The following is a 1153433-nucleotide window of genomic DNA, read 5'->3' as shown; positions in this document are numbered from 1 at the left end:
ATAGCTTTTAGTAACATAGCAAGCAAATACAGCTGAGAAATTTACAGAGAGGAGGGAATGGGTAGTGAACCCTTCCCGATGTTAATTACTTATCAAGGAAAAAGAAATATTGAAGACAAGAATAATATCCCCCCTTGGAATCTAGAAAAAGTAAACTGGAAACTCTTTAGACACAAAAGTGAGGACTATGTTGGTGAGCAGTGTATAAGTGAGGATATTAAGCAATTTTTTTAGTAATGTTACTATAAAGACAGCCTGCCTAACTATTCCAAGGAATCAACCATAATTAAAATACGAAAAGTGTACCATGGTAATTAAGGAAAAGAACAAGGCAGACAAGAAAGCAAAATCCACACTAAACTGTGAGGACTGCATGACATAGAAAAAAAACTAAGACAGTTGGACAAAGGTCTATAAAAAGGGCAAAAATAAAAAAAGAAGCTGGAGGAAATACTGTGAGAGAGTAAATAAAGATCTCAATACATCAGAGGAATACAAGGACTGTCAGAAAATTGATGGACTAAAGAGTAAGAGTAATACAATACCTGGCCTTCTAGTTGAGGGCCATGGAGTAATAAGCTCCAACAAAGGAAAAGAGGAAATTCTGGCAGCCAGGTTTCAAAAAGTCACTAATAATGAGGATCAGAGGATAGAAATTAGGGAAAGGAAAAGAATGTTCCTTAGTAATGATTATGAGATGAGGAGGTAGGAAGAGGATGTAGATCTTATTTTAAATGAAAACTTCAGTATGAGGGAAGTCCAAAAAAGGCATTATAAGGCACAAAAACACCACACCAGGCAAGCACAAAATAAGCTTTGAAATGCCCGCATACCTAGGTGATGAAGGCCTGAGGGTAATATTGAAATTATACAATACCTTATGGGGAAAAGGGGAAATATCTAGGGAGGAGAAATATGCAAGTATTGTCCCAGTTAGGAAATGAGGCAAGATGTGCTCTAGGCCTGAGAAAATATACACTAACTGCCCTTACAACGTGTTTAGGTAAAACTATGGAAAAACTGGTGATACAAAGATTAGTAGAACACTTAAAAATAGGCTCATAGATGGATCACAAAGTGGGATCAGAAGAGGTAGGAGTCTGATTATATGTACAATGTGGTCAGACAAGCACAAAAAAGCTTGAGAACCAAAAAATCTTGATAGTATCTTTCATGGGCATAAAAAAAAGCCGATAATGTGTTATAGAGAGAAAAACTATTATATAAAATTGTCAACCATAGGTATTAAAGGCAGAATGTACAGATGGATAAGGGATTTCCTAAGCAAAAGAACCATACAACGCTACATAGGGAAAGCCTTTTTTCATCATATATTATGTTACAGAAGGAACTCCACAGAGAGTGTCATTAGCCCCACTTTTTTTCAGATCACGATAAATGACCTTTCAAAATAGATGAGTACAGGCACAGTCACCAACTTTCCTTGGTGCCGGTGAGTGCTCATGCCTCCTGCCCTCAGCCCCGCCCCTGGCCCTACCCTACTCTGCCCCCTCCCTGCCCCTATTGGACCCCTCCCCAAATCCCCGCCCCAGCCTCACCTCTTCCCTGAGTATGCCACGTTCCTCCTCCCCCCCCACAGCTCAGGGGAGGAGGTGGAGGTGAGCTGGGACAGGGCAGGGAGTTGCTGGTGGGTGCAGAGCACCCACCAATTTTTCCCCGTGGGTGCTTCAGCCCCGGCGCACCCACGGAGTCAGTGCCTATGAATGCAGGAATAAGGAATAAGCATCACATTATTTGCTGATGACTGTGCCATAGGGACCAAATGCAGAAACCTTGAAAGTGATTCCATATGGTGGCAATGATGAACTACAGAGGAGTACAGAATGAGGAAACAGGAGAGGCTTCAAGTTCTCCATTGACAAAACAATGGAAGTGAGGACCTTCACAACACAGACAATTCAAAAAGAGGTAAAATTTCATATAAAAGACCAGCAAATAAGCATAGTGGAAAAAGTACAAATTCTTAGGTCTGATATTTGATAACAAGCTCACCTGGGGAGATCACACTGAAAATATTGTAAGTGCAAGGGCAGAATCAACGTACTTAAAAGTATATCTGGACCCTCCTGCGGAGTGGACAAGAAAATGGTGCTAATGCTGTACAGAGCACTAATCAGACCTATTGAGTATGGCTTTAGGTCAGCATCAAAAACAACTCTGAAAAAACTAGACTGTATCCAGGCAGAGGGATTGCATATAGCATGTGGTTCCTTCATTACTATGTCTCTCTGTGTGTGATGCCAATAGCAGATGGAGAAATGCCTATCACTCTTAGAATGAAGCTCCTGTACTTAACCTTTTCAGCCAAAGTACTAGGTAATAGTGAAGATAAGACTAAGCTAATATATACTGACTATTGGGAATTAAGTGGAGACTGGGTAGGACAAAAACTCAAAAATTCCTCATGTATGTAGGATAAAGAATCTCATTGACAAAAGCAGCTTAAAAGAGGCCAAAATCTATAGCTATGGGAAAATACTCTAACACTGGAAAACCATCGCCACTGAAAGACATGGTACTATATAATAAAATAAACAGCAGGATCATGATAAATATACAAGATATAGCAAATCAATAGATCTGTGATAAGTGGGGACACTAGTGTCAAATAGTGATGGCTCCAGAGAGTAAGGAAGCAGTAGAAGGAAGGAAGCCAGAGAGTAAGGAAGCCATGGCCATCCTGTCTGATTCCTTATAATGCTGCAGGCACTATACAATGGCAAGTCTGACAACATAATGATGTGCTTAATGAAATATTACTGCTAACTGAATTGGTGCAATTGGATGTGACCGTAGTAATAGCATGGGTCTCAGCACATGTAGGAATAACTGACAACAAATTGGCAGACAATGAGGAAAAAAAAAAGAAGCTATTGAGCATGAACAAGACCTTCCTGAAACTGTGTGTGGTGCTTGTACTAACAATCAAGCACCAGGATAATCAATTTAGGAAAGCCATATCTGTGGAGAAGTGGGTTTCTATTGCTTGTGTAAGCTGGGTACCCCAGACAGCTATAGGTCTGTGGCAACCCAATTTGGGGTTAGAAAGTTCACCGTAAGGTTTGTGGTTATGGAGGTTTATGAGGCAATTGGAGCTATGGGGTTTACCCATGGGTGGTTGGCATAAGAACCATAACAGAAACAATGGCTGGTTTTGGAAGGGATTTCCAAACTTCACTGGGGCAATCATTGAACTCATACCCCAATAGTTTGCTCACCACAAGGGGACAGTGAGTATGTGAATGGAAGAGGATACTAGTCTACCATTCTGCAAGGCCTTGTGGACCACTGGGGCATATTCATGGACATTAATGTGGAGTGCACTGGAAAGGTTCATGATGTCAGGTTGCTGAGGAGATTAGGGTTGTATACAATGGTGGAAGCAGAGACTTTATTCCCCAGGTATAAAATTGTTCTATATGGTATATTTCTAACAACTGTTTTGGGGAACACTGCATATCCACTCATGACTTGGCTAATGAACCTTTAGTATTAGGATTTCAATTTGAAATGCAGTAGCTGCAGAATTGTTATGGAATGTGTGTTTGGTAGGCTGAACGCTCATTGGAGATATTGACACACGTCTCTATACCAGTGTGAAAAGTGCTGTTAGAATATTGTTGTGCTGCATACTCCACAACATTTTTGAGCATAAGGAGAACATTTCCATCCTGAGTGGGCTAAGGCCAGATCTGGTTTGAGAACTGTTTACAGGCAGCTGGATCCAACCTACATGCACACAGGTCCTAGTGGGCTAAGGAAATGGGGGATGTTATATGTGCACACATCACAGCACAGCAGGAAGAGAACATCCTTTTCTTTTACCAGCTGTACATGTAAATGACGGAAAATAAATAGATACTTAAGGACCTACATAGCTTTGTAACTCTGTTTCATTTTGAATTGCTATTAATGATGCTCTGTTATCTGTTCTCAGGTGTCAGTGCGCACATTAGGTAAGGCAGTTATTGCAGGGAAACCACAGTGTGCTATTGGCTTGATGTTGGTTAACTGCTGTTGATGGTGGTGGTCGTATTGTTATGCGCTCACTGCTGCTGCTGTTGTCATTATTGACATCTGTATGTAAGGCAATTCATCAGTTTACATTCTTATTAGAATCATTAATGAGGTAGGAGTGCTGATGGAAATACTCTTGGCCATTGTTACTTGTGTTTTTTTTGCAGGCCGGGAACATATGAAACTCCATTTACGAGTATAATGGTAACCCCTCTTTAATGCAATGATTTCAGGTTTCTCTTTACACGGGTGAAGGATGCATTAGCACTTACTTTGCCACATTTAGTGGTCTGAAGTACTTTACAAAATAAAACATTTCAATGCTTAATTAAAACCCTTTTTTCATAAATGTGCTACCTGTGGAATTGATCCTGGGACTGCAATACACTTTATTTGTGTGCCTGCATTTCTTTTCTTTATTTCTGAGGTGCCCCATCATTAGAGACCATTGCTCATGGGAGTGCTTGAACATGTGCAAAGTGCTTATGAGGGAGGTTGGAGGGGAATAACTTAATCACTATGGTCAGTGGTAATGTGGAAATGTAGCCCTTGCAAGGTGCAATTAATACCTGTTGGGACTCCCTTAATTTGTTAGTTACATCGCTTGAGGTGGGGGAATGGGTTTTGTAACATAGAACTGGTAGACACCTTGTGATTACCATTATATTGTGGGATTGTCTGTTTGGTTTTTTGTCTACATGCTCAACGAACACATTAACAAAGATATTGGATTAATCTACAGTGTACGCTTCTTTGGGTGGCATCCATGTAGTGTACATACCTGTGTAGCTTCCCTCTCTCCTTCCTCACCTTGCACAGGTATAAATAGCAGTGCAGACGGTGAGGCAAGGCTCAGGTGAGTAAAGACACACCTGAAGGGTGTGAGTATGTATTCAAATACATACCATACATGTCTCTTTACTCACTCAAGCAGTGCCCTCCCATCTAAACTGCTGTTTGAGCCCTTCCCTGCCACAGAGACAGGGTCTGGCAGGGGAAGACAGCAGAAAAAGGCTCAGCCATGACAGGCCCAGGGGCACAATTTATTTCTAATTTTCAAAGTGTTCACAAAAACTTGCTTTTGAAGCAGAAATGCAGACCCTGTGCTTGTGGTTCAGTGATTGATTTATAACTGTATTTCTTGAATGATAAGGTGGGTGAGGTAATATCTTATTGGACCAAGATCTGCTAGTGAGAGAGAAGCTTTCAAGCTTACACAGAGCTCTTCTTCAGGTCTGGGAAACTTATTCAGAATGTCACAGCTAAAAGAAGTTGGTCCAATAAAAGATATTGCCGCCCCCATATTGTCTTTCTAATATCCTGGGACCAACAGGGCTACAACACTCCATACAACATTTCTCTTGAGCAACATTTCAGCAGATGGAGAATGGCCGGGGGGGGATGGGACTTGGTGTTTGGTAAGGGGATGTGGTGGGACAGTGCCACTGTTTCAACGAGGAATGTCCCAACACACAGACACACCATATGAATTTATGAATTTGCACCATAAAAGTGAATATTTCTTCTGCTCTGGCTGAAATCGTGGAGTATTTTGCCCAGATATTGTTGAGCATCTGGGTATGGTTGGCACAAAACCATGTGTTGACATGTTTACAGTGGCTAGTGAACTCTAAGGGTTTCATGTTAATTGGGCATTGCATTAATGCTTCTATTTAAGCAGGCAACAAAATATTTAAATTGATTTTTTGTTTCAATCAGAAATTAATTTGGATAACTGAAAATCGGAAAGGTAATTTTAGTTATATATATTCTGGAGCTTCCTCACAATATGGGAATAGTTTATAATGTTAGAATATGATATTAATCTGAAAATATTTTAAAAATAAAGACTTACAATGTGTAAGATAATTATTTGCCTTTATCACAGCAATTTATTATTGTTTCGATTAGAACTAATAGTGAGCCTTGAGGAAATGAAAACAGATGTTATCTCCAGTCTTCCATTATTTCCCCAAGGCAAATTTCTCCTCTGAACTGCACTTTATACTGCTTATCTGCAGTGCAGGTTCCTATTACATATTCTACACTTGTTCCATGTTCAGAACTCCAGGAGATCTGCTGTGCTGATCACAGAGTCAGTTTTGCCTTGAATGCTGTTAATGTTGTCATGTTTTAAGAAAGAAATTGTTACTGCTAAACTTATAAAATAGAAAGTTAATTTTAATTATTAGTAGGGCAGACTAAATAGGCCATCTGATCTCCTACCACTGCTCATCTAATACTATGATGATATGAGGCACTACCATTGCTGAACCATATTCAATTGAAACATAAGTATAAGATCTTAACATAATTCAGATCTCTGAGAACTTTACTACAGATATGGCACAGTAAAATAAAAGATGGGTTTATACTTATATATATGTGTTCTCTAGAGCTTCATTGCATGTTTAATTTTAGGATTCAGCAGAGCAGTGAGTAACTGGAAATGATACTTTGAAGCTCAATAAGATACCCAGTAGTATAAATTATACTATCCCATGTATTAATGCAGAACAAAGTAGTAATTAAAACCAGTAGGCTATTTGCATTTCAACCCATTAGGTGTCATGGAATAGCATTTTATGCTATTCAAAAATCTGCAGGTATACAGAGAGCAAAGGCAGAGATGGTCCATCCATTATCCTAATAGCAATATCTCTTTTGAAGAACTAATTTGATGCTCTCGGTCATTTTAGTTATGAGGGACTCCTCACTATGAGAGATGGCGGCCGAAATGTTACAGGCATAACAGCAGTGATTAGTCCTCTTACAACACCAGAAGTATTGGTGGCCTGAAATGTATTAGAGTTACTGAAGAGAAATGTGTATTGTTCAGCCCTTCACTGGAATCACTTTGTACATAAAGTAATCCAATGTTTTATGTCATCTTGAACATATTGATATCTTTGACACTTGCACATTCACTATATTTTGAATAGGTTTATTACTATTAAAATGATGTTTTGAAGAACGTCTTTAGATAGCATTTGTTGTCTGTTTGAATTGTGAATAGTAAAGAGGACAAAAATATCAAGCAATACATGAAGATGGATTGTCCACAACACAACAGTAGTTATGAATGATAATGTATACTGCTGCATCGTTTCCCTCCAAAATTGTCTGTCTGAGTTGCCCACAGCACTCATGCAGTCAGTCAGGGCCACATTTTTAACAGATGCCTAAAAATAGAGAGAGATGTTGAGGCACTTTTGAAAATCCCCCTTGTGTGTCTACCTCCCACTGACTTCAAATTCCTTGGGACTTTAAAATCAATAGGGGTTAGGCACCAGGTGGGATTTTCAAAGGCGCCTAGGCACCTATCTGTCTACATTTAAAAATCTGGTGATCTGTGCCTATACCTGCTCTGCAAATGCAGTGCACTCAGTTCTTTTTCATCTCTACCTCCACCAAAAATGTAATATTTAAAAATCTAAATTCATGTGCCTACAGCAGATAGGCAGTGGTATCAAAAAAATGCCCTATTGCCAATGATCCAGTGTTCTAAATTGCTGGGAGGCATGTAGTGTAGGTCCAGATTTGCTGAATAAATTGGGGTTCTCATGAAGCCACGTAACCTCTGCTGAGCAGCCCCTCATCCTCCTCCCAGACTCCAGATAATATCCAGAGACTCATTTCCCTTGTACCATCCAAAGTGGCTGCCTCTGTAGGCTTGAGTTTGGAGAAAACAACCTCTTCTGCCACCAACAATAGGAGCACTATGGGAGGTGAGGGAAGGAAGAGACACCCCTACTAATGGAGCCCAGCCATCTATATAGCCTCTTCCTCTTTCCACTTGCGGGGCTTGGTTTTCTGGGGCAGCAGGCACTCTGAGAGAGAGGGGAGAAGAGGTCTGCTGGAGGGATTGTTGCCTTGCTCTCTGGAGCAGGTAAGGGCCCCAGCATAACTGAAAGGCCATCTGGCACACTGATCTGTCCTGCTTCCTTCTGAGAGCAGAAGAGAGGGGAGAGTTGCACACTGGAGAAAAATGGGACTGCACAATAAAAGCAAACAAAACGCCCAAGATATGCTGGTGGCTACCTGGGCAAGTAATTTATGTGTACTGGGTCAGTGCTCCTATTTATTCCTGTCTTAGTGCATCTCACCACTGATTCTTAACATTTCTCAGCAAAATGTCATTTAAAAACTTATTTTAAAATAACATTTGTAACAATTAGCACTAGCTGTAGAGATTTTTTCATCCGTCAAACACTTTACATAAGTTAACTTCACAGCACTACATGAGGTAGGTAATCAAATTGTTTTTCAGGTTGCTTTGAACTTGAAACTAAAATGGCTCAAAGGATGGAAAAACTCACAGAAAATGAATCCCATGATTCCATACAAAGAGTGTCACTCCTCATTCAGGAGACCTTGTTTAAGTGTTTTATTATGCTCTCCAAATTTAATTGTACAGGAAGAATCAGGGACTTAATACTTAAGTTCCCTGTATATTTCTACAAACAATGCATAATGGCAGTTTAAATTATTGTAAATATAAAAGTAAAATGTTCTATTTATCTACGCTAACACTAATGTTCCATAGATTTAGCTGTTAGTATGGGTGAAATAATGGTAATGCTTTTTTCCTTAACATATACAAATATATGAAATTTTCCACTGCTGCAATGTGGATCGTTAGCTTTTAAAACTGTTCCGATGAATACAAGTGATGAGTTAAGAAATATGGAAATCAGAGTCACTTACTGCTGTCCACATCTACGGCACATGAAAGAAAATATCTTTCAAAACTTAAAGGAAAAACCTTACACAGATACGTCTTTGATCCTAGGAGGCTTATTTCAGGATTCAAATATATTAAAAGAATAACGACTTGCTGTGATTCCTGACAAATGGGAAGAATAATAAAACTTTACATGAATGCAGCATATAATCTTTTCATCCCAGCATTTTATAAGATTGCCATCAAAAGAGAGTTTTAGTACATAATACAGCTGTTTGAGAATATGAATAAATAAAGATTAATATTAAAAGTACATATGGATTGTATAATTAGTGGACCAGGGAAATAGCAATTTAAATAATTCATACTAGGAAATGTTTAAATAGGAAAGCATCAGTTTTGTCAAGGTTGTTTTATTACTGGCAGTTGTAACTATTTCCCAATCATTAATAAGACTGTCATGATGTATATTTAACAGCTGACCATAGCTTGATCTTAAAAATACAAAGAGAAAAAATTACCAAAGAAAAACTCTTTAAATTATGTTAATAAGCATGTTTTCCTTTTCCAGTTTAATGAGGACAAGCATCATAACCTGCTCAATGAACAAAGTGACAAAGTGGAACATGTGCAGCTAATATTAGATTTATTTGATTAACACTTTGATACTTAAAAAGGTAAAAAAAATTGGCTTCTTTTTCTGCAGGCATTTATTAGCTACAAGAATTATGGAGAACAGGGATAAGAGGAAGTGGAAATGCTAAATATCAGCAAGAGCCTGTGTGGAGTAGATAGTAATTGAATGGGTTTTCAAACATTCTTAGTGTTCTGTCCAAGTTCACAATCTCTTGAATCAACTCCCTGCCTTTTTTGTAATTACCCACACCATCTTTCTTCCTCTTTAAGATGATGCAGGTCATCTGCCTTCCTATTTGCCATAAGCAAAAAGTCAGCACCATGTGACCAGCTAGCTCTCTGTAGCTTGCCAACAAGTGCTGCATAGACTACCATTGGTTCTTGGACTGCAGTTTGAGAACCACTGGAGTAAACTAAGCCAAGATTTTTACTTACAATAGTTTTTTTTACATATACATGTGCAAAGACAGAGATTACGTTGGAAGTGGGATTTTTGTGCAATTAAAATCTAATCTTCAGTGTTACATTAATTTAGGATCAGATTCTTACATTTAGAATCATAGAATATCAGGGTTGGAAGGGACCTCAGGAGGTCATCTAGTCCAACCCTTGCTCAAAGGACCAATCCCCATTTTTTTTTGCCCCAGATCTTTAAATGGCCCTCTCAAGGATTGAACTCACAACCCTGGATTTAGCAGGCCAATGCTCAAACCACTGAGCGATCCCTCCCCCCAGTAACAATATTTACATAGTAACATAAAAGTAGAAAAAGGTAACTCTTATGTCTATAACGTATCCTATTCTTAAACTTGATCATTAGAGCTAGATGAGATTTTTGGCTTCTTTTCTGCTAAATTTTTGTGGCAAAACCAAAATTATTTGTGCTGTTTTATTATTTCCCAGGGCACAAAACTAGGCAAACCGTGTTGTAGCATAACACACTGCTTACCTGCAAGACTCAGTTGACCTTTATCAAGATGTCCTATGCTGGAGGAGGAGACTCATGAGGGCAAATAAAATACTCAGATATATTTAATGCTAGTTTTTAAAATTTAGTCATGGAAAACAATGTTTATGATGGCAACAGTAGTGGAGGCCTGTTCATCTGCACCTTGTGACCTACACAGGCCTTGTAAGGGTGAATATGGGCCTGAGAGGCCAATTAGCATACCAGGCTGCACCTGGAGGAATAGCCAGGCTTAATTGATCATGAAGCCCAGTTGGACAGAAGCAGGCTTGATAGTATAGTATAAAGAGAGTCTGAAGCAGAGTGGGGCTGTATGGAGAGATTTTGTAGTTCCCCTTGGGAATTAAATGGGGAGCAAGGAGGAACCCCAGAGAGAGTTGGCCTGGAACCTGAGTAGAGAAGTCTGGCAAGGAATGATGGAGCCAACCCTGGAAGTGGAGCAGGCTCCAGTTAGTAAGCCCTGACAAAAGGGCAGGATTTGTGCATTGGTTTGAGTTTATCATTTTAGTTCAGGATTTTTGTTCGGGGATTCCAGAACAGGGCCCTGAAAGTCCCAGCACTGAGAAAAGGGTGATCCTAGAGAAGTTGTGGGGGGAAGGCCTGAGACAGACCCTAGTAGGAAGACACTCGGGAAGCAACAGCAAGTAGTTGAAAGGAGCAGACTTTCAGTGCTGGTTATAGGGTCCCTTGGTTGGAACCCAATTTAGCAGGAGGGCCTTGGTTCCCATACCAGCCACTGGTATGGTAGTGTGAGGCTGGAGAAGGGGACAGAGGGCCTTGAGAAAGAGGGACAAGGACCTCAGGGCCCAGAGCTTGGGCTGAAAGCCCATTGTAAGGGACTGTTTATTCTATGGACTTTGTTACTTGGGAAAGAGAGACTTTAAAGTGACCTTGCTAGAGGGCCAAGTCCTAAGAAGAAAGACGGTCACAGAGATGGAGCAGCCATTGGCACAGGGTTGCCAGTTGGGAGGAGAGTTACTATGTTTGGTCACAAGGAGGTGGTCTAGGGGTGAGTGAATTCCTTCACACACTTAGAACACTTGTATTAAAAAAGAAGCAAAATGTGTACTTTATCTCTGTATGTTACTTTTTTTGGCAAAATTCTAGATTCTCCCATTTATGAGTCAGTTACACTTTCACATAACTTTAAGAATTACTTTGATTCTAAAGTAATTCTAAATTTGTTTCTATCAATCAATAGCAATTTGGCAAAATGAAGGACCGACTTGCTTGTGCTTGACACCTGGAGAAGACAAAGTACCTCTGCACCTGCGTGCAATGGGAACATTCCTGCAGCTAATGGATCTATCTTGTCAGGAGACAATATCTCTTTACATTTCACATATTTTGGATATAGAACCATGAACTAGAGACTAATTCTGCTCCCACTAAAATCAATCGGTAAATTACATTGATTTCACTAGGGGTAGTTTTTAGTAAAGAATGCAACTTTATTTAGTGCAGCTGACCCATTATGTTTCATCAAAAGTCTTTAGTCGTTTTCAGAGATTCATATTCCTCCCCAGTAAGTGAGTGTTTTTCAGTTATCTTTATGTAGAAATAGGTATTATCTAATTTGCTGGCAGCACATTTTCAGATTACAGTTAAAAACAAATCTAAAAATCAAAACTTTTTTATGGGATTAAAAATCAAATCAGAATGCTGAAATCCTTAAAATATATCTTCACCTTTTTAGGTCAGTTTGCCTATAGGAATTGCTGACGATTAGCTCTTACCTATGTAAATAGCACTAATTAAATAACTGCAGGCATCTATTTCATTATTTAAATGGAACATGTATTAAAAACCAGTGACCACAAAACTCTGTTTCTATGGTTACCATTATGAGACTGAGAGCATTCTGTCAATGATAAATTTACTGTGATCATGGCTGGAGTATCGTTTTCTTTTCTTTATTTTTTTTTTAAATCTGAATCTGTGACATCTGTTTAAAAAAGACTATATTCTATAGTGCACCCATAACAGAAGTGTAAGGGAATTGAAGATCATGGTTGACAACAATATGTACGTTGTACAGACTATCCAAACTAGAGTTTTCTGAGCTGCCTCACCATTCTGACTAATCAGCTAAACCACGCAGGGCCAGACTCAGCCAACACTGTCCACAGTGGTAGCTACAAATGGTATTCTAAAATGAAAGTTAAGCTACTTTAGGGCCCACTCCCACTCTTATTAAGGTCAGTGCTAGTTTAAAACCTGGTTGTAAACAGAGCTGGTCAGGGAATGGAATTTCTGTCTCCATGGAAGTGCTGACCACTCGCCTTCTAAAAACCAGATCCCTTTAAAATGTCTCAGGGTAGGTAGCCAATTCCAAAATACTCAGAATTACTAGTCATTTCGGAAATTTTTCCCTTGGTTTTATCACTCTCATCTTTATAGAAACCAGACAAAGTAGCCCCCTTTTCCCAATACTCATCCTGATGAAGACATTGGTCATCTGCATTTGAAATGGCTGATGCTTATAAACCTCCCTCTGCTCTGCATAATGTAGATGACCCTAGGGAAAAAAAAATCACTTTTTTTTTAAATTCAAACGGTCAACAACAGTACTGTGTATTTAAAATTCTACAAGCATAAAAAAGGAGTGTTTATAGTTTCTGGACCTTCTTGACACTGTCTAAATTAAAAGCACTAAAAAGACTGAAAGCAGGCAAGCAATTAGTGCAAACCATGTAATACAGTCACTTGTGGTATTTTGAAATAGTTGCAGTACAAACGTAAATTTCCCTCTCAAGTCTGACCTGAAATCAACAAGTTCTTTATGTGAGGAATGCCTTATGGTGGTGTGTGTTTTCATCATTAAATAATGCAGTATGTTTTTAATATCATTTTTGCCCAGTTGGGAATTCTCTTTGATCCTCATTCTTTTCAAAACTGTTTACTCTGTTGTAAGGGCATTTGAATGAGCAATACCATCTGCTCATGTTAGTTTTTGAGTCAGATGTTTTAGCTTTTGTTTCCATCCTCTACATCAGTGGTTCCCAAACTTGTTCCACCGTTTGTGCAGGGAAAGCCCCTGGCGGGCCAGGTTGGTTTGTTTACCTGCCGCATCAGCAGGTTTGGCCGATTGCGGCTCCCAGTGGCCGCGGTTCGCTGCTCCAGGCCAGTGGGAGCTGCTGGAAGTGGCGCGGGCTGAGGGACATACTGGCCGCTGCTTCCAGCAGCTCCCATGGGTCTGGAGCAGCGAACCGCGGCGACTGGGAGCCGCAATTGGCCGAACCTGCTGATGCGACAGGTAAACAAACCGGCCTGGCCCGCCAGGGGCTTTCCCTGCACAAGCAGTGGACCGGCTTTGAGAACCACTACCTTAAGTGATGTGACCAACATATTTTTTTCTCTCATTCTCTTCCCAGAAGGAGAGCTGTATGTCCAGTGGACTGTGGTGTTCTGGTAGCTTTTTTTCTCAGCTATTTGGGGTGAAGAGGCACAGGGTTTCTGTACCTGTTGCTGTGCATTTATGTTAGATAAGCAGGTCAAAGAACTGCACTTTGGACTTGGAGCAGAAGGTAGTGAGGTTTGTGATGGCCCTTCGTTCCTATGGAGTTCATTTCAGTTTCAGACTGGCTCCTGAAAAAGCTCTCTCTCCTGCACAGATGACCTTTACTCTTAAAGTTCCACTGTGCCAGACAAGTGCAGTTGGCCACCATGGTCTTACGAGTTTTTTTCCAATCTAGTCAGATATACTACAAAAATAAGCCTTCTTTGATACCTCTGATTCATAGTTCATCTAAATTCAGGAAGCAAAGAGGCATACAAGTATGTTTTAAATAAACAAATAGAACATTTTTGAATATCAGAAAGAATTAGGTTTATGTTCAATAGAGACAGAGGCGGATTATGATTTATTGGGGCCCTGGCCACAAAGAACTTTAGGGACCCCCATACTGCCCTCACCATAGGGCCCTGCTCCTCCTCTTCCCTGTGACGTTCTGCCCCCTGGCCAGGCTAGAAGCCAGAGCTGGGCCATGTTAAGAACCACCCAGGGCCAGACTTAGGAAAAATGATGCCCTGGGCAAACTTGTATTTTGGCGCCACTGGCCTCCATGGGCTCAACATCATCTGTGGCCCCTCAGGTCTCCCCACTCCCCCAGAGCCCCTCTGCCTTCCTCCAGTGGGGCTGCTCTCAGGCTCCCCCAGCCCAGCCCCTGCCCCTGCCCTGGGCAGGAGGAAGGTCAGGGGATCCATACAGTGACCTGAGCTCCCAGGGCAGCTCTTACTATGGCCTGGCTCCAGCTTCTGGCCTGGCCAGAGGGTGGGGCCCTGGGGAAAGAGGAGGAGCAGGGGTTGGGGCCAGAGTTCCAGCACTGGTGGCCCCCCACTTCTACCGAGGTTCCAGGACTTCTGCGAGGGCCCCCAAATTGGCCAGGGCCCATGGGCCCCTGCATTAATCCACCACTGAATAGAGATGTGAAATGTCTGTACCAAATCTCAGAATGGTCAGAAGGTAGACATTTTTGCATATTGTTGGACATTCTAAATAGCTCCAGTGTAAGCAAAGTTTGACAAGAAATTTTTTCAGCAAAGTTAGGTGCGTGTGCTCAAGTATCCTGCTGAATCAGGGCCCTACAGGAAAAATGAAATTGTGGAAAATTTCAGAAAACATTATCCAGAGTTTTGCATAGCTTCATTTCATGGTTTGGAAAACTTTTCATGTAATGCTTCATTCAAATAGTAGTCCAGATCCTGAGCTGGTGTAATTCAGAGTAGTTCTGTTGAACATACTGACTGATGCTAACTGAAGATGTGGTCTGGTGTTCGCTGTTTCATAAATTTTATCCAGAATACATTGTGTACTTAGAGTCAAACAGTTTCGGTTTTCAGGAGAAGTTTCTAAAGAGCAGAAGTCCTGAGCCATGCGTGAAACTTCATGTGCAATTTTGAGCTCAGTTTGCATGCACAGTTCCTGCAAATATGTGACAATCAGATAGCTGTGTGCACAAACACTGAGTAATTAGCATATTTAGTGTAGATTATTGGCCTAACGGGCATGTGTGTATTCTATTTGGACCCAGCAGAGAAGGAGACACACAGAGATTGTTGATAGAAATACATCCCTCTGCTGTGCTGGCTTTATTGTTCTTCTGGTAGCAAAACTGAAACTAACCTAAAAAATGAGGCTTTGCACTGTGGAGGAGGGAGTGCTCAAACATTTAAAGGGACAGGGCTTCACACTGTGTGTGCTAGTATCCCAGCTGCATGTACAACTGTGGAAACTGTCAGCACAAACTAGTTGTGCAATTGTGTACGCTTTTGTACACTGCCCTTTGCTCCTCAGGTTTTGAAGTCCTTGTTTAGTAAACTACGTATCTGTATGGTTTAATCACCTCTCAAATGTCATAGATTACTTCAGCTTCAGGTTTTCCTCCCTCCATTATGAGTAATGGCAGGGGGGATATCCATTTTACACTGTAAATTTAAAAAATACAAATAAGTGGTAGACACTGAAATGTTTCCATTAGCCGTTTTCTTCTGTTATATCTGGATCTATCACTTTTTTAGCAGATATGGAGCCTGATTTATTCAACTATACTTTGAGTTTAACCAGTTTTAGGTACCCACTGTGCTCGTGTCAGATTGAAAGAGCTCAACATCTGAATCATTTTTATTTTTTGTGGTTGTGACCTTCAGTAACAGACATAGTGAGCAAATCTAAAGATAAATGATTCAGTGATGCATAATGTAGAGTCACTGAAGGGTCATACAAAAAGCCGAATTGCCATGTCTTCACTGCTGATTCGACTTGAGTTAAGAACACACCTGTTATTTGCAGTGTAGGCATACCTTGAGTTGCCATCTGTCATTCCTGAACCTTATTATATTTTTAATTAAGATGTCATTACATTTCCATCAGTTTTTTTTTATGATAGAATAAAAATAAGACTAAAAAGTGAGAAATGTTTCAATACATTTTTGAGCATCCTGGCTCTCATTTTAATCTAGGCTTGTTACTTCCAGGATGGTCTGTGATATCTGTGTTCCAAGCCTCTGTACATCTCACCTGAAGCAACTGGTAGAATAAATCTGAGGAATTTATGCTGGCAAAAAGGGATGTAATTTGCACACCCACCTCAGTGTGACAGGTTTCAGTGTGGTAGCCCCAGTGTGAGTAGCTGTTCCTGAGGTGGGAGAACCCCCAAGAGATCGGTTGAGTGGAGAGCTTCCTTTTAAGCATAGTTAAGGCTGCCTGGGAAGATGCCATGATTCGATCGATCTGCAAGGTGTCCTGGTCATACTCCCCCTGGAGCCAGTGCCACCGACTTCTTAGACTATACTGATTAGCTCAGGGCACCTCACTAGAGAAGGTGTTGCACTTGGCACAACCCTCTTGTAGGTAGATTATATCTAAGGGTGTTCTCCATATTCATTCATCCAAACTGGTCCCAGCAGAAAGCTGGCAGAAAATCACTTATTTCTCACCTTGTTCTTCAAATGCACTGTCAAGGTTCCTTTCCCACTCTGAACTCTAGGGTACAGATGTGGGGACTGCATGAAAACTTCCTAAGCTTACTTTTACCAGCTTAGGTTAAAACTTCCCCAAGGTACAAATTAATTTTACCCTTTGCCCTTGGATTTCCACTGCCACCGTCAAACTTTATCTGGGTTCCTGAAAAAATGGAGTTTGGACACGTCTGTCCCCCCAAAATCCTCCCAACCCTTGCACCCCACTTCCTGGGGAAGGTTTGGTAAAAATCCTCACCAATTTGCATAGGTGACCACAGACCCAAACCCTTGGATCTTAGAACAATGAAAAAGCATTCAGTTTCCTTACAAGAAGACTTTTAATAGCAGTAAAAAGAAAAGAATCACCTCTGTAAAATCAGGATGGTAGGTACCTTACAGAGTAATTAGATTCAAAACATAGAGAATCCCTCTAGGCAAAACCTTAAGTTACAAAAAAGACACACAGACAGGAATATTCATTCTATTCAGCACAGCTATTTTCTCAGCCATTTAAAGAAATCATAATCTAACACATACCTAGCTAGATTACTTACTAAGTTCTGGACTCCATTCCTGTTCTGTCTCTGGCAAAAGCATCACACAGACAGACACAGACCCTTTGTTTCTCTCCCTCCTCCCAGCTTTTGAAAGTATCTTGTCTCCTCATTGATCATTTTGGTCAGGTGCCAGCAAGGTTACCTTTAGCTTCTTAACCCTTTACAGGTGAGAGGATTTTTCCTCTGGCCAGGAGGGATTTTAAAGGGGTTTACCCTTCCCTTTATATTTATGACATGCAATGATTGGAGATCAGACATACATGAGGATCTAGCCTGTTGTGGTGTTTGGAAGGATACATCAGAACTGAGGGAGGAGAGATTGAATACATAATGGAGGAAGTCAATATCATCATGAAACTCTGAGGCACATACTGGTGGTGTTCCAAGGTTGGGGATTAATGAGACAGATTCTGTGGTGGAAGAGGGGCAAAGGAGTCTAGGAAGGCTGATGGGGGGAGTGGAAGGATTTGACAAGATGTGTTATATAATGCCATTGTGATTTGTTCCATGGGACAGATATGTGCACCATTGATATGTGCACCCTCCACATCAGCCTCTGCCCACGGCTACATAGATGGGGTATCAGTCATCTCTACAGAACTGTGGATCCACTTAGCACAATCACTGGGTTTCAGGGATGCTTATGTGAAGAGGACTGGAAACATATCTTTCAATAGCCTGTCAACTAATGCAGCATAGAGTTGTATTAACATTTCTGTGGTGCTTCCTCCTTGCTGGAGAACCCCACTGAAGTCTGTGTGTTGAGGGGAGACATTGCAGGTGCTGCCACATGTGAGAATCCCTGGCATCACAACTCCAATGCAGCTGGGATACCAGGGAGCAAAGAGCTATGGACTCGGTAAGGACACACAGGGCCTCGGCTTTCATGACCCTGCTTTTTACTGGATACTTAAAAGTTGAGGAGATCAGTTCAGAGAATAAATAGGGCTTGGAGGCTGGACTCTCAGTTTCCCTCACAACTGTGGACCTCAGAGATCTTTTTCCTCCTGGCTTCCTCCCAAGAGTTTTCCTGCAGGAGAGCATTATTTAAGCCCATATTATTCTCTTCTTAATGATCCAGTTTAGACCATTGCTATGCATCATGCATCTTCCTTGATCTCTCCACAATGCTTCCTTGATCTTTTTCATTAAAGGTTATAGGTTGTTTAGACCCCTCACTGTGTCTTTGAAAAGGAAAAATATTTTTTCCAATGGGCAGTATGTTTCCCATATCTAAATTAAATTTGTGAACATGTTGCCTAGTTTTCATTTAATTGAATTAGATACTTCTGGAGTTTCTCATAATTCTGTGATGGTTTTTCTATCTGAATAATTGTGTGTTATTGGCAGATTTATCATCTTTTATGCACATCTTCTATATCATTACTAAATATCTTGAACCATATAACTACATGACTTAATCTCTTGGGCACCCCACTAATTTTTTTCTCCACACTGTCACTTATAATATCTTTTTACTAGTGTTTGATCTATGGTACAACCTTACATCTTGTTTCTCATCCAGTGCCTATTAAATTTATTTTAAAGTCTTTTGCAAAGGACCATGCCAAAAGATCTGTGGAGGTCCCAATAAATTATATATATTTGTTCCCTTTTGCCCATTATTTTATTAACCTTTTCCCACAATTGTGGCATGTTTGACAGGAATGACATATCTTTGCAGAAATCATGCTAATTTATTGCTACCAGTTGAGTTTCATGCAAGTGGTATTTTCATCTGCTTGTAATATTGCTTTTAACCACTTTCCCCTATACTGAACTTAATTACAATTTCAACCACTGCTACTCTTTAAAAGATAAATCCCATGTTGACCACTTACCAAGTCTCAGAGAAAGGTGATGTTTGAAGGATATATTCTATGTTTGGAATTCAGTAGTTTCATATTTTACTTATTTTGGAATTTTGATAAATTTCATCTGGCTCTCAGGGTTTACTGTTATGAAGTTTCTGAATTTGCATGTACCTCTCTTCCAGAGAGACCTCTCTCACTTAATATCTCTGGTTAGTCTCTTTATTTCTATAGCCACCAAATGTGTGCAGCTCCATATGTGATATTTTATGCACATTATTTAATATGATAATCTAATGTTTGCAAATAATTTGCATATAACATAAACTTAATCTTAAAAATTAACAGTTGGTGAAAGGGATAGGATTGGCAGCCCTAGTAAATTAAGTCTTCCAGGGCAGTAGTGGGCAAATTTCCCGCTTACAGCTGTCCTGCCAACTTGCTTCAACTCTGAATGGGGATTTTGGGCTAGGAGAAACAGTCTTAATGACCCATGCAGTTCTTGGCCTCTCTGCTGAGTCTGCCAATTAGCACAAAGCATGGTGGGGAGAAGGGAGCTGTAAATAGGACTCAACAAAATATTTAGCAGTTACATGACATGTGACATCTCTGAATTTCCTGTTTACACCTTGTCTACCTTAGTTTATTTTCTGTTCTGGGCCTGATCCTATTCTCATTAAGTTAAATGGATTCACTGAGGTATCCATTAAATATACCTTTTTGTGGTCTGTCATCCTAATTTTAAAAAAACACCAGAAAATTTTACACCATTTCACAGGGTTGGTATTCTTCAGTCTAGACAACACAAGGAGAGCAATAGCAGGTGTGGGAGTTGCATATCGTGATGTTTTGGCAAAGCTCTGTGGCAGATACTATCAGTCTGTTGCTTATACTTGGCTAGAGGTAAAGTCTTCAATTTCACTATTATTAAATTAAATCAAATCAAATCAGTTATAGACAGGAAGAAATGATAATTTCCCTAAACATAGTGGATTTTGTCTTTCATATAAACTAAAGGATTTACCCAGAGCCCATTGAAATCAACTGACAAACACCCATTGACTTTGGTGGAAAATTACATTAGCTGACAGTGTATCCTTCAGTCTCTTAGAGTTAACATAATTACACTTAACTGTAAGTAACACAATTAAAATAAATATCACAAGAATTGAAAAGTTAAATGAAGCAGGCAAGGGATACATGATATATATTTAGATGAAATTTGAACATGAACATAGAATCAGTGAGCTACAGCAATACCATTTCAGATGGCAGAAGTTGTAGAGGAGAAGATTTTTATACTACCAGTAACTAGACTGTGTACACAGTTTGCTTTTATGAAGCAGTACATGCAAACAAAGTGAGGACTTCCCCAATACTCCTTTCCAATTAAAACAAATCTTTTGATTGTGGTACTGGTAGACCATGGAATATTAGCCCTTAAAACTAAGACACAATTATGTTTGGAAATTTTATTTTACATAATCTTTAAAGATTTCATAGAATCATAGAATATTAGGGTTGGAAGAGATCTCAGGAGGTCATCTAGTCCAACCCCCTGCTCAAAGCAGACCAATACCAATTAAATCATCCAAGCCAGGGCTTTGTCAAACCTTAAAAACCTCTAAGGATGGAGATTCCACTACCTCCCTAGGTAACCCATTCCAGTGCTTCACCACCCTCCTAGTGAAATAGTGTTTCCTAATATCCAACCTAGACCTCCCTCACTGCAACTTGAGACCATTGCTTCTTGTTCTGTCATCCGTCACTACTGAGAACAGCCTAGCTCCATCCTCTTTGGAACCCCCCTTCAGGTAGTTGAAGGCTGCTATCAAATTCTCCCTCACTCTTCTCTTCTGCAGACTAAATAACCCCAGTTCCGTCTGCGTCTCCTCGTAAATCATGTGCCCCTTAACCAATGTTATATATTGTTATAGCAGATTATTGTGACAATTCATGAACCTTTACCCACTTTTCACCAGTCAGGCTAACAATTTTAAGTAGGCCTGCTATGCCCCAATTATTAAAACAGCTATTGTCTCTGAAACTGACTGTTACTTACAGATACATTCAGGGCTTTGAATACAATAGTGATAGGGTGTGACTCTGTATAATGATTTGTGAAAAGCCCTAATAGGATAGACTGTGGTCTATACTTCTCAAAGAGATGGGCTGAAGTGCAGGAAAGGGAAGTGAAATTGTGTTGTACATAACTTACCTCCTGCATCAATTTCAATACTACATGTAAATTCTTTTAGTATTATTGGGATTTATCTATGTAAATATCTTTAGCAGCAATGGGAGATTAAACTATGCAGTTTAAAGGAATTTTGGTAGATACCGATCCCAAACCCACTGAAGTCAATAAGTATCTTTCTATTGACTACAATAAACTTGGGTCCCATTCTGTTCCCATTTTTCTCCTTATCTACTGTTTAAGCAGAAGTGCCCTGAGATTGTCTCTATGTGAGGCTGTTATGAAGAAAATTATCACTCTCTATAGTTCAATCTTAAAGAAAATATTCATACAATCTTGTAAGAAGTCTTGAAAAAATTCTGTTACAAATGTTTGAATGTCTTAGTGGAAAATGTTATTATTTGCTCATTAGTTTCTTCATAAACAGAAACAAATATTTGGTGCACTCACACTGTAAGAACTGAATAGCATTATCATTCCATGTTAAGTGATGAATAGTTGTAGTCTTCAGATTATGTGGCTTTTCAAGGACATGATACTTACTTTTCCTCAGACAATTTAATCAAAAGAGAACATAATTCTGCTTTGGCAGGAGATGGCAAATAAGTTCTCTTTCTAACGGAGAATAGATTCTTTCCTTGATATATACAAAAGGAAAACATGATTTTTTTTCCTTCATTTGTTTTGGTGTCAAATATACTCATCAATATTATATTACTGCTACTCACCAAAACTGAATCTGTTATTTTCAGTCTTATTAAAAGTTATGCAAGATAACTTTGTGTACATACAAAGGATTGCACAATTTTATGGTATTTGCAGAGGTATTGTTTGCTGTATAAGCTTAGTGTCGTATGGTGGCTGTTATGATGACTACACACTGTGGACCACATTTTCAGTTGGTGACATGCAATGTGATTCCACAAAACTTACATCCACAGTTTTAAGGTGTAAGTAGTTGTGCACTAAGTAGTTTCATCTGTAAGTGCTCAGATTTGCATCTGTAATTCATTTGCAGGTACAAGTTTTGTGGACTAATTACAGCAGCAAAAGAAATCAGGCCACAGTTCATCTATCATAATTCATATATCCCCACATGTCCAAACAGTGTGCAGGGATTTTAAAAAAACCCAACAGATTGTTGACAATAAAAGTACAGATGCTTATAAACAGACATGACAGCTATAACATTTGATATGACAACTAAGACAGAAGGTGTCCCTCTGAGGATTAGCTGCTGAAAAGCAGCTCAAATTTACTAGCATGAAGTCCTTTGGCAAAAGTGCTACTGTCAGGGAAAGATCTCACATCACTTGTTATCTGGGTCATGTAATAATTATCCAAGGTAGAGAAGAGGGTTAGGATTAAAAACGCTGAAATATAAATTATAAAAGGGGGAACAATAATAAGAGGCAGGTTATTAAATAAAGAACTACTATTTCTTTGTGCTGCTATTATTGTATTGCGGTAGTGCTAAAAGGCCACACTAAGGATCAGCCCCACTGTAAGGCCCCACATGTCTAGAACCCAGGCCTTCAGAGCTATCAGGAAACTAATATCTCCAGGCTGCTACACAGCAGCTGTTGTAACTAGTTTGTGCTCCACTTTCCATGACCCTTTATGAACATAGACCACGGAAAATTCCACCTCAAGGGTTTGACAGATAGAAGCCCCATGGCTCCTGATTGGCTCCATGCCCTATATAAACCCAAGAAGTAGATGGATAACAGTATAGCTCTTCTGTAGCTACTATGACTGTTTCTGTGCCTTACTCTTGAATTCCTTGCTTGACCTTGGCTCGATTTTGACTCCTGACTCAGAACCTGAAACCTGACTTGGACTCTGACCCTTGGTATCGACCCTGGCCTAGATCTGATGATGAACTTCTTGGCTATTCCCGGCCTCAGGTTTGCCCCTGCTCTGACCCTTGGCTATGACTGCCCTTGTTGGGATTCTGACACCCTCATTCTGCTGGCTCTGCAAAAAAATAAAGGAAGACATTGAGCTACCCAAAGTGCTCAGGGCCAGATTTCCAATTAGGCAGAGTAGACACGTGTCTAGGGGCACCGGCATTCTAGGGGTGCCTTACACCTCTAAAACTGTGTGCAACACAAAGGCCAGTTGTGGGGGTGGGGAGGGTTGAAGATGCTGTGCCTAGGGGTGTGTAAGGTGGAAATCCAGCCCTGAAAGTGCTTACTATCTAAGGGCTCAGTCCTGCACTGAGAACCTCATGGTTGGATCTGTTTCAGAGTAACAGCCGTGTTAGTCTGTATTCGCAAAAAGAAAAGGAGTACTTGTGGCACCTTAGAGACTAACCAATTTATTTGAGCATGAGCTTTCATGAGCTACAGCTCACCCCCACTGAAGTCATAGGGCTCCATTCATGTCCAGGCGTCCACTTGCATAGTTCTCAGCACAGCATTGGAACCTAATATAATACAAGATGCAACAAGTGAAAGTAACAAAGGGGCAAGAAGATGAGGCTAATAGTAATAAGATCACATGGGTACATATGCACTTACCTAGCCTAACTTGATGGTCCTGAATTAGTTTATTTGATTAATATAAACATCCATAATCCCCGCTGGCTCTCCACCTTGGCACTGTCAACTGGTAATTATTGAGGGCATCATTGCAAAAGCTGGAAGGATTGGAGAGAGGACAGTTTAGAAACCTTACAGGCTAGCTCTAAGAGTTTATTTCATGCATAAAGAGCTGTGCAGAAGAAAGCAAGAATTTACTTTATATCATGACCTTTTACAGATTCTTTAGAATTCTTTGGATGCATCTGGTCCTGCATGAGTGTAATGGACATTAACACTGACCATTAAAAAGCACAGCTGTTTGTATTAGCCTAAGATTTCTGTTAATACTTTTCATGGTAAAGAATGTATTGAGAATAATAAATAGTATTAAATGATGTTCTTGGTTTTAAAACTGTAGTGATTTACCTTGTGAAAGGAATTTGGCTTGCTGGTAGCGAACATGCGTGTTGCTGAGGTGATCAAGGGAGCACGAACTGAATTTAATGAGAAATGCAATTTGTTAACAGTATAAAGATGTTAAGGATAAATGTGACCTTATTGTGACCCCTAAGTGAAGGGCCTCAAAACATCTGTGAGGGAAAACCAGGGTAACAAAACCATGGGTAATAAGCAGCTTCTGCTGCTGCTGCTGATAAAGAATAAATCTTGCCAAACTAGATTTTTTTGATACACTAACAAAATTAGTTGCAGGGAAAGCAGTGGATGAGATATACCTATATTAAGAGCACATCTTCACTGTTCCATTTCTCTTTCTCCCTCACCCTTTGGAGACACCTTCTCAGAAACCCAGACTTTTGTCTCCAAATAGGAGTCCTTCTCCTCTCGTATAAAGTGCCTTGTTATCTCCCCTCTCTGCCTCCTTGGAGTCTTCCCCAGTTATACATTTGAGATCATTTTGAACAGCCCCCTGGGATCACTCTCTCTTCCACAGATGTCTCTCTTCTGAGGAATATATAACAGACTTTTATGAAATGACTGTTTATATTTCCCATAACAGTCCATTGTTGCATATGCTGCATTGGACAAAGTTTGTAGTTAACATTTTTTCTGGACTCCTTTTACAAAGTTATTTTTCAGGTATCAATGTACTGGTAATAGTTTTATCTCTTACATTGCCCTATTCCAAGGGCCATCAGTTCTTTGTTCTAGTTTAAGGTCTATGTTTTACTAATTTTTATGATTTGTAAGATTATCATGTAGAGCAGTGGTTTCCAAACTAGCGGTGCTGCTTGTTCAGAGAAAGCCCCTGGGCAGGCCGGGCCGGGCTGGTTTGTTTACCTGCCGCGTCCACAGGTTTGGCCGATCGCAGCTCCCAGTGGCCGCGGTTTGCCACTCCAGGCCAATGAGGGCTGTGGAAAGCGGTGGCCAGCACGTCCCTTGGCCCGCACCGCTTCCTGCAGCTCCCATTGGCCAAGAGCAGGGAACCATGGCCACTGGGAGCTGCGATCGGCCAAATCTGTGGAAACGGGCAGGTAAACAAACCAGCCCGGCCCGCCAGGGGCTTTCCTTGAACAAGTGGTGCCCCTAGTTTGGGAACCACTGATATAGATGCCCTTGGTAGCATCCTATTAGTATGAGATAAGCCCTAAAAGATTACAATGAATTTAACACAAGATACAACAAGGGTGTGTATCAAATGGAAGGGAAGGAGACTCAGGTAAGTGATTGAAAAGATTAGCTGATGGTTTTCTCAGCTCATCTGGTTTGTCAATGGATATGCTGGCTTGCTTGCAGGTGCCAAATGTTTGATATTGTAGAGGTTCTCAACCTTTTCTTTCTGAGGCCCCCCCACAACATGCTCTTAAAACTCCATGGCCCACCTGTGCTACAACAACTGGTTTTCTGCATAGAAAAGCCAGGGTCAGCGTAAGGGGGTAGCAAGTTGGGCAATTGCCTGTGGCCCAATGCCACAGGGGACTCTGCAAAGCTACATTAGTCAGGCTTCAGCTTCAGCCCCAGGTGGTGGGGCTCAGGGCCCTTGGCTTCAGCCTCATGCAGTGGGGCTTTGGCTTTCTACCTCGGGTCCCAGAGAGTCTAATGCTGGCCCTGCTTGGAGGCCCCCCTGAAACCTGCTCATGGCCCCTCAAGGGGCCCCCAGACCCCTGGTTGAGAATCACTGTGATATTGCACACTGTTGAATTCCTATCCCTTGGTAGCCAGCCAGGAGAGTGAAAACACAGGACTCTTTGTCAGGCATGGTAGGTTTGCATGGGTAGAGGCTAGTGACCAATAGGACCAGCAAGCAGCCATGGCAATGGGAGACATAGCCAAAGCAGTGTGTTCTTTATCTTCAGCTCTTGCAAATTGTGGCCTGGCAGGGTTTCCTCTCCCCCCACTCTTGTGACTCCTGAGGAGTTCCTTGGCAAAAAAGAATGGGAAACTCACCAGTAACTTCAGAAGCAACAAGTGGGCTCCTGTTATGCAAATAGGATTATGCGAATTGGGGTTATATTTTACAAAACCTTATGCAAACAAAAAGTCACTCCATTCCAGGAACTTCTGGATCAGTAAATCCAGTAAATGGGGGGAGGGATAGCTCAGTGGTTTGAGCATTGGCCTGTTAAACCCAGGGTTGTGAGTTCAATCCTTGAGGGGGCCATTTAGGGATCTGGGGCAAAAATTGGGGATTGGTCCTGCTTTGAGCAAGGGGTTGGACTAGATGACCTCCTGAGGTTCCTTCCAACCCTGATATTCTATGATTCTATGAAATCTGTGGATTCAAAAAGACATCCAGTCAGTTAGCAGATCTGTAAGTGTTTTCTTGATCATGAGTCAGTCCACGGATATTATCTGAACCATCCTACAAGAATCCAGAAACAAAATTTTTTTTAAAATGCCAGACTACCAAATAATTGAAACTGAAATAATAGGAAAACACCAATCCCACTCAATCATTCATGCACACACAGGAGCAGTCCTTTATTCTGCAGACAGATGCTTACCTTCCCTTTTTATATTTTGGCATTGTGGCTGAACTCTGAACAACATTTGACACACAATATTTGGATGAAAGGTTAGACTTAAAGTCTGTCTTAAAAATCCCAATTCAGGCACTCTGTTTTTACTTACAGGCCTCCCTTTGCCTCACAAAGGTGCTTAAGGACATGTATAGTACTTAGGTTAGACACATTCGTAAGAATCTAAATGAATGAAGGCCTTACAGATTTGTTGTATGGGATATTGCATGCATAAACAATATGGAGCTGCAATCAAATGTAATCATTATGAATTTGATGGAAATACAGAACTCCACTGCAGTTTAGGGCAGTATACATTGAAGTAATGTCATATAGCTAAGTAATAGCCTCTCTCTCTATAGCTCTAGAAGAAAAACCTTGAAATACTGCATTTAGCTCTGGGCACCTCACCACTGGAAATATATTAACAAGTGGAAAGGTGCTCAGAGAAGAGAAAAAAAATCAAATCAAATCATTGCTTCAGAGACTGACTTAAAAAGAAAAGGCATGTATTGCTTGACTTTCAAACGTGTTAACGTCCAGAGCTCCCACCGAAGTCAAAAGGGGTTGCTATTGCTCAGAAACTCTGGAAACCACATTAATAAAATATCATCTTACTAAGAGGAAAATACTGGGGGAGACATGATAGTATTTTACAAATATTTGATGCATATGAACACTGAAGATGGAGAGGGACTATTTACAAGGGGGTACAACTAACACCAAAGGGACGAAATTAAGAATGGAAAAAAATTGGAAAGAATAGCAAAGATACATCCTTAGAGTCAAATATATTTGACTGTGGCATAGTCTCCCAATAAAAGTGGTGGGGGTCCCACTTTTTGGAACACTTAAAATCAGTGTGGACAAGACACTAGCAAATGTATAAGAGGGAACAGTTGTTTCTTGACAGAAGAATAGAGTAAATGACCTCAAATGTTTCTAACTTTTATGATTCTTCTAAAAAACAAATTTAAAAAACAAATTTAAAAAAAACAAACACAAGGTGGGGACAAGGGTAGTAATGTTACCTGAGCTTGAAAAGTGTTCTAGAGGATCCTTCAGACAAACTGTTAAATCATGTTTCTTTCTGGCATTGTGACATAGTTTGTCAAAAAGTGTGATTTCTATCATTTATGGAGCACCACATAATCTGGAGAATTGCATGATTCTAGGTAAGGTGACAACTGAAAATGTTCTTTTTTCACTGAGCAATACCTGAGAACTTTCTAAACTCAGAATGAGTTTGAGAAATTCAGATTCACTTAAACACTGTTTATATAGCACCACATAATCAGATAAGATATTTAATTCCAGTTTCTACTTTCTAAGTAATATAAATCACCATTTGTCTTCATCAGATAAATAAGGGAAGGGAAGTCCTGAGAATTCTTATATGATTAACATTGCTAGAGACCTAGTTCCTATTATTAAAACCCACTTATGGTCTGATCCAACTCAGAGTGAAGTCTATAGAGAGACTGCATTGACTTCCATTGTCTCTGGGTCTCTGAGCCTAAAGGCTTGAATAGTATTGGGTAAAATTGCATTTGTCCATTATTTGAGGGCAATATCTGGTAGATTAAAATAGTATACAAGAGCTAAGTGTAATAGTTCATTATTTCTACTTCTCATGCCAAATGAAACTCAGAAGTCTAGAAATGAGCAAAAATATGAATAAATAGTGATGGCACCCACATTGGCAAAGGGAGAAATGTAATGAGGGCCTGCAGACACAACTGGCCCCACTGCTATGCCTACAGCAGATCTCAAGTGTGGAGAGGGAAGTTAAAAGAAGGCCTCGCTAAGTTTGGGACTGACTAGGGTGGGTGGAAAGCAGAGCTTGGCTTCTCCCTTGTGAGGGAAGTTTGGTTTTGGCCAAGAGTCAGGGATAGCTTGCTGCCTGGAGTAGCCTGCTGGTGGATGAGACGGTCTGGACCCATGGAGACTGACCACAGGATTGACTTCATGAAGACAAGCCCTGAGTAGGACGGGGTCCGGCTGAGGACTTCTTGGGTGGCCCTGTTTTGAGTTCTTAGCATTCTTCTTATTTTGGTGCTTTAATACCCCAGAAGGGGTGGGTCTCAAGTGTGTCTTAGTCAGAGGGCTAAAGCCCTCTGTACTGAACCCCATGAGAGGCAATAACTAATTGTCAAAGATCCTGTCACAGGATGAGCAGTGCCCCATTTGGTTACATGGGGGCTCCACCAAGACAGACTCTGTCACAAGAAAGTTTTGAAAAGGTTTATAAACTTCTTTCAATCTCAGAAATGATGGGAAATATAAACTTTAATTATATGGCAAAGGACTCTGTACATCACCATAAAATAATTCCATTGTTCAAGTGGTACCTTGCCCATCTTCAGCCTTATAAAACTTCATAAGGACACCTTATCTTTGCTGGAGGAAGTGACCAAATGATTGGCACCATTCCCCATATTTTGAGGGACTGCCTTAAAGTTCAAGAATAGTGGACCACAGTTACATCAGTACCCTTTGAAAACGGAAGGAGTCAAGCTGCCTCATGACAACTCATGTCTCATGGAGTAGGATCAGATGCTAAAATAGGAAAAGAACATATTAAAAATTATTTAGATTAAATATCTTAAAGACTGCACAGCCTGATGAAATAGTTCCCAGAATACTTAAGGAACTATCTGAAGAGATCTCTGGGCCATTAGCAAGTATCTTTGAGAACTCATGGAGGATGGGAAAGATCCTAGAGGACTAGAAAAGAATATAAGGATATAGTACCTAAGGACAACCTAGGGAATTATAGACGAAACTGAATATGATTCAACAATGTAATACTATTGTGAAAAAAGCTAAAATCATTCTGGGAAGTGTTACCAGAAGTGTTGTAAGCAAGACATGAGAAGTAATTCTTCCACTCCACTCAGCCCTGATAAGGCCTCAGCTGGTTTATTGTGTCCAGTTCTGGGAATCACACTTTGGAGAAGATGTGGACAAATTGGAGAAATTCCAGAGGAGAAACAAAAGTGATGAAAACATGACCTCTGAGGAAAGATTTTAAAAAATTGAGTTGGTTGTTCTGAAGAAAAGAAGCCTGAGGGAGGATGTAAGTCTTCAAATACATAAAAATTGTGATAGAGAGGAGTGTGAAAAATTGTTCTCCTTAATCACTGAGGACAGGACAAATGGTAATGGGCTTAAATTACAGCAAGGGAGATTTAGATTAGATGTGTTGGGGGGAGGACAGAGGGGATAGTTAAGCACTGGAACTAATTACCTAGGGAGGCTGTAGAATCTCTGTCATTTGAAGGTTTTTAAAAACAGGTTGACAAACAGTGTCGGGGTGGGCTAGATAATACTTAGTCCTGCCTCAGTGCAGGGCACTGGACTAGATGGCCTATCGAGTTCCTTCCAGTCCTACATTTCTGTGATCCCTTGAAGACTTTACTGGGGTTATCACTTGGGGATATACTCACTATGAAGCTGACCAAACAACATGTTTACTGGTGGCAGCTAGATATGCAGTTTGAACACTTCTGGAAAAGAGAAGAGCCCCGTGATTGTACTGGGTGGTATAGAAAATCTGTGACATATTCTCAATGGAAAAAATTGATAGATGACCTCAAAGAGAGAGTTGGTACCTTTTAATCAAGTGTGGCTGCCCCTTCCAGAATTTGATGAAAAGATCATTCAAATGTAACCAGAGAATAAAAGGTTTCTCTGTATAAGAAAATCAGAACTTCTCACTACATACTGAAGATTAAAGATGTATTTTTAAGCATGTTGAATGTGTTGCATTTATTAGATCTTTCTTTGAGATCACATTGAACAGTCAAAATGAAAATGTTTCTTTATGTTGTATCTTTTTGTGCATGGATTTTCTTCAAGCATAAAATAAAATGGTCTTTTGAAAATGATTGTGTTTCAATCTTAGTTGAAGGATTGAGTAAAAGCTGGGGACAGTCTTTATTCTGGCCAAACTGTTTGCTTTTCTTATGTGGGGCTAATGTGGAAGAAATAATAATCTATCTTTAAAAAAAAGAAAAGGAGTACTTGTGGCACCTTAGAGACTAACCAATTTATTTGAGCATAAGCTTTCGTGAGCTACAGCTCACTTCATCGGATGCATACTGTGGAAAATACAGAAGATGTTTTTATACACACAAACCATGAAAAAATGGGTGATTATCACTACAAAAGGTTTTCTCTCTCTCCACCCCACTCTCCTGCTGGTAATAGCTTATGTAAAGTGATCACTCTCCTTACAATGTATATGATAATCAAGGTGGGCCATTTCCAGCACAAATCCAGGGTTTAACAAGAACGTCTGAGGAAGGGGGGAGGGGTAGGAAAAAACAAGGGGAAATAGGTTACCTTGCATAATGACTTAGCCACTCCCAGTTCCACTGAGAGTTACCAAAAGAAACTACAGCATTTGCTCAAGAAACTCCCTGAAAAAGCACAAGATCAAATCCGCACAGACACACCCCTGGAACCCCGACCTGGGATATTCTATCTACTACCCAAGATCCATAAACCTGGAAATCCTGGGTGCCCCATCATCTCAGGCATTGGCACCCTGACAGCAGGATTGTCTGGGAGTAGACTCCCTCCTCAGGCCCTACGCTACCAGCACTCCCAGCTACCTTCGAGACACCACTGACTTCCTGAGGAAACTACAATCCATCGGTGATCTTCCTGATAACACCATCCTGGCCACTATGGATGTAGAAGCCCTCTACACCAACATTCCACACAAAGATGGACTACAAGCCGTCAAGAACACTATCCCCAATAATGTCACAGCTAACCTGGTGGCTGAACTTTGTCCCCAAATGTAAAATAGTTATGGGTAAGGACAAAGTCACAATGTATACCTTCAAATCAGCGGCACTGCTATGGGTACCCGCATGGCCCCACAGTATCCCAACATTTTTATGGCTGACTTAGAACAATGCTTCCTCAGCTCTCATCCCCTAATGCCCGTACTCTACTTGCGCTATATTGATGACATCTTCATCATCTGGACCCATGGAAAAGAAGCCCTTGAGGAATTCCACCATGATTTCAACAATTTCCATCCCCCCATCAACCTCAGCCTGGTCCAGTCCACACAAGAGATCCACTTCCTGGACACTACAGTGCTAATAAATGATGGTGACATAAACACCACTCTCTACCGGAAACCTACTGACCGCTATTCCTACCTACATGCCTCCAGCTTTCTCCCTGACCACACCACACGATCCATTGTCTACAGCCAAGCTCTGCGATACAACCACATTTGCTCCAACCCCTCAGACAGAGACAAACACCTACAAGATCTCTATCAAGCATTCTTACAACTATAATACCCACCTGCAGAAGTGAAGAAACAGATTGATAGAGCCAGAAGAGTTCCCAGAAGTCACCTACTACAGGACAGGCCTAACAAATTAAATAACAGAACGCCAGTAGCCTTCACCTTCAGCCCCCAACTAAAACCCCTCCAACGCATTATCAAGGATCTACAACCTATCCTGAAGGATGACCCAACACTCTCACAAATCTTGGGAGACAGGCCAGTCCTTGCCTACAGACAGCCTCCCAACCTGAAGCGAATACTCACCAGCAACCACATACCACACAACAGAACCACTAACCCAGGAACCTATCCTTGCAACAAAGCCCGTTGCCAACTGTGCCCACATATTTATTCAGGGGACACCATCACAGGGCCTAATAACATCAGGCACGCTATCAGAGGCTCGTTCACCTGCACATCTACCAATGTGATATATGCCATCATGTGCCAGCAATGCCCCTCTGCCATGTACATTGGTCAAACTGGACAGTCTCTACGTAAAAGAATAAATGGACACAAATCAGATGTCAAGAATTATAACATTCATAAACCAGTCGGAGAACACTTCAATCTCTCTGGCCACGCGATTACAGACATGAAAGTTGCGATATTACAACAAAAAAACTTCAAAACCAGACTCCAGCGAGAGACTGCTGAATTGGAATTCATTTGCAAATTGGATACAATTAACTTAGGTTACCTTACATAATGACTTAGCCACTCCCAGTCTCTATTCAAGCCTATTTCCCCTTGTTTTTTCCTAACCCCCTCCCCTTCCTCAGACGTTCTTGTTAAACCCTGGATTTGTGCTGGAAATGGCCCACCTTGATTATCATACACAGTGTAAGGAGAGTGATCACTTTACATAAGCTATTACCAGCAGGAGAGTGGGGTGGGGGGAGAGAAAACCTTTTGTAGTGATAATCACCCATTTTTTCATGGTTTGTGTGTATAAAAACATCTTCTGTATTTTCCACAGTATGCATCCGATGAAGTGAGCTGTAGCTCACGAAAGCTTATGCTCAAATAAATTGGTTAGTCTCTAAGGTGCCACAAGTATTCCTCTTCTTTTTGCGAATACAGACTAACACGGCTGTTACTCTGAAACCACTCTATCTTTAAAGTACTAAGAACATATCCAATTCCTTAAACTAATTGTTTTTAATTTTTAAAAGGGGATAATAAAAATATTCAGGATGTGTGAATGCCTGTGTATATTTCCCATACACCTTACCTTGGGCTTGCTGAACTTTATGGGCAAGAGAGGGACTATATCTCATTCAAAAACATCTCCTCCTTTAGTTGTACTCTGAAGAAATTGCAAATCGCAGCAAATTGCAGCATGAGCTAATGTCAACTCCCTTTTGTAATGCAATTTTGGAAGTGCTGTGGAGTCTGTTCTTTCAGGGATGGTGAAAAATAAGACCTATGAGCCATAAGTTCTGCTGTACGTCAGGTATGGGGAAAAAAAGGGCTGCTAGCAGCCTGGATAATATCTAACTGCTCAACTTACATGTTTGACTCCCGCCCCATGTTGCCCTATTTTTAAAATAATCCTTTTCTTCCCCTTGATGAGGCAAGTGACAAAATTTCATACAAACTCTCAATCCTTTTTAGACTTTGTTCTCTTGTTTCATGCTCTCATAGCATATCACACAATACTGCCCAGCTGTCTGCAGTCATGAGGCAGTAAAAAAACATTTTCAGAACTAATTCATTTGCATACATGCAGCAACTTTTGACTTCCCTTTACTGTACAGCTTCCGTCAGCGTGGTGCCAGCACACTCAACTGTGTCCTCCCAGGCAGACTTTCCAAATATTGTTCTGCTGCTATGTCTATTAATCTCTACTGGTCCTGGACTTGCATCACCAGTCTGTCAAGTACTAGTGAAGATGTATGGCTTGCTCCCTGGAGGAACAGGATTCCCTAGGCTGGTTCCTTTCCCTTCAACTCTCCCCCCCGCCCAATCTATCCAAAAAGAGCAGTCTTCACAGCTCCATATTCTGCAATAGTACTCTTATCTAGGGGTCTATGACGGGGTGTATGAACCCCACAGTGGTGAAGTGAGAGTTAAGGAGTTGCTCTGGACACAGGAAGCCCCACCTCACTGGGTACATGCGCTGTGGAGGCAGAGTCCAAAAGGGAGCGGCTCAGTTCAGTCTGGGCAGATAGAGGAGGAGAGCAGTTGGGTGTTGCAGCCTCCTGCAGAGGAGCTGCTGAGGCTCCAACAGGCCAGCACCAGGCCCTTACGGTCAAGCTGCTGCAGACCCTTCAGCTGTGGGGCCCGAGAATGACAAGTTGTCAAGGTTCCTCCCCCACCCTGAACTCTAGGGTACAGATGTGGGGACCTGCATGAAAAACTCCTAAGCTTACTTTTACCAGCTTAGGTTAAAACTTCCCCAAGGTACAAATTAATTTTATCCTTTGTCTTGGAATAACCACTGCCACCACCAAACTCTAACTGGGTTTACTGGAAAACGTAGTTTGGACACATCTTTCCCCCCAAAATCCTCCCCCCCCTTGCACCCCACTTCCTGGGAAAGGTTTGGTGAAAATCCTCACCAATTTGCATAGGTGACCACAGACCCAAACCCTTGGATCTGAGAACAATGAAAAAGCATTCAGTTTTCTTACAAGAAGACTTTTAATAGCAGTAAAATCAGGATGGTAGATACCTTACAGAGTAATTAGATTCAAAACATAGAGAATCCCTCTAGGCAAAACCTTAAGTTACAAAAAAGACACACAGACAGAAATAGTCATTCTATTCAGCACAATTCTTTTCTCAGCCATTTAAAGAACTCATAATCTAACGCATACCTAGCTAGATTACTTACTAAAAGTTCTAACACTCCATTCCTGTTCTATCCCCGGCAAAACAGCATACCAACAGACACAGACCCTTTGTTTCTCTTCCTCCTCCCAGCTTTTGAAAGTATCTTGTCTCCTCATTGGTCATTTTGGTCAGGTGCCAGCGAGGTTACCTTTAGCTTCTTAACCCTTTACAGGTGAGAGGATTTTTCCTCTGGCCAGGAGGGATTTTAAAGGGGTTTACCCTTCCCTTTACATTTATGACACAAGTCACCACAGATAGAGGGAGACCCTCTACAAAGTAACCAGAGAGAGCTCCAAGAGGGACCCTAAGACAGACTAGTGGCACCAACAGAGGAACCAAAGCTGGGGTAGGAAGTGGCCCAGGGAACAGATGTAGGGGCACCTGCCCCCTCACCCACATATTTTGAATTGTTTTTGAGCCCTTGGCTGAAACCTGGTGGAGTATGTCTGGGTTCCCCTACCCCAGCCACTTACTCTCTTGCTACTGGGCTATATGACTGTGGACTCTCACCATTGGGCAACACAGCCATTGAATCCAATGGAAGATAGGTGCCTAGCAGGAGTTTCAAAGGCACCTAGTGTCTATCTGTATCTTCAGTTGCCTAAATACCCTTAAAAATCTAGCCCTAAATTGTGCCTATCTTTCACAGGCACAATCATGTCTACAGGAGTCTACTTTGGGTTTACACCTCCTTCTACTCTCCTGTTTTAGTATGACTACCCTAATGGAAGCTTTGATTTGGTCCAAAAAATCAGATTTTTTAAAAGATACATCCTTTTCCAAAACAGGTTTACTGAATCCCTGACTAAAACTTCTATAAAATAAAAAGCTCACAATGAGTTACAAAGTACTAACACTTCTTACCAGTTAAAATTTTCAGTATTTGTTCCTTGATGTTACCATCCAGTGACCTCTGTTAAATTAAACTGCTAACACGGCTCTAGGGTGCTATGGCAACGGGTCGATTTGATTTGCATGCTATCTGGGTAACTATCTGCTGAAATGCTGCATAGATGTAACCCAATTATTGGTCGCCACCATCTTTTTTTTTTTTTTTTAAAAACTGTGTGTAGCTACTGTATTATACCAGCAGATTTCTAATTGCTTCTAACAGGGTTTATTCTCCTTAGCCCTGATATCCATTTCATGTGCTATGGGAAGAGGGGAGAGAAACTCCTGGGATAGCAAACCAAAATAAGCAAACACCCTGATGATTTTAGATGTTAAATACAAACATTAATTATACAGAAGATTTCTCAATCCAAGTACTACACTGTGCCCCGGTATTGCACAAACATTTTTCCATAGTACAGCACTTTGAATGTGTACTGTAAAGTGATATGTATATGCTAAATCATGGTGATTTCCCTTTTTATTAAGGATCATTGAAAACATTTTAATCTGACTAGCATACTTTGAAGAATAATAGCAATGCAGTAAAAGTGCTCTTGTGGCACACAAGCATTACAGAGCTGGAGATGCTGGCACTACGGAAAAACTATCTAGAGAAAAGGTCTGCCTGCCACAAAAGAGTTAACCCCCCCCCCCCAAACCTCCTGCTCTGTGGCTGTCAATGCTGGCACTGATTAGCTAGGAGGTCTCCCTCCAGGTGTGTCCCACCCTTTCTACCCCCCCTTTTTGCTGTTGTTGTAACACTCAGAGCAGACAGGATTGGACCACAGGCTCAGCCTGAAGACCAAGGATCAAGCCCCAAATTTGTGTGCATCTTAACATGTTATATAAACCAAGCAACATAATGGATGAGAAACTCACCTGGCATAAATCAATGCAGCTCCATTGAAATCACTGTGATTTACACTGGCCGAGGATCTGCAAAAATAATTTTGCATCATTTAACATACATTGCAATAAACTGCATTTTTATCTTCCTTGCTTCTATTGTCTTCTACTTTATTTTCATTTTCTTTCCAACTACTCTGTATTTTGTTGTAGCAGTTCTCACATCTCTTGCAGTGCCTCTTTTCACAACCCTCTGCTATGGTTAGGAGCATCTGTGTTATAACGTGTGTTTTAATTGGCCTTTGGGAGATTAAAAAAAAAGGCCCAATAGCTGTTAGCCTAGGTATTTTAGCCTTACATCCTTTCTTACTCAAGACAGTTTTTTTGTATATATTTGAACATATAGACTACATGCAGTTTATGCATGGAGCGTTCAGGACACTAAAACTTCCATTGATGATGATGATATAATCAGAGTGATACCACTAGATGTGAAATAATGAATATTCTGAACTGCTTGTGGGCACCAAAATAATTGCTGCTTTGTCAATATGTACAATGAGTGGTCCACAAAAATACGTGTCGGATGTGCTGTGTTCCTCTGCCTAATTAAAGAGACACAGTGAAGAGCTGTCAGCAGCAAGAAATGACCACACTTGAGAACTATGCCTTTTTATACCAGATGGTAGCTGTTATAGATGAAGAATCAGAAATGAAGCTGATCAACCTGGTGTTTAACTAGAGTCTGCATCTGTGGACACTGAACATGTCTCATTTCCTTTAAGTCTACCACTTAAGATATTCTATAGTCTACAGATGCACACACTAATACACTATTTTAACTGTTTTACTAAAGAAAAACTACACAAATTGTTAGAATAAAGACCTCTAACATAGCCTTCTAATTATATATGTATGTATTCATTAGTAGTGGCTAAGTTGTCAGAGCTATATTTAGGTAGGTGATATTTACTTAAGATCTCTTTGGGGTCTAGGTCTTCACAGAACCAGTTTCTTCTTCAAGGAAAGGTCTTTCTTTCTCTCTTTCTTGCAATATTGGTTTGGTTTCTTGAGATTATGTGACTCTGATGATGTTTCCTGATTTGTATTCCAAAGATCAACACAGACTTCATAAAATTAATACTGTTCTGCGATCCTCAGAATACAGACTAGCTTTAGCTGGTGGACAATATTTTACAAAGACTAGCTCTTTCCCTGGTGAGGAAGCTAAATATAAAACCATCTCGGATGAGAATGGTTATCAATATTGAATGGTTGATTTTTATTGATTAAAGGATCATAACCCTTCCTCTCATGGTGAGATGAGGCAGAACTAATTTGACTAAACTATCTTTTTAGAATTTATGGAACCCTTTATCCACTCAGAAGGTCTCTTCAATTACAGCCACATCCACCATCTGCTTTTTAAAATAGCTTAATTTATTCTCCTATATAAGTGTGGTGCACGAGGAAGAAATCTTACTTTGAACACGAATCTCATGCAGCTATTCTGCTATTAATAGTGGAATGGGTAATTCCCGGTAAACTGTACTTGATCCCAGAGCTCATTTGCCATACACAAAAAGAGGTCCCCATAATACCAGAACACCAATACATTTTCTTCAAAAACATTATTCCAGAAACAAACACAATAACCCTAATCTGATAGTTAATTGCTGTGTTCAGACCAGTTGCCAGATTACCATAAGTACTTTGGGTTTAGTACCAGAACAGCTGGGAAACAGAGTTAGAATAGTGGGACTCAGGATTGCTTCCTTTTTCATGTGTTAAAAGCTGTCACAAGAAACATTGATTATTTTTACTTAAGTGTTCAGAAAAAGGAACCGGGGTCTATAGTTCTATAGGTTGAAGTTTTCTGTCATGCACAGGCAGAATAATGATAGCCCTGATGCTAGTATATGCACAATAGCTACAGGGCCACTGCACAACCTGGACTGTTAGAGCTGGATCCTTAAATGCATAGGTGCTAGGGCCGCCAGTGTGCACAGCTGTCCAAAGTTTGACATGCAATTCTGTGTCTAAGTTCATGCTTTGGCAAATGTTTATATTCCTTGCTTTGAAGACAGGTCTATGTCTGATTGATTGAAATCACTGGAAACAGGGCTGAGTTGTACCTAAAAGGCTGCAAAATAAGCAGTGTCATAAGCTCAACAACATTTCTGCTACATGTGTTACTGATTCAAAGTGACTCAGATTTCTAAATATAAAATCACATCTGAATAATGAGTAATTATTCTCACTAAAATAACTGGCACTTGTGATGCATATTTTTAAACTCTTGATGTTATATATATATATATATATATATATATATATATATATATATATATTAGTTAAACATTTTTATAAACAAAAAAGTTTAGCCGACGCAACACATAATAAGTGAGGAATAATTTATTTTTTATTTAGAGGATTCTGGACTAGAATCCAACAACATTAATCGTTCTCAAGACTTTTTAAATAACCACAATATAATTTTATTGAAATCTGTCACTGGTAGGAAAAAAGGATTGACAAATGACTTATTTAAATCATCTCTTCCTAGTAAATCTCCAAGCATTTTAAAATGATGGGAAAGTAACTGTTTTATATGTATTTTAATATAACAAGTACTTTCGTCCATCTCTCCAAAATAATTGCAATTTGCCAGGTCACTAACTCCTCTCAGGACCCCTTAATGAAGTACAGTATCAAAGAAACATTTTAAAATAGAGACATTCCACAAAGCTGATTTCATTCCAGCTAGCACTCTTGGCTAGGCTAAAGCTGGAGCAGTACATTTGGGAAAGCAGAGAAAACAGGTTGAAAACACTTTGTGCTTTTACAAGCTCTAAAACAGTGTGGTGACTTGTTTTGATATTTAAAGCACTGCCACGGTATCAGAAAGACAGAGGAAGGTGATCTGAAGCTCAAAAGTCTGATACAGTAGTATATGTATATTGAAGATGTAGCAAATAAGGGTAGTAGCATTTAGTGTGCTCGTAACAGACTAAAACTCAGTTACGTGTCACGAGGGGATTGGACCTTCCAAGAGGGAGTGGGCCCAGTTTACCTGCACCATCCTTCTAATGGGACTGGAGAGAAGAACCACTTCAGACAGCAGTAGGGAGCTGGAGAAAGGAAGGGGCAGCTGGGATTGAGTGGAAGATAGTGCCAGAGAGCACTGCTAGAATTTCTAAAGAGCAAAGATTAAGTTTATGATAGGAAAATGAGGACAGGGTGCCTGCAGGACCACCTCAAGACATGAGGGGTTGCTCCAAGAGGACCTGCCTTGCTACATTATGCAGAAAAAGTTACCTGGAGAATAAACCCTTATTGTACATTGCTAAATTTGTTTTTTTTTTAATCTTTAGTGATTAAAAGCCTTTCTTCCCCTCCTTCCGGCCCCTCAAAAATCCTTAGCATTCCCTGGCCTAGGATTTGTTATGAGGAACTACATACAGGCATCATGTAAATTATCCTACTTGGTTGATCCCATTGTACTTGGTCTGTTCATAGAGGGAAGTTCTAGCAGAATTCTAAAGACAGTTTCAAAATAGGTGTAACAGAAGGGGCCATCTTAAAGTGAGAGGGGTAGATATGATCTGAGGAATGGTTGAAGGGATAACAAAAAGTCAACAGAGTGAGAGGAAGAAGCTATCCAAAAAGGAAAAATTGACTTTTATTTTTCAAATAAAGAGCTTTTCTGGCAAGATGGTGAAAACTGTGGATGGCAATTTCCTCATGAAGATATGTTGTGGGTCTGTACCTCTGACAAAAAGAGAAACAGAGAATAAAGAAACACTACCAAGAACCACAAGTTCAAAAGTGCCAGAGGGCTGCCAGTTTGGAACTGATCCAGCTTCCAGTGTAAATTAGAACAACCTGATTTATCCTTGGTAGTGATGGCCAACAGGAGGCCACTGCAGCAGCATATAATAACTGAAGCACAAAGTTGCTTCTGCCACATCCAATTCTCCCTGACACAAACCGTACTCCATATTTTGTAGGGAAGCTTTCATGTGAAATCTATCTTATCTGTGTTTGTGGTACCTCATACTCTGGTTTGCTGATAATAAAGACTGGATAAACTATTATGTTAGACATACAAAAATTCTGTTAAGATTATATATTAATGCCCAGTAGTACTATATCAAGAAACTTCTGATAAAACGTAAATATATTCCAGAAACAGCCAAGTTCTATAACAGTCAATCTTATGTTTCTAGAAAGATATAAAGGAAATGTGCCAACTCTTAAAAAAACCCACAACAGGTTAGAAGTGAATTAACCATACAGGGCCTGACCTCCCAACCCTGAATCAGAGTCAAAGGGACTACTCACATAAATATCAATGGGATTAGCCCTTAAACAGTAAATTCTGTCAAGAAGCAAACTGGTTAACACTGTCCCCGGTGCTGCTCTGTGTGGCCACTGGAAACCTACAAGAGAAGCGATATAGCCCCATAGTGCAGTGATTTACAGAGCTAACTCAGATTAACTTTCTGCTGGTTTTGAAGATACCACATCTGTAGGCAGCTGACTCTTTCTTTAATTAATGTGGGTGTGTTCAGTTAAATTATTTGTTCCCTTGTTTGTATAAGAAAAATGATTGATTAGGGCTGCACTCATCCATCTCTCTCTCTCTCACACACACAGACACAAAACAAAGATATTTGTAAATTTTTTGGGGTGGTGTGGTGATTAATGAAAACACAGAGTAAATATACTTTGAACCCTCATGTTTCTCCGTCAAAGTCAGGAACATCCCCAACTCAGCCACAGAGATCCATCTAATAGAACAAATCCAAATGCTTTCCTGTAAAGAAGACACTAGAGGGAGCTCACATAAATGTAAAAGCTTCTAAGATGTGATAGAAATGTGTTGCCATTGGCTAAAAGGTTAATTAATTGCTTTACAGATGCCAAATATATAAGGTGCACCCAATGGCCCTGTATCTCTCATGCTGCTGAACAACTTTGGCAGATACTGGTGCTCCTTTCATTTCAGTGGAATGCCCATTTAAAGTATTTATAATGCTTTTCAATTCTCTACCAAATAGGAAACAAGTTTACTCATAAGTTTTACTGAAATGATGGGATATGGAACACAACTGGTTAGCATCCAAGAGTTTATACACAATAAAAAATTATATTCTTATTCTTATACACACACACACACATTAAAAACATCCACACATTTTTGTTAACCAGAAATTAATTGTTCTTTATGTATTGTAAGACTAAGCAGAAGTCTCACCCCCATCCCTTTTTACAGGTACTTATTTACAACTTGGTAGTCATGTGAGTTCTTCTCACTGAAGAATACCCATGTGAGGAAGGACTGCTCATGCGAGTAAAGGTTTGATCCTTTGTGTGATCTTAGATAATAAACTCCAAAGAATGACATTCCAGTGTTTCAATACCACAGATTCTTCATGGAGTTCAAGTTTGTATTTATGATCGGCAAAGCTTTTTTCCTCGACTTACATTCAGCTTTCACTATTTAACAACATTTTGCTTTTATAGAACACTCTCCATCCCTATATCTCAAAGCACTTTACAATTGAGGATAAATATTGAGACAGATGTGTTAGAGAGCTTATTCCTTCACTCTCCCACTTCCCTGGTCCTTCTCGCATGAACAGAGAGCAACAATACCCGAAGTCCGAAGGTGCAAACAATTCGATGTTTATTGGGGTGAACTTCCAGCAAGCTTAAATCCAAGTTCCTTTTTCCTTATTTTCGAATCCCAGCTTACTTCCTGTTTGCCCCTAATTTATATAGTAATATTCTGAGCTATACCTTAACCAATCATTCTACTGAAATTTAACTAACCAATCCTAACATATTGTAACATGATTAGCTAACCAATTATATCCCACCACCTTAATTAGTTTACACCCAGCAAAATTAATTATACAGCAGACAGGAACAATCATAGAACCAGACAGAGATTATACAGACAAACAATAGCAAAGTGGGAACTATAATGACAAAACAATACAGAAGTGAGGATTTCACAACTACATCTATAAAGACATAAGAGTTTCCCAGCTGTGTCTATTGATAAGTGAGTTCTTACCAGACAGAAAACTATCAACCTCAAATTCCTTTTACATCTTCTAGGCACTTCCCTTTCTCTAGAGGTGATAGGCACTATCAGGACAGGATTGTATTCCTAACAGCCCAATAGCACCTTCTTTCAATGTGACTAGTTTGGAATGTGAGGATGTGACCGGTCGCTTCCCAACTTATGGCTGCCTCTGTCGCTTAGCCAAAGGCCTTAGCCTAAGAACAGGGCCTCAGGCTGTCACAGTAAGAGAAAGACCTTACACTGGCAGACAGTGATTTTGATTCTTTCTTTTATACCTCTAACTAGTCAAGTGATAAGAATACACCTAAATTCTTAAAGTACAGGCCTTTACAGACAGGCCTGAATATCTATATCCTAACAAGATGGAGAAATTAAGACAAGAGAGGTTGAATGACTTAGCCTAGGCCACACAGCTGGCCACTGGCAGATCCAAGAATACAACCCAGGTATCCTAAATCCCAGTCTCCTTCACAGTTCATTGGCTTCCATGAGGTGCATCAACAGGGCACTCTCTTGCTTTTTTATTCTCCACCAGGATACTCTTTTTTATGCATTTTTAGTATTTCATTTCTTCTTCTCTCCCTTCAGCTACTACCAGCACCTGATGATGACTATTTACAGCTTTACCATTGTCATTATTTACTATCTTACATTTTTGTTACAGAATAAGATATAAAGTTATGTATAAACAAATGTCTGCAGCAGTGCTAGAGGATGTTCTGCCATATAATTTAAGAAAAGAGTCACACAACTTTAAAGTTCTTCAGTTCTTTTTGAAAAGAATAGATCAGATTCTCTAGCTTGCGTTCGTCCCTTTGTGTTGTTTTGGATGCCCAAAGGGGAATTCCTCTGATGTATATTGGTTGTGAGCAAGCATAGACTTTTCCTAACAGCCATGCCCAGTAAAAGAGAATGTCCACTATCACATAAATAGAAAAGTAACAGTCATTTTATACTTGCCATATTAAAATGTCTTTAAGCAAATGAAATATTAATTCTGCATTACTAAACCAACAGACTGCTGATCAGTCCTCTTACGATAACTAAGGAAATATCCATACATGTAATCCAATCAACTATGTAATATACTGGATTAGTGACACTCATTAATCTAATATAAATTAGCCTTTCTGATTTTATATACTTACGTTTTTTTCTGTTATTTTGGGCTACCCTACAAGGCCAGCAAATCTAGATACTGCCACATGCATTTTAAACTACCATGCATTGTAAAAAGAAAAGGAGTACTTGTGGTACCTTAGAGACTAACAAATTTATTTGAGCATAAGCTTTTGTTAGTCTCTAAGGTGCCGCAAGTACTCCTTTTCTTTTTGTGAATACAGACTAACACTGCTGCTACTCTGAAACCATGCACACTTTGTAATAGGTGTTTTGATTTGGATAATACTGACAGTTTAATGAGTCATTCTTCCAAATAAATAGTAAGGCAATATGCTCCAGTCACTCATGTTAACAATAATTCATACAAGAAAAGGACAACAACTTAATTTTGACATTGTTTCCCAATCCTGGCAACATTTACTCTCAAATCTAAAGGCTGAGATTGTAAGCCTCTGGGGCATAGACTTTTTGTTCTGTTCATATAGCACAATGACGCTCTGATCCAAGACTAGGGTTCCTAGGCACTATGGTAATACACATAATAAATCAAATTAATAATAACAATAAATGTAGTATTCAATTATTTTCAATTAAAATCTGCCAGTGGAAGCCAAACTAAGGAAACACTGGTCTATTCATCAGTTTTTCAAGGCTTGTGTAGACTTGCTTTACTTGACCAGCACTATAAGTATAGCCTTGCTGAGCATCTTCCTGAGCAGTCTTCTAGATTCATCTTTATAGCAACTTACATATATGTGCTTATTTCTTTTATAACGTTGGCTTCCTGAATCTCCTCTATCCTGTTTGTTCACTTGTCACATTTCTTTATATTGTAGAGAAAGAATTGCTACTCTTATTTGTTGTACAGTGCCTAGTGCTGTAGGATATCTGATTCATGTTTGGGGTCCTTAGGCACTAAAGCAATAGAAATAAATGAAACAATAATCAACTACCTGAAAGGTGGTTCCAAAGAGGATGGATCTAGACTATTCTCAGTGGTAGCGGATGACAGGACAAGGAGTAATGGTCTCAAGTTGCAGTGGGGGAGATTTAGGTTGGATATTAGGAAAAACGTTTTCACTAGGAGGGTGGTGAAACACTAGAATGCGTTACCTAGGGAGGTGGTGGAATCTCCTTCCTTAGAAGTTTTTAAGGTCAGGCTTGACAAAGCCCTGGCAGGGATGATTTAATTGGGCATCGGTCCTGCTTTGAGCAAGGGGTTGGGCTAGATGACCTCCTGAGGTCCCTTCCAACCCTGATATTCTATGAAAGGCACATAAGGGAATTAGATGCACCACTCCAAGTGACCCGCAGTGGGAGTTGGGTACCTAATTTCCTTAGGTAGCTAAGGTAGCTACCCACCCTATTTAATGGTATTTAAGCTATCCGACAAAGATACTCATTATAGTTGAATTTTATGGACAAAATTCTGGCCTCAGATTTACAACTCCTATTTACTTCAAGGGTGTGGACATACATATTTTAGGGCAAAATCTATCCCCATAATCCCTGTCTGAGTCAGATGTATTTTCTGTATCATATTATGATCATACAAATGAGTAAGTAACTTTTCTCTGTTAAATACTGTTAATCTCCAGGGCAGGTATACTGCCTAAATGTTTTATTTTTTTTTCCAGTCAGTTGTTTCTGATCTCTTGACAATAAAATTCTCCAAATTTTTCAAAGAATTTACAGGACACAACCACATAGTTCTCTCTATTAAATTTATGAAGGGTGTGTGTGTAAATGTATAAACTGAAGGTAAAAATAGGTCAATAACAGCTGCACTCTAGCAAATCCTTTATATAATTCTGCTTGGGTCTTCACAGCAGTGATAATATATTTCTCGCTTTGCATTCATATTTGCTTTAATAAGAGCCTCTTACTATCATCTGGAGCTAGAATATGAAACAAAGAATAAAGAAATGAGTGAGGGAAAGACTGCATCTTAATAAGTGGTTCCCACAATTATTCTTCAAGCTGTTCATAAAATTCAGTACATAGTTCACCAGGCTCCTGGGTTCCAATTTTGGAAGACTAACTCTCAGATTATTGAATAAAGAGAACAAATATGTTCAATTTTGTTTCTGGCTCAGTCATACTAAAAATCTAACAGAAAAATAAATATAGTACTTTGATTATTTTGCTTAACTACATCAATGTATACATTTTTATTTATTTATTTTAAAGATACGACTGACATATCAGAGCACATTCACAAAGGCAGCATTTCTTAGCTCTAGCAGGAATGACTGACTACAAGGATTCCTCATCACATAAGGAAAAAATAATCACACTGATCTTTATATTTACAAATTTCCTTTCACTTGCAGTTTCTTTCCATTATGTAATCCATATGATAAATTCTGCAGACCTAAAGAGGTTTACCAAGTCTGATGAGCCTGAAGAGTTTATCAGCTCTGCAGATCTGAGATACTATTAGCCTTGGTATCTCTGTATGGTCTTAAGGAATTTATGAGCTTCACAGGTTGACAAGTGAGGCCCAACCTTGAAATTGGACTTTGGGGTTTTGGCCAGAAAAACATGTTGATTATCTCCCAAATCCATGAAGTGAAGATCTGTGTCCCTACAGAATTTCTCTCCGTATATGACATGCAGATAGAGACACTATGGTGTTCATAAACTCTGTGGGGGCCGTCTTCCAGAATAGTCTTTATAGACTCCTCAAAATTTTAATGTCAGGGAAAACACAACATATTGAATAATTTCAGAATTAATCTACGATATCACACTTTCAAAAAATCAGTCAAAAGCACCACTCATCATTTAGAAGGACAGAATAAACTAATTTTAAGAGTTTCTAGGAAAAGATATGAGTTATAATGTTCCTAAAAAGAAAAATCAGGAAATGTTTGCATAAGAACTACCTCTAATGTTTTAAATATTCATATTTGATTAATGTCTCTGACCAATCATCTTCAAGTTTTAAGGGGGAAAGTGTGCAAATCTATTTACCAGCAGGGATTCAGGTTTAACAGACTTAAAGTTGATTGGTTAAATTTTTGAGAAATTAGAAGGGGTGGGTAGAAATGTCCAAATCAGGATTATAACCAAAAATAGTCAGTCTTACTATGGAGACTCCACTGTCTCTTTATAATATGCCCTGAGTTGCACCCTTGAAAGCCTCCCCTGCCATTGCAAGATTAGAAATGGCAGGTTTGTTAAAACCAAGAGAGCCAACTGCTTAGCGATGAGTTTAACACATTCATTTATAATAAACAGAAGGTATGGATTTAGTTCCTATAGCTTAGGGTTAACATTATGTGTGGGGAAAACAAACATTTGATATGAACTATCAAGGTTCTTTCTCCACTCTGAACTCTAGGGTACAGATGTGGGGACCTGCATGAAAACCCCCTAAGCTTATTTTTACCAGTTTAGGTTAAAACTTCCCCAAGGTACAAACTATGTTACCTTTTGCCCTTGGACTTTATTGCTGCCACCACCAAGCCTCTAACACATATATAACAGGGAAAGAGCCCGCTTGGAAAAGTCTTTCCTCCCAAAATCCTCCCAAACCCTATCCCCCCTTTCCTGTGGAAGGCTTGATAAAAATCCTCACCAATTTGCATAGGTGAACACAGACCCAAACCCTTGGATCTTAAGAACAAGGAAAAAGCAATCAGGTTCTTAAAAGAAGAATTTTAATTGAAGAAAAAGTAAAAGAATCACCTCTGTAAAATCAGGATGGTAAATACCTTACAAGGTAATCAGATTCAAAACATAGAGAATCCCTCTAGGCAAAACCTTAAGTTACAAAAAGGACACAAAAACAGGAATATACATTCCATTCAGCACAGTTTATTTTATCAGCCATTTAAACAAAACAGAATCTAACGCATATCTAGCTAGATTACTTACTAAATTCTAAGACTCTATTCCTTTTCTGTTCCCGGCAAAAGCCTCACACAGACAGAGAAAACCTTGTTTCTCCCCCCGCTCCAGCTTTTAAAGTATCTTGTCTCCTCATTGGTCATTTTGGTCAGGTGCCAGCGAGGTTATCCTAGCTTCTTAACCCTGTACAGGTGAAAGGGTTTTTCCTCTGGCCAGGAGGGATTTTAAAGGTGTTTACCCTTCCCTTTATATTTATGACATGAGCATAAAATTATACTGGTAAAAAAGGGAATAGCATAGATCAAAACAGTGATGGCATCCCACTGTCTCTGTTTATATTCCAAATGCCAAGTATTTTAATTGGAAGATTTAGGCTTGGATTATCAGAAGCTTTAGCCTGCTGCTTTACTGAAATCATCCCCTGATAAACAATGAGGTCACTACTAAGCAGGTCTAAATTAAGCACATGAAGAGGCCTTTTCTAGGTTGTTTTTTTCAATATGAAAATCCCATGCTCTGCCATGCTTGTTCCATGTCATCTAAAGTATTTGTATGATACTTGGTTTTCTGCTATTATCATTGCAAGAAGAGCAACACATTGATTAAATATCAGTTTATTATTCAGAGGATTTTCTATTGATTTTTTTTAAGGGTTACAGAAATGTATCTTTGGTTACATAGATGTGAATTTGTTAATAATAATCCAGCAATGTTCTTTTCCATGGAAGCCTCCTAATCTGGTACTCACATTTTCTGCTTTTACTGAGTTATAGTAACAGTGTAACAGGTATTATTTTTAACTCCTATTTCTGAGATAGCTCAATATTCCTTTTCACCCTTGGTTTGATAGATCTTGAAATGGTAGACTTGGCAGACAAGACTTTCAGAAGTACCATAAGTAGTGATTTTGCTGCTTCAGCTGGGTGCCCAAATTGAGGCAATTTTAAAAGGCATTGAAAATCAGGCCCCTTTCAATTGTTGTTAGTTGGGCACCCAATAACTGGGACATACAAAATCACTACTTTAAAATCTTGTGCTATTGTAAACAACAACAGCGGCCCAGATCCTTCCCTCCAAACAAGGACCAGGGCCCCATTGTGCTAGCATCTGTAGTAGAAGAGGAAGAGGATGTCATAACAGTAAAATGAACATGCCATGCATTATCACTCATCTCAACCTTTAGAAACAACTCTCATGTTTGTCTGAAACTATAGATTATTTGAATATAAAGCACTTACACAGATTTCTATGTATATAAAACATTTCAGAGGCTAGAGTATCAAAGACTGGCTACAAATAATGTCAGGTTGCAAGAGAGTCCGAGAGCATGGGATAGTCCTTCCTGAAGCAGTGCTATTTGTTGGGGGGACACAGGAGCGGGAACCAGTTGTGCATGAGGAGAAAAAGGGTCAGATTGGCAGACAAGAGGAAGAACTGGTTTAGGCGAGGGGTTCCCGCAGGCACTGAGTTTGTGGGTCCAGGGATCCCGGAGTAGACAACTTTTGGGAAATGAGGTGAGCCTTCATGGGCAGAACTTCCCAGAATGACTTCCAGAGGTGGTGAGCAGCAAGGTCTGGAGTCATATGTCAACAACAGGAACTAATAACTCTGATTACAGATGCAGCCAGACAGTTTTAGATCCTGGAAATTTAATCTTCATCAATTTCATGATTAAGTCAAGTGTTGTTTACTCCAATCACAGGAAGTTTGTTCTCGTAAACATTTGATTGCAGTTTGGTTGTTTCATTTCTGTAGTTATGATTTTTTCATCTGTACAAAAACAAACAAAATTATAATTCTGTACTACAATAAAGCCCTTATCTTATACACGAATGTATGTTATAGTCCAGTTGAAGGTTAAACATCCAAAGCATCAACCAGCAAGATACAACAGAAAGCTGACTTTTGAAAATAATGTCTGTTAAAAAATCAGTTGCCTTTGGTACATTAAGCCCATTAGTCTGACTGCCATTAGGAGAGAAAACTTTTGCACTGAATGCCAAATAAGTAATTTTAGCTCTAAGAGGAGCAGAACTGTTGATGCAGTAGAATATCTTGCTTTTCAGGACTAGTATTTTGCATGCTTCTACAAGAAAATAAATTTTAAAAAATTAAACAGTTGGGGTATGGAAGGAAAGAAAGCCATCTTCATGAAGCCTGCAGGCTTTTCTAATTGTTATGCACTCTAATAATGAATGCAAAAGTAATTAATATAGCTGCAGGCACCACAATTTCTGAATGCATAACAAAGCACTGAGATTCCATAATGAATTATAAATGGGGTATATTTTTTTCTCTTCTGAAGTTAGATTTTTATTCTTGCTGTTGAGAATTTACTTTATTAACAGTTCCAGCAGAATGTACATTATAGGCATCATGTGCCCATCAAATATACAACCCTTCTGTTTTGGCCTGGTATTTATTGTTTTAAAAAGATGTTGCTGAGTACAAAGGATGGAATAGTTCGATCATTAAACACCACACAACTTATTGCAGAGGATCTGTATGGCATTTTTCAGCCACTGCTTTGTCGGAGTTGTAAAAGTAGATGATCATAATATGTAAAAATCTGTTTACATGTGTCATTTGCTGTGCTCATTGAAGTCCAGAGAACAACATACAGTACATACCTCACTCCATACCCAAAGGAGTGCTCTGAGATCCCCCGGAAGCACCAAGTATAACCTCATTATTCTCTTCAGTATTCTTCCTCCTTTGCTCCCAAAGGCACTCCATTGAATTTTCCTTGTCTTGAAGTGGAGGAGGCATCTTTTAATTAACTCACCTGTATGTGAGGCAACACATTCTTTCCCTTCAATGTGCCGAACTTTTATAACACGTGTGTTGACATTGTTGGCCTAGGCTATTATGGGCTATAAACAAAGGCAAAAAGTGATGCTATGAACTGTAGGAATAAGACACTTAAATGTCCTGCAGTTGAATTGTAAATGTTCCACTCTGTTACTTTTTATTCCTTTTTTCATCACACACTATTGTTTTTCAAGGAAATTTATTTTTGCAGTTTGCTGAAGTATTTAGTGTATGCATGTGTTTGGTTTGGTTTGGCTTGTTTACGAAACTATGAGTCTGCTGGTTGTTAGGTTTGAAGAATTAAAATGATACATGCAAACTTTGCAAGGAGATTTTCAGTGACACCATAGACTTATTATTTCCCCCAATATATTTATATTTATATTTATAATTAGGGCTGTCAAGGGATAAAAAAATTAATTGCGATTAATCGCACAATTAATTTTTTTAATTGCGCAATTAATCACACTGTTAAATAATAATAGAATACCATTTATTTAAATATTTTTGAGGTTTTCTACTTTTTCAACTTGATTTAAATTACAACACAGAATAAAAAGTGTACAGGGCTCACTTTATATTTATTTTTTATGACAAATATTTACACTGTAAAAAACCAAAATAGTATTTTTCAATTCACTTAATACAAGAACTATAGTGCAATCTCTTTATCATGAAAGTTAAAATTACAAATATAGAATTATTTACAAAAAATAATTGCTTTATTCAAAAATAAAACAATGTAAAACATTAGAGCCTACACATCTGCTCAATCCTACTTCACCAAATCACTCAGACAAACAAGTTTGGTTACAATTTGCAGGAGATAATGCTGCCTGCTTCTTGTTTACATCACCTGAAAATGAGAACAGGCATTTGAATGGCACTGTTGCAGCTGACGTCACAAGATATTTACGTGCCAGATGCGCTAAAGATTCATATGTCCCTTTTATGGTTCAACCACCATTCCAGAGGACATGCGTCAATGCTGATGACGGGTTCTGCTCAATAATGATCCAAAGCAGAGTGGACTGACACATGCTCATTTTCATCATTTGAGTCAGATGCCACCAGCAGAAGGTTGATTTTATTTTTTGGTGGTTTGGGTTTTGTAGTTTCCACATTGAGTGTTGCTCTTTTAAGACTTCTGAAAGCGTGCTCCACTCCCCGTCCCTCTCAGATTTTGGACAGCACTTCAGATTCTTAAACCTTGAGTCGAGTGCTGTAGCTATTTTTAGAAATCTCACATTGGTACCTTCTTTGCATTTTGTCAAATCTTCTGTGAAAGTATTCTTAAAATGAACAACATGTGGTGCAGTCTTGGATGATGACCTATAACAAATAATATATGGCAGAATGTGGGTAAAACAGAACAGGAGACATAGAATTCTGTCCCAAGGAGTTAAGTCACAAATTTAATTAACACATTTTTGTAAATCAGCACATCAGCATGGAAGCATGTCCTCTGGAATGGTGCCAAAGCATGAAGGGGCATACAAATGTTTAACATATCTGGTATGTAAATACCTTGCAACGCTGGCTACAAAAGTGCCATGCAAATACCTGTTCTCACTTTCAGATGGCATTGTAAATAAGAAGCAGGCAGCATTATCTCCCGTAAATGTAAACAAACTTGTTTGTCTTAGTGATTGGCTAAAGAAGAAGTAGGACTGAGTGGACTTGTAGGTGCTAAAGTTTTACATTGTTTTGTTTTTGTGTGCAGCTATGTAACAAAAAAATCTACATTTGTAAGTTACACTTTCACAATAAAGAGATTGCTTTTGAGGTGAATTGAAAAATACTTCTTTTATCATTTTTACAGTGAAAATATTTGTAATCAATAATAATAATATAAAGTCAGCACTGTACATGTTGTATTCTGTGTTGTAATAGAAATCAATATATTTGAAAATGTAGAATACATCCAAAATATTTAATACATTTTAACTGATATTGTATTGTTTAACAGTGCGATTTATCGCAATTAATTTTTTTGAGTTAACTGCAATTAATCGACAGCCCTATTTATAATATGTTGAATGCAGAGCTGTTCATCATGAAGGGTCACTAAGCACTTTACAGAATTAATAAAATATGTTGTGCTATCTCTACAGTGTAAGTGCTCAGCTTGGAATTTGGCTAGGACAGTAATGTACCTACTCTTACAAAATGTACTGAAAAGGGGTTTAATGAATATAAACTGTCACTGTGTTATGGTACAAATCAGGGAGTCTCAAAACTATAGCTATGCTGTACTTTTGTGGGTGTGGATGAAAGTCCCAAATCTTATATAGAATATGCATTTTAAACTCCTCAAAAATATTATACCATCAATAAGTCCCTTTGCCAGGGAAAAAAAGAATGCCTTTCCTGACAAAAACCCTACAGGGGAAATCATGCTCCTGGGAAATTCAGGCTCTATCTACTGTGGAGCCTTTACAATTGCAAGCAGAACCAATATAGCCCAGAGGTGAACTAAGCCTGAGGATGTGGAGAACTAAACTGAGGATGTGGAAAAAGCTAATGTACTCAATGCTTTTTTTGCCTCTGTCTTCATGAACTAGGTCAGCTCCCAGACTACTGCACTGGGCAGCACAGTATGGGGAGGAGATGACCAGCCCTCTGTGGAGAAAGAAGTGGTTAGGGACTATTTTGAAAAGCTGGATGAGCACAAGTCCATGGGGCCAGATGAGCTGCATCCAAGAGTGCTAAAGGAGTTGGCGGATGTGATTGCTGAGCCATTGGCCATTATCTTTGAAAACTCATGGCAATCAGGAGAAGTCCTGGACGACTGGAAAAAGGCTAATGTAGTGCCCATCTTTAAAAAAGGGAAGGAGGAGGATCCTGGGAACTACAGGCCAGTCAGCCTCACCTGGGTCCCTGGAAAAATCATGGAGCAGGTCCTCAAGGAATCAATTCTGAAGCACTTAGAGGAAAGGAAAGTGATCAGGAACAGTCAGCATGGATTCACCAAGGGCAAGTTATGCCTCACTAATCTAATTGCCTTCTATGATGAGATAACTGGCTCTGTGGATGAGAGGAAAGCAGTGGACGTGTTGTTCCTTGACTTTAGCAAAGCTTTTGACACGGTCTCCCGCAGTATTCTTGCCAGCAAGTTAAAGAAGTATGGGCTAGATGAATGGACTATAAGGTGGATAGAAAGTTGGCTAGGTTGTCGGGCTCAACGGGTAGTGATCAATGGCTCCATGTCTAGTTGGCAGCCGGTGTCAAGTGGAGTGCCCCAAGGGTCAGTCCTCGGGTCGGTTTTGTTCAATATCTTCATAAATGATCTGGAGGATGGTGTGGATTGCACCCTCAGCAAGTTTGCAGATGACACTAAACTGGGAGGAGAGGTAGATACGCTGGGGGGTAGGGATAGGATACAGAGGGCCCTAGACAAATTAGAGGATTGGGCCAAAAGAAATCTGATGAGGTTCAACAAGGACAAGTGCAGAGTCCTGCACTTAGGACGGAAGGATCCCATGCACCGCTTCAGACTAAGGACCGAATGGCTCAGCAGCAGTTCTGCAGAAAAGGACCTAGGGGTTACAGTGGACGAGAAGCTGGATATGAGTCAACAGTGTGCCCTTGTTGCCAAGAAGGCCAATGGCATTTTGGGATGTATATGTGGGGCATTGCCAGCAGATTGAGGGACGTGATCGTTCCCCTCTATTCGACACTGGTGAGGCCTCATCTGGAGTACTGTGTCCAGTTTTGGGCCCCACACTACAAGAAGGATGTGGAAAAATTGGAAAGCATCCAGCGGAGGGCAACAAAAATGTTTAGGGGACTGGAACACATGACTTATGAGGAGAGGCTGAGGGAACTGGGATTGTTTAGTCTGCAGAAGAGAAGAATGAGGGGGGATTTGATAGCTGCTTTCAACTACCTGAAAGGGGGTTCCAAAGAGGATGGATCTAGACTGTTCTCAGTAGTAGCTGATGACTGAACAAGGAGTAATGGTCTCAAGTTGCAGTGGGGGAGGTTTAGGTTGGATATTAGGAAAAACGTTTTCACTAGGAGGGTGGTGAAACACTGGAATGCGTTACCTAGGGAGGTGCTGGAATCTCCTTCCTTAGATATTTTTAAGGCTTGACAAAGCCCTGGCTGGGATGATTTAGTTGGGGATTGGTCCTGCTTTGAGCAGGGGGTTGGACTAGACGACATCCTGAGGTCCCTTCCAACCCTGATATTCTATGATTCTATGATTCTAAGCCATCCTGTTACATCAGCCCCAGTTAGGCACTGCAAGATCCATTATAAAATTGGACCCAGCTGCCCTTTAACCTCCTTTAATTCCTGTGTGGCTCTGTCACAATCCTGGCCTCAGCTTTACACTGCATCCCAAATATGATATCTCCAGTGTGATATTCCACAAAAACCCAGTGCTGGAGCACTGATTTAATACTGACAAAGAAGAGAGAGTGCTGCCGACTGAAACACTAAAGCTGCTTCCTACACCACTCAGGTGTTTCTTGGAGGTTTCCCATCCAACTAGTGACCTGGTCTAACAATATTTACTGTGTCAATTCTCCCATATCTATACATATTTTGGTGATATTATGTTTATTATGGAAGGTTTTTCAGATGATGTACTTAATAGTCATTGGGCCAGAGAAACAGAAAGGATGAATCAACAGCCCAATTATGGTTTCTCACCTGAACTGTGAGAAATAAAGTTCAAGTCCCTGTTCCAATGGCTATTTAGTTTTACCAAGTGGAACAACTTCAGTAGGAGAGATTGAGAACAAGCCACTCAGAATAGCTAAAAAGAAAAGGAGTACTTGTGGCTCCTTAGAGACTAACAAATAGCCAATAACCCAGTGGTTAGGATACTCACCTGAAAGGTAAGAGACAAGTTTTCTAATCCCTCCTCCACATTAGGCAGAGGGGAGATTTGAATCTGAGCTTCCTCTATCCTTTGTGAATGCTCTAGCCTTTGGGATCCTGCGTAACAGGGGGAGGGCACTTCTCCTTCCATTTTTTCCAAGATTAGGCTTTAGTGCCTAATTCCAGGAAAGGGTCTTGGCTGTAAATCCTGAGCAGAGGGAGGTCCACCCCACCCGTAAAGGGGTGGAAACTAGGGCACCTCTGTCTTTGGCACTTCCTAGTTTAGGTGACTCCCTGTTGAACTTGCTGGCTTTAGTGTATGCTATTCTGAAGCACTAACTGTCTCCATGTTTTGCACAGGGAGCCTGGGTGCCTAGCTAGATGATCACAGTAGTCTCTTCTGGCCTTGGACCTACGAACTCAGGTCTTTGGATTCCACTAGGTGGCAGGATGTCTAAACATTGTCATACACATTGTAAAGAGAGTGGTCACTTTGGATGGGCTATTACCAGCAGGACAGTGAGTTTGTGTGTGTGGGGGCAGAGGGTGAGAAAACCTGGATTTGTGCTGGAAATGGCCCAACTTGATTATCATACACATTGTAAGGAGAGTGATCACTTTAGATAAGCTATTACCAGCAGGAGAGTGGGGTGGGAGGAGGTATTGTTTCATGGTCTCTGTGTATATAATGTCTTCTGCAGTTTCCACAGTATGCATCTGATGAAGTGAGCTGTAGCTCATGAAAGCTTATGCTCAAATAAATTGGTTAGTCTCTAAGGTGCCACAAGTACTCCTTTTATTTTTGCGAATACAGACTAACACGGCTGTTACTCTGAAACCTAAACATTAAATGCTGCAACACTGAGCCTAGCCCCAAGTTTAAATGTGTTATGGGCCCATTCATTTTAATTAGGATTTACACAATATCTAATGTGCTATCAGCCATCAGTAACGCATGAGTACAAATAATTTGTTTTATTTTATAGAAGAGGCTAGCAAGCGCTGCTGATAGCTTAGTTTATAATCAGGGTCTGGCTTTTCATTTCTGAACTAAATGGATAGATTCAAATTTGACTTCCTCTGTTAACTAGTGGGTAGTAATCTGTAATTCAACACACAGTATTTTGGTGTGCTAGTTTGTGAGAGTAGAAATTAAATTATCTCCTTTCTCTCCATTGAAATGCCAGCCCCTCAGTGCATTCCACATGCGGCAGCTCTCCCACCAGTAGAAGTATATTCTTTTCAATTTGCTCATAAAATTTCTTCATAAACTTATGTTGTTTGAAAATGACCATCATGAGATATGGATGTAATAATTATATTGTCTTGTAACACACTACTGAACAAGTCAGCATATCTGTAAAAGTTAATTGGATATGGGGGAATAGTATATTTTGTAGCATATTTATTAATTTGATGTAAAAATCTACCTATTATCTCTTCTCTAAATATTTTCTACTTGATTTATTTTGTCTAACTTTTAGATAACACTGCTGTTTAGTCTGAGAAAGCCATCTGGGAACAACAACCCGATTGCCACAAAAGCATTCGTTTAGCAGATGTATCTCTTTAATGAAAACTAAAAATGATCTAGTTTGGGTGTGTAGGACTACTGATATATGCTGTTGATAAGTTCATGGGCTGTAGTTTAAAACTAGTACTTGATGTTTTTGAGATTCCTTATTTCCCAATCAGAAAAACACTGATTCTTGTTCTTCATTTGTTTTATATAATTAAATGAGACTTCACATTTTGGCATAAGCAGATGCTCATATGCATTTTTCCTGCCTGCATGTTGCCAGAATGTTTTTTTAGGATACCTGCCACAGTTGAGCAACTCCCGTAACGTAATGTATCTGGCACAGTTTAAAAATTTAAAAATGCCAGGCTAACTTAGTGAAATGTAAATTTAAAGTAAAGGACTTAATTAATCATTATCTATTCTTGTGTTAAAGGGAGGATACAGGTTAGCAACAGATTTTTTTCTTAGTATATTTCTTGACCTAATAATGAAGAGTTTATAACAAATCAGAAAGATGATGTTTTCTTTTGTGGAGTGAACAGTTGTCAGTCTTTAAATGTAATACAATAGCTTTCAGTTTTCCTACATTTGTCTTCATCTTTACTAATGAAAAAAAACAAAGCAAATTCAGATAATCAAGTTTCACAAAAAGACCTTCAAATGCATTTAATTTGAGTTATGAAAGGGGAGATGAAAAAATGTGAGACACTTATTTGTAGGTGAAATTCCAGCCGACTGCATGCTGCACTTACTCTAGGCTGTGTACAATAGCTTGTGTAATCCATGTTTGTGTTTGCATTTTAAAGACCTAACACTCTTCTAGAGATCCTCTTCAGATCTGAATGAAACTAGCGGGTTTCACCAGCTTGATATACAGTTAAGAATTCAAGTGTTTTCATTAAATCATGTATTAATTAGTATGTGTTCTGCATCTCAATCCTGCCTCTGTTAAACTGTCTTCAAATCTTCCTTCTTTCTCAGAAGTTCAGATAGAATCAGGCCTTATGAGCTTTTTCTGATCTCACACTCAGCAATAAGAATAAAGCTAGTCTGCAGGAGACAGAACTTTCCCCAAAGGGAGTCTGAGATGGTGGAAAGAACACCCTCAGGAGCATCACAAATCTTCCAACTTTCTGCTCCAAGTGCAAGGCATATTTCTTTGCCCTTGTCTTCTCTATCTTTAACATACAGCATCAGGTATATTTATATGGAATGGGAAAACCCCAAAACTAAACTATCCAAACAAGACACTCCACTGCACATGCGTCTCCTTTTGGAGAGAGGATTAAAGAACGAACAACACATGCCAGATGTGTAGTCATGTTGCTTAAAGAGGGCCAGTTCCAGGCACCAGCGTTCCAAGCAGGTGCTTGGGGCTGCAGTTAGAAAGGGGCAGCAGTGTTTCCGCGGCGGTGGCAATTTGGCGGCAGGTCCTCTGTTCCGCCGGCTGCAGCGGCAAATCGGCAGCAGCTTCTCCCTTTTGCTGTCCGCGGTGGCAGTTTTTTTTCACTGCTTGGGGTGGCAAAAACTGTAGAGCCGGCCCTGTGCTTAAAGCACTACTGAAAGGAGCTTAATATTATGGTGCTGGCATGATATGGGGACCTAGAATAGAACCCTGGTTTTATTGCATTGACTTCAGTGGCATTCCTCCTGATTTATACCACTGTCAGATCAGAATTAGGAACATGCTGTCTCACTTCTCTCAGAATTTTAGGTAACTTTCCAGAATTTGTCAAATTTAGCATCACTTAAAGGCCATACAACACTCAGTCCTGCTCTTCAGTGATGTCAACGTTTTTGAAAGCTTGTTGATGGAAAACAATCTGAGTGCATTCTATCTGCCGATTCAAACAGCCTTAACACATGAAGCCACTAAATAATGAATTATATTCTGTGTTATCTTCAGAATTTTCACAGACACAAAAGAGCCACAATGAGTAAATTAAGATACTTTCTTTTGTTGCAGTGGCAAATGAACTGCTTGGTTTGGTTCTGAGAAGCTGTTATTGACTCAGTGGTGCAGAATTACCGTGCCCCTCCCACAGCTGTCCTGCAGACAAACTGAAAATATAAGACCAACAATATTCAGTATTCTTTCTATTTTGTTTATGTATTTGTCTGTACATATATTGAAACCCACAAAAGCATAGGCAAACCCATACCACATCAGACCAGCAAAAGTTCAAACATCAAGACAAAATAGCAAATAAAGTAATCATTACACATAGGCTGCTGACCTATATGGGAACTGTTCAGTTTTAGAGAGTAGAGGAAGACGACGTACTGTACCTGAACAATGAATTCATGCCATTGCTTCTGATACTGCCAGCTCTCCTGCTTAGAGCAGCTGCTAGGGTACTTCAGATACCTCTGTGGTTGGTGCCACTTCATACTGTCTCACAGCAGGCTCCTGGATCTTCAGAAGCCAAAGTGAGGAAAATCAATCTCACCTCCCAGTAGTCAGAATTACTGGAGCAGAAAGTGATTAAGTTCCATCTGCTGCTTTGTGATGTGACTGGCATCTTCAAGGGACACTGGGGTAAGAAAACAGACATACATTTTCTACATAACTCTCTCGTGCTGCATCATTGATTCAGTTTATATTGGCTCCAATATAGACAATGGAATTTAATCATGTGCCTAAGTTCTTTCTTTAATCGGTATGGGCTGATGAATCAGGGCTTCAGTAAGGGAATGGAGATATTGGTGGAGGAAGAGGGGAGTTATTTTGTATAGACATCATCCAATATTTGTTTCTGTACACCTGCTGAAGCTTTACTTAAAAGAAAGAAACAAAACTATGAATCACACATTCAGTGTGTGTTGTGTTAGTGATTTCCCTTTCCTCTCTTCCATCCTTTCGGATTTTCACTCTTTCTGTTTCTCAAATAATGGAGTAGAGACCAAAAGCATGGTGGAATACTTCAAGTGATATATACACCCACACACACATACACACATAAAGGTTCTGATTTTCCACTTAGTTTTGTCGCTGGTACCAGTGAATTCTTACACTGGTGTAGTTCCACTGAAATCAGAGAGTCACACTCGTATATAATGGATATAGTGCAGTGCAGTGCAGTGGGGAATCAGGTAGAACATGTGTTTTAACTATTTACCTGAGACTTCTCAAAATAGATTACAGGGAATATCATGAAATACCAGTCTTAATATTTATAGATTCATAGATTGCAAGCCTGAAGGAACCATTGTGATCATGTAGTCTTGTAGCGAGGTGGAGTGTCTTCCCTCTGATGTAGACAGGGATGACCCACTCCCAATCCCCTGGTGGGCAGATGGACTGGTGGAGTAGGGTGGGCACGGTCCCCCTTCCCCCTGCTGCCAACCCCACCCCTGGGGTGGCAGCCTACTCACCGTGGTCCACACGGCCTGCGTTTGTTTGCTGTCTGCCCCAGCCAGGGAGCTGGGCCACAGATTTCTTTTGCTCTGCCCTGCCCAGAGGGCTGAGCCTGACTGTTCTAATTCCTTGTTGATCAGCTTTCAGTGATTAGGTGGTGTACTAAGGCCTCCCTCTGATGCAAACAGAGAGGAACCACCCCAAGCCACTAATAATATGATTTCCTGTATAACACAGGCCATAGAACTTCCCCAATAATTCCTAGAATATCATTTAGATTTAGAAAAACACCAATCTTGATTTAAAATTGTCACTGATGGAGAATCCACCATTTCTCTTTGTAAATTGTTTCAGTGGTTAATTACACTCACCATTATAAGTTTACTTCTCAATTCCAATCTGAATTTGTCTAGCCTCAATTTCCAGCCACTGTTATATCTTTCTCTGCTAGACTGAAGAGTCCATTATTAAATATTTGTTCCCTATGTAGATACTTAGACACATCCTTTTCTTTGTTAGACTCAAGGTGCTCAATCTATTGAGTTTATCACTCTAAGGCATGTTTTCTACCACTTCCTCTTTCCATCTTTAATATTTTATAATCAGTAAATGGTTGATAACATAGTCCCTGAACCTGCAACTGTTATGAATTAAGATTGGATGGAAAAGAATTCTGTTTCACAAAAAATAAGAGGTTTTGAACTTTGTTTAGTTCTTGATTAGAACAAAAATGAGACTTTCAAAATTTAGGCAAAAAAATATGAGACACTCTCCATAATAGTTAATAGTCCAGTGATTAGGAATAGTCCAGTGATTAGGACATTCAGTACCTGATTCAGAAACACTGATTCAGAGTAGGGAGCTGACCCTGAGTTTCTCACATTTCAGATCAATGCCCTGAACAGCAGTCATTGGCTGTTCCAAGATGGTGTGTGTGTGTGAGCGTGCGCACGCATCTCCCAGCCCCCACTCCAGGAAACATTCCCAATTAAATTTTCATCAAAACCAATATATTTATACATATGAAAAATCACACTGACTTCAGTGAAACTTCTCATAGATTCAGAGGCCAGAAGGGACCATTGTGGTCACATAGTCTTTAGAATGTGGTCACCTTCTGTATAATACAAACCATAGAACTTTCCTAAAATAATTCCTTTTGAAATAGATCTATATGTCTTAGAAAAAAATCCAATCTTGATTTTAAATTGTCAGTTATGGGAAATCCACAACAAACCTTGGTAAATTGTTTCCATGGTTAGTTACACTCACCGTTAAAAATTTACACCTTATTTCCATTCTGAATTTGTCTATCTTCAACTTCTAGCCACTGGAACTTATATCTTTGTCTGCTAGATTGAAGAGTCAATATCAAATATTTGTTCCCCAAATAGGTACTGATAGACTGTGGCCATGCCACTCCTTAACTTTCTCTTTATTAAGTTAGATAGACTCAACGATCACAATTACTGTAAAGCATGTTTTCTAATCCTTTAATTATACTTGTCTCTTCTCTAAGCCCTCTCCAATTTATCAACATCATTCTGAATTGTAGGCATGAGAACTGGACACAGTACTTAAGCAGCAGTTGCACCAGTTCCAAATATAGAAGTAAAATAACCTCTCTACTCCTATTCAAGTTTCCCCTGTTTATGCATGCCAGGATTGTATTAGCCCTTATTCAAATACAAAAAGTTAACCAAGTGGGTAAGCATTTCCTGTATCAGTGCTACAGTTTGTAGCCTTGTATATCTGCACACAAGATTTACTTGAGAAATACTGGAATCTTCTACTAAAGGTCATATTTGAATATTTGACCATAAGGGTCCTAATCACTACCTATGCAGCTGAGAATATGCCGAGATTTCTTTCAGGCCTTTAGATATTACCCAGGAAAAGGTTTGGAGGACATAGTTTAGCACTATCAGATTGTAAATATGATATTCTTGGGTTAAGTGGCATATGTAGTGTGTGGAGATTTACAGAAACAGCTCTTGTTAACTGTATTGTATGCTGAAGAGATGGAGGGGGAAACAAAGACCCATACAAAGAAAGAGGAGTGTATTATTTTTCTGGCATCCTTGTAAGAGTGAGTGACTGAGTCAAGCTTTACATTTTCGTTCTGTGAAAATCTCAGATTGATATGTGAAGTAATAGGGGGGTTGTAGGGGGCTGACTTTTATCTCAGTGTCTAACTATAATTTTTTTTTCATTCTACTGCACCTTAGAGAACAAGTTACAAAATAAAAGATGAATGCATCTATAAAAGTTCCAGAAACCAACATGTTTAGTGTGAACCTCTTCACCCAGTACATTACTCATCATTAAAAAAATTCTCAAACAGTAAGATCCTGTGACAATAAGGTGATGTACTATTGAAATGAAACAGAATTCAGTACCCCAAACAATATTTTACTCTTAAGTCTGTACACTTCTTATAAATGTATCCAAACTTTATTAGAAGGATATGCGTAAAAAGAATAAGGCCGAACAGATAGAATAGATTCTGTGCATTGTATGTGGTAGGATCCATGGGAGCAGAGACACAAATTGAGATAGCTAGGTTCAGGGAGACATCTACAAAGGTGGGTAACTCACCTTTGAAAGAAGAACTGCAGGTCAGAAACAAACTCCTTTTTATTATGTTCCTCCAAAGAACACAATAATAAAGATGGCTGCTCCCACTGATCATTTTAAAAAGTGTATTAATAAAGGAGACCAGTATGCTGCAACCTCTGGGGGTCAGGTAGGGGGAGAGAAGGCGCATAAAAGGCAATCAGGGATCCACAGGGATTCAAATACTTTACTACAAGCTAAATCAAAGAAAATCTCTCTCTCCGCCCATCCTTCCCTTCAAGGTTAAATATTCTGTCAGCCTTTTGAAACACACACAAATAATATAGACTTATCATTGTTATAATGATATTTTTTTCTCTTAATTTTATAGTAAATGTAATAGATTTGCTAAAATTTTTTATTTTGAACAAGAGGTCACCAACATGAGAAGGCTGAGAAACACTGATGTAGACTGGTAGCAATTCCCATTATAAAACTTTGTTTGCAGTGCTTATAACTTTGCAAAACTTTAACTATTAGGGATGAAATTTTCCATGCCAGGTGTTTGTCAGAGGCTGAATATTGTTGGAAAAATTCAGCCAAAACAGTCCTGATCAGTGGCCTGCCAGGTTAATCCACTGGCAAGCCGCAAGACAATTTGTTTACATTGACCGTCTGCAGGCATGGCTGCCTGCAGCTCTCAGTGGCAGCAGTTTGCTGTTCCCAGCCAATGGGAGCTGCGGGAAGCAGTGGAGACTGGTTATAGTCTTTGAAAAATCACAATTTGCACATGGTCTGAAGAAGCTTGATAGACCTTTAAAGCTAAAATCTCTGAAGACTCTGTCATCAGAACGATCTTACTGGGTCAGACCAAAGGTCCATCGGGTCCGCTATCCTGTCTTGTGACAGTGGCCAATGCCAGGTGCCCCAGAGGGAATGAACAGAACAGCTAATCATCAAGTGATCCATCCCCAGTCACCCATTCCCAGCTTCTGGCAAACAGAGGCTAGGGACGCCATCCCTTTTTTGAAACCTAAACTCTGTACACAGTGGACATGCTAAAATACAGGTCTGATCAGGGCTTTCCCTGCAATTACTGCCTTGGACTGCTGCAGATTATGCCAGGTCTGACTACTGGAACTGAAAGCAGAAGACTGTTTCTCATGTATTCTCAATTACCACTCTGCTGGGCTTGAGGAGGAAGCTGCCTGATTCCAACACAGAGGGAACAAGAGCTGGACTGGAAGGGAAACTGGGTAAAGGAGTCTGGGTAAAGGGAACTCAAACTGGAGGCTTGTGGATGAGTAGAGGGAAAGTAGCACTTGAGGGGGAAGAGAGGAAGTGACTATTTGCACAAGGAGTCTGGGATGGGATGTGGCCTCACCAGTGCCGAATAGAGGGGAATAATCACTTCCCTTGATCTGCTGGCAATGCTCCTACTAATGCAGCCCAATATACCATTAGCTTTCTAGGCAAAAAGGGCACACTGACGACTCTTATCCAACTTCTTGTCCACTGTAATCCCCAGGTCCTTTTCTGCAGAACTGCCGCTTAGCCAATGAATCCCCACCCTATAGCAGTGCATTGGATTCTTCCATCCTAAGTGCAGTACTCTACACTTGTCCTTGCTGAATCTCATCAGATTTCTTTTGGCCCAATCCTCCAATTTGTCTAGGTCACTCTGGACCCTATCCCTATGCTCCAGTATATCTACCTCTCCCCCCAGCTTAGTGTCATTCACAAACTTGCTGAGCATGCAATCCATCCCATCATCGAGATCATTAATGAAGATGTTGAACAAAACCAACCCCAGGACCGATGCCTCGGGCACTCCGCTTGATACCAACTGCCAACTAAATATTGAGCCACTGATCAATACCTATTGAGCCTGACAATCTAGCCAGATTTCTATCCACTTTATAGTCCACTCATCCAATCCATACTTTTTTAACTTGATGGCAAGAATATTGTGGGAGACCGTATCAAAAGCTTTGCTAAAGTCAAGATATATCACGTCCACCACTTTCCCCATATCCACAGAGCCAATTATCTCATCATAGAAGGGAATCTGGGTGGTCAGGCATGATTTGCCCTTGGTGAATCCATGTTGCCTGTTCCTGATCACCTTCCTCTCCTCTTCAAAATGGATTCCTTGAGGACCTGCTCCATGATTTTTCAGGGGACTGAGGTGAGGCTGACTGGTCTATAGTTTCCCAGATTCTTCTTCTTCCCTTTTTAAAAATATGGACACTATATTTGCCTTTTTCTAATCATCCCAATCGCCATGAGTTTTCAAAGATAATGGCCAATGGCTTTTCATTCACATCAGCCAACTGCCTCAGCCACCTCGGATACATTGCATCCAGCCCCACGGACTTGTGCATGTCCAGGTTTTCTAAATAGTCCTTAACCTGTTCTTTCACCACTGATCTTTCTTCTCCTGTTCTTTCACCTCCTCCCCATACTGTACTGTCCAGTGCAGAAGTCTGGGAGCTGACCTGGTCTGTGAAGACCGAGGCAAAAAAAGCATTGAGTACTTCAGCTTTTTCCATATCATCTGTCATTCATTGCCTCCCCCATTCAGTAAGGATCCCACACTTTCCCTGACCTTCTTCTTGTTGCTAACAAACCTGTAGAAACCCTTCTTCTTACCCTTCATATCCCTTGCTAGCTGCAATTCCAATTGTGCTTTGGCCTTCCTGATTACATCCTGGCATGCTCAAGCAATATTTTTATACTCCTCCCTAGTCATCTGTCCAAGTTTCCACTTCTTGTAAGCTTCCTTTTCCTGTTTAAGCTTACATAATAAGACATAAATCCAGTGTCTTTATTAAGTCCATGATTTTCAGTGTCTAGGAAAGTTATGAATTTAAATTCCCAGGCTTGGGTTTTGAAGGAATTATACATTTCCTTTGGGGATGAAGATTCAGAGATCAGGGAGTTATTGTTTTGTGAAACAGTTTTGCCCACAAATGATAGGGTATTTTCTGTCCTTTATCATTTTTTCTGTGTAAATTCATTTGAGAGCATGGTGATTGTTTGGTTTCACCCATATAGTTGTTAGGGGGGCATTTATACCATATGCTGTGATAGGCATGCTCAAGCCTGTGACTGTGTGGACTAGGCCCAGAAGCCCCTTGCTGGAGGCTTCAGGGTACTACCACACTCCATCCCAGACCGGAGCAGAAGAGCAGTCCTCAAAACAGTCTGGAGTAGTTACTGCCAATGAGGAAGGCTGTGGGGAAGCAGCCAATGGGGGAGGCTGGAGGGAGCAGCCAATCAGGGCATAGCAGACTCATATAAAAGGAGCTGCAGATGAAAGTCAGTCAGTTGATGCCTGGAGCTGGAGGAGAGAGTCTTGTGTTCCTGGGTGGATGAAAGAGCAGCAGGACCATGGACAGCTCAGTGCTGGCAGGGTCTGAGGGAGCAAGAGAGACAGATTTCCTGGGTGGCTGATGGGACAGAGAAAGGAGTGAGCCCAGGAAGGGCTGCAGGAAGACAGTGTCTCCAGGGAGGAAGCCCTGGTGGTATGGCCTCATTCCAGGGACAGGATACATTAAAGAAAGGGGTTATTGTCTGTATGTGAAGAAACATGTGTATGACTCAGCTGGAGGGCTGAATCATTGAAAACATATTTGTGGAACTACCAAGAGAGGTCACCACAAACTGAGAGACTGAAGGCATGCACTCAGTGAAGGAGTGCTCATGAGAGAGCCTATTACAAAGACCCATGGATCTTGACAGGTGAGTTGTGGGGGGTATTGATCATTGTAGCAGTGAAGATACATCTATAGGTTTTGCATCTGTTCTGCCAGGGTCTAGTGCCATTTTGAGTTCATATGCCCTGATCTGTGGGAGCTTACTTCTGATGAAAAGTTTAGCAAGGTTGGGAGACTATCTGAAGGCCAGAATTGGAGGGTTGGAAAAGATTTCAGGATGTGGTGCCCATGATATATGGGTTGTAGATGTTTAATGATACCCCGTATGGGTCACAGTGTGGAGTGGTAGGGGACAACTATGGGTATGCAGTCAGAAGGTATATTTTCCTGTATTGAAGCAGGTTTCATGATGCAACTTATTTCTCTGGTGGAGTGTCCTTGTTTGGTGAAGGCAGCTGAGTGAGTGGGATTGCAACCTGATGCATAAGGTCATGGAACTGGGGCAGCTGAGCCAAACCTGAGTGGAATGGGGTGGGTGATGGGAGTGAGCAGAGCTGGGATTGGGACAAGAGCAGACCCCTGAGCTGGCAGATTGGGGTGGGGGGGGTTGTGTTGAATGGCCAGGAAGATCCTGGAGCCAATGGGTGAGGAACTGGGGGCAGGCTGTTGGTGGACTATAAAGTGAGTGAGTGTTGGGGCGGGGCAGGGGGGAGCTGCAGGGTTGAGGTGAATGGGGGTGTTGAGGGTTGTGGTTAGTGGGCTGAGGTATTGAGGCTGTGGTGAGTAGGATGTAATTCCAGACTACTGGGATGTGTAGGGGTGCTGTCAGGATAAGTTGGGGCTGGAGGGGCATTCTGGGGTCTGTATCTGGGATGTGGGCACCTTATATAAGGTATGAGGGTCCAATTTGCATAATGCATAGGCCCCCCAAATTTTTTAATCTGAGGCCTACTGCCACATTGCAGAAGTCCCTTCTTAAATTAATCATTTGTTGCAACTCACTGCAGTAGATCCTGGAAAAGGCAGAGGAAGAATGTGGAGAAACAAAACTAAACTCCTGCTAGTTTTTTTGGCTAGATTGAATCCAAAGGATTGATCTGGATATAGCATTTTAGATACAAAGAGGGCTTCAGACCTGAAAACTGGCTTCAGGCCTGTATCTAATATTAGCAGCATCGCTTCTAAATACTGTAGGATGTTTTCCAGGAAGGATCAGTTATACTTTTTATTTTTACATAATCAGATAAGCAAAAAATAAAGAAATGACCAAAGAGAACAGTCAACTCCTTCAAGAATGTAATCATAATGGAGTCTCCCAGTGAACATATTGTAATAAAGGAAACAGAAAAAGATGTAATCTCCACATTTTTTCAATTTCTAAGATCCCAAGCCTACCCAGCAGGTGCTTCTTCAGTTTAAGACAATCATCAGTGTATATAGATTGTGGCAAGATCGCTGATAGTATGGTGGGTCCTGCACTTTTCTTGGTGGGGGGCTAAGACACCAACCCTTGCCCCTGCTCTTGGGGCACCAAGGTCCTCACTAGTGGCCCAGGAAGGTGGTAGAGGAGGGAAGCAGGGGAGGGGTATGGGTTTGCACCTCCCTCTGAGCCCCAGCCCCTCTCAACCCCTGCTGGTTCTTCCCCCGGGGTGGGGTACCTTCAGTCCTTAGATACTGAGGGGGCAGGGGAAGTATCCCTCCCGTGCTGGAGCATGGTCTCCCTTACTTCAGTTCTCTGGTCTTTCAAATCTCACAACACACCTCCAAGCTCCAGTCCTCTCTTCTTCTTCCTCTTCACTGACTGCCTGAAGCAGGGGGTTTTATTAGGTTCCTGGCAGGGCCTTAATTAACTACAGGTGCTCCAATTAACCTGTAGCAACCCTCCCTAGTCTACAGGGAACCACTCCTTAATTAGCCCAGTGCTCGTGGGCCTCCCACTGCTCAAAAGGACCACTCTCCCAATGCTCCCTGGCCCTCCTATATCACGAGATTTATTTTTCTTTTTAAAGTTTTGAAGAAAAGAGAGAATCCAATTATCTGCCTTTCTATAACAAAATGTGTATTTAACTTTCAAAGAAAGCTATTGCACAACAAAACTTTAGCACTCATGTGAGCCTACTGGTTCCCTTGTCACAACTATGTTGTATGCTATTAAGAAATAAGTAATCCCCGTCCTCACAGAGCCATAAACTACAATATACTAACTTTTGAAGTATGTCTCAATAAAATGCCATATAACAATGGATGAGGGAATAGGTGTTAGGAGAAGTTTTCTCTTATCTCCTAGGGAAATTGCTATATGAATGCTTCCTTAAACTCATTGTACTAAGAATTAATAAACACCTCAGGCATATCTTTCATGTTAATCTAACTCTACCTCTTGCAAATGTTATAAGTACTGGCATTTGACTATTCAGTTTCATGCAGATCAAGAGGGTATTATAGTTCAAGCAAATGCCCTCATAAGGATTAAGGCAGAAAGACAATGAGTCCTATAAATGTCAATTAGCATTCTTCTTTTACTGGCCACATATTGAAAGAAGTCATTGAAAGAACAAGTCCTTTAAAGGTCAAATAATCTGATGCTGAAACTGTCTTTGGAAACTCTGCATGTATTCAGGTTGTTTAAAAATAACTCTGTACTGTATAAGATATATTTCTGGCTTCATAAAATATTGAAAGATTCCAGATCTCAGTCTTTCCTGCCAAAAGTCTGCCTCAGGCGTCTACCTAATGTTAGTGCTATTTTTCCTACTACTACATTTTAATAATCCTTTAGTTTTCCAGATACATATATTCTGACACTCTGTACTTCAAAGTAGCACCCTGGAACCCCATATTTACCACGGATATGGCTGAGATGTTTTGAACAAAGTATGCCTTGTGTCGTATCATTCTAAAAGTTCTGATCTGTTGAACATTAATATCTGGTTGGATTGTACATACTATCATAGCAGTACTTCATATGTTGTGAAGTCCCCTCATATCAAAAAAGATAGTGGCATTAGAAAAGGTTCAGAAAAGGGCAACTAAAAGGGGTTTGGAATGTGTCCCATATGTGGAGAGATTAAAGAGGCTAGGACTCTTCAGCTTGGAAAAGAGGAGACTAAGGGGGATATGATAGAGGTATATAAAATCATGATTGGTGTGGAGAAAGTGAATAAGGAAAAGTTACTTACATGTTCCCATAATATAGGAACTAGGGGCCACCATATGAAATTAATGGGCAGCAGGTTTAAAACCAATAAAAGGAAGTTTTTCTTCACTCAGTGCACAGTCAACCTATGGAACTCTTTGCCTGAGAAGGTTGTGAAGGCTAGGACTATAACACGGTTTAAAAGGGAACTGGATAAATTCATGGAGGTTAAGTCCATTAATGGTTATTAGACAGGATGGGTAAGGAATAGTGTCCCTAGTCTGTTTGTCAGATGGTGAAGACTGATGGCAGGAGAGATCACTTGATCATTACCTGTTAGGTTCACTCCCTCTGTGGTACCTGGCATTGGCCACTATCGGAAGACAGCATACTGGGCTGGACGGACCTCTGGTCTAACCCAGTATGGCCATTCTTATATTCTAGGGAACACCCACAGCCAGCCTTTCAGTTGAAACAAAGGAGGGCCCAGAGAGCATTGATAGCCCATATAGGAAAGATTCCTCTATCCCAGAGACTCCTTAGAGAAGGCATGTATGCAATGGAGACTGCTTGACCCATGGGGACTGCCTAACCCCAACATCACAGCAAGGATCTTTCCCGCTTTTTATAACTTTCTTCCAGCTGCTAGAGAGTAAGATAATCACTGAGCCTCTCTTCCCCCTTCACCCTCCCTACCCCCCATTTCAACACCTGGAAGAAGGTTTACAAGATTTTTTTTTTAACTGGGGAAGTTTAGTCCCAGGCTGGAAGGTAGTCTCAGCCTGTGTACTGAGGAACTGTAACCTGCTTGTACCACCTGTCAGGGTAACACTCTGCTTGATTCAAATCCTGATTCATTTGCAGAATTTAGACTTAATTTATTTTTTTCTTAAGGAACTTTGATCCCTATGCCTGCTACTTATAATCACTTAATCTATCTTTTACCTGAAACAGTGTATTTTGGTTGAAGTGCTTGGTGCGGGGGGGGGGGGGGGGAGAGAATGTCAACTCAAGTTTCAAAGGCTGCTGCATGCCCCCTTTCCTTTGAAGTGGTGAACTAGGTAATGAGGTAATGAAGTCAGTACAGTTCTGAGGTGCAAGACTGGGGAGCTGGGGAAAATTGGCTGAAGCCTCCCTATTGACGGCTCATGAGTGACTGAGAGAATTCATATAACTCAATTGGGTGTGTCCCTGCCTGTGGAGGCTTTGTAAGTGTAACGGCTGTCAGACTTGTAGCTTGACATCCACATTACAGTGTGAGAGGCAGCCCAGGTTGGCAGGTTTGGAGGGCTCAGTGGTCCCGCAGTCCAGGTTGCACACCGGGCACATGTGTGCACACACTCTCACTCTTACTCTAATTTATCCCAGTACACATCTGGCGTTCAAGCGTTACTAATCAGAAGATTCACTAAGCATACTGAAATCTATTTAAGCACTAGGTTAATATGAAGACTTGTCTGAGTATTAACATATCCAAATCACTTTAGGTTAGCTAGTAAGATAACCATAAGCCATTACAAAAGTTACATTTTCATTAAACCAAAGCAAACAACTTTGCATCACCGTGTAGTGATGTTGAGAAGCACCAATTAGTCACACTTCCAGAACTTTCACAGTGAATTGGTTATAATTTAATAAATATATATGGTGCTGTCCATACAGTATGTAACAAACTAACACATCTAAATTCACATGCTTTTGTTAACACCTCCACAGATGACTTGGTCTCCCTGGCTACAGCAATGACCTCAGATTCAAAGGGAATCTTGTTCCTCCATGGTGACTGCATAGCACCTATAATATGAGCCAATCCTGCCCAGTATCCAGCAACACTGATAATGCATGTTAATTTAAAAAAAAAAAATCATGTGCCCTAAGTGCACCAGAACATAGGTTGTGTCCCCCTGTGGCTCTCCCAATTTGGCCCCAACCTCCACATGGAGTGTTGGTGTCAGGGGGTCCCTCCCATCCCTGAGAGGCAGGAGCAGTTCATGGGACTCCTTCCTCTTTTCAGAAATGTAAACAGTTGCCTCTTCCCACTGGGAGTTGGAGGGGTGACAGCAAAGGTTTCCTTTCCCCCACAGAGGAACACTGGTGGCAACTAGAAGGGCCCTGCCCTACTTCCCTCAACAGCCAGAGAACAACTGCTTGGGTGCTTGGTGGGGAGCTGAAAATCTTCTCTTGACACACACACACACACACAGCGGTCCTCCACTAACACAACCTCCATACAGCAGAGGTTGGGGTCTGAGCTAACCTTTGAGATGGATAGCATCACCCCTTTCAAACCTATTGTTTTCAGTCGGTCTCTGCAGACTCAGGCAGATATCACAGGATTGGTTATGCTTGGATCACATTTTCAAGCTTTTTGTCTCACCCATGAAGGTTAAGAATTTACACTCTAGTTTTAATGAAAACATACATTCTGGCATAATCTTGACTCCAGGAGTAGGTTTCCTCAGCACAGGTATATAATGCCTATTGAAAAGGAGTACTTGTGGCACCTTAGAGACCAACCAATTTATTTGAGCATAAGCTTTCGTGAGCTACAGCTCACTTCATCTTATGTTCAAATAAATTGGTTAGTCTCTAAGGTGCCACAAGTACTCCTTTTCTTTTTGTGAATACAGACTAACACGGCTGTTACTCTAAAACCTGTCATAATGCCTATTGTTTGTTCCAGCCCTGCCCTGACTGCTATATAAGGTTGTATAGAGAATCATAGAAAAATAGGGCTGGAAGGTGCCTTGTGAGGTCATCAAGCCCAGGCCCCTATACTGTGGCAGGACCAAGTAAACCTAGACCATCCCTGACTGATGTTTATCTAACCTGTTATTAAAAATCACCAATAATGGGGATTCTGCAATTTCCCTCGGAAGTCTATTCCAGAGCTTAACTATCCTTATATTGGAAAGTTTTTCCAAATATCTAATCTAAACCTCCCTTGGTACAGATTAAGCTCATTACTACTTGTCCTATCTTCAGCAGAAATGGAAAACAATTGCTCACCATTCTCTTTAGAATAGCACTTAACATATTTTAAGACTGTTATCATGTCCCTGATCCATTTTTTATTAAGACTAAACATGTCCAGTTTTTCAAACCTTTTTTTAACCTTTAACCTGTAGGTCAGGTTTTCTAAACATTTTTACTTTTATGGGATTCTTCTAGACTGACTCCAATTTGGTCACCTCTTTCCTAAAGTGTGCAGTCCAGAATTGGAGATTTAATGGTCTATAGTAGACCCCCTACCATGATGTCACCTGTATTTTTCCCCTTTTTATCTTTATCTAGAGAATTTCGACTGGTCTGCCTCTCGCTCCCTCTGGATCTCAGAACAACTGTGTATATTCTTGATGTATCATGTAACACCTTCTATTGCTCCCCACTTATCTTCCTGAACAAGCTATACACCTCTATATCAATATTCCAGGCATGAGATTTATCCCACTAAATGTATGTGATGCTAATTAGGTCATACTTTAGTTTATGTACTAATACTTCCAGTTCTTCCTGTTTATTTCCCATACTTCTAACATTTGTGTCTAGACATCTAAAATATTGAGCAGATTTCCCCTACTGTTACATAAGCAGTGCCTACTTGTGATGGAGTATACCTGGCTTTTGCCATTCCCTGCTGGAGTCCCTACTACTCTGATACACCCTGCCCCAGGAAAAAGCTCTTTGAGAAGAAAAGAGCATCAAGTAGTAGACCTCCAGGCTTACTTAAAGAAGTGTTTGAAGCAGCCATTTTGGGAACGACTGAGATCTGGCCCTTAAGTAGCTAGAAGGGCTGGGAACCACCAATAGCCAATAAAAGCCCAACAGGCCAAAATAAAAGGAGCTACCTACTGCTAGCAGAGGGGGAGCTTAAAGAAGTGAGTGCAACTTACCACTCTACTTACTATCCCTGCCAAGAGGGATGGAGACAATTTCTGATGGACAACCAGGGAATTGGAATAGGCCAATATCATTCATTTGCTACAGTGCTGGGGAAAACTATATACACAACACTAACAAAGGAAATAGAGAAGAGGGAGGATATCCAACATAGCAGCTAGCTGACATCAAACCCAGGGATGAGAGAACTCTGTGACCAGTACAATATCTCTGCAAACAGCTATAATAAACATGAACTCATATAATTCATAAACCCTACAGCAATTCTGTATCTATCTCACTGCTTTCTCAATGCTCAGTGAAGAGCAATTGGCTTAAGCTTAACCCAAGTAAGTCAAGACAACATTGAAAAGAAGAGTGAAGTGTTTTGAAGAACATATCTCTTCTATAACAATCTCCACTATCAAGGACACCTACCTACAGATGGATAAGTTGGACTCTGCCTTAGGGTCTCTTCTGACTCCTCCATACTACTGGATGTCTAATCAAAAATGGCAGCAACAAACCATCCACTTCAAAGTGTGTCTGGCCAGAATATTATGCTCCACCTATCAGGGTGACCTAGCTACTATGATTCATGTATTTAGGCCTCTAAGCTTGCTTACTGCAACTAATTTTATATAGGAAAGACACTTCATGCCTCAAACTAGTACAAAACACAGAACGGGGTTCAAAAGGGAGCTAGATAAATTCATGGAACATAGGTCCATCAATGGCTATTAGCCAGGATGGGCAGGAATGGTGTCCCTAGCCTCTGTTTGCCAGAAGCTGGGATTGGGTGACAGGGCATGGATCACTTGATGATGATCTGTCTGTCCATTCCCTTTGGGGCACCTGCCATTGGCCACTGTCAGAGGACAGGATACTGGGCTTGATGGATCTTTGGGCTTGATGGACCTGACTCAGTATGGCCATTCTTATGTCTTTATGCCTACCATTACATGTCACTGTGAACATATCACTCTGGTGGTCTGATCTTTGAACTGGAAATTCAGAGTCCATTTTTATGTCTTCATTTTTGAAAACCATCACTGCCCATGACAATTAAAACACTGAAAAAAAATTAAATGATCTGTATGCTAGGCCAGACTGCAGAAGGCAGAACTCTTATGGGAGCTAGATCTGGACTATAGTACCAATAACAGAAGAGAAAGAACAACCATTAACCTAACCAAATTCAGAGCTAAGTGTAAACCTGAACTCACTCAATAAGGTCTACACACACACACACACACACACACACACAAGCAAAGAAGAATAACCTTATCAAGCTCTTCTTCCTACAGGTTAGGAGAGAAAGAGATTATCTTAAATATATACAAGGCAAGGTGATTCTAAATACCTGATCTACAGGCAGGTAACATTAATTGGTGTTCTGCATGTTTTCATCAGGCTTTTAGGATGAATAATTTTACCTTGGTTAATCTTGTGCCATGTACAGTAGCCACTATTTTATTAAAATCTAGTTTACTTTTTTTTTTAAATCTTGCTCGCAGCTCTCCTGTTATTGGGTGAATAACAGAGAGAAAGGGAGAAGGAGCATTTTGATGGTAAATGTTGTGTAGTCGACTCACAGCTAGTCAGAGCAAACTAGCAGAACTGCCAGTACAGGGTGGCTGCCTTGTTGTAATTTAAATATAGGAGGAGCAGTGGTGACAACAGTGGCAACTTCTGAAAAAAAATTGCATCAAAATGTAAAACACGATTATGTACAAGGAAATCAAACTTAGCATCTGCCTCAGAAAGATGATGCAGAATGGCAAATTTGCTTGTTTAATAGAAGAATGTTTAAAATTCTAGTGACCTTAATGGGGAGTATTTTCATTGCCAATACAGAGAACTGTACAAACTGCTAATCAGAATTAGATCTTGTATCTAATTAGCTGCATGCCATACTAGAAATATATCTAGGACTGAAAATCACAAATCCATGTTCAGTGAAACAAAGCTACTCATTTCTTTTCAGTAGACTATGGAATGCAGGGCACTTATTGGGTGGCATTGGCATGATTTTCAGAGGCACATATGTGCCATTGTGTATTATCCAGCTGAATTTCAAGTCCATGTGGAGGAAGGAAGATAAATACTTGGTCTGAATGTTCTTCGAGCTGTTTTAGGGAAACAATGAAAGAGAAGCAACTCTGTTAAGAATTTTCTGCAAAAACAATTTGGAAAAACCTGTCACAAATAGCACAGACATAAACATGCACATAGTATGCTCCCACAACTGTACTTGTCCTTCAAAAAGCACATACCATCTCTCAGTCAAAGGCAAATTTATCATAGAAAGCATTTAAAAATACAACATTGGACTCAAGAAGGCTGGGGGAGGACAGACTGGAAAGACAAATATTCAGAATGCAGCTTCTAGTTATGTGGATTGTGTCCAAAATTGAATCCTATTTATATGGAACTGTTTGCCACTCTAGCAGCTTATTCAGATTTGTGGGCACAGTTCTCCTGTGTGCATATGCAAATTCTATTCTCTGTGTGTGTTCAATTAGCGCATGCACAAATTATTGTGCCATTAAAAATGCAGACACAATGTTGGAGGCCTTATTGGAGTTCCTTTGAAGCTATGATGCAGAGAGGTGGATACAGTGTCTGCATTCCTTTTTTTAATTCGTAATTGAAAGTTGGATAAGGAACTGATTGAAGGGGAGACTGCAACAGGTCATGCTGAAAGATGAATTGTCAGTCTGGAGGGAGGTTGCTAGTGAAGTTCCTCAGGGATCAGTCTTGGGACCAATCTTAACATTTTTATTACTGACCTTGGCACAAAAAGTGGGACTATGCTAATAAAATCTGTTTAATAAAAACATTATTCTGATTTGATAGTGAATGTTAGCACCAAGGTGTGTCTGAAGTGTCACCCTCTACAGCGATGAAGTTTTTGGGAACATGTCTTTTGACAAAGTGGTCTTGGGACCAATGTCTTTCCTGGCTGGTGAAGGCAAGTGGCAAAGAACTGGAGACTGTGAATGCCTTATTGATGGATGGCATGTTGTTGGCTTCTCTTAGCACATGTGTGCAACTGCTGCTCAAAAACTACATCTGCATGCTGACAATCTAGATCAGTGGTTCTCAACTGTGATCCACTGCTTGTTCAGGAAAAGCCCCTGGCGCACCAGGCAGGTTTTGTTTACCTGCCGGGTCTGCAGGTTCAGCCGATCGCTGCTCCCACTGGGTGCGGTTCACCGCTCCAGGCCAAAGGAGGCTACGGCAAGCAGCATGGACCGAGGTATGTGCTGGTCACTGCTTCTCAAAGCCCCCATTGGCCTGGAACAGCAAACCATGGCCAGTGGGAGCCGCAATCAGCCAAACCTGTGGACGCGGCAGGTAAACAAACCAGCCCAGTGAGCCAGGGGCTTTCCCTGAACAAGCGGAGACATTTGAGAGACATTGATCTAGATAATTCTTGCCATGTAACTAGTCTTCCAGTTATGGTTAAGTTTTATTGAACAAGTCATGGTGAGAACAGATCTATTTGTCTGTTGGCAGTTTGGGTGCTAGCCTGAGTTTGGCATGGAGACTGCATTCCATGCGTCAGCAGTTGATTTTCTCCTAATAATTGGCTGGAGACCAGATGATTATGTTGATAGTCCGATCCATCAACTTCTGGTAGTACTTTTCTTCATGAGGTGGTGTTGACTAATCTGTGGTTCACAGGTGCTGCTCTTGGGTGGGAATCTTTCTGACTGTACTCAAAGGAAGGAAATGGGCAATCACTTCTCCACCCCCCCCCCAAGAGTTTTAAGGGAGATTACTTTTTTGTTCTTGTTTCATGTGGGTGTGGAGCCATTACGATGGTTAGTAATGAGACCTAGATTGTAGTGGTCAATATATCTGACATCAATATTTCCATCTCATCTGACCCAAACTGAATAGTCAATGTCTTTACTAATTATCTGAATGAGATTGTGGAATGGGTGAGAGCTAACTGGTTGAGATTATATTGATCAGTTGGAGGAAGCAATAGGAAGAGAGCTCTTTGTTAGAACTTGAGACACAAGGCGGGAGAGGTAATACCTTTCACTGGACCAACTTCTGTTGGTGAAAGAGGCAAGCTTTTGAGTTTACAGAGTTCTTCTTCAGGTCTGGGAAAGGTATTCAGTACCATAGCTACATATGGGGTAGAACAGAACAAGCGCAGTGTGACTGTGCCACTCAGTTTTTGTTTTTTTTCTCAGTGGTCAGGGGCACTCCTGAGAAGGTTGCAAGTGCATTGAGTGCACATTGGTTAATCTGAGCCTGGTGAACTTGTCCCTTCCATAAGACCTCTGTCAATAGCCACATTAGCACTTAAATTCTAGAATCCCATGAACAATTGCTAAGAATTCAGACTGAAAGACGACAATGGTGAGAAGAAGCTCTAGAATATGGAGAATTTTAGTCAGGCCCGCCAACAGAAATTCCGGGCACCAGGGCCATCCCTTGTGGGGGGGGCGAGGTGGAAGTGACAAATCTGTCATGTCAGGACCACCCATGCTGGCTTGTGGGGGGCCCCCCCACAGTTTAGGGCCTGGAGTGGTCTCACACCTAGGCATCCTGTGCCCCACCCAGGCAATTTAAAAGGGCCATAGGCTCCTGGCCATCACCACTATCGCAGCAGCTGGGTGTCCCCAGGCCCTTTTAAATTGCCCAGGCCCCTGGGCAATTGCCACCTTTGCCACCCCATCCCCCTGTCGGTGGGTCTGATGTTAACAGTCAGAGTACAGAGTATTGAAATGAAGCCGAAATACTATTTTGTTTCGGGTTTGGAATCTAGACTATTGTCAAGATATTGTCTTTTTTTCTTCTCAAATACCCTATTGATGTAAACATTGAGGAGATAGTGGGTCTGGGTCTCTTTTCTCTTATATGAGTTTTACAGTGGTGTAACTTCAGGGAACTGCTGTTCTCTCTCATAGGTGAGAGAGGAGAATCAGGCCAGTGTGGCTATTATAGGCTTGACTTTAATGGGAATTGAATCAGTCTAGTAGAGAAGTGAAAATGTGACACCACAGCATAATCCTTAGCACTTTGTCTCAGGACCTAGACACCTCCAAAAACTCTTGACCTGACATGATCAGTGGTTGATCTCTTCTCCATCTACTTTCCCAACACTACCTGATATCCAGAGATAGTCTTCTAGTACTGAAGCTTGGTCTACACTACAGAGTTAAGTTGGCATAAAGCCACTTATGTCGACTTAACTCTGTAAGTGGCTACACTAAAATGTAGCTCCCACCGATGTAACTAGCCCTGTACACTGACTTAGGTTTAGCATGGAGGTGTAGCACTTAAATTGATGTAGTTGGGTTGATCCAGTGTCAGTGTAGACACAGCATTGCTTACATTGACTGTTGCCTTTTAGAAGCTGTCCCCCAGTGCCCCACATTGGCAGTTTAATTGGTCCAGGCGCTCTTGGTGAGGATACACAGTGCCAACGAAAGGAGGGTAGTGTGAACATGGAAAATGGATTCAATTACTCCAGTGGCTGTAAGTTGATGTAACTTAATTTTGTAGTGTAGACTTGCCCCAAGTAACTTCTGCTTCAGGAGGGATGGAGACACATTGATCTTAGGTTTCATTTATCCCAGCTGAGAAATCTTGCTGTCCCCAGCAAAAAATAAATATGTACAGATACTCACTGTGTGAAACTTAATGTTTGTAAAGCTCTGTGTAAAAGTTACATTATTTACTTAAGAGGGCCTGTTATGAAATTACCTTCAGCTTGGAATCAGTCCATTGCAAATCATTGTTCTATTAACAATTTTTCTTTTTGGATGGTCCATGGACCTTTATTGTGGTGGGTGAGCTTGAAAAAGTGAGAACCTGCAGGCTCAGCTACAGCAACTCCACAGCAGAAGGCCTTTGCATTCATATTTAGGTACAGTCTTGTTGGAGAGAGGGTATGTGATGGGGTGAGTGGACTACACAGGCCCTGAAGGAGTTAATGTGGGCTGCCAATTGACATACTTGGCAGCACTTTCCAAAGTGACAGCCAGGCTTCAATGATGAAGAAGCCCAGCTGGGGTGGCACTGGTTGGTGATTATAAAGCAAGGAATTTTGTGGAAAGAAAAGGCTGCAGGAAGAGAGGCTGCAGTCACTCTCTGGTGGATAAGAGGTAGGAAGTGGTCCAGAGAGGCAGCAAGGAGCCTGAGGGAGTAGACTAGACTACCCCCTGCCAGTTACAGGGACACTGGCTGGAGCTGAGAGTAGAGGAAGAGCCTAGGGCCCCTACCAGACACTGAGAAAGGTGGAGAGAAAGTCCCTGAGGTAGGGGGTGTAAGGATCATGGAGCTCAGAGACAGAAGACCTTCTGTAAGGTCATTGGACTACAGCTTGGTTGGACTCTATTACCTTGGAAGGGCAGGACAAAAGCATGACCTGGCCAAAGGGCCAAGTTACAGGAAGAGAGACCACCATAGCAATATTGTGACTTTTGGCAGGGGCCACCATACAGGGAGAGAGCCACCCACCTTGCCACAAGGAGGTGCTCTTGTGGTAAGAGAACTCCTTAACAGCCTGCATTAGTGTTCCCTATATTTCATGGAGTATGTGGGGGAACACAGGTCTTGTATACCCTGTATTTCTCTTTTTCCAAAACAGGGGATGAGGAATGGGGAAGCCTGGCTCCATCCATCTATCCAAGGCTCCAGACAGTGGAGCTAAACTGGTGTCAGAGGTAAAGACACCTGTACCTGGGAAAGGGCTTGAGCAAGTTGCTTCTCCTCAGGAGCAAATGAGAAGCAGAAAAGAAATTGCAAATGACTACATCACAATCCCTTTTTGGAGCTTTTCCTGGGGTATAGCAGCCATGCAGTGCCCTCATTCAGAGCTTTGAGCACGTTTGTCTAGATTGCTGAATAATTCTCAATCTGCATTATTTTCACAATAAATTCACCGCACATGTTCAAAATGCAAGCGTTTTTTATTGTATGCATAGGTAATATATATTTCTGGTGTGGACAGAAGTAATATTTAAAATCATGTTTCCAGCGTGAAAGCTTATGATTACAAATTTCTGCAAATATTCTGCTCTATTTGGTTAAAACTTGCTTTTACTGTCAGCAAACTCCTTCAATAGAGTATTCATAAAAAGGTAAGGGTTGTGGGCACAATCAAAGCAGATTTTAAAAAAATCACAATTGATGGAAATATTTGGACAGTATTTCCCCTGATTTAGGTAGGATCCATACTACAAAGTTATAATTTGCATGGGTTTGATTTTTTTTCTCTAAAGCATCCTTTGGTTATGAATTTGTGGGTCCCCCCCAAAATACTTGGTAATATAAAATGCTCTTCTAAAGCCTGATTCTCCTCTTACTTTCCACTACTTTTGCATTACTGTTACACCAGTGGAAGTCTGGAGCAATAGAGAAGATTCAGACTCCTAGTTCAGAGTGCTGGTAAAATTCAGATTTCCTAGACAGTAAAGCACAATAAATAGCACTTACATTTTCTTAGCATAGCTCAGCCAGTTGAAGTGAGATGAAAACAGTGGTTGCTAGGCAATGTAGATTGAATAGGTTGTGTGTGGAAACAGTGTAAGTCATTTAGACACATTCACTACAGTACCAAAAAGTCTGAAGTATAATAATCTGAGATGCAGTATTTTTTGCCTTCTTTCTATTTAGAGTTATCTGCTCTGGATTGCTGTGTGGGTGAACATTTAACACAAAGGCAAAAAGGAAGATTAAACAAAATCCACAGATCATCATGCTCTTCACAGAATAACACATCTGTCTTTCTGGATTGAATATTTTTTACATCCTTAAAGTACTTGTCCCTATAATATCAAACTCTCCCCTCCTCCCACTACAAATTATCTCTGGAAGGGTGTCATAGGTAATTTCATTTCTAGAGGACATTTTTATTTTTATTTGTAGTAAATTTAATAAAGTAAAATTAGAGCCCTACATGGATACAAAATTAGTATCCACATCCGATCTGCAATCCGCAAACATGGTCCATGGATATCTGTGGATTTGCAAGGCTCTAGATATAAAATTTGGATCCACACCCATCTGGGTTCCTCAAACATGGTCCATGGATATTGGATATCCACAGATATAAAGGGGATATCTGCAGATTTTCAGGGATCTAAAAATTAGGCTTTGGATAGAAACTCTGCCTTTCCCTATTGAAATGTCCCTGCAAGTTCTTATGGCACTGTAATATTACTTAATAACATCCATTAAACTTCTCATGGAGATAGTGATAGTCACAAACTTTCAGGAAGCTTTGTCTTTCATAATGTTGACATCTAACAAGTCCGAAATACTTTTTAGAACTCTAATAAAAAGGGCCCAAATGCTCCTAAATTGGGCCCTAATTGAACTCCCTTAGAAATCAAAGAAAAGATTCCCATTGACCACAAAGGGAGCTGTATCAGGTCCTGAATGAAAACCAAACTTTTGAAATAAAAAATCTTGACCTAAAATTTTTCAAAGTTTTGTTTTGAGATTCTATGGCAAGAAAACATCAGAAGTTTCAAAATGAGTTGTTTTTCAGTTATGGGACTGAAAAAAAAAAAATTTGCCTGATTACATTCAAATTCCCACTCTTTCCCCTCCATCCCCCACCCCCAGCTTCTCTCCTCTCCTAAGAGTAGGCAAGAAACACTTCAGGAAAAAAAGTAAATGTTTCAGAGATGTGTGGTATCAAAATTAGACTTAGTTTATTGTTATATCTCACAACTTTATAGTCATCACTACTGTGGTTTCATAATTCCGTATTCTCAAAGCCAGATACCTCCGCAATAGCTAAGGGGGCTCATACACACTTACTTTATTGGAGAAACATAGCAGTGCGCTTTGCGGGATGGGTCTAAGGCTTTGTTCTGATCTCACTTACAGTGGTATAAATTTGGAGCAATGTCTCTGAAGTAAACAGCTACCCAGAAATGAAACTGTGACCTAAGTGAAATCGGAATCAGTCTGTTGGGTTCAAATTCTGATTTCGTTTATTCATTCTAAGCAGTACCTAACTCCACAAGTGATTCCATTGATTTTTTTTTTTGTGGGAACACTTGTGCAATAAAGTAATATTAAATCTGAGTAAGGGTTTCAGAATATAGGCCAGCATTTTTAATGTGGTTCTGTTTTATTCATATCATAATACTTGTCCATACTTAATCATTCCAGATCCATAAAATAAAGCCTGTCACAAATTGACTTTCACACTACTTTCTATTGTACAAGTCTCCAAAAGCTATCGTGCTTCCAAAAGATATTTTTCCATCAAAAACGAGTTAGAATCTTCAATAAAGCAAAGGCACACACTAAAGACAAGGCAAACCAGAGTGCACAAAATATGTCATGATGTGCCAGTTTCTCAAGGTGACTAGCATTAAGAACTTTCAACTAACAATTCCCTTTCTTTAACAGATTCTCATTAATCACAAAGTGTAGTCTCTTGTCTCTAGAGACACTGGAGACTGAATCCAACTGCAAAACATTTCTAGAACTGTACAGAGAAAACGATTACACTCTAACCTTTAAAGCTTATGAGAGGATATGAAAACAATGAAATCTGTGGATGCTTCAAGGTTTCAGTTCAGGGTATTAATTTTATGCAAATTAAATATTCCAGGGAATTCTAAACAGATCACAGTTGATATTCCAATAGCCAGGCAAACATACAGTAGATCACCTTATCTGTATTTTATCTAGACTGTGCAATCATTAGTTTCTATAATGCCACAAGTTTGAAATAATTCATTTCCATTGTTCTTCTGTCACATAAAAATTACATTAAAAGAATGTTAATGTTGCATAGTCAAGCACCCAAATTAGAAAATGCCTGTATGGGTGCTGGTGAAGGTGCAGGCTGGAGCCTGGCAAGAGCTTGTCACACTAAAATAATGTTAAGGGAACCCAGGCTGGTGGGTCGGGGGCCTCAGAGATACCCCGGTTCCAGGTGGCACCCTCAGGGGAACCTTTCACAGGGCATTTAGTAAGGTGTTCTTAATCGATTCCCAGTTATTTGCATATTTCCAATTAAATTCTTCCTCCCAGGAAAATGCCTTTTTTGACTTAGTGCCATGCCCCATCCCCTTTTGCCTACTCAATCTTTCCTAAGTAGGTTATAACAATTGGCTGAATCATCTCACCATGTTTCAGTAATACCCCCTAGATCATATTTTTGCTTATAAATGAGCAATTTCAATTCCTCCTGTTTTGTTACCCAGGCTCTGAGCACTAGTAAATATGCAATTCAAGAATTTCTTCTTTTCATGTCTTTTGACTCCCTGATTAATTTTGTTCTCAATATTTCAATTTTGTACTTAGTGCTAATATCTTCCCTCTTTTTATCCTGCACTTTTGCTAGTAGTTTAACTCCGTCCTGACTACTTGAAGCAGCCTGTCCCTGAGGAGTTTGGTCCTCCTTCCAATGAAGTGGAGGCCATCCAAACGATATACCTAATTTCCCCCTAAGAATTCGACCCCAATGCACCACAACCAAAACCCCCTTCCATATACCACTTACCTAGCCAGTATTTCACTTCCAAAATCTTTGACCTTCTGTCTTCCTTCACGCATGGAACAAGACTCTACTATATAGTGCTGTTTTGGCAACTTTAACTGGAGACAGGACAATGACTCTTACTTTTGGCAAAATGCATCCTTCCTCCAATATCTTTATTATATTTCAGAGTAACAGCAGTCCCACTGTCTAATTTTTAATAGATTTTAAATGCTTTATAGCAGGTTCATTAGCTTTGTAAAATGGGATTTCTGTGATTGTTCTTATCCAGGCCTCTGCATTTAATAGTTTAAATATCTGAGGCCTTTGTGGGGCCATGTTGCTTCCTTAAAGTGGAGGAAAAAGTCTAATGCCATTAAGTAGGTCATTCAGTTGACCTCTGCCACACAGAAGGAACAAACTTCAGGAGATGCTCCTCTAATTCCCTGCAGCAAGAAATGTCTTCAAGAGGAGGTTCAGTAGGAAGCGTAGAGAGGATTTGAACTCAATGGTCTTCCCAGCAACGGAACTATAAAGAAGCATTTGTAGTTTGTTTTGTTTGTTTTTTGTGTTTTTTCCCCCAGGAAGAGGATACCTGTGAGCAGCATGAGACACCAATCTGTACTATAACCCACTGGTAGAGTCCAGTATTCCCTTTACCAACTCCACTGCTGTTTAAGTGAAACTTACCATACTGCACTGTCAATAGTACTTGTGCTCCATTGCATATAGCATGCTTTGGAGGCTACAAAGTACATAGGGTTTGATTTGAGATTTCAGAGCCATTATGGAAACTGGGGCATCACAAATGGGGAAACCCCTCAGGTAAGAGCACTAGCAGCATCCAACAAGATACTTCTCTCTCACACAGCTTTGGAAGTTACAGTAATTGATTCTGAACCTCAGTAAAGGTTTGGCTTTGGCTGGAAGAATATTTGAGCTGGTTCTTATTTTGCCCAAGCCATTCACAGCACCCACCCTGTGGAATTAATTTAGACAGCGTTTCATAGTTTAATCTCTGTTGCCCACCGAGTTGATTTACATTGTTCTGGAGGTAAGGATACCTTCTCCTCTTTTTTTGTAACAAAAACAAAAGGAACATGAGCACAAAATGGTAAAACAAAGCATGGCACATATTAAGCACATTGTTTCAAGGCTTGACAGCGCTGAGGCTTGGCCGTTCATAGCCCTGGCACCTCTAGCCTTGCTGAATCAGTTATGAATGTAAAAAAACAATTGCTTAAGTCCCAACACCTTTCACTACAAATTAAGCATAGTGTAGGCATAATGAAACCAGCTAAAACACTCCTTTGGACTGCATGTTGACACTGACTAATCAGGTCTCTAAAGAAGACAATGACATACAGTACAACATTCTATAACCAATAACAAAACAGACCTTTTTATTATATTTTAACAGTATTACATCAGTAAATATATTGATTGATCCTGACAAACCAGGGTAGCGAAAACAATCTGTTAAAATTGCACAATAGACAGGTTTCATCAATAAAAAGCACCCGGGTACATGCTGACAATGATGGAGGCTACAATTTTTTTTGTTCTCTTGTGTTAACCTCAGAATTACTCACAGTTGTACCTGTGTGAGGCTGTACCTCTCCCCACCCACTCTCCACCTTTCCCACCCTCTTGCTTACAAGCATGGAGTGATGGTATTGGGCATGCAGCCCCTATTCTCCTCCATTGCTTGCAGCTGCAATCCAGACAGCCTTAACACAACTGAGTGAATGGTCCCTATTTCACCATGTGGCTGCATTACTATTAGGGCCATTCTAGGCCATTGTGATTAAGAGAACACCATAGGGGTGATAAATAGCTGAGCAAAGGAGGTCTTAGAGGGGAGATAAACAGTGCAGCACAAAATCCAATAATAAAATATTGTATAACACTTTTACAAGCAATATAATAGTTTTTAAAATACCAGCTCTAGCACGCAAAGAATAACACCCTCCTTCCCCGCCCGCCCCCCAAAAAAACATTAGTTTCATAAGAGTTCTCTTTTTTATTTCAGGGTTTTAATTTATTTTGGTGATCATTTAAATTGATCCATGATAATATTACTCAAGTAGGAATATACGGTCAAAAATAGCTTCAGCATCTGAACCATTTAGATTAACATCTCACACATCAATAACTCCTTCCCCGCCCCCCCGCCCCAAAAGTGCTCCTTATATGATGTTTTAGCATGCTCATATAAAAAAGGATTTCTTTTGTTCTCAACAATAATCACACATAATTCTCAACAAAAACACATAGCTTGAATAATTGGTCCCTGGGTCTCAAGTCTAGCTGAATTCTATCTGCCACAGGACAAAATGTGTTTGGGGCAAAGTTGGTTTTACACCATCACTGAGCTTCTCTGATCCTGAAGATAGTCTGGGCTCGGGTACAACTCAGAGTTACAACTGACTGACTGCAGCAATTCTCAAAGGGCTGATGTGGCAGCCAGGAGTTGCTCCCAGCCACAACTTCAATATGCTCCCTGTGATAGGATGGATAAATGCTTCAATGAAGAGACAGGGCACAGGAGGAACTCTGGGCCGGGGAGTCCCCGCCCCGGCAAGCCTGCTGAGCATGCTCCAGTTTGAGTAGGGACTTGAAAGGGTGCCTCTTTAGCAAGTAAGGCGGTGGTCAGAGAGAGACAGATCTGCACTCACTGCTACAGAGGGACTATGCCAGAAGGGTATCCCCAAGGAGGAGTACTGCTGCCCAAAGCGAGGACTCCTAGCCTGAAGGGGTCCGTGGGTTGGGATGCAAGGGACTACTACAAGCCACAGTGCACCCCACGGAGGGACAGAGCCCATGGGGAGGGTGTCAGCTGGACTGCAGGTAGCAGATGCTGTATTTACGGTGCTCCAGAGGGCCCTTGAGTTGAAACCTGGTGGAGTGGAAGGGCCCTGGTACCCCTATCCCTTATTGCTGGGCAGGGGCTTCTGCCAGAGACTGTAACCTTTGCATGGGTACTCACCTGCTCACTCACCAGAAGCTGGGGTTGAAGCAGGTGAGAAGTGATATAGACCTAGTGTATGAAGCTGTATGTCACAGCAGAGTTTTTCCAAGTTGTAGGATTCTTCAGCTGGCTGTTTACAGTCCCTGTGTGCCACCAAAGCAGCACAGAGAGAGAGAAAGTGGGATCTCCCCATTCCAATCTTTAGCATTTATACATCTTAAAAAGAATAGATTTCTATTTTCTTACGCTGTGATCATGGCGTCTCTTTTCCTTGTCAATTTCTGTCTTGTGACTGGGTAAAAAAATCACAGAAAAAGTTGCTTTCTTTTATCTGAACAAGGAACTTCATTAGAATAAGGAAACAGTATTATCATAAAAGCCATGTTATCTTTTTCTGCTCCACTGTTGATCTCCCAGCTCTGCACTCCATGCCTGCCACTCAAAACTCCCCCATAACATACACACATGTGTGCACACCACACACATGCATACTCTATGACCCAAGAACCCTGTGATGTCAACTGGCAAGAGGCTACAGGAATATCTAGATTCTGGTATGTAGATTCTGGTTCACTAAAGAATGTCATGTGAAGTCTTAAACGTAAGCCATGCTCATGCTGGTCATTAATATAAATGTTAAATGTATGTACAGATAGTATGTATGGAATTTTGTATATATACTGAAAATGTGGTGTTGTTTTTTTTTTTTTTTAAATCTGTATCAACATATTAAGTCACCAGCAAAAGTGAAAACCGGGTTTGCCTCCAGACAGGAAGTAAGAAATGTATATCTCTCTGTCAGGGATGTAAAGTATTCATTGTAAGTTAACACAATGGATGCCCATTTATATACAAAGTATAATGTTAACAAGGAGATATGAAGTCAACAGGACAGTAGCACACAGGAAAAACAAGCCACAGGTGTTTATCCTGTCTCTACGTACAGGCAATGAACTTTGGAGGTATACGTAGAAAGCAAAGAGGACATCCCCTCATACAGCACCTATGAAGTAAATAGACAGCATGTTTACCTTCATGAAAATGGGATCTCAACCAACCTTGGTTGAAAACACTGCAGAAGGCTTTGGGTGAGAGAAACTTGTTTAGATAGGAGGTTAACCTGTTAGTTGAGTCTCTAGAAGGCATATTATGATTTTTATTTTATATGTAACCTTAAGCTTCCAGTAGCCTTAGTATCTCCTGAATCTCTAGTCTTTGATTAGTGAAAAGAAGAATAAGCTTTTTTTATAAATATGTCTCAGGGCTGAGGTGTTAAGCAAAGTGCTCGGCCTGAGCTGGTACGTACACTGTTCCATTAGCAGACATGGTATTTCTGTGAGTGGCCAGTGTCAGGAGCTGGATAGCACAGAGGAATGCTTCAAAGGGACGTGTGGACTGGGATTCATCTCTTGTTAGTCTGCAAGATGAAGATAGGGCTGGTATTGCCCAGGGAAGAGTGCTTGAGTGACTGACAGGCTGGTGGTGTCAGAGAGCTGACCCCAGCTAAACACAAGCAAGACTCCCTCTCACTGGAGATAGGGGGTAACAAAGTGAATCCAGTCCTGGATACCCCAAGAACTGTCTTTCTCACACATACACTCCACATACATTCAGTCCACCAACTATTCATTTCTTTATCTTGGAGCAGATTGGTAAGGCACTGGGGCAAAAAGAAAAAATACAGTAATAGCTATACTGGTGGTAGCTATAATATGACCAGGTCTTTATGTGTAATAAGTGTCTGTGAGGACATGCAGAACAAACAGGAGCCCAGTTCAGATCTTCTCAGACAGCATCCAGCTGATCACAGGAGCAGCCCATGCTAGAGACTGGCTTACTAGGCAACCCAGTCAAACTGGAGAAGCTTCCCCATTTGCTGTATCAAGGTGTGTCCTTTCATTCAATCTGTGCTCTGTGACCTTCCAAATACTGTGTTCCACAATGTGGCTGGCTGTTCAAGACAGTGTCTGAATCCTCAATCTGTAATTTGATCATTTCTACCAGATTAATATTTTGACCAGTTCAGCCTTTATTCACCTGTACTTACCTGAGAGGTTGATTTCCTCTTCACTAGCGTCTAGTTGATTTACATTTTGAAACACACACACACACACACACACACACACACACACACACACACACACACATATATATAATTCATTTTCATGTTCAAATCTTGTGTTGTAATGAATTAATGAATTGGACAAGAATTATTGCAGATATTGCTAAGGGACATGCATTTGATTTCATGTCAGTCAACTTCATGATGATTTCATTCCATTGCCTTTGAATCACTGGAAAAGATATTTTGAATCTTTTATATTTTCAGTAGCATTAAGCTATTAAAATAATTCTGTCTGCAAGATTGAATATATGAAACCCTAAGCAACAGTGTAAAAATGAATAATAGAGTATAAAGTGACTTATATATTTAATTTAAGCTAAACAGTGAAATATTTTCATCAAAATTGCAGGTTTCAATATAGCTGCTCAGTAACCCTGCAGAGTAAAAAGTCAGACTGTCTTATGGTGTCATACAATACACTGGGTACATGGCTTTTACATCTTTAATGATAGCCTCTTTAACTGTTTATATGCTAACCAGTAGATTTAGATCATTGCCTTAATCTCTTGAAGAGAACATTTTTTCTAAAATACATATGTTTGATTTATTTTGACCCTGTCCATATCTTTTCACTTAGGGTGTACCAGTGAGATAGCTCACAAAATAGGTTTGATTCAGTTCCTGGCATACATGCTATAACTAAAGAAATGCAACTTTACATGTGAATTAAACAGAATGCAGTTTGAGTGTATGCACTGATTCCATAATGTAAAATAAGATGGATGCAGTATTGGTGCATCCAACTGTGGGTGGGGCCTGATTGGCATAATGCGCCTACACAGCAAAAGAGCACCCAGGGACAATTAATCAGTGGGAGCCAATGAATGTTATGGAGATGTATAAAACAGTGTCATTTAATGATCCAATGGTGGGACAAAAGAGAGTTTATGCATCCAGAGGACACATAATTGTACTGCTGGCTGCCTCAGTGAGACAGCTGGCACTCTGCTGGTGTCATTTCTGTACCTATTGCAGACTCATTGAGTGTCCTGTCAACCAACTTTGAGTATTTTTTATTTACATTGTGTCATGCCTCACTCATGGCTGCCATGAGACTTTTCTGCATGAGGAGCAAGCAACACAAGTGTTTGTAAAAACTCATAGCTGATAATTCTCTAGGCTCTTGGTGAATAGAAAGGTAATTTTTGAGCTACAAAATACTAAATGGTTGCTCTGCCAGCATTCATATGATAAGGTAAACAAATGTGGCTGCTCCCTGCTGTACACAACTAGTTGCCTTAGAGACCATGGCATAGTTCAGCTGAAGTATCTATCTGCAGAACGGCTAATACCTCTCTTAGAGGGCCTGTAGCAAGCAGAGGGGCTGTGATCACCATTGGCTGGATCAATTAGATTAGAAGATAGTGAGTCACTGAAAATAATAACTGCAATTACTGCAAGTCTCAATTTGCAAACGAACAAATGGAACAATATTTTAAGTGTGCCCACTCAATATGTTGTAATTCTATTTAGGCAGGATTATATGTTTGGCTGTAGCAGTCTCTGTGTTTGGGATAAATGCCTCCTTTTAAGAAGGCAAACTAGGTGGCATCACTTCATGTCCAATATTTTCTCTGTGGCATTATAACCAGTCAATAATCAGCTGGCCTCAAAGGAGGCTTAATACCAAAGGTACAGTCAATCTATATTAAATAAGAGCTGCACCTTTTAGGCAAGTCACAGCTCGTAAGTTTTTGAAAAGGATGAAAGAACTCTTTCATTAGAAACTAACAACAGCACAATGTCCTTACTATACAAACAGGTGCAGAGAAAAGAGCTGAGACTTGAAGCTTTGATAGTTTTAGAATATGCAAGCTGTTCTCCAAACAAAAGATGCTGTACCGTGAGGCTGATAAAACCTGTCAGAGAATAGAGACCAGGGAAATGAGGGTAAAGAAAGCAAGTTAAATAAATAATGGGTCTGATTCTCTTTGTGATGTGGACAGTTTTATACTGGTGTAATTTCATTATCAATTGATATACTCCTGATTTGCACCACAGTAAATGAGAGGAAAATCAGGGCCAATATTTCTACTCTTTAATTTTTCAGAACACATTCTCCTTTAATTTACCAGTAGCAGGTTGGAAATTTGACAATCATGACAGTGTTCAAATTTCTTACAAGATTTGAAACACAAAAAGGCCATTATATCCAGATTAAATACTAGTACAGTACAGCACTCATATACTGTACAGGGCTTATAGAGGGCAACATTCTTCTCTCAGATCCATAGGACAGTGCTTAACTCCAATATTCTGCTCCCTTCAAATGCACAGATGTACTGAGGTTAATAGGAATTATAAGCACGCTAGAAGAGCAAATTTGAGATCTTTTGAGTAGATCTGAGAGGAAATTTTTACAATTTGTGTTAATCTGGATGTTTCACAATCGTGCTTCAAACACCACATGGAAACCACCACAGTAGCAATAATGGATGACATCTTAGTAGCAATGGGTGAAAGCCACATCTCACTGCTAAGAATACTTGAGCTTTTCTCCAGCTTTTGGCATGGTCTGCCACGATGAACAAAGTAAGGGGTAACTGCTCATCTTCCTCCAAATTCCTCTTCTGCAGAGTCCCCCAGGAATCTATTCTGTTCCCACTCCTCTTCCATATTTACATAAGACCACCTGGAGAGGTACACCACAGTATCTGCTGTCACAATAAACTGATTACACTCTTGTATTTCTGAATTTTTTCACACAAGTGCAAGTGCAATTTTTTCACAGTAACAAGACAAAATGCCTGTGAAAAGCTGTCTCAAGCTCATCCCAGCATGACTAAAGTGATGCTGGTGAGAAGGAGAAAATACTCAAATGAACTAAATGGATCACTGATCACTGTCCTCCCTTGGATCGAAGGTGTCTGCAATACAAGCTAGCAAGGGCACATCAAAACTCCTCTGCTCTCCATTAGCTTCCTATGGCATTTTAATTCATGTTCTAGATCTCAGTCCTTATCTCCAAAGTGCTCCATGACCCGGATTCAAGATACCTAAAAGACTGCCTAAATTTCTAAGGGAAAGAGTGTGGTCAACAGTTATGCTTCTTTGGCACAATGGAACTCTCAACAATAAAAGTAAAGCTTGTCTGTGCAGGAGACAAAACTTTCTTAGGAGCAGTCCAAGACTGTGGAATGAACTCTCCCAAGATCTAGGGACCATCATAAAACTCATCACATTCCATAAAAAGTGCAAGTTGCATTTCTTTGACCTGCCGTTTCAAACACCTAGTAACAGGCATACTTAGTTAAAACAAACAAACAAACAAAAAACGCCTACCAAAGATACTTCACTGCATACATTTTTCTCCCTGGGAAGAGGATGAGGGAACAAACAGCAAGTGACAGATGTGTAGTCATGTTGCTTAATGCACTACTGGAAGTGCTAAGTGGGATGTAAGAATATATACAATAGAATAGGATAAACAGAATTTGTCAAAGTGGTGCAAAATCTCAGATCTTAGCATAGACACTCGTTAGTATCCATGATAAAAATGTCGTCTTCCACCTACAACTTGCTTGGAGACATTGCCTTTTCCTCTCGCAGGAGGGTATGCTCACAGTGATCTATGCTCTCACCATCTCTGTTATGATCCCTGTATAGGCTGCCCCTTCTGAGAACCTTTTACAGTTTCTCAGGTGCATCTCTGTTAAGTGGAAGCCCATGCCTCCACTTCTCTTTGGGGGGCACCCTGCTTTCTAACCACTCTGAATGGATTTCTGGGTTACAACTGTGATTCCTGGTTTCCAACTGTGATACAGAGCAGGTTCAGTGAGCTTGGTGCCTGCAAGAGTGTGCCTTCAAGACCCTGTGGATAGTAACAGCATGCAATGTTCCAGAAAAACCTGCTTCAAAACAAAGTGTGATTTATTTGCCAAAAGATACACAGCAATCAGAGAAATGGATTTAAAACTAGAGCCCTGTAGCCATACTGTTTTACCTAGGTTTGGCTTTCTGCTCCATGCCCTAGATAGACCTGACTTATCCTTGGTGCCTCTGTTCTCTTGGGGACCAAGTTATAGGATTTCTAGTGTGGACCCTGACTCTCAATCAGCTTGCTGCAGCTGACAACTTAACCCTTCACTTTCTACGGGGCAGATCTTCTGAATGATCAATTCTTTTGATTTCCAGATTTTCAGCCTTGGCAAAACAGCTATGTGACTAGGGTTGTGGCTGAGGTGTCGCTTCTTCACAGCTGGTTATTGTGTAGAGGGTTTGTTGGGATGCTCCTTTTGTAGCCCATTGTGTTGCCTTTCCTGCTTTGTGCCCCAGGCTTTCCCGTTTTGATCATGCTCCTTAGTATAAATAACCAGTGGTATGCACCACAGCCATAAAAAATAATACAGATATGTCCCAGTTCTCCACAGTCTCCACATTGGATTATTGTAATTCACTCTATGTGGGTCTGAAGTTGGCAGTAATTAAGGGTTAGCATACAAAGTGTCATCAAAGAATTACAAGCTATATCTGATGGAGACCACATCCTGAACTCTTCTTCTGGCCTTGAAACAAGCCCCTCCCCCCACCTGGCCAAACACATTAGAAGCAAGCTCCTCATAGACTAGACACACCAAATCAAAGCAGCACCAAACCCTGCCAGATCAACATATGCAAAATTTCCAGACATATCTCCACTGCTACAATGATCAGCACCATTCACTATTCAAGATCCATTGGTCTTCCACCAGCCTACCACAATACATGATGTACCTCACACAGTGCATCAAATTCCCAACAACTATTTGGCTGAAACCAGACGCTCTCGAATGGACTCATGCAGCGAAATGATAAGACGAAAAACACTATATCACCTGTGTTTGAACACTTTTCACTTTTCTCAGTACTCGTCCTGAAAGGAAACGAGCACAACCCCTTCAAAAGACAAGCCTGGGAACTTAAATTCAGAAGGCTGCTAGACACTAAAAACCATGGACTCAACAGACACACTGGCTTTATGGACAACAATTTGTAACATCCTACTGCTTTCTAACCCTTAATTGCCCAGTTCATTTTAAGTTGTCTCCTACAGCATATGCAAACCCCTTATACTTAACAATCTGTCCCAACGCGTGTTTAGCTTAGGTACTCTGGTTTCCTTCCCCAGAGCTGAAGAAAATCTCCGTGAAGCTCAAAAGCTTGTACATTTCACCAACTGAAGTTGGTCCAGGAAAATATATTACCTCACCCAGCTTGTCTCTCTAATGTACATACTATTATTTAAAATAATGTGTTGCCCATGCACCATGGCTGTTCTCACACAGGATTGGATTTTACATCAGACATAGATGGGAAACCCCCCAGAAATTGGAAGTATCAAGACTAAATCCTAGTCTCACTCAAGTTAATGTAAATGTTATCTTACTCTTTATTAGGATAAAGATTTACAAATAGATTTTGTTAAATTAATCTGTTAGCACTGCCAGTTCAGTCCTTTTAATTTGCAGGTTACATGACATAGGGACCCAGAGTGTGGTACAGAGAAACACTTAAAGAATATATTAAAAACTTTAAAGAACCATGTTGAATTAAAAAGTCATTAGCTGAGACTTGAAGCTGAACAACAGTCAGATTGTTGAAATGCTTTCAAGCAAGAGTTTCAAAACCGCTATTTAAGTGGGTTCCCTTGAGCTCAGCTGTGTGAAGAACAGTTTCCTGCACCTGTATTGAGCCATTAATTTTGTTATGGAAATATTCTTCTGCAGATAGAAGCAGAAATGAATTTGCCTGAATAGAGCTGTCCCATTTTGGTTACTGACTAAAGGACAAAGTTATCATCATCAAGGTCAAATTGATTTTAGAGTAAGGGCAGCAATCATTTTTGTTATTACTATTGCTGCTGTGTGACTAGCTGTGGCTATTATTTCCTGAGTCCCTTTTATTTTTGGACTCTGGTTGTGAATACATTAGAGCCTGTCCATATAAACTGTGCTAATGGAGGTAGTGGCTGTTGTCAGGGTGGGCTACAAAAATTTGAGATGGCACCCTCCTCAAATTATCCAGATCTGAATCACTAAGAAGCTAGCTTTCACCCACAAAGAATTTGGAGCCAATTACCACTGTAGTCAAAAACAGTTTTTCAATTGACCTCAGTGGATATTGGATAGGAGCCAAGTAGAGCTATCTTTACAGTAAGTGCCAATGTAGACATGGATTCCACTGCTTGATTATTGTTTCCTGTTTATGTTTTGATGTTAACAAGATTCTGATAGCTACAAGGAGTCAATAGTCCTCATGGAAAAAATAGCAGAAAATCTATGTTTCAAGGAAGTAGTGAAATTGAGCAATTATGCCACCCAGAGATGTGCTATAATGTGGTTAAAAAGGAGAAAAATACAAAGGAGAGCATCGAGCTACTCATAACATTCTAGCATATATTCATTTACTGGTATATGTTTCAGGAAGACAAAAGAAGCAAGTCTGTCAAATTAGTCTTCGTCAAAGAAGAGCCAAAAAGCAGCCAAGCTAGTGAATATTTCTTGTTAAAGAATTCCAATTCCAAAACATACCAGTGTAGTGGAAACAATTTACAAACTGGATGTCAAATCCTTCTGCTTGGTCCTAAGGATAAACAAAATATTCTCAAGTGCACTATCCATGATGAAGTATAAAATATTCCATATCCAAAAGAACTCTGTACATTAAAGAACAGTACTGAAGTTGTAAAGTCAAGCACTCAAAAAAAGGAAACTCCAGTATTAAAGCTGCCCATGTAACTTAGTCAGTAAACAGTAGTTTTTCCACAGGACTCCTGTTTCTTTCCTTACTTATTTTCTCATGATGATTCCTGAAACTGATTTCTTCTTCCCTGCACATGTTAATTTTCTACTTTTCAATATAATTTATTGTGAGAGGGAAGAGTCAATACCCCAATTTGCTTCCTCACCCCAGTTTGTAGCCAATTCCATTTGCAAGAGTTGGAAAGGATAGTTTTATGTACTACAGTTCATTTTCCAGTTCTACCTGTGTGTTCTTAGGAAGTTTCATAGATTTTAAGGCTACAAAGATTATCTTCTCTGACCTCCTGCATGTAAGGATCTGTAGACTAGAACCAGGGTCTGTAAAGCCGGAGGTAGCTGAGGTTCTCACAAGGCCACCAGGAGCCTCTACAGTACTACAGCCAGGAAGCAGTGTGAAGTGTGGGCGCCACAGGAAGTACCAGCTGAGATATCCAGAGTGACAGTACTCTGAGGCTCTCTAATTGGCCAAGCCCCCTAATTAACCCTGGAAGATCTCATCTTGTCTCCTGATCTCCAATCCCAGTCTGACCCTGTGCCTCCTGATTCTAGCCTTTTGCTACTTCTGGTCTCTGACTCTGGTTTCATTCTGATCTTGATTCAAGCCTGATACTATCTCTGGACTCTGGCCTGACTTTGACCCTAACTCCTGCATATAGAGTCTGGCACTAGCAATTTCTCAGTCCCCTGCTCACTGACTACTCCTTGATGTGTGGACCACAGCCCAGCTGTGATTGCTAGGCCAGACTGTCCTGGTCCCATACACTGCAATTGATTCCTGCATCAAACCAATAATTTTTGGTTGAGCTGGAATTTATCTTTTATAAAGACATCCAGTCCCTTCAAATGACAGGGATGTAATGATGGCCAGCTCATGCCAAGGTTCTTAGGCCCCAAGTGAACACTGATGAATGCATAGCTGAGAACCAGTTTAGCTCACCTGTATGTTAGTATTAGAATAGGTATTAGATCTGAAAAAAATATATGTTTACTGTTTCGACTTTATGAAATGCTTGTAGGATGCTGCATGTATTAATCTCATTTAACATCTGTATCCTGTGATATAAGGTTATATTAAATGTTTGCCATGTCAACCTCTCTAACTGTGTAACTCGCCAAACCGGACAGAAGCACTAACTAATGTAAAGGCTAGCTTCCTATATAAGGTGTTAGATTCTGCACACAAGAAGGCCCATTGAAACCAAATGAGCCTTTGTGAAATTTCAAAGGACAAAGACTCTATTGATTATTCCCCTCCACACCCCTGAAGAGGAGATGTGTACAAAGGCTTGTCCCATCAGCTTGAACTCTGGGGGAAGGGAATAAAAATCTGTGACAGGAAGAACTTGGATCTCTATGCTTCTTGGACTTTGGGAGGGGAAGATTTCTAAGCACTAGCAAGCTGCTTAGCCTGGGTTAGTCCTAGAGGACATGTAGAGCTTGTATATTGCAGCAGCTTCTATTACCTTATAGAACCTAAGACTGTAACTCATTTGTGTGTAGGTTTACTTGCTTTAACCTTGTAAATAACTCTCATTTCTTTTTCTTAATAAATTAACTAAATATTTATTTACTGTAGGATAGGCTACAGGAATTCTCTTTTGTGTAGGATCTAAGGTGCAACTGATGTGGGTAAGTGACTTGTCCTTTGGGACTGGGACTCCCAGTTTAGGAGAAACCTGAATATTGTTGTGAGTTTTGCTGTAAGGAACCATTTACCACAAAGGCAAGCTTACTGGTGTGGTAAAATAGCTTGGAGTACCCAGGGGGATTGTCTGTGATGCCATGTTAAGGCTGTTGTAGTGCCTGAAAAGTTCACGCTTGATGCTTGGTTAGTGAAATCAAAGCACAGAATTCACAGGAAGTTTGGGGTTTGTGCCCAGCTTCTTAACAGTCTGCCCTGAGGATGGTACTTGTACTCCTGAGCCACTCGAGACAGCTTGAAAAGGGAAACCACCATGTCCTTAATTAACTTATTCCAACCAATTTATTCTTATCCCCCAACCCCACTACAAAAATGTACATCTTATTTCCAGTCTGAATTTGTCTAACTTCAGTTTCCAGCCATTGGATTTTGTTATGCCTAGACTTCGATGAATAACGAGGGTTTTTTTTAGTTCTCTCTCAATTCCCCCCCAAAAGTGGGGAATTTTTTTAAATTGGTTAAATCAAACAAAAATGAATCTTTTTGAATTTTTTAGTGAATAAAAAGAGGTTGAAGAAAAAATTATGTTTTGATTTCAAGTATTTTTAATTTTTTTTTAAATTTAAAAATAAATAAAACTAAAAGCTCAGATAATGTTGAAACAATGTTTTGATTATTTTTAGCTGTTTGTCAGCCAAAATAATAGGGCAACACTGACACAAATTTGCAAATGTTTTGGTGTCACTGAATTTGCTCTTTTATTTAAAAAGTTTTAGTCAAAAAATTTCACTCAGGTCTGCTTAAATGTCATTTTGAGGTATTCAGTTGCCCCTTTGTGACTTTACAAACATTTATCTTACTACCGCTCCTCCAAGGCATGTGATTAAAACACAAATGGATATATTAGAGGAGCTTACAAAGCATTTCTCCCACATTTTCATTAAAATCACTCCATGGGTTCAGAAACTCTTGAGAGGTATCATATTGTAGGTTTTATGATTAAATACAGTAATCAGAATTATTTATAATCAGCAATATATTTTTCACAAAGTATTTCTAAACTGATTTTATATTATGCAGGTTATAATGTTATTACCCAATGATTCAATGTCACTCTATTAAAACCTGAATTGCAATTACAATAATATAAGCATTAAACCCTAGGCATGTGAGCACTTCTATCTTAGCTTCTATAGCAACATTATATAGGTGTCTTTGGATAACTCTACAGTTCTTATTACAATAACTATCTGCTGGCAAAAATGAATCAACTGGAGGCTCTTTGCATAAACTATTCCTTTAGAACACTTTAAAGTTTATTTAAAAAGCCATGTGTAATTTGGCGAATGAAACATTTTATCTGTAGTCTGGTGTTCAAAGTTATAGTGGCAATAAATATTTTTATCTTACTGATAATGTGCTGTGACAAGTTTAGATTGAGTGCTGCTTTGATTCACAGCACTGCTATTTAAGTCAGGCCACATAGAGTGGGGTAAGTTAATAAAGATGAAGTGGACATGTGTTTACAATATATTTCAAGTCCTTAAAAAAAAAAATGAAATGCTCAGTCTTGTTCAGCTACAGACATTCTCCCACAGAGAATGAGGATCATTCCCAGTGTTTATCTATTTTTGCCTTATTTAGTGAAAAACAGTTATTAAGAACAGCCAAGAGTGAGATGGTTAAAATACATACTATATAAACATTAATAGTTTGGTCTTTATTCTGAAATTGCAAGAATCGCAGGACTCATTAGGCATTTAAGTCTCGAGATGCCCACTCACACCATATGCTTGAAGACTAGTAGCTCGGCAGAGGTGCTCAAATCTGAGCTGGAAGGGCAAGAAGACTTCATGCCTTACTGCAGTGCATGAGAACTTGAATGTAAGGACTGCTCAGAGCTACTGTTGACAATGGCACAATAAATTGTGTTTCTGCAGCAGGGCTTTTGGAAGTATTGTGTCTGTCTGCCTGAGGCACAATGCTTGTAGGAGCTCCTGAGAGGATGGCACATTTATGTTTCACTTCAACCAATGGCTTAAAGTAATAATCTGGCTTTATAAAAGTTGAAAAACAAATTTGCAGTTACATATTTTAAGAGGCAGAAGCTTTAAACAAGCATAAAGGAGAACTGCACACAACACACAACACACAGTCAACCTGGGGAACTCATTGCCAAGGGGTGAGGTGAAGGCCAAAAGTATAACTGGGTTCAAAAAGGAATGAGATAATTTCATAGCGGATAGGTCCATTGTGGATCGGCCTGGAAGACAGGGGATGGATCACTCAATAATTGATCTGTTCTGTTCATTCCCACTGAAGCATCTGGCAGTAGCCCCTGTCAGAAGACAGGATACTGGGCTAGATGGACCATTGCTATGACCCGATATGGCCATTCTTATGTTCCTGTGTTACTATAAGATTGAAAATTAAAATGCATATAGTAAAAATAATCTAGCAGCCTCCAAGGATCTCAATTTGCTTTACAAGATTTATGAATCACTCCATTCCAGTTCCCTGTATCATAGGTTTTATGTCCATTTTGAAGATGAGGAAACTGAGGAACAGACTGCCATACCAATTTTAATTAGACTGACAGAAGCAGGCTGAATTCAAAGGGAAGCCCAGATGCCAAGCTGCTGCATGTGTGATCTCCTAAGTTAGGTAGAGCTCCTGCTAAAGTTTCACAATATAATATGTGAGTTTGTTTCGAATACTGTCCTTGACTGTTTCACATAGGATACAGTGCAGGACTCTGATAATACGCCTTCTAGAGTTGTAGAGAGAAAATATCACCTTTTACTTGCACAATGCAATCAAATGGACTTCTGGCAAAGCTAGGGGAGAGAAGGCCCTGAGGACTGAGGGGTCAAGACTCCGAGACCTCAGTCGGGGGAGACCCAGAGGCCTTTGACTAACCCAAAGAACTATCCCTTGCTGGACTTTTTATATACTCAGAAAGGGGCAGACAGAAAACACATGATCTGGCTGGAGGGCCAAGTCACGGAAGAAACAGACCCTGCTGACTCAAAGCGCCTTCAACAGGGGGACCAGGAAAGAAGAGGATCTGCTATGCCCTGCCTGACCAGTGGGTTGTGCCTGTGGTGAGTGAGCTAGTTAACATCTTAAGAAGTGCAAGAAAAAACGGCTCATTTAAAAATCTTAGTGTATTCTGTGCACTGAGCTGTCACAATACCATATATCCTTTGAGCTGTGTTTGTTTCTTCTAGGACGCCTTTTAAAGCTGATCGGCAAAGGAGGGGAAAAAAAAACTTTGTGCAATTTTTTGCTTATTTACGATGGACAAAGTCTGAAAACTGTTTATCAAACTTGCTTCTTTTTAAATTCAGGTCTTGTCTGTAAGGGAAGACTCTGGTAACTGCAGAACCAATAAAATAATGGCATCAGAAGAAACTTGTAACCAAACTGTTTGATTTTTTTTTTCTTTGTTTTTGTTAATATTTATTTGATTCCAATGGCTAACGAACATTTGGAAGAAGGGAGCCCTTTGTCCTCTTCAGTTACGTTGTGGGAGTTCAAGCTAAATATTTAGGAGACCTTAAGATGTCCTTCTAGAAATCCAGGTAAAGCCAGACTTCACATTATTGATGAACGAGAAAAGCAGAAAAAATAGTTACTAAAAACACCACCACAAATTTCAGGTCTTGTATATGTATCGTAAAATAGCAAAAATGGCACAAACTGAAATTAAAAAAAAAATCCTTCACAAGTCTCTTTAATCCTCCATCCCTATTCAGCTTTGATCTCTTTGGATGGGAGAATACACGTTTGAATGACCTTTTGTTTAGTCCTCCTTTCGATACATTTTAGAATCTTTTGAGATTTCCACTTTTATTTTTCTCAATGTTCCAGGCTAAAATGTCATATGGTGTAAATTCAGTAACTCCTACACTATGCATCTGCTTTACACAGCCATCAAAAAGGGCATCTTTCTTCACTGACATATTTGGAAACTGTAGTTTTTTGAACAAACACAAAAAGGCTCTTCAATAAAACAATATAAAGCTGTCACCTTCCACCCAAGCATAATACAAAATACTCAGAGTACGTATTTCAGCCACTAGAAACATGCACAAAACATAAAGCTATCAACACAAGAGACTGGAAAAGAGCCCTTTATTGGGCATAGAACTACATTCCAGATCCTCAAATGTGTTTAGGCACCTAATTCCCATTGACTTCAATGGACTTGGACACCTAAATACCTTTGATGACCTGGGCCTAAGTGACTTGGTTAACTTTTCCTATGTCAAATGCTCATTACAGAATTGAGTGTGCAGGGATTGGAGGAGAGAAGAGGTATGATAGTCCTTGTTTAAGAAGAGAGGATCAAAATAACATCAATGAACAGCAGCTGGGAAGCCAGGGTGCAGAAGAAGCACCTTTGAACCTAAGCATCTTGAGCAAAGATACAGTCCATTGAAAAAATTGGAAATTCCCTTAATAATACAGGGCATCTAGTTCACTAAGTGTCAAGGTTCCTCCCCCACTCTGAACTCTAGGGTACAGATGTGGGGACCTGCATGAAAAACCTCCTAAGCTTATCTTTACCAGCTTAGGTCAAAACTTCCCCAAGGTACAAAATATTCCACCCGTTGTCCTTGGACTGGCCACTACCACCACCAAACTAATACTGGTTACTGGGGAAGAGCTGTTTGGACGCATCCTTCCCCCCAAAATACTTCCCAAAACCTTGCACCCCACTTCCTGGACAAGGTTTGGTAAAAGCCTCACCAATTTGCCTAGGTGACTACAGACCCATACCCTTGGATCTTAAGAACAATGAACAATCCTCCCAACACTTGCACCCCCCCTTTCCTGGGAAATGTTGGATAAAAAGCCTCACCAATTTGCATAGGTGACCACAGACCCAAACCCTTGGATCTGAGAACAATGAAAAAGCATTCAGTTTTCTTACAAGAAGACTTTTAATAAAAATAGAAGTAAATAGAAATAAAGAAATCCCCCCTGTAAAATCAGGATGGTAGATATCTTACAGGGTAATTAGATTCAAAAAACATAGAGAACCCCTCTAGGCAAAACCTTAAGTTACAAAAAAGATACACAGACAGAAATAGTTATTCTATTCAGACAATTCTTTTCTCAGCCATTTAGAGAAATCATAATCTAACACATACCTAGCTAGATTACTTACTAAAAGTTCTAAGACTCCATTCCTGGTCTATCCCCGACAAAGACCAGCATATAGACAGACACAGACCCTTTTGTTTCTCTCCCTCCTCCCAGCTTTTGAAAGTATCTTGTCTCCTCATTGGTTATTTTGGTCAGGTGCCAGCGAGGTTACCTTTAGCTTCTTAACCCTTTACAGGTGAGAGGAGCTTTCCCCTGGCCAGGAGGGATTTCAAAGGGGTTTACCCTTCCCTTTATATTTATGACACTAAGTCTCTCTGAAATGAATTCATCTAAATGGCAATAAATGGCAATAAGAAAAATGAGTTCACACTGCTTAATGCATTTCCATTAACGCACTATTCATTTCCCCCCCTCAAAAGAGACCGGGGCTAATAGCAGCACTGTGTCTAAAGATGTACTGTACAAACCTTGGTTGAGGTCACTGAGGGTTCATTGCAGTTAAACACTGTGACAAAGTGGGAATGTTCTTAATGTTTTCTCTGAATACTGTGTGGGTACCTCAGTTTCCCCAATGCAGTTCTTAAGTATCTAGGTAGCGGGATAAGGGTGTGTGATTGTTGCAGAGCCCTAGAGAGCCAGTGTGATGGTGTCTACACAGAGAATGGCTGACACCTTGTCTCCTGGCAACTGATGGCCTGGGCCCTTCCTCTGCAAGGGTGCCAACTGAAGGTGTTGGAGAACAAAAAGATCAGGTGGCCTCCTGGCCTGGGAAAGAGACAAAGGCAAGAGGAGGGGCGGGAGAGTTCCAGTTTGGAGCTGGCTGGGGAAATGGAGGGAGGCCCAGATGGGGCTCTGGCCTCCCTGCCTTCCAAGATGGACCTGACTGAGGGGTCCTGTTCTCAGTACATACAAGCTCTGTTTTATGTTCCTGTTGTCTAATAAATCTTCTGTTTTACTGGCTGGCTGAGAGTCACGTCTGACTGCGGAATTGGGGTGCAGGGCCCTCTGGCTTCCCCAGGAGCCCCGCCCGGGTGGACTTGCTGTGGGAAGCACACTGTGTGGAAGGGGATGCTGAATGCTCCGAGGTCAGATTCAGGAAGGTCGAAGCTGTCTAAGCTTCTTGCCCTGGAGACAGTATGCTCACAGAGAGGAGACTCCCCCAGAGTCCTGACTGGCTTCGTATGGAGTAGTTCCAGAGCATCGCCTGGTGACTCTGTGACAAATACCCATCACTGTCCATATCAGCTGACTCAGGCTTACTGGTCTCAGGCTCCAGGGCTGTTAAATTGTGGTGTAGACGTTCAGACTCAGGCAGGATCCTGGACTCTAAGAGCCTCACGGGGCCAATGGAGTCTAAAAATATGAAAGATTCCCAGGCCAAGATGTAATGTTTTATGAACAAATTATCAGATCTCTGTGAAACTTGGTTTCAGTGCACAGGTTTTTGATCTTTTGGGGTTTATTGGTATCTTCCTCTATGGGCCAAATTCTGTATTGTACCTTTTGCTCTCCTTTAAAGTCAATGGGGTTGCATGGGATTTAAAGCCCTACAGTAACTGGTCTCTGGAATTTCACTCGGATTTATTGGTTCAAGCAAACTCCTCAAATCAAATCAAACCTCAGATGAAACTTCCATGTCCACCTGATTTAATGATGACAAGATTTCAGCATGAAAGCATACCTCACCCAAGATTTTCAGGAACTTGGATCACCTGCAACTGGGCCAAGGTTCCCTTAAGTAGTCTGCAAGCCTTTTTATGAAACTGGGCTGAATTACATGTTTGTGATACAACAGTAGTTCAGGTGACAGCTTTTTGTGATTTTTGGGTTCCACATGAAAGTTTTGCTCAGCTTTGTCATTCATCTGTATAACAGTTTTATTCTGGGATCTCAAATGATTTAATAATGGAGCTAAGAATAAATATTTATTTAATGTTGATCATTAGATTTTAAATGTGCTCCTCCTTTCCTCTGGAAAACGACATTGCCATTGCCAACCAGCCAGGAAGCTGATCACCTAGGAAGCCAGGCAGCTGGAAAGCCAGGCAACTGGCTAGAAGCAAGCAGAGCAGCTGGAAAGTTGGCGAAGCAGCCAGGAGCCCGACAACGGGGAAATTGGATAGCTTGCCCGCCAGCTGGGGAGACAGGCAACTGGCCAGTCCACCCACACCATCCAGGCATCTGTCCAGGCAACCCAGGAGCCAGGCAGCAGGCAAGCTGATCAGCAGGCAAGCTGGTAGCCTTCTTGTGCATCACATAGCAGCTATTTTTCATCTTTTAGGTATTTTTATCAGAAAATAAAGGAGAACTTGATCCATCAAACAATACGTTAATATTTATGGTAAAATTGGATTCCCTTAATGATATTTCATCTTTTTATATTATTAAATCCAAGGAATTCAAATTACTACCTATAAGGTGCTTTGTTGGTGGACCTGACAATAGAAACGGGTGACATTTTTTAGATGAAACATTTTTTCACCAAAAATACATATTCAGGTAGACTGCAATGTTTTGCAAATTCATGTCAAATTTGCCTGAGGATTTTGGCTGGAAGAAAAAAGTGTTTTAATTATTTTGGGGTTGTTTTGACATTTTCAAAATGAAATATGTTTTTTCGATTGTGTGAAACAAAACATTTAATTTAACCTAATTTTTTTTAGCTTTTTCATTTTGTCAAAAGATTAGAAAAAATTATATTAGGTTGATCCAAAATTATTCATTTATTTATTTATTAAAGTTCGTCCCCTGAAGTGTGAAATAGGTAGAGCTGTGCATATAATCAAACAAATTCAAATAGGTGTTTTATGACAATAAATAGAATAAACCTATAATCCTTCAACTGTTAATTGTATGCCTGGAGTGTATGGATTTTGTTTCACATGTATTTTGAGTTTTAATTTTAGATAAGACATGATGATATTTTACTAGTTTTAGTCATCACTAATATAACATCCTCCCTAATTGGGTGAAAGGTGACCCTGATTGTGCATCACATAGATTGGATTCCCTGCTGTCCGATTAGGGCTTTTATTGTATTGTGAATGTAGAGGTCTCCTGATAGCACAATTATATTTTGTAGTTCTTTCCCTTAAAATAATCCCTAACTGCTACTCACCTGTTCACAGACAGACGAACATTAACCCTTTTGCCACAACATCACGCTGGGTTTGGCTGTAATTTTTATGCCATCATAAAATCCATCATTCAGAATATTTTTAAAAAGTCCTATGCAAGTCTGCTGGGATAATACTTTTAAATTGGATTTGGTATTGTAGGAATGGATTGGGGAAAAAAAGTGAAATGAAATTAAAACATTTTTCTTTGAAAATGACTGAATTCCATTATTTTTGGTGGATCCAATTGCCATTTCTTCCCTGGAATGTCTATTTACCTTGTCCTAAATGTTATCTCCTACTTCTCAAGCTGAAGAAGAAATATTTACTATGTGAAGTTAATGGAACGGCTATCCACTGAGCAGTCTTAACAATGGATGCACTATTTCTACTTCTTGGCCTATTATGCCTATTGACCTCTGTTACTTTGTCTCTCAAAATGCAGGAAGCAGCAACCACTAATTTCCAGCACAGTGATACTCAGACTGAGGCTCATCAGCCACAAGTGTCTCTTTAATGTGTTTCCTGCAGCTCTTTGCAGCACGTGATATTAAAACACAATGTGATTTAATTATTAACCAATCAGGATGCTTTTACTATGTTATTAACCAATTGTAGTTGATAAAATAATAATATTTGGTCAGTCATTTTGCTGTGAGAATACTATATATTTCCCCTGTCATACTGTTTTAATATGAACATATAGTACTATAGTAAATGAAACAGTGAATTCACACTTCTGTGACTCTTTTGGGTAATGATTGCTAATTTGGCTCCTGAACCACTGAGATCTGAGTATCACTGGTCTAGCATGATCCTTGTAAGCCAAAGAGTTTTAATTTTAAAAATTATATTACTCTATGGCAGAGTACTGATTCCATCCTACGGTTGCATTTATTTATTTGTATCCATACGCTCACATTTAACTCCCATCTGTTTTGTTCTTCATCTATATGCCAGCAGCTTTCAGAAATTTTCAGCTGGAGGCAATTTACTATTATCTGAGGAAGAATAAAGAGTTTAAGTTATGCTTAAAAAGAAACTAAGCAAACAAAAAAAATCATGAGGATGCGAAAAGCATTTTCTGGCTGGGTTGATCGAAAAAAAAAAAAGAAAGGGAAAAAAGGCAGGCATTGTGTGAAATAACTGAAATGAGTCATCAAGAAAGCCTCAATATATTTTGCAGCAGCCAAAGCCACTTCAGTTATTTTTCAGGGAAATAATTAACATGAAAGCCAGCACTGCTTTTCAAAGATCAAATTGTAATTGTTTCCAAAAAGGCATTATTAATCTTTTATTGGTCAGAAGTCTGTGACTTTTCCTATTTGATGCACATCTTGCTACAATCATTCCTGCCTTTCCTTAAGACTAGACTGAAACTGAGTGCCTAAAGTCAGATTTCCAACTTCATATTTAAGCATCTAAATTAGTGGCCCACTTTTAGAAATACTGATTGCTCAGCAGCTCCCAATGAAGGCTAAATGTGGACTTTGGAGCCTTACGCTTTCGAGCCTAAGCCTAGATTTTTATAACAAGCTGCCCATTTGTTGAACAACGTGTCATGCAGAGAACATAAAAGGCCAATATTCTGTGAATGATACTGCCTTTATATAAGTTTCTGTGAGGAGGTCAGTGAATTGGTGTTATGCTATAAAGCTGCAAATGCTCTGGGACCCAGTTACCTAAGAGCCCCCTTCTTTCCAGTGTCATATTGCTATAGTAGAGTTCAGTGGAAACATGGCAGTAGGAGCTCTCTCTACAAATGAGACTGTCAGCTGGACACTGTTCAGGATATGAAGAATCCAAGACTAAAAGATTTGCTTTGCTCCTGGGTTCACCAGAGTCTGAATATGTTGAAGATTCAGTATGCTGTAAAGACCACACTTTCCGATAGGCATTTAGGTAGGCTGGTATTTCCTAGAGGTAGAGATTGGAGGATGACTGATTTATGGTGGAATTTTATGGTATGATTGGGTTGAGTGTTTATTGCTTTAGTGGGAGACACTGTTAAGTGAAAATTGATATATATGTGACTTAGGGACCCCTTGGTGTCAACTGGCAGAGGGCATAAAGTATGCATGATGGATTCCCTGATCAGATGTCTACATAACCATGTACAAGAGGGTAGCATGAGATACTACCAACAGCCAGTAATGCCCTTGTCATCCTAATCGTTGTGAGATGTATATATGGATAATATTAAAGGAGTTATGCATTTATACTGAAAACTGTGTTCTTAAGGTATGTGATTTAAGACAGGTCACCAAAGGTGGTGATAAGGTTCTATTCAGGCAGGAGGGAACAGACACTTATCTCTCTGGCTGTACTGTGTGTTACAAAGTGTAAGTCTAGTTGCATTACTGTGCCTGAAGCTAATGAAGAGATTGTAAATTCACATGAGAGAAGATCTGCAGAAACCTCCCCAAAAAAACATCAGAGTCTGTTCGGTTTATGACTAAGGTCAATGGATTTGGGGGGGAATAACTTGGGGGTATTAAAGTACACCTGGAATTCTTCACTGAAGACACAAATGCTCAGTGTGTTCTGCCTTATGTAAGGAGGGTCACAGCCAATCTAGCTGGAAAACACTGCAAAGATTTTGGGTGAGCAAAACTTTATTAGAAGAGCATCTTAGTAATTAAATCTAGGCTTCAGAATACACATTATGATATTATTTTATATGTAACCATTTGTTTCCAGTACTCTGACTTGCTACTTCTTACATAGCTATACTTTGTTAAATAAACGTTTGCTTGTTTTCACTATAAACCTGTGTGTTAAATGCAGCAGTAATCTAAAGGGAAACTGGCAAACTGGTGTGTACTGCTTCTTTGGGAGCAGCTAATCTGTAAAGACAATGGGTGTGCAGTGGATCAGGGGCTAGACAGTCCAGAGGGATGCATGGCAGGCTCGGGTGTTGGAGCATGCTTATTGCTAACCTGAGTAGGCTGAAGAAGCAGTGCTTGTATTGTCCATGGCTGGTGGAGTTGGGGAACTGACCCACAGCAGGCACAGCCAAAGCTTTCTCACGCTAAGGGCAGGTGGTTGTGAGGTGCCTGGGATGTGTCACAGTATCAAAGTGCAGTACTGAAAAATATTTAGATTTTCTAATGGTGTGTTTTTAAATTGGAAATAGATAAGCAACACACTTTAAACATGGTTTGGGTTAAAAAAAAAAAGCTAATACATTAGTGTCCATTTGTGAGTCCAGTTAAATGTACATATTTTTAGTAACAGTATCAGATAAGGAAGTATTAGTTAGCATTATTGGTCTAATTCATTAACTTCCAGCATACCATGCCAGATCTCTAATGTTCCAGTAAGCTCACAGGTGGCTGTCTAGTGTGCACTCTTTCTAACTCTGTCTAGGACATTGTAAAGCTCATTTACAGGCTCATACCAGAAAGCGGTTTTCATGGTCCTATGTAGCAGACAATATCCAAAACTCATGCGTGAGCTTTCTGACCCCCTCTCTTTGTTTCATATCAACACAAAGCTAGAGATATTAATGTCATTCATTCTGTTCCTGCAAAGTGAGAGAGCCTGTTTTGCACTATTATCAAGAGCAGTGGGGGCTGTATTTTCTCCTTCTCCTAAGCTTGAACCAGAAATCAGAGTTTGCACATAAAATGTCTTTGTGAAATAGACAGCGATCTGATTCGGTATGTGCTTTTCCTGCCGATACTGCGATGTGCATACTCTAGTATATTTTGCAGACAGATACTCCACTGCTGTTGTTTCGTTGTTGAGTTTCTTCCACAGCAAAGGGTTGGGTTGATGGTTAAGGTGGTGTGGGTTAAGTATCCACTATATATGTTTCCAATAACTGCCAATCTGCGCAAAAGTGATCTCAACACCATCCCAGTGACCCATTTCCTTTGCTGTGCATGGCTTTCCCTGAGCAATGATAATGTGTCTCTGTAAATGACCAAACTGCTGTCACCTTGCAGAATTTGCAAACTTCTTTCTCAACCCATCACAGCTTTGATTATCTTTTTCCTGTGCTCAGAGCAGAGTTTTGGCATAAAACACAGCCAAACCCAGTGTGATGCTGTGCAAAAGGGCTAATGTGATCTTTGGATACATGAACAGGAGTGTAGTGATTAGGGGTAAGGAGGTGATTTTACCGCTGTATACAGTATGGGTGAGACTGATACTGGAATATTGTGTACAGCTTGGGTGTCCACATTTAAAAGGGATGTGAAAAAATTGGAGAGGGTGAAGAAAAGAACCACAAGAATAATTTGAGGGCTGGAGAAAATGCCTTTAACAGTGAGAGACTTAAACTAAACAGATTGAGCTCTTTATCTAAAGTACTGGATTACAATTTATAAGTACCATCACAGGGAGAAAATACTGAGAACTAAAAGACTCTTTAATCAAGTGGTGAAGGGCATAACAAGAACTAATGGCTTGAAGATGAAGCCAGACAAATTTAAATTAGAAATTAGGCACAAATGCTTAACAATGAGGTGATTAACCAGTGGAACAATCTATCACAGGCTGCAATGAATTCTCCATCTCTTGATATCTTCAGATCAAGACTGGGTCTTTCTGGAAGCTATGCTTTAGCCAAATACAAGTTATTGGCCTCAATACAGAGGTAATTGTGTGAAAAGTAGTGGCCTCTGATATACAAGAGATCAGACTGGATGATCAAATGGTCCCCTCTGGCCATAAAGTTTATGAACTTGTGAATCTATCTTATTCTTTCCTCATGTTGCTTGCCTGCAAATATCAAGTAAGCTAAGTATTAATGACCTTTATTGTATATGCAATCAGCTAAAGCTGCTAAGCATACTCAGAAAACACAGCTGTGTCTCCTATCCATATTCTTGGGTAATATATCATATACGGATCTTTGCCATCAAGTTACAGTACAATTTTTCATTCAGGGTATCAATAATAAAATAATGCATTTGCATATGAGCTTTTAAAGCTTGAAAATTAAATTTGTAGTCATAAAATATTTTAAAATGGGCATTGTGTTAACAAACAATTATACTTGGTATTACTGTATAAATAGCAGGATTTTTTAATCTTGGACCTACTGCTATATAAGACTATTTTCATACTTGTCTTTGGAGACCAACTTGTTATTCCAAGAAGGAGGAGATTAAATGTGAATAAGACTGAATAAACCTTCTTTACATTAAGAACATTCACATCAGTAGAACTATATCAATTTAAGAAAAGGAGTACTTGTGGCACCTTAGAGACTAACACATTTATTTGAGCATAAGCTTTCGTGAGCTACAGCTCACTTCATCGGAGAGCTTATGCACAAATAAATGTGTTAGTCTCTAAGCTGCCACAAGTACTCCTTTTCTTTTTGAGAATACAGACTAACACGGCTGCTACTCTGAAATATATCAATTTAGTTAAACTGCACAATCCACTAATGCAGAGGTTCTCAAACTGTGCCCTCACGGACCACCAGTGGTTCGCAAGCTCCATTCAGGTGGTCTGCAGATAGTTCCCTCTAAGGTGCACACCTGGATGGCCACACAGGAGAGAATGAAGGATCATCCACCTAATTAGTGGAGCCGTGCAGGTGTGGCTCCACTAATTAGGTGCCTGGACCATGGTGCACATGTATGGTGAGAGGGTGGTCTTGGGGGGGAATAAGGGGTACATGGGAAAGGGCAGTGAGAAGAGGGAATGGGGGGAATTTGGGACGTGCAGGACTACAGCGGCCAGAGAAAGAGGCGACTTTCCCCAGCTCGGCAGCTGCTGCGGTGCGGGAGAAACCCCCATCCTTCCCAGCCCCAGCTCGAGGGCTACCATGGTGGGGGAGAGAGGGCACATCTATCTCATTAGAAACGTAAGACTACTGATATTAAAATATGAGTTGTGTGCTTTTATTTGTAGAACAAAAAATGTTTATTATTATTAGGGTTTTTTTTATATAGCGCTTTTATCCAAAGTGCTTTACAATAGTTAGCTAACGGTACAAACAACATTTGGAATGATCATTAAGTGGTCTGCTGAGACCCTCAGCAATTTTCAAGTGGTCCGTGAAAAAAAAAAGTTTGAGAACCACTGCACTAATGAAAATGGGTTACAGTGGTGCAAAGTGGGGCTTCTAATGGTAGAATAGGCTATAAGACCACATTTTTGTTGGTGCAATCTGTTTATGTGAGTGATGAAAGCCTGACCCCACTGAAATCAATAGAAGTTTTGCCATTGACTTTAATGGAGCCAGGGTTTCACCTTTGGGTTTTACTGTGGGGGTAACTAAATCAATATAGTTACTCTGTTGTACATTTTTTTCAGTGTAGACAGGACTAATTCCTAAAAAAGGATAGAGAATGATGGCTAAGCAGTTTCATTTTCACTGGACATTGCAGACATGCAGTGTCTTGCATTGCGAGCATGCATCACCTTGAACAGAAAATGAATGATCTTATAATGTGGGGGAAGCGTTGTCACTTAGGCGGAGACTTTCAAAGGGAGCTAAGGCAGTTAGGAGCCCAAGTCTTGGACTTTCTATGAGAGTTGGGTTCCTATATACTTTAGGCCCCTTTGAAAATCCCAGACCAAATGCCTCTCAATTGCAGATGAAGGTTGTTAAGCAGACAAAAGTATGAGACAGCCTAGGGGTTTGATAGAAAGTAAAAAACCAAAAATAAACAAATGAAAAAAACCCTGAAGGTGCTCTAGGAAATCAGGAAAAGAAGGAAGTGAGACAACCAGGAAGGGGGAATAAAACAATAAAGAAGGTATTAAGGGTGAAGGAGGCACTTGCTGAAGAATGATAAAATAGGAAAGTTCAAATGTGCAGGCTGGAACAAGTAACTGCTTGCAAAATCAGGGCTGGAACTAACAATCATGGAATTAAATGCCACAGCCAAGTCACAAGTGAAATGTGTATCTATCAAATGGGGGAAAAAAGAAAACTACCCCAACACTGCCTCTTACCTCATGGTAATCCAGAAAACTAGGCATAAACTACCTGGGACACAGTCCAGATTGTCAAAACAATGCTAATCAAGATTTAATGAAGTCACACCAGGAAAGATGAGACAGGATTATACAGAATAATAAATGAACACATCATTAGGCTCAGGTGCAGCATTCAGTGGAATTGTTCTGCAGCAGAATATGGAGTTGGGGATAGGCATGCAGCATTACATTATGTAAAGAGAGTGTTACAGGGTGTCAGGGTTCCTTCCCCACTCTGAACTCTAGGGTACAGCTGTGGGGACCCGCATGAAAGACCCCCTAAGCTTATTCTTACCAGCTTAGGTTAAAAACTTCCCCAAGGTACAAACTTTGCCTTGTCCTTGAACAGTATGCTGCCACCACCAAGTGTTTTAAACAAAGAACAGGGAAAGAGACCACTTGGAGACGTCTTTCCCCAAAATATCCCCCCAAGCCCTACACCCCCTTTCCTTGGGAAGGCTTGATAATAATCCTTACCAATTTGTACAGGTGAACACAGACCCAAACCCTTGGATCTTAAGAACAATGAAAAATAAATCAGGTTATTAAAAGAAGAATTTTAATTAAAGAAAAGGTAAAAGAATCACCTCTGCAAAATCAGAATGGAAAATACTTTACAGGGTATTCAGATTCAAAACACAGAGGATCCCCCTCTGGGCAAAACCTTAAAGTTACAGAAAACAGGAATAAACCTCCCTCTTAACACAGGGAAAATTCACATAAAACAAAAGATAAACTAATCCACCTTGCCTGGTTTACCTATACTGGTTGCAATATTGGAGACTTGGATTAAGGATGGGTGGGAGAAGATGGATTTCTGTCTGGCCTCTCTCACTCCCAAGAGAGAACCACCATGCAAAACAAAGAGCACAACAAAAGCCTTTCCCACCCCCCAAGATTTGAAAGTATCTTGTTCCCTTATTGGTCCTTTGGGTCAGGTGCCAGCCAGGTTAGCTGAGCTTCTTAATCCTTTACAGGTAACAGGATGTTGTCTCTGGCCAGGAGGGATTTTATATCACTGCATACAGAAAGGTGGTTACCCTTCCCTTTATATTTATGACACAGGGCAAACAACGTATTACAGATGCATACCATTGGGACAGAAATTGTCCAGGGGGAAATGAAAGTCATGATATCCAGAATTAGCTAAAACTGGAAACAAGAAGAATAGAAGGGCCAACTACTAGCATGTCAAAGGGCCATGAAATTAAAACCCAGTGGTCTCAGATGTAAATGGTGTTTACATCTGGTGATGTACTCTGTTCAATTTACTCAGTAAGTTTGAAATTAGTCCTGACTATAATCATTAGTAAAAGGCAGAGTGTAGGAAGACTACAAATTCACAAGGGCTATTTATTTATTTATTTATTTTCTAGTACTGCCGCAAGACCCCATTCAGGATCAGGGCCACATTGTGCTAGGCACTATATAGACAAAATGAAAGACAGCGGCTGCCCCAGTGAGTTTACAATCTAATTAGACAAGATGGATAAACAAGCAACATGCATGCAATATCATTCTTTTATGTTTAAAAAGTCTACAAAGAAACCTAAATCAATGCATTATATTCCAAAGAGGAAATCAGTTGAATAGATGTTTTTACAACAGTTGTTAAAACACTAATTTTAATTATGTTAACTCTGTGTTGTAGTGCTTTAATATATCCCTTCACAGAAGCTGTCAGTTTCATGCCTGTCCTCCATCTTGGGGGTTGGAGAGGGGAAGAAATGTACATGAAGAGATTCCTGTACCATGTTACAGATGGTCAGTACTTGGAATGATTTCTTCTCTTTGGAAAATTCTGAATATTTGAAATTTCCTGTCATCCCAGACTGGAATGAAAAGTCAACATTTCCAAGAAATTCCCACAGTATCTCAATTTCATCAGATCAGCATTTTTTGACTAAATACAGTTCCATCAAAACATTTTCACTAGCTCAATAAAATTTATTTATTTACATTAATTTGAAATATTAATAAAAATATGCCTGTACAAGGGTCTATTACCTGAACAGTCTAACAAACCCGCAGCAGCATTAAAATAATCATTTTGAAAGGACCTCTACCAGCCTGCCACTTACAAAAAAGGTCCTTTCAACCCCTTAATCATTCTGGGAAGCAAACTGCTCTCTCTAAATAACATATTAAACAGATGTACAATATGGCAACTGCCTGTCTGAACAGGTGTGCAATTGTTCTTCTATGCACTTTCAATTACATGGGCGTTTAGGTGATGCTTAAGGCACTCATTCAGCGAAACATGTTCTTGAACTTCTCTCTTATTCAGAAAAGCACTTATACATATGTTTAAATCTAAATGAAGTGCTCTGTTGAATCAAGGCAAAGAAACAATTTTGTGACTATATAAGCGAGCAGGAACACTGAGGCAGGATATTCTGTTCAAGTATTTAATTGTATTTTCAGCATAATTAGTCATGTAATGTGCATCCATATTTAGTCAGTGAATTTGCAAATATACAACAACCATGATTTACTAAAAAGCACTTTTTTTGTAATGCTGTCTTCTGGAAGTTACCAAATAATAATTTAATGGTTAATATCTGTTTTTTATCCAAAATTAGCCATTGAATCTCCCTCATGGTGAAAAATCTTAGTTACAGTGCTTGTAACTAATATAATTGGCTGGGTCTAACAATCAGAGATTAATAATGTCATCACTTTATGCAAAGATACCTTTGAGCATAATTGTTTAGATTTCACTTCCACCAGGAAGCTTTTGTGCTCTAGTAATTCAAAACTGTCTGAAACTAGAAATATCAAACTTCATTTGTTTGGTAGATCTAATTAAGACCTAACTTTTAAACCATATTTAAATAATTCCAATTAGTGGCTGAGAACTTGGTGACAATACTGCAAAATATTCGTTTGAATTTTTAATTTCACTTCAACGATGATTGCATTCACTTGTCTTTATTTCTGCATACATTCATGCAGTTGAGTTGTAATGGCAGAAACATTTGCAGAAAGGGAGGTTCATGGTTGGATGAAAGATTAAATGTACACAGGGAATGAATTTTAAATTGTCATGCATGAGTGTTTATGCCAGAAGTGCCAATGAAAGAATAAAAAGTATATAATTGATAAGATACATGGTATTATTTTTACTCTTTGATTGGTACATCTAGAAGGAGAAAAAGGTGGAAAAGGTAGTTATCAAAAATATGTATTTTAAATGCATAAAACTAGAGTTGAGTGAATAATTCACAACTATTAAGTTATCTGTTATTTTTCTATGAATTTTCATGATTTATTTCTAAGGGATATCCCAATTCATCACACATTTGTAAAGGACATACTGAATTTAAGCAGTTACAGTTTTAATACTACCAAACCATTTTTCTTCCAATGTGGTTAGATTTTAAATTTTAAAGTAGATCTGCAAAACAAGCTTACTTTGAAGGCAATTTGGTTATGAATATTTAGTATTGACAAATCACCATGAACTAATACAAGCTTAACAAATGAATCATAAAAATGCCCTTTAAAAACAGGTGGAAGACATCTAATATGTACATGCTGAGAAAAGACACATTACTGTCTACTCCTATACTATTTTGGCTATACAGGAAGCTTGATTGCTGTATAGCTGTATGCTCCTCTATATGAAATTTAGCAATTTCACGGGCTGGATTATTACTTTGCAGCTCTCACTACAGCAGCATGCTTTGGCATCAATCCTGGTGCAGAGTTGTGCCTTAAAGGCCTAATTGAGTCAACAAGGACTCATGAATGTGAAAGATCTGAGAATACACAAACTTTCTGATTTAAATAAAACTTTATCTTTTAACTCCTTGTGATGGGATCTACAAATCGCACCTTGCTGGGATAGGGTTAATGATCTGCTGTGGGTTTAATCTGCCCTGCTGTGCTATACCTGCAGTAGGGGTCAGGCTTGGAGGGAGAAGTTGAAGAGGGAAGAGCACAGGTGGTTTCAGGGATGATTGGAAAAGATAGCAGATGATTAGCTTGGTGAGAGAAGCTTGTCTGGGAACCCCTCCCTCTGTGGCTATTTCCTGTCAGCCTTGCTGAGGGAAGGTAGACCTGATGTGGAACTACAGTTAGCATCTACCTCAGACTTGCTGTCTGATAGAGCGTCCCTGAAGGAAGGTAGGCAGGCCAGATATGAAACTATGGTTTGATATCTGTGCCTTGCTTGTGGCTAGGTAAGACTGCAGTTGGTGTCTTGCTTGAAGGTGATGACAGCTAAATAAAACCCTTTCTTGTTGTTTTACACCTAACCATTGGTCTTGGTAGTGACTTGACCTGAACTTAAGAGTGCTCTGGCTACTACTCCCCTATGTGGTAAAAGGTCCTCTTGATCAAAAGAAGAGGGGGTGGGAGGAATTGTATTTCAATGTAACTCACCATAAGCATTACTAGACTGAGATAACTTAGTTTAAATGTAGCTGAAATATTGTCTTTTCCTGGTACATGCCACTGGTAGTCAATGTTTGCTTTCACTATTAGTCCTGGATAAAATGCTGGTTCACACCTATTCAAATTCAGATATGACTACTGAGCAGAAACAACATGATTTCAGATTCTAACTGCCTTGAACAGGCTTTCTGTAGAGGGATAGAAACCTGGGCAATCTGATGTAACGGAGGTCTGAAGCTGGCCTATTATCCGCAGAGTGATTTGTCTGTTTCTGTACAAGGAGTAGCCTTCAGCTCAGCTCAGTCTCTCAAATGATATTACAAAGCTTGTTTTCCCTCAACAAAGGCTATTCTGACAGGAATAATAACTGTTAACCTTTGAAAGTGCTTCAGTAAAAGGAAACAAGTTAGTCTAGTGTGCATTTATATTAAGTGGATTTTAGTGCTCAGACAGGCACAGAGCTGGAGAGTGAAGATCTCTAGCTATCTACAGAACTGATAAAGCACAGAGAATGGCACTGCATATTTCTTCTATGCTGGTCTCCTCAATCTCCCAAAAAATAGCTATGTCTTGGGACCATCTCTATCTGTCTAGCTGAAGCTTTTCTACAGTGCCTTTTGCCACAACATCCTAAGCCCTGAATATGTAATTTAAATAAATTGTCCATACAGTCCTGTGGAGGTTTGAGAGTAATTACTATGAAGAAACAATAATTAGGGTTATCTTTATGGGATTAAAAATGGCCTGCCATCATTCCTTGCTTGCCTATTTGTTAATATTTCACTAATTAAGGTTTAGTGTTCACACATCTGTCTAGAAGGAGAAAAAAGATGCTTTCAAGTACTGTAAGTACGTCAAGATACAGGTACATGTTGTGAGCACAACATCTAATACCAATATTTTGGAACATATCATTTCATAAAGTATAATTTTTTCATGTCATTGAGCATGAAGACAGACTCAATCTGACCTGTTTCAAGGACAATTGCTTACAAGAGAAATTTAGATTTTCATTGTTCATTGTGACACCCATATAATGGCATGCCTCTTTTTGCCCCCCCCCCATCTCCCCAAAAAACCCAAAGATTGAACAGAGAGTTACCCCTCCCAGGCACTCGCTTCTATATACAATACGAAACAAAGTAAGCTTTAGAATGGTTACAATCTGCTTCTAAAATGTAGTAATTAAGCACAGTAAGTTCCATAGCATTAATAGTTCTCTACCTAAACCCATTGCATTGCTTTTCATGCTTTGGTTTTTTTGTTTTAAGCAGGCCCCTGTCAAGCTAGATCAACACAATGACACAGGGAAGTCTATATAACTATATAGTAACTTTACCTTACTGATCAAGTCCATATACACTATTCACAGAATTGTTACATAGCAGCTCCACATCTTACAGTACTTACATGTTACAGTATTTACATAATTTCCCTCAGCAATATGACAAAGCCCATTGCTTCAGGGAAATGGCTCAAGGCACTGAGCTACAGCTGCTCTGTTTCCCCTTCAGCTGTGCGGCAAGTGCTTCCAGCAGTCACCCGCTGTCCCACAATTGGTGAAGTTGGGAGGGTTAGAAAAAGAGGCACTCTGGAAGGTCCCAGGTCTGTTTGCCAGACACCAGAGAGATCCTAAGGCTGTAGGGGAAGCAAGATGGGTGCTCACCTGCCTCCACCTGAGCCAAGGAAGGTAGGTGCTAAGTACAGGATAGCTCCCTTCCTACCTCTCACATACCAGAGTTAAGGAATACAGTTATAAAGAAGAGAGAAGGAGCCACTAGGAACCTCACAAAGGCATGCACAGAGCCCTGGAGATAACTGAGTGGGGAGGCTGGTATGCAGAGATCCTATTTGCAGGGAAATAGGCAGACCCTCCTCACCACTCCCACCCCAAACTAAAATTCTTTTTCTCTCCCCATAGCTCTCTGCAGCATCCCTGCTATGTTTGCCTAGCCACAGGGCTGGACAAACGTCATGGCTATTGGCACAAAACAGCTCTGCCATCCAGAGATATGAATCTCTTAGCCAAGCACCATAAGCTTTATCAAACAGCTTGGTAAGCGCAGCTTGAAAAGGTTTTCATTCTGCTCACTCCCAGTGAGACGACCAAAAATAGCTTGCTGCTATGCATTGTAAAGCCGGCAATGTCAGATCTAAATTGCTGATTCTCCCCCTGCCCCTCCTGCCCCCTGTAGATTCAGTCCTCCTAAGAATCTTCAAATTGTTTGTGCCTAGCTGGAGGCTTCTCTCTACATTCTACCAGATTGTAGAAGGTATGAGATACACTTCCCATTACAAATAGTGTAAAGACCAATATGTGGAACTAATTACTTTGAATAGTATCTCACATCAGGCAGAGCCCCTTACTTACAAAGTGGAGACATTACCTTTATTCACAGGGAGTATCTCACAATCTGGTCCTGAGCTCTCGGCTACTTTTCTTAAATGTTTCTAAACATAATTTTTTGAATATTTTCAAATACTGTCCTATGTCTGTTCGTGTATATAACTTCCTAAATTCTGTTCAGAGCCCACACTAGGGTCATAGGCGGAGGTCCAGGCAAATCTTCCTTTTCTTATGTCACAGTTCAGGGCAACAGCATTTGTATTCCTTCTTAATGGTCCAGGAAGGGCACCCACTCTCAGGCTTCTAGTTCCTCAACTGTTGCCTTTCATGGGTGGAGACCCACATTTCTCTTCCTTTTTACTGGGGTATTCCCAGGTTGCATAGTTTCCCTGCTTACACTGTTGTTCCCAGTACAAATGATGATATCTGCTTGCAGTCTCTGAGGTGAAAGATAACAGTGTTTGTCAACAGTTCTTGCTTAGAAAGAACATCTCACTCTTAAGGTAAAAGAATTACAGAAAACCTACTTAAAAGAACACAAGAATCTAGGCACATGCTAATAACTTACCTGAGTTAACACTAACCCTAATATGGATTCTGGTAAGAACAAGCCAACCCCCCATGCCAGGGAGTTCTTGTGGTTTCAAGTTCATCATAGTTCAGCTGAAAGCAAGCACCCAGACTTATGGGGCCTTAATAGGCCCAGTCCTTCCAATTCTTCCCAAAGGACCGGGGACCTCCATGGACCGGAGGTCTTGTCAGTTTGCTAAATCAGGAAGAAGGCCCTGAGTCAGTTCAAAACCAGGCTATTCATCCAAAAATCCTTTCTTCGTTAGTCCTTGGAGAATCTAGTTTGAACTAGTATATTCAAACATTTTAGGGCGGGGTGGCTTCAAAGGTAAAACCAGAGCAATTACGTCAACACATACACCCTCCTCCTATGGGAACCCAGTTAATCTTAAAATTTCACACTGTCATAGGATCTTGTGAAACAATCTTCACAATCCATTCCAGGGATTGCATTAGTCTTTTCTTCCTGCTAAAGAAATTCCATACAGTCTCACAATAATACATAAACATTTGCATTTTGAAAACAACAAACCCCAAAGATGTTAAAACTAATTCAATAAGGTTTAAGTTAAATTGTTAGTCTGTCACAATGTTCAGGGTCTCTACTAGGACCATATATTAAAAAGAGACTTTTTTTATCTGAACCTCCTAAGGGGTTCTTATCTGTTATAATGAACTATATCTAAGTCTAAAGCTACAGAAAGCAAGACACTTGCAATGGAAGCCTTGTTAACAGTTCTACCATGGCTCATCACTCATGCTACCATCTTTATTGTCCTCATTTCCAAAAGCACCAACCCCAAATATGGTGCCTTAAAATCAAAAATTCCTTGGGGCTTCTGCAATTCCTGGAAATTTAGCCATAGGTAGTAGATCTAAATAGTGTGTTTAAAATAGACTTTGGTTAGGAATTCTTTGACTACAGTGCGTTTTGTTTTTACCAATGGAGACAAAACAAAATAAAAGTTTGCAACACAGGGTCTGGTTTGAATAATTTCCAGATTCAAAAGACTTAACGCTTTTGATGCTTTTGACCCCCCCCCACCCCCAATCCAGTTTTCTGGTTCAAAAGACTCTTTTTGAAATGTCAGTTAATTAGTCTGAAAAGCTATATTAAAGTTCAGAATCCAAACCTCTTAATTGACCACAACAGCTTTTTCATAGGTATGTGAAATATCAGTCCTGAGAAGGGAAGATTTATTGCATGATGCTAAATATATGTTTATTTGTAAGTACTAGGAAGAAGCAATTTGATACATTGAGTTGTAAATCCACACAGCAGGTTAAGACAGGAAAACTAATTTTCCATGCAAAGGCTTTGAATAAAATCTTAGCCATTTGCAATATTGGCTCTTAGTTATGGTAGATAACTCTAAAGGAAAAGGCTTTGTTAAAAACTGACTTCCCAGGAAGCAAAGACATTTGCAAAAAAACTGAAAATGGACCATGTTCAGGTATACTTTTCTGAGAATTGGCACTATACTGAAATATCTGTAAAAGCAAACTGGTTGAGAGGTCAATGACAAGCATGTAGCCAGACCAGATTGTAGGATACACTGAAAAATATGCCGATTGCTATGTGATCTAGGCATGCAGCAGCTGAATTCACAGCTATGGAATACAAAAACAGTTGTTGAAGTCTCATTATATCAGATGATTTGCCTCATCAGCCACAGGGTGAAATGATTATTTGGTGCTTCTGCTTCACTTCTGCTTTCAAAGAAAAGATGGTCATTTTCCCTGTCGGTCATGAATGCTAGAAAGGTAGGCCAAAAAGAGAGAATATCCCCAGATAGGTAGAAACTTTGTTTTTAATTGTTGTCTCAGTGATGACAAGTATCCACTTTTTATACCTGGCCGCAAGGTTAGGCTGCTATATTAGTCTAACTGCTCCCACCTTTTTACATTTTTTTTCTTTCTTAAAATTGTAAACACATCTGAAGTCAGCTAGGCCTTGGCTGAACTTCAGGGTCAAAGTTAGGACAAAATTCTACTGGATGGCCTACAAATTAGCTTGGAAGGATTAGATTTTTATCAGTAAATGTCAATATCACTGTGTATGCACAAACTGACAAAAATGCCTATTTGTATATTTTGATTATAAATGGAAATAAAGTAAGAAAAATACTGCTTGAGAACTTATTAGAGTTTGACATAAGGATATTTACTCTGCATATTTTGACATGTGATGACAATTTGTTTTAACAGTTATAAAGCTTTAACTTTTGAATCTGTCTGTCACTAAACTGTCTGATTCCCCCATAATTTTGCACAACTGAAAATTTAAATCAATAAAAACTAAAATCTGTCAAAATTGAATAAATATAAATTCTACCAAGTCTACCTATAAGATTGGCATTTCAGTCCTTCCTTTATGGCACGCATATCAATTTTAAGTAGTCTTCTTTTGAAGAACGGGCTGTCATAAATATAAAGGGAAGTGTAAACCCCTTTAAAATCCCTCCTGGCCAGAGGAAAAATCCTCTCACCTGTAAAGGGTTAAGAAGTTAAAGGTAACCTCGTTGGCACCTGACCAAAATGACCAATGAGAAGACAAGATACTTCAAAAGCTGGGAGGAGGGAGAAAAACAAAGGGTCTGTGTCTGTATGATGCTTTTGCCGGGGACAGAACAGGAATGGAGTCTTAGAACTTAGTAAGTAATCTAGCTAGGTATGTGTTAGATTATGATTTCTTTAAATGGCTGAGAAAATAGCTGTGCTGAATAGAATAAATATTCCTGTCTGTGTGTCTTTTTTGTAACTTAAGGTTTTGCCTAGAGGGATTCTCTATGTTTTGAATCTAATTACTCTGTAAGGTATCTACCATCCTGATTTTACAGAGGTGATTCTTTTTTTACCTCTATTAAAAGTCTTCTTGTAAGGAAACTGAATGCTTTTTCATTGTTCTAAGATCCAAGGGTTTGGGTCTGTGGTCACCTATGCAAATTGGTGAGGATTTTTACCAAACCTTCCCCAGGAAGTGGGGTGCAAGGGTTGGGAGGATTTTTGGGGGAAAGACGTTTCCAAACTACGTTTTTTCAGGAACCCAGATAAAGTTTGGTGGTGGCAGTGGAAGTCCAAGGGCAAAGGGTAAAATAGTTTGTACCTTGGGGAAGTTTTAATCTAAGCTGGTAAAAGTAAGCTTGGGAGGTTTTCATGCAGGTCCCCCTATCTGTACCCTAGAGTTCAGAGTGGGGAAGGAACTTTGACACAGGCTGAGGCTAAAACTCACAAAGTTAGGTACATAAATCCACAGAATGACTTATTGACCTTCAGTTCTACATAAAGAGATGTGGGTGCCCAATACCCTTGAAAAGGAGGCCACCTATTTAGGTGCCTAACTTTAGGTACTGCATTTGAAAATTTTGGCCTTATGGAGGCCAATGTCTGACTTCCTGAATAAGGATGGAGTAGTGATTTCAAGACTGGGCCCAACAGGAAACTCTAAGTGGTAGTATTGTCAGACTCTACATTTAGAGAAGGGAATTGGGGAGAGAATCTGGCTCCTTATAGAGCAATTGGCAATTTCTTTTTCAGATTCTCATGCACATTAGCAAAACTGCAGGGATTGTTGTCCAACACATGTTGATTAATTGTATATTATCTTTTAATTCATGAAAACATATCCCTTCCTATTAGCTTTTGAATAGCTCATTTACTGAAGCCGAAATATTGGCCTTAATCATATAACAGAGCACTAGACTGTTTCTTTGAGTACTGATGCTTTAAACAAATAGGATAGTAACAAAACAATCACATTAGAATGTAAATAGTCCAAATGTGCTTAGTGTAGCTGAATAATACACAAGGAAAGTTAGAGGAATGAGATTAGTGTTGTCAAAGATACTTAGCCCTTTGGATATGAAATAAAACTTACTGGCATGTAGTACAAATTTTGAAACCTGATTAGTAATTTATTATCCACATGAAAACAAAGAACTGCAGGGCTTAAGCCAAATTTTCACTTAAGACTAAGACGGTTGAAAATTAAACAAATGTAACTGAAATCAATTAAGATTTGATACTGAGATACCGAGAAGGTTGTAACAGCTATGTTTTTGAACAATTGTTTTTTTTTAAATAGAGAATTCCAATTCTTTCCTCTTTCATGAACTGTTTGTCTCCAGGCACAGGTTTATCAGTAAGTGACCAGGAAAACTGTATGTTTCCTTCCGAAATGTAGGCTAGAAGTTTCTCATCTTATTCTGGAAGTCAAATTATAATCATCCAAAACTTCAACAAATTAAACCTAGAAAAAATATTTTAAGGAAATACAAACAGGTATCAGTTGTTCACTATTCCAGACTTATTAATCAGCAGAAATAACTTTGGTTCAACTTTTCATCTATTCAGTGTCTTTATTTTACAGTGACATTCCTGAGTGCCATCTTCTCTTTTAATTTCAGTCATTCATAGAGGAATTTGTACTGGTAAAATAATATAAATATGGGAAAATTCTCACTCATATTCCAGGTCGTTAAAGAAAAGAGTAGTGGTGATGACTGTAGTGGAGGCCTCCTCACTTCTCCCTATTAAAGCTTCATTGTATTCTAGATAGGTTCTTATATCACACTCATCACCATAGTATTGAGCATCTTCCAGTAGTGCGTGAAGCAGCGTGATTAATATCTGTTATGAGGTGGTGGTTCTCTGATCCTCCCTTCAGAGAGTAGAAATGTGTACAGTGGAGCATCTTGGTTGTATAGAGTTTTTTAAATAAACCTGTTGCATTGTATTTGTTAGAAAGGCCAAAGTCAAAAATAGGCCTCGTGCTTAGAGAAGGTGGTGAGATGTGCGAAGGTCCTTAATTCATTCCACAGTCTCAGTATGCCCCCTTAATTACAGAATTTATGGAATATATACTATGAAGTCAAACAATGCTACAAATTTGTAGTTGGCAGTATCTAGAAATACTAAAGGGAAAGGACCAAAGACAAAGTTTGCAGGAGTAACAGAAGGGTAACACCACCAGAGACGTGGGGGAATGTGAGGAGGGGGTTAGAATCCTAAGGGTCTGGGGTGGAGATTTGAGAAGATGGTGGTCTGTGCTACAATGGACACTTTGGTTTGGTCAGTAAGAGAGTAGGAAGTAGGACAACTTCAATATTGTATATTGCATTTCCTCTTTGAAAACTGGGCCCTCATCCAAATGTGATGCTTTTATTGTAATATTACATCTGCCACCAAGACAAAATCTTTAATTAGTTAAAGAATTCCTTTATTTAGGGTACAGATGTCTCAGTTCAGGTTCTTCACCACAGAGTCACTGGCTAGAAATATAATTTTGGAATGAGGGAGGTAATATTTTCTATTTCCTAGCTGACTGACATCAGGAAACATCTCCTTGTGTTGTGATGCCAAGGGATGAAAAAGGTGAGGTTCTAAGGGTATTCTACACTTCATGCTCCTTATGATGGTGTGTTGAGTACTTACACAGCACAAACCCCAAAATGGGTATACATTGATGGTTAGATGGTGAAGCATTACTTAGGCAAGTAGAGTGGAGACCCACTTGAATGCTTATGGTACATACCCTACACAGCACTCTCTGCACCCAAACAGTGCCTCTCCCATCTACACTATTTTTACTAGCGTAGTGTCCTCCTGCTGGGAGCTGCCACAGCCTGTCCCCACTGTGGAGAGCCATGCATCATACTGTGGATGGAGCATGTAGCTACACATACTCCATTAATGAGTATGGGATGAGGTGGATGAGGCTTTCTTCTGGCAACTAAAAGAAGTTACTAGATCACAGGCCCTGGTTCTCATGGGAGACTTCAATCCCTGATATCGGCTGGGAGAGCAATACAGCAGTGCATAGACAATCCAGGAAGTTTTGGAAAGCATAGGGGACAATTTCCTGATGCAAGTGCTGGAGAAGCCAACTGGGGGCAAAGCTCTTCTTGACCTGCTGCTCACAAACCGAGAAGAATTAGTAGGTGAAGCAAAAGTGGATGGGAACCTGGGAGGCAGTGACCATGAGATGTTCGAGTTCAGGATCCTGACACAAGGAAGAAAGGAGAGCAGCAGAATACGGACCCTGGACTTCAGAAAAGCAGACTTTGACTCCCTCAGGGAACTGATGGGCAGGACCCCCTGGGAGAATAACATGAGGGGGAAAGGAGTTCAGGAGTGCTGGCTGTATTTTAAAGAATCCTTATTGAGGTTGCAGGAACAAACCATCCCAATGTGTAGAAAGAATAGTAAATATGGCAGGCGACCAGCTTGGCTTAACAGTGAAATCCTTGCTGATCTTAAACACAAAAAAGAAGCTTACAAGAAGTGGAAGACTGGACAAATGACCAGGGAGGAGTATAAAAATATTGCTCAGACATGCAGGAGTGAAATCAGGAAGGCCAAATCACACCTGGAGTTGCAGCTAGCAAGAGATGTTAAGAGTAACAAGAAGGGTTTCTTCAGGTATGTTATCAACAAGAAGGAAGTCAAAGAAAGTGTGGGCCCCTTACTGAACGAGGGAGGCAACCTAGTGACAGAGGATGTGGAAAAAGCTAATGTACTCAATGCTTTTTTTGCCTCTGTCTTCACGAACAAGGTCAGCTCCCAGACTGCTGCACTGGACAGTACAACATGTGAAGGAGGTGACCAGCCCTTTGTGGAGAAAGAAGTGGTTCGGGACTATTTAGAAATTCTCCCTTGGTGAATCCATGCTGACTGTTCCTGATCACTTTCCTCTCCTCGAAATGCTTCAGAATTGATTCCTTGAGGACCTGCTCCATGATTTTTCCAGGGACTGAGGTGAGGCTGACTGGCCTGTAGTTCCCCAGATCCTCCTCCTTCCCTTTTTTAAAGATGGGCACTACATTAGCCCTTTTCCTGTCTTCTGGGACCTACCCCAATCACCATGAGTTTTCAAAGATAATGGCCGAGGGTTCTGCAATCACATCCATCTACTCCTTTAGCACCCTCGGATGCAGTGCATCCGGTCCCATGGACTTGAGCAGGATGTGATCGGGAATCCTCAGAGTTTCTCACAACCAGAAGTAAGTACCTTTTTTACTAACCACCTCTAGTGCACACCTTGGTTTGGGACTCCCTGAGACACCCCCTTTTTAATACAAACCACAATAGGATGCACAGGCAAGAGGACTGAATGGGAGTGTTTGTAGCCAAGATTGTTGGGGTGCAGGGATCGCTGGAGGCGAAGGCTGCACTGCCATGTACTGAGCAACGGGGTGTGTGCTGCAGTGATTGTTGGGGTGCAGGGATCACTGGAGGCGAGCAAAATTGGTGAACAAAACTGGACCCAGTACTCTAGCTGAGGCTTAACCAGTGCCAAGTAGAGTGGTACTATCACATCCTGTGACTTGCATACTAGATCTGTTAATGAAACCAAAAACTGCATTTGCAATTTTTGCAAGAGTGGTATTGCTGACTCATGTTGAGGTTGTGATCCACCACAACACCCAGATACATCTCAGTAGTGTTGTTGCCAAGCCAATTCCCCTCACCTCCCATTCCTCATTTGTGCATTTGGTTATTCTTTAAGTGAAGCACCTTACATTGTCTTTGAATTTCATTTTGTTGTCCATAGCCCAGTTCTCCAGAATATCAAGATCCCTCTGAATTTTATCTCTATCCTCCAAAGTGTTAGCAACCTCCCACACTTTTGTGTCATCTGCAAACTTAATCAGTATGTGTTCTATATCCACATCCACATCATTTAATAAAGATATTGAACAACACCAGACCCAGAATAGATCCCTGTGGAACCCCACTTGAGGCCTCCCTCCAATCTGATGTCATTCAATTAATAGTTACTCTTTTTGTTTGCGGATGTTTTAACCAATTATATAATCATTAATGGTAGTTCTGTCCAGACTGCATTTCTCCAGCTTTCTTATCAGAATGTCATGTGGGATTCTGTCAAAGCCTTGCTGAAGTCCGGGTATATTATGTCTACCAAATTGCATCTTCATTTTCCTCTTCATTCATGAAATTGCATCTTCTTTCTTATTATAAATATCATGTATCAAAGTAAATAACCATGCTATCATAATGACTTATAAGTAGAGTACAGAATCAAGAAAATTTTAATGATTTTTTCCAGTTATCTTTAGGAACAACTTGACAGTGTATGAATTCAAACCTTAACATTAGTTGATTTATCGTATTGCTAACAATTTTTTTAAACTTTGTACTTCAGAATAACTGATATTTCTTTACTCTTTATCCCCTTTGGCAGACTCAGGTGATGTATTTAAATTGTATTTGGAATAGAGATTTGACATATATTGACAATTCCAGATCCAGACTAACATGGCTACCCCTCTGATTCTTGACATATATTGAGACAGTTATGATGCCTTTAATTAATCTATAAACAAGTGACCAGAGAGACAATATTAAAAAGCAGTGGAATAGGAAGCATAGCTTCATTTTAATTGGGTTCAAGGCAGCTCTCATAGCTATAGAGATATCTAGATGCAGAAATTATGTGTGGCTCTTCTCTGAAGATCACTGTCAGTTATTTCCATAGGATGAGCAATAACAAAACAAAGGGACTAAATAGATTTCATTTGTTATTTAAGACAATATGAAGAATAGGTTTCAATGTTTTAGTAATTTTCTAGTTGCCCACTATGCATCTCCATGGCTGAAAATCAATACAATTGGGAAAAGAAAATGTTGATTCTGGAGAAATAGGTAATGCCTGTCTTATCCTAGGTAATAAGATTAAGATATTACATCACTTAGATTATTCCTTCAAAAACAGGTGATGAAATTACTCATTTCTGTCAGTTTTCCCAATGGGAACTTCAATTTTGCTGAAACCCTATTTTCTGGTGGGGGGAAGAGAACATTCCATCTTAAATTTTTTTGACTAGCGCCACAAATGATGCAGACTGGCAGGAAGCATGACAAAATTCCATCTGAATGGAACTACCTAATGTGATAGAATATGAACCATTAACAAAGATGGCATAGTTAGCAAAAATAGAGGCATGACTGCCACATAAACTGATTAGTAGCCAAACGCCATTATCTGGCTATAATCAATTACCTCACTTAATGCTATTAATTAGTTCTTTGTATTACGGTAGTGTGCAGAATCCCCAGGTATAGACACCATGGCTCTAGGTGCTGAACAAAAACAGTCCATGACCGAGTTTGATCTTGCTAAGATGAACCATAAAGAGCTTATCATAGCATGTTGTCACCCTGTGACAAAAGGGTGGCTCTTGTTTTGGACACTTAACTGGCTATGACAACAGTGCAGGTTTTTGGCAGATAGCTAGGGTTGGTCTAAATGTAAGACTAAAATAAATGCTTTTTTTTTTTTATTTAAGAAAATTCTCTCCAGGATTACTTGAGGATTCACTGAGGGATTTTGACTGACTTGTTCTAATTCCAACTGTAGACTTTTGGAACAGCTTTTAAACATGTCATTGAGACAGATCTGTAGCTCATCAGTTACATCAATTAGATGTAACTCCATTAAAGTCAATGAAGCTACACTGTTTTAGCTGAGGATCTGGTACAACAGGACCAGATGAAGCAATAACTCTTATATAATTTTGTGAAGTTCTTCTCACAGTTTTTCAAGCAGTTCCCAGCCCATACCTGCACTCCTCTCTCAAAAGTGAACATTTATTTTGATGTGTCTAACCTTAAGTGTTACCATGATTCTTGGGTATTTTAGTCGTACATTAAGATGCTTTCTCTCTAATAGGACATCTGATACTATTGTCTTCATATTTGAAAAAATATCAGAAGCATGATTTATTTCAAGTACATAGTTTAGACAGCAAGCTATCATGTCTTCCAGCATCTAATTTAAATGGGAAAAAGTCCCAAAAGGTACATCATAAATTCACAGTAATTCTGGATAAAGTTTTTTCATTATCTCATTTCATACTGTAACATTAAAAATGAAAAGCAATCAGCTTCAAATGCCCAAGGGACTATTCCAATTACTACTTTTTTTTTTTTATTTTAAAGAGTGCGTCACTCAAGTCTGAGTGGCACAAAGGAAATGGTTGGCTGTAGTAGAAATGCAAATAGGGTCTTTTAAAGTATGTCCTTCAAAACACAATTTCAAGTGTGATTTTTTTTTAAATATATAAACTGATAGAAGACATTTGTGGGAATAGTCTACTGCATGTATTTTAAGACATATGGAGGCCTGATCCTCTTCCCTTGAAATCAGTGGAGAAATCTCTCATTAGCTTCACTGGTCCAAGATTAGACCTTGAGTGCACAAATGTTCTTATATTTGGAGCCAAAGCTCTGCCTGCTTTCTTGATCCAATCCTATTCCCACTAAAATCAATGGTAATCAGCCCACTGAGTTCAGCAAGGGCAGGAACAGGTCTCGTTTCAGTCTTTACTCTAGAAAACTTATCAATTGACTTATTGACATCAGGTGATGAAGATTTGCTGGAGTACGATTTGTAGGATTTAGCTCTGAATGTAGTACTATTAGTGCTTTTGTCCATTCTTCTGCGAAAGTATTTACCTCTAGCTCTTCATGGGAGCCATTCATGTGTGCTCAGGGACAGAACTTAATCCTTATTTACCATTAAAGGCCTACTCCTATTGAAGTCAATGAGTCTTGCCATTGATGTCAACAGGCCCCTGAGTGTGTGAGCGCTTCTGAGCCCTGGTCCCTGTCTCCTGTATAAAGCATCTATGCAGTGTTGGTGCTATGTCAAAAATATTACTAAATTAAAATAAACTATGTTAATAGTACTGTAAGTTTCTTTTGCTTGGGTTTATTTAATCAAAGTAGAAATCACCTATGCTGGAAATAGGAAAATATGAAAGGACAACAAAGTGTTTTAAAAATAAACAACCCAACCCTACTCTCCCCCTGCCTCCTCAGTAATCTGTGGACATATTTTATTCAGTACAATTATCATAAACTGACCTTTTGGTCCAGATGTTAGATGAGGCTGATCTGCACCAAACATAATTCTGGGGTAAGCATGCAAAAGTAAGTTAAAGCTTTAACTTAATGCTCCCCTGACTCTTCTGCAGGCTCAGTCCAGGGCTGTGCAAGAGGAACCTGCAAACAGCCAGTAGGATGGACTGAAACTGCACACTGGTGTGGCTTAGGGGCATGCTGGTCAATCTGTTTTTTCCACCCATGTCCTCTTTCTCCTCCTACATTCCCAGTAGAGGTGAGGGAGTGGTATAAGAGCCTCTGTCAGTTCTAGGCCACCGAAGGATAAACCTTATCCTAAACTGATCCTCCCTGGGCCAACTGAGCCAACTTTAATGTTTGTTTGTTTTTTGTTTTTGTTCTGACAAAGTGGCACAAAGCAGACATACTAGACTGGAGAGTCTATTTCTACTTGTTTACACATCAGTACAGCTACTCCCATGCTAGTTGTATCTTAATTCCCCTTACCATTACAGATACTTTTATCGCTCTAAATTAGAATACAGGAATTAAGTTGCATTTTCAAGTTAATTTAAATTTAGACTTTTCCATTGCCAGAGCAAAGACTCACATCATTTGAATCTAAATACATTTTCAATTTTTATTTTCATGGTGTGCAAGAATATTCCACACAAAAATAACCCTTGATCCCTTTGCTTTATTAATCCTCTTATTGGATGCAGTTATACAAATCATTTCTCAGGAGAAACAAAAGTTGCAAACACACTAAATATAAAAGTTGATCAAAATTGAAATTTAGCTTCTATGTCACATAGTCTTGATCGGAATCTCTTCAATAAGTGGCACTTACTGTCAGTTTGGAAGGCATGGCGGTAAATGACTAAAATTGATAGTACAACTATTTGGAGGCAGAATATATAGAAAGTGTCAAAATTGCTATCACAGTTTCCCAATCTGATGTTATCATTCAGGAGTGTTAGAAAAAACGAGGAATCCCTGTGGCACCTTGGAGACTAACAATTTTTTTGGGGTATAATACATCCTGAATGGTACACCCACTTTTTTGGGTAGAAGTGAGGGCCTGTATGTGCCCTGTCGATATTAGGGACACTTTTGACAAATTTCCCAGCATTGGTTCAGCTCCATGTAGTTAGGAACAGGAGCTGCTCCTTACGGAAGTCTGTGGCCAAACATTCACTGGTGCAGGATTGAACCAGAACCTAGATCAATCAAAGCAAAGAACTAAGTGCAAGCGCAGGCTGATATCTGGATGCGATTTATGCTGAAAAACACTGAATTTCTAAACAATGGGAAACTTTTCAATTGCCTTTATTTGTGCTCCAGCATATGCATGGTTATTTCAGTGACAGAAAAAATAGCATGTGTGTATATCCTGCAACTAATCTGAGTATCTCAATGTACTTTAGAACGTTAAGGGTCAGATTGAAATGTTAAGCATCCATCTATAGAAGGGCCCTATGACTTCAGCTTTCAGACATTTCCCACCATTCCAAGTGGGGGGGGGGCTTCCTTCATCCAGTTAAATGAACATGGGGGTTTCTACTAGATGGGATGAGGGGAGGACTCAGGACTTCAGCATGGATGGCCTAGTCTTCAGTATATTTCACTACAGCTTTCCAGGATGTGTTCATTGATAGCTAAGTGAACACTCTCAGAGGGAGGTAATGACCCATGCCTCCTTCAGAGTTTTGTGTGTTTGGTTTTTTTTTCCTCACATGATTCTACTTGTGATAAACCCATTAGGCAACCATAAATGAGGTTGATCCAAAGTCCATTGATGTCACTGGAAAGACTCTCTTAATATGAGCTGATGCAATTAAAGATTGTATTAGAAAGCATGTATACAAATGGACAATTAAAATTGTGCATATAGTCTTACCTTGCCAGTTCCTTCCTTTTGACTGCTTCACTGTATGTCAATGTTTTCTTAATGTAGCTTGTAAAACTAATCTCATTTTAAACAACCTTTTGTAAAAAATTGGAGGGCTCATTGACTTGTTCATCGTGTATCGTTCTTAATCTTGTACATTGGAAGAAAACATAAGCCGCAAAACATCTGCTAGTAGGGTCTATTGTTTATCCCTTACTCGGAGGTATCCAAATCTTTGCTGGAGATACTATAATATTTCTAAAGAAAATGCCTTATCCTCTGAACTAGTTCAGGTTAACCCTTCTTGTACCACATTTACCTTAGCTTGTTTCTATGCTTATCTCCTTGTTGCCAACTTCCATGGCAGAGAGCACCGCTTGTACTTATTTGTCTGTTCTATATCTGCAAGCTTTTCTTTCCAAACCACCTGTTCTCTCTAAGGCCTAATTTCCTCTAGCCAAGTTCACTAACTGGGTCCTCTATGTACTGGGTAGAGCACACGATTGAAGCTTGACCAACCTGTCAACTATTAACATAATTTGGGAGTTTTACCTGGGAAAGAACTGCAAGTTCCTAAAGACAATTCTTGCTCTGATTCAAACCTCTATCAAGTCCCATTGAGTTTAATGCTGAAAATTCTGCATCATTTACAGGGGGGGCAGCTCCCATTTTCTTCAGTGGCAAATGTACCCTTTTGCTAGGGAAGAATAAACCCCTTAAGCCCTGATCCCACAAAGACTTAGGCACATGCTTAATTTCATGCACAGGAGGAGTACAACCTTGTTATAGGTTGGGCATAACCAATGACTTTAGATCATCCTGAACTGAATAAGTGACTGAAATAACAGTAGGCTCCAACCCCAAAACTCAGACACATGCCAAAAAGGAAGGCAAATGTAAGGCTGCCCAGAAACTTGAACTACATGACCTGGATGGAGAGGGTTTGCGGTATGTGACTGAAGTGTAGGGTTGTGTTAGAGACAAGCTGGACAGGCATAATGTGAGAGACTGAGAGGAGGCTTCTGGTACTGGCAAGACTCAGGGCTGTAAGCAAAAACTCTTTAGTTCCTTCTGTATTTGGGGAAAAAAATGACTTTGTGTAGTTTTGTAAATAAACAGAACTGCATCAACGAAAATACCTGACTCTCTCTTACCAGTTTCTCCTAATTGGAACAACCCACAACACCCCAAATATAGCTAACTGCTTGGGTCAAAAAAGTGTAATGACACTATCAATCCCTCACTTTCATGTGTATTATTCACACATTAAATTTTTAAAAAAATCTTCTGAAGCCGCAGGCTAAATATTTTTCAGATGATACATGTTGGAGCCTGGCTAGTGACACTGAGGGGTTACACACTGGCTCTACTAAGGAACGTGGCACGCAAACACACAATATTATTATGGACATGTCACCACAGGGTGGTTTGGCACTTGCTGGTATATTTTGCTACCCTTTTGTATCCTGGAGGAAGCTGTAGCTCAGTAGCAAAGGGGTGATCTCTGCGTAGGCCACCTGTAATGTACTTTTGGTGTTATGCTGGAGGAAAGGTATAGAGTAAGTACAAATTATCAGAAGTTGATGCTCATAGTACCGCCTCTTTTTCTTACTCATTCCTGGTTTCATTCTTTTGTCCAGGAACAGCAGCAGAATCTTCTTTACAGTCAGATCACATGCTTGGCCAGTGAGCTCTCCCAAAAGAAACCACTCATCACTTGTTCAGTACTAGTTTTAATTAGAACCCTCATGATCCATGTGCTTGTGTGTGCTCTGTCTGCTCTTCATAAGAGATGATGATGATTTGGGCAGCACAGCTTTAATAGGACATCTTCAATGTAATTATGCAAATCACCATTCGGCTAGCTTTTCTGGATGTATCTCATCCTCCACCTGCTAAATGGCAACAGAGCAGAAAACAGCAGCAGAATAGAGTTCTTCCTGCTTTGCATCATCACACTTCAGTAGCCTTTACTATGCTTTTATTATCAGGCATCAGATGTACACCAACACCTGGATGAAAAAGCTTGCCATGGGCTGATAAAAGAGAATTTAATTTGATAATTTTAAAGCCCAGTGTTGAAGAAATCTCGGACTCACATTGTCCATATCTCAAAGAGATTGTCCTTGACTTACAGCTATGTGCTAATAAAGACAGAACAACAAAGTAATATCTGGCATATATTTCCAAAGAATCCTCCATGGACTTCTCCTGTAATGGTACCAGACATATTCCAAACTCTAACCCATCTGCAGTAAATTACCCACTTTCCTCACGAGCAGGCATATGCCCAGTGTCATAAGGTAACTGAATTTGTCTAGGCCCCAAGCCAGGAAAACACTTCAACTTCAGTGGGACTACATATGTGCTTAAAATGAAACACGTTTAAATGCTTTGATAGAATCCTAAATAGTGGTCTCCTCTGGTACTCCAATTAGACCCTGGGTTTTTGAGCCTGCTGGCTTTCATAGCTACCTGTATGACTTCTCTTGTTTCTACACTTTTACAATAGGGCAAATTGGTAATGGCCAGGTCCACTTTTGATGCTTTTGTTATTGGCCAGCAGCCTTCTACTATTTCTATCAGTACCCTTCAGGGAAAATGATTGCCTTTTGTTAATCATGTATCTCAATGTTTGATATTATATAATCGCTATAGATTAGAAACTGCCAGTTGATGATTAGGCTCCCTGTGTATTTTCATAGGAAATGTGCTTCATCATTTTAAAGTAGTCCTAAATACAGCTCATTGGGAATTTTTCAACTAATACCTACCTCTTCATCAGGTCTTCAAGTCTCCCTTTGTAAAGCACAAGTATTATCCCTTGTACATATGGGGAAACTGAGTGGAGGGGTTGCCCAGCTGGTCAGTGGCTGAGCTGGGATTAGAACCGAGGTCCTCTGAATGCCATACCAGTGCTTTATCCACTTTTCATCAAATGTTAATTCTTTGAACCAAAACTTCACAAAACTGTGTGGTTTGGGAATCAGGAGATTTGTCAAGTATTTTTGTTTTGATCAGACACAATTTCATTTTGGACATTTTGGCAAAAGTAAATGATTGGATATGCAAAATGGCCTGGGGGTGGGGGTGGGAGAGGGGTGAAGAGGACATTTCAAAATATACAAAGTAAATATCCTTAAACTCCAAATTCTCAAGCAACATTTTTCTCTTTCGTTGTTTATCTGTAATGGAAATATTTTTTTTTCTGGTTTATGGGTGTATGGTGGAATCAATGTTTACTGCCTTTACCAATGAAAACCCATATGTACCCACCAATATAGGATCCAGTACTATAGTGGGATCTCAACTTAGTCTTTTCACAGTTAAGGAAGTCTCCTGGAGATTCTCTGTTACACCTATTAAAATGGCATTCCTCAAATTATAACATCAGCTTGGCCAATGACTGAACATCGCCTATGACATTGCACTCCATATGATTTTATGCAAATATGCTAATGAATGTGCATATAATGTAACTGGAATATGCTTCATGCAAAAGGTCTCTTGTGAGGCATCAAAGCTTATCTATTGAGTGTGGTCATCCTATTTGTATAAATGCATCATTCTTGTATCTGAAACTAGAAATATGAAATATAACTGATGTCCTATTGTAATTATGCAAAGTGTGGGCCATTAATGATGGTTTGGAATCTTGATGGCTCCCATCAACTAGGACAACTGGTTATAAATGGCTCTATTTACTTGCAAGCCATCCTGTGAGACCCCAAGCCTTCATTCTTCCTGGCCTGACACACACAAAATGTGACCATGTCACCTGGTACTGGAATCCATCTTACACCTGGTGCTTTTCCATTTAGAAGGAGGGGTGGGGACCCAGAGAGACAAGATCCCCGCCTTGTGCCAAAGCTATATAAGGGGATGGAACAGAACAAAGGAGGTTCCAGTAATGAGAAATCCCCTAGTTACCACCTGAACTGGAGTTAACAAGAATTGTACCAGGGAAAGGATTGGGCCAAGACTAGGAAGGAGTCCAGTCTGTGAAAGAATCTTATTGGAACATCTCTGAGGGTGAGATTTTTATCTGTAATCAGTTTCTTAATGTATTAGGCTTAGACTTGTGTGTGTTGTTTTGTTTTGCTTGGGAACTTATTTTGTTGTCTGTTACTTAATATCACTTTTTTGCTTATTAACCCAGAGTAGGTGATTAATACTTGGGGCAGCAAACAGCTGTGCATATCTCTCTCTGTGTTATAGAGGGCAGACAATTTGAGTTTACCCTGTATAAGCTTTATAAAGAGTAAAATGATTAATTTGGGGTTTGGATCCCATTGGGAGTTGGGTGTCTGGGCGTTAGAGACTGGAGCACTTGCTAAGCCATTTTCAGTTAAGTCTGCAGCTTTGGGAGCATGGTTCAGATCCTGGGTCTGTGTTGCAGCAGATTAGCATATCTGGCTCACCAAGACAGGGTTCTGGAGGCCCAAACTGGCAGAGCAAACAGGCTCAGAGGTAGTCTCAGCACATCAGGTGACGGTTCCAAGAGGGTCTCTGTGACCGAACCCAGGACACCACCATTCACTATCTTTCACAAAGATAAAGTGCTTCATCCTAATCCTCCATAGGGGTAGCTGACTCTCACCTTTTAATCAAATGATTAATTTGCCAGTATTTTTTCCTCTAGATCGTCTGTAGGTGAGTCAAAGCTGCACATGTTAGCATCTAGAAGAGCTTTGGTTTATCTTAACATAACCAAAGAAAGTCTCCTAATCACTTCATTTTATATGCACACGACAACCACTAGGGACACAGTTTCTTCAGACATTACATAGATATGCTAGGGCTAGCCTACATTTCTACTCAGTCTGGAGCTGAACTCTGCATTGTCAGACTTTTATAACAGTGAAGACTTTGTGGATCAATGTTGTGTTGCATAAATATTGACTGATTATGCTATAGGAAGAACACCACATTGTTAGGATAATGCAACTAATCTAACTGAAGTATAGTAACACTAGTCCCAGTCTAACTTTTTTTTCAGGTTCTTTAGTTATTTACACTTCTTGCAGACATGAATGGCTGTGCAGTAATGTGAAAACATTGTGCACCAGGAATCATTCATTATCATGCAAATATCCAAAATATTACAAGGTTTAAGGAAACAAACAGTACATTTGTGATGATAGCATTCCCATGCCTATAATTAGTGGAAGTGAAATGAGACTTGAATATTTTTTTTAAAAAATCTTCAATTAGAGACAAGATAGAAAGATTTGGGAAAAATGTGGAGGCCTAATACTGGGGTAACTATGATGCTGCTCAACCACTGCCCTATATGCATGTTCCCTGTCATAATGTTAGAAACATTGAACCAACTGTTTAGTTACACCAATTCAGTCATCTTGAAGTCAGTGAATTTGTATCGGTATAAGTGCAGAATGTAGACCATTTAATTGCCTCTATCTTCACAGATAAGGTCAGCTCCCAGACTGCTGCACTGGGCAACACAGTATGGGGAAGAGATGAGCAGCCTTTAGTGGTGAAAGAATAGGTTAAGGACTATTTAGAAAAGCTGGACATGCACAAGTCCATGGGTCCAGATCTAATTAGGGTGACCAGATGTCCTGTTTTTATAGGGACAGTCCTGTTTTTTGGGACTTTTTCTTACATAAGAGCCTATTATTTCCCCCTCCCCACCCGCTGTCCCGTTTTTTTCACAGTTGCTATCTGGTCACCCTAGATCTAATGCCTCCAAGGGTGCTGAGGGAGTTGGCTGATGTGATTGCAGAGCCATTGCCCATTATCCCTGAAAATTCATGGCGATCGGGAGAGGTCCCGAACGATTGGAAAAAGGCAAATATAGTGCTCATATTTAAAAAAGGGAAGAAAGAGAACTTGGGGAATGACAAACTGGTCAGACTCACTTCAGGACCCAGCAAAATCATGGAGCAGGTCCTCAAGGAATCCATTTTGAAGCACTTGGAGAAGAGGAAAGTGATCAGGAGCAGTCAACATGTATTCATCAAGGGCAAGTCATGCCGGACCAACCTGATTGCCTTCTATGATGAGATAACTGGCACTGTGTATATGAGGAAAGTGGTGGGTGTGATATATCTTTACTTTAGCAAAGCTTTTGATACCGTCTCCCACAGTATTCTTGCCAGCAAGTTAAAAAAGTATGGATTGGATGAATGGTCCATAAGGTGGATAGAAAGCTGGCTATTTTGTCGGGCTCAAAGGGTAGTGATCAATGGCTCGATGTCTAGTTGGCAGACGGTATCAAGCAGAGTGCTCTAGGGATCAGTCCTGGGGCTGTTTTTGTTCAACATCTTTATTAATGATCTGGATGATGGGATGAATTGCACCCTCAGCAAGTTCGCAGGTGATACGAAGATGGGGTGAGAGGTAGGTATGCTGGAGGGTAGGGATAGGGTCCAGAGTGACCAAGACAAATTGGAGGACTGGGCCAAAAGAAATCTGATGAGGTTCAACAAGGACAAGTGTAGAGTCCTGCATTTAGGAAGGAAGAATCCCATGCACTGCTACAGGCTGGGGACCAACTGGCTAAGCAGCAGTTCTGCAGAAAAGGACCTGGGGATTACAGTGGATGAAAAATGGGATATGAATCAGCAGTGTGCCCTTCTTGCCAAGAAGGCCAACAGCATATTGGGCTGTTTTAGTAGGACCATTGCCAGCGGATCGAGGGAAGTGACTGTTCCCCTCCACTTGGCACTGGACTATTGCATCCAGTTTTGGTCCCCACACTGTAGAACGGATGTGGATAAATTAGAGAGAGTCAAGCGAAGGGCAACGAAAATGATTAGGGGGCTGGGGTACATGACTTACGAGGAGAGGCTGAGGGAACTGGGGTTATTTAGTTTACAGAAGAGAAGAGTGAGGGGGGATTTGATAGCAGCCTTCAACTACCTGAAGGGGGGTTCCATTGATGATGGCTCTCAGCTGTTCTCAGTGGTGGCAGATGACTGAACAAGGAGCAATGGTCTCAACTTGCAGTGGGGAAGGTCTAGGTTAGATATTAGGAAACACTATTTCACTAGGGGGGTGTTGAAGCACTGGAATGGGTTATCTAGGGAGTTGGTGGAATCTCAATCCTTAGAGGTTTTTAAGGCCCATCTTGAGACACCCCTGGCTGGGATTATTTAATGGGTGTTGGTCCTGCTTTGAGCAGGGGGTTGGACTAGATGACTTCCTGAGGTCTCTTCCAACCCTAATCTTCTATTTTTCTAAATAGCTAGTGTCAAGGTTCCTTCCCCACTCTGAACTCTAGGGTACAGATGTGGGGACCTGCATGAAAGACCCCCTGAGGTTATTCTTACCAGCTTAGGTTAAAAACTTCCTCAAGGTACAAACTTTGCCTTGTCCTTGAACCCTATGCTGCCACCACCAAGCGTGTTAAACAAAGAACAGGGAAAGAGCCCCCTTGGAGACATCTTCCCCCCCAAAAAATATCCCCCCAAGCCCTACACCCCCTTTTCTGGGGAAGGCTTGATAAAAATCCTCACCAATTTGCATAGGTGAACACAGACCCAAACCCTTGGATCTTAAGAAGAATGAAAAAGCAATCAGGTTCTTAAAAGAAGAATTTTAATAGAAGAAAAACTAAAAGAATCACCTCTGTAAAATCAGGATGGTAAATACAGGGTAATCAGATTCAAAACATAGAGAATCCCACTAGGCAAAACCTTAAGTTACAAAAAGACACAAAAACAGAAATATACATTCCATTCAGTACAGCTATTTTACCAGCCATTAAACAAAAGAAAATCGAATGCATTTCTAGCTAGATTGCTTACTAACTTTTACAGGAGATCTGAAGAGCATTCCTGATCTGTTCCCGGCATCACACACACAGACAGACCCTTTGTTCACCCCCCATCCAGTTTTGAAAGTATCTTGTCTCCTCATTGGTCATTTTGGTCAGGTGCCACGAGGTTCTCTTAGCTTCTTAACCCTTTACAGGTGAAAGGGTTTTGCCTCTGGCCAGGAGGGATTTTATAGTTCTGTATACAGAAAGATGGTTACCCTTCCCTTTATATTTATGACAGCTAGTATTTTAATATTACCAAAAACGAAAGAGAAGCAGCAAAACTTGGAGATTGTGGTGGGGAACAGGAGACTTGCCACCTACCAAACTCCATGGAGAAGCAAACATGAGATTACATTTTAAATTCTTCAATTATTTACTAAGACGGTATTGCATTTTAAAAAAATGCAGATATGTTCTAGTGGTAGCTCTTACCAAAAATAGTTGAATTAGAAATCAGCTTAAATCAGATGAAAAGGGGGTGAGGTGGGGCAGGGCAGAGAATGGATGTCGCAGGAGACATAAATTTAGCAAAATTCTTCTCATGAAATTGAAATGGTTAGCTCCTATGAGTCCTATTTGGACTCTCTTCCATCTTTCAAAGCAAAAGTAACAAGGTGAGCATGCAGCAGTGCTCTCTTCTGACTACACACTACTGTAATAATATTTGTACAAAATATGCCTTGTAAGGTGTTAATGAAAAGCTCATGACTCATTGGCTATTAATATTGCACAATGTAGGTGCAAGCAACTGATGCAAAGTTATGGACATAAACTAAAATTAGAATTCTTAAACTGTTTGCCATCCGAGCAAGAATAACCTCACCCAGACAAATGTAGCTTTTCCACAAGGGAGTTACTAAAAAAGTACTTCTGAAAGACAATGAGAATGTATTTATATATTACATAAACAGATTCATCAAACTAAGAAGATCTGGAGGAAAACCTCACACTATCATGGTGCAGGAGAATATTGACAATAACATGTTCAATGTTCGTTCAGTTACACTGGAGAGGGCAGGAATTAAATAACTAGCATTTTAGCAGACACCACTCCAGCAGTGGGGGAAGCAGCAGGGAGCTTCCTTCAAGAGCCTCATGTTGTCCACAGCTGGAAATAGTTTTATCTGGGGGTCTCCTTGTGAAGAATCCATTTCAATGATTCATTGGACAATTACGGTTTCTTGGCCCCCCTCTTATCAACCATTTGACGCTGGGGGATAGTTCCCACATCTTGTTAGGAACGTGTGGTGGGGATTTTACCTTGAACCAAGTCTAGCTTGTTTATTTTGGTTACTAGAAAGCATGCTTTTTTTTTCCAGAAACCATTTGACTTTAATCCTTACATTTGTACTTACTTAAAATCTATGTAATTAAATACACTGGTTTTATTTTTAATTTAAAGCAATCCAGTTCTTCATTTGAACTTAACTGTTTAATAACTCCAATTAAAATAAGGAACTGTTGAATAACTGCTCCTTAAAGAAGCAACAAACATTAACATCCCTCTGATTGTTCCACACAGGACTGGAGACTTCAGAACCCACATTTTGGGGGAAATATGGGGGTGGGTAGAGTGTGGTGTCATCTTACCAGTTGTTAACCAAGGGTGGTGGAGCTAGTTTGGAAGTCTGTAGTATTGCAGGCAGGCTCCAGGATCCAAACATTGGACCTGGGCTTTCCAATATATAGACAGAGCACGCTTGTTGCTGACTGTGGGTATCCCAGTCAGCAAGCTACAGAAGCAATGCATTGTGAGGCACTCGGGGTTACAGGGTAAGAGGTGATAACTCTTCATAGGTCTGTATTGCACCCCAAAATATGACCACCATTAATGCAATTCTGAAATGATCTAATTTCATAGTAATTACTGTTGTGTATAGGTGATCAAAAGTGAACTCTACTTTTTTTTTTTGTCTGAATCTTTCTCCTTGTCATTCACTGACATGCTCATGGGGGAGGGACATTGATCTTTTCACTTAAAGATAGGGCATTCTGCTTTTTTTGTTCATGGTGTAGAGTTAAGAGAGCTCAGTTACCCATGTTCTTTGACATGCAGAGAATGTTCAGAGATTTATGGGGGTAGCATCTTGTCACTGGTGTTTAGCTGAGGGTTATTATTTATCTGTCAGTCAACATGAGATGAGTGTGTCTTGGCAAGCACAGCGTGAGCTAATGCCATTTTAATTTAACACAGAAGAACTCGCTGCCACCCAGTTTTTTTCAGAAACTGTGACAGCTTGCATTTTTGGAGACTGGAATCTTGCTGGCTTCTTTCAGAGTAGCAGTCGTGTTAGTCTGTATCCACAAAAAGAAAAAGAAGGACTTGTGGCACCTTATGCTCAAATAAATTTGTTAGTCTCCAAGGCTGCCACAGGTACTCCTTTTCTTTTTGCTGGCTTCTCTGTATCTTTCACAAAAATGGCAAAGATCCAGATCAGAACAGATTAATTTAAACATAACAGATCACCATCTGAGATGTTTCCTTTCACCTATCAAGATTGCTCAATCTAGTCAGTGGCTGTGAGGTTGCCAGCCTGTCACAATTCTAAGAAAATGCCAGATTACAATAGGAGTGTGAAGTGCTTTTCTGTCATCAGATGTGTGCACCTTATGGGTCCTCCCATAGTCGGAAAATTAACTTTTCCTTATAAAAAAATCTTTCAGCATTCTGGCAAAAACCCCTTTTCCAGTCTTCATTTTATTTATTTATTTTTGTATGACTGAAAATTAGTCATTACAAACAAAAGTGTGAATTTTTAAATCAATCATTGCATTGAAGTCAATAGAAGTTAAGGACACCTTGCAGGATCAAACACCTCACAGGACCAGCACTAACTTAGTGCCAGAATTAGCCCTTTTTGATTCCATGAGCATGCAGATTTCAGACTAGTTGTGTTAATTTCTATATGCCAGGATTGTTCTTTTTAATTTCTTTTCTCAAGGACAACATTCTTGTGTGTGGATTTTTTGTTTTTTTTTAGCAACAGGCTTGTTTTTTTCTTCTTCTTTCTTCCTCTGACAAGGTAAGACAACTCCACACACAACAGTCAGAAACATCAGCTGCAAGTATCCAGGCTGTCTTAATCCGCCCCCCCCCATCATTCACTTCTCTTTCATATTTTCTGTAGAATGCTTTTTTTTTTTCAGTCAAGAGTAGCAGATAAATAAGGCAGCTCCATATGGCAAGACTTAAGTGTTTGAACTCCCTTTGCTTTTAACCAGTGGTGAGCTGGAGCTGGTTCGCTAGAACCAGTTGTTAAATTTAGAAGCCCTTTTAGAACCGGTTGTTCTATAAGGGACAACCAGTTCTAAAAGGGCTTCTAAATTTAACTGGCCAAAAGTGGTGCCTTAGGCACCGACTCCACGGGTGCTCCAGCCCTGGAGCACCCAAGGGGAAAATTTGGTGGGTGCAGAGCACCCACCAGCAGCTCCCCACCCCCTGCTCCAGCTCACTTCACCTCCGCTCTGCCGCCTCCCCCTCCCCTGAACACACCGTCCCGCTCTGCTTCTCCACCCCTCCCCAGGCTTCCTGCGAATCAGCTGAATCAGGCCGAGGGAGGCAGAGCGGAGGTGAGCTCGGGCGGGAGGAATGCGCAAAAAGGGCCACCCACGCCGCAGGAGGTAACCCGGAGGGGGTGTGCAGGGGAACCACTCCCCGCCCCAGCTCACCTGCACCACCCTCGCCCTGAGCGGGAAGCCGCAACCTGCTTCTCAGCCCTCCCAGGCTTCCTGCCAAACAGCTGATTCGCGTGAAGCCGGCGGGAGGGGGGGCGCGGAGAAGCAGAGCAGGGCGGTGCATTCAGGGGAGGAGGCAGAGCGGAGGTGAGGTGAGCTGGGGCTGGGTGGGGAGCTGCTGGTGGGTTTTTTCCCCGTGCGTGCTCCAGCCCCGGAGCACCCAGGGAGTCGGCACCTAAGGAGCCACTTTTGATCAGTGGGGGGGAGCGGCCGCTCCCCTGCTCCCCCCCAGCTATGCTCCCCTGCCCCTAGGAGCCAGAGGGACCTGCCGGATGCTTCCTGGGAGCTGCCGCAGGTAAACACCACTGGGACTCCCCACCTTGCCCCCCAGCAGGTGCATCTGGCTCTGAGGGGTGGGTTGGGCACCCACTATGGTGGCCCACGAGACCCTCCTGCCCAGTTCTGGGGGCAGTCAGGGGAGGGGGGTGGATGGGGCAGGAGTCCTGTGGGGAGGCCTCAAGGAATGTGGGGGGGTTGGATAGGGCAGGAGTCCCGGGGGGTGGGGGTAGGCAATGACGTCCTCGTGGGGTGAGGAGGGAACCCGTTAAGATTTTGGCAGCTCATCACTGCTTTTAACTATAGCTGGCATCTCACTAGCTGAAACTAATCAGTGACACTTTATTTCTGCAAATCTGAAAACATTAAGCAAAATAAGAAATTCTGAAAGTTACAACATTCAATAACTTATTCATGTATTTTTTATCTGTTTAATATTCAGAAACAATGCAGTGAACAAGTGCACTGTGAGCATAATTCATTGATATCGGATTAAGAGGAAAGCTCCATTTCCACCTCATTGACTTTAATGGGTATTGGATCAAGTACATAGGCCCTGATTGAACAAAGCACTTAGCCTATGCTTACCTTTAAGCTTGTGAGCAGTCCGATATTTTAAAAACACGCTTATTTTCTTTGTTATCTTCAAGCAGCAAACAAAACATTCAATGAGCCTATATGCATGCTCTAAGCTAAGCACATATTTAAGTGCTTTCCTGGATCATGGCCCCAGAGAAGAGCCTGACTTCAGGTTTTGAGCCTGGTGGGGTTTTTTTGTTCCCAGATTTGGGTATACTGAAGAGGAAGGCCTAAAGGGTAGGGAGTACCTTAATCACTTTTGAGATACACCTCTCTTCAAACCTGATAGTCCAGTAAGTCTACATGGAACTTAACATCAGTGATAAATAAAAACAAGCAGCCATTTTGAGCATGGAATGTTCAGAAGATGTCAGGTCTAGTCTTCCACAGTGAGTAAGGCCAAGTGGCATGCAGTCTTTAGAGGAGTAACTAAGAAGGAAAATATAGCTTCCCAGTGAAACTCCCTAACCTACGAGCACTCTTGAGTTACACAATTAGCCGAAACAACTTCTGGAAACTCTCCAATAAGGACAAAACAGATTCCAGGATTTTAGACTTCTTGCAAAAAGGACGCAAAGAAAAGCAAGACAATCCAGTGAACAATTGCCTTAAAGAGGTGATTTTTGAACTGGTCAGTCTTTCGGTTTAAAACCATTTTTCATCAAGCAATTATGGGGGTGTAGAATCAAATTGCTTACAATCTAGGTCTTAGCTTTCACCATTTAATGACTTTAACACCCAAAATAAAGGTTTAAAGCTCTGGCTAAACTGAAATCTGTAACACAACTTTACTGTAGAGTCTCTACCGCTCCATAAGAGTAACAGTATAGCTAGCCTTATTACAATGAAAGGCAATATAACATGGAGGTAACTTAGCTGTGTATTCCATCATAGATTTGTCTCTATGTTTAGTTCATGTACTTTAACCTCATGAATAAAGTCTTCCTCAACTGTGAATTCACAAAAGTTGGAGTACTATTTAATTTTTTTTAAAGTTTTAAGTTCTAGAGCATCATTCTTTCATTAAAGTGACTGACTTCTGCTGTCTAAACCATTCTTCAGATTTTTAAAAATCAGACATATCTGACTTCATTGCATGTTTGATCTTCAGTTGTTGTGCCACGGCTACTCTGGCCTCATTTATTGCACTATTTTTCTTCCAAAAAGGTAGGACCTTTTTTTGGGGTCCATGCTATGTTTCATAGATCTGTCTAAACCTTAGATTTTACTTTAACAGGGTATGTATCTATATTGTTAGTTCCTTTCCCTTCCCTCATTCATGTCCTCACACTTTTGCACAGGAATGGCCGTCTTTTCATCTGACCTGGCCTTTGTAGTATGTTTTAATCTTCTTGTATGCATCAAAGTCAACATCTGGAATGTTCAGCCATCAAACTGGTGTATCATTGAGGGTTGGAAGGTGTACTGCAACACCTTGTTGTTTTCTAATGAGACTCCACCACGTGTTTTGCCATTTGCATCACTTTCTCACAGTCACACTGAAGATAGGGATAAGCAAACTTCTGCATTGTGGCAGCCACTCTGGCCATTCCAATCAGCAGCCTGTTAAGCCTAGTTCAGGATCTGCATCCCAGACTGCCAAGAGATGGATGTAAGTTATGCATGCTGACAAATTTCAGAAGCCCTGTCTCTCTATGCCAGAGTTGCTGCCACTCTGCAAGGATATAGCTATCAGCCCTGATGTGTGGTGGTTCAGCCAAGACTGGCAGTGGGCTGGCAGCACTGCACATGAGAGCATGAACAGTGGCTACAAAAGGATATTGCAAAGTAAATAGTGGCAAATCAGCAGGAACTACTGGGGTAAGTGTGTTCTTGAAGCAGGCAAATCTTATAGGAAGTGTGCGCTTATTTACACCCATTAGAACCACTGTTCTTATACTTATAAGAAGCACACGGGATCTTTATAGGGAAGAAGGCAGCATGCCACATTTATTGAGAATACAACAGTTAGCATATGCTTTTCAGTCTCTCTCTCTCTCTCCTGCCAGTTGATGTTTATAGTTACCAGTCCAGAGTCCGGATCAATCTAGTGGCCAGCCAGATTGGTCGCAGAGAGGAGCAGAGCTCTGTCAGTCACCATCTGATGTCCCTGGAGTGTGGCAAGACTAACCCAAAGTCCCATGGCCAAGCACCCTGTTCTTAGTCTTTTACTCTGTTGAAGTCTATGGATTTTGCTGTGTCAGTTTGTGACTGGTTACTTCTTAATTGGTAAACAGAACAGGAGTACTTGTGGCACCTTAGAGACTAACACATTTATTAGAGCATAAGCTTTCATGGGCTACTTGAGCCCACTTCATTGGATCCATTAATTGGTGCATCTTTTGATGTAAACATTCCAGTACACCTCCGAGAGGGTCATCCTGTCCTGGTTCCGATTTAATTAATTGTCCTCTCTTTAGGGGTGCTAGCCTTCACCTCAGGGTCGTCAATTTGTCGTTCCTTCATTATGGATGTGTGTTGATGATTCTCTGGTGTCTTTAAGTCTCTTTACTCCTCCTTCCTTGACCATCTGGCTATAACAATGGCCTTCACACCTTATCTTTTCCTGATGCATACATTCCTCATTCACACAAACAGTCTTTTTTACAGAGACCTTTGAGAATACAAACAGTGTCAGTATCTCCTTCACATAGACACAATACAAGATCCTGTCTTTTACTTACTAAACCTTAAAACAAAGAAATATATATTTAACTAGAGTGCCTAATTTGTAATACATATAGGAAACCATAGTAAACATTATAACTTATCCTAAACAAAAGGGTGACCATAATTAGTCATAAGGATTGTTCTGGTCTGTCCCTGCCTTATCAATACAGACACTGGCAGTCCGTCAGATGCATTTCTACCAATGTGCCAGAGGGTTATTCCTTTCTGCTATTCAAAAAGGGTGGCTGGTAAAATGAAATCAAGACATACATTAGTACCTCTATTCTTATAGTACAGTTATAAAATCCTGCTCCTACATTGTGAGCCTTGTGTGCAGCAGGTTGCTTTCATTGATCATAGCCCTCCTCTCAACTCTATGGCTAATGGCATCTTGTCAAAATTTTGAAGGAAGTATAAGAGCCAACACTGATTAAATTAGATGTTCATATGTGGCTAAGAACAATAATTCTGTGGTTGTGTTCACGATGTGCATGCTGACTTCTGCCCCAAACTACTACACAAAAATGTTACACTGGAGCAAATACTTTGCCTCTGCTTCCCTGGAAGTTCCTGCTAGCTTCCAGAACAAGGCAGTGTGGGAGATAATCTGTTTGTTTAAGCATTCTAGACAGGACCAGTATGTTAGACTGCAGTCCAGTTTGACTCCTAAGTAAGTGACAACTGGCTGGAAAGGGAGTGGGCAATCCTCAACAGGGACTGTAAGGGTTGATTGGCCAGGTGATCAGATGAAAGATTGTGACTGTCATCTTAGACTCATTTAATGTAAGTATCCACTGAGTCAGATAAGTGGCCAGAGTATTCATGTCCTGACTGACACACTATATAATGCAGAGCACCATTCACATCAACAAGACAGATGTCATCCATATATACATACTTATCAGTCTCCGTGTTGATCTTAAATATATATCTTGCAAAGGAAAGGAGCTAGATTGGATCCTTGCAGGAGTGAATTATGGAGATGCCTAAGCCAGCTAGCTGACTTTGTCTCTCCTGCTTGAGACAAAGCTCCAGTTGGTTATAATTGGGGCCCTACCAAATTCAGGGCCATGAAAAATGAGTCATGGACCGTGAAATCTGGTCTTATGTTTTTGTACCCTATACTATACAGATTTCATGGGGGAGACCAGCATTTCTCAAATTGGGGGTCCTGACCCAAAAGGTATTTGCGGGGATGTGTATCGCAGTCTTGCCACCCTTACTTCTGCACTGACTTCAGAGCTGGGTGGCCAGAGAGCAGTGGTGTTGGCCGGGTGCCCAACTCTGAAGGCAGCGCCACCACCAGCCACAGCGCAGCTCCTTTTTGGGGTCAGGACCCCTACAGCTACAACTCCGCAAAATCTCAGATTTAAATAGCTGAAATCATGACATTTACGATTTTTAAAATCCTAAAACCGTAAAATTGACCAAAATGGACTGTGAATTTGGTAGGGCCCTAGTTATAATTTCCATGATAAACTGCATCATGATCTTACAGGGAATAGTGTTCAGCAACTTGGCAGAGGCAGCTCCACATGCCAGACAGTATCGTCTGCAGCTGACAGAACCACCAGAATGGCACCAATTTCTCAAAGGCATCTTCAATGTCTTATGCTTAGATAAATGATTTGATCTTGGGTGCACGGTTCTCAACTGAAGCCAGCCTGAACACAGGACAGCTTTGGTTCAATAGCCTTGTTGATGTGCAGCAGAATCAGTCTCTCCATAAGCTTGTCCATAGATCTTGGGGATCTTCCAGAAGTATTCCTGGTTTTGGAATGGCTGAGCTTTGCCCTGCACCAGTTTTTTGGGATTCAGTTGATGTCCCAAAAGCTGGCAGCTTTGGTTTTACGTGAAATAAGAGTTCCATCTGGATATAATCCAGGCCTGAAGAGCCTTTTCTGTTTTTCATAAGCTTTGTGGCTTGGTCCAGCTCTCTGAGAAAGGACCCGTCAAGTCTGAATCCACACTAGGGCCTGTCACCTCTCTAACTTCAATATTGACTGCATGGCTGAAAGACTTATCCAAGTTCTGTGCATGGCTATTAGCCTCGGAGTAGAATGAGAGAGTAGTTGTGGTGACTGAAAATCATTTTTGCTGAGGCTGGAAACTCCAGAATTTTTTTTACTTATTCTGGCAGACCATGGAAAGTCCATCTTTGTGACTGTCTCCAGCAATTGTGCCTGGCTTGATCCAGCAGTTGAATGAGGTCCTTGCTCTTATTAATGGTGGTCTGTTTATTATCAGCAGATTTGAATTCCTAGTAGAGTTTAATTGCCTGTGACTTTTACCCAGGGATATGCTGTCGGCGATAGCCTCTGGAGATCAATTTATTTGAAGCTGCCTGAACTAATTAATGTAATGTTTGGTTGGAGGAGTTTACATTGCCTGGACATGTCAAGTTCTAGCATGCTGACAGATGTCTGTCTTCTGCATACCCCTCATATCAAGCTTTCCAAAAATTCCACTTGGCCTTCTGCAAACTTTCCACCATGGGCCTGTCCATATCAAACAGACAACCAATGCTGAGACTTCAGGAAAGCTTCAAGCTCCTGCTACTCTGACAACTGACAGCAGTTGCTTGGAAAATGAAAAGGCTATGTTGGGTGAAAAATCAATTGTCCATCTGCTACTGTGAGCTTGGCGTTTGTTTTGGGTCCTAGCATTGGGTCCATAGTATGTTAGCAACTGATGCCCATTCCATTACCCTCTCCATCTGCATTGTTGTCAATACAGCTTGACTTTTCAAGAATTAAAGTTGCCACCATAGAGTGGGTAAAGTTAACTGATGGGGGCTTGTAGATATTAATCAGCACAAGCTCTTATCTCTGCCTGCCATTATATGTCATTTAGACCAGATGTGGATTTAGTGACAGACAGTCCTTCTGTAATGTAAAAGGCTATTCTATACTGCATATGATAGTGATGAGCCATGGCAGCATAGCATGGAACTGAAAGCTGCATGTCAGTGATAGAGTATATCTCCTGAAGGAAGATTGTGTGTGATTTGAGGTTTGTAAGGAAGTGTGAGGTTTAATGACATCTGTTCATTAGCACATTTATAAGGTCTTAATTCTGAGCCCATCTCTCTCCCCATGATGCTCTGACATGCATGTGATCAGGGTAGGTGTTGCTGCTAGTTCCCCCTGGTTATAACAGAGGGAATGGCTGGCAGGGCATTCTCTGTAAGTATCCCAGGAATCTGGAACATCTTACTACCATGGTCCAAATTTTGTCAACTTTCAGGGTATCTTGCAAGGCCCATTTGTTTCATCCAGTTTCTAAAGAGCAGTAAGGTGACAGAAGCATAGGATAATATTTTGAGGTGTTCATATTTGACTGTGAGCTGATGGAATGGTATCTTTAGTTTTTTGGTTGAAAAATGCCAGTTCACAGAAAGCAAAATGTTTCATGGAAACAGGACAATTTCAATGCGGGGTGGGGTGGGGGAATCCAACACAAAATAATCTGATAATTTGAAAATTTCCTCTGACTAGCTTAATTAAACACCTGTACAGTAGGGTTATCTATACTCACTGTGTGGAACACCTTGCCTTAAGGGTTTGGGGGATCAAATGTTCATTGTGACCTACAGAACCACCAGCACATCTCCTAAATTCTGAATATAAATAAGCAAGCTCACAAAGAAGGTCAGGATTTGTTCAGACCGCAGCATAGGAAGTCTCGTATGGAAAGTAATTCTGGCAAAAACACTATCAACCCCCCAAAAAGCACAGCAGCGCTCTAGAAGTTGTCTTGTGGTAACAACCTTAATGTTCACTATTTCAGTCCCATAACACACTTATGGCATCTTAGACGATAAAAATAATAAACAAACAACCTTTTGGTAACAAATGCCATCCACATAACAAAAGGCCTATAAGTACCTCAGCTTTTTTTTAGGCCATGTCACCCATTCACTTCCTATACTTGGGCATGTGTGTGTTGGGGGAGGGGGGGGAGGAGGGGAAGGAATCATGAAATACTATATGCAAAGATCATAACATCTGATCTAACAATAAATAGGTCTTACTAATCATCCTTCGCTACTTTCAGTTCAAAGTAAGTCCGTGTCAAGCTGTCTGGCATGACTCACGAATGCAGGTGCCAACCTCAGGGCAGACTGTTACAAACCAGGGCACAAACTCCAAACTGATGTTGGTTCTATAATTAGAATTCACCAGCCATGTAACAAGTATGAGCCTCAAACACTAACATCCTTAACGTGGAGTCACAGACTGTCTCCTTGGGCACTCCAGTTGATCTTGCCACTCAGGCAAATTTGCCTTTGTGATAGATGGTCTCTTACACCAAAAATCACAATAATATTCAGGTTATTTCCAGTCCCAAAGGACCACTCACTTATCCCAGGTCAACTGCACCTTAGGTCCTACACCAAAGACCATGTTTGAGTCAAACCTATAATAAACTAAAGATTTATTAACAAATGTTATTTACAAGGTTAAAACAAGTAAACATACACATAAACAAGTTAGTCTTAGGTTCCAAAAGGTAATAGAAGCTCCTATATTATTCAAACTCTATATGTCCTCTAGGGCTGTCAAGGTTCCTCCCCCGCTCTGAACTCTAGGGTACAGATGTGGGGACCTGCATGAAAAACCTCCTAAGCTTATCTTTACCAGCTTAGGTCAAAAACTTCCCCAAGGTACAAAATATTCTCCCCCGTTGTCCTTGGACTGGCCGCTACCACCACCAAACTAATACTGGTTACTGGGGAAGAGCTGTTTGGACGCGTCTTTCCCCCCAAAATACTTCCCAAAACCCTGCACCCCACTTCCTGGACAAGGTTTGGTAAAAAGCCTCTCCAATTTGCCTAGGTGACTACAGACCCAGACCCTTGGATCTTAAGAACAATGAACAATCCTCCCAACACTTGCACCCCCCCTTTCCTGGGAAATGTTGGATAAAAAGCCTCACCAACTTGCATAGGTGACCACAGACCCAAACCCTTGGATCTGAGAACAATGAAAAAGCATTCAGTTTCTTACAAGAAGACTTTTAATAAAAAATAGAAGTAAATAGAAATAAAGAAATCCCCCCTGTAAAATCAGGATGGTAGATATCTTACAGGGTAATTAGATTCAAAAACATAGAGAACCCCTCTAGGCAAAACCTTAAGTTACAAAAAAGATACACAGACAGAAATAGTTATTCTATTCAGCACAATTCTTTTCTCAGCCATTTAAAGAAATCATAATCTAACGCATACCTAGCTAGATTACTTACTAAAAGTTCCAAGACTCCATTCCTGGTCTATCCCCGGCCAAGACCCAGCATACAGACAGACACAGACCCTTTGTTTCTCTCCCTCCTCCCAGCTTTTGAAAGTATCTTGTCTCCTCATTGGTCATTTTGGTCAGGTGCCAGCGAGGTTACCTTTAGCTTCTTAACCCTTTACAGGTGAGAGGAGCTTTCCCCTGGCCAAGAGGGATTTCAAAGGGGTTTACCCTTCCCTTTATATTTATGACAAGGGCATCCCAGGCTAAGCAGTTGGGGATCCCAACTTATGCTTAAAAATCCTGCCCTCCCAAAGTCCACTCTGCATAGAGATCTAGTTTCTTCCTCTTGGGGATTTTTTATTCCCTTCTCCCAAAGTTCAAGCTGTGAATAAACTAACATTTTTGCATGTCCCTTCTTCATGGGTCAAGGGAAAATAATCAACAAATTCTTCTGTCTACTGATGTTCCACAGTGGTTTGTCTTCTGTTCATAGGTCATCTTTTGTTGGGCAGGAGATAACACCTCCTGTGGTAAACAAGTATTTCACACTCGGTAATACTTTTTTCTTTTGACTGTGGGAGAAGATGGCTTCCAAGTTGACAAAAAACATTACTGGAATGACAGAGCAAACACTTAAATATTTACTTTTATAATACAGAATACAGATATTAAGTGAGATTAATGCATGCAGAAACTCACAAGCATTTTATAAAGTTCAAATACTAAAACCATCTCTATGTCTAATACATATTTTACCAACACTAACACACAGATGAGTCAGACTGGTTTCCAGCTATGCATTTGTCAGTATTCACTGAGGCCTAGGGCCCTTGGAATGAGCTGGCACCTGGTCTGCCAGCATCAGTCATTATAGTAGTTTAATTTATCCTACTTTTCTAACTGCTGCTTGGTATCTATGGTTTATCTCGGTCTATAGTTTACCATGTGTCCATCTACCTCCTCCAGATGCATTTATTAAAGCTTGCACAGACTTAGAGGTGCTTTAATTCACTACTCTTTCATTTTCCTCTTTTCAGTGTAGCTTCCCTTTCAAAGTTTTAAAAGTAAACTTTCCAGGCTTTAAATTATATACCAAACTATGCTTGCATATAGACTATTGTTATGTGGTCTAGATTCTGTAGTATTAACACGATGGCCGAGATTCAGCACCCTACTCAAACTCCATTGGAGGCAGAAGCTGCAGGGAGCCCTGAACCTTTGCCACTCAGCCTGTGGCATAAATCACAGCTGCCAAGAAGCTGCTCTGTCCTGCCTCACTCCCCTGCCTGACACTGTCACTCCTAAATTGGAGAAGAGGGTGCAGCTAACACACAAGATGTCTATACCGCTTCCACCAGCTTTCCTTTATTTGAGAGTGCAGCTGCATAATAGGGATTTTCCATTGAGCAGCAGTGATTGTTTCAGTGAGAACTTTACATGGGTGAAGACAAACACATGTTTGTGGGATTGAGGACCTGCTGTCATTATGGGACCTAAAAACTTAATTTTAAGCTCAATTGTAGAAATTGTGTAAAAGTTCATAAAATGTCACAAACCTACAACAAATGTTAATAGAAAAGTACAAAAGGGAGAGAAACTAAATTAGTCTAAACAAGCCTATTAATATAATTTAAGTACTAACATTAAACTAATGCTTAGTAAAAACACATAGAATGGAAAACTAGTAAACCAAAATTGGTGTCAAATATTAACCCTAACTGACCTACAGAATGATGGGATCAATTATTCCACCCACCACTCCCTTTTTATGTCCTTAAAGGAAGACATCCTTTTTATGTCCTTTGGAAGGGGTGAGAACAGGAAGGATGAACGGATGGAGGCTACTAGAGTGAGCTTCACCATAGTGGCTGACACCTTGGGCCTTCATCTCCCCAATCCTCAGATCTGGTTGGACCAGAGAAAGGGACCCAATTAACACTGACAACTCTACTGGCTCCAGTTGAATCCCAAATACCACCTGAAATGAAACTGGATCAGTCTTTAACAGCTCCAGCTCCTCTCAATTTTTTTTTACCAGAAGGACATTTATTACCATCATTAGCACCGTTTAAGAGGCTCATACAAGGTTTTTCCCCCTACTGAAACGCTCTCCAGGTAAAGGGGAGGGGGAATAAAAGCATTACTTAATACTTTACATTTCATCCATTTTTCCTTTTTTGTATTGTTCATAAGAAGTTAAAGAATGTCATACTACCTAGGCTAAATACCAAATCTTATTTAACATTAAACAAGATGTTGTATTAATGACTTTGGCCCATTTATTCAGTCTAAATTAATATAACATTTTTTTTAGCAGCCCAACATAGTGCCCAATGTGTAATATATACTCAGAAGCTGGCACCTTAGTAAACAGGCAATTGTTTTCAAAGTTAGCAGCTTGTTTTAAAATTCTTTACTATATTAAACTATTTAAAATAAGCATGCAAAGCAAATATTTTTCCTATTTAAAAAAAACCCCTGAAACTGGTTGAGTGATTATAAAAAAGAAAATTAATTAGACCCTCTCAAAGTCTCTCTCCTTTTGAAATTAAAATATCAGTCACTTATTTGTTAACTTTTCTTTGATGAAAAGGAAAGTATTCATTTTACTCTGTTTTGATATGTGAAGGGCATTCATTTTATCCTGTTTTTGACAGATAAGGTGGAAGAGAGAAGGATAGAAAAAGCTGTATTTAAACCATTTGTTGGTGGTTTTGGAACATTGGACCACTGGTTAGTTATAAGTGGATGCTTTGGCTGGCGAGCTGAATAGAACACCTGCTGCTTCAACTCTGGTTCACATTTTGGTCAGGGATGTCATTTGATTGGTTTGTTTCTTTTTAGACAAGGCAGCCTTGGATGAATTCAGTGCAGCTGATCTCAGGAGTTGATGAAAAGCTGAGAGAATGAGAGGATAGAAGAAAAGCTGTGTGGGGGCGGGAGGAGGAAGAGGAAGAGGCAGAAAGCAGCACAGCAATGGGAAGAGGTAAAACAATACAGGATTTTACATGCCTCTGCCCACTGATGGGCTGAGGACTGGATATCATGATAACTTTCAGTTGAGTCTGAGGAAGCTGAGATGGGTTGCAATGCTTGGAGACTGGGGAAAAGAGGAATTTCTTGTTTTCAAATCTCTTCAGAAATTACTGCACCCACCTTGTGTGTGTCATGCTGGGGCCAACACAGCTACAATAATGCAAACAAAAATTTAAAATAGATGGCTTCTCACTGTTTAGACTTAGTAAGTTACTGATGTACATTTTTGTCAAGAAAATGTTTGGTCATGTACATATGTTCATTTGCTCACTGCATCTCCTGCTGTTTGTGTATACTCTGTGTGGGCGTAATGTAATTGGAGAATTGAGTTTTTTCCTTAATCAACCACCACCTTAGTAAAATGTAATGTAAAACAAGCAATCTCAACCTGAGAACTGTCAGTATAGCTTAAGTGCAATTCAAAAGATAAATCTGGCATTTTCACAGCATCCACACCTTGTTGCTGGTTCAATGAAAGTACATCCTCTTGAAACTGTGACATGATCCATACCCCTCTCATGGCTTCCATTATGCTGAATATGCTCTCAAAACTTTCCTTATTTTGAAAGAAAGCAGGCATACATCAGCTTTCCTTTTTCACTTGGTACTACAGACCTTTATTTCAAAGTGGTAATCACTGAATGCTACAATGGTACTTTTGGAGTGGGCTTTTTTTTCATTTCTAGTGATCTTAGATGGTTTGACATTGCCCCTTTAATATGTTCTTGAACAGAACAGTACTATCTCCACACTATTTGCCTCTGTTTACTTAGAATATTAAAATGTTTGTGCTGGTAGAAGTAGTTTTAGGTTACAGGGAGAAAAAAAAAATCTTGCCTGAATTCCTTAACTCTTACTCCAAGATGAATCTGGAGTAACTCCAGGATTTAAGGCAAGTTACTGTGGATTTGCACTAATATAATTGAGCAGACTTTGAACTTTCATATACACTTACTTTTATTAGGCCATAATGCAGCAAAGTTAAAATTGCATAACATTTCTTCTTTAGCATAATATTGTTCACACAGACATATTCAAGCATATTACATGTTTGTTCCCTCTGGCAAGATAAACCCTTTGGCAATAAAAATGAGACAGAAGAAATTAAAAAGAATAAATGCAAAGACGACTTGCTACCCACAGTGTAGCATTTGTCACGTTAATTTAACAGTCTCTTTTTTCCCCCCTCCAGATCCTATAAATGAAGAAATCAAAACCTTTTATAAATTAAATATAACCAGAGTCTGATCATAGATGCGTGTTCTTACAGCTTTGGGTAGTTGAAATGATCACACATTAAGAAAAAAGAATGACATACCATCAATTTCTAATGTGTTAAGTAAACAAGAATTTAAATATACTTCAAATATTCTTCATGCTTTTGCTAAGCCATGTTTTGTGTCTATCTGGTTATGTTTACTATTAACATCTGGATGGAGATGGGTCACAACCTGTTGGGTATTCCTGGGGAAAAATACCAAAACACACATTGATCTCTTGATAATGGGAGATTAAAGATGAAAATGATTAAGTCCATGGACTTTCTATAGTATTTAAGAGCCTTCTTAAAGAAAGATCACCTGCTTAAACCCGTCAAGACTTTTTAAAATTCAAGATGCAATGCTAATCCTAATTCATAAAAGCCCTTTAACCTGTTACCCTCCACAAAAATCCTGTAACATGATTTTTAGAATCAAATTTTTAAAAGGTGTAAACTTTAGTACACACACAATACATGGATTTAGCCATGCAGCTGCATGAACAAGTGCACCATAAATTGCATACATCAGTTTTGAAATCTGAGTGTTAGGCACCTAAATAGCTATTCTGCACAAGTAGTTAACTTACATACACAAATATAGAAATGGAGGGCCCAATTCTCATTTTCAGTAAAGCCTGTTTACACTGCTCTGGCAGTGTAAAAGGGCCTTAAAATGGATGTAAATGTTCAGTGTTTTTGAAATAAGAGATCAAATTCTCCAATTAACAAGAGGAGGGAGGATTAACTCAACCAGATCCATGAGAGACTGACACTTCCAGCTTCCTTAGTAAACTCAAGTTATCATTCCTACTAGCTCGCTTTGCACAAAGCGATATACAATTACTGCTCAATGAATGGTAAACATGTAGCAAGAGTGGGTCCCCATTCTCTGGGGACATACACAGACTCAGATTTAGCAGCATTGTCTGAAGTGACTCTGCCCCATAGTGCTATGTTGTACTGAATTACCAAAACATGACATCTAACCTGCTCTATTTATTTAAACAAATATTTGATAGAAATAATATGAATTTAACTTTGAAAATTAATGGCCTAAGTTATGCTTCTCCGATAGCATGAGTACAAAGGCACGAGGAGTCTTATTCCTTTTTGGTGCACTTGCATGGAGGACAGGTACAACCTGCTGGCCACATGGGAGATTTCTGGCCAAGGCCAGGACAAGAACTTGGGCCTATGGTCTGAGATGACAGCACTGCAGCTAACTCTGTAAAAGGTGTAGGGAGGGAATCCATTCCCCATACTTCTCCAAGCTACTACTGAGTTAGTGTGTGTGGTTCAAAGGCAGTATCCTCCTTTGCCCCAGCATGGCTCAGGCTTATATGAACAGCAAGTTTAAAGTTGTGGGAAGACTAACAAATCACTAGTTTATTTTAAACTGTGCCTTCCCCCACTTTAAGCTGTTAAATACATATGGAGATCCCCTATATTTATATTGGACAGATTTTATCCTTGTTTAAATATATTGAAACTATGAAGAAATGAGTCTTTGAATTCAAATAAAATATCTTTTCTATAAAACGTGAAAGCAACTAGATAAAGCACTTTTATAAAGGAAAGTGATCCGTCCAAAGACAGACTCATCTGGAAAACAAGTTGTGTTAAGTAGGCAAGTAAACAGACCTTTAACACACCATTTTTATTTAAAAGGCAGCGCTACTGGCATCAAACCAGCGATAGAAAAATTAATGTAGATAGTGACTCAACTAGGGCTAGGTCTACACTTGGAGTTGGGTAGACATGCACTAGCTCTGAGCTTATTGTCCAAAGTATAGCCAATTACTTGACTACACTTGTGGTTCAACATTAAAAATGTTGCAGACCAAATAGCCAATTTATTGTCTAAAGACAACAGTACAATATCTATCCTTCTGGGAAGTGGTTCTCATGCCCTACATGGCAGGTTTGCTCCCAAATATGCATGCAAAACCAGTCATATTTATAATATAGTAGTTTGAGTTAAAAACAATTAGTACATGAACATAATACCTATTTGTGTGTGAGTATATAAGACATGTATAACTAGCTAAGAATAATGCAACTGTGGTGGCAACAGCTTGGGATAGACACCAAGTAGAAACCCACCCGGACCCTCTGGGTATGTACTCAGGGCACCTAGTCTATGTTGCCATTTGCTGCTACCATGGGTTAGATTACTAGTTTGAGCTAGTGCATTTAAAAAAAAATCAGAGCTAGCATTTGTCTACTTGGAGGGGGAGGGGAAGAGGGAGGGATAGCTCACGGAGGGGGAGGGATAGCTCAGTGGTTTGAGCATTGGCCTGCTAAACCCAGGGTTGTGAGTTCAATCCTTGAGGGGCCCATTTAGGGATGGGGCAAACATTGGGGATTGGTCCTGCTTTGAGCAGGGGGTTGGAGTAGATGACCTCCTGAGGTTCCTTCCAACCCTGATATTCTATGATCTACTTGAGCTGGGAATCTCACCCCCAAATCCAAGTGTAGAAATGTGGGTCCTCAGTACAAAGAACTTAAAGTGTTTTTCAGCATTGATGCAGCTGTACTAGGGATACCAAAGGTATAAGATATCATACGGTTCAGGCACAGGTTCTCTTTCCCATGTGGTATCAAATCCTAGGCTAAGAATATCTGGTGCTGCTTTTATAGTCTTTTAACATAGTTAATTGTAACTTTTTCCCCACCCTCTAAAGTTGAATGTTTCAAGCTATTTTCTTTCTTAGTGCAAATATGAGAGCGAAGCAGGCTCTGAGACCAGCAAAGGATAACCTTTGTCTACCCTCTTGAACCACATGGTCAAAGCACGTTCCTCGGAGAATAAAGACTCCCTGTGATCGCTGGAGGAGTGGATTAGGGCACAGAGCTTTTGCATTTTAATTTCTGAACCTGAACTCTTGATCCTGCTTATGCTGAAGTCAATTGGACTTTGGCCATTTATTTTCAAAGGAAACAGGATGAGGCTCTGACTGTTCAGGTTTTTTTATCTGCTTGATATAAGGACAGACAGTTTGGCATATATAAGACTTTCTGCAGCTTTATGAATACATATTTCTAAATGTTCTACCTTTTCTCTTGATACCTAACTTCACTCGGATTTGAAGTCAACAGGTTAACAGTAACCAATAAAAATATAAAGTATCGGCGGAGTAGCCGTGTTATTCTGTATCCACAAATCCTCCCTTCTCTTCATGTGCCAGTATATGTATTTATGCCTGTATCTGTGATTTTTCACTCCATGCATCTGAAGTGGGTTTTTTACCCACAAAAGCTTATGCCCAAATAAATCTGTTGGTCTTTATGGTGCCACTAGACTCCTCGTTGTAAAAACAGAAAGATACTACACTTGTATTTCTATTTTTATTTCAGATTCTCTCCTAACATGGAAATAATTGACTACTTGAGTTTTAATATTCCTGGTTCTTGGAATCCTGTTAAGACAAGAGATCACTACTCAGGAATTCTGATCTGAAGAAGAGTTTGCTAGAGTGCCTAATCAGTCCTTTCTATAATACAATTCCAAATATTTTGGAACACCCAGTTTCAGCACAATTGTGAGCTGTTATAACATGATTGCTTTTGTGCAGATGAAGCAAAACTGTAAAACCATAAGGGAAATATGCTACAGCCTTAACATTTAGTCCAGTTCTCATTTGATCATTTCTGTACAGATAGGCCAGACTTATATATTAACATGTTTAGGGAACAGTTATGTTAAAATTCAGTGTCTTGCCCCCAGTACCATTATAATACAAAAATATTTGTAGTGTAGACATGTACTAGATCAAACAAAACAGTAGAATTCAATAAAATGCTCATTTCATTATCTGCATGACAATGAATAACTTAAATACTTGGTTTATATGCCACACAACCTGTTACAAGGTTGCCTCTGCCTTGCTTAAAAGAGTATTAGTGGCTTTATGCAGGCTGAACAAAAAACAGACAAGTTTACTGAAAAATCTCAAATATATTTACAATTACACTTATGCTCACAAAATAGTAATGTTCATTGATAGTCCGTCCCAGAGCATGAAGTCTTCATTTGAGCCACTGAGCATAAGGAGCAGCGGTGCAATCTTTCTTACAGTGCTCTTCTAGAATACCTATACCCTGACCTGGAAGCTGGGAACCTACATTGTTTTCCAACACAGTTAGTCTTTGGCTTCTGACTGTTACTAAGAGTGCTAATTAGTTCTTTTATTGTGGATTTTGTGACATGGACACATGCCTACCAAGAACCAGAGTGAGACTACCAAATTTATTTCCTGTATGACTCCAAACAAGGCAACAGATGGGAAAAGCTTTGACATTCCTAATCTGGTCTCCATTTGAGTCTGCATCTGGGTGAATTGTTCCCTATCTTATTTGGAACATATCCACCATCTAGTCCCCAGACCAGAATAAGAGTAGATGTGGTCCTAAAAGCAAACGTTCTCGTTACTGTGCACTGAAAGCTATCCTATATTTTCAGTGTGAAGGACTTTGACTTAATCTAAAACAGTTTTTTGCCCCCAAGAGAAAAAATCTCCCCCCAAACCAACATAGTTGTGAGAGCAAAACCCCCTCCGTAGACCCCTTATATCAGCGAGTCACCCGCGTAGACATAGGTTATAGTAGCAAAAAAGTCTTTTGTCAGCATAGCTTGAAACTTTTGCCAGTATAGTAATGGCAGTTTGGGTTATGTTAAATTTTTTTTACGGACACTTGTAGCAGCAAAACTAGTTTCCTAGTGTAGATGCACTTATACCTCAAAAAAGTGCTTGTGATGGTATAACTCACTTCATCTGGAGAACTGGTGTAGCTATATCAGCCAAACATTAACTTGCTGCTATAAAATCATGTCCCCTAGAAGGGATTGCCAGTATAGCTATACATACCAACCCTTTCTTATGTAGACCAGGTCTAAGTCTCCTTGAGAGTTTCTCTTCTGTCACATACTGCATATGTGCTGAAAACATAATGAGCATATATCTTGGCACAAATGCATAGTACTTAATTTTTTAAAAAAATGCAGGACACAGAAAACAAAGCTCCAAACTCCACACACAACACCTCTTCCATAACAAGTTCTATTTCAGGAAAAAAACCAGTACATTTCAGAAAAAAAGCAGTATGATACATCCATAAGTAATCCTGAAGTATCTTTGTTTAGCTTATCACTTTTTGTGAATAAACCTTATTTGCTCAATAAGGAACAACTTGAGAACAGCACACATCTAGCTACATATCTGACAGTTTCTAGACTGCAAGCTATCAGCGATTCTTAACAGAAATGTACCAGATTTGCAAGTACAAGACTGCACTGGCTGCTTTATCAGAGCATGATATGCCAGATGTATAAAATATTACAGTACAATGATTTCATAGTTTGAGCTATTGGTTACCAGACTAGCTCTAAGCAGGATACCATGACTGGAATAGATTAGTCATTTGAAACCTCTACAGAAAGTATTTACATGTTATAAGACTCGTGGCCCACTGCATTATCACCGGTTTTACACAAATGCCGCAGAAAAAGCGCATACAATGGTCGTTTAAAACCAGCTTTTCAGTTTGCCTTAAGTTCTCCTGAGGTTTCCTCGGCTGGAGGAACAGAGCATGCTGGCTGTATTCTTGTCATTACCCTGACTTTACAGCTGGGGATGAGTTGAATGGGGTTTGGGAGAGTGAAAATAATGGGGGCGTGGGGGAATGGAGAGAATTTGTTAGAGGAGAAGGGTGGTCACTCTGTTCCCCAAGATCACATCTGCTGAGAGGAGGTCGTAACTCACTGCAGGGAGACAGAAAACTCCCAAACTCTGCCCAATCAGGGTGTGTGTGTCTGTGTCTCTCTATCTTGAAACTGCTCTTTCCCTTCAGCTATATTGAGGCAATCTACCACTATATTTCAGAAACTAATATATTACTCCTGGGTAATATTTCACCACTGCTGGAATCTGAGCCAGCCCATATTTGTGAGGAATGAAATGACAAATTGGTATCTCTGCTACATACATACAAAGATACAATTCATGATGTTAAATTGTGTGTTCTGGTTTGGTTTACATTACATAAGTTTATTTTTTACTTTTTACAACTGAGTAATATTACACCTTTGCTATTCTTTGCAACAGATTATGATCACATAATTTGAAGCTGATGTTTTTTTCTTTTAAATGTTGACTCTCATAGCCAGCACTCATTAGTAGGAATACCTCCTACGGTACAAGAGTGTCATCTAGTGAGTGGTTTGGGTGAGAAATATAGCTGAATGGCAATATGACATCAGATCCTCAAAGTATGTAGTACGTTGGTAACTGCATCATCCATACATTTTTAAAATTTGGGTGTTTTCTTTTACCGTCATCACTTTGCTCTAAAATAAAACACAACTCTTTGACAAATCTGCCATTAAAGAGGAAAAAACAGAAGGTGAACTTTAATAAGTGATTCAGATTTTCAAGGGTGGTAGAAGAAGCTTACTTAATTTTTAAGGCAATATGATTTATTTCAACTATAATTCAGAGTTTCCAAACTCTGATGGGGTCCTACTCACCAAAGTGGCACCTCCTGCTGGGAGTCTGAGATTAGCTCTTTCAGCTAGAGCAGCCTCTTCTGGTGGCACCTCTGCTGCTGACCCATCTCGGCCCAAGCACTCCAGCATCTTTTTCATGACTTGGCCCTCCAGCTGTGCCACCATCTCTGTTTCTGTCTCTGTCTGAATCCTGCCATTTCCTCAGTGGTGAGTGGAGGGGACCCAGGCCTGGCCACGACTTCAGGTCCCAGCCCAGGGACCCTGTGGATAGCAGTCGTCTTCTACCCTCCTTAACTTTCATCTCTGCTTCTTCTGTTCCCTGGGCCACTTCCCCATGGCCCCAGTATCTTCTTTGCCCTCTTCTCTGGGCCTCCAGACAGAATATCCCGAGAAGGAGCTCCCCCAGCCCTGGTCTACACTAGGAGTTGAGGTCGAATTTAGCAGCATTAAATCAATTTAACCCTGTACCCGTCCACATGACGAAGCCCTTTTTTCCGACTTAAAAGGGCTCTTAAAATCGATTTCCTTACTCCACCCCCGACAAGGAGATTAGCACTGAAATCGGCTTTGCTGGGTCGAATTTGGGGTACTGTGGACGCAATTAGACGGTATTGGCCTCCGGGAGCTATCCCAGAGTGCTCTATTGTGACCGCTCTGGACAGCACTCTCAACTCAGATGCACTGGCCAGGTAGACAGGAAAAGGCCCGCAAACTTTTGAATTTCAATTTCCTGTTTGGCCAGCATGGCAAGCTGCAGGTGACCATGCAGAGCTCATCAGCAGAGGTGACCATGGTGGAGTCCCAGAATCGCAAAAGAGCTCCAGCATGGACCGAACGGGAGGTACGGGATCTGTACGCTGTATGGGGAGAGGAATCCATGCTATCAGAACTCCGTTCCAGTTTTCGAAATGCCAAAACATTTGTCAAAATCTCCCAGGGCATGAAGGACAGAGGCCATAACAGGGACCCGAAGCAGTGCCGTGTGAAACTTAAGGAGCTGAGGCAACCCTACCAGAAAACCAGAGAGGCGAACGGCCGCTCTGGGTCTGAGCCCCAAACATGCTGCTTCTATGATGAGCTGCATGCCATTTTAGGGGGTTCAGCCACCACTACCCCAGCCGTGTTGTTTGACTCCTTCAATGGAGATGGAGGCAACACGGAAGCAGGTTTTGGGGATGAAGAAGATGATGATGATGATGAGGTTGTAGATAGCTCACAGCAAGCAAGCGGAGAAACCGGTTTTCCCAACAGCCAGGAACTGTTTCTCACTGTGGACCTGGAGCCAGTACCCCCCGAACCCACCCAAGGCTGCCTCCAGGACCCGCCAGGCGGAGAAAGGACCTCTGATGAGTGTACCTTTTAAAATACTATACATGGTTTAAAAGCAAGCATGTTTAATGATTAATTTGCCCTGGCATTCGTGGCTCTCCTGGATATACTTCCAAAGCCTTTGCAAAAGGTTTCTGGGGAGGGCAGTCTTATTCCATCCACCATGGTAGGACACTTTACCACTCCAGGCCAGTAGCACGTACTTGGGAATCATTGTAGAACAAAGCATTGCAGTGTATGTTTGCTGGCATTCAAACAACATCCGTTCTTTATCTCTTTGTGTTATTCTCAGGAGAGTGATATCATTCATGGTTACCTGATTGAAATAGGGTGCTTTTCTTAAGGGGACATTCAGAGGTGCCCGTTCCTGCTGGGCTGTTTGCCTGTGGCTGAACAGAAATGTTCCCCGCTGTTAGCCATGGGGTGGGGGGAGCGGCTAGCCACACGCTGGGGGGAGGCAAAATGCGACCTTGGAATGAAAGCACACGTGCTATGTATGTAATGTTAACAGCAAGGTTTACCGTGAAAGAGTGTACCCATTGTTCTATAAAATGTCTTTTTAAATACCACTGTCGCTTTTTTCTCCACCAACTGCATGTGTTTCAAGGATCACAAGATCTTCTCCTTCCCAGAGGCTAGCGAAGATTAGAAGGCGAAAAAAACGCACTCGTGATGAAATGTTCTCTGAGCTCATGCTGTCCTCCCACACTGACAGAGCACAGACAAATGAATCATAGAATCATAGAATATCAGGGTTGGAAGGGACCTCAGGAGGTCATCTACTCCAACCCCCTGATCAAAGCAGGACCAATCCCCAATTAAATCATCCCAGCCAGAGCTTTGTCAAGCCTGACCTTAAAAACTTCTAAGGTAGGAGATTCTACCACCTCCCTAGGTAACGCATTCCAGTGTTTCACCACCCTCCTAGTGAAAAAGTTTTTCCTAATATCCAACCTAAACCTCCCCCACTGCAACTTGAGACCATTACTCCTTGTCCTGTCCTCTTCTACCACTGAGAATAGTCTAGAACCATCCTCTTTGGAACCACCTCTCAGGTAGTTGAAAGCAGCTATCAAATCCCCCCTCATTCTTTCCTTCTGCAGACTAAACAATCCCAGTTCCCTCAGCCTCTCCTCATAAGTCATGTGTTCCAGACCCCTAATCATTTTTGTTGCTCTTCGCTGGACTCTCTCCAATTTATCCACATCCTTCTTGTAGTGCGGGGCCCAAAACTGGACACAGTACTCCAGATGAGGCCTCACCAATGTCGAATAGAGGGGAACGATCACATCCCTCGATCTGCTCGCTATGCCCCTACTTATACATCTCAAAATGCCATTGGCCTTCTTGGCAACAAGGGCACACTGTTAACTCATATCCAGCTTCTTGTCCACTGTCACCCCTAGGTCCTTTCCCGCATTCGGTCCCTAGTCTGTAGCGGTGCATTGGGTTCTTCTGTCCTAAGTGCAGAACCCTGCACTTATCCTTACTGAACCTCATCAGATTTCTTTTGGCCCAATCCTCCAATTTGTCTAGGGCCCTCTGTATCCTATCCCTACCCTCCAGCGTATCTACCACTCCTTCTAGTTTAGTATCATCCGCAAATTTGCTGAGAGTGCAATCCACACCATCCTCCAGATCATTTATGAAGATATTGAACAAAACCGGCCCCAGGACCGACCCTTGGGGAACTCCACTTGATACTGGCTGCCAACTAGACATGGAGCCATTGATCACTACCCTTTGAGCCCGACAATCTAGCCAACTTTCTACCCACCTTATAGTGCATTCATCCAGCCCATACTTCTTTAACTTGCTGGCAAGAATACTGTGGGATACCGTGTCAAAAGCTTTGCTAAAGTCAAGAAACAATACATCCACTGCTTTCCCTTCATCCACAGAACCAGTAATCTCATCATAGAAGGCGATTAGATTAGTCAGGCATGACCTTCCCTTGGTGAATCCATGCTGACTGTTCCTGATCACTTTCCTCTCGTGTAAGTGCTTCAGGATTGATTCCTTGAGGACTTGCTCCATGATTTTTCCGGGGACTGAGGTGAGGCTGACTGGCCTGTAGTTCCCAGGATCCTCCTTCTTCCCTTTTTTAAAGATTGGCACTACATTAGCCTTTTTCCAGTCATCCGGGACTTCCCCCGTTTGCCACGAGTTTTCAAAGATAACGGCCAATGGCTCTGCAATCACAGCCGCCAATTCCTTTAGCACTCTCGGATGCAACGCGTCCGGCCCCATGGACTTGTGCACATCCAGCTTTTCTAAATAGTCCCTAACCACCTCTTTCTTCACAGAGGGCTGGCCACCTACTCCCCATGCTGTGATGCCCAGTGCAGCAGTCTGGGAGCGACCTTGTTTGTGAAGACAGAGGCAAAAAAAGCATTGAGTAAATTAGCTTTTTCCACATCCTCTGTCACTAGGTTGCCTCCCTCATTCAGTAAGGGGCCCACACTTTCCTTGGCTTTCTTCTTTTTGCCAACATACCTGAAGAAACCCTTCTTGTTACTCTTAACATCTCTTGCTAGCTGCAGCTCCAGGTGCGATTTGGCCCTCCTGATTTCATTCCTACATGCCCGAGCAATATTTTTATACTCTTCCCTGGTCATTTGTCCAATCTTCCACTTCTTGTAAGCTTCTTTTTTATGTTTAAAATCCGCAAGGATTTCACCGTTAAGCCAAGCTGGTCGCCTGCCATATTTACTATTCTTTCTACACATCGGGATGGTTTGTCCCTGTAACCTCCATAGGGATTCCTTGAAATACAGCCAGCTCTCCTGGACTCCTTTCCCCTTCATGTTATTCCCCCAGGGGATCCTACCCATCAGTTCCCTGAGGGAGTCGAAGTCTGCTTTTCTGAAGTCCAGGGTCCGTATTCTGCTGCTCTCCTTTCTTCCCTGTGTCAGGATCCTGAACTCAACCAACTCATGGTCACTGCCTCCCAGATTCCCATCCACTTTTGCTTCCCCTACTAATTCTTCCCGGTTTGTGAGCAGCAGGTCAAGAAAAGCTCCCCCCCCTAGTTGGCTCCTCTAGCACTTGCACCAGGAAATTGTCCCCTACATTTTCCAAAAACTTCCTGGATTGTCTATGCACCGCTGTAGTGCTCTCCCAGCAGATATCAGGAAGATTAAAGTTGCCCAGGAGAACTAGGGTGTGCGATCTAGTAGCTTCTGCGAGCTGCCGGAAGAAAGCCTCATCCACCTCATTCCCCTGGTCCGGTGGTCTATAGCAGACTCCCACCACTACATCACTCTTGTTGCTCACACTTCTAAACTTAATCCAGAGACACTCAGGTTTTTCTGCAGTATCGTACCGGAGCTCTGAACAGTCATACTGCTCCCTTACATACAGTGCTACTCCCCCACCTTTTCTGCCCTGCCTGTCCTTCCTGAACAGTTTATAACCATCCATGACAGTACTCCAGTCATGTGAGTTATCCCACCAAGTCTCTGTTATTCCAATCACGTCATAATTCCTTGACATCACCAGGACCTCTAGTTCTCCCTGCTTGTTTCCAAGGCTTTGTGCATTCGTATATAAGCACTTGAGATAACCTGCTGATCGCCCCTCATTCTCAGTATGAGGTAGGAGCCCTCCCCTCACAGACGTTCCTGCCTGTGCTTCCTCCCAGTATCCCGCTTTCCCACTTACCTCAGGGCTTTGGTCTCCTTCCCCCGGTGAACCTAGTTTAAAGCTCTCCTGCTTGTTTCCAAGGCTTTGTGCATTTGTATATAGGCACTTGAGATAACCTGCTGATCGCATGGAGGCAGACAATGTCAGAATGCAGGAAAGCACAAAATGACTGGGAGGAGAGGTGGCGGGCTGAAGAGAGTAAGTGGCGGGCTGAAGAGAGGGCTGAAGCTGAAAGGTGGTGGCAGCGTGATGAGAGGAGGCAGGATTCAATGCTGAGGCTGCTGGAGGATCAAACTCGTATGCTCCAGTGTATGGTTGAGCTGCAGGAAAGGCAGGAGGAGCACAGACTGCCGCTACAGCCCCTGTGTAACCAACCGCCTTCCTCCCCAAGTTCCATAGCCTCCTCACCCAGATGCCCAAGAACGTGGTGGGGGGGCCTCCAGCCACGCAGCCACTCCACCCCAGAGGATTGCCCAAGCAACAAAAGGCTGGCATTCAATAAGTTTTAAACTTTTAAAGTGCTATGAGGCCTTGTCCTTCCCTCCTCCACCACCCCTCCTGGTGCTTCTCTCCTCCACCACCCATCCTGGGCTACCTTGGTAGTTATCCCCCTATTTGTGTGATGAATTAATAAAGAATGCATGAATGTGAAGCAACAATGACTTTATCTGCAAGCGGTGATCGAAGGGAGGAGGGTAGGGTGGTTAGCTTACCGGGAAGTAGAGTGAACCAAGGGGCGGGGGGTTTCATCAAGGAGAAACAAACAGAACTTTCACACCGTAGCCTGGCCAGTCATGAAACTGGTTTTCAAAGCTTCTCTGATGCACATCGTGCCCTCCTGTGCTCTTCTAACCGCCCTGGTGTCTGGCTGTGCATAACCAGCAGCCAGGCGATTTGCCTCAACCTCCCACCCTGCCATAAATGTGTCCCCCTTACTCTCACAGATATTGTGGAGCGCACAGCAAAGAGAAATAACTGTGGGAATATTGGTTTCGCTGAGGTCTAACCGAGTCAGTAAACTGCGCCAGCATGCTTTTAAATGCCCAAATGCACATTCTACCACCATTCTGCACTTGCTCAGCCTGTAGTTGAACAACTCCTGACTACTGTCCAGGCTGCCTGTGTTTGGCTTCATGATCCTTGGGAGCAAGGGATAGGCTGGGTCCCCAAGGATAACTATAGGCATTTCAACATCCCCAATGGTTATTTTCCGGTCTGGGAATAAAGTCCTTTTCTGCAGCTTTTGAAACAGACCAGAGTTCCTGAAGATGCGAGTGTCATGTACCTTTCCCAGCCATCCCACGTTGATGTTGGTGAAATGTCCCTTGTGATCCACCAGTGCTTGCAGCACTATTGAAAAGTACCCCTTGAGGTTTATGTACTCACCGGCTTGGTGCTCCGGTGCCAAGATAGGGATATGGGTTCCGTCTATGGCCCCACCACAGTTAGGGAATCCCATTGCAGCAAAGCCATCCACTATGACCTGCACATTTCCCAGGGTCACTGCCCTTGATATCAGCAGATCTTTGATTGCTTTGGCTACTTGCATCACAGCAGCCCCCACAGTAGATTTGCCCACTCCAAACTGATTCCCAACTGACCGGTAGCTGTCTGGCATTGCAAGCTTCCACAGGGCTATCGCCACTCGCTTCTCAACTGTGAGGGCTGCTCTCATCTTTGTATTCTTGAGCCTCAGGGCAGGGGAAAGCAAGTCACAAAGTTCCATGAAAGTGCCTTTATGCATGTGAAAGTTTTGCAGCCACTGGGAATTGTCCCAGACCTGCAACACTATGTGGTCCCACCAGTCTGTGCTTGTTTCCCGAGCCCAGAATCGGCGGTCCACCGCATGAACCTGCCCCATTAGCACCATGATGCCCACATTTCCAGGGCCCCTGCTTTGAGAGAAGTCTGTGTCCATGTCCTCATCACTCACGTTATCACGCTGACATCACCTACTCACCCGGTATCGCTTTGCCAGGTTCTGGTGCTGCATATACTGCTGGATAATGTGTGTGGTGTTTAATGTGCTCCTAATTGCCAAAGTGATCTGAGGGGGCTCCATGCTTGCCGTGGTATGGCGTCTGCACAGAAAAAAGGTGCAGAACGATTGTCTGCTGTTGCCCTGACAGAGGGAGGGGAGACTGACGACATGGCTTACAGGGTTGGCTTACAGGGAATTAAAATCAACAAAGTTTTGCAACAAACTGAATGGCACCCCTCAAAGATAGAACTCAAAACTGGGTTTAGCAGGCCGTTGATTTCACAGAGGGAGGGAGGAAGGAGAAAATTAATACAAAACAAATCTGGTCTATTTCTTGTTTTGAGCCACTTCATCTATCTTTATACATCTTGCTGGCAGCAGACTGTGCAGTACAACTGCTAGCCATCGTCATCTCCAGAGTGCTCGGCAGAAGACGGTTCAGTATGACTACTGGCCATCGTCTTCTGCTACCTGCAGATTAAAAGACAGTGCACTGCTGGTAGGACTGAATCGCCATGAGACGAAACAAGGGAAATGACCTGGCTGAGTCACTCCCATGTTTGCCCAGGTGCCTGATTAAAAGAGCACCCAGGACTACGTCGATGACAGCTACCAGTCATACTGCACTGTCTGCTGCCAAAAGGCAATAAACTGCTGCTATGTAGCAATGCAGTACCACGTCTGCCAACACCTAGGAGACATACAGTGATGGTTAGCTGAGCGGGCTCCATGCTTGCCATGGTATGGTGTCTGCACAGGTAACTCAAGAAAAAAGGCACAAAACGATTGTCTGCCCTTGCTTTCATGGAGGGAGGGAGGGAACGGGGGCCTGACGATATGTACCCAGAACCACCCGCGACAATGTTTTAGCCCCATCATGCATTGGGATTTCGGCCCAGAATTCAAATGGGCCGCAGAGACTGCGGGAACTGTGGGATAGCCACCCACAGTGCAACGCTCCGGAAGTTGATGGTTGCCTCGGTACTGTGGACACACTCCGCCGACTACATGCACTTAGAGCATTTGTGTGGGGACACACACAATCAATTGTATAAAAACGCTTTCTACAAAACTGACTTCTATAAATTTGACCTAATTTCCGTAGGGTAAACATACCCTCAGTCCCTACCAGCAACTGCCCTCTCCAAGGTGCTACCTTCCTGCAGCCTGCAAGGAACACAGTCCTCTCTTTTTGGGCTCCCTGTAGCAGCTGCCTCGGCTCTTCCCTATAGCTCCCTTTATGTGAGCCCACTGGGCTCTGAATGGTTGTTCCCTGCAGCCTTCCTCCAATTGGCTGCTTTCTGCTCAGCCTCTCTAGGCTGCTTGGAGGACTCACCTCCACTGCTCCTTTCTGAGACAGTGTGCAGGCCCACAAGGCCTCCATTAACCCCTCTTCTTCAGTATGGGGTTAACACCCCATCACACGAACCTAGGTGCCTATATCTATATTTAGGTGCCTGTTTTAGAGAAACATTTTAATCTTTATTTAGAAGCTGAATTTTAAGCACCCAGGCTTAAATTTTGGCCAGGAAAAATATGGACCTGATCCAAAGCTGACTGAATTAATGGGATTGGGCCTTGCAAGAAGGGGGCAAAAAGGTAAACTAGCGAGAGATATAAGTAATATGTGAAAATGTTATCATTTATAGAGCACCTTATATTGGAGGATCTGCTACCTACGTACAAGTATTAATTAGCTGAACTTCACAACACTCTTGAAGTAAAACATAATTATACCTATTTTGCATATATGGAATATTTTGCCCTTGGAAGTGGGTATAAATGTAAACTATATCCACTTAGTCTCATTTACAGTACTGAAGCAGTGTGAAGAGGCCTTAGTGTAAGTGGGAGTCAGTAGCCAAATATCTTGCCCTTTGCCACACTGTGCATCAGCAATAAATCTGGGAACCGAATCCTGGAGTCCTTGTAGGTTCTAACTCCAAGACATAACTCTTTGTAAAACTGTTTAAAATGAAAACACTAGGAGAAATACTAAGGCCCTCCCCAATTTTAGGGAGGCCCAAGTATTCTTAGAACTGCCCATGCACCAAAATGAACAAGAAAAATGGAAATATGAAGCCCTTAGAGAATTAAGGAAGGTATTAGAATTAAAAAAACATTGAATAAGTCCTGTAGATTTTAAAAAAGGATTGAAGATGCTTTAATTGCCTTAAATAAGCATTTAATTTTGATTTTATAAGATACTAAATGTATATTTAATGTTATATTTTTAAAAGAACACTTAAGCTTTATTAGACTTCTAATCTGTACAACTAAGTAAAATTTAATTATAGTGAAATTAAATTCTTAGTTGAGCCATTTAAAGTGATACCCACTCCTGTTATTATCTAGATTGTGAAACTATTTCATCTGCTTCACTTCAGCTGTTCTTTTATGTTCTTGTTATTTGTAATCATTCCCTGGCCCTATTTCTAACTTCCTTTCAATTACAAACTCCTCTTCCAAATGCTGTCATATTTTCTATTTCTGCTTATCTTGTCTAGCTGTTCTAAGCTGTTCCTCCTTTTCTGACACATCTGTTATCATTCCCCTTCCTTTTAGCCAATTATGCATTTTGCTTTCTTTTTCTTTCAGTTCTGTGGAAATACATGGCACACAAACAAAGCAGCCGATAAATAACAGAAACAGGATTCAGGGAGAGATTCAGCCATGACTATCCTTTTAACTTGCCTAATCAATAACAGGAGAAGATTCAATAAAAATTATGATCTTTTGAAGCATGTGGAGTTCTGTATTCTGCAAGTCTAGAGGTTTGTGATACAGACCTGGCAAATTATTCAGTATAAAACTTTTTTTCTGGTAATCTGGAATGGATCAGATATTTCAGTGTTGACCATAGTCACTTAAATATTAGGACAAAGTGGCAATTATTCCCCAAGTGAGGACCTGTTATCATTGGTTCTTAGAAGTTTTCTACACTATTGTTTTGATTCACATCAAAACTCCTTTTCTGAGTCATATGCTTTTCCTTGGCTATAAATTTTCCTATCATTTTGTTGCTTTAATGATCACATTTCTGTTATCTTTAGGTTGTACTTTAGCTCCTTTATGTGTGACTTTTTTTCCTCTAGGAGAGCTGTCAAAATCCTCTAATCATTAAGCATGCTAGTCAGTATTTTGGTAGCATAATAAAAATCATATTCTACTTTTCACTTAATAGATGGCTCCCAATCTGCCAACATTTGAAGTCAGAATTATTCTACGTTAGGTCAAGCAATTATGACTCTTCATTCTTTATTCATTAAGGGGATTTCTATATATACACTGCAAGGACATCCTTTTGAAAATCCTACTTTCCATACATGGGATCCTAGATGGGGGAATGCAGATATCAGGTATTTCATGCAGACTCCCCCCCCCCCCCCCCGTTTTATCCCTGGGAATAATACAAAGACATCATGCTCTCATCACTGTTCTACTATGGGAATTCAGTTACGTCAGTCAATAATATGAAGATAATCCTAGCCCTGGATGTGGAAGTGCCCAGACTGCCTTGGTATAAACTTAAAAGGAAAAACTACTGAATTATATTTTGCCCTGGTAGAATGAACATTTGTGGACATGGGGAATGTTATGTTTTTGTCTGTGGAGAGTAAAAAAAAAACCTATAAATTAGAAGGCAAGGTTTTTAACCTATGTAACCATGCCAGGGAACCAAATAAAACACTCTCAAATAGTTTATATATAACTAAATTGATAAGAGATTGGTTCCCTTGATAACTGCTGAGCTCACAGAAAGAAAAAGAGGGAGGGATAAGTCTGAGTTCAGGAATTTCCTAATCTAGTTGTGTGGTCTGGGATGCAGTTGTCAGGGTAATGTTCTAGAATTAGAGCAGTGAACACCCTGCAGGGTATCACCGTGCCAGCAAAGAACCATGGGCCACTCAGAGGCGTACAGTCTCAGACCACCCTGAAGATATCTGGAGGGAGGAAGCATGCCACTAGGTCCGAAGACAGGCCACTACCATAAGAAATGCAGAGCTCAGAAGATTTAAGAGCATGTTTGGACTTTTACATCTCCCTCAAGAAGATTCCAGTGGTCCCTTCGCGCCTTACAATCTATGGATCTGAAATTTGACTCAGGTTTTGTTCAAAGGATCTGTACAAATTCCAAGTACATTTTGTTTAAATTGAACAATTTACTTGTCCAGTTTTCTTCACTGGGTTTATTTTGAGCCTTAGTGGACCCTCTTCTTTTTTCACTCCCTGTGATTTCAAGGCCAGATGTTACAGTGACTATTTGTCTGACGGAGGAGGTTTGGATTTGGCTATAACTCAACTGTTTCTATGGCTAATCCAAGAACATCTTAATGCTGGACAACAATGTAAACTGCTCATGCAAGGTTGAATTCGTTGCCTCCACACCATCGTGAGTTTGCACCAGCAAATGGTCAATCTTAATCTTAAAATCTGATTGTCTGTATGTTCGCATAGAGCACTAAGGTTAGATCATGAGACCAGCCACCATGTTATCAGTGAGCTCCCCTTTATTGTCATTAAACCCTATGTAGTAATAACACTAATACATATATTTTCATTTAATCACACTTGATTGTTCAAATTTAACTGCATGAAGTGAAGTTCATGTGCAATTAAATCTTCACATCTTTTTAGAGCTAATTCAGATCTCTAGTTTTTGATTTCTGATCAAATCAAGTTAAATTTATACCAAAGAGGATTTCCGCACCACTGCCCCCATTGTTCCTGAGGAGGGAGAAAAAATACATACATTCATCCCCGCTTTGGAAGCCAAGAGTTCCTATAGTAATGCAAACATGCATTAGAACTAATTGAGGAAAAAGTCCACAAACTGATACAAAGGAGTATAAAAACAATAAGCCAGGCACAGAAATTAAGTGAATAGAAGTATTCACTGCATTAAATACAAAAACAATCCACTCTTTCAAAATGTCGAATCTAAAGGAGTTCTTGCCCAGAGTTGACAGCCATGTAACAGTATTTTGTGTAAGAACTTTGCAGTCTGATTTGCATACATAGTAACCTGCACTGCAGTTAACTTTCAGGATCTGAGAGGACTGTTCCTGTCATTCCTCTAGGAGGCCATCAGAGCACTCTCTCAACTCTTGGAAACTTCATTTTGTCTATAGCAAAGAGAAACAGAGAAAAAATGTTTCCAATTGTAGCAGGGGATTTAGAGCCAAAGTCTGCTGTCTTTGTTTAATCACAACAGTGCTATGGAGAGTCTGATCTGTTGCCTCAAAGAGAGCATAACAGAAATATAAATGACTGTAACCTAAGTTAGCAAGTTAATCTGATCTGAATTCTGGTAACTTCCAGTTTTTTAAACAAAAGCCAGAAAGGCTATGTTTATCAAGTGCAACTTGGTTTTCTTACAGCAGGAAAAGATACCCAGGCTTGAATAGCAGTGGAATTCCTTTTAAACTACATAACTCATCCAATCAACCACAGTGCTTGTGAAAAATGAGTGCATGCATTTAAAAAATAGCTGGTTCCAGCTCAATTCATGTAAAACAGAGATGATAGTATTAGGAAGAGGGAAGCACTCCAAGGAAGTATCTAGGAAGACACTGACCTCTTCCTCTAACAAGGATGTCTAACCTCTGATCATCAGATTATTACTTACTAATGTATAGTTTTATGATTTTACTGGACTCCTCACTGCTTGTAGACACAGATAGCAACACTTACTCAAAATGTGTATTTCCACTTTCAGCAGATTATGCTTATTCCTCCTGGATGAAGCTTCATTAACCACCGTGAATCGTATTTTTGTCTCAGCCAAGTACTGCAGCTCACTCTGCCGAGGGATAAAGATATGGAAACTCCATCCTGTATGCCACACAGCAACTAGAGATAGTTAGAAAGTGGGAATATTTTTCCCCACAAAAATTCATGAAAAATTTGTTTTTTTGATTGAAAGTTTTCTAATTGAAATGTTTTGATATTGAATATAGCAGCACCAGCCTGTTGCACATAGATAATATAGTGAACATCACCCCAGTGCCCTGAATGGTCTGTGAATTCTATATTTGATTCTGGAAACTCTTTGAGGTCTAGTTTTAATCTTTAAGGTCCTCAGCTGGTCTCTCACCCATTATCTTAATTACCACCCCATCATCCTGCTTTACATTAAGGCAAAGAATTCTTCACCATTCATTACTATTGAATTTACAAGGGTTCTCTGTGGAAATGCTCCTGTTAACAGCTCAAAGATGCACCAAGACCGTATTTACTAGTTATGCTGTTCAACTAACAATTTATTAATCTTTTAATTCTCCCAACATGTGTACACACACCAAATCAACAGTAAGTTAACTAAGTTCATCTTCATTTCGTAGTTCATCTTAAGGATTTACATTCTAGTAATATTGTAAATTGACTCTGCCTGACTGAGCCAAGAAAGCACTTACTTCACAGAAATAAGTGATTCAAAAGTCCTTGAGCATCACTTCTATTCAAAGCACACTTTGTGCTGCTGGTCCTTAAACAAGCATTGAAAGAAGGAACTTGTGTGCCAATTTCACACTTTTATACTGAATACCACATAACACACTGGCACTTTGGAGTCTTCGTTTTTTATTTCTTCTAAGTTGGGTGACCAGTTCCTCTAGAAAATTGAACCAGATAATTACTTTGGACTCCACTTAAGAGAGTAATGTGCATAGCTGGACAATCAGACAATCAGTACAAAAATTGGTTATCTAACCCAAACCAACTGTTGAATGCTTTTGTGAGTAAAACAAACTCAGCCCTTTTAAAAAACTATAACCTTTATTCATCATATCTTTTAAAAAAAAGAAAATGAGATATGAGAAACCAATTGTAATCAGAGTGGGAAACTGACTAACAGACTGAGACACACATTTGTTGGTTACTACAAAGTGCATGAAATTTCTCTCCCCATGAGAAATGTTGGCTTACTTAAGTTATAAACTGTGAAGTAACAGAAAGATGTTGTTAGATCTAAATAACCAATTAATAAAACTTAGACTGAAAAGATCTATATATAACCATAAGAACATAAGAATGGCCATACTGGGTCAGAGCAATGGTCCATCTAGCCCAGTACACTGTCTTTTGACAGTGGTGCCAGATGGTTCAGAGGGAATGAACAGACTAGGGCGATTATTGAATGATCCATCACCTATCATCCAGTCCCAGCTTCTGGCAGTCAGAGATTTATAAACACCCAGAATATGGGGTTGTGTCCTGACCATCATGGCTAAAAGACATTGATTGACCTATCCTCCTTGAATTTATCAAATTCTTTTTTGAACCCAGTTATGCTCTTGACCTTCTCAACATCTCCTGGCAATAAATTCCGCAGATTGATTGTGCATTATGTGAGGAAGTCTTTCCTTACGTTTTGTTTTTTAAACCTGCTGCCTATTAATTCCATTGGGTGAGAAACCCAACATATTCCATTAAAAAATTTGACGATTATTATTTTATTTATTTATTTATTTATTTATTTATTTTGAAGAAAAGAAAATATATTTTCCAACCAATTCTTCCCCTTGAAGCCTTCATCCAAAATACAAATTTGATCTAAAATGAACCTTTTGTCTCAAGCTTGACATTTTTATTTAGGTGTTTAGAAATTTCACTAGATGGATTTTATTCTAAAAGATCTACAAGCTAAAAATAGAGGAAATTATCAAGTCATATTAATTAATAATGCTCCTTGTAGCTTTCTGTTATGTGGAAAGCAAGAGTAGTTTTCCAAGCATCTACAGATCTGTGAAGATTTTATGGAACAATGGTTTCATATTAAACTAGACTTTCATTTGCTGCATATGAAATTAGACTTCTCTAAGTGTCTAACATCCTAGCATATATTATAATTTATCTCCTCTACTGTTATAGAGTTGTGTAATGTCTGGGAATTGTGACTGATGAACTGTTCCCACTGTCACTGCTTCAGTGAATTACTCCATAGTCCTTTGTGCCAGTTTAAAACCTCTGAGCCATGTTTAGCTGTCAGAGTGCAATGATTTTACAGCTTGGATGTTATATAAGGTATTTTAGTTTGGCTTAGCTTTGTTTTAATATGTTCTAGTTCAGAATAGTACTGTGAATAAAATGTTAAAACAGACGTTTTAGGTGTGCAATTGGTCACCATCAAACTGACCCAAGCAAGAATTGTAATTGACGTTATTTGCTAAGAAAATTACAATCTGACATTCATTATTGCATCTGAGAATACAGATGGAGTACTACTCTATGAATTCTCGATCAGTTTCTAAAGCGGTAGAAAAACAAATGCATATAAACTGTAGATTGATTTATGCATGCTGGTGGTGCTGAGATCTATAATAAGTTCCTTTCATATGGAAAATGTTTAAGATGTCAGCGGCTAGAATTTAAGAAATCAGTGATTGTACCAAACAAATCACATTGTCTCGGGACTTTGAAGACTGACAAACTGCATTCTTCAGGACTGCTAGGCAACTCAGTGCTTCCTGTTTATTAAGAGCAAAAGTTCTACAATTTTTAAAATGGTTTTGTCTGTTTGAAATATATTACTCAAATTTCTTCTTTGAAAGGATTATAATGTGCAATTGGACTTTATTATCTTTCTAAACAGATGATAAAATGTGGTTCTTTAATTAAGTTAGCATTCCAATTTCTTTCACAGGAGAATAAACAAAAGTAAAGACATGTACGTCTGTCGGCATTAAAAAGATGTCTTTGTTCTTCATGTTAAAGTTTTGTTAAACATCGTTAAAAACAAGTGCATTCTAGGTAAAATAAGTTTTTTGCTAGGCTGGCCTGGAATGAAAAAGGTAATAAATACAGATATGTTTTGTTAATTAAGTTCTGTGTAGGCACAGAAGAAAAACTGGTCAGTTTTTGTCCATTCTATGATAAGACAAGATTTGTTCCAATATCCATCTTTAGCTGTTTCTGGGGCACTCGGGGGGCGGGGGGTAGGGAGAGGGTGGAAGGAGAGAGAGAGAGCACACTAAGGAGCTAAGACAGAGAAGGTCCTGGAGGGAAATGCTGGTGATATCTCAGTGTCCTGTCCAAGCTTGGCTTTTGATTTATATTGTGGTGTTTGAAATGCCCAAGAAGGTAGAATTAAAAATTGCAAAGGCAGCCTTAATTGTAGCATAAGAGGTTTTCTTTGCAAGTATAATGTATTTTAATAGAGGGTTTATTTTTGTATGGCATAAATTAGATTGGGATATCCCTAAACATAGGGATAATGGAGGAAATTTTCAGAAGTGTGCACATACATTTAAACATGCACAACGTATGTGGGAAAATGACTTTTTGCTTGCACATCAGGATTTGTGCATGTCTACTTTGGGCATATGCAAATGTGTACAAGCACTTCTCAAGGTCTGACCCATAATAAATAAACACACAAGATGTGGAGTGAGGAAGCCAGCACAGGGAGCACTGAGAAGAGAAAGCCGTAACTATATGCTCAGAAAGTCCACAAATAGCGTTTGGTAGTCAGCATTGAGCTGAAGAGGAAACCTTTCATGATCCTGGCAGCCTAGTTTACATGTAACATGTCAGCTGGCATGAGAGACCAATAGTAACAGCAGTCAAATATGTGATTGTGATTCCAGATGCGTGTTCCTGCCAGTAGTGGTATAGCTATGTGGGTCCCAGGATATTAGAGATACAGGTGGGACAGAAGTTTGTCCAGTAAAAGATATTACCTCACCCACCTTTTTGTTCCAAATGAATGATTCTTGGCAGATATGTACATGGTAAGATCCACAGGCAATAATGCACAGATTCTCTATGGTCAAGCAGCAAGATAATGGTGATGACGAAAGAATGTCGCTTTTAGGCCTCTGGGAGCTGAAACGTTCTTTCGGAGGAGCAGAATTATGAATTCTACTCCAGGAATCAGTCTTCTCGCTCTTTGTTGGATTAAATTTTTACTGTCGCATCCTTTGATTGCAAACATAATTTCAGCTACTGTTAGGAACATTGGGCATGCACCAGTTTCCATGATTTATAATGGAGTATGGCACTCAAAAGAAACATGCATATGGAATTAGTTCTACTCTGAATAATCATCTCTCAGGACAATGTTTTACCTACATGCCCACAATTCTGCCATTAGACAGTGATTGGATGGTATTACAGGAAACTTTACATCTTATGTTAGTCAGAATTATCAACAGCATCCTTCTTATCAGAAAAAAGACCATATCCAACAACTGAGTCACTGGGGTCTGATCCTAAGGTCACTGAAGCAAATGTCATACTTTCCAGTGTGAAGTCAATGGACTAGTTAAGTGAGCTCTGGATCAGGCACTTGGAGAAGACATCTTCATAGGGGAGAAATCACCTTTAGCTGAACATAAAATCTGTCTCTCCCTCATCTCAACCAAATTACAGCTCTAACCTTTCAAGGTGCTTACTGCTTCCTACAAAACCCTCATCTCTTAATGAGATCCTGTATGCTTGTAAGATTTGATTCAGAAAAGCAATTTCATGTGGACTTAAATCCCAATAACTGTCTTATTGAATGGGTACTGTTTTTTTAACTTGTGCACACACACAAATGGTTTAGACAACATTAATATTTAAAGAGTAAATAACCTGTGAATTTCATGTAATACCACAATGAAAAAATTCAAGAAGCTACTCAATGAATATTTTTGAAAAGCAACCATTTTGTTATGAACTATAATAATGTTAACAAGAGTACTTTTTGCACAACAATAAATCAGAAAAATGCTTTTTTCTCTTTTAGAAGGTCCACTCAACTAGACTTCGATATATTATCAAAAGGAAAGAAGGAACTTTGTACATCTACAAAGGGAAATGTAATTTATTTTAATTATTTCAAATTTCTAGTGCCAGTACACATTTTTACCCACAGCATTTTGTTGGTATTTCCAATGTGTCATTTCAGTAGGAGTTAGTATTTTTATAAATGCTATACAAACCATAAAATGTACTGCGCTTATCTCAATGAGTTGAACCCTACCTACATATGTATATATACTAAAGATAAAGAAGCGCATGCATGCTTGCATTTGTATGACTCAGAATATTGATATAAAGTTGGAATACATAGAAAGGTTGCATACTTCTAAACTTTCCAAACTGCATTAATAAAGACACTTTGGAAACATTTTGAGTACCATCTCTATGTTGATATATAGCTGAAACTGGCTTATAATGAAAATTCCTCAACTGTAAGCACAGCTTTGCCCCCTCGACACTGATATTGTATACAATCAAGTATAGCATTTCTCTTGTGACAAATTGTTCATTATAAATAGAACTAATACTACCTGAAAAACCCTTACACATGTCAATTCACTTAGCTACTGAAGAGAATGCTGCTTAATAATTACAAGCTTGCCTTTAGTAGTTGTTTTCAGTTTGTAAGTAAAGTCCCAACAAGTAGACTATTGCTTTTAAAGGCATCAGTTAAAAAGTAGTTCTCTACAAAACGTTCATAAACCTGACAGTAGTATTGGCTTAATGTCAGTCATAACATTGCTGGCATATAATACCATTGTGTTAACTGAGTGCATATGCATTAATTTTTTAGGCATATTTGACCAGGTCCTATATATCATGGCTAAATAATAACAGTCCAAGGCCTGTATTATCTTCTCCACTGGATGAAATACAGGAGATGACAATAACAAATAATGTCCAAATAGGTCCAGGAAGCATTTAGGAAGTATCTTCCTCCCACTGAGGATGCAGAAACCCCTTCCTCAGACTGACACACAACTGGGACTGTCCAGTTTCTGGAAGGAAAGCAGCCCATCTGGAGTGGTGGCAAACTGGCAATGACTGATCTGCAGTATTCTCCCCCAGACATAGAAAGTGAGTATGGAGTGTCCCAAGGGAGTTAATGTTGTTGATAGCAGCATTGACGTAAGCTGAATACCACTGCATGGTTCCCTCCCCTTGATGAGAAGAGGAGAAGGGCATGGGGTGACAGTTAATGATTTTTTTTTTCAAAATAACATGGCACATTTTTTATATAGGTCTGTAATATCATGATCAATGGCCTCATCTAGTGTCTAGCTTCAGTGTTCCTGAAATTTTTGAATAACTGTCAAAAGTTTGCAGTTCCTTTCTTTTGCCCACTGGAATTTATTGTACCTCTTCAGTGCTTCTAGGCATCTCACAGCAGGGTGAAGATTTCACCCTCTTTGACTCCTCTGAATTATCACTGACATCATGGCAAATTGAGGAGTGCTACAATCATCTTCTCCAGTTCTCTGCTAGCTCTCCTTTCTGAGGGATTTAAATGGCTTTCTTTGCTCCATTTTTGCAAAATATCTTTTTTCTGGGCCTAGTCATCACCAGGGGCTGATGCAGTAGGAGGAAGTCATAGCCCCAACTTCACCCTGACCCCAGTGGACCCTGTAGGGGCAAGGTTGCGGAAGATTGGCGAGGAGCTAAGTGGTGGACTGAGTATGTGACTGGAGGTAAGTGGAGGATGCAGGCAGTTTCAATGAACTTTGTCTGACAGCCCCTGCCAAAAGATATTGTCACATAGCACAGCATATTTTTGCCTGTAAACAAGTCCGTTTATGTAATAAGCATAAATTATACATGTAAGAATGTAACCGGCTGTTGATCCCATGTAACCCCAAGATAAGCGTAGAGAATATAGCACCGCAGAGGACTCCCCCCACAGTGGAGTCCTGCCTGGTCAGCTGTTCCGAATGGCCAGAGTCCCCTGCAGCCCCTCTGCGCGTCCTAGGGGCTCCCCGCGCAGATTGGAGCGTAAGTTCTTCCTTCCTTCAATAAAGCATAGTTTACTATTCTTAGGCCTGAGTGTCCTCCTTTCGCTGGTATCTTCCCTCCCAGCCCTTGCAGGCACAGACCCAGTTTTTATGGGGTGATAAGAAAGCATAGGGATTATGCTCCTGCTATTGATTCTTGCTGGCCTTGCATTGAGGTGCAAGGGAGTGGGTAGGTACTGACACATTCCTCCACTCTGAAACTTTTCAGAGACTAGGCAAAATCTTAGCTATAATGCCACATGAGCCAGCACAACTCAGGCTGCTCTCCTGCTATTACTCCAAAATATAGCTCAGGCTCCAAGAGCCTTCAAGAATGCTGTTGCCTCCAGTTGTTTTATATAACTGATGAAATCACTTCCAGCATTTCTTGTCAGAAAAAGACTTACATGGTTTTGTTTAATTGTTGTAGCAGGCTCATCACACATGCAGGCATTGTTTTGGTGTTTCTGTACAAAGTCATTCCTGATGCTACATATCATCAATAGCTCATTTGATACCCACTTGCAAGTGTCCTCATTTGTCCCTACAGACAATGGAGGATCATATTACTCACAAACATAAACTCACTCAACTTCTAGGTAATTCTAGTACCAACATTAATATAATTCTAATAGACAATTTATTTAAAAGAAATATGACCCATTGCACCTAGGCAAAGTGCAGGAAGAATTGGGCCCCAAATTAGTAAAACTTGATACAACACCACCGTTATATTCCAAATGAGAATAAACCTCTTTCTGTAGAGTAGGACTTCAGAATTTATCAGTCACCTAAGTTAGTTTTGATCTAATATCTTGTGCACTTTACTAAGTTTCAAAGATTTAGGGCATAGCAAGAGGACTCTTAGTTATCAACGGTTTTTATCCTGAGGCATAGACCTGGGTTACTTAAATGATCTGATAGGAGATATGACAATAAATGATTCTGACCAATCAGAAAAATGAGGTGCTGTAATGGCATCCGATGCTTAAATGCCCCAAAGACGAATTGCACGGAAGTGCTAAATGTCCGAGAAATAGAGTTTTGTGGAGAGCTGGGAAGATCCGATCAATATGTTTGAGCTTGTCAGTAGTCAGGTCATGGCATTTTGTACATGTTACAATTACAGAATATGAGCATGAGGAAGGCCAATAAAGAATTAGAGATTTCCAGTCAAGTCTGGAGGATGAGTGCACGTATCACTTAATATCAGATGCTAAAAGCTCTCAAGAGGCCACCAATATCTCTAAGGCAGAGGAGGAAAACCTGTGATTAAAGCAAGACTCAAGGAAGTCTCTCGTAAAAACTTCATACCACATATTTGAAAAGCGATGGTAATACTATCAAAGTTCGGAAAGATGGTATTGGGCAATAGCATTGATGGCCAGAAAGGAATAATTTTGTGTAAGTGAACCAACTGGCACAAAGTGTAGCTCCACCAGACCAAAGAATCTGGGCCTGCATTTTATTTGGTGATCAGGGAAGACGTTGCATTTAGAGAGAGACACACAAATTCAAATTAGAATAAACAATTATGCATTTGCGTGCAGAAAGGTCTACTAGCTACCACCAAAAGGCAGATGTGATCAGTGACGCATTAGAAATGTTTCAGAAAGCATTGCAGGTTTTCTTTGTGCAAGAATGTTCGTGCCAGATATGGCTTATTCAAGCCCATGCCCTGTTGCTAAACCTTACAGTTCTCTAAACAAGGAAAAGAAACAATTCCACGTCACTAATCACCTAGTACAAATAAGGAATTACGAAAGCCAAAAATCCAAAGCAATAGTTATCCCGAGTAGTTTGTAAGAAAGACAGAGAAGCATTGTTTTAACTGAAGGATTTTGAAGAGTGAACAAATTAATAAAAACCTAAGTCATTTAATCAAGAATTCTTCAGGGGCTAAATGAATTGAACAACTTGTTTATACAGAGAGTGTGTCTAATTCTAATACAGTAATGTTCTTGCCATCAGAATTTTTTCCCAGTTGGCATTTTGCTTGTGAAAAGACCAGGTAAAAACTAAATAACTATTTAAAGGATTTGGACCAATATTAATCGGGTTTTCTTCAGATCTGAACAATTAAACCAATGGCAATGGCCAACTGTTTATTAAAAGGAAACTAGACAGTGAAAAATTCTTAAAACAATATTTATATAACTACTGTAGCAATTTAGGCCCCAATCCTGTGATATCTGTAAGGTTAGACTCTTGCATACACGCAAAATCCCATTGGCTCCTTATGACCGCAGACACATAAATTACCATGGAGTTGATTTTTGGAATCAGAGTGTTTTGTTTTGTGAATTTTTCTCTTTATTTGCCTATTGTTGATGTTTGTGTTTGAACAGGAGCTATCTCCTTCTGATGGATCTTGTAATGAAATTATAGTCCTGTATTTATAATTGTTTGCCAAGCAAATGACAGCAAAGTCATATGTTCTACGTTATAACTTTGCTTCATATTACATGAGCAGGAAAGGATGGAAACAAAAAGGACATGAAAAGCTGTGAAAAATGTAGGTAGTTGCATATGGCAGATGTATAGTATAATTAAAGGAAATGTACATTTTTTCCCCCAACTGTGAAAATCTCCCTTTTATGCAAGCATAAGGACCCTAAAGGAGTTAGAGATCTGAATTCTACTGAAATTCAATATGATTTCTGGTTTCAGAGTAGCAGCTATGTTAGTCTGTATTCGCAAAAAGAAAAGGAGTACTTGTGGCACCTTAGAGACTAACCAATTTTGAGCATAAGCTTTCGTGAGCTACAGCTCACTTCATTGGATGCAGATGTCACAAGTACTCCTTCTCTTAATATGATTTCTAACTCCCTTAGTATCCATTACTTTCCAGAACCTCAAAGGTTGTTCTAGTTTCTCCTTTGATGTTACTTGGAACTTGTGCTGGGTAATTGCCAGAGTGTAGACAAATTTTCCATTCTTTTACCATGTAATTCCTGTTTCATTTCTCAAGTCTATAAGACATTCTTTTGTTTTTTTGGAGGAGCTGGATGGAACAGGGTAGAGCAGTCCCATACCATAATTGGGTTCCACTGCTATCCATGTTGTAACTACTCTAGTGCATCTGAGTTATGGTGGACTGTGCCTTTAAGGGCTAAGCTTCCCAAAGAGAGTCTGGGTAGGCTCTGTGAAGCTCTTGTTGTGATTGGCCAGTTGAAACCAGACAGAATACAGCGGAGCTCTTGCAAGCACCTTAAGCTCTGAATGATCATATAATATCACATCTGCTAATTTGGCATCTCTCTTTGCTTCCCTTTTCTGTTCGATACATACAAATTGGACCTCAAAACTGGAGATGGTCACTGTGAAGAGACTAGTAAAATAAGCAAGAGAATTCCTGGTTATATTTTGAAAGGTTACCTGAAGGGGCATAGAAGCCAGTCCAGGGAAGGCCACATCTTCCCATTTGAAGTCCATTATGAATCACAGCTGATCAATACCTCATGGAAAATGCTTGGCTTTCCATGAGTTAGAAAGGTGCGATATAGTAAAACAGTAAGGCAAAATCTAAATCAAAACTCAAACTAACAGAGAGACTGCAGCCCTTCTGGCCATGTTCGAAATGCCCTCACAGCCTCTTGGATTATTTTTTTTTTAAATGTGCACAATAATCATACATAAATAATTCAGAAAAAAATAGCACAAGAAAATTTGAACGATACTAAGAAAGTTCTCTTCTAAACAATAGTTTTGTTTTATCTTTTTCAGTTTGCCAAAGCTGCTGTGCATCCTTTGGATATTGCTACGACTTCCACTTCAATTTGCTTTTCAATTGCTAGCAATGCAGCAAATTAAGTTGTCACTCTCTATTATAAAATCTAAATTAGGTGGTTTATAATCACCTTTACAATAAAAAAAGAGGAAGTTGTCAGTCATTTGGTACAGAACCGCATAAAATGATTGAAAGGAGCTTTATTCAGATGCTTCCTAAAGTGCTGTGTGTGAGCTTTTTGTTTATATATTACTGCTGTTGCGCTCTGTCCAGATCTTTTGTCGTACAGAAACAAATGTAATTGTCCCATTCGAACGGAGTAAGATCCTCAAGGGATTATACAGAAACTTTCATTTCTGCATCGTCGTTATGAAAGTAGCCCAGATCAAAAGTGACCCAAAAATATTTTAACTGTTAGTGGCTTATGTAAAATGTGTTGATGATTTCCTAATATGCTGTGTGATTTGACAACTCTGGTTGTTTTTCTGGTTTGGGGGAGATTGGTGGGTTTATATAATAAATACATAAAAGATGCCTAGAACCCAGGATATGCACTGTGTCAATTCCAGGATATTCCAGGAGACACAAGGTAGGTGAGGTAATATCTTTTATTATGAGGTAATATCATTTGGTCCAATAAGAGATATTACCTCTTTCACCTTGTCTCTCTAGAACCCAGGATAGGCACTTTTTTGCCATATATGTCTGAATCAATGTGTAAATATGAGGAGAGACTGAAAACACTGGGGTAACATTGCATCCTGGGTCTCTAACAGGCTTTAAGTCACTTTTGTGCCCCCTCATCCAGAGCTGCTCAGAGGGCTAGAATGGCACCTGCTGTAAGGAAGACAACCCTGAAGTCCTGTCTAAGTTACGGCCGACTCCCCAAGCTACCTTATGGGCTGTAGCAGTGCTTGGATTCTCCAGTGATGTATGTTGTAGCCTTGCCCCCAGAACGTCCCTTCCATTCCCAGGTCTGCCCCAGAACGGTCCTACACCTGGGCTTGCCAAGGGTATACTCAGAGGGCAGCCTCATGACTATTTCCTACAATGCCTGCACATGGGTTTTTAGGTCTCTGCATGCCGCTTTGGCCCTTTCATCCTCCATAAATAGGCCAGATCGAAGGTCAAGATCTCACCCTAGGACTGTTAATCTACAAAGGAGACTACAAAAAATTAGTTATACAAAATAATCAATGGGGAAGAGAAGGTAAATTAGACACTCCTATTTACCCTTTCTCATAATGCAAAATTGAGGGGACACTGAGTGAAATTGAAAGGCAGCAATTTAAAACTGATAAAAATATTTTATTTAAATAGGACATAATTAATCTGTGTAACTGATTAGCATGAAATATCAAGGTTAAGAGCATAGCAGGACCCAAGAAATGATTTATGTGACTAATGAGAACATAGAGGTACATGAGATAAGATTCAACAAAGAATTAGCGAAGTATACCCACATGCTCTGGACATAAGACAACATCTAAATTTCCACTTTGGGCCAGTTCTTCCATAACTGTCTACTGTGCAGTTTCTTGCACCTTTCTCTGAAGCATCTGGAACTGGCCACTCTGAGAGGTAGGATACTGGACGAGAGAGATGATTAATAATTTCTGTGCTCATACATGGAGTCACAAAGTAAACATTTAGCATGAGAGCAGCAGCTATGGAAACAGTACTTAATTGCCTTATTTGTGCCAACTCTAAAGGGATTTTTCATTTAGATTACATCAGTCTGAGATTAAGTATCCCTTTTAATCTTTTAATGTTGACGCTAAAAGTTTTAGTTGTCATTTGGTTTAAATTGGGAGGATTAAAATTGTTCTATGGTTCCACTCCAGCAGCAGTAACACAATCAAACTGAGACTAAGGATGCTCCAGTTGGTAAGGTGATCATTTTTTAAATGTGAAAGATGCCTCCTTGCACATGTTAATGCATGCCTGACTAGTTCACTCATTTTTGACAAAATTCATGCTCAAGGGGAGACTTAAAGAAACACTTCCTGCTGTGCTTGACTGAGTGGGGAATGCTGTTTATTTTCTCTGCATGGATTTAGGCAGAACCATCCATCATAGCACTGCACACTGGAGTATTTGACACTATTAGGCAACTCAGGCAGTACTAAAAAAATTGGTCCAATGGTTTAGAAGAACTGGGCTTTCCCATGGGATGGTCAGAGATTAAGCTGGTTTTTCTCCCGCCCCCACACTTCCACTTTAGGAGAAGCCAGAGAGAAAAAGAAAAGCTCCTCCTTTAGTCACAAGCAGGTGATATGGGGGAAATTTTGACAGCACACAAACTATCTTCTGCTCTTGATCTGAAAGCCTATTATGTTGATGGCAATGAGAGTTGCATGTATGAATCAAAGGTAGTATATGGCCTGAATACATCTAATGGCTAAAAAAAAAGAGGAGGAGAAAATTACACAGAAAAAATCATTAGGGGAAATATTGGTTGGCAACCTGTACTCCATGTTAGCCATTTATTTAGAATAGCAGGGATATTGCTGATCAGCACAAAGGACTGTTATTTGCAGAGACACATAAATCACCTGCAGACCTGCCACAATATGCCACTCTTCAGTGCCCCAGAGAACTTCCTTGGGTGCTATTTTTCATTATTTTTTTCCTCCATTATTTCAACAAAATATCTTGAGGAATCATTTAATTCTGCCAAGCAGTCGAACAGCTCTGACAAATTGGCCAGTTCTAATCACTTTGGATAAAACGGGTAAGTTGTAGAATAAATGCAGCGGCATTATATTTAATATGTAAAGGCACAGTAACTCTGACGTAATGTGGAGATTTAAAAGGATGAATCAAAAGGTCAAGTATTTAGGAACCAATAGTTATTCTCAGGGATTGTCTTCACTACAGAGCTAAATTGGCACTGCTGCAGTGGATGTGGAGGCATTGATTTAGCAGGTCTAGTGAAGACACATTCAATCGATGGGGGAGAGTTGTCCCATCGATTTCTGTACTCTATCTCAATGAGAGGCAGACACAATGTCGGCAGGAGAGTGTCTCTCATCAACATAGCAGAGTGTGGACCCCGAGGTAAATAGAGCTAAGCTACATCAACTGGAGTTACTCCACTAACGTAACTCAAATTGCATAGCTGAGCTCAACCAGCAGCTGTGGTGTAGACCAGGCCCTAGTGTCTGTAAAGATATAGCCGATGTTTTATTTATTTCCTTATTGCCAGAATGAAACACTAGATCAAGTTTTTGATCAGTGTCCATAAAGTTACAAATATATTAAATAAATAAAAGCTTCAGTGTGTGGGTAAAATTAATCATGTATCTATCATTCTTTAGTATACAAAATGATCTCATGTTAAAGAAAAATGAAAGCCTATTTGCAATGCTGAGCACAACACATACAGGTCAACTAGAGGAGAAGAGCAGCATGGGCAAACCTATTTTTCAGTGGGCCAGTGCCACTTTGTACATTTGTAGTATTTTTTCATTTCATAACATCATTTCATAATGTGTTAAAGAATTCCATAAAATATAAAGGAAATGTGATGGTACTGAGTTTAAGTTGCCAGAGCAAATATGACTCTTGGAATTTCTTCGGCTGAATGCTTGTTTTCACATCCTTACTATTGCGTGAGTCCTAGCTATAAAACTTAATTATAATAAAATTTCAATATATTTCATTACATCATTCATGGAATTATCTCAGTGCTTTACAGTCAGTTAATTAATTGACACAAACCCCTGAGAGCTACAGAAGTTTTTATGAGTACTTTTTTTGCTGATACAGACTAATATGGCTACCACTGTGAAATAAGTTTTTATTGCATTCATTTTTCTGATGCAGAAGCTGAGGCTAAATGTTTAAAAGTGGCACTGTTAGAGACAGAACCAAAATTCCTTGTCTCCCTGTCCCATGTTGTAAGCATGACACCTGATGCTCTTGCCTCCAATTCTCTAGAGGCCAGTGAAATGAATATAGAGGTGATAGAGGTAGAAATGACCAGTACAAACTACTATCCTTATATTTGTGTAGGTGAATAGAAAGGAGGAGACATCTGTAAAAATATTACCAGTGATTCATTACAGTAGTTAATTAGCTTATTTGACTTAGAGACAGTGCTGAGCCATGAGATCTGCTCACTGCTTAATCTTCTGCTGATCATTTTGGGTTTTCAGTGTGTGTTAAATCTGTTCATATAATCTGCTTAGTTTTCTTGGATGGAGATGCAGACACTAGTTTAGCTGGGTGCCAACCAATTAATAGCATTGAGGAACAGGACAGAGACCTTGTCTGGTAAATGTAACATACCAGGAGCCAGTGGAGGTATTGGAGTACAAGGATGATGTGTTGTGGTGGCAGGCTGATGCATTCTGTATGAGCTGGAGTCTGCATTGCTGTCACTTTCAGTCCCAGCTACACTTTAATTACAGTAATCTAGTTTGGAGGTGACAAAGGAGTGGATCGCTGTGGCCAAATCCTCATCCAAGAGAAACAGGTAACATTTCTTAGCAAGATAACATTGAAGGAAGCCACCTTTCACCACTGACACTACCTGGTCATCTAGTCTTAGAAATGACTCTAGTAGAACTCTTTAGCTATGCATCACTTGCATGAATGGGACACATTTTAGGAAGAGGAAGACCATGTCACAGCTAGTTCTTCAGGTGTTTTTGCTGGAGAATCAGCTTTTTCAGTTTGTGGTCCTGCTGGAAAACTCTTGATTTTTTTCAGTGGTATTATTACTCCATACACGAAATACATGACATGGTGTCAGGAATAATTCTAGTGCCAGAAGACAGTAGAAACAGAAGGAACAAACTACAAAGGTTGCAAGTTCTCATCAACATGCCACTCTTCAATGCCCCAGAGAACTTCAGCTTTGACAAACCTTCATAATGGACAGACAGGAAGCAGTATTTTGAAAGATTTCAAATTGCTACAAAACTCTGTAAGGAAACTGAAGATATTCAGGTAGGCTTTTTAATTTATGCTATGGGGAAGCAGGCAGAGCATATCATTAAATCATTTGACTTTATTGAAAATAGTCACAAATATGACTTTGAAAAAGTTCCAGCTATGTTTGATGTATATTTTATAACACAGAGAAATGTGGTTTATAAAAGAGCATGTTTTCACCAGAGAATTCAAGGACCAGGAGAAAATGTTGTGTTTTATAAGAGCTCTGGATGCATTAGCTAAAAATTGAGATTTTGGGGGAATTGCAAAACATGAAAATACCAGAAACAGGCAGGTTAACAGATAAAATTCTTTCACAGCAACTGCAATTAAAAACAGACTAACCTTACCCACAGCTATATAGATGCAAGGCAGTCTGAACTAATCAAGCAGCAGAACAAAAGGCAACTTGGAAAAACCTGAAATTACCTTAGAAGCTGTAAACAGCATGAAGACTAAAAATCACTATTGATGAGGTTAATGTGATTTAAACCAATTGCTGAATATGTTCCTGGGAAAAATCTGGTAGTAGCAAACATTCTGTGATGGAGCACAGCATCAAACTCCGCTATCCATGAGCTCAGAGATGACATAGTCATACGCGGATGCTGTGGACCTATACAGAACAGTGTCAGAAAAGACTACACCATCTACAAAAAAAGCAACCTTGACAGACATTAACTTCAAGAAGTTCTATGGTGCATGTGAATAACATATCTTATTTAAGCTAACCTCATTTATATCTGGTAGGTCATTTAAATCTTATGGAAGACACATCTCTGGTGTATCTCTGCGAGAAGGAAGTTCTGTAGTCTGTCCATATATGATACAGAAGCCCTGCAACCTATGGTATACACAAAAGACATAACACTCTCCTAAGTCACTTAAGTTATTTTAAAATTTTCATTGTGTCCTTTACACCCTCCGTGAGCTCACAAAGTCCTTCCCCAGTGGTGGAAAAGCTGCTTGGCTGACCTTGCTGAATTTTCTGCATTTTGTTTCATTCAACTGTAGGTTTTATTGTGAGACTGATATCGGTCAAAGTGTTTCCCTAGAGTCCTAGATTCCAAGCCCAAAAGGCACATTGTGATCGTCTAGTCTGACCTCCTGTGTAGCACAGGCCATAGAGTTTCCCCAAAACAATTCCTAGAGCAGATCTTTTAGAAAAAAAATCCAATCTCAATTTTAAAATTGTCTGTGATAGAATCACCACAACCCTTGTCAGATTGTTCCAATGGTTAATTACTCTGACTGTCCCCTTTCACCCCCCAAAAGTAATTTATTTCCATACTGAATTTGTTTGGCTTGAACATTCAGCCATTGGATTGTGTTATACCTTTCTCTTCTAGATTGAAGAGCCCATTACATATTTCCATGTTGATACTTACAGACTGTAATCAAGTCACCCCTTAACCTTTTCTTTGTTATGCTAAATAATATGAGCTCTGAGAGCCTATCACTATAAGGCATGTTTTCTAATCCTCTAATTACTCTCATGGCTCTTCTTTGAACCCTTTTCAGTTTATCAACATCATTCTTGAATTGTGGCCACCAGAACTGGACGAGTATTCCAGCAGCAGTCAAATCAGTGTCAGATCCAGAGATAAAATAACCTTTCAACTCCTACTCAAGATTTCCCCTGTTTTTGCATTTCATTCGCCCTTTTGGGAAGGGACATAGAGGATAGCCTAACATGAGACTACTTCATTATTAAGGCAGGCTGAGAGGCTATTTGAATACAACTGTAGAGTGCAAAACTGTAAATACTAATTGAAGCCATTGTACTAGCAAGTGAATTAGAACAGATACATGAGCTGGAAAAGTATGAAGGAGCAGCCGTGAGGATCTGGGGCCACAGAGCTCAGGGACGGAACAATGAGGGCAAAAGGATCAACAATATAATTGTCTGCAAGAAGCAATGAAAATACTGACCAAGGAAGTCTGAAGAGGGAAAGGCAGCCTGTAACTGCACAGCAACAAAAGGTACCGGGAGAGAGAGATGTAGATTTTCAGTCAAGAGACACAAGATAACTCCCTGACCAGGGCTCGAAAGGACACTGGAGTATATTACTGAATGCCACAGAGGATTGGACCTGCTGGAAATGTGGAAAGACTGGACATTTTAAATGGGATTACCCATTCATTATAACTGATGTTGGTCAGACTGGTGCAAGGAATAGCGCCACAAGCTGTCAGTTAATTCTAGGCCACTGAGCTATCTGAGTGCTATTTTAGAGAGTGATATCTATCTGCCTGAGGAGGTTGGAGGAACCTCAGGTGAAATCCTAATTGCTTTTAAGAATATAACCAGGGTCTTATTGGGTCAGATCAATGGTCTATAGAGACTGGTAGCCTGTCTTCCTATGGTGGCCATGCCAGATGCGAGAGAGGGAATTAACAGAACAGGGCAATTAGTGTGTGATCCATCCTCTGTCGTCAACTCCCAGCATCTGGCAGTCAGATCCTTAGAGACACCCAGAGCATTGGGGTGCATCCCTGACCCTCTTTGCTCATTTTGTATGTATAGTTGGTAATATGTTTTTTCAAATGTGCATTACTTTGCATTTGCCATTTTGTTGTCCAGTCACTCAGTTTTGTGAGACCCAGATCCCTTTGTAACTCTTTGCAGTCTGCTTTTGGTTTTAATTACCTTGAGTAATTTGTATCATCTGCCAACTTTGCCACCTTACTGTTTACCCCTTTTTCCAGATCACTTATGAATATGTTGAACAGCAATGATTCCAGTACAGCTCCTTGGGGGACCTTGCTATTTACCTCTCTCCAGTTTGAAAACTGATAATTTATTCCTACCCTTTGTTTCTACCTTTTTACTGATCTCTAAGAACATTTTTCGTCTTATCACATGACTGCTTACTTTGCTTAAGAGCTGCTGGTGAGGGACCTATCAAAGGCTTTCTGAAAGTCCAAGTATACTCTATTCACTGGATCACTCTTGTTCACATTTGTTGTCCCCCTCAAAGAATTCTAATAGATTGAGGCATGATTTCCCTTTACAAAAGCTGTGTTGACTCTTCCCCAATGAATCATGTTCATCTGTGTGTCTGATAATGCTGTTCTTTACTATGCTTTCAACCGGTATGCATAGTATTGAAGGCAGGCTTGCTGGCCTGTAGTTTCCAGGATCACTTCTGGAGCCTTTCTTTTAAAAAATTGGCATTACATTAGCTATCATCTGGTACAGAGGCTGATTTAAGTGATAGTTTACATATCACAGTTTAGTGACTTATTACAGTTAAATTTATCAATTTGTTCCAAAACCAACTTTATCAACACCTCAAGTCTGGGACACTTCCTCAGATTTGTCAGGTAAAAGAATGGCTCTCTCACATCTTCTGCAGAGAAGACTGATGCAAAGAATTCATTTAGCTTCTCTGCAGCATCCTTGTCTTCCCTGAGGGCTCCTTTAGCAACTTGATTGTCCGGTGACTCCACTGATTTTTGGCAGGCTTCCTCCTTCTGATGTACTTTAACAAAAAATTGCTGTTTTTTGTGTCCTTAGCTAGTTACCCCTTTCTTTCTTTCTTTCTTTCTTTCTTTCTTTCTTTCTTTCTTTCTTTCTTTCTTTCTTTCTTTCTTTCTTTCTTTCTTTCTTTCTCGGCCTGCCTAATTACACCTGACTTGCCAGAGTTTGTGCTCCCTTTCCACTTTCTTCAGTAGGATTTGACTTCCAATTTTTAAAAGATTCCTTTTTGCCTCTAACTTCCTCTTTTACTCCATTGGATAGCCATGGAAGCAATTTTTGTTTGTCCTCTTACAATTTTTATTTGGGATATGTGTGACGGGTTGGGTCTCAGAAACCCCCTTGGGACTGCCACCTGATGTTCTGAGACTACCTCTGAGCCCAATTCCCCTGCCTGCTTGGGACTTCAGTACCCTGTCTTGTTGAGCCAGACATGCTAGCCTGCTGCAAACACCAACCCAGGTCTGAACCACATCCCCCAAAAGCTGCAGACATAACTGAAAACCGCTTAAGAAGTGCTCCTGTGTTTAGTACCCAGACATCCAGCTCCCAATGGGATCCAAACCCCAGATAAATCAGTTTTACTCTGTATAAAGCTTATGCAGGGTAAACTCATAAATTGTTTGCCCTCTATAACACTGATAGAGAGATATGCAAAGCTGTTTGCTCCCCCAGGTATTAATTGCTTACTCTGGGTTAATTAATAAACAAAAGTGATTTTATTAAGTATAACATGTGGGATTTAAGTGGTTCCAAGTAACAGACAGAACAAAGTAAGTTACCAAGCAAAATAAAATGAAACATGCAAGTCTAAGCCTAATACAATAGGAAACTGAATACAGATAAAATCTCACCCTCAGAGATGTTCCAATAAGCTTCTTTCACAGACTGGCCTCCTTCCTAGTCTTGGCCCAATCTTTTCCCTTGGTACAGTTCTTGTTACCTCCAGCTCAGGTGGTAACTAGGGGACTTCTCATTACTGGAACCTCCTTTGTTCTGTTCCATCCCCTTATATAGCTTTGGCACAAGGCGGGAATCTTTTGTCTCTCTGGGTCCCCATCCGTCCTTCTAAATGGAAAAGCACCACATTAACGATGGATTCCAGTACCAGGTGACATGGTCACATGTCCTTGGAGACCCCGAGCCTTCATTCTTCCTGGCCTGACTCACAGGAAGGCTTGCAAGTAAACAGAGCTATTTACAACCAATTGTCCTAGTTGACGGGAGCCATCGAGATTCCAAACCACCATTAGTGGCCAACACTTTGCATAATTACAATAGGACCTCAGAGTTATATTTCATATTTCTAGTTTCAGATACAAGGATGATACATTTACACAAATTGGATGACCACACTCAGTAGATTATAAGCTTTGTAGTGATACCTTACAAGACACCTTCCACATGAAGCACACTTCAATCACACTACATTCACACTCACCAGCACGCCCTCACAAAATCATATGGAATGCAATGTCACAGTATGCATTTACTATTAGCCTCTATTGTGTGTTTAAAATGTTTCCATGCAGCGTGAAGGCATTTAATTCTTGACTGTTCCTTTTAATTTCCTTTTAACTAGAGTTCTCACTTCTGTGTAGTTCCTCTTTTTGAAGTTAAATGCTTCTGTACTGGGTTTCTTTGGTATTCTTTGCCCCCTCCCCAGAATGTTAAATTTAATTACATTATGGTCACTGTTCTTGGAGCAAAATCTGTGTGTCACTTACGGCTAAATCAAGAATTGCCTCTTCCCTGTGTGTTTCAGGACTAGCTGCTGCAAGAAGCAGCCATTTTGGGCCCCAAGTTTCTGTTTTACTTGAAAAAGCTATGGAAAGAAGCTTTCCGCTAGCCAGCACGGAAATTAACATCCTACTCTGTGGTGGTCAGAGGGGAAAATGGCCAAAGACTGAATGTAATGGGCCATTGGCAAACCACCATAGAAACTGATAACCTTAAACTGGTATGGGATTTTAACGTAGCAGAGGACTGTGATCAAGGGGCATTGGTTGGGGCTGATTTTCTAATGATGTACAGTATTAACCTTAGTATGGGGGGTTAAACATGCACTATAATTGGAAAATACATACCTGTACTTTGCCAGAATGATGTCACTGGTGTATTCAGTGTAACTATGGCAGAGGATGTAATAATTCTCTTAAGGGTGAAAGGAGTAGTTCCACCCCAAGTGATAAGTATAGCAAATAATTGAGACTAGACAGCATTATGGAGCCATGTGGTGTCATTGAGCAGGTATGATTTCGTGATAATATACTCTCTTTGCTAATTTGCATAGTTAATTTATCAACAGAGCCTCAGAGCTTAAGATTCTAGTGTGGTTCACTAATTAGGGAAGTTTTTTCCCCCTCCAATTCCCTTTCCAGCTTTGGAATCCTGTTATGGCCAACATGAAATTAGACACTCTATGGTTCTGGAGTTTTCTGAGCACGCAAGCTCACCACCCAGCACAAGGATTCACGTGAGCTGGTGGAGTCTATAGATTGGTCACTCCTTTCGTCTGGACCAGTCACATACCAGATGGCTTCCATAGAGGTAACTGTCCTTCAGGGCAACTGAGAAATCCTCTAGTTTGGGCTACTTTGTGCACATTCAGTTGTCCTTGGCATCCCCTGGCTTATCACCCCTGACACAAGAAGTGAAGTTTCTCTTGCCTTCTAACTAAAAGGTATATTTCATTCATTCAGGCCTATATGAGTTTTATTTTGTGGATCTGTTTTGTAATCATCAAAAGGATTTGCTTATGCAATGTAGATTGACTACTAAATTTTCATTATATTGACCTGAAATCACCTTTTCCAAATATGTATGTAAAAGGCACTGTGGTGGATTTTTTAAAAAAATGATAGACAACAGAGTACTGCTATTTAATTCATAAAAAATTATGCCACCAGTCTGATGCAAATAAATTCTAAGTCCCCCCTCCCTTCATCATTTGGTATGGAAAGTGGATTGAGTAAATACTGAAATGAAATACACTAGCTGCCATGAAACATTTCTTTTCTCATTCACTGAAAGTGGACCTCTCCCATTCAATCATGCAATGAGAAACTGAGAGGAAATGTAGTGACAGTTTAATTTGAAAAAGCTGTCAGGCTTCTCCTGGTAACACAATTGGACACTATTTCAGCTGAGGAGCTTTAGGAAGCTTAAGCCTGACAGCTATGTAAATTGACTAAAACCAAAAGGCTTTAGCATCATGGATTTCATGTCTGTAAGGATTTTCTTCAACCATGTCAGCTTTTGCAATTATGCTTTTTTTTTTTTTTTTTAAAAGTTATAATTACAACCTATATATCATACTGAGCTTCAGTAAAGAGACAGAATGAAAGATGCTTTTTGAGTTGGGTGAATTTTCAGTTGCTATAAGCGCTAATTGTTATTCAATAGGAAGGTCACACTTCATCTACAAAATTGCACAGAAAGGTTAGATAATTTTAATAACTGAAAAAACCTCAGTGTTTCAAATCCTTGTCTTTGACAGCAAAAATCCTACCACATTTCATGATGCAGTTGTTGAATTCCACAGCTCCATGTCTGTAAACACAGGAACACAGAGCAGGAACAGTAATTTATTTAAATAGATCTTTTCCGTATCTGTGCTATTTTAAGATGTCTGTGCAAAATAGACTAACAATGTTTAATGTTTTTTTTTCTTTATAAACTGGAAGGGTGCTGTGCAAATTTTTGAACGGAGGATATAAAGAACAAATGGGAAAATAAAATCTTCACCATTCAAATATTACATTACTAAGGCAGAACTGACTCCAGGGCTTCAGCAGTATCCCTGTTTAATGGTGGAAGTATACCTTATTTTTTTATGAGGCAACATTAGCTAAATACAGTATTATGAGATCAGAATTGTCATTGTCTTTCTAGCTCCATGGCGATTAATCTTTTAGAAAACAGTTAAGGTGGGGTTTAAGATATGGCAAATCTGAGAAAAGTAGATTTGTCACATCTCTGTTCCAGTCAGAAGACTGATTGTGGTCACATGCATGATTGCAATCAGCGGACAATACATCTTAGCAATTATTCCTACTCCCACCTATAGGGCAGGAAGGATGTGCGTTTTAGGGATCATACAGCTAAGATAGAACCAAAAGAACCTACCCTGAATGGATCCAGAATGACTGAGGGTTGGTCTGAGAACAGACTAAACCCTTTGGGTCAATTTGCATTTCAGTTTTGTTTTTCCAAACCCCATTTTCCCAAACCCTCACTTCCTTATCTCCACCAAAAAGATCCATCTGCATTCAGAAAGTGTCCATGTTGGGATATGGTGTAGTTTTGTTATTTTAGTTTACATTTTCAAGAAACATCAGGAATTTAACACTTGTCTGATGAATAACAGTCTTCATTAAATTATATTGCAGTACCATAATATTGCACTTTGCATTTAGTTCTGTACTGTGCTGCTCAGATTGCTGATCAGTCTTGATTTACTGAACTTTTGTCATTTACTTTGAAAAATGGGAGATATGCATGTGCTTATGGCATTCTTTGACTTGTTTAGAGCCTTTTTATTTCTAATTAATTTTTTTTATTTTTTATAAATAGGGCTCACAACATTTTTAATCTTCAAGCTGGTTTATATAGTTAAACTGTCAATTAAAGTTGTGATTTTTTTCCAATATAGTTATACTGGTAAAAGCCATAGTGTAAGCACAACCATATTGGTATAAAGGTACCTAATACTGTTACAGCTTATTTAGGTTCCTGAACCAGAATAAGCTAAGCTGGTATAAACAATGATATAACCAGCAATGCTTTAGTTAAATACAAGTTATTGGGCTCAATACCAATTCACTTTCCATGCTAAAGGAATATTAGGTTTCAGAATTTCCCACTACCGTAAAACAATTCTGCTGAAATATATTTCATATTCAGCCAAACATTAAGCATGTTTTTGGATTGGAAACTAGGTCAAGAACCTTCTCATCTCCATTCTCTTTAAGATGTGGACAGATGATTTCTTTGGGACAGAATCTCCTGGACCTTTTTGCAGGTTTGTGGTCTTGTGGGAAGGAATCTCCTTCAGTCCATGCTTGGACTGCCTGAGGGCCAGGGAGATTGCAGTCCCTGTTCTTGCCCAAGCAAGATTCTACATATGTAAAGTAACTAGGACAATGATATTGTTTCTATCCTGAAACATAAGGATCATGCAAAATTGTTCATCCAAAATCAGAGACTAGAGTTGAAGTCACTTAAAGTAACAGGGTCAAATTAGTCTGTGATGTAACTCCACTGACTTCACCAATTCAGTGTTAAGGCCAGGGCCCTTCTCAATCCCAGTGTGCCTCCAATGTAAGGGCGAGGCATGACTGCAGTCCCTGACATTCCCAAAGCACAAGGGATGATTCCCCTATCACTTGTGCGGAGTACCTGCCATTGTTGTGTGGGGATGAGTGTGGCTGCAGAGACTGAGGGTAATCCTCCACTGTGGAAGATGAGGTTCTGGGTTCCAGGAGGCAGAAGAGACTGCAGCTGGCTGAAGCCTACCGGAAGCTTTCAGCTATATTATGTTTAAACAAAAGTAATTTGACTGTTAAATACTAGATCCCCATTCCTTAATAAGAACCTATCACCTTCTGGATCACAAACTGCCAAAATGAGAAGGGAGAGCCACTGACTGTTTCCCAACCAGCTATGTGCTTTGAGGAGAGGCTATGCTAGGTGAAGAGATGGTGCAATGTGAGCACTTCAACTGCATTCCATAGAGCTCTGGGTAAATTTACCTCCTTGAAGCACAATGCCTCTAGACAGAGGGCCTATCCCCAGGGTGGCATGAGAGGGACCATCTGGGAGGGGTTAGCTCAGGCCAGCTCCTTCAAAGCACAAAATAATGAAAATATTCTATTGTCATCTTGGCTACCCAGCCCTCTCTTCCTTTGTATGTCTCAGTTCCTTGTTCTTATCTTTAGTCTGTAAACTCTTTGGGCAGGAATTGTCATTTATTATCTATCGGTCCAGTGCCTACCACAGGGAAGCACTTATAGGATTGAGACTTCTGGATATTCTTGTCACGAGCATAGAACAGAGAGAAATTTTTTGATTGCATCTATTTGTTATCCAGTTTTTATTCAGATAACTTCTTCTATACACCCAGAGTCCTAGGTGAATGTGGGAATGAAATTCAGGTCCTTTTTGTATTTTCTCCCTCCATAAAGAATATAGACAGCCTACCTTTCTGTAACTTGTATAGGCTGCTTCAAGATATGGGGTTGGGGAGGGTTGTCTTTTTTGTGTGTTGTGCTTGAGACAGATTCCTGCACCTTTTCTATGATTATTTCAAACAGATATAAATTGAAGATACGTATTATGATACAAATAATCTCCTGTCTAAAGCAAATATATCTACATTGAATACCACTAAGCTAAAATATTGATAGAGTATTTGCCGGGGCAGCACCAGCCTCTTTTGGGGGGGGTGGGGGGGGCTGGCTGGCTGGCTAAGGTGTGCCAGACAGAAAATGGGGGGGGGCTATAAATCCTGTGGGCACACATACTTATTTTAACAATACGCACTTAAACTTATGGGGGTTTTTTCTGCTATCCACATGGGGCTGCCCCCCAAATGTTCCCCTGTGCCCCCTTAGGGGGGCATACCACACAGTTTGAAAACCTCTGTTCTAAGGTCCCTTGCTAGTGTGCTCAGAGGCAAAATTTTGTTTCTTATTTCAAATCTGGCAATCGGTTTAATCCTGTCCATGTGAGAAAAAACTACTGTAGAAATCAAATTCCACTTACACCCTGAGATATCTATGGTGTCCAGTCCCCCCTCCTCCTTTTTCATATAAAGATTTGATATAAAGTTAGATTTCAGTTGTCCCAACCATTCAACAGACTGTAGTTAAGTTTACAGCAGCATTTATTTGTTTTAACACAAGTATTGATATGCAGGATGATTAGTTCAGTCAGCATATAGTTTGAGGGCCGCAATGCCTATCAGTGATTCTTGGATGATTTGGGGGTACTAATAAGAATCTACACCCATGGCAACACCCCCCACCCCAACTTCACCAAAAGAAAAAATGTTGCGCAGTGCAAGGCTCAAGCCAAGGAGACCAGGTGGGTGATTAAAGTCTTTCTTCGCATCAGTGGCATTTTGGCAACTTTAAATATAGGGGTGCAAAACAAAAGCCGGTCAAATTAGGTTATATACATTACATGTATTATCATTATCAGACTTATTTAAATGAAACTAGCTCATTTTGTTCTCTAGTGCAATAAGGCAGCCCCTGAATCTTTCTTTAATCTGCTTATTGGGCCTCATTATTAAAATCACGCTTTTAAGCTGTGATCACTAAACCAAATAATACACAATGCTTGTGGAAATCTGCATAAGCTATTTTTGTTCATCTTAACCAAAAGATGAACTGGGCTTCAAACAATGAGCCTTTCTGTGACTACCAAGAAATCCCCTTGTGATTATTCTTAATGCTATTGCATCTACCACTTGTGTTCTAGATGTGCTCTTTTGTTTACCGTGTCTCAGTGTGTGTGTGTGTGGGGGGGACCTATTCATGTTTTATGCAGAAGTAATCTTGATTTTGATGCAACTACAAAATGAATTAATTTTGATCACACTTCTTCTGCTGTGATGTTGGCTGGTTCAGAGACTAACGCTGGAAAAGCAATTTGGGTTCCATACTTTCAGTGAATTCATCTACTACAGCCCAGGTGGGCTGCTTCTAGATGCTTTTCTATCTTAGCTCCTCCTCCAAAAATGGGAACATAGAAGGAAAGAAAGATATTGATATAGTCTGTGGGAGACAACTGTATGTATTTCTCAATGAGATTTAGTTGCTGAGAAGTGATCGATCAAACAAAGAGAAGTTTCTACCTTAGGTTTGATACCAAGGGGATCAGTACTTTAGAAATATAATAGATGAATTAGATAGGCATGATAAGCACTGGAACTTTTGAATGCTTATCTGAAGATTATCAGAACCTCTTTGATCTGGAATCTGGGCTGTGAATCTCATAACTTGTACTGGTCAAAACTCAAAATTTCCATTCCAAGGGAAATTTCAACAGTTTCAAATTTTGTTTAATTCCAATTGGAACAAAAGAAAAAAAATCAATGTTTTGGATATCAATTTTTGAAATCTTGTTTTGGGTCAAATGCGTAGAAATTCATAAAAAGCCTTGACAATCTCAGATTACAGGTTACTAATACTAGCGTTAATGACAGGTCTAAACTATAAAATTCAAATCTGGATTTCAAATGTCCCAAACCTCAGAATATTTGGATCTTGTAATCTGGTACAGCCTGTGATATGAAATTCAGATTTGGGCCTGGAGTTGAATTCTTATCCTCATCCATCACCTAGAGGTTTTAGGAGCTGGATTTTGGGTTCAGGCTCACCTGAAACTTGAACAATATTTGAGACAGTGCTTGGAGAGGTGGAAAGCTGCCTCATACTAGTTTGTCGGTCTGTCTTATCAGTAGGATTCAGCCTGCAGGCTGAACATTGCAGCTGGTTCTGAATGTTCAGGAAAAAGCCCTGCTGATTTGCTGCTGAAGGTAAATATAACATAAACCTATTTGCCCAATCCTAACAATTAGGAATGGGTCTGGGAGAATTTTCAGTAGTCATCAAATAAGTTGTATATGAAAACTGGGCACTAAACTTTTTCTACGGGAAGAGAGGGCTGTGTTTCTAACTCATGTAGAAGTATCCTACATATATTTTCAAATGCATTGAAGTGTGAGGTTCAAGATTTTGTAGACGTATATACCAGTGCTGAGTGCTCTTACATTTAAACCTCTGTTAAATGGAGCATGTGTTGGCATTACTGAGTCTCTGGCTAAGCAAACAGGAGGGCTGCTCAGTCAGGTAAGGATCAATGGTTACCTTCTTATATTAAAATATTACTTAACTGTACTTTCATTAGCAAGCATGTGTGCATTTTTTTGTCCATTTTCAAAATATTTTACTTGCAAATTTAAGTCTACAGACACTATGCACCCTTTGTGAAATGAGCCAGTTTGCACAGAGACAATGGAATGGAATGCAATCACACAGGGCAAAATCCATTCCACCTGCTTAAACCTTGACTACTTGGGATCTATGTGGTTGGACTTCAGAGCAGCCAGGTCCTGAAATCCCATGCCCAGCTCTTGGGCTGGAGTAGAAATGGCGTCCGGTAGCGTGGGCTACCAGCTCTGTATAAAAGTCCAACTGTGAAGTCGAGCCTTGCTGAGCCCCAACCTGCCCCCACTGTTACCTACCACACTGGGCTATAATTTAGCTCCTATCCCTAGTTCACATTCACATAGTGGTGCATGATGTTGAGGGCACTGATTCAGGAGTGTGTGAAAGTGTTTGGGGCTGGGGGACGCATAAGCCACTCTTCTCTGAAGGCAGAGCTGCCTTCACAGCTGGGCAGCCAGAGCATGGCGGCTGTTGATCAGGCACCCAGCTCTGAAGGCAGAGCCGCAGCAAAGAAGTAAGAATAGCATGGAATGGCATTGCCACCCTTACTTCTGCACTGCTGCTGGCAGCAGTCGCCGCTCTCTGGCTGCCTAGCTGTGAAGGCAGGGCCATACCATGCCACCCTTACTTCTGTATAACATTTGACCTTTGCACTAGGAGGGGCGGCTACAGGAGGCTAAGGCAAATTTTGGGCTGGCTATTGCCTCCCATGTCTTCCCTCGCACTGCCCTGAGTGTTTCTGGGGTGTTTTAAATATAAAATTACTTTTTAAAAGCTGGTGCAAAAATCTTATTTCTCTCCTGTCCATCCTTCCCAACCGCCAATTCTTGCCATCCTGTAGCAACTGTGCAAAAATGGAGTCAAACACAATATGCTTAAAATATATATTTACAGTATGCAGTAATTATACTTTTTGTTACTGTGTTTTCAGCAAATCGTTTTTTTGATCACAATACACCTTTTTTTTATTTTTCACATCCACACCTTGCAATTACCTGTCTTTGTTCACTACAAAGTCAAAGTATTGTGTTTCTTTTTTAAATGCGAACTGGGAGTTGTTTCTTTGTGCTCAGTCCAAAGGATCAGTGTGTGTTGGTCACATACTGGACTTCATGTGGAGCATAAAATAACACAGTTCCCTTTGATGCTGAGGGTGACAAACAGTGATTATGTTCGGTATTATTGATTTAAATGAGCAGACTAAGAATAGAGTGATGTCAACACAAGAGCACCCTCTCAAAGGTATGCTGACAACACTGCCCCGGCAGTCTTTCCCAATAAAGAGGAAAAGCATGCTTCTTGTTTTCTTGATAGCTGCTGGCACTCTGTTGAAAACATATTCCAGCCTTCCACTTACTAGGACCCCAAATGTACAAACTGGTCCATGTGAAGACCCAGTGAAATCAACAAGGCTTTACAAGGGCACAATAGTCACCCATGTGGATCAATTTCCAGGATCAGGATCTATGGTCACAATCTGGTCTATAGAACTACTTCAGTCTATAGAACTACTTCTTCGTCTTCAGTGTAGGAGAAGATGCATCCTCTGTGATCATAATTTCACTGACTGGGTAGTGCTAGCAGAAAATGAGGAGAAAAATCAGATTGGAAAAAGTATTGGGAGTGTGCATGATTTTAGTAGTTATAAAAAGACTATAGTTTTTAAACAGCTCTTGTTGGCCACGCACCTGTATTACATTGTTTGCTTGCAAGTGGCTGCAACTAAACAGCAATAATTAGTAATCAGTGCAGTTTGACATTACTACAGTGTCCCCTTGCCTTTTCTACTGGCCCAATAGGGAATAAAAGCACAGTAAGACACTAATATTGAAATGCTAGCGGCTTGATAGAGTGAAACTGATGACAGTGTAATAAATGCAGGCTTTTTTAATGGCATCCACACTTGTCTAATGATGCCGACTGGCTAAATTCTTAACTAGTATTAAGCAGTGCAATTCCATTGAAGTTTACACCATTTCTGAATCTGGCTCTTTGATGTGAGACTTTACTCTGGAAAAGTGATTTTGTAAAACAATAGCTTCATAGGGTTCCATTTTTATTGTTATTCAGTGATTTCTCTGAGTTCTCTTCAGTTTATAAGTATATTTTTTTCCCATCTGCCATCCCTGCATGGGATGTGAGATTCAAGCTATGTTCTTTCTACTTTCTCATATAATTAGTAATAAAAATTCTGCAACAAACTTAGTAAACAGTTCATTCAGCTCCTTCTCCCATTACTTTTATCTCAGCAGTGCTGAGAAAGGGAGCTAATGGGTTAAAAGCATTAAAACCTTACTTTTGTAGATAGATTAGGAGATTGCTCATAGGTTAGACAGTGAAATGTCTGTTCGTAAGTGGACTTTAAAGTGACACAAGTATATAATGTGAGTTCAACAAAGTAGCACCTAGAAGACTAAATAAATCAACAAAATATGAAACTCCAGCTTAGATGCTGACTCAACTCTTTAGAGAATTAAAGTCAAAAGCCAAAAATGTCAAGCGTGGACCAAAAATATCCTAATGTTAGGCTCTCACGTTCATATTTAGACACCTGACTAAGTAGCCTGAAGTTGTTTTTTTTCCCTGTCCTCCTCCCCACCCCCTGACGTTCTGAATGCACACACACAGCTCTCTTTTGTCTTCAGTGGTTTTACACTGGTGAGAATTTGACCTCTGGTGGTTTGGATTATGAATCTCTGGCTACCCATCAGTGTCACTGGATAATTACACTGAGTGTCATCAGCTTCACTCTATCAAGCTTCCAGCACTGTAATATTTCCAAAGTACGTGTCTTAGGCGTTTTCTAGCACACTTTTTGGAACAAAAGGCTAATTAGAGAGAGCTGGTAAGATTGGCTGGTATCCACTTCAGTCTCTCAAAGGTTCTGGACCCATGTTGCTTATGGACAGGAATGTGACTCCATATCCTTTTATAAATTTTATTAAACTTAAAAATAAAATCAAGAAAATATATCCAAGTTAAACTATTAATAGCATTAAACTAAAAATAAAGCAATATAACAAATCAACAGGTTAGTCTAAATATTGGATTAAAATTGAATAATCAAACTAAATACTCAAATATTAAAAATAATCAAGCCTCATACAAATTCTAAGAAGGATTCTAAGGAGATGGTTGTCTATTTGGTTATAAACCCGAACAATTTTTTTGCCAAAGCCAACTCTATAACTTGGAGCTGATTAAATATCTTAATACTGAAGCCAAATTCTTATCAAAAGGTCTAAACCATAGCCTCAGAGCCAATTATAAAACTTCCTTCTTAAAATCCAGCACTTATGTGGTGGCTAGCCCTTGCCCACCCAAAAGAGAGAGATTGTAATATAGACTTTAACAGATCTCTCTTGATAAACTGAAGTTTGATGAATCTTGCAGATAACTATCTTAAGTCTTTTAGGACTTGTAAACATAAAGCACAGAACATACTTTTTGTGAATAGTTTAATGAAACAATATTTAAGGCTGTTTAAACCTGGGGAATTTTTTTTTCTGGAACCTTCCCCATATGCTCTGTGTGGGGGCACACAGACACATGCATTCAAACAGCCACATTTCACTTCCACATCTTTTGAATAAAAAGGCTAAATAGGCTGAGACATGTGCCAGCTAAAAAAACAAAAATACTAAAACAGAAAAGCAAAACAAGATATTTAAGCTAACGGGGGCTGCACACTCTTCAGCTCTTGCAGTTTCTGGGTTCTTGTAGAGTCGGAGCTGGATCTGAAGACAAGAAGCCAGCGGTGGTGATCTATTGACCCAGTGCTTCCCACTAGTGGGCCTCCTTTGGGTGTAGGGAGAGATTGGTCAAAGGCTGGAATGGTGGATGTTGTGACTTCCTTCCCTCAAGGTGACTAATCTTAGGGATTCTGGAATGTCACTCTTCTCTCACTTGGCTTGTTGATTCAAAAGGCAAAGCCTTCTTGGTCTTACTCTTCAGTCTGTTGGTTTGCAAAGAACTCAACCTTATATAATCTCCTTCCAAGTCCTTCAGACAAATCAGGTACAATGGAGCAATGCAAATTGGTTCAACTGGGTTCAACTTAGGTCATGCTTAGCTAGCATCAGTACCACTTAACTCAGCAAAATTTTAAAATATTTGAAGTTATTCATACTATGGAGACTGTTAGTCTGTGCATCCTCCCCCCCCCCCAAATATCAAAACTCTAGACATGTGAGACCACTTTTGAGGAAGCTCACATGGCTTTATCTGGGTTAAAATGTTTTCAAATGACATTGTGTCACCAGGTTATGGAAATTTTGACACACAACTCTATAAAAATAGCTGATTAGAAAAACCAATCGCTCAATGTTCATTCATAAGCAAAATTAAAAACAAGTTCAAAATTATGACCTGATTCATCACTACCATTTCTTTTTCTTGGAGGTTACCGTAACCTTTCTAATTTGAATCAGAGCTAAAGGTAAAACAGCTATACTTCTGGAATCTACAGAATCTATTAACATGAAAACTTGTAAACTTTAAAAAAAATGCTTAGTCTATAATCTCATATATGCAATTTTTCATACACTGTGCACCTCTTGCAAGGTGGTTTAACTATGGTTAAAGTGATGTTTACTAGTTAACCTTTTCTCATGTGGATCCAGACTAAGTGTATTTAATGCCCAAGGAAAAATATTGATAATATGTGATAAGACTCAGAAATGACCCATCTCCAGTATACAGAAGAACACCATCAACTGTATGGTGGGTTGTTGGTTTTTTTAGTTAGTTAAACTGGTCCTCCTTGGTGTTTTATTAAGTATTGTCTGAAGTTGCTGTTAAAAATTATATGCAGCAGTACCACTTATGTTGGTGAGATGCAATAATGAGGGTAAGATGCCAACAGCCGTTTGGGTGGGCATGCTAATATAACAACATCCCCTCTGGTGAGACCAAGCATTGCAGTCTGCTTGATCTGTTGGGATGGTCAGTCAGCTCCTCTTGCCTGTGTCCTTCTGGTAGTCACATTCTGGGCCATCATAAATATAAAGGGAAGGGTAACCACCTTTCTGTATACAGAACTATAAAATCCCTCCTGGCCAGAGGCAAAACCCCTTCACCTGTAAAGGGTTAAGAAGATACGATAACCTCGCTGGCACCTGACCAAAATGACCAATGAGGAAACAAGATACTTTCAAAACTGGGGTGGAGGGTGACAACAAAAGGTCTGTCTGTCTGTATGATGCTTTTGCCGGGAACAGATCAGGAATGCTCTTCAGAACTGTAAAAAGTTAGTAAGCAATCTAGCTAGAAATTCATTAGATTTCCTTTTGTTTAAATGGCTGGTAAATAAGCTGTGCTGAATGGAATGTATATTTCTGTTTTTGTGTCTTTTTGTAACTTAAGGTTTTGCCTAGTGGGATTCTCTATGTTTTGAATCTGATTACCCTGTAAGGTATTTACCATCCTGATTTTACAGAAGTGACTCTTTTACTTTTTCTTTAATTAAAATTCTTCTTTTAAGATCCTGATTGCTTTTTCATTGTTCTTAAGATCCAAGGGTTTGAGGCTGTGTTCACCTATGCAAATTGGTGAGGATTTTTATCAAGCCTTCCCCAGGAAAGGGGGTGTAGGGGTTGGGGGGATATTTTGGGGGGAAGATGTCTCCAAGGGAGCTCTTTCCCTGTTCTTTGTTTAACACGCTTGGTGGTGGCAGCATAGGGTTCAAGGACAAGGCAAAGTTTGTACCTTGGGAAGTTTTTCACCTAAGCTGGTAAGAATAAGCTTAGGGGGGTCTTTCATGCAGGTCCCCGCGTCTGTACCCTCGAGTTCAAAGTGGGGAAGGAACCTTGACATGGGCTATGAAGGGCTATGCAGAAATTGGGCTTGTTTTTGGCTTAACTGGCTTGTGAGTTGCTTTTTGGCTTGTTGCTTGTTTTTGTTTGGTTGTGTTTGTTTGTTTTTAAAATTGTGTCCCAGCCAGCAGGGGCAAGGAGGGAGAGAAAGTCAGGGGTGCACATCAGGCCCCCCACAGTACCAGACTGCTTGCCAGGGGGATCTAATCACATAGTGTTGGGGTTCTTAGGCATTGGCTTGTTTTGGCCTTGTTTTGAAATGGGATTAGCTTGATTTTTGGCTTATTTTGAAAGTTGGGTGCTTATTTACTGCATGAACGTTGGCAACTGTGGTGCTGAGTCATCCTCTCTAGTCAGGTCATATCACTCAGAAGATTTCTAAGAATGCGGCATTCCTCTTTACAAAGAAAGCTTTTGAACCAGATGAAGCAACCACATTGCTGATATGCACCATGGTAAGATTCAGAAATAAATGACCAATTGCAGGATCCTGAAAGGTTACAAAAGATGTACAAAATAGGTACTTGCTTGACACTCTAATAGATCAAAGGTTCCAAGCTTTACAGATGACACATGATTTGGCATAAGATGAACTGTGCCAGGATAATTAAGAAAACTTCAGCTTGTTAGAAGGATAAAAGTGTAAGTACTAGTGTAGGAGCCTTTGCTCAGTTGGGTGCACAACTTAGCTGTTCCAAACTCACTAGTTTGCCTCTGTAGAGAAATGCTGAGTGGAGGAGTGGTTCTGTGACTCAAGATTTCAGACACTAGCCTTAAAAAATCTGCCATAGGCTGTGTCAGTGCTAATTTAGCAAAATGTTAGCAACAGTTCTCATGAATGTCAATGGGACTTGGGATCCTGTGTAATTTAGACACTACTGAAAATATTGCCCAATACCTTGTTCATCCATCTTGACTTACTATCACTAGTGAATCTAGTGAATAGCACATGACTGGTGGAGAGATACTGCTGATCTGTCCCCTTTTTTGCTAAGCTGATAGAGAGGGACACAAGACATTGCCATTGAATTGATATTTTAATAATTGATGTGGACATAGTGGCAAAATGAGGACAGACATGAATGGAATTAAGTGATTGGCCTCAGCTTATATTAAACTTTAACAGAAGGGTGGGGCACCACGAGGGGGACAGAGGGTGAAGCAGGGTGGGGCCCTTAGCCTGCAAGGGCCACGGGGTCTCCCTCAATCACATGAGCCTATGACCTATCACCAAAACGCCAGGTCTTTTACCTCTGGGAACAGTTCACTTTATTCTCTTACCTGCACTGGAAACTGGCTGCAAATTGCAATAAATAAACACCACCCCAGTACCTCAGTGAGGTACTGACCACATTCCTACTTAACCCACTGTGGCTTGAAGCGCTGCAAGGAAGGCAAAAACTCCCTGGTCCTCAGCCAAGTGGCCATGGGAAAGAAAATTCTTTTCTGATCCCCCTAAACAGACTATCAGCTAGACCCGCAGCATCTGTGAGGCCAGGTTCTCATTCCTGGGCAGTGTAGGCTACTGGAATTGGACCAAGAGAGACTCTACATAGCCCCTGCACTGGGCTAAATCCTGGCAACAGGGAAATGCTGGCCAATCAGCACCCCTCTCTCCCAGGCGGCCAATGGGTACCAGAGACTCCCAGGAACAGATCCTAACTATTGCCCCTTGGCAAGTGTCTTCCTTCCTTGTATTGGGACTTTCCTCCTTTCGCCACTAGCCCCATCAATTTCCTCCACTCACTGATGCAGGCAGGTGGCATTAGGTCAGGTGGGTGGAGTATTGGGTACACCTTTGCACTGTATAATATATATGGCCAAGATTTTCAAAAAATGGCTATCTAAAGTTGAAATCATCTGAAGATGCTAGATGTTCAAGTAATTCTGGAAATGAGGCTAGTTCTTTAGATGCCTAAACCTGGACTTTGGACCTTAACTTTATGCACCCATTCTTGAAAAATCTATATTAAATTTTGAGAATCTTTCAAAATGCTTTAGGAAGAAAAGAAAGTCTGTGATGTTTATCAGACTCTATAAAGTTCATGATGTTTATGTGAAAAGCAAAGGCAACACTGCAATGCCTTTTATTGTAGTCCCTATGTTAACAGGCTGCATGTAAAGAACGATCACTGTCATCAGTAAAAGTGTGAAGGCATAATTTAAAAGGGCAAACATTTCCTAAATCTGTCTCTGTAATCAACTGAAATCTCCCCCCGCACACACACACATAGTTTTTATAGTGGCAATAAATTTCATTTCACTAGGGATCTAGATATAGTACTGTGGATAAAATAGAATTCCATAAGCCTAACTTGACAGAATGGGGACTTCTGTTTTAAAAAAAATCACATACCTCTTCTTTTCGAATGAACGTGAATGTTTCCATGTAACAACATTGCAATGCTTGCCTACTGGAACATTTGCTATTTGTTATCAGACTGGCTGTTGTTTTTCATATTTATAACACTGAAAGCTGTTATTGGGAACATCTCTTCCCACCAATGTCCAAGGTTAATATTTTAAAGCATTACTGAACATGTGGTTAATATCTTCCTAACAGATGACAGGCTGCATAAGATCATAAAGGATAAAAACCTGCTGCCAACTTTAGACCATGCCCTTAATTGTTCATTGTTTATCATCATAAACAATGTTTTCAAGGTTGGTATTTTTTATGTTTTATACATGAACAATGAGATAGAAAAAAAATTAATTTGTTGCCAATACAGTATCTCTCTCTGACTCTGTTTTTACATTTCTGCATGCCCAAGCGTTCTTTATGTATTCTTCTGCTTGCCACAGTCTTACTGCTTTACCAAAGTGAGATCCGTATCTTCCAAGAGTCTTTCTTTGCGGCTTTGGATCTCTGATCTGAATTATAATTTGACCCATTATAATTAAATCTGTTAACTGTCCATATTTGCAGGTTTGGCTTATTAGCTTGAATTCTGCAAAGGACTCTCCTTCCTTTTGTCTTCAAAGGTGAAGCTTATACCTTTCAAATATTTCAGTGTTTTTAGATATACTATATTCTTCTAATTTCTGTTAAATTGTTTTATAACTTGCTCTCTCTGCCTGACATAGCTGCATGCTATTAAAGACATCGACTGCCTCAAGTCTTGCAATGGTTAAACAGACTGCTATTTTCTGCTGGTTGTCTTTCTCATCAAAGGCAACTGCATGAATATGTATTTGTCCTTGTCCACATGTTTGCTGACTTCCTCAAAAAATTCTATTAGATTGGTGAGGCGTGATTTCTCTGTACAAAAGCCATGTTGACTCTTTTCCAACAAATCCTATTCATCTATGTGTCTGATAATTCTGTTCTTCACTATAGTTTCAACCAATTTGCCTGGTATTGAAGTTAGGCTTACTGGACTGTAATTGTCAGGATTGCCCCTGGAGCATCTTTTAAAAAAATTGGTGCACATTACCTGTCCTCCAGTCATCTGGTACAGAAGCTGATTTAAGTGACACAAAAAGTAAGATTTTAAAAAATGATTGATTTCATTTCAGAACACTGTTATTGATAAATTCATCTTTTTAAAGATGGATAGAAACTTTCCACTAATCTTCTTTTTTTACCTTTATTTTTTCTTTATTTCTTTATTTCATCCACCCAGAAAACCTGTCACATCGTGTCATGCTAGATACCGATTAGGAAAAACCAAATATCAGCCTTGAAGAAATGGAGGACAATATAGCATTGCTGAAACTTAGCTATTGTTGGAACTTTCAAAAATGCTGTATCGGCTAACATAAAATAAATCTCTTTTGCACTCTTTTAAGTTGGCAATAGGCCATTTAAATGATTAAAGAACATTTAATACTGTTTTGTCAGCAATCTAATGCTCCAGTTCCAGAAAGTATCCCTATTCGGGGAAGCATTTAAACACATTATGTTTAAATGTGTTCTTTAGTGCTTTCCTAAATAGGGGCCTGAATAAGCAATCCTTTCTTCTCACCGTAGGAAATAATCTTGACCTACTTGTACCAATGAGTTGAAAAGGCATTTTTTGATTATGAGAAAAAAGAAAAATTTAACAAGAACTACAATTAAATTATTTAATGATTCCAACAGAAATTGGTGTAGCATTAACTGAGTGATGCAATCAATACCTTTATCCTAATAAAAAAGCAAAATGTTTAGTAAAATTTGTTTTCAAAATATTTGTAGGAGAAGTGTGCCACTTAAAGCTTCTTCAGTTTAATTATTTTGTTCTTGTACTCAGAGAACTTTAAAGAAAACAGAACTTTAAAAACTTTGTTACAACTGAGCTAAAGAATTTTGAACTTGCCAGCAGTTTTAGAAAACTTAAATGTAATACAGATATGGCACTTAATTCTGAGAAAAGCCTTCACTACCAAATTTAATATGAAGTACCAATTGAAATCTACACTGGCTAATATTCTTTTTTGTTGCTACAGCATGTATTGTACATGTCTACGTAAATATTAGTATAATTAAAATGCATTACAATGTGGTAGAGGTTAAGACCTCTCCAGTGAAATCTAACTTTTGATTACTTCTTTAATGTGCCTGTTTTTTAATTTGTTTTTCAACATTTCTATTTGTTGTTTATGCTTATTTAGCATGGCCCATAATACCTTTTCTCCCAAGTTCTGTATGGATTAGCAGTGCAACTGTCTGTACACAAAAGACATAGTTACATAATCACAAAGGGAAAAAAAAATGCCTGAACAGCTGGCTGAAAGTATATCTCTTAATGGATTTCCAGACAACATTTTTCTAACCAGATATCACATTTGAGGATCAAATTACACTTGCCCAACAGCCTTCAAAATTCTGTGAGAGCACTATAAATAAGAAGTGCAAAAGTGCTAAAATTACATTTGAATTCTATGATTTTGAAAAAAAACTATATTCACTGTTTAATAGTTTGAATAAATTCAATTATATTGAAACAGAACACAATTTGCCAGTATAATATGGTGATATGTTAACTTAATGCAAATGTATCCTTATTACATTGAGTACCACTAAAGTACTATCAATTCCATATACAAGTAAGAGCATAGGAGAGCAGAAAAAGAAGGGAGAAATCATGATTAATATGCTGTTTCCAAATATTTTTTGTAATTTGTGGAGGAGGTAAACAGAATTATGAATAATTTTATGAGCAGCATGAATAATATATTGAGATCTACTAAAAATAATTTTGCTGCATATACTGGGCCTTTTCTTTTGCTATGACAGACTATAGTAACACACATTTTGGCCAGCCAGGGCTTGTCACATTTGCACACAAGGGGCTACACCCTCCTGCATCTGTAGGAGGGAAAATAGTCCTGTTAAACTTCCATGAGGCTCTTGAAGTTACTCCCAAGATTTCCCCTTTGGGTGGAGTTAGTAGCTGTGTGGCTTCTGAGGAATGACAGGTGGCCTTCAAATGATGCTGAGGAAACATAGGAAGATCTGATGCTCACACTGGATTTTGGGCACACAGACAGAGAGAGAGAGAGAGAGAGACTCTCTATGCTTCTCTTGAGTTGCTGTGGAGTGAGCGTTACTTCTGGTAGGACAGGAAGAATGGTTTCATGGTTAAAGTACACACTCTCTGCATCAATTTCCTCATCAGCCAAATGGGCAAAATGATACTTGCTATCTTCCATCCTTTGTCTGACTTGTTTGTTTGGACCCTGATTCAGCAGAGCATTTAAACATGTACTTATCCTTAAGCATGCAAGTAGTGCATTAGAGTCAATCTGACTGTTCACATACTTAAAGTTTTTAAGCACGTTGTCACAGGCGGGGGGGGGGGGGGGGTTGGGGCTCATGCTCACCTGTTCCAAGTTTAGCTGTCTCCACAGGTGGCTGGAGGGAAAGAGTATCGGGCTTATGATAAGTTTATGGGGTAGATGGGCTGCGAAGAATTCTCAGCCCAATTTTCAAGGTTCTAGGGCTTGAAACCCACAGTAGAGGGTAGTTAACTTGAGGTGTGGTATGGCCATCCTTGTCAATAATAAGAAAGAGGAATTGATTAGAGCCCAGGCAAGTAGGAAGCTGAGCCCAAGAAATGGGCTAAAGACAAGTGAAAGAGAACATAGCCTGAGAGGAAGGGTTGTGATCAGCAAGAATCTGGAGCAGAATATCTGGTTTTGGTTGACTTACCTAGAAGACTAAGGCAGCTCAGTGACCTAACCATGCTGGTTCCCCACCTGAGAGTGGAAACTGAGGCAGCAAATGGGCCAGAAGCCAGACTGGGTAAGTCCCTGATACATGTGTGCTTAACTGTTCTGATGAATTGAAGCATTAAAGTGTACAGTTTTTGTTTTTGCTTTTGCAGTAGGGAGTGTCTTTTTTCATCTATATGTATAGCAACTAGCACACTAATAAAAATAATAGTTTCATTCATGTTTTCAAAATACTTTGATACCCTTTTGTGGAATGTGCAGTAGAAGTCTAAAACATTATTTATTATTTATTTTATTATTAGCAGCATTAACTTCTGGCTTTTGTGACAGTTTCTATTCTATTCTTGAAATGCTACTAATATTGTTTTAAAGGGCAATACTTTCTCACCTTTTGTTTTGTCTTTTCAAATCTTACAGAAACTAATTTTAACTATATTATGTTCTTAAAGTTTTTATTGTAAGATCTTAATAATTATTGGAATTAAACATGCTTTTCCATCTTTACTTTAACTTCTCTCACTTAATTCATTTTATTTTTATTAGCACCATAATGAAAGAAGATGGATTTAGAATTTCTGAGAATTATACACTTTATTACTGAGATCATTTACATTTTTCCCATCTGGCTGTAATAATTTCATATAGGTCACCCTGTCCACTTGTCACATTACGCACCAGTTTTCCATCCCGCTAATACCATTTACCTTCTGCCATCTTTATAATCTTATTAAGCGTTGGTGTTTAACTCAACCTGTTTTTAAAATCTTTCCTGTGAGGGGAGAGAGAATATATGACCCATTCTTTAATCTGTCGTTAACCTCACTGGGAGCTTTACCTGATTACTGACTGCATAACACACCCTTCTTTGTGGTCACATTTTGATACCCTTACTTGTACTGTGTAGTAGTTTACTCCATTGAGTTGTATCAGTTGAATTATTTGTAGAATAAGCAACTACACAACTGACACTGGGACAGAGGCAGACACTGGGACACAGGCTATGTCTACATTACCACTTATGTTGTAATAACTTATGTCGCTCACAGATGTGAATACGCCACCCGCCTGAGTGACATAAGTTACACAGACCTAAGTGCAGTGTAGACAGCATTATGTCAGCAGGAGAGCTTCTCCTGCCCACTGGTTGGGGGTGGATTAATTGAGTCGACAGGAGAGCTCTCTCCGTTCATTTTAGAGCAGCTACACTAGAGAGTTTACAGTGGAGCAGCTGCATCAGTGCAGCTGCGCCACTGTACGCTCTCTACTGTAGCCATAGCCTTAGTAAGTAACTCAAGTTTGTTTGTCCTTTAACGCTATATGTAACTTTACAAGATTAAACCTTTAATTGCATATATATAGCTATAGAGTCAGAAAAAGTTAGAAGAGGTGGTTTTACAGCATCTGAGAGATGGTAATCATATATGCAGATTGGTATTATGGGACTTTAGAAAGGCTTTACACTCCTTATGTGTTTGTTCCAAAAATGAATTGCACTCATGTTCCTCTCATATCTGAACGAGTAGCTGAAAGCCCATGCTGTCACATGAGTGAAATTTGTAAAGTCATGTATATTAAAAAAAAAATCTGAAAATGGCTGAGAACGTAAAAATTGGATGGTAACAGACCACAAATCCCTGTAATGATTGAACCCAGTGATGTTCTAACAAAAAGTGCTCTTAGCCATGCTTCTAGCTGTTCCCAGCATTTCATACTGTACAGACATTCTAGGTTTCAGAGTGACATTCCTGGAATCTTATTAGATAGTACAAATAAGAGAGAACCTCTACCTCAATGGTCACAAAAAGTCTCCATAGGAGAGTTGCAACAATTATCCTAACATCACCACTAAAATTATGGAAAAGGTATGGAAAAAGAGAGAGAGAGAGAGAGAGAGAGAGAGGAAATATTATACAGAAAGTTTGTAATCAAAAATTTCAAGGCAGAAAATTGTATTAGAGATGTGAGCATCTGGCATCGTTAGAAATGGAATAACAAATCAAGTAATGGTGAGATGCATCCATAACAACTTATCTATCAACATGGACAAAAGGGGAGAGAATAATCTGATTTCCCACATGACCTGATGTGTGTACTTTGTAGCAATTCCAGTGAATGCTGTTCAGGGCTCCAGTTTTGGAAGTGTACATTAACAAAATGTAATTGCTCACAATGTTCTCAGCTGCAAGAGAACTATCTGTCTGAAGTATTTGGCTAAGAAGCACAATATAGGAGGTCATTGTTAATAAAATTATACAGCTTGGAACAGTTTAACCAGACTCTTCTTGTGAACATGCTTCTAGTGACACTCGGCTCTGCCAGTTATATTCCTGTCCTCCTTGAAAGCCACTCACTTGAATACACTTGGAAAAAAAATGTTTTGAACAGTTGTTCACTTGATAGATCCCAAGTGTGTATTTAACCATTACAGTATTATTAAACTCCACCCCTAATCAGTTATTCCAAAAAGCTTCAACGCCACTGAAAAGCCACACGTAGGTTGAGATGGCAGTGCTATGGAGAAGGTAGCATCCTGGTCTGAATCCCTCTGTGTTCTTTTAGTTTTATATCTTGGCAGTAAGGTTTTCTTTTTGTATAAAAGAAAGTAGCAACAATGTTCATAGTGTATGGAAGTCAGCTGCCTCAGCAACATCATGCCATATTGCTCTTAGATCCTTCAGAGGACTCACTGAGATGAGAACCTAAATGTCATGTAGGGAGGGGATGTATAATGAGGAGCATGGTGAATGCTAGGGCCAGAATATTTTGCTCTCTCTTCTACGGAAAACAGCTGGAAAGCCTTGAAAGTTTAATACAACCTGATCTTATATTAATAATTGTGTGGTCTTTTCTCAGGTAGAGCATGTTTGGATGCTATTTAGCCACTTTGGGGTTGCGGAAGGGAATGTCCCCCATGTTTTCTGGAGCTCAACAAGATTTTGACCCAGGTTGAGGCTTTACAACCAGTTAATTGGACCATAATGCTTTTTGGGTACCTGGAATTCTGCTCCATTACCCTTCACAATGTGATGTTTGGAACGACTCTTGTGAGTCGTTGAATGCCAAATTTCTTTAACTCCCAGTATTTTCCAGGATCTCTTAGAGGTCAAAGTGTGTGTTATATAAGCATTACTTTAGTGAAATGTTTTTGTCATTGTCAAGGTTCCTCCCCCACTCTGAACTCTAGGGTACAGATGTGGGGACCTGCATGAAAAACCTCCTAAGCTTATCTTTACCAGCTTAGGTCAAAAACTTCCCCAAGGTACAAAATATTCCCCCCCGTTGTCCTTGGACTGGCCGCTACCACCACCAAACTAATACTGGTTACTGGGGAAGAGCTGTTTGGACGCATCTTTCCCCCCAAAATACTTCCCAAAACCCTGCACCCCACTTCCTGGACAAGGTTGGGTAAAAAGCCTCACCAATTTGCCTAGGTGACTACAGACCCAGACCCTTGGATCTTAAGAACAATGAACAATCCTCCCAACACTTGCACCCCCCCTTTCCTGGGAAATGTTGGATAAAAAGCCTCACCAATTTGCATAGGTGACCACAGACCCAAACCCTTGGATCTGAGAACAATGAAAAAGCATTCAGTTTTTTACAAGAAGACTTTTAATAGAAAATAGAAGTAAATAGAAATAAAGAAATCCCCCCTGTAAAATCAGGATGGTAGATATCTTACAGGGTAATTAGATTAAAAAACATAGAGAACCCCTCTAGGCAAAACCTTAAGTTACAAAAAAGATACACAGACAGAAATAGTTATTCTATTCAGCACAATTCTTTTCTCAGCCATTTAAAGAAATCATAATCTAACACATACCTAGCTAGATTACTTACTAAAAGTTCTAAGACTCCATTCCTGGTCTATCCCTGGCAAAGACCAGCATACAGACAGACACAGACCCTTTTGTTTCTCTCCCTCCTCCCAGCTTTTGAAAGTATCTTGTCTCCTCATTGGTCATTTTGGTCAGGTGCCAGCGAGGTTACCTTTAGCTTCTTAACCCTTTACAGGTGAGAGGAGCTTTCCCCTGGCCAGGAGGGATTTCAAAGGGGTTTACCCTTCCCTTTATATTTATGACAGTCATTATTGTGAAATTCACAGGAACTTAAGATGCAAGTGAGATTTTGCAGCACCTTGCTGCTGAAGATAACGGTAAAGAAAAGTTTTTCACATAGATTAACTATCTCGGTGTTCATCTCTAATGTAAACTTTCCTGTCCCTTTTGTGCACAAAATATGAGCAAGAATATAGGTAAAACCATGGAATGTTGTGATCTCTGTGAAATCATTGAGAATGTTTTTTTTGCTAAGGCTTCAATATTTCACAGCTCTGCCTACTGTGCAGCTTAGTTTGGAAAGTCACAGGAGAGAGTGAAGAGCTGGAACAGTCATGACTCTTTGGTGTTGTCTTATTTTAGATAAAAAAAACTCAAGACTCTTGAACGAGGAGTGACAAAGTGTAGCAAATTGATACAAATTCAATATCAGAAGCCTGTCCAAAATCTTTCTTGGAATATAGCATACCAAAACTTAATAATACAGCAGAAAATTAGTACCATACAGAACATCTGATGCTCAACAAACAGCAAATAGTGTGGGTCTGCAAAATGTGGAAAAAGGAAGAGGCAGGCTTATGTACTACAGTACCTACCTATGGAAACAAAATCTAACTTCCTTAAGAATGCACATTGAAGCTACTGTTGCTTATGGCAACAGTCATTTGTAAAAGGTAAGAATTTGATCAGTGGCCATGAGCCTCACCATCTTCAGCAAAAACTTTAAAACCCTCCTCTTGGCTAGACCTAGCCACCACTCAGTAACATCATCAAAATCAAATATTATGAAATACATGCATAGAAGAAATATTGCAAAAGATGGAGGAAAGATCTCATGTGCAATTTAATATGTTTCAGATTCACCCAGTTACTTCAGTAATGGATACAGTGTAATAACCGCTACAGATAGGTAAATAAATGAATATCTTATGACATTAAAAATTATCAGAAATCTGAGAACACGGAGGCCTTTGAACCCTGCATCTACTATTTTTTCTCCTGGACACCTGCTAGTTATTCCCCCCAGATGGATGACTTTCTCTTTAAGATTGACATTTGTGATCCATATCTGCAGGCCGTACCACTAACTTCATTAACCTGCACTGGTCTGGAGAGGGTCTTATACAACCCATCACACTGGCTGCATGGGGTTTGTTTCAGACATCATTAGAAGTGCAGGACTTCACTGATGAGTTTTCATAGTCAAATCTCCTGTAACTTACAACATTATGGATTCATATGTCATCTTTTGTTTTGTAGATTTTGGGGTCTTGTACATTTTTTTTTCCAGGAAATGAGAATATTTAGTCCAAAGAATAAGAAGTCTGCATTATATTTCTGGTGTCCTCAAGTATTTAGGTGTAAAATAGTATGATTGGAAGCCACTGGGATCTTCATGAAACAGATATGTATTTCCAGAGTATCTTGGTATGCACATTTATCTAAGTAAATAAAATAGGGTTCTACTGAAAGGAAACCAGCTGACCCAGTAATGGAACTGAAACTTGCTTTCATACAATTTGTAACTGTAATAAAGAAAGAGATAGGAGTGCATGAATAAAAAGAACTAGATTAAATTTAAATCCTTTCTGCACCAATGGACAATCTTAGAGCCATATTCAGAGGTGAGTGTAAGTAGGTATAAATGGAGTCTAGGCTAGTGTATTACACACCACCTCCCAGTCTTCCCAATGCATGTTTCTCTCTCTGACATTCACTTATTGGTACATTGGCATATTCTAAAATGGTGTAAGTGAGCTTGATCCAAAGCCCAATTTAGTCAATGGCTTTGGATCAGTCCTCTGAGGCTAAGGGAGCATAACTTACAGCATCTTAAACATAATGTTTGAATTCTACCTTAAATGTTTAAATATTGGGGAAGGAAAATATTCATTTAGATTATGTTCTTAAAAGGAGTGTCAAAAATGGGTGGCAAATGGAGATAACAAAATCTGGGACAGTCAAGGGACAAGGTGGAATATGTCTTGTACGCTGATGTACAGTACTGCATGTTCTAAGCCTGTAGACACTTTAGACAAAGGTTAAACTGTAGACCATTCTGTGTGGGTTTGTTTTGTTTTGTTTTGTTTTCCTCCTCCCCCAGACAAAGTTGAGTTCTCAGACCATAGGAAGTGAACATGCCCTGTGCCTATACTTTCATAATGGAAGTGATACGAATCACTGTACAGGGACCATATATAGATATGATTTTCAGATCAAATTTAATAGCTTGATAAATGGAACTAAAACTGGGTACTAGAAAAGGCATCTTTAATGGTGATTCATCAGAAAGATAAGCTGGGAAGTGACCCATTTTAAATTTTACTTTTCCCTTAATTTTACCATATTATGCTTGATTATATAACATATGCATCCATGTTATGACTGTAGCTTACAAAAAACATTATTCATATAAGAATGGTACAGTTAATTATATTCATGTGATCTAAATCACAAAGATGCACTGGAAATGGCCCACCTTGATTATCATACACATTGTAAGGAGAGTGATCACTTTACATAAGCTATTACCAGCAGGAGAGTGGGGTGGGGGGAGAGAAAACCTTTTGTAGTGATAAACACCCATTTGTTCATGATTTGTGTGTATAAAAACAAACATCTTCTGTATTTTCCACAGTATGCATCTGATGAAGTGAGCTGTAGCTCACGAAAGCTTATGCTCAAATAAATTGGTTAGTCTCTAAGGTGCCACAAGTACTCCTTTTCTTTTTGCGAATACAGACTAACATGGCTGTTACTCTGAAAGATGCACTTAGTCACTTTTAGCTATCCAAATCTCTAGTATATGTCTAAATATCATCATTATTATTGTTTCTAAAAATTATGAATAAAAAAAGCCTAAAAAGCATGAAGTACCAAAGATTGGATACTACAAATTAGAAAGAAATAGAATCAGCTATAGGTACTCTGACTAGTAGCATTTATGCTATACGATGTAAATCTCCAATTATTCCCAAGAATAGAAAGAGGGTACAAGATAATTTAACTTCACTTCAAGTCTGCACCCCATTATTCAAATGAATTTGAGATTTGGAAAAGTTCAATTAACCTTTTAAAATTGTTGCCCACCTCTGCGCTTCCTGGTTTCAGTTAGGACTGGACGTGGACATACCAAAATACCACTGAAGGCTCTTCTGATGCTATTTTTAAAGAGGGGAGTGTTTGAGCAGTCACAGTGCACTAACACTTACGAATGCTCATACACCAAAACAGTCTCCTTTATAGTGCAGGTAACCCAGCATGGAGTGTGCTGGCACATGCCTTCCTCTTCCATCTCTGAGGGCTCCAATATAACTGGTAGCTCTTTTATCTCCTCCCAGAGAGGTTTTCTCTGAGCAGCGTCCCTAAAGTTGGGCTCCTGAGTCCATATTCAGGCACCTAAGTGAAGTAGCTTGATTTTCAAAGACTATAACTCTAGCTCTCATTGGCTTCTAAGGGAGTAATAAATGCCCAGAAACTTTTAAAAATCAAGCTACTTCTGCTTAAATGCCTGAAAACAGGAATTGTCAGACTGTAGCGAATTAGTTCATTTTATCATTCATTTATTGTGTGTTGTGTGATGTCATGATAACGTTGTATGTCATATATAATCACTGTATGCCGAATAGATTTAAATTATAGGATTATAAAAGTATAAGATTGTTTAGTAGTCAGAAGGGATAAGTATGTATTAGGTATCTCAGTAAATAGGGTTGAAACACAAGGCCTACAGCCTGAGGCCTGTAGGATTTTAGCTTAGCCATACTAGGCCATAGTCTTAAGAAATGCTTGACATAAGTAAGTGACCAAAAATGACCCTGTGTGAAAGATTACAAGAAAAGATGTGCCAATGGGTAGTATTGCAAAAAATTAACAGAGTAATTTTTGACTACAAGATACCTGGTAGTCACATTTTCTAACACATGCCCTAACAGCAGAGTGCACTGTGTGTAAAAGTTTAATGAGTTATAGTCAGAATCACATTATAAAAAGATAGTGCCCAGACTGGGAAAAATGAATTCGCTCTGGGAAACCTGCAGCAGGAACCATCCTTCTACTGATGATCAATTGGCAAGGCATCCATCAGATCTTAAGAATATCATTAAGGATGAGAGTATAACTATATTTGTAACTTGTGCATAAGTCTTTATAGGATTTCTATATGCTTGGGTAATCATTACTTTAATTGTAACTTTAATAAACCTTGTACAACAGACTAAACCTTGTTCTTATAAATGTATGTGTGGTCACTATCCTTGGTCTTCGTGTTCCTAGACACTCTAAATCTGAAGCAAGTAGCAGAGGTGACTTTCACTCTATTGAGCTTGAGTCTGTAGCCACCTGAGATGAATTTACAGTGGTGTAACACCACATTAGAAAATTCACGTTAAATAAAACAAAAGGCTATAATACAGAATCAGACCATTGGTCCATCTAGTCAATTGAAGGCTCTTCTTATGCTATTTTTAAGGTCCCTGACGTTTGCCAGCATCAGATTCTTCAGAGAAAAGCACAATCCTCCCCCCAGTAGGCACATATGAGATAATCTGGCTCCATGAAACTCTCATCCTAATCTTTAATAGTTAAAGACTAGTTTAAGACTTGAAACATGAGACTTCATCTCTTTTCTAAAATTCTTTTTGTTAGCATTAACTATTATATAAACATTCAATTCTTATTTGAGTCTTGGGATTGATGACATCATGTGGAAATGAATTCCACAGTCTAAGTGAATGTATGGAAACGTTTCCTTAATTTTGAATTTGAATTAGAAACTTTGTTTTAATGTCTGTTCCCTTGTTCTTGTGATGACATAGGGAGAACACAGGCTCAAAATCTCAATAGGGATTTAAACACCTTGGTTTGAAAATTTTATCCTTAATATATGTCTAATAAAATTTTTGTCATTCTCTGCTTTTTCTCTGAGAAACTTCAAGCAAACGTATAGGCTCTACGAAAATGTATATTCATTTTGTATAATATATATCTTTCAGAAGCAGATACCTCTGTAGTGGCAGAAAAATTCAGGTAATTAGTATATTTTATTGCCCATTTTTTCCCTTTCAACAGCATCAAGTTTCCATTTCCTCTAGAGTAATTCCAGATGTTGTTGTTTTCTAGAGTAACGCTGCCTAAACTGAAGCTATTTGCATTAGAGCCACAGGTTGAGGAATGCATCTCTAGCATCCCTGCCAGGCCTTCACATTTTGTCCCTCTGATCAATGGAATTTATACCTGTTGTCTTACAAAAATCTTCTTTCCTAAATATACTGATCAAAAGACAGACTGGACTAGTATGAGTTGACACATTATTGTAGAGAATACCTGTGTTACCTCATGACTGAAGAACAATAGTATTACATATTATTGACTGCACTAATAGTCTCTGAAAATTATCCATAAATTCATCTTTAAACCAATTTAATAAAAACTACTTGGAAGAATATATACTATTGTACAACCACACTGCAGTCTACCAATTTTTTTTAATCTGTTCTAAATGTGACCCATCAAGTTCACAGAAATCTTTACAAGTGAAAATAGGTTCATGTCACGTTCACTTACCATTCTGAAATTATATGAAGAACTATAAAGCCTATGCAATTTGGCAAAGACAATTCTGAGAAGTTTTAGAGTTAAAATGATTGATGTATATTCAATAGCTTTGGCTGCAAGAGTGCCAGGTCACATGCCTGGCATACTTCTGGGCCAATGATATTCTAACACCTGCTATTCCAACTGTCATCTTGGATTCACCATTTGCACCAAATGCTGTAAAAGTTTTGACAAATAATTTATCAGCGAATCCATGTTTCTTCAAGAAAGTGAACAGATGTTCTGCAATGTCCTCATATTACACCTGCTAATTTAAATGTATATTAATGACTCAGACTCTATTGCTAGACAAAAAAGAAAAATCGTTTCATAGTGGTTAGTAGATTAATCGATGAAAATGGATTAGTCATTTGGACAATTTTGGCCACTGATTTTATCCATAATGTTACATATTTATGTGCCTATTTAAGACTACCAAGGGTGCTCCCCTGACTGATGGCAAAAAAGACAATGTGGCTTGAGTCTTTCATTTTAAAATTCTGTTTCTTTGTTTGAGATTGACACTGCCTTTTGTCTAATCACTTAAATGCATACAAAAATCACTCTTCCCCCCCCTCCAATGAGTAAAGGGGAAAAAACAGTTATCAGTCACTTATTATAATTACCCAGAGAGGAAAGCTGACTGTAGAGTGTAGCTTTCAAGCTCTCTGTTTTTCTCTTTCATAAAGAGAGAGTACTCCTTTATGCTAGTACTAATTGACTCTAATTTCCCTTGGCCCTTGCCTTATGCATGGTATAGAATCTGAATAGGATTAGGAAATGTACTTTAAATGGGTACTGGTAAGTGGGAGTAGAGAAAAAAACAGCAAATCAGGCATAAGAGACTCAGAAATAACATTTAAGAATCATAAAAAACACAACACTTCAGTACCTATGAATTAAGTCAACAGTGTTCCTATAAGGTACTACCTCTATTTTGCAGATAGGGAAAGTGTGGTACAAAGAGATTAAGTAAATTGCCTGAAACCACACAAGAAGTTTTTGGCAGAACTAGAATTAAATTGCAATCAGATCTCCAGATTTCTAGTCCCACAACTTGACAATAATATTCCTTTCTTCCGTCCCCAAGTTCTCCCCCCGAACTGAAGAACAGTAAATCACCCTGTCTTCCTCTATAGAGACAGTTACTGCCATCCATCTAGGAAAATAAAACTGCTTCATCTCCTGTGATGGGGTGCACGTGGCCTTTGCAGCTTTCTACAGGAGGCCCCACCGTCCACCTACACCCTGCCCCTGGAAGAATCAATGTGGGCGGAATGGAGCAGTGAAGATGGGTCTTCTACACCTACCAAGACAAGTATCTGTGGAGCAGTCATCTTGGAAACTACAGACACCTGGTCCTGAAAGGGCTGGTGACAGCCAATCATAACCCAGCAGGCTCAGCTAAAAGTTGCTGCAGCTCAGTTGCTGGCTGGGACCACAAGAGTAGGTAAATTTGCTTTTTTCTGGTAGCAGGAGCCTGAGGACTAGCTAGGATTTCTCTCTGGCTGCACTGCATAGCTGGGTTTGCAGGGAGAAAGGTGTAAGCCTAACTTGACATGAGTAAGATCTCATTTCTCTGTGAGCGTAATTAAGCTGTAAATAAGGGTGTAACAAGTCACTCTAACTAAGATAAGCATGAAACCCCTGGTACTAGGGACAGTGGACAAGATAAACCTGGAATGTAGAGAGCAGGTGATATATCGACAGAGCATGCTGTACAGGGATTGGTTTCTGCAATGTAACTAAGTGACTCATGAAGTGTGTGATGCAATGTATAGTCAGGAAAGCAGGTGTTAGTAAACCTATATATAAGGAAAGGTTTTGCTATGTAACTTTGGATTTGTGATGTACCCTGCGTCCATCTCCTGTGTTTGAGCCTGGCCAGCTCAGGAATAGTGTTGCTATATGCCAAATAAAGGTACTTGACTGACACATTCTGGAATCAAACTGAGTTTTTGGGAACCAAGTGGACAAGGCCGATCCCAGCAAAAGGGACTTGAGAACTTTTGACTCTGAGATAAGGCTGAAGATAAGGGGGCCAGGTAGGAAGAGGTCCATGAAAGTAGTAACAACAAATTGAATTGAATACTACAGGCTTTTGTTTATAGGTTCCCTGGGTTGGAACCCAGAGTAGTGGGTGGGCCCATGTTCCCCTGCTGTCCACCAGCAAAATGGTGTAAACTCTGAGAAGCGGGGGCGGGCCTAATCTAAAACCTGAGGGATTGGGCTGAATTTAGAGAGCTGGGAGTGAAGACCTTGGGGAGGAGAGATACAATGTTTATTTGTTGGGCCCTTTGCTACCCCACAATGAGTTCGTTTTGATTGTGTGACCTCGCCAGAGAGTTGCGCCACTGAAAACCTGCCAAGTGAGGTCAACAACCTACAGGAGTTCCAGGAGTGGGGAAAAGTCTGAAATACCGCACCCAGCTGCAAGAAGGCACTCAAGAGGTGTGTCCCTCCTGACAATTCCCTTTAAAAACAAAACAAAACAAAAAATTCCATATCAGCCTTGATGAACATGGAACAGTGTCTGAGAGTATCCTTAACCAACGATAATGGCAATAAGAGAGAAGTAAACAGAATAAATATTTGATTCTGAATTGCAGAGAGGGTTGAATCCAGTCTCTCTTTATATGCACATTACAAGGCTGTGTTAATCATACCGTCAGATTTCTTTCTGCTGAAAGGGTCCAGATTTTATACACTTTAAACAGAAGCTTTTTACAGAAGATGAGGTAATGGGGTTAGGAGAAGAAAATTCCCAAAGCATCTGCTTTTCCCACATTCCTGCAGCTGTACCACCTCTCAGCTCTTGCATAGCAAGAACACACATCCAAAATGCCATATTTAGACAGCGGTTTGGAAAAGATTTCTGAATCCTTAACAAAGATTATCTTTGTTTTACATTAATTGTAGCTTAATTGATGCAACTTCCACAGTCAGTCTCTCTTTTTTATTTGCAGATTAGTCTGAATTTTTAGTTAAATAAATGCACCAGGATGACCAGACACTGATAAATACACAAAATTTCAACCAGCTCTACATTTATTAATTAAATAATGCTGCATGGTCCAAGTCACATTAATGTCAATCGAATCAAAAATAAGGTTTAAGCTCAGTCTTGAAATTCGAATAAGGTACCACCTAAAATGATTAATAGCGATGCATACAAATGGTTTATAGCAGAGAGACTACAATAACTTAAAGTTTTATTGACAGGCCTGGTTAGAGGTGTCATGCATGTAGCATAATAATGCTTTTAATTAACACAGATTACAGTTAAACCCCAAATGAAGTCAGAAGGAGCTTAACACTGTGTTATTCGCAGCAGAGACATGACATCTGCTTACCTTCAATTCAGACATAGTTGACAGGTGTAATTGCTACAGTTTTATAAGGTACCACACTACACTTCCTATGCAAGCCTGCTTTTTTCTTGAGGTAAAAAGCATTACAAAAATATTAAAATAGCATAAGTGCATGCTAATAAGCTTACCAGATATCATCCCAACTCTAATGTGGGCTCTGGCCAGATCAATCTTTCAAGACCCCACCACTGGGGTTTCCTTTGTGGTCACAAGTTCCTCACAGCCTCAGCACCCAGTCCTTCCACCCCCTACCCTAAGGATTGGACCAGCAATCTTGTCTATTTGTGGATCAGCAAAAAGGCTCTGAGGCTGTTTAAAACCAGGCTGTTTATTCAAAACCCCTTTCTTTGTTAGTCCCTGGAGAATCCAGTTTGAACTAGTATTTGAAGCCACTAGGGGAGTGGCTTCAAAGAGCTGATAATGAAGGCAATACATTAGCATCCATGTCCCTACTAGTGAAGGTACATTCAATGCCACAATAACATGCGCACACACTTGCATTTGAATACAAAGTATTTCAAAGGTATCAACCCTAATTCAATAAGGTTTAACTTAATACAGTAAGGATTATCTTAATTTTATAAAGTTTGTTCAGGATATTATCAGTCTGTCACAAAACCTAACCTGTTTTGCCATTGCCATATAATAGCAAACTAGTCTGAGATTACTGGGGATTGTTTTCTTCCCCAAATAATCTTTTAATATAGAAGGGGATAATCTGCCAGCAATGCAGGTTTTAGTACTGTATTATGCATCACTCCTTAAAATAGCTCAAACACTTTCCCTGGTTTTAGCCCCTTTATCCCCAGTGTTTCTCTGCCCCATTCCCTTACGTTTGTGCACGTTTGAACAGTTTTTTGAAGCTGGCCTTTCAGTGCAGACTGAGGCATTTTCTCTTCTTGTTCCAACAATGTGCCAGGATATGGCTAGAGTACAAAATCAATTTAGAGATGCAATTCAGAGAAACATTGTTAGATATTGTAAGAAGTATCTATTAGTAAGTCTTTGAAATCCCTAGTCCACACAATGCTAGACAAATATATTGCCTCTGATTGATTACTATCAGCACACAGTATATTATATTGGTTTGTATTAAAGTCTTGTTTTTTTTTTTTTTCAGAAATAGCAGGTATACACATTTAAACGGGTGCACTGTACCAAAAATATAAATCCTTAAAAGCATTTTACTATTGGTGGTTTTTCTGTATATATCACCTTATGTGCCACACAGAGCACTGCATGCAAGATAGAAAAATTCACAATACTTGTGAATTCATAATTCAACAAATAGTAAAAGGAAAGCAGTTGGCCTCCTATAGCCAAAATATAACCTGCTTCAATATTTTTTTCAGTTTGTTTCTCTTCTCCTGAGAAAGCATCAGTTTGACACATTGCAATAAAGACTACATTGTTCTGATTTTGCCTTTACCCCTCAACCACTGCAATATTTAAAGTGTCATGCACTTATATTTTCTTTACTTTCACCAAGTGATGTTTCCAGAGATGCTGTGCTATGTTACCTTGAGAAAGTCCACTCTGGTTGTAATTAACTGGCAAGGCTATATTTGGGCATTGCACTATTCAACTGACGCGCAAAGGAATTGTAATGTAGAACTTTATATTCTAATTTTATAACTTCAGAGAAAAAATTGTCCTTTGAAATATTATTGCACTGCATATTTCATCAATGTTCAGTTAACTCATATAAGGTGAAAAGAAAAGGAGTACTTGTGGCACCTTAGAGACTAACCAATTTATTTGAGCATAAGCTTTCGTGAGCTACAGCTCACTTCATTGGTTAGTCTCTAAGGTGCCACAAGTACTCCTTTTCTTTTTGCGAATACAGACTAACACGGCTGCTACTCTGAAACCTGTCATATAAGGTGAAGGACCTAGTGAAGGTCCCCCTTGTGATCACACACCAGACTGTTGTATTGGACCCAACCTCTGGATCCCATGTGCTTCCAAGCCTACTGGGTCTGAGTAACCATCTCTTCGTCTGGCCTCTCGAGCAGTCTCCTAGAGTACAGACTTCCTGTCTGGTATCCCTTCTTGGGATGTAGGATCCCATGGTCCAACTGACTTAGGCCCCCACATATCCCCAGATGCTTAAACTCTCCTTCCCCAGAGTTTCACCCTCATCGGTACTCTGGTTACAATTTAACTCAGGACTATGTGAGAGTTAAACATGTAATACACAAACTTTTGCAAAGGCACTTATTAACCATGCACAGTTTACTCATAACAAAGTTCACAAGTTACTCATCTAGGGAAAAATAACAGAGCTGCGCTCACAACCCTCCCTCCATTTTCTTTCCCCTCCTAGGAGCCTTTTGGGTATTAGGCAGTGGCCTTCAAGTGATTCAGAACACTCCTAACTCCACCCTTCCATCTCAAAAAGAAAAGGAGTACTTGTGGCAGCGTAGAGACTAACAAATTTATTTGAGCATAAGCTTTTGTGACCTACAGCTCACGATGAAGAGAGCTGTAGCTCACGAAAGCTTATGCTCAAATAAATTTGTTAGTCTCTAAGATGCCACAAGTACTCCTTTTCTTTTTGCAGATACAGACTAACATGGCTGCTACTCTGAAACCTTCCATGTCAGTCTTCTCAGAAGCCTTCCTGTTTATAGGTGGTCTTGGACATGTGTCCCAATGTGAGAACCCATGCCACAGCCATGCTGAATTCCTGTGCACAAACCCCCTTAATTTTAGGATGGGGCTGAGGGGTAGAGCTGGTAAGAGTCATTAGCAAGTCACTAATCTTTGTGAGCTGGCTGGAGAACTTTCTGTGCTATCTCTCCCCCAGGTAAGAAGCACCCACTCCTTTTTCAGTCTTGTTATGCATTACAAGCAAGCAATGCATATACTAGTTTAAGCTAGCTTTCAACACAGAGTACAAAGTAGTCATGTACAAAATGGAAGTTCTAATGCACAATGCAGAATACAAAACAAAATAACTTTTGCAATGTGACACAGACTGGTTCCTTGAACAGTCGCACAAAGTAAATAATAAATAACAGATTCATAGATCTTTTGAGGCTGGAAAGGACCATTTGTGATTGAGTCTGATCTCTTGCATAACACAGGCCATAGGTCTTCCCTGAGTGAATTCCTGCTTCAACTCCAATAGCTGTAATTGAACTAGAGTATGTCTCTTTTAGAAAAAAAAACATTTAATCTGGATTTTAAAAATTTCACCACAACCCTTGGTAAGTTGCTCCAATGGTTAATTGCCCTTGCTGTTATATAAAAAAAGGGGGGGGGGGAGCACATTTATTTCTAGTCTGAATTTGTCTAGCTTCAACTTTCAGCCATCAGATCTTACCTTTTGTGCTAGATGGAAGAGCCCTCTACTAGCAAATAGATTTTCCCATGTAAATTCTGTTTCCTATTTACTTATAGGCTGTGATCAAGTTGCCCTTAACCTTCTCTTTGATAAGCTGAATAGAAGCACAGAATCACAGAAATGTAGGGATGGAAGGAACCTCAAGAGGTCACCTAGTCCTACCCCCTGTGCTGAGGCAAGACCAAATATATCTAAACCATCTCTGATGCGAGTTTGTCTAACCTGTTCTTAAAAACATCCAATAACAAGGAGTCCACAACCTTTCTTGAAAGACTGTTCCAGTGTTTAACTATCTTTAAAGTTAGAAAGCTTTCCCTTATATTTAACCTAAATCTCTCTTGCTTCAGATTAAGCCAATTACTTTTTGTTCTACCTTCAGTAGACATTTTAAAGTTTATCAGGTCCTCTGTCGTCTTTTCTCAAGACTAAACATACCTAGTGTTTTTTAATCTTTCTTCATTGGTCAGGTTTTCTGTTTTGTTTGTTGTTTGCTCTCTTCTAGATTCTCCAATTTGTCCACATCTTTCTTAAAGTGTGATGATCAAAACTTAACACAATACTACATCTGAAGCCTCACCAATGCTGTGAGACAGTGGGACAATTACCTCCTGTGACTTACATATGACATTTTTGTTAATACATCCCAGAATACTAGCTTTTTCACAACTGCATCCTATTGTTGGTGTATATTCAGTTTATGATCCATTATAAGCCCCAGATCCTTTTCTGCAGAGCTACTGCCTAGGCAGTTATTCCCCATTTTGTATTTGTGCATTTTCCCGCTTCGTATGTCTAGTATTTTGCGCTTGTCCTTATTGAATTTGAGCTCTTCAGTGCATTCACGGGCACGTTTTCCAATCCTCTAATCATCCTTATGTCTTTTATCTGAATGCTCTCCAATTTTTCAACATCCATTTTGAAGTGTGGACACCAGAACTATTCCAGTAGTGGCCACAAGAGTGCCAAATACAGAGGTAATATAACCTCTCTACTCCCTACTCCATATTTCCCCATTTAGTCATACCAGGATCTCATTAGCCCTTTTGACCACAGGCAAACACTGTTAGCTCATGTTCAGCTGATTGTCCACTGTGAGCCCCAGTCTGTTTCAGAGTTAGTACTTCCCAGGATAGTCCCACATCCTGTAAATATGACCTATGTTCTTTGTTCCTTACATTTGGCCATATTATTTGTTTGTGCTTAATTACCAAGTGATCCAGATCTCTTTGTCTCAATGACCTGTCCCCTTCAATATTTATACTCCCCCAATCTTGGTCATCTGCAAACTTTATCAGTGATGTTTTTTATATTTTCTTCCATGTCATTAATAAAAATATAGCATAGGTCAAGAAATGATCCTGGTAGAACCCCAATAGAAACATGCCAACTCAATGATGTTTCTCTCAAAATATATTTTGAACCTATCAGCCAGTTTTAAATCTATTTAATATGTGCTATGTTGATCTTGTATGATTCTGGTTTCTTAATCAAAATGTTGTGTGGTACCAAGTCAAATGCCTTATGGAAGTCTGTTACATCAAAACCTTCACTAACCAGTCTAAGAAGTGATTCAAAATGAGGAGCCTCATTTAGCATATGAGGTAAAATTAGAAGTTCTGTCATGGCATGGCATGCAATTATCTACAGTTGTGATCACTTAAATGTGTTACTGGCCTGGATGAGGAATTACTTACTTCATATGTTTCTCGGGAAATAAAACTATGCATACCCCCCAGCAACAACTTTAGAGTAGGTAATCCTGACTGTATAGACTTAGATGTTGAATCAGGATTAACAAAACGAACAATTTTACTCGTTCAGCCAGTAGAATAACGAGGTCTTGATGCAAAGCCTATTCAAGTCAGTGGAAATCTGCCCACTTTAGTGGGCTTTAGATCTGATCCCAAATAATGTAAATATATGTCTGACATTCTGTCCAGTAGCTTGCTGGTGCATGTGCACATACACATCATCGTCAGCATATTAAAGATTGGCCCTATATGCAAAAGTAACTTTAAATAATGAGATTCTGCATCTTCTTCTTTCATTGATCTCCTTCCAACTTCAGAAGTTCTGCACTGTGGTGCAGTTTGCTAGTGGTGTCTTCAGTTGGGCCAGACAAGTCAGCAGGGAACTATTTGATGCATTTCCTCACTCAGAGCCCTCCTAAAGAACAGGGTCAGCATAACTGTGTACTTATTTCGTATTAAGCTTTAGGGGACATGCACTCTAGCAACACATTATGTTTCTGTAAAGTAGCTCATTTAAAGCATTCATTATTTTAAACCACTGTGAATGTCTGTGGGGTGTTGGTTTTCTTTTCCCTCTGGCAAAGAACATCTGCTGCTGACAGAGGTGTATTTTCAAATATGCTGATATATTTTTTTCAGGATGTTTTATTGTGTTGTTTCAATTTGAATATCGTAATGCTATATTTAAGGTACAATTGCTTTATACTGGATACATGTCTCCCTATAAAGGAATATTTACATAATTCCTATAATTTTATATTGTATTAGTAGAGGACTCACAATCTATTTCCAGTCCTTGTAATGGCTGGAGTGCACTACACAGAATGTATTCTGTTAGCAGACAGGTTTTCCTTCTCTAGTGACACAAACACAGGATTTTAGTTCTTGTATGTTACTACCAAGAATATTTAATATGGAATAGAGCAAGGACATAACATACCAAGAAGAAGTCTGCTATACTTTCTAAGCAGCAATATTTGTCCATATTTTGGAAGCCTGTAAATGAAATTCATTGACAGCAGTCTTCACATTGGACTGCATATTCCTGCCTTTAACAACTGCACAAAAGACCTATGCAATTTCTCCTCAAAGCACTAAGAAATGTGAATATTCAAATAGATAAGTTGAATCTATTGATGGCATTTTCATTTAGAAAAACATACTCAGGTACACATATTGATTTTCAAGAGACACTGTTGCCAGTGTGCACCATGTACCTAGAATGTCATAGTCATTCATCTTTTTTAGAAGAAAACTACTAACTAAAATAGGTACTCAGTAGTAAACATTCTTGCTCTTAATTTCCTCTCCAAAAACAGATAGAAGGAACAATCCCAATAGTAGAAAAATTCTGATAATGCTTGAAAAGATCTAGAAATGCCAGAATAACATTCAAAAAGTTGAACGTGCTGAACTTCTTTATTATTGGTTGAAATTAAAATTGACTGAAAGCAAGCCATCAGCATGATATCAGGTCTTAGTTTAACCAACTTCCATTGTTTTATTTTTAATGAAATATTTTTTCTTCAGATGACCTGACTTTGTTTTCCCTATTCCGCATAGCTAAATGTTTGCCATGAGATATGAGAGACCACTGCATACATATATGAAATATTTAAACACCAACTAGGAAGAGGAAGCTTTGAGTGCACTGAAACAAAGTGAAACTGGGAGTAATGGTTGCCTAAAATACTTAAAAATAGACTGAAAAAGCACTGTTAAATGAACAATAGGCAATAATTCAGTGATGGCACAGAGATGGACTAGATGACTGTTCCTATGCACAATGTCAGTATGACTAAACAAGAGACACTTCTCCAGAAAAAAACTAATTCAGGTGAAAGGTCACTGACACCTGCATTCCCGAAAGTGTGGGACGTATAGCATACTGTTATAATTATGGATGGATTATGTTAAAATGATGGAGAGGAGGGCATAGTTTAATATAACAGGCTTCCCAATTTGAAATGGGAGCAATATGAGGCACCATTTCCCAATCTATCCCCATTACACAATCAAACACTTGCAGGAAAGGGTAAGGTTGAAGAAAAATGGTATATATTCACTATCAGCCCTTCACTGTTCTCTCGTAATCCCAACTTTCCCTTCCTTTTCCTCCCCTTTGTGGAGATCAAGGAAGAAGGAGGCACGGCTCGGGGCCCTATTTCCCCCCCCCGGTGTGTTGGCTACTACCCACCACCTAACACAGATGTAATGAGGTTAAGTGGTGTCCGTATAAAATAAGAAAGAACTACTGATTAAAAGCCTTCCTCAAGGAAGGCTTTTAATGATTTCCGACTATAATAGCATAAACAAAATAAGAAAAGGAAAACCAAAGACCAGCACTGAATAAGAATTACTCTACATATGCTGGTCCTGGCAAGTCATAATAAAAGCCCAGAAAACAAGCATAAGTAAGGCTATTATTCACCAGCTTTATATTTCTGGTGACAAACTATTTCAAAGGCAACATAAAGCTGATGAACAACAGCACCACATGCATCCACTTGGACTACTTAAAAGACAAGCACAAATACATGCAAAGCTATTATGCATCAGCTACCTACTATCGACTTTATACTATGGTATCGATATGAGTATGATCAATTTGGCTTGAGCAACTAGATTACTTTACTCCATAGACTTACCCTGCATTCGTCCGAAAAATACATTACCCTTCAGTCGACCACTTTCCACACTGGCCAGGTACAAACAGTCGCAAAGTGCACGTCCCTTCAGTTCAGGGGGTGTGGGTCAGGTATGACCGAAAACACACACGCACACTCAACACCCCTCCTCCCGCCCCGTGCCTTTGTCCTTTTCGTCTGGTCTGATGGCCGTGTTTTAGAACAGACCAATCAGGGTGGGCCACATTGTTTATGTGGTTGCCCTAATTGTATAATTGATTCGTATTTAATTTTTATGTCCAATTGTTAGTTGTTTGTATAATTGAGGCCTATTTATTTTCTGTAGCCAATTAGATATTGATTGTGTGTAATTTGGGGTTGATAAGTACATAGGAGTCAGCAGAAATTGCTATCTGGTAGCAGCGAGTCCTGGCCACAAGCTTAAGCTTTATTTTTGCAAGGCTTACATTTTGCAGTATACGGAAGTTTGACGCCTAACATTTGCAATGCTTTTATTTCGTTCAAGCTTGACAAAACAGTTGTTCAATTTATTCACACCCTTCAATCTTAATCTTACCCTACAATATATACACCCATCACTCTCACATGCACAATCAATTATCCCACAACCTCATGCAACCAATTAGCTACATTCAACCCTACCAGACCTGACTTACCTCTCTACAGACTCAGTTCACCCTCCATCCTGAACTGCCTGTGCAAAAACACTATCTCACATTCTCACATACATCCCTGGGCCAAGAGAGCTCCTCTGTAACCCCCACCCCATCCCAGGGTAGACACACTCCTCCAGGTCAGAGGATCAGACCTTTTCCTCCTCACCAAAACCACACTGAGAAGCTACTCTTCAAGCTTAGAACCCCCATACCTATATCAGAAACAGTCCCCACCCCCAGTTACAACTGAGCAACTGTGGCTGGTGAGTGCTGAGCGCCCCCACTATTTTTTTTCCCCATGGGTGCTTCTGCCCCGGCGCACCCATGGGATCAGTGCCTATGAGTAGATCAGCCACACGACAGTGCCTACATTGCATTTTGCTGTTATTGGTGAAGTTTAGTCGCATTAGCATCTAGTGACCAGCAACTCTTGAGGCTGATCTGAATTAAACTAGGAATCCTACAAACTATGTGAGAAGGCTAGAGCTGAATTTTATCTTAATTACTTTAATAAAAGAGATCCCCAGTGAGGAGGTGAAGTTTTGTCTCTACACTCTCTATTTTAGGACTACTTGGGAAAAGCACCTATTCACAATCTGGTTTTTTTCTGCTTCTTGAACCATCGCACTATTGCCCTCTTTGGTTGGCAGAAATCTTTAGGGGGAAACAGAAATAAACACAGGTGCAGAGGTGCCCTCTGAAAAAGAAAATCTATTTTTGACAGATGTTATGGACACATGTAATATATATATATATATATGACTATAGTATTAACTTAATACATGTTATCTGTATATCTGTAAGCCGGGGACTGTATGACGGCACCATGGGGGAGGCTTACCAAGCTCCTTTCGGGAATTAAAACCAAGGGGGTAATTAGTGCAGCCTGTAGTATATAAGACCAGCCTACACTGGCTTAGAATCCCCACTTTTGAACTTGCCAACTGACAGGACACTTTAAGAAAGGCACCTCTGGAAGTCTTTGAAGGCCTTTGAAGTCTACCTAATTACTCATGTGTAAGATGGGTGACTCCTGGTAAGACACAACGGGCATGTACACCTTTTATAGTTTTGTTATGTTTTCTGTGCAATGATTTTGTCCTAAAAAATATATATGTATTTTTTTATAAAGGGTGACTGGTCACCGGTATACACTGGCATAGTCCCTGGCAGTGAGAAATTAAAACCGCAGGTATTAAACTAAGGGCAGATCTGCTGGTATGAACACTGTGAATTGCAGGGAAATGGCACATGTAATTCCACAGTCAAGGGGGTGAAGGATGTGGGCTTCTGGCCATAGAAAGAAAGGGGCCTGAGACTTGAGTAGGTGCCATGAAGGGGGTCAGAGGTGAAGTTAAGCCCAAAACTGTGACACTAATCTCTATCCATCTCTCTCTTTCTTTTTTCCTCGTCTGACTTTTTTCAAAGTAAAAAATGTAGAACTAGAAGGGAGCTCAATAGGTCATCTAGTCCAGTGGTTCTCAACCAAAGGTATGTGTACCCTCGGGGAATGCAGAGATCTTCCAGGGGTACATCAACTCATCTAGCTATTTGCCCAGTTTTACAACGGGCTACGTAAAATTCACTAGTGAAGTCAGTACAAACTAGAATTTCATACAGATAATGACTTGCTTATACTGCTCTATATACTATACACTGAAATGTAAGTACAATATTAATATTCCAATTGATTTATTTTATAATTAGATAGTAAAAATAAGAAATAAGCATTTTTTCAGTAACAGAGTTCGGTGACACTTTTGTATGTTTGTCTGATTTTGTAAGCAAATAGATTTTAAGTGAGGTGAAACTTGGTGGTACGCAAGACAAATCAGACTCCTGAAAGGGGTACAGTAGTCTGGAAAGGTTGAGAGTCACTGATCTAATCCAGTCCCCTGCACTGAGGCAGGACTACGTATTATCTAGACCATCCCTGTAAGGTGTTTGTATAATCTGTTCTTAAAAACCTCCAAAGGAGGGAGATTCCACAACCTACCTAGGTAATTCGTTCCAGTGCTTAGCTATCCTTACAATTAGGAAGTTTTTCCTAATGTGTAACCTAAATCTCCATTGCTGCTATTTAAACCATTACTATTTGTCCTGTCCTCAGTGGAGAACAATGCATCACCCTCCTCTTTATGATAACTTTACATATTTTAAGACTTGTCATGCCCCCCTCAGTCTTCTCTTCTCTAGACTAAACACATCTAATTGTTTCAATTTTTCCTCATAGGTCATGTTTTCTACACCCATCATCATGTTTGTGCTGGAAATGGCCCAACTTGATTATCATACACATTGTAAGGAGAGTGATCACTTTAGATAAGCTATTAACAGCAGGAGAGTGGGGTGGGAGGAGGTATTGTTTCATGGTCTCTGTGTATATAATGTCTTCTGCAGTTTCCACAGTATGCATCCGATGAAGTGAGCTGTAGCTCACGAAAGCTTATGCTCAAATAAATTGGTTAGCCTCTAAGGTGCCACAAGTACTCCTTTTCTTTTTGCGAATACAGACTAACACGGCTGTTACTCTGAAACCTAGTATTAACTTTGTTGACTCAGATTTAGTTTGTGATCCTCTGTAACCACTAGATCCTTTTCTGCAGTACTCCTTGCTTGGCAGTCATTTCCTACTATGTATTCGTGCGATTGATTGTTCCTTCCTATGTACAGTACTTTGCATTTGTCCTTAATGAATTTCATCCTATTTATTTCAGACCATTTCTCCAGTTTGATAAAATCGCTTTGAATTCTAATCCTGTCATCCAAAGATCTTACACCCCTTCCAATCTGGAATGTCTGCAGACATTAGAAGTGTACTCTCTATGCCATTATCCAAATCTATAACTAGCCTGAAATATGAATGTGTAGCCAAAAGGCAAACACTGGTTAATTATAAGTAAGTTCCAACCATGTAACTTACTCATGAGTCAGCTCATTTATAGCAATGAATAAGGACTGCCGTATTGGATCTTCTAACTCAAATTTTTTGACAAGCAATTATAAAGGAGTGAGTTGGATATGCTACAATATGGATTAAATTTAATGCCATAAGTATTATATGAACAATGAATCAGAGATTATAGCAAAATATATATCTTAAATGAGTTAATTATATACTGCCAATTTTGTTTTATTAGGTAACATCAGTGCTAAATTCATATTTTAGTTATGCAAGACCAAACTATCTCTAACTGCTGCTGTTCATCATCAGTCTATGTACTGAAGTATTTATGGTTTGTGCAAAAATGGATGCAAAGTTTAAATAGAGCTATATATCCATAAATGGACAATTAACTTGACATATCTGCATTAAATGGATAATTATCTCTGCAAAAGGATACACATAAAGTCCTGGTAGGGTCGGAAGGAGGGCAGAGGGGAATGGAAAATGCTTAAAGAATATAAATTAAGTCACACAGGCAACGAGTATTCTGCACCAGTTGTAGTCCCTTACTATTATGGTAACTTAGGATACAGTCCTAGCCATACCATAATGAACATTTTAAGCTATGCAGAAGCAGCCAGAACATACATTCCAGCATCAGTCTGAAGGACAAAAGGTTTTCAGCCAGCAGTATAAAACACTTGGAAGTCTCCAGAGTTTTGCTGTAAAATAATGAAAATTTAGTGAATGACTGTATAGTCTGAGTTCCCAGATAACAAAAGTTTTAAGGCTAATGTCTTATTTACATCAGCTGGCAAATCTTTGACAGCCACTATGATGGAGCATATGTTTTTTTTCAGAATTCTAAACGTATTTATACAGAAGCATTATACAGAGCTAAAGCCAACACTTTTGCTCCATAAGAGAGTAACCTGTCTCCCTTACTCTCAAGACTGGTTAATGATAACGGACCTCTGCCTGTTTCTTGTCATCTTGGATTATAACTGTGTCTTCCTACAGGTGTGGACAAGTGCCTAGGACACTGCAAGTGCTGTCATAACAAATAATTATATCAATTCATTTGTCACAGGACTCCGAGCAGCCAAGGGACAGTAACAACTTTTGATCATTATTATGAAGCTGAGTTATGTTTGCATGATTATTGTTTGTTCTCTCTCTCACAACAGAGTGGCGGAAAACCAGTAACAGAATCCCATTATGTAAGAGATGGTTTCTCCCCCAAAAGAGCTCACAATTTAAAGAGAGAAGACAAAGGGTGGGAAAAAGGAGCAGCGGCGAACCAGCTGAGCAGCGGGGGACAGCAGAGCAGCACACAGCAGGAGTTTGCCTGGGAGTTCGCCTGGAGTGAGCCCAGTGAGGCTTACATCTTGCCAACTTCTCTGAGGAAGCTCATAGTAAGAAGGTGATATGGAAGAGAGGGGTTCAGCTATTGTGACCTGCACTGGATGTGCCATGTTTGTCTTTCTTCCACAGGACAGAAGCGACTTTATGTGTACAAAGTGCAAGCTGGTCTCCATACTGGAAGAGAAGATTGTAGGTCTGGAGCAACAGATAACGACCCTGCGTTGCATATGAGAAACGGAGGATTTTCTGGACAAAAGTCAGGATATGCTTCTATGGGCACAAAGCTCTAAAGATTTAGAGCAGGTTGCACAGAGGAGCCAAGAGGCCAGTGAAGAAGCTTGGCAACATGTGACCTCCAGAAGAAGAAGGGGGAATATCCGGGTTCTAGCAACGCGGACACAGGTAACTAACTGCTTTCATGTTCTCTCCACAGGTACCGTTGCAGAGAGTGGACCAGATGATATGTCTGGGGGGAGAAAGCAGAAGGAGACTCCACTGGTTGGAAGGCATGAGATGCACTGTCCTGAGATGGGGGGTTCCACGACCACCACTCCCAAAAGAAGGAGGCGGGTGGTGGTGGTCGGGGACTCTCTACTCCGGGGGACTGAGTCATCTATCTGCCGCCCTGACCGGGAAAACCGAGAAGTCTGCTGCTTGCCGGGGGCTAAGATTCGCGATGTGACGGAGAGACTGCCGAGACTCATCAAGCCCTCGGATCGCTACCCCTTTCTGCTTCTCTACGTGGGCACCAATGTTACTGCCAAGAATGACCTTGAACAGATCACTGCGGACTACGTGGCTCTGGGAAGAAGGATAAAGGAGTTTGAGGCGCAGGTGGTGTTCTGGTCCATCCTCCCCGTGGAAGGAAAAGGCCTGGGTAGGGACCGTTGAATAGTGGAAGTCAACGAATGGCTACGTAGGTGGTGTCGGAGAGAAGGCTTTGGATTCTTTGACCATGGGATGGTGTTCCATGAAGGAGGAGTGCTGGGCAGAGACGGGCTCCACCTTACAAAGAGAGGGAAGAGCATCTTTACGAGCAGGCTGGCTAACCTAGTGAGGAGGGCTTTAAACTAGGTTCACCAGGGGAAGGAGACCAAAGCCCTGAGGTAAGTGGGAAAGCGGGATACCGGGAGGAAGCACAGGCAGGAATGTCTGTGAGGGGAGGGCTCCTGCCTCATACTGAGAATGAGGGGCGATCAGCAGGTTATCTCAAGTGCTTATATACGAATGCACAAAGCCTTGGAAACAAGCAGGGAGAACTGGAGGTCCTGGTGATGTCAAGGAATTATGACGTGATTGGAATAACAGAGACTTGGTGGGATAACTCACATGACTGGAGTACTGTCATGGATGGTTATAAACTGTTCAGGAAGGACAGGCAGGGCAGAAAAGGTGGGGGAGTAGCACTGTATGTAAGGGAGCAGTATGACTGCTCAGAGCTCCGGTACGATACTGCAGAAAAACCTGAGTGTCTCTGGATTAAGTTTAGAAGTGTGAGCAACAGGAGTGATGTAGTGATGGGAGTCTGCTATAGACCACCGGACCAGGGGGATGAGGTGGATGAGGCTTTCTTCCGGCAGCTCGCGGAAGCTACTAGATCGCATGCCCTGGTTCTCATGGGTGACTTTAATTTTCCTGATATCTGCTGGGAGAGCAGTACAGCGGTGCATAGACAATCCAGAAAGTTTTTGGAAAGCGTAGGGGACAATTTCCTGGTGCAAGTGCTGGAGGAGCCAACTAGGGGGGGAGCTTTTCTTGACCTGCTGCTCACAAACCGGGAAGAATCAGTAGGGGAAGCAAAAGTGGATGGGAATCTGGGAGGCAGTGACCATGAGTTGGTTGAGTTCAGGATCCTGACACAGGGAAGAAAGGTAAGCAGCAGGATACAGACCCTGGACTTCAGGAAAGCAGACTTCGACTCCCTCAGGGAACGGATGGGTAGGATCCCCTGGGGGACTAACATGAAGGGGAAAGGAGTCCAGGAGAGCTGGCTGTATTTCAAGGAATCCCTGTTGAGGTTACAGGGACAAACCATCCCGATGTGTCGAAAGAATAGTAAGTATGGCAGGCGACCAGCTTGGCTTAACGGTGAAATCCTAGCAGATCTTAAGCATAAAAAAGAAGCTTACAAGAAGTGGAAGGTTAGACATATGACCAGGGAAGAGTATAAAAATATTGCTCGGGCATGTAGGAATGAAATTAGGAGGGCCAAATCGCACCTGGAGCTGCAGCTAGCGAGAGATGTTAAGAGTAACAAGAAGGGTTTCTTCAGGTATGTTGGCAACAAGAAGAAAGCCAAGGAAAGTGTGGGCCCCTTAATGAATGAGGGAGGCAACCTAGTGATGGAGGATGTGGAAAAAGCTAATGTACTCAATGCTTTTTTTGCCTCTGTCTTCACGAACAAGGTCAGCTCCCAGACTGCTGTGCTGGGCATCACAACATGGGGAATAGATGGCCAGCCCTCTGTGGAGAAAGAGGTGGTTCGGGACTATTTAGAAAAACTGGACGTGCACAAGTCCATGGGGCCGGATGAGTTGCATCCGAGAGTGCTAAAGGAACTGGCGTCTGTGATTGCAGAGCCATTGGCCGTTATCTTTGAAAACTCGTGGCGAACGGGGGAAGTCCCGGATGACTGGAAAAAGGCTAATGTAGTGCCAATCTTTAAAAAAGGGAAGAAGGAGGATCCTGGGAACTACAGGCCAGTAAGCCTCACTTCAGTCCCCGGAAAAATCATGGAGCAGGTCCTCAAAGAATCAATCCTGAAGCACTTACATGAGAGGAAAGTGATCAGGAACAGTCAGCATGGATTCACCAAGGGAAGGTCATGCCTGACTAATCTAATCGCCTTCTATGATGAGATTACTGGTTCTGTGGATGAAGGGAAAGCAGTGGATGTATTGTATCTTGACTTTAGCAAAGCTTTTGACACGGTCTCCCACAGTATTCTTGTCAGCAAGTTAAGGAAGTATGGGCTGGATGAATGCACTATAAGGTGGGTAGAAAGTTGGCTAGATTGTCGGGCTCAACGGGTAGTGATCAATGGCTCCATGTCTAGTTGGCAGCCGGTGTCAAGTGGAGTGCCCCAGGGGTCGGTCCTGGGGCCGGTTTTGTTCAATATCTTCATAAATGATCTGGAGGATGGTGTGGATTGCACTCTCAGCAAATTTGCGGATGATACTAAACTGGGAGGAGTGGTAGATACGCTGGAGGGCAGGGATAGGATACAGAGGGACCTAGACAAATTGGAGGATTGGGCCAAAAGAAATCTGATGAGGTTCAATAAGGATAAGTGCAGGGTCCTGCACTTAGGACAGAAGAACCCAATGCACAGCTGCAGACTAGGGACCGAATGGCTAGGCAGCAGTTCTGCGGAAAAGGACCAAGGAGTGACAGTGGACGAGAAGCTGGATATGAGCCAGCAGTGTGCCCTTGTTGCCAAGAAGGCCAATGGCATTTTGGGATGTATAAGTAGGGGCATAGCGAGCAGATTGAGGGATGTGATCGTCCCCCTCTATTCGACATTGGTGAGGCCTCATCTGGAGTACTGTGTCCAGTTTTGGGCCCCACACTACAAGAAGGATGTGGATAAATTGGAGAGAGTCCAGCGAAGGGCAACAAAAATGATTAGGGGTCTGGAACCCATGAGTTATGAGGAGAGGCTGAGGGAACTGGGATTGTTTAGTCTGCAGAAGAGAAGAATGAGGGGGGATTTGATAGCTGCTTTCAACTACCTGAGAGGTAGTTCCAGAGAGGATGGTTCTAGACTATTCTCAGTGGTGGAAGAGGACAGGACAAGGAGTAATGGTCTCAAGTTGCAGTGGGGGAGGTTTAGGTTGGATATTAGGAAAAACTTTTTCACTAGGAGGGTGGTGAAACACTGGAATGCGTTGCCTAGGGAGGTGGTGGAATCTCTTTCCTTAGAAGTTTTTAAGGTCAGGCTTGACAAAGCCCTGGCTGGGATGATTTAATTGGGTATGGGTCCTGCTTTTGAGCAGGGGGTTGGACTAGATGACCTCCTGAGGTCCCTTCCAACCCTGATATTCTATGATTCTATGATTCTATGAAAAAGAAATGCATCATACAAGCAGATATAAGTACCATTTGTGGGAAGCTGGAAAGGTGTGTCTGTCCGGAGGTAGGGGAGTGTGTGTATGCTTGTTATAGATGTGCTGCTAAGGTTATCTGACACTCCCTGTTATAAGACTGTGTTTTCGGTTGTTTATAATTTTGTCAAACTTTAACCATTTGGGCTGAAAGTTTCCATGCCAGCTATCTGCCTGAGGCTGACTTCTTTTAAAATTTCAGCCAGAACAGTTCAGCTGTTTCTCAGAATGAGGCAAGGAAAATGTTTAAAAAAAAAAATCCGGCCACTTTTTTACAGCCCTAATGCCCACAATCCTTGAACAGGGACTTACATTTTATAAGAGGGGTGGTCTTTATGTAAGGGTTTGGGGGGTTTTTTGATCATCCTCCTGAAAATCCACCAAATTTGGCCAACTTGTAAGTCTTTGAAAAACCTCAGTTTCCACATGATCAATAGAGACTTCATAGATTTTAGCAGCTAAATTCCTTGAATATTCCATCTACACCAGGCATGCTCAAGCTGAGCATTCCTTTCAATTTCAGCTGTGGTCTGATGCAGGGTGTGCTGTGCTGTCAGTAATGACCCCTCTGCTGGATCCAGGCAGCTTGGAGGAGAAAGCTGCCTGATTCAAATGCAAAGAGAACAAGAGCCAGATCTGCCAGATTGAGCAGTGGGGAGGGGCAATATTGGGATAAAGGACCTGGGAGGGAGGAGACTGGACCTGAAGGCAGGCAGGAGGAAGCAGGAAATTGCAACTAGGAGCTGCAGTGGACAAGAGTGGGACTGGCCAGTCAAGGAGACTGGAAGCTTGGGACAGGGACTGTGATTCGCTGGGCAAGGAGCAATCTGTGGGACTGAGATCAGATGGGGAGGCTGTGGGGAAACCTGAGCAAGAAGACTGGGCATGTGAGCCTGTGAGCCATGGCAAGGAGGTAAATAGAAAGAGGAACTGATGAGAAACTGGGGTAGCAGGAGAACTGGCAAAGAGACTAGGCAAAGGAGCTGGTGCAGGAAGATGGATTGGGATTGGGAGCCAAAGGGGCTAGAAAACATGGGTGAAGAAGAGAAGGGGGAAAGATAGATTGGATAAGAAGACAGAAGGGGGGAACTAAGACTAGCTAAGCAAGGAGACTGAGGCTGGTATGGCAAATTAAGGTTGGACAGTCTGCTTTAACTCTGGCATTTCATAACTTTTTCAAGTGCTTGACATTGCAGTTTTAATAAAATTCTTTTAACATGGTGTTTTGTGTGTAATTATGTAACACACACAGCTGACTTAGAGTTGGAACGATTTGTATCCCAGTACTAATCTCCTATGCCATTCAGTCTTCCTTAGAGCATAGGATGAACTTGAGATGTCTGATAAAATATTACAGAATTCAGCACTCCTTTGAACATGTTTCTAATACAGAATGTAGTTTAAGCTGCAGAATCAATAATAATTATACAAGCTGTTATTAAATTGAATTCATTGTAATAAAATTTATATATCTCAAACATCCACATATAACTTTGAAGAAAATCAGGAAAGCATTTATTGTGGAAAATTCTGCAATTAGTTTTAAAAAGCCTTAATTTCACAAAGACATGAAAAAACAAAAGAATTCCCCTTTTCTGGTGTTAGAGATAAGAATTTGGTAATGGTTCTAATACAATATTCAGTTCTGTTACTTATCAGCATATTCTCTCCAAGGTTTAAGAATTCTCAAAAGTGAAATAGGAGAAAAAAAGTTTAACAACATCCTATGCTGTCTGCCAGTCCCTCTCATTCTTATAAACTCAATATTTGCAATGAATTAAAGATATGAAATAGAACTAATTTCACTTTACTCTATGTGTTCAGCAATATGTGTCTCTCTTGATTAACAGAAAGCTCATTTTCTTAACTGATCCCAAAGAAATTAGAGAGAGGGTCTTCTTGCCAGTGAAAAATTTTCTAGTGATTTTACCAATCTAGTTTTAAACAGCTCCAAGGATGGGGATTTTAATTTAAATGAGAATTTTTTTTAAACACTGCAATAATACTGTACACTCAAGAGAAATATTGGCCTCTGGCTATCCTAAACAGTGAAAAATAAATACAACAGTAAACTGTAAAGGAAAAGTTCATGATGCAGTCACCACTGGTGTGTTTATAGCAATAGTTACTACAAGTCCAAAGAAATAACCTGCATTTACTAAGAGCTTAACTAAATTATATGCAGCAAACAGCTTTCATAACATCTTCAAAACTTCATCTCTAAACTCTAGACTGGGATAATATTAATACATGGCCACCAGGACAGAAGCATTAAATCAACAAAGATCTCTTTGGTTGCTCATACCATGAAGCCTTGCATCTAGCAGCATCTAAGAGCTGATATTTTTGGCAAATTAACCCTTTCATGAATGTCACATACACCACAAACTCACTTAATTCTGAATGTATATCTTTACCCCAGCCCTGTGCATGCTAGTACTTCCTTTAGGTTTTTCACTGTGGGTGAAGTTTGTCCTTGGACAGAAGGCTTGTGAAAGACTCTCCATACCATGGAAGCGCTGTGATACTTCCATAAGGGTTGGGGAGGTTCTCTGCGCACCCAAAAGCTTATAGAAAAATATAGAATTCAATAGACGGCTACAGTGTATCACTGGGCTAGTTCAAAAAAACCTATAGAAAGGTTAGCAATTTCAGTTAAAGGTTTCTTAGAGACATTGCTATACAATGCTATTAAATTTCTATAGGACCATGTATGTTTGATCCCTATTAAATTCCATAGGACTTTCCATATTGGGTATACCAGTTCTGAATACAAAATCCATAGGTAATTTGTATATGTTGTACTAAAATATGAAAGCATGCCATCTTTTCTTATACTGTTGGTAATAGCTGGCCTCCAATCATATAAAACTGCAAATACCCAAATGGTTTCGTGTGCCCTTTTCTCAGGGAATGACAGGAATTCTTTCTCCTAAATATACAGTAGACTTAATTGTGAAGCATTTCTTTACTGAGAACAAGAACATCTACATTTCATATAAAACCTTGGTATCTTATACTGTTCTACAGTCTTTGTTCAGAAGAGCAGAAACTCTGTGGAGATTCAGATCCTTACCACTAAACAATGGCAATTTCATGATGAAACTGTGATAAATCAAAAATGCTACCTTGCTTACAGAGCTTGGTCCTCCTAATATTTCTTTTCCCCTCAGAGTTCTGTCCTGTTCAAATTGTAGAAGTAGGTGAGTTGATGACAAGAACAATAGCTTGGTCTTTAAGAAGCTTAAAAGTAACTTGAATCTTGTATCCAAAGGAACAGCTAACCATCTTGCCTGAGGATTTACTGAAGTCCTCTACTATCCAATATGTCTCTTCAACACATTATTGCAGAAGATAGATACTTTTTATTCCAGAATCATTTTTTTCTTCGTATAAAGCAAAGAGGGGATAAAATCTATCCCGTTTTTTGTTTGGTTTGGTTGGCTTTTTTTTTTTTTTTTGACTTTGTTACAAAATAATTTTTCAGGTAAATGTTTAGTATCAAGCTAAAAGGCTGATTACCCTTGTTATAGAAATGAATTTAGTAACAGGTCATAACTTTTAATCATTTCACTCCTTTTCTTGTCCTGGGATAGGCCATTCTCTACACACCTTTGTTTCATTCCCCAAAAACAACAAGGGGGCAGAATTAATGTTGCTCATGCAAACATAATTTTGTCATTTGCTAACCTTTGAGTGCTGTGCTTGACTTTGCAACCTTAATACCATTTTAAAAAAATAGGGATTTTTAATGCAACTGTGCATAGGTTTAGGAATTATATGAACCTCTTTGAAAATCATCAAGCTTTTTATTCATTGTAAACACACTTAGCATAGAATCATATACAATAGATATAGGAAAGCATACTAAACCATCCAATCTATTCTCCTGACAATCTATATTGTTTCCTACCATATGTTTTCTACTGTCTTGTCTGTACACCTTTTTAAATTATGCAATCAAAGAAATTCAACTTTCTCATAAGATTCATTCTTTATATTCAGCCTAATTTACCTTTGCTGATTTTCACACCATTACTTTTAATTGTCTTCCTTAGAAGACCCTAAGTAGTTCTATTTGGTATTTACATTCCTCAGATAATTAAATGTAACACACACATTTGGATAAATATCCTCTAAGGAGCGTGTGTGTGTATTTTTATATTTATATATGTGTCACTTTTTTAGTCTTTCCTTATAATCCCTTCAGAGTTTTAATCAATTTTTTTGCCCTTCTCTGAATTTCTTCAATATACTTTTGGCACTGAGCTGCTCAGATAAGAACATAATAATTTAGGTGTCATTTCACTAGTGCTGGCAAGAGGCCTATTGCTTCCCTAGTCCATTATAGTTCTATGCCTATATGTATAAACCTCATGTAGCTTACCCCTACATCATTGAGATCACAACTCCATGTTATCTAATTATTAAACTGAAATTATTAATTTAAAACAGTTTAAATAAAATATATGGTAAACCCATTAATAAAAATTAACAATGATGACTACAATGGGGACTGTTGAACACATCATTAGCATAGGGTGCAAAGTAGAAAAATGTAAAAGTAAAAAGGTATCAGAAAATAAAACCAGAATTTTAGAGACTGTCTGAACAGATTTTGAACATAATCAAGATTATAAAATGCTTTGGTTTTGCAGCTCAGGAAGGAAAACCAGGTGTACAGTATGCTACATAATAAGATCTAGTTTAATATTCAGTACATGGCTCAACATGGCAACAGAAGTTCTGCAAATTAAAATAACACTTTTAATAGATGACACATTGCCATTGTGCCAATAATTTTGGGGTCTTGCAGGTTGATGCTGTTAGGAGGAGAAGCGGCTGATGGAGTCAGGTACCTTTGATGCAGTCCTGTTTATTTATAAGGAACGTAGAAGCCCTGTTTCTATGAATACATGAGGAACCAAAAAACAGGAGATGGACTCTTTGCTTACAGCACCAAGCCTCCTTTCGGCAATTTGCCCAGGCTGTGTGTATTCTACCCCTGCTAAGTCCCTTCTTGTCAGGACTTCTGCTGGGAGAAAATGTCTTAAAATCAAGTACTGTTTCCAAAAGAGAGATTGCAACATGATACCTGTATACTGAAACAATTTCAACACCACCCAGAGAAATCAAAATTTGCTGCAGGTGCGCAACCCATCTCATGATCAGGGCACTCATTTATGTGTTAAAATATGGGTTTATGGGCCTGACTTCATGCACCTAATTTGAAAACTTTGACTATAGAGAGCACAATAAAGGCCAGAGATATAAGAAAACCTGCAAAATCGGGAGAACGTTAAGAAATATCTTCCCTCCTATTTACTTCATGGCATTTGAAGAAGGTGAGGGTCTTTTGTGTGTTTGTTGTTTTTTCAGGAAGTGTAGAAACAATGAAAGCATCAATCATTTATCTATTAAAGTTCATTTTTATTCCTTGCATTAAAGAAATAGCATTAAAATTCCTATTGAAATTGTGTTGAGGCAGAGAAATGGAAGAGATTAAGCAGAGCCTTTGGGCTCAGCTAGCCCTGCCCCACTATACCTGCAGCCAATGCCAGGGGAGAGAGAAGAGAGAACCCTGGCTCAGTTTGGGGCTGTCTGATGAAGAGGGAGGAACTAGCTTCCTCCCTATATGAGGGGAAGGATCACTAGCCTGCCAGACAAGTCAGCCAACATGTGACAAGCACTTTCTCCCTGACCAGAAAAGACTGAGGATAAAGGGAGTACCTGGTCTAGGACAGAACTGGGTGACTGAAGTACTGAGACCTTGTGGGGTTTTAGTCCTGTTATGGGAGAATTAAACTTGACATTACTGCAGTCAGCCATTTTGTTTGTCTAATCACTGCAAGCTGAAAACCAAATACCACATATTTAGGAATCATTTTTAGGATTCTAAGAGACAAGGCCAAACAGCTGTATGATTCTCCCATCCTTCCGTTCTGATTAGTAAAACTGCAGAGTTAATGTACCGTGAGAATGGAAGGAATGTTTGGACAGCAGACATTGGTTTTAAGTGCCCCTAAGATAAGTTTTATTGTTCAGTATTATCAGAAATACTAGAAATGCTTTGATGATAAGAGACAATTAGTAATTTTGCTGAAGCTAGGAAAATTGGTGACCCATTAGGGGTTACTATGGTGACCTACAAATCAATTTGTAACCTGCGAGGAGTCACCATGTATTATGTGCTTTGTTTAAGTTATCTATGAAAGATTAATTTAAAAAAATACACTTTGGAGCAATCTGAAGGAGCTTTTCTTTGACCAAGGAGATGACATCTAAACTCCCCAGCAGCTGGATGGAAGGAGGGCCTCTGGAAGCCTGGCTCTTGATCACTCAAAACCATCTCAGACTTTGGGTAACTATAATTTGGGGGTGCTCTGAACCTATTGCTATTGCATATGTGTGTGTGTGTGCACTTGAGATCTAATAAAAAGGTAGTTTTGAGTGAAAGCATTGTTGTTTGTACCAATCATTTATCATACAGAGGAGCTGAATCTCCGTTGATTTATACCTGACACTGTCTGGAGAAAACAGGTTGTTACTATAGTTTTGGGGTTCTGAAAACACCGGCTAACAACCTTACCAAACTTACAACTTCCCCAAACTGGAGCAACCTGGGGCCACAACAGGACACTACCCAGGATCCATGCGGGGCCACTCCTAGAAAAAAGCCACCACTACAACTTGGAGTGTAGGGCTCATGCCCCAAACTAAAGGGACCACAGTAGGAAATAGCCCACAGTAGTGGACGTAGACTCCCTGCTGGGATCTCCCCTACTTGGGATGGACTTACTGAGGGCTCTGGGCTGGAACCCCGAGGATTGCAAGATCCTGAGTCCCCCTACCTTTCTCTATCCTTAAAGACTGAGGCACCTTGACCAAGCAGACAACTGGAAATCAAGCATTCCAACCACTAGTCTGCCTGACCCTCCAAGCCCCCTGTTACAGAAATTGATAGGAACAGTGAGTTTCTAAGGTTTATGATCAAAATATAGATAGTCCAAACCTTAGAAATGCAGTGTTACCATACCACAGCTTTGAAACTTTACTATGAGGAAGAAAAATGCTGCTTTTAAACATCTTAATTTAAATGAAACAAGCACAGAAACAGTTTTCTTACCTTGTCAAATCTTTTTTTTTAAAACTTTCCCTTTATGTTTCACACAGTGCTGTAATTTGCTTTTTTCCCTTTCTGTTCCAGCCTGATTGTGTATTTCCACGTCCAAATGAGGTGTATGCTTGACCGGTCAGTTCATAACTCTGAGGCTGTACTGTATTACTTTTTATGGTACAACATGCACTTTTTATAGGTGCCTATATTCTGTAGTTTCTGGTCATAACATTCTAGTCAAAATTTATGTAATAGTAAGTATGGAAAAATAAAATGCAGCTCTTAGAAAAATAAATCTGTATAATATTGCAGCACTAAAACAAGAATGTTGGTGAATTAATATTCAACAACCCACCCAAAAGTTCTAAGGAAAAAATAGTATATGCATTTTAATCTTTATAAAGGCAGCAAGAACAATAGGAGTTTTATTTGCATATTGCTGTTTGAATCAACAATCCACAGTGATAAAACATCAAAAAATACCGTCAAGAAATATGCATTTTCCTAAAGTTTCACAAGATGAGGGTTTCAAGACTTCCATCTCAAATGTTGAAGAACGTAGTAAAGACACTCATCTGGTGTAAATCAATTTAGCTACAGTGAAGTTAGAGGAGTTAGGCTGAATTATTTGGGGGTATGGTCCACGGTCTCTTTACAGGCTCTTTTTACTCATTGATTGTGGTAAGCAGAGGGAGGTCAGTGTACTGAAAGAAGTAGGGTTTCTTTATGGAATAGTCCAGTAGGATTCCAAAGATTTTTGAACCATCTTATAGAATTTACTAAAGAATTATACCCGTGCAACAGCATTCTAAAGCATCACTCAAAAATCTTCTAGAAATGATTACATTATCTATTATGTTCTATAGCTTTTCAGCGTAAGCCCTTTATAACTCCATTGGTTTAATCCTGTTCAGTTCTAGAGGACTTTCTCATAAGGGTTACTGTAAGATCATGGTGATGCTTGCTCATCTTGTTGGTAAAGACAAGGTTAAGGGAGTATCCTTTGTGGTGGGTATAGAAGTAGATACAGGACAATAAGCCTAACAGATAGAAACAGTGAAATATAAAAAGGCAGCAGTCATCACTATGGAGAGCTAACACATTTCATCAGGGATGCAAAACCTCTGACTTCAGATTTGAAGGCCATCTTTAATTATTAGGGATCAGAAAGAGACCTTTGTAGGGGGATGAACCATGCAGCTAATCCAGAATGGCAATTCCTATGTTCCTTTGAAATCCTCAGAGTGATTGGGAGGGAAAGGGGAGACAGAGTTAGGATTTAAAATCAAACATAAAAATAGGTGGATGAGCTGGGAGGGTGACATATCCAGTATAAAAGGAAGCAGGAGAGAAAAGCTGGAAGGAACTAAGATGTACTATGAAGGGAAAAAATGGGAGTGGTGAGGAGGAGGAGTTTGGAAGGAAGTGATATGAAACCTGAGGCCAATACCACTGCTGAAAGGGTGAGAGGAAATAAAGGAAAGGCTGCCATATAGGAGTGGTCACATGGACACAGCGAGGTATTTGTCAATTTTAGGTGTAGAAGGAGCAGGTTCTGAAGAGAAAGGAGGTACAGGAACTGATCTGGAGAGAAGGAGGAGTAGCTGGAGAGAGGAAGATGAAACAGGAAAGGAGGTTTGAGGAGGCCAGTTGCTCAAAAATGGGTTGAGGAAACCAAAGGAGGGTTAGCAGATGGTGGGATGAAGGAATGGGAAAGATGAGGGTGAAAGCAGGGAGTGATGTAACCAGGTGCTGGCAAAGTACAGTTTAGTCAGTGAAATACAGACCACAATTAAAGTGCTGTAATAATTGGCACAGGGCAGAAATTAGATGATATAAACATAAGGAAAGTTAATATAATTAAATGAGGCAGATAAAGGATAAAGCAGGAGATGGAAGTGAGGTGCTGGGGTGATTTCAAGGGTAAAATAAAGGGGAAATATCATGCTGCCAGTGTGCTGTGGAAGGTCCCTGGGGGAAGTTCTTACAACAGCAATAGGCTCAGGATCTACTAGTTGCATGGAGCCCGTGACAGCTAACTGTGTTTATACTTACTGCAGAAGTCCAGTGGCCTCCCCTTTGTTCTAGTCTCTCATACCCAGCATTCCTTTCTGGCCTTAAATTTTCCACTTTCACTGTTGCTGCTTACTCTAGTTTCCCAAAGCCTCTTTCTACCACTATCCAGTCCATTCGCTTGCCAATGCAACTGTCCTGTAACTTTCAAAGTCAGGACATCATGACCAGCCAGTTACTTTGAGGATTTAGTTGATCAGTGAAACAGAAATTATGGTTCAGAAGTCTGGAAGCATTTGACAGATCATTTGCACTATCCTGTTTATCTTGAAAGCATCACATTTTGAAGTCGTGAAATGTCTTGTGGAAGTAAATCAGCACATATGCTTTTATTGGTAGAGCTGCACCAGTTTGATCAATACTTCAGCAGTTTGTGCACAGTTATAAACTCTAGCATTGCTGACATTCTCACTTTACAATATTGTATACCAGGATCTCTGGTGAGAATTTTCAGACCTGAATGCCTGAAATTAGGCTCCTAAATTCATACTTAGGCAAATAAATAAAAATTTGGCCTGTTTTTTAAAGGTGCTCAACACCCACAGTTCCCATTGACTTCAGTGGTATTTGTAGGTGCTTAGTATTCCTTATCAATCTTACCACTTTTATTAATGTGTCTAAATATGGATTTAGGAGCTTAATTTCAGGCACCAGGTTTGAAAATGTTAGTCTTTGTTTTTCTTTTCTAATGTTTGCTTTACAGTTCAACATCAAATATGTTCCGACACTATGAAACCAAACACCTTTGATCACTCCGTTCTCATTAACTCTGATATATGTGTTTGTTTCATTGCCAGCAGAATATATATATACTGCTGACAGAGAAACAAACAAAGTACCAGTTCTAATAAATAGCACTGTGATGGACTTAATTCCATCATCTACAAGGCAAGGGAAAAATTCAATTAGTCATGCTCTGCACCTGGTGGGAGGGGAGTGATTAAATTGCCTCCTGGCCAGAGGAGGTGGAGCTAGATCTTGTAACTAGACTGGGGGAGAGACCACATAGGGATAGATCTCTTTGGCGGAGAGAAGCCCTCGGCTAGAGTTTAACAGACAGTAAGCAATGTGGGAAGAACACTATGGAAGCAGGTTAGGACCGTGTAGGGAGAGTTCCTGAGATATGGCCAGCAGGAGAACTGCATTGGCGTCTGAGAGGGGTGGAAGTGGTATTAGTTTGAAGGTTTGTTTGTGCTTTCACTTGGACATGTTTGTGTTTATGCTAGAAGGGGTTTAGACTTTCATTTGATGTGGCTGGAGGGCCAAGCCACAGAACAGCCACAAGGGGAGCTGGGGAAAAAACAAAAGCTGTGAAAGGCCATTGTAGGGCTGAGGAAAAGCATAGTAAGGGATGCTAGAGATAAGGATCCTCTGTAGTTCTGTGACTAGAGATGAGGGGGTGACCATGAGGTAAGAATGTGTAACTACAAGCAGTTGTCTTGGCGGTTATGAACAGAGAACAAAATCCAACTTCAAGAGGATTTAATCAGTGAAAAACATGTAGCTACAATGTGTATAATTAGTATCAGGTTACAGACATAAACAGCCCTTGAATAAATTGCTGCAAGTTCTTTGTGTGCAAATCCAAGCCATAGTGACCGAAAATTGTTATCACCTGCTGGCTTTTCATTGACCTATATAAAATGAGTTTAGCAGGCTCATCAATCTAGTTCCCAGTTGTCCTCATTACAGAAACTACTTAAACTGGCAGTAATTGTCACCCTTCTAAAAGTTTGTCAAATACTGACTAAAAAGGTGACTGTTATTTATGCAAAAAAAAAAGATAGAGTTCAGTTCCTTTTAATTGTGGTATCATATTATTAATGAATATTCAGGCAATGGCTGGATGTTTGTGAAATGCTTGTGAATCCCCAAAGTCTCCAAATTAATACGTGTCGAAAACTTGTATCAGAAGAGCTTAATTTGTCATTCTTAGGGGAAAGGAAGAATCCTGGCCCTTCTGACGTCATGTTCAAATTCCCATTGAGCTGAATGAAGCCAGGATTTCTTACCTCCACTTCAGAATGCTATAATTGTGAGGCAGATAGCTCTGCATGTAAAAAAAAATCAAAACACAACATTTTGTGTAGGTGTGGGGTGGGGCATTGTTTTACTCTGACCAAGAGAAAGTCTAACCTTTCTCACAGATTTTTTGTCAAGAAAGCTGCTCAAAGTTGAGATGCTGAATTCTAAAATATAAAGAGGAAGTTATAGGCATTCATCTGTTTATCAGGAATTGCCCTCTGTGGGCATGTAAGCACAACTGGTTTATTGCTATGATTACAATTCCAACATTTTTCCTAGCTTTGCATGTTTGAAATTGTTTTTTGAGTCAGGGCTTTTTAGGACAGTTGACATAATACATGTGGACTGACCTATGTCTTTGAATGGCTTAGAATATCTATGACCATTCTGAGTGACTGGATCTGTTTTTAGAGATGTGGACTTTCTGAGCCAAAGTTGAGTTCATTTCCATAATGGTGACCTAATTGGACCCCATTTGGTGATACCAGTTACCTCATTCTGATTTGCCAAGAAGCTCCTGAGAAGACTTAAAAGGAGGATGAGCCAGCCAGGTCACCATTTTCAAAACTGAATGAAAGGAAGAGGCAAGCAGTTGGCTGGTTTGCTTGCCTCTGTTTTTTTTTGTTTTTTTTGTTTTTGTTGTCTGCAATGGCTGCTGCTACAACCATTGTTTACTGCCTCTGGTCATGCAATGCCCCCATTGCTGACAAAGTGGCCTGTGCTTCCTCTATCTTGGCATCTGACAACCAAGGAGTAGCAGTCCAACAATCTGTGACTTCTAAGATTTGACATCTACAAGAAAATAACTTCTAGCCAGACAGCAATTCGGTGAACATAAATCATCAAAGCCAATAAAGACCACCCACTTAACTTTTCTATCAGATTTCCTGAAGTTGAATGAAACCACAAAAAAGTCACTACAGTAATTGGGCGTAAGTATCAACTCTTTTAGTTATTTTCCAATCTTTATTAGTAGAGGGATGCCTCTATCTCAGCCTTCTTGCGCTTGTGTTTTAAAACTCCAGTTGATGGCTGGTGCGGGGGAGAGTGTAAAACATACAGAATTTATTTGAGAAAGTTAGCTATGTAATAGTTAGTCAGATACCTAAAACAATCTTGATGTCATCTGTTACATTTACTATTCAATCTGCTATTATGAATTGTGTTTCCATGTAACCCGGTGTTGGAGCGGGGTGGGGAAGACAAGATAATTTGGGCAGGCTGCTTTAAATGGTTTCAGAGTTATAATTTCAACATTAGCTTCAACCTGGAACTGATTTGATCCTCTCTGTATCAGCTGTTTGGCTAGAATATAAATATATCAGTTGACATTGAGACTGATAATGCCTTCTTACTTTGGGGGCTGACTGCTAAACAAGACTGCTGCCTTCCCGAATTATTATATAGAATTTCTAAGGAATTGTTGATTTACTTTATACTGTTAATCAGCATAACTAGATTAATCTGCTAGTAACCTACTTTCCTTACGTCTGATTTAGTTTTACATATGTATTTTATTTAATGCTTTTGCTGAGTTATTTAGCCTGTTAATAATGTATATAAAATCAGAATCCTATTGATTTGGATGTTTCATCCTTTGACATAAGATCTCTGGACCTGAGTCATCACTTGAATAAACCAAAAGCAATTCTCTGACCAACTTAGTGGTAGTCCGTAGACCTGCCCCTATAGGCCTTGAAGAACTTGTCACTGAAGTGGTCAACTGTTCCTTTTTGAATGAAAGTTGACTCATGTAGTGATCATTTCTTTTCATAAGCTATGTGGGTTCCAGAACCTTTGAGGGCCTAGTGAGCTGGTCAGAAGAACATCCATACTGGGTCAGACAAAAGGTCCATCCTGTCTTCTGACAGTGGCCAATGCCTGGTGTCCCAGGGGAATGAACAGGTAGTAATCAAGTGATCCATTCCCAGTTCCTCATTCCCAGCTTCTGGCAAACAAAGGCTAGGGAAACCATCCCTACCCATCCTGGCTAATAGCCATTGATGGACCTATCTTCCATGAATTTCTTTTTTGAACCCTGTTATAGTCTTGGTCTTCACAACATCTTCTGGCAGAGTTCCACAGGTTGACTGTGCATTGTGTGAAGAAATACTTCCTTTTGTTTGTTTTAAACCTACTGCCTCTTAATTTCATTTGGTGACCCCTAGTTCTTGTATTATGAGAAGGAGTAAATAACACTTCCTTATTTACTTTCTCTACCCCAGTCATGATTTTATAGACCTCAATCATATTCCCGCTTAGTCGTCTCTTTTCCAAGCTGAAAAGTCCCAGTCTTATTAATCTCTCCTCATATGGAATCCATTCCATACACCTAATAATTTTTGTTGCTCTTTTCTGAACCTTTTCCAATTCCAATATATCTTTTGAGATGGGGCAACCACATCTGTATGCAGTTTTGAAGATGTGGATTTACCATGGATTTATAGAGGCAATATGATATTTTCTGTCTTATTATCTATCCCTTTCTTAATGATTTCCCAACATTCTGTTCACTTTTTTGACTGCCGCTGCACATTGAGTGTATGTTTTCAGAGAACTATCCACAATGACTCCAAGTTCTCTTTCTTGAGTGACAACTAATTTAGACCCCATCATTTTATATGTATAGTTGGGATTATGTTTTCCAATGTACGTTGCTTTGCATTTATCAACATTGAATTTCATCTGCCATTTTGTTGCCCAGTCAGCCAGTTTTGAGAGATCCTTTGTAGCTCTTCGCAGTCTGAGTGGGACTTAACTATCTTGAGTAGTTTTGTATCAGAACTACTTGTAGATCAATTTATACGCTGGCCAGTTCCCCATAATAAGTCTATATTCCACACACTGTCATCAATTAATGGAAAGGATTGTTTACCTCAGTCAATTACACACCACAAATTAGAGCTGGGAAAATACTGAATTTTTCATTTGCAACTATTGTTAATAAAGAGTAATAGTGAAATGTATTGATTAAAGTATTGACTAAATACTTTTCAAACAATCCTACCATAAAAAATAACTAATGAATAGTTGTGATGAAGAGGTTCTGAACAAACCACAGGTGGAAAACTATTTGTTCAAACTAGTTCCAATCTAGGAAGCCTTACAAATATTGCATATATTCTTAGAAATTTGAACTGGTTTGTAAGAAACAACTCAACCAACTCTATTGTCTGGACAATGTAGGGACACTTGCTTTCTACCTGTTATGCGGATGCATAAATGGGAAGTTCTTCTCTATGCTAAATTCCTATAACTAAAAACTAAGTGCTGCAACTAGTTAGATATTTGAGTGACTAATACAAATATATGAATCAATTAGACAATTCATATACATGATATGTCATGGATATTTGACTTGGTTTTGAAGAGAAAATTAAAATGTTCTGCCCTGCTGGGTGACCAGTTGAGCAGGATGTATTTTTATGTAGACAACTCAACATACTTGGCAAAAATATTCTGTGGAAAGAGCAAAGTCCTAAAGCATAAGCCTTTTCCTCTATAGGTGACTAGCTCTGCAGACCAACCTTTACTCTCTCTGGTATTTTTGATTTATTTTTGACAACTACAAATACCATCTGTGGCCAAACATGAGTGGGTTTAATAGATTAGTAGTGTCTGCCATCTGGTGGCTGGATTTGCCATGAGACCATCTCGCTCATAGTGATGCTGAGATGTCAAGAAAAAAGAAAGAGGTGTACTTGTGGCACCTTAGAGACTAAAAATTTATTTGGGCATAAGCTTTTGTGGGCTAAAACCTGCTTCATCGGATGCATGCGGTGGAAAATACAGTAGGAAGATATATATACACAGAACGTGAAAAAATGGGTGTTGCCATACCAACTATAACAAGACTAATCAATTAAGGTGAGCTATTATCCTCATTGCCTGTAAGCAACAATTCTCAGGTGAGGGGGAAAAATAGAGCCTGAGCAATCCTTTGAAAGTTTGCCGAAATGAGAAAGGGCTTACTGGTATAGCTATACTGGCAGACTCTAGATTTATAGAGTGCAAGGACAGAAGTCACCATTATGATCATTCTGTGTGGGCCATAAAACGTCTCTAAAATAATTCCTAGAGAAGATCTCTTAGGAAAACATCCAATCATGATTTGAAAATGGTCAGACTCCATTACAACCCTTGGTAAATTGTTCCAGCGGTTAGTTACTCACCATTTAAAAATTACACCTTATTTTCAGTCTGAATGTGTCTAGCTTCAACTTCCAGCCATTGGTTTGTGTTGTCCTTTCACTGCTAGACTGGAGACCACATTAGTAAAGATTTGTTCTCCATCCAAGTATTCACAGACTGTAACAAAGAGACGGTTAAGGGGTGACTTGATTAAGCTAAATAGTGTGAGCTCCTTGAGTCTCACTATAAGACATATTTTCTAATCCTTTAATCATTCTTGTGGCTCTTCTCTCGACATGGTCTAATTTATCAACATCTTTTTTGAATTGTGGACACCTGGAATACTGTGTCAAGTTCTGAAGTGGTAACACCAGTACCAAATACAGAGGTAATATAACCTCGCTACTCCTACTCAAGATTCCCCTGGTTATGCATCTCAGGGTGGCATTACCTCTTTTGGCTACAGTGTCACACTGGAAGCTCATGCTCAGCTGATTATGCACCACAACCCCCACACTTTTTTCACAGTCACTTCTTTCCAGGATAGCCTCCCATCCTGTAAATATGGCCTACATTCTTTGTTTGTTTATATTTACGTTTAACTGACCGTATTAAAATGCATATTGTTTGCTTCCCCTCAGCTTTCCAAGCAATCTCGATCACTCAATCAGTGACCTGTCTTCTTCATTATTTACCACTTCCCCCAACTATTATCTGAAAACGTTATCAGTGAGGATTTTGTTTTTTTCCAGGTTATTGATAAAAATGATAAATAGTGTAGGGACAAGAACTGATCCCGCAGGACCCCACTAAAAACACGTCTATTCAATGGTCCACTGCTTCCAGTTACATTTTGATACCTATCAGTTAGCCAGTTTTTAATCCAGGTAAATTTTATATTCTAGTTTTCGTTACTCAAAATGTCACGATGTATCCGGTCAGACACCTTATAGAACTCTAAATATATTATGTCAACATTCTTACATTTATCAGCCAAACTTGTAATCTCATTTAAAAAAAATATATCAATTTAGTTTGTCAGGATTTATTTTCTATAAATCCAACTTGATTGATATTATATTGCCCTCTTTTAATGTTTTATTGAGTCCCATAACATCTGCTCCATTAACTTGCTTGGGATTGATCTCAGACTGATAGGCCTATAATTACCCAGGTAACTGCAAAAAGAGTACTTTGGCTACTAGAGCTGATACCAGCAAAATAAGCTATACCAGCAAAAGCTTTTTCTTCTTCCCTAGTGTTTTGGTGCAACTGTATCTATAGTAGGGCTTTTTCTGGTATAGAATTGTCAGAAGAAAAATCATACCCCTAAATGCCATTGCTGTACTGGCAAAAACTTCTAATACAGACCTGACTTAAGTCACTATTTACTTCTGAATTATTTTTGAAGCCTCAAGAGCTAATCACCTACACACAGGAGGGTTGTAATGAATGCAGGCAGATGCTGTCTTCACATAGATAGACCTATCCAGTGCAAAGAGGTATAGATATCATTACACCCTTTCTGCATTAGAAATATGTTTATGAATGGATATTAACACTTCAGTCATGAGGTGTTTAAACAAAATGGGAAATCTCTATTAACATAATTTTGAATACAGTAGACCAAACTCAGCAGTGATGCTAATTTGTATTTTCTTTCCCCCAGGAAGTTTTTCACCAATTCACTTCTGACTTAAATTTACACCCACTTACCTATGTGTAACTTATGCATAAAGACACTTTATACATCTCTGAGCTTGACCTACTGAGTCTTGGGCATAAGGGACTCTTAGCTGGTGTAATAAGTATGCTGAGCAGCTAGAATAGAGGAGTTTGCGAGGAAAACAACTTGCAGGAGGGTATATGTAGGTATGTTAAATTGCCCGCACGGCTTTAACTTAAACTTTCTTCTGGCCATTCAGTGTGTAACTTACTCCAACTTAAATTCCCTTGCTTTCATATATGGTTAAGTCTAGGGGAGTCTGGACAAGTCCGTACATTGCACCATGAGAGTGAGGGCTTCTACTTTTACTGTTGACCTTATCGTCCTACAATTGTTGTGAATTGTAAGGGGGGGGGGGTTGGTCTCTTTTTTGTTTGTGTTGATTTTATGTGTGTGTGTGTGTGTGTGTGTCTATATCTATATCTGTGTCCTTTTATCCTTTGCTGCCTCCCTGTGGCTGGTTGTAGTACTATCAACCACTCTTTATTATTGCTAATAAAACTGTTTAGTGAAAGTTTTTTAAACAGTGATTCTCATAAAGGGATAGAGATTCAGCCATGTGGAAAGGACCCAAGAAGGCTCTATGCTGCACTTCAGCCCTTCTGAGCTTTTAACACCAATGTCTTGGTGGAGCATAGGGCCTTGTATATGCCTTCACCGTTAAGGTGGTATGCAGTGTAGTAGTAGCCGTGTCACTCCCAGGATATTGGAGAGACAAAGTGTGTGAGGTAATATCTCCCATAAAATATATTACCTCATCCACCTTGTCTTTTTTCTTCACTAAGAAGAAATTTCACCTTAAAAACTTCACCTTCATTTCACCTTAAAAACTGCTCTGACTTCCTTAGCATAGAAGCCAAATCCTGAAAAAAAAATGCTCTACTTGCTGGTGCAAAGACAAAGGGTCTGCTTTTGCTCTTATTAAAAGTCTCAGTTCAGAGAAGCACCTTATCATGTGTCCCTTGAAGAATGGGCTGCTGAAAGCTTCAGGATTCTAATATCTGACAGATGAAAGGAAGCAGAAATGATGGACCCCATATTTAAGATTGATCTATTTAGTTCTGATATGGCCGGTGCCCAGTGATGAGCTGCCAAAATCTTAACAACAGGTTCCCTCCTCACCCCACGAGGGGGTCGCTGCCCACCCCCGTCCCCCAGGATCCCTGCCCCATCCACCCGCCCTGTCCCCTGACTGTCCCCAGAACTAGGCAGGAGAGTCTTGTGGGCCACCGTAGTGGGTGCCCACCCCACCCCTAAGAGCCAGAGACACCTGCCAGGGGGCGAGGTGGGGAGTCCCGGCGGTGCTTACCTGGGGCAGCTCCCAGGAAGCATCCGGCAGGTTCCTCTGGCTTCTAGTGGTGGGGGAGCATAGCTGGGGGGGAGCAGCCGCTCCCCCACTGATCACATCAAAAGTGGCACCTTAGACACCAACTCCCTGGGTGCTCCGGGGCTGGAGCACTCATGGGGAAAATTTGGTGGGTGCAGAGCACCCACTGGCAGCTCCCAACCCCATGCCCGACCCCAGATCACCTCATCTCCACTCCACCTCCTCCCCTGAACCCACTGCCCCGCTCTGCTTCTCCGCGCCCCCTTCCAGCTTTCCACGAATCAGCTGTTCGGTGGGAAGCCGGGGAGGGCAGAGAAGCAGGCCGCAGCTTCCCGCTCAGGCCGAGGGTGGCGGAGGTGAGCTGGGGCTGGAAGCGGTTCCCCTGCACGCCCCCCCGGGTTACTTGCTATGGCGTGGGCAGCCCTCTTCGTGCCCCCCCACCCCAGCTCACCTCCACCTCCCTGGGCCTGAGCGGGAAGCCACCTTCTGCTTCTCAGCCTGCCCTGGCTTCCCGCGCGAACAGCTGATTCGTGGGAAGCCAGGGTGGGGGGCCGAGAAGCAGAGCAGGGCGGCGTCTTCAGGGGAGGAGGCGGAGGCAGAGCAGAGGTGAGCTGGGGCCAGGGGTGGGGCGGGGAGCTGCCGGTGGGTGCTCTGCACCCACCAAATTTTCCCCTCGGGTGCTCCAGGGCTGAAGCACCCATGGAGTCGGCGCCTAAGGCACCACTTTTGGCCGGTTAAATTTAGAAGCCCTTTTAGAACCGGTTGTCCCTCATGGAACAACCGGTTCTAAAAGGGCTTCTAAATTTGACAACCATTCTGGCGAACTAGTGCGAACCGACTCCAGCGCACCACTGCCTGTGCCACTGTGAAAGATATCAGCCTGAAAATGCGAGGAATAATTTACAGATGAGCAAGGACAGGAAATCTGAAGTAGAAATGGGGTTAGGGAAATGGATATCAAACCTATAAAGAAATCCAGATTGGCTATAAGTGTGAGGAGTTGCTGGAAGTATTTCTTTATCTAGGGCCTCTATTTGCACTTAACTAGATCTGGTATGAAACTTTCTGGAAAAAAAATAACAACTAACTTTTGTTGGAAAAAAACAGTTTAGCAAACTTGAAATCTCTTGTGAAAGTGAGTCAACTCAAATCAGGGCTTTCAGAACTTCCAGGATGTCTCCCACAGAGAAGGGAGCCTAGAAGCCCTGACTCTACCTGGAGCTCAGCTCAATGTTCTGGAGCAGGGAGACTGGAAATCCAAGGGGATCTCAGGGCTTCTAGGCTCAATGCTGCAGAGGTGGGAGTCTGTTGGTCCTGGGATGGGCTTCCCTGGTGCACAATTCTAGGGCAGCCCCTTAATGCATACTGCCCTAGGACTGGCACTCTGGGCTTCCAGACTTTTGGTCAGCTGGCTCACTAGGCTGTCTTCTTGGGAGTCAGGTCACCCAAGTAGAAGCAGTGAAACTGACAAGAATCTCAACTTCAGTCAGCAGTTGCAGGTTCAGGGAGCAGATTTCATTTCATAAATGATTTTGTCAGTCTTTATTTGACAGATTTAATTTGTCAGTCTTTCCAAAAAGATATTATTTCAGCATTTCCAGTACATGAGAAATTAAAAAAAAAAAAAAAAAAGATATAACGCTGAGTCAGGACAAAACCAAATTTTAACATGCCAAAATTTCTTGCAAACCAGAAATCCTGCATTTCAACCAGATCCATGTTCAAGTTTGTTCCACTGCTTTGATAGGGATACTGCTTTGGCAAGCATCAGGTCTGTGTCTCAGACTTGGCCTTTCACTTTTTTGCTGCATCATAAACTAGGGCCTTTGGCCTTTCATAAGGAAGTCATCCAAATTCATGATGGGCTTAATTTTAAGAAGTCAACAACAAAGTACTGTAACATTTACCTTTCTTTCTGGGCCCTTCTTTCCTATAAAAAATCTATTGTCTGAACACTCTCATGACATAATTATTCTCAATCTTTTCACTAATACCTCAAAGCATTCTTTCCCTTCCTCATCATCTGTTTCCTTAGACATGCATGGTGCAAGTATTTCAGCACCAGTAAGCATTAAAGCAGTGCAACATTTCTGGCTCATCTTCCATTTCACTAGCCCTTTTTTTTTTAACTGCAGTTCAAATTTCTACCTGAATTTTTTCCAGGGTTCGTCAGCATTCCTCATAATTTTTAGGGCTAGAAGGTAATTTACATGACCTAGTTGCATAGACTTTACAGACATTATTTTTATTTTACCATTCACCTTGTAGCCAGCTGTTACAGTTCAGGGTAACTGCACCTGCATTTCCACTCTGTGCTCTAGAAAGGCACCCACTCTGTGCTTCAGGCTCCCTTGGCCATCACCTCACTTGAGCAGAAGCCTGCATCTTGCTGTCTTCTGACCAGGCCGCATGGCTGCCTTGCTATACGGTGATATTCCAGTGAGAGACTCTGCCTAAGGAGGCCGGATTACTTTCTCTTCAGAGACTAGTAACAGAGTAATTGCCAACTATTATAATGTACCACAGCACTTCCTATGCAAGCCTATTTTATTCTTAAGGTAAAAGCACTACAAAGAAAGCTTTAAAAACAATAAAAGAACCAACACACAAGCTAATAAGTTTGCTAGAGATCACCCCAATCCTACATAGGCTCTGGCAGGACTGGTCCTTCCAACCTCCCCCCAAGGGATTTCCTTGTGGTTTCAAGTTCATTACCTCTTCATCTCAGAACAAGAACTTAGGGAACCTCAGTAGTTCCAGTCCTTCCAACGCTTCCCTAAGGACTGGAGGCTCCATGGAGCAGGGGTCCTGTCTGTTTCCTGGATCAGGAAGAACCCCTTAAGCATATTTTAAAATAAGGCTATTTATTAAAAAAAAAAAATCCATTCTTTGTGAATCCAGTCAGAACTAGTTTATGTGAGACTCTCAAGGGGATGGTTGTAAAGGGCTGATAATCAGAGGAATTACATTAGCACACCCAAATTTACATACAATCTCACAATTACCTTGGTGTCCCTTGTATTAAAAATACATTAAACCTAATCCAATAACATCTATCTTAATTGTCCAGGATATTGTCAGTCTGTCACACCAGCACCACTTTTGTGTCATCCAATTTTTGCATAATGCGGCTTTTTAGTCAAGATTGTAGTAGCTGTTAGGATAACTTATTTAGGGCCAGATGCTGCCACTCATACACAAGCTGAGGAGTATTGTTCTCATTGAGCATTGAATCCCATTGAAATCAACATCTAGACCTTGATTAAAAACAAGATATAATTTATCAAACAAATGTAATTTTGTTAGTGCTGGCTGCATTCACTGTGTCTGTATCTGCAACTGTTCCGGCCTCTGTAGCATTGTTTATAGTAGTGATTTTTTTTTTTACATCAGTGTAACATTGAAAACCATGGTGTGAAGGGCTCTCTGGCAGCCATTTTCAATACTAAGATGATTAGTCTTATTTTGAGCAGATTTAATTGAACTGTACTGAATACAATTTCTGGGACCAGAGAGCTGTCTATGTAGGAGTCCTGAGATTGTTAATGCCAGCGAATCTGAAACTATGTTAGCAAAAGTAACAAAATTCCTTCATGTAGGCAAGGAAGACTGAACAGGTCATGTGAACTTTGATAGCAGCCTGCAGGTTTTGTAGCAACTTTAAATTTCTTGAAGAAGATTAAGACTTTATAGTATATACAAGGGCTATTTGAAAAATGTTTGCTTTCCTCTAATTTTCAATTTTTCATCAGAAAATTAAAAACCTGGAAACTCTTTTTCTCTGAATTTTTTTTGACTATTGACCAAAAAGCTGAGTTCCACACAAACACATAAAATTTTCAAACCAACTCTGGCACATACACCAGCTTTGTGTGTCAGATTACAGCAGCCGCATGACTGCTGTGATTTACACTAGCTTTACCTAAAAAAAGGAGCCCTTGTAGCACCTTAGAGACTAACAAATTTGGGCATAAGCTTTTGTGGGCTAGAACCCACTACATCAGATGCATGGAGTGGAAAATACAGAAGCAGGTATAAATACATGAAAAGATGTGAGTTGCCTTACCAAGTGTGAGGTCAGTCTAACGAGACAATTCAATTGACAGCAAGATACCAAGGGAGGAAAAATAACTTTTGAAGAGGTAATGAGCGTGGACCATTTCAGACAATTGACAAGAAGGTGTGAGTAACAGTAGGGAAAAATAAGTATTGGGGAAATTAGGTTTAGGTTTTGTAATGACCCAACCACTCCCAGTCTTTATTCAGGCCTAATCTGATGGTGTCCAGTTTGCAAATTAATTCCGGTTCTGCAGTTTCACTTTGGAGTCTGTTTTTGAAGTTTTTTTTGTTGAAGAATTGCCACTTTTAGGTCTGTTATTGAGTGACCAGGGAGATTGAAGTGTTCTCCTACTGGTTTTTGAATGTTATGATTCCTGATGTCAGATTTGTGTCCATTTATTCTTTTGTGTAGAGACTGTCCGGTTTGGCCAATGTACATGGCAGAGGGGCACTGCTGGCACATGATGGCATATATCACATTGGTAGATGTGCAGGTGAACGAGCTCCTGATGTTGTGGCTGATGTGGTTAGGTCCTGTGATGGTGTCCTTTGAATCGATATGTGGACAGAGTTGGCACCGGGGTTTGTTGCAAGGTTTGGTTCCTGGGTTGGTGTTTTTGTTGTGTGGTGTGTAGTTGTTGGTGAGTATTTGCTTCAGGTTGGGGGGCTGTCTGTAAGCAAGGACTGGCCTGTTCCCCAAGGTCTGTGAGAGTGAGAGATTGTCCTTCAGGATAGGTTGTAGATCCTTGATGATGCGGCTGGAGAGGTTTTAGTTGGGGGCTCTAGGTGATGGCTAGTGGCATTCTGTTACTTTTTGTTGGGCCTGCCTTGTAGTAGGTGACTTCTGGGTACCCTTCTGGCTCTGTTAATCTGTTTCTTCACTTCACCAGGTGGGTATCAATGTAATTTTTTGGTAACTAGGCTCCTTTTTGGCTCCATTACACCTCTTTTGGAGTTTGCCATTTGGGTAAGGACTAGACAGAATACCTACAACTACTATCCTCAAACGTCCTCAAAAGTGCAGAGTACAGTACAGTTCACTAGTGGTAAGTTGCATGTCTATCCTATTCCAACTCTATACAGACACAACTACCCAGGAGAATAGAAGCCACAGAACCCAGGTACAAAAGAGAAACAGGATAAATATTGCTCCTAGATGAAACATGTATATCTGAAATTTTTAATGATACAGAGCAGTGATCCAGATGTTAAAATTTAGTCACAGTTATTGTAATAAGGTTATTCTTGTGTAAAATTAACTCAGTCTTTTACTAAAAGGTTAATGTATGCAATATGTCAAGAATTTACATAGTTCTATTATGAATGCTGAATAAATGGGATACTGCTTTTGTTCTACGACTGGGGGGTAGGGGGAGTTAGTTTTTATTTTTAAACTTGTGCATGATTTTGGTGCTCGTTAATAGCATTGGTAAGTGTCAAGTTCTGTTCTCTTCCATCTGTGGGCTTAACTTTACTAAAGTTAGTAATGAATCCAACATGCACCGTTCAGTCTTCATTCGTTTGAACGAGTACAACTCATTATACATCTTTAATGAATAAAGCCACTGCATTACATATTAACTCTATTTGCTCTTGACTAATAAGGTACATCTACACTGCCTGCTTTCAATGGCGTGCAGAGTACATAACCAATTATTTCACACACACACACCCTGCGCAGGTATAAATAGTGGTGTAGACAGCGAGGCACAGCTTAGACGTGTAGAGTAAGAATGTCGGAAGGGTGTGGGTGTGTATGCAAGTGCGTATTCTATGTGGCTCTTTACTCGGCCAAGCCATGCCTGCACATCTACGCTGCTACATTTAGCCCTGGAGTGTCCTGCTGCAAGAGCCTTTCCCTCCAGCAGGGAAAGGCTCTGGCAGCAGGGACCTGCTGAAGCCTTTCTCTGGTGCCTCCCCACTACCAGATCCTTTCACAGATGTGTAGCTACACACTGCACTGTAGGGTCGCCAGGTTTTTGACCGGAACGCGTGGTAGAAAAGAGACCTTGGCGGCTCCGGTCAGCACTGTTGATTTGGGCCATTAAAAGTCCCGTCAGCAGTGCTGCAGGGCTAAGGCAGGCTCCTTGCCAACCCTGACTCCGCACAGCTCCCGGAAGTGGCTGGTATGTCTGGCTCCTAGGAGCAAAGGCAGTCATGGGGGCTCTGTGTGATGCCCACACACACAGGTACTGCCCCCGCAGCTCCCATTGGCCGCAAAAGCCAGGACAGGCAGTTAAGCACCACCTGGCCAGAGCCTGCACCCCAAACACCTACCCCAGGTCAGAACCCCCTCCTGTACCCAAACTCCCTCCTGTACCCAACCCCCCTGCCCCAGCCCTGCATCCCCTCCTGTGCCCCAAATCCCTCATCTCCAGTCCCATCCCAGAGCCTGCACCTCCAGCCAGAGCCCCCTCTGGCACTCTGACCCCCTGACGCAGCCTGGAACCCCATTCCACACCCATAACCACTCATGTCTGGCCCCACCCCATAGCCCTCACCCCCAGCTCAAGCCCTTATCCCTTCCTGGACCCCAACCCCCTGCCCCAGCCCAGTGAAAGTGAGTGTGGGTTCGGGAGAGCAAGCGATGGAGGGAGGGGGGATGGAGTGAGCCAGGGCAGGGCCTCAGAGAAGGGGCAGGGCAGGGGCTGGGCAAGGATGTTTGGTTTTGTGCTATTAGAACATTGGCAACCCTACTGTACTGTGCAGTCAGCCTGGTTTTCATTGTGGCATTTAGCAATGCATACCAAATATGCTGCCAAAAGTGGTGTGGTGTTAGAGTCCTCTGGTTGGTGGGGAAATCCACCAGCAGTATGGGATGAATGAGCCTCTTTTTTTGGCACAAGGTCCCAGGTTATGCTGTATGGGTTGGAGGATGGGCATCAGCACCTCCTGGAGTGGGCCATCTGGAAACAACAGAGCTGCACCAGACTTCCTTCTCAGCCCTAGGGTTTTTGTGAAGATTCTGCTTAATTTGAACAGTGGATTTTCTGATATTGGGATGCAGACATTTGTATACACCAACTTGGAAAGCAGATATGGAAGCATGAGGACACTCTAAGACAACTGCCCCTACGGGCATCCTGGCTTTAGATGGGAGGAGGATGTACACAGAAAGAGGAGGCTGATCAGTAGTCTTACAGTCTCTGACATTGACTTCAGAGAGGTTTGGATCAGGTCCTTAGTGCATTAACACTACACTAATAGAAACTCTATTTAAAAATCCATAAATAGCCTAAATAAAAAAACAGCCAACAGAGTGCAAGATGAACTCATTGGGATGTGTTCAGATACTATATGGTGAAGTCCAGGTTTTTGTCTTCATGAGTTTTTTGTATGGAAATGTAAGTCAGCTGTATATTGATTGTGTGTGTGTTTATTTTTAAACACCTCATCAAAACAAAAATCAAGTCCTAGAAGCTGACTGAGAGAGTCTATGACAGAAGTGTACTAAACAAGTTTCACTGGAGGACAGATGTTATGGAAGCTGAACATCAGATTATCTGCATAAATACTGTCAAATTTACAAATGAAGTTGTCAAGTGACTGAAGGATGGCTATGGACTCCTTACAAACTGGAAAATGGAGCTATGAAACTGTCAGTAAGCCATTTATCCATAGAAGTTATCAAGTACAAGTAGAAATTTTATACAGAGATTTAAAACTAATTGTTACTGTGAGGGTTTTTTTTTGTAATGGTAATTATTTAGTTTTCTACATTTATAAATAGATGGCATTGCAGTAACTAATAGCTTAAGGAAGACATTACAATGACCATTACTTTTAGCACAATTTTTCTACAGGTGACAAGGGTCCAATACACTCAGGAAATTGAAATGAATTATTGTCTTCTGTTTTTGAAAAATACTAGCTTTGTCCTCACAGTTATTCTGAATAGTGAACTTGTCAGGCTGCGTAGCCCAGACAGACTGCAGAAACTCTTAGAGATGAATGGTATTTGGCCACTCCTTGTCCTGATGCATTAGTTAGCCAAGAATATGCTACAAGACCAGTTGAGACAGATTCAATAACTATATTTGGAGATTAAACTATATTCTTGATAATGGAGGGTAAATAGCATAAATGGTAAGGGAAGGCAAATGCTCTAAAAAGAACCTCTTTGGTTCTATCAGTCCACTCCCTTTCTTAACACTGTTTAACCCATTTTCTCTCAATGTACATAGGATAAAAAGTGCGTATTGTTACAAAGTAAGACTTGAAGGGCATCCTTCTGTTCTGATAAATATAATCCAATATCTGGTTAGTATTCTACAGTATCCTGGTCTGGATGATAACAATGATGAATAACTATAACCAACTGTGATTCTAGGGGCTTCTCTTCCCCTCCTCCCCCTCACAGTGTCTGACAGTCTATGGACTAAACTTTAAACATCTCAAGACCATTTTTTCCTTTTGGATATAAATATATATGGGTGGAAATGACACATTCAAGAAGTCAGGAATAATTATATGTATATATATTGTGACAGGGTCAGGCCAGATGGCTATAGGAGAGTAATTTTTTTTTGAAGCAAAAGATGTTTTTTTATTTGCATAACACACTTACAAAGTAAAAACAGCAGCATATGCAATGTGTAACACAGCAACCAATCACAATTGTTTTCTCATTAGCTTCAGGGGAGGGAAGTGTTCAAGCTTGCCTGGGCCCAGAGCAGGGGGCTTCCTCGACTCTCGTGGTCTTCCACCCTTCCGAGTTACCTGGTGGCCCAGAGCGAGGGGGCTTCATTGACTCTTGTGGTCTTCCACCCCTTCAAGTTACCTGGCGCCACAGCCGAGTGTCACCAACAATTCCCTCCTCTGAAAGCACCCAACAAGAGGGGCAGGCTGTGGGGTGGACAATCGGGGGGGGGCACGTGCACCCATGTATGAAAGGACCCCTCTAAGGTGGTGGTGTCTGCAGCAGCAATGACTGGGGCCCCTTACTCACTCCCCCAATCAAAGGGTCAGACAAAGGGACCCGGACGGGGACACCGAGCAGAGAACCTCGGACAGCGCCCACTGCTCCTCAAAAGCATCAAGGGAGTCGGTGGACGCTGCTCAGAGGAACTCTGCCCGGATATGTGAACGGACCGAGGATCTGAGGACCGAGGAAAACGGCCCCACAGTCACAGGAAACTCCATCGGCCAACCTCCTCTCTCTGGTTTTATAGATGTCCATTTTAGCCAGGGCCAGGAGGAGGTTAACTAGGAGATCCCACGACTTTGTGAGGCTACGGATGGGGCGTGCATAAATAAAAAGGTGAGGGGAAAAATGCAACCAAAAACGTAATAGGAGATTTGTGAGGAGCTGAAACAGGGGCTGCAGCCTGGTGCACTCCAAATATACGTGCGCCAGGGTTTCCCTCACACCACAAAAGGGACAAGTATCTGGGACGGGGGTGAACAGTGCCAAGTACGTGCCCGGTCGTAGTCCAGGAGGTCTCCAACTCTCGTGACTTGTGCCAGGATCAAGCTGTGGCGCACCGAGCAGGACTCCGCCACCTACACATGGAGCTGGGCATTGTGTAGCAGGGGCTCCGCGAGGAGATCTACCCCCTCGGTGGCCGCCATGGACCTGGTCATTAAAAACAGTTTCCAAGTCTGGAGGAGGTCCTGGTAGAAGACCGGCAGCCCTAAGAGGTCTCGCGGAAGACCTCCTGGACGGAGATAAAAGAGCTGCCGGTCATATCGGAGCCCTCGGATGTGGCGCAGGATGGTGTGCGCCAGTGTGCTCCACGCTGAACTGCCTGCACCATAGAGGAGCCTCTGTAGGGCCTGGAGGCGGAAGACACGGACCTGAACGTGTAGACACTTCAGGCCCTGTCCTCCTTCCTTCAGGGGTAGATGAAGAACCCCTACAGGGGCCCAGTCCATTCCTGACCAAAAGAACCCCAGAATCGATGTCCGGAGGTTGGTCAGGAAACCCGGGGCTGGGACCAGGGTGTTGAGCCAGGACCAGAGCATGGACAGGACTAGTTGATTAAGCACCAGTGCTCTCCCTCGGAGGGAGAGACATTGGAGTAGTCCCGTCCATTTCCGGAGCCACTCTATCACCCCGCCCTCTAAATTTTCCCAGTTCTTTGGCGGAGAGGGATGCGTGGCAGAAAGGTGAATGCCAAGGTAGAGCAGCGGACCCGCGCTCCACCGGATGGTCTGAAGCACGGGTGGGAGGGAGCTCGCCTGCCGCCAGTCTCCTACCGCCAAGCCAGAGCTCTTGACCTAGTTGACCTGGGCGGAGGAGGCTGCTGAATAGATGGCCTGGCAAGCCTCCACCCGAGCCAAGTCGCTGGGGTCCTGGATCACAAGGAGCACGTCGTCAGCGTACGCCAACAGGACAAGCTGCAGCTGTGGCTCCCGCCGCACCAACCCTATCAACCTCCTGCGGAGAGGGGGCACCCCTGCAGCACTCCTCCCTGAAGCTGACCGGTTCGGTCACGGTCCAGTTGAGCTTAACCAGACACTTTGCGGAAGCATACAGCACCCGGAGAAAACCCACAAACTGGGGTCCGAAGCCAAACGCCTGCAGAGTGCTCAGGAGGTACCCGTGGTCCACTCTATCGAACACCTTCTCCTGATCTAGGGACATGAGGGCAAATGACAGACTGTCTCTATGCCCGAGTTCCAAAAGGTCCCGAACCATAAATAGGTTATCAAAGATACTGCGGTCCGGGACGGTGTAGGTCTGGTCTGGGTAGATCACGTCCGCCAGCACAGACCCTAGCCGCAGCGAGATTGCTTTCGCTACGATTTTGTAGTCAGTGCTGAGGAGCGAGATGGGACGCCAATTTCATAAATCGCGGAGGTCCCCCTTCTTCAGCAATAAGGCGAGCACGGCTCACCTGCACGAAAGAGGGAGGACCCCGCTCTGCAGAGACTCGGCCCAGACAGTGAATAGGTCTGGGCCGAGGACATCCCAAAACAGGCGATAGAACTCCACGGTCAGCACGTCCATGCCTGGAGACTTATTAGTGGCCATACGATGGAGGGCTTCCGAGAACTCGACCAGATTGAGAGACAATTCTAGCCAGTCTCGGTCACTCGCGCTGACCGTAGGGAGCTCCTCCCAAAGCACTCTGCAAGTGCAAGTGTCGGTCGGATCTGGGGAGAAAAGACTTGTGTAGAAGGCTCGGGCCCTCCCGCACATCTCCGCCGGTTCCGTGAGGGGGGTGCTATCTTCTGCCAGGAGGCAACTGGTGTGTTTCTTAGCCCCCCTCGTTTTCTCCAGGGCATAGAAGAAGCGGGAGCCGCGATCCATCTCCCGAAGGAGGCGGATGCGGGATCGAACAAAGGCGCCCAGGGGCCGATGGTCCTCAAGAGCCCGGAGCTCCTCCCGCTTCTCCCAGCACGCTCCTCAGAGGAGCGGGTCCTTGGGACTGGCAGCCAGATGTCTCTCCAGCTCTAAGACCTCCCGTTATGCTCTATCGCCGCATTTCTCCGTCAGCTGGTGCCCCGGGTGTAGTCGTGGCAGAAAAGCTGGGTGTGCACCTTCCCCAGGTCCCACCATCGCCATGCCGAGGGAAAGGCACGCCGCTGCCCTCACCAGGCCAGCCAGAATTCCCGGCAGGACATCACGAAGCCTTCATCCTCCAACAGGCTGTTGTTAAAATGCCAGTAGGCCAGCCCCGGCCTCTCCACACAGAGGGAGGCTGTCACGGTGGCTAGGTGATAGTCAGAAAATGGGGCCAGCCGAATACTGGAGGAGTGGGCTCGTGAGAGATGGAAGCATGATAAATAAATGCGGTCCAACCGGGAGTGGCTCGACCGATAGGCTTCCACCTGGACAAAGATGAACTTGGAAGTGTCATCCGGGTGGTGGTCACGCCAGATGTCCACTAGGGAGTGATGTTCGACTATCTCCCGGAGGGTGTCTGTGGCAGCCAGGCTCTGCTCGGTCCCCGAGTGGTCTCACTCCTCGAGGGTGGTATTAAAATCCCCTCCCAGGACCAGGCACTCGTGAGAATCTAAGGCGCTGAGGAAGGCGGACACCTGCTGATAAAATTGCAGCCGCTCTGGGCCCGATGTCGGGGCATAGACGTTAACGAGGTTAACCACAAGCCCCTCCATATGGACCCGGAGATGCAGCAGGCGACCCGGCATGGCCTCGGTGACCCCTAGCACCTCGGGCCATAGGTCGGGGGAGAACGGGGTCGCCACTCTAGCCTGCCAAATCGTGGAATAGCTGAAGTAGACCCTGTCCCCCCACTCCAGCCGCCAACTGTCTTCGGCGGTCGGATCCGTATGGGTCTCCTGCAGGAAAATCACAGAGTACCCGCCCTCCCGAAGGAAGGAGAGCACCTGGACCCTGCGGAGAGCCATCCTACAACCCCGGGTGTTCAACGTTGCGATGGTGAGAGGTGTCATGGGGGGGACCGGGGGCAGGTCCTCACCGGTAGGGACGCTCGCATCCCCCAGCGGGCCGCGCAGCAGTCCTTGACCCCATCTCATAGGTGAGAAATTGGTCACGGAAGACGCGGACCTGCCAGTAGGCCACTGCATCCTGCTTCCCCGTCCCTTTACCTTCCCCCATGAGGGCCCTTGAGGCTTGGAGGATTTGAAAAAAATCCCCCCATTGCTGGAGAGCAAGCTGTACCTTGTTGAGAGAGCCAAGGACATCCTCTAAAAACTTCCGCAGCTCTCCGCGCAGCTCATGGGGGGGGTGGGGTTACGGTTTCCCGGTTGTTCCCCAGCGGGGCCCTTGGTGCAGCCCCATGGTCCACTAAAATGGACAAGCAGGGTGCGGATCCCTGACGGGGTGCCTGATGGGCTGGACCTTCTAGGCCCGCCTCGAGCTCTGGGGTGATAGGGGGCGGTGGAGGGAAGATAGCAGCTCCTAATGGGTCGGGGCAGGAGAACACAAAGGCCGCTCCCTGGGGGTCATCATTTGGGAAAGGGAAGGAGACAGCCCTGGTGGTGGCAATAACATTACAGGAGGTAAATTGGATAGGGGTAGGGGCAGGGGCAGAGGTGAGGTTCTGGGTTTCAGGAGGCAAGCAGCTGGATGGTGGCACCTCCCGATCAGGTTCGAGGGTTAAGGGGATGGGGAGGGAGATCTCAGTGATACCGGGCGTGGGCTCTATGGTGGATTTAGCAGCCACAGCATCAGGAGGTGGATTATCTTCGGTTGGGCCCCCGCCTGGGAAGGAAATAGATTGCTCCGCACTAACGGGGGGTGCCCCTGGCAACTCATGTCCCGGCTGCATGGCGCTGGCTGTCACCTGAGCAGGCTCAGTGGTCGTCAGCGGGGTGCCATCAGCAGCCGGGTCGATGGAGGAGTCCAGGGCTCCTCGGAGGTGGGAGCAGAAGCAGCAGTTAGGGGGAGGGAGCATGGGGAAAAGAGGGGTGGAGTGAGGTCGCCCAAATTGAGGTTTGCTGGCAAAAGGTCGTCCTCCCCCTGGGCGACTGGGGTCAGATCTAGGGCCTCGATCTCCTCGAACATGGAGGAGAGGACACTTTCCGTCACCCCAGGGTTCTCCCCGCTGGCACCCACCACGACGGTTGCCTCGGGGTTCATGGGGGCTTCGGGTAGTTTCAGGACAGAAGGGGCTTCCTCGAGGGTCTCGGAGGGGAGGGTCTCCCATGGAGGGGAGACACTACCTTCCGGTGCTACCACGTCTTTCTCGGCTGACGCCGGTGGATGGGACGCACTCGTGGGCAAAGCGGAAGTTTCAGCATCGGTGCCCCCCTTCCTGGTCTTCCGGGGGGCCTCTGCCTCAGGTAGATAAGGTGGAGCTCGAGCCTTCCGCTTGCCTCACTTCCCCTGGACTAGGGCTCAGCCCTCCATGGCATCATCTGGGGGCTGGTTAGCAGGGGTCGTGTCAGGGGGTAAAGGCGATGGCTCAGGGACTTGGGGGTGCGGGGGACAGTGGGGCGGCATAAGGGAGGGAGGATTCTCCCTGGGGCAGGCTCTCTCCCATGCCTGGTGGTATCTCTGCCACACCCTCCTCCATAGGCCCCGCCAGACTGTCAGCAGCGAGGGCGGGGCTCTCCTGCTCGTCTGGGCATTGTAGGGGAGGTGCCCCTTGGGCCTGAGCGAGAGAAGTGGTGGTCTGAAGAGGATGGGGGGCGGGTTCGGGTATCGGGCAGCCAGGGGCATCGTCAATGACGGAGCTGACGTCCTGGTGGGTCTCGTGGATCTTAGATGCCCTTCCTTGCCGGGCTAAGGGGCAGTCCCTCCAGACATGCCCTGACGCCCGGCAGAGGTGGCACCGGGCTTCCCCCATGGAGAAATACACCCGGTAACGGGCCCCCTGGTGGGGGACTAGGAAGGACCCCTCGAGCGCCTCTCCATCACACACCGCTGACGGCAGTAGAAGCTGCACTTGCCGGCGGAAGGAAAATATATGATGGAGGGTGGGGTCCTTGCAGCCCAACGGAAGAGGGCTGATGATAGAAACAGGTTTCCCCAGGGTGGAAAGGGTGGGTAACAGGGCAGCACTGGGGAGAAAAGGAGGGACAGAGGTCAGGACCAGGCGGACGCCCAGGTCCTCTAGCGGCTCTAGGGGGACAAACACCCCCCACCACCACCACCAGGCCCCTCTCCACCGCCTCCTGGGCAGCAGCCTCCGATGCTAAGAAGACGACGACCTTCCCATACATTTTGGAGGCCACCACAATGGCTGAGGGCCCCACCACCCTCGCCAACGCCCGCACGTATGTCTCTACGTGGGATGAGGCAGACACCAGGAGGCATCGGACACCGTGCTTCCTTGTCATGGTGGGGAGGGGGCCCCGGCTGCTGTTGATGGTGGCGGAGGCGGTGGGTGGGAGAGATGACGAGGCGGGAGGGCTGCCACCATCTGGGCATACATCTTGGGGGCTGAGGGAGGGACACCTGCAGAGCTGGTGAAGGGGGCAGTGGGGAAGGATGCTGTGGTCAGTGGTGGGGCTGCAGCAGTGGGGGTAGCCCCTGCCACGGAGGGCCTGGTGGTTTTAGCGGGGCCCTTCCCCTTCTTCTTGCCCTGGCCTTTCCTGCCGGCTGGGGGGCTCTCCTAGAGTCTGGGGAGGTGATGGGCATGGCAGCGGCGGAGGTCACCCCGGTGCCCTCCATTGCCGATGCCCCAGCGGGGGTGGTGGCAGGTGGTTAACAGGAGTTGGGGTAAGGTAAAAAGGGACAGGCTGGGGGATGGGCAGTTCAGGGGGGCGGGGGCACATGAACCACCGTACGCTTGTCTAGAGAGTCCTGTTTGGTTGGCTGGTGCTTCTGGCCCACACGGTGGAATCAGGGCGAGCAGCTAAGTCCAGAGGCAGATGTTAAACAGCCAGCAATGATGGTGGAGGAGGCAGTTGTGAAGATGGTAGTGTGGGGGTTGGGAGGACACAGATGGATCGGGGGGGGGCAGCTCCATGCCACACCCCCTGTGTCCCTACAAACACAGTCATGACACAGTCAAGGCCTCCCCCAACAAGAGAGCACAGTTCAAAAGTTACTCAGTCTTGGGCTCCCTCCACGGTGATTTGTAAGTTCCTTGGGCGGTGTTCCTCTGGTAGACGGCTGTTTCTCTGTCTGTTCCAGGTTTTCTTTTTTGCATTCCAGAAATGTCGGAGCAAGTGATAAGATTCCTCTCAACCGGAGATGGGTCCGCAGACAAACAGCAAGCGGCTGGGTCTGGGGGCTGGGTCCTTCCACTCCCCCCTCTGGGGAAGCGGGCCGGCATGCCCCCCCCCTCAGGGCGTGGGTTTCAGCTGGAGTGGCAGCAGCGTCCGAGTGTGGGCTGCGGGGGCCTAACAGCCGGCCGGCAGCTGGCCAGCACTCTAGCAACAGAGGAGAAAGAAAAAAAACAACAAAAGGAAAAGAAAGGGGGGAGAGTGTCTGGCCCAGTCGGGGTGGGGGGGGGAGCTGAAAGCAGGGGCAAAAAGCAAGGAAAGCCCAGGCCAGAGGGCAGCAGTAGGAGAGCCGGCTAAGTAGATCCCTTTTCCCTGGGTAAGGTAACAGGGAAGATTCCAGATCAATCAGGAACCTTCTGGAGACAATTAAGGCAGGCCAATTAGAACACCAGCAGCCGATCAAGAAGCTTGCTAGAATCAATTAAGGCAGGCTAATGAGGGCACCTGGGTTTAAAAAGGAGCTCACTTCACTTTGTGGTGTGCGTGTGAGGAGCTGGGAGCAAGAGGCACTAGGAGTTGAGAGTGAGAACACGGACTGTTGGAGGACTGAGGAGTACAAGCATTATCAGACACCAGGAGGAAGGTCCTGTGGTGAGGATAAAGAAGGTGTTGGGAGGAGGCCATGGGGAAGTAGCCCAGGGAGTTGTAGCTGTCGCACAGCTGTTCCAGGAGGCACTCTAGACAGCTGCATTCCACAGGGCCCTGGGCTGGAACCCGGAGTAGAGGGCAGGCCCGGGTTCCTCCCAAATCCTCCCAATTCCTGGTCAGACACAGGAGGAGTTGACCTGGACTGTGGGTTCAGAAAAATGGCCAAGCTGAGGGCGCCGTGAAGCTCCAAGGTCAGCAAATCCGCCAATAAGCGCAAGACCCACCAAGGTAGAGGAGGAACTTTGTCACAATATATAAAATACGCACACACACAAACACTGTGTGACAGTTGTTGGAAAAGGATAGGTTTTTACTCAGAGAAAACACCTTTAGATTTGATTTTTTTCAGCCGCTTGACAAGAGTGCTATACATTTCTGACCTAAAGGAGTTCAGTTTCAGCTTTCTCTACTCGCTGTTTAGAAAAAATAGAAAAGCACCAAAAGATGTTATTTTTAAAGGCTTCATTACAATACTCCTATTTCTGATTTACTACCTAAACATGGCATTTTTTAATCATTGGTAGTTTACAAATATTTTTTTCTGGTATTTTGTGATCTTATTTAATCTCATCTAGATCAAGAAGTTCTTTTCTATTTCGGTTGACTGATATACCCTTTATGTTTTTCAGTGTGGGTCCTTTCCTTTTAAAATGTTTTCTTCCTTGGTTGACTTGGTTCTTTCCTCCAAGAAGGTCTACTTTAGGGCAGGCCTTTCACTAGAACAACTTCACCTTATCCCATATTAGATTCTTGGTTTCTCCTTCCAAATATTATTACAACTTGACTTGTCTGTATTAAGCTATATTATTTCTGTACAATGCTGTAGTTAAGTATTTGCAATCCATAAGACTCTTCTCCATTATATAGAAGATGCTGTAAGGAAATAGACAGCAAAGCATTTGTTGAATGAGGTCCTTCGAAAAAGTCAGTACTCCTTTGTAAAAGAACACTGAGGAGGCAGTGTTCTTACTATCAAAAGTCTAAAAACGCTTTGATCAGATGGCCTATTTATAACCAATTTTCCTCATGATTGTTCAGTATTAGTAAGTCACATTTTGCATCTACAGTAATTTATGTTGCTTCCCTGATTTAGTGAGCTTCAAGCACAGTAGGATTCAATATCCACTGCAAAGGGTTATTGGATTGGATAGTCTAGAAGGAAGAAATGATTTTATGCTGGGAAAATGCAAACAACAATTCACTCTCTATGCCATGGCACATCATGTAACTGTTATTAGTTTCATTGTTGTGGTAAAATTGAAGTCTGCAATGTTTGTATGTGAAACCTTTAATTAAGAAATTGAGCTGTTACCACTGACAATCAAAAAAGTATTCTTTTAAATATGCAAATCTGATCATAATTCAGCAATACTTGATGAAGGAAGTCAATGTTTAAAAATGAACTCTTCCAGACAGGCTGTTTCAATAATGGGAACTAATAGATGTCAGAGAGTACAGATCAGTGTTAATCCAGGCAATTTCCTTCATGGTATACTGTCATAAAGTAAACAGGCCTTCAATCTGTCTAAAAATATTTACTTAACACAACTAGAATCATTTATGAACATCAACAAGGCACCAACAGATGACTTTATGAAGTTCCCTGCAAGTGTAAAAAAGCCATCAAGGGAAGCAACCTATCAATTACATCCCTTAAGATTCAGCCTCCAATAATTCCTTTCTGATGACTTTTCATTTGAATTCCTACCTGATGGTATAATGTTAGTAACAGATGTATTTAAAATCAACCTATCATCATCAATCCAGCTTGCCTGTATTTCTGTCTGTTTTTAGTAAGGAAAGGAAATTCATTCATTAACTGTTCTCCTTGAGGAAAAAGAACAGCATTTGAAAACAAGCCATTATGTAATGCTGCAGGGTTATTAAATAAGAAAACCAATCCCACTTACGAAAGAGTGCCTTCCTGTCATCTTCTCAGAACGGGGTATGAGATCAGAATATTGTACGGCCGATGAACGAGCAAACCTGCCAGTGAATATAACAGGTAAAGTGACATGTTAGGACTAGATTTATCCAATGATCTCTGCAAAGGCACTAAACCTCCCCTTCTTAACTGGCTGTTTCTAGTGGGCCACTAGAGTGGCATGTTGAGAACGGGTCAGAGACTCAGCACTCCAACTATACTCAGCACGCACTGCATCCCCCACTGCATGGTGTACCGCAAATCCTCCTCCCCTCCACACCATCACTTCACTAGCTAACTTGTCATACTTCACTGCATATGGGCTGTGTGTAGCTACAGTACTTTCACCAGTCAGTTGTTCCTCAGATTCCCCCAATACCTGACATACAACTGTTGCTGCACTCCAAGCCACCTGCCTGGCTCACTCTCTTAAAGGGTGGCCTGAAATCACTGCCCTATCTGCCTGGACCTATTTATTGATACAGTCCTGTGAACAGTGTTCCTCAAAGTATGACTAGGCACAGTCAAAAAGCATGTGTGTTACAATATCTACAGTATTACATGCCAGTAGGATACCTTAGCCACTAATTAACAATGTTTCAGGTCCAGTAGGTGAAGGAGACTTACCAAGACTTTCATACAAAATACCTACCACTTTGATGTAACTCTCAGCAGAATGACATACAAAATAATTTTATTACATTTATATTGACTTTGCCTAAGGAAGGGACACAAATAAAAGGGGGTCTTCCCCAGTCATGAAACTAGCTTACCAAAGATTAAAAACACAAACAACAAAAAACGTCACCACATAAATCATTTCAGGACAACTATTACATGTCTTCAGTTCAAGAGAAAGGGGTGGGGACATTAAAAGAACTTCCTTAATGCTCTGGATGATGGGATGCATTGCACCCCCAACAAGTTCACAGATGACACTAAGCTGGTAGGGGAGAGGTAAATATGCTGGAGGGTAGGGATAGGGTCCAGAGTGACCTAGACAAATTGAAGGTTTGGGCCAAAAGAAATCTGATGAAGTTCAACAAGGACAACTGCACTTAGGAGGGAAGAATCCCACGCACCGCTACAGGCTAGGAACCAAATGGCTAAGCAGCAGTTCTGCAGAAAAGGACCCAGGGATTACAGTGGATAAGAAGCTGGATATGAGTCAACAGTGTGCCCTTGTTGCCAAGGAGGTTAACGGCATATTGGTCTGCATTAGTGAGAGCACTGCCAGCAGATCGAGGGAAGTGATTATTCCCCTCTATTTGGCACTGGTGAGGCCACATCTGGAGTATTGCATCCAGTTTTTGCCTCCCCCCCACCCACTACAGAAAGGATTTGGACAAATTGGAGTCCAGAAGAGGGCAATGGAAATGATTAGGGGCTGGGGTACATGACTTATGAGGAGAGGCTGAGGGAACTGGGCTTATTTAGTCTGCAGAAGAGAAGAGTGAGGGGGGATTTGATAGCAGCCTTCAACTACCTGAAGGGAGCTTCCAAAGAGGAGGGAGCTAGGCTGTTCTCAGTGGTGGCAGATGACAGAACAAGAAACAATGGTCTCAAGTTTCAGTGGGGGAGGTCTAGGTTGGATATTAGGAAAAACTATTTCACTAGGAGGGTGGTGAATCTCTGGAATGGGTTACCTAGGGAGGTGGTGGACTCTCCATCCTTAGAGGTTTTTAAGGTCCGGCTTGACAAAGTCCTGGCTGGGATGATTTAGTTGGGGTTTGTCCTGCTTTGAGCAAGGGGTTGGACTAGATGACCTCCTGAGGTCTCTTCCAACCCTAGTGTTCTATGATTCCATGAACTAACTTCCCAACAAAGGAGAGAACAAAACATAATCACATAGTGATAATATTGGCCCAGAACATCCCCTCCTGCAGAAATACCGGTGGATTTAAAACTACTTACAGAAGAGCCCCTCAAGGAGTTCTTGAAGGTCATTCTGAGGGCAGCCTCTCCTTGCTATGTCTGCCTCAAAGACCTTCCTTACAGGCTCAGAGATGGTCAATAGAAAAGCAAACAGCAGACCAGATTTTTTTCCCCCCAGGTAATTCATAGGAGATATTAAAACTGAAGTGCTAGTAAGAGACTGACTTTTTATTATAGTGACCATACTGTCAAGCCAGTTGCATGTTGTCTGTATTCAATCAATAATAACTAATTATGCCATTTGGTCAAGATCATCTTTTTCTTACTCTTGCTGCTAGGAGGACTTCATGTTGTGCATGTATTTTTGGCAGCATACGTGTGTGAGTATAATGTATTGCATTCTCACTGAATTTGTTCATGGAGCACCTCATCATATCATTTAAGAATATATGCCGTGACCTCTTCAGAAGACAAGTTATATACCTGTTTGATCACATGCATTTGCAGACATCTGTTTAACCCAAGTGCAAATGGATGTATGTTCTTATGCTGATTTCCAGCATGCCTTTCACTTGGCAGCTAATTTCTTGTAAAGAAAAGGCAACTGACTTTCCCACTTGACAATTTTATCTGGATCAAATTATTGAATGAGTTTATCTAGCAGTGTGCAGCCTCATTCATGTTCCCAATGCAATGTATTGTATTGTAGATGTCAAATGCCTTGTGGTCTGCCACGTGAAACACCCTTCTGTTTTTTTTTTTTCTATATGATTGAGTGCTGGTCAACAGCAGCTGTGCCAGCACTCTGATCACTAGATTACCAATTAAATTGCCCTGGAGTAAACCTGAGAGGCAAAACTGTGGGGATGGGGGTGGGAGAGCTACAACTCTAATTAACCCATTAATTTAGAAAGTAGAAAAGTCACAAGAAGGAAGTGCCTGGGGGCTGGAGGTGTGAGAGTGATTGATTGGCTTTTGAGGGATCTCTCAGGGTGAAGATACCTTCCATCTTCCCTCTCCTTTGCTGAGTGAGCTAAGGAGAGTATGTTTGTAATTACTGAGCTGCACAAGTCTGTAAAAGTGATGGGGAAATAAATATTTTGTAAATAAATTTTTTGACCAAAAAGAAGGTCTCCAAGCGGTTTGTGGCTAGAAAAGAAACAGGAGCAGGATGATGCCATGCCATATTCTGCCATATTGCTTCTTTCAAACAAATTTTAGAAACAGTGCAGCCTACTTTTCCAACTCTTCCCTTCCAGACTGAGGGATCTGCCCCATTTTTGTAAAAAATGTCGCTTCTTTCTGATAACATGTATACAAGGACTGAGACCCAGATGTTCATTTTCTAGTGGCTAATTCTACATCCATTCCTTGGTGAGTTACTTGAGGCCTGCAAATGGAGTGGAACCTCTATGCTCATGGATCTCAGACCATGATCTCGAATTTCACTTATTTATTTATGCATTGTCAGAAGGCCTAATGGAGACTTACAGATAAAATGGTTAGGTCTCTACCCCAGCAGTTAACAATCTAAACAAGACAATACATAGTCACACCAGGCACTAGGTAAAGGAAGCAGAAGGGCTGATGTGGGCTAATTACTAACAAAGGAAATTTAATGTCAAATGTTGTAGCTTGATTAAATATAAGTTGGGCCATTTTACCTATGCTGTACATTTTAAGTTACTAACAATCATATATATGTTACGGGGTATGCAAACCTGTACACTGGATTAATGAGGTTTTGGTGAGCTCTTCCCTGTAGCCCTTGGCAGAAATATCAAGTTTGGAGGCAGGCCCCTCAAGCTAAATGGAATAAACAGGCTAAAAGGAGGAAGAAGGGTTCAAGGAGTTGGTAATCCTGGTAGAGGAGAAAGAGCTCTTCTGTGGAAGAAAATGAATCCCAGGTCCTGAGAAATACAAAATATCTGGAAGTAGGGTAATCACCCATTCCTTATTTTAAGATGTATTGAAATGTATTAAAAGTAATAAGTAGTACCATTTTAAGCATTAAATTGAAGCGTAGGACAATTGCATTGTATACTTGAGGGCAACTTGAGAGAAAAATAAAAATACATGATATGCTATGAGAAATGTTGTTTCTCTAAGATGTCCCTTAAAATAAAGCATTGTCCCTTTATTTCCATCCAACTAACATGGCTACACTACTTGGAAGAGAGAAGGCCCCTTCAGGAAAGGAAAACTCAGGCTACAGACTGTTCATCCATTTGGTAAATGGGAAGACTGAGCCAGGTTTCTTCATCGTAATGAAAAGCTGGGTTGACAGTTATATGTGGGTTTCCCGCACCCCTCGGACTGGAGTACACAAACAATTGGAAATGTGAGAGACTTTCCAGGATGACTTGAGGAAAAGAGAAGACCCAGAAGTATGGAGGGATTTTTGGTTCCATGGAGGAAAGGATGTGGTCGGATCTGGTATGACAAACCTTGGTCTGGTCTGGTAAGACAAGCCCTATATTCCTAATCCGCGCTGACTGTAAACAATTTGCCTTCACAGAAAACAGATGTGTAGCTATTAAACAACTTGCTAAAATCAGTTATATCAGACTACAAAACCTGTATTCTCTCATGGTTCTCTTGTTAAATATAACAATTAGTTTAGAAAGTCCAATCATTTTAGCACTACACTGTAATCTTTAAAAATGGATTTTATTGAAAATGTATGTGAATATAACTATTAAGACTTGATTTTTAGTTAGTTCATTACAATAGTTAACCCTACTTCATTCTTTCTATTTTAAAATACATCAAACTGAGGCGGGTGGGGGAAGACTCTTCATAAATAAGGCAACCCAGACAATGGAAGACTAACACTTACTGTGCTAGGAATCTTCTAAAGTTGGGCTATAAAAGTATTTCTGTTATCTGAGAGTTGTACACAACATAAGCAGTGGTGTAAAGCATAAGCTGAGGGTGCAGAAAAATGTGACATGCCATAGGGAATCAGAAAAAAAAAAAGGTTGAAGGTTGCAGTGACTCTAATGTACAACAAATGCATTTCTTCTGGTAAACATTTTACATTATATATTTAGGTACAGTATGTGTCTCTATCTCGTTCCCCAAAAATATGTTAGGGGCTGTGAAATGGTATGAGAAGGGTAAGAAAGTGTATTCATGACCAAATGAAATTATGAGCATTTTAAGAAATGTTCTGGAGCCATCATCTTGCTTTGTAAGCTATTTAATTACACTCAGCATGGGAATGATGAGCAAATATCTAACAGAGCTAGCATAAAGTATAACTCAAAGGCAGGACGTCTGAGAGTCACAGAAGTTTTACGAAAGGGAACTTTGTCTTTCAAACTACCCCTAGATGGCAGTACTGACTTTGAAACAGGGTAGACATAAGCAGCATCACAGTCCATTTTCCTATTATTGTAGAGCAACACAGACAGCTGCAGCATTTCAGATTTTTGATTGCAAATTAAATACATGATATCCATCCAAGCACTATGTAAAATGCTGTGGGAAAAGGGAAAGAGTAGGGAAAGAGTAACATCTTTAATATTAAAAATCAAATTACACTCACGTTTTAGAACCATTTGAGCAAACATCATTAAGAATGCATTTCCTTCCTTGCTTCCCCATTCCTACCTTATACTGTTACATCTTTAGAATGCTTCTTGTCTGCAGCATGTGCATTAGTAAAGATGAAAACAGCACATACCTCCCATTTTATAGTCCAGGAGTATAAAGGATGACACTAGTCTTCCCTGGATCATCTTAGCAGGCTGCAAAACAGTTTTCAGGGAAATAATTTATGCAATAGTTCTCTTCAAGAACATGTTATTACACATTTCCTGGCATATCAGAAATATTGTGTAATGAATCCTGGGCCACAGATTAAAATCAGAGCATTCAGCACCTGGGAGGGGATGCACCTTCATGATATGTCATTTATTTTAGGTAGCTTTTTGGTGCTTCAATTCAGCAAAGCACTTGAATATACAATTAACTTTAAGCCTGTGGTTAAGTGCTTTGCTGAATTGGAGTCCCCAAAAGCTAAGCGCACGATCAAGTGCTTTTCCTGAATCAGGCCCTAATTTGATGTCCTTCTTCAAGTATCTTTCAATAAGTTATCCCACCTCCACTTCCTTACATTTATGAAGTAAAATCTTAGCTCCATTGCAATCAATGGCAAAACTCCCATTGACTTCAACAGAGACAGGATTTCACCCATAGAGTTTAAACTTCTCCCTGTCATGAAAAATATGTCCTGTTATGCAAGGTGAAGTCCACTGAATAACATCAACTTACTGTTTAAAAAATAAAACACTTCTCTTCTGCGGGACAAGTGGAACTTTGTATGTATTCATGGTGAAATTTTACAAGAATTGTATACTTATACTAATCTTTAGAAAGTGGAATAATTTATGCTATTAGCAGCTTCCGTTCTAAACTGATAAACTGCATTGTTGCCTTTTTCCAGACAGCATATTAGATAAAATGTACATATCGGCCTTTGACAGAAGATTCTCCAAAGTGGCATAGTTTATTGTAAATTGGGGACTTTTAGCAATATGCGTAAGTTATTTATATTCCACCATCTAAACAGAAGTAACTGAGATGGCATTTCCATCTGTGATGGATTTCATTCTACTTAGTTGAAGTAAACTGTTCCAATTTTTCCCAGTTTAGCAGATTGCTCTGCTGCCATTTCCAGAACCAGTGAATTCAAAGTGAAATTCTGCCAAAGCCGCTGAGAGATAGGGTGACCATATTTTTCCAGCCTGTGTGTCTCCCAGCCCTCCCTGCCTCCTGCCCGTGGGTCCGGGCCAAGACCCTCCTTTCTCCCCCATGCGTGAGGCTGGCATGAGCCCCACCCGCCTGAGCAGGGCTGGTGTTGCTGCTTGTCCCCCTCCCCCCCCGCCACGTTTCTCTGTGCCCTGCTAGGGATCGCGTCTCCCCACCCCCTTTTTTCTTTGGCAAAACTGTGCATGTGTCCAGTTTGCTCTTTGCAACTAACAAATGGGAAAATGCCCAGTTTTGCCAAAAATATCGGGACAGCTGGGACGGAGCTTAAAAAAAGGGACTGTCCCGACCAAAACCTTACTGAGGGGAAACCATAAGTCAGCTCAAGTTTGCTCAGACATCAGTTCCCATCTAACTACAAGTTAAAAAATGAAGCAAAAATGGTCCAAGGTTTGGAATTGTAACCAAAGATTTACACAGCACTATGCACCAGTCATTTCTTTGTGACAGCCTTGCAGGCAAAACATTTCAAACTTGAGCGCCCAAAGTTAACTTTGTGCGAGTTAGATGTACCCGGTTTGCCCAACATAGATGAACACCAGTGTGCCCATTCACGGGCAAATCTTGTTTCCATTGATTTCAATGTGTAACTTTAGTGCCCTAGTGGCCATAATGAAGTCTGCTCTGCAGACAGCTCCAGCCAAAAAAAGGTGCACACAGGAACACAGCAGAGACAATGCTCCTTCTGGGTCCTGTCCCCAGTCGGCCACTCTGTCCCTCCCAGGCTTCGGGCAGGTTCTCGGCCGCTTCGCTATGTGAGGGCCTGCTTGTTGTAGCCCTTCAGTCTGGAGCTCCAGGCACACATACCCTCTCACTTTCCCTGTCTCCATACTTCCCTTCCCAGAAAACAACCCTTCCTTTTCATGAAACAATCAGCACTTCCTCTCCTCAGGACAAAGATTTAAAGGAGCTCACACTGGAAGACCCAACTAAAACCAAGTTACAGGCTTCTATAAAGTGTTGCCTAATGGGGAGAAGCTGGAAGGTTAAGTATTAAGAATTCAGTAATTAGAATTTTGGGGTTTAGAGAGAAGCTGGAAGTTTCTCCCTAAACCCCCAAATTACAATTACTTAATTCTGTGTCCTTCCTGAAGGAAGAAAAGAGAGCTCTATTTGACTCCTACAGCAGCTCTGATTGGCTGGTCTTCCTCAGAAAGCGAGGGAGTGAGGAGGGCAGGCAGTCAGAGGGAGTTTTCCCCTTGGAGAGGCTGAAAATCATGTGAAGGCTGGATCTTTTAGTGTCATTCCAAACTGGCTCCAGCTGGGGCTAAAACTGAGTTCCTAGCTATTAAATTGCAAGAGTTGGCAACACTGTGCATCAAAATTAAGTAAAGAACAATACCTGAAAAGAAGCTTACACAGCTTATTCGCTGTGAGATGTGTTTCTAACCTGAACATCTATCAGGCTGGTTGCCTGAGCGCAATGAATATTTCTTGTTTCTGATCACCACAGAACTGAAAGTGCTGATCCAACCAAATGATGCAGTATAGTATCACCTCATCTTTGTAGCCTATATGATTTTTTTAACCTCGGGAATAAAAGTATCTGTAATGAAGATTGTGTAGGACAATCCAAGTGCTTATCAAACTAATGCGTCTAAACTGATAGACTGCATTGATGTCTTTTTCCTAACAGCATATTAGACAAAATGTACATATCTGCCTTTGACAGAAGATTCTCCAAAGTGGCATAGTTTATTGTAAATTGGGGACTTTTAGTAATATGCATAAGTTATTTATATTCCACCATCTAAACAGAAGTAACTGAGATGGCATTTCATCTGTGATGGATATCATTTTGCTCAGTTGAAGAAAACTGTTCCAATTTTTCCCAGTTTAGCAGATTGCTCTGCTGCCATTTCCAGAACCAGTGAATTCAAAGTGAAATTCTGTCAAAGCCACTGAGAGATAGGGTGACCATATTTTTCCAGCCTGTGTGTCCCCCCAGCCCTCCTCATCTTGGTAGCCTATATGATATTTTTAACCTCAGGAATAAAGGTATCTGTAATGAGAATTGTGTAGGACAATCCAAGTGCTTATCAAATCCCTTGATATTTCCAAAGACTATAAAAGTCAAACAAGGTCACACTGTCTGGTAGGGGGAAGGAGGTCTTGGGAAAAGAGAGGCTGCCCCAGAACTTTTTATTAAAAACATTGCAAAGTGGTCAGGAGCATCAGCTGATTTTCACTTTGACTAAAGCCACAACTACCATGAATTTTAAAGGCTGCATAATTTGAACTGTGTCCCATGAATGATCTTGACAATGCAAGTAGAAGCAAAATGTTTTGCATAGTTCTATATTTAGTCTCTAGGGTTTGATATTTTTAAAGGTGCAGAGTCCATGAAACTCTAGTTGAAGCTCAATGGAAACTGCAGGTGCTCAATGCTACTGACAATTAGGAATTTAGGGCTAGATCCTCAAAGATCCTTAAACTTCCTGCCTACCCTATTTTTTGGGGGTGGAAGGAGTTGGAGTGGGAGAGAAAGGACTTCAGTGCCTAACTCCAGGAGAGGGTTCATGGCTGTGAATCCAAAGCTTCTGGAGGGGAGGAGCATAAGATCGACCTCTTTTCTTCACATTTTCCGTCGGCTAATTTAGGTGCTGAGTCTAAGTCTCCCCTTTGTGGATCTAGCCCTTAATGGCTAAAAACATATTTTGTGCATTAATAAGTCTCATAATAAATCTGTAGTCAATGTTTTCAAACAGTTAGGTGCTGTAACTATACTGTCAGTTGTATAAAATTATAAATGCCATTAAAGAGGAGAAGGTGTCCCACAAAGCTGACCTTCCTCCCTGTCTCAGGTGTGTGTTCTGTAATAAGTAATTATTCTGAGTGCAGAGTAATGAAATCAGCTTGGAAAAGCCCAGATTTCAATCAACATGCAAAAACTTGTCTTTTTTGTAAGTGCCATTTCTTACAATTGGCTGAGTAAAGAATTATTATTTTTTGTTATTGCTTTGTGAGGAAACCGCTACTGTAACAAGTTTGTCAGGATTGCTGACCTGCTGGAAAATAGCACTCAGTATAAAAAAAACCCTAATCTAAGATAGTGCTTTAGGAAATTGTTCACAAACCATGAGACTCCACATGATTTGTACCAAAAATAGTCTTATTTCCACTTTAATTATGTTTCATGCCTGGCACTGCTGCAACTGGAGAGAGAGCCCAAGTCAATTTTTCATTTTGCCAGCTGAAGGAATAGATGACTTTGCACCCTCTAATTGGCATTTTAGCTTTTGACATAATATTTCTGTAGTACTTGAGCTGGCTAAACAAATGCAATGATTGTATTACTTGGTCCCTGGAAGATATCTCCTGAAAGTCTGAAAAGAGTTTTAAGATTCCACTGCCAAATCCATACTTTATTTGTAATTGCTTGTGGATTCCATTTCTACTCTGTTCTATACCTCTCACTTTGGAGGTGTTAACATCAATGCAAGCATTCTTCATGTGTCTTCCAAAAGTGCTCTAAAATTTGTGCTCAAAGGGTGAAATTCCCCAAGGTGCAAAGGGCCAGTACAAGGCTCAGTGCTTAAACCCTGAGTTGGTATTGCACGGCAGAGCAGCTACGCAGTGGGGCTTCTCTACCCATGTACCATGGAGGAGGTCTATGTGCTGGTCTGACACAGGACAGTATTCAGAGCAGCTTTGGGAAGGGTGGGAGATGAGCTAGGGGATTTATACTGACATAGATTGTGTCCCTGACACACTGCAGGTGAGGCACAAGGGCAGCAGGTATTACTTAGACTTAATGCTGGGGAAATTCGCCATATGGACCGTGTAATTGGTACTTTCAGCAGGCCTTCTGGATTGAATGAACTTCACCCAATAACAGTAAAATACTTTATTAACTCTACTGCTTATAAAGATTGAGAACTGGGGTTATTTACTTTTGTACTAAGGGAAGAATGTAGAGACTTTGGTAATAGATTATGTAAGTCATTAATAGGCAAAGACAGGTTTCCCATGTTTTTTTTTTTAAACACTTCTTTTGTGAACTTCTAAGTAGAGTTCACGTCTCTCATTACTTCTCTTATTCATTATTTAAGAGATATCAGTAAGAGAGAGGAGCGATCTTTTCAGATGAGACCGGAAAGAGATGGAGAGTTGAAGTGGCAGAGGGGAATTGGAGGCCTATTACCAGAAGGCAGGAGTTCCAGACGAGAACGTTTCAGACCGGTGCTGAATACGTGAGAAGTAGTGTTGTATTTGTAGTATTGCCAAGCATTCAAAACGTCATGAGATTTTACAGTAATAAATGTAGGATCTTTTTTTATTCACCTTCTGATTTATGAGCTGTCAGGGCCCATGGTTTAAAACTGTTTTCTGAAACCGTGAGTGATAGAAACGTCATTATTTTAAATGGAAAGTTGCGATCACCTGGCTCAAGGAGCTGGGGCTTTAACAAATTCTAACTATCACCATAGCCATAGCAGTTCTGTTTTATTGTATTTATCTTTTTATCTCAACACAAATAAATATTAATTGCTTTGCCTAAGCATCAGTGTATATGTTTGCCTCTTACATACCATTTTACTTCATCATTTTTCAGAACAAATCACACCTTAATGTAAAAATCAATTGATTTGCATACTTATTTTTCAATGTGGAGTTTCAGTGTAAGTTCTTACACATGCTTGGCCTACCCAGAATTCAGATGTATACCTGTTAACCTCTTTTTATCCTACATATTATTTCCATACTACATTCCAAGTTTCAGGTGGAAGTAATATTCCCAACCAAAACAACTTCGGGTATAAACTGGAGCAGCCTGGGCTTCCTATGGGAGGCAGAACAGCCTAGAGTCTGTAACTTAATATGGTCCTTCTAGGGATAGACGAGCCACATGAATTTCCAAGGTATTATGGTAGTTTGTGGGTTCAGTTTTCACAAAATGAATTGGAATTTGTGAATCTTTTTTCTCTATTAAACCCATTGGTTCTGAGCCTGGGTTGACCAAGTGAAGTCAGCAGTGTGTCTGCACTTCCAATAGAGATATTCAAGTCAGTTGCATGTCTCTGATTCTTCAGAATTTCCACACCCCGGATCTACTGACAGAGTCTGGAGTACAGCTGGGTGAAGGGCAGTGCCAAAGGCACAGGGAAGTTGAACACAACTTCTCCCTCCTTTGTATGTTTCTTTGCCTGTCTAGCAGTAATTCACAGAGAGCATAGAGCGACAGCATATGCTATAGAAATGCACTCATCATCAAGAGCTTAATCCAAATGGAAGGACTTCCAGTACCTTCAATGTTTTGGAATTTTTTTTGGGGGGGGAGGGTGAGGGGAGGATGAGAGCTCAATGAATCTAAATCACAGGGTCTCCTGCTTATGGAAAGGTGCATTATATTTGCACATTGGCATTCTAGCTTGGAACTTCAGTGCTTATCTTTGGTAACCTGCCCTGTGGTTGTTTATGGTCCAGGCAGCCAGTAAGAGCAATTTCAGATCTACAGACTATCATTCAGCTTTTTACATTGTTCTGTACAATGTTTGCGTATACTGTAAAACGTCTCTTATTCACAAGAAAAATTCTACAAACCACTAGTTTGGCATATAAAACTATGTATCAAGGTTTTTATTAGTGGTAGAGTATATTTTCCTTCTGGATCTCTTTTTCTAGAAAGAATTTACCTTTGAGGATGTGAGACGGTATCAAAATAGGCATACTGGATTACTGCACAGACTGCAAAGAAAAATAGAAGAAATACTAATGTGATGGATGTTACAAATTAGGATGCCATAATACCCAACATGTTGAAACCTGCTTTATGCCTTATATTTGCATAGGAATATAGAAGTGACTGATGGCTGCTATTATATGCAGACTGCTTATGACACCTTTACCCAGATATTGGGTGAGAATCAGAGCAATGTAACTTATGCCCAATCACATCCTGTTTTGGTCCAGACATGCCCATTTTGCAGCTTGAATAGGGTGATGCCACCCAGGTCACTGAGGGCATGTCTACACTGCAATAAACACCCACGGCTGGCCCATGTCAGCTGACATGGGCTTGGGCTATGGAGATACGAAGGGTTTTGAGCTGCTCTATTTTGTTTCTTAACCACAGCACTGAGAACATTGCTTGTACTGAAAACATTGCTTTGTCACCATTAACGGAAAATAGCGCGGAAAAACAGAATAAAATTAACCTAATTGATAAGGAATGGGGTGGCAGCAGTAGACCATATCATTAAAGTGCACAAGTTAACAGTTAAGCATATACTAAAGAAATAAGGTGATGGTTTATACTTCCAAACTTTGGTAATTTAACTGAGTGTACAATGTTGGCACACGGCCAAGGATAGTGAGATGGCTGTTTTAAGTAGTTAAACTATGGTCAATGTGTTAGTACAGTGGCCTCCAAACTTTTTGGATCGCGGACCCCCAGGGCCAGCTCTAGGGAAGCAAAAAAAAAAAAACCAGAGCTGCATGCTGCCGAAGACGGAGCGGGGAGAGCCGAGCTGCTGCTGTGCCGGCGGCACTCCTTCGGCGGTGCTCCTGCTATCGTGCAACCCCAGGGATGGTCTTGCACACCCCACTTTGGAGACCACTCTGTTAGTAGGCAGAGTGTGGCGTGAGATTAGGTAAAGATCACTCCAAAACTGAAGGGAGGGGCCAGTCAGGCATGCTCAGTCCAAAATTATGTGAAGGTCACCATCCCATAATACAAAAACTTGCTGTGTAATAACTTTGAATGACAATTAGATTTAGCTGTTGTAATTGGTCTATGAGTATGGACCAATCAGAAAGGGTCTGAAAGTGATTGGAGGACAGGTATGCTAATACTAGCATTTAGAATAAGCCGGTCAGAACAGGCCCAAAACTGTATATAAGGCAGAGAGCAAGCAGGCAAAAGTCAGTCAAGATAGGAGCGGGAGAAGAAGGGAGAACCAGAAGAGATCAGAAGAAACCTAAAAGAGCAAAGAAATCAGAAGCAGCAGCAGAAGCAACCGCAGGGTGACAGCAGCAGCAGCAGTTCCTTCCAAAACGGAGGAAGAGAAGCCTACAGAGAGTAAGCATGCCCGCAATAGTATATAGAATAGAAATAGGGTTAATGAATGTGTATGCTTGGGACAATAAAGATGAGTGTTTGTGGAGTGTATCTTTGTTACTATATATAAATTTTAGGGTTTATTAAAACTGCTGTCAGTGTCCTGCATGTGACTGATCATCATGTGCAGAAATCACTTAAGTCATTCCAAATGTATGATGGTCTTGGGTACTTTAACGTGTATACCTGTGCTAAGGGATTTATGTTTAGTGCTTTAAATTAGGTTTAGATTAATTGTATTAGGAAAAGTTGGTTACACTAAATACAGAAAATACTTTGTTTTGGAAAAGTACTGCCTGAGTGTAAATCCTTTGAGCGGAGGGTTGTATCCATGTCCTCCCAGGGATGAAAAGATCTAGTCTGTTCTGAGTTTCCTGAAGGGCACAGAGAGATCTTGGCACTTCTACTAGGGCAGGCCACCTCCTTTCACCTTGCAGGAACAGATTAATAGGTCAACATTTTGGGAATCTGGAAGAAAGCAATAGGAGGGCTTTCCTGGCATTCCTGGATCTGTTCTTGGAGTAACAGTGGGACTATAAAATTACAGTGTAGACATTTGGGCTCTGGGTTGAGGCCAGATGTCTGCACTGCAATTTTACAGCTCTGAAGTCCAAGCCCCCTAAGCCCACATCAACTGACACAGGCCAACCATAGGTGTTTTATTGCACTGTAGACATACCCTGTATCTCCATATGCATGAACTTTACACAAGTGAAGATACCTAACTGGTGTATTTTGGACCTTATCTCTGATTCTGATTGGTGGTGTCATGCTCACTTTGCATCTGTGTAAATGCCTATGTAAAACAGTGATGAATCGGGCCCATAGGATTTCCTTGTTCTGACACAATCTCACTAAGTGGGGGCTCATAAGAGCTGCTGGAAGAGAGCCAGATCCTGCAGACTGTTGGTAGTAGGATGTGGAATCCACAGCAAGACCTAAGAGGCTCATCTGGCCCCCTTCATGAGCCTTAGGAGGTTCACCAGGGAACTCCTTAACCCTTCTATCCCAATGACTCTTAGTAGTCAGGCTCGTCATGATCATGTTAGAGTTCATCAGAGGCCAATCTGAGCCAGCTAAGGACTGTGAGGGCTGGCAGCCCTAATGCTCATGAGATGTGGAGGCCATGAGCTTCCTAAGGCCAAGAAGAGGCAGAGAATAGAAGCTGTCAGGTAGCTTAAGTTCCTAACATGTGATGGGATCAGGGAAAATCCCCAAAGGAATTTTGGGTGGGACCCAGACATCAGCAGAAGGCCACAGGGGAAGCAAGGAAGGGGTTCATAACCCATTTGGTTCCCTCTGTGTCAGCTGAGAGCAACAGGAAGCCTTCTGTCCTTCCCGCCTGCATCCATGCACATCCCTAAAATCTGCAGATTTCTCAAGCCTATTGACAGCCACATTTCCTCATGCTTTCCCTTTCTGTGTACCGTAAGATGTTCTTTCAACTTTAGGAAGTCAAGAAGAGGGGACACTTTCATATACTTTCTGTATGATAGTGCTCTCCATTTTAAATATAGGGAATTGTTCTCAAGGAAAAAAAATATTAATCATGACCACCGTAAGCATTCTCTAAGCTCTGCAGAAGGAGCCCTAATCCTGAGCACTTACAGATCTTCAGAATTGGGACTAACTCCCTCCCTAGGGTAAGGACAGTGATTGACAGGAGACTTAGGCCTTATCTATATACCTTTAAATATGCTGGTACAGTTAAGGTGGCATTATTCAATCCAGTGTGGGTGCAGTTATATTTTATATATATATATGCGTAGACTAGTATATTTTATTCCTCCAAGGGAAGGGGAATACACCCACACCTTGGCACATGGCTGGGGATGCCTGACCCTCACCACTGCACCAGGGAGGACCTCAACTTGATACCTATGAGATCTAGCTCTGTCTTCCCCTCCCTCATGTCCCTCTTCATCCCCCACTATCTTTCTACTGTCCCATCTATTTCTTGGATTTCTATCTGATCCTGAGATCAACCACACCACATGGCACCAGTACAGCTACATGAGATGGCCCGTCCAGCTTTGTCCAGCCTGAGAAGGACCATGAAGGAAAGGATGTGACCAAACCACTCAGGTGACATCCCTGCTCAGGAAGGTGAGCTGGAATCCAGAATAGCAGCTCTTGCGGCCAACCTGCTGTCCCAAACGCAAAGCATCCATCCAAGACTGACTAGCTGACCTGGGGCCTGAGATCATCAACAAAAAGCCATATTTTCCCCATCTTTACCAATCTATCCTCTGTGTGTCTGTTTTGCCAAAAGCAGGAAAGCGCTTATCATTCATGAACGTATTGAACAGCACCAACCCTTTCTTCCCCACCAAGAAGGACTGCTTGACAGAATAAGAAGCTAATCCCTGGTGTCTGAAAAAGGGCCTTAGACAGTTGATTGCTTTTGCATAACCCCTCAAGTTCAGATTCAATGCTTTTTTTGCTTTCTTTTGATTCTTTTTCTTTTGTGTATGCCAAGCAATACATTTCTGAACTTTGGCATGAATTTTCTAGCACGTTTGTGATGATACAAAGCAGACTGTGGTTTCTGTACTTGAAACACAATTTCCTGGTGCAAATGCTGTAGGAACCAAGTAGGGGCAGAGCTCTTCTTGACCTGCTGCTCACAAACCGGGAAGAATTAGTAGGGGAAGCAAAAGTGGATGGGAACCTGGGAGGCAGTGACCATGAAATGGTTGAGTTCAGGATCCTAACACAAGGAAGAAAGGAGAGCAGCAGAATACAGACACCGGACTTCAGAAAAGCAGACTTTGACTCCCTCAGGGAACTGATGGGCAAGATCCCCTGGGAGAATAGCATGAGGGGGAAAGGAGTTCAGGAGTGCTGGCTGTATTTTAAAGAATCCTTATTGAGATTACAGGGACAAACCATCCCGATGTGTAGAAAGAATAGTAAATATGGCAGGCAACCAGCTTGGCTTAACAGTGAAATCCTTGCTGCTCTTAAATACAAAAAAGAAGCTTACAAGAAGTGGAAAATTGGACAAATGACCAGGGATGAGTATAAAAATATTGCTCGGGCTTGCAGGAGTGAAATCAGGAAGGCCAAATCACACCTGGAGTTGCAGCTATCAAGAGATGTTAAGAGTAAAAAGAAGGGTTTCTTCAGGTATGTTAGCAACAAGAAGGAAGTCAAGGAAAGTGTGGGCCCCTTACTGAATGAAGGAGGCAACCTCGTGACAGAGGATGTGGAAAAAGCTAATGTACTCAGTGCTTTTTTTGCCTCTGTCTTCACGAACAAGGTCAGCTCCCAGACTACTGCACTGGACAGCACAGCATGGGGAGGAGGTGACCAGCCCTCTGTGGAGGAAGAAGTGGTTTGGGACTATTTAGAAAAGCTGGACAAGCACAAGTCCATGGGGCCGGCTGCGTTGCATCCGAGAGTGCTAAAGGAGTTGGCGGATGTGATTGCAGAGCCATTGGCCATTATCTTTGAAAACTCATGGCGATCGGGGGAGGTCCCAGATGACTGGAAAAAGGCTAATGTAGTGCCCATCTTTAAAAAAGGGAAGAAGGAGGATCCTGGGAACTACAGGCCTGTCAGCCTCACCTCAGTCCCTGGAAAAATCATGGAGCAGGTCCTCAAGGAATCAATTCTGAAGCACTTAGAGGAGAGGAAAGTGATCAGGAACAGTCAGCATGGATTCACCAAGGGCAAGTCATGCCTGACTAATCTAATTGCCTTCTATGATGAGATAACTGGCTCTGTGGATGAAGACAAAGCAGTGGACGTGTTGTTCCTTGACTTTAGCAAAGCTTTTGACACAGTCTCCCACAGTATTCTTGCCAGCAAGTTAAAGAAGTATGGGCTGGATGAATGGACTATAAGGTGGATAGAAAGCTGGCTAGATTGTCGGGCTCAACGGGTAGTGATCAATGGCTCCATGTCTTGTTGGCAGCCGGTATCAAGTGGAGTGCCCCAGGGGTCGGTCCTGGGGCCGGTTTTGTTCAATATCTTCATAAATGATCTGGAGGATGGTGTGGATTGCACCCTCAGCAAGTTTGCAGATGACACTAAACTGGGAGGCGAGGTAGATACGCTGGAGGGTAGGGATAGGCTACAGAGAGCCCTAGACAAATTAGAGGATTGGGCCAAAATAAATCTGATGAGGTTCAACAAGGACAAGTGCAGAGTCCTGCACTTAGGACGGAAGAATCCCATGCACCGCTACAGACTAGGGACCGAATGGCAGTTCTGCAGAAAAGGACCTAGAGGTGACAGTGGACGAGAAGTTGGATATGAGTCAACAGTGTGCCCTTGTTGCCAAGAAGGCCAATGGCATTTTGGGATGTATAAGTAGGGGCATTGCCAGCAGATCGAGGGACGTGATCGTTCCCCTCTATTCAACATTGGTGAGGCTTCATCTGGAGTACTGTGTCCAGTTTTGGGCCCCACACTACAAGAAGGATGTGGAAAAATTGGAAAGAGTCCAGCGGAGGGCAACAAAAATGATTGAGGGACTGGAACACATGACTTATGAGGAGAGGCTGAGGGAACTGGGGATGTTTAGTCTGCGGAAGAGAAGAATGAGGGGGGATTTGATAGCTGCTTTCAACTACCTGAAAGGGGGTTCCAAAGAGGATGGCTCTAGACTGTTCTCAGTGGTAGCAGATGACAGAACAAGTTGCAGTGGGGGAGATTTAGGTTGGATATTAGGAAAAACTTTTTCACTACGAGGGTGGTGAAACACTGGAATGCGTTACCTAGGGAAGTGGTGGAATCTCCTTCCCTGAAAGTTTTTAAGGTCAGGCTTGACGAAGCCCTGGCTGGGATGATTTAGTCGGGGATCGGTCCTGCTTTGAGCAGGGGGTTGGACTAGATGACCTCCTGAGGTCCCTTCCAACTGATATTCTATGATTCTATGAACACTGAACCTGGTTTAAAACTTTTTAATGTTGTGATGGCAGTCATATTAACACCTATGATTCTCTGTGTTCATTTACTCCATTCAAATTAACACAGAAAAGCTTTGTTTGAGATGTACATTTGCCAGGTTACTAGCATTTTTATCTGTAATATTTTTGAGTGGTAACATGCTTTCAAACAGCCTGCAACCTTAACTTCAGAATAATAAAGACTTTTGTGGGAAAAAACATTATGTACATATTATTTTCCTTAGAATTTTATCTTACCTCTCTGTGCCTTTTTTCACACGCTCTCAGTATTTATATTTAATTCTGCCTGATGTATGATCCATTTACACCATATTTTATCACTGGAATATTTTTTCTCTTTCTGCCCACTCTCTGTCCCCTCCTTTCCCCCACAGTTTCTCTTAAATAGAGCAGGAACCTAATGATATTAAAGTTGAATCTTTACTCCTATGATATATGAATATGTAACAAATTAGACAAAATAAATTTGCTTATGTCCTACTTGTACTAAAGGCTCATGTGACTGAATACTGTAATGCAGTCTTACATTAAAAACTATGGCATGTAATTATGATCTATATTTGCATACCTTATTCTCTCTGTTGTTTCCTTTTGAAGACTCGGGGCCTGATTAAGGTTAACAGAAAGGCTTCTGGTAACATCAAACAGTATTAGATCTAAATCTATTAGATTGCCCTAAAACAATCAGGCCTGATTCTCCTCTCCCTTACACCCTGTGTAATTATTTACACGTGGGTGTAAAATACACCAAAACTGAATGCAAATTTGCCCAAGTGTAAATTATTACACAGGATGCATGTCAGTGGAGAATCAGGTCCCACATTTCTTTCTAGGTGTATCTGGTTTGTTTGTTCTCTCTGTTGTTAATGCTGATTTCTAATTTCAGCAAAGCTTAAAAAAATTGAAATGGTCTTTATGTTCACTACCCCCCCCTAGATTCACTTGAATACTTTCAGAACTGTAGGTCCTTGATTTGTAGTTGTTTATCATAAACACAAAGGGTCCACTTCTATAAATAGTCTGGCCTTCTAAATTGGCTTAGAGGATCACTGTAAAACATGAATTGATTGAATCAAACTATAAAATTGCTATTAAAAGTGCGAAAGCTAGTAAGCATTCTGGCCTTCAAATCACCTTTCTCTCTTTTGTATCACAGCTTTCTTGTTACAGAAGTCTATTCCTACTTATCTCTATTCAGGCTATACTGAGGTTCATGGCACTTACTCATTGACTAGAAAGCTTTTTTGGGGAAGAAGAAATCGAAGGCCAACTATTAAGTGTTAGAAGACCACAATTACTATGATTAGTTAATTTCTGTCACTTCCTTTTTTCTTATTTATATAAAAAAGCCAGAATTATTTCTCTTTGCAGCTGTAGAGTGAGTCCTTCCTCTGGTTATTTTGGTTTAATCCCATCTATCTTGTATGCAGGCAGATTTACATATTCATCTTTTGATATGTAGTATAAATACGTATTGTTCCTTCTATAGTTAAAATTATATTAATTTAGTTTGTTAATATCCATAGGTCCTCTTGTTTTTGTGCCATGAATAAGATATTTTCAAACGTCAGATTTTTCTATATGTTATAGAACAAAAACCAAAGCTTTGGAAACAGCCTGAATATGTAGGGAGGAGGAGAGGGAGAAGTCAAAGTGGGGTCTATGTGCTGCGTTCTCGTCACCAGTGAAACAGTTACTTGCTGTGATATCTGTGCCCCCCCGAAAAGCAAACACATTGCAAGATTGTGGTCAGTCATGTTTATTCACTCCACCATCATTTCAAAGGCTTTTATGCAGTTTGGAATTCAGACAGTGAAATATATTCTGTGGATAAAGTTGAGGATGAAGGTGACATTAGTACCATTGCAACATCTTTTTTTCTATTAGCACGTCTGCAACCAACACAGTCTGTCACTTGTAAAGATTTCTATAACCAACAGGCTTAAGCAGAGCTCATTAGAGCTCTCACTCAGAAAATACCTAGATAGCTATAAAACTTCTGCAATTTTCTCCTGGGGAAAATACCAGGTTTGGGCCCTTCCTTCTGTACATAGATCCGTGGTACTCTTAAATTTCTTTGAGGTGTTATTTCTCTTCTTTCAAAATTCACAAGGTATAGTGAGTTGTCTGAATCTTGGTCAGGCAGTAATTACTCAGGGAAGCCAAAGGAAAAGTTGTGGCATGTACAAAAAAGCAGGCAGTGTGTCTCACTACTCATTAACTTTCTTCTTCATCATCTATAGAAAGCACTTGCCAACAAAATCTCAGGGAGAATGGCATTGCTGTCTAAAAGCCATTAAAAAGCCTCATAAAGCTACTTGAGACCAAAATAAACGTGACTTTTCTTCACCAGAACTGAGAACAGGATGTATTGTCACTGACATTGAGAGCAGCATTTCTGGAGAAGTTCATGAGGAATATTTCACTCAATCTTCGTAGTCATTTTCTCAAAGTTGTGAATATTCTCTTTAATATACAAGCCAAACCAAAGTAAACTGTAAAGAAACTGATGCAAAATATCACTCTCAGTAGATTTTTACCTTGCATATGTTGCTATATTTTCACGAACAGGAAAAAGCTGTGCATGAGTACTGTGTGGACTAAGTAATCCCGACCTGCCTTTGGTCTGAAATAGCCCTGTTTGTTTATTGGGTTTTTTTTAAATCCTCAGGGCGCATTATAAGGTGCATCTATTTGCACAGACTGCTGCAAAAGGGTAGAATTTGATGGGGATTTGCTATGCAATGGAAAAGGATGTTTTGTGTTTTTTAGCAGTTTGAGTTCTGCTGGCTGTTGGAGGAAAGTATGCTGCCTTTCAATTTTCTTAAGTTCTTGGATCAAAATCGCTTGTGCCAAGGATGCCTAGAGCTTTGCATAGGTGCCCATTTTTACAAATCTAAATAAATAATATCACTCGTCAATGGATAGTTTGATGCAGGAGTTTTGTCTGAGTTCATTTTAGGCTGCTACTTGTTTGCTTTGCATATTGGTACCTTTATCTGCTTTGCCACTTTAGTGTGGGGTTGAGAGTAACAAACTTTCAGTAAGTCCACTGAATGCCAATGGTGAGTCATAGGAATTACTAGTATTCGCTCATGCCTACACATACGTTACTCAAGGCCATGAGCAGCAATGACTGGTTTATATCTGCATCAAAGGGCTGTAAAGAATTATATTTATATGGGCTTGGAATGAGATGGGAGCTTCTTCGCTTACAAGGGGAAATCCTTAGACTGCAAGTGAGCTTTCTTGTAATCTGGTTCATTTTGCCAAAGATTCCCAAACTACCTTAATTTGGGATAGTTTGTGGTTGTAGGTTCATAATTTGTAATTTGGGATTAGTTAGCCCTGAAAGTTGTAGATACCCTTAAATAAATTCTGATTCCTTCCTATCCATAGCGATGTTTTCTTACTTTACACTAGTGCATGTGATAGTCTGTTCTGGACACAGTAACCATTCTGGCCTGATAGCATGCTGCCTATGTGGTGTCCTCAGGAAGAAGCCCATACCTCTTCTGCCACAAGAGTGGTTCTTCCAGGACCAGAAGGGTTAAACAAATGGGACCTTTGTTAACTTTCTATGGATTCTGCGGATTTCTCTGAGCTTTCTGTCCAGGGCCATTCAGGCAAAAAGATAAGTAGCTACATTATGGCTCTGGTTGGCCACAGTCTTACGAAAATTGCCAGTGTTCACTTGATCCAGATGATGGTTTTATCTCATCTTCCCATGCTAAAATTGGCTTTTCCTTATACATGTCATCCTTCTTGAGTGCACTTAGAAAAATGAGAGTGCAGGCTTTTGGCTGCCTGATAATTCTGGGTGAAAAATAAAAATGTTTGTTTGAACTTCAGCAAGTTATTGTAGCCTAGAGCAGTGTTTCTCAAATGCAACCACCATGACTGCCCGCGGACACCAGGGGCTTTTCTTTCAGCCTCAGCCTCCTGGGCAGTGATTGTGGGGGCCAAAGCAGCTGCCCCTCCCACGCCCCATTGGACCTGGATGTGCCACATTGGTGTTGGTTCTGCCAGCAGGGGTTGGGCCCTGCCCTCCCTCTGGAGACACCTGGGGCACAACACTGGAGGAGCAGGCAGCCTGTGAGTTTCCCACCTTCCCAGGGGTGGTGGGGCTTGGGCTTCAGCCCTGGGGTGGCAGTCACCAGCTGCAGGGCTTCAGGCTTCAGGCCCTGTCCTTGGGCCCTGGCTGTGGGGCTTTGGGCTCCAGCCCTGTCCCCAGGCCCTGGTTGTGGGGCTTTGGGCTCTGGCCCTGTCCCCTGGCTGCAGGGCCCCATCCCCTGGCCACGGGGCTTTGGGCTATGGCCCCAGGGCTTCAAGCGCCTTCCTGGGGCACCGTGCCCCAGGCTTCAGGCTCTGGCTCTGGCTCCTCCCCCACCCCTCATTGCTCCTGACCCCGCTGCCTATGCATCCACCTCCCTGTCCAGGGCTTAATTTGTCCCCAGGCTTGCCAGGGCTGAGTCAGTCTGCTGTGAAAAGTGAAACTTGTATGTTTGGTAATATCTCTTTTCACAGCAGACTTAGTAGCTGGGAGGCTGTGAAAAATATTAACAGACATACAAATGTCACTTTTCACAGACTTACTAGCTAGCAATAAATAAATTACAATGATTTTGATGTGCATATTTCTTTTCTTTTCCTAAAGTTAATTAAGTATTTTAGGAAAAATTGTCAGAGTGGCCTCCAGCAAGAGTTGGTGGCCTCACTCTGAGGCCACCAAGAAATTTGTCATGAGAACCCCTGTCCTTGGGCCTCTTTGCACCCTGGTTTTAAATGTATTTGCCATCTCCTGGTTAGTCTGAAAGCAAGTGTTCAGTTCATTGTCTGTGATTAGGAACAATGATTCAGACTGTCTTTTCAAGCAATTTGTATGTTGTTAAGATCTCCCCACTTTGCTTTTCAGATAGATTGGAATGAGGATGATAGAGTCATCTGTGGCACCCTGTGCATCCTCATGGGGTTTATGAAGTCCATCAATAAGTAATTCAGAGGTTCATTTCAGTTTTCTCTCTGAACTGACTTTTAATAGCATACCACTCTACATCACACATTTCACTAGCCTTGCATTTTAAGAACTTGGCATAATGAATGCATGGTCAATGTAATTATGTTTTTTATTAGGCATGAATGATCTCTGCATGGTCCTGTAATACTGATGTTTTTCACTATGCATACTTTTGCCAGTATGGGTAGTAAATTAATTCTTGTAAAGAGCCTTGAGATCCTCAAATTAAAGATGTTATAGAAATGAAAAGCAAATAGTGAACCTGACAATGATACCAGATCCCATAGCTCTACAGAAACCCAAAAGCAAACACTTTGTGCTTTTAACTCCTTTGTGTCAAGCAGTAGAAGATAAGGTTCTGTTTCGCTGCCAGCAGGTATACAAGAACCAGAAGTGGGCCACTTTAAAAAAATTCTATTTGCAGAGACAATTTGTTCTGGTCTAACCAGTTGGTTGCAGGGGATGGAAGCACTGCTTTGTTCATCCAAGAATACATAGTTTCAATGCCAGTAGCTGAACATCACAGAATACCCCACCTTGTGCACCCAAGATGAGCTATTTCTGCTGTCTTACTAGACCAGGAGTATATAAGGGAGAATAAATAAAAAAAAATTAAAAAAAAAATCCTGGCCAGCACTGAGAGGAATTTTAGTCTTTGTTCTACTGATTCTATTGATACTGATGGAACAAGGCTAGTAAAGTAACACACAAACATATACCTTGTGTGGGATGGCAACTAGTGCTCCCTCCCTGTCTCAACTATTTCTAAACTGTCTTTGATAATTCTCTAGCAAGCAAACCAAAAGAAATGCAACTAATCATCACAGCATTGTTAGAATCCAGAACAGTCTCTCAGAAGTGTGTATTTAAAATACTACAATATAGTTTGTAGGCCAGATCCAGAAGTTTTCCCTAAAACCTTAGAATGTCTGAATCTGCTTTTCGGTTGTTTCCCCACCACCACCACCACCACCACCACCCCCAAGACTATAGACACTGGTCAAGTACAGAATTGAGTGAAAGAATCTGATTTCAATCTGAATGGAGTTGTTTTTTGTTTTGCTTGTTATTCCTTATTGTCACTACTGTAAACATAGTTACAGAGTAGAAGTCCTAGGGGGACAGGTTAACAATGGCGTTGAATCTCTTGTCGACTGCAGGTTAAAAAAGCAAATGGATGAGATCCTGGAGTTCTCTGTCAGCTGCCTATCACAGGCATGTGACTTCAGGATCATCCTAGAGGCAATGGCAGAGCAGTCCAAAATGCTGTGTCAGTTGAAAAGCATCAACACATTAATCTATAACCAGAAAAATCTGAAAACAAAGATTCTTTTTAATGATGTAACTGTAGAGTAGGCTAAGTACACTTGAGACTAAAGAAGCCTCTTGTGTCATGCCTGTTGTGACTCAGTGTTTGTTGCTATGATACTGAAGGGCTAGCTCTAGAGTAGATGAGCTCTGAGCTAGGGAATGTAAATGCTGCTTCAGCTTTGGGGTCTCATTTACTGGCCCTGTACACTAGCTGGAACTGCACAAAATACAGCCAGTTTTTGTTGGTGTTGCTTATTAAAGTAGAGACAAGATTCTGACTCAATAGGTGCTACAGCAATGACCCAGGGTACTGATGACAGAATAAAACCCTATTCAATCTTTACTAAATAAGGAATTCAGAGAATGGTGAATGTCTGGAAATAAAAAAAAAAAAAATGTAGATTCTAAGGCCAGAAGGGACCACTGTGGTCATCTAGCCTTACCTCCTGTATAACACAGGCCCTAGGACTTCTCTGAATTAATTCCTTTTTTCATTCTAGAGCATATCTTCTAGAAAAGTATTAAATCTTGACTTAAATCTTTCCAATGATGGAGAATCCACCACTCTTGGTAAGTTGTACCAATGGTTAATTACCCTCACTGTTTTTTTTTTAAAAAAAGGTGTGTCTTGGTTGCAGCCTGAATTTGTCTAGCTCTTGCTTTGAGGGATTATACATTTTGTCTGCTAGATTGAAGGGTCTGGGTTGGGACTGGTGGAGTGGGAGGGCCTGGATTCCCCTACCTTGTTTCCCCTCCTCCCTGTCATGAGAGAACCCAGAACGGGGGGATGAAGGGTCATGCAGTAGAGACTAACGCCCGCTACATATGACCTGGCAGCGCCCCCTCCAGGACAAGCAGATTGAAATGAACTCTGAAGCCATTGCCTAACCACTAGGTCAGCTGGCTATTGGATTGACCTGCTACACCCATATAGATACTTATAGACTGATCAAGTCTCCCCTTACCCTTCTCTCTGTTAAACTAAACATATTGAGCTCCTTTTCCAGTCCTTTAGTCATTCTTGTGTCTTTTCTCTGAACCCTCTCCAATTTATCAACATCCTTCTTGACTTGTGAGCCCCAGAATTGGACACAGTATTGCAGTAGCAGCCACACTAGTGCCAATACAGAGGTAGAATAACCTCCTTGATATTCCCCAAGGATTGCATTAGCCCTTTTGGCCACAACATTGCACTGGGAGCTCATGTTCAGCTGATTATGCAGCATGATTCCAAGTTTTTTTCAACCTGCGTCCCAGGTTGCAGCCTCCCATTCTGTAAGTAAGACCTTCATTCTTTGCTTTTAGATTTGAGTTTATATTTTACCATTTTAAAACACACACATTTTACCAAGTAATCCAGACCCAGTTGTAGATTCATACCACTCAGTAAATAAAATAAATAAATAAAAAGTGTGACCTCTAAAATTTTCAATTCTAGTGAAGGTGAGAAACTAGTCTGCAAATCTGAAGATGAGAGATCCTTTCAGTTCTCATCCTTGTGTGTACTTTGGACCTGTAAGTGAAGAGGAGCTGGAAGATGGCCTCAGTGGAACTCTTCAGTAACCTGAACAACTATTTTAAGAAGTTGCCCCTTTTCTTCAGAGCTTGGGCTTAGTGATCCATCCTCACGATGGTGACCCTCAACAGGTGACGGTGAAAACAGCTGAGTATCCATCTGCTTGCTTGCAGCATATCTCTTCTTTTTCACACAGCACTGAGGTACCACATGGTCCTGTCTAATCAATTAAGCCCTGCCTTGTAATATAGTAACACTTGCAGTCCTGCCTTTTTAACAGCTCAGGCACTGCATCTGAGGCCTAGTCCTAATCTCCAAGCCTGGCAGTTGTAGTCATTCCACCCCATCAACTCTTTCAATCCCATTAAACAGAACAGTTCTCCCTAGGATTCAAGATTCTCACCTTCTTTTAGATGTGAAGCATGACCTTGTAGAAAATAGTACCTATCCTCAGATTCAAACCACTCTGCCCGTATCTTAATACTCATCTGTATGAGAAGGCCATGGTTGAATCCTGAGGTTTTATCAGTAAACTTTTCAGGCTATTGGTAAGTATATTCTGTAGCTTGCAACTTGCAGAACAGGCATTTATGGAAGAGGAGGAGGGATGGAGGGTGATGTAAGCAAAAGTATGTTAAAGAATTTCTGATTTTCTAGAAAGCTAATTTAAAGTACCCAGATTCTCCCATGCCTTCCATGTTGCACCATCCCTACTCAGTTTCTCTATAAGCTGATTTGTATCCAAACCAAGATCTTTTCTTAGCCATGAATCTGAAAGCATATACATGGGATGTGTCCCCTCAGTGCCCTGTACATCTCTGTGTAAACATAGAGGATTCAGCTCATTGGTTCTGCTTTATTCACAATCTCCCTTTCATCATTTGAGTAATAGTTGCTGTCCTTTGTTCTCCATGTTGATATGTCTGTCTCTCCTCCTCTGTCTTTTTTCTTCTAAGTGGAGGAGTCTTTTTGTATCCTTAGTCCTGGACAGAGTTTCTAAGGATTTCCTACTTATATTTTCCTTACACAACTCCTCTACCATTCAATGAAGGCTGACTTCACCAACCAATATCTACTCCAGGATTACTTGATTCCTGGAAGAGCCCAATAGTACATTTCCCTGAACTAGATAGCACTTCAGAGAGTCTGTAGGTTTTAATTATAGAAGCTAACACTTCTAATTACCTGCTTAGTAGATGCAACATGGGAAGGTTCAATCATATTAGTATTTAGAGGCAGATAAAGCGAGTATTTGTAATAACTCGTACCCAGGTTTTTCTCTAAGTCCAGGAACAAATGGGCAAACTAGACAAGAAGTCATGGATGGTGACTGCTAATGACTCTCACCTTGTAGTTACATAGAGGGTCTGAATTCTTTCCTTTCTATAGAACTATCCATTCCTTTCCAATGAAATGCTAGTTGTACTAATAGTGTTGAATAGTGCACACCAGTGCATGTGCACACATAGTCATGCAGGCATTCAAACATTCACACAGAAAACATGCTTTCAGATACCTTGTTTTAAAAAGATTTTCTCTACCCCTGTATCCTGCTAATGGATTGAACCATGAACAATTGCTTGCATTATTTTGAAAGTATTTTATTTCATCTGTAAACACCTGTCTCTGACAATTCATTCTGACTGAGAACCCTTGAATTTACACAAACCTTCTATCCCTAATATTGTGTGTTTTATGGATGCTGTTAGTAGCTGATGCTCATGAAAGTAATTGAACCCAATGAATACATACCATAGGGGTATCCCAGCTCAGGAGCCAGTCCAAGGATGTAATGAGTTTCTTTCTTTACTTTCGTTGAGCAAAAGATACATAAGTTCTGGCAGTCATATTTCCAAGGAGATGAGGTTTAGAAGTTCAGCCCATTGTGACAGCCCAACAAAGTGGTCATTTTTCCATTTACTTCCGCTCTCGTAATTTTTTGTTTTGCCTTTCCTTTAAGTATCATAGCTTTATTTTCCAGGGGCTGTATTCTGTCATAAAAATGAGCTCTGTACAGTACTCCATGTTTGTAATCCTTTCACTGAAGCAATCTCATTGTGGTGTTATTTTATCTATTGAGTACTGCTGCAGAGTGATAGTCCTGTCCTTTATTGCTGTGATATTTTAGGTGACTTTCTGGACACTCTGCCAATGTTTCTGTCTAGTGAATAGCATTGCTGCCCTGGACTTCTCAGCTTTATCAATTGCGCTGTGGATTCATCTTATTGTGAAGATGGTGGCAGTGGACATGATTTGAAGGCTAGAAATGGTGAGTGTGAATGTTTTTTGTTTCCACCCTTATAAGTGTTTGAAAGGAGCAGATGCTCAGAGAGCTTTCTAGTTTTGTCCATATGACTTACTTTCTCTCTCCTATCCTGTATTTTGTTGCCAGGAATGTGCTACTGGTTAGGAAGTTTCATCTCCTGCTCTTAAAGGGATAATGACTTGGGTATCTTTTTCGTAAACTATAACTAAGGCCCTTGGATTTAGTTTTTATGATATTTTTACTTAATTTCCCAGTTTTCCCAAAAGCTATTATTTGCTTTTTACTGATGTGTATTTTTACTTGAATTTTGGACCACTCAAATATATGAAAATACTAATTATGTTAAGAAAACACAGAACAGTAGGTAGATGTCTATTATAAATCAGAGAAAGTATAAATATGAGGCTGTCTGTTAAAGTAAGACAGTGTAGTTGAAGATACATATATGCATGGGGGGGTGTGTGTGTATTGTTAATGTACAGTTCATTAAATAAACCAAAACATTAAACTATTTTTGCTTTCAATACTCTTACTTTTCTCTATTTGTTGCTTTTTTTCTTGTTTCCCTCTCCCCCAATCTTAACCCCAATATTTACCCAGAAAACTATTAAATTATTTTTTTGCACTGCTTTTCACCGGTTTTTAAACTTTTGCAGCGAACACTGAAATTCCTAGGGCATTTGAAACAAAATAAAAGCCAATATCAAAGGGCCTTGACTATAACTCCCTTTCTGAAACTTGTTCCAGTTTCACTGAAAAGCCTGATCTACATTTACTGATGTGGTACTTGTTCCAAAGTGCCACACTAAAGAATGTTCCATGTCTTGGTTTCCCTCTCGGGAGCTGGGGAGCAGCTTCAACCGGTCCCATAGAAATAATGTATCCTTTGTAACATAGCTTTGGGCTCTCCCTTGAGAGTCATGCTCTTTTACAGAGATCCCAGTGCAAAATCATCTCTCATATTTAGGCCCCAATCCTTATGTCTAAGTGATCTTTTCCTGGCACAGAATTTGAGGGGTGCAGGGGGGAAAGGTGGCTTTCTGAATCTGGATATGTCTCTGATGTGGTTGTATGAATGAAAAATGTTAGTTCTGGCTTTGGATAGGATATTGTAAAGCAAATTGTAACAATTTTAACTGACCTTGCAGCATACAACATTGTAACAATTGCCTGTGTTTATATTTGGGTATATCAGTGCAGCAGCAATTACCAATGAACTGTGTATTCTTAGGTTGCCATACTAGAGTTACCGGCATTGCTTACTGTTATGCCAAAAGACTGTTCACATACAGGCAAGACTCCCATGAAGCTTTGTGAAGTAGTGCTAAGAGGGCCAAAGAATTACTTGTAGGTAGCTTTTACTTGATTATAGAGCAAAAATATCTATCTAAAGATTACAGGCCAAAGGTCAAAATTGATAATCCCCATTTCTTTTTCTTAACTGAACCATTGTATGAAGTTGAAATGCTGGGGCTAAGGGTTATTATACTGTAGATTAGAATCTCTTGCAATTTTCACAATCTATAAACCAGACCAATAAACCGTGTGTATCACCCTTAAATGAGAAACTATCAAACTATGGATAAATGATGAATAACTGTCCTGTCAGTCTTAACTAAGCTGCTGGATACAAATATAGGTCTGTTCTCAGGGCAATTAACATGGCAGTTGGGAATACAAAAAAGTTTTTAATTCACAGTAAAGCCTTATAATATAGAGGAGAGAATGAACTGTGTTGAATATAACAATTCACAATTTCAGATAAATTTACAGACTAGATTTTACACTTTTGAAGAATAAAAAAATGGGGACATATATGCATCTGAGCAAGGGGAAATATTTCTCCCTAGCCTGCTGAACAATGGCTGCATATCTACAATTATTCCTGCAAAGGTGCAGAGAAATCAACTTTATTCCTGATAATGTAACTAGAACTTCAGGTGCAGTGGTCATTGTGTTTAGAAACTGATTCCAGAGATATACAAATCTCATCCACTGTCAAGCCCCCACTTTCTTTTTATGTGCATGAGACAAACTTGGACAGGTCACATAGGAGAATATTATAACGTTCACAGGTTGTATGCTGACAATTAAATACCTTTGGTAGTTTCTGACACACCTGGTGTGATGCACAAAGAGATACGTAGAATCCTGTACTGACCTAGGGAGGTGGTGGAATCTCCTTCCTTAGAAGTTTTTAAGGTAAGGCTTGACAAAGCCCTGACTAGGATGATTTAGTTGGGGATTAGTCCTGCTTTGAGTAGGGGGTTGGACTAGATGACCTCCTGAGGTCCCTTCCAACTCTGATATTCTATGATTCTATGACCTATCTGTCAAATATGGCACATCTAATCCAACCACTATTTTATCTAGGCGTGGATAGCATTTGTGACTTATTCTGACTTCTTGGGTTTTTTAAATTAGCATGCATGTAACATATTTTCAGCCACAGTATAGGTCTTCTGTATGGTTAGGTGACTTATATGGTACATAAACCTTAAACTTTAGGTTTTCTGTTTAAATCCAGCCCAGCTCATTATCAAAAGTCCTTTTCTGCTGAATGCCTTTTAGTAACCTGTATGAAATGAGTTGTTGATCTCATTTCATTTCGTGCTAGTCTCATATCCATATCACATTTTAGCATTAGTCTCAGCTGAGAGACCAAAGAGTGAATGGTCATAAAGACTGAACTACCCGTTAACCTCTAAAGTTAGTCCTTCTAGCTGAGGACTAAGACATTTTCTGGGTGGTTTGGGGAAGCTTTCACTGCCACTTACCATCCTACACTTGCTCTCTGAAGACACAGTTCTGCAGATGTTATTGTGAGTAGTGTTTATTCACCTGAATAATTCCTTTGAAATCATGAGAAAGTACTTCTCAGTATGAGACTGGGCTGCAAAATCTGACCTTGAATAAACCGAGGATTTCATACATCAGTGCTGTCAATCTGGTACTTTTAGCTGGCACTAAATACACTTGAAATAGAAGAGAAAAAAAATCTTTGACTTTCGGTGAATACTGTGGGAGTGCAGGATTCTATATTTGTATATTGAAAGTATACATTTGAGTACTAAGGAACCTATGTGGAATTTCTTATCCCTTACTGATGTAAATCTCATTAGTTTGGTATTCTGTGACTGATGTGACTTTTAATCTCTGACCTTGAAACTTTTGAGCTACAAAAATCTGCACTGCAATTACAAAGTAGAAAGACAATGCATTATAGTAAAATCTCCTTTAACTACTATTTAAATAAACAACAAAAGTGCAGAGTTCATTATAGGGGAGAGCCTAGAATGAGCAACAGATCAAATAGTCTGTGCAATTTCTGAACAAACTCGTCATCAAAGTTAATGGGAAGGCTTAATGTATCACTGATCTAGTGGTGGTAATTAGCTCTATAATTAAATTATAGATTTTAAATAAATTAAATTAAAAAAATATAATTATGGTTAAAGGTCAATCGTAAAAAGTCTGATCTCTATTTCCTGGCCCTAGTCACATCATCTGGGGCTGAGTTACAAAAAGGTTGCTAGACCTATCACTGGTTCTAGTGGCTGCTATTACGAAGTTCATAAAATGCCATAGAGCAGATGGTCAATTCAGTAGGTAGAATGATGGAATAACTTCTGGATGGATGGGTTGCCAAGACACCTAGGAGAAGAAACAGATAACGCTCTCCAGCTTGCCTGAAAGAGACAGCACTGCTCTATTGCCGTACACAGCCGGCTCTTCCATATTAGGCTACAGAAGCTACTAAGTATACTGGAGTAATCAGATTTAATACCTTGGCCAGGATTACTTGTAAAATCACACATTTAGTCTTAATTGATTAAAACCTAAGGTAACAAGGTGAGATGCCTTTTAGGTTTTATCTTGTTTGGGAGAATGGCTTTTAGTTTAACTTTTTTTAATTGAAGATAAACAGAATTGTTAACAGTACAAATCATTTCTTTTCCACAAGCTCTAAAAGAGAGGGTGACAAATCTGAGAGGTAAAAGAACACAGCAGAGTTGAGTCAGTGTAGTTTGAGCTGTAGTTTTGGGTTGGTTAATTTACAAGGGTTAAGATTACAGTTTTAAAACCTTCAGTATTTATTATACCATTCAATAAAAATATTCCACGCTTAACCATTTTTCAATGGCAAGGGTTGCAGAGTAGGAAAAAAACTTAATTATGCCAATAGCTCCCTTATTTACAATATTATATGTATAATCTTATTACAGTAATTTATTAGCTATTATATGTGAGGATACTAGTGCATATATTTTCTCTTTATATCTTGTTGAAAGATATCTCTACAGAAGAGAGATGGTAAAATAATTGGACCCTGAAATTATTACAGTTGACTACAGAGCTACAACATCAACAGTTGTGAAAGCTGCTGTCATGGCCAGACTTACCTTCATTGTAACTCCCACACACTGCTTTGAAAATGTCCTCCTCTTTGTCTATCATTGCATAGAGCTGTTTCTCGCTTCTTTAACTTATAAAAATAGTGTAATTAATAGAAAAGTGAGTCAGTCAGTATGGGGCTTCTTAACATAATTAGTTCTCATAAAGGTGCAAGCCTAGTGGTATTCTAATTAGCTCTTTGAAATCTGATGTTTGGATCTTTTGTTGTTGTTTTTTAATCTTTCCAATTCTAGAGTCAGGCTAAGGATTGTACTATCCTAGCACTTCTATACAATCATGAAACTTCCACCCCCATTGTACCTAAAGTACAACAACCCCACATTAGGATGGGTTTGTTCTGAATGTATTTCTTTTAAATGTGGATGCTGCATTTTTGCAGAAACCACAAATAAGTCTCCTCACACACTGAAAGATTCCAGGGCTAAATCAAGATGACTGGGTATATATATATTCCTACAAATAAAAGAAGATCAAGTAGGTCATAAACTGCCCAGAGATTTCACCTGGCTCATTCTGAATTCACAGATCCACTGACCAGTCCCCTCCCCGACAAAAAGAATACCCGGTCATCATTGAAATAACACTTTTGAAAGGCCAGTCAAATCTTACCACACTTCTAGTTCAACAGCTGCAACCCTTTCCCTGCCTTCTCTCTTTTGGAGACTGCGTTCACCATTTCCACATGTGGGGAGGCAGATCATGACAGACTGGTGGGTCACAGAGGTCATAACATTGGGCTACACCAGCCACTTTGTATCACTCCCTCCTTTCCAGCCCCCTCGCCATCCTTCTTAAAGGGTGGGAGGGATAGCTCAATGGTTTGAGCATTGGCCTGCTAAACCCAGGGTTGTGAGCTCAATCCCTGAGGGGGCCGTTTAGGGATCTGGGGCAACAATTGGGGATTGGTCCTGCTTTCAGCAGGGAGTTGGACTAGATGACCTCCTGAGATCCCTTCCAACCCTGGTATTCTATGACTTCTCTATTAGTTTTTAATGAGACAAGAAATAGACTCTCTCCTTCGATTAGTAGCTATAGAGCTGGTCCCAGCTCCTCACAAAGGAAGGGGGTTCTATTCAAGGTATTTCCTTGTGCCAAAGAAGGGCGGATGCTGAAGACTGATTTGGATCAAAAACTACTAAACATATTTGTAATGTCTCAGAAGTTCAGGATGTCGTCCCTGGAAGCTATAATCCCTTCACTAGAGGCAGGAGATTGGTTTTCAGCCCTCAATTTTCAAGACTCCTTTTTCCACATAATGATACACCCATCTCACAGAAAATACCTATGATTTACTATAGTCCAGGAACATTTTCAATAGAGTATTTCCCTTTTGGCCTTTCCTTGGCCAAACGGTGTTACCAACAGCTCTAGTGGTAATGACCACTTGCCTTCATCGGGAGGTGATTTTAGTCTTCCTGGATCTTGAAAACTGGCTGCTCAAGGATAGATCTTCTGAAGCATCCACTAAGATGGCACTCTCTTTTTTCCAGAAACTGGGTCTTCAGCTCAACATAAGAAAATCCATTTGAACCCCGTACAGAGAATACAGTTCATAGGAGTGTACTTGCATCCGTTGACAGACAGGGCATACCTTCCCACAGACAGATTGTTAACTCTATCAGATCTAGTCAGGACCATTCAAGGGAGTCTTCGAATCACAGAAAGAACACCCTACAACTCCTGGACCATATGGCAGTTTACACCTTTGTGAACAATCAGGGAAGATTAAGCCTCTGATTCTTCCAGAACTGGCTCAGAATGATACATTCACTTACCAAAGACAGTTTGGACAAGCAGCTCACAGTCCCTTTTCATGTGAAGAACTCCCTAGACTGGTGAAAAGATCAACTCATTGTCAGCACATTCCTTTTGTTCTTCCAACTCCAACGATAACCATGCAAGTGATGCATCTTAACACCCTCACTGCTCAAGGCAGATGGTCACCTCTGTAAACAAGTCCCAACATTAACCTGTTGGAACTCAGGGCAGTCAGGAATACTTGCCTTCATTTCCTAGCTGTCATGAGTGCATACCCATCAGGATCATGACAATGTGGCTTGCATGTTCTATATCAACAGACGAGGGGGGCAAGATTCCTCCCTCCCCATGTGCCAAAGCAAAAAAGCTGTTGAACTGATTTATAGCCCATCAGATCCAAATTTCAGCCTAACTTCCTGAGGTTCAGAACACCACAGCAGATCCTGTCAGCAGGCATTTCTCCCAGGAATACAAATGGGAACTGGACTCTAAAATTCTCCACAATACATTCCAAAATTGGGGACTTCCAGAGATGGACCTCTTCACTACCTCTGGGAACACGAAGTGTCACCTGTTTTGCTCAAGAGGTGGTCTAGGCCATCACGGTCTGGGAGATGGCTTTCTTGGATGAAAGGGCTAGTCTATGGTTTCCTCCAACACCCATAATACTGAGAGTGACAAACATGATCAGACAGGACAAGGCCAAGGTTATTCTTACAATACTGATCTATCCAAGACCAGTTTGGTATCCTTCCTACTTCACCTGTGTGTCCACTCAGCAATCAGACTTCTGATTATTCCTCATCACCTCTCTCAAGACACAGGTCAGTTTCTCCATTCCAACCTAGGGATCCTTTGCTTCAGGCATGATTCCTTGGTGTTTCATGGGGTTAGAATCTACCTGCTCTGTGGAAGTACGACCAATGGTACTGGATAGTACAAAGGAGGCAACCCAGTTTACTTACCTGCAGGAGTGGAAGAGATTCAATCACTGGTATCAATGCCTCCAGCCCTCTGCTATCCCGGATTACCTGTTAGCCCTAAAGATACTGGAGTTATCGGTTAGAAGGATGAAGGTTCATTTGACTGCAGTATCAGCTTTCATTCTCTGGTAGAAGGATTTTATATATTTGTTCATCCTATGATTTTAGGATTTATTAAGGTTTTTGGCAACCTCTCTCAAAGCCTCCATTCAAACCAATGATAAGTTCTTTGCTTAACTTCACTTCTAAAAAGGCCACCTTCATGGATATCACATCGGCCCATAGAGTCAGAGAAACAGGGCCTTGTTGGCAGACCATCCTCTTGTGGTGTTCTTCAAGGACAAGGTTTTTTTTTCACCCACACCCTAAAATCTTACCTAAGGTACTATTGGATTTTCATCTTAACCTGCCAATTCATCTGCTGGTGTTATTTTTCAAAACCACATATGTATAAACCCCCTTTCATACCTTTAGATGTTAGACAGGCCTAACATCTAGATAGGACCAAGCAATTTCAGAAGTCACCTAGACTGTTTCCATCACAGACAGATCCAAGGGGGTCCATGATTTCTGCCCACAGACTGTCAGGTGGATCTCTGAGTGCATTGCCTCTTGTTATGATGCAGCTGGTGTTCAATGCCCACAGACGATGACAGCACATTCTATCAGATCACAAACAGCATCCATCCACAGCATTACTCAAAAACATTTCACTATCTGAGATATACAAGGCTGCTAGCTGGGCTTCAATACACGTGTTTTCTAAACACTATGCCTTGATCCACGCCATCATTTCAGATGCGGCACTTGGTAATGTGGTCCTATCTTTATGCTTACAGCACATATCTGTCTGTGTAACCAGGTTATCTTATTCCAGTTACCATTTGTCCACCCTTTCATCTTTCCCTCCTACAATTTGTTACACTCGTTGCATCTCGCTTCACTTTAGATCATAAGCTCTTTGAGACGGGATCCTATTTACATATATGAAATATTGTGTATCATGAAGAGTTTAACACAATGGCATGCTGATTTTGATTTGGATCTTCAGTGTGCATCTGAAATATAAATAATAATAGTCCAGATTCTCAATTTGATGTAAATTGGTGTAGCTCCATTCAAGTCTATGGACCTATGCTGTATATACCAGCTGAGCATCTGGTTCAATAATTTTATTGGATTATTTGAAAAATACCTGATGTTAAACTATTGAGAGGTTTGAAAATGCATTCATTCCAGGGACCCTTCCAAATGATAATAACTTAGAGCTCATGAACAGTAACTAAAGAGCAAATAGGTGAGAACCATTCATTTATCTAGAAGCTGAGACTTGTGTAAGAGGGAGAAATGTACCTGTTTACTGTGCCAATTTAAATCTGTGGCAGCAGCAGTTTTTTCATCAGGCAGCATTGCAGTATTTTGCAGAGAATGATTACACTTGCAGTAAATTCTCCTGTAACTATTACAATCAGAACTGTCATTCCCTTAAAATTATTTTCTTCTGTGATCAAGGACCAGTGCACTCAGACATGAGAGAGTGATGTTAGCTTGTTTTTATTGCAAGTCTGCTTTTTCTCCCAGAGGCATTAAAAAGCCAGTAAACCCCCCACAAATTCACATTCAACACAAATACTTGCAGCACAACTTTGACCCACTACATTTTTAACTGCGTTTTTAGTGCTTATGAAAGTTACAGTTATGATATCCCTAGAATTCTGAAGTGTTCTGTTTAACTATAGCACGGTAAAACAGAGATGGTAGCAGCCCCACTTCCCCATTGCTATTTTTTTTTTTAACCTTGACATGGAGGGGAAAATTTTAATAGTTTAGAATTTAGCTTTGAAAAAAATGTTCATTTTTAAAATCCTTAAATTATGTCCTAAATTTTGTAGTGAAAGCAAACAGTTTTCCTTAAGTAGGTTTAGAAACAGATGCAGCACAAGGCATAGGAAGTGTAATATTACAAGCAAAGACTAATTCTGATGAGAACTGATTTACTGTCAGGTTATTCTTTCTCTATGGTAACAGAAATTAAGGTCAGAATGGAACAATAGTAATTTTAAATTACAGGAAAAAAACATACTATGGCAATTCATATTTAGCTGATATATCATAGAATGAGATTTGAAAACGGGAACTGTGTAGGCAACTTAGCATACACTGAAATAACTATGGCAACCATCTTCAGTGCTATAAGCAGAGTTTTGCAAAACTGATTTTTGAAATTACTCAAGATGCACAGCAGAGTCTCAAGAATCCAACAAAATGGAATTAGACTGGGTTTGTGCTCAAATTTGGAAACCTTGTATTATTCAGAGCAGTGCATATGTATGTAACTCTGCAGCTCTCACTAATGATAAGGAGACTTGTATGGCTATACACATTGCCACTTTTAGAACATGTAAGTCTCATGACCAAGATTTTTAAAAGTGACTTTGTCATTTTGGTTGCTTCACCCTTTTAGGTACCCAACCTGAGATGTCTTAAGTGTCCATCTTCTAAAAATCAGCCCTCTTCAAGGCATCTCAAATTGGGCAAACAAAATCGCTGGTCACTTCTTAAATATCTTGACCCAACTCTTTATTTAACCTCTCTGTTAACTGTAGTAGTTTGGAATCCTTTTGTATGTTTATTTCCTGAGTGGAATGCCTTTACTATTAGCCATAATAGAGAAGATGGTTTGGTCACTGTAGTGGAAAAGAATATATAATCTCTACTTTGGAGAAAATGTATTCACTTGATGTTAGTTACGTAGATAGCACCTAGTTATCACTGTCAATGCTGAATTATTGGTGTGTGTGCATATGTGCACGTGTACTAACCATAGGAGGGAAACTTTAGAATGATGTACAGCTGGGTATTTGGTGGTTTACATTAACATAAATATTTTGAAGAAATAAAGGAGTATTAACATGTGAAATAAAACCTGGAGGGCCAGTCCTCGTCAAATGAGGAACAAAGGGCTTAACAAAAATTGGAGGGATAGGCTATCAAGCAGCTTATGTAATTTAATGTGGAAAAAATGTTGATTAAGACTGAGTCAAAAATTCTGAAAGGGATTGTGACCTAAATGTATGCCATGTTCTCCTTTACTTACTACAGTAAAGTGACAGATATGGTAAGTTCCTGCAATATCTTGGACAAACCTTTCTGAATTAAGTTTCCATATTTAGGAATTCATTGTATTAAAAATGCAAATGTGTATGTATTATTGTGGAATTATAGGTGATGTCCCTGTGGAGGAGACCTGGCTAATGTAAACATTGGGAAGCGTTATGAGTTACAAAGGGCTCTTTGAAACAATGTGCTTGACAAACGAAGTTAAGTGTCATTTCCAGGAAATACTTTGGAGGAGGAGTAGGCTACTTCTCACTTCCAGGCCCAACCTTTTGAAGCTTCCTCCTGAGGAGAACCCCACTGTCTGCTGATCACCCATTACACAACAGCATGTTTTTTTATCCAAACTGTATAAAAGAGTGTCTCACAGATTCATGGGTTTGCTTGTTCTGATCTAACAGCTGTTATGAACTTGTCTCCACAGATAAGTCTGTTGATGGGGTTTGCAGGACTATTCACTTGCCAGAGCCTTTGCTGGAGCTGGGGTGATCTCTGCTAAATTTATTAACATGAATAGGCTTGTTTATTATTTGCAATGTTTTATTTGCAATGCTTTTACCTTAAGAATAAATGTGCTTCCTTTGAAAGAGCTGCATGGTAACTTAACTGTGGCTAATTAGGCTGCTTATACCTTCTGAGGGAGGAAATACAGGTGCAATTGCCCTGAATTGTGAGAAGTATAACTTTTGTTGCTGTATTTACTAGAATAGTTGCTCTAGTACTTTCAAAATAATTGATATTCATGCAATTATATTTATATCTGAGGACTGTCAGATACTGGTTTATTTGCTATGATTATTTGGTCCCCTAAACAGATTCATATTCTGCATCATGTACAATTTCATTTCATGAAATTTACGTTTCTAGTACTTATTGTTGGGAACCTTCTGCATATGAAATGATGTAGAACTATGTTAGATAACTCTGTGATGTGTGAGCTGCCCCCAGTCATTCCAATGGGATGTTCACTGTAAAAATTGATGATGGTATTTTGACAGACAGATTTTCAAATAACGTAGGGCAGAATTGTACAGCTAATGCAATAATGCTAGTATTTTTATTGTCTATTCAAATGCATCCATAGATAAACAAAGGATAGAAATAAAGATGATCCTAAAAGTGTCCTGCATCATTTCTCCTTCCCCCCTCCCTCCACGGAGTGATGCTGAATGCAACACTAAATTCACTAGATGAAAAATTAGGCCCCAACCCTACAAACACTTGTGCAGTATTGACGATCTCAGGAATTTAAAAATCATGAGTCCACTCCAAAATATCATGAAATTGACATAAGTCGTGATTTAAAAAAAATAAATGTTGGGTGCTTCATAATTGCCTCCTATTTTTAGGGCCTTTATTGTATACTCAGATCACATTTTCAAGCTTTGTTCCTCAGCTGAGGGATTGATTTTTACAATCATGTGAATCCATGAGCTGAGGCTTTAAGAGAAACACCGAATAGGGGAAATTCATGATACAACCATGAGAGTTGGCACCCATGCGTATGGTTTTGTTTAACTTCATTCATGTGAGTAGTCTACTTAACGTCAATGAATTCCTGATCCAAAGGCCATTGACGTTAATAGGAATCTTTCCATTAATGTCAGTAGGCTCTGGCTTGGGCCCCAAGGGCCAGATTTTTAAATATATGTAGGTACCTAAAGGTGCAAGTAGGGGCCTAATGGGATTTTCAAAAGCCTCTCTCTTGATCACTAGGTGCCTACATACCTTTTAAAAATCTCTTCCTTAGGTATTTTCTAGATAAGCAGTTAGAGCACAGCAAGCTGGGTGAAAATCCACAGCTCACTAGTGTATCACACACTAAACGTCCCTGTGGACCCCACTACCGTGCACTAAAAGTTCCCTAGTATTGATTGATGTACTCCTGTTTCAAAGCTGTGTAGATTAAAGTTCCCGAGGGAACGTTTAGTGTGCAGTAGCAGGATCCACAAAGGCAACTAGTCCCCAGTGCACAATCACATTGTAGATTTCACCCAGCTTGCCACATACTAACTGTTTATCCAGACAAGCCCTTAGTTACTAATAAAGGACCATATTCTACCTTCAGTCTTTTTACAACATTCTATCCTCCCATTATCATCTGTGGGAGGCCTTCAGTGGAACGAGGGTAGCACATCAACATAGCCCTTCCCCAGAAATCATAATTAAAAGTGTTATCTGGTCCTTTGTGCAGAATGAGTTTTAACTTGCCCGCTGAAGTAAACAGTTTCTACCTATATAGTTAAAAGAACATGCATAAGCTATTTAAAGATCACAGAAGGGGAGGTGGGCCAGCTTTGAGTCTCTCATATTGCAAGCAGATGCACTGCCAACAAGCCACAGGTGTATACTAAATAAACAAGAAAATATGAATGTGATGGTGTGATTATTATTCATCTCAAATATCTTCTTTTTCTGACTCTTCTAATTTGGTAGTTTCTGGCTGTTGAAGTCTTGCTGCTGAAATCTGCCATCAGAGAATCGCATCCAAAACAAAACAGCTTTACCATTTTGAAAATTACTTCCTTCTCCAAAGGAATTTGAAATTCTCTAGACAGACAACTAAGTGAAGCCAAACATGCAAAAATAAATGAATACAAAAAATTGCAATAGAGGCTGTAGGAAAAAAATAAAGTGGAAAGTAGGTGATGCAAAAAGCAGAGCAAAAAGTGTACACATGAAAGGGCTGGAAAACAGAATTGCTATTGCCAAATAGCTCTTCCATTAAAACTTTACATTAATAATATCTATGTAAATAGATTTATATATATTTTTAAAAGTGGCACCTGTCATGGTTTCAGAGTTAGCTGAACCTCAGACCTCTTCTCTGGTCTAGTACACCCTTTGGATCTCAGGCCCTGAGCCTTTACCTCTTCTGGGATTGAATCCTGCAATTCTCTCACTCTTAGACCAGGTCCCAGGCTACAGCACCCATTGTATCAACCATGCTTACCCCAGGTCAGTACAATGGGTGCCAGATCAAGGCTGGTGCAGACATTGCGGAGAGCCATCAGAAAGCCCAGCAGGCCCGACTGGGGTCAGTATCTGCAATTCCTCCCTTTGGGAGGTTGTGACCAGCAGCCAGCCAGCCTTAACACCAAAGTATTGTTTAATAGTAAAAGCAGGAAGAAAGCGTAGCATAGGAGAAAAAGGAGTTTGAAAACAACCAAAGGTGCATACAGGTCTATCTTACCTAAACTCTTCAATGGTGTAAGATAATACTGGACAGCACATGGATCATTCTCACAGAAATGTTGGGCTAAGGTAAGTTGTATCCTGACAAGCAGAGGACACTAATAAGTGTCCCAAAACTCACCACTTTGCCTTTTTCATCATGATTCACTGCATTACTGTCCACACCTAGCTAACTGCAATACTTCCTGAGAATAGGGGTGCCTACTGTTGTTTGCCTGCTAGATCATACCTCATTAGGTGATAGCTTGAGATAAGACTCAAGCCCAGATTTCCTGTCACGTACACCAGCTTTAAACTGGTGTAGTGCCAATGACCTCGATGCAGTTAGTCCTAATTGGTAGAAGCAGCACCAGGAAGATCACATGAGGGCACCCCCACTCAAGACCTTGGCATCAGCTTGACCTCCTCTTGATCTGTCACAGAAACATTTGTGAAGTACTGCATGCTCGATCAATGCAGTGCTGATTGTGACACTGACCAGGCCCTTGTCCGGGTCAAGCTCCAATTACACTCTAAAAAGATCCATCGTGCAAAACTCAAAGGCAAACCTTGTATCAACATCACTAATCTGAAGGACTCTGACACCTGTGAAAAGTTTCAATGTGCACTTTATCTTGTTTCTGAAAAATGATTCCCCTGATTCTGACACCTTGTGGGAAAATTACAAGAATAAGACACTGGCTACTGCCAAAGATGTCTTTGGAACAACAAAGGAAAAACAACCTGACTGATTCACAGCCTTTGAACATCTGCTGCTCCCACTCATAGAAAAGAAAAAGCAAGCTCACCCAACTTTACTTCAACAACCAGCTGAGTCCTGAACTCTTAAGTTCAAAGAGGCTAAGGCTGCAGTCCAGAAAGACACCAGAGAATGTGCCCAAAAGTACTGGCTTGACTTGTGCAGAAAGATTCAGACCTGCTTGGAAAGAGGGGATCTTCGTGGTACCTGTGAAGGAATCAAAGATGCACTTGGTTCAATTTGTAAAAAGACTGCAAACATGAAGGCAAAGGATGTTACCATCTTGATTGACAGGCAAGAACAACTTGACTGATTGAATGAACATTACAAAGAACTCTACTCAAAGGATGCCATTATCTGTGATACTGCCTTAGCTGCTGTCAAGGTTCCTTCCCCACTCTGAACTCTATGGCACAGATGTGGGGACCTGCATGAAAGACCCCCTAAGCTTATTCTTACCAGCTTAGGTTAAAAACTTCCCCAAGGTACAAACTTTGCCTTGTCCTTGAACCGTATGCTGCCACCACCAAGTGTTTTAAACAAAGAACAGGGAAAAAGCCCACTTGGAGACGTCTTCCCCCAAAATATCCCCCCAAGACCTACACCCCTTTCTTGGGGAAGGCTTGATAAGAATCCTCACCAATTTGGTACAGGTGAACACAGACCCAAACCCTTGGATCTTAAGAACAATGAAAAATCAGGTTCTTAAAAGAATTTTAATTAAAGAAAAGGTAAAAGAATCATCTCTGTAAAATCAGGATGGTAAATACCTTACAGGGTAATCAGATTCAAAACATAGAGAATCCTTCTAGGCAAAACCTTAAGTTACAAAAAGACACAAAAACAGGAATATCCATTCCATGCAGCACAGCTTATTTTACCAGCCATTAAACAAAAGGAAATCTAAAGCATTTCTAGCTAGCTTACTTACTAACTTAACAGGAGTTGTAAGGCTGCATTCCTGATCTGTTCCTGCCAAAAGCATCACACAGACAGCCCAAACCCTTTGTGTTCCCCCTCCTCCCCCCCATCTCCAGATTTGAAAGTATCTTGTCCCCTCATTGGTCATTTTGGGTCAGGTGCCAGTGAGGTTGTCTCAGCTTCTTAACCCTTTACAGGTGAAAGGGTTTTGCCTCTGGCCAGGAGGGATTTTATAGCACTGTATACAGAAAGGTGATTACCCTTCCCTTCATATTTATGACAGCTGCCATTTCCCAGCTTTCAGTGATGCAGGAGCTGGAACAAATACTGACTCTTGAAGATGTAGAGAATGCTATCAAAGAGATTGTTCCTTGGAAGGCAACAATCAGATACCTCTGGAGCTCCTAAAGTCAGAAGAGGGAAAGCTTGCTAGTGACATCTCTGTGCTTGCTGGGAAGAAAGCTACAAACCCCAGGATCTGAAAGATGCAAATATAATTACTTTATACAAAAATAAAGGGGACAGAGCAGACTCCAAAAACTACTGGGGGATAACTCTGCTCACCATGCTTGGCAAGGTGCTTGAAAGGGTCCTGCTGAAAAGACTCCAAGTCCTTGCTGAGAGAGTTTACCCTGAGAGCCAGTGTGGGTTCATAGCTGGATGCACCATAACTGACGTGTACTTCACAATACACTTGTTGCAAGAAAAAACCCGTGAACCACAGGCACCTCTCTATGTAGCATTAGTTGATCTTCAAAATGCCTCCGACATGGTTAGCAGGAATGGCATATACAAGATACTGTCAAAAATTGTCTGTCTGCAAAAAATGCTCTCCCTGTTTAAGGAGTTCCATGAGGGAATGAAGGCAACTACCCAGTATGAAAATGAAACATTGTCTGAGTTTAGCATTGATACTGGCATGAAGTAAGGCTATGTCTTAGCGCCTACTGGCTTTGGCATCTTCTGCTCTATTCTTGTTAAGTACGCTTTTGGAAACAATCAATCTGGTGGACTAATTAAATCAAAGATGGACAGCAACTTGTTCAAAATCAGACAATTCTAGAGCAGAAGTCAGGCCATTCAGCTCACTATTCAGGATCTGCTCTTCGCAGATGACACTGCATTCCTCTCTAAATTATCTGACGAACTTCAGGTCATGATGAATAAGTTCTATGTATCAAGTTCAGCATGGCAATCAGTATCAAGAAAACAGTTGTCATGTCACAGGATACCAACATTCTACCTAAAATCTACATCAATAATGAAGCTCTGAACAACATGGATCACTTCTGCTATCTTGGCTCAACTCTAACTAGCTCACTTAGCCTTGATAGGGGACTAGATGTGAGAATCAGCAAAGCTTCTGTCACCTTTGGGAAACTTGTCTGGAACAACAAGTTGCTAACCCTGAACACAAAGGGGTCTGTTTATCATGCTTGTGTCCTCAGTACCCTCTTTTACAGTTATGAAAGCTAGGTCATGTACTCCAAGCAGGAGCAGAGGTTGAATAGCTTCCACCTTTGCTGCCTCAGAAAAATCCTTGCAGTCACTTGGGACCAACAGATCACTAACTATGAGAGAACCGGCCTACAGTCTATGCAGACTATGCTGGTTGCTCACAGGCTTCAATGGCTGGGACATGTGGATTGTATGTCTCAAGATTGCCTGCCGAAGGTTGTACTCTATGGCCAACTTAAGAACCACCCACGATGCAGAGTAAGGCCAAAGCTCAGATACAGCAACAAGGTAAAGCAAGGTCTCAAGGAATTCAGCATCCCACTGACATCTGGGAGAACTCTGCCCACAATCTCTCAGTCTGGAGAAGCCAGGTCAAGGCTGATGCAGTCATTGCAGAGAGCCATCAGAGAGCCCAGGCTGAGGCCTGCAGACGAGCCAGGAAGCAGAGAGTGCTTCAACCTCCATCTGACGAGTGGACTCATAGCCACTGTGGTAAGGTTTGCCTCTTGCGCATTGCGTCCTTCTCCCACACTACTGTCAAGCACCATTGACTGACTGACTTTGTTGTGTTTCCTTTCATGTCAAGTTGTTGGATGGCCATATATTCCCTTTATCTGGCCTACAAAGTCATCTTACACCGCAAAACGTGAAATGGTTTGATGTCCGCTCATGCAGGAGGCAGTTAAGTTCAGAAATAGTGAAATTTTAAAGAAATCATCATATTTTATTATTAGGATTTGTTATACAAATGTTGGTTCTTGTTTGATTGGCTGATTTTATTTTGTCCAAGGTGACCAATTGCAGCTGAGCCTAGTTAGGCTCAGAGTCTTGAAAAGGGACTGGACTCCTATTTTCATGTTGAGGAAGGTTGTTGATGAGATACTAGGAGAGGTTTTATAGTGTTATGGAGTTTGTTGATTGAGGGACTGGTGCTAGATGTTTTGTTGGGTGGTTATTTTGGCCGCATCAGGAAAAAAAAATAACCTTTCACTAGAAACTCTTCATCCTGTTCACCCACAGCTGTCCTGGGAGCTCCCATGCCCCCCTACATTTAAAGACTCTAAATTTTGGGGGGTTAAAGTGGCCAGTTCTCTCCTCTGGTGGCTTCTAAGGAGAAATGCCATATAATAAATATAATGGGGGTCTGTCTGTACCTGTCAGGCACATATCACTGGCAGATTTCTATGCCCTGTTGGCCTAAATGTGTGTGTATGAGAGACAGGGTTGTGCACATTCATACACAGAGCAATCAAATGGCAGATTGGGTAGACTGAAAGAAGATCAGCTGTACTTTATTAACTCTACAATTACTCAGCTCAGTCTGAGTCTTCTTAGGATCTTGAAACCATTAGTACACACTATTCATTCTCAGATTCATAACACAGGTGTATCCATAATCACTATCAAACTTGTAACCTCATACCTAGCCTGTAGGCCTCTCTTGCTCTCCCTCAAGAGAAATCAATTACATCCCCTTCACACAATACACTGTCTAAAGACCTCAGCATTCACCTAAAGAATCAACATTACCTTCCCAAAGATGTTTTTCTTCAAAGCTTTTTTGAGCTGCATTATTTCTAACTGTGAAGCAGAATTGTGCTCTTCCTGTCAAACCTAGATGCAGTTATTTGTTTATATATCCTTATTTTAAAAATGGTTTTATAAACATTTTTTTAAGTTTTTTGGGACACATTGGTAACTCTTCAACTACATAACTGAGTAAAGTAATTCAAACAATAAGATATTTAACTGTTTTCTGTAATCAGATGAAAAAGCTACTACAGACAGGTTTTGGGTTTTTTTAAAATTCTTTTTAAAGTCTGTTAGAGAAAGGTTTAAAGCTTTATAGTTAATGAACAGGGACAGAGAAACAAATCTTTACTTAAAACAAACAAACAAACAGAACTTTCAAAGGAAAAGATTAAAGCAGTTGCTTTTGCTTGGAAGATGTTTTTACACTTTGGAATGGTTTGACATCTAGTATTTTTAGCTTTGTTAACATTGTTTTTATCTTAATTAACAGTAATAGTTTTATTAGTTTATTGTATTCTCTCAAATGTTCTCATTAATAATGAAAGAATATGAAAGTGACACAGTATTTAGTTACCTTACTGTTTTGTATGGGGGCTTATTATTAATTATTATTATTATTTTATTCTGTTTACTAACTTCATGAACTTCCTATTTTCAGATCTTATTTCTTTAGGTAAATGGACTTTTAGATACAAAATTAGGTATATTAACTATGAAAAGAGCATCTCTTCTCAAATAAAAATATACTACAACTCAGCTTGATGAAGAAAAAATAAAACCTTTTCCTCCAGAAGAAATGAATGAGTCTGGAAGTCTAGGGGAAATAGTCTTTTGAAATTTGTTCCTTTCCCCCACCCCATCATTTGAAATGTCATGAAAAATTTTGACTGGCTCTACAACTGGTTAAAATATTGTGGGGGGGAGGTAGAGGGGACATTGTGAATATTTGTTCAAAATGTTCCTGTTTATTTTTGAAATTTCTGAAATGCAAACATTTTAAAGTTTTCAACCAGCTGTAAGAATGGCAGTGAAACAACAAATCTCTTATAATTACAGGATGTTGGAATACCTATATCTACAACATATATTAAAAGTAGAGATAGGCTCCCTAAGTTAAAACATGGCAAAATATGGATCCAGCTCCACCCTCTCTCACCCTGAAAATTCCTCTGGCACAGGGTTTTTGTTTGGGCCTAATTAATATTAAAAAATATTCTTCCTGATCCTCCCCATCTTGACCCATGCAGCCAGACATGCTGTCTGTCTCCAGTGATTCCAGCTAAAAGAGCAATTACATTCCTTGTTACCAGTGTCCGAGGGCTATGCCATTCAGTATGTTAATATACACAAGAAGGGCATGGCCAAACCTGTGGGCATTGCTATCTCTAGGAAATTAGTAGTTTTAATGAATTCTAATGTATTCCCCAGTACAGTATTTAGGAGGAGTTTAAAAAGATGGAGAAGAAAGAAACAGAAGATGCATCACTTTCTTAACAAAACAGCAGCAAGTGAGCTTGATTTGGAGTGCTATGTATTCATACTCAAGGCCATTCAGGACCCTGGGGTCCAGTCTCAAGCATCATCACATCAGAAGATAGGTATATCAGAAATGAGGACATGCACTAGTTAAGGCACAGAGATTGAAGTGCACATACTGAAAGGGAGATGAAAAGGAGAATTGAAAAAGGGAAAGAAAATGGGGAGCAATGAATGCTAGTGAAGGTCAAGAAATTTTAATTAAAGCATATTGAGTAAAATCTATGTCTGATTCACTTCATTTAGTGGTAACTATGTTAGCAGCAAAGGCAGTCTTTGAAGCAGAGTAGAATAAGGGAACAGAACTATGGAAATGCAGAAGCTCTGAAGTTTAGAAAGCATTATTACAGTGACCTTAAAGTGAGAAGAGGCTATTTTTATAAAGATTTGCTTGCTTGACTGTTTCATTTTCTTGTTTTTCATAGTTTCCATAATAGGCACTATTACTTGATCTGCCTGGCACAGAGTGACCACACATTTTAATCATGTGTTGGGAAGTGGCGATCTGCGGTCAATTTAGGCTAGTAAAGTAGCACAGAAATGGATGGGGCTTAGCTATTGTAACTAATATGTGATTCTCTGAGGCATTAGCCATTGTGTGCTATTGTGATCCATCTGAACTCAGGAACGTTAAACAGGACTTTGCAGGAGCTTAGATATAAATTGGTCTCTGATGTCAAAGCTATTATTTATTTGTCTAGGGCCATCAAACAGTCCAGCAAGGAACTCTAGAAACCAAGCTGACTATCCACACTTGCAAAACAACAAGCAAAGCATATACATTTGTAACTCAGGTGATAAAGAACAGCATAATGAGATACATTTAATGGATGGTTTAGGACAAGATATTCAGTTCAGAGCTCAGACTGCCACAGAACTGGTAAAATGGCTTTCTGGGCTGGATATGGACAGATTAAATAAAATGTTAATCTGTCTAGTCACAAAAGGTCATGAAACTCCAAAGCCTTTAACTGTTCCACTCTTGTAAGTTGCATTTGCATTAGTTAATTTGTCTTGTGAAATGCATAGGTGAGTGGAAACAGGCTCTTAAGATTACTTGACCATGTTTTGATAGCTAATGCAACTGAAAAAATAAACACACCTGTTTTGCCTAAGCCAGTTGAATTAATGACAGGTTTCAGAGTAACAGCCGTGTTAGTCTGTATTCGCAAAAAGAAAAGGAGTACTTGTGGCACCTTAGAGACTAACCAATTTATTTGAGCATAAGCTTTCGTGAGCTACAGCTCACTTCATCGGATGAAGTGAATCTCTAAGGTGCCACAAGTACTCCTTTTCTTTTAGTTGAATTAATGTTAGTGAAAACTTTGCTAAGATTCAGGCTAGCATATCTAAAGGTATGTGAACTGCTTGCTTTGCAGCTTACGCTCCCCTTTTATGCCCATTGAGACAAGACATAAATATGTAAAGGTTTAGACAGATGCGTATGGTTGATATTTTCTGTATGTGATTTCCTGTCACTCTTTTTTGTTTTGTTTTGCCTGTACTGAGTACTATAAGAGGTCCCACTGTCAATTAAGAAACTGGGGTACAATTCCTGGCCCTATGAGAGTCAGTGGGAGTTTTGTCATTGACTTCAGTAGAGCTAGGATTTCACCCCTGGTTGTTCCCATTTTTTTCATTGGCTCAATGTGTAACTTTTGGCAGGTCACTTAACCACTCTGTGCCCTCACTTTCTCCATCTGTAAGACAGAGATTGTAATGCTGTATCCTAGCCCTGTCAGTCGATGATAAGGATTGGAATACAGGAACAGCATTTAGGGCACAGGTGTGGCCCCAACAGATGCTGGTGGCCAAAAGATTCAGAACGCAAGATCCCGGGTAAATATGTGCCAAGAGTGGAATACACATGGACAATCATTCAAAAAAGAACTAAACCTTTTATGACACACTGAAACATTCTGACATTTGACTGGATCTAGAAGTGGGTATAATATAAACAGAGAGAAGTGGATGTATTTCTGGATAGAAATAAGAAGCCTGTTCTTATTAAATTTGCAGGCCCATTTTTTCATACTGAAGGGATTTGATTAGTTTGAATAAGCACCAAAACTTTTGAATTTGGACTCTGAATATTTTGACTTGTGCCAATTCCCAGGTGTTTGCAAGCTGCAGCTTTGCTTAGGGGAAAATGGAGGTAGTTGGGAGAATTAAGGGGAATTGAAAGGTTGCATCTGAATGCAAAGAAAATTGTAGTGACTAGAAAAGAGCACTATTGACAACTAATTAATGTGACTACATTATATTATATTTCTTATGCCTGCCATTTTGGTATGGAAGACAAGAGGCACTTACCATTATTTTAGGGGGGAAATATATGTTTCAAACTATACTACTAGATAGAATGTCATATATACCATGCTACAAAAATATTCTGAAACAATGTGTTCCCCTACAGAACCTCAACAAATGGTTTTAAGATGGAAAAGCAAAATTGAAACCAAACAAAATAGATTTAAACATTTTGCTATATCATGTTTCATATAGAAATTAATTTCATAAAAACATTGGTGTCACTGTACCTCAGTGGGTCACAACTGAGAATATCAAATTCAGGACAAACTGCTGAGACATAGGGTAGACTCACACCAAAATGGAGGATATTCTATCATTAGATTATACCAAGCCCATAACAAAAGTAAGCTTCTGTTTCACCACATTGGTTAACAAGAAGTCAAAAATGCAGTCTCTTTAGGCATTTCAGACTTTGTTTCACCACCCAGACACTGGACTCTGATAAGTGGTTATTGAAAACCAATTTAATCAAATATAGGGCTCTTCTAGTCCCAAGAGATCAGCCACATAGCCAGGTCAATATATAACCCAGATTTTACCCAATAATCATGCTGGTGCTAATCCTTTAGTAACTAAAAGCTAAAAGGTTTAATAATAAAAGAAGGAATAAGAGAGTTAATAAAGATTAATAGATTCTACACATAAAAATAATGGCAAAGTCCTTATATCAGGTGTGTGGTAGTGATGGAATAACTGCTGACTTATAAAGTCTCCACTAACTTCTGAAAGATTAGAAGGTCCTCAGTGCATAGTTCAATATGCTTCTTTTAGTCCAGAGAATCAGAGCAGGACAAAGGCAAAATGCAGACATCTCAGGGGTCTTTTATATCCTTGGACATGAGCCTGGAAATTTACTGTCTCAAACAAAGCTCTCAGCCCAATTTGTGGAAAATTACTGGCACAAGATGGAGTCTAGGGTCATATGATCATATCATAAGTCCTTATATGGCTTGATGACTCACAGGGAGTAGCCATTGGCCTCTTGGAGCCTGAAGCTTCAGCAGAGAGGGCTATCTAGGTGGAATGTATTTCTTCCATGGCCCATTGAGAGCGCTAAGTGCCTTTGATGAGCCATCAACATGTAGCTGTCTGGCCTCAATATACATTTTATCTGGTGGGTGTTATCCAGAAATACAATCACATGTATAGAATACAAATCCATATGCACCTATAAACATTATAATCATCCTTAGCAAATAATAACTTTCCACTGACACCCTATATGACAGACTTTGTACAAGATATGTTGCAATTGTATAACAGTGGCAATATCAATGAGATAAATAGCTGTGTTCAATCATACATCATTAATCCCTCAATGTAAAATTGATGCAAGAAGGGGTGTCCCAGACACTGCTGAATACATCCTAGGAACTTGCCATTCTTGGTCTTATATTATTACAGCTTCTAACCCAACATTATAAGTATCAGTGTATAACAGAAATGATTAATCAAAATCAGGACTGAATAATGCAGGCCTTTTCTTTGTAAGGTCCATTATGGAAATAACAGTGTTACTGAATCCCTTTACAAACTCCTGATAATATCTGGTTAGACCAATAGTGGATTGTATCTGCTCTTGCAACATAATCCCTGCATGTTTCGTATGAACTGACTAGGAGCTACTGAAAATAGCTAATTTAACCATACAGGCTCTGGCAAATGTTTGGAACCCCTTTAGCATTAACTCAATGTAAATATTAACGTTTTCTGTAGCGTATGCATTTTGGCATTTAGCCATGAAAGGCATGGATATCTTTATTTTGATACCATATAAATTGTTTACAATGATAGGGGATGAGAGTATAGATGTTTACCATCTCAAATATTATTTATAGTGAAGTAAATGTTTTGTCCCTAAATGTACAATATATTTGATCTTTTTAGCTACTCATACAACTATTTATGGAAAAGTTCTATGCAAATAGATAGTTATTTTGCTTAATCAATCTGAAATGTTTATTCTAGTCAGTGCTGGAATACTTTAAATGCTCTCATGATCAATTCTCTTGCTTTTTATGTGCCTTTCTAGTCTGCATTTATTTCCTCGACTAGTTTTTGTCATCTGGCTAAATAAGTCTGTTAGCGGTTTCTGATGTCTGATGAGCTCCATAGTAAGGTGTTTACAAATTGTTCATTTTACCATGCTCAGGGACATTCTTTAAAGTTCATAATCTAGTTCATTAAGGACTGTGAACATTCAATGAGATTTTATATACATAAAGGTACATGAACCTTTAAAAAGTATCTAGGAATTTCTAATGAATTCTTATTCATTAACTGTGAAGAATAAGTTCATGAATGGAACAATATGATAAATGTACTTGAACTTTTCTGCAGAGTTCCTGACCATTTCATTGATCATGAATAATTTAATAGCCTTTTAATTAAATTTTCATGTACTGTTCGTGAGCAAGTTCATCTTAGCCCTAACATGTACCTACAATTAAAAAAATGCTGTGAGATTTATTGCAGTATTCAAGCATTAATTCCAATGCAAGAAATATCATTAAAATTAAAATAGGACCGATAATATATCTGAAATATTTTTATTGGTTTAAATGGCAACACACCAGAGAGTCTGAATACCAACTATAATAAACTTATCTAGGACCTTTATATGTCACCCATGCTCCAAGGTGATTTATAATGTGATATTATGAATAATTTTCTGTCATAACAACCAAGCTTTTACAAGAACTAATAGTTTTTTCTATAGTTTAAGGTGCTAAAATGGGTAGTCTTGTTCATTCTTGTTAAATCTTGCAAACAACTTTCAGCACATTATTTTTGATGTTACTAACTTCACAATGAACTAAGAAAATTATATCTGTATATACATATATTATAAAAGCACGCAAACTAGATCTTCATCTCCCATCCATCTTCAATATTATTATGCAGTCTGACAGTAATTTGGCTTTCCCATATAATTAAAATGGGATAATTTGAATTTTTTTTTCTAATTTCATGTGGATTTTAAATGGTGCTTGCTTTAATTAAGCTAATTAAAAGGGAAAACTACAGATCCCTCCTTTCATGTTTGTCCATTCAAACTTTCTTAAAGGATCTCTGAAACTTTTGCCGGTTCCATAAAGCAGTTCTTATTTTAAAAAAATTGTCTTTTTCTTTCAAACTCTGCTTCATCACTGCAAGGTTATATGGGGCAGAAGGGTCATGCTGTTTTTTCATACTTATGTTCACCTGTCTCTTCTGATAACACAGATAAGATAAGTAGTTGAGAAAAGTCTCAATGTCAGAATTTTTCTAATAATTTTATAAGGCTAATGGCTGAAGGTGAATGAATTTCTGCATCAAATTACAAAATGTCACTTCTTTCATCTTGTTCTCTCACATCAAGTGCCAATAATTCTAATTGTACAGCATCCTGGGGGAATGGTTCTGGGGGCTAAGTACATTTATATAAATTGTTGTGTAATAAAAGCCCAATAATAGATTTTAAGAGCATAATTCCTTAACTGTGACCTTCTTATTCCACGTACACATGTAGTATATACTTAGAGGTGTAAATAACAACTCAGCAATGTCATTATCAGGTGGGCTTGACTGAATACGCCATGTGAGTGCTCTGACATTCAGTGCTAACAAAACTGCAAATGATGCAGTTAGTCAAATCTGCAACTTTTATAAAGTAGTTTGGAATATGACTTTCATAAAAATTAATGTTTGCTAAAATAAAGCAGGCATAGTTTGCCCAAGAACACTTACAGGTGCTTCCTAAAATGTGGGACTGAACTTGATGTTTAAAAATGATTTATGCAACTAGACAGTGTAATCAGACTGTCAGTGAAATGAAACACTGGCCACAGTCATCACAGTACAGATCTTGTATGGAAGATTCAGGATGTGTGTGAGAGATGAGGTAGCTGGATGATACACAGGAGATTGCAATTTCAACAGCAATTTACCAGAAAGCTAAAAATAAAGAACCTTCCTTTCCTAGAAAAAATGTAGACGTGGTTTTGCTGAAGAAAATCATAGTTTTATTTACCTAAAAGATTAGAAAATTTGCTTCTAATTCTCAAAGAAATGCAGGGACTGGAATGTAAGTTATCCCCAAGGGCATTTCAAAAGATATCTGCAGCAATTTGATAGAATCCTTACATATTTTTTAAAGTGTAGCAATTCTTGTCAAGTTAAATTCCTGTATATTTCTTTTCATTAAAATCTTTCTGCCCATAGAAAGGATGCTTTATAAGGTAATCAGTACACAAGTCACATCCATCATGCTGAGTGGGAAAAATGGGGGATGGTCAGGAGCACAAAGACTGAGTGAAAAAAGTGTTATGAAAAAAATCAGACCACAAAAATATGTGTTAAAATAGTGTAATTTTTGTGTTCTTCTGATAGTGTCCGTGTCTTAACTCCTATGTAAAAAACATGTCAGTAACCATTTAGACCAGTAAAATATTGACTTTCATATAGGGATATAACTGGAAATACTCCTTTTGCTTCTAAATTATCTTTTGGGTTTTGAGAGCGGACAGCATGTTGCAGATTTTCTGCCAAGTTCAGCTTGCTGCAACAACAGGGCAGTTTCCAATGAAATTCATTATCATACTTATAAAAAGATGCAGAGTCATTAATGAACATCATCTAATACACAGAAAGAAGGAAATGTGATTTGGCCAGCAAGCTCTGCAGATGCCTTTCATAGCCCAGTAATTACAACACTGGCAGCTAAGAGAGAAGTGCAAGCCAAGCAGGAAGTGGAGACACTACTTAAGGAATTAACAGCAAATTCAAATGTTACTGCTTGAATGATATTTCCTGGAGCCTGACACTTGCCATTAAATGTTTCCTTGAAAGCTTAGGGAAGTACTGAAAGAAGATGGAAGGGCACAGCATGAAGTGCCATTACTATTAAGGAAAGGAGCAATTGGGAGGATTATCATTTCAATAGTGCTGCAAATGTATACATACATCATCTAGATTTCTTACAGACTAACATTAAATCTACCTTTATTCAAACCCATTAACAAGCACTAAAGATGACTAAAGACAAAAAAATGAAGTAGTGTGTTTGGTCACAGGATTACTGTGATAGCAGATTTTGACAGCAATGACTATGTACTACAGTGTATGCTCAGTCGGTAAGTTTAACTTAAATATTTGCATACAAATGGCTAAATAGATGCCAAACTACAGTAAAAGCTTTGTTATCCGGCATGTTGGGGGAATGGTGGGTTCCAATAAGTAAAAAATTCCAGTTAACTAAGAGAGAGAGAGTTTGGGTGCGGGATGGGACTGAGGGCTGGGGATCGGGGTGGAAGAGGAGGTCTGGAGCAAGGATTCTGGGAGGGAGTTTGGGTGCGGGAGGGGGCTCATGGCAGGGGGTTGGGGTGTGAGAGGAGGTATGGGGTTCTGTATCCAGCGGCGCTTACCTTGTGCAACTCCCCATAAGTGGTGACATATCCCTGCTGCTTCTAGATGGAGGTGCAGCTAGGTGACCTCACTCCCTGGAAAAATCATGGAGCAGATCCTCAAGGAATCAATTCAGAAGCACTTAGAGGAGAGGAAATTGATGAGGTACAGTCAGCATGGATTCACCAAGGGCAACTCATGGCTTACTAACCTAATTGCCTTCCATGACAACATAACTGGCTCTGTGGATGAGGGGAAAACAGTGGACGTGTTATTCCTTGATTTTAGCAAAGTTTTTGATATGGTCTCCCACAGTATTCTTGCCAGCAAGTTACAGAAGTATGGGCTGGATGAATGGACTACAAGGTGGATAGAAAGCTGCCTCTCTATCCAACAGGCTCAACGGGTAGTGATCAATTTTCTCCATGTCTAGTTGGCAGCCGGTATCAAGTGGAGTGCCCCGAGGGTCGGTCCTGGGGCCGGTTTTGTTCAATATCTTCATTAATGATCTGGAGGATGGTGTGGATTGCACCCTCAGCAAGTTTTCAGATTACACGAAACTGGGAGGAGTGTTAGATGCATTGGAAGGTAGGGATAGGATACAGAGGAACCTAGACAAATTAGAGGATTGGGCAAAAAGAAATCTGATGAGGTTCAACAAGGACAAGTGCAGAGTCCTGCACTTAGGATGGAAGAATCCCATGCACTGCTACAGACTAGGGACCGAGCGGCGTGGCAGCAGTTCTGCAGAAAAGGACCTAGGAGTTACAGTGGACGAGAAGCTGGATATGAGTCAATAGTGTGCCCTTGTTGCCAAGATGTCTAATGGCATTTTGGGCTGTATAAGTAGGGGCATTGCCAGCAGATCAAGGTGATTGTTCCCCTCTATTCAACATTGGTGAGGCCTCAACTGGAGTACTGTGTCCAGTTTTGGGCCCCACACTACAAGAAGGATGTGGAAAAATTGGAAAGCGTCCAGTGGAGGGCAACAAAAATGATTAGGGAACTGGAACACATGACTTATGAGGAGAGGCTGAGAGAACTGGGATTGTTTAGTCTGCAGAAGAGAAGAATGAGGGGGGGATTTGATAGCTACTTGCAACTACCTGAAAGGGGGTTGCAAAGAAAATGGATCTAGACTTTTCTCAGTGGTAGCAGATGACAGAACACGGAGTAATGGTCTCAAGTTGCAGTTTCACTAGGACGGTGGTGAAGCACTCGAATGGGTTACTAGGGAGGTGGTGGAATCTCCTTCCTTAGAGGTTTTAAAGGCCTGGCTGGGATGGTTTAGTTGGGGATTGGTCCTGCTTTGAGCAGGGGGTTGGACTAGATGACCTCCTGAGGTCCCTTCCAACCCTGATATTCTATGATTCTATGACTCTGCCTACGGCCCCTGCCCCACCCCAAGTGCTGGCTCCATAGCTCCCATTGGCAGGGAACCCCGCAGGTGCCACCCTCACAGCAGCAGGGACATGTTGCTGCTTGTGGGTGCTGCCCATTTCCAGCACCCTGCACCCCCTCCCATGCCTCAACCCCTGGCCCAAGCCCCCCGCTCGCACCCAAACTGCATCCCAGAGCCCATGCCGCATACCTCCTTCTGCACTCCTAACCCCTTGTGGTCATTCCTCTGCCTAGGAGTAGCAGGGACAAGTCTGGGGAGCCACAGTGTAGGGAGCCTGCCAGCCCCATGCCAACCAAACTATAAACTGGACTTTCAACGAAGATCAGAAATGCCAGTTTATAGAGTTTTCCGGTTAGTAAATTGCCAGATAACATCTGATGAAAGTGCCAGATAACATCCAATGAAGTGAGCTGTAGCTCACGAAAGCTTATGCTCAAATAAATTTGTTAGTCTCTAAGGTGCCACAAGTACTCCTTTTCTTTTTGTGAATACAGACTAACACGGCTGCTACTCTGAAACCATAGATTTTACTGTATTTTCCCATTTAAAAGTTTCCAACTAATGAATAAAACCAGTAGCAACTGTAATTTGATTGCATACAAAATGTTCAACTTTGCATTCATCACCAAGAATTGGATCAGTGACTGTGGAGTGAGCTGTGCTGACACTGACCAGCAATTTCCTAATTTATGTGCAGGGTATCTATATAACATGATAAGAGAAAGATGAGAAATGCATCAACAGTTTGGTAGATTAGATTGGTTGATTTGCTTGGTTGGAAATGTATTAATGCTTCTGACTCCCGCATTGAAAACTCAAAGTTAAGTTCTTTTAGAGAATGCCAGTGGACATGTTAAATAGAAGGTAATTATTGGAAATTATTGGGGGGTTTCAGTCGTCCCTAGTGAGGTCAAATATGTTTTACTGTTTCTCTCTACTGGATTCAGATGATACTGGAGGTACTTATCAATTCAGTGGTCTGTGGTAATTGTTCTATGCACTCTTAGAGCACTGAGAAATTGTAACTATTTTTTTTTAAAAAGTAATAAAGACACGAATCACTGAATGTTCATAAGAAACTTCATTATCCCTGTGCATGAGTAGATCTACAGGAGGGAAGATCTTTGGTCCTTGGGTGAAGACTTTAAAATCTCCAGTTATTTGTATTTTAAAAAAATTGTCTGTACTGTGACACATTTCAGACAGCTGATCAACACAGTTGGTGATATTTTCATATTCTGTCTCTAAAATAAACCATTTTACTTAATGAGACAATTCTCCCCTTTGATAGACACTGTGGATGTTGTCTAGGCCTATATGGCAACTGAGGCATTTAGTTCACAAACAGAACCTCACCGTTCTATTTGCTTGGGTCAGCAGAGACCCATCATCATCCAGGTTGGCTTAGAGAGTTGTGAGGAAGATAACTAAATCCTGCCTGAGTGCAGGGGACTGGACAAGATGACCTACTGATGTCCTTTCCAGTCCCACATTTTTATGATTCTATCGCTACTTCCCCATGGGGGCTCAGGTTTGTTGAACCCAAACCTCTATCTACAGATATCTCCACACCCCATTCTATCAACCTTACTGTTTATGTGTTTGGATTATGGAAGGTGGCTAGTATTTAGGCCTTCTGATATTTTTGGAGCCAGTTGACCTCTCCCACATTTCACTTAGGTGGTCAGGGACTGACGGATTGTCATTCTTTCCAGGGGACTCTAGTAAGGAACACTGCCTTCTCCAGAGTTTAGACTTCCAAAAACAGAGTAATTGTCCCTTCCCTCCATAACCAGTGCAGCTAGAACAGAGAAAATACAGATATGCCATATTTTTCATCTATGTCCTACACTCGTGGCACCTGGAAGTCTTCATTTTCAAATGCACAGGCCTCTATCACTTTAGCTAAAGAAGAACTACAGCACCTAGTAATAGGATTAATAGAGAAGATATGCTCTAGTATACCTTCAGTAAGCCAGAAAATGCATGAGCAAGTTTAATGTTCTATCTAATATTGGGTAATACATTATACCCCAGTTAGGCAAAGCAGAAAATTTCAGTTAATCTAATATAGTTGAAGCCAGATAACAGATAAATTTGAGTGACTCACTTCAACACTCATTGTTGAAGTCAATTAGAATTGTGCCTGAGATCTGCTGGACTGGACTCTTAATATTCTAGGGTGGCTAACTACGTAGCACTTGAACATTTACTGTGTTTCTTCATTGCCAATAAATAAACCCTAAGGTTTAATACTGATAAGTATGGCAAACTTTTTAAAGCAATCATATTATTTTTCTTGGACAAGGAGCATTTCTAGCTCTATGTAGACATCTTACAAATTTTCTGTTCTTGATTAGGAGAATGGTATCAGGGGCATAAAGTATTCTTCAACAGCAGAAATAAGACAAAAATGTTCTTTACATTACAAGCACGCATATACCTTACATTATTTATTGTGGTAACCAAAGCATTCCATTATCTAAGATCAAATATTTGTATATGCTCCTGCCTATCTTGGCAGATCAAGAGTGTCACCTTTAGTACAATTAAGGTGAAAGAACCACTGAGCAAAGCTGAATGTTGTAACTGTACAACTGTAAGGATATGGGAGGTGACACTCAATCTTCAATTGATATAGAGAAGTGTATATTAATATTTCATAAATCTTTGTGGTTGTAAAATTTTGGATACATTTCAATAATTTTTTTCTCATTAATTTTTTCCAGTGCACACCACAGAAAGACCCTGATTAGTCTAGCTAGAATGATTCATAAGCAATTTAAGAAAGTTTATTAAACGTCTCTGATTTTTCACATAAAGACATAATGCAAACTAAAAAATATAGTGTAATTTACTGGACAATGTTTTTTCCAGGAAAATGTTGACGGTGATATTTAAAGGTGCCATACCAAATTATTATTATTTACGCTATAGTATAAAATTCCCATCAAGCATGCAAATAAAAGATAAGCAGCACAATAAATCACAATACTTAGGATATATTTTCTTCTGAGCTCTTTAGCAGTAGCTATCATATTGTTAATATTAAGGATTTCCTGTCTACTTCCAGCCATTATTGTAGCTAAACTAGCTTATACTGTTGACAATTTAGCACATTCTAGGGATAAGATAAATGAATATAGGTGTGCTGAGTTTATAAAGCAGAGAAAGCAATATTCATCTGACAGATATTTCATTTGCCCAGACAGAATTATGCCTGGTTGGTGCTTCTTGGGTGCATTCATCCTGTAAACCATGTTAGGAAGTTAGGAGAAGTGAGGTGTCCCAGTGTTGGACTTATGGAAATCTTCTGATGCCAGAAACTGATTCTCGTTAGGCTCAGTGTGTCCTGGGCTTTCTCACTCCCAGTATGTTAATGAGTCAATTAAGAAGAGAGGAACATTTCTTTGTCCACTTGTAAGCCAGGTAGAATGGGCTGTTGGAAAGGCTCCTGACCCTGTTGTTACCAGGAGGCAGATCTTCAGCTGGTGTAAATTGTAAATAGCTCCATTGACTTCAATGGTCTTTCTTTCCTAGTTTAATTTTCAGAGTAAGGTAGTTTATTTCTATGGAACTGTAACAGTTTACATCAGCTGAATTCCTGGCTCCTGGATTTTTGATGAGCAAAGCAGCTAGCCACACAAAAACCTCAGGGATTAGAGCATTAGTAAAAATATAGATTGCTGTCCTGTCACTTCTGAGTAAATGAGGAAACCAGGTTAATTGGATAAAGGTTTACATGGGGAAGGACTGATATTCTATTGGGAATGGAGTGGGGGGAGCACTGAGAGTTGGGAATCCTTAATATGAGTATAATATGAATATAATACAACTGCAGTAGTCAGCCCAGTTGACCATCCCTAGCTCCTTATTGTTTCATATAACAATTTCCATACCTTCTGAAGCTAATGTGGAGTCTACAATAAAAGCTCACATTCTCATATCTTGGACCTATAAAACAAGAGGCTGCCATACTACAACTCTCCTCTGTTTTTCACCATCTTACTATGAAAATTAAACTTTGAAAGACAAATAGACTAGTTGAGAGAGACATGTAAAGAAATATAAAATCCAGGAACATGATCTATTTTTTCTAAAGTATTTCCTTTCATAAAGTTAAACCACTTAAAATAAGGCTGTAGTTTGCATAAAATAAGCTTTAATTTCTAGAAATTGTCCTCCCCCCCTCCTTTACTCACTTAAACTACTTTAAAAGCCAAACATACAATTTGAGGGACAGGTAAAAGGGACAGGAATAATTTTAATGTGATGCTCTAATAACTATTGTGTCTTCCTTTTCCATACTGAAGTATTCCCATTAAGTATGGGAGTTCGGAACATCTGTTGAAAGGACTGAGGAGTGAAGGAAAGGAAGCAAGAGACAGAGTGAAGTTACAGAGCCTCCACAAGGAGACCTTGGCCCCCTTCTCTCAGAGGAACCCAGTTTTGAAGACAAATGTACAACAAACTAGTGTTTAGGCCCTGATTCAACAAAGCACTCAAGTACATTTATCTTCAAGAGCATGAGAAAATGGATCCCAATTAAGCAAAGCACTTAAGCACTGCATAAATCCCATTGAGTTCAATGAGACTTCAATAGATGATAAAAGTTAAGCACATACTTGAGTGCTTTGCTGAATTAGGGCATAAATCTGTTGGTTGTTCTACATGTGACAAATCTCAAATTTTTAAATACAGAAAAAAATAGTCTGTCAAAATTATCTCCATGGGTGCCAGTTTTCTGCACATACAGCACAGCCAGTGGGTAATTATCACTAGAAGCATATTTTTTTAAGTTCAGGAATCGATATGTAACAAATAGGAATGCCATTTACCATTAAAATTTCACAAAAGAAAAATAGCTGTCCATTATTCCAAAAACTAATCTACTCCAATGTCTTCATCTGTTTCATAAAATATAGAAGTAATATTTACATTTCCCTTAAGATTAATGCTACAATTTAAAATATTTTATAATGATATGAATAGGAGAAACATTTTTAGCGGAAGGAACTGTAAACTGTCAGATTATAGCTCAACAATGGTATTATTAAAATGATTAATGAATCAATCAAAATAGTGTGTAATCAATTTTGACACCTGTTTTTGATATGAATTAGATTATAAGAGTCTCAGAACAAAAACTGTGCACTCTGTATGTTGTTATCAGACATTTCCACGTCTTGTTATCTGCACATAATTGCTTTTCAAAGATAATTTCTCTCTTTGGATAGTGCTGAAAGATGGGAAAAGATTAACCCTTTCCTTTTCCTTTACCTCCTTTTATAAAAATTAAATAATAATGAAAACAGAGCTCAACATAACACTAAAATCTTACATCTCTTTAATCCCCTGTGGATATACTGTAAAACAAATGGTCTCCCAGACAGCCCTTTGTAACTTGTTCATTAGAAAGCGGCTGCTGCACATCAAAGAGAAAATGAAATTTTAAAAACTCTAGACATGCTTAAAATGAACTGCTAATGTAGTTTTTATAGACCACATCTGGAGTACCCCACATTAGATGAATAAGTATATTTATTATTCAAATTTTAGCACAAATGTAGCCCTTTATTTTCTGTTCTGATAGTATTCACAGAGAGATCAAAATGTTCAGGAATATGTTCATTAAACCTATGTAAAACTATGTGCAGTTTATAAACTGTTCTGAGAGTACTAGTTCAAATATTCAGTATCTACAGTTCAAAAATCAAGATGCTTATCAGCTATAAAAATCCATGAAAAGTTTGTGTTCTCAGATTACTGTAACTCTGGATGAGTGTAAAATCAGATTTCCAATGCAAACAGATTTCTAATGCAAATCATTATGATTTCAAAATTAGCTGTCCACCAGAATTCACTAATATTCCTGCCAGTAAATTTTTCTGATAGCATATTGTGGAAACAACAACTACTCCAACCCAACAAAAAGCGAGATGAGAAGACTTGTCTTGAAAGCTTGTCTCTCTCGGGAACAGAATTTGGGCCAATAAAAGATATTACTTCACCCATCTTGTCTCTCTAATGAGAGGACTTGAACATAAGTGTAATTTACTTCAAAAATATAAATGAATGTTCAGAAATAATGGTATTGTGATGGGGCATGCACCTCCACACAGGGTACGTCTACACTGCAATTAAAACCCCACACTGGCCCATGCCAGCTGACTCAGATAGGCAGGGCTCAGGCTAATGGGCTGTTTAATTGCAGTGTAGATGGTTGGGCTCAGGCTGGGAGCTGGGCTCTAGGAACCCACAGGTTGGGAGGGTCCCGGAGCTTGGGCTACAGCCTGGGTCTGAACAGCTACACCACAGTTAAATAACCTGTTAGTCACTGAGCCCTGGGAGTCCAAGTCAGTTGGTATGGGTCAGCCATGTGTATCTAACTGCAGGATAGACGTACCCTGAAAGAGTTAACATGGGCTTCTTAGGCCAGTTATGCTACCCAGCTTCACCTGATAGTTAATGATGAAGTCAAGCTGGAGAATTAGTTAGGTGAGTGGTATAAACACAGGAAGCTGAGGGCAAAGGGGCCCAGAGGAGAATTTTTCAGGCCCTCTCTGGGTGTAGAGTGTCAAAGACTGGTATGTTAGAGAGGAATCCTAGGAGGAGAGAAAGCCTCTGGATCCCCTCCTGCCTAGAGAAGTCTGGCTAGGCACACAGAGAAGCTATAGGAGTAGAGCAGTAAGATCTGCTGGGAAGCCCTGACCAAAGGGCAGGGAGTAGAGTTCTAGGGAGCTATCCCTGAGTTGCATTCAAACAGGGAATAGATCCCACAGAAAGCTGGGTCTGTAAGGTGAAGCTCAAGGAGGGTAGAAATAGGCTTTTGGGTTTTCTAGTTTGGGTGTTTGTTAGGGGATTTCAGAGAAGTGTGCTGGCCCTGTTTAGAAGGGTCAGGCTAGAGAAGTCGTGGGGAAGGTAGCCTGAGAAAGGCTGGGTAGGAAGAAGTCTAGAAATGCAGCAGCTAGGAGTTATGCAAAGCAGATCTTGGCTGCTGATTATGGGGTCCCTATGTTAGAACCTGGTATAGTGGAAGGCCCTGGGTTCCCTTTCCAGATATTGGGGAAGTTGGTATGGAGCCCCCCACAATGTAGGGGGGAAGGACCTTCAAAGTCCTGGACTAAGAAGGTGCAAGGGCCAAGGGGCTCAGTTGGGGGTGCAGATTTTCCTTTTGTCAGAACATTGGACTGTTTTCTGTTGCTCTGGAAGGGGTGGACAAAATCATGACCTGGCTGAGTCATAAGAAGAGGAGAGCCACCACAGGACCCTGGGGTGCCAGAGGGGGAGAGAACTGCTGTGCCCAGCCACACGCAGACTCTAGTGGTGAGGATACACTTTCACTGGTACGTAGTCCTCTATCTAGCTGTAGCGAATCACTTTTAAGATGCTAATTATTTTTGATATTCTAACTAGCTGCTGCACTGTGTCTTTAAGTTGGTTTGTTTTTTTCCTGTTGGGCTAATACTTCTCAAAATAATTCTAAAATCATATATAGTAAATGCATGAGGCATGCTACAATTACTGCCCATAATAGTTTCCTGTCTCTTGGCAATACTTGCAAAGGAGACATAAGTGTGAATAGCCTAATGCTTATCTATCTCTGAAAGGACAAATCTGAAAAACACTGTAAATTGTCATGTCTGTTTTGATTACATATAGTTACATTCCATTGTAACTTTTTAAAATAAACCCTCATTACTTGTAATCACCCAAGTGGAATCTACATGTTTATAATCAGAATAATTTGACCATCACCTGTGTCAAGAAGGTCTTGTTTATTTTACCCTGTTCTTTGATGTGTTAGCCACCCTTTCCTAAGAGGCTTTGTTAAAGGTTTTGGGGACATAACCTTTACTCGAGTACTTGAACAGTGTCAAACTGTAGACTACTCAATTGAATTTTTCATTTTATTATGGTCTACCTTATGAATGTTGGACAACATTTTTCTTGCCAAAGGAGTACCTGCATACGGTTTGTTAGCTTTTATTTTGCATTGATGAAAGCAGACATGGACAGAATTAGAATTTTCAAATTGTAGCAAAGAGGTTATTGTATGTCAGAACTCCATTATCTTCATGTTATATTAGTTGATACTTACAAAAATGTTTGTCTTCAAAACTTCTGAAAAATACCCTTCTGATCTCCATTCATCCTACTCATTTGTTTATCCATCTATTTTATTTAGAGACTATGGATAGGGGAAAAAAGAATGGAAGTGATCTTGCTCTAAGTTTATCCTAATTACTTGGATGATATTTCTTAGATATTTTGAATGTAATGGTGGTTATTTCTTTGTGAATATACTGAAGTCTAATTACTAGTTGGAATTAAAATACGAAATGCAGCCTATGGAAGGCCCCATCATCTCAGGCATTGGCACCCTGACAGCAGGATTGTCTGGCTATGTAGACTCCCTCCTCAGGCCCTACGCTACCAGCACTCCCAGCTACCTTCAAGACACCACTGACTTCCTGAGGAAACTACAATCCATCAGTGATCTTCCTGATAACACCATCTTGGCCACTATGGATGTAGAAGCCCTCTACACCAACATTCCATACAAAGATGGACTACAAGCCATCAAGGACATTATCGGGGATAGTGTTACGGCTAACCTGGTGGCTGAACTTTGTGACTTTGTCCTTACCCATAACTATTTTACATTTAGGGACAATGTATACCTTCAGATCAGTGGCACTGCTATGGGTACCTGCATGGCCCCACAGTATGCCAACATTTTTATGACTGACTTAGAACAATGCTTCCTCAGCTCTCATCCCCTAATGCCCCTACTTGCGCTATATTGATGACATCTTCATCATCTGGACCCATGGAAAAGAAACCCTTGAGGAATTCCACCATGATTTCAACAATTTCCATCCCCCCATCAACCTCAGCCTGGTCCAGTCCACACAAGAGATCCACTTCCTGGACACTACAGTGCTAATAAACAATGGTCACATAAACACCACCCTATACCGGAAACCTACTGACCGCTATTCCTACCTACATGCCTCCAGCTTTCATCCTGACCACACCACATGATCCATCGTCTACAGCCAAGCTCTGCGATACAACCGCATTTGCTCCAACCGCTCAGACAGAGACAAACACCTACAAGATCTCTATCAAGAATTCTTACAACTACAATACCCACCTGCGGAAGTGAAGGAACAGATTGATCGAGCCAGAAGAGTTCCCAGAAGTCACCTACTACAGGACAGGCCTAACAAAGAAAATATCAGAACGCCACTAGCCGTCACCTTCAGCCCCCAACTAAAACCCCTCCAACGCATTATTAAGGATCTACAACCTATCCTGAAGGATGACCCAACACTCTCACAAATCTTGGGAGACAGGCCAGTCCTTGCCTACAGACAGCCCCCCAACCTGAAGCAAATACTCACCAACAACCACATACCACACAACAGAACCACTAACCCAGGAACCTATCCTTGCAACAAAGCCCGTTGCCAACTGTGCCCACATATCTATTCAGGGGACACCATCAAAGGGCCTAATAACATCAGCCACACCATCAGAGGCTCGTTCACCTGCACATCCACCAATGTGATATATGCCATCATGTGCCAGCAATGCCCCTCTGCCATGTACATTGGTCAAACTGGACAATCTCTATGTAAAAGAATAAATGGACACAAATCAGATGTCAAGAATTATAACATACATAAACCAGTCGGAGAACACTTCAATCTCTCTGGTCACGCAATCACAGACATGAAGGTCGCTATCTTACAACAAAAAAACTTCAAATCCAGACTCCAGCAAGAAACTACTGAATTGGAATTCATTTGCAAATTGGATACTATTAATTTAGGATTAAATAGAGACTGGGAGTGGCTATTTCCCCTTGTTTTTTGTCTTACCTCCCCCTCCCCCCCCCCCGACGTTCTGGTTAAACTTGGATTTATGCTGGAAATGGCCCACCTTGATTATCATGCACATTGTAAGGAGAGTGGTCAGTTTGGATGAGCTATTACCATCAGAAGAGTGAGTTTTTGTGTGTGTTTTTTTTTTTTTTTTAAAAAGGGGGTGGGGGGGGTGAGAACCTGTATTTGTGCTGGAAATGGCCCAACTTGATGATCACTTCAGATAAGCTATTACCAGCAGGAGAGTGGGGTGGGAGGAGGTATTGTTTCATGGTCTCTGTGTATATAATGTCTTCTGCAGTTTCCATGGTATGCATCCGATGAAGTGAGCTGTAGCTCACGAAAGCTCATGCTCAAATAAATTGGTTAGTCTCTAAGGTGCCACAAGTACTCCTTTTCTTCTTGGAACTGGTGTGGTTCTACCATGCAGGGAGGTGACAGGATGCAGGGCTTCCACAGGGCCACAACTTCAAGTGTTCTGGTGTTCACTTCTTCAGGAGCTCCCTGTCTCTCTCAGCACAGAGGCATGTTCAGGGTTTAGGCAGATAGCTTCATAACTACACATAGGGTATGTCTATACTTACACCCATACTTGAGTACTGTATCTTGTAATGCTCCTGAGTGCTTCCCAGATCAATGCCAAAGAGCTCACATGTGCAGTGGTGGATATGGGTGTAATACTGTGTAGACACACATACACATGTCCACACTGCCGCTGTAGGTGTGTGACACTGGAGCTACCATTTCAGGGGTGGTATCCCAGGGTTCTGTGTACTACAGGGAGACACTCTCTAGGACCTGCTTTGCTGTGTGTTGTGGTACTGTCTCCCACCTTCACACTCTTGATGATGGTAATTCCTGATCATGTTGTTCCACCTAGTTTTTTGCAAGGAATACCAGGAGGAAGACATGGAACAAGTAGATTATCTGATTCTGCTCCTGCCATTATTGTGTGACAAATGGCTATACAGTGGAGTAGGTGATTGGTGAGATGATGGACGGAAGTTGGGTATCTTCTGACACATTGACCCTCTAGGTCAGATCTCGTCAATGACTATTCATTCAGTTCACATTATATGCATGCATGAATGCCAATATTGCCACACTTTATCCTTTTGCTGGCTGTTTCTGGTGCTGTTAGAACCAGAATGTCATGGTGGGATCATGTTTTGGAAACCTGGGATGGTCAACAGTGGCTTCAGACCTTCAGAATGAGGAAACAGACCTTCATGGCAGTGTATAGGTAGCTTTACCAAGACTACAATGCCATGAAAACCTGAATCGGTATCGCTTTCCTGAATCAAGTGGGTCGCTATTGCCCCACAGACGCTGGCTACACCAGAGAGGTATAGGTCTGTTGCAAACCCCTTTGTGGTTGAAAAGCTATCTATCGGGGTCATGGGTTTGCTGGTTTGTGGCAGTTAATGCTGTGGTTTAACCACTGGTGGTTGCTATAAGAAAAGTTCTAAAAATAGCAGCTGGATTTCAGAGGATGGGGTTTCCAAAGGGCAATGACATTTTGAGTTAATTTGAAAATGACACTTCATTATCAAACTTAGCTTTATTTTTTTTTAAATAAAACATCCAACAATGAAAACACAAAACCAATTTTAAGGTCAAACAAAACACTTCATTTGACTCCAGATGACCTCTTTTTTTTGTTTTTTTTTCTTGGTTCATACTGATTGTGCAGTTTTTGATTCAGCATGTGTACACACTAATTTGCTCCACTCTAGAAAGGAATTGACTAGAAGTGGACACAAAATTCCACTGAGCTGGATTGGTGTGACATTAGATTTAAGGGATTTTGTTAAACTGGGTCAGTTGGCATACTCAGAAATGGTCCACTGATTGGACATACATTCCTGGAATTCTTTGCCATTTTGGTGGCAGTGACTGTTTGAGGACAAGCATTTACAAATAAGTGTGTAATTCTAGAGGGACAACTTGGTGGTACATTTATTCGCTAGCCAGTCCTCCATCCTGAGAGATCTGAAGGCATTTGTCATGACGTAGTTAACATAACGTGTGTTACTGCTAAATATATACCTAGGATTAAAGATGGACAGATTTTGTGACTTGGTGCCAGCAGTCAATAAGGAGCCCAAACAAATGCTGGTGGCCTTATGGAACCATGGCTCATGACTGCTCTTGGACTAGTGCAGTAATCAGGAGTGAAGAGATCAGTAGAAATATCTAGGATTATGTTGGGGGTGGGGAGGAATTAAGGTATTTAATGCCGTTTCAGATGAGGCTGGGTCTGCCTAGGATTTGGCCTATCTCTGAAGAGCAGGTATTTCAGTATCTGGTGTCATTGCACCATAAGCTAGCATCAACCACCATTCCTGGTCACTTATCCCACTGTAAAATGTGATGCCTGATAAGTTACCTAGATCCTTTTGGTGGGATTTTTAGATTGGAGACTGCTGGATGAGTGGCTTCTAGCCAAAGGCCCTGAGGAAGGTCCCCAACAACCTATGACTATTAAGATTCTTAAGGATCTGGTGCAAGTTCTTGGCCTGATACGCCAATGTGACCAGCAGGTAGCCTCTTTAAAGGCTACGTTCCTGGTGGCTTTATTTGGGGTGGGGGAAGGGAGCATTTAGAGTTGGTGAACTGATGCCTGGGTTAGCAAGGGATACTTCAGGGAGGCCTATAGGATTAAGGGGTTTACACTGCGGTGAATGATTAGTCATCTTGAGCCTGTGGTTGACAAAGCAGATTGGGGAGTGCAAGGTGAGTCCCTAGAGCTACAAGAGGGTAGCAAGGCAGATTTCCCAGGCAGGTCATTAAGGCTTTATATAGTAGCAAGGCTGGTTGGAGATGAGTCCCATCACAAAACCCCAGATTGTGGCAGTTTTAAGAGGGATTTATTGACTTCAATGGTGTGAGTGACTGTGCTATTGATCCAATTTCATGACTGACCAAACTGGTAAGCGGACATGTGGATCTGTAGACAGTGTTGTCCACTGGGCCTGCAGGCAGCCACTTGCCCCAGGGGTTTGGAGCTCGGCCTCAATAGTAAGACCAACCTGAGTTGGCCTGGAAGGAGAAATTTGCTGTGAGACCAGCTGATGTTTCTTGCACTCTATGGCAACTGCTGCCACTCTATTTGCTTGAATGAAATCAAATTGGGATTTTGTGACTGAGTTGATTTTAATCATTGGGCAAAGAGATCTTGGACAGGTACATGACTTTCCAAGAGGGGGATCGGAGGAGTAGAACCCAGGTCTGCAGGGTATTGGATGACTGATGCTTCTAGGCCACAACCTGGTAGCTATGGTAGAGCCAAGATCAATATACTAGAAGACCAAGCACTGTAGGAAATGCTGCCTCTGGTCCAGGCACACTATTTAAGCATGTAGGGAGTTCCAGGAAGTTGTGTGGTACCTGGCCTGCTACTACAACAGACTCTACTCAGTTTTTCAGCTCTTATCTTTTCTTGATTCCTGATCCCTGAGTCCAACTATATGACTAGACTCCTGGATCATGACTTTGGTTCAGAGCTTTGGCTTGGCTCCAGGTTTCTGTCTCTGACCCATGTCTCCTTACTCCTGCTCTGACCACTAGTGCTTACTCCTGGTCCTACCATTAGCTCAGACTGCCCACATCCCAGTGGTGACAGGTGACTATAAACTGTTCTAAAATGCTGTAGTAAAGTGTGTGGGAAGGAGTTAAGTTTCCTTGATTTGACAAGGCCAGACTCCTGAGTTGGGAGGTGTGAAGGTTCCTTCCACACTCTGAGCTCTAGGGTACAGATGTGGGGACCTGTAGGAAAGATCCCCTAAGCTTATTCTTACCAGCTTAGGTTAAAAACTTCCTCAAGGTACAGACTTTGCCTTGTTCTTGAACAGTGTGCTGTCACCACCAAGTGTGTTAAACAAAGACCAGGGAAAGAGCCCACTTGGAGACGTCTTCCCCCCAAGCCCTACACCCCTTTCCTGGGGAAGGCTTGATGATGATCCTCACCAATTGGTACAGGTGAACACAGACCCAAACCCTGGGACCTTAAGAACAATGAAAAATCAATAAGGTTCTTAGAAGAAGAATTTCAATTAAAGAAAAGGTAAAAGAATCATCTCTGTAAAATCAGGATGGTAAATACTTTACAGGGTAATCAGATTCAAAACATAGAGAATCCCTCTAGGCAAAACCTTAAGTTACAAAAAGACACAAAAACAGGAATATACATTCCCTAAAGCACAGATTTTACAAGCCATTAAATGAAAGGAAATCTAACGCATTTCTAGCTAGATTACTTACTAACTTTACAGGAGTTGTAAGGCTTGCATTCCTGATCTGTTCCTGGCAAAAGCATCACACAGACAGCCCAAACCCTTTGTTTCCTCTTATCCCCTCCCCCCCCCCCCCCCCCAATTTGAAAGCATCTTGCTCCCTTGGCCATTTTGAGTCAGGTGCCAGTGGGGTTACCTTAGCTTCTTAACCCTTTACAGGTTAAAGGATTTTGCCTCTGGCCAGGAGGGATTTTATAGTACTGTATACAGAAAGGTGGTTACTCTTCCCTTTATATTTATGACAGGAGGTCACTAAATCTGCACACAAACAGGGAGGATTGCTAAATTACCCAAGTTAAGGGTATATTTCAACTGGGGAGCAGATGTTGGTTAACACTTCCCTCCCTGTCAGGGAACCTGGCTGGGAGCCTTCTGGAGTAGGAGGCAGTCAAGCTAACTGCTATCTCCTTCTTGTGGTAGGTGTCCAGTGTAGGTACTCATTTCATATGTAAGTGGGAGAACAGTCCTGCTATTGTGGGGAACTTTCCTGGCTTCTGCACTACCCCAGTGAAGTGGGCTAGCGAAAGGATCTGAGTCCTCGCTCCCACTTCCTTTACCCAGAAGCCTCCCTGCCATTGAGGACTCCCCTTCCACTCTCCTGTCTGGCAGAGTCCTCAAAACCCCAACAAGGCTGGGCCCAGGATTCCTGGGAGCTTGACCCCCAACCCTGCTGTGGTCACCAAGACAGGGGCTAGGGTGTCCCCACTCTGGGGTACTCTCTCTACACTGGGTACTTCTCTGACCCACTGATCATTACATACAATTTAAAGCAAATGCAAATTATTTAATCAACAATTTTAAAAAAGAATAAGGAAAAACAGGAAAGGTTAAAGGAAACACATCACCCCACTCTGTGGCAGGGAACAATACAAACAGTGTTTCTGGAATGTCAGGGCAGTTCAGTCCCAGGCCTCCTTCTCCAGCCCTGGCTGTGCTGCAGGGATGCTGTGGGTTGGACACTTGCTCTGGTGGTGGCCACACTGTCAGGCTCTAGGTGGCAGGGTCTTTCTTCCCAGCATTGCCCCCGCCCTGTCCGGGTTACCAATCCCCCTCCGAGTCTGGCCTGCAGAGCCTCCTGGCTGAGGTGTCTCCCTGTGCTGGGCCCACTTACCAGGGTCCCCCCTAGCTCTCCCCAGTTGCTCACGACACCCAGCCCCAGACTGCTCCTGCCCCAGCCCCAGCTCCAGCTCTACTCTGCCTCAGCACTGCTGCTGCTCTGCCTCCAGCTCCCTGGGCTGCTTCTCTGGCTCTGGTTGCTGCAGCTCTGCTCCCAGGACAGGTCTGCTCTGCAGGCTGCTTCTGTGACTCTGCTTCCAGCACTGACCTGCTTCCTGGGCTGCTTTTCTGGCTCCTCTGGCTCTGGTTGCTGCAGCTCTCCTCCCAGGGCAAGTGCTCTCTCTGGGCTGTGCCTCTGGCTTTGGGGCTGCAGCTCTGCTCCCAGGACAGGGTCCGCTCTCTCTGGGCTGCTCTTCTGGTCCCTCTGGATCTGGCACAACTTTGGGCTCCTGCTTTCTCCTTAGCTCAGCCCCACTCTGTCTGACCCAGGCAATTCCAGCTCACATAGAGGACAGGACCTCCCTGGCCTCCTGACTCCCTGATTAGCCTGCCCACCGTGTCATTCAGGCTGACCTGGAGCATTGGCCTCTCCCCATTGCTCCTAGGTACTGGCAGTCTCAGGGTCCCGATTCCCCATCGACCCTTTCCCCTTTTAGTACTGGGAGCTAGCAACTAAAACACCCCCACTGAATGTTAGTAAGGGGGCAACAGTCCCCTTACACATAGGACGTCTGGTTCCCTGATAAAGTGTTGGATGTGGACTTGGGGGATGCCTTCTCCTGAGGATGGTGGAGTTGGGGCTTCTAATGTCTACTACAGCAAGGAGGCTGCCCCCGTCCCCCTTAACCCTCATATGGGTGGAGTGTATGGGGAAGGCTGTAGGGGCTGATGACAGCCCTTCAATAAAAAATGGAAGCAATAACCTGCACTGTACAAGTCAATGCCAGATCATTCCTAGATAATTTATTAAATGTGTAGCCCAATTAAACCACATCCTTATCTCATTATTCTGTCTGTTTGGGACAGTAATACTTGAAATGGCATAGTAGAGGCAACTGAACATTGTCTGTGGCTTGTCAGGGGAAGGAAGAAAAGGTTTTAATCACAGAAGTTAGTGCTAACCTAAAATGCTTAGAACAGTAAATGTTTTATCCTAACAGTATTTAGAGGAAGAGTAGAAACATTGAGTGGTGGTGACTGATTACTCTAAAATTGACTTAAAGTTCCAAAAATAATAAATGACTAGGGACAACTAGGAAAGACACACCTATTGATATTGGGAATCTGGAACCTGTACTAACAATGACACAGCTTTCAAAGGTAATTGCAAGTAATTGAGAACTGCAGAAGTACAGGCATACTGCAGAAAAGCAAGTGTGGCTGCAGCTTCCAGAAAAAAGATACAAGAGTGATTGTGGCAATTAATGCTCTGTGTGTGTGAAGCTTTTTTACTTGGGATTTAAATGATGGAACACATCAATAGACTTAAAAAAACAAACGCAAACCCTCTGCATCTAAGATAATGGAGCCATGGGCAATACATGTATATAGGGCAAGTCTGGAAGACAAGTTGATTAGCTTTGCCTTTGTTTTTTGACACAGTTCTGTTCAGCCAATAACACAGCAAGTGTGATAATTTAGGATAATGTCTGAGTGTCCTTGAAGTCTTATTTGTAAAATTAATTGCAACTGGTTTGGATATGATCATCATGTAGGCTGAACTCTTATACAAATGATCGTGATTACCACTGGGTGAACTGTATTAGATGCCTGAAGTAGACACCCAGACTTTTAAATATTTTTTATATCTTTATAAATACTTATTCAGTTAATGGTTCTAATTACTTTTTGTTCTGCTATATATTAAAATAGTTGGTAAATGTTCCATTTATTAACTAAGATCTTGAATTTCTTTTTAAAACTTTTATAGTTGTTACACCCTAGAAAACAGGTTTGTACTAAAAATAGAACTGATTATCTTACTGACAATTTTTGTAGTAAAGCAAGGGAATTGCTTGCTGACTTTTCAGAAGATAGCATAAGAATATTTCTAATGTCCTATATTTGTTTTAAATTAAGTACATGAGCAAATTATACAATAGCCTGCTGAGACTTAAATTGGTGTGAGAATGAGAAGACCAGAAATTTGTCACTGACTAGTGGTATGCAATGAAAGAAATAAGAGTTGTGTGGCCTTGCATTTGAGTTTGTTTCAAGGGAAGTGTAAATCTTCATGTTATCTAAACATAGCTAGAATATTAATCTCTTTCAAAATGGGAAAGTGTTTACTACACTGGATTAGAAACCTAAGAAGAAAATACAGTAAAATCAGTTGTCATTAGGCATGTGCACAAATAGATAAGAAAATTGGTAACAGACTTACTGACAGATAATTAACTCAGTAATTTTGAAATGTCATCTTCTATAATATAGATGCAAAAGATTGAGACAACCTCATAGGTATTTCTCTGATAAAGAGTTCTCTATTCCTTAGATGTACAAAGTAGGTTGGGTAACATTTGTATGGGATAAGAATAATCTGCTTACTACATCAGATTTTTCCACTGTTTCCATTAATTTGTGCTATCTTTTTGATGGATATATACATTAATGACTTGTTAAGTGTGAAAGTTAGTTGTGCCCCAAATGTCCACACCAACCTCTTTATGGAAGAATTTTTAAAGATATGAATTAGCAGGTACTACACTATACACAAGCAGGTAGCTGCTTACTAAGCAGCCACTTGTGGCCAGGGGTTGCCTTTGCAGGTAATTTAAGAATTCCACATCACCTCTCTTGGTTCTAATAGCCCCTCTACCCATGGCTAGCTTAATAATAAAAAGGTTCAAACAGTGCTCAGGGTCCCCAAAATAAAGTCCATGACCATAAAACAAGATCATACTTGACCCTGGTTCTTCTGACACCCTGAGATCTTCCTCTAGCCTCGTCTGCTCAGCTCTCTGGCCCTAACTTCCTTCTCCTGTCACCCATGCTCTCTGTAACTTCCTGCTGCTTTTAATGAGGAGTCCTTTGATCCATCCCAGGTGTCTTTAGTAATCAGGGTTGGCTAGCCTCCCCCCTTTTGAAGGGGGGAGCAAACCACTCAGTTACACAGCCCTGCTGTGAATTGGGAAGGATCTGTGCCCATTTAGTTAGTTAACTTTAGTGGCCATTGGGTCAAGGTTTGATCCAGCTCACGTTGAAGAGGAGAGGCAGGCCTGAACTGACCAATGCAATAACTCTGCATAATGCCACACAAGTAGTATTTTCCCCCATGTATTGTGACAATTCAGTTTTAATGAATATCTTGTGATATTTCATAATTTTCAAAGGTGCTGAGCATCTACAGCTCCCATTAATTTCACTTGGATTTCCGCTTGCTTGCCACTCCTAAAAATCAAACCATTTCTTATGAGTGCCCAAACCATATTTAGGTACATCCTTATGCCCAGTCTAAAGATTTCAATTCATTTGGAGGCTTGGACTTAAAAAAACATATGTGAGGGGGGAGAAGAAGGGAGGGGTCATTGTAGGCAGCTCAAAACCTGGGCCCAACTGTCCTTTTCTGCCACAACTCAATGTCTTCCCCCTCTTCAATCCACGGTTGCCTCCATGCCTCTCCTCTGTGTTCCACTTTCTCCAGTTCTTTGCTGCGTTCTTGTTTCCTTTGCATGCACAGCCCCTCTGCTCCATTCATGAGGCACCGTTTGGCTGTGACAAAAATGAACAAAGCACTCGGCCCTGCCAAACACCTCTTTATGTGCAAGAAGCAAGTGAGGAACTTTGAACAGCTGGGGTTTTGTTTAGGTATTCTTTAAGATCCCTTACTATTGTGTACACTCAAGTACCAGTAACACAGAACAAAATTTGGAGCCTTTTATTGACTTAGTTTAATTTGTTTGCTTTAAAAAATGATTTTTTCTGCACAAGGGGATAAATTGTGGAAGTTTTTATTTTTATAGTGTGGTTTTGTGTGGTTTTTTGGTGTATCAACACCTCCACAAGATCATAAGTTTTTTACCACAGACAATACAACCATAATCCCACAGCATTTGGAAGGAACAGGTAGAGAGGTAGCTCTTCCCCCTCCCACCCTGGATTCTATAGAATTGAATAGATTGGTTTAAAAATTCTAAAGAAATGTCATAACATTCTGAAGTACCCATCAAAGTTTTCAGTTTTTTAGCAGTGGGCTTAGTTCACTAGCCCTTGATATTTTTGCAGTAAAAATTAAAATTAACCTATTTTTTTAAAAATATATTTCTTTAAACAAATTATTCAGGTAGCCATTTTATATTCTGAGGATCAGTTGTAATTTATATGGGAGATTTAAGAATGTCAGGCAATTAAGCAGACAAATTGATGTACAGCTCTGTAACATGACACCTACTGCAGTTGAATCATTATTTACCCAGTGTGCTAATTTTAGTCCTGGTCTCATTGAAGTCAGTGGCAAAACTGTCACTTACTTTAATAGGACCAGGATTTAGCTCTCAGGCTTTACAATTCATTTGAATCAGTCTCATGACACAAATTTTAGTGAGCATAGAGTAGTATTAAATCCATCCTGTTTATCCAAGATTGAGTAACGGAAATGTTAACAAGTTCTCATCACAGATTTAAGAAATGCACATTCTCCTTTTTTCAGTTGATATTTATCTTTAGTCATAATTCCCCATAACTTGCTATAATACTAGTAAACAGTGGCAATAACGAAGAGAAGTAAGATAAGTAATAAATAAAAGGTACATAAGGTACAGTGAAGTGCTCCTAAGAACACCTGAATATATGCTCTTGATCAAAGTTGGATGCCTTTGTAACCCTTCTGCCTGTCAGAGTTGGCAGCAACAAGGGCCGGGTTCAGTATCTAAGGGTTCCATTCCAATAACACAATGCAAAACTGGCTCAAGCCCCCACCCAGTGACCTGGGACAAATATATACCACCCCTGCTGGGCACCTCCAAGAGGCAATACTTCCCCTCTCACAAGCACAGTCTGAGTGTAGCAAAAAGCCTTTTAATAACAGAGAGAAACAATGTGGCATTATGTTGCGGAAACACCACCAACAGGATTCATAACACAACCCATGAGCAAAAAACCCACCACAAGCAAATTGGGGCGTGTCCTTTCCCTTGGTTCTTGAGTCCAGCAACCCAAAATCACCCAAAGTCCAAGGACCCAAAAGTCTCTGTTCCTGGTCAGGGCAGCTGCAGAGTTCAAAAGTTTATCTGCAGAGTTTTACCTCCCTACCTGGGTGGAGATGGGGGGGAGGGGGTGTAGGTTAAGGGGCACCTTACATGGTCCAAAGCTGATTGCCCCACCTCTCCATGGGGCTCCGCTCTGCCAGCTGCCCCATGAGCTGCTCCAGGCATCTGACAAGCTGCTCTACTCGCAAACTGCTCCACCATATATCTTCAGGCTCCCACACTACTTAACACAATACTCAGTGATTTCACCTCTAGTAAGTTTAGCTCTTTTGTGATTTCAGCTTGTAGTAGGGGAGCCTCAGTGCTGGTGCACCATTAGCCCAAAGTGAATTCAGCTCAGCAGCCTCTAACTAGACTCCTAATGGAATCAAAATTAGTTCTGATATTCCACAGTGGAGAGAGAAGGAAGTGTAACTAGCATGTAAAGCCCTCACCAGGGGCCCATGCCACCAAGTATGAATACCTCTCCCCAGCCTCTCTCCATTCATAGAATATCAGGGTTGGAAGGGACCTCAGGAGGTCATCTAGTCCAACCCCCTGCTCAAAAGCAGGACCAATCCCCAATTAAATCATCCCAGCCAGGGCTTTATCAAACCTGACCTTAAACTTCATTCACTGGGTTTTGGAATGCATGACCCTTGCCCAGTGAGTGCTGCTTAGTTGATGGTGAGTCCCTCCATCATAACAAAAGGCCGAGTACAATTCCACTGTCCTTGATTCACATAATCAGGATAATAGTTTATTCCTGCCCCAATAACAGAAACTGGGGCTCCTACAGCAGTCAAAGTGACCACCTGGGCAGGGTGGGTGTGCCTATGCAAATGAGATCAGCCCCTGAAGTTCTTTTCCTCAACCCACCATGACTCGCCACCAGATGTCAGGGTAGAGCTCATCCTGACTCTGCTTACACCTACAACCCAGGCTGCACTGTAGCTTGTGTGTGCTGTACTGCTAGTGCAAAGAGGCTCTAAAGCTGATGTACCTGGCCACAGCAGAATTATCCTAGTGTTCAGAGATCCTTTGGTGGCATAGAACTGATGTAGTATTGGCTCCTGTGCTTATCCTCCCCTCCCTTGTGGGTTGTGTAGGGAACATGGCTAGGGAAATAAGGCATGGCCCTACAACCCACTGATCCCTGGCTGCCTCTATGGTGCTCTGGTACTGTTGGAAGCTGGCACAAGCTGGACAGCCTTCAGGCTGCTCTGTCATATGCCAGTGGACCAGCCAGGATGAGGAGAGCTCAAAGCTGGTTTAAGGCCATTTTTTAATACCCCTTCCTGAATTGCACTCAGGCCTCCAGAGCCACAAATGTAGTCCAAAATATTTGCTGCCTTCTACAAGTATGAAGGTAGTTTAATGCTGAAGTGAGAGGCAAGGTGTTGCATTCAGTCCTAGTACTGTCAATTGTCCCCCAATAAGCTTAAAGTGGTCAAGGCAGTTTCATGTCCTTGGGAATTGGGATCTAGAACTTACTGATATGTTAATTTTCACATTCATGGAAGATAATATTGACATGCAATATCACAAGTTGAAGTGGTCACCAAATCATGCCTTCTCAAATTAGTCACTAATTAATCAGAACAACAAAACCACATACTCAAAAGATAAAGGAATCAATGAGTGGAGTGAGTGGATGCTTACATCTTCATGTGCAGTTTTTTATGCTGAAACTATTGTTTATGCCTTACTTCAGTAACAGTACAGTCTTGTGAGTAGAGGACATGCATGCACAGTGTCAGGTGGTCAACATTTGCACAAGAGTCCTCCAGATCTTGATGGTCATCCCTAGCTTATCCTTGGTAGCTAATGGGTCAGGGGAAAGAGATGAAAGAACTTGTGTTTTGTTGGCCAATTATTACTTTCTTCAAGCAGAAGTCTTTTCTTGCTCTAGGATTTCAAGTCCTTTCTCATCATTTTGATTCATGCTGCTGCCATCATTGTTTTTTGCAATTCATTTTATGTACGTAATATTGCTAAACTCCACACATTGAACAACCCTGCCAGGCCACCAAAAAACATAAGATTGGCTTAAAAGCCATGAGATTTTAAAAAATACCTGTTTGTCTGGGTTTCAAGTGTTAACAGAAAGCACAATGTAGGGCTGGAAGGGACCTCTTGGAGTCCTCTAATCCATTATTCCCCTGTGCTGAGGCAGGATTAGCTATACCTAGATCATCTCTAACAGGTGCTTGTGTAACCTATTTTTAAAAATATCCAAGGACAGGATTCCACAATCTCCATAAGTAACCTATTCTAATCTTTGCTATCCTTATGTAGAAAGTTTTATTTTTTTTCCCCCTATTATCCAACCTAAAGGTCCCTTGCTGGAAAACTAAGCTGACTACTTCCTGTCCTACCCTGCTGGACATAGAGAACAACTGATCACTGTCCTCTTTATAACAATCTTTTATGTATTTTGAAGACTTCTGTTCCCTCTCAGCCTTCTCTAAACTAAACATACCAACTTCTTTCAACCTTTTCTCACAGGTCCTGTTTTCTAAATCTAATTTTTGTTTCTCTCCTCTAGACTCTCTCCACTTTATTCAGACCTTTCTCATAGTACGGTCCCCCAGTCTGGAGACCATTCAGCAGAGGCATCACCAGTGTCCAGTAGAATGCAACATTTACCTCCTGTGTCTTATGACACTCCTGCTAATGTATCCCAGAATGACATTTCCCTTTTTTTCACAACAGCATTGTGCTGTTGGTTCATAATAAATTTGACTCATTATAATCCCCAGGTCCTTTTCAGCAGTACTACTGCCTAGTCATTTATTCATTTTGTCTCTGTGTGCATTTAACTCTGCCCCCTTTCTTAAGGACTGAGGGTTTGTCTATACTGCAATGTAAACCTGGGCTCAGACTTGGCCTTGAGCCCACCCCGCCCCATGCATCTACACAGATCTCTCAGGCTTGGTCCTAGGACCCCGTGAGGCTGGAATGTTCAAGCCCAAGTCAAGCTGAGACCCAGGCCCTATTTCTTTGTGGTGTAGATGAAGCCCTCCCCCAACTTGGGTCCTGGCTACTTTTGGCAACTCCCAACCCAACAATGCCATCGGTTAAATGCCTTTGTCCTCTCTCTAGCCCAAGAATCTGCAGTCAACAACAGGGAAACAGAAGAACTCCCCCACCCCCTGTCTCTTGGTGCAGTGAAGCAGTTTAGTGAGTGAGCATTAACCCTTCCCTTGTCTTCTAATTGGCAAACTGCAAATGCACCATCCGAGAGCCTTCTGTGTTTACAGTGGAAAATGAGCAGAGGAAGTCTTTTGCGAAGTGCACAGCTTCATGGTCATGGGAGCACACAGACAATAGTAAATAATTGCGGTGTAGACACACACTAGATAAACACCTGTGGCTGGCCCAAGTCAGTTGACTTGGACTTGCAGGGCTCAGGCTACAGGGCTGTTTAATAGTGGTATAGATGTTCACACTCAATCTGGAGACTGGGCTCTGGGAGCCTGTGAGGGGAGGCAGATCCCAGAGCCCAGGCTCCAGCCTGACCCCAAGTATCTATCTCAATTAAGCATCCCCTGAGCCAGTTGACATGGGCCAACTGTGAGTGGGTATTTGCAGTGTAGACATATAGAGTTCAGTTTCAAGCCTCTTTCCTCTCTCCATTAGGGCTGAGGTTCTCATGTAATTTTATTCTAGGAGCTGGAACTTTAAGAAAAACAATTGCAAGACTTTTGACAATCATAGAAGTCGGCAACCCTGCAAATGGGGGTGGGGAGGTTTCCCTTTTTTTTTCTGACTGTATTTGGAATTGAATCTGAGACTTGAACCCATTTCTCACTTCCCATCATGTACAGTGGTAATCTGTGCTAAAATTAGCTATGTAAGACTAAAGATGTGGTTGTTCTGACAGTACTGAAAAATTAATTTGTTTGCAATTGGAAGGAAAGGCAAATGTCTCTCATCTTAGAAAGAACCCTGACTTTTTACCAACATATTTGGTGGTGTTCAGCAGGTGGTGCTGTTACACATACTCTTTCAAGTTTCTTTTTCTTAGCATGCCAGCAAATATTCACTCTTGGGAAGAAATTCTTATGTTCACTTAATTATGCAAATATAAGGGGACTGCTGCCCCCTTAGTAACATTCAGTGGGGGTGTTTTGGTTTTCTAGCACCCAATACTAAAAAGGGGGAAGGGTCGATGGGCAATCAGGACCCTGAGACTGACAGCCCCCAGGAAGAATGGGGAGAGGCCAATACTCCTGGTCAGCCTGAATGCCAGGGTGAGCAGGCTAATCAGGGAGTCAGGAGGCCAGGGAGGTCCCATCCTCCCTGTGAGCTGGATTTGTCTGGGTCAGACAGAGTGGGGCTGAGCTAAGGAGAAAGCAGACGCCCGAGCTGAGCCAGATCCAGTGAGAGCAGACCCTGTCCTCGGAGCAGAGCTGCAGCCCCAAAGCCAAAGGCGCAGCCCAGAGGGAGCGGACTTGCCCTGGGAGGAGAGCTGCAGCAACCAGAGCCAGAGGGCCCAGAAAAGCAGCCCAGGAAGCAGGTCAGTGCTGGGAGCAGAGTCACAGAAGCAGCCTGCAGAGCAGACCTGTCCTGGGAGCAGAGCTGTAGCAATCAGAAGCAGAGGGGCCAAAGAAGCAGCCCAGGGAGCTGGAGGCAGAGCAGCAGAGGCAGAGTGGTACAGCTGGGGCTGGAGCAGTCCGGCGCTGGGTGTCGTGAGCAGCTGGGAAGAGCAAGGGGGACCCTGGGCAGCAGGCCCAGCACAGGGAGACGCCTCTGCCAAGAGGCTCTGCAGGCCAGGCTTGGATCGTAACCCCAACAGGGCGAGGGTGACACTGGGAGGAAGGGCCCTACCACTTAGAACCTGAGATCATGTGGCCACCACCAGAGCAAGTGTCCAACCCACACCATCCCTACAGCACAGCTAGGGCCTGAGAAGAAGGCCTGGGACTTACAAGGAACAGACTGTGAACTGCCCTGACATTCCAGAGGCACTGTTTGTGATGTTCCCTGCCACAGAACGGGTTGATGTGTTTCCTTTAACCTTTCCCATTTTTCCTTATTCTTTTTAAAATTAATTGTTGATTAAATAACTTGCATTTGCTTTAACTTGTATGTAATGGTCAGTGGGTCGGAGAAGTACCCAGTGCAGAGAGAGTACCCCGGAGTGGGGACGCCCTAGCCCCTGTCCTCGGTGACCACAGCAGAGTTGGGGGCAAGCCCCTCAGGAATCCTGGGCCAAGCCTTGTTGGGGTTACGAGGACTCTGCCAGACAGAGTGGAAGGGGAGTCCTCAAGGGCAGGGAGGCTTCTGGGTAAAGGAAGTGGGAGTGAGGACTCAGATCCTTTCGCTAGCCCACTTCACCAGCGTAGTGCAGAAGCCAGGAAAGTTCCCCACAAGAGCGGGACTATTCCCCTGCTTACCTAATGGGTTTTAGGAGAGGGAGTTGTGGCCTTTGATTAGCCAATTCTTGAGGTAGAACATGGTACCTGATTACTATGAGGTTTCTGAAGGGCCAACTGTAGGGGCAACAGTAAAAGGGATAACTTATTCAGGCTGCTGGACATAGACTCAGCTGTTCTTGCTGACTAGCTCATGTACAGACAAACTAAGCTGTGACTCGTAATGTCACCATATGCAGTTTCCATTAGTTCTCACCTGAACTAAGTATTTACAGGAGAATGAAGGTGTAAATTTTTTGTCTTTACATTCACCTGCCACAGCAACTAATCTAAAAATTATATTTTGACCTTATTCAGTAAGGGCCACTCTTTCAAACTTGACTGACTAAAATCAGGCACCTGAATTTATATTTAGGTACCTAAAAACGTGGTATTACTTTTTGGAAGTGCTGATCACCTATATGTCTACTGAATGCAATGGAAGTTGTAGGTGCTCAGCATCTCTGAAAATAAAGCCCTTTTTGTTTCTTTAGATTCCTCAATATTAATTTAAGATTTAGGTGCATAACTTTGGATCTCCAATTAGGAAATCTTTGCATCAATAACACATCTAACACAGACCATCTTTCTGCCTTGCTTTCAGTTTTTTATAATGTGGTACATTGTAAATATGGCCCTCTGACGCTAATCCCATTGCAAGTTCATAAACTGACTAAAAAGGCACTAAAAATCCAAATCACATGACTGACCTGTGTATAATTTGGTGTGATTTTTGTATTCTGCTCTTAATTACTGTGCTGCAAGTCAGGCATTAAGGAATAAATGTGTGAAATGAGTAGCTTTTCTTGTGAAAGTCAGGGTATAACTTTTTCACCTCTAATTAGAGAAAGGAAAGGTTGTTAAAATGTTAACAGTATGCCATTTCTGTTTCTCAGTATCTGTCACAAGTTTATTTTAGTTTGTAGTCCTTGGAGTTGAATGCTTCCTAGCTGTAACAGTTCAAGTAAGACTAAGAACTATTCATAAATGTCATTCTTAAATTAATAACTTAATTTTATGTGTTGTTTAGGAATTTAAGATTTAATGTGCATTTCAGTAGAATCCTTGTAACATCCCCACCAAAAAAAAAACTCAATCCCAAAACACTTTATTTAAAAATATTCACTGATTAAACAAAATAAAATATTGGAAAATAAACATAAAGACATTCCTTGTGAATGGCAAACCGAGTTTTGGCCAGCTCTGATCTGCTGCTCCATCTTTTGGAAGCCCCAGAAACTCCCCAACTTGAGCCCCTTGAGCTAGGGTTCTCAGGACTTTTGGGCTCCCTGTTGTGAATCCAGGAGCCAAGCTACTGCTTGAGCTGGAGCACCCAGAACCTTCAGGCTCCTGTCTCCATGCAGGGAGCCTAGAAACCTGACACAGCGAGGCTGCTGCAGAGCCCCAGAGGGAGCCTGGGATCTGAATTCTAAGCTCCCTGATGTGTGGGGTTGGGGAACCTAGCTGCCCCAAGAGCCCTGGCTTCAGGGGCTGGCAGGCTCCCAACTATGGAGATGTGGACCCTGGAACATGGGCTCCTGGGACAGTTTCCAAGGGAAACCCTGCCTGTGTTTCATTGAAAGTTTTGGTGACTAAACATTATGCTTTCTTTGAATGGGTAGTTTCTGACTAAACTAAGTTTCATTGCAAAAGTTCCAACCAGCTCTTCTACAGCCAGTGTACCTGACAGGATTACAGCTGGGGACCATGACCTATAAACCATATGCTCCTCAATACCCCAAAAAGTTCACTGTTGATAACTATAACTGCTACCATGCCTGACAAACACACTACACAACTGTCATAATAATATTTATCTAAAGTGTATCTTGTAAGGTGTATTTGGTGGTCTTTTTAATAAAACTGACACTCTGGTCATTAATATTCTTGCATAATGTATAGTTAGCATGTGAAGAGTTATGCAGGTGTTCTAGAAGTATGTTTGTTTTGACAAAGCAATCGAAGTAGAGCTGATAAACAGGTTTGTCTTGGCGTATTTCTACACTCAAAACTTTAAATTATATGAGGTTGACTTGTACCACTGCAGTAATTACTGAGGTGGCTGTATGTCCACTCTAACCTCCTTGGGCTGGTATGCATCCTCACCAGGAGTGCTCTCACAAACCTAAGAGGGGCAGTGTTGGGAGCTGACAGCCTGGTCTCTCAGCACCTCTTGACTCCCTGTTTCCTGCCAGGAGCTGAGGGGAAGCTGCCCAGGGGCTTCTTGCCTCCCTGGTCCCTGCCAGTAGCTGGGCAGCCTTGTGAATTTCACAACTCCAGCATGGAGCCCTGAAATGGACAAGACAGCCAAGGTTCCCATCCAGGAGCAGAGGCAGGGGGAGCCTACAGGAACTTCTCTCCTCCCCATTCCCTGCTGGCAGCAGGGTCCAGCCACTAGGGCTTCTCATCCCTGGGGAACAGGGTCCAGCTACTGGGCTTCTAGCCACTGCTCCTAGCTGGAAGCATGGCCCAACTTTCAAGGGGGTGGGGCAGCTGAATTCAAGGGCTTTTGGCTAGAGTTTTGAAATTGACAAGATAGCGAACAGCCAATGTAAGTAACAATGTCTAAACAGACACTATGTTGCCCTAACTATATCGATATAAGCCCTCAGCCTTTGTGGAGGTGGAGTTATGTTGGTGTAGTAGAGCACTTACACTGGCAGGACGATGCTGTAGTGTAGACACTGACATAATTAGGTCAACATAAACTGCCTTAAATTGACCTAACTGTTTAGTGCCTGGTCTACACTACCCAAAGAATGTAAATTTTCCCAGTCCACTGGGGTCAAGCTTTGTAAGCCAGAGACAATGGATAATATATTTGCTGATATATATTAAACAGCATGAGTAAACAGCATGGCTTGATTACAAGCAAAACTCAATGAAAGTACATTTGCATTGAAGGTAAACAATGATCAAACTAGCAAGAAGAGGGTCCCAGCTTGCTGGAAAGCAAATAGCATGACCAGAGCCTGAACCCCAGGGGGTCATCCTGGTTCTGGGGACAAAACCAATGAGTTTTATGAAATAAAGAGAAGCCATTTTCACATCCATTGTTTTGGAGACAAGGGGGTCAGTACCCTCTGATTCTGTGAATGGTGGCTCCTTCTTCCTGAGGGGCTGGAGATGCTGATAGTTTCATTAGTCAAAGATTGTAGCTTGCTAAAGTTATGTTTTAGTCACTAAAATGCATGTTTTTGCTTTGTTTGTAACATACCTGTTTCTTTTCTCTTGCTTAATATCGCTTATCAGAGTGTCTATGGTCTTTGCTAATAACTTGTACTGAGCTTTGAGATAGTGTGTCCTCAACTGAGGACACAAACAGATTCTGTATATACTGTCTCTTTGGAGACAGTGGACTAAATAATTTCTGTGACTGTCCAGTGACAGGGAACTTGGGTTCACTGGATGTTACATGCAAGGCAAGGCTGAGACTGATAGAATCTGGAGGAGTTTACTGGTAAGGTTGTCTGACTGGTATATCAGATCCCTGATGCAGCTTAAGTTCTGCCAAAGTTCTCTGTTGCAGAGGCTAATGGTGACTTATGGTTCTGATTGTCCCAAGAAAATATCACAGCAACCTCTACTTTCTGTGGAGATGATGAAGGAAAAACAATAGATTCCACTGCTGGTGAGTTTCTTCCATCCTCTGATGTGTGAGGAAGAGGAGGAAAATTTTGCCACTTCCCCTACACAGATTCCAGGGATTACAGAATGGTCCTCACAGATCCATGTCCCCATTTGCATTCCATTGGGCTGGTCTATTTCACCACTTTAAGTTGCTGTAATTTACATTGCTCAGGGGTGTGAAAGACACCCCTCTGAGCAATATCAGTTACATCAACCTAAGAGCTGTCCATACAGGTGCTAAGTCAGTGGAAGATGCTCTCCCTCAGCCATAGCTTCCACCACTTGTAGAGGAGGAATACATATCCCAATGGGAGAGCACTCTCTTATCAGCATACCGTGTCTTCACCAGATGTGCTACAGTGGTATAGCTGTGCCCATATAATGCAGTAATGTAGACTTGCCCATAGTGGGGAGGGGGTGGAATGGAATTAGGAGAAGACAGCAGGGTGTGAAGAAGAGCGAATAGGATAAAAAGGAAAAGGAACATCAGCGTTTAGGAGAACTTTAGATGAAAAGTCAAGAAAAATTAGAGAATCAAGAGGCAGCAATGGGCGGGGGGGTGAATTATTGAAAGGAAGAGGAAGAACAGAACTTGAGACATAATGGGCCTGACTGATCTCTATTATATCAGTTATGCACCAGGATAACTCTAGTGAAAAGTCAGAAGCAAGCTTACATAGACAAAATGTTGTCTGTCTGTTGCTACACCGTTACACTGAACAATTTGTTTGGTTTGCACAGAACTGTGTAAAACAAGGTTTGAGAGAGCTGACTGAATAGGAGAGCCACACAAGAGGCCAATATTCTGTTGTATAGGGGAGGGGATAACTTGGGGTTTTGTATTTTATTTTGCATCAGTTTGCTGGCCCTTGGACTGCTTTAACATGTGTTAATGTGTCTTTAACATGTGTTAATGTGAAGTATGAGAGTGAGCTCGAGGCACGGTGGCTTTGGCTGTTTTGTTTTGACTCTGTAAGAGAATCTGTCCAAGCATTAGTATAGGAAATCTCCTCCACCAGTGTGTGGTTTAAGAAAACAATTACCCTACTATTTTCTGGCTTTATTTCAATACGGCTATTCTGTTCATTTCTAAAATCCTTGATTTGTGGGAGAGGAAATTCCACAAGCTGTTGATCACAGAAAAATAGCATCTTCTGTTTAGCGTTTTCCTTCTCTTGAATGCAGATCTTGGGAGCATCTAAGGGCATGGCTACACTTGCAGGTGTAGAGCGCTTGGAGTTAAACTAGCCTTCACAGAACGCAGTAGGGAAAGTGCTACAGTTTGTCCACACTGGCAGCTGCAAGCGCACTGGCATGGCCACATTAGCAGCTCTTGCAATGGCCACAGAGAGCAGTTCATTGTGGTAGCTATCCCAGCATGCAAGGGGCTGCAACATGCTTTTCAAATGGGGGTGGGGTGGAGTGTGACAGGGAGTGTGTTGTGTGTATATGTGGGGGGGAGAGTGGGTTTTTGGGGGGCTGATAGTATGTCAGCATGCTGTCTTGTAAGTTCAGAGAGCGGCAGACCCTCCCTCCCCCCACTTCTCTCTCACACAACATTCCACAGAAATGATTTGCTTTGTCTCGGAGCAGATAAGCATGCCAGCTGTCAGAAACAGAGCTTTCAAAGGGCATATCTGCATTCCTGCAGCGATTCCAAAACAATTAGAAGAGTGGCCACTTGACTTAAGGGGATTATGGGACGTTTCCAGAGGCTGATCAGAGTGCAGTAATGCAACACCTCATTCACACTGATGCCCGGGCATTTCAGCCAAGGCGCACAAAGTGTTAATCTTCTTGCCAAGGTAGAGTACCAGGAGCGCTCTAGCCACAGAGTCAGAGTGCTCTACGTGCCTTGCCAGTGTGGACGGGTATTGAGCTAGGGTGCCCAGGGCTGCTTTAATGCACTCTCACTCACAAGTGTAGCCAAGCCCTAAGCCAAAATGAAAAGTAGTGTTCTTCAGGTACCTGTTTCACACTATTTTTATCTTTGCTCAATACTGCCTGAAGCCTGGGGGGAAAGCTAATTCACATATCCAGTGGTGAGCTGGAGCCAGTTAGCACTGGTTCGCTGGAACTGGTTGTCAAATTTAGAAGCCCTTTTAGAACCGGTTGTCTAAAAGGGCTTCTAAATTTGACAACCAGCCAAAAGTGGCACCTTAGGCGCCACCTCCGTGGCACCTACAGGGAAAATTTGGTGGGTGCAGAGCACCCACTGGCAGCTCCTCGCCTGGCCCCAGCTCACCTCATCTCTGCCTCCTCCCCTGAACCACCCCGCTCTTCTTCTCTCTTGCCTGCCTCCCCTTCCCCCTCTCCCCCCACCCCCCGGCTTCCCACAAATCAGCCAGGGCGGGCTGAGAAGCAGGCGGCGACTTTGCACTCAGGCCCAGGGAGGCAGAGGTGAGCCGGGGCTGGGGGGCGTGAGGAGGGCACCACACACCGCAGCAGGTAACCCGGGGGGGGGGGGGGCGCACAGGGAAACCGCTCCCTGCCCCAGCTCAACTTGGCCTCCCTGGGCCTGAGCACGAAGCTGCTGCCGCTTCTCAGCCCTCCCAGGCTTCCTGCACGAACAGCTGATTCGCGGGAAGCCACAGGGGGTGGGGGTGGGGGTAGAGAAGTAGAGCGGGACGGCACGTTCAGGGGCAGAGCAGAGGTGAGCTGGGGCTGGGCGCGGGGAGCTGCCGGTGGGGGCTCTGCACCCACAAAATTCTCCCTGTGGGTGCTCCAGCCCCAGAGCACCCAGGGAGTCAGTGCCTAAGGTGCCACTTTGATGTGATCAGTGCGGGGAGCAGCTGTTCCCCCTGTTCCCCTCCCCCAGCTACGCTACCCCACCTCTAGAAGCCAGAGGGAACTGCTGGATGCTTCCTGGGAACTGATGGATGCTTCCCAGGACTCCCCATCTCACCCTCCGACAGGTCCCTCTGGCTCTTAGGGGCAGGGCACGGTGGGCACCCACTACAGTGGCCCACGAGACCCTCCTACCCAGTTCTGGGGGGCAGTCAGGGGACCAGGGAGGGGGGTGGATGGGGCAGGGTTCCTGGAAGGGTGGGGGAGCAGGCCAAGACCCCTTCATGGGTTGAGGAGGGAACTGGTTGTTAATGTTGGCAGCTCATCACTGTGGAGACTATTTATAGGCACAAACAAAAAGGTCAAAATAAAAAGGTCCTGTGGGACTTAGAAGCCATTTTGGCAAGTGAAAACATGGGCTCTGAAATTATACACTTTAGTTGGCTGAGTAAAAGGAGTCAAACCAAGAAAGCTCTGAAAATGCCAGTATGAGCATTTGTTAACATCAATGAGAGCTTAAGTGATCAACAATGTAAAACATTCAAAAAGAGTGAAAGGAAACAATGAAGGAGCAAAACCCCATTCAACACAGGTACAGTATGCAGTTTACTTCAAGTATAATCCTGTTTGAAAGGAATAAACAGGAAAGCCAATATGAAATGTCACTTTAAGACCCTAAATACTAAGATGGGTGAACTTGAGTGCCTAAATGAGGATATTGGCATCTATGCACCAGAGAAACTTGGTAGAATTCTGCCAATCAATGGAATGCTGTAATACCAGGCTACAACTATATTGGAATGATCGAGTGAGTCTTGCTGGTGAGGCAGTGGCACTTTGTGAAAGAAATCATAGACTCAAATATACTAAAAATCTTAAATAAATCAAACTGTACCATAGAATCTCTATGGATAGAAATTCCATGCTTGAATAGTGAGTATAGTTGTACACATATATTGCTGATCTGACCTGACCTGGATGGTAATGGTGATTGTGAAATGCTCAGGGAGGTTAGAGAGGCTATAAAAATAGAAAACTCTAATAATGGGGGATTTCAACTATCCTCATTTACTGCATAGGTCACCTCAGGATGGGATGCTGAGGTAAAGTTTCTAGTCACCATTAATTACTACTTCTTGGAGCAGCTAATTCTGGAACCCACGAAGGGGAGAGGCTATTCTTGATTTAGTCAAAAGTGGAGCACAAGATCTGGTTCAACAGGTGAATATAGATGAACCATGCAGCAATAGCAACCATAAGTTAATTTAAACATCCTTTGGGGGGAGAGGGGAATACCAAAAAAGCCCACCACAGTAGCATTTAACTACAAAACGAGGAACTTCGTAAATGGAAATTAAAAAAGTCACAAGTGAAATACCTGCAAGCTTCATGGAAAATTTTTAAACTCCATAATAGAGGCTCAAATTAAATATACTCCCAAATTTAAAAAAAGAATAGAGGACAAAAATGGCTAAACAGAGTAAAAGATGTGGTTTGAGGCAAGAAGGAATTCTTTAAAAATTGGAAATCACATTCTACTGAGGAAAATAGAAAGGAGCATAAGCTCTGGGAAGTCAAGTGTAAAAGTATAATTAGACAGACCAAAAGAATTTTGAAGAGCAACTAGCAAAAGACTCAAAAAGAAACAGCAAAAAATGTAATAACATCAGAAGTAGTGGGGCCACTGGATGATCAAGGCCACAATCATTGGGGCCGCTGGACAATTGAGGTACTAAAGAAACACTCAAGGAAGACCAGGCCATTGCAGAGAAGCTAAATGAATTTTTTGCCTTCGTCTTCACCACAGAGAATGTGGGTGGGGGGAATCCCACACCTCAACCATTATTTTTAGGTGACCAATTTGAAGAAGTGTCCCAAAATGAGATGTCAATAAGGGAGGTTTTGGAACAAATTGATAAATTGAACAGTAAGTCACCAGGACCAGATGTTCCAAAGGAACTCAAATATAAAATTGCAGATCTACTAATTGTCATATCTAACTTATTTAAGTCAGATGACCTTGAGGATAGCTATTTTTCAAAAAGGCTGCAGAGGCAATCATGACAATTACTGGCCAGTAAGCCTAACTTCATTACTGGGCAAATTGGTTGAAACTATAGCAAAGAACAGAATTCAGACTGTTAGTACCTGTTCTTACGATCTACTTAGCTTTATTTTTTTTTCTGTATATTTGATTCCTTTATTATATAGGCGTTCTTTAGAATCTTCAACAAAGAGAGCGTCTGTCTGAAATCTAAGGCCCAGAACACTGGTCTTGACCAATAAGTAACCCTATTCAGGAATTTATTCATTATGCTGTATTTAATAACTCTAGGGCATCTTCGTGTCTATAAAACTCCAGATACTCTTGGAAACTAACAAACATATATAGACTAGGGAAAGTAAAGAGATTATTGTTATAGCAGATATTTTCTGTTGGGAGTGAGGGGGGAAATCAACATGGAAGAATGATTGTGGGGTAAGAGACCCACTGAGAGATATTAACTTGAATCTATTGTTAGTCCTCTGAACTGTAAATCATGCCTTCATACATGAGTAAGGTAAACTGAGACTGTATAGAAATGACATCACAACATATCATTATGGGAGAATATTCTTGGCAACTAGGTTTCCTTTGTCTGAAACCCTATATAAGGATAGTGAATGAAGACTCTGCATCCCTACCAGATGCGGGAAAGACTCACATCCAGCTCTTAGTCTGACAACAAAGGGTGGTAATATCTATGTATTTCTGTATCATGCTGTACTAATTTCTGATTAATAATCTTAGATTAAATTTCAATGGAGCCTGTTATTTCTACCATCTTGAGTTATTAACTCAGACATGCAACAAGACACACAGATGAACATGATTTGTTGGGGAAGAGTAACACAGCTTTTGTAAAGGAAGTAGTATCTCGCCACTCTACTAGAATTTTTTTTTTTGGGTGCGGGCAGAGGGGGATCAGCCATGTGGACAATGGTGATTCAGTGGATATAGTGTACAGTGGACTTTCAGAAAGCCTTTAACAAGGTCCTTCACCAAAAGCTCTTAAGCAAAGTAAGCATTCATGGAATAAAAGGGAAGGTTCTATTGTGGATCAGTAACTCATTAAAAGACAGGAAACAACGGGTAGGAATAAATAGTCAGTTTTCAGCATGGAGAGATATAAACAGCAATGTCCAACAAGGATCTGTACTGGGAACAGTCCTATTCAGTATTGCGTGACAGACCCAGACCAGTAAGATACAGGAGTCTGGTCTATTGGGATCCAGGAAGTGGGCGGGCGGAGCTCATCCACTACGAAAGGAGCCCCCCCCAGCCTAAGGGGGAGATCCACAGGGCCTGGAGAGCCAACTAATTACGGGGGACAACTAATGAAAAACAGGGACGGGAGTGCGGTCAAAGGGTCAAACGAAGGGAACCGGACGGGGACACCAAGCAGAGAACCCCGGACAGCGCCCACCGCTCCTCAAAGGCGTCAAGGGAGTCAGTGGACGCCGCCCAGAGGAACTCCGCTCGGAGGCGTGAACGGACAGAGGATCGGAAATAGGCCCCGCAGTCGCAGGAGGCTCCATCGGCCAACCTCCTCACCCTGGTTTTATAGATGGCCGCTTTAGCCAGGGCCAGGAGGAGGTTGACCAGGAGGTCCCGCGACTTAGTGGGGCCACGGACAGGGAGTGCGTAGATAAGAAGGTGAGGAGAAAAGTGCAACCAAAACCGTAACAAAAGATTGGTGAGGAGCCGGAATAGGGGCTGCAACCTGGCGCACTCCAGATAGACGTGCACCAGGGTTTCCCTCACGCCGCAAAAGGGGCAGGTGTCCGGAATCGGGGTAAACCGCGCCAAATACACGCCCGTGCTCACGGCCCCGTGAAGGAGCCGCCAACTGATATCCCCGGCGGGCCGCGGCACTAAGGTGGAATAGAGGCTGGCCCACCGGGGCTCCTCACCCTCTAGAGGTGGCAGGAGGTCCCGCCACTTTGTGTCAGGGCGGGACGCGAGGGTGAGGACATGAAGGGTGTGGAGCACGAGCATGTAGAGATGTCGTTTTGGCGCGGTCTGAAACCGGACCGGCTGCAGCTCGCGCAGCCGGCTCACGGTAAAGGGGCGGGGGGGTCGGTCAGGTCCACGGGGCAGGGGCCCGATGAAAAGGTCCGGAGGGCCTGGGGTGGAGGGTGGGTGGGGCACGCCCTCTCGCAGGACCCGGTCGAGGTAAACCCGAGCAGCGGGCGGCAAAGCGGCCCTCACCTCCTGAAGTACGCGCAGGGCAGTACGAGGTCTGGAGAGCCCCATGCGCTGAGCGAGCGTCAGGGGATCCAGCCAGTCACCCCGGGCGTAGTCCAGGAGGTCTCCGACTCTGGTGACTTCTGCCAGGACCAACCTCTGGCGCACCGAGGGGGACTCCGCCGCCTGCACACGGAGCTGGGGGTTGTGTAGCAGGGGCTCCGCGAGGAGGTCTTCCCCCACAGAGGCCGCCACGGACCTGGTCGCTGCGAACAGTTTCCAGGTCCGGAGGAGGTCCCGGTAGAAGACCGGCAGCCCGGAGAGGTCTCACGGAAGACCCCTCGGGTGGAGATAAAGGAGCTGCCGGTCATATCGGAGCCCTCTGAGGCGGCGCAGGAAGGCGTGCGCCAATGCACTCCACGCCGGACTACCTGCACCATAAAGGAGCCTCTGCAGGGCCTGGAGGCGGAAGACATGGACCTGAGTGCGGAGACACTTCAGGCCCTGCCCTCCCTCCTCCAGGGGCAGATGGAGAACCCCTGCAGAGACCCAGTGCAGTCCTGACCAGAAGAACTCCAGAATCAATTTCTGGAGGTTGGCCAGGAAATCCGGGGCTGGAACCAGGGTGTTGAGCCGGTACCAGAGCATGGACAGGACCAGCTGGTTGAGCACCAGTGCCCGCCCTCGAAAGGACAGACACCGGAGCAGTCCTGTCCATCTCCGGAGCCGCTCTACCACCCTGCCCTCTAAACCGTGCCAGTTCTCCGGCGGAGACGGATGCGTGGCAGAAAGGTAGACTCCGAGATAGAGCAGCGGACCCGCGCTCCACCGGATGGCTTGAAGCGCGGGTGGGAGGGAGCTCGCCTGCCACCAGTCCCCTACCACCAAGCCAGAGCTCTTGACCCAGTTGACCTGGGCGGAGGAGGCTGCCGAGTACACAGCCTGGCAAGCCTCCACCCACGCCAAGTCGCCCGGGTCCTGGACCACGAGGAGTACATCGTCGGCGTATGCCGACAGGACCAGCCGCAGCTCCGGCTCCCGTAGCGCCAACACCGTCAACCTCCTGCGGAGGAGACAGAGGAAGGGCTCGATCGCCAGAGCATACAGCTGGCCCGAGAGGGGGCACCCCTGCCGTACTCCCCGCCCGAAGCTGACCGGTTCGGTCAGGGTCCAGTTGAGCCTGACCAAACACTCCGCGGAGGCGTACAGCACCTGGAGAAAGCCCACAAACTGGGGCCCCAAGCCGAACGCCCGCAGAGTGCCCAGGAGATACCTGTGATCCACCCTGTCGAACGCCTTCTCCTGATCCAGGGACAGGAGGGCGAACGACAGACCGTCCCTACACCCGAGTTCCAAAAGGTCCCGGACCAGATAGAGGTTGTCGAAGATGGTGCGGCCCGGGACGGTGTAGGTCTGGTCTGGGTGGATCACGTCCGCCAGCACGGACCCCAGCCGCAGCGAGATGGCTTTCGCTACGACCTTATAGTCCGTGCTGAGGAGCAAGACGGGACGCCAATTCCGTAAATCGTGGAGGTCCCCCCTCTTTGGCAATAAGGCGAGCACGGCTCGCCTGCACGAAAGAGGGAGGGCCCCGCCCTGCAAAGACTCAGCCCAGACGGTAACTAAGTCTGGGCCGAGGACGTCCCAGAACACGCGGTAGAACTCCACGGTCAGCCCGTCCATGCCCGGAGATGTATTGGTGGGCATGCGGCGGAGGGCTTCCGAGAACTCGGCCAGAGTGAGAGGCAGCTCTAGCCGGTCTCGGTCGCCCGCGCTGACCGTCGGTGCAGGGTGCCACTCACGGCCAGGCAGATGGAAGAGCCCTGGGGACCCTCGGAGGCGGGAGCAAAGGTGACAGGTAGGGGAAGGGGGCACGGGACAGGCGGGGCCGGGGTGAGGTCGCTCAGATCGAGGCCCGCTAGCAGTGGGTCGTCCTCCCCCTGGGTGACTGGGGTCAGACCCAGGGCCTCGATCTCCTCGTATATGGAGGGGAGCTCTCCGTCCGCCACCCCGGAGGTCTCCCTGCTAGTGCCCGGAGCGACACTCGCCCCGAGGCTCACCGGGGTTGTGGGTGGTGAGGGGGCAGGTGGGGCTCCGTCGGGGTCCTTCGAAGGAAGGGACTCGAGGGGAGGGACAGCACTGCCCTCCCGTGCTGCCATGTTGTCCCCAGCCGGCACCAGGGGATGGTGTGCACCCGCGGGCAAGACAGAGGGCTCGGCATCGGCGCCCCCCTTTCTGGTCTTCCGGGGGGCTTCCGCATCGGTGGAAGGAGGCGGAGCTCGAGCCTTCCACTTGCCCCGCTTCCCCTGGACTAGGGCCCAGCCCTCCATGGCATCATCGGGGGGCTGGCTACTAGGGGTCGGGTCAGGGGGCAAGGATGATGGCTCAGGGACCATGGGAGGCAGCGGTGGGACGGAATACGGGAGGAAAGAGTCCCCCTGGGGCGGGCCCCCTCCCACGCTCGGCGGCATCCCTGCCGCACCCTCCTCTGGGGGCCCCGCCAAATCGCAGGTAGCAGAGGCGGGGCTCTCCCGCTCGTCTGGGCGCGCTGGGGGGAGCGCCCCTCGGGCCCGAGCTGGAGCAGTGGTGGGCTGAGTGAGAGGAGGAGCGGCTTCGGGCGTCGGGCAGCCAGGGGCGCCGGCGATGACGGGGCCAGCGCCCTGCCGGGGCTCGGGGGTCCCGGATGCCCCTCCGTGCCGGGCCAAGGGGCAATCCCTCCGGACGTGCCCCATCGCCCGGCAGAGGTAGCACCGGGCCTCCCCCATAGAATAATGCACCCGGTAGTGGGCCCCCTGGTAGGGGATCAAAAAGGACCCCTCAAAGGCCTCTCCGTCGCGTGCCGACGGCGGCAGTTGCAGCTGCACTTGCCGGCGGAACGAGAGGACGTGACGGAGGGCGGGGTCCTTACAGCCCAAGGGGAGAGGGCTCAGGACGGAGATGGGCTTCCCCAGGGTAGAGAGGGCAGGTGGGAGGGCGGCATTAGGAAGGAAGGGAGGGACGGAGGTCAGGACCAGGCGGACGCCCAGGTCGTCCAGCAGCTCGAGGGGGACGAACACGCCCCCCACCGCCAGGCCCTTCTCCACCGCCTCCTGGGTGGCGGCCTCCGACGCCAGGAAGAAGACCACCTTCCCGTACATCTTGGAGGCCGCCACAATGGCCGTGGGCCCCACCACCCTCGCCAACGCCCGCACGTACGTCTCCACGTGGGGAGAGGCGGGCACCAGGAGGCAACGGACGCCGTGCTTCCTGGTCATGTTGGGAAAGGGGCCCCGGCCGCTATAGCTGGTAGCGGAGGCGGCGGGCGAGAGAGATGACGTAGCAGCAGGCGGGGGGGCTGTCGCCACCTGGGCGTACGCCCTTGGGGTCGGGGGAGGGGCACCCGCAGAGCCGGTGGAAGGAGCAGCGGGATGGGAGGCCGCGGCCGGTGGCGGGGCCGCGGCAGTGAGGGCAGTCCCTGCCATGGAGGGCCTGGGCTTTTTCGCAGGGTCCTTCCCCTTCTTCCTACCCCGGCCCTTCCCGCCGGCTGGGGGGGCTCCCCCAGAATCTAAGGGGGGGAGGAACGTGGCAGCAATGGAGGTCACCCCGGTGCCTGCCGCTGCCGGCGCCCCGGCGGGGGCGGTAACAGATGGTTCGGCAGCGGCGGCTGAGGTAGAGGCTCGGGGGGGTGACGGAGGGGCAGGCGGGGGAGGGGTAACGAGGGCTGTTGGAGGGCCCCCCCCGTCATATCCCCCGCCATAATGAGCAGGGAGGGAGAGAAGGACACCGGAAGGAGAAGGGGAAGGGTGAGGCAGGTCAACCACTCCTCTCCGCTAGGCTGCAGGCGGGGGAGGAGGGCGCCAAAGGGGATGGGCTGGACAGGGGGGCTTGGGAGGGCTTGCGGGGGACAGTCACCGACTCAGAGCAAAACAAAAAACCGGCTCCTCTAGTTGCACCGGGGGAGGGAGGGGGGTCAGAACAACAGTCGGGGGGTGCGGTGAGGTCGGGGCAAACTCAAACAGGGGAAGGGCACAAGCACATGGGAGGGGGCATGGGCGCACTGAAGAAAGGCCAAGCGGGGCAGGGCTATCACATGGGGAGGGGGGAGAACCAGGCTGGAGGCAGGACAGGGAACCTAGGGGCTGGCTTCAGAGGCAAGGGCGGGGCAGGCAAACACACTGAAGCCAGCGAGGTGCTGGGGTAGAGGGGAGGGCAGAAAGGCTGCAAGGGGAAAATGGGGCAGGGAGCCAGGGACAAAGCTGGGGGCCGGTAAGGGGGGTCAGTCCAGGATGGGGTGGGGGGCACGTGCGCCCACGTGCGCTTGTGAAAGAAAGTCAATGCGGGCTGGCTGCTGCTGCAGGCCCCAAAGGTGGTGAAAGGGGCAGCAGGCCCAGCAGGTAGTGGAATCCCAGAAGCAGGAGCTTGAGGCAGATGGTGAGTGTCCGCTGGGGGTGGTGAAGGGGGCAGCGCCGACGGTGGTGGTGGTGGGGGGAGGTTGGGGGGGGGACACACTGGTGGACTAGGGGGCAGGCTCCACGCCACACCCCCCGTGTCCCCGCAAACACAGTCAAAACCCCCACCACAAGAGCACAGTCCGAGAGTTACTCAGCGTCCTGGCCCCCTCCACAGTGGTCTACAGAGTCCGTGTGCGCTCCCCCAGCAGCAAATGGCCTCGTCCCCTCCTCCTTCGGGGTCCAGCAGCACTCAGGCGGCAGCAGCGGCAGCTCCAGGCAGCAACCCGGTGGCCAGGCAGGCAGAGAGGACCCCTCACAGGTGGTGTTGATGGTGGTGGTGGTATTATCCACAGCAGCGGTAGCGCCAACGGCTGGGGTAGGGGTCCCTCACTCCCCTCCCTCTGGGGAGCGGGCCAGCAGCCCCCCCCAAGGGGCTGCAGTTGGAAAGTAGCGGCAGCACCCAAGGGTGGGCGGGTCCAGTAGCTGGCCAGCAACCAGGTAGGGGAGATGGCGTCCGGCCCGGCCAGGGGGGCAGCTGGAGCAGGAGCAGTGGCGGCAGCGGCAGCAGCAAGGGCCAAGGCCCCGCAGCAGCAGCAGCCTCCCTCCCCCTTCCAGACTAGGGGGGCACAGGAGTCTGGTCGAAGGCAAATGTCCTGGTCACTCAGGGAACAGAAAACTGTTCATCCAGTGGCCAGAGCAGGGGCTGCACTAGAGCAATCAGGAACCTGCCAGAACCAGTTAAGACAGGCAAGTTAATCAAGACACCTGCAGCCAGTTAAGAACTTTCTCTATTCAATTATGGCAGGCAGGATAATCAGGACACCTGGTTTAAAAAGGACCTCCCACCAGTTAGTAGGAGGGCACCCCAGGAGCAGGGAGTGAGAAGGTAGTGATCAGGCTTCAGGAGGAAGATCCTGCAGTGAGGATAAAGAAGGTGCTGGGGGGGGAGGCCATGGGGAAGTAGCCAGTGAGTTGTAGCTGTCATGCAGCTGATACAGGGAACATTGTGGACAGTTGCTATCCTCAGGGCCCTGGGCTGGAACCTGGTGTAGAGGGTGGGCCTGGGTTCTCCCTCCCCAATCCCCCCACAACACCTGATCGGACACAGGAGGAGTTGACCTGGTCTGTGAGAAACACCAGAAGGGAAGGCCTAAATTAGAAAGGGATCTGCCCTGTCCCCGACCCACTAGGTGGGACACAGACTGTGGGGAATTGTTCTGTTTCCCCCATGCTGGCTAGTGATGAGGTTAGTTGAGTGGACGGCAGGTTTGAGCCACTAGCAAGAGTGGCCAAACTGAGGGCTGCCCTGAATCTCTGAGGCAAGCAAATCCACTAATAAGTGCAGGACCCACCAAGGAAGAGGAGGAACTTTGTCACAGTTGATAAATGCAAAGTAATGCATATTGGAAAACATAAACAAATTAAACATGATAATGATAAATTAGCTGCTACTGCTCAAGAAAGAGATTTAGGAGCCTTGTGGCTAGGTCTCTGAAAATATCCACTCAATGTGTAGTAAGTCAAAAAAGCTAATGGAATGTTAGGAACAATTAGGAAAGGGATAGATAATAAGACATATCATAATGACATGACCTAAATCCATGGATACCCACACCTTGAATACTGGATTCAGTTCTGATCACCCCATCTTAAAGATGTATTTTAACTGGAAAAGGTATAGAGAAGGGCAACAGCAATGATTAGGGGTACAGAACAGCATCCATATGAGGAGAGGTTAAAAAGACTAGTGGTGTTCAGATCGGAAAAGAGATGATCAACAGGGGATATGAGAGAGGTCTATAAAATCATGAGTGATGTGGAGAATGTGAATAAGGAAGTGTTTACCCCTTCACATAATGCAAGAACTAAGGTCACCTAATGAAATTAATAGGCAGCAGGTTTAAAACAAAAGGAAGTACTTCTTCCTACAATGCATAGTCAACCTGTGGAACTCATTGCCAAAGAATGTTGTGAAGGCCAGAAGTATAACTGGGTTCACAAAAAAATTTGGAAGTATTCATGGAGGATAGGTCCATCAATGGCTAGTGACCAAAATGGTCATGGATGCAATCCGATGCTCTGGGTGTTGCAGTCAGAGACTTAGACAGATGCTGGAAGTGGAGGATCCCTTGATGATGGATCCCTTGATTGCTCTGTTCTGCTCATTTCTTTTAAGCATCTGTCATTGCCCACTTGTCAAAAGACATGGTACTGGCTAAATTATCATTGGTCTGACCCAGTGTGGCCATTCTTATGTAACAAAGCATGGGTGAAATTCTGTCCCCATTGAAGTCATTGAGGATTTTTCCATTTATTTCAATTTTTACCAAAAACTCAGGACTCAATTTTTACCAAAAATCCCATGTCATAGGCAAAGCTACAGTGCTCTTTCCTGGAGAATAGAGTGAAATCTTAACACTGATGCTACTGTAGGTTCTGTTGCACTGATGGGAATCTGAGAGTAGTCAAGGCTTTACACTAACTCTCAAAGGAGTTAACAAGATTAGAGGATTAAGAGGTGGGTGACTAATTTAAAAAAAAAAACACCAAATTGTTTAGTGTAGAGAGGAGGGGAATAAGAGGATACATGGAAGAAATGTACAGAATGATGATTAGGAGAAAAGGTAAATCAGGAGCTCCCATTTACCCTTTGTCATAAAAGGAAGGGCAAGGGAACACTCAATGAAACTGATAGACAATAATTATTTTTTACAAAATGAATAATTAAGTCGTGGAACTCACTGAAAGGATACTGTGGCCAAGAGGTTAGGAGGATTCAAAAAGTTATTAAACATTTATTTGGCCAATGAGAACATCCATAGCTATACGATAGGAAATAAAAAATGGAAGGGTTAACCCTCATTTTCACGGCACAAGACAGCCTGTCACTGACCGAGATTAGGAAGAAACTTTCCCCATAACCTTGTTGTTTTATGCCTCCCGAGTAGGAGATTTTTTGCATCTTCCTGTGAAGCATGTACAAAATTAAAATGTTCCATTTCTTTCTCAAATTAGTTCCCCTGGTAGCTACACAACAAACCAAGAAGATTTAAAAAGCAAACAAACCTTTTCAATCAACCTGACACAAATGAAGGTTCACATTTCATAAAGAAGCATTAGTAAATAAAGCCTGTGATTCAGGCTGCTACCGTCTGACTCCTGAGACCTCCACAACTGAGGTCTGATATTACAGGCAAGGTTAGGGTTGGAAAGAGACTAACAAAGCTCTCACTGAAGGATAAACATATGTCTTGGCTAAGATTTTACTGTTTGAATCCTATGCAAGTTAGTTCAGTCTCCTTATCTAGATTCATTGCCTTTCTTACAGGGATTTGTAGCGCTGTCCCATTTCTCTTAGAGAAGACCCATCCCACCCCAATCCCCTTTCTTTCCAGTGCTGCTACCAGGTAGGGTTGCCAACAATCCCTTATTACAGGGCACAGCCTTTGTTTTTTTTTTTCATCTCTGTACAAGATCAGGAGTTGCTGAGTGCTGCAAAAAGCTGTGAGAAATATTCCTGGCAAATGTAGGAGTATACTGCTGCTTATTATTTATTTATTCATTATTAATAATGGCAATGATATCAGGAGGAGGGGTGGAGTGGGGGGTGCTAAGAAAACAATCCCTTATTTTTGTAACACTACCAGGAGAACTATTTTGAGGAAAGAAATAGATTACTTCTACTTGTTAGTCTTTCTTAGCCATGAAGCATATTTATGTGACTGTCAAGGTTCCTTCCCCACTCTGAACTCTAAGATACAGATGTGGGGACCTGCATGAAAAACTCCCCAAGCTTATTTTTACCAGCTTAGGTTAAAACTTCCCCAAGGTACAAACTATTTTACCTTTTTTACCTCTTTTACCTTGGACTTTATTGCTGCCACCACCAAGCATCTAACAAATATATAACAGGGAAAAAGCCCGCTTGGAAATGTCTTCCCCCCCGAATCTTCCCAAACCCCCTTTCCTGGGGAAGGCTTGATAAAAATCCTCACCAATTTGCATAGGTGAACACATACCCAAACCCTTGGATCTTAAGAACAATGAAAAAGCAATCAGGTTCTTAAAAGAAGAATTTTAATAGAAGAAAAAGTAAAAGAATCACCTCTGTAAAATCAGGATGGTAAATACCTTACAGGGTAATCAGATTCAAAACATAGAGAATCCCTCTAGGCAAAACCTTAAGTTACAAAAAGACACAAAAACAGGAATATACATTCCATTCAGCACAGCTTATTTTATCAGCCATTTAAACAAAACAGAATCTAAGGCATATCTAGCTAGATTACTTACTAAGTTCTAAGACTCCATTCCTTTTCTTTTCCTGGCAAAAACAACACACAGACAGAGAACCCTTTTTTCTCCCCCCTTCCAGCTTTGAAAGTATCTTGTCTCCTCATTGGTCATTTTGGTCAGGTGCCAGTGAGGTTATCCTAGCTTCTTAACCCTTTACAGGTGAAAGGGTTTTTCCTCTGGCCAGGAGGGATTTTAAAGGTGTTTACCCTTCCCTTTATATTTATGACACTGGCAGTGTAAGAACCTTCAGGACTAGAACCTGGGATTAGCTAAACTGCTGATGCATCTATATTACCAGTAGAAGCTGAGCCGGTGGAACGAGGCTGTTTAGAGATGCCCAGAAGGACCTAAACGGAGGCCCATCACAGCCCCCTGATGCTAGTATTTTTAAACCAGGAAGCCATCATGAGGAGCTTTTTGAGCAACAATGCAGACTTCCTATCAGACCTTGCTTGCTGTGTATGCTAGACTCAGGCTGTTGACTCTGGTTCATCCTTGACGTTTCTATTTGCTTGCTGTCTATAACCTGGTGCCTGACCCTGATGTCTTGACCCAGCTTGACTCTGACTCACCTGCCATCTGCAACTAGGAGTCTGACCCTGACTTCCTGGCATTCAGACCCAGCTAGCTCAAGGCCCCATTACTCATCTCCTGACTGCAGTTTAGCAGTTGACTGGTGCACACAGGCTTCCCATGACCCAGCTCTGAGAGGCAGTGTACTGTACTTCAACCCTACAACTGTTTACTTTATCAAAAAACAACTCACAACTGCACATCTTGGGGTATTTTAAATTAGACACATTGTACAGTAGTGGCACATTACCTTCCCAACCACTGTGCTGGGATGTGTGAACACGTACACCATGGAGCATATTCTCCTTTTTAATGCATGCACAGACCCCTATCCCCCCACTATTAACATCAGCAGGAGTTAAATATGCCACAAGAGAAGTGAAGGTGTAGCTGCTGTATTACTGTTCCATGATAGTTGCTAGACATTCTTTGTTTTGCAGAGACTTTGCATGTAAGGATTCTTACAATGATCCAGAAAGTTTTATCTTCTTCTATACAATAACAGGATGTTATGTTATATAATGTGGAATAGAACAGCAAATACAATTTAGAGTATATCTAATCCATAAGTAAGAGGTGAGAATGAGTTACTGTTGTAAATTTAGGGCTATTCTGTTTTATAGACCTATGTAACGATATCAAGAAATAGATGTGTAAAATACTGACCCAAGAGCTCAGTGCCCATCCAGACCCCACTCACTCAATACAACCAAAGAATGGGTCTTTCAGGCACTCTTTTGCAGGATTTAGGGTGACTGCCAGAGACTAACAATGAGGGGGCTAAGCTGCCTCCATCAGATGCACCAGTGCTAATTGATAGCTGCAGGCAGGAACTTTCAGCCAGGCTTCTTGGGGAGGAAGGGTCCCCACCCCCTGCCAAGTCACTGAACATGGAGGGAAAGCAGCAGGAGATGCTGTGATTCTCAGTTTCTGTGAGACTCGGAATATGCCCTGAGGTTCCTATGTTTACTCTCAGCCTGTAGATAGTTCCATGGAGGCTATGTAGCAGGGCACTAGTAGCGTCTACCTTTCTGTACCAAGAAAAGAGGGGCAGGATCCAATAAGGGGGCAAAGGAGTTAATTTGCATGAGCTCCCTGTCCCCTTTCTTAGATCCAGGCCTGTAGCCACTAGGCAGTTTATACTATCCACCACCCTTCCCACTGTGCCCGTCAAAGTATCCTCAGAATCCGTTAGGATGGTATGGTTCTCTGCCACACCCCCTGGTACAGTTGTGTCTCAGTAGCTGGTCCTTAGAGCTGCTACTCTTCCTTATTCCCCCCGGCCCAAAATGCATCTCATAAGCAGACTTCAATTATCCCTCCTGGCAGTAGGGATATTTGAAAACCCTAAAATGGCTGCTACTCATCCAATGACTGAAAAATTACATTACATGTAAGAACGTACACGCTGGCCACCCAATATCCCTGCTCATCCCCATTCAAGTCCATGTCCCTAGTTAGACTCATCCATGCTTTGAGTGCCAGTGGTTTACACTGCTGAGCACTGTACACGTTTATCTGTCCTATGTGGCTGGTCCTCAGCATTCATCAGTACTTGTGCAGAGTGCTGTGAGCTAACATTCTGGTTCTCAACATTTCTTCTTTCAGCAGCAAGCAGGATCAAATCCCAACTGACTGTTCACATCAAAATCCCCAGGGAAATACACTGGTAAGCCTCCCATTGATTTCTGTGGGAGCAGGACTGGGCTGAGTGATAAATCAAACCATATTCTGGTCCAATAAATATTCCTGTCAAGCAGTCCAAACAACTTCACTGCAACCAATAATCCTTATGTCTCTTCCTCCCCTGTCCCCCTTTGCATACACCTTGAAGGCTGATCTATCTGTCTGTAAGATTAGTACTGCAACTTGATGCTTTCACTTTGATCCTGATGCATTCTTCAGTTTTTCTAGAATTTAGTAAATCAGCAGCAATAGATTAAAAATGTCATCCTTTACAGGCAGTTCAGTTGTATCATTTGCTTTTGATCTTAACAATAAAACCTACTGAGATAATGTGAAAACCTTCTAATTCTTAGTAAACAGCAGCCTCAGAATACTATCCTTCTAGTCTGTTTTCCAGTGAACAATGGATTGCCACCTCTTGCCAATTTAAATGGTACACAAATCATTGTGCATTTTACCCTCTTCTTTAAGTACTATCTTGCAATATTTTACCGGTCATGTTTTTCACTGCTATATTTGAACCAAAAAAAATCTGTTACTCATATAGCAGTTTCTATTCCACTTCTCATCTACACCCTTCCACCTGTGTGTGTTTGTTTATTTTTATTTTTATTTATATATATATATATAAAACATAAAAAAAGTTTAGATAAACTGGACTCTGGTGAGTGTAATTTATTTCTGGTGTAATTCTTTTTTGAAATGAATGGAATTACATCAGGTATTAACTAGATTGAAAGTTTATGAGAAAATACAAATGAAATAAAATAGCAGCTTTTTATTGTAAAAGTACAATAGCTACGGTCATGGTGTCTCAACATCTTATATGCATTCAAGCCAGCTGCTTTTCAACATAGGTCTCCCTTTCAGTACCAGTGTGGTTAAAAAAAACAAGTGTCACAAAAAAAAATTTTTTAAACTACTCTACTTATATAATAATCTGTATTTGATGTATTTTTACTAGAAAATTCATGTATAGCATTGCACGCTAATATGATTGCAAACATCTGAGTTATTAAACCTTTGAAAAATGAACTTCATAGTATAAATGTTAAATGACTCCATAGCTACTGAGAGTAAAATGGGTACTACCATAATTCAGTTATTAAGCAATGCATAATGATGCCATTTTAATTGATAGTACATGTATATAATTTACAAATACATAGTATTTGAGACCTCCGTTTTCCATATGAAAATCTATCTTTTTAATTTTAAGGAAAACACTCAGAATTTAAACTATTCCAGCAATAAATCTGGAGGAAATTTTATAAATCCTATATTTTTAAGCATGGAAACAGACTTCTGTCACTAATACACTCGTAGTTTGGGATTTGTACTTTGGGGCACATGTGGAGGGAAAAACCCTTTGAAATCCCTTATAACTCATTTATTTTATGTTACTAAATATTTATCCAGAGATTAAAGTAGGACAGAATGGTGGGGAGCCCATTGCCCTCCCCTGGCTGGAAGCCAGGGTGAGCTTCCCCTTCACCACCACCCTGCTTGGGTGAGCAGCACTCTCCACAAAAGTTCACCTTTCTCCTGGGCTGGTGCAGCGACATCTCTTCCTCCCATTTCAATTTCTTCCAGCCATCTTTACTGGTTTTACAAAGTGGGAATGATTGTGTCATGTGGTCCTCCGTTAATAGGTGGAACTTGTCTGCTGACATATGTTTGAATATTTACCTCTCCGGTTAATAACTTCATTTCATGGGGGGAGAAAACCCATGTTGCTATCCTTTGATGGAGGGTGCTAGAGAAATATCTAATTCTACGTAGGATGCATAGGAAAGAAATTGCTAATGCAAGAATGACATTAAACCCCAATCATTAATATGTCTATACTATGAAATTAAGTCGATTTTATAGCAGTCGATTTTTAGAAATTGGTTTTATACAGTTGATTGTGTATGTCCCCACTAAGCGCATTAAGTCGGCAGAGTGTGTCCTCAATACTGAGGCTAGCATCGACTTACGGAGCGGTGCGTAGTGGTAGCTATCCCACAGTTCCCACATCTCCATTGCCCATTGGGATTCTGGGTTAAGCTCCCAATGCCTGATGGGGCAAAAACATTGTTGAGGGTAGTTTTGGGTACATGTCGTCAGTCGCCCCTCCTTCCCTCCGTGAAAGCAACGGCAGACAATCATTTTGTACTTTTTTTTCGTGGGTACCCATGGAGACGCCATGCCACGACAAGCATGGAGGCCGTTCAGCTCACCGCTGCTGTTGTAAGCATTGTAAACACCTCGCACATTATCCTGGAGTATGCACAGAACCAGGCTAAGAGGACGACTGTGATGAGGACATGGACAACAGACATTCCTGAAAGCACAGGCTGTGGCAATTGGTACATCATGGTGGCAGTGGGGCTGGTTGATCAGTGGAACGCTGATTCTGGGCCCAGCAAACAAGCACAGATTGTGGGACTGCATAGTGTTGCAGGTATGGAATGATTCACAGTGGTTGCGAAACTTTCGCATGCATAAGGCCGCTTTCCTTGACCGTTGTGAGTTGCTTTCCCCTACTCTGAAGCGCAGGAATACCAAGTTGAGAGCTGCCCTGACAGTTGAGAAGCGAGTGGCAATAGTCCTGTGGAAGCTTTCAACACCCGACTGTTACTGGTCAGTCGGGAATCAATTTGGAGTGGGCAAGTCTACTGTGGGGACTGCTGTGATCCAAGTAGCCAATGCAATCACTGACATTCTGCTATCAAAGGTAGTGACTCTGGGAAATGTGCAGGTCATACTGAATGGCTGCAATGGGGTTCCCTAACTGTGGTGGGGTGATGGATGGAACACATATTCCTATTTTGGCACCGGATCACCTTGCCAAACCATATATAAGGTGGGTAGAAAGCTAGCTAGATTGTCGGGCTCAACGGGTAATGATCAATGGCTCCATGTCTAGTTGGCAGCCGGTGTCAAGTGGAGTGCCCCAGGGGTCGGTCCTGGGGCCGGTTTTGTTCAATATCTTCATAAATGATCTGGAGGATGGTGTAGATTGCACTCTCAGCAAATTTGCGGATGATACTAAACTGGGAGGAGTGGTAGATACGCTGGAGGGGAGGGATAGGATACAGAAGGACCTAGACAAATTGGAGGATTGGGCCAAAAGAAATCTGATGAGGTTCAATAAGGATAAGTGCAGGGTCCTGCACTTAGGACGGAAGAATCCAATGTACCGCTACAGACTAGGGGCCGAATGGCTAGGCAGCAGTTCTGCGGAAAAGGACCTAGGGGTGACAGTGGATGAGAAGCTGGATATGAGTCAGCAGTGTGCCCTTGTTGCCAAGAAGGCCAATGGCATTTTGGGATGTATAAGTAGGGGCATAGCGAGCAGATCGAGGGACGTGATCGTTCCCCTCTATTCGACATTGGTGAGGCCTCATCTGGAATACTGTGTCCAGTTTTGGGCCCCACACTACAAGAAGGATGTGGATAAATTGGAGAGAGTCCAGCGAAGGGCAACAAAAATGATTAGGGGTCTGGAACACATGACTTATGAGGAGAGGCTGAGGGAGCTGGGATTGTTTAGTCTGCAGAAGAGAAGAATGAGGGGGGATTTGATAGCTGCTTTCAACTACCTGAAAGGGGGTTCCAAAGAGGATGGCTCTAGACTGTTCTCAATGGTAGCAGATGACAGAACGAGGAGTAATGGTCTCAAGTTGCAGTGGGGGAGGTTTAGATTGGATATTAGGAAAAACTTTTTCACTATGAGGGTGGTGAAACACTGGAATGCGTTACCTAGGGAGGTGGTAGAATCTCCTTCCTTAGAGGTTTTTAAGGTCAGGCTTGACAAAGCCCTGGCTGGGATGATTTAACTGGGAATTGGTCCTGCTTCGAGCAGGGGGTTGGACTAGATGACCTTCTGGGGTCCCTTCCAACCCTGATATTCTATGATTCTATGATATAAACCGCAAGGGGTATTTCTCAATGGTGCTGTGCAAGTACTGGTGGACCACAAGGGACGTTTCACCGACATCAACATGGGATGGCTAGGAAAGGTGCATGACGCTCGCATCTTTAAGAACTCGGGGCTGTTCTAGCAGTTGCAAGAAGGGGCTTACTTCCCACACCAGAAAATTACTGATGGGGATGTTGAAATGCCAATAGTTATCCTTGGGGACCCAGCCTACCCCTTGCTCCCATGGTTCATGAAGACGTACGCAGGCAGCCTGGACAGTGGTAAGGAGCAGTTCAACTATAGGCTGAGCAAGTGCAGAATGGTGGTAGAACATGCCTTTGGATGTTTAAAAGCTCGCTGGCGCTGTTTGCTGACTAGGTTAGACCTCAGTGCAACCAACATTCTCATTGCTGTGTGCTCCATAATATCTGTGAGAGTAAGGGGGAGACATTTATGGCGGGGTGGGAGGTTGAGAAAAATCGTCTGGTGGTCAATTTTGAGCAGCCAAACACCAGGGCGATTAGAAGAGCGCAGCTAGGTGCGCTGCGCATCAGAGAGGCTTTGAAAATCAGTTTCATGACTGGCCAGGCTACGGTGTGACAGCTGTGTGTGTTTCTCCTTGCTGCAAACCCGCCCCCTTTGTTGATTTTAATTCTCTGTAAGCCAACCACCCTCCCCCCTTTGATCACTGCTAGCAAAGGAAATAAAGTAACTGTTGTTTTGAAACTATGTATTTCTTTCTTTCTTAATTAAAACAAAAAGACATGAGACCCAACAAGGTAGCCCGGGTGGGATGGGGTGCAGGAGAAGGGAAGGACAAGGCCCCATTGCTTATTGTAGCCACACTACAAATCAAAACTGTTTGAATGACAGCCTTCTGTTGCTTGGGCCATCCTCTGGAGTGGCTGGGTGCCCAGAGCCTCCCCCACCGTGTTCTTGGGAGTCTGGGTGAGGAGGATATGGAACTTGGGGAAGAGGGCAGGTGGTTATACAATGGATGCAGTGGGAGTCTGTGCTCTTGTTGGCTTTTCTACAGCTCCAACAGATGCTTCATCATGTCTGTTTGCTCCCCCATTAGCCTCGGTATCACCCCTTCCCTCTGCTCTTTGCGCTCACTTAGTGCTTTCCTGGCCTCTGCCATTGAATGCCTCCATGCAGTAAGCTGTGCCCTATCAATGTGGGAGAACTGCATGTGCTCGGAAAACATGTCATTGCGAGTGCATGGTGGTTTTGCTTTGTTTGGCCTTCTAATCTGTGATAACTTCAGGGAAGGAGATGATAGGGGGAGCATAGAAACATTTGCACCTAGGGGGAGATAAAAAGGGAGAGTAAAAGATAAGATACATTTCTGAGAACAAAAGGGAGAGTCTTTCACAGTGAATCAAGCAATTCACAGCAGACAGCACATGTGCTTTAGGTAAAAGGTCGCATTTTGCCTTTTATATTGAGCGCCTGCCGGTATGGTGACACATCACACACAGCTGGGCAACAGAATTTGGTTTCCAGGCAGCCATGGTAAGCCTTTTGGTATGTGGGCTCTGCTTCTTCCGCCTTTATAACATGTGGGAATGGTTTCAAACTGCAGCACCATCCTTTCCCAAAGTGAGCAATGCTGGTTGGGTTTCACATTTAAAAGGAAGGGCTGCAGTTTTTGGGTAGATGTGCAGCACACACCTCTCCCGCACCCCACCGCATGGCTATTCTCTGGGATGATCCCTTCACCCCTCCCCGCCACATGGCTATTCTCCGGGATGATCCCTTTTAGTCAAGTGCAAACAACCCAGCACGAATGGGGTCCTTTTACTGTTCCCTTACAAAAATTCCCCTATTTCAACCAGGTGACCATGAATTATATCACTCTCCTGAGGCTAACACAGAAAGATATAGACCGAACGTTGCTTGAATGCGACCAAAACCCAGGCCCATTTGCTGCCATGCTCCATGCTGCAATAATTCCAGAATACTGGCTTGGTGTGGTAAAGTGTCCTTCCGTGGAGGACGAAATAAGGCAGCCCTCCCCAGAAACCTTCTGCAAAGGCTTTCAGAGTACCTCCAGGAGAGCTTCATGGAGATGTCCCTGGAGGATTCCTGCTCCATCCCCAGACATGTTAACAGACTTTTCCAGTAGCTGTACTGGCTGCGAATGCATCCTAATTCTTTAGGGCAAATCAAACATTAAACACTATTGCTTTTAAACTCTGTACTGTAGTTACAAATGTGCACTCACCAGAGCTGCCTTCTCCAGCTTCAGGGTCAGGGATCCCGCCTTGGGAGGGTATTGGCTCCAAGGTGATGAAAAGGTCCTGGCTGCCGGGGAGAACAGAGTCACCACTTGCCTGCAGAATGTTCTCCTTCTGCTCATCCACAAAATCCTCCTCCCTGTTGCGTGAGATTCCCCCCGGCAGGTGTCCACAGACAGTGGTGGGGCAGTGGTAGGGTGTCCCCCCCCCCCAGAATGCCATGCAGCTGATCATAGAAGCAGCATGTATGGGGCTCTGACCCAAAACAACCGTTTGCCTCCTTTGTCTTTTGGTAGGCTTGCCTGAGCTCCTTAACTTTCATGTGGCACTGCTGTGTGTCCCTGTTGTAGCCTCTCTCCACCATGCCCTGTGCAATTTTTTTTGGCATATATATTAGCATTTCTTCTTTTTGATCGGAGTTTGGCCTGCACAGATTCTTCTCCCCATACAGCAATCAGATCCAGTGTCTCCCGTTCGCTCCATGCTGGAGCTCGTTTGCGATTCTGGGACTGCATGGTCACCTGTACTGCTGAGCTCGCCACACTGACCAAACAGGAAATGAAATTCAAAATTTCCCGGGGCTTTTACTGTGTACCTGGCTAGTGCATCCGAGTTGAAAGTGCTGACCAGAGCCGTCACATTGGAGCACTCTGGGATAGCTCCTGGAGGCCAATACTGTCGAATTGCATCTGCATTACCCTAAATTCGACCCAGCAAGGTCGATTTTTAGCGCTACTCCCCTCGCCGGGGAGGAGTACAGAAGTTGATTTTAAGAGCCCTTTAGGTCGACAGAATGGGGTTGGTTGTGTAGACGCATTTGTTTTAAAATTGACCTAATGCGGCTAAATTTGACTTAACCCTGTAGTGTAGATCAGGGATAAGTTAAGCATAATGGACATTCTATATGTAGACTTAAAACGTATTCTCTTCAGGTTTGTTACTGGCCAAAACAAGGAGTACCTTTCCATTGATGAAGGAAAAATACTTTATCAATCCTGACCTGGATTATGACCCAAATATGAAGTCTAGCCTCAGAAGAAGTAATCTGTATTAAAGGAACAAAATATAAGAAAATACTATGTAATATGGGACTGTCAGGCTTTCCTCCCCGCTCTGAACTCTAGGGTACAGATGTGGGGACCCACATGAAAGACCCCCTAAGCTTATTTCTACCAGGTTAGGTTAAAAACTTCCCCAAGGCACAAATTCTTCCTTGTCCTTGGAACGGTATCGCTGCCACCACCAAGTGAGTTAGACAAAGATTTAGGAAAAGGACCACTTGGTGTTCCTGTTTCCCCCAAAATATCCCTCAAGCCCTTTCACCCCTTTCCTGGGGAGGCTTGAGAGTAAACAAGGTGAGCACAGACCAGACCCTTGGGTTTTTAGGACACTAAAAACCCCAATCAGATTCTTAAAAACAGAACTTCTATTATAAAGAGGAAAAAAAGTAAAAGAAACACCTCTGTAAAATAAGGATGGAAGATAATTTTACAGGGTAATAAGATTTAAAACGCAGAGGATTCCCCTCTAGGCAAAACTTTAAAGTTACAAAAAAATAGGAATAAATCTTCCTCTTAGCATAGGGAAAATTCACAAGCTAAAACAAAAGATACTCAAACGCATTTCCTTGCTATTACTTACTATTTCTGTAATTTTAGATGTATAATTCAGTAGGAGCTGGATTACTTGCTTGGTCTCTCTCTTTGGGCTTTTGTTGTTTTCTCCGGAGACAAACAAAAACCTTCCCCCGCCCCAGATTTGAAAGTATCTTCTCTCCCCATTGGTCTTTCTGGTTAGGTGCCAACTAGATTAAGAGAACTGATTAACCCTTTACAGGTAAAGGAGGGATTTTATGCTACCCTAGCTGTATGTTTGAGAGGGACCAATTCATATAATACCTAGAAGTGGATGACTTAGCACATTGAGCTCAATCTAACTCTCATTAAAGTTAAGACTTCCATTGACTTCAGTGGGAGGTGAAATAGATCCTTTATGCAGGAAGTCAGTTTACAGTAATATCATTTAGATTGTGTGCACATGGTGCCAAATCTTGTCATCAATCAAACTCTTATTGGTTTTAGTGGGAATCCTACATATGGAACGATGGCAAGGTCAAGCCAAAGTGTGTGTGTGTGGGTATGTTTTTTTGGTTGTTTTTTTATTTAAATCTTTGTTAGCATTTGAATTTGTGTTAGAGGACTATATATGTATAACTTTTATAATCCTTCACATAGCAAACTATTTACTGTAATCCAAAATATAGGACCATATATATAAAACTAAAATGAAAATAAAACACACTTTATAAATGTTTTAAGTTAACGGACAAGAAAAGCCTCCTATTCAAAGTGGGGGAGGGCGGAGGAGGAGGACCATGAGACAGAAGGGAAATCAAGTTTCCTGAGGAACAGGGATGAATGATAGTTTTGTTTTCAAATTCTGAATAAATATTTGTGAATGTTGCAGACTTTGGAGACAGCTAGCCTTATGCAGCTACTAGTTTACAGGGCTTGTGAAAGATGAAATCCATGTTATCTGCACACCTGTCCACAAGTGAACCAGCAGTTGATGAAATCTGATCCTGCCATTCCTTAGTACCACAAGTCTGAAGCCAATCAATGCTTTGGTGAAAGTCTAGAAGACAGGCTAAAACAGAGCATCTTAGGTCTGGTCTACACATATATTTGCACTGGTTAAATTAAGGTCAGGTCTATTCTTGGAAGTCTTTCCCAGGAGATCTGTACTAGTATACTATATCAGCAACGCGTCCCTAATATAGACACAACTTATAATGACAAAGCTGCCCTTTTGTCAATATAGCTTATTATAGCACCCACCTCCAAGCAAAATAAGCTATATTGGCAAAATCATTTTTTGTTGATCAGGGAGACCAACATAACTAAGTTGACAGAAGTTTGTAGAGCAGACCTGGGATAATTGTATGATTTTATACTGATTTAGTTAAACTAGTGCTGTAGCTCACGAAAGTTTTTGCTCAAATAAATTTGTTAGTCTCTAAGGTGCCACAAGTCCTCCTTTTCTTTTTGCAGATACAGACTAACACAGCTGCTATTCTGAAACAACTCCTATTTTAGTTAAGTTTAATCCATTTACATGTCTCAATTCAGTTTTGTTTTTTTTTGTTTTGTTTTAAACAAGACCTTAGTATGGATATTAATGTTTACCTATACACACAGGAGCATCTGCTTTATGTTTCAATTTGAAAATATCCCTGAAAAGATGATCTCACATGAGTAGTGAACAATAAAGCCACCTCCTCTAGACCTCATACTTATTAAGTATGCTTCCCATCAACAATATTCTGCATCTATCAGAAAGATGAGAAAAGACAGTCACTTTCCAGAGATAAACAAATGGTAATGTGAGGAGTAGGCGCAGTGCAGGAGCACAGGGAACGATAGCTTGACTGCAGACTTCTTGGAGGGTTTTGTTAGAAGGATTTTAAGGTCAGGATTAGGACTTTGAGGAGGAGATTTGTTTGTCTGTACTTGTACATTTTTAATATTTTAATGTCTAGTTGTAATGAGTTGCTGTGTCTAGATATTAGCAATGAAAAAAACAGACACCGTTGTGGTGGTGGGGAAGCACTTTGAGAGAAACCTGTCCTCATTTGCATTCCTCCTCAAGGCTTACTGCTACTGTGACACATATGAGAAATGGTCCATGCACAATGGTTAGGTAGATGGTATCAGAAATCCCTACTGGCCTATTTCAGTTATTCTATTTCTCATGATTTATTAAAAATGAACGGGCTCAAAAACATCTATCACATAGCTAGTGTTTGTAGCCACATCTTCCTCATTATTTACATTTGTACTCCCTCCCTTGTCCAATTGTTTACATCTGCTTATTACATCTTGCCTTAAATTTGACTGCAAGCTTTTCATGGGCAGGCCTCTAGGCTCAGTGCTATAAAAACACTTAGACATGTTGTCATGGACTCACTGGTCGTGCCCACTCTTGGCCCCATGCGGGGGTGCCCCTTTCAGTGAGCCAGCCCTTCTCGCTTGGGTCCACTCTTGGGGTTAAGCCCCTCCACCTCCTGGAGCCGCATCTCACTGAGCCTTAGCACACCTGTTTCTCACTGTGGGCCCCCTCAGGGAGTCCACTTGCTCTGGACCCCCAAGGCCTCCACCCCCCAGAGGGGATGATGCAACCCTGTTCTCTAGACTGGAGTGACTCTCAGCCAGCGTAAAACAGGAGGGTTTATTGAGTGTTGAACACAGCACAGGAAACTCTCAGGGCCTCAGGCCTGGCCTCCCTCAGCACAGCACATCCAAGTCTCCCCTGCATCCAGGTGGGCTCTGCCTGCTCCCTCTCTCCAGCCCAGAGCCTTCCCACTGGCCAGAATCGGCTGTGATTCCTGAGCTGGGCCTCCAGGTCACCAGTCACTGGGGTTTCCATTCTCCAGGCCAGCGGTTGGGGTCTCAAGTTCCCTCGCCGGTCCTCTGTAACAACAAACTCCCTCTCCCTCACCTTGTTAAACCTGTAGCACCTAGGAAAACTGAGTCCCACCCCCTCTGCATGCAAACCATAGGAAAAACAAGAAAATCCCCCATAGGAAACAAGGAAGAGCAAGAAACTCCCCCACTTCGTCACACGTGTTTCTTGCCCTGAAAAAGCTACTTTGTTGATCAGTGGTAGCAAGGATCTTCATTTAGTTTGATAGGTTCTAACACTTAAACCTAAAAGGGCATAGTGCGAGTGACTTCTGCCAGTTTAACAGCTGCAAGGTTCCAGCACAAATTAAAGATGCCTCCCTCCAGATGCAAACCCAGAGGGACATGGATATTATAACACAGCACACTCACAGTTGGGGTGACGGTAGTTTAGTTAGATTAGACAGGTTTAATCTACACCCCGTGTAATTGTAGCTAAATCTAATACTTTTTGTTCTAAATGGGATTAGATATTAAAGTTTGCTGATTATTGCTCTTAAGTACAGTATTAAACCAAACACCAGCGTTAGGTGAAGGAAATAGCTAGGGCATGTTGACGAGGACTGTTTCTTTTTTGTTTTTACTTTTACTGTGGAATATTGGAGGAGGAGTGGATTAGAATTAGGTGACCGTGTGCCACATAGTCTATTTCTTCCTGAGATAGCAATGGGGCAGAAAAGCAAACATTAATTGACCTTTGTATTTTCTTTGTCTGGATTCAATTGATGTGTGTCATGTTAATTTTAATTAAAAAAATTGTATGCCTGGAGGCTATAAGACAAATCACTGTCAGCTGTAGGTCAATCATATAGACATTACTCAGGCAAAACCTCAAAAGAAGTCATGCATATTGCACCAAAATCAATGGGAGCTCAGCCTGAATAAAGACTGCAGGATTTGGACCTAAAGCTTTTACCAGATCCAGATAGTATGTATTTTTTTGTGATGTGTAATGTTGGGGGGGATTTTTTTTTAAATAGAAGAGGACTAATAAACTAAGACAATCTATTTCAATAGTTTTGAAAATACATTGCCTTGAATTTTAGTGAGTTCATTAAAGCTTCAGTTATTTAATGATTATTGCCAAGAGACCATCAAAGTTAATAGTGCTTTGCTTTTTGGTTTTTTCTTTTTCTTTTTTTCTTTAACATCATTGTTGTAACATTGCTGATAGACAAACTGAATTAAACATGACTTGCTTAATTCTTTATATAACTATTGCACAAAAAGTTCAAAAAAAATTAAATAACTCATTCTCCAAAAAGCACTTGTGGTAGTTGATTTGTTTATAAATGCATTTCAATCTAATTTTATAAAAAAGGAAATAATTGTGGGCCTGTAGTGTACTAATGAATGAATAAAATCAAAAGGTCCATATATCTCAGGAGGATATTTGCTCTTCTAGCAATCCAGATTTTAATTGCACAATGATTTGCTACAATTCCAGGAAGGATACTGTTTGCATGCTTCTCGTATTTTGAGTTATGTCACAGTGAACTCCCACAATATAGTATAATGAATATTTTGCAGATTGCTCAATTAGTTAATTTTTTTAAATAGAACACTGAATTCCTACATTTCATTTTTGTTGGTCATTGACTGTGACAGATTTATTACAGCACAGTCTTAGTTTCCCCCTATTTCATATTTGGTGTGAAATTTATAGAGGGTAGTGGGAAAACTCAAACAAAAAAGCACAAATACTAATAGCTTAAAATTCTGAGGTACAAAGGAACAACCGCAACACAAAATTGAGAAGGAAGAAGTGTTCCAAGCTGCAACAAAACATCCATATAGAGAGGTTTCTAATTTATTTAACTAAACAAAACAAAAACACTGCTGGGAGATCCAAACCAGTGCAGACATGAGGCGATCACCAATTTTTTCAAATCTGAGTGACTAAAATTAGGCTTCTAAATCTATGATTAGAACCCCAAATTTGTGGGCTGTTGCTCTTAATGACGTAATTGAGAATATCGGTCCCTAAATATGAATTTGGGTGCTTAGTGTAAGACACCAATGTTACAAAACATTGTCCACTGTGCTCAAGTGCCTCAAAAGAGGAAATAAATTAAGGTAGAGATGGTCTAACGTCACTACTCCAAGATAAATTAGCTTTAGGAAAAACATGGCTGACATACCAAATAGAGCAAGCTTCAGGTGATATCTATTCTAGTTGTTGCCAGATGCGTATTTTGCCATTTTCTGTGCCATCATCCCCAGGAAATACTAATGGTATATATCAAACCTAGCCATTTACTTATGATTGATAAGGATGAGAAGGAATCATAGTCTCTTACAGAGTTTTAACCTATTCAAAACAATAATACTCCCAAGTAAGAGAGCAGCAGTAAAATGGTCATGTACCAATAAGCTGTAGAAAGGAAAGGAAATTCAACTGTTATAATAAGGCAGGGTAGCTTGCATGGGAATGAAGCTTGTTAAGAAATTAGGGTACAATGCAATGTGTTTTCCTTACTTTTAACACACAGAAAGATGAGCTATGCTATCCTTTTCATTTCTAAAAACAATACTCTGTTTATGATATACAATTCATGTCATTTCAGTACTTTGCAATGGGAAACTAGATTTGTTATGGTAACCATAGTATGCCATGATAATAGTTTAAATCTACTGACAAATATTTTGAAGATGTGAAAAATTCCTACAAGAGAATACAAAACAATGTTAGGGTGATATATTGTAAGTGATTTTCATGGTGCCTTATATTAAAATCAAAAAGAAAATCAATATGGCTCAGCTGTAAGCTAAATTGAAAGGAGAACCTTTGCCCTTACTCTTAAAATCACTTAGAGTGGGTCCTTCCATGAAAGGCACTACCAGATTAGTGCAGGAACATTGTGTGAATAAAGCTCACTCAAAGAGAAAAGTTTAGTTGCTAAAGGAAAGTCCCAACCAGAAGAATGTAAAGATTTGAACAGGGTACACAGTTCAGTCAGAAGGATGGTGCTAGACCATGTAGAACAATATTCAGTACTTGACAGATGAAATTTAAAAGATTAATGTGCTGACATGAAAAGACCTAAAGTGACCCAAACACAGGAGTAATATGATCAGAAAATTCAACTTATGTGGAAAGCTTTGCTGATGTATCATAGAAACAGAGAATGTCTGTATAACAGCAGAAAGAAGTGCACTAATCAAATGTACATAGAATAAAATCTTGAAGACTGTCAGCACAGAATGTGTATGAGTTATCCTCACTGTATTTTTTTCAAATGGAGACAACTGAGTTTAAGAGGGTAGTCATGTTCAGATAACAAGTCTGTAATTCCAAATGACCCAAGGCTGTTAACAAAATCAGCGGCTAGATCTATCTTAAAGTACAAGCTAAGGAAGCTCAGCTTTATTGTCCAGCTATGTCGAAAGAATGATAGGAGGCATTAGATATGAGGTTAATCCGGTTGCAACTTTATTATTAGATGTCTGGGACTAACCTGGCAGATACATTTTGCACCTGCACTGCACATTTTATGTCCCTCCAGCAGATCCACTACTGGGACCCTCCAATTCCAGCCAATTTTTTGTGGGAGGGGGCTTCCACAGCTTCCCCCCCTATTTATCCAGGTCCCTTCAGCAATTCCTTTGCCTGGACTTTACTGACCACCCCCACTTATAGGAGGGGTTAAGGTGGACTATAATGATGGGGAGGTTGGGTCTCTGCTGTACCAATCAGAGGAGTCCCCAGCTGCCCCAGGCTTGCTCAGTTACCAAACACCTCTCCTTAATTCTTTTCCAAGCCATTTTTCAGTTCTTTTGTGCCTTAATTTATGGAGTACCTGCACTGAACATCTGCTATACTCTTAAATAAAGAGTTGCCACGTATGGCCTACCACCTGTCATGCTATCATGAACAGAGCCCACCTGAATCTGCTGCGAGGAAGGTGACACCCCCCCCCTGCACCTGGTCAACATGGTAGTAAGGGAAAAATTCCTTCCCAGCCCCACTTAGCAGGGCGGCTAGCATAATGCCCACAGCAGATATAGCTAAACACCTGGCATATTTGTGACCTACATAGGGAGGGAGGGAGGGTGGGTGCTGACAGGCCTGTTCTGAGTGAATGAAGGGAGTGGCCAGGCCCAGGCTGACCTTTTTAAACCCTCATTCTTATGTGGTGAGTCATCTGCCATGCTGACTGCTCTTCCAGCAGTTTTACATCTCCCCTCCTCCCCCAAGCCAGAAAGTTAAATGCTTAAAGAGCAGGGCGGTGATTCTCCAGTGTCTGCTATCAATCAATTGCAATTCACTTGTGTCTGTATTAAGGTAACGTCAGCCGACCATCTAAGAGCAAAACTCAGTCAAGCAACTTCACAAGAAACGCTTACCAGGCCAAGGATACCCTTGTTAATGCATAGGACTATAAATCAGGATATCTGGGTTCTATTCCCAGCTCTGTCATGATCTTTTTGGGTGTCCTTGGAAAAGTAACTTTAATTTCTCACTCGGTTTCCCGTTTCCTATGTGTAAAATGGATGATAACCATTCCAGTTCTCTACTTTTCTTCTGAGATTCTTTATTCATTAATGATTGTGAGGTGTTCAAATACTATAGAACTAACTCCAAATCATCAGTCAGAAATTGAGCTAAATATTACTATCATGAGTACTATAAAAAGGCCTCTAAATAAATGAAAGTGTCTCTTTCAGTACAGATAAGCTTATGATCTGCATGACTGAGAGAACAACTTTGACTGTCTAAGGACTTGTCGACATAGAGAGTTACTGCAGAATAGCTGTTCCTGATTAACTTCATGAGCGGATACTCTTGTTCCAGAATGAGCGCGCTAGTGAATTAAGCTAATTCAGAATAAAATACTCATTCTGCAGTAAGAGCATCCACTCATGGAGTTAGAGTGCTGTATTCTGAATTAGCTTAATTCACTGGCGCTCTCGTTCTGGAACAAGAGTATCCGCTCATGGAGTTAATCTATCATGAATAGTTAATCCATGTTAAATCCTTGCCCCCACTTTATTCTGGATTATCTTTCTTGTGTAGACAGGCCCCAATCATGCAATCCAGAAAATGGCCAATTTTTGAACCAGCTCCAGAAGAGAAACTAGATGACACAAGGGGCAGTATTTTCAAAAGCATTTAGCATTGTTTTAACTCTCTTTCTACTGGAGTCAATTCCACTGACCTCAATGGTAGCTGGGTGAGGTCAATGCTGAATGCTTTTGAAAATCCCATCCCATATGTACTTTTCTCACTATCTCAAATGTATCATAGTCTTATTTATGAGAACTGTAGGGAATGTTCTAAGTTTATAATGGAGATTTATGCTCCATTGGGCATGTTTTGAGATAATCAAACCAAAATATTTAGATGTTCCAGTAAAAGTGTGTGGATCACAGTGACAGTCTGCTGAAATATGTAACTAAACTGGTAAAGTCTAAAGATGTGATATCGAGATAATGTGCTGATCGTAGTTTCTGACTAAAACAGTCTATGTACTGTGACCCGATTTTTAAAACTGAATAATACCAAACACATGTGCCTAAGGCTGGATTATCATGGCCTTTCTGCCTATACAAAAATAGTCAAATTATAAATCTCATAAAATACCTGCAGGCAATAGAATAAAATAGAAGTCAATTTCTGAAAAGAAGAAATGGGCCCACTGCCAAAGCATCAGTCACAAACTGATTCAAGCACAAAAATACACTTTGTGAAGGAGCCATTATGATCATGTAATTAGAACTCTAGAGAAGAGACCATCTGAAAAGTTGTCTTAGCCACAGGAGAAGAGGGTTTAAGTCAGACACAAGGAAAGTGTTAGGCCCACTTTTAATATAAAATAATTAATGGAGGTGGTGGAAATTCAGAGTTCTGACATTTCAAAATGTAACTGTTTCAAATCTGAACAAAACCAAACAATAAAAAATGAAATTTCCTGTGAAATGAAATTTAAAAAAAAAATAGTTATGGGTCAATTGAAATGTTTGTGTTTCTAGGAAATAGAAGTCAAAATAAAAACATTTCCATTAACTTATATAAAATACAATCTATTTGAAATGAGAAATCAAAATGTTCCATTCCAATAATGTGTGACTGGAATATTGTGACCTTATCAGAATGCTTTTTTTCTATTTTATATGACAAAATGTTGTCAATTGACCTGTGCCCAGAAAAACTTTTGATTTCAACAAAATAGCATTTTCCACTGGAAAATTTTCGAGCAGCTCTAATAAATGGCCTGGGGTTCTGCAGGTCAACCACTATGACCTGAAAAACTGGCAAGCAATTGTCCGGAAAATTATCTCTGTTTTCAAAGGTTCAGGTTCAAGAATCTTCTTGAGGCTGAGAAAATGTTAAGTGTCTGGAAAAGGATTGCTATCTTGTCTTTTTATCTTAGCATGAAAGAGCTCAGCTAGCCATAGTTTATCTCAGGGGTGGGCAAACTACGGGCAGCGTCTGGCCTGTCAGACGTTTTAATCTGTCCCTCAAGCTCCCGCTGGGGAGTGGGGTCAGGGGCTTGCCCCACTCCGTGCAACTTCTGGAAGCTGTGGCATATCGTTCCCCCTCACTCCAGCTCCTATGCATAGGGGCAGCCAGGGGGCTTCTCACACTGCCTCCACCCCAAGTGCTGCCCCCGCCCCTCCCATTGGCTGGGAACCATGGCCAATGGGAGCTGCAGGGGTGGCACCTGAGGATGGGGCAGTACACAGAGCTGCCTGGCCATGCCTCTGCATAGGAGCCAGAGTGGGGACATGCTACTGCTTCTGGGAGCTACTTGAGGAAAGTACCTCCCAGAGCCTGCACCCCTGAGTGCCTCAGCCTCTGCTGTGTCCCCCCTCCCACCTTCTGAACCCCTCAGTCCCAGCCCAGAGCACCCTCCTATACCTCAACCCCTTATCCCCAGAGCCCACACCCCCAGCCGGAGCCATCACCCCCTCCCGCACCCCATCCCCGATTTTGTGAGCATTCATGGCTCTCCATATAATTTGCATACCCAGATGTGGCCCTTGGGCCAAAATGTTTTCCCACCCCTGGTTTATCTGGTGGGGTCAAAGCACAGATAATCCACTTATTTAGCTCCCAAATCAGGAATTTATCCCTATTTAGGAAAACAAATACTCATATGCTAACTTTAAATGTGTGCATACATCTCACTGAAGTAAAGTACTTTCGAATAGTGATTGGGCTTAAGCCTGTGAGTCACTCCTGGGCTATCAGCAACTTTTGAACCGTCTCAGTCATCCCCTCCGGGTGATAGCCTTCTGGCCTTCACCTCCCTGGGGTGGAATCTTGTGATTCTCCCACTCTCTCACATTGAAATACTAGGGTACAGTCCCCTGTGTACCACCTGTCATTGCTCAGCAGGCCTGACTAGATTCAGCTGCCCTGCAAGACTTCCCTTCAGGAACTGTGTCCAGTGTGAAGACAGTGACAAAACAAAGGATTGTTTAATATCAACAGAAGGATCACAGCATGACAAAGGATATTAACACAATGAAGTGTCCGTGCCTCCTGCCCTCTTCCCAGCTTTTCATGGGTGATCGGTCCCTTTTGTCCCCCTCAAAGTTTCCTGAACCTGGCCAAAGCAGTTTATGCACTCCATCAAGCAGCGTCTCGGATAAACTTCACAATAGTTGTTCTCTGTATGCTGTCTACTTTCCTGATGGAATTAAACCCTTGTAACCAGTAGTGAGCTGGAGCCGGTTCGCACGAACCGGTTGTTAAATTTTGAAGCAGTTTTAGAACCGGTTGTTAACCTGCTTCCCTGCCGGGGGCACTGAGGCTTTCATGGGCTCCGGCCGAGAAGTGATGTAATTCCTCCTCCGGCCGCTGGGGGCACTGCGCTGCAGGAGCCATGTGGGCTGCCACCTGGCCCTGCACACGAACCCTGTTGCTGCTGCTGTTCCCCCGACCCCTGGCCCTGGGGCTCCCACTGCTGCCTGGTGGGTCCCCGGCTGCTCTGCTAGGTGTGGGCTGTGTCCTGCTGCTCGGGCTGTTCCGAGCCGCTCTCCCAGAGGACCCACCACTCTGCCCTCAGCCAGCCCCTGTCTCTAGCCAGCTCCGCACCCCCGCCCTGCCTGCAGCCAGCCCCGCACCCCCTGCCTCCAGCTAGCCTTGCCTCATGCCCCTGTTTGCAGCTGGCCCTACGTCCACTGGTGCCCTGCAGTTCCCAGGGCAGTAGCCCTGCACACCTGCTTCAATGAGGGGGGCAGGGAGCAGCTGGGACCCACACATGTGCACACCCTAGGGTGACCAGACAGCAAGTGTGAAAAATCAGGACGGGGTGTGTGTGTGTGTGTGTGTGTGTGTGTGTGTAATAGGAGCCTATATAAGAAAAAGACCCCAAAATCGGGACTGTCCCTATAAAATCGGGACATCTGGTCACCCTAGCACACCCCCAGGAAGTGGCGGGGACCCACATATGAAACGGAGCTTATTTCTAGTTCAGGCCCATCTTTTTAAAAAAGAACTTTAGGTAGGGTTAACATACTCCTGTATTTTCCCTGACATGTCAGGCTTTTTGGTTCTTAAATTGCCGTCCGGGAGGAATTTTTAAATTTTAAAAATTTTAATTACATCTCAGACAATACAAGGAAATTTGAATAGTGGCTTGATAATAGAATAACTGGGGATAGTTAAAAAATTAAAGGCTGATCAATAACTAATGTTAGTTTCCAATGAAAATATCAGAGGTCAACTGAAGAAATTCCCTTTCATTAAGTGAGGGAGGTATCTTGTGCTTTTTTAAAATATGTCCATAAAGTAAAGCATTTGTCCAAAAAGTTAAATCTGATGCAGTTAGAACTGTGCTGCTAACTGACACTGAGAAATGAATAGTTGTATGTGACAGAAAATTCTTGTGGAAGCCAGATATTCTATAAAACCTGTGTGCAGCCCGGAAAGGAGTCAGATCAGATCAGCATAATATTAAGAGCTAGATTTCCCCCACACCCCACCCCACCCAGATTGCACTCCTGCTTGCGGGGGGGGGGGTAAGGGGAGTCAGACATATGGATCTCTCAGATCTGTGGTGCAGGCGTTGGAAACACTGCATGTGTGCTAATTCTTCCCACTAGCACAGTTGAATGGGAAGGGAGAAGCCAGGAATAGGTGGGGGCATCCTCCTTCAAGTGTCAGGGGGGAGGGATAGCTCAGTGGTTTGAGCACTGGCCTGCTAAACCCAGGGTTGTGAGTTCAATCCTTGAGGGGGCCATTTAGGGATTAGGGCAAAAATTGGGGATTGGTCCTGCTTTGAGCAGGGGGTTGGACTAGATGACCTTCTGAGGTCCCTTCCAACCCTGATATTCTATGATTCTATTCTATTCCATTCAGCAGAGCTGAGCCAGCAAAGGGAGTGGTAGTAATGTAAGGCTAATATAGTCCAGCAACAATTATTACCTCCTTCAGCCCCAGTTCCTTCCTTGGGATACTCCTGGAGGTAGCTGCGTCCGTGGAAGTACCAGCGAACAAAATGGACATAAACACCCCCAAAACATGGAGATCTACAGTGTTAAATAAGCCAAATTCTAGAGCTCATCAGATTATTCATTGTGAATAATATTAGTTGCCCATTAAACATCTATTTCTCATTGGAAATCATTCACACACTAATTTAGATTTCTATGAATGTACTGATTCATAGGCAAGTATTCACTCGCTAGCTTGTATCCACAAAATAATTAGTCCTATAGGTTGTTTATGAACAGTTCTCTTCAACCATTCACTGCTTGTTATTTAAGGTGTGTGACAGAATTATATATGCTCTCTAGTGGGATACTGAAACTTTTTGAAACTAGTGAGCAATGGCTGAAAAAATTGTAGATGATAAATAGTTAACAACAAATATAATAACTGTCCGTATGATATTTTTAGCTGAATACTGAAACTTTTAGGATTCGTGAATATTTTCACAAATACCCAGTAGATGTTCATATACTCATGAATGACACACATGAGCTCAGCAATCTCAGTGCTTAAACATGATGATATTCTTGAAAGACAATATGGGGAGCAGTTGAATTGTTCTATAGGGGAAAATGAAAAAATCACTACAAGGTGTCACTGAAAAGAAAACAATAGTAATATTTAAAATTCAGTATATGTCCCTCAGATAAAATAATCTGAGCATGAGAACCAGTCCAGGTCTCTGTAATGCAAGCCATATTAACAATATAATCATAAATGAATAAGGTGGGACTTATTTCATAGAGAGCTACCATTTAATGAAGCAGTTGCTGAAATGGCAAATAGATGAGGAGAAATATTTTCAAGATGTTCAATGGCAAATTGACATAAATGACTAGGAAAAAAAGTAAATATTTTAACAATATTTAAAAGGGTAAATAGGATATCCCAGGGAACTATAGGGCAGTTACACTGACCTCAATTCTGGGCAAAAACATGGAAAGGCTTAAAATTAAAAGATGGTAGCATAATTAATGGCAATAAACATGGCTTCATGGAAAATAGGTCTTCTCAAACTCAAGTATAGTTTTTTTGATGAGATAACACCTTTTTCAACCAAACTTAACGTTTGATATAATATTCTAAATAGAACTGCCCAGGAAACAATTTTTGTTACATGGGAAATGCTGATATTTTGAACATTTTCATTTGACTGGGAACAAAACAAACTTTTGAAATTTCCAGCAAAATAATCTTCAAAAAATATTATATTTGGTCAATTGAAATGTTTCCTTTTGTGGCATTTTAATTTTTTACATTGCATTTTTATTTTATTTTATATTTCTATATTATAACTTATATGATAAAACTTTGAAACAAGAAGTCATTTTAAAATCAAAACTTTGCATTCTGATAAGGTCAGAATGTTTCAACCTTATCAAAGCACTTAGGATTTTTTTTCTGAAACAAAAGTTTGTTGAAATTGACATTCCCATGGAATGTCAATTTGAATGAACTCACTGCCCCCACCCCGAGTGCCGCCCCCGCAGCACCAATTGGCTGGGAACTGCAGCCAGTGGGAACTGTAGGCGTGGCGCCTGGGGATGGGGCAGTGCGCAGAGCTGCCTGGCCGTACCTCTGCGTAGGAGCTGGAGGGCGGGCATGCCACTGCTTCCAGGAGCTGCTTGAGTTAAGCGCTGCCTGGAGCCTGCACCCCTGACCCAGTCCTGTGCCCCAACCCCCCGCCCTAGCCCTGATCCCCCTCTTGCCCTCTGAGCCCCTCGGTCTCAGCCCACAGCACCCTCCTGCACCCCCAACCCCTCATCCCCAGCCCCATCCCAGAGCCCGCACTGCTAGTTGGAGCCCTCACCCCCCCCGCACCCCGACCCCCCTGCCCCAGTCCGGAGCCTCCTCCCACACCCTGAACTCCTCATTTCTGGCCCCACCCCTAATTTTGTGAGCATTCATGGCCCACCATACAATTTCCATACCCATATGTGGCCCTTGGGCCAAAAAGTTTGCCCATCCCTGATCTATTGTCAAGCCATTACCCCCAAGAATACCTACACTCATTGTGTCTGACGACTCAACTTCAACCAGACTTGAATCCATGTCTACACGAGACAGAGGGACCACGGACCACGGACAATGTGTACTCAATGCCGGTCAGAGACATCCCCCTGCAGGGGAGAACTATCTTTAGCTCTATTAAATTTAGTGGTTTGAGCATTGGCCTGTTAACCCAGGGTTGTGAGTTCAATCCTTGAGGGGGCCATTTAGGGATCTGGGGCAAAAATTGGGGTTTGGTCCTGCTTTGAGCAGGGGGTTGGACTAGATGACCTCCTGAGGTCCCTTCCAACCCTAATATTCTATGATTCTATGATTCTATGAATGTCTCAGTTAATTGGCATTTTCCAATGGAAAAACACTTAGTTGGAAATTTTCTGACCAGCTGTAACACTTAGAATTCTGCAAGGCATTGTACTTACACCTGCTTGATATTCTAAACTTAAAAAGTCTATTGTGAAAATAAATTGATTAAAAACTCACTAAAAGTAATTGTAAATGTGTGTATTTCTAGTAGGGCCCCACAGAGTTCTTGTTCCAATGCTATTCAATATCTTTGAGTGATCCAAAAAAAAATTTATGGTGAAGTTTGCACATGACACCACAATTCATAGAATCATAGAACCTCAGGGTTGGAATGGACCTCAGGAGGTCATCTAGTCCAACCCCTACTCAAAGCAGGACCCCAACTAAATCATCCCAGCCAGGACTTTGTCAAGCCTGACCTTAAAACCTTCAAAGGAAGGAGATTCCACCACCTGTCTAGGTAACACATTCCAGTGCTTCACCACCCTCCTAGCGAAAAAGTTTTTCCTAATATCCAACCTAAACCTCCCCCACTGCAACTTGAGACCATTACTCCTTGTTCTGTCATCTGCCACCACTGAGAACAGTCTAGATCCATCCTCTTTGGAATCCCCCTTTCAGGTAGTTGAAAGCAGCTATCAAATCCCCCCTCATTCTTCTCTTCCGCAGACTAAACAATCCCAGTTTCCTCAGCCTCTCCTCATAAGTCATGTGTTCCAGTCCCCTAATCATTTTTGTTGCCCTCTGATGGATGTTTTCCAACTTTTTCACATCCTTCTTGTAGTGTGGAATGCAAGTCCCCCACCTTTTCTGTCCTGCCTGTCCTTCCTGAACAGTTTATATCCATCCATGACAGTACTCCAGTCATGTGAGTTATCCCACCAAGTCTCTGTTATTCCAATTTATAACTTTACCAATTCCAGTTGATAAAGTTATAAATACTTAGATGGCTTGGTAAAGTAGACTCATTTGAACAATAAGTTTTTAAGACTGACACACGTAGGGTAATACACCTAAGAATAAAGAAAGTGGTCACATTTACAAGATGGGGGACTGTATCTTAGAAAGCAGAGATTCTCAAAATAATTAATATTCATGATACAAAACTAATTGAATATGATCTCCCAGTGTGACACTGCAGCTTAGATGGTGCAGTCAATGGCAAAACTCCTACTGAATTTTTAAAAATTTTATGAAGACTATTGCCAGTAGAAGAAAGTATTAATGTAAAAACAAATCACTAACACCAAAATGTTAAAACTTTAGGTTGCGAATATCAGTGGGATCTAAGGGTGTTAAGTATTCTTGAACAATCATGTATTTTATTTCAGTGCCCAAATATGTCTTTAGGCATTGCAAGGAACCTATATAGCATCTGGAAATTTAGGACTAGCATTGTAGGCAAACACTAACATGTGTAGCTTTCATCAGGAAATCGAACTAACTCTTTCTTCTCCTCATGGCGATGATGATCAATTACTTCACCAAAACCCACCCTTCTAGAGATTTCTTTGCATGGAATTGCTAAATAAATGGAGATGTAACAATATTTAGGAAATATACGTTTACAAATATTCACTTGACTCTTATGTTCTATATATCAGATTTAGTAATGGAGTCAATGGAGTAATGGAGCTACTGATACCCTAGAGTGAAGGGAAATGTGTTGTATCTGATAAAATGATTTAAGGCAGTATGGATTTAAGGCCCAATCCTGGTAATCTAATTAATGCAAAATTTTAGACTGAAAATAGGGCATTCAAACTGGAAATAAGTATATTGTTAATTGAGAGTAATCACTGGAACAGTTTACCAAGGATGTTGTAGATGGCACTCTGGCAACTTTTAAATCAGGATTTGATATTTTTTCTAAAAGATATGCTCTGGGAATTACTTTGGGGAAATTCTATGGCCTGTGTTATACAGAAGGTCAGACTAGATGATCACAATGGTCCTTTCTGGCCTTGGAGTCTAGGAATCTCTGAAAATTCCAGCTGGGAGTTTTTGTTAGTAGTTTGAGCAGGATTTGATTCCTAGTGGGCTAGGCAGTACAACTAGTAGTGGAGCTGGCTGAAACATATGCTTTCTGGTTTGTGAGAAATGTTAGCATTTCAAAATGTGGTTTTGTTCCAAATTGATTTTGTTCCAATGTTTTCAAAACTTTTCATAAACCAGAAACTCTGGGGAAAAATTAATTTTGGAAACACTGACATATTTCCAAAACAAAATTTGCTCCCTGGGACTGACAGCTGCTGAGTGACATTTACATTCATGTTGCTATTGCAGTGGGGAAGCTGGCAATATCAATTTCACTCTGCAGCTACTGTGGCTGGCAGTGTTTGCAACTCTGGGGAGAACCCTACCCTGAAGTCTGCCCCAGAGCTGCAGACCCTGGGATTCATCCCAGGACTTCGAGGCTCCCAGCTCTACAGCAGTGAACCTGGGAGCCCTGAGAGACCCAAGGATTTCCAGACTCCTTGCTGCTTAGCCAGGAGCTGAGCTTCAGTTAGTTGGGTCTCCTAGAGCTTCATGGTTCCACGGGAAGGAGTCTGGAAACCCTTGCATGGAGGAGCTGTCCCAGAGCCATGAACCCTAACACCTGGAGTCCAATCAGTCCACCAGGCCAGCTCTCAGGATTCCATCAAACCCTGTCTGGGATTCAGTGAAAGTTCACCAAACCTGACTTGGTTTTGTGAGAAATTTCAGGTTAATCGCTGGAAAACTATTTAGGGCTGAATCATGTTCCAACAATCAGTCTTAGTCTAAATGTTTTCTGCAGGCTGACTGAGTGGAGCAGACACGCTTTGAGGAAAAATTGTGTACCTCTGCAATGAATGAGCTGAAGTATTCCGGACACCTCCTGCTCTGTTTTTAGTATTGATTAACTGTTAAAATAACAATGAAACAAGGGAGCTGCAACTATTAATTGAACACCAGGATAGGATTATAGAGAAGCAGAGGTGAGTGAACTGCTGCAGGATGTGTAATGGTTAATTCAAGCCTATCATTGAGATGCTAGCCTGTGAAATGTTGCCTGATGAGCTGTTGACTGGGTGTAGAAATGAGATCCATGCATCTAAATTACTATAAGTTGTTTTCTCTGCTTTCCTTTTATACGGTAATACAATCTTCTTTTTCATTTAGGGCCTAATTCTGCAACCTTTACTCACACAAATAGTCCTATTGACTGCAGGTACATGCCTTTATTTATTTGTTCTAATATTGTTTTAATGTTTGAACAGTAAATGTAGTAAATGAGTTCCGTTAATCTCATTTTAAGACTGATCTTTTCTGTTCTGTCTCTGCCTCCTCTTAAGTCCTTTTTTTAAATTGACTTTGAGTGAATGTTTTAATTTATTCACAACACAATGTGCTAGAGTCTGCCCTCGGATATGTTGGTTTAAATCCAGAGAAGTTTTATTGACTAGAAAAGTGATTCCTGATTTACCCCTGTGAGCGCACAGTCTGGCCTCATGTCTCTATAACAGGGTTGTCTGTAACATGAACCATGTACTCTCTTCTAGAAAAGATTTTGAAATACAGTTCTAAAGAAAAGCATTGTGTAAAATAAAGCTGAATTGTTATGGTTATTTAGAGTTCAAAATCCTGTTGTTAGGTATCTTGTGTGTCAGAAGTTAGGTACAACACTTAGTCCATGGTTTCTGTTTCCCAGAACTTGGTTTGTTACTACTGTGGGTTTGTGCTAGATAGGGAGATTACTCTCTTTACTTTTGGTAAAGTGTGGATGTGTCACCTCGGGGAGTAGCCCTGGAATGGAATTGTCAGTCACATTTCCTACCCTGCTGCCCAATTGCTTTAGGGAGAAAGTAATTAAGTGCAGCCTTGGAAAGGGTGAATCTTACTTCCCCTATCATGTCAGATGAGCTCTACTGGCTAGTGGGGTGTGGGGGGGGAGGGATTGAGGACAAAACCAAGTTTAGTTATACCTCCCTCCACTGTCTTCTCTCTATCCACTTGCTCATGGGTGGAGTTAGCTTCTGCATGGAGCTTGCTGTCTGGTACAAACAGATTTGATTTGTGACTTTGGTTTTACGTGTGTTTATCTGCATAATTGTTTACACTGTCAAACAATATCATGGCTGACCCCAACAGAAGAATACCTATGTCTAGCAGAATCTGTGTGCTGGTACTTAATAGTGTAGTGTGATTTAATCAATGTTGTCTAATATTATTTTCCTTTCTTTTTGAAGGGATAGCTCAGAACTGAGAAAACAATTCGCAATGAATAATTCATTAATCGTGCACCCTTCCCCCCGCTCAGTTAGCCAAATTTTCTATTCAATCGTTCTTAAATTAATTCATTATTCAAATGTACATGTGAATTTCTTCAGTAAAAACATCTTAAACTTCAGATAATTTGCAGTTTATTATGAATATTCACAAAATTATTGTTGCATCTGTTCCTTGATTGGATGACTAATGGAAATAGTAGCATGTGACTTGCAAATTGTTGCTATTGAAATCTAATAGAGCTGGTCAAATAGACTACAGTCTAATAGATGGGCAAATAACCTAACTAGTCTGAAAATTGAGCTAGATATGTTTATGAATGTGGATTATATACTGCAGTGCTTGCAATAACATGGGACTGGACTTGATGACCAAAGAGATTTCCTCCAGTCCTATGTCCCCATGTAAATACTGAAAACCAAATTTTCACAGTTTTGGGATGCGGAGGTAAAGTTGTTTTTGTGCCTTAATTCACACTTCCATATCTTAGCATGTTTGGATTTCTTTAGTGTAACCATAACTACTTACAGTCTATCTATTCTTGATTTTGGGATAATTTAAACTTCCCCCTAATGTATCTTACCCAAAACTACTGATATGCACTGTCCATCTTAACTTCATCTTAACAATTTTTTTCTCTGGGAAGGTAGAAAACAATAGCTAACAGCATTAATATAGCATATTGGATAGGAGATGGATATTGGCAGATAGTCTTCTGATCCTTCTTTGTGGTGCTATAATGGGGGATAAACAGAACAAGCATCAACACTGAATTGTGATGAAGCTTCAGAAATGTCAACTGCTGTATTGGGTGTGTCTTTTAGATATGTCCCATGGGATACTTGTTTGCTTCCTCTTTTGAGTATATAGCTTGACTGAAATAGTCTTGTGGCCAGTCTGGAGCTCCTATTTACCCTCTCCCAACAGAAGGGGCAACATTTGATGAAACTGAAAGGCAGCAAGTTGAAAATAACAACACATATTTTTGCACAATGCATAACTAAAGTGGAACTTACTGCCACAAAATATCATTGAGGTCAAGAGCTGAGTAGGGATCAAATAGCTACTAGGCACTTACGTTTATCATAAAAACTCCCTCAGTTACATTTAATAGAATAAAACGTATAAGGGATGCACACTCTTATGCTTCAGGAAATAAGTCATCTAGTTGTATGTGGTGAAAAGGCAGCTGGCAATGTGGGCATGGGATTCAATTAAGTTGGAGGAGGAGAAGAAATCTTTCCTAGAGGTGGGTTATTCCTTAATTGAATACAACATCAGGACAAGTCCTGCAGCAATATCTGAAACAATTGAGACCTCCCCAAACTCACAGGGAATGGTAAGGCTTAGGGAAGATAGTCCTGTATAAAGACTAGTAATTCTTTTAAGGCCTATTTTTTCTGAAATGCTTTGATTCTAAATAAACAATATTTTGCCATAAGATGCCTGTGTGGACAATGGATGCTGTTGGTCATAGCTGCTAAGGAGCAGAACTGCAGGTACTGAACCCAAGTTGGGCCTACTGCGGTAATCACAGTTAGCCCCAGGTAACTGCAGCCCAAGACCCTGTCTGAGGGGGTCAGAGATGCAGTTAGCCTGATATTTGTGACAATCTCTCCATGCTTTGCTCCCCGCCTGCCTTAACTCTTTTGCTCCTCTGTCCCATCACAAGGTCAGCCCTGCCAACTTCCACCTTTGGCTCACCCCAGCCTCCTTTTCCTCTGCTCCTGTCCTCAGGCTGCAGAGTCTCTCTGGTGGAAATACTGTGACCAGGCTGACTTCCACCACTACAAATTTATTCTCTTCTCCTAGGTTCTGCCATCTTTGTAGCTAAACACTCCCATTTAATTGAATCCCATGCCTGAAAACCCAGGTGCCTTTGGACTACCTTTAATTCACTCCTGAAACTCCTCCCCTCCATCTGCCTTCACTATTCTCTCTACACATGATCTCAGACTTCTTGCAAGAGAAAATTGACAAAATAGTACATGATCTTTCCTCTCCCGTTGACTCACTTTCCCTACCCCTTCCTCTCCTACAACTCCCTCCTCCTCCCTAGTCAGACACTGAAGTTTCTTGTCTGCTGTCCTCCTCTAACTGCTTCAGTAAGTATAGCCACCATTTTGAAATCTGTATACTGATCTGGAAGGAAGGATTGCCTTGTAGTTAACATAGTTGAATAGGAATCAGAAAATCTGGGTTTCTAGCTCCACCCCAGATTTCCTGTATGATCTTGCACAAATCCACTTATGAGAAATGGAGATAATATTTCCATACTCAGAGCTGCTTCAGGGATATATCCATAAATATTTGAAAAATGCCCAGATATGTGGTGATGGGAGCCACATAAGTACCATAAATAGATTTGACACTTGTGAATATGAACTACTAATCTAGCACTTCGCTTAAAAAGTGGTGAATTTGTTTCCTTGTATTTCTTTACTACTAGTTCCTCTGAAAATAGTGATTGTGATTTGATCTTAATCCCATGACAAAGGATTTTTTTTCTAAATTTCTTTCCTAAAACATAGAAAGAATAAGCAGTATGAATCCACTCAGCCTCTTTCCTGACTTTCAGACTGAATGGAAAGAATATATGATTTTCCCACATGATATTTTGCACAAGCTGATCTTTTGAGTATTTGAATAGACTGGAGTGTACTTTTCTTGTCATCTTTTATAGATATTTGAGGAATTTTTTTTGAATGAAAATTAGACTTTCCTGACAAATCTCATAATTCTCTAAATAATAAAGGATGGTGCTGATAAAAAAGAGACTTTAGCACTTGACTAGTATGTCATATTTAATTCAGAGTCCCTAATTTTAAATTAGCTGAATTTTGGAAAAGCATTAATTAAATCCTGGAACAGATTTGTTATTAAAATGTACAGGCACTAAAGAAGCTGCACTTTCAGCTCACTAACAAGTAACAAGTACCTTTTACTTCCCACTTATCTGCGAAATGTCAAAGTGGGCCTTTTATAAAACAGATGTCTCTTTTCAATTAAAATGTTGAACAACATTTGGTTACAATATTTATAAAATATTTGTAATGGTGTTTAGTACTCTTCAGCCCTTCCTCTCCATTTTCACAATGTATATTAGGATTAGTTAACTCAAAATCAGTTTCTAGCCTTATATTATGTTAGCATGTTAATGATCAATTGCCCTACAATGTAGAGTCCTATACAGCTCAAGTATCATGGCCCTGTTATTTGTTAAGAAGGTATGTGGTTACTGACTCCATAGTTAGCTGCTGTAATCACAAAAAGGGTTGATTTGCAGATGGCAAAAAGTGTGGGGTGCGGGTAGAGGGGCAGAAATCCTGTGTATCCTGGATTTGTGGACTGGGCTGAGAAGAGGAAAGGGAAGAGAAAATCATGCACATTGGAAGCCTGGAGGCCTATTTTCTCCCCCACCTTCAGGATACTGGAAGTTACTTGTATCCTGCAGGGGAGGGAAAGGGTAGGATGTGGGCCTCCCCTTTTGTTACACAGCTCTGTACCATTTAGGCATTGTCATTTTATTTGACACTGGAACTAAGGCATGCTAACTCCTCTGTAGTCCTGAAAGGGAGAGGGACAAAGTAAGAAGTGGTTTAAAAAAAATATCTGCAAAAGAGATAAGGGAGTTTCACCTAAGAAATTCTCTTCATCCACCAGATGAGGCAGTAACACTAGTACTTGCCTTGAAAATAGGTGATTGTAAAGTGTTCCAGGACCTTTTGTCCCAAAATGCAGAGACCCTGGACATTGCAACTAGAAAAGATTTGCAAGCTTTTTGATGGCCTGTGTGTAATGACACTGGCCAGAATTGGCATCCCTATTAATTAAGGGTTCCTGGAATCAGCTAAAGGGCTGTGGCAGACTCCAGACACTCTTCACCCTCCACCTCCAAGTACATGGAGAAAAGTTGCAGGTGCCCAAGACATCTTCGAGCAGTGCTTTTTTCAAAAGACTGCCCACACTCATGGTCTTTGGTCATCTTAGTTCAAGAAAAATCAAAGTCCACTAAAGGCACTTCTCAGGAGAAAGATTCCAAGAAACTAGGCATGTCTGGGTGAAAGGCATATTCATCAGCTTCTGGTTGCAAGCTACCAGGCATTGTTTGCCAAGTAGAAATATCGTCCATGGGAAATAAATATCTCTCTTCCTTTGAAAAATCCTGCAGAATGGCAGAGATGAAATGAAAGATGAAGTAGAGGCAGTTAATAGCTAGAATATCACTGCAGGTGGCCATGAACACCTCTGGTACAGCTGTAAGGTCCATGGCCACAGATGTCACTATGAGACAAGTTACCTGGCTCAAGTTATTTGGCCTACCACATGTAATACAGACTACAATTCTTTCAAGGAAATGGATTCTTCAACCAGAGGACAGAGAGAGAACTCCATTCCCTTCATGACCACTCTGTGATACCTGAGAATTTTCACCCTGGCTCCCTACAGAAAGTCCTACAAGTATCAACCCCAACAAAGAGGACACCTTCCTACTTTCAAGGTTCTCAATATAGTCTTTCTGAGACTGATGGAGAATCCATTTGAACCTCTCTCAGAATGTTCCTCACTCTGAAGACTTTCTTCTTGCTATCACTGTGGCCAGCAGGCTACATGAGCTTCACGTGCTTATGGACAAACTTCTCTATATGATATTCCATAGGCACACGGTGAAGCTGCAGCCTCACCTAAAGTTTATTTCTAAAGTGGCCTCAGATTTTCATCTAAATAGGTCAGTCAACCTCCCTGTCTTCTTCCCGAAGTAATACTCTTCACTGGGAGAAAAGAAATTGCATATGTTAGATTGACAGGATCAAACCTTTCAGACTGTTGCCCCATCAATTGATAGCCATAGGTAGGTGTGCTAAATGTTTATCTCCTTAAAGGATATAAAAATGACCACCACATTATATTTCATGAAATTACCGCTTAACATACAGGCTCACTCCACCAGAGCTAAAGCAACATCCTCCACCTTCTTCAGGAATGTGCCAATATCACATTGGTAGATGTGCAGGTGAACGAGCTTCTGATAGTGTGGCTGATGTGTTTAGGCCCTATGATGGTGTCCCCTGAATAGATATGTGGACACAGCTGGCAACGGGCTTTGTTGCAAGGATAGGTTCCTGGATTAGTGTTTTTGTTGTGTGGTTGCTGGTGAGTATTTGCTTTAGGTTAGGGGGCTGTCTGTAAGCAAGGACTGGCCTGTCTCGCAAGTGATGGGTCGTCCTTCAGGATAGGTTGTAGATCCTTGATGATTCGCTGGAGGTTTTAGTTGGGGGCTGAAGGTGACGGCAGAGGCTCGTTCACCTGCACATCTACCAGTGTGATATATGCCATCATGTGCCAGCAATGCCTCTCTGCCATGTACATTGGCCAAGCTGGACAGTCTGTATGTAAAAGAATAAATGGACACAAATCAGACGTCAAGAATTATAACATTCGAAAACCAGTCGGAGAACACTTCAATCTCTCTGGTCACTCGATTACAGACCTAAAAGTCGCAATATTACAACAAAAAAGTCAAAAAACAGACTCCAAGGAGAGACTGCTGAATTGGAATTAATTTGCAAACTGAACACCATTAAATTAGGCTTGAATAAAGACTGGGAGTTGATGTGTCGTTACACAAAGTAAAACTATTTCCCCATGTTTATTTTTTTCCCCTACTGTTCCTCACATGTTCTTGTCAACCGCTGGAAATGGCCCATCTTGATCATCACTACAAAAGGGTCCCCCTCCCCACCTCCTGCTGGTAATAGCTCACCTTAACTGATCACTCTAATTATAGTGTGTATGGTAACACCCATTGTTTCATGTTCTCTGTGTATATAAAATCATCCTACTGTATTTTCCACTGCATGCATCCGATGAAGTGGGCTGTAGCCCACGAAAGCTTATGCTCAAATAAATTTGTTAGTCTCTAAGGTGCCACAAGTACTTTGTTCTTTTTTGAGATGTTGTAGTCAGTGTATATTCCCTGATCCAACTTAGTTGCTAAGGGCTTTGAATTGTGAGGGAACTGGGGGAGGGTCATGATCACTCCACCTTTTATGCCCTCTGAGGGGAGCACAAGCAGGCACAGGTTCCATGTGTGGTCCTGACAGATACTGGGTTTTTTTAACAGCAATCTTACATGCATGAGGCAGTGACCTGCACTGACAAAATCTTGAAGAATTAGAGTTTCTGTGGGGCAAATAACCCTTCTCTGTTTTACCATTTGAGAGATTAAGGTTTAATTCCCAAGCCAGGCACCTTTCTCTTTAGGTCTTCAAAACAATTCCTCAGCCATATATCAGCTCAGGAAGGGGCTATCCTCTGTTGGGAAGGACAGAAATAAAGCTTAGCACTAGGAGGCCAAGCCTAATGAGTCTGTTATGGTTTTCAGTCTGAAGAATAAAGAGTTTGGTATTACTCTACTGGAGCAATGTGGAAAGAACATTAAGATAAAGATGAAAATTTAAACCAAAGATTATGGCAATCCCAGTTAATGAATACACAAGTATAATCCTAAACCCCTTTTTAGTGATACTTTGTTTAGGTATTGTGGCAAATTGCTGGCACTACTTTGATGAGTCTCACGCTTTCTCTTCTTGGGGAGGGTTCAGGGCACCGTTTCTCACCCCTGAACTGGGGTATTAACTGCCCCACTAGTGTCCTAGAGGAGGGGAATGGAGAGGGAGGGACTCGGGCCCACCCTCTACTCCGGGTCCCAGCCCAGGGGCCCTAGGATAGCGGTAAACTGTTTGAACTAGCGGTTCCTTCCCTCTCCTGCCCTTCAGTTTGTGGGGCTTCCTGCCCTCCCTCTGCACAAACCAGGTGTCCCTTTACCTAGGGTCTTGGTCTTCTTAGCCCACCACAGCACTTCTCCAAGCTCTCCTCTGCTTCCCTCCAAACTGCTCTCTACTCCAACACCAAACCACTCTGCTTCAACTCCTTCCCTTGTCTGATTGAAGGGGGGGGGGGGGGGTTAATCAGGTGACTGGCTTCAGGTGCTTTAATTGGCTTCAGGTGCTTTAATTAATTTATAGCAAACTTTCTTCCCTCTACAGCGAATAAGGCTCCCTTCTCACGCTCTCCTGCTGGCCCCTGGTCTGGGCTTTCCTTGCTTTTTGCCCCTGCTTTCAGCTTCCCCCCCCAACTGCGCCAGACGTTCTCCCCCCTGCTCCCCACTATTTTTTTTGTTTGTTTTTCTGCTGTTGCTTGAGCGCTGGTCAGCTGCCGGCAGGCTGTCGCCCCGCTCGCCGTCGGACGTTGCTGCCGCTCCAGGTGAGGCCCCCTGAGAGTGGGGGGTCTGCTGGCCCGCTCCCCGGAGGGAGGGCGTGGAGGGACCCAGCCCCTAGACCCAGCCGCTTGCTGTTTTTTCATGGACCCGTATCTGGCCGAGAGAGACTCTTATAATCTATTCCGGCATCCCTGGAATGCTACAGCTACAAAGAAAGCCTGGGAAAGAAAGGGAAAAAGCCATCTACCGGAGGAACACCGCCCGGGGAATTTACAAATCGCCGTGGAGGGGGCCTTAAGACTGAGTAACCTTCGAACTGTGCTCTCGTGTGGGGGGAGGCCTTGACTGTGTCTTGACTGTGTTTGTAGGGAACAGGGGGTGTGTCATGGAGCTGCCCCTTGATCCATCTGTGTCCTCCCAACCCCCACACTACTATCTTCACCACTGCCCCCCTCTACCGTCTTTGCTGGCTGTTTAACATCTGCCTCTGGACTCAGCTGCTCGCCCTGATTCCACCGTGTGGGCCAGAAGCACCGGCCAACCAAACAGGACTCTCTGTACAAGCGTACGGTGGTTCATGTGCCCCCCCACCCTGAATGGTCCACCTCACAGCTTGTCCCTTTTTACCTGACCCCAACTCCTGTTAACCACCTGCCACCGCCCCTGCTGGGGCATCGGCAATGTAGGGCACTGGGATGACCTCCGCCGCTGCCATGCCCATCGCCTCCCCAGACTCTAGGGAAGCCCCCCAGGCCGACGGGAAAGGCCAGGGCAAAAAGAAGGGGAAGGGCCCTGCTAAAACCACCAGGCTCTCCATGCCAGGGGCTACCCCCACTGCTGCGGCCCCGCCACCGACCTCGGCGTCCTTCCCTGCTGCCTCCTCCACCAGCTCTGCAGGTGTCCCTCCCTCAGCCTCCATGATGTATGCCCGGGCGGTGGCAGCCCCCCCGTCTCCCGCCTCGTCATCTCTCCCGCCCACCGCCTCCACCACCATCAATAGCGGCCGGGGCCCCTTTCCCACCATGACAAGGAAGCACGGTGTCCAATGCCTCCTGGTGCCTGCCTTGCCCCACATGGAGACCTACGTGGGGGCGTTGGCAAGGATGATGGGGCCCTCGACCATTGTGGTGGCCTCCAAAATGTATGGGAAGGTTGTCTTCTTCTTAGCATCAGACGCTGCCTCCCAGAAAGCAGTGGAGAGGGGCCTGGCGGGGGTGGGGGGGTTTGTCCCCCTAGAGCCGCTAGAGGACCTGGGCGTCCACCTGGTCCTGACCTCTGTCCCTCCTTTTCTCCCCAATGCTGCCCTGTTACCTGCCCTTTCCACCCTGGGGAAACCTGTTTCTGTTATCAGCCCTCTCCCGTTGGGCTGCAAGGACCCCACCCTCCTTCACATCTTTTCTTTCCACCGGCAAGTGCAGCTTCTACTGCCATCGGCGGCAAGTGACAGAGAGGCGCTCGAGAGGTCCTTCCTAGTCCCCCACCGGGGGCCCGTTACCGGGTGTACTTCTCCACGGGGGAACTGCCCCTTAGCCCGGCAAGGAGGGGCACCTGGGATCCCCGAGACCAGGCAGGACATCGGCCCTGTCATTGCCAATGCCCTTGGCCACCCGGTACCTGAACCTGCCCCCCCCCCCCCTTCGGACCACCACTTCTCCCACTCAGGCCCAAGGGGCACCTCCTGAGAACCCCGCCCTCGCTGCTGAGAATCTGGCAGGGCCTATGGAGGAGGGTGTGGCAGAGATACCACCAGGCATGGGAGAGAGCCTGCCCCAGGGAGAATCCTCGCTCCCTTATGCTGCCCCACTGTTCCCCCCCAAGTCCCTGAGCCACCGCCTCTACCCCCTGACATGAGCCCTGCTAACCAGCCCCCAGATGATGCCATGGAGGACTGGGCCCTAGTCCAGGGGAAGCGAGGCAAGCGGAAGGCTCGAGCTCCGCCTCATCCACGCGAAGCAGAGGTCCCCCAGAAGACCAGGCAGGGGGGCACCGATGCTGAGCCTTCTGCCTTGCCCACGAGTGCGTCCCATCCACCGGTGTCAGCCGGGAAAGACGTGGTAGCACCGGAAGGTAGTGTCTCCCCTCCATGAGAGACCCTCCCCTCCGAGACCCTCGAGGAAGCCCCTTCTGTCCTGACACTACCTGAAGCCCCCGTGAACCCCGAGGCAATCGTCATGGCGGGTGCCAGCGGGGAAAACCCCGGGGCGACGGAAAGTGTCCTCTCCTCCATGTTCGAGGAGATCGAGGCCCTAGATCTGACCCCAGTCGCCCAGAGGGAGGACGACCTTTTGCCAGCAAACCTCAATTTGGGCGACCTCACTCCACTCCTCTTTTCCCCATGCTCCCTCCCCCTAACTGCTGCTTCTGCTCCCACCTCCGAGGAGCCCTGGACTCCTCCATCGACCCGGCTGCTGATGGCACCCCGCTGACAACCACTGAGCCTGCTCAGGTGACAGCCAGCGCCATGCGGCCGGGACATGAGTCGCCAGGGGCAACCCCGTTGGTGCGGAGCAATCTATTTCCTTCCCAGGCGGGGGCCCAACAGAAGATAATCCACCTCCTGATGCTGTGGCCGCTAAATCCACCATAGAGCCCGCGCCCGGTATCACTGAGAGCTCCCTCTCCACCCCCTTAACCCTCGAACCTGATCGGGAGGCGCCACCATCCAGCTGCTTGCCTCCTGAAACCCAGAACCTCACCTCTGCCCCTGCCCCTACCCCTATCCAATTTACCTCCTGCAATGTTATTGCCGCCACCAGGGCTGTCTCCTTCCCTTTCCCAACTGATGACCCCCAGGGAGCGGCCTTTGTGTTCTCCTGCCCCGACCCATTAGGAGCTGCTATCTTCCCTCCACCGCCCCCTATCACCCCAGAGCTCGAGGCGGGCCTAGAAGGTCCAGCCCATCAGGCACCCCGTCAGGGATCCGCACCCTGCTTGTCCATTTTAGTGGACCACGGGGCTGCACCAAGGGTCCCGCTGGGGAACAACCGGGAAACCGTAACCCCCCCCCATGAGCTGCGCGGAGAGCTGCGGAAGTTTTTAGAGGATGTCCTTGGCTCCCGCAACAAGGTACAGCTTGCTCTCCAGCAATGGGGGGATTTTTTTCAAATCCTCCGAGCCTCAAGGGCCCTCATGGGGGAAGGTAAAGGGACGGGGAAGCAGGATGCAGCGGCCTACTGGCAGGTCCGTGTCTTCCGTGACCAATTACTCACCTATGGGATGGGGTCAAGGACTGCTGCGCGGCCCACTGGGGGATGCGAGCGTCCCTACCAGTGAGGACCTGCCCCCGGTTACCCCCATGACACCTCTCACCATCGCAACGTTGAACACCCGGGGTTGTAGGATGGCTCTCCGCAGGGTCCAGGTGCTCTCCTTTCTTCGGGAGGGAGGGTACTCTGTGATTTTCCTGCAGGAGACCTATACGGATCCGACCGCCGAAGACAGTTGGCGGCTGGAGTGGGGGGACAGGGTCTACTTCAGCCATTCCACGATTCGGCAGGCTAGAGTGGCGACCCCGTTCTCCCCCGACCTACGGCCCGAGGTGCTAGGGGTCACCGAGGCCATGCCGGGTCGCCTGCTGCATCTCCGGGTCCATATGGAGGGGCTTGTGGTTAACCTCGTTAACGTCTATGCCCCGACATCGGGCCTGGAGCGGCTGCAATTTTATCAGCAGGTGTCCGCCTTCCTCAGCACCTTAGATTCTCATGAGTGCCTGGTCCTGGGAGGGGATTTTAATACCACCCTCGAGGAGTGAGACCACTCGGGGACCGAGCAGAGCCTGGCCGCCGCGGACACCCTCCGGGAGATAGTCGAACATCACTCTCTAGTGGACATCTGGCGTGACCACCACCCGGATGACACTTCCAAGTTCACCTTTGTCCAGGTGGAAGCCTATCGGTCGAGCCACTCCCGGTTGGACCGCATTTATTTATCATGCTTCCATCTCTCACGAGCCCACTCCTTCAGTATTCGGCTGGCCCCATTTTCTGACTATCACCTAGCCACCATGACAGCCTCCCTCTGTGTGGAGAGGCCGGGGCTGGCCTATTGGCATTTTAACAACAGCCTGTTGGAGGATGAAGGCTTCGTGACGTCCTTCCGGGAATTCTGGCTGGCCTGGCGAGGGTAGCAGCGTGCCTTTCCCTCGGCATGGTGATGGTGGGACCTGGGGAAGGTGCACGCCCGGCTTTTCTGCCACGACTACACCCGGGGCACCAGCTGACGGAGAAATGCGGCGATAGAGCATAACGGGAGGTCTTAGAGCTGGAGAGGCGTCTGGCTGCCAGTCCCGAGGACCCGCTCCTCTGCGGAGCGTGCTGGGAGAAGCGGGAGGAGCTCCGGGCTCTTGAGGACCATCGGGCCCTGGGCGCCTTTGTTTGATCCCGCATCCGTCTCCTTCGGGAGATGGATCGCGGCTCCCGCTTCTTCTATGCCCTGGAGAAAACGAGGGGGGCTAAGAAACACACCACTTGCCTCCTGGCAGAAGATAGCACCCCCCTCACGGAACCGGTGGAGATGTGCGGGAGGGCCCGAGCCTTCTACACAAGTCTTTTCTCCCCAGATCCGACCGACACTTGCACTTGCAGAGTGCTTTGGGAGGAGCTCCCTACGGTCAGCGCGAGTGACCGAGACCGGCTAGAATTGTCTCTCAATCTGGTCGAGTTCTCGGAAGCCCTCCATCGTATGCCCACTAATAAGTCTCCAAGCATGGACGTGCTGACCGTGGAGTTCTATCGCCTGTTTTGGGATGTCCTCAGCCCAGACCTAGTCACTGTCTGGGCCGAGTCTCCTCAGAGCGGGGTCCTCCCTCTTTCGTGCAGGCGAGCTGTGCTCGCCTTATTGCTGAAGAAGGGGGACCTCCGCAATTTATGAAATTGGCGTCCCATCTCGCTCCTCAGCCCTGACTACAAAATCGTAGCGAAAGCAATCTCGCTGCGGCTAGGGTCTGTGCTGGCGGACGTGATCCACCCAGACTAGACCTACACCATCCCGGACCGCAGTATCTTTGATAACCTATTTCTGGTTCGGGACCTTTTGGAACTCGGGTGTAGAGACGGTCTGTCGTTTGCCCTCATGTCCCTAGATCAGGAGAAGGCGTTCGATAGGGTGGACCACGGGTATCTCCTGAGCACTCTGCAGGCGTTTGGCTTCGGACCCCAGTTTGTGGGTTTTCTCCGGGTGCTGTACACTTCCGCAGAGTGTCTGGTTAAGCTCAACTGGACCCAGACCGAACCGGTCAGCTTCGGGTGAGGAGTATGGCAAGGGTGCCCCCTCTCGGGCCAGCTGTACACTCTGGCGATCAAGCCCTTCCTCTATCTCCTCCGCAGGAGGTTGACAGGGTTGGTGCTGCGGGAGCTGGAACTGCGGCTGGTCCTGTCGGCGTACGCTGATGACATGCTCCTCATGGTCCAGGACCTGGGCCACTTGGCAAGGGTGGAGGCTTGCCAGGCCATCTATTCGGCAGCCTCCTCTGCCCGGGTCAACTGGGTCAAGAGCTCTGGCTTGGTGGTAGGAGACTGGCGGCAGGCGAGCTCCCTCCCACCCGTGCTTCAGACCATCTGGTGGAGCGCGGGTCTGCTGCTCTACCTCGGCGTTTACCTTTGTGCCACGCATCCCTCTCTGCCGAGGGGGCAGATCTCCTCGCGGAGCCCCTGCTACACAACCCCCAGCTCCGTGTGCAGGTGGCGGAGTCCCGCTCTGTGCGCCAGAGCTTGATCCTGGCAGAAGTCACGAGAGTTGGAGACCTCCTGGACTACGACCGGGGAGACTGGCTGGATCCCCTGACGCTCGCTCGGCGCATGGGGCTCTCCAGTCCTCGTACCCCCCGGCGCGTACTTCAGGAGGTGAAGGCCACTTTGCCACCCGCTGCTCGAGCTTACCTCGACCGGGTCCTATTCGAGGGCACACCCTGCCCATCCTCTACCCCAGGCCTGCCGGACCTTTTAATTGGACCCCTGCCTCATAGACCCAATCGACCCCCTCACCCCTTTACTGCGAGCCAGCTGCATGAACTGCAGTCGGTAGGCTTCCAAATCATGCCAAGGAAACATCTATACACGCTCGTGCTCCACACCCTTCATGCCCTCACCCTAGTGTCCCGCCCTGACACAAAGTGGCGAGACCTTTTGCCACCTTTGGAGGGTGAGCAGCCCCGGTGGGCCAGCCTATATTCCACCTTGGTTCCAAGGCCCGTCGGGGACATCAGTTGGCGGCTCCTTCACGGAGCTGTGAGCAGGGGCACGTACTTAACGCGACTCACCCCCATCTCAGATACTTGTCCCTTTTGCGGTGTGAGGGAAACCCTGGCACACGTATATTTGGAGTGCGCCAGGCTGCAGCCCCTGTTCCGGCTCCTCACAAATCTTCTATTACGTTTTTGGTTGCATTTTTCCCCTCACCTTTTTATTTATGCACTCCCCATCCGTGTGTCGCAAAGTCGCAGGATCTCCTAGTTAACCTCCTCCTGGCCCTGGCTAAAACGGCCATCTATAAAACCAGAGAGAGGAGGTTGGCCAATGGAGTTTCCTGTGACTGTGGGGCCGTTTTCCGATTCTCGGTCCGTTCACATATCCGGGCGGAGTTCCTCTGGGCGGCATTCACCGACTCCCTTGATGCTTTTGAGGAGTGGTGGGCGCTGTCCGAGGTTCTCTGCTCAGTGTCCCCATCCGGTTCCCTTTGTCTGACCCTTTGATTCGGGGAGAGAGTAAGGGACCCCAGTCCCAGCCATTGCTACTGCGGACACCACCACATTAGAGGGTCCTTTCATACGTGGGTGCACGTGCCCCCCCCCCCCGGATTGTCCACCCCACAGCCTGTCCCTCTTGTTGGGTGCCTTCAAAGGAGGGAATTGTTGGTGACACTGGGTTTGGCACCAGGTAACTCGGGGGGGTGGCAGACCTTGAGAGTCGATGAAGCCCCCTCGCTCTGGGCCACCAGGTAACTCGGAAGGGTGGAAGACCACGAGAGTTGAGGAAGCCCCCCACCCTGGGCCCAGGTGAGCTTGAACACTTCCCTCCCCTGAAGCTAATGAGAAAACAATTGTGATTGGTTGCTGTGTTACACATTGCATAAGCTGTTGTTTTTGCTTTGTAAGTGTGTTATGCAAATAAAAACACCTTTTTTGCTTCAAAAAAAACAACAACAACAACACTTTCCTGCTGCCCTCTGGCCATGCTGTATCACAGTATCAAATGTTTAGTCCTTAACTGTGAATTTCATCTTTATATTGGATTATTGGTGTTTTTTATGTAAAATAAATATTATTTCAGTTTATCTAAACATGAACGGCACACTATGTAAAAATCAGTGACAGTGCATTGTTCTGAACATATTTAAGTGCTCAAGATTAGGTTATCTTGTAAATTATAAAATGGAAAATATTCACTTTTATTGCCATCACTTTGTATATAGTAACAGAATTGCAAGATCAGTACTAATACACTATTTGCTTGCCTTTCTTAAATCCCACAATCAACCTGACCAATTTTATCCACATAGTCCCCACTAAAATGTACATTTATTATTAGTTTGTGGAAAATATGGAATAAGAGTTAATTATTAGGTCCTGATTAATTCCAAAGGCCCTTTTCTTTCACATGCAGTACTAAGGTTCTCCAATAGATGCCCTAAGAGATCTCTTGTAAACATGACCACTTACTAGTGATTATCATCAGTATTGTGTTTATATACCTATAAAATTTGCTTCTCTCTACATATCAAGTGCTTTCAGATTTCAAAGATATGTTGAATAATTAGCTTGAAGATCTACTACTAGTCCAAAAAGACTGGATGTTAAGAAATAAAATATTTAGCACCATTTTTTAAGATTGGCTTTAAGTAGTAATTTTAAATGTCATCTAGATTTTAAGTGTATTTTACATTTTGTTCTATTTGTAGAAATAGCAGATAGATGTAGTGTTACCTCATTATGCATTATTACCATTGCAAAGTTACTACAAACGTGAGTAAAAGAATAACATTTATTTTATTAGAAATAATGGAGAAAGCTACAAGTCTAACATCACTTCAAGGTCTCCTTAATGAATTTACTTTGGTTATTTTGTTTTATGCATTGGCATTATTATTTATTATCACTAACTTCTTATTGTGGATGTGCTCTCTACCCTAAATGCATCTTTTAAGCATATTTCCACCTTGCTTTTTTGAGGATTTGAGTCCGATGTTGGGAAGTTGTCTTGATGAAGTATGGTATCCTAATGTCCTACATTGCTATCATTCTTTGGTCAATAGGGAATTCTCTGATTCCAGATGGTTGGTACACCCTCTCTCCAGGCTCCCATCTGAATAATTATCTTCTATACCATTGTCAGTGTCTACCATCCTTGTGCTCAGGATGTCCTGCTGTTAAGCCAGATCATGGCAAATATAAAGTCTCATTGCATTGTGCTTACTCTGTAAATATGCTCACAGTCTATAATTTTATGCAACAACATTTTATAGATTCAAATTTATTAAAACAGACAGCAAGTGAATGTGTCCACTGGATGATGTGGGGAAGAAAGTCAGGCTTCCAAGCTTCATTTTGTGAGAGATTAGTTGTATTTGGAACACAATTCATTCTGTCTCATGTTGGATACAGAGGAAGCTAGCTAACCTCTCCTGCAGCTATTTACTTCTAGCTAACCAATGTGCTCTACTAGCATCAGCTGCTTTAGAGAGGCCACTACCCTCTAATCAGTTTTTCCTTCCTTCATTGGAATGAAAGTAATGATTTGGAGGGAAAAGGAAAATAAACATTAGAGGAAGGAGATCATTTGTTTTAAAAGAAAATTTGTTAGGGCCAGAATCTATCAAGTAGAAACCTTAGTATGGCAAGCACTCATTGATTTCAATGATACTCATCATAGAATCAGATATTACTCAATGGGCCAGTTTCTCATCTGTGTCTCAGCTCTACTCAGATACAGTGATGGGAGGGAGAGGAGACTTCTAGAAGCCAGCTGTAGCTCTGATCTGGCATCACTTGGCCTAGGTGCAAGAGCAGCTCTTAATCAGTGGTTCTCAACCAGGGATCCCGGGGCCCATTCAGGGGCTGCGAGCAGGTTTCGGGGGTCTGCCAAGCAGGGCTGGGATTAGACCTGCTGGGGCCCAAGGAAGAAAGCCCAAGCCCCACCACCAGGGGCTGAAACCAAAGCCTGAGCAACTTAGTTTTGCAGGGACCCCTGTGGCAATTACCCTGCTTGCTACCCCATAATGCTGGCCCTGGCTTTTATATGCAGAAAAACAGTTGCTTTGGCACAGGTGGGCTGTGGAGTTTGTATATCATGGGGGGGGGGAAGGGCACCTCCAGCAGCTTTATACTAGCAAAATTCCCCTGTGCAGGCAATTTGAGTCTGGTTCCCATTACTTTCTGCCACTTCAGCAGCACAGGGTGGATGTAGCAGAATGGAAGGGGAGAATGATATAATTTGGCCCTGAAAGATATCTCCTTAACATTAGTTCCTGAGACAATACTTAATAAGAGAAATCAATGTGTAAAATTGATTGGAAATTAGAGTATAATAACTGGTGTGTGTTTAAATCATTGTACTGGCTTGAGTTAAAGAACATTTGTTTGTATTTGTCTTGTAAGTATAATTCAATTCAAGTTTGTTCAGACTTGTATGTTACAAACTAGCAAATAACAGGAAATAAACTTTATTGATACTGGGAAATATTCAGATGCAAAATTCTCTAATTCTAAGGTGACTATTTTTAGTAGTATTATAACGGTATACGGTAGATTAAAAATGGTATGCTTCAGTGGAAGAACTTTCTTTACTAGACCATAAAAGAAGTAAAGATAAAACATTGCCAATATTAAACATTTTAGTTCATTCAGGTCTTGAACCACACACAGAAGTTACTGCAAGTCTTTCCATTGACTTTTATGAGCTTTGGATAAGGCCCTCAATTCTGCCGAAGAAAGATGAAGTGACCATTCAGAACCATATTATGTCACCTTTCAGAGTAGCAGCCGTGTTAGTCTGTGTTCGCAAAAAAGAAAAGGAGTCCTTGTGGCACCTTAGAGACCAACCAATTTATCTGAGCATAAGCTTTCGTGAGCTACAGCTCACTTCATCGGATGCCACAGTATGCATCCGATGAAGTGAGCTGTAGCTCACGAAAGCTTATGCTCAAATAAATTGGTTAGTCTCTAAGGTGCCACAAGTACTCCTTTTCATATTATTCCTGTTGTAGTAGTACTTTGCCCCACTGAAGTCATTGGGATGACTTGTGGAGTAAAGTGCAACTCCACATGAGCAAGGGTGGCAAAACCTGTCCCTCTGAAACTCTTTTGTGCCAGCATGCTGATATACTGTCGCAACAAGCCCCAAGTATAGAAAACTGAATAAAGAGGACATGAAGTACTAAAAATGGAAAAGACAATAGAAGCAAAAGAGAGAAAAAAACCTACCAAGTGTTCTTGCACTTTCACGTCCTAATTCTGCATTCCTTTTGCATCCAAAACTTCCAATGCAAAGAATTTAGGAGAGGGCCCTTATACGTTTGTAGAAGAAAAAACAGTCCCAAATCTGTCAGACTAAAAATGGGCCAGTTGTTCAACATACTGTAAGTGTGCCATACATAATAAATGAGAGAGATGTTGGACAAATAGTCTCTGGTGTTTGAACAACTTTAATCAGGACTTATCTTGTATTTTCCTCTTAATCTTTGTTCTGTTGTCCATCCAACATGTGGTATACTGCTGCACTGAAGCCTGCCGTTTTGTTTTGTTTTGTTTTAAATCATAAAATGTTAAAACAAAGAGCAACACTGCCTCTCAAGTAGACTTAAATTAGTAAGGCAACATTCACTGCAATTTATCACAATCTTCTAAGAAAGTCAGCAGGTATGCAGCTATTGTACAGCAGAAAGAAACTGTAAATGCTTTGATTATAACAGCTAAGGTTACCAAAAGGAAGCAAAACAAACATTAACAGGTAAAAATCATGCATTTGGGATTGTGAACTATAACTAATTATAAAGAATATTGTAGTGTGTGGCATATTACACTGCATCTGGCAAGATGTCAAATACCATCCAAATTAAACAGCCCTGGAAAGCAGAAACATGAAACTAAGCACCAGCAATTCCTGCTACTTAACAAATAATTGCTAAATACAGACCACATTCTCCATAATGTGGTGTGTATATATGTGTGTGTTAGAGCAAGGTACAAGTAATCAAGTGAATGTTCATGCTGTAATACAGCTGAGACTCAGTGGACTTAAGCTTTTCAGCAGTAAGTAGTGATGGTGCAATCTATTGCTTGCTTAAAATAGTTAAGAAGAAGTCTGGGTTAATTTACTCACAAAACATTTTGCTTTATGGCCTACTTTTCTGGAGTACACAAAATGAAAAATGGTAAACATCATCTGTCCAGTGGAAGATGCAAAGCTCAGGTTTTCAAAACAAGTGTTTTTAATTAGCAACAAATATTGCCATGATAACTGATGCAAGAAGGGGAAAAATAACATAGTATATGTATTACAAATACAAAAAAGAATTATAATTAAATGGAAGTTTGCAAAATTAGATGTCACAGCAGGTGTCCAGAAAAGAGAAGACAACAGGAACATGATTAGAGAAATGTAATTCATTATACATACAGAAGAAATGCAGAATGATCTTTCTAATTCATGTGTGTCATTCTCATGTGTACACATTTAGTATGCAAATTAAAAGGCTTAAATGGACATGAGATTTGCAGATTAGAAGATTTTTCTACTGCCTTCAGTGACTACTTTTGATAGTCTTTTAAATCAAAAGCCCTACCAACTCAAACAGTATAAATAAGGAATATGATGTTGTCTTTGTCAGAACTTACATGATCTAGCAGACTTTGGTTTGTTTTGTTTTCTCTTCATATTATACATGCTAGTGTTGATGGTTTATTCCTAACTATCTATATAGTCTCTATATGTGTTATGTGGGGTCCTGATTTTGCTGTCATGTACATGAGTTCAACTTTTCCTGACTTTAGAGCAGAAGTTGTGTTTGGGTTAGATCTTCACCTGTGCCAGAGCAGCTCCAGGGTAGCTAAGTAGTTAGGAGTCAAAGCTGTGTGGACATTTCAATGCAGCTCTACACTGTGCTCCAGAAAGAAGATTCAACCATACAATGGTGCTTAACAATCTCCCATATACCTATTCTGTAAATCACAACAGGGCTGGAGTAGAGCCAGCTTTGCTGGCCCTCTGCGGATGATCCAGAATCCTCTGGAAGTAAGGTAAGCTTGCTTTCATGACCCTATTGCACAATCAGAATACAAGTGGAATGTACGAGGCTCAGGATATGGCCCTTTGCATGTGCTACATATATAGCCAAAGGGACTAGTCTCATGAGTAAAGATGCATATTTACGGTATTATGCCTAACTCTGTGTGTGTGTGTGTGTGTGTGTGTGTGTGTGTGTGTGTGTGTGTGTAACAGCCCCACCACCACAATAACAAATGCAATCATAATGTGACATTACATTTTTTCTGTTTTAAATTGTTGAGTTCTTAAAGCTAAATGTTGTGTTTACCTAGGTCAATGCCATATCAGATATATCGAAAAATTAACCATTTAGAATGATCAAATATTTGTTCATGTTTGCTGCTATGTGTGTTGATTCTACATATAGCAGCAAGGATAATTCAGTAATTTGGCATGCTACCATAGATCACTGCAGCTGACCTGAGTCTGTCTCACCGTAGTCATGGATGATGTAAAGATAGTTTAATACTTTAATCTGGAACATGTATTAACCCCAAAGGCCAGAACTATGTAACCTGTAATTTCAACACCAGTAACCCTTTCAAGAGAAGAGGTTCATATTTATTAATTTTCTACCAGTAAATTTAAAAATACCTCAGATTGTTCTACGGGGGAGAGAAGAAATTTAACACCTCCCAGTGGATCTCTCCATGGGGTATATTTATTTTTGCACAAGTCTCCGATCTCTATGAAAATATTGCTAATGTTTTAGGTATTCTATTGCTGTCAATTTCTTTGTTTCTGCCCTTTACAAAGGGACCAACTTTCTTTTACAAGAGCTGAGTATCATAATGGTGTTGGTCCTGCTCTTCAGCCACATTTTTCCTTATGTGTACTAACTAAAAAAATTACCCCAGTGTGAATTCTGCCTGAGCAACCACTATCCTGATTCTAGTGAAAAGCTCCATCTCAGAACTGGGCCACTAAAACATGATATAGAGAGTAGAGATTACTGCTACAGGCTGTGCAATGCTTCTAGCATACTTGATCTTTCAGTTAGCCAGTTGACCTATGCGATCTAATAAATATTGCATAACAACCATTCCGCCTTTAGAATGGAAGCAGACTTTGGGTTCAAGATGGGAACTATTTGCTATTTTGGGGGTGACTGCACTCTTCCCCCAACCAGACATTGGACAGACTCTCTCACACACACACACATCAGTGCAGACGATCAGGGCCAGGGCTGGCTGTCTTTAAGTCCCAGTGTTTACGGGGGGGGGTCTGCATCAGTGCAGTCAGAGGTGCTAGTTCGTTACTAGGGGTCCAAAATAAGAGGGGGGGGGTTAAATTCCTGTTTCTCATCCCCTTCAAGAAACCCAACAAGTTCTCAGCACGTGCCCACGCCGGAGGCAACGAGACGTGCTTAGCAAACAGGGCTCCTGCAGCTCTGTGCGGCGGCTGATCCCCGGGTCCTGGGCGTTCAAAGACTAGCATCCGACTGGGAAGAGAAAGAGCTGCCTGCTCAGCGGCGGCAGCTCGTGGGCTGGGAGCGTTGCAGCCGGAGGGCTGCGGCTGGGCCGTGAGCCCCTGGCCGTCCCCGCTACCCGCTACGGCCGGCTGCTCCTGCTGGCTGCCGAGCTGCCCGCGGCTGCCCCCTCTTCGGCTTCCATGCAAATGAGGGAAGAGCCGGGGCTGACGTGCGGGCTGGGGAGGGGGAGGCGGGACACGCCGGGCTGAGTGGCAGCGCCGGGGAGAGAGGAGGCGGGAGAGCCAGGCGGGTTCAGTGACTGAGACAAACTGGAGGCGAGCGGAGCTGGTGCTGTCCACGGCGCTGCTGGTGCTGAACCCGGGACCGCGCGCCCGCTCCCCTCCTCGCCCGCCCCAAAGGCCAAACCGCCCCCACCCCCTTCCACTCCACCCCCCACCCGCCTAGGAGCAACTTGGCAAAGGAGCCGTTCGCCCCTGGAAGAGATTCCCCCGGCTCTGCTGCTCCTGGGCGCCCGGCTAGACGAGTTCCTGGGGATTGCTTCAGAGTTTTACCCAAACTGTTGGCTCCCTTTTCTCTCCATTGCGTGATCCCAGTTTGGACGTGTGGTGAAAAGAAATATTTCTGTATCCACCATTCTTGCCAAAGGACACACAACCTTTTCTTCTGGGGGACTTTTGTGACTGTTAGACCAGGTAAGGAGGAAGCTCGGTTTGAATGGAAATGCATGTCTAATTGTTGGAGAGGAGCATTGACCAAAAGAAAAAAAAAGTGCAAAGTTGTGAGCTTGTTAGCCCTGAGGTCAGTGCAAAGGAAACACTTGGGAAAGATTTCAGCAGCTTTCAGCGTCAAAATGGGCTCTGCAAACAAGAAATGAATGCAGAATGGGAAGTTGGAGGGTTATTTTTGTTGCTAAGTTTCTGTAGTCCTGTCGGTTGGGTTTATCATAAACAAATAAATGAACAGTTTGTAAAGCTGGGTATTATATTTTTGACGGATTTTAATTAACCTGCATTGAAAAAGATACTCCACATAACTTCCAGGTTTGGGGGCGAGTAAATCTCTAATCGATTTCGCTGGGGGCGAGTGGTATGTAAGGTCAGGCTGGGAACTAGTGAGCAAAGTAGGAATTAGAGAGGATTTGCAAAAGAAATGCCTGATGTTTGCCCTGGCGGCTGTATGTGTGGCTGAGAAGAGGAGTGATGCCTTAGGGTAACTGATAAGAACAACAAGAACAACAAACTTGTGAAATTGAAATCTCGCTGAGGGCTCGTCCTCGCCTCTTCCCCAAGGTGGATAGGGGTGCGTGTTTTGCAAGTTATGGGTTGTTTGTTCCGGTATTGACTGGTGAATGTCAGGCCTTCCTCTGGGCTAGAAGTAGATGTAAATGTGGAGCTCTGATTTAATAGTACAGTATTATATTGTATTATAGGGCCGCTGCTGTTTGGTAATTGAATGGAACTGGGAAGCGTGGGCAGATGAAACGTCGCTGTTTCAGCAGCGTTTAACCTTCGGCGTGCTGAGCAGAGTGCTCTGCTCCATTTAAAGGGTTTACTATTGAAGATGCGTTGCTTGCTTCTGTGAATTCTCAGCGTCCTGGGTATGCAACGAGAGGAGCAGGGATTTGTGTGTGTTGAGAGCTAAACGCTGACTCCAAAATGAATGGACTGGTGCTGCTTGTAGCCAGCGCCAGTGAGGTGACTGAGCGGAATAGGGAGACAAATTAAATCCCCATCCTGCATTTTGTGACGTTATTTATTACTTTGGCCAACACAATGAATTTTCCTTAGACTCCAAATCTAAAACTCATGTGCTGCATCACATATTTGTAATGTACAAGTAGCCTTAATAGGTATAAGCATGAGATAATCTCCATTTATCTGTTTGATTCCAGAAGCAGAAAAGTTATGTGCCACGTTATTACAGCAACATTTTTTCTGTACAATTTATTTAAAGTTGAAGTGTGATGTTAGTGAATATTTATCAGCTACAGAATAAGTTAGGCTACTTGGCAGCAGTGCAGGCATACTGAAATGTAAAGTTAAAAACTGATCAATTCAGGCAAAAGTAAATGTTCTATTACATTTAAGTAGTATTGAACCCTGTTACTGAGTTTTAAGAAATGCCTTTTTTCCCTCACTAATTATAAAGCAGCTCTCCCCTCTTCCTACCCCAAAGAAAAGGGGTGGGAGTTTATATACAGCATTCAAAATAGACTGCTAACCTTCATAAGCCTACAGTTAGAAAAGATCTATATCTCTTTGAATGCATGTGAATATTTGTTTATAAATATGTTCAGATTTTTCATAAACTAAAACATGTTCATCCTTGATTTTTGTCCCTGCCTCTTTTTTTTTTTAGAAGTGTGCAATTTCAGGAAGTTTGCTTTCAAAGACTGATTACATTATTGTTTTGAAAACTATATTCTAAAATAACTTACATGAACAATTCGGTGAAAATTTTAAAAAATAAAGTACACGACCACATTTTGTAACGTTGATATATACATAGAAAGGGCCTGAGCCTTGTTCATTGGAGTAGTCCCTACTCATACATAGGTAGTCATGTTAACACCAGTGTCACTGCTTGCAAGATTAAGGACTCCCATGAGGAAGAGTGAGCAGAATTGAGCTCTCTGCCATCAATTGTGTTACTAGGGTTAATCATATGATAAATTATGTACTTAGAATTTACAACATATAAATTCTTATTGTACCTCTTGTAAATCTTTATATGTGTCTGTGAGGTTTACACTATGCTGCATTCTTTTAGAGCTATGAATCACAGGTTTAAAAATAACAGATTTTTACCTATTGGGCAGAGAGACTTTCCAAGTAGTAAAATTATTATCTTGTTATTAATATCTTGGTATTGTTATCTTCAAACAGACATTTTAAACATATAATCTAAGAGTAATTCAGACATTGTAGCCCATGAATATTTCTTTTGTTCAGTTTGTGTGATTAGGCAACAGTCATTTTTCATCCTTGCAATATATATATACTTATAACAATGGGATTTGTTAGTGTAAAGTTCCAAAAACTCTAAATTACAAAATTATCTCTTGATAGCTGATGAAAACTATACTTATACAGTCAAATCACTGGTATATTGAATTCTCAAACTAACACAGCTTCACACAACATTATTGCCTATTTTAGGTCTTTACAAAAATCATTATTCAGTCAAACCCACCTATTTACTAAGGGCCGCAGTGTGAGCCTTGCCAACACTGACCAAGTACGTGAATGTATTTGCAAATGCATGTACAAGGATTTTATCAATGTCAGTAAAAAGCTTTCCAGTAGTTCTTAGCATACTTTTGTTTGTGGACCATTCAGTTATTTTGCTGAGTTATACAATGGCAACTAAAAGTTATTGATTGGGTTTCAAGTGAATGGTGTCTGTGTTACTCTGAAAGATTTTCTCGGTTGTGATCTAATTATACTGAACTGTCATTCTGCACTTTTCTTTGTGGTTGTCTAGCCTTCAATATTTCTTTAAAAGATAAATATTTTACCCATCTAGGTTAAGACTCATAAACAAATACAAAAAATCACAGACTTCCATCTGCAATAAGCAGTATTCTAAATTCCTATACAAAGTAAAAGATGTAAATTTTCCATTAATTTCCCTAGCTTCTACTGACAGCAATGCTACACTTCAAGTCCTGTCATTGTTTCCATGATAACACCCATCCTTAAAAAAATTCTACCTGAAACACAGGAGGACAACTCCATTATGTTCAGTTGCACCCAGTTACAGCAATTCTGAGTTTAGCCTAAAGGGCCTAAATTAAAGGGTTCAAAGCCTAGATGTAAAAATTGGCTTTGAGAAAAAAATTCAGTTTTCAGTTCACAATATTACACTATTATTGCCAGATGTGGCAGTGATCTCAGAAAAGAATATGATGTAGCTCTCAAAGGGTGACTTATGGGTCATGTCTTAAGTTTAATATTTTTATTTTTTTAGATTAAATTAGGCAATCTTTTTTATTTACTATAACTTGTTCCATTACATTATGTAATTCTAAAGCAAAATGGATGGCTTAGTGAATTCATTTGCTCTTCTAATTTGCAGCCATTTCAAAGCATTGATGGTGCCTGACAACAAATCAAAAGGTAGGGAATTGTTGTCAGGATATTATAGTTTGATGCAATAGGGTTGTTGTTTTTTCTTCCTCGTAGGCAGAAAAGACAGTTAGCGCTCTTGTGTATTTTGGTAAAAGGGCCATAAGTTGCAACTTTCATTACACACATTATACTGGGTAATAAAAAACACGTTTCAGAGGTGCAGGGCATCCAGAGCAACCTTTGATTTCAGTGAGAGTTGTGGGTGTCCAACAACTCTGAAAACTGTGCTGAGCACAAAGCTAACCCCTTTGGTAATGTCTAACAACTATTAAGGCCAAAGTTACTATCATTGCCCAGTCTTCAGGGAAAACAATCCTTTCCACCACTCCCTGATTTCACTCTCTGCCCACAGGAAGAATAAGCCCACTCGCAATGGTTCTTCATATCTCTTCACCATAATCTAGGGTGACCATATTTCCCAAAGGGAAAATGGGATACCCTATGCGGCTAGCCTGAGTCACCCCAGTTGCTTGCCCAAACCCCACAACCCACCACCCAGAGCTGAAGTTGCTGCTCACCCAAGCACTGCCTGCCCCCTACACTAAGCTGGGGCTGGCATCATTGCTCGCCTGAGCCCTGCTTTCCCCGCCCCTCCCCCGGCCTGAGGCTGGCATCACCACTTACCCCCCCACACGTTCCTCTACATCCCACTTTTTTGACAAATTCCCACTTTTGCCGGAAAAGTTGGGACAGCCTGGACAGGGCTTAAAAAAGGGATTGTCCCTACCAAAATGGGAGATATGGTCACCCTACCATAATCAGACTTTCCTCTGTGGCTACTTTGTGGTGTTCACTTTCCAAATTCAATACCCAGGTTTTGTGTTAGTGACACCCTCTCTAATGTCTCCTGCTTGAAGGCACTTCTTGCTGACAGATACTGTAGTTATGAGTTTGAAATAAAAATATCAGTAGTAAAAATGCATTGAATGAAGTAACAGACATGTTATCATTAACTCTGTCCCACCTTTGCCTGAACAATAAAGGGTGGGAAATCTGGATAGGGGTAATTCTTCACTCTCTGTGTGGGAGAGAAGCTGAAGAGCTGTTTCCCATTGACAGCATCTTCCATTCCCCATAATCATCCATGTGAACAGGTGAGTAGATTGGTGTTCTTCAAATCAACTAGTCCTATTGGGACCCAGAAATTTGTGATTCCCAGGTGAGTGGGAGTGACAATTTGAGTGAACATTGAATTATACATTTATTATTCTGTGTGATACAGAGATATATTTATTTATTTGGCAGCTAATTTTCACTGAGATATTTCCCTTTACTGTTTTAGAAATAAACCATGAAATAAGCATGACTGCTTGATTTAATTAACTACCGTTCTGACACATTTAAAGTGAAATTAGTGGCATTTTATTTGGATTGTATCACTAGGTTATCCAAACCACAAGGTGCTAAAAGAGTATGAAGAGTTAAATCTGAGGACTAGTTGGCAGTACTGTCACTGATTACTTGAAGTAGGTTGAAGTTCAGGGTTTATTTGCATTTGAATTAATTGAGATTGGTGTCCAGCTGAGCTTTATAGAACAGGGTTCCGGAAAAAACTCTAGTATAATAAAGTACTTGATGAATTCTTGTATATGTTAGAGGGAAGATGGTGAAAGATATTTTCAAGATATTTTTCTCTGTCTGACAGTTTTTGGTACTTAAATATGTTTTATCTAAGCAAACTTTATAGTAACTTTCAAATACTTATACCACTAAGTATGCATTCTTGTGTTAATAAGGGCCAGCATTTTCAAACCTGGGTATCTAAAGTTAAGCTTTTATAAAGGCATGTTTAGGTGCCTAAATAAAAATGGCTTATTTTCAGTGGTGTTGAGCACCTGCGTTGACAATTAAACTATGTATGGTTTGTCTTTTAATATTAGTCATATGCACTACAGTCTATCACTATAAGACAGTTTAATAAATGAGAGAAACTTCCAGTTTATTAGTATTGATCATTTGGATTAAAAAAGGCACCACAAAATGCTAGATGCTTTCTATAGTGTAACTCTTTTGAAAATATCTAAAATTTTGAGGTAATCCTAATACATAAATTATCTGGACAAAGCTCTCAGTTGCACTAAAACAAACCTAGTAATGAGGGAATTCAAGAGTAAACAGGAGGGAAAATTGGTGATCTTAATTTATAAGGAAATAAACAGGAAATAATTTGCCTTTCAAATATCTTGAGTACTGTATCATGTTTCAAGGTAGAATATTTTGTATTGTATTATATTATAAATTTGATTTAGCACAATGTTGTATAGCCTGGTACAGTGTGTCACTTATAGGACTTACTGGGTTTAAATTAACAGTTACCACTCAGGAAAAAAAGATTTGGCATCACTGTGGATAGCTCAGTGGAAAACTCTGATCAGTGTGAAACAGCAGCCAAAAAAGTAAGCAAAATGTTAGGATGTATAAAGAATGAGATAGACAATAACAGCTAATATAATTCCATTCCTTCTTACCTTGAATATTATGTTCAGTGATGGTCACATTATCTCAGGAAGGCGCTAGGAGAGCAGAGATATGCAAGGTTCAGAGATGGGCCACAAAAATATTGGATGTGGGTGTAAACTTCCATAATTGATAAGACTGAAATGATTGGAGAACAGATGAAAAAGACAGGACATGATAAAATAATACAAAATAATGAAATATATAGAGACAGTAATTCAGGGTAATCCAATTACTCTTTCTCATAGCACAAGAACAAAGGGACATTCAATAAAATTGAATGGAAACAAATGTAAAACTGATTAAAGGATTATTTTTTTGCACAGTACATAATTGGTCTTTGGAACTTATTGCCACAAGTTATCACTGAAGCCAAGTGATTATCAGGGTAAAAAAAGAAGTAGATACATATAGATAATGAGAATTTCTACAAATACATTACATAAAAATGAAAGACTTTATAAGAGATATAAAAACTCATCTTCAAGTCATAAACTCACCACTAATTTAGGTTAGGAAGAAATTTCTCCTGTGGATTATGTATACCTTGATTTTTCCACTATGGTATTTCTTGTTCCTTCCTCTAAAGTATCTTATATTGACCACTATCAGACATAGGATACTGGATAAGATGGATCTTTGGTTTGATCTAGAATGGCAGTTCTTATGTTGTTTAAGAAAACATGCTTACCTACTTGCTTGCTATATTTTATTATTTAATTATATATAATTAAAATAAAAGTATGGTTGCCTTTTCCAAAATAGTTCTCAGAAAGCGTTTGTTCAGAAATTGAAATATCGCCATGAAAATGCACCAAATGTAAATATGACATCATTCGAACAATACCATGTTGTTTTTCTGTTTATTTAAGTAGAGTAATCACATTGTGAAAAAAACAAACAAACACAAATATTCTGCAGATGTAGTTCATTTTTTGGAACAGATAGGCCAGATTCTTCTCTCTCTTCTTTTGTGTGTCTGTGCCACCAATGCCATATGTATGGTCTATACAGTTGAACTTTTAAAATAAAAGTTAATACACAAACTCAAATACCAGCATCTGCTCTTTTAATGCTGGAGTGCTGAATGCCAGAGAACGTTATTAAGAGTTAAATATGCACATGAACAAGAAAATAAACCCTTTAATGATTACCTCCCCTCCCCCAGATATAGGAGTCTACTCTCTCTTATTGATGTGATAGAGCGGGTTTTATGCAAATAACTCCCATATGTACCAGTATGAAAACAGTTCCTTAATACTCATTTTGAGAGAGACCATATTTTCCTTTCACAAGCAAGGAATCTCTCTTTTAGGTTTGATTTTTTTTTATTGCCTTTTCGACTTCTGTATGCCACAGTTTTGTTCTTCTTTCCATTTTCTCAGCAATGACTATTTTTTTTTCTTGTCCCCCATTCTAAGGTTCTGCTCCAAAGCACATCTAAGTCAATAAAATGTCTCTTATTGTCCTTCCTGGACTTTTAATCAGAACCTAAGTGATTATTCATTTTTTATAAAAGGTGATGAATAGTCAGCCTTGGAGAGTGAAGTCATCAAACCAAGTACCTCATGGGAAAGTGCAGGCTTTCTGAATATTGTCTCCAGTGGTCTTTCCAGTCCTGACTGGGAGGGATCAGACAGTAACTCAGAGAGTAATATAGTCACTATACATTCACTGTCTAAGCTCTGTCTTGTCCACAGAGGTCCAGTGGCTAACCGATCTACGAGAATGGTGGTGCAGCTTGTTCCTCACAATGTGTCCTCAATCTGCTCTGCAGACTGATACAGGGGTATAGCTCCTGGAAGTATATAGAGAAACAGCAGTCCTTGTGTGCAATTTTGTCTAGCCCTTATCGGTGCTATGTATGAGTAGGGAAAAGCTCCTTACCCACTTGTCACACTATGTAAAGGCTAATCATGACATCATCCTCAGTGACAAGCCAGGGCTGTTGTGGAAAGTATACTGGCTTTCAGTCACTACTGCCATCAACCAAATTGCGATAAATAATCTGTAAATGACAGACACTATAACATTACTAATCTCCTAAAACATTTTGTTCCTAAACAGATATAATATCTGATCTTATAACAAACCATACGACATTTTCCACTACATTATCATGATTTGAAGATAGGTAATATTGTCAGTTGAACACACTGTATATTTAAGAAGAAAGAACCTCAGCTACTGCACTGGAGATCTAAAAGATTAATCCTAAAACAGTTGCCTCCAATGCACCTGCTGTGCTTCTCTCATCCATTTATATTCCATTATTTTCCTTAGACCATTCAGAAACAGACCAACTGTCTACTGGTTATACATAAAAGGAAAGATATTCCTATTTTATTTTTTATGGTTTTGCTCTGAGTAGTTTTTGATCAATAGTAAATTTTAGTAAAAGGTATTCTGCTTATTAATGCATGGGCAGTTTAGTTATTTGCTTGGGACACTAGAAACTGAACAATGTTTTTCCTGAGGTTTAGTTTTGGTGTTATGCTAAGTAAAAGCCCTGAAGTGGTGACAGAATATCAGATGACTTTAGATGGGGTTCTTTGGCTATGTTACATTTTTGTCTATTGTCACCTACTAGACTGATTTTGTTCCTTCATACCTAGAGAATTATTGCAACAAACATACTGGAATAACTTGCATTTTCATGTTCTTGTTGCATTCAACAGGGAGGGTAGGATACCCCTGAGGGTTTTCCTCTGAAGCATAAACAGAATGCTGTAGGCCTCAGAAATTAAAAGAAGATGCCCCTGTAGGCCAAGAATCTAATATTTTAATATATTTATCGTATTTACATATTTTCATTGTGAATGTCTCATTCATGTACTGATCCAGCCTCTCAGTTAGTAAATTTTCTCTCCTATAGTTAAATTTTTCAAATGGTATGTGTGCATTTGTCTTTGTATATACTATCTGTATTTTCATTCACAAAAATGCTAAAACAATAGTAAGGTCTTGTTTATATCCACACAAGTGTGGAAATTCAGTATGAAAACTGATAGCCTCTCTTCCAGTTATCCAAATATTCCTGGTTATTGCAGCTCATATGATACATTGTGGTATGTATGATTAAATGTACCCTATCATCCACAACACATGGATACAAAGACATGAGTTCAAATTTCATATGCAATTTGGAATATCCTGGCTATTGTGAGTCAATCTGTTTTATTCAAGTTCATATGCCACACTCATCACCATAGTACCTAAGCATCTTCCAGAACTGTGCAAAGGAACATGACTAACATCAAGGATGTGTGTATCCTTCTTCATTCATCTCTCTGGGGAGAAGAGAAGGAGCCAAAGTTGCATCCACCAGACTTGTATTTGAGTGATAAAATAGGTATTTGTTCATGAAATGAGTATAAATGTTGAACATAACTTGAAATATTTGAAAGTGCAGCTCTTAATGTGATTTAAATGTGAGTGGGGACTGTGTCTGCAATTATGTTTCTTTTTAAAGCAGAAAAAGAACAATAGATTGTACTCATGGAAGCTCAGAGTTTTTTTTAAAAAATGCAATTATTTACATAATAGATTCTTTTTTGAAAATACTGCAGTTTGAATACTTATATAAGGACTTGAAAAAAAACCAGCCTGATCTTAATGGCTCAAAAGCAAGGTTCACATAAAGCTTCAAATTTATCTGAAAACATAGTGGTTCTGGGTTTCCATTATGATTTTGATCATCAGATTAGTTTAATCAACATTTGGCAGACCTAGACCTCTGCTGTGTGGAGAGACCCTCTAGCAATTCCATTCCTGGTAAAGCACCCTGTTAAACCCTGGGATCACTCTGTTTATTGGAATTTTCTTCAGAAGAGGGAGATAGCAGAGGCAAGATTTCATAATCTCCTAGCCTGGTGGTGCCTTAACTAGTGTGTAGGGGGCACCACTTGGCCAGCCTCACTGGAGCTGGGTCTTTGAGGAGACCACCAGAGAAGGGCCACTGCCCCACAAACTACTGAGTCTTTGTGGGAGCAAGAAACACACCTCCGTTTGACAAGACACAGTGCAGTACAGTCTGTCATGTCACTGAGTATTCAGTACTGAGTATTTAGTTCCTCAGGTTATTTGTCTGCCTTGCATGCAGACTAAGCCTATGTACTAACAATCCATATGAAATTTTCATTGCTTTTGACAAGTATCTGAGGGATCAGCTCTGTCACAATCTTGTACCTACTCTACCTCAACTGCATGTCTTGGCTGGATATAATATCTGTCCCAGGCATCACTTTCCTCACACTTGGCACTTATCGTGTCCGCCAGCTTCTATGTTGCTATTTTTTTCCATTTTTTCAATGCATTTTTTATCTTCTTGTGAGTCATTTTTTTTCTCAATTCCTTTCTTTGTTGTATAAGTCAGAGAATATTTGGATACACCCAAACATAAATTTACTACCTCTTCAGTTTATAAAATATGGAAATCATAATCTATGTGGGTATAGAGTACATCAGCTTTAAAATCACAAGTCATAGCATAACTAAACTGAGGAAAAAGTCATTTCAAAGATATTCAAAGAGCCACATAAGAAAGTCACACCTCTTCAAGTCAACCCCTAATGCAAAAGTCTGAACAGACAGTCCTGGCAATGTGCAGTGAAAATTAACAAACTTAGGCTCCATCAGATCAATGAGGGAAGTGAGCTCTGCAGTTGGAGATTCTCAGCTGAAAATGATGTCTCTTGACAGAAGCATTCTAATATGGTAAGACCAAACAGACTTTTTTTTTTTTTTAAAATCGTCTTCACAGATTTATCTTCAGAATTCTACATTGTTCTATATAGGCCCCGAAACAGCACTTACTGGTGTTTATCACTCTATATAATATATTTTGAAAGTTATTCAACAATCCATTTGTCTGAACAAGCCACTTAAAAGACAAGGTAAGTGGTATTGCAGTACACTTCTGGGCTAATTTCTGCTCTCAACACACATGAACTGCACTAAGTCAATGAGATATGAGACATTTAAGCTTGTCCTACACTTTGTTTTTAAGTGTCATAAATTATAATGCTAACATGAATGTGAGGGACAGAGGGCCATGTCCCTCAATCCATACAGGGACACATTGCCATTTTTCTATTCAGGAGGAAATAGTTAAGCACTGCAAGAGGTTATCTAGGGAGGTTGTGGAATCCCTGTCATTGGAAGTTTTTAAGAACTGGTTAGACCAGTAGTTCTTACCAGGGTTCTGGGGCCCCTAGGGGGCCTCAAGCAGGTTTCACGGGGGCCTCCAAGCAGGGACAACATTAGACCTAGGGCAGAAAGCTGAAGCCCCATCACATGGGGCTGAAGCCCAGGTCCCTGAGCCCTGCCACCCAAGGCTGAAGCTGAAGCCTGAGCAATGTAGCTTCATGGGGGCCCCTGTGGCTTGGGGCCCCAGGCAATTGCCCTGCTTGCTACCCCCAATGCCAGACCTGGCTTTTATTTGCAGAAAACCAGTTATTGTGGCACAGGTGTGCCATGGAGTTTTTATAGCATGGGGGGGGGGGGGAGCTCAGAAAGAAAAAGTTTGAGAACCTCTGGGTTAGACAAACAGCTGTCAGACATTCATAGATTCCTAAATTTCAAGGCCAGAAGGGACTATTGTGATCATCTAGTCTGACCTCCTGTATAACACAGGGCAGAGAACTTCCCCAAAGTCATTTTTAGAATGGATCTTTTAGAAAAAAACATCCAGTTTTGATTTTAAAATGGTCAGTGATGGAGAATCCACCACAACCCTTGGAAAATTATTCCAATGGTTAATTATTCTCACCATTAAAAACTGACGCCTTTTCTCCAGTATGAATTTGTTTAGCTTCAACCTCCAGCCATTGGACAGCATTATACTTTTCTCTGCCAGATTGAAGAGCCCATTATTTAACATTTGTTCCCCATGTCAATACTTATAGACTAACCAAGTTACCCCTTACTCATCTCTCAGTTAGACTCAAGCAGCTCACTCTATTTAATTTATTGCTATAAGGCATGTTTTCCAATCCTCTAATCATTCTTGTGGCTCTTCTCTGAATCCTCTCCAATTTATGAACATCTTTCTTGAATTGTGGGCACCAAAACTGGATGCAGTATTTCATCAGCAGTCACACCAGTGCCAATTACAATGGAAAATAACCTCTCTACTCCTACTTGAGTTTCCCCTGTTTATGCATCACATGATCACTTCAGCTCTTTTGGCCACAGCATCACACTGGGAGCTCATGTTCAGCTGATTATCCACTAGGCTCCCCAAATCTTTTCCAGAGTCACTGCTTTCTGGGATAGAGCCCCGTCCTGTAAACATAGCCTACATTCTTTGTTCATATACATTTACCGGTATTAAAACAGTATTTGCTTAAGCCCAATTTACCAAGCAATCCAGATCACTCTGTATCCGTGACCTGCCCTCTTCATTTATTTACCACTTCCACTGTATCATCTGCAAATTTTATCAGCAATGATTTTATGTTTTGTTCCAGGTCATTGATAACCATGTTAAATAGGACAGGGACAAGAACCAATGACTTAGGTATACCTAATCCTGTTTCAGCACAGGGAGTGGTAAGGGATGGACAAGGTGGTTTCTTGAGGTTCCTTCTATATTTCCATTTCTGATATACTTCACTGGCAAAAATCTTCTTGACCACTTGATAGATTTTCTCCCAGCAAAGTCAGTGGGTAGCTGTTACTATAACCCTACAATAAGAGAACACAGCTCTAGAACTTAAAAGGAAATAAATATGGCTGAAGAGTTAATATGTTGAGAAATACCAATTTGACACACTTTTCCCTCCTCACAACTTGTTAGAAAATTTACAGATTCCAGAGCAGTCTCCAATTTCTAAACTAAATTAAAATTTTGACATTACTGGTCACATTGCTGATTCCAGGTTTCCAGTGGAAATTTTGAAACAAAACAATGATCCTGTTTTCCTTTCATACTAATTTTAAACTGATGTTGTTTGTGAGGAGGTATGTACCCCACACAGATAAGGAAAGGATTAACTGCAGCTGGAGAGCTCAATTATGGCACCTGGTTGTACCTGGAGAGTGGGTCAGGCACAATGAAAGATAGATCTCAGCTGAGGTGGAGGTGAGTGGTTATAAAGAAAGGAAGGGAAGGAACTGAACTATGCAATCCTTCTTTTGGCATTAAATGGAGTGACTGGCAAGGTCAAGGAGGAAGCCCAGGAAAAGAGTTGCCCCTGGGATCTCCTGAGAAGAGAAGGGTGACAAGAGGCCAGGAGAAATATGAAGCAAGCTTACTTCCTTATAGATATTCAACTGAGGAAGAGAGCAGAGGAAACTTAAGAGGGAGGAAAGGTCAACCCTGAGGGGGGCAAATGTTTGTTTAGGTTTATACTTCATTTGGAATATGTTGGGGAACTCAAGGGGGGAAGCCTTGTGAGACCCACCCTTGGAAAAAAAAATGAACCTAGAGAATCTGTGAGAAAGGCTTTGCTGATAGCCTGAGGTAGGAAGAAACCCACAAGGGTAGCCGGGGGTGGGTCTGAATAGACAGACCTTGTGTTGTCATTAACTGGTACCTGGGCTGGAACTCAGAGGAGTGGGAGGGCCTGGGTTCCCTTACGAACTACTGGGGAAGGTGGCATAAAGCGCCATTTGATATACTCAGATGAGGACATTTGAAAACCCTGAGATGAGACCACAGGGCCCAGAGTTGGAGCTGAAGACCTTTAATAAGAACATTGAAATTTTGTTATCCTGAAGGGAGTGGGACTAATGATGACCTGGCTAGAGGGCTGAGTCACAAGAAGAGGCAAACTCCCACAAGGCTGGAGTGGTTGATTGTCAGTAGGGGGCACTAGATGAGAGCTGGCTATGCCACACCCCGCCATGAGGGGGCATGCCAGTGGTGAGACCACTCTTACACATAACTTTATTGACATTAATAGGATCTTACCAAATGTACATCAGTTAAAAGGAGAGGAGAATCAGGCCCAGCATATTCCCATTGCAGATATAACTACTGAAGGGATATTATAGTAATTGGAATAATAAACATTATGCCACCTCACCACCAGAAATGTGTCACTTCCTCAGTTTCCATGTATGCATATTAGCTTTTGGCTGTCTGCATGATATATTATCAAATCCAAGACAGTGTTTTACTACAGCAATGAAAGCACATTCATGGTGATGGATATGTGGTATCAAGAAAAACTACATTAATTTGACTTGTGTAAAGGTAGCTCTGGCCAGCAATGCTAAAAATTGTTTTTTCTGTATCTGAACAAAATTTCCCAAAGTGGAATAACGTATGCATTACAAATGCTGTTTACATCTTCAGTGCTAAATGAATGATTTGCTAGTGTTCTGCTCTTCTCCAGAAAGCATGTGTAAAGGGGTAGTGGGACGCTGAGGAAATATGTATAACTCTACTGCATGCCCTTCTTCCTGCATCTCAGATTAACTCTGGCCATGTCTAAATGATTAGTTAGTGTGCTGCAAGTTGGGGTGTATATCTACTGCACTCCAGTGTGCTCCACGCTAACTGTCCATGTGGACCCTGCTGCCACATACTAAAAGTTGCCTATTATGCTTTGCATTGTTCATTGTGCACTAGCGAGCAGCAGCAGGATCCACGTGGACACTGGAGCACAGTAGATTCAGACTCCAGCTTGCTCCAGACTAATTCATTGTTTAGACAAGCTCTCTTTCCTGAAGCACAGGCCAGAGTTGTGTCTATTTCCGGACTTCTCAGAAAGTATTACACAGAGATAAACCTCAGGGTTATTGTATGTAATACCCTGAGTAGTAGGTGGTAATAGTCCTCAGTCAACTTCAAAGAGTTAACTATACAGTTTCTTTGTAGACAAACATTTAGTGCATACAGAAAACATTATAAATAGTACATAGAAGACGATGAATAACTTTTAAACAAAAGCTATCAAATAGTAAATCTACTGGTGTTCCTCATATAGACTTCCCTTCTCCCCCTCCCCCCCCCTCTTTTTTTTGTTTTTGTTTTTTTGTATTTAAATGCAATGTTTCAACTTAACATTTACACTTCTATACTTTAACGCATATCAATGAACTCACTTCTTTCTGATCTTTTTATAGAGATGATTTATTAGTCTCTGTAATGTGACTGTAATATGTAGTATGGGTCACCTGGATTCTTCAGAACTTGGGAAGAGTGGCAGCACCTCAGTCCTTTCAAATTCTTCAGAACCCTGACAGCAAATTGTCTGGGAATCTGTACAGCTAGCAGCATTCGAGCCCTTGGGCTAACAGTTGATTGGTCTTCTCAGTTGCTGGTAAAACAGAAATCTCTGGTCTGCATCCAGAGTGGTACAGGTAGTGGGATCAGCATATAACATATCCATTCCCTGGATTTCTACAAAGGTTTCACTATATAGGTCACTATCGTTTTTCCATAAACTCGGGTCATTCAGGCAAGAATTTATAAACCTTTACCTCCCTCAGCCTAGCCCCTGAAAGAGTCCCAGTTAGTTAATAGCTGTGTAGCCTCTAGGGGTAATAGATGTTCCCCTACCAGCTCTTCCTCTAGGTCCATATACTGGGGTGGACCAAACATGTTAATGGAGAGCTTTCCTAATAAGTAAAGCTGGAATAGCGCTGACCTGTATCCAGAGTGCTTCTGGTATTGGAACCCACCTTCGCAGCAGACACATTCCTCAGTCCTATATCAGTCTTTAACCCATATGTTTATATCCTTTCCTTTATCTTCCCAGCCCCTATATGCTGAGTGGCTCAGCTCTCAGATTAGTGAATAGAGTGTGACCTACAACAGGGTTCATCCAACACAAAAAATACCTATACAGCAACAGAAACAGCTAGTGAGCATGTTTAGTTAACCATCATATCCTATTTCTGGATGTTTCTGTGCCCTTCTAGCTGAGTTGACCTGCACAGCATTCTGCAAGTGTATAAAGACAGAATATTCCAGCTGAAATCCTTATGTCCTCTCCACTGCTTATCTCCCTTTCTTTAGGCCAAACAAAGTCAAATGCTTCAGTCAAGAACATGTGAGTTATACATGCATCTCTGGAAACAAATCTTCCATATTAATGTAGGGAGGCTTGGCGAGCATAGACATAAAAACAGAAATTGATAGAGCCACCAGTTAGTGCAAGAAAAACCTGCAGGTGATCCTTGTTTAAGAAAAAGTATATATTTCAGTGTCACCTGTTGTTAATGGAGAACTGTAAATAATTCTTGCTAATGTATCTAATGGGAAAAAATATTATTAATACTACTATTTAGCTTCATTATTTAATGTCTTAATATTTTATAAATATGATTTTATATTAGACTTGCTATTTAGGCTAGCTTTTGGATAAATGTAATAATATTAAAAATAGTCATCAGCTTCCAAAGCAATATTAAGGAGGTGAGGATTTTAATGTAAATTAAGTTGTAATACAGGTGTAGTTCTCATGCTGGCTCTGCTGTAACCTAAAAGATTTGGAGTGTTCAAACACAGAATGAAACCACATAGCTCTGTGTCTATCATGCTTGAGGAATGTTGAGTAGTAGTTTTGAGCCATGTAGTTGTGGTTCTACAGATCCACTTTTACAGTGTATTTTTGACTTTATTTTTTATATTTAAAAAAACCTTCAAGAGATTACTTCCCTTGAATTCCATAAAGAGTTCACAGAGGCAGCTGAGCTGTTTTCTGTTACCTGGTCTTTATTAACATTCTACAAATACTGATGAAACCAAAAACCTGGCAAATGAAATTAGTGGCCAACTAATGGAAAAAAATAAAATTAACCGGGACAAATATGTATGGAACACATAAAGACCATATCAAAGCCACATAAAATGAATTGAAGGATGGGAGAAAAGCAGCCAGGTATACCTAACCAAATATTATGAAATATAGAAAGGTAAATAAAAACCTGCTACAAAAGCATGATCAAATAAACTGAGCAACATGAAAACATGAATGTTGTCACAAAATAATCATGGCTGGAAGTAAAACTTAGGAAAAAATTCTACAAAATGATTGAAGAAACAGCTCATAAGATTAACAAATTTAAAGAAGAAACAAATCAAGGACTAATTTTTGTTCAAAAGGAATGCAGACCATTTTAGACCATCACACACTGAGCTAGAAAGTCTGTGGAAAGAATCTGTCTGAATTACAACCTACAGTTCCTTCTTCAGGAATTCAGGGAAGTCCTACAGAGGAAAGTTACACTTTTATGCTATGGAATCCAGAAACAAGTTTACAGCCACAAAAAACTGTGACAAGTGCTTATGTAGACAGCTTGGTTAATCAATCAATTCAGAAACCAGTCAGCTTTGAAGTAAAATAATATTTTGAAGCTTATTATGCTCATTTTGAGATAATAGGGCAAATGAACCAATGGACCAGAGAACAAAAAGTTATATTTCTTGCTCTTAGTCTAAAGGAATATGCCCTTATTATTCTAAGTTATTTATCAGAAAAAAACAGGAACAAGTTTCAGACTACATTAACCCATGTTTTGGAAGTTGGATGCCAGACAGCATTGGCCAGAATCATTCAAGAACTGTATTAGACAGGCTGACATAAAGATTCTTTACCAGAACTGTCTGACGATATTGAGAAAGTAAGGCACAGAACTATCCAAATAACCTGAGGAACTACAAGTTGTCTTAGACCACGTCCAATATAAAGATAGTTTTCTTGTAATTAACCGGAAACTGAAGGTAAAACAAAATTACATTAAAATACTAAGAGAAACTTTGGAATATGCTCTGGAAGTACAAACTCACTATCTCGCAAATCTTTCATAAAGAATGAATGAAAGACATGATGGTTGACAGTAAATCAAAATCTAACAAATGAGCCTTCACCAGATGTACACAAAAGTCACTTAAACAAAGTGTGAGCATTAGGATAGCTGTGGCCTCCTATGCTCCCTCCCCTGTCATGTCTCTGACATGCACAGTACAATAGGACGGGCTAGAAGGATGTTATGTAGTGCTGGCTGGTGCTAGCTCTGATACCCCCATGCAGGGGGAATGCTTAGATGCCCTCCTAGGGCAAGTTTTCAGCCTTTTTGTGCCACTAGAACATGGGCCAGCATCTGATGCATATCCTTAAGGATGATGATTAAAGAAAACAGAATTCTGATTTGAGAGACTGCTAGGTTCTTTTAATAGTAGTTCTATAAACATTGTATACTATGTTTTTTCCTTGAAAACTGAGGAATAAGGTCATTGTGTTGCACATATTTTTAACTAGAGGTAATTTTGTTGCTCACTAAGGAACAGTTGCCACCATTGAAATGGTGAGTGTTCTACATCCCTTAACATTAAGAATTAATCTTCCTTGATCCCCTCTTTCAACTTACTACAAGAGTTAGCATTTGGAGGTTGATGCGTGAAATTAAACTACAGTAGTGAGGATTAAGAAATAGCTGATTTATACTCTTCAAGAATGGGTGGGCATGCCAAAGACAGTTGCATTGCATTTCATGGATACCAACAGTGTGTTCTGTGTTTGGAGGCCAGTTTCTTTGTATAATGAATCTGGCAATATCATAGGGATTTACAATCTGCCCACAGTAAGGAGAAACATGTAGTTGCACCATCGCTGGAGGAGCAGTCTAAGTCATCAGTGTGTATGTGTGTGTGTATATATATATTATGTATATAATATGACCATTGTCAATTCCAGTAGTTTTTAATTATTTACATATATTTACATATATTACCACTAAACTATTAAAACTCTTTTGAATCAAATAAAATTAGTTTGAGCATAATAGTACATTGCATGCTATGAAGTTCCTGATTATAATAGATGGGATTCAGAGGAGACAGTAAATAAATTCTTATATCGTCAATGGCCTTGCAATAGAAACGCTGAAATGAGATTATATTAGTGCAGTTAAATGAAAATATTTTATGCATTGATAGACTAGAGGTCTATCAATAGTAGAATGTATATGCTAGAGACAACTCCTACAATTATGGTATATATGTTTCATTGAACATGATAGTCTGTGGGTTAGAATGTTTGCTGCTGCTACTTCTTTATTTGTTGTTCTTTAAATGCTTGAAAATACATAATTCACTTTATATTCCCCACAGTTCTATTTAATCTTCAACAAACTGTCCAAGTGAAGCCCCTAGGCTAGCAGGCATGATGGATCCACTTCTAACTGGGGCCAACGATGTCTCTCCAAACTGTTCCCAAAGACTGAAGCTCTGATAGATTCTGGAAGCTTCCTCAATTGACAGATCTAAGAAAGATGTTGAATACATTACATTACCCTAGCAACTCAAGCTTCTTTCCTGACTGACAGAACAAGTGCAATTTTCTGCACTTATTTCTGACTATGATATATTCAGCCTCATCAAGAAAGTTGACCTTGATAGCTTTAACTTAGAACCAAAGCTAGCTCCCTCCCAAGCAGAGAGGAAAAAACCCAGAGCAATGAAACAGGGAAGAAAAAATATTTTCCACAAATGTATATTTACCTTAAGCATAGAACATGGTCAATTATTTTGTATTATTTAAGGACCTGTTGTTATGATTTTATAAAGTATTCTTTTAGAAACTTAAGATTTGTTTTCATAATTTTTTAAACTGATTATTGGAGAGCGAGAAGGAAGAATGGCAGATTTCATATCAAAGATCTTTTTTGCTCCATTCTTTCTCTGTGCACCAGCATCATCAATGATATCAGCACAGTTCTAGAAACAGGGTGACATCCTGGTCCCATTGAAGTCAATGGAAGTTTTGCCATTGATTTTTAGCAAGGATAGGATTTCATCCATAGTCTGTTGGAGAATTAGTCTGAGATGGTCAATGGGGAAAATATAATTTGGGTCCAGCCGTGACAGTTGCTGAATGGTCTTAACTCCCATGGTAGTCAGTGACTCTGAAGGGTGCTCAAAACCTCATGGTATACACAGCTGGCTCCAAAATCTGGAGATCTTTCTAGGGACTTCAGTTGGCTTTGGCACAGACCCACTATCTAACTAATTTCTAGCTGAAGTGCAGACTCTGAGGTTTCCCTAGATTGTCAAAGATTAAAGGGGATGTTAAAATAAATAGTGCATACTATCTAAGGCTGGACAGTCCGATATCCTTCAACCCGTTATCTTAACTGATTGGACAAACATCCATTAACTTTAGTGGGCACTGTTCTTGCTACAGGATAAGCAAGAATAAGTTTATCAGTGAGAATAATAATTAACAACAATTAATTGTTAGAATAAGCCTAACAGTGAGTTGACATAGTAGCAACTGCTGTTTTTTCTTCTCATTATTTTAGTTGTTCAAACTTAGTATTTTCCATAGCCAGAAAACAAAACAAAAACAATCAATACCTTTTAAAAGAGTGGGTTTTTAAAATTATTTCAAGGTTATATTGAAAAATTACATGACAAAAATCTATCTCGTGCACAGAGAATGTAGAAAATACAATGCTGAGAAGTTAAACCCTTCATGTTAGAAGAAACATACACCTGCACTTTTTCAAACCAATTCTGCACCTCTCTTGATAACTGTCCTAAGCCTATGCAATGAAAAAAAAAATACTCGCCAAAATATTAATATTATTGAAAACACAGAACATAGTGTTTACATGAGTTTTAAGCTGACAGACATAATACTCATGATTTCATAATATACAACAGTTGTAATTCCCACCAGTTCGGCAGCTGACATGATCATGTACATGAATCCCCTAGGATATTAAGGAAGCAGTAATAACAAGCCCAGTTAACAAGAGAAGAAAGGGACTGCTTAGCTGACTATATATGTTCTGTATACTAGCACTGAGTACAAATAGCGATGGTGGTAAACACAGTAGTTCCATGAGACTGAGCTTTGAAGCTTTATGGGAAAATAAGATCAACAGGCACAGCTCAATTCTATTAAAAAGGCTCCTCTGAGGCCTGTGAAGGATAATACCTTTATCATGTTTCTTTCCTTACAGCATTCAGGAGAGACTCTGAGATTACAATCTCAAGGATGTAATGAGAAGGGGTTAAATTTGCAGTGTTTCCCATTTCATTATATTCCATTTAGATCTGTGTCACAGGAACTAAGGAATCTGGTATTATTATGGGTATATCTAATTTTATTTATTGCAAAAAAGTTAATATTAAATTCAAGTTAAAAATAAGTGTAAATTTACTAAGGCTTCTCTTTTTTCTCACACAGCATACTATTCCAATAATCTTACTCATGTTGGGTAATAACCTATTCTGCTAATTTCTGACTTCCATTGACTCTGCTGGGACTTCTCAGAATAAGGTACTATCTAGCATGCATAAGGAAATTTCCCCAAATCTACTTACTTAACATTTTTCCCATAAGAGATTTTCTTTTCTTTTTTAAATCTATATATTGAATGTGAACAATTCAATCCATTATTCTGTATTAGAAAATTTAATTATGTTAGTTGTGATTAGTCATGGAAGGACATTGTTTCTGTTCTTTGAGAGAAAGAGACATATAAGGACAACTTGAGGAAGACGCTGGGAATAAGAATCTTTCAGACAGTGAGCAGTTTAGGGAGAAGCTGTAGATAAGACAGCATTGTAGACATTTATAAAATGTTAAACCTTTTCTGGGCGTTATTTCTAGAAAATTTGGCTACTCCAACAATTATTGGTTCAGGTGATTGTTCACTGCCATAGCTCCTTGGGACTGTGGCAGATAGACAGAAAACTGTTCTAGTTTATGCTATCTGTAGAGCCCCAAGATTTCAGTCACTTAATGGTGATCAATGGCTACAACTATATCTCTCTTGATCTGTGGTTCATGCACCTCAGTCTCAGGATCTAGCTCCAAATATGTAAAAATGTACATAAAATCCATATAGTGGATTTCATTGTTCAGCTCTACCACTAAGGGTAAATATGACTGGTTTTCTTGTATATCATACATGGTTCGTAGCAGCAGTTCTAGACACTCTTAACAAAGTTTATTTTTGAACAATCTATAATTGACGTCACTGAACATTCTCCATCATTCCTATAAAAGTAAACTTGTTTGTTCATCATGCTATGAAAAAAAGGAGTGTGTATAGCAAAACCATATTTAGGAAAGGGTAGCAAGTATACTCTTCACTGACAGGAATTTATTTGCATCAGCATATACAATGATGTGTTCAAATCATAGGCAGTGAAGCATAGTTTATATTTACCACTGTAGCTATACTATAAACCTATTAATAACACAAAATATGGTGATTGAACTCATAGCCAATGCCTGGTCTATAGTAAATAATTAATTATTCTCTTTTCCAGATTAGCAATTTGAGTAAAACAACTGTCAAATCCTGAAAGTATATAGAAACACTCCTTGATATTTTTAATATAACCTTTCTGATAGGGTCAAATGAGATATCAGTTTAATATCTGATATGTTCTCTGTCTTAGAGATGGTCTCAGGAGAATGAATTCAATAATCCAACCAGTATTTAAATTCCGTTATTACTTTTTACTAAATGTATTGTTGATTAACATCAATGTCTTTGGATAGGACAGTTTTCATATTTTCAAATGAATTATATGAAGGTTTCTAATGACAATATCCTGGCTAGCTTCCCTCAAGTAATAAAGCATAATAGTAAAATATGTGAAAAATTTCCTGTAGCAGTTTCTTTGAAACTTGAAAACTGGATAATTAAGGTATAAATACATTCATATTCAAATAGGATATTCCCCTCTTTAGACACAATTTCTTTCGTATAATTTAAGATGTGTTTCAAAAGTCAATGAACTTTAATTCATTTGGAACTTTGGTATATCCAACTATACATATATAGGTTCAACTTTTTAATGTAACTGATTGGTAAGGGTTGCCCAAAACATATACTTTTATTTTTCTTATCTGATATATTTCTTAATACATCAGGGAACTTAAAAGTATTGTTTAGCATATGCCTAGCATATGGCGTCATATGCAATAATTGCGGCAAAATTAATCATGATGTCAAAGCTTGCAGCAAAAGAAAAATGTCATCCTCATATTGAGGAAAGACGCAGCGACTCAGAGGATGATATTTTGCATGTATATGACATTAATATCAGCAAAATAGCCAAAATAAATGGTTTATGAAGCTCAGACTAACACCGGATGCAAACGCAAGGCAGCAACACAAAAACAAAGAGGAAATGGAATGCCAAATAGACAGTGAGACACCAGTAAATATGCTAAGCTACAAAGATTTCTCTCAGCATTATTCAAGAGAAGAAAGTGAAATTACAACCAAGCAAAGTCAAATTAAAAATTATACCAACTGAATGATCATAATACCATTAGGAAAATGTAAATTATGAGCAGCATACCAAGGAAACCTACACAAGCTGAAATTTCAGGTAGTTCGCAGAAGCCACTTTTTTCAGCTAAAACAAATGAAAGCATGAACCTAGTGACATTAAGCCAGTGACACATTATTCGTACAATAGACAAGCAAGCAGAACAAAAAAAAACAAAGAACTGTGGCATCCCTGCTGAAAAGCTGAGAAAGATTACCAGGATATTTCTGTAGGACTGAGATGTCCTCCAGGAATGTTATATCTAGAAATAGATAAAATGATTCAGCCAGTACAGTGCCTGAGCTTTATAAACCATTTATTTTGGCTATTTTGCCTGTATTAATGTCAAATTTCAGCCTGTGTAGGCTTCCTTGGTATTCTGTTCATCATTTACGTTTTCCTAATGGTGCCCATTGCATTAAGAGAAAAAAAATTAGGTGCAATAAATTAAATAGCAATGATTCCTTCATATTCTAAAGTCACAGCTCCCACATGTTGGATAAGTGGTATGATATCTATTGAGAAGCTTGGCAAATTGTGCATTTGCATAGATCCAAGCAGCTTATACAAAGCAATTAAAAAACCTCATTATCAAATGCTTGCAACTGAAGAAATAGTACCTACTTCACGAAACACAAACTATTCTCAGTACTTGATGTCAAAGGCAGATGTTGGCAAATGCAACAGAGTAAGGAAGGCAGCTACCTCATCACATTTTGGATTCCACAGGTAGGTAGAGATGGTTGATAATGTGATTTGGGATCAGAGATGCAGTGGAAGAATATGAACATTACCAGCAAGATATGCTGACAGGACTCACATGTATGACGGTCATAGCTGACGACATTCTGATGAATGAATGCAAAGACAACATGGTGAAAGTTGTGACAGATCACAAGCACAACCTCATCTGTCTGCCAGAAAGAGCCAGGCAAATAAATCTAAAATTGAATATAAACAAGATTAAATTGTGATTGACTATAATACCATACATAGGACAATTGCTGACCTCTGAAAGGCTGCAACCTGACCCTGAAAAGGTAAAAGGAATACAACAGATGCCTACAACTAAAGATATTAAATCAGTTCAGAAACTATCTGACAAAATATTTTCCAAACCTGTCAGATGTGTCTGAACCCCTAAGGTGACAATTGGACAAAGGTGCAGAATGGACATGGTTACCTCAATCTGATGTACCTGTGTTGTGTATCAAGGAGCTGGTGACCAACTATCCTATCCTGAAATATTACGATGTGAGTGATGAACAACCATACAACATAATGCCAGTAAGATAGGGCTTGGAGCATCACTAAGGCTGTGATTGTCTCATGGAGGTTGCAGAAGTCACAAATTCTGTGACTTTCTGCAACCGCCGTGACTTCCACAGCAGCTGGTGTGTCTGAGTCTGCTGGAGCGACCCAGGGCCAGCTGCTTGGGTGGTCCCCAGGGCCAGCTGCACCAGCAGCTGCTTGGGAGGCCCCTGGTAGCTGGCTTTGGGGACCATCCAAGCAGCGGCTGGTCCCGTGGACCACCCAAGCAGTGGTCCTGGGGCCGGCCCTGGGGAGTGCCCAGTCAACGGTCTCGGGTGGTCCCTGGAGCCAGCCACACTGGCCACTGCTTAGGCAGCCCCGGGCAGCTGGTTCCAGAGACTGACAAAGCAGCAGCGGGTGCAGCTGGCTCTGGGGAGTTCCTAAACAGAGGTCCTGGTGACCACCCGAGCAGCAGCAGTCCTGGGAGGGCTAGATCAGTGGCCTCAGGGGCACCCGGAGGCTGTCCGGAGAGTAGTCCTTGGGGAGCAGTGGCCAGGGGCAGTCAACCCCCAGCACTGGAGCAGGGGCCCCTGGAGCAGCAGGGCTTCAGAAGTAGAGGTTTCGTCAGGGGTGTTTTTGGTAAAAGTCATGGACAGGTCATGGTCCATGAATTTTTATTTATTGCCTGTGACCTGTCCATGACTTTTCCCAAAACTACCTGTGACTAAATCTTAGCGTTAAGCATCACTGCTACAAAAGTAGTCTTCATAAAAAGGGTACTACTGTCAAAGGAACAAAAATATGCTGAGAGTGAACAGGACTGTCTTCCACAGTGTTAGAGAGACAAGGTGGCTGAGGTAATATCTTTTATTGGACCAACTTCTGCTGGTGAGAGACAAGCTTTTGAGCTACACTGATCTCTTGCTCTGGCCTGGGAGAGGGACTCAGAGTGTCACCACTCTCCAGTATCCTGGGATGGACATAGCTACAACAACATTGCATAGTTTTCACATGTGAAAAGTTCAACCAGTATGTTTAAGAGTGGGAAATTATTCAATAGAAAGTGATCATAAATCAGAAGCATCAGCTTTTTATAAATGACAGCTAGTGGCCCAAAAACAACTTCAGTGCATGCTGTTGAAACACAAGTGCTGCAAATGAGATATATATTACAAGAAAGGGACAGACATGAGCATAACTGACTTCTTATCCAGAGCAGCCTTGCAGCATGAAAATAAGGCAGCTGGACAAGAATATGATACCCACAACCTGGTAGAAATATAGAAAATACAGAAAGACACAAAAAAATCAGCTAAATCAATTATTTGTCAGTTTCAAGGCAGCAGCTAGAAAGAATCTGAGAACAAACTATACAAGCTATATATTTCAGTGCTAAAATTCATCATTCTGTCAGGATGGCCAGACACCAGTGGAGAAGCCCCACTTGCTTCCCAAGAATACTGGAACTATCCTGAGAATATGAACATCTAAGATAGCTTCATCTACAAAGGCTGTCAAATCATAATGTCCAGACTATTGAGAACAAATTCTCTCAAGAATATATCAGAACCGTTATGGAATAGAAGCATGTATCTTGAAAGCCAGAGACATAGTATACTGGTCAAACATGACCCCGGATATCTGAAACCTGGGGAGCAGTTGTGATACGCACGGGGAAATGCAGGCCAAGCAGCAGAAAGAGACAATAAAAATGGACAGAATCACTATCAGACCTTGGAGCAAAGTAGGAACAGACCTTTTCACTGCAAACCACACTCAATAACTACCTCATTATTGCAGGCTACTATTCAGACTTCTGGGAACTAGGCCAACTGTCAGACACTATGGCAGTGACCATCACAGACAAAGCAGTGAAGCATTTCATCACGCATGGTATCCCAAACTGTGCAGTTTCAGATAATGGACCCTTACAGTGAATTTGAACAATTTGCCTGGGCATGGGAATTCATTTATAACATATCATCACCACATCAGAGACAGTAATATGGTAAAGCCAAATTGGTAGCTTAAAATTTCTAAAGCTCTATTAAAGAAAGCTGTAAAAAACAACACAAATATATGGCTGGATCCTTGAACACTCCCACCCAAGGCATTAATAGCAGCCCAGAACAATACTTAATGTTATGCTGCATGTGTACCTATGTGCCTATAGCCTCAGCATACTGGCAGTGGTGGAAGAAGTAATAGACTAAAAGGAAAAAAAGATCTGAAAGGCCAAAATCTACCACATCCGACAAACAAAAAACTTCCCAGAGCTACATATGGGAGATCGTCAAACTATTTTCTCAGGATAAGTCATGCACTTGGAAGCAAGCTATATGTATTGAGCAGATAAAACCTTCTTATAAGTTACATAACAGTGAATGGTGTATAATCACCAAAATTAAGAATGCATTCAACCACAAGAACACAGGAAAGAACCAAAAGAATGTGAAAGATGACAAAATGTGCATTTTGCTGATACTTGATAAGCAGGACAAAGAAGGAACAGACTCTCAAAAATACCCCACCAACAAAACCAAGTGCAAGGTAGTCTCCCATTGCCATAAGAGAGACTCACGTTCTCTCCAACATCAAACCACCTGCAAGGTTTATACAAGACTCTGGACAATCTTAATACTTTAAAGAACAATCCTCTCAAACTCAGAGGAAAATATCTTAATTGCCAAGCAAGTAAGGCCTTGATTAGCTTAAAAAAGTTGGTGCTAAGTTTTATATGTATGATGCTGTGACCTTTATGTAGGTATAATAGAATGTTAAGTTTGCAAGTACATTATGGTATTTAGGGTTAATTTTGTTATTTCAAATAACTATGACCAAAAGGAGCTTAGGATAAATAGCTTCTTTCTATAAAGTGCTATAGCATGACTGCATGTAGGAACTTAGAGAACTTTACTTTCAGGAAGTGCTTGACGAGAAAGAAAAGCTTATGTGGGGAAAAGAATAAAACATGAATATTGCACTATTTTGCTCTATTTCTTTTTATGCTGGAACATGGAAAAAGAATTATATCAGTTCTATTGTTGTGATATTTACAATGGTGCAGTAATTTCAGACGATATGTGCTGAGTGGTAGAGTATCCCTAATCTCTCTTTTGTTGCATAGAATTCTGTTGTTTCATGCTTTAACTATAACCCAGGTGTGTGTGTGTGTACTGGGCAAAAGTATGAGAGGCACTGACTCATACAACTTCTTGGGATTTAAATAGGAGTTGTAAATGCTTAACACCTCTTAGGAATTATTTCACTGTTTAGAGGAAGTTTTGCTGAAGTTTAAATTACTGAGGTGATAGTCAAACTTCAAAATATTTGCAGGTTCAGTTCATATAATCTTAGCCAGCTCAAAAATTCAGATACTTATAGGATTGTTATCCAAATTATCCTGACCTCTTGGGCCTTGAATATACTTCAAGGGTAAAATACATTAATTATAAAATAATATTGGGCAATAAGAATCCATCAGCAGGAAAGAGAAACAGGTTCTCTGGATTAATCTCATGCCTTTGGTATGGGTAATGCATGGGTTTCCCTCATTTTGTCCACTTCAGCAGAGAGGAGCAGCTTAACTAACTAAATGATTTGCGGCATTGACCACTCCAGTGACAATCAGAGGGTGTCAGGATTCAAAAGATGTGTTCCAGTACGGTCGTCGGGCCAGACTAAAGACTCATCCTGACTGAGATCATTCTGACCAATGTATTTATGTGTGGCACTTTCCAGTAAAGATTGCATGTGATCATATGCTAGGTTGAATTCTAATTGTTGAAGTGGGAGGTTTTACACTTAATGAACTGCAATTATGTAGTTTTTGCTGCTGTTTAAGATTATTGAGGACAGTGGTTATATATGTATCTCGTAGAGGTAGATAATATAAATGTGATATTTGGAAGTGCAAATGATATTCTGTGATGGCTGCTGAATGACAATCCCTGTTGGTGTGAGTGAAGACAGAATACAACTAAGACATATTTTAAAGGTAATGGGCCCAGAATGCTTTTAGCAGTATAATGGTGAACAATATACTGTAGGTGAAGTAAGGAAGAGTTACTTCTTGTGTCTTGTTTACCACACTCCTGCTAATACATGATACTAATATTGAGGATAGAGTTAGAGAATGTGTGTTTTGACTTATTCCAAAATGGCTACAAATGTGTAGTAGAAGACATATTGTAATATATAGGCTTTGGGTATATGTTGCCTGACTATGCCAGAAGAAGGACAGGAGGCACTGAATGTGGTTTAATTAGGCTGCAATATTATTCTACCCGGTAGTTAAAAGTGTACAGTGCAGGTAACTCCATGATCATTTTCATATATCCATAAATATTCCATCAACCCTCCCCCATATACCCATCCTGGGCCCCAGCCAACTTGCTGGGATCTCACCATCCCTCCCCACCCCTCAAATGAGGGTTGGGGGGCTATAAAGGAGGAGGGATTGGCTTCCTAATATGCTAGTCATAGGAGCCCCAAACCTGGCTTTTTTAGCACTTTAATGAATACTGGCTTTTAAATTCTTTATCAGTCCATTTTATCTGATCACTGTATCCCTTCCCTATGGAGTACCTGCACTGGACATCCACCACATGCTTACATAATGAGTTGTGACATCATAGCTTAGCTTCTATTCTATGTTTGCCCCAACTAAGCCCCTCCCAACCCCAAAAGCTGCTGTGGGAAAAGTGACAAACCCCCTACTTTGCCTTGGCCAATCTGGTGGTGAGGGGGGAGATTTCTTCCCAGCCCCTCAAGAAAGAAGTGACTTGTGCAATGCCAACAGCAGATCCTTACAGCCTGCTATTTCACCACTTCCATGGGAGAGGGGATGCTGCTTTGCCTGGGTCAGGTAAAAGTGGGCTTCTCCTGTCTGGCATGGACCTATATAATACCCCTTGCTTCTGGTCACCTGCAGGGAGGGATGGGTCAACAGCCACAAACTGTTGACAAAGCTGACAAAGCTGTTAAAGGTTACACAGGACTGAATATCTGACAATCTGATCAAACTACTTTCACAATATGAGCAAATGATTTATTCATTGGCTCTGAACCACCCCTTCCTATATGCTGTGCTTCACTGGCATAATCCAGCCCTAAGCAATGGTGAAGAGAAGCAACCAACAATTCAATAGGGAGCATAGGCCAGTATTATAGCCCTTGCCAAATTCTCTGGTTGTTCCCTCAAGGCCAACATCTCCTCTGTCTTGTCTGGTTAGAGCTCCAGCCAGCAAATCCAGACCCTAGTCTTCATAACAATGGGACCATAAAGACCATGTTGCCCTTGGGGGGATACAGTGAGGCAGATGCCCTAGTTGCCCTTTGTTAGGTGAGGAACACAACACACTCGGGGCTGATACACTCAGATTTATTAATTCATACCTTTATTTGGACTAAAAGCATACCTTATGATTTCAATTACTATTAAAACAACAAATGACAGATATACGGGAAAAGATATTAGTCAATTGACTTATTCTGGGGCATAGGATGGGTTTCTCTTATGAGTTTCTAACTATCCCCTTACACTCTAGCATAAGTATTTCCCTGTTCTGTCCCAACTCAATCATTCTGCATGACTGATGCTTATGACATTTCTAACACCTTTGACTGTCAAACGGAGTCAATCTTAGTGGGCACTCAGTTTTTATGTTCCGGAGATTCAAAAAATTAAAGTCAAGCCCTCTTTCCGCACTGTTCCAAATATCATCTCCCTTTGCAGTGATGGAAGTAAAATGCAAAGGATGCATGATTTGTGTACTTGCTGGGTGCAAAAAAACCCTACTTTTGTTGAGAAAGTTTATTTCCTGAAAACATTTTTTTCCTTCTACATATTAGAATTTTTGGTAAAGTAAGGGGACAGTATGAATTGTGGATGAAGTTTTAGTGTCTCCTCTTATATAATATGGTAAGTTTCCCTCCTTGTTTAATCCTCAAAATTGAATAGTATTAATATGTAAATCATGTTACTCTTATAATGAAGATGTAATAAAAAGTATTCATTGATTTAAGGAAGAGTAGTACCCCTTGCAATGACTTTTTAAGGTAGAAATGATCATTGTATCAATCACATTATTCAATAAGTTCAAGAGAAATTTTGTCTGACTTTGACAAAAGTTAAATGAGCCGCAAATAAGAACTGCAGACATCATACCTCTGGGATTTTAGGCAGAGCCTGTCCTAAAAGCTGCATTTCTTTTTTAATTTATATTTTAAGTGCTCATCAAGTTAAGAGGCAATGAAGTCAGAAGACTGAACGTGTAATAATTTTCTCTTCTTTTGAACCAGAACAAAGAAAAAACCCTTCAAGGTCAGATAATTTTTAAAATTGTAAGGGGTCTATTCTTTCACACCACACGTGGCCACAATTTATGCAGTTTAGATGGAAGAGTGGTGGAATGTCACTCTCCTCTCTGTCTTATGTGAAATTACTATTCTGTAGCCTACATTTACATTGTACAATGTCAGGTTTCAGAGTAACAGCCGTGTTAGTCTGTATTCGCAAAAAGAAAAGGAGTACTTTGTGGCACCTTAGAGACTAACCAATTTATTTGACCATAAGCTTTCGTGAGCTACAGCTCACTTCATCGGATGCATACTGTGGAAAATACAGAAGATGTTTGTTTTTATACACACAAATCATGAAAAAATGGGTGTTTATCACTACAAAAGGTTTTCTCTCCCCCACCCCACTCTCCTGCTGGTAATAGCTTACCTAAAGTGATCACTCTCCTTACAACGTGTATAATATTGTACAAGGTGGGCCATTTCCAGCACAAATCCAGGTTTTCTACCCACCCTCCCCAACAAACCCACTCTCCTGTTGGTAATAGCTTATCTAAAGTGATCACTCTCCTTACAATGTGTGTGATAATCAAGGTGGGCCATTTCCAGCACAAATCCAGGGTTTAACAAGAACGTCTGAGGAAGGGGACCTACTACAGGACAGGCCTAACAAAGAAAATACCAGAACGCCACTAACCATCACTTTCAGCCCCCAACTAAAACCCCTCCAACACATTATCAAGGATCTACAACCTATCCTGAAGGATGACCCAACAGTCTCACAAATCTTGGGAGATAGGCCAGTCCTTGTCTAGTTTTAGTATGTATAACTGTTAACTTCTAGGTCAGTGTCATCTAGAGGTTAACAAATAACTACTTTCAAACATTTTCACCAATATACTAGATACAAATAAGCTTTACCCCGACATTAGAAGTCAAATTTCCTTGTTTCTACATATTTTTTTTCTAAATCATTGTTACTGGAGACAATAAAAGAAAAATACCATTCTTTGTGTATACCTGAATTCCAAAATTCCAATGAAATATATGCCAATATTCCATACTGCAGAGCCATTTCAACTCTTCAGTGCCAAAGATCTGCTGGGAATATTTGGTTTTCCTCTGTGTTAGCCTGGTATTAGTAGCATCTATATCTGACTTTGAATTACCACCAGAGTGTTTTAGTTACAGAACATACAGAGTCAGAGACTTTTGTGCATCAGTTTACTTATGCAAAAGCATCCCTCTTTAATAGAGCATACTGGCCCTTTAAGAGCAGGCATGGGCCAGAACATCTGTTAAAGGGCATCAGCCCTGTGAAGGCCAGGAATTTTTGAAGCTGTAGACTCCAAACTGGTCACATTACTGCAGACTGGAATCATGGACTGCTGAAACAAGGAATGATGTAGTATATAAGGGGCAACTTTACCCTCAGGAGGAAGAGGACTAGGGAGGATTACATGGTGGGAAACCTGGAAGGAGCAATAGTAGTGGCTTGCTGGTGGGAACTCTCCAGGGAGCTAGGTTTTGAACTGAGACAGGTGTGGGGGTCTGTGCTAAGAGAGAATGAAAGCTGGGTCGGGCTTGGCAAATGCCATAAATAAAGACAGAAACAGGCAGAAATAGTAAGTAGCACTTATAAAGAGGAACAGCTTGAACACTGGGGAAAGCAGCTGTTTCACTACATATGGTCCCAGGACTGGAGCCTGGAGTAGAGGGAGGACTTGAGCTCCCTGCAAATCATGGTGGTCAACACCTCTAGAGAAAATAGCCTTGCTTTCAGGTGAGTTGAAGGACTGCAGTTGTATGTTGTATAATATACTCACAAGCTGTCAAGGTTCCTTCCCCACTCTGAACTCTAGGGTACAGATGTGGGGACCTGCATGAAAACCTCCTAAGCTTACTTTTACCAGCTTAGGTTAAAACTTCCCCAAGATACAAATTAATTTTACCCTTTGCCCTTGGAATTTCCACTGCCACCACCAAACTTAACTGGGTTTACTGGGAAATGTAGTTTGGACACATCTTTCCACCCAAAATCCTCCCAATCCTTGCACCCCACTTCCTGGGGAAGGTTTGGTAAAAATCCTCACCAATTTACATAGGTGACCACAGACCCAAACCCTTGGATCTTAGAACAATGAAAAAGCATTCAGTTTTCTTACAAGAAGACTTTTAATAGAAGTAAAGAAATCACCTCTGTAAAATCAGGATGGTAGATACAGGGTAATTAGATTCAAAACATAGAGAATCCCTCTAGGCAAAACCTTAAGTTACAAAAAAGACACACAAACAGGGATAGTCATTCTATTCAGGACAGCTCTTTTCTGAGCCATTTAAAGAAATCATAATCTAACACATACCTAACTAGATTACTTACTAAAAGTTCTAAGACTCCATTCCTGTTCTGTCCCCGGCAAAAGCAGCAGCAGACAGATACAGACCCTTTGTTTTTTTCTCTCCTCCCAGCTTTTGAAAGTATCTTGTCTCCTCATTGGTCATTTTGGTCAGGTGCCAGCGAGGTTACCTTTAGCTTCTTAACCCTTTACAGATGAGAGGATTTTTCCTCTGGCCAGGAGGGATTTTAAAGGGGTTTACCCTTCCCTTTATATTTATGACACAAGCATAGAGGAGTAGCAGTAGTTCCAGGAGTGTGGACATAAGTATGTAGGATCACCACTGTTCCTCAACTTGTTCACATTTTCAGTTCAGCTGAGTTCCCATAAAATGAGTAAAAAGTAAATTATAGTCCAGACTTTAACATTCTAATCACAGTCATGTTCTTGGACTCCTAGGGCGCTCTTCTGCCTCTGTGTAATTACTCGTGTATCTTTTTGTTCTTACCAAAAATCTACAAATTGGCAGCAGAGGGATACTAGCTGCAAGATGCTAAGGGAAAAAGTAAATAGTAAGTCATCTTGCATAGAGAGATCAATCTGATCTCTTATTTCAAGACTGAATAAACAGAATGACTTGCATAGATCTCAGCCCCCATCTTTTTACTGTGTTGTCTGTGGAGATGCTAATTTCAGTATATAGCATATCTCTGAAATTCATGGTCCTATAAGACATATAAACAGGAGACTCAGACATTTTGTATAAGACTGTAAGTGTGATTCTTATAGGTCCTTCCTGGATAGATCTTATCTGGTCCTTACTAAGTTCCTTGTAATTAAACTGTGCTTGTTTTTAAGTAGTTTGATTTTTCTCTCCCTATATACCATCATTAATATCATTGGGAGTTATGCATGTGTAGGTGGAGGAGCAGGGGATTCCAGTACATTCCAGATGACAAATAGCAATCCACCTAAATGATAAAAGTATCTGCTGCACAAATGCTTTCCCCCACTGTCCATGCCAGTTAGCTGGGCTGGGAGTTGAGGAGTTCATGTGGTGAAGGGGAGAAGAAACCATTATGAGTGCCCCTCAGCAGATGCAGTAGTCTCTCCAGACTGATCTGCTCCTCACTCATCTCCCTTGTATAAGAAGCCAGAGATCAGTGAAGCTTAACTTCACAGGGGAGAGGAGTAGCACTATCATCATGGCAAACAAATTCTGTCCCACCCTTTGTGCAGTGAAACAATCCCTGTTCCTATGCCATTTTGCAAAGGTTAGGTTAGGATTTGCTTTGGAAGAAACAATCATTAATGTAGGACTGATACGTCTGATAGAGGGAAGGTATTTATAATGCAGAAGAGTTTGCAAGCAGGTGTAATTTTGGTACCTCAATGGATGATTTTATAGTATCTTATAGAAGAATGTATGGAGCGTCCATAGACACTTACAAACTCTACGGACTCCTCTATAGAAGCTGAATAGCCAGAAAACTTTTATTTATAAAATATAGTATATGATATGGGCTCCCAGTACCAATGGAAGATACAAGAACCCTAAAAGGAAAAATGCACCAATTTCAATAACAGATGTATTGATTTTCTCTTGCTCTTTATAGAATATAATGTTAAGGGATAAGGTTGGTCTTGTGTATGTGAGGTGCTCAGATAATACAGGTTGAACATATGTAAGTACCTAAATAGAATTTTCTGGAAAGCTTATATAAATTACCTTCCCAGCTGTATTTCTGCTTCTCTAGGTGTCAGCAGAAAGTGAGGAGATCTGAACTAGCAGAGAATGTTAACAATTTGTTTTAAGAAAAGACTTCACCTTTCCTCAGAAGCAACTGTGACATGAACTTTCTATGACTTTTCAGTAGTTCCTGGCAGCCTCTTTTGTGTGTCATAATTTTAAAGTCTGATATCTAAGGACCTGCCAGAGCTAGAAGCCAGTGCATTAGCTTGGATTCTCCCCTTTTCACTAACATACATTTCCTATTTTAATCCTAATAAATCAGACCGTAAACCTGTCACTTGCCTGGGACTGAATAATGTATGTCCAGCACCTCCAGAACAGTGCAATTTTGGTAGGGAAATTCCATATTGGGTTGAGGTCCTGAAGCAAACATTTATGTGCTATGTTGATTTAAAAAAAATAAAGACTTTGGAGCTGCTCAGAGATTTGGAATGTTAGAAAGAGTCAAGGATAATGGAGTAATGGGTAGAGTGCAGGTAAGGCCGTCAAAGGTGCATGATGTATGAAATTTAGCATATTGATATCACCATCCCATGTATTTATAATTATTTTTAAATTTAATAGTCTGATTTGTATGTGTAAAGAGCAAACTTGGCCTGCCTGTACATGGGTATGAACAGCCTGAAATTGAGTAACTGATGTGTTCCATCAGCCAACGTCCCCTGCACCCAGAATAGGAGATTGCAGCAGCAACAAAGGATGCTCTGGATCTAAACAAGAGGATTCTGTCCCTTTTTGATTCCTGCATAATCCAAAGCAATGTCCAATAACTGGGCTTTGAACAGAGAAGATCTGGATTTAAACTTTATCTCTTTCAAGTTTCAGTGTATCATAAAAAGTTACATTGGGTTTATCACATGATTTTCAGCATTCCCACTGAGCTGTCAACAAATTGACCATTACCTATGCAAATAAGAATAGCTATTGAGGTGTTTCAGCACCTGAAGTTAGAGATGCTACTTCAAAATATTGTGAAATAAATTATCCCTGTGTTCTTAACTGTCTTTCAAAGTGTCCTCTGTGGTGTTCACAATATAAAATGTTATTTACAATTCAAAATGGCTGAATATAAAGTTAAAAAGAAATCTCGACCTTTTAAAATTATTTCTAAAGGTGAAATACGTTAACTAAATACCACTAGCTTTAATACAATTGTATTAAGTATGAATCCTGGAAGATCATGTTGTGACTCATGAAATCCACCTTACTAAATTTCAATTGCCTTTTTGGATTTGATTCTAAAGAGGCTCAGGATTGAGAGGCTATTTTAAATCTTTAGAAACTTTGATCTTGGATCAACCCTTTTGAGGTAATTAGCATTCAGTATTTAGATGGCAGCAGTTCTCAAAATGTTGAGTGCTTTCTAAACACAAAGCAAGATACTCTGTTTCAATTGCAGAAATAGCCCAGAATGGAAGCTGCAGTTTTCTGAGTTATGTGGAATACTTTTGAACTCTATGGTTTTACCAGTGGGCTTTCCAACCTTTTCAGCAGATCATGCTGTATGCTTTATAATAATTTCTATAGTGTCATAAATGTGCATAGTGCATGATATATCTTTTATAGGTCACTGGTAATAGAGGTTTACCTTGCGCCTGTACCAAGCCCAGGTAATTAGGCTTGGCAAAGGAGAGTTCCTCAAAGGCTGAAATTGCTTAAATCTGTCTCCCCAACAAATGTTATGGACTGTTAAACTTTTGAACCCACAATGACTCCTACTATTCCTGCTCCTCCATTCTCTGAGGGGTGTATGCAATGGTTGGTGAATCCATAAACTGTTGGATTTACTCGCCCTTCCCCTCACTCTACCTTTATCTTTTCTCCTTCATCATCCCCACCAAATTTAGGTGAATGGAAGTAGTCATTATTATTTATTATTGTACTACAATGTCAGGCCAAGATCCTGGTCCCATTGTGCTAGATTCTGTATAAACATATAGTAAGAAAGAGTCCTTGCCCCAAAGATTTTACAGTAGGAGGAGAGAAGACCAGAGCTGAGCAAATAATTGATATTTCAGCTCAGTGGCCAAACAGGAAATCTGGTGGGGTTGGGGGAGGGAAAGGAGAGGAGGAGTTTTTTTTTTTTTAATGAAACTGCTTTTTTTCCCCTCACAAAATTGAAAGACAGAAAAAAAAATGTGTTTGAGTCACAGAACACATTTGGAATGTTGACTTGAAATATCATTTTCTAAATGAAATGTCATCTTGGATCACTATTTTGCTGTTTGTTTCAAATTGAAATGGTTTGTTTTTGTTTTGTTTGTTTGTTTTCAGTTCTTATTGCCAAAACTATTCACTATATTCCATCCAAATTTGCTAAGGGACCTCTAGACAAGACAAACAAAGGAAATAAGAAAGGAAGTATTATCTTAATTTTACCAATGGGGAACTGAGGCACAAAGAGATGAAGTGCCTTGCCCACGTTCATACAGCAATTCTGCAGCAGAACCCCAAACTGAATCAGAGTCTCTTGAGCCCCTGTCATAATCACAGGATCATCCTTCATCCACACACCTTGAGTGTGTTCCAAAAAACTCTTTCTCACTCCACAAACGTACACAAAGTAACAGCACTGCATATGTGAACAAAACAACTGTCGAAAACATCAACTGTTGAAAAGTCAAGTTATTTTGTTGTTTTTCTGACATATATCTCACCTTAGGCTCATGGATTTCCATGGGTGGGTCTGGGCTGAATAGCGGGGGGTGAGGGGAATATGTTAAATTCTGAGTTTACTGATGTTAACAGGATATAAACCAGCATAACGAAGATCAAGTTTCCCAATGTATGCTTATAGATACAGCACCTAGAATATAGTAAAACAAAACAAAGGTACAAACAATACCTCCTTTAATTCTGGGTGATGGCTAGAGAAGTACCAATTCACAGGATATTTATTTTATATATTTAAAGTTATATTTTCCCTGTCTCATACTTTAGGGGATACACACATATAAAAGGAAAAGTTGTAAGGAAATTCACTAAACAAATAATTAAACAAACATATAAAACCTTCCTAATCCCTAATCCTCCTGTGAGTGATGTCTTGAGGATAGACTATCCAGGTTCCTGATTGAGGCCTTACTTCTGGGTTTCATTATGGCTTCTTCATTATGCCACCTCTGCTGGGCTACAAAGTCAGCAGAATTAGCCATTAGTGAATACCAGACTAGAGAATTCTTCTGGTGTCCTACTGCTGATGGAATAATAGTCTTGTAACACAACGCGTACAGCGCTAAGGGACATGTTGTGTTGGGTAATGGAAGGTGTATGGTGGGACTGTGCTACGTTCAGTCCAGGGCCCGGATTAGATGACCTCTCGAGATCCCTTCCAGTCCTATGATTCTATGAGTTTATCTACTCTTGGCTGTCATTGCAGATAATCACAGTTTTATAACAGCTCCTGGGGCTGGTCTACTTTATGCCAATAATCAGAGTAGTCCCTGACAGGTTTTAGAATCTTTGTTCCCTCACAACCTTCCTAAGCTATGCTAACTGAGCTCAGCCACAGCTCAGCTGGGGGTTTTGAAACAATCAAAGAAGAGTTTTCTCCCAAAGAATCCAATGCATTTTTTACGCATTCCATCACATATTGGACCAGGACTTCGGGATTTTAGTCACTGGAATATAAATACACATAGAGTGCAGACATCATTAATGAAGCTCATAAAATGTGTGCCCCCAGTACCTTGATTTAAGAAGTTCTCCCTCATATTGGGACATAATAGGGTATGTGTTCACATGTACAATGCATTGCATATAGTTTATGTTTGCAAATCCTGTACGATAACTAGAATAGTGAATATATATGGGAGATGGCATCATACATAGACAGTGAAATGCTGGAGAATATGCTTATAAACAAAAAACACTGGGCCATGTCATTGGTGTTCTCCTTCTTTTCTGTTCTTCAGTTTAAAAAATATTTTTGTTTTCTTCAATGCTTTTCTTTTATGTACTGTCCTTCACATATTTTTTTCCTCCACAGTCAAACTATGGTATAGGTGCTGAATGCTGATTAGAAATATTTAGTCCAATACAACCTAGTCATTTTTTGATTCCTAAACACCAGCCCATCATTATTTTTGGGCTATCAGACAGCTTATGCTAGATAATTTTAATAGCATCTATTCTAGTCTACAAATGGAATTTAAATATTTTTAGTTTTTATTAGATTATTTGTGGCAAAATTATTTTAATGGTCTGTCATTAATCTTTTACTATTTTTTTATTTTGACAGGAGGAAACCAGTAAGGATGTTTATGTGGTGGTCAGCTGTTTTATTTCTTGGATGCATTTTGTTGGGAGCAGAAGGGTGGCCAGCCAAGGAAGGATATGACTTTAAGCCCTATCAGCCTCTAGTAAGATTACGCCACAAGGTACTGATTATTTTCTAGCATTCTTTGCTTTTCCACAAATAAGGAATAATTTACTCAGTAAACTTTTATTTTATCAGAGTAACCATTTAGGAAGAAACTCTTTCCAATAATAAAATCTTCGGAATATTGCTCTAATTAATCAGTATAATGGAGATGCTTTGCAACTTTCCAGGGATCAAAACAGCCTTAAATCCAGTTTCCATAGCCACCAGATAACTCCCCTTGCATACAGTGATTCTCTAGTGGTATAGAATCATCATAGCATCTCCTAAACTGCTCCTCACTGGGTTGCCAATGTAGGTGAGTGGCCATAGAAAGGTATACTTGACTGCTATAATGGGCCCTGGGGGTTGCCTGCAGTTGGCATAGACTAAAACAGCCTTTAATTTGCTTTAACTTATGCCAAAGACAGAAGCAGCACCTGGACAAGCATGGGGCCACAACTGTGACTTAAAACCACCTTTGCCCCCTACTTCTGGGCTTGTGCAAGGTGCACTTCAGTTGGAGAATCAGGGCCATTATCTGTATTAAATATCTAAGTATTTTGAAACCACCTAAGTGGGTTGGTGTTAACATTTCAAGGTGTTTTAGTTAAATTTCTTCATGTACTTTACAAAATATCAAAACTATTTCCTGCTATTTGTAAGTTTGTAAAGATGAGCCCAAATCCTGAAGTTCTCACTCGGTCTATATTCAGGTGAAACTCACCATTGAAACCAGTGGAAATTTTGCCTAAGTAAATATTGAAGGATTTGCCCATGAATGTACATTTTTGTGAAGGTACAGTATATTTCTTACAGATGGAACATAAAATATGTAAACACTATATTTTAGTAAAATTACAAAGAAATGCTATAGTATGAATCCTCTGTGGATTATTGTTCCAATATCAGCACGTGCTAAGAATGTCTTGAGTACGTGAGGCCCAGTCCTGCAAACACTCATATATGTGCTTCATTTTAAACTGGTAAGTGGACTACTTGGCAGGATCAGGGTCTTAGACTTTACCTGTTAATTCAGTTCCATTTATGCAATTTCAGAGAAGCATACTCTACAATTTCAGAGAAGCATTCTCTACAATTTCAGAGAAGCATACTCTATAGTAGCAAGGAGAAGAAAGAAAAATGAGAAAATAATAGACTGAAACTAGGAGGAAATTAAAACAGACAGACAGGACCATGAAAACAACACTGGAAATACAGACAGTTTAGGTGGAAAAGAAAAAAAGAGGAAGAATGGAGATGAAAGCAGAGTTAGAGACAGAAGCAGGAGATAAAAAAACAACTAAGAATATATTTTTTAGATTTACGTGGTCTCTAGTTACCTCTAGTTAGGTTAACATTAGTCTGTTCGTAGTGTTGTTGGTGGAGTAATTCTTAGATAGCTGTTTTATGTTTGGAACAGAATATGATACAGATTACAAACATAGTTTGTGGAGTTTAACATAGATAAAAAATAGAAGATTATTTTTTGTCTCTCATCTCTAAACCATCATTGCTTTATTTTATTTAGTCAATTCTATTAAAAGGCCTCTGATATTATACTAATAAATTTTTGTTTGCAATTAGATGTGAGAATGTACCAGACTGGCAGTGTTTTCCTGAAACACCCTCCGTCTAGTGAATGTTGGTACTTTTGGGAAAGGTTTAAATGAGTCCTGTTGACTCACTGACATGACTTGTCATCACCATCTGTCTATAAAGGAAGTGGGTTCTCTCTCGGGGAAAAGAAAGATGTAGACTGTGGACTGAACATTCCTAAGGGGGAAAAATCCTCTGAACAGTCAAACCTGGTAGAAAGTGTGAGCTGGTGTTTGTTACTTTATTGCTGTAAAGCTAAACCCCCAGAATTAGGTGAGGTTGGACCTTCAAGTGTGTGGAGTTTTTTATACTGCAGGTTGGTAATGGCTCCTGCTTACAGAGTGCAATCAATGCTGGATAGAGCTGGTCAGGAAACGGTTTTCCTGTCCCATGAAAATTTACAAGATCTCAAAAATTTTCCCATTCCACACTGGTATGAAACCAAGACTTTTCAAAGTTTTTCGATAAACACCCAGAATAACCTTTTAGGTTACCCACTGTGATATGGAAGAATCTTCCTGATTTAGATCAGAGACTTCATTCTGAATCTTCCACATTTCAAGTGAATGCCCTAGCCACCAGGCTGTTGGCTATTCTGGGGTGTCATTCTATTTCTTTCTCTCTCTGGTATTGACCACAATTCTATCCCAGACTTGGGGAAATTTTCTAACCAAAGTCTCATTAAAATTGATACATTCCCATTAAATGTTTTGATTTTGACAAATTGGCATTTTCCAGGGGAAAAAAACCTACTTGTCAAAAAATTTCCTGACCAACTTTAATGATGGGAATTTTTAACTTCTGATTTACTCTAGTGGAGTAATTCCTGAGTTACACTAGTTCAGAATCATGTCCACTGTCCTTGAAAATAACTGTTAAGAAGTAGGGGGACTGGAATGTTATGTTTTACTGCAGAAGTGATGGCACATTCTGTTAGCATACCTTGTATTTTTATTTCTTTGAAAAAGATAAAATTAAAGTTTTAAAAAGAGAAAAAAGGTGAGTGATAAAAGTGAAGTAGATAAAACTGAGAACTAAAATGAGTTCTGACCTCTAACCAACAAAATCTCTGTGTTGATTATTTTCTGGAAAATGTTTCTAGATGATAAAATGATCTAGCTTTCAATATTAGTGTAAAACAAAAAGATAAAAAAACATGTCCTAAAGTCAGCTTTTTTGGAATCAATTCTGGCACAGACATACATTCAAAGTATTTAACAAAATAATATTTTATATCGGGTATGTACTCTGAGAATCTGAGCCTTTTCTGCTTCCAACAAGCATTTTATATTTCAAATGTTTAAATAAATAAATTCAATTATGCAAGATTGCTTATTGCGGGTAAAAGATGATCACAAGTACAGCAAGGTGTTGCTTGCTATTGAGTAAGTAACATTTCTGAATGGTTTATGGCTACATAAAGTGAAAACAAATGATGATTCACTGTTGCTGCAGTGCTGGGAAGCTTAACCAATGATTACAGTACAGTCAGAGTAGTTTCAACTGTCAGGTGAAAACACAAGTATCCCATTTCTTCTTAGTTAACCTGAAATGATTAACTTATCAGCTGGAGGAGGTAGTTACTGTTTACACTGTTTCTGTAGTTAGCAAGTTTAGATATTCACAAAGGTTTTGTGCATTTATATTTAAAAATGGGTTATATACCACTTTTGTGCAGATTTTTTTTTTCACAGAGTTGCAAGTAGGTATAGGAAAACTCAGGCAACTTTGAGGTTAATTTAGACCATATTATATGGTATATATATAATTTACAGTATTCATGACCAAATCCTGAAATTAGTGGGTTTCCATGGATGGAATTTAGTTATGAAGGGAGATCATTGACTATTAAAATGTCACAATGTTACACACACAAACACAAAATAGCTGCCAAGAATGTTACCAGGGAAAGGTATAGTTGCCACTGAAGGCAGCAACATCCTTACTAAAGATAATAAAAAAGAGAGAAGATTCCCTAATCCACTGATTTAATAGTCTTAGTAAAGTCTATTATAAATTAAATCAACAAGTTCTTCAGATATCACTAACTAATGCTCAGTGTATGAATTCTCTAGAAATACGATGCAAATTAGCCAACTGAAACCACATCACCCAGGAAAACAAATATACACATCTTATACTTACCAACCTCTAGCTTCCCCATGTAAATCCTATTGTACTGTGAAAACAGTGGAACAGGACCTAAATCACCAGTGTTTTTCTTACCGTGAAGACATTATAATTTGGAAGTGGGTCACTGTCAGCTTTCCTAGAAACATCGTATGACTTCCCACAGCCCTTCTTCCATTTGCCTTTTCCTCCTGCCCCAGAGAACCTCTCTATCTTACAAGAAAACAAACACACCACTTGGTTCCAAACTGTTTCTCTTTCTCTCTCGCAATGCTACCCTAACCAGGGTTAGAGAGGCCTGCGGGGAGAGATCAATGGTGAGTTCTTGGGTTCTTTGATTTCTGTTGTAGCAGACAGAGGAAGACAAGGCAGAAAAAAATCATGTCTACAGTGTAAACCAGAATGGAGAGGTTTAATATTAATCCAACTGGTATTGCTTGTCATTAACTCTCAGTGTGATGTTGCTAAACAAAGATGCCGGTTTTAGGTTCATGATGCTAAGTGCATGTTCAATGGTTAATAAAGTTTCAGATGTCCATAATTTCATGCAAATGGTTTGCATTGCATTACTGAAAGCTTGTTGGGTGATACTGCTGGACTGCTTTCGATGCAGTTGATTCTGGCCAGGAGTTCAGCTCAGCTTGAATTAAGGAGGAATTAATGAGGAGGTGATATGGCTGTGCTTTTTGTATCCAATCTGCAATTCAAGAGGTGCCCTACACCATAACTGGATAGAATACAATGTATCTATCTTGCGTGGGAGTCATGAGGTGGAGTTAAATTGGGACTGGTTCTGATGTACCAGTCACTTGCTAGACAGGAAGTCCCTGCATGAGTTTATGGGTTTCCTCACCACAGTGGCATTGAAACCTCTGTGGCTGCTAATGCTTTGTGCCTTTAACAGCCATCTCATGACATCTTTTGAATCAGTTCAAGATTTCTTAGCTAACAAAATGACCATTGAACTATAACAGGTAATAACTGTCTCATTTCACATAATTTGCCACACTCTTAATTTAGTTTCTGGATTGGGATTGTAGGTTGGGTAGTAGGCACTTTTGAATTTGTCATGGTCTGGTCATTGCCTTCCTCAGTTTTGAGGTTGGGACTGATTTACTTTGTTGGGGTGAGGGACTTGTGTTGATGGTCTGCCCTTACTGGTCAAGGGAATCAGAGCTCTTTCAGAAGGCCACAAGAGTCTGTATCCTCTTAAAAGATTTTTTTCTTTATCTCTTTTATCTGTTTATTTTATTTTTTTTATTTTCAGCCATCAAAAGGGTACTTTCTGTTCTCTGGCTTCATTTTCACAGATCATCTGGGTTTACACATACCAGCAATAGATGAAATATGATGAAAGATGTTTGACAACAGATGCTTCAGACTGATTGGACCATACAGATTATACAAAAAAATTATGCTGAGACTGTAGAGAACTTAGTTCTTTATGATTGATGCAGGCCAGCAGGGAACAACTAGTCTCATCATTGACAAAGACTGTTAACCCTTCCCTGAGACTATATGTACAAGACTTTCTCAAGGAGACAGCGGTGCTGTCTTTTGCATCACTTGACATTGACAATCTTGCAAACAAGCTTTCAATATCTAATCTTTCATTTTTGGCTAACTTTACACAGAAAGATGTGGCAATATAAGTCTGAGTACTTAGATACCTCAGTTCTGGGCCTGGGCTGCAATGGTCCTGGCCAACCCCAGTGCAGTCTAGGGGTATGGGTGATCACACTGGTAGTTAATGAATATTTGGATCCAATGCCATTGGAACTACCATTTCCCCATTTGCAATTTCTCATGACAATACCATTACATATAGTTATATGTTAATAGAAAAGATGTTTAATGTTATTTTGATAGATTTCATTTTATCATTAGGAATTACCAGAAATTTCTTCCCCATTTGAGCTAATCAATTCACTTTATAGTATTTCAGTAAAAAGATCACAAAATGTGAAGGGTCCATACAAGAAAATGATTTTATGAGAAGAAGTCTAATTTTATCAGTTATTAATTGAAACTATTAAAAGTTTCATTTATGGTATTTTTAGTACCCATTATACAAAATGACCAGCTGGCATTTAAGCAGTATGTCTCATCCTGCCTTCTGGAAATTTTCTAAGGGAATAAAATTCAATTATCTGTAACTTGTCAACTCTGTGCATGTAAATTGACAATAGTTCAGACATTACCATAATATCATGTCAATTAAATTCAAATGTTTGACTGTATGAATTAAACTTAAACTAATGGACCATTGGACAACTGGGAAATTTCCAGTTATCAAGAAAATGTTCTTGTGATTATGTCACGTTGGCTCAACAATAGCCTATTATATTTGATCACAGAATTTTAATTACTGCTCAGTATCATATCTCTGTTGTCCAAAATGGGGCTTCTTTAAAGAGTACATTTCCTTTCATAAGATTTTCCATTAATTTTAGAACAGTGATCTGTATTTATATTTTAATTGTGCAGTACTATTAGTTGTTTGGTCTTGCTTAAGTGGTTTATCATCACTGGTTTTATTCAAAAGAACATTGTCAAAATTATGCCATGCAAGAAAAGAAAAAGAAAATGAACAAAATCCTTGTCCTATCTTTCACTGTGGTCACAAAAACAGAAAATCAGGTCGAAGAGTGGGTTTAGGTATAAGGGGGATTTCATTGGTGTAATACTTCAGAAAGATGAATAAGAAGTTCTAGAATCTGGAGGAGATTATGGGTAGAATTTTTAAAAGAACTCAGCACTGGCCTAACTGCTGCCACTCCAAGTCAACGGTAAAACATCCGTTGGCATCAACAGAAGCATTTAGTAAAGTCAGTGATGAGCGAGCATTTCTAAAAAATTTACTCCAGGTTGTCTTTTTAGATCAAACTCCACAGAATATTTTGCTGTGGTTATTCAGAGGGATGTTAAGCTATGTCTGAATGTTATTTGGGTTTACTGTTTTGCAAGTTTCTCCAGGTTCTCCATAAGCAAAGACACTGAATAAATGTGTAAGGGCCTTTCCATTTGGAAGTTGTCTTGCATTGCTAATGAGCTGTTGTAGATAATTTATTAATATGAAGTCTCACATCTGAAATCATTAGAAATTGTATCTTTATGATACCACACCCTCTGTTCAGATAGTGTAGTTTTAGGTTAGTTTGTTCATTACCCAGGGTGTCCTTCAACTCTCTCCCATGTAATCAGTCACTGGTTTTTCTTTCCCCCCAGTATTCCCCTCTGTGTGGGCTCTTAATTTAATAATGTTTCTGGAATTTTGGTGCCTCAGGATCTGGCAAGATAGGTGTTCAGGGGGATCCTGCACATTGACTGACCCTTTGGGGAACGGTCTCCCAACCCCAAGCCTGTACATATGTAGGAAATCCAGTTCCCTTTTTGAGGTTACCTGGTGTTTCTCCCTCCCAGCAGTGAGTCCTTCCCTGTCCCCTAGAGGGCTGTGATCTGTGATCTGTGGGCTAGGTGTATTTACCCTTTGATCACATGCACCTCTTCCCAGCAGTTTTCCCGTAACTGTCTCTCACTAGCCTGTGGGAAAACACCCCCTTTTGTCAGTTGGGTCATTTGTGTTCTTACAAACTACCACCTGGCAATTTCCTGATCTCAACTCTTCTGCTGTCACAAGTGTTAGAGCTGCATCTTGATGTAAAGCGACAGAGTTACTTTCTAAAAACTTACCAGAAACAGCATCCTGAAAACCTGGGACCTGGCTTGGGGTACCCTCCATCACCCGTTTCTCTGTCCCTGAGAAGTCAGCTGTGTGACTGCTCCTTCCAGGAGGTCAGTTACACAGTTGCTTCTCAAAACCTGGGTCACAGGCTGAGTGCCTGGGTGCACAGATGCTGACCCAGCCATCCTCCTAGTGTCCTGGGCATTCTGCCCCAAGTGACTTTTCAGGAGACATTCCTGTATCCCCACTATTCCTTCCCCAGTTTCCTCCTCTTGGCCCCCTCCTAAGACACATTTCTCTGTGTTCCATAAGAAGGCTTCTATCCCTTGTTCATCTGTAAAACTCTGCCAGCTAACAAGTGGGACAGTTTCCTTAATCACTGACAACACCTCTCCTGCCCCTGTGCCTGAGGGCATGTTGCCTTCTGTTGGAAAGGAGCTAGTCTCAGCCTCTCCTATTCTTGGAAGCACACTGCTTCCCTGTGTTACAGAGTCACAGGAATCCTCACCCACCTCAGTGGTTTCTGAGATTCCCTGCCCCTTCTCTGGGCTCTTCTCTGGGACACATTTCTCTATGCTTCCTAGAGCTGGGTTTATCTCTGGTTCAGCTGTGACCTGCTGGCAGCTAACAACCTGGACAGTTCTCTCCCTGGCAGACATTACACCCCCATCCATTCCTGATGTGGTGTTGCTTCCAGTTGCAGTGCAGGAGTTGGTCTCAACCATCCTCCCACTGGAAGCATGTGGCTTCCCCCTGCTGCAGAAGAATCAAGGAGACTCTCTTCCATTCTCTCAGCAGTTCCTGAGACCTTACCCTTTCCCTCGGGTGTCCCAGTATAAAACTCCCTCCTGCTGCAGGCAAATACTTTAACCTGAGCTACACAGAAAAAATCATTACCAAGAAGCAGGTTGACTAAGTCAAAAAACTTTCCAAACCTTCCCACACCACATGGATTTTAGCTAGTGGTATGAGAAATCTGCTTTTGCCCACCCCCACAATCTCTGCCATTGGCCAGTTAGCATACTGGCCTTTGGGACCACACTCTGCTTAACCAGAGAGATCTGGGCCCCTGTATCCCTCTGCCCCAAGTATGCCCTGCCATCTATTTGGACAGCCTTAACATGCTCCATATTTGGTTCTGCAGAGGCTAACCTCACAAAACCAATATGATAGGTTTCAATTGCTTTGGGGTTTTCTGTGTTGAGGACAGAAGAGTTAACATGAGCTATTGGTTGCCTGCTTCCTCCCAGCACAGGGCATTTATTCCTCAGGTGAGCAGTAGAATTAGCACCTTATGGGCTCTTTTGCTTTTACAGGAAATTTGGGATAGGAGTTACCAGTAGAGGTCTGTTTTTGGGTAAGAGAATGTTTAGGCTCCCAACCCCCTTCTCTCTTCCCAGGGGCAAAATGGGATCCTCTCTTCCCACCAGTTTTAAACCACTGTTTCTATGGCCTGCCCTCAATAGATGCCTGAGTCTGTTTGAAGGCATAAGCTAAAAACGCCATCTCATCCACAGTCTTTACATCTTTGTCCCATAGATACTGTTTTACATCAGCCTTACATATGCTTAGGAAATGCTTTTGAGCAACAAGATCAAGCATTCCTTCAAAACTTGCCACCTCTTTACCCCTCACCCATTTTCCCAACAAATCTTTCATTTTGTTTACATATTCCCCATTACTCATCCCAATATCCCTTTTAAAATTCCTAAATTTAATTCTATATGTTTCTGGGGGTAATCTGAAAACTTTCCAAAACATTATTTTTAAATTTACAGTAGTCTAAAACCTCTTTGATAGACATTCCACTGAATACATTTCGAGCTTTACCAGTTAATTTCACAGTCAGGGTAGGAACTCTCTTATCATCAGGGATTTCATGTATTACACACAGTCTTCCAAAGGTATTCAGATATTCAGCAATATCATCCTCTTCACTGTATGCAGGACATAAGTGTTCCCATTTGTGGATTTTTGGAGTGATGGGAGTCATTGGGGTCGGGGGCCTCTGGTTCTGCTTCTCGAGCTGGTGTTTTCTCTCTCTTTCTCCTCGCTCTCTCTTTTTTTCTTCTCTTCCTCTCCCTTTTTCTCCCATAGCCTTCTGTGTGCAGCCTCCTCTCTGGCTGCCTCTGCCTCCATAGCCCTTCTGTGTGCAGCTCCTCTTCTTTGAGCCTCATTTCTGCCTGCCACACTTGAAACTCATGGTCCTTTTTCTTCTCTGCTACTTCCAGACTGGCCAGCTCTAGTTTTGTAGCTGCTTCACTGGTAATCATTTTTCTGCTTTCTTGTGCTTATTTCCCCCACCTGAAATAAACAGACAGAAAAATAACAAAACTGTGACCTCCTTCTGACTGTTCTTAGCCAGTGCACTTAAGACTCACTTAACATCACAAATATCAGTGCTTAAAGTATGAACTCCAAGTGGAGTAACAAGCCGCACATACACCCTGCTTGCTGTGCCACTGTGACATTCTCCTGGTGTTATCTGGACCGGTGATCTGCTAAGTCACTCCAGTCCTCACCTCTGGGAGCCAGCCTTACCCTGCTCTGCTGTGAGAACCCCCACTCCTGGGCTGTTCACGTACAGCCTCCAGCATGTAAGCTGCTCATATGATTGTGCAACCGAATGACATTAGCCAATATCTCTGGTCCCAGACACAACCCTAGGAACCTTGGTCTTGCAGTGTCCAATTATGCCTGCTGGACACTGCAAGCTTATATGAATTAGTCAATTTAACAAATAAATTGATATGTACCAAGGTTGTTATCCTAAGGGGAGTCTTTGACAGGACCGGCCCAGAACATTTTGGTGCCTGAGGTGAGGAGCTCAAATGATGCCCTCATGCCCCGTCGCTTGGGCCAAAACTTTGAAAGGTCTCAATTCTGCCTTCTTCTTGTTCCTCTCACGGTACTGCTCTGCTGCCTACCCCAATAAAGGAGAACTAACAACTTAAAATGCCTTGTTCAAAAATTTTAAGTAACACTTAACTTTCAAACACCTGAACAGCAAATGTAACTTTTTTTGTCTGCATAGTAAACATTGGCATTTTTATCTGTTTGAATAATCAAAGTGATGCTTTCCATGCTTTCTTGGTTGCAAAGATTTGAACTGCTGAAGGTCCACAGTCTGGGCCAGCTCATGCTCTATTGAGATGGTTGCAAGGCTGACCAGCCTCTCCTGTGTTATTGTGGAGCATAGATGTCTTTTTATTAACTTCAGCTTGGAGAAGCTGCGTTCTCCACTGGCAACTGTTACAGGAAGTGTTCGAATTATGCGCAGAGCAACAAAAGCATTTGGAAAGAGGGTGGTCATCTTATATGTGCACATATATTCCAGAACAGCCTTTGGAGTTCATCCTGCTGAAATGTATCTTGAAAGGGTTTTCGGTTCATCACCTAAATCACTCGCATCAATATAGGGCATGTCATCATGTGTCAACACTGTCTCTAGTGCCCTGCATTGCTGGTGTAGGTCTTCTTCAGATATAGTGAGGAGTTTTGGAATATCATACAACATCCCAAAGATACTGCTGTGTTCCTTGAGCTGCATGAAACGTTCTTCAACTGACTCTTGCACAATCTAGCACCTGGTTAAAGAATTCAACTTTGAATTGTTGTTTGGGATCTCTTATGGGATTATCCCAGGCCTCATAATCAAAATGTCTTCTTCTTTGGTGACTCTTGTATTCTTGAATGGGTGGGAAAATAGCTTCAGTGGGAAGTTCCTCTGCCAACTTCTGGGCACTCTTCAGAACATTTTGAAATCCCTCATCTGACCAGTAATACTGTAGGTATGACTTTGCTTACAATATTTATTTCAAACAGTATGTCATGCCACAACACTAAGCCACACAGAAATTTGAAGTTATGTATATTTCTGGTGATTCCATTTCCCTCTGCCACTGTTCTCCCATGAACAGTTTCTGTCATAGCATTATCCTCCATAATGGCAACTATGGCACCATCTACCTTCCCAATTTGATGTTTGATAGGCTTTATCGCCTCCGCTCGACTTTCCCATCATGTGGCACTCAGTGGTTTCAGTGTCAGAGAGGATGATCCCTGATGTTGCTTCAAAATTTGCCATCGATGAGCTGATGCAGAGAGAAATACATAGATGCTTTGAATTACATTGAAAAGTTCAGCAGCCTCACTAGAAGCTGATGCTGCATCACTGACCACTAAATTCAATGAATGAGAACTGCAAGGGACAAAAAAAACCTCAAGGGTTTAACTCTCGGATCCATGTTTGCACTCCTATGTTCTTTCCTCTCATGTTGGCACCATTATCGTAGCCCTGACCTCTCATGTCAGTAAAGCAATTCCCATATCTTCCAGCTTTTTAAGAACCACATTTGTCATACCAGGTCCTGTAGTATCATCAATGTCAAAAAATTCTAGAAAGTGCTCTAAGACAGTCACCATTGCAGGGACATTTTCACTAGGTTCTGTTGTTGTTACAAAATGCACCATTAAAGTCATTTGTTCCATATGGCTAATGTCAGGAGTGCAGTCCAGAATAACAGAGTAATATCTTGCTGACTTCAGATCTGTCACAATCTTCTGTTTGACTTTTGTTGCCAGTAACTGTATGATCTCATTTTGAATTGTTTTTCCAAGGTAGTGGTGTGTGTACATTTCTTGGGTGGTGACTCTTCTTAGATGCTCCTGGAGAACAGCATCAAACTCAGCCATCAGCTCCACAATTTTAAGGAAGTTTCCATTGTTTGGCACATACAGCTGATCCGAAGTGCCACACTCTGCTAGGTTTTGGGTAGCAAGCATTCTCACAATGGCAATGAGCCTTTTCAGAACATTTTGCCGGTAAAGAGACTCTGATGCAATCTTCTCTTGATGCTGGTCATCTATGGTGGCCTTTAGCTTTAGCCTCATCTCAAGCTCTTTCAACCTGTGGAATGCTCTCTGGTGATTTGCTGCCTTTTCATGGCATGCCAGATTTCTAGCCAGATTTTTCCAGTCCTTTTGTTCCTGTAGAACCCAAACTGGCTGAAACATTAGAGTGGAAGAGTTTGCAACAAAAACAGTATGTAGCATTCTGGGGTTTTGAGTACATAAGCCATGGCCTCTCCACTTTGTCACCATTGGGGATTTCACGGCAGTAATGTGTTGGTTGAAAACTTCTATTTTCATTGTCTTCAGGGAACATGAAGATTTTCACTTGCTGTGGCCCATGCAGTACAAGGAAGTCCCTCAGGCTACTGCTCAAGTGCGTCCACAGTCCTGGATCATCTAGACTTAAGGAATTAAACTCAGCAGCAGCTGTTTCTTGTGCTTCCACTACACTCTTTTCTGATCTACCATTTTCTTCAGGAATGTGCATGGTTACATCCATTTGAGATGGAGATATGGATGCTGCAGTAGCTGCCAGGTCACCTGCACTCTGACTAACTGGAAAATCAGGCATCTCCTCACCACTCACATCCTCACTGGGGCTGGAAGGCTCACCGTGAACATTTGTGTCTATGTAACTCAGGAGAGCTCCTTCCTGCTTAGATAGAAAAGCTTCCTTTGCTTTATTTCTTTTTCTGAATGCTGCCCCAGAGGGGCATTTTTTTCTTTCACTCATGACTGGTGTTCTGTGCCAGCTATAGTGGCTCTCAACACTCAGTTGAAGGGGACAAATAAGCAGGCTGGTAGCAGGGCCTGAGTGAGGGAAGATATCAGCATCTTAAAGGCCTAACAGGCTCCTACTACTTCAGTTGATTGCCTGTTCTCCTCAAGTGGGTTCAGGGAAGCAGCAGGAAACAGGAAGCTCCCTGAGAAGCTGGTGTTAATCAGTCTAGGCTCCTGGGGGTGCTAGAGAGGTACATAAGAGGCTGCTCCTCCTCTGTCTCCCTGCAGCTCCTGCTGCTTTCTGTTATTCCCACCTTTTCTACTCCCTGCCTGTTATGTCTCTTATTCCCTCCTTCCTCCAGCATAGCACTCCACCATCTCTGTGTATCTAGAGCAGAGAGGATACATATGCACCAGCAGCAGACACAGTTTTCTACACTCTGGGTCCTAGTGGTGCCCCCCACAGTCTGGCACCTGAGGTGGCCACCTCAGTTCGCCTCATGGTAAGGCCAGCCCTGGTCTCTGACATGCTTCAAACCAAATGCACTGCTTCAGGTAGAATAAACAAACAAATTTATTAACTACAAAGATAAATTTTAAGTTATTATAAGTCAAAGCACAACAAGTCAGATTTGGTCAAATGAAATAAAAGCAAGATGCATTCTAAGCTGATCTTAACACTTTCAGTGCCCTTACAAACTTAGATTCCTCTCACCACAGGCTGGCTGGTTGCCCTTCAGCCAGGCTTTCCCCTTTGATCAGTGCTTCAGTCGCTTGGTGGTGATGTCTGTAGATGGACGTGGGTGAGAGAGGAAGAGCATGGCAAACGTCTCTCCCTTTTATCATGTTCTTTCTTCCCTCTTGGGTTTGTCCCCCACTCCTTCAGAGTTAGGTGAGCATTACGACATCATAGTCCCAAAATGACAAAATGAAGGGGGGTGGCTCACTCAAGAGTCCAACAGATACCTTGCTGCTGCCTAGGCCAGTGTCCTTTGTTCCTGTGAGGCTGGGCTGGGTTTGTCCCATACATGCCCTGATGAGGTGTGAACTGCCCCTCTGCTTTTGGGGAGTTTTGCCTGGGCTTGTTTTAAGCTATGAGAACACATTTTCAACCTCATAACTACATACATGAAATTACAACCTATAACATTACTATAATAACAATACTCAGTGCATTATGAGACTTCTGAAGACACCCGGCATGAAAAACTTTGCATAGGGTACCACACAATCATATAAGGGTGAACATGGGCGTGCAGAGTGATCTGCTGAGGTACAGAACATCACAAACACCCCCTTCTTAAAAATAATGTTTCTGATTCTTATTTCACCCCAGTGTAACACAATTGGAAACCCTCTTAACTTACAGTTAAGTAAGTGTGAGAACAAATAAAATCCACAACATTCAAAGTTTTCTCAAATATTTCTATAAGTCCAAATATTTCCATTTTTGCCTTCTTATGAAAAATCTGCACTTTCAGGTGAAACAAAGAAGGGAAATAGAAAAATAAAATGTTGTAGGAAGAAACAGATGCATTCCAATTAATATAATAAATTGGGATAATACATTATTTTCATTACAAATTATGAAATGTAAATTAGTTAGAATGTTGTATAATGTATATCAGCAAATGGGAGGCTTTATACAGATGTTCTTTTCAATGATGTATGTACTGTGTATGCTAGTTATGTTTTTTAAGGTTACACTCACATGCTCATTTGGAACATTTTATCCAGGAAAGATTACATGCAAAATAATGCTACTCAGAGATACAGAGAGGGGTCAAGCAGGCAAAGCCCAGATTATAAAGCTTCAAACAATCCCAAGTTTAAAAGTTCACAGTGTTTATCTAGAAGTCCTGCCTGCCTGAAGGCTCTGAGAATTCATATAATTTCATCCCCTTAAATCCTCTCTGCCCTGGAAAAAAGGCTTTCTACTGCTGTTAAATGTAGCAGTGAATGCTGGAGACTCAGAGTACAGTGCTGTTCTCACTTGTAAAAAATGTGAGAATTCTTTTATTCCTGAAGGATCTTATACTCTGTACCCATTGCCCTTTTAATATGTCCAGGGTTTGAGTTGCAAATTCCAGGTTTCCCCTAAGCTTACATGACAGCTTGGTTTTGTTTTGTTTTTTAACTGTAATCCTGTAGTCTTGTAAACAGTAACAATATTTAATATTTTCTTCCAGATATACATGAATAAAATTTGACAATTTAATATATTATTTCTTTCCTTTGTCCATTAGTATTTTCAGGACATAACCTATTTTAAAAGTGCTATTATAACCATCATATGGTAGCTGATATTGGTTGGAAATCAAGAACATTCCCTCCCATAGAAAACCCTTGAAAGAAGTTTTTTTTGGGAAGGAAACTGAAGTTTCCCTTAAAAAGTCTACTGCACATTGTTTCTTCCACCAACATTCCCCGTGGAAGAAGCAGGAGTTCTGGCCAGAAACACTACATTCTGCAAAAGGCTAGGATTATGGATGCAGAGGCCCTGTGCTGGGTCTTACTGTTGGCTGTTGGCAGTATCTGGCTGCACTACCTTCACTTGGGAAATTCTCTGGTGTCAATGATGAGAGAGGTAGAAGTTTTAGCACCATCCACTGTCCTCTCCACCCATGTGAATCCTGACACTGGAGGTGGTTGACCTCATCCCATTCTTCATGGGATGGATGAGATCTATATTCATAGGGCTCTTTATGCATTCAGATATCAGGGGCATCACCTAGAGCTTGGTTAGCAGCATTGCTTCTTTATGTCACATGCCATACTATTGCAACCATAAATGAACCATGTATAGTCCATGTTCTGGGGAGCTCATGTAATTACCCTGTAAATCATAGCTTCTCTACCTCGGCTCATAACTAAGTGTTCGGAGGCATGACCACCCTGTCCGCCCCATATTGGTAACTAGGAGGAAGAGGGCTGGGCATTCCTGGTACAGACAAGGTTAAGAACCACTACTACTAAACCTTTTCTGTATGCTGCAATTTAATGATGAATAAAATATTGTTTATGTTGAATCACATGGGCCTTGGTTTAGGAATGTGACAAATGTACAAATGAGGGTGCTTTGCTCCTGGATTCCTATTCACACAATTCTGATCCCTAAGATCAGAACAAATACGAGATAGTTAAAATAGCTGTTACCATGTAAATAAGCAAGGTCCAGATTCCTCTCCTTTGGCCACTCTGTCTCTGGTTAGCCTCCCGTCCCCCAAACCTGTTCCCTATGCACTCCCACCTGTGCATCAGCCCAGCACTGCATAATGAGTTCTTTCTGTCCTACTGCCTGGTTCTGTCTATTCCTCCTAGTATCTGATTATTCATTTTTATTATCTATAGAATGATGATACGCATAACCCAGTCTCTGATGAATGAATGAAAAAATGGATTTGTACATTCTTTGTTCTGACTCCATTGTTCATGTAATTCCTTCATCCCCTCTCTAGGGTGTGAGAGTTTGGGCAGCACTGGGACAAAGTACATACATTAAGTGAATTACAGTGTGTTGGTGAGGTGTGATCTGCACACATTATCAGTTGGCTCATATGAGTGAGAATGATAGTTCCAGAGCATACATATTAATTGAATAAAATTGTAATATAAAATATAAAATTCAAAATCAATATGAAAGTCTTATAAAACTATATGTAATCTTAGCAGGACAATGAAGTCAATCTAATCATTAACAGTGGTGTGTTGACAAACTGGCATGCACCCCAGCTCCACTGTTCTAAATTAATGATTTTTTAAAATTTCTATTCTGATTCTAATTAGCAAACTGCTGTAGTATAAATCAGAAGAAATATGTACTATAAATAATAAGAGGGTGAACTGTAGAAGTTATTTTGTTTGTGCCTGCCTTTGGGGTTCAGGCAAAGAATTTGTGTGGAATTTAATTCAGAATTTAGATCTGATCCCATTTTTAATTCATGCATTTATTTTGCTGATTTATTTTTAAGCTTTTAAGCATCTTTCTCTCCTGTTTTGTCTTTGCGGGAAAAACAAATGACTTTTCACAGAAAAATGGCCTTCCTTTTAACATCAGGAAAAGATCTCAAGAGTCTTAACTCCCATTTCTTCCTGGTTGATTTAGCCTTGTCATAAATATAAAGGGAAGGGTAAACCCCTTTGAAATCCCTCCTGGCCAGGGGAAAGCTCCTCTCACCTGTAAAGGGTTAAGAAGCTAAAGGTAACCTCGCTGGCACCTGACCAAAATGACCAATGAGGAGACAAGATACTTTCAAAAGCTGGGAGGAGGGAGAGAAACAAAGGGTCTGTGTGTCTGTCTATATGCTGGTTTCTGCCGGGGATAGACCAGGAATGGACTCTTAGAACTTTTAGTAAGTAATCTAGCTAGGTATGTGTTAGATTATGATTTCTTTAAATGGCTGAGAAAAGAATTGTGCTGAATAGAATAACTATTTCTGTCTGTGTATCTTTTTTGTAACTTAAGGTTTTGCCTAGAGGGGTTCTCTATGTTTTTGAATCAAATTACCCTGTAAGATATCTACCATCCTGATTTTACAGGGGGGATTTCTTTATTTCTGTTTACTTCTATTTTTATTAAAAGTCTTCTTGTAAGAAACTGAATGCTTTTTCACTGTTCTCAGATCCAAGGGTTTGGGTCTGTGGTCACCTATGCAAATTGGTGAGGCTTTTTATCCAACATTTCCCAGGAAAGGGGGGGTGCAAGTGTTGGGAGGATTGTTCATTGTTCTTAAGATCCAAGGGTCTGGGTCTGTAGTCACCTAGGCAAATTGGTGAGGCTTTTTACCAAACCTTGTCCAGGAAGTGGGGTGCAAGGTTTTGGGAAGTATTTTGGGGGGAAAGACGTGTCCAACCAGCTCTTCCCCAGTAACCAGTATTAGTTTGGTGGTGGTAGCGGCCAATCCAAGGACGACGGGTGGAATATTTTGTACCTTGGGGAAGTTTTGACCTAAGCTGGTAAAGATAAGCTTAGGAGGTTTTTCATGCAGGTCCCCACATCTGTACCCTAGAGTTCAGAGTTGGGGAGGAACCGTGACAAGCCTAAATTCCCCGAAGAAAAAGAAGGCAGATTATTTTCAAAAGATTTTCATTTGAAGATATGTGTTTCAAAGACAAAGAAAGGGTCTCTGGAGGATCCTGTGCTCCACTTACTTAATAGGTGCATTAGCTGGACTCTCACATGGAAACTGAAAAGGTCTTATTTATATAACTTTTAGCAAATATAAATAACTTTTTAATTCCTACTGTAGCTTCATGACTTTTTAACCTGCTGATCTCTTGCCTTTTATTCATAGATTGTATATTTGGTGCTTCCTCTCTTCCCTCTATAATAGATTACCATTTTTTATAAATTTTTTATTGGATGTCAGAATGTGTTACCAAACTGCATCATGACATTAGGGCACCTCCTTGATCATTCTTTTATTTTATCATAGGGAGCTAGATTTCAGTATTCAGTGTACAATCTGTGAAGCACTGCTGTCATGGAATTTCTTGGAAATTACTGCAGTATACCATATAATATGAAGGCAACAGAAAAGGTGGTGGCAAACTACTGTATATTCGTATTTGAACTATTTCCCAGCGTTTAGAAATACTGTATTTGTAGATTATTTTTTTTAATAAACGACAAAGGGACATTATTATCATGTAGTCTGATCTACTGAATAACACAGGGAACAGAGTTTCACCCAGTAATTCCTATATCAAGCCCATAATTTATGGTTTAAGTAGAGCATATCTGTTAGAAGACATTGTCTGGATTTAAACACTTCAAGTGATGGAAAATGCATCATCTTATAGTTTCGCTGGTCAATTACCTTAATTATTATTTTTTTAGCCGTATTTCCCATTGGAATTTGTCTAGCCTCAACTTCCAGCCATTGTCACTTGTTATGTCTTTGTCTTCTGAAGCCCTCTAGTATCAGAAATCTTCTTGCTATGTAGGTACCTTGACAATGATCAAATCACCAGTTAACCTTCTCTTTGAATGTGGATGCGAGAAACTGACACACTATTTCAGAAATGGTCTCCTATGGTGCATGTAGAGGTAATATCACCCCCTCCCCCAACTCCTACTTGACATTCTCCTGCATGAAAGAATCATGTTACACTTTTAGTCATAGAATCTCATTGGGAGCACATGTTCACTTGATTATCCACCACGACCCCAACGTCCTTTTTACTGTCACACTTTTCCAGAATACAGTATGACCTATATGCTTTGTACCCAGATGAACGACTTTGCTTTGGGTTACATGCAAATGTTTGATTGCACCCAGTTTATCAAGTGATCCAGATCACTCGGAAAAACTGACTTGTTCTTTTTTTAAAAAATTATTTACCACTCTGTCATTCTTCATGTCATCTGCAAAATATACCTGCAATAATTTTATATTTTCCCCCAGACCAATGATAAAGATATTGCTTAGCATTAGGCCAAGAACAGATCCCTACAGGACCCTATTAGAAATATCCCCATTTGATGATGATTCACCATTAATAACTATATTTTGAAATCTGTTTTTAATCCATTTAATATGTATTACATTAATTTGATATAGTGATAAATCTGAGTATTTTGTCAGTTACCTTTACAAAATTTGAAATGTCCTAAAAAACAATAACAAGTTTTGTTTAAGACCTATTTTCCATAAAACCATGTTGAATGGTACTAAATATTCTACTGTCCTTCAATTCTTCATTGATTAAACTACCATATGAGCTGTTCCATGATTTCATATTGTAGGTTAACCAGCCTACAGCTACCCAGGTCAACCCTGTGATACAGAAGCCTCTTGGCAAATGCTCCCCTATTCTTTGCAAACAACTCTCCCCTCAGACCTGGTAAACTCATTACACAAAACATCTTACAATATATTTATCCATAAAGAATAACATATAACGTAGCTATAGAAAGCTCTTTACTGTTTCAATACAACAGAAAGTAGGGAAAGGCACTCTGGATTCATTCACTAAGGACGTCCATTAGGGAGCAAGGGATTTCCAGGAATGTTGGATTCTGGTTCTGGTGAAACCTGCCAGCTCTGCAATGGACTGAACTTTGTGGGGGAAGTTACTTATTTATATAGTCTATAAGTACAGACTATATATTTATTATATAAGAAATATAAATATTGCTAATAGTTGGCAAAGTTTAGTGGTTATGATTTTGTTTTGCAGTTGTTTATGATTTTGTAACCAGTTGTTTCCATCACTTTCTCTCACTTCTAGTTAAATCTTTATTCTTTCTTAAATAAACCTACTTTTGTTTTATTATATGTGCTCACAAGTTCTTTGTGGTTTACAGGAGTAGGGAACTAAGGTAAAACTGGGGTATGCTGCACCTTTGGGTGGAGAAGATCTGGAATTTCTGTGAGCAGCCAGTGTCAGAAGCTGGATATCACAGGGGAACAATCCTACTGGGTGAGGTGAGGTTTGGCATAGCCCAGAGGAGAGTGCTTGAGTGGCTGAGAGACTGGTGGTGTCAGGGAACTGACACCCAGCCACCACAAAAAGACTCCGTTTCACCTGACACACGGGGTAATAAGATGGCACTCATTCCTGCATGCCCCAAGAACCAAAACAATCCTGTTTACCCTTTAGGGCCACAGTGCTCAGCTCTTTGCAGTAAATTCCTGTTACTGAAGGATTGTTCTCTAAGGTATTTTTTTAGTGTGTTTTTCCTCTCCAGTTTTAAATATCTCCAATGATGAGTTTCCACCAAAGCCTTTGGAAATGATTCCATTGTCTAATATCTTACTTTCAGAAAGACTTTATTGATATCCAGCCTACATTCTAAGAGTATTTGCATGTTGGTAAATTATGTAGATGACAATCTAAATCATTTTCATACATCACTGGAAAATAATTTTTCAAGGACACAAATTTTCAGGGTTTAGTACATTTTAAACTTCTATATTTTTAGTGAGTTCCAAGTGTATTTGAACAAGTTCTATCCTTTTCATTATGCCAAACATTTTGTCACTGAATCTGAATGTTTTGCTAACTCTTGTGTTCAAGTATCAGCAAATACTGGACTAGGACTTGCTTCATTCATTTCAGTTAGTGTATTACGTTCAATAGAGTATAGATGCACCACTACAGAAATGCTGATTCATCTGCAAAGCTGAAGGAGAAAGGGATATTCATAACATCAAATGGATTTTCAAAGATGCAAGCTAGTAATTTTCTCTGTCTTTAAATAAGGCTGGCACTGGAGTTTCGGAACTGCTACAGTAGTCAATACTTTTATTAATGGTAGTCAATCATGTAGTGTTGCCAGATATATCATTACTTCTTTCAAACTTTTACTTCTAAAAGTCTGTCATTTGCTTAACTATTTAAATATTTCTGTTTTATATCTGGGAAAAGCTATTGCATATATTCATATCCTATCTGAATCTAAAACCTTGCAATATCAGACATCGCTTAGAGCGTGAACAAAGCTCCACCATCCCGATCTATTCTATGCTGCGTTTTGCATGCCCTCTTTGTTGCTAAGTCCTATAAGTTTTTCCCCTCTTTGTGTTTGATGGAGGGATTTTTTTTCAGACAGCCCCTTTTGCATGTTCCAAAAAGCATTCCAAAAAGCTACACATTGTACTCTCTGCAGTCTCATGAGTGCACCTTTCCTTGTGATAGGTCTGGGTCTCCAGTTCAGTCAAGGGGGTCCTGTGATAGCCACTCTCTTTGGGTCCCTGTTTCTCACCAAAGCTCCTTCAACAGGGTTAATTTGGCTTGGTTCCCTGCAGGTGTCTTCTCTCTTGAGACATTTGTAACTAGAAAATGTATGCAGTGATACAGTTCAGTCTTCTAATAACAAAATGATATTTGTCTACAGGGACACAGCTAGAGATATGGGTTAAAATAACAAAGAACCCCTACATGCATGACTCTTGCCTATCCTTCTATCTTCCCTAGGCTTATTAAAGCAGGCCCTACTTAGCCCAGCAGACTTAAGTCTCAGGATGGGAAAGCAAGGCTGCATATCATACGATGATGATTAAATACTTTCTATCCCAATAGTAACTAAGAAGGATGTTAAACAACATCTACTAAAGTTAGACATCTTTAAATCATCAGATCTGGATAATGTATATCCAAGAGTTTTAAAAGAACTGACTGAGGGACCCTTAGTGTTGATTTTAAGGGAGGCTTGGAACACTGGGGAAGTTCCAGATGACATGAAGAAAGCTGCTGTTGTGCCAGTATTTAATAAAGGTAAACAGGATGACTTGAGTAATTATAGGCCTTTCAGCCTGACTTCAATCCCAGCAAAAATAATGGAACTGCAGATACAGAACTTGGTTAATCGAGAATTAAAGAGGAGATTATAATTAATGCCACTCAATGTGAGGCTATGCAAAATACATCTTGTCAAGCTAACTTCGCATCAGGTTTGAATGAGACTACAAGTTTGGTTCATTAAAAAATAATACTGTTGATATAAAAAAAAAACCTTCTGTAATAGATTTGGTACTGCACAACATTTTAATTAAGAAACCAGAATGATACAAAATCAGCACATTAAATGAATTAAAACTGGCTAACTGATAGGTTTCAACATTTAATTGTACACAGGGAACCATGGAGCAGATGTAAAAAGAAAAGGAGTACTTGTGGCACCTTAGAGACTAACCAATTTATTTGAGCATGAGCTTTCGTGAGCCACAGCTCACTTCATCGGATGCATACCGTGGAAACTGCAGCAGACATTTCTGATGTGGATATGTAGGAACTGGTTCTTGGCACTATTTAATATTCTAATCTATACCTTTGAAGAAAACATAAAATCACTGATTAAGTTTGCAGATGACACAAAGATTGAAGCAGTGATAAATAATGAAGAGGGCATCTCACTAATACAGAGCAATTTGAATTGCTTGGTCAGCTGAGTGTATGCAGATGTGTTTCAGTATGGCCAAATATAAGCTTACACAGCTAGGAACAAAGAATATAGGTGTCATGACTGACTCTTGAATGGTCTAACCTAGCAGTCAGAATAGGAGTCAGCATCAAGCCAAGAATTGGAGTTGGGAGTTGAGCCAAGGATAAGAGCTGGAGTCAAAAAGTCAGAGACCAGGGGCAAGGTTGAGGAAAAGGTCAGGAAAGGAGGAACCAGGGACAAAGTGAGAAAGCAGGGCTCAAGAATCAGGCAAGAAGGTTGGGACCAATATAGCAGCCAACCAGAAATTCACCCAGTTGTGCAGACAACTTCCTGTGCCTCTCATTGGGTTTAAATAGAAAGTCTTGACCAATCAGAGGTCCAGCTGTTCCTCCAATCAGGGCCCAAGGGAACCCTCTCTGATGTAGCTTCAGATTTTATAGTCTCTCCTCCCAATTGGTTGGTAACAAGCCATTGTGTGAAATCAGGGAAATGTCAGTTGTCTGGGAACCCCATGGACCAAAGTCTGAGACCCGTAAAGTCATGACAGTAGGCCATACTACAGGATGGGGGATTATTCTGTAAAGTAGTTTCTTTAAAGAAGACTTTGGGGTTGTGATGGGTTGGATCACAGAAAACCCCTTGGGAACTGCCACCTGATGTGCTGGGACTACCTCTAAGCCCATTTTACCTGGAAGCTTTGGACTTCAGTGCCCTGCCTGGTTTGAGCCAGACACACTTGCCTGTGGCAAACAGAGACCCAGGTCTGAACAACATCCTCCAAAAGCTGAAGGCTTAGCTGAAAACAGCTTAAGAAGTGTTCCTGTCTCCAACAGTCAGATGCCCAGCTCTCAGTGGGGTCCAAACCCCAAATAAATCTGTTTCACCCTGTATAAAGCTTATACAGGATAAACTCATAAATTGTTCACCCACTATAACAGTGATAGATAGGTATGCACAGCTGTTTGCTCCCCCCCCCCCCCGTATTAACGGATACTCTGGGTTAATTAATAAGTAAAAAGTGATTTTTTAATACAAAAAAGTAGTATTTAAGTGGTTCCAATTAATAACAGACAGAACAAAGAGAATGATCAACAAAATAAAATAAAACATGCACACCTATGCCTAATACAGTAAGAAAGTGATTACAGATGAAGTCTCACCCTCAGAGATGTTCCAGTAAGATTCTTTTACAGACTAGCCTCCTTCTAGTCTGGGTCCAGCAATCACTCACACCCCTGTGGTTACTGTCCTTTATTCCAGTTTCTTTCAGGTATTCTTTGGGGGTGGGGAGGCTATCTCTTGAGCCAGCTGAAGACAAAATGGAGGGGTCTCCCAGGGGCTTAAATAGACTTTCTCTTCTCTCTCCCAGGGGCTTAAATAGATTTTCTCTTCTCCCTCCTCTCTCCTATCCAGAATCCAGCTCCAAGATGGAGTTTTGGAGTCACATGGGCAAGTCACATGTCCATGCATGACTGAGTTCCTTACCAGCCAGGCCACATTCCTGGGAAAGCTCAGATGTGGATTGGTGTCTCCAAGTTCATTGTTAGCTTAAGTGTTTCTTGATTGAGCACTTACTGAGAATAGTCTTTTCTCAGGAAGCTGACCAACTGCTTCACTGAGGGTACTTAAAATTAAACATGTTCATAGCCAATATTCATAACTCTGAATAAAAAATGATACATGCATATAAATAGGATGAATATATCCAGTAGATCATAACTTTTGCAGAGATATGTTACATGGCATATCTAGCATAACATATATTCCAGTTATGTTATATTTACTTTCATAAGCATATTTCTATAAAGCATTATGGGGTGCAACGTCACAGGGGTCATGATGGATAATCAGCTGACCGGGAGCTTCCACCACAACTCTGTAGCTAAAAGGATTAATGAAATCCTTGGATGTCTCAGTAGGGGGTTACTGAGTAGGAGTAGGGAGGTTATATTACTCTTGTATTGGGCATTGGTGCAACTGACATTGGAATACTGTGTCCAGTTCTGGTGTCCACATTTCAAGGAAGATGTTGAAGAATTGGAGAGGATTCAGAGAAGAGCCCACAAATGACTAAAGGTATGGGAAAATATGCCTTAGAGGGAGAGTATCAAGGAGCTCAATTTATTAACTTCTCAACTAAAAGGTTGTTTAATGGTTGATTTGATCACAGTCTACGTGGAGAACATAAATTTGGGAAAAGAAGATGCTTCCGTCTAGCAGACAAAGCTATAGCAAGAGCTATTGGCTGGAAGTTGAAGCTAGACAGATTCAGACTAGAAATAAGGTGCACATTTTTAGCAGTGAGAGTAAATACCCATCAGAGCAACTTATCAAGAGTTGTGTTGAACTTTTCCATCACTGGTAACTTTTAAATTAAAATTGGGTGATATGTTCTAGTGCAACTACAGCAACTGGAGTTGAAGCAGGAATTAATTCAGGGTAGTGCTATAGCCTGTGTTGTGCAGGAAATCAGACTAGATGATCACATTGGTCCATATATCTATGGATGAATCTATTACAATATGTTCCAGTTATTATGCAAAGTGAAACATGTAGCTACTGTATTGCCAAACATGCTATAGATATCCTGGCATTTCACTGAAGATTATTGAAAGTATCTTTTTTAAAATGGCTACATGAGTAGAAATGTCCATGACTCCCTGTCTTGCTGTAAAGTGTTTAAATATTTCTAAAAGTAGAGGGAAAAGCTATTACATGTATGCCAAAGTGAACTTTGCGATAACTGCTTTTATGACCCCTGAGTCACATTTTTCACTTACTCTGTTTGTTGTTGAAGTTTTGAGGTTTTGACATTAATGTTGTCAGCACGGTCTCATTGATGGTAAAGTTTTGGATTGATACATGAAACTACAATGTCTATGTAAAAAGAAGTGTGTATCACTACTCTACAATGAAGATTCTCTGAATAGGTTTCTACATATATAGTGAATTAAAAATATATTAATCCATGGCCTATTCCCTGTTGGAGATAGTGATATAATTTGTTTATCCTGACTGTGGATACAGGGGAAAACGTCAGTTTTTAATTGTAATTATATGTGCATTTGGTGCTGATAAATATAATAAATCAAAACGGTAATACAGAACACTGGCAGGTAGTAAGTATTACAAACACAAGTCACATCTTACTTCTTTAATTAGCATTAAGTGATTCCTATTAAACGTACAGGTCATAACATCTAAATCATAGGTTACTGCACTTAAATTTTAATTATGTTAACTATTAAGAACAAATTATAGCAAGAAAAAGGAATGACAGTATATTGGCATAAAGTGAATACTGTGGTTATTGAAACAACTAACACTTCATTGTATTTGTATTCTTTCTTTAATTCTGTGTCACAGTGAGAAGTCCTGGTCCTACAGAAACTTACTCATGTGCTTAATTGTGAGCATGTGTCAGTAATCCCATTGTCTTCACTGTGTGAAGTCAGATAATAAAAACAATGGTTTCCTTTTAGCCACTACTGTCAACTGAAGCCTTTTTTGGGAGTGTATGAACTCCCTCAATATATATTGGATTTTTCATGTATTTACCTAAGACCCTTAAGAATTAATTGAAGAAATGCAATCAAATACTCATTCTTTGGGACCTCCAACAAACATCCGTTTTTACTGCATGCCCATTTTTCCAAAAGTTCAATTTAGTGGTGAATGGTTTTGTTTTCTTCAGTTATTGCTAGGAGTAATATAGTAAGTTTAACCAATTTTATTCCCTGCTTCATAAGGTCCCTTTCAACCAGCACTGATACCTGATTCATTATATTCATGTGGCTTTTGGAGTAATAACCTCAGGGGCTAACCTGTCTAATTTGGTATCCATGGCTACCACAAGAGTTTACAATGAGGTTAGGGTGATCAGATGTCCTGATATTATAGGGACAGTCCAGATTTTGGGGGCTTTTCCTTATAAAGGCTCCTATTACCCCCCACCCTGTGTCCTGATTTTTCATGCATGCTGTCTGGTCACCCTAAATAAGGTATTCTTATTGCTATGGTTTTTTTTCAGTATATTGTTACCCCTAGCATTGGTCAAAAAATGTTTCCAAAAATTGTTTATCAAAAATGTTATCAAATTTTGCTGAAAAAACCCTTTACATTTTTTACCAGCTTTAATTACCAGACTTTGTCCCACTCACAGAAAACTGAGGCTTGTAAGCATCTAAATCAGTGCTACAAGGTGGGTCTGCCATCTTCTAGCTATTCTGAAGAGTTTTTAAAAACCTTACATCAGTGGATATTTTTGTCTTTACAGATTTTTAGTTTTACTGTGGGCTTCACAAAGATCTCTATTTTGGATCAGGCAACATCTCTGTTCTGAATCAGGTATATTCTAACGGGGTGAGTTCAAATGCCCTCCCCCACATATCCTTCTTCTTGACTGACTAGTTGCACTGTTCCTGTATATGTGGTTTGAAATGAACCTGTGATATGTTAGCAGTGTATTTTGTTGTAACATAGAGAAATTGTAAACTCAAAATTACCTCCAGGGTCTCTTTCAGTAGTGTAAGTGATGAAAAATATTATTGGACAGCAGAAACCTTATCTATTTGTAAGGTGGGAGCACATTTCTTCCTCCATAGACTCTAATAAGAATATCAGAACTGAAGAATTCTTAGCAGCATTCATCCCTTGATAATTTTAGGTGTAGATTTTAGAATGCTATATAGTATCAACCTTTATTTTAAAGTTAATTTCTATTTTACCTGCCAAACAAATTGATTTTAAATGGTTTTCTGAATTATTAATAGCCCAAACAGCATTTATTTTTTTAAAAACCAAACAAATACATTGTTTGTATGAGGCATGAAATACCTCTGCATGATCTTCCCAGCTTCCAAGAGCCACAGCTGAGCCATCCAACCCTATATTCTCAGACAATAGGAAGATGAGTCCCTCTTTGAATGCCCTCTATTTATCCCCAAACATTCATAGGTAATTCAAAGATTTAATGTTTTGGTCTTTATTTTGCCCCCCCCCCCCTTTGTCACCATTTTGGTGGTGGTAGGAATAATTCTCATGATGTATACTGCAACAGAGAATCCAATACGCAGAGCAATCCTCATACCTCTAGTGGAGGAATTAAGTTTATCTGCTGAACAAAGCACTAAGTATATTCCTTCTGACAGATAAAAAGGTAGAATGGTGCATATCACCAAAACAAAAGTTTTTCTCAGTTGCTCAAAACTAATAATCAAGCATCAGACTTCCTTTGGCTTTACTTACTATTGTGATATTACTATGAAACCTGGAGAATAATTGGTTTGCTATGATCAGAATCGGGCACCCAGATGGTCATTCTGGATACCAGGACAGAGCAGCCCACCCACTGTGGATATGTTATATCCTTTTCTTGATTTGTTTGATATCACCTTCCCCTAATCCAACCTGTGTGAGAAAATGAATGGTGTTACCGCTCAGGTTGTTAGATACAGGCACAGAAATTAAACTTCCCCTATCAACAAAAGTTTCTGATGGATAACCCTGTTTCTCTTGGGGAAGCTGCTGTGATTCTGTGTGCATGTGCAAGAGTACACTGTGTTTGGCCGTTCGAGTAGCTTTTTTAAGAATCTGAAATCCTGGTCCTATTGAAGTGAATGGGAGATTTGCCAGGGACTTCAATGGGACATCATTCCACCCTGATCTTAGTTTTAATTTTAAATGAGTTTTGAGTTATTAAATGTTATTTCTAATCTACCAATATCCAGGGATGAATTACTTCTTTCTCAGCATTTTCTCTAATACCCAACACTGCAGGATCTAAGTGCAGCACAAGTAGACCTGCACTGTGAAGTCCTTGGGAGACTTCATGGAGTATTCTGCTCTTCACCTTTCCCATTTATGGTGGTAATTGCATAAGTGGTCAGACTCTGGATTAGTCTAATTGTCTTTGCTAACTTGTTCCACAGCCAATCCCCCTCAACCAAGAACACCATCCTCATCACTATCTCCAACTCCACCCAGCCATACAATAATGAAACTGCAGCATTTTAAACTACTATTCACCTCCCTCCCTCCAGATAATTGGGCTCAAAATCTTAAGGGAGGAAGTGAGAGCTCCTCATAGTTCGGGTCAGAGCTGAAACACCAGGAAAACAGATATTCTAATGATATTTTGACTGAAAGTAGTAAGTGTTATGTTCTGTTTTGTTCTTTTCTTTGTCCTTTTCAGTTATGCACCCATTATCATGGTATCCAAAGCTTAAAAGGAGACTATGGTTTCCCTATGAAGTTTCCCTATGAACACCCCAAGATATTAAAACAAATCCAAAAATCCAGACATTATGAACTTCAGAAAGGTTCAATTTGAGCTCAGTTCTAAATAAAGCTGAGGAATTAAGAAGATTCTTCTTGTATCTGAACCACATAGCTCTTCCTTGTCTGAATTCACCACAGCTAGTTAAGTATTACTACAGATAGCTTTATACTTCCTAAATCAAGTGTAACAGCAACAAATATTTTTTTAAGTGTTAGTTTATATTAAAGCATGGCTGCTTAATGATCCGTCAGTTCTTAATTTTAGCTGCTAATTATACTTCTTTTGCTTGGATTCACACTCTGGACATTATAACAATATATGAAAACACAATTCTAACAAGCCCCTTTTTTCTTTCTTCCCCTCCCCCCCCCCCAAACATCAAACATTTATGGCATGGTAAAGTACATACTTTGGGAAAAACAACCAATAATCCAGGCTGTAATTTTTATAAATAAATCTGACATTTCATCAATGCCTTAAATGTACATTATAAATCTGTTACAATGCTACAATACTACTGCTGTAAGACAGTGCAAGTTCAGTCCCACCAGCCTAAAACAGAGTCATAAATACATACTGTAATTCATGCTCTCTGAAGATCTGTAGTCCCGTTTAATATCCTTGTGTGTATATACTAAAACCAGACAGGTAAATCATTTGCAATTTTAACTAAATATATTAAACAGAATCTCTGATGTAAAAAGATTATCAGTTGTGTGAAACATGAAGGGTTAACTAGTTCAGTAAATAAGGGAATGAGCACATCGGTTCCCTCAAAATTCAGCACAGGCTAGAAGATTTCCTGAGAAGAAACATATGGCTTAGAACTTTGACAGTATTCTCAAATATGGAGAAAAGGAGTGGAACAGGTTCCACTATCAGATGAGAAGCTTCTGGAAAAAAAAAATCTTCCCCTTCTTATTTAAAACTTTTCAGAAAATACAATTCTTCCATGAAGCCTTCAACAATAATCCATCCAGTTTTTTTTAATGGTGCTCCCACTGTCTTGAAATATGGCAGTGATAAACTGATATTTGTTTTAATAAGGGACTCCCTCAAAACTTGTTTAGCTAACAGAATGTGGCATTTGCTGGGTAAAATATTAATCCCCTTACTTTTCTCTCCTCACCTAAGCTTCTACCCCAAATCATTTCTCACTGCTCCCACAGGATATACATTGATTTCTTCAAGTACTCTGCTGGCAGCATGTGGTTGGGGGCAAATCACCCTGTGTGTTTGGCAGGGGCATGGTTAATCAAGAGAGGAACTGGTCTCCCTCTCATTAAGGGTTGGGTAGTTGATTGGGGAACAGATTTTATTTAGTTTTTGAAGCAGGTGGGTCATCTGTAACAGTGGGTCTCCCGGGCTGTTGGAGGGAATAGGATTCCGCTGGGTTGTGGTGCTGGCTGATTTGGCAACAAGTTTCCATGCGCCATCCTAGAACAGATTGTTCAAACTGTGGGCTGGGCTAGAAAGGGGGAAAGGTGGCCTTCAGCTGCTGAAGGGCTTGCATTCAGTGGAGTGGTAGGTGGGCCAAGTCTCCTCTTCTCCTCCTCCTTCTGTGCAGAGACAAGTCTGTCTGTATGGGAGTGTCTATGTGATTCATGTCCTATGTTTTCCAAGTGGAACAAAGGGACTCTGGGAAGGTGAGGAGCCAGACAAAAATATTCAGAGATCAGTATGTCAGAAGTGACATTAGGGTGATCCAAATGAGAAAGCAGAGCTTCCATATCCAGGAATTTTTTTCTTAAGTGGGGACTGCAAAGCAACACTGGGACATCCAACACACAGCAGAATAGGCAGACAAAATGCCTCAAGGAGATGGAAAAGTTTTTTGGAATGAGAGAGTGGAAAATGGTGAGAGAGAACATGTTATGGAACTTTTTCATAGACATTGATAAATGCTGTCATGTACATGGGGTTACATTTTTCTCTCACTTTCTGTGTTCAACACAAAAAGGAGTACTTTTGGCACCTTAGAAACTAACAAATTTATTTGAGCGTAAGCTTTCGTGAGCTACAGCTCATTTCATCTTTATTTGAGCATAAGCTTTCGTGAGCTACAGCTCACTTCATCAGATGCATCTCATGAAGTGAGCTGTAGCTCACGAAAGCTTATGCTCAAATAAATTTGTTAGTCTCTAAGGTGCCACAAGTACTCCTTTTCTTTTTGCGAATACAGACTAACACGGCTGCTACTCTGAAAGCTGTGTTCAACACTATGACCTATATGGAGTGTGCATGAAAGGACAAATCCTGCCTTTCTTATGATGGTCTTCCTCTTACAAAACTCCCACTCAATTGCTGCAGGAAGGATTGAATAAGGATTTGCCTCTAGCAGCGCTTTACAGCCTTACTTTACAATTTCACTACATTTTTGAGGGTCATAATGATAACATTTTTCTAGATTATTTGTTTGATTTTTTTTAACAAGTAGTATAACTAGCCATGATAATATGAGCTATTGTACTGAAGTCTTACTATACTCACATTGCAAAACATTTTTTTACTATAGGGACTGCCACTGATTCTTACTCATGTTGAGTAGGACTTTACTCTTTGAATGCGCCCAATTGGCAACAAGTGGTACATAATTTAGCATTATGTAATATTGTTGCCATAAAATTTAGTTAACATTGTTGAATCATCTACATAGTTTTCATCAGCATATAGTTTTGATATGGTCATTTTCCACCATTAGATCTCCATAGAACAACATACTCATCAAAACTATGTTGATGTCATAATGTGTCTTGATTTGTTGCAATGGTATCAACATGAGCCTGTCCATCAGTTAAACTCCAATTTAAATGAATGATCATTACAATATTAATACAAGAAAATGGAAAGGACTAAAAGCCTGATCCTGATCCTATTTCACAGATTCACAGATTTTAAGGCTGGAAGAGATCATTAGTATGCAAAAAGAAAAGGAGTACTTGTGGCACCTTAGAGACTAACCAATTTATTTGAGCATGAGCTTTCGTGAGCTACAGCTCACTTCATCAGATGCATACCGTGGAAACTGCAGCAGACTTTATATATACACAGAGAATATGAAACAATACCTCCTCCCACCCCACTGTCCTGCTGGTAATAGCTTATCTAAAGTAATCGTCAGGTTAGGCCATTTCCAGCACAAATCCAGGTTTTCTCACCCTCCACCCCCCCACACAAATTCACTCTCCTGCTGGTGATAGCCCATCCAAAGTGACAACTCTTTACACAATGTGCATGATAATGAAGTTAGGCCATTTCCTGCACAAATCCAGGTTCTCTCACTCCCTCACCCCCCTCCAAAAACCACCCCCATACACACACAGACTCACTCTCCTGCTGGTAATAGCTCGTCCAAACTGACCACTCTCCAAGTTTAAATCCAAGTTAAACCAGAACATCTGGGGGGGGGGGTAGGAAAAAACAAGAGGAAATAGGCTACCTTGCATAATGACTTAGCCACTCCCAGTCTCTATTTAAGCCTAAATTAATAGTATCCAATTTGCAAATGAATTCCAATTCAGCAGTTTCTCGCTGGAGTCTGGATTTGAAGTTTTTTTGTTTTAAGATAGCGACCTTCATGTCTGTGATTGCGTGACCAGAGAGATTGAAGTGTTCTCCGACTGGTTTATGAATGTTATAATTCTTGACATCTGATTTGTGTCCATTTATTCTTTTACGTAGAGACTGTCCAGTTTGACCAATGTACATGGCAGAGGGGCATTGCTGGCACATGATGGCATAAATCACATTGGTGGATGTGCAGGTGAACGAGCCTCTGATAGTGTGGCTGATGTTATTAGGCCCTGTGATGGTGTCCCCTGAATAGATATGTGGGCACAATTGGCAACGGGCTTTGTTGCAAGGATAAGTTCCTGGGTTAGTGGTTCTGTTGTGTGGTATGTGGTTGTTGGTGAGTATTTGCTTCAGGTTGCGGGGCTGTCTGTAGGCAAGGACTGGCCTGTCTCCCAAGATTTGTGAGAGTGTTGGGTCATCCTTTAGGATAGGTTGTAGATCCTTAATAATGCGTTGGAGGGGTTTTAGTTGGGGGCTGAAGGTGACGGCTAGTGGCGTTCTGTTATTTTCTTTGTTAGGCCTGTCCTGTAGTAGGTAACTTCTGGGAACTCTTCTGGCTCTATCAATCTGTTTCTTTACTTCCGCAGGTGGGTATTGTAGTTGTAAGAAAGCTTGACAGAGATCTTGTAGGTGTTTGTCTCTGTCTGAGGGGTTGGAGCAAATGCGGTTGTATCGCAGAGCTTGGCTGTAGACGATGGATCGTGTGGTGTGGTCAGGGTGAAAGCTGGAGGCATGCAGGTAGGAATAGCGGTCAGTAGGTTTCCGGTATAGGGTGGTGTTTATGTGACCATTGTTTATTAGCACTGTAGTGTCCAGGAAGTGGATCTCTTGTGTGGACTGGACCAGGCTGAGGTTGATGGTGGGATGGAAATTGTTGAAATCATGGTGGAATTCCTCAAGGGCTTCTTTTCCATGGGTCCAGATGATGAAGATGTCATCAATATAGCGCAAGTAGAGTAGGGGCTTTAGGGGATGAGAGCTGAGGAAGCGTTGTTCTAAATCAGCCATAAAAATGTTGGCATATTGTGGGGCCATGCGGGTACCCATAGCAGTGCCGCTGATCTGAAGGTATACATTGTCCCCAAATGTGAAATAGTTATGGGTAAGGACAAAGTCACAAAGTTCAGCCACCAGGTTAGCCGTGACATTATCGGGGATAGTGTTCCTGACGGCTTGTAGTCCATCTTTGTGTGGAATGTTGGTGTAGAGGGCTTCTACATCCATAGTGGCCAGGATGGTGTTATCAGGAAGATCACCGATGGATTGAAGTTTCCTCAGGAAGTCAGTGGTGTCTCGAAGGTAGCTGGGAGTGCTGGTAGCGTAGGGCCTGAGGAGGGAGTCTACATAGCCAGACAATCCTGCTGTCAGGGTGCCAATGCCTGAAATGATGGGGCGCCCAGGAGTTCCAGGTTTATGGATCTTGGGTAGTAGATAGAATATCCCAGGTCAGGGTTCCAGGGGTGTGTCTGTGTGGATTTGATCTTGTGCTTTTTCAGGAAGTTTCTTGAGCAAATACTGTAGTTGCTTTTGGTAACTCTCAGTGGGATCATAGGGTAATGGCTTGTAGAAACTCGTGTTGGAGAGCTGCCGAGCAGCCTCTTGTTCATATTCCGACCTATTCTCCAACACGAGTTTCTACAAGCCATTACCCTATGATCCCACTGAGAGTTACCAAAAGCAACTACAGCATTTGCTCAAGAAACTTCCTGAAAAAGCACAAGATCAAATCCACACAGACACACCCCTGGAACCCCGACCTGGGATATTCTATCTACTACCCAAGATCCATAAACCTGGAACTCCTGGGCGCCCCATCATTTCAGGCATTGGCACCCTGACAGCAGGATTGTCTGGCTATGTAGACTCCCTCCTCAGGCCCTACGCTACCAGCACTCCCAGCTACCTTCGAGACACCACTGACTTCCTGAGGAAACTTCAATCCATCGGTGATCTTCCTGATAACACCATCCTGGCCACTATGGATGTAGAAGCCCTCTACACCAACATTCCACACAAAGATGGACTACAAGCCGTCAGGAACACTATCCCCGATAATGTCACGGCTAACCTGGTGGCTGAACTTTGTGACTTTGTCCTTACCCATAACTATTTCACATTTGGGGACAATGTATACCTTCAGATCAGCGGCACTGCTATGGGTACCCGCATGGCCCCACAATATGCCAACATTTTTATGGCTGATTTAGAACAACGCTTCCTCAGCTCTCATCCCCTAAAGCCCCTACTCTACTTGCGCTATATTGATGACATCTTCATCATCTGGACCCATGGAAAAGAAGCCCTTGAGGAATTCCACCATGATTTCAACAATTTCCATCCCACCATCAACCTCAGCCTGGTCCAGTCCACACAAGAGATCCACTTCCTGGACACTACAGTGCTAATAAACAATGGTCACATAAACACCACCCTATACCGGAAACCTACTGACCGCTATTCCTACCTGCATGCCTCCAGCTTTCACCCTGACCACACCACACGATCCATCGTCTACAGCCAAGCTCTGCGATACAACCGCATTTGCTCCAACCCCTCAGACAGAGACAAACACCTACAAGATCTCTGTCAAGCTTTCTTACAACTACAATACCCACCTGCGGAAGTAAAGAAACAGATTGATAGAGCCAGAAGAGTTCCCAGAAGTTACCTACTACAGGACAGGCCTAACAAAGAAAATAACAGAACGCCACTAGCCGTCACCTTCAGCCCCCAACTAAAACCCCTCCAACGCATTATTAAGGATCTACAACCTATCCTAAAGGATGACCCAACACTCTCACAAATCTTGGGAGACAGGCCAGTCCTTGCCTACAGACAGCCCCGCAACCTGAAGCAAATACTCACCAACAACCACATACCACACAACAGAACCACTAACCCAGGAACTTATCCTTGCAACAAAGCCCGTTGCCAATTGTGCCCACATATCTATTCAGGGGACACCATCACAGGGCCTAATAACATCAGCCACACTATCAGAGGCTCGTTCACCTGCACATCCACCAATGTGATTTATGCCATCATGTGCCAGCAATGCCCCTCTGCCATGTACATTGGTCAAATTGGACAGTCTCTACGTAAAAGAATAAATGGACACAAATCAGATGTCAAGAATTATAACATTCATAAACCAGTCGGAGAACACTTCAATCTCTCTGGTCACGCAATCACAGACATGAAGGTCGCTATCTTAAAACAAAAAAACTTCAAATCCAGACTCCAGCGAGAAACTGCTGAATTGGAATTCATTTGCAAATTGGATACTATTAATTTAGGCTTAAATAGAGACTGGGAGTGGCTAAGTCATTATGCAAGGTAGCCTATTTCCTCTTGTTTTTTCCTACCCCCCCCCCCAGATGTTCTGGTTTAACTTGGATTTAAACTTGGAGAGTGGTCAGTTTGGACGAGCTATTACCAGCAGGAGAGTGAGTCTGTGTGTGTATGGGGGTGGTTTTTGGAGGGGGGTGAGGGAGTGAGAGAACCTGGATTTGTGCAGGAAATGGCCTAACTTCATTATCATGCACATTGTGTAAAGAGTTGTCACTTTGGATGGGCTATCACCAGCAGGAGAGTGAATTTGTGTGGGGGGGTGGAGGGTGAGAAAACCTGGATTTGTGCTGGAAATGGCCTAACCTGACGATTACTTTAGATAAGCTATTACCAGCAGGACAGTGGGGTGGGAGGAGGTATTGTTTCATATTCTCTGTGTATATATAAAGTCTGCTGCAGTTTCCACGGTATGCATCTGATGAAGTGAGCTGTAGCTCACGAAAGCTCATGCTCAAATAAATTGGTTAGTCTCTAAGGTGCCACAAGTACTCCTTTTCTTTTTGCGAATACAGACTAACACGGCTGTTACTCTGAAACCTGTCATTAGTATGATCTTCTGTATAACACAGACCATAGAATTTCACCCAATTACCCCTCTATTGAACCAATAACTTGTGCTTGACTTAAACATGTGCTCTAGAAAGGCATTCAGTCTTGATGTGAAGACATCAAGAGGTGGAGAATCCGCTACCTCCTTGGTAGTTTGTTCCAATGGTTAATCACCCTTAATGTTTTTTTTTTTTTTTAAAAAAAGCCTTCTTTCTAAATGGAATTGTCTGGCTTCAACTTCCAGACATAGTGTTTTATATGCCTTTCTCCACTAGATGAAAAAGCCTTTAGTATTCAATATTTATTCTCTATGAAAGTACATATACACTGTCATTAAGTCACCTCTTGATCTTTTTTGGTAAGCTAAACAAATTGAGCTCTGTGTCTCTCACTGTAAGGCATTTTTTTCCAGCCCTTGAATTATTTTTGTGGCTATGTTTTTGCCCCCTCTAATTTTTCAACATCCTTTTAAAAATATGTACACCAGAATGCACACAGTATTCCAGTGTCAGTCTCACTAATGCCATATAAGGATGTAAAATCACCTCTCTGCACCTACTCACTAATCCTCTGTTTATACATCCAATGATTGTTTTAGCCCTTCTTGCCACTTCATTGTACTTGGAACTCAGGTGGAGTTGCTTGTCCACTATGACTGCTAAATCCTTTTCAGAGAAATTGTTTCCATGAGATCTTTACTTATTCTGCAGGTATGACCTGCATTCTTTATTCCTAGATGTATGACTTTTCATTTAGCTGTATTAAAACTCATTTTGTTTGAAATCAGTCCAGTTTACCAGCTGATCCAGTGTTGTATATATTGAAGGCAGTGGGTGCAGAATTAGGTCTAACAGCCAATGTCCTCATTCAGAAAAGTGCTTACACAGATGTGGAGGACAACTGGTTTGAACTAAAGTCAGCTTTGCGGGAAATGGCACACAAAGTCCTAGGAGTGATTAAACCAGTGCCAAAAAGGATAAGGGGGAGGCTTGGTGGTGAAATCATCAAGTTAAAAACTCCATTGAGGGGAAGAAAGGGTAACCTTCAAAAAAATGGCAGCCCAGTGGCTTGAGAAGTGATAAGATGGCGTATGTGGAGGCAAAAAAGGAGGTCAGAAGAAGTATTGTGACAGCTAAAGTATGGCTTGTGATGAGCTATATAACCGACTATGAGGACACGAAGGACAGAAGGCCATCTATAAACTCCCCAAGGCAAGAGAGAAAATGATGAGGGATGTGAACGAGTTTGCTTACATTAGAAATGAATATGGTATTTTGTAAATGAATGGTGAATCAATCAACGAAGTTTGGAGTGATTATTTTGAAAGAGTGATCGATGAGGAGAACCCAAGGCTGGAACTGAGAACATGTAAGCCAAATTGGGGCATGATAGATTGTATACAGGAGGAAGACATTGCAGAGGAATTTAGGAAAATGAAAAAGAAGAAAGCCCCTAGCTGGATCCAGTACCAGTGGATCTGCTGAAGTTATTGGTAAGTGAAAGCATCAAATATCTTAGAAGTTTGTTCAATTATATTCGTAAGAAAGGGAAATATCAGATGAATGGCATAAAACTTTATGGTGCCTATTTTTAAATATGAAGGAGATATAATCGCTGACCCCAGATAGGGAAGGGGTAAAAAAGAAGAACAAAAGTATGTGATTAAGTCTAATTGAAGTCAGTGTGTCTTAAGCATCCTGATTCTGGGCCTATATCCTGATTCTACTGCCTTTTGCCACTGGCTTCAGGATTTGGCTGTAACTTTTTGACAAAGATAACTTGTGATTACATTTTCAGCAGTTCTACAACTTCAGCAACATTAATGGATTTAAACCATGCTTTTCATAAATTGAATTCATACTAATACTTTTTATACTACCTTTCAACACAATGCAATTTGAAATGGTTGCAATATTATAAGACATTTAAGCAATCTTGAACTCATTCAGCCTGGCTGACGAGTGGCTTCCTTTGCTTCAGTTGACATTAAAGCTTCTTCGTGGATAAGCTGTCAGAAGATACTCAGAGAGAGTGTGACTGCTACTTGCTTCTGAGAGCTACAGAGTGCCACTTTTGAGTTCTGCAACCTCATAAATTCGAGAAACTTGGGACTACTGTTGAGCTAAAGTTAGGTCATGCAGAGCTGGTGTCAAACCACTACATTAACCTATTGTAAAGAAGTGCAGTCTTTTTTTTATCATATTATCAGCTGTCATCATATGATTTAAAGTAAGAACATTGTAAGTAAAGCAAGAAGCTGATCGCTGACATGGATGTTACGAGAACTGATCAAAACAAAAGTGAGACCACTGAACGACTATACACAAGGGTAAAGGTGATAAAGACAAGTTTCCAAGGTATAAAAAATAATTCCCAAGCCACAAATGAAGAAGCTGAGAAACACCCAGCAAAATGAAGACCTCATCGTAGAAACAATGAGAGTCTGACAGGAGATCAGAACCAATACAGGGAGGTCACTGCAGAACAGGTGTCTGTGCTCTAAAAAAGGAAGTGTATGTACTTTAGCAATTTCTGCTAAATTAGAATCTGATGTGATGTGTTCAGGAAAAGAAGATGAAAAGCTGATGGCTGTTAAAAAAATTGATATGCCAGATCTAAAAAAGCAAGGTGAATAATATATACGTTAATGCTTAATATATTTAGAACAATTACAACTGATTTTCATTTCTATTATTAAATTATTATTGCATTTGCTTTAAAAATAAGAAGCTTCCTGCCTTTAACATAAACACTAAAAGAAAATAACTAAAAGCTTTAAACTGATTACCTGCTTCACAGTAGGGTGATTGCAGTCAATTGCCAGTACCTCTGTAGTCTGTGTAGCTCTGCTTTCTAGTTAATTCTGAAAAGTTCGTTGACATGCAGCTATCACATACTGATGTAATCTGGAATTTTCTAAGATTTAATAAAGAATTCCCATCTTAATTTTGTACCCTAGTTTTGTAAATGTCACAAAGTAGGCAATATAATATTATATTTCATCAAGTCTGAAGTTAGAATGAGCCTATCCCTCAAATATTTGGTCGGACACTTTACCAAAGGGTAGATGCAACTGATTAATATTCATATCACCCACTTCTGTTTTTCTTTGCAACATTACCTTATCTGGCCTTTTAAGGTAAAAGCAGTATATTATTGAATGGTAAAAGCTGTATATTATTCCTAGAATATTCCTCAGAATCTGGTTTCTAATCAATACCACAGGATATGCTAAAGTCTGTTCAATAATTATGTCTCCAAACAGCCTAAATAATACTTACATTCTTGGTGTGTGAGAAGGTAATTGGCAATAAAACTGTAAAACATCTTACTTTTCAAATTTTCCTTCTTCCCTTAGATTTTTCTTGTATCTCACCAAATTTTTGCAATGAGCAAGGAACAAAAAAAATACATCTTTCTTGGTAAGATCAGAATGTGCTTTAAATAGGATGAATAATGAAATGCAACACAAATTATGTGATTTCTTAGAAAATTACAATTAAACCCCCACTCCAAAATTTTCAGAGCAGAATGGGATTTTAGTAAATTACTTCCCATTAATGTCAATGGGAGTTGTGTAGCAAAAATCCATTTGTGATTTTTTTGGAAGAAAAAAGACAATGTTCTTCAGAAGAAAAATACTTTTTAGAAATTTGTAAAGATCAAGAGCTTTAGGAACTCACAGGCTGGAGAAGGTAATTGTATACCGTTAAATCGGTCCCCTATTACACTGAATAACAATTGATGGCATTGAAATCTCATTTCTCAAAATCCCTTTAACTTTTTAACATGCTACCTGAATCTGGGGTATATCATTGGGTACTCTGGAGATATTTACAGAACAAATAATCAGTGGTTACCTCACTTTTTCAGGTGTTTATTATTATGCATGTGAGAGTACAGCATATTAGCCTTCCCACAATACCTTATTTCTTTCTCAGTAGTGATGTGTAGAAAAATCTCCATACTGCTCATACACAGACAGGTACTTCCATGCTGAAAGCATGTTTTTATTGCTTGAGCAGTTAAATTTTAGGGCAATAACAAGCACTAACAGTAATAATTCAGCTCTGTTTGACCACTCTTTGCAAAACATGTTCTGCTCCATGGCCATAACCAAGCTGTTTCTGCTCAGTTCAGGAGCTTTTCCAACTGAAACTAGGAGATGATCAATTCAGTACAGAAGCTGGTTATGGAAATCCATGTAGCGGTACTGGTCATATTCTACATTCTTCCCAAGTGAAATATATATTCCAGTTTATACCACTTAATCCTCACGTTAAGATTTCAAATGGAGCTTAGTGTGGAAGGCTTTGCACTGGTCATCTCAAATGAAGAGAATTTAGGGTGACCCGATAGCAAGTGTGAAAGATCGGGACAAGGGTGGGAGGTAATAGGCACCTATATAAGAGAAAGTCCAGAATACCAGGACTGTCCCTATCAAATCAGGACATCTGATCATCCTAAGTGAATTCCAGCCTTAGTGTAAAAGAGGAGTTACTTATGGATGGTTGTCAGGCATGCCTTTTTCTAAACCAATAAGTTGTGGGGTGGGTGAAAGCAATGACAAAGGTCAAGTAGAGTGATCAGGACAGTAGCCCTCTTAGAGCTACACTCGAGAGCTAGTAGATCTAGATTTAAAATAAACAAACACTGGGAGAGTGCTTTACAATCTGACTGGAAAGTGATGATTTAGTGAAATGAGGTTCCTGGAATTTAAAGGTAAGATAAAAATAGAAGCTGCATGTCAGCTCCTTTCAACCATAAGTGCTAATCAGGGCAGATGGATCTAACTCTAGCTGGGGGTGCTTAAATCCCTTCGGATCTATTTGCAACCTGCTGCACATAGGTCTTTTTACATTAGGCAGCAGTTTTCAGCAAACATTTCTCACATCATCAGTGATTTTGCAGGTGTAAGCTTCCCAGATGAGTGTTTGCTTTTAAAAGAGATTCCTCTTTCTCTCTCACTGCCTCTTTCTTTGTTGGTCAGTATAAGGTAAATAAGTTTGCAGCAATCTACATGATTTATACAATACTACTGTGATATTGATTCTCATTTTTGCAGTGAGCTGAATGCAACTGATGACAGAAAAGCTGTAACAGAAATACAGTCACGTGCTAGATTGTGCCTTTAGGCACAGTCTCAATTAAGGGTTGGTGCACTACCCCTGAAGGCATTGTAACTCAGAAACATGCCTCTATGTCACAATTCCTCTTTGCTCTGATGCAGTAGTAATTCGCTGTGGCCTATAACAGCAGTGCAGGAGGGTTACCAAATATTCCCCATCTGTGAGTGCCACCATGTCTGAGTTTTCCATTCTTCCATGGCTCAGCTCAATAAAGTGTCAAACACAATGTTCGCAAAAAGAAAAGGAGTACTTGTGGCACCTTAGAGACTAACCAATTTATTTGAGCATAAGATTTTGTGAGCTACAGCTCACTTCATCGGATGCGTACTGTGGAAAGTATAGAAGATCTTTTTATACACACAAAGCATGAAAAAATGGGTGTTTACTGTAAAAAGATCTTCTATTCTTTCCACAGTATGCAAACACCCATTTTTTCATGCTTTGTGTGTATAAAAAGATCTTCTATACTTTCCACAGTACGCATCCGATGAAGTGAGCTGTAGCTCATGAAAGCTTATGCTCAAATAAATTGATTAGTCTCTAAGGTGCCACAAGAACTCCTTTTCTTTTTGCGAATACAGACTAACACGGCTGTTACTCTGAAACGAAACACAATGTTATGTTTCACACCAGTCTTCCCTGCTGGAGTTTCATTTATTATTAGTATTAAACAAAATCCCTCACTCTGGACTTCCCCAATCATTTCTAGGGTTTCACAGTTACCCTGCTATCAAGGCTTCACCATGTTTTCACCCAGGAAGGCCTCCCATTAGTTTTGCTATTAAGTCTGTGCCCCAGCTCCCTCTATGCAGGTAACTACTCTGGACCTTTGGCACTGCTCTTTCCTAAGCAAATGTCATCCTTCCATTCTCCATGGTGAGGCCCACAGCATCTCTTTTTTCCAATCCGTGGTCTATGTGTGTTTGAGAAGCAGGCTCAGACTTTTATCTCCTGCCTTCTTCACATTATCAGTAATATGACTCCGAGCCTACATTCCCCATCAGTTGCCCCAGACTACATCCCCAGAAGTCCTGGTTTTAAAGGGTAGAAGCCTTATAACAGCAGTGCTGGGTCATACCTTCACTTTCAGGACCACTACCTTTTACAAACAGCCAATTACAATACCCTCTCTGATGGCACAGCTGCCCTGCCCAGTGAGTAGCGGGGATGTAACACAAGCCCTGCCTGTTCTATACCTTCCTACCTGTCTGTTCGGGCTGCTTTGGACAGTTAGTGAGTGTGCAGCCTTGCTTACTACTGTGTGCCAGGATGGCTGTGCAGGAGTGGAAGGCTCTTGCACTTTTCCCTGGGTGCTTAGTGTATGTCACAATCTAGTCCAGTGTGTATAATCTATACAAAGGCAGGTTACCCTGCTATTGCATGGCTGTCATTGAGAGCTTCTGCTGAAAAATGATCCATTAATTCTTTTTGTAAGAATACATGTCTGCTCGTGACATTTAGTGACTGAATTTTATTCTCCACCAAGCTCTTGTCGCTGTGCTTTAGTTGTCTACCTGGTTCTGACTGTCCTAATGCAGAGTTAGCTACCTATTCAGGAGAGAAGAAATTTCTTTAGGTGTATAGAGCATAAAGATACTGGGGATCAATTGGTATTAAAGCTGTTATATAAATGTAAGTTATAAATATATTGTTATTCAAATACTTGAACATGTGTGGGCTTTTGTTAAATCATGGAAAATTTGATTTTTTTTATTTCAGATGTTCTCATATCAACATATTATATTTTAATAGCAATTATTCCTTATGGTTCATTACAAAGAATTATTAGTAATGAAATATGTTGTTAGTAATGAAATACTATCACAGAAAGAACACAACATTTAATGAGTACCAGAGTCATATTCTGCATCATAACTACATCATATGATAATTAATGATGATTTTTCATTATAAAATATGTTAATCAAGGAAATAGGTTTATAGTCCCTCTTCCTTCCCAGTTTCATTAATTAGTAATTTATGTTTGCAAAATTATAATCATTCATTCACAAAGGACAGCCTACAGTATGTTAGACTAATTATCACTTGTGTTTATTTTAAGAGTTTTATTGATTCAACCTTTCCACTTTTAATACAACAAATATTCAAAAAGATCTGTTTACCGTGATAGAATTTGTGGGAGGCTTTGAGAATGCTTCTCTCCTTCATCCCTGACCCAAAGAGGCATATGTGTAATACAACACTTATCTCTGTGGAGATAGGTGCTGTGAGAGAGCATATTTATCTAGGAAGAGATTTTCAAATGTGCCTAAAGATTTTAGGAGCAAAAGACCCATTGAAACTCAGTAGAACTTGTGCTCTGAAATCCCATATGCCCGTTTGAAAATCTCTCCACTGTTGATACATAAATAAATATCAACTTCGCTTCAGCCAGCTAGGCATAAATAACAAACAAAACAAAACAGAAGTCACTAAGTATAGATTTAAAAAGGCTCTGAATAAGAAATCACATTCCTTCTTCATATAATGGTCTGGAGGTTTTAGTTAACATATATTATCTCCCAAGTCTGTCACTCTGCATATCTTTATGACTACCGGCCTATCTCTTTCTCTAGTCCTCTTCACCTCCCAGCTCCGCTATTCTGTTTCTTTACTGTCATTGAGAAGTTAGTGATAAAGCTTCCTTGACAAATAAAAAAATTTAACTACACCCATGCTGTTTACCCAGTCATAGCTGAGCAATAACAATGTCAGAATCCTTTAAGAAAGATTGAGTGTATTTGTGTATTATGACTAAGATATTATAGCAGTTACTATAAAGGAAGATTTTACCCCTGCAAACGCATTTCAGTGTATTTAAATCAGTTCCTTTGCATCCCCTGGTTTAAGATATACTGCAAGTAGCTTATAACTCGTGATGTGCCAGAGTAGCAATTTTTGTGGCCAGCCATCCGTGATCTTTTCTAGTTCACAAACAAAGTGGAAAATTTGACTTTTTCTACACTTTCATCTATTGTGCTTTGAAAAGTTAGGTTTGAATAGAGCCTGTCTGACACAAAAGACTGGCTTCTTTCCAGTTCTGATGTATTCTGTATTGCGACATTTCACTGGACTAGGCTGACACAACATGATGCAAGATAACATGATGCAATGCCGTGCAACTCATCAGATTAATTTGGCTGGAGCATATTGGATTCAAAACTATTTTGGTACATTGTGGCGGATGAGAAACTCTTGGGAAGCAAGATAATTTGTGCTGGTTGCAAATGACTTGCAGCAGTGGATACTGTTGTATGTTTTAAATCACATAATCATTTCTGTTTTTATTTAAATAGATCTCCTTTCCATGAATGTTAAACCATCAGTTGAAAATGTTTTGCTTATATATTACAGTGCAATAGCAGAAATTTGTTATAATATGTTGTAGTATTTCTTTATATAGAGATACACTCTTACTTTTTTGGATACACAACTGTCTGTTTTAATTACAACAGTTGAATATTTACACGTAATAACTGTTAAAAAGATTAATTATTTTGATGTATTATTTTATTAAAGTAGCACTCAAAGAGCCCATTTAGGATCAGAGACCCATTGTGCTGAACAAACACTAGGAAAAAAATAGAAAAAATCTTCCCAAGTTCAAATAAAAAAGAACAGCTTGCTGACCTCACTGGTGTGCAGGGGTTGTGACAATTGTGGCTGCTGATGACTCCTGCAGAGCGAGGGGGGAAGGGAATTCTCTCTGTCCCTGAGGGTTGGCTTCTCCCCCCAACAGGGCTGTTCTTTGTCCGCTTAGGATGCAAACTTTATATTGTTGAAATATAGATTTTTAAGACATACTGCTTACTTATTTCAATTTTATACCAGAATCCTCACTAACCTGTGCTGTTTTTGTTTGTTTGGGTACATTTCATAATTTAACCCAGATAGTGGTAGCACCCTGGTGGTACCCAGGATTTAGGTAGTGAGGAATCTGAATGTATGCACTTTCACTGAAAGCTAGCTTTCTCTACATTTTAACTCTCCCTTTTCTGGTCAAAGGCATCACTTTGCAACAAATTCCCTCCAGCCAGAAGAGATAGATAGGATTTCTTTCATAACTCATTTATGTTGCTTCTAGCCTGATAACTCACAATTCTTTCTGGGTGAGCATCACTTTTATGAGTTCTGGTCTGACAGCTCAGATAGCACTGAGGGTAGGAAGCTAGATGGTATAAAGCCAGAATTCACAAGGCTGGAGTCTCTTGTCAGGGAACTGAAATTGAGACTCAGGTTCTTGCCTAGAGCTGGTTGAAAATTTTCAGGCTGAACTTTTTTCAAACTGAAATTTGGATTTTCAACAAAACAAAAAAATTACAGATAGCATCTGCTTTTCTGGAAATTTTACTTTTTTACTCTCAGAATCTTGAAAAATGAAAACTCTTCAGTTTTTGCTGAACACTTTAATGAAAACAATTTTCTTCATTAACATCTTTCCCCATTTTCTAAACTGTTCTGTTCTTGCCCTTTCTGCCAGAGACAGGCTGAGAGCACCACATGCAAAGCGTCTCTTCATGCGCCTGTCTAGTGTTCCCCTTCCCATCCCTTTCAAAATGTTTTTGGTATGCACAAAATCCATTTTTTCAGTAGATGATTCACCTCCTCTTTTGCTTTCCTACAAGGCCCCTCTGATTTTACAGTCAGTGCGGTCTGGGTCTTCATAATCTAGTTATTGTAGTCTCAAATTTCCATTCTTTCAGATTAAGGCCTATGGAGTAAAATACTGTTATCTCTATGTTGACACAATTCTAACATTTTTCAAATCTGAACCTATTATAAGCAGGGACTGCTTAAAAGAGAGATTCTGCTCTTGGAATTTGATGTAAATGTGAAGAAGTTTGAGTTACAACACCTCTTAACTCCACTGAAGTTGTTCTAAATTTACCCCATAGGAATGAGAGCAGATTCTTCACAGGGTTGGAAGAAAATGTAATTTACATCAATTTAGACTCCCTTAAGCAAAATTATGGCTTAATTTACACTAATGTCAAAGGAGTAAAACTAGTGTGAGATCAAAATTAGATCCTACTATTTACCTTGGAATTTGATTTATGTGGTCTGTTGAAAATGTCAGGAAATACCATCCCATTGTATAAGGAAACATTTAGCCATGTAATCTAAAACAGTTTAAGGTCCATTGTATTATCCATTATGTTGCAATTAAGACTAAAGTATATCTTCTAATTAGTTTTTAGTGAGGCTTTTATGCCACACTGGAGAGCAAGGTGTTAAGGAGCAGCTCTGAGCTCAGGCAGCCTCACCCATCCACATGTGCAAAGTCTGTACAAGCTGGAGGCAGGGCTTTAAAAGGGGCAGCAGAGCAAGTCAGAGGCAGGCAGTGGAAGGGAGCAAATGGCTGCTCTGAGAGACAAATACTGGCCAGGGGCTCATTGCCTGAAGCTTGACACCACAGACCTGTGCAAGCCCATGAAAGAGAGGAAGGTGACTGACTGTGCAGGTCAGAGACTTGATTGGACTGATTTACTCTGGGTAGCTAAAGGAGACTGGGGTAGAAGTGGTCGGGGGGGGGGGGGGGGCAGTGGCTTAGCACCCCAAGGTGCTGAGTGTAGCTGCTCACCACTGGGTTCTGGCCTAGAGGCTGGTGGCGAGGGCAGGCCCAGGCTCCTCTCTACCAACTGTAACCCTTCTGCCCGTCAGAGTTCAGAACAAGGGCCGGGTTCAGTATTTCGGGGTTCCATTCCAATAACACAATGCAAAACCGGCTCGAGCCCCCACCCAGTGACCTGGGACAAATATATACCACCCCCGCTGGGCGCCTCCGGGAGGCAATACTTCCTCTCTCACAAGCACAGAGTCTGAGTGTAGCAAAAAGCCTTTTAATAACAGAGAGAAACAATGTGGCATTATGTTGGGGAAACACCACCAACAGGATTCATAACACAACCAATGAGCAAAAAACCCACCCCAAGCAAATTGGGGCATGTCCTTTCCCTTTGGTTCTTGAGTCTAGCAACCCAAAATCACTCAAAGTCCCAAAAATCCAACGACCCAAAAGTCTCTGTCCCTGGTCAGGGCAGCACCAGAGTTCAAAAGTTTATCTGCAGAGTTTTACCTCCCAACCTGGGTGGAGATGGGAGGGGGGGGGTTAAGGGGAACCTTACATGGTCCAAAGCTGATTGCCCCACTCTCCATGGGGCTCCGCTCTGCCAGCCACTCCCCCATGAGCTGCTCCAGGCATCCGACAAACTGGTCTGCTGCACCAGCCACTCTGTTCTGCCAGCCGTCCCGCAAACTGCTCTGCTCCACCAGCCGCTCTGCTCTGCCAGCTGTCCCACAAACTGCTCCACCATATATCTTCAGGCTCCCCCATTACTTAACACAACACTCAGTGATTTCAGCTCTTCGTAAGTTTAGCTCTTTTGTGATTTCAGCTTGTAGTAGGGGAGCCTCAGTGCTGGTGCACCATTAGCCCAAAGTGAATTCAGCTCAGTAGCCTGTAACTAGACTCCTAATGAAATCAAAATTAGCTCTGATATTCCACAGTGGAGAGAGGAGGAAGTGCAATTAGCATGTAAGGCCCTTACCAGAGGGCCCATACCACCAAGTATTAATACATATCCCCAGCCTTTCTCCATTCACTGGGGTTTGGAACGCATGACCCTTGCCTAGCGAGTGCTGCTTAGTCCATCATAACAAAAGGCCAAGTACAATTCCACTGTCCTTGATTCATATAATCAGGATAATAACAGTTTATTCCTGCCCCAATAACAGAGAAACTGGGGCTCCTACGGCAGCCAAAGTGACCATGTGGGCGGGGTGGGTGTGTCTATGCAAATGAGATCAGCCCCTGAAGTTCTTTTCCACAACCTACCATGACTCGCCAACAGATGTCAGGGTAGAGCTCATCCTGACTCTGCTTACACCACTAAGGGAGGACATTACAAATAGTAGAGTCTTCACCTAGGGTGAGAGACCAGCTGAAAAGACCTTGACTATTCAAGGGTCCAGACCCCAAATTCCCTGTGCTTAAATCCTTGGGGACAGGAGCAGAGAAGGACAGGACTGTGTTTTAACAGGGAGATGATCTGCCAATTCCCGTGTGACCTGAGGGAGCACTGCTGGTGATTATTCACTTTAAACACACTCATATGCAGCATGTTCAAAATGTGCCTCATTCTAGATCACTGGTCCCCAAATTGTGGGGTGCACGCACCTAGCGGGTCATGGAGCACCACACAGTCTTACTTTGCCTCAGCTCTGCTCAGTTGCTGACTCCAGCCACGGCTCCTGCTTCCAGCCACTGCTCTGACCTGCAGCTCTGTCCTCAGCCTCTGGCTCCTGGCCTAGCTGCGGCTTTACACCTGGCCGGAGCCCCTGTCCCACCCCTGGCTCTGACCATGGCTCTGCTCCCGACACTGCTTCTGCCCCCAGACCAAGCCACAGCTCCGGCCCTGTTCCCCACTGTGGCCCTGCTCCCGGCTCCAAACCGTGGCTCGGGGGAGGAGGTGTGGACAGAAGTAAGAGGCACTGTGATGTAAAAAAATTGGGGACCACTGTTCCAGATAGATACAGCATGGACCCGTGGCCAGTAGGAGACTATCCTATATAAAGAGAATGTTTTAAAGTAAAAATAATAAATACGTTTGGCATCACGCGAGTGAGAAAGTCTCACAATGGAGTTAAGTTTCTGTCTATACTAGAATAATCAAATACTCTCTCAGTGCTCAGAGTAACAGCCATGTTAGTTTGTATTCGCAAAAAGAAAAGGAGTACTTGTGACACCTTAGAGACTAACCAAATTGGTTAGTCTCTAAGGTGCCACAAGTACTCCTTTTCTCTCAGTGCTGTGATAATTTTGTTCCCTACCGTTGTGGGATACCCAGTAGCTTTTTATATAAGTATGTAGGAACATAAAAGTAGCTTCAGGTGGTGAAATTTTGTCATTGCCAATAGGCAGAGGTGTTAAGTCACAGCATATCATCACTTGTTGGCTTCTGGGAAAAAGGAATGTTAGAAGTGTACTCTTGGAATCTAGACACAAGCATATAGCACTAGGAGAATCTGCTTCTAATTCCCATCCTGCCACCCATGAGATGTTCATTGTGTGTAATGTTTAGCTTGTTCATGACTGATATGAATGAATTTTATATGGGTACCACAATAATAGGAACCTTAGAAATACTTTAGATAGATGTTTGGTAAATGTTATAGATAAATTAAATAGAATAATGCAATTGGACTTTAAGTGTAATCAGCCTGATTTATTTTTTGTAGGGAAACACACACACAAAATGCCCAGGATAGTGGAAAAATTTAAGATTAATCTCTCATTACTAGTTATATATAAATTTGCCACAAAAACAAAACTCGAAGTATCATAGCTACTTTTCAAGTATTGTAAATACTCATGTGTTCCAATAAAAATAGATTCTTGATGAGGTATTTTGTGTTAACTTATTCTCAACACACATTGCTGGTATAATAACAGTTGATAGAGAACAAAAGATTTGAAAAAGTGCCCAAAGTAAAGAAATCAGAGACTGACTGTTGTGGCAGCCATTGTGTAGAATAAGAATGTTTGAAGATTTGGGGACAGGTCTTATTCAGGTCATAGCTCCACTGAAGACAGTTTACACTTGAGGATATACCTCTCTTTTAAACTCTGAATATTTCACTAAGCGGTACATTTTCTTTATTGTGCTCCTACTTTAGAGAAAGTTATTAGGGTGTTTAGTGACCATATGCAATTGTATGTGTGTACTTGTCAGACACCTATTTTGAGTTAGGTACATCCAAACTCAAATGTTACATGGACTTCAACACTACTAGAGAAGTAACTTGTCATTCAGAAAGTAAAATATGTTTAAAGATTAAATTAGAAGACTATGGTATGATGGCAGTTAGTGCTTGAATGAGAAATAATACTTCCTGGGTTGCCAAGCAACCAGCAAGATGTGTGTCAAATCGAGAGACAGATCTAAATGAATAAACAGAAGAGTTGTCTACTTTAGCTTTTGTTTCAGATGAGTGAGAGGGGGGCCCTTTGGTAAGTTAACTGGAAGGATTGCTGAGAGTTCTTTGTATCCTTCTGGGGAATTCCACAGCTTGCTTGACCCTTTTCTTTATTCCTTATCAATGATTTATTATTAATACTAGGTACAGAGTTCAAACTATTTAGTAAGTTATTGTTAAATTGCTATCCTATTCCTAATGGGAAAAATAGAGCTTTTAAGATGGAAGCCACCTAACACTGAGTTTCTGTATTAATATGCTACCCTTAACCTTCAAATTCATTTTTTTTCACTCAAGATATTGCTTTATTATATGAGAACATATAACATAAATGGGAAAATACTGCAGATAAAAGCAGAAATCTCTGTTCAAATGAAAAAAAACAAACAAACCATGAATTCACTTCAACTGTTTTCACAGCCTTCTCTGTTCATTCTCCACAAATATTTGTAGGAGAGATTTGTAATTGTTTGCAGGAATGTTTGTGGCAAGTAAATGTCTTGTGGAAGCTCATTTAGATACATGTTTGTGGGAAGGTTGAGACTGGAAGTGCTTATGAAGACATCTTTAAATCTCTTTGATTTCCTTCCTCTTCGTTATAGATGTTTCTCTAATGAAATTGCCAGGCAAAAAAAAAAATTAAAAATTAAAACCTGATTAAAGGAAATAGCTTTTTATGTTATAAAAGAATCAATGATACAACCCACTGCCATACAATAAGTGGATAAGAACTTTTCAGGATTAAAAACAATTAGTAGCTATTTATATGGACAATGGGAGAAGATAGTGTAAATGTTGTCCTGAGCTTCGAAATGGCCATTACTGTCTCCCCAGCAGAAGACTGAGCTGATGCAGTTTTTGGCTGATCAGAGACTGATACTTTGATAGATAGCTGAGTCCCTCCATCTCAGCCAGTAAAATGACTTTGGGTCTGGAATCCATGTCAGGAGACACCTTGGAAGGAAGGAGGATAAAATAGTATGTGTCTGGTGCCCAGGGGAACAGGAAATGCATCTGCAACCCTCTGAATCTTAGGAGAGGAAAGGAGGCTCCAGGGATGCAGCCTGAGGAAAGTGAAGTGTCACTTCTGATGGAGCGCACCATTCCTGGATGAACCTACCATGTGTTAGATGCCCATATTGCTCTGAGAGTTTGCCTCCAGGGTTGTGGTGTGGTTGTCATAGCTACCAATACGAACCAATTATTGTTCACGAGTGTGTGCACAAGCTCAGGCCTGTCTCAGGGATGAGGAGGCAGCAGTTATAACATCTATAAGGGCTATAGATCAACCACTGATTACTTGGAATGAGGAGAAAACATCCCTTGAGGGCAAGTTATTGTGTAATTGCCCATCATGGGTTATTTTGCACCTTTCTAAGGCACATCAGGTATTGGCTGTCAGAGACATTTTACTGGACTAGTCTGATCCCTACATTTCTGTGTCATCCAGTCAGGGAGTAGAAACAATATTATGTGGCTTAGGTGATCAGCTCCTCACCACACAGAATGACTGGTAATATTTGAAGATGTAGTGGAAGTATATTCCTTGAAGGACAATTCATAGGCTAAATATGTATAAAGTGTTAATCGGACAATTGTTAATAATAATAATAATAATTAATAATTAATAATAGTAAGAAGAAGAAGTATTAATAAAATCAGAATATATTCCCCTATGTACAGTTCACCCAGATTTAGTCTTCTGAGTGTAAAAAGAACAGGAGTACTTGTGGTACCTTAGAGACTAACACATTTATTTGAGCATAAGCTTTCGTGGGCTACAGCCCACTTCATCGGATGCATAGAATGGAACATATAGTAAGAAGATATATATATAATACAGAGAACATGAAAAGGTGGAAGTAGCCATACCAACCGTAAGAGGCTAATTAATTAAGATGAGCTATTATCAGCAGGAGAAAAAAAAACTTTTGCAGTGATAATCAAGATGGCCCATTTAGACAGTTGACAAGAAGGTGGGTGTGAGGATACTTAACATGGGGAAATAGACTCAATATGTGTAATGACCCAGCCACTCCCAGTCTCTATTCAAACCCAAGTTAATGGTATCTAGTTTGTATATTAATTCAAGCTCAGCAGCTTCTCATTGGAGTCTGTTTTTGAAGCTTTTCTGTTGCAAAATTCTGTGTGTCTACTTTAACTCACTTTCTCTGCTCATTTTAAAAAAGGGATTCAGATCTCCTTTTCTTTAGCTAATTAAGTTTTACAAACACGCCAACAGACATTATTTATATGGTGCTGTTCTCAGTGGAATAAACCTTTTCCTTGTTACTTTGCTAATACAACTAATACAGTTAATGACACATTTTTCTTTCTATTTTTTAATTCCAGCAAGAAAAGAGTCAAGAAAGTTCAAGAAATAAAGGTAAGTACTAGCTATTTTTAAAATGCAGAACTAATTTTAATGCCATTATCAGGAGCCTAACCTTCATAGGTGTTTAAAATAATCTTCATGTTATTTACTGAGTGTTTTAGTGTGATATAGAACCAAAGCCAAAGAACTTCGGACAAACCTACATAGAAAAAATATATGTAAAAAATCTGGAGTTCACATTTCTACATTTCCAACCCTTGCATAGAGTTTTGATCCCAATTTTATTTACAAATTAATCCGGGCCTCAATAGACCTCCTTAGGAAACAATAATATTTTGTGTTTTAGGCAAGCATGCACTTCTTTATATTTATTTGCCATTGCAGTTTTCCTACATTTCAGTGATTATACACTAGATTAAAATATTATATCAGTGTAAAACAGCATGAGGTATGGAAATTGAAGGGCCTGGACCATACGTGTTGAGTTTTTCTTTTCCCCAAGAATGCTCCACCCCCGGTCCGCACCGAGACCCCACCCCCACTCCACTCCTCCCCTAGGGCCCTGCCTTCACTCTGCCTTCTCCCCCAAGGCCCTGCCCTCGCCCCAGCTCCTCCTGCCCCTGCTCCTTCCCCTCCCCAAGGCCCCTGCCCACTTGCAGCTCTCCGCCCTCCCCCCTTCCTCAGCCACCAATCAGCTGTTTGGCGGCACCTACAATCAGCTAAGCCAGGGTGAAACAGCTGATTGGGGATGCTCCAAACAACTGTGGCTGAGCACCGCTATTTTTTCCCCATGGAGTCAGCACCTATGGCCTGTACCAAAAACTGGTGGGTCTGGCTGAAGGAGGTGCAACAGTTCTGTCTGCATAACATGATTTCCCTTTTCCATCAACTCCATGGGAGCTCCGCTAACAACCAGATCTGTTGTAAAAGGGCAGAGAATTCGTGCTCCACCAGATTCTCCTGCCACTCAAATTCAGGGGACAAACTCAAGAGTTACTTCAGTTAGTGTTTAGCTTCTGCAGTTATTTGCACTGATTACTCTTTTATACTATTCTAAGCAGGCTCGAAGGCAGTGGCAGTCCAGGGAGCCCTTTCTCAGTCTAGTTCTTGCAGGAACTGTGCTGTGCAGATACAGAATTGAGGGAGAGGAATGGAGGGAGGAACAGGTGCCATTACAGAAGCAAGGGCCCTCCATGTGGATTCATTTTGCTTCTTAGAGATCTCAGGAGACCAGTGTACTTTGGGATTTGAACCCTTTGCCATTTCCACATGAGGAAGCAGACCACATTCCTTTGGCACAAAAAGTATAAAGAAATGCTGTGCATGAAAAACTTGTTGAGTTGCCAAACCTAATTTCCAATATAGGTCTAATTTATTTCCACATATTATTTATACTGTGGTAGTACCTACAAGGCCCATCCCTATTGAGCTAGGCACTGAATAAGTATATAACAATCAGAAAGTTCCTGCCCTGAACAGTTTACTGTGCAAATATAAGACAAAAGACAAATGGTGGATACAACACAGATAGGATGGGTGCAAGTAACAGTGAGATCATTCAAATTAGAGTGTTATGCAACAATCACAGCATACCAGCTGCCTAATCATTATCGAGTTTTTTGAAGCCATTATAGCAGAGTTGATTTTTAAGAATATATTTGAAGGAAGACAGATTTTTGCAGGGAACTGTTTCCAGGGAACTGTTTCCACCCAAAGTTGCTTGTTGGAAAGCTTGCCAAATGGTTAATGCAGGCTGGCATCACTGAGAGGTCAGACTATAGGCAGGGATCAATGTCTAGTTAGTACCACAATAGAGGTGAGAGATAGTGCAAGGATAAGCCATGATGGTCTTTAAAAATAAAGACAAGAGTTGGTGTTTGATGCAGTGAAGAAGGGGGAACCAGTTGAAGGATACAAAAAAGAAGGGTGACATAGTTGAAGAGACATACCAGGAAAATGCTCTTTGCAACAGTGCTTTGAGTGAACATAAGTGTGCGAGATAACATCTGTCAAGCCAGAGAAGTGGAGGCTGCAGCAACATGTACAGGAACAGAGAGATCTAGCAATAGAATTTTATTTGATAAGATATTTATTGGCTTTTCTGTATTGTAACCTTTTCCACTATATTTATTATCATAATTATTATCATAATTTTGATGCTTTATCTGTATTGCATTTACTATTACTTTTTTTTTATGCCACGGGAGGAAATGTTGCTGCAACACAAAGCAAAACAAAATTAAACATGAGGCAGTTGAACAGAAGGGGAAAAACACTAAGCAATTAATATAAGTTAAAGTCCAAGAGGCTAGAATCTAATTTATGTATTGTATATGCAGCTTATTATAACCTCAAAAAACACAAAGCACTGTTAGTAGAAACTGCATATGTATATACACACTCACACAGTAGTTCTTGCGTTCATTTGTTCTCCGATGCTTCCTTGGCACAGCAAAGCCTGATTTTGCTTCTGAATAACAGGTAGATAGATATATTACAGTTTGGGTCTTGAATTAGTCTGAAATTGTATTTCTATTTTTTAACTGCACTACTGACACTGGTGCTGCTTACTTGTTCATTAATGTCCTGGTGAAGTGCTTAATTGTACTGTCTGAACTAGGTGTTACAATTTACAGTAAATAAAACAATAATTAGTATATATGTAAATATAAAGCCCGCTTTCAATAGTCACAATTTGGGCCCCACTACACTAGAGCGGTCTAAAGATGTGGGCCAGATCTTTAGCTGGTGTACATTGTTATAGCTCTATTGACCGCAATGGAGATATAACATTTTATACCGGCTAAGTATCTACCTATCCTTAGCCTGAAGAGTTTACAATCTAAGACATTTCACTATTGCCCTCATGCATTTGTGTTTTCTCAGACAGCATAATCCACAGGTGAACCCTTCAGAACTCTCATTGGTATGCCATGATACTTTGCTGAAAACATTCACTTACTTTATTCATCAGAACATTTAGGTGAAAATAAATTATAAATTTGTGGATACAGTACATAAGTACGTGCAGCTTGTATCTACCCATGAGAGAGCTGTCAGGCCACTTATCCAATTCTTACAGCATTAAATTATCTGGAAGGTATGTCATGGGACATGCTGATTGGTTAGTTTTTATTTATTGTTTCTGGGTGTTACCTCCATGCAGTGAGGAATATATTAAGGTAGGGAACCAATTATCTGCCAGTTGGCAGGGCTCACATGTTCAGAGATGCATTGGGCTATGAGTTTAGCAGACTAAATAAGTAAATAATTGTCAGGGGCTTACAAAAACTATGCCAAGCACTAGTTTCAGGGATAAATCCATTACCTCCAAGTAGTCAGTTAAATTGGTGTTCAGCTTCATGGTTATGACTTTGACATTTCGAAAGGAAATTTTTAATCTACTGATATTTCTGCATGCTGTGCGTATCTCTGTTTACGCTGACAATCCAACTTTGAAGATTCCAGTGATTTGAAAGGACACTGAGGCACAAGGCACTCTCTGGAAAATTGATTCCACTTTTCTGCCAAATAGACACACAGATTGGATTTTACAATAATGTTCATATATTCTTTTTTGCTTTTGTTCATATAGTACTTAGTGCTTTTCTCATGCTTTTCATTGTCACATTTTTCATTCTTTTTCTCTGTGCCATTGTGAAGTTTCCGAAAATGATCCTTATTTTACATGTAGAGGAAGATGTGTTACAGTAGCAATGGTTGGATCAACACTAAATAATGTAAGGTTACATTCAAATTTTAGTTTATAGAAACTCCTTTACTGGCAACAGGGAGTCACATTTCTCCTGTCATTCACTTCATAAAACTAATGTACTGTACCTATTCTTATGGTAAACTTAAAGTAGTTTTAAGTTTCCAAGACAGAATTTAATTATGTTTCCTACATCCTATGCACAGGATAACCACTGTGTACACTGTATGTTGTTCTGAGATAATGCTCTTCTAATTGCCTGATTCTAAAAAGAAGTAATAGACTCCATTAATAATAGTCTTTAATTAGGGATACATAAAACTAATAAACATCTGAAGTTCCTGAAATGTTCTGAACCTTTCAGGACTTCTGTCTTGTTTTAATTTGGAGGGTAAGTGAAGATCATGTCCAACAGCTTTCCCAAAATATAAATCAAGGGGTTTTTTTCTTCCAATTTTAATGATTTGCAGTACCTCATAACTCTTGGCTGCCAGTTATACTCCGATACCTTCTCCTTACCCTGGCATTTCTTTGAGTTTTTACCTTATAAGATACCTATCCAGTTAAGGCTTGATTCAGCATCGTTGAAGTCAATAGGACGTCTTCTGTTGATTTGATTTGGAGTAGGATCAAGCCGTTAGTATCTAAGTATGAGTCTACAATTTTCAGTCCTATAATAAATTCATAGTGATTGTGTTGTATCATTTTTGATGCTGGAGTTTATATTTATATTTTGGTGGGGTTTTTTTCCTTTGCTCCTCTGTTCCAGCTGTTACTTCTGCTATCATCCTCCAGTCACTCACATCAAAACTGAAACAAATAAACTAACTGCTTTCTGTCTATAATATTGTCTTCCTTGTTCCATAATATGGATCTCTGAACTTTTACCATGCATAGCTTAAGTCAGAAGATTTGCTTCTGTTTACAAAGTTACATAATTTTAAAATGTTCCAATCACAGCTTTAGAATGTGCTGTCACCCTTCCTTATGTTACTAGAATATTTTTGAGATGATTGTGATTTCGTCAACATCAGAAAGAATATAAATTGTGCTTAAAGTAAGTGAGGGAGTATCCTAACACAAGTCTCTTGTTTAAGTATGTGCAAATTTAAACATAGCATGTGAGTGGTGGTAGAGTAGGGCCTTAAAGTAAAGTAATGCATATAAGCTTGGATAAGGGTCTCCTGTATAATTTTAGATATTTTAACATATATGAAATGTAACATACCATAAACTGTTAGAAACTCAAATTAGAGTACTTATGTAAAATTGGTGTACTTGATCTGTTTTAATAGAATTCATCTAAATAAAAACCATAACTAAATTGAAGCTAGGATTGCTCAAATGCATATGCCAACAACACAATGATAATAAGGCAAGAAATGACCAGCTAGGACCTTGTCCGACCTTTGCAACCAATAACTACAGTTTAGCGTTCTCCAATATTCACCACTTCCAGATAAAATGAGCAGCCTTTTAATTCCAACAGTGTGGGGTGCTGAGAATTAGTTTGTGGTCAGTCAGCTAGAATAGCAGAGTTTGCAATAAATAAATAAAGCACTGAGGTACAGTTTGTGGAGGCACAAATAGTCTAATAAATCACTGTGGTTCATGATCAAAAGTTGAACTCACACCAAAGCTGTTTTGAAATGCTCCCACAGTAGAAGTAGAAAAATAATTATAGCTCTATTTCTATTTCCTTTTTATTGATAATGACCACACCGCACCTTTAAGTAGGGGCAGCGGGCAGCGTGGAATCTGGCTGGCTGGCTGAATGAAAGGAAGAGTGCTTTATGGCTTCAGGGCTGCAGGGGTGGGGGGAGGGGGAGCAAACTGCTGCAAAAGGGGACAGGGCACCCACTGACTCCTCCACTGGGAACGAGATGGGTGGGAGGGTTTAAAAGGGGCTAGCCCTGTGCATGAAGCCCCCTATTATATGGATCAGGCTGAGGCATCATCTACCCTCCCTCCCCTTCAGGTGGTGAAATACCAGGTTTGGTCAAGACTTGCTGTGGTCATTGTGCTAGCCATCCCTTGTTTGGCAGGGCTGGGAAGGAATTTTTCCCTTATCACCAGATTGGCCTAGGTGGAGTTGTTGGTTTTTTTGCCTTCCCCACAGTGGGTTCAGCAGGGGCTCTGTTCATGCATGGTATGAAGGGCAGTAGGTTGTAGGTCGCAACTCATTATTTAAGTGTAGGGTGGATATCCAGTGCAGATGCTCCACAGGGAAGGAATACAGAGACCGGGTAAATGGCTTGGAAAAGGACTTAGAAAGGAGGTGCTTGCTAAAGGAGTGGAATGGGGGGATGTTTGGAGCTCCTGTAACTGGTATCGCAGGCAGCCAATCCCCTTTCTCATAGCTAGGGCCCTACCAAACTCATAATCCATTTTGGTCAATTTCACAGTCGTAGGATTTTAAAAATTGTAAATTTCATGGTTTCAGCTCTTTAGATCTGAAATGTCACGGTGTTGTATTTTAGGGGTCCTGACCAAAAAGAAGTTGTGGAGGGATTGCAAGGTTATTTGGGGGTGGGGGGGTGCAGTACTGCTACCCTTACTTTGGTGCTGCTGCTGCTGGTGGCTCTGCCTTCAGAGCTGGGCAGCTGGAGAGTGGCGGCTGCTGGTTGGGAGCCCAGCTCTGAAGGCGGCAGAGCCACTGTTGCAGCAGAGCAGAAGTAAGGGTGGCAGGGTATGGTATTGGCTCCCTTACTTTTGTGCTGTTGCCTGCAGAGCTGGGCCCTCCGTCAGGAGCCGCTGCTCTCTGGCCGCCCAGCTCTGAAGGTAGCAGCGCAGAAGTAAGGGTGTCATGATCTGGTATTGCTACCCTTACTTCTCTGCTGCTGCTGGTGGGGCGCTGCCTTCAGAGCTGGGCCCCCGGCCAACAGCCACCGCTCTCTGGCCACCCAGCTCTGACGTCAGCACAGAAGTAAGGGTGGTAATACCGCTACCCTCTTAAAATAATCTTGTAACCACCCTGCAACTCCCTTTTGGGTCAGGATCCCCAGTGAGAGAAACACTGGTCTCTCCCATGAAATCTGTATAGTAGAGGGTATACAAAACACCAGATTTCACAGCAGGAGACCAGATTTCATGGTCCGTGATGCATTTTTCATGGCCATGAATTTGGTAGGGCCCTACTTATGGCCCACCTTAACCGTCCTATGAGGGAAGTGGATGGTAAGGTCCCAGCAATGGATTGGCTGGGGGACCTAGATGGAAAAAGAGGGGGAGCTGGCGAAAGACCCTCCATGTAATTATTGAATGACATGGGGTTACCTGCACTGTATCTGCCAAGTAGTCCCAGACATCTAATAATAAAGTTGCGGCCTGATTAAAATCATATCAAATGTCTCCTGTCATTCTTTCAGTATAACAATAGAACAATAGAAACTAATTTACAATCAATGTCCAAGAACCCATTTTACCAAATATCAACAGAACGGAAAAACAAAACAAAATCTAAAGGCTAGACTAGCATCCTGCAGTCACTGACTCATTTGAAATCATACTGGGCAGAGCCCAATGTTAATTTGGGTCTTTCACATAATAACTTGTAAGAGAGAGAATAAAAATATAAAAAGGGGCCAAATGGATACTGGCAAATTTTTCAATTTGTAAGCAATGGCATATGTGCTTGGTTGATTTGAATGGTGTTAAAATTTACAGTATAACTGTTTTTCTTTTATTTAAACTGCATTTTAGAAACTGACTAAAAATTTTCAGGTTTTTGTGAACTGCTACTGATCAGCTGAGCATAGTGTCACCAACACACACAACTAAATGGAAGAATATTGATTGACAGCTCTTTAATTACAGTATTAGTTTCTCAAAATGTTCAATCCTTTTCATTTTACGCTTACCTTAACAATATGAATGCAAAATGACTGTTGACTTAGAGATGAATTTCAAAAATGTAATTCTCTATTATTATGAACATATTGCCAGCCTTTTCTGATTTCATTAACAAACATCTGCCCCTTTTCTAATCTTTAGCTATCAGGAATAAGGAGTATGCCATATGGAAGTCACTTGCATATCTTACTTGTATTTAGCACTTGGAAAAAGATGACACACATACACAATAGCAGTACTCAGGACCAATCCTGTTTGGAATGCCAGACTGATACTGTAGCTAGTTTCATGGTATTGTAAATGCATACACTTTTCTGTGCATAAACAAAAGTAAGAGGAGAAGGAGAAGGGAAGAACAGCTGAACACTGTTCAACATTAAAATATATTTAGGAAGGAGTCTAAAAGCGACCTTTGTTAAATTGATTGCCTCTGCTAGAAAATGGCCAGAAACGTTGTCAGATACTATCAGATGCTAGAGAATGGGAAATACTTGACAGAAAATATTTTAAACATCTTATAGTATGGCAATCTTTGATATGTCTTTTAATACTGAAAAAAGCAAAGTACATTAAAATGTACAATATACTGTATCTGCTCCTGATATTACATCATATGCACACACTTCATTATATCACTGTATAAACATAATCTTTTGTTCCTGTTTGTCATGGGTCATTTGATACATGGCTGCAATTCTGCTCTCTGACACTGTTCTAAATTCCAATAACTCCACTATTTTCAATTAAGTGATGTTGGTGTAAGCGTGATCAGAATCAGGTCCAGAATATCTTGATACATTCTGATATGGACTGAAGTGATTTGTGTTTGAAGTGATTGAAAAAAAAATCAGTTAAGCTCATGACTTTTTAATCCAAAATGTCCTTCATGCTGGAATAGAATCATGAACATATTTAAATGAACAGTTTAACCATGCCCTTGAAAAGAAAGTTAAACATCTATTTTTTGGTTTGGGTGTCCTTTTGTTAGTAATACTCTAACTCACCTCAGCACAAAATGCAGAGACAAAATTTCTCAATACTTTAGATGACCGCTTCTTGGAGCAACTGGTACAGGAACCCACAAGGGGAGAGGCAACTCTCGATCTAGTCTTGAGTGGAGCGCAGGTCCAAGAGGTAACTATAACAGGACCGCTTGGAAATAGTGACCATAATGTAATAACATTTAACATTCCTGTGGTGGGAAGAACACCTCAATAGCCCAACACTGTGGCATTTAATTTCAGAAATGGGAACTATGCAAAAATGAGGAGGTTAGTTAAACAGAAATTAAAAGGTACAGTGACTAGAGTGAAATCCCTGCAAGCTGCATGGACACTTTTCAAAAACACCATAATAGAGGCTCAACCTAAATGTATACCCCAAATTATAAAAACACAGTAAAAGAACTAAAAAAGAGCCACCGTGGCTTAACAACCATATAAAGAAGCAGATAGAGTAAAAAGGCATCTTTTAAAAAGTGGAAGTCAAATCCTAGTGAGGTAAATAGAAAGGAGCATAAACATTGCCAAATTAAATGTAAAAATGTAATAAGAAAAGCCAAAAAGGAGTTTGAAGAACTGCTAGCCAAAAACTCAAAAATTTTAATTAATAACAAAATGTTTAAGTACATGAGAAGCAGGAAGCCTGCTAAACAACCAGCGGGACCCCTGGACGATCGAGATACAAAAGGAGCACTTAAAGACGATAAAGTCATCACAGAGAAACTAAATGAATTCTTTGCTTCAGTCTTCATGGCTGAGGATATTAGGGAGATTCCCAAACCTGAGCCGTCTTTTGTAGGTGACAAATCTGAGGAATTTTCATAGATTGAAGTGTCACTAGAGGAGGTTTTGGAATTAATTGAGAAACTTAACACTAACAAGTCACCGGGACTAGATGGCATTCACCCAAGAGTTCTGAAAGAACTCAAATGTGAAATTGCGGAACTATTAACTATGGTTTGTAACCTGTCCTTTAAATCAGCTACTGTACCCAATGACTGGAAGATAGCTAATATAACACCAATGTTTAAGAAGGGCTCTAGAGGTGATCCTGGCAATTACAGACCAGTAAGTCTAATGTCAGTACCAGGGAAATTAGTTGGAACAATAGTAAAGAATAAAATTGTCAGACACATAGAAGAACATAAATTGTTGCTCAAAAGTCAACATGATTTCTGTAAAGGGAGATCATGTCTTACTAATCTATTAGGGTTCTTTGAGGGGGTCAACAAACATGTGGACAAGGGGGATCCAGTGGACATAGTGTACTTAGATTTCCAGAAAGCCTTTGACAAGGTCTCTCACCAAAGGCTCTTACGTAAATTAAGTTGTCATGGGATAAGAGGGAAGATCCTTTCATTGATTGAGAACTGGTTAAAAGACAGGGAACAAAGGGTAGGAATAAATGGTAAATTTTTAGAATGGAGAGGGGTAACTAGTGGTGTTCCCCAAGGGTCAGTCCTAGGACCAATCCTATTCAACTTATTCATAAATGATCTGGAGAAAGGGGTAAACAGTGAGGTGGCAATGTTTGCAGATGATACTAAACCGCTCAGTATAGTCAAGACCAAAGCAGACTGTGAAGAACTTGAAAAAGATCTCACAAAACTAAGTGATTGGGCAACAAAATGGCAAATGAAATGTAATGTGGATAAATGTAAAGTAATGCACATTGGAAAAAAAACCCCAACTATACATACAATATGATGGGGGCTAATTTAGCTACAACTAATCAGGAGAAAGATCTTGGAGTCATTGTGGATAGTTCTCTGAAGACATCCATGCAGTGTGCAGCGGCAGTCAAAAAAGCAAACGGAATGTTAGTAATCATTAAAAAAGGGGATAGAGAATAAGACAGAGAATATCTTATTGCCGTTATATAAATCCATGGTATGCCCACATATTGAATACTGCGTACAGGTCCCCTCATCTCAAAAAAGATATAGTGGCATTAGAAAAGGTTCAGAAAAGGGCAATTAAAATGATTAGGGGTTTGGAACGGCTCCCATATGAGGAGAGATTAAAGAGGCTAGGACTTTTCAGTTTGGAAAAGAGGAGACTAAGGGGAGGATATGATAGAGGTATATATAATCATGAGTGGTGTGGAGAAAGTGAATAAGGAAAAGTTATTTACTTGTTCCCATAATATAAGAACTAGGGGCCACCAAATGAAATTAATGGGTAGCAGGTTTAAAACAAATAAAAGGAAGTTCTTCTTCACTCAGTGCACAGTCAACCTGTGGAACTCCTTGCCTGAGGAGGTTATGAAGGCTAGGACTATAACAGGGTTTAAAAGAGAACTGGATAAATTCATGGAGGTTAAGTCCATTAATGGCTATTAGCCAGGATGGGCAAGTAATGGTGTCCCTAGCCTCTGTTTGTCACAGAGTGGAGATGGATGGCAGGAAAGAGAGCACTTGATCATTTCCTCTTAGGTTCACTCCGTCTGGGGCACATGGCATTTGCCACTGTCGGTAGACATCATACTGGGCTGGATGGACCTTTGGTCTGACCCAGTATAGTCATTCTTATGTTCTTATGTTAACTTGTCCCAACTTACAGCATCCTAAAGGTTGATCTGCAGATATACAATTCTCATTGTATGAGACACTGCACCACATCCTCTTCAACCCTTGTCAAACCCCTTCAGAGTCCCCTTTATGTCAGCTGAAAATTCTCCAGTGCAAGGGCACCCAATAACCATTTGTCCTTATAGGGCAATTCACCATCCTTTTTACACCATAAAAGCAGTACAAAAGAAACAGAATTGGGTTAAGGATCTGATCCATGAGGTCAATGTAAGAGCAGTTACTGGTCACCTGACTCTCACAATCAGTCCCATTGATGCAGATTTGGATCATCAATAGAACATTTTCATCTTATTGTTTGGAACAGCTTGAATATGTTACATGTTTGTGATTTTCTTTAGTTTATGAACCAGTAGAGAATCAATTGATTATAACATGAAACTCTGAAACAAATTGTGAAGGGTCAATGGTGTTTTTCCCACAAACAGACTCTTCATTTAACAAAATTCCATTTGTGGAGATAACTGACATTTGTTGTGAAACCAGCTTTAGTGGAGAAAATAAAATATGTGGATCTGATTCACCAAGGTGTCATTCCAGTTTTGCACCAGTATAGTTCTTTTGGCTTCATTAAAGCTACATGAGCATAAACTGGCATGAAGTGGTGAATTAACTTGTATCTTAAACTCTGATTCTTTTCTCATCTGACTCAGAGTACATCAGCAGTAACTCCACTGATGTTAATGGAGTTACACAGGTATAAAACCAATGTCAGATAAGAATAAGGCCTATATAGTATAACAGGTGATAATCTTATTTCGATATACTAATTAAAGAGAATCTAGATTCTAGTTAAAAGGAAGTCAGCTCTTTCTTTGGTGTATTTGTGGTCCAGTGACATTGGGCCAAATTTATTATTGGTACAAGCTGAATGAAGACTTTGGAGTTGCACCAAGGATGAATTTGACCCACTGTCTTTTACCTTGCTAGGCTGGTTCTACTGAAATTACAGGTAAATGAAGAAAATCAAAATTATTCAAGTGGTAACAGGTAAATGATGATTCAGATATTGCATGCTTATTGTATCATTGCTGTACTATTTAACATTTCTTAAATGTAGAGGTGATTAATTCTGACCTATTGAAAGTGAGAATATTGGCCAGAGTGTCAGGCTTGAGGTCTGTAAGGATTATGTGTCTTCTCATAGAATTTCATAACATTGGTTTGTGCATAACTTCAATATTGCAACCTATGATTTATTTTTAATTTCCTTTTGATAAGAGAGACTCGACTCTGATGTTTGTATGTTCGAAAACCTTCTGCTTTTTTTTTGTTATATGTATACCTATAGCTGCAACACAATAGCCAGAAAACTTAATATTTTTCTATTTTTGATGTTGATCTTCAAAGCATTGTAACAAATCTCTGACCACCTAGGGACTTCACAGTTGCCATTGTTTCCATACTCAGAATTTTATCATGGCAGGGGGGATAAAGCCTCAATTTGTTTTATCAAAAAGAATGGCCTGGCTCATACTACTTGAGGCAAAATATAAACTGTTAGTTGTTAGCAATGTATGGTCTGTGATTTGCATTTTAGCAGTTCTTATACCATCCAGCAGAGGGTAGTAGTACACATACACAACACTAGCCAGTTTGGGACATACAACTGTACTGGGAAAAAGCTCATCCTTAAACATCTGTGGTCAAAATCTCACTTCTCAAACTGATCTAAGACCTGCTAAGACTTTACAGTTGTCACGGTGCTACATACCTGACTTATTCATAACATATCAATAACAGCAGGAACCTAAGCAGACCTGAGACCCTTTTGATAAAAAAAAAAAAAAAAAAAAAAATGCACTGAGCATTTGAGCTAAGGGATAATTTCCTTTAGCTATTAATAGTATAGAGCTTCTCACAGGGTATGTGGAGCAGTTGAGCGGTTCTAATTGTCTCAAGTAGATAGCAGTGACACATAAATACACTAGCCAGTAGTCCATTATGTTATCAAAGGGTTGTCAAGGTTCCTCCCCCACTCTGAACTCTAGGGTACAGATGTGGGGACCTGCATGAAAAACCTCCTAAGCTTATCTTTACCAGCTTAGGTCAAAACTTCCCCAAGGTACAAAATATTCCACCCGTCGTCCTTGGATTGGCCGCTACCACCACCAAACTAATACTGGTTACTGGGGAAGAGCTGTTTGGACGCGTCTTTCCACCCAAAATACTTCCCAAAACCTTGCACCCCACTTCCTGGACAAGGTTTGGTAAAAAAGCCTCACCAATTTGCCTAGGTGACTACAGACCCAGACCCTTGGATCTTAAGAACAATGAACAATCCTCCCAACACTTGCACCCCCCCTCTCCTGGGAAATGTTGGATAAAAAGCCTCACCAATTTGCATAGGTGACCACAGACCCAAACCCTTGGATCTGAGAACAATGAAAAAGCATTCAGTTTTCTTACAAGAACACTTTTAATAAAAATAGAAGTAAATAGAAAGAAAGAAATCCCCCCTGTAAAATCAGGATGGTAGATATCTTACAGGGTAATTTGATTCAAAAACATAGAGAACCCCTCTAGGCAAAACCTTAAGTTACAAAAAAGATACACAGACAGAAATAGTTATTCTATTCAGCACAATTCTTTTCTCAGCCATTTAAAGAAATCATAATCTAACACATACCTAGCTAGATTACTTACTAAAAGTTCTAAGACTCCATTCCTGGTCTATCCCCGCCAGAAACCAGCATAAGACAGACACACAGACCCTTTGTTTCTCTCCCTCCTCCCAGCTTTTGAAAGTATCTTGTCTCCTCATTGGTCATTTTGGTCAGGTGCCAGCGAGGTTACCTTTAGCTTGTTAACCCTTTACAGGTGAGAGGAGCTTTCCCCTGGCCAGGAGGGATTTCAAAGGGGTTTACCCTTCCCTTTATATTTATGACAAGGGTCTTAGAAAAATGGGAAAAAGCCATTTTGCCATTTTTTTTAATTGAAAAAATTTAGTGCAAATGAAATTAAGAGATCAGTAGCACTTATTTCTAACCTGGGTAAGCATGTAATCTGCAAGCCATTGCAAAAGCCTTCCTGTTATACATATACTGAATAGGAAAGTTGAAAAATTTGAAATGTATTACTAGATAATAGATATGTTTAATTTTCTGAATTGGGCAGCGTGAAGGGTTAACTAGGTCTGTAGATAGGCACTGGTGGTTAAATTGTAGCTTTGTCACAAATCCCATGTATGAAGTCAAAGAGTCAGAATCTACTGAGCAGTTTCTCCCTGCTCAGGGGATGTGGAGCACTGTACCCTGTATCATCTCTATATCTGATGTAGCATATGTCCTTCAGTGTGCTGGACCAGCTATGTTGCCTTGGCTCCTCTCACTCCTCACCTGCAAGCAATCCCTGCCTGCCCACCTGTGCCAAGGCAAAGAGTAGGTTGTTTCCCTGCCAATTCCTTTTGCAGGAGTGTCAAACAGGCCCAGAATGAGTAAATGAGATTATGGAAGTTCAATATCATAGTAAAGTGCAGGATGGAATAAATCAATGCGTGACATGGAAATGTGACTGCCAAAAAGCCCCTGGAAGATGTGTAGTCTCTCTCTCCAGGCCCTTTGAGGGATCTTGGCATCTAGGGGTTGCTAGGCACAAGCAATCCCTACACCTCTCAGGTAGTATGGTTGAACCTGACTGATACACAGGGCAGCAAAGAGGGTGACAATGTTTCTTGTATCATCCCTTCACTTTCCAGGAACAGACATGCATATTCTGTCCTTAAGTTGTTTTGAGGCCTGATTTTCTACACATTGAAGCCAAAAGGAAATATACCAATTGGTTTGATAGGATTAGGATCAGACACTTTGAGTACCTTTGTATCTATAAACCACAGAGGGAATCCTCCCGAAAGATGATTTTGTCTGTGGGTAGTACTGCATGATTAAAAATCCCTATCCACAAATAGTGACTGGTAGGGGATAGTCTAGGCCAAATTGAAATCTCACTTGCAGTGATGTTAATCTGGGATAATTCCATTGATTTCTTTTTATGACTTTACTCTAGATTTACATCCAGGTAACATGTCAGAATCTGCACCTCCCCATCCCTTCTCTAAAATCTAAACATTCTTGTTTCTCTGAGATCAAAGATAATTAAGTAAATTCTGTATCTGTTTGGTTTGCCTAGTTTAACTGATTTGTTATTATGAAATGTAAAACTAAAGATGTACTGGTCATTTATCTTTCTGTATTTTGCTTACATACTTTATTAAAAATATTATTGCTTGTTCTACTTCAAAATGTCTTTGAAGGCAAAAATAACCACTAATAAGAATTTCTGTGTATAATAGTAATCAGTTTCCTCTCCTGGGCAATGTGGCTTTTTATGCTATTTAATTTGTTGATTAGCGCCATTTCAACAATCCTGTCTCATCCTGAGTAACCCAGGTGACTGATGCCACTGATGTAGACATCATGGTGTATTTCCAGAGTTAAGTGCTATTCAGTGTCCGTAAGGATTGCAGAATATGATCCACAGTAAACAGTTTCAAATTTATATATAATCCCTGCAGATTGCACAGAATATAGATCTAAGGTTGAAGACTTGTCACTAGTGGCACTAAAATAATTGGCATATTATTGTATAATGGGGAAAATATATGTAGCTAAATTGTATTTCACACTGCAGTTTTATTGTACTGCATTGTAAATGGAACAGAGTTCCCCTGGAATTTATGTAGGATACTTATCCTGTGTTTCAGTTGCATAAGCACCTTTAGAATGACACAAAAATGGCAATCCATTATTATTTATTTTACTGCTCATAGTTTTTGCAAGGTAGAAAGATTGTCATTTAGACTGCTCTTTGTTGCAGTGTGACCTCTCTGTCATTCAGCAAGCTCCAGAGAAAATGACCTGAAGAACTCCCATATTGCAAAATTATCTACCTGCATTAGGATGATGTGTAACAGTCGCTACTGTATGTGGTAACATGGTAGAAAGCCTGTCAAGCTAACGCTATAGATTAGTATTACCAGCTTCTTTTCCTGTTAATGTCTTTTTAAAATTTTGGCTACATGCTGTTAAATTGTTAAAACTTTGAAACAAACATTATGAAATATTTTGGAGAGAGCATATTTCTATACAATATATTATTCATAAACTTCCTATCTCTGTAGTGAACATAACATTTCAGGTTGCACAGATACAAAGAATAAGAAGTTCAATGCCGTGAAGGAGAAGAAGGGCTTACTGGGCTAAATTCATCCCTGGTGTGACTCCGCTGACTTCAGTGAATTCACCCTAGGGATGAATTTCGCTATTTTTGCTTAATTGTTTGAAAATGTTTTAATAGAGTGAATGTTAGTGATGTGTGAACCTCCAGTGGTTCAGGATTCAGGTGAAATTTGAATAATAATCCTAATGCAATACCTGCAACCTCAAAGGTGTGTGTGTGTGTGGGAGGGGGGCGGATTTGTCTAGTCAGGCAGGAAGAAAGGAGTTGTGGCTCCTGTAAGGGTTCCTTCTCTCCTGCAAGTTGAATGAGGATTAGGGGGCATCATCTGAGCTGCAGATTGTCCAGAGGGGCTCAGATATGCCATTGACTCCAGGACACCAGGGGAAAGGTATATATTGAAACTTGGTCCTGACAGAGTCCCTCTCATTCCCAGGTCAGCAGTCCTCACCCTCCTACCTATGGGATCAGAGTAGAACTGGGTGTTGTGGTCTGCTCTGGGCAATGCATCGTCACCTCCTTCAGGAATGGTCAGGAATTTTTCCCCTCATTGCTAGATTGGCCAAGGTGGAGTGTGGTGTGTGTATGTGTGTGTGTTTGCTTTCCCCACAGCAGATCAGGGACCCAGTGGAGTAGGTCAGGAGACATGGCTCAAGTTGTCACAATCTAGCAGGTGTCAGATGTTAGGTGAATGCAGGTACTCGTTCTATAGGGAGTCCAGTTTTCTGGTAAACTGGAATTGAAAGTGGATTTAGGGGGAGCCATCCAATAAAGAAGCAGGGGAATGGGGTTATGTTTCTAATGTCTGGTACAGCAAGGAGACAAGCCCCATTCTTCAGCCCCTTAATCCTCAGATGAGGGGAAGGCATGAAGCTGTTGCCTAATCAAACCAAATCCCTTTCATTTAGTCATTCTTCCTGCAAGTCCAGGATAAAGCTTGGGTGCTTTTCCAAAGCTTACATGAATTTATCTAACCCTCTTTGGACTGGACATGAGGCTGGAAATACTTAAAAAGCAGTATTAATAGTATCTTATTGTATTTTGGTACTTGTATTCTGGTCCAGGCTGTAAAGAGGAAATGAAGAATCACGTAGGAGTATAGTTGTTTGTTTGGTGCTGCTCCTCTCCTCCCCTCTATTTTTTAAACGGGTTATTTTAGCTGATATTTTAGCTTCATGTTTGGGTCATTTCATACTTTAAGGAACTTTAATGGGCTTTGGCTCAGGCTGTATTTCACATGACAGAAGAAACAGACTAAAGAATGCATATTGTTAATACAATTAGACTTCTTTTACATTTTATTTTCCTAAAGTAAGACATTTCTGTATATAAGAAATATATTTCCATTGTACTCTACCATTCAACTTAGCTCAAACACAAGGATCTGTACAGTTACATGAAAAGGTGAGTAAAGTATACAGAGGAAAGAATGTGTTTACTGAGTTGAGCCTTTTTTCAGTTTTTGAGTTATCCATTTTGATTTTGACTAACTTGTTTGTTAAGTGAACTTGTTTGAAAATATTTTGCAAAGATACTTCAGCATATGCATTGTCCACAAACATTCAACATTTTTGACTATTCAGTATTTGTGCTGCGTTATTGTTCACTTGCTATTGCTTTTGTTCCCTCTCTGGTTGACCTCAATATTTATAAACAGCAGAAAAATCAAATTTATGCATGGACTCCATGGCTTTATTTGTATTTAATGTGTAATTGGAGAACAAATATGGCCTTGTGGTTACCGTCTGGATTGGAATATGAGAGATCTGGGTTTGATTATTCTCTGTCACTTCCTATGTGACTTTTGGGCAAGTCACTTTAAGTCTTTGTGCTTCCGTCCCAACCTTAAAAATAGGGAAACTGTTTCCTTTCTTCAAGGCTTCTGTCCTGTCTATGTGACCTTGGAGCAATAACTTTTTCTTATTATGTAAATAACTTTTCTCTTACTATGTAAACATATGCATACAATGTATGTATACTAACTTAAAGTGTATGTAAACTAACTCAATTAAATTGGTTAGTCTCTAAGGTGCCACTAGTACTCCTTTTCTTTTTACTCTGAAACTTTCTTTAAGTTTCTCTTACTTTCTCTTACTATGTAAACATATGCATACAACACCTAGCACAATGGGACCACAAATTCACTCTCTGGGCACTATTGTAATATACGTAATCATAAACCTGGCTACGTAAACACTTACAGCACAACTACATATTTGCCTTACAGCTTTTTCACTTTCTGCAAATAAACAAAAATATCACTGGCACTAACATTAGAGATGATTTAAACAATGAAGCTCTTGGTTTTCGACAGTTTGGTTCCTTCAAGCAGCCAAGACATGCTGTTTTGGTCTGTTAGTACTATACAAATAATTCACAAAGAACATGAGTCCTTACTAGGAAGAAAGGAAACTGTTATAATTAAAGTCATTTTCATGTAAACTCTTTCAATGACAACAGAAAATTGATAGTTTCTTTAAGGTTATTATATACGTTCAAAATAGAAGTAAAAACAATTTGAGCACACGGCCGTGGTTCTCTTTTCTTTGAAGAGTATGCCAGAGTAATTATTACATCTCAAAATAACATGTTTATTAAGTCCTTTGTATTTATATGGTGACTTTGTATATTTTACTTACTAAATATCATGGAATTGTTATTATTATGTATGTTAACTACATCAGTGTTTAGAGACCCCCATCCAATATCAAAACCCTGTTGTTCTAAGTACTGTCCAATAGTAAGAGGCAATTATTGCCCAGAAGAGCTAACAATCATATGCCCTGTTTGACTTCAATGGGATATCTTATAGTGGGTAAAATTAGGCATATGCATAAAGTCTTTGTAGGATTAGGGGCTAATTAATTTCAATTTTCTGTAGATTATTATTATTTAATAATTTAAATAATGTAGAAATAATTTAAATAATGTAGAAAGCATGTAGAAATTATGTGTGTGGGGGGGAATTCCCTTTCAAAATCATCACTGAAGTAAGGTTATGGTTGTTCAAATGTATTTTCTTGCCACAGAAACACTAAACACATAAACCAATATGTATGTATTAGCCACTAAAGTCATTGTAGTTAGATACCCATATGATAGAACCCGGTCTAACATACTCATTGTCAATTTAACATTATCACCCTCAATACACACATCAGGAATTGAAAATCCGACAGAATGCACAAATTTAGCTCCATATTTAGAGTGCTACATTCTGTAATATTGTAATGACAATTTAAATCTTAAAATTACAATATTGGGTTACAGTTGTGGGAGATGCACCATTGTTTGGTACCATACCACATATGCATGGTGGCCCTAAACCTGATGAATCAGGACTTAGGTGTAGACCTGATTGGAATATGACAATTCCATTTTGAGACAACTTTTGAGGTTTTAACATTTGTTTTTATTCCAAAATTGGAATAAAAACACAACCTTTTGAATATTTTCACAAAAACAGAATTGGACTGAAATGTTTGTTATTAGATCAAAATGTGAGTTTTCTTTGTGTGTGTGTCTACATACTTGTGGTTAGGGCATTGACCTTTGATGTAGGAAACTCTGGATCAAGTATCTACTATGCCTGGCTCAGAGAAGAGTTTGTCATTCTGAATCAGGCAGAGCAGAGACTTATGTTGGCCACATCTCAGGCCAGTGCCCTAGCCATCAAGCAAAAGAGTGTGAGAGCTCTGTCATTCTACCAATTCTCCCCACCCCACAACCATTCTTGATGAGAACTCGATCGAAACCAACACGTCTCCAAAAACATTTTGGCTTCGACAAAATTTCATTTAGTCAAAAGTGTTCTGAGCATCTCTAGTTGGGAGTACCTCCATTGTATAAAGGTATGTTCAGGCTGCACAGGGGGTATAGCTGGGGCTCCCTTATGTCCTAGCAAACCACAGCTGCAGTAATGGCAGGTTGAGGTATTGGCAGCTAGAGCAAGTTAGAGCAGTCTATGTGTGATAGCAGATTGAATTTACACAAAGTGGTCCTAGGATCAGGGACATGCAAAGGACATCTTTGCACCCTCCTCGGCTCTGCTGAGTGTTCCTCAGATCCTGCCATCAGCATCTTCATATGCCTTACACCAGACAGATAAAGAATGCAACTTTGATTACATATTCAAAATTGTTTACCCTGTCAAAAAAAGAAACTACTTCTGTGTAATTTACAATGAAATTGAAAAATACATCCGCTATAAAACACACCAGGTCAAACTGTGTATACATAAATAATATTTAAATTTAGACATATACACTGTGCCATATGCATATTAATAAGTATGTGTATATTTACAAGATATCATTTAATAACTGTATAGATCAGAATTGTTTGCTTGTTGCAGTGTGGTTTCCTTTTATATGAATGAGGCCATGTGGATCTATTAGAGCGAGTGTTTTAGTTTGTCAGCAGATTCTGGAACATCTATTTGACAACAAATATTAAAGAAAAATAATATTAGTTAATATTTCCATTGATATACATTGTGATACACATATAAATGGTTATGATGCATAGTATTAATAATAAAACTTGGTGAAATTGTTTGGCCAAAATATTTTCACCAAAAAATGTAGTTTTTGGGTCAAATGAAGCACTTCATGACTTCAGGTCAATTTGCTTTTCAGTTCAAAATTTTGCTTCAGTGTGTTTTAAAAAAATAATTTAGCTTGAAAACAAAATGAAACATTCCATTTCAGCTCAAATAAAATGTTTCATTCGACCCAAAACAATAATTTTTCTTACTTTTCTGTTTGCCATTTTTTTTTTTTTTGGAACAGCTAGCAAACCAAAAAATCAGTTATTTTCACAGCTCTAGTTAATAAATTAAAAATCCACACCAATAAATTTTAAAAGTAGTCTCATATTTTGTTATACTCTAGATGTTAAACAATTTTCAAATCACAGAAAATTCACACTGTAATCTAATAGTAAATACTCTAAATTTGGGAAGGACCCTTGACATTATTCATGCATAACAAATAAGTGTAATTCCTGCTTTAAGTGCCAGTCTCAGGCAACCTGAATTGAAAGAAGCTGCTATGATGTCTTCTTACTGAATTGAGAGGAAGTTGTGATCTCTGTGTCAAGGAGTTTATGATCTGAACATGACACATATGAAGGACTCTTTTAAAAATGGTACAAATATCTTTAGGGAATTCATCATTCAAGTGCGATATAGAAGTGCTTTTTAAGAGAAGACTTAAATAATAAATATAAATATGTAGCCCTTTTCATCCACAGATCTTTAAGGAGAAGTGTAGTTTGGTGTTTGAGGAAGGGAAAGTGTTTTACATGTAAAAGGGTGGCATGAAAGATGAATAAAAGAAAGGGGGAGTATGTAAGAGCAAAAGTTAATGAATCACATATCCTGGCTTTACAGAACTAAATTGCTGTACAGTAAGTACCTGCAACTACAGAATATGTTCGTTTAAATAGCATGCCACAACATGTTTTCAATAAAGTTAAATAGCTATCCGTTATCCTATAACTAGCAAAGAACATTTGGGCAATATGCATGACCTGTTAAGAACACTTTTGTGCAGAAAATCCAGATTTAATTGTGTTGAATAGGGTTTACAGAAGCAGTTTTCTTACTCATGCCATCTAAGACACAGTATTAGCTTTCTGTGCTCACTCTGAATTCTTTGGAGTGCTATTAATTATATATTGGGAACATATTATTTTCTCATATCTCTTACAAGCGATTTAAAGGACAATCAGAACTTACGTAACCTTGAAATATGAGTCCAATGAGTATGCTTTTTTCTTCATGCATACTCTATAATTGCAGCACTGTACATTATGCAGGTGCCTGTTGAAACAATTACAGTATTCATTTTGTGCTCTAGTCTTTGCATACAAGGGTTGACACATTTCATTATCTATTAAGGTCATGTTCTAGTTTACTCCAAGAACACTCTTTTGCCACTGTTCCAGACATTAGAATACTATTAATAGTGTCAGATCCTGTTAACATTTACATCATAACTGGGAGCTGATATTAAAGTGAAGTTCACATTAAAGACTGCTAAAATGCCTGCCACTGACAATTATGGTGGGGCCGTATTAAATTTCTCATTTATTTCCAAAGGTCAGATTAATAAAGCTGCATGGCACATTATCATAAAGGGTGGACCTAGCTGTCTGTTTTGATTATGCTTAAAATCTAGTGTTTCTAGGGAGACTTTGCAAGGAATGAATTCATCCATTCTTAACTAGCAGTTTAAATGTGGGTAATTATTAGACCCATTTATAGAAAGAGGCTGCTGTCAATCAAATGTCTTTCTACTTTTCAGTTTACAAGTACAAAAAACTCAGTTTCTTTTCTAAAAGAAAAGAAAATTTGTAATCCTTCTATTTAAATAGCTCCTTGAGTAGCTGAGGCTATCCAGTTGGAAGCACCAGCTGCAAACTAGTATTACTTTAGATATTACAAATAGGACAGTCTAAATCCATTCAGGCAAAATTATGAGAAATTTATTGGAATTTTATTTCTTCCCCTTTCCTTTTGCTGAGGATGTCTGTCAGGAACCCAATTAAGACAATAAGGGCTTCTTTCCCAAAGCAGGAACACACCAGCTCTGGCAGTAGTTTTCTACCACTGTTTCTACTTAACAGAAATATGAAATGCTGTTCTCTGCCATCTGTCTCCTACTCTGAGTAACTTAAGGGCCTTCAGAAATAACGCTAACTCTGTAGGCATCTCAAGTAAATGAACCTGAGTGTGATACCACAGCATGTTCCATATGCAACAATTAAACCAACTCCAACGTTTAGAAATGTTAGAAAGTGAAATCCTGTGACTGGAGAGAGAGCAATGGACCTATTCTGTGTGTCAAGATATACACATTAGGCCTGATTCTCATTTACAATAAGGTGCCTTCATATTACTCTGGCAGGGTAAAATGGCCTTAAAATGCGTGTAAATGAGAATCAAGTTTATGAAGTATAATCCTCAAGTATAATTCCAAATGGATGCTAAAACCAATTACTGTCAATGGGCCTGAAGTCTTAGGCTTCCCATGGCAAGATGGCTCCCACCTCCCATCGTTTCCAACGTGGCTAAAGCCAGACTGTCCTAAGAGAAGATGGTGTCTTCTTAGTCACCATATGAGGGCTAGACAGACGACAGGAGAATGTGGAGGTGCCTACAATGCAATTGCATGGGTAGGAGGAAGGGGAAATCTGGGCATCTAGTGGGAAACAGGACAGGACACTGTAAGGAGTCAGAATAATGGGAGAAGTAAGAGAAGACAGAGGGCTATGTAGGGAGCAAGGGACAGACTCAGGCAGGTAGAAGAGTATGGAGGTCAGAAAGCAGACTGAGGGGGATTCAGGGAAATGTGGGGAGCTGGATGCAGAATTAATAGGGTGCAGGAGGATGCGGTGTGTCAGAGTAGGAGACAAGGGAAAAGGGAGAGAAATATGAGTGCAAATGAATGTAGAGGAGAAGTTAAGGACAGGAGACTGTGCAGGAGTATGGTGAGAGAAAGTGAGCAGGACAGTCTTCCCTGTCTAGTTAAAGATGGAAAGATTGTCAGCTCCCCACAACCCAGGGACTAGGAGAAGGTAAATGGAGATCCATCCAAGTAGTGAATAGGGAAGCCTGCATATTGTATTTATGGTTGAATTCTGAACCTGAGCTGAACCACCAAAATTGAGAGTAGGTAACTTCCCCCTAAAGATGAAAACAAATAATAAGATAGGCAAAATAATGCGATTTTTTTAAATTTTCTAAAATCTCATTATTTTTAAGTCAATCTCTGAATAAAAATATTCAAAAATGAATGTGACTCAGGATTTCAGAATGCTTGGACAATACTGCTGCATCCCCAGGCCAACAACATTTTTGTTTAAAAACAAATAAATAAGGTTGAAAATGTTTGACGAAGGCATCCGTACTCTGTTACCTCACCAGGTGTTGAGGATTAATTAGTGTTTGCAAAGTGCATTGAGATCTTCAGATGAAAGGCACTGTATAAGTACAAATTATCACTAAAAAGTGTCCTACTTCTTATGCATGCAGTATTTGTTGCACTCTACCAGATTTTTCTATATGTGAAGGCTTCTGTGTGGCTATTTGTTCCTTGTTATGACTCGTCAGCACCCCCTTCCCCGCCAAAAATATTTAAATGTTAGGCCTCTGAAATGCAGGAATTGTTCAGGCAATTTCTATGCATTACAGACTCTTAAAAAAGGGAGGTCTTATATTACATATTCTGATTAGCTAAATGTAAACTGGGTTACCGGTGATCTGTCTACATTGCCTTAGTCATACCTGAAATCAATGTAATATTTATTTGCCAGTATTACAAGGGTGTGAAATACAGAAAGGATTAGGATTATTATTTGAGGTAGCCTAGTTTAAACAAGCAGTAGAAACACTTCCCAAAAATGTGTACCTGCTGGTAATTTGTAGATACCTTTATTCTAATAATCACTCTGCTATTCAGCCATTAATTTCCATAGCAACCACTATGCTAAACAGCTCTTATACTTCTCGAAAAATGCCAATAAATGTGTGCCAATATCTCCATCTATCTCAGCCCACAAAGTAAACAAGGTTAAGGGACGAAGTCTGCTCACCTTACTCCTTAGAGTGGTCATATTGAAGCCATTTACTTATAACATAAAAGGATAGAACTCCCATTTACTTCTGTCTGACAGCTTCACATGAGGAAGATAAGCAGGGTTTGCTCTTAAGCCTAACTGATATAGAAATATGCAAAAAATTGGATTATTTGGGTGGGTGCTGACGTGTGATTTTGTTTTGATGAATCAACAAGGAAACAAAGTGCTAACTGAAATTTGTGCTTTGGAGCTACTCACATATAATCTTTAACACTGATTCACTTTATGCCATTCATTGTGCAGTTATACCATTCAGTACTCTGGCAGTTTCATTAATTCATTGAACTAGCTAAATTCATGGCAGATAGGTCTATCAATGGCTATTAGGATGAGCTAGGATGGTGTCCCTAGCCTCTGTTTGCCAGAAAATGGGAATGGGCATCAAGGATCACTTGATGGTTGCCTGTTCTGTTCATCCCCTCTGGGGCACCTGGCATTGCCACTTTTGGAAGACAGGATACTGGGCTAGATCAGTATACTTTGGTCTGACTCAGTATGGCCGTTCTTCTGTTCTAATTCATTAAAGGACACCAACTGATATTACATTCATTACACATCCCAAACGAATGAGGACATACAATTTTTATACACAATTCAAGAACATTTAGTAGACCAATGCTCATGGTCATTTCTTTTGCTCCAAGACATTTCCAAGGATGTGAGCCTCTCTTTAACTTCCGGATCTTGCAATTTATTTTAGTATCTTCTCTGTGGCTTCTTAATCCAACAGTGAAAGATATGGGCAGACAGCATAGAGCAACTGAACAATACTTTTACCTATAGTATTTAAGACACATTCAAAAAACAATCCACTGACCATCGCAATAACCCCACCCCCATTCCCTAAAAGAATCCTTGTAACCTCAACATACATATTACACTATCGTTGATAGCAATGAATATTTATGTGTTCAGCTTTAAAAATGCAATCCATAATACCTACACACAAGAAGGAAAAGTGGGAAAGAAATGCCTTATTCCCCCTATCACTGCATAGTGCGTTTTGTCAGTTACTTAGTTATTCACCTTTACTGACATCCTTTTGGGGGAAACACAGATGCTACCGTTTCCAAGCACTGTAGAATCTGGAAATGAAGCATATCTGCATTCCATCCCAAGAAGGAAATAGGACTATATATGTATATGAAGTATGTCTGCATGTGTATGTCTACAGATATTACACATACTAAAACTACATGGAAAGAACATTATTAAACATGAAAAATCAAGCACTCAAAAGTTAGGAAATGCCAGAATTAAGATTGTCTGTGCAACCTTAATTCACACCTCTTGTGCATTAGCATTACGCTACAATCTTTAATTACATGAGCATGCACTATGCTTTCCATAGCATCACTGTCTCAGTGCACAGGATGGATGGTACGCACTGAATGAGCAGCTATTCAGTATTTTGTTTTCTCCTCATTGTTCACTGTGTGGCCTAGGCCTTATTTATTGCATACTATTCAAATTGTTTTCTGAAGACAGAATTATTACTTTCCACAGAGGTTTTGCTATAGTTCTCATCACTATAGTACATGAGTGCTTCACTAACTTTTAATTAATTAATCTTCACAATGCCCATGTGAGATAAGGGGGTGGTATCATCCCCATTTCACTAATGGAGAGGCACAGAGAGAGTAAGCACAGCAGTATCCATTAATTTTGGGTGCCCAATTTGAGATGCTTAGTTTCTGATTTTTCAGAGCACTAAACATCATATAGCACTTTCTGTATTCAAAGCACAGCTCCCACTGACTTTAGTTGCAGCTGTGCGTGCACTAGTGCTGGCTGGAAAAATTCTGACAAAATATTTTTTTATTGAAATTTGCGGATTCATCAAAATCTAAACATTTTGCGGAAATGGTTCACTTTTCACAAAGTTTTGATGGAACCCTGGCAGGGTTCTGTTTTAAACCTACCTGGTTCCTTCCAGATTACTTGCCCCACTCTTCTGCAGTTTATCTGGCAGGCTAATGGTGAGCCCCAGGCTCCATGGTCTGCAGTTCCAGGGCAGCCCTTCAGGTAGATTTATTTGGAGTCGGGCACCCCACAGTTTCTAGACTACTTGGGCAACTGGCTCCCCATGCTGTCCAACTCCCAAGATTCAGGCAGCCCAGATCCAGCTGTCCCATGAGTCAGGGTGCCAGGCAAACTGTTGCAGAGCTGCGGCTTCCTGGCTTTCTGGCAGCCCAGGGCTGAAGAGGAGCCTGGAAGCCATAAGGGTATGTCTATACAACAAACAAAAACACACAGCTGGCTCATGCCACCAACTCAGGCTCTTGGGGCTCAGGCAGTGGAGCTATTTCATCGCTATGTGGACTTCTGGGCTGGAGCCTGGGCTCTTGACCCTCCCACCTCGCAAGGCCCGAGCCTGGAAGTCTACACATTAATGAAGCAGCCCTGCAGCTCAAGCCCCACAAGCCCAAGTTGGCTGGCATGGGCCAGCTGTGGGTGTCTAATTGCAGTGTGAACATACCCTGACAGGGCTGCCTCCCAACCTTTGGGCATCCCAACTCAGCCAGGACTCCCAGGACTTCCAGGATCCCAGGTCCACTTCAGTGTGCCAGATGGAATTTTGTTTTGAAAATATTGAAACAAAATGTTTCAATTTTTAAAATTTTTTAAAATTCTGTTTCAAAGAGAATTCCAGCATTTTTTGTTTGTTTTTCATTCCAAATTGAAATGAAAACAAATTTTAAAACCCTGAAATCCTTTGTGAAATAGTTACACCTTTCTTTGCCCCACTCTTCTCAGCACTTCTGCAAATCAGAGCCCGGCGACACAAGTCAGTCATCCAGAAAATGAGGAATGAGGACTTGCGCAACATCATGTCAGAACTCTGTGGCAGAAGCAGGAATAGAATCCAGTGCTCCAGGACAGCATTCAACTGCCTTAGCCATTAGTACCTATTTTCTTTTTTTGCATTATCCTGCCTTATTGACTACACACCTTCCAGCTTTGACAACAAATGAGGTAGGGGTCCAACCAACAGTCTCCTTCATTATATAACTCTGATTCATCCCCAGAGCAAGCCCATTCTGTGCATTGAATAAGGCAGGGATCCTGTAGAAAAATATATATGATCATATAATTAAATATGTAATCATAATGCCTATGCAGAAAGGAGGCAAATTAAATTTGAATAAGCCAAATCTGGGTGGATTTTCATTAGGCAAGCAAAAGTCACCTCCCTGACACAAAGGACACCAGTCTGCTGAATTTCAAGTCCTTGTTGAAAAGATTGGACACTAGAACTTAAAAAATAATAATAATAATAATAATAATTTTTTTAAACATAAGTAAAACAATGTAATTTTCCCTAGCCTCTTTCCTGAAAACAGCTGAACCATTTTGGATGAAATTTTCTGAAACAATGCAGCCTAAGGCAATCACATAGCATGGCAAGTGGCAGCCCAGACAGTTAAAGTTTGGCAAAGTTATAAGCAACTGAAAACAGGGTCTTAAAATGGGAAGTGTCAGTCAACCATAATAATAGGCAGTGCTAACAGCCCCACTTATAATTTTCTGTAATTATTAAAATTTGGCTTGCATCATGGCTACAAAAATATGGTCAGAAAGCAATAAGGTGGTACAATTAAATTAAATTGTTACTTGATTTTGAAGCAATATTTATTTTAAGAATATATTCAAAGTGGTTTTTCTTATGGGCAGATTTCCATAGTGCTGTAAAAGTCAAGCAGTCATTTGCTTCTTATGCAATGCTTATGAAAGTTAAAGCATTTTTGTTTGAGTTCATATAACTTAATCTTTTGGACTAGAACCTTCTCTTTTAATTTTCCACCTGCACTCCATTTTGCAGGTACAAATTCCCTATTTATCCATCCAGTCCATTAGTGCCTGGCAAGTTTAATAAGATGCACTCAAAATTTCAGGGGAAATATAACAATGGTGTGCAATTTGAATGACAGACCCATGCTATGCTTCTTCTGTATTTAAACTGGACTGAAATAGTAGATACAAAGCATGTAGGGGGAAGCAATTTGAGGATTTGCTGAAATCTACCCGATCTTTCAAAGGAGGGTGACTGTCTGTTTTTCAAACTAGTTTACAGCCATTACTAGTACTAAAACTCTAAGACTGAGTCAGTGGTAAGAAACATCTTAATTTGCCCAACTGATTGTGCACTTTCACTTCAGACTTAAGCCTTATCTCTGTCATCCATCCCTGTGTCACCTTTAAGCTACACTATTGAAATGAGTCTAACCATACAGACAACTGTGAAGCTCTTGCTAGAGTAGAATCTGTCTTCAGAGTGAAACAAATAGGGGAGGGCATTTCACCCTCCGTGTTCTACTCTCTACACTGATTGCTCATCAACCAGGTGAAGTTCAGGGTGAAGGTTGTCGCTTTAAGCTCCATGTAATTAGTTATCATCTGTGGTTTTAAGGCATTTCTAGGCCTACTTTGATTTGCCTGCCATGGATGCCACTGACTATACCCGGCTGAAGGCAGAGATCCTAACACAATCAGGCACGATGACAGCAGTACGGGCCCAGAGGTTCAATGAATGGAAATACCAGGAGAACAAACCCCTGGGGTCCCAGCTATTTGACCTCGTACACCTTTCACAGAAGTGGTTACAGCCTGAGGTGTGCAGCCCAGAGGAGATTTTGTAGACCCTGGTCATGAACCATTACATGTGAGGACTACCACCAGATCTTTGCAAATGGGTAGGCGAGAATGATCCGTCCACCTATGATGAGATGATCATGCTGGTAGAAAGATGCATGACAGCCAGGGAATTGACCTAACTACCCAAAGAAGGTCCCTTTTGAAGCAAGCACCTGACCCCAACCCTGGAAGGTTGGGCAGCCGGAGTCCTAGGTGGAAGGGGCAGGGGCGAAAACCAGAGGGGACCCCAGAAGGAAGGGATTGGCCTGAGTGGGGGAACCCCCTGGGACTAAATCCCCTAATCTCCATGATAGGGGAATGATTAGAAACAATTATAGATGTTATGCATGTGGGGAGTGGGGACACATAGCAGCACAGTGTCCCAGCACCGAGAAGCCTGTGCAATGCAACTTGGGGGATTGGGAGGTCCCGTGCTCCCTTATCCACCTTGTGGGCATCGCATTAGCCCTGCATAACTACACCAGGGCGGTGAAGATAAATGGAACAGAGACTACAGTGCTTGTGGACTCTGGGAGTGCTATCATCCTTATATTGCATAAGCTGGTAAAAAGTAGCCAGCTGCTACAAGCCAAATGCGTAGCAGTGACATGCAGGCATGGGGCCGTGAGCCATTACTCCACTATCCCAGTGGAGATAGAGGTTCAAGGGAACCCCATTGAGGTGACAGTGGGTGTAGTTCCTAAACTCCCAAATCCTGTAGTCATTGGAGGGACTATCCAGGGTTTGATAATTTACTCCCCCCGGAGAAGCTGGAGGGAGGTGGGGATGCTGAGAGCAGCGACTCATCACCGGGGAATGTCAACCCCCGATGTTAGCTGAGATTTCTCAGGATCTGTTCTCAGCCCCTCAAAAGACCCAGAAGACAAAAAAAGAGAGGAAGTCTGCAAAACCTTTGGGAACCCAGATCCTGACCCAGGGACAGAAGACTGCCCTAGTAGGCAGATGGACACAAGCAGCCATTCGAGAAACTACCACCATGGAAGGTGAGCTGGAGGCTGGCCCCAGCTGTGATGGCAGCGAGCCATTGGAAGAAGCAGAGGGCGGCCCCTGGGAGCTCGGGCAGGTTAGTCCCAGGAGAGAGACTTTCGGGTGGGACCGGGCAGAGGAGCCTAGATATGATAACCAGGAAAGAGGTGGCTGAGATAGATGGGATACCCATGGATGGGAAGGTCCGGGCTCCAGGACCTTACTTTATAGTGAAGAAAGATTTCCTGCACCACGTGATGCAAATGAAAGAGCAAGAAATACATCAACTTCTGGTGCCACGAAAACATCAAAAAGCCATATTGAGCCTCGCCCACAGTCACCTATTTGGAGGACACCTAGGGGTAGAGAATACCCAGGCACAGATCCTGCGGAGGTTCTTCTGGCCAAGAGTACACGAAGATGTCCAGCAATACTGCACCTCTTGTCCGGAGTGTCAGCTACATAGCCCTCACCCACGCTTGCAGGCCCCTTTGATACCTTTTCCAATAATAGAGGTACCATTTGAGCACATAGCCATGGATCTGGTTGGGCCCCTAGAGAAGACAGCTTGGGGCCACCAACATGTGCTGATTGTACTAGACTATGCAACCCAATACCTGGAAGCTGTCCCCCTATGCAACACTGCTTCCAAGACAATAGCTAAGGAGCTAGTACAGATCTTTGCCCGGGTTGGGCTACCCAAGGAGATATTGACTGATCAAGGGACACCTTTCGTGTCCAAGTTGATGAAAGATCTCTGTTCATTGCTTCACGTACAAGCCCTATGGACCTCTGTATACCACCTGCAAACAGATGGCCTTGTGGAAAGGTTCAATAGGATCCTCAAGGCAATGATCAGGAAAGTGGTGAGCCGGGATGGGAAAGATTGGAGTACCCTATTCCCTTACCTCATGTTCGCCATCCGGGAGGTTGTGCAAGCCCCCACAGGTTTCTCTCCATTCAAACTACTATATGGGCCCCACCCCAGGGGCATATTGGATACAGCCACAGAAGCCTGGGAAGAGGAGCCAAATCCTGGAAGGAACATAGTCGAGCATGTACTGCAGATTGGGGATCGGATAGCCCGAGTTACGCCCATTATACGGGAACACTTGGAGAAAGCATAGGAGACCCAATGAACCCATTATAACCACCAAGCAAAGCTTCAACAGTTCCAACCAGGGGATCGAGTGATGGTCCTGGTGCCCACAGCAGAAAGTAAATTGTTGTCCCAGTGGCAGGGACCCTATGAAGTGATCGAAGCAGTGGAGAGGTGAACTATAAAGTGCAGCAGCCAGGCCTCAGGAAACCGGAGCAGATTTACCACATCAATCTGCTAAAACCTTGGCACAATCAAGAGGCATGCTTAGTCACACAGGAGACCCTTCCCAAGGAGGATAACTTAAACAAGAAAGTGAGGATATCACCCAACTTGACGCCGATCCAAAAGATCGAGGCAGCTGGCATGATTAATTGCAACCGAGATGTGCTCTCTACAAAACCAGGGTGGAGAACTGAGACCTATCATCATATCCACACGATCCCTGGAGCCAAGGTAATATTTTGACCCTACCGAATCCCAGCAGCCAAAAGAGAAGAAATCAAGGCCAAAGTAAAGAAAATGTTAGAATTAGAGGTTATTGAAGAATCTTACAATCAGTGGTCCAGTCCAATTGTTCTAGTGCCTAAACCTGACAGTACCATGGGATTCTGTAATGACTTTCACCGACTGAACGAAGTATCCCAAATCAAAGCATACTGCATACCACGCATTGACGTCTGGGTAGGGCCCAATTCTTGACTACACTGGATCTGACAAAAGGGTATTGGTAGATTCCCCTGACTAAAGAAGCTAAAGAAAAGACAGCGTTCTCCACCCCAGATGGGCTATTCCAGTACACCGTCCTCCTTTGCAGGTTACATCGGGCACCGGCCACAATCCAGCGCCTCATGGATAAACTGCTGTATCCCCATACTAGTTATGCAGCCGCATACCTAGATGACGTCATAATCCATACGCCAGACTGGGGAACCCACTTGGAGAAAGTTGAGGCAGTACTGCGCACCTTAAAACAGGCTGGCCTCACTGCTAATCCCACTAAATGCGCCATAGGGTTAGCAGAGGCTAGGTACCTCTGGTATATTGTAGGAAGGGGTATAGTGAAGCCCCAAATGAATAAGCTAGAGGCAGTTCAAAATTGGGCCTGGCCAACCCAAAAGAAGCAGGTCCGCGTGTTCCTAGGCGTGGTAGGCTATTACTGTAGTTTTATTCCCCACTTCGCCACTAGGGCAAATCCCCTAATGGACCTGGTAAAGACCTGAGTTCCAGACATGGTGAAGTGGACCGACGCAGCAGAGGGGGCATTCACAGACCTTCGGATGTCCCTTTGTAATGACCCTGTACTCATAGCCCCGGACTTTAACAAGGAATTTATTTTACAAACAGACTCTTCCAATGTGGGGTTGGGGGCAATTCTGTCACAAATGGTGGGAGAAGAGGAACACCTGATCATCTACCTAAGCAGAAAGCTGCTCCCAAGAGAACAGAAATACGCAGTAGTCGAGAGAGAATGCCTTGCTGTCAAATGGGCAATGGAAACACTGCGTTATTACCTCTTAGGCTGGCAATTTACTCATGTGACGGACCCCTCCAGTGCATGCAGTGAAATAAAGAAAAGAATGCAAGGGTCACCAGGTGGTTCTTATCTCTCCAACCGTTCCAGTTCCACATACAGCACAGGGCTGGATGCCACCACGGCAATGCTGATGGTCTGTGACGAGCACACTGCCTGGTGTCCCAAGTTGCCCAACTCCATGGTGTTGGGCAGAGGGGGATGGGGGGAGATATGTGACAGGGAAAGACCAGATGGCTATAGGAAACTAGTGAGAAACAGGTATGTTAGCCCCAGGCTAAACAAATCCCCGTTACCATGGTAACCAAATGGCAGTTGCTCCAGGTTAATCAAGACACCTGGGGCCAATTAAGATTCTTCCAGAAAGCAGTGGAGACAGCTAGGTTGATTGGGACACCTGAAGCCAGTCAGGGGCTGGCTGAAACTAGTTAAAAACCTCCCAGTTAGACAGGTGGGCGCGCATGTCAGGAGCTGTGGGAGGAAGTTGCGCTGTTGGAGAAACTGAGCAGTACACACCATATCAGGCACAAGGAAGGAGGCCCTGAGGTAAGGGTGAAGTGGAGCTTGAGGAAGTGGGGGCTGCTGTGGGGAAGTAGCCCAGGGAATTGTATGTGTCCTGTTTCTAAAATGTCAGCTACCATAGCTGATACTATTAGGGTCCCTGGGCTGGAGCCCAGAGTAGAGGGCGGGCCTGGGCTCCCCTCTTTGCCCCCCTGATTAATCACTGAGACTGGGGGACAACAGAGACTGTGCAAGGGAGGGTAGCTTCTCCTCACCTCCCTTGCTGGCTTATGATGAATATGGCTCTGTAAGCTGTGACCCTTGCCTCTAGAGAGAGAAGGGCTATGTGGAGGGTCACAGTGAGCCTTTGAGGCTAGTGAAATCCACCAGGAAATGTGGGATCCACGGAGACAAGGACAGAACTTTGTCACACCATATAGTAGTTGTCTCTTAGTTGATATTTGTGCTCCCCCGCCCCCAGCATAACCGTCTGAGTTTTGAAGTGACAATTTTGGTATGCTAATCAATCTCCCTTCAAGTGTTTTCTGTTCCTTTTTTCAGTTGTTAACCTGAAACCTGTTCTTTAGAGACATGCATTCTATTTTTCAGTAATTCCATTTTAACCTTATTTCTGTTGTATATCATATATGAACTACTGACAGATTAAAGTTGATCTTTCACACTGGTTTTGATCTAGAAAGCCCTAAATGGCCTAGACATAAATTACTTAAGAGATTACTTCTCCTATTCTGACCTTTTACACCACCTGTGTACATCCACAATGTTTAATCTAATTGTCCCAAGAGCAAGGCTCACTGGATCCGATGATAAAGTCTCCTGTAGAACTGGAAATAAATCAGTATATTACAAGAGGCATCTATTTACCCAAGCTTTGCACTAATTATGAACTTTTGTTTCTCTAAAGCTTCAGCCCACTGTCTGGACTTCTCTCTGAGTACATTAAATTACTGTGCTTCAGGGGTCCCTGTGCATGCACTGCTAACAATTCATGTTAATTTGCTCCCAAATTCAGTGCATATTAAAATAAATTAGATATCACTGTGAATGACCCTTCCAATGCTAATTGGCCAAATCCTGATGTCTTTACTCAGTTAAAACTCCCTTAAAAATCAATGGGAGTGTTTGATTTAAGACTAAAGAAAAACTGAATAAGCACTTCATTATTTGTCCCCAAAATTATATTTGAATACTACACTAAGCATTTTTCTTAGCTGTAGAACATGCACCATAGAATTCTGAGGAGGGAGGCAGAATAAAGAATTTTAACAAATCAAAATGACACACAAAAATCCCACTCCTGTTTTATGTTCCATGGAGGCTCTAATTAGCACACACATTGATTCATCCCTGTAAAATGTAAGAGTTGTGATCTCATAGCTTTAGGGATAATTGCCCACTAAAAATGTGCTACAAATGGAGAACAAACCTATAAAAATAATATTCTGTTATCATAATTTCTATCCCTAGAGGATCATTTGTGCATCTTGCAATATGATCTAATTAGCACTAAAATGACCTCCCTCCACCCCAAACACTGAAGAATCCTGTTACTGTTTATAAGGAAGTCAGCAGACATCTCAAAATAGAAAGTTATGCAGAGTTACAATTACAAGAAAGTAAATAAAATTGGCATAGCTGGTAGAGCACCAAAAAGCCTGGAGGGAATATGTTTAAGTGTCTCAAATAAAATCCTCCTTTAAACAGAGTCTCTAGAGTTCTTCAGCACACTTTTCTTCTACAAAAGGAATAAGATCACTAATAGATGGGTTTTTTTTCACAGATGGAAAGGATAATAAATTGTATTCATTGTTAGCTTAGGTTCCCTTTTTTTTTCATGGCAAATAGTGGTACAGTTAGTATGCTTTATAAGATTCCAGTCAAAATGCAGCTTATCTTTTCTTAATTATAACTAGAAAAATATTAAAAAATCTGACAATAAGTGTTTTAGATTATTTCTTCTATTGTAGAGTTACATTTAAGCTTTTGTGATCTAAACATCTGGAGATAAAAGGTTGTCAGCATAAGAGTGCACAATTTGTTTGGATACCAAAACACCAAGAAAATATGATGAAAGACATTTCAGTTTAACAATGGAATGTCATACAAGACTTGATAATGAAGTTGAGTTCAAATATTTGACCAGAACAGTTAGTATTGCAGGAACAGCTGCAATGTGAGCTTGTTCCTGGAGGCCTGCTTGTACTTGTGTATACAGGCATTGTGCTGGCAGAAACATACTGGGGAGAGAGGGCTTAAGTTGCTTGGGGAACTGGTTTAACTTCACCTGAAAAAGTTGAGGATTTTCTTGGCAGAATTCAAAATTGTGTATGGACATATGCAAGGCTGTGCAGACAGAAAACAAGATTTTGCAGCGTAAGCCAGGCAAAAATCTTTATTTCTTTTTCAGTGGTACTCTATGGAAGGCTTTTGCTACCCATTGTGTGTAACTTTGTAATTTGCACAAGACAAATTCAGAAGTTATGCATAAAATGTGTGTCTTCAGCCCTTACACTCAGGCCCTTCTCATGCTAACTGTGGTTTGCCAGTGAACCCCTGCACCCACACAGAGCTCCACTGACTTCAGTGGTTCTTCCTCTAGGGACAGGGATTCATTCACACAAGTCGTTTGAAAGACGATGTGCAACTTACATGCTGAGGAGTCAAAAGAGTATCTGAGGGGTGCAAATTAAAGTATGGAAGGGAGCTTGTATGTTCTTCTACCTCCTCAACTACATCCAGTTGGGCCTCCTTTCACATAAGTAGAATGGGTGTAAGTTTCCCTAAAGGAATCTCTGTGTAAGGAAGGTCTGACTTACATGAATTTAGTTTACAGATCATCGTGGTTCATAAGTATGAATTTCTTGACTGACTGATTTTATAATGTTGTTCTTCCTTTGATATTTTAATATTTTGAGATCATTCATAGTCAAGTTATCAGTGCTTTTATACAGAATTTGAAATGTATGGGACAAATTGAGTTCCTTATTTAGATTAAAAAAATGTAACCAGAATGTTAACTTCAGAGGCAGTATTAATTTGAACATATAGGCTGGGATTTTGCAAAAGGCAGTTAAGTGCTAATGTTAGTTGGTGCCTAGCACTCTTAAATCCCTTTAAAATTCCAGGCTTAAATTAAGAATATAAACACTATTTTTTCAAAATATGTTAAACAATTCTTTCCCATAGTATTGAAATTACATTTCATTTTGCATTACATCACCAAATATTATCAATAAATTGTGATGTTTCACAATGAGAAACTGTGTCAGGTAACAGTTATTTTAGGACTAAATAATGAATGGCTTTGCCACAAGTGCTGAATAGGGGAAAGCAAGTGGCTGTGCTGCCCCAGAAGAAGGTTATCTGGTCCCTGGTTTCTCCTTGCTTGGCTGGGGGCTCGGAAGCAGAATCTGCCCTGGTTTATACTGCTGCAGATTATTTCCTCTGTTGTGTCTGCTCAGTAACCAATGCAATGCACATGAGGCGGTGGAGCGGAATCAAGGTTCTGTCTACTCCTGGCATCTACCCATGAAGCATATTGGAGGGGTAGAGCATACTGCACAGGGTATTCTTTCTCCTCTGCACAGCTACCCACAAAAAAGAGTAGCAATCACACAGGAGTAAGGGAGTTCTTTATGCCCGCTTACTCTGCTCTTTGTGCCTACAGCAAGATTCACAGAATAGCCTTTAAATTGTGAGGCTGGTTTGAAAAGCAGAGTTATTAAACCTGTGCATTGCTACCATTTGCAGGATTTTGTTTGTTTTGTTTTTGTTTTTTTTAAATGTTTAATTATCATAACAATACAGAAGTATCTCATATCAGTGTAAACAATTTATTTTGCTATAGTGACTCATGTAGAACAATGTAATAAGGATTTAGACTGTATGGTTAAAAGCTGTACTGATAACTGAAAAATAATCAGATAATGTTTGTGGCTGGCAAATTCAGAAAGTCTTGGTATGAAGGAAAGACAATCTGGTTTAGAGGAGGGGAAAGATATGACCTTCTTCTGAGCCCAGATGCCAAACTGAACTAATCCTGACCCTGGTTTCAACAATTAGGACTCCACCTAATCAAACATCTCTTCTGCTATCCGACAGTCCCCATAACTTTGTTGTTACTGTGTGAAATTATGTGGCTTGCAATATCTAGTCTGACATGGCTCTCACTGTTGGGCTGAATGTTATGTGATGGGTGCTGGCAGAACGCACCCAAAAAGTAGCAGAGTGTAATATGTCCAAGGGTAAAGGAGGAGGGGAAGGCCAGGTTGGGGAATCAGTAAGGGAGAGAGAGGGACATCAGGTATTGGTTATTTGGCTGGAAATGAAACTAGGGCACAAGGAAGGTAAGAAATGGGTTGATATAAGATGTAGGATGGAAGGAAGAAGACCTCAATAGTTTTGAGAAGCTTTGTACAGCCACCTAAATGTTTCGGAATTATATGAATGAAAACTTTTGACTGTAATTTATCATAGGTAGAGTTGGGAAAATAAAGGGCTTTTCAGTTTGCTGACAATTAAAAAGGGGGCGGGACAAAATGACATTTTTTGGTTAATCACAAAGTAAAAAATAATTCAGATTGAAACAAATGGAAATATTTCAGTAGTATCAAAACAAAATGTTTCATTTTGACCCGGAAAATGTTGGTTTGATTTTTTTTCAGGCGTTTTGACAAAAGCAAAAGGAAGTCTTCACAAAATGGCTGTAGGGGGAGGTTCCACTTTTTATAAATAATTAAATAGCCATGGTAGCATGTATTTGAACTTGGGTCTTCTACATCCTAGGCAAGTGACCCAATTACCAGGGTGTAGGGTCATTCTCAGTTTTTCATTGGTCCAATGACTATCCACATTGTCCAGCTACACTGGGAGAAAGACAGGAGGCAATGACTGTTGTTTATTTAGGCCGCAACTTTATTCATTTAAAATATGTGGGAGCACCCAGCAATAAATTGTACAGTCCAGGTTATCATCATTTCCTTAATTCTTTACATGTAATCCTGAACTTGGCCCCAGCTATCTCACTGCTGGAACCCTGCCACCCTCCCCTGATATGTGTGCTAAAGGGGGCTAGAAAAGGATCGGCTCTCCACTCTACCATACCTAGGAGCACAAACCCCACTTACTCAACTCCCTGAAGGGATGCTTTTCTTCAAATCCTTTTCATCCAATGACCATATCCAATGGTCCATCCAATGACCATACACTGGATATCTTCCACAAGGAGATGCCAGCAGGTATGCTTGGCTGCTTCCCCCTCACTCCTGTTGAGTTCCCAGATATTCACTGATTCATTCCTTAATATCAGACAAAATTATATATGTTCCCCAATCAGAGAGGAGTACCCCATCCACACTGAATAACTTGGGTGCCTGTAAGATATGTCTGGATGTGGAACGACCAACCCCCCTTTGTTGCATATGAATCCAGACACATTCTTAGTCAAATATCTCCTGGACTTATCCACCCCAGATGCTTCGCTGCTCCTCAACACCCCCTATACTGCAACATGTAATCCCAAACAATCATCATGCTGGGCAAATATCCGGGATCTGCCCCAAATCCCTCTTAGATCTGTCTATCAAGTTGACCCCTTTACACCTTCCCAAATCATTTTAATCAATGTGAACAATATATTTATCTATTGCCTGCTCTGGGACTGCCAAAGAGTGTACAAGGTGCATCAGTTGGTCCCAGAATATGCCCCCACTTGACCCGTCCCTCTAGAGAGTGTCCCTCCATTCATGCTAACTCAGAACTGCCTCACTGCTGAGACCAATCCGTGAACCTTTGGGCTAAATGTACAAGATTAAGCCCAAACATCCCGTCGCCAGCACCAGAATCCAGTCACGTGATCCTGACGTAAGGAATAAACACTGACTTTAGCACATAAATTACTCTCTTTATCTCAGGGTGCCAACCTTGTATGTATTTGGGTGCCACTATTGATAGGTTTGATTTATAGGGCTTCTATTTCAAGCTGTGGTGTGGGTATAACCAATGCAATCCTGCATGAATTCACCAGGTTAACATCAACAACATGCATTCGTTGACATGACCACAAACTGAATTTTCCTTCTCCAAGGTAACTCCATTTCCCAGGAAGAAAAGTGGCACCTACACTAAGCAAGTCTGTATTGCTTTGACTGGGCAAATCCCAGCCTCCTCCATGCTCTTGTAGAATTATGACTCTCCTTGTGCCCCTTAAGTGGTTTTCTGACAGTCTGCAAGTCAGGCTGCCAGGTCACTCCCACCTCCCTGAATTCCAAAGCCCTATCTATAACTTTCCTTGCTGAAGCCCTCCTTAACACAGATAAAGACTGTCACTCCAACCAATTCCAGCCTTCCCCACACTCTTGTAACATTACAACCTGCCTTGCCATCTCTCATCAGCTTCTTGACACTCAGTTAAAGGGTCAGATCTCTCCTGCAGATCCCCAAAGCCCTATCCAGAGCTGCTGGAATAAGAGGTGCTGGGGGTGCTGCCACACCCCCTGGCTTGAAGTGGTTTCTATCATATATAGGTTTACAATTTTGTTCAATGGCTCTCCACACCCCCACTATACAAATTGTTCCAGCACCTCTGCCCCTATCTAAATCCATCCTTATCAAAAGCCTTATTAAACTTGATAATGAAGTGAAGTAAATTCTCCCACACTCCCCAAATTGGTCTAAAGAGAATCAGGCTCCCTGAGGTCTCCCTCCACCCAAATTGTCTCTTTTGATGGTTCTCTACACCAACTCTCAAATTCCACCCACCTCATACTCTGAGTGACTAGAAGACTCAGTGTGGACCCCTGCCTGAATCACTTCCCTAGCCCTGATTTCATTCGTGTATAGGTCGTCACTGCCACTAGGACAGGAAAGAGTTATGCTCCCATCCCTTCCCACATCCAGTGCACACCGCTCCATTTTCAGGTCTGACCTCTGACACCCCATCTGCCCTCCAAGGAAACACTATTGCACTGACTAGGTGATTGTCCCACACTCAACCCCGTTCCATCTCTTAATTTTCCCTCAATAAATGGGATCTGCCATGACTGAGGAAGTGTACAATGCCTATCCCAAGGGGATACCTGGGGTGTGAAACTGAAGATGGCTAAGCATGTCGTTCATGCAAAGTAATCAGCGATGCCTGTCCTCCTAGCCAACTCCCTCCATCCTGCCAGTTTATTAACAGGGAATAGCGATGCCTGCCTGCCTCTAACTTGTCACCAGACAAATGGGCTGTGGGCTGGGGGTGGTGGTAGTTGTATTATATTTTGCTAGCAGCTCCTAACCTACCAGACAGAGTGCAATGAAGTCGGGCTTGCATCTTCTTTTGAATCCACTTGCTGCAAACAAAAATGAATCCAGGTGGTGCACCACATGCAAAGCTGGTCTTAAGTTACACCTGGGCTTCAATTACTCACTGTCAGATGGGGAAGATTCATGTCCCCTCTCCCCACTTGCTATAGCATCCCTTTCTGGGGTGGTTGTCTGCATGTCTGCATTAGGAAAAACTTTTTCACTAAGAGGGTGGTGAAACACTGGAATGCGTTGCCTAGGGAGGTGGTGGAATCTCCTTCCTTGGAAGTTTTTAAGGTCAGGCTTGACAAAGCCCTGGCTGGGATGATTTAACTGGGAATTGGTCCTGCTTCGAGCAGGGGGTTGGACTAGATGACCTTCAGGGGTCCCTTCCAACCCTGATATTCTATGATTCTATGATTCTATGTATAAGGAAAATATCTCCCCTCTTTAGAGTTAAGGGTATGTTTCTTTCCCAAGAACAACTTCTTATTTCCACCACAGTGTGTGCTGTGAGCCAGGGTCCCTTGACTGAGGTGTCCCAAAAAATCCAGGGTTGACCTCTTTAAATAGTTCTTAGTTATAGGCCACAGCTTCCCAATTGCTGCACATGTATCTTGGATGCCCTGCCTCACTTTCTGCAATGTCCACTAAAATCTTGGCCAGTGACACATTGGGCTGTGCTTCAGCTTCCCAAATTTCGGCAAGGAACTTGGCCACAGCCACCCTGGGCCATGCCTCAATTTCCCCAAACTTGGTCTCAAATTTCCACTGGCAGCCACCCTGAGTACTGCATGATTTTCCCCAGTTGCAGTTTTCAGTATCTACTGGGAGCGTGGCTGCATCAACCCTGAACAGTACCTGTTTCCCCAGTTTTGGTCCCCCATTTCTGCTGGAATCTTGACCACATCCATCCCACACTCCTGGGCTCCTATTCCAAGGGCTACAGTTTCCCCATTTTTGTTCTCCAGTTTTGGCTAAGTCTTAGCCATTGACAGCAACCCTGAATGATGCCTCAGTTTTCCCAAATTTAGTATCTAAATTGGGCTGGAGTCTTGGCTGTAGCCAACCTTGAGCTGTTCCTCTGTTTCGGCAGGTATGGCTGCCCTGAGATGTGCCTCAGTTTCCCCAGTTTCTGTTACCTGAGGATGTGCTTGTCATACCGCATGCCCCTTCCTTGTAGGGGGAGTTCTCAGTGGTCTTTTCCCCCTCTCCCTAGATTCCTTCTCTGAGCTGGGTCTCAGGTGTTTGTTCTGTAACACTCTGCCTTCTGGGGAGACCCAGGCTTTGCTGCCTGATGCCTGACCCCGTCCCACATCCCAACATAGCCTGCAGTGTGTCTATGGGGTTTCTTGCCTACTCTTTAATGTCTGGACTCTAGAACCTGTGGAATCCCAGGCAATAAATTCCAAACTCTGGGAATGTGCTTGTATTTTCCCTGCTCTCCTTCTTGCCCTTCAGAGCTCTGTTGTGGTGGGGAGAATGCCGCTGCTGCCCTGTCTCCATCCTCTCCCAAGAGGGGCCACAATCATGTGACAGGAAGAGCACAGCCAGTCATTGTCCCCAACTTGGTGCTTCCCTACTAACTGCCACACAGGACTGCATTCCATCCTTACTAGAGGGCAGTTCTGGGGCGAGAGAGAGGGAGCTCCCCTTCCTTCCATGTCTCCAGGACCCTGACTCTGCACTCCCACTTACTGCCTGGATTGGTTTCCCTCTCCTTTGTACTAGTACCCTAACCCTGCACCTTGTCCCATGTGTTTGGCCTCCCCCATTCCCAGGCCATGCTAATTAGGGGTTCCCTTCATACTGAGAGGGAGGATTTCCCCCTCCCACTTCCACGCTGCTGTGGTCAAAGCAAAAGGGGCACCATCTGAGAGGGCCCCCAGACTGAGCGGTATTGCAATCTGGTGTACAGGGTCAGAGCACCAATTCGGTTGGCCCAGCGGCCTTTCTGTCATGATGGAGGGGTGGCCAAGCCAAGCCAGAGTGGGCCTGCAACCCCATGTGCCAGATTTTAATGCCCATTGCAGGGAGCCAGGCTCAGCCTTGCTGCACAGGAGCCGAGTCACTGGGCTCACTCTCCATCTGGGACCTCCCCTCAGTGGTCACTTTTTTGGAAGGGCAGGGCCCTCTGTTTCAGATTTTGCTGTGGGCTCCAAAAATGCTCTCTGCTGCCCTGGCTGTGGTGAGCACATGCAGACACCAGAGCAGCAGCAGCAGTTGCCAGCCTGGTCCAAGTGAAAGAGTGCTTTAGCTGGACTATACAGGATACAAATACACCCACCCTCACCTGGTCCAGTTGTTTCCTGCTCTTCCTGGCTTCATAAAGGTGAAATTTCCCCTTCCTCCTCTCTGTTACCAGCTACAGGTGGAATCCTTAAAAGGGCAACAACCCCCTTTCTCCAGCCAGCTAGACGAGGATCCACTACATAAAACTGCAGTGGGCACACTGTCATTCATAGTGGCAATTCATAGTCATCTGTGTGGCTTATCCCCTGAGCTAAAGCTTATAAGGAAAGCAGCACCAATACCACCTCTTCCTCCTGTTCCTGTAGCCGTTTTGGGAATCCTTCCCTTGGCATTTTTAAAAAAAATGCCTGAAAATTGAAGCAAATTTTATGGGTTGAAATGAAAATATTACCAAAACATTTTTTTAGTTCAGTCTAAATTATCTGGCAAACATGACATAAACTCCTTAATAGTTTTGGTGGCCCTGAAACTGCATTTTTCAGCAAATAAACCATTCATCTGAAAATATTGCCTAGCTCTATTCATAAAATAGCTGCAAGTTTTATTTTTAATTGATGATGAATAGTGATGATGGCAATGAAACATGATACACGTCCTCTCTTACGTGTGCAGCACCAACATGCCCAAACTGGAAAGAACAATAGTCAGATATTTTTGTAGGTTAAGTGGAAAATTACTTGATTATCTATCTAGTTTAGAAGCAAGAATTTTATCAAATGAGATACAAATTTTGACCACTGTTGAGGGAGGACAGATTAACCTTTGATCAAAATGTAATAAACTAACCCTTTTTGGAGGTTAAAAATATTAACTTAACAAACATACAAAAATCTTGCACTTTCTCACACTGTCCTGACCAGAGCCAGGAAAAGTGGAAATAATGAGAGAAGCAAATCTCACACTAGTTCCTAGCTAGCCAGAACATAAAATACAGGAAATCCCAGAAGAAAGCATCCTCTTGTGAGTTTTCCAGACAAATGAGGTTTAGATAAACTTTTGAATGCTTATTTTAAGCAAACTTTTTAAAGTTACCCTTTCACCACTGTCAACGCCTACTGCAAGTGTAATAAAAATAGTGGAAAGTACGGAGACCCTTTCGTTCCATTTCTTATCTTGTACTTTGTTTGGAAATTCTGGATTAAGCATTTGGAAAAGTGTTTGGAAGTGTACAGTAAGTGTACATTAAAACATATTCCTGGATCTACTATGGAGAGCTATTGTGCCACACTTTGAGTTTTGTAAAACACTGTAGGAGAGGAAACTCTCTGATTGCATCCTGGCTTGATCAGTTACTGTTCAAATATTAAATGTTTGAATAGATTTATATGTACTAATATATTTGCTGGCAATACTGATCAGCGGGCACACTCTCATCTGACCTTTTTATCATCACTTTTGCTTGCTTATTCAGAAAGAAGACCCTTTTCATGCTTCTGAGTTGTCTTTACGAGCAGTCTATTGCAGCCTGCAGTTCTTACTTGCCTTGCATCTCTAGAGAAACATTATGAGACATGAAGCCTGTTTACTTTCTTTCAAACCTTTTTGTACTGACAGAGACTGCCCTTTTCCAGATGTCTATTATATTCTTCCAACCGTGGCAATAAATGCAAGTAGACTACATGGTAGCCATATAGGGCATGAAGGTCAGTACGGCTTCCCACAATGGGACTGCAATTTTCCATCAGACACTTTAGCAATCTGATCTGGTTGCTATCAGAAAAGTCAATATTTGCATTCTGTTGAATATGCATGCCCACCACTGTTTGGAAAAAGGACTGCTTGATATCTGCACTTGTATGATTATCTTGTTTGTATTCACAAGATACTATCTGCAAATCCTCTAATGATTCAGAGACAACACCGTAAGGGGTTATATCATTATTAGAATTAACTCTTTTTTTGCTCTTCCAAATAAACCAGTTTTAGCATCGTTTCCCCTAAATCAACTAGAGCACTAGAAGGACAGCTTGAAGAAAAACACAAAAGAACATTGTTTTGGCCATAGAATGCTAAGTGCACATGCAGCAAGGTAGCAGCTATTATTGGAGTTTATGGTATGCTAATATATTGCTTCACTGGGGGCTTTTGAACCAGACTGAGCATCCAGAAGCATTAACTTATAGATAATTCAGCAGTCCAAGAGGACTAATGATGTTTTTGAATTACTGATTATTTCTTCCAATTTTTTAAGCTTCCATTTTGGTGGTGGTGGTTATTATTTGTTAGATTCCTGTAGCTCATAGGAGCCCTGGTCTTTGACCAGGACCCCACTGTGTGAGACACTGTATAAACACTGAACAAAAAAGATGGTCCATGTCCCAGAGAGCTTACAATCTAAATATAAACGAGACAAAGATGGATACAGACGAACACAGGAATATAACAAAATGGGCAGCATGATAGGTGCTGGTCTCAGCACATCAGCAGCTTAATCGATGTCAAGTTTTTTTGCCTGACGGCAAAAGAAGGTTTTCAGGAGGATAATGAGGTAGTTTTGTGGATATTTACGAAGTGCTTCTCCCAAGTGCAAGGAGCAGCATGAAAGACATCATAAAGGTGCTTGTTTGAAAATTTAACAAGTGGGCAGTAGAGGCTGATATCTGGGGTTAATCAGAGATGGGAGTTGACTTTTTGATGCTGAATGAGAAATGATAGGTAGGATGGGCTAGGCTGTGAAGGGCCTTGAAAGTAAGACAAGTAGCTTATATTTGATAGGAGCTAGTGAAAGGATGCAAAGAGAGCAGTGACATCATCAAAGCAATGGACTAAGAGAAAATGATAGGGCAAGATTGTATTTGTCAAGGCAGAGAAAAGTATGCTGCCATAATCAAGATGCAAGAAGATAAAAGTAACTAACTTTTATCTCTTCCTAATCTATATATTTTTTAGCAAAGACTGATATGGCCAAATCATGAATATTTACTCTTGATGTGCAGTCATGATTTACAGACTATGAGGCCACATGGAGCCACATTGATTTCAGTGGCTCTGTACAAGGATGTGGGGATCTGCCTGCATAGATAGGGGCTTAATTCAGTTAACTCAAACCAGATCACGTCACCATTTCTGAAAGTGAGTTTTCTGAATAAGCTAAATTATCCTCTTTTATGGTAAATGGCCCTCATTATTTCAGCTTTCATCTAGGAATCTTTTGACAGGCCTGTCTAAAACAAAAAAAAAAAAGATCATCCTGCAATTATTTCACTTTTCCAAAGAATTCACAAAAATTCAGAAGAAATAGAGAACATGCGTTTGCCAAATTGTTCACATATAATTTGGACACTAATGAATGGGAATCAGTCATTTAAAAGCTTGTAGTCTGTTTTTACTGCTTCAGCTCACAAATATACTCTTGCTTTCCAAATAACATGACGCATCCAGTCATATGACATTGTGAAGCCACATGCCAACAGTACAATTTTTGTTTGACAGTTTCTAAATCATGTACTGAGCTCACTATGAGTATTCTCACAGTGAGTATTAGATAATACTGTCTTCATAAGGCAAAAGGCTACATGAATTGTAGTATCCTGTCACTTCTCTCATTATTAAATAGTTTTTCATATGTACTTCTACAAGGAATTTTTACCTCACTTCAAAGTAACTATCAACATCTTATTTTTTTTTTTTGTAAACTGTAATTTCAAAGAATTACAGTTTACAAATAAGGGCCACTTTGTGGTTTACCATCTCAGCCACACTAATGACAATGCAAAAGGGCGGCAGTCCTCATGAGACATTCTGAATGACCCTCCCTGGGGGCTTCCAGGGAATGCTGAGGTGGCTGTTCTGCTATTCTGAGAGAGGGTGCCCCAGAAACTGGCCTCTTGTCTCCAGCCACCCACTGGAGGTGGTAGGGATAGACTTGGAGCAATTGGCCTGCCTTCATTGGCCTTTCTCTACCTTTTTGTGGCGGCTACAGCTGTTGGGGGCTCTAGCCATACATACTGCCTGTGCTTCTCATGTATGATTCCTTTCCTCCATTCTGTGTATCTGTGAAAAGCCAGCCACAATCCGTTGCTAAAATGGAAAGCAAGAGAGAGAATTCTAAGAGAGCAATGCTATATGACAAAAAGATTAAAAATAAGGTCTCCATCCTCCTCCCATTTTGAAATCAAAGAACTTCCATCAGTGTGAAGAGAAGCAGGATTGGGCCGCAGGTAGGCTTAATGGACCAGACTCTGAGATATTCTGAACACCAACAACTCCTTGGCACCTCTTGTGCTTTTTATCTGGTAATTTTTAATTAATGAAGAATTGGATTCAGTTTTGCTATACAATTTAATTACCTGCATAATTTATTTTTGGTTATTTTCTACAAAGAGAAAGGGTAATTTAGCTGATAAACATCTCCCCCAGCTTGTTGAAGCCATAAAATTTAGTGCAACTCCAAATTATGTAACACAATGCAAACTTAAACTTAAAAAACATTTTCTGTCCTGAACTGCCTATTTAAATTCTGAAGATGGGTCTAAAAGGGCTTTGACTTCTCTGTCCTTTGGTTTCAGCCAGGCAGCTCTCTCCATGTTGTTTCCCCTTTCCCCCTTTAATTTTTGTGTGTTTGGTTTTAGTCATAAAACAAACGGACTGCATTCTCTGACCAGCACAAAATTTGGGGCTACCAATACCCTACCAATAACAACAACAAAAGATGGGAAAACAAAACAAAATAACATATTTTGCAATTTCATCATTCGATTTAAAGAGAAGCTGTAATATAGCATTTCTGCCACCAAGTGGAGCTATATGAAACTATAAATTGGCCTCACTGCCATGATTCCTAGATGGCATTTTCCAGCAGTAAGCAAGCACTGCTGGTTTCACCTGGGCCTCTGTCATAAATATAAAGGGAAGGGTAACAACCTTCCTGTATACAGTACTATAAAATCCCTCCTGGCTAGAGGCACAAAATCCTTTTACCTGTAAAGGGTTAAGAAGCTCAGGTAACCTGGCTGGCACCTGACCAAAAGGACCAATAAGAGGACAAGATGCTTTCAATCTGGGTGTGGGGGGGAAGGTTTTGGTCTGTCTGTTCTGTGTGCTTTCCGGACACAGATCAAGGGAGCAAACAATCCAACTCCATTAGAATTACTAAGTACTAGCAAGGAAATGCGTTAGCTTATTTTTGTTTTGGCTTGTGATTTTCTCTGTGCCGAGAGGAAGGTGTATTCCTGGTTTTCTTTTTGTAACTTTAAAGTTTTTGCCCAGAGGGAAATCCTCTGTGGTTTTGAATCTGATTGCCCTGTAAGATTATCTTCCATTCTAATTTTAAAAAGGTGCTTCTTTTACCTTTTTTCTTTCTAATAAAGTTCTGTTTCTTTTAGAATCTGATTGGGTTTTGTGTGTGTGTGTGTGTCCTAAAAAAACCCAAGGTTGGTCTGTGCTCATCTTGTTTATTCTCAAGCCTCCCCAGGAAAGGGGGTACGGGGACTTGGGGAGAAATTAGGGGGGAGTAGGAACTCCAAGTGGTCCTTTCTCTGAGTTTGTCTAAATTACTTGGTAGTGGCAGCATTACCTAATCCAAGGTACAAGGGAGAATTTGTGCCTTGGGGAGTTTTTAACCTAAGCTGGTAGAAATAAGCTTAGGGGTCTTCCATGTGGGTCCCCACCTCTGTACCCTGTAGTTCAGAGTGGGGAGGGAACTCTGACAACCTCAGAATCACGAGGGAAGCAGTTCCAGAAAGTAAAAGTGCCCAGTATCTCTTTGTAATATAGTAACTAAGATAAAGGAGAAAAATAGCTTGGCATTATGCATCAGGGAATTAGTCTCCTCTGTTTTTCCTTGGAATTTGATAGTAGACTTTGGAGAAGGATTTTAATGTAATTAGAATGTCCTTCTGGTTTAACCATTCTTTAGGTGTAGCTGGTAGACTGTCTCATTCTCAATATAGGATTGCTACTTCAAAAGTGAGTGTAGAAATACTAGCTGTCTGGCCTACTAAGAAGAGCCAGTGTCCAAATTTTCGTAGTGAGCATGAGAATTCCATTGACTTGCATGGAAAAGGGGAAAAGAGGACTGAGCTGTTTCCCCTTCTAATTTAAATATATTTAGAACTTGTGAATATTGATAGGAATTAGGATGTGGAATTAGGATTAGGAACTTTGATGTGGAAGGCAATGATAGGAGGTAAAAATCTAGTTTCACCATAGAGTGCTCAGTCAACAAGCAGAAGCTGATACTTCCCACCATGGGGCACAAGTGCACATGTTGCAAGTGTAACCCGCACACCTTTTGGGTGTGGTGTTGTGTCCAAATAGTGGCACCAAGAACACTTAGAGAGAGTAAATGAGTCTACTCTACAGCCCTCACCAGTGTCAGAAAATATTGCCCCAGTACATATACTTTATTCCCTTTCCATGGCACCTAGCTATGCCCCCTGTATCATCTCATGTTTTACCAACTCAATAAAATGGTGTATATGTAACCTATCCATGGACTCTTATTATCTATATTATCTGAATGCTTTATGATCATTAATGGATTTTAGCCTCATAATACTTCTATGAGGCAGGGAAGGTTTGTCCTCTTTTTACAGATTGGGAACTGAGGCCAATTATATGAAGGCTATGACATAGTTAGAATTGAACCTAAGTCTCAGTCCATTGCCTTATCCACTAGACCATCTTTCTGCCCTAAGTAGGACCATCCTTATTATCCAAGTATCTGACCAGGTACCTGAGCAAGTCAGTGTGCATTTAGGTGCCAGGGCTCTGACTTGTCTTGTGCATATACGTGGACTTAGAATCATAGAATCATAGAATCATAGAATATCAGGGTTGGAAGGGACCTCAGGAGGTCATCTAGTCCAACCCCCTGCTCAAGAGCAGGACCCATACCCAATTAAATCATCCCAGCCAAGGCTTTGTCAAGCCTGACCTTAAAAACTTCTAAGGAAGGAGATTCCACCACCTCCCTAGGCAACGCATTCCAGTGTTTCACCACCCTCCTAGTGAAAAAGTTTTTCCTAATATCCAACCTAAACCTCCCCCACTGCAACTTGAGACCATTACTCCTTGTCCTGTCCTCTTCCACCACTGAGAATAGTCTAGAACCATCCTCTCTGGAACTACCTCTCAGGTAGTTGAAAGCAGGTATCAAATCCCCCCTCATTCTTCTCCTCTGCAGACTAAACAATCCCAGTTCCCTCAGCCTCTCCTCATAAGTCATGTGTTCCAGACCCCTAATCATTTTTGTTGCCCTTCGCTGGACTCTCTCCAATTTATCCACATCCTTCTTGTAGTGTGGGGCCCAAAACTGGACATAGTACTCCAGATGAGGCCTCACCAATGTCGAATAGAGGGGGACGATCACGTCCCTCGATCTGCTCGCTATGCCCCTACTTATACATCCCAAAATGCCATTGGCCTTCTTGACAACAAGGGCACACTGCTGGCTCATATCCAGCTTCTCGTCCACTGTCACCCCTAGGTCCTTTTCCGCAGAACTGCTGCCTAGCCATTCGGTCCCTAGTCTGTAGCTGTGCATTGGGTTCTTCCGTCCTAAGTGCAGGACCCTGCACTTATCCTTATTGAACCTCATCAGATTTCTTTTGGCCCAATCCTCCAATTTGTCTAGGTCCCTCTGTATCCTATCCCTGCCCTCCAGCATATCTACCACTCCTCCCAGTTTAGTATCATCCGCAAATTTGCTGAGAGTGCAATCCACACCATCCTCCAGATCATTTATGAAGATATTGAACAAAACCGGCCCCAGGACCGACCCCTGGGGCACTCCACTTGACACCGGCTGCCAACTAGACATGGAGCCATTGATCACTACCCGTTGAGCCCGACAATCTAGCCAACTTTCTACCCACCTTATAGTGCATTCATCCAGCCCATACTTCCTTAACTTGCTGACAAGAATACTGTGGACTTCTAAAACATGGCAAAATAGTGAAACAGAGAGAGGAGAGATTGAGGCGGAAACACATTTTTTTTAAAGGAAAATTGGAACTATTTTACATGTATAGCTTTATTTCTTTTAGCTTTTAAAAGAAAGATGGGGTGAGCAAGCATTTTAGACATTGTGTGTTATTCCTTCTTTTATTTTCTGTCTTCAGCAGATGCTGCTTTTCTCCTGTTGCTTCAGAGTTTGTTTTTTGTTTTGTTTAGTTTTTTGGTCTCCTGCTCTCTCTCTCACCCCCACCCCCTTTTTACATTTTGGTGTCTCTTCTTTGGAAATAAAGAAACATATGTCTGAGAGACTTTTGTTTGTGGGGCCAAAAAGTTCAGCCAGCCCTACACTAAATGAATAAGCAGCAAGTGATAAATAATGAAACTGTTCATTTTCCCCTACTAAATAATGAAAGCCATATAATGAAAAATAAACCATTTCTTTTTATGTTGTTTGAAAAATTGATAATGAACTAGTTTGTGTTTTTTATAAGTCTAATAACTAAAAATACAGATCTGATCTCATCTTCTCTTCAGCCATCACAACCGACAGTGATTACAAAAAGCTGAGTTCTTATCTTCTCAGTCTTAACAACCAGAAACATTTTACACTTCATATATTCCATTTAAACCCATTACAAAACCTATAATTTAAGAAAAAGAAAGTGAGTGCATGTAATTGCATCTGTATTTTCTTTGTTAGAACAGGTTTTCCTCACTTTTTCTTTTTTTTTTAGTGATTAGGAGTAAGTAGGAGAAAGGTAGAGGTGAATTTGAATTCTGTTTAACAACAGATGAGTTTTCTTTTTGACTTCCTTAAATACAAATCTTGTTTTTGTTCTTTGTATTGTTTTTGCAAATGTCTCTGGATAGTTCATAGACTATAATTTTATGATTATAATCTTTGTGATGGGGTGGAGTAGGCCCAGAGTCCCATTCCAGGAAAGAAGCAGTGGAGCTAAGACCTCCGAGCAGCTTAGAGACACTGTGCAGGAGGCAGTCAATCAGGTAAAGGCTGCAGGACTAGAAACAGGGTGTTTGCTATAGATGCAAGTTACCAAACAGCACTGGCTATGCAAGTCTCCTTTATTCTTAAGGTAAAAAGCATGATGGAGAAAACATATTAAAAATAATAAAAGAACCTGCATATATGCTAATAAACTTACCAGGCATTACCCCACCCTAGGGGTTTCTTTGTGGTTACAAGTTCATTAGAGCTTCACCTCAGAACAAGCACTCAGTCTTATGAGGCCTCAGTAGCCCAGGTTTCATGGGATGGATGGATCACCTGTTAGAGTAGGAAAGACATTATCCTCCACAGCATTTTGCAGTTAGCTCCATTCTGAGATTTTTGTGTTTCCCTCTCTGAAGTAACCAGCACTGTTTCCGACTGAAAACAGGATTCTGGGCTAGATACATTCATTTTATTCTGCAATGGCTGTTACTATGTTCTTATCAAGGATTTCCTGCTTTTTAAATTGAAATGTTGGTGAAATTCCAAGTGACCTGTCTCAGGCAAATGTGCATTTTTATGTTATCTTTATACTGCAGAACAATTTGAGCCTTGTCTGAAGTTTGCCTCAAGCTCACATGGAAATTTCTTGAAATGAGTTTAATTCATATTTCAGTGCTAGCCGAGTGCTCCTGGAATAGGCTTTTTTCCTGAAAGTGCTTCCCTAACCAAGAAGTGTTGTCTGATGTTTTGTGATACAGGATACAATGTCATACACAGCAGGGCCATTTGATTATTAGGTTCTAAGAGTGCTAATCCCCAACAATAATGGCACAGCTGTTAGCTGCAATGTAGTATCAATACTGTGTAGTGAAGCCGATGTCTTATATGGTGCAGTACACTCTGTGCCACTGAGGGGACTTTTGCTGGAAATTAAGAAGTCCTGCGCCTGGCAACTGAAAATTACATCTGGCTGCCACCAAGTTGTTGTGGTCACACAGCGCACAGAATGGAAGTGGCAAAGGGAGGAAGTACAAAACAGAGAATACAGGCTTCAGTGGGGCTGATTCTTGTCATGGTCTCAGGGGAAGAGCATATGGCTGGAAGCTGCCTGCAACGTCCACTTTTTCCTGCTTCCTGTGTCTGCTTCCTCAGGTCCAGCAAGTAGTAAGTAAGTGATTCTGAACAGTGTGAGGGTGGGGTTCCCGAGCATGATGGTGAGTGGATGTCACGTAGGAAGCATTAAGATTCTGAACTTATGGAATGTTTCTGAACTGTGGAGAGTTTAGATAGGAAGTGGAGGTAAATGTGTGTCTGGATGGGGGTGTGTCTCAGCTATTGGATCTGGATTGGAGAGGTTCTGAGCAGGGAGGGGGACAGGTTGGGTAGGCAGAGTTAAATGGAGTTAATTGGTGAAAAGGGTGTTGGTGAAATGGTGGTGTGCATGGTGGAGAGGAAAAAGACACTCTACCATCTCCCTAGAGTAACTGGTACATTGGAGGGGGAGTGGTTGTGAAGCGTTGACAGATGGATAAATACTTGTTTTCTCCCATCCTGTCCTTCACTGATAACTGTCCCAGTTATTCATTCTGAAAGGGCTAGGCAGGAGAGAGAAGTGGCCCTTTGTCTTCCCAGTTGCCCACCAACCTTCTTTACCTCCAGGAGAATGCTTCCCAGTGACACCTTCACCCCACCACTACTGTTATGTCACCCCATCAGTTATTTGGAGCAGTAGCCACCAATTCTGAAGCCATTTTAGTGATACACACTGTAACTATTCCTTCCCTGCTGTACATCTTGTTTACTTTGATAAATACAGTATAATAGTTGTTATGCTTTTACCTATCTTCAAGTGATAGCTCAGTTAGTTCAAGTTTAATTACAATGTAACAATCATATAATTTACCTAAAGCTCAGTGTACACTGGGGCTAAAACTGCTATCAAATAGGACTGTTTTTAATTGTAGTTTAAAATTAAGATGGACCTTCAGCACACAAACTGTCAGTTTGCACCCATCTTGTTTAAGTTGGTCTAATGTGGACAAGTCGTAGCTGTTTTAGAATTGAAATTGTATTCTGGAAACTGGAATTTAACTTTGTTGAAACCAGAATTGAATTTATCCTGTGCAGTATACTTAATGTAGACTTCTGAAGTAAACAAATAAATACACGTTTTCAAATTGGTTATACCAATTGATTATCTCAGTCGGTTTTACACACACTGACCAAACAAATCATGTTAATCATGTTTAGTTTGCATTGATTTGAACCATTTCATATGGGGTTTAAGATAGCAGTTTACTATATTATTTTACAATAGGCACCACATAAATTTTATATGTACATGAATGGTCCTTTCATGATATTAATGCACATGTTATAGATACTAGAAACAGAGGCCATCTTTGATTCATGGGCAGTTAGTGTTAAGAGGGAATTTTCAAAGCATTGCATGTGATTGTAGCTGAGACTGCCATTACTTTTAATGAGTCATGTGATAAAAGGCCCTGCACACAGTTTTTGAAAATTTAAGGGTTGGTATTTTATATGTAGCTTGGGTCTAACTAAAAGACCAATCGAGGTGATAATTCTTTAAAGGAGGTTATTAGCAAACTTATCTATTGGTGAGCATATCCAGCAATAATAAAATCAAACAAATCATGTGATGGCCCTAAAATGAACTGTTGCTTTAACAAGCTAACGCCATCACACAAAGGTGACTTGAGCACAGTCATGAGCACAGTGCAATCTTTTGCTGGGTTCTGGGATTTATTTACTTAAAGCAGGTGCTCCAGACCTAACACAGCCAAAAGATTTATCTGTGGGATCAATTTTTAGCTGGAGTCTATGTACAGTATATAATATTTTGTGAAACACTTTCACACCTCTAGAAAAGCTCAGGGTGGGTACCCTACCTCGTAGAAAAATGTTGCTTGTGTAAAAGACTCTCTCTGACAGCAAATTGGATGTTTTCCTACACAGTACACTATTGATGATCTTCCCAGCAGTTATCATTTTTTCCTCTTTTTCATTTATTTCTAATTGTTAATGGACAAAGCAGAATGAGTGGCTTTTCCTCAGCAAGGAAAATGGTGTAAAATCATAGTAATTAGAGATGGAAGAATCCTATTATATCATAAACTTCACTTTCCTGTAAGGGCAAGACAGAGCCGCTCAACAGAGGACATAACATATATTAATTGATACTATTCTGAATCTTAGCAAAAATGTTATTTGGAAGTTCTAATCCTAGTTAAAAGATAATGTACTTTCACACAACAAGATAAGTACAATATAGTAAGACATGCTAGCAGTATATATTCATACAAAATCAGGGCTGAATTCTCTGATCCTTAAAGATTATTCTAAGCCCCTGTCCAGCCAGTGGAGGATTCTCTCATGCACCATGCCCCTCTTGTCACTCTGCTCCCAGCTGGTCCCTGGATGACCGTATGGCCTGTATAGGTTATTGGCAGTTGCTGTAGAATAGAGCAAACTACTCTGTTTCACACCACGGACCTGGATACTGCCCAGTGGCTGCAGAATTGGAAGAGTATAAAGGTGGCTTAAGACTGCCTTTGCACCCTGTCCCCATTACCTGACTTGTGCCAAGTGCGGCTCAGTTGGCCTAGAGAATCCAGGCCCCAAATTGTAGTAATTTTCTTTTTTCCAAATAATGTCCATATAAAATATTACACTGGCAATACATTGCTATTTTTAAAATGAAATATTCAATCTGTTTACTGAAACATTCTAATACAATAGATAATACGATGTGATTTTTTTTTTGGAGCAGTAGCTTATTAAAGTTGGGACATCCTGTCTATTAAAAGTTCAATTTGTCCACCTTCAGTTGACCAAAACTCAGTCAATACATATGGAAGTTCTTATGTTTGCTTCTCTGCCAAAGGAGAAAAGTCTTTTATAAAGCTTGGTCTGGAGTGAATTGTACAAGGCATTTAAGGATATACAGTAATTTAAACATGGAGATATTTCACCATTGCCCTTTATTTTCAGATGTCCTACAAAAAAAAATGTTTGGCTGTACTGTAGCAAGATGCCAGACACAAGGGTCCTGCATAAGGATATAGAACTCCTACTTGGCATCTTGTTACCAAGTACCTGTATCATGCACATTTAAACCATGTATGAAGGTGTAGTGTATAATTATTACTAAGTCATACTAGTAAGTGGATTATATTATCTTTAACTAGGCTATGGAGGGGGTGGGAGCCTTTCTGAAAAACAGAAGGAACTAGGGTTTAGGACAGAGGTCCTGCAGGAAAAAAGGGAGGTACAGCCGTGTGGTCAAATGTGTAGGCTTAAGTTTCTGTTGTGTTTTTGTTTTAGGTTAGCAAGAAAGCCAAGATCCCAAGATGAGGGTAAATCTTGGCTTTTTACAATGTGCTCATACATTGTTCAGAGCAGAGTAGGAACTTCACCCGCCTACAACTATATACCCCAAATTTATTTTTCTTGTTAGGCCTCAACCAGCACTGGTGTGTCTAACTTTGTGGGAAATTCTAGGATAGTATTTTTAAATTACTCATTTCATATTTTCCAAACCTAAAATGACTGCATGGTCTGATTCCAACAGTACAGCCCTGACATTAGACCAAACTGAGATAACAAGGCTAACCTGTATATGTTGTGATTAGGAAGAGATATTGAGGACAAATGGTCTAATAAACAGAGCAGCAGGCTGAGCCAGGACCTCCTGAGTTCTATCCTTGGCTTTGCCACACTGTGTGGCCTTACCACTACCCTTACATATCACCTATTTACACAATATTAAATTTGCTTTGTATCTACAAGGCGAGGTAGGTGTAATATTTTTCATTTTCCAGATGGGAAAATTGAAGTTCTCAGAGGTTACTTGCTCCAGACTCTGAGCAAGTCAGACCCAGAGCTAGAATGGAATTCAAGTCATACCGGGGTGTGAGAGAACGAACTTCTCAAGATTTCTATAATCCTATAGATTATTTATTTATTAGGTGCCTCTTCATTTTGGGGGATAAAGAGAGCAGAATTACACAGCACAAAAGCAATATTGCTTTCTGCATATCGGCTTTGCTCCTTTCCACAAAGTCCAGAAGATATATAGACAGTTGTTGTGGCTTGACAGAGGGTGGCACTTGTTGGAATGAGCAGAGATATGGCCAGGGATGAAGTTTATCATGTTCCAGCCAGACAAAAACTGAAGTAAAGTTTGGATCCTGATGTGACGTTCAGGGGTATGGATCCACCATAAATTGGTGTATATCCCACATAGTTATATGTATTTTTGCATAGGCGACATAGGCTCTGTAGTGGTCTTATTCTTAACTCAACTCAATAGAGTAAATGTCATGTTTAACATATCCCTAGTTGCCTTTTCTGAAAGATGCAGTGGAATAATGGTATACAAGGACCATGTTTCCTTGCAAACTCATTAAAACTTTATGGATTCTTGCTACAAGCTCACTCTTCTTAGCATCAAAATACATTCTAAACACTTGTATGACCCTGAAATGTGTTTAATAAGTAAAGCAGCTAAATTTGAGATGGCTTTTATTGTACTCTGGTGAGTGTCTCTGGGATTTTGTTATAGACTGACAATCATGTGATGTGAATTGAAAACCTGGAGTCAGAGTAGTTCTTCAGTAGAAAAGAGTATGTGCATAAGTTTGCTCACTGACATCCTTTATTCTTTTTATTCTTTAATTAATGCATAATTTATCATGCTTTCACTTTGATTTCAGACTGCAAAATTTGCAAGACTGTAGTGATATCATTTCTCTAATAAAATATAGAGGGTTATGGCACTCCTTCTCTGAAGATATTTTCTAGCAGAATCATACATGAGGACGATTTCTGTTGGATTCGTGAAGTGAAACTTTTGGCTTTTCTTCTAGGTGCATAAAGTGCATCACATGTCTTTTTTGATAAGAACAGTTCCGGTTCCATGGAATAATAGTCCTATATTTGATATAGATTAGAGCTGCCCAGTATCCTAACTAATGTAGATCAGGAGTGACCACAGCATAATAGAATATTTTATTTACATGAGAGAGCTTGTCTTAAATAATATTAATGGCTAAATATTTTAAAGATCTCCTTTAGCCTTTATTTCTCTGTTACCGTTTTAAATCCTTTCTCATCCCTTGAGGTCAGATTTCCTTTCTGTGTATAGGCAAGACTCTGCCACACTTACATTAAGTAGTCCCTTACTTTGCAAGTACTCCCCTTGAAATCAGTCTTTATTTGAACACCATAGGATAACTTGTGGAGTTAGGTGCTGATCATCATTAGTAAGGTGACAGAATCTAGCCCTGTGAAAAAGCTTATATTTAATTGATAACATTTTATTCTCAACCTCTAAATATTAATCCCTTCACATGTTTGCTCTCTATGGCTCAACATGCCACGCCATAAAAATTGGTGAAAGGAAGTACTTTTTTTTCCTTCTGTCCGAAGCAATAGAATATCAGAACATGACATTTCAAGCATTTCCAAATACATACAGTGAGCAACGCTTTCTGATAGAAGGCAGACACTACTGTATGCAAAAAGAAATCAGTCTTTCTAAAATATCCAGCAAAGTCCTTTTCAGATTGTATACCTGCAGCAGTATTTTGTAATGATTTAAGTGTATGATACTGATACTGTACTACTTGTTTGACTATTTCAGGGTTCACACTGATTTTAGAGTGCGTGGATTTAAGCTTATTGAAAGGTTGGAGGAGTACACTATTTACAGTAAAACCTCTAAGTTATGAACACCAGAGTTACAAACTGACCAGTCAACCACACACCTCATTTGGAACTGCAAGTACGCCCTCAGGCCACAGTGCACAACCCTCCCTCCGCCCCTCCAAAAAGCAAAAAAAACTCCAAAACAAATACATTACTGTGTTAAACTAAACTATTAAAAAAAAATAAAGGGAAAGTTTTAAAAAGATTTGATAAGATAAGGAAACTGTTTCTGCGCTTGGTTCATTTAAATTAAGATGGTGAAAAGCAGCATTTTTCTTCTTCATAGTAAAGTTTCAAAGCTGCATTAAGTCAATGTTCAGTTGTAAACTTTAGAAAGAACAGCTATAACATTTTGTTCAGAGTTACGAATATTTCAGAGTTATGAACAACCTCTGTTTCTGAGGGGTTTATAACTGAGGTTCTACCATATCCACAATCTCCTTGATATATGCATGTAATGCCCATTGACGTTAGTGATCATTTATTGTAACTTTGTGGGGCAGGAGTCTGTGAAGGAGTGATAGCATAGCTCAGGCTGTCTATTGATCCCAATCCAAAGTGTGGGGCTAGGAAGAAAGTGGTCTGGGACCATCAGCAGGCAGTCTGATAGTGGTCTTCAGTTTCAATGTCATATACAGATTGTGGCATTCCTCATCTGATCCTGGATTCCTCTCATTAGGAAGAGGTATTTGGGGGAATTCTGGCAATTGCCTTAGTCCTCTCCTGACTTGGATTGGAATGTATGAAAAAAGGTAGCATCCCCAATGGTGTCAGACAGTCAGTAATTGCATACTATACTGGATTGCGAAAGCGGTAAATGACATCTGAAAGGGCTCTTATACACCAAGCCTTTACAGTTATTGTTGCTTGTTTAAGCACTTCAATAAAGTTGCAGGAGACAGTTAAACCAGAGCATATGTATTCTGGGTATTATTTATATGCAGAGTCCACATCAATCTAGATTTCTGAAAATAGCTTATTTTTAAGTTTTATTATATTCCCTTTTGATATTAAAAATGTTCTTTAGAAAGAGAGAAAAATATATTATAGGTTATAACTTGAGAATATTAATGTAAAATTTTACAATACAGTTTAAAACCCAGTATTAGTATTACTTGTCATAAAGCTTTTAAAGGTGCTTCTGTCCTTTTGTCAACAAAGAGAAAACAGCCTTGAAATGACTCTTTTACAAAGTTTGATGTGCCTCTCCATTGTGTCCAGGATTCTAGCAGAATCCAGCTGTGCAAAAAAGAAGTCTTGGCTATCTGTGCGTAATGGTGAATCAATTTTGTTGCTATCCATTAGGGATTTATATGTACTGTACAAGAAATGTAATTAACACTGAAATTCCTGCTGTGTAAACCTTGTTCTCTAGTTTCAGAACAATCAGTACCTCATAGTCCTAGGATAATAGCAAAAAAATTCTAAAAGTTATTATGTGCATTTTAATGGGGCATGATGATTGATAAATGTAGATTGATTTTTTTTTAGAATTCAGGAAGCTGCAAGATACTGATTTGAAATTCAGTTTTTCGTAAGTGAAAGATCCAACACAAATGTAAGTGTATGTTGCAGAGATTCCAAGTCCATTTTACAGTGAACTCAGTCTATAAATACATTGGTTTTTATTCATTACTTCACAATCTTTTGTTTCTTGGATTGGACTTCATAGTGGGAGAAACATACTTTCAAGTAAAAATAGACTTTTTTTGTTTTTCAAATCAAGCCAGATTGCATTCCCTTTAATATGGTATTTCGAAGCAAACTTTCAGTTAATTAGCAAGGTAATATTTTGTTAAATGCAATTATATTCTGTTTTACATACACTATATGCTAATATAGGACATTTCCTATTGCTGTGACATGCAAGACTGATATGCATATAGTATATGGAGGATATCTAAAGATTGATAAATATATAGACCAGTATACAGAGACTGTCCTACATCCTAAGATTATAAATACCTTAGAGTACCCTCACCTTAGAGGGGTGCTCTAAGGTATTTATAATCTTAGGATGACTGCATTGCTCAAGTGTGTCTAAATTACAAGGAGTGGCAGGAATAAATCCAAATAGAATGGTGGTTGGACCAGTTTTGGTGGCTTCCATTACAGCTCTCAATATTGCCTAATGATGGGACATTGCCTAATTACATGGTGATGGGGTGTAAGAAGAAGAGAATAAAAGCCAAAGAAGAAATGGAAATGCAAGTCTTTCAGACTATCCAGAAGGTGTGCAGCCAGCTGAACAAAATTGTGCATGTGTTTGTGTATTGTGTGGAAATACAGGGGGGAAGGGAATATTTTTCCTCCTCCTCTCTCCTGTTGGAGAAAAGAAGGGGGAGGGGACAGAAGTTTTGAGGGGTGAAGAAGTAGCCAGCAGATTCCTGCTTGCGACACTTTTATTCCACCATTAGGTGCTGCTACTTTTGTTTTGGTTCTCTCCCTAAGCATCCCTTCTTAGAATTACATGAGTTACTATAATAGAAGCAATGACGTCACCGGTATACCAGAACAAAGTGGTGCACATGAATATAGAATAAACTTAATTTTGCATAATAGCTTGCAATTTATACCAAAGTTTATAAAATATAAGAGCATGTATTATTATGAATACTGTGTGTCTTGTTTAGTAATAACAGATAGCGTGACACAAGTACTATAAGACTCTAACTTATTGATTTAAAATGTATTTGTTCAACTCAATTTAGCCTCAAATTATATGAGGGCTTATTTAGGAGATTTCTATCTACACCAAAAATCAAATGTTTGTTTTTAATTCTTTGTTTTGGGTTAATTTTAAGAACTTCCCATGAAATTACTTATCCTATGCATCATTTACAGTGAAATAGTTTTAAGAATTGAGTTAATTTTTGCAATAATTGTAGATGATTATTAATAAGCATTAAATAGGACTTTGTTTTGATAAGACATTCCACAACAATACAGCACATCTTACAGTTTATAGATTATTTTTTTCCTAACAATTTGTTTTGCTTCTTTGATCCTGCATTCCCTGTGCATCAAAGGGAGACATATTTCCCATTATGTGGTTTATAAATATAGCTCCACAAAGGAAGCAGAAGAACAAAGGTGGGACTTATTTAGATAAATGTTTACCTCCTAACACTCTTCTGTTGTCTAAGGAGACTGCAGAAATGATAGTAGTTCCTCACATTCCGGTCCTTGTCACTGGTCCTTTTAACAATTGCCAAGCTGGAGAGAATTAATCTTGGTGACAAAACTTCATAATTTCAATTTCAATTTCATTTTCTGTTGCTATCCATAAGTCTCTCAAAATTACTTTTTGTACCTGGAGGAAACACTCAGGCCATTCAAGGCCCAGAATCTAAGTTTGAACGAACAAATGCAAAAATGGTTTATCTGGTAAAATGTTGTAGAAGCTAGGACTGTGTTGCTAGAAACAGACTTAAAGAAGATGCAAAAAAAGGTTTATTTGGAGAAGCAAGAAAACAACACTTACCAGCAGGCAGAGTGGTTAAAATTCTTAAATCATTTTAGGTCTCTAATACTAGATTTGCTTCTGATATCCAGTGGTGATAGAGTTTTATAGTTCTCTTTATGTTTTTTTATTTGACAATTTATTCATTTGACAATTTTGATCTCTCTGGGAGAAAGTCCAGGTTACTTGGATCCATAAGCGTGGTCTTTCTCTACATTGGTATTCTGGGTATCTCCTGATGGTCACATTGGTGGCCCCCTTCATGTCTTCTCTCTGCTGCCTTGAGTGCTGTTTGCCCACATTCTCTGCTTTTGTGAGTAAGACATTACATAACACAACCCTGGACCCATCACCAGAGTCTGTGCAAATATTCCTCCATACCTCATTCTTTGCTCTCTGCCAGTTGCTGCCAGCCCAGCTCTGCAGTCCACTGCTGAAGCCATGCTTTCCCCAATCCTGGCTCTGCTGTTACTTATTGGTTCCCCTATCTTCTTTCAATCCCACCAGATGGCAGTGCTCTTTGCTTTTCTGTCCTGGTTCAGGCCAGCTTCTTCTTCAGCAGCTGCCCATCAGACCCTTCTGTCTGTCCTTCCCCCTGAAGTCAAACCAGGCTTTTCCCTCCAGTCTCCTGCTCCCACCTGCCAATTGCAATCTCCTTTTGTCCTCATTTTCTCTTCTAGGTAACTAAAGAATACACAGTGCTCTGTACTAAATAGATGATTATCTGGATTTCAGATCGTCCCAGGATGACCCATGACCAAATCTTTTCTGTCTGGGAATGTCTAGTTTCAACTTCCAGCAATTGGATCACGTTATACCTTTCTTTGCTAGATTGAAGAGCCCCTAATAAAATATTTGTTTTCCATGGTAGTTACTTAAAGACATTAATCAAGTCACCCCTTAACCTTCTCTTTGTTAATCTAATTTGATTGGTCTCTTTCAGTCTGTCACTAGTTTTACAACAGCGTAGCTCTGATGTCAGTGGAGTCTCTCCTAATTTATAATATGTAAGGAAGGTTAGAATTCAGGATCTGTGGGGCGGAAAAACCCAGAACATCTATTGCTGAATGGCTATTCCTCACTAACTGTCTGACTGGACACTTTATCCTGCAATAAAAGTGTCTTTGTGTGGTTTAGGTTAATTGACAGAATAACTATTTCACTTTAGTTTTGGAAGTGGATTAAGCTAAACACCACAAAGCCACTTTAATGTAGAATAACAGCGTCTATACTGGGACTCAGTGAAAAATAGCTTTTGCAATTTAGATTGATACCCTAACTATTGTGCTCTAATTTCCCCATGAATCTGTCATATAGACAAACCATAATACAATATCAATTAGCCTTATTTGCTTGACTTCAGTAAACAAAAAAATATCATGGAGGCTGTTCAGAAAATGCACAGCTTGATTATTCATTTTTAATATGTATATAAAATTAAGAAAACACACTCACCAAGTGATAAACAGTCCACCTACCAAAAACACTTTGAAAACCTGCATAATCTAATTATTGCCACATGGTCTGCATTATGTGTGGATCATGGGAGTCATGAGTACAACGGTACTCACACAGTACAGCATCAGATGGTTTCTTTAATTCTCCATTCAGTTACTTGGAGGGCTGTGGTATCAACTTGTGGTTTTTTTCTCTGTCTTCTTTATGAATATTTTGATTATCAGTATATGCAAACTATTTTTTTCTAGCTGGAGTTATTCCAAGGGAGCCTAACCTTTCCAATAAGCAGCTTTGAAGATTTCTTTTTTAAGTTTATCATAGATGGGCATACACTAGTTTGGGCATTACTGATAAAGTCAGGTTTGTGCATTCAACAGGGAGGAAGGTATGTTGCGTTTATAAGGGGGTCAAACAGTTAAATGTGGTCCAAGGTTTTCTGTCAAGTCCTTGTTGGCTTACTCCATTGTAACAACCACCATTAAAAATCTATTAATGTCCCTAATCTATTTAGTTTCCTAATTCCTGTTAGCTTTAGGTGTGTAGAGCTTTTTATAGGGGAAAAGTTATGTTTAATACTTGTTTTAAATGGTATTAAAATTGGCATCAATTGTTGTTTTGGGGGGAAAAGAAAGTTTAGTTTAGATGGTCTTGAGCTGCTGTTGTTGAAGTCTGATCTTCTAACAAAACAAGACAAACTCATAAAAAGAGAGAGAGAAAAGAATAATGTTGATAGAAAACACAGCTTCTGCCTTTGGGACTGACTTTCACTTGCAACCAAGATCCTGGGGAGTACAGGCCCAGCACACACACTTACAACTACAGGCTACTCTGAGACCTAGCAAACTTTTACCATTGTCAGACTGTTCAAAACACTGGTCTTAGTTTGTCTTTTGTGTCACCAGCTTACAGCAGAGTTGAAAAAAGTGAAGTTGTCTTGACCGGATAAGTCAGACTTTCATTAGACAGAAGGCAAAAAGAGATATAAGGCAGGCTAAGGAGGAAAAATGACATAATAAGGCAGACTAACAGCAGCAACCGAAGACTCACATCTCAGGTGGTGTTCAGAATGTACCTGGAGCGGATGAAGGTGGCAATGTCATATGGTTCCCTCGCTCTGACCTGGTCTGATCAAGATGGTTTTCAGGATCAGTACAACAAAGACCAGTATTGTCACGGTGGATACCCAGGCTCCCAGAAAACAGTGAATGTGGCAGCAGCCCTGATGGTGAAGCTCTATGAGGGATACACTAGAAGATAAGCAATGTCCAGAAAGAGGTGGAAACTGCATGCCATTACAATTAAACAATAGGTGATTTTTAACTACAAATGTTTCCTCCCATTTCTAGAATCTTTCAGCTCATTGTTAAGCAAAGCTATGATTTTAACAGCCCTGAGGGCATATTATTATGATTCTTTTAACTTAGACTGGTACAAACTGTGTTATTTTTCTGCCTCTGACTTTGGCTGACTTCAGTAAACAATTTTTATGTAATGGACTGGGTTGGACTTTTGTTTCATTGAAAAACTTGGAATACAGGCCTCTCCATACCAGGCAGTTGAGCCTGTACTCCTAGTACTTGACTAATTCAGGCTCTGCTCTAGTTTGTTCAACAATTACATCATCTGATTTTAAGTAATTCTTAATAAATATATATATGGTATTAGTCATAAAAATTGCTAACTTTCATACCCAAACCAAGTAATCACTAGTCAAAGGCAAGTATTTTACCTTCAGTAACCAAAAAATATGAAATATTTTTTCTTTGAGTGGCCATGCTCATTATTCACATCCTGTTGCTTAACATCCTTATGATTATGATTCAGATTTTTTTTGCATCAGGTTCACAACAACTTAAAGTATGGAACTGAATTATTTCCAACCAAAGCTTCATAGCTGCCACCTTTGTTGCAAAGAGGAATTGTGCATTATGATCCTTAATGCTAATGAATATACACCTTATACTTAATTACTTCAAGAAGTAAAACTAAGTAAAACAACTTCAAGCTTACAAAGTCAAGCACTCACAAGTTAGGAGTTGCCTGTGCAATCTTTAGATCCACACAACTGTTGTCTACCACTTAAGCTAATGGAGTTATTAGCAGCAACAGAATGCTGTTATCTTCTATGTAGACCTGTCACTAGAGTGGGCTGGAGTCACACTTTGCTAGTGGGTTTCACATCTATTTTCTAGCAAGCAAAGGAATGTTGAGACTAAGAAATAATGGGTTCATTTCCAGGTTCTATACAGGAATGTTCTCTAGTGGTTACAGACCATTCTTCTCCTGTCCATACAGTCTCTCTCTGTTCCCTTTGGCTCTTCCCTCTTCTCCTCCCCAGTTCATGCCTCTATCCATCTTTCCCCCCTCCCTGCACCTATCTTCCTACCCAGCTCCTGTTCTAGTTTTTCTCCTCCCTAGTCCTGATTATGCCTCTCTCTGCTCATATCCTCCTCCCTACTCTTTTCTTCCATCATCTCCCCTTTGTTCCCGTCCCTGTCTTCCTTCTTCCCTCACTTCAGATTCCTGTCCTCCCTCACTCCTCTGCCTGGTATCTTTTCCTTCTCCCTCACCCCCCCCCCCCACCCCAGATTCCTCACACCTTCTGAATTTAAATCATGTGGCTTCCTCCTTCTCCGCGCTCCCAGGGTATCAATGGAGAGCACAGGAGATACTGTCTCCCAGCTCTAATTTCTGATGCTTGGTGCCATAGTAGCTCTCAACTTGAAGAACAATTGTGAGAAAAGTCCTGCTCAGGACCTGGACCCCTGGGATGGAGCATGCACAGTTGCTCTGTATCAATGTTGAATACTCAGTTTGTTTAACACCATAGGAGCTGCTAAGGGATGAAGGTTTCAGAGTAACAGCCGTGTTAGTCTGTATTCGCAAAAAGAAAAGGAGTACTTGTGGCACCTTAGAGACTAACCAATTTATTTGAGCATAAGCTTTCATGAGCTACACGATGAAGTGAGCTGTAGCTCATGAAAGCTTATGCTCAAATAAATTGGTTAGTCTCTAAGGTGCCACAAGTACTCCTTTTCCTTAAGGGATGAAGCATATTCAGTGAGGTGGAATCTTTTGAGAATTTAACTGCTAAACTTTAAGAAAACTCTACCAGGACTTTACAAATTGTGCATTTCAAAAGCTTGATATTTTCTGAACATGCACAAATTTTCATGGGGTTGGCAAAAGATATATCCATGACACCAAAGTAATTACCTTGCCAAATTTGAAGTCCCAGCTCCAAAGCATGGAGGTACTAGAGTTTCTCAACAAAATGATTGAAATAATTTTTTAACATGAGCAAAGCAGTGTATTTTTACTAATATTGTACACAACATTGTGGCTGTGGTGGTCCCAGGATATTAGAGAGACAAGGTGGGTAAGGTAATATCTTTTATTGGACCAACTTCTGTTGGTCCAGAAGTTGGCCCAATACAAGATATTACCTCACCCTATTTGTGTCTCTATTTTCCCTTATCTCATTCTCAGAAATGGCTGGACCATTTTGCAAGGTTGCCGAAGTTATAAATTACTGAAAACGGGTTTATACTGGAAAGAATCAGACAACCTTCATCGTAGGTATCATTATCTGCATCACCCCTAATTATTATTACTGTTATTTACATAGCACCATGTTGCTTTACAAAGGAAAAAGAGATGGTGCCTACTCCAAGAAGTGTACAACTTCCCAACCAGTGCCTCAGATGAAGAAAGACCTAATTGCTATGGGAATGATTCAGAACTGACCATGAAACACACACCTCCTCACTAACCCTGCAACCCCCATATAAATGTTGAAAAAAATAAGTGAAAAAGTAGACCCCCACTGCAAGCCATACTTGATAGTAGTCAGAATGGCCATGAAATCCTGAGCTGACTTAGAAAATTTATATTCTCCATGGATATTGAATTCACCAAACACAATTACCACTTTTGGGAGATTCTCAATACCATGATAGTGAGAAGCTTAATTGAACCCAGGGTCTTTGCATTGGACTAGGGTGATAGGTACTTTGAAACTACTCCCACCTTCACCCTATCCCACGGTTTATATAGAAGGTGAACACACTAGTTCAAATTTAGATATGGAGCGAGAGATCATCTACAAGTAAGGCATGACTAGCAGTACGGTTATTCCACCTCCTCCCCAGTCACCCATTGGTTCATGATGCACTGAATACCTTTCTGGAGACAAATGAGCCAACACCAACTAGCACTGTCCTCTAATTAGATTTTGAATATCTATGCAACATTGGAGATCTCATCCCTTATGGAATCATGAATGATTTTGAAGTCTTGTTTATCACCAAACTTACATTAATCACCATGAACTGAAGAACAAAGGACCCTTGTCCACTGACATCCCAAACTCTCAAGAAATAACTATGGAGAAATCAAAGGGATTAACATAATAATCATCTGACAACTAACATTTTCACAATCTTCCAGATTTTTTCCCCTGTCTCTATCTCCTACCAAAGATCATGGAGGATCCAGCCTGCCATGGATCAAGGAATCCAAACTCCCACAACAATAACACCAAGGCCTCTATATCCCCTCTGTACAGAAGCATAGGATCAGCCCCGCAGCCACTCAATGCGTACACTGAAATAAGGATCTCCAGGGCAGACTAAAAAAGCCATGTCATAACAAAGTTTTTGGCACTTTGCTGTTGTATTTAAATGAATATATCTATAGTTGTTTAATTTTATTATTCATGTGTAAGAATAAAACTACAGTATGACAGAAATACATGTCTTCTGGAAAACATTAACATATTGACATCTTGAAGTAAGTTAAATTGAATTAATAAGGCCATGCATATTCTATTTAGGTCTCTTTACCAGCTTTCAAACTGTTGGGAAGAGAAGAGACCTCCTCTGGTAGTAAGTAAGCTTAGAAGAAATACTCTGCATTGTAGTTTCAGCCATTTAATTTTAACTTTAAAAAATTGTGTACAAATTTCTATCTTTGTCAAAAGAGATTAATAATGCATAGCTGGAATGTGAAAAATAGAGTGGCTAAACTTGTAGAAACTTTCAATTCAGTGTGATTCATGTGAAATTTAGTGACATTGCTTCCTGTTGCGCAAATGATTATTCTTAGTGCAAAATGTATGAAGCTTTTTTTTTAATTATTGTGAGGGGGTTTTTTTAAACAAAAATGTTTCATGCAAGCCAAGATCTAAGATCTATGGCTCTGGCTCAGTAAGTTTTAAGTAAAAACACAGGATTATTTATTTTCAATAGTTTTGCATTAGTACCAGTTTTTCTTTACTTACATAAACATTCACCTAGAATACAGAATGTGTCGGTCCAGTGACTAGAACATGAATTATCCTTTCTACTGCGATCTAAAATACTTTCCCCTTACATTTACTATACAAAGCACTTTCTTAAAAGTGTTCATCTTTCAGCATCGAGGACATGGGTCTCATTTTATTTGTGCTTTAAGTGTCTATGACATATTGAACACAAGGATAAAGGGAACAGAAATACTTGTCTCCACTGTGAAAGGTTTCTAATGAGAATGTTGGTCATTCTTATATACTTAAAATCTGTTAATGTGATTTTGCATCTAATATATTCTGAAACATTCTTCATCAAGTATATATTTATGAAAACATCATTGTATTATCAGATACAGTGTGTTGTCATTAGTAAATGGAAAACATAATCTTCAATCGTTCTATTTTTTGGGTCATCTTATTACAGTTAGTAAAGGACATCATCCTTACAAATAGTTTATTCCTTTTGCTTACACTCATTTCAATGGGCTTCTCTGCAATATTTGACAGATAGCATTTACAACACAGAAAATGTAGTGTTTTTTTTTTATAGACCTTTCTTTGTGTGAACTTCTTCTATTGTATAGTTTTTTAAAAAACAGTGTCCTTGCAAATATGCAGTCTCTACCATACATCAAAATGAAATATTTCTATTACTTTATCCTGCCATCTACATTTCATTTTAATCAACCAGTTTTCATGCCAAATAGAGAGGGGGAAAAATCGTTTTACTTTTCTCTGTCTTAGCGAGGTCTGCTCATCACAGTTGTTAATGAGTATAGAAGTTTCACAACAATTGAGTCCATCAGAGAAAATTCTAGGTTTCCTATGCTGATCGGTGTCTGCTGAAATATATAGACTGTAGACAGAAAACAGACACACATTGTGCATCTTATGGATTCTCAACTGATTTGACAAGTAATTTTGCAGTGCATACTTGCATAAGAGAGCAGAGCTGAGCCATGAAGATTCCAGTACCTACAAAAATCAGTGTTGCATGTTCCATTGCTTGCCACAGGGGCAAAAGCAAAGGGCCTTACCATATGTATAGCCATTTTTAGAAGAACCAACCATTTGAAGATTCTATCTTACTGCCTCTGAAACATCATTTTCAGACATGCCACTGATGGTACGTTTAGAAATGACGTTTAGGTTTGGACGTCTCTATCCAGAAATCGAGACTCACATGAGAATGCTATTTATGTCAAAGTTTGTTGTTTGAGTTAGGTGTCTTTGGGGAGTATCTACTCTTGTTATGAAGCATTCAAAGTAGGTCAGTTCTGCCAAGTGATTCTCAACTCATTTTTTTCCCCTTTCTTCTTCCCATCAAGAGCCTGGCTCTAAGAAACAAGATTCCATATTGAACAATAAACAATAAATTGAAAAGTTTGTTCTTTTTATTTCAGTTGGAAATTTGTGGATCACTCAGTTCCCCCCCTCCCCCCGAATTTAAAAAGACAATACACATTTAAGTTCAGTGAACAGGTAAACATACATTATGGAAATAGGATTTCTAATTCTGTAACTCTTTTAATAAACAACTCAAAATATCAGTTAAAATTCATATGGCTCCTTTTGCATTCACTTTTACATGATGTGAGAAACATTAATATACTTCTGTAATAAAATGAATAATTGATGGCAGCCCATGCACAAGCACGTTATGGATTTGTGATAACTTGAAATTAACTTGTAGAGATGAACTCGTGTCAAAGTACTCATTATTCACAGCCCTGACTACCTTAAGCAGGATTCTTCAGTCTGGCCTCATGCAACTAGGAGCAGCTTCTGAGTGCTTGCTTGACGATGAGCAATTCAGGAAGTGAATAGTAATTAATTTTTTGTCAGAGCTGCTTCCAACAGTTTTTTCCAACTTCTTATTTTAACAAGTGGTCTTCTGCTAATATACATACACCTTTCCAGGCAGAATGATGTACACCTATTGATGATGATGCAGATTGAATTTGTTGGAAAGATCCTGTCCTACTCTGGGCTCGTTATAAATGATGGAAGCAATCTATAAGCTTACAAAGGGTGCAAGTGCATGTTGCTGCTCTTTCTGGATGATGTTACTATAGTGATTTCACAGGACTCTTGCCCTTTTTAATATTCCCAAAAGATTATATTTTTCATGAGAGTACTTTTGCTCCAACTGGGTGTTGGAGAGATGACAGAACATTTTATGTCCCCTAGCATTTTTAAGATCATCCTTCCACTAGTTTGAAGTAGAAACTGTATATATCAACTCTTATCTTGTATTTGGTCAAAATGATATTTTCTTTCAAAATTCTATTGACTCTGGAGTTATAAGGACAGCTTAGAAATTACTGTACATTTTTCTTACTCTCTGGACTCTGTTTCATTTTTTTCTCCTTCTCCACTTTTTTTAGCAAGATGTCATGAAGCCTGAAATGTGGCAGCACCAGACCAACACTCTCACGTCTACTGAGTTCTTAGTTTTTCCTGCACAGTTATAGTGCTGTATTTTGTTGTTTGTAACTTTCAACCATATTATGTAGTTCACTGTACACTGTCATGTCTGTAAGAGACATTCATGGGGAACTTAGTTTGAAAGCAGCTGCAAACTGTTCTACTAGGGAGGGGGGGTCTCAAAGAATTTTAAAACATCAGTTTTATACCTTACTAGCATAATATTCGTATAATATTACAATAAGTTGAAATATAGCAAAGAAAGACTGAGTGACATGCCTTATGACTGATGCTGATTCAGTGGAAGAGTCTAAAATTGTGATTATACTCCCTTTTGATGTGTTCATTTATTTAATCCAAATGGGAGTTGTATGGACATACTAAATATGCAATGGGTCCTATGTAAGAATCCATGCTTGGCATTTAAAGTCAACATTGAAGAAAAATTAGTACACCCCTGATATCTGAGATACCATAGTTATTACTACTTCTAAGACCAAATCCTAAAGTCCTTGCTAATTTGTTATTATTAAATCTCGATGAAAATCCCAATGATTTCATAGAAGTTTAAACTATTGACTTTAATTCTAACAAATCTGTTCTTTATGTTGTGTACTGAATGTACTATATAGGTAGCATTGCCTGTGTGGTAGAACTAATCCAGGCCTCAGATTTTTATTAAGTGGCATTTCAGGTAAATGTTGTTCACAGTATGACCTTTTTCAATGTAATGATTGCGATGCATGTTTCCTACAATACCGACCTGCTGAAGTGAAGAAACAGATTGACGGAGCCAGAAGAGTACCCAGAAGTTACCTACCACAGGACAGGCCCAACAAATAAAATAACAGAACACCACGACCCATCACATTCAGCCTCCAACTAAAACCTCTCCAACACATCATCAGGGATCTACAACCTATCCTGAAGAATGACCCATCACTCTCACAGGTCTTGGGAGACAGGCCAGTCCTTGCTTACAGACAACCCCCCAACCTGAAGCAAATACTCACCAACAAACACAAAATAAAAACTCTAACCCAGGAACGTATCCTTGCAACAAAGCCCGTTGCCAACTGTGTCCACATATCTATTCAGGGGACACCATCATAGGGCCTAATCACATGAGCTACACTATCAGAGGCTCGTTCACCGGCACATCTACCAATGTGATATATGCCATCGTGTGCCAGCAATGCCCCTCTGCCGTGTACATTGGACATAAATCAGATGTCACGAATTCTAACATTCATAAACCAGTTGGAGAACACTTCAATCTCTCCGGTCACTCGATTACAGACCTAAAAGTGGCAATTCTTCAACAAAAAACTTCAAAAACAGACTGCAACGAGACGCTGCTGAATTGGAATTAATTTGCAAATGGAACACCATTAACTTAGGCTTGAATGAAGACTGGGGCTGGATGTGTCATTACACAAAGTAAAACTATTGCCCCTTGTTTATTTCCCCCTCTACTGCTCCTCACACGTTCTTGTCAACTGCTGGAAGTGACCCACTTTGATTATCAATACAAAAGGTTTTCTTTCTCTCCTGCTGGTAATAGCTCACCTTACCTGATCACTCTTGTTATAGTGTGTATGGTAACACCCATTGTTTCATGTTCTCTGTGTATATAAATCTCCCCACTGTATTTTCCACTGAATGCATCTGATGAAGTGAGCTGTTGCTCACGAAAGCTTATGCTCAAATAAATTAGTTAGTCTCTAAGGTGCCACAAGTACTCCTTTTCTTTTTGTTTCCTTCTGTTACTTGGTGGCACTGGGTAAAGCAAAGTTACCAGACTGAAGGCTTGTGTGCAGTGCTGCTACTGAAAAGCACTCAGCTCATTTGAATACTGGTCCCTGTATCTGTGATGAGGCAAGTGTGTCACTTCTCATTTTGCTTTAGATGTCTGTTGTTTGTCACTGGTTTCACAAAATTGAAAAATAAACATTTTTTAAAAGACAAAATATGTGAGAAGGAACACAGTAAGTGTTAGATGCAACCAAGAATTTAATGTCATTTAATGAATTATTGTCTTGAAACTACCTGAAGGACATCAGTCTACATTTAAATCTGAGCTCCCTGGTGCTCATTTTATAAGTCTTCTCAGCTGGTTGTTTCAAATCTGTACTTTCTTTCCATTTCTATCATTTAAAGCATTTAACTTGCGTAGAGCACATGGATGCTTTACAGATTAAGTGCCAGTGAGCAAATGATATGGAGGATGCCCACAGGTAGGGTTTGTCATGCTGCTTAGGATATTGCCTTGAGCAGTGAGAGGAGTAGTTGTGGGCAGAACTGGGTCAGAAGTGATTTTCCCATCCTGTGAGCATTTTTGACATATTTTAAAAAATATGTCATTCCTGCATTAGGACAAAACTGAGACTTTTGGAGTAATGTTACGAAAAATGTGAAAGACCAGCCCCAGCATAGCCAATAGCTCAGTGGTTAGAGCACTTGCCTGGGCTATATGACTCAGGTTCAATTCCCTTTTCTGCCTGGTTCAGATGGACTTGAACCTGGGTCTCCCACTTCTTGGGTGAGGGTCCTAACCACAAGGCTCCAGGATCACTCTCTCATTTTGATCTAATGAATATTTGATTATTTATACAAAGTTGAACAGATCCAGGAAGAGATTAAAAGACACCCACCCCAGAATAGCCAATAGCATGGTGGTTAGGGCATTGTCCTAGGAGGTGTGAATCCCAGCTGCAAGTTCAGTGGCTGCCTCCTGTACTAGGCCTGGGCACTTGCCTGGGCTAGGCACTCCCTGTGGGGCATAGCCCTGGAGCAAGTGCAGCTCATTGGAGCTGTCTCTTTTCCTGCCATCCACTGATGTTTGGAGCCATAGTCTTACCCTCCAGCCCAGTGCAATGAGAAGCTGTTAGAGCCAAAGGAAAATCTTTCCCTTAAAGTCTGGAGACAGGGAGGACAGCTGCTGAACCCTGCTGTTGAGGGGACTCTGGGAGCAGTGGGGCTGTGTGAGTGGCAGAGCCTGCAAGTTTGTGGGGCTGCTAGAGTCCGCCAATGGGTAGCAGGTACACCAGGGAATTGCAAAGGAGAAAGGGGATGACAGGAGTGGAGGGGTGAGAGAACAGGTACTTAGAGAGGGCTGGGGACAATAGGAGGCTAGTGAGGGGGGTTGCAGAGAAGATACACAAGGGAATCAGGAAATGTGGGGGTAGGACATTGGGAAATGGGGGAATTTGTATCAGGTGCACAGGGTAAGCAGGGAGTGGAAGGGCTGAGCATATTGTGGAAGGAGAGGTTTCAGAGTAACAGCCATGTTAGTCTCTATTCGCAAAAAGAAAAGGAGTACTTGTGGCACCTTAGATACTAACCAATTTATTTGAGCATAAGCTTTCATGAGCTACAGCTCACTTCATCGGTATGCATCCAATGAAGTGAGCTGTAGCTCACGAAAGCTTATGCTCAAATAAATTGGTTAGTCTCTAAGGTGCCACAAGTACTCCTTTTCTTTTTGTGGAAGGAGAGGGAGTTGGAGAATAGGCACACAGGGAAACAGGGAAGGCTCTGGGCAGTAGGAGAGAGGGATGTGGTGAGTGTTACCAGTGATTTTTCTGCTGCAAGTTGGTATTAGTGCTGTGAGGAGCTCTACAGCTTTCTTCTTCCCATTCTTCCTTAACCTAGAATGGGCCTGTGTGATTGTCTTCCTGCCTCCTCTATACTTTAAATTAAGGGAGTAATGTATGGTTTTTCTCCCTTGCCTCAAGTCCAGGAAGAAGATCCGGGGCAACCTGTTGGGAGCAGCTGCAAAGTAACTTAGCTGGCATGGAGGGAACAGGGCTGAGATGGAGTGATGAAAGTAGCAGCTGAGCGGACCAGTTTTTTAACAAAGCCCTCAAAATGTTCACCTTACTATGTAACCTGTTGTAGTAACTGAGATGGAAACAACAAACCACACGGTCTTGTTAGCATCACCTTTTTCTCTCCCTTCTCTTGTTCTTTAGTCTGTCTATGGCCCTCTCGTGTTGCGTTTAGATTGTAAGGGGTCATGTCATTATTTCTGATTTGGTGGCCCGTCGCACCAATTTGGAAATTTAGAAATTGAACTAAACAGGCTATAAACAAAGCAGACACAGCTGATTTTTTAAACGTAATCAGAGGAATGCAAAAGTTAATCAGAAAAAGTTCTGAATCACAAGTACATTACTTCAGTTTATACGGTGTAAATATTGACACCAAAGGACTTATGCTGATTTAAAACTTGAATAACACTGTTCTAGCGAACATAGTGACAAAGAGAGTTTTAAAAATCAATTTCACTTCTGACTACCTAGATTCTTATTAGTAACACGTAATAATTTTAATTTGACAACATCCATTTAATTTTCAACTATTGTAAATATTTCAATTATGAGCTCATTTTTTCTTTAGTATTTTTCATAACACAAAAGCATTTTGTTGAACAGCCAAATTACTCGATGCTTGTGGTAGCATTTTTGTTTTGTTTACCCAACATAATTATTCCTTTTAAGAAGCTTTTCTTTTCATTAATCTCCAAATTCTCATATGTTTGGTTATTAAGATTATGTGAACTGCCATTCTAGTATTTGAACTTTTGCAAAAAAGATTTTCCAGAATAGCTACAAACAAATGATGTATTGTAATTCATTTGTATGTAGTATGGGTAGGAGTGGTGGGTGGATAAACTTAATCATAAATCTTTGCTTCAGGATCTTTCCAGATGTGATCTGGGAGACTTTTGTGTTGACTATAAGTTGGTTGGGGCAAGGGACCATCTTTCAAGATGTTTATACAGCCCCTAGCACAATGGGGCTATAGTCATGATTGGAGTCTCTGGGAGCAACTGTAATAAAAAAAAATTGAAGTTGAACAGCTAAACCATAGTTACCATAAATAAAAATACCTAAAGAATGTGCTACAGAGCCTAGGATTAACAAATTAGTAGTACAAAATAAAAACTTAAAAGTTCAGAATTCAACTCTGTTCCTTGTGTGATAAAAATATTGATTCAAAAACTAGATGTGCCCTTGCATGTATAATTAAGAACAGTAGGATATCTATAAGGACAATTTACACTGTACATTGACTGCTCTGTGTTTTGGTAATTCTCTGTATGATAGCTTTTCCATAGTGATACTTCCAACAAATATAGTGAGTGCTTAATCTATGCCTATGGCTATTTACTCCTCTAAGGGCAAGTCTACCCAGTGGGGCTGTGCACACTACAGCAGTGTGATTTCAAAAGAGTCCTAACCTGTTGCGTGTTAATTGGTCCATGTAGACCCTTCAGGTCCACACTAAAAGCTGCCTAGTGCGGTTTAACATAGTACTGTTTCAAACAGCACTACATCTGAGTGCGTTAGGGAACTTTCAGTGAGCAGCAGCATGGACTAATTAATTAGCCGCTCATTAGAATGCTTTAAAGTTCTCACCCTTGTAGTGCACATCACCATACTCTTTAGAAAAGCCCTAAGTGTCTTGTCTAACTGAATGTGCCTTTCTCTGGTTGTCCAATACAAAAAAGAATACTTGCTTCTTTACAGGACCATACGCCAATAAGTATGTGTGATTAACATTATGGGAGAAATCATTATCTTTGACTGAGCAGGTGCAGTCCAAGTATTTTAGCCAGAGCACATATGAATAGGGAATACAGTTTCTGCAACTCTGATGTACCATTTGGGAACTGTGGGCTCATTCACTCTCCTCACATGAGTAATATTCAGAACTTCAGTCAAACTGCTGTTTGAGCACCCAAGAACTGTAGTTCTCTCTGTCTCCCTGATTCCTTTATCTCAATCTTCCTTACTACCAACTAGAGCAGACTGTTTCTTTTCTTTTTTCAGTTATCCAGAATCAGTAAAGTGCTCAAAGTGGGGATCCTTGAGTACACAGTATATCAGCACACACTTTCTGTCTAAATTCTTTTGTAGCATATTGCCTATCGGAGTAGTTCGGAGAACTTTTTTTCTTCTTCGTGTATGACGCCACTTGTTTCTCCTAAATAATGTTGACCCTCCGTGATCTAGTGACATGAATTTTATCTACTTTGCAGTTTTTTCAGAAATCTCCCACGGTTGCCGCACCAGTGGCGTTGCACTGATAGAGCAAGAGTGGAGATTTCCTGAAAATTCTGAGTACAGACATAGCCTTTTCAGAAATGGCCCACAACTCCATCTCTATCTTGGTTATAGATGGCTACTCATATACTAACAAGACGAGCCTGCGACTAGGCTCCTGAACAGAAGGAAAGGAGGACTTGTGGCATCTTAGAGACTAACCAATTTATTTGAGCATAAGCTTTCGTGAGCTACAGCTCACTTCATCGGATGCATGCAGTGGAAAATACAGTGGGGAGATTTATATACACAGAGAACATGAAACAATGGGTGTTACCATACACACTGTAACCAGAGTGATCACTTAAGGTGAGCTATTACCAGCAGGAGAGCGAGGGGGGGGGGGACCTTTTGTAGTGATAATCAAGGTGGGCCATTTCCAGCAGTTGAGGAACAGTGGGGGGTGGGGGGGATAAACATGGGGAAATAGTTTTACTTTGTGTAATGACCAATCCACTCCCAGTCTCTATTCAAGCCTAAGTTAATTGTATCCAGTTTGCAAATTAATTCCAATTCAGCAGTCTCTCCTTGGAGTCTGTTTTTGAAGTTTTTTTGTTGAAGTATTGCCACTTTTAGGTCTGTAATCGAGTGACCAGAGAGATTGAAGTGTTCTCCAACTGGTTTATGAATGTTAGAATTCTTGACATCTGATTTGTGTCCATTTATTCTTTTACGTGGAGACTGTCCAGTTTGACCAATGTACATGGCAGAGGGGCATTGCTGGCACATGATGGCATATATCACATTGGTAGATGCGCAGGTGAACGAGCCTCTGATAGTGTAGCTGATATTATTAGGCCCTGTGATGGTGTCCCCTGAATAGATATGTGGGCACAGTTGGCAACAGGCTTTGTTGCAAGGATAGGTTCCTGGGTTAGTGTTTTTGTTGTGTGGTTGTTGGTGAGTATTTGCTTCAGGTTGGGGGGCTGTCTGTAAGCAAGGACTGGCCTGTCTCCCAAGATTTGTGAGAGTGATGGGTTGCCCTTCAGGATAGTTTGTAGATCCTTGATGATGCGTTGGAGAGGTTTTAGTTGGGGGCTGAAGGTGATGGCTAGTGGCGTTCTGTTACTTTCTTTGTTGGGCCTGTCCTGTAGTAGGTGACTTCTGGGTACTCTTCTGGCTCTGTCAATCTGTTTCTTCACTTCAGCAGGTGGGGACTGTAGTTGTAAGAATGCTTGATAGAGATCTTGTAGATGTTTGTCTCTGTCTGAGGGGTTGGAGCAAATGCAGTTGTATCGTAGAGCTTGGCTGTAGACAATGGATCGTGTGGTGTGGTCTGGGTGAAAGCTGGAGGCATGTAGGTAGGCATAGCGGTCAGTAGGTTTCCGGTATAGGGTGGTGTTTATGTGACCATCGCTTATTAGTACCATAGTGTCCAGGAAGTGGATCTCTTGTCTGGACTGGTTCAGGCTGCGGTTGATGGTGGGATGGAAATTGTTGAAATCACGGTGGAGTTCCTCAACGACTTCTTTTCCATGGGTCCAGATGATGAAGATGTCATCAATATAGCGCAAGTAGAGTAGGGGCATTAGGGGACGAGAGCTGAGGAAGCGTTGTTCTAAGTCAGCCATAAAAATGTTGGCATACTGTGGGGCCATGCGGGTACCCATAGCAGTGCCGCTGATTTGAAGGTACACATTGTCTCCAAATGTGAAATAGTTATGAGTGAGGACAAAGTCACAAATTTCAGCCACCAGGTTTGCCGTGACCTTATTGGGGATAGTGTTCCTGACGGCTTGTAGTCCATCTTTGTGTGGAATGTTGGTGTAGAGGGCTTCTACATCTATAGTGGCCAGGTTGGTGTTTTCAGGAAGATCACTCTTCTAAAATAAAGATTATGGCCAAGTCGGAACTGACTGTGACAGCTAGAGCAACTTCCTGCAATATTTTTGGTAAACTAGTACTGTATTACATGTATGATTATGTATCATTGTGGGCTAGGGATTGTATGTATGCTACAGAGGGAGGGCTACCATAGCTCCTCCAAGGAAGTAAAAACAGTAGGGAAAGATCAAGATAAATCACTCAGGTTGTAACACCTCCAGAAACATACCACAAAACATCCAAAAGACGTTATAAGTGGAGCTACTGGTCCTTCAGTTTAAACTCTATCTGAAGGAGGCCGTTGGTTTAGCAATCCCAATCCTTCCAAGATATTTGCAATTTTTCCATTAGGAAATTATGGGGACATGGGGTGGACCTACTGCATTTCAAGATCAGTGGAGATTATTTGCTAGTGCAGAATATTAATTTACAGCATTCCGTTTCTGTGGTTCATCCTGTAAACTTACTCAGATCTTTAAAAGCAAATTCCTATTTGGCTATGTTCTGTGAAAATAATATAGACCATTTCTAACTTCTATGAGAAAGTTAAATTGAATTGCACTTGAATAGCTTGTTAAATAAAGAATATCAATATATCTGTTTCAGATGGGAACTTTTATGTATGTTCAAGTGTATTGTATTCATTTTTTTATGGATCCACAGTCTCCTGGACAGTGTCTAAAATCTACATAATATATCTTATTTACAGTTGACAGCTTATAGGTCACATGAAGGCAGAGAAAGTTATTGACCAGACAGCTGTGGAGTCTCATATGTTTAGGCCAGCAATTACATTAAATTTTGTGTTCATGAAACATGAACAAATAAGGTACACTTTTGATATGACATTTGATGTGCAAGACTTTAACTTCCTGCTCTTTAAGAATGGTGCCTCTTCAGGGGATATTAAAGCTTAGGTCCATTAGATGCTTGTAACTGACCCAACTTTACTTTAGAAATACCAATACACTGATACATCCTGTCTGAATAGAGAATGAAGTTAGCTCATCGAATTCAAATTTTTGGGGCTACTTTCATTCAGTATTCAGATTTCAGGACCAAGTATTCAGTCAGTTACACCAGTACAATCACTGTAATTGTAACTGAGAGCAGAATTTAGCCTCAAGGGTCTTCAGCTGGTTTATTGTGCCTAAGTATTTCAAGGAATCTTTTCAAATGGTGCATGATAAAATTAAAATTCCATTGTGCTGTGCTACCTAGGTGAATTAACTGGATTAATGATGAAATATCACCCCCAATACTTTATTTGTCTTTCTGGGTTTAAGCCAGACTCTGACATAATTTAGAAATGTGTTTGTGATAGATGTGAGGAGATGATATTTTATCTAGCAGAAGTTACCCACACAAATGCTTCAGTGTTAATAGATAAAGTACCTAGTTAAAAGTTAGCTAGTTGCCTAATTAACAAGTATATTTCCTCCCCTCACCCCACGTATATATTTTGGAGGCTTACTGTGATAGCAGGGTAATAATATAGATGACATGCATAGATAGACGGAATGGTCATCGATCACCACACATATCTCTTTACCATCAGATTTGGGTCAGATATTCTGTAAATTATCAGCTCTTGATATCAGAATGTCAGTGTTTTCATCTGCCACTGAAAATGCCCGTTACTTAGGCAATTCAAAATATCTGGGCTCTTTTATATTTGTTTATTTTCAGCTTAGAGGTCTAATTCTTCCCTCTGCTGCACATGTGTGATTCACTGGATTCAATGAAAGAGATGTGAGTATGCATCTGGGGGAACAATTGGCTCAGTAATTCTTTAAAATAGTACTTCACACCACTTTCCTTTCTCCTCTCGATGTATTATTCAGACATAGCACTTACTGATATACTGGTTTTCCCTTTTCTTTTGATCTTCTCAGGAAAAGAATGTTCTGAGACGGTTGTGAGAGCCTTGCACCTTTTATTGATTTTGGGTTTGATCCTGCACACAGTAGGGCTCTCATTGACTTCAGTGCTCAGGATCAAGTATTTATTTCTATAGATGACCTTAACTCACATTTTTATTGTACCACAATTCTTATTTATTTTATGTATCACAATTTTTAAAAAATATTTTCCATATATTTTTATTTTCCTATTGCTTCTTAGTACCTATGAGTTTATTTACATTTTCAGGCTTTGGTACATACCTTAGTTTAGATTTAGAGTTGGGTTATTGTGAGCGTCATACCACCTTATTTGAAAAGTGTGGGATTCTTTCTCTTTCATTTTGTGCCACATGCGACCAGTAAGCAAAAGTCAATGGCCTTCTTTTTAAAAACAAATCTCTGAAGTGTTATACTTCAAAACATACTATTGTATGATACATAAGCTTAAAATACAGTGCAGTCCTTTTGTGAAGGTCATTAGAAAATATGCTGCCATTTTCTAAATTCAAATTAAAACCTGCAAAACTATTTCCTGTACTCTTTTTTAAATATATTGAGGCCATTCAATAACAAATGAATTCCAGATCAAGACTGTGGGTGAAATTCTCACCCTGTTGAAGTTAATGAGAGTATTGTTTCATTTTATGGTTAGTGGTATAAAGCAAACAGTTGATAAAAGGTCTTTCCCAGCAAACTAATAATGCAGTCTTCCATTAGGAGAGAGAGCTTGTTTGTTTAATTCCGCATATGAATGTTACTTCTGGCATATAGTGGATATCAGATTGCATTATATATATTATTTTCCTTTGTTCTGAAGAAGCTATTTAGTTGGCCTTTTACTTTCAGGTATCAGTCAATTACATTACTAAAATCAAATCCCAAGCAAAGTCTCACTTCAATCTCTGCTTGCACAGCAGTATGCCGCACTATACATTGTTAAGTCTCCACACATACTGCAATAATTCAGAACAATTGCCAGTCTCTGATCCTTATCTTCTAATTCAGAAAGCAGAAATAATAATGATTTATAGACTTTGGCTTCACACTACAACGATTCTATCCCTTCATGGGAGGGAGTCTCATAATTTTATAATGTGTGTGCACAACCTAGTCCATAAAGTAGTCTCAGATCCTGAAAAATGTTACTTTATTTGGGATTAGTGGTTATATAAGGAATTTGGATTTACATGAACTTGTATCAGTTAATATCTAATGCCCACCAATAGTAATAATTTCTTGGCATGTTAGGTAAAATTTTCATAAGCACCAAAGTGACTTAGGAGCCTAAGTCCAATGACACCAAACCTTCAAAGTTACTTAGGCACTTATGAAAATTGTACCCATTAAAACCAATCTGGCTAGCGAGTTCCTCCCATATATGTTGAATACCAATGGAATGTAGAGATATATTAGAATTATCACATATTAAAGACCACATGCATACTTAAGTTTTACCCCCAAATCGGTGTAACACAATGCAGCAAAAGGATCTGTCACACCAATGCTAATTTCCGTGGTTAAATGCTCTCTGTTAGATGTTTGGTCTCCAAAATGAAAACACAGCTGCTTTCATTGCATTTACTTTAGATAAATAACTTTGTATATAGAACTTCATCATTCACTGGAACAACACCAATTCCCAATTTTAAAAATTTGCCGAGATTTGATGTGATACTACCATATGCATTTAATGCTGCCCTATTTTGATATACTTTTGGAGCATCTTTTGAAAGTTCATTTTTTTAAGGAAAAGGAAGCAACATTGTTCATAGTGGGGGTGAGCAGATCAGTGTTTGGATAATGGAACTGACCAGCTGGTAGGGAGAAATATTGTGTTTGTGAGTCTCCAGGTGGAAAAGAAAAATAAAGCTATAGAAAATACTAGGGGATAACTTTTATTCAGAGGGACTCATCATGCTGGGTAATTTAAAATAACACATATAAAGGGGTTTTTCCCATTAATATGGGCAAAATATATGGATAAGTTGGAAGTATTTTGTACCTTTTAACGTCTCAGGAAAAAAAAGCTGGATGGTGCGCGTTCAATGACATCAAGGACATCGTCCAAGGAAAGATCAGCAAAACAACTCGTGCAAATCTTTTTAACACGACCGTGCTTCTAGCGATGTTATATGGCAGCAAAACATGGTCACTGACAAAGATTGAAGAATATCAACTGTCTGTCACACAGAGAATGATGGAATGAACATTTTTGGGCATTTCACTCCTTGATCACATCCCCAACGAAATAATTAGGCAGCAGTCTGGAGTGTGAGATGTTGTTGTTGAAAGCAGGCTCAGCAAAATGCGGTAGGTGGGACATGTGGCCCAACTCAGAGACAACAGATGGACCGCAGCTATATCCGAGTAGTATCCGCAAGAACAGAAACGTCCACGCGGTCAGCCTCCAAAGAGGTGGGATAATTTCCTAACAAGGAGATATGGACAAGCATGGCGAAGGATGGCCAGAGTGAGAGAAGATTGGAAGATGTGTTGTTGGCTTAGTCTCAACTGATGAAGGACCGACAGTCTACCCAGTATAGCAAAATCAATTTAAAGAATGGCATTCAGGGCAAAGGTTGCCTGGGAAACAAACAAACAAACTAGCAGATCCCTTTGGGGGACTGTACCCAGGGCATTACTTCGCAACCCTTTCCCTGTCCCTGCAGAAACCCCTCTGTAAGGGCTCCCTATGGCTCCATATGTGCAGTTGGGAAGGGGGCAGACACATATGGGAGACAGTGAGGCCAAGTGATTGTGTTATCTCCATGTGTCATTACCCTAACTAGTGGTAAATCTCCACCTAAATTAGTGTAGTTCTCTTCTGAAAAGCAGTTGTCTATGATGGCTTAATGGATAACCATGGTTATTTTTTCTTAACATTAACTAATTAACATGTGTTTCGTTTATGAGCAAATTTCCTAATTGCCAACCCTGTGAGCTAAGCCTGGAGTCTCAGAGTCAGGCTGGCTGGGTTTTTTTTCCTTCTAATGCATCATCACCAGTAATAAAATACTTTAGGCCAAACTGTGTCTTCATTTTCCCATTGCCTTTGTGTTATTCCTTCGGTGACACCTGTATATACCAATTGCCTTCAGGGGGTTGGCAGAGGTGCAGTTCATTGGCCCTGATATTAAAACTCAGAAAACCAATTGTGTTGATGCACAGGAAAGGAAAGAACCCATGTCTTAGCTGTATTAGTTCTATAGGACTAACAAGGCGATTGTAAAAAGTAATAACGTATTTTAATCATTTAAGTCAGCGTAAGAGTGAATGCACTCAGGGAGCATATATGTTGAGTAAGAAGTTCTCAATGTTCATAGTAGAACCTAAATTTTATGCTATCTAAGGCAGAATTACCTTTGACACTCCTCTTTTTTCCTGTCACTATGAGCCACTGGGGATATTGGCTGGCAGCAGAGTCCAGCATGGATCTGGAGAGGGATTGGGAAAGAGTTACAATGGAGCAGAGAGCCAGGAGAGAGTTTGGAACAGCTACCACTTTGGGAACTAAATTCTTGCTCATTCTGGGAGTTAAAAGCAAACCCTAAAATAATATCACTAAAAAAAAACCTGCAGGGGGAACCTTATGGAGTTTGCAGACTCGCAAAGTGGGTTGTTACAATATGGAGAGGTGTTTTCTTGTGTTTAATATTATTGACGTTATGGGACAGTGAATATTGTGTATTCTACATTATTGACCTACCAAAGGAGGTAATGACTGGCAGTTCTGTTTTTGTATGGGTTATTTTTCCTATCAGCCTTTTTGATACAGTTGTTTGTGGGTTTTTAAATAGCTATATAGTAAACCATTCCAGTGATATGAAGTATTGTAGTAGAATTTTTTTTAAAGAAGACTTGTAAGAGTTGGCATGATTTAGTGTGAAAATATATCTTTAAAGAAGAGTAAATTGTGCAAAGTTATTGGTTGCTGCTGATTGCAATTCATTTAGTGTATAATGACAACTGAATGTATACCTAGTCATGATAATCAGATTAAATTGATTTAATCTCAGGCTGAACTATGTTTCACATTAGTCTTGGATAATTACAGTCAGAAAGGCCATGTTCTCACCATTCATTTACATAATATGAGATGCAAAAGGATGCTTGTATGGATTAATTACATTTTGTTTAATTGTATTGAAGCTACTTAGAATCTGTACGTTTGCAGGTGGTGTAAAACAGATAATTAATTCCTAGAAAATGGCTAATTTTCTAATGCAACCAGTTTATCTGTATTGCTACTTTTAGGAATACCATATTTGATGTTGTACTGTAAATGCACACTGTATTCCATTTCTCCCCCCCCACACACACACACATCACTGATACTCAGTTTGAAGCCTACTTGACATATTAGACTGCAACTCTTCCTTTCTGTGGGACCCATAGCTGCCATTTATCAGGTTATTTTCTGTGTGAGGAAAAGCATTCGCCCCTTCCACTGCTCTTTGCAGGCCTTGTAAAGTGGGCTCTCATGCTCACTACTTGACATAAGTATCTAAACAGCATAGGTAGTAGTGGAGCAGAAAAATAAAGGCCTTGTTCTATAGACAACAGAGGAATATTGTTATTTTATAACATGATTGCCCTAGAGGTACAATAGTAAAACCTGCACCAAAACCTTTCAGTCTTGCAGTCCTTTTGTTATACCAATAAAATAAAAACCAGCAGGATCTTGTAAAAGGGAATAAGGCAAAATGCCACATTTATTATGAATACAGAAAAAATCATAGTAAGCACTTAGTTATAGCTATAACATTCCATTCGATTTCATATTTATTCACACATTCATTCATACACACACACACACAGGTTCTGCAAGGTTGTTATCATAGTTACCAGCCTTAGAGTTGCTCATGCCAAGCCACTGGCCAGGTGACCTGGACACGAGGAGGAAGCAGGGCCTTGTCAGATGCTCATCTGATGCTCCTGGAAGTTGGTTTGCAGAATCTGAGCCCCAAAATTCTCAGTTTCTAGAGTCCATTTTTATAGGAATTTATTCATATGCCAGTCTATGGAAATTGCTTCATCATGCTGTTGCTGAATCAATCAGCAGACGGCACATTCCTGATGGCTCCGTGCTGCCAGATGTTATCTTGTTCTTCGGTTCTCCCATTCTTGAGGCTGTTGGGTGGATTCCAGTCTGCCCTCCGGGGATTTTCTGGTTGATTCCACTTGACGCCTTCTTCGGCTAGTCGACACTGGATTCTTAGGCTGGCACCTCCCTGATCATTCATTTATTATCCACACCAAGCATCCATCCACATACATCCTCTATCTATTTTAATCACAATTGTTAACAAAGCAAGATAAATACAACAAAAGGGCAGGGAGTCTCTGTGTGCTGTTTCTGTTGTTACAAAGTATCGCTTTGAGTCTCTCTGTGTGTGTTCACCTATGCAAATTGGTGAGGATTTTTATCAAGCCTTCCCCAGGAAAGTGGGTGTAAGGCTTCGGGGGATATTTTGGGGGGAAGACGTCTCCAGGTGGGCTCTTTCCCTGTTTTTTGTTTAACAAGCTTGGTGGTGGCAGCATAGGGTTCAAGGACAAGGCAAAGTTTGTACCTTGAGGAAGTTTTTAACCTGGTAAAAATAAGCTTAGGGGGTCTTTCAGGCAAAGAAGCCCTTGAGGAATTCCACCATGATTTCAACAATTTCCATCCCACCATCAACCTCAGCCTGGACCAGTCCACATGAGAGAGCCACTTCCTGGACACTACGGTGCTAATAAGCAATGGTGACATAAACACCACCCTATACTGGAAACCTACTGACCACAATGCTTACCTACATGCCTCCAGCTTTCATCCAGACTACACCACACGATCCATTGTCTACAGCCAAGCTCTACAATACAACCACATTTGCTCCAACCCCTCAGACAGAGACAAACACCTACAAGATCTCTATCAAGTGTTCTTACAACTACAATCCCCACCTGCTGAAGTGAAGAAACAGATTCACAGAGCCAGAAGAGTACTCAGAAGTTTAACCACACATCACACAACAAAAACACTAACCCAGGAACCTATCCTTGCAACACAGCCCATTGCCAACTGTGTCCACATATCTATTCAGGGTACGCCATCATAGGGCCTAATCACATCAGCTACGCTATCAAAGGCTCGTTCACCTGCGCATCTACCAATGTGATATATGCCATCATGTGCCAGCAATACCCCTCTGCCATGTACATTGGCCAAACTGGACAGTCTCTACATAGAAGAATAAATGGACACAAATCAGACGTCAAGAATTACAATATTCAAAAACCAGTTGGAGAACATTTCAATCTCTTTGGTCACTGGATTACAGACCTAAAAGTGGCAATTCTTCAACAAAAAAACTTCAAAAACAGACTCCAAAGAGAGACTGCTGAATTGGAATTAATTTGCAAACTGGATACAATTAACTTAGGGTTGAATAAAGACTGGGAGTGAATTTGTCATTACACAAAGTAAAACTATTGCCCCTTGTTTATTTCCCCGCCTACTGTTCTTGTAAAGTGCTGGAAATGGCCCACCTTGATTATCACTACAAAAGGTTCCCCCCACCCCCTGCTCTCCTGCTGGTAATAGCTCACCTTTCCTGGTCACTCTCGTTACAGTCTGTATGGTAACACCCATTGTTTCATGTTCCCTGTGTATATAAAATCCCCCCACAATATTTTCCACTGCATGCATCCGATGAAGTGAGCTGTAGCTCACGAAAGCTTATGCTCAAATAAATTTGTTAGTCTCTAAGGTGCCACAAGTACTCCTTTTTTTTTTTCTGTGTGAGTAGTTGTTACAAAGTATTGCTTTGAGAACAGACTCTGTCTTAGGATGTATTAACACAATTAGCAGCTTGCAAGTTTACACAGAGAGGGAGAGAAACAGTAAAAACAAGTTTCAGAGTAACAGCCATGTTAGTCTGTATTCGCAAAAAGAAAAGGAGTACTTGTGGCACCTTAGAGACTAACCAATTTATTTGAGCATGAGCTTTCGTGAGCATCCGATGAAGTGAGCTGTAGCTCACGAAAGCTTATGCTCAAATAAATTGGTTAGTCTCTAAGGTGCCACAAGTACTCCTTTTCTTTTTAGTAAAAACAAGAAACCGAAAACCAAGAGACCTCTTAATTTACCCTGCAATTTAAACTATGGGGAATCAATCTCATTTGTGATTTTAGTACAGATCTTCTTTATATGATCCAACATAACACTTTTCTGCTCTGTTTAGCACTTTTGTCTATTTTGCCAGCGTATTAGTAAAATTGTTTTGGAGGCCTGATTTTGTAAATGCTTTGTCTGGTCAATGGGGGCACTCACATATGTGGAGTAGAGATACTATTTTCAAGGTTGGACATTATGTATTCACTAGAGAAGCAAATGGGAGAGAAAGGGACAGATGATAGAATATAAAACAGTGGCGAATAAGGAAGAGAAAATCAGAGCAGGATAATTGGGACAGAGTATATGAGCAGTAAGGAAGACAGAAGAGAAGTGGGGGGAAGAGAGGAGCAAATGAGGAGGAGAGACCAGAGAAATGGGCTGGTCTGAGAAAGAAGCGAAGAGTGAACAAGGGGAAGGAAGTGGCTATCCTAATCTGGTGGAAGAGGTGGTTATATTTTTAATAGGAAGATAGGTGAGAAAAGGAGAAAGAACTAGTGAGAATAGAGTGTTTTGATTTTTTTAAATAGTGAATTCCTTTCTTTCTTGAAATATTCAGATGTCAGTACTTTTAAGAACAAACATTCCTCTTCATCCCCCAATTTGGTTCACAGCTGCCATTTAAAATGAAGTTCTCACCCTCAAAAGTAAAGTCAGCTCCTCCAAAATTGGGTTATTAAGTTGGAAGTTAGTGTTAAAATTTTCTACTGAGCCTCAGAGTTTAAAAAAAAGAGAGAGAGGAGCCACAATTGCAATTGACTGAGGATTGGCTTAAATGCAGAATCTTTAAGTAAAGTAAATGCATACAACAAATAATTCATGGGAGAAATAAAGTATTTTCAAGCTTCTTGAACTTATAGTGAGAACAGTAGTGGAATTTAAAGTTATTGCTAATTGATCTTATGGTTACAATTTACTTAAGAAAAGCACTACGGACTATTTGCAGTATATTGTCATTAACTCTTCTTGTGCAATGGTATATCATTGTTTCTTCATCAGCCAGAGATTACATTTCCTAATTTTCTAAACACTGGTATTCTAAAGTCTACCTCTTTCAGAAACCTTAAACATCCTATTTGGCTGTAGGGCAGGTTTGGTATTCTCCCAATAGGACATTACATTATAACTGGGTTCTCATTCCTTATACAAAGTATGCAAACAACCTTAAAAGAATCAGAGGATACTGACTTGAAAAAATCAGGGGATTTAAAGTAAAACAATGCCCCATTCATAGTAACTCTTACAGAGTAACCTACTCTGTGGATTGTAGAACTATGCTTTCTTATGTCACAATTCTCACCCATGCAAATCACAGACAATTCTTCCTTCTATGGTATGTAACAATTTATATGAGATTCATGGGGTACAATTTCTGTTTTCAAAGAAAACCTGCAGGCCAGGTATTATATATTATCCTGGTTGTCAGATTACATGTAAATTCATAGCCTCTTTTTTTCTTTTCTTTTTTCCTTTTCCTTAGGGCACATTGATCAGGATGGCCCCTTTGGATCATGTGAAAATAAATATTGTGGTCTAGGTAGGCACTGTGTTGTTAACAGAGAGATTGGCCAAGCTGAATGTGCATGCATGGAACACTGCAAATCTCACTACAAGCCTGTGTGTGGTTCTGATGGAGAATTCTATAAAAACCATTGTGAAGTGCACAGGGCTGCCTGCTTGAAAAAGCAAAAGGTTACCATCGTTCACAATGAAGACTGCTTCTTCAAAGGTAAGTGGTTGGACAAAGTCTGGAATACTCTTATCAGGTACATATTTTGAAGCAATTCAATTAAAGCACCAGTGAGACTGCACAGAGTGTATTATGAAGAAGTAATGCAAAAAGTTGATTTGACAAGTATCTCACTCTAGAGATTTCTTGCAGCTGTTTTTTTCATTTTACTCAATATCCTCTGAAAACAGTGTGTATAAACCTGGGTGAGTCAAAGTGGGGCTCTGGGACCAATATACCCAAAGAGCTATACAAATGTAGCTGATGACCACGTTCATCATTAACGTCGGGTGGTAGTCCCAACATGCAGTATAAATTCATGCCAGTGACACAAAAATTCAATCAAAAACTTCCATGGGATTCCATGTGGGTGCGGGGGTCCCCCTGCATAGAGCTGCTTGTAAATTGAAGGCCACACCAAATGCTGAGAGACAGCAGTTGGCAGCAGCTACATCTATCATATTAAAGATGAGAGCCTCTTCCATTTTATGAAACTGAAGTGCAGCTCTGAGGCTCCTAGAGCACCACCAGTACAGTCCTTGATTAAACAATGTTTGTATCCACCAATGTAAATGATGGAAATATTTTAATGTATTTTTTCTGAATTCTGCATTGTCTCTTTTTCTTGTTTAAAGCAGAGAGAAGCAGATGGCTTTTCAAGAAAAGCTGCTTTTTCAAGTGATAAGTATCAGAGGGGTAGCTGTGTTAGTCTGTATCCACAAAAACAACAAGGAGTCTGGTGGCACCTTAAAGACTAACAGATTTATTTGAGCATAAGCTTCTGTGGGTTAAAAACCCCACTTATTCAGATGCATGGAGTGAAAATTACAGATGCAGGCATAAATATACTGACACATGAAGAGAAGGGAGTTACCTTACAAGTTTCCCTGTCAACACTGGGTCTCCACTTGTAAGGTGTGTCATGTGTCAGTATATTTATACCTGCATCTGTAACTTTCACTCCATGTATCTGAAGAAGTATATTTTTTTACCTACGAAAGCTTATAAATAAATCTGTTAGTCTTTAAGGTGCCACCAGACTCCTCATTGTTTTTTTCAAGTGAGGCATTCTTAATGGCCTGACTAGGTTGAATGAATTTGTGTTCTTTTTGCGACTAACATTATTTTATTAACATTTTTGTGATAAGTAATGTTTATAAATACCTGTGAATGGCTTAGTGGTGCAACAATGAATCTGAAAATAACCACTACATGAAGATGTCCACTCAAAACTCAGAAAAGAGAGTTCTATTTCACATAAAACAATACAACTAGGCAACATCAAATGTAAATAAAATAATAATTGTAAGTCATAGAAATTAAGAGAGACTTCAAGATTTTTAAGGGAAAGTGTGTATGTATTTTAAATAAGAGAATGACTTGCATTATGGTGTAAATTTATGCAAATATTATGTGTTAAAATTTTCACTCCTGTGTTTTCCTCTAACTTTACAGTTTAGAAAGATGTATTAAATAACTGAAATTGCCCCTAAAATTTTAGCTTCTTTCTGGTGATAAAGAATGTAATGTAATGGCTAAAATGAGTATAGCACACTGCATCATGTACAATATAAAAAAGCTGTTCTACATTGTTCTTTATCTTCCTGGGGAAAATGTTGCTTTCAAAATTTTAAAAAAAGGAGATTTTGATCTCTTGAAGTTATGGGCCAATTAGCCATGCTTTGTCACTGCCAGATGAATTATTCTTATGCGCCCTCCATGTGGTATCCTTGAAGATCACTTGGAAGTTTCAGCTAGTTTAGGCAACCAGTTCAGTCATTGCAATGTTGTCTCTCACATGCAGAATATTATACCAACAGTCTATTTTAGAAGGTTTACTGGGAGTGCTAGACAAATGCTGTCAGAAGTTTTACTGCACTTTTGTTGGCTAAGCTCCACAAGATTGGAGTGAACACTGGATCAAACTCTGACTTCATTGAGGTTGCACAAGTGAGACTGGTGGCAGAGTTTGACAAACATTGTTTTTCTGTTACCTGTTTTTGTTAATTACATTGGGGCATATCGTGTTGTTAGTTTTTTTGTTTGTTTTTTTTTAATTTAAGTAGGGACTTTTGTACATGAATGGCATAATATGACCCCAGGATATTAAACGGTTGCATTGCAGTTCAAGAACAGTTGAAATTGTAGACTCAGCTCTTTTAATTAATTTAAAGGGTGGCCTGTTTTGTTTTCTGAATTTGTTTTTAAAATCATTGAACGTTTTCCTGCTCTGCAGCCCACCACCACACAGTACAGTCACTTTCTAGTCTCTTTGTTACCACCATTATGACAGGAAGCAGGGTGCAGGAAGCTGTTATACAGCAGCCAATTCAGAGAGAGAATGTAGAAAGGAAGGTCTTGGAAGGAGAATGCGTCATTTCTGAAAGGCTGAAGTCATGTGGGCTCGATTCCCACCCACCTTTCACCATACTTTTGTGGAACAAGAGCGAGAAAGGGATTTTTTCCACCTCCCACACAAATTGAATATAGTAGTTCTGCTTCTCTGACCATATCATCTTACAGAATTCCCAGGATGTGCTCAGTGGGGCAGTGCCCTTGAGTCAGTCAGTAGACAAAACCTTAAGAGCTAAGGAAATTTTCTTGCATGGATGGACAAGAACTAACAGTCAGAACCTGAATAGATGGTGTCTTTAGAGAAGAAGAATTCCATAACCATCAGCTGCCCTTAGCTGGGCTGTGAGGCAGGTCCTCTGCCCTGGATCCTCATACACAGAGGATCTGGTCTTAATCTACCACTGATTATAAATCATGTTTAATTATTTTGAAACTAAATGCAGAAAACAGCTAAGCACTCCTGTGTTATCACAGGTAGGGTTTACTCATAGAGATTTATTATTTTTTTAGTAAGAAATAACTTTTTCCAACTGTTTCCGTTCAAGATCGAATACATCATCATCATCATCTATTATCACTGACACCATAGATGCATTTTAAATGATGCCTTAATATAAATATTTCAGTTTCTGTGTCATGCCTAGTCATTCAGTTTTCAGACTAGGCAGACATTTACTTTGTCATTTTCCTATAACTTTACAACTGATCTAATCCATACAGTTCTTTCTAACAAGCACGATTTCTTCCAACACTGACACAGGGTCAGTCTGTTAGAAAACATAATTTACTTGCTTGAGGTTTAAATTTAAAGCTTCAGACAGAAACTGAATATAAATCCTAAAACAAAATAATTGAGAATGACCCCTTTTATAAGAAACACTACTACATGGAAAACCACTTACCATTCACTGACTAGAGAATGAAAATCACAGCAGCAAATGCTCTGTGCACCTCAATTAGCATCACAAACAATAACAGCTTAGCAGCTATAATTGTTAAAATAATACAATGTATATTTGAATAATTTTCAAATTGATCTTCAAGAACTTCAGAGCTCTGGCTTAGTGATGTGGAAATTGCCCTTTGAACAGAGGTGTGTGTTATATGTGAGGTTGAGGGAGTGATATATTAGACCAAAAAAACCCCAAAACCAACAACAACAAAACTCCCCCTCCCCCACAACCCTTTTGGTTTATTTTTAGAAACTTCCATTGAAATCACAGAGAACTGCTTGTCTTGTCTGAGGTCAGTATGTTGTCCTGTAGACAGAAGGAATAACATTCTATACTAATACCTGAAATACCTTTGAAATATGTATGTAGAGACCATAAGCTTTTGAGGAGATGTAGTCAGTCCCTCTGCTTATGTTATGATGCAATGCAGATCTTCAGATATCCACATATTTCTTGTTTATAACATAAATTATTTGTCTCTAAAGCAGTTAGACAAATTTTTGCATTGGCCCCAGTGGCAAGCTGTCAGTCTGTGTGGCTATGCTAAGTGAACTGACAGCAGCAGAATCAACAGATCAGTTGTTCTGCCTCTCCAGTTTCTTTGATAAAGAATGTTCTGATATGGCCATGGGAAGACTCACTGGACCACTGTCCTCTGCCATCTTCCTTTCCAACCACAAATGATACCTTATGTGTCTCCTGGGCATTGGACTGCACTAGCATGGAATAGCAATCAGAGGAGAAGGGTTTTGTTAGATGTTGATCTGTATGCCTTCTGAGGTTTGGGGACAAATGTACTCTGCTGGGAAGCTAACCTCTATATGAAACACCCAGAAAGTAGGATCATATTCCTCATCAGTATCTTCTGAGCCAGAGTTACTCAGCTGCATAGTCAAGTATCCCCAGTCAATGAATGCAATGTACAGCTACCACTGTCAGAAATGTGATCAACCTTTTACCATATGTGGATGTTTAAAACTGCTGTTGATATCAAGCCTAAAATATGCTGAACAATTAGGAGAATGTTTGAAAGACCTGGTCTGTGCCCCACAGAGCTTACATTCTAAGAACATACCAAGAAGTGATTACGGTCAGTAGGAGAATAAGGAGATTGGAGGACAGGTGTTTATATAAATTAGATCATAGTGTTGGCTTGATTTGTTTTGCATACTTCATGGTGATTATATGTGATAACATTTTAGTTTGCAGTTTCTGGACAATTACTTTAAGCTTTTCTGAAGATAAGAGAGAAAAAAAGATGATGGAGGGTAGGAAGAGAAGGAAGGAAAAGAGAGGTTGATGATGGCCATGGAGAACTGGGTTAGATTAGGGAAAGGGTGTTATGCCTGATGAACTGAAGTGGACAGTATAAGACAAAATGAGAAGCTGAAAATCATCTTTCTGATGTCAGCAGCTTGTGAGATCTGCCGTGCTCCTGCTGCCTGTTTGGCTGGCTGGCTGAAAGGACTTTTTGGATGTAGAGACCACATACAAGCCACCCTCCATGATGTTGCTGATCTTGGGCCATGTGCTTTGTGCCCCAGAATTGCTTTTGACTGGTGTACTGGGAGAACTGGGAAATGGCTGGATGACTGCACTGGTTGAGGAAGAAGAGGAGGATGATGATGATAAATAACCCCCTGCTTTCTGTTGCCAACCTACCTTTAACAACCTCCAGTGGGTGGTGATTTCAATTGATTAGAACTGCTCTACTGTGTGCTTCTGCCAGCATCTTTGCTGTATGTATTCTCAGCTAGAGCCAATGGCTGCCTGGCAAGTTTAGAAGGCTAGAATTGTTCTTTCACTAGGAAACTGGACTTCTTTTATGTGTGGGACAATAAACTGTGTGATTGAGCAGTGACGTCATCAAACACTACAATTGATGTGTGACACACAGTAGATGGCAAGTGTCCAAAACTGGACATTAAAGAGATTTTAGTTTAGAGTTTTTCCTCTTTTGTCACATGCACTGCACTGTGTGTTGGCCTCACTAACTTTGATAAAGTTTTATTTAAATGGTCGACTAGAAACTCCCCTTTAACACTAGGTATTTCTTTTTCACTTATGTTACACCACAGACCTGCCTGCAGTTCTCTTGTAATATGGATTTCTGTACAGAATGCCACATGGCAAGGAATTTTGATCCTTGTTTACTTTTTTATTCTTATGGGGAGGCTCTTATTCTAAGGTGTTTGCCTGAGCTGCTGATTCAGTGCCATCACCACTCAAATGGCCATACCTGGGAGGCATGGTGCTCATATTTATTGTCATGATGGATAAAGTGTTGACCGTATTGAAGCCATAAATAGGACTGGTTTCAGAGTAACAGCCATGTTAGTCTGTATTCGCAAAAAGAAAAGGAGTACTTGTGGCACCTTAGAGACTAACCAATTTATTTGAGCATAAGCTTTCGTGAGCTACAGCTCACTTCATTGGATGCAAGGACTAAAATCCTTTGGGCAGTTTTGTAGCAGTTTTCTGGCCCAAATGCTGGAAAATTTGTGAGAATTGGATTGGAGTCTGACACTCCCCTTTGCCCTGATTGGTTTAGAAACAAAACCAGTTGAGTGGGTTCAGATATGAGTTCCCCTCAAAATTCAGAAGGTTGATTTCAGATTTGGAATATCTGGGCCATTTTTCATTCCAATACATTTTAATTTCACTAAATCTTTTTTGAGGTTTCTGTTTTCCGTTTTACCTGATTCTGACATTTTTGAGATCCTGGCATTAAAATGCAATATGTTGGCTGATCTTTCTGCTGCCTGTGATAAATATTAAATCTGATACTTTTTCAAAGAGATGAGACAAAGTATACAAAGTGGTGTTGTGTATTTCTATGTATGTATTTCTTGTATCATTCAAAACATATCAAATTCTATAGTTAATATTTTAGCCTATTGGTAGTTTAAAAGAAGACACACTTCTATCTTAAATTGTTTTCTTTTCTTTTTTACTATTTTTTAGAAGCTTCCTATCCATTGAGATACTACAGAATACTATTTTTTTCACTAAATTGCTACTGGCAAGATTCTTTGTTTGTTTTTATTTTGCTGAGATGATTTTTCTACCTGCAACACTTAGATACTGAAATTGATGTCTGTCTTTCTTTTTTGGATGATTCTAGCCTGTAGTTTTACTCAGCTTTAAACCCAATGGACACAATTTAAGCTATTGTATTTATTTCATGGTTGCTGGGGATGTTAGAATAATTTCTATTAGCAGGTTTGGAAACAATATAGTGGCACCAAGAAGAGACCTTTTTTTAAAAAAAAGTCAAAAGCATTTTATTCACTGCAAACACATGATTGAGAAATACTCTGATAGCTCATAATCTCTAGGTTAGTGATTTTCAACCTGTGGTCCACAGGCCCTTGGGGGGTCCACAGAAGATGTCTAAGATTTCCAAAAAAGTCTGCACTTCCATTCAAATTTTTTTAGGGATTGAAAATCAAACTGTAATTCCATAATTCAGTATAAACCATCATAGAAATCACTTTATTACAGGAATATAAGGCTTCAAATATCACCATTGCCCCCTAGGAAAACTATATGGCATGTAACATTGAGGCAACTCAGACACAGATATGTGTTACTGGAGCTCATTGTTAAAGTGATGTCTCAAAGCCTCCCTAATTCGAATAGCCCCCACCGGGCTCCTCTGACAGCCCTGGTATCTGGCTGCTCAAAATCAGCTACCAAGCGGTCTGCCTCAGCATCCCAGCCCTGAGCAAACCTTTCACCCTTGGCTTCACAGAGATTATGCAACGTACAGCATGCAGCTATGACCATAGGAATATTATCCTCAGTAGGGTCCAACCTACCATAAAGACATCACTAGTGCATCTTCAATCTGCTAAAGGCACATTCAACTGTCATCTGGCACCTAGTGAGCCTGTTGTTGAACTGCTCCTTACAGCTGTACAGTTGTCCCATGTAAGGTTTCATAAGCCATGGCTTTAAGGGATATGCAAGATCCCCCAGGATCACTATGGGCATTTCAACACCATCCCCCTGTAATCTTGTGGTTAGGAAAGAAAGTCCCTGTTTGCAGGTTTCTGTTCAGGCCGGTGTTCCTGAGAAGTGTGCGTCACGCACCTACTGAGACCACCCGTGTTGATATCAGTGAAACGTCCACGGTAATCCACAAGTTCCTGCAACACTATGGAGAAATATCCTTTCCGATTGATGTATTTTGTTGCAAGGTGGTCTGGTGCCAAAATTGGAATATGTGTGTCATCTATAACCCCTCCACAGTTAGGGAAACCTATTTCTGCAAAGCAGTCCACTATTTCATGCACATTTCCCAGACTCATGGTCCTTCATAGCAGGATGCGATTTATGGCCCTGCACGCTTGCATTAATGCAGCCCCAACGGTTGAGTTCCCCACTCCAAATTGATTCCTGACTGACTGGTAGCAGTTTGAAGTTGCCAGCTTCCACACAGCAATGGCCACACACTTCTCTACCGAGAGGACAGCTCTCATTCTGGTGTCCTTATGCCACAAGACTGGGGCGAGCTCTGCGCACAGTTCCAGGAAGGTGGGTTTCCGCATCTGAAAGTTCTGTAGCCACTGCTCATCATTCCACACCCGCATGACGATACGATCCCATCATTCAGTGCTTGTTTCACAAGCCCAAAAGTGATGGTCTACCCTATGCACTTGCTTTGTGAATGGCAAAAGCAATCTAAAGTTGTTCCTATCCATATCACACAGAACGTCGGGCGCCTGCGAGTCTTCCTCAGTTAGGAACTTCACGATTAACTGCACTGCCATCCGCAATGTCTTTGTGATAGTTAACAGAGGACAGGAGTGCAGTGCAGGATCCATCCTTCTCACAAAGGTGCCAAGTTGCACAGCAAAGGAGGGCCGTTGAAAAAATGCCATGAAAGAAAGATGGAAGCCCATGGAGTTCTGGGACAGAAAACAATGCATCACTGGACATTTAGCACTGTCCCAAGATGCACTGCAATCCTCACCATCATCTCACAACACATAGTGACAGAAGGACTGTGAGATAGGTACCCACAGTGCATTCCTCACACTGTCGATGATAGTGCCCCAACTGTGGACACGATCTGCCGACAGAGGGAGCAAATGTAAACTCGAAATTGCGATTTTTATTGTGTTTACCTTTGGGTGTTGACATCATTTTTGTTGACACAAATTGGTAGTGTAGACAAGGCCTTAAATGAGGCAAACTCCTTTAGGGTGGAGTTTTCAACTTGTGATCCTAATGTGGTGCCTGAGTCTGATATAACAGAGGTAGAAGTGAGAAATACAATCCAGGAAATGAAGACTGGTAAGACAGTGGGACCCGATGAAGGGATGGCAGATCTGGTGAAAATCTTGGGCAACAGAGGTATAAAGTGGATGAGCAGAGTGGTTAAAGTTGTATGGCAAGGTAAGAGAATTCCTGAAGACTGGTTCAAGTTTATCCTGGTCTAATACATAAGGTAAATACCCAGGAATGTGGAAGGTATTGAGGGATAAACCTCTTGTTGCATGAGATGAAGGTACAGAAATGGATCCTGGTTGCTAGTATTAGGAGAATGGTGGAACCCCTCCTCAAACAAGAACAGTTTGGCTTAGGAAAGAACGGGGAGCCACAGATATCATGTTTGTAATTCATCAAGGTGTAGAGAAATGACTATTCTGCCAGCAGGATAGATTTCCAGCAGTTTCCAGATTTTATAGACTTAGAAAAGACATATGATAAAGGGGATAGAAGGATGCTCATACCAGTGCTGGGAAAATATGCAGCATCTGAGGATTTAATAACTGTGGTGAATGCCCTATATAGATCACCTAAAACAGTGATCTGAACAAGTACCTTTGAAGTGAAAGCCAGACTGTGCCAAGGGTTGGCACTAAGTTGATGCTATTTATCATATTGATGGGCTATGTCAGCAGGAAGACCCCAGTGGGAAAAGGTAAGAAGCTGCTATATTCAGACAACCTAGCAATAAGGGAATCCTCAAAAGAAAATCTAGAGGAAATAATAATGAAAATGAGCATGACTAAGACTGAGGTTGTGTGGGTAATTAAAGGAGCCACAGTGTGACTGGACCTAATGAGATGAGAGCATGAACCAGACTCACCAGTTCAAGTACCTTCATGGCCAGGTCATGGAAGATGGTGGGCTTTAATGTGAGATACTGTCCAGACTCGAGGGTGTTGGAAGAGTGCGGAATGACATCTCAGAGGTATGCCGTTGAGACTAAAAGAGAAACTGTATAATAGAATAATGGTGTATCCTGTAGTATGGTGCAGAAGCATAGGCAATAGAGATCACAGGTTCAACACCTACAGATGTCTTTGTGCCACAAGAGGAGTTGCATGAAGAGACAGGATTGGAAATGAAAATATTAGGATGAAAGTCAAAGTCTGTGATGTGGCTGACAAAATCCAGGAAGCAACAACTTTGCTGATTTGGATGAATGCAGAGGATGAATTAAAGACACCTGGTCACAACAGCAAGGCAGGAGATGGTGGTAGAAAAGAGGCACCAAGGAAAGCTGAGGAAGTGATGAATGGATTGCACCAAAGAAAATAGTAAACAGGTGGATCTTAAGGCCCCATCAAACAGACAAAGATAGTGGATGCTTGCATGTTGACCCAACCCCAGTTGATGGGTTAAGAGGAAGAATTAATATAATGTAGCCTGTTTAAAACAATGACAAATCAGCAGAATGAAGTGACTGTATTCTTCAACTGGTTTATACTGCAGATGTTTTGTGCAAACAATCTGACAAAGACATCTTATCTCTGTTTGATGCCGCAGGTTATACCTATAAGAAGTGCCTCCAAGGTTGTAAATTCTGCATTAGTATGCAGTCAGTCACTGTAGCTGCAACAAATAGTGCAGAAGTTAGATTGTCTCAACCCTAATGGATAGGAAAGGGTCTACATCAGTACTGGAATATGAATATTTCTAAAACTAATCTCTCAGCAACTGGTAAAAGAGGTCTTTTTACAATGACTAATGGTCATATGCATTTAGTCTTAGGTGCTGGCAGATGTAGTTTATAGATAAATAAGGTTAAAGCTGTGTTTTGGCTTTTTAGAATATAGGATAATTTAAACTGGTTTGTGTGAGATTCTTTATTCACTTATTATTGTAGCATGTTTTAGATTTTAACAATTAATATTTATCCAGCTTGTGTTAATGTGTATAAATAATTAGATGGAACATGATAATATTGTTCTTTTTGGACTTTATTTTATTGTATAATTATGTAGCTTGATTAATCAAGTGCACTTGTCTAAGTTTCAGCTGCCTTATACATCACTTAAGAAAAAAATCTGTTGGACCAATAGCTATGTAAAACACCTTGGTCTGCTCCAAATAATGCTCTGATTTTGCTCCTTTTAATATCCCCACAACTTCTGCAACCACTACCAGTAAGATCTACATTCACAGTCCTACTCAGTTCACTTCCTCAGAGAGAGCCTGGAAAATAGCTTTTCCAACATGCTCTGAAGGCCAGCACATCTGGACACTGTTGAACCAAGTATCAGAGTTGAAAAATTCTCTGCTATCAATCCTATCCCATTTAAACCAGAGGGCTGTTGGCTGGAATTATTTCAGGAGGAATGGAACCAGGATGGTGGTGTGGCTAGTGGGGCTTCAGTGGAAATATTGTGGGGGCTCTGCCCCCATATAAACTCACATATGCCCAGGGGAAGGGAAGGGGAGGGTGGAGATGAAAGTGGGATCCAGGGGCACTGAAGTGCCCACTGTGGGGTCTGGGATCAGGCCAGAGAGCAGGACCAGAGGGGCTGGAGTGGGCCTGGGAGCAGGTAGGAAACTCCAGGATCTTCATCCCTAGCCTGGAGCCTTTCCCCTGCTTCCCCCCTCACCCACCCCGCCACCAACTCAGTACCTTCTGTCACTCCCGCTCGTAACTCTCTGTCCCTCCCTCTTCACAGAGGGCTTCCATCCCCTATGAATTCACAGATGGCAACTGCCACACAGTCAGTAGAAAAGAGGTGATCTCAAATATAGCCCTAGTCCAAACCATTTAGAAATTTATAAGCCAAAAATAATGCCTTCACTCAGAAACTAATTGGAAGCCAGTGTGGGATAGTGAGCACATTATACATGTGCTATGCATGTGAAATTATCTACATAGACAGTTGCATTATGCATTGTTTCATGTTTTGGAACAGTCTTTATATGTAGCTGTTGTACAGCACAATGCAGCAATCCATTTGCAACCTGACAAAGGCATGGATGACTGAAGTGAGGTTTTCGTCTGATAGAACAGGCTATTAGAAGATCCTGTCCCTCTTTGTAAAATGATTTAGCAAGATTCATCAGCTTTATCACTTTGTGGGTTTAATTGCAAGTGGTGATACTATATCTGCATGAATAGTTTCACTAATGCTTAAAAACACCTACATACATGTGGAGTGCAATACAGTAATTCTCCAAAACTAGTATAATTTGACTTCACTAATATATTGTGAGCAAACGAGATCTTTGTTTTGTAGAAAGAGATCCACATCTTCTTCATTCTGTTCTGAAGATTGTATAATATTTACCATGTGCAGTAGCTAGAACATATATAACATTATTTATAAATTGGTCTACAAAGTACTAGATTTTTCATAAAGGATGAAATTCCCCCATTCTCTTCCCATCCTAAATATAACACATGTAATCAAACCCTGTGTGGAGAGTCCTGGGTGAGTTAGACTCCAACATCCTTCTCTGTACCAGGACCAGCAGTTAAGTTTTGCTATTGCAACACAGCTCCTCTCTGTTCCTTGTGATGGGTAACTGGGACACGGATCCATGATAGTGGAGATCCAGGAGACCAATCCTTAGTTCTCCCTATATATTAACCAATTCAGGATCACCACCCTTTCACAGCACCAGTGGTGCAGAGCCTGCTGAATGATTGCTCTACCCACCTCCCCCAACCTGCTTGAAAGGCAGAGCAGGGCTGATATGGTACATGGGGCTTCAACACCTGGGCAACTTTCATCTAAAACAAAATTATTAAAAAGTGAAAACAAACACTTCATTGAGTGTGTTAAAATAAATATCAGCACTCTTTACTTTGGGGGAGTTTCTCCTAACACAGGGAAAAAAGCATAGGCAACTGTGGCCAACAGTATAGCAACATTCTGTCTGCTCTGTCAACTTCAGCGCTGTCAGGTGTAATTCCAGGTTTTTATCAAAACTGTTACTTTTAATCAGAGACAATGTGGGCTAGTGAAAAGGGATAGTAAATCAAATTAAAATTGAACTATCCAATCATGAATTTAAATGTAACAGAAAATTTATTCTTTCACAGACATTTACATGAAATGTATTTTTCAGAATTCGGAATAACAACAAAGCATTTAGCTGATGCACATCAGCTAATACAAGGCATGCAACATGGTTTTTTTTTAGTTTTAATTAAAGTCATGCCAGAATTATCATTAAATCTGAGGAACCATGTCTGATTAATATAACATATTTTTGGCCTTTAAAGATCTTAAGAGTTGGATACATTTCCACATTTACATGACATATTGGCATAATAGCTGTAACTCAGAGATAGCTGGTATATGACATAGCAGTAGATAAAGCAACAACTTCTTTCATTAATAATAGAGTAAATAGGCATATAAACACACACACAAATTGTCAGTGCTGAGTAAGAGGTACTTAATAACTGTCAGGAAAACAAATTTGGACTGGATAGAGCCTATACGTTACAAGCATGTCTTGTGCGGTTTTCAATGCTCTTCCCATTTACATGCTAGCATAACAAACCTAATTTGTTCACAACATCATGTGAGGCACATCTGGTTTAAGATTTCAGAGCTGAGAGACATAGTCTTTTCCTTAGTTTTCTTTTTTTATATATTTGAAAACTATTAGAAGATTTTTGTTGGAAAGGGACCCTTGAAAAGTGACTCCCCCTTTCCTGCTTATTTATTCCTTCTCCCATTCTTGGTCCCCACTTTCGCAGTTTAAAATTCCTCCAGCTGCCAAGGCTGCATGGAATTAGCTCTGGAAGCTGGCTCTGCTGTTCAGAATATTGATCAGTCTGGGCTGCTTTCTCTTCACTTTTTGCAGCTAGATTGTCTGGCCTGCCAATCGCAGAAATGTGGAGGGAGCTTGTTGTTGGGTTTTTTTAAGAAAAAATTGAGGAAAAAACAGTGAGAGAGAAGAAAACTTCTATCTTTTTTTTTTTAAATAGAGTAGTTTGACTTCTGGAGAGTAACAATAGGTCTTGGGAGGTGCGATATTATCAGGAATAATTCAGACTAGTTACTATATACGGTAGTTGACAGTAGTTAATTTGCATACTGCAGTTCTGTTGGTTAACATGCTATAAGAGTTGAATGTGGTTTTGCTCATGGTTGTTGGGAGTAACAGGATTTTAGTAATCTGAAATAAAAGCCATGTATTTCTCAGTTCAAATGGTTAACATCCACTGACAGTTTACAATGATGTGATGGCTGATTAATGGCCTGTAACCTTCCTTTCCTCCCTCCTCAGCTCCATTGGTTGGCATGTGTAAGGCTGGAGATATGACTCTGACTGCTACACATCCCTTTCTTTCCACACTTCACCTACTTGCTCAGAGTGAAAAGTATCAGGTGTACAGTTCCATTGTCTGTCTCCCATTCCAGAGCCATGATCCAGACAATTCAAACATGGTCACACAGGAAGTGAGAGGTGATGTGCAGCTGTGATGGATCAGGGTACAGTGTAACTCAAAATTAACTGTTAATGATCATCTTTGAGAACTCATGGAGAAAGGGTGAGGTCCAAAAAGACTGGAGAAGAGCAAACATAGTACCTATCTTTAAAAAGGGAAACAAAGAGGACATAAGAAATTATAGACTAGTCAGCCTAACTTCAATAGCTAGAAAAATAGTGGAACCAATTATTAAACTATCAGTTTGTAAGCACCTCAAGGATAATAGGATAATAAGAAATTGCCAGCATGGATTTGTCTGGAACAAATTATGCCAAATCAACCTAATTTCCTTCTTTGATGGAGTTACTGGCCTAGTCGATGGGGAAGAAGCAGAAGATGTGATATATCTTGATTATAGTAAGGCTTTTGACACAGTCCCCCATTTCATTCTCATAAGAAAGCTAATGAAATGTGGTGTATGTGAAATTGCTATAAGGTGAATACATAACTGGTTGTAAGCCCGTACTTAAAGAGTAGTATCAATGGTTCACTGTCAAATTGAGATGATGTATCTAATGGGGTCCTTCAGGGGCCTGTCTTGGATATGGTACTATTCCACATTTACTTGAAAGATTTGGATAGTGGAGTGGAGACCACACTTATAAAATCTGATGAGGACACCAAGCTGGGAGGGGTTGCAAACACTTTGGAGGATAGAATTGGAATTCAAAATGACCTTGACAAATTGCAGAATTGGTCTGAAATAAACAAGGTACAGTACTTTAATGCACACTAGTGAACTCTTAGCATAGGGATGGATGAATGAGGCATGTAGACTGATATCAAGGTTTGAGTTGATTCACTAAGAGTTTAGATTAGAAAGGCAGGGAGGGCAGATTCATATTAGGTCTGATGGATTTGAAGCTGCTCTGTAATAATTTATGAATACTATATGTTGGTCTGGCTATTGGGTAACTCATTAGAGGGCTGTCTGGTGTGCGGGGGAGGGGAATGGAGGAAGGAAAAAATCTCTTTAAGATAGGTAAAGGCTCCCCAGGATGTAGGTGAAGGCACAAGGCCTGACATCTGAGTGGGCTGCACTCAGAGAGATCACAACAGGACAGAGGTGTAGCTAATCCTGGAACAATGACAAAAGGCTCTGAATAAGGCAAGGATAATAACATGATGTGGTAGAGAAAGCAGATCAAGGGGACAGATTCAAATTTAAAACTTTAAAGAACATCTTCTTTATAGAACTATCTCTCTTCATTTTACTTTCTATAACATAATCTAGAAACAAAATAAATTACACTACTAAACTGTTCTCTGATATCCATACATGGTTCCTACTGAAGTCAATATGAGTTGGCCACATGACTCTGATGGCAGAAATTGTTTTAAAGAAATTCTTTCCAGGAACAACAAAACCGGTTTGTTAGCCTCATTATTAATTTAGTTATTTTTTGCTGGGATCTGAACCTTCTTCCATTGAAATCAATGGCAAAACTCCTGTTAACTTCAATGGGAGTAGAACTAAGTCAGAGAGAGAGAGAGGAGAGAGAGAGAGAGAGAGAGAGAGAGAGAGAGAGATTGATTTTCTCATTTTATAAAGAAACTAATTTTCCAGAAAAGTGGTTATTTGAGATTGGAAAACATTTTTATGGCCAATTGTCCTGTATACTTGAAGTGAATATTAAATGAAACTCATAACAAATTGGGCAAATACACACTAATTAGATTCACTGACTTTCTGTCTGTAATGATAACATTGATTTAGTTTAAAATGGTTAGAAGCAAATAAAAGAAACAAACAAAAACAGGTTAAAATGTCATCCCATGACATAAACTAAAGTACAAGCATACAAATACTTTCATTCGTAATGGATAGGATTTGGAATTTTTGCATTTATCTTTATTTGGTTGTGTCACAATTAAGTTCTGAACTGTATACTGGCTGAAAAGTTTGTCTCCCTGAGGGCTGGAGCAGATGGTTGAAATATTTAGAGACCAGGACTGCTGAATCTGTGGGAGAAGAAAACATGCATTCACTGGGAAAAACTGCTGATGTCAACCTAAAGCAATAGGGTTCTTAGCAGTGCTCTCTAAGGGATTATTGCTGAGGCTGCCAATAACCATATACTACACTGAAGCCTCTTCTTGTTTTAATAGTAATTTTATAGCTATTTAGTAATGTTATATTTGTGTAGACTACAAAAAGCAAAAGTACTGAGTGTTTAGTATCTGTGAATAAGAAATTAAAGCATTTTCACTCTCCATGTTCTAGGAAATTCCAATGTGCAAGGAAGACACAAAGAACTTAGCATTTTTCCAAATATCTTTTTCATAAGTTTAAAATGAAATCCTTGAAACACACAGAGAACTCTAATTGCATTGCTGTTAAGAATCTGGATTTTGCTTCTGCTTATGTAATAGTTTCCGCACAGGAAAGTGAGATGAAAAACAGTCTAGCATTTTTTTTTAATGGTAAGTTTGATATATTGATAGGAACATATGAAAGTGAGGAAATACCTTTCCAGTGTTAAATACTAATTATGGTTAAGAAGTTTGTTTCATTAGGACTCCTAAATTTAAAACAACTGCTGAATGGATCATTTCTTTGTTATTTGCCCATTTCAGTTTCTCTTTGATAAAGGTCCTTGCCATTCAAATGGAACATAAAGATTTTATTGGTCCCTAATGATGCAAACTACAGCTGTACAATCATCATTTCAAAATCTGAGCTCTGTATGCTCTTAGATCTGCTGTCACTTTATCACAATTGTAGAAGCATCTTTAAGTGTATTTGCTTAAGCAGATGGTGAATGGTCACACTGGGAATACATCCATCTTTTTTACTGTATGATGGAGTTTTAAAGCAGAAATTTTAACTATGGGGGTAGGAAAACACAGACTTGTATAATCAACTGTATATAAAAGAACTGGTATAAGAGCCTGAAGCTTCTAATACTAGAGTGTAGGAAATTGGTATAGATTTCATAAATCAGGATTTGTGACCTAAAATTGCATTCACTTATATTGTGGATTTAAGGACTCTAATAATTTTTTACTTAATTTTTTTTGTAACTGTTTTTAGAATAAATGTTTGATAAAAAATCACATGCAGGCATCCTTCCAGAATGTTAACTAAAACAAAACAAGTGGTAAGGATTTCTGGCCAAAGGCTTAAAGTAAAGAAGTAGCCAGGCAATGGCATAATTCACTGGAAAGACCTCATATCAGGATTGATATGAATACCAGTGACTTTAATGGACTTTAGATCAGGCCCTTGAGGAGAAAAGCATAAGGAGTATCATGCAGGCAAAAAGCAAGAGCTAGGGGAAGATCCATAGGACATTAGATGGAAGGCTTGGGACGTGTATCGGGAGAGATTTCAGCTGGATGAAAAAATGCTGGCAACTTTTTTTCTGTCAAAACCAAAAAGTTTCATGAGAATGTGCCAGTATTAATTAACTTTCTGATGGGAAGATTATTCAGGTCCAGGACAGAATCATAAAGAGAAAGCACAAAGCCACCTTAACATAGGTAATAGCCTGGTGTTGTCAGAGACTCTGGTATGCCTGATTTGGAGCAAAGACTTGAACTGAAGTCTGTCCCAAACTAGCACACTAACCACCAGGCTATGGAATCAGTCTCTACTTGGATCAAAGGATATTTAAGAATTCATACAGAGGGGAAAACCGCTCCAATAGTAGAAACTGACATTATAACCCAGTTGCTATGGCACTGACTTGAGGCATGGGTTCAAGTCTTTGAGCTGCCAGATTTGGACAAACCCAAGATCTTTTGAATATTTTGTGAAAACAGAGAAAGAACAACCTACCACCACCTCTCACACACAAGGCTATTGGCTATTCTAGGGTGGAGATGTGTCTGTCTCTGTTTTCATGAAAAAATTCAAAAGGTTGAAGGTTCACTCCATAATGGGACAAAAACAGATTCTGAAACCTCGAAGTTCTTTGTGAAATTGAATTGTTGTTTAGTGAAAAAAGGTAGTAGGAAGGCAACATTAAATAGTCACAAGAGAAGTCCAGTAGGTGTCAGCACAGATGATGCCTCTAAATTGTTATGTAGCAATTTCTGTCAATAAATCTAGTTTTCTTAGTGAAAGATTGGGAGAGGCAATGGCAAATGCAGGTTTGATTAGACCCTGGCTGGTGGCTGTTTGTTCATATTACACAGTACCCCAAATGGTACCCGTGTGTATCAACTCTGATGTGTTTTCAAATTAAAACCGGATCCAATTTTTAGGAACTTTCAAGAAACTACAGTTGGACAAACACTTGGACAACTCCATATACATCCACTGATTTTTACAGAATGTTTTGTGTATGTGTTAAGAGGTCATTGGGAGCAAGGTTTCTCTTGCCCACTCTGCCACTGAGGCAGGGTGAGGCCTGGATTAATGTTATTATTTATATTGCAGTAGTACCTGTATACCCCAACTCATGCTGGGTTCCCATCGAGCTAGGAACTGTACAAGCATAGAGCAAGAGACAGTCACTGCGCCAAAGAGCTTAAAGTCTAAGCAGATCAAATATACAAGGGTAGGAAAGGAAGCAGAGACACAAATGTCAAGTTACTTGCCCAGGGACACATAGTGGGTCAGAGGCACTGCTAGGAATAGAACCCAGGTCTCCTTTACACCCAGTCTAGTGCTTTATCACTAGAAAACACTGCCTTTCAGATTAATGTTTATAATCCTTGCTCCTTTGTTTATTCATATATAAAATGGGTATAACTCTAGTGTACCTGGTAATCTTTCTATGTGCTTAATTAAGGTCTGTACATTATTTTGAGCCTCTTTTGAAAGCTGACCCGTACAGAAGGATTAAAATTTATATCAGTAAACAAAAATTTACAAGAAAAATCGTGTTTAAATTAAAAAAATAATTTTGTCGTTTGCTTTCAGTCAGTATTGAGAACATTTTCCTACATTTGTTCTGGGTTGTTTAAAAAGAACAATAATTTGAAACTGAAAATAGATGGTGGCACAGATAACTTACAAGTCCTGCACTTATTTTTATTAAACATAAGGCAGTGCTTTCCCTTCATTTTGCCAAAGAGATTAGGACTTTGAAATATTAATTTGATATTGCATAAACTTGTTCACAAAAATTATTCCTCTAACTGTGATAAGGAACAAATTCATGAAAAAATCATGACCAGTTCCTGTGACCATTTGCAAATAGAATAAGGACAAAATGCAAGGAGCAAATATGTCAGTAATTCCCATTAAATTAGAAATAAACAATCCATTTAGGAAGTTGTCTCAGCGCAACCACACCCTTGACTGCTACTACATAATCCTAGGGGAGTTCATCCTAAAAATAAGAGTATAAAGCTATAACCAAAACCAGTAAGAAGCAGCATCTCAAGTACAAGTTTCTGATTGAAATTTTCTAGGTAACTTCTCTCCCTGGAAGATGCTTGTGTGCTGAATGGGCACTAGGGGTCTGAGGTTGGTGGAAAGACTCCAATTGACTTCAGTGGGATCAAATTCTTTTGTTGTATCTTTTTTACAAAGATGTTTTAGTATGTCTCACATTTGTGCATGTGTGATATAGTACACAAGTGAATTAGTCAAGGAAAATCCCTTCTACAGCTGTAAGGCAGTAACTAGACAGTATATACAAAGATAGATCTATCTGATGGCAGGGACAGCAGAAGGTAAAGGCAATACAGAGTAAACTGTCTAATGCCTGAAATCACAACAGTTCTTGAGGCCTCAATATCTTGCAGAGTGGTCTGTTCACAGAAATAAAAGTGGGTATAGTCGGGTAGTGATAAACAGACACTACAAATTCTGATGGGGATGCAACTATTTACACTTAAACTATTTACAAACAATAAAAGCAATTACAACTAACATATATGGACATAATTAGTAAATGTGGTAATTTCTGAAGATGGTGTTTACCTATAAGTGAAGTGGAAGTCACATCTGTATTAAAGTCGCTAAACAGTTCCCTCTACAACCCCCTGTTTTTAGATACTGATAGCTTTGCCAAACCCTATCTGTTAGTCTTGAAATATTCTATGCTCAGTCTGTGCAGCCATGTCAGCAGCTCACATGTCTGTATCATGAGTCTTACAATGTTTGGTGTTTTTTTCCTAAAACTCGAGCTCCTAGTATCATGTTTGTGGGAATCTTAGCTGTCATTAAAACAAAAATAAGTTTCTAGTTATATAGTTTCAGAGAAGAGCTTGGGAAATTTGCCGCAGAATATTCCAAGACAGAAAGGCAAATAAATACTTATTTTTTTAAAAAAAATCTCATGTTTTAAGCCAATTTAATTATTTTTTGGAAGCTAGGTTATTGATTTTTGAATGTTTGGGAGTGATAATACTGTGGCAGGTTGCATTTCTTTGAAAGTTTGAGCAAAAATGACATTTTTGAGAACAAGGTTAATGAACACTGAATAGTTCTTCCAATGTTAAAAAACATGATGCTTTTAAAAACAATTGTAGCATCTCTGTGTTTTGGGGGTAAGAACTTGAAGTTAGATGGGGGATAATTTTGTGGTCAGAGAGTGCCTTTTGACGACCCTTTAATAATCCAAGTTGGCTGATCTACCAGCTGTGGAAAATTACCATTTGCACTTTTACTATACAATGGAACACTGACCAAGTTGATTCTCCTCCTGTTTTTGCCCATCAAAATAAGGTTTGTTCTAAGGGATGGTGAATTGGACTGGAAGCCAAGAAACTAAGTTCTAGTCCCACTTCCTATATTGATTGGAGTTAATAATTCGGTGTACTTCACAATATTATTATTGAGCCAAATCTGATATGCCAACCCTAGGTAGGTGGCAAATATCAGCCTCCTCTCTCCCATTTTACAAAATGAGTAACTGAGAGGTTGTAAAGGTTAATCTGAGTACAAACCAGGTTTCTAATATGATAGACTCAAGTATCAGCCACTCTTCTCTGTCTACGTGCTTGTCTATGCTATATAAATTGGACTACTTCAGCATATGTAACTCAATTGTTCAGTGTATTACATGCCTTCTTTTGTCGTTAGTCTGCAGACCTACTCCTGCTGCCAGCTAATTAAGTTATTAGATATTTAAACTCAGTCAGTAGAGGTCTATGTGGCAGTTGTGAAGTTCAGACATTGCAGATGAGTCATGCACATGATGTAATTTCCTTTATTTTCTTTCTTTTTCCACTTGGCATTTCTTTAAGTGGAATGTTCCATTAAACAATTAAACAAACAAAAAAGCTAAATTGAAAGAATATTGTTAAGGCTGAAAAGTCAAGCACTCAAAAACTATGAAATGTCTTTATTAAGGTGTTATGTGCAATCTTATGTCTTCTTCCTCATGCATTTGCATTGTGATCTAGCCTTTGGTTATACATGATTGCCTAATGTTTTTTTTTTTTTTTCCAAAGGGCCCTGCATTATGAATGGATAGTGCTTAGTGAATGATTTAGGGTTCTGTTATGAATGAGGTTGTCTGTAGGTTCCCTGCCTCATTTACTGCAAAAATTGGAAGGTGTGAAATGAACGGGGGTAAAGGGACTGGTTGAAGAGAGAGGATGGTCTTGTGTTTAAGATACTTGACTGTGACTCAGGAGAACTGGATTCTATATCTGACTCTGCTGTAAAATTCCTGTGGCATGCCACAAAAATTACGTCAACTAAAATTTTCAGAGGTGGCTGTTAACTGTGTAGATTTCATTTTCTGGGCGACTAACCTGAGACACCTAGAAACTGATTTTCAAAAGAGCTGAGTGTTTGTAACTCCATTTTAAGTGAACTCCATATTAAGTAAAAATAAGGCCCAAAACATTTCAAGTTGGGCACCCAATCATTGAGGGACTGACAATATATGGATGCTATTGTACATTTTGGCCTTAATCACTTTGTGACTTAGTTCCACATCTGTAAATCTGAAATAATTGCAGGGGTCCTGTAAAGATAAATTTGTTTATGTTTGAGAGACACTAGGATACTAAAATCATAAGATTTATGTAATTAAAGATAATTTCATCAGACTTACACATATGCATCCCTAATTTTGACATTTCCTAATTTTCAAATTCTTGACCTAGCAACCGTATTTTTTAACATAGGGATTTTTATTTGTCTGGAGCTAGGCTATGCAGTGTGCTTAGGAAGCTCACAGTTTAATAGTACCTCAGTCGCTGTAAAGCACTTTGATTTGGCTATGGGCCTAGTGTACTTGTTAAGACAGTCCCAGTACCAGTGTCTTGCTAGTTAATCCCTAAACTAACACGTGTAAAAGCTGTAATAAGGTAGAAAAGTCACAGCCCTTTTTTCAAACTCTCAGGCTGGGTTTCTGACAAGACAAGCTGTTCAAAATGGCTATTGCAGGCGTCTTACTTTCTTCCCGGACAAGGGATTGCTGGCTGCACTAGTTGGTGAATTGACTGGCTGGCTGCGGCTCTACACATCTTCCAGGTCTCTATGGTACTCACAGGATCTGGCAGTATTCAACTGTACAGAAAAATAGCCCAGGATGAGTCACTAATAAGATTAAAGGCAGCTTTACTTAGCACCTGACTGATGCATAATTTCCGTACTGGCTCTCAATATAATTTGTCTCCTCTCTCCTTTCTGGATTGGTAGGAAGACTCTTTCTTGTATAAATGGCTTCACATAGGTTCATAGATGGTAATCAAATTTGACCTTCTGTATGTGTATCACAGGCCATAATTTCTGGTTGAACTAGAACGTGTCTTTTAGAAAGAGGCCTTGATTTGAAGGCTTCAAGTGATGGAAAATCAACAACATGGTCCACACCCCTGAGTAATTTTTTCCCAGGTTGACTACCCTTAGCCTTAAAATTGGGGGCATTTTTTCCACTTTGAATTGGTCTAGTTTTGAATTCCAGCCATTCAATCTTGTTATGCCTTTTTCTGTTAGTTTAAAGAGTCCTCTAGTAACAGAAGTCTTCTCCCAATGTAAGTACTTATAGACTGTGATCAAGTGATCTCTTTAACATTCTCGGTGTATTTTGTTTAAGTCTTTCTCATCTGAGGAGGCCTCTGAAAGTTGGAATGTGCAAATTATATTGTATTATTGCAGTAACCTATTACAGGTGCAATGGTGACCCCATGGATGGCTGAAGGTGGACATTTCTCTTCTAATCTTACCTACATTTAGAAGTAAATAGTCTTCTCTGGGATGATAGAGAGTAACTCACAAATTTCTCTGAGAGAATGACTTCTTTACTCACATTCAGTGCACCTAAATGTCCCCTAATTTAAGGGGTGGAGATATGTCACTCTAACTTTATGAGACTTGACATCATCCCAGGAAGTTTAATAGTTCTTTAGCCATTTCAGAAATAATTGGCTATACTGTTCCCTTGACAATGAAGGTTTCTGTATACAAAGAGGAGACTGTACACCCATATGTGTAGTTTGCTTGTTTCATCAAGTCACATTATAGTGAAGCTCAAATTTAAAATTTACTATTAACACCTTGAGTCAATGTATAAACATTTGGCTACTTACTCAAACTTACTGTTATTTTTTAGAATGAAACCCACTCATCCAGATCTCCTCATTACACTCTATTCTGAAAATCCCACTGCATGCTGGTTATTAAGGAAGCAAAACTGAACTATCTGCACATTAAAAAAAATCAGTATTTTTTCCTCCTCTGTAGAAATCAAGTGTGTGATTTTTGTCTCAGTCATTGTAGCATTGTTGTTTGTTCAAGGGCATTCAGGAGCTCTGAAATGGTAATATAAAAGGATGGGTCTAATGCAGATGTGATTTCTACCAGGTCCCTTGTGATCATAGAAAGAACTGTAGACCGCTAGTTTAAGCACTGGATTTGGACTGAGGAAATCCTGAGTTGTAGTCCAGGATTCTTGTCTGGACATCAATACTGACTTTATCTGTGGCAATAGACAATTTACTTTGCCTCTGGTTCAATTTATGCATATCTGAAATGAGGATAATACCTTCCTTGCAGGAATAATGAGGGTTAATTAGATAATGTTTGCAAAGTGCTAAGTATTATTATCATTACCTTCATTAACCTGCAAACCATCCTGGAGTATGTACTTAGCAGTTTTGAAAACATGGCAAGGTTGTGAGAAAGGAATCGCTATGTTAGCCTGATGGTAGTATTGCTTAATTTGCAGTCTGGTTCTTGTGCCCATGAGTAAAGTGTTCTGTTTTTTCATTCTGTATTCAGGCATTATGCCATTTGGGTAGTGTGTGTCACTCTCCCTACCCTGACCACCAGAATAGTTCCTGACACCACTTTCTGAAGTGTGCCAGGGAAGTCAAGTTCACATGTCTACACAGACTTATGAATTCATAAAACAATAGCTTTGAAATAAAATGCTCATATTAGCCTGGTTTGTACAGAACTATTCATAATTTTTGGTAAATTCTATAATGTCAGTAGCTAAAGGATAGAATATAAATATCATAAACAGGCCACTTCAGTTACATTCAGAAACAAATATGCCCAAGGAATTTGATTAAGGCATTTAGTCTGAACTATAGAACCAACAATTACAAGCAAGCATTAATACAAAAACATAATAATTTATAACTGTCCTGTACCTATGCCAAAATATTTCAACTAAATATACTGAACATAAGTCCTACAAAACAAGGGGAATGGTTTCTGCATAGTAATCTAATATATTTAGAATATTTGCTTAACCAAATAATTTGTGTTACGAAGAATATGCAGTACCACTGAGTTAATCTGTTCATTTTAAAAATATGTACATGGTCTTATCTTAGATATTGATTTTGTTGAGTCTGGTGGAGGTATTCACCCATGAAAGCTTTTGCTTGGATATGTCTCTTAGTCTGTAAGGTGCCACAGGACTCTTTGCTGCTTTTAAAGATCCAGACTAACACTGCTACCCCTCTGATACTTAGATTAAAATATTATCAGTCCTTGGCTTTAATTTTATACTAGTATTGGCTAATGTGTTAATATTTCTGAAAAATGATGTCACAGTTACTGGGCAAGCTGTACTTTGTAGAACCCTTTTAGTCCCTCTTGAGTGCATCCCTTGGCTGACAGACCTGGCCTCCTTCACCTTACTATGGGTGGAACCACATAGTCCAGCCATTCCGAGACTGGGTCTCTGCACTGCACTCCCCCCGCCCCCCCAATTCCCAACCATCTTAATGCAAGAGGCTAACTGTGAGAACTTTTTCTCTGGGGACCGGTGGCAGCAGCTGATTAAAGTGACTCAAAAGCAGCATCTTCAAAACAAAGTAGCGTTTAATTCCCAGAAGGATCTCTGAATATAGGAAATGGGTTAACATAAAGAAGAGTCCTACACATATTTTCTTACCTAAGCTTACACTCTCTATCCATGCCTCATGTAGGTCCAGCTCATTCCCATCTCTGGCTTGCAGAAGCAGACTGTCCTGCTTGAAGCACGCTGTCTGTCTCCCTGTATGCCTATCAGCACTGACTGACTCCCTGGCAGCCTCTCCTACTTCCTGAAGCCAGCATCTTTGAGGCTAAGGATCTCCTTTGATCCCGGGCTTTCAACCTTAGGAAGTAAACCGTGCCAGTTTGGTGAGAGTCAAGCAGATAGCATCTTCACAATTGGTGGCCCTTCCATTGTTTTCTTAAATCCTTCTGAAGCCTTTTAACTCAAGGTTTTTGTCTGTGCCATTGTTTCATTCGTTTGCTTCCTGTTTAACTCCTGGCAGTAAGGTACGATAATATCAAACAGATAATTTGAGGCCATATGATATTTTCAAAAAATACTACACAAAACTCCCTCATTTTCCACATAGGATCAAGGTTTCTATTGATTTTAAGTTTCAGAGTGGTAGCCGTGTTAGTCTGGATCAGCAAAAACAATGAGGAGTCCTTGTGGGACTTTAGAGACTAACAAATTTATTTGGGCATAAGCTTTTGTGGGCTAGAACCCACTTCATCAGATGCATAGAGTGGAAAATACAGTAGCAGATATAAATACACAGCACATGAAAAGATGGGAGTTGCCTTACCAAGTGGGAGGTCAGTTTAACGAGACAATTCAATTAACAGTAGGATACCAAGGGAGAAAAAATCACTTTTGTAGTGGTGATGAGAGTGGCCCATTTCAAACAGTTGACAAGGTTGAGTAACAGTAGGGGGAAATTAGTATGGGGGAAATTAGGTTTTGTAATCACCTAACCACTCCCAGCCTTTATTCAGACCTAATTTGATGGTGTCCCGTTTGCAAATTAATTCCAGTTCTGCAGTTTCACATTGGAGTCTGTTTTTGAAGGTTTTTTTGTTAAAGAATTGCCACTTTTAGGTCTGCTATTGAGTGACCAGGGAGATTGAAGTGTTCTCCTACTGGTTTTTGAATGTTATAATTCCTGATGTCAGATTTGTGTCCATTTATTCTTTTGCGTAAAGACTGTCCAGTTTGGCCAATGTGCATGGCAGAGGGGAATTGCTGGCACATGATGGCATATATCACATTGGTAGATGTGCAGGTGAATGAGCCCCTGATAGTGTGGCTGATGTGGTTAGGTCCTATGATGGTGTCCCTTGAATAGATATGTGGACAGAGTTGGCACCGGGGTTTGTTGCAGGGTTTGGTTCCTGGGCTGGTGTTTTTGTTGTGTGGTGTGTGGTTGTTGGTGAGTATTTGCTTCAGGTTGGGTGGGTTCTAGCCCATGAAAGCTTATGTCCAAATAAATTTGTTAGTCTCTAAGGTGCCAGAAGGACTCCTCATTGTTTTTGCTGTTACAGACTAACACGGCTACTACTCTAAAACCTATCACTATGCAAGGCACTGAATTTAGCCGTATGAAGTGGAAATCCATCAACTTCATGAAAAAACTCATGCAGATACAGACAGACATTATCTTCCTTTCCAAATGCAAACAAATGAACATCATGCCAAAAGGACTGAATGTAAAAAATCCATTACAATCAACATACCACACAGACTGGCGAGAGATTGTGCCACACACTCTCAAAGAAACTGCAGAACCACCTGATCAACATCTTATACAGCAAACTGGAGAAGATCAAGATTGAACTCTCAAAACTAGAAACTCTCCAAAAAAACCAATCTTCCACACAAACTCCCTCATGGCTGGACTTTACAAAAACTAGACGGGGCATTTACAACACACACTTTGCTTCTCTACAGAGGAAAAAGGACACTAAACTATCTAAACGCCTACATGCCACAAGGGGCCACAACAGTGGTTCCATTAACTCACCCAACAATATTGTTAATCTATCCAGCTATACTCTTAGCTTGGCAAAAGAGTCTGTCCTATCTCGGGGCTTCTCCTTTTGCCCCACCATCCCCATGAACATGATACAGTTCTGCGGTGACCTAGAATCCTACTTTTGACATCTCCAACTCAAGAAATATTTCCAACACACCACTGAACAGTACACTAATCCACAGAAAGCTTTCTTCCAACACTACAAAAAGAAGAATTCTGCGTGGACTGCTCCTGAAGGTCGAAACAACAGACTGGACTTCTACATAGAGTGCTTCCTACGATGTGCACAGGCTGAAATTATGGAAAGGCAGCTTCACTTGCCCCATAACCTCAGCCGTGCAGAACACAACGCCATCCACAGCCTCAGAAACAACTCTGACATCTTAATAAAAAAGGCTGACAAAGGAGGTGCTGTAGTCATCATGAATAGCTCGGAAAATGAACAAGAGGCTGCTAGGCAACTCTGACACCACATTATACAGGCTATTGCCCTCTGATCCTACTGAGGATTACCAAAAGAAACTACACCATCTGCTCAAGAAACTCCTTGAAGAAGCACAGGAACAAATCTACACTGACACACCCCTAGAGCCCCAACCAACGGTATTCTGTCTGCTACCCAAAATCCATAAACCTGAGAATCCTGGATGCCCCATCATCTCAGGCATTGGCACCCTGACAGCAGATTATCTGGCTATGTAGACTCTGTCCTCAGGCCCTACACTACCAGCACTCCCAGGTATCTTCGAGACACCACTGTTGTCCTGAGGAAACTACAATCCTTTAGTGATCTTCCAGAAAACACCATCCTAGCCACTATGGATATAGAAGCTCTCTACATGAACATTCAACACAAAGATGGACTACAAGCTGTCAGGAATAGCATACCCAATACCATGACGGCAAACCTGGTGGCTGAACTTTGTGACTTTGTCCTCACCCACAACTATTTCAGATTTGGGAACAATTTATACCTTCAAGTCAGCGGGACTGCTATGGGTATCCACATGGCCCCACAGTATGCCAACATTTTTATGGCTAACTTAGAACAATGCGTCCTCAGCTCTCGTCCCCTAATGCCCCTACTCTACTTGTGCTACACTGATGACATCTTCATCATCTGGACCCATGGGAAGGAGGAGGAATTCCACCATGATTTCAACAATTTCCACCCCACCATCAACCTCAGCCTGGACCAGTCCACACAAGATATCCACTTCCTGAACACTACAGTGCTAATACGCGATGGTCACATAAATACCACCCTATACTGGAAACCTATTGACCGCTATACTTACCTACATGCCTCCAGCTTTCATCCAGACCACATCACACATTGTTTACAGCCAAGCTCTAAGATACAACCGCATTTGCTCTAACCCCTCAGACAGAGACAAACACGTACAGGATCTCTATTAAGTGTTCTTAAAACTACAATACCCACCTGGTGAAGTGAAGAAACAGATTGACGGAACCAGAAGGGTACCCAGAAGTCACCTACTACAAGACAGGCCCAACAAAGAAAATAACAGAACGCCGCTAGCCATCACCTACAGCCCCCAACTAAAACCTCTCCAGCACATCATCAAGGATCTACAACCTATCCTGAAGGACGATCTCTCACTCTCACAGACCTTGGGAGACAGGCCAGTCCTCACTTACAGACAGCCCCCCAATCTGAAGCAATACTCACCAGCAACTACACACCTCACAACAAAAACACCAACCCAGGAACCAAACCCTACAACAAACCCCGGTGCCAATTCTGTCCACATATCTATTCAAGGGACACCATCATAGGACCTAACCACATCAGCCACACCATCACGGACTCGTTCACCTGCACATCTACCAATGTGATATATGCCATCATGTGCCAGCAATGGCCCTCTACCATGCACATTGGCCAAACCAGACAGTCTTTACGCAAAAGAATAAATGGACACAAATCTGACATTAGGAATTATAGCATTGAAAAACCAGTAGAAGAACACTTCAATCTCCCTAGTCACTCAATAGCAGACCTAAAAGTGGCAATTCTTTAACAAAAAAACCTTCAAAAACAGACTCCAACCTGAAACTGCAGAACTGGAATTAATTTGCAAACTGGACACCATCAAATTAGGTCTGAATAAAGGCTGGGAGTGGTTAGGTGATTACAAAACCTAATTTCCCCCATACTAATTCCCTCCTACTGTTACTCACACCTTCTTGTCAACTGTTTGAAATGGGCCACTCTCATTACCACTACAAAAGTGATTTTTTTCTCCCTTGGTATCCTACTGTTAATAGATTGCACTGGGGTCTTAAAACTCATGAAAGTGGCTACTCATGAAAGTGGCTACACATATAAAACTCATATGGATGTTGCCAAGAAGATGAAAGGCACAGGTCCTGGCGAGCCCAAAACCAACCAACCAGTCCAAAGCCAGTATTATTTTATGTATGTGTGTATGAAATTACAGACCCATAGGAGAGTGGTGTTTTTCTCTTGTTCCTAACTGCTGGAGAGAAATGGAGGCTAGAAGGTCCCTACACCACTTATAATTACTGGGGATTCTGTAATTCAGGTTTCCTCAATCATATAATCTCAAGTTTTGTGAGGTCTGGGGAAGACACCTTCAGCATATTGGGTTCCTTTTGTTTCCCCTAGAGCTCTCCATAAGAGATTTGTGAGCAAAGAAGATAACTTTTTTCGATCCATGGACACTGAAATTTCTTGTATGACTGATAGGTTGTCAGTAGAAGTGGGGGAAGAGCATCTAGGTATATAATCAGTATGCATATATACAAAGGGAAAAAATCCTCATCAGTCTAGGAACAACAATATCAGAAGGAAGTCACACTTAATATGATACAGTAGGTTAAGCCTATTAGAATAGGTTAGAAGATAGTCGGGAACATAAAACTACAAGGGACTGAGACTAAAACTTGTTGGCTAGAAGTTTTGGGAATATTTCAGATTAGAAATCATTCATAAATTGTATTTTTTCAAAAAAGACTTGGAGCCAGAAAGAGAAAATTAGTATAAAAAGATATTTAGAAGGAAAAAATGCAGCTGATAAGTGAGTCTAAAATCAAGACTGAACATATGACAAGCTTTTTTTCTTCAACATGAACTTTAAATGACCAGTTCAAATGCATATACAAATAAATGTTCCTTAATTACCTGGTCATCATCTTTTCTCGGAAAAAAGGCAGTCTTCTCCAGGTAACACTCTTGGATATTTCAATTGTCTTCAGCATGCTGATAAAATGCATAAAGGGCCATCAAATAGCTTTGGGCTATGTTTCAAAGTACAGGCATTTAATAGCATTTTAAACTCAGTTTTCAGGCAATTGCACCATTTCCTTTTTTAATAGAGTAGAAACCTCTTAAAGGTAAAAAACCCATCAATTGCACTGTTTTCAATTTCCTCAGCTGACATGCAGTATCATTTCTCAGATACATCCCATCCTGTTATGACAGCTGAATCATGTCACAGCAATTGAGTCAGCCTAACATATCCCAAACCATATCTTTAATTCAGAATTGGAAAACTATATAACTTTAAACAATTCTGCACACCTATTTTGTCACTGGTTTGTTTTTTGTGTTTCTGTTTTAAAAATATTGTTTCATCTACACACATTCAAACCTCTCACCTAGCACAAGAACTTTAGGTTATGGTTTATGGTACTAAAGTATTTTCCTTTCTGGTAAAATCATATATTAACAAAGCCAGGGAAAGAAAAATATTAGGGCCACTTTAGCCAAACTGTGAGGGTGGTACTTACATGAGGGACCACATGAGGTTTGGGTAATATGATTTAGGGCTTAATACAAAAGCCATTTAAGTCAATGGGTGTCTTTCTAATGACTGCAGTGGACATTGGATCAAGCCCATATAACCTTTATTCTAAGTCATCAGACTGACTCCACTTGAGATCTGTATTAATTGAAAGTTATCATCCAATCGCTGTCTGGCTTGAAACACTTAGAAGTAAGTTTAATGATCTTGCTCGCATTTCCATTGAATAGGTAACTACATCACCACCACCAGCACTGGCACCTTTGTCGGCAGTATAAATGGAGAGGTCATAAAAGCAATTCCTGTAGAATAGTATTCAGGCATAACATGAAGGAGTATGTGCTATCCCGTCCCCTTCTGTATGTAGCTGATTGCAGTATAGTTATCGCTTGGTAACTTTCACCAGCACACAGGACACGGCCTGATATAGTCTGTTAACTATTTGGTGGAGTTAATTGGAATAAGAAACACACACCAATGAATCCGATGAAGTGAGCTGTAGCTCACGAAAGCTTATGCTCAAATAAATTGGTTAGTCTCTAAGGTGCCACAAGTACTCCTTTTCTTTTTGCGAATACAGACTAACACGGCTGCTACTCTGACACCAAATTCAGAAACTCTGACACTTTGTGCAAATTATTTAATCATCTTATTTTCACATAACAATACACTTCATTTTAAAATAAAAAATTGTGGATTTATAGCTGATGAAAGGCATTAGCTTGATAGCCCTGCGGAGTGAAGCCCTCTATTTAATCTACAGGGCAGCAGCATGACAAGCTTCCTATTCACACTGCCCCGCCAGCATCTCTCAACTTTCATATGAGGCAACTTCTAGGGATAACACAGGTGGTCTCAGTGGCCAAGGCATTTCTTGGCCTTTTGAGTTTCTCAGTTAGTGCAAAGCATGGTGGTGAAATTGTGATTTGGGAACAAGCACTAAGACCCACCAAATTCATCTCATATAAGGGCCTGCAAACAACTAATGATTTTTTATTGTTTTTTTAATTAATTACGTTTTGATTTTTACTAGGATGTGCTAGATACAGACTAGTGAGCTAGCTCATTAATAATGATTTAAGGTGTCTAATCCTCAAATATATGCTACTATTATACCTTCTAGAGTGAGATTAATTTAAAAAAAATGTTTATTAAATCAAATTGTGACATTTTAAAGTTTACTTCAGCATTTCTCTGGACACATGGACAAACACTGGCCACATATTGTTCTGTCTCTTGCAAACATACTTCACAATCAAGTGCTCTCTTCAGCTTTTTTTAAGGGACAACTCCATTCACCAAAATACAAACAATAAAATGCAACAGTAAAAAATAAATGTTACCACAATACTCATTCACTTCTAAATAGGGTGTTTTGGAATATAAAGTCATTTTAACAAGTGTAAAATCCATTACAATTATTCTCAGGTCCTCAAGCGAATTTAAGAAGTAGTTTATTCTCTCTCTCGCTCTCTCTCTGCCTCTGCTAAGATTGTTCAGGTTGCAAAATCAAGCTCTTAAAAGTTGAGAAATACCAATGTTCATGTTCTGCCCACTTGTGCATAAGTTCTATAATACATTTTGTAATGATATTATTTTTTTTTTCTGTATTGGTGGTCATCAGAATTGAAGCCAGGCCCTTTAGATACAAAGTATATGCCACTTCCACATGAGCTGAAGTTGCAAATGGTACTTCACCTCTGTGGACCAGCTCCTAAATGGAGACACAACATACAATTTGTCATGGGTTGTACAGCTATTTGTAGATAACAGAATGTTGGTTATCAGGATTCTTGGGGTTCTACTCCCAACTTTGGGAGCAGAATGTGGGCTAATGGTTACAGACAGAATAGCCAAACATACAGATTTATACATTTTTGTCTGAAAGTGTGTGGCTGAGTGGATTAGAGTCAGGTCTGTCGTATTAGAGATGTAGGTTTGTTCAAGGCTCTGCCTGAAATGACATTCTGACATTGTGCTCTCAAGATACTTAGTTAACTTATTTTCTAAAAGGGATGATGGTTGCTGCCACTTAGAACAGGTATATACCGTCAGTAGAAGTGAGACCAGGGCCTGTGCTAGCCTGGTTCCTAGAGCAATGCACTTTCCTGTAAGCCAAAGTGTATCTTGTGGAGATAGTTTCTGTCTCTCTCTCTCTCTCTCTTTGTCTTGTATGCCAGCAGGTGTGACAGGGCTGTCAGATACATTAGTGTCACTTAGCAGTTCTGCTTATATTCTGTTCAAATTGCTTTTCTATTGTAGTATACAAGAAAATAGAGCGTAGTGCAAATATACATTTTATTTATACACTATAAGCTCAGACATGGGATGCTGAGGATTGTGATTGCTGTGTAGCTCAGATAGTTAACCAAAAGTGTGCGCACACACACACACACACACACACACACACACACACACACACACACACACACACACATCCTTTTCCTGGGGGAGATTTACTAGTGTCTTGCCAAAATGTATCCTAATGGATCGAGTTCAATTTTCCAAGCAGTTTTAACTCTTTTGGGACACAAGAGATGACATCCCTAAGTAATCTGTGAGAGAATTAGTTGAAATTTTGTGCTTTTGAAGTAGAGTCAGTAATCACTTGAGAAAAGCCTGAATTAGATGGGGACAACTTGAGGTAAGGTAGGCAATCCATTTACAGTTCATTAATGCTGTCTTACGTATTATAGAAAGAAAAGGGTATTAGTTCCTTCACCATCCTGGGACTCTGACAGTATTGACTAGTAGGGGGAAGGAGAGACTGAAAACAGAGCTTTGAAGAGGGATTAGTGATGCATCAGGGAGGAAATTCCTTAAGACATTTGATCAGTTTACTTCTATAAGAGGGAAGTGAACCAGGCACTCTTGATCTATGTATTCTCTCTTTGTAGCTCCAAGATGATGAGATACATATTGGTAAAGATGGTAATTTTAAGATTACATAAAAAGGCTCAGACAAGGACTTAATCATATTAGCTCAAAAAGATAAGGATCCATTGCAAGTATATATTGTGCATATATTTTCAGTTCTCCAATATGACTTCATAAAACACTAACATGGCCCACGCCATGAACAAGAAGGATATTAGAATCTTAATACTGTACAAATAGTATGCATTTCTTATACAAATATGCTGCATCTTCTATAGAACCATTTAAAAATAAACAGAACACAACACTTAAGAAGCTTCCAGAGCTCGAAGCATCTTGTTGTTTTTCAGCATGAAGGAGTATCATTTTGACGGATTAGATAAAAAAGTGCTAATTGTTAGACCATTCAGAACTCTTAATACAAGATAGCCTAAAATAAGCTGGAAAAATACCACTTAGAAACTCCTACAGTTCTTCACAGAAAGCATTCTGCAAAGATCATTGATGAACTGCGTGAAACTGTTCATCTCAGCGCTGTTTCAAACTGTAATAGCTCCCTAAAGTGTACTATTATAATCCTAATATTATAAGTAACAACATACACACAACAAAATATTTGGTGATATACTACCATTAAATATTTATGGGAATAGGGACTTAAACTTGAATCTCCCATAACCCAGGAGAGTGCCCTCACTACTGGACTCTAGAGTCAATCTCTCTTGCTGTCTCTCTCTATGGCCCAATGAACAGATAGTTCTTTAATACAAAGTGGAACTACTTCCGTAGGAGAGACTGAGAAACATTAACCTCAGGATACCAAATAGCCTGGTGGTTAGGCTAGTATTTTAAGATATGGGAGAGCTCCATTCAAGTCACTGCTCTAAATCAGGCACAGTAAAAATTTGAAATCAGGTCTCCCAAATTCCAGATGGGTGCCCTAACCACTGAGTATACATTATAATGGTGCAGGAGGTGTCTCACTGTTTTTGGGTGAGGAAGGACTGACCTGGCTTAGGGAACTAACTCTTGGAGAGGGTTGACAACTATTAATCCCAAGCAGCATTAAATACCTAAGAAAAATGCATCATTAACATAACTATGATGAAATTACTTCCATATATTTATTTCCTTCAACAAACTATTTAATTCTGTTCTAGATGATATTTCTGTCAAAGCAACAATGTTCTGAGTTTTGCAAGAGTTATTTTTGGAACTAAAATTGGCAGAGTGTCGCTAAGCAAAATTATTTATGGGTTTCAGAGTAACAGCCGTGTTAGTCTGTATTCGCAAAAAGAAAAGGAGTACTTGTGGCACCTTAGAGACTAACCAATTTATTTGAGCATAAGCCATCCGATGAAGTGAGCTGTAGCTCACGAAAGCTTATGCTCAAATAAATTGGTTAGTCTCTAAGGTGCCACAAGTCCTCCTTTTCTTTTTGAAAATTATTTATGAATGTCTATGACCACTTATCATCTTTGGACCAGTCTATGGCCCAATTTGTGCAGCTGTGAGAAGTAACAATGAGGCGTAAGGGTTCCCTTTACTATCTTATAGCAGGTATCTGTACTGCCACACACAGCACAGAAGAAAAATCAGACTCTGTAGAGCTGCTACTTTCATTCATGAGCAAGTGGAGAGAATAGACTTTAAATGGTGTCACAATACCAGAAACTCTTCTTTAAATTAAAGGACAAAGTTATGTCACATTTTATCTTAACTGAGAGGAATTATATTTTAGGAGAAATCTTCAACATGTGCATACTTTCACAGAAGGCAGAATTGCAAATGACACTCCTGTAAACATTTGAGACACACTAAGCAAATAATGGTGGGATGGGAAACCTTAGATGATCACCACGGGAGACTCTCCAAAGAAGACTTGCAATTTTGTACCGAATATATCTCTGGAAATGTTTAATTGATGATATATGGTTATGATTATTAACATGTTAAATATACAAGAACAGTTTCATGTAATTTTTATTTAAAACTCGTGGTTTACAAGGGAAAAGTTTACAGATCATCTGAGAGAGAGGTGGCAAAGGATTATTAAATTTGTCTAGGAGAAGAATTTACTATGTATGAAACAGGCTGGCAGGGGGGGCGCTATGGAATATAAGATCCAAGAGGAAACAGATTACTGGAAAATTAAATGAAGTCTTTAATTGGGGAAATAAACATTTTTTATAAAATCACAGAATCATAGAAGATTAGGGTTGGAAGAGACCTCAGGAGTGGGACAACCCCAACTAAATCATCCCAGTCAGAGCTTTGTCAAGCCAGGCCTTAAAAACCTCTAAGGATGGAGATTCCACCACCTCCCTAGGTAACCCATTCCAGTGCTTCACCACCCTCCTAGTGAAATAGTTTTTCCTAATATCCAACCTAGACCTCCCGCACTGCAACTTGAGACTGTTGCTTCTTGTTCTGTCATCTGCCACCACTGAGAACAGCCTAGCTCCATCCCCTTTGGAACCCCTCTTCAGGTAGTTAAAGGCTACTATCAAATCCCCCCACGCTTCTCTTCTGCAGATTAAATGAGCCCAGTTCCCTCAGCCTCTCCTTGTAAATCATGTGCCCCAGCCCCTAATAATTTTTGTTGACCTCCACTGGACTCTCCAATTTGTTCACATCCTTTCTGTAGTGTGGGTGGGGGTGAGGAGGCAAAACTTGACACAATACTCCAGACCTGACCTTACCAGTGCCTAATAGAGGGGAATGATCACGTCCCTCAATCTGCTGGCAATGCTCCTACTAATGCAGACCAATATGCCGTTAGCCTTCTTGGCAACAGGGGCACACTGTTGACTCATATCCAACTTCTCATCCACTGTAATCTCCAGGTTCTTTTCTGCAGAACTGCCACTTAGCCATTCAGCCCCAGCCTGTAGCAATGCATGGGATTCTTCCGTCCTAAGTGCAGGACTTGGTATTTGTCCTTGTTGAACCTCTTCAGATTTCTTTTGGCCCAATCCTCCAATTTGTCTAGGTCACTCTGGACCCTGTCACTACCTTCCAGCATATCTACCTCTTCCCCCATCTTAGTGTCATCCACAAACTTGCTGAGGGTGCAATCCATCCCATCATCCAGATTATTAATGAAGATGTTGAACAAAACCAGCCCCATGACCAATCCCTGGGCCATTCCGCTTGATACCGGATGCCAACTAGACATCAAGCTGTTGATCACTACCTGTTGAGCCCGACGATCTAGCCAGCTTTCTGTCTACCTTATAGTTCATTCGTCCAATCCATACGTTTTTTTAACTTGCTGGCACGAATACTGTGGGAGACCATATCAAAAGCTTTGCTAAAGTCAAGATACATCAGTCCACCACTTTCTCCATATACACAGAACCAGTTATCTCATCACAGAAGACAATCAGGTTTGATCAGGCATGACTAGCCCTTGGTGAATCCATGCTGACTGTTCCTGATCACCACCTTCTCCTCCAAGTGCTTCAAAATGGATTCCTTGAGGACCTGCTCCATGATTTTTCCAGTGACTGAAGTGAGGCTGACCAGTCTGTAGTCCCCGGATTCTCTTTCTCCCTTTTTTAAAGATGGGCACTATATTTGCCTTTTTCCAATTGTCCGGGACCTCCCTCAATCGCCACGAGTATAAAATGTATTTCTATTGTACATATATCTGTCAATTTAAATATCTCTTATAAAATGGACAAGTTTTTAGAGCAACTTTATTTAGAAAATATTATATAAAACACTAGCTATTTCTTGCAATGAGAAATATAACTAAATGATGCTTAGAGAAAAATCTATTGTCTTCCCATTATAGTAATAAATTATTTCCTTAACTTATATGGTACAGAAATATTTTATAAAGACTTCACATTGGGGAATGCTCTATGCAGTACCTGAAGTGAGCTATAGCCTGGGTGAATGTTATTCAATTCATGAGGTCAGATACAAATGGCTGTTTGGTTTGTTTGTTCGTTTTTATTTGAAAAAAAATTGCAGTCATATAAGTGAGAGACCAATAGCACTAGCCAAAACTTGTGGGAACAGATGGCACTTAAATCTGTAGCTCAGATAATTTTGTACAGGTTGGATCACTTGCTTTTGCAGTCATTCCTACCTCCTGGTCAAGCATTTTATTTTGTTTTATTTTAGAAATAGGATTTATGAACAAAGCTGAAATCAGCAAACGTGTTTCACAGAGAGCCTTAGCTAGATGTAAACTTAAGCCTTTGGGATAAAAAGAAAAGCCAAAGTTTGTTGCTTCACTTATCCTATAACACAAAACATTTGAGCAGAAGTTTTATTTAGTGCATAAGTGGTCAGACATGCAATGTATATATAAGAAATTATTCTTGTTCTCTATTATGAAAATCATTATAGCTCACATGTCCTGCTCCAAGGAACTCAAACAATCTAATTTTGACAAAATTAAGGAAAGAGAGGGTGTGGTGAATTATTGGTGAGAAGTAGTAGTTAGGGAAGGATTCCAAGTAGCAATGGCTTTTAAGGAGGGATTTACAAATGGGAGAGGGATAGAGTGCACCTGGTGGACAAAAGAGAGCCTACCTAGAAGACAGCATGTGAAGCTAAAAGTGGGAGACAGAGAAATGGAAGGAAAAGCATTTAAACCTCTGCTTAAATCATCCCTATTCAGCAAAACACATAAGCCCAGCAAGTCAGTGAAACCTGTACTTAAGTGCTTTGTTGAAATCGGGGCCTGAAAACACTGATGTAGGTGGGAACTAGAGTAATTAGAACCATGAAATTGAGAACAGGAAGCTTGGATTTGATGTTGTAAGAGTCAGAAAGCAAATGAATGTAGTTGATATCTTGGCTAGACTGAATGAGAAACAGGTCATGCAGAAAGGCCAGAGAAGGTGTAATTGTTGAGATGATAAATTTCCACAGCATGTGAAATGAATCAATGCTGTGAAGGGAGTATTTGGTAATAGAAAATATGAACAAATTAGTGTCATTCACATTGATATTTTTTATATTATATTTTTACTATAATTTATATTTTACATAATGATTCCACAGGCAGAATTATTAGGATACAAAACAAATTCAGTTCTTACAATATTTAATGCAAAGAGCCATGTTTCCAGAAGCAGTGTATTTTTGTTCAATTCAACATTGAATGTACAGAGGTCAATCTGATGGCAAAACAGCTTCCGAAGGAAGAATTTTCTCCTTATTTTGAGGTGTATTAAATAGAATGGAAGGTCTTTTATGCTTTCAAGTAGCTTTTTAGACAAGTGGAATAAAGTTGTCATCATATTCAGGCTTAAGTATCCTACTTAAGTATCCGATGAAGTGAGCTGTAGCTCACTAAAGCTTATGCTCAAATAAATTGGTTGGTCTCTAAAGTGCCACAAGTACTCCTTTTCTTTTTGTGGATACAGACTAACACGGCTTCTACTCTGAAACCTACTAAATAGTAGTTATTATCTAGAGGAAATGTTCAAATGAAAATAGAAAATAGCAGACTTTCCTTACAAACTAAGCACCATGACCTTTATATAAGAAAATCATCAGTAGCTATTGTTTTGTTCAGAAAATGAGTTTTAGAAGAATAGATTTATGACAAATGTTTCTTACTAATAAGAGTAGATATGCAAAGTATGTTTTGCCAATATCTACTCCATGTTCCATGTTCATTATGCAAGGTTAAACTGTATTAGCCTGTGGAGAATGTTCTAATGAATATAATTATTTTTAAATAGTTTACAAGGTCCAAATATCTATAATGAATTGACTGAAGGTTTTGTTTTATAAATTGGACTGTAATGCATTAGTAGACTGAAAACAAGTTCATATATTTGGACCTCGTTTGCCTAGTGGTTCATAACCAGAAAATATTCTGTTAATGATCTTTGCACAGAAAATGTACTTATTAGCCCTAACTGATTGATTGAAATTGAAAAACATACTGAAAACTGAAAATCAGCTACTTTATTTTTCATTTTATTTGAGAAATAGTCCATAATCAGATCATTGTGAATGGCTTTATAATATAAATTAACATGCACAAACACTGTGCAACCTTAGTATTTTTTATGGAATTGTCTAATTTTTTTCCTCTTTAAAAAATCCATCATATGAAAATAGAAACCAGTGAAACACAAGACACCTTATAAATTGATTTGTAAGGTCTAATATTTTAGGACTGTTAAATTCTTACAGTCAGTTATTTGAGAAACTGTGCCACTTCCATGCTTTGAAGTGGGGACTTAGAATTTTGCAGAGGAGTAGCCCGGCATGAAAAGAGTTGGTGTTTTTTTGGTGTCTTTTTGAAAATTCACCTGTATTTGGCTGAGTGTAACCCTCTGAAAATTTGTTGTTTGCACATGCCTAGTGGAGATTTGTTTTAGGCTGATATTTTTTAAAAATCTGATGATTCCATCTGAACTGAGCGTGCTATAGGTGAGAACAACAAGGGTTGAGCAAGACTCATGTAACTGCTCCTTCTGGAAGTAACAGAACTATGAGCAGAAATGCTGGCTTCCAGACAGAATCAAAGAGAGGCACCCTTACTAGAGTACAGTGGGATGAGTAGATGGGAGATAAGGATAGGTTGAAGGGATTGTAGTAAAAAGGAATAGGAACAATCTGGAAGTTACAGGCACAGAAGTATGTGAGGGTGGATGTAGGGTTTAAGAACAGATTTGGGATGATGGGAGCCATGGGGATTGGGTCAGTGGAAGGAGAGGGCAACAAGATGGTAGAGGACATACTGGGGAACAGGAGAAGAATGAGGTGTGTTGGGAGAAGGCAAGAAAATGGGAAGCAGATAGAATTCCAGGGAATAAATCAGGGTGGTATGTGAATGAGGCTGTTGTCTGTAGAATCTTTGCCTCATTTGTAGAAGAAGTTGGATGGTACGTGGTGAATAAGAGATGGAACTGCGAGAAGAGAAAGTAGTGTCTCATGGTTAAAGCAGTCAAATCACCACCCTATAGAACAGTCATTGCCTCAGAATTCCTATGTGATGGTAGGCAAGTCACCTAAACAAAACTTTTCACTGGTAGACACTAACTTTGTATCTCCAGTTTTTGGTACTTGACTCTAAATCGTGGGGTCTGATTTGCAGAAGTACTGAGCTGTCACAACTTCAACTGCAGGCAAGGGAAGCTATTCTTAAATATATAAAGTGCTGTTGCAATACTAAGTACTCTGAAATGTCAGGCACTATGTATCTCAAGTTGGGCACACAAAATTAGTGGATACCTTTTCCAGTTTTGGCCTTAATATGTCTGTGCTTCATTCCTCCACTCTCAAATGGATTTAATAACATCTCCTCACCTCACCCAGGAGCGTAGTGAAGATAAATTCATAAATGTTTATGAAATAGTCAGATACTACAGTGATGAGTACAATAGAAAAGCAGGTGAGAAAATAAAAAATGCTTTATTCAGTTTAGAGTATGGAGGAATTGTGGCAAATATGTTCTAAGGCAAAGACATTGAATAATGAAGATACAGAATCATAGAACTGGAAAGGACTGCACGAGGTCATCTAGTCCAGTCACCTGAACTCATGGCAGGACTAAGTATTATCTAGACTATCCCTGACAGTCTAACCTGCTCTTTAAAATCTTGAAAACTGTTATGTCCCCTCTCAGTTTTCTCTTCTTCAGACTAAACAAACCCATTTTTTTCAATCTTCTCTCATAGGTCATGTTTTCTAGACCTTTAATCATTTTTGTTGCTCTTCTCTGGACTTTCTCCAATTTATCCTCATCTTTCCAGAGATGTGGCACTCAGAACTGGACACAGTACTCTAGTTGAGGCCATATCAGTGCGAAGCAGAGCAGAAGAATTAGTTATTGTGTCTTGCTTACAATGTAGCACTCCTGCAAGTACATCCCAGACTTATGTTTGCTTGTTTTGCAACAGTGTTACACTGTTGACTCATATTTAGCTTGTGATTCACTATGACCTCCAGATCCCTTTCTGCAGTACTCCTTCCTAGGCAGTCATTTCCCATTTTGTATGTGTGCAACTGATTGTTCTTTCCTAAGTGAAGTATTTTGCATTTATCCTTATTGAATTTCATTCTTTTTACTTCAGACCATTTCTCCAGTTTGTCCAGATCATTTTGAATTTTAATCCTATCCTCCAAAGCACTTGCAACCTCCCAGCTTGGTTTCAGCCTCAAACTTATAAGTGTTCTCTCTTTACCATTATCTATATCATGATGAAGATACTGAACAGAACTGAAACCAAAACTGATCCCTGTGTAATCTCACTCAATATGCCCTTCCAGCTTGATGATTAACCACTGATAACGACTCTCTGGGAATGGTTTTCCAACCAGTTATATATCCATCTTATAGTAGCTCCATATAGGTTGTATTTCCCCTAGTTTGTTTTTGAGAAACTGAAACAAAAAGTCATTTAGCACTTCTGCCATTTCCACATTTTCTGTTATTATTTTTCCCCTCTCATTGAATAACGGGCCTACCCTTCCTCTTGCTTCTAATATACTCATACAATGTTTTCTTGTTACTCTTTGTCTGTAGCTAGTTTAATCTTGTTTTGTACCTTGCCTTTCTAATTTTATCTCTACATAATTGTGTTATTTGTTTATATTCATCCTTTGTAATTTGACCTAGTTTCCACTTTTTGTAGGACTCTCTTTTGAGCTTCAGATCTCTGAAGAGGGTGGTCTCTTGCCATGCTTCCTATCTTTCTTTTGCAGTGGCATAGTGTACTCTTGTGCCCTTAATAATATCTCTTTGAAAAACTCCAACTCTCTTGACCTGTTTTTCCCCTTAGACTTGCTTCCCATAGGATCTTACCTAATCTTACTCCCTGAGTTTGCTAAAGTCTTCCTTGTTGAAATCCATTATTGTTACTGTGCTGTTTTCCCACCTACCCTTCCTTAGAATCATGATCCATTTCATGATCACTTTCACCCAAACTGCCCTCCATTTTCAAATTGTCAGCCAATTCCTCCCTATTTGCCAAAATCAAATCTAGAACAGCCTCTCCCATAGTAACTTTCTCCATCTTCTGAAATAAAAAAAACGTCTCCAATACATTTCAAGAACTTGTATAATCTGTGTCCTGACATGTTAGTTTCTCAACAGATATCTGGGTAGTTGAAGTACCCTGTCACCATCAAGTCCTGTGCTTTGGATGATTTTGGTAGTGGTTTAAAAAAAGCCTCATCCACATATTCTTCCTGGTTATGTGGTCTATAGTAGATACCTACCATGACATCACCCTTGTTTTTTACACCTTTTATCCTTACCCATAGACTTTCAAATGCCTGTCTCCTATTTCCTCAGTCCAAGTGTATATGATTTTTATATATAAGGTGTCGCCTCCTCCCCTTTTTTTTCCTGCCTGTCCTTCCTGAGCAAGCTGTACCCTTCTATAACAATATTTCAGTCATGTGTATTATTCCACCAAGTCTCTGTGATGCTGAATATGTCATAGCTGTGTTTATTAGCATTTCAAGTATGAAGAAAGATGGAACAGCTGAACATTCAATAAGCATGGTCTACCCCGTACAGTAAACAAGTCAGGGTTCTGTGGAAAAAATAGTGCGTGATAATGTAATTGCACAAGGAGGATGAATTAAGATTGCAGATGAAACCTTAACTCTGGCATTTCTTAAATTTTCAGTGCTTGACTTTGCAAACATGTATTTGTATATCCATATTATCACATGGAGATTTGTGTGTGTGCATGCATGTGTGTGTACATAATGTATATGTATATACTAAGGTTACAATTAAAAAGTAACTTACCAAAAGTTACTACATAGGATATCATGGTTATTTTTCCTATGTAACAATTGGTGGCCAAAACTACTCTTAATGTGTAATATATATTTATGAGTATATACTTTGGCAGGGAATTCATACAATTGTCTGCTGAGATGGACTTCATAGCAACATGACATTTAATCTAGTTCAGAAATCCAATCAAAGTTCTATGTTTGAACAACTTAAACTTATTCAAAGACTTTATTCAGACTGAATGTTAGTATATAAACCTCAGTTATTTTATGTTCTACACTGTAATATTTATAAGGTGCAGACATTTATGTTATGAAGAAGCTGTGTAAAGGTTAGGATTACCTGTGGGGAATCTGCCTTGTGGAGGTTTTCATTGCTTTAACTTCAAAAAGTAATATTTTATTGTAATATAAGATCCAACTTCATATACCCTTGGTATATGGGAACGGCACACTGCAAACACAAACGTTCTTTTAAATTTCACTAGGATGGTGCAGCAGCAGCACATGGAAGGCCCAAGTTCTGGAGAGTCCTGATTTGTGGTATTTTGACCTGTTCAGCACAGTCTTGATGCTTCTTATTATATAAATGTTCTTGAGTGGCCAGAATTTTTCCTCCCTTCAATTAAGTGTTTCCCTCCCTACAGCATAGTTGTTTGGAGTAGGATTTAATGGGTGTGCATTTTAGCTTCTTGTCTGTGACTAGGAGTGAAATCCTGACTAGATTAAAGTTAATGTGAGTTTGCCATTGACTTCACTGTGGCCAGAATTTTCATCCTAGGGGCACAAGGGCAATAAGGAGGCAAAACAAAATATATAACCTTTGTTTGAACATGAGGTAAATATAAACATGCTGCGTCTTTATTTGTATATCCGAAAACTGACTATTGCAATTTTGTAGGAGGTACATTTATACTACTTTATTGTAACTCCAACTTGCACTACAGTAAAGTAACTTTAACCTACACTGTCAGGAGAAGTCCACTGCAGATTACTGATTTTTTTTTAATTAACATTTATAGTGGAGGTATAATATGATAAGCCTACTGTAGCCAAGTATGCTGTAGTCCACAAATGGGCAACAGAGGATCACTAATGTGTAGACGGTAAATAAAGGGGGACTTTTGGAATCTCAGTGATAAGTCCTCTAGCCCTTTGTTTCAATAAGTTATTGAATAGGAGCTAACTGATGTGGTCCTCAGCTGAGCATGGCATAACCAGCACACTAACCATGACACACTCCCTCTCCCCAATTCCCTAGTCAGCTTGTTCAATATCCTGACTCACCACAGGATCAAAACAAAGAAGCGGCAGAATATGATTGGCAGTAAGAATGGGTTGTGTGGATGGTTTGGAAGTATTGTTTCTATTTCTTCCTTTGCTTCTTGTTCTTTGTTTTGTTTTTGTTAAACAGAAGAAACTGGAACTTCCGGATATTGGCTGCTGATACAGTTGACTCTCTTGTTTTCTTTTACTTGTTCTTCTCTACTCCCTTCTTTTTCCATCTATGACAATTGTATTACCTGCCATCTGTCTCTTTTTCTTTACCAGCTGCCATGAATTCTGCCTTTAAAAAACGGGGGTGGGGGGGGATTTATGACTTCTGAGTGTTACACTACTGTAAGTGAAGTCAGAATCAGGCCCATAGTGTGTTCACATGTGTTCATCTATTTCTTTAGAAGGTTGTTACCTAAATTGGTTTGATCAAATTATCTTTTAGATTGTAATGTACTTATATTTAGCGAACTCTCTGATAGTTCCTAGTAGAAATAGATTCCTTAAGCTTTTTGATGCTCATCTCCTTGCATCAAAGATTGCTTTAACTCCTTAAATTGGTAAGGTGCTGCCAGTAGGAACTTTCAGTTGTCCTTTGTTAAAAATCTGCTCCCAGACTGAAGGGAGAAATAGGATGATATCTATTACTCTCATCCCACCTCTGTATTCTAGCATATCATTTCTTACAGAAATGGTTTATCATTAAATTCATAAGTGACTTCTGAAGTGCCTGTAACCTTTGACATAGGTATATGGCCTAATGGTTATCTTTTTAGACTTTGGGGAACTGAATGTGTTTACCAAAATTCTGGAACATAGCAGTAACCACAAGAAACACCTCAAGAACATGGAAGTAATGATCCAGGCCAAAGGCAATGGGTTTCAAGAATGAGATAATTGGCATTAGTATACATGAATATGTAAACCTACAGAGTAAATGTACCCTAAGGTTTATGTAGGTGAGGGAATGAGATTCGGAAATGGAAGGTTGAGCACTGACATGAATATTTAGGATAGTGCCAAGACCTATAAGAGGGCAAACCCCCCTGTAGAATTAGGTCTTCTTTGACTCTTTGATTTGTATAGATTTTTAGTTTTCTTTTATTTAGCCATCAGCTCAGCTTTTGCAGTATAAATTAGCTACTCAACACTTGACCCTTATTGCCACCATCTTGGGTTCGAGGAACCTGTACCATCGGAATCATTGGGCATGCCAGAGACGAGGCTGGTCCTTTGTCCCCCACTACCAGGTCCCCAAGGCAGAGTATGAGTATGCTAGTCTAAACAGCTTTTGTAAGGAATGGTACCACAAGTGCCCATAGAACTGTACTACCTTTTTGACTCTATCATTTGGAGCTTTGATGACTTTTTAAAAGATACAATCATATCACTCTCTGGTTCTTTGAATGAAGAATCCATTCAACATGAAAAATGAATACCATTTCCACAGGTCATCTTGGAATGGAAAAAAAATAATCTGTTCCATGTACCTCAGATGGACCAAGTTAGGAAATGCTAGTGGTGTTATACTATGTTTCAGTGAGACTTAAAATATTAAATATACACTAAGATAAAGTAACTACTGCATCCCTAGATACAGCTCACTAAGCCTTTCTGAGCTTACTCCTATACATTTCCCTTCCTTTCAATTTTTATTGCAATTTAATTTTCATAAAGTAGAGTAAGGAGGCAGCTTTCATAGCCCTTGTTTATATCAGTCATGATTTCCCCACCCCCATGAATCCTCCCCTGTCCCTAGTCCACAGGGACATAATGATGATGATAAACCCAACTTCTGTTAGCCCAAGACAGAGTTCATCCTGAATTAGCCTCCAAATATAGACCTTGCAGATTCATGGAACAGCATACCTGAAAGCAGAGCTTTGGTACCAAAACAGCTACCTTGTTAACTTGAAGAAAATGTCAGAACTGGCATTTGTTGAATTATGTTTAGTATTATAAACATCTCAAATCAGTACTGATAGGAGAAGGGAGGGAGATGTGCTGTGGTAAAAACACTCATAATCATTTCCAATATGAAGGATACTTTCAAGGTTCCTAACTGCTAAATATAACACACACACACACACACACACCCGCATCACCAATATACGCACAAAATTCCTTAACTTTAAAATGCATCCTTAATATTAGAAACAATAAGAAGAAAATATATTGATTGTAATGAAGTTTATGTACCCTATACTGAGCGTAGCCAGAAGGGAGAGGAGATTCTTCCTTGTTTCCAGGCAATCAGGCTGGACACGCCGGCACACAGCTGCCAGAAACTGCCAATCACAGAGGCATGCACCCACACCTGTGACCAATAAAGAAAACAAGCCCAGCTATAATGGAGGGAGAACAGAGAGCAAAAGTGTAGCAGAAAAGTCTGGGATAGTAGAAGAATCACCATGCATGCTTTGAAGAAGGTGATAAAAAGAAGACTATAAGTCCTACAGTTGAAGAGCTGGTAGACTCAGTTTAGGTTAAAAAGCATTTATGGACTGGTCTAACTGTAGGTGAACTGAAGGGGACCATTTAGGAGACAGCTGGGACCCCAGAGAGACTGCACCAAGAGCAGTTGCCACTGTCATAATTAAAAAGTCTCATTGTCTTACAAAATGCTTTAGAAATTTTATCGTTAGAAGATGCAACTTGAACAAAAGCTTCCAGGTAACTCTCTGGGTCTCTAGCTACCCTAACAGGGACAATACACCTTCTCTGATAACTCAGACAAGGATCCCCACTGCTAAATGTGCAGTGAGGTCAGTCTCCTAGTCAGAATGCAGAGTATCACTGAATGAGAGTATCCTGTTGTTGGAAATTCAGATACCCATGCATGATTTGTTCTTTTTTAATACTATTTGTTGTGGGGTTTGTTTTTTTTTTTTTCTTCTAGGAAGCTAATAAGAGCTGAAAGTCTTTGTTTATACAAGATACTAGTATTTGAATCTGAGGTGAATCATTTGCATACTAGTGACTATTTACACCTTTTGTAGCTCTTTAGTATCTTTTACACATCAATTTTAATGTCAAATGTACATTTCTTTGTGCTATTAAATAACAAATTGAGAGGATATAAAATGTTGCAGTGCAAACCACTGTGCACTAAGGGGATAGTCTCTAAGTGTGTGTGTATAGTTTTAAGTGCATGTCAGGCCTGAATCTGACTTTACACCTGTTGTAAACTGGTGTAATTTCCTAGATTTTAATGAAGTTAATCCTTCTAATGTAAGTGACATTAGAATCACATTGTTTAGAGTATTGTCTTGGAACATGAAGATAGCAACTAAGTGAAGAGAAAGAATTTGTTTTATTTAATTATGAGATGTTCTTAGGATGACTTCTATTTTGGTCATGATGGGGTTGAACTAGAATGAAGAGCATGAGCCTTTACAGCTTGACCTAAAGAACCAATTTCTATATCTGGGAGCTGTAAAATACCCATTGTGACAGGTTCCCCAGGGTGCAACCTGGAACAGGGGTACCACTGAGTCCTCTGGCATACCAACCTGGGCTCCCTCTCACACTGTGATGCTCTGACGAACTGCAATGCTCTCATGATCCTGATCCTGCACTTACACAGCCATCCACAGGCAGGGACAAACCCAGCTGAGTTATATGAATGCTTCTCCTAGCCACTCATGAACTAAAAGTAGAGGCTCCAGACAATTATCCCAGCTCCCCAACCTAGGATCCCATAGCTGTACTGTCTTGCCCTGGTCAGAAGCCTGACCAGTGTAAGTTCATTATCTAGTCCGCCACTTCCACAAAGGAAAGTGGCCATGCACCAGCTTTTGTACGCTGAGCAGATTCCCCGAGTACTTCAAGCAACACACTGTTTTAGGTAAAATATAAAACCGATTTATTAACTACAGAAAGTTTTTAAGTGATTATAAGTAGTAAGTGTACAGATCAAAGCTGATTATCTAAGAAATAAAAGTAAAAATGCAATCCGAGTTCTATAAACTAGACAGGATTTGAATCAAGCGCTGTCTTTATTTCCCAGATGTATTTCCAGGTGTTGAGTTGTGGGAGAATTGAGGCCAAACAATGATGTAACTTCCCCGCCTTTATAGGTTCCTCCAGTTTGCTGGAAAGATGTTTCCAGCAATCTCCGTTGTTACATGATTTCTGAGAAGCCTTTATTGTATGCAGATCCTGTGATAGTCCTTAGTAGTGTGGATTCCCCTTAATGGGCCATCAACTCTGTCTGGTGGCCCCATTGTTGTACCTGAAAGGATGGTTGTGGGTGTTTCCAATTTCACAATATATTTCAGTAACACACACATAGCAAAACTTCATAACTTCACATACAATAACAGCACACACAATCCAACAGGATATTTAAAGTTCAACAGATCAAGACTTTTAGAATGATACCTCACAAGGCATAATTTGTACAAAACATCAAAATTATATCACTGTGGTAAATAAGGGGGTGCCAGGGTGTTGCTTTGGAGTACAAAGGGTCACACCCATCCACTATGGATCATTCACAGAAGGGAACACATAACACACTGAACAGTAGTTAAGGGCGGTTTCTTAACATATGTCAGTCAACATTAATGATTCATTAACTGGCTTAGAGACAGGCAAACAGAATTTATAAATAGTAAATGTGGTCCTTTTTGGTTTTGTAAAAACAATAACAAAGGTTATTTTTTCAGAGGCAAATCCCATTTGAAGTTTGTGGGGTTTTGCTTTGTTTTCTGATTTTGGTTGGTTGTGTGTGTGGTTTGTTTTGGCCAGGAATACCAACCAAACTTGCAAGTACTGACAGTGGCTCTCTCTCATTACCAGTATTGTTTAATCATGTGCTCTAGGGAAGGGAAGGAATGTTCTGCTATGGAACAATTGATTTAACTTTAGAACAGCCTATGTTGGACATTTTCTATTCCTGTGAATAACTATATATAGATTGGTTTCAGAGTAGCAGCCGTGTTAGTCTGTATCCACAAAAAGAACAGGAGTACTTGTGGCACCTTAGAGACTAACAAATTTATTTGAGCATAAGCTTTTATGAGCTACAGCTCATTTCGTCAACTTGTCATCACTCCAGCAGTTGACAAGAATGTCTGAAAAACAGCGGGGGGGGGGCGAGAGGGAATAAACATGGGGAAATAGTCTAGGCCCACCTTGATTATCACTACAAAAGGTTCCCCCTTCCCCCACTCTCCTGCTGGTAATAGCTCACCTTACCTGATCACTCTCTTACAGTGTGTATGGTAACACCCATTTTTTTTTTTTTTTTATGTTCTCTGTGTATATAAATCTCCCCACTGTATTTTCCACGGAATGCATCTGATGAAGTGAGCTGTAGCTCACGAAAACTTATGCTCAAATAAATTTGTTAGTCTCTAAGGTGCCACAAGTACTCCTTTTCTTCTTTAGATATAGATTGTCATATAGTATTATGTGTTAAGTGTTAAAATGTCATTTTTACAAATGTATCTAAAGTTTTCTTGTGAATGTACCACTGATGAGAGACTTATTTCCTATCTGTATCAGAAGAGGTATTCTTAAACATTTTTTACTATTTTAGTGTGGATTTATTCCTGTTACTTAAAACCATCTGTTTAAACATAAAAGCTGGAAGATCTAGAAACATGAACTCACCTCCTCATACTGACAGACAGTTTGTAAACAGGATAGCTCTTGGGACTTTATCCCACAGATATGTTCTGATTTTTTTTAAATTTTCATAATGTTATTCTCATGGGAATTCAAGAAGTAGAGAGCCAATTTGGTAAAATGTGCTTTTAAATTGTCATTTGATAAGTAGGATTTATAACACACTGCAGAAATAACCTTGACATCTGAATTTTTTTCTCAGTTCATTCTGCAATTAGCTATATTGCCAAAATACTTCACTAGCTTCAGCATCATGATCTTTTGTGTTCCTGAAGGTATGTGTGTACTATAGCTGTTTAATGGCTATACTTAGCGTGTAAGCTCTGTGGGGCAGGGACAATCTTTCTGTGGGGTTTAGGTCCATGACTGGTGTTCTTCAAGTATAGTAATGAAAATAATAGTTATTAATAATACACAAACCCATTATTATCCCCCATTACATTTGCTTTTCTTTTATGTATTTATTTAGTTTGAAGCAGAAAGAACCAGTCGCATAATTGTTACAAACACCAAAAAATAATAATAAAATAGACATTCAGATCAGGTAGAGCAGAGCTGAAAAATAATCATAATAATTTAGACTGTCCTTAAGAAAAACATATCTTCTCTCTAGTGCAATGAGCTTAGCTTGCTTTGGGAAAAATACTTCAAATTCAGCTAAACTAATGTGTTCTGTTTGTGATATTGTGTCTTACAAATAAATATAAACCTGTAAGGATATCTCAAATATTTGGACTTTATAAAAGGGACATTTGGAAAGAGGAACACATATGAAGCCTTGTTCTAGACCAAATAGATTCCTATTCCAGTTATCTATTGATATCATCGAATTTAAATCTACTATAAATGTACTATCATCCAAATGGCACCTCTTCTGAGACAACATTTTTCCTTTCAATTTGCATTCATTGGATTTTTCTTTACTGTGGAGCCCACTTTGCATTGTTTTGTATCTCATTTTATTGATTTAATCTTTCATATAAAGACTCCACTGTGTTTTTATTCTACCTACCAAAAAATTTGGTAGTCCCTGTTCAATGTCCTCTATGAATTTGATTAATGTGCTTTCCACTCTATCCTCCTAGTTTTTAACTATAACCCTGAACACTCACCACAAATCCCTATAGGATCTCACTCAAGTCCTCCTCCCTACTTGATACTGAAATGCTAACAAATTGATGGCAATTTTTGACAAATCCAGATTACCAACTAATCACTTTATTGTCCTTTTGTTGCTTACAAAATGATTGCTTTATTATACTAGCAATTTGCCTCTCACTGAAATTAAACTTGCCAGTCTGTATTTTCCTTTGAAAAAATAGCTATGATGTTTTCTGTATTAAAACTCAAGACTAACTACATGTTGGAATTTACATAACCAACAATGGCTAAGTTTTATTAAAGAAAAGGTTTCTCAAATATGATAAAAATTAAAATCACCATTTAAGCATTTTAGAAGTTAGCTCTCTTTTTTTTCCATCTGCTCTCAAGCTATTCTTCTGGAAACTTTCTGCAGATTAAAACAGATGAAAGCTAGAACATAGTTGCAACAATGTATTTCTATTTGTTCCCATGCTCTGCTAGTCAGTGGGACGTGACAACTATTAGTATTATAATTTAACCATAATCAATAAACTTAGTGATAATTAACCACTTTGTTGTCGGATTAACATACCATATCTAGCAGTGTGTTTGCCATTAGAAAATCCTTTGCCCATCCTTCACAAATTCTCAAATAATTGCCTTTGATTCTGATTCCTCAGTGAGTTCCTTTAGTACACTATCAGTATGAATTTCATCAGGCTGTGTCAATGTGAAGTCTATTCAAATTGTCCATTTGTTATTTAATATGTTACTTTCATATTATATCCTGAGTTTTTTTCTCTTTCCTCTCTTACTATACTATTATTGCATTAAACATCTTGTTGTTGTTCTATTAGATATGGGCTGAATAGGATAACAACTATACATCTCAGATTTCCCTTTTTTTTCTTTTTTAAGACTTAAATCATCCTCTTGCTACTAAGGTGCTTTAAATCTTTTTTTTCTCTTGTTCCCCTTTATAACCTTCCTAATAGTATTTCCATTTGTGTCTTTGCTGTTCTGAATTTTGCTCCAATATGTCTTCAGTATTCTCGTATATCTCAGTCTGTCAGTGATTCTCTCTATTTTCCTTGAACCATTGATCTGTTTTTTCCCCACTTATTTTTTTTATTCTGTCCGTAAATATTTTGTCCTTTAGAAACTTTTACCTATCTTGAACCTTTTCAACCTTAAGTTAACTTCTTCGTCCATGAGAACTTGTATTTTTAAATTAAGAGTCATTAAAGTAAATCTACTAGCATAGAGCCAAATCTTGCAGTCCTTAATGAATATGTGCTTATTCCAATCTTCAGGCAGTTATGCCTTAATAAAGACAATAAACATTGCTCTAATTTTTTACTTGAGGGATAATTTTTTTGAAATCTATTCCTTTGTACTTCTGTTGTATAAAGTTCTTTATATTAACAATGAAGTTTCATTATATTGGTTTGGTTGGTGTTTGATATCTCTGGGAATCATGCAGATTCTTTAATGACAGGAGTCTGACACTGTGTATGTAATTATCAACATATATGTACTAATGTTAGAAAAAAGACAGAAACCCATTCCCAAAGTGGAGAAAAAAAGTAGGCAGAGTCATTAGTGTTTGCATTTCTGAGTTTCCTATCTAATAGGAGAGATGCACAGGAACTTTCATTTACTGAGAGCAGAAAGGGTAGGTTTCCCCGCACTCACCCAGATAATGTTCATGGGTAGACAGTGTGTGCTGAAGGAGACTTCAGTTTGTTTGGGCATGGAAACTCTAATCCTTCTGGTACTATCACTATGTTCAGTATTTCTAGGAAATCGTTCCTGTTTCTACCTATTCACTCAGTGTGCCTAAGTGAACATCAAAACAGGATTGGGGAAGTGAGCACACCGTGGACACAAGTCAAGGGCTGAACATTCAGTTTTTGATTACAGACAAAATGGACCCTAAGTATTTTTTTTCATAATGGCTTTTGAAACCACATCAGCTAGAAACCAAGATGTAGCCTTGCAAATGTCCTAAATTATTGAACTTTCTAATACTACTGCTGCTGCTATTCATCTAGTTCATCAGACTGCTAGAGGGAAAAGGAAAGGTTCCACCTAAGGCCACAGACCCCTCTGTGAAGTTTTACAATTAATCCTCGGGGTTAAGGTATGCCTGGCAAAATACAGGCTTATAGTGGGTGAAACTGTAGTGAAGAAATTACACTGATTTTTCTTGTTCTGATCAAATAGATGTTCAATTCTCATCTGTAATCTACAGAAAAGTCTATCCTTTTTCATCTTGTGAGATTGAGGGAAAATAGTCTCTAGCCTGATCACACAGGAATCAAAAAGGAAATATCTGGTCTTAAAAAAAAAAGGCTGCTTTAGTAAAATAACTAAAAAGGTTCATTGATTATGTAAAGCCTGACATTCTTCTAACTTTCTAGTAAATTTTATTGCAAACTAACAATCCACACTTGAATGATACTAAGGTTTTGTAGGATTTAGGCAAGAAGGTGACTATAGGAGGACTATTTGAATCTTAACCAGAACTATGGCTAGGGATTAATATCTATCTTAAGAGCATGTGTTTTCATTTGCTTTTCATTGCCCTTGTGAATGTTTGGCACATAACAAATGCAATCCAATTGCTGCCTAAGATATTAAAAGAAAATTGTTATGTTTCATATTGTGTAAATCAAGTACTTCAGCTGAACTTAAATTCAGGGGCATTACTGCTGATTTGTACTAATATAACTGAGCAGAATTTAGCCCCAAATGGTTATGACATAACAGTACTTCTGTAATGAAGGGTCTTGCAGTACACTAAGACATACTTGAGGGTTATATATACTGGATAAATACTCTAAAAGCTAGAATTCCTTTTTTAGCATAGTTTTTTTTTTTTTTTAAATGAAGTACTGCAGTTTATCACAGACGTGCTTAATATATCATTCTAAGACTGATAGAAATAGAGTAGGCCAAATGGTGCTCTCAGTTACAATAGCATAAACCTGGAATAACTTTACTAAAATCAGTGGAATTATTCTGGATTTATACAGGCATCACTGAGAGCTGAATTTAGCCTTTTAACCTTTTTTTACCTTTTTCGAGTTAGGTCTTGTATACAAGGTGCAATAATGCGAACCAGCAAAGTGTGAATTCTAAAGGGCACCAGTGGACATTAACTGGTCCATGTAGATCCTGCTAGCATGCACTAAAAATTCCCTAGTGTGCATAAATATACAACAGAATATTTAGTGTGTCAACAGGGCCTACATAGCCAGTTAGTTTGCAAGTGTTGGCTTTGGCCCTGGCCCCAGTCAGGGGGGCATGGGTTTCAGCATCAGGCCCCAGAAAATTTAAGCCAGCCTTGGCGAAAATGTGGTTGCGACCCACTTTGGAGTCCTGACCCACATTTTGAGAACGGCTTAATCAAAAGAAGTTTTCTTATGCGACACACAGGTAAATTTTCCCTTTCATTTGTAATATGTGAGGTTGTATGGGTATAAACATGGTCAGAATGGGGCCAGAAAGTGGAAGTGTGATTGTTTAAGAATTATAGATTCAGTATTGCAAAATAGATTTGTCATGGAATCAGACAGTAGAGATGGAAAATTATTTATTGGGTCATCTAATCGATCTCCTAGTAATGATCTCTAGGGAGTACTGATTCTTGTTTATTTTCTAGTATTTTGTCTAGTCTAGTTGTAAATGTGTCATGGGAAATGTCTCCCACCATGCCATAGAGAAGTTGTTCTACAACCTAATAGACTTTACAGTTAGAAAGTTATCCTTTTTATTGAGCCTAAATATTCCATTTATTAATTTCATATTATTCCTATTTATGCTTCATGTGCTAATTAATTTGTCTTTTGTCTTGATTTGTGCATTTTTTTCAAATACTTGGAGACTCTTATGTTCTACCTTTCATTTTAGTTCTCACTTATGCAAGACATTATATGTAGCTCATCTTAAATCTTAGCTTGTACATTTGTCAATAATTTTCTAGTAATGTGCCCAGAACAGAACACACCCTTCCAGCTGCGGCTGTAAAGAGCAGCATGTTGAGTATTCCAGCATTGCATCAGTGTATGGTATATACCCATATACCTAGTGCAACACTGCCCTGCCCCTTTTTGTTGTCAATTCACACTGAAAACACAAGCAAATTTGCTTTCAAGTATCCCCTATCAATAACTGTGGGCTTGTCTACATGGTGAAGCAATGCACCCTAGAATCGTGTGACTTCTTCTAAAGTGCACCAATGTACTGTGAATTACTTGGTCTGTACAGACCCTGATGGAGTGCACTAAAATTTCAATACTGTAATGTAGTGCGGTCTGAAATTGGACTACATTAAATGTGCATGACTGTGCCATGTAAACAAGCGCTGTGTTTAAATCCCCCCACCCCAATTTAATCTAATTTCATTATTTTCTGACCATGTTTTGAATCTCTTTAGATCTTTGTATAATTCTTCTGTCCTTGTTGGTATTTCTATACCTACCAATTCTCTATAATATGTAATTTTCATCAACTTGCTGATCTATCATCCAGTTTATTGAGGAAGATGACAAAAAACACTATACCTAACTCAGATTCATATAGTACCCCAAATGAAACCTCTCCATAATTCAATATGCTGCAATGCCTCATAAATGTATGAGTACAGACTTTCAGCAAGTTTTCAATCCACATGGTTGTTTGCATCCAAAGCAATTTGAATTAATTTTGAAAGCAAGATTTTAGTCTGTATCAAATGCCTTACTAAAATCCAAATAGTTTACTTTTACTGCTTTGTTTTTCTCTATCCATATTTGTTAATTAATTTAAAAAGTTGGACAGAAATTGGACCATAAGGCTCGCTCTTCATTTTCTTTTCCCCCACTGTAAATTGAAACAGAACTTGCTTTTCCCAGTTTTTCAGAGTTTTGAATACTGCTGCCTCAGGAATTACCTCTACAGAGCACTATACTGCCCTGGATGCAAGCCCATTTATATCCCATCAGGACTAGTAACCCTTTAGATGCTGACTCAGGAAAGCATTTAAGGATGTGTCTAAATCCATTCCTATTCTGGAAAGCATTTAATGATCCTTTTGTCATTCTCCACCCACTCTTGTGCCATGCAGAAGCTGGCATCAACACCCAAACTTGCCACCCCTTATTTGAACAAATAGTTCCACTGATTTCAATGGAATGAGTCATGTGAGGAAGGGTTTGCAAGTTAGGGCCCTGAGTTACAGATACAATATATAATATGGTGATGATGAGGGACATACGACCTAAATATAAACAGTCTTCCTAGAGTAAATTTTACCTTAGTCAGCAATGTGTACAAATTTACTTGGTGTAAAATACTTTGGCTCTGATAAGAGAGACATTATTTCTACAAAAAGAAAAGGAGTATTTGTGGCACCTTAGAGACTAACAAATTTATCTGAGCATAAGCATTAGCTGAGCTCACGAAAGCTTATGCTCAAATAAATTTGTTAGTCTCGAAGGTGCCACAAGTACTCCTTTTCTTTTTGAGAATACAGACTAACATGGCTGCTACTCTGAAACCTGTCATTATTTCCACACTTTCCTCCCACCAGTAATAACCCAGGAGTTGTGTACTTTTTCCACTCCAAAATCTATCAATACTTCCTTGCTTCTGCCACAGTATTTCTTGATTTCTCCTCCCCCATCCACTACCACATTGAATCTCCTCTAAGGGGCTTCCCTACTGGAGAGCTGTTCTTTCCAGCAGCACCTGTGGTCTCAAGCTCCAAATGGATCCTCTTTGGTTCTTTATTTGGGCATATCTGCCCTGGCTACTGGAGTTCTCCGTAAGATGGGATCTGGGTCTTAGCAGGCTACTGAATGGGGAAACGGATGCCAGTTCCCTGCTAGTGTGTGTGTGTGTGTGAGCTGTTCAGATGCTTGGCTGGGGCTGGGCAAGTTAGGCAGGGACAGGAAGAAATGTGGGTTGCAGTACCTATAGGACAATGAATGCACAGCAGCTTAATTCCATCACCACCACCTTCAAGACCTTCTCATCTGGGAGCTGTATTCTGCTAGTTCATGAAGATGAGCCTTGTGGTTTAGTAGGTCTTTGTGATTTAGCAGGCCCTGACTCGTTATGAACATGTATGTGCTGTTTGATGTTATATTGAAGTAGGGGACTTGTAACCGCAGCCTGATTCACAATCTTAAATCATTTGCTGAGCACTATCCATCCTGTGCTTTGAAGGAGGAACTCTTTTGATATGTGATTTCCTATATTAAAAAGCAAAAAAACTGATGATATAAAGTGGTGTAAACATGTTGGTCCCAGGATGTCAGAGAGAACTTCTGTTGGTGGAAGGGACAAGCTTTCAAGTTACACAGACCTGAAGAAGAGTTCTGTGTAAGTCTGAAAGATTGTTCCTTCCATCAACAGAAGTTGGTCCAATAAAAGACATTACCTCACTTACTTTGTCTCAACAATATAATGATGATTTCCATCATATGGAATTATATTGATCCCTACATGGGTCTTCAAAAGGGGTTGAAATATTTAGATACACAGAACTGTACTAATAGAGTAAGTGGTAGCAGCACTTGGCCAGCCCCTAATGGGCAATGAGATACATACTTTGCTTGTGGATTTCACAGCTATTTGCTAAACAATACAGAAATGCTGAAACTGAGGATCTCGTGTTCAATCCTAAATTCTGAAGGTGAGTGAAATTGAGCCTTAGCATGGCTCCTCTGCCAGCTGTCCCTTTTTATGCTCTTGTTAACTTCTGCTGCTATTGCCCAAACCTAGTCCTATTGCCTCATACTGGGAATGAGGGGCGATCAACAGGTTATCTCAAGTGCTTATATACAAATGCACAAAGCCTTGGTAACAAGCAGGGAGAACTGGAGGTCCTGGTGATGTCAAAGAACTATGACGTGATTGGAATAACAGAGACTTGGTGGGATAACTCACATGACTGGAGTACTGTCATGGATGGTTATAAACTGTTCAGGAAGGACAGGCAGGGCAGAAAAGGTGGGGGAGTAGCACTGTATGTAAGGGAGCAGTATGACTGCTCAGAGCTCCGGTACGAAACTGTAGAAAAACCTGAGTGTCTCTGGATTAAGTTTAGAAGTGTGAGCAACAGGAGTGATGTAGTGGTGGGAGTCTGCTATAGACCACCGGACCAGGGGGATGAGGTAGATGAGGCTTTCTTCCGGCAGCTCACGGAAGCTACTAGATCGCATGCCCTGATTCTCATGGGTGACTTTAATTTTCCTGATATCTGCTGGGAGAGCAATACAGCGGTGCATAGACAATCCAGGAAGTTTTTGGAAAGTGTAGGGGACAATTTCCTGGCGCAAGTGCTAGAGGAGCTAACTAGGGGGGGCGCTTTTCTTGACCTGCTGCTCACAAACCGGGTAGAATTAGTGGGGGAAGCAAAAGTGGATGGGAATCTGGGAGGCAGTGACCATGAGTTGGTTGAGTTCAGGATCCTGACGCAGGGAAGAAAGGTAAGCAGCAGGATACGGACTGGACTTCAGGAAATCAGACTTCGACTCCCTCAGGGAACAGATGGCCAGGATCCCCTGGGGGATTAACTTGAAGGGGAAAGGAGTCCAGGAGAGCTGGCTGTATTTCAAGGAATCCCTGTTGAGGTTACAGGGACAAACCATCCCGATGAGTCGAAAGAATAGTAAATATGGCAGGCGACCAGCTTGGCTTAATGGTGAAATCCTAGCGGATCTTAAACATAAAAAAGAAGCTTACAAGAAGTGGAAGGTTGGACATATGACCAGGGAAGAGTATAAAAATATTGCTCGGGCATGTAGGAATGATATCAGGAGGGCCAAATCGCACCTGGAGCTGCAGCTAGCAAGAAATGTCAAGAGTAACAAGAAGGGTTTCTTCAGGTATGTTGGCAACAAGAAGAAAGCTAAGGGAAGTGTGGGCCCCTTACTGAATGAGGGAGGCAACCTAGTGACAGAGGATGTGGAAAAAGCTAATGTACTCAATGCTTTTCTTGCCTCTGTTTTCACGAACAAGGTCAGCTCCCAGACTGCTGCGCTGGGCATCACAAAATGGGGAAGAGATGGCCAGCCCTCTGTGGAGATAGAGGTGGTTAGGGACTATTTAGAAAAGCTGGACGTGCACAAGTCCATGGGGCCGGACGAGTTGCATCCGAGAGTGCTGAAGGAATTGGCGGCTGTGATTGCAGAGCCATTGGCCATTATCTTTGAAAACTCGTGGCGAACGGGGGAAGTCCCGGATGACTGGAAAAAGGCTAATGTAGTGCCAATCTTTAAAAAAGGGAAGAAGGAGGATCCAGGGAACTACAGGCCAGTCAGCCTCACCTCAGTCCCTGGAAAAATCATGGAGCAGGTCCTCAAAGAATCAATCCTGAAGCACTTGCATGAGAGGAAAGTGATCAGGAACAGCCAGCATGGATTCACCAAGGGAAGGTCATGCCTGACTAATCTAATTGCCTTTTATGATGAGATTACTGGTTCTGTGGATGAAGGGAAAGCAGTGGATGTATTGTTTCTTGACTTTAGCAAAGCTTTTGACACGGTCTCCCACAGTATTCTTGTCAGCAAGTTAAGGAAGTATGGGCTGGATGAATGCACTATAAGGTGGGTAGAAAGCTGGCTAGATTGTCAGGCTCAACGGGTAGTGATCAATGGCTCCATGTCTAGTTGGCAGCCGGTATCAAGTGGAGTGCCCCAAGGGTCGGTCCTGGGGCCGGTTTTGTTCAATATCTTCATAAATGATCTGGAGGATGGTGTGGATTGCACTCTCAGCAAATTTGCGGATGATACTAAACTGGGAGGAGTGGTAGATACGCTGGAGGGCAGGGATAGGATACAGAAGGACCTAGACAAATTGGAGGATTGGGCCAAAAGAAATCTGATGAGGTTCAATAAGGATAAGTGCAGGGTCCTGCACTTAGGATGGAAGAATCCAATGCACCGCTACAGACTAGGGACCGAATGGCTAGGCAGCAGTTCTGCGGAAAAGGACCTAGGGGTGACAGTGGACGAGAAGTTGGATATGAGTCAGCAGTGTGCCCTTGTTGCCAAGAAGGCCAATGGCATTTTGGGATGTATAAGTAGGGGCATAGCGAGCAGATCGAGGGACGTGATCGTTCCCCTCTATTCGACATTGGTGAGGCCTCATCTGGAGTACTGTGTCCAGTTTTGGGCCCCACACCACAAGAAGGATGTGGATAAATTGGAGAGAGTCCAGCGAAGGGCAACAAAAATGATTAGGGGTCTAGAACACATGACTTGTGAGGAGAGGCTGAGGGAGCTGGGATTGTTTAGCCTGCAGAAGAGAAGAATGAGGGGGGATTTGATAGCTGCTTTCAACTACCTGAAAGGGGGTTCCAAAGAGGATGGCTCTAGACTGTTCTCAATGGTAGCAGATGACAGAACGAGGAGTAATGGTCTCAAGTTGCAGTGGGGGAGGTTTAGATTGGATATTAGGAAAAACTTTTTCACCAAGAGGGTGGTGAAACACTGGAATGCGTTACCTAGGGAGGTGGTAGAATCTCCTTCTTTAGAGGTTTTTAAGGTCAGGCTTGACAAAGCCCTGGCTGGGATGATTTAACTGGGAACTGGTCCTGCTTCGAGCAGGGGGTTGGACTAGATGACCTTCAGGGGTCCCTTCCAACCCTGATATTCTATGATTCTAGCTTCCCCTATCCTCTGCCCAAGTCTATACCCATCATCTTCTGCTTCTGTTGCCCCTTGCCTAACCCTGTTCTGACCATCTTTCACCCTTCTGTATCATGTCAGGCAGCTTCCTCCTTCTACTCCATTCTCCCCGAATGCCAGTAGGAGGTACATTGATGATATACTCGAGAGTCTCCTTGTTCTGTTTCTGTGTCTGGTGCTACAACATCCATAGCATCTCTTGGTAAGGCTTCTGTGGTTTTCCATGATCTCCGTGACTTCTGCAGCAGTCAGGGAGGCTGACCCCAGGGCCACCCAAGCAGCTGGGCTGTCTCTCACTATGCTTTGCCAGTGATGAGCAGCAACCCCCTACAGGCACAGTTGCTATTCAGCCACCAGCATGCAGAGGCACACCTAGCTACATTGCATGAATACTTTCGTGAAGTTTGGGTGTTGATGCCAGTTTGGGTGTTGATGCCAGCAGGAGACCAGAGAACCTCACAAGCCCCCAGCTTTGCACCCCAGGAACGTACAGTCTTGCCCTTCTCTTGAGCAGTGCAAGTTTATTAACGAATTCACCACTTCATCAAAGGAAATTGGACCTGTAACCTGAACAGATTTCCCAAACACTTCAGACAAACTCACCGGTTAAGATACAACATTTAAATAAGTTTATTAACTACAGAAAGATAGATTTTTAACTGATTCTAAGTAGGCATAAAAGTCAGAGATAGATATAAAAGGTAAGGAAGCAATATAAATCCTAAACCTTATTAGACTAAGCAATATTTGGATCAAGCAGTTTCTCACCCCACTGGATGTTGCAGGTAGCTTACAGTTTTCACTTTACAGGCTTTCCTTTAAGCCTGGGACTGCTCTCCTCAGTTCAAGTCTTTGTCTTCCCAGAGTTCTCGTTGTTGTCAGTTTAGGTGTGGGAGGAGAAAGGTAATTGCATGATGCCACTGTCCCTTAGAAAAATACCCTCAGTCTATGTGCCTGGAAAATACTAGCCCAAACATGTCCTGGTGGGCCTTGCTGAGTTGCAGAGCTGACTGATGTTTTGCAACTCTCTTACAGAATTGTAAATCCCTTGTTTACAACTCCCCTGATGATTAATGGCTGTTCAATGAATGCCTGGGTGTTGGTCACGTCCTTTGTCACTAGAGAACTAGCACTGGGTAATGCCTAAACTCACAACATATTTCAGTAACAACCGTACAGCAAAATCTCATAACTTCATGCACACTAACGATATACACATTTTGACAGGACAATGGGTTTCAGCAAATCATGACCTTTCATATGATATCTTACAAGGCATGCTTTGTATGAAATACCCAACCATATATGAATGATGAATATGTGGGTTACAGAGTGCTACTTTGAGGAACGGTCTGTCACAGAATGTGTCACAAGTAACATCATCCCCTGGTCAAATTTCAATATCCTGCTCCATGAAGCCACTGGATCTTCTCAATGAAGCGGTTGTATTTCCTCTAGTCTCATTCTTGGAAAGAGGTGAACTGTTTTTGTTGAGACTTCTAAAAAAAAGAAACCCAGTCTGCATTAAATATCTTGCAAAGAAAATGGATAAAGTTTGGCAGAGTTAAAAACAAGTGAAAATAGTGGTGAGAATATTAGAAAATTTAGAAAAAGTTAGACAATCTTAAATATAGACATTTCCGGCACCTGTCACATCTGTTTAGTTTAGTTTAGAAATTGTACAATGGAAGAATTTAACAGCAGCCATCTTTTTGCTATGGAATAATTAGCTCTTATATAGTACTTTCTATTTTCAAAAGCACTGTACAAACATTAATAGGACTTGTAAAAAAAGAAGATGAATCTTTCCTATCTGATATGCTCCTGTTACTGTGTACCTTTCTCATAGGAGTGAATGAGGAATTCTTCAATAAGGAAAATAGCTAAAGATAACAGCAGTAACCAATTGCTGAACTCCTGTAGAGGGAGTTAAGAAGACTGACTAATCTCTCAGTGTGGATTCTTAATATAAAAAGAAGAGGGTCAAAAAATGAAAGATGCTAGAATTGGGGAAGCTGACACATATAGAAGCCTCCTACTAGTATCTCTCTTTAACCTTGACAATAGAGTTTTGCAATACAGAACATCTGAAGCTCTCTGCATGGCTCTTAGAGACTAAAGGTAACGTGAATTTCCATCTGCTTTGACAGCACAGAGAAGTTCGTCTTGCAGAGAATGTAACTCATCTGTCCTCTGAAACCCATGATGCTCTCAAGTTTTATTTAATTTTGTTGTGGTGGTTTGTTTTTTTGGTCATCTGTTTATATGCCTGAAGAACAGGGAAAAGCAGCATGGTCAACTTCCCTTCTGACCTCTTGAGAGAAATTCTACTCAAGGGCTAGTATTTTTGTTCTTTGTTATTTTCAGTTATTAGTAACAGAAATTCTTTGCAAGTTTTCTGTATTCTGATCAAGGATTCTTTTCATGTGCACTCAGGGAACAAATAGGACTCCATGAAATGCAACAACAACAGAAGTGTAAACATTTTTAAATTAGATACAACAATGTGCATTCTACTATTTTTCTTGAATAGCCTGAATACATTTGTTAGAATGTGCAGTACAGAACTAGCAAGTTATATCTTGCAACTATATGGAAATAGGAATCATTAATAGGATGCTTTCCAAACTACATTCCATTTTATTTTATTGTACTAGTCTCAAATTACAAAAGGCCAGGTCATCAGATAATGATGTATATTGCACAGGTCCATTGAAGTCGGTGGAATCAAGCTGTTAATGGAGTTATGCCGATTAATGCCTGGGGCGGGGGAGGTCTCTCAAAGTATCTAGAATAAATTTGTAATGGAAACTATTATATTATGAAAACTGTGGAAATATGTGCTCCTCTTGTGACTTGAATAAAATTTTCAGAGATATCCACACTTCAAAAGGTTAAGAGATTCTTTCAATAATTATCCAGATTTTCAGAAGCTTATCTACATTACTCAAACATGATTCCAGTGATACATCAAATTCCATCCAAATCAGCAAAATAGTGCTGGAAATTTCATGAGGATAAGTTCTTCCACAATTCTTTGGTAACCTCTGCTTCTGGTAAACTGAAAATACTAGAACTAGTTGGGAGTTTCTGGACAAAACTATTTTTTTTTTTAAATCAGAAAATGCCCATTTGTTGAGACATATCCACATAAGTTTCAGCACTCAGCATTTTTCAGGCCTAGGATAGTCTGAGAAGAGAGAAAGATTCACTCAAACAAGTGGTTAAGGAACTCACTTGAAAATAGTAATCATGGGATATGGAAGATTCAGGTTCAAGTCCCTACTCTGTCTGATTTGAGAAACCCAGGTTTCCTGCATGCCAGATGGATGCCTTGACTAATCTGGGGCTGGCTTCCTCCTTGTTTTTTTTCATGAAAATTTTTGAAAGGTCTAGTTTTTGTTCTTGCACAGAGTGAAAATAAACATCAAAACCTTGAAATAGTTTGTAAAAAAAAAAAAAAAAAAAAAAAATTCTAGTTTCCCAGCCAGCCCTATGAAGTACAGCCTTTCTTGTAGTACAATGGTACTTCCAGATGGGAGCAGAAATAGAAATTTGTAGCATATGAAAATGTATCTTTCCAAATCTCAAGAAAGGATTGGACTGAATTTTGGCACAGAAATTCTGGTTAGTTCTTTCTTTATCTGTACCAGCAGACCTGAGCTTAGGCACATAGATCCTAGGCTTTTGCTTTGTTTTCTTAAAAAATTTGGTCAGACATGAGTGTGAGAAAAACCAAAAAGCCCTTTAGCCTCTTTCCTTTTCAAGTTTTTAATAAGAGGTGATATTTGACTAAATGTGTAAAACCGTTTTTTTTTTTTTCTAAAACAAATTGTGTGGTTTCTGAGGGGGAAATGCCAGGATTTTTTAATGGGGATGAAAATGTAAAGGACTCTTGTAAGGTATATAGACATGAAAATGTGTTAACTACAGTTCTCTTACTCTGCCCTTCTATCAGTCTGAAGCAACTAAGATTGACACCAATCACTTTTATGCATCTTCCAAACTCTTAACTTCTCAGAAATAAAGACAATGAGGATCAATTGGCCCACACCAGCAACTGGGAAATCTAATCTGGGAAACATTAAGCTAAAGTTAAAATACATAATTCCCAGGAAAGGGAAGCTCTGAGATTTGGTAAGGAATTTTCCAACTTATGACTCCCACAATTTACTTATGGATAAAACTTTCTGTCACGGTGCTGGGCAACTGCACCTGTATTTCCCCGCAGTGGTTCAGCTAGGGTACCCGCTTTTAGGCTTCCAGCTCCCCAGCTGTTGCCTTTCTTGGGTTGTGACATGTCTTTCTCTCTCCCTTCTGACCAGGGTAATTCCAGGCTTCACAGTTCTGTCCTTACTGTGTTTATTCCCAGCAGAGACGGTAGCCTAGGCATACTGGCTTGTTGTGCCTTCAGAGACAGTTAATAGGTGTAATTGCAATGGTTATAAGTTACCACACAGTTCTTTATTGCAAGCCTTATTTATGAAGGTAAAAATACTACAGAGAAAACATATGAAAAACAGTAAAAGAACCTACAATCATGCCCATACATTTATCAGAGATCACTCCATCCTAACATGGATTCTGGCAGGAGAGGTCTTTTAGCCCCCACCACCCCAACCCAAAGGGATTTCTTGTGATTAGAAGTTCATTAGAACTTCAGCTAAGAACAAGCACACTCATAGCATGTTTAGTCCACCCTTTTTACAGTTCAGGGGTCTTTGATATAGAGTTACTGAGAGCAGGTAATTAGTAGACAATGGGTTTTCCTACCCAGGACTTAGCTTCAAAAGGATGGATTTGAAATGGGTCATTTCCATTACCTAGGTACTTCCTAGCAAATCCACTACACAGGTATTATTCCAAAAAGTCCTTTGAAGTTCCTAAAACCTTCCAGAGATTGCATTAATTAGTCTCCTAGAGAAGGTACATATATATAACACACACACATAATTGCATTTTTAATATAATGGACCCCAAAGATGTTAAACTTAATTAAATAAAATACATTCAGGATATTGCCATTCTTTGTCATATCCATCTCTCTTAATCTAAGAAGAACTGCTAGGTGACAAACTTTTTTACTGCCTCCTTTTCTGTGCAGAGTAACCTATTGTTTCCTATATATTAAACAGGAGTGGAAAAACAAAATCAATTAGGAATAGTTTGATCCCAAAACCTGAAAGTTTGAGGTCAAACATCATGATGCATAAAAGCTTCTTGAGGGTGTTTGTATGTGTGTGTGTGTGTGTGTGTAGATGCACATTTGTTTGCCTGAGGAAACAGATCTATATCTCTCCTTGTGAATAATGTCTTGTTCCTTCCATGTAATGTCTTATATCATGTGATAAACCTTGAAGGATATGAAGTGACAGGTATTAGTCAAAGAATGAATGGATTGTGTGCACTGCATTTAGAAGAACTATAAGGGATTTTGTGTGTTTTCTCTGATTGTGATCGTTGCACTAGAGAAATGATAGCAATTGTATTAGTGTCACTGTCTGGAGTGCAATCAGACAAGTGAGAGGTTGTGTCACTGCCTGCCCTGTAACCCTAAGTGCCTCAAAAACCTCTGCTGGTGTAGCTCCCTTGTCTGGACATTTCCAGTCAGCATACAAGCATGCACTGCGTGTCAGTGAGTTAAGTAGCGCTGGCTCAGCAACTCTGATCCCAGCAGCCTGCTTGTTACACCATTGCCACATTTTCGCCTTGGTTACAGCTGGTAAGATGACCCCTTTCTTCCAGTCCCAAGTTTTCCCCAACTTGTATGCTCTTCAATGTTTAGCTCTCTTGGACCGTTCAGAGATATTAAGATTCCTTGTTCCTTTCAAGGTGCAATACCTAGCAGCTTGCCACCTTAATTGTAGTTAACATTCACTTTAAATCAAATACAGCACTGGGTTGTTTTAGATTAGAAGTAAAACAAAAGTTTATTAACAAAAGGGGAGAGGACTTTAATTAAGTTCAAGTATAAAGGATAGCATTAGAAATGGTTACAAGCAAATAAGTGAAAATGCTTTGTAGAGGCTGACTTAAATCAAGCTATAACCTTTGTTCCAAGCTACCTTCCAGCAAGATAACTGACCAGCTCCTTTTTCAGGTTCTCCCACAAAGTCCAAAAAGTTCAGCTCCTTTGTCTTTTTAGGCGAAAGATGATTTGGTGTTCTTTGCCTCTCTCTCATAATCCTGTGAACTGTTGAAATGGATTTTTCTGAAGGCAGACCCCCCAAAAAAAGTGAACCTCATTCAAGCAGTGAGGAGGGCAATATAGAGCTCCTGGAAAAGGAATTTTCATGCTGGTTTCTTCCCCTGCTGTGTCTGCTAAAATGCAAATTGATCTGCTTCCTGCAAACTCCTTCTCCAGCTGCGATGCTGGGTGGTAATCTCCTCCTTTTGTTGGCTTGATGGTCCTGTTTTTACCTTCTACGTAAATTGCATTCCAATTGTCTCTGAATGTAGATTGCAAATACCTTCAAAGTTGCAGAACTAAATTCCTTTGTCTACCGTGGGGTAACTTCCAAAGCCCTACTTGGCAGACTTTAAAAATGTAATTTACAATATGTTTGTAATTTTGAATTTGTCCTCTATACAAGCACCATGTAAAAATATTACTGATCAGTATGGTATTAGCTTTCTACATGATACCTTTTTAGAAAGACAGCATGGGCAAAGTAATATCTTTCTCTTGGACCAACTTCTGTTGATTGCATAAGCTTGAAAGCTAGTCTCTGAGCTCTTCTTCGGGTCCTTTTAGATACAGGTTATGACATTAGTGAATTACAGTGCATTCAACTTGACAGTCAGCTGAAACTCACTACTAGATACCTGCAAGCCCCTTGCCCTTTTGCACTGTTAGGATCACAGTAAGCAGAAGGTGGGAGAGTGGTTTTGGGAAAGGAATGTTGAAAGTTATAAGCACTAGCCAGGATAAACCTTGGAAAGCTAAGAGAAATAGCTTTAGAAAGGTGATTCCAGCTGATAGTCAGGGCTAATACTGAAGTGCAATACATGAAATGAATTAAACCCTCTGACTAAAGAGCATTGAAGGAATTTCTTATACACCAACACCATCTACTTAATAACAATGGACACAACAGAGAAATTAAGAGAATTTAAAGCTGAGAGCCATTTGGCACATGGCCATATCAGAGGATGGTACCTTCCAGTAAGCTTTGGAATTGGGATATAGAAAACTGAGGCCAGTGTGTAAAACCTCAGAGCTTGCTAAACCCCTGTGTGGCCTCATCCAGGGTCCGAGGACTAAGAAGAGTTACCTGAACTTCTGTGAACACCTCTCTTTGGCCAGGGTCACAGGACCAAAAGGAGTTCACTGAACCCACAAAGAAACTTCAGAATCCCAAGTGTGACTGACACCTGGACAGCTGCATGGAAAAGAGTTTTCCTCATTCTAGGGGTAACAGGATAAGAAGTGGCGAGATTTCATTTCAAATATTGTATTTAGTCTTCTGTTCTTTAGTATAAATAACTGACGGTTCTCTTGTTGAATGCACACACTTAGTGAGACTTCAAATAACCTAAGTATTGCTCTAGGCATACCTTCCTTTATAAATCCAAGCAAACTGACCCAAGGGATTTGAACAATAACTTTAAGCAATGGGTTTTGATATTGTAAACTTGTCCCTTCAATATGAAATCCTTAAATAACAGGGACCTCACTCTTAAAGTGCATCCTTATTTCTTGGAGAAATACTGGAAGTGTGATAAATATGTTAGATACTAAATAACTGTTGATCAAAAGTAAATGTTTTATGGAATCTTGTTGATTTGTACTATTCCTTTATAGAATTACTGAGCATCAAACCTAGTCTGATAATTGCTTGCAAGACTGAATTGGTGAGTTCAGTACACACCTAGAGCAATGGTTGTATTTATACCTGATTGAGGAACTGATGTGGTTCGGAATAATTAATAAATGGTTGATTAGGTAAGAATAACCAGTTTTCCTGTTTGAGAGATACTGTGAAAGATGAAAGCGACCTGAAGGGAATATAGCTCTCTATTAGTAAACTAACTCAGTAAAAAGGGAGTAACACTTATCCAATTGACAAATCTAGTTTTAGATTTCAAATTTCAAATCTAACTGGCACCTCAGCAAATTCATGTAATTGACTCCCTTTCATGCTTACACTCCTGTGTCACCAGTGGGTGCACAAATAGTTTTCATTATTCATTGAGAACTAACAAGGATAGTGATTGATTGTTAAAAACACTTTATATATTGGAAATTAAGTTAATGAGAAATTATTACAAACACCCTGTTTCTATAGTTACTACTTATGATGAATTTACCAGGTTGTTGACTTCTGCTAATGGGCTAAACCAGACATTGCTGATTTTACTGTAAGACTTTCTGTTCTTTTTTTTTTCTAAAGCTTTAATTAATATTTTAGCACTGAGTCAATTAAAGATGCACCCTGCACTGTGAGAAAATAATCGTTCTTAGACAGTAGATTATTTTGTTTTTAACTGGAGCGTCTCAAAAATATCCAGAATTGAACATGCAAATAAACATTTGCATATGGTAAGAAAAGAGATTCTGATTGGGTATTTTATTAACATCTATTTCAGTGAGGCTTCTCAATATAATTAAAGACATTCCAAGTTAAGTTATTCATGTGAAAGCAAACACTGCCTAATACAGGCCAAGACATTTTGTTTGTTTCTTTAGTTATAAGGGATATAGAGGTAAAAATTACAGCACCAATCTTTGCTTATAAAGCGGTGTCTCCATCCGATTGCAAATTGTAATAAAATCTAAGCAATACAAGTACGAGGCCACTGAGTTGAAATAAGCTTCTCTTGATGTTGTGCCACTTACGACACCCTGGGTATTACTGTCAGTTTCTTTGAAAAATCTTTTTTTCCCCTCCCTTAGGTCACACCTATTTGTTGTTTGTTAATTTAATTCAGAACTGTTAATGTGATTTGGTATTGTTTTTAACATAGAGGAAGCCATTGCTCCTTCCGAGGGTTGTGGTAACACAAACACTCTTATGGCCATGTGGCATTACGCTAGCTAGTAGAACAACTTGAGTGTTCTGCTCAACCTAACTGTTGCAGTGAAGACAAGGCCATGGAAATAACTGGAGACCAACATTTGGGATGCAGTGCAGGTTGTAGGTGTTTTGTGAGACTGAATCCCTTTGCAGTGTTGGGGCCAATCACAGTTCCAGCACTCAAGAACTTACAAATCTACAGATACTGCATGTTCTCCTGCCAGCTCTCTGTTGCCAAGAGATAGGAGCTGCCATGCTGCACATTCTGCTGCTGCCTTTCTCTGAGCAGTTTACCTGCCTCTTTCCTGTTTGGCCCTTTACTGCGCCTCTTTGTCGGCACCAGCTTATCAAGGAGGAAGCACACAGGGCTTCCACAGAAAGCACAATCTGTAGAAATGCTAAGGGAGAGAGGCAGGACATAAGGTGGCCAGCAGCAAGCAAAGATGGACATTCCAGACAAGTTGAATGAGGTTGAGTGTGAGACTCTTTCCAAGACTGGAACAAGGGGCTCCTGGGATCCTGGAGAAGGAGTCTAATATGTTTTCCTATTTTGTTGTGATATTATAACTGACCTTACTATCTGCTCTCTCCCACCCCCCTTTCATGTTCAGTTCTGCATTGGCAGGGAGTTTAATTATGTCCTAATTTAGTAAAACAGTTTCATAGAGCTAGTGGAAAAAAGCCTACATTTTACAGGTCCTGCTTTACCCTGCCCCCAAATAATACAGTTGGGCTATTTTACTGCATTTTATCATATGTTGCTTGATTAAGACGTTGAGAGAGATGTCTCTGCTGCCACAGAATGTCACGCTGTTCCAAGGTATGCAGTAAGTAAACCCTATTTGGCCTTATCTAGATTAGGATTTAAAGTGTGATGTTAATGTGGTAGCTAACAGGTTTCAAAAGTCCAGTGTAGACAAGGCAGACTGCCTTTCACATGTGCTAATTTGGTAGAGTTAAATTTTGGGTTGGCTATAATTCAAGCGTTTAGTGCATTTGATAGGTGTTGTGCCTTGTCTACACTAGACTTTTAAAACACATTAGTTAGCACATTATTTAACATATGGTGACATCCCACTTTAAATCCTAATCTCGACAAGGAGTTGTATTATCTTCCCCTTCTTTCTGCTCTCCAACTCAGACTGATAAGAATAATGTTCCTCTGGGAACCTTGCAATTGCTCGTTTAAAAGTGGACTCTTCCATGTCTGCAAGGTGGAAAATTTAAGTAATGGAGCCAATTAACAACTACTGCATGGTTTGAAGCCTTGCTTCTTTGTTGAGAAAGAGAAGAAAAATGACCAAATATTTTTGTGCATCCTACAAATGTGCGTACGTATACACACATCTATATCTGCTTTTGTATATTGATATAGAAATTCTAGGTCAAAGGCGCTCTGGAAAGGGCAAAAAGTTATTATTCAAGTCTGTCTGTTGTAACTCCAGGGTGCTATGTCGCCCTAAATTGGAGGAGAGCATGATAATTGGTTATATGCAACATGGGAGTTAAAACATTTGTTTACATGATCTCTCCATGCGTTCCCAGAATCCTTTATTAACTACCAAGGAGCAGCTCTGGGAAGTGTTTTCCAACTATGAGGAGTTAGTAATGGGCTTGTGCATTCCAGGGCTTGTGCAGATCTGCATGCTCTGAATATATTAAGTTGGATCAAGCCACAATTGCCAGCCAGGTAATTTTTAAGATACAATGTCTTTATATTAATATGTTTCTATATATAAATATTATCTAGTGACAACGAAGTCCAGTTCTGTTAAATGAATTACAGAAAAATGAAAATGTCAAGCTTAAACTTACTATGTCCTTTATCTACCCTTCTATACTGATATGTGCAATATGAACCATATAACCAAATGGTACAGAAATCACAAATTAATAATATTTAGCATAAACATTCATCTTAGTAAATTAGTTAAATTTATAGCCACCCTCTTTCAAGTTACAGTTCAGATACCAAAGATAGATGGAATATGTACCCGAAGATTTTACCCTGGTAAAATGAGGGATGGTTGGCAATATTTGCAGTAGGTTCTTACTATCCCTTGTTTGCACATTAGTATCTCCATTCCAAAATCCTATCCCTGAAGCAAAGCTTGTAAAATATTTGACTTGAACCATAAAATACTCTAAATCATCATTGCTTTGACTTCAGCCAACATCTGAGAGTCACCAATAACTTGTTAAAACCTTTTGGTTTGCAAATTACTGTGAACATTATTAGCCTGTGGTTTGTGATGTTTTCAGAGATCAAGCTTGCATGTGTTGGCATAGATGACATTGATCTAAACATCGTGGAAGTCATGTAATTCTTTGAGCAGTGTTGGCTAGTGGATGGAGCACTGATCTGGGACCAAGGAGATCTGGGTTTTATTACCATCTCTGCTACTGGCCTAGAGGGTGACCTTGGGCAAGTCACTTTGCTTATTCGTGCCTCAGTTTCCTTTTCTGTAAATTGGGGATAATGATACTGGCATCTTTTCAAAAGTGCCTGAGATCTACTTCTGCAAAACACTGTATAAGAGATAGGGATTCTATATGTGATTGGCTGAACATGTACCTTCTGATCAAGAGGGATATCCAGATCAGTATATTTGAGATCCACATTTTAAAATAGCTTGGTGAAACCACTGTCGGAAAGAGACTCTGCATTTTATTTGAGCTTTTTCATCCAAAGGGGGGGAAAAATCCAGAAAAAATATTCTTATCTTCTTTGTCACTGGTAAGCAGTGACTTAGTACATTACCTTCTCTAAGGGCGTCTACATGTACAGTGCTGCAGCTGTACCACTGCAGCATTTAGTGAAGATGCCATCTACAGTTATGGGAGAGCTTCCACCTCCCCGACTACTCCACCTCCCTTAGAGTCCATAGCTATGTTGACAGGAGGGCTTCTACATGGGTTGTTAGGTCAGTTATAACTGTATTGCTTAGGGGTCTTTGATTTTCTACAGCTCTGAGTGACGTAGTTATACCAATGTAAGTTTTTTTTTGTAGTGTCGCCCAGGACTAATTCTGCCATTATTGGGAGTTATTCTATATTTTGGCTGACATAGCATATTTTTACAATGAAAACCCTTCCGGATGCTGGGGTCCTTTTGTTGTACCAGACGAGCACTCTGTGTGTTACTCCTGGACAGAAGCCTACATTATCCCATAGGTTTATAGTTCTGTCTTTTGGAATGCCTTCAGTTACTATTTTCACTTGATATGAGCTTATTTCACACCAGCCATTCCCCAAAACATGAAATAGGTTAGTTTTGGGCATAGTAGCAGTGACAGAGATGTTGTGTGTGGGGAGGGAGAAAAACAAGATGCCAAAATCCCAAATTCACACAAGCTCCGACTTATTTTTCAGGGTTGTGGCTCGCTATTAACTTAGACATTGTTTGTGAATTCATGAGAGAATTTCCTTTACTGCTCCCTATAGTTTTTATGCTGATACTCCCAATAGATTGCATGGTTCAAGTATTTGTGTATTTTAGTAGGAAATAAGACATTCTAGTGGGAGTTCATCATTGTTGCCAAAAGGGTAGTTTGTCTGCCTCTGGTTTGGCAATAAAGGTTGTCATCCATTCCTCACTATTCATATGCCATCATCCTTTCCCTACTCATGATTCTCATTCATAGAACCTGTTTCAGAGTTGTGGCCAATTTAAGGATCTGCAAAGGAGACCTCCTCTCTAGAATCAGCAATAATAACACTCATTGTCATGTGCATCCCTGGTAACTGCTTGGTCCTAGTTAGGTTTGGTTAATTTAATGACAGATGAGTAGTGGGGAAAGCAGCTTCCCTGAATGTTGCAGGAGGGACTGTGTTTGGAAGGAAATATGTGGACCCATTGCTAATGCCTTTTCTTATCAAGGTAACAGAGCCAGATGAAGAATAATACTGACAGAATTTATTTCCCTGGAATTAATACACTGGCTTTGGTAAATCCAACTCTTTGGGGACGAGAGCTTGCTCAAAGCATAACTCACAGAAAGTACATTCTGTCCAGAGGAAATCCTGTTACATTAGGTTTGTGCAATTTGTGTTGAAAAGCACTGTGCAAAGTAATCCAGGTGATTTTACTAAACAAACAGAGTAAAGGAAACCTTAGGAGATCATATTGCTATTCACCATCTATAAAACTTAAAGGTTATGAAGAGCCATAGAAGTAAACTTATGCTTCTGTTTCTATGTTAGCTGCCTTCAACGAGCCAGTATGCAGTATTCATAGTGCACAGTGGGTGTCCATCTTAATCTGAATCTGTCCGGTTTTTGAGATATTACATGCTTGTCGATGCTTAGTAGCTTTTTGACACACAGAATCCTATAATAAATAGTTCTTCCCTTGGTAAATTGCCATTGATTTTACTAGGTACTTGATAAACTCTGTATCCATTTGTATATGTAAGTCCCACCAGAGTGGAGAGAGAGAGGAGCATTTCTTGGCTTGTATCTGTGGGACCATGCCAGAGAAAGTAAAGATTTTCTGCTCTTCAGATAAGAGACGCTCTTCCCCACACAAATCCCCAGCTTGTTACAAGTGTCTCTTCCTTTTCCCTAGTTGAACATGAAGTACATGAGGATTTTTTTAAATGGCTGAATTTGAATCTAGTGCTCTGCCATCTGTCTTTCAAAACACTGTGGTGCACTGTTGCTTTCCCTCCCTCCCTGCCTGCCTGCCTGCCTGCAAACTGAAAATCTGTTCTTGGTTCTAACTTGAGTAAATTTTCCTAAGCTTCTTTAGTATGTCCTGGCAGAACAGTCACTCTGAAATATCCTTTCACTGCATGATAAGTTAATGATCAGAGCTGATGAAATTCAAAATGATGTTCCCACAGCACACCTGCTAATGCATAGGCACATTGACTGCAGTAGGCTCTGCAGTGCCAGCTATATTTCAGGAATTATTATGCGAACTTAAAAGAAGAACATCAGGTTGACAGATTTAAACTTCTATAGCCCCTTTTATTTGGCTGCTTTTAATGAAGTGCAGTATATTAAAATATTAAAAGTAATGATGATGATCCTGTTGCTAAAATATATATCAGACTCTGACCCTGAAGAACTGAAAGGAGAGGCTGACTGGAAACAGTGCACAATATTGCATGAGTGCGGAGAACAAAATGAAATGTATAATTCTAGGCCAACGGTGCTTTGTGGTGTCCAATGGGAAATACATTGCTGGGCTGCCTCTGGAGTGGCGAGAATGGAAACTGTGCATCACAGTATCTCTCGGTCATCCCACTGCTCTGGGGAAGGAGTGAACTGTGCAAGGTCTATTGCTAGCACAACATGTGCTCTCTGAAACATCAGCATAACTTCACCAGGAAGCTGTAAAGGCTATGCCTACTCCTTGCCCTCCTCACCTGCTTGTGTGGGGGGAGGAGGCACGGATTTAGTTCCTAAACAAGTGGGCTTCAAAGGGATATCCATAAAAACCTGGGAAGAAATGTATCATGTGATTTACGATTTGTGATTGATCTGAATTCCACAGTTAACATTATTTTAGTACAACAAAACTTTACTAAACCACAATTCATTGGGGGGGGGGGAATGTCTCTCCCCTTGCATCATGATCAATGGAAGTGGATTCAGAGGGCCCATGATCCCTGGAGGGGCTGTTACTGACCCTGCTACCAATGCAGCAGCCAGAAGGATGGAGACACCACCAAGAAGAAATGGCAAACAGTCAGAGAAAGCAGGCATGAGAATTGGATGGGTCAGCCAAAGACTTACCGGCACTGGAGAACTCCTGTGAGGATCCACACATTAGAGACAGCAGAAGGAGTGGAGTAAGAGTCATGAGGAGTGCAGTGGCACCCAGGTCATACAAGGTGATTATGCAAGAGGGACAAGTGAGCCAAAGGATCAGGAGACACTTACAAGCCAGCAGACACAACACCCAAAGAGAACCTATATAAATATGGAGATAATCACAGAACAGAGAGACAAAATCATTCAGAAGCCAACCCCACAGGGAGGGAGGAGACTCCAGAGAGTATTTGATAGATTTGGAGTTAGGTGAAAATTGGACAGGCAGAGGGCCCTCCTAGTTTGGTCTCCTTAACAGGCAACCACATGATCTCAAAGACTACAACAGATTCAGCTGGTTACATAATGGGATATGGGGTGGGGTTCTGGCCATCAATTATTTGTTTCTAATGTTTATATTAATGTTTGTAAAATAGGGAAGGTGTTTCCTCAATGGAACTGGAGTCTGAATGCCAGTGTTCCCTGGAGAAGCTGTTATTGATGGGACACCAATGGGACAGGAAACACAGGGAGTTAAGCTGGAAGCAACTCAGTTACATGGACAGAACAGTCCACAAGGTTTAACAAAATTCCCTTTGTTCAACATACCATGTGTTTCACATCATACTTTGCGAATGAAACACCCTCTTCTCAGCTAAGATTTTAATATCAAAGTCCTGGAGGACAGTCTGATACTTCCCACAATGTCATTATGTTCTTAAATCATTGCATACTATTTTTTACAGCATACTGTGAAGAACTAATATTTTAAACATCTGTAAACTGCAATTGCCAAAGCAGTATTGTATTGTGGTTTGCATTATCTTTGCTTTTTACTGTGTGTTTGCCTTTTCACTAGAGCCCCAATTCAGCAAAGCAGTTAAGCATAACTTTAAATCGACCCCTATTCAGCACAGAATTTAAGCGCTATTTAACTTTAGGTGGAATTGTCAAGGCAAGTTCATGGGCAGGCAGACCTAGTAGTCAGAACCAGAATCTGCAACCCTGAAGAGTAAGTGTTGGTTGGGTCAGGATAGTGGAAGGTCAGAAGCAAGAGACAAACTGGAGATCAGAACCATGAGTCAGGTACCAGGAGTCATACCAGGAAATCAAGCCAGGGAAGCAGGAAGCACAAGGAACACAGTCAACAATAGGGTGAAGACCAGTTGATCAAACAACTTCCAATGCCTGCTGCTGGCTTAAGTAGAGCCAGCGGGCTCATTAGCTGCTCCCAGATGCTGCCAATAGAAGCTCACGGGTGGAGCCTCAAACTGGGGCTAGGCTTCGTGGGTGCCAGGTAAGCAATGGTTAGCAGGCTGCCAGATGGCAGGTTGAGCGTAGCTGCTCCTATGAACCCTGCAGTCCTGCTGATTATTTGAGATCCATGGATCATGATAGGAATTAAGCATGTGCTTAAATGCTTTCCTGAATTGCAGACTGGCTTACAACATTTGGTAATGTGTGGTGGATGGAGCTCTGTGACAATGGTCAATTAGTGAGGTTGTGCTATATGTATATTATACTCCAGTCTTCTCTAGAATATGACAAAAACTCAAATTGTCTAACTGGGAAGTGTTTTGGTGTTTTTTTTTTCTTTAAAGTGAGAGTCTGTGCCTGTGCAGAGACATCTGTTTAATTGGAAATTAACATATGTGGCTTTATCCAACACTCAGTAAAGTCAATGGAAACACTTCCGTTCCTCAATCTTTGAATTATGCCATGTAATTAGCAAAATAAATAAGTTATCATTTGAGAACTTTTTAATTGCATGATGCATAAGGTTGGACTTTATAGATAGTGTTACCAAAGGAAGAAAAAATACAATACCTTATGGGGGCATATCTGATCTTATTAGCAGAACAGAGTGCTAGAATAGAACTCTCACTGCTTTGTGAAAACTTGGCTTGGCATGTAACTGCTGGTAATAGCTCATCTTAAGTGATCACTCTCCTTACAGTGTGCATGATAAACACCCATTTTTTTCATGTTGTGTGTATATAAATCTCCTCACTGTATTTTCCACTGAATGCGTCCGATGAAGTGAGCTGTAGCTCACGAAAGCTTATACTCAAATAAATTGGTTAGTCTCTAAGGTGCCACAAGTACTCCTTTTCTTTTTGCGAATACAGAATAACACGGCTGCTACTCTGAAACTTGTCCCTTAAAGAATACCTCCTTTAAATGCTTTCCAAATCCATTTTATCTGGTCACTGTATCCCTTCCCTATGGAGTATGTGCACTGGACTTACTTACCAGGCTTACATAGTGAGTAGCGACATCATAGCCTAACCACCGTTTCATGTTCACCCCTGCTAAGCTCCCAGCCCAAAGGCAAAACAAAACCAAAAAAACCCCTCACCTTGGCCAGTCTGGCAGTGAGGGGAAAAGTTCCTTCCCAGTTCCCACAAGAATGGAGTGACTAGCACAAAGTCCACAGTGGATCATGAAAAAAAACCTGATATTTAACTACTTCCTTGGGTGGGAGGTAGGATGCAGTTATGCCTGGTTTAGGTAAAAGAGTGGAGCTTTTCCTGCACTAGGTTGGACCTAAAAATAGTGTCTCCTCTCTTCTGGTCGCCTAGGGAGTTGGGTCAGCATCCCCATCTGAAGCTGCCACAGCAAGTCATGCTCTGGCTATCTACCCCTTAAAGGGTCCCAATACCTTTTCCTACAAACCATACAATAGCCCCCACCACTTAATGTGCAGTGAGGCATTATTGCTTGAATCTAATCTTTTCACTGTTTTTGTATCTAGAGCACTAAATCAAGGTTATAAGTGTTTTGATTTGTCAACTAGTGAATCCATTTGTTAATCTTCCGATTTGATTTTATATGAATTTTGCAATACACAAAGGAGAATTGCTGTAGGAGACATATGGCAAATTCCGTTCCAGTACCATGATGGGACATCTTAGGGTTTGAGCATCTGTTCAGGAATATTGCTTAGTAATTTTGCATTCAAGTGGATCATATATCCCAGTACATTTATTGAACTCTTTGGTAAAATGTTCAATAAACACATAAAATAGATTACAAAGAAGAATCTGAAAAATAAGCTTGGTATTTTTAATGTTTGTAATTCATGTAAATGCTAAATGCTTGCCATAAACCGCATAGGAGAGAAGCGAAGAAAGGGAATAATTTAAGTTTAGTTCAAAATTTGGCATGTAGCTTTAATGTGAACAATACAGAAGATGGTGCTATTCTGAAATGGAAGATAAATAATAGAATTAATATGCTTACCTTAAGTGAACATACTGAAAATGGGAAATGAGATACAAATGATGTAGGGAAATAGCTACTAGTTTTAACTGAAAGACACTGTTGTTTCTCACAGCTATGTCAACTTTGGCAGGTACAATCACATATACGTATGTAGGAGAGAAAAAAAAATTGTCAGAAAATGACCTTGTCTCTCTCAACCATTGACACAATCTAATAAATAAGTCTGTGATGCTGCTAACATGGATCTGCCTAATTTTGTGCACATTAATTATCCCATTGGAATCAATGGAACTACCCTAAAATGTAAAATCATTGTATATATGTATATAAGTGTTTGCACGATTAGGGCCTAAGAAGGTATTACTAATATTTTGCTTAAGGGTTCATATACTGCACTGGGAAGGGTTTATTCCATACACCTAGGTTGATAAAAAGAGAAGTTATTTGGATAATGATGCAAGCAAGGAGGAAAAACCACTAGACCCCTCAAAGTGATGCTGTCATGGATACGATATATATGATATAACATCATAAATGAAACTAGAAACTCAGGTTTGTGTCCAAAAACCCATTCTCAGGCTACTTGAGCATCTCTTTTAGCAGTTAGCAGCATTAAAATTCTAACACTCACTTGAGCAGGTCTGACATTCCACTTTACAGAGAACAGATTTTACACATGCGCACTAGCCAGTGTGTTACAGACCTCAGAATTAGATAAGTATCAAAGCAAAAAATACCCTGCCCGATCCCTGGGGACATCAAAAACACTATAATCCTGCATGACTTTTGCACATATATCTACAGATGACAAATAAAACTAAACGTATATAACAAAAAGATTCCTAATGTATTGCTGTCATACTCACTCTGGGACAGGGTTACAGTCCCTCTCTAACATTTAAGTTCAAAGGAGATAGTGTTCCCTTCTTGGTTGTCAGCTTTGTCTCTGCAGAGGCAAATTGAAAATGTCAATAAATAAATTTGCTCTAATAAACAAGCAGAACAGACAGGACCCACTTGGCCAAACAGAACTTTTCAATTTAACATTGACAAATCTGTGGATACCAACTCAATCATACAAAATTCAATCTATTCTATTAGTACCTTTGGATATTTACAGTGTATATTCCTGTTTGGAAACTCTTATGTTGTTTAAAAAAAGAGAAAAAATCAAGGCCAGTTCTCTGTTATGTTAACAGCATACAGAGAAGTTATATAAAACACTCTTTGTAGAAGTTTGCAATGTAACACTACATTATTTCTTAAAACCCGAACCTCAACATGTAAGAGACAAAAGTACAAAGCGAGAAAGCAGGCTGCTCCCTAAAGTAGAGAGGCACACCCAACCATACCCCACCCTACCTTGCTTTAGGGTGGCTCCTTGCAGGCTGGTTTCTTAAGACCCAGATTGCATGCTTTCCTACAAAGCTCTCAAGCTTCAGGCAGAACCAGGAAACATTTAGAATTTAAAGTTATATTAATGGCTTATCATTATAAATACTGTTTTCAAAACACCACAGCTGTATGCCCAGCAACTCCTACTCAGTCACTGCAGGGACTCTATTGACTACCAAATACCTCTTTGATTTTTTCAATGTGGCAATAAGTATTTTAGTGTGCCAGTACATCTAATACAGAATTGTATTTACATCAATTACGGCATTCCAAAAAAGCACACACTTTCTCTCATTGACCATACATGCTCTTAACTGAAAATTTTTTCCTCCTTTTTTTAAATATCTAATTTTTTTCTTAAAAAAAAAAAACAATTCCCGTTTTGTTTTTTAAACAAAACAAATAAGGTCATACAGAATCATTACTCTAAATACTCTGCCCTTTATTCATATTCCTACAGTGCCAACATTTATAGGAATTACTACATAAAAACAAACAACATATATAATGCTCATAGTTTTCTGTGTGTTTTAGTTTAATTAATTAACACTTCATTAACTCTCTCTTGAGCACGGCTGAACATAATATTAACTAATCAGAAACAATCATAGTTAACACATTTTAGATTTCCTTAGGGTCAAAGCTGTTGGTTTCCTCCTCCCCCAACCTAATGAGAATTTATTTGCTTCTTCTGCTCACAGATCTTCTCTTGAATTCAATCAAATAAATTAGTTACTCCATATGCAGACCTCTCTTACCCTCCCCGCAACTTACTGATTAAGGGACCATCCATAACGTTTACGAAACTCACCTAGGAAAGTATAATTATTTCAGTAGTTATACTAAATTTATTCCCGAATGAACAGAGGGAATATTTTTAAAATGTCAGATGTATTCCAGAAACAGAATCTGATTATAATCCTGATATTTAAAAAAAAAAAGTCTTGATAATGAAGAGATGCAGATGAGAACAACTGTGTATATAGAAAAGGAGTACTTGTGGCACCTTAGAGACTAACCAATTTATTTGAGCATGAGCTTTCGTGAGCTACAGCTCACTTCATCAGATGCATACCGTGGAAACTGCAGCAGACATTATATACACACAGAGATCATAAAACAATACCTCCTCCCACCCCACTGTCCTGCTGGTAATAGCTTATCTAAAGTGATCATCAAGTTGGGCCATTTCCAGCACAAATCAGGTTTTCTCACCCTCCGCCCCCCCCCCCCCACGCACACACAAACTCACTGGGAGGAGGTATTGTTTCATGATCTCTGTGTGTATATAATGTCTGCTGTAGTTTCCACGGTATGCAGCCGATGAAGTGAGCTGTAGCTCACGAAAGCTCATGCTCAAATAAATTGGTTAGTCTCTAAGGTGCCACAAGTACTCCTTTTCTTTTTGCGAATACAGACTAACACGGCTGTTACTCTGAAATCTGTGTATATAATGTCTTCAAAACAATCTTCCAATATACAACATAACTAATGGGTTTCAGAGTAGCAGCCGTGTTAGTCTGTATTCGCAAAAAGAAAAGGAGTACTTGTGGCACCTTAGAGACTAACCAATTTATTTGAGCATAAGCTTTCGTGAGCTACAGCTCACTTCATCGGATGCATTCAGTGGAAAATACAGTGGGGAGATTTATATACATAGAGAACAGGAAACAATGGGTGTTACCATGCACACTGTAACCAGAGTGATCACTTAAGTAATAGCTCAATGTATATAAATTCTCTGTTCTCTATGTATATAAATCTCCCCACCGTATTTTCCACTTAATGCATCCGATGAAGTGAGCTGTAGCTCCCGAAAGCTTATGCTCAAATACAAATGTAACTAATATATGTTTCACACAAGTTCTGATCAGACCTCACCAAGTTTGGTTCCGCAAATTGTGCAGAGCTGAACAACAAAACTGCTCACCACTTGAAAATTCATTGGGACTAATAACTGAGTCTATCATACAAGCATGCGGTGGGGCGTAAAATAAAAGCAACAAATTACAGATTGGCCAGACAAACTAGTTTAAACTAGCATGTTGAGGTGGGGAGGGAGTGTTTCTGAGCGGATGAGGATGGAAGGAAGAAAGTGGTTTGGGGCATTCTGAACTGGGAGGGAATTGTTTGAGCAGGGTTGGCAGGGCTGAGTGCAGCAGGGCATGGAGTCAACTTGATGATGTGCTTGTGTGTATGGGGGAAAGAGCACGGTAGGGTAAGGGCAAGATTGGAGAGTTTAGGCTTGGGGCTAGGAATAAACAATGAAGGAATAACAGAGTGATAAATACCATTTTCTCCCATCCTGCTCTTTGTCAGGAAGCGTCCCAGTTTTTCATTTTGAAAGGGAACAGGAGACCATCTTTCTTGCCACTCCCCCACCAAAAGTTTCCCTGCAGCATTCCCAACCATAGCATCCTCATTTTTTTTACTTTAAAGATCTGATCAAGTTGCTGGCTGAAAAGATGGGGATGGCTACAGAGTGCCACCTGCAGCCTAGTCACTTTATTTGATTCTCAGTCATCCATGTTGTGGTTTGCGTTTGAGGGTAAGATTATTTTTTAAACGTTCACTTAACCTGATTTATAAAAGTTCCATACATTCATTTAGGTGTGTTGCTTCAAGTAAGTGTAGCATAAGGGGTATTTTGTTATAATCTCTGTGATTTCGCTGCATAACTAGAACTGCAAAATGATTCGATATGTTCGATCAAGTAAACAAAAATGCGGTGATTTGTTGGCCTTGGTGAAGCTAACATTTTTCTGCCATTTGCCAAGCTAAAAGGCAGCATTCTTGATCTTGGCCATGTCTTATTGCAATCAATGTTTCTGAGATTTTTGGGGTTTTTTTTAATAAACTTTTCTTGGTGTGTTGGATGTCTAGTTATAAGCATATTACACATAGATGTTCAAGAGAAGCTGGAAGAATGGAATTAGGGTTTTGTTGGCTTTTGTAGTTTGATTACACTGAGTATATTGCCATGCAAAAACAGGTGGCAAAATGCGAATCCAGGGCAATAACCATTATGTTCATTTACTTTACCATTTAGGAAGCACAGATGTTAACTATATAACAACAAGGTTGTTCTTATTGTAAGCACCTGCTGTTAGGTAATTCTGCTATCACAGTAGCCAACTAGATTCTTGTTGCTTTGGCATGTACAATACATTTATTACTTTGTTACTAACAGAACTGTGTTACCTGTTTTTCATCAATAAGTTTTTATAACTGCTAATACCTTCTGAAGAAAAGCAATGACAGTTTTATGTATTCTTCAGAAGATTTTTGTTTGAATGTCCTTTTCTCCTATAGTTATCCCCAAATAACACCTGCCATGGCTACACCCAACATATGGCTGGAGAAAGAGATGAAAAATTATTTGTCAACCTCTGTCTTAATTAGCTGAAGATGTGTCTCAGAGGTGCAGCTACTGCTTAAAAAAGTCTAAGGGCTTGTTCTTCCTATTATATACACAGGTGTGAATAACTATCTGTTCTCTTGACTAATGAATGCTCAACTGAACACGTTTACAACAATGTCCAAACAATAATACATTTTTTAGCCCCAAATCCTTAAATGGCAGCAATATATTGAAGGGGGAAAAAAACCCTGATTCTGCACATCCTTTACTTCAACTGTGAACACCGTCACCTGTTATCACAGTGCCTAAGAGATTAGCTCCTGAATGATAAGCAGATAGCTGAACTGTGCAAGACAAAGAAATCCTTTGTAGAACTCTCCACTATCATAATGTTTCCCTCCATCGAAAGTGTCCTCAAATAATTGAGACTTTGGGGTACTCATTCATACTGGATACCCATATAGCTATGTCTGATTTTTTTAAAGACCATTTTCCACCAACAATTGGACAGGAAATTGGGTGTCTTGTTTATATTTGAATGATTCAGGTTAAAATATTGCCACTTGTACTTACTAATGAAGGCATCGGTTTGGGGGAAAAAGCTCCAGTTTAGAATGTAACTGCCTGCTTCCTTAATAATGCAGGTTGTAGAGTGCACAATATCCCTGTGCTTTGCTCACTTCACCAACTGACATTCAAAGTTGCGATCCTAATTTCGAAAACCATTCATAGGGTTTGCCCAAGCTACCTGAGACCATCTGTCCCCCTCTGTCTTTCTCTCTGATCATAACCTCTCATAACTACATTCTACAGGAATAATAGAACTGTCCCTCTACAAGGTGTGACTCCTGAGTGCAGTCTCCTGGCCCACAACTGTACAATTCACTTCTGGGAGAGATTAGAATTAATGTGGATTTAGAAATAAAATGAAAAACCTGTTGCTCTGACATAGCTTTCCCCAAAAAGAAGTGAAAGAAAAGGTGGAAAATATCCTACCCTCATAGGCAAGGAAAGGGATCTTGTAATGTAACGCGTAAGGCACTCAAACACCATGTGATTTCCATGGTGTAAATACATGAATAAGTTTAATTCTGAAAGGGTTTTAAACTAAGTGTTTAATCCCCTAGCTTGTTGTAAAAATATTGGTGTTAGGTTTCCATTTCAAATGTAGAAGAAAGTGACATAGGTTGTATCAGCTTGTCATGTACTGATCCTTCCAAAAACTTCCAGTGTCCAGAGAACACTTTTTCCAACTAACATTTTTATTTGTTTAATTGCTTATATGCACAAAGGTTAACAGAATCAAGGAGCAGGACTATAAAGCACTAGTTTAACTATGTAGTAAAACTATGTATTGTGTACCTTAAAGGACTGCCTGGTGATCCTAGAGAACGGGCTAGCCACATGGTGCAGACTCTTGTCTTGGTTTCTAGCTGCTGAACTGCATTAAAAAAGCTAACAGGACATTAAATACTTTACATGGAAAATTAGATTTAGGAAGCAATTGTAGTTGTCATGAGATTATTATGCAATAGCAAACTGGAGCGAAGATGGTCTGTGTGAGCATGAATGGGAAGAGAGATGTTCCACAAGGTAATATAGTAACATGTGGTCCACTTTACTAGTCTGAAAAACATCCTCCCTTTGTGGTGCATTTACTATATGTCCTGAGAAGGAGGAACCCACTGACCAAAAATGGATGGAACTAGTTGGGCTGCAAATATAGGGTATAAGGAGGGGGAGAACATTTTCAGTGTTCTTACTCACAAAAGCTAGCACTGCAAAATGAGATCCTGCTTTGTCATCTGCCTGCATTCAGAGAGAAATGTTAGTGCAGTGCAAAAGGTTAAAAAATATGCTGAGCAGAATATGATAGGCAATAACAATTTTCTGGAATATAACACTACACTTTCCATGGACCTGGTGATTGTTGGAATTTGGTAAAGACAGATTAAAATAGAGTAAGGTCTTCTCTGAATTTATAGCAGGTCTTCTGCTGCTGGGGCAATATTGTTGAAGTGGAACTGTCAGATGTAATGATATGAAAGCAAATTAAAGTATATCAGATTCAGCACCCATTGCTAAAAATGGCTGTATCTTATCAAAATGCAAATGTTGCATTTTCTAAATGTATGATATATGAAAAAAACCATGATGAAGTGAAAGGTATATACTACAAGCAGAAGATTAATTCTTTGACATTATAAACTCTGCTCATTTTGTTAGCAATAAAAAACTAAAATCTCAAAATATTTTTGAAGATTATTCACTGAGCTTGTTCCCTATATTTTAGGCAGTAAATTGCTAGTTATTTGGTGAGTAAGTTTCTTGGCAAAAAAACAAAACAAAACAAAAACTTTACTGTGAGAAACACTTGAAGAAAAGTTTATGGCCAAAATATAAACTACAGCTTCTATATGCCATGCTCAACTTACAGTTAGTGGGGTTATGTGGTTATAAATGATGACAGTATTTGGGTCAGTAAGTTGGAAAGTAAATAAATAGGATAAAACTATTTGGTTTTGCACAAAAAGCAAAATTAATAGCTGCTATATATCTCTACTTTTAGTGAATAAGTATTTAAATGAATATTGGGAAAAATAAGAGTCATTGTTTTATGTTAGCCAGTCATCTAGATAGAAAATCCAACAGAAGACCAATGCAGTTCACCAGTGGCCTCTTCCATTGCATGTGCATTAACCTCAGTGGGCATTGGATCTAGTACTGACTAAGCACCAACAAAATTGTAGATGGAAGATTAAAGTACTGAGCCAGTTTTTCCAAAGCATCTGTTGAAGTTGTCACAAAATTTGTTTGCTTATTAGGCACACAAATTTTGCATTTGCTTGTTCTAATTAGTATTTATGGGTCCGATCATTCCCCTCCCCCAGGACAAAGCACATGCTGTAGCACACCCCATGCCTCTGGATCGGCTCCCTTGTATGAACCCTGTATGTCATTGTCCCCCCTCCCCCCCCCATCCAAATTCTAGATCCATTGAGGAAAAGGGTCAGAAGCAAAGTTGCCTTGGAGGTATGCACATTTGCCCCACTCTACCTCCATCACTCTTGCGGAGGTTCATCAGAAAAGGTAGTATGACTGGGCCTTATCTCCTCTGTGGGTTTCACACTGGCAGTCCAGTTCTCAGAGAACCTGAGAGACAGGGAAGGTTGCCAAGAGCCAGAGCTCATGTGGAGGCATAGGACTTCAATGTAGAAGGTGCTTCCTCAGTATTGCCAACCTCAAATATTCCAAAATCATGAGTTAAGATCATTAAAAAATCATGAGATTGAGATTGTTAAAAGAATAGATTTGGTGTTCATTTGATTTGCCTTCTGCTTTTTGAGCCTTTAGGGTGCACTGGGGTCACATTTTGAAGCTTTCTCCACAGCCACAAGGGGTAGAAACTTACTTTTTCTTTAAGAATGAAGGCTGAAATCATCACATATTCACTTGACTCCAGGAGCTGGGGCTTTAAGGAAAACAGTAATTATCAGACACAAAATCATGAGAGTTGGCAACACTACTTCCCTCCCACAAGTTCCCCAGGTTTGTGGGTGGGTACACTGGCTTATTCTTCCAAGTCAGCTAAATGCCTCCCAGAGGAAGATTGGAGGAGGAGCTTCATAAAGGGATCCTTGCAAAGATTTTCTCACCTTGAGCCACCTCCTTATTTTCGTGCTGAATTGCACTATTTGCTGAAAATAGGTGTGTCCCAACGTTTTTGTGGCTGCAGCTTGGTGACCATCTTTGAAAAACGTTAATGTTCACAGATGTAAATTTACAGACATTAGCTGACAACAGACAATACAAGAGAGGTACAAAAGGTTTTGCCAAGAAAACAGGAAGATATTTGCGAAGTGAATAAGAAAAAAGAAATAGTAACATATACAGTTGAGATTAGCTTTCCTAAGCCAAACACTGAAACTAAACTCTTCTAAACTTTGGAGGAAGACACTGGTTTTTTTTGAGATCTTTATCTTTATCCAGACTGGAACTTCCCTGCTGCCCTCTTGGTCTTTTTGCTTAAAACTTTTATTTAATTAGTATTTTATGTTTCATATATTTTTAAGTGAATTTTGCAACTTATATGATAAAATACCTAAATTTGGTTTCTCTTTTGTTGCAACACAAACACATCAACTGGTAATGAAATGTTTAGTAAGCGAATCACAGAGCCTTTTAAAATGTAACAGTAAGTGGGGGAAAACCATTTAAAAAGAGTACAGAAAGAGTAAGTAAAAGAGAGTGAGGAGAATGGGAAAACAAAAGAAGTAGAAAATAAGAGTGCAGGAGGTGAGTGATTTAAGGATATGTGTCAAGGAAAGTGCATGGAATATCAGTGGTCTATATAGGTGTACAAGATTATTCAATAATTTGTAGAAAATCAAATGTAAAATGAATCACAGTCAGCGTTCTTTTGGTCATTGTGATTTTCCTCCAGAAACAGTGTTGATGCATTTTTCTTATTTCCAATCATTTATGGCTAGACTCTATCACTCGGAGGGCTTGTCTACACTTACAACACTGCAGCTGTGTTGCTGTAGTGCTTCAGGGAGGATGATATCTAGGCCAACAGGGGAGCTTTTCTCCTGTCAATGTTGGTATTCCACCTCCCCAAGAGGCGGTAAGTATGTCAATGGGAGAAGCACTCCTGTCGACCTAGTTTTGTCTACACTGGTGATTAGGTCAGTATAACTGCATCACTCAGGGGAGTGGAAATGACGTAGTTATGCCGACATAGGCTTGGTCTATAGTAGGGACTTTACTCCACTTTCTAGGCCTTAGTGGCAATGGAGGGCTGAATGTGGAGGATATTTTCAATGATATAGAAGAATTTTTTTTTTAAATGACCTCTCCTGACAATATTGGTTTCTGCAAGTAACTTGTGAGAGTCTGGTCCTTACCTCTGTAATGTGTCAAACCAAAACCCCATATGCTGCTAATTCCTTTTTTTGAGTAAGTAAAACCCAGATCTGAATTCTGAAGTTTGGGTGCACATCTGGTACACACTGACTTTAGTACACACTATAATTTAAAGAAAATAAAATTATTTTCAAGAATTTTTGCTATAACATTTTAAATTCTTAAACAGTGTTTATGTTGTAAACATCAATACAGAAATATAATTGAAAGGAAGCCAAGGTGCCTTGAAATAGATCCTAGTTGAGGAAGTGTATTGTATGTACCACAGTATTAACTTCCTAGTGTAATGATTCAAGCCACTTTACACACTATAATACATCCATGAGTACACGTTTACTTGTTTAGTCATCGTTCCAGTACAATATGGTTGGTATTAGTTCTAGCAGAGCTCATGATCCTTATGATCTCTTTTGCGATTGACTTCCTGAAAAATGAGTTGGAAAAGCCATCAGTTTCAGGCTATAGTCTGAAACTCTAAGAATAGATGTCTTTTAAATACCTGAGACAAGACTTAACACAGTAATACCTTTTTAATGTATACTTAGTAATGTCTTGTAAATAACTTCCATTAATTTATACTCTATACCATACTTAACCTGTTTTCTTCTTTCTGGTAAACATTAAATAGATAGAATTACTGGACTATCTAATAACATCCACAACTAATTTTCCTAGTCCTACTTCCTTCTTGTATGCTATAGCCTTAAGTAATTGTTTTGGTCCCTCATCTCATTATTTTACACTTTTTTTCATTGAACTTCATGAGCCACTAATACGCTCATGAACCTAATCTGTTCAAAATAATATAAATGTGTTTGCTTTGTTCATTTGTATTTGAGCTTCTTCCCAATTATGTCAGAAGCAAACTTACACACTTTCTCAAAGTTATTTCTATACAGATTAAACAAAACTGACCCTTAAAATATATATTCTTTTGGTTCTCCAGATACACAGGTTCAGAAAGTAAGTACAACAGTAGCAAAAAAGAGACTGACTGCTGTCCAACAAAAATATGCTTTTGGAAGTTAGTCTAATACATGTGTGCCTGAGGATAAATATTGCTTTATGAAAGGAAGCAAAATAATGTCATGAAATGTTAAAGCACTTTAAATTATATAGATGCAATAAGTTAGCAACATTAATTTAGTAAAAGACAATTTTTGACGAAAACAATCAAAAATGAGCAATCTGTTTTAGTTAATGCTGTGTTAGTATCTTATTAAAGCACTAAAACTAATTTACATCTTTGAAAACACTTTATGTAGGTAGATTTTTAGGAATGAGGAAAACTTAGACCTTGATCCTGCAAACAATTACTCATGAACTTAGTTTAAAGCATGAGTAGTTTAGTTCAAGCCAACTTTAACTCAGTTAAACATTTGAATCTTCTTCTTAATATCTATTTGCTATTTTTTTAAAAATGTGATCCTTAATAAGGGTAAAACAGCTAATGTAGATTCATTTTAGTAGTAAATGAAATTTTGAAATACAGTCTAGTATTTCTTTAAACTTGTGTTACAAAATTGTGTAAAAATCCATTTATATAGTACATGAGATAGGGAACAATGGTCTTTCATCATGTTACAGAAAACCACAATTAGAAATTCTCTAGCTACAGATTTTCACAAAAGCATTCAACAAATTTCTTTTTAATATTATATTAAATTATTCATGAAATAGACTAAGAACAGAACATGGGATATATTTTGTTTGAAAGCTACCTGTGAAAAATGCATTACTGGAACACATGCTAAATTTTTAGATGCATTTATTGATTTTCAACAACACAGAAGCCTTTAAGAGTCAAAAGTAATTCTGTTAACTGAATTTGCACTGGATTTACTATGAAAGTTTATAAAAGCTTTAGAAAGCATATACAAGTAGACATTTTTTAGCAAAGCTAAAAACTCTTTGGGATTATTGTGTATATTTTGTTTACATATTCCATGAAAACAAGGTTGAGTCATGTATTCTTTTCAAGCACTCTTTCAGAAGTAATATTGTAGAAGACCAGATAATAGGCATTTTTATTCAGCAAAAATTCTGCAGCTTCTCTAAAAAATGTTCTTAACCAATTCTGTGAAAAGTAGTTGTAGTCTTGTTGACCCCAGGATATTAGAGAGACGAGTGGGTCAGGTAATATCTTTTATTGGACTAACTTGTGCTGGTGAAAGAGGAGTGCTGAAGAAGAGCTCTGTGTAAACTTTCAAGCTGACACAGAGCTCTTCTTCAACTCTTCTCTTTCACCAATGCAGGTTGGTGTGAAAATGTTTTCAATGACAAATCATGAGGTTGGATCTTTTTTATTTTTTTTCCCCTCCAGGGAAAACAAATTCAGATTCATCAAAAGCCCCAAACAGTACTTGTAGAGCAAGTAATGATATTTTGTTTAGTTAACCTAGTTATATGATGAAGATGCCATAAGAGAGTCCCTTAACCATAGGCACCTAAGCTAAGGATGAAAGCCTTTGGCTAGGAATCCAATCATCAGCCACAATTGATGTCCATATGTTTTGTTGCTTTTCATGCATAAATGTAGGCTTGGTATTTTGCTCTATAAACTACTTAATTTATATTCATCGCACTCTTCTGTGACAGCAATACCATGTTGATCAGGATACGCAAGAGAATGAAACACAGAGACAGCAATGGATTTTTAAATGGAGCTGGCCTCAACTTTTATAACTTTTATCCAGTGGGGAAGTACTATTCATATCCCTTGAAATGTGCACAGCTGAGGTTTCCAAAAAGACGTTTTATTTTACTTGGTAGAAAGCGACATTATACCATGATGACAGAGTAGATGGTATTTTGTGTGCAGTAAGAGTGAGGAGCACAAGCTCTCAAGATACGAATATTTCAGGTGAAAGAGCAGACACTCAACAGAAGGTGTCCAGTACATCGACAATAGGTCTGTTGATGTGCAACAATGGCAAAAATACATTTTTAAAAATATTGATTCTTCATATCATCCATGTTTGTTTGCACCTTATTGTGTAGGGCTTACAGGAGGTGAAAGGAAAGAAGACAGCGTAACAGAATTTTGTGTGCATTATGAGACTCTGAATGTCTCTTTGCAAAGGCCTTTTAGGTATTTACAGAACCCTGTGTTTCACTTTAGAGATGACTGGCTGATGTGTTTCTGCCAGCCAGTCAGCTTTTTAAGAGCCTTTCCTTCATTTATGAATGTTTCTGTTCTCACAACACATGTTCAATTCAGTTATATTATTTGTGTGGGCCACTTGCTTTTTTTCAGCTGCATGGTGTAGTGCCATGAGGCTGATGGCCATGGAAATTAGCTAAAATGAGACATCCTTAGCAAACTGTGCAGCTCAAGGAATAGAACCTTGATGCACAATAAAAATTACAATATTTTTTTTCAGTGTTCCTAGAATATAAGAACAGCCATACTGGGTCAGACCAAAGGTCCATCTAGCCCAGTATCATGGCCATTGCCAGGTGCCCCAGAGGGAATGAACACAACAGGTAATCATCAAATGATCCATCCCATTGCTCATTCCCAGCTTCTGGCAAACAGAGTAGGGACCCCATCCCTGCCAATCATGGCTCACAGCCATTGATGGACCTATCCTCCATGAATTTACCTAGTTCTTTTTTGAACCGTGTGATAGTCTTGGCCTTCAAACAGGCTGACTGTGCATTGTTTGAAGAAATATTTCCTTTTGTTTGTTTTAAACCTGCTGCCTATCAATTTCATCTGGTGACCCCTAGTTCTTGTGCTGTGAGAGTGAATAAATAACACTTCCTTATTTACTGTTTCCACACCAGTCATGATTTTATAGACATCTATCATATCACCCCTTTTTGTCTCTTCCAAGCTGAAAAGTCCCAGTCTTATTAATCTCTTCTCATACGGAAGCCGTTCCATACACCTAATCATTTTTGTTCTTTTCTAAACTTTTTCCAGCTCCAATATATCTTTTTTGAGATGGGGCGACCACATCTTATCTGTCTTATTATCTATCCCTTTCTTAATGATTCCCAACATTCTGTTCACCTTTTTTGACTGCCGCTGCACATTGAGTGGATGTTTTCAGAGCTCTATCCACAATGATTCCACGATCTGTTTCTTGAGTGGTAACAGCTAATTTAGACCCCCCCCACCTCAGTTTATACGTATAGTTTTCCAATGTCCATTACTTTGCATTTATGAGCATTGAATTTCATCTGCTATTTTGTTGTCCAGTCACCCAGTTTTGAGAGATTCTTTTGTTAGCTCTTCGCAGTCTGCCTGGGACTTAACTATCTTGAGTAGTTTTGTATCATCTGCAAATTTTGCCACCTCACTCTTTACCATTTTTTCCAAATCATGTATCAATATGTTGAATAGGACTGGTCCAAGTACAGACCCCTGGGGGGACATCACTATTTACCTCTCCATTCTGTAAACTATCCATTTATTCCTACCCTTTGTTTCCTATCTTTTAACCAGTTAGCAATCCATGAGAGGACCTTTCCTCTTATCCCATAAGAGCTGACTTTGTTTAAGAGAGATTAGAGATAAAAGGTAGGTGAAATGATATCTGTTATTGGACCAACTTCTGTTGGTGAAAGAGAGAAGCTTTTGACTCATAGAGGTCTTCAGGTCCTCAAAAAGATTCTCTCCCCAACAGAAGTAGGTCCACTAAAAGATATTCCCACATCATCTTGTGTCAGTAATTTTAAATTCAGTTTAACTCCCATGTCTGCTTTCAACAGTATTGGGAGGGGGGTTGATTACCTGTAGATATAGAATGTTTACATGGAATCTTCCAACAATGTCTGCAAAGGGAATGAACTGGCCAAATCCATATTTTTAATCATGTCCCTTAGTTTACCTTTGTATGCAAACCTTTACTGGCTGAAATATAGTTCAGCAATATATTATTAAATAAAATTGTATCAGAGTACACATTATATCTGAAATCAAGCCAGCAAATCACTAAATCCATGCAGTGCCTCTTCAATGGTTAGATGAATTTGGATATGACTCTTAATGCATTTATTTTTGTACAAGTGCAATTACAAATTAATCTACAAAGAGCATTTTTGACAATGTCTTTGCTACTAAATAAACCTGTAGTACTTTACCAGAAACATAGTGCATCATGCAAAAACTCTCTCAAAAGTCATTTTATGATTAGTAGTGCAATTTGTTTTGACTAAAGCTGACTGAGGGAAATTTTGTGTTAACTGTAGATCATGAAAATGTACTTAAAATCCCATCACCATGTTGATTTTAAATGCCCATTGTTAAGATGAAAGTTTAATTATAAAATAACTATATTTTGAATGTTCACATACATGTTTTAGTTTTTTGGTATGGAGAAATATGCTTTACATTTTGTATGGGTGTAGTATGTAGTTATGAAAAACATAACACCTCTTGTTGCAGTGAGCTATCTCTAGGTGAAATGAAAGATAAAATCTAACCTGTTTTAAAAACATTCTAATCTAGTTAACGTAAACCAAAATATAAATATCAGATTTAAAAAATCCTAAAAGACGTTACCAAGGAAATAACTTCTTATTATACTCCTTGTTATTTGTGTTGGGGATACACTTTGCAACTGTGGTCACCCTGGGACCAATAGAGTATGAAAAGTTAAGTTATTTTTCTTAAAGCATAGAAAAAGCAGCGTTAGTGCTTTGATTTTAAATGGGTTGATGGGACCCACCAACTGTGGACCACGGTCTGCAATTTGGTGTAAAATTTGAATTAATAAGTTATTGCTGCTCATAGGTTTACTAAGGATTGTTTAACAAGCACAATTACCTCCTATGTCTTAAATAAAACACTCCAATTAATACGTTCCAGAATATTAGCCTTTTTACAACTGCATCGTATTGTTGATTCACTCTCAATTTGTAATCCATTGTAACCTCAAGATCCTTTTGCGCAATAATACACCTAGCTAGTTGTTCCCCATTTTGTAGTTGTTCATTTTATTTTTTTCCTAGCTCAGTGTAGTACTTTGTATTTGTCTTTATTGAGTTTCATCTTGTTGATTTCAGATCAGTTCTCTAATCCAAGGTCACTTTGAATTCTAATCCTGTCCTCCACAGTGCTTACAGCCCCTCCCATCTTGGTATCATCCACAAATACTATAAGCATACTTTGCACTCCATTATCCAAGTCATTAATGAAAATTATTGAATGGATCTAGACACAGGGCTGATCCCTAGAGGACCACACTAGATACATTCTCAAAGTTTGACAGAACACCATTGATAACTATACTTCAAGTAAAGTCTTTCTCTCAACCAGTTGTGCACCCACCTTATAGTAATTTCATCTCGACCACATTTCTGTGGTTTGATTATGAGAATGTCATGTGGGACTGTGTCAAAAACTTTACTAAAATCAAGATATATCATGTCTACTGCTCTTCCTCTATCCACTAGGCCAGTAGTAACCCTGTCAAAAAAGGAAACTGGATTGATTGTACATGATTTGTTCTTGACAGACATATGCTGGCTATTCCTTATAACCTTCTTATCCTTTAGGATCGCTGCTTACAAACTGATTTAATCATTTGTTCTAGTATATTTCCAGGTACTGAAGTTATGCTGACTAGTCTATATAAATTCTCTGGGTCCTCTTGGTTTCCCCTTTTCAAAAATAGGAACTCTGTTTGCCCTTCTTCAGTCCTCTCGGACTTCACCCATCCTCCTGGAGTTCTTGAAGATAATTGCTAGTGGTTCTGAGATTGCTTCATCTAATTTCTTAAGTACTGTAGGATGAGTTTCATCAGGCCCTGCCAACTTGATCACATCTAACTTATCTAAATATTCTTTAATCTCTTTCCCTATTTTGGCTTGTGTTCCTCCCCCTCCCCCCACCCCATTCTGAAACAAAATGTTGTCCCCAATACGTTTTGGAAATTTTTGTGTTTTGCCACATTTCTTTTCCAACAGGTGACTGGATAGTTAAAATCCCCCCTCCCCCCACCCCATAACTACCAGGTCTTGTAGTTTGGATATTTCTCTTACTTGTTCTGAAAATGCCTCATCCTCTACCTTTCCCTGATCTGGGGGTCAACAGTAGATTTCTACCAGAATGTCACCCCTATTTTTCTCCCACTTTTGTCTTTACTCAGAGACTTTCATCTGGTCTGCCTTACCTCCTGAACCTATATCTTCTTGATGTATAACATGACATCTCCTCCCTTTTCTCCCCTGTCTGTTCTTCCTGAACAAGCTGTTCCCTCTCTACCATATTCCAGTAAAGAGATTTAAAAACAGCATTGCTATGTTTATAAAGTACTTTGAGATCCTTGGATGGAAGATGCATTATAAGTGAAAATTATGAGTACTGTTCTAGAGTCCATTCTGCCACCATCCTTCATCACACACACTGGTATTGACACAATTGTTTAACATGCATCCGACGAAGTGGGTATTCACCCACGAAAGCTTATGCTCCAATACATCTGTTAGTCTATAAGGTGCCACAGGTCTCTTTGCTGATTTTACAGATCCAGACTAACATGGCTACCCCTCTAATAATTGTTTATACAGTTTCTAAATGTGTTGCTGAATTTCTCCATCCATTTCTAAGTAAAGAAAAAGCAAGATGTATTACGGTGTCTGAATTATAGTTCTACATGTCCATCCATACAACTGGTTTACTGCTGCTTATTTCTATATTTCCCAGCTTGTTAGCAGTAATAAATTATTATTATTCAATTAATGGTAGAGAAGTGTACCCTTGCTTTAAATAATTATTCTCTAGTAAATAGAGAAATGCAACCTTAATGGGGGGGGGGGAAGGGAAAGACACAAAAAAGTCATGACTCTCAGCCATTCTTAAACACCTGTAAGTTAATGGGGGAAAGGAATTACATCCCAAGTATTTTGCAGAGTGAATGTGCAAGCCAGTCCTGGGTTATCAATTAGATCTTCATGTGGCCTCTGCAGCTCTTCAGTCTCACAAAACATGTGTGTGCATGTGTGTAATTTATTACACTGGCAGTTTTATAGTGGGGACAGCACCTGAAAAAATAACTTTAGGGATAGGTTGTGGAACTAAATCCAGTGCTGAGTAAGTGGCAGCACCTAAATACACAATCCCAGGAGCAGATCAGGGACCAGACTATCAGAGTCATAATTTAGTCTCCACTTGCCTGTTCTTTGCATAGGAAGCAAGCTGCACTTTCTGCTCCTGCTCAGCCATACTGGCCAACAAGCTTGGAGGGGGTGGTGAAACAGCATCAAGGCTTTGCCCAATCCTCAGTCCTGAGCACGTGGGTGGGAGGGAGAGTGGTGGCATCAATGAGGCATCTCAACCACATGCACTTTGATCAGTGATTGAAACATATAGCTTACGCTTTTTGGAGATGAGGGGTAAAGGGACATCTCTGGGGCAGTGGGGTTAAAGGACATCCTACTGTGTTGGTGCCTGCCATATGTTACAGTTTGGATTGTAACAGACAGTAATAAATATACAGAAACAACATTTCCAATCTTTGTGCTGCTTCTCATGCTTTCATGATGGAAAATTACCACCTTCCTTTGTTTAAAAAAGCACTGTGCTGCAGGATGTGTGACAAACATCTCATATGGCCATACAGTTGCCATTTATAGACATATGTTACCTCTGCAAAGAAAACTCCAGGGGTTAATTTGAGTTAAGGAGGTACTCTATGTGACTTTGCTATTATTGCAAACTTGACATATGGTATTGAAATAAATATCTTGCTCAATATGCTTTCCCAGTTACTGCAAAACTTACAGAATTTTTTTTTGTAATTATACTTTGTATTTGCAGTTTATGGATTTAACAAGCTATTTAAGTGACACAGTGAGATGGTCTACATTGCCTAAGAAGGCCTTTCTGGCCCTAATATCAATTAATGTAGTATTTTTTTTATTGTTGCAGTGTGATGACAATGAATGCTTTGAAATACCAGTAAAAAGATTATACCAGATTCTGATCTTGGTTACTATCATTTTTTAGTACCCATAACTGAAGTACATAAACATTGTTCAGGTAGAATCATAGAATATTAGGATTGGAAGAGACCTTAGGAGGGCATCTCGTCTAATCCCCTGCTCAAAGCAGGACCAACACCAACTAAATCATCCCGGCCAAGGCTTTGTCAAGCCGGGCCTTAAAAAAACTCTATGGTAAATTAGGTCTGCAAGACAAGGTTCCTAGTGGACTTCATGATAAAACCTTTGAAAGAAAACTCTTGCTGTGTGCATGCACCTTATGTGAAATACAGTCAGTCTGGTTACAGCGAGAGGGAATAATCATGGGAAAAGGATCTTGCTACGTGCATTAAATATGGTCAGAATCCCGATTAGTTTGATCTCCTCTGGAAGCTCTTTCAATAGCTGAAACCTCTCAACTAACCATGCTTATCTCCTGCACTCTTTGACTTCATCATATGCTGTCAGCTGCATTTTCCCAGAAAAGTGTAGGTGTCTTGGTTGATCACATAGAGATGCAGTTGCTGATTCAGCTGCATCTGTTGTTGATGGTTTTAAGTATTAGAAGCAGGGCCTAGAACTGGCAAATGAAGCAGATTAGGAACCGCTGAAGCTCTGGAGGTGAGCAACTTTATACTGCTGGAGCCTTTCCAGTACTTAGTCCTTTTAGTCCCAGATACACTGAATTGCTGTAATCTAGTCTGGAGATGACAAATGCATGGATCATGGTGGCCAGGAGCAAAGTTACTTCCCAAGTAGAAAATGGAAAAATATGACTCGTATCATTAATCTTCCCTCATCATGTAGGCCTAGTAATAAGTCTTCCAGCTGTGTCAATGTTTGAATAAATGTGATGGAGGCAACTGTGATGGAAGAGGAAGACAACGTCTGCACTAAGTGTTTCCCTCTTCCAGCCAACATCTCTTAAGTCTACCCTACCTATAGTTTGAGCCATCTGTCCTTCATCCAGTGCTTCATCTGAGAAGTAGTTGAGTGGATCCCAGATTGGCCTGTCTCACCCTGCACGGAGTTGTGGGAGGACCTATCTCATGGGGTGCCTTTGGGCAGGAGGTACATGGATTCTGGGGTCATGACTACCAGTATGTGGGGGTTGTGGAAAGACCACAGAAATGCAAATAACCAAGCTTCAAGAACAGTTGTCCAAAAACAAATTAAAATTTCCTGGCAGTGCATCAGCTGTTCTGACTGAAGGACACATTTGACCTAACATCAGTGCAGCCACAAGGGGAGTAGCACCCTAAATTCTGCATCTCAGTTGTCTCCGTATCTGGTATGTTCAGCCCAGCATGACAGTGCTATTTACAGAACTCCCAAGACTCAGCCAGAGGTTTGAGGGAGATTTATGCCATGCTGAAAGCAATGTGGGAATTAGTTTGATCTGTTTTTACTCCCTGTGCCTCATTTCCCTATAAGCCTGCCAGTAATTGGAGTGTTGCACACCTTCAGATTGCCAGCCCATTTCCCTGTCTCAGTGTGCACTCACTTATGAGTCCACCCAGACTCAATGTGACTCACAAAACCAGAGCAAAGAGGATCAGGAGAATGTTCAGATATTGGAGAGTAACAAACTTGATTCTCTGCTTGGGCTGTGTGTTTCCAAAGCAAGGGAGGGAGAGGAATGGACTGGTATAGCAGAACGGAATGGGAGCTGTGGGCAGAGATGTGGGGAGGGTGTGGCTTGTGGGGAAAGAAGCGAAGTTCAGAATATAGAACACTCCTGCTCTACAAAGCAGTTGTGGTAGGCCTGAACCTAAAGGCTGTTAAGTATGAGAGAGAGTTGAGCAGTACTAATTCCTGAGAAGCTAAATAGGTAGTTAAATATCATGATCAAGGGATGGGGTGGATCTTGCATGCTGATATCTGACAAGGTAGAACAAAACTGTTGTTTTCTTCTTAACATTTAATCAAGCAGAACATTTCTAATTTAATGCAGAACTAACCTTTTGTCCACAGCAAGAGGTTGAGTGTGCTGTTGCTGTAATTTACACAAGATGCACCTCCACAAAATCCTCCAGCCATCTGCCATCAGTCAATAAATCCTTTTTTAATTTCCATTAATTCTTATTAGAAAGATTGAGGAATATCCACCCATCTGCTTGATAGAAACATCTTTTCCATGGGGAAAGCATGTCAAGGCTTTTATCACCATTCTTTTCTATTTACAGGGGAGAGGGAAGCAATGATATAAAACAATTTTAATCGTGTATGAAAATATTCAATAGATATGGACAAGAATCCACATATGTTATTTCATAGTAGACTGAGGCAGAAGACATTGTGATAGTTAAGCAACACAGTACTAACGGATTGGCATATAGGGTTTTTGTTCTTTTTTTTTTTTAACATGACTGATCCCATTGGAGTCAATGGGACTACTTGGGTTTATAAGTGCTCACCAGTGAGTAAGGGGTTCAAAATCTGTGCTTAAGGAAAAATCAGTGGGGGAGACAGAATGAAAAAAAACCCCTCTAAAATATTCTGTTTTCTTCCATGTCTCTGTCTTTTAGAATGTAGTGCCTTCTCTGAAGGGCATCTCTCTATGTATTTTCTTCAGCAGCAAGAGTGGTTGTTGCTGAACAAACAATGGATAATCTAAATAAAATAGGCTTGATTAACTTCAGCTGACAAAAAATAATAGAAAGCTCAGCTTTTTCTTTAGAAAGCTACATCTTAGAATTCTGGAAACAATATAGGTCTTGTCATTGGCTAATAATTCTGTTTGACAAATGTTGAGGTACAAAAGTAAAGGCTGTATTGCGAAAGGCTTAGAGGAGCAAGTCCAGCTCCCACCTTTGTTGCTGAGAAGCACACGCTGGCAGCAGAATCAATGTCATTCTGCAGTGCCACAGAGACAGGATATAAAAGAATAAACAGGGATTATGCACTGTCCTATCTCAGAGGTTTGTCAGCATGGTACCCTGTATATGGAAGGGTTGGGGGTGGGTCACAGAATCCTCTTGTCCTTTCCCCACCTGGGCACATGAGGATTGCTTCAACATTTGAGCTGAAGCAGCTTCTACTGAAGAGAATTTCTTGCCCTCACCCATCCTGATGAAGTACCCATTGCACAGTCAACTACCTGAGTAGGACTCAGCCCTTAGCTTGTTTACTTGAAACAATGTAAAGATATTGTGCTGCACTCAGTATGGGCTTGCTTAAATGCATATTTCTTAACCAACATAAATAATTTTTACAAAACTCTAGAATGTCACCTTTTGAATCTTGGGAGATAAAAAATCTTGTTTCCTCCTTCTACCACATAACTTTTCCAGCATGTCTAATCTTAGGATATCTAATGGGAATGCACTGCACTTTTAGGAAGTAACCAGGTGAGTAGTGGTCTTTGATTTTAAAAATAATAAACTATAGTAATAAATTAAGTATGAGGAACAGAGAAATAGCACTGCAGTATTGGATGGCTTTGGACAACTTTGATTCAGCTGCTAGATTCAGTTTTGTTGTTTATTAAACACAGCAAAATTTGGCTGAAAACACTTTTTTGCCCAGTGAGAGCAGAAAAAGCAGTACAGTGATTGAGCTTCTATGTGACCCCCAGCTGTCAGGAAACTACGTCCTGTATTTGGTAATCTAGTGGAAATGTAGGGCAATCTTTAATTTTCAACAGTAATGTCAATCATATAACACATGGGCTGGAACTGACCTGTGGAAAACTTTAATCTTGCCAAGTAAACCCGCAGAGTACTTTAATCCAGCTCCTGCTCTAGAAGAAATGATAAAGGCTTCTTAGCTGTCTGTCTTCTGATGTATGAATGAAGAAGTCATGCCTGTCAATGCATGAGAGCAAATGGAGGCTCTGTGATTGATGACTGAGTAGGAGCGGGTGACCCATCAACGGTAGGAAGCCTTGAGAAGTTTTAAAAAAAAAACCACACTTGGAAAAAAGATATTTAGGGAAACGCCTCAGGGGATCGAAAGCTCTTTCCACTTCTGCCATGCTCAATATCAAGAGGCAGATTTAACTGAGAGAGGAACACTCCTATATATTAGAACCACTCTTGACTATATAGATTCAGAAATCTCCCTCAAAACCCAATGGGTTGCATTCTTCAGTATTATCAGTCTACTTTCCAGTACATTCCTCTATTAGATTTAAGGCCATAAAAATGAAAGTTATGAGGGCAATCAGATAGTAGAACTAGAAATTCTAGAGATTAATGGTAGTAAATAGCTGCTTCCTGTTCCTGCACGTACTTTTTGAAATATTTGCTTCTGGTAACATAAGTAATTGTTGGAAAAGAGTTTTAGAGCTGAATGAAACGGTGATGTTGAATCACAGGACTCTTGTTATTGTGACATGGTGCACTCACCTCTCGTGAGTGTCTCCTGTTGGCTGGGTATGGTGCTAGTTTTCTTTTTCTGTTGGCACCCCTTGTACGTTGTTGACCTCTTCAAGCAGGTCTTCAGTGGCTGAGCCCTGAGGCTCAGTCACACAGTTGTCAATGGATGAATCCCTTCTGGGGTTACAAAGGTCCAAAAGGGCCAATCACTGTACCCTTGTTAGTGTTTTTAGGCTCAGTTCTCAGCCCTTTCTTGGCTAATTTTAAGTCCATCCCTGCCCTGTTATAGACAATTGCCCCAGTGATGAGCTGCCAAAATCTTAATGGGTTCCCTCCTCACCCCACGAGGGGGTCGTTGTACACCCCCATCCCCCCGGGACTCCTGGCCCATCCAATCCCCCTGCATTCCTTGATGCCCCCCTGGACCCTTGCCCCATCCACCCCCCTACCCTGTCCCCTGACTGCCCCCAGAACTGGGAAGGAGGGTCTCATGGGCCACCGTAGTGGGTGCCCACCCCACCCCTAAGAGCCAGAGGCATCTGCTGGGGGGTGAGGTGAAAAGTCCCAGAGGTGCTTACCTGGGGTAGCTCCCAGGAAGCAACCAGCAGGTCCCTCTGGCTTCTAGAGGCTGGGGAGTGTAGCTAGTGGGGGAACAGGGGGAGCAACTGCTCCCCCACTGATCAGATCAAAAGTGGCACCTTAGGCACTGACCCCCTGGGTGCTCCGGGGCTGGAGCACCCACGGGGAAAATTTGGTGGGTGCAGAGCACCCACCGGCAGCTCCCCACCCCGCGCCCGGCCCCAGATCACCTCACCTCCGCTCTGCCTCTTCCCCTGATTGCACTGCCCCGCTCTGCTTCTCCGTGCCCCTCTCCCCAGGCTTTCCGCAAATCAGCTGTTCGGCGGGAAGCCTGGGAGGGCTGAGAAGCAGGCGGCGGCTTCACACTCAGGCCGAGGGTGGTGGAGGTGAGCTGGGGCAAGGAGCGGTTCCCCTGCGTGCCACCTCCCCCACCCCGGGTTACCTGCTGTGGCGCGGGTGGCCTTCCTCACACCCCCTCCCCCACCCCAGCTCACCTACACATCCCTGGGCCTGAGCGGGAAGCTGCAGACTGCTTTTCAGCCTCCCCCAGCTTCCCGCACGAACAGCTGATTCCCGGAAAGCCTGCGGGGGCGGAGAAGCAGAGCAGGGCGGCGCGTTCAGGGGAGGGGGAGGCGGCGGAGCGGAGGTGAACTGGGGCCGGGGCGGGGAGCTGCCGGTGGGTGCTCTGCACCCACCAAATTTTCCCTTTGGCTTCTCCAGGGCTGGAGCACCCATGGAGTCAGTGCCTAAGGCACCACTTTTGGCTGGTTAAATTTAGAAGCCCTTCTAGCGAACCGGTGTGAATCGGCTCCAGCTCACCACTGAATTGCCCCTCAGGGCTTTCTCCCTCATGACTCTGGCTTCACTGGTTCTCACTGTCCCAGCTCTCCGGTCAGGTTGCCCCTTGAATTCAGTCCCCTTCCAGGGTAGCAAAATTCAACACATGAGCCCTGTCTCTGGGCTGTTTGAATTCCAGCCCCTTTGTCAGGCTTCTAGCAAATAGTCTTATCCCTTTCTTGGGGCTTAGGCCACTGCCCCAGTGGCCGGTGGGGGGGACCCAGGCCCTCCCACTACTGTGGATCCCAACCCAGGGACACTATGAACAGCAGTCACACACAGCTGCCTTTAACTCCATCATAGCTGCTACTGTTTCTCCTGGGCTTCTTCCCACTGGGTCTCTTCTGTGTCACACAGCACTTCAGGGTTAAAATTCTCAGGTCTGCTCTCTCCTTGCAGAAAGCAAAATGCAACCAGAACACAACTTCTGGTTATCTCTCAGGCTCCTGTGACTAAAGCCCTGCACAGATATCCAATTTATATCTGTGGATATAAATTTTGTATCTGTGGAGCTGCAGGGCTCTATCAGGAAATGCAGAGGCAAAAGCACCATGTTGTGCTGCCAGTCACAGGAGCCAGTGCCCTGCAGGGCAGCTCCTCCAGCATGGCTGTATGGCCCTCAGCCCCGCCCACGGAGGGAGGCACCAGGATCACTGGCAGCTGTCCCTCAAACAGGAGACTCAGACAGCTGCATGGAAGGGACTCCTGTCTGGGAGCGTTCAAGCCACTGCACACACTAGTGTGACTAGAGACAGCTACCAGTGAGCCTGGTGCCCACCCTAGTGGGTTGGGCTGGGGGAGGTACAGCCAGGCCAGAGGAGCTGCCCATGCGAGACACTGGCTCCTGCAAGTGGCAGCCTGACCTATGGCTGCTTTTGCCGCTGCAGTCCCGGTAGAGCCCTGCAGCTCTGCGGATATATGATTTATATCTATGGATATCCACATCCTCAGATATTAATTTTGTATCTGCGCAGGACTCTACCTTTGACCAAAACACCCTTCTTTGCTATTCAGGCGGCAGCCAGGAACTGGTTTGCTCAGCCCCTTTTAACTAAGCCTGCTGTGCTCTGATTGGTTGCTCCCTGCAGCTTTTGTAGTCAGGTCAGGATGACCGAAGTTCACTGTTCTTTTTCTTGGGGCAGGATCCAGTAGGACTGTGAGGCCTCCTTTAAATACATACATATAATTAGTTTCATATGGTTTTACATTTCTTGAATTGGAGAAACAGAGAGAAACTTGGCCAAATCCACAGGTATTATTCTGTTTCCAAATAAAATATAAACAAACACTCTCCTCCCACTTATTTTTATTTATTTATTAGCAGGGATCCTTTGTGAGGATTTCTTGGGAGCCGAAGATTGGGAAGATAAAAACTTTAATTGGCACTATACGAAGTTGCAGGTTGACTGAACTTAAGCTAAGTTGGTATGAAATCCTAATTTTTCCAAAAAAGATTCCTATAGTTTCCATTTATGTCCAGTACTCAAAGTGTTCACAATAAAGACGAGAAATAGGCTGTTACATCTCTTGCTATAACATTGCTTGATATTAAAAAGTAAGCACTTGCAAGCACCACAGCGGTGTACCCACATTTCGCCCCCACCCCTCGCCATCATACTTTAAAGAGGAAATAACTGTGGTAATAAAAACAGTTAAATACTATTTATCAAATAGGTTACACAGTGAAATTGAGCACTTTAACTGAATAATCAATTCAGGTTTTTTTTGTATGTGTGCAGCTTTGAGCAAATATTTATCGGATACATAATTCATCAAATGGCAAATTTTTTTTGCATAATATCTCACTCATGCATTTATATAACTTTTTCAGTGTATTTTACTAAGTCTAGGGGCAACTCTGGTATCTTTTAGCAAAAGGTGGCTTCTTACTAAGGACTATACTCAAAGGGGTAGCTCAAGGGTAAATTACAGTGCTAACACTGAACTTGTTCTAAATTTGTGTTTATGACTTAGCGGGCTGACAGACCAACTAATACATTAACTGCCAAATCACCTTCTTTTCTTGGCTGGATTCTTCATTTTACTTAGGAGGTTGTTATTTAATAATTGGATGAAAGGAGACACTCCATGGATACACCTGTGGATGATGTCTGTGTTAGTAATTAAGTTAATTATGTGTTTTTGTTCCTCTGACACAGTATTCTCAATTGGTAACCTAATTATTGTTGCACATGTAATAGCTCATTGAATTTGTCAGCCATACTATACCCATTTTCTTCTATGACTTCATCTGAATAGTTGTAATATTAAAATTAGAGTGTGCTGAAAAACATGAATGTAGCAACACACCTTTCTAGGCTAGAATATGGAGAATTAAGTCTACAATTCCTCTTTGTGAGTGATTATTGTAATACCCTGCTGTGACATACCCAGGGTACAATCTAGACTAACAAGTAGCTGTATTACCCCTGCCCTCTAACTTGGGACATCCTTTACAATGCTTGGCTGCTGTAGCTTCCAGCCCTGACTGCTCACAAACAGCCTCCAGCCATCAAGTCACTCCCAGCTGTGTCTGCATGTGCTGCAGCCAGCCACCCTTTATCTCTTACCAGGCTTAGCTATACTGCAGGGTGACCCCAACACTCTCAGTCTTAGATTTTCCCCCAGAAATGTTTGTTCTGTACTGCCCAGCCCTCTCCTGGGCTATATAAGTTCATATAAAGTCCATTATTGCTTTAATAGAAATAATATGCACATAACCTGCCACCCTAAATGGAGTTTCCCTAACACTTCAATTTAAACACACTGTATGAGATAAAAGAATAAAACAAGTTTATTAACTACAATGAGAGAGATTAAGTAACTAAAAGCAATTAGGAATAAAAGTCAGAAATGGTTACAAGAAACTAAAGATAATGCTACTAGTGCCTAACTTAACAAACTATGTTAAATTCAAAGCAAAGTTTTCTCACCACAATTCAGCAGTCTTACTGACCAAACTTCTTAGGTCATGACCCCTTCGCCCAGTGTTCAACGAGTGCTTCCTTTGTCCCTTCTGGTGCTGTGAAAGCAACGGGTGGGGAGGGGGGAAGTCTTGGAGCGTTTGCCCCTCCTTTTTTATAGTGTGTGTCTCCTGAATCTCAGCTGGAAATGTTTTTCAAGGGATGGGGGCGGTATAGGGAAGGATGTTTCCTGCTGCTTTTCCTCATCTTTTGTTTCCATTCCTGCTTGCTGACTGTTTACTGCGTAAGTGCAAATTAAGCAGAGCACACATTCCTTTGTTTGTGACATATCTGTTTGCCAACCTTAGATTGAAACGTGTTAAGAACACCATACACTGGAATCTTATAACTTCACATACAATGTTTCCAGACACATTTTATTAGGACAATAATGACCAGCAAAATATGAATTTCAAATCACACCTTACACAGCATACTTTGTACAAATATTATTACAATAGTGTGTAGGGTATGGACACAGGTACATTCTGTCACACCTGCCCACTTTGTTTGAATTGCTAGCGAACAGGAGCATCTAACGGGAGTTTTGTGAGGCATTTACAGGGGGAAGTAGGAGTGGGGGCTAGATACACTTAACATTCCTTAAGCTACTTTAAACTTAAAGCCCAAAACATCCCCTGATAAAAACAAAAGAACAACAAAAGAATGAGCTTCAGGAATTAAAAGATAATGAAGGCAGAAGTCCAGAAACAGAGTGGGGGCTAACCAGTTTATTGCACACAATGCAGCATGTATGATTACCTGCCCTGTGGTCAGGTGGCCTATGTGTGCATTCAGTGAAAGGTCTTTCTGGCCTTCAGAGACCATGTATGGGATTTGGAGACCAGAGTGGTTGAACTGGAGGAGCTAAGGGAGACAGTGGTATATAGATGAGACTTTCTGGGACACAGTGGAATGGCCCACCCCTGGTCTGTGCTGTTGAGGAGGATGAAAGTCTCAGGGAAGGAGAACATCCAACTGGAGCAGAGATAAAAGATCCCATAGTTGGGACCCTCCTTCCAGTTGATGATGTCGTATCCTCTCGTACTGAGGATACCTCTCCAAAGGAGGGACCTCCAGTTATTAGGAAGAGACAGGTATTAGTAAGGTGTGATTCGATCATTAGAAACATAGATAGCTGGGTTTGCAATGACCAGGAGAACCGCATTGTGACTTGCCTGCCTGGTGTGAAGGTTGCGGATCTCTTGAGACATCAAGATAGGCTTATAGGTAGTGCTGGGGAGGCCGGTGGTCAAGGTACATGTAGGTACCACTGACATAGGGAAGGATAGGAGAGAAGTCCTGGAGGCCAAATTTAGGCTGCAATGTAAGAGATTGAAATCCAGGACCTCTATGGTAGCATTCTCTGAAATGCTTCCATTTCCATGTGTGGGGCCAGTTAGACAGGCAGAGCTGCAGGGTCTTAATGCTTGGATGAAACGATGGTGTAGAGAAGAGGCTATTAAAATAAAAAACTCAATAATAATGGGGAATTTCCACTATCCCCATATTGACTGGGTACATGTCACCTCAGGATGGGAAGCAGAGATAAAGTTTTTTGACACCTTAAATGGCTGCTACTTGGAGCACACAAGAGGAGAGACAATTCTTGATTTAGTCCTAAGTGGAGCACAAGATCTGGTCGAAGAGGTGAATATAGCTGGGCCGCTTGGTAATAGAGACCATAATATAATTAAATTTAACATCCTTGTGTTGGGGTAAGCACCACAGCAGCCCAACACTGTCACATTTAATTTCAGAAAGGGGAACTACACAAAAATGAGGAAGTTAGTGAAACAGAAATTTAAAGGTACAGTGCCAAAAGTGAAATCCCTGCCAAGCTGCATGGAAACTTTTTAAAGACACCATAATAGAGGCTCAACTAAAATGTATACCCCAAATTAAGAAAACATAGTAAGAGATCCAAAAACGTGCCACTATGGCTAAACAACAAAGTAAAAGAGGCAGTGAGAGGCAAAAAAGCATCCTTTAAAAAGTGGAAGTTTAATCCTATTGAGGAAAATAGAAAAGAGCATAAGCTCTGCAAATGATTTGTAAAAATATAATTAGGAAGGCCAAAAAGAATGTGAAGAACAGCTAGCCAAAGATTCAAAGTAATAGCAAAAAAAAATGTTTAAGTAGGTCAGAAGCAGGAAGCCTGCTAAACAACCAGTGGGTTCACTGATCACAGAGATGCTAAAGGAGCACTCAAGGACGATAAGGCAATTGTGGAGAAACTAAATAAATTCTTTGCATCGGTCTTCATGGCTGAGGATGTGAGGGAGATGCCCAAACTTGAGCCATTCTTATTAGCTGACAAATCTGAGGAACTGTTGCAGATGGAGGTGTAATTAGAGGGGGGTTTGGAACAAATTGATAAACTAAACAGTAGTAAGTCACCAGAAACAGATGTTATTCACCCAAGAGTTCTGAAGGAATTCAAATGTGAAATTGCAGAACTACTAACTGTAGCCTGTAATCTATCATTTAAATCAGCTTCTGTACCAAATGACTGGAGGATAGCTAATGTGATGCAATTTTTAAAAAGGGCTCCAGAGGGTATCCTGGCAATTACAGGCCAGTAAGCCTGATTTCAGTACTTGGTAAACTGCTTGAAACTATAGTAAAGAACAAAATTGTCAGACACATAGATGAACATAATTTGCTGGAGAAGAGTCAACATGGTTTTTGAGAACGGAAATCATGCACCGCTAATCTACTATAATTCTTTGAGGGGTTCAACAAGAATGTGGACAAGGGGGATCCAGGGGATATAGTGTAGTTAGATTTTCAGAAAGTCTTTCACAAGGTCCCTCACCAAAGCCTCTTAAGTAAAGTAACCTGTCATGGGATAAGAGGGAAGGTCCTCTTATGGATTGGTAACTGGTTTAAAAGATAGGAAACAAAGGGTAGGAATAAATGGTCAGTTTTCAGAATGGAGAGAGGTAAATAGTGGTATCCCTCAGGGTGTCCATACAGGGCCCAGTCCTATTTAACATATTCATAAATGGTCTGGAAAAAGGGGTAAACAGTGAGGTGGCAAAATGTGCAGATAATACAAAATTACTCAAGATAGCTAAGTCCCAAGCAGACTGCGAAGAGCTTCAAAAGGATTTCACAAAACTGGGTGACTGGGCAACAAAATGGCAGATGAAATTCAATGTTGACAAATGCAAAGTAATGCACATTGGAAAACATAATCCTAACAATACATATAAAATGATGGGATCTAAATTAGCTGCTACCACTCAAGAAAGAGATCTTGGAGTCACTGTGGATAGTTCTCTGAAAATGTCCACTCATTGTGCAGCAGCAGTCTAAAAAGGGAATAGAATGTTGGGAATCACTAAGAAAGGGATAGATAATAAGACAGAAAATATCATATTGCCTCTATATAAATTCATGTTATGCCCACATCTTGAATACTGTGTGCAGATGTGGTCACCGCATCTCAAAAAAAGATATATTGGAATTGGAAAAGGTTCAGAAAAGGGCAACAAAAATGATTAGGGGTATGGAATGACTGCCATCTGAGGAGAGACTAATAAGACTGGGGCTTTTCAGCTTGGAAAAGAGATGAATTAAAGGGGGGAATATTGCAGAGGTCTCTAAAGTCATGACTGGTGTGGAGAAAGTAAATAAAGAAGTGTTATTTACTACTTCTCATAACACAAGAACTATTTTAATATTATTATTATACTATTTCAAACGATATTAATATGCATCAGGTTTAAAACAAACAGAAGGAAGTATTTCTTCAGACAAGGCACTGCCAATCTGTGAAACTCGTCGCCAAAGGATGTTGTGAAGGCCAAAACTTTAACAGGGTTCAAAAAGGAACGAGAAAAGTTCATGGAGGATAGGTCCATCAATGGCTATTACCCAGTGTCAAGGTTCCTCCCCCACTCTGAACTCTAGGGTACAGATGTGGGGACCTGCATGAAAAACCTCCTAAGCTTATCTTTACCAGCTTAGGTCAAAACTTCCCCAAGGTACAAAATATTCCACCCATTGTCCTTGGATTGGCCGCTACCACCACCAAACTAATACTGGTTACTGGGGAAGAGCTGTTTGGACGCATCTTTCCCCCCAAAATATTTCCCAAAACCTTGCACCCCACTTCCTGGACAAGGTTTGGTAAAAAGCCTCACCAATTTGCCTAGGTGACTACAGACCCAGACCCTTGGATCTTAAGAACAATGAACAATCCTCCCAACACTTGCACCCCCCCTTTCCTGGGAAATGTTGGACAAAAAGCCTCACCAATTTGCATAGGTGACCACAGACCCAAACCCTTGGATCTGAGAACAATGAAAAAGCATTCAGTTTTCTTACAAGAAGACTTTTAATAAAAATAGAAGTAAATAGAAATAAAGAAATCCCCCCTGTAAAATCAGGATGGTAGATATCTTACAGGGTAATTAGATTCAAAAAACATAGAGAACCCCTCTAGGCAAAACCTTAAGTTACAAAAAAGATACAAAGACAGAAATAGTTATTCTATTCAGCACAATTCTTTTCTCAGCCATTTAAAGAAATCATAATCTAACACATACCTAGCTAGATTACTTACTAAAAGTTCTAAGACTCCATTCCTGGTCTATCCCTGGCAGAAACCAGCATATAGACAGACACACAGACCCTTTGTTTCTCTCCCTCCTCCCAGCTTTTGAAAGTATCTTGTCTCCTCATTGGTCATTTTGGTCAGGTGCCAGCGAGGTTACCTTTAGCTTCTTAACCCTTTACAGGTGAGAGGAGCTTTCCCCTGGCCAGGAGGGATTTCAAAGGGGTTTACCCTTCCCTTTATATTTATGACACCCAGGATGGAGAGAGATGGTATCCCTAGCCTCTATTTGCCAGAAGCTGGGAATGGGCAACAGGATGGATCACTTGACGATTACCTGTTCTGTACATTCCCTCCGGGGCACCAGGCATTGGGCACTGTCGGAGGGCAGGATACTGGGATAGAAGGACCTTCGGTCTGACCTAGTATGGCTGTTCTTATGTTCTTAAGTGTACCCTGTGTGTGTGTATCTTAAAAGATCTGTGGATTATAGTTTTCTTTTTTGTAGAAGGTATTATAGCTCTTTAAGGGGTCTGATTGTCCTCTGACTTAATTTTTATGCTAGTGTAACTCTTCTCTGGAGTTCAGTGGAGAATGTTATTCCTGACACCAGCACAAATGTGAGGTATATCAGGCACAAATTGTCTAGGCTACTCTGACAGTATAAAGCTCATGGTAAGTCCACAGAAATCCACCCTTACATCTTTCTTTGGTAGATTTGTTCTCTACACTTAGATGAAATGTTGACTCATCCTTATAGTTTAATATAATCAGTATATAACTCACTTTGTTGGTGGGCAGCTTATTGGTGGTGATTAATACTTTACTTTTCATCCAAGTATCCCAAAGTGCTTTACACACTTAAAAACTACACATACCTATGTTCCATCCATTGCTAAAAAGCAGCCATCAGTTGGGTAGAAGACTGCAGTATTAAAATAATAACAAAAACACAACACAACAATTTAAGGGCAGAAAGTGTAGAAGAAAATATAACCAACAAAAACTACCACAGAGGAATTTTTGAAAATAAATTACCCAGTTAGAATTTAGCCAAAAAAAGTGAGGCCCAGGAAGACAGAAACCCCCTCAGGGTAGGAAATAGTTTGAGCAACTGTAAGCATGTTTTTTTCCTGTCTTTGAAATTGCTTTGGTTTTATCCCTTCTCTTAAATGGATTCTTTCCCCCCCTTCAGAAAATTGTAATAAATAGAACTATTTGTTGGAACAAATGCATATGCTAACATGTATACATCATTCCCTTCAGAATTTTCCTCCCTGCTCTCCCTGCCCCCAGTTGTTTACACTGATTGGAGTTGCCATAAATATAAAGGGAAGAGTAACAACCTTCCTGTATACAGTACTATAAAGTCCCTCCTGGCCAGAGGCACAATATCCTTTTACCTGTAAAGGGTTAAGAAGCTCAGGTAACCTGGCTGGCACCTGACCAAAAGGACCAATAAGGGGACAAGATACTTTCAAATCTAGGGGCAGGGGAAGGTTTTTGTCTGTCTGTTCTGTGTGCTTGCCGGAGAGAGATCCAGAAAGCTAGCAATCCAACTCCATTAGAATTAGTAAGTACTAGCAAGGAAAAGTGTTAGTTTACTTTTGTTTTGGCTTATGATTTTCTCTGTGCTGAGAAGAAGGTGTATTCCTGGTTTTCTTTTTGTAGCTTTAAAGTTTTTGCCCAGAGGAAAATCCTCTGTGTTTTATATCTGATTGCCCTGTGAGATTAGCTTCCCTTCTAATTTTACAGTGGTGCTTCTTTTATCTTTTTTCTTTCTAATAAAGTTCTGGTTTTTTTAAGAGCCTGACTGATTTCTCTATGGTCCTAAGACCCAGGGGTTTGGGTCTGTGATCATTTTGTAACCAATTGGTTAGGATATTATTCTCATGCCTGGAAAGGGGGTGTAATGGCTTGGGGGGATATTTTGGGGGAATAGGAACTCCAAGTGGTCCTTTCCCTGATTCTTTGTTAAACCACTTGGTGATGGCAGCGTACCCTCCAAGGGCAAAGAGTTTGTGACTTGGGGAAGCTTTACCCTAAGCTAGTAAGAATAAGCGTAGGGCGTCTTTCATGCAGGTCCCCACATCTGTACCCTAGAGTTCAGAGTGTGGAAGGGAACCCTGACAGGAGTCATGAATGCTCAAAGGCAAGGTCCTTTTTGGGATGTGGTTCAAACTATGATGCCTATAGAAACTACATAATAAAAGATGGCATAGGATCATTAGGTTAGGTAGTAGCTCAAGATTCTGTTACAACCAGAATTTGAATCCAGTAGGATTATAATAAATGAATCAGTGTGTTCATATTCAAAAAGAAAATCAAAATAGTATCTATTAAGATGACACAGTTCATTTACCTGGAGGGAGAGGCAGTGACCTAATGAAAGAGTACTAGACAGGGACTCAAGAGACCTGTGGTATTAACTTAGGTGGAATGTATGAGGCCAAAGAGTTGAAGGTGTTAACATGACCCTGAAACTGTCCAATATTAAACAGTTTTAAACAAGGTTTGCAGTCTGGTATACAGAGACTTCATCCTGAGTAGCGACATGGCAGACCATTAAACCTCTTTTTAACCTTTTATTAAAGCTACAGAAAAAGAAGGGGAAACAGCTTAAAGCATTTGAAATGTAAAGTATTAAGTGAGGCTTTTATTTTAACAAGATCCCATGTTCCCTTTCCCTTTAGCTGTAGAGAATCTTTGGGGGCCGGGGGGGAAACATGTTTGATGGTCTCTTACATGATATTAAAGATGATAATAAGTGTCACTTTTGGAGAAAAAAGAAGAAATTAGTTGATGGTCTGGAACTGTTGTTGTTAAAGTTCAATTCAAGTTCCTAGAAGACTCAACAAAAGAAACACACACAAAAGGGTAAACAAAAGAACAGCAAAGATAGAAAATGCTGCTTTTGTCTCTGGTGTTGATTCTCACTTGCAACCTCACTGCTGGAAAAACACAGGCATGGCACATTGTTTTATCAGCCACTCTGAGACATGACAAACTTGTATCAGCATTGTGCTGGTTAGGGCCCTGCTTTGAGCTACTTCTTTCGGTTCATCAGTGTTGCAAAATATGCAGTCTTGGCCAGCTAAGCCAGACTCTTATTAGACAAAAGGAGAGGGATAGGAAAGAGAAGAAATAAGGTGGGAAAGGAGGAGGACACATAGGTTTGTGTCCAGGTAGCAATGTCATCTGACTTCTTCCTTGGCCCAGTCTGGTCAGGACATCTCTTAGAATTAGGAAAGAAGGTCTGGGGTACCAGAAGATCATGTTTGTTTTAGCCATAATGGTGATGCTTACTTCTTCCCTGTCTTTCAGTCAGCCATCATCGAGGCAGTGAGCTTTTTCTCCACAAAGTGTTTTCTTGTTTGTTTGTTTGTTTGTTTTGAGGACCCCAAAAGTGAGTGATGGGACAAATAGTCTATCCTCTCATTGTTTTGTACACCAATTAGGCCTAATTCCCAAAATACCAATTTTGGTTCATTAATTTCTGGTTCCACCCTTTTCTTGTTTACCATGCATGATGTAACAGTAGGCCTTTTTGTTTGGACTAATTCAGCCTTTTTGTCTAACTTTTTCATCTTGTCCCATCAACATTTGTTGTTGCAGTTGACTGCGTCATTTTATAAACTTCTGCCTACTTTACCAGAGTTTGGCTCACAGCAGCAGTAGGTCAGCTAGGCACCAATTATTACAATAGACTGTGGTTCTATTCCCAACTTGGCCGCTGTTCTGCTGGTTGACTTTGGGCAACTCATGTCACCACTTTCTGCCTCCATTTTCCCATCTATAAAATGGGGATGATGATGATTGCCTTCATTTGTACAGTGCATTGGGATCTACTGATAAAAAGAATTAGGTGGTGGTATTTTATTATGAGGAGAGTTTATAGATATTCTTTGTTTAATTCTTTCATGTTTGCCTTTGATCTGAGTTCTCTTTTAGTTAAAGGTTCTATTCTCTAATATTTCCAGAACTCTAAGGTAAAGAAGAAATACCTGTGTCTTCAAAGATTATCTTGAAATAACATCATATATTTCAGTTCAGTGAGTGAACAGAACATACCAGCAGCAAGTCTCACCAGGTGGTCCTTTCTAATATGTTCTCCCTAAATTTCAATCACAACTCATCTGGAATATGAACAACTTGATGAACACAGTGTAGTACCTTTGTGCAGTGTACAGAAATATTTTATCTCCGTGTGGTTTCAAAAGGAAATTGTGTGATGCCTCAAATAACTAAATCTGTTAATAAATAAATATATTTTGTATAGAAAGTGCAATTGAACAAAAAAGTCATATTTTCTTCAGGAGAAATGAGTGCCAATATTATCAGGTGGTCTTTATATCCAGTAAAACATCAGTTATCTAGAAGATTCTAGGGACAACTCAAATCTTCAAATAGTCAAAGGAGCTGAAAAGATTCCCATCCCTGAACACAGATTTCAGAGTCTGCCCAACAGGTTACCCTGGTTATAACCTTTTGAGACAAACAATCCCCCATTTAAAACAAGATCAGATACTCCAAAGGAACTGGAAGGATGAGTGGTAAACTGGCTTTGGGTAAACAGGACAGTTTCCCGGTCTCACACACAAGTTTCTAGGAGAGAAGTGGTTCTCAAGCAAGGCAGAATTATGGTTCAAACCCTACTTACTCCTGAAAATTCCATAGCACATTGCCCCATTTTACAAAACCTTTTTTATCAGACAGGGAGCAGGGGAGTTGTTCCATGGTATAATTACCACATATACTTTTATCCTCAAATTACCATAAAAATGCAGTTGGCTGAGACACTATCACACGGCATAATGTTTTTGCAATCTTGTTTTTTGCAACTGATTCTTGGTTGAAACAAGGTCAAATTAAATCAAGAAGCAGGCAACTGTGTTGCTCTATTTGAGATATTTCATAACTTATTCTGCCCAAATGCTGCACTTTCTTTTCTGCTCCTTTCTTAAAAGCAACAAAAATGTCTAGAAAACATGACCTATGAGGAAATATTGAAAAAAAATGGGTTTGTTTAGTTTGGAAAAGAGAAGGCTAAGAGGGGACATAACTGTTTTGAAGAACATAAAAGGTTGTTACAAGGAGGAGGGAGGAAAATTGTTTTTCTTAACCTCTGAGGATAGGACAAGAAGCAATGAGCTTAAATTGCAGCAAGGGAGGTTTAGGTTGGACATTAGGAAAAACTTCCTAATGGTCAGGGTGGTTAAGCACTGGAATAAATTGCCTAGGGAGGTTGTGGAATCTCCATCATTGGAGATTTTTAAGAGCAGGTTAGACAAACACCTGTCAGGAATGGTCTAGATAATATTTAGTCCTTACATGTGTAACCCACATACCTCCTGGGTGTGGTGTTCTGTCCCATCTAATAGCTCCGAGACCACTTAGAGAGAGATTAATAAGTTTGCTGTGTAGCCTTAGCTAACAGGCAGTTGGCTTTTAGCTCATGCGGTGGAGGTTCATGCACTAAGGTCCAGAGGTTCCCCGGTTCAATACTGCCCACTGACGACTGGGGTCTGTCGGTGTTACACGTGCAGGGTAGTGGACTAGATGAGCTGTCAAGGTCCCTTCCAGTCCTATGATTCCTATGAAGTGCATTTATTTGAGCATAAGCTTTTGTGAGCTACATGATGAAGGGAGCTGTAGCTCACGAAAGCTTATGCTCAAATAAATTGGTTAGTCTCTAAGGTGCCACAAGTACTCCTTTTCTTTATGAAATGCATGTTAGCCATTGAGTGGAAGAAACAATGGTGTAAAAACTGAAGTTAAAACGGCAGGAAAATATGGGAAGATTAAAGGGTATTATCATCTAGTCATTTTATTGAGGGATATTTCTAGTAGCTGTGCCTGAATTTCTGCTTTTTCATTTAGTGATTTGTTATTCCTTTAAAAATATATTTATTACTATAGGAAGGGCTGGTAGCATCACCTGCTAACGTAGCCTAGCATTTCCCATTATCAAACGTGTAATGGCTTAAAACATTGACAAATGTTAACCATTCAAGCTGACGTTTTCCATGCTGGGTATCGGCCTTGGGTTGTATGCTTTAGAAAATTTCAGTCAAAATGGGTCAGCCATTTCTGAGAATGAGACTAGTGAGTAATTCATTGTTTTCCCCTTGTTAAAAAAAAAATCAGATGACTTTTTCTTTGAAAAGCTGTAGCACTCCGTGCTCTGGAGCAGGGACTTGTAATTTGGTAGGTTTTTTTTGTTTTTTGTTAGGGTTGTGACTTTGGTTATCACTGAGAAAATCTGCCTAAATTTGGCCACATTATAAGCCTTCAGAGGATCACACCTTGCACATGTACATTTAGATATGGCTTTACAATATGGCTTTAAAATATCTCAAGATTCCATCTGCTGATTCTGGGCTGCTGAGGGCCAGGTTGGGGCTAGACACCAGAAATGGGAGCAGGTAGTGGTTTCTCCTATGTTCTCAATGGCCCCAGTGCTGGTGCCCAGGCAGTGTAAAGGAGGAAGCTGCCTGATTTGAATGAAGTGGGAACAAGAGCTAGACCTAGAGTGGAATGGGAGTGCTTTATTTTGAAATCTCAATAGTATTCTTTTAATGTAGTTTGTTGTGTGAAATTTAATATTTATATCACGGAAGTGCCTTTGTGCATCAGCTCTGATGTAGTTGCAAGCCTTGCTTAGGTCTCTTAGTTAGTTAGTAGCTTGGATTGCAGGCTTTAGTTAGAATAATAAGAGCCATGGTAGAGCCTATGGTTTAAATACACAGACTAAGCATGGGACTTGCAGGATCCTTTGGATTCAAACTTTTTAAGGGGAAAAGGCCAGTAACAGTGTTGGGTGGCCTTTGCCTCCTCCATTTCACTGCTGCCAGGGCAGTGTCCCTCAAGGAATTTTGCTATTTTAAAATTACAAGATTATAGTAGTGTTGCAGCCATTTAACCAAAAATCCAAATGTCTATCTCCATCCTCACTCTCCATTCACGAGAGAGAGTGGAGTGAAAGAAGAGACATGTCATAAGTTTGTTTTGATTTAATCAGATCCGTGCCCCCACTGCTAATCAGGCCTTCTGAATAGCTAGATAACTTCATATCTTTAAGTTACTGTGACTGAAAAGTGTATGCATTTCAAAATAAGGTGCTGTAGATAGCAACATACCATTTCCTTGGGTTGAACCCTTAACTAATTATGCCATTTCTGGTTTGTGACTAATGGACAAGATAGATGAAATTTCATATCCAAACTGATATCTGTGGAGCTGAATTTAAGTAAATGCTTTCCATTTTGACAGAAACATCTTTCATGACTTGTTCGCATAGTCCTTAGTCATTTTCATTTCTGTCTCTGTGAAACAGAGGGAGAATCATATTCATAATATGGAATAGAATAGAAACCATGTACCTTTTTTATTAGAAGGGCTTATATGTGAATGAGGGCTCTCTTCTGAAGGCCAAAAGGTGAAATAAAAACTCAAAGGAAAGACAAGCTTCACTGTTTAAAAAAATAATAATCTGGGACCAAATTGTGGATTCAAATCCTTTTTAATCACACACTTCTGCATCAAACCACAAAGGAAGGATAGTGATATGAAACTGCACTTGAAGACAGCCTATAACACCTTAACTTCAGCTATTATGTCAACAGCCTCCTTTGTAGTTGTACAGAGATATCTTGCGTTGAAACATTTATTTCTTAGTAGTGAAGCTAGAATAAAATGATTGATCTACTCTCTTAGGATAACCTTTTATGTCATCTTCTGTAAGAGGAAACTGTGATCCAGATGTTGTATAGGAATGACTTGTCACAACACGCCTATGTGTGTCATCCCATAACTCATGAAACAAATCACACATCAGAAAGTAAGCTACTGTAAATCTATCTGGGCCTGACTTTGCTTTCACTTTGGCATGGCTCCAGTGACTGGTGCGAGAGAAGAACCAGGTTCATTATATTGCACACAGTACAAAAATGTTAATTAGCATAATAGTAATTTTTTTTATTTTTATCCCCAAAATCAGGAATTACAGATTTAAGGCACCTTTAACTTCACCCTTTTTATGATGGGAGATAATGTTCAGGTCTTTCATTACATGATCACATAACATTAAAGAATATGACACATTGTAGTATGTATACTGCAGCTCTTTATCTTAAAAATGAATGCAGTAGTATTTAACACTGAAGTTGCATTACATTACAATATTAGATGCAATAATTGACTTTTAGTTTGGTGATCCTTAATTTATTTTCTAGATGTAATTTGTACAAAACTGGTACGCAATGCCAAATTATTGTACCATTGCTTGGTAGTGAATACTACAGCTAAGATTTTTTTCACTCTCATAGCTTTCCAAAATATTCTCCATTTGGGCTAATGTTACATTTGTTTGTAAAAGCCAAATGTTTTGTTTGTTTGTTTTTGTTTTAAAGTTCAAAGAAAAATACTAACCTATTTCTGAACTGCGTTTGGCTGAAAAAAAAGTTTGAAACTCAGTGTGTAAATACTGCTAATTTTACATAACATAAGAATGGCCATACTGCATCATACTAATGCTTCATCTAGTCCAGTATCTGGTCTCTAGCAATGGCTGGTGCCGGATGCTTTAGAGGGAATGAACAGAACAGGGCAATTTTGAGTAATCTATCACCTGTCATCTAGTCCCAGCTTCTGGCAGTAAAAGGTTTAGGGACACCGGGAGCATCAGGTTGCATCTCTGATTATCTTGCCTAACAGCCATTGATGGACGTCCATGAATGTATTTAATTCTTTTTTGAATCCAGTTATACTTTTAGCCTTCACATCATCCGATGGCAATGAGTTCCACAGGTTCACTGCATTGTGCGAAGAACTTTTTTTATGATCCTTTTAAACCTGCTAACTATTAATTCCATTGGGTGACCCCTACTTCATGTGATGGAGTAAATAACACTTCTCTGTCTACTTTATCCCTAATATTCATAATTTTATACACTGCTATCATATTCCTCCTTAGTCATCTCTTCTCTAAACTGAACAGTTCCAGTCTTTTTAATCTCTGCTCATGTGAAAGCTGTTCCATATATCTAATAATTTTTGTTGTCTTTTGTGTGTATCTTTTCCATTTCTTTATATATTGAGATGGGGGTGACTGGAACTGCTCACAGTATTCAAGGAGATGACATATCATGGATTTATATAGTGGCATTATATTTATTGCCTTAGTGTCTATCCCTTTCCTAAGAGTTCCTAACGTTTTGTTAGCTTTTTTTTGACTAACACTGCACATTGAGTGGATGTTTCTGGAAAACTAACCACCATGACTTCAAGATCTTTCTTGAGTGGTAACAGCTAAATTGGATCTCATTCTTTTGTATGCATAATGGGGATTCTTATTTCTAATGTACGTTACTTCGAACTTATCAACACATTTTGTTGCCAAGTTACCCAGTTTAATGAGATCGCTTTGTAACTCTTGTACATCAACTTTGGACTTAACTATCTTGAGTAATGTTGTATATCAGCAAATTTTGACACCTCACTGTTCACACTGTTTTCCAGATCTTTTATGAATATGTTGAATAGCAAAGGTGCTGGTACTGATCCTCTGGGGATCCTGCTATTTATCTCTTACTATTGTGAAGCCATTTATTCCTACCTTTTGTTTCCTGTCTTTGCCCTGTTACTGATCCATGAGAGGATTTTCCCTGTTATTCCATGAATGCTTACTTTGCTTAAGAGCCTTTGGTGAGGGACCTTGTCAAAGACTTTCTGAAACACCAAGTGCTGATCCATATGATTTTTGACTCCCTCAAATAATTCTAATACATTGGTGAGGCATAATTTCCCATTATTAAAACCATGTTGACTCTTTGCCAAAATATTGTGTTTTTCTGTGTCTGATAATTTTGTTCTTTACTATAGTTTCAACCAGTTTGCCTGGCATTAAAGTTAAAGTTAGAGTTACTGGCCTATAATTGCCAGGATGGCCTGTGGAGCCTTTTTAAAATATAGGCATTGCATTATCTGTCCTCCAGTCATTTGGTACAGAGTCTGATTTAAGTGATAGGTTACAGTCCACCATTAGTAGTTCTGCAATTTCATATTTGAGTTGTTCCTAGTGACTTATTACTGTTTAATTAGTCAGTTTGTTCCCAAACCTTTTCTACTGACATCTCAGTCTGGGACAGTTCCTCAAACTTTATCACCTACGAAGAATGGCTTGGGTCTGTGGATCTCCCCCATATCCTCTGCAGTGAAGACCAATGGAAAGAATTCATTTAGCTTCTTTGCAACAGCCTTGTGTTCCTTGAGTGATCCTTTAGTAGCTCAGTCGTCCAGTACCCCTACTGATTGGTCAGTGTTCATGCTTTTGAGGTACTTTAAAACAAAAAAAAGGGGTTACTTTTGTTACTTTCTGTGTCCTTAGCTAGTTCCTCTTCAAACTATGTTGGCCTGCCTTATTATAGTTTTGCACTTGACTTGCAGAGTCTATGTTCCTTTCTATTTCCTTCAGTAGGATCTGACTTCTAGTTTTTAAAGATGTCTTTTTGCCACTGACCACTTCTTTTATTCTGTTGTTTAGGAAGGGTGGCATTTTTTTGGTCCTCTTACTGCTGTGGGTGTGGGTGTGTTTTATGCTTGTTTTTTCTAATTTGTCATATGCATTTAGTTTGAGCCTCTGGTATGGTGTTTTTAAATAGTATCCATGCAATTTTTAGGCATTTCATGCTTGTGATTTCTATTTACCTAGTTCCTCATTTTCTTCTGTTGTTCTTCTTTTTGAAGTTAAATGCTACTGTTTCTTTGGGTTTCTTTCCCTCCTACAAGGATGTTAAATTTTAATTTTGTTATGGTTGCTATTAAGGAATGGTTCAGCAATATTCACCATCTGGATGCCATTTAGGACAAAATCAAGAATTGTTTCTCCCCTTCTGGGCTCCAAGAAGCAGTAATTTATAGATGTCTAGAAATTTTATCTCTGCATCCCTTCCTGAGGTGACACATTGTCAATATGAGGATAGTTGAAATAGCCCATTAATTATGTGTTTTCTGCCTTTGTAACCTCTCTGATCTCCCTTAGTATTTCCCAGTCACTGTCACCACCCGGGTCAGGTGGTTGGTAGTATATTTTTACTGCTATACTCTCATTTTTCAAGCATGGAATTTCTATCCACAGAGATTCTGTGGTACAGTTTGGTTTATTTAAGGTTTTTACTTTATTTGATTCTATGGCTTTTTTCATGTATAGTGCCCCCTTCCCCCCTCCTCCCCCCATTGCCACCTACTCTGTCATTCTTCCATATTTTGTACCCTGGTATTACTGGATACATCAGTATTCAAATTAAAAATAAAATGGTGAATATTAATAAAGTTGTGATTCATACTTTTGAAAACTGATCCCCCTTCATGAAAATGAAACCAATAATTACCCTCCTCTCATGTCCTCTACTATGTGCTGTTAATAACCTACACATCATCTTCCATGGCATTTTAGGGATTTTATAGTGTGGCCTATTACTGTAGTATCTAGTTCTTCATACATACCCCCAAGGAAAATGCTTCATAGTATGATAATTACTTGTTTTAATATGAGCACTGAGATAGTTAACAGTAGGGAAGTTTTAAAGTAAGGGGACTGACTGAGCAGCCATTGCAATGAATGGGGCAGTTAACACTTCAGATATCTCTGCAAACTCCTTGGTTTCACTCACTTCACATTTTTGTTGTATTTTAAATGAAAGCTGAGTCTCTCTAGAGAATAATTGATTGGTCGAGTATATGGTAAACATTTGTGAGACATTGAAGATAGTGGCTTAATATAATCCACATTTCCCTTTTCCAGATACTGTGTGAAAGGGTAGTAATATAGCCTTGTGGCAGAGATGACAAGAAACAAAAGCAAACAGTTTGTGTAGATTTGTGGCTAACTCAGCACTGCCTTAGAACCATAGGGTCAGAAGGAACCACAAGGGCCATCTAGTGTAACCCCCTGCCAAGTTGCAGGATTTGTTGTGTCTAAACCATCCAAGGCAGATGGCTATCCAGCCTCCTTTTGAAAACCTCCAGGGAAGGAGCTTCCACAACCTCCCTAGTCTGTTCCATTGTCCTACTGGTCTTACAGTTAGGAAGTTTTTTCCTGAGATTTAATCTAAATCTGCTATGCTGTAGTTTGAATCCATTGCCTCTTGCTCTGCTGTTTGTGGCAACAGAGAACAACTTTTCTCTATCTTTGTTATGGCAGCTTTTCAAGTCTTAAAGCATTTTCCTTCTAGATTTGGGCTTTCTTTTGCCTTTCAGTATTTATTTTAACATGTTAAAACTGTGGTATTTTATACTTTTAAAGCAGAGGTGGGCAAACTACAGCCCGCGGGCCATATCCGGCCCACAGGACCCTCCTGCCCGGCCCCTGAGCTCCTGGAGCAGGAGGCTCGCCCCTGGCCCTCCCTCCGCTGTTCCCCCTCCCCCCGCAGCCTCAGCGCGCCATGCTGCCGGTGTAGTGTATTAAACTGTTCCACGTAGGAATGTGCTACCGGTAGCAGGTACGGAGAGCAATTTACTACACTACACTGGCGCAACTCTCTGGGCAGCACAGCTGTAGCGTTGCCAGCCACGGGTGCTCCGTGCTGCGTGGTAAGGGGGCAGGGAGCGGGGGGTGGTTAGATAGAGGGCAGAGGAGTTTGGGATGGTGGTCAGAGGGCGGGGAGCATGGGGGGTGTTTGAATGGGGACGGGGCCCCGGGGGGGAGCAGTCAGGAAGGAGGGGAGGTTGAATGGGGCGGTGGGGGGCAGTCAGGTGCAGGGGTTCTGGGGGTGGTCAGGGGACAGGGAGTGTGGGAGGGGGAATCAGGGGGGAGTGAATAGGGAGCGGGGGCACAGCCTTGCTCAGCCTACCCTAACGGGCGCTCCATACAATTTCCAAAACCCTCAGGCCAAAAAGTTTGCCCGCCCCTGTTTTATAGTATTATTCTGAATAAATATTGAAAAGGAAAAATCTCCAGGCCCTATAGGAGAAGGTATGACAGCAACAGTTGGGCTAACTCCACTGGAGAGGAAAATAAAGCACCACTTTGAACTCCCGTCTTGACCTTTGCTTTCAGCGATGTCTTCCTGGGGGACAGGATGCTTTTGTGTCTTTCTCGCTCTTATTTTTTTTTTCTTTGATAGACTGAGTGAATGGAAAGTATAGACAACTGCAGGGTTAATTTTTTGTTAAAATTACATATAGAGGTGTTCAGTGCTGTTGAAGTTGCAAGTTCAAGGGGGCAAGTAGAAAAATAAAACAAAAGAGATCTTGATGGTAAGGATCAAAAAGGATTGAAAAAAGGGGCTAAAGTAATTCCCTCACTGCCTCCTAAGAATTGATGATAAATATATATAAAAAAAACCTATAAGTGGAACTAAATGGATTGTCTGGAAGATGTATTTTCTTTAACAAAGTCACACACAGATATGTTATTTTCTGAAAGAACCTGAGTCTTTTCTTTTAACTTTGATTACCAATAATGTTTGATGAGCCCTATTCTGTATAATCAAAGAACATAGAATGAATAGTAGATTGTCAATGAAAACACAGCTTTGCGTAACTTGGTCTATTTAAAGGTTCAATTATGTAGATCAATGGCATTTAATATGAAGTGATATCACCTACTGAAATAATATAAATCCTAGATAATGCTGACAAAAAGGGAAAAGTATAAAGTCTTTAAATATAACAACACTTTTGCAGTAAGGAAAAAATAATCATTAGACTCTGTTACTCAGGCAGAGTCATCAGTAATTACTAGAATAATGTAATCACAGTCAAGCTATTAGTTACTCTGTGCAACTCTTAGTGTGATTAATATGTAATTGTGGTCAGAATTTGGCAAATACCACATTCAGACAAGTTACGTAAAGTAGCTTTTGACATCCTAAATTATTTATTTCAGCTTCTACTAGTATTTGCCTTAACTGGGACATTATCTCTTGGATGAGATTGAATAATTTATCTGCATATTGTAAATTATTTCTTAAGTACTGAAGATTTGTCTATATGTCTCTGTAGACAAGATATGACACACAAATACATGTCAACTTGATCCTTAGTTAAGGAAAACTGTCTAGGACTTTCAGAAACTTGAATTTTATACCAAGACTCTAATGAAATTTCAATATCTAGAGGGTATGTTTTCAAGTTCTACATTTGAAATCCTTTTTATTGAAATTCAGAAAATATAGCTGGCAAAGATGTCATTTACCAGACAAATTATTGATCTGGAATATATTTTAATTCAATATTTTATGACTCATATTTTGGAGATACCAGCATTATTACTCTAATAGCTCTGAAAAATAAAAAATAAAATATTATGACCCATAATTAATAACTAAAAAAGGCATGCTTCATTAGAGTCAGTCAAGACTTACATAGTAGAACTGAGAGTAGAATATGACCTCAAGTCTGTTGTAGAAGCAACATGATGATGAATGGAAAATGTTTGTAATGGGACCAAATATGTGTAGGAGACAAAATTATCATAAATTCATTGTATGTGATTGTTATATATGTTGCTTATTACATATTGTTATATTATAACAAGCATCAAGGCAACTTACTGGATGCATCGGATGTATTTTCACTGCATGTCATAGCCACTTAAAATTTCACACTGATAAAGGAGATAAAATTCAGATTCTGATGTCCTAAAAACACAAGTACCTATTATCTGGAGCTAAAAAAGGATCTCTGTTTAGCTTTTAACAAAGAGGAGAGTACTCCTGATTACTTGCTAAGAGTGGTAGTGACAGATGTGTGCATTTGCGCTCGCACGCCAGTGCACACACCTATACATCCGTCCGTTGAAGTAAATACCTGAAACGTAACATGCCACCAAGGTCGAAGAAATCTCCAGTTTTTGAATTAATATGGCTTGAGGTAATTCCCAAATTTTTTACAAAGTTGTTTACTGATGTCAAAAATTCTACAGAGGCATCCATTATTATGTTATAAAAAGATCTTTTAAAGTGCATCTTTTAGCACTATGAAAACTGTAATTTGTTCCTGCAGAACACACACAAGTTTGCTTGCTTTTTGGAAGCTTAACTGGAACGTCTAGGTTTGGCCATATTATGGCAAACACTTCCTGTGTGACCTTGGGTAAGTCACTTAGCCTCTTTAGATATGTCTACGCTGCAATTAAAATCCCATGACGGGCCCATGACAGCTGACTTTGGCTCGTGTGGCTCAGGCGAATGGACTCCCTAACTGCAGTGTAGATGTTCGGTCTAGGGCTGCAGCCCAGGCTTTAGGACCCTTCAAGCTGGGAGTTAAATAGCCCCTTTTATTTTTTTAACCATGAGACCATCCTTTCTCTCTACACACACAAGTATTTTCCAAAAACCTCTGAGATAAGTAATATTTTATAATTTGAGACGTTAAAAATAATTTCCTAGAATACCTTTATTTAGAGCAATCAGAAATATTTCTTCACGCAAATTTGTAATGCTAGTACAGTATTTCCTTTCCTAATTACTCTTTCATAAGTATAATCCAATTAATTTTCAGTGTTTCTGCTCCCCTTACAAATTAAATAAAACTTAAATTGTCAAATATTTACTTTTCTTATGCATAATAGGCAAACATCTATTCAAAACTTTGCCTATGAGGACAATAGCACTTAAAAATTCCACTTTACAGCTGTTTCCTAGGTAACTAACACACAGCTAAAAGAATGAATTGCAGAGTGGAAGGAAACAAATAGGAAAATCATTATTTTTTTTCACTAAATTTGAACTCATATTAACACTCCCCCATTCAAACCTATCAATATTTCAAAAAATAAATATACAAATTGGGGGACAAAGGAGTGACACTTCTTTTACTCCTGTTGGTTCACTTGTTTAATGTTATTTAAGTTTCTGCATGCATTAAAAAAAACTATATTATCTAAAACCCAATATGAAGCCAATAAAAAAGTAGTGAAATAAATCATGTATAATTGGGGGGGAAATGTTGTAGATGCAAGAACCTGAAAACGTCATAGCTGGATTACTTCCTCCCATGGAGCATTCAAGCATTAAAGATGGAAAAGAATAAAACACAGAATATAATTAGTATTTACCACTAGTATCTCCTTTTAAGCTTTTTTCAAGATTATAGTGGTTATGAGAAACATTAAGGGAAAGATTGTACGCAGCTCCTTTGTGCAGGTTCAAAAAGGGGGAGATGGAAAAAGGCAGCCACAATGGCTTTGATCGAGGAAAGCATGCAAGCGTGAGTTTATACCTAAGCATGTGAGTAATCTTGTGAATTCTAGTGTGACTAAAACTATGCTATTAATCTTTCCTCCCATGCCCTTTCCCCTCCTTCCTTTCTTTGGGTATGTCTACCCTTAAAGCTGCAGGTGTAAATTCCAGCTTGAGGATATATACCCACATTAGTTGTGACTGATCTAGTGCACTAAAAACAGCAGGAGGGACTAGCCACCCCAAGGGCAAGTTGCTAAATATGTACTCAAGATGGCTAGCCCCTGTGCTGTTTGGACTTCTGCAGCTATCCTTTATTTTTATCATGCTACCATGATCAGAGCTCATACAGGTATGTCTCCTCGAGATGGAATTTTTACATCTCCAGCTCAAAGTATGGATATGCCCTCAGTCACCATGAAGAATGCAACCATCCTGTTTGTTACGCAGACCCATAACCATCTTTTGACTCTGGCCTCTCTCTAGGTCCTCACATCCAGGCTGTGTTTAAATCCAGGCTGGGACTTCCTTTGTAATACCCTAAGATACAGCTTTTCCTCTCCACCACAGAGCTGAAACTCTGGCCTCTTGATTGCTGCAACATCCTCTTCTCTGGTCTTGACAAATACAATCTTGCTTCACGTGTAACTACTCACGTGTAACTGCTGCAGAGATAATTTTTCTGTCTTCTCACTTTGGCCATGTCACCCCTCTCGTTTCACCCCTCCATGCTCCCCCAGCTGCTGTTTCTCCATGACATTAAAAACAAATTACTTGTCTTCACTTTCAAAGCCTTCATGTCCTGTCCCTACCCTGCTTACCAACTGTCGTATGCTATTGAGATGACAACTCGTGCCTCTGCTCTGTCAAAAATGCAAGCCTTCATCATCTACTGGTTAAATTTTCAAACAAGCATCTTTGTTCTTTTCCGCCATGCTGTGTCTCACCCACAGATATCTGCAGAGCACCATGTTGCCCTTCCTGTAAAGCTCTCTACTTAAAACACTTTGCCATGTGTTCTACAAACAAACGTGAAAATAAATATTCAGTGGGTTGCTGAGACCTTTGCCTATCATACGGACCAGCACTCTCTGGTTCCTTGTGCTCTCCCTTTCCATTTATTATATCCCTTGTTGTATTGTGCGTAGATTGTAGGCTCTATGGGGCAAGGACTGCTTTTTAGGTATGTGTTTGTGTAATATTTAACAAAATGGGGAGCTAGTCCATGACTTAGGCTCCCAGCTGCCACAACAATGCAAGTAATAAATAATAGTTCCTTTGAAGTCAGCAGGACTACCTATGTATTTAGAGTTAAATATGTATAAATAAATATGTGGTGCCAGTCACTGTCATTGCACACACTAATTCATCTTTGCCCAGACTACTTCTAAAATTCTGAACCTATGAGGAGTTTCAAACAGATGCTATTTCAAAAATCATACTTTTTTTAAATGACAGAGGAATGTTTTTTCCTTTCCCCTGAAATGTGTATTTTTCTTGAGGCCCATATAAATGGCAATATTCAGTATTAGATCAAGGCTGATAGGTTTATGATCTGTTATCTAGCTGCATAGTTAGGAATAGGAGCTTTATATTTTTGGAAAGAAAAGATTCATAACTTCCTATCAGGATGCCTATCACTACTTTCTAGCCCTGGAAGTCTCAAAAATATTAAAGTTGAAATATTGAAATATCAGAAAAAAATACTTGTGATCACTTTTAGAGGTGTGTGAAATTTTGATTGATTTTTCTCTCCCTATGACTTCTGTACAATTGGACTCATGCTGACTAAGACATTGAGCTATATAGGCAGAAGCATGCACAAAGTTATCCCAATTTTTTAAGACTCTCTAAAGCATAATTTTCTGTGGTATGTAGGGCATATTGAGCGTACATGATGGTATAGTATATAAGACTTTATTGGCACTCATTTGGAATGACATAGCTTCACCATTTTAAAGTAATTTTGGCAATGCCAACTTATGCCAAAACAAGCTTTACACTATACTACAGTATTGTGTATTCTTAGTGTATTTATATAAATTAGAGGGAATATAGGAATGAGCTGGAAGAGAGGAAGTCAAAGCAGCAATTCTAAATGAAATTTCAAGGAGTTTAGAGGTGAAAAGAAAGGAGAAGGGATGGTAATTGGGAGGCAGGTCAAACAGAAAATGCTCTCTGATTCTGTTATACTTACTTATTTTACAGATAAAGAGAACTAAAACCAAATTATTTTAACTCCATATTCTTACATATACCTGTTATATCACAAATATAATCATCTTAAACCATTACCAAAGGTTAAACTGCTGCTAACATAAAACAAAATTACTCTGTAGGAACACCTAGTGATGTTGAGAGGTGCACATCATACAAAAGTTTCCAGAGCCTTCACAGCAATTTTGATACTAGGTAGCAAAGTTCAGCATAAGCTAAGTTCTTTCTGTCAAATACAATGAAAAAGAAAGAATGGTAAGGAAAGTTAGACATAACCACACTTTTTTCTATAGAATTGTCACAGGTTGTGCAGGTTCTTGATTCATTCTTACTCTTAAAGAATGCCAATGGTAGTCTGTACCTTTCTACCCATCCTCGTTTCTTTGACTTGTTATAATGTTAAGAGGAAACTGTGTAGAGAAAATGAAGGCTAAAGAATTTGAGCATGTGTTGAAAAGTAGTTATACTTTTTATTTATATATTTGTTTTGATTTAAAATATGTAAACATGTATATATAACCGCTAAGCAATCTAACAATGAAAACTTAAAATTTATAGGGGTATCAGTCAGCAATATAAGACAATAAAATAAGTTAGCATACTAGCCAGTAAGTACATCAGTAAATTATATATCATCCTCCACCTGGATTCAGCCCTCCCCTGCAGTATTGTCAAATTGATGCCTTTTGCAGCATGCCTGAAGGTCAACACATTCAGGCTATTTTTGCATTATTTATTGATAGCTGTCTTGAACAATTGAAAAGAAACAAACAAAAACAATGGTAACAGAAAACTTATTGCAAGTGTTAAGAGTTATTTTCTTTTATCATTTCTCAGGCAGCAATAGACAAACATAATTATTGACAATACTTTTATATAATGCTTTTGTACACAATATCTTCAAAGTCCTTTACAAAAATTGAGTGCTCTTTCTGTGAGTTAGGGGAGTATTATTCTCATTTTGTAGATGGGAAATGAGGCACAGAGAGGTTAAATAACTTGCCAAGGTCACAAACAGCACAGACCTAACTGTAAAAGAACCTATACAACTAGAGCATTTTAATTACAGTTGTCACCCTATTTTATTTGTATTGTGTGTGAGAAGTACAGTGGTATCTGTTTAAATCCTAACTGATACAGGCAAAGGGTTGTTTTTTTTTATTACAATAAATAATTGCTATTATTGTCTGTTTTGAAAAAAAATGGCCATGCTTTGGTGGCTAAATATTGACTATTTTTGTATATCACTCTCAAAGAGATGAAAATTTTGGATCACACATTACTATTGTGGCTGGAATTGTATGTAATTCAGAATCAGGTTGATCTGTAGAGTGAATAGGTACACAGTGAAAGGAAATTACAGCTATTCTCTTACTGAAACAACACCATAGAAAGAATAGGCTTAAACACTGAAGTCTAGTCTAAAATGATCATCTGTAGGAGATGGGCTATAGACAGATACAATTGCTTTGTGGATAACATTTACTTCGTTTATAGCTGGCTTGCCGGAGACAAGCCTTGTGATTAATGTTTCAGAATCTATACAATAATTAGCTACCGATTTCTGTCTCAAATTAACTACAAGTGGTTTTTTTCCTAAATCTTTTTTCACATTAAAATTGTTTAACCTAACAATCATTAATGGTATACTAACACAATAAAAACTCTGTTAATTTTGTGTGTGTGTGTAACCAGCAAGTTATACCAATGGTTATGATTTCCCCTTAGAAAAAAAATATTAAATTTCCTACCAAAATCAAAGATATAGGGACCAGAAATTACCTTGATTGTAGAAACCCCATGACAGACTTTTAGTTAAAGAAGTATTTTGTCCATGAAGACTTGATTTATCAGTGTGGTAAGTATAAACTGATAGGGGGTGATTTAAAGTATTTAGTTGACAGTGACACTGTTATAGTGTAATTAGAGTGACTGCAGGCAAGAGTTTAGGTGAGAGTTTAACTGCATCCCTCCCTTACTCTATAGTCATGCTGAATCATCTAAAAGACAGTATCTAAATTATTATGCCGATAGTAAATACCATATATCGCTCTGTATGTAGTCAGTTAATGCAGAACAGAAACAATAGATTGCCCATCATTGTCAAATCTAGATGTAAATTATAATTATGTACTCCACTTTGTCTAAATATAACTGCTGTAGTCAATTTGAAATAAGCAAGCTATGTAAATAAAAGACCCACAAAAACATTTCTATATTTCTCCTCTGCCTGTCATAGTAAGTGTAATTAGTTCAAGTAACTGACCTGTTCAAACTTGAGAACTAAAATGGTTTTCATTAAGGAATGAAAAATGTCTTCATTAGTAAGTGATTGAATTCTTTCAATAAAATTCACTTGCTTAATTAGTTCCTTAGTACGTGTAGTGACATTTAAAGTAAAATTATTGAACTTTCACTGTTTAAGTGTTATGATTTTTATCTCAAATTAAAGTCAAACTTTAAGTAATTTTGTATCTACAAGAAGATTTGATGCTCCCCATGTGACTCCTTCCCACATAATAATGTTTACAGCTTTATAATACTTCTGTGTGTTAGAAGTGTTATCTCAGCTACACAGATGGGAGACCCTAGAGTCAGCTTGGACCAGCTAACAAAGTAAAATATATTGACCTAAGTCTACACTCGAGAAAAAGCTATGTTTTCTTTAGTTAACCTTGTTCTCTTTTCAAAAACTAGACAAACCCTAAACCACTTGCCCAAGGTCACATGTTAGATGTCTGTGTCAGAAATAGGAATTGAACTGAGATCTCCTGAGTCTCAGTACCATACTTTAACCACAAGGCATCTGTAGATGGAATCCTTTGCAAAATTGATGGCAAAGACTGTTAACCCTTTGGTCATGGAACATACATATGACCCATGAGGCAGGATCTACATATATTATCCAGCATGGAGAAACTAAGAGCTTGTAAGACACAATAAATATTAGATGTGATTCTTCTTTAAGTCTTTGTATGAATGCCACTTGTGGCATGCAACTAGAATCTTTTGACCAGCAGTGTCTGTTGGGGCTATGCCTATGCCAGCCATGTCCTTGTGCCACTCTCCTCAAGGGCATATGGGACAGAGTGGCCAAACCAATTTAATTTCCTTCTTTGACAGGATAACTGGCCTAGTAAATAGGGAGGAGCAATAAACGTAATATATCTTGACTTTAATAAGACTTTTGACACAGTCTCAAGTGACATTCTCATAACCAAACTAGAGAAATATGGTCTCAGTGAAATTACTATAAGGTGGATGCACAACTGGTTGACAGGCTATATTCACAAAGAAGTTATCAACAGTTTGCTGACAAACTGGGTGGACATATCAAGTGGGGTCCTGCAGGAGTCTGTCCTGGGTCTGCTACTAGTCAATATATTCATTCATGACTTGGATAATGGAGTAGAAAGTACATTTATGAAATTTGCAAATGAGCTGGGAGGGGTTGCCAGCACTTTGTGACAGGATTAGAAATCAAAATGACCTTGAACAATTTAAGAGCTGATCTGAATCAAGATGTAAACCAATAAAGTGCAAAGTACTTCACTTAGGAAGGAAATGCCAAATGCACAAATACAAAATGGGGAATAATTGACTAGGCAGTAGTACATCAGAATAGGACATGGGGGTTATAGTGGATCACAAATTGAATATGAGTCAACAAGATCAAGAGATCGTGGAGTCATTGTGAATAGTTCTCAGAAAACATCCACTCAATGTTCAGCAGCAGTCAAAAAAGTGAACAGAATGTTGGGAATCACTAAGAAATGGATAGATAATAAGACAGAAAATTTCATATTGCCTCTACATAAATCCGTGCATGTCCACGTCTTGAATACTGCATGCAGATGTGATCGCCCCATTTCAAAAAAGATATATTGGAATTGGAAAAGGTTCAGAAATGGGCAACAAAAATTATTAGGGGCATTGAACAGCTTCCATCTGAGGAGAGATTAATAAGACTGGGACTTTTCAGCTTGGAAAAGAAACGACTAAGAGGGGATATGATAGAGGTCTATAAAATCACAACTGGTTTTTAGAAAGTAAATAAGGACGTGTTATTTACTCCTTCTCATAGCACAAGACTAGGGGTCACCAAATGAAATTAATAGGCAGCACATTTAAAACAAACAAAAGAAAGTATTTCTTCACACAGTCACCATGTGGAACTCTTTTCCAGAGTATGTGGTGAAGGCCAAGACTATAACAGGGTTCAAAAAAGAACTAGAGAAATACATGGAGGATACGTCATCAATGACTATTAGCCATGATTGGCAGGGATGGTGTCCCTTGCCTCTGTTCACCAGAAGCTGTGAATCGGCAACAGGGGACAGATCACTTGATGATTACGTGTTCTGTTCATTTTCTCTGAAGAACCTGGCATGGCCACTGTCAGAAGACAGGACACTGGTCTAGATGGATCTTTGGTCTGACCCAGTATGGCTGTTATGTTCTTTTGTGTGATGCTGTTGCAAACAGAGACAAATATCAAGTGGCTGGGGAGACGGGGCTGTTAAAGAAGTGTCATATGTAAGACACAAAATAAAATTATTCTGATCTACTCTGAACTAGTGAGGCCTTAGCTGGAGTATTATCCATGTCAGCTGAGGGTAGGATAAGAAGAAATTGACTTAGTTTGCAGAAAGGGATATTTAGGTTAAACATTAGAAAATCTTTCTAACTATAAGGATAGTTAAGCACTGGAACAGGCTGTGTAGGGAGGTTTTAAATACCCCATCACGAGAACATTTTGAGACAAAAAGGTTAGACAAAATCTGGCAAGAATGGTCTCGTACAGTGGTTCTCAAAGCCGGTCCACCGTTTGTTCAGGGAAAGCCCCTGGCGGGCCGGACCAGTTTGTTTACCTGCCACGTCCACAGGTTCGGCCGATCGCAGTTCCCATTGTCCGCGGTTCGCCACCCCAGGCCAATGGGGGCTGCGGGAAGTGGCTCAGGCCAAGGGACATGCTGGCCGCCCTTCCCACAGCCCCCATTGGCCTGGAGTGATGAACCATGGCCAGTGGGAGCTGCGATCGGCCAAACCTGCAGACGCGGCAGGTAAACAAACCGGTCCGGCCTGCAAGGGGCTTTCCCTGAACAAGCAGCAGACTGGCTTTGAGAACCACTGGTCTAGTATACTTAATCCTGCCTCAGCCAGGGACTAAATGATTTCTGGAGGTCCCTTCTAGTCCTACATTTCTATGATTTCTGTGATCTCAAGAAACAATTGTGTCTTGAAACCTTAAGCTTGTTTCTAATATTAAAACAAAACTTCTATCTTCACCTTGAAATGTGGCCTGTATGTGCGTGATGGAGGTTAGAGGAAATTAGGAGGTTTTATTACATTTTGTTGTAGAGAAAATAGCTTCTATTGTCACTGTAATCAGGACATGTGCATAATGTAGTTCCTGATTTATAGAAAGACTTGACAATGAAAGGAATAAACTAGATCCTTTTATATGCAGTTCCATCATAGCTGTGTTGATCTCAGGAAACACAAGATGGCTGAGGTAATATCTTTTAGTGGACTAACAGAAGCTGGTCCAATAAAAGATATTAACTCGCCCACTTTGTGTGTCTACTAGATCATATGTCATAGATATTCTTGCTCCCTCTTACTCTCCCTCCCCTATTAAAACTAAATTCGTATTCCAGGTGGATAAAGAGGTTGGGTTGGTTTATGAGTACTCACAGTTGTCACTTCTGTTTTTGAAGTCAAATCCTGTTATGAACTGTATACATTTTGTAATATATCATTTTCTATCATGTTTACCATCATTACCACATATATTGTATTGCAATATATACTTTGTTAATGTTCATTCAAAATGTATTATGTATAAAATTCTATGAACATTTTCTGATAGTCCAGCTCTAAAATGACCTACAAGGAAAAGAATAGCGGGCTGCTGGACACTGTTTAAGTTGTTACAAAATGTTTTTAATGGTAAGTCTTGTGAGACAGAAAACTAAGCAAACACATATGATTGTTACACCTTTATAAACCTATTTGGCCTCACCCAAAGCACATATAGGTAAATGGAAAGCCTCCCACTGATTTGGATTCAGCCTTTATAGGACATATCTCTAGCTCACTAGATGTACAAATGAAAACGGCAATGCACCCACATGTGTCAACCCTGTTGGATAGTGTTGGTAGAAGAAGATATCACTGTCTTCAGTATTTGTATATTTTCTTTATCCATTTAAACAATTTTTAAAATCTGCCTCAAAATTATCTTCTGCATTTCCTTTCCAGGGGACAAGTGCACATCCACTGAATACAGCAAAGTGAAAAATATGTTGTTGGATCTACAAAACCAGAGATACATTGCACAAGCAAAAGAAAAAAATGCTGAAGATAAAATGATTTTAAAGAAATTGCTGGTGGATCAAATGTTTAAATATTTCGATTCTGACAACAATGGACTTGTGGACAGTAATGAACTCTCTCAGGTAAGATTTGGATTTTGCTTTCCTCAGCACAATACCTCTTCACTTTGCCTATGGTCAAGTTTGCAAAATCTCTACTGCGGTGTAGATATGTGGTATGTGGTGTCCTTTGATGCAACCCTTTTCCTTCATTTGATACTTACATGTTGGCTTAAGAGATGTGAAACTTCACTTAAGGATTTAAGACTGCTTGAAAAGGATTATTATTATCCTGAGTCATTAAGACAATGTTAAGGTTGAAATAAGTCAGGAAATTCAAAAATTCTGTAAAAATGTTGACCAGGCTGAACTGCACTACTTAATCTTGTATCCCAATATAATCTTCATACCATTCCATTCTGTATATAATGTCATGGGGTGTATGTACCCCACGTCAGCCCAGCAACCAAAGGGTTAACACAGGCACTGCCAGCCACTGCTTGTTGTCAGCCTCATAACAGCTGAGAGACAAAAAAGCTTGGAAGCAGAGGGGTAGGGCAGCTCCCAGAAAAGTGAACTGGCTGGGAAAAAGAACTCCTGTCAGCAAGCTGCTGAAAAGCTACTTGGGTACAACATCCTAGAAGGAGACGACCAGACCAACACACCGAAGAGCCTGCGGAAACCCAGGGGAAGGTAGGAAGGAGCTCAGGCCACATCCAGAGTTGACAAACCCTGATCTAGCTTGAGGGCCCTGAGCTGGAACCCAGTGGAGTGGGTAGGCTTAGGGCCGTACCATGCCCCTAATGGACTTAAGAGAGTAGAAGGCTTCCAGATTCCTGGGGACCAAGAATAGACTAACAGCCCCAGCAGGCTGAGTAAATTCAGGTGCAATGCCCGGTCTGGCCACAGGCGGTGCCACTGCACTGACACATCAACTGACATGCCACATTTTACAGGGGAAAACAGAAGTGCTTAAAAACACATTATTGGTCCTATTAGTCATATCTCTTCACCTGTAAAGCCAGATAGCCTAGTTAGTTAATCCAATTCTACAGACAAATTTTAAAAACTTTCTAAAATACGTAAAATAGATTTTCTATATGTTATATAATAATTAAATATTGATCTAACATGATCTAAGAGGGCTAGATGCATATGTCTTATACTATTAGGAAGAGGGATTCATAGCTTTTGTATGCCAGCAAACTCCAGTTTTTAAATCTGTCTTGAAATATATGACCTTGAACCTGTCACTGGTCCAAACATTGCCTATCTTGGATCTCAGTCAAATAAGTAGTTTGGTGGAAAAAAGAAAACCTATCCCTAGCATGTACTTTATTTAAAGAAAAGAAAAACAGATTGGAGGTATTCTGAAGGCAAGTTAGATATAGTCCTAGCAGAGATGTGTTAATGAGCCAAATGAAAGTCAGTTGGTTAAAGGTGCAAGATAAAAGTAATATGCAGTTAATCATATGAATAGCACAACTATGTGTGCGTGTAAAGCTGAGTGTCAGTGTTGGAAATTGTTTACAAATGGGTTGGAAAAGTGAATAATAGTGAACAACTCAGATGAATCAGTTGGAGACTTCATTGAAATAAGGACAGCAGGATTTGGTTCCTGATTGGAGTATTTTGGTTCACCAATCATGAAATTTCTTCCCACAATATGTGAGATGCAAATACCTTTCCCAGCAAAGGGATTATGGCATTTGCAGTGGTAAAGCTGTCTCCTTTTATGAATTGTTAAAACTGATATCTCCAAGAGTGAGATCTTTCCAAAAAGTTAATTTATTTAATGTATCATTACAATATCTAAAGTTGGCCAATAATTAATCATTTTCTCTTTCATTTGAACAACCATAATCCTGATGTGATTTGTTATTAACAAATGATTATGTGATTTACTATAATTTAATACAGCATTACAGCTCAAGAATATATTTACCTCAGTTATCCAGTGTAAATATATGACACATTGTGGAGTCTTTACTCATGCTAGTGAACACTTACTTATGCAACTATTTTAATGGTCACTAATGGGACTACTCATGTGAGTAAGTGCTAACCCAGGATGGGTAAAGTTTGCACAATCTAGACCATACTGATTAAGATTTCATCTTTCCCCCTCTCTCAGAAATAATAGTAATTCAAAATATCTAAACAATTTGTAACAATAGGAAAATTCAGTCAAGATTGAAGGCATTTGGTACCTTGCAGGATCAGACTTCAGGTTAACCAGAATAAAAGAAGATAATACATTGGCCCTGCTGGTGGTTAGCTATGAATAAGGTTAAGATTCTGTTACAGGTATTTTTGGTAAAAGTTAGGGACAGTTTGCGGGCACTAAACAAAAATTCACGGAAACCCACTACCTGTTCCTGACTTTTACTAAATATACCCTGGTGGAGGAGAGGACTAACAGTCAGAGCGCTGCCAGGGGCTGACCTCCAGCAGCTTCTCCAGTTCTGCTGCTGCTCCTGCTGCAGGGGATGATCCAACCCCATCTGCTGCTCCAGCGGCCCTGAGGACTGCTGCTCCAGCCAGCTGTTCCAGCACCGACACTGCTCCTGCCACAGGGGATGACCACTGCTGCTCCAGCCCTGAGGGGGCTGATCCAACCCCAGCCATTGCCCTAGCAGCCCTGGGGCTGACAGCTGCTTCAACCCTGCTGCTGCAGAAGTAGTCATGGAGGTTCCGGAAAGTCACAGAATCCATGACCTCCGTGATAGAATCGTATCCTTAGCTATAAATTGCATCTGGCAAACTCACTTTCTAGCTATCTGTTCTCTCGCACACACATAAAACAAACTATTATTTAATGCCTGTTTATAAACTCTGCCTGTTTTCTTGTTATTGCAGATCTCTTTGTTACTTAAGTTACTTTATGCTGCTGTGGGTGTGGGTATGAGAGAGAGAGAGCAAGAACAAGGATCCAAAGTATTATGGGGAGACATGGGAATAAAATTGTGCTTTTCCGGTGAAGAATGTAGTTGTTCCCATATGGTAGGATTGACCTTTTACAAACAGTAAACCACCTTTCTTTTTTGCCATAAGTGTTCACTGAAAGGTATTTGGGCTTTTAATATGCTTCATCAAACTCAACTAGACATATTGAAGTGCATTTTTTGCAGTACTATAACAAAAAGATGAAACAATTTTATACTTGATTAAGTCCCCAGACTCTATATTTTGTTTTGCTACTGTATTTACTCGTTATGCTTGGGGGCCATCCAAAAGAATGTATACTGATGAAAAAGGGGGAAAATCTCCTAAAAGGACTTGATCCAAAAGCAGGTTAAGCATGTCAGGTAGAATAATGATGAAGAATGAGGTCTGTTTCACACTCTTATTCGTGACCTACTGTTTAGAGTATCAGATGTCAAGATATATATTTTCTTTTCTTGTTTTTTTTTTTTGGTTTAAAATATGACAAATGAAAACATTTAGTGGGATATTTTTTAAAACTCATAATTATTCTTTCGTATTTTGATATTGTCTCAGTTTGAATACATTCCAGTTAAGGTGGTGGGAGACTTGTTATGTATTAGTAAATTGACTTATGAAGCTGACTGCTATTTCCAAGGGTGAGGCATTGAAGCTATAGAAAAAACTTTAAACTCAGATGAGGAATACACCTTTTTAATGTATTGCCAAAAATTGTACACTGCAAGCAAAAGTGGAAGCCTAGTGTCTGATTTCTCATGAAGCACAGCAATGTAAACAAGACTCCTATTTATACTTGGGATGTTAGTACTAGATACAGGACAAGCACAATTTAAATATACAGTATGTCACAGGGCTAGCTGCACCTTTGATCTCTCTGAGTGCATCCCCCTCAGGTGTTAGACGTCTTGCCTTCACCTATTCTGGATGGAATGTCATGGTTTTCCCTACTCTTTAGACAAGGTCCAGGGTACACCCTGAGTACCAACTGTGATTGCTCAGCAGGCATGTGATCATGTAATTAAGGAATGTGTTAAAATGCATAGGCACTAGGGACTGAATTTAGGTTGCATAGGCAACCGTAATCCTGGCATTTCCTAATTCTTCGAATGCTTAACTTTGCAAACTCAATAATGTTCTTTAAAAGTGTGTATGTGTGGTTTCCTAGATTTTTTTTAAAAAAGCCAACATAAAGAATAGAAGTTGTATCATATGACAGCATATTGGTACCCATGTGGCTCATCAGCAGGGTTTGGGACCTTTAGACCCAATGTACAGACCCAATGTACTCTGCCATTTGAGTGACTAATAGTAGTAGGTTGTTAAATTATATGAGTTAGTGCTGAAAGGAGGTGGGATACTTTGCCAGCGAGTTTCACAGCTATTTGCTGACAGAAGACTCCACCCATTTACCCCCAAGCTTATGACCCCTTCTCTGTCTCTTTTGACCTGGCCCAGTATTGTCTCTTTGTTACCCATTGCTCCTCATTCTAGTTCCATTCTTCTCACATTACCAGTGCCAGTCTCCACTCCTGACGTTTTTAATCCCAGTCTCTTTACCAAGCCATTCTTAGTTTCCCCCCAACCCTTTGCCTGCCTCCTGATTTCTCGTCCCTCCTCTTGCACTGCCATGGCTCTTTCTTTTTTTCCCCACCTCCGCTCCCTGTTGCACTGATTTACGGTACCAGTATCCTCGCCCAGCTTTCGTTTGCCCCTGCTCTTCATCCAATCTCAGTCTCACTCTCACTCACTGACTCCCAGTCCCCCTATTCCATTTTCAATCTGTCTTCTAGTCCCATTCCCCCTGCTTTCCAACTCCCAGTTCCAGTTTCATTTTCTTTGCTTCCCCACCCTCGCCCCCATCCAGTTCTGGTCTTCCCCTCCCTGGGTCCTCATTCCAATAGATTTCACCACACATACACACACTCAACCCCAGCTCTTGTCCCCATTGCATTTGAGTCAAGTGGGGCCCAGCAATAATTAGGAGCATAGGAGAGACAGGGTTCCTGCTGTCAGTTCAGATGCCTGGCCCAGAGTAGCTATTATGTGGAAAGTGTGTTTTTGCCCTTGTAGCCCTGGCCTGGCCTTGACAGTGCAGGCTCTGTTGCTCTGAGGGATTCTGTGTACACAAAGTTCTGTTTCCATGAGCCAACTGTGAATTTTAACATCCACAAGCATCTTAGATTTAGAAGTTAATTAGCTGAAACTTGTAAGAGCTCTATAACAGTGAGATTTCCAAATGCTATAAGCACAGTAACTAACTTGGAACGTAAGGTATGTATATTTAATTGTCTTTGGCTGCATTTCTGCCTTTTATCAGCCAGCTAAGGAGATGTTTGAGTGGTTAAAGACATCATTGCATAGATTCCATACAGCATCCTTTTTCTGCATTCTGGTGGCATTAATCGTAATAAACAAGCTAGATAAATAATGCATAATAGTACTAATTTTCTTCAGGTAACATCTTATTTAATAACTAAACTATTTGCATGGTGTTTTTTATGGTTTTTGTGCTTGTGCTTCTATAAATTATCATTTATAAATTATTAACGAGGTCATTATACATTTTTAAAGAATTTTGTACAGCTCTATAAGAGAGCCATCCCATCTTTTAGGGAAAAATAAGTTTGCACTTCCTATCTTTAGGCTTATTGGTCCTTTTGTTTTATGGTATTTGCATGTTTGGAAATGTTTTCTTTTGCCTTAAGGAGAGCTGTGAATTCAGTTGTCAGCATTGCTCCTTTCTGCTCTTGTTGTCCCTTGGATGGAGCAATTGGAATATCCCAATTACATATTTGTGAAACAGTCTGAATCCTCTACATTTGGTTTTGGGAAAACATAGCATTTAAAATTAGTAGTGTAAACTGTAATATCTCTTCAGTTGAAGTGTAGGTTTTTATTATTTATTTGTTTATATTTATTTAAGAGGGAGAAAGTATATGTTTTATATTGAATTGAGCTGTGTTCATTGCAGAAGTTTGAGCTTCTTGCAGCATTACAAAAGTTGACTGTGCTTTCTTTGATTCTTATGGATGCATAACTAAGTTTTCTCTTTAAGCTGTGCTGTAAAACACAGGCCTTGAGCATTTGTTGTTATGAAAGATCTCAGGGCACTTTTAAGATATTAGGTGCATCAATGGGATTTGCAGACTAGCATCTGGCAATTTTTGGTGTAATCTACATTTGTCCTTGCAAAGTCTAGAGACTGAATAGAAATGATGCACAAATTAGAAGAACATTCCTTCAGCAGAGGTTCATTAGTGTTAAAATCTAATAACCACTAATTATAATCCACTTACAAAATGGATGCCCCCCTCGTGGAGACACTGAGATATCTTCTGAGGTCTTTTATAACAGGTTCTTAGGAAATATAATAGGCTTGTCAGACGTGTATAAGAAGTTGATGAAATTGCTGGTGTAATAAGAATTGGAACCTCACGTAAATAAAATAAGTTCTTATTTGGGGTGAGGGAAAGGGAGGGTAATAGGAGGGAGAAACTTACTATTAATCCATGTTGTTATAAGGAGGACAGTGCATCTTGTTCACGCATCTCATTTTTTTTTTTTTTTTTGGTCAATGTCATTGTAAAGAATTTCAATATAGTGAAATCTTACTTGCAAACCAGAATATCTATGCAATGTTATTACATACTGTGCCAAAGTATATATTCCTCATATTTCACAAACTTTGGTGTAAACTCATTGGCACTGACTTAAAGGTATTAACTTTCTAAACTGTAATAAATAATTATAAAGCAAGTGGAAATCCCCAACTTTACGCAGTTTCAGTTCATTGCCCCAAGCAGCCTTAAAATGTTTCTAATAATCATTTAATAGATCAATTAATTATACCACAAAACTCTAAGAGTTCAAATGTAATTTCATGGTTATAATTTTCTTGTCAGGTAATAAAACAGGATGAGCTTGGCAAGGATCTGTCTGACTGCTCTCTATTCGATCTGCTGAAATATGATGATTATAACAGTGACAAGCACCTACTTCTAGAAGAATTCTACAGAGCATTTGGTAAGTACAAGATTTTTTTCTACTCTTCTCACAGTTTTCTCTTTCTGTCTCACTTTTTAAAAATAAAATGTCCTAATTTGAAGTGCCATGATGCAGTGCTTCAACAGTGAGCACAACTTGATCATTATGATGTAGGGAAACATCCTGAAACAGAAATCAATAGGAGATGCGTTTGTGTCCAGTTTTCTCAAGACAATGATTCTGATAAAGGGGCATTTGTAGAAGATCGGCTTTTCTGCCAACAAACGAATGTACGGATGCACTAGTGAAAAGCTACTGTATTCAAGATCTGGTTGTGATCTGTAAAATTGGTCAAGCCACATCCCTTTTCTATATTCTGATTGCTACAAGCCTAACAGATACAGGTAGTCATTTCATGCTGATATACCCCTGCTGTGCTTGTTCAACAAAATATGTTGAAGGGTACTCTATAGAGGATTCATAAAACAAGATGAATTTTCAGTGTAACTTGTGGATGGTCCTTGTTTTTTGACAACCATCCCTCATTACTGGATGTCCAAGGTGTCTGGGAACAAAAGTTTACTGCTATATGGTATTGTTGCATCTCCAGACACTACTGTTCTCCCTGTCTCTGTTCCATGACCGCAGTTTTTTGGCTAGCTGCTTGAGTCAAAAGGGGAAACACTATTTATAATGAATTGAAAGTTTTCTTTTCTGCTTACCACTACAAAATGTTAGAGGAGTCCATATTTAAAATTGGGAAGCTATTGGAAAACAAATGGGAGGTGATGGATAATGGAAGCATTGCTACACGGCCACCTTAGATTTTTCTGTTAGGAAATGAAAAGGTGGCTTCACCTCTTACTGTTTTCCAACTGATGTAACTGCATTGATTTTAACGGGCATATAATTTATATTTATATAAGTGAGAGCAGAGCAGTCTGGGAGTGTAAGGTGTGCTTGGGTGTTAATTCTCACTCAGATCACAAGTGGAAATTAATTTGGTGTCTTCTTCCTAGTTGCTGTGTGCAGGGCAAAGGTAAGCCATTTCATAATTTGTCACATTCTGGCATAATCAGCAGTGAAGCCTAGGAGTGTTGAAGGTCAGTCTTGAGATTCAGTAACAGAGCTACGTGGAGAAACCTGCACAACTACTGCATGCACTAGCTCTGGTGCTGGCTGTTAGTTGCTATTTGTCCTTTTCATACATGAGAGCCAAACTTCACCCTTTTACAAGGGAAATAATTGAGTGTATCCAGAAATATCACACTCCTGCTCTTTGAAATGTGCAAGCATGATGATCATTTATAAATGATTCCATATGAATTATTCTGTATGGCTTTAAGGAAAGGAGTACTCGTGGCACCTTAGAGACTAACCAATTTATTTGAGTATAAGCTTTCGTGAGCTACAGCTCACTTCATCGGATGCATTCAGTGGATGAAGTGAGCTGTAGCTCACTAAAGCTTATGCTCAAATAAATTAGTTAGTCTCTAAGGTGCCACTAGTACTCCTTTTCTTTTTGTGGATACAGACTAACACGGCTGTTACTCTGAAACCTGTATGGTTTAAAAATTCTTAGGAAAGGCCAGTGGATGCATTATTGTTCAACTTAAATTATGTGTGCATACTAAACCTTTTGTGAAAACAATAAAAGTTATTTGTCCCCTTGTTGATATATGCAGGGTCCACCAGGAAGCTAGTGTATGACACAGGATATGTCTGTATAATGTTTTTTTATCATGAAAGATTAAGAAAATGAAGATAGGCATGTATTAAATAGTCTACATCACATACTTCATGTATTGTTACATACGTTGTTACACTCTTGGTTGTAGCCAGTGAGAATCTGGACATTTAAACAAGATACTGAATACGATTGTTAGGGATTGGATAACTCATTTAAATAAACTTTGATCCATTTAAACTATTTCTGGGGCAGATTTTCAAAAAAGCATCCTCTGATTTTGAATGTGCAATTCTGCTTATGCAATCTATTTTGGGTACATTAATACAGTTAAGAAGTCTTACTACTTGTGTTATGGGTCAGATAGTTAAAGTGGGTGAGGGAATATCTTTTAGAAGACAAATTTTTGTTGGTGAGAGAGACAAGAATTTGAGCTTGTAAAGAGCTCTTCTTCAGGTCTGGGAAACTTAGTGTTACTGCTAAATACAAGATGGAACAGAATATTTAGCATAAGTACTTACCACACATTTCAACATCCCTCCAGTCACAGAGAGGAAAGGAAAGAGGAGGGAAAAACAGCTGTGGGGATGGTTTCTATTGATGGTTTCTATTCAATATACAGAAGGACAGATTATGTTTCAAGTTGCTCTTTTGGAGTAAACACCTACATAGTATCCTAAGAGATCTGTTAGAAATGTCTAAGATACACAGGGCTGGGCTTAATTTAAAAAAAATGTTTTCAATTTTGCAAAGCTTTTGTAGAACTTTGTGGCGTAGAAGGTGGATAAGTTATTTTACTGAATGTTCTTAAATATGAAATGCATACAATGTGAACAAAATCAGCATTAAAAAAAATCTCTCTATTTCAAGGAACAATATTAGAGGGGGAAACCCTTTTAGTTTCATTCTGTTGCTTTAGAAAACAACACCATGGCAAAATGTACTGATTTCAGGAAATTCCATTACAAACTCCATTCCCAAAAGTAATAAGCACATTTTCAATTACTATGGTATTAATCCATAGCTTTTCATGCCTGTATCCTTTTTTTCCCTTTAGTGTTGTGCTCCCATAACGTGCTATCATACTATGATTTCTTTAAGTTCATGTCTTGCCTACATCAAAGACCTGGAAAGAGATTATTGCTCACCAACTGAAATAAAAATAAATGTAATATTGGATGTAAGAATTTATAGAAATCTTCAAAGACAGGGTGGGGGTAAATAGTTAATTCTTATTCTATATGTAGTCAACTTATTATACTTGGTTTTGAAATAGATAATCAAAGCTTTTTTTTCATATCACTTATCTTAACACAACAAACTTAACAATTCAAGAAACAACTAAAGTTTATTACACCCTGGTTTTCCTCTTTTAAAACGAGTAATATTGTGTTTTTAAATGTTGCTGAATTTTGTTGTTTGTTTAGTACCCAGTGGCCTATAACAATCAGTTCCGCGTGTGTGTGTTTATGCATGTATGCACAGATGCACATGGATTTTTAAATGGGCCCAATTATGCTCATTGGGCCCAATTATGCCTGTGGATAATGGTCCCTTCCACGGAAGAAGGGAGAGCACCTTTATACCCCTTCCACGGGGGTGTTCCAACCTCCATCTTTCCCCACAGAGCCTGGAGATTGATCAGGGCTGCAGTGGGCTAGCTGAAGAAGGGAGTGTAGAGATTGGGGGAAGTACATTCTCTTGTCTCCCCCATTTCCCTCCCCACCTCTCACCCCACAGAAAGTTCCTAGGAAAAAAATACTACAGCTGGACATGCAAGTGTTTGAGGGAAGCCTTTAACTCACTGGTTACCAATTTCTTTCTGGTGGTGCCACCCTTATTGTAGGCCCCTTTGAAAAGCCGTTACAATTAGTTACAATAACCCTTATGAAAGTTTCAGGGTGCCCGACCTCTGGTGTCCCCTCTTGCCATTCCCTGGCACAGTTGTACCATTTTTTTCCTACCCATTTTCTATCTTCTATTCTGCAACTGTTCTGTGCCCCACCCCCACCCCCCTAAAATGTAACCTCTTTTTGGTCTTGCTTTCTAAAGTTTTTAGTACATTTTATTTTTGTTTTGTGGCTTTCCCTCTGTACTCTACTCTACTCTACTACCACCTTAGCAGAAGGTTAAATGATGCTAAAGGTTGGGGTTTCATGTTCCTGCAGTCTAGCTGAGTGCTATTGGAGAAGAGGAGTACCCTGCAGAACTGTGCATGTCAGCTTCAACTAATCATTTCTATTAGCAATGGTTATGGAAGAAGAAAGGGAAAAGGGGTGTTTTTCAAGAGGGTACATTACATGCAGTTACAGAAGCATAGTTTCACTGCAGAAGAACAGATCCAAAGAATCCACCCAAGTATTGTTCCCTTCTCTGTACCCCTGAACTAGGTAGGGCACCCCTGCTAGGGCCTGGTCCCTATATATATATACTGGATATGCTTCTCTAAATAGCAAAGAAGATTTTAAAAAATTATTTAATTTTGAAAATTTAAAGTCACAAAGTATTGATGACTTCAAAATCCCTGGTTTTAAACACACTAGACGAGTGGGACAATTGCATTACACAAAGGTTTGCAGTATTTCAACCCATCTTTACCCAAAACCCCAAATTGAACAATAAAAAATCTGTAGTAGCTCTTTCCCTACTCTAATCTTACTTCCTTGTTCCACTTATCTTACACAGTCTTAAGTTAGTTAAGTTCCCTTACCTAATTCAGCTTTTTTTCCCTTGTAGAGTACTGAGGACACTGCCATCACTTAAATAATAAAAATCTGAATTTTGGTTTTTACTTTTTATTTAAAAAATGAGTAAATCTATCAATTAGCAAATGAGTGCTTATTTTAGCTGGGGAGTAACTTATTTTCTAGTTTCTTAATTTCCTAGTGCTCCTGCTATACAGTAGTCTAAAAGTTATCATTTAAAAGAGCAACCTCTTTGAGAGAAAAAAAAAATATGAAGGAAACCTTTCTTTAAAGAGAGACTACTTCTGTCTCTTTAAAGCATCAAATAATCTCAGCAGGGCAGTGTGTAGTAATGATCATTTCCAATAACCATATTTGACTGTGTCTATCATTTTGGTACATGCACAAGATGCTTTTCTAAAAAAGGCTTTCCATTGTGACAGCTGGCTATTTCTGACTCGTTGATAGATTTGGGAAGTCTAAACTAAACATGAAAAATCATTTTCTGCAATCCTATATGGTATGAAAGCTGAATATATCTTTTACTAACCATGAGCTGAACCCTAAGAGCTATTATGAAGTTTTGAAAAGTAGGTCTCTTTAATCCTCTAGCGATAGATTTCTTTCAGTATATTTTAAAACTGGAACACACAAAAATTTATGAGACCGTATATAAAGCATGGATCTTTTGTCAGCCCATGTTGCATGGTAATATAATTTAATTTTCTTTTTTGTTTACACAAAATATGTCTTCTGTGGTCACTGCTAAAAAGTAAAAAAAGTGCCAATAATGGTTACACTTTGGTTTATTTCTACTCTTAGAATAGAAAATAATTGTAATATTCCAGATAGAGTGGTATGGTGATTCTTAGTAAGTGCAGACTTTTTCATAGAAACCAATGCATGTGTGTACTGGAGAAGGGAGAGGGAGTATCAAATGCTTCAGTCTGTCATAGCTATTTTTATGATCTCGGCTAACAATTGGAACAATTTACCACGGGTAATAGTGGATTCTCCTTCACTGGTAATTTTAAAATCAAAATTGCATTTTTCCCCATAATAGATACGGTCTTATTTTGGGGAAGTTCTATGGCCTATTGTATCCAGGAGGTCAGACTAGATGATAATCGTGATCCCTTCTGGACTTGAAATCTATGAAAATTAATGTTGTTTTACACTGATACTCATCACTGCTGATCATTGCTGGTTTTCTGCCTATTCAAGTAATAGTACATCATAATTACATATATTTACATGTATATTTGTATATTGTATAGACCTGTCTCTGTGTGTGTGTGAGAGAGAGAGAGAGAGAGACCAAATTAACAACATATAGGGACAACTCAATCACTGAAGACTGTGATAGGCCAAAATTCCTAGGTAGCTAATAGTCCTGTTCTTACTACATGTAGGGTAATCACCTGTCCTGAATTGGGTGGGAGAGTCCCGAAATGCAGAGTTCAAGTCCCAGTCCTGAGCTGAATGACTCCAGGCATTTGTCCCGGATTCCCTGCAGCACCACTCTGTGCCTGCCCGAGACTCAGGGGTGGTGCCAGCCTCTTCCTGGAGGGGGAGGGAGTTAGGTGGGCTTTTGCCCCGCCTTTGCCTCCAGGTCCTGCCCACGTTCCTCCTCCTTCCCCTGAGGCCCCACCCCTGACCAGGCCAGAAGCCAGAGCCGGGCAGTAGTAAGAGCTTCCCAGGGAGCCTTGGCTGCTGTGGGGAATCCCGAACGCTCTACCCGCCCTGGGCGGTGTGACCCTGGGGGCGGGGACCCGGGCCTGCTCTTGGGTACCTGGCACACACACACACCCCTCGCACATACCTCTCCGAGATGGCTCTTACTATGGCCTGGCTCTGGGTTCTGGCCTGGCTGGTGGCGGGTGAAGAAGAGGGTCAGGGGGTGGAGGACTTGGGAGGGAGAGGAGGAGCAGGGAGTGGGATTATGAAGGGGTGGCTCCTGCATGTGTCTTGCTTTCGCTTTTTGAAAAGGTGGTCACCCTAACTGCATTTCATAATATACACTGCACTTCCACTTACCCAAAATCATGTTTGTTCAGAGATTTTTATATTTATTCCAAAGCCTTTCCAAAAACTGGGGTTGTGCTGTACCCAAAATAAACTTATCAATGGATTCTTGAGCACATCCCTTGGAATTCTTAGGTACCCAGAATCCCGTGTGACTAAGTGAGTAGTGATTTATTTATGAAATTCCTGGAGGGCACCACTCAAAGGTTTCAAAGCTGCAGGCAGAGGTAAATATATTGCAGTATTGTGTCACAAAACATTTAGAAAGAGATAATGAAAAACAAAGGAAATATAGAGGAGGAGGGAAACAAATGTGTTTTCTGGGTGGGAAATTATTGAATATACAGAGCCAGGGAATAGATTGTTTAGAATGGAAGTGAGGTTGGGGAAATTCACCTGGTTACTTCCTCCGCAAATGAATAAATCACTGAAGCTAGAAGCAGTGTTAGTGCATTTTATTCTTATTGTATTATAGATACAATCCCCCACATTGAGGACATATGGTAGAGGTTGATGATGTGTTGGGGGGAAACGTATATTATTTCAAAAACAGATTGGACTTTGAATGTAATAAATCACAGAATCATAGAACTGGAAGGGACCTTGAGAGGTCATCCAGTCCAGTCCCCTGCACTCATGGCAAGACTAATCTAGACCATTCCTGAAAGGTGTTTGTCTAACCTGCTCTTAAAAATCTCCAATGATGGAGATTCCACAACCCCCCTACGCAATTTATTCTAGTGCTTAACCACCCTGACAGTTAGGAAGTTTTTCCTAATGTCCAACCTAAACCTCCCTTGCTGCATTTTAAGCCCATTGCTTCTTGTCCTATCCTCAGAGGTTAAGAAAAACAATTTTTCTTCCTCCTCCTTGTAACAACCTTTTAAATACTTGAAAACTGTTATCATGTCCCCTCTCAGTCTTCTCTTCTCCAGACTAAACAAACCCAATTTTTTTTTCAATCTTCCCACATAGGTCATGTTTTCTAAACCTTAAATAATTTTTGTCACTCTTCTCTTGACTCTCTCCAATTTGTCCAACATCCTTCCTTGAAATGTGCTGCCCAGAACTGGACACATTCTCCAGTTGAGGCCTAATCAGAGCAGAGTAGAGTGGAAGAATTACTTCTCATGCCTTGCTTACAACACTCCTGCTAATGCATCCCAGAATTATGTTCGCTTTTTATGCAACAGTGTTACACTGTTGACTCATATTTAGCTTGTGGTCCACTGTGACCCCCAGATCCCTTTCCACAGTACTCCTTCCTAGGCAGCCATTTCCCATTTTGTATGTGTACAACTGATTGTTCCTTCCTAAATGGAGTACTTTGCATTTGTCCTTATTGAATTTCATCCTGTTTACTTCAGACCATTTCTCCAGTTTGTCCAGATCATTTTGAATTATAATCCTATCCTCCAAACACTTGCAACCCCTCCCAGTTTGGTATTGTCCACAAACTTTATAAGTGTACTCTCTATGCCATTATCTAAATCATTGATGAAGATATTGAACAGAACCTGACCCAGAACTGATCCCTGTAGGACCCCACTCATTATAACCTTCCAGCATGACTGTGAACCACTGATAACTACTCTCTGGGAACGTTTTTCCAACCTGTTTTGAATCCACCTTACAGTAGCTCCATCTAGCTTGCATTTCCCTAGTTTGTTTATGAGAAGGTCATGCGAGACAGTATCAAAAGCTTTACTAAAATCAAGATATCTCATGTCTACTGCTTCCCCCCTATCCACAAGGCTTGTTACCCTGTCAAAGAAAGCTATCAGGTTGGTTTGACATGATTTGTTTTTGAGAAATCCATGCTGACTGTTACTTATCCCTTTATTATCTTTTAGATGTTTGCAAATTGATTGCTTAATTATTTGCTCCATTATCTTTCCAGGTACAGAAGTTAAGCTGATTGGCTGATTGGACAACATTGGGTTGTCCTTATTTCCCTTTTTATAGATGGACACTATAGTTGCCCTTTTCCAGTCTTCTGAAATCTCTCCTGTCTTCCATGACTTCTCAAAGATAATCGCTAATGGCTCAGATATCTCCTCAGTCAGTTCCTTAAGTATTTTAGGATGCATTTGATCAGGCTCTGGTGCTTTGAAGACATCTAATTTGTCCAAGTAATTTTTAACTTTTTCTTTCCCTATTTTAGCCTCTTCCAATCCTACCTCATTTTCACTGGCATTCATTACATTAAACGTCCAATCACCAACAACCTTCTTGGTGAAAACTGAAACAAAGAAGTCATTAAGCACCTCTGCCATTTCCACATTTTCTGTTATTTATTATTCTGTTTGCTAAAGTCTGCCGTCTTAAATCCATTGTCTTTATTTTGCTGTTCTCCCTCCTACCATTCCTTAGAATTGTGAACTCTATCATTTCATTATCACTTTCACCGCAGCTGCCTTCCATTTTCAAATTCTCAACCAGTTCCTCCCTATTTGTCAAAATCAAATCTAGAACAGCCTCTCCCCTGGCAGCTGTCTCCACCTTCTGAAATAAAAAAATTGTCTCCAATACATTCCAAGAAATTATTGGATAATCTGTGCCCTGCTGTGTTATTTTCCCAACAAATGTCTGGGTAGTTGAAGTCTCCCATCTGCAAACAGTGCAGATCAATACCTTCCAGGTGAATTTCTGAAGTTTCTGATATTTATTATTATTTTGACTATTTTTATGTATTTCATTTTTATTACCTCTGTTGTTGGGTTTAAAGCTGTGTTGTTGGGTTTCAATATTTAATTAAAAAACCCACAACTATTTGGGGGTCTGATGTTTTTAAAGCTGTGGTTAATATATATTTCTCTCTGCCACCAAGCGTAAGTGTTTTTAAATATGGATGTATTGCTGTGGGCTGGAAAGTTCTATTTCAGAGCCAAGGTGTACTACAAGTATTTTAACAAGGAACTCAACAAATAGTTCTCTCATTCTCTGATCCAGCCAAGCACTTAGGACTGTGAGAAGTCCCAATGGAATTATTCATTTGTTCAAATGCTTGCTTGGATTGGGGCCAAAGTGCTTAGCACCTTGCAGAATTCAGCTCTTGGGCAAACATCTATAAACATGCTTGACTTTAAAAACATGAGTAATTGCATTGATTTAAGGACACATGAAGGTATTTGCAGGTTCGGAGATTTAGTCTGTTATAGGGCTCTGCTTTGATTTCAGAGATGTACAGTACAGTGAAATGGCTTCCTGGCTTCAGAAAATGTCTCTACCTCTAATCAATCAGCAAAAAGAGGATAAATGGTTCATTTTTTAAATGTTTTATCTTCATCTAAGTACTCCACCTAGCTAAAGAGGGAGTTGAGGCAGATCCCTGATCTAGAATGCTTCTAGCAAGCCCCTTTAAAATGTTTGTAGAATTTATATTTATCTATTTATTTTCCTGGTGAAAAAAAAGAGGGCATATAGGGAGGAGGATTTATTGATTGATTGTGAGTCCACAAAACTTGTTCACATTCGTACGGTAGAGCTTGCTGCAATTATAACATGTGGTTTTTAATTGGCCATATCTGTGACACATAGAAAACATAAAAAGACTGAAGATGGATGTCTGTTGACATGTCTAATATGCAACTAGTACTAGAGTGTTTTCATCTTCCTTGTTGAAAGCAAAACATGGAATTAAACATGCATGATGCGGTTCATAAATTTAGTCTAAAAACATATAATGAAAGCTATACTACAAAAACCTTTCTGTTTATGACATTGGGTATCTTCAATAAAAGCCATAAATTCAACATACTCTTGATATTAATACCATTTTCCTGGCAGATAATCTTTGTTTAATTTAAGAATTTCACAACCAAGGATGCAAATTGTCCTTGCTGGTTTTGTTTGCTTCTTTTCAAGGTTACTTATTTTGGATCCACTTAAAATATAGCCTGACTCTGCTCTTGTTAATATCACAAGTCATTTACATTCGTTGTATCTCACATAAACCATAAGGACAGGATCCTAATGGTCAATGATCTCAAAACTGTAGCAGAAAGGAGCTATCTCATTTTCTGTTTATAGCACAATAACTAGGCTAGGGTTATGAAAGTAAAATTTTGTTTGGTAAGCTTTTAAGAGGAAAAAGTGTTGTTTTTAACGTTTCTTTTTCTGTGTTAGTAGTTTAAAATTGTATTTTAAGTGTTTTTTACATATTTATAAGAAACAGAAAACAGAAACAGACTCCAACGAGAGACTGCTGAATTGGATACAATTAACTTAGGCTTGAATAGAGACTGGGAGTGGTTGAGTCATTATAAAAAGTAACCTATTTCCCCTTGTTTATTCCTCCCCCCTCCCCCCCCCCCGCCCCCCGTTCCTCAGACATTCTTGTTAAACCCTGGCTTTGTGCTTGAAATTGCCCACCTTGATTATCATACACATTGTAAGGAGAGTGATCACTTTAGATAAGCTATTACCAGCAGGAGAGTGGGGTATGGGGAGAGAAACCTTTTGTAGTGATAAACACCCATTTTTTCATGGTCTGTGTGTATAAAAACATCCTCACTTTTTTTCATGGTCTGTGTGTATAAAAACATCCTCACTATATTTTCCACTTTATGCATCCGATGAAGTGAGCTGTACCTGACGAAAGCTTATGCTCAAATAAATTGGTTAGTCTCTAAGGTGCCACAAGTCCTCCTTTTCTTTTTATATGATATACTGTGGCTATGTGACATACATGATGTGACTGAAACACTATCATTGGCAGATAACTCTGAAACTATAGAAAATGATGGTTATCTTGAAGGTGGATGGTCTTCAGAATCCTGTAAGTTGAGGATGGATTCTCCTAAACAAAATAAGTCAATGCAGTTATTTAATTATTACCATACTGCTCATTTAGTGTTACTCATTACATTCACTGACACTCAGTACTACTTTAAAGGTGAAATTGTAAAAGGAAGATCTGTCTATTTCAGCTATTTATTTTTTGTCACAACTGCATCTAAAATGACAGTACCATAGAGTAACTATATTTTTTGCTCAAACATGAGAATTCAAGAATAGTCCAGAAGGAAGACAGGCAGTACTTAAGAAAGAAGTATGAAATAAAAAAGTTTACATACCTAAAGATCCTGCATGTTCAGACATGTTCATTTCATCATCTTCAACACAACTTCCTCCTCATGATGTTGTTTTATTTGGGAAACCAGGCCTTGCATTTCTTTGTTGCATGTTTGGATTTTGCATGCATGCCTGTTTTACCCACAGGTAGAGGAACTTCATTGAAATATTGCCAAACTGGGTCTCTCTTATGGCCTGCTGCCATTATAGATTTTCCCTTCTAGTGAGAGAATGGTATGGCAGATCTCAAATCGATGAAGGCTACACTCAGAAAGACCTCAAGACTTCTGGAATATGTTACTTAAACAGTTTCACTTTTGTTTCTACTGCCTGCCCCTCCCTTCTCACATTTACTTCCCGACTTCTTCTCCTTGTCCAGATCTATTCCTCCCTCAACAATCTTCTATTCATTGAACTTTTTGAAACTTTGCATTTTTAGAGAGAGGTAAGGGATTGACTCTGTGTACACAAATTTGCAGAAGGTCTGTTATTTCTCATCTCTATATATTATTTATTTCTTTTAAAACATTTTTTGCTGTTAACAAGCATGTTATCTCTGGATACACAAATCCACAGTTTGAAAACTTCAAAACTAAACATCTCTGATGATATCTTCTAGACTGAGCACTGAGTCCCACTGGGTAGATAGAAAGATTAACTTAAATAATGTATAGAGAAGCCCCTGAAACCCCATAAGATTGGGACCCTAATCCATGAACTATTGGAACTCATTTACAAAACTTTTCTTAAACATTACATGAATATATTGTTTCATACTATAGAATTAGAATTTATAATCCCTATTCCATGATGAGATCTCTTTGAGCTATAATATATCTTAATTAAAACTATCTTTAGATAGGTCTTTTCCTCAAAAAAGCATTTTATCAAAAAATAATACTTAAATAAAAAAATCCAATTTTTTAATTTTTTTTAAATAATTAATTTTTATCCACCTTGGTTCCATGCTAGTGGATTCAATTTCTTGTGCAAGGCGAAAGTTTGGATGCTTTTTATGAATTCTCAGAATATCCCAAGCCTTCAAAACTGGGTTGAAATTATAAGATGTATTGCATCTGATTAGACTAAAAATATCACAAGAATAATTTTTTTGCACTTTTTTGCACTCTTTCAGCATTTTGTTTCTGGTTCAATCTGACTCTCAAAAGTATAAAGGTACATGAAAATTTAATTTAAGTGTAGAAGTTATCTAACCTTTCACAGACAAAAAATGTTCTCTTCAGATTAATTTGGGTGGAGCACTGGGTTGATTTTTATGTTATCTGAATCATATGTCTTGTAAAGACTTACTATATGTGAAATATCAAATCATGGGGTGAGATGTTTTGCCTCCACTCAGGTCTCTGGCTGGAGCAGTGTAAATGAGCTCTGCAACTCCCATTTGAGGCTGGGGAAGGATTTCTCCAGCACAAGAACTGAGGAAGCAATAAAGCTGCCTTCCAGGGACCCATCATACCGTGATTTTACTGGGGGGTGAGAGGGCCAGTGGCATTCGGCTGTGAAGGTGGCTGAGCTGTGAAGGTGAGGGAAAAATGCAGATTATTTTTCCTCAAAACATTTTGTGGATTTATGTCAATTTTACCAAATTGGTTTTATTTAACAAAACAAACATATAAACCAAATATTTTGTTTCAACATTTTCTAATTGAAACATTTTGACTTTTTTATTTGAAACTACTTTTCACATTAAAAATTTTCTATAAGTTAATTTTTAATAGTTAAAATATTTAAAAATTTGAAATGAAACATTTTGGTTTGGTTCAAACAAAACTTTACATTTGACCCAAAAACAAGTTGTTGTTTTTTGTTTCTTTTTTTACTTTTCTGTTAGCTGAAAATTAAAAAAAATAAAATAAAAAATTCTGTTCAACCTGAAACATTTGCTTTCCAGAATTGCCAGCAACCAAAGGTTTGTTACTTGCTCAGCTATATTGCTGAGCCTCTTTGGGTATATAACTACAGTCACATGTGTGATTGCAACCTGGGTAGTAGTGTTGTGAACTTTCTGATGGCAGAAAACTGAATACCCTTGCCTTGTCCCTGCCCCAGCCTGAGGCCCTGCCCCTACCCTGCCCCTTCTCTGAGGCCCAACCCTCTGGTCACTGCATACCCCACCCTCCATCACTCACTGTCCCGCACCCTCACTTGATCATTTTCACTGGGCTAGGGCAGGGGGTTGAGGTGTGGGGGGTGCAGGCTCTGGCTGGGAGGGGGGGTGCGAGCTCTGGGATGGGGATGAGGGGTTTGATGTTCAGAAGGAGGCTCCAGGCTTGGGCTCAGAGGTACAAAGTGCAGGAGGGGGCTGCGAGCAGGGGCCTGGGGTGCAGGAGGGAGTGCAGCGTATAGGCTGGGTGCAGGCTGGGGTGCAACCAGTGGGAGCTGTGGAGCTGGCACTTTTGGTGGGGGCAGCGTACAGAGCCCCATGGTCGCCCCTGCACCTAGGAGCTGGAGGGCGACATGCCGCTGCTTCCAGGAGCCGTGCAGAGCCAGGGCATGCCTTAGCCCCACTGCACCATGGGTCGGACTTTTAATGGCCTGGTCAGGGTTGGTGATTGGAGCCACCAGGGTCCCTTTTCAACTGGGCACGCCGGTCGAAAACCAGACACCTGGCAACCCTATTTTGCAGGCATGCCCATGCTAGTTTTAATCTAGCTAATACTACTGAAATTAGCCATGAAGATGACTGGTGCGGACCACGCTGTGGGCTATACAAATTTGCCTGGAATCCTTAGTACAGTGGTTCCCAAACTTGTTCCGCCGCTTGTGCAGGGAAAGCCCCTGCTGGGCCGGGCTGGGCCAGTTTGTTTACCTGCCGCAGCCACAGGTTTGTCCGATTGCGGCTCCCAGTGGCCGCGGTTCGCTGCTCCAGGCCAATGGGAGCTGCTGGAAGTGGCGCGGGCAAAGGGACTTACTGGCCACCGCTTCCAGCAGCTCCCATTGGCCTGGAGCAGTGATCCACAGCCACTGGGAGCTGCGATTGGCCAAACCTGCAGACGTGGCAGGTAAACAAATCAGCCTGGCCAGGCAGGGGCTTTCCCTGCACGAGCCGTGGAACAAGTTTGAGAATTACTGCCTTAGTACATACTCATGCTCCTAATCCATGCTGAGATCCATGCTGCCATGTCTTCACTGCTATTTTTAGCTACATTAGCTAGATTAAAGCTAGCACAGGTATGCCTACCCAAGCTGTAATCACACCTCTGATTGCACTGTAGAAATACCCTTAGAGGTACAGTATGTTGTCTCACCCATAGTTATTAACTGAACGCACAAAATATTTTTTTAAAATAGGAAAAATACACACTGATGATTCTCAGTTAAAATTCAGTAGTAGACATCTATTGTATGTCATTCATCAAAATTCTGTAAATGAAAACAAAATCTGTGCACTTAACTCTTTCATAAATTATAAATCCAACAGTAGATCTGTGCAAAAACTTAGTTCTCATTTAATATATATTTTACTGCAGCTCTGGAATTTTTGTACATATTTGGGTACCAGTTCTGCAAAGAGTTACATACATGCTTTGATTCAAGAAAAGCCCTTAAAGTTAAGCATGTGCTTAAGTCCCATTGCCTTCAAATTAAGCACATGCTTATGTGTTTTCTTGAAAACAGGTACTTTCAATAATGGGGGCCAGTGAGTAGTTGGTGGGACTACCCACTCTGTACAAAATTAAACCTATGTTTAAGTCTTTGCAGAATTGGGGTCTAAATATTTAGCCACCACATCCATGGAATCTCACCAAAGTTTGTTTTATACAGGCTGGAAGCATTTGTGGAGGCTGACTAGGGTTGTAGTTTAGCTTACTACCATCTCCTCTTTCGACACCAGGAGTTCCAGCAGACCAATTTTAATTGTCTAGTGTGATAAGAGCTTTCAAGTGCATGGTGATTCACTACACTAGGGATACTGAGCCCCTCCGCCCCCGACAAATAATTGATTGTCTGTTTTCTTTTGACTTGGGATTTGTCTAGTTTTGTTGCTAAGATTAAAACACACTGGTTGAAATCTTGTCCTCAATTAAACCCTGTGCAAATCCACCAAAGCCATGGGAGTTGTGGGAGATGTAACTGAGGACAGAATTTGGCACATTGATGTTAGTGAGGATCAAGCAGTTACAACCCTGAACAAAGCTTACAGAATATGCTCCATCATGCTCAGTTTATACCAACTAATTTAATTTAGGAGGTGAAATTTGGTTTCTTGGCAAAGCACAAACATTTGATGGAAATCAGTATTGGTAGGGTGCGGAAACCTTCCCACAACCAATAGCCAAAATGAATTGCATCTGCACAGCTGGGTGGCAGCCATTGCCTTCTCTCTCCATCTTGTATTATTTCCCTCTCCCCTTCCCTGTGAATAATTGTCCAGTTGATTGATAGATTTGCAGAGTCACTTGCTAGACCACTGCCACTCCAGCTCAAACTATTTCCACATTTCAGACTTCTGTGGAGAGCTACTGCACAGCTCCACTTTCTAGTACACAGAGAACTGTAGAGTTCTTCTTGTGTGGCCTCTCTCTCCTTCTGATCCAGTGGAAATGCTGCAATTCTGTTATGTTTCAGGATGTCTGAGGCCCCTCTGTGGTTAGGAAGATTTAATCTTGATGACTATATTAGATTTATTGTTTTATCACTTTGCTGATAGAACTAGAAGACAGTAGTTACACAAGTCTGATTATTGTGAAATTCTAGATAATTCCAAAGGTTGTAAGTATTTAGTCCTTCTACTACAGTTTTGAGAAAGGAACATTGGAATTCAAAATGTAAATCAAGCTATGCACTAAATAAAATGGGTAAATGTATTATATTTAAAAAACCCTAAACCTTCATGTGTAAAACCATGAGTTACTGGGGATGTCAACTCTTCTCTTAAAATTCCCATTACTATTGATTAGTTCCAGAAATACCTTGTAGATAGAACTGCTGTATTTAATTTTTAAGTATTTAATTTGAGGTAACTGCAAGTATGCAATATTGATGTTCAGCATCTGTATTTGTAGTAAACATAAGAAGCATTAGATTCGGATCTATACCAGTAAAATTGCTTGAAAATTTTTGCTAAACTTTTAACATCTAATTAAAATATTTTTGCTTGAGCTAGTCATGTGCAAACACAACAGATGTTCATTGTAACTGATTTTTTCATAAATTCACTTTTCCAGTTAGACAAATTCACCAAACTATTCTACAGTATATTAGGCCAAAGATGATTAGCCTTTTATTCTAATTATATCACTATCACTTTAGTGAACTGCCATGTGCATTTGGTATAGGGGCTAAACAGTGTTTTACATAAAACTGTTTTATATAAAACATTTTCAGATAAAAAATGTCAAATGATTTTATTAAAAGTAATGAAGATGTCGGCATTACCATTTGTGTATGTTTGTAGCTACTGGTCATTGTTGGTCAAATTCTGCCCCCATTTATAGCCATAAACCCCCCCCCCCCTTAACAAGTCTAGGAAGTATAGCTAGCAGCAAAATTTAATTCTCTCTCTCTCTCTCTCTCTCTCTCGGCATAATAGAAACCAGTATAGTGATGTTTTTATCTTTCCTTCAGCAAGAAGGAAACAGATGGCCCAGATTTAAAAGTAATTAATTCATCAGTTATTTATAGTGAACAACTGGAAAAGTCTAAAAAGCAAAACATGAATGACTCAGATTTCTCTTATTTCTTAGTGACCAGAATGTTTAATCAAATATTGTCCCTTTGAAAATGTGTATTCTGTTCCACATCACTTTATTCATTGGGGGAATTATGCTGAATTTCAATTCTTTGTATTGCATGATGGGTTTTATTGTCTAGCATTCTAAGATCATACCCTGTAGACATAACAGAAAAGAGAGTCAACACATCATTTGAAGTTATAAATGAAACACTGGAATAATCCTTTCTTTGTTACAGTATGAGAATTTAACAAATTTATCATTAACCCTTTGAGCATTGTTGATCTCCAGGCTGCTACCCAATTAAGTGCCTAGGATGCTGTTCAGTTTTTAAAAGGGTTGAGTAAAGTAAATTGAGACTAGTCTTCAACTGAAGTTGCATAACAACATCATCTGTACATCAGAAATGAGTTCCTCTTTTGCCCCTTAGGCTATTGGTTTTAGATGCAATGTGTGGAGATACAAATTACTTATGAAAACAAGAATTTATATTATACTGGAGAGCTTATTTCCTGTGCTTCCTAGTGGTTTGATGGACACTGTAGAAAGTTCCATTGCATTCCGGAAAATTCTTGTATCAATGGAAAGCAAACTTCAGGGGCAGCTGATAATAAGCTTAAGCCAAAGGTAGTCCTTATTCAGGCAAGACTTCTAATGATGTAATTTTATCTGATGATGTGTATATATAGCCTTACTGGAATTCAGAAAGATGATAAATGATGATGGTGGGGGATTGGAGGAGCTAGGTGGTTGGGAGATGGTGGAGGTGTGCGTAGGGAGTAGAGTGGGGGAGGAGGTTGGAAGAGACAGAATGGGGAAGCAGAGGGTGGGTATAAGCAGAACAAGAAATAGACCCTTCTGACACTGTACCAGTCTAACTACTATGACAGCTTTCCTATATAACCTGACATTGAACCAAGTTTCTACATTCTCTGCTGTCAGAAAATACCTATGAACGGGGCCGGCTCTAGACACCAGCAAAACAAGCCGGTGCTTGGGGCAGCACATTTCTAGGGGCAGCATTCCGGCGCCGGCCATGCCGCCCCTAGAAATATGCTCCCGCTGCCCCAGCTCGCCTCCGCCTGCTCCCCTGAGTGCGTTGCCGCCGCTCTGCTTCTCCCCCCTCCCTCCCAGGCTTGCCATGCGTGAAACAGCTATTTTGTGTGGCAAGCCTGGGAGGGAGGGAGGAGAAGCCGAGCGGCAGCGGTGATGGAGCGGAGGTGAGCTGGAGCAAGGAGCGATTCCTCTTGGGACCCCGCCCCGTATCCAACCCCCCCTGCTCCCTGTCCCCTGACTGCCCCAACCCATATCCATACCCCCGCCCCCTGACAGGCCCCCTGGGACTCCCACGCCTATCCATGTAGGTACCAATGATATAGGGAAGAATAGGCAAGAAGTCCTGAAGGCCGAATTTGTGCTGGTAAGTAAGAGATTGAAATCCAAGATCTCCATGGTAGCATTCTCTATTCCATGCTTTCAGTTCCATGCATGGGGCCAGTTAGACAGGCAGAACTGCAGGGTCTCAATGTGTGAATGAGACAATGGTGTAGGAAGAAGGGATTTGGACTTACTGGGACCTGGGGAACCTTTTGGGAAATGGGGAGCCTATACAGGAAGGATGGGCTCCATCTAAACCAAAATGGAACTGGATTGCTGGCACGTAAAATTAAAGAGGTCGTAGAACAGGTTTTAAATTAAGGGCTGGGGAAAAGCCGACAGGCATGGTTCGAGGAGAGGAGCACATGGTTCGAGCAGAGATCTCCCTTAGGAGAGGATCTGTTAATGGAGATTTTCTATATTCTAGTAAGGAGGAAAGGATGGAATATGATAAAATATGGGTAGGATCTGATGAGAAACAGTCAAATGTAAAAGAGTCCCATTCAGTTACATCACATAATGGCAGACAGCTAAAAAGTGAGAATTTTTAAGTACTTATGTACAAATGCTAGAAATCTAAATAATAAGATGGGTGAACTTGAGTGGCTCATATTAAATGAGGATATTGATATAATAGGCATCACAGAAACTTGGTGGGATGAGGATAATCAATGGGACACAGTAATTCCAGGGTACTAAATATATCAGAAGGACAGAATAGGTCTTGTTGGTGGGGGAGTGGCACTACATGTGGAAGAAAGTATAGACTCAAATATAGTAAAAATCTTAAATTAATCAAACTACCATAAAATAGTAATTCCCTGGTTGAATAATAAATATATTACAGTAGGGATGTACTACCGACCACCTGACCAGGATGCTGATAGTGACTGTGAAATGCTCAGGGAGATTAAAGAGGCTATAAAATAAAATAAAATAAAATAAAACCCACCTCAATAATAATGGGGGATTTCCCTATATTCCCTATCCCTATCCCTATATTGACTACGTATATGTCACCTCATGGTGGATGCAGAGCCAAAGTTTCTTGATACCCCAAATTGAAAAAAAAACATAGTAAGAGGACCAAAAAAGATCCACAATGGCTAAACAATGGAATATAAGAGGTGGTTAGGAAAAAAAAGGCATTCTTTAAAAATTGGAAGTCAAATCCTATTGAGGAAAATAGAAAGGAGCATAAATTTTGGCAAGTCAAGCATAGAAGTATAATTAAGCAGGTAAGAAAATAATTTGAAGAGCAACTAGCAAAAGACACAAAAACTAACAGTATTTTTTTAAGTATATCAGAAGCAGGAAACCTACCAAACATTCAGTGGGGCCACTGGACGATTGAGATGCTAAAGGAGTACCCAAAGAAAATAAGGCCACTGCAGAGAAACTAAATGAATTATTTGCATCAGCCTTCACTGCAGAGGATGTGAGGGAGATTCCCATATCTCAGCTAATTTTCTTAGATGACAAATATGTGGAACTGTCCCAAATTGAGGTTTCAGTGGAGAAGGTTTTGGAACACACTGATCAATTAAACAGTAATAAGTCATCAGGAGCAAATGGTATTCACCCAAGAGTTCTGAAGGAACTCAAATGTGAAATTGCGGAACTACTGACTGTGGTATGTAACCTATCATTTAAATCAGTTTCTGTACCAGATGACCGGAGGATAGCTATTTTGACGCCAATTTTTAAAAAGGGCTCCAGAGGCGATCCTGGCAACTATGGGCCAGTAAGCCTGGCTTCAGTACCTGGTGAATTGGTTGAAACTATAGTAAAGAACAGAATTATTAGACACATAGACGAACATGATTTATTGAGGAAAAGTCAGCATGTTTTTTTTTAAAGGAAAATCGTGCCTCACCAATCTACTAGAATTTTTTGAGGGGGTCAGCCAAGGGTGATCCAGTGGATACAGTGTACTTAGATTTTCAGAAAGCCTTTGACAAGGTCCCCCATCAAAGGCTCTTAAGCAAAGGGGCAAAGGAAGCTGTTATGGGATAAGAGGGAAAGTCCTTTCATCGATCAGTAACTGGTTAAAAGATAGGAAACAAAGGGTAGAAATAAACGGTCAATTTTCAGAATGGAAAGAGGTAAATAGTGGTGTCCCCCAGGGGTCTGTATAGGGATCAGTTCTATTCAACATATTCATAAATGGTCTGGAAAAGGGGGTAAACAGTGAGGTGGCAAACTTTGCAGATGATACAAAACTACTCAAGATAGTTAAGTCCAAAGACTGCAAAGAGTTACAAACGGATCTCACAAAACTGGGTGAGAAAATGACAGATGAAACTCAGTGATGATGAATGTAAAGTAATGCACATTGGAAAATATAATCCCAGCTACACAAACATAACAAAAGGAGGGAATGTGGAGGGAGGACAAGAGAGAAATAGTGATAGGAATACATAGTTGTCTGTGTATGCATTGTCTGTCTGTCCATAAACACTATAACCTTCCACTTGAATTCTATTTTATGAACAGTTACATAACTTTATCAATTACCTCCTCATAACTAAAAGCTATATTTTGAATTTAAAATTTGCCATCATTCACACATATATAATTTGAACTAATTTATTTAAAATTCCAAAAATTAGCATTCAGTTCTTGTTCCTCACATGCCATCAACCATGCATGCTGTAACATGCCACTGTTTCCACGGGAAACACTATTTTCAGCTTGATGGGATTCCGTTTTATCATTTTCTAATTTCTGATATTGGATGAATTTGAAATTAATGCTGTAATAAACCTTTATAATCAGGCTTATCAAGACTCATGATTGACTTTATTCCTCATTAGACTTCCTGTGTGGATTTAGAAAATGCCATATGTAATCACTGATCTATTGTATGTCAACCTTTTGTGAACAATGGAAGTTGGGAAGTCCTAGTTCAAATATTGTTGAAAAGGAACCAGTCAGAAATAATGGTTCACTGCCTAAATATGTGTAACATAAGCATCTACTGAAAAGTTTTAACATGAAAATATTACTGGTAAGTACATAAATATAAATCTATTGTATGTAGTACTTCTTATTTGGTAGCATTTGCTTATTTATAAAAATGTCAGGGTTTGAGAGTTTGTACTTGAAAGATGCACTACATATGTGTGCATTTTTTCATAAATTCACATTTGGAGTGTACGTTAATATGGCCTGACTGGAGCTATTTAGCTGCCCTGCCCCCAAATCTCATGTGGAATCCACACAAAAGACAATTCAGCCTATTGCTATGTAATATTATTTGAGCTAGGATAGTAGTGGTCTAAATAAAACTCTCTCTTGTCTTGTGCAACAAGTAAAGAATTCAACAATTTTACAGTTCTGATTCTGCACTTCTAAGTGACAGAATTCTTATTGACATCAAGATTTTATTCAATAACTTCAATTTTGAATAAGAAGTGTAGGATTAGGATCTAAGTAACAATAGGGATGGTTCTGAAAACAAACGAGTTATGGAGATGGGTGGACAAACTCATTGTGCTAAAAGAGGGACTGACCAGGAAGCAGGGTGGAGGAAAGTGGGGATGAGAGGAACAGAGACAGACATGAAAAGGAGCTAGGGTGCAGGGGAACGCTGGGACTGACTGGGCAATGAGGGATCTAGAGGAAAGACTAAGTCAAGGAGCCTGGGTTGGGGGATACTGACACTGGATGAAAAGCCCAGTTAGGGAGACTGGGACTATGAACCAGGTTGTGGCAGAGAGGAGATACACACTGGGTGATGAGCCAGGAGAAGGGAATTGGGACTTGCTGGGCTAGAAGACTGAGGACAAGGATTGGGGCAAGAGCGAGAGAACTAAGATGGGATAGGCAAAGAGAATGGGACTGGGACAAAGATGCAGGAGTAGGGAAGAGATAGGATTGTGACAGGTAGAGGGGACATAAAAGGTCATGCGTGGGGGAAAGAGAGAAGAAGAGTCCATGACCCCTAGAGTACACTCCCTTCCAGAGCCTAGAATGGAACCAAAATTCTTGAGTCTCACCATTCCTCCGTTTGCAAATATCTGTGATTCCACTGACAAAGTATGTGTCTTACCCCCCCTAGTGCTGGGCCATATAAAGGATGAGATGTTATCAGTTACTTCTTTAGCTCAGGTGGCGGAGATCAGAGTAGTGGATCTAAAGGTTCCAACCCTACTAGTGACCCATATGTGTAATCAGTATGATGGAATATCATTTTAAAAACAAGGGAAATTCTTAAAAAAAAAACACCCTAGGGAATTACACACAGACAAACTGTGTTAAAAGAAAATTATTAAGGTTGCAAAATCATTCACTTAAAAGTTAGGAAATGCCAGAATTAAGAAAGCTAAGGAAATAAGGCTGAAATAAGGTTGCACAGGCAATCTTAATTCTGGCATTTCTTAATTCTGGCCTGGCTACGCAACATCAATAGTTTTTTTTTTCTTAACATAGCTTTTTGTGTATAATATAATAAACGTTTATTTCACCAAGGCACTTGAAAAGCCTAATTTGAATCTGAAATTTACAACAAATTGAAGTTGAAGTTTACAACAAATTAAAAATGGTCCCTTGTGTACTAAAATGCCATTTTGTTTGAACTGAGCATGGAAGATTTTGCAGTGAGTACTGCCTTGTATATAATGCATTTGTATTCACGTTGTAAAAGATCAGGTCATGGGACTAGCCTGATGAGCTGCCTTGGTCTTCATGTATGTCATAAATATAAAGGGAAGGGTAAACCCCTTTAAAATCCCTCCTGGCCAGAGAAAAAAATCCTCTCACCTGTAAAGGGTTAAGAAGCTAAAGGTAACCTCACTGGCACCTGACCAAAATGACCAATGGGGAGACAAGATACTTTCAAAAGCTGGGAGGAGGGAGAGAAACAAAGAGCCTGGTCTGTCTGTCTATATGCTGGCTTTGCCGGGGATAGACCAGGAATGGAGTCTTAGAACTTTTAGTAAGTAATCTAGCTAGGTATGCGTTAGATTATGATTTCTTTAAATGGCTCAGAAAAGAACTGTGCTGAATAAAATAACTATTTCTGTCTGTGTATCTTTTTTGTAACTTAACGTTTTGCCTAGAGGGGTTCTCTATGTTTTGAGTCTAATTACCCTGTAAGGTATCTACCATCCTGATGTTACAGGGGGGATTTCTTTACTTCTATTTACTTCTATCTCTATTAAAAGTCTTCTTGTAAGAAAACTGAATGCTTTTTCATTGTTCTCAGATCCAAGGGTTTGGGTCTGTGATCACCTATGCAAATTGGTGAGGCTTTTTATCCAACATTCCCCCGGAGAGGGAGGGTGCAAGTGTTGGGAGGATTGTTCATTGTTCTTAAGATCCAAGGGTCTGGGTCTGTAGTCACCTAGGCAAATTGGTGAGGCTTTTTACCAAACCTTGTCCAGGAAGTGGGGTGCAAGGTTTTGGGAAGTATTCTGGGGGGAAAGACGTGTCCAAACAGCTCTTCCCCAGTAACCAGTATTTGTCTGGTGGTGGTAGCAGCCAATCCAAGGACAAAGGGTGGAATATTTTGTACCTTGGGGAAGTTTTGACCTAAGCTGGTAAAGATAAGCTTAGGAGGTTTTTCATGCAGGTCCCCACATCTGTACCCTAGCATTCAGAGTGGGGAAGGAACCTTGACAACATACCAAAAACATTTATTTATTTTTGAACATAAGCACAGCAATTAATTTGGACACTTCATAGTCAAGATCCCCCTGCCACTGTCATCCTTGCCATATATTTACATTACAGCAGATCTTGTAACAGATAACAGGAAGCTGTTAAATTAATTATTTGAGCTGTGTGGTGAATTGAAGTTCAGTTTCTTGAAGGATTTCAATATTTTGAAATTCAGCTTAGTTATGAAGTGGAACAAAACAGAAACTTTGAAATGTTTCTTGAAAGAAAATTCTGAAAAAAATTCTCAGATTAGTCAAAGTATTTTGTTTCTATGTAGACTTTTTAAAATTGTATATTACATAATAAAATGAAATGTTAAAAGAACTGAAAAAAATCATTTTTTTTATTCCAGAAATGTCAAAACATCCAATTTCAGTATCACCAGAACTTCTCCCTCTTTTATTATTAAATGATATTCCAGTAAAATTGACCAGATCGTGCAAAGCATTTTGATGAAACTACATATTCTGTCAATATGATTCTGTTGAAGTTTCTCTGACCAAGTAGGATAACTTATCTTAGTATTGTTCACATTCAAGGCCAGACAATCCTGTTTTATTTAATTCCATTCCTATTTTCCATTTCAGCTGTTTGTAAATGGAGTATTTACTTGTAACTGGATGAGTGGATTGATATGCCCTAAGGTTTCACTCTTGACACCTTACTCATTTTATCATTGGAATGAATCAGTTGTTTCCATACAAAGAACTACTGTTTTTTCTCTATATTGAATTTCCTGTTATAAAGATTTGGGTTATCGTTATAAACTCTCATTTTATGGGTTTGAAAATGGACCACATGATTTATTTTTGGTTCATGACTTGCTATTGGAGGAATCGGCCTAGGAGCATATTTGTTTTTTGTTTTGTTTTAGGGGTCAGGGGTGTCTTTGGTTTAGCTAAGCATTGAATAAGGTAAACAAAAGTGATTTGAAGATTTTTTTACCTCCATTAACTAAAAATAAGCAATGTTGTACCTTTGCGCTGTTAAATTTTAAAAGTATCTTACTGTACGCATATAGTCACAGGGGCTTAATTTTCTTTTGACTTGAGGGAAGAACTAACCATACTCCCTCTTCCAGATGAAGGAATTCTAATGTGTTAAGGCAGTAGGGTGGAAATTTTATTTCTGAATGTCAGCTAGCAGTCCAATTAACATTAGTACTTTTTCTCTGTTCCCTCTGTTTAATGCCCTCTTTTCTGTTACCCCATTAACCAGTATTTTAATATTTCTTGGGATTCCCTTCATATGCATTTCTTCCCTCCAACTTTTGTTCTTGGAAAACATGAGAAAATGTAGGCTGTTTGTACTACTTTCAATTACAGTTATTCCTATTCTGCAGCTGGAGAATAGGGTTGAAAGATTTTAAACTATGGTTGTTTAATATGCAGGTACCACACTTGCCTTAAAAGAAAACATCAGTGAAGATGATATATTCTGTGAAGTACTGTATTTGAATGTACAAACAGAAAAGTCTTTAAGCTGTAACAAGATATGCCATTACTGTGTGACTGGAAATATTGTAGCAAGAATCTGTGGCTTGAAAACTGCAGAATTATATATTTTTTACCTCAGCTAAATAGTGGAACTGTTATACTTGATCCTTATATATGCATTTATTTGATATTTTGGACTTAGATTCCAGTGCACTATTCCCCCTTAAGAGGTAGTTTCAATTATTAAATGTAACAATCTAAACCTTGTGTGTGTGTGTGTGTGTGTGTGTGTGTGTGTGTGTGTATCTAAAAGTAGATATTTTTCTGGTAGCAGGAGTGCAAGCTTATCCTTATCTTCATTATACATAGAACTATGAGGAGTTTTTATAAGAAAATACAAACCCAAATAAAACTGACCTGTGTACATCTTGAAATCTAGAGCTGACACATGAAAGCATATCTGAGCACCAGTAAGAGTGTACATGTGGGTGTAACAGAATCACTGAGCAGAAAAGTGATGAGGTTTGTGGGAAAAGTGTAAAAAGTAGTGGGCACAGAAGAAATTAGATTGGTGGGAATAAGGAGAGACAGCATAATTCAGGGAAAGAAAGAAGTGGAACAAAGGCTGTGAAGGAGAGAATGACGAAATCACAGATCACTGAAAGCAATGGAGGAAAGAACAATAAGGCTTACTATTGGAAAAAAGAGAAAGTGAAGGAAGAGACAAAAGCAAGAAAGATCTAAAAAAAATTCTGAAATAGATTGCCAAAATGTTACTATTAAATACATCAATACTGTCATAGATTCTATAGATGTGAGATATACATATGAGTACTCTTTGAACTGAATATAGGACTGCAAGGGGATCCTTGCTTTTGTTGCATTTCAGCCTCATTTCTTAATATGTGTAAATCACCCTCGTAATGGATTGTTTTTTGAAGAGATGTCCTTTGAAGATGTTCTGAAGAACAACCTTTCTGTCCTTTGAGGGGAACAGTTCTCATGAAATTGCAGGTATTTTTCAAAATATTTCCCTGGGGAGAATGTGCCTAGCTTTTTACGAAGGATTTATCCCTTCTGTCTAATCGTGCCTTGGATGAGTGGTTCAGAAGGTGTTGCTTGGGATGCTCATAGCAGCTAGTTGAGCCCTGCTCTCTGAGTTTATACCCTGATCTATCCCCAGTCGGACTGCCAATATCATTACAGTGAGAGTCTTTAATAGCCCTCAGCCACTTCCTTTTTCTACCACCAGTCATTGCTTCATTCAGGAGATCGGAAAAATATATGCTAATAAAATCTGTTGCACCACAGATATCATTCTTCATAACCCTTCCTACATATCAGCTTTTTCTGTCTGAATCCTTCCTCTTTAAAACTGACATATAGGCTATTAGGCTTATTATTATTAGTTTGAGTGTGGGGTTAATAAGTACAGCAACCTTTCTTCTTTTCCTTTCCCCTTATCTCACTATGAATTATTGATAAACTAAACTGTAATAAGTCACCAGGACCAGATGATATTCACCCAAGAGTTCTGAAGAAACTCAAATGTGAATTGCAGAACTACTATCTGTTGTTTGTAACCTATCATTTAAATCAGCTTCTGTACCAAATGACCAGAGGATTGCTAATGTCACACCAATTTTTAAAAAAGTCTCCAGAGGTAATCACAGCAATTACAAGCCAGTAAGCTTGACTTTAGTACTGGGTAAACTGGTTGAAACTATAGTAAAGAACAAAATTGCCAGATGCATAGCTTAACATAATTTCTTGGGGAAGAGTCAACATGGTTTTTGTAAAGGGAAATCATGCCTCACCAGTCTACTAGAATTCTTTGAGGGGATCAACAAGCATGTGGACAAGGGGATACAATGGATATAGTGTACTTAGATTTTCAGAAAGCCTGTGACAAGGTCCCTCACCAAAGTGTCTTAAGCAAAGTAAGCTGCTATGGGATAAGAGGGAAGATAAGACATAAATCGTTGTGGCTCCATCAAGGTCAGTACAGCAACATCATCCCTGGGCTATTATCATCAAGTATTATAAGTGTAAACCACCTCCATACAAAATTAATACAAGACACTGGGCTATACTCACCTTTGCTGGTTGTAGTGAGCTGCAAACTCTGTCTCTGTATAGCTCTTGAGGCATCTCTGGGGTTTTCAGCTTTAACTTGTGGTTGGGCCTCATGGGAGCCCCATCAGCAGAGATCGCCTGGGAGATGTACTGAAAAAGTACATTCTCCATCCTCCCTGGATGGTGCAATCCTCTTTTGGCTCAGTTATGGCTGATGGAGCCAATTGGCCCCATTTTCTGGGTGCTTTGTGTCACTGCAATGCTTGCCAGGTTGACCTTCCTCCATGAAAGCCAGCATGACCCATTTAGGAATTTCACTGAAAACCTCTGGTTCAGCTACACCGGTTACTGATCACCAGCAGCTAAATTGCAATTGTTATTTTGTAGTGTAGACAAGGACAGAGATAAAGGGATCGGTTTGGAGAGAGAGTAGGAATATGGGAAGGGGTGATGTTCTTGGAGTGACAGAAAAATGCAATATATAATATAATACTCAAGCCTCTTTTCAGTCTCAGATTTCTGTCTGCCCTTGACTAATTTAAAACATAGCCAAAAATTCATGTAGGTAATGGTCAAAATGAAATTTTGACTCATCCTAATAATCTTGCAAAATATTTGATGATATATTTCACCTGTTGGGCATGATTCCCTTAGGCTCAGGCCATTGCTAATCGCTGTAGAACTCTATATGATAGTAAGTATCAGAGAGGTAACCATATTAGTCTGTATCCACAGAAACAACGAGGAGTCCGGTGGCACCTTAAAGATTAACAGATTTCTTTGGGCATGCATCTGATGAAGTGGGTTTTTTACACACGAAAGCTTATGCCCAAATAAATCTGTTAGTCTTTAAAGTGCCATGGACGCCTCGTTGTTTCTATATGATAGTAAGAGGGTCCCTCATATACTATCTTTAATCTTTTCTTTCCTTTTATTTTGCATCCTTTTTTTCTGTTTTGGTCCTTTTTCTTCACCATCCCACTCTTTTCTTAGCTCATTCCTTTCCACCTTTCTGATTCTGTCCTTTTCTGTGCTCTCATTCCCTTCTCATTCATTCTCTCCCTGTCTGTCCCACCTTAGTTTTTTGATCATTTGTACCTCTCCCCTTTCCTAATATTTTTGTGTTTTCCTTCAAGTCCTCTCCTATTTATTACTCATCCCTCATCACCACAGTTATTAAAAGATTAAAACTTTGGTTGCACATACCAATTTGCCTCAAACTAAACAGAGATGTCATTAAAAGGTACTGAGGCTAAGTTTAACATGACTGTTAATTTTTATTGCTTTTGGTTTGGGAGGAGGGGGCCGAAACACCACCTGCTGCTGCTACTGTTTACCTGCTAAATGCCCACAATGACATATTGGCATTAAAGTTAACAAGAAATGTTCTTGTGTTTATTAGCACAAAATCACTTGAAATCTAGCCTATCCAGCGTTCTCCTTAATTAACAAAGGAACCAATATTACTGTAGTGAGACATATTGCCCTGAACATTTGTCTAACATGTTCTTTGGTGAACACTAAATATAAACACTAAAAATATGATATAATAAATGTCACAAACAAAACAAGGGAATTCAGATTTAAGGCATCCCAATAGTGCCTTATCAGTTTTAGACATGTATGCTAATTAGTCCAATACACTGCTACATTCCAACTCTCCCCTCTTTATTTCACAAAAGTGAACTTAGTTAAGGCCAAATTGAACACACAGTTTTATTTTCCCTGCAGCTCTTAACATTGGCGATCATATTTCCTTGTGGGATTTTTTTTTAGCAACTATTACCACAGTAGTAGCAATTTTTAAAGTAATTATCACCACATGATTGGTGCAAGAATGCACTGGGATCAATGAATAATGAATGAGTGAGTGACTAAGGATAACTGGGTGGATGAGCTCTCCTGGCTGCCGCTGTCATATCATCACATACGACAGGCAAAGTCACTCCAGCTCAGTACGTAGCCCCATTGAAGTGGCTCTTTTCCCGTACAGTGATGTAGCACTGTAGGTGGGAGGGCTAATCACTTTTCCAAACCATTGTGGATTCAGTTTGTGCAGGGAGTATGATTAGTGAGCCTCTATTTTAACAGTGCCCAACCAATATTAAATGTACTACTTAATATTTGGTAAAATACGTGCAAAGGATAAAATTACAGATGACTAGAAGACTATAATTTTTTGTTGTTCTTTTTTAGATCAATTTCTAAATATACTTCGTTAACATTTACTTCAAATTTATTGGCTTCTAAAATGGTATTAATTATATAATTTTAATATTTGCTATATAAAAGGTTGCAACTCTGCATACACTTACGCAAGCTTGCAACACCATACATTTTGAGAACACTGAATAGATCAGTCAATCCAGCATCATTTATAAAAATATTCTTTGAGCCAATACATCACGCCATGAGAAAAATGATATAATTATTGCATGACTTGAGGTACCCTGATGCTATATTCGTTTTGAAATCTTTACTAAACACAAAATCAATTACAGAACAAATCCAGGGGAAAAGTGAAGGTCAGATGTGGAGTGATAGTAAGTGATGGTGGCAGGGACTGGCTGAGTTGCTTAACTTTTCATTTCTATACTTTTATTATTTGGTTTTCAAAGTTAGTAAAGGTTTTGTAAAGTAAGTTTAAGATTTGGGGGAGTGATAATTAGAGTAAGTCAAAACATACTTTCCACCTTAAATTGCTTTTAACTTTTTGGGGGAATAAATATTTTAATCATAGAGAGAAAAATACAGGCATTATATTGCAGTAACCCCTCTTAAAATCTTGCTAATTTCCTTAAGTGGCATTGGCAATGGTGAATTCAATGGGACTATCTGGGTCCTTAAAGTTAAGAAACTCTGTAAATTTTTTGTAGGATCAAAAGGTCCATATATCCTACCTAACAACATCCTCAGAATGAAAACCTGTAGATTACATAATTGCAAAACTGTACAAAAAATAAATACGTTTGCATCAATATATAGATAAAAAATTGCATTGAACTTGGGAAGAAGGGAGGCAGAGAAAAGCTCCACTGTTTCATTCTCTTCTTTTATTCCCCAACCAGCATCAGCTTTTTATTCCAAAATGTCCCCAGATAAAATTGGTTTATTTTAAAAATAAATGCCATCCCCAAATTACATTCTGAAACTCAAAGGCACCCTCCCCAATTTCATTTTAACCTCCTTCTCCTTCATCTGTAGAAGCCTCGGGTGAGGCAACCCAGGGAACCTCTGCTGGCCAGGAAAGATCGTTCACCTTCATTCCCTAGCTTTGGGCAGCACAGGAAGGAGTCTTGTGTTCTCCCAGGCTTGTGTTGGGATCACTACTAGGAGTCACACTGGGGCTGCAGAACCTGCACGCCAGCCAGCAGAAGCACTTCCACACTTCATTCAGTGGAGGGGTAGAGAGCATTAGGTGCTCCACTCAGTGAGTCTGTCACTCAGTGCATGCTGAGCTCTGACTGGCTGCTCTTCCCCAGGAAACAGAGGAAGGGAAAGGGCAGCCAGTGAGGTGGGGATTTTCCTATAGGCTACCAGTTTTCCCTGCAATAGGAGGCTGTGAAAGCCCCCTAGAGTTGGCAGTTCTGACACATCATTTCTACCAATCCTCCAACTGACTTCATCAGGTCAGATCCATGAGTGGCAGGGAGCCCCACTGAATTCAGAAAAGGCTCCTGCACTGTCAGTTGCAAGATTGAGGTGTATATTTGAAGTATTCTAAGTATTCCTGTAGTAAGCATCGGGAAGTATAAATGATACTGAAAATGTTGATATCAAGTTTTTGTTTTATCTAAGCCACGGTTAGCCATCTTTCCAATGTTACCTCCTTACATGTCTCTTATTTCAATTATTTTGACTTTTTTTAAGGTAAATACAGAAGATAGATGATTTTAGATCATAGTTTTATTTTAAAAATTGTTGATATGTAATCCTTGTGAACCTAATTAATTTCTTCAATGAAAAAGGAATTTTGTCCGATGAAATCCACAAACAGCCACTGTTAAAACGGAAATTTGTTGTCACACCTGTGTGACAGTCAGGTTTCACATAATATGTTGACAAATGGAGAGAAGGAGCTGCTCTTTATCCAAAGGAATGCTTATTTTCCACAAACCCCATACATATAACATGCAGTGCGTTTTTGTTTGTTTTTTTAACTTCTGAGTATATCCCCATTCAATGATTAGCTGAACTGCAAGTGCACTCCATTTATTATACTTCAGTATTAAAGTCTGATCCTGTAAGATGCTGAGCACTTTCTGATTCCATTAAATACTGAGGGTTTTCAAAGAAGGAGATCAGGACCTTACAGGATTGGCTCTTGATTTTGCCTGTTGTGAGTATTTGAATAGCAACTGGACTTTCTTACTTTACAAGGTTGGAGGCTTAAAATATTAATTCCTCTTTACCCTCCCACCCACAACCTTGCTTTTCCTACTATCTTGTTAATATTGGAAAATATTGGTCCTGGTGAAGCTGTCAGTTCAAGCCTATACATAGGTATGTTAACTAACCCAACTCTGCATTTTCAGAATTCTCTTCCAGTCATATTGTGTTCCTCGGGAAAGTTTATAGATAGATCAGAAGAAATTAAACAAGGATAACTTTGGGTATTTGTTTCAAGATGAATTTTCTCATCAGTCATTGAACAGTGAAAAAAGAACAATATCCTCATCTGTTGACTGCAGAGAATGTTCATAAAGGTTCCTTACAGTTGTGCAAAAATATTTGTACACTGATAAAACCAACACACAAGATTTTTTCAGCAGCTTCAACAAAATGATCCATTTATGTGCTATATCTTCAGTTCACAAAAGGCTATATTTTTGTGATTGAAAATTGCTATTCAAAAGATTGTATTATTATTATTATTATTATTATTATTATTATTTTATTTTATTAGTATTACAGTAGCTCTGATAGATTCCAAGCAAGATTAGAATCTTATTGTGTTAGACACTTTATAAACATGTAGGAAACAGGAGAACATTCCCTTCTTCCCCAAATGGATGCCAGGAAGCCCAGTCTCAAACAGCTTGCACTGTACGGTTAAATCTGAAGTAAATGGGAAGAAAAATACTTACTCTGGATCCCTTCTGTTTGTGGACGTTCTACCTTTCTTTCACCTTCTGCATGTGTCATCTGTACATTCTATCTGGCCTATATAAAATTTGAAGTTAAGTGGGGAGGAAAAAAGTTCTCCTGCCATCTGACTCTTCTGTTCTCAGTAAACCAAGTAACTTCAGAAACTCTGAGCAATAAACAGAAGGTATTTTGAGAGAGAGAAAAAAGCAAAATAAAGTAGTTAAAAAGGGAGCTATCAGCCATCATCAGGCAATGTTTAATTAATCATGTCAAACTATGTATCAGGAAACCTTTACCTTTAGCACACAGGGCCAGATTTGGGAGGGGAACATTTATAGATCTCAATAAAGAGCAAGAAAGAAATGATATCACTGAGATCAAAAACATTAATTTACAAGCTTATTAACTGACAGTAGTACCTTCCAATATTACTTTTATTAGTACATTTATATAAGAAAAAATATTATGTTAACCCATTTTTGTATCATAGAGCAAGTTTTGGGAAAGGATTGATAACTTTGTTTAAGATACCAGTTCATAACAATAATTAAAAAAACAAAAGAATACAAAACTAACCGCCCCTACCTCCCCCAACCATAAAGAAACTATATCAAGCTAGCATTATGTTCCTGGAACATTCCATCTGGTTTATCAGGTGTCAATCTTAATATAAAGGGGTTAAGTGGGTCTTACTGATTCACTGAGCTGGATGATTCATTTTCCTTCCTGGATATAAGGGAGGTTGGAGTGGCTCTCTGGAAGGAGTGTATCTAGCTTGTGGGCTATATAGTCCTGAGGAGGAATGCTAAGAGCAATTAAACCTGAAAATAGAGGTTTCACCTGGTCTGTTTTATCTTATTAATATTTGTTTTGTTTCTCTCCTCCCCCCACTCATAATTCCAACCCCAGGAAGAGGGTGTGTTTGAATTTTATAAAAGATGTAGATCATGTTTGTAGCGTAGTTTAGTTAATGGCACCTGCTCCCAGAAATTTATTTAATAAATAATCTTGAATATAACATGGTATTTATTATTTAAAACATTTTAGTCAAACATTTAATAATGACATTGTAATTTTAAATAATTATTTTCTAGGGCTGTCTTTGTAATTCATATTTTCCGTACTTGTCATTACTACCTTGACCCCAGTACCAAAATACCACAATCTGTTATTAAGAGCTTCTAATGTAAAATGTTGAAGCCCTTGTTTTACCTTGTACTGATCAGTGTTATACAGATTATGTATTCATTTTTGTATTTATCATTAGTTTCTTTCCTTTTATGAAGAACATGAACACACTATGAACTTCAGAAGACAGGACCATTAAAATTGTTGCAATGACAGATCTGACAGACATTTAAATCAGAGACGCTGCAACACCCTCATACAGATAAAGTATATTGATTATATTCAGATGACAGAGTTAAATGGAAATTGACTAAAATATAATGAAAAATGTTGCATTTTTCATTATTAAAACAAGTAGATGCACAGTTGGCCGTCTTCCATGAGTAACAAGGAATAGGCTGAATATAGTTGTTTGCATTTACATCTAGGTTACACAAATGTATTTCCTAATCATTTAAAATGTGAACATATTAAAATGTTAAAATTCCCTGCAGCATATTCAGGACTTCCACAAAATCTTCAGCACCCAGAAGAAAGTAGCTATGATGTTCTATTAAGTGTTGATCTGATTGAGTTGTGTGTGTGCATGTGTGCGTATGCTTGTTACTTTTTATAACATAGTTATTTTCTTGCATTTTCAGATTTGTATTTTGATTTTTGAATATCATATCAGTCTGTGATCAGTTGCAAAATCCCCTTGTTCATAATAATATTTTGGTAGATGTTCATGAATCAGATAATTGCATTCGCCTCTCACAGCTATAGTAATTTGCATTACCTATAGAGAATCTATAAAGTAATCCTTTTGCTTAAGGCATACAATTGTAGAAGTTATTTTCCTGGGCACGTTTCTTATCAGTGAAGGCAATTATTCCTTCCCAGTGCTGCTTCTTGGAGACATTTTTTTTGCAAACCAACTCATTTAATTCCAAAGTGGAATATATGGAAATGAGCTAAGGATTATCCCTAATCTGCTTGTGCTGATTATGTTTCTGTCTGACTTTTTTTTTTAATGTGGTTACATTCTAAGTCTTTCTAAACAGTGGCATTGGTAGTTTTAAATACAAAAATATTGTAATGTTAATGCCTTTTAACATTTCAATGTATGTAGTATCTTAATTTTGTTTTCCAAGTATTCCAGAGATGTGCAAGTAAAGGCATATGCTTTATTATGTATTGCCCTATATGAATCGTCATCATCGCTGTAGCAACAGAGGGCCTATTCATAAATGGAGTCCCATTGTGCTATACTCTGAGCAAACAAAGAGATGTTCCTTGTCCCAAAGAGTTTATAGTCAAAACATGAGTGAGTGTAACAAATTAAATGCATGCTATAGGATAACGATGAGAAATTACATAAAAGCTTTGGGTGGTGGGTTTTTTAGTTTTAAAATAGATATAATTTATAAATATTAATTACACTAATAATCCCTACTAGTATCATTTTGCATTTTTTATCCTAAAACTCATATACTTTAAGCTTATTTGCCCTTTCAAATGTAGTCTAATTAGAGCAATTTAAAAATATCAGAATAATTAGAAAACAATATGTATGATACTATTTAATTAATCCATGATAATACACTTGAGGTTCAGAAGATAGACTACTCTAACAATATATCTAAATTACTGTATTATAGTAATACTTGAAAGAATAATACAAAATGTTTGTCCTGTTGGGGGTCAATGGAGATGTGCTAGAGATGACTTTGTTCCCATTGCTAAAAAGTGAGGACACTATATCTGGGAGGAGAAACTAAAAACAGGATTTACTAGATGAGTGCCATATATGAACCTGAGTGTCACTGCTTGTATTTTCTAGGATGGGGCTCCAAGGTCACAGTGAGTCAGATCAAACTGGTGTAAATCAGCAAAGCTTTGAGCTTAGTGGAATTTATTTGAATAAAGACCTGAAGATCTGGCCCAGTTCTTACATCAGGTGAAGACAACTTTCCCAGACCTCATTCAAGTACAAACAGAACAAATAAAAATGTTGTAAACCATAATTTCACTAGGAGGGTGGTGAAGCACTGGAATGGGTTATCTTGGGAGGTAGTGGAAACTCCATCCTTAGAGGTTTTTAGGGCCTGGCCTAACATCCCGGCTAGGAAGATTTACTTGGTGTTGGTCCTGCTTTGAGCAGAGGATTTGACTAGATGACCTTCTGAGGTCTCTTCCAACCCTAATCTTCTATGATTCTATAAACATGTAATATGATAGGAACTAGTAGATGACGCAGTCTCTTACCAGTGTTCTTATGTGACATCATGATTACATCTTTTTTTTAATAGAGCATTAATTCTCACCTTTACAATCTGAGAACTGAGATGCAAATCTCACTAAATATATATATACACATGCACACTGTGAGTTTGAAATTAAAGTTTTTAATTAGCCCTGCTTTTCATGCAGCCTGAAGGAGCCATTTTGTTATAATAACATTATGAAAAACTCACTGGTTGATTTGTATAGTTTTGGCAAACCTATAGCAGTGAGTTTAGTTTATCTTATTTTGTTTTCTTGGGACTTGCAAGGTCTGCCCTTGAAAACCCATTTTCCCTTAAAGCCTTTGTGGTTGTTAGACTAGCTTACTGACTTCCTTCCCTGCATTTGAAGTCTGGGGGAGCGGTTGTTTCCCCAGACATCCTTTGGAATAGTCTTATAGCACACAGAAACCAAATTCAAAGTTAATGATATGGACTAGATTTTTTTTTCTGACGGGGGCAGGGTTTACACATGCAGCAGCAACAAGCAATTCATTAAAGATCTTGTACTTCCACAGTGGACACCATGCAACTTCCCTGAGCTCTCTATTACAATGTGAATCAAGCATTTGGATTGTCCTGGGATTCTGAGGGGTAGTACGGAGTGGGGGAGTTTACTTCACAAAAGTTATTTCCCAAACAAAAGATGTAGTTAAAAAACAATATTTCATGGACTCCAGCTAGCCTCCTTCTCCCTCCCCTCCCCAACACTCCTTGAAAATACTTTCTATAAAATAAAAATACAGACCATGAGGGTTTGCACCGCTGCACTTTTATCAATGCACAACCCCCCACTGTAAACCATTCCTATACATGTGTTCAAGTTATCCAATATAGTTTCATTCCCAGTGAGTCCTTTGCATCTCTGGCAGAACCCTGAGATGTTCATAGAATCATAGAATATCAGGCTTGGAAGGGACCTCAGGAGGTCTAGTCCAACCCCCTGATCAATGCAGGACCAATCCCCAATTAAATCATCCCAGCCAGGGCTTTGTCAAGCCTGACCTTAGAAACCTCTAAGGAAGGGGATTCCATCACCTCCCTAGGTAACCCTCCTAGTGAAAAAGTTTTTCCTAATATCCAACCTAAACCTCCCCCGCTGCAACTTGAGACCATTACTCCTTGTTCTGTCATCTGCTACCACTGAGAACAGTCTAGATCCATCCTCTTTGGAACCCCCTTTCAGGTAGTTGAAAGCAGTTATCAAATACCCCCTCATTCTTCTCTTCTGCAGACTAAACAATCCCAGTTCCCTCAGCCTCTCCTCGTAAGTCATGTGTTCCAGTCCCCTTATCATTTTTGTTGCCCTCCGCTGGACGCTTTTCAATTTTTACATATCCTCCTTGTAGTGTAGGGCCCAAAACTGGACACAGTACTCCAGATGAGGCCTCACAAATGTCAAATAGAGGGGAACGATCATGTCCCTCAATCTGCTGGCAATGCCCCTACTTATACAGCCCAAAATGCCATTGGCCTTCTTCGCAACAAGGGCACACTTTTGACTCATATCCAGCTTCTCGTCCACTGTAACCCCTTTTCTGTAGAACTGCTGCCTAACCATTCAGTCCCTAATCTGTGGCGGTGCATGGGATTCTTCCATCCTAAGTGCAGGACTCTGCACTTGTCTTTGTTGAACCTCATCAGATTTCTTTTAGCCCAATCCTCTAATTTGTTTAGTTCTCTCTGTATCCTATCCCTACCCTCCCGCATATCTACCACTCCTCCCAGTTTAGTGTCATCTGCAAACTTGCTGAGGGTACAATCCTTGCCATCCTCCAGATCATTAATGAAGATATTGAACAAAACCGGCCCCAGGACCGACCCTTGGGGCACTCCGCTTGATACCAGTTGCCAACTAGACATGGAGCCATTGATCACTACATTGTCCCAACTTTAACCCCCACTCCAGCTTTTCTGAAAGCGCTGAAGCTTCCTTTTATCTGAAGATGACTGTCTCGACAGGTCTGCCTTAAAAGCCCATCTGTTGCTCCATGCTGAGTCAAAGGTCACTGTTAACTGACAGAAGGCCATTTATTCCCATCCCATCAAGGGCCAAGCATACTGTCTTTGGAATGTTTCCAGTTCCTGTCAGCCCAAGAAACAAGAGCCCTGGATCTGGTAACTAAACATGACATTCCTGAATAATATACTAGACTAGAGAACATCGTGCAACATGTAACCAGCCTTACTATTCTGTCAACAAAATAGTTTGCCTATAATTCCCTTAATGTTACCAAAATGCTAAGGAACAAATCAAAATAAAATCCTTTCATTAACTCTGTAAAGTACTTAAACTCTAATTGGCTGAGTATTCCTATCAGATTGACTGAATATTTCCAACCCCATCATTTTGCATAGGGATTAGCATTCTTCATGATGCAGAATTAACATTTATTTAACTATTTTTCTTTTTCATTTTAAAATTACAATGTGAAGAATAAAACTAACTTTAATAAGACAAGTATGTACTATTTTATTATTGACAAGGAAGTTGGGCTTCTTAGGGAGTTTATTAATTAATTGATATATTATTATTATTCTCTTTCTTGACATCAGTCCTTAATCCAGGACTCCCGCTCAAACAATGCCTATGATGGAAACAGGGGGTTCCGGAGTCAGTATGGAGATGACTTCTATATTGATTTTTTTTTTCTTCTGGCATATCTTCCTAAATCTGTGGATTTTGGAAATGGAACCTCCTGTCTATACTCTGGGAAGGGAAGAAACTTCCTCCCCAAGGAAACAGTCTTTACTAAATTACTTGAGGGTCACTTCATGAATGATTTATAAACAGGAGAATAATGAGTAGGAATAAGGAGGGTTTTTTTTTTATTCTGAATATGTCATTGGTGAGATGAATACTGGGTACATTTTTGGTGTCCACATTTTAAAAAGGATGTTGAAAAATTGTAGATGGTGCAGAAAAGAGCTACAAAAATTATTTTGAGGGCTGGAGAAGTACCTTGCAGTGAGAGATTTAAGGTATGTCTACACTTCAATTAAACACCTGTGGCTGGTGACTCAGGCTCCTGGGAATCGGGCTGCAGGGCTGTTTAATTATGCTGTAAACATTTAAGCTCAGGCTGGAGCCCAAGCTCTAGGAACCTGTGAAGGGGAAAGGTCTTAAAATCTCTGAATCAAAGACATATTCTTCATTTCCCATTTTTTATCATAGATAAAAAGAAAAGGAGTACTTGTGACACCTTAGAGACTAACCAATTTATTTGAGCATGAGCTTTCGTGAGCTTCATCGGATGAAGTGAGCTGTAGCTCACGAAAGCTCATGCTCAAATAAATTGGTTAGGCTCTAAGGTGCCACAAGTACTCCTTTTCTTTTTACGAATACAGACTAACACGGCTGTTACTCTGAAATTTATCATAGCTGAAGTCTATCTTGCTCATAATGCACATCTTGTATGTGGAATGCAGATAAAGTGTTGGGGTTTTTTTAAGGTCATATACAGAATCAGATTAGACACACTCTAACACAGGAGCCCCCACTCCTCTTTGGGATGGTATTAGCCATGGCCACTCACACAAAAACAGTTTGCTGGTATGTAGGGAGCACACAATGATTCCTTTTTGGGGAAGTTTCAGAGTAACAGCCGTGTTAGTCTGTATTCGCAAAAAGAAAAGGAGTACTTGTGGCACCTTAGAGACTAACCAATTTATTTGCGCATGAGCTTTCGTGAGCTACAGCTCACTTCATCGGATGCATACCGTGGAAACTGCAGCAGACTTTATATATACACAGAGAATATGAAACAATACCTCCTCCCACCCCACTGTCCTGCTGGTAATAGCTTATCTAAAGTGATCATCAAGTTGGGCCATTTCCAGCACAAATCCAGGTTTTCTCACACTCCACCCCCCCACACACAAACTCACTCTCCTGCAGGTAATAGCCCATCCAAAGTGACAACTCTCTACACAATGTGCATGATAATCAAGTTGGGCCATTTCCTGCACAAATCCAGGTTCTCTCACCCCCTCACCCCCCTCCAAAAACACACACACACAAACTCACTCTCCTGCTGGTAATAGCTCATCCAAAGTGACCACTCTCCCTACAATGTGCATGGTAATCAAGGTGGGCCATGTCCAGCACAAATCCAGGCTTTCTCACCCCCCCGCTTTTTTTTTTCCCCCCGGGGACACACACACACACACAAACTCACTCTCCTGCTGGCAATAGCTCATCCAAATTGACCACTCTCCAAGTTTAAATCCAAGTTTAACCAGAACGTCAGGGGGAGGGGAGGTAGGAAAAAACAAGGGGAAATAGGCTACCTTGCATAATGTCATCCTTTAAGATAGGTTGTAGATCCTTAATAATGCGTTGGAGGGGTTTTAGTTAGGGGCTGAAGGTGACGGCTAGTGGCGTTCTGTTATTTTCTTTGTTAGGCCTGTCCTGTAGTAGGTAACTTCTGGGAACTCTTCTGGCTCTATCAATCTGTTTCTTCACTTCCGCAGGTGGGTATTGTAGTTGTAAGAAAGCTTGACAGAGATCTTGTAGGTGTTTGTCTCTGTCTGAGGGGTTGGAGCAAATGCGGTTGTATCGCAGAGCTTGGCTGTAGACGATGGATCGTGTGGTGTGGTCAGGGTGAAAGCTGGAGGCATGTAGGTAGGAATAGCGGTCAGTAGGTTTCCGGTATAGGGTGGTGTTTATGTGACCATTGTTTATTAGCATTGTAGTGTCCAGGAAGTGGATCTCTTGTGTGGACTGGACCAGGCTGAGGTTGATGGTGGGATGGAAGTTGTTGAAATCATGGTGGAATTCCTCAAGGGCTTCTTTTCCATGGGTCCAGATGATGAAGTTGTCATCAATATAGCACAAGTAGAGTAGGGGCATTAGGGGACGAGAGCTGAGGAAGCGTTGTTCTAAATCAGCCATAAAAATGTTGGCATACTGTGGGGCCATGCGGGTACCCATAGCAGTGCCGCTGATCTGAAGGTATACATTGTCCCCAAATGTAAAATAGTTATGGGTAAGGACAAAGTCACAAAGTTCAGCCACCAGGTTAGCCGTGACATTATCGCGGATAGTGTTCTTGACGGCTTGTAGTCCATCTTTGTGTGGAATGTTGGTGTAGAGGGCTTCTACATCCATAGTGGCCAGGATGGTGTTATCAGGAAGATCACCAATGGATTGAAGTTTCCTCAGGAAGTCAGTGGTGTCTCGATGGTAGCTGGGAGTGCTGGTAGCGTAGGGCCTGAGGAGGGAGTCTACATAGCCAGACAATCCTGCTGTCAGGGTGCCAATGCCTGAGATGATGGGGCGCCCAGGATTTCCAGGTTTATGGATCTTGGGTAGTAGATAGAATATCCCAGGTCGGGGTTCCAGGGGTGTGTCTGTGCGGATTTGATCTTGTGCTTTTTCAGGAAGTTTCTTGAGCAAATGCTGTAGCTGCTTTTGGTAACTCTCAGTGGGATCATAGGGTAATGGCTTGTAGAAACCCGTGTTGGAGAGCTGCCGAGCAGCCTCTTGTTCATATTCCGACCTATTCATGATGACAACAGCACCTCCTTTGTCAGCCTTTTTGATTATGATGTCAGAGTTGTTTCTGAGGCTGTGGATGGCATTGCGTTCCGCATGGCTGAGGTTATGGGGCAAGTGATGCTGCTTTTCCACAATTTCAGCCCGTGCACGTCGGCGGAAGCACTCTATGTAGAAGTCCAGTCTGCTGTTTCGACCTTCAGGAGGAGTCCACCTAGAATCCTTCTTTCTGTAGTGTTGGTAGGGAGGCCTCTGTGGATTAGTATGTTGTTCAGAGGTATTTTGGAAATATTCCTTGAGTTGGAGACGTTGAAAATAGGATTCTAGGTCACCACAGAACTGTATCATGTTCGTGGGGGTGGGGGGCAGAAGGAGAGGCCCCGAGATAGGACAGCTGCTTCTGCTGGGCTGAGAGTATAGTTGGATAGGTTAACAATATTGCTAGGTGGGTTGAGGGAAACATTGCTGTGGCCCCTTGTAGCATGTAGTAGTTTAGAAAGAGATCCTCACAAGAGATCCACTTCCTGGACACTACAGTGCTAATAAACAATGGTCACATAAACACCACCCTATACCGGAAACCTACTGACCGCTATTCCTACCTACATGCCTCCAGCTTTCACCCTGACCACACTACATGATCCATCGTCTACAGCCAAGCTCTGCGATACAACCGCATTTGCTCCAACCCCTCAGACAGAGACAAACACCTACAAGATCTCTGTCAAGCTTTCTTACAACTACAATACCCTCCTGCGGAAGTGAAGAAACAGATTGATAGAGCCAGAAGAGTTCCCAGAAGTTACCTACTACAGGACAGGCCTAACAAAGAAAATATCAGAACGCCACTAGCCGTCACCTTCAGCCCCCAACTAAAACCCCTCCAACGCATTATTAAGGATCTACAACCTATCCTAAAGGATGACCTAACACTCTCACAAATCTTGGGAGACAGGCCAGTCCTTGCCTACAGACAGCCCCGCAACCTGAAGCAAATACTCACCAACAACCACATACCACACAACAGAACCACTAACCCAGGAACTTATCCTTGCAACAAAGCCCGTTGCCAACTGTGCCCACATATCTATTCAGGGGACACCATCACAGGGCCTAATAACATCAGCCACACTATCAGAGGCGCGTTCACCTGCACATCCACCAATGTGATATATGCCATCATGTGCCAGCAATGCCCCTCTGCCATTTACATTGGTCAAACTGGACAGTCTCTACGTAAAAGAATAAATGGACACAAATCAGATGTCAAGAATTAGAACATTCATAAACCAGTCGGAGAACACTTCAATCTCTCTGGTCACGCAATCACAGACATGAAGGTCGCTATCTTAAAACAAAAAAACTTCAAATCCAGACTCCAGCGAGAAACTGCTGAATTGGAATTCATTTGCAAATTGGATACTATTAATTTAGGCTTAAATAGAGACTGGGAGTGGCTAAGTCATTATGCAAGGTAGCCTATTTCCCCTTGCTTTTTCCTACCCCTCCTCCCCCCGACGTTCTGGTTAAACTTGGATTTAAACTTGGAGAGTGGTCAGTTTGGATGAGCTATTGCCAGCAGGAGAGTGAGTTTGTGTGTGTGTGTGTGTCCCCAGGGAAAAAAAAAAAAGTGGGGGGGGGCTGAGAAAGCCTGGATTTGTGCTGGACATGGCCCACCTTGATTACCATGCACATTGTAGGGAGAGTGGTCACTTTGGATGAGCTATTACCAGCAGGAGAGTGAGTTTGTGTGTGTGTGTTTTTGGAGGGGGGTGAGGGGGTGAGAGAACCTGGATTTGTGCAGGAAATGGCCCAACTTGATTATCATGCACATTGTGTAGAGAGTTGTCACTTTGGATGGGCTATTACCAGCAGGAGAGTGAGTTTGTGTGTGGGGGGGTGGAGTGTGAGAAAACCTGGATTTGTGCTGGAAATGGCCCAACTTGATGATCACTTTAGATAAGCTATTACCAGCAGGACAGTGGGGTGGGAGGAGGTATTGTTTCATGTTCTCTGTGTGTATATAAAGTCTGCTGCAGTTTCCACGGTATGCATCCGATGAAGTGAGCTGTAGCTCACGAAAGCTCATGCACAAATAAATTGGTTAGTCTCTAAGGTGCCACAAGTACTCCTTTTCTTTTTTGGGGAAGGTGAGCCTCCTCCCTGTAGGCCACTGTTTTGTGTCCTCAGGAGGGCACCCTAGAGTCAATAATGCAGTGGCAGCAATGAAGACTCCCTCCCCCCTCTACTGAGGTAGAGTATGGAGATGTTCCAGAGCAGCAAGCTGGAGAATTAACAACTTATTATGATGTGTGGGATGTTTCAGACTTTATGCATACTCCAAAGGAAGTCACTGCATTGGTTGCACTCAATGTTTTTGTCACAGCCATGAGGTCTGGAAATGGATTTTTTTCTCCCTAAAAATTAAAAACAACAAAAACTGAGATTCGGATGTCATCTTCCAATTCCGGAAACTGGGACCCTGTGTACTTGCTTATATCTTAATCTGTCCCTGAGGTATAAATTCCTATGGATTTTATTTATTTGGGAATTGTTTATATGTGGATATGAATAACTATAAATATTGTTTACACTAGGGAGGATAGGCAGTCTTTAACTCAGATGGAAAACTGCACAAGGCCCAGGACTGAGAAAAACTTTTAGATACACCAGGAAATCTGTTTACCATATTGTGGTTCCCATGTTAGGAAAAATTGAGAGATTGTACCAAGCACAGTTACTGTTGAAAAGCTACATATAAAATTCACTCCAAATCCATGCACGTTTTTAGCTATGAAATTCATATTCAGGTTATAAAATGTTTAGTAATTGGTTGGTATTACAGAAATTTTTGTCTCCTTGCATACCTGCATCTAGCCCATTAATTTACTTCAGTGCCGATATGTCTTGTTTGGACATCTGCTTCTATTTAATATATTGGCCCTAATCTAATCAGAAGATGAAAGATGTTTCATCAGTTCCAGTTAATGCAGGTATCTAATAGTGATTTGACTAAATCAAGATGTTAACAGAGGTATTTCACCTTATTAGTCATGTGAATAATGCTCATTTTAAAAGCTGAAACATTCTTTTGGTTTTCCAGACAATAAAATAAGAATGTTGCATTCTGTATGTAATTTTAAAAAAAAGCAGTGTTTGCATATGTTTTAGCTCTGTTATGTATTTTTTTCTTCCTCCTTGAAATAGATGTTGACTAACATGACCTATAAATTACCCTTTATTAATACCCATTGCTCCAACATACAAATCTTTTACAGATTTTTTTACAGTTTGTAATGATTTTCTTTATGGAATCAGCTTGTGCAAGATATCTTACAAACTTGAAATGTTCTAGTATTAGCTTTATATGTCAACAGAAAAGTGACTTTCAATTGACTTGGGAATAGAGTAAAAAATGTATTTTAATTACAGCTGTAATTTATTCTAATTTATTAGGAATTTTTGTTTTTGGATGCCATATTAATGTGTTATAAAGGCATAGTGCTCTGCTGGGCTAACCATAAGGCTGGCAACCAAAGAAATACCAAAGCCCAGCACAGTAGCATGTAATTTCAAAAAGAGTAACTACACAAAAATAAGGAAGCTAAATAAACAGAAATTGAAAGGAAGAGTCACAAGAGTGAAATGTCTTCAGGCTGCATGGAAACTTTTTAAAATACCATAGTACAGGTTCAAAATAAACGTATTTGTGAAATATAAAAAAATAGTAAGAAAACCAAAATAAATAAATAAAAAAGCCACCATGGATAAACAGAGTATAAGCGGCAGTAGGGGGGAAGAGGGAAGCATTCTTTAAAAATTGGAAGTCAAACACTACTGAGGAAAATAGAAAGGACCATAAACTCTGGCAAGTCAAGTGTAAAGGTATAATTAGGCAGTCCAGAAAAGAATTTGAAGAGCAACTAGCAAAAGACACGAAAGCTAACAGCAATTTTTTTAAGTACATGAGAAGCAGGAAGCCTGTCAAACAATCAGTGTAGCCACAAGATGAGCAAGGTGCTAAAAGGAAGATAATGCCCTTGTGGAGAAGCTAAATGAATTCTTTGCATCAGTGGATATAGTGTACCTGGACTTTCAGAAAGTCTTTGACGAGATCCCTCACCAAAGGGAACTTAAGCAAACTAAGCAGTCATGGGATAAGAGGGAAGGTCCTCTCATGGGTCAGTAACTGGTTAAAAGGACAGGTAACAAAGGGTAGTCATAAATGGTCAGTTTTCAGAATGGAGAGAGGTAAATAGTAGTGTCCCTCAGGGACCAGTATTGGGACCAGAACTGTTCAACATATTCAAAAATTATCTGGAAAAGGGGGTAAACAGTGAAGTGACAAAGTTTGCAGATGATACAAAATTACTCAAAACAGTTAAAACCAAAGCAGACTGCAAAGAGTTGCAAAGGGATCTCACAAAATGGGGTGACTGGGCAAGAAAATGGCAGATGAAATTCAATGTTAATAAATGCAAAGTAATGTACATTGGAAAACATTATCCCAACTACACATACAAAATGATGGAGTCTAAATTAGCTGTTACCATGCAAGAAAGAGATTTTAGGGTCATCATGGATGGTTCTCTGGAAACGTCCATTCAATGTGCAGCAGCAGTCAAAAAAGCTAACAGAATGTGAGGAACAATTAGGAAAGGGATAGACAATAAAACAGTAAATATCCTAATATCACTATATTAATCTATGGTACACCTACACCTTGAATACTGCATGAAATTCTGTTCATCCCATCTCAAAAAAGATATATTGGAATTGCAAAAAGTGCAGAGAAATGTGTTAGGGGGCTTATTCCTTCACCCACTTACTTCCCTGGTCCTTCTCGCATGAACATAGAAGTATAAGGAGGTGTGCAACGAGAGAACTTTATTCCCCAGCCAGTCTATAGTTCTTGGGGGTAAAGGTGTGCTCATGTAAGCAAGTTGAAGTTAGAACATCTCAAAGGCTACTTTAAATTATGATAGGGGGCCACACCAGCTGCTAGCTATCTCCAGAATTAGAGAAACAGAAAGGAGACTTAAAGCGCAGCTCAGTGATACCTGAAGATCACTGGTCCCTGTCTTTAAAGCAGTATCTTACTATATATTTTAAAAGTATGGTATTATTGCTATTAGGTGCTAACTTGCAACAAAATTATGACAGCCCATGAGGCTTAGTGGTGAGTGGCATGAAGTTTGCTTCCCTATTTGAAGGAAGGATATCCCTGCAAAATGCTATCTTGTCTGACAATCTTTATTTTTCTTTGAACCCTGATTGTCCCTCTGTCTGGTAAATAGAGAGGCCTCCAGTACACAGCAGTTAACTGGAAGTATTCAGAATAAAATAAAGTATTCCCGTTCTCTGAGAATTGATATACATTTCAGCCATTCGGCATTTGTGATGACTTCTCCAGAAATCTCTCTCAGCTGATCTCTTCTCCTTCGCTTCGGTTGCTGAAATCTTAAACCTACCTAATGTGATCAATGCGATACCCGTTATGTCTAGTGCAGTGAACTCCAACAGTGAATAAAGTGGAATCAGCAGCAGTAAATTCACAGTCTTTAGGTAGTAAACTTTGGGGGTGTAACGGGGGACACTGTGCCCCTCCAGATTCAGCCCCTGGGCCCCTCTCCTCCCTGAATCAGGGACACTTCAGTCTGTTGCAACACCTGTGTTCTTTATTCGTGATCAGTTTCTCACCACCAGTTTCCAATTATATACAGGCTTTTTACAACAGCTTGGCCTACTACAGGCCTGGCCAGCAACAGACTAGGAGGCTCCTACTTCCTCTGAGCCTGAGCTTGACCTCCCGCTCTCATTTTCCGCCTCCCCCCTTTCTCTCACTTCCTCCCAGCCTTATAGCTCCCGCTAATGAGGCTGGCAGGTGTAGTCAGTTACCAGGCAAACATAGGGCGGTTCCCCCAGCCTCAATCCATTCTCCCTGATTGGGTCTGGAGTGGCAGGAGCTGATTAAGAATGTCTCCAGCAGCATCCTGCCACAGGGGGCAATAGCTGTCCTTTTAAAGCTCTGCTTGACACTAATAAATAATCACACAATCATAGAAATAGGGCCGGAAGGGACTTCAAGAGGTCATCTTGTTCAACCCCACCCCCATTCCTATGGGGAGGCAGGATTAGAATAAAAATAAGAATGTTTTCTTTTGAGAAGTCAATCATGGACTACAACAATATTGGGAAGTTATAAATGAGAGGACATTACCTCCTGGGTCTTACTTATGATGCTACAAGATTGAATGGCCACAGTTAACCATTGATTAAAAATAATTCCTTTTTGAAGTATAGACATGGATTTAGGCTTCACCTATCTAGAGCACATCCCTGCACTAAGCAGGACTGTCCTATGTGTAAAACTTAAATATTCTAGCCAGTCTACTTCTAAGGACTTCAATGATTTCTCTTGGTAAAAAGATTCCATTTTTTAACTGATGTCACAGTTATTAAGCATTAAGAAAATATTTCTGACTATTCTGGATTCAATGTCTTATTGTAAAATCTTAAATATATCTGACACAGATACTGGGTTAACTGCACCTTTGAACCACTCCCACTTCAGTCTTTCTCAAGGACACCCACTTCAGGCTCACAGCCATCAACTTTTTTTCAGCTGTTCATAACTCAGTTTCCCCCTCTCTCTTTTCACTATTCATCTCCCAAAGACACTGAGACTTTTCTGTTATTTTCCTTTCTATAGGAAACAGCACTGCTGTCGGCGCTTTACTGGCAATTCCACACTGTCATAGATTACACGTGCTGCCACCATATAGTCTCAGTTTCAGGGTTAACTGCACATTTGATTTCCCTCCTGGTCTTCCTTGTGGACACTCAGGTTTGTTGGGGATATTACAATATGAGACTGGACAGTGCAGCCTATAGAACCTAAAAAGGCAGTGGGAAAAGGGTCTCTACCTGAGAGAGGTGACTGCTGAGAGCCTGAAACCATACGTTGGTTCCCTCAAAGACCAAGGTGGGAGGAGGTGTCAATGGTGCAGTTAATCCTGAAAGTGGGACAATTTCTTCCCTCTCTCTTTCTTGCTTCCAAGCAGTTATTTATGCACAATTGTGTATTACCTCCTTTGTTGTCATTTTCTCTAAACTTTGCCTACAGCATTCGTATCATTTTTCATCTAGTTCAACAACCAACTTCTTATCTATGTGATCATCATAGTATAATTATTCATCAATTTAATTTCTCAACTAGATTAACATGTGAAGATCATATTTCAGTATTATAGGATCATTGCATTGCCTGTGTATGAAACGTGAATTGCCTCATAGAAGGACTATTGTGGATTGTCTATTACAATTTCCTTTTTAAACCCATTCTGTCCATTGTGTGTGCAAGAAATTTCTGTCTTGTATTTACTTTGAAATTTTCTCCACTTGTTTGTTCAAATATTTACACTGTTGATGTTAGACAAACTTTCCATTAATTTATTGGATTTCCATGTTTATTTGTCTTCAATCATCTGATAATTCAGTCCTCAATGAGCTGTTTAAAATCATGATTCATAGTTCTGTTATCAGTTCTAATGCTTTGGTCATATGTTGATGATCAGTTAGTGTAAGGAAGAAATAGCCCTCAATTGTTAGACAATGTTGTGAGGTGTATGTGTAGTCTAGACATTGTTTTATATCTTCCAATGAGAACTCTGACCGTGATCATTGTTGGAAACAGTATACCAGACCATCTGTTTGTTTGGCTATGGCGATTCCTATGTACCTGTCTTTTTAACTTCTTGAATTACAAATATGCATATGAAAAAATGGGTATATTCTTGAGTCTTTTGTGAAATTAATTCAGCACAAAAGTTAGCTATTTCTGCTTAGTAAATTTTTTAGTGGTATAACTGGTTAAATACTACTATTTGGGTAAAATTATGATTCTTTTTGGTAAGTAGCAAGAGATTATTATAGCAAAAATGAATATTTCACTGGAAAAATGTAGGTTTCTTTATGAAAATTTAGTGTATAAAATATATTTAGATTTTTTTGTAGAATATCAGAAAAAAGTAAGATTTGTTCAACTTGCACAATATTACTGGTACACAGGCCCGCTGACGGAGGAGGGAAAGGGGGCAATTGCCCAGGGGCCTGAGTGATTTAAAAGGGCCCGTGGCCTCCTGGTAGTTGCAGCAGTGGTGTCGGCCAGGGGCCCCCAGGCCCTTTTGAATCCCCCGGGCGGGCATTGTTTTATACCTCGAAGGCGCACATGACCGTGCTGGACAATCGTGCCGGCCTGCGGGGCCCCCCAAAGCGCATGGACTGGAGTGGTCATGCATGCCTAGGAGTGAGGGATTCATCACTTCCAGCCTCGGTTCCCTCCGTCCCCCCAGGGACAGCCCTGGCCCTGGGACCTGGCATTGCTGTCGACAGGCCTGCCTGTACAAATACATAATTTCATGATTACTTTTGCATTGCATATGTAACATACATATGGTGTTCTGCAAAATAAATAAATAGATACATAAAGGACTTGCAAATAGACTTCTCCCTATTTGTTTTCTTATTGCATTTATTTCTTTACACATGGAGTATATTGACCAGTTCTGACCTGGCATGACTCATCTTATGTTTTAAAAATATTATACATATGTATTTATAATTATAATCATAGTACAAAAATGAATATTAATGTATCTTATATAAAAGACTGAGTGTTACTGAAGTCATTTTTAGGGAATTCCTCTATCAATACTATAATTTTACCTTCATTTCCGGCTCATTATTTGCCATTTAATGAATGCGTAATGTACAAGGTTATCAGTACCACTGGTTAGCAGAGCAGTAGAAAAATATATCTTGCACATGGCTTATTTATATCACCTCAATCAAGTGGTAGAGCTAGTATATCTCTTTAATTGTGTATGCCATCTTGGTTAAAGTGGTAAAAGTTGTCTTTTCTGCTGGTGAAAAATTATACTTTTTCTCAAAATTTAAAAATCTGACAAACATTTCTGTTATGTGAAACATAACTCACTGTCTTTGTTTATCTGTATGTACAAGTATTTAGAGTAGTTAAGTAAAACTAATAGTCATAATATTTCTTGAAGCCTCTTTGTCAGGTGGAGAGCAATATTTGAAAATCTGTCCTCCTTCCCTTTTGGCAGTTTTAAATTTCTCTAATGTGTGCAGAAAGTGGGTTGTGCCTGGCACAGTTCAGTTCAACAAAGAGACAATAGCAAACAACTATTGTTTCAAGGATATCCGACATTAAGTAATAGTGGATCAGGCAAATCAGTACCACTTCTGTGTATATAGAGATTATTCTCCAAAGCAATCTAAACTCAGTGAAAATCAGAAACTTCCTAATATCCATTAGGCCAGAACTTTACAAGTGAAGGTAGGTTTCTGATATTCACGGAGAAACTGAAAATATGAAAGCTGTTATTTTATAGCTTTTCTCCTAATTTCTGCCTCTTGCATTATAATTTGTAAATAGACTTTTCTCACTTTGTTTGTTTTCTCATGGCCCCCTGGAGAAACACAGAACTAGAACTGTATTTTATGTGTAAGTAGTATATCAGTTATCTAAAAGCCTAATAAAAGAAGTGTATCTTCCATTAGGGGTACCTCGCTGTATTATGTAATCATTGTCCCTGCTGTCACTGACAGCCGTTAAAAATCAAGGAATCCAGACTTCCATCCTTATTCACTTTTAATAGTTCCTTGGAATCAATGAATATTCATAAGCCATAATTCAGCAGTCCACTCCAATTAAACAAAGCACTTAAGCACATGCTTAAGTCCCACACACTCTGAAAGTTACGTGTTTTGCTGAATAGATATGAATTTCAAGATGTAAAATTATTTGCTGAAATGGAGCCAGACTATAGTACTACTGAATATTAGTAAGGGTAGATGAATCAGGCCCCAACTTTGAGTGCAACTTTCAAGATTAAACTAGAATCTATATTGCATTAAAGATAAAGACATTAACAAAGTTTGTTGGAGACCGAGGGCATGAAGAAACATAACCATTCTCACTGTGAGCTAGTATGAAAGGCAAGCTTCCTGAGTAGCTAAAGAAAATAAGAAGATAAACATAAGGTTGATGTTTTCCACCGTTGGAGGCAACATGGCTCGAAAGGTTCTATGACAACATTTCCGCTCTGCTGAACATTTCCATTTGTAATATTTCTAGTTCGGCAAAGACATGTAAAAGATAAAAACAAAAATCTTAAAACAAGTGGGACTTTTGTATTTTATTTTATTTTATTAAAGTTGCTACTCTGCAATAACACTTGGCATTGTTGCATGGTATAGAGGTTAAGGCACAGGGGTGGGAGTCTTGAAGACTAGTCCAACTCTGGCTTCCTATGTAACCTTGGACAAGTCAATTAATCCCCCTATGCCTCTGTTTCCCCGGGTGTACATTAGGATGAATAGAGTCATGGTGTTTAAAGCTGATCATCTAGTCTGACCTCCAGCATACCACAGGCCACTACCACCACCAATAACAGTTTGTGAAACATCTTGAGATCGTTGGATGAAAAAATAACTGCTACACTACTATAAATGAGCAAAGTATGTGTTTGTCTCCAAGAAGTAATTATCTGTTTTGAATCTGCCAGTGGCTAAACAGATAGTTTCAGGAAGTCCACCCCATATATATCTCTAATAATGTGGAGGGAACAGGGGATTGAAATATTCCAAGTGGATATGTTTGACCTTAGAAACTGTAATACATGACCACAGATCTTCTACTTGATTCACTTCTTTCTTTTCTTTTTTAAAAAGATATTCTAGCTGATGACATTCATAACTGTATGTCACATGATGAGTCCAGTAAAACAATGTGTAAATCACATTTACATGTCTCTTCTGGGCAATATATTAAGCTCTGACTTATGGAGCATGCCTTTTGGAAAAGAACAAATTGATGTAATTTTTCTTCTTGTCTAAATAGAAGATTAATATTTATACTCCAAAGAAAACTGAAATACTGAGTTTTATGATTTAATGATGAAATAACAAAACTTAGCTTCCTAAAGCAATTGAAATACTTGTTTGATGCCTACTATTTGAAACACATTAGACAAAATTTACTATCTTTTTAATTGTGCTAATGCTAATCACTAAATGTTGCCTTGGTGGGTAAAAAAGAGCTAGTTAAGGATCTCAGCATGTTCATAGGTTGCTGTTTTGTCATAATCTAAAGATGAATGCCTGTTTTATATGAACCTAAAGTAAAAAGAATGGAGAAAAGTGAAGCCTTTGGGGGTCACTCCAGTGATTTAAAGACTGATAGATAAAATAACTGAAGGTCTTTCACTTGGCAGTGAAATGGTTAGCCTGGGATGAGCCCTGAAAGGTTCTCAAGATTCAGTAAAGCCCTCCAGTGTGTGGAAGGTAATATACTAAACTTCTTCAAATTATCCAAACTTTTCTCCCCTTAATTGCATTAGAGGATGAAAGCCCTATAACGTTAAGATTTTCACATTTCAGCAGTTGTATGCTTGAGATGTGAAAGGGAGGTTAAGAATTTGTTGTAAACTGAGTGTTTCTTTGACTCCATGGAAATTTCTGAATGACTGAAGTAATTGTACAGAAGATGGAAAAGCGAGAATGACATTGTTATATGATTTCTGCAGAAGGAAACCAGGAAGTTGTCCTGTGGGGAAAATGATGTGCATTTCAGAAGAAAGCATAATGTGGCAGGAAAGCCTTCAAATAATGATCAGGAACAGAGCAGCCCGTTCAGTGTTTGCTCCACCCTAAATCCTGTGTATTCACTTCTGTTGCTTCTAGCTAAATACTCTTTAGGCTTTTTGACTTGTTTGAGTGAGTCAGCCTGGCTGGGGGTAGGAGAGAACAGATTAAGAGAGAAGCCATGATGTCCTTGTTCCCATGAACATCTCTCCAAGGATTCCTGCTGGTGGAAACAGCATGAACTTCTCCTCAACACCTTTTTCCTGACCTCTTTAAATTCCACACATGTTCCTAACTATGCTGTTTCTTTTAAGTATGCCACTTTTAGATTATTTTGGATTAGATTAATCCAGCAGCCAAAAATACAAACTTTCAGTGTTCCAACTCTCAGAACCCCCAACTCCCTTCTCCAAAATGAGAAACTGTAGACAACACTCAAGTGAAAATCAGGCTCAGTATCTGACCAAAACAACCTTTCTTATAATAGGTCAAAAGCTTTTGGTTTTGGCTGGATTGGAATAGGTTCAAAGCAGGACCTGCAGAAGTGTATCTTGGGTTTGTTTGTTTGTTTTTAAATGAACAATGGCTAAGATAATTTGTTATAGGATAAACAAATTTTCATTTCTAGGACACTGGTTCTAATTGAGTCCAGGTTAGTAGTTGCTTTAAGTCATTATGAGCTGATGGCTCTTCAGTAATCTAGGTGAAATGAGTTGCTGTTCTCAGTCCAAATTTGTAGGGCCCAGGTGACCACAGAAGAACACTCTTAATTATCTATTACTTGCATCTTTGTTGGCCTCAGCATGAGGCCATGGATTTTGAAAGGACATAAACTCTGCTTTCACCTGGAGTCGTGGTCCCTCCAGCTCAGGGCTGAGACACAGAGTTGGACAGTGTATGGAAAGTTACTCTGAGCTTGATATTCCATTGCTCTGCTCCTTGTGACACTAGTGCAAAGTGGGTGTAAAATGCTACCAAGTCAGAATGGTAGCATTTTATATGCACTCATATTGCATTTTTGTAAATGACTACACCAGGAGCAGAACAAAAGAGTAAGCTTCTGCTACTTCCTGTTCAGTACTGCTTGCCTTATGCACTAGATCAAATGGACGGATGAATATGGATGTGGATAAAAAAGATGCAGTATATTTGGGAAACAAATGTTTTAAAATGTCAGACAATGCATCATAAACAATTGTCTCTCCCACTAAGTATGGATGCAGTCAACTGATCTTCATTTCAGAAATACTGTCTTCTAGCAGAAGCACCATTGCAGCACTTTGGGGATTCAGATTCTCTAGTTCAAAAGGTCCCTGCTTTGGCTGCTGTGCGCCTACTTGTTGGAATCTCTGGCTGGCTTCTCTCTGCAGCCCACATGGCAGGAGGAGGGCAGGGGAAGTAAAGGAGGGATCGCCTGCGTCCTCACATCCCCAGAATGTTGTCCTAGGCCTTCAGAGTATCTTGTGATTAGGGCCCTACCAAATTCACAGGCGTGAAAAATGTTTCACGGATGGTGAAATAAGCCCTTCTCCATGAAATCTGATCTCCCCCATGCTGCTGGGAGTGCCCCAGCTGGGGACTCCTAGCTGTAAATCCTAGCTGGGCTGGGGAGGGAATCAGATGCACCTCCAGGTACTTTTTGGGTTGGGACCCCCACAGTTACAACACCATGAAATTTCAGATGTAAACATCTGTAAACATGAAATTGGCCAATTTTAAAACCCATGAAAATGACCAAAATGGACTGTGAATTTTGTAGGACCCTACCAGAGGTGAAAGTAAGCCGACGCCTGGTACAGTGTACCAGCAAGAGCCCGTGCGCCGTACTGGCGTGGATCGGCTTTCCCAGGTGGCAATGTAAAGGGCCTGGGGCTCCCAGCAGCAGCTGGAGCCCCGGGCCCTTTAAATTGCCTCCAGAGCCCTGCTGCTGGAGCCCTGGAGAAGTGGCAGCGGGGCTCAGGCAGCAATTTAAAGGGCCCGGGGCTGCTGCCACAGCTACCAACCCGGACCCTTTAAATACCCCTCTGGGGACGATTTAAAGAGTCCGGAGCTCCGGTTGCCACTGCCTCCCTGTGTCCTTTAAATGGTCCCCAGAGCCTGCTGGAGCCCTGGGGTAGTGGCGGTAGGGCTCTGGGGATGATTTAAAGGGCCTGGGGTTCCGACCGCCGTTACCGCCCTGGACCCTTGAAATAGCCACCAGAGCCCCGCCGCCGCTACCCCAGGGCTCCGGCAGGCTCCGGGGACAATTTAAAGGACCCAGGCAGGTAGCAGCAACCGGAGCCCTGGGCCCTTTAAATCGCAGTCCAAGCCCTGCTGCTGGAGCCCCGGGGGTCGCGGCAGCAATTTAAAGGGCCTGGGGCTCCGCTGCGGTAGTGGTGGCTGGGAGCCCCTGGCCCTTTAAATCACTGCCGGAGCCCCTGGCTGCCACTGCTCCCCAGGGCTCCAGCAGTGGGGCTTGGATGGCGATTTAAAGGGCCAAGGGCTCCTACTGCTGTTACCCTCTGGAGCCCTTTAAATCGCCACCCGAGCCCTGCTGTTGGTAGTGGCAGCGGGGGTAGCGGCACCGGAGCCCCTGGCCCTTTAAAGCTCCACCAGAGCCCGGGGCCCCGGGGTAGCAGTGGCAGTCGGGAGCCCCTGGGGCTCCGATGGTGATTTAAACGGCCCGGAGCTCCCAGCTGCTGCTACCACAGTCCCAGCCCTGGGCCCTTTAAATCTTGATCTTGATTTAAAGAGCCCGGGGATGTAAAGGCACAGCATCTTCCAGAAGAGGCCACACCTCTTCCGGTAGAGGCCCTGCCCCCTCCTAAGGACTCCAGAGTACCCGTAAATCCTTTAAGTTACTTTCACCCCTGGACCCTACCTACGATATACCAATTCCCTGATATTTTATAGTTTGGATGATGGGACTCAGTGTTCTTCCCCTTTTGTTTGGAAGTGAAAGCCCACTGAGATTTTAATTAAATAAATAAACACTTGACCGAAGGTAGAAACCCATTCTAAGTGGGCTGTGTTTGTGTGTCTAAAATTCAGTCTGGAGAAAGATAGGACTGTTGCTGTCCTTTTTTTATTTTTAACTTCTGTGAGTGAGTGTAACAGGAGCTCTTCCTTTCTTCCTCCAATTATGTATGTGCACAGGGTAGGCTAGTGGATTTATAAACACACTACTAAGAAGGAAATAGATTGAAAAACAGCATAGTTTTGTGTCAGTCCTCACTACATTATACAGATTTAGGTCTATTGGCTCTGGAGTTGGCAGAGAAAATCCTCCTGGCTGTATGTGATGTGATGCAGTTATTAAAAAACATGCTTTTCTAACATAAGAAGCATTTAGTGGGTCACGCATTAACTGTGTTGTTTACAGCAGGCTGGCCTGTTTAAATTGCCAAGACTGCCTAGCTAGATGGCAAGCTCTAAACTATAGTACAGCAGAAATACAGCTGAATAAGTCAGTTTTATCCATGTTTGGTTCAAGTATTCTTAAGTGTTGTTGTTCTAAACTTTTATTTATTTAGAATTTTAAAAAGGGGGGGAGCATCTCAAACTTTAGGCACTTTGTGTTAAAAATGACTGAATAAAAAGATGCAGTATATAAACATTGTTAGTGGAGTACTTTGGATTTTTCATGAAATGGATAATAACCAGCTCTCTTATAATTCCCGTGGGAAAATGTTATTCTCTTCCTCGGGTACAAGTACAGTAGTCACATTTTAAAACTTAATTTTTCTTAGATTACTAAATACCACTCTCTTTGCAATATCCCCCTCGGTGTTCTCCATAGTAAGTATAAAGAGGACAATGAAAAATGCAGAGGCAGAATTAATCTATTTTAAGTGCAATGACTGTATTAAATATTTTTTATGTATGTGATTCTGTTACAGTGCAAAATTTTAGTTTTAGTAAGAAATGTTACATGTAATGTTGTTTTAGCACATACATTGTGCTTAGTTTTTCTTAGGTGTTGAATATGCTCTGCTGTCTTACATTTGAACTGGACGTCTGTATGATCAGCACTTCTGAAAACCTGACCCATCTAAAACAGAAAACACCGGAAAATCCAGAAGTAGAGACAATTTATTTGGTCATTTGCTTTTTAAATATTATATAATTGCATCTTGTAAGCATCATAAAAGAAGTGGATTTCCTGGAGGCTTGGCAAACTGAATTAGTGAGAAGAAAAGGAGTACTTGTGGCACCTTAGAGACTAACAAATTTATTGGAGCATAAGCTTTCGTGAGCTATTACCAGCAGGAGAGCGGGCCGGGGGAGGAACCTTTTGTAGTGATAATCAAGGTGGGCCATTTCCAGCAGATGACAAGAACGTGTGAGGAACAGTAGCGGGGACGGGGGGGTATAAACATGGGGGAATAGTTTCACTTTGTGTAATGACACATCCACTCCCAGTCTTTATTCAAGTCTAAATTAATTATATCCAGTTTGCAAATTAATTCCAGTTCAGCAGTCTCTCACTGGAGTCTGTTTCCCCATGTTTATCCCCCCCCCCTTCCCCACTACTGTTCTTCACACGTTCTTGTCAACTGCTGGAAATGGCCCACCTTGATTATCACTACAAAAGGTTCCCCCCCTCGGCCCGCTCTCCTGCTGGTAATAGCTCACCTTACTTGATCACTCTTGTTACAGTGTGTATGGTAACACCCATTGTTCCATATTCTCTGTGTATATAAATCTCCCCACTGTATTTTCCACTGCATGCATCCGATGAAGTGAGCTGTAGCTCACGAAAGCTTATGCTCAAATAAATTTGTTAGTCTCTAAGGTACCACAAGTACTCCTTTTCTTTTTGCGGATACAGACTAACAGGGCTGCTACTCTGAAACCTGAATTAGTGAGGACATTCCATGCATAGGGGATTGTATGTGATGAATATATGGATCTGAAATACTATAACAACTTCCCTAATTCAGAAATATGTTGCCTCTTTAATTTTTACCATAATCTAAATAGGAAGCTTGGGACAAGAGACCATGCAGCCCTTTTAATCTTCTTTGAATCAGTACCTTCACTCCACAATGTGTTTTCTACAAATGCTTAGGACTTAAATAACAACTTCCCCATAAAAGTACTTTACAAATATAAATTAATTAATCCTTGCGCCAAACTTGGGAGGTAGCTAATTAAATATTTTTTACTCCTATTTTACAGACAAACTTAGACTGAGAGTTTGATTGACATGCCAATGACCATAAAAAGAATCTTTGTCAGAGCCAGAATTAGAACTCTGATATCCTTGGTTTCAATTCCGCTGCTCAGGCCACTAAGAACACAATATTTCTAACACCGACCTCCTTAAAAATTTTTGTATGAATTATGCCAGCTTGATAATGTAGATTGTGTGACTCTAAGGGTAACCAGTTAAAGAAATACTGCCTCACTGTTCCTTAACAATATCTGTGTGCTTATTAATTTCAATATTTAAACCTTTTAATTGCCAAAATTTCAGTAATTCTGTCTTCCTTTGGGAGCTATGTATACTGTAGAGAGGCTCTTCTTCATTTTTGCAAACTTATTCAGTTTCTCTAAACTATTGTATTTGAATTGCTGAGATCCTCCAATCTTATTGGGCTCTGTTATTTTTGCTCTTTGGGTGATATACTTTTGCAAATAGGTCATCAGAACATAGCATATCATTCCTAACTAAATTCTAACCTCCTTCAATTCCCCCTACTGTTTCATTTAGAATAAACAACATGCACTTTAATTCTTGTCCTCAGCTGTTATGTAAATTTGCCATACTCTATAATAGCTGCCATGTTCCATCACAGAAGTAGGTTGCTCGGTGGATGCAGTGATTTGTGTATGTACTCTGTAAAGTGTTTTGATCTCTTTTGGATTCAAAGGAGTTCCATGCATGTAAAATGTGCTCTTTACTATTACTGTTATGAGTTTCATAAGAAGTCAAAGGAAACATTTCACTTACTGCAGTAATCCAATAGAAATTAATTTAGTTCTGTTTCTTTTTAAAGGAAATAATTTGAAATCCTATTGTGCTCAGTAGATCATGGATAATAAAGTTCTTCTGAGAGATATAAAGAGAGAACATTCCCACCTTCATTAGCAGTGCTAGCTTGATCAATAAACCATGATTTCATTGACAGAAAGAAGGAAAGCATAAGCACAATAGATTTGTCTCTTGAGGAACTGCAACAAATTCCTTCCTCTTATTTTCTGAACACAGAAACCCATCAGGTGTTCAAATAAATATTCTAATGAGGGGGTGATTGAGCCAGATTTAAGTGAGAAGTGTCATGTTTTATTAGGGCTCCTTGGTCAGGCTGGATTAATTCAAATCAAAGCAAATTAAATCAACTATTTTAATCATGATTTAAAGCAGAAAGCAGGAAACTTTGATTTAAATAAGTGATTTTAATCTTCTTTTGCATTAGTACTTTTTAATTATATTCCTAAAGAAAGTTTGATTCTCATTCATTGGTAACTATTAAAACACGTTGATTTGCAACTAAACATAGCCTTTACACTAAATGTGTCTGTCTTCTTGCAAACCAAGAGGATATGCTGTGTGTATACTCTCAATTAAGTAATTATATATCTTAGCACACTGATTCAGATTCTTAAAGTTAACATTTTATATTATGTTAAAAATGGTAAATAATGCATTTCTTATTTACTAGGTGATTTATTTATTTTTATTCATACTTTGTGTCAAATTCTATTTGGATGGGAATTGGAATTCAATTAAAAATGTACAAAACAGGTTTATATGTTGTTTATTTATAGTGGTTGTATTTTTTTGTAAATTTAATTGATTATTTTTTTCTGTTCACCATGTCCTTCAAGGTAATAGAACTTGTAAATTTAGACATTTCTAAGTTTTTATTCTTGGATTAATAGAAGAGAACAAGTTTTCCTGCCTTTTTCAACACCCAATCAGTTTCTTAACTTTAAATGAACTAGTCAGTGAACTGAACTAGTTGAGTAAACTGAAATGAAGAAAATATTCTCTATACCTGCAGAAGAGGCTATTGTCCAAAGCTGGTTTAGCATGTCAACACACTGTAGTTTCAGGTGCTTAGCCATTGGGTCAGTGCTTGACTTTCTTTACAACTTCAGCAGCAAACATGCATTGCCTAATCTTATTTTCCTTTTATTTAATTTACATGATATTAATATATAGTAAGTTTAAGCCTTAATACAGGTTGTCATAATTTCAAATTTAATTTTGAATAGGTTTATTTTTAAAACAAAAATATATGTAATTTAAATTAAAAATCCAATTTAAATAAAAAAATCTGGTTATTTTTATTTATTTCTTTTAAAAAAACAAGTGATTTTGATCAACCCTGTATTTGGTCAATGCAACATTAACACCTTATTATACTGTGGGACATTATTTGTAGGTTTTTATTAGTACTAAAATGTACACTTTTTCTCAGCTTTTTGGAAACTTTCCTTTCTTTTTTTAGATTATAATGTTCATTTTCAGCTCTTCCCTGGAGACTTTTAGATTAGATAGGAAAAGTCTTCTTTGGGATGTTTGTATTTCTGGGACACATTTTCTGTCACAGTTCTGAGTTCTTTCAGTATTCTTTAAATTGGTTTAAATTAGGATTTTGTCCATATTGCCTGCAACGTGTCCCATTAGAGCAGATGTTTGCAAATAGCATCAAAGCAGGGGGTTTTTTTGGAATAGTCTAATCAAAATACTATGTTGTGTTTTTTCTTTAATATGTATAAAAATATTTGTACAATTGCTTCTCAACAATAAATCAGTTTAAATCAGCTTCATCACTTGCCTGCCAGAACCTTATATTCTTGAGTTAAACTGGTTCTAAATAAAGGAAGACTAGATATAAAGAAACAAACCTACATTTTACAAATCTCCTGTTTCAGAGCCTTATCTTAAACACATTTTATTTTCCCTCTCATGTGTTTCCAAATACATGAGCATATTTTATTCATTCAGCTGCATTTATGTTCTGACTTAGCAGGAAATGAACATGTCTCAATGGCTATTGTAATGATATATTGGTGAATAAACTGATCTGTTTTGGTTCAATTGCAGATGCTGGCTTGGTAGTTAAATAACTTTGTGTGTGTCTACCTTTGGATCTAGTCTGCCATATTTATTATAACTGTATCTCTGAAATTTATTTCATGTTAAATGCTTATTTTCTGACTAGGCGATACTTGTCAGTCAATTTAATTGAAATGTCATGCTGACCTTTTATTTGGAACAGTTTAAACTTCCAACAGTCCTTTGAAAGTTCTTTTTCCTTTGATTCAAATTAGAATCCTTAAATTACAAAGGTGCGGAAACTGCATGCCAATTAACCTTATGAAACTGCATGCTAATTAACCTTACAAACAATATATCTTTTACAGAGATTGTTCAGCTGAGTCTGCCAGATGATCAGAAAATAAGTGTCACTACAGCAACAGTAGGACAAAGTGCTGTCCTAAGTTGTGCCATTCAGGGAGCCCTGAGACCTCCTATCATCTGGAAAAGGAACAATGTCATTCTAAATAACTTAGATTTGGAAGACATCAATGTAAGTAATGAAACACTCTAAAATGATTTAATGTGCTCATTATAAAATGTTAGCCATAAAAATTAGCAGTGTTATTTGAGCAGGTGATAATTGCCTCTGATGGGATATTGCTCACAAATGTTGTAACCAGATGTTTGTGAGTAATATAGAAAAAAGAGGAAGTGAAAGAGTTAATATGCTTGTTTTTATTGATGTATCTTTGCCTTATTTTGTGTCATGCTGAGCTTGGATATATTAAATTGTGAATGTTTCTTTACAGCCTAAACCAAATGAAAATGAATTGTTTTCAGGTCTTTAAAAAAGAAAAGGAGTACTTGTGGCACCTTAGAGACTAACCAATTTATTTGAGCATAAGCTTTCGTGAGCTACAGCTCACTTCATAGGATGTACTGCTTTTCTTTTTGCAAATACAGACTAACACGGCTGTTACTCTGAAACCTTTCAGATCTTTACTTATCTATTGGTTTGTAATCATTGTTGTAGGGAGCCAGGGTGGCTCCCCTCCGAACCAGAGGGTAAAGAGCCACCCTCTCAGCCTGAGTGGGCGGGGCCAGGCCAAGCTTATGCCAATCCCCAGAAGGGGAGGGGTGGGACAGGAAGTACAAAGGGCGGGGCCCTTTGCCCAGTGAGGAGAGCACCAGGGAGGGAGGCAGACACAGGCTGCTGGCTGCTCCCTCGCGATCCTGCTGCTGACCCAGGGGAGGCCCTGGGCAAGGAGGAACCTGACCAGGAGGAAGGCCTGTGGCAACCAGGACTGCCAGCCGCTGACTTCCCGGAGGACCTGGAGGGGCCCGGCTGTAGCCCGGGCCAGTGTGAGTCCGACACAGAGGGGGAGCTGGAGCTGCCAGCAGCGGAATACCCGGACGAGCTGGAGGGACCGGAGAGACCCGCTTGAGAGATCGGGTAGGAAGTAGCCGAGGGGCAGAACTGCACCATGGGGTGGGTGTGTTTGGTCAGCGGGAGCGCATGGCCCAGCGGCGGGACCTTCGCCTCCCGCCACTGACCAGGCCCTGGGCTGGAACGCAGTGGAGTTGGGTGGGCCTGAGTTCCCCTACCCCGGCCAGCTTGCCTTGGGTAGCAGAACTGTGTGCTACAAACCCATACCGGCGCTCCCCTGCCTGAGGGGCGCGCTGCAGACTTGTGCCGGCACACCTTCCCTGCTAATTCCCCAGCGCCCGAAAGGTATGACTGAGGCCTGCGAGTGGGACCATAGCTCTCCATCGCCCCCTAGGGGCTCAGAGGACCGACTGAACCCTGTCACAAGTGGTGGAGAATGCGGGCACTCGACCCCCTATCCCTGCAGAAAGGGGTTAGTGCGAGGGGGCCTCTGAAGCTCCCCTACTGGAAAGATGGAGATGGAAAGGCTTCTTAAGTTCCTGGCTGAGAGCCAACAACAGCAGCAGCACCAACTCGTACAGAAGCTGGGCGTCCACCAGCAGCAGTTGCTTCAAACCCTGGGGGCCCAGCACCATGAACAACAAACCCAATGCTTCCAGCAGCTTGCAACCCTGTGGCCAGGCCATGGGGTACTCAACCGGAGCGGGCAGCCACCCTGACCCTGCCTGCCCCACCGATCCGTCTGGCCAAGATGGGGCCTGAGGATGACCCGGAGGCCTATCTAGTGACCTTCGAGCGGGTTGCCTCATTGGCTGGTTGGGCACCTGACCAATGGGCGACGCTCCTCGCCCCATATCTGGGGCTGTCCCAGAAGGCTTACTGTGGGCTCCCAGATGATGAGGCCCGCATTTATGCTCGAGTGAAAACAGCTATCTTGGATGCCTTCGACATTACCCTGGAGACTTTTCAGCGATGGTTTCAGGAAAAGGTCTACCCACCGGGCGCCAGACCCCGGGCCTTGGCCCAGGAACTGAAGGAAGCAGGTACCCGATGGCTCCAATCCGAGCGTTGAACCGCAGCTGAGGTGACTGAACAGTGCACATTCTCCCACCCCAGGGGAGGGGTTGGGTGTTGCGGCACCGGCCACAAAGTCTGAGCACGGCCGTCGCGCTTATGGAGGACTTTCTCGAGGCAGAGGCCCCGATAGGACCGGCCGCCCGCCCCCCAAACCCTGGACCCAATGCACAGAAACTTGAACGGAGGGGGCCCACCTCCCAAACCAACGCACCCCACCGTACCCGACGACCAGATGGCGGCAGGACCGAGTTTTCCCGACGCCCCAAGTCCACACCACTCTCTGGCCCTGGATACTTAACCCGACCACTGGGCCCCAGCCCACTCTGCAACCCCACTGGTGCCACCACGCAGCCAACGCACCCAGAGGTAGGACCTTGTTTCTGATGTGGCGAGTATGGTCATCTGCAACGGGGCTGTCCTGCAATGGACTGCAACTTTGGCCTTGTGTGCGCAGGGGAGCGACGGGCCCGTCTGCCCTCTGTGGTCAAACTGACAGCTCCCATGGAGGTCGCCGGGGTCCCCGTGGTGGGTCTAGTTGATTTGGGCTGTGGGCAGACCCTTGTCCACCAGGCGCTCTTCTCGGACACCAAGCAGACCATTGGGGAAGTACGGATTCAGTGCATCCACGGAGACGTAAAATTGTACCCCAGGCTTTGGGTCCCCATCATGAACGGAGCAACTCAGTTAATGAATGTGGTGGTGGCGTCATCCCTCGCCTATCCAGTGATCCTGGGCCGTGACTGGCCAGACTTCATTGAGGTGCTCCAATCCCTACCCACCAAAGAGGCGTTCGAGGGAGCCCCGCCTGAGAAGAAGACAGGACCTGACTTGAGCTCCGACCCTGGTGCTGACCCAGGTCCCACCCCCAGGCAGGATGGCCTGGAAATGGCTGGTCCCCCTCCTGACCTGGTGGACTTTAGCCGGGATCAAAGGGAGGACCCTACGCTCCGGTTTGCCTATGAGCAGCTGGCCCGGGTGGATGGTGAGGTCGTGGAGGCACGGCGCACCACCCAATGGCCCAGGTTTGAACTCAACCACGAGCGGCTCTACCACCTTGACCGAGACCCCCAGACCCAAGAGGTCCGGACCCAACTCGTGGTCCCCCGCATTCATCGTCGGGCTGTCCTGAAGCTTGCACATGACATCCCGGCTGCCGGTCATTAAGGGCAGGAATAAACTGTGGCCAGGCTCCTGGCCAGGTTTTTCTGGCCCAGCGGCCACTGTGAGGTGAAGGATTACTGTGCGTCATGCCCGGACTGCCAACATGCAGCCCCGGCAGGGGTACGGAAGGCCTCCCTGGTCCCGTTACCAGTCATAGGTGTACCATTTGAGCGGGTAGCAAAGGACCTGGTCGGGCCTTTTCCAAAAAGTAAGGCGGGCCATCAATACATCCTTGTCCTGATGGACTACGCCACCCGCTTCCCCGAGGCCGTCCTCTTAAGAAGTATCACCACCCGCACTATCACTGCGGAGCTCGTGAAAATCTTCGCAAGGGTGGACCTCTTGAGGGAGACTTGGGAACACAACCCGTCCGCAACACGTCCGCAAGGGGAACACAACACTTGGGAACACAACCCGTCCGCAAGGGTCTCTTGCAATACGTCTTACAACTGCAGGGGCGGCTGGTGTAGGCGGGCGAGCTCGCGAGGGAGAACTTAAACACAGCCCAAAGAGCCCAGGAGCAGCACTACAATCGGGGCGCCCAGGCTCGATCATTTGGGCCAGGGGACCGAGTACTCCTCCTGCTCCCCTTGGAGGAATCAAAGCTTTTTGCCCGCTGGCAGGGTCTGTATGAGGTCCTCCACCAGGTAGGACCGGTCACCTATGAGATTCGGCAACCTGGTCGCTGTAAGGAAAAACAGATTTATCATGTAAACCTCTTAAAACCCTGGCAGGACCGGGAAGGGCTCCTAGTTGCCCCATATCCCCCTGAACCGGAACTGGGGCCCCAACCACCCAAGGAATCGGATAATGGTGAGCCCCAGCTAGCAGAGACACCCACAGTCGAGCAGCAAGAACAGGCACTCTGCTTAGTGAGGGCATTCCCCAAGACGTTCACCACGAAACCTGGGCGGACTACGCTAACCTACCATGTGATCCAGATGGAACCCGGGGTGGTGGTCCGAGAGACAACCCGGCCATTGTCTAGGCGAATGCGGGAGACAGTAGAGGAGGAAGTCCAGGCGATGTTGGATCTGGGTGTTATTGAGCGCTCCCAGAGCAAGTGGCGGAGCCCCGTCATCCTCGTACCAAAAGCCAGATGGGAGCCGGCGGTTTTGCATTGACTTCCGGAGGGTAAACGCCATCTCAAAATTTGACGCCTATCTGATGCCCCACGTCGATGAGCTCCTCGACCGGCTCAGGGAGGCCTGTTATATCACCACTTCAGATCTCACCAAAGGGTACTGGCAGATCCTCTTGGATCCCAGGTCCAAGGAGAAGACCGCGTTTGCCACCCCTACAGGGATATACCATTTCACCCAGATGCCTTTCGGCCTACATGGGGCCCTGGCAACCTTCCAGTGTTTGGTGGACTAGGTGTTCAACCACACACAAAGTACGCTGCGGCCTGCCTGGACGATGTGGTCATCTACGGCAATAACTGGGAGGAACATCTTAACTAAGTAGCGGCAGTCCTCCGGGACCTCCGGGCAGCTGGGCTTACGGCCAGTCCAAAAAAATGCCAAATCGGGCGGGAGGAAACCACTTACCTGGGGTACACCTTGGGCCAGGGACAGGTCCGCCCCCTCATCGGGAAAGTCCAAGCACTGCAGGAATGTCCGGTGCCGACCACGAAGAGGCAGGTGCGTCAATTCTTGGGCTTAGCTGGTTATTACCGGCAGTTTGTACTCTACTTCGCAAGCATTACGGCCCCGCTAACGGAGCTCTTGACCAAGGACAGTCCCCGCTGGGTGCATTGGTTCAACGAGTGCGAGACGGCCTTTCGAACTATCAAAGAACGGCTGTGTAGCGATCCAATACTCTTCAGCCCTGACTTTCATCGTGACTTTATTGTTCAGACTGATGCCTCAGGTGTAGGGCTTGGGGCGGTCCTCTCACAGGAGGTGGACGGGGAGGAACACCCGATTGTTTACCTCAGTCGGAAGCTGTTCCCCAGAGAACGGAACTACTCCGTCGTAGAGAAAGAGGCCCTAGCAGTTAAGTGGGCAGTCGATGCTCTCCGCTACTACATCCTCGGAGCCCTCTTTATACTGGTTATGGACCACGCACCCCTGAAGTGGCTTAATAACATGAAGGACAACTATGCCAGGCTGATGCGGTGGTATCTCGCTCTGCAGCCCTATGCCTTCACGATCCACCATCGTGTGGGATGAGACAACGCCAATGCGGATTTCCTATCCCGCCTCAGAGAGGGGGAGGATGCCAGCTTTGAAGATCAGGAGCTGGATTTGAGGGGTGGGTATGTAGGGAGCCAGGGTGGCTCCCCTCCAAACCAGAGGGTAAAGAGCCACCCTCTCAGCCTGAGCAGGCGGGGCCAGGCCAAGCTTACGCCAATCCCCGGAAGGGGAAGGGTGGGGCAGGAAGTACAAAGGGCGGGGCCCTTTGCCCAGTGAGGAGAGCACCAGGGAGGGAGGCAGACACAGGCTGCTGGCTGCTCCCTCGTGATCCTGCTGCTGACCCAGGGGAGGCCCTGGGCAAGGAGGAACCTGACCAGGAGGAAGGCCTGTGGCGACCAGGAGGAAGGCCTGTGGCAACCAGGACTGCCAGCCGCTGACTACCCGGAGGACCTTGAGGGGCCCGGCTGTAGCCCGGGCCAGCGTGAGTCCGACACAGAGGGGGAGCTGGAGCTGCCAGCAGCGGAATACCCGGACGAGCTGGAGGGACCGGAGAGACCCGCTTGAGAGATCGGGTAGGAAGTAGCCCAGGGGCAGAACTGCACCATGGGGTGGGTGTGTTTGGTCAGCGGGAGCGCATGGCCCAGCGGCGGGACCTTCGCCTCCCGCCACTGACCAGGCCCTGGGCTGGAACGCAGTGGAGTTGGGTGGGCCTGAGTTCCCCTACCCCGGCCAGCTTGCCTTGGGTAGCAGAACTGTGCGCTACAAACCCATACCGGCACTCCCCTGCCTGAGGGGCGCGCTGCAGACTCGTGCCGGCGCTCCCCTGCCTGAGGGGCGCGCTGCAGACTCCGGCTGGCACACCTTCCCCGCTAATTCCCCAGCGCCCGAAAGGTGTGACTGAGGCCTGCGAGTGGAACCATAGGTCTCCATCGCCCCCTATGGGCTCGGAGGACCGACTGAAACCTGTCACATTGTGCATTGTTATAATATGACCCCAGCAACATTTGGATAATCAAGTTTGTAAAGAATATTCAATTTGAGACGGAGTATCTGTCTACTTACCTTGGTGAACTATGGGTTTAGCACATCTCTGTTGACAAATGTAGAGCTATACAAGATTTAGGTTTTTATACAATACTTGTCCATAAAATGAAGCAACCAAAAATATCTTTTAAGTGAAGTACTTTAATATCTGGCACATATTATAGTTTTACTTTAATTATTGGTCTTTTAGTGCCAGTGTTCACCAGTTTATCCGCAGTCACTTGTTCACCAGTAACTGAATTTGTTATACCTTTTATGATGATCAATAGTGACTGTAATGTCTACTTGTCCTCCCATTTAAGTCAATGATAAAACTCCTACTGTAATGTAGGATTCAATAGTAAAAGTCACACACAGAGAAACCAAGATGTATCCGATGACCATTTCAGAGAATGAATATAGCAATATAAGAATATTGAGACAAGATCACATATTAAAATATAGTTAGTATCATACTGCATATAATAACATCAAGATCTTGTCCATGAAAACGAATCATGGTACAAACAGATCATAATAAGAAGAGTAACTGCTGACTTTTTTCTTTAAAAAGGGAAACTGTTTTTCAAAATAAGGGACTTACTGTGAATAGGAGGCTTTATTAAGAATCTGATAGTGTATATTGTATATCTTAATGTGATCATGAATATCACAAAATTTTTGGTAGCATTTTAATTATAAATAACTTTCTTTAGAATTGCAATTTTGCTACATACAAAAACAAACACCTCCAGATGAAACTTGACATACAAACTTTCAGCTAAAGTAATAGTGTTGGTCTGGCCATTTTAAGTTACCAAATATAAAAACTTAGAACTGTGAGGTTTTACATCTTTTGTTTCAAGAAAATTTCCATATTAATGTTATTCTTAGATGGGTTTGGAAGGATTTCATTTTTATCAGTAAATGTCAATACATTTTGATATCAGTGTACAAACACAAACCAAAAAATAATATTTACCTCGATAATAATTAGAATTTACAGATAGGCAAAGTAAGAAAAATCCTGCTTGAGAACCTATTGGACTTTGATTTAAGGGTATTTTCTTTTTGACAATGATGTTGATCATTTGTGTTAACAGTTATAAGGCTTTAACTTTTGAATCTCAACATCTACTGTCATTAAATAATTATTCTCTTGCCCTATTCTCTGCCCCCCCATAATTTCCCACAAGTGTGAAAACTTAAATCAGTAGAAACTGGAGGGGGGGGAAGCTTAACACCGATAATTTTGAACAACTGTAAAAATGTATATAGATAAAAATTGAATAAATGATTAAAAATAAGCATTGATGCTATCCCTCAAAATTATATTAAAATAATCAAACTCTGCCAAGCCTATTCATAGAGCACTATGAGTGTACATAGCACTTTATAGGCAAATAGGAAAATTCCTGTCCCATAAAGCTTGCAGTATGATTTAGCCATGGCACAGAATTACATTACAAACACAGGTAGATCACTGTTGTTGGAATAATAAACTACCAACGATACAATTTGTACTGATTGAAAAATACGTGCTACCACTTAGAGAGAGTTAAATGAGTCTGTTCTACAGCCTTAGTTAAGAGCCAGTTGTTTTTTAGCTCATTCGGTAGAGGCTCATGCACTAAGCTCCAGGTTAGATCCCACCTGCCGACAACCAGGTTCCGTCAACGTTACACCATTACATGTGTGAGAGATTGGTCCTGCATCGGCCTAAGCAGTACAGCTGCAAGCATGAAGAGAATTTGTACATCATGGCAAACATACATGAAAACACTCCAGATGTAGAAATGACAGCCTTCCCCTACATACAGCTTTTCACACAGCATTCTGGGAGTTTTGCCATTGACTTCAATGGGGTCAGGATTTCAGTCCATATTCCTAAATCACCCACTATAAACTCCACTTTTGTGTCATAATACATAAATGGAAAAGTGGAGTCAGAAATAGGTCAGGACCTCTTTACACCCAATTCTGAAGATTTAATCTGGGTATTGAATAACTACTTTGATCAGGTATCCATTGGTGTTTTGTTTAAACTCTGAGGACATAAAATATAGAAAACATACTGTTTCCTTCTACTGCTCTCCACCCCTCTCATCTCTTTACCCACTCTCTACTAGCAATAGCACTTTTCTTTCATTACAGCACGTCTGGCCACTCTTTAAATAGTATTATATTTATACTACAACTAGTCAGATAACTAGTCCACTACAAAAGTTTGTTTTGCTGACATAACGAAATTGGTTGTTCTTTAAATGTTCTTAGTTTAGCATCTAGGTTTTAAGTAAACTAAAGGCATCCCAGCTATTTCTGAAGTACCTGGATGGGAGGAGGAATGTGGTGTTCCTTTTAGGAAATGTGAATTTGGTGGTCTAATTTGGAAGGAAAAAACAATTTCTCTTTTCTCAACAACTTTATAGATGTTCTGCGATTTAGCTTTCACTAGTAAAGACAGCAGCATATCAAATACACATCTGAGGTGTAATCATCCTGCTGTGTCCTGTACTGCGAGGGAAAGAACTGTGTATGGGTTCCAACATTTTCTTACACAGGGAAGTATCAGCTGCTTGAGAGATACACTTACACTTACTCTACCTGCATTTGCAAAGGCATGTTCCTTCTTGCCCTCTCCCCATTTTCTTTCCCCAAGGTCCATCAGTGAATCCACGAGAAGTTAATATCCCAGAGATAATGCTCCTTTCCACAATGTAGAATTCTGTTTCACTAAAGGTTCCAAGCACATCCTCTGTGAAGGAAGCCTAAAGGGGGAAGCAGGTGAGATAACCACCACTGAAGAAGTACAGGGCTTCCACAGAGATGGCCTTCTTTAGATATCTTACGATACATGGATTGTGGGAGTAGAGCCCCCCTGTTAGAACTGCAAGGGAGAAACCTGCCCTTACTCCTCTGCATGGCTTGGAAAAAGCTCTTAGGAGGACCTTATGGAGTACTCCTTGTCCGTGGACCTCTCCCGCAGGATGAAGTGATCAGGCTCTTGTTTTATCGTATTGTATGTATTATAAGAGGAGGCTGTTTAAGATATTTGTAGCTGACGACAATATTCTTAGATATGGTTATCCTTTGTTCCCAACAGAATTTTGTATTCTGTGTTTGTTCTGTATTCAGATTAGAATTTCAGTCTAACTAGATAAAAATACAGTATTGTTAGGTAAATTGGCTTCTGACTAGCTAGTTTTAAAATAAATTCTTTAAAATTTCACTGGGTAAATAACGGTCAGTCAACCAGCAATGAAATTAGTTGCCAAAATTCCACTTGGTGCACGCTCTTTAGTATAAGTTCCCAACAGACCATGTGAAGGTCATTTTAACAAACTAGTTGTCACTTTTCCTCATATGTTATTTTTATTGAGACACTCAAACTTATCTCTTACCTAGCTCCTATACTTTTTATTGTTTATATTTTCTGAGGTAGTCGCATTTGACTAATACTAATTCATCAAAGTTGGCACATTTTTATTTTTATCACATGTTATCTCTTAAGTATTAAGAGATAATGTTTTCCAAGTCTTGAGTATTATTATTTACTTTTTTCTCTTTCCTTATTGGATCAAATACCAATACTGCTGGCTCTGTTAAATCTTTAGAATTAAACATCAAAACAATTACATTTGTTTTAAATTCTCACTGATACAACTGCCTATTATTTAATAATACAAACACCTTTCAGTTTTTTACTATCTTACTACTCATAAAAGATAGTTTGTATTTTTTATTTATTTATGGAAAAAGTATTTTGTTTTGACCAATGTTATCCCTATATTTACTAGCCCTTTTCCACAGTCACTTTTTCCATCTCTTTTTTGGACCCTTATTCACAATGAGCTGTATTTAAAGAAATAGTGACATTATTCACATGATCCACTGGCATTCAAGGAGTAAGACTTGTAGGATCATGCTCTTTCTATATGCACCATCTCATTTGCTTTCATCTGTTTGAACATTAAGAGGACTTTGTACATTTATATTTTTATTGTTTTTTAATATTTTTCATTATGTTGTTCAGTACTATAGAGTAGGCGCTATGGGTCTAGGTACTCTCCTGCTCAGAGATCTGCTCAGCACAGGAGAGAAAGGGTAAGGAGATGCCTTGGGGTGCCAGTTACAGTTCACCAATTATTTGGGTTGTTTGGACCTGGCATATGTCAGAGCTCTAGGTGCTCTGACTTAAGCTAAGAAGGAACAGTCTCCCGGAATCTTATGCTAACTATAATCTGAGCTCTGGCCACATTCAATATGCTGGTGGCCAGCTAGTTATGTCAGCTATATATCATCTGGGAATTCTGCCCTGCTGGAAGAATTCCCTGCTGGGGAATGAGCTTTCCACTTTCTTTGTGCCACAGGATTGTTGCAGAAGCAGCATGTGCCTGAACCTGTGCTTGTTGATATCAATGGGAATTATACTATTCATTTCAATGGGAACAAAATCAAGCTCAAAGGGCCAAACTGATCAAGACACACAGAAGTATGAAGACAAACAGGGATCGATTTAAGTGGCAAGCCTCAACTTCATTAATTTAACACCTCAGAAAGGTGCTTTCTAACTCATCTCTCCCAACTCTCCGGTACCAGACATTTAAGTGGGCTAAGAGACCAGAAGAGATAAGGAAAATACGGAGGTTTTTTTCAAAATATATTAGGAGCAAAATGAATCCTGACAATGATATTGACTCATCACCAGATGGAAATGGTAAAAGTATCAATAACAATGCAGAAGAGGCAAAGGTGTACAGTAATATTTCTGTTCTGTATTTGGGGTTAAAAATAGATGATATAGTCTCATCATATGGTGATGGTAACTCTTTTCATTGCACTAGTCTGTCTGGAGGATGTTAAACAGAAGCTACTAAAGGCAGACATTTGTTAATCAGCAGGTTCAGATAAGTTACAGCCAAGAGTTTTTAAAGAGTGGTCTGAAGAGCTCACTGGACTGTTAATGTTGACTTTCAGGGGAAGTTCCAGAAGACTGGAAGAAAGATAATGCTGTGCCAATTTTTAAAAAGGGTAAACGGGATGACCTGCATAATTATTAAAGATAATGGAATGGCTTGATTAATAAAGAATTAAAAGAGGGTTATGTATTTACTGCAAATCAACAGGAGTTGATGGAAATTGTCAAAGTAAACTGATATCTTTGTTGAGTTTACAAGTTTGGTAGCTAAAGGTAATAATGTTGATGTAATAATACTTAGACTTCTCTAAGGCATTTGACTTACCACATGGCGTTTTGATTAAAAAATGAGAAGAATATAAAATTAACATGGCACACATTAAATGGATTAAAAACTGGCTAACTAATAGGTCTCAAAATGTGATTGTAAATGGGGAATCATCAGCAAGCAGGGATCGGTTCTTGGCCCTATGCTATTTAATGTTCTTATTAATGAAGAAAGCATAAAATGATCACTGATAAAGTTTGCAGATGATCCAAAAATTGGGGTAGTGGTCAATAAAGAAGAGGACAGGTCACTAATTCAGAGCAATCTAGACTGCTTGGTAAACTGGGCAAAAGCAAACACTGTGTTTTAATATGCTAAATGTAAATACATAGATCTTGGAACAAATAATGTAGGCCATACTTAAAAGATTGAGGACTCCATCCTGAGAATCAGTGACTCTGAAAAAGATTCAGGGGTCATGGTGGATAATCAGCTGAACATGAACTCCCAGTGTGAAGCTGTGGCCAAAAGGACTAATGCAATCCTTGGATGCATAAACAGGAATTTCGAGTGGGAATAGAGAGGTTATTTTACTCAATATTTGGCACTGATGCAGCTGCTGTTGGAATAATGTGCCATTTCTGGTATTCACAATTCAAGAGTGTATACAGTTTGGAGAGGGTTCAGAAAAGAGCTACGAGAAAGAATAAAGGATTAGAAAACCTGCCTTACTATGATAGACTCAAAGAGCTATCTATCTAAATTCTATTTAGTTTAACAAAGAGAACGTTAAGGGGTCACTCAATTACAGCCCCTCAGTACCTACATGGGGAAGAAATATTTGGTGATAGTCTTTTCTAGCAAAGAAAGGTATAACAGAATCCAAGTACCTGGAAGTTGAAGCCAGACAAATTCAGACTGGAAATATAAGACATAAATTTTTAATGGTGAGAACAATTAACCATTGGGACAATTTTCTAAGGATGGTGGTGGAGTCTCCATCACTGGATATTTTTAAATGAAGATTGGATGTTTTTTTCCTAACAGTTCTGCTCTAGGAGTTATTTTGGGGAAGCTCTATGACCTGTGTATACTGGAGTCCAGACCAGATGATCAAAATATTCTCTTCTGGCCTTGGAATCTATGAATCTTTGAAAGTGTGAGGGTGACAGGGCTCCCACCATATAACATATAACTCAGGATAGACACCCCCTCAGCCTACCCAAAGGATTCTGCTCATGCTTATGAATCCTCTTAATCTTCCTACCCTAAGGGGGACCTCCGTCAGAGAAGTCTTCAGGTCCTCCCTTCTCCGATAGATGTAAGGACCATCTATGAAATATGAGGTGTCCATTACTTCTGGAAGCTGTCCTTTTTGCCTTTTATCTGTGCTGAACTCCAACCATGATGAATTAAACAGCTGTACAAATTCCTAATATTAATTTCTAGGTCCTCCTCTTTGATCTAACTGTGTCTCCATGATGCTGTGAGTAAGGTGAAAAATCCCATCAGGCTTCTGTCAATTTGTCCCCAATGAAAACAATTCCTTTCTGATCCCAAAACAGGCAATCATGCTAAAAAAACACAGCCCCTATACTACAATTAAAAGGAGGGAGGGTGGGACAGCTAAAGAGAGCGAGAGACTCCAAAAGACCCAGTCAATGGTTTAAATTAATGGCGGGCAGAGGAGGGGAAGAAACAGGAGTTGGGGACCAGTCAGATACCATCTCCCTCTGGCTGGTCAGTGAGAGGTGGAGAGCTTTGGAAGCGGAGGGTCCCACCTCTGCATTCTCCAGCATCCACCTCTCCGCAGGACTGTTCACCACGCTGTATGTCCAGTCAAATCTCTGACCTGTTGAGCTGCATGCTGTGGCATTCTGCTCTCAGGTTTCCATCAGAGTAACTGAGGGCAGAATCTGGTCCATGGTCTTCCAATGGCTGACAGGAGGAGTGCAGCTCTACATGGTCCCCTATGGTGAGATGGGTGACAACTTCTGTTACATGTATTTGTGTTCTATTTTTTTGTTTTGTTTTCCATTAATTCTCATTTTACACCCAAATGTCTTTTCTTTTAAACATATCTAAATAAGCTGGGTCTGTTAATAATTGATTTTGTCTTTTATAACTTCAAATTGAAAGGCCTTATGTCCCTGAAAGGCTGTAATATAAGATGTATATCCATTCCTAACTGCCCTGATGAGAATAACCTGAAACAACCCATATGAAACTAGCTAGAAGGAGATACGCACTAAATGTTTTATATGAATTGCTAACAAAATGAAAAATTATCTTGCACATCACTCTGAGAATTTTAAACATTTTCTTACCCTTACATATATGTTTTGTTAGCAGTTATAATCACAAAATTAAAGGGATATTGCCAAATTGACATTTTTTAAACTAATTTTAAATCAGTTTGCTGTCGTGACACTCCTGAGCATGCTTTATCTAAAACACCCTTTTAAAAACAGTTAAAGGGGATTTTCTGATCCCTGCTTGTTTAGAATGGTCTTTTGAGTAGGCTGAAGTACACCCTCCAGTTTTTCTCTTCTGCTGCTTTTAATTGGAAAATGTTCTTTTCAGCACTGAGAGAAGCGCGTGCCATCAATAAACAGTGAAATTAACCCTACACAAAGTCATATGCTGTGTCCACAACTTATCCCACTTATACTTCTCCCTGTTGTTGTCTCAGTTTCCACTTCTTTCTCATGTAAGGAAATTTCACTCTGTGGGAGTTTTCTCAGTAACTCTCTTCTTTTGGGAGTCTTGTTTATTAACGTAAATTTCAGAGCAACACAAAAATTTCCACCCAGATGTCTCACAAGCTCTGGAACAGGGTTCTGTGGAGGCTTTCTTCCAGCGTGTTTCCTCCCCACACTCGACCCTTCCTAGCTGGCTCCTGCTCCCTAAAGGCTTGACTTTCCAGATCTCTGCTTTAGGACTAAGAGAGTCTCTCTCTTATTGTTATAAATACAGAGTAGTGCTTAGGAGCTCCAGGAGTAGAACCCAGTTGTACTAGGCACTGTAAAAAACACAGAACATTAAGATGACTCCTGTCCCCCACCAAAAGTTTACAATCTGAGTACATCTTTCTGTGTAGAGCAGCTCACTCAACCCTCCTGTTTCTTTAAGTCCCTCACTGATCTCATACTGATATATCAGCAGGCGTGGTTGTGAGTCACAAACACTTATCATGTAACTCCTGAACTTATTCCCTTCACCAAGGGAGGCACCTCCCAGCCCCCTTAAAGGGCCAGCTCACCCTGTGACAGTCTCATTGCCACGTTGGTATGGATCCACAACGGGGCTTAGGTGTTGCATTGCCTAACATCTAGGTGCCTCGAAAATCACTGGAAATAACTTCTATCCACAAAGCCTAAGTTAGCCTAAGCCTAGACTCCCTATATATAATGCATGGAGAGAGAGAGAGTTGCCTAAGAACACAGTCCACAAAAGCCACCCCTGCTAGGTGGAGAGACACCCAAGCTAGCCAATGGGAGATGCTGGCAAGAGGAGTGTGTCTTAAATTCCACCCCAATCACAGAGTTCAGCACCTAAATTCAGGCTGTGAGGAGGTATCTCACAAGTTGCAGTAGGGGGGAGGGATAGCTCAGTGGTTTGAGCTTTGGACTGCTAAACCCAGGGTTGTGAGTTCAATCCTTGAGGGGGCCATTTAGGGATCTGGGGCAAAAATTGGGGATTAGTCCTGCTTTGAGCAGGGGGTTGGACTAGATGACCTCCTGAGGTCCCTTCCAACCCTGATATTCTATGATTCTATACCTATCTATTGCAATCCACAGCTGGGAACCCCTCACACTTCTTACAAAAATGAGTTAGGTGCCTGCCTAACTTCACACAAAATGGCCAGGGAGGAGTCCTCCCTTGAAACCTTTAGCTCAGTGGTTTGGGTACTTACTCAAGATGTGGTAAACAAGGATTCAGTCCCCCCCCCCCCCGCCCTCTGCCTAATTAGGTGAACAGATTTGATCCGAGTTCTCTACCTCTCAGGTGAGTGCCCTAGCCACTGGACCAGGGGCTATTCTGATGTGGGTCTCCCTCAATTTCTCCTGTTGAAGCTCTTTAATTCAATAATTAAATATTAATTGGGCCAGAGAAAAAGTAACAATCACTCTATAGTTCAGTAGTTAGGCATTCACCTAAGAGGTGGGAAATACTTGTTCAAATCCTTTCTCCTCATTAGGGGAGGGGAAAATTGAAGTGAGATGTCTCTCATCCCAGATGGGTACCCTAACCACTGGGCTAAAGGTTATAAGGGTGGAATCCTCCTCCTTCCCCCCATCTCCTGCTTTCTGTGGACTTCGGTGTCCTCTGAGCAATTCTGCTACAATGGGCCCTGCAGGCAAGATAGGTGCTCCTTCACTTCATAGAATCATAGAATATCAGGGCTGGAATGGACCTCAGGAGGTCATCTAGTCCAACCCCCTGCTCAAAGCAGGACCAATCCCCAACTAAATCATCCCAGCCAGGGCTTTGTCAAGTCTGACCTTGAAAACCTCTAAGGAAGGAGATTCCACCACCTCCCTAGGTAACCCATTCCAGTGCTTCACCACCATCCTAGTGAAAAAGTTTTTTCCTAACATCCAAACTAAACCTCCCCGCGCCCCCCACTGCAACTTGAGAGGGGGAAAAAAGCATTGAGTACATTAACTTTTTCCACATCCTCTGTCACTAGGTTGCCTCCCTCATTCAGTAAGGGGCCCACACTTTCCTTGGCTTTCTTCTTGTTGATAACATTCTTTGTTACTCTTAACATCTCTTGCTAGCTGCAACTCCAGGTGTGATTTCACTCCTGCATGCCTGAGCAATATTTTTATACTCCTCCCTGGTCATTTGTCCAAACTTCCACTTCTTGTAAGCTTCTTTTTTGTGTTTAAGATCAGCATCATCTCATGGTCACTGCCTCTCAGGTTCCCATCCACTTTTGCTTCCCCTACTAATTATTTTCTTCTCCTAGTTTGTGGATCATAATGGCACTTAGTCAGGAGATAGGAATCTAGGCTGGTAGAGTAAGGTAGCAGTGTGTGTACCCAGAAGCAGAAACTTAGGCACCCAAAGAAGTTTTACAGCAGAAATTCAGGTGCTGAGAGAGTTTAGGCATCTACGGAGGTAAGTGTCAGCTGAGTAGGGGTTTTATGTCTCACAATAGTGCCTAAATCCCTTTGTGGATACAGACCCTGGCGCTCCCCTTCTCTCACTGCTTTCGTGTATCGGCTTGTAATGTAAGATTGTGAAGGAATGGATCTTCTTTTTGTTCTGTACCTAGCACAACTGGACGCTGATCTAATTGAGGCCTCTAGGCAGTACTGCAATATAAATAAATAAAAGTGAAACTGACCCTATACAAAGTGCTGCCAGATAATAAACAGAAATAGAGAGAAAGATCTTTCCCTTTCCCAGTCTATTTGAGTTATATTAATCCAAGGAGTTTCTTGTGACAACAATAGGTACAAGATTTCAAAACAGATGTGTTATTTTCAATTTGATTTCCATTGAAAATCCAATATTTTAAAAGCATTTATTGTCTAATTAAACTTTGCACCTTTCACAACCTGAAATATTTTAGTAGAATTAAGTTGGAAAATTCCATTTTGTTGTTTGTATACAATCAGTCAAATACACTGTTTCCTCAAGCAGTATTGCATCATATCACAGCTACATATCTAATGAAATGTGTTGTACTATATCTTAATTCCAATATTTTTAACACAATATTCCTACTTAAAATGTATTATTAACTGTTTTCTGCTCGAAATTGCTGAATCTCCCACTTTAGTGACTTGTCCCAAGTACTGGGTAAAAGAAAACTGCAATTGAACATTGTGATAAGGAGTATGGAAAACTAAACCATTTTAGTAGAATGTACAAGACTGAGGATAGGTGTCAGAGTTGTTGTTTTAGAATTGTACAGGAAGTGGATGGCCCCATAGACAGTATGGGAAGATAATGATATCATGATTCTCTACCTAACTCCAAATACATATAGAGGTCAGAGACTTGGGGCAGAAGTACAATGGGGCAGAATACCAATATCACTGTATGTAACAATGTTTTGGGGGAGCCACTGGCTTAGATTACAGCTGGACATTAGGGGCTCATGTAGAGTGATCGATCCCTCAGAGTAATTCCCAGACTTGACTCTTTAGTTGGAGCAGGTGCTTTCAAGGTAATGAACAGTGAGAGCACAATACAGCCAGTATGAAAATGAATCTCACATTTACAAACCAGAAAAAAGATGTGGTAGCGGATGTAAACTGCCAGTAACCCCAGCTAATGAAGCCAGGGATCTGATTATAAGCACTGAGCACTGGAACTTTGTATGTGCAGTAGGAAAGCAGATTAGTCCGATGGACTATGGAGATGATTTGAAAGAATGGGTGATGGCTGTCCAGAAGGAGAGCTGTGACTGGAAGCAGAGGCACTGGTTGAGTCAGTGTGCTCATCACAGAGGAAAATTCAATTGGCACTGTATGACTGTGTCTGTGAGAAGAGGTATCAGTGCTGTGTTAGATTCCAGTGTCCCCTGGATAAGCAGCATGATGTCTATAAAGAAGCAAAATGCAAATCTCTTTCCAATAATTTGGTCTGTCTACTGCAACACTTTTTGCCAAGATAGATAAAAAGTGATGATTTAAAAAAACCCAGACTTTATAAATTGGCTTTTTTGCCATTTAAATGTGGGTTTTTTTCTTCAAATAAACCCAATTAACATTGAAATTGACACCCTCTGTTAAGGCCTAAACTTACTATAATATATTAAATAACTTATGCTGAAGACAAAATTAATATTAAGCAGTACACGTTTTCTCCCAAATTTTAAAGAAAAACAAATCACTGAACTGCTGGAAGTCACTGGCTAAGTACTTGGAACCAGAGTTTGTTGAAGTGCTAAACCAGCTTTTGATTACAGTAGCCTCTTTTGCAGGTGCAGAGAAAATATTTTCTGTATTTCAGTTGATTCAAGTAGTTCAATTCAATGACTAATTCATTCAAAGTTTAAAAAAAAAATGGAAGTTGAAAAAGCAGAAAAGCTTGTTTTCTTCTTCCAATAGATGAATAAAAACTAGGTGAGAGAGTTCATCTAGTAAATAAGAAATGCATCATTCATCATTTTTTAACGTAAGAAAAATGTAAAGTACAAGAATCTGAATAAATGGAAATTGAGTAATATTATTGTTTAAATATGTATAGATATCGTATATTCTCCTGGGTGGCAAACAGAAGCACCACATTTAGTGTAAAGGCTATATTTAGTGGCAAATCAACATGTGTTAATGGTTACCAACCAATAAGAATCAATCTTTCTTTAGGAAAATAATGGAAAAAGTACAAATTCAAAACATGATTAAAATTAATTATTTAAATCAATCAATTATTTATTGTAATAAAATAACCTTAAAAAGATAGATTTTTCAGAAAGTTCTGAGAACCCACGCTCAAAATCTGGCTCGTTTAGGTGTTTCAAGTTGGGCACCCAGAAACTGAGGCATCCAAAATCACTAGTCACCTTTGAAAATCTTGACTTGAACATTCAGTTTAAGTAAGGAGCAAGCTTCCATTCATGAGGAGATACTGGGGAGACAAAAACATATATGAAAGCTGGGTACAGAGGCTCATGTTTGCTAATTCAGTCCTTGGGATTTCTCTTTCACATTACAGGAATTGAGTATCAGAAGCAGAACAAATGTTATCCAAAGATTGCAGCAAAAGCATAAAGGCTTGGAAAGAGTCTGGATATTTCTGAGTTAAATTTTCAACACAGAAAAATGTACTCCTAAAAAAACGAAAAGAGTGCATGGCTATTTTATATGCTGTGTTAGGGAAGCAAGACACTGCATATGTTGTTTTTCCCTCGAGCACACAAAATTTTACGTTGTTCATTTTACACACACTTAACAACAAATGGGAAGGAGCACAAATATATCTGCAATTTTAAACAAATGTCCAGGTTTTTTAAATAAAGCATTAAATAAATGTCTAGATTTTTAAAATAAAACATGAAAGTATCATTTTATTTGTAAACATCCTATTTATTGTTTTGCACTAATGCACATTTTTTTTGGTGTTAAAAATAGTTTCTTCTATCGGAACTATAGAGCTAATTTTGTCTTGTGAAAGAAAACAAAAATATCTTTCTCCTGACTTGTATCATTGTTTTTAGTATTTTCCTGCACAGCTGTGCCCTGCTTGATACCCGTTCTATTTTTAAGTTGTATGAAATGAATAGCAATTAACTGTTCATGATTCTTTAGAAATATGGGCATTTCAAGAAAAAAGGAGATCAGGGACCCCTTCCAGACTTGTTTCTTCCTTTTAGCAGGCATTTCTCTGATATGCATTTCTCTGAATTTATTCTTTCAAAAACTATTCTTTAGTTCTATTACTACAGTAGCTTTTAGTACTTTTCCAAGAGATTCCATCTAATTTAGTGTCCATTCCTGCCTTTAAGTTTATGCCTCATCATTCTTGCATTTGACTGTTGCATAGAAAACACTTTTTATCCTTTCAGCTTGCCTCAGAATGTGTGTACTTTACTGTGGTCTCCTTTTCATATGCTCTTTCTCTTAGATCCTCTTTAGATCTAGTATCACTAACATTTTCTCTACATCTCAGAATCTGAGTATCATTGTTGTCTCCATTCTAGGGTGACCAGGTGTCCGGTTTTTGACTGGAACACCGGGTCGAAAAGGGTGGCTCCGGTCACCTTGGTGGCTCCGGTCAGCACTGTAGACCAGGCCATTAAAAGTCTGGTGTGCAGTGCTGCAGAGCTAAGACAGACTTGTCCTTGCCTGTCCTGACTCTGCACTGTGTCCCGGAAGTGGCCAGCAGCAAGTCCGGATCTTAACTGAGCACAACAGCACTACCCTTTGGTTTAGGTATCTGGGGAAGTTGAATTCAGACAGGCAGAATGTAATTACCATGCTTGGGATATGGCCTGAGCTAACATCTATAATGTTCCCCAAAATACCATACAATCCTTAAGTACTGCAAGAGGACAGGACAACAAGTGTTTCATCATAGTGCTGTGGCATTGATTCAGTACTGACTCAAAAAGCAGATTGCCTCCCACTATAAAATCACTAGAACTATTCCCAGCCGAACTGAGATGCAGCAAATTACTTATCCAGATTACCCCCGCTTAATATGTGAGCTCTGACAGGATTACAATGCAAGATGGTCTGTCTGACATACTTCTCAAGTGATGGCACTTAACATTTCTCTAAATTAAACTGCTCACTGATCTATCTACCCATGTTCCTAGTACCTTGCATGCATTTACTTCTAAATTTTATTGATGATCTACTTTAGTACGGACTGATTTCTCTTTCCTCATTGCAAGTTCTGTACCATATATAAACTTTAACACCTTCCTGTGTATTCCTTTTTGTTGTTTTATACTAAGTTAAAATCCATTTAAATAATGTAACACTCATTTTTCACCACTTTTCATCCCAAATTGTTTCCCCTTCCAGACATACGTAAGTAGCCTTTCTTTTCATAGCAAGGCATTGTATATGTTCAAATAGCTCTCCCTTTATTGCGTATTGTATTATTTTTCACATTTCTATTATGGAATATTGAACAACACTGTACAAAAGTTTTCTTAAACTCATGACAATGAATTCCCCACATAAAACTTGGAATACTTCCTTTTTTACTTGATTTGTCTGGCATAGTTTCCCTCTTTTGAATCCATGCCTATTATGCTAAATTGCCAATTTTTAAATGCATCTTATGTAAAAAGTTGTTTGTTTTTTAATTAAAACTTTTCATATGAATTATTGGTCACGAAGGTCTTGATTCACAGAACAAACTCAGCCAAATCAAGGGCACTTTTTCACCACACTTCCCTGGCTTTGTGCCTTAACAATGATGGAGAAGGATCACCTCAAGGAGTTAGAGGATGTTGCAGTCTCCATGACCATTCCTATCTTGGCCTCCCTCTCCCAACAGAAGTGCCATTCATTGGACGTTTCTTTTATCTTGACACCTCTCTACTGGAAATGAGACAGGCACTACCAAATTCGTACACATAGGACCTGAAACACATGATGGTGGCTTGCCTCAGCTGGATTTGAATGGGTCATCTCAAGGTGAAAGGCTCCATTTTCTGTACTTTGTTCCCAGATTACACACACCTCCCCCTTCATTTTGAAAACTGATAGTATTTGGATGCAGAAACACAATTATTCATGGTCCTACTGTTTGTCTTTACTGGAGAACTTTTATTTTCTTTCAGTGTATTTTCCACCTTAATTCTATATGTTATCTAATAGAGAATTAATAGAAACACCATAAACTTCCCCTGAGTGACAGATGCCACTTCTGGTACATAAATACTCTGTCTTGCTGATTTAATTTCTGAACCCTGCTACAACATGTGTTTTTGGAAAATTAATTATCTTTGCATTACTAGCCAGTAGCCATCATCAGTAGTAAGTCTGTTTGATTCTCCTTGTTGTTTTTGATAGTGCTACTTCTGCTTACATTTTGTATTGGTTCTGTTCATTTCATTTTCAGGGGTATACAGAGGATGGTAAAACTCAGGAGTATATATCTGGTTTAGTCATTGCTCTGTTTAGTTATAGGAAGACCTTTGTTTGTTCTGGAAGAACCTATACTTTAGATGATAGCCATGTTATATAATAGAGGATACAATCAAGGTGCAATGGACATCCAGATTTTACCTGCTTCCCTTGGTAATGGTTCAGGGCTCAATCTTGCATTCCCTGTGCATACAAAACTCCTTAAAATATGTAATTCCTTAATTTTTATTCATATGTATTAAGCAGTGTAGCAGCATGGACATGAGATTTTCAGTGCTGTTGCTTATACTCATGCTTATACTCTTGCTTTTAGTGCTGCCATGGGTGGCCTTTCTCTGGTTTCTTCATTTATCTTTCCTGCTGCGCTGCTTTGTTAATAATACATGTTCTTTAGTCTCACATGCTCCACCTTCCCTGTCTCTTTGCAACTAAATTTCTTGGAATTCTGTGTAACTTGTCCCTATCTCCTACAGTAAAGTCTGTCATGTCAACCCTGGTTTACTCTCAGTATCTGCTTTGACACCTCTGAATATCTGTGGAAAAAAGCAGATGACCATTTGGAGTTCTGTCATTGTCCTGCTCAAGCAGCACTATTTCTCCTCTCTCATGGTCTCCCACACCCATAATCTCAGAAGCCTATTTACCACCTTGGACATATTAAAACATCACTCTGCCTCCGACATCTTCATGCATCTCCATGCAGTCTTGCAAATTGTTTCCTCTCCCCTCCCTTTGTTACTGACATCTAGGTTTCACAGCTGCCCTCTACCCCCTCTACTTGCCTTCATAACCACATCCTATCCTACGTTCTGACCTCCTTTGTTCCTGTTTTTGTTACCTACATCACTGTCCTTAAACTCTTACTTTCCTTGGGTTCCTTCTGTTCGCAGCACAAACATGCTCTAATCTCCATTTTTCTATCCTCAAGAAAAATTCACACATCCTGGCCTCTCCTATTATTACTCCATCTCTCTTGCTCTGTAAACTCACTACAGTATAGAGTCTAAAAGCATTGCTTTGACTTCTTCTCCAAGTCTTTGCTGGATCCATTCTATTCTGGTTTTCATCCTCTCCATTTCACTAAAACGGGTTTCACCAAGGCCTCGAATGATGTGCTCAGAACTAAATCTCAGAGCCTCTACTATATCCTCATCCTCCTTGACCTTTCTGCCTCTTTTCACATTGCTGCTTTTCCTTTCCATGACATCTTGTCTGTCTTTGAGTTTTGTGATACTGCCCTTCTCCACCTTAGTTTTCCTGTGACTATTCCCTTAGCATCCATTTTATTTGGGCCACCTTCTTCCCTTCCCTACTTTCCAAAAAATTTTCACTAACCTCTGTCCTCTCCTTTCTTTACACCCTTTCCTTGGATTATGTCTTCCATTCTCCATGCTTCAACTGCCTTCTTTATGTCCATGACTCATAAGTTTACCTTTCCTCTCCTGATTTTTCTCCATCAATCCAGTTCTGCTTTTCACCCTCTCTGTTCAAATCCTGCCATGTCATTTTGCATAACGTTTTTAAATGCTGTGTCTTTGTGTCCACACGCCCAAAAGTTTGCTCAAGTCCTTTGATTGTCAGTTCTTTGTGCCAAGGACTGTATCTTCCTCTCTGCGGCATATAGCACAGTTAACTTTGATCCTGATTGTGGCCTCTGGATGCTCCCATAATAATGTAACCCTTCTGCCCGTCAGAGTTGGCAGCAACAAGGGCCGGGTTCAGTATCTAGGGGTTCCATTCCAATAACACAATGCAAAACTGGCTCGAGCCCCCACCCAGTGACCTGGGACAAATATATACCACTCCCGCTGGGAGCCTCTAAGAGGCAATACTTCCCCTCTTGAAAGCACAGAGTCTGAGTGTAGCAAAAGCCTTTTAATAACAGAGAGAAACAATGTGGCATTATGTTGGGGAAATACCACCAACAGGATTCATAACACTACCCGTGAGCAAAAACCCACCCCAAGCAAATTGCGGCATGTCCTTTCCCTTTGGTTCTTGAGTCCAGGAACCCAAAATCACCCAAAGTCCCAAAAGTCCAACAACCCAAAAGTCTCTGTCCCTGGTCATTGCAGCCCCAGAGTCCGAAAGTTTATCTGCAGAGTTTTACCTCCCAACATAGGTGGAGATGGGGGGGTTTAAAGGGGCACCTTACATGGTCCAAAGTCGATCACCCCACCTCTCCATGGGGCTCTGCTCTGCCAGCGATCCCACAAATCGCTCCGCTCTGCCAGCCACACCCATGAGCTGCTCCAGGCATCCCACAAACTGCTCCACTCCACCAGCCCCTCTGCTCCGCTCTGCCCTGCCAGTCATCCTATGAGCTACTCCAGCCGTCCCACGAACTGCTCCGCACTATATCTTCAGGCTCCCCCACTACATAACACAACACTCAGTGATTTCAGCTCTTAGTAAGTTTAGCTCTTTTGTGATTTCAGCTTGTAGTAGGGGAGCCTCAGTGCTAGTGCACTATTGGCCCAAAGTGAATTCAGCTCAGCAGCCTGTAACTAGACTCCTAATGGAGTCAAAATTAGCTCTGATATTCCACAGTGAAGAGGGGAGGAAGTGTAATTAGCATGTAAGGGGACCCATACCACCAGGTATCAGTACCTGTTCCAAACCTCTCTACATTCACTCAGTTGTGGAACCTATGACCCTTGCCTAGCGAGTGCTACTTAGTTGATGGTGAGTCCCTCCATCATAACAAAAAGTCAAGTACAGTTCCACTGTCCTTGATTCACATAATCGGGATAATAACAGTTTATTCCTGCCCCAATAACAGAGAAACTGAGGCTCCTATGGCAGCCAAAGTGACCATCTAGGCGGGGTGGGTGTGTCTATGCAAATGAGATCAGCCCCTGAAGTTTTTTTCCACAACCCACCATGACTCGCCACCAGATGTCAGGGTAGAGCTCATCCTGACTCTGCTTACAATAATAAATAATGTAAAAGGAAGTATTGGTAAATATTCAAACTGGTAATGTCATGAAATTTCAATGTGCATGATTTTTCCCCCCAGTTCTATGAAATAGAATCAGCACTTGTGATTACTGAGGAATGGTGGAGGCTTTGCCTTGTCTGCACGTTTTGGACACAAGACACATACTATTCTTAATTTTAAACAATTTATTCATGAGTGAAAGCAGTGTACTTTAAGCAGATAACATTGAAACATTAAAACATTTTAAATTGAAGTAAAGAAACAAAACTCCTTTGCTACTTTTTGCCCCCATGTATGATTTCATTTTTCTAAAGGTCTTGTCTCTGGAATGAGTAATGTAACCTATCAGCAACTGTTGATGATAGGGTTATAAATAGAGTAAAATATAACTGAAACTAGGCGTCGGCAAATGGCATCAGCAATTTAAAGGAACCTTTTGTGCCCTTCTGTCTTCCAGCTAAGTATGAACTCTGCCTAACAAAAATTGCCTTACTAGTGCTTCCGTAACCCAGTCACATAAGCTGACATTAACATTCATGGTTTACAATAGTAGTGCCTCTGCATAGTCTAGTATGGAAATGTGTGAAAAAGCTGCAAAAAAACCAAGTATTTTCTAGGTATGTGGTTTCATGGTACACAACGCAATATGCCATCTGAATGAAATTCTGAATGATGCTTAATTTAGAAAACTATGTGAGTGAAATAAAGAAACAGACTCAATAAACAGATTGAAATCAGCTAGGTATTTTTATTATTTTTATTTCTAAAGAAAACCCATCAAATTTCTAGCAATAGTTTGCTAAACAGGTCAAGGTATGTACCTCATAAGTTACCTCGTATTTCTGATTATATGCTATTGGGAATTAAATAAAAAACTTGTTGAAAAACAGAATGTTTTTCTTTGAGTGATGTCCTTATGAGTGCTCCATTGTAAGTGTGACAGCGCCCACTGTGACTGGGATCAGAGGTCTCCAGTAGCAGTGCCCGTTGGACCATACATTCACACCTTCCCATCTCACACCGTAAGCAGCATCTATATATAGCTGTAAGGTGGCAGACAAGAAATATTATGTCCCACTTACGACATGGAGTTCCTTTTGTCTCATCCCACTCCAAACTCCCTAGTGGTCAATGCCGTTCATGAAAACGGGCACCAGTTCCACCCACGATCCACCCCTTTTACCAGGGATTGGAAGCAACTTGATCTCTTCGGTTACAAGGCTTATTCTTCCACCATGCTCCAATTCTGCATCTCCAAGTACGAAGCTCTCATGGCCAAATACAATAATCTCAAGTATTCCAAGATACAGGAGTTCTGCCATGACCTTCCTGACCACAAGAAGGAGCAGGTTCAGGCGCTCGGATCTGAAGGACACCTCTAGCCTCCTTGGATTTTGCAGATACAGTGGTCTGTTTCATTGTGACGGCCATACATCATGGCTATACCTCTACAGTCTCCCTAAGGAGATAGAAACCGTTGTTAAGGACCTACCATTTGAGGGCCCCAAATTATTTGCAGAACACACTGACCAGTTCCTACACTCCCTAAAGGACTCACGGGCAATTCTCTGTTTTCTCTGCATTTATATGCTGGCCCCAAAGAGACAACCTGGAAAATACCAATCTCCACAGAGACCCCAACCTCTATCTTTCACTCCTTATCGACAATATGACACCCAGTGCCAACAACAGAAACCACCTTTGAAGCACAGACACTTGACTCTTCAAGGGGCGACATCTCATATGCCTTCATCCAAACAACGATTTTGAAGGTTTGTTTGAGTCCGAGAAACCTCCTCCCTATCTATCCCAACAAGCTACCCTTTCTCTCCGTCCCTCCTCAGGGACCCTTCTCACAAACACACGTATGAGAAGAAATAAACTACCTTCTGCAACTGGGAGCCATAGAAGCAGTCCCATTCCAACACAGAGGGAAGGGTTTGTACTTCTATGATCCAACAGAAATCTGGAGGGTGGAGACTGATCCTAGAGGTACAAAATTAGAGCCCTGCACAGCTACACAATTGTGTATCTGCATCTGATCCACGATCCGCAAAAATGATCTGCGGATTTGCAGGGTTCTACACCAGGGCTGAGCCGAATTGAGGCTCCGAGGCACGCGCGTGCGCTCGTGCACACACACACACACACACGGAGCCTGGTCTGGTAGAGATGCGCTGTCAGCTATGTGGCGATGCGGTGGATCCTCCACCTGCCCTGGGCAGCCCTCCGAGCAGCGCTCTGCCCAGTGTCTCAGCCCCCCACTCAGGGCAGGTGGAGGGACCCAGGCTCCCCACAGCTGCCAGAGTGGCTCTCCCTGACTCAGCTCTGGCCAGGGGGCCACTTCGGAGCTGCACCCCTGCCATAGTAAGAGCCGGGCAGGCAACTGTGCAGAGCCCCGGCAGACCCTCCACATTTTCTGGATGTGGGGCCCGAGCAGTCCCCGGCCTCCATACCTGCCCCCCAAGCTCTCTTCCCTGGGCAGGTGGAGGATCTGCGCCGTGGTTCCTCAGAGCTGCCCACTTGCTCTTACTGCCAGAGCCCTTCTCGGATACAAAATTTGTATCCGCATCCATGCTGGTATCTGCAGAAATGGTTCATGAATATAAAGCGGATACCTGTGGATTTGCAGGGCTCTATACAAAACTTCAACAAGTTTGTCAAACTGCAGCATTTCAAGATGGTTACTCTATCAACCATTATCCCTGCACTGGAACAGGAGGGCTGGTTCTTGTCCCTCGACCTCAAAGACACAAGTTTTCATATCACAATATATCCTGCCCACAGACAGTTCCACCAATTTAACATGGGGACCGACCACTACTAATACAGGGTACTACCCTTTGGACTCTCTACACACACACCTGCCCCCAGATATTCTCCAAATTCCTCAAGGTAGTGGCTGCCTACATACGCAAACAGGGCATCGTCATACGTCCATACTTAGATGACTGTCTCTTCAGGGCCCCATTCGAACCTGATGCCATTCACACCATATAAGTGACAATAGACCTCTTTTCGAGACCTGGACTTCACATAAACCTAGAAAAATCAGCATTGTCACTGGTGCAATACCTAGAGTTTATTGGGGCACAGTTGGATGTCATAGAAGCTAGAGCTTTCCTCCCTCCTCGCAGATTTGCAGCAATAATTTATCTCATATCCATAGTGAGGACTTGTCCCCAGATCTCAGCCAGGATGTGTCTCCAGCTATTTGGCCAAATGGTGGCAGCCACATTAGTGGTAAAGTATGCATGGTTGCACATGTGCTGCCTCCAGGTGTGCCTGTGTATAATTATGTACCTCTCAGACACAGCCTTCACAAGCTACTATCCAAGCCTATCAAGGTCACCAGTTCATGATGCTGGTGGACTAAACCCAAAAGTATCTATGTCGGAGTCCCTTTCATTCAACCAGCACTGTCCATGATATTAACAAATGATGCCTCCTTAATTGGTTGGGGAGCACACCTACAGACACATACAGTGCAGGGCAGATGGTCCTTAACCAAATCCACCCTGCACACCAACCTCCTAGAGCTAAGGGACATCTACAGTGTCTGCTGACATTTTCTACTATTGATCTGGCATCACACTTTAAGAGTTACAATGGACAATATTGCCTGCGTGTTCCACATCAACAGGCAAGGTGGAGTGAGATCCCACTCTCTATACTCGGAGGCGCTGAAATTATGGAACTGGTGTATCCAACATCAGCATGACATCAGCATCTCAGCTGCATGCCTCCCTAGCCACCAGAACACCACAGCAGACTCATTGAGCAGAAGATTCTCCCACGACCACAAGTGGGAGCTGGACACGCAAGCCCTACACCACATATTCAGCCGCTGGGGATTCCCCACGATAGATCTCTTCACCACACTGGAGAACACACATTGTCCTCAGTTCTGCTCGAGAGCAGGCCTAGCCGCAGATCCCTGGGAGACACTTTCCTTCTCACATGAGATACCTCGCTAATCTTTACTTTCTCTTCCTTCCCATTTCTGTTCAGAATACTCCACATGATCCAAGCGGACCTTATAGCTCCAACATGGCCACAACGTTATCTGGTATACTTACCTGATTCGCATGGCGGTATGTCCTCTGATCACTCTGAGACTGATTCCACAACTCGAGTTGAATCCTCCATCCCAATCAACAGCTACTCCAGCTGAAGGCATGGCTCTTCCATGGTTTGGGGATTCAGAGATGAGCTGTTCAGAGGCAGTAAAAGAGATACTCTTGACTAGGAGATGTGACACAACTTGACACGCTTATCTCCAAAAATGGACAAGATTCTAATCCTGGTGCACCACCAATCATGTCATGCAATGAACGTTCCCTTACCACTCATCCTAGATTGTGTTTTACATCTTAAAGAATCAGAATTATCCACCAGCTCCAATCACATACACTTAACCGCCATCACTATTTTTCACCCTGGTATGAAGGGTCACTCCATTTTTACCCATTCACGCTTGAAAAGATTCCTGAAGGGTCTTCAAAATTTTTATCCTTACATATAGGATTCCACTCCTGTTTGGGACCCCAGCCTAGTACTCCGCTCCCTTATTAGAGCACCATTCGAACCAATGGCAACATGCTCTTATATTAATTTATCCATGAAAACAGCGTGGTCACTATCACCTCTGCCCAACAGGTGGAATAAATTGGTGTGCTCATGATATTTCCCCCCATACACAATACTTCATAAAGATAAGTTTACCTTACATCCACTCCCAAAATTCTCACCCACAGTACCATCCTCTTTCCATCTAAATCAACCAATCCACCTTCCATGCTTCTTTTCAAAACCAGACAACAATCAGAAGGAGCAAGTTGGACTTCAGGCAAGCATTAGCCTTTTACCTGGCCAGAGCTAAACCTTTCAGATGGTTGCCACACCTATCAATGGCAGAAAGATTGAAAGGCAAGGCCATTTCCAAACAATATCTTTCCAAGTGCATCGGGTGGCCAGCCCTGGAGCACTAGGCGGCAGCGCCTTTAGGTCCAGTGCACAGCATCCCCAGCCCTCGTGTGAATCCTGGAATGCCGGATGGCCAGCACCACTAGCCCCAGAGTGCCAGTTAGCCAAGTGGCATGTTCCAAGCACTGGACAGACAACATGGCCCCAGTGCCAGCTGCCCCGAGTCCCCATAGCAGGCAGGCCGACCGGCCAGCCTCAGGCAGCTTGGGCCAGGGCAGAGTGCTGGAAACTTCAGGAGGGAGCCTAGGAGCGGACTGTGGGCAGGTCCATGCCAGGCTGTTTGGGGAGGCACAGTCTCCCCCAGACTATGATACCTACTGCCCATGGGACACTAGCAAATGGGTAATTTCCTCACCGATTTACATCCCATAGGTACAAGATAAGGCAAAATAAAAAGCAATGTGGGAGAGAAGGAACACAAATGTTTTATTTCAGAGTAGCAGCCATGTTAGTCTGCATTCACAAAAAGAAAAGGAGTACTTGTGGCACCTTAGAGACTAACAAATTTATTTGAGCATAAGCTTTTGTGAGCTACAGCTCACTTCATCGGATGCATTCAGTGGAAAATACAGTGGGGAGATTTATATACATAGAGAACAGGAAACAATGGGAGTTACCATACAAACTGTAACCAGAGTGATCACTTAAGGTGAGCTATTACCAGCAGGAGAGCGGGGAGAATAAAAACCTTTCGGAGTGATAATCAAGGTGAGCCATTTCCAGCAGTTGACAAGAATGTCTGAGGAACAATGGGGGGGGTGGAGGGGGGCGGATAAACATGGGGAAATTGTTTTACTTTGTGTAATGACCCATCCACTCCCAATCTCTATTCAAGCCTAAGTTAATTGTATCCAGTTTGCAAATTAATTCCAATTCAGCAGTCTCTCGCTGGAGTCTGTTTTTGAAGTTTTTTTGTTGGCCATAGTGAGTAGAAAAGACCAGGCCTTTGTTACTTCAGGAACAAACTACTGCAATTAGATATTGCATAAGGTTACACCTGAAGTCTATTTGGAAGCTAAAGCTTATGTGCAATGAAGCTCCCTGCACTGTTGATGTGCCTTGATGGGATTCTTGCTGGCAGTACCGGGCATGAGATTTCTGTGATCAACACTGGTTATGAGTTGCCTTCTGGGTAGAGAATAAGGTGCTGATGTCAACAGATAAGCCCTACATTTTCTAGGGCCTGCCTACGTGAAAGATAACCTGCCTTCTCCACTCCCTGTGCAATGCTTCCATAAAATAGCTGAGGTGCTTGAGCTGAAGATCACTGGCTGTGTGTGAAAGTAAGCAAACTGTCAGCATAGTATTCCCTGTGGTTTTGGAATTCACATTTCCTTTGGTCCAGAATGGTCAAAATCTGTTGTGCTGTACCCTGAAGAGTTGTGTGTGTGGACTGGTTTTTTTAAGCTTTTGCAGAAGGTGGGAATACAGATGCAAGTGGGCAAGGAAAGGCATAATAGGTTATTGGTAGAGTTATTTAATTTCTTGATAACATCTTGGTTTCACATCATTTGGTAAAAGAAAAGATGTCACTGGTTTCGATTCAGCTCCAACCAGTAACTTCTGCCAGTGCCATATAGCTGCTGAATCCTTTTTGTGAAGACAACTTGTCAACACAGTAACCAACGGTGTCCCCCCCTCCACCCCCAGGCTCTGCCATCCTTTAATAGCCTACACCTTGCCTGTTCAGAACACAATATCAGAGTGAAATACAAAAGCCATTTTTAAAGAGGCCACCTTTATGACCCTTTCTGGTAGAAGAAAAAAATTGAGTCATTCCTATGTAATTGGTTTCAATAGTTACGATAAAAGTGTTGAAGGTGCTGCCAATGGAACGGAAAGGTCTTTTCTTCCACTTCTGTAACAGAAGTGATCTTGCACAGTAAAGTTTTTCTCATGATATAAGATTAATCTGAAAATAATTTTACATTGTGCTAGAGGTCTGTGAAAGGCAATGTCTAGGTATTCAGTTTGCCCCTAGCTAAAACTGACATTAAACATAAATGCTTTGCTTCTCTAAACTTCCAGTTTTTAATTAGTGTAATTCATCATTCTCTATATATTTGTTTACTAATTCATTCTACTTGCTGTACTCCAGCTGATGCTAAATGCTTAGTTCAGATTGACTGGAGTTAAGCCGTTTTCACAAATAATTTATTTAACAAAAAAGATACAATGGGTGTAAAGTATGTTAAGTTGGGAAAAGCCCTAGCTAAAATGAAGCAGCTAGAACAAATGTGTCATCTTTCACCACTTTGCTTTATCCATAGTCTAGGAACTAAGGAAGAAAATGGGAGGAATATGTCACTTGTGTGTGTGTGTGTGTGTGTGTACGCACGCGTTTGCATATATGTTAGTCTATATTCTTTTCCTATCCTTCATATAGGATCTTTCTAAAAAATAAGTGGCCTTCAAATCTTTTTATATATATTTGTATCATTTTGTTATAATGAACTGCCAAAATGGCAATCTGTTATTAATCCTGATGAGAAATGCAACAGTTACTTCTAGCACTATGTTGTTGTTCGGAGATTCTGTGTGGCTGCTGCATATGACTTGAGAGCTAGGAATAGGCAAATAAACTCAAATAAGATTCTTCAGTGTTCCCCAAAATTATTTTCTGGTGTTTCCCAAAATTAAATAGGTGAGTCATTTTGATTTAAGGCTACTAGGTGTAATTTTTTTTTTTAATTTTGTTCCATTTGGGATATTAAGCAAAAGATCTGGACTACAATAGGAGAAGCTATTCTTCTGAGAGTTCCTATCTAATTCTGTAGACCTACATGTTAGGAGCACCCCACTTTGTATCAGAATCAGCTGATAATTCACAAATCTTTTTCCCCATTTTTTAAGCGTCAGATACTTTCTTAATGTCAAACAAGCAACTGTTTTGAAGTATGGTGGGCAATGACTAAATGATTGGTAGAAAATCTTCTGTGCTTTGGTTCAGATGAGTACCCAAAAGTGTGTAAGCAGCTTATTTGATCTTTCTGAATCAAAACTGGGTAAGAGATGCCATGAAAGCAATTGTCTTTCAAGTTTCTCACCCAGAAGTACCACAGCAACTGTTTTTTGTTTTTCTTTTCTCTCTCTTGCTTTTTCTCTTTCAATGCCAAGTGTGCAGAGGATAACTCAGGGTCTTCCTGATCCCCATCTGGACCCAGAGGGAACCACTCAGGGCACTGTAGTCCACAGTCTCCCTTTCCCCTGTCCTGCCATTAATACTTGGAAATTCTGTTGTGGTGAAACTGACTTGCCCTTCTTTTGTGGTTTTTAGAAATATTGTAGACTTTGAATTCAAGTGAAAAGACATGAAAATACAGTGCTGATTTTGACCCACTCGGACACTTGGAATTCTATTGTAACAAAGGAACCATCAGAATTTCCAAAACTTTCCAGTGTGTTAATACAATGTTGAAAACAAGCAAAGAAAGAAAGAGTATCCTTCTTGTGCATTCTAGATGCAAGCAGGATAACATAAGACAAAGCTTTGAGGTGGCTCTCAAATATCTGCATTGATTGTAACATACTTGAAGGAAAGGTATATGTTTGGCAGGGTATTTTATTGTCCTTTGGGTGTTTTATCATATTTGTGCAGGTTAGTGTTGTTCCCCAGTAATAAAATGTAGACTTAGCTCACAGAGCTTTTGTTGCCTGTATAAACCTCAAAGACGCATATGTTTTTACAAACATACTGTTTCTGACAGTTTTGGAAATGTGGATGGATGAAAAATTCAGGAACATAGGTTTTAAGGCTCATTTTTGTGTTTTATGGAGAATTTTGTAAGCTCCTAAACATGCAACCAGAGAAATTTTGTATAATCAAAAGGGAAAAAAGAGAGAAAGCTATTACCTACAGTATCTTAAAGGAACAAAAATATATATTCAGCCCTTCAGTCTAAAATTGTAAATTACTTCCACCATAAGGGAAGGGGTTTGCACAGATGGAGTTAAATCTGACCCCCAAATACTGTTTCCATAATAGTCAAAAGAAATATACTTAAACATCTATAACAAGTTCTCTAAGTGTGGCTTTAGAGCAAAGTAGTTGGAATAAAGGTAATATTAAAGTCACCTCCAATAGATGACAACAAGCTACTTCTAATGCAGCAATGTTAAGGGCTAATGGTACTAACAGTAGAATAGCAGTGTACATTCAGCAGAGCTTCAAGGAAAAAATAATGCTTTTAACATTTATTTGCAACATCAGTGAAAGGTGAACTCATTCTCATCTGGACAATTTGAACTGGTAGAGTTGGGGGGTTTTTTAGCACACTTTCTTGTGTTATTGGATGTGAAGTATTAGGATACTTAAGTTATATGTATTGGATCAGATTATCCATTGTGTGCATTCTTTTTGGGCCATGCTGTTCACATTGTTTGGCTTTAAATCTAATGTCACTGGCTGAGGGGAAACTACCTCAGAATATGGGACTCTAATGCCATTTACCCTCCTTGTCCTCCAAAAGAAAAGGAGGACTTGTGGCACCTTAGAGACTAACAAATTTATTTGAGCATAAGCTTTCATGAGCTACAGCTCACTTATTGGAGTAGCAGGGAAAGAAGGATGTGACTGAAGGAAAGAGGGCAATGCTAGGATAGGGTTTCAGCCATAAATTATATCAGTTCTCAGACTATTACACTATTATGTGTGGAAAGAGATATAAAAGAAATAATTATATACACCCTGTGTACAAACCATTTCTAGTTTTGAATAGAGCGCCTCCAAAATAGCTCATTATTTGTGAATTGATGGAGTACTTTCAGTGGAGCTGTGCTCAAAGCTGGAAGCAAAACCAGGGTACAGGTTACTTTATTTAGAAATATGTAGAATTAAGTAGTTAAATGGTAACTGCAAATGAAAGAATGAAACCAAGAGTGAAATAGTCTCAACCACACCTAAGTTTAAAAAAAAAAAAAAGTGATATAGTTGACTCATGAAATGGTGAATTGGTGACAGGATGCACCCAGAAGAGTGACGTATTATGGTGTTTGGGGATATAGACTCATTGAAATTAAGCAAGCTCACTGAGGGCCATATTTTGCCATCTGTATCTAGAATGAATAGTGCTATTAATGCTTAAGAAGCCCCCTGGATCCTGTACAACTAGAATGTAAAGATCGCTTTGCAAGAGTAAAGGTTGACGTATTCAGAATGAAGAAAGTGCCAGGTCCTCAAGTGATGTAAATCAGTGCAGCTTCATTGCTTTGAATAAAGTGATACTGATTTACTTTAACTGAGGATTCAACCCAAAGTGTTTTTCTAAACAGTTTCAGTTAAACAGAACTTGATAGAAAAGGTTTTGGAAGTGGCTGGTTTCTTGAGGCACGGCTACAGAGAGAATGCATTGCTTCTAATGTAATAGGTGGCATGCTGAGGATGAAAATGATGGGAAAGCTTTATTACAGCTTTTCACTCAGGGTTATATTTTTTTCCAGAATTCATATGGAACATGCTGTGTTAAATTCACCCTAGCTTAACTTATCTTTTATGATTATGAGGATGGAGTAATTGTTACAGAGGAATGTCAAAAAAGTGAATGAGCAATTGTTAAATCTGTCTAATGGGGAGAATATGCTCAAAGCATACTGGGGGAATGCTAAATAGCTTTACCTAAATAAACTGCAGTGTATAACAATGTAAAAATAATAATAAAATGAGAGATCTACTCACAAAATACTTTTCTTTTCTCATTATTTTTTAAAAAATAAAGTAATTTTTAATTAAATTTTCACTAAATATTGTGAGACAATGTTCCCATAATACAAACACTTCAGTGTGTAGTACCAGTGAAATCAAAGACACAGCAAGATTGGAAAAAAACAGATGGGATAGAACTAGCCAAGATAGAAAAAACAACTTGAGTGGAAAAGAAAAGTCGACAAGTAGGTAGAAAGGTGGACTGTGCAGATGGCACATTAGTTTTTAATTTGTGGAGCTTGATCAGCTGACACAGGATTATTATATAAATATTCATAATATATCAGAATATGGATAGGATTTTCAAAAGTTCCTAAGCGATTTAGGAGCACAAACTCTGTAGAAAGTCAATGAGATTTGTACTCCTAAAAATCTTAGGAACTTTTGAAAATCCCACCCAGTGTATAAAATAAACCATCTCATAAGGAGCCGCACTATCAGAGAACACAGACCTTTTAGTAAAAAGTCATTTATAGTCATAAAGTGGAGAGTTGATTGTCCAAAAATTAATTTCGTCACACTTGGTGATGTAGCAAGCCAATATACACTCCAGTAGATGGCCTTCAAGAGTCAGTATTCTAAACTGGGATTCAAATTTCATAACCATGTCTTCCAACATATGCCATCCAACTTCTATGTTCATGTCTGTTTTCATCATTGATTCAGAAGGGATGGGCCTTAGCACTTCAGTGAGAAGTGTTGCAAGAAGGAAAGTCACCTTCTCTGTCAATGTCCAGGGGCTGACTATTGTACTCTCTTCTTCCCCTGGTTGGTGATGGTGCTATGAGATCTGTTGGATTTATCATTACTTTCTTAGAAGGGGCTGGGCGATATCTCCAACTCTTCAGTCCTGAGCAAGTGATACTTTCTCCCAGCCAGACAGAGCCAAAAAGGAGCCCTCACTCTGCCTGCAGATTTTGGAGAGCACAGAGCTGGTGGATATTTGCAGCATAAAACAGCAGCAGGCAATAGCTGTTGCCATTTATTTATCTCTTGTGTAAAACTTCAGTCCCTATTGTATACTCAGAATTGCGAAGAGGGAGGCTGGCGTTAAGGTCAAATCCTCTGCTGGTATAAACAGACACAGTTCAATCAATTTAAATGGATTTCACTCGTTTAGAGTAACAGAAAGTTTCTCTGCCAATTCTCAGACTTGCTGAGCCTTCTCAGATGCCATTGATTTCAGAAGGAGTTATATATGTTCAGCAAGTGCTCTTTGAGAGATAGCAGATAATGTATGATCACTGTGCTGTTTATAGGTAGGTTTGCTTCATAGAGTCATAGAACTGGAAGGGACCTCGAGAGGTCATCTAGTCCAGTCCCCTGCACTCAAGGCAGGACTAATTATCTAGATCAGTGTTTCCCAAACTTGGGATGCTTGTGTAGGGAAAGCCCCTAGCAGGCCCGGCCGGTTTGTTTACCTGCCTGCTTCCTCCCATCCACAAAGCTTGTTGTCCTATCAAAGAAAGCTTGTCAAAGAAAGCTGCCAGGTTGGTTTGAAATGATTTCCTGTAGGTTTAGGCCCACATTTGTAGAATATTATAAACTATTAATTTGTTTTGTGTTTATGCTAGTAATTCATTTTAATCACTCAAATTTTCTATTTCAAAATAACGTCTATGTCCTGTGAGCCATCCTTTTTTCTGTATGTTTCTTATTTTCATTATTTTTGTTCCAAAATGTGGAGTTTTAGAAAGCAGGTACCCATGCGAGGTTAATGTTTTGAAGTCATTTGTAGTCCATAAAATCATATTTTAAGGCCATAGGGAACCATGGTGATTATTTAATTTGATTTGCCTAACACAGGCCACAAACAAGCGCTGGTATAGAAGTGTGCATATGCACATGGAGCCAACCTAATTCACGACAGCTCATTTTGGAGCACTTCCGTTCTGTGTTACTACTATCTTCAGGACTTCTTCTAAGTAAAAGAGTTGCTCTTGGAGAAGTCATGGAAGATTTGCAGAACTTCAGGTCTTAACCCCTCAGGTTGAGAGAGATAAAGAACAAGGCCAAGAGCCCTACTAAATATTGTGCCATGGCAGCCCTCCAACATGCCATATGTTAGGTCGTCCCTTTTTGAAATCTTTTATGACTGTAGGAGATTGTTTCCGAAACTCTGGTGCGTGCCACCTCCGGAAAAATTCTAGAATATTGTATATTGTGTGAGGAGATATTGAAGGACATCTTGTGTGTGTTGCCTGTGATATCTTTGCATGGGGAGATTTTGCAGGATGGGATGAGAGGGAGAAAGCCACTGATGGTTTTCTTCTTTTTTATTGTTTTTTAAAGTAAGGTGGTGTTTTATAACTGAGGAAAAGGATCAGAGTTTGTGAGGGCAAATAGGAAATATATAAATACACTTTAAGAAAGTAATATAACAGTAGTTTAATAATATAATGAAATTTATATATGAATTTATACACAGATTGGAGTTAAATTGCTTTCTTTATACACACTTCCTCTTTATTGTATAGGATGGAAGCTAGTGGCTTCTAGAGCCACACATAATCCAGGACCTGGAAGTGTTCACAAACTCCTTCCATCTGCATAGGGATTAGCACATGAAAACAAACTGAAAATGTAAAGAAGATAAAATGACCAATTTGAAAACAAATATCACTTTAGGTTTCTATTGTCAGTAACATAATTAAGTGAAAATTGATTGTAAACATATTTTTTAGTTTAACAGAATCCCTTTAATTGATATTCATCACACACATGCTTAAATGCCGAGTCCCTTAGCAGTATACAAGGCCTTTTAAGAATCATGATTTCCAAAATAACAGTTGACTTTCACAATATTTTTGTGTGATAAAAATAAGGAAAGAGATTATCAATTTAATTTTAGAAGTTCTAAGAGTTTATATTTCAGAAGTGGTTACCATGCACTCTCTGTGCTTAAGATGACCATATTTTCAAATTCAAAAACTGGGAAACTTTTGTAATAACTTTTTTTTTTCAGGTGACAAAACCTTAAATTCCCTTTAAAAGATAATAGAATGCTTCCCTCTCTTCCCCTGCCCACCCTCATGTGTGCTGAGGTTACTATTACCAGCTTCTGACCCAACAGTGACATCTGCTTGTTTTTTCAGAGCAAATAATTTTTTTTCAGGGAAAATTCTACTTGGTGTAATAATATGCCATGAACATTTATTCTGTATTTATTAAAAAAAAACCTTTTTGACTAGTGAAATGAACAACTGGGATATTTCATCTGTCCCAAAAAGATATCCTGGGATATCATATGGAAAAATGGTGCTATCCCAATAAAACTAAATCACATGATTGATATACCCATAGTGTATAAGCAGTAGGAGAGAACAGCCTGTTTTCTACTCCTCTCCCTCTGTTATGGCTCTTTTGAAGGTACCTACTGCCTCCATTTAGTTAAACAGCCACTCCTTGATAATATGTAGCAAGCTAGCGATGAGAAAATATCAGTCAAAGGAGTTTATTATTAGAGCCAAGAAAGAGATAAAGAATATAAGTATCAAACCTCAAAGTTTGTCTGGAGAGATTTTCTGCTGACAAACCAAGTTTTGTCTGCTCGAATAATCCAGCTGAATGCTAAATTCTAAGATGTAGTTTCTTCATAAATATAACAGTATCTCACGTGAAATAGTGAAAAGACCTATTAATTGAGTGGCACACTCAGGAAATAAGGCAATGTGCACAGTCAGAACTAATCAGTGATCATTACATAAAGCTGTGTCGTTTATTCAGTGTTGTTTGGTACTTCTAGAATATTATCTTTTACTCAATATGAATTTTATGTACATACATACAGAGTATGACAAGTTAGGGTAGAATAGCTTGTCACTCCATGTTTAAAACAGAAGTCACATTTTCATGGAACACTGGAGATAATAGAGGGTCTATGATATAGGTGAACTTTCTGACATTGCTTCAAGTGATTAAAATACACTGAAGGGCAGAGTTAAACTGATCAGCACAACGGGCACATTTTTGAGGCGCTCCAGCTCTGAGTTTAATGTAGGAATTTTCTTCCCTTGGATACAGATACCATGTGAGTAAAAATCATTCTAAGTTTTACAAAGGTTATAGTAGCCAATTATATAGTGGCTTAAGGCAGCTACTAACCAGAGAATATAAAATTGGTTCAGCTATGTGTTCTTGCTTAAACTCAAGAAGGTGCTCTGGCCTATTTTGGATGGCAGAAGCCTGAGTCATATTACTGTATGAATTTCACTCCAGTGATGTCTCTCTATAATCTGCTTTAGCGCTGCAGACTCCGGTCCAGTGAACTACATAATACATTGCAGACTTTCACTAGCAACAAGAGCTAATCAAAATGTTTCAGTGTTTTCCCTATTAAAACATGCCATGTTGTTGAAACTGAAATGTTTCACAGAAATGCATTGGTTTCAATGAAAATTTTATTAGGACAATTTCTCAGATACAGGACGGAATTTTTAGTTAGAGACATACCCCAGAATAGCCAAGTGATCAGAGCACTTTGGATGTGGAACACCAGGTTCAAGTCCTTGTTCTGCCTGATTCACAGGATGGACTTGAACCTGGGGCACACATACCTCAGCTGAGTGCCCTAAACCACAGGGCTATTGGCTGTTCTGAGGTGGTTCTCTTGTGACGGTTTTTTTTTCTTTTTTTCCCCATAAATTTTTGAACAGTTGTGTTTTCATTCTGCATTGGAATGAAAACAAATTTCAAAACTACAGAATTCTTGTTTTCTGGCCAGCCTTACTAGCAGCCTTCGACTGTGAATGTTCACAAAGAACATACTGTATGTGATGAAGAAAGGAGGTCCTCTGGTAAGGTCTTGCTAAAAGGATATGTTGCATATTTAAACACTTTTAGTATTCTCTTCTTTCATTCATGACAAAAACAAAAAACAAAAAAACTACATTTGGCAACAAGGATCAGCTGACTCCAAGTAACTCAGCGCTAAATCTCTGTGCACAAAATCTCTAACCTATCAAAAGCAAACACAGAACCCACAGCACTACAGTGAACCCTGAAAGCATTTCTTACCTCAAAGGACCAGGACTGTGACAGGTGAGGAAAAAAATATTGTTGGAAGGCCTATATTTTAGCTGAAATAACAAACCCCAGACTTAAAGGGGTGGGGGAGACAATAGACAGACCAGATACTGAAGTAAAGCACACAACACAGCAATATATATAAGTAATTACAAAAAAATGCCAAATGCCATTAACCAGATAAAAGAACAAAGTGAGAGTACAGGGGGCAGATACCTTTAAAGCCTGGTTCTACTCTGAAAAAGTACTCTAAAACAGTTAGAATTAATTGTATGTTTGTGTGTCTCATTAAATATGCACAGTTTACACACACACAATTTTCCCCCCTTAACTACCAGTCCTACAAACTCATCTGGGCTCTGAGAGGCATGCTGGGTTCTTTCCTTCTCATGGATCATCACTAGTACCAAAGATTCTACAGTCAACTGATATATCCTTATCCAGATTTGCTAATCCCTTTTTCATCAAACCCCACTGGAGTTCCAGAGGTGTAACTGAGTAAGGGCATACTTTTTGCCCGTGTAATGATTATGCATGAGAAGCAAAGATGGAGTTTGCTGTGCTATCATTCAGAGGCTAAGTACCAATAATTCAGCTTTCCCTTCCCATCCTGTTTCTGTGAGACTAGAATTCTGAGTTTGAGGTTGGGTTAGGAAGTATGGGGAAGACCTCTGCACCTGAACAGAGGTTTTCTGACCTTGTAGGTAGACAGTTTCTGAGCCTGGGGCAGGAATGTGTGAAAGCCAGGGGTTTCTGAGCTCTGCGGAGAGATGCAGAGTTTGCTCTGAGCTTTGGGCAGATGGGTAGAAAATATGTCGGGGGGGAGTTCTCAGCTGTGGGAAGGGAGATATTTTTACCTGGGAGGAAGCTTCTGAGCAGTGGGAGGAAGCTGAGGGGACATGGGTGATATCTGAATTGGTAGGGAGATGGGTTGGTGTCAGCTTGCTGTATAAGTAGGTGTGGGTGAAGACAGTCAGGAGTGAAAGGGGGATAGTAGAGTAGAAGGAAGGAGTGGAAGGGCAATAATAGCGGAAAACAGTCAAGTGAAAAGTGCACCTCTGACCCTTGCTGGTCTCTTCAAGTGCATCTCCTCTCAGGTATTGAGCCTCAAGCTTCCACCTGTCTCTCAGGATGGAGTCACATGATTCTCTCACTGTCAGACTAGATCCTGGGCTGCAGTGTCCCATTTATCTGTTGTGATTACCTCCACAGGCCTGACATAGGTTAAGTACCTGCAGTTCTCTTCTCTCCAAGAGCAATTACAGTGATAACCAGTGACCTGACAATCTTCTTAAAGCAAAGTATTATTTAATTGGAACCAAAGCAGTTCAGAGAAAAAGATGTGTTAAAACAATAAATAGACTATACATGCCTAGCTTACTGGGTATCTATGTATCTTCCACATGGAGATCCTGGTATGTCTGGTGATGCAGCTGCCTTTTTATATTCTCTGCCATGTGGCTTTTACATCCTTTGTCCTAAACACATGCTCACAGCACATGGGCATGGAAAAGTATTTGGAGTCTCCTGTCCCTAGGCATGTCCCTAAAAGTCCTGCTGACTGATATGCACAGCCCCTAGCTTCTCTCAATGGGTTTATTGTACAGCTGATTTTCCCTTGTCGGGCCATCAAGCAGGCTGGAGAGTGCTGATGCCTATCTTTCTTGGGGTGTCACCCAGATGCATAGCACAAGTTTGAGATATCAATATACCACACATATTTATAACTCATGATACAGAGATGATATATACATATAAAGTAAGCTTACTATATTTAGCAAATCATAACTTTTCAGGTGATACCTTACATGGCATATCTTGTATAAGATTCATTGCAATTTTGTAATCTTGGTATCAATAATATTATAAATAGTCACCCATATTCCATACAGCTTGCACCAGTTTCCTAAATTCCACCTGGAAATCAACAAGCAGCCAATGCAGATTACTGAGTACTAGTGTCATGTACTCATAGCAAGATACATAAAGTGACAAGTGGGACACTGTCTCCTATACACCACTTTCAGTTTTCAAGTAGAAGTAAATTATAGCCCTATACATAATATCAAGCAATAATCTAATTTTCAAATACAAAGGCATAAATGACAGTGTGGGTCGCATCCAAGAGTCATTGCATGTCATGACTAGATGCAGTTTAAAAAAAGTCATCCTGGTCACTGGACTCACAGCATTTGCTACGCAAACAAAACCCCAAGATTGAACTAAAAATGTTAATACTTCTCATAATTACTGTAATAGATGCTTCTGAAAATGGGCAATTTGGACTGTCATTGTACTCTACATACAATGACTAATAGCAATAATAGAACCTAGCTCTTATTACATAATTGTCTGTCTTTGATCAGCTGCTTATACTAGTCGATAATTGTCTCTAGTTGATTGTTGTAATAGAACTTGCTTTTGTTCTGGTATCATCTGCTTTTGATTTATCTCTGGAGTGATATACAGTGTGTTTGTATTTTAACTGTAATTTTATGGCACTCTAATATCCTGTCATCTGAACTGGATTTTTTAAGAGAACAATCATTGTATCAGCATTTACCTGTCATTAATGAGGATGAAGATTCAGTCTCCTCCGTGATTAAACAAAATAGCTGCTTTGATACTTTTTGCCTCCCATAGACAGCTCTAAACTTGCCATTGCAGCATCTTGCAGGAACTCTCAGTAAGCTCTTCTTCTCCACCTCTCTTAAAATGTCACCCTCCCCCTCACACACACCATGCCAAAAATCCATTAAAGAAGATGGGCCAGAGATTCTTTCCAACACTGAAATATACTCAGCACAGGGGGGAGATGGAGATTCATCAGGTTACTGCTTCCTGATTCTCAAGGGTCTTCGCCCAATCCTTATGTAAGTGGGCCATATGCCAACTGAGTATTGAAATAGTGGAATAGAGGTATGCCCTGCCACTCATACTCCAATGCCAAGAAATGGGGACAATTGACATTGGAGTCACCCTAACTGGTTTTATGAGAATTACGCACCATTGCAGCCCAAATATGCCCACTTTGCACCCACTTAAGTGGTGCACAAGTGGAGCTGAGAATCTGGCCCAATAACTCTTCCTAGTTTGAAAATTAATGTTTACAAATTTATTGCTTTTGTTGCAACGTCCTTGACCCTAATGAGGCACACACATTAATTTATCACTGGCTGCCTTGTGTTTAGCAGAGTTCTAGTCAAAGAGGCCTATTTGATACTTGGTTTTCTATATATGTACATTCAAACCATTCAACTCTTTATTGCTTTAGGAAAGATGGCTGTAGTCCCACTGACCTATACTCTCTTCCATCCTTGCAGGTTTCTAGGCTTTGAAAGTCTTTGTTGTATTTCAAAAAGTGGAAGGAATACAATTTTTTCAAAAATTTCTGTAGTCTTTAAATTAATTTTCCATTGTATTTCTTGGTGCTGAATTAAATATCAGACAACAGAAGCTATCTTGGCGAATAATGCAAATACAAAACAACCACATATGCTATTAGGTAACAAGCAGTTAGGCATATGAGGAATATGACTTTTGTGTTAAAGTTACCAATCTTTGAAGGCATGAAAGATAAAGAAAACTTGAATATGTTTCAAAAGCTATATTGCTATAAATCTGCCAAATTGCGATAACTGTTAACCTCGTGTTGTAAATTTGAGGTTATATCTTGTTACTAAAAATAATGTTTTAAACTTGACACTTTTATTCCAAAGATTTCACAACACTTTATAATGAAAAGTATATATTGTCATCACCATTTTGCAGATGGAGAAACTAAGGAATAGAAAAGTAGTGACTTGTATATGGTGAGACCTTGGCAGTGGGGAACCAAACTTAGGTCTTCTGATTTCCAACCTGTGTCCTAATCCTGTGGAACCTGTCCACTAATTAAAGTGGAACTAGAAGATGTAATTTAACAGTGAGAGCAAACTTCATGAAAAATAAGATTATTTTCTGTATAACAGCTCATGTCCAAGGGTAAATATAATCTTATTCCTGTAACATGTTATTTGATTTTTTACTTTAAAACATTACATACATTGGGCAGTGATTGGTGGTTTTTTTCCATGTGAACAGGTAGAGGCAAAACTAACCTCCCCCCCATAACTACCATAATGAAATAAAAAAAATAGATGCAATAAAAAGTATACTAATACTAATTTTGAGGTTTAATGAGTTACAAATAGAAAACTCGTAAAATTAAGATGAACTGCAGGGCAGGAAAGGCACACACAAAAACAAAGCTATAGATAAAATATTAACACCAAAGTCTGCTTTTATGTATGCCACCAATGCCTATCTAATTCGAAATGTAGATGTTTGATAGTTGCATCAGCTCTGTTGCCAAGGTGAAGTACACAATTATTATAGTGCTGCTGAAATAATTACGATCACCTTGTTTTTAATCTTTCCCTGTAGGATTTTGGAGATGATGGGTCCTTGTACATTACTAAGGTTACCACAACTCACATGGGAAATTACAGCTGCTATGCTGATGGCTATGATAATCTCTATCAGACTCATATCGTCCAAGTAAATGGTAAGGAAAGAAGTTCTAATTGCCAGTCGTAGGGCAGTCTCTGGATATTATTTGGTAGATTTTTTTTTTCAGTTATTTAACTTCATATTACATCTGAATACAATAGTAGATACAGCAGGCAATATGTTTTCGTTAATAGCTTTTCTTCTGTATAAAAGATTGCAGGAAAACAAAATATAATCACAGTATTTAGTGATCCTACATAAATAATATTTATTAAAAAGAATAATAAAAAACCAAACATTTTTTTCTGTACACCAATCCCTTAACATTGTTAGTGCACATTATTACCATGCTATTTGTACAATAGGTATTTATGAAAAAGTAACTTTGAATAACAACATAATCATTATACTGCACAATCTGTGAAAAAATATGTTTGCAGCTCTATTTCTCTGCAAAAATATTAAGTATAATACAAATTGAAAAAAAAAACACATTTGTTTTTAAAAAAGCGTAAGTGTTGAGCTTCAGTTAATCTCCATGAGAATCACTGGCTTCTCTGTTTTTTTAAAAATCAAAGCATCTTTTAGGTGCCTAATTGTGGTTTTTGGAGTACAAATTTAGGCTTTGGATTTTGAAAATCTTGTCCACAATATTCAAGGCCTTTGTCAGCATATAAAGCCCCATTCCTGCATTCCTTACTCAGGCAGAACCTCAACTGAAATCAGTACTAGTATCCTTAACATCTGCCCTTCCCTTGGCTTGCAAGACACTGTCCTCTCCTCATTCTCCTCCCACCTCTCAGGTTGTTCTTTCAAGTTATTTTTGAGTGGTCTTCCTCTACCTCATGGAGCTCAGTCCTTGCCTCCTTCTCTTTTTCTGTTTTATCGTTTCTTTGAAAGACTTCATCTGTGCTCATGGCTTCAATTTCCATGTTTATGATGATATTTACCTTTCCACTCTCAGATTTCAATATTCTTCATCCAATCCAATATTTTTGGTCAGGATTAAAGCTTTTAAAGTCTGTTTCTCTGTAATCTGGCCCTAGATGTCTGGCCAGCAGCCCAAAATTCCTTATCTTTCTGCTGAAGCCTACTCCATTCTCCCAGTCTTTGTTACTGTTGGTACCACTACTGTTCTCCTTTTTAGCTAGGCCCAAATTCTTGTCAACTTTGATGCTCCCTGTCTGTTCAGATCCATTGAACGTGTGTCCACTCCCTGACACTTCTTCTCTCAACTCTACAATATGACCTTTCTTCTCTGACCAGACATCTGTGATTCTCATCCATGCTCTCAATATTTCCTCCCTTGATAACTAAAATATTCTCACTGGCCTCCCTGATATCCACATTTGTCCATCCTATCCATAAAAAAATGCACCATTCCCTTGTCCTTCAGTCTGACTACATCCACCACCTCCACCTTTGCATTCCCCTGGTAACTCCACTTTCTCCATCACATCAAATTCAAGATTCTTGTTATTGCCCTAACTTAGTCTCTTCATGATCTTTCACTCTCACATTGTCTTCCCATTCCCTGTGTTCCTTCAGTGCTGTCAACCTTGAATGCCTATTTGTCCATATCTTCCACAAGTGTCTCCGTGTTTTCTTCCATGCAGCCTGTTGCAGGTTGAATGCCCTTCCTGCAGTAATGCATAAAACCACTAACCTTCCTCCTTGAAATCTCTCCTCAAGCTTTGAAGCCAACAAGAAGCCAGCCAATTAACTCTGGCTAAACTGAGGCGGAAATAGAGACAGCTGATATTTATTTAAAGACAAACATTAAACCTGAAATTTGAATACATAGCAAGGCTATGTAACTACATGGACATATTAGTATTACCCTTATCATCATAGTGCTTAGCAGAATAGGGACCCTATCCTAATGAGGGGGTTTGGGTGTTGTTATAGCACAATTAATAGTGTTGTGCAGTTCTTAATGTATGTCATTTGGACCCAATTTAGCACTCCTTACTCAGGCAAAACTCCTGTTGAAGTATGTGCAAGCTTTGCCTGAGTAAGCAATGCTAGATGGTTCCTAAAATTTATACATCAATGGCCTGATTATCAAAGTACTGAGCACCTGCTTTGTTGCTGCTGCTGCTATTGTTGTTTATTATTTATATTGCTGTAGTGCCTCGAAGCCCTAGTCCCATTGTGCCAGGCACTGTACATGCATAGAACAAAGAGACGGTCCCTGCCCTGAAAAGCTAAGACAAGAGACAACAGATGAATGCAACAGATAGGCAGAGAGTGCCCAAGGAAACAATGAGATGTAACTTCTTCAACTCCCTTGATTTTAGTATGATTTGTTGGTGCTCAACACTTCTGATAATGAGGCCATAAAAATGCAGGACACTAGAGGTGGAAACCATTTCATGCTTTTCTTGGCTATCTTCAGAAAAGCACTTTTCTTTCAGAATGGGTGCTTATACAATAAAACATCCACAACTGAAATACTGATTTTTTTACACATTCTTGCAGTTGCAGGATATGTCCATCAGCATATTACTGTTACTGTGTGTTAGTCATTCAGAGCATATTGTAAATGTACATGGTGCTGAAGGCAATAGCTGCCTATGCTACTACATGTCACTATCAGATTATTTAAAACTACCCAAGCAAATTGACTAGTCTGTTTTTTCTCTGCCCTGACAGCTGCTGCTCTAAGAGTCAGCACTGGAGTGACCCCTTCTCTCACAAGTTTGGATACTGTTTTTCTTTAGCCTGTCAGATCTAGAATCAGGTTAAAGTAATTCCTGATGGGCATTTAATGCCGAGGTTGGTGTGTTATCGTATTATATATGTGAACTGTACCACTATGTATTTAATGTAATAGCAAGAATATTGTATATTTGAAGACACGGTTACACAATTATTTTGTTTCTGTTGTAGCATTATCTAATGAAACTGCATACTGATTAACCATTATAATTTGTATGTTGTAGTTAAATGGGATGAAAAACATTAAGTTTAATGTTCTGGTCAAATGAACAGCACTTCCATAGATTACGTCTGTACATCTAAACTGTAATGTTCCTAGAGAGAGACAAGATAATCAGTAATAGGCTAGGATAATAACCAATTAATATAATGACACTAGTCTAACAGAAGAGTCAAAAGAAGGTTAATGAGATAGGGAGGCTTAGTTGATCTTAACATCTAGCGTGAGGGTACTATATATCTATATATCTATATCTATATTGCATTCACCAGTTTGCCCAATCCTTAAACATTGCAAAAAATATTTTATACTTTGGCTTATTTTGTGTATATCAGGATTAAACTCTAATTTTCTGAATTGGCATATTAAGTGTTAAAAAAAAATCAGTGAAGCCCTTATTCAAATAATACAGATAATCACTGCATAAAAATTTGCATATTATGGACAGAATACATTCTTTACTTTTTATGTAAATAATGTTTTATGTGAACATTAAGTATTTTAAGCCTTTTCTCAGACATATAGTAAATAGACAACTCATCACAAAACAATGCTGGTGCAGGAATAATTATTTTACTGATTAATAATTCTTTGCACGTATCTAACACTTTACATTGTCAAAGTGTTATAGAATCATTAGATAATCCTAATAAGAGAATCTTTAAATTCTTGCTGTTGAGCATAGGATTGATCCCTTTCATCCAAATGTTTCCATGGGTCCACACTCAATTTTCTCTGGTGAAATCAAGCTAAATTATATTGTCAGCATACAGTAGGTAAATCTATCACTACATGTTATGGGCCCAGTATTGTAGCTGTTGGCTGTGTTTTTGACAGTGCATGACTGGGGCCCTGTATTAAATGAACATATATCACATTTGGAATCCTTAAAACTCCACATGTAAAATGTAATGGTTGAGGAATTCTTCCTCATGACATGGATTATTTCTAACCTGAGGGACTAAGATACAAGACTAACTAAACCTATTCAACAAAAATGGCTAAAGATTTGGCTCCACACTAAATGAATTATTCAGCATGGGAATGTTTTTGGCTGGTCATTGATGGAGAGCTCATGTAGCTGAGTCTTCCTGACTCAATAGATTATTCCCCACAATTTTGGATATGTCAAAAACTGAAATGGGCTATTCTTAATTCCTTTATGAAATATCTATTTTAAAAAACTTAATTTTTGTCAACAAAATTTCTTCTAAAATTTCTGAGATTTGATGATGATGAAATTGATGGATTAATGTGGCCATAAAATTTTGAGCAGATTATTTAGATATTGGAGTATGTTTGCATGTTTTTAAGATCTGAAATGTTTCTATGTTGAAAACATTAATGGTATGGGAGGGTTTTTTGTTTGTTTGTTTTTTGTTTTGGTGGCAAGAGATAATATGAAAATCATGAAGCCTGTTCTAGGACAATGATGGGGTGAATTGATTGCTTTTATAATATTTCAGACAAAGAGGCATTGGCTAGTTCACTAACCCATAACATATTTATAAAATCAGCCCCATAATTTTTGATTGAAAGCTTGCTTTAGTTACAAAAGAACGTAGTGCAAATAGAACACCACAAATGCAGTGGTGAGTTACCAGTATTATAAAGACATTTGTATTCATTCCATCAAACCTATTTCTAACCCTTTTTACAGCAGTTGTATGACTACACTGTGGAAGAACAATGGCAGAATTCTTTAAAACAAAAGCAAATAATGGCAGCAGCAAAAACTTTTTTCAAAAAATCTAACTTTTTGATTGGTTTACTTGTGAGTGACCTTATGATTCACCTCCAATTCATTCTTGTTTTCTCCTGGAATAAAACAATTGCGGTGGGTCAGCTATTCATCCCAAATATCCCCAACCCACTGCTCTCAAAGTACCTACATCATGCAATTTTCCTACTTGAATCACAAGAGTTCAGTTAGTTCTCAAGATAACAGATCACACTTTGACGCTAGGGGAAAAAATAGATTGTATCATAGAAGAGTTATTTTACTTCCTTGCTCTGGGATGTTATTCTTTATTCTAACTGAATGTATTTATTAAGGACCAATGCGGAATATAAATCAATCTTTTTGTTGTTGTTCTTTGGGATTATGTTAGCGTGATATGATTAGAACAATTTACAGTAACCTGAGGTTTCAAACGATGACTCTACTTCAGCTGACACATGCAAGCTCTCAAAAGTGCCCTGGGAAAAGCATAATGTAAATATCTTAGAAGTAATTGCATTTGGGTTTTCTTTTTCTCATTACCTGAACATTTACCATGTCATCTGAGTATATGATGTTGTTCTTATGGATCTATTCTCTCCATACCCATGGATGTTAATCTTACTGATTCTACTGGGAGTTATGTGCACAATATCTAGATGACACCAGATCCTTATTTACAGCTCAGTTGTTCTTTCATGTAAATGAAATGACCATAGATATACTTGCATGGCTTTTCCAAAGGATAAATTCCAGGACTTGATATCTTTTGTGATAAAGAAAAGTCCAGGATTTCATCTGTTAATTCAGGCATATATTTTTTAAAAGCTGGAATAGAAATAGTTTGATTTCCATTGTGTATTTTACAGAAGAGCTAAATAAGTAATAACATAACATGAGATCTTTATCTCTGCTCATTACTATTGATTTTTTTTCCCAAAAGCCCCACTGACTTCTATGGAGCTTTCGTGCAAAATGATTGCATGTGTTCTCCTCATGCCACATTTGGGTTCTGGACTAAACCCTCTTCAGTGAGGTTATATTTTACTACTTCAAAGGAACAATCACTGAGCTAGATTCTTAGTGGGTGTAAATCAGTACAACTATGCAGATTTACACCAGCTGAGGAACTGGCCCATTGTACTCAAGTACCTTTTAACCTGAACAGCTTTTTGCATCCAAGTCAGATATTTCTCCTTAATTCTAAAAGAAAAGATGATTCTTTAGAGCATTAGTAGTTTCCAGTTCATTATGGAATTATTATTATTTTTCACTAAATAGATTTCATTTCATTTCTAGCATTTATATGTCTCTGGGGAATAGGGATCGACAACTCTTGCCTGAGGCATCATTCCTAGAAAAATTATGTAACTGTAGAATTTATTAGCTGGAGATAGATTTCTTCCTGCATCACATTCAAATCAAGTAATTCCATGTACTTTAATGGTCTTAGTTGCAAAGAGTGTAGTCAGAACCTTCTTTGATTCATTTAATTTGGCAGGGCTCTGATGGGGGACCTAGGAACCCTATCCTTGCCATTTAGTCATAAGATCCTCTGTCCATTATAAAACTTTTGGTTTAAGTATTCAAGCATTTGCATTTAAAATACACCATTAATGAGTGCTTTAGCATGCATGCATAAAATTTTCTTTCCATGAGCACATGGAGCACAATCACAGCTGTTATTAGTTATTAAATTTGAGAAAATACACTTAGGGTGAAGCTCATTTCCTAGGGTGTATCACAACGAGGCTATGGAAAAAAATAGTATGAGTTTGTGTAATTAAAGAATGTATTATAATGCATACAAACTGGCAACATAATATAGTTTGTATGAATAGCCTTCATTCTGGCATTTCTTAACCTTTGAGAGCTTGACTTTGCAACTTTAATAACTTTCCTTTGATCATAGAATCATAGAATATCAGGGTTGGAAGGGACCTCAGGAGGTCATCTAGTCCAACCCCCTGCTCAAAGCAGGACCAATCCCCAACTAAATCATCCCAGCCAGGACTTTGTCGAGACTGACCTTAGAAAGCTCTCAAGAAGGAGTTTCCTTAGAAACCTCCCTAGGCAACCCATTCCAGTGCTTCACCACCCTCCTAGTGAAAAAGTTTTTCCTAATATCCAACCTAAACCTCCCCCACTGCAACTTGAGACCATTTCTCCTTGTTCTGTCATCTTCTACCACTGAGTACGGTCTAGATCCATCCTCTTTGGAACCCCCTTTCAGGTAGTTGAAAACAGCTATCAAATCCCCCCTCATTCTTCTCTTCTGCAGACTAAATAATCCCAGTTCCCTCAGCTTCTCCTCATAAGTCATGTGCCTCCAACCCCCTAGTCATTTGTGTTGCCCTCTGCTGGACGCTTTCCAATTTTGCCACCTCCTTCTTGTAGTGTGGGGCCCAAAACTGGACACAGTACTCCAAATGAGGCCTCACCAATGTTGAATAGAGGAGAATAATCACCTCCCTTGATCTGCTGGCAGTGCTCCTATTTGTACAGCTCAAAATGCCATTAGCCTTCATGGCAACAAGGGCACACTGTTGACTCATTTCCAGCTTCTCGTCCACTGTAACCCCTAGGTCCTTTTCTGCAGAACTGCTGCCTAGCCATTCGGTCCCTAGTCTGTAGCAGTGCATGGGATTCTTCATCCTAAGTGCAGGACTTTGCACGTGTCCTTGTTGAACCTCATCAGATTTATTTTGGCCCAATCCTCTAATTTGTCTAGGGTCCTCTGTATCCTATCCCTACCCTCCACCGTATCTACCTCTCCTCCCAGTTTAGTGTCATCTGCAAACTTGCTGAGGGTGCAATCCATGCCATCCTCCAGATCATTAATGAAGATATTGAACAAAACCGGCCCCAGGACCGACCCTTGGGGCACTCCACTTGATACCTGCTGCCAACTAGACATGGAGAAAATTGATCACTACCCATTGAGCCCAATGATCTAGCCAGCTTTCTATCCACCTTATAGTCCATTCATCCAGCCCATACTTCTTTAACTTGCTGGCAAGAATACTGTGGGAGACCGTATCAAAAGCTTTGCTAAAGTCAAGGAATAACACGTCCCTTGTTTTCCCCTCATCCACAGAGCCCTTTATCTCATCATAGAAGGCAATTAGGTTTGTCAGACATGAGTTGCCCTTGGTGAATCCATGCTGACTGTTCCTGATCACTTTCCTCTCCTCGAAGTGCTTCAGAATTGATTTCTTGAGGACCTGCTCCATGATTTTCCAGGGACTGATGTCATGTTTTTTTTGTTCAAGGTTTTGGTTTTTTTATAACTTCCTTTGGTTTATTAAGAAGAAAACAGGCAAAACATAGTATACTATAACTGCAACTATAAAAGAAAAGGAGTACTTGTGGTACCTTAGAGACTAACCAATTTATTTGAGCATAAGTTTTCGTGAGCTACAGCTCACTTCATCGGATGCATTCAACTATAATGCTTCCCTTCCATACATCATCAGCAGAGCATGAACTCTGGAGTCTCTGCGTTGCAACACAGATCACATGGGCTAAATGACTAAAGAGCAGTTATGACATAATCGCAGATATGCCCTGTGGACCACTCACTAGAAGAAGAAGCGTAATTAATTGAAATAGTGTGTTATGTATACACTAGTAATCCCATTTTACTGACAACATAGCCAAGCACATATATTTGGCATATTCTACCTGAGAAGCAGAATGGATAAGATTAAGATCTCCCACCTTGTGTAATTTTTCTGTGGGGTGTGAAGCTAGTTCAACAATAAGTTTTGAGAAAACCACTGAATTATTCATCATTTACCAGAAGTGGTAAGTTTAGAATATATGATCTCCTGGTTCCCAGCCCTGTGCACCTTCCCTAAGCCAGAGGGTATTTTAAGGAGATGGCAGAGGAAGAGATTTAACTCTGTACAATGCTGGGAATATACTCAGATGAAATTGTCAGTGATTTTAGCAACAGGCTTTAAGCAAGCTCTAATGAGCTTAGTGCACACTGCAAATGGCATTTTTTTGATATCTTAAAAATCAGTTGATTCTGAATGGAGTTTCATGGGGAAAGTAAAAGCCTCTCCCTGTTGCTAGGCCTACTCCCTTTCAGATTTAAAGATTTACAGGGAAACAATGTTGTCTAGTGCTTAGAACATTCGACTGGAACTCAGGGTTCTATTCCTGGCTCTATCAGTGGCCTATGGGTGATCTTGGGCAATTCTCTTCACCTCCCTGTGCCTTACTTTCTTCTTCCAGTTTGTGCTTTAGACATATGACTGTATATGTGTGTATTTTATTATGGAGTATTTCACAATAATTGACCTGAGGCAATCCAACTAATTGTTCTTAAATCCCAGAGCCAAACCACCTGTTTAAATGAGCTCCAGAGGTACAGGCCACACTAATCTGCTGTACTAACACTCCCCTTAGCAAAAAAATAACGATAATCACGAACACTGATCAAGGTCTTGTGAAGGTGCTACAGTACACAGTTATCAATGAAAGTCTGCTATGTAACATGTCACTATTGGCAGAAAAAAGATGTGATATCACAGTGGGCATATTCCTATTAGTAATCAATGATTAACCAAGATTTCTTAAATCCGCTAATTAGATTTTTTTAAGCAAAAGTAATTGGTGATCTTATCTTTAATTATACATTAAATAGCAGGAACTTTGAGCTTCTTTGTAAAAGAGAAACAAGTTGTAATGAAGGTTAAAGAAACATACCTCCCTTTCCCCAAAGTTTTATTTCCTACAATTAAATAGAATTTGGAGCAGTTAACTGGTGTCACAAAACACAGTTGGAGAGATATGAAGTAAGATAACTAAATGAAAAAATGAATCCCATTCCAACATAATCAGTTAAATATTTTCAAGTGTTATCCAACTGTTTAAAAGAAATGCCCCAGTATGTTGCCCCATTTAGATCTTGTTAATAAAGAAATGCTTCAGATTTCTGTCTACTAAGAAGTACACCAATGTATTGTATCTCAGGAAGGATGTGTAAAATTAGAGGTAGCAAAGAGGTTCTAATATGTAGAATTACAGATTAAAGGCTTCCAAACACCATATATGGCAGACTAAAACATCCTTTTCTCAATAAAAAGGATTTTGCTTTTATCCCTGAAAGAAAAATATTTATCTGTTACTTCCTGCAAGTGTCTTCGAACAGCTATAGGCACTCTTCCATTTCCTAAAAATAAACAGTTCTATTAGCTAAATAGTCTGACAAACTCCTATATTTACTAGTATATCAACCTGACCAGTTCTATTAAAATTTCTGTTTTTCTGGTTGCCGCCTCCTCCTTCCTCTGCCCCCCTACCATGGGCATGAGTTCTAGTTCCCTCTACCTGATGGAATATGAAAAGGAGTACTTGTGGCACCTTAGAGACTAACCCATTTATTTGAGCATAAGCTTTCGTCGGATGAAGCGAGCTGTAGCTCACGAAAGCTTATGCTCAAATAAATGGGTTAGTCTCTAAGGTGCCACAAGTACTCCTTTTCTTTTTGCGAATACAGACTAACATGGCTGTTACTTTGAAACCTGATGGAATATGTAAGAGCTGCTCAAATATGTAAGATGTTTAAATACTAATCTACAACTGATGCAGTCAACAAATATTTTTATTCACAATAGTGCCAACCCTGAAGGTTCAAAAATTAAGAGTCAAAAATGATTTTTTTTAAAAAAAAACAACAACATGCTTTTTAGTTGATTTTTGAACTTCCCCCACCCACCCCTGTGTGTCTCCTGCAGCATGGCCCTGGCTGGCCTGGGTCATCTGACTTGGGCTTGCAGGAGGGTGGGACTCAGAGTCAGGGCTGCAGTCCAAGCCCAACCACCTACACTGCAGTTTTTAGCCCCAGAGCCCAAGACCCACAAGCCCAAATCAATTGACCCAGGCTCTGAGACTCAGTGCCAATTTTTTATTGTAGTATAAATGTACCTTCAAGCTGTACCTGGCTGGAGCTCAGCCCTCTTACTTCCAGGGCCCTAAACCCTTCTCCCAGTCAGGGTCTCTAGTAGGAACATCCTGCTCACTACAGTTCCTCTGTCATAACTCCCTTAATCTTAGCTTGTCTACACTACGCAGCTTTTAGCAACAAGGCTGTGTCACTAAAAGTCAGTGTGTATAAACGCTCTCTGTTGGTATTTTGTCAGCACTTTTGCCGACAAAATACTTCCAACCCTATGAGTGGTGTTAGCTTTGTCAGCAGGAGAGCGCTTCTGCTGCCAAAGCTGCATTCACAGTGCCACTTGCGTCAGCAAAACTTTTGTCTTTCGCGGGGAGGCTTTTTTTAAGTACCCGTGAAAGACAAAAGTTTTGTCAACAACGTTACAGTGTAGACAAGCCCTTAGGATCTTCCCTAGACTAGTCACTCACAGTCTTTACCATTTCCCAAGCTTTTTGGCTCCTCCTGCTCTTTATAGGGAAAGTACGCTGATCTCTCCCAAGTATGGCTCATTCTGTAATCAGCCTTGGCTAGCTCCTGCCCTTAAGAGGATCTACTACAAGCACAATAAAACTGGGTGGGAACCAAAAGTGGGAACCAAAAATCATTTTTAATTAGAGGATTTCACTGTTAGCATAAAATACTGTTTTTTTCCCTGTGACTTTAAAAGTTATATTTACAGTTGTCATACAGTAGCTATAGATTATACTGTAGGTCTTCAGCTACTATTTAACAAAGTGATCAGATGAAAATAAGCTTCTGATTGAAATGTAGCCATGAAATATGATTTTTTTGCTGCTAGTGGAATTTTGGCTGTATCAGTTAAATGTGTAAAATACAGATATCCAGTATTTCAGGAAAAGCATTCCCAAAAAACTTCTAAGGGCAATATAAAAAATGACATACACCATATATGTTAATGCTTTCAATACTATATAGTGTAATGAAGTATTGGTATACTGTATGTATGGTTGCTGTTCTGAACCTTTCACCGGATCATTCAAGAGTTATTCCTTGGCAGTGAAGATGAAGTTAAGCACGTTATGGCATGGAAGTAAAGCATCTCTTCAACAGTTTTCAGTAATTATTTTGTTGTTTATTCTTCCTTTATGTTTAATTAATATCTCTACCATAACATTTGGGCACCATAACAGCATTTAAATGTACATAAAATAGTACCACGTAGGAACAACAAGTTTAAATTAATAAATTATGGGGAATATAATGAGTTTTAATCAAAGTAAAAAAAGTGCAAGCATTTTGCCTCTAAACCTCATTAAATGTGAACTCTGATGGGCCTTCAATATGCGCAAATTCTATAGGTGCTTTGAACCATTGCTGTTGTATAGGCATCCAAAAGCAGTGACACATTAAGAATAACTCATACACTGTGGATTGTGTGGGTAAAAGGAAGAACACAAGGCGTGCACACACAGACCTTCTCCTTACTGATATACACTACTTCCATTTTATCTAGATTGAGCTTCTGACAGTATTCTGTTATCCATATCACCACCTCCAGTAACCTCTGGGAGGGCAGAGACACCACAGCATCCAGATTCAACAAAAGGAGATGTGAAGTTAAATATCGTTCCTTTATTAGCAATACTGCAGCCTAAAATGCAGGGGCTCCCAATTTCTCTTTTTATAGACTGGCTGATGGATGCCCCATGGAGGTGTGCTATCCAAGCATATTTCAGTGCTCTCTTCTCCCTTTATTCTCCTACCCTTTATGCCTCTGTACTCTTTCCATTTAATCTTTTTCTCTTTTCATTATTAATTATTATGGTTATTAAATTGCATACAATGTCTTAAATATGCATGAGATTTTTCAGAACATGAAAAAAAGGCATGCCCCAAATATCTTATGATCTACGGCCCCAATCCTGAAATTGAATCTGTGAAAGGTAATCTTTGTGTCCAAGCAGAGCCACGCTGATGTCCGTGAGTCTCTATGCATGCATAAGGATCCTTCCACATAGCATCTTTGGGGTCTAAACTTAAACTTAGAAATAATGTAACAAATGATAACAGGCAAAAAGGGGTGGAGGGTTCATGGAAGGCAGGCTCAGAGCAATATAATAAATTTAAGCAGTTGCTTCAGTTTTTATATGTTTGTGTCTTGCATGTTCAGTTTTTTTATAGTTATGTCTTGTAAATGTTACTTATAGTTCATCAGTAAAGCTGATTGGAATTGTTTCTTTTTTTTTCTTTTGTGGGAAAATGCTGATTGGTTGAAACTGAAACTTTTTGTGGAAGCAGTTGTTTTGATGATGCTTTTGTTGGGAAAGCATCTTGGGTCCAGGAGGGTATCTCTGGGGAAGGAGGAGGGGGAAGAAGAGAAAGCAAAGATCTTCTGCTAATAGCCAGGTGGTTAGCGCACCACCTGTGATGTAGAAGACCTGCATTCAAGTCCTTGCTCTGAATCAGGTAGAGTAGGGACTTGAAACTGGATCTGTCTCTCTCCTCTTGTTTTTTCAGTAAACGTTTCCAAAGATCTCTGTTTTCTTCCAATATGCAATGCAAACAAAAATTGAAACCTTAAAATTTTTCACAATGCTAAATTCTTTTTATCCAGCCAGCCTTATTTACCAATTAAAATAATTAGGACTATAGGAATTTTTGTATTGGATCAGACCCAGGTCCATCTCACCCAGTATCCTGTGTCTGACAGTGGCCAGCACCTCATGCTTTAGAGGAAGGGAGAGGAAACCCTGCAATAGGCAATCTACCCCTCTTAAAGATCTCTTTCTAATTCTTAAGAGTTGAGTGTTGATTTATCATTCACTTTTTTTGTTAGCATCAACTATTATAAGTATGGATATTTTTGTTCATATAAAATGGATTAATGCTCATTGCTTGGAAAAATGCTCTGTGAGGTGATGGGGGTAAAGGCTGAGATATGAAGATGCATGACAGCACAGGAGGAGGATGGAGGAGAACGTTTTTCCAAGAGTGTAAACCAACCAAAAATATCATCAAACTGTGAAGTGTAGGTAAAACATGATCTGAACATTATGTATAAATCCTAATGAAAGATGTTGGTATATTGTAAATGATTCATACAAAATCCTGTTCTTCAAAGGAAATATATATAAAGAAATCAATATCAAACCCTAAGAACAACTGAATTAAAATTCAGAATTGTGCAGTCACACTGTTGACAAGGGAAAGAGGGATTTCTCACAATGACATGCCTTCTCTTTCAGAAATTGACTTGCTGTGGAATGCAATGCTAGATACTGTTAAATATGCTGGTAATATCACAGTACCCTTTCATTATCTCATTATATATGGCTTCAAGGTTCTTAGAATCAACTGCTTGGAGAATTTTTTTTTAATGTGATAATTTTGCTTTTCATTTGACTGATAATTGTTTTCTGTATTCAGTTCCACCAGTCATTCGAGTCTATCCAGAGAGCCAGGGCAGAGAGCCTGGTGTGACAGCAAGCCTCCGATGCTACGCTGAAGGTATCCCAAACCCACAGCTTGGTTGGCTGAAGAATGGAATTGATATTACTCCAAAGTTATCCAAACAGTTAACCCTTCAAGGTAAAGAGGCATACTTACCACTGTCTAAGGGCAAGACTTGATTTAAAACAAACAATGGAGATTCTACAGTAGAATTTTACGTTTCATGCTGCTTTAATTTATCTGTTTAGAGAGACATTGTGCCATTAGGCACAGCCCTGAACCAAGGAGACAAGTGTGAATTGCACCACCTCAGGAGACACTGTGCCTTAGAGGTACCCTCTGAGGCACAAATCCCTCCCTGCTCCCCCTTTGCTTGAGTGAGAGAATGGGGAGAGTAATTGATTCTGGCCTGTACCTACAATACATTTCAATACCTGGACCTGTCCCCAGTCCTGCACTAGAGTTTATCTGTGTGGGCCAGCACAATGAAGAGCTAAGACTCCTCCTACCCTGCAACCTGTACGAGATGGGGCAAGTGATATTAAACCTAAGATCCATGTAAATGAAGGGTGATGATTCTTACTCTCCCTTACTCCTCTGCACAGGTCTGTGTAGCACAAGGTACACAATCCAGACCATCGTTTAACTGCAATTCAGTACTAAAGTTTTTGACTTGGAACTACTGCAATTTATGCTGTTTTTGCCATTTATCTAATTTAGGAGAAAATAATATGTTTAAAAAAAGATATTGTTTTTATTTGTTACACTGGTGTAAATCAAAACTCATTCTATTGACTTTAATGGAATTTTTCCAGATTTACTCCACCACAAATGAGAGCAGAACTTGGCCCAATGTTCCAAATTCATTTTTTACTATACCTCCATTGAAAACAAAAGAGTTTACTTTAGGGATGGATTAGGATTTAAGTGAATTTTGTAAATTTTGCAGTTTCTGTTAAAACCAGCAAAATCTGTTCACTGAGATAAGTAAAGAATGACTAGAACAGAGCATTAATCAGTTATTGGACATTATAATGAAACATATATAAATTTATTAGTAAAGGTATCTCATACCATTTTGTAATACATGCTGTAAATAAAATGCAAGCAAAGAGCTGAACTCTGCCAAAAGCCAGGCTGAAAATATAGTCTTTTAAGATTTAAAAACCACCCTTGCCTGCTGGACAGGAATTGGCAATACAGGAAGCAGTAATAGAATTGTCCAGCAATACTAGCAGTTTCCTTTGCAGGTTGAGTAGAAGACTCCAAGAGTTAAGTATCTGAATTGTCATGATCCTATTTTGCCACCTTTACTCACAATGGATGTGTCTTCTCAGCACAGTTAGCTTGAGTTATAACTTGAGTGTTACCTCAGCTGAACTCCTCTCCATACAGAACAATCTCTAGCTGGAGTTAGATGGTGCTTTAAACTCAAGCTAGCTAGTTCTTGGGGGTAGGGTGAAGGGGGTTGTTAAAGCTCTGTTGTTGTTGAAGCTTGATGTCAGGGGACCGTTGCCCCCTTACTAACATTCAGTGGCGCTGTTTTGGTTGGCTAGCTCCCAGTACTTAAAGGGGAAGGGTCAATGGGAAATCAGGACCCAGAGACTGACAGTCCCCAGGAACAATGGGGAGAGACCAATGTTCCAGAACAGGGTGGGCAGGCTAATCAGGGAGTCAGGAGGCCAGGGGGGGTCCCGTCCTCCGTGTGAGCTGGAATTGCCTGGGTCAGACAGAGTGGGGCCGAGCTAAGGAAAAAGCAGGGGCCCAAGCTGAGCTGGGGAGCAGAGCTGTGCCAGATTCAGAGGGACCAGAAAAGCAGCCCAGGAAACAGGTCAGAGTTAGGAGCAGTCACAGAAGCAGCCCAGGGAGAGCAGATCCTGTTCTGGGAGCAGAGCTGCAGCCCCAGAGCCAGAGAAACAGCCCAGGGAGAGAGCAGATCCTGTGCTGGGAACAGGGCTGCAGCCACAGAGCCAGATGTGGTGAACAACTGGGGCCAGTCAAGGGGGGACCTTGGGCAAAGGGCCCAGCACAGAAAGACACCCCCAGCCAAGGGTCCTTGCAGGCCAGACTGTGAGGGGGATCTACACCCGATGGGGGGCTGACACTGTCAAGAAAGGTCCCAACACCCAAAACCCAGAGGTGTGTGGCTACCACCATTGCAAGTGTCCAACCCGCAGCATCCCTGCAGCATAGCCAGGGCCTGAGAAGGAGGCCTTGGACCTACAAGGAACAGACTGTGAAGTGCCCTGGCGTCCAAAGACTGTTTTCAATGTTCCCTGCTACAGAGCAGGGGGATGTGTTTTCCTTTAACCTTTCCCATTTTTCCTTATTCTTTTTTTAAATTAATTGTTAATTAAACAACTTGTATTTGCTTTAAATTGTATATAATGATCAGTGGGTCAGGGAAGTGCCCAGTGCAGAGAGAGTACCCTGGAGTGGGGACACCCTAGCCCCTGTCCTAGGTGACCACAGCAAGGTTAGGGGTCGAGCCCCCAAGGAATCCTGGACCCAGCCTTGTCAGGGTTACAAGTACTCTGCCAGACTGGAGAGTGGAAGGGGAGTCCTCAAGGGCAGGGAGGCCTCTGGGTAAAGGAAGTGGGAGCGAGGACTCAGATCCTTTCACTAGCCCACTTCACTGGGGTAGTGCAGAAGCCAGGAAAGTTCCCCACAATAGTGGGACTATTCCTCCGCTTACATTGAGATAGAAATGCAATGTGGATGCAACAGCTAGAATTACAACAATTCATCAGCAGCTAATGCAATCGCTCTGTGTTGGTAATCAAGTCACTCTGTGTAACCCCTCTGTTGTTTTGAAGTGTGGACAAGATCTCTGAAGCTAGGCTAGTTTGAATGCAGTTAACTCTAGTGTGCTAACTCCAGCTAGCTGTCATGTGAAGACATAACTGGTGAGTGGTACTTATTCATGTGAGTAATCTCATTGTAATAAGTGGGGATACTATTGTGAATATCTGTTACTTGACCTGAAAAGGGGTTGCAGAATTGAGCCATTAGTGTGCATCCAGAGGGTTTGTACTGAGGCAGTTAGCCCATGCCTCAACCCTTCTAGTTAACCAGGTCTGTCTATCCACGCTGGGAAGTAAACTCCCAGCTGCAGTGTAGACTTGCCTTCGGTGACTGGAAAAAATCCTCCCCTCTGAGAAATATGCAGGTGTGAGTTCGCAACAACTGTGCAGAATTTTTGGAAATGTGTTCTTTTTTATCTTTTTGTAGAAGTATTTCATGACAAAGTGCATCATGGTTTTTATTTTGAAAATGCGCCAGGGCCAGATTCTGGCACCCTTACTCAGGGTGAATAGTACCACAGCGTGTGAGTAGTTCCACTAATGCCAGTGAGGCTATTCAAGGAGTAAGGTACAACTCAATAGAAGTAAGGCTGTCAGAACATAGAGAAAACCCTCAAAGTTGGTTTTAGACAGCACTGAAAATGTGGATGCCACTTTTGGCTGGAAATTGGACAGAGGGCAGGCTCCTTCATGAGATTTCTAAATGTAATGAATCTGGTCAGGTCAGATATATCACAAGATTCGCCTTTTGCAGTATTTCAGTGCTTCCTGTCGTAGCCAAAGTAATGATATAGAGAAGGGCAAAAATGAAAGAAAAAGAAAAATAATCAACATTTTCCAACTCCTAACAAAATTCGCTTCTGGTTCATTTCAAGTTTGGATGAAGATTCAGGTCAGTTCTTGTCCTATTGAAGCAGCCCCTATGCTTTCTAATATCCAGAATGCAGTCTCACGTAATACTGTGCGGCTTTATTTTTTGTACGACTTTCCATACATATGTTATTCCCAGATACTTTAAAATGTTAAATAATTGATAAAAACAGAGGGAGGATATAAGTTTCCATATGTTTTCATTTTAATATTTAATGCAAATTTGTAAATAATGGCAATCTAGTTCTCTAATATGAAAGAAGGATTCCAAGACACAAAGTCTAGTTCTGGATCTTTCCCAAAGTTTGGAGTGGGATCAAATCCTAGGGTCCAGTTTTATCCTTAACTCTAAAACAAAATTTAAATAATCCTCTATTTCCCGACACTAGATTCAGTTGTACTTAAAGTTGATTTGATGGATCTAATTTCTAGTGTATTTTTAGTCATTTAGGTCTAAATTTCCAAAAGTGATTAGTGATTGTAGGTGCTTCCACTTTTGCCCAAGTTGGGACACCTCAAAAGGGTCTGATTTTTTTCAGGAGCAGATGCACAGAACTCTTGAAAATCAGGCCCTTTTAAGAGGTCTCAGGTTGAACTCCCAAATATTGAGGCACCTGAAATCACTTGTCACTTCTGAAATGTATTTGTGTTTTTAACTTCTTTACTGCTCTAAGATAGTTCTTGGGCTTTGGTAGGAGCTTTGATTGAACATCCATTGAAATGGATATAATATAAAGATGCATGGGAGATCCTGCAGCTTTCAAAGTACATCTGTATACTTATTTCTATATTAGCAACTTGTACTTTATATAAAGTGTAAATTAAAGGCCAATCTTGGGCTGTTAATCTCCCCTCTCTATTTTTATAAAAGTGCAGTCTTATCCACTTAATCCCAAGGACTTCCCACCCTTTCATAGGAGAGGGTCCCCCAGTGCTGAGAGTTACTATGTTGTCAGCAATGAGCAACACCTGAATTAGCAGGCTGCCTAAACGCAAGGCTGCCCTAAGTTTTGCTAAGTTATTGGGAACAGGAAGGAGAGGAACACTCAGACCTCTGATAAGGAACCTGGTAGCAGAAAGAGCAAGAGAAGCACCCAAAATATGCACAGCTAGTGGGGATGCTATGAAAGCTCTCTTGAAGGGATGTGTGGGGAGCACTCTTTCAAATAGACAATCTAAAGGAAAATGCTTTTGTGAAACAATAAGAGGCAGATAAAGGGAGTGATCCCATGGATCTCAGGCAATGTTCCCTCTAATTTTTGACAGGCCGTGTGCGCAAAAAAATTCTTCTGTGCAAATTGTTGTGCTTCTGTGCACATTTTTGTGCGCGTGGTGTTTCGCCGTGTGCATGGGATTTAGGATCTGTGCGCACACGCACATGCTCACAGCTTACAGGGAACAGTGATCTCAGGTCTGTCTGAATGCAGGGTAAATAGCTCATAGAGATCCCTCTGTTCCATGTGCAGAGCTACTTGTTATCCATCCTTCTCTTGGATGATCTGCCACTTTAAGGGACCCTGTGGTGTTAGTCTCCCTCCACAACTCCATTATGTTCAACTTCAAAGGTAGGGCATGGGGCAGTGACTCCTCTAGACAGAGAAGTGTCTGGGGAGTGTGAGAGTGTTGAGTTCCTATCGACAATAATCCAAAGTGCATCTGGGGAAAGAGTACAGATGGGAAGGTAGCAGATAGCTCTGTGCAGAGAGTGTTGTATTTACCCTTATAGGTGATCATCCTGAGCTCTCTTAACCACTTCAGCTCCCCCAAGAGACATACCCACTTTCCCCTTGAAGGAGCACTTCATACCATGGGAACGTTTCCTTCTGCAGGACCACTGTCCATGGGAACATGCCTTCAGGACTCTGGCAGCTCACTTGTGCTCTGGAGGGTTGTTTAGGGAGGTTCTCTTCTGACTTTAACATTAGATGTCTAGAGATAAATACAATGAGTAAAATGATCTTTTTTCAAGGAAAACATATTTCATGCCTTCTTACTTAATACACTTTATTAAAAATTAAATTATGGATAATCTTAATATATTTTTCCTGTAACCTGTCTATCCTTTACCCCACAAATCAGCAGTAAAAAAAAATGTAAAGACTGGAACAAAAGAAAAGTGCTCCTTGACAAGCTATATGCCACATCCCTGAGTCCCATTTTGTCCATATACAATTGTAAAGATTGGATTCTTAAACATGGATTCTGAATTTGAGCAGGCATATTTTGCACTTACAGCAGAGTGGCACTCCTATTACAAAAGGGTATTTGCATATGAAAACCAGAAAATTGTACACCTATCTACCCAAGTCCACATACAATTTCTCATTTGTATGCACAAATATTGATTTTGTGTGTACAAACTTGTGCACAAAACACTATTTGAGTGTACTGTTTCAGAAGCATATCTGAAATATAGCCCTGAAATTGTTTCAGAGACAGGTTTCCACAGAATCCTACTATAAAATCCTGTACAAACCTGTCAGCTGCTATTCTGCATTCACTTCCAGATGTAGTAATAGCTATGGCTGTTTTTTTTTTTTTTGTTTTAAGGCAGAATTATCAATTGAAAAGTGTATTAGAGCAATATCGCATATTTGAGAACCGTTTCAGAAAGGTGGATTTTCTTAGACTGATATTTCAAAGGACCCTCATCCCAGCCTCCTTGAGTAGCATTGCACAAACTAGGAGCTATATCTGTCTTTCAGCGTGTGGTGTAATTGTGCTTTTGACAGTTTGCATTTGTTTGACTTTTATTGCTGTAAGCACATATGAGTGAATTTTCAAGTGCATTTGTCCACATTTTGCACATATAAACTGTCATCTGTGTGTGCAGTGGCACTCTGATTGGTGAGCAGGAGTGTACGCATGAAAAAGAGGTTGGGTTATGCAAATTCGACTCTCTATTTTTCTAACTCAATTATACCAAATTATAAGTAAATTCAATTAATATAGCATCCCATACGCTAGAAGCTGTTTCTCTTTCAGCTTGAATTGAGCTGAAAATTTACCCCATTATGTTCTATGGAAGCCATGTTATTTTGTGTTAAATCAGCAATACAAGACGCCAGAATGTCAATGATTATATACAGCATAAGTAACAACAGCTAAAGTCTATAGAAGAGGGCATATCAGCACTCAAGCAGGTATCTAATCTGGAACTGACATCTAGATCCAAGCAGCAAGTACAATTGAGATATTCCTGTTCTTTGTGAAATGGTTGATAGTACTACTATACCTTTGGAGTAGTTTGGCATGGCTCAAAAGCATGAACTCAGGAATGAAAGCAGTTTAATTAGGATGAACTGAGAAAACTTCCTGAGTGTAATCTGAAAGCACTGTAGCAAAACTGAAATTGTTGTTCACATGGCGTGTTCTCCCTCTGTTTTCAGCAAATGGCAGTGAGGTTCACATTAGCAATGTGCGCTATGAAGATACAGGAGCGTATACTTGTATTGCAAAGAATGAAGCAGGAGTGGATGAAGACATTTCTTCTCTCTTTGTGGAAGATTCTGCTCGGAAGACCCGTATGTATTGGGAAGAAAGTCTATTTCTTATGTTAGCCCTCAGCTATGTGTTAAGAAAATTGATATTGGAAACCACTGTGAAGTATTAAAGTTTGTATGTCTAGATCAATGGTTCCCAAACTTGTTCCGCCGCTTGTGCAGGGAAAGCCCCTGCCAGGCCGGGCCAGTTTGTTTACCTGCTGCGTCCGCAGGTTCGGCCTATCGCGGCTGCCACTGGCCACGGTTCGCTGCTCCAGGCCAATGGGAGCTCCTGGAAGCGGCGGCCAGTACGTCCCTTGGCCCATGCCGCTTCCCGCAGCCCCCATTGGGCTGGAGCAGCGAACCGCAGGAACTGGCGATTGGCCAAACCTGCGAATGCAGCAGGTAAATAAACCGGCCCGGCCAGGGGCTTTCCCTGCACAAGCAGTGGAACAAGTTTGGGAACCACTGCTCTAGTTAGTAAAGTCTAGTAGATAACAGACTCCAGTGAGTCCGAAGAATTGTAGTCTGTCTCTGCAATCTTGTGCTCTTGTAATTCTCCCTGCATACCCCAACCCTCCCCTAAGCACCTGTTAGCCTGGGGAAATAAGAAACAGCAGTGATGCTAGTCCTATGCCAGCACAGGATTCTACAATGCCAGGAAAATCCTTAGCTGTTACCTTAAGGCAGCTTTAACGGCCCTTTGCAGAACTAGAGTGATACAGAGGAATTGTAGATGCCGAGGATCTTACAATTGGTCTTTATATCAACTGAATAAGAGACATCTCCAAAGAATCCCGACCTGGTTTTACACTAAGCCCCGTTCATGGCGGAACAACTCTGCAAGTTTTATTTAATACCATGCAGATTCCCATTCACTGCAAGTACATCCGGTATAGTTTAATAATGAGTGTCGTGTTAATTCAAGGAATCCCTAGTAACCTGGGTGATTATTCAACAATCATAGATATTATAGATGATATATATAATATTACGGTATTACAGTAAGGTTGTCTGACACTTCTCATTATAAGACCCTATTCTCAGTTGCATATAAATTTACCAAACTTTAAGCATTTGGGCTGAAATTATGCATGGATAATCTACCTTGGGCTTTGTGGAGGTTTCGTTTTTGTTGGTTTTGGTTTTTAAACTTCAACCAAAAAGGTTCATCCATTTCTGAGAATGATGCTCTCAGGAAAAATACTTTTATGCACATATTAAATATTTCTGGTCACCTTTGCTATGAGATGCTTTGGAGTAAGGACCTGACATTTGGCAGGAGCTGGTTTTTATGTCAAAGATGTGTCTTTTGCTTTCCCCAGGAAAATTCACCCAAGTTTTGCTAAGTTATAAGCCTTTGAAAAAATTCGGTTAGAATATGTTCTGTCAAGACTTGCTAGGGCTTAACAGCCAATATCTCTGAAGAGTCTGTCTGCACTGTGCACGGTCCAGAAAGTGAAGTTGCTACTCTTGTCCATGCTATGCTATGTCCTGGTACCTAAACTGAGGCAGGAAAGCCTGTTTCTCCTGTGCTCAACCTGCTGGGACCATGCATTGTAGAGGAGGAAGCTCTATGAATCTAATGCAGAGTGGACAGAGCCAGATGGGAGTTGTGAGTAAATAGATTGGGATAAGATGGGTGTGGGGGAAGAGACTGAGGTTGGAGTCTATGCCCACTAGAGAACATTCCCCTCCAGAATCTGGAATGGAACCCAAGACTCCTACGTCTGACTATTCCACTTCTGTCAGCAAATATCTGTTAAACTCACTGACAAAATGTCTCATCCCGATAGTAGCATGTCCACCCTTCAGGAGTGCCCCCTTGTCTCTGGTCACCATATTTCATGGAGTCCCCCTATTGGGCTCTCCCTTGGATTTGCAATGTTCTTTCTCAGCCTGCATCGTCTCCTGGCTCCCCCTTGGGGTATTGTATGCGGTGGCCCTCCAGCCAAATCACATAAAAGTTTAAGCCCCTTACAGGTCTAAATGAAAATCCAAATAAATCTTATAACTAATAGCCATTCCACGCCTTTCAGACATCACTTGTTCATTCTTCTCAAGGGCTTCCCCTGCAGGAGTCTAACCTGGTCTTGTAGTGTTCTTTCTCTGTTGCTTTCTGTCTGTTAAACCCTAAGCTAAGACTTTTCTCCATCAGAGAGTCCAGTCACCTCTGTTGCCTCTTTCCAACTGAGCTCCATCAGTCTACTTATAAGGCCTAGCTCTGTGTCCTCTGGCCAGAAGGCAATCAGTTAATTACCATCTAGGTGTGGAACATGGGTTCTTTCCTTTGCCTTGCAGGTGCAGGGGGTAAACTCCATCAAAATCTCCCTCTAATACTTGTCCACTTAGAGGATGACAACCAAATATTTCTATCAGTTGCTCCTTTACCTCAAGTGGCAAAAGTCTGTGTGGTGGATCTAAATGTTCCAACCCAGTGTTCCACAATGGGTGTCATTTTCATAGAATCATGGAAGATTAGGGTTGGAAGCGACCTCAGGAGGTCATCTAGTCCAACCCCCTGCTCAAAGCAGGACCAACCCCAACTAAATCATCCCAGCCAGGGCTTCGTCAAGCCTGACCTTAAAAACATCTAAGGATGGAGATTCCACCACCTCCCTAGGTAACCCATTCCAGTGCTTCACCACCCTCCTAGTGAAATATTTTTTCCTAATATCCAACCTAGATCTCCCCCACTGCAACTTAAGACCATTGCTCCTTGTTCTGTCATCTGCCACCACTGAGAACAGCTAAGTTCCATCCTCTTTGGAACTCCACTTCAGGTAGTTGAAGGCTGCTATCAAATCTCCCCTCACTTTTCTCTTCTTCAGACTAAACAAGCCTAGTTCTCTCAGCCTCTCCTCATAAGTCATGTGCCCCAGCCCCCTGATCATTTTTGTTGACCTCCGCTGGACTCTGTCCAATTTGTCAACAGCCTTTCTGTAATGGGGGGCCCAAAACTGGATGCAGTACTCCAGATGTGACCTCACCAGTGCCAAATAGATCACTTCCCGCGATCTGCTGGCAATGCTCCTACTTTTGCCTCCCAATATGCCATTAGCCTTCTTGGCAACAAGGGTGCACTGCTGACTCATATCCAGCTTCTCATCTAGTCTAATCCCCAGGTCCTTTTCTGCAGAACGGCTGCTTAGCCAGTCGGTCCCCAGCCTATTGCGGTGCATGGGATTCTTCCATCCTAAGTGCAGGACTTTGCACATGTCCTTGTTGAACCTCATCGGATTTCTTTTGGCCCAATCCTCCAATTTGTCTGGACCCTATGCCGTGTGATAGATTTTCTATTTTTGCGGGTTTTTTTTTTTTTTTAAATCTAGGAAGTTGTACACAAAGAACTACATTGAAAGAACATTATTAAGATCGCAAAGTCAAGCACTTAGAAGTTAGGAAATGCAAAGGGATAACCTTAATTCTGGTAACCCTAGCCCAACCCCCTTTTGCAGATGCATGTTGATGCAGGTTTTAATTACATTAACACATACTATTTTTTTCACAGAATCCCTGCCTCATTCAGTGCACAGGATGGTGCTAAAGGCATGCAGCCTTCAACATATTATTGTATCTTCATGATTCAGTGTGTGGCCCCAGGTTTTATTTACTGCAGACTATTCATATCCTGTTCTGAAGACTGAATTAGTAATTTCGTCAGGGGTGTCATCACTATGGTATCTGAGTGTATCACAAACATTAATTGATTTATTTTCAAAACACCCTTGTATGATGAGGGGGGATATTAAAATAAATTCTTCATGATGCTAAGAATGTACCAAAGGGTGTGAAGGACAATTTAAAGCTCACTTGAACATCCATGATCACAAAGAAATCCTGCATATTAGTTTTGCTGTTGTAGGATTACAAAACGGATACCGTAAACTTTAATTTTTATCAAGGCTGTCGTCTTCAGTTTGAGTAACTGTTAGATTTTCCAGGATCAGGAGGTCACGTTTTAAAGTGATGTATGTGTTTTAAGTAAAGTTTGGGGCCTTTCAACTTTAATGTTCAATATATATCCTTTTTAGGATTTTTTAAACTTAATGTATAATATTTTTCTATTTTTGATATCTTTATTGCAAACAAAATTAGTATTATTAATATTATTATTTATTATTTTATGCTTAACAACCATGTATATTCGTCTTAATTTATAAAACTGAGAACTAAAGTTAGTCAGAGAAAAATCACTTTAAGTTGTGATATTTATGAGGTCTAAACTCAGAAAAGATTCCCTTTACAAATTCAAAATACTGTTTTCATGAATTATAAAATGATGCCAAGACTTTATAGCAGCTAACTTTATAAGACTTACAATGCAGTCAGGTTCAGTAGCAATATGTTGGGAGCAGTTAGTGTAGACATTTGGGTTTAACTGAAATTTGTAACAGGAGAAAAACAGACTATAAACCTAAATGTTTCTAAGAGGATCCATCTAAGTAAAACAGACTGCTGTATGTTGGGGACAGGGAGTATTATTATCCTATTGTTCAGAGATTCTTAAGATGTTTTTTTCTAAAAATCTGTGACTGTATAGGTATGGTTTCAGAGTAGCAGCCGTGCTAGTCTGTATTCACAAAAGGAAAAGGAGTACTTGTGGCACCTTAGAGACTAACAAACTTCAAAAACAGACTCCAAGGAGAGACTGCTGAATTGGAATTAATTTGCAAACTGGATACAATTAACTTAGGCTTGAAGAGAGACTGGGAGTGAATGGGTCATTACACAAAGTAAAACTATTTCCCCATGTTTATTTCCCCACCCCCACCCTCACTGTTCCTCAGAAGTTCTTGTCAACTGCTGGAAGTGACCCACCTTGATTATCCCTATAAAAGGTTTTCTTCTCTCTCCCCCACCCCCACCCGGCCCCCGGCTCTCCTGCTGGTAATAGCTCATCTTAAGTGATCACTCTCCTTACAGTGTGTGTGGTAACACCCATTGTTTCATGTTCTCTATGTGAATAAATCTCCCCACTGTATTTTCCACTGAATGCATCCAATGAAGTGAGCTTTAGCTCATGAAAGCTCATGCTCAAATAAATGTGTTAGTCTCTAAGGTGCCACAAGTACTCCTTTTCTTTTTGTATAGGTATGGACATTATTGTCCTCAGCTTCTTATACCTCATTACACTTTGAGTGAGTATTTCAAACGTGGGTTCAACAGGCGCTTCCAGAAGATGCACGTGCACTCAAAACCTATATTTGCATGTCCAAATCAGACATATGGGCATATAAATGGAAATGGGTAGTTACTGTCAGCATCCAGTTGTTGTTTTTACATGCACAAATGTTAGCCTGCCTGCACAACTACTGATCTTTTGTAGACACCAGGGTGCACACTTTTTTTGGCTATCATTTCTGTTGTATTCTTATTGAAAAAGATGCACCTTTACAGAACATTTATTTAATTTATATTTGAAGTTAGAGGAGGAGGGCTTTGTCACTAACTTCAGTCTGCTTTTATTCAGACCCCTCCAAGCACTGCATTTTAGAAAAAATTGCTTTACCCTTTTAACAGGGATGAGACTGACACAGCCAGAACCATCTGATTAGTTATTTGTTACTTAAATGCAACATTTTTTTTTCAACTATAATCTAATTCCTGCTGCTGAGGCCACAGGTTCTGATCCAAGAATGTCCTCTGGTGAGTGGTGCAAATGTGATTTCATATGATCTCACATAAGCTGTAGCTCTTATATACTACATTCATTATAAATGATTCCACTTTTATTCTCCATTAAGGGAATAAAGTGGACATGTTTATATTCTTAATCTAGGCTTTTTTTTTTCTTTCTTACTGAAGCACAGAAACCTCCCTGTTGCAAATGTTATAGTGGAATTCTGCATCAGGAGGGAAGCAACATAGCTCCTCTCCAGCTTGTCAGCTGGCCTGAACTCCCCTGCTTTCTGAGAACAGTATGTCAGAGTATTGGGGAATTCAGAATGCTGATTGGCTGTTGAGGAGGTAATGATTTATAATGAGCATTTCCAGTGTCTATCTGGAGTATAAAGAGTTTATAATTGCATTGCATCGCACTTAATAGTACTAACATAATGATCCACTCAACAAACAAAAGTACACAGAGTGTAAATATTTCACTTCTGGAATGACGGGTTGCCTTTCTGCACTGATTCCATCTACTGTTTTTGTATGCGTGTAAAACATTTTGGCAATGAATATAGAATCAGTGTTCCATAATAGATTACATTTGGCCATTTATCTCTGGGATCTCATTTTCAGTCCAACAAAAATGAGTTGCTTAATTTGTATATTAAAGAGTACACACAGTGCTGTGAAAATAAACATAAATGCTATCTTCTCACCAGAGCCCTAGAATTATCTCGTGTAAAGAATGAATTCCTTCTTGGACCCACAAAAGGTCTTGGAAAGAACAAGGTCTTGCAGAATATGATAGTAAGGCTTGCATTTTCCTGTGCTTCTGCCATAATGTCATCACTTAGGTTTCATTAGCAAAAATTAGACTCTGAAATTTGCTTTTTTGAAGCCACTGACTGTAAACAAAAATCAGAGCATTTCCTTTATTGTTATATTTTAAATTTGAGATTAGATTGCTGAGATTTAATAGTTTATGGTGTGGTGTGTTAGAGATGAATGTCCTGTTGTTTATAACAGAAAGAGAAATAGAGTGATGGATAGGACCTGTAGTGGATTGTGTGGTGCCTGATGCTAGAAGCAAGAATAAAAGGAAATAAATAGCATGAGGTATGGTTTAGGTAGGTCAGTAAGGACATTATTTATTTTAAAGTTTCTAGCAGGTAGCACAGATATTTGATACATTCCCATTCCTAGGAGACGTCACTACACCTAGATGGTAATGATTCATCATCAAGATGGAAATTCAAGATTAAAGTAGATGAAAAACATTGTGAAAGTGCTTTGTCACCCAGAGCTGTTAAATTTATGCCTACATTAAACAATGAGCTGGTGTTCTGTTACATATAGGTAAGATTTTAATAAATTATGGCAATCTCAAGAAAAGTCCAGCCTCTGGTTAGCCTTTGAGCATTATGCAGTATATATTTTTAAAAGAAAACAAAACAAACTTTTAAAAATACGTTTTCATGTTACGATTGTCCCAGAAGCACAATACTTGAATATGCAAGAGCATTTTCTTTCAAACAACATACTTTCAGGGGATTACTATGTCAACATACAAACTCCCTTTTGAATTGAAACTTGATATATTTTACATCTGAGCCCAAGAATTGATACCTTTTTCTTGCCAGATCTGAAAAAAAATGCCATGAGAATTTTTCCAGTTACATACTATTCCGCAAAACATTTATATTATATGCAGAAGTTGCCTGATGCTTCCCATCATTAGACCCTATTTTCATTTGCTGAGCCTTAACCGTTCAGGCTGAAACTTTCCATGATGGTTGTCTGCCTTAGAATGCGTTTTTTGTTCATTTAAGTTTCAACTAATAGATTCAGCCATTTCTGGGAAAATACATTATTTTTGATTATGTTTAAAAAAATAGTTTTATTGAGAAGCTTTAGCATATCCACATTTTGGAACAAGGACTGGAATTGGGGGGGAGGGGTGGCACTGGGATATGCCTTTTGCCATCCCAATTAAAATCTGCCCAAATTTGGCCACATTATAAGCCTCCAAATAATCCCAGTTTATACACGGTCAGTAGAGATTTATTAAAATTTGGCAGCTAAGTTCTCTTCAAATTTTGTCTCTACTGGGCATGCTCCTTAGGGCTGCAGGAAATGAGCAGGACTTTCCCGTAATTGCTTTCTTGGCTGTTGGAGGCCACTGTGGAACTGGTACAGAAACTGAAAGCATAGAGTCTTTCCTTCCTGTACTCAGTGCTCCCCTGCAGGCACCTAGACTGTATGGCAGAGAAGGAGAAAGTAATTGATTGGAATGCAGAGGGAAGAGGAATCCAGGGACAGGGAGAGCGGGTTGCTAGAACCAGGGACTAAAGAGTGTGGGGAAGCAAAGGAGGCAAGGATAGCAGGTGTGCAGGTGTGTGGATAGGGGCAGAGAGTGCGGTTCTGGAGTTATATAGGCATAGAGCTAGAGGATGGCAGGAACGTGGAATTATTAAATGGATAGAAGTCAGGAGAGGATAAGAACAGAGGAGCAGCCTGGGGTAATGGGGTCTATAACCATGAGAGCACCCTCCTCCACCTGAAACTGAACCCAGGTGTCCTCACTCTTTATATTCCTCTCTTGTCAGCAAATACTTGTGAAATCAATGGCAGATGTGTGTCTTGTCCACTCTCTCGTATCTGGTCCATATAGAGGATAATTGTGTACTGCTGCTACTAATTACTAAGTAAGCTCAAGTGCTAGAGGTCTATGCTGTGAATATAATGATCTGAATCCTGCCGATGACCCAATCTGGGGCTCAGTGTGGTTCCACATGACAGATTTTGTGGGTTTTTTAAAATTTTTTTTAATTAAGAAATTCTATATAAAAATGTTAGAAATAGCTTTCAAAGCCAAGCACTCAAAAGTTAGGAAATGCTAAGATTAAGTTTACCTGTGTAAACTTAATTCGTCCATCTTTTATGTATGCATTATGATACATGCTATAATGACATGATTATATACTATTTTTTCCAGAGGATCACTGCCTCATTCAATGTAAAGGATGGACAGTGCTCCACAAATTAATCAGGATTGTGTAGTGAAGGAGGCTGTCGTTTGTAGAACACCTGCCTGATTTGTGGCAGATGTTGAAAGATGTGTGGTGGCAGAGAACTGGAAAAGATAAAGGATGGTCTAATGGTTAAGGCAGTTGTATTCTGTCCTGAAGAAATGGATTCTGTCCCTGTCTCTGCCACGGAGTTCCTGTGTGATGCTGGGGAAATCTCTTAATCCAAACTGCACCGTTGGCAAGTAATAGTGTGTTCCTCATTTTCTGGATACCCAGGTGAGAAACCTCAGGACAGATTTGCAGAGGTGTTGAGCAATCACAACTGCAACTGAAGTCAGTGGGAGCTGTGCACTGAATATATACTGTACTATATAATACTAAGTACTCTAAAATATCAGGTCCTAGGTGACTCAAGTTGAGCTCACAAAATTAGTGGACACTTGTCACAGTTTTGTCTTTTAATCTCTCTGTGCCTGAGTTCCCCATTTGCAAATTGGATTTAATACTGACTGCCACTTAATCTCACAAGACATTTGAAAGTTAAATTCATTAATGTTTGTGAAGCACTCAGATACTATGATGAAAACACCATAGAAACATCCATGAGGAAATTAATAATTTTTATTCAGTTCAGGGATTGGATGGTGTATGTTAAACAAGGCCTAGGGACATACATTGAATATGGAGAAGAAAATAAATATTGAATAGCTGCTGATTCGCTGCATGAGGCTGGGTTTGTGTGGAAAAAATAGTATATGGCCATGAAATTAAAGATTGTATCATAGTGCATACACACAAGGAGATCACATTAACATTGCATGGGTAATCTTAATTCTGGCATTTCCTAACTTTTGAGTGCTTGAGTTTGCAACCTCTTATTGATGTTTTAGTATAGTTTTGTTAATGTATGTCTATATCAGTGGTTCCCAAACTTGTTCCGCCACTTGTGTAGGGAAAGCCACTGGTGGGCCGGGCCGGTTTGTTTATGTGCCATGTCTGCAGGTTCATCCAATCGCGGCTCCCAGTGGCCGCGGTTCGCTGCTCCAGGCCAATGGGAGCTGCTGGAAGTGGCGCAGGCCGAGGGACGTACTGGCTGCCGCTTCCAGCAGCTCCCGTTGTCCTGGAGTAGCAAACCACAGCCACCGGAGCCACAATAGGCCGAACCTGCGGATGCAGTAAGGAAACAAACTGGCCCGGCCCGGTAGGGGCTTTCCCTGCACAAGCAGCGGAACAAGTTTGGAAACGACTGGTCTATATAATCTATATGTATTGTTAGCATACATATGGGAGTTAATTGGTGCATGCAGTTCTGTATATGTACGCAGATTTTGACCTTCAACTAATTTTGGAAGGAAAATGCCTCTTTAAACGTTAAAATAAAATACTTTACAATTAAAGCAAATTTTTATACACCAAAAATTGGTAAAATTTCTAGCACATATATTCAGTGTTCTTGTCTAACAGTAATCATATTTAAATGTAGACCACTAGCTATATTTTAATTCGTTATTTATTCTGTGGACTAAAAAATAGCACGTGAGGGTGCAGACTTCACTCTGCAAACAAATTCCTGACACCAGTTTTGTTTTAATACAGGAACTACAGCAGGATTCACTCTGACAAGCTTTTAACCGTGCAGTGACACCAATGAATACCTTCTTTCCTTACATCTGAAGCAATCCATTTTGATTTCCTCACAATTTAGAGAGCCAAAACCATTTGAATCATACTTTGTAAATGACATCCAAATGGTCTTGTGGTTAGTGCTCTGTGTGGATTGTGTTTTAGGTCAGCAGAAGACAGGAGCAATGGTGGAAGCAAAGGAAAACCATTCTAAAGCCTATGAAGTCACAAGGAGTCTTTCTATTCATTTCAGTAGAATTTGGGTCATATGAACATAAGAACAGCCATATTGGGTCAGACCAAAGGTCCATCTAGCCCATTATCCTGTCTTCTGACTGTCTAATGCCAGGTGCTTCAGAGGGAATGCACAGAACAGGTAATCCTCAAGTGATCCATCCCCTGTCATAAGCTCCTTAGTGGTGAATTAAGTAGGCTTTGTGAAAATTTTGTAACAAAACCGGAAAATGCTATGGTTACCATAAACTTTTCAGCAAACTTCAAGTAAGATTTTTGACCAGGACCCATTCCCAGCAGGTATTGATCTCCCAAAATATCAGATGTCTCCTTGGATTAGGATGGGAAGCTTGAGCACCATTTAGCCTATCACCTCTAGTGTCTTTTGCATACTTATTGTGGATAGGAAGATCAGGGCTAGTTTCATCAGTTTCACAATAAAAGCAATGAAACCTGTTGGCTTTCCACTTCTATCTTATTTTGTTTGGCATCTCAAATTCAAATGAACTCAATACTCAGAGTGAAACTGTAACCACTTAGAGTTCAAGGCTAGAAGGGACCATTTGATCAAGTCTGACCTCCTGTATATCACAGGCAATCAAACAGCAGTCATGGCTGTTCAAGCCCAGTGCCTTGTGGTTAGCTAAAGCATATTCTCCAGAAAGGCATCAAGTCTTCGTCTGAAGACATCAAGAGATGGAGAATCCACCACTGTCCTTAGTACTTTGTTCCAATGGTTAACCATACTGACTGTTAAAAAAAAATTGTGCCTAATTGCTAATTTAAATTTCTTTGGATTTACATTCCATCCATTGGTTCTTGTTATGCCTTTCTATGCTAGATTAAGGAGACTTTTAGCTCAGGTGTTTTCTCCCCATGGAGGTATTTATACACTGTAATCAAGTCACCTTGTCTCTATGATAAGATGTGTGGACTGAGTTCTGTAAGTCTTTCGCTATCTGGCATTTTCCCTAGCTCTCAAATGATTTTTGTGGTCCGTTTTTGCACCTTCTCCAGTTTTTCAACATCCTTTCTAAAATGTGGACACCAAAAGTGTACACAATATTTTGGGATCAGTCTCTTCAATACAGTATACAGAGATAAAATCACTTCCTTATCCTACTCTCACTGCTCCCTTGTTTACATTACTTAGGATTGCATTAGCCCGTTTTGCTACAGCATCCCACTGGGAGCTGATGTTGAGTTGCTTGCCTGTTATGACCTGGTCCAGAATCATTGCTTTCCAGGTTAAAGTCCCCTGTTCTGTAAGCATGGCCTGCATCCCTTGTTCCTAGATGTATAATTTTGCATTTGATTATATTAGAACATATTTTCTTTAAATGGGCCCAGTTTAACAAGCAATCAAGATTGTGCAATATGAATGCCTTGTTTTTATCATTATTTGTCACTCTGCCAATCTTTATGGAACACCCCTAGAAATACCCCCATTTGATGATGATTCCTCATTGACAACTACTTTACTACTTTTTGAGATCTCTCTGTTATCCAGTTCTTATTCCATTTAAAGTGTGCCTTTTGATATATTGTAGAGTGCTAATAATTTAATCAGAATGCTGTGCAATACTAAGTCAATGTATTACAACTTTGTAGTACCTTTATCAGCCAAACTTCCAATCTCCTCAGAGAATGAAATCAGATTTCTTCGATAAAACCTATTTGCTTTAAAACCTATGTTGACTGGCATGAATTACAGTCCTATCCTTTCATTCTTTATCAATTAAATCTCTTATCAGTTTTTGCATTATTTTGGTTGGGATTATGTCAGGCTGACTGGTGTATTGTTACTTAGGTCATCTCTCTTGCTCTTTTTGAATATTGGCACAATAATAGCACTTTTCCAGTTTTCTGGAATGTCTGTGGTGTTTCAAAATTTAAAAATTAATATGAATGAGCCATAGATTTTCTCAGCCAATACTTTTGGGACTCTTCGATGCAAATTATCCATGTGATAAGTGTATATCATCCTACTTCTTTCCAAATAAAGACTAGAAATATTTATTGAACAATATTAACAATGAAACATGCTATAAAGTTTTCCAACATCCATTCAAACCAAACCTGACAGGTTTTAAGTAGCTCTTAAAAGGGAATATTTTTCCTTCTCTTCTTACAGCTTTTCCACATGATTTAGCATTTGGATTAATTATCTTTGTACGGCACCATCTGGCCATATTTTCTTTCTCCTCACATACATGCACATATTTGCTTGAATCATAGAAATATAGAGTCTGTGCCTGCCACACTGAGGCAGGACCAAGTATACCTAGACCATCATTTACAGGTGTTTGTCTACCCTTTTCTTACAAACCTCCAATGATGGGGATCCCACAACCTCCTTTGGTAACCTATTCCAGTACTTTACTATCCTATGGTTAGAACCTTTTTCCTAATAGCTAACCTAAATGTCCCTTGAAGCAGATTAATCCAATTACTTCTTGTCCTAACTTCAGCGGACATGGAGAATAACTGATCACTGATCTCTCTTTATGACAGCCCTTGCCATATTTGAAGAATATTATTAGGTCCCCCTTGGTCTTCTTTTCTCAAGACTTAAATATGTCCTTTAAAAAAATACTTTCCCTCACACGTCATGTTTTCTAAACCTCTTATCATTTTTGTTGCTCTCCTCTGACTCTCTCCAGTATGTCCACATTTTTTTAAAAGCATGCACTAATAACTGGACATAATATTCCAGCTGAGGTGTCACCAATGCTGAGTATAGTGGAACAGTTACTTCCCATGTCTTACATGTGACATTTTTGTTAATATAATATAGAATTATGTTTGCCTTTTTTGCTTCTGCATCACATTATTGTCTCGTATCTGATAGGTTGTTGTGATGTGGCCTTTGTTGTTACAGAGTGGAGGAGAATAAAATGGCATGGAATGAATTTCAAGCAGCTAGAAATAATTCCTTCGGTTTAAAACAAAGGTATCAAGTGTAGTTAAAGCTACATCTTCTCCTAAGTTAATCTTGCTGTTTTCTGAACATGATTCTTATTCCAGTAGTCCATCATCTCCAGCAACAGCTGATAAGACAGCTGTTTCTTTTCGTAGTTTGCCGTACATGCAGCTGAATTTCAAGAAGCTCTCAACTCTCTCATTAAAGTCATTGATATGAGCAGCTTCTCCCTCCATCATAACGAATGTATCATTGATTAGATTATGTGAGTGTGAGTCTGCAGCAGGCCCTGTGCTGACTCAGTTTACTATACGTGTTCTTACTATCAGAATTACAGTCTGGTCAACTGGATGCTGAAAACCACCAGGCAAAGGGTGCAGGTTCTCTGGCTGAGGTATTGGCATTCATTAAATATTAATGAATGTGAGTAAATTTGAGTTGACAGCATCTAGATGACAATGCAGAGGATGACCATTTTAGTTAGGTTTTTTTTTACTGTATCAAAATGAAACATTGAGGAGGCAGAAGTGATTTTGTCTGTCTGCGGGCTATTTTAGTTTCGTTAACCTAAAGGTAAGTTACAAATCCTTCCAGGTAGTAACAGTGCTGGTAATATATATCTCAAGCTTTAGTTAAGTAAAAGTAACATCAACCAAGATGTATTTGAATAAATAGCTAAGGAGCAAGCCTGAATTTTGCCTTCTGAGAGAAGAAATGCAAAGTTGGGAGGCACAGTGAAATCTGTCTTAAGTGGAAACTCAAATCAGATTGGAAAAATAAAGGAAAGCTACAGAAGTAGAGTAGTATTAATTACATGTTTAGGAGTGTGGAATAGATTAGATAGGGAGGGGAAAAGATAACCTGACAGTATACTACAGAAAGAGCTTTAAAAGAATGAGCATTAAAGAGGGAAGAAAGTGTATGCCAAAGGGACACTTTCAATACTAATTGTCATGTATTTAAAAAAAAACAAACTTTTTTATCTAGCCTACTAATAATTACTAACAATATTTTAAACACAAATCCTTTAATTTTTTTCTGTTTAATTTTTGCTATTCACTCAGTTTTGACAATGCAACTAGATAAATTTCACTTGCTTATGGTTAGTTTCATTGTTGGGTCATTGCACATTCGCTGAATATTACAATATTGGGCTTGCAGATAATGAAAATATGTGTTCTTTTAAAATCAACTGGTTCAGTTAATTTTTGTTTATTTTTAAATCATGGCAACATTTCTATTGTTTTCAAACTTTCTAGAATGTTGTTTTACAAAACAAATGGGTCTAAATTGAACAGTGTCTCTTAAATTGTTTTTTTAAAACTAACTTACTGCCTAGATCTAAATTTTCATGTAAGAGATGTACCTGATAATCTAGTGAGATAGAAATTTGTCACATAATGTCATTATGGTATTTCTGGAGCAGTTTAAGAATATTTTAAAAAAATTATCAAGCAGGTTTGATTCTTTAACATCAATTACAGTTTCCCATGTACTCACTTTAGCCACTGTGATGCTGTCACATTCCATGAAGCAACTTTTTCTATACAATCCTTTCGTCTGTTCACCCAGAGGAAGCTGAAAATTATCTGCCTCATTCACTCTCTGCCTTGGGGCTGTATTTAAAAAATAATATGCCTTTTCCATGCCATTAAATAGATCTATGTCTAACACAATGCCTTTTTGGAGGTAATGTCATAGTCTTATCACCTAACAAGAGGTTATGTGATCTGAATACTACTGACTTGACAGGTTTATGGCCATCATAAGCAACCAGGCATCTCTGCTGCCTAGAATTTGGAATAAGACTAAAAGCTTTTTGACTATGTTTTATTGCCTAAATTTTCCCTGCAAGGCTTTATGCACCTTTAATGGAATCTCCCTGTCGACTCTCATACTCAGTGACACCTATTTACCTAATTTCTTTGGAGATAATTATGCTGGCATTTCATTTTATGGCTAGGTATTCAAAGCTTAAATAAGGTTAAACTTTCAGATTATTTTCATGTACATTGTATTGTGTTAGGGTGCTCTGACAAAAGAATTCAGGTTGGATCACTACCAGAACTTACAGAAAAGAAATAAGAGCGCAGTGTAAAGGTCACAAACATTTATGATGAACTCCAGAACTATCTTACCCCTGAAAAGTCAGTTCCACTGAAAGGTGTCAATATTTAATCTCTTACAGCAAAATTATTTGTGTCATAATATGCACCGCTATCACTGAAATGTCATCTTTGCTATGCTTTGTTACACTATCTCAAGATATAATTATGAAAAATTAAAATCAAACAACCTTCTGCTCTGAGCAATATAATCAGAGGAAGTAATATGGCAGTTGTGACATTTTAACTGATAAATAAAAGCTTAATAATTAGTCAGGACAATAAATGTTAGATAATTGGTTTTAATATACCCCAAGATGAAATCAAAGCACGTATCACATGAAGGGAGAGCAGGCTCATTTTTTTTTCTTTTAAATCTGAGATGATGCTAATAGAACAAAAGAGTCAGGCTTACTTTGTCAGATATACTCAATCACATGAATACCAATTGAAAGAAGTCATGGTTCTTTTTGAAAAAGTGCATTGTTTTATTCACATACCAAGAATTATTAATGACACAACATTGTTCCTACCGTGTTTATGTTTTAGAAGTACCTGAAAAAATTATATCATTAGGGATTGTGACAAAGTTCTTCCTCTACCTTAGTGGGTCTTGCGATTATTGGTGGATTTGCTCGCCTTGGAGCTTCACGGCAGCCCTTAGTTTGGCCATTTTCGTGAACCCACAGTTCAGGTCAACTCCTCCTGCGTCTGACCAGTAGTTGGGAGGATTTGGGGGGAACCCAGGCCCACCCTCTACTCCGGGTTCCAGCCTAGGGCTCTGTGGAATGCAGCTGTCCAGAGTGCCTCCCGGAACAGCTGTGCAACAGCTACAACTCCCTGGGCTACTTCCCCATGGCCTCCTCCCAACACCTTCTTTATCCTCACCACAGGACCTTCCTCCTGGTGTCTGATAATGCTTGTACTCCTCAGTCCTCCAACAGTCCACATTCTCACTCTCAGCTCCTAGTGCCTCTTGCTCCCAGCTCCTCACACGCACACCACAAACTGAAGTGAGCTCCTTTTTAAAAGAAGTCCTGATTAGCCTGCGTTAATTGATTCTAGCAGCTATTTGATTGGCTGTAGGTGTTCTAATCAGCCTGTCTGTCTTAATTGTCTCCAGAAGGTTCCTGATTGTTCTGGAACCTTCCCTGTTACCTTACCCAGGAAAAAGGGACCTACTTAGCCTGCAGCTAATATATCTGCCTTCTATTACTCTTCTCCTGTAGTCATATGGACCGACCCTGTCACAGGATATGGTTTCTTCTTGATGGGTGTATATCGATGTACAGCTGTTGCCTATGAGAGTTATCACCATATGAATCAAGCAGAGAATGTCTCTCCCAAATAATGACATTATTTTTCAACAATTAATCTTATAGCTATTACAGAGAGCAGAAAAAGTGTACTGCAACTACCTTCCTAAAATTCACTCATGCTGTCTGTACTCATTTATACAGTACTATAGAGACAGGCCTGAAACTTAACTAGAAATGAATTTTTAGGGCCAATGTTGCTCTGAGCCCACAATTGAACACTTCATTAATATTAATATGAGTTTCACCATGGATGAAGAGTATTTGACCATAACATTGGTAGATAGCGAGTCCTGAGAAAATCTGAATTAGGATCTGATATCACTATTAAATTTACCCAAAATTCCAATAAAGGGAAACTAAATGATAATGAGGAAATTCAGAAACACATAATTTAAGAAAGTATTATGGGAAACCTGTACCACAGAGTAAAAAACTTACCCATTATTACACAGGAAGTCTGGGACAGAGTTGGGAACAGAAACCAGGATTCCTCACTCATGACATAAGGGCAGCTATTCATATTTTTCTGAAGAAAATAGTCTGAAAAGGCAAGCCTTAGCCATAGTGTCTGCAGTCATTACTATTATAGTTTTCAGAATAGCAGCTGTGTTAGTCTGTATCCACAAAAAGAAAAGGAGTACTTGTGGCACTTTAGAGACTAACAAATTTATTTGAGCGTAAGCTTTCGTGAGCTACAGCTCACTTCATCGGATGCATTCAGTGGAAAATAGAGTGCGGAGATTAATATACACAGAGAACATGAAACAATGGGTGTTACCATACACACTGTAACGAGAGTGATCACTTAAGATGAGCTAATATCAGCAGGAGAGCCGGGGGGGGAGGGCGAGAAAACCTTTTGTAGTGATAATCAAGGTGGGCCATTTTCAGCAGTTGACAAGAACATCTGAGGAACCGGGAGGGAGGGAATAAACATGGGGAAATAGTTTTACTTTGTGTAATAACCCATCCACTCCCAATTTAATTGTCCCAAGTTAATTGTATCCAGTTTGCAAATTAATTCCAATTCAGCAGTCTCTCGTTGGAGTCTGGTTTTGAAGTTTTTTTGTTGAAGAATTGTCACTTTTAGGTCTCTAATCGAGTGACCAGAGAGATTGAAGTGTTATACTTGGTTACACGATCTAAAGATAACGTAAAAAAAACAAACACATGCAAAAATTCTCATCTTGTTTCTTGGTTTCATGACTAAGCTAAAACTCAAATTGGGTTCATTTAGAAATATTGCAAACTGTGTGGGTTTAAATGATAATCAGGAAACCAAATGAAACCTGATGGTTTTGAATCCAACATTTAAATTGAAATTCATGTGATATAAACTCATGATCACAATTAATGAAAACGTTTGGAATTACTGCCTTTAGAAGCCAACTCTACAGAATCCCCTTCCTACCCTTGAGCAGCTGCAGAGCCAGTAGAAGGAATTCTCAGTCGATATCCTGACCCCTATAGAGCAGTCACCCTAGGTTGTTGGGTTAATGTGAAAGAAGAATGTTGGAATTAATAATACTAGACAAAGGAACTTCTGGGGATAGTCTCTAAGGAGGGGGATAAAGAAACAGATGACATGTATTGACATAATAAAAATTATGCACAACCCCCTGAAAAATGAAACTGTTGATTCACCATCGATTTGTCAGTTAATATATTCTTATTAAATGCAAACTATGGAAAGGCATTTTGAGGAGTTAGAGATAGAGAAATTTGAGTTTGAGTTATATTTCATAAGGTGTCAGGAGAGATCATTGTTTTTCTCCATTTGCCAGGTTTCCACAAATGGATGTTCAGTTTGAAACCTGTTAATTTAATATCATAAATGACAATGTTGAAACAATGTATTTCTTACTAGTTCAGTATGCAAACCCAGAAGAGAATTTGGTGTCTTTTTTGTTAGGGTTTTTTTCCCCGTCTCTTATGAGGCTGTTTTGAATTAAAATGTTCAGCCAGCATAGTGATTCTGGAAACATTTCTAAACTTAAGCTTTCAATTGATTTCCACTTAGTCTACATTAGCACCAAAGCAACAAAATGGTATTGAAAATGTTTTGTTTAGCCCTGTGATTTGAAATATCAATGGAGAGGGAAGGAAAGCTTATTTAACCACAAGCTGCATAATATAGGTCCAGTAAAAAAATGACAATACTTCAGTGAAGATAAAAGCTAATAGATCTTAAAGGTCATCAGCCATTTTTTATATGATGGCCATTGAAGCATGTGAGTCAAGAAGTAAAACTGTTCTATGGAAAACATGAAAGAGCATTTTTTTGTACAAAAGAAGTGACTTTTCTGATTCTCAGTGGCCTCACCCTTTGTTTTCTCCTGAAACATAGTATACTGCTTATTGATTGCTGGCAATATGATGATCCAGTTATGTTGGCAAAAGGAAATTGTTAATTCAACTGCAAAATTGTTGAATTTCAAGTCATGTGAAAAATAAACAAGAAAGATCCCGTCATTTGTATCCATTCTCCACCATTTCAATATAAAGAAGAAAATTAGGACACTGTAATACCATGTGATGTGGCAGAGAGGTCCCATACTGGCAGAGAGGGGTTTTCTTTACTGAAAGTCATCTTTTGTAAATACTGAGTATGTGTGTTTTCCTAGCCATTCAAAGCTTCTCTGGCCTATTTGTGGAGGTTTCTGATTATGTTAAGAACACTTCTTGTTCAAGGGGAAAAGATTTGGATCTTGACCAGTATTACTATTTAATAATTGTATATTGTATATACGTAACTGTTTAATCAGTAGTTGTAATGCATTACATATCGCATTTCTTGACACAAAAAAGACATGACTGGAACATAGCAACTCTCCATTTTAATACATGGGAAGAATTGTCATCTATGAGATTACTTATAATAATTGTGCATTTTTTCCATCTTGAGCCTAAGAAAAATGCAAGAGTTGAGTATTGGGGTATGGCTGAGTGATTAGTTTTTATTTAAAATAGAATCTGAAGGGCATGTTCCTTGTAGTGCCTCCCATCTGTAGTGCAGATGTGATGGACCCTCCATTATTGAAATCTTTAAATCAGGACTGGATATCTTCCTTAAAAATATGTTATAGTTCAAATAGAAGTTGTGGACTTAATGCATAAAATATTGGGGCAGCGTCTTTGGCTTGTGCTCTCCAGGAGGTTAGATTAGATGGTGATAATGGTCCACTCTTAAAATCTATAAAATCTGTATTTCACATCCAAGCTGCAGTTTCAAAAAGCAATGCTAAATCTTCTTCCCACTACAATTTACCAGGTATCTTGTGGTATTTTCAAGCTAGTAAGTCAGTTTTTCTAAAGCTGAGGTTTTTTTTTTTATTCATTTTTTGTCTTGTGTAACAAATCTAGATATCATATATGTCATTTTGCATTAACCAGATTATTTGTATTCTGTATTGAATGTCTTAGATGTCATGCATTTGTTAATGCCGTGTCCTTACATGTAGTTGAAATAATTGGGAGAATGATTTTAATTTTCTTTTATCTCGCTCCCCGACATCCACCTTTCCTAGAATTTATTGTTCAAATGCAGGAGTTACAGTTCCGTGCAGGAGGCCTTGAATACATTTGGGTCACATGCTGCCCTTCCTTAAGAAAATCTTTGGAGAGGAACACTGATTTAAAAAAAAAAAATCCTTCCAATTTGCTCTAGGGCAGTGGTTCTTAACCTGGACCGCACGCACGCCCTGGGGGTGCGAGACATGCCAGATTTTTTTTAGAAGGTAAATCATCAAAAACACAAATTAAGCGCAGGCACATAAGTACAAGTACTTTGTTTCATCAAACCTATGTATTTATTAACATTATACATTTTTTAACGATTACTGTAATATACAAATAGGTTTAAAGAACTGACCTACTTCAACAATTTTTGATAAGGGGTGCGAGAACATATTTTGATTTTGATCAGGTGTGCAGGAACATATTTTGAGAACCAAACGGGTGCAGGCTGAAGTAAAGTTTAAGAACCACTACTCTAAGGAGACAGCTTTTGAGTCTTGCAGAGAGACCCTACATAGCATTACATAGGCAAATTGAGTCCACAAAAGCTGCAGATACTGAATGTCCGTGCATAATAGTCTCCAGCCACACTATCCTAGTGCATCTGCAAGGACACCCTGCTCGTCCACGCTGCTCTCTGAATCCCTGTTTATGTCCTACCCCCCTGCAGATGTACAAAGGGCAGTTAAATGCTGGGGTGTTAACTACCATGTTTGTTTTTTTTTCTTGGAAAGATTGAGTTGCTGGGGGTGCATGACATATAGAGTGTTTTTTCTTGTTTTGCACCCCCTCCCCCTTCGGGCTGGTGTCCCCTGCACGTGAAGAGGCTCCACTGCAGGTTGTTTGCAAAGAGGGGCTTCAAAGAAGTTGAAGGGAAGGGTAATGCTTTATTGGCTGTACTTCCTTCTCTTTATGGGTACCACCAGCTCTCACCTTCCTGTGCAGAAGAGGGAATGCTTGGCTCTGTAGCAGCAGGACTATGATTATCTCATTGAAAATTCTCTTTAAGTAGAAAAAAAAATCCAAATTCAACGTTTTTCTCTCCATTGTCTGGAGTAACACAATTTAAAATCTATATTTTATACCATCTCAATTTTTTTAATATATATCTATATGGGCGGGCTAGCCCACTGCTAAAGGATCGCCCCCCAGCCTAAGCCTTATTGGGATCCAGGCCCCCTTCCCCCCCAGCCTAAGCCACTTTAGCCAGGGCCAGGAGGAGGTTGACCAGGAGGTCCCGCGACTTAGTGGGGCCACGGACAGGGAGTGCATAGATAAGAAGGTGAGGAGAAAAGTGCAACCAAAAACTTAACAAAATATTCGTGAGGAGCCGGAATAGGGGCTGCAACCTGGCGCACTCCAAATAGACGTGCGCTAGGGTTTCCCTCACGCCGCAAAAGGGGCAGGTGTCCGGGATTGGGGTGAACCGTGCCAAGTACACGCTCGTGCTCACGGCCCCGTGAAGGAGCCGCCAACTGATATCCCCGGCAGGCCTCGGGACTAAGGTGGATTAGAGACTGGCCCACCGGCCCCCCAGCCTAAGCAGAAGGCAGATATACTGGCCACTGGATTAACAGTTTTCTGTTCCCTGACTGACCAGAGCAGGGGCTGCTCCAGGCTAATGAGAACACCTAATTCCAATTAACCTGCAAAGAGTCAGGTGAGTCCATTAAGGTAATGTGACCACCTGACTCTAATTAAGGCCCCTCTGATAATATAAAAGGGCTCACTCCAGTCGGGCAGAGAGGAACCAGAGGAGAGGAAGTGCAGCTGAAGGGCTGGTTAATGAAGACACCCCCAAGTCATTGGTAAGGGAGCCCTAAGGTAAGGGTGAAGAAGGGAGAAGCATTAGAGCTGTGGGGAAGTGGCCCAGGAAAATGTAGCAACTCTGGCAGTAAAAGGTTGGCTGCCAACAGCTGCTACCATTAGGGTCCCTGGGCCAGAACCCGGAGTAGAGGGCGGGCCTAGGTTCCCCCCAACCCTCCACTACAGAAACACCTCCTGGGAGGGGAAAACAGGCCCCTGTCAGGACAGGAGGCTAAACTGTTTTGGCATAAGTCCGTAGGAGCAACAGAGACTTTGGGAATTCTCTCACCAACCTCCATTGCTGGCTTATGATGAAAAGGACTCCGTAGACTGTATCCCTGGCCCTTGGGAGAGAAGGGCTATGTGGAGGGTTGCAGTGAGCCTCTGAAGGTAGCATAAACCCCCTGGAAGCGCGGGACCCACGGGAACAAGGTCGGAGCTCTGCCACAATATATTTGCCCTCTTTATGTCAAGTTGGTTTCTTACTTCACAAAGAGAATCAGTCAATAAGACACCAAGCTAATCTTCCATCCTTCCATGAATGCAGCTTACAGCAAGAGGACTAGATCTGCCTCAAACTGTTAAACTCTTTTACACAAGGACAAAAGAAATATCATTTAGCAAAACAGCCAAATTGCTTACACATGAGTAGCCAAGTAAAAAATATTGTACCTTACACTAACAGAGGCATATTAAGTACTGTGTTTGTGATTACCAATGTAATATCACACTGCAAGCCCAGCATATTTTGTACTGTTAACATAGAGCCCAGTTCTGCCCTCCTCACTGTTGCTGAGTAGTAATTTACTCTGCAGATTGTCCCCAGGTATCCTGCTGCTTTCAGTGAGACTGACCCTGAGCTGGTGTAAACTGTCATAACTCCACTGAAGTTAATCTCTTTTTGAAATAGGAAGCCAACTTGACTTCAAAAGAGCAAGTATAAAAAATAAATTGAGAGAATATACAAACAGATTTTAATTTGCAGTGTCTCAATTTTGATTTCAATGGGTCTGTTACAATTTACACCAACTGAGGGAGGATATGCCCCCTTATGTAGAAATGTCATAATGTGAATAAAGGGTGGCAGAATCAGGACCACAATCAGTATTAGCCGTTTGTAGTGTATAATACATTAATGGGTCACAATGAAGACAATACAGTGTTGGGAGTTTGAAGTTACTATACGCCCAGGGGGCAATTAACAAAGGCACAAAAATTAAACAGTTATAAAGCTAATAAACATTAATATAGTAATATGTTAATAATGTATGCTCTCATGTAGAAGAGTGAAGCTTTGATTCCAAAATTCAATAATGCTACATTTCACTATTGCTACTAATAATTTACACTTATATAGAAAACTTCATCCATAGATCTGAAAGTGCTGAATGTTCATAAACGTTCTCCTCCTCTAGTGCAGATAGGGAAATTGAAAGACAGTGACTTTAAGTAGTATGGCTAAGGTCATATAGCAAGTCAATACTACTAAGAGAGACAGTGTGTGAAATACAATGAGGAGGCAATAAGATAAGAAGAAAAACCCAACTGCCATGTTTTGCAAAGCCTCTGAATCATTAACTTAGAAAAAAGTCTAATGGTGTTCTCCAGGGGCTTACAAAAACGTTTTTTCTCTCTTTGTTCCTTTTCCTTGAAATATGTATGTATCTGTGAGGACAGTTATTTTTCAAGGCATTCGTGTATTTGTTTGATTAGTTTCTTCCACTTCAGGCTGTGCTTTAAATATTTAGAAATATTTAGCGTGTAGTTATATTTAGGTGCTATATATAATATATATAGATGGAAGGAGTAGCAGAATTTGTATAATTCATTTTTCTCCATCCCACATGTCAAAAATCCAAACACTTCAGGCAAGAATTTCAGATATGGCTCATGATGTCATGTAAATGTAACAACTCACAATTCATGTGTGTTTGCCCCACAAAGTTATTGTCCCTTTCTGCTCTTTTTGAAGTCAATGGCAAACATACCATTAACTTTGAAGGATCAGGACTCATGTTACAGCAGGATAGAAGTAACAATGATTTTTAAGTGCCTCTTATAAATATGTTCTTAAGTGTGTACGTCTCTCATCACTTTTTTCTAAAATGAATAATTCTTCAAAATTCATTACTTGCACTAAAACAGTAGATGAAAATTATCTTCAGCTATAGTCTTATCTATATTTCTATGAACATAAACTTGAGATATGTTAGTAATGGAATATTGAACATACTCATTATTAATAAAAGGCTAGAAATGTTAATTGCAAAAAACATCAACAACAAGCATGGATAAGTCATTGCTTTTCCCATTTTGAAGTACAATAGTTTGATATGAAACTTTTGGTAAATTCACTGTATTTTGTAAATACAAGTTCTTTAGTTTATGAACCAGAAAATGTAGCATCATAATTATTTCAGGGACTGATATACCATTTCATGGTTTTTTTTTCTTGTTCATTTGTCTCTTCTGTTCTTTCTCTCTTACATGCTGCAGTTGCAAACATATTGTGGCGAGAGGAAGGTACTAACACATTATTTTTTCTATACTATGATATTTTTTCTTTTGTGCCTATTACATTTCTCGTTAGCAGTCAGTAGTTCTAGTAATTATCTTTTCATTTGCAGGGTTTTTTTTGTAAAATATCATGGCATGTTAATGCCTTTATATAAACATGCTTATTTTGGGGCAAATTGATTATTTACAACTTTTTTATTGTTTGTATTTAACCTACATCTGTGTAATGTTAAGGGTATAGGAACAAGGAAACTCAGAGTCAGAATTGAAAATCCAGGCTGTTGCTTTGCCCTTAGCTTGTCCTGTTGTTGTTATAAATCTTTCATCCATTCAGCCTATCTGTAGTTAGAATTTTGACTGCATGCTGTGAATCATTTGTCAAGAGTGTCATCTTGTGCAGCTCGCAGAATAATAGAGAATTCTGATTGGTTAATTAGTCCATAAGACAAAGCAGTTTCTTCTTGATATAATGTTGTGACTCTGGGGGAAAATTTCATGACCTTTTGGAAACTTCTCTAAGGGATACATTTTATGACATCAGTATCAGGTGTTTGTGCAGTTTAGAACACTGTTGCCTTCTAAGGTTTACTTCCAATGATAGGTATTTTGCAGGATCTGAGTCTGTGCTTTAATATGACTTACCAGAGCAATATCTAGGCACAAGCAAAAATGTTGAAACTGAAGTGTTAATAAGACCCTTTATTTTTAACTCTGACTAGCCTTATATTCAATTAAAATTATAGGGAAACTTTCAGATATTTCCATAAATGTAAGGTGTTTTTTTTTTTCAATTACTTCCAATGAAAGATTCATGGTAGCTGAGTTTCCCACAGATTTTGCTCTGTGCTACAGTGTTCTTTTGCCATGGTAGATGTTGATGCGTGGTACACAAATACACTTTTTGTGACTGAATTTTCTGTTCCATAGAAATCAAAGTTCAAAATATAACATTTGACTTGGAAATGGCCTAATTACAAATAAAACTTAGCACATATTCTTTATGCTGCCAAAGTGCTTTACAAATATTAACTAGTTCTTTCAACATCCCTATTTTACGGGTCCCGATATAAACCTGCCAATCCAGTGACCTCAGTGGAGCTAAGCCAAGGTACACCAGGTGGGAATCTGGCCCAGAGAGTTCAAGTGAGTTTTCCAAGACAACACTGAGAGTCACATACTAGGGTTCTTGATTCAGTTGGTGGGGACTGAGAATCCAACATGTATCACCCTCCAAGCTTATTTTGCAACTTTAGCAAAGGGTTCTCTCATTTCTTGTCTTATATAGAACTGAGTATGTTATTGGCCCTTTTTTGTCTGCTGAGTATAAGCTGAGTGTAAACTTTTCAAGCCTGATCCTCTGTCATCTTCTGTGATTAGAGAGTACCTATCACATTTTTATTGCTTCTGTAACAATAGTTATTAATAATAAAAAAATGATTTACCAGTGTGTGGACTGATGAGAACAGAGTAAACATGTCCCAGACTCTTGTATGCGCCCAGGACTCCTATTTGTGGATCAGGGACTGTAACCAAACACTCACAGGCCAATGGCAGTTCTGTTATTGTCAGGTCAGTCCCTGTGCCTTTAGCAATTATTGCGGCTGGCAGGAAGGTGACAGCAGACATCCAATAAAGGCAAAGCCAGGAGGAAGTATGCCTTTTCTCCCTTTCTACACTGTTGCAGCACTCCCACCATCCTTACCTTTCCTTTAAGTCCGATATTTACTTATTGCTGTGCCTTGATGGAGTTGAGTATTGACAGTCCAGTTAATACAGGCTCTCACAGTTGTAGTTATTCGTCAGCATGGATTCATCTGGGCCTTGAAGCAATTATGTGGTGAAGTCCCAGACAACTGGAGAAAGGCAGGCATGGTATCTATGTTTAAAAAGGGGAACAAAGAGGACCTACGGAATTATAGAACAATCAGCCGAATTTTGATACCTGAAAAGATAGTGGAACAGATTATTAAGCAATCATTTTGTAACCTCCGAGAGGGTGGTTACATAGGGTTATTAGGAATAGCCAACATGAATTTGTCAAGTCCAAATCATGCCAGACCACGTAATTTGTTTTCTATTTCTTGACAGGGTTACTGTCCTAGTGGAGAGGGGGGAGCAGTAGACATGAGGTATCTTGATTTTAGTAAGGCTTTTCACATGGCTCGCATAACATTTTCATAAACAAACTAGGGAAAGGTGGTCTACATGAAATTACTAAAAGGTGGGTGCGCAACTGATTGAAAGGCTGTACTTAAAGAGTATTTATCATGGTTCACTGTCAAACTGGGATAAAGTATCTAATCCACATGGGTGTGTCCAGCGTCCAGTACAATTCAATATTTTCATTAATGACTTAGATAAAGGAGTGGAGAGTTTGCTTACAAAATTTGTGGGATGAAAAGAAGTTGGGAGTGGTTGCAAGCATTTTGGAGGACAGGAATAGAATTCAAAATTACCTTGACAAATAGGAATATTGGTCTGAAATCAACAAAATGAAGTTCAGTGAAGATAAGTATTATACCTAGGAAAGAAAAATCAAATGCACAACTAGAGAACAGGGAATTACTGGCTAGGTAATAGTACTACCGAAAAGGATCTGGGGTCATAGTCGATCACAAATTGAATATGAGCCAACAGTGTGATGCAATTGTGAAAAAGGCTAATATGATTTGTGGGGGAGGAGTGTTGTATGTAAGACACAGGGGTTCAACTTGGCACTGGTGAAGCCTCAACTGGAATACTGTGTCCAGTTCTAAGTGCCACACTTTAGGAAAGATGTAGAGAAATTAGAGAGTGCAGAGTTCAGAGAAAAATGAAGGGGGAAAAAAAAGGGGGGTTAGAAAACATGACTTTGGAGGAAAGATAAAACTGGGCACACTAACCTTGAGAAAAGAAGACAGAGGGAGGGACATATAAACGTATTAGAAGACTGTTATTCTTCATGTTCACTAAAGGATAGCGATCAGTTATTCTCCATGTTCACTAAAGGTAGAACAACAAGTAATACTGTTAGTCTGCATCAGGGGAGATTTAGGTTAGATGCTAGGAAAAACTGTCTAACTATAAGGATAGTTAAGCACTGGAGTAAACTTCCAAGGCATGTTGTTGAATCTCTGATACTGGAGATTTTTAAGAGCAAGTTAGACAAACATCTATGGAATGGTCTTGGTATACTTTGTCCTGTCTCAGCACAGGGTGCTGGACTAGATGACTTCTCACGGTCCCGTCCAGACCTACATTTCTGTGATTGTACAGTGGCTAAACATTTGTGTTTGTTCAAATTAGCATTAAAGTAGGCCCCTTCTTCTTCCACCGTGACTTTCCAATAAAATATTATAAAGAATATCTTATTTACAGTACTGAAAGAAATGTGATATATAATAATGAATAACTAAAAATCAGGATGGTTCTGTTAACATTTTATAGAAATTATTTGAACTCATCCCTCAGAAAAGGAAAAGTGAAAAATATGTGGAATTTATTTTCATTTGATCCAAATGTAAAAAAAAAAATTACATGATCATTTTCCTTAATGAAGCTCTCAATATGGTATACATTTCCAAGTCTGTGTTCATGAAGCCCACTGGCTTACTCGTGGGGGAAAAAACAATGTGAAATCCTGAATAATGTCATTTTTTTGTTTTAGCTAAACAATAAAAGATCCCATAGGATTAGCTTTATTAACATCATGCACATTAATAAATTGATCTCATGCGAGTGATATGGTGAGGGCTTGCATTCAAAAGGAGGAGTTGGTTGTGTGTTTTTTAGGCTCTAATTTTGTTCATTTGAATGTGTTTTTGTTCCTAAGGTCTGGGAATTGGGAACATGTTCTATGTGTTTTATGAAGATGGAATCAAAGTGATACAACCTGTAGAATGTGAATTTCAGAGACATATTAAGCCCAGTGAAAAACTCCTCGGGTTTCAGGCAAGTATTTTATGAATTTATTTATAGGGTTTTTTTTTTCTTCAGTGATTCTTTTCTTTTAAAATAAAAATGTCAATTTAATGCTGGTCAAATGTGCCAGGATGATGACCATGGAAAGTGAAGTCTTCTACGTGTCCATTGTAACAGGTAATTGCTACAAACCAATGTGCCTCAGTGCTGAACTGTTTGTATTGTTCTCCATTTTATTTTATTTGTCTAAATTAGATTGTCAGCTCCGGAGATCAGAGACCTCTGCTGGTGTAAATTGTCATAGTCAGTGGAGATAGTTAACATCAGAAGACCACAATTAAAGTTGATGTAAGCAGTTGCATCTCTTTGCAATGACTGGTGTTGTACCCAGTTTCATCCACTTCTGTGTTAAATTTTTGTGTGTTTGTAAAGCACTCTGTAAACAGTAGTTTAGTCTCCATGTCCACTCATTCCATTATTGACTGGGGTGATGGGCACTTCTGATAGGAACACTTGTGTGCTCGTATCTAGATTAACTCATTTTGTATAGTCCATTATAAAGCCTTCGAACAGTAATAACTTTCTCACTGCACATCTGGACTGGATTTGACTGATGGAGCTTTAGATGAAAACCTCAGTCTAACAATCCATGAGCAATCCCCCCATGCAATGTTTTTCAATTACCAAAAGTACATTAAGTAAAAAAAAAAAAAAAAACAGAACTGTCTCTATGGAGTTTGCCTCTTCAGCTGTCATTACAGAAGTCATAGTATGCAATACACAACAGCAAGATATATTTTTACTGTGAATAATTATACTTTCAGCAGCTAATCATACCTTGATTTGTGCCGCTTAAGTTAAATTAGGTTGACACAGCTAAAAATAAGCTAAAGACCTTTCTTTATGGATGGTTAATTCAAAAGCTGATTATTTGAGAAATCTCTGAAAATTTTATTGGGTTAAAGTGAAAATGAGAGTGGCATATTTTAAATGTATCCTGTGTTTTGTTTAAGAATTTAATGATCTTCAGAATGATTAATGGTATGGATAAGTAAGTTTAATGAAAAAAAAACACATTTCTTTTTTGCAGCGTTCCATTTCCAAAATAACACTCTAATTAAGCCAAGGAAATGTTAGAGAGTGACTCTTTTCTTTAAATAGGAACAAACTTGGTGTCTCTGTAGAATGTATTTTGATTTATGTATAAAATTTATAAGGTAGTACATGGATATATATATTTAAAAGGGAGGAGCAGTAGATTTTGCCCTTGAATGTGTGGGTCACCTCCATTAACATCAATACTAGTGCTGCACGTACATCAGAAGACTGACTTTTTCCTCCCTTGAATAGGCAGGTTAATGGGGACTTTTTCTTGCAGAAAGAAACATGAGAGTATTCAGACAGTTACCTTGGTGTGTGTGTTTTGTTTCGTTGTTGTTGTTGTTTGTTTTTTTTGTTTCTGTTTTTACAAATACTTGTTAAACCCCTCTTCACTTCCCTGTCCAAGAAAAAGGGGTTGATTTTCAGTGAAAGATTCTGGAGTGTGATAGGACAAATAGAAGTCCATTGAGATTTTCTTCCTAGAAGAAGGATTGAAGTGTGAATTTAACAGAATTCCCTATATACACTCTTAATATCAAGACAGCAGCTGTGTGCTACTCAAAACAACTCATTGAGCAGGAACTTTAGATCCACTCTGCAAAGGAGTCAGTTGTTATCTTTCTCATACCTCTTTGGAAAAAGCTCTGGGTTTGTTCTAAATAAAAAATCAATTTTGGTCCAGTGTCAGATTTCATCAACTTTCAGCTTGTGCTCATTGACTGGTCAGGGTTCATGTGATGCATTCTGAGTTATTCTTTCTTCCGGCTTCCTTTGCCAGAGAGCTTTACAGGGTAGTATTTTAGATATATCTACTTTTATAGCTGTGCATACATTTTTGCCCCACCACTTAATATACCTACCATGAATGAAACATTTCCATTATTTAATTCTTTGATATGTCTACAAGAAACCATGCAGTGTTTTTTTTACAAAGCTTTCTAAATATGAGGCCTTCAGTGGAAGAAGAAGAAAGTGAAGCATATGCACAGCTCCTTGAATTAGTTTTTCTTAAACACCTTTCTGATGTAATGCTCCATACACTCAAGCTCATATTTAGGGCTCTTTGGTAGTTGTGTACACTCTGTTCAGTAAATTAGATGTCTACATTTTGATGAGAGAAAATGTAGGTTCCCACCAAGTATATATTAAGATTTTCTAGGCACTCATTCTATTGAGCCTCAATCCAGCAAAGCATTTACACAGGTGCTTAACATTTAAATCAATGGGACTACTCACATCTTCAAAGTTAAGTATGTGCTTGAGTACTTTGCTGGACTGAAGCCTTGTTTTGTTGCATGCATCCATATTTGGTTCAGTGGCATCCCAAACTTGCTCTGTTTTTTCCCCAGAAAAATAGAAGCCTACACTCCTTTCAGAAGTTTCTGAATGTATTGATTCCTTTCATTACATTTGTGCCAGAGGAAAGGGGATCTCACTTATTCTGAGAGCAATAATGAAGAACTTAAAATATTTCGTAGATGGCTTTGGTTCTACCATTCTACCATTGTGCAGGGGATCTTTTGCCCTACAGAGTGAAAATCATTGAGTTACTCTTAAAACAAGCAAAAAACCCAGATTCTTTCCCTTCCCCTGAGGCTGGTGGAAACCCGGGCTCACTGAAGTGCATTACAAAACTCCCGTTAACTTCAGTGGAGCCAATATTTCAACCCTTGTCTGTCCTCTACACAATTATACCAGTTCATGACAGCATTTAAGCACATAAAGTTCTAATGGGGCCAGATTCTTTAACACTATTTCTTATCCTGAAATTGTGTTGTAATTGTTGTTGTTAAATTACAGGTTTAACGTTTTAAACCAGGATCCTGTCCTTCTAAAATGAGCGCACATAATAACAACATATACAGTATCTTGTACAACCTGATACCATACAATAGCTAACACTGATACCAACCAGTTTTTCTGGGGACAGTATACACATTCCTCTAGCTTTTTCAGGTTGCTGGTCTATCTCAGCTGAATTACACTAGCAAACGAAGGACTAGATTATGAAAGGGAAGCAACACTTCACTGTATACTTTGAAAAAGCCACGACTGGTTCAACGTGCCCAAAGACAGTTGTACTCTTTGTGAGATATGTGTGGGGTGCTCACCCTGAATTTCAGACTGGAATCTTGTCCAACACTTTTTTGTGGAAAATTATTTGCATTGAAAACTTAAGCCCTAACCAGCAGAAAGAGGGGTTTTTGAGATTATTAATTACAATTATGTAATAAGAGTTCATCAGATTATCAAATCTGTGTTTAAACAACTTGATTGAAAGCCCATGACATACAATTGGCCACACTGCACCTTTAAGTAGGTGGGGAGGGTGTTGTCCAGCTTGCCGGAGGAGAGGGAATAGTACTTTATGGGTTGGAGGGGGGAAGAGGGGCTCAGAAGCTGCTGCCAAAGGCAGAGTGGGTCAATGTGGTGATGCTGACTCATCCCCAGGGACTGGAAGGGCTGCGGAGTTAGAAAGGGGCCAACCCGGCAGAACAAGCCCCTTTTTCCTGGACCAGACAGAGCAGCACCTATCCTCCCCATCCTTGGAGGTGGCAAAATACTAGGGTTGGTCAGGACTCAGGACCTGCTGTGGGCCTCACACTAGTTGTCCCCTCCTAGGGAAGGAATTTTTCCCTCACCATCAGATTGGCCAAGGTGGAGTGGGTTTTTGTTTTGTTTTGTTTTGTTTTTTGCCTTCCCCACCGTGGGTTCAGGGGGCTTTGTTATGGTGATTTTGCAACTCATGATGTTGCAACTCATGATGTAGAAGTCCAGGGCAGGTACTCCACAGGGAAGGGATACAGTGACCAGATAAATGGCTTGGTAAAGGACTTTAAAAGGAGGTGTTTAGGTGTGGAATGGGGGTGGGGAGTTCTGGGCTCCTATGATTGCTACAGCAGGGAGTCACCCTCTTTTCTTATAACCCACCTTAACTCTCATTTGTTTGGGGGGAGAGCTTGGTAAGGTCCAAACTATGGGTTGGCTGGGGTACCTGGATGGAGAAAGGGGGGGGCTGGTGAAAGCCCCCCAGGTAGATATTGAATGAACATGGAGTTATCTGCACTGTATACTTTTAGCTGCTGGGTCATGCCAGACATATAATAATAAAGTTGTAGCCTGATTAAAACCATATGAAGTGTCTTCTGTCCTCTTTTTGGTATAGCTGGACAATGGAATCATTGTATTGACTTCAGTGGCTTTGGATTAAAGTAAAATTTGTCCACAAACAGATGTTTTCTCTTTAGAATGTATTGTTGCCCCAACATCTTCAAACATTCTTTACAGTACATCCAAGGAATTATTTTCTACCATCCCTTGATTTGATTTAGGAGAGTCATTTTCTGAGTAGGGAAATGCGGTGAAAAGAATTAAATAAATTAACTTTTTCCATTGCCTTTTAACAGATGTTTGCTTGTCTTGTACAAAGGCTAAATTAGAAAAAAGGTAAATTGCTCACTTTTTAATTAAAAAAAAAAACAAGTGCATTTATACCTATACTTTAAGGAAAAAATATTTTATCCTGTTACCCAACCCCAAGGGAAATTAATATTGACTCTTAATAGCAGAGAGTATAGTTTTAAAGAGAACTCCAAATTCAGCCTCCTCACATAATTTTTACTTCTTTAAAAGGCAAAATCTCAGCTCCATTAATCCCCGATATTTCTGGGACCTCTCGAATGCCAGATAAATGGGGGAATGAATAAGTGGGGAAACAAATGGGAAATGGATTCATGTGGGGAAACAAAATCATATTTTAGATAAAAGAGTTTGGAGATTGTAGTGTTTTTATACCACTGATTTGAATCTTTCTATATATTTTTGTAGAGGATGTTTTGGGGGAGAGCAAGGGTCAGCTAGCATATTGTGGAATTTAAAAAAAAAAAATCATAAAGCCACTATAGTGACTCCATGGTTGCATTTGCATTGGGAGTTTAATTTATAAACTTTAATTTGACCACCTCTTTAATTTATTATTTGAGACAGCATTTACGTGTGTGTGACGTAGAATAGGAGAGAAAAAAAATTCTGAATATTCCATATCTCCAGCTTACTTTCACATAATTGAAAATTTAAAAAAAAATATTAGCACTTGAAATCTGATTCATGGGTCTCATGATTTTTACTTCATTTTCACATAGAGATACATTTTAAAATTCTCAAATAGCTTGATCTATGCTAGGGGTCTCAAACTCAATTTACCTTAGGTCCAGTGCCAGTCCTCAAATCCTCCCAGCAGGAGGGAAGAGAATTTTTAGAGTGATCCAAAAGGTTATACATTTGATTAATTACATAAAACTGAGAAAATGAACATTTAGGCTGAGCATCAGAAATAATTTCCCTGTTGATAAACCCTGAGCATAAAGAGGTGTCAGAGGCCATCAGCATGGATCTTTCTGAAGGAGTGATGGCCAGGAGGTCTGTGGGATAGTCTTTCAGAGAAGGTGATAGAAACTCCCATCACTTGAAATCTGACAATTATTGATCATGTTACATATTTGCTTGCTCATACTAGCAGCGTTATATGCATACTCTTTATACAACAAAGAGCTATGTTAAACAATATTTTAATAAATATGCAAGAATTTCCCTCATCTAAATTCATGCTGCTTTTTTAAAATATATCTTGTTCCTTGAACTAGCACAATTTTACAGCCAGTGCCAAGGGAATTTTATTCTGCATTCATGTTCCTTTAAAGGGCATGTTTTTTATGTACTATCACAGGGGTTGGCAACCTTTCAGAAGTGGTGTGCCAAGTCTTCATTTATTCAAGTAGTAAAAGTTGGAGAAATAAACAGGAAAAAAAAACCTTGATGTACATCTCTAAACAGAATATTTTTCAAATTCTTCCTAAGGCTTCAAATTCAATGGACATTTTTGCTATTAACTTCAATGGATTCAGGATTTCACCTAAGAGACTTTGAAAAAAAATCTGACTTAAAGGTGTTTGTCCACATTGGTTTTAACACTAAGATGATAAACTCCTGGAATAGTCTATACTCTAACCGTTTTTTTTTTTAATTCCTTAGATGAAATGCAATATCCCTTGTATTTGATCCAGGAGGAAACATGTTACAAACAGTAATTGTGAACAGTCTTTTGCATTGCTTGAGTTTATTGTTTTGATTTTCATTTCTCTCTCTTATTTGTTGCTCTTGCATTATAGGATGAAGTTTGTCCCAAAGCTGAAAGAGATACTGTTCAGAGGTGTGTGTGGGCATCTGCTGTTAATATCAAAGACAAGTTCATTTACGTAACTCAGCCTACTTTGGACAGAGTGCTTATTGTTGATGTACAATCCCAAAAAGTTGTGCAGGTACTTATTTCTAACTTTACAATTAATGACAAGTATGGATGCAACATCTCCAGCTCTGCTTCTCTATATGCTTTTCAGGGACACAGTCAACCTGACAATTACCTTTTATGTCTGAAAGCAATTCAACATATTGTTTTTACAATTCACACCAAACATTACTTACACTGAAAGTAATTAATGAACACTTCCTGCCCCAAACCAATTTGTTTACTTTGCGTATTTGACAGTAGTTTGTATTTAGTCACTTTCACTTTTCCCCTGCATATAGAGAGTTAGCAAGAGAGAAACTAACTGAAAAGACCTTTAGAAATAAAGAATCAGTACAACATTAAAAAATATTTTAATATACTATTTAAAGGGTGCTCCGTCAGAAAATGATTTTTTTAATTTGTCAGTTAAAAAAATAGTATCCATTTTAGATGTTAAAAGAAAAGGAGTACTTGTGGCACCTTAGAGACTAACCAATTTATTTGAGCATGAGCTTTCGTGAGCTACAGTTCACTTCATCAGATGCATACCGTGGAAACTGCAGCAGACTTTATATATACACAGAGAATATGAAACAATACCTCCTCCCACCCCACTGTCCTGCTGGCAATAGCTTATCTAAAGTAATCTTCAGGTTAGGCCATTTCCAGTGAGAGAACCTGGATTTGTGCAGGAAATGGCCTAACTTGATTATCATGCACATTGTGTAAAGAGTTGTCACTTTGGATGGGCTATCACCAGCAGGAGAGTGAATTTGTGTGGGGGGGTGGAGGGTGAGAAAACCTGGATTTGTGCTGGAAATGGCCTAACCTGAAGATTACTTTAGATAAGCTATTACCAGCAGGACAGTGGGGTGGGAGGAGGTATTGTTTCATATTCTCTGTGTATATATAAAGTCTGCTGCAGTTTCCACGGTATGCATCTGATGAAGTGAGCTGTAGCTCACGAAAGCTCATGCTCAAATAAATTGGTTAGTCTCTAAGGTGCCACAAGTACTCCTTTTCTTTTTGCGAATACAGACTAACACGGCTGTTACTCTGAAACCTGTCATTTTAGATGTTGTTACAGTCCTTATATACACAGACATTCAAGATGCTACTTGTTAGGTTCTGTGCTGTGCCTCTTAAACACAGTGTAACCCACACACCTCCTGGGTGTAGTGTTCTTTCCCATCTAGTGGCACCAAGACCACAGAGAGAGCAATTCATGAGTTTGCTCTACAGCCTCAGCTAACAGGCAGTTGGCTTTTAGCTCATGTGGTAGAGGCTTATGCACTAAGCACCCGAGGTCCGTGGGTCGATCCTGCCCTCTGATGGCCAATGTCTGTCAGGGTCTGTGTGTTATAGGTGGGGGCTCATCCAGGATTTCAGCTGGGAAGCCCTCTGAAGCTCGGGTCACGCTTCCTCAGCTAGGGGAAGTATGTAACCTACACACCTCCTGGGTGTGGTGTTCTGTCCCATCTAGTGGCATGGAGACCACTTAGAGCAATTCATGAGTCTGCTCTACAACCTTAGCTAACAGCCAGTTGGCTTTTGGCTCATGCTTTAAGCTCCAGAGGTCCCCGTTCGATCCCGCCCACTGACGACCAGGGTCTGTCGGCATTGCAAGAGCACAAAATTCCACAGCTGAGGGAGAGTGAAGCTCAAGGTGACTTTAAGCCACCTTTCTGTCCTCTCAATTCTCGGCTGCTATGGCAGTAGGGAGGCCCCCAACATGACTTTGACAAATTGAGGGGCTTCTTAAGTTATGGCAACCTGTTTTCTCCATTTGGATCAAGAGGTCTTCAGGCTCTTTTATGCTTCCACAGAAAGGTTCAAGCAGAGGTGAGAATCCCTCCCAATTGCTCCATGGTGTACAGTTTTGATTTGTTAACAAGGCAATGTAAAATCTTACGATACACTCGGTTCTGGTGACATTACTCACATGTACAGTCATACTGATGTCAATAACCCAGTAGTCCTTACTCATGTGAGTCCTCCCATTTAAGTCAATCAAGATGAGGATCCATGTGAGTAAGGACTACAAGACTGAGCACTGTGGACCTGGACCTGATATTGCCCCATTTGAACTCCGTGCAAACTTGACGTTAATGGCAGCAGGATCAGGCCCTCTATCACCAGCTACATGGGATGCTCAAATACAAAAATATGCTTGGAGAATAATAGAATAAGCTTTACAATGTCTAAAAATGTGTCTCCAAAATACAAAGAGGTTACTTGTTGTAAACTCTCATGTGTTTACAGTTCATAACAAGACAGATAAAATTTACAAAGGCACAATTGCAGTAGAATTCCTTTTCCTCTTAGTTCAGTTTGTCTAATACCTCTACAAAGGCATTATACTCAGTTTTTCATTTTTAAGCCAAAGATTATTACAGTGGAATATATTATACTATACAGTCTTTCTGACTGTTGTCATCTGACCAAGAAAATTAGCTTTACTTTGTTTCCAGCTGCAACACAGGTCAACCAATTACAGGCATTCAGTTTGGAACTGTCAACAGTCTTTTGCCAGCAAAGGAGTTTTCTAATTACTGTCCATTTCAGAACATGTAGAATCATCTTTAAACTTATTTTAAAAGTAAAACTCTGCACTTGCTAAAATAAATTTAACTCTATTGCAAGCATCTATGAATTCAGTTCATGAATAAGCCTAATAACTTGTTAACAATTCAGCTGTCATCCTCAGAATAAAAGGCAATTATTTCAGTGAGGGTTTCTTATACCACAGTGCATGTTCTCATTCAAATTGCAATCACACAAGTGTTCATAATGTCTACAAGATTCTGTGTAACATGATGTAATGCTGATGCATAACACATGCTTTTTAACAATATATAAAGTTGATTTTAATAACACTTTAGGATTCTAACAAAAACTATGCAAATACACTTGAAGTTTTTTACTTGAGGTATCATTCCAATTACTTGTTTTTAAAATTATCTTTTTTGTCATCATAAAATGCAGTGGAATACATCGTTAAACTACCCTAAATTAAAAACAACAACAAAGGCCTTTTTCTGGTGCCCCTCTGTGTTCCCCTGCAAGAGTCCCTAGTGCTGGGGGAGGAAAAGGATTGTGGATGGGGAACAGAGCTATCCTGTTCTGCACCAGGGACTAAGACACCCCCTTAATATGGGAGGCACAAGCCACCTCCCACCAGTCCAGACTGACCCTACTGCCAGTGCAAGGATGACTTCCCCAGAAAATCTAAGTTTTTGCAAAAGAAAAATTTGAATGTCAAGGAAAATTGCTATTGTAAAACTGAGAGATATTTATATAAAGCAAAATATCAAATGATGATACTGCTGGACACCAACTTAGGGAACTACAGAGGTGGCTTTTGTCCAGGAATATAAGCCTCAGTCTTAATGGTACAAGGAGACTTAGTGAAAGAAATGCATTTTCCCCCAATAAACTTGAAAATACTTAATTCAGACAAATATAAATATAAGATAGTCCTCAAAGTTGTTATAGGAAGTAGGATAATAGGACTGAGAATAACTGTTGGACTAGAGAAATGAACTGAAAGGCAGCCTGTCTCTCTATTGAAGTGATTGAATAGAGCTTCTTTTGAGCTCAACTGATTTTCCTGAACATGGGATACGCTTAGCCAATCACTGCAAAAATACCATGGGACTTGCCTCAGATGACTGGTTGCTGTTAACCATGCACATACTTAAAATATATAGCTTGACGACAACCTGAAAAGTCTCTGAGTGTTTGAGTAGAGAAGAAGAAAAAAGTCCATAAAAGTTTCTACACATAGTACAGGAAATACTTTGCTCAGCATTGCTGGTATTACCACAGAAACAGTCCTTTTCTCCTTATCTTTTAATAAGACATCTGCTTTCACCTCCACACCCTTTTTTCCTCTAAGCACTAGTAATTTTTTATTTCCCTTTAAGTTAGGTCTGTAAATATATACCTTAAAATTGAGTGAAAAGGGAGTTTAACTTCTTACTCAGGTCAGTTGTTTGAAAAGTATTTATTTCTGTTGTTCATATGAGTATAATTTCCTAGCACAGGAAATTGCAAAAAGTCAAAGTTTCTTCGAAAATACAATAGTAAGCTGTTCGTTCAGCTGCTCCTTAATAGATTGCCTCCTTTGTAAGTAACTAAGGTAAAATCTAGAAAACCTGTCTCCTCTGTATATAAATAAGGCCATACCTCCTAAAATGCAGTCCACCTGGCTCAGTGGGTTAAAGACTTGATTGGACCTGCTGGGAAGGAAACAGACTCTGCAGGTAAAAGTGGGGTGATACAAGCAGGAGGAATGCAGGTAGTACCTCCTCTTCCCTGGGCTTGCTGTGTCCCATTGTCCAGCAAGAGGAAGACAGGACCTGCTTGATGCACTCCTCCATCATTAATTTAAACCCTTATCTGTTTTTTTGGGGGGGGAAGGGAGTTTGGAGTCTCTTGTTCCATTTCTAGCTGTCCTCTCTTTTAGTAATATGTTACTTAAATACTGAGCATAATTATTTCAAGTTGATTATCACTTAAACTCTTATTCCTCAAGATAAAACTGTATAAAACTAGTGTGGAGAAAGTAAGTAAATAAAGAAGTGTTAGTTAATCCTTCTCATCACACAAGAACTAGGGGGTCACCAAATGAAATTAATAGGTAGCAGGTTTAAAACAAACAAAAGGAAGTATTTTTTTCACACAACCTGTGGAACTCCTTGCCAGAGGATGTTGTGAAGGCCAAGACTATAACAGGGTTAAAAAAAGAACTAGATAAGTTCTTGGAGGATAGGTCCATCAATGGCTACTAGCCAGGATGGACAGAGATAGTGTCCCTAGTCTCTGTTTGCCAGAAGCTGGGAATGGGTGAGAGGGGATGGATCACTTGATGATTACCTATTCTGTTAATTCCCTCTGGGGCACCTGGCATTGGCCACTGTTGGAAGACAGGGTACTGGGCTAGATGAACCCTTGGTCTACCACAGTATGTTCATTCTTATATCTACTTTGCAAAATTGAGTTTTCAGACATGCAAAAAAAAGTGTTCTCATCAGGATCAAAAGTGGGAAAAACAGAGGCATGGATTCAATAATGAAAAAAAAATCTATCAAGTTTCTAAAGTGAAGAAACTCTAAGTCACTAAAATCAATTTTTCATGTTTTGTGCAAACTTTTATGCTGCAGAGTTCTAGTTTTTCCTATCTAAATTTTATCTCTTATTTTGCTTCATTCATTTATTGTCCTTTTTCATTTCTGTGGTGATTTTGTTTGGACGGAACTTGTTCTAGCTAGTTTTATTAATTTCTTTGATAAAAATCGACAGTAAAGGAAAAAATGTAGAGGTACACCTGTGACAATTTGGTTCTAAGATGATGGTTTTTAGGGAAATATATAAAATAGTGAAGATGAGATGACCGATCCTATATTGAATGTTCTGAGTTACAAATGGTTGTTGCAAACAAGCACATGCTTAACTTTAAGCACGAATGAGCTCTTTGACTTTAGTTGGATATTCACATGCATAAAATTAAGTTTCTGCAGGATATGGACCTTAAGCAAATCTTTAGGGCAGTGATTGTCTTCTGTGTTTGTGCTGTGTCTGGCACAATGGGGATTGGGATTGGGAATTTGGGGCACTACCAAAAAGGAAGAAATGGAATCATTCACGTGTAATCATAAATATTTGTCATTCTTACCTTTCCTTTGAAGTAGCTAAATGGAAATTTGAGACAAATTAAATAGTACAGCAGTCTAGCTATTGTTTTAGACAGTAAGTAGCTTAACTCAACAGTACTATAAAAGTTTTATAAAGTGTGAATTACTTTTTACAGGAGTTATTTTGCTGCTTAAAAAAGAGCTAGTAAACAACTGGCTTCATTTTGTTTGTTCAAAAGGAAAACCAGGTTCTGCTTAGATGCAGAAGAGGCTTGTTCTGAGCCCTCAGGAGTACAGTTAAGTATCATCTGCAGTCTCATCCAGCCATTAGTGCATTATCTTGAGGATCGACATCATTAGTTTAAATTAGGTTCACTTAATTAGCCAGCTGGTACTCTCCTTGACAAACTGATAAACAAGCTGTGCTTTAGAGTTCCATAATGGCAAGACCAAAAAACAGAGTGCCACATGTTATTTTTTCTACTGTAATGACCAAAATAGAAAAATTAGCCCTACAGTTGTTTTACTTCACTTATAATACAATGTGTCACTTAATCAAATGCTTTGTTGTCCTCCACTTATAAAGTCTTCAGATATGTTCTCAGCTGTGTGATTTTGTTAACAAGCCATTTCCAAGAAAGGAAAGAAGAGCATGCAAATATCTAAAATAATTGGTTGGGCTGAAGAGGCACGGAACTCAAATTAGTTATACTGAATTAACCTGTTGAACTCTGTGACCTACTAGGACTTGATCACAAAGCTTCGAAGAGCAGGGAATGTTACTGGATCCAAAATTGTGATCTCACACTGGTATAACTGTTGATACCAACAGAATTACTCCAGATTGATTGATTTGGGGCTAGATTCACAAAGAAACTCAGCCATGGTGATGCTGTACCCCTGTAGGACTTGGGGGCAGCTGAGCAGAGGTTTTGTGAATTCCACTGTGGCCTGATTCTGGTATTCAGGCACCAGAAGTGGCAGGATCTAAGTCTCTGAATCCAGCCATTAGTGAATTATTACAATTACTGGGAGGAAAAAGTCTACTTTTTCTCTATTCCCAATTTTTCTCTAGCTTTGCAATTAATTTAAACGTTTAAATATTTCTGTATTTTATTACGGTTATATGAAGAGTTCTGGTGGAATTCTGAACTAGCATGAATACATTTTCTTTGAGTCAGCCCAATACACTTTTCTATATGTTCCACAGCCTTGAAATGACATTGCATCCTGACATATTTTTTTCCAACTTAGTGAGGTTTCTGTTGTAATATCATAATGAAGATCTCACACTACGGGTGTGTCTACACTGCAGTCAAAGATGTGAATGTAGCTTGGGTAGGCATATCCACACTAGCTTTAATTTAGCTACTATGGCTAAAAATAGCAGTGAAGGCATGGCAATACAGGCCTTAACACAAACTGTACAGTTGCACCTGAAACCGTAGCCTGGTCCAAGGTTCAAGATGCTGTATCTTCACTGCTACTTTCAACCACACTATCTAGATTAAAGCTAATGCAGGTATCCTTCCTGAATTGCAATCACATCTTTGATTGCTGTGTAGATGTATCCTATATGATCTCAAAAGTATAAAATATAGATTGTTTGTTTGCTTTTGAAGCTAGCTCTCTTATCTTCTCTTTTTGAAGATGGGCTCCAGGCCTCTTCTGGGGTCTTATTGCATATGATGTCACATAGTAGTTTTAATCAAATTGAAAAGTCAGAGCTGCCAAAAATGTAGCTAGAATCCAAACCAGAACATCTTTCACCCACCCACATAGTTTCCCGCAAATACCCCAGAACCAGTATTGTCCCATCCAACTGAGAACATTTTATATAGTGCAATAAGATTTTCACTCTGAATAAGAGAAGGCAGGTGTTACCTACTTTTAACAATTCTGCCTCTATTGTAAATACTGTTAAGGGTTGGTGAGATGTTGTACTGAACGTATTTTGTAAAAATACAAAAATATCAAAATATGAACTGCAATGAATTTAAAAACAAAAGTAGTTTTGATCTGTAGCAGAAGAACCCAATTAGGTAGAATAAGAACATTTTCATAGCAGTCATTTCTTTCAAGTTTAGTAAATTAAATACCAACCATTAACAAATGTTGACTGACTAATAAAAGTACTAATCTATACACAATACTATACAAACTGTTTCCTTATTGATGGTGGCCTTGTCATTTAAGTAATCCAGCTGGGAAAGAAATGTGTTGTACAAATGTGCTTGCTGTTTTAAGCTCTGAAATTTTTAGGGAGATTTTTCAAACTTTGATCTACAACTCAAGAGAAATGCAAAACATTTAGCGAAATACATTATCAAAATGCCCTTCCCTTTTCAGTCAATGTCCAGTAAAAAGTCTTACCCATATTCATTAAATGTAATATACAATGTGGTAAGGAGGTTAAATAAACTTTTGGCTGACTTACCACTTTTGTCTTGAGCTTCTTTGTAGCTCCAGTATAGTATACAGTCAGATGCTGAGTGAACATATATCTGTCATGTTATGCAAATAATGAAGATTACTATTTAAGCAGAAGTACAGTAGCTTCAAATTAATCAGAGACCTGCTTCAACAATTGGTAGCCTGATTTTTATATGTGGTCTTATGGCATCTCGAAGATCTCATTCAGTCATAATTTCTTGTATTATTCTATTTTATTTTTCTCTCCCGAAATCAAAAAGAGTGATTATTTCTACTTTTTTTATACTATAGGCAGTAAGCACAGACCCTGTTCCAGTGAAACTACACTATGACAAATCACATGATCAGGTATGGGTGCTCAGCTGGGGAAACATGGAGAAGAATTCACCGACATTGCAGGTCAGTATACTTTGTGAATCTTTGTAGTGATGCTAATACTCAAGCTTAACAAATGTCAGTGGGTAGTGCAGGCCTTGCTGGAGCCCTCAGCTTAAAATATGAACTAAAGAAAGGTTATGAATCAAAGCAGGCCTTGTCAGAATAGTGACACTCGGTATCAGCTAACTAGTAAGCATGTCCCTGACCTGAGAGAATGGCATAGGAACACACAGAGTGTTCAACAGTATGTAAACAAATTCCTAAGATGGTGGTACAGGAAACCACAGACCTCCTGTAAAGATAAGGATGGGATGACAGGATAATGGATGAGGATGTTTTGTTCGAACTACAAACAAACTTTGTTGTTTGAACTACAAAGTACAAAGGTGGTAACAACATATGGAATTTAATATGTAACTTGTTTGTATCAATGTATAAAAAGAGAGTGGAAGGAGGGCTGTCTTCGTATTGGCCTAGGGGATAATGCTGTTGATTGAGCCGGTACCTTGTCATGGACATACATGTGTTAGTGTCCCTGTGACCCATTGGACAGGGCACTAGCACAGTGCTTTGCTGACAATAAACCTTGCCAAGCCTTCACCACCGAACCGAGCCTTTGGTCTTTCTTTGAAAAACATCGAGGTCTGAATCAACAAACTACACTCTCTGCTGATGCAGAATACATATGAGCTCCAGAAATAGCAGTACCAGAAGCCTAGGATCTCAGACAGGTACGATCTCGTTCCTCTCTCACATCGTGCTTTGGGAGAATATAAGAACCTTAAGCAGTGGGGCACTAGCAACACTAACAACAGGTCAGTGGCAGATTCATATCCTGGCATTTTACCATCTAGAGACCTGAGTTCAAAATTTTTATGTCATAAGTTTGGGACCTCATTCAGCTAAGCATGCAAGCCCTTATATATGTCCATCCCTATTCAGGATAGCATTTAAGCAAACATTTAATGTCTTGAATAAGGATGCTTTCCCCAATCAGGGCCTTGATGGGATCCGCATATCCTGGGAGGATACTTGTGTGCACGACAAAATAGCAAATATATAGTTTGATCATGGCAGATGCTGAGGATCTTGAGCAGTCACTGACATCACTGGGAGTCTAGAAGGCTCGTCACCTCCCAAGAAGAACTCAGCATCTCTCAAAATTGAGCAAAAAGAATGGAAGACACTAGTTAAGAGAAGAAAAATAGAGATAAAATATTTGGTTCATGTGTGGGTTTTTTTTTTAATATAGAAACTAAGACACTTAAACAAAATGGTGTTGGGGAAGATCGTTTTCATTGTATACCCAGATTAATTTTTCACTGGAATACCTTTTCATTCGTCAAATAAAAAGTGATTTAAAAGCATCTAGTTCCAAAATTATTAAATTATATGGAAACCTGACAATCTGCTTAATAACATTTTTGTTTGTCTTCCTTTAAACATAATATTAATAATCTCAACAATGGTGATAAAGTGAACTACCTGAAAATAATTCAGATAACCGGTGAATTTGTTTACTAAAGTTGGTTGTTTTCATCATATTCATTTCTAAAGGGGTGATTCCACTGAATTGGTAATGGCAGTGGGACACAGGTTACAAGAATAGCATGTTTTATAGCTGCATATCTTTTGAATGTAGATTGTATGTGTTGCTACTGACTGTGACTGAATGTCTGGTTGGAGCTTTCAGCGGATTTTAAGCATGTTGATTTGCTGCCTAGATGTAGCATTATTAAACTGTGTTTCAGTAAAATTATGCGGGCTTTATAGAGACGTGGGCAAGCTAACAAAAACCCATAATGTGAACTTTTTTTCAAAATAAAAGAATAAATAGCTTCACTTTTACAATGTTTGTGAGCATATGCAAATCTAAGTTCAGTCACTGGAGAGCAATTTAAAAAATACATTTCAACAGTTGTACTTAAATTTTATTTTTTCATATCATTTTCTACTTCTGTTTAAAACAACATCATGACAATATGGTAATCTCCTGCTCTACCTGACATTTTTTTTTTACTATAATTTCAGGGTATCTGGCTATTTTATTTTACCTTTTCCTTTCTTACTGCTTTACAGAATCTTCCCCCATACATCCTCTTTTTTGCTGTATAAAGATAAAGGCCAAGGTTTTTTTTTTATTTTTTTTTAAATGAGTGCCTAAACTGAGGCTTCTAAATTCATGTGTAGGCACCTAAGCAAGTGGGGTGGTTTTCAGTGTGAACTACTGGGTACACAATTAGGGCAGGCATTGTGGGATACTGGCGGAAGCTAGTTCTGTTGACAAAACAGTCAGCAGTGTCTAGACTGGCTCTTTGTTGACAATAAAGGGAGGGAAGAAGACAAGTCTCTCAAGGGGTGGAAGTTTTTTGTCACCAAAACTGGGTGTTTTTGGCTACAAAACTTGCCAGTGTAGACAAGCCCTTTGAAAATCTGGCCCTTTAATTTAGATGCCCCATGGATTCAGCAGCCTGATTTCAGGCACTCATTTAAAAAAAAAAATCTTGGTACCTTGGCCTAAGAAAACTGTACTAGAATAAAAAGTAAGCATGAGGGTGGTTGTACTAATTTAGATGGAATATATGGGCCTGTGACAGAATGAGTCTAGCCTTAGGCTGACTCACCAGGCTGGGCATTTGCTAAGCATCCCCACATGGGGCAAATTAGGGAAATAATTAGTTACGGATTGAATGATTAACCAGTTAACAAGGTTCCTCAGCTCATCAGCTGAGGACAGCTAAGAGACAGACAGGAAGAGGGGAAGGCTGGAAGAAAGAAAGAAGCCTAGGATCTCAGAGAGGTGCGATCTTGTTCCTCTCTCACACCCTGCCTTGGGAGAATATAAGAACCTCAAGCAGTGGGGTACTTGTTCTTATATTCACACTGTAAATAAAGCACTAGGTGTTGAACTTGCCATGAGTTCTATGTTCATGAAGACTATTGGCAGTAAGGACAGTGAGGGAACCCTGCCCTGTGACATGGCCCAAAAAGTAAAAGGTGTTACATAACCCTGTGCAACATTAAACAGTGTTAAAGAAGGTTTGGTACACAAACACCTTAGCCTGCTTAGTACCATGGCAAATACAATTTTCAACATCTTGTTAACCTTTTATTAATGACACAGAAAAAAGGAAAAACAGTTAAAGCATTTGAGATGCAAAGTATTAAGTGAGGCTTTTATTTCAACAACAGTCCTTGTCCCTTTCCTTTAGCTGGACAGAGTTTGAGAAAGGTGGAAAACATCTTGTTTGACAGTCTCTTAGATGGTATTAAAGATGGTTGTAACTGTCCTCTTGAGAAAAAGAGAAGAAATGAGTTGAGATGGTCTGGAGCTTTAGAGGCTGCTGCTGTTAAAGACTAATCCTGTTTCCTAAAGAAATAAGGCAAACACACAAAAAGGGAATAGAAAAGAATAGCAAAGATAGAAAATTCAGTTTGTCTTTGATATTGACTTTCACTTGGAACCTTACTGCTGGAACCTTACAGCATACTGTCTTATTAACCACTCTGAGACCTGGCAAATTTGTACCAGAATCAGGCTGTAGGGCATTGCTTTCAGCTGCCTCTTTTTGGTCACAGACAGGAAATAAGGTTAGCAAGGAAAAGAACACATAGGGAGTGTGAGTAAGAAAGACAAAATCTCACATTCCAGAACTGGTGGAGGTGGTGGTGTCATCTGGGTCCCTCTCTGGCCTGGTCTGATCAGGCTATATCTCCAGGATTAGGATGAAGATGGTCCGGGTCCCAGGACATGGTAGGGGTAGCAGCCATGATGGTGAAGTAGCCAGTTATTTTCCAAAATCTCTTTAAGTACCCCAAAATAAATTGATGGGTGGAGTAGCCTTCATCATTTTGTCCACCAATTAGGCCCAATTTCCAGCACATCAATTTTAGTTCATTAATTTCTGATCCTTAATTTATCTTGTTTACCGGTCATAATTTTAATACAGTCCTTGAATTATATTAGTCGGACTTTTTTGTTTGTATTAATTCAGTCTTTGTGTCTTACTTTGCACCTTTTCCCATCAACATTTGTTATATGCACTTTTACAGTTGAGCTTACAATTAGGATAAATGTGTAAGCCCAATCATTACAACAGGGTTAAAGCCTGGACACAATGTTTCTCCAAAATCTGTCATACCAGTTAGTTTTACTCCATTGGCCTTTGAACTGCTCTTTATCAGCATAGCCAAAGATTAATGCAAACAAGAGTGGAATAAAAAGGCAACTGATGATGGACTATTACCATTTATTAAATTTGACTTGCATATAATAGCATTCCTGTGCTGACAATGGTGGAGTTGAGGCAGAGAAGGTATCTTTAAACCTGCTTATTATTTTGAATCAAACCCCATTAATTCCAACTAATTGTTGGCGTATTTTTAAAGCATGTAACACTGTTATTATTACTCTAGGTAATAACACAGGCCAGTGGGAGTATTGCTCACCACACAATCCATACTCAGCCCGTGGGAAAACAGTTTGATAGAGTGGATGACTTTTTCATTCCAACTACAACCTTAATCATCACCCATATTAGGTAAGTCCATATGAGTCATAATATTTTATAATTAACTTTCAAATGAGCCATGACATCTCATGTAAAGAAAGCACTGTATTGTTTGAAAAAACCCCAGTAATGATAACATTTATTACTGTGTTATAAAGTTATTCTCTATGGGCCTACTTCTGTGGGAGTTTTGCTGAGTATAGACTAAGTATGTCAGACTTTGGCCATGTACCAGCATATCTCTTTCTGATCTTGTCATATATTGAAAACTTCCACTGATGTCAGTAAGGGCTCCACACATGGAATAATGTTGGGATTGAGTGTTCTCTGGTTATTTGATTTATTTGTGGAGTCTGGATGCTTCCTTGAATGAAGGTCACAGATACCAGTTTGTTAGTATTGCTATGCACTGCACACACACTTGAAAGTCCCATTGACAATGCAGAATTGAGCCCTGGGTGTCTTGATAACCATAGAGCATCTTTTCTGACATAGACTACATTGGATGTCACCAATTGCTTTCTTGATTGTGCCCTCACAAATTAATGTACATTAATTCTTGTATAGTGAGTTTCCCGTTGTTTCTTCATGACAAAAATACACCTCTTAGAGGTGTTAGTGGGAGCTCATTACAATCTCTGCTGGAAGAGGTGGTAAATTTCATGAACTCTAGCTGTTTCTCTCAAGAAGTGTAACAATCCACTAGTTGAACCACTGGAGCCTATAAATTTCACAAACTATGCTTATTTGTCCTACAGACTATATAAACTCTGCCTGTAATATGAATATACCAGGTATGGGAGAAAGTGGCCAGTTGGATTTTATGGAGACATGGGTTAGTCAGAGAGGAAAGAGAAATTGTGAAGAGGTGAGGGAAGGAGGGAAATATTTTAAATGAGAAAGAAACGAGAAAAGAAATCTCATGTTTCCACCCACACTCCAATTTCTCCCTCCCACCCACTTCAAGGGAGAAGGGCTTGGTGATGGTGTTGTCCCCACACCATCACCAAGTGCTGTAACCAATGATATATGTAAATGTATGTCAATTTTAATTATACTAATTTTTTCTCTGAGTATGTTAGCAGGTATATTAAATTGCTTTTTCCCCCCAAATTTGCCTATAGCAGTTACTAGTGCTTCAGTCCACAGAAGATGCAGAAGTCACATATTCCTTCCACACTTCCAAAACTTGCATTAATTCTCATTGGGAGCTTTGTGTGCTCAAGGAATGTAAGGTCAGCCCCGGATTAACCTAGTCCTGCTTTTACTTCAAACCAGTGTTGCAAATAATTGAGCTGTTTGTTTAGTACTCTGAGTTTCAAAGGTTTTGGATACTTGTACAAAACTGCTTTAATTAGGAATATCTTCACTATAAATGAACAAGCATCATTCACCCTGAGGGAGATTCAGCTACAATTTCAAATAATATATATCCTCCCTTTTTAAAATATATATTTAGAAGTTTGGCATTGGCTTTCTTTTAAATATGAAATTCAGAAATTTATCAATAAAAATATTTGTCAGTTTCTGAATTCAAATTAGTAGGATAGAGACTGAGCTGTTGGAATTTATAAAAGTAAAAATATTCCCTATACCTTTGAATCTGGTCCTTTGTATTAGAAAACATCTTTGCAGTTCTCCTGAAGATGCTGTCACATTAAAAGGCAAAATGTCTAATTTTCCACGTAATTCCTAGATAACAAGTGAATTATCATCCTGTCATATGTAAATGAAAACATATAGTAAATGTAAATTAACACATTTGAATAATAAATTATGATTCCAAGTACCATAACTGTGCACATATTTCTTTAATTAAATCGATTTAAACATGAGTATACACTATCCTTGAATAAGTGCACAAACAGTCCTTATCTTCATGCTTAGAAAATCATTAAACCATGTCTGCTACATTTTGGAGTAGTAGTACTTTAAAGCCAATGGCCACTATTTATATAAAGTAGCAATCAAGTAAGGAAGCACTTCTCCTAGTATTAATGGAACATAATTTTTTATTTCTGTATTAATGCCCTGGGGAGACTCGGTTTCTATTGAATTCTGTCATTAATGGTATGCAGTGGTGGTGGTTCTTACCTGGACAGGTGCCCACAAACCCTTAATCCACAATGCAGAGCAACATTTAAAGGAAAGAGCTGGCATTGATCTACCCTAAAGTGCTGGACTGATTGATTTAATTGTCTTCCTGGGCAATATTTCAACTAATGGATCCTGTTGGGCACTTCTACATGTTGCTAATTGTATTCAGTTTAAGCAGTATAGCTTAAGCATAACAATAAAATGTGGTGTTCTTTTACATCCCACAGCATGGCTACCAGTAAAAAGCTTTGCCAGAATAAAGACTGAGTCAACTTTCTAAATTAAATATAGGTATATGTTGTAACATTTTTTCAGATAGGCACATATTGTGCCATCTTAGTAATGAACCTTATTAATATTAAATATATTTATTTTGTTTCATGAAAGTCAAAAAGATCCTACACTATTTAGGCAGACACATTTATTTAAAGAGATGCTACCAACTTTATCTGGGCCAAAATTTAATATAACTATAAAATATTCCTTGTGCAGATTTTTACAGTGGAAAGGTACAATGGAACAGAGGTAACATTTCAATTCGGTACATTAATTTCCCTACAGTCAGAACAGGAAACAGAAATATGGAAATGGACATATAAGAACAGAAGGGCCTACTATGATCATCTAGTCTGATCTACTGTGTAACACAGGACATAGAACTTCCCGAACTAATTCCTCTTTGAGGTAGAAGATATCTTTTAGAAAAACAACCAATCTTGATTTTAAAATGACCACTGATGATGAGTCCACCACAACCTTTGGAAGTTGTTCCAAAGGTTAATTACTCTTACTGTTAAACGAATTTCTTCTTATTTCCAGACTGAATTTGTTTAGTTTCAACTTCCAGCCATTGGATCTTGTTATACCTTTGTCTCCTATGCTGAAGAGCCCACCATAAAATGTTCTCCATGTAGGTACTTTTAAAATGTGATGGAGTCATCCCTTAACCTTCTCTTTGCTCAGCTAAGTAGACTGAGTTTCTTGAGTGTAATACTATAATCATTTCTGTGCCTCTTCTCTGAACCTCTGACCATTTTTCAACATCCTTTTTGAACTGTGGACACCAGAACTAGACATAGTATTCCAGCAGGAGCTTCAGTGGTGCTAAATACAGAGGTAATTTAACCTCCATACTCCTACTCAAGAGACAACAGTGACATGGGAATGGGAAAAGACAAAGGGCCTGATCCAAAGCCGATTGAAGTCAGTGAGAATCTTTCTTTTGGCTTCAGCAGGCTTTGCAATACACCCAACAGAATGAAAGGGAAGAAGAAGAAAAAGAAAACTAAAAATTGAATTGTACACATTAAATTTTAAATTAAAAATACTCAGAAAAGAAAGACATAAATGGAGTGAAATACTGAAAGAATGAAATGGGATAAGGAGTGACAACATCAAATAGAAAGAAACACAACTTTTAGGATTAGTGAATTTTATTTTATTTTTTGATGCTTCTGATTTCTCTAACTTCTAATTTCTTTTGCACTTTCTTTTCATTTTCTTAAAATAAAATGGCTACTGTTTCAAAAGGGCTTATATTTTTCCTATGCTGACATAATTGATTTATGTATATAACCAATGAAATTAATTCACCAGAGTTTGATTGGTTTGTGCTGCATTGGAAATGCCCTAAAATATATTTCCAAAAAGACAACCCTCCTCATGCTTAGAAAAAACTCCTTTAAGGATGTGCCATTTTCAAATTTCTAAAAGTGCAAATAGTGCCCTTAATTTTTAATTAATAGAGTGTTTAAAATCAAAAATTGTTTTTTGCAAATAGTTTGACAGTATACTTTCTAGAGTATCATTAAATGCATTTGATCCTGAGTAGAAAATGACTTCTTCCTATTTAGTAATCAAAGAGGTAATTATTTGCCTTTTCCTCTCTCTTGATATTATTTTCACCAAAAAAAATCTTGATTACCAATAGTTCAAATACTTCAGCAAATTCTCCCAATATTCATTCCAATAAAACAAATCCTGACCTTGGTTATGCATGTGGAGCTTTTAGCTCCCAAGGAATTTGACACTAAAAAGAGCTGGAGTTTGATTGTTAAAATTGTACCAACTCTGAATGTATCTTGTATTTAAAAACAAACAAAAAAAAAAACAATGATGCAGACAGAGATCACGTATATATTTTTCTTTTACTTTTCTGGAATAAATCTATTTAAATTTGTTCATTATTTAAAAAATTCACCTTCCACTGTGCCTGACTTTCAAACACTTTGAAGTTTTGTTTAAATAAAAATGAACTATATGTGCAGTGTGTCAGGGAAGGTTTTAAATTAACTGCAAAAGAGAAATCCATCAAATTAGTAGCGGTATGGAAAAACTGTCTAAATCTAACCTGTCATCAGTGAGCTATGAAAATACTCAATAACAGCACAAGCGTGTTAAGGACGTTAAGCAACAAACATCAGATTTCCTGCTTATTATCCTTTTGTGTATAAGCCAACCAGGAGAACATGTCATGAACTTGAATAGCAAGAGACAGCTACAAAGGAAATAACCCCACTGGCTGAGTGAGTTGATATGGTTAACTTAACTGTTCAGGAGCTCCTCTTTGCTTTGTTAGAATTCAGTCCCCACTGACCATGCAAGAGCAGAGTTTTCCATCATAATGAAAACCTTCTGGAGGTACGCACATTTGTCACTTGTAAGCTAATTCTTTGAATGATGAGGCAGATTACAGAATGTGCATGTTTTACCAAATTGGTGTCCAGGACAAATCTGAGTTTATCTTGTGGCAACTCAAGTCTGAGGTTTTTTGTTTTGTTTTTTAAAAGAGGCATTTCTGAGCCATCTGACGTTGTCTTGTAAAAAGACTGTAGCTCTCAAAAGATGCCATACATCTTGTGTAAATTAGAGCGTGATGTAGGTGATATCATTTAAACTTTCTAATGAGTTTTTATTTGTGAAATATAGAGGCTAAGGAGGTTTGTATGAGAGAGATAGTGTCTATATGTTTGTATGTACATGTACATAAATGAAAATGATGAATGTAAAGCAATGGTGGACTATTGGTTCTGTCTCATTTTTACCTTTAACACAATTACATACTTATTTAAAACTTTGTGTAAATACAGATGAGTTTTATATTTTAATTTGAATGAGACTAACACGGACAGAATGATGTGTGGTCAACCCTAGCTGTTAACTGGTTTTAATTTTATATTTAAAAAAGAAAAATACACTGCTTCTAAATTACTCTTTAAAAAAATCTGTCATATAAAATTAGTTGTTACATTTATCCATTTGTCATTTAAAAGGTATTCCTTGCTCCTTACCAGCATTAACAGAAATGAATTATGCAAGACTTGTCCACTGTGTACTGTACTTAAAACATTCACTTAAATGAGCATTGGCCTATAGTTTTCAAAGCTCTAAGCATTTAAAACACACCCAAGAGATGTGGACTTTTGAAGTTTTGAGAAAATTGATTGGTGTGGGGGAAATGAGTTAAACTTTGTGTCTATTTCACTGAATAGTTGAATTAATCTGGGTGCTGCTGATTATTCTCTGAGAATAATATTTGAGATAGGACTGGGTTAATGGCTGTCTGAACATTATTGTAATGTGTTTTCTAAAGCTAATCCAGAACTGGAATCTGGAGTTTATTTCCAGGGTTTTTGACCCAGATACACAGATGAATGCAGACACAACACACAGTAGATGAGTTTAAGCAGCAGACCATAACTTTTTATTGATATGAATTAATGCTAGGGTGAAAAGTATGACAAATTCCATCAGGCAAAACAGTGGTCCAATAGAGGAAAATATGACTTTATGCTACACCAACAACACAAACAAGGCTCAATCGCTTAGTATCCTAAAGGTCTACCCAGCCACAGATATCCTCCTGATTCCTCCTGTTCTTGTTAAGGAATGGGAGTGGAGGGGAGTTACTGTGACCAATGCTACACTGAAGAGACTTCCTCTCACTCTACAAAAAGTGAATTTAGCCAATGCTTTGAGTCCTGTGCTCAGGTTTATCCCAATAGCTGGTCAGCTGACAGCTACACTAATCCCATGCTGGACACCAGCTAAATGTTGTGTTGACTCTCAAAGCCCATCCCACCCAAAAAGGCTTCCCAGGTATTGTGAGTAAGTAAAAAGCAAAACAACAAAAACTGAAAATCCTCAGAGCAATGGCCCATGCTGTCCTGAGAGAAAATTTCTTCCCAAACTTTCCTCTTTAACTGAGGGGTGATATGGCTTAGCTGACAGCATAGTGGGAGTCCCAGGTATGCCATTTTCAGGCCACTTAAGTACCGAGGAGAGTGAGTAGGAGCCATTTAGACATCAGCAAAGATTGTGCCAGGGCCTGGGGAGAGACCTCATGAGCTGACCAAACCTGGTTGGTTCACTCCCCAAGCTAGCCAGATGAGTGCCAAGAGGGGGTGGAGCAAGTGTCCAGCTTTGTCTCTGAAACCACCCCCAGACCCGTTTCCTTCTCTCTAAGATGAATGTAATCATGCAGAGGAGAAGGAAGAGGAGGAGGGTCACGAGCATTGGGAGGTGAAGGGCTGAGTGACTCCCCTACTCTATCTTGCAGCATGACTAAGAGCACAGGGTGTGCCTTTCTCCCTCTGGTCTGGTCAAACTACTCCTCTCCCCTTGTAAAATAATGTTAAACAAGCTACCAGACTCTGGCCACATTGCTTTCTTGTCAGTTAACCATCCTTAAACACCAAAGCAAACCATACAATAAAGCATAGGTCTGTTGTTAAAGGTAGCTCTAATATCTCCAGAATACCTTGTCCTTTTTTCTAGGTACCAAATCCATGCCTGATTTTCTCAAATGCAGATAGGAAGCGTAAGATTTCCTCAACTACTCTAAGGTCAGGGACTCCCTGATGAGCCTCTGAAAATCGTGTGAATTTAACCCCATAATCCTCATGTCACTTTATGGCTTGGGTGGTCCCCCTGCTAGTTACATTGGGACACGTGGTGTCATGTATGTGGGAGTTCCTCCAAGGTACAGCAGAAGACCTTCACCCCCTTGAGACTTAAAAATGAAGGACACATGCTTGAAGTTGTTACTCAAGTAAAAGTTCCATTGACTTCAGCAGAACCGAGTAGTGACTTCTGCACTGTTTACTGAGACTCTAGAGCTACTAGTTGAGTCCAGTGCCTGAGAATTCCATCTCGGGCAGATCACAAGCTGGAAGGACACTGTGGTACAACCCACTAAGGCACCAGTGATTCCAAATCTATAAATAAATGAGGGATTGGTGTTAGGAGTATATGGTCCTCAATGGAGGATTTTTGTTTTTATTTTTCATTTTGCAAATCTTGAAAAAAAATGTGTAGCCTGTTATCAACTTCTACTTTGTTAGTACCTGTAACATATTGGCTCATTGCTGGTTTTAGTTAAATCATGCCTGAGCACATGCTCTGTGTGTGTGTGTGTGTGCATCTATGTAAAAATATAGTTTCTTCTATCCACATTTTCAGAGTGCACAGCCTGAAAGTAGATCCCACTGTTGCAGCCAAGGGCACTCAGATACCATGGTCATACAAGGAGACAAATAGTTAAGATGGAACGTAGTAGTAGTAGAAGAAATCCCAAGGTCCTTATTCTGTTTTACTTAGTTTTTATTCAGACAAACCTACACACAATTTATTCCCTTTGGAGATTTGCCTGTAAAAATTGAGTAGGGGCTTCAGTCTTTGGCCCCATATATTTACCTTGAAGAAAATTTCATTAAATGAACCACCCTTCCTGCTAAGATAGATCAATACAAGCAATTATGTTGTCTCTTAATATCTGTTCCTTATCATAAAAATAGACATTTGTAATTAGTGTGTGGGATGGCTGCAAAAAGATTATTTTTGCAGTGCCCATGAAAGGATGTTCTTAGAAGTCTAAGGAGCACAAGGGCTGATTATTTCAGTTCCGCAGTTCATAAATCTAAGTGAACAAAAGATAATTGGAATAAATTAAAGTCTATCATTACACTGCTGTACAATGTTTCTAAGCAATATTAAATGAACTAGTTGTAATGGATTCTCGCTAACTCTTCAGCTGTTTTAATCTTTTTAACAAGCATTTTGACCATCATACAGTTACCTGCCTCAATCTGTGAAAGAATGAACAATCAACCCACTGGTGAGGGAAGGCTCATGAGCTGAGTAAAATTAAATATTCTCTGTTTGAAATGTTTCATTCTTCTCTTTCTGTTGTGTAGATGTTATTAGGAGAAATATCCACTCTGAAATTATATTCATTGGTTCACGCCAAACTTTCTGAAAACTGAGCCGTTATAAAAAGAGATTGGAAATACACCATTGTAAGAGTTCCTAAAAGTAAGCCCTTTGGGAAGAATTAATGCATTCAAAAAACTCACAAGGCTTCCAACTTCATTCCAAAGCATAGGCTCGCACACTGCTGTGGAATAGCTGAAAAGCTGGAAGCACATTCTTTGAACCAAGTGTAAATCAGCACATTAAAAAAAATATCACTTTGCTTCAGGAATCCTGTAAGATTAGAAATCATGAAATTTTGCTTTGCAAATCAGATGATGCAAGCGGTAAATTCTGTGTCTATCATTGTCAAAACAACAACGTTGTCAAAACAACAACAAAGAGATACAATTAAATTTTGGGTTGTATATCCAACTAGCTAATGTGGTCTAGTTCAAAGATAATAAACAACAATTTAGTATTTTACAAATACTACTGAATGTTGGGTAAGGAAAATGATAATTTATGCCAATTCACACACGTTAGTGAACAAAATATTAATGATGGGTTTATAATATAGGGAGCAGTGCTTCTCAGTGGTAATGTAAGCTAAGGGGGAAGTCATTTCAGGTGGTGCTTAAGGACACAGTTATAGAAGGCTCAGCAGCATCACAGCACACTACCTTAGACCAAAAGAAGCTAATATGCCCCAACCCTGTGGGATCAAGACTTCCAAGAGCAGATGCCTTCCCTGAGGAGGAGGAGAATCTGTGGAGCAACTGCAATTGACAGTAACTGTAGTATCCAGTTGATTCTCTGAGCAGCCAGTAGCAGCACAGCTTGTGCAGGAGCAGCAAAGTTTGGAGGCCTACGCTCACTCTAACTCTCTAAAGTACTTGATGGTGAGGAGAGCATTAGCTGGAAACTGCAAAAATAACCTTGCAAAACTTTTCAGTCCTCTTTCCCATTCCTATGTCCCTTCTCCCCGCCCAAAAAGGAGGAAAGAGTGCAATTTGGTTTTACAGGAAGAACGTGAGACAGATAGAAAGTTTCCTTAAGACTTTATCTGCCTCTAGTTTTAAATTGTTCCCTTCCAGGATCTGTACTTTAAAAGCAATACAAAGAATGAACAAAAGAGAAGAGATTTAGCTTGTATAGGTCATTCAGTATTTATGGAAGAAATGAACTGGTGTAAAAGTTCAAGTTAGGTCTGTGGATTCGTCTGACCATTGTTTGCAAATGAAATTGATAGATAAAAGAGAATTAATAGACATTATTTTGTATGGTACAGTTAGCAATTCATTTCTAAATTCACCTTGTGGTCTTTATTATGTTTATTTAAAAGTCATTGATTTATACAGACAAAGGCTATTTCAACTAGCTAACTCTTACATTTATTACATTTATTAAATTGACCATTATTTCGGGCGTGAAATTTAATTGCTTCCTTTATACAGTGAAAACTGATGATAAAGAAAAAAAATATTTGATTTAATTCACGCACACACCCAAAAAAACCCACCCAAAATCTTTGTTGTGAGTGAGTGGAGTAGAATTTTTGCAAGGGCTGCAGAAGTATAGCTGCTAATTGTTAATTGAGTAAAGATGATAGTAAATACCTAACTCTTTCAGTATAACTATCAAAATTGATGCGTAGTACTCTGTTAGAAACATGTGGGATTCAGATCAGCTGTGTGCTGTGGCACAAAGGTGGTGGTGAAAGGAAATTCTTTGTGACCTATCCTACTTTCACAGCAATTCAGGCACCAGCCAGAATCCGGCCATAAATAAGTTGTGTGCATGAAATCCTGGCCCCAGTGAAGTCAATGGAAATGTTGCCATTGACTTCAATTAGACTAGAATTTCACCCTATATGTTTCTTCTTCCCTAATGCCTGTACAAATATCTTTAAGAGCTGGTGTACAGGAGGGGATAATGGGTACCCAGTCCATTAGAAGTGGCCAAATAAACCATTATTTCAAATAATTGTAGCACCTTCTTTCATCCACTCTTTTTGGGACAGCATCATGTAGCACTACATGGAAATAAAGCACATGTGTATAATATATTCTAAAACACATTCAAGTATAGCAGAAAACTAACCCACAGAGGTGTAGCCTGTTGTCCATGGTATTCAAAGAGCAGCAGGTAACTTTTCTTTAATGCCCTCCTAATTAATCATACATATTTCAGAAAAATCAAATTATAAAGATTATGGCAAGTGATGGCAAGACGTATTAAGTGATCTTGAAATTTAACAGTTACCCATTTTGTCAGCTTCTAAAGCACGATTTTTAAACTAAATTCAGTATATGTGGTAAGGGACTGGTTTTTTATTTGTTTGTTTGTTTAAATGCTTTATTGTTTGCACAGAATGACCACAAGTTAATTAAACTTACTTTGGTGGCTTTTCCACCGACAAGTTAAATAGCAAATGATAAAGTGGATTGTATTTTTGAAATATCTATCAGACATATATTCCTGTGTCTGAATTATAAGAACAAAAAATGTAGACTATAACCCAAGGTCCCTCAGATATATGGGAGCTGTTGTTCAATCATTTTTTTTCTAAGAGGGTTTGGATTTCTTCACAGTTATTATACAGGTTTTTCACTGATGCAGCTTCACTAATGTCAATAGAATTACTCATGATTTACACTTCTGTGAGTTAAAGTCAGACCCAAGTTTTTCCACACTTCAAAATTGCCAACCCCATGGTTTCAAAAATCATGTGTCAGGCTCCTGAAAATCAGGAAATTGGTGTAAATAGAATTAAATTTGCTTTCTGTATTTTTGAGCCTTTAAGGAACACTCACTTCACATTTTCAGGTGTTCCTCTGCAACCACAAATGCTAGAAACTTACTTTTATTTTTTGTCATGAAAGTCGGGATTCTCGTGTAATGGCATGACTCAGACTCCTCCTTCCCCCCCCCCCATGCACCAGATACTGTATCATGAGATTTGAAGTAAAATTGCAAAGGCTGGTAATGAGGTTTTTGTTAATCACTTGCAGTTAGTTACATGGCCAAATTCTGTTCTCATTTACATCATTATAGTTACATTGAACTCTTCATGAGCTCTGCACATCTCCATGATGGACCAGAGCTTCCAGGGGACTCGTCAGCATCCATTTGAGTCTCAGGATTCATGGGTTCTCAGGCTGAACCTGTAGTCTTTTCCTTGGGGACAAACCATTCCCAGCCATCCACTGCAACAGAAGAATTATTCAGAAAATCCAAAAATTTTCAACTCATGAAGTTCTTTTTCCCTTCAAGGGTTATTCCAATGTAAGGGAAATGGAGCCCTAAATTTGCTCACATTCTGAAGTATCAGCTAGATGGGCAAGACTGGTTTGCAAAGGAAACCCTCACAAATGCTTTGCATCATCATTATTATTATTGCTTTATTACTTTAGCATGCTGAGGTCAGTTTGGGCTGAGGTCGATAAATGCACATTCAGTAAAAGTAATGAATTTAAAAGTGGGAAAATCCTTCCATTCTTCTCAATTACACACACAGTACTTATCTCTGTTTTCATGTTCATAAGCTCTCACACACCTTTAGGTTTGTTTACAGAGCTCAGAACCCAGCACTTCCTTTGGAACAGCCATGTTCTGAGCAGCATGAACAGTCTGAGGACTAAAGGAACAGTCCTATCATCAATCCTGCGTTTCATCAGAGCTTACCTTTTGACTTGGGGGTAATGAGGGTGTTTCACACGGTGTTGGCTGTTTTTATGCAACAGTTTATAAGACTCAGTTTTCCAGTCATTCCTCTGCTCTGCCTTTTTTGGTTGGCCTACTAATCCACTCCCATATTGTGATCCTCAGAGTAACAATATTTGGATTCCCCTAATGAGTAGATTACTAGTGATACTGCAGTATTACAGGCTAGTAAAATATTGTTGTGTTTTATATAAAGAATATTGCAATATTACTCTCTGTGATGCAACAAGTAAAATAAATTGTGGAAGGAAAGGGAAGGGAAGAAGGCCTTCAATAACAGAAACAACACAGAATTATCAGTGTGTGCCACTTAGATGAGTCCTCAGTCAGGTGGACTTCTACCTCATTAGAATTTTCACACACAAATATTCCAAACCAAAAAATGAATGATTAATCTTTCCACAGAAACAGAGCACTAAATATTGATGGAAAAGTTCAGTATCATTTTATTATTCATAGAGAACAGCAGGAAAGGAAAATTAAGGAAATGAACTTTAAAGGTCAGAGACTGTAATAGCACCCAAAAGAAAAACAACTTTTTATTCTGATGAGCAATAGCCACTGGCAATATCTACTTAGCCTTTCCTTATCATCAAACAACACTTTTTGAGTTACAGAAATTAAACAAAGGGCCCTTCTCGGCATCTGCCGGAAGTGTACTGTCCTAGGCAAGAATGAAGGGATGTTTGCTGTGCACTTGCTGACAGTTTTTGACATCAGAAACAGTTCAGTCTAAAGTATATGTTATCTATAGATAAATATATGTATGTGTAATACATAATAGGATATTTTAATATAAAATGGTTCTAAAGAAGTATAGCCTGTTTACAAATATTTTAGTCAGAGAAGGTTATCCGTGTGGTACTTTAAAATGTCCAGATCAAATAAATGATCTGTGCAACCAGTCAGTCACGCTCACACATCCATCTCTGTGTAGCTATAAACTGGAGAGCAACAAAAGAAATAAATAGCGAATACTCGGGATACTAAATGTCAGACTCCTAGAGGATCAAATATTTAGAGTGAAAAGTGTAATAATTTTGATATTTTATTTATCACAAAAACTAAATGGGCCCCTGAAAGTAACTGAGCTGAACAGCCTAGTAAAGCATGCAAAAACATGCTTCTTTTTGGTTTTTTTAAACGAATATTTCCCTATCTGGGACTATAGTGAATATTACTCCATTTCATGAGAAAAATAGCTAGCAGATAACATTTTGCTTCTTTTGAATTTTGTTTGTGATAATTAGTAGTTTTCTATATGGATTGAAGAGACACTCTTCATGATGTTAGACCCCAGTCCTTTAAAGGGTTATTTACAGACAGTTATGTAAACCTGGAGTCCCATGGTCTTGGGCACCACTAAATCTTCCACTGCTCTTGGCTGATAGAAAGGATAAATCCTGCTTCTTTAATTGGTCCAGCCCTTTCTTTTCCCCTATTTTGTTTTCCTTTTGCTATTTTATCTATTTTTATTTTGAGAGAGAAATTTGTCCTTAAGTGCTCATTCTCCTTCCATAGCATCACATTCTTGGGAGTCCTCACTCACTCTATTTACTCTTGATTCCATAAATATGCCTCTTGACTTCCGTAGGTATTTTGTGGGAGCAGGGACTAAGATAGAAACTGAAAATGACTTTATATTTTCCATAGTCTACAGCACATTCCATTCAACCAATTTTCCTGCTCATTTCATTAGATAAACATATTTAAAAATAAATATAACATTTAATTTTTTTTAAAAAAAAGAAAGAGAGATAATGGTAATTTTTCGCTATTTGAGTGCACTTTTCCTTAATTATTTCTTTCAAAACCTGTATAACCTTCCTTCTCTGCCAAGATATCCCTGTGTAATAGTGAGCACAGTTTCTCTAAGAAGTAACATTTAGAATAAGACCAGACTAAGGGCACATCTTCACTAGCGTTTGTAACTGTCTGAAACTATTTTCAGAATAACAGGAGAGTTGTGAATAAAGTCATACATCTGAGGTTTCAGACGATATTACTTCACTCTAGGAGTTAACTGTATCAGATGTCATCATGGCAATAGTGTACTATTGGGGATGCAGTGTTACTGGTATCGAACAGCCTAGAGATGTTCACATTCAGCAGCTAGATACAAAGTTTGGTCAAATCTGAATCACCTGAACTCCAGAAATGGTTTTCAGAAATGCAGGGAAACAGCTTTTCCTGCTCCCCAGAGATCAGTTCTCAGAAGGTGCAGTTCTTTTTGCCCTTGCATCTGACCCTTCAGTGATATTTACATTGAGGTCATATGATGCAGCAGTTCAATCAACGCTAATTGGACTAAAACTAAAAGCAGCAGGAACTCAAATGTTACTGCTTTAAGTGGCCTTGAATTTCTTCCTGAGCTATTCACCCAGCACTAGCGTGTTGTACAGAAGTCAGATATCACACAATTCATACAGCCATCTCCTATACTAAACAGTGGGAAATTATAGTAACCTCAAATATCACTGTGTGAAACAACTGGCAAATGCTGACTTCTTTTTTCAGTGGTGGCCATTCTGTTCCATACATACATATTATGTAAAGATATAATATATAGCAGTATGTGCATGCCACCTTAATGAGAGAGAAGCCCAGTGGCCATTAGAAATTCATGGAAAGTGGATGTCCAATTTCCTTATTATCTTTGACAGTATCAGACTGTGTGTACATACAAAGGCACACTCAAAATGCCTTTTTTAAAAGGAATAACTTAAAATAATTAATCACACCAATCACAATATTTCTTTAAAAACCTCCACATTATTATACACTAACTATGTGATTCAGTGCTTTGCGACTGCTGTGTATTTGGTAGATTTTAAAAAAATCATCTTGAGTTATTTAGGTGTCATCCATAAAATATTAAAGCTACAGTGCTGATAATGTATATACGATTTCCTGGGGAAAAATATTAATGTTTTCTTCAGAGTTTAATCTTCCTTTCTAAACATTTTTCCACATTTGTAAATGGAATATCTGAAAGAAATCTAGTAGAAGCCATATCACTGGCAGCTATCACATTAATACTAGCAAAGTATGCCAAGTCTTTTAGTTTAATAGTAAAAACAATATCTAGCACATTTAGATTTGCAATAAGCACAGTTACCTTTGGAAAACTTGTTAGGGGCCTAGAAATGCAAGGGAGAATCACAAGTTTCTTTCTCTTTTTCTTTTTGTTCTTTTGTTTTTCTCTTTCTTTCTCTCTTTCTTTCTTTCAAATGTCTAGCCCTTTTCCTTGGGAACATAGCTTTGAAAATGTAAAAGTATAAAAATATCTAAATTGATCACTAGTGTTTCAAAAGTAGATTTTCCCTAAAACACAGAGTTATTTATGGTCCTTCATTACAAATACCCAGGACTAATCTTTGAAGCCTATAGATAGTATTTGCATAGATCCCTGAATTTTTAGAAGGAAACCAAATGAATTTGCAAATATGGTGGGCACTGGGACTGACATCCATCACCATCCTAGCCAGTTACTTGTTACTTGTTGTTGAGCTAGCTTCTCTCTTGAGCAGCCACTGTGATTTCTGACCATGGAGGAAAGTAGCTTGAGTGTCTGTCTGAGCTAGCGGACTATGCCCTGGACAGGGGAAAGGGCCACCGATATTTGAAATCTAGTTCTGGTTCTGATTCTCACTGCAGCCTTGGTCATTTTTAGCTAGAATTTTCAAAAGTATTTACAGATTTTTGATGCCTCCATTTTTTTGGATGCCAAATTTGAAACTTTTTGGAGTGTGATTTTCAGGGTTGTTGGGCACCCACAACTCTAAAATCCTCAGGCCTTTGCAATGAATAGTGGTGTGGTCATAGTGAAGAGTCATCAGTTGTATTTGGTTAGAAAAGTAATGCTTTGCTTCACAGGCTTGCTCAAAAATGGTAGGCTGGCTTTGGACACCTACCACAAGGAGAAAGCCAAAAGTTTTGGAAGCTGTTAGTCCAACAGATCTAAGTAGCATGTGAGGGGTTAGTTGACTGCTTAAGAGTAGTGATGACTAATGGTCAGCCCACCCTGTCACCTGGCATGGTCCTTTAAGAGTTAGAAAGATCCAATTATAGCTACAAGGAGATCTTAGATATTGGAGCAGAAGCAGTCTGCTTCTAAAAATTCTAATTTCCTTCTAAAAATTAGGGATCTATGCAGGGATAGCTCAGTGGTTTGAGCATTGGCCTGCTAAACCCAGGGTTGTGAATTCAATCCTTGAGGGGGTCATTTAGGGATCTGGGGCAAAAAGAAAAAAATAAAAAATAAATTGGGGATTGTGCCTGCTTTGAGCAGGGGGTTGGACTAGATGATCTCCTGAGGTCCCTTCCAACTCTGATAGTCTATGAGTAAGAAGTGTTCAGTGTCCTTTTACAGTTTTTTGCGGGCCTGAGACCAACTATGCAGAGGGGGTAGGGTTAGGTTTCCCTCTCCCGCAGCCAATTGGGGATGAGGTGAGAGAATAAATGCTGCCTCCTCCCTCACAGCAGGGTAGACACCAGGAGATCCCAATAAAGAAAGCCTAGCATTTGGAACAGTCTGAAACCTGATTAAGGAAAAGGAACCATCTGAAGGAGAAGCTGGTGTGTTAAGTTGACTGACCTTAACTTAGCTCCAGAGAGGAGAAGTGAGAGCTCCTACTTAAGAAGGCCTAGAAAATCTGAATAACGGTTCCAGGCAGGAGAGCTGGAGGGAATTCTGTTTTAAGTAGACCTCCTGCTTAAGAAAAGTCTGAAAAGGAGAAGGAACTGGGAAGGGTTCCAGAAACAGTGTGTGTTACCTTGTGCAGTGAAGAATGAAGGAGTCAGAGAGGATCAGTGCCCAAGTGCATCTGGGTAAGGTCCTGTTTACACTTATAGGAAAAGGGATGCTCTTTGATAAAAAGGTCTGTCTGGACTTGTTTGTAACCTGAGGGAAGGGCAATGAGGCAGGGCTCATGTGTAACACCATGCCTAACCCAAAAGGGGGGATGTGATCTCCATGCCATTTATTGATAAACTGATCCAAGACATACATTGTGGGAAATACAAGACTTTAAAAATATAGCAGTATAATCTGCAGTTCTACCAAATGCCTTTGTACCATTGGTCCTAAGAAGCAGAGTATTTTTTTTTTTAAATGTTCAGCATTCGAAAACATCGCCAACGGTGATGAGGCTAAAATATGCTTGAGCTGCAGAATTTGGATCTAGATGGTGAATCCCCCAAACTTCAGGACTTCTTGGGTCCATCTCTAGCAGTGTACTTTGTTCTATGAGAGAGAAGTATAAATTTGAGCATCCATTTCATAAACTGAAGCACAAGACTGAATTTATTTATAAGCAGAGGCAGTATGCTCATCCTTTGAGGGTGGGAGGAAGGAGGGCCTCATGTTACATTCAAGAGGACCCTCTGTTTGACGCAAAAGTAGCTAACATGCAAAAGAAGCATTTGTGCACTAACTCTACCTGTGGCCTTTTGAGAGGAGACTAGAGAAGAAAAGTCATGTGACCTCCCTACCCTTGACACCAAAATTCTGTTTCCTTCCTTTAGAAAGTAATAGATCAGAAGTAAAGCTGTTTACTGCCCTCATTACAAGGAAAACGGAGAAACTTATAGAATGTGTCAAGCAGTAACTGAATTAAAAATCCTTGTATAATATATGGAAGATATTTTCATCACTGCAGCTAATCACCAACAAAGCAAATGACAACATATTTTAAGTGTCTTAATTCTAACAAAAATAATAATTAACTATCAGAAAAGAAAGTGCCATCTTGAAAGTTGGGTGAAGCAGACTACACCATAGAGAGGGGTCATGTCTGAGCTCCAATTCCAGAGTGGTACAGCACAGGGGACATGGGGAAAAAGCTGATTTTCCTGCCAATCTTGCACCCACTGGATTCTGGGCTGCTGAGGGGGCCATGACAGACCCCCAACAGAGAGCTGCTCTAACTTATAGTGGCTTACCCGAATCCAGCAATGCAGATTTATGGCAGCAGCCCAGAATTTCCCATAGCCCTCAGACCATCTTCTGCCCCTGAAATGGAAATTGCAAGGGAAGGAGGGGAGGGCTGGATAGGGGCATGTGTTGGCCCCATGCAGCTTCTTTACCGTAGACATTCTTCCCTAGCTACTTGTGTCTCTATTGCAGCTTGCATACCCTGCCAGGGTGGCATATAGGGAGTAGAATCAGCCTGAGGGAATGCAGCTTCCGGATGAAAGCATTAAAAATATCATAGTAAGTTTTTAATGATTTAAAAAGAGGCTACAAAATTCATTCTTCAGTATGACCATCAACATCTGCTGTCACGTGTGTCCTCTGGCTCTATATCCTCTCTTCAGAGGGGAACTGGACAACATTTATCCTGCTTGCTTCACAGCCATGTATATTGGTTTGGATAAATAAGACTATATGATCCCTAAACTGAGATAGAAGTGCTGCAATGAAGCTCACCACTGTGGGAGTTTAGAAGATGGCTCCCCCACTCTTCTCAGTGCTAGAGGACAGGAAGAGAGGTACCCAGACAAGGTTGGGGGAGCGAGAACCTGTTGCCTATAAGGGGTGCTTTTTTTTTCTGGGAGCAAGGAGGATTTGGGGTGGGGAAGCTTCCATAGGCTTGGTAGTTCATATAAATTTCAAATAAGCATCTGGACTTCAGATTCATCTGTCCACAGAGTCACCTAGACTTTAAACTGTGCTAATACCTTCAAAGCATTTTTAAAGTAGGGGTAGAAATATAGATGAATATAACACAGAAAGAAAATAATCAAACTGAGGACTCTCCTTCCATCAATAAAAGAGAATCTTTACTTGTATTGGTCTACTCTACGGCATCAGGGAGGGTGCTCCAGTCCAAATGGCACAGATGTAGAATTTGAATAGGAGTATTGTATAAAGCATACCCAACAGTGGATATTACCATGTACTGAATTCTTTTTCTGCAGTAGCAGTAGCGTTGGAGCAGTTGTGAAAATAACTCATGCACTAAAAGACAATGACAAATCTCTTATGTAAATGTTTCAGAGAATGGAAAGGAGGTAGCTACCTAAATCCCATGGTGACATCAGAATATGTATACCACACTCTTACACAATATTTTCTCATACACTGGAAGACTTCTGTTCTATTCCTTTTGAGGTTATACATTACAACCTAATATATTTGTATAATGTATGATTCATTCTTCTCACAGGTCACAACAGTTAAAACAATGGAAAAATATTGAAAAACAATGCAAGAGTAGGTAGAGATAACTAACAAAAGGCAAGTAGAACTTGAAAAACCAATAGAGTCATTGTAATATGGATAGCGTGAGTATCCAGAATTACCATTGTTAGGATTTAAAAATAAATATACTTTGAAATCTGAATTAAATCCCCATGTTTCAGAGCATAAACCAACTCTAAATGAAAAGGCTGGGGAAGAAACTTTCCCTGGGTGTAGGCTATTTCATAACTTCTTACTGCAGGGTTTCTTAGATATCCGGTAGTGGCTACTGTCAGACAGGATGCTGGACCAGACAGACCACTAGTCTAACCTGCCATGGCAATTCCATTGATTCTATAAGAGAAAGTGGAAAATTGATCACACCTAAAGTATGCGGGTACTCACTGGTTGAGACAATAGAGATAAAATGAAAGAACAAGGAGTACTTGTAGCACCTTAGAGACTAACAAATTTATTTGAGCATAAGTTTCCGTGGGCTAAAGCCCACTTCATCAGATGCATGTAGTGGAAAATACATTAGGAAGATATATATAGAGAGAGAACATGGAAAAAATGGGGGTTGCCATACCAGCTCTAACAAGACCAATCGATTAAGGTGGCCTATTATCAGCAGGAGAAAAAAAAATTGTAGTGATAATTAGGATGGCCCATTTCAAACAGTTGACAAGAAAGTATAAGTAACAGTAGGGGGGGAAATTAGCATGGGGAAATAGTTTTTAATTAGTGTAATAACTCATCCACTCCCAGTCTTTATTCAAGCCTAATTTAATGGTGTCCAGTTTGCAGATTAATTCCAGTTCTGCTGTTTCTCATTGGAGTCTGGTTTTGAACTTTTTTTTGTTGAATGATTGCTACTTTTAGGGCTGTAATTGAGTGTCCAGGAGGTTGAAGTGTTCTCCAACTGGTTTTTGAATGTTATAATTCTTGACATCTGATTTATGTCCATTTATTCTTTTGCATAGAGATTGTCCGGTTTGGCCAATGTACATGGCAGAGGGGCATTGCTGGCACATGATGTCATATATCACATTGGTAGATGTGCAGGTGAATGAGCCTCTAATAGTGTGGCTGATGTGATTAGGCCCTATGATGGTGTCCCTTGAATAGATATTTGGACAGAGTTGGCAACGAGCTTTGTTGCAAGGATAGGTTCCTGGGTTAGTGGTTTTGTTGTGTGGTGTGTGGTAGCTGGTGAGTATTTGTTTCAGGTTGGGGGGCTGTCTGTAAGAAAAGACTGGCCTGTCTCCCAAGATCTGTGAGAGTGAGGGATCGTCTTTCCGGATAGGTTGTAGATCCCTGATGATGCGTTGGAGAGGTTTTAGTTGGGGGCTCTAGGTGACAGCTAGTGGCGTTCTGTTACTTTCTTTGTTGGGCCTGTCCTGTAGTAGGTGACTTCTGGGTACTCTTCTGGCTCTGTCAATTTGTTTCTTCACTTCAGCAGGTGGGTATTGTAGTTGTAAGAATGCTTGATAGAAATCTTGTAGGTGTTTGTCTCTGTCTGAGTGGTTGGAGCACATGTGGTTGTATAGTAGAGCTTGGCCGTAGACAATGGATCATATGGTGTGGTCTGGATGAAAGCTGGAGGTATGTAGGTAAGTATAGTGGTCAGTAGGTTTCCGGTATATTGTGGTGTTTATGTGACCATCATTTATTAGCACTGTAGTGTCCAGAAAGTGGATCTCTTGTGTGGACTGGTCCAGGCTGAGGTTGATAGTGGGATGGAAATTGTTGAAATCATGGTGGAATTCCTCAAGGGCTTCTTTTCCATTGCTCCAGATGATGAAGATGTCATCAATGTAGTACAAGTAGAGTGTTGTTCTAAGTTAGCCATAAAAATGTTGGCATACTGTGGGGCCATGAAGGTACCCGTAGCAGTGCCGCTGACTTGAAGGTATACACTGTCCCCAAAAGTGAAATAGTTGTCGGTGAGGACAAAGTCACAAAGTTCAGCCACCAGGTTTGCCATGACATTATTGGGGATACTGTTCCTGACGGCTTGTAGTCCATCTTTGTGTGGAATGTTGGTGTAGAGGGCTTCTACATCCATAGTGGCTAGTATGGTGTTTTCAGGAAGATCACCAATGGATTGTAGTTTCCTCAGGAAGTCAGTGGTGTCTCGAAGATAGCTAGGAGTGCTGATAGTGTAGGGCCTGAGGAGAGTGTCTACATAGCCAGACAATCTGCTGTCAGGGTGTCTATGCCCGAGATGATGGGGCATCCAGGATTTCCAGGTTTATGGATCTTGGGTAGCAGATAGAATGCCCCTGATCGGGGATCTAGGGGTGTGTCCGTGCAGATTTGTTCTTGTGCTTTTTCAGGAAGTTTCTTGAGCAGATGGTGTAGTTTCTTTTGGTAACCCTCAGTGAGATCAGCGGGTAATGGCCTGTAGAATGTGGTGTTAGAGAGCTGCCTAGCAGCCTCTCGTTCATATTCCGACCTATTCATGATGATGACAGCACCTCCTTTATCGGTCTTTTTGATTATGATGTCAGAGTTGTTCCTGAGGCTGTGGATGGCATTGTGTTCTACAAGGCTGAGGTTATGGGGCAAGTGATGCTGCTTTTCCACAATTTCAGCCCGTGCACGTTGGTGGAAGCACTCTATGTAGAAGTCCAGTCTGACCTCAAAGTGGGAGAAGAGGCTGTTATTGGCAGAATGGAGAAACTGGAGAGAGGAATTTTGAGAGGCATGACCATGAAGGGTGTTGAATAAAAAAGAACTAGTTTGCAGTGGCTGTCAATGGATATAGGGAGGTAGTGGAAGTCTTTCATCATGGGGGGAGAGGGAGGGTATGTGAGAAAATATGCTGCAGAGATCTAAGCTGGTAGTTTTTTTCCCATTCTCTGGTTTTGCCTGTATACTGGTTATTGGTTCCATAAATCTAGAGCTCAGAAGAGCTCATCCATTTCTCAACTATGTCCCAGCATTTGAGCTATTCAGAATCTGTTCCAATTCTAGCTTTAGAGCTATAATAAATGTATTCATTTGTACTTCTCTGTGCATTTTTTTCTCCTAACTATGAATGTAACTACTATTTAAGAACTGAAATATTTCACCGCAGCTTTCATATGAAGTTCAGCTAAAAAGCTGTTTCTTTTGTATTTTAGGCTGAACATTACTCAGTCTTTCCTTTACAGGAGGCAAGACACATTAATATAAGCACAGCTAAGTATTAAGGAACACGTAACATAAAAAAAGTCTCATGTCAGATATAGATTTTGAGATAATTCAGGGAGTCAGCTGGAACATATTGTTAACTTAGTTGTTAAAGATACTATATGTTTTAATATAGCTACTTTCATTTGAATTAGAAAAATACATAACTATCTGTATTGGTTGTGCTTTACTTCTGGGGGAAGTATGGTCTAATGATTAGAGCGGGGCACTGAGTCAGGACTCCTGGATTGTCTTCCCACCTGCGCTGTGTGATTTCGGAGAGGTCATTTAACTTCTCTTTGCCTCAATTTACCCAAGCTGGTACTATAATAATAGTACTTACCCAGAGCACTTAATGTGGGAATTATGAAGCTTAATTCATTCATGCTTGTACAGTGCTTCTAGCACCACAACCAGCTAAGAAGTGCTATAGAAGAGCAAGGTATTATTGCTTCAATTTTCTTCTTTTGGTTCCTTAGAGACTAACAAATTTATTGGAGCATAAGCTTTCGTGAGCTACAAAGTGAGCTGTAGCTCACGAAAGCTTATGCTCAAATAAATTTGTTAGTCTCTAAGGTGCCACAAGTCCTCCTTTCTTTTTGCGAATACAGACTAAAACAGCTGCTACTCTGAAACCCTTCTTTTGGTTGTTAGTCACAAAATACAATTTGGCTAAATTTCTTTACCTCTAGGAAGATTGAGATTTGTATTAGATAGTCAGATGGAATAAATGAAGAAAGAAACAATTGACTACAGCTTTTGAAACTCTGACAAATATTCTTCATGCAGTGATGTGCCTGCAGGTTACAGCTTCTCACCTCCATTAATTGTAAAGTAAATGGTTGAAAAAAATAAGTTTTAGCTACTTAGTCTTACAGACTTGAGTTGTTTGAGCTCCCAGTACATGCTCTGACAAATGCCATATAGGCTGCCTGATACTGAGCATTATTTTATTGCATGGAGGAGACATGAGGGTTGAACTCATAAATATTAATCAGGGATTAATGAACAGTGGGAGGACTCTTTATATCAACTTGTATGAGAGGAAACTTTGCATTAAACACACCACGTCTTACCCATGAATCATTTGGGAAAACTGAAGGCTCTGTGATGTATCACTTGTTCTACTGGAGGCCTAGTCATAAAATAGTCGTGCAGCACATAAGCCACAGGCATAATTTCTTGGCATGATTATGCGTGGCTATATTTTTTTAAAAAATAAAAATATTTTAAAATTAAGTGCTTTTGAAATTTGTCATGGAGATTGAATTCCTGCATCCACAGAGCAGGTGAAACATAGGGGGTAGCAGTACAGACTTTCCCACACAGCTCAGAAAGAACCTTATATAAAGCTAAGTGGATAGTGACATCTCTGCCGAATCAATCACTAACCAATCTGCTGAGACTGTCAACAATAGGTTCTATTTAAAGCCAGTTTTGTGAAGTGGACATCCTTCTACTAGGAATCAGCACTGAAATAACAAACCATTCATGTCATATAGCACATTGAGAAAACATGAGATGGCAAAAATGGCCATTTCATAGAGTCATAGAATCATAGAAGATTAGGGTTGGAAGAGACCTTAGGGGGTCTTCTAGGCCAACCACCCGCTCAAAGTAGAACCAACCCCAACCTCATCAGTTTGCTATTAATCTAGGCAAAATTCTAACTGGCAGTGTCATAGACACAAAATGGGTGAGTAATATCTTTTACTGGAAATTTTCCATTGGTGAGCAAGACAAGTTTTAGAGCTGTCACAGAGCTCTTCTTCAGGTCTGGGAAATGTACTCAAAGTGTCACAGCTAAATACAAGGTGGAAAAGATTGTTTAGCATAAGTAGTTAAGAAATATTTCAAGGGACTGTTCAAAGTAAAGTGGCTCATTAGTATCCTTCCAGTCATTGGAGGGAAAAGAAGTGTGGTGAGGGGTTTTTTTTAGTGGATTATAGATTGTTGTAATAAGCCATAAAACTAGTGTCTCTATTTGCTCTATAGTTTTTAGTTTCTAGCAAAGTTAGGAATTTTAGCTCCCAAGCTCATCTTTTGAAAGTTTTGTGCAGGTTTCCTTGGAGGATGAGGACTGATATGTCAGATACAGAGTGATCACTTTGTGAGAATTGCTACAGCTGATATGGTCTTTTTGTCTTTTTTCATTTTCCTGTGTGAGTTCCTTCAAGAGTGCAGTAATTGTCTGGTTTCACTCACATAGTTGTTACTGGGGCATTTAGTGTACTTGATGAGGTACACTACATGATGTGATGGCATGTGTAGGACCCATGGATATTGAAAGGTGTATTGTGGGGGGTGCTTATTATTATAGAGGTGTCAGGCACTCGGATACCACAGAATATGCTCTGAGGAGAAAGTCTGGAATATACACCTTAATGCATTCAAAACCACCTTCACCAAACAAGGACACTCCACCAGAGTAGATTGCATCATGGAACGGGCCACCAAATACCCCAAGAGAACCTGCTTGAATACAGAAATAAACCCCCTTCCAACTGCACACCCCAAATTGCCACCTACCGCCCAACACTGAAACCATATAGGGTATCATCAAATAACTACAATCCATACTCAATGGGACCCCATCCTGAAAGAAATCTTTCCTAAACTCCCTCCTCTGTCCTTCATACAACCCCACAACCTCTCCAACTCATCATCAGAAGCAAGCTCCCCACAGACCAGGACACACCAACTCAAAGCAGCACCAGACTCTGCCAGAACAACCAAAGCAAAACCTGCAGCCATATCTCCACTGCTACAACGATCAATACTGCCTGTGACACACCTTTCAAGATCCAGGGGTCCTACACATGCCTATCACAGCATATGGTGTACCTCATCCAGTGCACTAAATGCCCCAAAAACAACTATGTGGATGAAATCAGACAATCACTACGCTCTTAAATGGACTCTCACAGGAAAATGATAAAAGACAAGAATACCACATCATCCATGGGCGAACACTTTATATAACCCACTAACAGCCCCCTTGCCCCTCCCCCCCCACCTCCAATGACTGGAGAGGTATTAATGGGCCATTTCACCTTGAATAGTCATTTGAAATATTTGTTAACTACTTATGCTAAACAATCTCTTCCACTTCGTATTTAGTTGTGACACTCTGTGTTTTCCAGACCCAGGGCACATCTTCACTAGCAACATTAAAGCACTGCCACGAGGGGCGTAGCTGCCAGCGCTGGGAGTGCAGTGGTGATGCAATGGTTTTTCATACCCCTGAGCAAGAAAGTTGCAGCGCTGTGAAGTGCCAGTGTAGACAAGCCCTCAAGCTTGTTTCTCTCACCAACAAAAGCTATTGGTCCAATAAAAGATACTGCCTCACGCACCTTGTCTCTCTAATAGTCAGGGACTGACACAGCTACAACAACACTGCATACAACTGGCAATCTTGAGAGAAAAGCTTCCATATCAATCCCAGTGCTAGTCCCCCAAGCCATTCACTGCTACTTGAGGAGTTTCCACATTGTTATGGCTGATTAACATAAAAACACCTGTCAGCAATGGTGCATTGTATTAGTATTTATTTATTTAGATTTATATCCCTCAAAAGAATGGCCAGCCTTTTGACAATCTTTTAAAATGTAAAATTATAAACACCAACAAACCCCCTCCCCAGTTACTAGATCAGTGCCTTATAAGAAGACATGGTTTTAGGCTGGAGGGAACATTTAGTTTGAACAGTGTATGATCACAACTGGTCATTCGTTCTTTTTATTTCAGAAAAAGTTAATTGAAATGCCCTTGATGTGAAAACAGCAAAGTATGGACATGATAAAAGCTATAGACCAAAAATGTTGTGAGGTTAATTTTAAAACTAAAATCTTTCTTTTTAAAATGGTCAAAACATGGTATGAAAATCCAAGGTCTATATGAATACACGAGCCTCTGCATGCTATCTTATGGTGTGTTTACTTTATAGGCTTAATTTTGAAAGGAACCTAAGTGAGTTATGTGCCCAGCTCCTTTGAAAATTCCAGCCATAAGTATTTTAATAGAGTGGGCTGGAATCAGCAACCCAGTGTTTATTCTGGTGCAGTCCTTGGCTGTGGCCTTTGGGAGAGAAAAGTCTATTGGGTAGGGTTTGTAGCAGAAGGCAGCTGCAATCTTCCCTCCACTGAAGGACTTTAGGGGATCAGCACAGCCAACATGAGGGAAGATCTGGCCAAGAATAAGTTGTCAGGCCAAACTGAGGTGTGTTGATTTAATGTGTCCACACAGCAGGTTGGCTGATGGGACTCTTCTGAGATTGAACCATAATCTAATTCTGCTTCCTCCCACCAGACTTTCCAAGTGAGAGAAGTGGCAATACATCCTACCTCCAGCGGCTGGAGGTGTACATTCTTTTTCCTTTTATTTTTATTACAGTAGCACCTAGAGGCCCCAATCGAGATCACCATCTAGTCATGCTGTGTTCACAGAAAGTAAGAGAGAGTCTCTGCCCCCAAAAATATAAAATCTAAGAAGATGACAAAGGATGTCAGAAATAAAGTAGTAGTATCGCTGTTTTAGAGATGGAAATTGAGGCACAGAGAGATTAACTTCTTCAAGGTCGAACAAGCAGTCTGTGGCAGATCCAGGAACTGAAACTGCATATCTGAATCCCAGTCCAGTGCCTTAACTAGCAGACTCTCCTTTCATGCACGCACACACACACACAGCTGTCCCCCTCACACACATACACCCATCCCCTGCACATTCATGTACCTATCCCCATCCCAATTTCAGAGACTCTCTCTAAAAAAGCCAGTTACAAATAGAAAAGAAGCCTTTTAAAATGCTCTTTAAAATCTCTCTCTTCCTCCCACTTTCCCTCCAATTGATTTTTTTTAAACTGGTGATTTTAAGGTTTTGCAACAATTCAGTTAAATTACAACTTTTTAGCTGCTAGATAAGCTGGTTTGACCGCAGCCTATTTGGTGTTACTTGAGCCCTTGACTCCACAGGAAAATGTCATCAGTCTTTTTAATCTCTCCTCATATGGAAGCTGTTCTGTACCCTAAATAATTTCTGTTGCCCTTCTCTGCACCTTTCCCAATTCTAATATATCTCTTTTGAGACGGGGCAACCAGAGGAGGGCTCATTGTTCCAGCACATTTATTTATTTAAATGTTTTAATTGTAGCCTTTGATAACTTTGGAGTGGAAATTGCACAGGTCACTAACAACAGATTCTTTTCTTCAGTCACTTTTATTATGTATGAGATTGGTAGGTGCACACACAGACACTGAGTTTTAGGTGTTACAGGTAAATATAATTGAAAGAATAGAAAATTATCATAAAGCAAAGTAAAGATAACAAAATGTCCCCCTCTCTTGCTCATACTTACAATCTTATGGCGACCATTAGAAATGAAGATGGAAAGAACAATAAGTGGAGCACATTGTAAGTGGAAGTGAGGATCTGGCCTGCTGCCTGCTCTTGTCATTCTATTGAACCCACTTGTGAATATCCACACATTAGCTTTTATACCCTGAACACCCACACATGTCCAGGATGATAACTTGTTAAATTTTAGCCTCTTGCCTGTGTATGGTATCCTGAAAGACCATAATTAAGGTTTCAACTCTTAACATAAGCTATTTGCATCAGTACATTTCCTAATAGTTTTAATACATCAATGTGATTAGCTCCTGTTACAAAGTTTCTAAAATTTCATTATTTCAAAAGTTATACTGGTACTTTTGCAGTTTACACATTTATCACAAGGCACGTATTGCTAAATCTTATAATCTATGCTAACTCCTATGCTATTTCTACTAACAAAAATATAACTACTAATAGACATCGCTAGGCTTCAGCTTGATTGCCAAACTTACCTTAACATTAATAATGTTAATATTTACACTGTATGTTTTCTGTTTTCACTTTAGCTATATTGGCTTGACTCATAAAGGTAATTTTGCAAACTATATATAAATTAAGTTTGCCTCAGAACCTCTTCAGGATCATGGCCACAAGTCAACTTATAAATTGTAGCAAGTTTAGGCCTTAACATACATTGTTATAATTTTAAATTTAATTTTAAACAAGTTTATTTTTAAAAGAAAAATGTATTTAATTTATAAAAAAAAATCTGATTTAAATGAAAACATCTGATTTTTTTTTTAAATCGTCAATTGTATTCACTCATCTCAAAAGTCAAGAAATGCCAAAGGTTAAGATTTTCTCCCACAGCGTTAACTCAGCTGTGTTACAAATACATGGTGGTTTCAAATCCTGTTTTCCTTGTTAAATATATTTTTTGTTTTTATTAATGCACACCATATAGTAGAAAGGCTGTGTTGTTAAGCTGAGTTAATGTTGTGGGACAAACCATTTTTGATTTTTATTTACTGACTTTTGAATGCTTGACATAGCAATTTTAATATTACAATTTTTGTGAGGGAAGAGGAAGGAATTTGGTATTAAAGGTGAAGTCAAAGGGGAGTTTTGTTTCAGAATTGAAGACATTATCTGGCCCAGTCATTGCTTGCCAAATAAAAATCCAGTTGAATGGTTCGTATGGGAAAGATTGAGTAATAGGTAAGTACTGTTAAGTGTGTTAAACCGGTTGATTCATGGAGAGTATGAGTCCATTGTTGCTACCAATTAACGTTCCTTTACGTTTAGCACTGGAGGTGTGGGGATCAATCCCCAAAGATAACTCTCAGTGGAGGCCATTACATAAAGGACATCCGGATTTAGTTATTATTTACTCTTTTCTAGTCACCTTTATTAAATCATTCTACTTCTCTGCATTTGGATGCAGTATGTTGATATATGCATTGAAGTGGGCCATATAGTTTTAAGATTTCGTATTGTTGCTCGACAAGAGACCTCATGTTACAAATGGTAATTCAGTATGTAATTGTGCCCAATATTGTTTTAAATGTCTGACAAACGTGTGCATTTGCCAATTCACAATGTGTGTAGCATTAGCCAAATTACATTGCTCTTACCGCAGAAGTACGAAAACTGTATTTTACCTTCAGCAACACAATATCATGCATCAAGAGTCTCAGTAGGCTTCATGAGAAGAGTTTGGGAGCGTATTTTAGTCAAGGTCAAAGCTAAAAGAAAAGGCATCCAAAATCAGACTTTCCAAAACACAATATGAGCCTAATCTTGTTCAGTCAATCCATTCCAATTTCCTGTCCCAGCATCACTGTCATCCTTATTTGTTGTTAATCCTATTAACCCATTTGCTCAGATTGTCAGGCTTTCCAGATATATTAGCACTCAGCAGCAAGAAAGCCTGGCTCTCAGGATCCAGGGGTCAGTTAGGGTTTGAAATGTGTATCGAGATGAAGCACCTATTAAGAAAAAATGCTGCTGATGCTCTTGTCTTGAAGGGAAACGAGTACTGTGCACTTCCTAAGCTTTAGAAAATGTTTAAGGTTTTTGTGTGAGTGCAATGCAATAATTAATGGGACCAGAAATGCTCCTTTGTGGGACAATGTGCAGATAGTTAGAGAACTACTATGGAGTTTATATTAATTTTTTTATCAATATAAAATTTAGGGATTTTAGGGTTTAATTGTACAGCTCATTTTCAATCGACATTCTGTGATTTAAGAAGGGCTGTTTAAAAATTTTATAAGTGAGGTCCTTGTGGTTGAAAGACATAAATCTAAATCCTTATTTGATATTTATTTCAGATTAATTCAATTAGAAGGATTTGGATTATTATCTGAATAGCAATTCAGATGGATTAATCTGATGTTCTCAACAAAATATGAGAACTAAATGAAGTGAATTAAAATATGTGGGATGTACTGCATCTTGATATTCAAGTTTTGTATCCCTTCTGGTTTTGGTAAAAGTTACTTGATTTTATAACTGAACATAGAAAATGCCAATAGATTTAGACACATCCGGAATAATGTTTATCTCTTACCCTTTGTAAAAAAAAACAAATTATACTCTTCCAATTAACTAGATCAATGGTTTTAAAATATTTTGCTTTACAAATTCTGAATTATAATTGCAAAGAAGCCAAGAAAACATAGATATTTATAAGCAGCTTACTGTTTGAAACATTTGAAGCTGAGATATGCAGGAACATATTGTTATACATCTTTTCTCATCTACTTTGCTTACATAGATTGCACGTTTGTGCATAATTAGACTATGGGCTTTCTTTCTTTGATGTTGTGCTTTTTCCTCTTAGGTTTGGATTTATTCTTCACAAAGATGAGCCTGTGCTCCAGAAAATTGATCTTGAAACTATGTCATACATCAAGACAATTAGTTTAAAGGATTATAATTGCATTCCTCAGTCTCTGGCTTATACACACCTCGGAGGATATTATTTTATCTGCTGCAAGCCTGATACAACTGGGGCTATTCTACCACAGCTTATTGTGGACAGTGTCACTGATTCTGTGATTGGATACAATGGTGATGTGACAGGCACCCCATATATCTCTCCAGATGGGCACTACCTTGTCAGCATTGATGATGTGAAAGGTCTCATGAGGGTCCAGTCCATTACAATCAGAGGAGAAGTACAGGATGCATTTGATATTCACACTAACTTGCACATATCTGATGTTGCTTTTCAGCCATCATTTACTGAAGCCCATCAATACAACATCTATGCTAGTTCCAGCACACAAACTGATGTGCTCTTTGTAGAGCTCTCCTCTGGCAAAGTGAAAATGGTGAAGAGCCTTAAAGAGCCTGTCAAGACAGAAGAATGGCCATGGAGCAGTAAGAACCGGCTAATCAAGGACAGTGGTCTCTTTGGCCAGTACCTTATGACACCTTCCAAGGAATCCCTGTTTATCCTGGATGGAAGACTCAATAAGTTAAATTGTGAAATCACTGAAGTTGAGAGAGGCAACACAGTAATTTGGGTTGGAGAAGCATAAGGAATCATATTAGATAATTACCGAATGAATAGTTCTACAGTACATTGCACTTAACTTCATTCTTTAAATATACATTGTTTTCCTTTGAAATTTAGACCCTTCTGTATCTGTCATTTGTTTGGTTCAGATACAATTTGATATTAACTCTGACATAGAAAATTGTTAAAACTGATTATTCATCAAAGGGACTTATTACTAATGACCATCTGAGGATACGTTGGTTGATTAAAATCAATATTGAAATTTATGCTACACCTTAATAATGAGAGCAATTCTAAAGCTTAATTATGAAATGATGATACAATATTTTAAGGTAGTAAAACAATAAACCTATGCTTCAGGGAATTTCAAATGACTTAATATGATCCATTGCATTTGTAAGTGGCATACTGAAATATACTTAAATTCCAGTTTGGTTTTCTTCCAACAAAAAATAAGAAGTGTTGTGCAACCTTAGACTTCTTAAACTGAAATGTTCTATCCTGTCCACTGTTTAATCTTTTTGTGCCTTGAAGGGAATGTCTCACAAGGAAAAGGAAGAGTAGAAATTATATAATTTATTCCCAGTGTGGCTACAGGATTTTGTGTCATTGAAAAGAAGCATTTAGTATCTCAAGTTTTTAGTCTCCATCAGGTTGTGGAGCACATTAAGGAAAAAAATGGCAAATTATATTTGCAATTTTTTCTGTACTCTGTTTTTTGATCACTGCAGTTTGAGAAGTTTATTTTTATTGTGAGTTTTAGTTGAGATCATTTCAATTGATAGCAGAAGTTTTACCTTTTTGTAACAGATCTAAGTGTCAAGTTATTTTGCTATCACAGGGTTGCATCAACAGGGAGTTTCTACTAAAGAGAAACAAGATGTGTATCTGCTTAGAATAAATCACACTTTCTCATACTGATATGAAGCTTCACTTGTACTGGCAAGAAAACTGTTATTTTTTAAAATAATTTTGTGAGACATGCATTTTGAAGAACTTAACATGAAACTCAGAACTGGATTTAAGACAACAACCAGTGGATAGAGTTTTTGCTTGTGCGTTATGTCATGTACAAGTATTTCATAACCTCTTCCATTTGCTTAGTAGATTTGCCACTCCAAATCTCTAATTGGATTATTGCAAAAAAAAGTTCCCTTGTATTTATTTTTTAATTTAACTAACTGTTACTCTAAATTTAAACATAGCTTGCACATCTAAATGAGAATAAGGTTCTTAAATTTAGAACAATGTTAGCACATAAAATCAGAAAAAAATAAACATGTGACTAATTGAAGCCAGCAGTAAAACATCTAAGACTTACAGTAATGACATAAATATTTGGGGGTAATTTTTATTTATTTTTATTTTCCTAAGGAATGCTTATGAGCTCTTAAACTGTCCTCTGTTTACTAAAGACAATTAGAAAAAAAAAAGCTTTTCTAAGTAAAATTTTGCTCCAGTTTAGATTATGTAAAATCACTTAGAAACCTGAAATTTTCTAGCATTGTAATTGTGTGTGTATGTAGCATCCTGTGCTGTGTGATACAGTAGATCTCTCTTTAGCTTGAGGAAACTTCCTGGCAGGTAGATTTAATTAAAATAAAAAATCTGCTTACATTTCTAGCTACTGAATCTGTTTTCCTTTTTAACAATTTTTCCCATTGTGAATGAGAGCCATGTAAACTGTTACTCAATTATTTACAGTAGTCTGTCTCTTATGCATTTTTCTTCTGTAATTTACACCATGTGGATGTTCTGTATGTAGAAAATGCTTGACAAAAGGAGAATAAACCCTTTCAATTTTAAACATTCTTGACTTCAGTGAATGTTGCAATACAGCCATAAATTATATTTTATTGTAGTAAACCAAGAAACATATAACACTGCTTTTTATTTGAAGGCCAAGGGAGAAGAGGCTCATCTGCCTTTCATCACCTACTGCATATCATGAATGATATATGCAGCATATGTTTTTTGTTTGGAGAAACTTTACCAACTGGGAAGCTTTACATTTGCTTTTACACAGAAAGACTCAGGACTTCTATGTATCTATAAAGCATAGTGTGATTATGTCTCCAACAGTAAAGGATATTTCTGGGAAGCTGTGCCACATTGTGTGTTAGCCCCACTGTCTCATTGAAGTATAAATAAAATAGTCAATTAACAGTTTGGTCAAAGTACATTTCTTTAAGAACTCAAAAATATTTGGTAGTAGTAGGCACCTTCAGTTGTAAATTAAATATGTTAAACTTCCATTAACATAGTGGGCCAAATTTTCTGCTCATGTGAACTGGAATAACTCAATTGGCTTCAATGAAATTACATTATACGAGCACAGAATCTGGCCCAGTAACTTGCTGAATTCTAGTTTAAAATCCATTATTGTAAATATATTTGGGTAAGGTGGTTGAAGCAGTTGTTTGCTTGCTTTGTTCTCACATTTTGCTGTCACAAAGGCCCACAATTTGGTTGGTTTCCAGTTGCTGATTTTAAAAAGTCCTTCCGGCTTCCCTGCATCGGGGGGTGAAGTTCTGGCTCTGTTGAAGTTAATGGCAAAAATCCTATTGACTTTGATGCAGCCAAAATTCCACCTTGATGTGCATATGCAAGATACAGTAGGCAGTTTCAGATTCTTACTTTATTAATTGTTGTTATAAATGAAGTCCCAAACAATGCTATCTTTTAAAATATAGTCTAATAATGTTCTGTGACAATACTTTAGCATGGGCCTCCCACAAAAATGGAAGAAGTCCTGTGGTAAAAGTCCTGATTTTCCTCTGTAACCTGTGGTCTGCTCATAGATTTATGGTCTGCTCATAGATACAAATTGAGAAACCTAGTCATAACACAGAAAGGAGTCAAAAACCACATGGCAAACAAATTTACAGTAAATATAAATTTGCTGGAAAAATTTGTTTCTGAAAACTGAGTATATTGAAAGAACAGCACAGCATTAAAATGTGTAATTTGACGGGTATGGGGTAGAATGGAGACCTCCACTGGGAAGTGTGTAAGCTTCCTATGTGTTCCAACCTGAACTATTCCAAAAGAATGCTGTACTTTTATGAGACAAAGTTCTGGCAGGGCTGATTTAGCAGTATCCAGAGAGAAGAATGAACTCCACCTGAGGCAAGGAAATCATGTTGAATTTTCCATCAGTTTGATAGGAGAAGGGAAGAGTGGTGGAGGCAGCGCTCTGGAGCACTTACTTTTTAATAACTTCTTTCATACCAATAATCAGTTGAAATATGATCTACCTGCCTTGTGTTGAGTACCTACATCAATGGACGCAGGGGAGGGAAGGTGAGAGGCCACTGCAGTTTCTTTTTATAAGCTAGTGGAGGTAGCCACTCAGAAATCTGATGGTTGTATCTTCCAACATGTACACGTTGCCTTCAGTTACATTCTTTCAACAAACTGCTCTGTTTCCTAAGTATTAATTAATCACCAATTAATTGGCTCACAGAAATAGGTAAACTAAGCTCAAAACACCTACTTTAACTTGTTTAATTATATTTGCTGCAAACAAGTTATTTCCAATGTGAAGACATATGGCACAAAAGAGTATATGGGCCCAAAAACACCTTTGCAAATATCTGAGTTTCCCATCCCAACAAAAATTCAAGCATATTTGTTGTTCATACATTTACAGACACATTTAAAACAGAACACTGGTGCTCGTAATGATTTAAAAAAAGTATAGGCTGAAAATTATAATCATTGGGTTTTGTCTCTAGCAATGCCATCTCAGATGTGATCTTGTCAGCTACGAAAGCAAATGTTAAGAAGCATCTGTCTTAACAAGTTCTCATGTGGGAGACTTCTAAAGAAAAGACTATTGCTATTGTAAGTGATGTGGATGGCAGTGGAATTAACATGGTGTTAGGTGGCTTTTACTGGAGGGATTTTTGCTGGGTGAGCCCCTGAATATTTTTAGCTTTTAAAATCTCACAGCATTATTTGGTTTTTAAGTCTTGAGTCTTGGCTATACCCGAGATAGGATAATTATATTCTGTCTTGCTATATATTACCTTGCAGTTTAAATTAGATGTAGATTTTTTCTACACTTTCAAGTTTAAATGGGTATAGTTTGCAGTGTGCTGTTAAGCAGCTGCTATTTTCCACCCAGGGATTTCAGTGATGAATGAAATTATTCTTGAATATATTTGCAAAGTTATTCAGGAGAATTATAAATGAAAAATATTGTATAAATGTCAAAGTATAATTATTAAATCCCTTTGCCCACTTAGCTCAAAATACTTGGGTACCCTGACTAGGCTTGTAACTGAATTAGCAATGCCAGCTTAATTTGGGCCATTTATTTTAATTGGCAGGAAAGGTGTCCGGCTAACTTTTGAAAAAGGACCGTCAATTATTCATACACGTCCTACAACATTTACCAGTGTTAGCCATTCCATCCTTTTTCATTTCTACTTGTGATGTTTAACTTTTCACCTCTCATGGTATTTTGAGTAAGGATAATCACCTGCATCAATATTTCAAAAGCGCCTAAAAAATACACATATTAGCTGTAAATTAGCCATACATTTGCACCAATTCCACCATCCAGGAATACTTCCACTGTTTCCCCTTAGCCTTGCAATCATTCATCCCATTCCCTTTGGGGGGGGGGATGTGTGAAAACAGTTGAGTTTTATTTCATGTTCTGAAGGTCAACAGACTGTGGTCTTGCTTGATCATATTTGTGGAAGTAAATTCCTTGCCCACTTCAGCTAATCTCAACTACTAATGCATTACACAAAGAAATCGTGGTATCTGATGTGACCAGCCCCAACCTGCTGAGAATTTACATATCAAAACCAAGAGCTTGAATTGCACCCAGAAATAAACAGGAACTTAGAGCTCATACTGAACAATGGTCTGTAGAGATACAGTTATGTGAGTCGATACTTGTATTCTGCACCAAATACAGTGTCTGAAAGCTGTCTTCAAGTATGAAGAACGTGCTGTGGTAACAGAGGACAAACGAACGATTAAATGTGATGAGAATTGTGACAAAAAAACTCAACACCATCATCATTCTGTCTAAGCACAGGTGGAAAATTGACTCTGGGTGAGGGCCACTGCCACTGCTTCTATCTCCTTACGTCCAAGGATCCATCAAGACCTCTCGGTTGTGAACCTGAGTAACAAAGGGGCGACCCATTGTTACTCATTAGAGATCACTAGTATAATCTCTGACAGTTCCTCTGGTTGTTTCCCCAAATCTACTCTGTTCTCTTTGTCTTTACATGGACTGAGTCTAAATCAGTAAAGTCCTGATCTTTGCTGAATGTTGGGAAAACTGAACTAGTGAACTGTCCAATGAAAGAGCCGTAGAGAGGCACGTTCTCCACATACTGCAGACACTGCTGCCCTCATCGCCTCACTGTCTCTGCTAAAAGAATCAGCATGGACACTTAATTTTTGTCCAATATCAGAATGAGATCATTAAGCAAGGAGAGTAGCGGGCTCACTTAAAGCCCATACAAATACCCTTTCTATGTGGTTTTGTTACATACTTGCATTCATAACTTCTGAGGCCATACATGTATGTGAACATTTACATGCATCTTACTGAAAATTTAGCTCTAAATATATAACAGATGAACAAATATAGAGAACCATCACCACCTCAAATAATCAAATGGTCACCTCATGACATAGGCTGCCTCTTTTGGTTTGTTTAGCAAATGGCTGATACTCTTCTCACCTACAACAATTTTACATCAGTATGAATCCATTGACTTAAAGGCACTGATTCTTGATATAGATGAGAAGAGAATAAGACCCTAAAACTTTATACTAGAAAAGAAAGTTTAAAATTAGCTGGTTTTTTTTTTATAGATCAGTTGGGTTTTTAAAAAAATACAAACCAACAAACCATAGTTACTATCCTATAAAAAAAAACCCAGTAGTTAGAGAATGACATGGTGTTTCTTGAAGTATTAGCAGGTTTTAATCCAAGCAGTATTCATTCCATAGCTTGAAAGAGTATCTGAATTTTGTTCCACAGTGCATTTGTATAGGTGTGTATGATGGGTTATTTTTCTAGTAGCTCTTGAATATTTGTTTAGGGGGAGACACACTACCTCAAAAGCCAACATGAAGAAAAGATGGCAAAGAGGAGATGTGATAGCATAATCAAGGGCAAGATTCATAAATGCTGGCTTTCATTTTTGCTCATGAAACCAGTGCTTGAAAATAATTACAGACATAATTTAAGTGTTTCAAATGTCAAACTACTTGATTGCACTTGCATATCAGTGCTTAAAGCTAAATTGTCTAATTTGCGAGCGTGAAGCCCAGAGACTCAGTTAGGGAGGGGCTAAAAATCTGGCCCAAGATACAGTCAGAAATCTGTGTTGACATTTGGCTAATCTAGAGCCCTGAATATTTCATCTTGAGGCAGGAGCAGTCTTATGTTGATACTTAGAATGCAGTCCTTGGGTGTCAAATAGACCCAGGTATGCAAAGGAGCCTGTAACGGGCATTGCACACTAAGTACTCCTTTACAAATTGTGGAAGAACAGCTACAGCACAACTGAAGTGGGACTCAACTGCAGCACTGGATAGCGCATATACAAATCTGAACCTCACAGCCAAGGCCCGCCCTTCCCAGACTTCCTAATGGCCCAGTTGTGGTGGGCCTCCAAATGGCCCAGACCTGCCACAGCTCTGATTGCAGCAGTTCTGGGTGTTTTATACACTGGACAAATATTTAATATTAGAAGCCTACCATATTGTATTCATCATGGGGGTATGTAAAGTAGAAGAGAAGCTAACTGGTTAATTGGCTTGAGACAGGCGAGAGCATGTCAGGTATATAGTATGAGTGTCTTCAAAGGGAACTCTTTGCTCATGAAGAAAATAGTATTAGCCTCCTGGAGAAAGCCAAAATTGGCATCTTTGATCTGTACATTCTCCCTTCGGTCTGCTTATTAATTTTCATTTGAATCAGATTCTCAGAAAGCTACTAATTATGTCATTCTGTCTGTGATTAGCCATGAACACAAGGCTATTGCTATGGAAGAACAAGAGGAAAGTAAGGAGTATGCAGTTGTAACCAGACAATAGAGTGAAATTAAGTGATCAGTGACTACAGCCATCATGAAGAGGTGAAATTTATAGAAGCAAATCTGAGTCTTACAATTTTAATCCTCCTAAATTCAGATAGAGCTAAAACAAGATACACTAGAAAGTAGAAAGAAAAGGAGTACTTGTGGCACCTTAGAGACTAACCAATTTATTTGAGCATGAGCTTTTGTGAGCTACAGCTCACTTCATCGGATGCATACCATGGAAACTGCAGCAGACATTATATACACACAGAGATCATAAAACAATACCTCCTCCCACCCCACTGTCCTGCTGGTAATAGCTTATCTAAAGTGATCATCAAGTTGGGCCATTTCCAGCACAAATCCAGTTTTTCTCACCCTCCACCCCCTCACACACAAACTCACTCTCCTGCTGGTAATAGCCCATCCAAAGTGAAAACTCTCTACACAATGACAGGTTTCAGAGTAACAGCCGTGTTAGTCTGTATTCGCAAAAAGAAAAGGAGTACTTGTGGCACCTTAGAGACTAACCAATTTACTTGAGCATGAGCTTTCGTGAGCTACAGCTCACTTCATCAGATACATACCGTGGAAACTGCAGCAGACTTTATATATACACAGAGAATATGAAACAATACCTCCTCCCACCCCACTGTCCTGCTGGTAATAGCTTATCTAAAGTAATCGTCAGGTTAGGCCATTTCCAGCACAAATCCAGGTTTTCTCACCCTCCACCCCCCCACACAAATTCACTCTCCTGCTGGTGATAGCCCATCCAAGGTGACAACTCTTTACACAATGTGCATGATAATGAAGTTAGGCCATTTCCTGCACAAATCCAGGTTCTCTCACTCCCTCACCCCCCTCCAAAAACCCACCCCCATACACACACAGACTCACTCTCCTGCTGGTAATAGCTCGTCCAAACTGACCACTCTCCAAGTTTAAATCCAAGTTAAACCAGAACATCTGGGGGGGGGGGAGGAAAAAACAAGAGGAAATAGGCTACCTTGCATAATGACTTAGCCACTCCCAGTCTCTATTTAAGCCTAAATTAATAGTATCCAATTTGCAAATGAATTCCAATTCAGCAGTTTCTCGTTGGAGTCTGGATTTGAAGTTTTTTTGTTTTAAGATAGCGACCTTCATGTCTGTGATTGCGTGACCAGAGAGATTGAAGTGTTCTCCGACTGGTTTATGAATGTTATAATTCTTGACATCTGATTTGTGTCCATTTATTCTTTTACGTAGAGACTGTCCAGTTTGACCAATGTACATGGCAGAGGGGCATTGCTGGCACATGATGGCATAAATCACATTGGTGGATGTGCAGGTGAACGAGCCTCTGATAGTGTGGCTGATGTTATTAGGCCCTGTGATGGTGTCCCCTGAATAGATATGTGGGCACAATTGGCAACGGGCTTTGTTGCAAGGATAAGTTCCTGGGTTAGTGGTTCTGTTGTGTGGTATGTGGTTGTTGGTGAGTATTTGCTTCAGGTTGCGGGGCTGTCTGTAGGCAAGGACTGGCCTGTCTCCCAAGATTTGTGAGAGTGTTGGGTCATCCTTTAGGATAGGTTGTAGATCCTTAATAATGCGTTGGAGGGGTTTTAGTTGGGGGCTGAAGGTGACGGCTAGTGGCGTTCTGTTATTTTCTTTGTTAGGCCTGTCCTGTAGTAGGTAACTTCTGGGAACTCTTCTGGCTCTATCAATCTGTTTCTTTACTTCCGCAGGTGGGTATTGTAGTTGTAAGAAAGCTTGACAGAGATCTTGTAGGTGTTTGTCTCTGTCTGAGGGGTTGGAGCAAATGCGGTTGTATCGCAGAGCTTGGCTGTAGACGATGGATCGTGTGGTGTGGTCAGGGTGAAAGCTGGAGGCATGCAGGTAGGAATAGCGGTCAGTAGGTTTCCGGTATAGGGTGGTGTTTATGTGACCATTGTTTATTAGCACTGTAGTGTCCAGGAAGTGGATCTCTTGTGTGGACTGGACCAGGCTGAGGTTGATGGTGGGATGGAAATTGTTGAAATCATGGTGGAATTCCTCAAGGGCTTCTTTTCCATGGGTCCAGATGATGAAGATGTCATCAATATAGCGCAAGTAGAGTAGGGGCTTTAGGGGACGAGAGCTGAGGAAGCGTTGTTCTAAATCAGCCATAAAAATGTTGGCATACTGTGGGGCCATGCGGGTACCCATAGCAGTGCCGCTGATCTGAAGGTATACATTGTCCCCAAATGTGAAATAGTTATGGGTAAGGACAAAGTCACAAAGTTCAGCCACCAGGTTAGCCGTGACATTATCGGGGATAGTGTTCCTGACGGCTTGTAGTCCATCTTTGTGTGGAATGTTGGTGTAGAGGGCTTCTACATCCATAGTGGCCAGGATGGTGTTATCAGGAAGATCACCGATGGATTGAAGTTTCCTCAGGAAGTCAGTGGTGTCTCGAAGGTAGCTGGGAGTGCTGGTAGCGTAGGGCCTGAGGAGGGAGTCTACATAGCCAGACAATCCTGCTGTCAGGGTGCCAATGCCTGAGATGATGGGGCGCCCAGGAGTTCCAGGTTTATGGATCTTGGGTAGTAGATAGAATATCCCAGGTCGGGGTTCCAGGGGTGTGTCTGTGCGGATTTGATCTTGTGCTTTTTCAGGAAGTTTCTTGAGCATATGCTGTAGTTGCTTTTGGTAACTCTCAGTGGGATCATAGGGTAATGGCTTGTAGAAACTCGTGTTGGAGAGCTGCCGAGCAGCCTCTTGTTCATATTCCGACCTATTCATGATGACAACAGCACCTCCTTTGTCAGCCTTTTTGATTATGATGTCAGAGTTGTTTCTGAGGCTGTGGATGGCATTGCGTTCCGCATGGCTGAGGTTATGGGGCAAGTGATGCTGCTTTTCCACAATTTCAGCCCGTGCACGTCGGCGGAAGCACTCTATGTAGAAGTCCAGTCTGCTGTTTCGACCTTCAGGAGGAGTCCACCTAGAATCCTTCTTTCTGTAGTGTTGGTAGGGAGACCTCTGTGGATTAGTATGTTGTTCAGAGGTATTTTGGAAATATTCCTTGAGTCGGAGACGTCGAAAATAGGATTCTAGGTCACCACAGAACTGTATCATGTTCATGGGGATGGAGGGGCAGAAGGAGAGGCCCCGAGATAGAACAGCTGCTTCTGCTGGGCTGAGAGTATAGTTGGATAGGTTAACAATATTGCTAGGTGGGTTGAGGGAACCATTGCTGTGGCCCCTTGTAGCATGTAGTAGTTTAGAAAGTTTAGTGTCCTTTTTCTTTTGTAGAGAAGCAAAGTGTGCGTTGTAAATGGCTTGTCTAGTTTTAGTAAAATCCAGCCACGAGGAAGTTTGTGTGGAAGGTTGGTTTTTTATGAGAGTATCCAGTTCTGAGAGCTCATTCTTAATCTTTCCCTGTTTGCTGTAGAGGATGTTGATCAGGTGATTCCGCAGTTTCTTTGAGAGCGTGTGGCACAAGCTGTCAGCATAGTCTGTGTGGTATGTAGATTGTAATGGATTTTTTACCTTCAGTCCTTTTGGTACGATGTCCATCTGTTTGCATTTGGAAAGGAAGATGATGTCTGTCTGTATCTGTGCAAGTTTTTTCATGCAGTTGATAGATTTCCACTCCATACGGCTAAATGCAGTGCCTTGCATAATGACAGGTTTCAGAGTAACAGCCGTGTTAGTCTGTATTCGCAAAAAGAAAAGGAGTACTTGTGGCACCTTAGAGACTAACCAATTTACTTGAGCATGAGCTTTCGTGAGCTACAGCTCACTTCATCAGATACATACCGTGGAAACTGCAGCAGACTTTATATATACACAGAGAATATGAAACAATACCTCCTCCCACCCCACTGTCCTGCTGGTAATAGCTTATCTAAAGTAATCGTCAGGTTAGGCCATTTCCAGCACAAATCCAGGTTTTCTCACCCTCCACCCCCCCACACAAATTCACTCTCCTGCTGGTGATAGCCCATCCAAGGTGACAACTCTTTACACAATGTGCATGATAATGAAGTTAGGCCATTTCCTGCACAAATCCAGGTTCTCTCACTCCCTCACCCCCCTCCAAAAACCCACCCCCATACACACACAGACTCACTCTCCTGCTGGTAATAGCTCGTCCAAACTGACCACTCTCCAAGTTTAAATCCAAGTTAAACCAGAACATCTGGGGGGGGGGGGAGGAAAAAACAAGAGGAAATAGGCTACCTTGCATAATGACTTAGCCACTCCCAGTCTCTATTTAAGCCTAAATTAATAGTATCCAATTTGCAAATGAATTCCAATTCAGCAGTTTCTCGTTGGAGTCTGGATTTGAAGTTTTTTTGTTTTAAGATAGCGACCTTCATGTCTGTGATTGCGTGACCAGAGAGATTGAAGTGTTCTCCGACTGGTTTATGAATGTTATAATTCTTGACATCTGATTTGTGTCCATTTATTCTTTTACGTAGAGACTGTCCAGTTTGACCAATGTACATGGCAGAGGGGCATTGCTGGCACATGATGGCATAAATCACATTGGTGGATGTGCAGGTGAACGAGCCTCTGATAGTGTGGCTGATGTTATTAGGCCCTGTGATGGTGTCCCCTGAATAGATATGTGGGCACAATGTGCATGATAATCAAGGTGGGCCATTTCCTGCACAAATCCAGGTTCTCTCACCCCCTCACCCCCCTCCAAAAAACACACACACAAACTCACTCTCCTGCTGGTAATAGCTCATCCAAAGTGACCACTCTCCTTACAATGTATTAGCTATTACCAGCAGGACAGTGGGGTGGGAGGAGGTATTGTTTTATGATCTCTGTGTGTACATAAAGTCTGCTGCAGTTTCCATGGTATGCATCCGATGAAGTGAGCTGTAGCTCACGAAAGCTCATGCTCAAATAAATTGGTTAGTCTCTAAGGTGCCACAAGTACTCCTTTTCTTTTTGCGAATACAGACTAACACGGCTGTTACTCTGAAACTAGAAAGTAGTAACTTTGTAGTTCCTCTGCTTTTCCCTCTTCTTCCTCCTCTCACATAACACAAAGTTGCAGAAAGCATTTGGCTAAAGGTAGTTAGTGTTTGGGGGACTCATGGAAGATGTGGATTTTTAAGGAATGTGAAGTGGGTAGAACCCTGGTATGCTGGGATTGGGAGGCCATTTCAGACACAGAGAGCAGCACAGAAATAAGGCATGAATCGGAGCAGCAAATAAAGACAGTGAGCTAATCTATATCACTGGTACACTGGTGAAGACAAACACTCTGGAAGTGCTAGCACTCAATAGCTTTTGCTAATGTCTTCAGTTTGCACTAGAGACATATCTATTCGCCATCGCATATAAACTCTGAATAACTGCTAATTGGAGCAGTCACCTGAGTAACAAGAAAAGAGCCTAATCCTGGTTTTAAGAAAAACCATGTGAAAATCACTTTTTAATAATTGCAGTGACAAAAACTATTAGTGTAGAAAGAAATGTATTAGTCTATCATTGACTGAACATTCTTAACCATCATGTTTTTTTAACTTTTTATATTAATCTATTATATCTCTTTTAATAGTAAAATTGCATCCACTGACTGTGCCAGTGTTTTTAAAAATATGCAAAAATTATCTTCATCTGAACATCTTCAGATGAGCTCCACTTCACAGTGGTTGACAAATTCAGGTTTCTGCAAAAGACTGAACTACTTTGAAATTGCCCTTGGGAATCATTAAGAAAGGATAAGTCAGAAAATATCATATTGGTGCTATGTAAATCCATGGTACGCCCACATCTTGAATACTGCGTGCAGATGTGGTCGCCCCATCTCAAAAAAGACATACTGGAATTGGAAAAGGTTCAGAAAAGGGCAACAAAAATGATTAGGGGTATGGAACAGCTTCTGTATGAGAAGCGATTAATAAGACTGGGATTTTTCAGCTTGGAAAAGAGATGACTAAGGGGGATATGATTGAGGTCTATAAAATCATGACTGGTATGGAGCAAGTAAATAAGGAAGTGTTATTTATTCTTTCTCATAACACAAGAAATAGGGGGTCACCAAATGAAATTAATAGTCAGCAGGTTTAAAACAACGTATCCTTCCGTGGTAATTAAAACTCAGGTATATGTTCCCCCTTTTAATTAAATGTATGGTAAAAAAACAATGTGTTCTCTGACGAGATGCTTCAGGGGTTTTCGTGTGTGTGTGTGAGTGTAAAACCCAAAATGAACTGTGACCTTTACCAGCAGGATGTTATGGTTTAAGACCTAGGGGAGGGTCGCATAATTCATTGAGAAAACCAGGGAATCCTTTCATCCCTCCTTTCTCTCTCAAAAACTCACTGTGTGCCACCCTCCCATTCCCCCCGTATTTCAGGAACTCCCAGCAGCCTCCCCAGTACCATGGGTTTTGTGTGCCCTCTCTTCCACCCCATACCAAGATCCCTTAATCTCCCCCTGCACAGGGTTCTGTACATCACTCCATTCTCCTCTTCCTCAACAATTATTATTTCTCTTTTTTTATCTAGGAGAGATAACTCATTCAGGATGTCAACATGGTCATCTCCGTTGGGAGGATGTACAGAGATGTGATAGGGATATTGTTATGCTGAAAGGTGCTGATGGGTGCCATCAACCACTTTTTTGGTCTACAGACAATTGTAGAGGAGCATGAAGTTGTGGTTCTGCTAAACAGATGGCAGGGGCTCCATGTGTCCATCATTTCTCCTTTCTGGATGTGGTGTTCAAAAGTTATTGTGTTATATCCACACAGGCAAACAGAGAAATGCCACCATGTTGAGTATAGGACTCGATAAGCTTGACCAATAATAAGCTCCAAAGACACAATATGACATGCCTTCCTTCCTAAGGACAAATGCTCATGACAAGCCACCACTGAAAGGTTTTATGGAGCGAGCCTGGCATAGTCATTCCTGTTGTTTTTTTGTTTGTTTTAAAGTTTGTTTTAAGGCCAAAGGATACATGACACCAGTTTAAAATTTGTATATGTTACAACAGTCTGTGTAAAGATGACCTATAAGACCCTGTCATACACTGTGACACTGTTGCAGCTGGCTTACTCACATCCCAGGTGAATCTAAATCCATGACTTTGCAGATTTTGATGAATATTTATGTACAGGCAGTTCAGTCAACATCTACCAGCAGGTCATACACCAGCAAAATGCAAGAACAGTTTATTTTAGCAGTGAAGGATTAATGATGAATGATACATTCTGAATTGTGAATTTATAAATGATTTTAGCAAATAAATGTGGTTCTGTTTGTTAAAAATACAAAACATGCATCTTTTAATTTTTCAGACATACTGTATAAGCTGTGTAACTTTTCATTTATCTTTGAGATAGCACACTCTCTGTTCACAGATAGGAAAGTGGTGACTGAGAAGCCTTGGATGCTAGCTAGCAATAACTCTCAAAGGATCAAGTGCTACTACTCAAAACAATGGTATCTCTTTAAAAAACTACTTGTTTGTTCCACAGGAAGTTTATGCCAGCTAGAGCAAGTGATGCTTTACTAAACTAAGTGAGGCAAAGTGTAAAAGTGCGTACAAACTCTTAAATGGAATGGACATACAGGTACATTCTATTCATGTGATGAGCCCTTACTAGTACTCTGCATTTCAATGTGTGTAAATGGCTTTGTGAGTACTGAAACAATTCAACATATATTCTATAGAGGTGCATTTTCAGTGGAGCAGCAGCCACTGTAATGCAAGTTTAAAACGAACCCTTGTTTTAAAATATATGAGCCCAGATCTTCGGCTGGTGTGAATCGGAATAGCTTTTTCGACTTCAGTGCAACTATGCCGATTAACAGCTGAGCATTTGGCTCATCAGTTTAGTATAGTGGATTAGTAGCAAGAGCATACTTCAAGTTGAATCAGGGATTTCCGTTCAATGGGATTCTCAAACCTTTAAATCTAGTGAGCCAATGTAGTTTTTTGAATAAAATAAACAGGGAATCCAACATTTGCAGTGCTTTTGCATTTTTTTTTTTTTTGCAGGAAGTCTGAGTAATTCCAGATTCCTAGAGTCCTTTTCAAATCCCATTATTTTTCTGTGCAGTTCAATTATTTTTTAAATGTTTTTCATAACAAAGCTATTGCTCAAAGAGGACTTGGCCCACTTTGATTACCATGCACATTGTAGGGAGAGTGGTCACTTTGGATGAGCTATTACCAGCAGGAGAGTGAGTTTGTGTGTGTGGTTTTTGGAGGGTGGTGAGGGGGCGAGAGAACCTGGATTTGTGCAGGAAATGGCCCAATTTGATTATCATGCACATTGTGAAGAGAGTTGTCACTTTGGATGGGCTATTACCAGCAGGAGAGTGAGTTTGTGGGCGGGGGGGGGGGGGCGGAGGGTGAGAAAACCTGGATTTGTGCTGGAAATGGCCCAACTTGATGATCACTTTGGATAAGCTATTACCAGCAGGACAGTGGGGTGGGAGGAGGTATTGTTTTATGATCTCTGTGTGTACATAAAGTCTGCTGCAGTTTCCATGGTATGCATCCGATGAAGTGAGCTGTAGCTCACGAAAGCTCATGCTCAAATAAATTGGTTAGTCTCTAAGGTGCCACAAGTACTCCTTTTCTTTTTTCAAAGAGGACTGTAGGTCAGGTCTCCAATTTACTCCAAAACTAATTTTGAGGTGACTGCATTCCTATTTTAAATAAATAGATGTTTTCTTCCAAAACTGATTTCATGGTTCACGGGTGAGTTGCACCTATAACCACTCCCCCAATGTCTCTGTGGGTACTCTTTCCAAGTGACAGCCCTCTTCCTGCACTTCCTTCTGAGTGGAACTCTGAGGTTCATCCTACTTTAGACTGGATCACCATGGTACAACAACCCCCGTTCCCTCCGGACTGTCACAGTTACAGGATGAGCTGTGCCTTAGATCCCTTTGCAGTCCTCTCATCTGTCCCCTTCTGTTCCCTTCATCTCTCTGAGTGGAACCCCATAGGTCTACCACTATTCGACTGCATACCAGGGTGGCAACCCCCCCATCCCTCTTTTCAACCATCATAAATCCACAGGCCCAACTGTACTTGGCACTCACAAGCAACTTTCCTTTGGGAGTCTGTGACCAGAGGCTAATTAAAGTTATTCAAAACAACTTCTTCCAAACAAACATGTTTAATCACCCATAGGTACATAGCCATCAGAGGACAGGGCTGAACCTAGCAGAGCTGTAGACCTTGCCTAAACCTTAACCTTCCTTTCCAGATTTTTGGTAAATTCCTCTTAATCCAAGTGTACCATCACCTCTGGTCTGCAGAGACAAGTCTCTTGATGCAGACTTGCTGTGTATCAGTGGCTCTCCTCTGCAGCAGCTGCTGACCACTCACCCCACCCCCACCTCGACACTTTCTCTGGAGAATCTTTTCAATTTTTTAGAGTTCTGTTGAGCTCTAGGTGCCCAATCTTAGCAAAGTAGCTGTGCAACTCACACTGGAGCCTGGAAGTGGCCTTTTCTCAACTGCCAGCTCTGCTGTTGTCTTTCAAGTTGGCTGTTCCTTATCTGGGCTGTTACTGTTGCCTGCCTTCTTGTTGTCCCAACAGTCCAATATTAAACTGTTGCAAGACATTCCCACATTCCAATGGCCTGATATAGCAATGCATTGGTTCACTGAGCAGATCACATATTCATACAACTATTACAGATTAACCTAATGTGCTCGATGGCCGAAAGGGCACACCCAAAACCCAGCTGTCATTTGCTAATGATAATGTGGAGACAGCAGAACTGAGGTCTCACAGTGGAAGGCTGAGCGGGATCAGAGCTAGAAGATCCCCTGCAACGGTTCTCCTCACTCCAAGTTCCAGGCAAGTCAATATGGCAACATCGATACTCAGAACACTAATTGCCCAATCTAATCCAAGACATGTCTGCCACAGTGTGAGTCACCTGAAGGAGGTAGGGACATTTTCCCTAAGCCCCCTGTGATGTGATTAACTTGAACTGGGACCATATAGAACATTGTTGCAACCAAGGTCCTATAGTGGCACTAAATCTTGTATAAAGGGGGTCAAATAAGGTGTCTAAGACAAGGTTATGGTTTTCTGGTTATGACTGTGCTATCTGTATATGTGTATCATTTTTGTAGTTGAAGTTATGAACATTGGCTCTGTACTGTCTGTAGTTCAAACTTGTGCTATGCTTCTGGGTGACACCCCAGACAAGTTGGTGTCAGCCCTGCCTAGCCTGCTTGATGGCCCATTAAGGACCATCAGCTACACAATTGATCCACTGAGAGAAGGCAAACACGCCTTGTGACTCAGCAAGGCATGCAGGGACCTGCCTATGGACAGAACTCTGAGGTTTTTCCAGGCCATGTGATGGACAGCTTGTCTTTGGAACAAAGAAAGACCGACCACATGGCAAAAGACTATAAAAAGCTGCTGCAGCTCCTCCAGCTTGTCTTCAATCCTGCTTCCTACCTCTGGAGGAACTTTGCTACACTGAAGCTTTGAACCAAGGACTGATGACCCATCCCAGCTGCGGATGTACTCCAGAGACTTGATTTGAACCTGCAGTTTATTCTATCACTGCTGCAAGCCTGAACCAAGAACTTTGCCATTACTGTATATAAATGATTCCATTTAACCAGTTCTAGCTCTCATCTATATCTTTTTCCTTTTATGAATAAACCTTTAGATTTTAGATTCTAAAGGATTGGCAACAGCATGATTTGTGGGTAAGATCTGATTTGTATTGACCTGGGTCTGGGGCTTGATCCTTTGGGATCGAGAGAACCTTTCTTCTTTTACTGGGGTATTGTCCCCATAACGAGTAACCCCCATAACCATTTGTCCCTATAACGAGTGGCACAGGTGGGGATACTGGGAAACTGGAGTGTCTAAGGGAATTGCTTGTGTGACTTTTGGTTAGCCAGTGTGGTGAAACCAAAGTCTTCTCTGTTTGGCTGGTTTGGTGTGCCTTGGTGTGCATAGAAACCCCAGCCTTGGGCTGTAACTGCCCTGCTTTAAGCAGTTTGTCCTGAATTGGCAGTCTCAGTTGGGTCTCGCCAGAACCAGCATTCTTACACCCCCAAATCAACCTTTAGACCCCATTCTTCTCACACAGTAATGCTAAATGTGTCGGACCCAGCAGCATGTCCATTGGAACTGTCCAGTGCTCACCCCATGGGTACAAGTTCTTCTTTGCTCTTCTCCTACCCTCTATGTATGCGTGTATGTAGTTATTTATTTATTTTTATGATCCAAATAAGACATATTTTCTTTGATTCACCAGAGGGATGTCTTGGCCTCCTTTTCATGCCTCTGTTTGTTGATTTCTGAGGGGAATGTGTATTATTCTTGAACAGTTAGTGTTTTATATGCCCTGGGAGCAGCACTCCTTTGTGTCCTCTCAGGAGGAAAGCCATAAAGCAGAGGTACCACCATATAAGTCAAGATCTCCACTGAAGAAAACAAAAAGCAATAAGCACTACAGTACTGCTATCTCATACTAGACCCATGCTATTTCTCACGCTGGTGACACTGATGCTTATACATAAATATGCTTATACATAAATATCTCATTATGTCATGATAGCAGTTAATGACAAAGTAATGGAGTACTACCAGGCAAATAGAATAGACTGGCTCAATATTTATTGAACTCCAAAACAAACAAAAGCCCCAACTATGGTATCTAGATTGCAAATCTACCAGCTGTGTAAAACAGGAGTCTGATAAAATTCCTATCAAAGTCAAGGGGAGTCTTTCCATTGACTTTAATGGGACCCCAAATGAGCAGAAGGGTTCATCTCAAGTGTCAGCCACTTAGAATATATATCTAGGAATGGTTTCCAGATACAGTACTACAGTAGATTACCTTTCTGTTATTTTGGTGTATTTATACAGAGGTTTCACATAGCTCTAACAAAAATATCTATTATTCTATAACATGGTTCCTAATCATATTAATAGTTACATTTGCAAACACTGAAAATCTTTGGTTCAGTAAATGTGAGTACTTTTCAATAATCTAATACTCTTATTTCTTAATCACCAAGAAAGAGGATTTGGAATCAGATCAATCCTTTTCTTTAACTAGGAAGCTGCTTTGTTTTGTAGATTTAAAACAAATAAAAAAACCAAAACAAACACAAAAACCCACCATTGCTACCACATTGTTTTTAGAGCTTCCTGAATGCGGGTTTTCATATAAAGAGATTGATTGTGATTTTTTATACCTAGAAGACAGTTTGTTAATTCAGTAGTCTATAAAATTAGGGAATTGCAGTCTTCATACTGCCTTTCTAAAGTTACTTTCACTGATCATTTAGCTAGAGCCTTCAGGACAGTTACATGTAGTATAGTGCCTTCCATCCATCCTTGTATCATTTAGTATCAGTATTATCCTCATCATGCAGTATTTATTTCCACAGAATCCTGAAAAAATAGATTCATACTTTTCCCTGACACAAGGAGAGGGAGAAAACTGGAGATGTTTTTCCATTGCTACCTGTTGCAGTAATTTTGAGGTATCCCAGTGGTCCATTACTACTTCCATCGCGGTTTCATTGCATGATTGAGGCTGAGCAACTCTAATGTTCATTTAGTAGCATACTGTAAGTGAGCAGTACAGCATGCTATTAAACCAGCGTACCAAATTCGGTGATGAATCCTGGACATGTGCCACCTGAGGCAGGTTGTGCATATGCTAAGAAGGCATGACCATTTGTCTTTGATGTCTTGTTTCCAGGAAAACATCTTTTTTTCCTCCCCTCAGAATTTCAGGAACACTAGTCATCTTACTGGCATCTGAGACTCTGCTCATTGGCAGGCCCATTAAAGAGGTCAAAGCTGTAATATTTCCTCTCATATTGACTTTGCTGATTGAGTGATCTCTAACTTCAGAAAGGTACACTTTATTTCATCAGAATAAAAGTCTCTGTAGCATTCACAGCCAGGATCTTGCTAACATAAATTGCTTCTAATCTAACAATGCAATGTCCTTTTTTGTAAATGTAACAAAATTTATTTCAATCAACATATTCCAATGCAAGACAATGAATTAGGTCACCAGTTATAACAATCAATTTGTGTCCCAAAACTATACTTAGTAGAGCTGGTCAGCAATTTGTTGACAATACTGGGGTTTTTTTGGTCAGAAAATGCCAGTTTGTCAAAGCCAAAGTTTCAAAGTTGTCAAAACATCCCATGCTGACATTTTATAAATGTGTTTGTTTATTTTTTTAAAATTTATAAATTTAAATTAATTGATAGTAAAAAACCCAACAATTCTTTTAAAAAATGTCAAAATTGAAACAAAATATTTTAATTGACAAGATCGAGCTATTTATTTATTTTATTTTATTTTATTTTATTTTATTTTATTTTATTTTTGGCTTTTTGGTGCAAAAAACATTGAGATTTCAACTGTCCTGATGTCGGGCAGGATTTTTTTTTTTTTTTAATTTCAGAAAATCTCACAGGACAGAAAAAGATTTCCTACTCGGCTCTAGTTCTTGGATCCATGTAAGTGGACACTATCTTTGTGCACATCTCTACTAAAGTAAATAGGTGTCTATCCAGCCATATTTGACTGCAAGATTTGAGGCTTATTCATGCTTATACTTCAAATTACAATTTTTCATTTGATGCTAGGAATTGTTAGTTATCATCAACCTGGAATCAAACTACCAGAGTATTTGTGTGTGGCATCACAGTAACTATATATATGTGTATGCTACCAGGTTTGTGCCTTTATGCAAATTTGCCTCATAGTTTTGACAGAATTTGTTACACTGTAACTGTTTTGTATCATTATTATTCAGTATTTTGAATTTTTTTTATCTTTTTTTCATATAAATTTTATATTTCATCCCCCTTAATCATAGAACTGTAGAGTGAGTTACTTTAAGGAAAACAGAAAATCATAATAGGCCTGGTAAATATCTAAAAATAATAATAAAAAAAACTACAAAATAGCCACAGTTAATGAGATTAATACATGTTAATTCATGGTAACTGTCTCTACTACAATATTAACACTTGTCTCAAAAAAAAAAAAATATATATATATATAACCAAGAAAAGATATTTTACTTTCTCTTTTAGTAACCAAAGCAGAGGATCCAAGTTAAGAACTCAGATTAGCTGAAACAAGTAAATGTTCTTTTACTTCCATTCTAGGTTCACAATAGCTGTTTAGCTAAATTTAGTTGGATAAATTCAGTTTTTAAACAATGCATTGCCCTATTTCTCTGATGTTTCCTTTTTTATAGAGCTCCCAATACATACTAAAAAGAAAAGAAGTACTTGTGGCACCTTAGAGACTAACAAATTTATTTGAGCATAAGCTTTTGTGAGCTACAGCTCACTTCATCGGATGCATTCAGTGGAAAATACAGTGGGGAGATTTATATACATAGAGAACAGGAAACAATGGGTGTTACCATACACACTGTAACCAGAGTGATCACTTAAGGTGAGCTATTACCAGCAGGAGAGAAAAAAAAACCTTTTGTAGTGATAATCAAGGTGCGCCATTTCTAGCAGTTGACAAGAAGACAAGAACATCTGAGGAACAGTAGTGGGGAGGGAAATAAACATGGGGAAAAAGTTTTACTTTATATAATGACACATCCACTCCCAGTGATGGGTCGTCCTTCAGAATAGATAGTAGGTAAATTCTACAGGACAGGCCCAACAACGAAAATAACAGAACGCCACTAGCGCCCCCCCCATACTGTTCCTTACCTGATCACTTTCGTTACAGTGTGTATGGTAACACACATTGTTTCATGTTTTATGTGTATATAAAATCTCCCTACTGTATTTTCCAGTGCATGCATCCAATGAAGTGAGCTGTAGCTCACGAAAGCTTATGCTCAAATAAATTGGTTAGTGGCTAAGGTGCCACAAGTACTCCTTTTCTTTTTGCGAATACAGACTAACACGGCTGCTACTCTGAAACCTTTAACTGTTTATCATTCAAGTACTTCACAATCTCTCCTGTCCAACTGTTCTCTTTATCAGTCTGTCACCTGTTAGAAATAACACCTCAGAAATCTGTTAGAAAGAATAGCATCTAATCTAATTAGGAAAGTTCCCACCACCTCATTGAAGTGGCTCCCATCAGCACTAGTTATGGGAATCAATGTGAAGAGCTTTATGCAAGATTATTTGATTTTGAAAAAGAACTCCTTGTATTAATGTCATCCTACCAGTCAGGCCAAGTTTATGGTTCAGTGGAAAATCAATGTGCAACTACAATAATTCAGGCAATTGATTTAGAGAAAAGCTTGGGCTCCTACATATACTGGTAGATGCAGGCCCTGCTGAGTGCAATGAACAGCACGGGGCCTGATTATGATCTCACAGTAGTATAATTTCCTAAGTTTCAGTGGAGTCTGTCCTGCTTTCTACTAGGATAAATGAGACAAGAATTCTGTCTATATCATGTGTGGAATGACATAAATCTATGGTACTATAAGGAGGGAGAGGAAATGAGCGGGGAAAATGAATAATCTGAAGAATAAAGAGAGAATATTGAATTAGAAGAGGAAGAGCCATGTTAATCAAGAAAGGCACAAAACGTTTATTTGGCATGTATACAGGTGTGGAGCACTTTATTATTTAGGGAGTTCTCACCATTTACACATAGATGTCTATTGTATTTGCAGGAAGGTAACAACCATTCAAATGTATGTTAATTGTCCTATTATTTATTTGTAGTATTATAGCTTGCAAACACCACTACATAAATAAAGTCAGAAAGTTTGCTATTTAGAGTGGCCCTGAGCAGAGTAGAGTGCAGAACTTCTACAGAGAATAGCCATCAGACAGTGTGAGCTGCCCATTTGCATCATTGGCCTGCCAGTGGTTATGTTGCTTGTGGGAGGGAAATAAGAAACATGGCACTCTCTTTATTTCCTGCCTCAGCCCACCAGCACTTTTGGAGAAGCTAATACGCTATGGAGCACTAGGTCTTACTCTCAGGAGATCACAAGGGGCTTCAATACTGGCTGATACCAGGGAGAGTTCATGCAGGAAATGGCTATCATTTGGCCCATAATATTAAGACTCTAAAAGAAAAAAAGACAAATTGAAATAAATGTCTGAATTCAGCATTTATGGTGAAGTTTCTTTTCCCACCCCAAAGGAGTTGTTTCACCTTTTTTTTTCAGAGTTTAAAGTACCTAAAATGAGTGAGATGATGAAAAGAATGAGAGAGCTTTATGCTAGTTCAGCGCACAAAGAAATGGCAGCTGCATGTTTTCTCTCCACCTGTGGATTATTAGGAAATGCCAGCAAATATTGTTATACTGGACTGCTGAGAATTGCTTCCCATGAAGTATGAGATGGTTGACTCTCATCTCTGGAAAGAACAGGCAAACAAGGCCTTGCAGGCAGAAAAATAGATCTTTCCTAGTTTTCTTACATTCATGCTACTAGACTCCCATTAAAAATCCAATATGAGCTACAGACAAAAAAATCAGCTTGTTAAAGGGGAGACTTCAAATTGCACAATGGTAATGTGCTCCCTGTTAATATTACTTTGTTTTGTAGAAGATGGGAGATTTCATGCAGGTGTTTCCTCAATAGTGTTCTTCAATCCCCTAATGTGCTCGTTGTAATGAATGGAAAACTGCAGTTACATGGTTATCTCTGTGAGAGTGTATCTCTGTGCAAGGCATCTGTGTAAGGTGGACACCTGCTACTTTTCGCATGCTTGCTGTACGTCCCAGACTTACAGCAAAATCCATCTTTTTCTGCTGTGTAAAGTTATAGGATTGGAGCCAATCACCTGCAGGAAGTCCATGAATCATGCAGCCAATGTAGGGCAGGATGGCTCAAAGGGAAGTCTGTCCCAGGTTGTTTTCTTATTCTTGGGATAATTGTGGTTAGTTTTCTGACTGAAATATTTTAATGCTTGAACTTTTTCTCTGTAACACTATACTTGTTCAATTCCACCTTTATGTTTTTATGCCTCCTGGAGGTTAGTCATCACAATTTTTGAAATGAATGACACAACATTTCATATGGCGGAGTTTAAAAGATTGATCTTTTGTGTTAGTGCACAGACTTTAAAAAAAAAAAAACAAGTAATCCACAAAGTGAGTGATGTACACACACCAGAGACACCCATAAAATATGATTTTGCATGCTTCACCAGTCCAAGTTACCTGGAATATGTTGGTTCCACCGAAAATACAGGCAACCAGAAATATCTCATAGCAAAGTGTAGAAATATGCATGTGATTTCCATGTATCAACACCAACTATTGTACAATGTATGTCGGTACATGTGAGAGACGTAGAATTAAAATATGATTTTCATTAAAAAAGCTTGAAGTCAGACAATGAAAGGTCTAGATGCTCATAGGAGCTTCTGCATGCAATTAGTATTTTGGATCTCTAAATAAATTGTTATTTTGTTTGAAGGGTCATTTTATTGTTGTTTTCAATTGACTCTCAGAGAACTAATGTCTAATTAAAAAAAATAAAAAAGATATATGCAGATATGCATTCCAGCCTCCATTTCTATATTATTTGTTAATTTTCTTAACCAATATCACTTGCCACTAGAGCTGGCTGAATTTTTGGTTTTCAGTGAATAGTAAATTAAAACGATTAATTAAATTCAAAAAATACTTTTTTGATTCACCATTTTTGTTTGTAATTTTTCACATTTGTTTCGACCTGAACCTATATTTTATTTAACGGTTTTCAGAAATTCCAGTGAACCAAAAATGAATTATCCATCAACCTCTTCTTGCTCCCTCACATAATCTAGATTGGAAAACATGCCTTATTGTGACAGACTCAAGGAACTCGATCTATATAGTTTAACAAAGAGAAGGTTAAGCAGTCACTTGATTACAATCTATAAGTACCTATGTTGAGAACAAATATTTGATAATGGACACTTTAATCTAGGAGACAAAGGTATAATAAGGTCCAGTGGCTAGAAGTTGAAGCTAGACAAATGCAGACTGGAATAAGGTGTACATTTTTGTCAGCAATGGTAATTAATCATTGATAAAATTTACCAAAAGTGATGGTAGATTTTCCATCACAGGCAATTTTTAAATCAAGACTGGATATTTTTCTAAATGATCTAGTTCAAACAGGAATTATTTTGGGGGCAGTTCTAAGGCCTGTGCTATGTAGGAAGTCAGACTAGATGGTCACGATAGTCCCTTCTGGCCTTAGAATCTACAAATCTATATCACAGGACCTCAGGACTTACCTTAGCACCGGGGTGTCCAACCTGTGGCTCCAGAGCCACATGCGGCTCTTCAGAAGTTAATATGCGGCTCCTTGTATAGGCACCGACTCCGGGGCTAGAGCTACAGGCTCCAACTTTCCAATGTGTCGGGGGGTTCTCACTGTTCAACTCCTGGCTCTACCACAGGCCCTTCCCCCACTCCACCCCTTGCTGCCCCCTCCCCTGAGCCTGCCATGCCCTCACTCCTCCCCCTCCCCCACAGAGCCTCCTGCATGCCACGAAACAGCTGATTGGGAGGTGCGGGGAGGGAAGGGAAGGCACTGATCAGCAGGGTTGCTGACGTATTACTGTGGGTCTTTGGCAATGTACATTTGTAAATTCTGGCTCCTTCTCAGGCTCAGGTTGGCCACCCTGCCTTAGCAGATCAGATCCCTTTTGTTTTCAGTTCTGTATTAATAACAAGTTGGGGACTAATAACAATTTTTTTTATTATAAGCTGGGGACGCATCACTTGGAAGTAACAGAGGAGGAGAAGAACCTCGGACTATTGGTTGATCACAGGATGACTATGAGCCACCAATATGATATGGCCGTGAAAAAAGCTAATGCGGTCTTGGGATGCATCAGGCGAGGTATTTCCAGTAGAGATAAGGAGGTGTTAGTACCATTATACAAGGCACTGGTGAGACCTCATCTGGAACATTGTGTGCAGTTCTGGTCTGCCATGTTTAAGAAGGATGAATTCAAACTGGAACAGGTACACAGAAGGGCAACTGGGATGATCCAAGGAATGGAAAACCTGTCTTACGAAAGGAGACTCAAAGAGCTTGGCTTGTTTAGCATAACCAAAAGAAGACTGAGGGGAGATATGATTGCTTTCTATTAATATATCAGAGGGATAAACACCAGGGAGGGGGAGGAATTATTTAAGTTCAGTACCAATGTGGACTCAAGAACAAATGGATATAAACTGGCCATCAGGAAGTTTAGACTTGAAATTAGATGAAGGTTTCTAACCATCAGAGAAGTGAAGTTCTGGAACAGCCTTCCAAGGGGAGCAGTGGGGGCAAAAGACATATCTGGCTTCAAGACTAAGCTTGATAAGTTTATGGAGGGGATGGTATGATGGGATAGCCTAATTTTGGCAATTAATTGATCTTTGACTTTTAGCAGTAAATATGCCCAATGGCCTGTGATGGGATGTTAGATGGGGTGGGATCTGAGTTACTACAGAGATCATAATGGTCCCTTCTGACCTTAAAGTCTATGATTCTATGTGTACAATTGTCATTTTAGCAATAAACACCAAGACACATTATAGTTTCTTGGGCAGACAGAAATATGATATTTTCTCTTTTCTAGAGGAACTGCTTCTCAGACAGTTGAAACATGCAGAACATGCATTGTAGTAATCAATGTATCTACTGGCAAAATTTTACTGGGGCTATGTACTATCTGAACTTTCAAATACATCATAACTACTGGTAATATGGACATCCTGGGAAGTAGCTACTGCCTGATTATTCAGAGGATGAAAAAAAAAAAACAACACAATTCTTCCCATAATGCACCAAGCCACCAGTGCAATGATCCATGTATGTGGAAAAAATCCTTTCTGGCTCCCTCAACACAAGCAACATATGCCCAAAATTTAAATTTAAATTTCCTGGCTAAATAAATGTATGGTAGGTTTTGCAATATCTAATAGTTTTGCCTGCTACCTGCAAAATGCTTCTACTAAGATAATAGTATTCATCTTCCTCTGATTATATTAATGTTTTATAAGTCCCTTGGCTCCCATTGTCTTCCATATCAAGTTTAAACTCCTTAGTCTCATCCTAACCTTGTATGCTCCCATTCACCCTATAGCTGTAAATACTTCTCCACTTTGCTCCCTCAGTGAACTCCATCTCACCTCTCCTAATCCTTTTCCTACGCTCATCCCTTCATTTTCTCCTTCCCCACACTGCCCATGCTGCACTAGGAATGCCATCCCCTCCCTGGTGCAGCTAGCCTTCACACATTCCTCCTTTTAATCCCTCCTAGAAGCATAGTTCTTCTGTAAGGCCAGTCAGTTTAATTTCCAAACAGTTACAATTCATTAAACAAAACAAGGATATGGAAGGCAAGAAGATTGGCAGAGGATTTTAAAACATTGTCATCTCAGATTTGTAAACTCCTTGGGGTGGGATGTCCATCATCCTTCATGATATTTACAGTGCTCCCCTCAGCCTCTCATTTGGTGTGAGTTTTACTTGTAGGCATAATTGTACATGCTCAGTCGAGGGCACAGACAGCAGCAATTATTTGCACTTGAAAATCAGGTAGTGATTTATCTAAATTCTGTCCTTTGTTCCTAAAGTATAATCTACCCACAGATGTGCTCCCACAGTTGATTGTTGGCATAAAATAGTGACTACATTAGAACCTGTTTTTGACAATTTGTCCTTTAGTGTGAAAGTTAACATTAAGAAATGGAACATGATACGCAAGTAGGTCCAGCTGCTGTGTCCTTATTGTAACCCCTTTGCAGCACAAAGAGGCAAGATTCTTGCTCTAGGTACAAGCAGAGAATTCCCCAGATGGAGGGGAATAGTCAACTGGTGAAAAACTGTCATAACTGGCTCCTATGCCATCAGCCCCTCCCCTGAGGTAGGGGACAAGTCAGAGGTAGGGAACTCCCTATGTCAAACCACAGCTGGTATATGGTCCCTTAGGGCCCAGAGCCAGGTGTCGTAAATTAGAGTAGTCCCTAGATTGCTCCTATCTATCTATCTCTGTGTCAGGACTGAGGCAGTTTGAGCAGAAGGGAGAGGTAACTGGCACCTCCTCCATCTAGTGCACCAACTGAATAGAAAGATTCTGGCCCATCTCTGTATGGGAAAGAAAAGATCCAAAAGGACAATTATTTAAAGGTGTATGCTAAAATTTTAAAACGTGTGCCCGAAGTTAGGCACCTGAATCAAAATGTAGACAAGTAAATGTGCGTGCTCAGGTCCTGTGAAAATCAGGCCACTTTTTTAGATGCCTAACTGTAGACACTGAGGATTGAAAATGATGGTTGCAGTTGTGGGTTTTTTCCTATCTGTAGTTAGGATGCGTTTAAATCTGTATACATAAATAAGAAGGAACTAAATTACACTGTTATGGGTTAGATTAAATCTCTTTGAAACTGGGGCAAGGAGTATAATCACAACTCCTCATGTAAGAAAATTGTAGAAGCTAATGAGCTGTTTTATATAGGTGAAAATAATAGTGGCCTCTACCTCAAACACAGGCACATGTTACCATCCAAAGCAAAGGCACATGTGGGTGGAAGTGCTTTGCTGGCTATTATTATGTGTCGGTGAGAGAAACAGCAGCAAGCCAGAATCTTTACCCAGGTTCTTTGAGTATTCACCTGATCCTGAATAAGTACATAATAAGAATGTTAACATTTTATTGTAACTCAATAAAAAGTAAAAAGGAAAAAAAAGAAAAAAAAAGATCAGAGAAGCTGATAAAGAAGTCAGAAAGGAAGCACCAGCTACAGTGGCAGAAGTACTGGTAGCCTTGCCCTGAGAGAGAACTTTTGTGCTGAATGCTGGTTGGAAAGAGGCTTGGAGCTGTGAGCAAGAAAACTATGTTGTTATTTGATTTCTCCTGTGTTCAGGGAAACAGGACTTTGTACAATCTTTGTAAATAAACAAGATTGCATCAAAGTTACCTGATTCCCTCATCAATTTCTCCTTCTAATAGAACAATCCTCAGGGCCCTGGACATTAGCTAACTACTCAGATCAAAAAGAGTTACCAATCTGATTTGCCATACAGAATATGCTGTTTCTTTTATGATTTGGAAATCGATTCAGAACTTTTTTTTGGCATCTGCAAATGCTGTCACAATAAAACTCGTCATTTGGCTTTGCTCAAACAGTACACGTTGTCAGGATCCGCTGTTTCTGAAAATTCTTACCTTTCAGGGCTTCCCAGAAATAGAAAGTTAATAAAACGAACTGACTACACAACAAAGAGCCTGCTATGTAGATAGGCCCCAGAAGCTGTTAGAGAGAAAGGATATTTCTAACTTTTATGACAACATCCTTTACTTGTATATGTTCCGCCCTCTCTTAAATGGATAGAGCGGGGTTCGTTAAAAAGAAAAACAAACACCCCCCTCTTACCCTTATTGCATAGCATATAGATTTCTCACTTTTTTAAGGGAAACAAATGCATGAGAGCTTCTGCAAATTCATGAATATGAGGATGTCACTAAGTTACCAGAACTATGTAATACAATTCTTACCACTGGCAAAACCAGTAAACAGTATAGAACCATAGCACTGTAGACATGTAGACCTGGAAGAAACCTCAAGAAATCACCAAATCCAGTCCCCTGCACTGAAGCTATACATTTCACGAGTTTCCATAAAAGCAGTAATTTTTGTTTTGTTTTTGCCTCTAATTTGGGGGTGGAGGAGAAGGGAGATTTTTCCTTCGAGAAACTGATTGTGCTACTCAATGGTTTCGTATTTCTGATTTAAATTTTTTGAGATTTTTCCTCGTGTGCAAATGAATGACATGACTTTGCCCGTGTAATAAATTCATCCGTTTTCTAAAAACCCATATGTATCATCAGGAAATTATAATCTCATATTTAAATTGCAAATACTCTATTTCCAAGAGTAGCCATTTTTGCATGTGAATGCTAATATATTGGCAAATGTTCACAGCTCTGTTATTTAAAGTTGTGTGCTATATGAGCTGACATTTGTTCCAAAGTAACTTTATGTGCTTTGGTGCTAGAATTCAAACTAACAAAGTTAAAATGTAAATCTGATCTCTCAAAGGTACATAGTCCTTCAGGCTTAAAGCTTCACCTTTGTTTGAAGAAAAGGCCTATTGGGTTTTATCAGAAATGTAATGTTATTCAGAAGTGACCCTGCAGGACAGGTGGAATTTTTAAGGTTCCACAATCGTAAGAAAATTGGAAGGTACAATTATCCCATATTCTATTGCTGATTGAGGTGGATTTTCTTCTCACTAATGCACTGTTTGCAGCTACTACCTCTTAAGGGAAAAAAATACATTCAGGCTTGGAGAAAGAAATCACAGAGAGAGTTGGACAATTGACAAGTGGAAAATCTGTTGTGTAGAAGCTGCCAAAGAGTTCTAAAAACCTTCGGGAACTTTTGGCTGTCAGAGAGAATGAACAAGGCAAGGTGTTCAAATGATGAAACATTCTGGAAGTGCCTGCGGCAATGACAACCTGCAAATCTGTCCCTCAGATTACTCCTGTGTCTTGAAGGCAAAAATGTATTACATTGACATTTGTAACAGCCTCTCCTTCTTGCTTGCAATCATGTATTTAGTTCCATCTTCTAAGCACTCTACTTTCAGTCTCCCTGTTCCTAATTTCCATCTTTCTCCATCTGCCTTCAGATGGGTTTCTCTTGCACTAGCTGTAGCCCTGAGAGTTCTAATGAGACAGTGCAAAGTGCCACATGCCTGATGAATGTAAGAATTATTGTGATAGTCCAAGCTGGCATTAATGAAAATAATACTGACAGAAGAAGGAGAAGAGTGCATGATGACATCTGGAGCCTTTATGATAGGCTCAATAAGATTCTTTCCATTCTCATTCAAGCTGAACTTTTGACTAGACAGTTTGTTTTTTGTATTTTACTACTTTGGGGCCAAATCTTAAGGTCAGTGTATGCAGCAGTATAGAGCATGGGAGTCCCAGCATACCATAAAAACTGGCTACAATAATTCTGGGGCAAGAGTCTCCTATGGAAGGTCAGGCATTGGTGTATAGCAGGTGCAGGGACCCCTAACTGCTGTGCAGTCAGAAGCTGTAAAACTGCTTGTGGGGTGAGGCTCACATTTATATGTGCATACTGCAACCGGAACAACCCTATGTTAGAGATGGTCAAAACTTTTGGATTTCTCAAAATTTTGACTTTTTTTGAAAGAGATTTTGTTGTTTATTTTACTGGTTGAGAGAGTGAAAATCATTTTTTTAACCTTTTCTTTCTGCATTTTTTGACCAGCTGAACCCTGCATGTGTCCTAAGCAGACATGCCAAACCTGGAAAAAAAAAAAAAAAAAGCAGAAATTGAGCTTGTTTTTGGCTTAATTGGCTTGTGAGTTGCTTGTTGGCTAGTTTTGGGTTGTAGCTTGTTTGGCTTGTAGCTTGTTGTCTTCTACATCCAATACATTGCCACAAGTTTTGGTTTGATTAATCTGCATTTTCTAACAAAAGTTTGTTCCAGTGAAAAATTCTCAATCAGCAACAGTGCTTATATTTCTACAGCTGTGGAACTCAGCTGTTACAAAAAAGCTGTGTTGGGCTTCACACAATGGACATGGACCCCCCAGGCTGATATTTGGTTCTTTGTTTGTTTTATGTATGGAGTTAAAATGATTTTTTTAAAGAATCAAAAGGGTTTTGTAGCATCAGATATGAAAGGGTGTACAAACCCCGCACTGGCCAGGAAAAGGTTAACTAGCATCTGTGAGCTTAATCAGCCCTAGCCTGCTACCCTTGCCTTAGGTGCTAGGCTTGGGGGGAGGAGTTAAAAGGAGAGAGCCCAGGTCACCTCTAGATTGGCTGGGAAGAGAAGTAGGCTTCCAGCTTTCACTTTGAGTTAGGAACTGCTTGCGAAACTGCTGCCTATCAGAGCCCCTGGGAGGGAAGGTAGGCTTGAAGTGAGATTATTGTAATGATGTGTTGCAGTGCTTTGTTTGTTGCTGGGTAAAGTTGATGCAGGTGGTGCCTTAGGAATAGCAAATGGGAAACAAAATAATGGTCAGATAAGACATCTGAAGTCAACAACTTTAAGGGAGTTAAGATAACAGTGAGGAAGCTACTAATTGGAAGGATGTTATTCCCTGGTGCCAGCTGTTATTTTGTTGTTTTTTTTTGGCAAGTCCGGAGTCTAGATTCAAAAAGGCCAATGAACAGTTGAGAACCCTATCTAGAGAGGCAGGGTGGGGGTGAGTGGGCAGCAGTTACTTGGGCAAGACACAGAGGCAGAGTGCTGCAGATTTTCTTCTCCAGCCAGCAATAGATGGGCTAAGTGGAGCTTACCAAAATTTGCAAAGAAAGGATAATGTTTAGGTGAGACCGGATGTGTACAGACTTCTGTTTTAGCTCATTTCTCTGAATATGTACCTTTGGGTAAACAAATATAGTTTGTTTTGAAGGGCCTGTTTTGAGTCACTTCAGTAAGCTGCTGGTTACAAGGTCCTGAAGGAAAGTTCAGATGCCAAATACAGTTAGGCCTATTGATTATCATGAGTAGTAAATGGGGACTTTGTCACTGAGTCTGTGTGCCAATGTGGTAGGACTGCATAGTTCCACCCAGAAAGGGGTGAAGGTAGCAAAGTTTACCCATGGGGCATATTCAAGAGGGACTGCAAAGTGACGCTCACCCTCTGTGACTATCCAGTAAGAATCCACAGGTGAGGGTCTTGGTGGTGGAGAAACAGCTGCATGTAATGAACCTGTGATTCAGAATGTGAAGGATCTCAGCCATTTCAGTGCATTTCAATGCATCTCTGCACTGGGGTTGGAAAATGGCATCATTCATTAATCAAATGATGCACAGAGACCCAGCAGAATGAGTATGGCTAGGAGGTCATTATCCGGTGGTGCTGCAACTGGTGTCTCTGTATCCTGCTCTGACCTTAAGTCTGACCGGCATCAGGCTATTGGCATTTAATGGGTGCTATTAGAAAAACAAAGTTTCTATCTTCTTGATTCTTTCCCTTAGAAAAGGGAGGATAAACACTGGGCAATAACTAGTTCAGCTCATGCATTGTGAACACAATTTTTAACCCTAACCTAACCCTCATCTTTACCTTGAATTGCATATAGAGGAACAAAACAATTGCACTTTACTGACCCCAATAATACACCTTTTTTGAGTCAGGAGGGCTTGCAGTTCTCAAATTGTTCTGACTTATGCCAGCTTGGTGAACCAGGGCATTTTTGGCCATCTACCCTTTTTATTTTACTTCTGGGCTTCATGATGATTTCCTGTCTGCTCCTCAACAGCTATTTTGTGTTGTCCCCGGCATCATTCTCCTTGCAGAGGGAAAATGATCCAAGTTCAAACACAGCCGTAGCCCCACCCATGAAGGCTCAGCATAGGGAAAAAAAAACCAATGTCCCTCATGAGAGGAGCTCTCCCTATGGGTTTGTCTGCTGGGCCCCCAACTTCTGCCAATTTCCCCATCTTTTGCTGTCTGAAACCCCTGGGAGGGAGTCTATGTGCTACCCTCAACACAGAAGCAGCAAGCATTTCTGCCTTCCTGAGAGAGAGCACTAGGTAGAGGCAGCAGCAATATTGCTATGCCCACCAGAACAGGGTGCAATAGCCAGATAGGCAACATCTCAACTAGAGGGAACAAACCACCCCATCAATCTCAGGGGGACAAACGGGTCCCTCTGAGAACAACTGAGCCCGGAATGACGTCCAAGCCTGACAGAGGACAAACAAAGTCCCATTGAGGGTGAGTCAAGACCAGCAGATGTCAGAGGAGGATTCAAGCTCCACCATGGGCAAGCAAAGTTGAGCAAGGTTGAAGGCATAGGTATCTACCTCATTTTGGTGTCTGTCTCAACTGGATGGAGCTCGGGAGAAGGTCAATTTCCCCCCACACCACTGGGCTATTTCAAGCCTTGGGTCCATGACTAGAAAGAACAACTCAGCTTAGTTTTTAAATGCCTGAGTGAGTTTTGCAGAATTGACTGCTGAGGAACAAAAATCTTCACCCTTCAAACTGAGCAAATTTGAAACAGAATTGTGCGGAGACAACAAACATGGAGCCCCATAATGACACTCTTATAGTCACATTTAGGATGGTAATCTCATTTTAATAAGATTTACAGACCAATTGGCTTCTTCAAGAACTTGCTGACAAGAATGGGTTTTTTTTATTTCCAGTGGTCTTGGATCTTGAAAGGTATTACTGACTTCTGATAGTTTTGTTCTCAAGATGGAAAATGTGGGGGGTTTTCCTCTTAAATGACATACACCTTTCTGTATCTCTTGCCTTTAGTCATGATTGAGGGAAAAAGAGAGCTGAGTTCCTTTTCATTGTGCTGCTTTCCTCAAGACTCTCTGAAGAGGTAGTATTGAAATATGTCCTATTGAAAACATTTAGGTTTTCTTTTTGGGAGCACTCTCCTTTACAGAATATTGATATTCTTTTTGTGAGAGCAGGCTGCACCATTTCTCATTTCTAAAGAATGTATTTCAATTTCACAGATGGAATGCAGAATTCCAAAAGACTTCTTGCAGCATTTTTCAATACATATTGAGCTTTTTTTTTTTTTTTTTTTTTTTAAGTTCTGATTAAGGAGCACGTCTTTAACAGCAGGGGCAGCTAAATGGACAGTCAAGAAACTGTTTTTTAAATTGCATGAGCACAGAAAGCCAGCTATGAAAATGAATTGTGGAACCTTTAAATGCTAATATATTTTATGCAGGACTGAAATCCAGCACTCCTATAAGAAAGAAACAACTGTTTCAGATAGTTTGTCTCATAAGTGATTATATTATGTTGGCCAAATAGTTCCATTAAAATGTTTGAAATTCATTCAATATGTTAATGTTGACAAGCACCCATCCAGTGTATCAATTCACTTATAACTTACTTCTCATGCATATCTTGAAGTATTTTACAAAAGAGCACATAAGACAGGTGAAAAGAAAATGTCTGTGACCTACAATGAGCAAAGCAAAAGTAAGCAAACAGGTCCATTTTAACAAAATTAAATAGAAAAAACTTAAACTGTGATTTAAAGCATGAAAAGATGTGACAGACCTAATGGTGTTGAGCCAAATGTTCTAAAGAATAAAAGTCCTTGTGCTGGCAGTTTAAGGGCCAGGTCACTAGCTGTAGATGAATGGGGGTATGTTTTATATTGCAATTAAAAACCCTATGGCCATGCCAGCTCATTTGGGATCACCGTGCTTGGGCTAAGGGGCTGTTTAATTGCATTGTAGATGTTCAGCTCAGTCTGGAGCCTGGTCTCCAAGGACCCTGTGAGGTGGGTCTCACAGGTAGTGCAGCCCAAACCTGAATCTCTACACTACAGTTAAATAACCCCTTAGACTGAGCCCTCTGAGCCCGAGTCAGCTGGCACAGGCCAGCCTCAGTTGTCTAATGGCAGTGTGGACATATCCTGGATGTTTCCTTAATGGGAGATGTATACTGATATGGAGAAAAACACTGTTAAAGTTAGGACTGAGACCTTCTCTAGCAAGGTAAGGTTTTCAGATGCAGTCAACAGCTTTGTTCATTACACTTACCACTGAATCAAAGTGGCTATGCTCTGGCAGATTTGCCAATTTATACCTGATAGGAGCTTTCAGTACCAGATAAAACCACCACCCAAACCTCCAAATTAAAAGGATTTGCAGTGGATTAGGCTGGTACAGGCCACAGAAATTGAGGCATAGATGAGTCTCATTAAATAATATACTTTATTAACTATATTAAATATCTATATTGCCTCTGTGTGAAGGAACCCAAATGACATTACACTTCTCTCACCACTGAAATGCAGCCAACTTTGGTGTGAAACACAACAGGTTAGGAGAAGGAATGTGTGTGTTGTGTGGGGGCAAGAGGGGGGGGAAATGAAAAACATCCCTCTGTTAAAACAATTATTTTTATTTAATGATTTCTCTAAAGTGCAGATTTTTCCTTCAGACTTAGCCATGTTTTTTATTACAAATTTGATGCATGAGAGAGTTGCTAGTGTATATTTAGCACTCTTTTGTCAGCCACTGGGGAACTTGGTAATTTTGTTCTGTGTATAGAAACATGAGAAAAGTATAGACTCTATTATAAAGAAGATTTTTGTAAAATGTGATTTATATGTAAATGCCATTAGCTTGATATTTTTGCAATTTTCTGAATGTCTATTTAGCTTCCACAAATAAATTTATAAAGTAATTATAACTGGATTGTAGTTACTAAGCATATTTCATACTAATATCATTATATAATGATATTGAATTATTTTAATGAACAAGGCACCTGTGCTTCTATGTGTGAATAAAAATTGGAGTTTAGCTTGGAGATTCATTCCTTAAGGGATCAGACGTCCCTTACAATGAAAAGAGGATCCTTCTCTTGGCCTTGTTTCTGTCTCACAACCTTTGAAGTCCTGCTTCACAGCCTCAGCTAGAAGGATGGTGGAAGAATGGGTGGGTTTCCAATTGCAGCCAGTCTCCCTTATCCTGCCAAAAAGCTCACTTTTAAGTTACTTGAGGCAAAAGGTAGTCTCTCTCTCTCTCTCTCTCTCTGTCTGAAATTAAGTGAGCTGTGAATCCCGACCCCTGCAAACTCTGAAAAGGGGGACCAAGATCCTACAAGAAAGCTTTACTTCTGATAAATTCAATGCCAGAAAGAGATTTATTGGACCTCATTAGCACTGCCTTCAGTATAGCAGGTATGTTTGTTCCCTAGCCAACACTTGCTTTCACTCTCCCTTGATACTGTTAGCCCACATGTCCAACATGTAAAAATGTTTAGCTTTAATATTCAGGCTGGAGACTGCACGGTAAATTACATAAATTGGCGGGACAACAGAATCCGCTGCATCATTGTTTAATTGAGGTTGGAATTAGTGTGCTGACACTGTCTGTTACTTGGCTTGGTTTATTTTTTTTTATGGCCTGATTGAGAAAGTGATTGCTGAAAACTTGAACTATTTTGTTTATTTTACTAGTTGATTTGGAAGTATAACCTAAATCTTCATCATGTATTTTATTCATTTACTTATTGCTATTTTAGTGGATTTTTTTCCAACACAGCAATGAAACTCGTAAACCTTAATCAAGCCACCTAAAACACCTCAGTAAACGCAAGTTAAACTGACTCTGTGGCATAGTTCAGTGGAAATAAAACAGAAATGGAGTCCCTTAATACCATAAAGAGCAGCCTTTTGTGTGCTTAAGCTAAGCAGAAGAAAATGGGGGAAGAACGATATTAAGTTTAAAAAAACAAAACAAAAACAAAACCTGACAAGGAGAATATAGAAACAATAGGGTTTGGTTTTAGTTTTTAAGTCACATCTCTTAATGGAGCTGGTTCACCACTTTGATCTTTGTGTTACAAAACTGGCATAAAACAAGCTCAATATATCAAAACTAAATCATAAACCAAAGATCAGGCTCTAGCCATCAATAGGAATCGCCAACCTAGATCAGAACCAGGAATTACCTAGTCCAGAATCCTCCTCCTGACAGGGGCCAGAACCAGGAGCATCACAGGAAGGTGCAAGAAATGTGATTGTTCCACATCTGCCTACTTTGCATTCATCTCCCATGAAGGACTCAACCTAACATGTAATAGTTGGAGATTGATTTAAGTGCTGAAGCATGCCTTCTGATTTTTTTGTTAGCATGAACTGTTACAATTCCGAATATTCTTGGTCATAAATGTCCAAACTCTTCTTGAATCTTGCTAAATTTTTGGTCTCCATGCCATTCTGCGGCTATCAGTTCCACAATCTAATTACATTTTGCTTGAAAAACTAGTTTCCTTTATCCGTTTTGAATTTGCCATGTTGACATTCAACGAAAATGAAACCTTCTCTAACCATTCATTCTTCTATCATGTCAACCCTTACTCATCTCCTTTCTAAGCTAAACAATCCCAATCTTTTCAGTCTCTCCATGTGAGAGTTTAGGCCCTTAATTGTTCTCATCATGTTTCCCTCCATATCCTTTTTGAGATGGGGTCACCAGTACTGCACACTATTTCAGATGGAGGTTATACCATTGATTGATATGATAGAATGATTTCCACATTCTCTATCCCACCTCTTATATATCAGAGGTCCCTAATCTATGGGGCACACCCCCCTAGGGAGGGCATGGAGGAACATTTGGGGGGGGCACAGCTGGGGCCCTGGGCCAGCCCTTATAGGGGGTGGGGAGGGAGCACCACCCAGCTCCGCTACTGGCCCTGCAGTCCCACACTGCCAGCTCCACTGCCAATCCCAGCTATGGCCCCAGTCTTGGCACCCTTACCCCTCTCCGTGTCCCCTTCCCTCCTGGAAATCTGGCCCCACTCCTGGCAGAAGCTCTGGGAGGCTGGAGGTGGTGTGGACAGGGATAAGGTGGGGGTGTGCTAAATGAAGGGGGGTGGGGAGGGGTGGGTAGCTCCCTTTTATGGACAGCCAGCCAGTCAGTTAGCTATAAAATCCCTGTTAGTAGCTATTCTCTACTTGCTTTACCTGTAAAGGGTTAAAAAAGTCCATAGGTAAAAGGAAGGGAGTGGGCACCTGACCAAAAGAGCCAATGGGAGGGCTAGAACTTTTTTAAATGGGGGAGGGGTAACACAGCAGAGACCGGGCTGGAGCTATGCTGTAAAAATCTGTAAACCGTGTATGAAAATCACCAGATCATACCTAGAAACTATTCAATTTGAAACCCCAGATATCTAAGTAGATTAGGAAATGTCTAGAAAGACGCGATTAGGTTTATCTTTTATTTTTGTAAGGCTTTGAACTCCTCTGTGCTAACTCCCAAATGCTTTTGTTTTGCTTGTAACCATTGAGCTGGACCTCAAGAAAACCATTCTTGATTCTTAATTATTATATTTGCTCTTTTTAAATCTAGCAAAAGCCTAAGTTCCAGATGTATTTTAATTATTTTTGTTTTTAATAAAATTTACCTTTTTAAAGAACTGGATTGGGGTTTTGTGTGTCCTAAAAGGTTTGTGCATATGTTTAATAAGCTGGTGGCAACAACTGATTTCCTTTGTTTTCTTTCTCAGCTCTTTCCCAGAGGGGTGTGTGAAAGGGCTTGAGGGTACCCCACAAGGAAGAATTCCCAAGTGTGCCTTCCTGGGTCAAAAGGGGTTTTTTGCACTTGCGTGGTGGCAGCATCTACCCATACAAGGTCAGAGAGAAGCTGTAACATTGGAAGTTTAATACCAGCCTGGAGTGGCCAGGATTAATTTGTATAATCCTTGTAGGCCCCCACCTTCTGCACTCAAAGTGCCAGAGTGGGGAATCAGCTTGACAGGGGCATGAGGTAAAAAGTTTAGGGACCACTGTTGTACATATTAATATCTTGTTGGCTTTTTGGACCAGAGCTGCACATCAAACACAGAACTTTCCACAGTGATGCCAAGGTTCTCTTCCTGAATTGATATGGTGAACTCGGTAAGATATGAGTACTCCGGCTTTTTCCCTCCAATGTGTATTACTTTTCATTTATCAGCTTTGAACTTCATTTGTCATTGTTGTCCAATCACCTAGCTTGGGTGGGTCCTCTGAAGTTGCTCAGTCTTCTCTGGATTTGATTAACTTCAATAACTATTCACTTTTAGAGAGGCAACATACATGGTTGTTGCTACCTCCTCTTAAAGATGCAGCCCTACCAAATTTTTTTATCCTTTAGTAGTGATTTAGCCCTCCAAAAAATCATACACTTAGTAGATCAGAATTTAAACAATTTCGTACATTAAAACACACTATTTTTAATATGTCTCAACCTAACCTCTAATCCAAGCGGGGTGCAAAACTCCTCGTATAATGAACAGTGAGTGCAAAATGGCACTGCTCTGCTGATGCAAAACGTCCTTAAATCTGGCAGATCAAGATTCTAAAGGAATATTCCTGGGTAGAGGATTCCTCAGGTGATTCAGAGCAACTGGGGAAAGCTCCTGTACTATCCATGCACATCCACCAGTGCCAACGGAATGGCTGGATTTCCCTTAGACCCTGGTATTCTCTGGTCCCAAAACAGCCCCTTATGTGGACCGATGCTTGGGGGCACCAGGAGCAGGGGGCCATTTCTGCAACTTCATCTGTGCCAGTAGATCATTAACAAGTGATCTGAAGCTGGAAGGAGTCACTGTCAGGGACACTTCTAGTCTGTTATAAGTGGGAGTAGACTTTTTTTGGTCAAGCAGATTTTGGTGTATTCTGGGGTACAATCCAAATCAGTGAGAGGTTGTCACCATCTGCCCTGAAACCTGGGTTGTGTCTACAGCTTTTCTGCTGTTGCTCTCAACCTGGGCTCCTCACAAACAGCATGCAGGTCACAACCTGAGTGTCTGAGTATAGCTGCAGCTTGCTAGCAACACTGAGCCCAGCAGCCTTAGTTACTACCTGCAGGATGACTTCCAAAACTCTGTCCCAAATTTCCACCCAATCATGTATTCTACACTGCCTTCTCATGCAAAGTCCAGATATTGGAGGCCTGTTGCCCCTGTACGGGAACAATATCTAACAATTGACTACTTGAAATGGAGTTACTACTCCGCCCAGTTTAACCACAACACTGGAATAGTTTTAATTAAAGAATAAAAAAGTTGAAGTCAGAAATGGTTACAAGAGAGAAAAAGATAACACTTCTGTGACCGAGGTCCTAGTGGGGAGCCAGATATGGTCACTCCGTTAGGGTGAACTGCAAAGAATGGGGCAGACAATCCCCATAAAGCTAAGTGATTTACCAAGCCAGCATAAAACTGCTTCTTATTTACCTTACTGGTTACTCAGAAGTCCAAAAAACACAGTTCCCTTAAGTGATCCAGCCTCAGGCCTCCAGCTACCCACATCAAATATGATGAAAATTTCTGTAAATCTTATTTCATCATATAAAAGAAAAGGTTTTAACAATCCCAAAGGATTGAACACATTACTGCCCAGGTTAATGAATGTTTCAGATCTTACCCAAATACACACTACAGCCAATTCTTATTAACTACACTAAAATTTATTAAAAAAAAAAAACGAGAGAATGGTTAAAAGATCAATATACATACAGACATGAGTTCAGTCATTGAGGTTCAGATTCATAGCAGAGATGGTGAGCTTTGTAGTTGCAAAGAATTCTTTCAGAATTCAGTTTATAGGTCATAGTCCAATGCCCAAATATCATATTCAGGGCATACCAGCATAACTGGGACCTCAGGCTTGTGACTCAAACTTCCCCTGATGAAACTTAAGCAGATCTGAGATGACAGAATCAGGATCCAAAGATCTTTTATACAATTTCATGTCTTTTGACAAGGTGGAGTTCCTCAGGGAACAAAAGGTAATTAGGATGACTTTGAAGGAGGTCCTTCACCAGTACTTAGCTAGATGAATTCACATAAGGCCATTTGCTTGTTCCTCCACCATTCACAGTACATTTCAAAGAGATGAATACTGAGAGATCCTGTGTTTACAATTCATTTAAATGATATCAGAATACAGCATAGATGGGGACTGTTGATTACATTGTTGACCCTACTCATACATACGTAAATACACAAAAACACAAACATTATCTCCCTACATGTCTTTTGAGAGTTATTTATTTTGCAGGATGTTTAACCCTTTCTAGCCATGCATCACAACTTCCAATCACTAAATTTAAACAAACTAGACTTGGTTCAAAGTAAAATCCTTCCCAGCAACAGGACTCACAAAATTATCAGGTCAGAACCCTGTCCAAAGGTCTAGTTTATTTTGCCATCTTCTGTGTGAATGTTAGAGGAAAATAATAATTAATACCCGGGATCCTTTTGCCTCTCACTTTTAGTTAGATCCCCTTTTGAAATGGATTCTTCTGAGGACTACCCCTCAAAGTGAAGTTTACTTAAACAGTAAAGAAGGAGGTGGGAGTCTGGGATGTCTCCCTCTTGCTGTCTCAAGGACCTTCTTTACTGCATATGTAAATTGAGGTAGACACTCATTCTTTTAAAATAGACCTGCTTGACCATTCCTACTTAACTGGGACAATGTGGGTTTGAACAGCTGCTACAAACAGCATTCGGGGGAATGCATAACTTTACATATAATGTTGCTACATATATTTCACCATGATATTACTGACCAGTGAGGTATCATTTGAAATCTGATAACTCATAAAGCATATGTAGCACAAAGATTATTACAATGGTGTGTAGGGTGTGAATACAGGGATGTGTTCAGTCACAGGGTGTTGCCAGGGCCATTGACCAGGTCCTTGGCTGTGAGCAGGGCCAGGCCTCATCAACTGCCAGCTGTTGGTATAGGTGCATTGGTGCAAACCCCTCTGGGACTCTAGCCTACTAGACTCGGAAAAACCCTTCAGATAAAATAAGACACAACTCAAACCTTCACCCAAAAGTTGAGCCAAACTCAGATCTGCTCTTTGCTCAATTTCTCAGAATTTCGATTAACATTTAATATTTTTCATCCAGGCCCACTGTAGGTATATTAGGCTGCTAACATTTTTAGGACTTCTTCTAAGACACACTGTTTAATAACAAAAAGGATGCAGCTCCAAATTTGTGTTTTAGTACACATGTGCTGATCATTAGAGTGAATGTGCTCTTTCATGGAGACTTTATTTGTACTTGATTTCACTAATCATAGAAATGTAGGGCTGAAAGGAACCTCAGGAGGTCATCTGGTTCATTCTCCTGCACTGAGGCAGGATGAAGTATACCTAGACCATCCCTGACTGGAGTATATCTAGCCTGTTCTTGAAAACCTGCAATCATAGGTATCTCATAGCCTCCCTAGGTAGCCTGTTCCAGTGCTTACTTAAAGAGCTTTTTTCCTAATATCTAACCTAAATTTCCCTTGCTGCAAACTAAGATGATTACTATTTGACCTATTGTCAGTAGACATGCAGAACAACTGATCTTTTTAGAACAGCCCTTAATATTATTGAGGTATCAAGTCCCTTGTAGTCGTTCTTGCAGCCTTGTCGTTAGGTGGGGTTTTCTAAACCTCTTATTATTGAGATCACTCTCCTCTGGACTCTCTGCACTTTGTTCACGTCTTTCTTAAAGTGTGGTGCCCAATATTGGACGCAACACTTTTTAACTGAGGCCTCACTAGTGCAGAGTAGAATGGAACAACTAATTCCTGGGTCTTACATACAATACTTGACTCCTATTCAAGAAATAAAAATTCTCGTCCTGGACATTTTTTATATCTAATGGGAAAGTAGACTGACTTTTTTCAAAGGTGACTAAATATTTTGGGTGCTTAGATTTCGGGTATGCAAGTGAAGAAAATCTAAATGTACCTGACTTTCGGAAAGTGCTGAGTAACTGCCCTCTGAGATTCCTTTAAGCTGTTTGTAATTTGGTACCCAGAAATCTAGGCATCCAGACTCATTAGTCACGTCACATAACACAACACAAAAGAGACTGTGTACAATAGGAAACTTCTTATCCCTTTTTTTTTCCCAACAAGAGTACCACTCTGTTGCTCCAATGATGTTCACTGTTGTGTAGATTGAGCTCAGGCACTTTTACTACTTTCTAATGTGCACCAGCATATTGTCCACTAACTGGCGGCCTCTGTGAACCCTGCTGGCATACAGTGAAAGTTCCCTAGTGCATGTTAATGTAGCCTCCGTACTATATGAGGTGCTCTCGGAAGCGTTTAGTGTGTGTGCATCACATAGACAAGCCCACTGTTACTGTATAAATCACACACGATATATACCCATATAGAGGGAGCAAGAATTGGACCCTTACTTTCAGCCACAAACACATCCTTCCACTGTTTGAACTAAAGGTGAACGTGCTCCCAGAACCTGGTAAGACCAGGGCTGATGTTGGAGAAACACACATTCCTTATAAGTGCTAGGCATGGAACACTCACACAAACGCATTCCAGAAGGGCAGTATCAGAACACCACGATACCAAGAATAGTACAAGCATGCTCCTCAGAGATAAGGTCAGGATGACAGTAAGATGGGGAGAGATGTTTTGATTCAACCAACATGTACAAGGTGATAGGTAGAAGCGAGCCACATCAGTGGGTGGCAACTAGCCATTTCAGAGGGGCAATTTGTAACTTGTTTGTGTTGGTATATGAAATGGAGTCTCAGAGGGAATGTCTTCGTCTGGCCCAGGGAGGAACGGAAAGTCCTGCCATACAATGGACAGCTCAGTGTAACAGGCATACATGTGTTAGTGGTCCCATAGAGTCTGCAGGATACTAGGACCATGCCTCGTTGACAATAAACCTGGCCAGGTTCTTTCATAAAAACAGAGTCTGTGGATTTATTGGGCAGTTCAGTGGAAGTCTGCTATCTCTGCTATCTGTGAAGAGCTGGGACAGCACACTGAAAGAACACACGCACACAGCTGAACATCTGACAAACACTGTAGTAGGTGGTAGTAACAGGTAATTATCAGGGCAGCCACTAGAGAACAATATGACTTCCTCCCTCATATACACAAAGACAGCGTATTACAACGAGTGAGAGGTTGCAGCTCCAGAAAGTTGTTGATTCTGCAGTCTGGTGTCTGCTAGAATGTATTAATTTTGAAATAGATATAGGTTGAGCAATGATGAAAATGTATTATGTTATATTAGCTTTCATGTTTCATTGCATAGGGATTCACCAAGAGTGCCCCATTCCATTTGGAGCTGGATGGTGGAAGGTTGATCAGTAGTTGCCATTTAACCTGGAAACGCAGGTAACTATCAGCTTTGGAAATAAAGACAGTGAGACTTGACTAGTCTTTTTTGAGTGACTATTGGTTGCTTCAATCATTTATTAGGAGTGATAGTCTTCTAACAAAGGTGCAACAGAATTGTTCTTGCATCTCTGGAGAGGCTTTGGGAGGGTCTTTTAACTACAAATGCTGCCTAATTAAGATGGTCTCTTCTGATGCTTTCATGGTATAATACTCATGTGAGAAGGTGGTAGTTTTAGGGTTGTCTTTGGCTTTTATAGGAACTTCTATCTTTAGGAACAAAGGGTGACTTGAATCAGGGAGGATACATTTAGTTTTGAGGTTGGATAGCTACAGTAATTGTATAATGGGAAAAAAATCACTCTTTCAAGGGGAGCTAATGTAGACCTATTTTCCCCTATTCTTGAACATAGATAATACACAGATGGCTTCTATGGTAATAACTGAATACTTTAATATGTTGAAAGTATACTTTGAAAAATATGAATTAAAAATATTTCCATTGATTAGTAAATATCCAGTGTCCTTTATAACCAACCCACTCCTGGTTAAATAGTATATTCCAGAAATTAACTGCTTGCATCATGATTATAAGAATACATGTTAAAAAATAAAGCATGATTAAGTTGACTTCTGTTGTTAGTGGTTTGAGTTCATTAATAAAGTCAAAGCTGTTAAGCTTCCCAGTTTTATTCCTATCTGATGCATGGGGACAGCCTTTAGGTTAATATATTTTCCTTCCTATTCTGCAGATGTCATTAAATAATTAATTCATTAGCTAGAGCTGTAGCTAAGTTCCATGATTTCAAGCATTCAGAATATATCCTCTAACAAAGGGAGGAGATGATTTGAAGTTTTGATGCTATACCAAATATACAAAGTTGAAAATTGATATACTATTTCCTGTTAGTTATAATGTGCTAAAAATCAAAGGGTAAATTGTTAATATTGCAGTCATGCACAAGCGCCCATTAGAACAACAGCATATTATTACCAATTACTCAAGAACAATGGAAGCTTTACAAGGCTTTTAACTATGGTAACGGAAAGTTTAATCAATTATGGCAGTTATGGATTTCTAAAAATACTTGCAAATTGGAAACCCAAGGTCATGCCAATTGTTTAATAGTGGTTAGGAGTCTTACGAACGATTTGCATCTTCATAAAATGCATTGTTTTACAGCATACTTCACATACAATTTAACTAGAAAAATTCTTTAATTCCATTTGCTCAGTCTTTCAGAATAACTAACTATGGTAGTTCATTTGCTTATTGATATGGACTTCCTCCACAGCCCCAGAGCAGTTGCACTGCTTCGTGGATGAGGCTATTCATGCCATCTGTCTGCAGTATCATATACTTATACATGTAAGATCTCTGAGACTGATTACAGGCATTCTGTGGGATTTACTTCATCAGCTCAGTGAGCTTTTCATACTTAAGAGACTAGCTTCCAGAGCAGATATTTATAAATCTATGATGCATGATTTGACAACAGACTTCAAATCAAATCTACCTATCTTGATTCTTATTGCAGGATTTAATTTTATATTATTGGAGAAAAGATGATGCCCCATTCTTGTTTGAAATACATTTATCTTCAGTTTAGGCAGGTCAAACAATTAAATTTGCTTTCAGTGTATACGTAACCACAAAAGGCTTATGCAGTGTCTACATGTCTTTCTGTGCCTTTTTTAAGACGCTGTTCTGCAAGGCAGTTTCAAACTCGGGAGAAATTCATAGAACTTCCTTTGGAGCCAAAAACACTGTTTCTAAATCTGCCTGCAAACTTTTCAACGGATTATTGTGAGAGACTGCTCACTGACTTGTATGTCTCCTGACTACTTTTGGACCAAGGAGTAAATACCAAGTTAGGCAATTATACTCAGCTCTTCTATATGGCAGTAAAATGTGCTACAACATCATGTTAGTTGAGAGGGAAGTTCATTGTCTAGGTATACTGAAAGAAGGACAGGAGACACTTGATATGGATTTTAATCAGGCCACAACTTTATATGGATGTCTGATGAAGTGTACAGTGCAGGCAAATCCATATTTATTCAAATCATTACCCAGTCACACTTCATTTTCCATCCAGGTCCCCCCAGCCAACCCATGGCTTGGACCTTACCATCCACCCCCCCTCATAGGAGGGTTAAGGTGGGGTATGAGAATGGGTGGCTGGGGGGAGGAATGGCGGTGGCTCCCTGCCATACCAATCATAGCAGTCCCCAATCCCCCTCCCCAATTCTGTTATTTTTATCCAGCACCTCCATTTAAGTCCTTTACCAGGCCATTTATCTGGTCACTGGATGCCTTCCCTATGAAGTACCTGCACTGGACATCCACCACAAGAAAGCACCAATAATTTGCTCGGCTGCCTCCTCTTCCCCCCCCACCCCCCACCAACCCGGTTGGGTTCCCAGACATCTCCCAATGACCTCTTGTATAGCAGCCCCAATAGGTGAAGCCCCATTCTCCTAAAAGAACCCATTGTCCCTTGCACCATGCCAGGATTGTCAAAGGGTACCAGCAGCTGGGTTGTCCTCAACCAGGTACCAGAACAATCGCCCTCTGTGGTGGGTAGTATAGGTGACCAGCACTCTGGATCCTTACATTGAAAACTCATTTAAAAAAAAAAAAAAACAAACAAAAAAAAAACCTTCTTACATAGCTCAACTGCGTGCCCTGAGCCACAAATCTCCATGACACTGACTACATCATATGCTGAGGTTCCATAGAGCCAGCAGCATCTGCACAGATTTGTTGCTAGCTTCTTGTGTAAGCTCACAAAATCTCTCAAACTGGAAATGAGACAAGGTGTCTGCTATGCCATTATCCGTGCCCGGCACGTGCTTGGAAGATATGCCCTCGTTGGTGTCCAGCTTGATCCCCAGGTCAGTCAGTGTAATGGAAGGGCCCTCTGTGTGTGTTTTGTGTTTTGTTTTGGTTTTGGTTTTTCTTCTGTTAGGGGTATCCCCAACTGTTTAGCCAGGACTGAAATGTCCATTAGGTCCATCTGACCAGGCTCATCCTGCAAACAAAAAATTATCCAAATAATGCACTACTTGACATAGTTCTGCTGCCTGCACCACTGCCTGGTGCAACCGTGTATTACGTTTTTCAAATGCTGAACAGGATACCGAACAGCCCATGGGCATAGCCATAGTCAAAATAAAATTGTGCCTCAAAAAAGAAATCCAAAAGGTCAAAGTCCAATGTTGAACCAGTTGAAAAGCAGACCTGATATCTCACTGAGCCATTATTACCCCTGGGCCAGAAGCCCTAACCATATGAACAGCTTCATCAATGGAGGAACCGTGCACAGAACATAGCGCCGGGTCTATCCCATCGTTAACAGAGCCACCTCGTGGGTACGGCAGGTGATTAATTCATCACCTTCAAGTTTTCTATAGGTAATTGGTCAAAGGGCCCAGCTGCCCTGCCCTCCTTTAATTCCTATGTAGTCTTTTCTTGAACAATATAGCCCATCCCAGTTCCTGACTTTTTAATTTTTTGACATCACATGAGTCCTATTCCGCACAAAGGGGATCTGAAATCCCACAGTAAACCCCTTCCACAAATATGCCCCATCTGTCTTGTTAGGGTAATCCCATAGGAGAACGTTTAACACATCTAGCAGTGGTGCCCATGCCCATTGCACCACCACCAACTGGGCCCCCTCCCCAACTTGTGTTCTGTGTCCCATACCCTGTCCAGCTGAGCCAAACCTGCGGTTGGCACTTGGACCGCCCCACAGTTATGTTTTCCTCTTGCAATCATCCCCTACGGCTCCGGCAAGAACAGGCTGAATGAGTCCGAAAACATATCTTGCACATATGCTTGAATCTACAGGGGCTGCAACAACAAACACTGTTATTAAATGCCCAGCAATTATTATGTGACTCGTGCCTCTCCTGAGCTTGCAGTGGAAGGAACAGGCCACTATTCGTGTGAAATCCTGGTCCCTGTGGAGTCATCCACTCTAACCACAGCGTGTGATGTGGTATGTGTCACCAGATCCCAGTTTGTGTTACTGGCCTTAATCAAAACTGCTCGTCATAAGTAAACCAATACATGCCCCCCAACGTATTGTATGCCCGCCTGATTCTATCCATATACTTAAACAAGGCTGAGCTTCTCTCTGGGTAGGCCTGCCCTATAACACCTGCAGAAATAAGGAAGGCAGCCTCCCAATTTTCCCACGTTCTAGGCACTCGTGGCCGCTTGGGCAACTCATTCTGTGCGCTGTGTTCCAGCTTACCTTCTGTCGACGTCTCCCTGTGCAAGAAGAAATGGAGTACTTGTGGCACCTTAGAGACTAACCAATTTATTTGAGCATGAGCTTTCGTGAGCTACAGCTCACTTCATCAGATGCATACTGTGGAAACTGCAGCAGACTTTATATATACACAGAGAATATGAAACAATACCTCCTCCCACCCCACTGTCCTGCTGGTAATAGCTTATCTAAAGTAATCGTCAGGTTAGGCCATTTCCAGCACAAATCCAGGTTTTCTCACCCTCCACCCCCCCACACAAATTCACTCTCCTGCTGGTGATAGCCCATCCAAAGTGACAACTCTTTACACAATGTGCATGATAATGAAGTTAGGCCATTTCCTGCACAAATCCAGGTTCTCTCACTCCCTCACCCCCCTCCAAAAACCCACCCCCATACACACACAGACTCACTCTCCTGCTGGTAATAGCTCGTCCAAACTGACCACTCTCCAAGTTTAAATCCAAGTTAAACCAGAACATCTGGGGGGGGGGTAGGAAAAAACAAGAGGAAATAGGCTACCTTGCATAATGACTTAGCCACTCCCAGTCTCTATTTAAGCCTAAATTAATAGTATCCAATTTGCAAATGAATTCCAATTCAGCAGTTTCTCGCTGGAGTCTGGATTTGAAGTTTTTTTGTTGTAAGATAGCGACCTTCATGTCTGTGATTGCATGACCAGAGAGATTGAAGTGTTCTCCGACTGGTTTATGAATGTTCTAATTCTTGACATCTGATTTGTGTCCATTTATTCTTTTACGTAGAGACTGTCCAGTTTGACCAATGTACACGGCAGAGGGGCATTGCTGGCACATGATGGCATAAATCACATTGGTGGATGTGCAGGTGAACGAGCCTCTGATAGTGTGGCTGTGCCACAAGTACTCCATTTCTTTTTGCGAATACAGACTAACACGGCTGTTACTCTGATCCCTGTGCAAGAGGGATAATAGGTCCACGTATTCCCCACGCAGGATTTTGTCCTTCGTTGTACTGAGCAGGTGAACGCCCATGGGGTCACCCACCTGAGCATAACCATACTTGGGACTGACTGATGGGGCCTCCACTGTGCCCTGTTCCCCCACAGCCTCCCCAGGAAGCTCACCTCTCTTCCAGAAGGTTATCTGTCAACAGCCAGTGAGTTGATGTGCCCAGGGGTTTCCACCACACTGCTGCCCCCCGTACCCGTGCAGGGGAGTCTTCCCCGCCGGCCTGTCTCCTGACTCCCAAATTCAGGCACATGCTGGGCCTCCCCTGGAATCGAGGCCAAACTCCTCACCCACACATGCCTGAAGCTGGCGCAGCAACTGCAGATTAGCTTGCAGCAGCTGCACAACACCAGCAGGGGTGTCTCCAGCCGGGGTGCACCCTCCAGATGGATCTGATATGGATTCTGGGACTCCCATTCCTGGCCCTGGTCTATTTGATACCCCACAAGACTCACTCCCATCCCCCTCCAGTACACTCTGAGATGGTATAATTTGAGCCCAGATCCTGCACCTCTGTCTGTTGCAAAGCACCAGGGCCAGCTCTAGGTTTTTTGCCGCCACAAGCTCCGATGGCAACTGCCCAAGCCAAAAAAAAAAGAAAAGGGGGGAGTGGCCAGAACGCCACCCCTGGAATTGTGCCGCCCCAAGCACGTGCTTGCTTTGCTCAAGAGCTGGTCCTGCAAAGCACCCCCTTACTGCTGGAACCAGCCTCACCCCCGTCTCCTTGATTCAGTGTAGAAGAACATTGGGGTTCTGGGTGGCTCAGTACACTTTGGAAGCCCTGCAGTACTGTGGAAACAACCTCACTGGTCACTTGCTGCAAATGGCTGCTGGCTAACCCACCAGCAAACAGCCTGCTCACCTGCATGTGTAGTTGCTTCCCCTGGAGCATCCGTTTCCCCCAGTGCATGAGTCTACCTTGGGTGATCTACCACACCACTGTGGGGTTCCCCAACCCCTGTCCTGGTGGTAACCCCTTGCCCCTAGTGTGGGGAGCCCACCCTGGGCCACCATTTACCCCTTCACTCCCACTATGACTGCCCTGTGCTACATTTGTTACCCTCCCCGCAGTGAAGGTAAATTTCTCCTAGTGCTAATCTGGCCAAGCAGGAATGAGGCGAAACCTAATTCCCCACGGATTTGGTAAAAACAGGGTTGGCACAAGAGAGAGCTAAGCTACCTTCTCTCTCTCTCCCTCTCCCTCTCCCTCTCAATGCCTGGCTTTCTGATCTGACATTGAGCAATCACACTAGCTCATAAAGCCCCCCCCCCAGCCATAAAGCACAGCTGCCCTCCTTCAGCAAGCCCACCCATTTGCCCCACTTTAAGTGCGGTGCAGTCAACTGCTTTATCTAAAATTGAGCTTGTGTTAGGGACTGATTGGTAGAGGATATTGAGCCTTTCACTGGCTTCGTGTTCCAGGTTTCAAATATTACAGTGACGAGTGCTATAGAGAGCCCTAATAAAGTTTAATAATTAGGTCAGATCCTCAGCTGTAGAATTCTGCTGACTTCAGTGAGTCCTATTGATAAATCAGTTATAAAACACAAACTATTGTCATTGACTAGCTTTTTTTTTTCCATATGAAATAAGTTTGTGGACTTGAGTCGATTCTTAATGGGGAAATGTCAGCCCCACAATCCATATTTGTTTCTGTTGATCGTTTTATCCAATGGACCAAGGAATTGAGTCTGCATGCATTACTCTCTTAGAATTGGAGGTTATCCCACTAGGTTGGGGCTGGTACTGTGGAGGGACTGATATTTCCACTGATACTGCTAGATTTCAATGATGCTATGCTGATTTATGTTAGCTAACGACCTAGCCAATGAGAAATATATTAAAGTACTATCAACTGCTGTAAGAAAAAAAGTTAACCCTTAAACAAGAAGAGAGAATCTTGCAATGATAGAGGTGAGCATGAGTTAAACAAAATGACCATAAACGCTAGAGGAATCACTAATCACATTATTTTATCTGTCTACAGGATCTTGAACTTTGTAGTTCATTAGTAGTGAGAACTTGTACAAACATCTTGACAATCCTGGTTTACAATTTAAGGTCCTGAGTCTGAACATGTACATATGCACTTCACTTACATGAATAGTCCCATTGACTTCAATGTGCTTAAATGTTTGCAAGGTTAGGGTCTATATAAACCTATTACTTTTCCTCATGCCATTAATATCTTTAGAGCTGGTCAAAAAATGGAACCCCATTTTGCAAAAAAAACTTTAAATGTTAGTTTTTCAGGGGCCAATTTGGGGAAGAGGTAGTGAAATGTCTTGGTAACTTTAAGTGTTTAGCAAATGATTTCAAATGTATTAAAATGGTTATCAGAATTGTTCATGCACTGAAAACCTTGGTAAACAGTGTAACCTTTTAAATCATTTAAATGTCTATAATTTGATAAGTCTCAAAACACTGTTTAAAAACAAGTATTGTGTGTTTTTTAACTTAAGGTTATTGTCCTTGTTTGTGCCCATGACACAGACAGAGGATGATTGAATGCAGAGGCTGCAACTTTATTTAAAGCTTTCAATTGAGGTAACTACTCCAAACTACCTGGCAGGTTTGTTTTGGTGCAGTTCTCAACTGTCACTCGTGGCCCAACATACTGCAAACCTGAGGGTGGGTGCGAAGGCCATGCCCCTTTTAAGTCTGGAAAGGAACCCTAAGTGGAAGCCTGACTCCTGAACCACTCCCCTCCTTCACACTGGAGATATGAGACATAAGATGAGGGGAGCCACAAGCGGTGCCAGACATAGAGGCATACCTCCTCACCATGCATTGTTGTGCTCAGGTAGTCCACTGGGTTACAGTGACCTCACGTGGACACTTCCTAATTCCCCATCCACATTGGAACTTGCCAGAAGAAGAGGAGGTGGATGAGGCATTGCTAGAACACATAACCGAAATATTCCAAAACACAAGACCTGGTACTAATGGGGGACTATAAATATCCATACATCTGTTAGAAAAGTAATATGGTAAGACACAAAATTTCCAGTAAGTATTGGGGCAACATTTTGTTTTAGGAAGTAACCAGGACGACAGTCATTTTAGACTTGATTATGACCAGCAGGGAGGAATTGGTTGTGAAAATATAAGAGCAGTTGGATGAGAATGAGCATGAAAGGATACATTTCTTGATTCTAAGGAAAGAAAACATGAGCGAAGCAGAATAAGAACAATGGACTTAAAAAACAAAAAGCAGACTTTAACAAACCCATGAACTGGTAGGTAAGTTCCTGTGGGAAGAAAATCTAAGGGATAAAGGAGTTCAGGAGAGCTTACAGTTTCTCAAAGAGACAATATTAAAGGCACAACAACAAAGTATTCTGATGCAAAGGTAACATTAAAAAATAGAAAGATAACAATATGCTTCTACCAGGAGCTCCTTATGACCTGAAAATCTAAAAGGAATCCTACAAAAAATAGAAATGTGATCAAAGTGCTAAGGAGAAGTGCAAAAGACTAGAACAAGCATGAAGGGACAAAATCAGAAAGGCTAAAGTACAAAATGAATTACGCCAACTAAGCAACATTAAAGAACTACTTCTTATTGCCTTTTAATACATTAGGAGAAAGAAGGGAAAACTGAGGGAAAGTGTAGGTCCTTCTCCTTTCCTTCTGCTTATCAGGGAAGGAAAACTAATAACTGATGACCTCAAAAAGACTGAGTTAATGCCTATTTTGCTATAATCTTCACTAAAAACGTTAATGCTGACTAGCTACTCAACACAATTAATATTAACGAGGGGGTGTGGAAAAAAGGGAATTTGGATGCAGTCCTCTGAAATGAGCAGGAGTCAGGCTAACTCTAGCTTTAATAACGCAAGATTTGTAGAAGCAGGGATAGCGCGAAGCGAGTGGAAAACAACTGTGAAAGAGGCTGTTGTGACCTTGTATTAGATAAGAATAGAATGCAGACTATAAGAGAAATGGTAAGAAAAATAAGATATCATGAAGGAATACGTATAAACAATATACAGTTGTTGCTTATTATTGTCTGTAATAAAGGTATAAATACTTGCTCAAATTGTTTATCTGGGAGAGACCTGCCTAGGTGGGGGAAACCCTGTGTCCTAGTGCACTCTCTCCCTCTGTGCAATTGCTTGAGATAATAAAGTGTATCTGATTTGCTGCACCCAAACTGAGAGTGAGAACTGTGTTTTTCTCCGACAGGGGGAAGAACACAGGCCAAAATAGGGAAAGAATAGGTTAAAGAATATCTAGCTACGTTAGAAGTAATCAAGTGGGAGTACTGGATGAAATTCATCCTAGGGTACTTAAGGAACTAGCTGAAGGAATCTTGGAACCATTAACAATTATTTTCAAGAACTCCTGGTAGATGGATCAGACCCCAGAGGATTGAAGAAGTTACTATGTTTCTCCTATTTTTTAAAAAGGGGGACAAAGATGACCCAGGGAATTATAAAACTGTCAGCTTAACTTCAATACCTGGAAAGGTACCAGAAGCTAATTACTAAACAATCAATGTATAGCCACCTAAAGGATCACAGGATTAGAAGGGATCTCCAGCATGTATTTGTCAAGAACAAATAATGGCAAATCACCAGTTTCCTTCTTTGGCAGGGTTACAGCCTAGTGGATGGCAGTGGGGAAGCAGTAGACGTGATAGAGCTTGGTTTTTAGTAAGACTTTTGACAGTCTTATTTCTACTTTGCATGTGAGAATGTCATATATGTGGTCTAGATTAAATTTACTATCAGGTGGGTGTGACTGATCCTCCCCATCCCCCCTTTGAGGTACTACCTGGAACTGGGGCACTATTGAGCCCACCAGCCTGGGCTCACTTTTACCCTATAATGCTCTGGCAAGCTGAAGACATGCTTCTGGTCTCTCACTTTCACCAGCACAGAGGTAGGGACATACCCAGCTGCAGAAACACAGACCCTGAAATCAGCTCTGCATGGGAAGGCTCAGCTAAGGAAATCCAGGTTTTCTCCCCACTGCCCCACAAACCCACTCTCCTGTTGGTAATAGCTTATTTATCTTATCTTACATTGTAAGGAGAGTGATCACTTTAGATAAGCTATTACCAACAGGAGAGTGGGTTTGTGGGGGGATGGGGAGAAAACCTGGATTTGTGCTGGAAATGGCCCAACTTGATTATCATACACGTTGTAAGGAGAGTGATCACTTCAGATAAGCTATTACCAGCAGGAGAGTGGGGTGGGGGGAGAGAAAACCTTTTGTAGTGGTAAACACCCATTTTTTCATGGTTTGTGTGTATAAAAAGATCTTCTGTACTTTCCACAGTATGCATCCGATGAAGTGAGCTGTAGCTCACGAAAGCTTATGCTCAAATAAATTGGTTAGTCTCTAAGGTGCCACAAGTACTCCTTTTCTTTTTGCGAATACAAACTAACACGACTGTTACTCTGAAACCTCTTCTTATAATGACATATTAAAAAACTGACCTTTTCAAGAAGCAACTGTAACCAAGGATCCTGCCCACTTGAGACCATAAAATATTGTAAGCTTTAGGACTTTCTGCACACAGAATTATGCAATAACACTAGTTATGAATTATGGCTGACCAAAGCAAGTCTGCAGGCTTAATACACCTCTCAGATGTAACTTAGTTATGGTATGGCTAGAAACAAAGAACTCAATGTGAGTAGGAGGGGAGATAGTTGGCAATTTTATTTTAAAAGTAAAGGAATGTATATTTCCTTTTGTCCTCCCCTCCTCCCCCGTTACGATAGAGCAAAACTTTTAATGGAAACATTTAGTGAACATTCTATTCCACCCCCCCATTTTCAGAACATTATACAGATGCCCTATTCTTTTGTGAATAGTGTGGTCCTTTTGCAAACTTCACATTTAATCTCCCAAATGTCAGGCCATGTTCTGTGGGGGAAACTACATTAAAGTCTATGGAATCTCTGGAGGAGGGGGAAAAAACCTGATGGTAGGATATGACTAATGGGAAAACTATAAATTTACAGCTTTGTTTTAGAATCAAAAGCTTTCTGCACAGCTACAAGGAGTTTCAAGGTGGTTTCCTATTCCCAACTCTGAGTCAGATATGTGGTGGTTTTAAAAACTGTTAAAATTGTAAACTGTGCTTTCAACTTTTGGGGTTTCTCCAGTCCTGCTTGAAGTCTAGGGGGATTTGTAGTGAGTGTAATCTAGTTCTAGCAGCATTCACTGTACAAAGAGCTAGCCTAGAGTAAGGAGGGTGAATTATGCCTCGCTGCCTTAAGGAGCAGCCTGCTTTCTCCCTCTCCTGTGTTTAAGATTCTGGATTTAAAAAAAAAATAAAAGCAGTTATGCTGCAAACTTCCATAAAGAATATTTTATTTTTATCTACATACAGACAAAAAAGAACATAAACACATGCCAACAAAAGCACATTTGGAGCAGAGCAGGTTTAAAAAAAATTGGGGGGGGTGAAAACTTTGTTTTATTTTTTTCCCCAAACACCCCTTCCATCCCCACTCCTCCAAAAATGTTAAAGAAAATTTCTCAAGGTTTTTTTATTTATCTTTGATTTCTCAGGTGGAAAAATATTCCCCGATCAGATCTAACTTTGATAAGATACGTTGGATAGTATATGTTAAGGTTCTCAGACTTTGGACTCTTCCCTCTAGCATGAGACTATTGCCTCTCTAGTCCTTTAAGTCTACATTTTAAAAGTTGTCCGCTGGCTTTAAGTGCCCCACTTGAAGTACCTAAGGGGCTGAATATTTTTGTATATGGGGTGGGTATAGGGCAAAAAATTATATTGACCATCAAAAAGTTGTTTCTTTATATGCTTTCAAAAAATTTGGATCAGTTTTAGCTTAATCTTGTTTTAATTATTCCTGTAACATCAAAGTAGGAGGAGCAGATGGGCTGGAATAGAGAAAACTCCTTTGGGTAAACAATAAAACCATTTTATAATTAGTAAAAGTGGCAAGGGAAATTATTAACACAGGAGAAGCAAATCGATCTTAGTTTTAAATAGGATTTGTTTGCAAGATTAGCTCAGAGTGGCACCTATTTTAAATTCAATTTCAAGTTTTTTTTATGACCCATAAAAGAAAATTTCACATAACACAAGGTGACAAATCATATTAAACAAAATCTAAATAAAATAATTCCAGGCCCTACCTTTCAAATGCTCTAAATGGACGTATTGTATGAGTCCATATTTAAGGGCATATTCTTTCTATGTTCTGCATCTTTATAATCATGATAGCTCAGCACCAAATTAAAACAAAAAAAATATTCCTTCAAAATCTTGTGCATACATGTGACTTTGTCACCTAAGCAGTCCCATTGACTTCAGTGGGATTACTCATGTGAATGAAGTTAAGCAAGTTCATGTATGTTTGCAGGCTCAAAGGCTAAAGGTAGCACTAATTCAGTCCAAAAGGACCTAAATAACAGCAACCCTAGTGCCTATAGTCATATATCAGGAGCCCATTGTGCTAGGTGCTGTACAAAAAGATCCTGACCCAAGGGGCTTACAGTTAAATTATAACTTGGGAGACAACAGATGGAGTACAAGGAAACAATGAGAAAACGTTGGTCATCCTGATAGGCAGTGATCTCTGCAATCCAACAATCCCTGCTTGAGGCTGTTCCAGTGCTTAGTTATTGTGTGTGTGTGTGTGGTTTTTTTTTAATTCCCCCCATAAACATCCTTTTTTCACTTCTCTCTTGCATCCTCACCATCCTCCACCACCTCATGGGAGAAATCATGCAAAGAGGCTAACTTCTATTGTGTGCTTTAGACTTGGGCTCAATGCGACCTCTTTCAATACAGTTCTGCAGCTTCAGGGCCCTCTGCTGAGAGGCCTCAACCTTGAGCTCCTGATAAGTTTCATCCTGGGCTTTGTCAACCACAACTTTGAGTGCAACTCTCTTTGTGGGTCACAGAGGAAGAAGGACTGAGAGCCTATTAAGGATCTTAAAAAATTAAGACCAGGACTGTGAATAGGATCCACAAATGGATCATTCGTGGAAAAGTCCTAGTATACCATAGAGGTACTCTAAAACGCATAGAATTTAATACACATTGGATACACAGTAGAAATTTTTAAATGTCTTATGGAATTTAATAGATATTTACTTGCTACAGAAACCTATAGGTTAATTTAAAAAAATTGAGACAGATGTTACTGTGGTGTATTCAAGTGTAAAAATTACTAGCGGTCCCTTTAAATCCTAAGGGGTTTACTGGTCCTGCTTCGGGGCTTAGAGGGAAGTGTGCATTCTGTCCTCTACCAGTCAATCTGCAAAAAGCCAGCCTAGGACATGGGGTTGAGTTGTGCCTCGCTGCTTTACGTAGCAGCCTACTTTCTCTCTTCCTCTCTGTATTTGGTGGTGGTTGTATGTTAGAATTCTGGATTCTTAAGGGGAAAAAAGTAGTTACTCTTCCTGACAGATTGCAATGTATTTGTTTTGTTTCAAACTGTGTGTGTATGCCACGAACATAAATTCCCTCTCTTTGTAAATGTTATGAGACTTTTTGATAAGGCTGGAGGCACAACTGTAAATGCAGTACAGATAGAGGGTGGATTTTTTTTTTTTTTGTAAAGGACTTTGATGTTGGGATAACTCTGTTTCCATGTAAGGGCTTGTCTGTGTGTAGGTTTTAAACTGGATCAAACTGAGGTTAATCTGGTTTGAAAACACTTGCATACACATGATGAAACCCATCACTGCGCATGTACTCAGCATTTATCGGGCATCCTCTTGCAAAGTGGACTAGAATTTGTTTTGAATTGTATTAGTGTTTTGTGTACATGCAGTTGCTGCATAGCATTGGAAGCATGCAGAAAGTGGTATTGCACAATGCTTTGTAGGTCAACTGTTATTGGCCTGTCTGTTTACTTATGCACCCTCCCTGCCCTGTTAAGTTTCCAGGATGGCCCTTCCCCCTTTTAAAAGCAGAGCCAGATTTTGCCCATTTACTCCTGGATCCCAGTATATTGTTCTGGTGATACAATCATGATTGCACTCCTGAAAGCCCACAACATGTCTCACATAGCTGCTTTGAGCCATGCTGAGACCCTACATCTCATTGCCATCTGGGGAGGAGCATCACTGCATGAAGCTCTTTTGGCCAGGCACAGGAATGAAGACCCTTTTGTGGATACTGCTAAACAGATATCCATGAGGAGTCATGCTTGCAATGCCAACCAGTGCTGGATAAAGAACAAGCAGCTCAGGGGAAAGTACACTGAAAAAAGGAATAAAGAGACATTTTGGTAGGGCACATGGGACCTGTTCACTTTTGGATGAACTGGGAAGGATTCTATGCAATTACAGGACAACTGTCCCAGGGGCTATTAGGAGCCTGCTGCCTGCACTTTCTCCCCCCACCCACCCCTGCTGTGGACGACCAGCTTGACCCATTGGGGAATGAGCAGGAGAATGATGAGAGGAGCAGCCCCCTGAGAGCCCGGATCTTTTTGGGATTCAGGATCTCAATGACAGCCAGCCTGTCCCAGCCTCCCCCACCCCGGCCTTTTGCTGTTTCAAAATGGCACACGCTAGCATGGTACAGTTGTACTCTGTACCTCATCCTTCTCCTGGCCCACCTCCCACAGCAGATGTGAATACATATAGCATTCATTTGTGCAAAGTTCCAACAGTTCACTGAGACAATGCTTACAGGAAAAGACACTTGGTTAGTTCTTGTAGTTTACGTGATGTATGCATAACCTCTCAAGGCACAGACAGTAATGCTCCTCTGTATGGCTTCATTAGCCATGGCACCAGAGGATAGTCTGGGTTTCCCAGAATAACCACACTAACCTCCACACCATTAATGACCACAGTGGTCCTACGGACAAACAGTCTTGTCTCCATTAATTTAAATAGAACTGAGTTCCATAAGATCCTAGCGTTATGGACTGTCCCCTGCCTGTGTCTGTAAAGCTACTGCTGGGTTCACTGGTCCTTGGAGCACTAAATAAATTTACCCAGTTCTGTTTATAAATTCTGTGCTTTGCCTAGGGGAAGAGGCAAATGATAGGTACATGTGTTCCATCAGTTGCACTTCTAGTTTGGGAACCTCATGAATGTAAAGTCCTCAACAATTTCCTGAGCATTACCCTGCTTCATGATCCAGTTAGACAGCTAGTTATCAATGGCAGAGCAGATCTGCAGGAAAGTGTCCCTAACAGTTGATCACCCCATGCTGAAATTGATTGACTATACACAGGTAACATTCTGGGATGTCTGGCTTCCAGCTGGCAGTGGTGACCCATTTCTCTATAGGTTTAGGACCAGTATGTTGGTACACTCTTGATGAAGCTCCAAGGCCAGTTCTGCATAGAGCTCAAAAATGGTAGCTGCCCCCATCCTAAAGTGGGATAACCAGCTTTAGCAAGAGAACATCTGCAGAGTGAGCCTCCAACCAATCCATGTTGGTTTCCCAGGCCCAGAAATGGCACTGAATGCTGTTCTGGTGATCCATGAACTGGTTTTCTTGTTCCAGCAGTTCAGTGTCATCCTGTTCTTCTTCTGCCTCATCCTGCTGCCAAAGGAGCTGCTGTTGACAGAGTGTTTTCTTGCTCCATCTGCTCAGTAGTGTGATGAGTGAAGTCCAATGTTGAATTCATCTAGCTCTGACTGCTGTAATACAGCCCAAGTAGCCTGTGCTTATTCACACTGGTCACCGTAGTGGTGCAGAGCATTGTTTGATCCTTGCTGGCCAACAGCAATTTGAAAATGATGCGAGACATCCCAGAAAGGAAGCATAGGGGTGGAGACAGTGGAATCAGGGTGAAAACAACCCCAGGATGGATACTGCTCTGAAGCAACACAGAGGACCATGGACTACACCTTCAGTTCACAGCAAACTGCTGCTGTGTGTTCACATGATTTGAACTGAAAACAAAACAGGCATTCTGTGTGTACACTATTTGTGTGACTTGTGTACTGTGAGTTACCTGATGTGCATCAGAAAGCTTCAGATTAACCCCCCATCCCTACTGTGTAGACACTCCCTAAATCAGTGTTAATGTTCACATTGACATTGATAGAAGTAGAATGAGGTGAGTGCTGAGTGCTTTTGAAAATCCCACCCGTTAAGAGTGAAAGGGTAATCTGGTGGTTAGGACACTAGCCTGGGACCCTGAAGACTTGGATTCAATTTGTTGCTCCATCAGAAACAGCCTGTGTGACTTTGGGCAAATCACTTGGGACTTGTTTACAGGGGGAGGCAGCAAAGTAGGGTGTGAATTTAAAGTGCCTTTGTGCAATTTTCACACCCATGCTTGCTGAGCGCTATCTTCCCCCTTGAGGACAAGACCTTAATCTCTGTTTCAATTCCCCATATGTTAGCACTTCCCTACTTTGGGGGTATTGAGGATAAATACATGACAGATAGAGGTACTTGGATATTACAGCAACTGAGGGCATATAAGTACCATAGATAGGTAAGGTGGGTTGCCAGGTTAATCTCTAAAGATACTTGTTCACAGAGTATAGCTAGCCAGAGAACCTTTCCCCTGTGTAATGCCAGGGGCCGGATGAGATGTCTCTTGAAGGCCATGGAACAAGCTGCTGCACCTTGCACAAAAAAGGGGGAAAATGCACTAGAGGAAATAGAAAGCTGTTTGCTTATATGGAAGGGGCATAACTAACAGCATAGTGAACTAAGGATTTTGTGTAGCAGGAGTCACTGGACAGAGAAGTTCCTGAATAAAGAAAGACTGAAAATTCAGATATTTTACATAAGGTGGGATGCTTATCTGAACCAAACCAGGACTCTAAACTTTCTGAAAATTATCCATCACTTATTAAAATCCCTTTCTATGCCAAACCAGCTGTCAAGAACGTGCAAACATAACCTTGCTTCTCTAAAAAGAAATTTAGTTAATATAATTATGCACTGAGTATTTTAAGCAGGCTTGTAAGAATGAGTTTAGAAGAACTTGGCCTTTATGTTTCATACATAAGTTAAAATGAAGTGCCTTTAATAGAGCAAGGAAAAAATTCAGGGCCATTTTAAGAGAAAAGGAACACGTTGGTCATGATATTAAATGGCGAGTCATTGCTCTGTTCAATGTAATGTCAATAAAGACTGAACTCTTCTATTGTTATTACAAGTATTACACTAGTATTATGCTGACTGTCAAATATCATGGTTGTCTTGGTTTTTTCCCCATCTGTTTGGAAAAGCTAGTAAAAACTTAATTAATATGGTTTCTGTGAGTCAAGACTTTTGCCTGACAAATGGTAGGAAGCAGTTATAAGAAAGTCCTGTGGTGGCACTATGAAAGATTAACTTTTGAAATGAGCATAAGTTGTGTCTTTAGTATAATATGGTTTTCTGTTTAGAGTTTCGTGGCACAGGGTAAGGATAAATGCTCTTTTCATATCACCTTCGGCCACATGTGGCACAAGTAGTAACTATTGTCTTTAACTTTTTGTGTATGCTTTATATTTTATTAAAGCTTACTACTATTCCCAAATGTTTTAACTGGGGAAGAATCGTCTATCAAAATGATATTAAGTGGCACTCAGAATTGATCACAAAAATTACCATTCTATCATTAGTAGTAGAATAAACAGCTATACAAAACTTAGCAGCTAACTGAGCTGAGGAAAAAATATGTTGCCTTCCCAAAAAGATAAGATCAGTGCTGGTGTGGTGAGTGCAACTCAGCTCACAGTTCTAAATCAATCAAGCACAATGAATATATCTAGTCAACAAAATGGACCCACTGGACCTACATATTGCCAGGCTGCTCCTGAGTCAGCATGCCCTGCAATGATCTCTAAGTAGATCTGCTAATCAGGTTAGTGCAGATGATTAAATTGTAACCAGAAAAAGAGGGAGCAGAGCAAAGTGTTGTGCAAAACAAAAAAAAGTTTACAGTGCTACACAAATAGCTTAATTTTCACCTTTCTCATCTTACACCGAGGACTGAAAATTGAATGGCTACATAGTCACTGCAACCAAGGAACTTTTAAAGCTTTGTCTTAATCATCTGAACTTTATTTTTGCCTGTGTGGATGCTGGGCAGTGACTTTGAATTCCTATACAATTGGAACCCTGTCTAATCTTGGCAGGTGAAATCCGAGATTTAGGAATCTCAGTAGCTGAAAATAAGTGGATGTAAAATTTAAAAACATCTTTGATACAGGAATTTTCACACTGTGAAAATAGAAATTTGCATTCATATTTGTGAGCCCACAAAAATGGAGATGCTTAATTACATGTGAAAAATATGCTTCTAAACCTCAAAGTATAGAGGCTGACCATGGGGAAATACTTCCTTTAGTTGTAGCTTTTTCTACTCTTGATCTGAATTTATACCGAAGGGCTCAGGGGAGTGTGATGGGGTGCTCACCCCACACTTGCCCTGACAGGTTAATGGAGGGTAAGAGGAGGGGTACTTAACCCAACAGCCCACAGCTGAGAGGAATCGGGTGCTAAGTAATCCCTGGACTGAGTGAGGGGAGCACAGCAGGGGAGGAATGAGTTGGGCTGGATTTACAATGACAGGAAATTGTTAGCAGAAAGACAGGGTTGCTGGGAAAGGCTGTAGTCTCTCCCTAGGAGGAGGGAGTGGTGACGCTGGTAGACCCAGAGAAGAAAGGGAGAGCCAGAAGATTAGGAAAGGGCTCAGGAGAATGCAGCAAGGTTTGGGGTGGAACAGATCTTGACTGCTGACAAGAGGGTCCCTGAGCTGGAACCTGGAGTAGAGCTAGAGGTGGGCCTTGGTTCCCCTGCCTCCCACTGGGGAAACGGCACCATGGGGCAGTAAATAGCAAGATTGCCTGAGCCTGTTTTGGGGAAGAGACTTTCCAACCCTGGAAGAGGAAACCGTTTGGTGACCTGGCCATTGGGAAGGGCATCAACCTTGCAAGCTATTCCCCAGAGTGACCAGGAGAGGGTGCCATTCCAGTAGTGAGTGGAGTACCATGTCACATGGAGGAAGGAATTAGAAGAAGGCCCAAAATCGGACTACATTGCCATGTTGTGTAGGAATATCATCCATATGATTTAATTTTTTATGGTGAAAGAGCCACAGTCTTTTCCCCCAAAATGTGCAATCTAATAGGATGTAGACAGCTAAAGGGTTGGAGAAAGGGCTTTAATATATAAGCAGAGCGATCAGTGTGATGACAAACACTGTAGTTGTTGGGGTATTTTTTAAACTGAGAACACTATTCCCTTGCCTTCCACACCCTCTTTCCTTAGTGTTTATGCCTTTCTGCCTTACTGCTTTTAATGTCCTATGCCCCTTCTGTGCTCCCACCTTTCACTTCCCTTGATGATGCGTTGGAGAGATTTTAGATGGGGGCTGAAGGTGACGGCTAGTGGCGTTCTGTTTTCTTTGTTGGGCCTGTCCTGGAGTACGTACCTTCTGGGTCCGCTTCTGGCTCTGTCAATCTGTTTCTTCACTTCAGCAGGTGGGTATTGTAGTTGTAAGAATGCTTGATAGAGATCTTCTAGGTGTATGTCTCTATCTGAGGGATTGGAGCAAATGCGGTTGTCTCATAGAGCTTGGCTGTAGACACTGGATCGTGCGATGGGGTCTGGATGAAAGCTGAAGGCATGTAGGTAGGAATAGCGGTCAGTAGGTTTCTGGTATAGGGTGGTGTTTATGTGACCATCGCTTATTAGCACCGTAGTGTCCAGGAAGTGGATCTCTTGTGTGGACTGGTCTAGGCTGAGGTTGATGGTGGGATGGAAATTGTTGAAATCATGGTGGAATTCCTCAAGGGATTCTTTTCCCATGGGTCGAGATGATGAAGATGTCATCAATATAGCGCAAGTAGAGTAGGGGCATTAGGGGACGAGAGCTGAGGAAGCGTTGTTCTAAGTCAGCCATAAAAATGTTGGCATACTGTGGGGCCATGCGGGTACCCATAGCAATGCCGCTGATTTGAAGGTATACATTGTCCCCAAATGTGAAATAGATTAATAGATTCATAGATATTTAGGTCAGAAGGGACCATTATGATCATCTAGTCTGACCTCCTGCACAACGCAGGCCACAGAATTTCACCCACCACTCCTACAAAAAAAACCTCACACCTATATCTGTGCTATTGAAGTCCTCAAATTGTAGTTTAAAGACCTCAAGGAGCAGAGAATCCTCCAGCAAGTGACCCGTGCCCCATGCTACAGAGGAAGGCGAAAAACCTCCAGGGCCTCTTCCAATCTGCCCTGGAGGAAAATTCCTTCCCGACCCCAAATATGGCGATCAGCAAAACCCTGAGCATATGGGCAAGATTCATCAGCCAGATACTACAGAAAATTCTTTCCCAGGTAACTTGGATCTTACCCCATCTAAAACCCATCACAGGCCATTGGGCCTATATACCATGAATATTTAATTACCAAAACCATGTTATCCCATCATACCATCTCCTCCATAAACTTATCGAGTTTAATCTTAAAGCAAGATAGATCTTTTGCCCCCACTACTTCCCTCGGAAGGCTATTCCAAAACTTCACTCCTCTGATGGTTAGAAACCTTCGTCTAATTTCTAATCTAAATTTCCTAGTGGCCAGTTTATATCCATTTGTTCTTGTGTCCACATTGGTACTGAGTTTAAATAATTCCTCTCCCTCTCTGGTATTTATCCCTCTGATATATTTATAGAGAGCAATCATATCTCCCCTCAGCCTTCTTTTAGTTAGGCTAAACAAGCCAAGCTCCCTGAGTCTCCTTTCATAAGACAAGTTTTCCATTCCTCGGATCATCCTAGTAGCCCTTCTCTGTACCTGTTCCAGTTTGAATTCATCCTTCTTAAACATGGGAGACCAGAACTGCACACAGTACTCCAGGTGAGGTCTCACCAGTGCCTTATATAACGGTACTAAAACCTCCTTATCCCTACTGGAAATACCTCTCCTGATGCATCCCAAGACGACATTAGCTTTTTTCACAGCCATATCACATTGGCAGCTCATAGTCATCCTATGATCAACCAATACTCCAAGGTCCTTTTCCTCCTCCGTTACTTCTAGTTGATGCGTCCCTAGCTTATAACTAAAATTCTTGTTATTAATCCCTAAATGCATGACCTTACACTTCTCACTATTAAATTTCATCCTATTCCTATTACTCCAGTTTACAAGGTCATCCAGATCCTCCTGTAGGGTATCCCTGTCCTTCTCTAAATTAGCAATACCTCCCAGCTTTGTATCATCTGCAAACTTTAGTAGCACACTCCCACTTTTTGTGCCCAGGTCAGTAATAAAAAGATTAAATAAGATTGGTCCCAAAACCGATCCCTGAGGAACTCCACTGGTAACCTCCCTCCAACTTGACAGTTCACCTTTCAGTAGGACCCGTTGTAGTCTCCCCTTTAACCAATTCCCTATCCACCTTTCAATATTCCTATTGATGCCCATCTTATCCAATTTAACTAATAATTCCCCATGTGGCACCGTATCAAACGCCTTACTAAAATCTAAGTAAATTAGATCCACTGCGTTTCCTTTATCTAAAAAATCTGTTACTTTCTCAAAGAAGGAGATCAGGTTGGTTTGGCACGATCTACCTTTTGTAAAACCAGGTTTTTTTAAAAAAAAATAGTTATGGGTGAGGACAAAGTTCGGCCACCAGGTTAGCCGTGATATTATCGGGGATATTGTTCCTGACAGCTTGTAGTCCATCTTTGTGTAGAATGTTGAATGTTGGTGTAGAGGACTTCTACATCCATAGTGGCTAGGATGGTGTTTTCAGAAAGATCAGCGATGGATTTTAGTTTCCTCAGGAAGTCAGTGGTGTCTCTACGATAGCTGGGATTGCTGGTAGCGTAGGGCCTCAGGAGGGAGCCTAGATAGCCAGACAATCCTGCTGTCAGGGTGCCAATGCCTGAGATGATGGGGCGTCCAGGATTTCCAGGTTTATGGATCTTGGGTAGCAGATAGAATACCCCTGGTTGGAGTTCTATGGGTGTGTCTTTGCGGATTTGTTCTTGTGCTTTTTCAGGGAGTTTCTTGAGCAATTGGTGTAGTGTCTTTTGGTAACCCTCAGTGGGATTAGCGGGTAATGGCTTGTAGAAAGTGGTGTTGGAGAGCTGCCTAGCAGCCTCTTGTTCATTTTCCGAGCTATTCATGATGACGACAGCACCTCCTTTGTCAGCCTTTTTGATTATGATGTCAGAGTTGTTTCTGAGGCTGTGGATGGCATTGTGTTCTACACGGCTGAGGTTATGGGGCAAGTGATGCTGCTTTTCCACAATTTCAGCCCATGCACGTTGGCAGAAGCACTCTATGTAGAAGTCCAGTCTGTTGTTTCGACCTTCAGGAGGAGTCCACCCAGAATCCTTCTTTTTGTAGTCTTGGTAGGAAGGTCTCTGTGGGTTAGTAATGTTGTTCAGAGGTGTGCTGGAAATATTCCTTGAATCGGAGACATTGAAATTAGGATTCTGGGTCACCACAGAACTGTATCATGTTCGTGAGGGTGGAGGGGCAGAAGGAGAGGCCCCGAGATAGGACAGATTCTTCTGCTGGGCTAAGAGTATAGTTGGATAGATTAACAGTATTGCTGGATGGGTTAAGGGAACCACTGTTGTGGTCCCTTGTGGCATGTAGTAGTTTAGATAGTTTAGTGTCCTTTTTCTTTTGTAGAGAAGGAAAGTGTGTGTTGTAAATGGCTTGTCTACTTTTTGTAAAGTCCAGCCACGAGGAAGTTTGTGTGGAAGGTTGGATTTTTATGAGAGTATCCAGTTTTGAGAGCTCATTCTTAATCTTTCCCTGTTTGCTGTAGAGGATGTTGATCAGGTGGTTCCGCAGTTTCTTTGAGAGTGTGTGGCACAAGCAAGAGTGTGTGTCAGCATAGTCTGTGTGGTATGGAGATTGTAATGGATTTTTTACCTTCAGTCCTTTTGGTATGATTTCCATCTGTTTGCATTTGGAAAGGAAGATGATGTCTGTCTGTATCTGTACGAGTTTTTTCATTAAGTTGATAGATTTCCACTCCATACGGCTAAATTCAGTCGACCAGATAGTACAGATAGTCACAGTAGTTAAAAGAAAAGTTATTGGATGATTTATCATATGCGTGATCATGGAGGTTATTAAATTGATAAATTCCCTCCAGGTAGCATTTTCTGTAATGATTAATCCCAACATTGCAGATAAGCCTGAACTTCGAATCCTGGATCCACAATTATCCCCCGCACCCAAACTTGAGGGTAGGTTGGATCTATAACTGAATTTTGAGGATCAGTCCTATCTTTATAATGGTCCTCAATCACTACAATTTAAGACCAACTTACACCTACTCTTCCGGAAAAGCTGAGTCTGGATTTGAATTTTATAGTTTAGATCTTACACTGGTCTTTACTGAATGATTTTGCATTGGGGGAAGTTTTACTCAATATATCTGTATGAGAGAACAGTGAAAATGAGAGGATTTAAGTAAATTCTGTGACATACATTTTCTTTTAAATTGTTATGTCATGTACAGAGCATAAGTTACTACTTTCTGAAATCAGCTGTTTGCATAATATTTTTTTCTGTTCAATTTTATCAATGTATTCATGTTGTGGATTTGGAAAGATTTTAATGTTGAATGTAGCATAATTATTTGCTTATGCACAAGATTTGTTTTCCTAAAGAGGAAGCAAAATTTGTTTTCCCTAAGTCCCAATTGGTTCAGCACTCTCTCCAGAAGTGTGTCCTTAAGATTAATCTTCTCCTGATGGACACAAATCCAAACACAATGCATTCATCCTCTGATTCCCCATTGCTGGTCAGAGCCACATCTTCATGCTGCAAAGATCTGAAGGAATGTTCAATGGCTCAAGTTGAGCCTGAAAGGGCAGGAGCAGGCAAGATGACCATATTAATGAGAGGGTAAAATTTGATATGTTCCAGAATACTAGTGTAACCCATATTCTCCACAAGCATTCTGCTATGAAATCACAACATAGCTGTATCTTTGAAAATAGTTGTGCCATGCACACCTTTGAACATTTTTAGTTTCTTGAAAGTCGCTTGGGAAGGATTATCTTGAGCAAGATGAATCCTGGTTAGTTCTCTGAAGAAAACCAACTGAATTTTTTTTTTCCAGTGTGGCTAATTCAATCCTGTCTGTCCTTTTTATATAAGCCTGATGTGCAATGTGACACAGACTCCTTAGCAAAGGGTTCCCTGTTCTTCGCAAACAACTCTCACCTCAGACATGACAAACTCACTACATCAGACACCTCTCTTACAGGATATTTTTCCGTAGAGTAACATGTAAAATATCTAAAGAAAGCTCATTAATTGTCAAGACTTGTAATCATTCTGACATGTATGAACAGGCAATATTTAAGGGGATAATGTATTTGTACTGAAAGTATGCTTTATGGATCTGGCATGAAAATTAGTAGCCAGGGGATAATATGCCTCAGTGGTGGTCCATTCAAGCAGGAGGGAGGCGTCATTCAGCCCTGTTTAGCTGGGGGTGTAATGCAAGGCTCAATTGTTTAGTCTTGCTCAGTACCAAGACTTTGACTGGAAAGGCATCTGAGGCAACTGCAAACAACCAAAACTCCTTGAAGGTACAAAAGGAATGTTACAACAAGACAGGGGTTTACCCGGTCTATCGATAGCAACTAAATAAAAGACTGTTTCAGTATAATGCAGAGGGAGGAATGGTCTCTTGAATCCATTCACTGAGGAAACCCCTTGTGAAGTGGGGATGTATTCATGAATGTTTGGATGCTTGTCCTTTTATGCTTGTCCAGAGTGAACTTGGAGGTAGGGAGGGAACCTACTTTATTAATAAAGTATAGAGCCAGGTTTGTGTTGTAAGTATTTATTTGTTTCCGAGATTTCAAGACTGGCATCGCCCAAAGGAGAGTGCTCGAGTGGCTAAGAGGCTGATTGTGTTAGGGAACTGATATCCAGCCAGGCACATGAAAGATTTCCTCATGTTGCAGGCACGGGGTAACAAAGTGACTCTCAGTCCTAGGTGCCCCGATAATTGTCATGTGCACTTGCTGCATGAAAGAATTAGTGTGCAAGTTACCTTGTTTGCCTGTTTCTGGTACAAACAGGGCTTTGCAAACTATGTAATATTGGATGTGAAGTTTACAGTAAAAATGGGAATGCTTTATTACTTCTCCCTTTGAATCCAGCCTATCCTTATATAGTATTGGTATGGAAAAAATGAGGTATTTCCTTAGTGTACTATCTCAAAATACAGATAATTGTTTGACAGATCCGATCATGTTACACACCTTTCAAATAGTTAACAACCAGTGCACACATTGCTATTGACAATTTGTCCAGTTATGCCATGAGCACCTTCTGGATTCCTGTCAATCCTGAGCAACCATCATATCATAGTCACCAACTGTTTTGTAGAAAATGAGTCCAAAACTCCCAACTGTCACTATTTTATGTCACCCACACTCCGTTTTAAATATGGATACAAAACTCAAGTATTCCTCTCTAGTGAAGACACCTCTGTGCGTAAGTTCAAAACAGTTTTCCCTAAACCAAAACAGTTTTCCCCCAAACCAAACACTTATTCTGTTCTGTAGTCAGCTACCACTGCTGGGCTCTGGAGTGAACGGACTACTGCTTTGCTGTCCTAATCCATGCAGCTGCTTGCCAACCTTGAGGTTTCAGACTGAAATAGCAGCTGAGTAGACCAGAACACCCACATCACAGAAAGTGCAGCTAGCAAGAGTACAGGGGTAGAAACCCAATTACAGTGGTCTATAGAATCACTGAGGGTGAGAAAATGGTGTTATCTTTCCCTCACTTCTCCCACCCCTTCCATGTATGGAAGTCTTAAGAAAAAACATTTGTTAATCGAGAACTAGTGCCAATGAAAGTAAGAGATGTGTCTGAATCAGTGGAAGGGCAAATGTAATTTCACCCCCACATGTCCAGTCAACAGTGGGACCATGCCAGTAAGTTACAAGTCATTTCACCTTTCTGTGCCTCCCTTTTCTCATCCATAAAATGACCTCCTTTGTAGAATGCTTTGAGTGCTATGAATGAAACGAGCTTGGTAGTCATCCTAGTACAGTACTAGTGGTAACAAAATTTGAGCATGAAATTATATTTTAACTTGCAATATTAATAGTGAATAGTAATATTCTTTATTTTAAACTCTTTTCAAACATCTGGATTCGGAGTATAGGGACAACGGCCTCCATGTCCCTTCCCCTCCTATAAATGGAGGTCCAGGATTAGGACTTGTCAGATTCTTTGCTTGCCACTTTCCTACCTCTATTTCAGAGGAATTCTTCCTAAAGATCCTAGATGTGAAGGGTAGAGACAGGATGGAAGAAGGTTCCAGCCAATTCCTGCTTTCTTTCAAAAATCTATTCCAGTCACTCCAGCACCAAAAGGTTATAAAAATTGGATTGTTTCACCATTCTTCTCTGGTCTCATTGTTCCTGGATGCTCTTCAAAACTTTTAATTTTCAGTTTCCGTTTTCAGTTTAACATTCAGTTTCCACACCCAGTCGCTCTTTAGTCTTTGCTGAATCTGGATCTCATTGGAAGCCCACTGAAGACAATGGGAATCTAATCTTCCAGTGGGCAAGTGTCCCAGTTAATTCTGTTGGCGGTGGTGGTGGTGGCGGGGGCGGGTTATGCTGCAGATACATCTATTAAGATCTGGACTGAGACCACAGATTCAATTAGGATAAGTCATTAAACAGTGTTAAGAAAACAGCCAGTTTAACATGCTCTACGGAATAGTTTTCCATGATCATGTCTGTGATGAAGCAGCAGCAGCTCTCTGTATTACTTCTAAACAAATATTGCAGCAAATTGTTCTAAAATTTACAAAGAATCAGTTACAGTAAACTTAACATCCATTGATGTACAATAAGTCTGGGAGAATAACTAATTCTTCAGTTGGTTGGAAGTTCTCGAAATCAAAAAATATTAGGCTGGGTCAAACAAACTAAAAATTCCAAAAGTTTTTGACAAATCTAAAATGAAATAGGTTAGCTTTTTTTGTTGCCCAAAACATTTAATTCAGCCCAGGCCAATTTTTACATGTTTGTTGAAAGATGAACTGTGGTTTCACTGGGCAAGAGACAGAGCATTAGAACAACTCTCTGTCTCAGAGGTTAGAGCTTGAATCTGGAACATAGGAGACCTAGATTCTAGTCACTGCTCCATGAGTACGTATACAAAGTTGAACCACTTCAGCAGTGGAGACTAAGACCTACCCCAGAATGTCTCAAAGCACAATGGTTAAGACACTCACCTGGGAGCTCAGAAACCCCCATTCAACCCCCTTCTCTACATCTGGCAGAATGGGGAATTAAACCTGGGTTTTCTACATCCCAGGTGAATGCCCTGGCCAATGGGTTATAAGAGCATCATCACTGGCAAATAACTATTTGTCTGGAAAATTTTGCCCATATCTAGAATAGCTTATTTCTCTGTGGTTTTTATATCACACAAAGTATTAATGGATATGAAAAATAAGAAATCACTGTCTGATTTGGTAAAATATAAATAAAGCATCACTACTTTCGTATAAGTACAGGTAGAAAGTTGACTGACTTTATTCTTTGCATGTTGAAAATATGCTCTTTTATGGAACACTGCAAATAAAGGTTTAAAATTATGATCTAAATAATCCTATTTTGGTATTAAATCTTAACTCTATTCTGGGTTTATTTGAATTCATATATGGCAGTATAACTGAAAACACACTTGTGATTCATCTATGCAAAAGTATTTTTGTACCTGTTCACCAGTTACAGGGAACAGTTCATTCATCCTATAAATAAAGAACCTATTCAGCTGTATCATTTCAATACAACTAACATAAAGAGGAAAAAAATGGTCACCATCTGCCCTTTAAATGAGCTTCCCAAAATATAAAAGGAACAGATCCTAAGCTGGTATGAACTGATGTAAATAGATCTGTGCTGATTTATACCATCTGAGGATCTATCTGTTCCAATATCTTTAGGAATTACATTTATCATCATAAATACCTAGTTCTTCTACAGCTCTTTTCATCAGTAGATTTCAAAGTGCTTTACAAAGAAGGCTAGTATTACTCTCCCCATTTTACAGATGGCACAGCTGTAAAGTAACTTGCCTAAGGTCACCCAGCAGACCAGTGGCAGAGACAGGAATAGAATCCAAGTTTTCTGTGTCCTAGTCCAGTACTCTATGTACTATATATAAGAATTTTAAAAATGAAACAAATTTATGAATAAAATATAGGAAAACATTTACATTTTGAGGACAAGTGCAACCTTTGTTATGCACACATGTAGAGGAGTAAGGGCAATAAAGCGCTACATTTATCATAAAGTTGCAGTATGGGCGACCTGTATTGTAGCCTGCAGTTGAGCAGCTTTGCAGAGTCACCACTCCTACTCCAGTGCAGGTATGTGGGGAGTGGGAAGACACCACAATTTGACCCTGGTCTACTCAAATGCAATTACAGTAACTCCCCACTTAATGTCCTCTCGCTTAACATTGTTTCAGTCTTATGTCCCTATTCCATTACAGAACATGCTCCATTTAAAGCTGTACAATGCTCCGCTATAACATCCTTTGGCTGCCTGCTTTGTCCACAGCTGGCAGGCCCCCTATCAGCTCCCCTATACCCCGCCCCCAGAGCCTCACACCCGCTGGCAGACCCCGCGGATCAGTGCCTTCCTGCCGCCTCCTGCCCGTGGCAATCAGTTGGTTTGCGGCATTCAGGGGGCAGGGGAGGGAGGAGGAGGAGCAAAGACGCAGCGCACAGCCTTCCCCTCCCTCCCCTGCCTTTTGAACACCACAAACCAGCCGATTGCCACGGGCAGGAGGGAGGAGGGAGGCTGCCCGCTGTGTCCTCTCTTTTCCCCCCATCACTCCTCTGCCTCCTGAATGCTGCAAACCAGCTGATTGCCACAGACAGGAGGCGAGGGAGGGGGAAGGAGCGAGGATGCTGTGCGTAGAGTAAATGGGGGCGAGGGCGGGGAGAAGAGGCGGGTTAAGGCTGGCTTGCAAATCCTGAGAGTTGACAATCCTGACAGGGAGAACAGCTCCAAAGTGATTAGGGGAGTTGGTCATCTAATGACTTGCTATAAAGAAATTTACCAAGGGGGGAAAAAAAAGGAAGGCAAAACAACAATCTCTAGATGTTTTTTTTCGAGTTCAGAAAGTTCAGCAAGAGGAGCAGCTGGACAATCCACACTCTTCCACGCTCTGACTCCACCACCTCAACCAAGCTTCATACTCAGCAATCATGATTGTAGTATTAAATTGTTTCTTTACAATTGTTTAAAACTTATACTTATATTAAATTGCTTGTTTAAAAAGGATATAATGCCTTTTGTCTGGGAAAAAACATCCCTGGAACCTATGCCCCCCGCCCTTTACATTCATTATTATGGGGAAATTTGATTCACTTAACATCGTTTCGCTTAAAGTCACATTTTTTCAGGAACATAACTACAACATTAAGTAAGGAGTACTGTATGTGCAGTTCCTAACTCAATGCTTGTAGCAAAGTCATAAGCCAGCCCTTAGAATCTAAAACAATACTGTGGTACTAGTTGTTTTCAATATCACATGAGATAAGTTTGGTCAAAGTAACAGTACTTACTGAACTGGTTTATGTTCTCTGTCTCTAATCTGTTTTTAAGCAAATCAATGCAGCAGGCAGCAACCCCCCACAACAGAACACATTGTTTCACTTTCCTTTCCATCAGCCTCACTGAAATCATGCCCACTTGCAATCCAGATAGTGAGGGATTGGAAGCTCATTACAATATTTTAACAGACATGAAGCAAAGATTTGCTTTCAGTATACAGGGCTTAAATTCTCAAACATTATTTCCTGAACCCCCACCCCTGGGGCGTTAGGGCTGCGTGGGGGGGGAGGGGGGAGGAGAGAGAGAGAGAGAGAGAGTGAGTTTGCAGGCGCACACGGGCTGAGGGCTTCAGGATTTGAAAATATTTACCTCCATTCCACTCCAATGGGTTCTGGCTGAATTTAAGCCCTGACAATATAAATTGACTAGATTAGCACAGAAATTGAGTTAATATTTAATTATGAGCTATGGTTATTTCAACATATAATTAAACTCGTACTTGCACTGTTCAATGAAAAAACAGACCACCCTAAAATCAGTGTAACGGAACTGAGAATCAGGCAGGAGCTGACGGGAAGCCTGCCCCCCGCTCCCCTGGGCAATGCTTGTCACAACTCCAGTATTGTAAAATCCTTTTGTTGTATATAGAAGTAGCATCACTCTCTTTAATCCTTTCTTTTCTGAACCAGGTTTCAAATTAATTGTAACATAAACTTGCAAATCAACATAGAATAAACACACATTTTTGTCATTTTTATACAAATTAAATAGTATTACCCTCTTTTGGCCTGAGTGGTTAGCCAATATTCAGGGCCTGGAAGGTTGTTTCTGTTAAGAAGAGAAACCAACGATTGTTGGGTATTTCTTTGATGCAAACCTGCTTTCTTACAAAGAATATACCCAAAGTCCTCCTTCCCTGAACACAGTAAGAAATAAACAGGACACAGTTTTCTTGCTCATAATTCCAAAAAGCTTTCTCTTTGAGCCACTTTGTCAGTGCTACTTTTGTTTCATGACTTTCTGCTTGTTTTTGGCTGGCTGCTTTTTACTTACAGATGTACACAGCTCCACCAAAAAAATACTCAGCCCCCACATTTGCATTCAGACCCCTCAAAAGTCTGTGATTTGGACAGTCGCTTCTATTTTTTTCTAGCTATTAATAAACAAAGGGGATTTAACTGATAGCTACCTTCCAGTTCTGCTAAAGCTATTAAGCCCACCAATTTCTGCAAGGCTTGTGACTGCCTCACTGATAGAAAATATGCTTGCAGGGAACCACCCAACCTCCAGCATATCGATACTAAGCTGTATTATAACTTTGCGATGTCATATTGGCATGAAGTTTGTATTGCAAGCTCCTTACTATAAGCATCAATGGAGAACTGAAAGAAAGAGAGATCATGTGGTCTAGTGATGTAAAACTGCCTTGAAAGAGACCTGGTTTCCATATCTAGTTTTGTGCTACTGCTGATGGGAATGGATGTAACTCCTGTAATGCACAAAGCATTCATCCCCTGAGAGCATGGAGCACCTTGTCTTCAGGAGGAATCTTTTTTGAGCAATGCTATTGTTATCAACCCTGTGTATGGTATAGTGTTAGCCTAGCCTAGCTACATCCAGGTAAACTACCCTATGCTTTGTAAATCTCCCCTAGGATTTTACAGAATTACCTAGGGGTAATTTGCATTAGTTATCTTGCTGCTATTAAAAACAAACACACCTTATTTGGAGGAAAAGACATGGCCCTACATGTTTGTTTGCATGAGCAAAGGGTTATGTCGTAGAAGGCATGCTGTTGCTAGCAGTTCATTGCTGATGTTGTTTGCATACACAAGAAAAGGTATTTTATTGAATGAGTCACTCAAGCTAAATCACTTCTTCAGTGCAGAGCAACTGCCTACCGATATACCCACAAAAGGCAATACACATTGCATGGCATCCAAAAATATTAACTCTCAAACCTGCCCTAAATGATATTTTCAGAGCATCTCAGGAAAGAAAAAGGAGAAGGATGAAGAGACATCTTAATCTCATTTTCAGAGTATTTATTGTATTGCACACAGTCCTGAACTCAGTAAGGATATGTAACAAAAGGAAATGATTCTGAATATTCCTTTAAATGAAGACAAATTAGAGCGAGAGCTTTTGGAATATTCTCAGAATTAAACTATTTCTATTTCTTTTGGCGAGAAATATAGAGCGCATAACCAATACGCATGTAACATGCACCAGCATTTGAAAGTTTGAAACATAAAACTCTTCACTGCAAATCTGAAATAGGCATCAGTATTAATTAAATAACAGATGCAAAAAGACACTCAGCCTCAAGTGAAGAGAGGAAGTTTAGAAGCATGAGGCTAATATCCACCTCCCAGAACAAGATAAGTGAGAAGCTGTTGAGTAGTGCAGGAGTGGAGATTGGAATGAAGTTGCAGGACGTTCTGAGGATGTGAGCTTGAAGCCATTCTTGAAGGAACCAGCAGATGTGGTACTACAGTGATAGTAACAGTGAGAGCTAGTACTGCAGTCCTATCATAACAGACAAAGCTGAAATATACTAGCATTACTCCCTGTATTCAAATTCCTCCACCATTTTGGAGTCTGTCAGACAACGTGAAATCCAACAATCTAAAGTAAAATATCACTTTTCCTTTAGTTACTGTGCATTGAGATGCAGAACCCAAGTTACACAGCTCTGTATACATGTTCAGAGAATGTTAAACATGCAACTTCGGGAATTCATTCTGTTCAAGAAGGTATTGCTAAGGAAGCAATCCAATAGCACCTACACACATTACAGTGCAGCAAAAGAGTAAAATTAATTCATTGTCTGTGACTGCTAATACCAGGATATTTTCCCCAAATATATTTCTCATCTCTACTAAAAAAAACTGGAAAAATAATTTGATTTGAGGGTTTAATAGCATAAACTGAACATCAGCCTTCTCAAAGAGTGAGCTATCATTTAGTGTATTAGATTTTCAAAACTTTGACTTCTCAGAAGTGAAATAACAGTGCGCCTGGACCACTCATTATGAAAAGGAAACACTAGTTTGTTCCACCTAGTCTTTGGTTCTTTTGGCAAGAAAGCTATTTAAAGTTCTGAAGTTGAAACATCAAAAACATTGCTTTCTTAGAGGAAAAATCTTAAAAAATAATCCCAAACTGAAGGGTTAATGTCTAGCTATTCCACCTGGAAGCAGGCGGGGCACACCCTGACTGTTTCCTAGAAGCAATGCACACATTGCTCTATCCAAGGACAAGGGCTAGATATGAACCATGAGAACTTGATTGTTTGGACAGCAACTGTGGGAGGCTTTCTTAGCCTGGGCTCAAGGCCTGAGAACCAGGATTGTAGTAGTTAAAGGATGGTAACTAAGTATATGAATCAACGTCATACATTCCTTTGTGTAGCAGTGTGTAATGCTTAGGGGGAGAAATATAATAAAAGGAGAAGGTGGAAGGCGGGGGGCAGAACAGCCCATCTCCGCTGACCAGCCTGCTTGCTTGCATAAAGCTGTGCTCTGTCTCATCACTGAACCGCAACAACTGGCGCCCAAACGTGGGGCCCTCAGCACTCACCTCGCCCGGCAAGGGTTTCAGACGCGTCACTCATCCACTTCGTGGATCCCGGTAAGTATTTTTCATTGTGGTAAGTATGGGAAGCTCCCTCTCTGCTTTGCAAGTGCAACACCGCAATGAGCTGCAGTATTTGCTGCGTAAGGCTCAGCATGACTGCCCGGCTCGAGAACTCACTCTCCTGCTACAGGAGGTGCGTGCCAAGTGCCCGTGGTATCCTGAAGCTGGAAGCCTTAAGCTAGCGGACTGGGAGCGATTGGGCCAGACATTGCACAAAGAGCCTCGGGCACCCGTGCAGGCTTTACATGCCTGGCACCTCTGCCGCGACGTGGTACAGCGTGTCGCCTCGGACAGACCCTCCCTCGCGAGGCTGGTGCTCTCGCCGCCCCCGTCCGCCCCTGCAGCCATCCCCCCTCCTGGCGATGCGACACAGCGTGTCGCCTCGGAAAGGCCCTCTTCAGCACCAACAGAGGAGCTGCCGATCCTGCCACCCCCGTCCGCTCCTGCAGCCATCCCTCCCCCTGCTTCGCCCCCAGTGCCTCTATTGCCACCGCCTCCTTGGCCTTCCCCACCGGAGCCGGTGTGTGATCACCCTCCCCGCGTGGGGCCCCCCGGAGAGTCATCTGCATCTGCTCAGAAGCTTTCGCTGGTGCAACAAATGGTTCACGCAGCGAAAGCTCGATCAGATCTTACAGCGGAGGAGCTGGCTGATCTGGTCTCCGTTTGCCCGGTGACCTGGCAGAATGATGACCAGGGCAACCCCGTGGGCACCTGGACCACTCTGCCATACTCGGTGGTTAGAGAGGTAAAGAAAGCAATTCGTGAATTTGGCCTGACTAGCACCTTTGTGCGTGGTCTCATTGAAGGGATGGGTACTGGGTACTCCCTAATCCCTGAGGATTGGAAAACGCTGCTGCGCATGATGTTGTCACCCAGTCAGTATGTTATTTGGCTTAGTGAGTATCGGCAGATGGCAGAACGCCAAGCCCAGGTATATAGAGAGCAAGGTATCATTTATGAGCATTTGGCAGGGGAGGGCCAGTTTGCTACTATTGAGATGCAGTCTCAACTCCCTCAGGCCGTCTTCCCCATTATTTCCACCTGTGCCCAGCATGCTTTCAAGAAGGTCCCGGATTCAGGCAAGCCTACCAAAAGCTTTGTCAGTATCCGTCAGGGTGCCTTAGAGTCCTTTTTGGATTTTACCAACAGATTGCAGGAGGCTATCCTCCGACAGGTGGATAACACTGAGGCAGCTCACGAGCTCCTGTTAAAATTGGCAGTTGAAAATGCAAATGAGGATTGCCGCCGTGCTCTCCAGGCAGCACAAGCCTCTGGTATTTTAGAGCTCTCAGACATGCTGCGGGCGTGCCAGAACATTGGCACACAAGCCCACAAGGCTGGAGTTCTGGCTGCCGCCCTCAGAAAAACTGGGAAGGAGGGGAAGCGCTGTTACCGCTGTGGTAAGGAGGGTCATTTTCAGCGGGAGTGCCGCTCATCTAAGGCACCAGCCCGACCCTCAAAGAAGTGCCCCAAGTGTGGGAAAGGTTATCACTGGGCTAATCAGTGTCGTAGCGGGTCGGGAAACCGCGCGACGGGTCCCCCCCGAACCCAGGGCCAAACGGGGGTGTTTCTTACTCAGACAATCGCTCCTCTGCCTTGGAATCCGTAGACTCTATGAGGGCAGCGACTGCTGGAAGTGCAGGGCTTGATTTGATCATGCAGGAGGACACTGACTTTCAGCTGCCAGGGGAGGTCTGTGCCATACCTACACAGGTGACGGGACCTCTCCCTGCCGGCTTTGTAGGTCTTGTTCTCCCTCGCTCACATGCTGGGAAACAGGGCTTTTTTGTCATTCCAGGGGTCATTGATGCTGATTACACTGGCATTATTAAGGTTCAGGTGTGGACTCATCTTCCACAGTCGCTCCCGCGTGGACGGTCAATTGCACAATTGATTTTAGTCCCCTATCAGGTGCCAGCTGCCGAGGATCGAACTCGGGGCGGAGGCGGCTTTGGATCGACATTGTCTCACTCGCCGTCTCACAGCGCGTCTTCTCCACTTGTTGCTCTGACAATGTCAGTCCGCCCCTCGAAACCTCAGTTAACACTTCTTTTAAATGAGGTTCCTTTTACAGGGCTGGTGGACACTGGAGCTGACGTTACGGTGATTCGTGATCCGGAGTGGCCGGTTAATTGGCCTACGGTTCCTTCTAAAGAATTGTGGGGGATCGGGGGTAGTAAACCCGGGCGCCAAAGTTTGTCTTGGGTCACGGTCTCTAAACCGGGAGGCCGCACCCTTGCTACTATCCGCCCTTTTGTACTCCCTGTCCACCTCAATATTTGGGGCCGTGATTTACTTACAAAGTTAGACACCACCCTCGATATTAACATCTGATGGCCCAAAACCGTCCCTCACCCACCGTGCCCTCCGCCTTACCCTTGGTATGGCAATCCTTACAGCCCGTGTAAATTGACCAGTGGCCCCTCCCTCTAAAAGCTAAAAGCACTTCATTCGCTTGTGCAGCAGCATTTGCAAGCACAGCGACTGGAGAGCTCCACTAGTCCCTGGAACACCCCGGTGTTTGTTATTAAGAAAAAATCGGGTGCTTGGCGGCTGTTACATGATTTAAGGGAAATAAATAAACGCATTCAACCTATGGGCCCCTTGCAATTTGGCTTGCCAAATCCAAATTTAATTCCTCAAACCGATCAATTTTGTGTGTTAGATTTAAAAGATTGTTTTTTTTTACCATCCCCCTTTGCCCTCAGAATTAGCTGCTGTTATTTTGGCCTGTCAATGTTTTGCTGTTTGACCCTTTAATTTAATTGTGGATACCCATTATGTTTATTAGGTAATTGATCATTTACCCCTTGCCCTCATTACCCCTCAGGTTGATGCAGACCTCCTTCGCCTGTTTTTGTTTTTGCAGCACCCTTTTGCCACTTGTCATTTCCCTTACTTTGTTGCTCATATTTGCAGTCATACCCCTCTGCCTGGGCCACTCACTGAGGGCACTGCACGCGCCGGTCGCGCGTTGCGTGGTCAGGTAAATTCCCTTTTTTCTGACCCCATTGAAAGCATCAGTCTGCCTCTGTTTTGGCCCGGCAGTTTCACATTCCTGCTGATTATGCATGTTCCATTGTTCGTTCCTGCCCCCACTGTGCTGCTGCTGCTCCTACTTTTTCTTATGCCGTTAACCCCCGAGGTACCGCAGCAAATCAGCTGTGGCAGATGGATGTTACTCATGTGCCACAATTCCGCCCCTATTTGTTTTTACATGTTTTTGTTGATACTTATTCAGGCTTTCTTTTGGGCTTCCCCACAACGTGGGGAAGCCACTAACAAAGTTATTCATCATTTGCTGGCCTGCGTTTGTTATGGGTCGCCCCTGCCAAATTAAAACAGATAATGCCCCAGCCTACTGCTCTGCAGCCCTCTCCACCTTTTGTGCCCGCTGGGACGTCCGTCTTAAACACGGAATCCCTTATAATTCCACGGGCCAAGTCATTGTTGAATGTGCCCATCGCACACTAAAAACCTTGCTAGATAAACAATTAAAACAAGGGGAGCTGCGTCTCCAAACCTTAGGAGACATTCAACAACAAATGTATATCCTCTTGTTTACTTTAAATAATTTAACACTGAATGCAGATCAGCAGACCCCTGCGGATCGGCATTTTCACAAATCTGAGGTACTGGAAAGACCGCGTGTCTTTTACCGTCAGCTGCCCGATCCACAGTGGCTGGGCCCAGCACCTCTAATCACTTGGGGTCGGGGATATGCTGCTGTGTCTCTCCCTGCAGGACCGTTGTGGGTTCCAGCCCGGTGCGTGCGACCGGCACTTAAACAACATGGCATGGCACCAGGGGCTGTCGAATCCCATACCAGAGTTTCAGCTGACCTTGGAGGAGACCGCGTTGCCCCCCGAGTCGACAACGGCGGGACGGAAACGGAGGAGGCGTAGCGTCCCAAGCCAGCCCGTGACATGGGGAGCAGTAAAAGCATTGGTCGCCACGGCTCAACGAAAACTGGCAGCAGATCAGCAGCCAGAAACTCCTAAGACTTTGTGGCGATTCTCGCCCAAATCACTGCTAATTCTGTGATGATTGTGTGCCTTTTGTGCCTGCTATTTCCTGTAGGGGTTGGCTCGGAAGCACCTCCCCCGTTACAAGCCCAAATGACATATAACATATGGGAAAGATTGGCTTCAATAGCAAATGTTACCCACTTTTGTTTATCTAATTTTGTAGCAGCCGGAGATTTGTTAGGTACATGCCTTATTCCAGTATGTCATCACCCTGAGGAGATGGAGAATAAGACACTGTTCTCTGCTTATGCTAATCTTTCCTCCCAGTACTCTAGCATGGCTAATTGGGGCCCGGCCAACTATACTCTGCCTCGCACGGCTATATCCCTCCACACACCGTACCCGGCCGGGGCTCACAATGTCACCTGTGCGCGTGTAGTTAACTGCACTAGTACAAAGGTGCCCTTGGGCTGTCGAAAAATTTCTCAACTCCTTTTAAATTGTTCCCATGCTGTTAATGTTTCATATAATTATGGCCATATCATCCTACCATCAGGATGGGTTTTTACTTGCGGTTCACGCACCTTTAATTATATTCCTGTAAATTTAAGTGATGACACCCTTTGCTGTCTTAGTACAATGACACTTATATTGCCTTTTGCTGGTTACAATTGTAGTAAAAGAAGTGTACCCCTTTTAGATGATTATATTGCAGATGTTGAGCTTTTTGGTTATTCTGTGTTTGCAATTATTGGGCTTATTTTTTGCTGCTGCTGTGTACAATGTATTCCTTCCTTGTTAAGACTTTGTAAAATTTTGCCCTGGAAAGCTCCCTAGGTTATGTCCTTGTCTGTCTGGGAGTTAAATAGCATGACAAAACAAATTGACGGCTACCATGAGATGGCCAATTATCAATAAATAAAAAACGGGGAGATGAAGGGTTAATGTCTAGCTATTCCACCTGGAAGCAGGCGGGGCACACCCTGACTGTTTCCTAGAAGCAATGCACATATTGCTCTATCCAAGGACAAGGGCTAGATATGAACCATGAGAACTTGATTGTTTGGACAGCAACTGTGGGAGGCTTTCTTAGCCTGGGCTCAAGGCCTGAGAACCAGGATTGTAGTAGTTAAAGGATGGTAACTAAGTATATGAATCAACGTCATACATTCCTTTGTGTAGCAGTGTGTAATGCTTAGGGGGAGAAATATAATAAAAGGAGAAGGTGGAAGGCGGGGGGCAGAACAGCCCATCTCCGCTGACCAGCCTGCTTGCTTGCATAAAGCTGTGCTCTGTCTCATCACTGAACCGCAACACCAAACCTTGCATCTTACAGAGGTTCAGGAAGAACACGATGGAACTGCAGTGCAAAAAGTCAACAGCAAGTACTCAGTGCCTATGTCAGGGGTGGGCAAACTTTTTGGCCTGAGGGCCACATCTGGGTATGGAAATTGTATGGTGGGCCATGAACGCTCACAAAATGGGAGGTTGGGGTGAAGGAGGGGGTGAGAGCTCTGGCTGGGGGTGCAGGCTCTGGAGTGGAGCCAGAAATGAGGAATTCAGGGTGCAGGAGGGGGCTCCAGGTTGGGGTGTGGTGGGGAGTGGGAAGGGCTCTGACTGGGGGTATGGGCTCTGGGGTAAGGCTGGTGATGAGGGGTTGGGGGTGCTGGAGGTTGTTCTGGACTGGGATGGTGGGTTTTGTAGGACAGGAGGGGAGTCAGAGCTGGGTCAGGGGGGTGGGGCATGGGAGAGGGTCAGGGGTGCAGGCTCCAGGTGGCTCTTACTTCAAACAGCTCCCAGATGCAGCGGCATGTCCCCCCTCCAACTCCTATGTGGAGGCAGGGCCAGGTGGCTGGGGGGGAAGGATGCAGAGCCTCCTTGCTGTCCCTACGTGTGGGAGCCGGAGCAGGGACATGCTGCTGCTTCCGGGAGCTGTGTGGAACGGGGCAAGCCCCTCCCCTGCTCTGTGGCTGCAGCGCCGGAGCAGGGCAAGCCCCAGATCCCACTCCCCGGCGGTAGCTCAAGGGCTGGATTAAAACATCTGGAGGGCCAGATGCAGCCCCTAGGCCGTAGTTTGCCCACCCCTGGCCTACGTCCAAGGCAAAGTTCACTAGTTCCCAACAATGAGAAGAAAACATAGGAGGCTAAAGGATAAGTAAGATCTAGTTATTAACAGAGATCTGTTAAACCTGCAAGTTATCACAAAATTTAAACTCCATTTGTTTGCCAGGATATTTCCTATTTACTTTATTTTTCAAGCTTGGACAAATGTAATGTGAAGCTCTCTGAAACTCACTGGGGTAGAATTATATAATAAATCCCACAAACAATGATTTTTCTCATTGTTTTCTAACCTATTTACATTCCTCTTCTATAATCCTATTTTAAATCTATTTTTGTCTCATTATATCTGGAATCCACTCTGGGGATGGCATAAGCTATATTTTGCAATATAAATTTTGAGAGCTGGCCAGAAAAGCAGAATTTTTCCTGTGAAGATTTCTCTAGGTTTTTTCCTGTTTGGAAATTCTGGTTTTCCAATGGGAAATCTCAAAACTGTGAAAGTAAATAACTTCCCATGCTTCTTACAGTTTTCCAACATTTTCAAGTTTGCTAAAACCCTATTTTCTGATTAAAAGGAAAACTAAGGGCAATTTTTAATCAGCTCTATAACCTTTGTAACAGTGCACTTTTTTCATAGAATATTCACTTCCTAAATAGAAGTGCCTTCCAAAAGTATTTTCAGAACACATCATGAGTTTGCTTGTTTTCCCCTACAAAATCCCTTTGGGCTTGTGAAAACAGATAAGCTTCAAACTTATCACAACAGTTCAGGCAACAAAGGCAGCATGCTATCAGATGATATTTCAGGTATTCTTCTGTCATTCTTGTGCAAAGGGCCTATCTAATACTTTTATGACCTACGCTGTTAGCTATGGCTATTAGCTATGCTACCATGGAGTGTAGGTTCACTCATTTTCTTCAAATCTGGAAAAAACAAAGAATTCACCAAAGGCCATAACATCTCATTCAGTATATGGGGTTGTTTTTTGTCCCAAAAGTATTGTTTCCAGTTTCTAATCATAGCCTTGCTTAGCCAGAAATTTATTTTTGATGTTTTTTGATGGAAGTGTATGACCTTGGTATTAAAAAGGTGAAAACCATTGCTATAAGAGAATAAATACTTTATATGGGCATATACCATCTACACTTGAAAGTAAATGGCTGAAGTCTAAGAAATTATATCTCATCAAAAGATAATTATTAGGTCTGGGAGCGAGCAAAATCTGCTAAATGAGTGGCTGAATAGCAATTGAAGTAGAAAAGTGTAGAACGTGGAACAAGCATTCATCAAAGATATAAGCCTTGGAAAAGCTGGCAAAGTGTTTTAGAAGTTTTATGGTCACTTAAACCTTGATAGCTCTTCTATGGTGCTTTGGTAAGAAAGATACCTTGAAAGTGTGGTTTTAAAAAAAAATTATAGGACTGCCCAAAGTATTCTATTGTCTCTAATTAAAGGCAAAAATCCTGACAGTCACTTACATTTTTGTGCTATATTAGCATTCTGGAAAATCATAGGGTAAAGTAAGAAAAATATCATCCTTCAATTTTTAGGATGTGCATTTTCACTGAATGTATTGTGCAACTCTTTTGGCTGTTTATGGAGGTTGTGTGTCCCATCCACTGTGGATGACACTAAATATGCATACATGTTTGACTTTATATATATATTTTTTAAAAAGTGCAATTTAAATGAAAATGGCTGAGGTGGCATTGGCAGATTTCTTGAAGGAGATTTAATAGAACCCCTTCTATATTACCACTTTCTGTGGAATTGTTTTTCTCACACACACGCCACCCCGCATCCCTCTGAGGTGGATGGTCGCCCTGCAATCCAAGCTGAGTAAGGGGCAATACACAACTCTACTGCCCCAGGGACACAGCATGGACTGAATTATGGCTATAGGCTTTCCTCTTGCTCCCTCTGGGTTCTTCCATGTCCCCATTCATGCCCACGTACACAGGATGAGTGGGATAGCAGCCTGGTGACAATTGCTGTTCCTCCCGCGTAGGGTCTGGCAATGTGGCTACTCCACATATGTGTATAAGAAGACTACTTACAACTCTCACTCCCGTACATGGGCACAATGCCATGTTCCCGGGATGATCCCACCCAATGCTAAAGAGTGGTGCTAAACAAATAATTAACATAGTTGGGGAGGACATGACTTCCAGCTCCTCTTTGGGAATGTTATTTGTACTGCCAAAGTCTGGCTGACTGATTTTTTTATTTATGAAGGAAGCGAGGAAGGAAAAATTTCCTGTGTGCCCTTTGCAAAGTCCATTGACAAGTGAGAGTGTGGAATTTATCTGTAGCCGTATTGGTTAAGGTGATGGAGGATGAAACTGAGCAGGCAGATTTTCATTTATTGATTTATTTATTATGAATTTAAGAAGTGTGGGGGTTAGGTAGAGTTCGGCAGGAAATGGTTTTTTCGTCACAGGAGAATTTTCAAAATTAAAAATATCTTGTAGGTCCAAATTGGGGGACAGTCAAAATCTCAAATTTTTGCAAACTGAAAATCCAAACATTTTGGAGTGTCAATTGAAATGTTAGATTTTGATTCTGAACTTTTATAAACTTGTTTACTGTAAACTAACTTAAATTTCTAAACAAGTCATTCTGAACCAAAAAACTGAACCATATCATTTTGAGAATATCAAAATGGGGCATTTTGATAATACTGAAAATTTCAAAATAGAAAACTTGTTAAATCCCTTCCCATGAACATGATTTTGACAAATCCAGCATTTACTAATGCCCCCCCCCCTTTTTTTTTCAAATTCCCAACCATTCAAAAAAAATTCCCCTGGCTTTAGCTTGTTCTACCTGCGCTGAAGGGCACAGAAGTGTTCACTACTATTGTTACACATGCTAGTTAAATTCAAGATAGCTTAGATAGGCTAGTCCAAACACAGCTTTTGTTGTATAGCCATACCCTGGAGTCATGTCTACACTAGTGAGCTTGCAACAGGACAGCTGTACAGATGCAGCTGTCCTGCTGTAAGATCGCTTGTGTAGCTGCTCTATGCCGGCAGGGGAGAGTTCTCCCATTGACAAAATAAAACCACCTTAATGAGTGCTGGTAGTGATGTTGGCAGGAGAAGCTCTTCTGCCAGCATAGCGCTGTGCATGCTACCACTTATGTTGGGAAAAAGTATGTCACTCAGGGGTGTGGAAAAAACACCCCCCCACCCCCACCCCCAGGGATATAAGTTTTGTCGACATAAGTGGTAATGTAGACATGGTCTGAGTCTCACTGCTCTTGTGAAGAACTAAATCTACCACAGATTGCATCAAAGGAACAAAGAACCCTGGTGTGATGCAAATGATCTGAACAGCTGCTGAGTGTTGAATTACAACAATGCTATAAGCAGCTGAATAGACTCTTCTCCTCTGAGAAAATAGTATTTAAACTGCAACTAAAATTTCTGTGTAAAATTCCCTATGGGAAAAAAAAAACCTTGGTGGCTGAAAGTTTGGTAATTAACCTATAAGTGACAATTTAAGATTACTGAACATTTTGTCTAGCGTTTTTTTTTTATGGTATACGCTCAAGACTCCGCTGTCTCCAATCAAATGAAAACACTCGAAGATGCACAGGACCACAGTTAAACTTATTACCAAGTCATAAGAAAAGTATAGAGTGTTGTCCTAAATAACAAGGGTATTTTCCACAATGTTTTGCGGAAATGTGGAAATTGCCAAATATTTGTATACAGTTATTTACTATGAGCTAGATTCTGTAAACACACTGAATAATTTTATGCACATGAGTAATCCCTTTAAGTTCAGGATTAGGAACTAAGACTTTATCTCTTCAGTCTCTTGGAGTATATTGAACACTATGTACAGTACAATGAGTGGTTCTATAAAGATGGTTATATCTGAATGATGGGACACACTGTCTTGGAAAGCAGTGACTCAAAGAAGGATTTAGGGGTCATCCTAGATAAGCATCTCAAAATGAGCAGTTCTGCCAGACTCTGGCAAAAAGGGATGTTGTGAACTGGAATGTAGAAGTCCATTTTACATCAGTATACCACATTGGTAAAATAGCTACTAAAATTCTGTGTCTTATGATCATAGAATCATAGAATCATAGAATATCAGGGTTGGAAGGGACCCCAGAAGGTCATCTAGTCCAACCCCCTGCTCGAAGCAGGACCAATTCCCAGTTAAATCATCCCAGCCAGGGCTTTGTCAAGCCTGACCTTAAAAACCTCTAAGGAAGGAGATTCTACCACCTCCCTAGGTAACGCATTCCAGTGTTTCACCACCCTCTTAGTGAAAAAGTTTTTCCTAATATCCAATCTAAACCTCCCCCACTGCAACTTGAGACCATTACTCCTCGTTCTGTCATCTGCTACCATTGAGAACAGTCTAGAGCCATCCTCTTTGGAACCCCCTTTCAGGTAGTTGAAAGCAGCTATCAAATCCCCCCTCATTCTTCTCTTCTGCAGGCTAAACAATCCCAGCTCCCTCAGCCTCTCCTCATAAGTCATGTGTTCTAGACCCCTAATCATTTTTGTTCCCCTTCGCTGGACTCTCTCCAATTTATCCACATCCTTCTTGTAGTGTGGGGCCCAAAACTGGACACAGTACTCCAGATGAGGCCTCACCAATGTCGAATAGAGGGGAACGATCACGTCCCTCGATCTGCTCGCTATGCCCCTACTTATACATCCCAAAATGCCATTGGCCTTCTTGGCAACAAGGGCACACTGCTGACTCATATCCAGCTTCTCGTCCACTGTCACCCCTAGGTCCTTTTCCGCAGAACTGCTGCCTAGCCATTCGGTCCCTAGTCTGTAGCGGTGCATTGGATTCTTCCATCCTAAGTGCAGGACCCTGCACTTATCCTTATTGAACCTCATCAGATTTCTTTTGGCCCAATCCTCCAATTTGTCTAGGTCCTTCTGTATCCTATCCCTCCCCTCCAGCGTATCTACCACTCCTCCCAGTTTAGTATCATCCGCAAATTTGCTGAGAGTGCAATCCACACCATCCTCCAGATCATTTATGAAGATATTGAACAAAACCGGCCCCAGGACCGACCCTTGGGGCACTCCACTTGATACCGGCTGCCAACTAGACATGGAGCCATTGATCACTACATGATGTCCACATTTCAAAAAGGATTTGGAAATGCTGGAGAAAGTTCAAAGGATGGCTACAAAAATGATCCAGGGACTGGAAAACAAGACTTATAATATAAGGCGTAACAGGCCCGGCTTATTAAAGAGAAGGTGGAGAATGACTGGTGTATACACCCTTACACATGGGGGAAAAAAACTTCTGTAGTGAGGGGCATTTCAACCCTGTTGTTGAAGACATAACAAGTTCCAGGAGCTAGACACTGAAGTTAGACAAACTCAGTCTTGAAATTAGACACAATATCCTAGCTGTTTGGATCATTAAATATTCGAACAGCACACCCGAGGAGGTGATGGACTCACGATTTATTGGAGTATTGAAAACAAGATTAGAGATCTTTTTAAAAGATAGATTAAAGCATACCTTCAGGGAGAAACTTCATGGCCCCTGTGTGCAGGGGATTGGACTGGATGGTCATGGTGGTCCTGTCTGTTCTTGGAGCCTGTAAATCAGCAGATCCCCTGTTCATCTCCCTTTTTTTTTTATGGGCCCTGGGGAGAACAGGACTTCCTGTATTGCTCTCAACATTATGCGAACACTTGCACATCTGCTTTAAACTAATTACTACAATCAAATCTCATGCTTCATGGCTTCAGCCTGCTGCCTGCATGGATTTGTGGGGATTTCCCCCCAAAGCACAATTGACTAAATGTACTCTGTTCGGGGCGGGGGAAGAGGGTGTTTGGTTTTTGGGGTGTGGTTTTTTGGCCTTCCTCTGAAGCATCAGAGATTGGCTACTGCTGGAGGTGGATCACTGCTCTGAGATGCTACAGAGAATCCTTTCTGGTTGCCTGGCTGGTGTCTTGCTCGTATGCTCACAGATCTATACTAATCTCCAGATTTGTAGTTGGGAAAGAATTTATGTTCCATTCTGACCTGAGAGAATCTTTGTTTTTTACCACCTTCTGCAGCCTGTGGTAGGGTTTGCATGCTAGGATCATCTGGACACATCATGCCTAATCATTTCCCTCACATTGTAGGCTCCTGAGCATTGGTGCCAACTTGATCTCTGGTTTTCTATCTGTGGTGCACAGTTTAGTTTCCTGAGGCCTGAAATGTTTTGGTCTAAAATCTTTGGGCTTAATAGAGGGGTACCTGCGTGAAATTTAATGGCCTGTGATATACAGGCGGTAAGATTAGATGATCTATTGGTCTCCTCTGGCCTTAAGTTCTGTGAAACACTACTAATGAATAAATAATGAATGGTATTGTTTATACTGACTATAAAGAGATCTTTGCTTTAATCTCAGGAATGCAAATTATGCTTTTCTAGTATGGCGAAAAAAGACAGAAAATTATAGTCCACAGGTTGACACAGTGTCCACGTAACAATGTTTGTACAGTGCTCTGAAGATGAAAAGCCTTGAACAAGTGTTAAACATTATCAAGTATTAAAGATCAAATAAGGTATTTTCTAAAGTGATTCCCAACTGAATCCCTGTAGTTAATTTCCATAATAATAATAATTGGGATGATGACTCATGGAATGCCCACTAGACACTGATGTTTTCAGATTCTTTGTGAATTGGTTGGCTTACATAAAATGAAAATATTTCTTTTAGAAAAAGGTAACATTATTTAGAGCCTACTTTTCCAGGGTTAACTAGCAACTGATCAGCTTTTTCTGTACAGTACTTCGTTGTAGAGAAATGTCCATTATATAATGGGGAAGAGGAAATAACGAAGCAGATGTTTATGGAGGAAAATAATGGAAGTTTAAAGCTCATTTTTGACGCCATATCTAATTAATCCTATCAATGTTTGTTCAGGCCCTATGGCTGTTCGTATTTATGGTCATTTGCAATTAAATGTAGACGTGCTTAGCTGATTTTTTTTTTCTTGGCAGCAAAAGCATAAAATTATGTCTCGCTATTAAGAAGGCTGTATATTCCCAAGGCTAGTATGGACCTTTTAAATATTTTGTTTCATTAGGAGTCTCTGTTAGAGTTTAAATTGCTTAAAGCTCAAACGAAAAGTAAATCATACAAATTGTTTTAGCTACATTACTTACTGAAAGTCAGTTAAGACCAAAATGCTATCCTTTCATTATGTGTAAGGAGAATGAGAGCTACTGGTCTAATGATCTGAAAACAGAACTAGGATCCTGAGATTTGTCAGTACCAGGGATGAGGTGGGGAGGATTCCAAGGGGTCAAACTCTTCTTCCCTGTTCCACATGCTCCAGCATATATAGTCCAAGGCTATGCCAGGCAGGCATTATTGGTGATACTAGCATCTCCATTGTGTGCAATGATAGGTGAGCAAAGAAGCAGACATTGCACCCTCTTCAAAGATGGCACTTCTCAGAGTGCTCAGTATCACTCTGTCTCCTTCAGGCACAATGCCTTTTGGAGCTGCCATTGCACCGCCTCATGGGGCCTACCAATGTAAAAGTGTGCTGTAAATATGTGCTGTAAAAGTTCAGTGAAATCTGTAAGTATTATCTATTTTATTCAATTTGGATAGTGGTGAGATTCAGGTAAGGTGACCAGATGTCCCAATTTTATAGGGACAGTCCTGATATTCAGGGCTTTTCCTTATAAAGGTGCCTATCCCTCCCCCGCCCTCCCGCCGCCATCCTGATTTTTCACGCTTGCTATCTGGTCATCCTAGAATCAGGATTTTTCTTATTTGTGGCCTGTCTGGAAAAAAGAGCCCATCTCCATTCTTCTGATTTCCCTTACTCAAATCACCTTGTCATTTTCCCTCATGTGCCATTCTCCCCACCTGCCTTCTCTCACGTGACACAAGAAGAAAGTTGGAGAGTCCAAGATTTATTTCATGGGCAGTTGAAGGGGCGTTAAAATGTATTTATAATTTTTGGGTTTTTTTACCTTTTAGTCCTTTTAAATTTGACAGAATAATTTGATAGAATTATTTACATGAAAATGCTTGTGGTTTATTGTACTGTACTGTTCAGATGTGTTTTTCACAGAATGGAAAGCTTATGTGCCTGATCTAAAGCGCAATGAAATCTACTCAGTGATTTTCATTAGGGTTGGGATCAAGCAGTATATTTTTAACTGAAGTAGGATGGTTTCTTTTTTTAAAATTGTACTGAAACACTTAGTTTTACCACTCATCAATTTTTCTTAGTAATTTATAGTACTAAACAAGAGCAAACAGAAAAATGAGTTAGCACCAGGTATTCACCCCCGCTCCCAGAGAGGCATTTGGCATCACAGCCCTTGTCAGCTTACTCAGCTCCACTCATCGACATGTGATTGGACATTTGTCAGCTGTAGGAAAAGACAGGATTCTGAAAATAAAGCAAATGCATTTTTATGACTTAAAGTGAAGGCAAGTATATGAAAACCAAATATATTTACTAAGTAAACTGCACTTTCCGCAATCTTTTTTTTTTTTTTTTTTTGCTACCTGCAGCCCTCCAGTACACACAGACTCTTCCTTTTGTCCTCCAGCTCTTTGACATTTTCATCTTCCTGAAGCAAACTGCCTCTGTTCCTACATCAGGCATTCTCAGGCATCTTCCTATCCTGGGTCTCCTACAAGCCATTGCACCGATGCTTGGACTGTCCTTAATCATAGAAATCTCCTTTTCTCTCCTTGTCCCTTAGGCACTGGCATTTTATATATGTTGATGCTCGGTCTATATATATTCTGCCTTTCCTCTTCCTTTCTTCACTTTTCTTTATTACTTAGTCCGTCTTTGAACCACCATTGGCCAGGCTACAATGCCTACCATACTCAAAACTGCTTGCTTTAGTACTCCTCTCTCTTCCTCCACTGATGCTGCCTCCGTACATTGAACATCCTGTATAACTGAACAGCTGCAAAGCACTACCCACTCAGCACATGCTTTATGTAAGGTTGTAGTAAGGAGCATAGTGTGGGGAGAAATTGTGCAGCAGCAACTCACTTCTGCTGTTTACCGCCGAGACAGCAATACCTCCCCTCTGCAGGTGTACCATATACAGAGCCTATATAGTGATATCACAGTGTAAACCATAAAGATTCATTATCTCAGCACAGCCAATAGCTTCATGGAAACCCATAGAAGGTGCAGACAGTACCTCAGGAAGCCAAGAGAGTGCTGCAATCTATCAGGTTTAAGGAAATGCCCCAAAGCCAGATGTTAGGCAGATCTGCTCTTGAATTCTGATCCAAGTCTCTCTTTGGCCTTGTGCAAGTCACTTTAGTCTGGTCTACACTACAAACTTACTTAAATAAACACCCCTGAGCAATGTATTTGCATCGACCTAACCCTCTGCTGTAGACAGTGCTCTGTCTGTGGGAGAGTTTACCTGTCAATATAGCTACTGCCTCTTGGGGAGGTGGATTAACTATGCCAACAGGAGAAGTTCTCCCTTCAGCATAGAGCATCTTCATTAAAGCCCTACAGTGGTGCAGCTGCACTGATGTAGCATTTTAAGTAGAGGCTAAGGGCCGGTCTACATCTTGGTGGCAGAGAGCTCCTTGGTGCTGGAGACAGTGTCGAGATGGGTGTTATTAGGGAACTGGTTCTGTCTACCTGATTCTGAGGCTGCTCTGAGTTATACCACTGGTTTATGGACCCTATACATGTGGAAAGTAGGCAAAACAGACCACCACCACATTCCTTCCTGCCTGTGTGACAGTAATTATGTCAGGAGAACTGGGGAAGAGGTTCACGGCTTATCAGCAGTAACTTAGGCAGGCATGTAGGCCTACTGGTGCTCCCCCAGGTTTTCTGATAAGGAGAAAAGAGAGAGTCCACTGCTTCCTCTTTTTGGTGAGGGCAAAGAAGAAGTGGCTGGTAACGAAAGGACAGGCTGTAGGTAAAGAAAGGAGTAGCCGGAGGGGCTGGGGCAGGGGAGAGAAGCAGGTGAGCCAAGAGGCAGTTGTCAGGACTATATAAGTAGCCATTGGAGTCAGCAGATACTAATTCCTGTTATGTGACAACTATTAACATTTTGGAACCCTGGCCCACATCAAGTGACCAGAGCCAGAAGGTAAAGATCACTTGGCCTCTTATTGGCACTCCTATGTGTCACACTCATGTATTACAGGGTCATCGGTACTTGAACATGGGGAGAAGAGCAAAAGAGAGAGATAAGGAGGGGAAGCTTATTGAATCCCATCTGCAAAAGAGAGAAAAAAATGGAGATGAAGAGAAATAGGCAGATGGAAAGCAAATTTGGGTGGGGAAAAATACAAAAGACTGAAAAAAGAGAACATTTTGGCGACAAAAGGAAAGACAAAGGAATAAAGAAATGGAAAAAATGTGGATAAGGAAGAAAAGTTGCCTAAGTAAATTTAATGAATGTGTTTAAAGTTCCTACATCTTGTGTGTTTCTTTCCAGGCTAGTTGTGGTCCTGATGCTGCTCCCAGTGAAGTCAGTGGGAGTATACTGCAGGATTGGGCCCTGAATTAGACGCCAATAAAAATATGTATCTCAGTGTAGGAAGGCCTTCTTAACACATACCTATTAAGTAATCAAAGTAATTGTAGTATGACATGTTACTACAGCTGTAGGTCATTAGATACATGAAATAGGTCTGTTCAATATCTTCATCAATGATTTATCTAGTGGCATAGAGAGTACACTTATCAAGTTTGCGGACGATATCAAGCTGGGAGAGGTTGCAAGTGGTTTGAAGGATAGGATTATAATTCAAAATGATCTGAAGAAATGGTCTGAAGTCAACAGGATGAAATTCAATAAGAACAAATGCAAAGTACTCCACTTACGAAGGAACAATCAGTTGCACACATACAAAATGGGAAATGACTGCCAAGAAGGAGTACTGCGGAAAGCGATTGGGGGGGTCATAGTAGACCACAACCTAAATATGAGTCAACAGTTTCTCCAGTTGAGCAGTCTGCACGGAAGTTAAGGGTTAAATGCCAAGCAAGAACATTTTAACCAGGAGGTTGCTTTCACTTCCTGGGAAGTGAGTGGTGAGTTGGAAGTTTTGGGATTGAAGAGCAGGAAACCACAGCCCCAGGGGGTAGTAGAATGGCTTTGACAGACTCTCCAGACCATAGTCTGGCAAACCACACTTGAGCTGCATCCACACTGAAAAGTGACTTGACCAGCAGGACTCAAGCTCTGACTCAATCCTCTTGCTGGGTCCATTGATCCAAGCCCAGAAGAGTTCCTGGACTGAGACTAATCTTGGTGTGTAAGGGGAGCGGGGCTTGAGCTTAAACCTGAGTCAGAGTTTGGGCTTTGTGTGTTGTGTAGATATAAAATGTTGTCACAGAGGGTAGCAGGTCATGTTAATCAGTCAAATGTGAAACTATTACCATAGCACTATGCCCTAAGATTATAGAATCATAGAACTGGAAGGTATTTTGAGAGGTCATCTAGTCCAGTCCCCTGCACTCATGGCAGGACGAAGTATTATCTAGACCAGCAGTTCTCAAACTTCATTGCACCATGACCCCCCTTTTGACAACAAAAATTACTACGTGACCCCAGGAGACCAAGCCCCACTACCCTGGGCTGGGGGGCCAAAGCTGAAGCCCAAGGGCTTCTGCCCTGAGCAGAGGGCATGTAACCTTAGCCCTGGGTGGTGTGGCTTGGGCTTGGGATTCAGACTTGCTGGAGCCCAGGGCCAACACCAGCCTTGGCAACCCCCTTAAAATGTGGTCCTGATCTACAGTTTGGGAACCCCTGATCTAGACCATCCCTGACAGGTGTTTATCTAACCTGCTCTTAAAAATCTCCAGTGATGGAGATTCTCAACCTCACAAGTATTAGCATGGGTAGCACTCAGAAGAAGTCCTGCATCATGGGTGCTGCTAGCTGGCTACAGGAACAAAGCTGGATTCTAGTTAGCCACTTGTGTGAGGCAAGCAAGATGTTTGGCTTCATTTCTTGTGCTCCTGCTGCTGCTGTCTACACAACTATATTTGAGCAGCTGGCAGCATTAGGGATTGACTGGACAGAAGAACAAGGCAGAGAGTGAATCAAGCAGCTGAAGACAGAATACTGCAAAGTCAAGAATGCTGGTGGTACCTCTGGGAACTCCCCATCTCCATGCCTCTTTTATGAGGAATTAAACTGGGTTCTGGGAACTGTAGTAAGCACTGAGCCCACAATGTGCATGATGAGCTGCTTCGTGGGGATAGCACCCTTATAACTTTCCCCATCCCAGGCACTGCCAGAGGAGAACCAGCTACCTAATGAAAAGTAAGAAGTGACCTGGTGCTGAGATTGGTAACCAACGACATTATGCCAACACAGCAGGTATAGCACATCTTCAGTCTGTACTTGGAGGTGGTGTTTGGGGATGGCTCTGGAGAGCAGCCTGCTGGGGAACCAGCATCAGAGAAAGTGTTGGAGCCTGGTAAGTTTCTGCTGTAGTGTTTTGTGTATTACAAATACATGGATGAGAGGGATTTCCAGCTTAGGAACCTGTTCAGTTAATACAAGTCAGGGATTTGGTGTGCTTCTGTTCAGGGCAGAATCCAAGCCAGTCTCCTAATACTCCCTTCCCTGGTTGTCCTCCTTAGTATACACAGATGGCTGTCCTTCGCTGGCCTGAACAGATGTTCACAATTCCACTTGGGAACCTCCAGAATATCAGTGTTCCCCAGAGCTTGCCCTGCCTGACAGAATTGAAAAACTATAGCTAGTAACTAGACCACTCCTAAGCCTTGCAGCCTGTGCTGGAGAGAATGAAGGGGATAAAGAAATAATTTCAATTGAATTTTGTATGTGTACCTTAAAACAGTGTGTGGTGGTCTTCTGTGCTGCTCCAAAGGATATCTGAATTGACCTGTATTATTGTGTGAATAAAATACAGCCCACTGATTAAAAAGTATTATTTTTTACTTTGAATTAGTGCAACATCTTTCATAGAGTGGGAAACATAATCTTTTTTTCACGATCAGATGATAATGTGCTCCCTCTTTCTCATTTCAAGGCTCTTCCACCTCCACAGGGCAAACACCTGGCACCAGGAGCTTGGGCATGAGGACCAACCCAATGCAAGCAAACAAAAAACAGTTCTGAGAGGAGCTGATGGGAGACCTGCAAGATAAAATGAATGCCAGAGTTCCAGAAGGACCAAAGGAAGTATGAAAAAGACATGGACCTAAGAAAGGTGGAAAGAGGCAGAGGCTGCTCAGTGTGAGAAGAAATTGGTGGACAGGTTTGTTCAGTGTCACTGCAGGTTGAGGAAGAAAGAGCACAATTGTTTGAGTGATTACTTGTGCTCATGGCTACCACACTGCAGATTCCAGTGCCACCTTTAGCACCTGCTCCTTCCTACTCCCTGAGTTCCCTCTGCACTATTGTGCCCTGAAGATCACGCAGCCTTTGGACAATTCGGGAGACGGCTGGACCACATCAGATGCAATTATTTCTAGCACAGGGCATGGACAAATGTAACCTGTGCATTCATCTACTCCAGTCCAGTCAAGGGCCCCATGTTCAAAATGCACCAAAAAGGCCAGAGGGAGAAGGGATGTCTAGGAAATAACTGGACATGCCATTAGGGAACATGGACCTTGGAATGTTTTGGCACTGAGTTTATTTATTGTGCAGTATGTTTTGATGTCATCTGGTCTGCCTTTCTAGTTCTTGCATTATTTTACGTACCAAGTGTTGAATTTGCACACAAGTCTATAATAGCAGGATTTATTATATGTAATGTTCAGTGCCACAGATTTTAATAAATCACATGCCTATTCTCAGTAACTTTCATAATAAAAAGTTTATGAACTGTCATCACAGAAACTTATAAACTCAGTTGCAGCACATGGCTGGTATTGATAAAATGCAGAACACACCTCCATACACTTCATGGAAGTGTTTACAGAATTTACAGTCCATAATCCCAACATATTTAATAAACATCCCATAGCTGCCCCCAATAACTCCAATAACATTTCATGTTCTTTCATGTATGGGACAGTACAGACCCATTATATGGGTGCACAAAGCATTCCTAACTTCCATTGCTGTATGTAATAGTTCAAAAATTTAGCACTGTCTTGAGTCTGTTTTGATTAAAAGATTCCCCCTTTTCCTCACAGACATTGTGCAGAACACAGAAGGCCATATTACTGTGGCCTCTATTGATGACACTGGCATCCAAATGGCTTTGAGAGCATCACCAATGTGAGTTTTCAATCTGCCAAATGTACATTACATCAGCTACTGAGTGTATAGTTGAATCTTTTTTTGCCAGGTCCTCTGAAATCAGGTTATGGTTTCATAAGCAATATCAGGGTGAGCAGGGTCTCCTAGAATAGCAGTAATTCTTGTGGGAATAATGTGCCAGCTTGTCTATGAAGGTAAAGTCATGATCTCTGGAACGCTCTAACATGGGATGCACTGGAAGGGTGCATGACATCAGTGCCCATGAATCTACCCCTGTGGTGATAACCAGGGACTGTATAATGAACAGTCCCTTTGTAGTTTGTGCTCCTTACAGAGGGCAAACTAGAGGCATATGAGTCACATTAATGGTCCTAGTGTGGTTTGGAAACCCCATTCTCAAGTCAGCAATAATTTCAGGAACATTTGTAATAGCCACCACTTTTTGGGTACATCACAATCCAGCTCACCCACAAACCTGCCACAAACCCCACAATTGATTTGCCAGCTCCTAACTGGTTAGTCAAAAACCAGTAGAAGACTGCGGTAGCCATCTTCCAGATGGCCATGGTGACCTGCTTCTGGACCGGCATGGTCTACCTCTGTGGTGGTCTGGTGCTGGCATGTTGGGATAAACTGATCGCAAACCTCAAGGAACATCTGCTTCTTATCATGAAAATTGTGAACCTACTACTGGTCATCCCAGGTCTGCATGATGATAGGATCCCACTGTTATCCAGGGTTCTTTTAACCCAAAGCTCTTGGTAACTTTTATTCTGTGAGAGGTGGTTTCAGGAAATAAATCAGGGGAGACACGGCCGTCCGACTGATAGATGGCTCGCGCAAACAGGACAACACGAGTGATTTCACTTAAAGCTAAACTTTACTTAGTCTCAAGCACTTATATATGTCTGCAACAGGTTAGTAAAACACCCCCAACCCTTGATAATTACCGAAGCTGAGTGTGGCTCTCGAGTGGCACAGTGGCAGCCTTCCAGTCACCAAATATTCTGGTGGGGACCACAAGATGTATCCAGAGGGAGAGTCCAATTCTGAAGAGTCCAACTATCTCAAACTTTTCACCTTATTTATAAATTAGTAACACAATGACATATCCCTTAAAGAAAACTTTGCTTAGCAGCAGTTTCAATGGTCAAGCAGGAGGTTTCCTTCTGATTATTGATTAACCAGGTGTGGGTTTTTCCCAGAGTTTGTAGCCTTGAGGTCCTGAGGGCACATCCTGCTCTTCTAAAATGCATGTGTCATAAATATAAAGGGAAGGGTAACAACCTTCCTGTATACAGTATTATAAAATCCCTCCTGGCCAAAAACACAATATCCTTTTACCTGTAAAGGGTTAAGAAGCTAAGGTAACCTGGCTGGCACCTGACCAAAAGGACCAATAAGGGGACAAGATACTTTCAAATCTGGGCGATTGGGGAGGAAGGCTTTTGTCTATCTGTTCTGTGTGCTTACCAGAGAGAGATCAAGAAAGCAAGCAATCCAGCTCCATTAGAATTAGTAAGTACTAGCAAGGAAATGCATTAGTTTACTTCTGTTTTGGCTTGTGATTTTTCTCTGTGCTGAGAGAAAGGTGTATTCTTGGTTTTCTTTTGTAACTTTAAAGTTTTTGCCCAGAGGGAAATCCTCTGTGTTTTAAATCTGATTGCCCTGTGAGATTAGCTTCCCTTCTAATTTTACAGAGGTGCTTCTTTTATCTTTTTTTCTTTCTAAATAAGTTCTGTTTCTGTTAAGAGCCTGGCTGATTTCTCTATGGTCCTAAGACCGTGGGGTTTGGGTCTGTGATCACTTTGTAACCAATTGGTTAGGATATTATTCTTGAGCCTCCCCAGGAAAGGAGGTATAAGGGCTTGGGGGATATTTTGGGGGAATAGGAACTCCAAGTGGTCCTTTCCCTGATTCTTTGTTAAATCACTTGGTGGTGGCAGCGTACCCTCCAAGGGCAAAGAGTTTGTGCCTTGGGGAAGTTTTACCCTAAGCTGCTAGAAATAAGCTTAGGGGTCTTTTATGCGGGTCCCACCTCTGTACCCTAGAGTTCAGAGTGGGGAGGGAACCCTGACAGCATGTATCATCAACTTCAACACACTTCTTATCAGGAAGGATGTGAGGTCAAGCTGCCCTTTCTGTGGCACCCACAACCCCTCCCCTCCTGCCTTGGTTAAACTGAGGCTGCTGCATGTCCAATTTATGGCCTGCTGACTTGGCTGCTTTTAACGATAAGCAATAGTGGTTTCAGGCACTTTAGTGGTTTGCAGAAATCTCCCCATACACTACCACACTGTGCTTGTGGCCCTGCTCCATAAGCACTAGCCTTCATCGGGAGAGTCTGCTGCTCAGGCAACAGGCATGAGCAGCATCAGCTGGCTTATAGCCAGCATGATATCCCCCTTGGAGGGGTGCTTTTGGCAATTCAAAAGTGCCACCAAAATGTCCCCCAGCATCTTGTAGATGCTCCACCTGTTTCCCGAAATAGGACTGGCAGCATGAGATAGTAATGTTCTCCCACTAGGCCGGGATCCATGTTGATGACTGTGATTACTAGGGCTGTGCAGACACAATGGTTTGGGTGAATGTGTTCATGGGCTAAAAACCCTAGACAACTACTATGATCTGAGCACTAGACCATCTTCAGCCAGTGGGGGCACTAAAACCCCTGAGATATAATAGAATATGCCCGCAGAAGATGAAGTTGTGGCTCAGGCCTGCATAGTTCCAGTACAGTTGTGAGGCCTGGCTTTCCAATGTAGTGTGGATGCTCAAGCACAGACTTGGAAACAGAGTTCTCAGGCTAAGGTACACACACCTGGGTTTAATGTGCCATGTAGACATACCCAGAAATACTCATCTGTACAGACCAGTTGAACGATTTTTCAAACGAGTTTATTAAAATTAAAATGAAAACTGTCATTTATTTACCATCAGATAGCAGAATATGCTGTTAAGTGATTCCATAACAGTGGAAATACATCTGGGTTCATGCTTGACATTCCTTCTTTATCATGATATCAGAGCATATTAATTGTCCCCATTGTAAATATTTATGGTTGTAGACACGATGCCACAGAAATGGTTTGTGAATATTATCACTGCAGTACAGAAGTGTAACTCATTCTTCCAGAAAATCCCATGGTGCTGGAACATAACACAACATAATCAATAGCAAGTTGTCATTTTGATGGGAAAAGCTCTTCATAGTCCAATTTTAGTGACTATTTCATCAAGCTACCTTTCACATACCATAGTCTGCAACAGAGCCAGAAAGTCTCACCTATATACCATCATTTCAGCCACTGTGATTTTAATCCCTCCCCATAGATTCTATAATCTCTCAAACATAGAGACTGACTGACCAATAATTTAAGCAGGAAATGTGTTTTGTATTACCTGTGGACATTTTCTGCAATCTATAAGACCATTGAACAAAGCAATGAACATGTTATATTGAAAAAGATTTCTGAACTTACGAGCATTTGAATAAAAATCTTTCTAAATGATTAATGTTATTGCGGTGTGTATCTAAAAGGCAACAGCACTAGCAATCCATTTACCATTAATTCCCATGCAATTTGTAAAGTTATTACCTATTTGGAATATTACCTACTTTTTTCATGTACACCATAAAAATTTATGATGTATTCCCTTCAAATGCTTGTATAAAAAAGCATGAATAACAATAAAATGTGATTTGTGAGGAGAGTAGGAGGTACATCTTCATTTTTAATTACCTTTTTCTTGTCAATGAACACTGTAAAATAGTGAGGTAAAATATCTGCTGCAGTTTAGGGATATACGTGCTGGTATTGAGCATTTCATCCCTGTATCAGGGCAATGAATGAATCACAGCAGCAATACAATCAAGACATTACACTACTGTACACAGTGTGAAATGAGATCTTAGACAGAACACATAGCCATGGCCAGTGAATTATGTTGTTTAAACATATAAACTAGGCTTCGTGAGTGGGGGGGGGAGGGGCGGGGCAGGGGGGAGAGCAGTGTCAGCAAGTTTGCTAAAAAGCAAAATATAAGAGACACAAAAATTCTTCACGGGGAGGATAGTGCAGAATTTAGCAGTACTCTCTTTATACTATATTATCTTTAGTACATTCTAGACTCTACAGAAAATAAATGACGAAATTAGACATGGACGATATTAAGGAACCTGTAGATATAGCAGGAATATTTGAGCAGTTTCAACCCACCATTCTTTAAAGGTATTGCTGGAAGGACACCCCCCCCCCTTCCACCCAGAGGATCTGTTTATGGGATTGTTTTTTTATTTTCATTTCATAAATACAGGAAAAAGAGGATGAACATTTCACTCCAGGATCAGTTCTTTCAGGTCCTTCACTTAAAGCCTGGCCCAACACCATCTGAAGTGTGTGGCAAGGATCCTATTGATTTGAATGGGAATAAGATTATGACCAGATTCTGCTCAAGCAAAATGCACATGGAAGTCTAAGGGAGTAAAGATGGAATAAATAGGATTCATCTTGTTGTATTCTTAACACACCAAATATCTTGCAAGTCATAAAAGACTGGGTGAACGGAAGCCATCCGTTTTTTTTTTATTAACGCTCTCAATTCCCTGAGTGGTAGTGCAAAAGGATACCTTTATGAGTATAATTACTGCAACTACAGTTAGCTTGGCACTTATGTCTGTTCTCTTTAGCTTTTCCATCACTGCTGTACTCAGGCTTTTGTTCTTGTTGGGTTTTTTTTTTTTTTTTTTTTTTTAACCACATGAGGTGCTTTGAGGAGACTAGTGGAAAGCTTATTTTGAAGGTAGAATTTGCTGCCATCATCATTAGGGAAAACACTCAAACTAAAAATTATTCTTGCACATTTGCATACTAACAAAATGGGTTGTGAGAATGAAGTAATATATTTTAAAAATTATTTTCTAGAGGTATTCATTTTAATTATTTCCTCAAAGATTTTGTAATTAAGTGATCTAAATTAATAATTTTTTTCATTCTGCATTTTGGATGAAGGAGTTACTTTAAAATTAGTTCTGCTAAAATGCAGGGTAGACAACAAGTCTCACCTGCCACAGGAAACACAGGGAGAAAGATTGTCGTAGAATTTTCCAAGCCCCAACACACTGAAAGGCATTTACAGTCTAAGACAATAGTGGAGCTCCCAGTGATTTAGGGCCAGATTGTGACCTGCTATACAGAAAGTATTCCCACTGCTCCTTATTTGAGCCACACAAAGCACAAGGGATAAACTATACTCTCAGAGCTGCTACCCCCTGTCTGGCACAGATGGGAGGGGAGTGGATAGGCAGAAGTGGAGTCAGAGGAGACTAACTTCTTCAGTGTGCCACCCAGCACAGCCATTACAGGTGGGGGAGGAAAGTAATATGCTCCAGGTATTGGGCAGATTATGTCTCCCCTTGGTCTAAGTGGGGAACCAGGGACCAGACTGTGCCTCTCTCTGAGTCAGACCAGTCTAATCCCTTGCCTTCCGCTGTGGCAGGGCAACTATGTCCTACCCTATTCAGGTCTTGTGGCAAAGTCCATAATCTAGAGCTTAACAGTGAGAGATCAGGTCCTGAACATTATACCTTAAATTTTCCCCGGTAATTAAGCAGAAGTCAGTGGACAGCTTGGAGCACTGATTTAATGTGCTTCCAGCAAAAACCACCCTTTAGCAGTTTGCAGCAAATGAAGATTTTGAAATGTCTCAAGATGTAGCCCCATGTAGAGAACATTTTGATAGTGCAGTCTAAAGGTGTTGAAAGGAATGGATCACCACAGCAAGGTCCATGTCCTAAAGAAGAGGGCACAGTTTCCTGAGATTTTCATTTTACATAGAGAAAACAGTAATAGCCAAGTTGGCATAAATGTCAAGCAATCCCTTACCATTTAGAATCAATTAATGAAACCCAAACTTATGCAGATCTTTGTTTTCCTCTTAAATGCTGCAACATATTGCCAATTATTTTTAAATGTATTATTTAGGTAGAGGCTTTTTGTACCATTGGAATTAAATACCCTCAGAAAAATAAAGATATCACAAGTGATTAATAGAGGTTTACTTTTTAAAAAATATTATGTGTCTTACCAATTTAGCTCAAATCATGTGTGCTTAGATGGATTCCCACCAGCAATGCATGGAGAGTTTTTTCAACAGTTCTTGGATTTTTGTCATGACACAGTATCTAGTAATGATAGCTTGAAGGTAATTTTCTGCATATGGTAATTTAATGAGAACTGTGAAAGTAGTACCTCAATTGACTCAAGTATTATCTTTACAAAACTGCTGATCACTATTTTATTCGAGATATATTGAACTACTGTGTATAGGATTTACTGGACCTCAGTGCCTATGTTTTCTTTTGTTTGTTTTTGCTTTTCATGAAAGTATGGCATGTAATGAGTGTGACTTCTGGAGGTAAAATACAATATCATCTCAGAAGCCCAACAGGTGCCTTCCAATCAATGTACATGAATTATTTCCTATGAAGGTATGTGTGAGCGCTTTTAGGGGAATTGTGCAATGTGGAAATTGAGAAAGGAACAGATGACAAAGGAAGATCAATGGACAATAAAGCTCTTAGGCACTGCAAGATTGACAGTTCTAGTTTATACGTTAGAAAGGAAAATGATAAAATACACCTGGCACTTAAATCAGGGGCACCATCCGTTATGAAATAATTTGCTCTATAGCCTTGTTAAAATTATTTGGAGACATATTACTTTATGGACTAACTGTGTGATAAACTTAACTAGTTGACTCACTAATCTTTGTAAATGCTGGCATTACTCTACTGGGAAATTTCTAAATAATTAGCTTGTAGAATACATGAGTTCCCCACCATCAAATCATACTGTATGCAGCTCAGTCTCTCAAGCTAATGGGAGAGCTCCATCGGAAATGGGACTTTTGAATAAAGGAATATTAATGTGAATCATATCATTGGAAAGATCATTAAAATCCAGAGCTAGAAGCAAATCTATTTAAAGTATATTTTATGAGTGTGACTGGTGAATACATAACTAGTTGGATGACCATGAGAAGAAAATGTATTTTTGCAGAGAAACAGCTAAGTTAAGAACAAAAGTAATATCTCTCCAACAGAGTTCCAGTCTGCTGCATGGACTTTAATGACTAAACATTATTCACTGAAAGTCAACAGCAAAAGGTCAAGATCTTAATTTAAAATCAAGAGAGACTGGTATTAGTCCAGTGGTTCTCAAACGTTTTTACTGGTAACCCCTTTCACATAGCAAGCTTCTGAGTGTGACCCCCACTTTATATATAAAAAAGTGTTTTTAATTTATCTACCACCGCTATATATGCTGGAGGCAAAGCGGGGTTTGTGGTGGAGGCTGACAGCTCACAACCCCCCATGTAATAACCTTGTGACCCCTAATGGATCCTGACTCCCAGTTTGAGAACCCCTGTATTAGTCACTCTGCAGAGCTAGCCATTAAAAAGTCAATACTTACTGAATTATCATACTCTGGAGTCTAGTATGCCTTGTCTAGTATGCCTCTGTTTTTGTGGTAGTGAAGAGTCATCTTGCCCCAGTAGATTCTTCTGAATAGCACAGCTGCTATACCAGCTCTCACAAGGATGTACCATATCTTCCCCTCCTTTCGTGCCAGATGCCCTGCCTCCTCCCTACTGCCTTTGGGAAGGCTACTGCTGCATAGCTGAACACAAGGGGGATATGCTTCTAGCCTCTCTTCAGGGTATGGGCACAATCTGTCCCTCTGGTATCTGATCTATTTCTCTCTATTTGGAAAAGGAAATACTACAATACAGTACTATGAAAAAATGGCAGCCATCACATTGTAGGAAATAAAATGGTTCAGATGAAATGTGGAGCAGGTAGGTCAATTAAATGGGGCCTTTAAAGACCACTGACTGGCAAAAGTTAAACCAAGCTGGGGGACTGTTGATATATGAAACTTGCATAATTCCATACTTTTGTTTTCTGTTCTAGTAGTTGACAAGGTAACAAAAGTCAAAAAGGTAGGCTGCCATTAAGGTTCTTTGACTTGGTAGAGTCCCTTTTTATGAAATATCTAAATATAAAGATCAATAGGCTTAGTTCTTTGCAGTGCTGCAAAAGAACAAAATAGAAGAGAAATACAATGACCCTAAGTTCTGGTCCAAGATATAAAACAGAGCCAGAAGTTCACCAGCAGCAGTAGGAGTCAATAGGAATACAAATTGTTAAGCAATATCCTAACTGTCAAAATGTCATAAGCAGAGTACATTCATCAGGGATAAAAACACACAGCAAAATGTATAAAACTATACCAGTGTCCTACCCATCAGTCCTATTGTGACACTTGGAGGTTCTAATCTTTCCAAGTAGGGTTGGGTCCTCCCTTTGACAAAAGGTCATAGCAGTTTGCTGAATCAAAAAGAGGGCTCCTGAGTCTGTATAAACTCAGCCTTTTACCCCCAACGCCTTTGTTTCCCAGTGAAACCAGTCACTGCTCTTTTTTCCCCAGGGGGCTCAAGTCTCAAAGGGCTGGGTATTTGTATAACCTGCTTTGGAACTTTGCATTAATTGACCCCTACTGATTCTGGATTCCATAAGGAATCCTGCCCCTGAGTGAGTCAGGAGAACACTTACTTTTGTCTGAATAATCTATGGGCTCTCATCATCTGGCCTATCTCAGTATAATGGTCTTTGAAGTTTTCATACTTTCGAGACCTGGCTCAAACATACAGATAACTTTATGTTAAATATAATAGTCTCAGGTTCATCCTACTTTTTGTTTACTGAAGAATCTGCCAAGAACCATTTTGGTAACAATTTTGTTACAAGTTTGTATTAAAAAAATCATGAAAAAATATGAAAGTCAAGTTTGGGGTAAAATTTTTCATGTTCAAAAAAGGGCATTTGTAGATGAAAAGAACTTTTAATTGAAACACTTTTGCTGAGTTCTCATTCTGACTGCTTGTGGGGGGTAAACTATACTTTGCTTTCTGAACCTACCAAAACAAAAAATCTGGGTAGATGTGGCATTAAGATTATAAATAGTTTGACCTGACCATTTCCCCCACCCCCCACCTCTGAGGAAAAATCTTTTGGGGAAAGAGCAGAGGGGACAGAAAATCCTGTGGTGAATGTCTTGCTGAGTCTTCCAGGCACATACTCTGATGTAGAAAGAAAAGGAGTACTTGTGGCACCTTAGAGACTAACAAATTTATTAGAGCATAAGCTTTCGTGAGCTACAGCTCACTTCATCGGATGTAGCTCACGAAAGGTTATGTTCTAAAAAATTTGTTAGTCTCTAAGGTGCCACAAGTACTCCATCTCTTTTTACGGATATAGACTAACACGGCTGCTACTGTGATGTAGAAGTGATCTTTGGTGCATAGAGTGGCCAGGGTCAAAGCCTCCAAACTTACATATCCTCTGTATTCATGGGAAAGGAAAGCCTAAAGACCACTGAGTCAGAAAGATTCTCAGGGAGAATTCACTTTTCCACATGGCCCTTCCCACCAGGCAGCACTCTGTAAAGGAGCCACACTGCCATTGGCTAACTTCCATGTTACTATATAGCATTTCTCTTCTATCATGTCTGTAAGGCACCTATTATGCCAGCTTTGTGCCACTGATGACTTTACATTTGCTTTGTCCTACCACAGTAATGGAAAGAAAACATAATGGGGATAAGTCTCTGGCCCAGCATTTCACATGGTAAAATTCCCCATAATCAATGTAAAATACCCACAGTCAGGTACCAGAGAAAGTAGAAAAGTAATCAACCTAAAAATCTTAAGCCATCAAACTATTCTTTTTAATGCAGAGAGAAATCTAGGAAGATTCAAAATATGAGTCAACACAGACTTTCACTAAATGCTAGAAAAAATTTATCCATACCCACTGATTTGTAAATAGGCAAAAATGATTAGTTTTTGCTGATTATTCTGCCTTTTAAAAATAATTGAGAGAAACTTCTCATCTTGATGTAAATCACATCACGAAAAAGACCAGGATTAAAATTAAAAAGTAATGTTTAGATCACATTCCTTTAATCCTTCAAATAATGGACAGTCTTATCCCAAAAGGAGCAGATAGACAGGTTATGTTCAAATTGAACTTCATTTGCTGGAACTGCACTATAAATGCTGTACTTCAGCCCCCACGCAATTTTTTTTTCTAATTTCTTCTTCGCTCCATCAATCTATTATTATGGCTGCACCCACTTACTTTCTATTAGTGCAATGTTGAATTGAGCTTTAATTTGGGACAGTCTTGAAAATAGAAGAAAATTCAGCTGAACATTTTTTTTAAAATGAATTATTTTTTCCATAGATGATAAAAATAATCAAAGCAGCCCGGATTTTTTGCTTGTGTTTGTAATTGAAGAAAGCTTTGCTTCCTTATGAAAAAGTTAATTTAGGACAAGGTTCTTTCACTCTTCTATTGATTAGTACTTACTCCATGAATAGTCTCTTTGAGATAAACCATGTGGTTTTCTTTCCTGCTGTTGAGGTCAGTGGGATTACTTATGAAGTAAAATATTACTCAGTCAGGAGAGGTGTCAAAACTGGACCTGACTGCAGTTATTTCTTAGGCAGAACTCCCACTCAGATCAGCTGAGTTTTGCTTGAATAAGAACTGTAGGATTTTCTTTGATCCTTTGTTCTCACAGCATTTAAATTCTTGTCTGAAGTAGAAGTATGGTTTCTGAAGCTGAGCACACAACAATATAATTTACCAAGACGGAAGCTGGTGGTGATGTCACTCTCACTGTTTTACATACGCATACGGAACAGTCTAAAAAAATTAGAAACTGAATGTAAAGAAGGTAAAACCTACTTGGATTTCTAAAGTGATTTAGAGAAGGCATTTGCTATATTAAGAAAAATTAAATTAATTGTATGCTAGAAAAGTCTCCAATTTAAAACAAAATACACTAATGAGAACAACTCAAGCATTTTGTTTAAAAGCCTTCTGCTTATGAATGCACTTGAGGTAAGCATTGTGGTCTCTGCTGAACTCTGTGCAGATAACGGCATAAATAAAAACCTCTCTTTGGTACAACTGTCAGTATTTGCTTAGATGAGTATGGGGACTCATTATCCAGGTAAAATACGGTCTTTTCAGGTCAGGACTGAAGTGCAGCAGTGTAGTGCAAGGCATAGTTACTAGTAGAGCAAAGAAAGGCTTTTTGCCCCCAGTATCTCCCTACTAAAAGAAAATTATTGCGGAGTTTTCAAAACTGTCATTAACAAGAAAGGAAGATGTAAATGGATGGAACAGAAACCCATTGTTATTTAAGCATACAGAACATTTTCCTTCAAATGTATAGAAGTTAACAAACTCATTTCTTATCTGTTCCTGCATCTGTTTGGAATTGTCAGTGTGGGTTCAAGTGGCAGTTTAGATGTCTAGTCTGGTTAGAAAATTTTAGATGAAGGTCTGTTTTTGCCAAAATCGTTTGTGTCATTTTTAGCTTATATGCTCTATCCCATTGTTCTGCTCCCTTTAGGTAATTAAACTCAATTTTAGATAGCATTAGAGCTAAATTATGTTAGTAATTATAATACAATGATAGAACCCCAGGCTATTGATTCTGGTGATATTTGTACTTATCTTTTATTCACTGCACTGTTTGAAAATGATTTATTACTGCCTCAGGCCATAGTTAGTAAAATGAAAGCTCTGAACTGAGAATATCCATTAATACCCTTTGGGGATCCGAAAGGCTCTGTCTTCTATCTTTGTCCAAAGATCACAAGTTACATGTGTGAGTGAATGTAATGGGAAAGGCTTTTCAACTTCATTTTTAACAAATAGCTTAGGTGTCATTAAATTATTTTCAGACCCCATCTGCGCAAAACAAAATCAGAGTGCAGAATGAAAAACAGGAGAGCTATTCAGAATGATCAGTAGAAGTTCTTATAATTGTATTCAATTTGTGCACGCAAGGCCAGAGTTTCTTGTCTTCTCTACAGTAGTTTGTTTGTTTCTTGTGATCCCGGCAAATATTCAAGCCTAGTAATGTTCATCCCACCAAAAGTGTGATACATTTTAACTCTCATATTAAGAGGATCAGTCTGAGAAGTTTGTTTCGCATACTATCTTCTACTGCTTAGATAAGGAAATATATTGTACTGGTAAACAATTGTTTCTTTAGTAAAATTAATAACAGAATATGTACTCCAAGTGGGTAAACAGGTATTAATGGGCAAGTAGGGACAAATTTTGCTAAGACTAAACCTCAATTAAACTCGTGCTCTTTAGACAGGAATATTCTTCTACTGTAGCTGAAGAAGGCAGAAAAAGTAAATTTCAATAAATATTTAGAAGACATCAAATCAGGGGTTTTTTTTCAACCCAAATTGAAATATAAGTGCTCTGATCTCTCATTTAGGCTATATATTCAAATCAAACATTATCTTATTCAGGAGAAAAATAAGAATGTAATGACTAGAGAATTGTCAACAACAGAAACCTTTATTAAAAATAACTGGAGTGCAAAGGGAGTGCAATCTGCTATTTACAGAGCATTGAGCAGCAGGCATATAGAAAATAAAAGAAATGAAAACATGAAAAAGTCCTAGATAAATAGATTGAACTCAAAGACTAGAGACATATTTGGAAAACCAATAGAAACCCATCTTGCTAGGGGCTGAGCACATACATGGAGATAAGAGTCAAGGGTGCTCAGCACCTCAGAGAATTAGGGAGAATTACTTCAAGTTACTGCACCACTGTTACTTATTATATCAATCGATATAAACCATAGCATGCAAAGTTGTTTTCTGAACCTATCAAAAGACACACCAAGAGCTTACAGTCCAGAAAAGATGACAGACAGACAAAGTGGATGTTGTGTTAGTTCAAACTATTAAAAAAACAAAACAAAACTGTAAATGAGTGCTTTTCTGGAGGAGGGGAAGGAAAGGAAAATTTGAAAGAGAAAAATAATGAGAAGGATGAATAGAAGGGAAGAAAGGGAAGGAGGATACTCAAAGAGGGAAGGACGAGAACCTCATGCAGAAAGGGGTGGCAGTTGCAGGCAAGAGTAAACAACCAATCAGCATAATTGAAAAGTGAGAAGAGTTTCACGTGTGATCATTCTAATTGCATCTAGAGCTCTGAAGGCCCAGCAGATGCTGCAGCTGGTTTGTTCTCTTGAGGATCTAGAGGAAATGTAATGTCACTCCCAGAGCTGCTCCTGCTGTTCCTGGACTATCATGGATTAGAAAGTGAGAGGAGGCCACTGGTACTTGACATCCCTGCTCTTATGTTGGGTCAAGGACAGAGCTACCAATTCCAGAGGGAATATGGAATTGCTTCATGTTTTAGAAGGGGAGAGACTTGCTTCATGTCTTAGAAGGGGAGAGACTTGCTTCATGTCTTAGAAGGGGTTTCAGAAATTCCCAGTGACCTTAATGGTGCAATATTAAGATGTTCGCTGGTACAAAAGATGTCTGTATATATGTAAATAGTAATTTCTGTGTTTGTCCTGTGATGTTCTGTTACATAGAGCTCTTATGCGTACCTTTAAATTGTTGATCAATACATTTTAGATGAGCTGAGAAAGAAGATTAGAGATGCACTTAAAAACAGAGACATGCACATTCATAACTGCTTTATAATTAAAAATGGCTCCATGAGTTTTGTCCAAGTTTTCAATATTAGTCTTTCTGGTATGAGGCTACGTGTGAGAAATTTTAACCCAAAATAATGTGTTTGTGAAAGGTAGTAAAAGATTTAAAATATTGATTAGAATGGAATGGCCAGGGTAACATTTTACAGTGAGAGTAATTAACAGTTAGAACAATTTTCAAAGAGTGATGCTAGATTTCACTGGAAATTTTTAAATTAAGATTGGATGATTTTCTGACAGATATGCTCTAGGAATTTTGAGGGGGAGGGAGTTTTATGGTGTTTGTTATTCAAGAGGTCAGTCCAGATGATCACAGTGATCCCTCCTGGCCTAGGAATATATGACACTACAGTGTAGCTATGATAAATATATTGATAAGTTACAGATATACCAGAGTAGTTAGTATATTTGAGGTCTGATAATCATTTGCATAAATCCCTTCATGCCACTCTGGCAGTGTAAAGGGGATGCCACAATGATGTAAAGGAGATAGAATATAAATGAGAATTAGGCTTTTATTGTTTTGTTATATTTTGCAACAAAATTCAGATTCTGTTATTATGTTTAATTTCTTAACTGAACACAAATTAAAAAATCTGGCTCCAATTTTTAAATGCCACTAATATGGGATATGTGAAGACATTCTAATACTCTGATTTCACTTCTTTGTAATAAATAAGTATGAAGAGGAGGATTGCATTATTGCAGCGAGTAAAATTAAGTGAGGTCAGTTGAGAATGAGTGAAAATGCCACTGCCAACTGAAAATCAACACATTGAAAAACTACTAGAACTGAGGCTCTAGCATAATTACACAAAGCCGTAGGCAGAGTTGATCTCATTTATGAGAAAATGCTTGTTGCACCAGAAGAGTAGTGTAATATCAGCTCCTTTTGTAATATGTACAGCAAGTCTTTAAATGATACCAGTGAAATGTGTTTAACTTTTTAAATGATGGACAATTCACTTTATCAAAAATTTTTAATGCAGTCTACTATATACCCTTGTCAATCATTAATTCTAAACTCAGTACCCTTTCCCATCTTGAGACAGTTATGGAGTGCATTAGGTGTCATATTTTATCAATGGTTTTATTAGACAGCATTGTTACTAGATGTTGAATGAGACACAGAAGTTCTCCACTGCACACTTTTTAATTCTTTCAGAGACTCCTATCCTGAGTCAGTTCTGACCCTGGGAACCCCTCAGTGCCAACAGGCAGAGGACCACCCTCATGACACAACTCACATCAAACCTGATAGACTCATTCCCCAGCACGCTGATAATATATATTTCAAAAGTGTCATGTAAGGTATTGTATGTAAACTGGTGACATGCTGGTCCTGAAAATCATTTTGAGATATACGTACAGATTGCGTACAAAGCCTTATAGATGGATGCTGGATATATGTACTTAAAATGTTTGAGAGACAGAGCTTACAACCTAGCATGCCCTAGACAAAGAAATGTGTGTTTATCCATCTGGGTCAAGCTTTGTAAGCCATAGGACAATCCAAGTACATTTACATATAAAGTAAACAAAGCCATTAAGCTAAACAAGCAAAGGATAATTGAATAACCATGCTGGGGGACAGAATCTGTACGCCAGGGAACCTTCTTGGATCTTCCAGCAGGGGCAATGTATTTTGAGTAATAACAGGGGAGCAAAAAGATCTTTTTTTGTTAATCTTTCCTGAGGAGATATAGGATACAACACCCTTCAAACCTGTGAAAGTTCGATCCTCAGTTTGAAAGTCTGAGGATGCTGTTAACTTACTGTAAGTAAGAAAACTGCTTAGGCAAAGAATGTAATGTGCTAAGATTAAGTTTTAGTCACTAGAAAGTACTTTTGTTTTATTTTATTTGTAACCAGACCTGTCTCTTTTTCTCTTGCTTAGTATCACTTAAATCTCTGGTCTCCATTATTCTTGTTTTATTATAAAGCTATCTCACTGCTGTGTATTCAAGTGAAGCATGAGACTTTAACTAATTGAACAGGCTGATGTGTGCTCTTTCTCTTTGGAGGTAGCAAACTTAACAATTTCTGTGAGTGTTCAGTAAAAGGGACTGGACAATGCAGGGAGACCTCTCTGAGGAACTGGGGTTGATTGATTGTTAACTGCAAGGCAAGGCTTAGACTGGCAGAGTCTTGAAGAGTTTGCTGGCAAGGCTGGGAACTGACACTCACAGTTTAGCAGAAGCAAAGCTCTCACTTTTGCTAAGGCAGAGCAGTAACACAGTGGCTCACTGTGGGTGTCATGAGCAAAATGTCACAACAGTACCCATGTGTCAGTATATAAATGGATGGGTAGTAGGCCCAGTCTGGAGATGCACTCATCTGAATGTGTTCTGCTTTTTAAGGTTAAAAACCATGATACAGTATCATTATGCATTATTGTCAATTAAAGATACAAACATTCAGGAATAAATCCTGGTCACATTCGTCATGAAAACTATGGTCTCATTCAATGTAATTGGAATATAGTTGACATGATTAAAGTGAGTAGGATTTGTAGTATTGCATAAAAGCAAAAGTGGAGAAATTACCAATCAAAGTAACTATAATATGGATTGCATCTAGTATTGGTAACTCAATTCAGAATAATCAGTTATTTACCCAAAAGTAATCTCTCCATTCATCTAAGAGAAGGAGAAAGCAGTCATTAGCTTATTTACTGGCCAGGCACAAGTGTGGAGACTTTGGTAAGGAAGAAGGCAGCATAAACACAAGAAAACATTCAAAACAGTTCACCAAAAATAGTCAAAGATAGTTTAGTCTTCTCAAGCCTTTTGTCAGCATAGTTGTACATTTGCTCTTTGCTGCCTTCTTGTTCCAGGCAAAGATTAGGGTGACTGCACATTTAAGGTCACAGGTACTTTAACACCAACCGCTAACAAACAGATCAGAAATTAAGCAGTTATTTTTCAAAGAAACGCAAGCATTAGCATTTACTTTTAGATTGAAAGTGATGACCTAATTTTTTGTGACAAGCCAGACAATATACTTTGGTTATTTCTGGGGGCTGTGCTAGATATGAGCAGAATTAAATATATCCAGGAGTTGTAATGAAGCCTGATGGGAGCAATATATTCTTGTGTTACAACACACTATTCCTAGAGCTAGCCTTTTGGCTTACATCTATCTGTATTAGAAGATATTTAATTAGTGTTCTATCATGTTGAATGAGTTAGCTATTTTTTCATAGTAACAAAACTATGTGGATATTAATCTTACTAAATTAACTACTAATGTTAAGCTTGTCCGTAAGTGCTTTCCGGGATCAGAGATTAAATCCAAATTGAACAAATGATTTTATGGGAGCACCTAAAAAGCAAGGCATGGTAATCCAATTACAAACTTGTGGTGGCCGGATAGTAATCAGATTTTTCAGGACTTGATTCCAACAAGAGACACAGTGGGCTTTCAAATTTTATGATGATTTCTTCTAAAGACTGTATAGCTAGATGTACCAGAATACTGATTTATTACCTCTGCTATTGAGAATTCTATAGGGCACGGGGCATTATTTCACCAAAAATAAATTTGTTAATAGCTTATTCTCAAGGTTCCTTCCCCACTCTGAACTTTAGGGTACAGATGTGGGGACCTGCATGAAAAAACCCCTAAGCTTATTTTTACCAGCTTAGGTTAAAACTTCCCCAAGGTACAAACTTTTTATCTTTTGTCCCTGGACTTTTTTGCTGCCACCACCAAGCGTCTAACAAATATAACAGGGAAAGAGCCCATTTGGAAACGCCTTTCCCCTCAAAATCCCCCCAAGCCCTACACCCCCTTTCCTGGGGAAGGCTTGATAAAAATCCTCACCAATTTGCATAGGTGAACACAGACCCAAACCCTTGGATCTTAAGAACAATGAAAAAGCAATCAGATTCTTAAAAGAAGAATTTTAATTGAAGAAAAAGTAAAAGAATCACCTCTGTAAAATCAGGATGGTAAATATCTTACAGGGTAATCAGATTCAAAACATAGAGAATCCCTCTAGGCTAAACCTTAAGTTACAAAAAGTCACAAAAACTGGAATATACATTCCATTCAGCACAACTTATTTTATCAGCCATTTAAACAAAACAGAATCTAACATATATCTAACTGGATTGCTTACTGACTTTTTACAGGAGTTCTGACCTGCATTCCTGTTCTGGTCCTGGCAAAAACAACACACAGACAGAGAGAACCCTTTGTTTCCCCCCCTCCTCCAGCTTTGAATGTATCTTGTCTCCTCATTGGTCATTTTTGTCAGGTGCCAGAGAGGTTGTCTTAGCTTCTTAACCCTTTACAGGTGAAAGGGTTTTTTTCCTCTGGCCAGGAGGGATTTAAAGGTGTTTACCCTTCCCTTTATATTTATACTTACTTTTGATAATTCATATAGCTGACTTAAACTAGCAACACGTTTTTTAAGAAAATTCCCACCAATTTATTCTTCATGACTTTATTCTCTTTTGCAAGCTTTCAGGAGATACGTATGTTTTGCAATAAAACATGCAAAAATCTCTAAAAGCCCTGGACTGAGAGTTTAGAGCTCTCAAATGCATACTATGTTTGCTAAGAAATAGAATAATTCATGTGCTCATATCTTTTTCTTCAAAGGTCATATTTATATTCTTGCTCAGCTTGTTTAAGGTTTGCCTCCTGCTTTGTAAGATTCTCTTTTTGTGTATTGGGGAGATCAAAATTCTATCTATGTTTTAAGTTCACTATTGAGCTGGAGTTATATGGGCAGCTTGGTGTGAGACTGAAGAACAACCCAGAGAGAGGAAGGATGGTCTGTTGATTATGGACAGGACTAATCAGGAGACCTGGGTACTATTCCTCCATCTACCACAGATATCCTGACTGACCATCCAGAATCCACCACCCAAAAGCAGCCATGATTAATTGTTGTGACTTTAGTCTCAGAGTAATTTGCAGTTACATCCCATGGTAGGTTTGGAGGCATAGTACCAGGATGTCCTGATTATCATACCTGTGCTTGAACCAAAAACCCATTCATCTCTGTCAAGCCAGGTTGAATGTAAGGGGACACCACAGACAAGCAAAGATTTGGAAAGTAAATCTATATATTGTAAAAGAAGGTTTTCTGAATCTTTATATATCAATATATAATTAAATTCATGTGTGTTCCCCCAGTATTCTAGGCACATCAGGAATTCTTAGACAAAATAAAATTGCCTTGTACGTACTAAAGATTTACTCTGAATGATTTATAGACTTATGGTATATACCACAGTGCATATACACCTTGATTATTAAATACAGTAGCATCCCCTTCCTTTATTATGTCATACCTCATTAAATATTTTACAAGTACAATGAATGAGAGAAGATATTCAATAGTTCCCTGACAATTTTAAATTGATTCATATTAGGTTCAATTCCTTTGTCCAGCAATTCAGTCTTCTTCCAAAATATGATCAAATTCATGGCAAGTATCAAGAAACATTTGCAGAATTAATTTGATATCCTAGCTTAGCCATGACAAGAATTTAACAAATAGCTACTGTAGCAAATCTAAAAGCCAGTAACAATTAAAAAATACATTTTTTTATCTTTTAAGTAAAATTTATTTTAATGACTATTAAAGCAAGTGTGTAGATTCTATTGAGAAAAACGCATTTTACAGTATGTTCTACTAGTGATGGTTGGTATGCACACTTGGGGCTTAGTGTGGCACTTGCAGATTTCATAGGTCTTACTGAAACACCTTTTGCTTTGCCTTATCTAAAGCAGAGTAAACTGAACGCTCATTACAGGTGCATTTCCCACACTGCTCAGTTACAAAGCAGTTTGGGAGAAATAGGAAAACAGATTGGAGCAGGTTCTTTCTCTAACTCTCTAAGCAGCCAGTATGGGTACAGAAGGGAGATGGATCTAATATTGCTTCCAACAGAGACTCAGAGAGCCACAAACTGATAATATAATGATTAGAGGTGGGCAAATAATATTTTTGGCAAACAGTAAATTCACTGAAAAAACATTTTTTTAGACACCAAAATTAATCACGAATTAATCTGAATATGGTAAAGAATTTTGGTTGGAAAAAAAAGTGGGGGAAAACTGTTACTGAAATGGTTTGTTTCAACATTTTTTAAAAGAACCATTTTGACATTTTGTTTCAAAATGAAATTTTCAATACAAAATGTCAGTTCAAATAGATAGTCAAAATGCTTCATTCAGTCAGAACAAATTTTTGGTGGTTCTGTTTCAGTGAGAGAGAAATTCAGTTTCTGTTAGAAACAAACTTTTTTTTTTTTTACTGTTTGGTTCAGTCACTGAACTGAAAAATTCTTCTTTCAGCTCTAATAACACTATCTTGTCATTGCCTGGGAATATGTTGCTTATATTCATGTGACCACTTGTGTACGTGACATGGTGTTGTCAGTGCTAGGGTCAGGTTTCCATTCTGAAGAGCTCCTGGATGAAATAGTTCCACTAAGACAATGGAAACCACAGGAAATGTGTATAGGTATGCAGGGGAGACAACAGTAATCAGTGGTAAGAGAAAATTTCTATTGACAGAGCATCATTTTTGTCTATGGGTGAGCAAGTTATATATGTTGCTTTGTGTCATGTCTCTTTGTTACTGTTTTTGCTAGGTTAGGTGCATGAGCTGGAGTGGAGATCAGTGGTGGAAATTTGGTTGAAGGAAGAATGGATTGAAGAGAAATTTTGAAGGAATAAGGTGCGATCATTTGGGGTCATATCTAACATCAGTTGAAGTCAAAGGGAGTCTTTCCACTCACTTCAGTGGGCTTTGTATCAGGCTCTTGAGACTCTAATGGGCAAGGTATTAAAAGTTTCCAATTACCACTGAATCCAAGTAGTTGAATGCAATGGGGGCAAAGAATATGCAGCTCCTAGTGAAATCAGATCATTTATATATAAGAAGAAGGAGGTAGTGTCAGGCTTAGGAGGAAGATGATAAAAGACATGGATCCATTAGTGGGAAAGGTCAGAAAAGGAGCATCAATGAGAGAGGAGGAATTCTCAGGGAGAACGTAGATTTTACTGATAAGCGACAGGTCTCATACTTATTTATGGTACACGTAATAATAGTTAGTAGATTGACCTTTTGTATTACAAATAGCACTAAAAGAGACATTTCATAGTGCTTGTGTTTCATAGTGACAATATTGATTTGCATTTCTTCCTTAATGCAAAGTTACAAAGTGATTGACTATATTTTTGATACTGTGATAAATTTTAATTTCACATTGTTTATTCTTTAATAATATTAGAATTTATTCTATTTATAAGACAAACATTATAGAACGTAGCATATGTATTCATTTACAGTGGAAAATGTGAAACCACGGTAAATTAGGGTAGTGATTCCTACAGATGTTTCAGTTGACTTGGTTTCATTAACACATGGAATGTATTCTATTGTTACTGAGAAGTCTGTAAAATCTCACCATGTGGAATTTGCATAGTTTCCCAATAGACTAGTTTTCCAGGCACATGTGCAATACAAACAGCCATTTCTCCAGGTTCGGATGAATGTTTGATCTGATCTTCCATGATCATTCATGTAAAATCAAACATGCCAAAGCTACTGATTTTGCTTATTCATTTCCATCAACTAAAAAAATATTATGGGAAGGAGGAGCACAGCTGCACAGAATTAAACAAAATGGCATGAACCTCAATATTTGTCATAAAGAGTATCCTTATATATGAGTAGATTTATTTTCCCCTTGGATGTATTGATTTTAACAGATACATAAAGACTGCTCCTTCTCTGGCCTGCCCTGACCCACCATCACCTGCCCTTTATATGCTGGCAGTGAGGGACTCTTAGGAAATGACCTCCATACTGGCTAGAAGGTGTGCTGCGCCTGCATGACACTCTGGCATCCTGACACCTCCTCTGCTCATTGGAACTGTTTTCATGCTGCTGCCAGGAAATCCTGTGCTGCTCTGATGTCTTTCCATTGAAAACTACTGCTGTTTCACACGCTGATTTAGGCAGAAACGAGAGTTAGACTAGCAGGCTCTCCCACACCATTCACCTTGCCAAAACAAAGTACAAATACCTCTTTGACAGGCTGCAGTTTTATTTAAACCCCAAAATATTAATATGTTTCAAAGTAACTGGCTATAGAACAGTTTTATTAGACATCTTGTCAGAAGATTCCTGAAACTAAAAATGCCTGTCTTTATAAAACCTTCTGTCATTTGCTCCCTTTTTTCAACAGTCAGAAGAGATCTTTACCTAATGGGCTTTTGAATCTACCTGAAAGAAGCTGAGGTACAAGGCAACAACTAATGATCCATTTCATATCCATTTATTACCTCTTTCCCATTAATGGTATTTATTTGCCTTCGTCCTTTAGAGCTGTGGAAGGAAATTCATGTGAGAACAGCAGTGGAACTAAATTCTCTTGGCCATCTGCCACTTTTGCCTCTCGCTCATCCCTCTTTTCCCAGCAAGATATACGAAGGAAAAATATCTAGATTATTATCCCTTTTTCTAAAAATCATGAAGAAAAGCAGTCAAGCCATTAATCTACTCGGCCTTTCTCACTCCTCACAAGCATCAGCAGTGTGTTGCTCTTGAATTAACTCACTAGCCTTCAGATAACCTAGCTTTCTCATTAAAATCTATCATGATTTTTGTGTTCTCTCTCTACTTACTGGACTGGCACCACAGCTTAGTGGAACTCTACTTCTTAGTTCTGGAACAATTCTTCATGCAGTCATCCTAGCAGAGACAACCATTTACCAGAGCTCCTGGACTATATTTTGTAATACAGCTCGCTACAATTGTTTGGGAGCCTGTGCACCAATTGTTTTGGTTTTGCCACTCCAGTCTCTAAGTAGCCACTCAAATTCTCTTTTTCTGTATCTCCGATCTACCAGCCTGAATATATCCACTTCAGCAGGACATAGCAGTGAACGTGCTATTGGTTGGGATGCATAGGTATTGTCTCCTGTGACCTAGGTCTTGTTTGGTCATGTAATTAAGACAGCTCATTACACTTCTTCCCAGGAACCATCTAATTCACATATCCAACTGTACAGCGCACCCCCTTCCTCCCCCCCCCCGCAATGCTTGCTGTTTGTGCACAAAGGTCATGATTTTCACAAATGTGTTCATTATTCAACATTCTTTGCATAATGTTTAGCCTTTTATGTATTTATGAGCTAACTGTTATGAGTATTTGATGCTTCTCATTTGACATTTATGCGACATGATTGGTTACATATGTCATGTGGTATTGTTTTTTTCTCTGTGAATGGATATGCTAATTTTTATAAACAGTTGTCCCTTTTCTACATTCAAATTATCTGTGAACATTAGATCTGTGCAGAGAAATGTAACTCCATTTCACAGAGAATTTTGATATTTCAAAATCTGACTTTGTTCTAATTTGGAAAATAAAAAAAATGAAATTCTCTGTGAAAGGGAATGGTGCCCTTGCTCCAGGTCAGTCTGCCTGGCTGGTTGGCCTGGAGTCACATACCCTGGAAGCCCTAGGAGTCTGCTGAGGAGTTGCAAGCCTGGGAACTCACACTCTGAGAGTTCCTTGTGCCTCACTTCCTGTCATCTCACCTGCAGGTCTGAAGGGAGCTGGGAACCCACTAGCAAGCTGCAAAAGAACTGAAGGGCCTAGTGTTTGGGAACGGTTTCAGTTTCAACTAATTTACATTCTACTATGAAAAATGTCCAACCAGCTGCAGTGAACATTCATAAATGTTCAATACATCTATTCTGTAAATAATAAAAAGCTTTTCGAAAAGTATATGAGCCCATTTCCAATTTGTATACTCTCCAAAATATCTATTCACACTAGTTTCAAATGCCTTTGCTTTTCATGAACATATTTCTGAAAAAAAACTCACTCATTCAAATATTCAAGCACTAGTGAATACAAGAGGTAGTTATCAGCAAAGTGTATTGGAAAGGTTTATTCACAAGAATATAGAGGAATCTTTTTTTGCTGTACGTGCTCAGATTTAGCTGTGCTAAAACAATGCTGGAAATCTCCTTCCAGCATTCACATGAAAGAATCTTTATAATAAGCATTGCAACTTAAACACAGTTTTCATCCAACCCCTTTATGTCTCTAGCCATCAAAAATATGTTGTAAGGTCTCTTTCATGTCTGTCAGCTTTTGATGTCTCTTCGTTTATTTTAGACCTAACATACAAGCCATGCAACATGCATAATTGATATTTTTAAAACAGGTAAAAGAATAATAGAATCGGAAGTCTCTCCTGAGTCTTCCATGAGTTTAAAAACAAAGTGTTTTGACATTTCCAAACATGAGGACTTTACTCAGTGGTCCTTAGTATTCTTTGCTCTTCTCCTGTGGTGCCTGAATTCTGAGAGAGAGTACAGACAGAGGACTTCACTGCAAGAGACATGCAGAGGACAGTAGCTTACCAAGTACCTTAATAAAACTGAATCTCTAGCTGGGGTAGGTGGTGGCACCTTCAGGTGGGTCCTTGTAATTTGGGATTGGAGTCCTTGGGACTAGAGACAGATTTGTAAAGAGACTACTTCACTCACTGATCCTAACAATTAATGGGGTTTGGTGGACAGGTAAAGTGGTACAGTCAAGAGACTATTACCTGTGGGACATGTTGACCGGTGGCCAGGAAGGGAGTTAAATGGACTATTGACAAAAGTACTGGCAGAGGAAATATTTCACTCTCTATTTGCATATACCTTTGTGTGTGTGTGTGTGTTTTCCCAGATTTATGACTGTGGACCATTACCCATAATAAAGATTCCCTTATTTGTATACAGGCTCAGATAGCACACAAGTGTAGAATGGGAGGTCTTGAGTTTCCCAAGGTTCCTGGCTGGGGGTTTATGTTGGCTTAGTTATTTGTCAAAAAGGACCATAGGTATATTGAATCTGGTCCTTCTGCCCTACCTGACAGAAGGGTTCTATTTACAAAGTGTTTTGGGATCCTTAGAAGGAGTTATATTAGTGTGAAGTATTATTTTTATTTATTTATTGTCATTACAAGGGCAAAACCACTTTCTGGGACTATGAAATGGCCCACATTTCCAAGTCATTACTCACAATTTGCCAGACTGTTACTGGCCATTATATGGGCATGCAAGTGAAGGAATTATGCAAGGATCTGTTGCCTGATCAATTGATTGCATAATGATTATGTTACTGATTTAGTTTCCCCAGTTAGCACTCTGACATTTGGTAGGTTCTTGTCCTAAGATCAGGCCCAGTATTATCAGAATTATCACTTGGGAGCCCCGAGGTACACAGTGCAACACCCTTACTTAGAAAGTCACACTATATTTATAATAGTTTTATTAACACAGTTAGCAAAGTCACAAACACTCCAACCCAGCAAGGCAGGTAGAGATCATATAGATCGAGGTCAGCATCCAGATACTTACACCACCCCTTTAAAAACAACCTGAACCATTAGTTATCATCTTCCTCATCTTTCCCCTCACCATCATCCCCATCTCCAGTGGTGGTCATCCTGGTATCTCACGAGGGCTACATCTCTCTGTCTCTAAGCACACTGGCTGGATACAACTTTTATAATGTGTTACGCTAATGTCACTATGCCAGATGCATATTCAGCAGGGCTTTCAGTACCTTTTCCTCATTTGTAGTTCCTACTAATGTTAGGGAGCCCTTCTCTCATAGGTTATTAGTCCTCTTCCCTCAAACTTATTAGCATATATGTCAATGGGTTACCATGACATTCTTGTGCTCAGACATCAGTTGATGTCCCTAACTAAAAATATCCCAAACTGTTATAAATCTTGTGATTACCTACCAGCAGTTTAGCTATTTTGTGTTATCTTATGATCTGGGGTTTACCGTGGTTAGCTACATATGCTAAGGCTTTTGGGGCCTTATCCCTTAATTAGTTTGTCTAAGCTATTGTGTTACAGGCTTGTAGGTGCATGCATTATTACCTTAACTTCTACTTATACCTCACCTAGAAAATACCTATAGGCTACAAATCCTTTCCCCCCACTTAAATTCTCTGTTAGTACTCTTTAGCTAGCCAATGTCTTGCTGCATTAAAGGCTCACAAAACTCTTAATGGGCTGGAGTACCTGTGCTCCAGTGTGGGTAGGATCTGTCTTAAAACTTTGTGGAACAAAGAGAACTCGTCAAGGTGAAGGGACAGTTTCTTTCCTCTTTAAATCCAGACCAGCAATCATATCTCTTTGTGACATTGCCTAAAATGAGGTCACAGGTGAAGCTCAATCTATGGTAGTCCATATCTACTATAAACATAGCAAGGCATCACTCATGATTTCAAACTTGATAAAGAGTTGCACCTTAAAAGACTAAGGCCAGTAACCTCATATTCTGAGTACTACTGTTTGTTTGGGAACCACTGCAGAAGGACAATAAATCTATGAGATAGCAAGAAGTGCTGTTTGCCAGAATCTAAACTGAGGGCCTCATTTAGGATGAGTAGCAGTAGGGGGTGCTTTTAGCTTCAGGAAAATGGTACCCTTTAAATCAAGTTTCTCTGTTTGCAGAGTATCTGGATTTCATTCAAGACAACACAACAGCCTTTCCTGCTGTTTTGATGGAAAGCCTTCTGCAGTTTATAAATCATAAATAACTTCACTGAGTCAAGCAACTCCCACATCCCCTGCTCCATGTATCCAGTATGTCACTTAAGGAGGACAGAATTTCATCAATCTTCAAAATGTACAACAGGATAAAGTCCCAGTGCCTAATTCCCTATTTTTGTCTCAAAACATTTGCCCAAATAGACGAGAGGAAGTGCTGTTAAAGAGAAAAGAAAAGGAGTACTTGTGGCACCTTACAGACTAACAAATTTATTTGAGCATAAGCTTTTGTGAGCTACAGCTCACTTCATCGGATGCATTTAGTGGAAAATACAGTGGGGAGATTTATATACATAGAGAACAGGAAACAATGGGTGTTACCATACACACTGTAACCAGAGTGATCACTTAAGGTGAGCTGTTACCAGCAGGAGAGCGGGGGAGGGGGGGATCTTTTGTAGTGATAATCAAGGTGGGCCATTTCCAGCAGTTGACAAGAACGTCTGAGGAACAGTGTGTGTGGGGCGGGATAAACATGGGGAAATAGTTTTACTTTGTGTAATGACACATCCACTCCCAGTCTTTATTCAAGCCTAAGTTAATTGTATCCAGTTTGCAAATTAATTCCAATTCAGCAGTCTCTCGTTGGAGTCTGTTTTTGAAGTTTTTTTTGTTGAAGTATTGCCACTTTTAGGTCTGTAATCGAGTGACCAGAGAGATTGAAGTGTTCTCCAACTGGTTTTTGAATGTTATAATTCTTGACGTCTGATTTGTGTCCATTTATTCTTTTATGTAGAGACTGTCCAGTTTGACCAATGTACATGGCAGAGGGGCATTGCTGGCACATGATGGTATATATCACATTGGTAGATGTGCAGGTGAACGAGCCTCTGATCTTGTGGCTGATGTGATTAGGCCCTATGATGGTGTTCCCTGAATAGATATGTGGACACAGTTGGCAACGGGTTTTGTTGCAAGGATAGGCTCCTGGGTTAGTGGTTTTGTTGTGTGGTGTGTGGTTGCTGGTGAGTATTTCCTTCAGGTTGGGGGGCTGTAAAAATCTCCCCACTGTCACTTATGCTCAAATAAATTTGTTAGTCTCTAAGGTGCCACAAGTACTCCTTTTCTTTTTGCGAATACAGACTAACACGGATGCTACTCTGAAACCTGTTAAAGAGAAGATTATTCAGAGGATGTAATAAAATCCTAACCAAAACCAGAAAGGTCAACACTTCAGTTATTTATAACAAAATGTGAAGCATTTTTATACTGTAGTACATTACACCTATTTCAATGTTTTGATATTTTTAACAAAATATTGTGATGCCAGTGAAGCTTTCTGCTGCTGCTTCTTTAAGAAACCAGTTGCTTGAATTGTTTTCTCTCATCCCAATTTTTCAGCATAATTTACATTTTTAAAAAAAAATTCTTCTCACCTCTAAAGAAAATTATAGCTTACTGGAACTTTAATTGATTCAAGGCAATTCATTAAAATCCTTCATTTCTTGATTTATATTTATCTCCCAACCTACACTATCACTAACATTATTTCAAATGGAAGTTTTTTGTTTGTTTGTTTTAATGTTTCCAGAGGTCTTAGTCGTGGGTTTAGGGGTTTGTATGGTTTCTAATATACAATAATAGAAATGTAGGGCTGGAAGTAACTTAGAGAACTCATCGAGTCCAGACTTACAACTCTATCCACTTTAGAACACATATGGTCTTACAGGCTAGGAAGGGTTTGCAAGGCTGTTTATGTTGACTGTGTAGCAGCAGACTGACCTATTAAGGACAAAGGTTCACCCACTGCATAGGAATAAAAAATAGAAATACTAGCTTGTCTGATGCGAGCTGTGGAGCTGTCCTGGGTCACCTTGTTCTGGGCTAGGCCGCAGGCCTATTAGGAGTGCTCCGAAAGAACGAGGCCTACATGCACCAAGTCAGCGAGTTATTGGCTTTAATGAAGGTAAGTGACACACCTGCAATGGGGACTCCAAGCGTTGCTGTCACAGAGGTGGGGAACCCAGCGCACCGGAGCTCTGCCTGGGACGGAGTCTGACGAAGGGGCAACCAGTGAGCCATAATAAGCAGTACACAGAAACAGCTCATGAATATATAATTAGGTATTTTTCTTAAGGGGCTTTCCACTACCTGGCAAAGGGCCATGCAGGGCAGACAAAACCGGCCTAAAGCTGGTTATAGCTGGTTTTCCATGTCCTACAGTGACCCGTCGGCTCCGAGAAAGCAGAAGTTCCCTAGCTAGGCCGTAACCAAGTCTTCCGCAGTCCCTTACACACCTCCTTGTCACAGATCCTCCATTCCCCTCCATCCCATCTGCTGAGGTAGTGACTACCACAGTTGTTACTACAACCCTAAAGCTGGAGTAAACTCTACTGTAGTCAGGAGGAAGGTAATGTCAGGATTAAATTACAAAAATAACAATGTCAGTCTTACAGTAATATAAAAATTCTATGTTATCTGTCATTCTATTCCCTTCTTAAAAAATCAATTTATCAGTTCTAAAAGAACTCCATTAATTTCTAGAATAATATTACCACTTACGTATGACAGGACAATCCTTTACATATTCTTTATGCATGTTACTCCAATGATGGAGAGCGGTTCTTTATTCAGAGATTTCCATGCACAGTAAAGTAGCTGTACTGGTTTGGATTGGCAGTACTGTAGACCATAATCAAGTTTCAAGGTTGTCGGGTTTTTTAATGTGTATAGACCTGAGACTAGAACTGGGTAAAAGTTGTCAAGTGGTAAATTTTTCTGATCTTTATTTTTCAAGGAAGTATGTGTTTTGGTTAAATTTTCCATTTTTTATGGGAAAATTCAAAATTCAGCATTTTCAAAGGTCAAAAATATTGAGTCCTTAATGGGCACTCAGTTTGTTGATGATTCAACGCAATTTCATTGTATTCATTTTTCTGTATATCATTTTTCTAATGCAATCCTCCAGATCTGATAGGATGGCAAAGGTGACAAGCATGTCATGTGGGAATTGCAGTTTCTCACACTGCTTGCCAGACACTAGAATATACTTTTCCTTTAGCAGAATTTCCAAATGCAGGACTCCCTATGCTTCCATACATTTTTGCAACTGAGACTCAAAATAGGATCTTCCTGCTCCATGAGCAGCAGGTCTATGAGGGAATCCAGAAGGGCTGATCCCTCAGGATGACCCCACCACACCCAAAAATAAACACCCTGCTGAAATAGTGGAGGTTGAGAAGCATATGAATACCTCAAGGTTGCTTTTTGAACCTATGAGTTGCCACCAGGCTGGGAAATCACATTCACCTCTACTTGGAAAATAGGAAAGTAAAATTTAGCAGTCTAAAAACTGAAAAATACATTGTAGTACTCCAAGATTATGTGATGGTAAAGTGTGTCCCTACTGATAGCCAAATTACTCCCCTTTTATCCCGTTTAGGTGTGTTCTCAAACAACATGTGGCTGCCAGCAGCTAATACAGTACTCCATTTCCCCTGAAAGTAAATGGATAATTTTATTTTTCAACACAACAGGCATAGGCATTTTACCATTATCCTAAAATGACACTTAAAAATCAGACTATGAAAACTAAGTCATAATCTACTACTAACACCTGATATTATGAGTAGAGTTTCAAATCATCAGTCTAAAAACAATTTTGTTTGTTTCATCTTTCTACAAATATAACATATTTTTGAATATCCCTTTATTCACTGTAATACAAGAAAGTCTGTATGAAAAATGGAAGTTTACATTCATGCACTCATTCACAGTTAATTCCATAATAAAAACATGACATGAGGAAAAGTACACAATAAAAATGTATATTAATAGTTTTAAAAGTGGTGTCAATCTGGGAGAAATGGGAGGAAGGAGACAAGAAAAATAGAAGAGGAAGGCAGTGAAAAATAAAACAAAAATCTTCAGGGGAAAGAAAAGGGAGATACAGAGAACTAACATATGGTGCCCTATCTAGCAGTCACAGAACCATATACAAATGAATAATGGGGCTATTCACAGGGAAAGGTTTGCATAAACCTATAGGTGGTTACATAGATTTTTTTTAAACCATAAATCAAATTCATTTATTTAATGCCATATTCATAATACCATTTTAGTTTGATAGTGACCCAAAGGAATTATCTGGGGATAGATTATAATCTTACTTTCAAGCCCATAGTAAGGGCAGGTATATAGTTGCCCTTTTTCAGGGTAGTGATATTTTAAAAGGTACAATTCCCTCCCTAGTTGCCCACCTGCTTCAGGGCTGAAATAACCTACTATTGGCCTATACCAGTAGCGAATCACTTCTCCCACCAACCCACAGCTGTGCTGTGCTTACTGGTTCATTGAAAGGTGGAGCCAGAGCTACATCCTTTCCCCTCCCGTGCCTGCCTACTTCTTGACCATTTACATGGAGGTAGAAGTAATGACCCCACAGAACCTTTTTCATTCCCCTGCTCAGACTGGTGATATAGTAGGCAACCCAAGAGAAGGAGTAACACTACCTAATCCTATATGGGCATCTAGGACAAGATGCAATCTTCCCCCCGCACCTTTATCTTTGTATTCCTTGTTTCTGATATAACTAGAAACTTGCAGAAAACCATGGATTTCAAATGTTCTGATTTAATGCTGGTAAACCATGAAACAGAATAGCAATATATATTCCCCTACATTTTACAAAAATAATTTAAATTACTTATTTTTGTACCAGAAGTATATTTTTATAAACAGTTCTTTATTGTTTATCTCTTTTGGTACTTTTAGTATTTCATCTAAAAATAATTAATGTATTTTATAATTAAAAATGTGTATCATTTAGAAACAGTCCCAAACATTCTTATGCCCTCAGCCACACACTCCATCACCAGTAATCATAATTTTATGCACACTGCCAAAACTTAAACCCTATTTCAGCAAAAGTTGGAGGTATAATCCATTTTCTATATTAGCCTCCATGATAGCACACATTCTCATTAAGGCAGCACATCATTCATGTATTCATTCATGCACTTATACATATTAATAATTTGATAGTGAGTGAAATCCCTTTACAAGGAATCAAGCAATTTTTAAACATAGTTTTAAAAACACATAATTGACATTAATGGGTGCTTCAGGGCTATTAAGTTCTACAAACACATATTTTTTACAAATATTTACTTGGTGATTTACTCACAGGGGAATGAAGAGAGAGACTGCTTAGCTTTTCCCCTGAAGAAATACGGAGCCAGATTCTGGCCCCTACAATGGGCTGCAGAAGAATTTCCCTGGCACAACAGCATAGTGTCTCTATATGTGACCCTATATTGCTCCCCCTCCCAATAGGCCCCAACCTCAGGGGTAGAGCTGTGTACAAGGAGGCAGATCAGGGTTCTTTTAGTGCTCAGCTCTATTGGGGATTCTGGGATGCAGAACAGTCCAGGTAAGGATGTAATAACCATAATGCCCATGCTTCGCTAACTCGTCCCAGGAGAGATTTCAGCCCCTCTCACAGCCCAGACTCTATGCAGTACCAAGTTGCATAAAGACTTTCTCAGGGGATGCAGCAGCGAATCTAGTCCAGGGGTTCTCAGTCTTTTTCTTTCTGACCAACCCCCCCCCCGCCCCCAATGTGCTTTAAAAATTCCATGGTCCAACTGTGCCATAACAACTATTTTTCTGCATATAAAACCCATGGCCAGCGTTAAAGGGTAGCAAGGCAACTGTCTGCAGGGTAGTAGTTAAAGGGTAGTAAAGGGCAACTGTCTGCAGGCCTCACGGCACGGGGGGCACCGCAGAGCTAAGTTGCTTTGGCTTCAGCTGCTGGTGACGGGGGTGGCCCTCGGCTGCAGTCCTGCACAGTGAGGCTTTGGCTTTGTTTGGCAGTCCTGGGCCCTGGCAGGTCTTATGCGGGCTCTGCATGGTGAACTCTCTGAAACCTGCCTGTGGCCCTCCAGGGGATCCCGGACCTCTGGTTGAGAACTACTGAGCTAGGCCATCAAGTTTATTTTTAAACTTTTGCTCATTATTAAACTTTATCTTTTAGTGGTTTAGCTGTGAAGGAGAAGGCTACCTCAAAGTTAGGGTAAATTCTGCCTTCATTGGCACTCACGGAATTTCACTGGGTTTGCTCATTCCTAAATAAACCATCTAACTAAGGCAGAACGGCAGACAGAGTACTCTGCTGCTATTGCATTCTTAGAACTCAAATAAGCATCAGCAAGTGTTATGCACACAGAACTTGATTCTCATTCCAGCTGCTTTTACACTGGTGTAACTCTATTGAGTTTGGGGGAGTTAGTCCACATTTATATTGGTGTACAAGCTGAATCTGGCTAATAGAGTAGCCTACTCTTGTTCATTCAAATTTTCTGACCTTGTATAACACTCTTAATATTATTGAAAGTTAGTTCTTATGTTGCATTTTTTGACATGTTTATCTAAGAAACTAATACTTTACATAGACAATATGAGACATTTAAACTATCTATCTTGTTTGACTCTCTATTTTTTACAAGTCTGTTAAGAAATTAACTATTGCATTGTGTTGATATTTATTAAATATTCAGTTTTGCTTTTAGTTCACTTTAGATTTTTTTAAGGGATTAATTGTCATTGTCATTTTTCAGGTAGGATATTTTCTGGAAGACTTATCAAAGAGCCAAGAATTCTTAACACAGATAAGCCATTTTAGTTATTATTATATTCTTTATTAGGTAAGTAAGATATTACATCACTGTTGTTTCAGCTTAAAAAAAAGAAATGCAGGACCTTCAGCTCATTGCTTCATAGAGCTTAAGGCTAAAAGGGACCTGTGATCACCTAGTCTCACCACTTGTATAATCACCCAGTCATCACTTTATAGAATCCAATAACTTATGTTTGGCTAAAGCATATCTTCCAAAAAGGCATCTAGTCTTGATCTGAAGACATCAAGAGATGGAGAATCCATCTTTTCCCATGGTAGATTGTTCCATCCTTGCTGATTTTTAAAAAGTGCCTTATTTCTAATTTGAATTTGTCTGGCTTCAGCTTCCACCCATTGGTTCTTGTTATGTATTACTCTCTCTCTCTGATTAAAAGCTCATTCGAATCCAATATTTTATGAAGGTGGTTATGCACTGTAATCAAGTCACAACTCAGTCTTCTTTTTAATAAACTAAACAGATTGAGATCTTCAAGTGTCTCAGTGTAAGTCATGTTTTCCAGCCCTCAAATAATTGTGTGGCTCTTTTCTGCACCTTCTCCATTTTTTGAATATCCTTTTTAAAGTTTGGACACCAGAACTGTTCACAGTATTCTAGTATTGGACTCATCAATCCCATATGTAGAGGCAAAATTACCTCCCCACTCCCTTGTTTATACATCCAAGGATTGCATTAGCCCTTTTTGCCACAGCTTTGCACTGAGAGCTCACGTTGAATTGTTTGTTCACTATGAGCCCAATGTCTTTTTCAGAGTCACTGCTTCTCAGGATACCCCATTCTGTAGGTATGATCTGTATTCTTTGTTATTTGATGTATCACTTTGCGTTTGATTGTATTACAAAACATTTTTGTTAGAGTGGTCCCAGCTTTCCAAGTGATACAGTTGGCTCTGGAGAACTACTCTGCCCACGTTCTTTACCACTCCACCAACCTGTGTCATTGCAAATTTTATGAACAATGATTTTGTATTTACTTTCACATCAGTGATGAAAACATTGGGTAGCATCAAGCATAGTACCAAACCCTGTGCAAGCCTACTAGAAGCACACCCATTTGATGATTACACATTGACTACTACTTTTTGAGATCTCTTGTAGTCAGTTCTTAATCCACTTAATGTATGCTTTATTCATACTGCTTAGTGCTATTTTTTTTAATCAGGATGTTCTTCAGGACTAAGTCACACGCCGCACAAAAGTCTGAAGTTATTACTCCTGTGTCCTTACCTTTACCAGCCAAACTTGTCATCTCATCAAAGACTGAAATCAGGATTGTTTGATAAGACCTAGCTTCCATAAAACCAAGCTGACTGGTATTAATTGTCTTCAGCCAGTTCTTTTATGTATCTGAAGTGCAAGTTCTCTGTCCTGCTTATTTAAAAATGTTTATCCCTAGTAGGTGTTCTTTAACATTCTCCTTAAAGTATGGCGGCACTGCTGTCAGAGGCATGACTGCAGCACACACAGACATACCCGAGCTAGCTTTAATCTAGCTAGTGTGAGTACCGATAGCACTGAAGCCACAGCAGCACAGGCTTCAGCATGGGCTAGCCACCCGTGTACATATCCAGTGGCCTTGGGCAGGTTCGTATCAATGCTTTTTTTTTTTTTCTTTTTGGAGAGTCATAGGCACGGATTTATTTTGGAAGCTGTAACTTGATCAATAGGTAAAGGCCTGAACAAAGTGATTCAATGAGGCTGGATGAAAAGCTTATTGTATTACTTCTCACTGTGGTGGTTCAGAAGCAGAACCTGGGACTGAACGTTCACGACTGATTGCCAATTCCAAAATAAGATGAAACCTAATTTGCTGAACCCAAAGGGGAGATGAACCAACAATGAAGAGAAATTAGCACTTGGATCCTGCCAGTCTATCGAATAGTCACAAAGTGTGCTACTAGTACGTCTGGCACCTTAGAGACTAACCCATTTGTTTGAGCATCAGCTTTCGTCAGCTACAGCTCCCCGCATCAGCATGCACCCGATGCAGGGAGCTGTGGCTCACGAAAGCTCAGGCTCAAATAAATGGGTTAGTCTCTAAGGTGCCACAAGTCCTCCTGTTCTTTTTGCGGATACAGACTAACACGGCTGCTACTCTGAAACCTGTACTACTAGTATTTTTTTCATTTTTTAAAGAAAGCCCTTAGCTGCAATCTGTCTTCAAACTATGTTTAAACAAGGTTTTCAAAAGGCATGCACTCAGAATTTAAAAACTCCTTCCAATTAATAATCATTTTTAAAGGGACACAAAGGAGAGTTACTTGCCAGACTCCCATTGAAAGTCAACAGCAGATGATCCTCTAACTTTCCCTTTGGCCTTTGAAAAGCTCCCTGAAAATACCCTTAATTCTTGAAGGCTACTTGACATATAGATAGGCAGACCTGGCAAAAATGGAATAAAATAAATTGCATTCAAGATATAGTTTCAAATATATTGAATTGCAATTCAAACACATGCCAAAAATCAATGAGAAACTGCTTCTCTCAGTTTTTTTCATTTATGAATGTTTTGTTTCAAGCAGTTATGAAAAAACACATCTTTGTTGGTATTTCTCCTGGATCATGGTAATGAAACTAATAAGTCATGTGTTGGGAAATTCAACCTGCATTCTTATGCATAGCCTGGGTGGAATTAGACAAACATTCCCAAAGATTTCTCATTTTCCAGGCCATTTAGTTATTCTTTTCAAGATATAAAGTAATTAGACTTCTCCATAAAAGTATTTGCTTCTTAATCCAGAGAAAAGCCCAGAGTGTGTTCTGGGCTGTAACCCAACATTACTGTCAATAAGTATTTATTGTATAGAAAGTTGTAAGATATGAAAGGAATGTGATCACTGAAACAAGCAATAATTAATCAAAATATATGGTACAATATTTAATCATTGCAAAGAAACCCAAACAAAAAACAACAACAGTTCCTGAACAAAATGGGAAACTTTGTGAACTTCTGATGATAAATGCCCTGCCCCAGATGTGTGTGTGTGTGTGTGTGTTGGGGGGGGGGGTCTCTTAATTGGCTAACTACTATTATCGTGACTGGCATCCAATTGGCTTGTGCAACTTTCTTCCTTTCCCTCTCTTGTGTTCATCTTCCTTCACACATGTAGCATTAAAAGGCTGTCACATTGGGAATGCTGATTTTCTCAAGAAATGCATTTTCTGTATTAACATCTCACGAGTTTAAACACCTTTGTATTGCCCATGCAATAATCTTTGTTTCCTTGAATGACTTCAGAACACAGCCTTTGCTATCTGCTCTAAAGCCCAACCATGCTAATGTAAAATACCATACCAGGCAACCTGTAGACAGTGAGGTACATCTAAAGGAACTTTTTCCTTCTGTCCATGAAAGCTTTCTATTTATGGTTACAACTTTCATTACAGACCTTAACGAAATGTAACTAGGAAATTTGACCTAGTGGATTTAGAAGTTTTAATACATATTAGTTGTGCTGCCACCAAATTAAACCTTTGTTTTTTTGTCTAATAGTGAAAGCAAGGCTGTCAAGGTTCCTTCCCCACTCTGGACTCTAGGGTACAGATGTGTGGACCTGCATGAAAGACCCCCTAAGCTTTTTCTTACCAGCTTACGTTAAAAACTTCCCCAAGGTACAAACTTTGCCTTTGTCCTTGGACCCTATGCTGCCACCACCAAGCGTGTTAAACAAAGAACAGGGAAAGAGCCCACTTGGAGACGTCTTCCCCCTCAAAATATCCCCCTAAGTCCTACACCCCCTTTCCTGGGGAAGGCTTGACAAAAATCCTCACCAATTTGTACAGGTGAACACAGACCCAAACCCTTGGATCTTAAGAATAATGAAAAAACAATCAGGTTCTTAAAAGAAGAATTTTAATTACAGAAAAGGTAAAAGAATCACCTCTGTAAAATCAGGATGGCAAATATCTTACAGGGTAACCAGATTCAAAACAGAGAATCCCTCTAGGCAAAACCTTAAGTTACAAAAAGACACAAAAACAGGAATATACATTCCATTCAGCACAGGCTATTTTACCAGCTATTAAACAAAAGAAAATCTAAAGCATGTCTAGCTAGATTACCTACTAACTTTTTACAGGTTTCAGAGTAGCAGCTGTGTTAGTCTGTATCCGCAAAAAGTAAAGGAGTACTTGTGGCATCTTAGAGACTGACAAATTTATTTGAGCATAAGCTTTTGTGAGCTACAGCTCACTTCATCAGATGCATTCAGTGGAAAATACAGTGGGGAGATTTATATACATAGAGAACATGAAACAATGGGTGTTACTATACACACTGTAACGAGAGTGATCAGGTAAGGTGAGCTATTACCAGCAGGAGAGCGGGGGGGAAAAAACCTTATGTAGTGATAATCAAGGTGGGCCATATCCAGCAGTTGACAAGAACATCTGAGGAACAGCGGGGTGGGGTGGGGGGTGAATAAACATGGGGAAATAGTATTACTTTGTGTAATGACACATCCACTTGGAATCTTTATTCAAGTCTAAGTTAATTGTATCCAGTTTGCAAATTAATTCTAATTCAGCAGTCTCTCGTTGGAGTCTGTTTTTGAAGTTTTTTTGTTGAAGAATTGCCACTTTTAGGTCTGTAATCAAGTGACCAAAGAGATTGAAGTGTTCTCCGAATGGATTTTGAATGTTATAATTCTTGATGTCTGATTTGTGTCCATTGATTCTTTTATGTAGAGACTGTCCAGTTTGGCCAATGTACATGGCAGAGGGGCATTGATGGCACATGATGGCCAATATATCACATTGGTAGATGTGCAAGTGAACGAGCCTCTGATAGTGTGGCTGATGTGATTAGGCCCTATAATGGTGTCCCTGAATAGATATGTGGACATAGTTGGCAACGGGCTCTGTTGCAAGGATAGGTTCCTGGGTTAGTGTTTTTGTTGTGTGGTGTGTGGTTGCTGGTGAGTATTTGCTTCAGGTTGGGGGGCTGTCTGTAAGAAAAGACTGGCCTGTCTCCCAAGATCTGTGAGAGTGATGGGTCATCCAACCAACAGGATAGGTTGTAGATCCTTGATGATGCGTTGGAGAGGTTTTAGTTAGGGACTGAAGGTGATGGCTAGTGGCATTCTGTTATTTTTTTTTTGTTGGGCCTGTCCTGGAGTAGGTAACTTCTGGGTCCTCTTCTGGCTCTGTCAATCTGTTTCTTCACTTCAGCAGGTGGGTATTGTAGTTGTAAGAATGCTTGATAGAGATCTTGTAGGTGTTTGTCTCTATCTGAGGGGTTGGAGCAAATGCGGTTGTATCGTAGAGCTTGGCTATAGACAATTGATTATGTGGTGTTGTCATAAATAAAAGGGAAGGGTAAACAACTTTAAAATCCCTTCTGGCCAGAGGAAAAATCCTTTCACCTATAAAGGGTTAAGAAGCTAGGATAACCTCGCTGGCACCTGACCAAAATGACCAATGAGGGACAAGATACTTTCAAAAGCTGGGAGGAGGGAGAAAAACAAAGGGTCTGTGTCTGTCTGTGTGATGCTTTTGCCGGGGACAGAACAGGAATGGAGTCTTAGAATTTACTAAGTAATCTAGCTAGATATGCGTTAGATTATGATTTCTTTAAATGGCTGAGAAAATAAGCTGTGCTGAATAGAATGGATATTCCTGTCTGTGTGTGTGTCTATTTGTAACTTAAGGTTTTGCCTAGAGGGATTCTCTATGTTTTGAATCTAATTACCCTGTAAGGTATTTACCATCCTGATGTTACAGAGGTGATTCTTTTTATTGTTACTTCTATTAAAATTCTTCTTTTCAATAACTGAATAGTTTTTTCAATGTTCTTAAGATCCAAGGGTTTGGGTCTGTGGTCACCTATGCAAATTGGTGAGGATTTTTACCAAACCTTCCCCAGGAAGTGGGGTGCAAGGGTTGGGAGGATTGTGGGGGGGAAAGACATTTCCAAACGGGCTCTTTCCTAATAAAATAAACCCAGATAAAACGTTTGGTGGTGGCAGTGGAAGTCCAAGGGCAAAGGGTAAACTAGTTTGTACCTTGGGGAAGTTTTAACCTAAACTGGTAAAAGTAAGCTTAGTAGGTTTTCATGCAGGTCCCCACATCTGTACCCTAGAGTTCAGAATGGGGAAGGAACCTTGACAGATCTGGTCTGAATGAAAGCCGGAGGCATGTAGGTAGGCATAGCGGTCAGTAGGTTTCCGGTATAGTGTGGTATTTATGTGACCATCGCTTATTAGCACCGTAGTGTCCAGAAAGTGGATCTCTTGTGTGGACTGGTCCAGGCTGAGGTTGATGGTGGGATGGAAATTGTTGAAATCATGGTGGAATTCCTCAAGGGCTTCTTTCTCATGGGTCCACATGATGAAGATGTCATTAATATAGCGCAGGTAGGGGCATTAGGGGATGAGAGCTGAGGAAGCATTGTTCTAAGTCAGCCATAAAAATGTTGGCATACTGTGGGGCCATGCGGGTACCCATAGCAGTGCCTCTGATTTGAAGGTATACATTGTCCTCAAATGTGAAATAGTTATGGGTGAGGACAAAGTCACAAAGTTCAGCCACCAGGTTTGCCATGACATTATCTGGGATAGTGTTTCTGACGGCTTGTAGTCCATCTTTGTGTGGAATGTTGGTGTAGAGGGCTTCTACATCCATAGTGGCCAGGATGGTGTTTTCAGGAAGATCACTGATGGATTGTAGTTTCCTCAGGAAGGCAGTGGTGTCTCGAAGATAGCTGGGAGAGCTGGTAGCGTAGGGCCTGAGGAGGGAGTCTACATAGCCAAACAATCCTGCTGTCACGGTGCCAATGCCTGAGATGATGGGGCGTCCAGGATTTCCAGGTTTATGGATCTTGGGTAGCAGATAGAATACCCCTGGTCGGGGTTCTATGGGTGTGTCTGTGCGGATTTGTTCTTGTGCTTTTTCAGGGAGTTTCTTGAGCAAATTGTGTAGTTTCTTTTGGTAACCCTCAGTGGGATCAGAGGGTAATGGTCTGTAGAAAGTGGTGTTGGAGAGCTGCCTAGCAGCCTCTTGTTCATATTCCGACCTATTCATGATGGACGACAGCACCTCCTTTGTCAGCCTTTTTGATTATGATGTCAGAGTTGTTTCTGAGGCTGTGGATGGCATTGTGTTCTGCACAGCTGAGGTTATGGGGTAAGTGACACTGCTTTTCCACAATTTCAGCCCGTGCACGTTAGCGGAAGCACACTATGTAGAAGTCCAGTCTGTTGTTTCGACCTTCAGGAGGAGTGCATCCAGAATCCTTCTTTTTGTATTCTTGGTAGGAAGGTGGGTTAGTATGCTGTTCAGAGGTGTGTTGGAAATATTCCTTGAGTCGGAGACATTGAAAATAAGATTCTAGGTCACCACAGAACTGTATCATGTTCATGGGGGTGGAGGGGCAGAAGGAGAGGCCCCAAGATAGGACAGATTCTTCTGCTGGGCTACGAGTATAGTTGAATAGATTAACAATATTGCTGGGTGGGTTGAGGGAACCACTGTTGTGGCCCCTTGTGGCATGTAGTAGTTTAGATAGTTTAGTGTCCTTTTTCTTTTGTAGAGAAGCAAAGTGTGTGTTATAAATAGCCTGTCTAGTTTTAGTAAAGTCCAGCCACGAGGAAGTTTGTGTGGAAGGTTGGATTTTTATGAGAGTATCCAGTTTTGAGAGCTCATTCTTAATCTTTCCCTGTTTGCTGTAGAGGATGTTGATCAGGTGGTTCCACAGTTTCTTTGAGAGTGTGTGGCACAAGGTGTCAACATAGTCTGTGTGGTATGTAGATTGTAATGGATTTTTTACCTTCAGTCCTTTTGATATGATGTCCATCAGTTTGCATTTGGAAAGGAAGATGATGTCTGTCTGTAGCTGTACAAGTTTTTTCATGCAGTTGATAGATTTCCACTCCATATGGCTAAATTCAGTGCCTTGCATAATGACAGGTTTCAGAGTCGCAGCCGTGTTAGTCTGTATCCGCAAAAAAAAAAAAGGAGGACTTGTGGCACCTTAGAGACTACCAAATTTATTTGAGCATAAGCTTTTGTGAGCTACAGCTCACTTCATCGGATACATTCAATGGAAAATACAGTGTGGAGATTTATATACACAGAGAACATGAAACAGGGGTTCTGAGCTGCATTCCTAATCTGTTTCCGGCAAAAGCATCATACAGACAGATAGACCCTTTGTTCCACCCCCCCCCCCGGCTTTGAAAGTATCTTGTCTCCTCATTGGTCATTTTGGTCAGGTGCCAGCGAGGTTATCCTAGCTTCTTAACCCTTTACAGGTGAAAGGGTTTTTCCTCTGGCCAGGAGGGATTTAAAGGTGGTTACCCTTCCCTTTATATTTATGACAAAGGCTAAGAGTTAAAGCATTCTTTATAAGATGTGTTTAGGATCATGTTTCAGTAGCAGTTAGATTCCCCCCTTTCTCAATCAAAGAAAAAGAGGGGCCAGATCCTCCACTAGTGTGCATTGACATCTGGTGAAGATCTGGCCTAGGGAGCGGAAACTGATCACAATTCCCCAGTTGAGGATTTCTCTGATATAGGCTTCGGCTCAGGTGTGGAACTGGCTTCTGCACTGTGCCCCCTGTAGTTCCAGCACATAAGGCGATTTTGGGTGGGGAGAGGCACAGAGAGGGTGTACTCTGCTCTGGCGATCCCCAGCTAGTGAATAGTATCCTGAATATAATTGACACAGCAGAAAGTCTGGCCTTCTTTTCTAAACTAAGATAATTATTATATGAGAGCCTTATCACCACCTCTTTCTTCCCAGTTAGCGACCTATTCTGCTCTGAACAAAACTTTAACTTTGCTTTCTCTTTCTGAGTGAGATGATCATCTGGGTCATCTTCTGTCCTTAAACCCAACTTTCAATCACTTCACCTGTAATGTTGGGAAAGTCACCTTCACCCAAGGCACATTCCAATCCCAAGACAGGATTTATCAGTTGAGAATCTCAACCACATTAAAGGTCTACTCCTGTTTTCATTCAAGTCAATAGCAAAATGCCATAGAGTTCAATGGGAGCAAGAACAGAACCCAACTAATACTTTCAGGGATTTGTCTGTGAAATGTTACTTTGTGAATATGATGGCAGTAATATACCCCCAGCTAGATTATATATAGAAATCTTTTTTTGCGGGTTATGTCCCCTATTAATAGATCCCAATGTCCAAAAGTGTTACTAGTTTGGGGAATCCACATTCTAAGTACTACATTTTTGGATATACAAAACACCTGATTTGTGTGTACAAATGGCACTAATGTGTCCTCACTAGCTCCCAAGCATTCACAGGGTTAGGCAAGAGAACCATGAGTTCTGAGATGCGTTACTTTCAGCGTATTGAGAATAGTGTTAAAATTGTAAGTTGTCACTTTAAATTTCAGGGAATTTTCCTGGTCCTTTTTGCAGGCCAAGGTGTTCTGTGAGGAAGTGAGCAAGGTGGGCCTGGCAGCAGTTAGGCTGCAGTCAGCCAACCTATAGTAAGGTAGGGTGAGTTATGCTTCTCTGTTATAGGCAACAGCCTGCTTTGTCTCTCTCTGGTTTGGGTTCTTGTGTGTTGTTTTGAATTCTAAGGATTAAAGTAGTGTTATGTTGCAACCTTCCAGTGAGAGTGTTTGTTAGTTATCTATTTCTTCTGTATGTATGCTATGAAATCAACTATGACTAAGGCCCACTTGAATTGCAGGATGATTGTCCAAAAATTGCAGCTGAGTTGCGGACAAGCCATGGAAAGTTGCGGAAAAATAATATTGGATCTTATTATTTGTGGTAATAAGGTACGTTGTTATTTTTCCATGATTTTCGCTGTCTGCCACTCAGGGTTGAGAGCGGGGACTCAGGTCTGAGAGTGGGAGTTCCCCCTGTTGACCACCCGGGGCTGAGAGCAGGTGCTCCCCACTGTCGGTCGGCTGGGCCTGAGAGCAGTGACCCGGGATTGAGAGCGGGGGCTCCTGTTCTCGAAACTGTGGTGGAAGCCTATTATTGCAGGATCCACAATTTTCACAATATTGTGAGTTAAGTAGGGTCTTAACTATGACAAATGTAAGAAATCCCAGGGACTTGTTATTAGAACCAGGCTGAGATATGATGGAAGAACATACTATTCCTGGGCTAAATTCCTCTCTTCATTTATCTATATATACAGGTGTAATACACCTAAACATCAAATATAAAGACAGTGGAAATGAATAGTAAAAAACTAACTTTTAAAAAAGATTGTACATATTGTAATATAATTAAACATCCAAGTCCATATAATGCTTATATAACACGGAGTGGGGTTCTGACATAATATTACATTTAATTCCATTACATGTTCCATTTTCCTGCATCTCAGCTCAACTCTTTGCTATGGAATAGGCCAAAGTTCTGCCATTTCAGGACTTTTCAGAAAGCATTACACAGAGCTAAACCTCAGGGCTCTCGTATGTAAAACCCTGACTATAGCTGTCATAGTATTAGTTCCCAGTCAGCTTGAAAGACAGGATACCATACAGTTTTTAGTAAACAAATATTTAATACAAAAAAAATTGTGAGTAATATTTGCAATACGTATGAATAATTTTTAAACAAAAGTTGTTAAGTAGTAAATCTACTTATACAACCTTCCCCACTTAGTTGCTGTTACATATATTTAAATGCAGAGTTTCAATACACTCCTGCACTTTAGTATACACATTCCCCTCTGATCTTTTTTCACAGATGATTTCTCAGTCTCACAGATGATTTCTCAGTACCATGGCCATAATATGTAGTGTGTGTCACCTGGATTCTTCAGATCTTGGGAAGTATGATAGTATCGCTGTTCTTTTCCAAACACTGCAGAGCCTTGACAGCAAACAAAAATCTGGGGATCCTTACAACTAGCAGCATTCCTGTCCTTGGGTTCATACTGGAGTAGTCTGCTCAGTTGGTGATAAGAAGGAAAACCTGTAGCTGGTAAGACAGGAAATCAAAAGTACGGGGTTCAGCATATGAAACATCCATTCCTTGGATTTCCATAATTATCTCACTCTATAGGACACTATCTTTCCACAGGAGCTCAGCTAAGTCAGGCAAACATTTACAAATCTTCACCTCACTGAGCTCTCCTGTTCTCTAAAGGGGATAAAATCCCAGTTTAAAGCAGCTAATGAAACACAGGCTGCTCTAGCTACATGAGAACTAGGCAGCTGCCTAGGCTGGCAGATTTGGCCCTGCCATCCCTCTGCCATAATGGACAGACGGCAGTGTTGTGACCCAGCACATGAGATTGCAATGCTACTCACTTAAGTTTGGCGTGGCCACTCCTCCGTTATGATAGCCCCATTAGGAAGGGGTTGTGGGGTGGACACCCTTAAATTTTGCCTAGGATGGCAGGTAGTCTTGAGTGGCCAGGCCTCTGTAACTAATCATTAACTGTAAGTTCCATAACCTGTGTAGCCTTTTGGAGTGTAGCTATCCCTCTAGCTCCATAATGCATTGAGGTGGACCAGATATTATCCTAATGGAGAGGTTCCCGAGTAAGTACAGCTGGAATAACACTGACCTCTATCCAAAGCAGTACAGGCACCGAGACCCAGCCGTCACAAAAGATACCTGCCTTAGAGTACAGCTACAGGAAGAGCTACTGAGAACGTCTAAAAACTGCCACACCCTATTTCTGGATTTTCTGGGCCAATGGGAGCTGAGGAAAGCAGCGTCCCGCGCTGCTTCCCGCAGCTCCCATTGGGCGGGAACAGCAAACTGTGGCCACTGGGAGCTGTGAGCAGCCATACCTGCAGACACTAAGGTAAACAAAGGGTCTCACGGCCTGCCAGGGGCTTACCCGGTACAAGCCATGAACCAAGTTTGGAAATCTCTGCTAGAGAGGCATCCTGCTAGACCAGTGACGTAAGAATTGTATTGGAAGTATCCTCCTAGGGCTGGATGAGTTTAATAATTACAGCTAGATAAATAAATTTTAACAAATATATCCAATCATTTTGCCTGTTTTTTTTTTTTCTGTTTGAAACTCTTCACAAAAAGGTTCCAATTTCCTAAAATCTATTTGATCATAATTATTTTCCATTAATAAGTCTTGATGTACAGCTCATTTGCTTGACTGACCATATAGGTTACATTATGTTGTTTCTGTTCCCTGCATGGATGAATGTAACCCTTAGACTTAAATTCCTGCTACAATGCTTGTGATTATAAAGCTGAGTCACCACAAATATTCTGTAAAATTCACTTCAACTATGATGTGTCTGTGAATGTTCCTGCCAGTGATCTCATTTGCTAAAATATTTGCTAAAGGGGAAAGAGGTCACTTGAAAAGAAAGTTAAACAAAGCCTTAATGTATTTTTGATAAATGGTATTAGAAGGCTAGCATTTTTATGATAAAGTCCGAATTAATCAGTGTCCCTATGTAATAATTTAAGACAGAGGACTGTAGGCATCACCCATATAGTAATCTAGATTCCATTTTTTTATTACTGCCCATTAGACAGCAAGAAATTAAAAGGGCAGATCACCTTACAACACAATTCAGACAGTTTCTACATTGCCTTGCAAAATCAACCCGACTGCAGGTGATGGATTATGTTACATTTTTATTTCAATAGCTGCATTCTGAAGTATGGTGTTAATAGACAATTAGGAAAGGGTTTTGTCTGGCCCAAGTAACCTGTTAAAATGTAACATTAAGTGTTCCAGCAATTACTTTTTTTCTTTTCAATAAGTGTTAATTTATTTGCATTCCCCCCCTCCAACCCCATTCCCCGCACACACCTCACCTCGCAAACTGCAGTGGTGTAAATTACAGTGTTAGAGCCTGTGTAATTTTACTAAAGGCAATATAATTTTTAGCTAGATATAAATTAGGCACATAGATGTTTAATTATTTTCACACGAATCCTTGAGAAAATGTTTGTGCAGTATTCACTCAGCTTTATTAATAACAAAGTTTCATATAGCTTATAAACTAGTACAGTAGAAAAGTACATTTTTTAAATGAATAGTGAGATAGACTAGGATGATTGCCCTGCTGTTGATATTAAACTTGTAGAGGCAGTGTCCTAATGTATTTAAATATCCACATTATATTTGTGGATAGCATCACTGAGCATAGGGGAAGCTGTAGAGAAGAAGAGGAGTCAGTGAATTCCATGTAACATGTATTTGAAATCTAAATAATCAAAATAAAGATTGGCCTTTATGAAATGACCAGTTCACATGAACTTACTGGAACTGCAAATGCTTACTTCAAAATATAAGAGACACATCTCAGCTCTTTTGTATTAATCTCCAGATTAACTATGTAGAGACAGTTACAAAAATAAATGTTTTCCTTTCTTTTTATTGGGTCAGTCCTCTATGGACAAAGAGAGAATCCTGCTAGGGAAAAGGCTGAAAGAAAGAATAAAATAGAATAGTCGGAGGAGGATTTAAAACTAACCAAGCAAAAGGTGTGTGTGTTTAAAACAAAAAAAGATATTCCACTGCACACACTTCTCCTTCTAGGGAGAGAGGATGAGAGAACAAACAACACATGACAGCTAGGTAGTCACATTGCTCAATGCACTAGTGGAAGCCACTAAGATTCTACATTGATAAAAACCTATACAGAATAGAATAGAATAGAATGCTGGGTCGGATTGTGAAAGAAACTTCCATTTAGACATCTACATCGAATGGACAGATTTTCAAAACTGCTCAGCATCCATTATCTCCCTTCTTCTCAGTAGGAGTGCAGCACTTCTGAAAATGTAGCCACTTCATTTCGGTTCCTACATGGGTGACTGAAAAACCTGGTCTATTATCAATTGAGAGAGAGAGACCCAAGATGAAAATTTAGAGCCAGACCTGAATTTCCCTAGAATTTGAGAGTGTTTGAGCATGGGATTGCCATTGGGCTCATCTCTAATTGAAATGAGTCATATTAAAGGCATTTTTGGAGAGGGTAAGAGACAGTATGGGAAATTAGTGATGGGTGAACCTGCCCAGCAACAAATGTTTCCTCTTCCACTGGTACCTCCTTTGCCTCCTCGGCCTCCGCGTTTCTCCCTCAGGCAGTAGGGGGGCCTAGAGTAAATCAGTCTGACTCCAAAGAGTTTTTCTCTTTACTATGGTTTTCCTCTGTTTTCGTGGTGGGCCTCAGGGTAGACCCAAGAATTTCTCTTAAGCAAACAACACCCCTCCCCCGCAAAATGCATAATGCAAACAAATACTGTTCCCTGCCCCCTCTCAAGGGGGTTATGTTACCAGGCTGGCTCCTAATTGCCAATCCTTCCCCAAGTGGCTGTTAACTTAGGGTACGTCTACACTGCAAAGTTGTCGACAAAACTTTTGTCTTTCATGGGTACTTAAAAAAGCCCCCCCGCTAAAGATAAAAGTTTTGCCAATGCAAGTGGCAGTGTGAACCCAGCTTTGTCTGCAGGAGCTCTCTCCTGCCGACAAAGCTAACAGCGCTTGCGGGGCTGGAAGAATCTTGTCGGCAAAAGTGACGACAAAGTACCGACAAAGAACGTTTACACACCTGACTTTTAGCGACAAGGCTGTGTAAACACAGCCTTGTCGCTAAAAGCTGTGTGGTGTAGACAAGCCCTTAGTTTATTTCCCTGTAGGGAGGAGAGACAACATTCCATGCAGGGGAAGCCTTTCCTTCCTGCAGCAGCGTCTCTCTCCCCTCCTCCTCTCTCACCAGAAGGAGGGTTTTTTAAAAGGTCACTGGCAGACCTTAACTGGCCTCAGGTGTCTCTAGTTAACCTGGGATAACCTTTTTTCAGTTCATAGGGAGCAGGGCCTTCACCATTCATGGGCTGATACATCTGCCCTCCACCATGCTCTTATATCTGTCATCAGTGACTTTGTCACACTACGTTACTTCCTCAGGCCTGAAACCAATCTCTCATCCTGCCTCCCCTTATAGATTCATATCTACATATCTTTGAAACACAACCTAGATGTCTAATCTGTCTGCTTGGTCTTGGACTAATTTCCCCTATTATATGTCATGTGCTTCAGGAATTTTTTATTAGTAGTGTCTATATATCTTGTGCTTATCTGTCAGGAAAAATCCATAGAAGAAAAGTTTTGAAAGGTGAAACTTGACTTGAGTAAAGAGAGACTGGAGATCAGCAGGGCTCTATCCTGGAATCAACAATTGCACTCGGTGGTGGTGTAGGGGCATTATAGAGAGTTGTAGGAGGTTGGCGGAACTTGCAGAGAAACTGTGTGGAGGTAAGGGTAGATTTTAGAGCCTTGGTGGAATATCTGATGAGAAGATGCTATCTGGTTAGAGAAAGTGTTTGTCTCCTTCAAAACCTTCTAAAAAGTCTTAGCTTCTGGTTGGTGAAAGATTACTGTTTATCAAGGCTGTTATATTTTATGACCTAATTCACACATTCCTAGAGTATATTTGGTCTTTTATGTGAGACATTTCTGTTTTCATAAGTATATTGTGAAGTGTATAAAGATATTATGGGATACTGGTCAGCCTTTAGGTTAACCAGCTCATATCTACCCTACCAGCCCCTCAAAGGTCCTGGAAGCCACATTGCTTATTGAATGAAATGATCAACCTCAAAACTCAGAGTTCCTCTTTAACAACCGGTTTTGCAAGGTCAATTCTACGGACCTCTACTAGATAGGTCAAAGAGTTGTCTCTTGTATTTATCCTTAGATTCCTCGGGACTGAAATCCTGAGATCTGGGGAAGAAACATCCAAACCACACAGGGTTTCAATTTTATACATTTTATTAACTAAACTAAATAACTCAGCAAAAAGAAAATAGGTTAATATAAAATCAAATTAATGTAATTACTATATTAAACCATATCAGATAGACCAACAATTCTTTATACTCTAGATACTAATTTGTTAAGGAAGCAGTCCTGTTCAGTGATCAACTCCAAAGTAACAGGGTATCATCAGTCTCAAGACCAGTTGATGTATTTATGTTCTAACCAAATAGCTGAGACTGGGAGAGTCAAATCACTCCCAAATTGAAGCCAATGTTGAGATGCCAATTAAGGCAGCCTGCCCAAATTATTGATGATTGGGCAATGGCCAGTCTTGTTACCTCTGCCCCAAGATAGTGTTTCATATAACACTACAATACAATCAAAAATTATGCAGCTTTTTACCTTTAATATTCAAATCACTTTATTTTCACCTACATTTGTGATTTCTTAAGATTAAACATACAACTTCTAACTCATTAAATACATGTGTGCGCACATGCAACTTTTTAGACAGGAAAGTTGTTAAACCCTTAGTAATGACACATCCAGTTTAAAACAAAACAAAAACCAGGCGTTGTGTTTTTTTGTTTTGTTTTAAACTGTTTTGTCCATCCTACACGTATACCATCCATTTGCAGGTAAACCACATGCTTTGATTTCAGTTTGTAAGAAAATGATTAAAGTGCAAGATTACCTTATATAAAAAAGACCGCTAAGAGAGAATTGTTCTCCACAGCAGTTTCCACTAGCTCTTTAAAAATCTCTCGTCAATGCTAATACAACAAAAAGAGAAGCAATGAATTAATAATGTGTGGGATACAATTTTTCATCTTTTTGTCTATGGATACAAATGAGTGCAAAGTCATCTCTTGTTTATCAGGGACTATCCAGTCTCAACTCAAATTTCAGTCACACACTCATTAGCTGAGTTAATACAACAGAATCGTGTAAATGGATGCTCCTTTGTGTGGCCTCCCATTTAATAGAAGACCACCATTTAAACAGTAATGCTGTTATCTGGGGAGCAACAGTGTTGCAATGAAAGTACATCATGATACTGAACAAGCTGTTGATGTTGGAGGGAGGCACTATTTGCACTGGGATAATAAATGAGCTTGCTGCCCGCCCTGCATCATTGGCAGGGGCAGCTGTAAAATGCCTAGCATGTGGTATACTCAGTTGTTGTGAACAAAGCTGACCAATAACCAGGAAAAGGCAGTGGTGAAGACCTGTTTTTCTATGTGTAACACAGAAAAGGAAGGATGGAAAGAAATGCTTAATTGGTACAGCAAATCTTTGGTGTCTGATTCTGCTACTACTGAAGACAATGTCAGCACTCCTACTGATTTCAATGGGACCTTGATTAGGTCTACCATAATAATATATATTTTAAAGAGAAGGGTAAATAAACAATTAGAAATCTCAGCTGTGAATGTGAACCATGGTACATTTATTACTCAACATTCACTATATTGCCCAGGCATCAAAATATAAGCTTTTTAAGTTGTCTTTGGGTAGCAGTGACTTTGAATTTCATGTCTTTGACACAAAATTAAACCTTGACGTGAATCTGATGCAGAGCATCCAAAGTAGAAGCTGGATATTATCTCCTTTAGTTCACAGCAGGTGACTAATTCCCACTGATCCAGAATGCCGAAATTGCACGTACACTAGGCTCAGTCAGATTAAACAATGTACTTAATTTCTCTCCAAGCACCTGTCATTGTTGTACACTGTTTTAAACGGTTGTTCTTTTACTAACTGATAAGTGCACACAACTAAACTGTCTAAAAGCCTCAGTCCTGCAAAGACTTGTGCTTAATTTTTCATTGTTAGTAGTCCAACTGACTTCAGTGGGAATATTCACAGGGTTAAATCCTAGCTCTATTGAAGTCAGTTGCAAAACTCCCCTTGACTTCATAGGCTCAGGATCTTACCCATAGAGTTTCATGTACCACATGCTAGGCAATAACATGAAAGGATTCCGTGCTTGAAAAACTAAAACTAACTATTTACAGAAATGCCCAAACTTCAGCTAACATTTTAGTCATGTGCATGTTGTAATACAGACTGACTTCATTGAATGCCCTCTAAACTCCTCCTTCCAAGTGGGTTGCTACATCTTTCCTTTTCACAATTTATGTTGTGTCTTTTGTGCAAGTGTTTCCATACTATTACTAGTAAATGTCCCATTATACGGACATGGGCTTTATCACCAGTCAGGCCTCATATTCCTTCAAATATGCTAGTCTTGAATAAGTCCGACATCTTTGTGCTATCCTGTCGGTGGGATACTTGCTTCCAATCTGTTTCTGCCTTCATTCCATTGGGTGGTGTCCTGTTGGTCGGCTGTATCACTCATATGCCTGGTTTCTTCTGCCACTCCTACCTCAGACCAGCTAATGGCTGAGGCTCTTTCTAAGTCTGTCTTGTCCTGGTTTGGGCCCTGTCTGTCTGGATGTGCCAGCTGTCTTTCACCACTCTAAAGTGGTCTTTGGTTTCAGCTCCACTGCTATCCTGTATCTGTAGCTACCACTTATGACCTATCACACTGCAGCTTAGACTTTTGCCTTTGGCCATTGCCTTATTTAGCTATTTGACGTCTAGGCTCAGACCCATGCATTTATGTGGAGTGGCTTCATATTTTTGGATCCTTTGTTGTAGTGGGCTGCCTGTTCCGCTTGGCATTCTCTTAACTTCTGTGTCCTGTGCATTGTTCTGCAGCAGCCTGCCCCCCTCCAGGGAAGGAAAGTCTTGGTTCTCCAACCTATTAGTCTCTGTACAGGGTTACCATGTAGTCCCTGGGAAGGTGTATTGCAGTTATCCCTTTCTGTCTGTTTTTCCTTTGCCATCAGTCTCTTGGATATCTTTGCCTGCTCTGCCATCCCACCTTGTGAATACCAAGGGGAACACAGCTTGTGCTCAAACTTCCATTTGATGGTGAATCATTTGAATTTTATTGCAGCATACTGTGGCCCATTGTCTGTGTATGACATGTATGCCATACCTTGAGAAATGTGCCTTCAATTTCCTGATCACAGTTCTTGCTTGAGTACTCCCTGGATAGTCCCCCTCCCAGAAACAGGAGTAGTACTGTGACCAGGCAGTTCCTGTCACTAAAAGTTAATGGTCTGTTCTGATCTTTTACCAGGATTGGGTTGAGATTTCATGAGGCTGTAGCACCCCCTGGTTCAAGTACAACTACTCTGTGTTTAATCCTTCCATTTAATTCTGACCACTGAACTGCAAACAGAGGGAACCATCTCCTGTGTTAGCTATGGCCACCAACAAAAAGAAATCCTTTGCCAACCATGCTGCTACCTGCTCACAGGAAAACAGTTTCTGACGAATCTTTGGTGTGAGGTGAACAAGATGTTAGACTTCAGTAGGAGTACCAGAAGTGACCATGTGTACCAAGAAATAGCAGACAAACTGGTAGCCTTGGGGATTAAATGGACTGGTAACAAGTGTAGGATGTGGCCCAATGGGCTCAAGAGCAACTATTGGAAAACCAGGGATGAGAACCATATCCCCAGGAACTCTGTCACCCTGCCTCTCTAATCAGAATTAATATATATGTATAAGAAAAGATAAAAGGTTACAAAAGATAAAAGGTTGTGTAGCAAAGGGAGGTTGAAGCTATATTGCCTAGTGCTGGAGGTGACTGATGAGATTGTCCTTATGACCTTCCCCACTTGTAAGTAATTGATCACTACTTGCTGAGTGTTTTGCCTTAATAAAGATTTGTTAGACCCATATGCTGAGTAAGTGAATCTCAATCCAACAGTTGGCCAGCCATATAAATTGCTGGATTCCCTTCACAACCTTTAGTCTAGGCATTTCCTTTTTTGATCCGTTTCTCACGGTTTGTTTGGAGTACTTCAGAAGTCAACAGATGTCTGAGATACAGAACCTCATTTCTCTTCAGCTTTTCTGCATTTAACTTAATATTCCACTCCTAGAAACTAGTTATGAGTTGTTACTTGATCTCTTGGTCCTGGATGGTCACTTCCTTCATGTTTTTTTCCTCCTAAAATGAAAAAAAAAAAATCATCATCAGAACTGACTGTAATTGTTTCAATGAACTCTTCATTGGGAAGGGTTCTTAGGTCCAGAATAGGAGTTTTGGTCAGGGAGAGCATCCAAAGACTAACCAACAGCCCATTGGTTAGGGCACTCAACTGGAATTGGGGAGACCCACATTCAAGTCCCTGCTCTGCCTAATTCAGAACTGGGATTTGCACCTGGGTCTCCCACATTCCACCACCACCACCTCCAGCTGAGAAGCATAATTACTGGGTTAAAGAGTCGGTTGTTCTCTGGCCCAATGAATATTTAATTGTTTATATAAAATGAAACAGAAGATATATAGAGAGACACACTCATTGTAGACTAGCCAGTAGCCTGGTGGTCAGTGCGTTCATGTGGGTCTCCCACATTCCAGGTGAGTTCCCTAGTGTCTATCTCTCCAAAAAAAATTTAAATATCTCATGTTTGCCCCAATGTGGAATAGAAATTTTTTTTGAAGTCTCAACATTTCACAGGATGGGAAAACTATTTCCCACCCAACTCTAGTCATCAGCTACAACCTTGTAGTTTGGGAGTTCCACTAAGACACCTCTGGTGCCAGGCAGATGCCCAAAGGCATTTATACCCAACAGTACCAGACAAAAAAAATGCCAAAGGTTATCAGCTGCCTGGGAGACTCATCAAGCTCAATAATCCAGAAGCCATTTATCACAGCATGCTTCCTCAGTTCCGCTGCTCCTTGTGCTGTATTGCCTGGCCAGTTTGCATGGTCTCTTATTCACAACACATGCACAGTCCATTTCTTTTCCCCCATGGATATCTTTAATTATTAGATTCCAAGCCCTGCAGAATATAGCTCATGCATGTGTCACGAGGAGCCTTCCACTCAGCTTTCTCTACCATACCCTTTACTTCCTGTTTCTGTCAATTATATATCTTCCCTTTATTGAGCTTCTTCTCATTAGCACAACCATTACCACCAAGTGACAACAATCTCCATCATAACAGGTTAATTGACTCCAGTGAAGCCTGTAATCTTCTCTGTAATGAAATTACTTAAGTGACCAGGGTGTTACAGCTAGCACTCACACCATTCTTAACATCACAAGCAGTGAATACTTTAGCTCTGGATAGATCATGTAATATATCCTCAATCACTGGTCAGGGGTGGTGACTTTTCAATGTTCTGTCCAGTGGTTCTGGGATAATGCAGAACCTCACTTTACCTGAAAGTTCTTTCATGATTACTAAGCCGCTGATCAACTATATGTTATTCTCAAGGGTGTAATGATGCCTCTGTTGGTTTGCTGGTTCCTTCTTCGGTGACTCCACCAGGGCAAATGAAACTACCTTTTGATTAGTTTCTCAAATTGCACATGACATGATGTCAGTGCTATCTGCATAATTTAGGACTATCACACCCCATCCTACTCTTTTGGGTGCTCAGGAAGTAAGGGACCCAACTTTACCCCTCCCTGAGCTCCAGGCTAATACCCATTCTGGGTGGACTCAGGCCTCTACAGGTTTATGGGCCTTTTACCTGTGAAAGCCTTACACAGTAATATCCTTAACCTCTATTAACAGTTACTAAAACAGAACACCCACAGCATACAATGTTCACTACTCCCAATAAAGCAGATGAAATTTTCTTGATGGCCAGTCAAGATTAGATCCTCCAGCTTCCTGGACGGTGTGATTGACAAGACGTTGAGGTCTGGCAGCTCTGATCTTAAGCTGTGTTCTGGAGTTAGGTTCCAGAGAACATCCTTTTGGACCCCAGTTTATATAGTTAAAACATGGTCCTACTTAGCTATACCTTAACCAATCATTTTTAAACTGAAATATTACAAAACAGTATTTTTCACCAATCCTAGCCCATTATTAAAGAATTCTTTAACCAATCATACCCCACCACCTTAGTTGAGTCATATCTTGCAAAATTAGTTATGCAACCATCAGAAACAATTAAAGAATCAGACAGACCATACAGATGAACAATAAAGGCAAAACAATTGAAGTCTAGATTTTACAATCACAACGGTTGATCAGTGGTGTCTTACCAGACAGAATGTTATCAAACAAAGTTTTCTTCAAACATCTTAAGATCTTTATCTTTATCTGCTGATCGTGGATACTATTAGGACTGGAGAGTCTTCTTAACAGCCTGATATTACATTGTTTTGGTGCAACAGGTGGAACATTAGGATGAGACTTTCTGCAGTGTAGCTCATGGCTGCTGTTACTGCAGAAGGAGGCCTTACATCAGGTATAAACTAAGAACAGAAACAGAAGGAAAACAGAGCAAAAGTTGCAAACAGAATTAAAAAAAGCAACAAAGCTTGCAGGATCTCATCAGTGCACCACTCTTCAAAGCCCCACAGAACATCAGCTATGACAAACCTTCAGAATAGACAGAGTGGAAATCTACTTAATGCTGAACAACACAGTATACACCTTAGAAGAGAGAGACCTTAGAAGAGATTCTCATGCTGGTAAACCAGGTGCCAGCTCTTACCAAAGTGTAGGCATCAGCTGATCACTGACAAATTCATAGCTAGAAACGAGACCAGCTCACCTGTATGCTAATATTGTTCAAGATGGGTATTGAACTTGTAAGAATGTGTTTAGTATCTAGACTCTATAAAATGCTTGTAAGTTGCTGCATGCATTAATCTTACTTATAACTGCTGTATCCTGTGCTATAAGGCAATATGTAAGTTTGCTTTATCATAGTAAAAATGTCTGCTCTATACTTGTGAGCCTCGGCAGGAAAAGTGGTTCTCCCACCTATCCAGAAGAATTATCAAGACTAAATGGGCCATTGTGGTTTAATGGCCCTCTTACACCCATGAATGTACTACATGTGAGAAAGTATGTCCTATAAACTTGAAAGAGATAAATAAAGATAGCTGACACGAAGATTTTTCATTTCTTTGCTGTTTGGACTCTTACAAGGGCTGGAGGTAAGAAACAAGAAGAAGAGATCCCCAGGGCAACCTCGGTTAGCTCTAAAAAGACGTTCAGTGCCAAGAGATTACTACATCTTTGTCACTGTTTTTAGCCATAAACTGAACTCATTTGTGTATATATGTTGCCTGCTTTAACCTGTAAATAACTCATTTCCTTTTCCTAGTTAATAAATCCTTAGTTCAGTATAGGATTGGCTATCAATGTTGTGTGAGATTTAAGGTACAAAATGATCTGGGGTAAGTGACTGGTCTCTTCAGGGAGCAACCTGAATATTGAGATATTTGGTGTAAGTGACCATTTATCACTAAGTCCAGCTTGCCTGGGTGGCAAGATAGACTGGGGAGGGACCAGGGAACTGTCTGTGACTGCATGGTAAGACTTATCGTGATCCAGGAGTTCACCTTTGTTACTGGGTTAGTGAAATCTGTAGAACATACCTTCAGTTTTGGGGTGTCTGCTCTGAGGTTGGCACTCTTGGTCCTGAGACACTCCAGATAGCATGAGAGAGACAAGCGCAGATTTATGCAAATTCAGAGGACGTTACTTGGTCATCATGGACTACTTATCCAGGTATACAGAAATAACATACTTAAAAAGACATATGTTGCAGTATTATGGAAAAACTGGAAGTGGATTTTTGCTCACTTTGGTATTCCAGAACCACTAGTGACACCTCTACACGAGGATGATAAATGTAGAGTTTAATAAAGCTATGTGCTTTGTTACTGGGACTTTACGTGCAACTCCGTTGCCATGGCTGCCAATACTTAGTGACATAGCACTGCCTCATATTAGCCATGAGAAGGCCTCTGTCATACTGCTGGCCAACATCCATGAGAACAGTGACCTGCCTTTTTGTACACAGGTCTCTTCAACCACCTACCAAGCTTGCCTGTCTTCTAGACATCCTGCGGTGGCATACAGGATGTGACGGTGGCATCTGCTTGGCCCAACGAGTGGTCACCGATTACCGTTTTTAATCACTCTCTCATTACTGACCCAACCTAATTAGATCTGAATGGGTTTCAAACAGGACAGGGCAACTGTGCATCTAATCTCTTTAAATGTTTTTTTTCCCTAATGACTCAGCTGTTGTCAACTTCAGATTATGCCACATAGCCTTGATGAGTCCCCACGGACTTATTTTGATGGCGAGCTACTGGCTCTCCAGCTGGTTGATGCGGATACCATCAAATGGTTGGGCACACTGTGCATACGCTCAGATACTAGTGACAGACAAAGGACCACAATTCACTGCAGCAGAACTGAAGTCATTCCAAATGAAATATGATTTTGATCACAGTACTAGCTGACCACATTACCCATAAGCAAATGAAGAGATTGAGAGAGCTGTACAGACATCCCAGAAAATCCCACAGCAGCACAATCCTTTCCTTGCTCTTCAGAGTTACAGAACTCCACCAACAGCAACTACTGGATACAGTGCAGCATAACCCCAGATGGGAAGACCACCCAGAAGTACTGTTACAACTTTGGAAAATAACCTGTCTCCAAAGTGGCTAGACATGAAGAGAGTAGCCAAATTGGACAAAAAGGCTAAAACTTTTATAACTGAGTGACGTCTGTTAGAGAACTACCAGTTCTAGACCCTGGTGACTGTGTGTGTCAAATTAGATGGAGAAAAAGAATAGACAACTGCAGCTGTCATAAAGAAAAAGAATTCCAGCGCCCAGATCATAGGTTATCCAGACAGACTGTGGAGAGGTCAAGAGAAACTGTCAACATCTACAGTCTGTTCCTCAGAAAGAATAATCAACTGAGGAAATTTTACAGATGGTAGATACAGGAGAAGACGACGACTCAAGGATTCCAAACTGAATATAGTCAATTGTCACAAATAACGGACAGCCAGGTGACCAAGCTGTTACTGGTTTTGTAATTACCTGACATGAACGCGTATGACTCAGAGATGCTTAACAGACTGATCCATAAAACTTCAAAGATAGCAGAATAGTGTAAATATTGTAAAGGGTAGGAAAGTAGACTTTAAAGGGAGAGATGTAATGGGATGCTCAACTATATTATAGTAGCCATCCACTGTGTGAAAAATATTTAAATGAGACTCACCCCTACCTGGAAGAACATTAAAGGATCTTATAATGAACACATCTGGTGTGTATAAGCAAGCTCTGTGACCAATCCATATATGATACAAAAGAACATGACAGCTGCCTCTCCAGACACAGCCCTCCACATAACAATTGCTTTGGTCAGCACATGGTGCTTTAGAAACTAGAGGCTTCATTTCATTTATGACCGTAATCTGTCTATGATGATCCTACAACCCTGGCTTAATTCATCCTATTTCGTCTTTTGACTTGCCTCTCTTTTTGGCAAAGTAAATTTATCTATACTTTGAATGTTATTGAAAACCGACCTGATTTTGTGCTACACACTTAAACAATTTCCCTGCTGAATATTTTCTTTTGATTCATATGACAGGTTAATATATGCAGGAACTTGTGACAGGTTGCTACTCACTGACTGATTGACACAATTAATTTCCTTGTTCCTGATGAGCTAGAATCCTGAAATGTGGCACTAATTGTTCTTTTTCTCTTTCATGAGGATTCAGTACATCATATTGAAAGACAAATATTTATTTTAATTTTTTAAGTTAGAAACTGGGAACAACATTTTGAGAATTGGTTACATAAATTGCACATGCAACCTCTCATTTGTTTGCTCAGACAAGTACTTATGCACACAGGCATTGCCTCCTAAAGCCTAAAAACTCTTCCAGTCTTTGAGACCAAAAAAAAAAAAAGACTAACTTGAAAATTGTAGAATGCACAACTTAAGTATACCAGCATTTTATGCTAGCTTGGTTTATTATGATTTTGGTACCTTTATGACCAAGGTATTTTTCTAATGTTAATACTATCTATTTTAGTTCATCTTTCTCTAGCAACGTAGCAAAACAGGCACTTAGGCACACAGGCATTATTTCCTGAAGTCTAACTCCTCTTCCAGTCTTCAGGGAATATTTTCCATATCTTTCACGTATACAACTTCTCAATTTATCAAAATCAAGATGCTGATTATTTGTGCTAATCCAAATAATTAGGATCCTTTGGTGCTCTTGAAATAGCACTCTATGTAAAACCAGTGGTGTTCAAGTAGTGGAATAAAAAGGTTGAATGGACATAGCAAAGTACTAATCTGGTGTGCACACAAATAAAATGAGTTTCTACATGTTTATGGGTGGGGAACATAAGACACTGTGAGAAGATTGGGTATACTTCCATATATTAAATTTGTTCTTACTCATTAAATGGCAGAAAGTGTATGATCCTATAAAAAGTAGCCCTTGCATTACTGTCATTTAAATCAATGTTATATGCACCATCATTTGCGGTGTACAGAAAATCAGGAACCATACTGAGAATGTGTCCTTAGAGATAAGAAATTTTTCAATTATTGCCCACTGAAATAGTCGCTTATTCAACTGTTAAAGAATTGGAGAAATGGAAGTAAGAAAAGGCTGAGACAAATATTAGAGGACCTTGACCCAATGACCCTGTTGCTTCCAAGCCTTCATTATGTTGCAATGATTGCCTTGATCCTAGCATGACATGTGGCTATGCACATTATATAGAGCATTTTCTAAAATCTACTTAACCTCCATGCCAGACATAGGAGTGGTTTTCTGACGAGAAAGGGTATTGTTCTCCCTCATGTTTCAGATTAGAAAAATAGTATCTTTAGACAGACTAAATAATTCTGATTATTAACCTAGAAAGGTCAGCTAAGACTATTAAACTGTTCATAGTACTACTGAGATTCTTATCACGAAGAAAGTTTGTCACTGATTCAATTGTAAACCCTGTTCTTCAAGAGGTCTAGAACCTAAACACATTTATTTTCATATATATTATGTATATGCAAGCTGTCAAGCCTGGATTCTTTGATTTAATTCATACGAGTTCTGCCACTGGCTGAAGTACCAGTTACTTGTACCAATTGATGACACCTGGAAGTAAAACAAATCCATGTTTCATAGAATGAGTTATCTCCATGACCTTCCACCCCACCCCCCCTTCACAGAAGAAAATACTTTCAATTGTATTTATTTATCTCTAGTCCAATTAACTGGGCTACTTTCTTATTTGCAGCAAGCAAAACAAGTTGCAACTTTATTTCTTAATAAATCTACAGGACAAGGTTATTTCTGGCCTTTGTTTGACCCTTGACACTCCTTGTCCACCCCTTAGACTTGTAGAGTAAAGCTCCTGGACAAGTTTTGAGTTACAGCGACATTACCAAAGGCTGCTGGTTATCCTGTTCACAACCAGAGTGGTTGTGGGCTTTGTATTAAATATGAGTCACCCAAGAGTGATAAGTGGTAAGAGATGGAACTTTATTTTCTGGTTTCAGTCACCTGATAATGGTCAGCTACCAACCGGTTATATCAAATATTCCACTCAAATAGGATCTGCAAAAGCTAAAGTTGGCTAAAATTGAAACCTTTCTTATAGAACCAGAGTATACTGGCTCTATGTTGTCAAGCATTGTTAATAAAAGAAACATCTTTAATGTTACTCCTACCTGGTAATTCATCAAAAAGAGGTGTGGCCACTATTAATTTGGGTTATTCCAGCCTCCCATAACTAGTGTAAAGAAGTACAATCCTGCATATGATGTGATATAAACTAAACTATTTTGAGAAAAGAGGAAGGGATAGGCATGCACCACTGTTTAAGCAAAAATGTGCTTTTAGTGTAGCACAAACAAAACCCCTGCATTGTGACAACACACAGAGATGATTAAGCCAGAGTTAAACAAGGAATTACTGCACTGTATAAAGCATATATTGTAGTGCAGACCGCTAGAACAGAAATTAATTTAAACTTGTTAATGAGGTGCATTCAGCCATACAATATGAAAATAGAGCAAATTATTACAGAGCATTTTATAACTGATAGAAAATACAGTAGTGTAAATGAGAAAGTACAGAATAAATACTATACAAAATAAATAGAAACTGTTGTCCCTCCATCTTTCAGTTGGGACCAGTTTAAGAGTATGTAAGAGAAACCAATGGGAGTGAATGTATTGCACTGTTTAACTATGTACGTTAATAAAAATTTAAAATAGATGTGTCCTGTACTTATGTATTTTGTAGGCCATGTCCCTTTAGGGAGTTGTCTGGCTATGCCCAAAGAAGGGCAGGAGACATTTGACACGGGTTTAATCAGGCCACAACTTAATTATTAGATGTCTGGAACTACCTGGGAGATAAAAGTGTACAGTGCAGGTAACCCCATGTTTATTCCATAATTACCTGGGGGGCTTTTACCAGCTCCCCTCTTTTTCCATCCAGATCCCTCCAGTAAATCCATGGCCAGGACTTTACCATCTACCCCTCCTTGTAGGAGGGTTAAGGTGTGCTATAAGAATGGGGAGTTGGCTCCCTTCCATACCAATCCCCAACCTCCCCCCATTCATTCCTTTAATGAACACCTCTTTTTAAGTCCTTTTCCAAGCTATTTATGTAGTCACTGTATACCTTCCCTATGGAGTACCTGCACTGGAAATCTGCCACAAGGAGGCACTAGCAGTTAGCTTGGCTGCCTTCTTCCCCCAGCCAGCTGGGTTCCCAGACATCTCCGAATGCAGTCTTTTAAATCAGTTAAAAAGATGACAGCACCTAAGTTGGACAGGTGAACCTCATCCTCCCGAAACAACTCTGCTGCCCCATATACTATGCCAGGATGTGAAATTACTGCCCCTCCTATGGGCCCAAGGATATTGGCCACCTCCCTGTTCACATACCTCCTTGCCTTGTCCACCATGGGGAAAGGTAGGGGGGTGCTCACCGCTCCCTGCCAGACCCTGCGCTGCAGCATTTCTTACCAAACAATGTTAACTCCTGGAAAGAGTTCAAGGATTAGCCTCAAGTCCCTCCTTACTCTGAGCATTAGTTCTACCCCTTTAAGCATTCCCAAATTGTTTTCCCCAAGATGCACCACAATTATATCTGGTGGCCGCTAATGAGCCCACACAGCAGCAGTATTAGTTGATCCCATAACATGCCCCTCCTTGCATGCCAAGTGAGTATCGCTTCATCACCGAAGCCCAGCTGCCACCCCTTGGGCAACTTGGACATGTGCCTATGCGCCCAAAATACAATACTGTACCCGCATATCCATACCATCATCTGCATGGTTGTCCAACGTCTGTAATGCGATTACACCAAATTAATGCTGACTTACCGCCTGAGGTCTTACATATGTTTGGTACGTGTCCGCATGCCAACACCCGATTGCCTGGATTGCGTCGGCTCCCATATCTAGCTGGGCTGCTGGCAGTCCCTGTCTCAACATGGTAATAAATAGATATGCTGTGAGGGTACTCCCATCACTGTGCATAAAGAGGAGCCCTTCTCCCTTCAGTCGCATCACCCTGTCAGCCTTGAAAGCCGGAACTGGGCAGACCCCAGGCTCACCACCCTGCCGGAGGATAACAGATTCACTCCAGCTGACTTGATCTGTCTTTGAGTTCGCAGGTGTAATATCACTGAATGCACATGCCATTGTATATCCCGCAGTTGCAAAGCCCTTCCTGTAGAGTCCCTACTGGACCCAAGTACTAGCTCACTGATCCTGAAAGCACCAAAAAAAAAAAAATGCTGTCAAGAATGCTGCCCTGAACAAGGCCACCTCATGTCCACTATGACAGAGTGCTAAGTATCTGCACAAGATCCCTGAGGATGTAAACCATGATGGGAATCCACCATGGGGCCACCGGCACGTGACCACCTGTCCAAAAAACATTGTAAGGATCAGAATAACCATTTAGTCTATTGACAAATGTAATGGCAGAAAGGTGATTCGAGATTGTGGAGGAAACCAGTTGACGGGTTGTCAATGACAGCCTGTACCACAGCACCTGGTCCTCTGTAATGGGCCATATTTTTGAACAGCCTTTCTGATCCTGAAATGGCATGAAATCATTAAAACTTCTCTCATAGTTCTGCCATATGCATGAAGCAACTGATCTTTACACCACACTGACAACTATTCTATGCCATAGCGCTAGTGGCATCTGCCTGGGTTCCTGGCTGGTTCCTGGTACCAGCTCCAGAAATTTGTGTACCCCCTGCCCTCGGTGTTTCCCTCTTCTCCTGCAATCACCCAAGTGGGATGTCCCAGATCTGGGCAAACCATAAACCATGTATGGCCTGCAAAGCTGTGGAACTGACCTCAGATGCAATAACCCAGATTACGTGCATCAAATCCCCACTGACTGACCCACCACTAAACGCAACCAGCTCACTTGTGTGGATGAGTGCTTCACATAGCGTCCCTCCTTCCCCAAGCCTGATAGGCTGGCTTTGATACTCAAAGGCACTATTCCAGGCTTTCCCTCCCTCCTCTTCCACAAAGAGCCAAGTCAAGCTATACGCTGGAGCCCTCCTGCTTCAGCCTGATCTGTGTGAAAAGGGAGGCTACAGGTGCAGAGCTGCCCCTTTTAAACCCTGCATTCCCAGGGGATGAGTCAGCGACCACGCTGACCCTTTTTGCAGCAGTTTTAATCTCCCCCTAACCCCAACCAGCCATAAAGCACTGTTCCCTTCATTCTGCCAGCCTGTCAAATACCCCCTACCCTGATTAAAGGTGCAGGGCACTCATTCTAATAAGATTATTTTTTCTTTAGCATTTAAAATTGTACCTACATAGGAGGATATAATTCTTTATAGGTTGGTTTAAAAATTCTGTAGAAAGGATATTAGTTTCTTTGAAATTCTATAATGTTGTAGAGTTATTTCAGAATAACCTCATTTAAAGAGGCTCTGTAAGCAGAATTTTTCAAATGTTTAATTTTAAGAATTCAGTTTTCCGATAGTGTATTCTTCTTCATAAAGGTCTTGTCAGAAGCCGGATGGAGGGGAGGGGACGGAGGAGGTTTGAGACTGCATGAGAACTACAATAACCAATGTGCTCAGTTCCTGCTCTTCCTCAACCATCTGTGCATGTGTTTCTAGCAAGCAACATGCTTTTGATTTCCCCTTCTTGTATTCCAGCGCTCTGTGCTTGTCTAGGGCTGAGAAGTGTCAGGTATCTTTGTATGCCAACAAGATCCTCTTGTCTCTAGCCAGGTTATGGGCTAGAACTACAGTTCTACTCCTGGCCACTGGAGACTACAGTGCCAACTGCTTGGTGGGCCAAGCCAGCAGGAGGAACAGCGAGGGCAATTTTACTTTGCCAACAGAGCAGCGACTGGTCCGGCGGGGTGAACGGATGGTCTGAGAAGGACGACAGCTCAGATTGGGGTGAACTGAATGGAGATCTGAGAAAGAAAGACTGATATGGAAGAACTGAGCGTGAAGATGAAATGGGGGAAGTATTAGAAGATGGGAACTGAACTGGGAGTTTACGCAGGGGGAAAATGAGAATTAGGGAGTTGAGATGGGGACCTGAATAAAGTTGAGAAGGTGGAAAAATAAGGCAATGTCTAAAAATGTAGGAGGCTGATCTATATAGGGGGAAAATGGGGGCGGAGATTCCCAGGTCTTCCACACCATTAAGAACCAACCCCCTGACATCCACTGCCCACCCGCCACAATTGTGCCAGTCTCTCTCTTAGCCCTCTAATAGTTACTCCTTTAGCTCAAGTATAAAAGGTGTGTGCTGTGGAACTAATAGCCCTCTTCAAATCCTTCTGATCATCCATGCTGGAAGACGCAGTTTCTGATGATTTAATGAAGGATTATATCTTCCTAACATATATGCACAATGAAGCTGAATTAAGGTTGGATGGCTAACCGCAAATCTGGCATTTCCTAACTTTCAGGAGTTCGATTTTGCATTCATAACATTTTATTAGCATAGTGTTTTAAAGTATAATACAGGGGATCCCCCTATAGTTAGCCCTTACTAGGGGAACCAGATGCGTCAGGGCTTTGCTAAAGAATGACGAAGTCTTTCATTTCTGGGTCACCAGTTTGACTCTAGCAAATTTTAGAAGTTTGACTAACAAGTTTTAGAAGTTAACTCCATTTAACGGCTGTTTGGTATCCTCTATATGAGATGGGTTTGGTAGGCTTGTTACAAACTGACAAGCATGCTTTACAGCAAATGTGAGACTCAGCATGGGGACCAAGAAGAGAATGAGCCTTGGAGGCAGAACTAAAAGAAGTCCCTGCATCAGGGTGGTGGCACACTGGAAAGTTAGTGTTTGTGGAAAACTTATTCTGTTGTCTGTGTTGATAAACTTCATTTACCTACTTGGAACTCCCAAAACTCCAATGATCTAGACAGGGCTTCCTCACATCCCAGAGCCACCTTGATTAAGGCCAGTGATCTACAGTGGAAGGGCCATTTGGAAGAATTTATTGAACTGCAAAAATTGACATGTCCTTTTTAAGGCAATGGCCTTCCTTGCCTGTATATAGTTTGCTTTCAGGTGTATGTGACTTGGAGGTGAACTTGCTCCTTCCTGGGCCTATTTATGTTTTTAGCCCATTGGAAAACTTCTCTTCCTTTCAGAGAAGGAACTGATTTTGTAAGTCTATTATTTTTTATATTATCTCAATGCAGAAATTTTAAATTTATTTCTCCTTTCCTTTTTTCCCCGCTTGTTTTATTGGGACCTGTGATGGGGTTGGGACTCACCACTGCAGCACCTCCTGCTGGCACATCTGGGAATTAGCTCTGTCCTCTGCAGGGTGCCCTCTGCTGGTGGCATCCCATCCGTCTCTCACCCTGCTGGTGTCTGGACCCACATTGCTCCTCGCTCAGCAGAGTCCTCTTCAGGACACTGCCCTCTGGCAGTGCCCACTGCTCCAGTCTAGCCCCCTTCCAGGGGTTTGGTGTTATCAGCGGTCCACCAGCTGCAGCCTCAGAGTTTAGCCCCTTTGTCACAGGGGCCAGCCACAGCCTGGATCAGGCCACGATCCTCTTCAGCCAGGTGTAGCTCAAGGGGGAAGCACCCAGGCCCACCCCCTACTCTGGGTCCCAACCCAGGAACCTTCTAGCAGCAGCCTCTCTACCCTCCTTCCCTCCCCTTGCCCTGCAATTGTCCCTGGGCCACTTCCCCTTCAGCCATATGCACCTGCCCAGCCCTTGGTAGCTAGGCCAGCAGTCTGGGGTTTTCCTTGGCTGGAGCTCCCCAGCTCCTTCTGCCCTTCCCCAGCACTGCTCTGGCCAAGATACTACCTTTCAGCTCAGGAGCCAGACCTCCTCCCTTGACCACCAGGAAGAGACTGCCCTGCTCTTTGCTAGACAGCCTTTACATAGGGCCTAGGCCGGTCCTGATTGGCTACCTCTCCCCCTGCCCTGATTGGCTCTCCCCAGGCCTTCTCTGATTGGCTGCTGCTGGACTGTGCAGCCTCTCTGGCCTGGTTCAGCCCTTCTTCTCAGGGGTTGGGGCACTGCCCCACCACAGGACCCATGTGGGGAATGGAGTTCCTTCACAGCATCAGTTTAAAAATAAATTTAATTTAAATGCTTTGCAAACATAACATTCAAGTGATCCCCGTAGGCAGCAGCCTATAATGCATGGCATACTACTACAGACCTTCAAGCACTTGGATCAAAATCCTCCAATACCTCAGTACAATAAGAGATAAAAAATGCTGCTTTTTATTTAAATCAAAACAGTAGTGTTATTTTGATGTATTTTTGTGCTAATGTTTTACGAATTACAGTCACTCAAGGGGTGGTGTCATTTTTTCCTCATTTGATCTGCTTATTAGACTACAATAAATAATCACATTTTTGACAGGCTATAGTTTCATTTTTCCAGACTAATGATATGCTTAAAAGTAAAAATTGGGATATTTACTTTCACTAGGAAAAGCCTGTGCTATATAGTACAGTATTAATATCAGGTATTTCTCAAATACACAGCTGAAATTGCAGAGACCAAGATAAATCTTTTTTCAATCAGTGCTATTTGCCTAGCAGGTTTTTTTATTATTATTATTATTATAGAAAATAGATTGCTTGGTAATATTTTAACTTGTTCAGGGCCTGCTGGACTATAGGATCTCTTACATCCTGAAATGTATTGTTGTTTGTTTTCTCCATTGGGTTGTGTCCTAATCTGTGATGAAAATCGTGAAACAGAATAATTAAGCAGAGATAAAGTATGCAAACACTGCATAATAAAGGTAAAGATCAAGTTAATCTGGGACTGGAAATCTTTTTTGTGCTCATTACTGTGTTCAATATGTGCACTGTAATTCCTGTTTATCTTCCTAGTCACAAAAATATAATTGCAGGTTTAGTAAGAGGGCATATCTGGTAACATGACATAAAATTTGCTGGATAGTTCTAAGCTATACCTAGTTTTTCTGTACACAGTAGAACTTACTTGGATGATGAAATTCAGTCCTATTCAGAAAGCCAGCCCAAGGCTTGGTTGTATAACATTTAAATCCAATTTAAGCCCGCAAATAGGGTTTATTTGGGATTGAAGTGGTGCATATGCCCTGTTATTGGCCCTCTGTACAGAGGTAAATTTAACCCTTCGTGCAAGAAATAAGCATGGTTTCATGCAGGGCAGGTGGTGGTGGTGGGGAATTCAATCCTTCAACCAAAAGGCACACTGCAGAACTATAAAGAGGGCCTCTGCAGGACCTTTGTACTAACTGCTCTACAAGTGGAAACAGTGACTGCAACCCTTCCCTACTACTATTTGTGTGGAGGTCTATGGACTCTGTCTTGATGTATCTGCAGAACCAATGTCCCGAAGTACTGTGGCCTATCCTGAAAATATAAGAGCAATATTGGGGTGAAATATAGAAGGGGTAATTGTAAGCTATAAATATCAAAAAAGAACTACTTAAAATTCTTTTAAGAGGGATGGTGGAAATCTTGCACTGAGACTCATTATAAAGTAGACTGAACAAAGAACTAAGAAAATCTATATAGAGAAATACTCCTATGTTGACAGGGCAGTAGATCAAATGCACTAATAAATATTTTCCATCTCTAACTGCTATGATTCCATTAAAATACATAAAGGACCCAGTTCCTATTCCATTGTGGCCCCTTTATATTGCTCCAGCCTCCACTGGCATAACAGGGGCATTACACCTAAGAGAAATGGCCTCCAGGAACTAGATGGTATAGATACAACAGAACAACCCTACAAAAGGAAGAATACAAAAGAATAAATATTTAGATACATTAGGTGTATTCAAATCAGCAGGGTCTGATGAAATTCATCCTAGGGTATTTATGGAACTAGCTGCAGCAATCTGAGAACCGTTAACCATTATCTTTGAGTAATCATACAAGACAAGTGAAGTCCCAGAGAAGGGCAAACATAGTACCTATCTTTAAAAGACAGAACAAAGAAGATTCATGGAATTATAGACCAATCAACCTAACTTTGATACTTGGATACAATCAATTTGTAAACACCTAGAGGCTAACAGCATTACAAAGAATAGTCAGCATGAATTTGTCAAGAGCAAATCATTCCAAACCCACTAATTTCCTTCTTTGACAGGATTATTGGCCTAGTGGACAGGGGAAAGCTGTAGATAAATCTAGATTTTAGTAAGGCTTTTGGCACAGTCCCACATGACATTGTCATGCACAAACTATGGAAATATTGTCCAGATGAAATTACTATAAGGTGGGTGCACTACTGGTTGAAAGTCCATACTCAAAGTGTAGTTATCAATGGATCACTATCAAACTGGGGCAGTATATCTAGCAGGGTCCCCGTGGGGTTAGTGGTGGGTCTGGCAGTATTCAATATTTTCATAAATGACTTTGATAATATTGTGGACAGTATGCATATAAAATTTGTGAGAGGGGTTGCAAGCACTTTGGGGGACAGCTTCCCACAGCTCCCTTTGGCCAGGAATGACGGTCAATGTAAACACTGTCTTGCGGCCCGCGCTCCACAGATTGCCCTCCACTGATCTTGGTACATGTGGTCCTGGATTTGATGACCTCTCCAACACTACAATTCTGTGATTCTAATACACTAATTATACTTTCACATTAGTTTCTTGGCCAAGACATGCTGCACTCCAGTTATTCTTATCTGTGGACCAGTCTCTTGGGGGCTTAGTTAGAACAGCCCTGAGCCACCAGCAAGGCAAAGAATTCAACAGGCACAAGGTGTCTTAAAGTCACCTTGTTCTTCACCCCTCCCTTTCTGTTATTATCCCAAGCACAGCCAGAGTGAACAGTGAAGCCCACAAACTACATTTCAACTTAACAATGCATAAGTTAAACACCTAGAAAGACAAGGTGGGAGAGGTAACATCTTTTATTGGACCCTATGGCAGGGCTTGTACCTCGACAGCCCCTTAAGTCAAGGGGGCGGTAGGTAACCCAGCCTCTCTATGTCCAAGTCCATGCTCTAAACACCTCTGTAGTTAGCACAATGGTGGCCCAAGAGCCAGAGTCCATTTACTTTCCCTTCCCTAGTGGGGTAACGCTGCCTGGTGGCCAGAATCCATACAACGCACCCCTAGAGCAGCGTGGCCCAATGGCCAGAGTCCATCCAGTTCCCCTCCTCTGGTGGGGTAATGCGCCCTAGTGGCCAAAGTCCAGCCAACTCACAGTGTGGGGCCACCCCCTTTAAAAGGTAGGTGTGAGAGGTAGGAGGACCCAGTCCCGCCCCCTGCCCCGGGTCCCAACCCAGGGCCCTGTTGGTGGCGAGTTCTCTTCACCAGTGGTCTGGCAAGGATCCTCCCAAAACACGCTGGCCTGAACAGTTTTCAAACCAGCATTCCCGCTCTAGCTACCTCCAACAGAGGTCGCGGACCCACTGTGCCACGGCCTGCAGTTTGGCCCTTGGCGGATATTTCTTTTGGTGGAGTCTCTGCTGGTATGTCTCCGTGTTGATGCCTGTTTGGTCTAGGACAGCAACCTTAACCATCTTGTATTGCAGCACTCCTGAGGGTCAAGATTGCTGTAAGCGGCCTGAGCTGGCCCCGCTAAGCTGAGTAGAATAGTAGCCCAGTGTTCAGGGGGCCACTGAGTGGCAGTAGCTACCTGCTCAAAAGTCACCAAGAAAGCCTCGGGATCATCCCCGGGCCCCATCTCTGTAACACGCACAAGTAGTCCCCCTCTGGCCGGGGTGGAAGAGGGACTTGGAGCTGTCCTCAACAAGGTTGCCACCTGCTGGAAGAGTCGGTCCTGATTTACTTGCTGCTGGACAGCCAATTCCCAAATAAGCTGTTTATGTGCTTCTTGTTGTGCCGCCTGTAGTTGTTCCTGGGTAGCCAGCAGCTGCACCTGCTCTTGCTGTTGTTGGGCAGCTTGTTGCTGCTGGTTTTCCACCAGCCATTTCAGGAGCTTCTCCATCTCCATTCTGTAGGTGTGGGTCCTTCCAGCAGGCTCTGGTTGATGCCCACATTCTCCACCATGTGTGGCAGGGCTAGTACCTCGAGAGCCCCTTAAGTCAAGGGGGCGTTAGGTAACCCAGACCCTCTACATCCAAGTCGATGTTCTGAATCCCTCTGTAGTTAGCACAATGTGGCCCAGTGGCCAGAGTACACCTCGTTCCCCTTCCCTAGTGGGGTAATGCAGCCTGGCGGCCGGAATCCATACAACGTGCCCCTAGGACAGCACAGCCCAGTGGCCAGAGTCCAGCTAATTCCCCTCCTCTGGTGGGGTAATGCGCCCTAGTGGACAAAGTCCAATCCACTCACTGTGTGTGGGGCCATCCCCTTTAAAAGGTGGGTGTGAGAGGTAGGTGGACCTGGTCCCACCCCCGCCCTGGGTTGAGGCAAGTTCTCCTCCTCAGTGGTCCGGCGGGGATCCTCCCAAAACATGTTGGCCTGAATGGTCTTCGCACCATGCCCCTTTAAGGACTCCCTGTGTCACTTCCTACTCCTTCCTCAGATTCAACCAGATCTATAGCGTCCTCTGCTTCCCCGCTCCAGCGCATCTGGGTATGTCTGGCCTCTGCATCTTGGTGTGCGGGCCATTCTTCTGCTGGAGAGAGTGATGAGCCTCCTTCCCCTCCAGCAGTCCACCCTGACTGAGCAGCTCTGCAGGCTTTTATACCTGCCCTGAGGCTCTGCCAGGAGTATGCCCTGCAGGAGGGAAGGATTAACCCCCGCCGTACCAATGTTGGGTCGATCCTCCTCGTCACAGACCCAGTTTCTGTTAGTGAGAGAGACAAGCTTTTGAGCTTGCACAGAAAAGCCCTGCGTAAACTTGGAAGTTTGTCTCTCTCACAAACAAAAGTTGGTCCAGTAAAAGATATTACCTCATTCACCTTGTTTCTCTAATGTCCTGGGACCAACAGGGCTACAAAAACACTGAATACATATAAGCTAAACAATATCATACAAGTATTATGTAATAGAGTGCATATACTAAATACTAAATTAAGTTGATAATAGTATAATGGTTAAAAAATAAAAACTATTAGGAAGAGCTCAGAGCAGAATAAGCCTTTGCTCCAATAAATCCAATTGTGGACAGACAAAATATAAGCATAAAATGGCATGATCCAAGGGAAAATTAGAAGTCTTCGTTTGAGATTTTGGAATACCTATTGTTTAATTAGTCCCACATTGTATTCCTTGCCAAAGGCTAAGCCTTTCTCTTTTTAGACCAAGTTTTTCCTTTGATATAAATATTTTTGAATGCATAATTTGAGTAAACATATTAATTACCAATCTTCTCTACAGGCTAACCAGTCATCATTTGCACTTCTTTTAAGTTGTGTATAAATAATAAATAATAAATAAAATAATTAACTAATAGTATAAAGACAAGCCAAAATACCTAAATAATTTAACTGCTGACCTTTGTCTTGAGAATGTCAGTTTGAATATACAAAATAGGGGCTTTAATTACTTTGCTTTCTTTAAATGTTTCTTTTCATGGCAATAGTTTTGAATAACTAAATAACGTTACATGTAAGTAAACATTTCAAAGGGTGAACGTGAAAAGAATGGTGCTATTGATACATTTTTTTCCACCAAGCTCCACTGCACATTTTTTGGTATGAATTTGGTACTCAAAAACTAACAGCCCTGTTGATTAAATTTCACTTTTAGGGTAAAATTCATACCCTGTGCAACAGAGGTATAGCATAAGCACATGCACCAGTTTATTCCTATGTTGAGGTTTTTAAAGAGAACTGACCTCCTTTGTGTTTGTGTTAATTGCACCCATAACCTCCTGTACAGCAAAAGAATTAGTAGTACAAACTTCCACCCATGAATACATCCATCTGACACAAATTGTGCTAGCTGGATCAGTGGAAGATAGTTTTGTTTCTTTGCCCATTAAATCCCTGTTCTTTTTCCGAGGCTGCCGGCAAGATTGCCATTGCCAGCTTGTATTGGTGATTTTTATGATGTGGACATCTATCCACTAGGAATATCAGTGAAGCCAAAAAACTCATTTCACATAGACCACCAAAAAGTGATTTAGTGATCACTCTGAGCTGCAGATGAACCAACCATCCAGCCTCTCTGAACAGGCCTTTTAGCTGAATTGCCATCCCACTGGCTGTCCAGCACTCCTTGCTTCATTTTTGTGGGTTGGAAAATACTTTTAGGGTTTTTTTCTTTTTTGCACTAAAATGCTATCCAGTGTTAGATATTATACATCACTTGTACAGAAGTAGGCAGTTAACTGAATGCCAATTGATGGTTCAAATTGATTCCCTGCTCCATCCACCTCTCTCCTATTGTTTAGGGTAGCTTTGTGCCGTGATTCTTTCTAAAGCTTTATATTGAGTACAGTGCTATATTTCACTTTTCTGTACTATAACTGTTGCTACACAGTAATACAGTACATACTGATTCCTACTACTAAAGTCCCTGTATTTCAGGCTCAGCATATTAACAGGGTACAAGAACATATTCAGAATGTCATTCCTTTTTATCATGATTTCCACATTTAAATTTGAAACCATTTTGCAGATTCACTTGCCAGGTCTAGAGCCAGCTCTAATCATATGTGTCTCCCTACTCCTGCTGCTTAAAACAGAATGTATACTGGGACTAATTCTTACTGCAAAGACAATAAACCACCTCCTTGCCTCTGATTTTGCTGTAGGCATCTTATCTGCTTCTCCAACCATTGCTCAAGAGATGGTTAGCCTGTATTCCTGCCCAGCTGCCATGAGTGAGTCTATGCATCCCAGGGTATTAATTTGCCCTTAATCTTTAGATTTGACAGTGTTTCCTATTAACTTGGTACTAATTGCATTTTGAACTAAATAAACTCGGAGGCTGAAGATCAAGTTGTATATTGCCTGGATACAGTTATCATTAAATTAATAGGGAACCGCCTCAAATTTTCATTATAGAATGACACTAGGAAATTCTGCAATCTAATTAGTGAAACATCAGGCATCAAACTTATTTTGGGGGAGGGAGGTCACTTTATTTTTAGTTATTTTACAATATCAGGACAGTACAGAATACATGGTAGAAAGAGTATAAAATGATACTGTAGTTAGCTGAGTTAGGGAAGATAAATTGCAATCGCACCCTGTAAAAGTGGAAGAAGTAGAGAGCAAAAGTTGGGGTGAGGGGGCGTGGGTGGGAAAGAAAAAGAAAAAAATATGGGGAGAGGGGAGGAAACCTCAAAACCTACAAGGAAACAAAATCAAGGAATTAGGTCTCTTATAGATGCATCCGTATAAGTCTTAACTTTGCTATCAGTCACTAGATAGCACAGTGATGAGTGCATTAGAAAAGCATACAAAAGATTGGAGTGGCACTAGTCCTTTCATAATCAAAGCTGAAGACAGCATCCATAATGTTATACTGGGATAAAATTTCTTTAGGAAACTTGACAAAACTCAGAAAAGGGGCTTTGGAGATTTGGCAGTTCCATAAGAAAAGATATCCATTATTTTTTGAAATATTTTCCTATGTGTGTGCGGGGGCGGGGGGGAGGGGTTCTACATCACTCAGATGGGACTTATTTTACAAAATTCAAACTAGGATTATCATGCTGCCCTTTATTAGGGAAAACACTTTTCAGTATTTTGAATGGCTATTTTGTGCTAAAATTTAGAAATGAAATGATTTAATCACCTAAATATAAATGTGCATATATAATGAAAACTAAATGTGTACTGTATTTTTCTATATATGATATAGTCACATTGGGATGCCTGCAGTCAAAATAATTAGGTCAGTGAATACTGACGTTGTATCTATTTTGCTGCTATTTAATATGGGCTCTATTCCTTTCATCCCAATGGGACTACTCTCCTACTTAAAATTAAGGTCATAGAATCATAGAATATCAGGGTTGGAAGGGACCTCAGGAGGTGATCTAGTCCAACCCCCTGCTCAAAGCAGGACCAATCCTCAACTAAATCATCCCAGCCAGGGCTTTGTCAAGCCTGACCTTAAAAACTTCGAAGGAAGGAGATTCCACCACCTCCCTAGGTAACACATTCCAGTGCTTCACCACCCTCCTAGTGAAAAAGTTTTTCCTAATATCCAACCTAAACCTCCCCCACTGCAACTTGAGACCACTATTCCTTGTTCTTTCATCTGCAACCACTGAGAACAGTCTAGATCCATCCTCTTTGGAACCCCCTTTCAGGTAGTTGAAAGCAGCTATCAAATCCCCCCTCATTCTTCTCTTCCGCAGACTAAACAATCCCAGTTCCCTCAGCCTCTCCTCGTAAGTCATGTGTTCCAGTCCCCTAATTGTTTGTGTTTCCCTCCGCTGGACGCTTTCCAATTTATCCACATCCTTCTTGTAGTGTGGGGCCCAAAACTGGGCACAGTACTCCAGATGAGGCCTCACCAATGTCGAATAGAGGGGAACAATCATGTATCTCAATCTGCTGTCAATGCCCCTACATATACATCCCAAAATGCCACTGGCCTTCTTGGCAACAAGGGCACACTGTTGACTTATATCCAGCTTCTCGTCCACTGTAACCCCTAGGTCCTTTTCTGCAGAACTGCTGCCGAGCCATTCGATCCCTAGTCTGTAGCGGTGAATGGGATTCTTCCTTCCTAAATGCAGGACTCTGCACTTGTCCTTATTGAACCTCATCAGATTTATTTTAGCCCAATTCTCTAATTTGTCTAGGTCCCTCTGTATCCTATGCATACCCTCCAGCATATCTACCTCTCCTCCCAGTTTAGTGACATCTGCAAACTTGCTGAGGGTCCAATCCCCGCCATCCTCCAGAACATTAATGAAGATATTGAACAAAACTGGCCTGGGGACCGACCCTTGGGGCACTCCACTTGATACCGGCTGCCAACTAGACATGGACCCATTGATCACTACCCATTGAACCTGACAATCTAGCCAGCTTTCTACCCACCTTGTAGTCCATTCATCCCGCCCATACTTCTTTAACTTACTGGCAAGAATACTGTGGGAGACCATGTCAAAAGCTTTGCTAAAGTCAAGGAATAACACATCCAATGCTTTCCCCTCATCCACAGAGCCACTTATCTTGTCACAGAAGACAATTAGATTAGTCAGGCATGAGTTGCCCTTGGTGAATCCATGCTGACTGTTCCTGATCACTTTCCTCTCCTCTAAGTGCTTCAGAATTGATTCCTTGAGGACCTGCTCCCATGATTTTTCCAGGGACTGAGGTGAGGCTGACTGGCCTGTAGTTCCCAGGATCCTCCTTTTTCCCTTTTTTAAAGATGGGCACTACATTAGCCTTTTTCCAGTCATCCAGGACCTCCACCGATTGCCATGAGTTTTCAAAGATAATGGCCAATGGCTCTGCAATCACATCCGCCAACTCCTTTAGCACTCTCGGATGCAGCACATCCAGCCCCATGGACTTGTGCTCGTCCAGTTTTTCTAAATAGTCCCGAACCACTTCTTTCTCCACACAGGGCTGGTCACCTCCTCCCCATGCTGTGCTGCTCAGTGCAGTAGTCTGGGAGCTGACCTTATTCGTGAAGACAGAGGCAAAAAAAGCATTGAGTACATGCTTAAGTGCTTTGCTAGATAAAGTCCAGAGTCCAGCTTTTACTAGGATCAGGTCTGAAACGAGTTGCTTTTTCATCCAGTTTGTTTCTGCAGTGTTCAACTTCACAGTCGAATGGGTGCTAATCTTTCTAGTACATGTAGTGTTGGTCACATTGGCAGAGGCTTACACCACACATAAACTAGGAGCAGTTTGAGTTTTGAACAGGATTATTATTTTATACCAAATTATTTCTAATACAAGTCTGTTCTCCGCCTGTAAATGTTGCTATCTACTGAGTACCACATTTTCAACATGCCTCCTATCTGTGGTATTATGTTGTCCTTTTACACTTTTTTCTTTTGGTACGTGAAAAAGATCATTGGAAAACCATAGAGACTTAGCTTTAAAACTACAGTATCAAACCAAAACCAAAACCATGGTTATAAGTGAATGTAACAACATTTAGTGGCAGCATATCTTGTTGATGCTTAAAAGTACACTGATATTCTCCTGTCATATTTTTATGCAGCTTAGCTAAATTATTTCTGCTGCTCTGACAAAGTGATTTACATCTTTTTTTTTAAATAGCCACATATAATGATTCTACCCGGCAGAGAAATTTCATGACTATTTTTATTTATTTATTTAGACTTATAGCTAAGAAAAGAAAATGCCTATCATCGACTATACGCACCCAGATAGAATTTTAAAAGTACAATGTAGGTAAGTAAAACACTGTTTCTTCAGATCCATAAAACAACCAATCAGAGATAGTCAAGGGCATGCTGCTATTGCAGGAGAGGAAAGTTCCATAATAGTGCAGTTGTTTGCAGGATCAAGGACATAGATTATGTGTATCAAAGTGTTTATGCTCTCTTGTACTCTCTCTATATATATATTTGTACTATACTGACATGGTCCTTTCTGCCCTTTAATCAGAATTGAATTTCAAAACAATCCCACTACTACCTATCTTAGAATTATTCAACTCAGACAGTGAAAGGTGATTTTAAATGAGTAAGAATATCTGACAGCAAATGTACACTAAGTAAATGTCATTCTTTGGTCAAGGATGAAATGACCATAAAAAGAAAAAAGAAAATTAAAATAAAAAGACAGAACAAATATCAGTTATGAAATGAAGTCCATTGAATAAACATAGTGCAGAATATGTCATGGACAGATTTTAGTCAGTAGGTGTGGAAATACCTCAAATTTTTGCCTTTGGTTCTACCACTTATGAATTATTGAATCTTTCTTCACTTGTGAGCTAAAAATCATTTATACGGTGACATTTTCTATATAAGTACAACTGGAGGCTGTCACATATACCTGCTTAAACTTCTATGCAAGAATAAATGTGCAATTAAAAATAATTTATATGGAAAATTCCTCTGTGGTGCTAGAAGAGATGCCTTTCATTTCTCCAGCAAATATTCTATTACTTAAACCAAAGGAAAAGCTCTGCACAAGTACAGTCTGCAGGGAATCTGTTACACTTAATCTGCAATTCATTTCCTACCTTGCTGTGTTCTGCTCTGAGTCTGTACTCAATGTTCTTGGGCCAAGTTCAGCACAGATTTACACTTTCTGCATTCCCACGGATTCATTGGGAATACACCGGTTGAAAATCTATGCTGAATTTGGCCGGTAGTATTCAGTGGGACTTCCATATATGCAAGAGGTGGCATATGGCCCTATTCTCCCTGTGTATGTTGTAAAGCAGAATGAAATGATACAAGCATGTCGGTGTGCGTAACACTTGTGTCTGCATTATCCTTTTCATCCTCCCAAGGATATTACTTTTCTCACTGTGTACACTGTCCTTATTAGGAGAAAAAAACTAACACCCTCCTCCCCCCAAAAAAAGAAAGAAGGACCCACACCCTTGACATTCATTTATTTTAAACCAGCTGCTTTAATTTGCCTTGACCTTCCTCTTGTAAAGCAAGGACAATCCGCAACCAAGATATTCCATTGTTCTTTCCACTGAAAGACACTATAATTAGAAGCTCCTGAAAAAGTAGCAACACAAGGCGGGCAAATGTATGGGAATTTAACAAGAGACAAGCTTTCCAGCCATTTTGGCTATTCTGCCTTTCAGGTATTAAAATGTAATCATTTTATGCCATGATTGTTTTTGATTTTTGTTCCATTTTATTGGTCTCCATGATTTTAAAAGTTACTTTAGCCTAACTAATTTCAAGATTTTCTGAGAAAGAATGTTATTGAGGCCTGGTCTACACTAATGCTGTAAGTCAATTTAAGTTTCCCTAATTAAGTTACATAAATAATGTAACTTAAGTCGACATACCTTAGATCGATTTACAGCAGTGTTCACGACATACTGGCTGCTGCTTCCAGCAGCTTCCATTGGCCTGGAGCAGCGAACTGCGGCCACTGGGAGCTGTGATCGGCCGAACCTGAGGACGCAACAGGTAAACAAACCGGCCCGGCCTGCCAGGGGCTTTCCCTGCACAAGTGGCAGAACAAGTTTGGGAACCACTGGTGTAGACAGTGCCTTAGGCTTTTAAGATAAGGAAAAATGAGCCCCTCAACTACATATAAAGTTGATTCTACTGTATCACTAGAATCCTTAAATGGAATTATAGTCTTAATGAATGGATATTTCAGGTACTCCATATAATTATACATGGGTTGTTATTAATTCCAATGAAACAACTTAAACTCACTGGAGAAGCAAAAAAATTGAAGCTGTTGGCAATCAGAGTTTCTACAATTATTTTCTGTCTGTAAAATCAGAAAAATACAGAATGGACCAAATTCATCTCTTTGTAGCTCTGCTGAAAATCAATAGAAATGCATCAGCATAAATTTTGCCCAAGAAATCTGTAAAAATGTACTTGTGATTATCTTATCTCACACTCCTATATATAATATGGATATTCTTGGCTCATTTTCATGGCTAGTTCAGATAAAGGTCAATATTTTTTACAGCATAATGACAGGAGGTGTAATGATTCTTGAGGTGCTGGTTTTGCAATGAGGCATAAAATTCAGACCCTAGACACTTGCTGAAGATCATATGACATTTTTCACAAATGTAAAACTGTTAGCCTTGGTGTCCTTGCTAAATTCCAATTTTAGTAATTTTATTCTATGTAAATCTCTCCCTTGAAATTTCAGTTGGGTATAGTGGTAATCTTTATTTTTGGTGCTAAAATATTATACAGTGTTCCATTGTGTTCCTGTTAATCATCTGACCACAATGGTGGTAGCATTTCAGTTCTGGATGAAGTGTGTAAAGTACTTTGGGTTGTTAGGAGCTATTTAAATACAAGCTCACAGTACTTTACAAAGTATTATTATCCCCCTTTTGCAGGTGAGGCAACTGAGGCACAAAGAAGTTATCATTAAAAACTCTTGCAGTTTTTATACAGTCTGTATGCCTTTCATTAATCTGTGTGTGTTTCTTTGAAACATTCATAAAAAGGGGGGAAATAGACTTTATATGTCTGGGCTTAAAATTAGGAACTCTTCACACTATCAGTAGGCATATAATCAATAAACATTCAGACAGATACTGTGTGTGATGCTGTATGAAAACAATGACGATAATTTATATCACTATTGCACAATTACGCTAAGTCTGAAACAAGGTATATCATGTAAGGTGTCAATGGAAAAGTTGTAACCTGCTAAATATGATAATCCTGTTGATATGCACATATCATCTTTGAACCTGAAGTTATGAATATTTGCTATGTATTTTTATCTCAAACATGCGTTTTGTTCTTGGTGACACCCAGAAAGTAGTTTTACATCCAGTCCAGTGTTGATGAACAATTCAATTGTTGATGGATCATTCAGGTGGTGATGGGCCATTAAGAGGAATCAACTCTTCAGTGAGCTCTTACTGAAGATGTCTCAGAGAGCCTGGAGCCAATGACTTACCCCCGTAATTCAGCAAAACATGTATGGACCTGTGACCTAAGACTCCATCTTTGCCAGTAGCTTTCCATGCACATGGGCTATGGGCATTGTTTGGGACAGTAACCTCTCATCATATAAGACCAATTTGTCTGGATGGGAACCAAGAGCTGGAATGCCTAAAGTTTATTGTGTTTGGCTTCTTGTTAACCAGTGTGGTGCTACAGAAACTCTTTTGTTACTGGTTTGATGAACCTAATTATAGAACAAACCATCAGTTTTTGGGGTGTGTCTGCCTTTTTCTTGCAGTCTGCCCTTAGTGTGGCTAAGGATTGCCAACCCTCCCAGATTGGCCGGGAGTCTCCTGGAATCAGCTTCAATTTCCCAGTGACTATGAAAAGCAATCTGGGATATTTTAATAGGCCAAACATCTGGTCAGTGGTGCAGCGGGGCTAAGGCAGGCTGCGTACCTGCCCTGCCTCTGCACAGCTCCTGGAAGCGGCTGACATGTCTGGCTCCTAGGCATAGGGGTGATTAGGGGGTCTCTCTGAGCTGCCCCTGCACCCTGAGTGCTGACTCTTCAGCTTCCATTGGCCAGAAACTGTGGTCAATGGGAGCTGTGGGGTGGTGCCTGCAGGCAGGGGCAGCATGCAGAGCTACCTGGCCGCTCCTGAGCCTAGGAGCCAGACATGCTTGTCACTTCCAGGAGCCACCCACGGGAAGCATTGCCTGGCCAGAACCCACACTCTTCACCCCCTCCCACATCCTGCCCCAGCCCTGTTCCCCCTTCTGCACCCTAACCCCCTGTACCAGCCCTGAGCCCCCTCCCACACCCAAACTCCATGCCGGAGCTCACACCCCCTCCCACACTCCAACCACCTGCCCTAGCCCTGATCCCCCTCCTACACCCCACATCCCTCGGCCCCAGTCATGAGCCCCTTCCTGCATCCCACACCCCTCATCCCAGGCTCCTCCACAGAGCCTGCACCTCAACCCCCTGCCCCAGGCCTGAACCCCCTCTTGCACCCAAACTCTCTCGCAGAGCCCGAAACCCCTCCCATACCCCACCACCCTGCCCCAGCCCTGAGTCCCTCCTAGAGCCTGCACCCCCTCTCAAACACCCAACTGCCTGACCCAGCCCTGATCCCCTTCCTGCATTCTGAACCCCGGAGCCCCCTCCTGCACCCCTCATCCCAGGCCCGTCCCCAGCCACAGCTTGCCCATCCCCAGCCTTGAATGCTCCAGCCTGGAGCACTCTCACACACCCTGAACCCCCCATATCTGGCCCCACCCTGGAGCCTGCACCCCAACCCCCTGCCTCAGCCCAGTGAAATTGAGTGAGGGTGGGGAAGAGTGAGCGGGAGGTGGGGTCTTGGAGAAGGGGCAGGGCAGGGGTGTGGCCTCAGGGAAGGGGCAGGGCAAGGGTGTTCGGGTCTGTGAGATTAGAAAGTTGGCAACCCTAGGGTGGCATTCTCAGTGTCATCCATTCTAGGCACTGGACAAACTGTGTAAGCTCTGACAAACAAACATCTCTGTCAAGGTTCACAAGTTCTCCATCTAAACTGAAACATCTCTTCTATTCTAGTCTTAAACCTCTCTTGAGAAAACTGTAAATTGTATGTCTGTGTCTATGTAGCTAGATTTACATATCATGAGCAGATCAAATTTGGGTCAGGCTGCCAAACTTATTTTTGGGTAGTATTTTCAAAAGTGGCTAAATACAATTTTTAAAAATCACTTAGATTCTGAGCAGCCAAAGTTTCACTGAAGCTCAATGGGACTTAGGCTCCTAAGTCACATAGGCACTTTTGAAAAGGTTACCCAGTATCTGTAACCTTAATCAGAATTTGAATTCTGGTCTCCCCATTAATTGACAGCATTACTTAGGCTATTCGTCCCTGGACCTGGTTCATCTCCAGTCAGAGGTACTAATGCTTTTACTGTGACTCAAATATTTGAAATAAAAAGTTAAGAAGGCTCACTTTATAATGAAGAATGAGAAACTTACTTTTCACAGTGGTTATGCTTTTTGGACAGTTGGAGGAAAATCTACCTGTAAAACAAAAATATTTATCTCACGTAAGTATTTTATAATGTTACCTCCTGAAAGAAAATGAAAGGAACTTTTTCCACTTTCTATAAACTGCCTATAAGTATTGGCCTTCACAAACCTTGTCATTTTGACAACCTGCTATATCAGAAACTCGGGAAAGAGACCATGATGACAGATACTAATGGTTAAACTCCAGGAACATGAGTCCAACGAGCAACTTCACTTAATACAAATTTATTTCAGTGTGCCCAGTAGACAAGCATATTCATTTTAAAACATGTCATTCCTGTGTAATTGTTTTTCAGTGTATCCTGATGAGACACAGGCTGTCTCATTCTCCATGATGGGCAAAAATAAAACCAACCTATTAATTGTAGGTCTTTCATCATGTTAACACTAAGATAAAAGGGAAAAAAATCTATTTTAATTGACTTCTTTTTGACAGCTTTAAATCTCAAGATAAAAATAAGGGGCTTTTTTTCCCCTCCCCCAGATAAATGAAGCCCCCTTTTCCCCCTCCCCCAGATAAATGTTTACTTTTCTTATCTATTTCTCTTCAATGGTTTTGACAGAAACAGGCTACTGGGTAGATTCCAAACTACAAAACTGACAATGTGGCTGTATAACAGAAAATATAATGATGCAGCAAATTTTCTGCTGGAGTTTGTTCTACATAGATGCTGTCAAAGTAAAGCATTTGCCAAGAGAAGTAACATGATATTCCTTTGTATAAAGAGGAACACTATATTTTTAAAAAATCTTTTGGGATAGTTTTACTGATAAGTTTCAATAGTATCTCTACTGGCAATTCAGCCACCCACTTCACAGCACAGTATGACCACTCCTGAAAATATCAAATGCAAGATCTGCTTTGTATCAGAACATCATTTAAAATCAATACATTCCCAAATGTCAAGACAGATTTAAATAGTTCACTAAAACCTTTCCTTTGAAGAATGAGAGTGAACATGACTTAATGACTTTGGATATATTACAGACAACAATCAGTACTTCATTGAAATATTACATTCTGCCTTAAAGATGTCCTTTTTGTGAAAAAGACTTCAAAATCTTTTCAGCCATATTACCAGCTCCTCATGAACTCAGTGTTCTTAGTTTTCATATTGATGCAAAATTAAAAAACAATAGACCCAATGCCTCATGCTAAAAAGGAGAGAAACAAATAGCACTTAGAGTCAACCATCGATCTGCCCCAGCCTTCTTCAAACAATAATTAGGGAATGGATCAGAGAGGGAATTCAGCTGGTAAATGGAATTTAAAGCTAATTGCTTTCTCTATTGTTATCTATGAAAGTATTAGAAACATCTGTTTTGTTCTTTTTTAATGATAATTCAGCATATAATTTTCGTAATGAAAAATAATATACACTGTATATTTCCTAGGACTGCAAGTATCCATTTCATCACAGTATTATGAAAATAGTAGCATTAACAAAAATTAGAAGGAAGAGCTAAAAGAGATTTACATCATTCCTATATAATTAATGCAGAAGAACTGTATAATCTCACATTTCAGGTCACGGTGATTCTACTGACGTGACATGAATGTCATATGAAGAAATTGAATAAGGTATACATAGACCAGGCTTAGTTGTGATAGCTTAGGTGTAGATTTACACTCTGACACAGAGTTAGGATATGAAGATGTAACCCACATGCTTGCATTGCAGCATTTAGTGGTGTAAATAAGGAGAGAAATGGTGGGGAAAATATGTAGGGCCTTGTTTTAGTTTTGGGAATACACTGTGTGCCTGCAGACTTCCTGGACTGGGCAGGGTGACTGCTGGATGGGCCAAAATCATCCAGCAATTGGGTGTCATGGGCACTGGGTGGTGTGTGCTAATTACCTACATTGCTTCTAACAGCTAATTTCCTTTGGGGGCAAGCAGCCTGGTGGGACTACCACAGGCATGCACTGAGAATGGAACTAATAGGAGGGAACTCAAGGGGAGGGGAAAGAGTTTACAAATAGGAGAGGTGGGAGCCAGATTGAACAACTCAATGGTGGAGCAGCTCTAGGATCAGAAGGGTCCGCTGTAAGGCTTGTGTTCCAGAGAATTTGACAGATTGTTGGATTTAGACTGCAGGTTCCTTCACACTACTGGAAAAGAAAAGAGGATGAAAATTGCTAAAGGCTGTGCAAATTGCTGACTGATACTGCAAAGACTCAAACAGAGTTGGATGGAGCCTGTGAACAATCATGTGTTTCCCAGACTTTAAGGAGCTGTCATGCCCTACAGAGGGTTTGGATACCATTCCATAGAAACAAAGAAGGGTAAGTGCTCTCAGAAAAAAGCCCAGAGATGTGAGTGTATGTGTGCATGAATGATTATATCTTATACTTGTAGTAGTAACAAGTACTAAAATTTGGGGGGAAATCCTGAAAATGTGGGCTGTAAACAAGAGTTATTCACAATTTTTTTTCAAGGGTTATAAATTAGCTTCTGTATGTATATCTATAGCATCTAGATTTAGTAAATGTTTTCCCTTTAGTGATTTTGCATCATTTTTGTTCTCTGAGATTTAACTAAATATAAAATAGTTTTATATAAGATGTACATCACAGTCCTGAAAACACTGATCTGTAGTCCAGCAGAGAGGTTAGCTGAGGTACAGGAAAGGGGAAAGAAATGTTAGCATAATACTTTCCCCACCTCTGTTACAAAGACATAAATGTCTGCATGTTTATTTTTATTGTTATTTACCATGTTTATTATGGTTGTGTCTAGGAGCCAACCAAGAATGGCACTGTACAAATATGGAGTAAAAGACAGTCCCTGCCTCAAAGAGCTTATCATGTGAATACATAAGACAGATAAAGGGATAGAGAGAAGGATAGGGCTTACAGTCTGAGTGAACAGTGCAAGGGTAGCAAATATGTTCATTCTGGAATTTTTGTTTTCTTGTATTTTAACCCGTTCATGGGGCTATGTTAGGAGGGAAGCAGCTAGATGGAAAGATAGGGAAAGGAAGGGGATGGAGCAAACAGCCAATCAGTACAATGGAGAGAATGTTCAGAGTTAAAAGTGTAGGAAGCAGTCTGACCCCAGTGTCCACCAATCCCTGCTTTCTGCTGTGGCTGGCTAGCTGAGTGAATATATATATATATATATATATATATATATAATGAGAAATAGTGTATTTGCCGAAAATGCAGCTTTGGTCAACCCAAAATCTGTGAATTTGACCTGATTAGTTTCAGTGAGGAAAAAGGTTTTTAGAGTCAGCTTTGGAAAAGCATGTGTATGTGTGTGATCCTTTCACCCAGTAGTTTGGGTAGTTGCCTGGGAAGAGGAAGATCCAGCTTTAAATCTCCACTCTGGAGTAGAGACTTGAAAACAGATTTCACTCCTCCCAGGTGAACAGCCTAACCATCAGGCCATAGGCTGTGTTGGGGTGAGTTGCTCTCAATCTCTCTTGCTGAAGCTGTTCCACTGTGTATAAATACATAAATATTCATTGAACCAAAGGGTGTGAGAGTGACTCTGTAGCGTGATGATTAAGGCACTCACCTGGGAGGTAGTAGATGTGGACTAAAAGCCCTCCTCTGAATCAGGCAGAGAAAAGATTTGAATCCACGTCTTCTACCTCCCAGGTGAGTCTCTTAATAACCAGGACATAGAATCATTCTCTCTTTGGCTCACTTAATAGTTATGTATGTATACAAAGTGGAACAGCTTCAGCAATAAACACCTTCCTGGCACTCCAGAATACCCAAGTATTTGGGATGCACCTAGGCATAGTGCAATTTGACTTCAAGTCCGCTCACGTTGGGGATTCAAACTGCAATCACCCCCGTTCCAGGAAAATGCCCTAAAGATGGGAGGTGTGTGCGCCCGCGCCCACATGTTCATTTTCTGAAGCTGACTGGGCTTTTCTCGTTGGCTAATAAATTCCAAACATCTTTGGAACTGAACTGAATATTTTTTCTGATTTTATTTTTTTTCTGGTCAAACTGAAAAATCACTTAGTTAGCCCCTTCTACTGCTGACTTCAATCTCTGACTGGCTTCTCCCTGCAGTTTCCATCCCAAAGCCTCCAGAGAGGAGGGGGGGTCTCCCCTGTACAGTTCTGAGTCCTAGGGTGCTGGGTTCCATTTTACCACTTCCCTTCTCCAGTGCAACAATACCTGCTTGAACTACTTTCTGCAACTACTCTTCCGGCCTTAGTTTCTGGCTGACTCCTCCCTGCAGTTTTTCCCAAAGCCTACATATTTGGAGAGAGTGGGGCAGCCAAATGGCTCCACTGCCCACAGTGGGGGAGTCTCCTTTGCATTGTTCTGGGATGGCCCAGATAGTGGTCAAAATCCAAAAGTTATTCATGTTTCCTTTTCCTCTGCTGTTCATCCCCTAATAGGCTTCATTTAACTCCTTATGAACACCAACATTCCAGGAACCCTCCCCCACACATTCTTCTCTGTAACCCCTCCTCCTTCCAGCCCCACATGTGTTTGAAAAGTGTTGTCTGCTTCTCTAAGCCTGTTTCTTCCACAAACAGCTATCATCAGTGAGTTGCTTCAGGAGTGGATCAGGCAAGGAGGTTTTTGCTAGTGATGTGACACCTGTGATCTGTTACTCTACTGGAGAATGTTGGTGGGTGTAGTATTTATAGAACTAAACAGAAATGGAACTCTCCTCCATCTTACTTTTGCAGCTTCATTGAAGCTCAGCTGAATATCCCTTAATATCCATAACATCAGTTCTCTTTCTAACTTGTTCCAGACTCTTATATTACTAATACTCCAAAAATAACATGCCCAATGGCCACCGCCGCCTCTATTTGATATCTCATTATGCGGCCTGGCACACTCTGTTGGACACAGGACTGGTTTCTCATTTCAAAACTCACAT

The 1153433-nt window shown here is 40.5% G+C and overlaps 1 protein-coding gene across 2 annotated transcripts; it reads left to right on the top strand.

Moving 5' to 3' along the window:
* The first annotated feature begins 475278 nt into the window (after window positions 1-475278).
* On the top strand, window positions 475279-968896 carry FSTL5 (follistatin like 5). Of its 2 annotated transcripts, XM_077814496.1 has the most exons (15): window positions 475279-475401; window positions 528470-528503; window positions 618433-618681; window positions 754473-754669; window positions 761434-761554; window positions 823242-823408; window positions 868474-868594; window positions 882535-882696; window positions 889622-889756; window positions 914379-914405; window positions 918211-918329; window positions 924569-924718; window positions 933048-933155; window positions 937551-937675; window positions 968194-968896. In XM_077814496.1, exons 1-15 carry the CDS (start codon window positions 475279-475281, stop codon window positions 968894-968896), a joined length of 2541 nt encoding a protein of 846 aa, XP_077670622.1. The 2 variants fall into 2 exon arrangements, with proteins under 2 accessions (XP_077670622.1, XP_077670623.1); XM_077814497.1 differs by lacking the exon at window positions 914379-914405.
* The last annotated feature ends 184537 nt before the right edge of the window (window positions 968897-1153433 follow it).

Source organism: Eretmochelys imbricata, chromosome 4 (genome assembly GCF_965152235.1).
Source record: "Eretmochelys imbricata isolate rEreImb1 chromosome 4, rEreImb1.hap1, whole genome shotgun sequence".
Lineage (NCBI taxonomy): Eukaryota > Metazoa > Chordata > Testudines > Cheloniidae > Eretmochelys > Eretmochelys imbricata.
This window is presented reverse-complemented; position numbering and strand designations above follow the sequence as displayed.

What these genes read in the sequence shown, in the direction of transcription:
- FSTL5 (XM_077814496.1), top strand. Translation starts at nt 475,279, where the DNA reads ATGTTTATGTGGTGGTCAGCTGTTTTATTTCTTGGATGCATTTTGTTG. An exon ending in ACAGTAATGAACTCTCTCAG is followed by an intron (nt 754,670 to 761,433) that starts GTAAGATTTGGA and finishes TTTTCTTGTCAG; the next exon opens with GTAATAAAACAGGATGAGCT. An exon ending in CATATTGTGGCGAGAGGAAG is followed by an intron (nt 914,406 to 918,210) that starts GTACTAACACAT and finishes TTTGTTCCTAAG; the next exon opens with GTCTGGGAATTGGGAACATG.